The sequence below is a fragment of the Desmodus rotundus genome, chromosome 1 (genome assembly GCF_022682495.2).
Source record: "Desmodus rotundus isolate HL8 chromosome 1, HLdesRot8A.1, whole genome shotgun sequence".
NCBI classification, from domain to species: Eukaryota; Metazoa; Chordata; class Mammalia; order Chiroptera; family Phyllostomidae; genus Desmodus; species Desmodus rotundus.
In genome coordinates this window covers 46,543,896-47,584,617 of record NC_071387.1, presented here as the reverse complement: position 1 = coordinate 47,584,617, position 1,040,722 = coordinate 46,543,896, and the positions used below count along the sequence as shown (strand labels likewise).

The 1,040,722-nt window shown below is 39.3% G+C and overlaps 1 protein-coding gene, 1 long non-coding RNA gene and 4 pseudogenes across 16 annotated transcripts; 1 reads left to right on the top strand and 5 right to left on the bottom strand.

The window, feature by feature from the left end:
• Positions 1–72,757: 72,757 nt before the first annotated feature.
• On the bottom strand, positions 72,758–567,859 carry TRPM3 (transient receptor potential cation channel subfamily M member 3). 15 transcript variants are annotated; one of them, XM_053923805.2, is made up of 28 exons: positions 567,439–567,759; positions 330,112–330,191; positions 328,592–328,796; positions 313,905–314,118; positions 310,585–310,709; positions 297,098–297,269; positions 279,669–279,743; positions 258,466–258,640; positions 241,665–241,788; positions 205,372–205,444; positions 185,750–185,850; positions 183,860–183,994; positions 174,931–174,981; positions 166,471–166,506; positions 166,180–166,320; positions 163,202–163,231; positions 161,981–162,270; positions 160,446–160,674; positions 157,415–157,582; positions 153,015–153,155; positions 145,800–145,928; positions 140,877–141,128; positions 135,079–135,253; positions 94,500–94,650; positions 94,188–94,387; positions 92,091–92,223; positions 80,749–81,032; positions 72,758–79,084 (listed from the first exon to the last, which is right to left on the bottom strand). In XM_053923805.2, exons 1-28 carry the CDS (start codon positions 567,613–567,615, stop codon positions 79,062–79,064), a joined length of 4,089 nt encoding a protein of 1,362 aa, XP_053779780.1. In that variant the 5' UTR covers positions 567,616–567,759; the 3' UTR covers positions 72,758–79,061. The 15 variants fall into 15 exon arrangements, with proteins under 15 accessions (XP_053779780.1, XP_053779739.1, XP_053779732.1 ...); XM_053923764.2 differs by having other exon boundaries at positions 72,758–81,032; positions 183,914–183,994; positions 567,439–567,763; XM_053923757.2 differs by having other exon boundaries at positions 72,758–81,032; positions 567,439–567,762.
• On the top strand, positions 159,421–161,972 carry LOC123479235 (uncharacterized). The gene is made up of 3 exons (XR_006654788.2): positions 159,421–159,507; positions 160,636–160,740; positions 161,662–161,972. It is a non-coding gene; the product is annotated as an uncharacterized lncRNA (long non-coding RNA).
• On the bottom strand, positions 178,913–181,345 carry LOC112300200 (influenza virus NS1A-binding protein pseudogene; annotated as a pseudogene).
• LOC112300217 (small ribosomal subunit protein eS6-like) lies at positions 396,363–397,101 on the bottom strand (annotated as a pseudogene).
• Positions 418,039–419,205, bottom strand: LOC112300209 (phosphorylated adapter RNA export protein pseudogene; annotated as a pseudogene).
• Positions 567,860–1,022,224: 454,365 nt separating the features above from the next.
• LOC112299656 (non-histone chromosomal protein HMG-14 pseudogene) lies at positions 1,022,225–1,022,626 on the bottom strand (annotated as a pseudogene).
• Positions 1,022,627–1,040,722: the final 18,096 nt, after the last annotated feature.

Sequence of the window (1,040,722 nt, the reverse complement as noted above, 5' to 3'; positions counted from 1 at the left end):
CACCACTGTTTCATAACTCTAGAGGAACTGAGTTTTTTTTTTAACTGTTGGGGGTAAAATAGGTACAGAGAAGGTGTGTGTGTCGGGGAGGTGGGAGTGGGTAGCGAGGCATCTTCCGCGTGCCCCACGCCCACGAGGAAGAGGAAAACCTGCCCTGCGGTACCCCCGGGAACACTGCGGAGTAGGGTGTCGGGATGACATCAGCTTCTAAACATAGTCGGTACCGCACCCCAACTCTGAGCGCCGCGAGCAGGGACGGGGGGCGGCGGGGGTGGGGAAAGCGGGGGAGGCGGATGCTGCTGTCCGCGGGCGGGGCGGCCCAGCCGGCCTGGCTGAGCCGGAGATGACTTTGCAGGAATCGTGCTCGCGGAGTTTGCGGGCAAATCTTTCCCGCGATGTTTGGGCCACCGGGTTAGGAAACATTCCTGCCATTCCGTGCTGTCCCCCGCCCCCCAAAGTCAAACACACACGCAGTCCTTAGCACTAGGGTGCTTTTACTTATATAAATCAATCTATCCCACAACCATAGTGCTCAGGTGTGGTCTGTTCGGGGTCCAGCCCCGCGTCGGCCTCCGGGCTAAGCCTGTGAGGGGGTCGGCTCGGCCCTCGGGGTGAGGAAGATGGGCTGTTTCCTGTGGTTGTTGTGGAACAGTTTGTCCTTTTTACCAGCCCCCACCCCTCGCCCGGTCTCCACCCCCTTGGTAAATATAGCGCTCACGTTTCATCATCTCTTTGTCCAACAAGCGCCAGACACCGCGGCCCGCGCGGCCTCCCTCCGCCTCCTCCCCGATCTCGGCTACCTCACTTAACCCCGCGCGGGCAGGCGACGGGTAGCAGCCCGCCCCACGGGCCGCCAGCCCTGCACCCCATTGCTTCCCGCCGCGGTGCATTCCCACAAATCTATCCCCTCTCCTGCTTCCACTTCCCCTGTAAGTTGTGCCCCCTGCCCTGGTCCCACCCCCTCTACCCCGGTGTTTTGGGGACCGGGCCGAGGTGTGTGTAGGTGTTTGGAGGTAGACACCCTTTTTTCCAGCCCCTGGCGTCATCCCACATCCAAGCCAGTACTAGATCTTCCACTTACCGCCCACTCTTCCCAAGACCGCCCCCTGTTCCCCTCTGGAGCTCAGGTGACAAGCTGCTGAGACAGTGATTCACCGACAGCTGAACCAGCTATGTGTACTTGGGGGTGGGCGCTTCGTGAACTGTCTCCCTCCCAACCTCCTCACCCCTGAGGGGAGCAGACTGGAGGGTCGGGAAAGGAGAAGTAGGTGGATAGCAGCCTAGCTGTGCGTGCTTACTCTTCCCTCTCTCCCTTCCCCTCCCAGTTTCATTTCCACACGTACAGCCACCCACTGGGGACCGGAGGCGGCTGGTGTTCTCTGAACGCAGGGAACTGGCTCTCTCTTTGGTCTCCTGTTTACTTCCCTCCTCTTTCGCCCCCACTACCCCACACTGCCTCCCGCCCCGAGCAGCTGGGAAACCTGCAGCAAAACACTGCAGTCATGAGACTTCCCAGGACATGAGCTGTGGCCCGGATTTGCCTTCCTCTGCCCTGCCTTGCCCTGCTGTGTGTCCACTTGGGGCCCTTTGTCCTGGAAAGAGAGGCTCTTGGGGCTCCTCATCCCGGAATGTGGAGGAGGTGACCATCTCCCTCCCTCTTCTCCCACCTTGGCACCAGATACTACCCTGTAGGGGTCTTGCCTGGCTGACTTGGCCAGGGCTCTGGGCCACCCCCTTGAGTTGCCACCTGTCCAGGGAGGGGCAGTGAGAGAACGGACAGTGTGTAAGAACTCGGGATCCAGGATGCTGCAGAGCTGGCTTACTTGCTATCACAGGTTGTCCTGTTCATGACATGGCGCCCAGAGTCCCCTGCTGACCAAGGTGTTTAGGCAGAGCAGGGAAACCTGCTCCCGGGGACAGACACACCCTCTCCTTATGGAGTCTGGCAAAAGCTTTCCCTTTCAAAGCTTGTTTCCCCGCAGGGAAGAATTCAGCCTCTCTCCCTCAGTAAGCTGAATGAACAAAGAACTCTGAGGAGGCCATGAGGCTTGACCTCTGGGTGCCGCCTGCGTGAAGTTCACCCCATTTAAAATCCACCTCTTCACCACCACTCTCGGCTCCACTCCCATGGTTACCAGCAACCTGTCCTTCAGCAGCATAAATGCTGCACAGAGACAGAAACAAACAAGGGCGTTTTAAATATCCCAAACACTGCCTTGGTTTTTGGTGGCAGAGTAGGGGGCATGAAAGTCCCAACTGTTCTCTGGTTTCCCTCTGACGCCAGGACAATGAATGAGTCCCTCGCCCTGGATAGCCTCTCAGCTGCCAAAGGAGGGAACGAAACTTACTGAGGTAGGAGAGAGAGTGGGATTCAGAACAGAGCAGGTCCACCCCGGGCAGATTAATTATTATCCCAGTAAGGCTATTCCCTTCCCTCTCCAGCCTTAAACTCCCAGCTGCTCAGTTGTACCTGCCTACATACTGTACCACTCCTCTGCTGTTGCTGTCTTCTGTGGGCTCTTGGGCACTCCCCCTCTTTCCCAGAAGATGCTACTACCTGGTAAAACCCTGCTTTTGTCCAGCTTAACATGCTGGACAAAAGCAACAGTGCTAACTGTTGTCACTAAATTTATGATCATGAATCTCAAGTGGGCTCCCAACACTGCCTTTCTTCAGCAGTTCCCTAGCTGGTTTACCTTCCACACTCTGAAATAACTACCTTGCACCTCCTATTCTCACACACCCAACACCCCTTTCCTTCCTCCCTCTGGGCTGAAAACCTTGCTTCTTATTTCACTGAGAAAAGAAAAGCAATTTGACAAGAACTGCCTCATCTTTTCACTACCAGAACTTCCACCCTACCTGCCTCTCTGCCAGGACTCTGCCTTCCCTCCTGTCACATGGATGTGGTGTCCCTCCCCCTACACTGGGCACCGTGGTTCCTTCCCTTCCTGACTCTTCAATGACTGCTCCTGAAATTAGCCCCCATCTCCGGCTCATCAATTGTCTCAATTTCCTAAATCACATTAGCACAAAAATATGATGTCCTCCCTGTATTTATATGTATACATATGTGTATACCCATGAGCCTTTGCTCCCCTTCAATATTACTACACCCACTTTTTTTTTTTTTTGGCTGCAAACATCACAAAGTTGCTTGTACTTACTGCATATTTGTTCACAATTCCTATTCTCTCTTGCTCTGACACCAATCACACTTTCACTCAAGTGTTCTACCAAAACCACTCTTGTCAAGGTCACAGATGACCTCCATCCTGCCAAGTCTATTAGATATGTATTTTATTTCATCTACCTTGAAGCAAAGAAGACTGAGAAGGAGTGGGTGGTGAAGGGGAAAATAGGAGAATATGGTGTTCTAGAAGCCAAAAGAAGACAATATTTTAAGAAAGAAAGTTTAATTCCTTCTTTGCTGATTTCGGTTCATCTCCTGGTTCTCCAAAAGTTGAAGTGGCCCAGGGCCCTGTCCTTGACCTTCTTCTGCATTTACACTCACTCTGTTGGTTACTTAATCATGCCTCCAGGCTTTAATACCTTCTATATGCCAATGACTCCCACATTTTTATCATCAATCCAGGCCCCTCTTTTGAACTCCACACTTGACTATCCACCCATCTATTCATCATCGCCACTTAAATATCTAACAGGCATGTCAAACTCGACATACTAAAATGGAACTACTGATTATTTCCTCTCAAAATTGTTCTATTGTAAGCCTTCCCCATCTCAGATAAAGGCATTCTTGTTTATCTCATTGCTCACATCATAAACCAAGGAGTTATCCTTGATTCCTCTCTTTAATTTATACCCTGCAGCTAATTTCAGCAGGAACTCCTATTAGCTGTATTTTCCAAATCTGTTCAGAATCTGGCAATTCTCGTCACCTTTGCTGCTCCCATCGTTATCCCTGGCGTTAAATGCCGTGGTCTTCTAGCTGGTTTCCCTGCTTCCACCCTTGCCCTGACTTTTCTCAACACAACTGTAAGAGTGCTCTTCTTAAAACATGTCAACTCATGACCTAGCTTGTGTGGCTCAGTTGGTTGGAGTATTGTCCCATACACCAAAAGGTTGGGAGTTCAGTTCCCAGTTAGGGCACATACCTAGGTTTCAGGTTCAATCCCTGGTTGGGGTACATAATGGGAAGCAACCAGTCCATGTTTCTCACATCGATATTTTTCTGTCTCTCTCTCTCCCTTCCTTTCTATGCAAAATAAAAGTATTTAAAAAAATTTTTTAAGGAAATAAAACGTGTCAGGTTATGTCATTCCTTTGCTCAAAACTCCACAGCGAGCCTGTCTTAGAGTAACTGCTGAAGTCCTCACAATGGAGACAAGGTTCATACTACTCGAACCCCACTCCTCACTCCACTTTAGCCATTCTGCCCCCTTAAAGCATTTACAATGGCTCTTCCTCCTACATGGAACCCTATTTTCCAAGATCTCTGCATAGCTCACTCATTCACCTTCTCCAAGTCTGATCAAATGCCCCTTCTAGGAGAGAGAGAGATCTGCCCTGGCATCCTGTTTGCAGCTGCAGCTCTGGCAGTTGCTCCTTCTCTACATTTTCTTTCTCCATGGCATTAATCATATTCCAACAAGCTTCATAGTTTGCCTCTTTGTTGGTTATTGTCTGTCTCCTAACAGCAAGCTGTTCTGTTCACTGATGTATTCTTAGTGCCTAGCAGAGTGCCTGGCAAATGATAAACTCTCCGTGAACTTTGCTGAATATTAAGTAAATGAGAAAAACAGCTCTAATTGTTTTGACTCCTTGCTATGTGCTATGCACTCCCAAATACACTCTTTATGGTCTTAGCACCCTTGGTTTCTAGACGAGGAAATTAAGGTACAGAGAGGGTAAATGAGAAATCCACGGTCACATGTTGGCAAAGCTAGGATTTGAACTCAGGACTCTGAGTGCAGCGCTCACGTTCTTAAGCACTCTGGTATCATGCCCCTGTATATGAGTAAGCTGTAAGGGCTAAAGTGAGTTCTTTCTGCTGTGGCTATAGTCACCTGTGGGGAAGCAAGTTGTGACATCTCCTAAAGTCACTTGAGTATATGTGTGGAATAGGATGGGCCACACAGGCTCTTTCCCCTACTGCAGACACTAATGCTAAAGAAAGGGTGAGGGTGATGGACAAGGCCATGGCCATGTATTTGCTTGTATTTGCTTTGCATCAGGGTATTTTGGCTACTTAGGAAGATGAGAGGCAGCTTTGTCCATATTTGTTTCTTGCTCACTATTAAACAAGGATTGTCTGGGGTCTCTATTAATTCAGGACCCAAGTTGATGGAAGAGCCACCATTTGGAGCATTCCAATCACAGTTTCTACTTACATCTCGTATATTACCATCCCATCTATAAGGGGAACAGAAAGTACAATCCTTCCATGTGCCCTGAAGGCAGAGAGCTAAAAATATTTGTTGGGTTCATGTCCAATATGACCAGTAAGTTCTTGTTGGACAAACCCTTTTATGGATAACAACTGTAAACTCCGGATAACATATGTAAAAAGTTATCTGAGAGTCCTGGATGGTGAACAAAAGCAGGCAGATAGTGGAAGGGAGTTGGCATTTGGAAGATGAGAATGATATAAGGAGAATTTGTTTGTTACAGCTTTTAGCCTGAGGTTAGGTCTTAACTTGAACCATTTACAAATATTAAAATACAGATTGAAAGCCAACAGTCTCATTGGCTTGAAGAGCCAGAGGGTAAGTTTTGGGGTACCCACAAGTGCTGGAAAGGGAATAAATTCCAGAAAAGAAAGATCTAGAGAGGAGGAACTCCAAATTCAGGCTATAGACTCTGCCCAAAGTCCTGGCTGATTGCTGAATCATACGTGCATGTGGCAGACTTCAAGCAGCCCAGATACGTCTACACGAGTGAACTGAAATTTGACCAGCTGCTCACTGTACAGGAACTGGTTTTGCAGTTTGAGTTCAGCCAAGTTAACTGTCTACTTAAACTAAAAAAAAAAAATCAATTCTCTTTGAAGGAATATGAGAGAACCCACAGTCTCTACAACCTGTTATTCACAATATCCAGTTTATATTCCAAACTTACTTGACATATGAACAAACAGGAAAATATGACCCAATCACATTAGAAAAGGGAGTTAATGGAGATTAACCCCAAGATGACTTCAGATGTTTGGGAGTGCAGATACGGGTTTTAATGTAGCTATTGTAATTATGCTCATGAATGGAGAGAAAAATATACTTGTGCCCTGATTAGTGTGACTCAGGTGGTTGGGCGTTGTCCCATAAAGAGACAGGTTGCCAGTTCAATTCCTGATCAGACCAAGTGCTTGAGTTGCAGGTTTGGTCCCTGGTTGGGGCATTTGTGAGAGGTATCTGATCAATGTTTCATCAAGAGAGAAACATTGATGTTTCTCTCTTTCTCTGTCTCCCTCCCTTCCCCTCTCTCTCTAAAAAAATAAATAACTAAAAAGTTTTTTAAAAAGAAAAATATGCTTGCAATGAATGGATAGAAAGTCTCAGTAGAGAAATAGAAAAAAATCAAATAGAAATTTAAAGAACTTCAAAACATCTGAAATAAAGTGTTCATTGGATAGGTTTGACAAAAGATGGAAATGAAAAAGGATTCAGTGAGCTTGATGATATCAATAGAAATTACCCGCTCAGAAGAGCAGCAAGAAAACAATAATAGAAAAACAAAAAGAGCCCTGTGGGACAATGGCAGGATATATAATGCATGTGTAGTGGGAGTGTCAGGAGAAGAGTGAGACAATGGGGCAGGCAATATGTATTTGAAAAAATAATAGTAAGACAAATGAACAGATTTTAAAAGTTCAGTGAACACTAGTTAGGCAGGAGTACTCCAAAGAAAAGCACACCTGAACACACCTTAGTCACACTCCTGAAACCTAAAGACAGAGAAAATTGTGCAATCTGACAGAAAAACAAAAAGCTAAATTATATCTGGAAGAATAATGATTTGAATACCCCTGACTTCTCATCAGAAGCAATAGAAACCAGAAGAGGATGGATGAAATCAATGAAGTACTGAAAGAAAAAACTATCAAACCAGATTTCTATATCTGGTGAAAATATCCTTCAAGGATGAAAGCAGAATTAAAGTACTTGCAAATGAAAGGAAACCCAAGAGCATTTGCCACCAGCAGGTCTGCGCTACAAAAACTGTTAAAGACAGTTCTTCAGGATGAAGGAAAATGAAACCTGATGGAGACTTGCATCTTTAGGAAGGAATGAAGAGACTCAGAAATGGCAAGTATGTGATAACTATAAAAGAAAATTTCTTGCCCTGGCTGGTGTGGCTCAGTGGATGGAGCGCCGGCCTTTGAACCAAAGGGTCACTGGTTGTGTCCCAGTGAGGGCACGTGCCTGGGTTGTGGGCCAGGTGCTCGGTAGGGGGTACATGAGAGGCAACCACACATTGATGCTTCTCCCCCTCTCTTTCTCCCTCCCTTCCCCTATGTCTAAAAATAAAATAAATAAAATCTAAAAAAGAAAATTTCTTTACATATTAACTATGTAAGGCAAAAATTATAACATTGTCTCTTGCAGCTCATAATGTACATGTACTACATATGATAATTATAGCATAAAATATAAAGGGAGGATAAATGGACCTATACTATTAGAAGTTCTCTAAATTTTATGTGAAGTGGTATAATATTAACTCTTAGAACATATATTTAATGTACAGGAAATTAATGACTACTATGCTATACTTTCCTGAAGAGTTCACAGTTTGGCAGAAGAAGACACATGTCCAAATAATTACAACGTAGTGTGGGATGTGCAAACAATAAAAATTATACAATGAACTCTGGGATTCCAGGCAATCAGTAATTCGCTGTCCTTGATGGTACGTAAGTAAAGGCTCAACAGAGAAGTCATATTTTGAGCTGGCTGTGAAAGATGATTTGAAGATGAGGAGGAGGAGAAATGGCATCCTGCACAAGGCAAACAGTAGGAGCACAGATGTGAGGGCACTATGGTGCAGAATGTGTTAGGGCACCCATAGTCATCTGATTCTACCTCAGGGAGTAGCAGGAACTATGAACCTGTCAAGAAAGGCCTCAAGTAAAAAGATCATTGTAGGAGAAAATAAGGAACATAAACTGAGACAGAGAGAACAAGGAGGCAAAAAGCAAATTGGCAGGTGAGTACAGAAATTCTCATAAAAGACGACGAGGGCCTAAACAAAGGCTATGGCAGTGGGACGGGGGGTGAGGGAACAGTAAGAGAGGTGGCTGGAAAGCAGCATTAACAGGACTTAGTGAATGGACTGAATGTTGGGAGTAAGCCCCAGGTTTATGAATGTGGAGATTGATGCTGCTTACTACAGCAGAAGGAAAAAAAACCCCTGGAGGAACAAAGTTGGGACCCAGGGCAAGAGCTGAAGTAATTATAAAACTAAAATTGAAAGCTAGGAAGTAATGAGGAGTCTCAACAAAGCCCCAAATTGATTTTTTGAAGAATTTAATAAAATAGTCAAATTTCTGGCAAGATTAATCAAGGCATAGTATAAATAAACAATACTGGGATTATAACCATAGATACTTAGATATTTTAAAAATTCTCAGATGATGAATATGAACAAGTTCATCATACAAAATTTAAAGTGTCAATAAAATGGACAATGTTCTGGGAAAATATAACACATCAAAAAGTGAATCAAAAAGAATGATTGGTAAGTATTTAAGATATTGGCTTGGTAATTTTAAAAATCTTCACTTTACTGACACCAAACTCAGGTAATTTTCCAGACAAGTTTTACCAAATCTTTAAGAAACAGATCATTCCTCCTGTACAAACTGTTTATAGAACAGCACAAAACAGAAAACTGACTAATTCATTTTATAAAACTAGAAAAACCTTTAAAAATCTAATCTCAGAGGTGACACACCATCTTACGGGGTGGGGGTGGGGTCCAGCCCACTAATGGGAGGCGATGACACAAAGGTGTGAACGCCGGGAGGTGGGGATTACAGAGCACCGACTTGAGGCTGGCTACTGCAATCAGAATGAAGGAGATAAAAGACATGATTATCCTAAATGATGAAGGGAAAACATCAATTAAAATTTAAAGTTTATTCAGGGTAAAAAAAAAAACTTAAACTAGGAATAGAAGGAAACGTTTTTACAAAATATATAGTACATTCCAAAATTATACACGAGACATGGTACATATGGCGAAAGTTAGAAGCTTTCCCATTGAAGTCAGAAACAAGACAATAATGCCTCCATCATTGCTCCTACTCAAGACTGTAGAGGAAGTTTTAGATAATTCAGTAAGATAAAGAGAAGAAACGAAAGGCATAGATTTGGGGAGAAAGAGACAAAATGTTCAACATTTGTATTTTATGCGTTTGTCTAAATAGAAAAATCTAACCACACAAATTGTTAGAAGTAATATTGTTCTTCGCAGGTGGGGACTGACCTTGGCCTGCACCACCCAGGAAACCCCACAGCCTGCACACCCGGTGGACAGCTATAGACCACACTGGAGCACCACTACCCTGCCCTTGTACAGCTGGTCCTCCACAGAGGGCAGAGGTTGGTGATCAGTGGTAACAGCCAGTCCTTCCACCTGACCAGCCTGGGTAAATCCCTCCCATTGATCTGCCAGCAGCAATCAAGGCTCAACTACAAGAGGAGGGTGTGCTCAGCCCACATGAAGGGCTCACCTTGAGTACCAAGCTGGGGTGATAAGGGAGGCAAAGAAGAAATTGGAAACCTATTTGAAAAGATAATGAAAGAAAAGTTTCCTAATTTGGTGAAGGAAATAGACATGCAAGTTAAGAAAGCACAGAGTCCCAAACAAGATGGATGCAAAGAGGCCCACTCCAAGACACATCATAATTAAAATGCCAAAGATTAAAGATAAAGAGAATCTTAAAAGCAGCAAGAGAAAAGCAGTTAGTTAGCTAAAGGGGAGTTCCCATAAGACTGTCAGCTGATTTCTCAAAAGAAACTTTGCAGGCTAAAAGGGATTGGCAAGACATATTCAAAGTCATGGAAAGCAGGCACCTACAGCCAAAATTGCTCTACCCAGCAAAGCTATCACGTAGAATCAAAGAGCAGACAAAGAGCTTCCCAGACAAGAAAAATTAAAGGAGTTCATCATCACCAAACCATTATTACATGAAATGTTACAGGGACTCATTTAAGAAAAAGAAGATAAAAACTATGAGCGATAAAATGGCAATAAATACATATCTGTCAACAACTGAATCTAAAAAACAAACTAAGCAAACAAGAGGAGCAGAGACAGAATCATGGATATAAAGAGCATTTTGATGATTACCAGGTGAGAGGCGGTGTGGGAGGATGGGTGAAGAGGTGAGGGGACTAAGAAGTACAGACGGGTAGTAACAGAATAGCCATGGGGATGTAAATACAGTATAGGAAATGGAGAAGCCGAAGAACTTATACTCATGACCCATGGACATGAACAATGGTGGGGGGATTGTCTGAGGGAGTAGGAAGTGCTGGGTGGAGGGGGGGAAGGGGGAAAATTGGGGCAACTGTAATAACAATAATAAAATATAATTAAAAATAAAATTAGCCATTTCAAAAAAAAAAGAATATTGTTCAGAAGAGTAGCAAGTACACTTTCCACAGACTTACAGAAATCAAAACCTTTGCTATAAATCATTTGCAATCAATTAAAGTGTGTAATTTTAAAAGATTCCATTCAAAATAAACAAAAATGTAAGGTAGTTAAGGTCAAAATAGGTGCAAGACCATTCTGGAAAAACTTTAAAAACATTTCAGGAGACATAAAGGAAGATTGAATAAAAAGAGATGAATTAGTTTCATGGGTGGAATGACTCAGTATTTAAAAGATGGCAATTAGTCTAAATTAATGTATAATTTTAAGCTATTCCAAATAAAATCCCCAAGGTAGCTACGAACAGTATCGATTTAGCTAAGTATAAGCTTTGTTACCCAGACTTCCCTTCATTGAATGGTCCAGGGTTAGGAGGAGCCATAAGAAAAATTTGTCGACTGACAGCTGTTGGGGGTAGAGAGTGTTGGAGAGCTAGATGAAATAGGTGAAAGGATTATGCAAAACAAACAAACAAAAACAAAACTCATAGCCACAGACAACAGTGTGGCGATTACCAGAGGGTAAGGGGGTGGGGCAGGTAGAAGAGGGTAAATCGGGGATAACTGGTGATGGGAGGAGACTTGACTTTGGGCAGTGATCGTACAACACAATATGCGGATGATGTATTATAGAATCGTACAGTGAAACCTGTATAATTTTATTAACCAATGTCACCCCTGATAAATTCAATTAAAAAATCTATATACAATATACAAAAATTACATAGGGGGGACCCCCCAAAATGGAATTATCTTCTGGAGGGCAGCCCTTTGTAGTACAGGCTTCCCTCACTAGGGGAGTGTTCTAGGAACCCATCTGTATCAGCTGGTATTGTTGTGAGAGGCTGTGTTTGGTTTTAGTGAATATGTTTTGAGGACTCCTTAAATGTGTTTGCCAATTTCATGAGGGTGATTTATGTGTGACACTAAATAATTTCAGTAATTTTTGACCAAAAATGGTATGACCTCTGTGCCTCTCGCTCCCTCTTCACCTGATCTTGCCCCAGGCGACTTTTGTTTTGGTTTCCCTGGATGAAAAAAGTCCTCTAAGGGAAACGTTTTGCTGATATGGAAGAGGTGAAACAAACAAACAAATAACTGGCAGAAGCACTAAAAGGCATCAAAATCGAAATCGACGAGTTAAAAAGCAGTTTTTAGCAGTGGATAAAACATCTCGATAGGTGTATTGCATCAAATGGAGAGTACTTGAAGGTGACTGAAGTTTAAACATGTAACAATACACAATGTTTTGTAAATAAATTCTATTTCGGGGGGGGCATCCTCCCCTTATACATATATACGAGGTCTGTCCAGAAGGTATCCAGCCACGTAACATGAAAAATAGAGAAGATACAAGATATAAGAAAAATTGAAGAAGATACAAGATACAAGAAATATTGTACCTAGGACAATGACGCCTCAGTCCCCTTCAAAGTAGGCACCTTGGGACCTCACACAGTTCTTCCAACTGCAATTAGCTGCCCCATTGTATTTTCCTGAAACTCATCAATGGCCTGAAATCTCCTGCCTTTCAAAGGTGATTTTAGTTTTGGGAAAAGCCAGAAGTTTCAGGGTGCCAAATCTGGGCTGCAGGGGGGCTTGAGTCACCGAGCAGATTTGACGTTTTGCCAAAAAACTCTGCAGGAGATGTGATGGGTGAGTGGGTGCGTTGTCATGATGAAGCTGCCAATCACCAGTTGCCCATAGCTTCAGCCTGGTGAATCATCTGAATAGTTTCTGTGGAGGAATGTTCAAGCTTAACACAAAATTGGATGCAGATTCGTCGCTCTACTTGCTAAGACATTTTAAATGTAATGGCCACACAGTACACATGCTCACTCAACAGCATCTACCGCCCCCCTGAGTAGTACCATGAAGTTGCCATTGTTCATGCATGCACATTCCAGTCCACTCTCCTTGACTGACAGGTTACAGCTATGTCGCATAAACCGTTCTCGTTATATTAACAATGGCTGGACTTTTTCCGGACAGACCCCGCCCCACCGTGTGTGTGTGTGTGTGTGTGTGTGTGTGTGTGTGTGTGTGTGTGAGAGAATCTGGTTAAGGATTGGAAGGTGGAGGTGAAACAGTAGTCATTTTTTATGCTCAGGTCAGTCTAGGAGCAGGCCCTGTTGCAACACCTGCAGTAGCAGCTGGACTAGCTCTGTCGACAGTTCTATGACGAAGGGTGCTACCTTTCAATGCTTTCTAAAGCATTCTGCTGAACAAATCATAGATTAAGGGGAGTTGGGGTAAAGAAGGAGTAGAAGGGGACATAGATGTTCCCCAGGGATCTGTAATGATTATGGGAACCTTCTTTGGATCACTAAGCAAAGGTCTCTGCCAACTCTCAGCTTCCAGCTCTTTGAGGCCGGTGTTTGTTGTTGAAAAGGCTTGTGACTTTTGCCATGGAGACGCACTTCCATATTGCAAGGTCTGTAATGGGGATTTGGATCTGACTGGAACCTAAGAGAATCATCTGACCTGAGAAAGTTGTTTCTTAGTGTTAGGGTGATCTCCGTACATTAGAAATTGAAGCAGCCACGTGAGTGAGGCCACCATTCAGCCCAAGTTATGTGAACAGTGGTTTAGGATATCAGTGCTCTCATGGTTCAGATTACCAAGCTGCTTCTAAATGGAAATTTTACTTGATGTAGCCACTTAAGGGAGAATATCATGTCTAAGTTATTTAAAAAAGAAAGTCTATCTTTTCTTTAACACTTTTATACCTTATGTTTTATAAGCACCTCTGTAACCTAAAATGGAGACGTGGTAACTCTCACGCCGTGGATCAGAAGTCGGAGCACATATTCACTGCCTTTCACCTTGCAGGGAAGGGGCTGAGTCATTCAGGGTCACAGGTCTCCTCTCTGCTGCTTATTCCACGGGACAGATCATCTCGTGGTCGGTGAGTTAAAACTCCTGGGTTCTGTGACTGATGAAGGAAATCTGTTGGTGACCTCGAGCGACTTTCTTATTCTCTCTGAATGTTTGTTTTCTTGCTGGAAGTCTGGACAACAAACCCATACTTCCAATTGCCTATTTTTATTATTTATTTATTTAAAGGTTGTATGTATTTATTTTTAGAGAAAGGGAGGGAGAGAGAGAGGGAGAGAAACATCAATGTGTGGTTGCCTCTCCCTCACCTCCTACTGGGGACCTGGCCCACAACTCAGGCATGTGTTCTGACTGGGAATCGAACCAGTGACCCTCTGGTTTGCAGGCCAGTGCCCAATCCACTGAGCCACACAAACCAGGGCTGATTATATCTTTTTAAAGAAAAAATTAGGAATGATGGATTGCCATTAAATCAGAGGTGAGGGATTCCATATTACATAGAAGCCCAGAATCTCCAGGGCAACAGACAGGGTGGTCTTGCAATTTTGCCTCACAGGGTAATTAGTGAAGGAGTTAAAAAATACAGAATTTTGAGTCTTATCTTCCTGAAATGCAAAATACCAACGTGAGGACAGGATTCTATATTTTTAAAAAACTACTCCAGGTGGTCTGGTGCAGCTTTAGAAACCGTGATGAAGTGGCACCACTGTGAATGTGTGGGAGTGGGGACATGTTCTGCAACTGCTGAGGGGGCAGGTATGCACTTTAAGTAAACAGGCTGTGAGGTCAGAAATGCAATTCCCTTAACGGCAATTGAGCAGATGGGAGGTGGACTGAGCCGAGGTGTTGGGAAACCCTGGACTCTGTTTTCGCCAATAAGTCCTCCAGCTTAAGTATGGAAGCTGAAAAGAGCCCTGAATTGAGAGAGGTTCAGCATCAGCTTGCTGTGTGATCTTAGGCAAACCACTATGCCTCTGTGGGCCTTAATTTCCTACCTGTAAAATGGGAGGGTAGATTTGTTGGTCTTTAAGTTGCTTCTATAACTCTTTGAGATTTACCTCATGTCCTTCTTTGATGCAAACATGCTATAGATACTAAATGCTGTCCATGACCTTAATTTTTTAATGTAATACTTTAAGGACCCAGTGCTTGTCCCTCTGAACCCGTTTTCAGTCATGGGTGTTCCTGAGCAGCATGAATGTTGTACCCAGCCAATGAGTCCATGCAATTGCCCGCAGTAATCAAAGCGTTCCGAGATGATTCTCTGCCACCTGAGGCTGGAAAAGCAGCTTCCAAGAAGGCGAGTTCCAGGGAAGGGAGGCAGAAGTCTTAATTGCACAGGCATTTCGAAGAAAAGGTGGTTTAGTTTAGAGCAAGGTCAGTATCCTACCAGACATCTCTGCCCCAGGTGAAGGTAATTCTATCTGCTGCCTGTCGCTTTAGAAAGTGACCAGAGAAGGCTCCATCGACTGGCACAGACTGAACGCTTTCCAGTCCATGCTCAGCTCGCCCTTGGGTCACGGCTGTTGTTGGCAGGAGAAACGTGTAATGGCTACAGTTGCTGGCACCCGTGTGGGCCACTCAGGCCCAACAGTGGCCAATGACAGGAGGCTTAGTAAAGAAAGGCTGTATTGGTAGCAGCATCTTTGTTGGCCAGAAATGATCAAGTGTTCACCATGAGTGGAAAGGAACCAGAGGAGAACAGTTTAGGTAAGAGAGCCCAAGGCTGAGGAGCTAAGTGATACCAGCTTTCTGACTTCGATAATGGGCTCCAGAGACATCACTCTCCCTCCTTTCTCCCCTCCTCCAAGTCATTTACCAGTTGGGCTGGGTGGACTCTTGCTCCCTGCTCTTACAACTGTCATCCCAGATAACTTGGAAGCAGCTGGGCGAGGGACACATGTTAAGGATTGTGAAGTTCTTGTAGGCGCCCATAAGAAGAGAGTACCTAATAATAAACTTGTACAAAACTTTTTCAGTGATTGTGAACTATTTAAGGACTATTACGATCTTGAAAAAATACATAGATAGAATGGTGAAACATTTCCCACACGCTGAAAAACTTACAAAATAGAAAAGTACAGCTCTCTGATTGATCACAAAGCAAGCCTCAGTGTGACCGTGGCAGCGGGCTGGAACTGGGGCTGCCATGGCCAGCCCCCCAGCAGCCCCTTTCATGCCCCTTCTCAGACCCTGTTGTCTTGTTTTGCCACCTCCCCTCCTCCAGGAGAATCACCATCCTCATGCGAGTACTTCTGAAAAACCCACACATTGGCAAGTTAATACAAATAAAAGGAAATCTGCCTCATTCTCCTTCTTTCACTTCGGGTTAACTTCTCCTCTTCTGAGCCTGATTGACTTTACGGGGCCCCGAAAGAGTTATCTGGTTCAATACGTACAGTAGTAACAGAGCTGTGATCCGCGCTGCCCTCTGTTCTGCGTCTACATAAACTGACCTGTGGTCTTCATCAATTAATCACCTCCGTAACTTCTTGTAGCTTATACAGCTGCAAGTTTACAGAACGTCCATTTATCTTGAGAGAGGTATTTGCCTTTGTGTAAACAGTGGTGAGTACACTCTGAACCATTTAAAGAGAAGGAGAAAAGAAAAGGATAAATTGTTGAGCCTAGAATCTAACATTTACTTAGTTAGGTTCTGAGTGTTTTCATAGGCTTGAGGAATTACTTATTCATCCATCTTCCTAAAGCTGCTGTTCTTTTTCTTTAAAAAAAACAAAAACAAAAACAGGCTATTAGAATTGTAGGCTCCAGCCACTTCTGATACATAGGACACTTTCATTCATCAAAAAGGAAGTTTTGTATGGGGAGAGGATCTACCTAGAAGAAAGAGTGGATGGCCCGGATGTTTGATACCCTAGAGTGAACCACATCAGGAGAGGGCTGGGCAATGGAGCAAGGCGTTACAAAGATTTGGAAAGGCCCAAGAACGGGCAAGAAGGCCACAGCTCCCCTCTTCTGCCGCTCCAAAGGCAGGCTGAGCCAACCTCTCCAAGTTCATGTCAAGGTTTACAAGGGTCAGTGTGTTTGTGCTGGCCTTGATATTTTCACGAGTTGCTCTGTAGTTGTTTTTATTAGTTTTCTTCCAGCTGTTGCTCCAGAACCCTTCTGGCAGCCGGGCTTTCCAGGCTAGCTTGGAATCCTTTGCAAATTGACTCAAGTCACGAAAAGGTGCATCAGCTTTGAACTCTTGCCTGTTCCAACGCTGGACAAATCGCAGGCATGCACCATAGGAAAAGCAGTAATGAGCCTTATACCTCCAAGTTTGCAATGCAGAACTCTGGTCACACGTTAAGTGCAGAGGTGAAGTGCAAGCCCAGGGAGAGGGTTTGACGAGTAAACAGGCCTCGAGAATGTGCTTCCTCCTGGGCCCTGAGGGATGCCAGACTTGGGAGGAGATTTCACAGCATTCCTGTCAAAACCCTGCAGTTAATAGCAACACATGACCCAAATAAATTCACAGATATCTGTTACTACTCCCTGTGTTTTCGTTTCACACCAACCAGTTCTCCACAGATGAGCCTCAGCTTGGGAAAAACTTGGGAAGAGGCCTCTGAGATTTTTCTGTGAAGCTATTTTACCCCACTTCATAGAGAGAAACTATGGAAAAGCTTAAGGAGGGTTAGGAAGACAGGCCACTGTCACCATGATGTAATTGATGTGTATTGCTGTTTGAAACACTTCCTCGTTTCATATTTATTATTTAAAAGTTATGGCAAGGGCAGCATCAACAGAGCAAAATATTTATTGACTTTCATGAAACATCCCCACAGTAGCATTTTTTAAAAAGAGTTATATCGACTGTAGTGTAAAATCAACTCCTAGGTCCTCCAGTACAATGGGTGATCAGCTTATCTTTCTTTGATAAATTTTGATATTTAAAATGGACCTAAGTCCAAGCATATGTGTTAAAGATGGATCTTCTGTTTTGAATCTTCATCTGAAGATATGCTTATTGATTTTAAAGAGAGAGACAGAGAGACAGAGAGAGAGAGAGACAGAAACATGGATGTGAGAGAGAAACATAGATCAGTTGCCTCCCATATGTGCCCCAACTGGGGATTGAACCCGCTACCGAGGTATGTGCTCTAACTGGGAATTGAACCAACAATGTTTTTGGCGTACCGTATGCCACTCCAACCAACTGAACCACCCACCCAGGCACAGTTATATTTTAAAGAGGGGGTCCAGTAAGTTGCTACTTGTCCATCAGGAGAGATGAATCACTAGTGGACATTAGAAAATGGCTTGTTTACTAAGGCTTGGACAGATTGGCTCAAAATGTACCCCAAGTGTTGGGTGTGGCAGGTGGGGAATAGTGGCAAATGGAGAAAAATGTTATAAATGAAAGCAGATTTAAGAGACATATCAACACAATGCAACATGAAGCCCTAGTTTGAGTCCTGATTTGGAAAAACCAATTATGAAACAAATAAAATGCAAGACATTGTGGACAATTAGAATACTGACTGTATCTGATGCAATGAAGGAGTTAGTTCTTTAAAAACTTTAGAATGGTATTGTGATTATATTTTTTAAAAAGAAGGTTTCATCTCATCTTTTAGAGATATATACTGAAGTATTTACAGGTGAAATGATATGTCTGAGATTTGTTTCAAAATAACCCAAAGGGTCAGGTCGGGCGACAAGTGTATGGCTTTGGGTGGGGGTAAGAGAGAAAATAAAATTGGTCTCGAATTGATAATTGTTGAAGATGAGAGATGCAAGAATTGTGGGTTTTTCAAATTATTTTTTCTACTTCTCCATGTTGAATATTTCCATTATGCAAAATTCAAAACAAAAGATGCCAGTGGGCTCTTGCTTTTGTTAGCTTTCATTGGTGGGGGAGGAAAAAGTTATCAAGGATTTCCTCTTCAATTGGACATACAATTTTTACCTTTAGTCCATTTATAACCAAGGAAATCTCATCAGGCTTGTTCTAACCTTATGATTCATTGATTACATGATTCTGTGCAAGTGTGGTCAGTTGATATACTGACTACAGCAATCATCACTGCTGGTTCCAGTTGGGGCTGGACAGAGGCAGAAAAGGAGGGGACTACTTTGACTGGGAAGATGTTGGTATTTTACTTACACAAAGTCAGGGACTTGGTCTGAATATTCATAATAGCATGGGGAGATGTGGGACAACAGAATGTTACGCTTTGGGCTCTTAAATAAATAAACGTGGGTGGATTAAGTTATGGTTTGTGTGCTAAGGCTCATTTTAAAGAAACTCTACATTCTAGGCTCAAAAATAATTTGTCCCTTAGACTGGATTTCCGGTGTCATCACAGTGCATTAGTTATCCATGCTGCGTAACAAATTCCATCAAAGAGTGTGACTGAACACCACAAACATTCATTCTCTCAGTTTCTGAGGATTGGGAATCTGGGTGTGGCTTACCTGAGTGGTTCTGGCTCGAACTCTCGCGTGAGGCTGCGATCCATGTGCTGCCTGGGATGTGGGCATCTGAAGGTCTGACTCAGGGAGGATCCACTTCCGATTTCATTCATTCATGCAGCTGTTCTCAGGCCTCAAACCTGTTTCTGAGTTCACTCCTGTGGGCCCTTCCACAGGGCTGCCTCATGACACAGCAGCCACCTTCTCCTAGGGCAAGTGAACCAAGAGAGAGCTTGAGAGAGAGCAGCACACAGAAACCACAGTCTTTTTGTAACGTAAGTTTGGAAGTGACAACTCATTCTTTAGAAGTGAGTCACCACTTTGACACCAAAAGTCCTACATCTTGGGAACCCCCGCGGTCCTGGGCAAACCAAGGTGATTGGTCACTCTAAACCTAGCCTACCCTCAAAGCGGGGGAATTGCACTGGGCATGACTTCCAAGAGGTGGGTGTCACAATGGGTCAGCTCGGAGGCTGGCTACCGTGACAGCCACGCCAAGATTAGTTTTCTTCATTACTGAGAAATGAGGCCTGTGAGGCATTTTGTAATTCATATATCAGAATTTGTGCCTCAGTTTTTTAGTGATATGAGGAATTATATTAAAGTGAATTAAATAAATGCATAAATCAACTTTAGAAACAGAAGTTTATTTAGAGGGGGCGCGATAATGAGATTTATTACATATATATTTCTATCTGGTCATTATTTCAAAGCAAATACTGATGTTCATATACCAGCCTTCTCTTTTGCTTTGATTCCCAGAGCTCCTGGCCATATTTATGGCCTACTTTTAAAGACAAGTTAATTTTTTAATTATAAGAGTACATGCTTTATTATAGACTACTTGGAATCTATAAAAAAGTGATATGAAGCAGAAAGGAAAACACCTGAAGATTTTTGCTTATTTCCAGACCTTTTTTTATATATTGGTACTTTGTATTTAACTCTATAGGGACTAGTACTGTACATGTGATGTTGAATCCCACTTTTCCCCATTAATTTGTAAGAATTTTCTATCTTACCACAAATTCTTCACTGATGTGTGTGTTTCATTTTGTGGCTACATATTTTTTCAATTAATAGGATGTGCCATGGTTTCTTTTACATTGCCCCTATATCTGGATAATTTAAGTATTTTGAATATTGGAACATATTTAAAAATTTTAAACCCAAGTTTGGAATTGAACAGTTTGACTGACTCTGAAGGGAAGTCAAATCATTCATTCATTCAAGCAACAGATATTTATGAAGCACATATTATGTGCTGGACACTATGGCCAACATTGAGGATATAGAACTGAGTAAGAAGAACCTGCTTACTTTCTAAATCTCTTGGAACTTGGAGGCTAGGGGGTCAGTAGAACGAAGTATCATCTTTTCCCCACCACCTTGGGCTTAGTTGCCTTCTTTTGCTCTCTATTAGTGCCTTCTTCTCATGCCTATCTGACCTCTAACATTTCATGGAAATTGTCCATTTGTATAGAAGTTTCTTCCACTACACTATAAGGGCAAGCACCGTATTTTTGTTCACTCTTTGTAAAAAAAAAAAAAAAAAAAAGAAAGAAAGAAAGAAAGAAAAGTACTGGTGGCTCCCCAGATGCGAGGCTTTCTGCTGTCCTAGTTCGGAAATCTAAAATATCTCTGCTCTCCTGGAGCTTCTAGTCTGGCGGGATGACCAACATTAGACAAACACACAAAAAGGGTTGTACGCTGAGGTAAGTGCCATGAAGGAAGTGAAGGGTGCTGGGAGGGAATAACAGGAAACACTAGTTTGGGTAGGTTAATTAAGGAAGGCCTGTTTCAGGAAAGACAGTTGAGCTGAGCTGAGACTTGGAGGAAAGGGGCCAAGCATTCATGTAAGAACCTGAATGAGGTGGATTTCAGGCCAAGAGAATAGAAAGTGGAAGGGCCTGACGATGGGAAAGGTCTTAGGATTTTCAAGGAACTAGTAGAAGGCAACATGGCACCCGTGCTGTGGAGAAGAGGGAGCATGCTGAGAGTGAAAGCTGGAGAGGTATGTAGGAGGACTCTGAACTTTATCCTAAAGGCAATGGTATGTCATGGTGAGGATATATGGGCAGGTGGTGTCTACTGCAGTTAAGACCCAGTTTAGAAACTAACAGTTTCTTTTGGTTCTTTCATGGTGAATAAGCCAGAAGCAGACCAGAGTGAACGGGAGACACCAGTTCAGAGGCAATTTCAGTCATCCAGGTGGGAAATGATGGAGGCTGGAAAAGGTGGTGGCAGAGGAAGAGTGGAGGTGAACTTCAGATTCCTGTTGGACAGGCGTCAACACCTTGGTGATGGTTTGGACATACTATGTGTGAGAGAAAGTAATTTCACATGTTATCTCTGGCTTGAATATCTGAGTGGGTGTGGTACCATTTACTGAAATGGGAAAGCTGGGAGGTGATTAGGTTTGGGATACATTTATAATGACATCAGTTAGCACTTCATGTGACCTTCTCCAGCAGTGCTTAGCTGGCACAGAGAAGGCAGTTGTAGGTTTTGTCGACAGGTGAGGGTTTTTCATGAGTGGGCAACAGGAGACAGAGAACAAGGGAGTGGTTATCACACTCTTAGACTAGGAACCCTTAATTTATAGACAGGAAAATGAAGGCAGGAGGGGGCCATTGGTCAGCGATAAGATGGTAAGACCAGTGGTTTGACAGTGGGGCTACTGGGGACAGTAAACTGGAAGAATTGGAACATGTCGTCTGATTTAAAGATATTATTTATTTATTTGTTTTTAGAGAGGAGGGGAAGGAACAGAGAAAGGAAGGGAGAGAAACATCAGTGTGTGGTTTCCTCTCACACACCCCCTACTGGGGACCTGGCCTGCAACCCAGGCATGTGCCCTGACTGGGAATCGAACCAGCAGCCCTTTGGTTTGCAGGCCTGCACTCAGTCCACTGAGCCACACCAGCCAGAGCAAACATGTGGTCTTATTCATCTAGGTACTCAAAGCTCCTGGCATATAGTAAAAGCTCAGTAAATACTTGTGATTAGACTGAGGTCATTGTTGACCTGAGGACAGGTCTTAGAGGGATTGGGTTGCATATTTCTCTAGTTCTCTGTTTCTTGGGTTCAGCAGTCTTTCTGAATGTGTTCATCCTACTTCTATGTTTCCAGTCCCTGGTGGGGCATAAACACAGTAGTTACTGCTGGCCAGTCTTCAAGTCATGCTGTGCCGTGGGAAGCTGGATGGACTGTGGGTTGACCTCTGGTCATTTGTCCATCTGTCCATCCATCCATCCATCCATCCATCCATCCAGTAAGTCCTCACTGAGCACCTACTATGTGCCTATCTTCATGCTAGGTTTTTTGGGAACAAAATGAATGAATGAGTAAATGGCCCCAAAAGTTCTGCTCATTAGGGAGCTACAAATAGCACCTGAGTTTCTAGACATGAACTTTTTGGCTCTTTGCCCTTCACACACAGTTATATTGAGACCAAAGGAGGAAAAAGCCTTTATTCTTTTGCCTGCTGTGTTGTTTTAACATTTTATCGAAATGTACAATGCTCTGAAGAAGCCCAGGCAGAACGAAATCTTTCTATGGTGTCTAAAAATGTACAAATCTGTTTCTATAAGAGCTGTGGTAAGGTCAGCAGTCATGCCTCCATCAAGGGCAGGATGCAGATTCTCACAACTTTAACATTTTAAAAACGACCACATATTATTTTTCAGAATGGTTTTCCCTACTTACTGGCAATACCCACCAACCTTTCTTCAGAAGTTGCCTAATCTTTCATGAGAGACCTTTAATTTGATTTAATTGAATCAGCCATTTATTTTGTTTTTCTAAACCTTCTGCCACTCCCAGGACATCTGAAGAAATCTCTCCTTAAATGAAACATTTTTGGTGTCAGCCCTTTTCACTGTTGCATCTGGAAGGTTTGAGGGTAAAAGTCTAAAGTATTTCCGGAGTGTCTGGCCCAATGGGGTGCGTACTAGATGCTCATGAATCCTTGTTTGACTAATGGATTGATACATATTGTATTAGGACTGGGATTGGGCCTGTGTCCTCAGCACCTAGGACAGACCTACCTACCTTTTAGGTGCTCAGTGAAAATGTTTGTTGAATGAATGCATGAGTGAGTATTACTAGGGACTGTTGAGTTTTAAAAATCCAAAAATATGTTCAAGGGTTGACTCATTTGATCCCCTTTGATCTCTGGAGAGTAACGTGAGATAGGGCCATGACTTTAGAATCCTTTTGCCTGTATTCTGCATCCTTTTGGGGAAGATGGTATGAGGTTAGCAGTCTGAGGCATCCTTAATCATCACACTGATCTTGCCTTTTCCTTCTCATCCATTCTCTTCCTGTGAAAAGTGTCAGCTCAACCAAGTCATTGAAGTTAAAAAAAAAAAACAAAACGCAACCTGGATTTAATTGTTATTCCTTTCCCTTATGCAAGAGCTTCATGACCCAGAATGCGGATGGGCAGCCCAAGAGTCTGCAAACAGAGTAAGCACTAAAAAATTAGTACAGCATAGGAAATAGAGTCAATAATATTGTAGTAACTATGTATGGTTCCACTTGGTACTGGAAATACCAGGGCAAACACCTTTTAAAGTACATGATGGTCTAATCACTACTCTGTACACCTGAACCCAAAACAAATAATATTGAATGTAAACTGTAATTGAAAAAAAATAATAAAGGCAAAAAAAATAGTTAAGAAAGAAGACCAGGGAAGAAGAAGAGCACCACTTTCCTAGCCATTCTTGAGGACCTCCACTGTCTCTTGCAGCATGGTTTACGTCTGGGCTCATGTTGGAGGGGTGCTAACTCCCACTCATGATGTTCCTTCCTTGTGGAAGTGCTTTCTATTACAGTAACATTCCTGGCCTTTCCACACCCATACCCATGTCCTGGGAGACGGTAGGTGACATAATAGAAGGATGAATTTGAGAGAAGGGATTGAGTTTTGTGACTCGGTTTCTCCCTCCCTTGGGACTGACATGCCAGCAGAGAGCCCACATTCTGCCCTGTTCTGGCATCCTTTGTATAGGGCAGATTTTCCTTCTGTTGGGGGCCTTGTAATCACCCAGTGCTGCCTGGGACTGGGTGGACGTCTGTCTAATTCTGAGATTCAGTATAGAAAGCTCATCGTTATTGCCGTACACCTAAGTCTCATCTTGCACTGTGAGTAATTTCACAGTCAGTTTGGGCTGCTGTAATAAAAATACCATAGACTGGGTAGCTTAAATGACAAACAATGCTTCTCACACGTGTAGAGGCTAGGTAGTCTGAGCTCAAGGTTCGGCATGTTTGGATTCTGGTGGGGATCCTCTTTTTGGTTTGCAGCTGGCTGTCTTCTCCCTGTGTCCCCACATGGCAGAGAGCAGAGAGAGGCAGCAAGTTCTTTTGAGTTTCTTCTTACAAGGGCACTAATCCTATCACGAGGGCTCCACCCTTGTAACTGAATTACCTCTCTCCCAAAGGCCTCAGCTCCAAATATCATCACATTGGGGTTCGTGATTCAACATCTGAATTTGGGGGAGGGGCACACACAGACATTCTGTCCATAGCAAACAAGAACAGTATTTTTATCTGCATCTGCCTGACTCCTGTGACTTTCTCTCAATTTTGTTCCAGACTTGAATGAGAAAGGGACTTCCTCAAATACCATCAGCTGAGGCCAGCATTTGGGGAGGAGGGGTGATCTGGCTTGAAGGGCCAGGACAAGCTGATGGTTTCTTTGGTTCAGCCCTTAACCAGTTTGCATGGAACAAACCCCATTTGTTTTCCTTTGTGCACCTGCACCCACGGCTGCCACAGGCCTCTCCTATAGCTGCTGCTCCCTTCCCTGCATGAGTGTAAACTTTCACTTGGCTGTTTTGCTGCAGCTGCTGCAGACCTTTTACTTTCTCAGCATTCTCTATCTGGTAATATCTTCTGGTGGAGGGGGAGCTTTAAGGATGGAGAGAAGGAAGAGAGTGCAGCTCTCTAGGCAACACCCAGTGCCAGCCTTCTTTAATACAAACTGACTCTTCTTCAACCAAGCAGATGCTTTGAGACTCATGTTTCATTAGGTTGAATTCTCTCCCACGAAGCACAACCCTACTAGCTGACCAGGTTGCACACGTGCGTGTGTGTGTTTTTGATAATGCTACATGTTACATAATAGACACTAATGCTAAATAGAGGGTGGGGCAAAAGTCCGTTTATAGTTGTGAGTGTGTGAGCACAGTTTATTCTTGTGTTATTAGTTATTAATTATTGTATTACTTTCCATACAAACCACTGTAAACCTACTTTTGCCACACCCTATATACACACAGATATCTTAGGATGTAATACTACTGATGGATACACACATGCACAGAGAAGCCTGTGTGTACACAAACATTCGCCACATATAATAGAACAACTGTGCCTCAGTAGCTGTTAAAATTCAAAGTCAATAAAGATCACGGACTATTTCCATGTTTCTGCTGTTCTCAAAATCAGCTCTTTGAAGCAAGCATATCTTCCAACTTGGGATTTAATTTCCTTGGAAAGAAATTACATGGAAGGCAAACACTTGAGGACTTGGGTCCTTTTTCTGACCGTATGACCTGGAGCACTGCCCTCCCGCTTTGTGGGCCGGGTTTCATCGCATGGTTAGTGTGGTGGAGGCTGTGCTGTACTGGCTCTCTTAGCTTTTTTCTGTAGGCGTACACTAAGGACCAATAGCCAATGATTTGTAGGCAGCCAGGGGGAGGTGAAACTGGAGGGAGAGAGTGGTAAGGTTCGACAAGGCAGGAAATACTGTAGCTCTCACACGCTGGAGACCTACATATTATGTAACTGGAAAAGGAGGGGGTCCAGACATTCCAAATGAATGCATCATGTACCTCCTCCATTACTGCAAGAATGATGATAGACAACTATGGTCAGTTTTGCACTCTTCAAAAGAAAGGCATTCACAGGTGTGATAGTAGGTAGATACATAGATAGGTAGATAGGTAGACAGAATGTGAATGGGAGAATTTTTGTGAGCTTGGCACTCTATTGGGTGCTTGCTGCTTGCAATCTCTGGCAAGAAAGGTCAGCTGTAGGCTCTGGAGGAACTGCTGCCTAAGAGCGGGACAAGTAAAGTGCTATGGAATTTGATAACCTAGAGCTGATACATAAAACTTTCTATCTGAGTCATCAAGCGTTCACTGGACAAATTCCTTCAGGAGAGTGCCCCGTGGGACTCATGTTTGGTTCTCTCCCCTTGCCTATCCCACAGCAGGCATGATAAATATTTATTGAACTTATTAGCACACATTATTTCCAAAGCCCTGTGCTTGAATCGTGGTCAGGCAGGGACACACTGAGAGCAGCTTTGGGTTCACCACAGCTCGGAGCTGGAAGGATCTGACTCAAGATGCTTAAACTGAGTTTCTTAAATATTTCCCTTGGTCCTTGGTGTTTTCTGTTTTCCATTGAACTCTTTCTCTTCCTCCAAAACAGGAGGTTTAGCCTAATGGAACTGTGACTGTCTTACTAGAAACACAGCACCTTGCAAAGCTGGCTTTGTATAAGATTCCCTTCGATATCTACCTGTGGCAGGTGAGTCTGAGGGCAAAGTCATCCACTTAAGGCCTCAAGGGTGGAAAGAATGTTATTATTTTTTTAAAAAGTTTTTGGTACTTTTTTTAGATTTTATTTATTTGTTTTTAGAGAGGGGAAGTGAGGGAGAGAGGGAAACATCAATGTGTGGTTGCCTCTTGAGTGCCCCTACTAGGCACCTGGCCCACAACCCAGGCATGTACCCTGACTGGGAATCGAACTGGTGACCCTTTGGTTTGCAGGCCAGCACTCAATCCACTGAGCCACACCAGCCAGGGCTGGGAAGAATGTTCTTAGAGTGGGAAGTGCCACATGAACAGTTGGCTGCTCTGCTCCAACTGTTGCCTCATGTGGATTGGCACTCTGAAGGCAAAAGCAAAATGGCTCTAGGTGCCTGGTACACGTATCAGGCTCTGACCCACAGTTATTGTTATTATTTATTATTAAAATTAAAACTACTGGTTTAGTGTTCCTGGCAAATCTCCAAGGTAGGAATTATTGTGACCCGCAGTTTACAAAGGAAGTGTCATGCAATTTGACTAAGGTAGTATCACTAGTAAAAGGCAGAGTGAGAACTCAAGCCACATTCCTTCCCTTTTGTTGAATGAATGATTTAATGAATGAATGGCTGGTGATACCACAATATGCACCAAGCGTTGACCTGCTTGTTGATGGTTTGCAGTTCCTGTGCTTCCCCCACATGTTAGCATGATTCATCATCTAAATTCAAGGTAAGTGAAGTGATGTGTCTAGGCCATGGAACTCTGTTAAATTCACAAGGTCACTTCTCAAACAAGCATTTTAGTGAAAGGAGGCACCAGCAATCAATCAACCAATTTTGCTCCTTGTATATAGGTACCTAGGTTCCCACCAAGGTGAATTTATGGAAAGTTGGAATTCAGATACTCTCACATGCTCATTGTAGCCAGCTGTTTCTTTCCCAATTCTAATGCGAATGGCATGGAGTAACCCTGAGTGAACTTAAGCTCTCTGTGTTCTCTCCTTGCTCCTGTGGAATAAAGGAGCCCAAAGGAAGCACCTAGGAGGCCAAGGGAAAGGAAGAAGGAACTGGGGTGATTCATATCTTGAAAGTCAGTGTTTAATAATAATAATAACAATAAGGGAGTAATTTATGATTATTACTTATAATTTCCCCATTCTTCTTCTTCCTGTTGTCTACCTTTACAGTCCCAGGTGCATTTGGTTGTGTCATTCTTGATAATGTAGCAGCTAATGTGTGTATCACTCTTAACAACTTACAGGTGAGACTTCACAACAATTCCCCAAGGGAGGTGTCATTATTGTTATTTAGAGAGATTCTGAGAATCTAGGCACCAAGCCTGGTCCATTGACTCCAAGTTCACGGCTTCTCCAGAGTCCAGGGCCTTCGTCTGGGAGCTTCTCTTCCCTTCCCTCCACTCCCACTCAGAGATTGTCACCTGCTTTGGAGAATTCATATGAAGAGTTCCCAAAGCACTGGATTTTCCAGACTATTCTACTGCCTTTCAGAGATCAACTCATGAGAGTTTGCCCTGAAACATTCACAGTAATTTCTGTGCTAGATACTGACTTTTTGGTATTTCCTGCTGGAGCTCTGTCTGGGTGGAGTTCCCTTTGGAAGTGCCAGAGTGTTCCTGTTTGTGCGGTTGATTTTCAAAACCTTAAATAAACTCTGATGTGATGTGTTCAGAATCATAACAACTCAGCAACGATTTATTAAGCACCTACTATGAGCCTGGCACTAGTAGGTGAGGATAATGACCTCAGCTGACCTTGCTTTCAGTTGAGTCCAGAACACAGGTTAGTAAACAGGCATTTGTCCTCCATGTGGTATGTGCCATGAAAGACAAAGGCCAGGGTGTTGGAAGTGGGAGTGGGGTGCAAACAGCAGGAGCAGCGAGCCCAGCGTGTGGCAGGACTTGAGAGGGGGGGGGTGTACCAGCAGAGGCTTCCCAGGGCCAGAAACAGCTAACCTGCATCCTAAGTATAAGAAACTAATTTTTGTAGAATCTGTTCTCAATTATCTGCAAGTAGCTGATACCACTTAACTTACAAGAAAATTTTAGGTCTTTTTCAATGGCTTGAGCATCTCAATCCCCTCTATTTTCACTGCATATTAACTCGGAGGCACCCACCAACTGAGATAGCCTGCCTGAAGAAAGGTTTGGGACTGGGTAAAACGTTGCATTTCCTGCTTGGACTGAGGACAAAGGAAAAGTGGGGTCAGGCAGGGAAAGTGAACTGTTCCCCAAGCTCCCAACAATTCAGGCCTTTACAGGAAAGTTCATTATTTCATTTGAAGTGTATTTTCGGGATATCAAGCAGGCACATCTCTATTCAAATAACAGATAGGCAACAAACACATTCCAGAGCCACCAGATGTAAATGGCTCGTAGATTATATTCTCTTTTTAGATTCTCCAGGCTATTGTTCCCCTCCATTAGTGCAAATAATAAAGACTAACTTCTTGCCAAAAGAAAAAATGGGGGTGGGGGTAGAGAACAATACAAAGACTTCTATGTGTCTGGCCAGACAGAGTTCCCTGCGATTAGTCTTGGATCGATCTACTTTTGAACTCTTGGTCAAGCAACAGAAATGCTTATTTAATTTTAAAACAAATTTTACTAAGGTATAATTTACACGCACTGAAACACACCCATTCGAAGTACACCATTGTAAGTTTTGACAAATGTGTGCAACCAGTGTAACTCTCTCCAGAACCGAGACAGGGAGCACTTCAACTCCCAAAAGTTCCCTTAGGCCTTCCCCGGTTACCCCAGCCCCAGCCCCGGCCCCAGGCAAGCGCCGAACCACTTTCTGTCACTGTAGATTAAGTCTGCCTATTTCAGAATTTCCAATAAATGGAATCATACCGTATGTATTCTTTTATGTCTGGCTTTCTCACCCAGGATAGTTTTTAAGATTCATTCTTCTTCGGGTATCATAGTTCCTCCTTTTTTGTTTTTTTTTTTACATAAAATGCTGATCTTCTCAGTAGCAAACAATTGTTCAATGTACCACTCAGTAAGATGAGCAGATCAAGGAATTCCCTCTGGGCTAAAAATTCTGTCAACTGGCCCAGGAAATGAAGGCCTGAGAATTGCATTAGGTTAGTATGGATTGTGTTAAAGAAGTAGCCAGGCACATGAATTTCTGAGCTCCAGGAGCCCAGAAGGACAGGGAGAGATGAAGTCTAGGTGAATGATCGAACCTATTATAAAGGATGACAGGCCTATTTATTCAGTTCTGTTATGAGCTCAGCAAAATGTGACAATCCTGAGAAATAGAAATATATTCTGCTATATTTATGTGTGTTGTCTTAGGAGGCCTGGCAGGGAGAGATGGGTAGTGGAGTGGGTTCTTGCAGGACTGGAGTAGCCAGAGATGATGGCGTAAGGTGGAGCCTGTCCCAGGCCATATGGATGCATAGTCAATAGGTAAGTACAATGAGAGCTAATATTCATTAATCACTATGTGCTAGGCCCTGTGCTATGTTCCTAATACTCATTGTTTCCTTTAACTGGTGCCTGTAGCCTGCGTAGCAAAGGCCTCAGTCCTCTGACTGCATCCCTCACCTCCCTTTACTACATTCCTGCACACGCTCGCCACCCTGTGCAGACATTCCTTGAGCTTTTGGAACCACTTTGCTTACCAGCCCAGAGAACAGAAGTGCCTTGAACTTTACTGGTGACTAACCAGTGCAGGAGGACCAGTACTGCAGCTTCCTGTGTCCCCTATCTTGTCTCCAGTCCTTCCATGGCATTTGCTTGCTTCTCAAACTTGCTCACTCTCCTTTCCTGCCCAGTGCCATCCAGCTTCATCTGACTCTCCAGTCTCAGTGAAGTTCCCTGCGTGTGCTCTCAGAACTATCCTTTAGCACTTTTCTTGGTTTGAAGTTTACTGTGATATATGTGATTATTTCACTAATGACCAACTTCCCGGCTAGACTGCTGGTCCCAGAAGGTCAGGGGCGCTGTCTCTTGTGCTCTCAGCTGTATCTCCCACCCTAGTAGTCTTAGAACGATAGTAGTTGCTCAGGAAATCCTTACTGAATGAATGAGTGATTTGAAGTTCCTTGAATTTCCTCATAGGTATGCACTGGCCCCCCAGGTACTTCTCAGCCTCTGCATGGCCCAGAAATGCACAGTTATAACCCCCAAGTGTGACACAAGATTTCCTGCCCACTTCTGTTCTTCTGGGTATTTAGAAAAGAGCTATATCCAGAGCAAGGTGGCAGGAGTTTGCTCCAGGGGACCAAAATTTAGTGTCAGCTGTAGAGTTGAATCTAAAGGTGGGCCTGGAAGGCTGAGTAGAATATGAATGATTAGGAGAAAATTTGAATAATAATTTTAATGAACTACGCATGCATTCTGAATTATATACACATTCTTGGATCCCTACACTTCTTAAGAAAAGTACATTTAGTCTTAAGTTCTCATTTGGAAGTGATACATACCTCTTTCCTCTTATCCCAGCCGTGATGATTCCCCAGCTCTATACAATTTACAAACTGCTTTGGAAGCATTTGTGAAAAAAGGTGCCATACGAATGTATGAGATTATTGAAATAAGTGCTGATTTAGAGATTTCCCAGGTGGATAGTTAAAATATACCCGGGCCCACACATACACTCATGCTCCACACTCAGGGTGCTTTCTGCTCTGATCAGCAGAGATAAATTTTTCTACCTGACAGTTGACTGTAAATCAAGAAGTGTGTTTTAATAGACACAACCTTTCTGCCTCTGCGTGCTGCTGTTTCAGGCAATCTTCACCTCCCAGGACTCAGGACCTGAAGGATCTTGGCACATTCTCTTCACTGCACATGGAGAGGGTGTGCTTAGCAGCAAGGTAAATATTGGCATGTTGTACGTGGGCAATGAATATAAATAAGTCAGGGCATCCTTAGAAAAGTTCATCTCTGGATCCACTGTTTTTCTTACCAATAGGTAAGAAAAGAGGAAATCATGAGTTTGCCAGTTTTTTGTCAAATCAAAACAAATTATTTTTGTAATAGTGTAAAAGCTGGAAAGTATTTGAGACTCAATAAATGCTGAATAAATAATTTTGCTAATAAATACATGCCCTCATTTCTACAAACCTTGATTATTGGATTGGACTCCTGAACTTGCTCCTCTTGACTTTATCCCTGGTAATCCTGTCCATCGGTGTTTACTTGGAGTAGTTCAAATAAACCAGCTGTCCACACCCCAGGGCCGTATGCCTGGACTGCAATACATTCCATTAATCCTCATGGGCTGGGGACACTTTCTGATCTTTCAACACCTGGTAGACCAGGCTCATCTTTAATCTCTTTATGAAGCTTTTCTCGACAAACACTTCCATTCCCATAATTGCCATTTGATCCTGAACAAATGTGATCGCACGTGCACATTTAACACTGACATGACTGGCCTCTCCTGGAAAGTCCCTGCTCACGCCCTGTGCCCACTCTGAGGCCACAATGAACACTTCATTGCTACCCAATTGTGCCCTTGTGATCTCTCAAGCCACTTCTGAAAGTATTTTGAATAATGCAGATTTTACTGAAATGTGCACAAGGAAGAAGAGTAGAGGGCTTACATTGAACACCATATGGCCACACTTCATAAAAATCCTCATTAAAAATCTCTATCATTCCAAAAGACTTTTCTCCCATCGCCAGCTGCCTTATCTCCTGTCTCCTGAATTCTCCACTTTCCTATGGCTTCCTCCTACTCCTGGATCCTCACCATCACCCCAATCTCAATGAGCAATTTAGCCCTTTCAGCCCTTTCTTCTTAATTAACACGCATCCTTAAAGGTTTAGGTCCTGTTCATCAAACAAAATATCTCTTTGAGATCAGTCCCTGATAAAAGGCAAGAGTGAAGACTGGAGAAACTTGAGGGTGGGAATCAGACCTTACATACCTTTGTATCTCCTGTGCAAGATACAGGGGTGGGCAAAAGTAGGTGTATAGTTATTTGTTCGGAAAAAGACAAGCAGGTTATGGTTATTACAAAAGTTTTATTAACTCAGAATGTCACCATGGCACTGTAAACCTACTGTTGCCCAACCCTGTATTTATAAAGTGAAAGAAGAAATAAATGAAAGAATATAGGCACAGATTAGAATCCCTAAAGTTCCACTCTCATCATGGTTTTCTCCTGTTTAAAGATCTTCCATACCTTTTCAACTAATGCTTCGGCCAGCTGTCATTTCTCTGACTCCAGCACTCTGGCCAGCTATGATGGGCCCTCTTCCCTCACGTCACCTGGACATAGTCTTGCCTGCAGGCATCCATCCGTTCAGGTTGTCACTCCAGGCCTGAAATAACCTATGTTATTCGTGACAGTGATTAGTGGTGTGTTACCATCACCCAGTTGAAGGTCAAGATGGATGCAACTAGTCTGGTCTTGTAGGCCCATCCAAGTCCTTCCCGCTCTTCAAGGCTCAGTGCAGGTCCTCATGTCCTCAGGATACTTCGCTGAGGCCTCCAGTCCAGGCAAATATTTCTTGAGTCCTTAGGACATAAGCCTGAATGCATCCACTCTGGAGCACTTGATCTTTTAGCCTTATATTATTTGGAATTCGGGGAATAGGGCTTTGAGGTCATGCCATCTTCCCAAAATGTGGTCATTCGTAGGTCTATTTACCAGATTTGTAAGGTTTTTCCTCATTATCTGACTTGTGGTAGGTCTGTACTTATCTAATCCCTTGAAGTTACATGTGACTACTTAATTTGCTCTGGCCAGTGAAGTGTGAACAGAACTGACATGAGCCCCTTTAAGGAAGAAGCTTTTAGAGGAAGAAATGGGAAGAGCTGGCGAGTGACTGATCATGCTGTCTGCCCTCCTGACATGGGGACAGGCAGTGTTGAGATATCTAGTGGACTGTCCCTCAGTCTGGGCCCTTGAGTGAGGACCCAGCTGACTCACAATGGCTATGTCATGTGAAGAAGTAAACCTTTGTTGTGTTAATGCCATTTAGGTTCGGAGGTCATCTGAATAATAACAGAATTGAATAAAGAATAACTGTGTGTAATTGCAGCATGATCTATCCTTTCCAGATACACGTAAGCTCCTTGAGGGCCGCACTTGGATATAACTCACCTTCCTACCCCTCAGAGTAGTACAGCGCCTCGTGCATGCTCAGTAACTATGGCCGATTGTTTACATATAAAGATAAGGTAAAGTATATATGAGACTGGAGAGTGGGACTTGGGGTCAAGACTTTACTTTGAAACATCAGTTTCTGAAAAAACAAGATAAATGTACAAGATGATTCCAATTGTAATCTAATTAGATCCTTGTATACAGGAGGCAGAAGAGCATAATGAAAGGAACCTGGACCTTCAAGCTGGACAAACCTAGGTTCAAGTGCCAGCTCTGTCTGCCATGTATTTGGCTGCAGGACTTTGGGCCAGTTATTTAAGCTCTCTGTGTCTGGAATAACATCACTACCTACTACACAGCATTACTGTGGGGATTAAATGAGAAAATGTATGTAAAGCACCAGCACATAATAAATGGTCAGTAATCATCATTTTCTTAGACTTTCCTCCCTGTGGGTTTGTAGGAACCCTTGCTTAATTCTCTGGGAACTACTTTTCTTCATTTACTTCCTCTGAGCCCTTGGTTACTCGCCTAGTTCCTGGATTTATTTATATTTAGCTTGGCCTAGCTCGGGTCCTTAGGGTTCTGCTCTTACTGCTACAGGTACACTCTGGCCTTCTGAGAAAGTCCACCTGCAAATGGCTGGATTAGTAGTAGCCCTTGGCCAGGGAGGTCCAATCAGGGGAGGGGGCATGCTTTTGAGATGGCTGTCTGCTGCCAGAATTTTAAACAATGAGGGAGGTATAGTCAGGGAGGTGATAGCTATAGGGAAGAAAAAAAATTTAAGATGTCATGGTTACCAGTTCTGAGGAAGCCCCACCTTGGCGTGGGCTCTGGCTCCTACAGCAGGGGATTCCTCTGTGAATCCTGGGATAGTATCAGTGAAGGTAGCAGGGAAGTTAAGTAGAAGTTGAGACCAGAGCAGTTTAGATAGCAAGATAAATCTTCAAAGACTGACTCTTCACAGGCTGAGGCTTGGTGTGTTGCCGGAGGGCTTGTGTTTTTTGGACTCCTGGTCCAGGGAGCCTTGTGTTTACAGATTTATGTATTGTCCCTGAGTCCTTGAGGCCACCCCGCCCCCTCCATGGAGCCGCAGCAACCATGTTGTGGCTTGTCCAGCCACCCCAAAGGTACTTGTGTAACTTGTTTTTCAAAGTCTTGGCAGGAGCTCCAGTCCTGAGGTGAGAAAGGGTGTTTACATTCTGCAAGAGCAGCCGCAGAAAAGTCTTGCATCAGGGCTGTTCCTGACCAATCCCTGCTCCCCAGCCCCTTCTTTCTCTGTGGGACGGCTTGTAACAGCCGCAGAGGTGATGCATCCGTCAAGCTCCAGGCCTCTGCCACTGCCTCTGCTCGCTGCCCTCCCTGGAAAGGTGAGGAAGCTTCTTTAAGGCAAAGCTTTTGTTGCCCTAGTGCCTGGTGCTGTGCTTTGCACAGAGCACCGTGCCACGTGCAGATGCTCAGTAGACATTCACTGTCAATAAATTGTAAAAATATGCGGGCAAGCACACATTTGAGAGGACACATCGGTAGACATTCTTAACTGACACCCCGGGTTGGGGTGTCAGTTAACAGCTTTCTCTGAATAGTACTTACATTCATAATAACAATGGTTATTATTTATTAAATATATACCTAGTCTATGATAAGCAAAGGCATACATTATTTCCTTAAATTCCACAAGAGTCAATAGTTCTACAAAACAGGTATTTCTCTCCCCAGTTAATAGCTGAGGCCTGGGAGGCACAAAGTCTGAGGATCTCACCTGAGGCGACACAGACAAGTGGGATTCAAAGCTCTTTGCATAACTGAAGGCCCAGCTTCTCCACTTCCCGTTTTCCACAACCCCTCCCCGCTCCCCCCTCCCTGGTCTCTGCATCCTGGAACAGCCACAGGAAAGGGTGACTTTAAAGGAGACACCGAGCACCAATTCCATTCCCCTGCTGTGGATAGTTATGCATTCTTTTGGTCATTTCTTCCTCTTGCAAATAGGTTTGAATTCAGCCTGGAGAGAACACTGGGGAAGCAACCCTCACTCCCCACGATGTGGGCTTTGTCACACCTAAGAACACCCACCCATGTCCCGGGGCTTCTTGTACCTCAGGCTCAAACCTCCCCTCCTCTCCCACCTTCCAGCGTGGCCACAGGTGGCTTCCCTCTTTCTGTTCCCTTCTGACTGGCTTCAAGGCCAGGTTTTCACTTCACTAGAAAAACCTTGCTACAGGTATTATTCTATGGACAGTCCCTGGCACAAAATATGCACTCAGTAAATATTTATTGAATTGTATGCTAAATTCTAGACAAAAGAAGAATGAGCCAGGGATCCAGAAGAATACCAAAAAGCTTAGGGGGTGGAGGAGGGGAATGCAACAATGAACTTGTCTCTCTTTTCCTTTCCTGCCTCCCTCCCCCCTAAGGGAAGCAGAGGCTTATTCAGTGTTAATGCTGTTATTTGATTACAGTTACATCCAGATAGATTGAACAGCGCCAATCAATGCCAGAGTACAAGTGCATACGCAGGGGGTTGTTTCCTTGGACATGTTTCAATTGTAATTACTCTCCAAAGAAAAATATCCACACAACATCCTTGACCCTCTGGGGAGAAATAACAATCTGGACAAGTCATTTCTGTGGCCTTCTGCAGTGTGTGTGTGTGTGTGTGTGTGTCACATGCACACATGGCTGCACCTTCAGTGCCTGTTCTGTCTATAGGGCGCCTTTGACCGCCCATCTGTTCAAATGCCTGGGCCGTGGGTTGGCGGCGCAGTGCCTGCCACCACCGCCTGCAGCAGCGGCAGCAGCAGCGGCAGCAGCGGCTGAGATCATGCTGTTGATTTTGTTTTACAGACAGCAGCCCAGTCTGTTGTGCAGAGTACAGAATGTTCTCTTCTGTGAACTGAGCTTGAACTTTTCCAACCCACTTTGTTTGAGGAACTATACAGACACAGAGGAGAAAACACAGGGAAGATAACCCTCGAATCGTTGAATTGTGTTGTTCTCTCTGATTTTGGCCCAGATCATTTGCTTTTTACTGCTTGAAATTACAAATCCCAAGCATTGCAGTTCTTGGAAGAACAGAGTGCCTGTGATGCCCTCTTTCTAAGTCCCGGCTTGGAAATGAACAAGTCTGTCACCACCTTTCCCCAGGGTTTTTGTTCCTGTCAGCCGTTCAGAGCACAATGACAACAAAGGCTCTTCTCCTGCAAGGGAAAGGGCAGGCCCCCAGTGCCTGTGACTCCTCTCTCACTTGTTCAGGCTATCGCGATATTACAAATAGTGTTCCCCAATGTGCTGTACAGCCCGAGAGAATTAGCACTGAGCCAATTGGGTCCTTGGCTGCCACGGAAATCAGCAACTTGAAAAGCTGCCAATGTTTAGTAAGGTGGTTTGAAATTTCTCTTCTCAAACAATCTTTACCTACTTTTAGGGTTGAATCTCCAGTTTGGGGGCACACATAAGTGGTTTAGGGGTATGCTCGGAGGATCTAAGGGTGAGACCTCTACAGGTTAGGTAGCAGAAGTTTTCCAACTTAGCATTTTTAATAGCAGTGAATTCTTTTTTTTATACTAAAAATTACCAAAAACCCACTGGGAAAGCAGAAGAGCACAACTTTGCATGAGCCCTGGGTTTTAGACTTTTACTTGGGGGTGCACCTATGGTATTGGGCAAGTCATGTCTTCTAAAACTCCTTCGGTGAAAGGGGCACGAAGCTTGCGTGCTTGCAGAGGCATTTGCAAGTGCAGAGTGCTACACTGCAGTACCAATGAAAGAGACTCTGCTCTTGAATTCGTAGCTCCAGCAGCTACCTCCTAGTTTTAGGGGGGTGATATCTTGTAGGTCTTGCTCACTACTGGCAAATGGGGGATTCCTACAAGAGTGTCTTGTCTTCTGAGATGATTCCAGTTCCTGGAGATGCCCTATGACCTTTTCTTTCCGAGTCAACATGTCATCAGAATATTGGTTAATTAGTTCATTTATTCTATGAACTTCATGGAATACATACTATGTTTAAGTTACTAGATGGAATCTCGGGACTGGGAGGAGAGTAAGATATGCTCACTGCTTTCAAAGAGCTTGCATATTGCCCAGTGGGAGAAGCAGAGATACACATACACACATACCTACACATATACGCATACATAGGCACATATGCATATTCACATATATACACACATAATATGTATCTACATATATAATATTTATAATACAAAGGAGGGTGATGCATGTTTCATGAAGGTACAAGTAATAAACTCTGAAAGCAGAGGGTTACAGGAACAAGATGAGGATTCTACTAGGTAGAAGTTGAGACAAGAGCAGTTTAGAAAGCAAGATAAAGAAATCATGAAAATAGATAATCTTTATGGTTAATAAAATTGTGTAGTGTTTTTGGGTAAGGAGTAGTTTTTGTGACTGAGCAGCTAATGTGAGAGTATGTAAGAAGAAGCAAAAAAAGAGATCAAGCCTAGATCAGGGGTGTCTGCATCCCCCTGGGTGCCCACCATTTACCTTTCTTGTGAATTTGTATGAAGCCTCAAAATCCCTCTCAACACAACTCCCACAGAAGCCACCACTCATCAGCTGGGGTTGCCAATTGAGATGAAACCATTTGTCATTCCTGGCTTGGGCCTTAAATCCCATGCTTACACATTTGTATTTTATTGGGTTGGTCTTGGGGAATTATTGCATGTTTTTAAGATCCACAATGATATGAGTGAATGACATGATTCAACCTGTGTTTTTGTGAGTTAGCCGATGGCCATGGGAAGGATCCATGAGAGAAGTGAGATACTGGCTGACTTCACACAGACTGCAAACATAGAGATCAGTAAGAAGACTGCAGACTACACAAATCCTCTAAACCATGGGAGTGGGAGGGCAAAGTAGGTAGGACAGATGGAGCTCTGGGGAGGTAGAAATGGTAGGACTTGGTGATGACAGGGGGAGAAAGAAAACTTGATGATAACTGAACTTTCTCATCTGGGTTATAGAGAAGAGAGAGGACTGCTAGTCTGAGTGTATCCTCTCAAAATCTGTATATTGAAATCCTAACCCCCAAAGATAATGTTAGTAGGAAACGGGACCTTTGGGAGGTACTTAAGTCACGGGGGTGAAGCCCTCATGGATGAGGTTAGTGCACTGTGAAAGAGGCTCCAGAGAGATCCCTAGTCCCTTCTGCCATGTGAGGCTGGAAGAAGACCTTCCCCAGACCATGCCGGTGCCATGATCTTGCACTTCCACAGTCCAGAATGGTGAAAAATATTTTGCATTGTTTATAAACTACCTGATTGTGATATTTTCTGATAGCAGCTTGAATGAATTAAGATAGGGGCCAAGAGAGGAAACGCAGGGAAGACTTTATGCCTTTCTTTTAATACAGGGAAGATGATGAATTGAGTTTCAGACAGACTGAACTTGATGGGTCGATAGGACATTTATGGAGAGAATTCCAGCCATCATATGCAAATACATATTTGGAGTTAAGAGCTAAAGTAATAATTAAGTATTCAGCCACATGATGGAACCAATAAAAGCTTTGGGAGTACATGTCATCACCTAGAAAGAGAGCTATATGTGTCATTTATAGGCTTTTGGAAACAAAGAGGGCCAGCTTAGATCTTGAGAGGTGCTTACATGAATGAACACCAGAGAAAGAGCCCCCAAGAAATTATATAAATCCCTAATAATATGGGGCTCCATCAGTTAAACCTAGGTGTCCCCTCCTGAGTCCAACTCTTTAGTTCAGAAAAGAGCCTTGCCTGAAGGTAACCTGTGTGGTGTCTGCGAGAAGTAAGGAACATAGGTAGTTTCCCCCTGCACGTCCCTTAAGGCAGTGTTTCTCAGACTTTTCTGATGGTTGACCACGACCCACAGTGAAATACATCTTACATATACGTATATAATTACATAACTAAAACAAAAGATTTTATGAAACAACATCTACCTGTATCTTCTGCAATTAATGCCATTTTCCATTTTGTTTTATTTCATTTAAAAATACTATTTGGGTCCCAGTCAGTTGATCTCACAACCACTAATATGTGGCTTCCTGCAGTGAAAGACACTAAGAGGCTGTGGTTTCGGGAGGTCCATTCTCCTTCTAATGGTTGGCTTCTTTCATGGGAGAACAGAGTTTGTTAGCGTCTGCCCAGACTGCGGACCAATGGAGAAGAGCTGGACTCCATCTCCAAAGGCTTTCCTTCCATGTAGGAATTTTTAGCTTTGGGAGGAAGCAGAGGTGAGTTCCACCAGCAGGGTTGCTTGTGTTGGTCCTAGATGCTAATAATACTTAATACTAACAACAAGAACAACAGCAGCATTATTGAATCAGGCACTTTGCATACATTATCAGCACAGTTAAATTCTCATGATAAGCCTCTGAGGCAAGTGTGATTATTCCCTCCATTTTACAGATGAGAAATGTGGAAGCCAAGAGAGATAACTTGCCCATGATCATCCAGACAGTAAATGGTGAAGCTGAGATTCAATGTCAACGTGCAGCGTAGGGACAATAAGCTATACCTTCTTTGGTCTACCTGGGCCCTTGTGTGGTGGTCCCCATCAGTCCCTCATGTGGCTCTTAGTCAGACTTGGTCTTTTCTTATGCTACTCTTTCTCCTTTTCTCTGGGAGCCTCCGAGCATTTAAAAGTTTCTTAAATATAGTCAAATATCTGACATGCATTCAGGAAGTGGAGGCAGGAAAAGAAGCAGGAGAGAAAAAGAGTAGGAAGGGGGCAGGGCAGGCTGACGAATAGGCTTTTGCAACTGGGTTGAAAAATGCTGTCTGAAGGGCCTCATCGCCTTTACGTGGCAACAGCGTCTGGACTAACTCCCTGCTTCCATCTTCATCCCGACAATCCATCCACCCTCCAAGTCTCCACCAGGCTTATCTTTCCAAAGCAGCACTGTCATCACCACTCTCCGACTTAATGCTTCCTGCTGATTCCTCCAGCTCCTGTTGTCCCAAACTGAACTCCTCCTCTCCGCCTTCAGTGCCAACTCACCCTTTCCGCTCCACCTCCTGTCTGCTCCTCAGATGGCCATACCACGCTCAACACTGGCCCCACCCTACCTTCCCCACGCCTTTCCCAGTTTCCCCACACGGAACCTCAGTGGGCAACTTTTCTCTCTGTCCCTAATCTCAGTGCCTGTGCCCCGGTTGTGAATCTGCCTGCAATGCACCCCTCTTCTCCCTCTCTATGCCTCCCGTCCTTCAAGAGCCTATTCAGCTCTTGCTTCTTTTCTTATGGCTTCCCCTGATCTCTTTTATCTTTGCATCTTTGCTTTTGTACCATACATTTAGGAATATCACTAAATACTGTAGAATATTTAAATGGTTTATGCTAGTACCTTTAATCAGATTCATTCCTTTTCAAACTATTTATCAAATTGCCTATTCAGTTTCAGACACAGAAAATTTAATGACATTGAACATAAGAAGAGGTGTCGTAAGTCCAGGATCCACACACAGGGCCAGCACAGTCAGTGTGGGAGAGCTGTTGTTTTTGACACTCAACTTCCATTCGCCTTTGAGAAAAATATCCCAGTTTTCTCTTGGGCATTCCCCAAAGTCTTAGCCCATGTTGTATGACAGGGCTGACCGCCCCTCCTTGAGTGAGGAGTGGCCATGCGACAGAGGCACAGCCACTGAGAGAACTGCCTTGGTTCACAGATGGGTATGTGAGTCTAGTTAGGCCAATGGAAGTCAGCCCCAAGTTCTTATTAGAACTATCTGAGGATGCTAAGTGGTGAAAAAGTCAGCCAGGAGCTTCTGGTAATTATTACTGCCACCCCTTGGAGAAGGCGTGTCTGCGGATGAAGCCAATGTGGAGGAAATCAGAGTTGAGGGATAGAAAGCAGCTGATTCTGGAGAACATCTTTTGAGCACTTCAATCCAGCCATGACTGTGCCTTGAAGTTAATAAACTCTTTTCGTTTAGGTTGATTTCTGCTGAGATTCTGTAGCTAAAAGAGTTCTGTTGCGATGCTTCCTTCTCAATCCATGATTCTTGCAAGTGAATAACATGATTCTCTGCAAGCGAATAACCACACCTCCAAGGACAGCTCCATGGCATCTGACCTGAAGCTGTTTCCTGACCCTAACTAGCCCAGGCTGATTCCCATCCCAGATCAGGTTGGGTGGAGGGTCAGGTTAGAGTGAGCCAGTTGGTTTAACATGACTCCGGTCATACATGGGCACCGTCTTTTTTTTCTGCATCAAATCTTTCCCACAGTGCCCTGCCTGGTGCTGATATTCTCCAGCTGTTCATTGTAAACCTGGAGCTTCTGGGCTGGATTCTGTTGGCTGCTTTGTGCAAATAGTTGATTTTGCCTCTCTGCCAATGACAGAGATGATCCTCTATCATTGAATATACTAGGCATATCTCAGAATGAGATAGGAACCTCATATTGAGCAAGAGTTATAATAATGTGTTTATAAATCTAATGTGGGCTTATCAGTTGCTGATAGTAATAAGGTGACTACACAGAAAGGAAAACTCAGAGTAGTTTTCATTGAATAACAGGTATATTTCATTAGCACCAACTAGAAATCAGAAACTAAACCTTTTTAGTTGTCTTGCACAGCCCTGAGCCAGTAGCTGCTTAAAATAAATACTTTTGGTGATTGACAATGCTTTTCATCCTTGACATTATTTAGAGATATGACTGAACAAAGAGAGAACAAGTTTTTGGTTCTCAATACAGTACTCATTCCCACCTCTGCATTAAGGAATGATCAAATGTTTCTGAGCTAGTGGTGGGAATGGTTTTCTTGTTTTTTTCCTCCAAAATTTAGCTTCTGATTCTTGGAATGTCAGTCCCCCAAATCAGAGGATGGGGAACATTTGAAAATGATTTTGCCAGAACGGCGTATGCCTTGAACTAAACCACTGCTTTACCTTAAATGTCCCCAGGCTGCCTGAGCTGACTTCCTGTGCCTACATTTAGTCTCTGGAGAAGGTCACACATGTACACACCCTTGGCTCAGCCCCAAGCTGGAGCTTCTCCAGCAGAAGGTGTCCCTCTTTGCTTAAGTGCTTCTGCCTGGTGAATATTGGGAACATTTTGGGTGTCCTCTATGGCCCCTATTAGTTAAATTCCTCTGTAGTAAAATCATAGTAAAATAATTTCAGTGACCTTCTGCTAAAGAGCCCTATAAACATTTCCTGTTAGAGGCACTTTGAGAGGTAAGACTAGCCAGCATGTGAGAAGGGTGGGTAATGAGAGATCTTATAAGAGAGTAGATTTAATTAGAACTCGTTAGTAATACATTCGGCTAGTTCCTGTTATTATTTTCTGAGACAGAACACCACCTCCCCTCAAAGATTTGGTAGCAATTTTACTTTTCTTACAGTCAGGAGTTGGGAAATGTCTAACTCACCTCCTTCCCTTCACTGGGGTTGGGTAGCCAGTGGTTTCAGGGCAGCCTCCACCAAAGTGGTTCTCAGTCTTGGGGGTATATGAGAATCACCTGGGGGGTTTAAAAACTGTTGGTGCCTGGAGTCCACCACCCTAAGAGAGTCTAAATTATGGGGGCTGGGGTGCACCTTTGCATCAGGATTTTAAAATCTTCCCAGGTATTTATAATATGCTATCATTGTATAATCTGACCAGGTCCAGGAAAAAAAATAATAAAGCTAAATCCAGTCTGTTTGAACAGTTTATCATTGCCTAGAATTTACTTTCTACATGTTGCAGAATATGACTTCATAATGAAGAAATTAGGAAAAATCCTTTGTTTGTTTTTTATTGTAATTGGGGATTGCTTGTTGCACAGGATGGCTGTGAAGCCTAAGTGAGATTATGTAGTAGTGGTGGCGGGGATTCCTTAGTGCTTTGTAAACCAGGAACTGCAGCCTCACACACCTGCTTGGGAGTGGGGGGTGGGCCCTGGCAAGATGTAAAGGAGGGGAAGAGAGGGCAGGATAGAGGGTAAAAAGGAGTAGTAGACTTGGGGTGAGCCAAGAGTTCTAGCTCAAGGCGGTAACATTGACCCAGGTCTGGCTGATTGTTGCCAAATGAATCTATCCCTAAGGTTGCCAGAACTTTTTTTAAAAAAGAAGACATACGTTCAGATTTGTATGCGGAATTTCTCAATTTTAAGAACACCAAGTGCCAAAACACATACTTGAGGACTAGAGCCATAGATCATGATTTTGTGAACTCTAAAACTGTACAGAAGCAGGAACCTGTTGAAAATTGGATTTTTAAAAAAGTAAATCCCTCCATTTCCAAACTCATATTCTCATTGTCTTACGGTTTGACTCTCTTCTCTCTAGGCTGCTTTGCTAGAAGAGGAGTTCTTTCTCCCTGGAGACACTAGAGAACACATTAGTTTATTTTTTTTGGAGTTTCCTAAGCTTTAAGGAGTTGCCATGCCTGGGGTGGGGGGTGGGGCAGGGAAGGTGACTTGGGGAGGAGTTCTGAGCTGGAAGGAATCTTACCTGCTGCGTTATGTGGTTTCATTTGCCAGAGTCTGGCAAACCTTTGTTCCAAGCTGGCAGGGTCAGGGTCCATGGGGTGGGTCTGGAGGCAGAAGGGAGAAGGGGAGTGTCACGAAGGGACACCGGCACAGTGCTGACAGAGCTCCTGGCGCACAACTGTCCTGTTTATGCACAGAGGCTGGTATCAGGAGAGGCACAAAGTGGGCAGTATTTCAGGTAGGCGGTAGGAGGGAACTGAGAGGAAACTACATTTTTTTTTAGTATCTTCACATGAGGACATTTTTCTTTAACTGCTTTTCAGAGAGAGACGAAGGGAGAGAGGAAAACATTGATGGGAGAGAGAAACATCAATTTGTTGCCTCTCATACATGCCCAGACTGGGGACCGAACATGCAGCCTTTGGTTATAGGACGATGCTTCAACCAACTGAGCCATACCAGCCAGTGCAGAAGACACTAAAATTTTGTCCTGGGGGAAGGAGGTGCTGAGAGACAGAACGGAGTAAGACTGATGAATCCTCATGCTCTTCGAAACTGCTAGATTTTGACGGAAAGTTTGGCTGTGGAACCAGTGGATGCACTGCTGTGCTGCTCCCTCATTCTTATGACTTTAGAGCACGTCAAGGAAGAACAAATATAAGAGGGAAAAGAGAAGACTGTTGTTTGGACATACATGTCCTTAACAGAGTCCAGGAGTGACAGGGAAACTATTAAAACATACAATGATAAGTTGATTTATGCTGAGCTAAACTGCACCAAGTTAAACTTATTTTCCCACACTTTCTTTGAAGGTCTCTTTAGTTCCATATTTATTGTATAAGACAGTTTGTAATGCCCTCTCAAGTGTGGAGAAACAGCAGAATTCCTCAGCCAAAAAAACCCCCAAAGAAACATCAAAAGGTTGTAAAAGCCATTTCTTCAAGCTTAAGACATCATATCATAGAAAACAGAGGAGGGAACTGTGGTAAATTTCTTTGTAAAGCAAACGTAGTATGTGTAGTCCCACCTAAGTTTATGTGTTTCGTGGATCTGATTTGGGGTTTTCTTAAAGCAGGACACACCTGTGCCCAATCAGGACCTCTCCTCAGCAGTGAAGCAACGTCTAAATGAATGAACATGAGCAATTGCTACTGTCATCAATTCCCCCTTTCATACCTTACTATCTCTACGGGTTTCCTATTTTGTGTTAGGAGTTGATAGAGTTATGGCATGTTAAAGTGGGGAGGGAGTGCTGGTGTCCTTCATTCTGTCCTCTTCAATCTGTAGACAGGAACTCTGAGGCCCAAAGAGTTAGAGGGATGTGTCAGGGTCACACGGTCAAGTAGTGATTCTCATGACATTCTTGATCTTATCTAACATCCACGCCCTACTTCTTCTCAACAGAATTCCAGTTTGGGGATTTTTCCTTCCTCACTGTGACTCAGGGATAATCAAAGTGACACAATTTCCAGCTTCAGGGTAGATCCTGGTTAGCCTAACTAACCAAGTCATTCTCTTGGCAACTGCTGTTGATCCAGTGGTGAGTCCATGACATACGATGGCCCCATCAGACTGGGGAGTGGGCTTATATCTCATGCTTGCAGAAGACTCTGTCTTTTGCATGTAGCCTCCATTACCATCGGGAGCCATTTTTCCCTCCATCACGGGCTTGTCCAATGCAGGTGTCCAAGCACAGAGCACAGATTGACCTCCATTAAGTGAAGTGTGCTTTTCAGTGGAGCACAAAATTGACCCACAATTCCCTGCAGGGTAGGCTATTCCACTGGGCGTCTGGGCAAAGGGAATGTTTCCAATTTTTTCAAGTTGCTGAGTAGAACTGGTGAGTAGCCATAGAATGGCACTGAGGGAAGGAATTTCTCTGGCTCAGTCCTTGGTGATTGAACCTTCTCCTGGCCCCTCAGTGCTGTGAATGGCATTGCCTGCATTTGTATATGGCTAATGAGACTGAAAAGGAAGAAAGTACCTTACCCAGCCAAGATACTTTAGTTGTAAATGACAGATGATACAATTCAAGCTGCTTTAATAAAATGTCCTTGGAGGTGTGTGACTCAATCTACAGGCTCAAACGACGTCACTAGGACCCGGCCTCTATCAGCTGTCCTATCATCTACATTGGCTGCATTATTCCTGCATTCCACACGACGGCAAGATGGGGGCAACAACACCAGACGCTCCTTCTCCCCTGCTCAACAACGATGGAAACGAGGTGAGCCTCTCTCCTACTGAGGTGATGCAAATGTCCTAAACATTGGGGTGCCCAACGTGGGGTATGAACCCTTCGTTTCCCAAGCAGAAGCTCCAGGTTTTGTGGGTCACTGCGCTGGGGGTGGGGTTTATGGCCAGATTGCGTCTCAGCCTTTCTTACTGGCTTAGATGAGGTTTCCCTCATTTACTGATGTGAAGGGGTCAACTTCAATGTGGTTTCTCTGCTCATTCGCTTAATGGCAAGGGTTCCTCACACCAGTTCTTGTAGGCTTCCCCCTCTCCCCCAGAAGAAATTATTCCGTATATAGCTGTAAATTCCTTGCCTCTGTGGAAGAGAAGGAGGAGGAAGTGAGTTCAGGCTCTTTCTACGTCACCATCTGGACCAGGAAACCAATGTGCAAATATCTTCTTGCTTCTCAGTGGCCCTGGTTGGATCACGTGCCCACTCCTGACCCAGTCACTGTGGCAGTGCTCTGAATGGCCAGGCCTGAGCTGCATGCCTCTTCTTGGACTGAAGAATGTGGACTGAGAATGGCAGCAGATCCCCAGGGGAAAATTACTTTTCTGTTACCCAGGAGACAGGGGAATAGGTGCTGGCTGTCCAACGGAATACCTATAAGCTTTTCTAAATGTGTGGATATTTTTGGCTTATATTGTGCAAGAGCATGAATTCGAAATCAGAAAACTGAAATTTCAGTTCCAGCTCTCTGAGATTCAGCTCCACAACTGTTAAATGTCAAAGGATGCCTTTACCCAGTTTGATCCAGGTGTTGTTCTGAGGCTTGAATGTGATCCTGTATAGGAAAGCCCTTTTAAAAATGTTAAGGGCTACAAGGGGTCTCCATCCTGTGGCCCACGGGTAGTGTGTGGCCTAGGATGGCTATGAATGTGGCCCAACACATTCAAGATGGCAAAAGCTTGGACAGCCCTGGAATGAGGGAGTGTTGTTGTTGTTATTACTGTTATCTTTTCCAAATTTCTCCCACTCGTGCTCTGATTAGGATGCGATTCTTTTTCAGGCAAGACATGAAGAGTAAATACATCATAAGCAACTAGAAAGAATTTGGCCAGGGTTGCTGTAAGCATATATAGTATCTTTGTGAGATTCAGAAATAAACTCCTCCCTCCACCTCTGGGTGGTGTGGTTCACAGAGGACATGGTGTGGCCAATGGATAGCATCTTTGTGCAAAGAAAAGGCCACCCTTTCCTCTAGCTAGACACACCTGCATGCTAGGTTGCACGGCTTGGTGAGTGGAATGAGTGCTGGATGTCTACTGTCGCTGACCCCTCGGCAGGAGAATGGGAGGACGGGTGGGGAGATGTTCTGCGCTGTGCACAGCTTGCACAGCTGTACTCTGTACCCTGCCGTTGGTGATGAACCATGAAGCAGATTGAACTCGGGAAGCCTAACTCCTTGTTTTCCTGGCAGAGTTCACCTAACCCTCTCAGACCATTTACCACTTTCCCTTCTTCCTGAGCATTATTACTTCATGCTAAACACAGCAGTCATACTCTCTCTTTTAGTTAACTACCCACTAACATCCAGACTCTGCTGGCTTTCAGCTGCTCACTGCACACCATTCCAATTGCAAGGAAGGGAACCCTTCCTTTTTAACCGTCTTGAGGAGTGATGCTGTGGAGGGCAGCTAACCCTACAATGAATGCAGTGCATTGGTTGGCCACAGTTGGCGGCTGCTGGAAAGTCAGACGCTGATTTCTCTGAAATGCCCAGGAAGAGGGGTGAAAAGCACAGGCAGCTTCACCTAGACTGGCCGCCACTGTTTGCTATTCTAAATCCTCCTGGCAACAACAACTCCAGAAAGAAATTGTTTGAACTAGATCCAGCCAGCCCCCAGGGAGCCAGGGATGCAATACAGTAGCCTTTGTGTTACTATGACTGAAAGTCTTCCTATTCTTAAAAGATTATCCTTCTCTTGTTTGAGAGATGGACATAGTAGTCCTGTCCCCTCCTATCCACAGGGAACATGTTCCAAGACCCCCACTGGGTGCCTGAAATTACATATAGTACCAGACCCTATATACACACACACACACATATATATGTGCGTATATATGTATATATGTTTTGTACTGTACTATCTCTTCCTGTGATGATGTGAGATGATACAATGCCTTATTAAATCAAGAAGTTTTACCTTTTCACTTAAGGGAAGCACTTAATTTATTCTCCTTGGAATATCTGAATTGCCAGCATCACTGCATTTGTACTTTTGGGCCATCGTTGAGTAATAAGGTTACCTGAACACAAGTACTGCAACGCTGTGACAGTCGATTTGATAGCCAAGAGGGTGGCTACCAAGTGACTAAAAGGCCGGGAGCACATACAGTGTGGAGACGCCGGACAAAAGGAATGATTCATATCCCAGGCAGGACAGAGTCGGACATCACGAGAGTTCATCACACTGCGCAAAACACCATGCAATTTAAAACTTAAGAACTTTATTTCTGGAATTTTCCATTTAATATTTTGGGACCATAACTGACTGCAGGTAACTGAAACCATGTAAAGTGATATCATGGATAAAGGGGCTCCTATAGTTAGAGCGAACAGAAGCTTGCAATGCTGAGTTGTGACTGTGTTGCCCCTTTCACTTCGTCCTTGGTGTCTTTGGGGGGCACCCACAGTGACAGACAGTCTCAAAGGGAGGTGAGCCAGAATTAACTGGTCATCAGTGGTGTGGTTCAGGTGAATTAGGTCTCAGCTGAAAGCATGCTCAGTGCTCTTTTGCCTACAAGCACCTTTGCCTGACACCGCTATTCTTGCCTCAGTCTTCTTTACCCAGAAAACAGCCTGCTGCTTTCACTGCCACTTCCTCACTGTCTCCTCGCTCTTTTATTTCCTCCTTCCTCCAAGTAGCTGGTTTTTCCATTTGTCCCCTTCTCCCCACAGGCCCATTCTCTGCCCCTCCTGAACTCCCCTGTTCCCAGGGCTCTGGTTGGTTCACCCACAGGGAGGTACAGCTGGAGACTGGAGTGTCCGAGGGAGGGCGGTGAGATGAGGTGTTGGCCACCTTTGACCCTCCACGACAGCCTCAAGAAAGATCTGGCAGAGGCTGTGTTGCTCTGCAGTCCGAGTCCTGGTGGGAGGGGTTCATCTATGTCTCAAATATCACTTCATCTCTGATTTGATTTCATCTCTTCTCCTCCCCTTAAGGAGAGCATGGTGTGCTCTCACTTCCTGCTCCCTGTACCAGGGGAAGGAAGAGGAAAAAGGAAAGAGACAAATAGCTCTATTCATAACTAGCTGCGGAGATCCCGTAGTCTTTCTTGTCTGCTCACGTCTCTGGCTAGCCCTGAGGGCCCATTGAGACTGTCTTTGGGGCAAGAATCCCAATGCTGATTCTTCCAGGATGGGCTAAGGTTTGCCGTGGTAACAAACCACTCCCACATTTGAATAATTTAGATCTGCAAAGGCTTCCTTCTCTTCCTGCTATGTGACCACTGCAGGTCGGCGGCTCTGCTCACCAGACTCAGGGAATTAAGCTGTGGGACAGCCCTCGTCTCCAACATTGCCATACTCAACTGGGGTACAAGACCTTGCAGAAGAATGTATAACAGGACTGAAATGTTGCCACCAGGAGTGACTTATACTCACATTTCATTGGCCAGAACTAGTCACATGGTCCCACTCAAATGGGAAGGGGATGGAAGTATAATCTTACCACATGCCCAGAGAGGGTGCTCTGAAATATTTGGGAAGAGTACTGATGATGACCACGGGGCACATGTGTGGGTTCTTCAGAAGATGCAGCATGGCCTGGTTCTCCTGCAAGGGGATAGGATTCCAGTCTGAAGACCACTGTCTCAGCCCCTCACGTGATTGGAAGTGCCCCCAGGGCCTCTTTCTTCTGGAATTCCATTCCTGGCAGGCAGCCCCGGGAGGGTGGTTGACAACATGGCTGAAACCCAGCTGCTCTTTTTTGAAGAAAAACTGTTGTGCTCAAATACACTTAACATGAAATTTTCCAATTTAATTGAAGTGTACAATTTGATGGTATGTAGTACATTCACAGTGTTGTGCAACCATCGCCATTGTCTAATTCTAGAACATTTTCATCACCCCAAAAGGAAACCCTGTACCCATTTTAGCACTTACTCCCTGTTTCTCCTCTCCCACCAGCCCTTGGCAACCACTAATCTGCTTTCTCTCTATGAATTTGCCTATTCTGGGCATTTCACATGAGTGGAACCTTCTGTGTCTTTAAGCACAGACACTTTTTTAGGTGTCCTCATGACTCCTGGGAAGCTCACCCAGCATTGTCATCCTAAACGCGGGCAGTGCAGATGCTCCACAGCCACCTTCTCCCTCTACCTGCTGTTACTGCAGGTTCCATTTTCCCGGCTCACAGGGAGAGCAGCACAGCGGCCTAGCAGGAAATGAACTGCCTGCCTCCCCTTCTTTCCAGTTCCTCAGTCTCCTTGGGTGAATTGCTATGGGAAGCCCTCCCACGCAGGAGGTGGTGGGAAGAAGGCACATTCCTGCGGCCCAGAGGAAGAAAAGCTGCAGAACCCCTTCCCAATCTGTCTGATTCCCACCCCCTTCCCAGCAGAAGTGCTGAGGTAGGGGTGATTAACAATTAATATGAACCACAGTTAATAAGTCCTGGAGGAGTGTGGCATCTGGTCCAATTTTCCCCCAGTATTCTTTATAATATGTGTTACTTGCTGCTGTTGTTTTCAGTTGTGGGCCTGAATATGAAGTCTGCTACTAGAAAGGTTTGATGTCTTCTTCCACATCATTTTGATCATATTCCTCCTCTACTCAACAACTTTCTGTGTCTCCCTATTATGAATGCATAAATTCTAAACTCTCGACTTGGCATTCAAGGCTCTCTACAAAGTAGTTCCAATTTAGCTTTCTGGCTTCCTTCTCACCACATCCCAGCACAAACTCTGTGGTCCTTTCAGGCTGTCCTGCTCACTCACAGTCCCCAGGATGGTCAGGCTCGATTTGGGTTTGCGTCCTTTATTCTAACATCCCCACCCGGGATGTGCTTTCTCTCTTCCTACCTGTGAGGCTCTTTCCCACTGTGTCCTCTCCCAGTCTTTTCTCCCCTCTGAACTCCAAAGCCTGGTCAGCGATCAGCGCCCTCTGGGCACGTGTCCTGCTGCCTCATGTGGTTAGTGACTTCCTCACATGTTTATGTCTTCTGTGCTGGGGGCGGGGTGAGTTGCTGAATGACTGATTGCAGCTGACCCGCCTCCCCTGATGTGTCCTCAGAAAGGGACACCAGCAGAGCCAGGCAAAAGTTCTGGTAGCCAAGGCCACAGCACCTAAATCTTTTCCTGATTGGCGAGCAGGGTGTTAGGAATGCCAATGAGGTGACTCTGGAGAGCTCAGCCATCTTCCAGGGACGCCTGCCCAGACCATGCTGGGATTGGGTGTCCAGAAGAGATGGTCATAAATATTCTCCTCGGGGTTTTTTCAGGATGACCCAGAAGTACATTCTGTCGCGACCAGGTTAAGGTGGAGGGATGAGAAAAATGGAGAACAAGGAGGGAGCAAGAAAGGTTAACTGGGGAGGGCAGATGAGACAGAAACAGAGAGAAAAAGGCAAGTCAGTGTCAGGGAGAAGAAAAGAAGGGAGGGGAATAGATTTAGGGACCCCAAGCCTTGGATGAGAAGCTCCTGCACGTTGCAGAAGGGAGAAAACCCTCCTGAGAGGCTCGCACTAATTTCATGCTTTCCCCTGAACTCCCACACCAGGATACACCACCACCCACCCTCCCCCACGCCCCACCGCCTGTCATCCTCAAGTCGCCTGCCTTAATAGGTCAAAAGCAGCCCCAGCCCAGAGTGTATTCCTCCTTGGCAATCTCCTCTCTGTGCTGGGCCTGCTTTTGTTTTTGTGTTTTTGGTTTAGTTTGTTTCAGTGGGAGGGGCTGACTTGTGCCTTGGAGGAATTATTCTGAGCCCTGGAGAAATGCCCAGAGGGACAGAGCTGTGGCCACATCCTCAGTGCAGCCTGACCTTTCTCAGGGTGGCCTCGAGCTGCCCCAAGACCAGAAGGTTCACGTGGCAGTACAGACACGTGGAAGTGGGCACACCCAGGTCCTGCTGCCTCAGAGTCTGCAGGGGCTGGGTGTATTTTTTTCCTTTTAGGGTCCCTAACCAGGCCTTCCTAAATCAGGCCAAGCTGGCAGCATGCTGTTTGGATTTACTCTGACTTTTGCAAGTCCCTTGCTCCCTTAAAAGTAAAGGCAGAGGCTCAGGCACAAGGCACTATCAAGCAAGTTCCTACTACTCGTGCTTCTGTAAGGCCTGTGACTTGGCATTCTCTGTGCTCTCTGCTGTCTCAGTATTATCTATTATCTCTGCATGCGTTCCCATTCATGAAGGCCTCTCACCCGGACTGCTGCAGCAACTGCTCTTGCCTCTAAACTCTCCCCTCCAATCCATTCTATCTGTGGACGCTGGATTCATTTTGTTACGGGCCTTCTCTTATCATTCCTCATTCACAAACCACCTGTGGCTCCCATTGCCCACGAAATAAATAACTCATTTGTGCAAAGTTTCTGTGCATACTCCAGAGGGTACAAACCACAGAGGCTCTGCCACCCTTCCCAGAGGGCAGGCCTGGGAGCTGGGGAGAAGTGAGGGATGATATGCTGGGGACCCTATCACCTGCTCACATCCCATTTCCAGTTGCGGGGGATGCCACTTGGAGTGTTGGTTCTGGGTTGATCCCACCTCAGTCAAACATCCTTTACACTTAGGGTTCCCACTTTTCACAGGCTTTCCTCAAGCCCCCTCACAGTATTTACTTATATGATCTGGAGAAGGGAGGTTCTAGGCGAATCTCCAAGTTTGCAGATAACACTAAGCTGGTGATGGCTAGTTCTTGGCATGCGCGCTATCTCATCTCTCCTTCGTTACCCATAGCAGATGTGACCTTACCCAAGCAGACGTCACAGCTTTTGTTCAGTAAACCCAGCTGAGGCCTCAAAACAGGCTTTTAACGCTACTCCGGGAAGCCACTACCAATCAATTGAATTTGGCAGGTGAGATGAAGTCTGTCTCTTATCCCTACACTCAGCTCTTGCCGGGAGTGAAACTTGAAACCTTGTAAGAGTGGATACAAGAAAACACGAACAGACCACAGGAGTGGACCCACAAATGTCGGGGATGTCTCATTATTGTGGGATAATTATATTTCAGATTTAGACAGTGTTTTATTTCCTCCTTTCCTTGTGTCCCTAGCCCTTCCCCTGTATTCAGGCTAAAGATTCTGCTTTTGTTCTCTTGGTGAATAAATGACTCAGCAAAAATAGAGAGAGAAAGCTAAAGGTCTAAAGAGACTTGAAACTCCTGGCAGAGATGGTAATTCGAGGGAAAAAGAAAAGCTTCTGCGGTTTAAAAGCTTAAGGTTTGGAGTTTCAAAAGCATGGTTTTTAAGGACGCAGGGCATAGAGAATAAGAGATGAGCAGAAGAAAATGGAAATAGGCAAACTGGAAAAGCTATTCTAGAGTGGAAGTCGAGGTGGGAGGAGAAATACTGGGAGAAGTCGGCCTTTGAGAAGGATTCCCGTGTCCTGCATGTCCCTGGGCCAAGGGTGGGTGAGAAACGATGACACCCCATGTGTTTGGGAAACTGAGGCCACTCTTTCCTGGGGTGAGTCCAAGAAAGTGCGGCATGTGAAGGCCCTCCGACAAACCTTCTGAGTTTCTGGGGTAGTGTGAGGACTACTGACGGGATGTTGTGCTTCTGGAGGGGCACGGATGAGACCTGCAGAGACGGACATAAGGAGGAGCCACAACAATATGGCAGAGGACAGTGGGGCCGGGGACCCCTCTGTGAGACCAGCATGGTAGATGATGACACAGATGATCTGGTAACCCTGTCCCCTGACCTCTTAGGAGCCTTGAGAGAATGAGAATCTACAGGGATCCTGAATTTACCGAGATTAAATTTCTGCCACTGAGCAGAATGGGAGCTGAGAAGGGAACTTAAGTTTAATCACAGAAAAGGGAAGAAAATTACTTTGTGGACACATTTTAGCTGATAATTTATATGTATTCCATATAGAAAGACATTCCCCAAACTATAATTGTGACATGACATTTTCTGGCTCTTGATTGTGGCCTGGGAAGTATCATACGTGGTCCCATTTAGGAAGCATCCAGCTTACAGCAAGGGTCCCCTGTCTCCGTAATACCGGATGTGGATCTGGTTGGTGAACTTTAAGAAGGACCGGCTGTTTCAGAGAAGACTCGGGATGGTCATTCCTGAGAGAAGCAGGGGATTGGCGGGGCCAGTGCTGACATGCAGCACAACTATGCAGTTATGGCCGGGGCCCAGGATGCACAGTGCTGATGGAAAATGTAATTGGAGGCAGCAAGGGTGAGAGGGGGGAGCCCATGGATTGTTTGTCAAGTCCTGGAGCATCACAGGTAAATAAACGAGGCCAACTAAATGGGATTGGAGAGGAGAAAAGATCGTGTGGCTCACAGAAGATAATACATCTCTGGGCCTGTTAACCCTGTGAGAATATACAGGCTGAAATATAAATATTTTAAAGGAGGGGTAAGTTTAGGGTTTCTTAACCTCAGTAATTCTTTGTTGTGGGGGAGGGAATTGTCCTGGGCAGCATCCCTGGCCTCCACTCACCAACAGACAGGAGCACCTGCCCCTGCCTGGACCCAGTGATGACCAGTAATGTGTTCAGATATTCCCATATGTCTCCTAGGGGGCAAAATCACTTCAGGTTGAGAACATTGGGTTAATTTAATGTCTCCAAAGGATGGATCATGAAATAGGAGTCATGTAAAAAAAAAAAAAAAAGTGGGGCCCCGGCTGGTGTGGCTCAGTGGATGGAGAACTTGTCTGTAAGCCCAAAGGTCGCTGGTTCGATCCCCAGTCAGGGCACATGCCTGGGCTCCAGACCATTTCCCCATTTGGGGGCATGTGAGAGGCAACTGATCGATGTTTCTCTCTCACATTGATGTTTCTCTCCCTCTCTTTCTCCCTCCCTTCCCCTCTTTCTAAACATAAATAAATAAAATCTTTAAAAAAAAAAGTGGGGTCTGTCATCACATAAATCAGGAAATGCTGAGTTAAAACAAGCTAAACAGAGTTATTTTATTTGTAGGACTTCTCGGGCCTGCAATATGCCGACGGACACATTAAGTCTCCGCAGAAACATGTGGGATGAGCATGCGACTGCACCCTGGGCCTCACTATGTTAGATGTATGTCTGGCCTGTAAAACAGGAGGCTAATAACACCAAACATGTCATTAGTGCCTTACAGATAGAACGTGTCTGCCAGATAGATTCTGTTCTTTCTTTATCACAATTCTCCAAGGTAGGTATAATTATTCCTTCTTATAGGAGGGAGAACCAGGACTCAGAAGACTGAAATATTTGCTCACGGCCACACAGCTGACAGGTCGGGAAACGGGGACTTGAGGGGGCGTTTGATGCTCAGTTCCGTGTTCTTAATGGGTTCCTGCTGTCTCCTGGCCACGACCCTAAGTTTCTAAAATTGATGTCGTGCCAGAGTCAAAGCCATCCTTGCTCTCAGTGACACTAACCCTTATATTTAGAGTTCTCTAGAGAGACTTTGCCTGCTGGGTCCACATTTACATGGGCAAAAGGAGGGCTTGATGGAAAAATACAGGCTGTCTTCATGAGAAAGTTTCTTTTGATTACAATTCTTAAGCACAACTTTTTTCTCCTTTCTGAAAATGAGAAAAACATATATAATTGTGTTGTTTTATTTTTCCTTTGTTGCCAGGAAGCTCAGATATAAAATGTCCATCTTGTCTGACAGCTTTGTGCCCTTTCCCCTTAGTTTTATTATTTGTTGTGTGTAGCTTTATACAGTTTGTATGCTGCCTCAAATGCCTGATGGATAAGAGTGGATATATACATATATAATTAATAAATGGAAATTTTCCAAAATCATCGACCCCTTAAAAAAAACCCACTATGCTTACAAATGGTTCCATCTGGCTTTAGTTCCTAATTGCATTAGAATGGCCATGTGTGAGTTACAGCCACAACTGGTTACACTTAAGTGTCTATAGAATAAGTTATTATTTCTTAAAAATTAAACTGTTATTTGTGTAGTGTTTGGGGTTTACAAAGCCTTTGCAGGAACATTATCTGATCTTGTCACCTGGCTTCTCTGGGAGCTGGAGCAGGTATTATTAATTACTATTCTCATTTGACTGCTGATGAATAAACCAAGGCTCAATTATTTTAGGTGACTTATTTTTGCTTTCCAATGTCACTGGCCCAGACTGGCTAATGGAAGAGTTTAGAAGTGGATCAGTGTCTTTTACCCGCAAGCGGGATGGGGGACCTGAGCAGGCGAGGCTAGCTGTGGCACTTGTGCACGACACACCTCCCTTCCTTCCTTCCCCTCCCCCCTCATTCACACTCCGGGTCCGAGAGGTGGCAGCAGCAGCCCTAACAGAGCAGAGCTCTCTTTTCCCACTGAGCTCAAACACTGCCAGAGTCCTCAACGCAGTGCCGCAGCCTCACACCACGTGACCATGCACAAGCCATCCCAGGACCGGACATTGTTTAGAATTCTGTTACATTCAAGAATTTCAAATTGTATGGTTGAATACTAGATTAGAAAACCTGAGATCATCAAACATGATAGATTTTGTCTGTAGCATCTGCGTGGCAATTTTAAAGGCAGCAATGTATATAGTAAGTCCTCACTGAACCTTGTTGACGGGTTCTTGGAAACTGCGGCTTTAAGCGAAAGGGCGTTGACAACACCAGTGTTCCCACAGGCTAATGGGTATCCCAGTTCCTACGGCAGGGTTCCGGCGGCATAAACATCACCAAACTTCTAAATCCAGACCCCAAACAGCTCTAATATTAAACACTGAAGTTAATGTGAGCTACCTACACATTTAAGAGGGATTAATAAAAAGTAAGAGCATTCTTTTCCAGCCAACCAATTCCAGTTCAGGGTCCTGGGTGGGGGAGCCTCTCCCAGGAGCTCAGGGTGCAAGATGGGACCCACCCTGACAGGACGCCCTTCCATCACAGGGCCACCTGCACCCACACACCCACACTCACTCAGACTGGGACAGTTAGACACATCCGTTCCCCTCACTGCACCTTTGGGGTGTGGAAAAAAACCAGACTCCCCTGAGACAACCGAGGCAAACATGGGGAGAATGTGCCAACTCTGGCTGGGAGTCGATTTTTTTTTCCTTATCAACATTGTGACAAAACGTTATTCCAGGACCAGCTGCTGTAACAAAATGCCATAAACTGGGCAGCTCAAACAACAGAAATGTATTGCTCACAGTTCTAGAGACTGGAAGTGGGAGCTCAAGCTGCTGGCCAATTCGGTTTCTGGTGAGAGCTCTCTTTTTGGCTTACAGAGGGGCCACCTTCTCACTGACTCTGCATGTGGCCTTTCCTCAGTGTGTGCATCTAGAGAAAGGCGAGTGGGGGTGGGGAGAGGGGGGCGGGGGAGAAGGGGAGAGAGAGAAAGAGAAGGGGAGAGAGAGCAGGGAAGAGAGAGCAGGGGCAAGAACGTGTTCTTCCTCTACTTATAACACCACGGTCTTTTGGGATTAGAACCCCACCTTTATGATCTCATTTAACCTTAATTACCTCTTCAAACCCTTATCTCCAAATACACTCATACTGCGGCTTCGGACTTCAATCCCTGAATCTTGTCAAGGGGACACAATTGTGTTTATAGTATGCGGATACGTCATTTAGGGTAGGTTTATTTCCCCCCCAAGGTTCATTCCAGTCTGGATGGGGCTAACTTTTAAATCAACCGTTACTAATAGACTAAAAATACATACATAAAACACCTGGCACAAACTAGTTCCTCTTTAAAAAAATCTGGTTGCTTCTGCTATACTGCATTGCATTCCCTTTCAAACTGCTATTTGGGATCCCGCACTCACTGTAACTGCGAATCTTTTAGTACTGGCCAACATCACAGAATAGTCGACTTAGACAGCTGGGAAGAGGGAAAATGTTTTAACTCCTGAGGATGGCTCAAGCCCAACCCAGTTCTCTGTCCTCATGGGCCCCGGGATCTCATCGTTTTTGTTTTAATATAACATTACTTTCTTCAAAGTCTTGTCTTTTATGTGGCTTTCAGTATAAATTAAGAACAATTAAAATCAATGATTTGCTCATTGCATGGTATTGTTTATCATAAATTCGCTTCCTTTGCTATCTGGTCACAGATGATGTAAAATCTCTCTGTCGTCATTGATAAGATGGTGAAATCACAAAACCTTTGTCTGAAGATTGTTGTATAAAGCTATGCTTGTATTCCTTTTGATCAGGTTTCCTTAATTTTATGTGAATGTGCTAGAGAATGGCCAACTGATAAAGGAATTTTTGGACCATTGATCAACAATCACGGATCATCTCTGTCTCCAATTTCGTTCCCTCCCTCTCAAGCACAGGGATCCTGAGCTTTGCACAATAAAGCCACAAATGGAACTAAATTATGCTGAGCAAAAATAAATTCTTTTACTGAAAATTTCCCAGGAGTTTTGATATTTTTGACTCTTGCTCACTAAATATGGAAAAGATTGAGACACTGTGAGAAGCAGAGGAGCTGTTCTGCTTTTTTTAGTCCTTTCAAGAAATCATTTTGTCCCTTTAATGCTGTGTTCACAATATAGCAGAAATCCCCTCCACGTAGGAGAGTCACAGCCCTCTGCATGGTAACGGTTGCTGGAGATGTTCTCTGTCTATGTATTTTTTAAAAAGGCTTATTTTATTCTCATTTGAAGGAGAGAAGAAGGGAGTGAGAGAGACAGCGATGTGAGAGAGAAGCACTGATCAGCTAGCTGCCTTCTGCACACACCCCAATAGGGGATGAAGTCCACAACCTGGGCATGTGCCCTGACTGGGAATTGAACCAGCGACCTTTTGATTATGGGACAATGCTCCAATCAACCAAGTCCTGCTGGCCAGGGCTAAGCTTCTATTTTTATTTAAAGACTAAAGCTCTGTGAATTATAATTTATATTTTTTAGTGGTCTGAATATTGCCCAACATATGGAAATGATGGAAATGGACATTGCACAGAATCTTTCATCTTTCAGGACTCAAACCCCTTTTAGTAATCTCTTTTGTCTCTCATTTAACACAGGCTCAAAGTATTATCCAAAGTTAATAGGTGTGTCAGTGGAACTTTGGTGGAAAGCACTTGTGTGCAAAGGCTAGCCCAGAAAATTTGTACTTCTTTATAAATGTGTAGGGTGCCTTTCTATGAAGGAACAGGCATGATCAGGAAGGTCAGTGAGTGTGGTTTATATGAAGGCTACGATTGCGGAAATGAAGAAGAGGTGGAACAATCGGAACCGTTCCGTGCCTCAGCTTTACTGAAAATGGATGCCCCGCTGACCGATCTGTAGGACTCATCACAAGTTTTAGTAGTTTGACTGTAGTACCACCTGGCAGTGACCTGTTACCCTGCCATCCTGGCTCCGTCATGTCTCTCCCTGGTGCCATCTCATGTGTTTCTCTATCCCTCGTGGTCCATGCGAATTGGTACTTAGACTCAGAGGTTTGGTTAGATGATTCTTCTTCTTGTCCTTCACCTTCTTCTTTTCCTCCTCCTCCTCCTTATCCTTCTTGCTATGACTTCAGATTTAGTGGTATATTTTTTATCTTGTTATCGTTCCCTTAGGGTTGTGATCGGCCATTGATATTCCTTGTCTGGATACACAACTTCACACACACACACGTACCAGTCTTAAAACAACAATACCAACACCCCCACCAACAATATAATTACTAAAAGTAGTTGAGAAATTTTTTTCAGTTCCATATCATAAAGTGATTTGAAAGAGTTCATTTCTGTGTGGTTATGCCGCCAACTGGACACATAGGTTTATTTGCTTTATTTTGCTCCTGACTTTCAGGGTTGTTTTTATATTAAATTAATCTTATTATCATTATGCAAAGCATTAAATAGTTCCAAAGTTAAATTTACAAAAGGAGGCATATTCAAAGAGATCTAGCTATTTCCATGTTCTCTCTACCTATTTCTTTATATACCTATAGGTAACTTTCAAAGAATTATAGCATATTACCCCATTTCAAGAACAAAAACAAACATGCATGTATCCACTTCTTTTTAGAAGGAGGACAGAAGTGGATACATGCATACCGCGCATACCTTTCCCCCTCGTTGCTTTCTTAGACTTAACGATCTATCTTGAAGATCACTTTTCCGTAGCCTGTACTGTCCACATTCCTGAAAGGGCATATTTTTAACTGTGCTCATGCACTATCCAGATCTTAACAGGCTTCAGGGCCACACAGAAAAAAAAAAACACCAGACCCTTTTAGAAAGACCTTTCATACACTGTGGGTGGAAGTGTTTATTGTTGCAACCACTCTGAAAGACAATTTGGCAAAATCTCAAAAAGATAAAAATATGTTCCTACGACCCAGCAATTCTCTTTCCAGAGAAACTCTTAATGTTGAAGCATACACCATCGCTTATAATAGGGGCAATAAAACCCCCCCTAAATGTCCAGCAAAAAAAGAATGGTTAACTAAATTGTGATTTCTTTAAGTGATAGAATACTATAAAGCAATGAAAAGAAATGAGTTAGATCACATATGACATAGATTTCAAAACCATAATTTTAATACACATATTATAGAATGAATATGTTAACATATTATTTATGTAAAATTAAAATCTACAAAACTGTACTATGTATTATTCATGGCTACATAAATAGAGAGTGACAGTATTAAAACATGAACAAAGGTCTTTTTTCATTGAGCTCCCTGTGGTGGGAACAGAGAACTGTACTTTGTGAGCTGAAGTATTTTTACAGTGTTTTTCTCTCTATTTCTCTGCTTAATGCTTTGTTTTGGCTAGGCTTTCTTCTAGGAGTTAGGACTGAGGGATTGATCAATTGATTCATCTTTCTACTTTGACTCATTTTTGCTAAGAAACACCAAAAGAACTATATTAACCATGTTGGGCAGCAATGCACCCTGGGGGACCAGGGTGGAGGTAGCAAAGGTAGTTGAAGTAAGAGAGAACCCCAAGGTCATAATTATTTGGTGATCTCTGCAACTTTCTAAAAGGAAGATCTTCCTGTGTAACCACGTCAGATCTCTCAAAACTACATGGAACCAGTTCTTGAAATTGCAAAATATCAGTTCCAGTGCTACGTGTTCTGTGACAGTGTAAAGTGCAAAATTTCATCACTGTGGAAGGCAAAAACGAAGAAAAGCCAAGTCCTGGGCAATGGCAGTGCAGGAGCCCCTGTGTGTTGGATTGGGAAAAACAGCCCTGCGCGTCCAGAAATGAGATCTTGGACTATTGGACACACACTGGCAGCCCACAGACATTTTTGTTGAAACTGTTTTGGAAAAAAAAATTTTTTTCCTGAATTTTTATTGAAAATGTTTTATTGAAAACCATGAAAAAATGCTAACTTAAAGGTGTTTAAACATTTAAGTATTGGGGTATTTTACATTAAAAAATCCAGATTTCTGGACTCCCTTGAAACGTCAGAAGACCTTGCACCACTGGGTCCACTGTAGAGCTTGGTAGGCAGCATTCACCTGGAGGTGCTGCCCCCTTTAGGTGAGCGTCCCCAGCTGCCCTTTGATATCACATTGCCTGATTGCTAATGCCTAGTTTAGGGCAACAGATAATGGCATTTGTATTTCTCTCGAAACAGCTTTTCCTCCCTCCAAACATTTCAGTTCTGTGTTCCCAGCTGCATTTAAACTGGAACGCAGAGGACTTGCAAGTCAGAGCTTCTCGGGCACTACCATCCTTCCTTGGGTCTTTGTTTTATTTGGAGGTGGAGCAGTGTGATTCAATTAGAATTACAGTGGCCCTCGAAGCCCTGCTTCCTCAGTGACGCAGAACTATAGCTTTAGTGCTCATTCTTGGTCCTATGTGGCCTTGAAAGATGGCTGAGTAGGAACAGCAGAGTGCACCAGGCAGCCAAAAATAATTTTTACAATTCTGAATGTAGACCACACTCTATTATTTATAATACCCACAGCAACAAATCCCAGAGAACTAAGTCTAATTAAGAATTCCTGCATATTATCTAGCGAGAAAATAGATTGGGATGATGAGCGCCAGACCCCATGCATGCCTACGGCATGGAGTGAGGGTGGAAGAGCGAGGGCTTACCAGTTGGTTTCTGTCAGGATGAGGAGAAAGAGACTCAACAGCAGGTTCAAAAAGCTCATTTAATCAAAAGGACACTTCTTCAGGAAAATCTCTCAATGCCGTGGGTGGAGGTGGGCTCAGATGAGTCCGTGACAATGAAAAGGTTCCAGTACAACAGATACTGCTGATATAAGGAGAACACATGCAGCCATAGCTGGACTCAGTCCATAGTGTGGGCGCATGCACGATGTGAACCCACCCACCTCCACCTCCAAAAGTTTCCACAATTCACTTTCTGTCTCTGCTTCTTCATCTGCCTGATACCCCATCATAGACACAAAGTCATTCCTTTGCATTTAGGCACTCTCCCTAGGCATTTTGTTTTGTATAAATATCTTTGGGACAAACTTTTAAAAAGCTTTTAAAAATACATTTGCTGTCTCTGCCAGGTTCTTTCTAATGCATGAATTCATGCCCAAGGTCACATAGGCAGTAAGTGGTCACCAGGGTGGGAGCTCTTCTAACTCCAAGTTCACTCTGTGCAGTGGTTGTTAGTGTATGTTCTTGTGGGTCCTGGGGGTCCTGGGTACCCTTCAGTGAGTCTCTGAAGTCATAACTATTTTCATAGTCATACTAAGTATGTGCCTTTAAAACTCATTCTCTAATGACAGTGTGGTGAAGTTTTTCAGAGGCTAAAGGACACGTGATCACAACAGATTGAAGGCAGAAGCAGATGTGAGAATCCAGCTGCCTTCTATTAAGCTGGACACTAAAGAGGTTTGCAAACATATACAACAATGCCATTCTACTCACCAAGTTTTTGTTTGTTTATTTTGGAGCTCTTTGGAATTGTCAATAATTTTGAAGAGTGTAAAGCATCCGGAGATGAAGGTTCTTGAGAAACACCGCTCTGTGGCACGTTAGCATGGTGCCTAGCTTTCTTTGTCCGAGCACGGGCTGAGTTACTTTTCCTCTGAGATAGTTTGTTAAGAAAGGCATGGCGTGTGGAAGTGGGTGGGGAGGAAGGTGGCTTGTGCCCCAGGAGGATGCAGACCCAGACATGAGAAGGTAGCAGGAAAGTCTTCAGGAAGAGGAGGGAGCACAGAGAAGGGAGTCCGGAAGCATTAGGAACAAGACTTTCTCCTTGCTCAGGGCAGACGTGGTGTAGTGGTAGGAACTGCACCTGGTTCGGAAGACCTGCTTTAGCAAAACCACTTAGAAAAGGTGTGATCTGGGCAAACCACTATTCTTTAGGGTTCAGTTACTCTCCTTGGACTAAATCAGGACTTTCGATCCAATATTGTGAAAAAATAATAGATAATAATACATGTAGAAGTAATTAAAGATAAAACAATAGACAAAATAGCAAAGTGTGTAAATACTTAATAAAAAATTAAGGCATATTTAGCATCATCTTCTATCACAATGTACTCTGCTCACTTGAATTCTGAGGTGCTTTCCTGAATGGGACTACAGTTAGCCCAGAATGGCTTAGCCTGGTGTAAGTCACCAGAGCAGAGAGGAGAGGCAAAGAGCCATTGAAAGTAAATGACTCAGTAAGGCTCTCTTCCACCTCAACATCTCTGATGTCTAAAAAGTTCCCGGTCCCTCTCCTGTAAACCCATGTCCTCCACAGAAAACAGACTTACTTAGAAGGAAGGTCAAGAGTCATCAAACTTTCGAGCCACATCAACCTGGGATTATTTCTCAACACCGTTACCTGATATTTGTATGTTCCCAAGCAAGAAATATAACCACTCTGTAAAAAGAGGGTAATAACGCTCACTTTATAGTGCGGTTGCAAGCTGTTCAGTGAGAAAACATGAATCAAATTGGCTGGCTCGTAGCCAGCAGTCAATAAACACTGGCCTTCTTTTCTTTTCTCAAAGTGCACCAATAATAACAGAGATATAACAGGAAAGGCTTGTCTTCTTTGGTGCCTCTTGATGAGAGGGAGGGCTGCCTCAGAGGAATGAGGTTTGGGGCACTTAGGTGCTGACTAGGAAAGGAAGCAATTTGGTGATTCTGTATCCTGTAGCTGAGCAGGTCTGGAGCTGCCTCCTTGGTGAGCTCTTCCTTCCCAGCGGCCACATGGAATGTCTCCTCATTCATTTCTGTTCCCCTGGGTCCCACTTCCTGGGAGACATGATGGATGAACCACAGCCCACAAAGACTTTGCTCCCCATTTATCATCTTCTGGCCTGCTCAGTGGAGCCATTTTCTTTCCAACAGATGAGTTGCATGAGGTAGATGACATGTTGTCACAATAGTAAGTAATGGAATGTTGTGGTCATCCCTTTGCAATATAGAAATGGGAAACAGTTAAGCATGTTATTTTAACTTCACAGAAAGCTCAGGGAATGGGTATATATGATTTCCAATCCTTTTTTCTCTCTTTATTGACTTTAAAATTACCACAAAAAGAGCCTTATTTAGGTTAAAAAAAAATCCAAACCTATTTCCTTGGCACAAAAGTGTTTGGAAAAACAAAGTAAACACTGACTGGAATTAAACATTATTTTACACTACTTTGTACAAATACACAAAGTAGGCAGAGATCTGGGAAGGTGGCAGGATTCATTGGTAAATTCTATCAGATGAGCTCTAACTGAAGCGCTATCCTTTGGCAGCCGAGAACACAGGGAGCCATAGAACTCCAAACACGTGGTTGGCACATGCTCTGGGAGGCAAGGCAGTGGCATAAGCATGGGTCTTGGTGTCTAGGAATTCTGGGTTTGAATTGGGGATCCACTACTTACTAGGTGTGTAACTTTGGAAGTACCTTTTGACCATGTTGATCCTCAATTTTCTTAACCATATGTTGCAGATAATAAAACGTACTTTGCAGAACAGTTTTGAAGATTAGACATAATGTATGTGAAATGTCTTATAATGACAGGTGCCTCTTAAATGGTAGCTCTGATGACAATGATGTCTGCAGTCTGTTCTGACAACTGGAGTACCCCTAATTTAACCAGAACCATTTGCCCTGTAGAGTTACCTCAAAGTACTCTTTTATACCATGTGCTTTTCAGTTCTGTTCTCCAGTGTGGCTGAAAATTCCTCGGTTTTGGGAGAGGTTTAAATTATTAATTGACTAGCTTAACATGTATAGTCACAAGCTGCATAAATAACCTTATGGAGAAAGTACATTAACAGCTACAAAAGTATGTAAGCATATGTATATTATATAAGCATAAGACCAATTGCAGGTATTTTATGGGTGGAAAGTACATAAGAGGCTCTACCATTTGTATTTCTCTATCTAGAGGTGACAGCAATACTTTGGAATCACTGAGGGTAGCACCCCTAGAAGGGGGTGTAAGTACCTTAGAATCACTTGTGGGAGACACTCTAAGGAAGACACACTGTCTTTGAATGACTGAGCATGCCTTCCCTTAGGAGGATGTATAGGAAAAGGAGGCATCATCAGACCCACTCTTTATAGTCATCATGGAAAACCCACCTGCTCCCTAATGTGGATCTTTGGGAAAGGAATGGAGTTACTTCCATCATGGAGTCCATGAAGCAGAAGATGACAGAATCAATTGGAATCAGTGCTCGGAGGTGGCCTGATGTGCTGCTATGAGTCTGTGTGCATGAACCACAGGGGACCTATGGAGAAGGAACCCACAGCTCCACTTAGCACTGGTGGATGGCGATTTGCCTCCTCAGCAGGCGCAGGAGCCTGTGTGGGGATCTCGACTGAAGTAATATGATCTTAGAGTTCACCAGAATAATTAGGACTGTGCGGGGCCAGACTTCAACAGTGCCAACGTGTGACAACAAGAGCGACGGTAGACTGATTAGACCTAATTCTCACATCACTGAATGTGAAAGTAGGACTGACCCTTTCGATTAATTCTAGAAGGGAGGGGGGATGCATTTTGCAATCCCCAGTGTAAAAATGATTTAGTCAAGACCATATCAACCGATACTAAAACCCTTAGGTGAAAGGTTGTTGGGGTCCTAGCACACTTGCATGTTACCTAAGTATCATCCCAAGGTCGCTTATGAGTTATAAAGGAGGAAATGTATCGTTACATTGGAGAGATCTAGTGGGCAAACTTAGCACCACTATCACTAGTGAAATACTTGGCACTAGGTGCCTCCAAGTGTGACACAAAAGTATGTAAGGTATTTGTGAAGTATCCTTGTCAAATATGTTTAACCTGGATTTGGTAAAGCCTTTAGACCCAACTTTCAGCTTACAGGAAATATGGGAATGGAGGAGCATAACAATTGGCCTGGAATCTTTAAAATGTCAATGTCGTGAAAAAGAAGTGTATGTGTTGGACTAAAAGCATAAAGAGGTATGTCAGCCAAATGTGATGATTTGGAAAATAAAATAGCCACAGAAGTAAACTTGGAAACAATTGGAAGAAGTTTAAATATGAACCAGAGATCAGGTGACATTAAGGATTATTGTTCATTTACTCCGCCATGATAATGGTGCTGTAATATAAAGGAGAGTATCAGCATTTGAAGTATGTGGACATAAAGTGTTTTAATTATTGAAACTCACTTTTCACATATTCAGAGAGAAAGCAAATAGAGCAAAATACCAATAATCATGGGACATATGTGGAGAGTATAAGAGAGTTCATTGTCCTATTCCTTCCATGTTTCTGTATGCTTGAAAATATTCATAACTAAGAGTTAGTGGGGCCCTAGCCAGGTGGCTCAGGTGGTCAGAGCATCACCCTGTACACCAGAAGGTCAATAGTTCAATTCCTGGTCAGGGCACATACCCATGGTGTGGGTTTGGTCCCCGGTCAGGGCATGTATGGAGGCAGCTGATCGATGTTTCTCACTCACATTGATGTCTCTCTCTCTCTCTTTTACTCTCTTTCTTTATCTATCTATTTCCCTTTCCCTCTCTCTAAAATCAATGGACACATTCTTGGGCAAGGATGAAAAAAAAGAGTTAATGGGAAAAAAGGAGTGAGAGACTCAGAAGTTGATATTAAACTTGTGCTCGCAAGACATGAGGATTCAAAGATTGACTGGAAAAAGTAAGAGATGCAACCTAGTTGTAGCACATGTCTGTGGTACAGCAGCTCATAATGGTTTCAAAAAATAGCAGATAGAGCCTGCTTACTTAGCATGTCTAGGGTGACAGAGGGGAAACCTAGTTATGTGTCAATACCATAAACACCCCATGAGAAAGGCTGGTGCTTAGATACGGGGGGCTTTCTCATCAGCAGACTGTCCTTTGTGGAAGCAGGGGGCCTGATCTGAAGACAACCTGAGATAATTGAAAAGACCTTTAGTTAATATTCATTTTCAGGCAGAACTTACAGTTGGAGGGCTGTCGAATCTTTGGTTCGCAGGAGTCTGGAAGGTGCACAGACTGCTCGGCATTGTCTTTGTCAGGAATAGATTGATTTACTTAATTCAGGATCTTACTGTCTCGACTTCAGTGCATTTGTTCAGCAGCTGTGGAGGAGGACGGCTGAGCGCCTGCTGCTTACATCATGGCTCATCCAGCTGTCAGCCTGATTTCTTCTGCAGATGGATGTTTCAAAATGATTGTGTGTGCTTCCTGCTTTGCCAGCCTGCATGGAGTCTCAGAGCTTTAGAACTGGAAAGACGTCTGATTCTTAACCTGGGGTTCATAGAGTCTTCCCTCTGTGACTGTGGATGAGTTTCTGGATTCCACAAGCCCTTTTAAAGAGTCTCCAAGATCTAAGCGTCCCTCCCCCCGACCCCCGAAAGGTTGCCTAGCTTTCAACAGAGTCTGATAAGTGGTTAGTTATAATTCAAGAAATTTAAGAGCCACTGATTTAGTCCAACCTCTAAACCCCTCATAACAGACAGAGAAATTGAAACAACAAATTAGGATAAAAAGCAGTTTTAGAAATTTTGGGATGTCGGTATGCTTTACAGAACTGACCTGGTTTTCTGCTACTGCAGACTGAGCTAATGGTCCAGTAAAATTGGCTGAATGAAAGAGAGTCACTAGGGAGCTTTTGGTGTCGGGATAGAAACCCATATAGCAGAGACAAGTCTGGCTGAAATCCCTGAGAAGGCAACGTAATTCAGGCACAGACTCTGCAGTCTCTAGAAGCCAGCACGTGGCAGAGCCCGGGCAGGTTCTTTTGTGCGGCTTGTATCTGAGCGCTGGAAAAGAAAATATTCAGAAATATCTATGTCAACAAATTTCATCCCTCTACCCACTTTCCTCCCCTCCTTTTGCCTAAAATCCCATGGACCTCTCTCCTCTGACGTTTTTCTACATGTCACATTTTTACCCAGAACACGTTAGGCACTTTCTTCTTATCACAGAACAAAGTCCAGAGTCTAATCTGGCATTTATACATAAATGATGAAACACTTTTTTCCCCGCCTGGGACAGGAGAATCATAATAATAATGCCAATTTCATAGATGTGTTGAGAAGATTAAGGGAATGTAAGGGGTTATTAAACTTCCCCACAAATTTCCAGCGTGAGTCCTCTGCCCCGGTCAGGTTGGTTGCCTACTGTTCACCAAGCAAGTTTCCGTAATTTTCATGGCTACACCTTTGTTTCTCCTGGGGCTCCAGCCTTGGAAATCTTTTGTCTTCTTTAGTCCCTGCCAGGCTACAGATATTTGTTCCTTCCTCTTAATCCTAAAAGCATTTCTCGTTTGTTCTATGCAGACTCCCAGAGTGGATTACATGGTCCAATCCCTACCCAAGTGTGGGAAGCCATCCACATACTGCCTTCTTGGTGGCTATTTTGCTGCAAGTTGAATACTTTCAGTGTCGATGAGCTAAATTTGGGCCGCTCGTCTTCATTTTTTCAACAGCTCTAATTAAATAACTACAACATGTAATTATATTCTTAGTCATGACAGTCTTGCCTTTTAAATAAAATTTTCAGTTCTTCCAGAGGAACAATATAGCTGCTCAAAAGGCATTGATTGTATTTATGCCTGAAATTACAATTTGACGACATTAGTAGTTAAACCATTGCTACCACTTTTATTATCTTTCCTTGCCTGTTGCCTTCCTCCTCCGTGATTATCACAACGCCTCGCCCAGAACAGCTCTGTGGACAGACGGAAGGCAAAGAACGCCCTCCTGGTTGATGTCTATTGATGCTTAAACGAACTCCTCTTAGGCCACTTCAGATTACTTTTAAACAGTATTTGAATTTTTGGGAAAAAAAAGTTCCATTGTGAAATTTTTACTCCTTTTTTTCCCTTTTGGTGTATTTTTTCTGTATTTTTACTATTCATATATTAATGTATCCATATCTGTATACCTGGTTTAGTTTTTGGAAAAATGGGCATTAGGCCATATATGCTGCCCTTAAAGACTTAGTAATACACCAATGACATCTTCTCATGTTAATATGCAAAGGTTTTAATTATTTCTAATGGCTTCATGGTATGGCGTAGTTGATCTATATTTTTTCTCCTTTTGATCAACACATATGTTGTTTTCAACTGATTCTTGGATTCTGATTTCTCTACCTGACAATGTATTAAAAAGATACATTTGATCACAATTCTACTCACAAATTCATCCAGTCTTAAGGATTGAATTTTGTCCCCCCGACCCCCTGCAATTCCTATGTTGAAATCCTAGCCCCTTGCACTCCATAATGTAGCCTTATTTGGGTAATAGAGGCATCGCAAGTGTAATGAGTTAAGATAAGATCATACAGGACTAGGGTGGGCCCCATACTGGCGTCTTTATGAAAAGGAGAAATCTGGACACAGACAGCACTCAGGGAGAACATCACGTGCAGATGAAGGCAGAGGTCAGGGTGATGCTTCTGTAAGCCGGGGAATGCCGAAGATGGCCGGAAAATCTGTAGGAGCTAAGAGAGAGGCATGCAACACAGTCTCACAGCCCTCAGAAGGAACTGACCTTGGCAACACCTTGAGCTTGGACTTCTGGCCTCCAAAACTGTGAGACAATATATTTCTGTTGTTTAAGTAAACCAGTTTGTGGTATTTTTAAAAGACAGCCCTAGCAAACTAAACTTTGGCAAGAAACCAAATGTAGCAGTGCTCCCTCCTGGTTAGAACTTCCAGGCAGCCCCGGATGCAGGGACTGCACCTCCAGTACGGATGGCAGCTTTGAGAATGAGGCTCGGCCACTAGCGTCTTTGTCTTTCTCTTCCTTTCCCATCGGCTTGGCTACTCAATATCCCAACTATCAACAACAAAACCTAAAAACAAAACAAAAACAATAACAAACTAAGCAAACAACTAGAACAGGAACAGAATCACAGAAATGGAGATCACATGGAAGGTTATCAGCAGGGAAGGGGATAGGGGGATGAGGGAAAAGGTACAGGGAATAAGTATCATGAATGTTAGGTAGAAAATAGACAGGAGGTTAAGAATAGTATAGGAAATGTAGAAGCCGAAGAACTTACATGTATGACCCATGGACATGAACTAAGTAGGGGGGGGGATGTGGGTTGGGGAGGGTGTGCAGGGTGGAGGGTGATGGGGGGGAAATGGGGCAACTATAATTTCATAATCAGTAAAATATATTTAAAAAAGAAAAAAAGAAAATGGAATGACTGGTATAGTTTTCTGCAAGTACCTTGTCTATGTTAATAAATATGTACATTTATGTCACACACAATATTTAATGTGTTGAAATAGGTTTTTAGTGCTTGAGACAAAGAATACTGGGGGGCAACAGTTCATGCTTTTGAGTGAAAGGAGGCCTTTCCAGGACGACATAGTGTCTCTCCTGAGGATAGGTTGTACGACAGTGACTGTGGTACAGACCAAGGCTTCTGGAAAATGACTCGTACTATAAGGAAGTAATGTGCTGAATGTTTGGGCGGAGGCTAAGTTAACAATCAGACTTTGGGAAGGGTAAAAAAGAAAGAATTACTGAGAACATGTTACTGATAAGGGTGTGATAACCTGGGCCTTCATGTGGCAAGGCACGTTCTGGCTTCTAATCAAATAGGGACATATAAACAAACACATTAGTTCAGAGAACTTAGTTGTCATCTACCTCTATTATATATCCTTCAGGGAAGCCCTGCGTTGGTCTAAATCTGAGATTTTGGCAGCAAATGCTGGCTGATCTGATTTTCCAAGAAAGCTGAGGGCACACGGTTGAATATGGAATAGATTACATAAATGTGTGTATTTATTGAAGGAAACAAGTCGCCTGCAGAAAACTATGCCGGCCATTCCATTTTCAAAATATTGACCGGACCCAGCCACTGGGAAAGATACAGACAATGGTGCTAGTGGGAGCAGAGCCCCATTCTCAAAACCGGGGGCCAGGCTGGAGGTGCAGTCCCTGTAGCTGGGGCTGCCTGAACGTTCCAACCAGGAGGAAGCGCTGCTACATTTGGCTGCTCATCAAATTAATGCTCCTCTTACCTGGAGGGTCTCTGTCCTGCCTGGTGAGTTAAACCTCCCCTGCCCTGTCAGGCACAGGCGGTGTAGCCTCCTCCGCAGAGCCTTCCTGGCCCTGAGACACAGTGTTGCCACTCCTCGGAACGTCCCGACTCTCATTTTCCACATTCTACTCCTCAGACAATTGGTGATAATTACAAGACAGTATATAATTACATTTCATCACAGCTAGATTTGAAACTCCACATGGTAGGGACTTTGCCACTTTATTTACCTTGACACACCACCGGCACATAGTAGGTACTCAAAAACTTTGTTTTGAATAAAGAATTGTATGTATATATATTCTGCATTTTCCTTCCCACTGTCATTTGAAATGAAAATATTTGTATGCTCCAGGACTATTGCACATTCTTTTTGGCATGAGCTGCAACCCAAGTTACTTCATGGGGGGTGGGGTAGGGTTGAGCCCCTTTCTCCCATCCCTCAGCTCTCTCAAGGCCAATGCAATGAAAGATCTTAACAATATGCTTGAAAATGGATTGTGAAAGAATGCCTTTAGTGTGCAGACAAGTTCCTCATGTCTCTCGCACCCAGGCAAATTGCTACCTGTACGCTTTTCTTCCTCAGAAATTCGAGAGCTGCCACTGCCTTTTCATATCTTTTAATATAGGGGTCTAATACTCTGATGCATATAAGGCTTTCCAGATAATGCTGATGAGTGAAGGGGACAGCATGGAAGAGACAGGGAGTGGTGGGGACCATGGTGTATCAGAGAGCACACGCTCCTCATAAAAAGGCAGCCAAGATACCATGATTGAGGTGGTTATCGTCATGTGGGAATGTGGTCTTGCGTTACTAGATCTTCAGATTTTTCAAGACAAGACAGAAATATGGAATTAGATGGGAAATGTATCCATTTTTAAATCTTTCACATTAAAAAAAAAATCCCATGCTACCCACCAACATCTCTTCTCTGCTGGTGAGGTGTGACCCATAGGCCACCAGTTTGCAACCTCTGTTTGCTGGGCCCTGAGCAATTACCCCTGTGCACCCCAACAGTTCTTGGCACGAGGATGGTAGAGATGAAATGGCGGCAAATAAATGCACGAGGAAGTCCAAGTCACATTTTGAACTACTGAAGTTTCTCTTTTTTTTATTGCAAAACGTGTGTTACAGAAATTTCAGAAAGTTTTTCCTGTGGTATCTGCCAACTTCTGCTTGGAATTATATATCTAAACAAACAAGCTGAAAGTGCATTGTGAATCCAGTAACAGACCTTAAAAAAAGAGCAATTCCTCTAAGAATTGATATATATTTATAATGTCGATAGATATGCAAACTGCTGCTTATCCATACATAAAGAAGGAAAGATGTATATATATTTAACAAACCCAATTTCAAAATTGTTTTATTTATAGGAATTCATTTAAAAATGATATTTTAATAATTTCCCCATTACAAACTATGGTTAGAACATTTACAAATGGGAGTCTAAGTTCTATGTTATGAAAGAGCAATGAGTACAGTTACTGTGTGTGCTGTTTTGAACAGCAGCAGCAGAGATATAAACTCAGGTCCATGCTGCAGTGACAGGAAGCAGATCAGCCTGACACGATGCTACGGTACTCTTCTTCTTCCTCTGAATCTCCCTCACAAAGATCCTGCGTTTGGGTTCAGAATGACTTGGCATATACCATTCAGGAGAACTGTATGCCCCTGAATAGGGAGGGTTCCTTTTCCCCACCTCAGTTCTCAGTGTGTTTTGTATATACACTCACTGAATTGGAACCAAGACTATGATTCTGGTTGGCTCTAAATCAGAGGTCCCACGCTACTGCCTTGGGGACTGAATGCTGCTGGCAGGTACATTTGTTTGGCTAACATGGTGTTTACAAATGTGAGTGTGAATGTCTTTGTAGTGGGACATGTGTTCTCTCATGCCCTACAAATCCCACTTCTTCCTGTTGTCCCTCACCAGTCTGATCGACACACTTGTGTTCTGCATCCAGCCCCTCCACCTATTGGACTCTGTGCCCACAGCCTAGATGCAGATGGCTGGTTCTGATGACATGTGGGAAGCGGCAGTGGAGGTGTGAAGGACCCTTTTGGGATTCAGACAGGCAAAGAATTGGTTGCTGCTGATGCAAACACCAGCCTAGTGGGTTTTGTGGGGTAGAGCTGGGGGAGGAGGCTAAGTTAGTGGGAAGATTAGGGCTGGAACATAGTCTGAATGTTTGGCTCTTTTTACTAAGTAGCCACTACTTCAGTTTACTGTGCCAGAGTCCATGGGGTATTGAGGTAATGGGACCCAGGGTCTTTTTGGTCTGGCCAAAAACGCATCTTGTACTGGGCTAAGAGAAAAGGAGAAAGTCAAGGGGGTGAAGGAGATTGCACTCCAGGCACGAGGCTGAACTTGCACTATGTCCCACAGCTCTCAGCAGCCTGCCTCTGCCAGAGCAAGGCCTGGGTCAGGTTTGGTGATGACACTTCAGAAGGCCTATGGATATGTCCCTTTCCAAACATGGTGCAAATAGGCGGTGGTCCAAAGGTGAGGTAGGGAAGGGGGAAGTTCACCTCACTCTTATTGCCATATAGATTACTCGGCCAATGAAATCCTTAGACAACATGTATGATAGAAATTGTCGTGTCTTGATTTCATTTGCAGTGATCAGTGCAAGGGATTCATCAGGTAAAAGTTAACACAACTACCTTCTCAAATAATTTTTTTTAAAAAGTAAAAGAAATAAAAAAATCTTGTTTTCCTTATATCAGAACCAATCCCTCTTTTGGTTGACTCTAATCTGAGAGAGAGCGAGAGAGAGACTGAGATGTAAAAAGAAGAGAAAACTTGGGCCAGTGTAGGTGAAGAGAAAAGTTTTCTCTACTCCTTTGAGGAACGGTCCTTTATAAGACTGTGCAGATTGGCGCCTCTCTTTTCCAGTTGTTGAATGGCTTCTAATAATGAAATCGTGATTTCTTTTAAGGGCGAGCTGTTCAGAGACACCCAGTGCTCAAGCAGACTCCGTCACCCATCTCTCACCTGCCCCCAGGGTAGGCTCACCACCAGAAAAAAGCTACCAGGTAGGAGGGAAGTCATATGTTATGTCACTGGACTGCTCATTCATAATGAGCTGTGGACTCTGCACAGTCATCAATGGACTTCTCACTCTCATCTCTGGTCTAGCAATTTGTACCCAGTGGCCCTAAAGAATCAGAAATATGTCTTTTGTATGTCACAGATGCACCAATGCCCAGACCTTGGTAAACCCAAGTGCTGTTGCCTGGCCATCTCCAGGTCCCACAGCTATACACCTTGTTGTTAATACTTTATTTCATATCATTTGTTCAGAGCTTAAAAAAAAGATTAAAAAAACCCTTGGTTATTTTTGTTTGTTTGTTTTTAATTTTTAAAACTTGAACATAATCCCCAAACAGTGTAAGAAGCCCAAGAATTGGAGTGTATCCCTAACTGGTTTGTTTCAATGTCACAGCAGGCAAGAGTAAAATGTTAAGTGCCTTTAAAAAGTCAAAAGAAATGCATAAAGCAGTGCATGCATTATGTTGCCACAAAATTAAGACTGTATTTGGAGCAGGGTTACTTCATTTAGGTCACATTGCTATTGTTCAAGAAGACTGAGTTATAATGCAATATCTAGAACAAGTATATTACCACTTACACATTAGCATCACTTTATCTAGAAACAGAGTAGTGTTACTAAAGGAGCATATTTATAAAATACTGTACACTGCTTCCATACTGGGTCAGCAGGTGTAAACAAACAGCTAATTAAACTGGAGTTTAAAATATTATTTTAAGTTCATTTGTCAGTCGTTTGCATAACATGCCAGTTCGTCTTTCACAAAATCACAATTGCCTGTCACGACTCGCAGGGCTGGTTAGAAGCTGTACATCAGCTTATGCACATATTTGACCATGGTCTACAGGAAAGTGGAAAACATGAAGCAGGTCCGGGACAAAAGGGCCCAATTCACGAGGGTGCTGAATAACATGGAGTTGGGGACATAATTCATCCTTGCAACATGTGCTTCTTTATTGAATGTTACAGATTTGTAAATGATTATAAAGCTGTCCTGTAACGTTCATTAATCCAACCACATGCTACAACTATGCTGGGTTAAACACAGGTTACATATCTGTTTACATGTATTTTATTATACAGCATTGCCCAACACATTGAATGGAATAGCCTACAGATAGAGCATGATGGATGACTGGATAATATTTATTATCATTAAGGAAGTCAAACAGCCCAAACATTCAGGAAGATTAGACTGTACAGCCTCAGAGAGTAGAATAAATGTACTATCCAGTTATCTACCATAATGTTATCTATAGAAACGATCTTTTAGTATACATTTGAAACATTCAGAAGAAAACACATTTTGTGTTTTTGCAAGTACATTCCCCCCATTTGATTATTCTTATATATATATTTTCAGGAGGGAACTTTCAAAGTGCTGAATAATATGTTAGACCTAGAAGCCTAGACTTAAAAAAAAATCCAGTTCCGTAAAGTGCTGCATTCTGACCGCTAATACACTGTCTGGCTTGGAGAAACGCACAAACTAGCCACGACGATTATCCCCAAGCTTTCCAGCTCCTCACTCAAATCCATTAAGGAGGGTATTTCTCACTACAAATATTAGGTATGTTGGTTTATCAGGAAATTTCCACGGTCATTTTCACAAAACATCCTTAATTTTTTTCAAAAGGACCAAGCGATTTAGAACGAATCATTACATATAGTAGTATATAAAAATTGGCACCTTTAGAAGCAGATGATTAAACCAAAGCTATCACTTCCTTGAGTTCTCTATGACTTTATTTATGTTCCCCAATAACTTGCTGCTCATGAGCTGCTTAATTCACAGAGACAGGTAATTAACGTCCCCTCGATCAGGGACGTGGTGGAATAAATGAGCTGCACACAAGCTGACTGTACAAGGCCACAGAATCGATGCCGCATCAGTGGGCAGAGGATCCAGAAACAGAAAGAAATGGATTGAAACATAACACACGTATGCGCACAGGGAAGAAATGGCTCACGAAAGCTACGCAGTTTGTGTTTAACGTCATTTAAATTTAGCTTATACATTTCACATACATCACAAAAGATGTAAGAACTTTATTTTCATGCACAACAACAACAAAAAAACCAGGTAGTCACAAGGTCAGGACTGTTAAGTACTTTGTTTCCCGGGTCCTATTCTGTCCTCCTCTCCAGAAATCGCAATGAATGGAAATGCCCAAACTCCTAATTTCTTTCCCCCACTTTCAATCTGGTCCAGAATAAGGCCCGGGAGGTGCTGTGATGTCCTGCTCTGTGGTCAAAGAGTAATGGTTTCGCCTCCTTCTTGGAGTCCTCTACAGACCCTCTCAGAGAGCCTTCCTGCTTTGTGAGTGTGCTCCACACTTGAAGTCATCAATACGTTAGGATGTAAGCACATCGGACTGGCAAAATCTAATCTAGAACAAAAATTACAAAATCTTGGTTCTGACTCTGGTGTTGAGACTTGGCCTTCCTGAGAATCACAGAGAATTGGTCTCAAAATGTAAAGTGCCTATTATTACAACTGTATTGATTATGAACAAACATGGTCCCTCTTCCTCATAATCAATCGGTATGGAACCAGGGGTACAGGAACGTTGTAAGGTTATATTGCAACTTTCCATGTGTTTACTTTTTTTCCCCTTGGGGAGAAGACCCAGAGCTTTCATCAGATCCTAAAAGAGATTCAGGACTCTAGGAAGTTTAAGGGTAACTGACTTATTCTCACACCAAATGCATGTTTGCTTGTTTCCGAATCACCTAGATACTAAGGAACAAAAAAGAAATCCCTTAATTCTTTACATGTGGCCTCATCACTACTTCTACACCCTTCTACACCCAAAAAGCTTATTCAGAGGTTATTTTTTTTTTAATTTAAAGGCTAGAGGGTTTGTCCATGTATTTACTTGATGCCACATAATAAGAAAATTTGGAGTTCCCAGTGACAACTAAAGAAAAGAACCAGTTTTTGTTTTGGGCCAGGAACATTAAGTCATTTTCCTTTAAGGTTTTATTCTTTTTCTTTTTTTTTTATGTCAGTGATCCAAATAGAAATCAAAAGAATTGAGGATCAAAATTTCTTTATTCCATTTCAAATCCAGATTCTGATCTAGAAGCATGTATACCTGATTCTAGAATCCATACTACTATCTGGTTTAGAATGATGTCTATTCTGATTGTACTTGGTGTAAGCACTTTGTGCAGGAGAAATGAGAGGTCATAATAGTGACTGTTTTTGGACAAAAATAAAGAGTGGGGGCAGTGCGTAGGTGCCAATTTGTTTGGACAACTCTAGTTTGGTACATGAAAAAGTTAAGGGTATGGGGATTTTAAAAATCATAAGTTCAAGATCTGTTGAAATACAATGAATTCTTTCAATGAAATTCTTTGGATATTAAAAATTGTGGTTGTACCTCAAGGTGATAGAAAAGTCCAGGCCTCTTAAGAAAGCTCTGTATGCCTGTTTATATACTATATATAACATGTCTCTTTGTGTAAATGCATATATATGTATATAAGCAGCATACACTATAGAACTCTTCACATGGTTTATTTTCTTTCTACTTTAGTCTACTATATCTTTTTAATAGCTCTGTGTACAGGAAAAATACTCATGGCGTGCCTGCAAGCGAGGGCTTTGGGTTGACACCCAACTCCCAGGCAATGCTAAGGTTATTTATGGTTTTGAAACTTCCTTAAAAAGTACTTTGGAACATTTCCGTAAAAAAGATACCAGCCCTTGAAAAACTCCAATTAAATTTATGCTGAGCTCAGATTAAATGGCAAAACTCTAGGTATGAAAATATCCACCAGATATCCACATATAAAATGGTCCTGCGGTGAGTGGTGTGAAAAATCGGCAGTTACGTCTTGGAGATGTTCAGAAGACATGGTGAGTCATGCACATGAGGAAGGTCACACAGCAGCGTCACACATGACATGACTGGTGAGATATCCCATATGGCCATTTTAGGGGAGTTCTGCCCGCTCGCTTTTTTTTAGTTCACGATTACACACTCAGTGAGCGAATTCATTGATGACAGGTGAGATACAAAATAAATTAAAAATATAAAATTATTTAGTTACATTCATCCTGAGCTTGCTCAACTATACTTGGATGCCCACTGTATATAATAGGCCATGTGACATTTGTTTGTAACATCAATTCATTCATTTCACTTGCAATATACAAAAAGGCATTTCTTTTCCCTTATTTTTTCAAAAAAGATTAACAGTTGTGGCACCAGAAGTGAATATATGAGACAGGTGAACTATGACTGTTACCTTGTTCTTTCTTTATAATGATCAATTACAGAAGTGTTGGCATGAGAAGGATGTGGGACGTTAGGTAGAACTGCTTGCTGCCGGCTTATACTGAATAAAAAGGATGCTCTTCATCAGTCACCAGTGATGGAGCCAATGTGAAAAGAAAACAGAATTGAAGTTTAGAATATCTCATTTGTATGCTGGCTACTTTATTTTATTTAATTTTGCAAGTTAGCCCTGCTTCCTAAAACTCGTGATAATGGTCAGAAATCGAAAGACTCCTCCTGGCGTGGAGAATGCATGAAGCCCCTTCCTTCCCAGAGCTCAATGCTTTCTGAAGTGACTAGTGACACATTCATCTCAACCCTTCTCCCTCTCTTTTCCCTCCCTACCCATCATGTGTGAGCATGACTTATATCCCCTGTGTTTGGCACTGGGCCAGGTCAAATGCTTTCTTGATCTGTGGCCCAGAAGTCAACTTTGAGTGAACCCCTCCCAAGGCATTGCTTTCTTTGCTCAGCTAAAAATAAAGCAGGTATGCTTCAAGGAATGGGAACAGGTGGAGTTTGGGGAGAATTTTAGGGCTGGATTCTGAGCCTCCTGCAATGCTTTTAGGAAGGTTTAGTTGTGCTTGCTTTCAAAGCTGTGGAAAGCCGAGGTTCTGGACAGTCTCCTCATGGACAGGCTGTCCCCTCGGCCCTCTGGCTTGGAGGACTTACTCCTCTGGAAGGGATTTCGCAGGCTTGCTGTGTTCCGCTGCCTGTCGAGTTTGTCACTGATGGAAAAGCTCTTCCTGGTGTGTGCATATGGCGCGCTTGGCTCCTCTGCCGAGTAGCTGTTGGCGCGCTCTATCTTGGGAACCGTGATGTTGTTGGAAAGGGTTCTGTCTGAGTTATCGCCCTCCTGGGAGGGTATCGCGAGGGCAGCTCTCCGGCCTTTGGCCTCATTCTCCTCAGTGTCAGAGCTGGGGTGACTCAGTTCTGCTTCTCGCTCAGGATGGCAGCAAGATGCGTCCTCCACTTTGCCCCCAAGGCCTCCAGGGAAGGTGGCTCTGTCAGCAATTGCTTGAGGGGCACTGACACACCTTGTGTCAATACAGTCTGTAATACTTGTGTATTCTGCTGTTTTCACAGGCACCCCAAAGTTGGCATAGTAGCTCCTCGAAGGAGAAAACATAAAGCTATGAGATTTCACGATGGGGGCCTCTTCTAGGAGAAAGGGTGTGGTGCCTAGGTAGCGGCTACTTTTGGAACGCTCGATGGTGTGGTACATCGGAGGGTCAGTGTCCCATGGGTTTTGGCACTCTGGAAGGTGGGTGTAATCTGAAGAGAAAGATCTAGTGTCCATGGAGGTGATGTCCTCGAAATCAATGCTCCGGCTTGGAGGTCTGTCCGTGGGTGCGAGAGTTGCGTAGGCACTACTCGAAGGAGCTGTGGAAGGTACTTGAGCCAAAAAGCTTGGTTCACCCAGCCCAAGGATGTTCATGGAATTGTCCAGAGGCTCTATATCACAGTGGAGCTCATCCATGGCAGAGACATAGATGTCTATACATGACGATGGTCTTCTGGAATCAGGAACAATGGCCAAGGTGTTGGCAGGGGCTGCAGGAGCTTTGGATTCCTTTGCTATAGAGTGGGAACTAGTAGCCCGGTGTAGGCTCAGGGACCTTTCTTTAAAAAGACTTTCCAACTTTTCTATACCACCTTTGTCTTTCATATTGACTGAATAGAAAGAATGGCTTCGCATACGGGGCACTAGGGTTGGAGAAGTTGGGGACATGGTCTCCTCACCTGCAGGGTCTATACTCTCTTGGAGCTTGAAGGTGTTCCCCTCCTGGCTGTTGAAGCTGCTCTGGCGGACGATGTAGGCTGCATCTGTGCAGTCCGAGGAGGTCCGAGAGCGGATTTTGTTGGACTCAGCCCGCTCCAGACCTGTCAGACGCTCCAGGGCAGTGGCCATGCGCCCAATGAGGTCCTCGAGCTGCGCCAGCCTGATATCCACGGTCTGGAGTGAAGCCTTCATGCAGTGCTCTCTCTCGTTGACTTCCTCCAATCGCATGGACATGTTCTCCACCCTGTGTGAAGAAGAGAGAATGAGTGTCACCGGGGGCCAGGCTGCTCCGCTGGAGGTTTAGAGGGCTTGGACAGCGAGGTTAAAACTGTGCCTGGACCTCAGTCATCAATGTCCTACCAGAGGGAAACTGAGAGGTTGCCGTTTTTGAGGAGGAGGTAGGGAGGAGAGAAGGGCAGTGATGTTTTCGCCAAGAATGACAGCATCCAAATCTTTTTGAGCTGGAAGAGGCTTCAGAAATGATCTAATCCAGTGATTTTTAATGGCTAATCCCCTTTTACTTCAATGAACTTTAACGCACAATCTTGATAAATAAACACCAAAGTTGAATAGTTCTTGTTGAAGTGGAGTCCCACCCTTTCACCACTCCCATGGCTTAGCTGTGGCTTGGGACAGTGTTCAATGACCTAAATAAGTATTAGGGTTGTTGGCTTATCAGAGTCACCAACAAAATGAGAATGCTGCATTTTGATGACTTTACCCAGATTTTTTCAAAAGAATTTTAGAATGTAGCTATTCTTATTGTAATTTATATGGACTGGGATTATTCTATTTTGTATTTATATAATAAAATTTTTGTTGTTATTCAAAATAATCTTTTTAAAGAATTTAGTGCCTCCAAAGGAATTAATATAGTCCTGTTACTGAGGCACCTGGAGTTGATTTAATCTCATTCAATCCTGTCAGTAATAAAAGAAAAACAACCATCAAGAAATTTGACCAAGATATCACAGGACTCCATTCCAGGAAGACAAACAACCCAGTTAAAAAATGGGCAAAGGACTTGAACAGACACTTCTCCAAGGAAGACATACAGAGGGCCCAGAGACATATGAAAAGATGCTCAGCATCACTAGCCATCAGATAGATGCAAATTAAAACCACAATGAGGTACCATCTCACACCAGTCAGAGTGGCCAACATAAACAAATCAACAGACAAATGTTGGAGAGGATGTTGGTGGGAATGCAGACTGGTACGGCCACTGTGGAAAACAGTATGGAATTTCCTCAGAAAACTAAAAATGGAACTGCCTTTTGACCCAGCAATTCTGCTTCTGGGATTATACCCTAAGAGTCCTGAAACACCAATCCAAAAGAACCTATGCACCCCAATGTTCATAGCAGCACAATTTATAATAGCCAAATACTGGAGGCAACCTAAGTGACCATCAACAAATGAGTGGATCAAAAAACTATGGTACATTTACACAATGGAATTCTATGCAGCAGAGAGAAAGAAGGAGCTTATACCCTTTGTGACAGCATGGATGGAACTGGAGAACATTATGCTAAGTGAAATAAGCCAGGTGGTGAGGGACAAATACCATATGATCTCACCTTTAACTGGAACATAGTAGTCAACAGAAGAAAAAAGCAAAAAAATATAACCAGAGAGTTTGAAGTTAAGAACAATCTAACAATAGCCAGAGGGGAGGGGGGAAGGGATAGTGGGGAGAAGGGTTTTCAGGAGCTACTATAAAAGACACATGGACAAAACCAAGGGGGAGGTTGGAAGCAGGGGAGGGAGGGAGGTTTGGCTGGAGTAGGGTAGAGGGGTGGGGAGAAAATGCAGACAACTGGAACTGAACAGCAATAAAATAATTTAAAAATTGAAAAAAAAAGTTCACAATTAAAAAAAAGAAATTTGACCAAGATTACATAAAGTAATTTGTGGTAAACTCACAGGGTGTCCAACCCATGGCCTGGGGGCCACATGCGGCACAGGCTGGCTGTGAATGAGGCCCAACACAACATCGTAAATTCGCTTAAAATATTATAAGACTTTTGTGATTACGTGCCACAATGTATTTAATATGTGGCCCAAGGCAACTCTTCCTCTTCCAGTGTGGCCCAGAGATGTCAAAAAGTTGGACACCCCTGCGTGTCTATCGATAAGTAAATTACCCTACTCCTTGGTCTCTCTGGGTTGCTGACCACAGATGCCTTACATTACAGTTACTTTGAGGTGTCTTGGCTCTCCCTGTTAGAAATTCTTAAGGGCATGATCTGTCTCATATTCCTGTTACCATTTCCATATTGCCAGCCCAGCCCAATACCTACCAGGTGTCAATACAGAGTCAATCACTGTTAGGAACTTGATGTCAATGATCTAATAAATTACCTGGCCATTTATTTACAAAGACAGACACCACATGTTTAAAATAAAATTGTGCCCTATTTTTTGCTTGCTTAAATTAACTTGGAAAAGACAAACCAAAGCCAAGTCATGGTTTGAGCTCAAATGTTCACTTTTAAAAGCCCCAAGGCAAATCTTTGGGAGAACCTGAATGAGACCCACTCTTCACTTTTCTAGAGAGGATGAAGACACTTTCCCAATACTTCCAATACGTACTGTGGATCCCTTGACTGCTGACCTAACTTGAAAGGAACAAGCCTCTGGTGCAGAATAGGCTGTATAAAGAATGGTGGGAATTCGAACTGGGTACCCCAGGTGTGGCACTGTCGGTGGTGGTGTGTTAACAATGGTAACACCTCTGCTAGGGAGGAACACGTGTCAATGCCCGAAGGAGGTATGAGGCGGTGGTTTCCCTCTCTGAGAGACCTGCAGGCTTTCTTTTCTTTTCTTTTTTTAACTGCTCTCCTGCTGGTCAGGATGGGGTTGTGTGATTCCTTTGCCTTGGGGCACATTTCTGTTTCTCTCCCTAAAGCCACCCTCCAACCCTCCCCCCCCCCCAACCAAACTCACTCCATTGACTGCTCTTTCAGCCCTCAGCTTCTCTTCACCAGGCCTAAGGTTTGGGAGACGTTTTTTCTTTGCTCTTTTCTGCTGCCCCCATAACCAGCTCAGCACTGCCCCAGGGTCCAGGCACACTCAGCCACCATAGCCAGGTATATTCTCAAAAGACTTGTACATTGAGCAACTCTGCATCTGGCAAACCCAATGCTATTCACCCAGCTAACACAGCTATTTAGGAAGGAAAATACAACTTTTCCCTCTTTTACTTTGTTTCGTGGAATAAACATAGCCCGAGAAACAAATTACTTAAAATAATAAGTCTGTGTGTCTTATAGACTTATATTTTACTTTTCCATCATCTAGCCTATGGAGTTTGATTTTGCAAGTCCTGCAATTTCATTTTTTGCAATGCAATAAGCTTTGGGTAAGTGGGTAAAATACTTCTTCGTTAAAGTCAGGAGGAGGGCAGAGCATGCATTTCTGTAGAATGAGACTTGTCGTTTCGGATACTCTAGGTACTGGGTCCCCCTAGCTTTTAAGTGTTGGCAGAGTAACAAAAGGCAGGATAGTTTTCTCCCTCCTTCTCCTTTCCTGCAGCTGGTGAATACAAGGTGTATACAAGAGATAAAGATGCTCTTTTAGGATAAATGCCTGTGATTATCGGTCTGAGCACTGTGAGGGGACCCTGCTCCCCACATTTCACCTCCCTTCATCCCCAGGACCCTGCACTGCAGAGAAACTAGCAAGTGAGAGAGAGCTAAGACAGCTACAGGAGGCAACGAAAGAGTCAGAATCTGGTTGCAGGCCATACACGGGACACAGTGACTAAGGAGTCCTAGTTGATGGGAGGAAGACAGGAGGTGTAAGGAAGAAGAGGCTCCTTTGGGAAAACAAGATGTACCCAATGGGAGCTGCAAGAGAGAAGGAGTGTGGCCTTAGGGAACAAGGAACTAGGAGAGAAGCCTGCTAAAACAGGGTCAAGAAACTATTCCTCACCAAATCTTAACTCTCCTATGGACTCTAAGGGGCTTTGGAATTAAAGATGTGAAAAAAAAGGAAAAAAAAAAAAAAGACGGTTTCATCTATTTTCTTCCAGAATTCTGGTTGTGTCTGACAACATAATGGTTTAATCATTTAGGTCATGGATGCAACAGATAGGGGTTTAATGTATGAGTTATAAAAGAAGAAACATTCCCAGAATCAAATTCATATATGTTTGTTTCATAACTAAAGTGTGTCCCTTAATTAAAAAAAAATTCTTGCCCTGGCTGGTGTAGCTCAGTGGATTGAGCAGGGGCCTGTGAACCAAGGGGTCACGGGTTCGCTTCCTGGTCAGGGCACATGCCTGGGTTGCAGGCCGGGTTCCCAGGTGGGGTCGTGTGGGGGGCAGCCACACATGTTTCTCTCCTTCTCTTTCTCCTTCCATTCCCCTCTCTCATAAAATAAATAAATAAAATCTTTAAAAAAATGTTCTTGAAAAGGTAAATGTACATGGGCATACATCATAGATATAAATAGGTGAGGAACAAACCAGGAGTTTTGGGACATGATTGTGAGTTGTTAGGAGCTGACTCTGGTCAAACTACTTGGAGATAAAATGGAGATAGGAATGGTACAAATTTATGGATCAATAAAAAGCCCCAAGGGGACAGATACTAGAAGTGACTAAGTAACCAAAGCAGAGGGACTATGGAACAAAAGATGTCGAATGGGAGGAACTCCTTATTCTTCTTTCCTCTTTCACGTCTCCAGACCTCCTGCAGCTCATTTCAGGGTAACTCAGGAGGCAATCTCAATAGGGACACAGCAGGGGCCCGGGAAGAGGTGAGGGGCTCCTGCTCCTGGGAGCCCAGAAGACTGACGGCCAGGAGGAGCCCTTGAGTAGGTTGGTGAAAAGCCCAACTAAAAAGATGACTAGAGTCTCTAGCCAATGCGATGAGGAAAAGAACGTTCAAAAGAAGATTCTAGTGACAGAAAACTTCAGCTTCAATAGGTAATGTCTTAACTTAAGGATTGGTATCTTCCAGAAATTCATTTTCTTTTCTGATAACCTCAAAATGTGGTTAAGAGAAATATGGTTAAAGGAAAAAGGATTGGCGGGCCATGTCTGTTCTAAATTTCACATATTCCCTGGAGTGCTGGCAGGAGTGGGGGTGTAGGATGAAAGGCAGAAGCAATTCTGTAGCACACGACCCCAATCAGGGGGGTTCTCATGGGGAGGAAAGGGTTTAAAATAAATAAAGCCAGTGATGCAGAACAGCTAGAACTAATTCTTGCTTATTCATAGACTGATACCTAATTTATGAATTTTTTAAGTCTCTTAAGGTCATTTATCCTTCCCTTTGAGCCAATTACCCTTCTCTTTAACTCTGAGAAGAAAAAGGGAGAAAAGCTTAAATTCAACTCAATAAATGGAGATACCAAAAACCAGCACTGGGAAAAAATCTGGCAGGACGTGGGTGAAGCTCATCTTTTTTTGGTTTACACTGTTTTTTATTTTTTTGTTATTTATGAATTCCATACACTCTAAGTTATTCCTGTCTCTATTTGTTTTGAAAAAGTATACATTGAATGTATTATTAATAGTCATGTGTCTATTACTTTTTTGGATCTAGGTGAAGTGAAAAAAGGATATAAAGCTCTTTGGCTCGGGAAAGATAATTTTAGATTAAAAGATGACACTAGGAATAATGTATACCTCAGTTTGCTTAAATTGTTGCTGCCAAGAAGAAAAGTCAAACTGTAACTTCGGACAAGTGGAGCCTGACAGGTGGGGTGATGGTGAGGACGGTCTTGAAGCCTTAAATGAGGGGTCTGAGAATTAAATGCCTATGGGTGGGACAGATCAAGCAAACAGGCGAAGCAGGCGACACATAAGAGAATAGAGGCAGGGATTCTGGGGTAGCAGAGAATGCCCAGCCCAAAGGCATTGGGAATGAATTGTAATAATTCACTGCGAGTCCAATACAACTGCTCTCTGTGGGCAGGCGCTGTCTGAAATTCATCAGTTTGCAAATGCTGCTTTAAATGAGTGGAAGGAACCAGTAAACAACTTCCAGCTGTGGTCAGAAAATGTGGGTAGCTCTTAATAACCAAAGGGAAATTGAAAGAAATGCCAGGAGGCTGTAGATAGGAAAATGTTTTCCTGATATCCAACATTCCTGGGTTCTAGGAATTATAGGAGTTTGATATACATTCTAGGCAGCATTAAAGAATGGCTTAGTCGTAGGTAATTAAGCAGGTGGTATCTTCTGAGTACTTAAAAAAATAGGGTTCATTAATAGGAGACTGCATGGGATCAATATTAATCTTGTCTCTTTTTTGATAATGTGAGCTAATAGAGTGACGTAGATACGCAGTATCTTTGGTAAAGTGCATTGTTGTCTTAGCGGGGAGGTGGGCTCCCTGGGCTGGCTCGAGCAGCATAGACACCAGACTCGCTGATTAGATAACAAGAAATGATAGAACAATGGACCAATGTCAACATGAAAAGCGTTTTTTTTGGAGTCAAGAAATATCTTCGTTCTGTTTTGGTTCACCTAATCTGTTCTGATGAACATTTTGGTATGCTTATTAAGCAAATAAAGATATAGAATGAATAGAATGAAAAAATTAATATACTGGATGATGAAATCAGGATCCTGAGTCCTTGAGGTTCTGGAATAATGAATAAAAATGGAAAAAAATTAAAATTCATACCAATGAATGTTAAGTCTCGATTTTAGGTTAATAGCAATTATCTCACAAGAACATGTTTGAGGATATTTGAATCAGCTATGTGAAAAGGCCCTCATTTTAATTAATTGTAGGCTTACTCTGAACCAAAGACATGACCTGGCTATAATAATCATAATGCAAAATAAAACATGTAGATCAAATAATAATAATAACCACCATTCATTGAAATCATACTATCTCATATGTTACCTCAATAACATTTAATACTCTATGGTTAGGTGTTAGTACTCCATTGTACAGATGGGAACATAGGTTCAAAGGAATTAAGTAACTTGCTCAAGGTCACACAGCTAGTTACTAGAAATTAATATTAAAATCTTTCCATTGTACTTTCTTTCTTTTAGAACATGGAAAGAACTACTTGTCCTATTGTACTCTATGAGTATTAGCCCAGCACATAGTAGTAAGGAAAAAAAAATAGTAAAGGAATGAATAAAGGAATTAAATCTAGGCTGTAACTACAATCCAGAATTAAGTTCCATTTAGGTACCACATTACAGGGTGATGTTGACAATTTAAAGTGGATAGTGAGAGGACTTCCAGTCAAGATGGCGGTGTAGGCAGATATGGCTCAGCTCTTTGCACAACCACGTCAAAATTACAACTAAAATATAGAACAACTATCACTCAGAACTGTCAGAAATAGAGTTGAATGGAAGTCTGACAACTACAGAATTATAGAAACCACATCCATCCAGACTGGTAGGATGGGCACAGATGTGGAACAGGCTGGTCCCTCATCCACATGTGGTACATAAAAATTCAGGAGGGATATCTCAGGAGTGAGGAGTCCAAGTCCCACACCAGACCTCCCAGCCCAGGATTCCAGTGCCAGGAAGACAAGTCCCTCTAACTTCTGGCTGCAAAAACCAGCAGGGATTGAGCTGGTGGAAAAAATTGCTGAACCCCCAAGCAGTTCCTCTTAAAGAATCCACACATGGACTCACCTACTCAGACTCACTCTCTGGGCTCTGGTGCCAGGGTGGTGGCTTGAGGGTCACCAGTGGCATGCAGGGGGAGGATGAGGTGTTTGGCATCAAGATAAGCAGAGGCCATTGTCCCTTTTCTGGGCCAATGAGCTAATGCTGTATCTGAGACTTCATCAACCTGGCTAACACTGTTTGATTCCCTTAGGAGATCACCAGAGACTCCGCCCCACCCAACTTGCAGGCTCACCCAAGCTGCTTTTCCGTGTGAATGACTGGTCTTCGCTCATGCTTCACAACTTCCTAAATTCTCTCAAACAAGCAATAGCTGGACTCAGTAAGCCCCAGGCCCAGCACTAGCAACAGCCAGCCTAGGTTCACAGCTTCGTTTTGCCTGGAGACCTCCAAGCCCAGAACAAGTAGCAACCATCTCACGTTGCTTTATAGCTTAGGCAGGGTGGCCCCAGGGAAAACACAGGTGGGGGCTGACCTTGGCCTATACTACCTGGGAAATTCCAGAGCCAGCACACCCAGTGGACAGCTACAGACTACATTGGAGTACCACCACCCTGCCCCTGCACAGCTGATCCTCTATGGAGGATGGAGGTTGGTGTTAAGTGGTCACAGCCAGTCCTTGCAGCTGACTGGCCTGGGTAAATCCCTCCCATTGACCTGTCAACAGCAACCAAGGCTCAACTCTAAGAGGAGGGCGTACTTAGCCCATGCGAAGGGTGCACCTTGAATACCTAGCGTGGGTGATAGGGGAGGCTGTGCCACTGGACCCCCCAAAAAGTGGAGGGTATTATTAACTCAATTATATTCTGGAATTGTATTTCTTTAGATGCAACAGGGTCATTGCTACATAAAAGTGGGAAAGATAAGGATTTTTCAGAACTGATTCCTTCGAGGTGTTAACAATCTTCCAAATATTGTATTGAGTTATTTACATATAATTTTGGTGAAAAATTATGATATAATAATGATGCATTCAAATGGATAATTATGGAAGTATCTTTGTGTTTCTGAAAAGATTCATGCAAATGCATTCAGTATAAATAAAGTATACATTAAAGTCACTGGTAGGGGGAGGAAGGTAGGGCTCACTACACGAAGAAGCCCTTTTTCCAAGTCTTTTAGTAGAGCAAAGAGCCAGCTCTTAATATTTCTGACTTCAAATTTCTGTATTGGGGCTATCTAACATGAAGGGAGAATTATATAATATTCTGTATACTATATTGGTGTGCACAGTTAACTTACATAAATTAAATCTGTACCTACCTAAATGTGTATGTGTGTATCTACCTACCTATCATCTGTCTATCTAATATAAATGGGACGGGTGATTTCACCTGCCACTCTACTCAGAAAAGACATGATGTCCTAGAAGAGGTGGGAGATGGGTAGTATGAATCCACTCTTCCCTTAGTTAATCTCTGTTCCCTTGTGCACCTCATTGTGTTTCTGATGTGCTATGAGCAGTTATAGTGTTTAGAAACATTATTTTTTGCTCCATTTACAAGTGTAAAACAAACCCAAACCACAACTACCACCAACAAAAACAAAACCCCTAACACAGACTGAAGCACCAGAAGCAGCATAAGGCCTTAGCTTAGGTTCACTTCCCTGGCCCCTGGGCTTGGCTGTGAGGTTGTCCTGGTCCTCCTGCGCCCCATTACTCCAGAAGGTCAGCTAATACTTAGGACACACAGGGAGTGGGACTGCACTCCATCCTGGATTTCTGGGAATTGCTCAACTTAGTCACCTTCCTGGAGGGTGGGGACTCTGAATCCACCCAGAGAGGACCAAATCTTGGGGTAGGAATCTCCTGGAAGTGTTTTCAGCTGTGGGGTGAAAGGCTCAGGTGGAGGTACTGTAGTTCCTTTTGGTTTCCACCCAAAAGGAATTGGTGAGATGCTGGCCACAGACTCACCTGCCCCGGTGTCTGCACCTCTCATCTCATTCCCCAGGGAGGCCAAGGCTTCTTTGTGTCTCCACACTTGCTCTTCCCACCTTTCTTTCCTCCCAAGTCTATGGCTTTCTAAATTCAAAAAGCTTTTCGAAGGCCTCTGGACATAAGCTTTGGAAATACGTCTGAGCAATGGGCAATGTGTCTGCATGGCACAATTTTCGGGGAACCACATGGTTATATTTCCATTAATAAATAGCTTTTACAAGGCCCCAGAATAAGAGGATCTTCATATTTGTAGCTCTTTTCTTAGTTTGCCAGAAAATTGCTTCGCATCGTATCATCTTGAAATGTTCTATTTTGCAATGACAGATGTGTATAAAATCTATTCATGGCTTTAAACTTTATTAATATTGGCTGAGTACCTGTGGATACAGTCACTGAATGGCATGTGCATATACACCTACATATGTAGGCTGTATTCCTTGAAGAAGTAAAGGGCTAGGGACAGAAAAATGCCATCTGTATAATTTTTACAAAGTCACTGGAAAATGTGTGATGTGGGTAAGCAGACAAAATGTCACTTTTTGAAAATTAGAGATGATTGATTCAAATCTTAGAAGCCTGAATTATATCAACTAAAGTCATCAATATATTATGCCTTTCCCACTACCTATAAGCTGCTTCTGACCTCTTTATATTGCAAATGTTTAAAATGTAAAGAAACATCAAAAGCTTTGTAACCCTCTGGGTGTCCTTTAGAACAGTGGCTCCCAAAGGCTGGGTTTTCTAATGTGCCAACCTGGGATGAAGTTTTTATTAGTCTACAGCAAAATGAGGAAAGGAAGAAAATGTACGTTCATTTGCCTAAAGCTAGACTTAATTAAATTAAAACGATTCTCTTCTCTTTACTTTGATATTTTTCTTACAGCCCTACTAGTCCACAAAACCATTTGGTCAATGAGATCTAAAAATATACGATTACTGGGTAGAAAAATCTGATGTTATTTCTTTGCTTTTATTTTGTTGTAGAAGAAGAAAAAAGAAAAATAATTCCAGAAAAAAAATACATGGGAAACCTCAACCATTATTCTTTTTTTAAAAAAAAGATTTTACTTATTTATTTTTTAGAGAAGGGAAGGGAGGGAGAAAGAGAGGGAGAGAAACGTCAATGTGTGGTTGTCTCTAGTGCACCCCCTACTGGGGACCTGGCCCGCAACCCAGGTATGTGCCCTGACTGGGAATCAAACAGGCGACCCTTTGATTCACAGGCTGGCACTCAACCACTGAGCCACACCAGCCAGGGCTCAACCATTATTCTAACTAATTCACAAGTTTCATGCTGTTGTTTATTCAGAAGGTACCCATGTAAGCCAGGCACTAGGACTAGCTATACCTTTGAAGAAGACACTCAATGATTTACATAACACACAAACCTGCTGGAGAGGCTTGAATTGGGTTGGGTTTCCCTTGGTTTGTGTCTGGGTCAGAACTTTCCAATTTCTGGTCTGAGCCAGCAACTCCTGCCCTGTTCTGAGCACAGCAATCCCTAGCGTCCAGGAAGGCGGCTGCTACTGCCTCTGGAGAAGCCTAGGATCTGTACATCTGGGATTTTGATCTGTGAGCCCTTCAGACAATATTCTGTTCTCTCATAAGCTTAACGATTTCTTAGATAGTAAAAATAAACACAAGAGGTCTCTCTCTCTCTCTCTCTTTCGGCTGTGCAAACGAAAGCAACTGATAAAGCACTCCATGGCCTAAAACATCCAGGAGACGCGACCAGGGAACACACCTTTCTGAAGTCACCCGTATCCTCTCATCATTGGATGAGTTGAAGCGATCATCCTTTTCCCTGAAATATTCCTCTATACACTGCTCTTCAAAATCATGTACTTTCTTGAGCTCATCATCAGTTATGAACAGCTCTGTGGAAAAGAAATGAGATGTGAGGCAGAGAAGTAAGTGATGGCCTCTGGTCTGTGGGCCTAGTGACACTCCTAACCTCGACCAAGGTTAGGAGAAGGGGCCTGGATGCTCTGCTAAGTCTCTAAATCCAAATCCAGTCAGGTGACTGTGTCACTGTCCCCTTTCTGTGAGTTAGATGCACTATGGGCCTCTGAAGTTCACCTGGACACATCTGGTTTACGGCAGGAACTGGTTACAATTATTCAGGTTGTAAGGCCAAAAACGTAGCTAAATTCAAGGAAAGGGAAGCGAATGGAGGTTTCTCAAAAGCTAAGTTTCCAGGCTGAGGAGTATGGCAGACAGACATTGTTCACTGGCCTTACTAAAAGCTCTTTTGCAACCTCATTCCCCCCGCTCCCCGTTCCTATTACTGAGGCTGATAAACCAAATACACACATTCCCAGCCTCCCTGAAAGGTAGCAGCAATGATGAGACCTAGTTCAGCTCAAGAAACAAAAGGAGTCTGGGGTGGGAAGAGGTCATGTATTGGGATGAATATTGCTTTTCTGATAAACTATGATGATGTGGTTGCTTCTTTCTACATTTTTTTACCTTTCTTTTCTCTTTTTGCCTTAAATATAAATGTGATGACTGAAAGTGCAGCAGCTGTTTTGCTACCACGAGACAAGACAGCGCATTAAAGGAATAGCTGAGCCTAAAAATAGGACTCTGGGTCTTTGACTTCAGTGAGACACTGTTGGCTCTGGGTTATCAGTCTAGTCACTTTTTTGCTTTGTGAGAAAAATAAAACCTTATTTATTTGTGCTGTTGTTAGTCTGTTTTTCTGTTAATAGCAGGGAAACTAATTCATAACTGATATGGGCATAGAAAATGGCCCAGTAAATCCAAACCTTTTGGCTCCCCGTCCCACCAGCTTTCCATTTGTCTAAATTTATGTTTCAGTTGGATGTAGTGAACTTTGGAATTCCCAGCCCCTTCCAACCCTCCAATTTTAAAGTTTAGAAAGAACTCAGCATTGCTGTGTCAGGGAAGTTGTTAAAAGCTTCAGACTTAGAGAAGCAGTTGATTAAATGGCTTTGGTTTTAAACTTTAGACCCACTAGTCATCACCTGGAGGTAATTCCTGGGCCTTTGCTCTAGGAGCCCCTTCAGTAGATTTAGTGTAGGCGGTCTACTTGAGAAACCATCGTAGCTTGCTTGTAGGGGGCTGGATGCCCCACGGTCCTTAACTGTGAGTGGTACCCAAGGGACATTTAGCAATCTGCAGGAGCTATTGGTTTTTAATGTGTGGAGGTGTGTGGAGGCCGGATGTGCCAAATCCCCTGCAATGTGTGGGACAATCCTATACAATGAAGTATTGTTCTGCCCCAATGCTAATAGAACCTCCTTTTAGAAACACTGGACTAGAAGGTGGATGGTGGAGGGTCTTCTGTTTTGCCCTTTGAATAATGGAAAGCAGGGCTGGTGTCCTCATGAAGTCAGACAAGCACGACCCTTGAGGCTTGGAGAACAGTCAAGACCTAAAAAATGATCGGTCCAGAGATGATAATGGAAAATCAAACTTGGTCACCTGCAATTCAATTCAACTCACATAATGATACTTTAATTATATATAATGCAAACTTGGGAGCATATAAATATAGTTGATATACTTTGTAGTGGGACCTCTGGAAAGTAAGAAACTTAGAACCCATGAAGGTTCTAAAACAGCCATGCTGGAGCCTGGCTTTAGCTCACTAAGAAAAATGCAAGCCTAAGAATGCCTGATTCCAGCCTCTACTGTCTGCTTTCTGGCACTGTTTCTCAGGCAAGTATGCCCCCTGCTCCCCTCCAAGTCATCAGAGTTGTCAGCAGTCTGCAGAAAGCAGGAGGAACCAGGTGGCCGCAGGGCCTCCACGACTGTGTACAGGAAGAAGTAGGGCTCTCTGATCTGTGGCTGCTGGGGGCTGTCACTCCGAGCTTACTCAGGCCGTAGTCCCTTTCATCGGGGTCACTCTCATGTTTCCTCCATCGGCAACACAGGTGCTGGAATATCATGGTCATGTGGCTGAAGATGATCAGAGGTGGGGGCAGAACTGGCCTTTCATGGAAAGTCATGATGAGCTGATACCTCTGAAACTTCCACACTTGGTTGGATATTGATTTTACCTCAAAAAATGTATTGCTGAAACAGAGACCAGAGAGAATCAAGTGAGAAACTCCACTGCTTTCTGAAGCACCACACCCCTCCAGCACCTTCCCTTCATCCCCGGTGCTCTGAGGAAGGACCCGCTTACTTAAAGACAGCGATGAGGAGGTTGACCAGCAGGATGTTCGCTACTAAAAGGTAGCAGGCCATAATGGCTGGCACGATCCAGGCTCCTGTCTTGCAGGGAGGCAGCTGAATTATTTTACCATCCTCTCGGGTCTCATTCTGTCCACAGGGAGCTGCAGAAAGCAACACAGGCAAAAAATGAGAAATTGTGACTATTCGATTAAAGAAAAGTCTGACTGAATGAGGGTTTTTTTTAGATGGAAGAAAAATACAGCCATCTCAAAACAAACAGAAACAAAGAATTAAAAAAAAAAGCCAAAATGGAAAATGAAAGCTTCATGAATGTCCCAACGGGTTGCTGCTACCCCAGGGGGGACCTGGTTCCTCCTGTTCCCAAGTTGTCATCCAATTTGAAAGAGGGGATAGAGCCCTAGCTTGCTCATGCTGTCTCTTGGCCCCCTAACTTTCACCGAGGGGCCCTTGGTGTCCTTAGGAAGCCTGGGGAGGGCATTCCCAGGGAGCAGTTGGGGGAAGCAGTCTGACTGCCCCATCGAGTTCCTTTCAAGTGTGCCGTGGAGGCCGGAAGTCACAGCAGTAGGAGCAGCAGCATGGAGGGGCTATTGATTGGGAATTAATACAGGGCAGCTGTTAATTGCTGCAAGAAACACCAGGGCTCTGAGTTGACATATTTGTTGTCTCAGTGAGGAAGGAACAAAACAGCGCAGCACCTTGGGAAGTATTTAGAGGGCTTGTCTCTCCGTGCTCCTGACAATGGCATTTCACGGGGCTGGGGTGTGGGGGGAGCAGGCAATGAGGGATGATGGGCCAGGACCCCCTAGCCTTTCTTCCAGCAACATTTCCATTCCAAAAACGTGCTTTTCAGGGCACAGGGAACAAAACCCAATTGCACTGAAAAAAAAAGGGCGAATGGAAAATGAAAGGTCTGGAGGTGGGGGGTGAGGAGGAAGGTGATGTGTGGGACTGGGTGAGGGTGAGTAATGTGCTAATGAGGCCTGCTTTGAGTTTCCAGGTAATGTCAAGGGAAAAAGGAATCCTTGACAAAACTCCTCGGGGCTGCACAGACAGCATGGCTGAGGGAGTGACACGGTAGCCTTGGATGCCCAGAGACAGGCGAGGTTGCCCACCTGCCCTGGCTGTCCGTGTCCTTATTTGGCTTTGGAACAGGGTCCTTTTGCAGCTATCTGTGAGAAAGGGCGTGGGGCCTGAAGAGGTCTCAGCAGATGAAGATCTGCTAGGAAAGTTTGCAAAGCTGACCCAGAATCTCCTTGGCCAGAGTACCTGGCAAGGGGAGTCCATTCACTTCTCAAGAGTTAGTGTTGCTAAGCTGAGCACTTTTCTGCAGTTGCTACCCTTGGCTGCATAGGGGATCACCTCGGGAGCTTTAAAAAAAATGCCAATGCCTAGCTCCACCCCAGACAATTCAATCGGAATCTCTGAGGGTGGCCTGGGCGTCAGGGTGTCACCGTTTCTTTCGGAGCTTCCCAGGGAATTTTCAGCTGCCACGAAGGTAAGTTCACTGAGCTAAAATCAGGCTGGAAAAGTTATGTGATTTCTGACATGCCCTCAAGCCCAAAATACATCAATCATCTCAGGCTATGAGAGTTTTCATAATATCAGGACACTAAGACCCTGTTTTTACAACCAGAGAAAGATGGCCACAGCGCTGCCTCTGGATCTGCCTGTAAGAGGATTGAGTCTTGGAATCAGATGTTTTCAAAGAGCTGGCATCTTATTCATACATTGGTAGTTGTGGCACTGACCACCCACGACAGCTGTCCCTTGGAAGGGAAACCTGGTGATGGAGGCCCCCACTGGCTCCAGGATGAAGTCCAAACTCTGAGGGTGGCTGGCCCAGTGCCATTTCTTGCGACTTCTCACATCTCCCTATGAGCTCAAACTGGACCAAGTTCCTTGTAGTTCCTAGAAATGTCATGCTGTGTCTTACTGCCTGACTCTTGAGCTTTGCTTCTTTTGCTTCCAAAAGCCCCCTCTGGCGCCTTGCTACCACGCCCGTGCTTCAGCTGGGTGAATGCTGTCCAGTTTGCAGTGCTCACTTCGCTCTCTAAGGCCCACCACAGCTCATTTTCTGCGCCTAGGTCTGGGACAGGTGTTGACAAAGGTTTTCCGCTGGACCAAACCCTGCTCAGGCTCTCCTGAGCTCTTTTCTAAGTAGGTCTCAGCTTTTGGACTTCTGTGTTTGTCTCTGCATTGTCCAATTTTAGCAAAAATCCTGCTAAGTCAGTTTAGCCAGAATCCTCAATATCTTATCACTGTTGATGTCAAATCAGGTTTCATACTCTCCACCACCCCGCAGATGACATCTGGTCACCCTGGCCGGCCTTCAGCAAGAATCCTGTTAGGTCATTTTAGCGAGAATCTCCCATATTATCCTTGATGTTTCCTCTAAGCGATTTTCTATCCACTGATCCCCACTCTGCCCCTGACTGTAAGTTCCCAGTTTTCCTTGTTGTGTTCAGAGTTCAGACCAGTCTCTCTCCCTCATTATGAAGCCCCATTGCAGTGGTCCCACCCCTTGAATAAAGTCTTCCTCACCATCTTTAACAAGTGTCACAAATACTTTTTTTTGTTTAACCAAATAATGTTTCTTTAGTCATTCTATCTTCCTTGTAATCCCGGAGGCCCCTCTGCTTACCTCTTTGGGAGGCTTCTCACACCGTGTCCCCGTGACCAACGCACTCGTCTGTGCCCCACCTGAGCTTCCCAGTGGGAACACTGCTCGTCCTGGTTTCCTGTTACCTGGCTCAGTGCACACGCACAGCGCGTCCACACGTATCCACACATGATCACAGTTTGGTGAACGAATAAGGGAGAGCATTGGACACATTGGGTTCTTGAGCACTGACAGACATTTCCCAAAGCTCTGCAGGCCTACTCATGATGGACAGACCTAGCTCTGAAACACTGCTGGCTCCTTTTTCAGGTCCTTTCCAGAAATCCCACCCTCAGCTTGGCAAGAAGGCTTCTCATGCTCAACCAGACTTCAGGGTCTCTGTTATGCACTTGGCCATGGGCCCCAAGGAATCACTTGTTTTGCTTTTCTCTCCTCAGGGTAGCTTGCCCCACTCACCCACCCTGTCCTCTCAGCAGACCTCCCGAGGGGCTGTCACTCCTGTGCTGCCCTTGCCTCTGATGGGTGCGGAAACCTATCAAGAGCAGCAGAAAGAAGTACTTGGGGTAAGTTACAAAGTGCGCAGTTTAGGCAGATGCGGTCCCCGATCTGCATTTCTCAATGACATTCTCAGATTTCTCTTTACATCTGCGAGAATGTAAAATAAACTTGTGAGGGGCAAACACATCCATCTTGTTCTTTTGACCCCATATTCAGTGAAGCGTGCAGACACTTCCTCCACTGAGGCCCTCCTTCTAGCCGAGGGAGAAAACCAGCCTTCATGGCCCACACGCATTTCCGTGGGCCTTCAGGCAGTGTCACTGACCTCTCTCTCTAGATCTCATCTTGGTTCCTCTGCTTCATTCCTCAAAGGCCCCTCGTGGTTAAAACATTGGACTAGCTTAATACCTTTATACAAGATTTACTTTGGTGTGGGAGCCCCTTGGTAGTCTTTTGAGAATTAATTTATTTTGGCTTCTCCATACTGTTTATTCATCCTACGTTTAAAGAGATGATATTACTTTAGTGGTTAGAAATATGCATTATAATCAGGCAGACCTGGGTTCAAACTCTGATTCTACCATTTTCAAATGATGTGATGTTAGCTTACTCCATGAACTTCAGCTTCCTCATCTGCAAAATGGGGGTAGCAATAATATGTAACATGGGGGGAGGTTGTCGAGATCATTTAATGAGATAAGGCTTGCAAAACACTTAGCTCGGTATATAGCACAGTAGCACTTGATTAACATTAGCTGGTGCCATCCTTAGTATTGCTGCTTCTGTACTGAATAGACTTTAAGTTCCTCAAGGTTAAGGACTACGTCTGGCTCCTCTGTTTTGCAATCAATATGCATAGCACTTATTCTATAAACATTTAGTGAGTGGTTATGATAGGCTGGGCACAAGGGACAATGGGATCAAAGAGACAATCCCTGTTGTTTAAGCACCATGCGGGTTTAGGAGGGAGCGCAGAAAAGGAACAGAAAAGGCGTTATTGTGGGTTGTGAGCTCTGAGGGGCTCTGAGGAAGCACTGCAGAATGGCTGTAGGCCCTCCGGCCGGGGTCTCGCCGAACAGTCTGGGAGTCACGACCAGCCTCAGGGACCATCATCTAGATTTTACAGCAACAAGTGCAGTACAAATGAATTAGATGGTCCTTGTGACAGTGATAATGATAATAAAAATGACTCCCTGAGGAATAGCCTTCATTGGGTAATACTGGCAAAGAGGCAGTGAACATTATATGCAGCAGTTAGTGCAAAACACTGTTCTGTAATGGCTCCTGATGGTGTCCTCGCTCTGGGTGTTCATCTGCGTTAGAAAGTGCTCTGTCTCAAACTTACAGATGTCTACCATTGACGAGATGAACTGCGTGATTTAAAGCCCTGACAAGCAGCAGCTTTTGTGATAAGTTACTGGATTGTCCTGAGGCACCAACCAGATCTGGGGTGTGTGTTCCCAGGAAAACACTCCATGGCATACCACCCCAAGATGACAGACACATGGGTGGATGTTTAGGGGCATGTGGGCTGGTGGCTACCACTGTGGCTCCTCCTTCCCTGCTTTGGACCCTGACACTTGAGTGGTTATTCTCCCAGTGCTTTTGCAAGAAATAAATGAATAGTCACCATCATCTTCATACCTGTAGCCTCTCTCTACCTTGGTAATGATGCAGAGTGCCTCTCGTGGACGTTTGCTGATTGCACCTGCCCAATATACATTTCCCCTTCTCTGGTAAGAGATCCCGGTTTCCCTGTATGGAACCACCCCTGCCCCACTCTCAGTCCATGAAATGAACTCCAGTTCCATATCAGGAGATTAATCAGTCTGCTTTATCCCCAGTCACAGCAATTGGTTCAGAGATGGACATGTGACCCTAGCCTGAGCAATCAGTGCCAATGCATATCAGCCTGGGGAATTTTGCTGGAACTTGTTAGTATGAAACAGGTGTCTTTTTATAATGCTATGTAATTCTACCAAGTGGAGAGGGCCTGCCTGGGAGTGACTGTATCACAGAGAACAGAAACCGATTCCTGATCTAGCCATGCCTAAAACTAGCCCTCATCAGTGATATGAACCACAAAATTCTTTTTTTCCCCTTAAGTCAATTTTATTTGGGATTCTATTACTTGCAATTAAGAGTCCTGGCTAATACCATTACCCCAGCCTTCAACTGCTATCCACAGGCCAGCAATAAAATACATTGATATTTTGGGCATCCCACTCCTGAGAGGTATTTGGAGTCTTGGAGTAGCACAAAAATGTTGGAAGGGGCAAGAGGGCATGGGAAATCTGACCTTGGTAAAGTTGAGTCGCCTGGTCAGGGTTTCAGGAGCCAGCGGCACTGCTGCTCTCTGGCCCCCGGTGTCGAAGACCTGAATGGGTCTACCCGGATCAGAGCTCAGTTGTCTGACCGGGGCCTCTGACTCAGCAACTAACAGCACAGATTTCACCTATGATCAAATAGCTAGGGGAAATGCAGCTGGGAAATTTGGCCAAGCACCTGGACACAGCCAAGCTGCTCCTAAAGTGAAGAAAACCTGGTTCTAGAAGCTGATCACCGATACGTTAGGTCTCAGGGACAGTCAGGAAGGTGTAACTATGCAGTTGTGGCTAAATTAGAAGGGATCAGACATTTGGAGATTTAGATTCTCTAGGGTTTATCTTTGTGGGTCACACTGACACATTGCGTGGCAGGAAGCTGGAGGTGCTATTTCTTCTAACTAAGCATTAATAGGTAGTAATGAAACAGGTGATGGGACTCTAAAGACAATGATAGGTTGCGCAGTCATAGTTTGTGAGTGATAGTAAGGAAACCCTCCCTTTTCTTTACATGTTCTGGAAGCAGCCCTCCAATAGTTGGACCTCTTTTTTTTAAAATAAATAAACTTTTATCATAACTAATACAAGCGTCAACGGCATCCCTCAGTATAATATAAGCTCCATGGGGTCAGGAGTCTTTGTCTTGTTCAATAAACAAAACAGCAGTTAGAACACTTCCTGGCACATAGTAGGTGCTCAACAAACATTTGTCAAATGGATACATACTGTCTATTGGACCTACTTTGTCAGGCATTTCTGTGAGGGTCACCCCTGATGAGTTTCACTGGGTCAGAGTCTGTTTTCCTATTTACTTTAAGATCACGAGTGTCACTGTGACCTGCCAGTGTGAGATCGCCAAGTTTTACAGTTAAAGGAACATGCTTTGTCTTTGGCAGAGGTTATAGCAAACCTCCGTCCTGAATGCTGCGGTGTAAATTTCCAGACACACCAGCCATAAACACCCCCTCTTGTACTTGTGCAGACATTGGTAATCAATCGTGACACACTTTCCTTCCGAGCCAGGTTGTGGCCTTGGAATCCTTTTCAAGCCAAAACTACCCAAAGCACCAACAATCAACAGAAGTTGACACAGAGATGGAACCTTTCTCTCAGTTCCTTCAAAAATGAGAATATGAGGCCGAGGGTGAAAGATCATTTCTGTGCCTATTTTCAGGACTCCTCCTGCGCACGTGGCCTGGCCAATACCCTGCCTATACCACTTCACAGCTGCCCAGGAACCGGAAAGTTGGGTCAAATTAGACATCCTGCTCTTCTGAGACCCTGCCATTTCTGATGAAGGACCACCCTGTGGGACCTGTCCTTCATGCATCCTGGGCCCCTGGACACCCCCACTGCTCACTTAAAAGACAGTTTTTAAAATGGATACTTCCCCAGGAAATTCTGATCCTAGCTTATCTGGGATCCTCAAACAGTAAGGACAGTAGAGATTTGGGAATAAACACCAAGGGAAAGCATAGCATGTGCCAGCTTCTGTGCTGGGCACTTTACATTGGCCACTGCGTTTAAGCTTTTTAGTAGCTCTATAAGAAATATATTGTCTTTGCCTCACAGCTGAGGAAGCACACACCACTGGTCGTACCCAAGACCACACAGCTAGTAAGGGATAATTGGAGAACCATTCACTCATTATTCAAAAAATACCGAGTTCTTGCCGTGTGCCAGTGGGAACTGGTCCTGGAGATGCAATTATGAGTGATACAGAAATGAATTCCGTCCTTTCTCTGACCCCAAAGCTTGTACGTACTCTGCTCTGTCTCATGTGGCCTTTCCAATGTAATACTACGTAATAATAGTGACCACCTATTGCACGCTTAAATGGAAGGTCCTGTGCTATGATCTTTACTTCTATCACCTTATTTTAATCTTTATAATTACTACCCATTTTACAGATGAAGAACTGAGGCTCAGAAAGCTATAGCATCTCTGTCAGCATCTCAAAGACAATAAGAACAGAGTCAGGAGGTCCACTCAAACCTGCTGCGCCACGAAGTCTCTTTCCTCCGTGCCTCTGAAGAAAGAGCCAATGTGGGGTGGAGAGGAATCTCTCAATTATGAACAAATATAGAGACAGGTTAATAGGCATATGATTTTTCTTGTTTCCATCAAGAATAATGGCCTGAACAGGTCAGACGAGGTAACAAATGTATGGCCCACTAAAATTCAGAGTGTGGAGGAGGAAACTTAATTCCTAAATAGGTATCAGGTGTAGGCACTGCTGTCCCAAAGATTAAGACAATTGCCCTTTTGATGTTATCCTATAATATAAGGGGAAAATAAATGTTTATTTATTTAATGCACACCTCACATTGTTCCCCCAAAGTACAAGAAATTAAAAATAAAATAGCAATGTTTGATATAATCAGCATCATTAAAGAAAATGATGAAGAAAGGTATTTCTTAAAGATTGTCCCTTTTCCAAATCACAGGCAATGGAATAAAGAGCTTAGTTCACTGTATGACATTTATCCTTTTTTTTTTAAAAGAAAGGATTTTCAACTAAAAATCCATCTTGAGAAGATAAGGAGCCAAAGAGGATTTTTCTACCTCCTTTTGAAAATCCATCCAGTTTGCCTAGGAGGACTGAGAATGCCATCAGCACAGCTCCTATGACTGGCTCCCGGGGTGAATTAGATTTAGGTAACTGTGCTTTTTTGGCCTTTTTCCTGACATGGTTTTCTTGGTGAGACAACTGGAGATTCCTCCTTTCGCATGGCTACATCTTTCCAGAAGATTCTTGATCTAACAGATAGTGGTAGATCCAGGCAGAAGTTTTCTATTTATTTTAATAGGCCAGCCCCGATATCCTCTAGTAATGAAGGACAGGAAGAGCTGAGGTAATTGAAAAGGTAAGCTCCAACTTTGGAGAGTCAAAGGCACCACCCACCAATTCTGCCTTTTACTCCTTCTTGTAATTCATTTATTTTCCCTACTGCTAATCCAACTGGTTAAGATGCAAATCAGCAGTGACTGGGCACAAAGGCCAGCATCAGGAAGGAGTAAGAGGAGGCCTCAGTTTCTTCGTCTGTGAATATAAGGACTTGGACTATTGACATGCCCTGCAGTGTGATGCACACACAATTCAGAAGTCCAAGAAGATTTCAGAACACAGGAGCAGGCCATTAAATTACATTGAATTGAACAGTGAAAAAATGGTGACCTTTTCAAGCCTCTTTCCATCTTCCTGACTCCACCAGAGACAATGTGTCAGTTTGAGGATAACACTTCTTGAACGCTTCCTTCACATTTACTAAATTCCCTTTGTAGTCAAGACTGGGCAGGCTGAAGGCTCAAGCATCTGGACAGAATTTTGTAACAATGTGGTATTTTCATTCTGTTTATTTTATGGCTATCTTCTATTTACATCAACTCATATTGATTTTTTCTACTTATGACTATCATATAAATTTTTAAAAATAAATTTAGATTTTTTAAATGAGCCAACTTAATTAAAAATATTAAAGAGTAGAACAGATGTTATGAAACAATGAGTGGTTTATGTGATTGGGAAATGCTGGACTAGAGGATTTCTAAGCCTCATCTAGTCCTGATATTCTACTACTCTATGATTCTATGAAGAGAAGCAAAAGACCAGAGTGACCCCAGAATGGACAATCTATCCCTGGAGCTCAGTGGAGGTCACATATAGAAGAAGCCTTATTCTTGCCATTCTTGGCAGAAGAGCAATCAAATAACTGGCCTCTGCTGTGTGATATAGAACCCAGTCCCCCACAGGGTGAAAAGAGGGTGACGGCAGAGCCAGCAGCTCTTCGGGGCGTCTGGTTTACTTGCCATTTGCACACATGTTCAGCTTTGAGCTATCTAGAAAACACAGTTAAATTGAATAACCCTCCTTTTATAATCTGGTGAATTGGAAAGCAGTATGTCACAGTCCTAGGTATGTTGTATGTGAATTGTGGGGGAAAAGGGGAGAAAATTCAATTCCCCCTGTTTTCTTGGTTCTATGTTATGGCTAGTATATATCTCTAGCTTTGCCTAGAGACAAAATTGTTATTTATTTGCTGTTTTTTGAGAGGTCATCAATATTCCAGACTTGGTAGTTCATTTTTTGGTACCAGGAATTAGTATCAGAAAGATTCTGTGCAAATTTGATAGGGAAGGATGTGTGTCTCTATTCACCTGTTGTACATGCCGGTGAGTTCATTGCCATGATACAGCAGACTGGTTGCATTAATAGCTCCAGTATCTTTTCTCTCCCTGTATCCAAGCTCCTGTGCCCTGTGATTTGATAGTTCTTCTCACTAAACAGGTAGGGTTGATTTCCTTGCCCCCTGATTCTGAGTTTGGCCATGTGAGTTTTTTGACCAATGGGGTATTAGCAAATGGCGACCCATAGAGAACTGTGAAAAAACTCTGGAGTGTTTCTGTTTGCACTCTTCTACTGCAGCCATCAGCATGAGGACACGCTCAAGCTAGCCTGCTGGAGCATAAAATACACAGCCTCTGCTCCCCGCGCTTCTGTTGTCTGAGCAGAGGCTGTCCTGGATCAGCTGACAGCCCGCTGGTTCCCTGGCATGTGATTCCCTGGCATGTGATTGAGTGTGAAGGAGCCCAGCCAAGTACAAAAGAACCATCCAGCCAACCCACAGGCTCCTGAGCTCAAAAAATCTTGGCAGCTTTAAACCACTGCCATCTGGGGTATTTTGTCCTACAGTATTGTATCAATAGGTTATGTCAATAAATACTTATGTTTATTGGCTCCACTTCCCTTGTCCTGTTCACAGCGAGGCAGCCCTAGGTCTTTCAGGTTGACAAAGCCCTCTCCTAATTTCTTTACCATCCCCCCTCAGTTCAGGCCAGGTCCCATCATTCCCCGAGGAGGAGCCAGTTCATGACTGATCAATGACTCATCAGACTCTGTCTTGAGAAACTGAACTGAGGTGTGGGACTTTAGGTAAGGGCAGGTACTTCATTGAAAGATCATATAGAGTCAGACCATGTTGGGCCATGCAAAAGTAAAGCAAGCCATTTGCGGGGGAGAAGGGGAAGGAAAGGAAGAAAGCAGAGAGAATGTGATAGGTGATTGATTGATTGAGACTGGAGAGAAGTAGAGAGAGAAACAGGGAGTGGTCAGGTTTCACATTCTGGCTTCCCAGTTCCAGGAGGCTCACATCATGCTTTGTTTCCCCGTCTCTGAAATGTCTTAGAGGTTTCCTCTCACATGCTTACAGTTAACCTTTCTTTATTTAATCTAGTTTAAGTGGGTTTTGTTTTCTTGTGATGAACATTTCCCTCTAATTAACACTGTCGAGAGAATCAGCTCTCAACTGGTAGTTTCTTCAGGAGAGGCAAACATCCAGAGAGCTGGGAAGAGTGTGGCAGTTAGGGAGGGCCAGTGAGAAGGGGGCCCAGGGAAGGGTTGGAAGGGTGGAAATAAAAAACATTTAATTTACAATTTTACTGAGGGCTCACCTAATTCATTTTGACATTTGCCTAAACAAAATTGAATTAGATAAGCTATTTATTTCTTCAAAGCAGAACAACAGAGAAAAAGTCAAATAAATGATTTACTCTCCCAGGTGTTTCTGCTGCTGTCCACCTCCATTTTAATTCTTCATTGTGATGTTTTCATCACAGCTCATCATGTTGTAACAATACACCTTCCAGAGCTACCTGGGCAGAAGCAGGTGTCCCCTCCATCACAGGTACGGGAAGCTCAATTCCAATCTCATGGCCTTAACTGTGGAAGGTTTCTCCTTGGGGTCCATACCACCTTAGCTGCCACCGCACACATTAAGAAACATGCTGTTGTTTCCATTTAAAATGGGATTGCATGATTTTTCAGAAACCCATATATCTGTCCCTTAAGGTATTTGAAGAGGGAAGAGCCAGGGCCTTCTTCTGGAAGGAGGAAAAACCAGCAACCACATAGTAGGGCTCTGTGTGCCGAGAGTGGTCAGTCCAGTGAGCCAGACCATGCATATGTCTGTGTGGACATCCAGCTCCACAGAAGTGATCCATGACCACTATTGGGTTAGATACTTGGGGTCATGTGACATGGAAAGAAAGAATCACTGTGGTCTCTAATAGTCAGGAACACACCTATAAGCAAACACACGTTCCTGCAGACATAATTTACAAATTCCCTGGTCAACTGCAGAAAATGTAACCAATCCATTTGTACTCACGGCTCACGCTGCTTGCCTGATCTGCTGGCACACTTTCCTCTCGATGCTTCTCATTCCCTCACTGCCCTCTTAATCCCAGACTCTATTCTCTTAGCTTTCTCTCTTTTTAAGACCATGCTGCCCACTCATCTCTGTTTACCATTAAAACTTGGGCTTTCACACTCAACTGATGCTGCTGAAAGAGTAAAGAATTCTGATCATGGTCAGTCCAAGTTCAGCTTAAACCTAAATGGCTACAAGTGGGCTCAGGCTCCCGTGCCCATCACTTGCTGTCATGTTGTGAATAGGAGTCCAGCTATCTGCCTGATTTAAACGACATTTTTATTATTATAATCAAATAGTTGGGTGACAGTACAGCTTTGCAGAGTAGATTAACAACTTTTTTTCTTTCCCAAAGCAACACTGACATACATCAGTTAAAATAATATAAACACTTTCATCTTGAAAGATTTCTATGTTAAAAATAATAAACTCAGATGCCAATTAAGTAGATCTGGTCCATTGTTTCGAGATCTATCCATGATTGACCCATCTTACTAAGCCATTCTTTCAAGTCACTAGACATAATGCATTAACCTTGCATGGGTAGTTTGAGTCCCAGATTTTTGCCATCTGCTTAGTACTGAGTAAGTCGAATAATGTGTCTGAGGGGAGGTTCCTCATCTTTAAGCTTGGTATAATAATAACGATAATAGTAATAATAGCAATAGAAATAATATTAATCATAATAATAATGATGGTACATACACAGCTTCCCTCATCATTCATTCAACAAGTATTTATGGAGCCCCTACCATGTGCCAGACACTGTTCTAAGTGCTTGGGATACACCAGTGAACGAAACGTTGAAGATTCCTGACCTTCCAAAGTCTGAATTGGGAAGGGGGTGGTGGTGGTGAGGGGCAGTGGTGGTAGTGGGTGGACAGAAAATCATCCATAGCATAATAAGTAAGTAAACTAAGTGGTATGTCTGAAGGTGATAAGTGCTGTAGAAGAAAAGGAAAGGTAGGGTGGGGCAAGAAGGATCAGGAGTGTGTGGGTGGTGGGAGTCACATTGAGAAGGTGAGATGGGAACAGACTCCAGCCTTGAATGAGGGAGTTGGCCAAGCAGCTCTCCAGGGAAAGGGGGCTCCCAGCAGCGGGCACTGCTAGGGCAAAGGCCCCGGGGCAGAAACGTGTCTGCTGTGTTCTGTGAGCCGTTAGCAAGTTCCCGCATCTGAAATAATGCAGAGGAGAGTCATTGGACAAGAGGAAGGCGTGCTAAGGGGTAGATGGAGGGAGAGCATCATGTGAGGCCTTTGGAAGGACCTCCCAGGATTCAATCAGATAATTATAATGCATTATTATGTATTGTGATTCTTCATTGGCTTTATTAAAGAAACTGAGTAATTCCCCTTTATCCATTCTAGTTCCTGCCGAATCGTTTCTCATTCTACTTCATTACTTCTGTGTTTCTGAGTAGATCCCCAATGCCCTTAAATGAAATAGGGACTGACTCGCTGGACCCACGTTGGAGAATGGAAGTCAGCTGAGTTCTGGTTTCCTGCAGTTTGCAGTGGTAACTCTGAGACTCCCCTTTGCATCCACCTACCATAAAGAACTGGCCGGCTAATGAAAAGAGTACCCGGGCTCGCTCAGGCTTTCTCTCAATCCTGCCCACATAAATAGCTATCCTGTCTTTACTGGCCAAAGAGCCGCCTGCTGGGGAAATGGTGATTTCTAATTTGATGTGGGCAAAATCAACTTGTATAGGTGGAAGAAATCCTCACAGTAGGAGGCTTGGGAGAGCCTCCCAAGGTTCTAATGGGTGACCTCAGAGCACAATCCCAGCTTTTCTCATTAGAGCAAAACTCCTCCGTGGTTGCTGCGGAGTGCAGAGTGTTTGCTGTACCTGCTGCGTCAAAGAACAAGTGGCTTAGGTGCAGACAACCCTTGTTCCTTAAGTATCTTAACCGTTCCCGAGGCAGCATTCCCAAGCAAAAGCTGTAGCCAGTGCTTAAACTGAACATTTCTAAACACTGTTACTCATGGTTTGCATATCCATCACAGAGTATATGAAGAGAAAGGATATGTTTACATTCTCATTTCATTTCTTCATGAAGATAGGAAGGTTGTCAATTCTTTTTTAAATTAGTGCTTTATATAAAAACTGTATTTTTCTCTTAGATCTGAACAACCACCCCCCTACACATATCACCAAAAATGTGCTGTTTTCACGAATGATCAGCTGAGTTGACCATGTTGGTTAGCGTACCAGGGTGGGCAGAAGTGGGTTTACAGATGTTGGTATGGAAAATAATACCATCATTAATAAATAATAATACAAAATAAACTGTTTTGCATACTCAAAACTGTAAACCTGCTTTTGCATCCCTGTGTTTGAAAATACTTTGTCATTGCACAAATTATAAACTAGTCAAATGTGAAAGCTGACTTATATTTGTTTTTTAAAAACTACGGCCATCCCAGTTTTAATAAGCTCATGCGTCACGCAGCTCTACTCTAAGCAGGAGTATGGTGGCATGTTCTTTGGCCAGATTGGTCTGAATAGACCTGTGGGAAAATCCAAAACTAAACCGTAAGCAGTATAAAACTGGCTAGTTTCTTGGTCCTACGTAGAAAGGAAACGAGTTGGGCTTTTCCCCACTATATCTCTAGCCTAATTGTTAAACAAAGGCTGCTCTCTGGGCTCTAGTGGACTAGCTTGTGGGATGCAAGCTTGGGGAGTTGGTAACTGACTGTTCTGTCTTCCTTTCTCCATATCTTGTATTATTACTTAATCAAAAGAAGATGTTTAATGTGTAGGCTCCATGCTGCGTGCTCATTGATCATGGGCGCCCACACACACACACACCCGGGAGAGAAGGAAGAGAGAAGAAAGAGGGGAGCTAAAAGAAATTTTGGGGTCAAGTCCAGCTTGATTGCTAAGTTAGCAACAAGACATAAAGGAGAAGCTTCCTGCTTGCATTTAAGGTATGACCTGACTACAATCGCATCCTAATGTAAGATGCAATTCTATGTAAGGTGACATAAAACCAATTTCCAACAGATTGAGAGTGATTATTGTTGCGTGAGGCCACAAGTGGCCATGCCAACTTGGAGAGACATAAGGTAGAAGGTCAAGTTTTTCTCTACAACTTTTCAAAGAAAAGCCCTGCTGTGGGTCTGATGCAACAAGTTTTAAACTGGAGAACAGCAAACATTCATAATTACATAGCAAACAATTGTGGTTCCAGCCATTCTAGAGATGGGCGTGTCACCCTATGCCAGATGCTTTCACATATATTAGCTAATTTGGCATAATAATAAACACAATTTTTAAAAAAAGTATTAAAGAAGACACTTATTAAGACAAAATAGCAGAAATCCTTCAAGAAACATTTTAGAATTTCCCACCCATTCATTTACTTTCTAAAATTTCATCTGACACACAATAAGGCACTTGCTATATTCCAGGCATTATTTTGCATGCTTTATAAATTTCAGATCCTGAAAAATGTGAGAAAAAACATAAGGTTGTATCTTAGTCAGCTCAAACTGCCGTAACAAAATACCTGGGTGGCTTACACAGCAGACGTTTATTTCCCACAATTCTGGAGGCTGAAAGTCTAAGACCAAGCTGCCAGCTGATTCCATTACCCAGTGAGAGTCCTATCCCTGGCTCGCAGATGGCTTCCTATGGCAGAGAGACAGGAAGAAAGCTCTCTGTTGTCTCTTCTTGTCGGGGCACTAATCCCATCATGGGGTCCCGCACTCATGATCTCATCTAAATCTATTTACCCTCCAAAGGCCCCATCATAGTCATATCAGGGGTTAAGCAGTCAACACCTGAATTTTGGAGGGACACAACTTTTCTGGAACAGGTAGGTGCTGTTATTATAACAGGTAGGTGCCATTTTATGGATGAGTAAACTGAGGCACAAAGAGACAAGTAACTTTAACCCTGACAAATAGCTAGTAAGAGGCCTCAGAGTGTGGATTCACACCTATGATTTCGCCCTTTGAACTTCACACACTGTGCTATTTCTCGTAGTGGGAAATAGTGAGAGTTGTTAAAGTCCAGATGCTTTCAGTGCCCAGACACCTGCCTTTAGACTTTCCCTGGGTTTCATTCTTCTGTCTGGGTCAGTGACTCTCGGATGGTGATGTCCGTTAGTCATGCTCTTTCCGTGTTATGAAGACTTCTGAGAGTGAGTTTGACCCTAAGTGAGTTTTGGCCAATGCGTTTACTTTAAGAACATCTATGTGGTTAATACATTCAATGTAAATGGAAAATGTATGTTTATCACCACAAACATAATAAAAAAAATTTAAAGCCCAATTTTCATTTTATTTATTGTCTGATGGTACCTTTGGAAATGAGTACACTGGTATTCTTTGAAAGGGGCATGAACAATTTCCAGACCCGGAAGTGTCATTTTTAGTGCCTTGGACAAGGTACATCATGCCGCACGCTTGAACACTTGCTTTAAGTCCGCTATGGTCTGCTTTTAACCCACGGAAACAGAGATCTCTCCTTTTCACTAGAGTGTACAGATAAGCGCAAGCCTAAGCAGTCTGCTAAGGCACAGCTATTTGCTCACCGTGACTGATAGCTTCATTTCACAGAGTACTGCTGGACTTGCAGGAGGCACTCTGTCAAGAAGAGGGTGAGGACTGGCCTAAAATAATGCATACGCAATGAACAAAGCCAAATCTTGTTTTGCTGTGTGTCATGAAGAACAGACTATTATTTCATGTTACTAGGTGAGTGAAAGAACTAGTTATATCAACAGTTGCCATGGAGACACACTGCTCCGACTGGTGCCAGACTACAATAGGAAGCGGTGATACTGAGTTAAAGTACATCAAGCAAAGGGCTTTGGCTTACCAACTGGTAGAGGTCTGTGTGACAGCATTTGAAACATGTTTATATGTTTCAAAATCTAAGAAAATTGCCATTGTTATGGCAGGTTTACAGGGCCAAGTGGGCAGAGTGGTCCCAGTAATACATTCATTGCAGTGTTCTTTTCCTTTGAGTAATTAAATTTTCATGTGAATTAGTTAACTTTTATTGTACTTACGCCTTACGTACATCTGTCTCCAGTCTAAGTTATGTTTCCATATAACTGACACAGAATATTGGTTTATGAAGTCCATGGGACTTAACTTGCTCTATTTTGAGATTTAAAGAGATAAAGTTAAGGATGTTTCCATCTTTGTGGATTTGGCAGTCTGAGATACTCAGTGCTCAAGATTGGGGTTACTTTATGTTCTGGGACTTATTATTTGTATAAAATCTTACTAGACAATCCGTAGCTAGCCTAACTTAAGATATTGTACAAATGTAAAAATAATGGATTTTTATTTTTAAAAATTCTGTAATTCAGGGTTTTTTTTTTTTTTTGGTAATTTGGGTTCACCTAGTATTTAAAATTAGTAAAGCTTTAGGTCATATTATTAGATGGCATTTTAAAGAGTTAATTTGCTGGAGAGCAACATTTGGCTATTTTTCTTCTCTGCCTGAGAGAATGCTGGTGTAAATTAAGTTAATTGAATACAGGGCCATTATAACATGACCACTTGACTGTTGGGTAGAGTAGATCCAAGAACCAAACATCTATTGAATGGAGAAAAAGTCATTTAAGAGTAGGGAGAGGCTGGCCAACTGCAGACAAAATACTTGGTAGTATTTTACAGTCTATTTTCCAGTGTTTCACATTCTTTTTCTTTTCTTTTTCTCCATTGTCTTTTATTCTTTCTTTTATTTCCTTGCTTATTTTTTAAAGAAATTATGAGTCAATTTTCTATTCCACCAGAATAACATCATTCATTTTGAGCTGGCCAGAAAATACAATGTTCCCCTCTTGTGTGTCCTATCAAATGCAAAACCCTTAACATCTATTCTGAGATTTGACAGGAAAAGCCTCTTGTCTCCAGATTATCAAATGCCAGTTAAAGCTTGCTTCAGTCCAGATTCTGCCACACCACACCTACAATTACATGAGAGCCAGGGAGCAACGAACTCTGGCTGTAGAACCAGCTAGGCTGGGTTCAAAGCCCAGCTCTGTCGTTTATTTAGCTGTGTAACTTTTGGCAGGCCATTTAAAGCTCTCTGAGCCTCAGTTTCCTCAAATATAAATTGGATGATTATCATATCTATCTCAAGAGTGTTGTTGTGAAAATAAATGAGTTGTTGTTGATACATACAAGGCTTTAGACAGCGCTGAGTGTATGATAAGCACTTGGTAAATTCTGGCCATTTTCATAAGAAGCCCTCTAGCTTGGAGGCTCCCAACACAGGTTCCTGAACCAGCTGCCAGGGTTCAAAGTCCAGCTTCACCCCTTAAATAGATGTGGACTTAGGCAAGTTACTTTTTAGGTCAAACTCTATGAACGTTCTGAGAGTAAGTAATTCTGTTCTAAAAAAATGGCAAATTTATAAGGTTCAACCTAATATGTAGATAATATTCTCTGTGCCTCAGTTTTCTTACCCATTAAAGATAGGGGCAATAGTCTCACCTTACAGGATTGTTATGGGGAGTTAATGAGTGAGTGTTCATAAAACATGTGGGCACTGCCTGATATATACAGAGTGCTATTTAAGTCTTTGCCATTATTATTTTTATTACCCTGACATCTCATTACTGCTTGAACTAAACTTCCCCCAAGAATAGCCTGCTTATTAATCCCTCTTTCTGTTTTTGTTAATCAGCCTTTCTGCTTTACTTGCAATGCCTCTCTGTTCCTTCAAAGCTTGGTCCAGTTCATCTGATTGACCCACCCACTGCATTCCCTTCATCTCTACCGTATCTTGTGGCATTTGCTTATTCACTAAGGACGTGATGTTTCACGTTAGCTGGCAGTGCTTCCCATGTTGTCTTTTTCTTCTTCCTATATTGACCCTGGAGTGGAAGGATCCAGGGAGGGTATGCCATTTCTTTTGCTTCAATTGTGTTTTCTTATGTCATGATTACTTTATATCTTTAGGAAAATTCCTTAAGTTATGTTTCAATGTGGGTCTCCTAATGTCTTCCTATGTTTAAAAAAATAGACTTTAAAAAAACTTGAATAATTTTAGATGTACAGGAACGTTGCAAAGGCAGTACAGAGGATTCCTGCACACCCTTTACCCAGTGTCCTCTAAGTCCTAAACAACCCTCACACATTTGCCTAAACAGAAAAAGTGACATTGGTACATGGCTATGAATGACATTCGAGAATTGACTCAACATTTTATCAGTTTTCTACTAATGTCCTCTTCCTCGTCCAGGGCCCCATCCAGATGTTCACTGCACTGGCCATCACATCTTCTTAGTCGCCTCCACTTTGTGACAGTTTCTCAGCCTTCCTCATTTTTCAGTAACTTGACAGATTTGAGGAGGACTGGACAATTGTTGCGTAGACTCTCGCTCAGTTTGAGTTGTCTGATTTTTCCCCTCATGATTAGACTGGAGGTATAGATTTTGGGAAGAAAACCGCAAAGGTCAAGTGTCCTTCTCATCATATTATAAAGGGAGTAAATGATACCAGCCTGATTTCTCACTGGTGACATCAACCTTGATACCTCTCTGGGTTATTTAACAAACTATAATTTTAACATAAGATTCTCTACATGTCAACATTATCAAGAGACTATCCAAAGGATAGTAAGTAGCTGATTTCCTAAAATCATAGCATTTTTGAAGCACTGAATAGGCTTGTTCAGTTTTCTCAACTGTTTTAGACCCAGTATCTCCATTTTAAAATAAATTTTTTCAGCTCTGGCTGGTGTAGCTCAGTGGATTGAGCATAGACCTGTGAACCAAATGGTCACCAGTTGATTCCCAGTCAGGGCACATACCTGGGTTGCAGGCCAGGTCCCTGGTGGGGGCGTGCGAGAGGCAACCACACATTGATGTTTCTCTCCCTCTCTTTCTCTTTCCCTTCCCCTCTCTCTAAAAATAAGTAAATAAAATTAAAAAAAATAAAATAAATATTTTCTCCTTCCTCCTTTACTGTTTATTGATGGTATAATTTACTTGTACACACCATCAGAGAAAAGTCAATATAGTGTCCTAATTTTAATATAAAAGGGACATAAAAGGAAAGCGATTTATAATAAAATAATGATTATGTCAATATGTAAATGCCGAGGTCTGGTTGTTTTACAAGCCACAGTGAAGCGGTCAGAAGCTCACAGCTCTGTGAAGAATCCCCGTGAGTGGGACAGGCCCCAGTGCAGACTGAGGGACGACTGAAGCACCATGAGCAGCATTGTCACGGGTGACTCAATTTTCTAAAAGGGTGAATGACTCTTGGGAAAGTTCCGAAGTGAACAAAATACCATGGCCCTTAATATTCATGGTGGTTTCATTCCAGGAAAAATTCACTGCTTATTAAAAACATGCAAAAATATTGTGTCTTTAATGTAAAATAGAGTTAGTCTCAGATAATTGTAACCAGGCTTTTTACCTACACAAATGTCTGCTGGGACCCTGGAAAGCTGTGTGGGACACGAACAGCATGTGACTGTGGGAGTGTCCCGTGCGTGGCAGGGTGTGTTCCCTCTTTGGACCCTGCATACTACATGCCAGTGGTGCCCTCCGATCAGGGAAGACAAGCAAAAACACTCCGAGAGTTTCAACAGAAAATTTCCGAAATATGGCGGCCACGCTGCCCCAGTCCATTCACATGTAGGAGCGGGGCTCAGGAGAGAAAATCTTAGCCTGGAAGTCAGGTTTGTCAGCTCCTACTCTCATGACCTGGTGCTCATTGAGCCCTCAACGGTGTCCATTAGCAGCCCTTGGATTGAAGGTGACTGATCAAATCACGCAAGTCATACCACACACACACACAGGGAAACACAAATACGTACACTCACATAAGCATGTGCGCACGCACCCTACCATCACCACCACCATCATCACTACAACTCAGGTGCTGCGCCAAACCCTTCCTAGGTTTTCCATTAAATGTAGGAGTAAATTAACACCCTTACACTGACTAAAGGCCCAGCACAACTTGATCCTCCTTTGCCTGTTCAATTTTATTTCATATTGTTTTTTTCTCTTGCACATTACTCTTTTACCATGCAGGTCTTCTCTCAGTTACTAGTGAGGATTAACTCTTTTCTGTCTCAGGGCCTTGGCATGGACTGTATCTCACAGTAGGCTCTTCTCTTACTCATTGCCTATCAGACTCCTGCTGATTCTGCATAGCTGAGCTTACTAGTCACTTCCTCAGAAAGCCTTTCCCTGAGTCTCCTTGACAGGTGATCTCATAGCACCCTGTATTTCTTGAACAGACACTCATCAGAGCTTATGATTACGTATTTGTGTGATTCTGTGTTCGATATCTGAAAACTCCATTAGGCTATGAGCTCTCCAGCAGGCAGGAGCTTCGCTGGTTTTACTCATTACTGTACACCCAGCACATAGCATAGTGCCTGGAATGGACTGGGTTCTAAATATTTGCTGAACCCATAAATAGATGGATGCTGTATCAGCTGCCCAGAATGACTTTCAGATTGGCTAGAAGGCAGACACAATAGGACAAACAAAACTGCAGTTTTTCATGGTGAGCAGCAGCAATGACCCTTGGTTCCATTCTGTTGTGAGGAGACAGAGCCATGCTATTTGAGACAGCTTGTTTTGGCTTAATTGTTCCAATGGGACTGGTTTTTAAAAGAAAACCATGGAATAAAGAGGCTAGAAGGTACCTCGCTGTTTAGACTGCTCAAGGCTCTGGCATCTATCTAGAGCTGGCTTCGTTGCTGGAAGGGACTGGAGGATTGAGTAACAGCTTTGTAAGCTTTGACTTTATAGGACTCAACCCTACAAGAGATCTCACTGTGTCCTTCCCCTGTTACTACCCATAACACCTTACGTCTGAGAAGCTCTTGGTATTGTGCCTTTTAAGGTGCAAATTTTGTTTCATTCTTTCCCAAACTTCAGTCCTTTGGGTATCATGTTCATTGATTCGGCATGCCTGCACATCACCAGTGCTACTGTTCATTAGTGTTTTCCTTTGAGTACATCACACCCCGGCACTGATGCAGATTTCAGCTTCATCGTAAACACTAATCTGCACGAACTCCTGTATTTCTTAGGCTTAGTCTATTCATTCAGGAAGGACTGCTTTTTTCTTCACAGTGTTCCTGTGGGGGACACATGCCTAGACAGACTTCCTTACTGTCCTTAACTTGCTAATATTGAAGAACAGATAGGTTCACGAACTTGCTCAAGGTGACACAGAATTACTGGAGGTAACAGAACAGGGAATCAGAGTGTCTGACTCTGGTTCTGTTCTGGGCTGTCCCTGTCACCTTAACTGAAACCATTCTTAATGGAGTTCGCCACCCACCCCAGCCATTCCATAAATGTGAACTGTCATGCATTAATAATCACATCCCCAAACAAACTATTCTGGAAGGTTTTCCCCCCTGAGTACATTGCATCCAGTGTATGCTGCTGGTGTCTTGGGGCTAGCACCTTTTAACTGCCTCTTCCCCATAATTTGTGATGTTCTGACCTACCCGTAAGCTATGTCCCATTTACAAATGCTGCATTCTTGTTTACATTTCTAGGACATCACAGTTTTGATTGTGAATACTATTTTGATAATTCACGGGATAGGTGAATCTCTGCTTTGGAGGTACAATGTGTTTTTTGTGTGGGTGTCTAACTCATCCATGATGGGTGCTTCAGGGAGTCACCATCTCGGGGCCATAGGGACATTTCAGTGAGGTCACAGCATGGCTCCTGAAGCAGAGACAGCTCCCTTCCTGATTCTGGAAGCCACTGACGTCTGAAAGATTCTCTACCATCCCGAAAGTCAGCATATGCTGGCGTGATGTTTCCTGAATGATTGCAGAGTCGCTGATTCTGTTCTTTAATCCAGTCCCTAATTTAGAATTAAGTCACGCACTTGAACCCAGGACCCCCCATGAACTGTTATACCAACTTAAGCTGCTTTAGATCTTCAACTCCAGTCACACTGGCACCCTTTCTCATCCCACTCGAACACATCTAGATCATGCTTCTCCAAGGGCTTTTGGCCGAGCTTTTAGTCCCTCCGTCTGGAACACCCTTTTCCAAGTTCTGGCCACACCTGTTTTCATCATCCACATTTCGACTCATTCTATCTCTTCAAAGACTTTCCCTGACCATCCTACATAAAATTGTACTCCCAACTCTTCACCTCAGTGGCTTCCTAGCCCACTACTGGATTTATTGCCTTCACAGAACTTAATACTACTCCAAAGTAGCTTTTTATGTTTTTACTTTTTATGTATGTATGTATGTATTTATTTATTTATTTATTTATACTGATTGTCTATCTCCCTTCTTGCCCCAGTAGAATGAAACTCCCCTGAAGAAAAAGATGAAGTCTCTCTTGTTTACCACTTTCTCTCCAAGGCTGAGTAGGGCATTCAGTAAGTAGTTGCTAAGTAAGTAATTGCATGGCTGTGGGCCAGTCACCACATGAGATGCCAGCCAAGAGCCAGGCTGTGGAAGCAGGTAGGAGCAGCCTTCTGTTATAATGCAGAAATAAGAGCACTGGCTTAGCAGAGATATGACTGGCTTCCAGTTCCGCTCCTGCCTCTTCCTGGCTGTAAGCAAGTTATCTAGTCTCTGCTCCTTATGTACACCAACAGTGAGTGAGGACTAAATGAGTTGCAGTATATCGTGTGCCTGGTCCAGGGCCAGCCATTGTAATAGGGTTTCAACTGATGTTAATGGACTTTTCTTCACCTAGAAATGCCAGAAGAAACACATGAAACCCACAACACAGCCTTTTCACCACACTTGACAGCTAATAAAGAACTCAGGCATCCTTATACTCAGTACAATCTGCTTAGGTACAAGTGCCACAAAATTTTCAAAGAGCAGTGACATTTTTGACAGTTGGTTATTTTATACAGGTCCTGATTGGGTGCGCAATCTTAAATCCACTGTCAAGGATCTAGTCTTTTGTGAATGACCTAGATGATAGAGGTGTTTCCTGCCTTGGATATTCAATTACTTGATGTATAATAAAACTGCATGCACTGTCTATAGTTCCTTCGGTAGTTGAACATTATGTTCCTCGGGTGGCATAAGTGACTTTGAAGTACTTGTCAGCAACTGGCTTTCCTGGAACAGTACGGTAACCATTCAGTTCACAGTGGCATTTTACTTCTAAAGCCCTTGTTCAGAATATTAAAAAGGGCACACTGCAGACTTCATTCCTTTGCTTCAAGGACTATGATTTTGTAAAGCTGGACCCTGTGGACCACTTAGAGAGTAGTGGGCTCCAGCAAATGTTCAAACACGGTTTTGAATTTGGTCCAGTGGTGTTAAGTTGGTCAGAAACTGTAACTATTGAGTCTGATCACAGGGAGCGTGGTTCTCCTTCCTGAGGCGTCCTTCCTGCTTCGTCCCAGATGATGGGCCTGGATTGATCAAAATGGATCATTCCATAGGACTGCTGAGGTCACTCCAGCCACTTTCTTTGTTAATCCATGATGGTGTTTTCATATTTACAAAACTCACTGGCATCTCTCAGATACAAACTTGGGAAGGAAAATATTAAAGTTTGCTAGACTATACCTGTATGAGCAAAATATTTGGTGAGTTCTAAACAAGTGAAGGCCTCTGGTTTCTTCTGATTTTTCAAAGGTAGCTGAATTTATTCTATCCAAAACTGGTGCCCGAGAGCAAGACACAAGACCTACTTGCGTTCACCAAAAGTGGTTTGCCATGTTGACCGTTCCAACACCATGACTGCATGATGTCCTAACTTGGTCTTTGGTTTGAAGATATAGTGTGCAGAGTGGAGGGAGATGCTGGGAAACTGTAAGGGATGGCAGATGGGGGCCTGGAGCACTCTGTTTCTGGCTTCAGACTGTGACGACCCCATTGGGATTTTCTCAGATTGTCCTCTTTAGGACTTTGCAGATGTTGACAACAACTACTTTGTGCCAGTTTTCTTTGAGAAGCAATAATAAGAAGTTGAGTTTTGGATTCTGACAGACCAGGTTTCCCCAACCTCAACACTACTGGCATTTGGGGTTGGTAATTTTGGTGGGGGAGGCTGTCCTGTGCATTATAGGATTGGTCATAGGATCCCTGGTCTCTACCACTAGATGCCAGCAACATCCTCCCAAGTTACGACAACCAAACATACTTCTAGGTAGTGCCAAACATCCTGGGGAGGGAGGGAGTGGGGCAAAACTTCCCTGGTTGACAACCAGGGATAGACACCTAACTGTGAGAAATTATTTTGTGGTCACAAGAAAACTTTGAGAGTATCCCAGCTTCTGGAGTTTCTTGGGAAATAGATTTCTGGTAGGCAAAGGATGAACTAAGGGAAAAGGTGATAGAGGGTGGTACCTGAATGCATTTAACTCCTCTCCTCCGTCTTCCTTCCTTTCCTTTGCACCTCTGTCAGTCCACTAGCAGGGGAGAGGTGGGGTGTAGGTAAGGAGAAACCTGGCTGAACTGGAGAAGCTGGAGTTGCAAAGCCCACTGCCTGCAGACTGAACTGGGGGAGCCTGAGGCTCTTAGAACTTTAAGCAATCCTGATATTTAAATTCAGGCATCAGCAGTTCACTGTAGACAGCAGAGAAGGTAGTTTTTGGAGGCAAGCGGGCATTTGCCAGGGCCCTTGGCAAAATTGCAATGTAGGCAAAGCTGTTTTTGCCATCACCTCTCTTTCTGAATACCACCCCTCCCCCCACACATACCCTGTCTCACTTTCTTTGCCCTCCAGGCACACTGTTGCCTGGCACTGCCCGCTGGCTGCTCGAAGTCTGCCTCATTCAGCCTGAGCCATCTGTTTCATTACCTGCCCCTATTTTAACTCTCCGAATGCTGATTTCAGCTCTTTTGGGGGTTAAGATTAAAGATCCAAATACTTCATACTAAGGGGAGAAGAGTCAGTAGTTTTAACCTATTCAGGGGATGTTCTGACTCTTCTAAGCTTGCTACTCCTCTTTAAGAAGGAATTTTGGAACAATGGGCTTTTCTATGGTTTATTTAGTTTTCCTGAAATGACCACCAAGGCTGTCTAATTTCCAACCACAATCTCCCTACTCGGCAATCATAACCTCTGAATTCCACAAACCAGAGCCTTAACTTTGAAAGGGGCTCCACACATGGTGAGCTGTGCTTTTCCCATAAGAAAAAATCCAAACTCCTTAGTCTGGCACCCAAAGCCTTTTACAATCTACCTTTCTAACTTCTTCTCCAGTCATTCACTCAAATATGGGAAAAGGTGCACACAGACCTGGCCTCCACCTTCCAAAAATGCATATATGATGAGGTCTGTCTGGAAAAAGTCCAGCCATTGTTAATATAACGAGAATGATTTGCCGACATCAATGTAACCTGACAGCCAAGGAGAGTGGACTGGAATGCACATGTGTGAACAATGACGACTTCACTGTAGTAGTCAGTGGGGGCAGTAGACACCCCTGAGTGAGGATGTGTACTGTGTGGCCATTGCATTCAAAATGACTGAGCAAGTAGAGCAACAAATCTGTTACAAATTTTGCATTAAGCTTGAGCATTCCTCTGCAGAACCTACTGAGATGATTCAGAAGTCTACAGATACAGGGAACTGGTGATTGGCAGCTTCATCATGACAATGCACCCACTCATGCATCATGTCTCATGCAGAGTTTTTTGGCAAAACATCAAATCACCCAGGTGACTCAGCCTCCATACAGCCCAAATTTCGTGGCCTATTACTTCTGCCTTCTCCCAAAACTAAAATCACCTTTGAAAGGCAAGAGATTTTAGACCACTGATGAGATTCAGGAAAAATACAATGGGGCAGTTGATGGCAATTGGGAGAACTGTGTGTGGTCCTAGGTGCCTACTTTGAAGGGGACTGAGGCGTCATTGTCCTAGGTACAATATTTCTTGTATCTTGTATCTTCTTCCATAAGTGTCTCTATTTTTCATATTACATGGCTGGATACCTTCTGGATAGATCTCGAAGTCCTATGAGGAATACTCATAAGAAACCAGACAAAAACAATATGGTGCCACATGTTAACCCAGGGTAGGTATAGGAGGCTTGGGAGCTCCTTATAGAGGGATTAACCCCTCACTGCCTGATCTAGCAGAAAGTCTCATTTCCCTCCTGTCTCCCTTTGCCTACTACACCTGGCACACCTTACCATCCCGCTCTAGCTTTGGACTTGATGGTCTGTCTAGAATGCCCTCTCATGATGTGTCCAGAAAATGTTTCATATCTTTTGTGATCCAGCTTAGCTGTAACCTCCAGTAGCATTTCTCTGACTGTACTTTGTCTTCTCTTGCTTCTATTTGCTTCATTACATTCCCCTCATCATCCCTCATCACCCGCCAGCCACCCACAAACAAAAACATGTTCTTTCCTTTGAGCTGAATCCTTATACATTACCCCTAAGGAAATAGGTATCATGCTGATTTCCAATGATTTGTTTACTTGTTGATCTTCCCCATGATACTTTTCCCAAATCCAGGGCAATAATGCATGTCTCTCTTTAATCCCCAGCTCCCAGCACAGCGCCTGGCACACAGATGTGCTCAGTTGATGTCATTGAGTGAACAAACCCATTCAAACTAGAATCTGGAAAATATGTTAATAGAGTGAGTGCTTTATTCCTTGTTATATGACAACCTGAGATAAATGAAATATACAGAAGAGTTCATAAAACACAGGTCCAGTGTAAAATGAAAACACATATAACTGCAAAACAGGTCAAGAAATAGCCTCTTCTATTCTCAGCTCATCAGTGCACGTCGTGTACTGGAATTGAGTGTGTAGCTAAGATGAAGACTCAAAATTCTGTATCTGACCTGAAGTTATTGGGGTCTTCTGCCTAGCATGTCCTCATCTTGAAGCTCAGGCCTGATATTCTAGATACCAAATAGTTGGCCAAAAGCCAAGTAATTCAGTCAAACCTCACTTGGCAGACAAGGTCTTTCAGATCTTGTGCAGAAAGCTACTCGCTCCACTGGACAGTGTTTTGGAAAAGATCTTGGGCACCTTAGTTTCCTCTCCAAACTGAAGCTGTGGGCTTATTCAGACTCTGTCACATTTGAGAAAAGACAATTATTGTGTGGGTCCTGCTGGGATGGTCTGCTAACAGTTAACCTGTATTGAGATCAGCCTAGTTTTGGGTGGCTGTTAGTACAGATGGGTTAAAATCTCGCCACGTTATCAGAAAGGATGTACTCTGCTCTGCTTTGAGTGAAATCAGCCATCTGCTTCACTGCGTTCGGTCAGAACACTGTGCCTTTGGAAAGGCTGTAGTTACAGCATGCACTGCCACCTCCTCCAGCGTGCACAGCACAGTGTGGGCAGGGCTCTCAGCTTGGGGCTCATCCGGTCCCACTGCTGGGCTCCCACAGCTTTCTCCCTTCCTCAGCTGCCCCAGCAACCAAGGGCTTTCCTTCCGTTTGTCTTTCCTTCTCTCCCTCTTCTTTATAGCTGAACAACAAGTGATTTCTGCACATAGACTAGAAGGATGACTTTTTTAACGAGTAGTTCTTGAATCTAATTTGACTAAATTGCAGGGAGTTATCAATTCTAGGATTTCCTTTGAATTCACTTCTCTCTCTCTCTCCTCTCTCCTCTCTCTCTCTGAAGCATGAATCCATGATCATTATATTTAATTTAGTCCAAATTTTAAATTCCTTTATAATAAGCTTAATTCCTTTTCACCCTCTCTACTGAAAAATTTTAATTCCCTTTTATATATAGTCATTGAAATATTTTTTGATTGTGCAAAGCAGATATCAACCTCACTCTCTTTTTATTCATTACTTGAAGGGGTTTAACTTAAGCACCAACTATTTTCTGAGCACTGACCGCGCGCCAGACACAGTCAGGGATGCTGAGGCTACAGCAGGGAACACAGCAGAGACACTCCTGCCCTCGTGGAGCTGCCATTCCCAAGCGTTTTTATATTCTAGAACCGAGCTGTCCAATAGGGTAACCACTAGCAACATGCAGCTATTTAAATTAGTTAAAATTAAACAAAATTAAAAATTCACTTTTTCATTCACACTGGCCACATTTCTAAGGCTCACTAGCCACATGCGACTAGAAGCTATAAAATCAGACAAAGCAGATCTAGACCAGTTTCATCATCACAGGAGATTCTATTGGACAGGGCTACTCTGGAAGAATCTGCCAGGCCTACTAACATTCTGGGAACTTAAGAAATCCCTTGAGCAATACTGTTAGATGATTTATTATTACACCAGAGTATGATTCCTTCATATGCCAACTCCCTCTTTGAACACTCGAAGATTAATTCTGGTACACCTGGAGCCAATAAGTTTATTTTTTATTTTGGGGACCTTGTTTTTATTTACAAGATGGGTAAATCTATGAAGTAGGGCAGCATTTTGAAATACTCACTTATTCCTGCCTGCCTTTCAAGTGGGTATTGGCTTTGTACCACCTGAGGGGGATGGGTGTTCAAAATAGAAATAAGTGGAATTATAATAAAAAATAAAGTTGATTTTCTGGCAGAATCTGCATTTATGGTCTGGGAGCTGTACCCGCTCCTAAAGCACGGTGGTTTCCTTAGACAGCAATTCAACAACAGACATCTTCTCCTTTGATGATTTTTATATGAAGGGGCAGAATAACACTTTTTCTAAAAATATAATTGCACAAAGCAGGGTCTTCTTATGTATTTGGATAAAATGTCAAACAAAAAACTGCTTCCATCCCGAACCTCTGGTTTCACATAGTCTTCCACTGAAGGAAGGGCAGAGAAGCCGGTGCAGTCGCGTGACTAGACGGTGCAGATGAGGGGTCAGCGAACTACAGCCCATGGGCCAAACCTTGCCTGCCTCCTATTTCAGCAAATAAAGTTTTATTGAAACACAGCCACACTCATTAGTTTAGTTATTGTCATTTTGGGGAGCTACAATAGAGACTGTATGGCTACCAGGGCTACCTGACACTTCACAGAAGTTGGTTGATCCTCACCAAGGTGATAAACTCTAAAAACAAGAACAGTGGCTATACATCTTCCTGTTTCCTCAAAGGACCTGCTTGGTACAGAGGAGGGATTTGAGAAATACGGTGGAATAAAAGATTTGAAGACTGGAATAAACTTTGCAGCTTCATGAATGACATCTCTCGGTGGCTCCTAGGAACATAATGTCTTGAGTTAGAGCCGTTCACTTCAGGTGTTAAAAAACTACAGTGCCAAAAAAACCCCCAAACAAAACAAACTACAGTGCAAATAAGTTTCCATCATTTGTAATGAGAGAGAGAATCTTGTTAATACAGATGATCAGATCAACCATCTGCTTTATATAGGCATACTTCCTTTTATTGAGCTTCACTTTATTGTGCTTCACAGATGCTGATTTTTTTGTAACTTGAAGGCGAGACCTTCCACCGGGAGAAAAGTTATGACTCACTTTATTGTGGTGGTCTGGAACTGAACCTGCGATATCTCCAAGGTGTGCCTGTATACAATCTGGGTGCCCCATGGCCTCCTACCCTGTACTGCAAGGAAGGTTCCTGGGCTTCCAGCACATATGATGTCAGGGTATATCTGAGAAGCCTGAGTGAGTCGTCCTAGGTTGGGTTCTTCTAGGAGTGACCCTTAGCAAAGAATCAAGTGAAAGTGATTTGCTAAGGCTGTGCTCAGAAGAGAAATTGGGTGGAAAATGGGGGAAAGTGGAGGAAAGTGGGTGAAATTTCAGGTCTGATCCTTAGTCTGATCGCACAGGGCTTTCTGGAGTACGAATCACACCTCACATTCAGGAAGCTATTTTGTAGTCCTGGAGGTAGTAGTTTTTCTCACTTAAAACAAGAGGTAAGGAACCAAGGCTTTTACATGCTGCCCATCATTTCCTTCCCAACAGGCATCATCAGAGTACCAGAAATCCAAGAGGTACAAAAACTCTCAGGCATGTTAGGCTCTCTGGGTGGTAAAGAGGCTCCAGCCGCTCAAGGGCAATTGTATGAAGTTCCCAGCTAACAGCTCTTAGCACCAGAGCACACAGAAGCTGGAGGATGGGTGCATGACTTTGGTAAAGGGTGATGACAGGGGATCCAAGAGGCGCACTCAGATTTAATGGTATCAGCAACATGCCAGACTGGATGTTTTCTTCACTAATGTTTCCATGTGATTTGGGTTACATCCAATTTTGAGTTATCCATGTCATTTCTATGATCTGGGTCCTCCACTGTACAGCAGAATCTTCTTCCTCATCTTTTTCCTTCAAAAGAAAATTATTTTGGTGTAGGAAAAAAGCCATTTTTTGTTCAAAGTCTCTCTTTTTATGATTACAAAGATAACATTTAAAAAGTTTCTTTAAGATTGTATTATTTATCCTGTAACATCTCTTGGTGGGAAATAAATCCCATAAGTTTTCTTGCCTTGTAGAATGGTATTTCTTTTATTTGACCTGAGTCTACCACTTTTATACTTTAAAGGATTCTTGGCTCAAGTTTACTGGCATTTGGGGATCCATTTCATGTTTACTTTGTCCACAGAGAATCACTTCGGAAGCCCACAGACTTCAGGCATGGTTGCTTTCCTCTTTCATCACGAACAGCTCTCATCTGCCTGATCTCTCCTCAGATTGCAGCTTTTCATTAGTTCCCCTGATTAGTTTGGCTGCTCTGCTCCAGATCAATGTATTTGTTGTCTTTGAGGGACAGTGATCAGTATTATATTTGGTGTCCCAGGCAGAGATTCACATCACAGCTTCACATTAGCCACTTATGTTTTGTTTTTTTAATGCTAGTCTAGATATTTTCTAACATCTTTTTTTGTTTATGTTTTTTTAAAGGTTTCATTTATTTATTTTTAGAGGGAGGGGAAGGGAGAGAAAGAAACATAATGTGTGGTAGCCTCTCGTTGCCCCTAATGGGGGCCTGGCCTGCAACCCAGGCATACACCCTGACTGGAAATCGAATCAGCAACCCTTTGGTTGGCAGGCAGGCACTCAATCCATTGAACCATACCAGCCAGGGAATGTTTTCTGACATCGTTTTGGGTTGAGTTACACACCATGAAGGTGTTTCCAGTATTCAGTCTACAGTGATTACCTTTCCTTACCTGTAGTTGACTATATCTATAGTATCTTGGTAGAGTATGGAGTATTATTGTTTTTTCAAAAATCCTGAGCAATGTTTATTGATTAGAGAGAGAGAGAGAGAGAGAGAGAGAGAGAGAAACATCAATCAGTCACCTCCCTTATGTACCCCAACCAGGGATCTGGGTATGTGCCCTGACCAGGAATCAAACCCGCAACCTTTTTGGCTCCAATTAACCGAGCCACCCAATAAGTGTTGGAGTATTATTGTTTCTCAATGACTAATTTCATCTTAAACATGCTCATAGTAAACATTATCTCTATTTTTCTGCTGGCACACACATGAAACCTTTCTGAAGTCTCTCACATTGGCTTAGTGCTCAGAATTGCCATAAAGTTTACCTTCTTCTCTAAATCCCTCAGACTCCCATTTTTAGATCTCTTTTGCATATGCTGAAGAGGACAAGTGCCAACATAGTTTTTATGACAACCCTACTGATTTGCCTCTATGGAGGGATACACATTTTTTAGACCTTTTCCCCCCAGTGATAAGTTAGTTCTTCATAGGTGGCAAAATAGTTCCAGCAACTAGATGGGAAGCCAACTTTTCTTTGCCAAGTACATCTTTTTGGGAAGTGGTTTGGTGCTCCTTTGAGAAGGTTTTGAGAATTTTAAATATGTCCCTTTTGCTGATGCCTTATTTTCCATAGGGTTATGTAAGATTCACTAGGGGTATTTGTTCTAGAGTAGAAAAAGCATGGGTTTTGGAGTCATGCAAACCTAGGATGTACCAAAAGCACTCTGCTAATGGCAGAGTTACAAGGAGGCTGAAAATGGTCAAGATGGACCAAGCACTAAATTTAATTATAGCCCATAAGGTGAAGGGATTAGCCAAAGAATGTATATGAATAATCCATGGGCACAGACAACAGTGTGGTGATAGCCAGAGGGAAGGGGAAGTGGGGACTGAGAGGAAGGGAGTAAAGGGGGGGAAATGGGGACATCTGTAATAGCGTCAATAATAAAAATAAAGAAAAAAAGGATATGAGCAAGTCTAGAAAAGGTTACAGAAAAATGGAATATCCCAAGCTGGTCATAAGAGCTCGTTCTTCTGAAAGGTGATGAGTGATGCTTCTCTGGAATCCCAGGCCACTGCTGATTGCAAAAGGAGATAGAGACTTCCCCAGCCATCTGGTTGTTCTGTACCACTACACAAAGTCTAGAGTTCCACCCTTTTAGGGTACAGAACAGTCTGTCCCCAGTACAATCTTGGAAACCTGAGCAAAGGCTACTCTAGACTGCCTATGAGACCTAGCTATCATTAGCCTCATCTAGCCTCTTACGCTGCTAGGGTTCCAGCCTTCATCTCCCTCATCTGCCTCAGAACTCTGGAAAAGTTATTCCCATCACACTTCCTTTATCTATCATCCTTTATTCCTGCAATGCAAGCTGTTCTGGTCAACTGTCCTCCCCTATGCTACTTGTCCTCATATGGCGCTGGGCTTTCTGCCCACTGATTTTTCCCATAATTTCTCCCTTTCCTCCCTTTCTCCAGAGCCTTCTGGCACTCCCTTATAATTGGACACAAACTCCACTGCTTTCTCCTACTTACATAAGCCCACTTGCATAGTTTCTTGCCTTAACCAGAACCCATTTTGCAGGAAGACATCACCTCCCTGTAACCTTCTCAGATAAAAATTGTACATTCTTGTACATCCACCATTGTGGTTCCCATAAATAGTGTTTGCATTGTCACTGCTGCTCTCTGCCTCTTCCAAATCACTGCTTTTCCTTCTTGTGCAAAGAGCCCTTTCTCCTCTGAGTTTCAGGTCATCCTGATCAGAGTGTTCCTGTCAATATCTGTATTGACAAACACAGAAGAACCTATCTTCGAGATGCCTGACCTCAATTCCAACATATCCTAGAATCCATTCTCATAGCCACTTCTGGACCTTATCATTAACCTAAATTTTTCCACCTTTTAATTCTGAATGGCAATCTACCATTCTCTGACCACATTGTCTTATCATCACTACCCATAGGATTCTTAGTTCTCAATGCACTTGGTGCTCAGGCTAGACCTCCAGTCCTTTGATCATTTTCCCTCCTAGGTACTTACCAACATTATACCTTTATTTCCTTCTCTCTTCATCTTAGGTCTCATGAGGCATAACTGTAAGAATACTTGCAAACATCTTCAAAAAGCCTAGTCCCCTTTCTTTCTGCCATACTGACACTGCAATGCTTCCCTCTTAGATTAATCCAAATATTTGTTTTTCCTGATATGGGCTGCTGAATCTTGACAGAAAACAGAAAATCTAACTACGCAAATCAGTGTCCCTAAGCAATTCTTTGACAGTACTGAGTCAGTGACTTCTCTGAGTGGTGATCACAAAACTTTAGAGAAGTTCTCCTTATCCAAGGTTTCACTTTCTGAGGTTTTAGTTATCGGTGGTCAATGGCATTTCAAAAATATTAAATGAAAAATTCCAGAAATAAACAATTCATAAGCTTTGAATTGAGCCCTGTACTGAGTAGCATGATGAAATCTTGCTCCATCCTACTCTGTCCCACCCAGGATGTGAATTATCCATTTGTCCACTGTGTCCATGCTATATACCCTCCCCACCATTGGTCACTTAGTAGTCCCCTCAGTTATCACAGTGCTTGTGTTCAAGTACCCCCTATAGTAGCCTAATGCCACTATGTCACAATCCCTGTGTCATTCATCTCACTTCATCTCATCATGTAGACTCTGTATCACCTCACATCATCACAAGGAGGGTGAGTACAGTTCAATAAGACTTAGGGAGAGAGGGAAAAAAGAGAGAGAGGAGAGAGATACCATTCACAGAAATTTTATTACAGTTATAATTGTTCTATTTTATTATTAGTAATTGTTGTTAGTCTCTTACTGTGTAAATTAAACTTTATCATAGGTATGTATGTCTAGGAAAAAACATAGTATATATAAGGATTCAATACTATTCCCAGTTTCAGGCATTCACTGGGGGGTCTTGGGAAAGTATCCTCCACAGCTGAGTGACTACTGACTCTTCTTCTCAAAGCCCCACTTCATCGACACCCCCCGCATACATGTACAACATTTCTCTCCCTCTTCCCTAGTAATTGCTTTACCTTGATACTCTTCTACTCTTAAATCACTGTAATTGGCTTTTGCAGTCACCACTGAAGTGATTATTCTCTAGCTAAAGTCACCAGTGACACTCCAAAGGTCAAATCGAATGGACTCTTCTAACATTTACCCAGGTGGACTCTTATCTTGCATTTGACACTACTGACTCCTCTCAGTGTTGTACTCTGGACTTCTCTTCTCTCTCTACTTATTTCCCCTGGCAAGCCCACCCCCTTCCATAGCTTTAACTCATAGTTATATTCTTGATCCTCAAATCTATATTTCTAGTCCAGCTCTTTCTACTTAGCTCCAGAGCTTTATATACAAAAGAGCTTTCTTCCCGGTATTCCTGGCATTTCCAAGGGGACCTCAAAATCAATCCAACCACAACCGAATCTCCTACTCAGCCCCCATCCTTCCTTTTTCCTGGTTCTCTGTATCGGTAAGTGATATCACCTTTTAGACTAAGCCAGAAACCCCGCAGTGACCTTCAACTCCTCCATCTTAAACCCTTATCCACTTTGTCCCCACCATCTTCTGCACAATCTGACTTCTGTCCAGGTCCTTCTGATTTTGCCTCCCTAAAGTCTCTTGTAGCTCACCACCTCTACCCATAGTGCTATTGCATTAGCTAATGTCCTCTCACCTCCCATATCAACTCCTTTTATGGACCCTTACAGTTTTGCTAAAACATATACCGCATCATGGAACTACCCAAACACGGAGTATAAGTCCTCCAAGATCTAGGCTCTTGTCTCTCTCTTCAGACCCATCTGTCCTGCTTCCTGCCTCCTGCCTTTCACCCTGAAGTCAGCCATATTCAATTACCTGCTGTGCCTGGAACTTGCCATGCTAACTCTCAGTTCTAAATGCCATTGTTCTCCTTCATACCTCTCTTCTCCTTTCTGCCTAGCAAACGTCTGCTCATATTTCAGGGCTCAGGTCAACCTTCTCATTCTTTGCAAGGTTTCATCTACTGTGTCCCTAGTCTCACCCCAGAAGTACTGACTACTTTCGTTTTGGGGCTCCATCTCTACCTAATACTGTCAACATCGGGTTGACTCTCCTGGACTGTAAACTCCTTGAAGATAGCATCTGTCACATTCATCTCTGTGTCTCTGGGTTCAGCTCATAGTAGGAAGAACATAAATATCTATTGAATGAAGGATAAACAAATTAAAAATGGAGGCCGACCTGTGAGCAAAGGCTAAATGAATATTATGATAGTGAAACAAATGTTGATCACAAAGGCATACAGAATCATCACAAAAGCCTGTTTGCAGATGGCTCTGCCATATGTGAAGCCACCAAGCCTCATTTGCATTAGTAAACAAGTCAGGTAGGTATTCCTTAGAATATAAGCTGACTTTCAGGGACAGAAGACGGGGGTGGTGCCTCATATTGGCTTGCTTCCTTAGCAGTTTGTGAAAACAAAACCCAGCAAAACAATTCACCCCTTTCCCAAAAGTTGGCACTGTCTCAAGTTTTTCTCTTCCAAAATACTTTCTCTGGCCAGGCAACACTCCCCACGCGATAGCTGTTAGGCATTGGTGTGCTCTGAATCCTTTAGAGAAGGTCAGTCCTGAATACCAAACAGATGCAGAGCCCTGGCGTCTGACAACTGAAGTGCATAACAATAGCCGTCTTCTTTGTTTGTGCTGTTCTAAGTTTCCCCACAAACAGGCATATTTTAGACAGTGGCCTTGAGTTATTCTAATTTCCACACCTGAAGTGAGGAACAGATAATTTCAGGCAGAAAAGTAATGCAGGAAAGGGTTTTAGCTGTACATGCTCATACATGCTCCTTGTTTTCCAACAAAAACAGCACTTTAAATTCAGTCAACATCATAGAGACAGCAAGGGTACAACAGAGAGAGGATTTTTTTTAATAGCAAAACTTTTGTACTAATTAATGAAGTAGAGCAGAACCAAACCAAAACAACTAAAAAAACCCTCACTCCAGATTACCTATTTTTTTTCAGATGGAAAGCCCTGGGCAGCAAGCAAGAGAGAAGAAAAAAATTGACCCATGCATTAAGTAGATTGGCTAGTTAATTTAGTGCAAGTGGAAATAGCCAAATAATATGAAGTTGTTATGGTAGAAAGTAATGCTTCCACATTACTACCCAAACTTGTAAAAATACTCAGAGAGGCAGAGAGAAGGACTAAATTTAGACCCTGATTCAATGCATTCAAGAGCATGATTCATCTTCCCCTTGTCCTGGTATGGCCTAGGGAATCATACCATAGGCAACACAGAAGTACCCTGTAAATAAAGAGTAGTCTCATTCATTCAGAGGCTCAAGGAGGCCAGGGACACCCCATTTTTTCTGCCAACAAGGGTATACTTCCAGGTATCCCACACACCAAAACAGAACCTGGTTTCTCAGCTGGCGAAAGGCCATCAAATTTTAGCGTTGTCCCGGCCTTGACATGAATGTGCTGGAAATTTATTTTGCTGCTCTCTTCTCTGAGTGGCTTTTTTACCCTCAGGCTCCAGTCGGATCCTGAGAGGCTCCCACTTTAATGAGATGCCCAAACGAATGTCATCATTTGGTAGCAATGCATTTACCAACCTGCAGCCCAAGTCGCCTCACGGAGTCCCATAGGTTGGGTCTGGAGAGCTAGTATTTTATACAACAAACACCTGAGATAATTATGAGCAATTTGAAAAAACAAAACAAAATGAAAACCAACCAACCAACCAGCAACAGCAAGTTCAATTCCCAGGGGTTCATCAGGTGTTGGACAGTGTCCAGGCAGAGCCGACACTGCTGTCTCTGCCCCAGTTTCACTATCTGCTGCTTCCAACCAGGTGTCTGCACTCCCTTCGGCTCCCACCATCAGAGCAAATATTTCAGCCTGTACACCTACTTGAGATTAAAGCCAGACTATCATTTGTGTTAACTCAACGTGGTTTAGAGGTTAAAAACACCTGTCATTTTGTGAGTATACAGTGACTCCATTCTTTTTTTCTTTTTCTGTTAGTCTGGAAGCACATTTGGAAAGTATCCTTGTAAGTCTTATTCTAGCTTTTTTGGCCTTACTAATTGTCTCTGTGTTTAGGGCAAATTACAAAAAGGAAATTTATATTTAAAAAAATCTGTTGTTCCGTATGTATCATTGCCTCCCAAAGTGAGGGCATTAGAGCTGTCCCCCCTTCTGAGGTGTAAGACAGATGTTAAAAACCCAAACCTAGGACCCCATATATCCACAGACATTCATCCCAATTAGGAAAGATTATTTCTGCAAACATGAAATGGGTTCAGCAATTTTGCAGTTAAGAACAAAAAGATACAGAGTGCGTGCATCACGTTAGAAATGAGTGGCTCTGCGGAGTGTGGGAATGCGCAGCACTTGGAGCAGCCCACAGGGCACATCACAGCATGGGCTTGGCAGACCCTGGGCAGGGCTGTGGGTCCAGGCGGATACGAGATCCCAGCAGCCTGAACACATGCTTCACAAACCAACCTGGCCACGGCACAGAAAAGAGGCAAGACACTGCAGGGCGGCATAAAGATTCGTACCTTTCTCAAACAGCTTGCTACTTGGGTCTCCCAGGCAGCTCTGAATGACCAGGTGGGGCAGTTACCCAATCCCCCTTGGGCCCACCCAGTGCCGTCGAGTGAAAATCAGAAGATTAAGAGAATAGGAACAGTCAATGACCTTGGCCAAATGTGATGACATATTTGGGGGCATCCTCCTATAACCATTTGAGAAAGGACAAATATTCTTTAGCACTCTAGACAGAAAACTGGCTGATTTAGCTTAGAACAGTGGCTACCACTGTAGCCAATTTCAGAACATCCAAAAGGAAGTGGTTGGGGGAAGGTGTCATGGAGGTCGCATCCAAGGCTGGGTCGGTTACGTACTGGGATCCGGGGTAGAACGTTATTCTCACACACACAGCACCGCAGATTTCATTAACAAGGTGGGGAATCTATTTTCATACTTTGCTCACACAAAACACCTCTCTTTCTCTGGTGGGTTTTCAAGTTCTAAACTACAATCAGCCCTTCTTTTAAAATAACAATAATAGATCCTCTTATTCAGCCAGATGGTGGTGTTTGTTGCACTAGGCTGGGTTCATAGTACAACATCAATAAATGGCCACTTGTAGAGGGACAGACAGAATCCCATTCATAAACCACACCTACACCTTCCTCTTTCTCCCAACCCAAATGTTACATCATTAAAACACCCATGGGCACTTAATCTCATTTTGGGGGAAAAAATGAGAAAAGGCAAAATAATGTAAGTGGTAAAGCAATTTCTTGGGGGAAAATAGTACATCTAGTTTCTGAGGAGAATGATTGTTGGTAGGCGTTTTAAGTGTGTTTTAGTCTCGAGGAACCATTAGAAAGGAGGATCCAAAAGAGCTTCCCCCGGTCCCTGCAAAGCTGTCTCAGTGAAGGCTGTGCATTGTCAACCAAAGATATTTCATCTGGGAGAGGGAGTTAAAATTCTTTCTCAGTGAGTTGGCTAAGTCTTGTGAAATGAATATTTGTTCCAATTAGGTGTTCCAAAAAGCCTTCTTGCCTCAGATAACTCATTTTGGGAAGGAATGGGTATTTGTTCAAAATTCATCATGGAACGGAAAATGACGTAGGGGTATGTTCTGTTTCCAGTAGATATGTGCTCTTCCCAGGCCTGCGGGACTCGAGGTCTGGTGCTCTGTCCTTACTTGTCTGGTCTCAGTCCTACCTGGGACGGGGGGGGATGGAAGAGGGGGGCTGACTAGTCTCTGCTCCTGCTCTTAATAAGCTATACTACCTGGTTATGTAACCCTAATCCATGTCCACAGTCCAGGGCTCAGATGGCTGGCCTGTCAGCAAAAAATGTCTGAAAAATGTTAATTCAACAATGTTGGAGGGATGTTATTTCTAGAGCCGAAGTCCTCAGGGAAAATGAGAAATAGTTGCTCTTGGGATTCAACTCCTCCACACTGAAAGATATTTCTTTCCTGATGCTTTCTTCCCAAACAACTTCCCAATGACTGGTATGCCCTGACATTTGGTCCAAATAAAATTCTGGAACTGATTTCTAGGATACAATTATCTTCACACTCTATACAACAAGAGTGTTTATTATAGAAAATCAGTATCTATTAGGGCTTGAAACATTAGGGGTCTGCTGCTGCTGTTGCTCGCTCCCCACACTGAATCACTTCATTATACAGATACTATTTTATTTTTGGCATTTACAGCAAGTAACTCAGTTCATAACCTAAGGCATTTTCCATACTTTCAGGCAATGAATACTAACTTCTTTTGAGTCTCTAAAGCACATAATTTAAGACAGTGGGAAAGGGAGCCGGAGAATAGTTTCCAGTGCAAGGAAAACACCATGCAGATGTTGGCCCTCACTCTTGAATTCTGATGGTGAAATTGAGAATTGTTTATTTGTTCTGAAGTCAAACCCAAGGAATTTATTTTTTACAGATTGGGGTAGGGGTGGGGCATAGTGATGTAATATATTACTAATACTGAAATAGTCAACACATGGCCCTAAGGTTTTGAATCCCTAAAGAATTTCAATCTTGTCAAATGGTTTATTTCTTGATCAAATTTGGCATACCAGATGTTGATTAGTGTCACAGAAAAGACATACCTGAGGAAACACCCAAGGACTTTGCTATTGAAATTGCATATGCACTTTCTGTAATTGTTTTTTGTTCCTTCAAGATAACAAGCTAGGAATTGGTCCTCTATCTTGAGCCATTTATTGAGAACAAACAAATGAACTTGGAAAAGACATGACCCAATTGAAGTTAAATACCTGACTTTGGTGTATGAGAATCATAAACTTGCTTACGGTCTATCTGGTCCGCAAACACTTCCCCATAAATCATCCAATAGGGCATGTAGAAGATGTTCTTGGCCAATTTCCATGATGGCTCCTCATTGGGAAAGAGAATGGCTTGCCTGGCAACCCCAAAACTCATCAGCACCACCAGCATAATGATGACAAAGTACATCATGTCTATCATCTGGAAGGGTGGGGAAACAGGGAGAAACAAAAGAAAACTCATATGACTGAGTGTCCCAATGACAATGACATTGATGGAAACCTTTGAAGGCGGTTCATGTTCCATAATGCTCATAAGGGATGTTTAGATAGGGAGCTGTGTCCCGATAAGAGGATGCTTGGTCTATTGAAACCAATGTCCATGCAATCTTATCAGTAACTCAAAAATCATTTCAAAAAAACCTCAAACATATGCCCAATGGAACCCCGTCACTTTCCATTGTTGTCTGCGGGCCCTGGTCAAGACGAGACCTGAGAGTCAAGTATTGATACTACGGGAGCTTGGGTATCTATACAAATTTAGTACTAACTTTTTCTCTGCTCTTGGGGGAGGCAAATTCCCTTCTTGGATGCCTTTCTTAGCAAAATTGAAATTGGGATAGTTGAACTATTTCAAGACCTATTGCAATGCCATGAATTCTCTAAGTTCTGGAAAGCTAATGAGGAGGTGGAAAGCTCAAGAAAATAATCATTAGTAAACACAGCTCGGACAACAAACATCCAGCACAGGCCGTGCTACCCTCCTGGCCCCGCTCATTTTGCGGTGTTCTACAACAAGCCCGTCTCCGGGAGAGCCATGTTTTCTGCGCTTATGTCTCCTGCAGCATATCCTATCAGTTATGAAGGGCCTTTGTTCTCGTAGGCATTAGAATCAGGTAGCCCACTCCTGTGCCTGCTGTTGAAAGGTTGGATTTTCATCCAGACATGTTTGTAGAATTCTCTTGACTGTAGTCAAGTACAATGTCTTCTCTTGTCCCTCTTTCTTTTTCGCTTGTTTTCATGACCCATGTTATTTGGAATCTGTTTCTTATATGCCAGATTACTTTCCTTTCATCACCAAAAATAGTTGAGGATGTAATAACTATTATTTTACCTGGTCAGAACCCATTGCCTTCTTCTTTTAGAAACTGTTCCCATCCATTGTGGACACAGAGGTAGGTGTCTTTTCCTGGCTAGGGTAATCATGGTACCTCACCCTCTGGCAACAGCAGTGATAGGAGGTAAAAGCATGTTATGCAAGAATCCCACCAGCACCTCTCTTTGGATACTTTTCAACTGAAGCTGGGAAAGAGATACTCCCTTTATCTCTCTGTAGTGATGTTAATTCAGAGTGTCTGAGGCTACGTGCCCCGCTACTGACCAGAGTGAATGAAGCAGATATTTGAGAGAGAGAGAGAGAGAGAGAGAGAGAGAGAGAGAGAGAGAGCGCCTTGACAGTGGTGAGAGCCTGACTGCAGTAGCCACGAAGGCCAGTTGCGTCATGCCCAGCTATAAGTCAGTGCATCCCTCCTGGGCTTAAGCTAGTTGGAGATTAGTTTCTACCCTGTGTATCAAACCATCTAATACAGAAGACTATCTCTTGGATACCAAACTTCCTGAAGGAATGTTCATCCACAAAGAAAAACTGTTGGTAATCGTATCAATGATAATAAAGACTTTCAATGGAATACATCACAAGGTGCCTGTTATTGGAATTTAAATATTTCAGTCTTCCTGTTTGCATTAGGATACTGGGGGATCAGTGTATTTTAGGTCAGTTTATTAACTTTCGTGGTAACTTCAAAATCCATCTTTCAAGGATTGTATGACTTTGAAATAAGAAAGAAATAAGAATCTCTCCAAATGTGACATTAAATTCATATTTATTCACTGTCCTTAAAATGTATATACTAGTTCATTTGTTATTCCTTACGCAACTCAGTGGCCTCAAAACTCTCAGGACGGGCAAGCCGGCTGTGCTGAAACAGTTTTATGAGAAACTCGGGTTGGCTTCTCATCTCTGCTTTCTTTTTTATTTTGTAAAATTCTTTCATTATTTATTTACAGAAAGTTCTACCAATGAAGGGACACTAATGGATTTTTCATGTTATATTTATTTAGATTGACTAAAAGGTGGGTGGGGAGAGGAAGGTGTGTACTCAGGAGATTTAGGGGCTAGTCTGACCCAAGAAAACCCAGCCAGTAAATACAGCAACTGTTCTAATTTCTCAGGACCGTTTTGGTTCACATTGATTGTGACATTTGTCCAAAGGGTCAAAACAACCAAGGGGAAGAAACATTCTTCCCAAACACTCAATTTCATATATTTCAAAGACGTCTGCTTCCATTCGAATACCAAAATCTGACAGAGTGGAGTACAGAAGTAGAATATTATTGGCGAGGACTGGGGCTGGCTACATGTGCTTTTAAAGCTAAATTGTCCAGCTGGTTCATTATTAAGAGACCTGATTCTGTCTCATTCTTACGAAAATTCTTCATTTGTGTTTTAGAGGAGCACAATATTATAGTGGTTAAGCATGTGCTCTCAGGTGTCAGCTACCTGAGATTTTTCATCTTGGCCCTATTAGTAAAAATACCTAGGTGGTCCTAATCTTGGGTTTTTTTTCATCTTTGAAATGGCAATAATAACAATTATAATGCATATTGTTTTGTAAGGATTAAATGAGATAAAATACGAAATGCTTGGTGTGGGTAGTTTTCAGTAAATCCTGTTAATGTGTTATTACCATGGGGGTTGGAAGACAGGCAGGCTGTGGGGTCAACTAGACAGGAGTTTGAATCTTGCCTTTGTCCCCTGCCCAGTTTCAGTTTATTCTATTGTTAAATGAAGACACTAAAACCTATTTCATGGGGTTGTAATGATGATGTGCCTGACTTGGTGTTTGGCACATTATAAATGATAGCTATTATTATTGTTCTTACTCTGTGTTGTATAAGTGAGCTTCACATAGGCTTAGAGAATGTCATTGAGAAGTGGTGCCCTGGATTTAAAGACCTATGAGAATCATACTTGAGTATTGTATTCAGGTATCTTGGCAGCTGTCTGCCCCTAGACTGCAGGGCACAGTTACTTGGCAGTTTAGTACTGACCAGTGACTGTCTAATGTTGAGGGACTTTCAGTGTAATCACATCTAGGCGTATTTTGTTGAGCTTCCAGCCTGGCAATGCATCTGGCTCCCTGATAAATTCTATAGGCATATTTTACCTGCTTTCTGTATCAGTGACTCAGTTATTGAACTAATTACCTTAACAACCCCAATGAGAACAAAGCCTCCAAATACCCTCATTTTCTACTTATTCTTGACTGATAAGTGAAGTCATTCATAAGTTAGAAGGTAGAGTAAATGCAGTACATCTCCCTTCCTCACTCCATAGTAAGGTTTAATTCTAATAAAAACTGGGGATAATTATGCCATTATTAAAATGATAGATGTGGATTTAAAAATAATCTTGCTGCTTTAGTTTGCCTTTAGTTATTTCAACTATTTAAATGCCACCCAATCTTTTAAAAATAATATATTTGGTTTGTATGGGTCTTTTCAGGCTTTATTTATTGAAATAAAAATAAGGCAACAATCAATTAGAATAAAACAGCCAATCAGATTATGTAATCACCTAATGCAGTGGTTCTCAACTGAGGGCATTTTTACCGCCCCCCCCCCCCCCCCCGGCACATGTGGCAACATCAGGGGACAGTTTTACTTGGTGTGTGTTTGCGTGTGTGTACATACTACTGGCATCTAGGGGTCGAAGATGCTGCTGAGCACCCTGCAGTGCACAGGATAGCCACCCAGAATGATGAATTTTCTTGTCCAAAATATCAGTAGTGTCAAGATTGAGAAAACTTGGCATAATGTTGCAGCTGTTACAGTTCTTCACTTTCTTTGGGTCCATATGAGAATTCATTTGAGAATCTCATGGAAGCTTCTCCGCCCTGTTCAGAAAATTCATATGCCCACATATTTTTATATATTACCTGAGTGGAGGGTTTCCAGATCCTGACTTTTAAATGTCTTCTATAGACTCTAAGTTGAGATTCTCTGCTTTTAGACATAGTAATTTTCACCACAATCACAAATTTATTATTAAAGTCCAAAGAAGACTGTATTGTAGGCAGTATAAGAGAGTAAGATGATTTTTTTTCCTAATCCAAAGTCCCCATTTGAACTGGGGTTTGGTTTTGGGATTCAGTCTAACTCAAGCTTGTTTAATTAAGTTTTTCCTCTCTAGAATAGGTTTGGGATATTTTCCCTAAACAATGCTGGCATTATAAATAGCAAGCTTTTGTACAAAAGCATTAGCAATAGAGCAGAATAACTATGCTCACCAATTTCTCCCCTTATCATTGCATTTTAACAAATGTAATATAAACATAATAACAGATATAATTTATCAACTCCCTATTATAAGCCAGTCACTACTGGCTATTTAATGTGTTATTTCTAATCATCACAACATCCTTACAAGATATGCATTTATTGGGACTACTTAAGAAATGAATAAACTGAGTTTCAAAGAGGTTAAATGAATCGGTAAAGGTCCCATAATCCTATGCTTTTGGATTCAAGTTCTCCCTCTCTCTGCACAGATTTGTCAGAGCTTTTGTAGACAGAGTCTTGGTTCTTTAAGATTCATTTTAGTAGAGTCACACTCACACACTAATAATAAATACTGATTTGCTGACTGAAAGGTAAGCGATAATATATATAGTAAAACTTATATATGATAAAGTTTTGGGAGAATGATGAATATCTACAGACAAATTATTGGTTTCAAATGGAAGTGGAACAGAAGTTATTAACAAAGCGGTTTTTCAATAAGAGGTGTTTGTCATGTAGGATGGATTACTTGGTTTTTCCACAAATGTCTGATAAAGGTGAAGTAGAGGATACACTCATGAAAGTGGAAGAACTGATTTAAAAAGAACGGCCCAGACTCTGATTCTTCCTCTGGTGAGTTTGGGGAGGGAGCTGATTCACGTGGGCACTCCCAGGTCACTAGTGCTGTCTTCTAGGGCTCGGTCCTTGTGGTGGAAGGCTGGAAACCAGTGTCATCAAGGAGCATTGGAATAAGTCCACAGCCATGAGGGGAAGCATATTAGTTTGCCACTTGGGATTCCTTTTTAAAGAATAAGATAAGTAGGGCATCATTCTGGAACCTAGTTTTTAACAGACATCTTTTTCTTGTAGTGTAACAAAATGCATCATATATTGATAGAACTTAATTCAAGTACAACCTAACAACTGAATTCAAATAAACTATGTTTTTCTTCCCTTTGTATAGAGAAAGTTATTTTCCTAGCACTTCATTTTTAAAAAGCCATGTTAAAAATCTGTTAAATATTTGGAGTGGAGACTTCTCCAAGATCCAGCAAAAATATAACCTCCATGTGAAACTTTCCCTGACCTACTTTCTCTTTGCTGTGTTCCTGTGGTACTTCATATACATGCCAATTACTGCACCCTCATGCTGTATGACAATTATTTCTCTTTCTCTCCTCTCCAGTCTATGGAATGAGCACCTTTATATACCCAAGTCCTAGTCCAGTGCTTGGCACAAAATATGTGATCTTTACATATATTTTTAGTAAGAAAATGGATGAGTAATAGACAACTAATTGTCCAGTTATATAGAGAGAGGTAGTCAAACTTCCGAATATTCAAAAGTAATTAAAAAATAAAACACCCCCAGGGCCCTCTCAGTTAGACCTTGATGGCTGGCCCAAACCAGTTATCTCCCTCCTCCTATTGTTTCCACTCCTCCTCTAAGAGCTTATCACAAGACATCAGAGAACCCTGCTTACCATTTTTCCAATCATCATTACGTAAGGCCCCAAGTACTTGTTCACACCGAAGATGTCCAATAGACGGATGTACCAATAAATGATGTTCACACAATAGATGACCCTCCCATCACTCCTGAAGGGCTGGTCTTGGAGACGAAGGATCATCCCAACAGAGAACAGAAGGATGGCTATGAGGTCTGTGACATTCCAGTACTCCTGCAGCCACACCTTCACTTTCTGCAGTAACTTCCCTGGCTCTGACATCAGAATCTAAAAGGCAGGAAAGAGATGGGGGTTAGGATTTCTGTCCATATTCTTAGCCAAGTTGGAAAGTGCTTGGTCTGTTAGTGACATGTTTGGCTTGTTTTGTCTGTCTGTGTCTACCTGAATACTTGCATGCTATAAGTGTACAACTAGCAAAACTCGGGCCATCCGGATTCAAATATTCCACAGGCAGATATAAGCAATAAGTTTGATCTTTCAGGTTGCCTTACAGTTCTAAGACACAAATAAGGGCTTTCCTATAAAATTATTGACTCCTAATATCCTGGAAATCTCTGCAGTCCTCCTCCATCTTGGTAAGCAGCATCACAGATTGAGTTACCCAGACCACTAACTTGGGAGGACTCCTTTATTCTTCTCTTTCACACCCAGATCCTCTGCAGTGACATGTCCTATCTCCTCTATTTCTAAATACAACCCAATCCAACCACTTCTCACCACGTCCACTCCTGACACTCTGTTCTAAGCCCCACGTTCACTGCTGCCAGTCTGTTCTAAGCCCCATCACATCTCCCAGGTGATGGCAACCGACTCCTCACTGGTACCCCTGCTGCCATTGTTGCTGCCCTGACCCCATCCATCTCAGGGCAGTGCACAGAGCCCTTAAAACTTAAGCCACGCTCCGGGGGGTGAGTACACAGTTGTGTGTGTAGGTAAAAACTCAAGCTGTGTATACCCGTATGAGTTGTTTATTCCCTTACAAGTAAATTATAACTTAATTTTAAAAAGAGAATGACTTGAGAGATACATGGACAAGAACAATAAAAACCAAAACAAGTTACGGTAATTGAATGCGTCAATCTTCTGATAGCTTTCATGACAAATAGAGAAAGATCCAAACTCCTTATCGTAGCTTCATTTGATGTCTCACCGTACTCTCTCCATTCCCCCGCCCCTGAAGCCACGGTGGTCTGTCTGCTCGTAAGCATGACAAGTCCATCCTGTGCTCAGGACATATGTACTTGTTCCTTCTGTTGGGCATTTTTTTCCTCCCAGGGTTTTACATGTTTGGCTTCTTCTCATACTCAGGGTCTCCACGTACATTTCTCCTTCTTAGGAAGACCTTACTTGGGTACCCCACGTGCAGCAGCCTCTACAGCCCAGGTCACTCTCAAATATGTTTCCCTGTTTCATTTTTGGAAGATTTTTATCTCTATATGAAATTAACTTCTGTACGCTTGCATAGTGTGTGTGTGTGTCTGTCTATCTATATATCTATCTCTGTATCTACCGATCATCTCCCTCCGCTAGACTATAAACTAGGAGGGCAGACCCTGTTCCCCAGAGCCTGTCACATAATACTCAATAAATATTTGTTGACTGACTGATTGTTGTATAGACATCTCACGGCAATTCTGCGGTCCCTTAACTGCTGGGCGGGGCTCTGACTTACCTTACTCTATCGGTGCCCCTTTGCTAACACACGCTGTGTGAAATCCACAGCTGCACAGCGGGAGTTGCCCCCCACCTGGGACCACAGCCTCCCACAGGACATGAGGAGCCAGGGAAGCCGGCCCGCTGAGGCTATGAAGCAGGGCTACTTGCACAAATCATTTTCATTTATCCCTCTCTTCGAGCTATGACCCACACCTTTCCCAACTCAGGACCTCTCAAAGGAAAGAGGAAAGACTGGGGACAGTTCTAATCTGCAGCTATGTATTTGCATTGGCATATCACCCTTTAGGCTTACTTTGGCCTGAAACAATAAGGAAGAGAGGTCTTAGTAAGTCAGGACTAGGGCTTGGCAGGCTAAGCAAGATCTCAGGAGATGCCTGGTAGCCTCTTTCCTAAGCCAGGGCTCTTTAGCCCTTAGCATGCATTAGACTCATCTAGAGGGCCAGTAAACCACAGAGGGCTGGGCCCCACCCCCGGAGTTTCTGCTTCAGCTTGCCCGGCGCAGGCTTGAGGATTTACATTTCTAGCGAATTCCCAGGTCACGCTGGTGACCACAGAGAACCACTGCCCCATCCGTCAGGGATCCTGCAGCAGCTGGGGCCCTGATGGCTTCTCCCCCTGCCAGCTGCACCCCAGCTGGGCAGAAATCCGTGTGTGCACGTGGGTGGTGGGGGGCGTGGCAAGGACTGAGCCCCTTAGAGGTTCTCTAACCTCTTGCTCACGCTTTCCTAAAACTGTTAAACACGGAGGTTTCAAGTATCATTTTTTCGACAGTGAAAATATCCTTGTGAAATCTCAACATACAGAAAGAGTTAAACGCTAATGGGCTGGAGGTGAAGCACCCTCCGCCCCTTTCACTTCACCAGCTCGAGCACCTCTTAGGGCCCTGGGGCTCAGACGAGGGCCCTGGTGTGGAACCCAGTGTGGGAGTGAAAAGAACGACCCAGAGAGGGACCAGTCAGGTTTAAGACCTAGTTCCCCTTTCTGGCTGTGGGATACAGAAAATGGGCTCACCCCCTGAGTCTCACTTCCCGTATCAGCAAGGCCGGGAGGTCCTCATGGCCACAGCATTTACCTCCCAGAGTGGTGGGGAGGAGGGCCCCAGTGAGAGAACGTCTACCGGTACACGCCGTAAACTGCTCCGTGTCATTAAGGGATTACGGCGGCTTGTTTGGGTGACTACGCGCAGAAGTATGTGGTTCTGGGAATGGGAGGGCAGCATATGAAACCACAACATCCCTCCTCAGAAGCCTACAAACTTTTCCATGTTTCCAGGCTCTTGCAACTGGGATCTTGGGGGCCTGTGTGGTGACTATGAGGAGGCACGAAGGTGAGACCCATGGGGTCTCCACTCCCTTGGCAGTCCAGCATTCCTTTAATGGGTTCTGGGCCCTAGGGTGGGGTTCAGGGAGCTGCTTCACCAGGCTGAAGAGGAAAAGGTCAGATGCTAAAGTGGCCAGTGCCTCCCTCCTCACAGCTTCCTCAGAAGCAAGGACTCTTTCCCCTGACTCCCTGCTGACCCCAGCCTCTAAGCCCTCTCTGCTATTACATGCTACCTCAGGAGAAATGGATATCCAGGCCTTGAGGTTCCTGGCAGCCCGCCTGCTTGGCAGCCTCTTCCAGAACAGTCTGTGGAGTACAGACTGCTCCCTGTCTTCTTCCAGTCTAGTCCCTGGAGAGATTCCAATCTCCCTGCTCAAGTCTTTCCTTTTTCTGCTTATCGTGGGGACAAAATATGCATCTGGGCATTAAATCACCAGAGAGCGAGCTGACACTTCACAGCAACAGAGTTCTTAGCAGGAGCAGGCCTCAGTTCTCAGAGAGGTGCACAAAGACCAAAGCAAACTTATGATTAATTTCAGTTTACACATGGGAAACCTACAAACTGGTCGGGAAGTAGAAGGCACTGTCAACTGGTTAGAACAAGGCAAGAAGGCAAGGCCTCTTTTTTGTTTTTGAATAAGTCTAGTCCCTTATAAAATGGGAGCAGGGTACCAATACCCAAATTCTCAGGATGGGGGTATGTTGTTTAGAATTTAAATATCCCCGAAGCAGTTTAAAAGTTCAAGAGAAAAAGCTAGAAATATATAGACAGAGTGTGACAAAAGTAGGTTTACAATTGTTTGCATAGAAAATAATATAATACTAATAAATAATAATACAAGAATAAAGTCTGTGTTTTGCATACATACAAAGGCATCTAAGAGTTACTGCATCTTTCTAAAGGAGAACATTCTAGAGCTAAAACCTAAGATAGTAAGGGCTTTTTAACCTGTCTTAGTGTGAAGACAAGGGTGAATTCATGGATTTGTAGGAATCTTTTTTTCTCACTGTAGTAGAGAGAGTAGGGTTGTTAGGAGCTCTAGAGGATGCAGTAGACTCGATGGGGAGCAATTCTTCCGGAAACGGCCTCAGCTGCAGACTGCAGTTTCAGGGGGAAATGCAGAGGAATCATCATATCGCACAAACCGGCCTTCCCTACAGGCTCTGGAATGGGAGTCTGTGGAGTGCATTCAGCAGGGTGGCAGAGCCCTCTGGCGGACGGTTGCTTGACTACATTCACTTTAATGGCTCTTAACTCTGGTAGCCTCTGAGGCTAGCTATGACTTCAAGTATCATGTGGGGGTGGTGTTATGATGGCTTTTACTCAATGGGGGTGAGGGAGAAGAGAGCGAGCCACACCCTCAACCTGAAGGATAAGTAATATGATCAGTTCATCCCAGTGATGCCCAGGGCTAGTGGAAAGGCTGGTGCCTAGCCAGTGCATAATAAATATGGAGCAGAGGGTGAATGAAAGCATAGCTCTTCTTAGAGCTGCTGAAGTGCATTGGAGAATCATAGGTATTGGTGGACCCTGTCCAAAGAGACCCAGAGTGAGGGGTTTGCAATGGGACTTAAAAGTGGAAAAACTTAAAGATGAAAAAAAAGTGGAAAATGTAAAGTCATGTTTCTAGGGATGAGTTAAAAAGTTGTAAACAGTGTTTTATAAACAACTTGAAGGTTTCTTGGGGCAAGAGCTCTGTTAGCAGAAAATGTACTAAATCCTAAGCACTCATGGAGCGATGACCCTGTAAGCACACTGCGAAGCCACCCCAGGTTTGTCAGTAGCTCTCAAGGCCAAGGCCATATTTCTGTGGTAGCCTTAGGGAAGGTTTTCACTAATGTTTGGATCAAAGTGGATCTCGAGTGCCCCGCTCTCCCCTCCATAAACAAGTTAACTAGCCACTGCCTTTCTCTTCAGTTCTCTTTTATGAAAGTGGTTACCTCTCTCATCTTTTCTATCCCCAGGGTGAAAATGTAGGAAATGACGATCCATTCCTGGGTGGAAGGCCAGCGCTCCATCTTCACTAACACGATATAGTTGAAGAGCATCAGGTATCCGATGTACGCCAGCTGTAAGGAAACACAACACAGTGCTCTGGCTGCAAAGGCCCGGGAGCCCTGCCCTTGGGTGAGGCCTCTGGGCGGCGGGCTCACACAAGGCCAGCAAGCAGAAATAGGAACTCATGACGAAATGAACTCCAAAGCTCTAAACTAGCAAAAGGATACACACAGACTGTAATGTTTGAAATAATTTGATATCCAATCTCCCTTTTGACCAGTATACTTGTGCGAAGGCCCCAGTACTTTGCTTGCACCCAGGTGTCACGATGCATCATTTTGTTTTGCAACTATCCAGTCTCTGTGTCTTCCTGGCTAACGAGGGAACCTCTTCTCACAGGGGCTGCTCTTGCTCACGCAGGAGCCTCAGGTTCTTGAACTAGGGCAGCACAGAGGACTGTTGCCTGAAGGATGCCAGGTGGGTTAAATGTCAGTAAGAAAGAAAAGAAGACACTTGCTATACTTGTAAATTGGTCAAACCAACATAAAAGCAGCCCAGACTTTATCTGGAAGCCCCATTTTAATTCTCTTCTGAGTTAATGTCTGTTTTCTCTCCTGCCTTAATATGGTTGGCCTGACAGTGCCAGGCCGGGCTTCACCCATTTCCCATTGCGCCACCTTGCTGTCTTATTCAACTTGGCCTATTCCTTCTTGGTTTCTGCTTCTTTGAAACAAAACCAGAGAAAACCGAGCAATGTATAGGAAGAAATGGCTGACCGTGTGGCCGTTGTGTGTGGCTGGCTATAGCTTGGAGTGGGGTTTAATCTTCACGAAACTCCAGCCCCAGAGGTTGAACCCCATTGGGACTGGATGAATCTCTCCCTGGGCATCTCTGGAAAATGCAGGATTCAGGTTTGGTGACTGTCACTGGAGGATTCAGTTATGTCTAAGATGAGTGGAGTGTAGGAGGGCTGGTGAGGTTCTTGCATAAGGGGTGGAGGAGCCTCTAGAGGAAAACCTCACCTAGGGAAAATGGCATATAATTTAAACCTTATCGAGGCAATGCTTCAAGTTGAGTAAGGCACTAGCTGGCTTTAGGGGCCTCAGGCACTGTGAGTACGAGCTAAATGAGTTTATTCAAATCTTCTGTGCTCTTTGGAGCCTGCATAGCAAATAGGACACAATGCGGGCAAAGGATTGAGGCCTGGAGGGTTCTGGAGACACACTGTGACTCTGGAGCCCCGGGGGCAGCTTAGAAGGTGGAGCTGGATGCCCTGTGGCTGGGAGATACAAAGGGAAACTCGCAACCTACAGAGCTAGAGAAATGCTGCTTTCTCTACTAATGGGATCGCCCGCTCTTTCTTTCTCTTTCTCCTCCCTCCCTCCCTTTCTTGCTTCCCACCTTCTTCTGTAAATGCATAGATTCTTAATATGAGTCAAAGTTATTTTCTGAGACCTTAATATGTTGACACATTTACAGACACAGCCATATAATTTCTCATCTCTTGAAGGGTGAACATTTAAGTCGGAGTTCCTGAGATCACAGACAGAAGCAGGAGAGCAGTTGTGTAGATGCTGGAGGGCGGAAGGGCTGGTTGTCCACCTGAGAGGTTTGCTCTGGTACACCCACTCCCTCAGGGACTGTCATTTTAATCCCGGCCTCAGTTCCTACCCCTCCCCTTCAGGGTCATTAGCACATCATGAAAACCTCACATGAAGAGTGTACTGTACCTGAAATCATATAAGATGCTGTTTAAAAGGGAATTTGGTTCTTATGGTTCCTGTTTACCATTATATACTGGCATTCACCCTATAGTCCCTGAGCATATGGTAGTTTACAAAACACAAAGAAAGGACTTCAGTGGTTAAACTCTAAAATATACTCTCAGCCTCCTTCTGACCGAAAGTCCTTCTCCCTTTCTGGTTGCTGCCTTGTCTGTGTTGGATCCTAGCCTATCGCTTCTAGGTGAAAGGAATTTTGTCAACTGCCCTGGTTTTTATCATTTCACCCAATTCATTGTAAAACATTCCAAAGCATTATCCTCTCCTGTCACAGGTAGGCCCAGTGACACACACACACACACACACACACACACACACACACACACACACACACACCCTTTCAGAACCTCTGAATTTTAGCCCAGGCCTATGATCAGAGATGTTGCGGGTTCAGTTCCAGACTGCTGTGAGAAAGTGAGAATCACAATAAAGCGAGTCCTAATCTTTTTGCTGGGGGAGGGGTCTTACCTCCAGTTTGTAAAAGACACAGCATCCGTGAAGCACGATAAAGCTAAGTGTAAGAAAAGAGGTGTGCCTGTAACTCCTCCGACCTGCCTCTGTCCTTTGAATACAGGTCTGGTGGATGTGGCAGAAGGAGGAGGGTCTGGTGACAGGAACTTGGATTTAACTCCTATCTCAAGTACTCGCTGGCTGAATCATTTTGTGTGTTTCACTGCACCTGCTTGGACCTCCGTTCTGTGAAAGGGAGGTGGTTGCTGCTGACCTTACAGAGCTTCGGGAAGGATCGCGGTGTTGGTGAGGGGATGTGTATTTATCTCCCGGCACTGGAGAAGTCCAATGCATGGTGGCTAACAATACTATTTGTCTTTTTTTGTCTAGAAACTTTTATTCCTCTGTCTTCTCTTACCTCAGTCTGTGCTTCCTCTTGATCCCCTCTTAACTATTCCTACCTCTCTTTTTTTCTTGTAAAAACTGTCCTCATTATTGTTTTTGCTTCTTCCATGATCATTGATTAACTCCTGCCTGTTCTTTAAATCATACTCACCCTACAATGCTTTTCTGCCCATAATTGAGCCATAATATGATATGATATAATTAATATAACATAATGTAATATAATATAATATAATAAACATTTTGGGACAACTCTCAAAATATGGATGTCCACAGACAGGGCTTTCAACACGTTTAGAAGGCCCAGCAGAGGAGCGGCTGCTGTGCTGGGAACAGCCTGTCTCAGAACTTGCGGCGTTCATGGGGCTGGGCTGTCCATGACCGCAGTGTGATGTGCTTCCGTGGTGTGTGTGTGTGTTCACACACACATACTCTGTGAGCTTTAACAAGCTGGATGTAGAATGTCAAAGCTTTGAAAAGAAATATAACTTTGTGATTCTTATTTAAGCCAGTGGGAACCCTGTAAGAATTTGTACTTTATATGCTTATATATTCCTTTTATACATTTTTCATTAACCAAGATGCATGACTCCTAAACTATGAAATGCGAGCACCAAAGCCTATAGTTGCTTGTGGATCCCTGGTGGGGCTGTGACATTGTTACCTCCTTTTCCTATCGCCCCTAGAGAGAGGAGGGCGGCACAGGGTGGTAGCCTCGGAAGGAGTCTGTCCCTGCTGACCAAGCACACACCCTACCCTCTGACCTGGTGCCACTTTACACCTTGAACTTGCATCCTGTCCAGCTGGGTACTTGAAACCAGCCCTCATCACAAACATGGCCTGGGAGCCAATTGTATCCCTGTCTCCTTTCCTCTTGTGACAGAAGAGGACCCAACCGGCTCCTCTGGAAACTTGCTATGACATAGAAGTGAGGTTACGTGCAAGTGAGGTGTGTCCTACTTTCAGAACCTTGAGAGTGTAGAAGGGGATACTTTTGGAAATAAGAGTGGGAAACACTCTTCCAGAGAAGAATACAGCCAAAGCAAATGACAGCTTTGGTCTACAGCTGAAATTCATGGTGCTTCATCTCTGGAGGGTTGAAAGGTTGGCACTCTCCAGCTCTATTTGCTTCCTTGAGGTTGGGTTTTGTCCATACATAAATATGGATTTCTGAAAACCTTGTTAGTACCGTCAAACAGGACTGGAGCATCCAGTCTGATGGGTTTTCTGAGGCTAATCCAGTCTGCCATGCAGAAGGGAGCAGATACATGCTCCCCACTTCTAGAGAGGCAGCCTCACCACCTGCCGCCTACAACACAAGGAGAGCAGCGTGTCCCACGCTTCCGGGGCCATAACATTCACCTGGGAAACTTGTTAAGCAGACAGCTTCACAGGCTCCTCTCCCTTGATTTAGTGGATCAGTGATGGGGCCAGGAATCTGCTTTTCTCTTATCATTATGGAAGTAAGTGGGAAACTCTGGGCTAGAAACTCAGCCCTCTGGCTGGGGTGCGGGGTGGGGGGGTGAGTTCTGGCTGCCCACTACAACTGCCTGTGAGCTCGGAAATATCCTGATGCCCAGGCTGTGCCCCATACCAATGACATCAGAATTTTGTCAATGTGTAGCCAGGGCTGAGCACCATGGCTAGGGCATTTGTGATTGAAAATTTTCTTGGCTAACAACTTGCCTCAGCTGAAAAAATGGGGACTAGCGTAATCAAGGAAGTAAACTGGACACTGAACATAGATCAAGAAAAACAGAGAAACGTCTTGGGAGGTTGAGAGAAATGAGTACTTCTCATAAAGGAGATCGATAAATTTTCTCCTGGCTTGTTTCATGTTCTCAATCAGGCGTCTGCACATGTCCTTTGTAAAGGGGCGGATGACTCGTTTGTAAGGCTTTGTTGGCCAGTTGGGCTGCAATGCACGTAATGCACTCAACAGTCATGGCACAGAAGCAGTCAGGGTTAGGTAAGTGAGTGAATCTGGCTGTGTTTTACTAAAACTTTTATATAGTGGACACTTCCTATAATTTTTATGCGTCACCAAGTATTCTTCCTTTGGTTTTATTTCAATTCTTTAAAGATGTAAGTCCATTCTTCGCTCCCAGGCCATAGTGACAAGCAGCGGCTGAAGTGGGCCTGTGGGTCCTCGTTTGCCAAGCCCTGTTCTAGGTGAGACACTTGGGGCAGCCCTAGTATAAGAGGAAGTGCAGACTGGAGTGTAAAATGCAGTAAAAATATTGTGTTGATTAAACTGTTAGATCAGGGAAAGTGTATATAAACACCTAGAACAGTGCCTCATAGCAAGTATTCAATAAATGATATTTTATTATTGTTGAGTAGACAGATGAATGAAACACTAACTATTGCTCTTCAATGGAACTAGCTAGGAACGATGAGTTACATTTATGTTGTGCTTTCAGGCGCTATTCTTAGTGCTTTACACATTTTAACACATTGAATCTTTACTAAACCTTATAAAATAGTTACTGTTATTGTCCCCATCTTAAGAAAACCGGGGACAGAGTGCCAAAGTAACTTGCTTGAAGTTACAAGTTACTTTACGAAGAGACATAGATAGGATTTCCACTCAGGCTGTGTGACTCCAGAGTCCATGCTTGTCACTACTAAGTTGTTTACTGCATGGTAAAAATAACATATAGCTGTATATGACAAAGGAATAGAAATAATTTTTGCATGCCTTCATTATTCTTCTTTGAGGCAGAATTTTTTTTTTATTGTTCACACTATTACAGATGCCCCCCATTGTCCCACCTCTGCTCGGCTCCACTCAGCCTCTGCTCCCCAACCTGGTCTTCACTACATTGTGGTCTGTGTGCATGGACTATTCCTATATGCAGACATGTTCTTTGGCTAATCTCTTCCAGTCCTCCTCACCACCCCTCCCATCTGAGATCTGTCAGCACATTCCATGTAGCCATGTCTCTGGTTTTATGTTGTTCATTCATTAGATTCCACATATGAGTGAAATCAGATGGTTATTTGTGGTATTTGTCTTTCTCGGACTGACTTACTTCATTAGCATAATAATCTGCAGGTCCATTCATGCCATTGCAAAGGGGAACAGTCCCTTCTCTTTAACAGCTGCATAGTATTCCATGGTGTAAATGTACCACATCTGTTTTATCCACTCGTCTACTGGTAGACATTTGGGCTATTTCTAGATCTTGGCTATTGTAAATAATGCTGCTATGATCATAGAGGTTCATATATTCTTTCTGCTTGGTGTTTCAGGGTTATTAGGATAGACTCCCAGAAATGAGGGAGAATTTTTTTTAACATTAATAAATTTAAATTTTACTTCACTAAGAAAGTTCTAATCTTTTTGTTTTTATAATATCTCATCCTCTCTCAAGACCATACTTCACAGCAGTGGGTTTCAAGCGGTGGCAACTTTACCCCACAAGGGGGCCTCTGGCAACGTCTGGAGACACGTCGGTTGTCTTAGTTGGGGCACGAAGAGCACTACTGGCATCGGGTGGAGAGGGGTCAGGAATGCCTCTAAATGTGCCGCTACAGTGCACGGGCAGCCCTCCTTAACAAAGACTCACTCTGCCCGGGATGTCCTCAGTGCTGAGAAAGCCTCGTTTAAAGCCAGCGTTCATTCAGTGTTAGATATAGGACCCCACAAAAAGCACCTCCTCTGGGCACTTGGGTCACCGCCTCCTCAGACTCGGGGAATCCTGTTGCTGACTCAGGTGACTGGTGTATAGCTGGTTGTGAGAAAGGCCAGAGGGGTAGATGCACCCTCCTTCATCTGGCGCAGTTCCACTGTGGCTGGAGAGAAGCAGAGACGGCCTGGGCCACAGTTCCCCCGAAACATCAAACATCATTGAAAAGCAGAAGTAGAAACCCAACGGTCGAGCCATTTCTGCCACACCAGGAGGCTATTTCAGGGACCATCTTTCATCTTGTGGACTGGAAATGTTTGCAGGGTGCGCTTACCGAACAGCATTTGCCATGACTGTAGTTTGCTTCGAGTAGTTTCCGCTGTTTTGTTTGCATGCTAACTGTGTCAGGGCAAGAAGGTTGGCGTTGCCAGATTGGGAGCAATAACACACTAACACTACCCCTCTTTAGCAGTGTTCCTGCTAACACTCTGCTCAGCCCGCACCCAGCGCCGTGCCCCCGAACCCAGCACTGGCATCTGAAATAGGCGGCTGCGATCCAGCGCTCATCCATCCAGAGCAGGGAGGTATTTTGTAAAATGACGTCTATTTTCCTGCTTGCTCATCTCACTTCTATTTCTGTTAATTCTCACTTTGACTATTTCCTTTATTTTCTGCGAGGAGGAGAAATGTAGAAGCTATGGAAGCCACCTCACACACCCCACAACTCTTTTTAAGCTACTGGAAAAAGCAAGGTCGCTGTAGAGCTTTTGTTTCTGCCTGTGTGGTCCTTATGTTATGACTGATGGAGGACGCCACCCAGGGGGGTGCATGGGGAATTGACACTGGCTCTTTGAGGCCATCCATTTGGAAGAAAAGGGGAGATACTTACAGTGTAGAACCAGAACTTCACGATGGGTGCATTGTAGAATTCATAGATTTTTCTGCCCAAGGGGATTAACCGGTGCCTGCTCTGAACTTCTTCTTCGTCTTTCTTCCTAGAAGATTCTCCATTGTTTCGTCCCAACATTGCCTACAGTGAAGGAGAATTAATACCATCACAGCAGGGCTCTGGAGATCATGGGGTTCAATGTGTTCATTTACAGAGGAGGAAAACATGTTCACAGAAGCTTAATGCTTTGTCAAAAGCCCCCAGAGATTGTGCCTTCCCTGTTGCATTTTATATAGAATCTGGTTACCTTTTCCTGGGATGTAAGCCCTTAGGGATATTTCTGGACTATCCTCATCTCTTCCACCCTGAGGACCTCTGGAAGACATGCGTGATAGAAGATACACAGAATTCTGAGAGGGAGAAAGAGTGTCGCCTGGGGAGGCCACAGATGTGTCTTTTCTCCCAACCTGACTCTCCCATGAAATAGGAATATCTGGGTTCAAATTACGTCTTCACTCATGCTAGTGACTCTTAAGTCAAAGGTAAATCAGACCACTAATATGTAACTTATTCAAAGGTTACGCGTATTCAAGAGGTTAGTTATTGAAGTGCCTGGAGCTTAGTTCAGTTAGAAACATCTCCCCCACCCTTTGCCCTGAAGATGGCTAAGGTCCTACTCGTGAAGAGTTCCAGGCTCTGGACACCTCAGAAGGAGGATCGAGTCCTGACTTGGACCCTAAGAACCCATGACACCTTGGACAAGTCTTTTAACTTCTCAGAGACTTCGTTTCTTTGTCTGTAGATGAGGGTAATACTAGCACCTGCTAGAAAGTTGGTCTACAATCAACACATCTGGCATTTAATGTGTTCAGTGAGTATTGCAATAGCTAGCCTTTAAAGTGATCCGAGACTCTCAAATACTATTGACCGAAATGATCTAGTTGGTACCTCTCACTAGAAGAAATGTATGCTATTAGGCATTGATTACAGTATAATTTCTTGGCTTTAATTCTTTCAATATCATTCTGAGACAAGGTTAGTTCTACAATGTTGGGGAAATAAAATTTTCATTAAAGGTGAGAATAGGATAAAACCTTTTAACTGCTTAGAGACTGATAAAGATTTGGGACAAGAAAAAGCACTGGGAATACAGGTTTGGAGTTGAGAGATCTAATTATAGAAATAACTTAAGGTTATCTTGAAGTGGAGAACATAGATGACCACCAGTGAGTAGATAATTCTGGTTTCAAACCACCTTACATGAAATAAAAACATTAGTTTCAACTGTTTTTGTCGTTGTCTCAAATATGCACTTCACTCATCTATGTAACCATCATAGGACTTCTGGAGAAGGTAACTTCCATTCCTTTATAGACCCTTTAGCTAGAGAAGTACCTTGAACTGATGAATAGGTAACATTCTGTACTATGGCCTATTTAGGTGTAGATTTTGATCAGTAAGATGAACCAATCTTTGTGATGGATATAGTAAACTAGAGAGCAATAAATTATTGATCACTGACTCCAACAAACTCTGAGGTTATATATTTGTCCCTCTGTAATTTATAATTTAGTAACATAAACATAATAATCCTCCTCCTGTTTGCTTTTTATGTGCTCAACAACACGATGCTATTTGAGGACGCAATGAGATGACAATGAAGGCAGCTTGGAGGGTTTACGCCTCTGGGAAAGTGGCATCTTCAGGTAACCTCTAGGGACAGTGGCTTTCCTGACAGAGTCATAACGATGCCCTGGGTCTGTGGACATTTTGGGACTTTATTAGGCAAATGGAAGACATTTATATGACAATGCAGGTTAAACAACAACAAAAATACAACAACCTGTTTTGCCTCTGCTATTCAGATATATTCCAAAGTGAGTGCATTTTTAAACTGCTTGTCTTTCATGGGTTTAAGTATAGCATTTTCGATATTTTATTAATTCCAGCTTAAGCAGCTTAAGTTGCTGATTTTGTTGATTTCTCTCCCCAGCAGTCAAGCATTTCCTTTGCTTACATTCCTTAAAGCAGAACGTAGCAGGGTCAAATACAGACAAAACTGTGCAATATAAATTTGAAAAATTTTTGCTGCCTGAACACAGATGTTGTTTGAACTAAGCTATTAATTGCTGCTACAATGAAGCAAACCGAGGCTGATATTTTGTGTATAATTTTGGAAGGACCAAGAGAAAATGTCCCATGCCAAGAGAGGAAATATTGGTTTTACACAGAAGCTCAAATATTAATCTTATAAAAAGCTGCGCCCTCCAATCCTGTCCACGGTGAGCCAATATCAGGGCTCGAGCAGTGACAATGTTTGTCATTAGGATCAAGGGAAGCCCCACCTAAGGACAACTGCTGTCCAACCATGACTCTGCCAGCCCACAAGTCCCTTCCTTCCTTCCTTTCTCCCTGCTGTTCCCACCTGTGGGGAAGAAGCCCAGGCAGAAGTGCTATTTTGGTGTCTTCTTCTTGGGTTCTCAGTGAACAACTGCAGAGTCTATTCTCTGGGAAGCAGACTTTGCTCTCAGTCCAGAGATGCATCTCTACCGTGGCCTCTCGAAGGATCAGTCCTTAAAGCTGTGTATACAGAGCGGAGTAGGGAGCTGCCTTCTTTGTTTTCTTTCTTGACACGCAAGCAGAAAGAACACTGCCTTCAGCTTCTGGCTACCTTCCTAAAACCCTTCCTTGAGTCTTCCTAGGAAGTATACCAATGTCAAGGCCACATCATACTTGAAACAGGAGTCCCATGCATCACTTTTGGGTTCTCTCTGCTACGTGGTGGAACAAACCAGCTGGTGGCATACATTTGAGACTAGGAAAAAATTTTAGCATCCCTTAGCTATCAGCTAAAAGCATGGTCATGGGAATCTGTATGCCTGGGTTATAATGCCAGCTTTACAACTAATTAGCTGGTAACCTTGGGCAATTTAACCTCTCTGAGGCTCAGCTTCCTCATCTGTAAAATAGGATAAATAATATTAGCTACCCATGGGACTGTCGGAAGGATTCCACAATTAAGTGAATGTGAAGCATTTAGCACTGTTACAACAATATGAGCAAACGTCATCAAGACTTACCACGTGCTAGACGCCAGTCTACACAGTGCACACGCACACTTTTCATATGGTTTGCATGTGCCCGTGGCTATTATTATTCCCACGTTAGAGGTTTAGAAATGGCGCCTGTGGTTCCACAGTGAGGAGGGGACGGGGCAGGATGCTGCATCCAGACCACACACTCTTTACCCCACTGCTGAAGGAGCCAGTAAAGAGCCCGTAGTACTACTGCAACGTGTCTGCTAATAATCAAAACGTTTTCTCTCCACGAAGGGGTCCGCAGGTCAAAACTGTGGTAAGCTCTTTAGGAAGGCAGTCACCACATCCTAGAGGGAAGTAGAGACTCCACCAATTTTTATAAATTGGAACTGAAAGTAAACGTTGGCTTTACACTCAGTGAGTCAAAAGCTATGAATGATTAATCAATCAAAAGTGTGGCCTGATGCATATGCCCTCTCCTCTATGCAGGCCTGAAATTGTGCCTGAAAACATAGCTTTAGAAAGGGCCTACTGGAAGGAAATATTGTTCATTTGGAGGAAGAACAATTCACAGAGTGGTCCCGCTAGGATCATAACGCAAAGGTATTTTGCCACCTGAGCTAAACCAATTTTTGTTTTCTCCCCTTACAGCTTCCCTGGGCCCTCACAGTCACTGGTCAGAGTGCTGGGGAGGGTGGGGACATCAGTCAGGTCCTATGGAGTTGTTGCTTGATGTCTCCAGAGCTATGAAGCCTTGTTTGTCCCTTTAACAGCATGTGATATTTTTAGATCTTGGATACAATCCAGTGGCAGTCACGCTGCCCAGGCGGGGGTTGCGGGAAGCTGTCCCATGCCCAGCTGCCCCATTCCCCCTGGAGAACAAAGCATCCATGCTCTATAATTATACCAGGAAGAGCTAATAAAAGCCTTCCATACAAACCTCAAAATTCAATTAGCCCTGCATTGTGAGCCTGACCCCGAAGACAGATAGAGGCTTAGCTTCTGATCAGTAGAACAGTTCCAGCTCAGTGAAGCCGGCTGCTCCCCAGTCACGAACTCCCTCTGCTTCTTCATGTGCTGAGGCTGCCACATCCCCTGGTTGTTCAGAAAGCACTGCCTGTTTGGAAAATTTAGGGTGTCTTGCTTTTGAATTTCGTTGGGTTGTCCGGCACCACTGCCCCTGGCCGAAAACTTTCACATAGAATTAGTTCCTGAGGTCATGTTATTTGTGTGCACAGAAGAGGCACCAATCAAAGCACCAGGGGAAGGGCTGACCTCAAGAGTTATTGAATCTTAAATACAGATGGGACAAGGGAGCAATGGATGCTCCCCATGGACAATAACTGAGTGATATTTGCTTACTGTCAGTTCCATATCTTCTTCATCTTTTTCTTTTGTGGGCTTTTCTGGTTCTTCTGGCTCCTTCTCTTGGAGATGGATTTCCTGGGCCTGAGTCATATAGGGCATGTCGTCTTTGTTCTTGAACTCCAAGCTGAGAATTGAAGGAGGAAGTAGAATTCCCAGAATTACCTAAAGTAATAATAATGATAATAATAATAATCACATTTAAAGGGTTAAGATCAGAAGGGTTGCTTAGAATCAGAGGGCCTGGGGGTATGGTGTGTGTGGGGGTGCATGACTGCCGTTTGTGCCCAAGTGGGGATCTGCCTGTTTGAATAACCATACACATTAGTGCCACAGAGTCATTTCTGTTCACCTGGGAGCTGCTCTGCCCCCCCTGCAAGCTTCTTTGCCATAAATATCTTTGCCCAAAGCATTTTCACTGTAAAACTGATTGGCTGTGAGGCAATTTTGCCATAAAAGATAGAATAACTGGTTGACTGTTTCGGTTGACAGTGCTCTCTGACTTTTATGTGACATAAATCTTCGCCCTCATAATATAACGCTCTGTAGTACAGTATGAGTAGATGTGGTGGTCTTAAAACAGTGAATGACGACTATGTCTATTGACTTGATAGAAAATATAGTAATAAAACTTACTGAAAATGTGAAATAAGAGAGTGTAAAGTCAGATTCCATGCTATACTAGGATATGATAACTGATATAGCAGTTTGCAAGTCTTTTGGTGATTTGAAGCCACAGAGTTGAACCCACATTTTGCATAGAACTTTGGAACATCTATCACCAGACATGTGACAATATGCCAAGAGTAAGAACAACAGTTAAGAGAAGCCCAGCTCAAAAGAGGAGACAAGTCAACAAGCAAAGAAACGTGTGAGTACTTAAGTCCAACCCATGAAATAAAATTGGTTATTTGCATAGTATTGACATGAATCTACACACATTTTAATGAATTCAAATATTTTGTATTTTGCAATAGTCTTAATTTTGTTTTGAAAATGAATTTCACTATGTCCTTTTTAATGCCCCCTTTTATTTTTAATTATTTTATATTTTATGAAAAAATCACCTTATGGCCAATTAGTTTTGTGGAGAACATATTTGTGGCAAAGAAGCTCATCACAAAAATACCTGGAATTGTTAGGCAGGGTAGCTCAATCTGACTTTGGAGAAACAAAACATGTTACCCATTACCCATTTAACACTCACTTTGCATGGGGAAATGGAGGAGAAAGAGAAATGCTACCCAAGGCAAAAGTGGGACAGAATTGAGATTCCCATTTAACTGTTAGATAGCACTTGACTTGGTGAAATTAATTCATGTGTATGTCTATTGGCATTTATTTGCTAATATGTCAAGTGGAGTTAATTGTATCATCTGGTTTTCTCTAAAAAATGCTGTTCTAGGTTGACCTTGAGGAAGTCCACAAAAGAAAGCATGTTATTCATTTTAGAGCTTTGTCCTGCCACTTACCACTGTCCAACAAACACACACACACCCACCCCAGCGGGCTCTGCATTCCCCATGACCAGCCCCTGTTCAAATCCCTCAGGTGGGTCCAGCACTGAATTCCTCCCATGTATAAACAACATGCTTAAACATCTATGTGATGACACGAAATGCATGGGTCTTGTTCACAAGGGCAGCCTCATTCTCCGTTTGCCAGGAAACAAATGCATTTCTGAATGATAACACTGACATCTGACTTGTGTTCCTTAAATCTCTCACCCCTTCCCTCAATCCTAAAATGGTTCTGTTGCACAAGGCTCTGGAATAGGAACCAAGGCGAGGGGCAAAGAGGATCCTGAAGGGTAAGTAAAAATGTTCTCAAATAATGAGTCAGGGACAGCCTGTGCTCAAATCCCACAGGGATTTGGAGCAGCTAAAGGAAAAGAAAGAGCAGTGACCCTGAACTCAGGGTGTCTGGCAGCCTGGGAAAGCTCAGGTGGCATGCTGGCAGCCTTCAGGGGACGTGACACCCTGTCCTTGGAGCTGAGAGCCAGGCTTGGCGGTCACTCACAGCACAGCTATGAAACACCCATGAGCAGTTTCATGGAAACCTGTGACTCTGGGCCAAGAGCCCATGAAAGGGTGAGTTGGTGGGGCTGGGGGGTGGGTGCTGGTTTAGTAGGGTGGTCTCAGCTATTGCTCTGGTCTCACGGCCCTTCTGCTTTGGGCTGATCTCAGAGTTACTGGGATCAGGTAGTTCTAGGTAAACAGGAGCCTGGTTTCACTTGTAACAGCCACAAGCTCTAAACAGAGAAACTATTTTAACACATTCTTTTAATCTTCCCTCTCTCATTTTTACTATCTTTCTTTTCCTTTTTTCAGTTTAATGTTTTCTTTGAAAAACATTAAGAAAACACAAAAGAGCAAAGCCACACATCATCCTTCTTATACTTCAACCCTAGAGGTAACACTGTGTATCTTTTTAAAAAATTAATCTAGATAGCTATAACTCAACATGTACATGCTTAAAAAACAAAAATGGACTTAGGTAATAAATTGATATGCAACTTGTTTTTCTTCACTTAAGAATGGAAGATTATTTAGCGCTATCTTTACATGAGTCTATCTCACTGTCATCTGAGTTTTATAAATTTCTCAAGTGTTGCTGAATTAAGAGCCAATGTGTCTTTATGACATGGTGCAAAGCAGGCCAGGGTGTTCGGTCTCCCTTAGCAGTGAAGGTTGCCCAGGTAAGTGACCCTTCGCATAGCATAGCTTGTGTCAGAGCAAATGGTACCCCTCCGATACCTGAGTGTGACTATCACTTTTGGATCTTCTGAAAAATGTTAATGTCTAAGTCCCATCTCTATTGATTTGGCAGAATTTAGGGAAGGTCTTAGCCTCTATATGAAAAATAAAAAACCCAAACTCCACTATACAGAAGATCCTGATGCCCAGTTAGGGTTCAGAGTCACCATCCTAAGATAGAAGAATGCCCAATCCCACTGTACATTTAGCTTGGAAAACTCCAACCAAACGCCTGGCGCTCCCAGTGAGTAGGGCCCTCTGGGTGCACTGACCTTGAGGCCTGAGTTTTTGCGCATGCGCAGCCGGCCCATCCACATGTCCGTGAGCAACATCTGGCTGCATGTGTGTGCAATGAAGTCGCGGTGCTTGGCAGCCACAGCGAGCTGCAGGCACGTGGCATTGCTCCAGTTCTTTAGCTCGTACGTCAGCAGTTTCATGGCCAGCTGCTCGTCCTGCTTGTAGGACTGGTCCAGGAGCTCCACGGCTAGCTGGCCAAAGTCCCTGAAAAAGAAAATGTCAAGAGTCATCTTTTGACCATTTTGGAGACCCACTGGCAAGCCAAAAGAGGTAGGTTCTGAGGGGTCTAGTTGTTTCTTACAGGGTCTAGTCTCTTTATTCATTCATTCATCCAGCCATCATCCTTTAAACATCTCTATGTGCCAGACACCGTGTTTAGAACTAGGGGTGTAAGTCAAATAGGGCATGATCCCTGCACTCAAGGCCCTCAGTTCAAGGTATATGCATGGGGGCCGCAGACCAATAAATTAATGATCACAGTACTGCCTGTCTGTCTTCTTAAATGTGACAGACCTCCATTCAAATCTGAGCCTTGCCAACCACAAGTGTGTGATCTTGCACAAGTTACTTAAATACTAAGTCTCATTTCCTCTAGTTGTCAAATAGCCACAACAAGAGGACCATCCCTTGGGGCAGAGCTCTCGGTACTTCTGCTGTAAGCATTTCTGTTGCACAACAGTTTGGCTATAACGCAACTTCACCATAAAAGATAAAATAACAGGTTGACAGTTTGACAGCTGGGTTTACAAACTTAATTTATTTCAGCTAGTTGTCAGTTTGGCTTCATTTCTCCATGGAGGAAGTTCTCGCACTTACTGCCTTTTGTGTGTTGTGCAAGTCTCAGCCCTCATAACGGTTAACGGTGTGTACAATGGGGAGTACACGTGGTGTTCTTAAAATTGTGAACGGTGACAACTACATATAAAGCCAGGTCGCACGCTATACCAGAAAATGGTAACACATCAGTTGGCAAATCATTTAGTGAGCATTCATCCGGCACCCATCAAAACCGAAAGTTTACCAAGCGATGGCAGATATAAAAGGAAAGTATAATACTATGAATGAAAGACTTCAAAGACAATGTACTTTCATTTTTTGCAATACAGTTAAATTTTGTTTTTAATACTTTATGTTCCATTATGACTTTTTTAGTGTGTCTTTTGTTTATTTTTGTTATTTTATCTTTTACAGCAAAGTTGCTTTACAGCCAGTTAGTTGTGTGGTGAAAATGCCTGCAGCAAAGAGGTTCACACCAAACCTGCTCACAGCGAAAACACCGGACATGGGGGGTGCTTGAAATGCAGAAGTGCGGTCTCCTGTGTCTGTACGTAGCTCCACATCTAGAGCGGTGCGCCATAGACGGGGACTCTTCCCGCCCACCCTCTCTGTGCACCCCTGGGGTGATACTGCCTCACCTTAACGTGTTAGGTAGCTCGGACCCTCCACGCAGTATTTGGGGCCTACCTTCCCTTCTTGTCCCCTGATCACCCCCTTTTCTGGGCTGGCCGACCTGGAGTTGTGGTTCAGCTCCTGGGAGATGTCATCGACCATATCATTCTCAGAAGCCTCATGAGCCATGGCTTTGCAGAGCTTACAGGCCACGAGGGCCTTGGCCATGGCCTCCTCGCCGTGCTGCCAGAAGAACAAGGCCATCTTCTGCCGCTTCATCAGGACGGCCCACACCATCAGCTCATGGAAAGGGAAAGGGAAGTGGTTGATCTCAGGATCATCCAAGTCGATGTCTACCTCTTCTTCACGTTTCTTGGTTGTCTTTCTTCCTCGCCTCAAGGGAACATCATCCTGTAATTTGAGGGAAAAAACCATAGAGGTGGAGTTAGAAATGAATCAATTAAATTCAGCAAACAGTTGTTTTACTATTGGCCTAGCTCTGACGGATACATAAATGAACCACAGGCATAACTCATTTGATTGTGTTTCGCTTTATTGTACTTCATAGATGTTGTACTTTTTACAAATCAAAGGCAAAACCCTTCGCCAGCAAAAGGATTATGACTGCTTTATTGCGGTCATCTGGAACCAAACCCACGAGAGCTCTGAGGTATGCATGCCTGTGTCCTGTCCCAGCTCGAATCCTGAAAGGCCTCACGAGCTCAAGCATGCCTAATTTTAAAACAAGTTAGAAAAGCATAAGCACAGTCTTATGGGACTATATCGTTGTTATACTTTAAAAAGTATTTTTAATGGGCCATATTCTTCTTCTTTTTACTTTTGTCCATTTTTTCCCTCTGCAGGTAGGGTTATTTGTCCCTCATGATGGACAGTACTCTGCTTTTCTCTCAAAGGATAAGGACATCCTACACGTGCATTTGCGTGCGCAGCGATGACCATATTAACAAGAGATGGGGAGAAGGCAATGCATCTTGAGTTTCTGCATACCTCATTCGATGCATTTGGGAAATAGTTCTGGCCTTTGGAGCTGTACCATTTCTAAACACCCATGAATATATTTTGCTTACTGGAATATATATGCTGCCTTGGTTTTCAAGTTCGTATTTCAAATAGGATTTATTTCCTTGTTTGCAATGCTAGTGTAACTTCATGGTAAAATTTTCAAAGTAACTGTGTCCTGTTCTCCCAACACTGGGAAAATTTTTACTTCCTTATTTTAGAATCATGTCCTAAGCCTCACCACTGAAATGAACTTATGTCTATATTTGAAATGTGTAGAAGAATAGAATAATTGAAACTAATAATTTGAGCAAACACTTACCTCCATTCCCAGGAGTTTCAAGGCTTTGGGCTGTTAAAAAAAAATTTCACACACCAAGTTAGATCTTTCTTTACAGATATAAAGAAAGAATTCTACTTTATCTCAAACAGGTAATGAAACAATTCCATTTACCATATAGCATTTATTTATTTCACTAAATAAAATACCACAAAGGGAACTTGTTTATAGAAATTCTTAGAAAATTAGGGATTTAGTGATTTTGGTGAATCACAGAAAATTAGAAAACTTGAAAGGCATAATGTGACTGCTTAGGGGTGGAGCCTGCAGGTTTATCAACCCTATTGTGGACCAAAATTTCTTCCATCTTCCTAAAACCATCTTGCTTGGCATCTCTGTGACATCAAGCACTTGAGTGAGCAATGGAACATTCAATCAAACCATGAGATGTTCCTCTGACCCCTGAAAGACCTCTATTACCTGGAGACTTGGGATGTTATTCAGAAATATATGCTTAGATGCTTCATGCTGGCCATCTCCCTAGGCTGCTGTCCAGGAAAGCAAGGGTGAGTGGGGCCAAAGGCACTGAGTGGCATTGGGAGTGTCATACAGAAGCACCACTGGGCACACTGGGGGTGTGCAAAGTAGGCACAGACCGAGATGGACAGAGAAGCAGCTCAGCCACCTGTAGAAACTTGACTTACATTTAACAAGGGGAGATGCAAAATTACATCTCAAGGGTGAGGGATTCCAATTCTACGTTTTAAGTATTACAAAATGGTTGGGTGCCATCTTGAAAGTTATATGAGTGCAAAATGAGATTACAGCAATTCTAGTTCTTCCAAGTTTTGTTTGACCATTCCAGGAGGAATTGTGTATACCTTGTCTCTCTTGCTTTCTTCTGCTTTTAGCTTTCATAATGACCACCAGTTGGAAATTTGTGGTTTTTAAAAATTTCTACTTTTTCGTGGTTTCATATTTCTTTTCTAGCACCACAAAATGCTTGAGGAAGCAGAAGATAGGCTTTGGTAAAAATAAAAATCATGCCCACCACCAGCTACAGCAGCAGTTCTCAGAATGTGGTCCAGGGACCATGCAAGCCATTCTGGGGGTAGGTTGGTGGTGGTGTCTTTCCTGAGACCCTTCTAGGGGGCTGTGAAGTCAAAGCCATTTTCACAATAACACTAACATGTTAGTTGATATGGATACTATATTAATATTTGCACTGATGGTGCTGAAGCAATGATGGGTGGAATTGCTGAGTGCCTTAGCAACAATGAAGGCCGTGGTACCAGACTTTACTAGTGATCATTAGATTTCACTGTTACACACTCAAAGTTTAAAACAAAACAAAATAGTTTCACTTGAGAATGTGCTTGAAGAGGCCTAAAATATTATGTTTATTAAATCTCTACTCTTGCTCATTAAAAAAATGTCTTTTCACTGTTCTGAGGGGTGAAGTGGGAACTATGCATTAGGCACTTCTGCTACATACTGAACGAGGATGGGTGTCCTGAGGAAAAACACCTTATGGGCTTGTTTGGACTGAATTATGGCCACTCTGTTTCCTGAACGATCATGCAAGGAATGGCTGGTAGACAGCTACGGTTAGTTAGACTTGAATGGCAGACATTTGGAAAATGAACGAAGTAGGACTGTCATTTCAAGGAAAACAACTCACAGTGTTGGTTGCCAAAGACAAAATTCAAATTTTCAAGCAAAGAATAGAATCTTGGAAAACCTGTCCTTCCCCCACCTTATGACCTCGAAAGACTATTCTGATGAGATCAGAGGTGACAATGAATGCAAGCTTTTGAAATTGTATAATAAAAATGTGTCAGCATTTGGAAAATCTGCACATAACTCAACAAACCAATATTTTACAAAGGCCGATCTATGGTGTTAGGAGATTCATACAAATTGAAGTTGGGATTTTAATGTAACAATATGAAAAGTTCACTGACATGGTTTCAGACTTTATGTTGCAACTAATCTTTAAGAAATTGCCTCTTGTTGAATTTTGATGCACCAAAAAAAGAGTATCTACAATTATCTAAAGATTTCTTCTTCCTTTTTTTAAAATTAATGATTTTATTTATTTATTTTTAGAGAGGGGGAAAGGAGGGAGGAAGAGAGGAAGAGAAACATCGATGTGTGAGAGTAACAGCAATCAGTTGCCTCTTGTGCGCCCCCAACTGGGGACCTGGCCTGACGGGGAATCGAACCAGCCACCTTTCTCTTTGTGGGATGATGCCCAACCAACTGAGCCACATTGGTCAGGGCTACTTCTTCATTTTTTGATATATCTATCATATTTAACACATTTTGTGACAGATTTTCTTCCTATATTTCAACCAAAACAACATCTTGCAACAGACTGAGCGCAGAAGTAGATAAGAGAATCTAGCTGTCTTCTATTGAGTCAGACATTACAGAAACTTGCAAAAAGAAAAGTAAAACAATGCTACTCATCACTCATTTTTGTTTTTGAAAACATAGTTGTTTTTCATAAACATGTTATCTATGTTAATATGTAATGAGTGGACTTCCTATGGTCACCTTAAAATGAATTAATAATTATTTTAAAAAGTCTCAACTTTAATTTCCAGCATGATAACTACTGATAGCACTCAACATAGATGGAAGCTTTTGGAGTCCTCAATAATTTTTAAAGGTTTAAATAGATCCTCAGACCCCAAACCTTGAAAACTGTTGAGGTACATAATAAGATTAATTTGAATTTCGTTGCTACTCTGTGATCTTTAAGGCTCACTCTCAGTGCCAGTTTTTGATTTGAATTGGACCTCGGGAGGAAAAGAAAGGGGTGTATTAGCACCAAATACGTTTCTTTTTCTTTCTTTTCTGTCTTTCTTTTTTTTTAAACGGAGGGAAGAAGTGGTGGAGCAGTTGTTTCTCATCTGATCTCCCACTGGGAGAGAAGGAAGCCACCCCCCCCCCCCCAAACTGTCACACTCTAATCCTCCCAGAAGTCAGGAAACAGAATTTGCCTCCAGCCTCACCCTCTTGGGGCCGAAGAGATTGTGATAGAGCGTCCGGAAGCGCTTGCGCGTGTAGTTGCAGCGATAAGCGCCTCCCATCAGGTACTCGATCACCAGGCCGATGTCGATCAGGCTGATTCTGTAGTCTGGGGGCAGGTTCCCCTATCAGGGAAGAACGAAACAAACAGACCCAAAAGACAGCGTGATTTACTAGGGATTCTAGTCCAGGTACTCTGTAACTATTTTAGAGTAAAAAAAAATAATTAAAAAAGAAACATATGAATGTATTATTATACTGGTTAATTAATTCACCTTAAAATAGATCCAACCGAAACCTGGATATTCTCGCTTGGAAAGAAGACATAAGTTAAATAAGAAGATGCAGTAATCGTCGGCAATAACAGAAAATCAAAATATTTATTCAAGTCTTCAGCTGAGGAGAAAAAAACACCAGTGTAGCAGAAAGAAACACAAGTCTAGACAAGGCAAGTGCTATCGCTCCCAGACGCTAGGAATGTAGTTCCCCAGAAGTCCCCAGGCCCCTCGCTGCTCTGCCTTTGACCCAGGCCTGTTACTACCCTCTTGCTGATCATTTGTTTCTTCACACCCACTAAACGAAGACTCCTTCCAGAAGGTGATTGTTACTACCAGGGCTTGTACTAGGTGGAGTATGCATAGAGTTCAGATCTCCTTTAACACCAAACTTCTATTAACAAAAAACATTTGGCACCTTTTTATAAAAGGAGAGCAGGATGGATGTCAGGGTGAAGTCATTTATGAATATCCCTTGTGTTGGAGGAGAAAGCAGGGAGGAATAGCTTTGTATTTTTAATTGTTTTATCTATCTTTGCATTCCCAGTGCCTTTTATAAGTGCCTGGTGTGTATGGTAGGCATGCAAAATGCTCTGTGTGGTCGTTGAAAATGTGAACGAGCAACAGTGCCATTAGCTGATGTGGTGGGATCTAGTCTCAGTTTGGGGTTTTTTTAGTGTTACGTGCTCAGTAAGAGAAGTAACTAGCCACAGTGTGTGAATCACCCCTGCTTGGGAAGAAAGCCTTACTTTACTGCAGAAATTTGACTTGAAATATGTGTCTTGATGTATCTGCATGGGCAGGAATGAATTGATAGCAACTGAAGCAACAGCTTAAGTGGATGAGATCCCAGTGCTGCTCTTTCAACTTCCTTGCTGAGTGTAGACTTAGTTCCCAGTCTGCCTGAAGCAGGGTGCAGCCAAGAGGAGGGCCCCAAGAAGGGATTTGTAATGGGGACCAGAACTCAAGGTGTCCAGGAAATATGAGAAATATATATATAGGATGTCCTCACCCCCACAAGCCTGAGCCAGGGGGGATGGGACACATGGGGCAGGGCCATTCAGAGCTGTTTTGGGTAGCAAGAGCTTTGCAGGTAACCCCTGGCACAGTCATTTAACATATCTATAACCTTTAACTGGTTTCATAGATATGTTAAATAGCTGTGGCCATGCTTTGAGCCAGAAGGATGGGAGCGAATTCCACCCAAGATGGGACTGGGAAGCAACTCCCCCTGGTTACAGGGCCTGCGTGAGAGCTTGGAGATGATTGGCTTCACGCCATGGGGCCACACCTGCCCAGACTTACTATGGCAGCCCAGGAAAGCTGGAAGAATACGGGGATGCTGGCAGGTGTAACTGACTGTAGGAGAAGTCGGAAATGGGGCTGCAGAGGAAGACAGGTGCTGGGATTTAAACCTGGGCGCGGCAGCCATAGGATAGGAGGGCCACGAGGTTCTGAAGTAAAAAGGGAGAACCACAAGGTTCTGAAGCAAGTAGATAGGTAGAGGTCCACGAGGTTCTGAAGCAAGTAAATAGAAAGAGGGCCACGAGGTTTTGGGGGAGAAGGGAGAGGATCAGGCAGCTTTGGTGAAGTGAAGAGAGGACCATGCGGTTCTGAGGGGAAAGGAAGAGGACCACGCAGTTCTGAAGGAGAGTAGAGAGGACCATGTGGTTTTGGAGGAGAGGAAGGAGGACCACATGGTTTTGGAGTGCTTCTTTTTGCCACGCGGCTTAGGCAGCAGGAGAGACTTTGCCAAGAAGAAAAGGGGAGAAAGGACTCTTGCTGGGGGACCATGAGAAGGTGCCACATGGCTTTGGATTAACTGGAGATTGCAGCAGCCACACAGATGATGGTGCCAGGAGCCTGAACCACGGACTTCTACTTCCTTTCCTGAGACATGGTACCCCGGACTGGGCACAAGGAGAGGGAAGGACTGTGCATCTGTGGGTATTCTAAAGGACTTTAGTATCTTATTGAAGACATTAAGTCATTACTCTAAGTCTGTGTAACTTTTAAATAAATAATTTCTTTCCTTTTCACCAGTCTCTGGCATTGAGAGACGTCTTTCCTCTGGCTGTGGGCATTTCAAACCTAGCAGGTGGGCGTGGGGCGGAACCTCCAGAGACAGAAAGGGGGAATCCTTTCTGTAATAACTTAACGTGAACCCCCCCACCCCGCCCCCCGCCCTGGCCTTGCTCTGTAACATGCCGGTAGCAATGTACCTCTCCCTTAACTTGGGCATAAGGTGGGCTTGGGGACCTAATCTGAGCCAGGTGAGCAAAGAGGGACTTCGTGAAGGGCATCCTAGAAAAGATAGAAGCACTTTGAGGCCCAGAACCCCTCCCATCCTTGACCTTGGCCCATTCCATTAGTTGAATTGTCCCTTCACAAAAATTGTCACTTTGTTCCTCCCCATCTCCCCGATTTCGAGATCTCCTTTGTTTGAAGACTATCTCATCAAGCTAACTAAATTGTCAAATTAAGCTATCCTCAGGCTATCAAGAAAGACCAATTGTCTGACTTTTTATGCAAAGCATGGCAAAAATATAAAAAAGGAAACTTAGAGAAGGTTTTATCTGCAGATTGTCACTTTTCAGATATTGCTCTTTCCATAAATATTAAACTGAGGTTAAAAATATTACCCGTGCACTGGTTTTCTCCATTATTTTGGGACAGGTTAACGAGGCTGCAGTTTCTGTATGGTCCGGCTCTGGCTCTACCACACGGCTAAGCAGCCCTGGCATTTCAAAAAGCAGAAGACCCCCAGAGCCGCACACTCCCGAGTCAGCCTGTCTCCCTTGCATTTGGTTCCTACAAGAATGACCCCCAGAGAAGGCCCACCCATCTGTGGCACTTTCCTTGGCTCTGTGTGGAAGGCAGGAACACGTGCTGTGAGTCAACTGCCCTGGGCTTCTGTCTGTCCTGAACAAATCGGCCACTTTCCTTCAATGCCTCAGTTGTTTTTCCTAGTAAACAGGGCTGAACTTCACGGCCTCTATGGTCTGTAATGTACCAGGTTTCCAAAAAGACCCCTTAAGGATTTATTGTGATGTCTATCGAAAGGTAGTCATAGTGAGTCTATGAATTTGTGCCTGTGTTTAATCTTGTGACAATTTTCTAAATTTGAAACATGGGTAATATCAACAGCTATATATTTTCTTTTGAGAAATGTATATTCAGACATTAGTTTGAATTCTAAGAACAAGAACCAATATTGCCTGAAGGCCAATATTGAATGGCAATATTTATATATTTGAGATGTTTGTGAGAGTGGGGGTTGTCAGGAAAGTGGTAATAGTAAAATTCAAAATAAATAAAAATTTAAGAGGGACAAATAAAATATTTTTTGCAAATGACTTTATTCATAAAGGGCTCTTAGGTTTACAGACTACCAGAGAAGGTGAGAACATCTTTTGGGAAACTTCTCATATGAACTTTGATTCTTTCAGAGTGATGTATGACCTGATCTCAATGAGGAGAAAGGATTCAGAGACTATTCTGGGTTCTACCCAACTTTCAGTGAAGGCCTGGGAGGGCGGGGGGGAAAAAAGGGCCTGCATTCTGATTGACCACAAGGCGGCGATGTTCACCTAGCCAAAGCCAAGAGGGTTCCTTCCTCACCAGCATTTGCCTGCCTGCTATTTTGTGTACTAAGGCGATGTAAGCGAATACAGAGCAGGTTAGAGGATTTGGGGATAAGGAGAGAATCAGATGCTTTCGTAGTGATATCGGGAGGAGGGAAAGCTTACTTTACCAGGTAATGTGTTTGAACTCGGTCTGCAAGACTGACTGGAACTGTTTTTGTTTTTTGTTTCTTTTTCCAGAAGCAGAGAAATTAAGGGAAATTAGTTTCACAATTTTTACTGGGAAGAGTGGAAACCTTTTGGGGAAGATGAAATAGATTTCATAAAATGAAAAAAATTGTAATAACTGTGTCCTGAGTGAGCTCTGAAGGGGCTGGCAACATCGGTGCCTGTCTGAACCGACAGCCTTGGCCACCTGCGGCCTGCAGGTGTAACAGACGCGCAGAGAACAGTCAGCAATGTGATCCTGCAGTGCAAATAGCACTGGGCCGGACTGCGGGCCTGGCCAGATCACGCCCTTTCTCGGGACCTCAGTTTACACTTGGATAACAGGCAGTTTGAACAGAGTTTCCTTTAAAGTCTTTATTTCTAAAGGTCCGATTGCCTGACTACTACATGGCAGGCTGCTCTTATGTCCATGCTGCCGGGTTGCCGGGCAAGGACTCTTGTCCAGAGCTTCCAGGGCTGATGTGGTTTCCACAAATCCCCTGAAATTTGGTTAGTGGAGCTGGGGCTTAGAGACAAGGGATGGGAAAGGGATGGACGGAGTGGGTCTGTGCTCCCCACATCCACCTCCTCTGGAAAAAGCAGAGGAAGTGAACGGCATGTCACACGCCACAGGTAATGTCCAAACACCTTCTGGAGGAGTCTTACTTCGCTCGAGTCCTTTTCACATAGAAAGTCATCAGAGATACTGGTGTGCTACTCCTTCTGTGTGCTGTTTCTGTTATTTCCCCGCCCCTTTTCGTAATTCCTTTGGTCACTGGTAATGCCTGAACACTTATTTCCCATTTCATGCCTTTCCAACACAAGGCAAGCCACGTGATTTACATAGTTTGATCCACAGAATGCAACAGAGAAGCGTGGGTCGGGGGAAAGGTACAACTTGGTAACTCGAAAACGTTGTCTCATTTTTTCGTAGGAGCTACTACCCTGAAGCTAAGTTTTAAGTCATGCCATGCCTAAGCATAACTGTTAATTAAAAGAATTGTTTAAATTCACTTAGATCTGCTCTTCTAAATGCACTCTATTTTTCCGATGTCAGCTTATGATATCACTATCAGATTTCAGCTGGTCAGGAGACATTTTTCTTTTCTTGGAAACTTATAACAAGCCTCCAAAACAAGACTGTTTCCTTCTGATGCACGTTAGGTGGAAATGATAGCCAGTGGTCAAGTTTTCCAAGGAGGAGTGGGGACAAGGCTATTCTGGTAAAAGTTTATGGAAAAAGAGGAGGACATTCCTCCAGTGTCTGGCACAGGAATAGCCTGGGCAACTAATCTTACAAAAAATAAGAATGCTTTTGTAAATTTGCATGAATTTAACAGAGGGGATTATAAAATGTCCTTTCTTTACCCAGTGTGTCTGAAATGCTTTTCATTCTGTAAATCTCTGAGTCTTGATTCCCATGTGAATGAATTTTAAACTCTCATAATTTCACACTACGTCTACATAAAGCTTAAATGTCATACTCCTTTGGTGGGGAGGGATAGTATAGGTAGTCTGAAGTATTAGCACATTTAATTTTAACTACTACTGTAAAACATACAGAGGCACAAATTGAGCAGACAGTTAGCTACTGAAATGGCACGTTAGAGTTCATGAAAAAGCAGACAGACTCAGGCCACTCTGGTTTAATAAGAGAGCACTTGGTACGTCCAATGGATTTATGCATGAAAACAATTCAGGGAATTTGGCTGGCTGCTGTCATTTTAAATTTCTTGTCATTGTTCCTAGATTGTTCTCTCGGTATAAATAACTTGAGATTTTGAAACTGGCTTGGGAGAAATTCTCCACAGTCAACTCTGTTGATTCCAAAGGATAGGTGGACTTGCAGATGTCACGCTGGTTGACTCATGGTCTGATATTTCCGAAGTGCATCCCCCGGGTTTGTAAGGGTTACTTACGTTTCATTTACAGACACATTCTCCAACCCTATGTTCAAGGTCCAGAACTGTGCTCATAACTTACAAACAGCTTTTTGTACCAGGGTTTATCACCTACTGATTAATTTTTTGCCACAGATTAAATCAGTTAATATATACATAAAGTCCTATAATCATAAAGCACAAAGTACCTGCTAATTATTATGTTCCTTAGTTTTTGGTAATTGCTTAAACTGTTCAAGATTTTCTTAGCAATATAAACCTAGTTTGTGTAGCCTTTGAGTATCTTATTGGCCTAAATTGCTGGAAGTCTTCTGGAACCACTTGAGGAAAATGTGCACCAATATTAATTTCTCTATCATTCACTTCTTAAGAAAAAACAAAACAACCCCCCTCCTTTTCAGCTCGCTTTGTCCACGTGACAACATGTAGACACTTCCAGCTCCTTCGGCTGCGATTGTTATTCTTTGCTCTCCAATCATCGCATGCTCATCTTTATCACAGAAATAGAGTCTGCACTTCCGGCTCCTATTCCCAGGGGAAGGAACTAAACATAGGTTTCCTGTTTCTCCCCACCTTATTGGCAGTCTCCATTGCCAGGTTAAAAAGATACATTGTTCCTAAGCCAGTTCAGTGCTTTCCTGGGTGTACTGTTATAATTTTTTCCCAGTTACCAAATTAGTAAGTGAACGAATGCTTATGTAACTATACCCTTGCTCTGGTATTTGGATAACACTAAAGAGAAAAATAAAACTGGGCCTCACTAATACTTCTGCCTTCCAAATTCTTACCATTTTGTTCTTTCTTGTTAGTTATGATTTTTGAGGTATATCCTTAGCTAATAAGTTTAAAAGAAAAACCCTACCTTAAAAATACTCTACACGCCTCTTAATACAAGTGATGTGAACAAATGCAAGAGGCAGCGAATGGGATTTCAGAAAAGAGAAAGCGCTGTTGCAAAGCAGAGTCTGGCAAGGAAGAAAACCTATGAGGAGGGGTTCTGATCATTTGTACTCAGTAAAATCTAACTACAAAATCCCTTTGAAACTCATGCAAGACGTTGAGAAGCTGAGTGATGGAGGTGGATGAGCGACTTTATTCAAAGGTTTGGATTGACCAACAGCTAGGACTGAGGAACAAAGGCACAGCTGTCTCCTCAGAGAGCCTCCTCATTCCTTCAGTGACACAGAGTAGCTTAAGGCAAGGGGACAATATCTTAGTATTTTAGAAACATCTCTAATGTTTAGAAACATTTTATTGAACAGGAGCAACAAATATTTCGGCAAAGAATACACATTGGATGTGTACACAGTCTTCTGGGATACTGTCCCCCGTTTAGTTTCTAGGCAATTTTTGGCCAGGATAAATTGAACAAAATGAGAAGACCTGGGGAAAGAGCAGTAGGTTTGTGGAGGGCAGTTGTGCTTACAGCTTGAAATGGGGCAGGCCAGGGAGAGAAGTGATTTTGGTAAAATGGTTGTCGGGTCCAACTGGTTCATAGGTACCAGCTGATAACAGTAAAAATACAGGCAGTGGCATAAATCCACACATTATCAGCAGCCTCCGGGCCTTTGCTTGGCCTTTTGAAGGAAAATGAAAAAGAGGCTAATGGACACCAATGGGTCAGTTCTAGCCAACAAGTTCCCGTGACATGAAGGAATTGGACTCTATTCTTGACCTTACTGTGTAGCTTTCTCTGAGGCTGTCTTATGGACTTTGGTGAAGAATTGCTACAGTTCGGTGGGTGGGTATACCTCTGTGTGTGTGCACACGTGTACGGGGGTGGGGCAAGTGCCACCATCTATTTTGTCCATCGGAGTTAAGGCAGCACTGTCTGGGAAGGCTGCAAAGGCACAGAACCAAAGCAGCCTCTGGAAGAGATTGTGTGGGGCAAAAGAACAAGCACCTGGCTAAGTTTAAAAATAACCTCCCTTGACTCACTCTTCTCATCTATACTTGGGAATAGTACTATACAATAACAAAATAATAATAATAAAATAATAATTCTCATAGAATTGTTGTAAAGATGAGCTAAGGCGCATAGGAAGCCCAGATTGGTGTCACACACTGAGTCGTCACTAAATATCAGGTATTATTGTTGTATTATTAATCAAAGGTTCTGAGTTCTAATCCTACCTCTTCACTAACCATCTAGTACAGTTCTCACCTCCTTGCATTTCAGCCTCCTCATCTGTAAAGTGTGACAAATCTACTGGCTTTCTTTCCCTATCACAATCTTAGATAATGAATGTGAAGAAATATACAGGAAAAAATAAAGTATTAGAAGCATGGTATACACACATGTGCTTTAGCGTCTGTTTCTCTGAGGCTTTTTGAGGTATCCTCACTACACTCTGTATAATGCCAGATGTGACACTGATGCATTGCCTCAGGAGCTACAGAATAAAGATGCCTCTTACGGTTACTTGGACAGCATGGAAATCAGCTCTCCAAACAGTGAGGGGCATACGCAAATGTACAGGCAATGGCATAAATCCACATGACATGGGGAAAACACCCAGAGGTCCACTATCAAAAAGCGCCACGTCCAGTGAAAGCATCTAGAACACGGAGACTGGAGATAAACCGCAGCTGCGCCAGAAGCAGAGATGTCAGAGTTAAAGGCCACACACACATGCTGTGTCCTGAAATGAGGGGGTCCGGCAGGGACAGGAATACTCTGGTGGCTCATGCAATGCAAAACAGAGGCACTTTCTAATCACAGGAAGCAGTCAAGACGGCCTCCGACGTGCAGTCGAGAGGGTTCTTACCTTTTTGACATCCCTGACCAAGTGGTACAATGTGTTTGAGGGCCCATGTCTCTGAAAACAATAAAGAAGAATCAAATGGTTTTGCTAGTTGGGCTCTCACTGGCAAGGCAGGAAGGATCTGGAAGGAAGGGTCTGGCTGGCGAGGGACAGTCGTTAAGATGAACCTTGTTGTAGTTGCTCAGTTGTACCTGCCTTTTCTAAAGAAACACACTGGCAGATTTTTGGGTTATGGTTCTTCAAGAGAAAGCATTTGAGGCTCTAGGTTCAAACTTTATAGAGGAAGCCATCAATGCTGTTGACAGCTAAACCAAGACATCATGTAAGGGGCTAGTTTTGCAGCAGGGAGCATGGGGAGAAAGGGGCCAGTTTATTGCATTGGAAATGCACTTCAGCACATTGCCAGCTGCATCTTGTCTATTACTCATGTTGAATGAGAAATTATCTGAAGTAGGGGTTGGCAAACTTTTTTTTTTTTTTTAAATAGCCAGGTAGTCAATATTGTAGGCTTTATGGGCCATATAGTCTTCATGGCAACTGTTCAACTCAGCTGTTGTGCAGCAGCAGCCAGAGACGATACCTACACAAATGAGGCTGCCTGTGATTCAGTAAAACTTTGTGGACACAAAAAAGAGTAAAATTTCATAAAATTTGAATGTCACAAAATAGCATTCCTCTTTTGATTTTTTTCAACCATTGAAAAATGTAAAAGACCATTGTTGCAGGCCATACAAAAATAGGTGGTGAGCTTGGTTTGGCCCTTGGGTGGTAGCTTGCTAAAATCTGGTCTAAAGAAAAGGCCACAGGAAGTTTGGGAAAAAGAGAGGCTTTGGAAAAATGTATGCCTGCTTAAGGTAAGAATAAAATGAAATGGCTTGCCATCCAATTGTCTTCCAGGAATAGGAATGCTAGCTAAAATGTAGACTGCCTAGTTAAATTTGAATTCCAGATAGATGGTGAGTAATTTCTAATGTAAATATGTCTCATGCATACTTGGGACACATTTATATTAAAAATTATTTGTTGTTCATCTTAAATTTAAATTTAACTGGGCAGCTTGTATTTTTATTTGCTAAATTTGGCCACCCTATTAGAGGATCTCAAAACAGTGACGGCAAAGCCTTGAGCACAGGTGAAACGTGGTCAGGGATTGAGACAATGCCCCTCTATTGCCTCAGCAACCTGACGCTTTATGCAGACATACTCATCAGAACTCTTTCTCCGCTGAGGGACGCAGTATTGTGCAGGGATTAAACATGCAGACTCTGGAGTCAGGATGCCCGGCTCCAAACTCGGCTCTGCTGCTTGCCGGCTGCGACCAGGGGCAAGCTACTTAACTGTGACTCAGTACTGCCATCTCTAAAATGAGGATAACATCTCCATTTGTCTGGGAGAAATGTGAAGATTAAATGATAACATATTTATGAAGCTACTAAAATGCTTAGCATTCAATAAATATTAGCTATGATTATTATTGAGGCCATTCACTGCCTCATAATCCTTATCAACAGAGCTCTCCAGGGAAACACCACCAGTTGATCTGAGTGATAGAATCTATTGGCCATCTAGAACTTCCTTATCTCTTGACAATCATTGGAATAAATCACCCTACTCCCTTGATTCTCTAATGGGTAGGCAAGTCATTCAACTCTACGCTTTATTTTTTATTTTACTAAAAACCCATCATTCTACCCCCCAACAGATTTACTGAGATATAATTGATGTAGCATTGTGTAAGTTTAATGTAAAAAATTATTTGATACTTGTATATATGACAGTGAAGTGTTTCCCACAGTAAGTTCAGTCACCATATCTTTCACCTCACGTAGTTACCATTTTGTTGTTGTTAAGGTGAGATCATTAAAGCTCTACTCTCGTGTCAACTTTCAAGTACACAATGCAGCACTGTTAACTATGGTCGCCATGTTGTACCTTGGATCCCTGGAACTTGTTCATTCCATACTTAAAAAGTTTGTGCCCATTGGCCAATACCTCAGTTTTCTTGAGGAACCTCCACAGTGTTTTTTATATTGGCTCCCTTGTCACGTGTTAGGGGACCGTGTATGCATAAGCTTATCACTGGGCTCTTGATTCTGTCCCATTGTTCTATCTGTCTGTTTTTATGTCAGTACCCACTGTTCTGATTACTGTAGCTTTGTGATGTAGTTTGAAATAAGGAAGTGTGAAGCCTCCACCTTTATTCTTCTTTCTCAAGATTCCTTTGCTAGTCAGGGTCTTTTGTGGTTCCATGCAACTTTTAAGATTGTTTTTTCTATTTCTGTAAAGAAATGCCATTGGGATTTTAAAGGAGTTACACTGAATCTATAGATGGCTTTGGACAGTATGGACATTTTAACAATATTAACACTTCTAATCCAAGAACACATGATATCTTTTTATTTGCTACCTCTTCAATTTCTTTCATTAATGTCTTATCGATTTTGGTGTATGGTCTTTCACTTCTTTGGTTAAATTTATTTACTTAAACTCTCAAGTAATTTATTGTTTTTGATGCTATTGTAAATGGGATTGCTTGATTTTTTCAAATAGTTCATTGTTAATGTGTAGAAATACAAATGATTTTTGTATGTTGATTTTGCATCCTGGAACTTTACTGAATTCATTTACTAGTTCTAATAGTTTTTTGATGGAGTCTATAGAATTTTCTTTTTACTGTTAAAATAAAATTTAATTATGCTGAGGCTATGCCACATTATCTCCTTACCTCAAGAAAAAGTGTCCCTTTTAGATGTGGATAAACAGTAAAATTCATCATGAAGGACTGTTTTTCCCCCTTATGGAAGCCCCTTATATTCAAAACATAATTAAAAAAATATGTTTTAGCTATCAACATACGTGTTTGGCATCGATAGTTAATACAGGAAAACTCTGACCCGAGGTAATCTCACATGTTTGCATGTAAGTCTTACTTAGGAACTAAAAAGTAATTTCAAGGATTTTTACTGCTGAATTCCCAGCTAAAAGTTAATTTCCTGTGCTAAATAAGACATAAACAGAACCATTAAAAAAAGTGATCATATTAGGCTCAAATTTGCCAACCTAGTTTTAGTCCAGAACAACCAACAATAGATATAGTCAGACACTAGGTGAACTGATTTCCTTTCCTGGTGGGTGTTTTTTTTTTTTTTTTTTTTTGGTGGAATGAATGATGCAAATAAGGTGTCAAAGTACCTGTGAAACATTTGGAGAAAATATCTCATTTTCTTCTTAACCAAGTCAGTTAGCCACTGGCCAGTCATCTGCCTCAGTTAGCTCATTAGATTCTTGTGTGCTTCTTTATCTTCTCTGAGAGAAGAAACCCTAAAACCTTACATCAGTCTTTCTTTCAGGAGTAAGATGCCAGATGTTTTTTCCACTCACCGCTACTGGAAACAAGTTTCCCGCAAACATTCAGTAATGGATGAGTACACAAACCACATTTGGATATTAATGCCATGGTTCAAGGACTTCCTGCAAAGTACCTTTAATATGTTTGCATCGGCAGCAGGCATGAGGATGTGCTAGTTTTGGCACCATACGTCTTACGTGCAGCAGTACACATTGGCTGCTCAGTCACTCCAACCAATATTTAGCCACGTGAACAGAAAGACTGAACAAAACATAGTTCTGATAAAGGCTGCATCCAACATAGTTTACGTGAATTGTTTTCACAATCAAGGGCTGCCATTTGGCACTGTTTTGTTAATGCTTATAAACAGGAATTATTTAGAAGAGAAAATACTTCATTGTTGTTTACTGTTGCATAAGTGTCTTCTATATACAATATAGCCTCAAAAAGTCATATTTAAAATCAGTGTTTCAAATAAAAGTGAAGCTATGTTACTGTTCAGCAGCTCCATTCAAATAAACATTGGTACTTCATTCTAAATAAAATATTGTAGCTGAGGTGAAAGCTTCGAAATTTGTATTCTAGCTGTGTAAAAGGAACACCTCGCTCTGCGTACTTTCCGACTGCCACTCTGCTTTCGCAACGTGAATCCACCACATCCTCAACAGGTAAAGCTCTCTGCTGAGAATATAAAAAGTCATAAAAGGAAGCCATAAAAGATTAAATCTTGGTAGGCATGTCAGCTTTCTTTTAATAAAAACAAAAATAGTCACTGCTGTCTAGTTAAATGTCTCTTTTGTAATAAAGTGTTTTCAGTTATTGAAAAAGGGCTCTTAAAAAACCCAACTGCCTGTATCTTAATACCCTGCTCCCTCTTGCCCTAACACACATTGGAGGAAAGAATCACTTAATGTGCAAATTGCCAAAACAAATGTGGTGGAGAGGGCACTTCTTGAAATGGTGTGCCCAGTCAGTGCCTGATTTTTTCTTTTACGACATCAACTTCTGTCCCAATAACACAAAGTATGTACAGCATGTTGAATAATGTGCAATATGCAAAGCTTTGTGTTGCTGTGAGCAACCTCTATACCCAGCCACCCTCCTCATTCACAAATGCTACCTCGACTAAACACAATTACATCACTAAGCCTGTTGTTTGAAAAAATCTTAAATTTGTTAAAACTGGAAGATCTTTGTATAGGGGCTCCACTCATTTGACTCAAGGTTATAGACTTCTATGGTATTCAGAAATTCATTGCCATCAAATCTTCCCACTGCCTAAATGGTGTCCCCTACAGCTGCAATCTGGGCATTGTCCTTGGTGAAGTCATATTTCCCATCATCTTCTGCTCATTTCTAGTTGGATCATACATCTCCACACAGCTGATGACATGGAACCATCAAAGCTACCACCCACATGTAGTTTTCCATCCAGAGCAGCTACTCCAGCTCCTCTCCTAGCCACATTCATGGGTGCAATTAAAGCCCAGGCATTATTTACAGGAACATAACATTCTATGGTGCTCAGGCACCTCCGATTATGTACAAATGATCAAGCTCGCAGACTGCAGACTGGTGTCTAAGAATGTTCAGAGGAGCACAGCTTGTCCACGACTTTGTCATAGGATCAGAAATATCACAATTTTTCTGTCCTTTTTGACCACATGGATCAGAGCCGCCAAGGACGTGTAATTTCCCATGCAGAGCACACACCCCTGTGTCACAGTAGTTAGTTCTTGGTTCTGGAACAGGAATCCAGTCATCCATGTATGGATCATACATTTCTTCACAACTGAGGCCATCTGAGTGGCCATTCAATCGCGCAACCACATGGAGTTGGCCCATTAGTACAGCCACTTGAAATCAGGCTCTTGGTGTTCTCATGGGATCAAGGGAGGACCAGTGATCTGTATGTGGGTCATAGTACTCAACTGTTCGAAGACATTCCTCTCTGTTACAGCCACCTGCAGCTGTGAGTTTGCCGTCTATCTCTGCTGTCCCCAGACCAGCCCGTGCGTAATGCATAGGTGACATGGCTTTTCTATTAGCTCATCCAGTTGCATCTCAAAGCTAAAACTTTTAGTTAGTTTTGGACTTGTTGGTGAGCTCTGTAGGCTGTTTTGGCCATGAAGAGGATGACACAGAATATACCATCCAGCACAGCCAGGCACAAGTAGGTGTTATTTGGTCTTTTCTGAAGCAATGATTTTCCACTCATACTTAGGACTTTGTACCATGGCATGTGGAGAAGAGACATAGCCAGTGGAACTACTACTTACGTGCTGATGGCCATTTTCATGTGGTGGCTTTTTCTGCACAATGAACGTGGTCATTGTCACTGCCAAACACCTCAGCCTGTCCATCTAGTAGGTTGCCGTCAAGCAGCTTGTGATCAGCTGAGTAGTACAAGGTTTGAACCCTTCCATCAGCTCGTCCAGAGTGTCTCCATTCTCCCAGATGCTACACTGCACCCAGCTGATTACCTTTGTATCTAATTTGCCATTGCTGGGCAAGCAAACCTTATCTTTGAGTATTGCCTCCAACTTTAGCTGTGGAAGTTTAAAAAACTCTTCCTCTTCTGAAATTTGTAACAAACACTCCTGAATAAATGCGTCAAGCTTATTCAACAAACACAAGTCCCCCATATAACTAGCAAAGTTTTGGTAAGGGATGGAGCTGGTAACATCCATTCTAGACAGTAAATAATTGGCACAAACCTTTTTTACTTGGTCCATCTTCAGCTTTTTGGCTGCATAATAAACATCTTTTACTAATTCCTTATCAGCTTTCAACTGTGCAACAAGACTTCAACAAGACTTCAACAGCTTCCGGGTTGAGAACATCAAATTTAACATGAGAAACCCTATGAGGATCACTCTCCTTATTAAAGATTTCAGATAAATAGGGACTGCGGCAAGCCAGGGCTGCTCTGTGTGCTACCATCTCAAGGCCACACACCTGAAGTCCAGTATCACAGAACTGGGCACTTTTCCTCAGGGTGTTTCATTTGGCAATAGAAGACTCAATGAAAGTTTCATCTTCAAACCCTAAATATCCATGGGGAATCATTTTTCCTCATATATTTGGTGACACTATACTGGTGAGAAATGTCCTTCTGGGATGTCTTACATAATCCAAGACGAAGGAGTGTTAAAACTCAGCCCTTCATTGACATATGAAGACCATTGGTTGAAGTGAAGGTGGAGGTGTCTTAAGATTCAATGGTGATTCCAAAACTATCAGGCTTGGAAATGATGTAATCAAGTCCTTAAAAGCTATAGACATGAGTTTCTTCTGTGGTAATTATGCATCATAATCTGGTTCCTCTCTGAGGAGAGGGAAAATCTCAACTCTGGAGCTTCGATGGGGAACAGCAGGGAGCAGGTAGGCCCAGGCCCAATGGAAAGCATCTGGAGGCCTTGGAGGGGGTAAACCATCAAGTGGGAGGACACACAGTCAGCCTACAGAGGTTGCAAGGAGAGAGGGTCACCACCAAGTGTTCATTGTTCGTGGGGACTCACTCCTCACTCATGGACACTGCAGCAGGCAGAGCCACTGTGCCCAGCAGTCCCCAGCAACTGACCTTCACGTGCACGTGCCAGAGACACTGCCACCATCGCCACCACCACCACCACTGCCACAGCGGCCTGCTTGCGCCTTCTACAATTTTCTACATACAAGATTATGTTATCAGAAAACAGAGACAGTTTTACTTCTTCCCTTTCCAGTTTGGTTGCGTTTATGTCTTTTTCTTGCTGAATTGCTCTAGCTATGACTTCCAGTTGCTATGCTGAGTGGCAGTGGTGAGAGTGGGCACCATTGTCTTGGCTCTGAACTCAGGGAAAGCTTTCAGCCTTTCACTACTGAACATGATGTGAGCTGTGGGTTTGTCGTATGTAGCCTTGTACTGTGTTGAGTTATGTTCCTTCTAAACACAGTTTGTGGAGAGATTTTACCGTGAAAAGATGCTACATTTTGTCAAATACTTTTTCTGAATCTATTGATATGATCATGTGATTTTTATCTTTCATTCTGTTAATGCGATATAACACTTACTGATTTGCATATGTTGAACCATCCTTGTATCTAGGAAGAATCTTATTTGATCATGGTGTTATTATCTTCTTAATGTGCTGTTGAATTTGGTTTGCTAGTACCATGTCAAGTATTTTTATATTGGTATCTATCAGAGATCTTGGAGTATACTTTGCTTTCCTTGTAGTGTCCTTATCTAGCTTTGATATCAGGGTAATGCTGGCCTCATAAAATAATTTTGGGAGTGTTCCCTACTCTTCAATTTTTTTTAAGAGTTGGAAAAATTTCACAAATTTTTTTGAAGAGTTGGAAAAAATGGGATTAATCCTTTAAATGTTTTGTAAAATTTACCTGGTTTTGGGTTTTTCTTTGTTGGAAGGCTTTTGATTTACTAATTCAATCTCCCTTACTTGTTATTAATCTATTCAAATTATTTATTTCTTTATGATTCAGACTTGGTAGATTGTACATTTCTAGGAATGTATCTATTTCTTCTATGGCTAATTAATCTTTTTTTAGGGATAGAAGGTTGAACCTCCTATTCCACAATTTTGGTCTATTATTCTTACCAAAAGTCTCAGTATACTGAACCCCCCTCCCCCCCGAACAAAAAAAATCTGCAGAGAAAACAGAAACCTAGAACCACTCTGATAAACTATTTTCGATTTCCATCAGTGGGAATAAGATAAAGCCAGGGTGGCACCATCTAACACCTAAAACTGTCGTGGAATAGGTTAATGAACTTCGTCTCATTAGTACCGTGTGTGGTGGGATAGAGAAGCATTCTGACGAGTGAAGGCAACAATAATCTCTAAGACAGAAGCTTTGGTTCAGTAGTAGCTTATTTCTTTACTTAGGAGATTTGTGACCATGAATAAAGCAATTCACCCTTTGGCCTTAGTTTTCTCATCTGTAAAATAGGGGAATACAATATCTACATTTTAAATTTTTCTGGATTTTAGTGAGTATCAGCTCAGAGCAAATGTACTGAATTCATTGAATACTCGCCAAAACTTCATAAATACTTTTTCTTATGATTACTCCTTGGTATCTCTAGTGAATGAATTAAAAAATCATTACAAAACAACAAAAAGTACTTTTGGGTAACCCAAAACAAGAGGTTTTTGTATTTTATTCCATTGTAATGGGAAAGGAATAAACTTCATAGTTCTGAGGATAACAAGATTTGCCTCCTTTGATGCTTGGCGTTAAATCAATCCTCCTCTGCCGATTGCCTCAGACACCCTCTGGGCTTACAAATAAATTGTGTTCTAATTTCTATATACCGGTGGTTTGGTATAAGAATCTGCGAATGTTACCTTTTGGTGATCACATAACTTTCTGCCTTAGACACCGACAACTGAGCAGTTAAAACAAGTGGAACTTGGTGACTTACTCTTTCTTGTCTACACAGGTGTAAGGGAACGTTTGTGAACAATGAGCCATGCATTTGGAGCGCAGGGAGGAGATTCACAGGCATGTAGGGGAACAGGAGAAGATAAAACAAAAAACGTAGAGGAAATAAAAAGTGCCTTAGCTTGGTCCTACCGTATTGTACAACTCCTCTAGTCTGGAGATGGTGAGAAAACGGTGCATGCTTACTCCATTCTCTATGAGTAATTTCACAAAATCCACTCTGTCCAGAACTAGGGCATCCAACATGGCTTGCTCCAGAGACCCCACCTGCAAACCAAGTCATTGAGTTAGTCTGCCCCGGGCTCTGGCGATGCAGCAGTTTGGCGTTCATCTGAACGGTTTAACAATGGATGCCTCTGACATCTGATAAACCTTCAGCACATCCAGGAACATGCTAGCAAGACTGTTCTAACTCTACTTTTGGGGCAGCTACAATCTCTCCTGTGTTTTGGGGCCTGTCTTTGGAGATAGAATTCAAGGATTCCTATTTGCTAAAGTTGTTTCCTCCTTGAATCTCATTCTCTCTCTCTCCCTGCCCCCGCCCCACCTCTGATCCTGAGAAGGTATAAAGATTCACAAGGCTTCTTCTCTCCCAACGCAGTGGCCAAACTTCTGCAACACCAGGGAAGCGCTACAGTGGGTACTTTGCAGTCTTTGTTTTCATCTTCCTTAGGCTCCGAATTAGACCCTGGCTGGCTTGAGAAGAGGGACCCTACTAAACAACAAAAAGGAGGCTGTTCTATTTTTCTTTTAGTTAAGTGACACCACCATGCCTTTGTCTCACCCATTTGCACCTTGAGACACAGCAACTATTTAGGTCCTTTGGCCTGTTTACTAGGGCTTTATTTAATTCCTTTTACAAAAATTTCCCAGGGCCCAGACTCCTTGAAAAATCTTTCCACACTAGCAAGGAACTAGTGACACTAAATGAGCAGAAGCTCTCTGGGGAAAGGAAGGGACGAACACGACCTGGACTGTGATTCCAGGCACAGAAATCCAATTTCAGGCTGCGGGTTACCTCCTGGAGATATCTGCCTACATCACCCAATGGCCAATTTTCCATTTTTATTTTTGGTAGTTAATTGAGGGAAACAAACCAAGAACAGTTATATAAAGCTTTGGTTCCCTCTGTGCTGTTGTTGGGGATAGGGAAGACCTGTGCTCCGCACCGGGGCCAGATGGCACCCGCGCGGGAAGCCTGCTAGTTCTGCATCTGACGTGTGACCCAGCTGCATCCCAGCACCGGCACCGCCGCTTGGGAGCAGCAACCTCAAAGACCACCAGAAACAAATTGCTAATTTCAATCCTTCCTTCATTTTAATTAATACAACTTTATACTACACATATTTTTAGAAGACATTTAAAAGAAATGGCATCATTTGCTGCTGAAATTGCTATCAAAGGCCACTCAGAGAGGGAAACGTTTGGAACGTTTCAAGTTGTGCTTAGTCATGTGTTCCACCAGGTGGCAGTGATTTCCTAAACCATTTCCATCCCGAAGCAATGGCAGCATTTCCGACCTGCTCTCAGAGGCTGCTGCATTTTTTTAAATGCTTTTTAAAAATTATATTTTATTGTTTATGCTCTTACAGTTGTCTCAATTTTCCCCCTTTGCCCCCCTTTACCCAGCTGCCCCCCTCCACTCCCTCCAGCAATCCCCACACCGTTGTCCATGCCCATTGGCCATGCATATAAATTCTTTGGCTACTCCATGTCCTATACTGTACTTTACATCCCCGTGGCTGTTCTGTACCTACTTATTTGTACTTCTTAATTCCTTCACCTTTTTCACCCATTGCCCTGACCCACCTCCCATCTGGCCACCATCAAAATGTTTTCTGTGTCTATGATTCTGTTTCTGTTCTACTTGTTTATTTTGTTTATTAGATTCAATCATAGATAGATATGTATTTACTGAGATTTTACTGCTCTTCTTCTTATTAAAGAAAACCCTGTAACATTTCATATAATCACCCTTGCCCAAGCAGGTGGGCTTTTCAGGGGGGACAACATATACTCTACCGGCCACTGTTGCCCGTAAATAAAGATCTGGCTGCGAGCGATGTCCACTCTGTTCCATGCTAAGGCCAAGCTAAGCTGGTCTGGGGCAGAGGCATTGGCTCCTGTAGACAAGAAGAGGGAAAGCGCAGGATAGAAAAAACAACGAGGAGTTATTATACCAAGAAGACCCGCCCCATCCCCCTGGCATCAATACCCGCCTCTTCTTGCAAAGCAGACTCAGTTATATAGTAGCATTGTATAGTGGAGCATCTCAGACTCAGCACTATGGGCACGTTAGGCAGGGTGACCCTTCATCATGGGGCTGCCCTGTAGCTGGGGAACATGTAACCGCATCTCTGGACTGGACCCAATGGCACTGACAATAGCACCTCCTTCCAAAGTCATGGCGATTAAAAATGTCTACAGACATTGCTAAGTTCCCCCAGAGGTGAAGGGACACAAAGTCAGCCATTGAAAACCAGTGCTTGACAGTCTTTTAAAAAAATTAATATATCGCTATACAATTTTATGTTAGTTTCAGGTGTACAATATAGTGATTTGATGTTTTTATACCTCATAATGTGATCACCCCACCAATTCCAGCAATCATCTGTCACCGTGCAAGCTTATCACAATATTATTGACTGTGTTACCCTTTATCTTTTCCGCCCCTCCCCCCACTCTCACCCCTGGTAATCATCACTTTGGTTTCTGTTTCTATGAGTCTGTTTTTGTTTTGTTTTGTTTTGTTGATTCCACATATAAGTGAAACCATTTCGTATTTGTTTGTCTCTGACTGACTTATTTCACGGAGCATAAGACCCTCTAGGTCCATCCATGGTGTCACAAATGGCAAAATTTCATTCTTTTTATATTGCTGCACGATATTGCATTGTATACATGTACCACATCTTCTTTCTCCATTCACCTATCGGTGAACACCTAGGTTGCATGCGAGTCTTGGCTATTGTAAGTAATGCTGCAACGAGCATAGGGGTGCATATATCTTGTTGAATTAGTGGGGTTTTTTTTTTGTGATAAATACCCAGAAGTGGAATTGCTGGGATGTATGGTAGATCTCTTCTTGGTTTTTTGAGGAATCTTCATACTGCTCCCCATAATGGCTGCACCAATTTACGTTCCCACCCACATTCCCAATGGCACTGACAATAGCACCTCCTTCCAAAGTCATGACGAGTAAAAATGGTTCCCTTTATTCCGCACCCTCACCCACACGTGGCTACTTGTTGACTTTTTGATTAAAGCCATTCTCCAGTGGCATCTCTGATTCTCGTGTACATGTATGTTGGGTCAGTATAAAGCACATACTTGTCAGTTAATTGGTGTTTGGAATGATGAAGATTAATTCAATTTACACAGGGATTTTTCCATAAAAATATATTTCTTATCTCTTCAGATAACAACAGGACTGCACACTTACACTAGGGTTACTGGTATAAGTAAGTGTTAATGTATTAACTTCTTAGAACAAATGAACCAGCTACGAAGTGCCATTATCACCATCTTACAGATGAGAAAACTGGGCACAAAAACTTGTCCAAGGGGAAGTAGCTGGGAAGTGCCAGAGATGAGATTCAAACCCAGGCAGTCTGGTTTCAGAACACATCTTTTTTTTTTGATTCATAGAAACACAGAAAACTTTATTGAACTCATGATCTCCCCTACACAAAGTGAAGTAGGCAAACAGGCTTTTCTATCCTCTATCACAAAACATCCCACAGCTGCATTAATGAAAAAAAGCTAGAATATTCTCTAATGCTGTATGATTAGGGCCAAATTGGTAAAATGTTACCTAAAATTCACATATGAGCTCCTCTGATTCTTTTTATTTTTCATCAGTCAAGCCATTTGGGCTTGGAGATATACTTATTTATCCAGTTTTATTAAGATATAATTGACATATAACATTGTGTGAGTTTTATACAATAATGTATAAATTGTTGTATGCTTATACATTATTGTAAACTATACACATATTATAAACTATTTACAGTAATGTATAGTTTTATACAACATGTAACATAATGATTTCATATATGTGTGTATTGTGAAATTACTACCACAATAAGTTCAATCACTCAGAGTTACAACTTTTTTCATGTGATGAGAACTTTTAAGATCTACTGTCTTAGCCACCTTCAGATATACGATACAAATTATTTACATCTTCAGATTACATCTTCGGGGCTTGCTTATCTTATAGCTGGAAGTTTGTGTCTTCTGGTCGCCTTTCCCCATTTTGCCCCCTCCCAACCCCCACTGCCTTGCTGAAATCTTGATGTCTTCACCACATTGCCCCTGGTGGTGAGAGAGGGCGCTAGCAGAAGCCTTACAGGGAGAGCTGGATCCCCAGATGGTTGCATTTGCTCGCCAGAGTTTTACTAAACTCCAGTTCTCTGCTAGCCTTTCTTGCAGGCAATGGGAAGACAAGGTTGGACCAAAGTTTCTACTCTCAAAGAGGAGAAAAATAATCATGCCTTCTCATATATGTACACACACACACACAAATATATATTTGTTGTTGTTACTGTTTTCTTCTGCTGAGTCCTCCTTTAGGTTCTGTTACTGAATCTCTGCTTGGATGAGGTCCTTCAAAGGCTGTCTAATAGTCTATGTCAGGTTTGAAGTGGCTACAGTTATTTCCTTTGGAAAAGCGAAGATTGGTTCTCAGCTGGGCTCCATCCGCTCCACCCTGCCAGCCTCGTCCACCCCAATCAGTCCATATCTATTGCCACCTCTCTTGTAGTCATAAATAGGAAGTCTCCACTTTAAAGTCATGCTGTAAAAATGAATACTGACAAAACAGTGACTTAGGGATAGAAGAATTTCTTCCACAAAAGTATTTCTCACTTTTTAAAAAATTTTATAATCCTCACCTGATGATATGTTCACTGATTTTAGAGAGAGAGGAAAGGAGGGAGGGAGGAAGACAGAGAGAGAGAGAGAGAGAGAGAGAGAGAGAGACATGGATCGGTTACCTCCCATGCATGCCCTGACCGGGGATGAACCTGCAACTTGGCTATTTGCCCTGCCGGGAATGAACCCATGACCGTCTGGTGTATGCATGGGAGATGTGCCAACCAACAGCCACCCAGCTAGGGCAGTATTTCTTATTCTTAATTAGGAATTTACAAATACATTTAAACTATAATGCAATGCAAAAGGTAAAGTTTATAAATAAGCTTTAAGGAAGTTATTGATCGGATAAAATGTTGGGCACTTGTGTTGACAGAATAAACCCCGTTTGGACATTCTTTAGATCCTGTTTATTTGCAAACCCTGTTTTCCAGCATCAGTAAGATTTTTAAAAGGTATCTTCTTAAGTTTAAATCCCTCTGGAAAAATAATTGGCATATTGCTTATTTTGTATCTTTGTGGGCTGTTTGTGTGACAGAACAGGCTTTGGCACTCTGAAATGCAGAGGTGCATTAACATTTCCCCTGAACACAGGAGTCTCTTTCATTGGTGTCTTTTTTGCATTTTGTTACATATTTTATGTTATGGTATACTAGGTGTACTATGGTATATGCTTCTACCATATACAGGTCTCTGAAGACTTTGTGGCACTGAAGAGGTCATTTATCCCTGATATTAAGAATGATACATGCTGGTCTCCTGGGGAACCGAATGAGATACCAGCCGGATGGCCGCTGCCTGGCTCAGTGCTGGTCCATGTCGGGCTGCCCTTTCCTGGAGGGCAGATGTGTGGTGAGTGTGAAGAGGGACTGTAACAACTTCTTTGGGTAGCAGGGAAGGGCACTGAGCTCACTTATTACCTGTGGGGCTTGGGAGATTTACTTACTCTCTTCAAGATTTAGTTTCTTCATGTATAAAACAAGATCAATAATACCACTCTTAAGGGGTTGCTTTGGAGGTTAAATAGAATAATAGATAGAAAAATTGCTTTGTTAAATTGAAGTACTGTGCAAGTATTTTTAGTGTTTTACATATTTATGACCATAAATTTACCAGATTAATAGTACTCATTTAATACATTTATCAGGTTAATAATGCCACCGCCATGCAAACATTCTGAAGGTGAACAATGACCAGCCAGACTATTATTACAGTTTCTGCTGTGGTCGATGTGAATGATCAGTTGTCATTGAATGTTCATGAAAGGAATACTTCCCGTACAGTGAAACAGTAATTCTCAGAATCAAGGACTGACAGTCCCTAAATCACTCAGGGCTTATACACATGTCAGAACTGCCAAAGGGCATTAGAAGTAGTTTTCTGACGGAGCTTGGGGAGTGGTTCAAATGCTACCTTCTACTGAAGTTTTCTTTTAATTAAAATTTTTAAAAAAGATTTTATTTATTTATTTTTTAGAGAGAGGGGAAAGGAAGGAGAAAGAGAGGAACAGAAACATCAAGGTGTGGTTCTCCCTCACATGCCCCCAACTGGGCACCTGGCCTGCAAACCCAGGCATGTGCTCTGACTGGGAATCGAACCAGCAACCCTTTGGTTCGCAGGCCAGCCCAGCACTCAATCCACTGAGCTATGCCAGCCAAGGCTTTAAAAAAAATTTCTTTAGACACTCCCCTAGGTGAGCTGAAGCTTGTAGGTACTAAGATATAAACAAGAAGAGGTAAATTTGTTGTGATGAAAGCATCTCAATTTGGATATAAATGCTCTGTTTGGATTATAAGTGATTGTTTCCTTGAAACATAAATTGAGAAGATTGATTAAGTGTTTATGCCTGGGCAGCCCGGCGAGGGGCACTGGGTGCTTTCTTAGGAGCCATAACCACACTCGGTTAGGACAGTGCATCAGGCACCTCCTCAGTGGAGTAACAGGACAGCGCTCCTGGGCATGGCACCTGCTGCCCTCTGCTCGGAGAATTGCTGCACCTTCCCTGGCCCGTCAGAGGCGACCGGGGGCAGGAGGTGGGGACTAAGCTTTGTTTTGCTCTTCTCTTATTTATTGGGTCTGAGTGTTCTGTGTAGGGTCTCGCTCACTTTAAAAAACTGTTCTTAGTTTCATTTTCAGAGCTAGGATACTAGAGTATCATGGACTAAAACAATACAAAAACCTTGCAAAGTTAGGTTGTCTATGTAATGATATTTGCCAAGGGTTTCTGTGGTAAATATTACCACTATTTCCTCATGCCCTAATGATATATGCAAGATGAAAGGACAAATAAAATGATTTTGTATATGATTTATGATTAATAACATTGTAAAGCACCATGCTATTTCCTTGTGTTTGCCAACCTACCTAAATGGAAGGGTCCTTTTTATTGTTCCTTTTTTGCAATAAAAAAGCCAACACTTCACAAAAGTTTCCCAGACATGTTCGAAAAACTTTGTCAGAGTGACTCTGTGGTAGGCACAATATGCAAAACTAAGAAACATTATCAGTGTGGGACAGAGGGAATAAAAGAAAAACCTGTTCCATTGGGTTATTCTGCTTGCTTGTGACATGACAAATATGAGTCCCTTTATGTAGCTGGGAAATTAAAGTAATTGCCTTCTCCATATTGTGATTTTTAGCCAGATTCTATAGAAAAAAATAACTGGGAGTTCTGGGACATTTCCTGAAACCACTGCATTGATGATTTCCTAACTTCTGCTCTCTCTTTCTTTTACTCATTGTCTCTTCCTTTGAGAACTTGATAATCCAGGGACCATTTTGTACTTTATTTTTACTAAAGTTGTGTGTGCACAGAGATTTGTTACAAAAATCACAAGTCCCACCATCCCAGTCCTCTTCCCCATAGGCAGCTATGCATCTCCAGTAGCTGGTTATTTTGATTCTCCGTGGTAGCAGGTCTCCAAACAGAGCTTCCAAGGGAGATGCTCCCCATATTCACACTCTTGCGATAGTCCCTCCCACACTAAATCTGGGCTGGTCTTGTGACTCGCTTTACAACAGAAGTGACACTGTGCCAATTACAGACTTAAGCCTTAGGGAGGTCCTGCTTTTGCCTCCACACCTGGTGCAGAACTGTCACCTAGAGCCTCTTCCTCGTCATCCAGGGATTTCCAACACTTCTCTCCGCCTGTGTGGGAACTCCTGTTTCCTATCTCCCGAGTTTCATTGTGTTTCTGGTTTCATTTTGGTGGAGTACATGCTCCAGTAATTTCCAAACAAGTGGTTCATGGGAATTGACAACTGATGTCTGACAATGTCTTTATTTTACCTTCACAGGTGACTGGTAGATTAGATGTAGAACTAGATTGCAAATACATGTTCTTCAAAATTTTAGGGCATTGCATAATAGCTTTCTGCATTGTTGGTTAGAAGTTTAAAACATTTGGGCTCCTCGTCCAGCAAAGCATATGATCTGGTTTTTTTTCATTGGAAGCAATTATAATATATATATATTTTGGACTCACATGTTCTGCAATATCATGATAACATGACTTAATATGGGTTTATTTTCACCTATTGTGCTGGATCTTCTGTGGATCCTTATAATCTGGTAACATGTATTCTGGAGTTTCTGGGATTGTTGCATTGACAATTTCCTACTCTCTTTTGTTTTTAAATTGATTTTTAAGGAGAGGGGAAGGGGGTAGAGCAGTGGGAGGGAGAGATGAGAGAGAGAGAGAGAGAGAGAGAGAGAGAGAGAGAGAAACATCAACGTGAGAAAGAAACATCAACTGGTTGCCTCTTGTACACATCCTTACTAGAGATCGAACTCACAACCTAGGCACATGCCCTGACCAGAAATAGAACCTGTGCCCTTTCGGTTTATGGGGTGATGCTCCAACCAACTGAGCCACACCAGCCAAGGTGTTTGTTATCTTTTGTTCACTCTTTTATTCTTTCTCTTTCTGTACTTTCTGGGAAGTTCTTCAACTTAATTTTGAAATTCTTCCATTTATTTTTTATTTGACACTTTTATTTTTAATTTCTAAGAGCTCTGTTTAGTTTTTTAAGTATATTTTATTGATTATGCTATTACAGTTGTCCCATTTTTTCTCCCCTTTATTCCCCTCTGCCTTGCAGCCCCTTCCCTCCAGCATTGCTCCCCTCCCCCCCTGCAGTTCATGTCCATGGGTCATGCATGTAAGTTGTTTGGCTTCTCCATTTCCTATACTATGCTTAACTTCCCCATGTCTACTTTGAACCTACCATTTATGCTTCTTATTCCCTGTAACTTTTTCCTCATCCCCCCTCTGGCCCCCTACTGATAACTCTTTGGGTGATCTCCATTTCTGTGATTCTGTTCTTGTTCTAGTTGTTTGCTTAGTTTTTGTTTTTGTTTTTTAGATTCAGTTGTTGATAGTTGTAAGTTTGTTGTCATTTTACTCTTCATAGTTTTGATCTTATTTTTCTAAGATAAGTCCCTTTAACATTTCATATAATAAGGGCTTGGTGATGATGAACTCCTTTAACTTTACCTTATCTGGGAAGCACTTTATCTGCCCTTCCATTCTAAATGATAGCTTTGCTGGGTATAGTAATCTTGGATGTAGGTACTTGCCTTTCATGAGTTCGAATACTTCTTTCCAGCCCATTCTTGCCTGCAAGGTGTCTTTTGAGAAATCAGCTGACAGTCTTATGGAAACTCTGTGGTAAGTAACTGTCTCCTTTCCTCTTGCTGCTTTTAAGATTCTCTCCTTATCTTGGGTAATGTAATTATGATGTGTCTCGGTGTGTTCCTCCTTGGGTCCAATTTCTTTGGGACTCTGAGCTTCATGGACTTACTAGAGGTCTATTTCCTTTGCCAGATTGGGGAAGTTTTCCTTCATTATTTTTTCAAATAAGTTTTCAATTTCTTGCTCTTCCTCTTCTCCTTCTGGCCCCTTATGATTCAGATGTTGGAATGTTTAAAGTTGTCCCAGAGGTTCCTGATGCTCTCCTCATTTTTTTGAATTCTTGTTTCTTCATTCTGTTCCCATTGAATATTTATTTCTTCCTTCTGTTTCAAATCATTGATTTGCATGCTGGTTTCCTTCCCTCCACTGTTGGTTCACTGTATATCTTCCTTGATTTCACTTTGCATAGCCTTCACTTCTTCCTTCATTTGCATCCATATTCAACCATTTCTGTGAGCATCCTGTTTACCAGTGTTTTGAACTCTGCATCGGATAGGTTGGCTATCTCCTTGTTGCTTAATTCTCTTTTATTTAAAAAAGAATTTATTTATTTAATTTTAGAGAGAGGGGAATGGAGGGAGAAAGGGAGGGAGAGAAACATCAATGTGTGGTTGCCTCTTGTGCGCCCCCTGCTGGGACCTTGCCTGCACCCCAGGCATGTGCCCTGACTGGGAATCGAACCAGCAACACTTTGGTTAGCAGGCTGGTGCTCAATCCACTGAGTCACACTAGTCAGGGCTGCTTAGTTCTTTTTCTGGAGTTTTGATCTCTTCTTTCATTTTGGTCATATTTCTTTGTCTTGGTGTACCTGTTATGTTGTAAGGAGTGGAGCCTTAGGTATTTGCCAGGACAGAGTAACCCACTTTGTTGCATTGTGATGCTACATGTGGGGGAGGGGTCAGAGAAGGAACAGTGCCACTTGCTTGGCTCTCACCCTGTTTTCAGTCAATTCCCCTGCTGCCCATGAGCATACTGGGCCCTTCTGGTGCTGATTCCTGTGTGGGTAGGTTTGTGTGTTCTAGGATCCTGTGGGTCCCTCCAATGGATTCTCCTGTGAGACTGGGTATTTCTTCCACTGCCACAACCACCACTGCATTTTACAGCCAGAGGTTTTGAGGCTTTACTTCCCTGCACTGGAACCTTGGGTTATGTGGTCTGGCTCACTCCCCAGTTGTTCCTCCTAGTTCATCCACAAATGTGGGACTGTCAGCAGCTGCTTTGCTGTGCATCCTCTCCACCAAGCTGCCTGTCTCTGCCTGTCCTACCAGTCTCGATGAGTGTTTCTTCTTTAACTCTTTGGTTGTCAGACAGGCTTCCATACAATTCAATTTTCTGGCTGTTCTGGTTGTCTCTTTTTTGTTTTTAAATTGGTTGTTATCCTTCTTTTGGTTGTGTGAGGAAGCAAAGCATATCTACCTATACCTCTGTCTTGGTCAGAAGTCTCTGTAGTTTTTGAACTAAATATACAGTGCTGTTATTTTTTAATGATACAAATATTTAAAAAGGTTACTCTAAGGATATTAATGATGATCTTGGTAAATTTCCTTCTTCTTCCAAAGGTTCTGTTTATCTATCTTCTATGTTAGAGAGCTTTCTGAAATGTCTGGTTGCCCTTGGTCATCTGCTCATATTTAAGAGTGGGGAACTATAGTGCTGATTGAAAGCGCTCAGTGCACGAGTAGAGATTTTCAACTGTAAACTTCACTGTAAGATAAACTGGTTGGGATTCTTAGATGTGGAATCTATCATGGTAGTATCTTTAGGTCTTTTCTCACAGAAATGTCACATTTTACAGAAAAGTATCTTCCAGTCTCCTGCCTGGAGGAAAAAGACTCCAGCCACCAGCGTGCTAGAAACCAAGTAGGAGAAAAGGGCTAGAGTCTCAGCATCCCATATGTATTAATTCACGAGGCACCCCCCCCATCATTTTCAATACTATATCCCAGCCCTCAAATCTTTACTTTTTGGTTGGAGAGGGCTTTGGGGATTTGGGGTAAAGATATGACATTCTTGCTACTTAAAAAAGACTCACTAAATTGTTTTATGTTTTCTTCCCTTCGCTCCTTTTTATGAGGTCCTGGGTACCCAAATTTCAGTGTATTTTGAGCATTTTAAAGTGTAAGTCAGCTTGATACCAGGTTAGTGCTCAGTTTTTTTTCTCTCCTAGCCATATGGTTCTAACCTCTCTGTGAGGGAGGCTAGTATATTTAGTCGTCCAGCATGCAAGAACACAAAATATTGTTTCTTCTCTAATGATTTTAAATGATTAACTCTCTATTCTCATTTTAGAGGGACTCACAGGAGAATAAGTAAATTTATTTGTTCAGTGAACTATGTATATCTGGGAGTCTGTCTATGTTTTTTCCTGCACCAAGGAAAGTTTAGTCATCATTGACTGTCCAAAACATGTGAAAATAAGGGCAGTTTTTAATGTCTGGTCCTGGCCATAGATGCCCAGGATGCAGAGCAAGGGTTCTGGACTCAGATAACCTGGGTGCATGTCCAGACACTATCAATTTCTACCTGTGTGACTCTGACCATGAGACTTAGCTTTTCTGTGTGTTATTTTTCCAAATTATAAAGTGAGTGATACTGATAGTACCTGCCCCACTTTGGTATTATGAGGATTAAATTAATTAATACTTGCACTATTGTAAGTTCCATATTAGTTGTTATTGTTACATGTTAGTGTTACTATTGTTTACCACTATTACTTATATTAATGTAAAGTATTCATTTCACAAATCATGCTGCTGTCAATCTGGATGATTTTATAATTTAGAAGGTATAATGATTAATTTAATGACTGAGTTGATTCATTGCTCTCAGGTAGTCAAGGAAGAAAACGTATGATTCCATAGCTCTACTGGACAGTCACCAGCTGAGAGTTGCTCACAAGCTTTGGGTTTGCAATTAGCTCAATGTGCAGATAACTGAGCACACTGGCATTGTGCCAATCCTGAGGCATGAGCGAGCTGCAGAGTGAAAGGGTGTTTAGCTTCTGTGTAACAAGGAGCCCGAAATGACCACATCTGTTATGCAGAACTAGCTGCATGGTGCAGAGAAGCAATAGTGCTCCTGGGCTTCTGCAGACCTGGATTCCAGTTTCCCTTTGTCTAAACACCAGCAGAGGCATTGCAGTGACCTAGATCTTCATAGCTCTACAGGCTTAAAATTCTACAGTGAGACGATCTCAGGGACATGTTCATGACTTTGGAACCATACTAGCAATGGCCTAAGGCCTGTTCATGGTCTTTGCAAACACTTGGATGCACATGTTGCACCTTTCCTGCTGGTGGTTATGCCCTTGGAGCAAAGAGCATTACACTCTCATTCTCTGAAGAGAAACTTGAATCTCAAGCCCCACTCTCATACTTACTACCTATGTGAAAGGAGCTGAAGAAATCACTCTCTTCCATGAGTTCGCACCAGAGTTCTGCTTAGAGAGGGGACTGCAAGGTATTTTGCAGATACATTGCAGATAACCTTGCAGATGAGCCCTTCAGGGCTGGGGCCAAAATATCAGAGACCAGAGATGAACCTCTGTGTTTAAAAGGAGAAGAAAACTTCATTTTACCCTTAAAGGAGAAGCACAAGGAAGAAGCAAATACTGGAAGAAGGTAGGGGAGGGGAAGCCTGTGGGACAGTGTGACACTGAGGGAGTCACGGGTGAAGGACCTGCAGAAAGCATCCTGTATGAAACAAGTATATCAAAAAAAGGTATATCAACATTGGAGATGCCTGCTATTCGGTTAGAAGTGTTCACATTATTCAGAAATGAACTCTCTTCCAGCCCTACCTATGTTTTTAGAAAAATCTACTATGTCCATTAAATTCTTTATGTTACATGAATTTTATTTTTGTTTTCAAACTGGAAGGGTCGAGTTTTACATTTTGACTTCTATAGCGAGGAGCAGAAATAACATATATGAATCAGGAGGCAGGGATGACAGGGAAAATTTGAGAATTTTAGGAATTTGTGGAACTCCTGGGGATAATGTAGGATCTGCATTTCTGTGGATTATCGAGAGTCCACATTAATGAAATTTCAGGGGTCAGGAGGCCGCGGCTTACGTCTGGGCTGTTTGTGTGACTTTGGCTAGTGGTTGATTAGGCCAGGACTCCGTTTCCTTCAATCAATGGATATTTTTGAAAATTCCAAGTCAGAAATTTTTTTGGGGTGTTGGAATACAAAGGCAAAAAGACATAATCCTTTTCCTCTGGAAACTTCCTAATTGGAAGGTAAAGTTTGTAACCAGGGTGTTAATAGTTCCGAGCTTGCCTGAATATTTTTGGTTTATTGCCGTTGTTTGGGCTTAATTATCAACACTTCCCACTTTCATGCCTAAGAAAGTCCTAATTTAGAGGTAAATTAGCTGGTAACCATTGCGTAGAGTTGTAAAGATTAAAAAATGATTAAAATTTATGTGAAAATGCTCTGTGAATTGTAAAACATTATACAGATGAAGAGATTAAGATATTTAAGTTTTTTATTGCATTTTGTTGTTAGAGACAAATACAAATGTCTAAAATTGCTATCTACTTTGGTTTCTCTTATTGCTTTGAGATCTACTTGGATTTGTAAGAATATAAACTTGCCAGAAAATTAATTTCATTTTAAGGCATCTTAGCATGTTCACAACCATTTTCAAGATTAAACTCCCTTTTGTGGTCTGTTTGGATCCTTTCATGTATCCTTGAAATTTATTCTTTGTAGTTGTTGTTTTTAAATCTATGGGTCCTTTCAAATTTAACATTATATGATTCTGATGGGTTTTGGACATGGGGGACATGCCAGATCTTTAAGAATTTTTAAAGCCTATTTTAGAAAGGAATGGGTATAAAAGTACTACGTGTTAAGTATTTGTCATAGAGAAGGCACATTGTTTTCCCTCAAAGATCTTTTTCTTTAACTCTCTCATGTGTACCTTATATCAACCACCCAAGAGAGGTATGATTTCTCTTTGCCCAGGGAGGGGGCCTGAGGCTTACAGAGGTTAACTAACCTGCCTGGTTAATGCCATAGCCAGTAAAGCACTAGGATTTAAAGATATAGCTAATCGCATCCTAAAGCTTTTTGATCATTTATTGATGAATGCCATAAATAGTTATTGAATACCAACTATGTTCCAGGTGCTATGTACAAAAGGTGTGTCTAGGAGGTATCCAGCCATGCAATATAAAAAATAGAGACATTTATGGAAGAAGATACAAGAAACGCTGTACATAGGAAAATGACACCTCTGTCCCCTTCAGAGTAGGCATCTTGGAACTTCTCCCAATTGCCATCAGCTGCCCTGTTGCATTTTCTTGAATCTCATTGATGGTCTGGAATCTCTTCCCTTTCAAAGGTGATTTTAGTTTTGGGAAAAGCCAGAAGTCACAGGGCACCAGACCTGGGCTGTAGGGGGGTCAGTCACCTGGGTGACTTGATGTTTTGCCAAAAATCTCTGCATGAGATGTGATGCGTGAGCGGGCACATTGTTGTGATGAAGCTGCCAATCACCAGTTGCCCGTAGCTGTGGCCTTCTGAATCATCTGAATAATTTCCATGGAGGAATGTTCAAGCTTAATGCAAAATTTGATGCAGGATTAAATGTGGGAGGTGGGGGTGGGTGGGGCGGGGTAGAGTGGTGGGAGGAAAATGGGGACAACTATAGTTGAACAACAATAAAAATAACTTGATGCAGATTTGTTTCTCTGCTTGCTCAGTCATTGTGAATGTGATGTCATCCGGTACACAAGCTCCCTCAACAGCATCTACAGCCCCCACTGACTAGGGCAGTGAAGTTCTCATTGTAATGCATGTGCATTCCAGTCCATTCTCCTTGGCTGCTAGGTTGTGTTGATGTTGTGCAAATCATTCTCGTTACATTAACAATGGTTGGACTTTTTCCAGATAGACCTCGCTTGTGAATGGTAGTGAGTACATCATCATCAGCCAGACCATCACTTATTAATGAGATTTTTCCAGACCTGAATAACTGCTGAAGTTCGGTCAATCTATTCTGCGACATTGAAGTTAAAGACTTGACTAAAAGAATAAACTGAACCATCAGGAACCAAGTATGTTTGGAAGAGCCTGATTTAAAAGTCAGAGGACACACGGAGAACTGAAAGTGGCCTTATGCAGAGAAGGGCTTAATAAATACTTCAGTAAAGAATCTACATTGTAAAAATTACCAGGTGAGTTTCATCTCCAACTGAAATTTTCACTATTCTCCCACAGTTTACCATATCCCCTTTTCAATCTAAAATAAAGTGAATATGCCACATATTTTTGATTTTGTAGATCTCCTTTGGACAAAATTTCATGTACTTCCACTTGTATAATATTTAATTACTATGATAACTTTGTGTCTCATTAGTGATGAAGGTATTAACATGCATGTCTCCTTTTTTGGCCTTAAAAAAGCTATCCAAACAGTTCCAGGTTAAAAAAAGCTATTAAAAAGAAAGCAATCATGCATGTGTTGTATTAAGCTGCCTACACACGGGAAAGAAGGATGTGCAAGACAACACCTAATTAGAAATACTTTCTTATTTTCAAAGCAGTGTCGTGATTGATTTCAATAAAACCTATTCATCAGCCATCGGAGTATAAGCAAGGTGGCTTCTCAGTAAACACTCCAGGACGCTAGCTGCCTGTGAGACTTACCTGGTGCGTAGAATTACTGGACATAAACTACTTTAGAATATGCTCCAAAATGTAGCTTTGCTGGGGATTAATTAAGCCATTTAAAAATAAAATGAGTTATTTAGCAAAGTAGTACTCCAGTACTAGTTTGTGATAATTGCATTTTTTAGTTAATAGAGTCAGAGGGGCATGCATTGAGATGTAGTTTCAAATTATTAAAATATATTGTATTTTTTAAAAAAAGATTTTATCTACTTTTATTTCAAGTTTAGTTTTTTTTTTTATAGCTGCTCATTTTCCCTAACCCTTCCCCTAGTGTTCTTTTTTTTTAATTTTTTATTGTTATTCAATTACAGTTGTGTGCCTTTTCTCCCCAGCCCTCCACCCCACCCCAGCCAAACCCCCCTCCCTCCCCCCCGTCCCCCTCATATGATCTCACCATTAACTGGAACATAATAAATAGAAGAAAAAAGGAAACAAAATATAACCAGAGACATTGAAGTTAAGAACAATCTAACAATGGGCAGGGGGGCGTGGGGAGGGGACAGTGAGGAGAGGGGATTACAAGAACTACTTTAAAGGACACATGGATCAAGTTTAGTTTTTTAAAAAATATAATTTTAAGAGAAATGGCTTAGAGCATGGTGATTTTCATTGTTTTGCACAATATAATCTAATCAATGGCATTCTTGAAATTTTTCTAAAGTTAGAACATATTGGCTATTTTTTTGGCTTTTGACATTTTATTTTTCAATTACAGTTTATATTCAATATTACTTTGTAGTAGTTTCAAGTTGGCATTTGAATTTTATTTCAAACTTTTTTCTTTATGGTTTGAACAGACTTACAAAAGCATATCTTAAAAAGAAGTTGTCTTCCCCTACTAAAGAAGCTAAAAGTAATTAATTAGTTTATTAGTTATTGATTAGCATAATTATGTCTGAAGAACTAAAATGTGTGAAATAAAATAGTAGAAACTAGGTAATTTTCTCTGAGGTGACTTTAACTCCATAGGGAAATTGAATCTTCTACAATTTATTTTCTGTTAACTCTGCATTCATATATCTCTTGCTGAGATTCTCTAATGGTATTTCCAATCATTTTTTAGATCAATAGTAGTCAGCTATTATACATGTTTATGTGATTTATGTAGCTACTTTATGTTAAATACTGCCTGTGCATGTTATAGTAGTTTGACTATACATGTACTTGAGCTTTACAGTTAATTACACAAGATGCTTCCTCCTCTTCTATCTGATTTTCTTATTTTTAACCTAATACTTTTCTTACTCTGTTCAAGGACCCCACCCAAGAAGCCACATTACATTTGGTCACCGTCTCTCCTTAGGCTGTGACTATTTCTCAGACTTTTCCTAGTTTTTGATGACCTGGATAGTTTTGTGTAGAAACATATTATTTGCGCTCTCTTTTAGCTCTTTTAAATTGCTTTCCAGAAAAAAGTAAGCAGTAAAGTTTACCCTCTCCCCATGCTGCTGGTCACTTACTTGCCAATGAAGATTAAACCCAAAGGAAAAAGTTCCTCATTTAGGGAGGACAGTGATCATCTCCTATTGCACTTGAGTGCATGTGTATCGGTATGAGAGTGTGCACCCACACGATTCGACTTCCAAGGTGCATAAGAATAAATGAAGAGAAAATTGGGAACAATCTTATCCATAGAAAGCATCAAGCACCACTTACAATAACTTCTGCTATGAGCAGATGTTATCTGGCGTTATTGAGCCTGGAGGTGAGAGGTTTATGCTGCCGTGTGAGACACACAGATAGTATGAGGTGCCTGGGAGAGCGTGTTGGTAGGCATCCAATAGCTTAAGATAAGTCTGGGGTCTTTTCCAGTGGCAGTTTTCTCTGGTTGCTATGACTTAGGCAGGGCCTGGCTGAGGGATGGAAGCAGGCAGAGGAACAAGGTGACCTCCCTAGATTCTTGAGCACTTTTCCAGTAGAACCTCTTAAGGTGTCAGACCTCTGCTGAGTAGGTTAGTAGCCTGAGTTAGCACAGAAGAATATAGGACTCCCAATTAAGTTTGAATTTCAGATAAAAAATAATGAACAATATTTTTAGTATAAGTATGTCCCATGCAATATTTGGGCCTTGCTTATCCTGAAAATTTGTTGTTTATCTGAACATTCAATGTCCTGTGTTTTCCCTGGCGACTCTACTCTGTGCCAGTCCCTGGGGTCCTCCTGGATGTGCGGTGGTGGTGGGGGGAGAACAGAAGAGGTGGAGAAGGGTGTAGCCTCCAGCCTCAGACCCCCACTCTTGGAGAGTGGTTACCTTAATGTGGACGGCAAATGTGACATCACCTGTTCCCCAAAGCTACTCAGGTCAGCATTTGAAGACACAAATGATTCCTAGATCTTTGTAACAGCATTAATGGACTTCTTCTTCTCTTCAGTTTTGAACAGATACCCAGTAAGTCTGTATCATATAAACAGTATCCTTGAATACTAACAGATCCAGAGGAAAATAAAACCCCACGGGATGAGAAACAGGAGACGGCAAAGGTGTATTTTCCCCACAGCCACCTGGTTTCCTCTCTGTCCGCCTTCCACTCCCCACAGGCTCTGGAAATATGGACCAACTAGGGGTTAGTCTCACAGCTCTCTCCTCCCCCTCTTATCTAACTTTTAATTTTCTCAGATGATGGAGAGAACTAATAATGTACTATACGAAGATTCCTCATGCATAGATAATTGAAAACTAAGTATGATTGTAGAAAAATTAAGTGTAAACAATATTACCTGCTCAGGCATATAAAAATACATAGGAAGAATAATTTAATAACTTAAAGAATTTGAAACAGATGTAAGTATGCTCTTGGCCTCTAAGGTAGAGTCAGCAAAAGTATATGCTTGGAATACTTCACAAACCAACTGGGTCAAAATCGGAGAGCGGTTAAAAGCCTTCATGAAATAGAGTTGACACATCATAATTTTTTAATGGCATAAATTCCAATTAGCATCAACTGTTGCATAAATAAGGTTCATTATAATGATTAAAATGTTAATTTTTTAGAGCAATCATAATTTCCTTTAATCTCCTGTAGCAGTGTTTTTTAAACTTCAGGCTGTGATCCATTAGTAGGTCATGAAATCAATTTAGTGGGCTATAATCAGCGTTAAAGAGAATAGAAAATACCCCTTTCATTACCTACAGTCAATGGAAACATTACTTCATGTACCGTAATTTCAGTTTTCTGAACACATATGTATAACTAATTGCTTATAATATAAAATACATTTCATATGATCTGTTATGAACCGTCAGGAGACAACTATATTACAAAAATATTTTAAGACTGATCAGAGGAGAAGCACAGTTTTAAGTCACAAATTAGTGAAAGAAGAAGAAAATGTTTTCAATAGAAGATAATATGATGCTTAATATGTTTTAACTAATAAAGAGGTCACTTTTCCATTTGCTGTGAGTTTGGTTCAAGTGGTATGGTGCTCCACTTAGCACCAATGGGCATGCCGGGCTGGTACATGTAAGTGAGGCCTATGGGGTCAGGCTGTCTGGCGTGGGCGTGTGACCTAATTGTTGAATTTCCTTGTCTATAAATTGGGCCTCGTCATAAACTGGTCATCACACAGTTGTGTGGATTAAGTGAATTTATACATAGAATGCACCTAATAGAGTGTTGGGCACTTAGCAAGTCCTCAATAAGTGTTAGTTATCAGCTTTATTACATTTTCTTATTTTTATGTAAGGATTCAAACTTTTAATTTTGTGTGATAAATGGAGAAGGAGACCCAGGGTTTGCTTTGTGGTTCAGCCCACGCAGGTCCCTTAATTCTTTTGCATGTATGTGTTTCTTAGTCTGTTGGAACCGAACGCTTTAGCGCAGAGATTCTCAACCTGGGTGGGACACATCACACGCTTCCTAGGGTTGTGAACTTCCTGAAATGTGATCAGAATTGTGAAAAAGTGTGCATATCTAATTTGGGGAGTAGACGGAGAAGATCTGCTTCTATGGTCAAAGGGGTCACGAGGTACACTAAGAGTTCGACATACTTGGAAGTCCAGGCTTACTAATTAGGAATGGTAACCTCGAGCAAGTTACTTAACCTCTTATAGCTCACTGGCCCCATCTGTAAATGGGAATTAAAAACAGCTTCTACATGATATAGTTGTTGCAACAATTAATGTTTACAGTATTTGTAAAAAGCTTAGCCATTAGCATAGTGACTGCCATATGATAGGTAGTCGAGAAAATATTAACAGTGGAAGAAGAGTAGGTAGATGGGAAAATAGAATACAGTGGCTGCCATTCTGAGTTTTAATTTTGGAATCTATCACTGAATCATTAAGTCATCCATTCATCCATTCATTCCTTCATTTGTTCACCAGAATTGGTTGAACACATGCTGTGTGGTGTAGATTACGTGAGATGCTGAGAGAGCCGTCATGGACAAGACGCCTTCTCTGCCCTCACAGAGCTTGTCATCTAAGGAGGCTTACACACAGGGAGTGGCCAGCCGTGTGACAAGTGCTGCAGCAGGTGAAGTGTGGGGCTCGGGGGGAATGTGGGAGACTCTCTAACCCAGAACCACATTCGAAATGTGGGGCTCGGGGGGAATGTGGGAGACTCTCTAACCCAGAACCACATTCGAAACGTCTGTGGTTTTGCTTCATCTTGTAGCTCCGGGTTTCATTTCAGTCCTAAACAGAGGCAACTTCTTTCTGTTCACTTTCATACTGAACATCATTATCCAAATGCAAAATGCCTACTAAGGGGCGTTAGGGCAGGATTTGATCTGTAGAGGTTGGAGAAAAACGATCTTCTCTGGCACCTGGCTGCAAGCATGAGGACGTGCAGTGAGATCTCTTTATAATGTTGGGACTGGAAACAGGACAAACACCAACAGCCCCCTTACACAGGAAAACCATTCACTCCAGGCATTTCTGTTTTCACCTCACTTTGAAGAAACTTAGAGTTAAATTTAATGCTTAATTATAACAAGTACAGTAGCCTACTTTTTTGGTTTCTTTCTCTATTGCTCTAAATGGTTTTGATTTTCCATGTTAATATATTATGATACCTCTATGTCTAGCTATCTATTGTCTATGCTATATTAAGTGAATTTTGAAAGTAGATAGGGCAATAATTATTAAATAACCTCAGGAACTTAGTGTGTTACACATTACATTAGTCTTTGTATATTTTTATGATTCAGTGGACATGACTAAATTGTAAAATATCTAAATTTTATGAAATCGAGTCATTCTGTAACAGCTCCATTATAGAAGAATTGAATAGCCGGAGTATGTCTTACAGGAGAGGTCCCTGTGTTGTCCACAATTGGCCGTGTAATGGTATCATTTCGAATTATATCCACTATTAGAGACACAGGTTGCTGTGTTAATCCACTTAGGTTACGTTTGCACTTTCTGGACCCACAGACTCTCTTACCTTTGAGCAAAGCTGTCAGGATAGCTAAATCTATGTCCTGGTGTCCTTCCGATCCCATCCGAAACACCGTAATCTGCAATTTGAGACACGGCCATTAGCAATGCACTTTGCCCCCAAGAGAAATTAAATCAATGAGACCATATCTGAACAGACCATTTTAATATCTGGAAGGTAGATTCTTAACCACGGGAAAAGCATACATAGCAAGAATTCAATTAGATGGCCCTGCAGTTCATTAAGAGGGAAATGCCCCAGCAGCCCCCCGACAGAAACCATCTTGGATAATTGCACTGATTATGGTTTCAATGAGGAGAAACCGGAAACCAAGGAAAATGTCCTCTTCTAACATTTCAGTTTGTAAATTAAAACTTGCTGGATTTACAGACATGTGTAAACCACAATGTAAACTACGAGATGAGAAACTAGGTGTTTAAAAATCGCTAGTTAGTAGTATGCCCTTCAGTAAATGGCTCCATTAGGTGTGTGCGTGTGTGTGGGGGTGCAATTTAGCCGTCCCTACACTTACTCCTCGGCAATAGTTACTCAAGGTTTTCAACATTCTGATGCTTCTAGATCCTCCAGTCCTCTCAATAACCTTGAAACCTCTTGAGAATAATTTATCAGTACATCTAGGGGAGAAAAGTATTCTCTGGGGAATAATTAATACACGTTGGATTAATACAAAGTCCCAAAACAGTGCTTAAGAACAATAAAGATTTTTTTCTAAGCCAGAGGGAAGCTACTTAAGGAAGCCGAAAGATTAAAAAAAAATTCTACATTGAACTGCTATTGTGTTCAACTGCTTTAGGCTTTGAGTTTCCCTGTCTATAAATGGGAACAGTAGTACTTGCCTATTCCCAACTACATAGAAAGTGGACTGTATACAATTTGCTAATGTATAATTCTAAGCCTTGCTACTATGGTGGAGAGCACGGACACAGACCACAGACTGTTAAACTATCAGTTGCCTTAGGAGTTTCCTGGTCCACTACTCAGAGGCAGAGACCCAGTGCTTACGGGCAACTACTGGTTAGAAGGACAGCTGTGACTGGAATCCAGTAGATCTCACCTTTTGTCTTGTGCCTTAAACATTGGGAAGAAGTGAGGAGAAGAACATATGGGCTCTTGTGGGATGCCGAATTCTTTTGTATCAGTTTATGTCCTCAGATGAGTATAAAGCAGAGATTGCAAGAGGAAATGCCTTCACAGGCATTTGAGCTAAAAAATGTAAAAAATGTAAGAACCAGACAAAATTCATCTGTGTACTGTGTTTGGCTCAAGAGTCACAGTTGTGGCCCCTGGTAAGGACCATCATCGGGTGGAGTTAAATCTGCTTCTGCCCAACCATAAGTTTGGCCCAAGTACCACTGGGACACTGCCCCAAATAGCTCTCGATGCCCCCACAGAATTCACCTGGGAAACAAGAGGCAGCTTTTATCTGCTCTGCACTCACGGGAAGAAAGTTTGGGTTCACTGGATTAAGAGCCAGGGGGTAGAAGTGGGATTTTGGCTAACTCTTTAACTCTCTAAACTGGGCTGGCTGTAGTCTGAAGGACATTATTGTATAGCAGGCTGAAGCATCAGGATAACATCTGAGCTCGCGTTTTAGAAGAATTCAGAAATTAGGCATTAAATGGAATTCCTCAAACATAGGACCTAAGTGTTCTGCAGGTTGGTAAATTTTCATTGTCTAATTAGAGGCTACATTTCAGATGCAAATTCTCCTGAGGCAGCAAATACATAAATCAGATTTACCCTACAATGTGAGATTACCAGGCTTTCCTGGAGACTGACTTGAGGAGAGGTAAAGAGGGTGTATAATGCAGGCTTTCTAAAAGATTTTAGGGTGGGAAAGTGGAGACCTGGGTGCATGTGCTGTTGTCTGTCAAAGAGCCTGAAAAGGGATTGTATGGACTCTAGAAAGAGGGAAAGGAAGCACCAGAAACAGGCTGGAGGATGCAAAGATAAAATTTATTTCATAATTTTGCTTTGAACTGACCTGAGATATTACATGTTCATCACTACTGTAAAGCTTTTTAATTTGAAATTTAAAGATTGAAATTTCAAATTAAAAAAAAAAAACACTAAACAAGAAAACCAGAGTTTTCTCCTACCAATCCCCAGTGTTGGCAGAGATGCAGCAAATCAGGCGGGAATGTGAATCAAAATAGTAGTTTTAAAGTATGAGAGGTTGATACAAAATTCCTTGGTTTTGATTTGTTATTCTTTAATAGCACTGGATTTATTTGCTGATATTTTATTTGGGATCTTTGCAGCTATGTTTGTAAGTGAGGCTGGTACATGTCACAGACTTGACTGGTTTTGGTACCGGAGCCGCACTAATTTTCACTATGAATTGGGAAGCTTCATTTAGTTCAGTTCTGGGATAGTTTATATAACAAAGAATCTCGCTTCTGGCACATTTAGTAGGACAGTTATAAACTAGCACTGATGCATTTTTAGAGATAGATAGTCGATCTTTTTAATAAGTTTTTCAAGTTATTGATCAGTTTAGATTTTCTGCCTCTCCTTGGCTCAATTTCATATGTTTTCCTGGATAAGCAAACATTTTATGTAGATTTTCAAATTTATTGATATATAGTTGTAGTTAGAATTCTCTTACTATTTAAATAATCTCCTCTATATTTAGAGTTATATGGCAATTATCTATTCCTCTTGATTTTTAACAAATTTTTATACTCACCTGAATACACGTTTTCATTGCTTTTAGAGAGAAAGGAAGGGAGAGAGTGAAACATCAATGTGACAGAGAAACACTGGTCAGTTACCTTCTGTCTGAGCCTGGACCAGGGATGGTAAGCGCCCAGACCGGGGATGAAACCCACTCCCTAGGCACGTGCCCTAAGTGGGAATTGAACCTGCAACCTTTCGATTATGGAATGATGCTCCAACCAACTGAGCCACATGGGCCAGGGCCACTCCTCTTTATTTTTCACTTGATCAAAATCATGGTAATTTCAAAGAATCAGGTTTTCATTTTATTGCTCAATATTATATTTACAATTTAAATATTATTCTCTGTTTTTATTATTATCCATTCAGTTCTTCTAATTTGCTGCCTTAGCCATTCTTTTCTTAGAAATTTGAGTTGACTTTTTAGCAAATTTATTTTTATTCTTTGTAAATATATATATTTAATTTTATTTTTTGTTTTTTATTCTTTCTTGTTTTCTAACACATGCACTTAAGATTCTATATCTCACATGATTTTACATGCTTTATACCATTTTCATTCATTTTAGATATATGCAGTTTATTTTCTCTTAAAATATTAGAATGTGTACGTATATTTGTAACGTTCTGCAAATGTGCTATTTTGTTTGAAGAAAATATACAATCTCAATATTCATGGATTATACTTACTAACTTTTTATTTAAATACTCTACACATTTACTTATTTCTTATCTCTAATAGGCATGTTAAAAATCTCCTATTAAGATTATACACTTCACTACTATTCCTTGAAAGTAAACAGTCTTTGCTTTGTATGTTTTGAAGCTTTTAAAGAATGTATAAAGGTTCATGGCAGTCTCTTCTTGGTGGATGATACTTTCTACCAGCATATAATATCCCCCTTTCCTATTTAATGCTGTTGCTTTGTATTATATCTTATTTTACAGTATCATTGTAATTGTCACACATTCTTCTATGGGGGGTTAGGATTTGTTTGGTACATTATTGCATTTGGGTATTTGTCCCTTTTCTGTTGTCATTTTGTTTCAGGTTCCTATCTTGGAAGCAGCACTGCTAGATTAAAAAAAACTAAATCAGAATATCTATCTCTTAAAGGCAGAAAAGAATCTAGTTACATTTAATATGATTATTGATTTTTTGTCTTATTCTTCCATATTATTTTATGTTTTCTATTTTCATATATTTTTTATCATTTCCCTTCTACACCTTCCTTTTCCTTTAAAACATTGTATTTGCATAGATAAAATCCCAATAGTATAAAGAGATACACAGTGAAATTACGTGCCACTTCTGTCTTTAATTTTGTAGCGAGCACCCTTCACAAAGCCAACCAGCAGACACGTGGGACTGAACGAATCATGGACTTACCACTTCTAAAGTCTAGCAAGTCTTATAGTTGGACAAGATGAGGGTATAGAAAAAGAATTGGGAAAATTAAACTGACCCCCTTTCAAGGTCTATGAATTAGCTTAATTTGTGATTTATGTTTATGTCACAGTGAGCAATGAATCTGTGAAAAGAGGCATGGAGATTTAAGTGAACTTTTGAAAATGAAAATAACCATTATATTAAACCAAAAAACATCTATAAGCCATATTTCAGCTCATTCTTTCAGAAACAGAAGGGAATATTCCACAACCAGTTACTGGTGTGTTAGATGTGTAAGAGATGATATTTGAGTTTGACAAATGGCTTGTAACACACCTGAGAACTTTAGACAAATAGCATAGCTACACAATGGATAATCAGTAAAGTCCTATTAATTTTTGTTTTAGAAATTTATAAAAGTCCACTTATAATGTTAACCAAAGGCTTAAAGACATTATACAGGGTGGGGCAAAAGTAGGTTTATACTTGTGAGTATGTAAAACAGAGAGTCTATTCTTGGATTAGTATTTATTAATTATTGTATTAGTTTTCATACAAACAATTGGAACTTTCTTAAGAGAAACATCTCTAAAATGTATTTACTCATTCAGTTTCTTTGAAAAACCTAGAGGCGTTTCCTGAGGATCAGCCTGAGGAGCAGGAGGGGAGGGGGAGAAGTAGACCCATAGGTAATTTAGTCACCACAGTGCGATGACTTTGCAAAATCACTAGCTTAGCAGAATGCTTCTCAGGTGAATTATTAATATTCAGGATAATTTGAAACAATTGAATGATTAATATAAAATGTAAAAATCCATGTTTATAGAGATATAGACTGATACAAGACCCTGGAAGGGATCTAAACAGGAATCCTGGATGGTCATACAAAAGGCCTTTAAATAGACATGGGCCTCGTTTGTTAGTTTGGCACAAGAAAAGTCACTGTACGGGGAAGAGAACGATGCAACCTGGTGAATAGAATACTATGCACTCAGAACACACTGTATTTGATTCCAGGCACTTGAGAAAATGAATTCCCATTGGTTGACAAAATTCATAAAGTTAACATTTTGAGGAAGTACTGGCTTTTAGAAATGGACATGCTGATTTTTATGGAGGAGGGGAGAAAAATCAGAGGAAATTCAAACGCACCTGGAAATGAGCAAACCAAAGATCAGTGGAAAGTGATATTGAAAATTTTTGTCAGAAAATTGTTATCAAATAAGTTTAATTATTTGTTATCAAGTTCCATATAAACTATACATTGACTTTCCATGTAATATTTTGTAAGTAAGGCTCAGTTTCATATTGAAATGGGTGAATAAAAAGTGATGGTATTGAGATAGAAATTGATGGAATTAATATAATTCTATGGTGTCCTACTTTGAAAAGACTGTGATGTATAAATTTACACATTAGATAAATAAGTGATTATTTGACTTTCAAAAGGATATTTTATTATATAATTTTTGCCAGTTTATTTTAAAAGTGTGTTCCTTCTACCCTTAGTACACAACTCAATTTAGATTACTTCCAGTAATAGATTGTCTTCTAGATTAAAGCGCACCTTAATTACCACTGAACCTCATGCGGTCTTAAGGGACCTTCATGCATGAACTTGGCAATTAATGAAGAGTGCCAGAGAATGGAGGAAGTTTTGCTTATCTGATTCTAATCCTTGTCTCCCTTTTCTGTTTTTTACCCCCACTGTGATCTAAGAACACTAGAGTTTGTCTCTCCAGTTAACAAATGCAGAAGCCCACTGGTTCCAATACAAGAAAAAATTTTTTTTCTTATTATAAAAACAATGCATGATTATCATTAGAAATTGTAGAAAGTTTAGAAAAAGTCAAATGGAAAATAATTTCCAAATCCAAACTTAAAGACAACCCCTGATGATATTTTGGTATATTTCCTGTAATTTTCTCTTTTTCTTTTCTTTTCTTTTTTTTTGATAAGCATAGTATGTATGTATGTGTGTGTGGGGGGCCATATTTGTGAATTTCTATTTTGCATTATTTTCTTTTCTGTTAGCATTATAATTAAGCACTTTCTTGTATTATTGGGAACTCTTCAAAAACATTATTTTCAATATCTACAGAATACTTTGTTCAATGCATGTGTATAGCTCACTTACCAGTACCTCTGTTATGTCTAAATCTTTGATAGAAACAACGATCTAATGAGCATCTTTGCATATAGATCCTGTTCTGTATTTGGCATTCTGTCTTTAGCATAGAGTCTCAGAAGTTTGGTGCTCTTGTCACAAGTTGCCTCACAGCTAGAAGCGAGTATGTTAAGCACAAAAAAGCTAGTTAAAGTAAAGGAAGCTTGTGTTGTCCTTGAACCAGATTTGCTGTAATGGCTGAAGAGAGGAAGGCAGCTCTCATGAAGCTGGCTGTAGCAAAGTGGTAATTGAAAACGCAGATGCATGCATGTGCTGACAGTGCGGCCTTCACACCTGGACACAGAGGAGCTACGGGCAGGATCATCTCTTGTTCTCTCTCTACTTGCACCACTACCAACTATCGGGATGAGTTTAGGTGCTTGTTTTTTTTTTTTTTTTTTTTTTTTTTTTAAAAGGAGTCTTAAAAACCAGATTAACCTTATCACTCTCTTCCAATTTCAATTTCTTGATTTTTACTTTGGCCCTTTGAATGCTGTGTAGGTCCCAGGGCAGCACTGGCTGAAACAACTGGATGGTGCAAATAAAACCATTCGATGAGCATGAGGTTTGGATCCTTTTTTTAAAGCATGTATGTCAGGTCACAGTCAGGAAATTGTTAAATATGTGTCAGGAACTCAACCAGGCTCTCTGGATCCATGATTGATATATCCTTTATAGTGAAACCCCCCCCAGCACTTTGGGATTCTAAGGTGACATATAGAGAAGACAGGAAAAAGTGGCCCAGCTGATTTTATGGTGAAGGAAAAAAATAGGAATGGGCTAAATTCCTCATCTATGAATTCTTTAGAGAAATTTCAGTGGTGCTTTCTGGGGGTTGGAACTAGATGACAGCCTGTCATCGGCTATCTCCTGCTTTCAGTTCCTTTCCTGACAGCTGCTGGTACCTCTTTCATTTATTATATAACTATGCACTGTACCTCAGTGGGTGCCTGCAGATGCCAGAAGTCCAGCAACAGAATTTCTAGAAGTTTCTTTATATATGTTATGGCCTTGGCTAGCAGAATCAAGCATATTTGTCACCTACCATCTTGTCAGCCAACCAGATGGACGGAAATTCAGTGTGACCCAAGGTAATATTTTCCAGCTCAGGAAAACACGTAGACATCTCTGTGAGCAGAATATGTGGGGCAGCAGATGGGTCTTACAGGCCAACACCATATGGGCTTATTAGGTTGCAAAAATTGTTAGTGGGTTGTGTTTTGGCTGTTTTATCATATTTTTTATCCTAACAGAATAAAACTATATATATTTTCTGACTTCCTGTTGTAGTTATTAAGATATCACATACTTCTGCAGTCCAACTACTTCTTTGTGATCTCTCCAGGTGAGAGTTGCCAAGAAGGTGCCATAAAGTGCTGTAGACAGAGAAGGTGTCTTGCCTCCCTTCTCAAGCCAGTCTAGTTTCCCTGGCGATAATCTTGTTGACTGTTTGTAAGGTGGGCGTACCAGATGCCCTTGGTTCACCTCTCTGGGAACCTGCCCACTAGAAGTCACACCACTTATTGCTGGGCCAATCTCACCCTTCCCCTTGTACAGAGCAACCCTGAGTCTGAGCTAGTGACGGAGGTCATTGAGGATAAGGAGAATAACATTCTGGATTCTTTTCTCACTTTAGGAAAGGTTACATTTCACTTTTCCTTCCCTTCCTGCCCAGCTGTAAGGAATACAAACATCTTGAAAGCAGGGCATGTAAGCTTTTGTCCATACTTGCTTTCTGTACCTTTCCTGGGGGAGCAGTGGAAGAGAGCCGTTTAACTAACACTCATTTCAGAGCCTGTGAAAGACTCAGCTAGGGAGGGTCACAGGAAACATTTTGGAGGAAAATGCCTATTTCAGACTGTGTGGGTACTTTCAGACTCCTGGGTTTTCTTCGTACGGCTGACAGGATGAAGTCTGTGTCATACGGCAGATATCCCATCTCAAAAGACTCTTTTCACCTCACTTTTCTGACTTTTGGTTTGATCATCTATAAAAATCAATAACAAATAACTGATTAAGTGATTATAGGGACTCCTTTTAGCTCTAGAGGTCACAGAATTTCTTTCTTCAGGCTCAAAGTAGCAAAAATCAGATCAGCATTGGGGTTATCTTGCAGTTTCAGCTTCCTACCCGATACATTGTGTCCCTGTTGCTCCCTCACCCCAAGAAGGGACCTAGATTTTTGTGGATGGTAGCATGTGAAGATATTTCCAGTTACTTTATTCAGTAGTTTAGGGCCGATTGCCATTTTTAACTGCATATAATTGACACGTGACATTGTTTAAGTCTAAGGTACATTTGAATTGATTTGGCACATTTATATATCATGATATGATTACTACTGTAGAGTGAATTAACCACATGATTCAGCAATCCCACTTCTAGGTATACATCTAAAGAATATGAAAATAAGATATTAAAAAGATATCTGCACTCTGTGTTTATCATGGTATTACAATAGCCAGGCTATGAAAACAACCAATGTCCAGGAACAGATAAATGGATAAAGATGTGGCATGTGCGTGTATACAATGGAATATTATTCAGTTATGGGAAAGAAGTAAATCCTGTCCTTTATTGTAACAGGGTGGGTCAGGCCAGATCACTGGGGAGCAGAGGGCAGAGGGGGGACCCCCACAATACTGCATAAGAGGCTACCCCCCGCCCCTGGGAAAAGGGAGGTGATGGAGAGAATCTCCGAGGTGGTGGATTGAAGTGGCAGCTGGAGGCAGCTGGAGAAAAAGCCCACTTCCCCAGGAGGAGATGGGAGGCACTGCTGCAGAGGAGGCTGCCCAATGCAACTGTAAACAAAGGCAAGGTGGTTGCGTGCAACTGGTGAGCTTGAGACGTAACTGGAGGGAGCTTGTACAGAGCCTGCGTGAGCTGGGGTTGGGAACACCTGACCTTGCACCGTGACACTTGTGTCCCTGTGCATAGTCGGGAAACTCTGTCCCCTTCTGCAAAATGGCAGCTGGAAGAGGGTCCAAGACACTGGGGAGCTGACAAACATGGAGCACAACGGTGCACATTGGTTGAAATGCTGGATGCTCCATAGTGCATAGATTTCTGGGCTGAGTCTTTAAAATGGAATGTGCTGGGAAACATGTGGTCTTTCTTCTCCCCTCATTAGCTCAGTCAGCCACAGGGAGCTCCAGTTCCTGAGACTGCAGGCCCCCAAGACCATGTGGTCCAGCAGCATTTCCAGCACCCCTCTTGCACAGTGCTGGCTGGTCCTGCGCTGGCTGGTCCTGTGCTGCCTGCCCTGCCAGATGCACACAGACTCATGAGAGACGCCTGGAGCTGAACCGTGACCAGGAACCTGCCAAGCAGCCTGGATGAACATATTACAGCCACCTGCGTTCCCCAAAGGATGGTACTTTTAAAATGGGAAAAGGGATTCCAGACACTTCCTGGAACTGGTCTGGCCTGGCAGAGGGTGGCAGGGTTATTTATCTTTGGGTTTAAAGGGAGCGGGGCTCTGAGGCAGAAACTTGCTATTATTCCAAAACTGTATGGCCTTTAGATAAACAACGTCTTTTCTTTTTCACCCAACTTCTGACTCCAGAGTTTTGTCTATAGGCGGCGAGCAGTAGAAGCCCACTGACTGTTCTGCAGCAGCACTGTCTGTTCTGTAACATTGTGACAACAAGGATGGACATTAAGGCCATTATGTTAAATGACGTAAGTCAGACAAAGACGAATATTATATAATTTCACTTATACATGGAATCTAAAAAAGTCAAACAAATTACCAGTTTTTAAATGTTCCCCTTTTGTGTTGCTGAACCATGGCACCATCCCCTCTGCTCCATGCCACCCATACCACATTGTTGATACTCAGCTTATTATACACCCAGCTGTTAGGTCTCTAAAATTAGTTAAGTGGCGCCTGGCAACCCTACCTCTATTTAGGGAAATCTGTCACTCTCAGTATCATAATAACTCATCAGTGACCCTGGAGCAGGACAACACCCAAACCCCTTACTGTGAACACTGCTCTAGCCCTTGAGTTCTCATTGTCCATGGCCCCCACAACCCTCCTGAAATCTGGACCCACTTTGTGCTCTGGCTCAGAGAGGGCACAGTGTGTACAGACTATGAGCTTTAGAAGCACACAGACTCGGAAGTGAATCATGACAGTTATTAGACATGAGGTGCTACTGTGCCTCCCTGAGTCTTGGTTTCTTCCTATTAGGGCTAACTCTTTGTCTAAAGGACTATCGCAGGGCTTTATGTGGGATCATCTTTCTAAATCATACAGCACAGTTTCTAGTATTTGGCATGGGCTCAATAATTAATTCCCTTCCCACGTGTTTGCTATCCTTGGCATGTTCCTGGGCCTGCTCCCACTGTCTCCTCTCTGCTGGTATTTCTTGCCCCTGAAGCTCTACTTGGCTATCTGCCCCATGTCCTCTCCGACACAGTTCAAGCATCATCCCCTGCAAGCCCATTTTAATTCTAATTATCCTTTACCTTGGTTAAGTGTCAGTTCTCCACTTGAATTATGTGAATATACCTCTATCGCAGTGCTGACACTATAACAAAACAATGCCAACATCAGTGACAGCAATATGACTATGGTGGCTTATGTGTATTTACAATGTGTCAAACACTGTGCAAGCACTGCACAACATGACTTCAGCCGGTCCCACAAAAATGAATAATTTAGTCACTGTTATTATTCCCATTTTACAGCTGGTGACCATGAGGCCAGAGAGTTTAGATACCACAAGGAAGGCCATGCAGCCAGAAAGTCATTTACCCAGACAACCCAGCTCAAAGACACAATCTCCTATTTGTTTATCTTCCTCCTTCAATAGCCTCTGATTTCTTGGAGGGGAAGGATACTACTTCTTTCTCTACATCCCTGTTACCCAGTTATGTGCTTGGCACATGGTGGGTGCTCAATGAATGTTTGTGGAATGAATCCTTCTTTCTGAGTTCAAATCTGGCCAGTAGTTTTCAGATGAGTACCACGTATGACAAAGACTCTCTCCTTGACCAAAGTTTACTCAGGCTCCTCCAAACCTTCTCCTCTACTAGGCTCTTACTTTTGGGTCTTCCTGTTCATCTTCTCATTCCCCAGTTTTAGTACGAATCCTGTTAAGTCAGTTTATAGAGAATCCCCCACCCTAGTATCCATCACCCTTGATATCTGACCAAATTCCTCATTCTATACCACCTTCTACATACTATCAGATATCTGGGCCTGCCTTCAGCAAGTATCCTGTTAGGCTAGTTTAGACTCACCCTACCACCTTAGTGATTTTCCATCCACTGACACCTACTCCACTGTGCTTCTTGGCCATGAATCCCCACTTTTCCTCATTCTATTCAGAGTTGAGACCAATGTCTCTCCCCTCCTGAAAACCCCATTGTAGTGTCCCTTGAATAAAGGTTTCCTTACCAGCTTTAACAAGTGTCGGAATTCATTTTGGGTTAATATATCTGAGACTGAAGGCCCTCATTGGGTCCAGGAAGGGCAGGACTGGTGTCTGAGATGTTCAATGTCTGGGTTCATGCATCTGTGTATCTCTGCATTATTTCCCATCCAGAGACTGATCAGTTTTCCACATAAGATCCATACCCAGTCTCACCAGTGAAGACAGGACAGGCTTAGTGCTAAATTCTAAGGTATATCCGTTGTTTCTGCTGTATTCTAGACACACGTCTTTGCCATAGACGTCTTTGCCTCAGCCATTTTTGCTGCATTACTAATTGACCATAAGGCAATTTTGGCATTAAAAAAGAGAAAATCATGGCAAATAAAAGATGGGCATTAAAAAAATTAATGAAACATGAAAAAATGAATCACAGAATTTAAAAAGATTATTTAAAATGTGTATAGATTCATGGTAATACTGTGCAAATAACTAACTTTATTTTGGGGATTGTACCAAAGCACTGTCTTCTTTCTATGGGAAACGTGGGTTCAACTCCATGTAGTGAAGGAGGGCCCTTGTCTCTCTTTCTCCTCCCAGTGTGGCGTGTTTCAAAATAAGAAATGAACTCTTGGGGCAAATCATTATCATCGGGAAGAAATGCTAACTAGTTTAACACCACCTTCACCATACCTACTTATCGCTCTATAGACCACTATGAGGGCTAGATAAGATGTATATATAATATAAAAACAGGAGTAACTGTGCGAACTTTGTCAATAGAAAAACAAAACTATACTGACAACTAGCTTTAATACATTAAGTCTACCAAAGACTGTTGATTCATCAGGAAATAAAACCAAACAGAAAACAGTTAAACTGTCAAGCACTTATTTTATTTCTTTCTACAGCAAAATTGCCAATGGCCCATTAGTTACGTGGAGCCAATGTTCACAGCAAAGCTGTCTATGGCAAAGGTGTGATGGTGAAAGAACCTACAACCACTGCAAGGGTACTCAGCTCGTAAAGGGTCAGGACTCACTTCACTGCGGCCTTGCAGGCTAATCATGAGCAAAACAGATGCTGCCGTTCTGTCAAGAATGTGCCCTGTTGTCATTAGAGCCAGCTTAAAATAAATTCCTAGCCTGAGAGAGGGTAAGAAAGAAAAGCTTTGGGCTGCTTTGTAAATGTGTGCATAAACCCACATTTGAAGGACACGCTGGGCCAAGGCCAGCACATCCCAGGATATGTGTCTGACCCAAGATGATGCTGAATTTGGTGTGCTTGTTTGAGTTAACATATTTGAAAACATTTGCACATGAAGATGCACAATTATATTTTTGTCTTAAGCAATGGCACATAAAAGAGAAAATCACAAAGACCTTTAACAGAAGTCAGGCCTGCCTCTGCCTGCAAGTTTGCTTGCCTCCCTGGGGGTTGCCCTTCTGTTCTTGTCCTGGGTGCTTGGCTCCCGGTTCCTCCAGCAGAGAAAAATCCTTGTTTATTTACACAATGCCCAGTGTGGAGATGCTGCCATTATTGCTGTTTTTTTCAGGTTTTGATTGCAATTTGTGCCTCCTTCACAGCTTTTTTTCTAGGGCCACTTGAGAAGAATAAGAAGCAAGAGGCTCCTTTGTCGTATGACGAGAATGGAAACACAAAGGGCGACAAAAGCCATCCCTGGTAGGTTTTCTCTATAACCAGTTTTCCCTTAAACCAGCTGACAAACTGAAAACGAAGCTGTGTTTCCTGACCTGGCAATGGCCGAAATGACATTTGTTAAATGGTAAAAGAGAGAGCCCATCACTGTCATGTTACACCAACTGAAAATGAACCTTATTTGGAAAAGTTTCCTATTCTTTCAAGCTCAGAGAGAATTGATTCAAAGGAAGAACGATTCAGTGTATCAGCTCTATTGTTTCTCCCTAAAGCAAGTAATCCTTCTCCTTGGGCCCATTCAGGCTCGAGCCCTGTATCCTCCCATTGAATAATTGACTATACTCTCATTGTTGCCTATTGTGTAAACAAGAGTTGTTAACTGTTCCAGGGTCAAAATTCTTCAAATAATTGCAGGCTAAGATTTTGGAATTTTTAACATTTAAAAAAAATGACTAGGAGGAATAGCTTTTCTCCCAAACAGCAATTTTTTCCTCTCTCTCATGATAGCTTTATTGTTCCATGTCATACGTTCATGTGTCACAAGTAAAAACATTTGGGGAGAAAGACTGAAACATTATAAAAATGTGGATGCTGTGATGAAAACTGTAACTAGGGAAAGAAGGTAGTAGCTGAAGAGACAAAGGTCATTTCCAGCTGGTGTGACACAGAAGACTTCATTGAGAAGGTGAGAATTTGGTCTGGACTTTTGAGGTAGTTAGAGTTTCAGTGCGGAAGTGTAGCGGTGAGGAGGAGCAAGAAGAAGAAAATGATAAGAGAAAATAAGAGATAAGGAGACATTTAAAACATTACATGCAAATATTCAACTTGGCTGGAGCACTAGGTATGGGGAAGGTAATTATGAAGGAAGGTTGGGGCCAGGCTCCGAGTGATTTTTAGTGTTAGGGAATTTGGACATATTTCACTATATACTAGGCCATGTACCAATCATTTTACATCTATCACCTCGTTAATCCTCACATCAGTCCAATGAGGTTCAGAGGTTCAGTTAGTTACCCAGGAGCAGTTAGCTGCTAAATGACAGAGGTAAAATTGGTTCTCACATCTGTGCAGCTCTAACGGCCGTGTTTGCAGTCTCCCTAGGTTACCCTGCTGAAGTCAAATGCTGTTGGAAGCAAATTAACCTTGGAGTGAGGACTGGAGGAGGAGCCCAGCTTCATGGCCACTGCAGTAGGCTTGAGATAAAATGACAGGAGCTGGAATTAGGAGGTGGCTTAGTGATGGAGAGGAGGCACTGTGAGGGGGACTCAAGAACAATTATAAAGTGGGTTGCCAGAGGGGAAGGGACTGGAGGACTGGGTGGAAAAAGTGAGGGGATCAAGAAGTGCAGAGTGGTAGCTACAAAACAGTCACAGGGGTGTAAAGTACAGCGTAGGGAATATAGTCACTAATATTGTGATAACTATGTGTGGTGCCAGGTGGGCCCTGGAAATATTGGGGGAACATTTTGTAAAGTATATGATTGTCTAACCACTATGCCGTACCCTGGAAACTAATACAAAATAATATTGAATGTTAACTGTAGTGGAAAAAATAAAGATTAAAGGATAATATTGTAAAAAAAAGAGACTTAATAGACTTCTAGTCCACTAAATGCTGCAACAACAACAACAACTAACACAAAGGAAATAACTGTCATGAGGTGGGTTGATTATCAGGGGTCAAGAGACAGGGAGGGATCAAATGTGACTCAGATGAGCTTTCCAGCCTCAGTTCTGAGAACACGGGGCTACTCTTAACAGAAACAGGGAAGCCAGAATATTTTGGGGGAAGGTGGTGAGTTTATCCATAACTTATATCCTTTTTGACTGAGAAGTTGAATGTAGGCCCAGAGCAGCGCCCTGGAGGGTTGAAGGTGATTCAGACAGCGCTCTGCCCTGCAGTGAAACCAAATGCACGGAGTCTCTGCTGCCCACATGCCCTCAAAACCTTTGGGTGAACAAAAAGAACAAGCTCTTTGTTGAAATGCCTTTGAATAGGGCTACCCCATAGCCCTGGGGAGAATCTAAAAAGAGGGGAAAGGGAACTAGTTAGCAAAGCTTAGAGGCTATCAGCAACTTTTTAGGTTATAACTGCTACAGAGCAATGTGTGTGTACCAGAGAACCCTAAGACTAAGAATAGAAGCTCTAACAATAATCAGAGGGGAGGGGGGAGGGGACAGTGGGGAGAAAGGACGCAAGGACAAAACCAAGGGGGAGGGTGGAAGCTGGGGAGGGAGGTGGGTTTGGCTGGGGTGGGATAGAGGGGTGGGGAGAAAATGCAGACAACTGTAATTGAACAACAATAAAATAATAAAATTAAAAAAAAGAATAGAAGCTCTCATCAAATTGCTCTTTTTGAAGAGCAAAAGAGGGGGGAGGTTTAAACATGTCCATTAGACTCTCATGACCGTAAGGAGATATGTGCATGTCCGCACACCCACACACATACGATGCTCTCTTGAGTCACGGGACTGGGCAATGCTAAGTATGTTAACCGTTGTTCCAGAAAGCAACGCTATACAATCTGAGTGTGGTCTCTTGGGTGACAGAATGTGCTTTTCTTTATCCTCTTCCAAGGACATACTTTTTTTTCATGGCTGAGAGACAGAGAGAGAGGGCGAGAGATATCGATTGGTCGCCTTCTCGTACGCGCCCCAGCTGGGGATCGTTCTTGCAGTCTGGGTATGTGGGTATGTTTGCTGGCCAGGAATCAAACCTCTGAGCTTTTGGTCTACTGCACAATGCTCCAACAAACGGAGCCACACTGGCCTGGGTGGCACAATGTGCATTTCAACCAGCATTGCTTTTCCCACAAAGAAGCGTCAGAGAGGTGTTTGAAATTATATAAACCGCTTCAGTCAAATGCTAGCATTCTCCCACATATCTCCTATGACCTCAGTTGTGCAGTTTTATAATATCTATTTTGTCTGGACATATTAAATAATGAAGTTTTCTATAGAAGTGAATTTTCCAGTCAAGTATGGATTTTCCCTTAATGCCAATTAAAAACAAGTGAATTTTCTTGGGTGAAAATTTTTCTAAAACATAGCAGACATTTTTGTCACTGTAGACAGCATTAGATAAAATGAAAATCCATTGCTTTCTTTTGGTGTGACTTAGTGTTGTTGTCATTGACTCAAGGAAAGTAGAGCTAATTGTTTCTCTTTAAATGGCCTTGGACTGCTCATGCTTCAAGTTCATCTATCTCCTACTTATGGCTCCTGACTCTCAGTCTGACTACCTCTTCTCCCAGCCCCCACTTGTTTTACCTCCCTGTGTTCTAACTGCAATAGTCCGGGGTGGGGGACAGCAGTGGTTTCTATGACATTTAATGTCTATGACTGTGTGGAATTTAGTGCACAGGTTGTTTGATATCCATGATGGCATTCAAATCAATCTTTTTTTTTTTTTTAAATTTCTAATTTCCTGGTTCTGAGTAGTTGAAGTTTCTGCATAAGAGATCTTTAGGTAAATTAAGTATCATAATATTTTAGGCAGGAAAATTTTCTAATTAATCTTATTTGAGGTCTTTGTGCTTTGAGGGAGTTAGGATTGAGTATTTCTGGGCTTTTAGGGAGAGCAGTTGCTAGGTGGAATAAACACGTCTGCCTCAGGTGAGAACAGAAGCCCTGATGGGTAATAGCAGCAGCTGTGGTGTGCGAGCCCTCCTCTAGACTCTACCTGTACGCCTCTCACTTAACCTTTCCAGTGACCCTCATGGGAAAGTATATTCTTATTTTTCCAGTAGACATACCTGAAGCTTAAAATGGCAAATTAACTTATTCAAAGACACATAGCTGGAATTCCCACACTGTCCTCTCAAACGCTACCCTGCTGAAGGCCTCTCACTTGGCCTCCCGCTCGGCCTCCCGCTCCTTCTGCTGGGTGACTCATTGGAGTTTCCTGATTCTACAGAGTGGCAGGAGAATGCACGGAAGCCACACTGAGGTTAGAGGGGGCATTGCGTATTTGATGTCCATGGCTACTGCTTTCAAGCAAATACAGAGCCTGCTGAGAGAACAGGTGCGGCAGCAGCAGAGGCCTGTCGGCCACATTGGAGGCCGGACAGCTTCAGGCCATGCTGACCAGCTGCTCTGTCACTGGAGCCTCATTTCCTCATATTTTATGGGGCACATTCCTCCATTCAATGGACTCAAAGGAAAAAAAACTTATTAGAAGAAAAGAATCATGACTGTTAGTCACTCTTCCTTTTGCTCTCTACAGTTCAGAATTCATCTCCTGTTATTTCCTGTAAAACCATCAACTTGCAATAGCACAAAGATTTTGGGTACACCCTTTACACAGATTGATCAGTTATTAACATTTTATCACAATTACTTTTTCAGTTTATTCCCCTGCCTCTACATATTAAAAAAAAAACAAAAACAAAAAACCCCCATCAACTTGCAGAAGAGAATTAAAAAAAACCTGAATACAAAGAAAGACACAGGGTTACTAGCCAGTCTTGAGCATCCTTTCCCTGGCTTCGGCAAGAGGACCTACTAATTGTTCAGGTTCTTCAGATTTTATCATTGAGCAACAGCTCCTTTGGACTCTGCTTTTTAAGTAGAGAATTTCTTAGATGCCCAGAGTAGAACTAGCACAGAATAAAGTAAGCTGCTGAAGAAAGTAAAATTCCAAAAAAAAAAAAAAAAAGGCATGACAGAATGGCATGAAAAGGTGCATGTTTTTAGCTAGCAATTATAAAGTTACTGCATTTACTTGAGGTAACAATGACACAAAGTAGAATGCAATTATTTTCTGTCCAGCATCTGTCTTTGATTCTATTGTTTTGTTACTCATTTCCGGACATCGGTGAGAGATGTTTCTTTCCTTTTTCACCTTTTCCTTATCAGTCCACTGCAGCAAAACATCCTGTAGCTTGAAAGCTACATATGGATAGATGCATGGGTACATTCAAGAAATATTCAAATTCTGTCTCTCTCCTGCAAACCCTGCATTTGTTTTGGTTATATTTTCAACCTCCCCTTGTCTTTCCCTCTTCCTTTTTTCCCTCCCTTCCTTTTTTCCAAAAATATTAGCTAGGAGCTATTAAAGCACCAGGCACTGTGCAATGACCTAGAAATATATATTTGTATAAATATATTTATACACTTATAAATATATGCAAACATACATATGCATATGAATATATATACAAATATATTTACAGAAATATTTATAAGTCTATTTATATATTTATACAAATGTATATTTAAAGGCTCCTAGTTTATGAATATATCATATTATAGCACATATATACATACACACACATATTAACTAGGAGCCTATACATATATTAGGACCCTTCATGTAAAATATTAACTATGAGCCTTTAAAGTGTCAGTGTAGTCACTTGCACAGTGATTTAAACGTTCCTAACTCATATGCATAGTCTATCTAGTTAATACGTGTACTACACATAATATACATAGGGAAAATATACATAGGGATATAGTATATATATTATGTACTCTGCCTACCTTTAGAATGATATACTGACCCTTTACCTTATGTTTTGGATAATTGGGTAGATATGATATAATCAACTCTTTACCAAACTTTAATGACATTATGATTCAAGACACTCATTTATTTCTTTGGAGTAGGAACTGTAGCTAGCTGAATTTCAGCTCAAAGTTTATAACTTTAAAAACTATCAATTTTATTAGTTAAAAGAGAAAATATAGTTTTTAGATGATGAGAAAAATGTGCCTAAGAGACTTTTTCTCTGACCACAGTTGTTTAGAATAAGAAACAAATTAGAATATATTAATAGATAAATGAAGCTAAATTTAGCCATGGGAAAAAATTAAAAAATTATACACTTGTCAGAGGGTCTGTAAAATTCTGAATGAAAAGAAAATTAGTGAGTTTATACCATATACAATAGACAATTCAAATTCCTTTAAAATCAAGGTTATTCACCCTTTAGAAAAAATCCCTAGTTTTTATTAAGTAGTAGAGTGTGTTTGCCCCCACCATTAGTGGCTCTTTATAATTCTACTGTCAATCTGAAAGAGCAGGCAAGGCCAGGTTTAAACATACCGTAACTTCACAGCCCTAAGACTTGATAGAAATGGGGCAGTCACTAAAATAAATTGGACTATGGAAAGAATTTTTTTTCCAAAAGAAGCAATATCATGTGAATACGAAATCCTTTAATTATTCAAGACATTATCTGATCAAGGATCTCATCATCTTTTTACAAAGACCACTAAAGCATGACCCCCGGGAACTAACAAGGAAGACACTGTGCACGTGGCCACTGGTGTTCCTGATCTGTGAGGGAAAGGAAGACTCAAGAACATTTTCCAGGTTGCTTGGTTTTTGAGTCTATCTGCCAGGCTAGTTCAATTTCCCTGAGGATTCCCAGATATGACAGGCAGTCAACAGCTTTGCTGGGCATGACAAGTTTCACTCCAAGGAGTCCAGGTCCTAATTTCAAGCAGACTGGCTGCTGTTACCGGTCCAATCAAGCCGAGGTTTCAATTGCCTTCTGGCACTGAGCACACTAAGCAATCACAGAACCACCCAGGCCCATGTGACGAAGGCCGGGAAAGAACTAGAGTCCCTTAAAACAAAAGCACATTGCAGCAGCTTTTTGAGTCAAGCATCTTAAACATACCTTTTTATAGTGACGGATCCTATATTTGCAATATGGACGAGGAAAGGAGGCATTTCTGGACTTAGGATAAAATCTGGGGAAGGGACTTCCTCTTTCTCACTGGTAACTTACTTTCACTGACCTATGAAAGAATATTGGATACTCTGCTGTCTGATTCAAATTTTATTGGACTTTACCCACAGTTTCTAAAATGGCCAAATTTAAAAATTTTATAAATGTTTGACTTAAGTGTCAAACAAAAGAAGTTTAAAAATGTCAGGCTAGCTCTGGCTGGGTTGCTCAGTTGGTTGGATTGTTGTTCCATGCACCAAGAGGTTGTGGGTTCTATTCCAGCCAGGGCACATACCTATGTTGTGGGTTCAATACCCGATTGGAGCACATACAGGAGACAATGAATTGGTGTTTCTCTCTCACATCAATGTTTCTCTCTTTCTCTCAAATCAATGAACATATCCTCTAGTGAGGATTAAAAAAACCGAAAATGTCAGTCTACAGTTTACACTGGTACACACCAAATATACACATTAAACACATACAGAATCATCCTTGCTTGAAATATTCTGTCCAGTTGTCCACTAACATCCATATAATCTGAATTTTAGTTTTGAAAATATGGTCTGTGGACCCATATAGGCCACTGTTCTGACTCTAAGGGTGAGCTTCACATTTTAATTCAATAGATGTTTTCTGAAACCTTCTCCAGATGTAACGTTGGTGTTTTAATTCAATATCTAGGGAAATCAGAGGACTTTTCGTGTGTGGGATATGGCATATTGTTTTTTCCTGATTTCCCTTTCCAAGACGATGGACTTATTATAGCACTCTTGAATGCAGTACTTGATGTATACAGACTGTCAGAAAAATTGGTTTTTATAATTTTCAATAATATTTATTGCATGAAATAATATATTTAACATGACATATCATCACATAAATAAATGTTATAATAATACATATTATAATACATAACCAGATAATATATGAGACCACTTAACTGGTTCTGTTGGCACGAGCAAGTCACCTTTTTGTTTCATGGACAAGGACAGTATTGACATCTTCCTCATACGTTTTTATGAGGAAAGTGAATTAATACATGCAAAGTTGTCAGAAAAGACCTTGGCACATTCTTGGAGACACTGAACTAACTTGACACATAAGCTCAAAAAACCAAGCCACCTAGAAAATGCACAGGTGTTCAATAAATGCTGTTGCTATTATTGTTATTATTTAAAGTCCTAGTTTCCTCACCTGCAAACTGGACAGGTGGATTTGATATTGACAATCTCTGCAGTTTCTCTCTTTGGGGGTCCTCTGCTGCTCTGCCCTTCAACTTTTTATGAAGTGACCAATATCCTCGATGGGTGTCAGGTTAAATTGAACACAAATAAAAATTCACCCTGAAGTATTAAGAATCCATGGTAGCAAACAGAAGCAGATGAGTAACTATTTTGTTTTGCTCCATGTGAATAACTTCTCAGTGTTTGTTTTTTTTCTAATGCCAGAACGATGAAATGATAATAAGCAGGTAATTTCCCCTAGGGGCTTCAAAACTTGGCCTAGTTTTGAATGCTTCGGAATCCAGAAGGACAGAGACCAAGCTCAGCCCTAACAGGGAGCGGAAGAACTTGTAAATCAGGTATTTTAGCTCCCTGGAGGCTCCTTCTGATACATTAATTTTGTGTTATAAATCTGGGAGAACGTTTGTACCGGCCAAAAGCCAGTTTTTCTAGCAACTGCTATACAAGTCCTTCACTGTCCAAATAGTCGCTCTCTTTCTCTTCCTGTGCAAAATATAGGCTGGTCATTGGGGCTGTAAACTGCTTAAAATTAGGCTCTGAGCTAGTGAATATGTCCTCTCCTGAAAAAGACATTTTGTTCCTAACATTTCCCCGTATTTTGGCTCCACCAAAAATCCAAGTGTTATAATAGGAGTTAGTTAGATATTAATGAAAAAAAAGGAAGCCAGACACCTAATTAAGCTGGAAGGGGCAGCTCCACGGACACTCCAGGAAATAGCCATATCCCCCACCCAATGAATACTAATCCCCAAGTAGGCAGGAAAAACTAGTTTTCCAATCTCCCCAGAGAACAACCATCCATTCCTCCAGATTAATGGGGAAAGGAGAACCAGTGAGGGAAAATTCCTCTGCAGAAGCATGCACAGAATAAGCCAAGACGGTGCCCACAAAGGGGAGGTTCCTAGCCTGGAAAAATGCAGGAAAAGGATTGAATAGGATAAGGCACAAGACCTGGGAAGATCCAGGAAAGGGATTGGATAGTTTGAAAGGAAGCCCACTCTCACCCAGACCCAAGGAAATATAATCAAAGCTTAAAAAGGCCCAAGGTGAATGCTCTCTTCCGAAGACATATGGGCCAAAGTGCAGACAGAGCTGATGGGTTGAATGGGAACAGAGACTGTGCTGGGGCTACTGGAGTCTCGGATACCAGGCTAACAGCATGGCAGCTCTGGGTCCTGGCCCCCCTCCTGGGCATGGTGAGGACAAGTATGGGCCTGCGGCCCTAGAGGCTGGACTTTTTCTACACTGAGACAGAGCTGAGCCACCTGGTCATGGATGAGACATCAGGCATGGTGCGCCTGGGGGCGGTCCTTTGTTTTTGTGCCAGTAAATGTTGCCACTATATTTCAAATTCTCCTATGTGTGTACCCCTGAAATGCATTTCCTGCAATACTGTGGAAGAATCCTATTTTCTCAGGCAACAAAGGGCTCTATTTCTTGTTTCCAAATGCATAAACAAGGTTTTTTTTTTTTTTTTCTTTTAATATACTGGTGAGAGACAAAGCAGCCAGTTTTTCTAGGGCAAAATATTATTCATCAATAGTTTAATTTCAATAATGTTTTACAGAATGAACCACTCCTGACCAGGCATAAGTTTATTGGCCATTCTACTTGCAAAACAATTCCAAAGGAAAAGAAAGACAGAAAGAGAAATAGAGCATGCCTGAGAGAAAGAATAAAGGGGGATTTTGGTTTGCAGCTTAACTGGTTTCTAACATTGTCCCCAACATAACTTTTGTTGCATGTAAAGAATATGCAACAGTGACCCAAGTCCTCTTCAATAATAGGTCACAGTTTGTTAGTCAACAGCTATATGTACGTAACCTTGCTGGTTGTATTGTACCGAGGAAACAGGAGACTTACAGGGCCAGCATTAGGGCCCCATTTATGGAGAAGGCCAATCAAACGAGGCAGGACTGGCTGGAGTACATTGTGAAAGGCTGCATTCATCCTCAGTAGCATGTACAAGGTGGGTCTTCATATTTCTTCTTGTTATGCAATGTCCTCTTTTCTTGTGGCCCCCTCACTTGGAACTGTGTATTTAGGGGACAAAGGTTCTCCAGTACGTTTTGACTACCTCAAATTCCATGATGCCTAAGAATCCGTGATACTCATCAACTCAGCAAATTGCCCAACAAAAGGTTGGGACATTAAATGAATTCAAACTGATTGAACTATATAAACTTCATGAGTGAAAAGGGCCAAATAGTAAGGGTCATCTCTGTATTATAATATTTAACAATTATCTTTTGTTCAAACGTTAGAATATTATGCAACCCTCCACAGATGCCTGTAAACAGCATTTGTATGCAATTTTAATGGTTAGGGAGGGCTTTGTTAGGCAGATGTGGCATTGGCCTGCTTCTAAATTCAAAGTGTTTTCAAGTGTTCTCAGTAGGGTTGGACCACAATAGAATGACCCCAAAGTATATGCTTTCCAAGGCAGCTACCTTACAAACGCAGTTTTGAGAACTATGGTACCAATGGGGGAAGAAGCTGTTAGTAGCACTGACTTGGGTGTTATAATCAGACACCTACTCTGTTCTGAAAGTGTGGCTGGGAGGCCTTCGGCGCACTGCCAGTACCTTTTCTTGAGTTTACAACTCAACCTAAATGCTTTCAGTGGGGAAATTTCACTATGAAGTAATGAATGATTTAACCCTAAAAATGTATAAGTAGTATGGAAAAGTGCAAAGTTTTAATGCTAAATGAGAAATCTCACTGAATAGAGATTCCCTGATTATCACTGTGTTTAAAATAAAATAAATCTAAAAACTTACATAAGGAAAGAAAAACATCTTATAAAGAAATTCAACAAAAGTGTGTGGGGCTTAGGGGACTACGAGTGATATTTTTCCTCCATTTATTTTTTGGTGGTCTCTAAATTTTCTACACTGAATATATTTTTAATCAGCATATATTACATTCACAATGGAAACATGAACTGAATAAAAGCTACATTAAAAACCAAGCACAAGGTGATTGTTCACTCAGAGATGCAAAATTAATTTGTTAAAAAGTAAAAATAATAGTTTGAAATATAAAAGAAAACTGTGGAAACAAATCACCGCATCCATGAAAAGCAGCGCCTGATGGCACCTGGAGGTCATCTGGGTCATGATTCCACCCATCGGGTCATCTGAAGGTGAGAATTTTTAAGGCTGGAGATTTAAAAGCCTGTCCTCACATTAGAAGAGAGAAGTGGAAAGAACACGGTGTTTATTTAAAGAAGTCTCGATTCAAATTTTAATGCTGCTGCATAACTCTGTGTCCTTAGGGCGAATTACTTAACCTCTCCAAGCTTTAGAGAGGAAAGTTCTCAATAAGACATACTTGTTCTGGTAGTTTTCAGATTGAAATGAGAGAGGCCACTAATTGCCTGGTATCTAAAAGTGCCCAACACATGGCAGCTTTTAAACATTATCATTATTATTTGAGCCTCTGATTCCTCAGTGGCCCCAGACCAGAAATATTTTGGTGCTTTTTCTCTTGAGTTTATAAGGGAATGAAGACAACTACTGAAGTCTCTGTCCTGTGTATTCCAGTGTTAAACAGGATACATATTTCAGGTCATGGTATATTTTCTTTTTATGGATAAGAGTGATTGTGGTATCGTCTCTTGATCTCTGGTCTCCTCCAGCTTCTTCCCCATGTTTGGTTTTGCTTTATTGCAAAATTCCTCAAAAGCATTTTCTACGCTGTCTCCACTCCTTGCAGTCTCGTTCCCTCTCAAATGCACCCCATTCAGGATTTTCTCCCAGCACAACACTGAACCTGCATTTGCCATGGTCACCAATGAACGCCCTCTTGCTAAGTCCAGAGGCAAATTTTTAATCCTTGTAGTCCTTGATTTATTAGCGCAAGATCATTCCCTCTTCCTTTCCATGTATTTATTTCATATTTCTTTATTATCTCTTCCCCCTGAATGTAGGCCAAATGAGGGTAGGTAGTACTATATCCCCAGGCCCCAGAACAGAGCGCTTGCCTCCTAGTAGGGACTCAATAAATGCCGGTGAAATGAATGACTGCAAAAGCAGTTTGGTGAATGAAAGATTGCAAGGAACAGGCAGACTTTCCCTTGCTCTGTGTGACTCCTAAGCAGCCCCTAAGTGGAATGTGAATGCGTCCTCTAAGCAGAAGCCCACCCACCACCCCATGGATGCCACTAGCAATTCCTGGACTTCTGTCCAACGCTTATAATTTGCTGGCATGTGTCATACTTTGGCTTTAGAGAGATGCATTTCCTACTTGGATTTTTCTGCCGTGAGCTTTGGTTGCATATGCCCATGTTTACTTGTGTGTGAGGTGTGCTGGGCCTGGCATCTGCTCTGCTTCTCTCCCCTCTATGTGCCTGTGCCCACGCGATGTCTGGGAGTTTGTCAGCATGTTATAAGGAGGTTTAGAAAAATTCTCCTCTCTGAGCCTTCTGGCTTATCTTACTGTGGCTGAGAAATCTACCAAGTTTGCTCAGCTGGCAGAGCAACGGAATCAGCCCATACAAGGAAATAAAACAGCTGCACTGGGGATGGAGAGCTTCCGAGGACCAATGAAAGGGGAAGATGAAGAGATTATGGCTCATGGATGGCAGATGGTTGAGGTCTGGTTAGAAAGCAGGTTGTCAAGAAACATTTTATCTTAGGCAGATTTGGAACATGGGTATGTAAAGCCATAGATGAGCCAGTGACAAGTCCGGCAATCTCAAGCTCTGTGTCCCAGTGTGGTTCTCTCCTCCATCACCCTGCCCCCATTTTTTGTCCATGTGGAACTTGGGAGTTAGTTCTTGCGAACCCTGAGAGTTCGTGATGCTGGGAGGTGTGTTATCTGTGCGTGTAGCCTTTCCCCGGAGCACTCAGCCATTCAGCAGCGTCTCTCTGCAGGTGCAGGGGCTGGGGGTGGCGCATTGACGTCTGCTGCACTGAGGCTCTGAAACAGGCGTTAAGAGAGGAGATTTCCGTGACAGCCACGGAAAAGGAGCTTGCCATCCAGAGTGGCTTTCTGACTTCAGTGTTCTCAGAACGTGCCATCTGTGACAGGGATTAGTTCCCCTGTTTCCTGCCAGTGAGCGTGCATGTTTTCTTCCAACATGAAACAGGGGCCACGGGAGAAGGAGTGAACAAATAAAAGGAGAGGAAGAAAGATAAATGAGAAGCATTGTTTAGCTTTTTTGGAAAGATTATCTATTCTTCCTAATATGCTCTCTCTCTCTCTCTCTCTTTTTTTTTTTTCCTTAGAGATAATGCTACAAAGTGAAAAGAGCGAACACTTTGGAATTAGACACATCTGTGCTTGAATCCTGGCTGTTTCAGTTCTAATGTTGATTTAGGCAAGACCCTACTCTCTCAAAATTTCTTAATGGATAAAACTGGAGAAATAACACTGATTACACAGTATTGTTTTGAGTCTTAAATGAAATAACAGCAAAGTGCTTAGAATAGGGTCTGAAATAAAGCTCATTCTAAATTGCAGTTACAAAAAGAGTGTGGGAAGATCAGACATGGCAACCTGGGCTTTATTTGTTAAGTTACTCAGCAAATATTTAAATTGAGGATCTACTTTATATCTAGAAATGTGTGATATGTTAGACAATATAGGATATGTCTGCTGAAGGTGTGGATAGACAAAAACATGCAAAAATAACAAATAAATAAGAGAATTATAAAGTGTGGCAAGTGCTATTGGGAAATGAATAGTGAAATGAAAGGGGAAACTGCTTTATATAGGGTGGTCAAGGAAGGCTTCCTGGAGGAGGTGATGTTCACGCTGAGAATGAAGAATGAGAAGGAGCCAGTCATGTGAAGACTGGAAGGTAAGGATTTCAGGCAGAAGGAAGGATGCAAGCTAATGGCTGTGAGCAAAGATGACTCAGGGCTGTTTGAGCTACTGAAAGAAGACCAGAGTGCTGAGAAGAGAGACCAGTGCCAAAGCAACAAGAGACCTGGGGTGAAAGCATTAGTAGTCATTTCTATGGAAAATCACTCTTGAGAGACTGCTGTTTCACCCCCTCCCCAACCCCAACCCCAAGAAAATGCTACTTTGTAAAAGATTTCTCCTTTTGGTTACTACTCTGGCCTCTACAATTTTGGAAATGAAATGATGCCATTTTTTTTCTGCAGTCCAGTAGTCTGCCTACATAGAATATTCTAGTCATTAGTATTTAATTGTTTCTTAGTGTTGTTCGATGAGAGGGTGATGGGTTTTTGTGAATGCTCTGTATTTCCTATGAGAACAAAGTCTCTGTCTCCTCAATTGCTCTGTAACAGAAGTCCTCCAACCCATTCCCTGAGAAGCCTGATGAAAGGCCGCACACTCCAGTCTTTGCATTCACGCAGCACCTGTTGGAACCTGCTGGTGGAAATTCTGTTTTTCCCTGATGCAGGTCCCCTTGGAGGCTGATAGGCTGCCAGAAAAGCTCAAACTGCATTTCTTGGGTCCCAAGTGGACCTGCTTCCACTGGGAGGGCTGAGAGTTGTAATCCTCATCTCCCCTGGGACGGACCTGCCTTCCTCCCACCTGGACCAGGTTGGTGGGAAGTAGCTAGGGAACTTTATTTCATTCATAATGGGAGAGTCTGTGTTCTCTGTCCTTCAAAACTAAGGCTGTAGTCCTTTGAGTGGATGATGATAATGGGGGAGTGGTAGGAGGAGTTCTGATTGCACCACTTACTAGCAGAGTCACCTCCAGCAAATTGTTACCTTCTCTGAACACATGTTTTGTCTGTAAAAATAGGGACGGTATTATCTGTCTCTTAGTATTGTGGGGAAGATAAAATTAGAAAAAGCAACTGGCAAGCTAGGTATTAATTTACTCTTTCTCCCCTCCTTCTCTCCTTTCCCTCCACTAGTCAGTGACACATCTCTCTTGTTTGTCTCTTATCATCTAATAGCTTGTGGTTGGTGTGTGCAGAGAGCCTGTGGTGCGGTAGTGAAGCCCCAACAGTCATTCTCATCGACTGTTAAATATCATGCCCACGTGCTCGGAGAAGAATGTGATCACAATATTTAAAATCAAGTCGGTTGTGGCCAATTTCTTTTAATTATGATCTTTCTCTGCTCCAGCCCCGACTAGGCCTGCCTTCAATGTATCATGATCTTTCAGTTGTAGTATCTTTAAAAATGAGGAGTTTTAGAAATGAAATTTTAATATATCTTCCAGAAATATTAAGCCCATTTCTTGTGGCAAATTATGCCAGACCTTTTCAAGGTCCAAAGGCACAGAAGCAAATAGAATGTGTAAGAGGTAGTGGTGTAGAAGCAAGAAGTTCCTGATATCAGGAAGTCCACCTGGAGATCTTTTAACATCTTTCACCCCACAGGGCAATTACATCAGAATCTCTAGAAGTGGAATCCAGCCATCAGTAGTTTTTAAAGTGCCACATAATTCTAATATGTAGCCATGGTTGAGAACCACTGCTGTGAGTTCTCTTAACACCCCAAACCTCTATGCTTCCATGGATTGTGTGTCTATGTTTCTATGTATTAAAAAGAAGGAAGAGGAGGAGGAGGAGATGAAAACTAGTCATGTGGCCAACACAGGCCAATGGGATGGCCCACAAGATAGGGGTGAATGAAGTGTTGCTCATGTCATTATGGGCATGAAGGTGATAGACCAGCCCCACTATGAAGCCTGAGCACCAGCTCCTATAACTGATAACTGTGCTGATAACAAATAGTGGGATTGGGCGGGAGAATAAAGAAAATACAAGAGAAAAAAGGCCAGATAAGAGGGGAGAAAAGGAAAACAATGTTTAAGATAAAGGAGGAGATTAGCAGGTAAAACTTTTAAGCTCCTTTTGAAGGAGAAAATGGCCAAGTAAAGCAGATAAAATCCAAAATCAATGATAGATATAATAGTAGCAGTGATAATCTTCTTTGTAGTACATGTTTATCTTTCCCGATTAGGATAATATTCTCTGGGCAAAGTTTGGGTTGGTGAAGGCAGATAATAAACAGCAAAAATGATATATTGAGCAACACATAGCCAACAACAGGCTAATGGTCCTGGCTGAACCCTTGGGATTTGATGAATGTATTAATTTACTAAGCCTCACATCTAGTAAGAAGGAACGTAAATACCAATATAAAAAAAATGTGGGTCAATGAGTTTAAATGATAGGAGGCATTTTATACAATTGATTAGCATGACAAAGAAAGCAGAAAGTATCTGTTTTTTCAGATACTTGGTTTACAAATAACTCATGCATATAAATAGCCTCGATAGCTCCTTCCCATTATTTCCCTCTAACCCTCCACTCCTTTCTTTCTCCTGCAAACACCGTGGGTCAAAAACACAACACAGCTTAAAAAGTTTGAGTAAATTTTGTGGAATCAGAAGTGGAGGAAGGAATAAGCTGGGAAATACCAATTTTGGAGCAGTGATTTTCAAACTTTAGTCCTACAATCTTTAGTCAAAGAAATATTATTAGGAAAGGGTGAGAGAACTAAGATAAACTTAAACCAGGGAAAGGGTGAACCAGTGGCTGTTATGTTTAGCATTCTCTCTCTCCTTGCCTTTACCCATCATAAAGATGCTGCAGGAGGCAGTTTGGACCTGATTGGAGTGTGAGAGTTGACATGGGAAGGAGATTTCTATACAAGATTCAATTGGTAGTCCACCCCGTCTTCACCTTTCCCACCTCTATTTCACCCTTCAGTTGTTATACTTTCTAAAAGCCCCCTAATCAATTATTCCTTTGGTTCAGTAAGTGTCCTCTATTGGAAGTTCACGTATGTTATGGAGATCAGTCTGACATATATGAATGTGAATTCAATAATTCTTCTGGCCTCCAGAATCCCAGGCCAGTTTCTCTTCAATTAGGACATGGAATTAATTGTGGGAGGTGAGAGATGGGTAACTCTGGAGGAAGAAGGTGGGGGAAGTTCTGTTAGGGTGTATAAGAGGGTTTTCAAGGTGTTTCTGGGCACAATGCTGCAGAGAAGGAGGGAGCAATTACTCAAATGTTAATACATTAACAACTTTGTCTAGGGTCAATCCTCTCCCCCAAAAGGAGATGACTACCTTTTTTTCCTTTCCTACTACATTTCTTGGTTTCTTGTTCTCAGGCTCTTTATAGCAAAACAGAATTTTGCTAAATTATTTATATTGCTTTATGAGAAAATTGATTCTAGGATCGATCCTTGGATCATAGCCTGTTCATAAGCTGGTGACTTCCTGAAATATGTGATTTAGCATGTAAGAGGTTACCTGCATAAAAACTGCTCATGAGAAACATGGAGGTTTGCATATTTAAAAATTGCTCAGAAGTTAAATTTGTATCCGGGTGAGGTATCTCCACAAAACTGGAAGGAATGTAAGACCCTGTACATGGCTTCTGCCAGTTTAACTTAGTTGCTGTCATGGAGAGACCTCTATAATATGGTGGTTCTCATCTCTGAGTTACTCATCCCCTGGGGAATCTGAGAATTGGATGCATTCTTCCCATAATATGCTTATGCTCACGAAACCTTGCATCTATTCTGAGGGATTTGTAGCACTCCGTAAATAAAGACTTGCAGTTATTCTCAGACACTAGGCTAAGAACTCGGTTTCTGTTAAATTCAGGGAAAACTCTGACCCACATATTTCTATTTGGAATGGGAACATTCCTATTTGGGAATAGGCTGTAGGGTAGAGGTGACAACGGCCCCTACTGCTCTTTAGACATAGTACCTTTCACACTTGAGAGAGGATCCAAGAGCTTGCACAATGTACAGAAAAATGTGGGAGGCATAGTTTTTGCGTCAAGGCAAATTAGATTCGGTCAGACGTGAGTTGGAGTGACAAGAGTATTAGCACTAGTAATTGTGGCTGGAAGGGTAGACTCGATCTGAGTCATGGAGGTTCTTTAATGGCAGGCTGAGGAACGGGAACTGAATTCTGGGGGCCTGTATGTCTCAACCTGCAGTCATTCTTGTATGATCTTCATCTTTTTCCTGTATTTATATATAAACACTACAATTAGATCTTTTTCTTCAAATTGATTTCCTTTAAAATTTGTATTTATTTAGGCTTCCTACCGATGGTTTTGTGTTCTTATAATTATTTCTAATATATATGCAAACCAAAAACATACTTCTTAAAATAAAAATATTAATTTGCATTTCACCTGAAATTATCTCCTTTCCAATCAGCATCTCTCACTTGGGGAAACACTAGTGAGCGCAATGGGGGTTTCAGTATGAGAGCTGCTCCTTGAAGGGGGTCACTCAGCAGTTGTTTGTTAGTTGGAATGGAGCGGATAGGGGCTGTGAGACCAAGCAGAGGCCGATTGTCTAGATGGGCATGGTAAGGCCATGGATGCAGGAGGCAGAGTGGGAACACAGAGTGGGATCCCTCCAGTCTGTAGAAGTATCTCCCTAGAGTTGGAACTCAAAACAATTTTCATGTAAATTATATAGCAAGTAAAGTAAATAAAATAACACTATAATGTTTATTTTGTGTATTATATTTCATTTATTATATTATTTTATTTTTCCTAATGAAAGACAGTACAGTATTTTCTATGTTTTTCTGTTACCTCTAAACTACTGATGTTTTTCATGATTATGGTTGAAAAAGGTCAAAAGCATTACAATTTTATGCAGTTGTGTTTTGGTTATGACAGAGAATCTGAGATCTGGGTAGTGAAATAGAAAATCAAATGGGCATTTTCTGTATACTTCTGGAGTCTTCTCCAATTTGTTTAATTTTTCTTGTTAGCCAAAAACCAGATGTAATTCTTGCCCCATTGTTGTGCAGCTTAAATAGCACAAGGAATGCAACAGAACCTTGTCCACACAAGGCATTATAGTACTTTATACATCATCAGATAAAAGTTGTTGTTAGTGTTAGAAGCTGTTGTGGCAAGAAACTGTATAAATGATATTTCCTTCAAATTCCTGTTTTATTTCAATGAATATTTTGTGAAGAGGACATGAGTTGATGTCTAATTTTTGGCTTCTAGTGAACCTGATTAAATATTACACTGGAAAGAATAATTTTAGTTTGCCTTTGATATGGAAATACAAAGTGACCTGGATATTGTGCTTACACTGTCCTCATAGAAATATAATGATGCCACACAGGGGCAGACCCAGGAATAGCGACCAACAGTGTATTTTTTTTTTTTCCCTCCAGGAATCTCAAAGTCTCATGAACACTTGTTTAGATTCCTCTGGGAATAAAAGAGGACATGGGCTCCTACCTGAAGTCATTTTAAACTTGGTCATACCTAATATTTAGAATATGAGATCAGCGGAAATATGGTAAAAAGAGGCCAGGACTTGCAGAAAGATGCTCTGGGTTCAAGCCATGGGCTTGTCACTTAAGTCTTTGAGTTTTGATTTCCCTCTGTAAAACGGTGATACTAATACTGATGTTAGCAAAACTGGTTGTAGTATCAAATACGATGATATGATTATTAACAAATAGCCTTTGTTAAATATAAAATACTACATAGACATTACCATCATTGTTAAAAGTATTTATTGAGTGTTTTCTATGTTCTTTGCATATGTTTACTTATTTAATTGAATAATTAGCCCAAATAATATAAGTACTATTATTATCTCAACTTTCTGGAAGAGAAAACAAAGGCCTCTAGAGATTCGCTAACTTTCCCATTGTTCCGTATTAAACTGACTTCAAAGCCTGCATCATCTTTATCGTTAGAACCGTGATATTCTTAATCAACTAAGAGTTTCAGAACTCGTAGAACTTAATCTGCGACCCACGGTAAATGGAAAAGTAATATGGAAAACAGTTTTAACGGAGCCATACTTTTCTGTGTCCTCTTTTGGCCATCTCATTAAAAAAGTTTGGACTTTGTTAATGTTAAGATGACAGTCAAATAAATTTAAAAGTAGCTAGTAAAATTCTCTATTTCAAAGAACACTCCCATTTCTTCACAAACATTGTGTTGGAGAGAACTGTTTTCTAGATTGGATATGTGACTGTATGATTTTCAGCTACTTGGCTTTGTAAGCCCCTTTCAGCTATAAGAAGGGAGTTATCCTCATGAGCATAGGAGGTCTACTGCATTTGGGTGGAATTCAGAAAAGCAGGACCTTGGAGGAAGACAAGGCTAGGTATTCATGCTTTTGGGAGTTGTCTCAAAATGATGACTGAAGTCAGAATAGTGAATGAAAGGGGAAAGAGCCAAGAATTGATATTTGATAGATATCTGTTTATAGAATAGGGAGGAAGAAGAGGAACTGCCAATGGAAAGAGAAAATGATCTACAAGAAAAATGAGAGGAAATAGAGAATCTAGAGAGTCTAATATCACGGAATCCATGAGAAAGTAACTTTGAGGAGGGAAGAGGAGTGTCTCTCTACCCCCTTCTTCCTGATCCCTTACATTTGCCCCCCAAATTAATATGCTGCTGTGGAAAGGTTCTATCTCTTTGATTTTTATTTTTTCCTAGATTACAATGCTGAAACTTAGCTCACAGTTCGGTTCCTAGGGGGATTTATGCTCTCAGAAGGTGACAGGTTTTGAGATGTTGTTTTGACCCAAAGTGGGAGGTAAACAGAGAAGTGATTTCTTTCAAGAGCAATATGAAGTAAATAGAATGTGCTCACACAAAATGCCCACCAATGCATTTCCATGAGGCCACACGGCCCAGAGGCCCATAGTTCACCATCTAAATATGCATCCGAAGTACAGTTGTTTATTACATTGGTAGGATGTTGGATGAGAAAGATGTCAGATTTACTCCAGAACCAAATCTCTTAACTGAACTTGGCAATGGTTAGATTGACCTCAGAGTGCTATGTCTTACTTAGTTTGTAAAGGGAATCAAAGGAAACTTGAAGAAGATAAGAGCTAAATGAAACTCCACTAGGCAACGCTTCCTTGTGTTGTGTGCTGACTGCACAGCGTGGTGAGTAGAAGCTACCTGGGCTCTGGAGCAAGACAGTCCCAGTGGAGCTGTCCTTGCTGTGCACACATCACTTACCTCGCCAGCCTCAGTCACCGACCCTGCTCCCTGCAAGGGAGACACAATGTGTGCCTCTTCCCACCTCCTATATTAAGTATCTAGTACTGTCCATGCACATAAATTGTCTCTCAAAAATGGAAATTATTATAATTACATTTATGATTAAGAAATCCTAACTGATTTCTGTCCAGATGTGCAGATAAAGATGATTTATTTCTTGTTAAAATCACATCACCTTACCCAACAGCTAGGGATACCCCATAAATTTTGCAATGAAGACCTCACATTAAAAAGCAGTTGACCTTTTCAGCAGGAGCCATAATTAAATGACATGACTAGTATCCGGCAGAATCGCAGGGAACACTCCTATGAAATACCCAGAGAAGCACGTTCAGCCTCATTTGGTTTTATGACTTCCAACTGGTTCTGAGAATTTTAATCCTAATTGCTTTCCTAAGGAATTTACAGGACTGCTGAAATGTATAGTTCTGATAAGTTTTCACAGTCAGCATTGGCCTCAGCATTGGAAAGTCATTAGTACTCAATCAGGAGAAAATCCATACCGTGGCATGTGGAAGCTCAGGGTTTCTTGTACCTCCTGAGGGGCAGAGGGAGGGGTGAGCTGAACAGCTGTGAGCTAACTACCTCCTAGATGGGAGAATGCCAGGGGCACTCTCTGGGTTGATGATAGACGCTCTCCTGGGTCATGACTGGGAATCCCATCTGCACGTTGGCTTCTCTGTGCAGTAGGGACAGGCTGCTGAGGTCTATGATCACTCAAGGATTAGAGGCATTGTCCCATCCTCCTCACTTCCACTCCTTTCACCTGAACCTGGAAGCTGTTGAGAGCTTCTCACAAAGATCATGTGGATGCTTTCCAGAGATGGCTCTTGCTTACTTGAATCAAATCCCCTTTTCTAAATGTTTGGCTTCTCAAACTCAGAAATTGTCTCCCACCCTCTCTCCTGGCAGTCTCAGTGAGCCCCGGTGTGTGCCGGTCACTGTCCTGGGTATAGGGACACTGTGCTGAGCAAGACAGTTCCAGCTCATGCCTTGAGGTACTCACAGTCTAGCGGGGAAGCTGGGTGAAGGCGCCTCCTACTCTCTCTACACCCCCCTGTGGTTGAGACTTTTGGGGTCCTGGTGACCCTCTGGAAGAGAAGGGCCCCCTGATGCTCCAGAGGTAATCATTCCAGGATGATGACCTCCACTGTAGAGTGTCTAAAACCTGAGTGAAACCACTGGCAGGGCTTAAAGTGCTCCTTACCTCCCCTGTCAGCAGGTGGGCAAAAATGCCCTTGAGAATAGTTCCTGCCTGCTGGGACCTCTAGAGAATCTACCCAGAGTGGGCGAGCTCACTACACTGGCTTCAGTGAGAGCATTTCTAAATAAAAATATTTCCAACAGACATTAAACACCACTTGTTTTGAGCCCTAGTTCCTCATTTGCTAATCAAGTGATTTTGAATTTCTCTGTCTTTAAGGTAAAAACAATAATCATACCTCTCTCATTGGGACGGTAGCAAACGTCACAGGAGCCAGCACCTGCAGAGACTTAGCACCCTGCCTAGCACATTGCAAGTGCTCGTTACGTGTTAGCTAACTTTTTATTTCCATTTCACCTAACAGAAGGTCTCTGTGATTATACCAGATTCTGTAAGACACTTCCCAGATGCAGGGAATGCAGGATACTACAGAGATTTCCACCATTCCTTGGCTTCGTGCCTCCATTTTCTACCTGTATAGATCAGCAGATTAGCCTGGACCCTGTGTCACTAAGATATCTGACAATAAGCACATCAGTGATTCACTACTCACAAGCACAGTGAAACCCCAAACCTAACAGAGGATCAACTGAAGCATTTCCTGGGAGGAAACTGGCTTTATCTCTTCAACTCGTTTGGTTGAGGCAATCAGAAGCAATCAGGTGAACTCCAATAGGAAATGACACTAAAACCCTGCCTCACACAGTTCATTAAATTAGGGCAGGAAAAGCAGTGTCTTAGCTACTGAGGAGAGGAAACTAGAGAAGCCAATGGGGCTTGAGGAAGATTGGAAGCTTGGCTGGGAAGAGAAAAGTGTATGACTCAAGAAAATGGTTACATAGACACAGGGCACATAGAGAGAGCTCTGCCACTCACAGGGAGCGGGGCTTACATACCAATTCCTTCTTCTTCATGCATTCCATGAGGATGATGAACAGATGCTGGGCCTGGGTTCGAGTGTACGTGAAAGTCTTCTGAATAGTCACCAACAGCTGGTCCCGCAAAGATTCGTTTATAAGTCTGCAGTTAAAAACAATGTCAAGACAGGTTACCTCAGCTTCTATTTAGTGCATATTACTGAGAATATTAGAGAACATAAGGAAGCGTTATGATCACCGAGATAGGCATTACTACTTCCGTATTTTTCTCACAATAGTTATTTTGACTGGGATAATTAAAAAAAAAACAGTACATTTAAAAATAAATCCATTTTAATGTCTCAGATCCTAAAAGAGTAAAGTGAGATTTGGCTCTTTTTTCTTTTTCTTTGTTTTATATGGGATATGTTTAATTCCCTCATCCCCAAATGTTGTGATCAAAAATGCCTTTAATTAATCATTAGCATTTTGCTAAAAATTTACTATATTACTTATCTAAAGATTTAAAGTCAACTTTATCTATAATTGTAAAACAAAGGTCATATCTCAGTAATGGATTTTTGAGCATTGATAAGGAAAAATAGAAATTATTTTTCCTCTAAATCATTTCCAGTAGGTGGTAGCTTCTCTGGCCTATGATTCGGGTTATCATTATTTATGTCAAGATTTTGTGTGTTAGCGCTAACAAAGGCCTGACCCCAAGGAGGTCTCATACTAACTGCTTTATTGAAAGACAATTTTTACCCTATAGAAGAGTTAATGAAAGCAAGGGAGGTGCATCATATCCAATTAATGCTCTATTATCTCTTAAATATAGATGAATCATTACTAAGTTTAATTCCCCTCTCACTAGCCTGGTGAGAAAAAACTGGGCTATTTCTACCAGCCATTAAATGGCTGGGAATAAAAATTCACTTTATTTATCAGGTAATGTCCAAAATCAGGAAGATAAAACTTTTTTTGAGAACCAGTGACAAAATTATAATAACTTGCCTAGTATTTCAAAGTTTACACTTTTTAAAAATAATTGAAGTATCAGCAACTCCTACATGCAAAACTACAATATAATTATTATGTCATTTGGTGCTTAGAAGAACCCTATAGCCAAAAGATTCATACAGTTGAAGAGGGAAGGGTATTTTATCCAAAAAGAGCCAGATGCTTATGGTCACTCAGCAAATAAGTGGCGGAGGCAGAGCAGAACCCAGTTCTTCTGATTCCTTGCCTACTGCTCTTCCCACTACACCACACTGCCTTGTATTACACCCGTTGCACCGCACCACTGCCTCTCTTCCTGGATGTGGCTATTTGAGCAGGAAATCATAAAATTTCCTTCAATATAAAGGCATGACAAATTTTGTTGCTTAAAAGAAAGCAAGACAGGAGGCTTGAGAATATGTTCACATCAGTAGCCTGCTGTGCTCCAGGATTGTGTGAGGATTCACCCAGGCCCCCTAGGTTGGATATTATGGTAGCCCAACTTTGAGGAGGGTGCATTTCCCGTGACAGCATTATACAAAGGATCCTGGCGTGTCACTCAATTTAGTAGTGGAATGGGTCATTCCTCTGCCCCTCTAGAAGATTGATATCATGAACTTATACATTTAGAAAAAGAGGATGGGCCAGATAAGGTTGAAAAGTGATACCAGATCATCTCAAGTTATTATTCTGGAGGACTGTGTGGTCTAGGGTGTTGACCAGTCTAAAACCATTCATTTGTTCATTCACTCATTCAGTCATTCAACAGTTGTTTAGTGATATCTATTTAATGCCAGACACTGTGGTGCATGCCAGGGCAACAGGGATAGAGGAGATATATATATATATATATATATATATATATATATATATATATATATTCCCAGCCTTCAACGAGCTTACACACCAGTGGGATAGAAAGAGAAGAACCAGCAATTCAGCTGATTGACAGTGGTAAAAAGAAGTAGAGAAGCTTGTGACAGTTGAATAGAATCTAATCTAGAGAGCTCAGGGAAGATTCCACAGAGGAAGTGATGTTTTATTCGAGACTTGAAGAATGAATGAGCATTAGCATTGTCAGGGGGTGATGGAGCTGGGTAAGAGCATTCTCAGCAGACAAAAGAGCACGAACAGGCCTAGTTTAGAGAAAATAAAAGGTCAGTATGCCTGGACCATAGAGAGCAAACGAAAAAGTGGAACAGGATGGGGCCGCAGAAGGGGTGAGCAAGGGCAAGGTACTAGGGGAAATTATGGGTTAGTGTTAGAGATCTCAGATTTTATCTCCCCACCAACCCCAGTGATAAGTCATTGAAGGATTTAAGTTGGAAAGTGACATGATTACTTTTGTGTTGCCAAAAAATGTTCTTGAAGAGTCAGACCCTGAGCACTCATACCTGGGCCTCTGTCTAGTTGACAGATAACCCATACGGATGCATCTAGAGAATTCTGCAATATCAAGTGTACCTAGATGTTGTACATGATCAACAAAAGAAGAGACTCTTCTGATTAGTCACTTGATGGATCCAATCATTCATCTGCAGGTGTTTAATTTTTATAACAAGTCAAAATTTGTTTTCCATCGCTAAACATCTGTACTAAAATCCCAGTTCCCTGAGGTCATTAACTGTCTGAAGGATCTGCTCGTCACTTGTATCCAGCCTGTCATTTTGTAAAAATTGAGGAATGATGCTCAACTGAGCTAATTGGGCTTCAGTGGTTAGGAGAGATGAAAGACACTAAGAATCTTATACTTTTAGCGCAGTTTTGCAGCTGACTAAAGTGGTTTTGGATAACTCATTTAGCAATAAGAACCATGGAATTCTACTTTCAGAAGTAGAAGAATTCTCTAGGTTAGTTGTTTTCCAAAGTGTGGGATGCCTGTCTCTTATGGAGCAGAGATAGTTTGGGGTACAACAAAGGTGATTTGGTTCTCCTAAAGCACTGGTTACACTCAGTAAACATTAATAACTTATTGCTGGCTTAGTTCTTTTTCCATCCTTCTGATTGCATTAAGAGGAAAATCGTATTTCCAATGCCTCTTTGCCTTTAACTACTCCCGAACATTTGCAAATCTCCCCCTTTTGACAAAGAAATAATGGATATTAGATCTCATGTTTTTGGCCTAAGGATTATAATAACATGGTTTTGGAAAAATCCTGCTTAACATGTGGTGTCTGCATAGCACACAATGGTCTATGACACAGTGGGCCTCAGTGACAATCTCATTTTATCTTCACAACAATCTGTGAGTCAAGCACCTTTTCCATTTTGCAGAGGGGGAAACTGTGGCTCCAAGAAGTTAACTGATTTGTGCAAAGTCACATAACTTGAGTTGAGTCTATTGATTTCAACCTTCCCTACCTGGTGCTGCTTTTCCTGATTGTAACCTATAAATACGTCTTTAAGTTTCCTAATCATTGGCATGGGAGGTAAAAATTTAAGTGTATTTGTTGTAGGGAACTGATTTTCCTTTTGTGATATAGAGAACATCTGAAAGACCTCAGGCAAGTTTGGAGGAGATAAGCAAATGACTGGTAAATGAGGACAATGGCAAAGTGCATTTAGTATGTGGGAGATTGTATTTGCTTCTAATTTTTCATAAGATTTGCTGCACTGAATCAGAAACTTGGTGTTTGGCATAAAGGCATCCTCTGTCTGCTCCAAGAACCCTTTCTTATTTTGTGGCCATTATTCTGAAAGATATTGAGAAGCTTGCTTTCTTGAAATCATTGCTTTCCGAGCTTTCCCCCACCTTTTTTTTTCTTTGCAGAACACTGGAATGATTTAAAAATCTTGACTGTGATATTTAATCATCAGCAGAAATAGAAATAAGCCCAATTTAGTTTTCTTTTTATGGCATTATAATAGTAATTGGAAATTTCTTGACATCAAAACATGGTCACGTAAAATTTTAGTTGTAGAATTTGGCCTTTGACAAAGGGGTGCCTATTTGTGCAAGCTGTTGATTCGTGGCTCCATATACCAATGCTATTTTTGTTATGCCTAAAATTGGAAGTATAGCCATTAAAGTGAAGGAATTTTTTTATACTATGGCATTTATGTCTCCTTTTATATGCTCTGCTTGTGACCTGGAGCTTTTTAGATGAGTCACAGAGTTATTCGAAATAGGTCAGTGCTCATCCAGTGCTCAGAGTAACCCACAAAACTTCCCACAGTCTGCTGTTAGCATTCTGTTCGAAGGCTAGCAATACCACCTGCGTACACACTGTCCTCAGAACGAATTTAATTACCTGCAATATCAGAGTTTTGTTCCTAGATTTAAAAATTAGAAAATGCGTTGAGAATTCAATGGGACTTGAAGAGTTAGGCTTGGGTTAACGGCTTTGGTGGAGAGAAGCCCTTCTAATGCGCTCCACAGACACTCTATTAATTTGTTCCGATACAATATGGAAAGATTTACTTATATAAATAAAAAAAGATTGCTAATATCACAATGTGGTATTTAGATGACATCATTTCCTACAGGATCTCTAATGCTCTAAAGAAAAGTGAAATTTTATTATTTTCCTCAAGCCAAAACAAAGTACTAAATGTAACATTAAGGGCACTAAATGTAACATTAAGAAAAATTACATGTCTTGCCTAAGGTCACAGAGAACGGTATTTTTCTTTTATTCTTCTCCTTCGCCAGTAAAAGTGAGCACCAAATGTCATGAGCCTGGGCCGCAAGAACAGCCGGGTCCCTCCCAAAGACGCAGGACAGCATGTGAGTAAAACATCACGGCCACCAGGGCCAGGCTGTCTGGAGTTAGGCTGTCACTTGCCAGCCGTGTGATCTTGTGAAGGTTATTTAGTTTTCCCATGTCCTATTTCTCACATATACAAAACGAGAATTATAATAGTACTTACCTCATAGACTTATAAATACTAAATGAATTAATCTTTGTAAAGGACTTAGAAAAATGCCTGGCACATACCAAATACTATGTAAGTGTTTGTTATTATCAAATCACTGTCCTGACCCTGGCCAGGGGGCTCAGTTGGTTGGAGCATTGCCCCATACACCAAAAGGTTGTGTGCTTGATCCCTGGTCAGGGCACATACCCAGGTTGTGGGTTTGGTCCCTGGTCGGGGCCCATGTGGGAGGCAATCAATTGATGCTTCTCTTTCATGTCAATATTTCTCTCTCTCCTTCCCCCTCCTCTCTCTCTAAAATCAATAAACATATCCTTGGGTGAGGATAAAACAAACAAACACACACACACACAAAGAAAACACTGTCCTGCAATGCTCCTTAAGAAAGAATCACTAAGTATTCCTTCTTGTTAAGTAGCACGGCCAGTGGCTGGAGCCTCTGTGTGCAATGCAGAGCTGTCTTGGGCTCCCCAGTGCTCTGCATACCTGCTGAGCCCAGTGGCATAAGGCCACTCACAATCCAGGCCGGAGAAACAACCTTTCTACTTCAGAGAGGCTAGATCTCACCAGTTCTCTCTTACATTTGGGAAATAGAGATACTAAACAGATTTGGGAGGCTCAATTAGAGACGAACCTTGCAAACACTCCATGTAGACATCTGCACATCTATTTATTTATTCATTCAACAAACAATAAGAGTACCTACTATGTGCCAGGCCCTATGCTAGGAGTAGACAAATGAAGAATATTCAGTCCTAGACTCAAGTAACTCATAGGGATATATTTCATATATCTGATAATCTATTAATTGGTAAGATACCCCAATACTTAGGTAAAACAGCATTTATTTATTGTGTTGATGGTTTTGAGGGTCAGGGATTCAGGTAGTGCACAGTAGGGATGATTCATCTCTGCTCCATGATATTGGGGGCCTCAGCTGGAGAAGCTGGAATGGCTGAAGATGGCCATAAATGCTCAGTTGGGACTATCTGCCTGGGACCTCAGTTCTCCATGTGGCATCTGTTGGTGCTGGAATATCTAATATGGAATATCTTTACTCCTCCTCTGGCACGGGGCCTGGGATGGCTGAGTGACTGTGGAATGGCCCATATTGCTCCCTTTGGTGGTTTCAGGGCAGATGGACTTTTTACATGGCATCTGGCTTCTTTCAAAGTGAGGATTTCGAGAGAGAGTGTTCAAAGAGACCCAGGCACAAACTGCAAGGCTTTTTATGACTTGGCCTCAGAAATCCTAGAGTGTCATTTCCTTATTGTCAATTATTCAAGTCATTAAGAGCAGCCCAGATTCAAAAGGAGGGAAGGAGTATACTTCATCTTGATGGAAGAGAAGCATAAATATATAGAGAAGGAATATGTTAATGCTGATCATCTTGGAGACAAGGAACTTCATCAAGTGATGCTGTTCAGATGGCACATTGTAAAGCATCGATCTTTCCACATCTAAGCAGCATCAGATTTTTCACTTTAAATTCCTTCTTTTTCATGGACATGGACAAGAGGGTGGTGTTTGCCAGGGGGAGGGGGGTTGGGGGAGGTGGAGAAGGGTATAGAGGGGATAAATGCTGATGGGAGGAGACTGGACTTGGGGTGGTGAACATACAGTACAGTGCACAGATGATGTGTTGTGGAATTGTGCACCTGAAACCTGTATAATTTTGTTAACCAGTGTCACCTCAACAAGTTCAATTTAAGATACATAAATAGATTTCCTCTTTTAACAGCTAATTATGAGAACCACAATTATCCTTAAAAGTGATAGTATAACCTCTGACGATATTTTCAAAATGTTATTGCTTATTTGAAGCATAGAACCTACAAATGTTTTCTTTTGATTCAGTGACCTCTTTATATTTATTGAGTACCTACTATGTACTCGATATTTCTTTGAGGCCTTGGGCACCTGGCTGGACCCTTTTTTCCATAGGTGCCATCATTATGCCTTGTCTCTGCTAAATGCTGCATATAAAGGACATCCATAAAATGTGTGCCTGCTTGGATCAACCTGTGATGTGCCCAGGTTGTCACCTGCAAGAACAGTGGAATATTTTCTTGGTGCCTTCCTCTCACTTTGGGGTCTGTTGGGACAGGGGAAAAAAACAACAGCACCTCCCAGAAACTAAATAACAGAGATATCTGACTTCCCAGAACATTGTTCCACTCAACATCTTTCTCGGTCTGCCTTGGTCTGGGCCCTTACCCAGACGGGACCCACAGACCACTAACTGGTTTGTTCTTCATCCTCTAATCCACGTCCCACAGCGGTGACCGCATGGAGCTTCCGCAAAGCAAACGTGTCCCTATCACATCCTCCTTCAAACCCGGGAGTCACATCCCATCACCAACAATATCACATATCAACTCTTGATATTTCTGGAACCTGTATGTTTTAAGGAAAGCACTAATCTGAAAATTCTGCTGAGGGATTTGAACTTCAGGGTAAAGGAATGACACAACTTCAGAGCAACCATTTTACAAATGGAGAATCTGAAGTGGAGATTTTTTTCTGCTTTGTTCCTGAAACAGGATGTTACAGACCTCATGTGTGAAAAGACTAAGTCACGCGATTTCAAAGATCCGCTACTTCCCCAGAGTCACTCCCCTAGCTTATCAGATGCCCAAAGTTCCTTTTAATTAAAAGGCAACTAAATATTTTGCTCAACAATTAGAAACCCTAAGAGCATCAGGATAAGCAATGCTTCATGTTAAACTCACTGAACTGTAGCTGACAGATATTGATGGTTTTCAGAAAGCACTAGTTGAATAGAAAGTTGGGGACGATGTGAACGGAACACACAAAAGTAACCAATGGATGGGATGGGATAAGTAAACTAGTTTGCTCAACCTTTTACTGAGAATCAGCTTCAGATACAAATGGCCTCTCTCAGCTAAGGCCTAAGAGAAATAGCACATATGTAAGTAAGTATGTAAAGTGAAAACGATCTTACTTTAGAGTCTAGCCTAGAGAAATCGTTCACTGGGGCTTCTCCTGAGGGTTCCCCTCCAGAGGTGTGAGGTAGTTGGAACAGTCTTAGAGAAGCTACCTATAATTGGCAGGATGCACTCACCCTGATGGTCCGGTATGTTCAATAAATTTCACCTACCACTACTCATGTAGAGTAAGGGTTTCTTTTGTTCACTTTCTTTTGTTTTACTTTTTTCTTAACCTACTTTCAAATCCCAAGCTAGCTATGGCGAAGTAGAAGGCATATGTACTCATTTGAAAGGAAACAGGAGGTGGTGGTGTGCTGGGGGAGAGGGTGGCGAGAAAGGCACTTAGTACCTATTCTAAGAGAAGCTTTGTGCCATACATTTTATACATGGCATTTTATAAAGACATATTAACCTAAGAAAGTCCTGACTGGACTCTGACTCCTTGGACGCAGGGATTGTACGTTATATTACTATGTATTCTCTTCTCTCAGTGCTTACCCAGGTGCTGAAGATGGAGGCTTTTCCACTATCTCCTAACCTGGAAATCCCCTCTATTCTCTTTGTCACCTTCTAAAATATTATATAACCTTTTATTATGTTTATTACTTACTATCTATATAATCCTGTCAAAACGTAAACTTCACAACAGCAGGGGTTTCTATCTATTCAGTTTACAGGCATGTTTTTGCTTGTGCTGGGAATGTAGTAGGTGTTGAATGACTGGATAATATTGGCTGAATGAAAAAATGTAACTTAAAAATAAAGGGAACAGTGGAAGTTGGTCAGACAAGGGTTCCCAGTTTGGTGGAACCCAACTGCAGAAATGCTAGAGCTGTGCAATCCTATATACAATAGCCATTTGTCACGGGGCAATTTGAAGTTAAATTTGTTGCAATTAAATACAATGTAAAATTCAACTATTAGTCAGTCCAGCCACAATTCCAATTCAAGTGCTCAGTGCTTGTCTGATAGGACGATAGAGATCTAGAACATTCCCATCGTCACAGAAAGTGCCATTGGAGAGCACTGCTCTGGAGGCAGACATGGCTGCCAAGCTCTTCACATACGGCCGGGACTAGCAGGCCATTTAGGTGACAAACCCTGATCAGTATCTCTACATTTTCTCTTTTTTACTTTGCCTTTGGCTACAAATGTGCGCAAGAGGAGAAATGAAAGTGTTGCCAAAGGATAAGGGACCGCCACATGGTCAGGCATCTTTTCTGCTGCCAAATTTGTAAGGAAAACACATCCTCAGAGTTCTTTCCAAAAGAGATTCCATCAACAGCTACTGCACAGAGCCAGGCGAAAGGAAGAGTCAAACTTTTTATTGCTTTACGCCCTGTGAAAAAGACAGAATCAGAGCTGATGGAGATGTGAGGACTCCTTGGAAGGCAAAAGCACTGGCACCTCTTCAACCGACATGCTTTGAAAGTTGGCCCAACATTTATTCAGAGGAGAAGTCTTTTAGGCAGATACATTTCTTAGGCCTATCTATGAGCTTTTGTCTTCATTTAGAGTAAGAGTCGACATCCATTGCATGTTAACTGTAGATTTCTGTCTTTGTGTCTTATTAACCTATCACAGTAATCCTTCCCCTGAGCCTAAGGGTAGTCTCAGAGTCATTCTCAACACATCGTCAGGCCAGGAAGTCAGTGCCGGCTGATTATTGTTGACACTCAAGATGAAAATGATTTGTCATCCCTGCACTAGAAATAATAAAATCTCAAATATACTCTGACATGGTGAAAACAAAGGAGGTCGTGAAGAACTCCAAGTTTTAGGTCTGTCTCTAAAGACACGAAACTGTGGCTTCCATAAATTTAGAGATACCAATTCTTTACTGCCTGCTCAAGACCCTTAGCAGTTATCACTCAAGGACAGACACTTGGTTTGCACTGAGTATCCCCAGAAAGCACAATAAATGTGTCTGTCAACTCCAGGACAGCTGTCCAACAATTAGGACAATAAAGGAAAGACTTTATTAAAACTGAGTGGAGACTTTTCTAGACAGCAGTAGGTCAGACCTGTATTGACCTTGGAATGCTACTTTAATGCATCGTTAGTGTTTCTCTGGTTGAAGAAGCTTTATAGCAGGTGATCACTATTATATTTAGTTTTCATCAATCCTATGGTCCACAATCAATATCTGAGAATTGCATGGAAAATCTGGAAGAAACCCACTAAGTACATTGCAAACATTGTTTATTATCAGTGATACCACTGGGTGAGATGTTAATCCACTCTATTTCTAGCAGCTGCCTATTCTAATGTCAGCCAGGTTGACTCAGAATTCATTTCCTCTAAGGTCAAGGCATTAAATACCAGGGCATTTTATTATCCGTGCCTCACTCAGAGACGTTTTAAATGTATTTGTGGATTTTAAAGCCCTCACTACTTCTTTTCATGAGAGAGAGGCTATGTCACAGAACTTCGGAAAAAAATTTGCTAGCAACTAAGTGGGTAAAGAAATGTATATGCTATGTTGCATATTCAAAGTTGCTTAGACAGTAGATCTTAAAAGTTCTCATTACAAGAAAAAAGTTTTTATAACTACATAAGGTGACTGATGTTGCTAGACTTATTATAGTGATCATTTCTTGATGTATACGGATATTAAATCCTTATGTTGTACATCTAAGACTAATATAATGCTATATGTCAAATAAGCCTCAATTAAAAAACTAACAATACAAAAGAAATGTACATGTACATCTCATGTGAAGGAAAGATGCCTATGGCAGCATTTCATGCTTGGAGAGCAGAGGGGAGGACCGTTCTGGTGGGTCTCTGGGTGAGTGAACGGGTCATGGAGATGGCTCTAGACACAGACTGGGGCCAGACTTCAGAGTCTTGAGTCCAAGCAAAGTGATGTGGACTTGACAGGTAAATTAATGATCTTCACTGGGTTCTACGAAGAAGCCCCTGGAATTTTGAAGAGGAGCTCCGGAGTTGCCTCCGAGCTGCCTTAGTGGGTGAGAGCCAGGCTGAGAGGGAGGCTCTAGGCCAGGGGTTCTCAAAGTACGGGCCCTGGATCTACAGCACCAGCATCTCCTGGGTACTTCTTAAAATGTAAATCACTTGGCCTTAATCAGGTTTACAGAATTAGGAAATTTGAGATGGATCTCAGCAATGTGATTTTTAATAAGCCCTCTGGTTAATTCTGATGCAAGATAAAAAGTGAGAACCAGTGGGCTAGGCCTTCCACTACAGCTTCACAGAACAAACTTTTGTCTTGCATGTTTTATGTATTGCACTTTTATGTAAGATTTCATTTGAGAAGGGGCTCAGGGGCTTTATAAAAGTGAAAATCAATACTACAGACAAGAGTGAAACTGGGACTCTCATATGGTGTTCATTGTAATTGAATATACACACACATATACACACACGTGCACATAAGGTCTGTCTGGAAAAAGTCCAGCCATCGTTAATATACCAAGAATGGTTTGTATGACATTGATGTAACCTGGCAGCTAAGGAGAGTGGACTGGAATGCACATGTGTGAACAATGACGACTTCATTGTACTAGTCAGTAGGAGCAGTAGAAGCCGTTGAATGAGCATGTGAACTGGGTGGTCATCACTTTCAAAATGATTGAGCAAGTAGGGCAAAGAATCTGCATCAAATTTTTTATTAAGCTTAAACATTCCTCTATGGAAACTATTCAGATGATTCAGAAGGCTACAGCTATGGGCAACTGGTGATGGGCAGTTCCATCATGACTACATGCTTGCTCATGCATCACATCTTATGCAGAGTTTTTGGGTGAAACATCACATCATCCAGGTGACTCAGCCTTCATATAGCCCAGATTTGGTGGCCTGTGACTTCTGCCTTTTCCCAAAACTAAAATCACCTTTGAAAGGGAAGAGATTTTAGACTGTTGATGAGATTCAGGAAAATACGATGGGGCAGCTGATGGCAATTGGGAGAACTGTGTGACGTCCCAAGGTGCCAACTTTGAAGGGGACTGAGGTGTCATTGAGGTACAATGTTTCTTGTGTCTTGTATCTTGTTCAAAAAAAGACTCTATTTTTCATATTGGCTGGATACCTTGTGGACAGGCCATATATATATAAACACACACACACTATATATATAAACATGTATATATATATATATAAACACATACAGATATAAACACACACACACACTGTACAAAACAAATTTTTGTCACACTGTCTTATAGAACTTGTTCTCTTTACCAACTTTCCTTCAATCCTACTCATATTGACTCTTTTTTCTGAGTTGGGTTTTATAAAGGAAAGACATATATTAGCTTTTTCTTGGTCATTCATGCTTACTCTTAGTTTAGATCTAGTTTTTGATGAAAAAGGGAGAGAAGGAGCAATGGAGTCATTATCTTGTCATTGTGTGGATGAATAATATATATGGTTCCATTGAACAGATTCTGGTGAGGAATGATACACTCAAGTACTCTGTCCTCTGTATTTTTGTAATACATTCTATGTATTTATCATAGCCCATGCCCTTCCAGTTATCTGTATTCATGTTTATGTTTTAATCTCCATTAAAAATCCATGACAGGGCCACGTCTTGCTTATCCTCTAATACTTCCATGATTATAGTAAGCACTTAATAAGTGTTAACTTGGAAAATAATTTACAAAACAAAACTTTATAAATAAAGCCACCAGAATTCTTTGTCTGTATAAGATGTTTCCAACTTTCCCTACTTCCCTCTTAGAAAGTTAAACAGAATCAAGTTTGGACATGCCTTTTTATAGAAAATTCTAGGAAAGAGACAGGTAAGATGAAGTTGACAGAAGTGAAATGGACACGCAAAGTCAGCATGCTTGATATTTGTTTCCTTCTTTCTCATTTGACATTCCAATTACGTCTAGATCATGCTGGAATACAAACCATAGCTATCAATTAGTGTCTCTCAGCAGATCTTACAGAGACAAATGACAGGGCTGTGACATCCTTCAGCTTTAGATGGAATTCTCTTGAGCAGCAGAAGAAAACAGTAGTGACCACTGCATAGAATGATATATCCTAGGGAATACAGACTACATGTGGGCTTCTAAAATGACGAATTCTTTCTCTTGTCTTTGCTCATTTTGGTATATATTTGGAGAGGAACAAACTTTTGTCACTTCTCTGCTAGGATATGGTTTTATAATTTGAAACCATGCAGCATATTTCTCCTTTTTCATCTCTACTTTGTCTTTCATTTATGCCCTTACCTCAGCTAATCCAGAAGTGTTGGGACCCTTATTAAGGTGCCCTTAAACAGGAAAATTATATTTTTATTGGGAATATATTATCTATTTCCCCTATCCTCAAGAGCAAGCTATTGCTTACTTTTTCTTCACAACATTGAGTACAAATTCCACTGGCACATAATGTGAACAGCTAAAACTTAATTATCTCGTCCACTAAAAAGAAAGAATAATTATGCAATATAATAGAGGTGCTAAGTATCACTAACATAGCAATCATATTACAAAACATATAGGATCCAACAGAAGTAACACCTGCCTGAGTGTGGTTGGTAGGGTAATAATGTGGGTGTAATAATTTATAGTTTTAATCTGAACATTTTGCCTAAAATGTCATATGGTGTGTTTGAGTGTGATATTGTTCTGTTACAGAATTACATGCTTATGATTTTGTAATAAAAGATTTTATAATAAAAGGGGCATAATTTGTGCCATAGCCTATAAATGTATGAAATTAACACATTGTACACATTAAATTTACACAGTGTTATACATCAGATATATTCAAATGAGAAAATTATTAAGTCTTTTGATGTTAACTTCAACCCTATTGATAAGTTCCCAAAAGTTATGAACAGACTACTTAAAAGCTATAAAGTGTTCTGCTTCTGCCAGTTCTACTTCTTGTCCTGGTGTGTTTCAAGTGGTAAATCCAAATGATTATTTTGGGACAAACATGCCAAATAAACATAAGTATCAATAATAACATTTGGCTGAATGGCATCTGTTCGGATGCCTTTTGCACCCTGACACTTTGCATCTGTGCCATGCGTGCTCACCGACCGATAAATTTCCCTGTAATATCAGACTTAGGTTGCCGATTACCGGGAAAAGCCGTAGCTAAGTTCACTTTCAGCCACCTGCAGCCTGAAAGGTCTTCCTTATGGGGACCTTGCTTAGTCACGCATAGCATCAAATGGAATCCTAGTATTTAAAAATTTAAGTAATTGAATGTAATGCTAATTAGGTGGCACTAATCTATTTATGTTGGCAGTGTTGAGTCCTTTATGATTCAGAAATAAAATTTGATAATATTCCTCAAGCAATGTCATTGGTTAAGGAAAGTGGAAGAAATCCCTCTTGGTCATGAGGTCTTGGTGGGCTAATTCCTTTTTGAGCACACTACTGCAAAATAACGTTCTTTGGAAATAATTTTTTAAATTGGCTGCACATGGTGTGGCTAGACAATTTCATTTCAAGCTAAATAAACATGATTAAGTCTGGCAGTTATTCAGATGCCACAGAAACATCCCAAATTCATTTTATCATGATAAATGTATAATTGCTTTCCGGGAGTAGCAAGAACATACTTTTACCCATAACACTTTATAAATGTTTCTTTAAAATTTTGAAGTTTTAATTTTAAACAATTCCCATAAAAAGTTATCTTAATTCTTTATCTCCACACTAGTTATGTGCATGACTTCGTGTTCTTTGATAATCAGTCATGGTTCATACGTCTGTGTAGATCCTATGGAGATTGTGCACTTGCATAGTTTGACTAAAGAATAAGTAGAAGTAAAGCCAAACTTTGGTTGTAAAAGTAAAACTGGCAAAGTTAAAGGGGCGTGGGATTTCTGACTCTCAGTTTTCAGTCTGGGGTATAATGGTTGGGTGGGGTAAGGAAAGGAATCCACACGATGTAGAGCCGATCATCTTGAACACTGGTTTACAAGCAGGAGTGCACTGATTTTATCTTTCTGGAATGCACATAATAAAAAGATTGAGAAATTATGCAAAGAGGCAGCTGAGGGCAAGTTAAGTGCACATGTATGTTTAAAAGAGAGAATTATTGGAGTGCCTCTATATGAGAAACACTAAAGCACATACCAAAAAACCCATTTCAGTGAATTTTTATAATACACCAGAAAAAGGCCTGAGCTGGCATTGTAGGCTGTGTGACCTTGGTAAAGCACTTAATTTCTCTGTGTCTGTCTCCTAGGTTAAAAGGTATAGAGTCCCACCCAGCTTTAACATGTATAACACTTGTGTCATTAAAACAGAATCAGTAAGGGAAACTTACCGAATCTTTCAACATTTCCTAGGTACACAACCCAAACTAATGACAACAGTAGACACTAGGTACAGACTTTCATTGTGTATAGACCTAGAAAACCTGAAATGCTGAGATGCACAGCTTACTTTTTCATTAGTTTTCTGAAAGGAAGCACGCCTTCTGTCCTGGATCACACAGGTAAGGCAGGAAGCATGCATTCTGAATGCAAACCAGTTTTTACTTCATAGAAATACAATAAAATAATTACAAGCACTAGGAAGCATAAAGTAAGCCAAAGATATAAACTGTATACATTCTTTACTTATTTCAGAAAAAGGAACAAATTGCTACACTTAAATTAATGAGAACAATGGCTCAATTTCTGATAAAAGCAAAGCACAGTTAAGGATCTTGAATTCGTGTTGGTAATAGACATGGAGGCACTTGGACAAATGTTCTCTTTTTTTATCTCCTTAACTAAAAGGTGGACCCATATTTACTATCAAAGAAGAAGACAAAAGTAATTTAATTAAATTTGCTAGTAAGCACACTGTGCTTACAAAATTAACTTTAAAAAGAATATCAAAAGCTTTAACAGGGCCTAAAATCACTGCCCTTGTTTGCAGTATTGAGCTAGAGGCCCTATGCTTTTCATCATTCCTCCTTTCGCATGGCTAGGTCCATGCACTTACCAGGTGAGGGTGCTGATTCAATGGCTCGCCTGGACTGCTGGCCAAGGTGAGGAAAGAATGGGAAGAGAAGAGGTGGTGGTATTGAGCTGCTATGCTGAATCTCCTTATTCTAAGGCAGGCTGGGCCAGACAGAGGTAGAATGGGAGGTGTCCTGAAGTAAGCAAGTTCACCTGTCACTTTTATTATAATTGCAAGTTTGTCTATTTACTAGTTTCACTGTGAGATCTTTGAGGGTAGAAGTAGTATGTTATTCTTTTTTCTATCTTAGTGCAGGGCACACAGTAAACACTAACTGTAGATTTATAAAAGGGATGAATAAATGACCCCCATCTCCTTTGAAGTTCCTTTCTTCCTCTAGTTTCATGTGTTGGGAGAAGTGATTAGGTTAGGAAGTTCCTTATGTAAAACTTCAGTGGCTCCCTTGAGTTTCCCTCCTTCAACTCATTCACATGGTGAAGTGAATTCCTTTGATCTAGTAATCTGTGTGTGCCCGGATCTCTGTTTGGAGAAGAGGGCTATGAAGGGACGGCCTCCATGGGGCCGAGGGCTTTGGACTACTAAAGGCAGCAATGGGGGGCTGATGGACCAAGGAAAGGACAAGAGGGAGTCAAGAGGAGTTTATTCAGGGCAGAGTGGTTACCTTTACAGAGATTCCACTTCCCAAGCCAATTCAGAGGGATTTGACAGCACAGGCTGCCAATTGTTTCTGTAAACACTTAGCATTTATAAACGTGCAGCAGCCTGGTGATGCTGCTATTTGGTGGCCAAGTTTGGAAGCTGCACATCCCAGTTTTTCCCAAGTTACTAACCTGTACTCTATGGCCCAGATTAGCTGTGCTAATGAAGAAAAGAGAAAGGCCCCGATAGCTCCCTTTCCCCCCTCTCCTTTTTATCATCAGTATGGCCTAGCATAGCTTTCACAGAATTTACCACTTCATAGGATATTTGGAATATGTTCCCTTGCTCTTCCTCACCACCCTCCCACACCATTCGTCTTAATCAACTAATACCCTCTCTTCCAAGCTTAGAACACAGGCTCTGCACTCACAGCTCTCCTGTGGGGCCTGGTAGATTACCTACCCGCCTTCTTCTGAATATTTATGCCCGAATGCCAGGATGTCGGATGCCCGTCCACTCCCATCACAGACAACCACCGGCACGGGAGGGGTGTCTCGAAGGTACTCCAAGACAATCGAGATCACATTGGGTCCTCCTTCCACAATGAGTGCCACCACAGGAACGCCTTGACCGATTCCTGCATTAAAAAAGGAAAATAAAAGGAAAAAAGAGAAAAGAACACAAAGCCAGCACACCAAAGAGACAAAAAAAGAGAAAAAAAAAAAGCACAAACTAAAATTACTGAGCAGAGGGGGAGGTAACAACATATGAGGGAATGAAATACTGAGCAAAACTTAACAGAAAACCCATTAGCAGAATGCTCCCACCAGAAAGTCCCCTTGACTTTGCCCTTTCCCAACACTTCCCAGGATGCTGGGGGTCAAGGCACTGGTTCTGTACTTTACAGGTGAGGGCGTAGGGGAGGAGGCGAGAACGGAACTGATTAGCAGATGAAGCCCTGGGCCAGCAGCCAAAGATTGGAAGACAAAGGTGACCTTAAACAAGTCTTGTATGCATTCTGTGGTTCAGTTTCTTACATGTAAAATGGGAAGTTAATAATTCCCCCTTCCTGAAGCCAACACAGTGGAAAGATAATGTTTAAATGGTTCTTTTTATTAAAGACTATCAAAATCAGCTGAAGGCATATTTTAACTTGTCGAATCAACTACTGGCTAAATAATGGGTTTATTTCTGACCATAAATGATCAGCTTGATTATTGATTCCTAACAGCATAATAGTCATAATAAGGTGCCAGGAGACATGGCATCTGCCATCTGCCATTGTTGCATCCTTCATATTGAGCAAGGTGCCAGGCCCATGGCAGCTGGTCAGTAAACATTTGTTGAATCCAGTGGTTCCACAGACCTTTCTTAAAATATTTAAGCTATTTATGCTGAACCATAAGACACTGCTGTTTTCAAGTAAAAATTTCCCTAACATCAGCACTTACCTATGGTTCAACCTAACATATTAAAAAGAACTATTAAAAACAAATGTCTATGGGAGACATGCGAAAGAAATCAAATTCATTTTCAAGTGTCTTGTCAGGTATCATCATTCTTCATTGAGTAATTTCCTTTCACTCAATTTGGTATCACACTGCACTTTCTCATTTAACCTTCTCAGGTTTTGTAAGGTACACGAAACAAGCTATCTTAAACAAAGAACTAATCAAGATTCTATACCACTCCAGTCTGTAACAAGGAACTAAAATAGGCCTTTAGTCATCTTAGCTCTCCCTCTTCCCCTTCAGCTATGGTTTTATCTTATATCGAGAAACTGCTTTCCTGTGAGAAATACTAGTTTGGGGTTTGGTTTCTCACTCCATTAATAAGAGATTTTATTTGACTTGTGTATGACCTGTTTTACTTCTCAATCAGTGTTTTTTCAGGGCTTGATTTTCATCTTAAAGGAGTGTTCCAAAATGCCTGTTATAAAAAATGGGTGCTGTTTTAAATCTACATTTTAAAAGTGTTAAAAAAAAATGACAGTGGTTGATCAAGGCCAGATGCAAAGACTTTTTGTTGCTCCCTGGAGGGAACTGGGAGACAGAGAGAAAACTCATGGTCCCACCAGAGTCTTCTGTGCGTGAAGAAGTTCTGACAGTTACTCCTTCAAATCCAAGGAGAAGGAAGTGAAGGCCATGCTGCTCTCTCCTTTGACCCAGAAGCCCTTGGTGACTTGCACAAAAGGTTGCTTTAAAGCCCTGTTTGGGTGTCTCTGAGGAAGACCGTTCCCATTGCTGCTGATTATGAGGATTAAGTAAATTCCTGTTGAAAGGCACTTTGAAGATTAACATCTCATTTGAAATGTTAATACAGCACATTTCTTTTGGAGGAGAATTTGCTGACATAAAAAATACCTACCCCTATAGATTTGTATTTTAATGTGTCTTGGAAGTGTGTCTTTTCCAGCATTTAAAGTTAGTTTATAAAGTGTTTCTCAAAGTACTATGCTGTTTAAGTTTCCTTTTTGTTTAGTTTTAGCACTTGCTCCCATATTGCTTCATATCAAGAAACAATGAGCCATACTTGATCTTGTATACCAAATGATATATTTAGACGCATTCTAGGATCTTCTAAGGGAGGCCTTTTCCAAATTTTGACTCTTGAGCACTGATTCTGTCAGTAGGATCTTTACCCCAAGTCACACAACAACTGTGATCTACTCAGTGTCCTCACAGAGGAAGAATTCCTAGAGTGGAGTTTCTAGAATGTTCCAGTGATCTAGAGTCTACAAGACAATAGACAAGATGGCTGCAGACCTCTCTTAGTTTATGGGTGTGAAGGATCAATTTTCAAAGGATGATCTGAGAGCAATAAACTGTCAGATTGTAATTAAGTTGTTATACCCTCTAGAAATGCAGAGGTTTAGAAATAAAGCTTTATTCCTGTGTTAGGAATAAAGTTGTAATCAATTATGATGATGAAAAACTATATCAATTCTCTATATATTTATGACAAGTAGATTAAATTTGCTAATATATGGTAACATTAAGCCTTTCTATCAAGACACACAAACACACACGTATTATCTTTGTTTCTGAGGAAAGAAAATCTTAAATAATTAGTAATCACCTAAAACAATGGTTCTTAGCCTATTTTTTAAAGACTAGGATCTTTTAATACGTTCACGGATCTGATGACAGCTATTCACACTTTCTCCAAAAAAATAACTGCACATATGCACAGTCACAAAAATACTTCTATGCAGTTTCAAAGGGGCTCATGGATCCTTGAAGTCTGTTCATGAAAAACTTGTTAATGGGCCCCTACATAACCTGACCCTAAATTAAGCACATTGGTATCTGCAAGGAGCATTGACTTGTGTTCTTTTATGAAGCTCACTGAGGCCTATGAGACAAGTTCTAGAATGGATGTTCAAACAAAACTATGCCCAGGGAAGCTATTTCATGTTATTGCTGCCTTGTTACATTGATTGGCTTAACTTTCCAGGATGAAGCACTATCTATAGGCTATTCTCTTCCCTCCCCTTCATTTCTCTTGTTTTTGTTTCTTCTGTGCACACTTTCATTCTAAATTACATTTTAGATGTAGAGTATTAAAAATATTCTACAGAGAAATCAACAAACGTACACAATAATATCTGTAGTACATAACTTCATTACTAAAGAAAAAGCCTTTTACAATATCAAGAGTGGTATGTTTTTTCTTGTTGTCAGAAGGCAAACATTCTGAGAATCAATGCAGATCCAGGTGGATGCCCAGGGCCCACACCACTTTCTTTGCGCTCATAAAAATCCATATAAATCCCTTTAAAATCCTCACAAACGTATGCCGAACTCAGCCAAACCCACCAACCACTCACAAAAATAGTTGTTTAGACTCACAGTTTTAAAAATACAATCTCTATATTTAGGGAAGTTTAATTTTAGTTAGATCCCTCAAGGATCTTTTTGGGAATACTTATTCTTTTAGTTTTGAGGAAAAGTAGGTTAATTTCTGATTTGATTGCAATAATTTTTCATTTTCTACCATAACCAAAGACTTGCAGTAGTTCTTAGAGACACTAAATTTCCATTAGAATTTAATTTTAGAGCAATGTAGATTTGCTGAAGAATCTTTTGTAGATTCTTGCTATGCTCTAGCTTTTGCAGTTTTGGAACTGGATGCATTATAGCCTAAAAAATGTGAGCAGGAGTCAGGGATTTAGTAGCTGTATTCTGCAGGATTCCAGATGACCAAGGGCTCTCGAATTACAAACTGAACCCCAACCTTGTTTCACAGAAGATAATGTCTTAGACTTCTCTCACATTTTGTTGTGACTGTTATGCAATTCAACCTGGGCTCCCAATAAGGCAAAAAGTGTCAAAATTGTCTTAAACAAAGACTGGGTGGGGTATTGTGAGGAAGGGAGGTAGAAGGAGTAGAAGAATGTCTTAAAATTCCAAAGGCATTTTTTCTCTCTTCCTCCCTTTTTCTGTTGACAGGAGACCATAAGTTATGATCGGTTCGGGCACTTGGGAAAGCATGTGGTGTGTTGTAGTGGACTGCTTAGAGAACGGAAAAGTTTGATCAAACTGTATTAACACTTTGGTTTTACATTAACATCAAGCTACATTAACACATTGGTTTTACATCAACATCACCATATATGATCTAAAATGCCTATGAGCCTAAGGAATACTTTATTTGCTGTTGGAAAATGGTTTATATTTATACATGGAGTTAGAATGTAGCAGGTTGATCTTTAGCTGAGTCCTAATGACAAAGGCCACACAGGTCATATGATTATTGCAGCATAGGTCATTTGTAAAGGAGGGTTTGAGTTTTACGTGAGAGGTAACTTACTGAGGATCTTGAGCAATTCAGGACTGTGTCTATCAGTGGTGGGTGGACATTTCTGTTCAACAACTAACACCATGTAGCAATAACATGAACACAGTTCACTGGCCTCACCAGCTCTGGAATGAAGTGATTCCTGATATAGAAGTTTGTGTGAAGAATTCATATACTTTGAAATTGTGCCTATAAAGAGACCTTATCAATATATTTTATTTTTCATAATTTAAAATTTGCATAGTTAAGTTTTGCATAAAATTAAAAAACATGGAACATGCCCTCTTCATCCAATTTCTCCCTTAAATGGCCTGGTCTTTGATTCAGTGGTTGACTCAACCAACAAAGCACTGATCACCGTTTCCTGTATTTGGACCACATAATGGGGCCATAACAACTCAGCAACCACCTAACTCCATGCACTTTTCAAATAGAACCTTACATAGACTTGGGGGACATTAGCAATTACTGTAGTGATGGGAAGAGTAGCAGTTAAGCTATTTGTCTCATTTGAATGGTCTCTTATTCACTGCCTACTTGAAAAGAAATGGCCCATTTTCACAGTACCACCGCTTCTCACAAATAGTTCCAGGTCTAGATTCTTGATGTCCTTAACTTTCATTGACTCTCTTCTGTGGTCTGGAAGTTGTGGGATGGTTTTATGAAAACTCCATAAGGCTGGTAATCAGTTGTGTTTAACTGGCAACATTCAAAACTGTAACTATACTTGTTGATCCAGTTTAAGGTGCTTATAACAATTAGGAATATTCCCAGTGCATGAATATTCAGGTACAATGGAATATTATTATACAGAAAGAGAATATTTGATATGGTATATTATGCAGAAGGAAATGTTATTGAAAATCTTTGAGCTTCTAAGGAACAGAGTGTGCCCAGGAAAATATCTAGGGATGATAGGAGAAAAAATGCATCTCATTTTAACTAGAATATCTCTTCAGTCATCTATGGAAGCAGATGTTTTATTTATTGCATTCATGGTTTGAAGATAGGATACAATATCTATTCAAGACAACCATACCATAAGTGGAATGTGTCTGACTTTTCAGGGAAATGGGTAATAAACCAAAATACCTTTTAGTGAATCCTGATGACGTCCTCCACAAGTGAGTGTCACACCCACTGCAGAGCAATTGTGTGTGTCATTATTACCACACTTTTTCTGCCACTATAATTCTGCACCTAAATTGATGCGTAGGAAAGTACTTGGAATTATAAAGTAATGCACACACTATTAAGCAAAGTAAAAACACAACAAGATGCTTCACTTTCAGATACCCATGGTTCTCTAGTGGGGGAGAAATTCCTTGAAAGATGGCTGGGTCTTTCCTTGTGGTTGGGACTTCACAAGGCATAAATTTTCAACCCACTGTAGGACTAGGCAGGGGTAAAAATAATGTGAATTTATGAAATGTCTTTTTCTATCATCACCAATCCCTATGGCAACTCCCTTATTGGTATTTAACTTAACGGACCCCTTCCATATAGAATCTCCCTATATTTAAAGCTAATAACAATATCTCAGGAAAAATAAACATGTATTTTTTTATCTTGGCATTTAAAATCTCAGTACATTTGGCTGGAGATACTGTATTTTGCCCTGTATAGTTTGTACTTTCTTTGCCCAAATTTTTGAGGGAAAAATAAGGATGCACATTATACATGGGTAAAACGATTCCATGTATAATGTGCACAAAAACGTGGGTGCGCATTATATATGGCAAAATACGGTATGAGGTCATCCAGGCACTGAAGATAACAGAATTTGGATTAATGGGAATGCCTCTCTGAGATAGTGATAACACACTGAAAATACTGGTGCATAGCGTTTCTTATCCTGGGGACTGAGACTATAAAATCTATCGCATTAATATGGCAAACTCTATTTTTTCTGTTTGTTTTCAATATTGTTGAAGTAATATGTTTTGTGAATTATAAATGCTACAGGTATTTCGATAGAAATCCTGTACTAGCCCCCACCAGCTGGCTTTTATTTTTAGCATTTTCTTCCTGCTTTGCTTTTCTGTCCAGCAATCAGAGGCCAAAGGACAGAACCGGGGGAGTGGATGAGTGGATTGAATGGGAAATCTCATAAGCCAGCCAAGGTCACTGTGGCATGTGGCCTGGATGCACTCATCATGTCTCCCCTATCCACACTCCCTTCTTAGAGAACTGAACTGTCCCCAGCACAGAAGGGCTGCCTTACTCGGCGTCTTTAATCCTGGTTTAAATCTAGCAGTGGGCTAGATTTACCTTTTTGGAATTAGAGTTGAGACCCTGGGCCCAAGGTGAGTAACTGGGAGACAGGTGGGCATTTGTATTTGTTGAGTAAACCTTCTATTACTGGTGGCTTTGATGGGACTGAGTGAGGGTGAATAAAGAGGCAAAGACGCCTGTATGCAAGAAGAACAAAAGGGAACAGAGGGCATCCTGGGGGAGAGAGCGTGTGGTCTGAACGAGAGGGAGGCAAAGGGTGTGTGTGTGAGAGAGAGATAGCCTAGACTGTGGTGACTTTTCAGTCCAAGTTGCAGTCACTTGGCTATAGTTCCTACACAAAGTCCCCTATAGACCAGGGGAGATAATTGTTTTTTTCTGAAGAAGGGTAAGATACTAAATATTTTAGGCTTTGTAAGACAATGGGTCAAACTGAGAACATCATACAAATACTTATATAACAGGAGAGAAAACATTTAAATAAAATTTTAAAGAAAATATTTTAAAATACAATGAAATGTCTATTTTTGTACTACAGGTATACTAATGAGAAAAAGGGAATTTATGTGGATGCTGCAATTTAAATTTCAAATACTTTTCAAATGTCATAAAACATTTTTTGATTTATTTTTAAACCTTTAAAAATGAAAAAGAACATTCTTTGCCCATGAGTCATATGAAAACAGGGTGGAGACACATTTCTGTCTCCTTATCAAAAAATACTCTTTTTGTATTTTGAGTGAGCTGCTTTTTATTGCTACCAAACATTCACCTCCTTAGCTTCACCCCTTCTCACTCTACAAAGCCTTCACTTGTCTTTACCTACCCTGAAAGTCCTCACTCGTGTGCACTTTCTCAGCATGCAGACGCTGGCGTGGAGAGAGTCCTTGAGAGGTCTTTGTATAAGAAGAGTTTTGGATAGCAGATGTTTTTTTGAGGCAGGCCTTTAAGAGGCAACATTCAAGTCAAAACTGAGCAAAGACTACTAGCTGTGCAAGTGTCCAGTGAGCCTTCCTGTTGGAGCATAAACTGATGCTCAGGTGGGAAGCCGGTGACCAGTCATGGTGAGCTGCTCTGCTTCTCCCACTTTAAGGGAGAAGATGTCACCTGTGCTATATAAAAAGGAACTTTACCCTAACAACAGCAGGAGAGGTTTTGATCCTGTCTTAGGAGAGCTCTGTACCCAGCAGGGGAGAAAGCAATCACTCTTTGATTACCCTTAGTCCCTAGAGAGCAACACCATCTTCTACATGAAAGTAGGCTGGGGCCTTTGTCTGCTTCCTCCCTGGCAGCATGGGCCCCTGGAATGGGGTTTTGCCATGATTTCAGTGGGCTTTCCTGGAAGCACTTTTTCATACAACACCACTACCATCTTTACCCTACACTTTGAAAGCTTTGACCTAGTTTGCACTCCCTCCGATTGAGATTTTCCTTAGATTGAGTGCTGCGAGCCTGGAACTGGACTGAGCCTGTCCTGTCCTCATTCTCAGACTCGGATTCCCAGTCCCATGGTTACTCCTACATTCATTTGTCTGCTGGCTTCCTACTGACTCCCACATACCCTCTCAGCACGGGTGACCAGTGTGTTTTACCTGCCTGCTGCTGTGAACTTTTACAGTGCGGTTAGCCTTCACACAATTAATAGCGTGTTATTTGGAACCATGCACGTCTTAGTAGGGCAAAAAGACATCTTGATATAAATTGATATACCAAAAATACATTTTGATTTTCTACACAGTATCTAACGTACAGAGTTGGTACATAATTCATAGGGTTGCTCTGAGTAATAAAGAACTTATTATTTATAAAGCACTTAGAGCAGATCCTGGCACTTACTAAGAACAATATGTTTAAACAAATGCAAATAAGGTTTCTTATTTATTAAGTTTATATAATGTTCCTACTTTAAGTGTATAAATTATTTTTGAAGATGAAAGTAAAATTAATGTACTTTATATGTTTAAACCAAAAAGATGCTCTGAAAAATAAACAATCTGAAACATGCTCTAAGTTTACATAGTCTCTCACGCAGCGCAATAACATGCCAGGACCCGATTCCTTTATCTTGTATCCAAATGGCTAAAACTCTCTGTTCTGGGGTAGGTGACATTTTGTGTTATTCCTTAGATGCCTTCTACCAGGGGCCTCTCCTCAGTTCTTCAATTGGCTTGTTAAGTCTTTTGAGTTCTGTGGGTTGGGCAAAATATAAATGCCAAACAATAAGATCTATAAACCATAAAGCCAATTCCAAGTATATTATATGCTAATAAACTAACTTAGCTTTTGACTTAGTGAATAGGAAACAGTTATTCCCTTATGGGCAGAGAGCTCTGATTAAAATATTCTGCTATTAATGTGCATATATAACAAGTACATCCAAACAACATTCCACATGAATTGTTTCAATAGAAAGCAAACAGCCAACCCCATGGGCTCGAAGGCAAGTATTACTTTCATAAAAGGAAAGCCAGCATTATTTTCTTTGGGGCCATTGTTTGCAGGCTGAATGTTTAAATGTAATTGATCTAAGTCTACAAGAAAACTCACCCAAACAAAGCTATAGTCTTCTTAGTCTGTGCTCTGTTCAAAACCCACATCAAAAGGCATTCATTGCCTTCTCAGATGGAAGGTAACTAGAGTGGTTCTAATTCATTTTACTTTATAATACTTTGCCCACACTCTCTTGTAATGGTGCCAGGATCTAGGCTCCCACAGCCTGTACAAGTTCCTTTGGCTTCTTGGCAGAAATTAGTAAGCAACAGAGCAGCCAAGGGAATTATGGATTAAAAAATAAGCCAGGCGGTGAGGGACAAATACCATATGATCTCACCTTTAACTGGAACATAATCAACAAAAGAAAAAAGCAAACAAAATATAACCGGAGACATTGAAGTTAAGAACAATCTAACAATAGCCAGAGGGGAGTGGGGAGCGGACAGTGGGGAGAGGGGATTACAGGAACTACTATAAAGGACACGTGGACAAAATCAAGGGGGAGGGTGGAGGTGGGGAAGGGAGGTGGGTTTGGCTGGTGGGGTGGAGGGATGGGGAGAAAATGCAGACAACTGTAATTGAATAACAATAAAAATTAAAAAAAAATAAAATGACAGGAGAGAGGGAAATGTTGCTGGTGTGTTTATTCAATTACCTTTCCAAAATTATTAAAAGATCTCTTTGCCTCAGTTGAGGGAGACTGCAATTACCTTTCTTTGCCGCAAATGTAAAAAGGTTCTATTCTCTCTCTAAGGAATGTTCTCTTTGATTTACTTTCTGTGAGGAACTGGTACTCATGCTTCAGTTTCCACATTCAAAGACAAGCTGCCTTAGGCCCCTCCCTTTGACCTCCACCAGCAGAATCAGCCATCCTCATTGGTGGATTCTTACAGCATTTGCTTTTATACAAAGTGCATGTCAGTAAGTATGCACCTGACATATCTCTTGAAGTTTTATCTCATTAATTCCATGTTTGGACATCTCTTTTCTCTATTAGGTTTATCTTTGTATTCCCAGCTTATCATACAGAGCTCTACATGTAGTAGTTTATCACTAGAATTTGGGGTACAGAAGACAGTCAGGGTGCTGAATTACCATCAAGTGTATCCTGATTTCTTATAGGTTAGATGACAGTGTAGTTATTCCTACAGAAATTTAAAATTGTTTTTATAACATAAGCAACTTTCCCTCAGTCAACCAATTTCAGATCCAGAATACTCAGATCTGATTTAAATTTTTATGAAATCAGGAATTATGCCAACTGCCCAGCGTCTCTGCTCATTGGTTTTCCCATGGACTACTCCGATCTCTTCCTGACTGGCTTTCCTGCCTCTCCAACAATCATCGCATGACGGCTGATTATTCTCCGTAACCGCCATCTTGCCTGTAACAGTCGTTGTGGATTCCCGTTGCTATGGATAAAAGCCCACATCCTTTCACGTGACAGACAAGGCTCCCATATTCTGGACCCGACCTTGCAGCCTCATCTCTCTCCTGAACTCTGTCTTCACTCTGATTCTGGCCTCTTCAGATTATTTTCATGATCCTCAGCCTAGGATTACTTAACTTCCCATTAGCCAGCCTAATTCTCATGAAGAAGAATTTTTCATAAGCACATCCTTGAGTTTTCTATGCTCTTTTACTCACTTGGCTTTTTGGTAAAATCTGAGAAGAATAACTAGGCTTGCTCCCTGAGCCTCAGGTTTCTTCCCTTTGGCATCTGCCTACAGGAAGCCTGAGATTATGGGGCTCCTCCAGGGGTCCTGCCGCTGAAGGTGTGTGTGGTGGGCTGGGGGTGGGAGGGGAAGGCTCACTGTGAGATGCTGCCTAAGTCAGGGGAGCCGCTAAGCCCACTGGCCAACAGACTTAACACCACGCCTGCTGACTTGTCCCCCAATTAAAAAATGATATTTTGAGTTCTATCAAGTGCTTGTTTTATTTCTAAAATTGTTTAGAACTTGCATGAGGAAGAGAGGTGTTATTTATTGTGGGCCCTTACAGACCCCGATTCAATCTTCCAAGTCCAGTTTAAATGTTACTAAATCTGGAGGCCTTTCCTAACTCCCTCAGGAAGTATTAATTATTCACTCTTTTGGAGTCCCATTGTTGTTATTTTTTGTACATTTCTTTTGGCAGTTATTTTATTCTGCCTTATTTTCATGAAAGTTTCATCCACTGAATTATAAACTCCACGGGACAGACACCCCCCGCCCCTGTTAGGCAGCATTCTGGTTTCCACAGTGCCTCACATTCGGAAGATAGTTCAAATAAATGCTTGAGACACAAATGCCCAGGCCCTATCCCTTGGGACTAACACAGCTGGAGGGACAGGAATAAATTGGTGGTTGTAAAGGGACTGAGTGTCATATCTTAATACAATATCATGGATGCATACTACTGAAAGTGGAGATGATAGCCATTTAAGTGGCCCCATTGTGTCCCTTCCCAGGTCTTATCTGGGCCTCAATGGTCAGGGCCCCAGAGAAGAACATGCTGAGTGACCTGGGTGGGTGATCACATGTCACTTGTCCATCTGGAGTAGGTTTGGAAGAGTCCAGATTCTCAGGGACTTGAACAGGCAATTTCATTTCAGCTGTCTTGTACTTTCAAATTGAAGCCTTGCTATTTCTCAGAATTGGATCCAGCTAGAGTCCTGTGTCCCGGCCACTGGGGAGAAAGATGTAAACAAAGGTTTACATTCTTCCTCTGTGGGAAGGATGTCCCTGAAAATTATTACTTCCTCTAGTTGAAATGAATAGGAAACAATACGACTGAAATTGAAACCTAAATTCTGTTTCCTCTGAGGTGATTGATGTGTTCTAGCAGCTAAGGTGCTATAGGCTAGGAGTGACCTTCATTTGCCACCAAGGTTATTAAAATAGCTGACTGCTATTATCATATATAAGGCAGAGGAAGGGGACTGATTATTTGGAATCTAGTAATGGCATTTAATCCAATTTTGGACCAACTGTTGGGAAAAGTGATACATTTTTATTTGATTATCTGGACATCTTTTCCAAAAGATAATGTAACTCCAATCCGATCAAGTCTTTACTGTGACTAAATCCTTAGTAAGAAATACGGGTGACAATGTTGTGGGGGACCTTCTTTCCTCTGGCTTCAAGTTTCCATGGGGAGGAAGTTCCATTCGTGAGACACATCTAGCCCCTCATCCTTCCCTTTATCCTCTTCACGTGTAGAATTGACTAACCTAATCAGTGGTGTTGAATTGAGTAACTTAATTAGCGGTGACTAATGCCGGTGTTTCTTGATGGGATAGAACTAATCTACTAAATGTCTTCAGTGAGGAGGATTTCCTTCCCCCTCTCTTGTGCACCAGTGCCAGTCAGTGATATTAGTAAAAGTGTCTGTTGTAAACCCAAATTTATCTTCTGGTTGACTGTCTGGGTAGGGGCAGAGGTGAGCAGGTGAACCCATTTGGCCCTCATACTAACTCACTCTCTCCAACAACTTCATCATTAATAAAAATGATATTTTAATCTTTATCTGCCTGGCCCCAGTGTTTAGCTCTCGGTCAATTTGAAACTTGTCCCACCAAGAGTGAAGTACTGTATATTGGGCTTCCTCAAGCTTCAACACCATGAATCACAATACTGTCATTTCCATTTCTGGCCTTATTTCGCAGCGGCATCTAACAAACTTGAGACTCCTATCCAAGTTTGTGAATAGGAGCTTATTTTTTAGGTGTCAATATGGCCTTCTCCGAAAGATATTTTTTTTCTTGATGTCATAGTTCCTTAAAAGAAACTAATAATTATAATATGTTTAAAAAGGTAATTATAAATGGAGTCAAAGCAAGGTTGCTTGTGAATTTCAGGGTTGCTGTGAATGATGTCATGTAGTGAAGTCCCCTGGGCCAATTAAGTGAAGGTGGTTTCTCTCTCCCTGAGGAGTGGTAGCCATCGCTGAGCACTTACCACATATGGGGCACTCGGCCAGGCAGGTTGCACATGCTTACTCAACCTGCTCAACAACCCTGTGATAGAGACATTATGATCCCCATTTCACTGATAAATAAATTGTGTGTCTGCATGTGGTTTCAAGGAGAGACCTGCTGGGAAATGCAGAGTCTGCAGTTCTGTGCGCTCTACTGGGTTGTGTTTCACTGGGGTGAACACATGATTTATCATGCCAATGTCAGGTCGTCACTAATTGTCACTCTGGCATGACAGGTGTAAAGTGGAACTGGGCAAACCGGTATGTATGATCACCCTATCTTTCTCATGTCTTAGGGTCTCAAACTCACATCTGGCATATTAAAAAAATTGACGTTATCCTCAGGTCTTTAGAAATGGGCCTGGGTTTGCTCATTGTTATTTTGTTGCATGTCTTCCTGCTTAAAAATGCCAGGACTCACAGATGCCCCTCCCTGATTCCTGGGATCAGGTTTCCAGCTCTGTCTAAACCACGGCTGTTCATTGGCAGAGATAGTCCTCTAGATACACTGAGGGGTGAACGCTCCAGGCAAGGATTAGATCATTAAGCGAAGGAAAATAGCAAGAACAATACCTGTAGCCAGAAAATACCAATTTAAAGTTTTTCATATGTTCTAGCATATCCATGATGGTGCTAGAAACAAATCCCTTCTACTTCTCTCTCTTATAAATGAATGCCTCTTTTCATTCCGTCACAAGCCCATGGAAGAGCATGACGAGGAAGCAGGAGCCAGCCAGGACCCAGGGGTCCTAAATCACTGGAGGGTGTTTAGCCTTATTATTCTGCTTTGCCATGTTTGTGTGAACAGCCACTTGGCTTATTCCTACCACTGCCACCACGAGTCATTTGGCTGCAATAATAAGCGCTAACACCATCATTCTAGAAAGTGGGCTGCCCTAGTGTGCTGCATCAGAGAGTGGCACTCTAAGTACTGCTCTGAAAGGCCCACTTCAAGTGTGCAAAGAACTACTTTGTGTACCGGGGTGTGAAGAAATGCCCATTTCAAGTTCTCAGCTCTCCTCATCAGTGTCTGTTCCAGTACAGTGGCTCTCAAGTTCAGCAAGTATCACATTGACCTGCAGGGGCAGATAAAGCACACACTGCTGGGCCCCATCCCTAGAGCTTCTGGGGGATTTGAGAATGTGTATTTCTGACAAGTTCCTAGGTGATGCTATTGCTTCTGGTCCATGAACCACACTTTGGGGACCACTGCCTGGGCATAAAGCTGCAGGGAGAGCAGACATCCCCCTGGAAAAAGAAGTGAAACCTAAGATGTGCCCCCTCAAGTAAATTAAGATGAAAGCCCATGGAGTAGGACCAAAACACCCATGTTATGTTTCCGACAGTCCATTTTCAAGTCTATACCATGAGTTAGCAAATTTTTTCTGTAGAAGACCAGATAGTAAATATTTTCAGACTTGCAGGCCAGATGGTCTCTATTGCAAATACTCAAGTCTCACTGCATCACAAAAGCAGCTTAGATGGAACATGAAAGAATGAGCATGGACATGGCTGTGTTCCAATAAAGCTTTATTTGCAAAGACAGATGGCACACTGGATTTGGCCCATGGGCCACAGTTTGACAACCCTTGGGTCTAACTAATGCGATAAAAATGACTCACATAAGGCAACATCTGTTCATTTGCCAAGCCCAAGGATGCCTATGGTTAATGAGAAACTAACCAAGTTGGAAACCTGACTATCTACGTAAGCCAGGCATTGACACCTGTTCTAGTTGTACGTGATTGATACAATATGCCCTTACTGGGACATGTGCGTTCTTCTTGCAGTTGAGCTCCTAGCACCACCTATTTCAAAAGGAATCTCTTAGCCACCTCATCCTATTCCCATAGGGGTTTCACTGCCCTGCTGGAAATTGATTATCTGTATTTAATACATTCTCTATTTGGTACTATGACTAAAAGTAAATAATATCTTTTCTGTGTGGCAGACTTATTTATAGAGTTCTTAATTCATCCACATTTTGGTTTTTATTGGTTTTTCCCTCTCCTCATTTCAGAAAGGTCCACTAGGCTGTCCTTTCTCAGGGGAGGCTCACATTGCTGATCTGAAGATAAGCCTCCTCAATGACTTTCGTTAAAAACCGAACCCACTAGTGTCCTGAAGGTGGAGGAAAGAAAAGCAAGTGTTTTTGATGGGGAAAGGTGGGAGCAGGTGAGATAGGAGGAAAATTCCCAACCCTGGGACAGGAAGAAAGGACTCGCAACATCCCTGATGGTTAGTTCCTTTTCTTACATGACCTGTCAGTGGCATTTGACACATTTTTAGCTTTCCTTTCTCTTGGAAATAAATACAGTCTTCACTGGGTTTCCAGAGCCCTCTCTCCTGGTTTATATCTTACCTCACTAGCTGCTCATTCTTTATCTCCTTTGCTGGCCACTCCTTGTATCCTTGACCTCTGGTAGGACTGTCCCAAGGCTCAGCTCTTGGTCCTCTCCTGTCTTGTCCTCACACACTCCTTTGCGATCTCATCCACTCAAATGATTTCCTATACAGTCTACACACTGACAACTTCCATATTCACATTCCAGGTCAAATATCTCCACTGAGCTCACCTCCCACAACCATGCCCCTCTCAACATCTCCACACATGCTACAAGGCACTCCCAGTAACCCCAAAGCTCAGCTCCTGATATTGTCTCCTAGCTGCCACCCCCACCCTCACAGTCTTCCCATACTGTGTCCATTCCAAAAAACTTGGAGTCATCTTTGACACATCTTTTCTTTCTCATACCCTACATCTAATTCAGTGGTAAACCTTGCCTGCACTACCTTCAAATTGTAGCCAGAATGTGACTACTTCTCCCTTCCCTAACCCTAGTCTAAGCCACCACCAGCTTTTGCCTCAGTTATCGCCTTTCTCTTAACTGGTATCTCTGCTTTCATTCCTGCTTGCAATTTAGGCTGCTCTCAACTCAGGTGGTGAAATGATTCTGCTGAAACATACAAGACCACTCATTCCTTTGCTCAAAGCTCTGCAAGCTCCCATTCCACACAGAGTGAGTATGAATGTGAAAAGTCTTACAAACCTCCTTGGCCCTGATCCCCTCTCTGGTCTCCTTTCCTATGTCTCCCCTCCTTGCTCATTCCACATGGCCACACAGGTGTCCTGAGGTTCTTCAGATATGTCACCCATGTTCCCTCCCCAGCACCTTCTTATTGCTATTCCCTCTTCTAGAAATGGTCTTCCCCAAGATACCACATAGCTTGCACTCACTTCTTCCAAGTCTTCACTCAAATATCCCCTTTTCAGTGAGGCCTTCTGACTACTCTGTTGAAATTGCTGCTCCTTCCCTTCACTCCCTTTACTGTCTTCTCTTCTTTATCTCTCTCTCCCTAGCACTATCACTATCTAATACACTACATATGTTTGTATGTATGTATGTATGTATGTATTTTCTGTCTTTCACCCAAATATAGCTCCCTAAGGGTGGGATTAGCATGGGCCTCTGCTCTGGGGGCACTGTTGTGAAGTGCACCTTGGGATGCTGATTCTGAGGCTGCACCCTGGTCACTGTGGCAAGAATCCTATTGGCTTTCCTCAGTGTGGGAGCACCTCTGGCTGAGAGGGGCTGAGCAGGCTCGGGCAGCTAGTATATCTATGGTAACCTTGGATGAGGGAAGTTAAGAGGTCCTTTTCCAATTGTGCAGAAATACTGTAAGTATGAGACAGGTGGGGTTAGAGAGAGGGAGGAGAAGGAAGGTGGGGGGAGAGAGAAGGAGGGAGAAAGGGAAGGATGGAGGAAGTAAGGAAGGGAGACAGAGAGAGAGAGAAAGAGAGATGGGGGAGGGATGGAGAGAGGAATGAGAGGAAAGAGGAAAGAAAGTGGGAGGTAGGACAGAGAGGAAGGAAAGAGGGAGAGAAGAAGAGAGGAGGAGAAGGGGAGGAGGAGGAGAGAGACAAAGAGACCTAATAAAGATGAAGATTGAATTTACAAAAACTAGATAAAAAGGGGCTTAGAATTGGATTTATTTGAATTTATTTTTTACTTATTGATTTTACTACATGATGTTTCCTAAACACCTAAATTTACAAATAGTAATTCACACTCACTACAATGATTCTTATTCCTTGAGTACTGGAACCAAATAAATCAACAGAACAAAACTAGTCCTGCTCCATGCACGCCAAAACAGCAGAATCTCAGAGTGGATTTGCAAGGAGAAGTGGGCTTTCCACTTCTCCCCAGACTCCCGATGCAGGCACACCACGTTTAATTGCTGCTTCCTTCACAGCCTCCCCCAGCTTTCATAGTAAGTTCTGATGTGCACCCGACTCAGTATGCACTTTCTGTGTTCTCCCTCCGGGTGGGAGAAATGCTGCTAATGAGGAGGGTTCAGTTCAGATTTCTTTGATGGCCAGAAAAGCTGACTGTTCACTCCTCATCCCCGTGTTTTAGCAAAGGAGCACCTGTTTTTTTCTACCCTGCCTCATTCTAGAAGGAATTGCCCACAGAACCCCACGTGGACCCAGAGATGCCAAGGCTCATTAGCTAACAACAATCGTTGATCTCTCCACCAGAGATTTAGGGCGTCAGTGTTTGCCTGCAGGGCTGTGGCATGTGGAACTCCACACAGCTTCTGAAATCTGGCCTCCTCGCAGAACAGGGACAGCCTGTTCAGTGAGGGGAAGAGTGCTTGTTTGTTCCAGCTATGGATGCCAAAAAAGAAAAAAAATCAGCTGTTTGCTTATTTGGTCAATAATAGGGCATAACATCTTTATTATCCTCACTTTTCTCGGGGGCTAACAATCTTTAGCTAAGGGTCCAAGGTTCAAAGATTTTATTCCATTAAAACGTGTGACAACTCTATTAGTGACATCTTGGGAGCACTATCCCTGGTCACTTTGCAAGCCTATGTGAATTATACTTCACTCTTACGTCCATTAGTTTCAGTGGCTTGAAATGTTCCAAATACTTTTTTTGAAGGGATGGTCAAAATATTTTCATTCCTACGAAGGGGCTTTGAAGGGTCCTATGATTAAATTCCCCAGCCTTAACCATCTCAAGCAAATTAAAATCTCAGTTTACTTTTTTTAAGACTCCCCCTAGAGAATGAGATACCTTAACTTCTCTAAATATAGCCCACTATAAAATTGTTGATTATGGCAGAAAAGTACTCAGCACAAGTTTTCTCATTAATTTTATGGTTTTTTTGTCTAACTTTCTAAAGTTAGCTATGCATTTTTATGGAATGGATTGATCCTAATCTAGACTGAAAACAGACATGGACAACTATCACTTTAAATAATTGAGAAAAAATTCATAGGTATTTCTTTTTTTCTGCATAAATGGAAGTAATGAAGCCACGATGGCATTGGCAGCTACAAAAAAATATGTTCTTAGCTTTTCTAAATTCATAAGATGGAAATGATTTAACAACAGGAAGAGGAACACAGTAACATTTCCCAGAGTGATGCTTTCATGCACACAACAGAAGCAAGCATGGTGGCCCTTGCCTGGGCATGTCCCTGTTCATGTACCCTCCCCAGGTCGTTCTAGGTATTATGGTCTTATCATTAGTCCTTCCTTTCTAGCATTTAATATCTAAGCTTGTCTATTACATTTTTATGTCAGACTGGGCACCAGATCTAAAAATAAGGCCAGAAAGCCAAAATCAGTGTTTACAATAAAAATTTATTGAGCACCTATCTGCATGTGCCAGGCACTGTGCTCAGCTTACAGGATGACAAAAACGGGTAAGACTAGCCTCTGCACAAGGAACTCACAATCTGCAGGTGATGGGGCAGCGCAGGCAGGTGGACAGATAAGCACGCCATCAGAAAGAGGCCGTGCTACGACAGAGGTTTACATAGAGTGCTGGGGAAGGGGTGGTGGTATGGAGGATGTGATGGATAACTGAGCCTAAAAGCATCGTGGGTGTGTGTGTGTGTGTGGTTTATGTTAAGATTTCATACAAGAGAAGGTTTTTGAGTTGAGACTTGAAGTATAGGTTTTGCCAATAAGTAGAGTAGGGGAAAGGTTGGAATTTTACCAAATGTTAAGACAGGACAAAAGCATATTTGACAGGCTATGTCATTGAAAGGAGACTGCAAATAGCTTGGAATGGGTGGAACATAAGGTCCACATGCATTATGGAAGGAGGAGAAGCTAGAAAAACAAGAGATAAAAAGATATGAAAGGTCTTTTGGTAGTGAAACAAGGAAGAGATTGGGTCCCAGCAAGAAGGTTTGTTATCATCAAACCTGTGAGATCTGACCAGCAAAGGAAACTTCACTGGCTTTAAAACCAAATGCCAGTCAAACATTTGCAACTCAGATCTTTCTGATCTGCAAGGAGATCCCAGCATTCTTCCCTGCATGTAAAAGCATCTACGATTTATCAGAGTAGTGGGCATTTTCTTCTGTTTGGACTCATTTGTTTGTAGAACTGCCCCAGTGCCTGAACAAGTAACTCTAATGTGGAAAGGGCTCTTTCTGCAAAAAGAGAGGGCTCCTGGCTTGAATCGGAAAATGAGTCAGATAAACAAGACAGGCAAACCTTAAGAAATTGATATCACTAAAATTTGCTCTACTCTTCCAATGTTTTTGTTTGACTTCATTGTTATCTTGATTGACAAAGAGACTTTCCATTAACAAGTATGACAAATACTTCAGTGACAAGGCCAACTGTGTCAAGCCAAGATGAAGAGAGAGTAGATGTTTAAACTGTGCTGTCTTCTTCATACAACCTATTCTTAGAGGGAAAATTCTTTAAAAAGCAGAGAAAACGTTGAATAGCACATTCAGTTGAGAACATCTGAAAAAATGGCAATTCATCCCCTGTAAAGTTCACTGGTCATGAATTTGGTGTTTGTATTTTGGATGGTCTTTTACTTATGTTTCTACCAGCAGTAGAAAGTCTGAATGGTTGGGCTGAACAGGTTAGAGCACCCACAGATGGCAATGATATGTTCTTGATATACATGTTACCTGCCCAGAGAAAGTTTAACTTTTCAAGTCATGTGATTTGAACCCAGGCCTGTCGGTCTATGAGAATATAAATTCACTGCTTCTTACTTTCAGAATTCCCTGGATGAAGTTCTACGTGACCTTTAACTTACAGAGTTTTATTTGTCTCATGGAACAGTTATGGGTTCAATGATGGAAATTTTCATGTCATGGTTACCCCAATGCATTTGATGATGGTGCAATGATCAAAAAGATGCCGGTGATGACAATTGAACGTCCCTTTGCCTTCCCAGCCTCCTTCATATATTCTCAGGCATAGGATGACAAAGGGAAGTCCACGAGTCACATGAAGAAAGACTGTAGCCATGGGAACAGGAACAGGAGCTCCTCTGTTTGTCTCCATCCCACCCTCCAGGCCATCACACCGTCCTACCTCCCTCTCATGCTGTGTCCTTGAATTCTCCACCATCTGTCCACCGATCACTATCCTCTGCCCAAAGCTCTTACAATGACTAATTCCAATGAATGCTCAGAAAAGTGTCTGGCATAGTTTGTGTTCAAATCCAGTGGTATCTCAGTACTCATCGTTAATTTGTTCTGGAACCTGTGATGAGTCCTGAAGCCCGTGAGTACCGGATAATGAAACACTTTCTCTTGCAGGGCAGTGTACTGACTCATACAAGTTCTAGCAAGGGCAACAAGTCCCGAGCAAGCGACAAATGCTGAAACATCTTTTTTCTTGTCAAAATGCAAGGGTTTGATGAGAGTTCTGAAATGATGAATACTGAAGTATGACTGTAGTTATTGAATAAAATAATACCCTCTAAATCCTCCAAAGTAACAGAATATGAGGGGAGTGTCTTATTGAATGAAATAACTCTTTTGTAGGGAGAAAAGAGCAAGTGTTTTAGAATCACATCAGCCTAGGAAGATAATAATGCCCACCTTGAATGTTTTTGTGAGTATTAAAAGAGGTAACATGTATAAAAATGCCAAGCATGGTGCCTGGAACATATGAGGACCTCAATAAATGCTCATTTCCCTCCTCCCTATCTTACATGGTATTTTAGGATAATAAATAATAGGGAGTAACTAATCTCTGATGTGTTTGGATGTCTTAGAAGAGACAGAGACAAACAGCAGTCATTGGGAAGAATATTGTTAGGAATTTCTAAAGGAAATAAATGTTTCTATGGTTATTTTTCTTGGTTGGGATTTAAGAGGAAATTTGTTGTCCATCAGTTATACTTACCAATTTGGTCTAATTGGCAACTACCCCAAAATGAATAAAACAAGCGGGAATCAAGAGAGAAAAACGGCAGGCATCCTGTCAAAAAATAAAATCTTTGAAATTTCTACAACCCAATGGTCGAATACACATTTTATTAAAGCAGACTGATCACCCAATTTATGCAAATTTATACATGTGATGGCAGCCCAAGTTGCACATTCGGACGTATGCAAAGCATCACGTAGCCCTCCTGCACCATCTATAGATGTCTCATCACTTCCTCAATTCTGTAAGTAGGTCCTTAAAATCAAGATGCCCTTTGCTGGAGGAAGTACCCTTCACTATTCTGTTTCAGCCTAGAGGATTGCTGTGGTGGATCAAGGGTTAAGTCAGTTCATGTAAAGTGCCTGAAATACTACTTAGTACTTAGTAAATGTCTCAAGAAATGTGAGTTGTAATATTAATTGTAATAATAATTATGAATTTTTCAATTCTGTCTTTTCAAGACTGAACAGGAACTGGATGCTGCCTTCCTACTTTCAAAAACATCTTTCTAATTTCTGGAGATACGTGTCCTATTCTCAGGTGATTAGCTACTTTTGATCTAAAAGAAGCACTTTTTCAGAGACTAATGTACTTAATTTCTTTTATTTTCAAAGGGAAATTGAAACCAATGCCAACATGTCACTCAATATACATAATATTATTTACTGAAGAGATTCCCACATTTTCTTTTCTTCTCTTTCTCTGATTGGCCAAGAAAATAACTAATTACAGAGATAAATAGATATAGTCATATATACATATTATACCTATTTCATATATATATTTACTTTATCATTTTTCTTTTTATTTTTCTATCTCTTTATCTTCAAAAAAGTCATCAGAGCTATTTCATTATAATAGGTTTCCTACCAATTTGGCTCTTCTACCCCTTACTGAATGATAAGTTTAATGGTAAATCATGTCTCTGGAGTTGTTAACTTACGAAACAAGCTAGCCTTTGGCTAGATGACTCAGGCAGTTCCTCACTTTCAAAGGTAGGCTTCAGAGGAGAACCCCATGAGCTTGAGTAGCTCTGCTCTGCCCTTTTCTTGTTCCTTCCCTAGAAACAATGTCTGTGGAGGCCGCCGACCTTCAAGTTAGCTCTTCTGGCCCTAGCTTCCAAGCCAGACTTGTAGAGCAGCCTCAGACTTGGCAGTTGTTGACAGCTGGTGGTTGGGCAGGGGTAGCTGATTGATGACCAGCATTGTAGGGTCTCACCCCACTTTTCACAGAACTCGGTAAATCCTCACTGCCCATAACCTGGCAGAGTTGCCTTTTCATAAGAATGTACTCACTGGGGAAAGTGTAAAGCAATATCCCTCGAAGCATAAAATATAAGATTTGTTCCTCTGGATTCTCAATACTTTGAAAAATAACAAGCCAAGAGTCACCACTGTATGTTTTCCAGAAAGTTACTAATTAGCATGTCCCTGAGAACAGAAATTCAGCTTGTGAGCACAGGTCTCTGCGGGCTGCTGTGCCGCAGTGTACAATCATCAGACCACGTGCTAAATACTGTGAGCAAAGCCTCAATAGACACCGACACAAACCCTGCTGGAAATGCGGCATGAGCATTTGCTTATGGACCCACACGCAAAATTGGCTTAGCTATGTTTTTCCTGCAGAGGGAACAGCACAGCTGTATTTTCAGTTTATTTCTTTATCTCCCCAGTTACCAAACCCTGGTGAACAAAAGTTAAAATGACATGTTAGGAAGACCAACCAGAGTCTGGGTATCAGGTATTTGTTGATTGTGACCCCAAATGTCTTGAAATTTCCTTAATTACCCTTCAGGACATAGTGGAAGAAATGCTCTCAAGGGGAGAAGTGAGGGAATAAAAGGCTGAGGATTTTGCATCAAACGAGCTTGATGCCCTAAGTATCCTGCTTTTGCTCCTTGCTCAGGTGCCTGAAAACCTTTTTCTGATTTGGGTTTCCCTGGTGCTAAATGAAACGAAATAAGAAAAATACACCCCAGACTAAGGTTGTGACCACGCTGAGCGAAGAGCTGCAGACTGGAAGTGCGGAGTTCTGAGCTCAGGTAAAGGCGGTGCCACTTAATTCACTGTGTAAGTTCAGGCAGGCCGCTGACCTCTTCTGAGTGGACTCTCCTATCTGAAAAGTTAAGGCTGTGAACTGATTAAACCAATCAATCATATCTATTTATATCTATATCTATATGTATGTGTATATGTATATATATACACACATACACACACAGCTATATATCTATATCAATAGTACATGCATATGAATAATAGTACATATTATTCTATAATTTACCTTCCTATCACCTTAAGAAGAGTTAATAAGAGGTAAACAATGAAACATAACTTTTTCTTTTAACTTGAATGATAGTATTTCCTAAAAAATTAATCCTAGTTCACATGTAATGCTAGTTTATGTTTGCAGCTGAAAATTTGCATATTCAGGAAGGATAAATGATTTAATAAAAATAAAATACATTTAATTAGACCACATGCTGTTCACTATATTTCTGGGTGTTGAAAGTTTTCTCCTATATCACTTGTCATTATTGCCTGCGTTGCACCTATCAAAATCCTCCTTCAAATACCTTGGCCTTGTACGCTTATGAAAACCTCCTGATTATCTGTTCGAATTCCTATTGTACTTTGTATCATTGAAGGGCATTTACCACTTGCTGCTTTATAGCGCAGCTCTTTGTGCACTGAGAGGCGATGGAGCACAGTGCTTGAGGCACCGATGCAGGCCCACTTCCTGACCTGCCACTGGCTAGCAGTCTGACCTTGGGGCTATTCCTTGATCTCTCTGAGCCTCAGTTTTCCATTTGAACATCGGGGATAACAACAACGTACCCACCCACTTCATAGGGTTATAAAAATTAAATCACTTTTTTTCTTGTAAAGTGTAGAGTATAGCACTCAGTAAACACTAGTTATTAATGCGTCTGTAAAACTCTAAGTTCTTCACGTGTAAGCTAGGCCTTATTTATCTTGCACCCCCTACAGCGCTTTGTGTATTGCAAGCACACAAGCCAAACACCGGCAGAGTAAAAGAAGTACTGTTAAGGGGAAATACAAAAGAGAGAGTAACCACTATTTATTTTAAATGAAAGGTAATTTGAGTCCTCGTTTTTTGCCACATTTTGAAAAGCTGAGGAACTCCTGATCTTCACTTTGGCTCCATACAAAGCACCTTAACAGTACAGAGGAATGAAGACTAGCGTGGGAGCCACTGTTTCCACAGTGAGCATTACAATCATCAATGTGAAACAGCTATTGAGTGAGCTGTTGAGTGAGCCAGTTTCCATCACAGGGAGCAGGGCCCAGAGAGGAGGGAGCTGGACCTTGGGGTGCCCTGGAGCATGACGAAGGACAAATAGGCTATTCCAGCTCTAGTAGATTGTACTCATGGTAGAGATACAACAGTAGGGAATTTGCAGTAGCCCTATTATATTAGGATATCTGGTTATGGCTAAGGATTGGGAATAAATTTAGGCTGTTTTGTCATTCACCAACTCCTAATAGGGAAGATAATTTTACTTTCAGTTTAGGTATTATCAAATTTAAGCATCAAACCTGTTTCCTTGGTCTCATAATTTTTATACATACCCTTTTTATAGGATTAGATAGGATTATTCTCTATCATGTATCCTTAACCAGTCTCTCCCCTTAGGTTTTCTGACTTGACCATTTCCTTCTGTCTTAGGAGTGGAGGACTGCCAGCAGGCTGAGTGAACACGAGACAACAAGGTATGCCAAACAGAGTCACATTACATGGATGGGCTGACTACTTCCAAAGGCTTTCTTTCTTCCTCCCTCTGCCCTTCTCCATTCCTTTCCTTCCATCCTTCTTCCCTCTGCTCCCTTCCCCTCCCTTCCCCTCCCCTTTCCTCTTCCCTCTTTCTCCCCCTCTCTCTTTCTATTATAAAATACAGTTACTCATTGTAAAAAACAACATTAACTTTTTAAAAGGTATAAGTGAAAAAATGTCAATTCTCAATTTACCCTTCCCACCTCAAATCTCCTTCCCTAGAAGCCATAACTAATAATTATTCACCTGTGTGCTTTCAGATATTTTATTAGTTTGTGTGCGTGTGCATAAAATTAAAAAAACATAAATGTGATAGTAAACACAGTTTTTTAACTTTAGAAAAAAATAAATTTACCCTTGAATACCTTTCCATATGAGCCCAAACAGAGCTATTGCATTATCCATAATGACTTCAGAGTATTTCACTGTTTGTCTACATACCATTTAATTAGTCACTTTAATTAGTCACTTATTAGTGAATCTTTGGGTTTCCATTTCTTTATTAGTTTATACATTGCAATAATATGCATAGTATAAAATCCTAGAAGTAAAACTATGGGGCCAAAGGGTATGTGCATTTAAAATACAGTAGGGATTTCTAAGCAGTCTTCCAAATACGGTTGCTCATATTTTCACATACGCCAGGACAGATTTCCATACACTACACTTACTGACACTAGATATTTTACAACTTTGTGTTTTGCCAATCTGATACATTAAACAACATTTTGTTTTTCTTAATTTTTGTTTCTTTAATTTTGAGTGAGGCTGAGCGTTTGTATTTTCTTCCCTGTGATCTTTCTGTTGATATATTTTGCCCATTTTCTTATAGTTTTCTTTGGACTTGCACATGCTCTTTGATAATTATGGAAATTAGCCCTTTCTCAGGATAGCAAATATTTGCTTTGCTCTGCTATTTGTTTGTAGTGTTTTCTAGTGTGGCTTCTAAACTTTGAATCTGTGTTGTATAGAAATTTAGCTTGTGTGAATTAAATAGTCACAATAGTTCTGAGTTTGCTATTATAAGAAGATGAAGGAAAATATACTAGGTAAGGCAGAAACAAAGTAAAAAACAACTGTTCTACATAGAGAGTATCCAAAGAGGAAGGGTGAGGTTTATTTTCTAAGCGCTTGCCTTTAGTTTCACTAAATCTGTAAGGCGACAGATCCTAGGCTTTATTCCCTTAGCAAGATAGAGGGCAACCCCAACTGCTGAGAAGCTCTACCTTTTAAGTTTTATTGAATAACATGAGCTAAAATCAAAAGAAAAACTAAGGTTGGATCAATAATGACACATGTATCTTGGTCTCTAAAACAGGTGACCCACTCATCATTTATGAGAGAAGCTCTAAAAGTTGATCTTAATAATTGTCAGTGTCAGCAAATACTTTCATTTATGTATTTACTGGCATTCAGAAGGTTTCAAGAGTCCTTCAGCTATATCTTGCCAAATTATTAGTTATCATTTAGGGATTATTAAAACATAGAAATGTCACATTGGATAACTGGTATAAAAAGGCTTTAAATCCCTCACAAGCTCATCTGCTTATCAGGTCTCATCAAATGTTTCCTCCACAGAGCTGGAAGATGAGCTGTTCTTATTCCCTAAGACAGGTCTCCTGTCCTTTCCCCACAACGGGGCCGAAGCCCAGTTATAACCGTTCCTTCTCAGGATGGATTTGAGAAGCTGACCAATCTCCATTCCTCTATGTGTTGCAAAGATTGCAGTCATGTGTAGGTTGTATTTTTCAGAATTTATCTTTGAAACATAAATATTAACAGTATGATGTTACAGAAACATAGAGCTTATTCTATTAATTTTTAAAATCTTGGGATTTTAAATGTTATCAAACAAGTGCAATAAAATGTATGGCAAAGGCTTCATTGTGGAATGCACATGCGTTATGCATAGCTGGCACACGCGGGTACTCTTGGGCTGGAGATCTGCTCGAGTTCGTTAACCAAACCAGGATGTTCTAAAATAATCTATATAATTTTAGATAGCTTGTCTCAGTCTGATTCCACAGGGAAATTACAATTTCCAGAGCCAGTGAATGATTTTTCAACTACATATCACGAAAAAACTCACAGATGAAGCGTGAAAGAACAAGATAGGAAGCACACACTACAGGAGCTATTTGTGGAAAAGGCTCCCCAGTGACATTGGAACAAATAGGTGTATCCTATTTATGAATGGCGGATACATTTTATCTCATGTGCCAACTCCAGCTGCTTCTTAACAGCCATCTGGAACGCTGTGCTGAAAAGGTGTGGCAAAAATCTGCTACTTGCACCCCAATATTTATTTTTCCTTTCCTTTGTAATGATAGAATTTTTAGCTGGCTATATGTTTACCCAGGATAAAGACTACATTTTAGACTCCTTTTTAATTAGATGTGAACCTGTGACCAAATATTGGCACATAGTATATAAGCCAAAATGGTGTGTATGACTTTCTTAATGTGCCTTTAAAGGGAAGGGTTATGGTTGTCCCTTGCTCCTTCCTGATTCCTTGGGGCCAGAATGTAGAGGTGATGGTGCGCTCCCATGGACGATGAAAAGAGAGATGGGCAGAGCAAAACAAAGAAGAAACCTGAGTTCTCTTCACTGTGAGGCTGTCACATCCGATCTGGACTCGCGTTCCCAATAACACACGCATGAGGAGTAAACTCCCATCTCATTTAGGCATCATTGTTTTGATTCTTTTTTTTATTGTTGTCCCCTTTTCCCCTACTGCTCACCCATACCAAGTCTTCACTGTAGCCGCAGAACCTGTGTCCTAGTGAACGAAAATGTTCTGGGTTATACACGGCTCGGAGGGAAGAGCGTCACGCTAGGTCTGCAGGGTTGACAGTGGGCAAGGGACCCTGACAACTCTTACTGTGCGGATATCCAGCTTACTCAAAATGGAAAGCTTCCCAAAGAAACTCTCGCATAACTCACACCTTTTATCTTCCCTTCGTCATCTGCCTCCCTCCCTGTGCTACTGTTGACCACTTCAGGCTTGGCCTCTCTGTATTTGCTATAAATACAAAGAAATGAGACTGACTTAACAATCATAAGAATAAAAGTAATTAATATGTATATACTTATGATATATTATTTCTTTATATATAAATGATCCTGAGCCTTTAAAATAGCCTCCTGGCATGCTATGTTATTTTAATGATACTGCTATTGCTAAAACAGTTTTGAAACTTAAAAAAAAACTGTAAATTCACACATTTCTTATAATAAAATGACTGGGTCAAATCACTTAAATCTTTTTCATGCCAAACCAGCATCTCTTTATTGAGCTCGTACTATGTACATTAACAGTCGTTTTGGTGTCAGAAAGGTTGGTAAATCTCTTAAGGATTTATGGTGCTCTTTAGATAATCTACATCAAATTTCCTGGGTTAGTTGAGTTCATAATTTAACAATTGTAAAACACTCATACATAAAAGGTGTCTACTGTAGTCCAGGGAAATGAGGGACAAATACCGAAATGAGAGATGAATTTTTAAAAAGCACTGTTTTGTGATGTTTTATTTCATGATTTATTCATTCACTCAAGATTTACATTACTGCTTTGCTCCCTTATTTACAAAATAATTCTCAAGAATTTATAGATAAGAAATTAGAGTTTTATTTGGATTCAGTTTTGAACTCTGCAATCTACTGGAACCTTAATTTATTAAACATATTCCTTGGGCAATGAATTCTAGTGAGTAGGCTCTCCAGGGACCTGCTGGTAAAGTACCTACATTTCTGGGCCTCTGCCTACACCCCCAAATCAGCTACTGATTGCGAACCGCCGGATTTCTCTGAGCAGCCAGCACGCCGACAGGGGAGCTCCTGCTCCTGATCACATGTCTAGTCCCTGAGACTGAGACATGCTAAGCAGCGGTGCTAAGAGCAGGGGCTGCTGAACTGGAAACTCACGACTGACTTCATGAGCCAGTGCTGCCTGTTAAGCAGGTCGGTGTATCTCTCCAAGTGGGAAACAGCTTCCTTACAGCCATTATAGTGCAAAGGTCAACTTGAGTCCATTTCCAGTTTTTGACTATGCTGAGAGCTCTAACATAGACAGTGATTTTGGTCCTCGCCCAGGAGAGAAGAGATTCAGAGCATACGGAGCTAGATATAAAGAAGAATATCCAACGGCAAGTGATTTGAGGATCTGAAGGAGAGATAGGGAGGGCTGCCACCCAGCCTGTGCTATGGATTTGGGACACCAAAGTCTTCACAGGTTGTTACATATTTTGAATCTCACACAGGTCTTTTAACTAGGACAGAGTATCTTCGAAATGTGGCTCTGCTGAATCAGGAGAGCTATTGAAAATATTAGGGAAAAATAGCAAAAAGAAAACTCAAGGTAACAAACATAGTCAGGGCAGTGTTTCCTAAGGGATGTGATTGGCATTTGGGCCAGGCTACTCATGCGAAACCACCCTGCACATGGCTGAATAGCAACCTCCCCGCCTCCTCGCCTGTGCCGTTCAGCAGCGCCAGAAACTGTGTCAACCCCGAATCCCCTGATATTTTCAAGTGCCTTCTAAGAGACAGCGTCACTCTAGTGAAGGACTACTGTAGCCACGTTTAAGAATTACCACCCAAAGATGGCGGTAAGGGAGCTAGGATGTAAGTGATGCAGTCATGAGTATGTCTTTCTGATCACAGAAATTTCGCTGAAACGAGATGCTTTAAATTGGTTCTGTCACCTCACAGAGATGCAGCTTTTTAAAATAAAATCTCCTGTAACCAATTGGACTTTACCACTGTCGACTCACTCTGTGCATTAGAGTGTTTATGGGGCTCATCTATCATACACGTCAGTGGGAAGGGGAAGTATTTGCTCCATAATAAAGCATAAGTTCTCAGGGATGATAGGCTGTGCTGCTGAGAGACAATATTGTCATCATACTTTTCTTAGTTTGTGTGAGTATTCACACAAGCATACATGAACAGGTGTGTTGGCTTAGGGACTGAATAATAAAACACATGTGTTTTCCAGAGAACTCTAAATAGTGTTATCCTCAAATATCAAATTTAACTATGTTTTATGAATTTTGCAATTGTTTCTGCTGGTTCTTTACTTAGCAATGCCAAGCCCATTTCAATTTGCTGCTTTAGAGAAAAGTACCCTTGGTGGCTTCATCTGATAAGGCCACACTCAACTGTCAGTTGTTACAGAGGAGAAAGGAAAGAGGAAACAGGAAATTCTCTTTTAGGTACGTCCTGACAGAAGCAGAAGCATTGGTTAAGGAAATTTAAACCTATCCAGATACTCCTATGAATTAATATCGCAAAATAGGCGTATCTATAATGACTGTGTCTATAATACCTTAGACCTACGGATTTAGTCTGATGTAGATTCCACTTTATGGTAGGGAGATGATAAACTAAAAAAATTCTAGTCTTATAAGAAAATACCCTACAACCAAAGTTGATGTTCACAATATAATTGGACATGCAATCCAAATAAAAATTTGCATTCAGCCTAACTAAAATAAAAATCAGATACAAAGAAGTAACACTTTATTCAAACTTCATCAAAAGAACTAGTGTCTATCCTCTTTTTCTAATCACCTTTGTGAATAAAATGGTAAATTACAAGAAGAAAATATGATATTGGACCAAATCTAAACTTTCAAGATATATTCTTGGCCAATTCACATTTAGCCCAAATTCTGACACCTCCAACAATTAGAGTAGCCAACAACCCTAACTGATAGTCATAGTCACTACTCCAGCACACTGAAATAACCTGGCCCTCTAAAGAAGGGTTAAATTTTCTCATTATTCTCTGTTTACTTGGGCAGGAGGACTACCTACAGTTTAGAATACATTTTCAATACTACAGAAAAAAAACAAAGGTGTTTTCTTGTTATTGCTGCAACGACCAAGACTGTCAATCAATTACCCTTCAACAGGTAATGCTAACAGAGGTGGGGTGATGTGCTCCAGACTATAACTTTGAGCCTCATTTTCCCCTTTGGACCCAAGGATTCATGGCTTCTTAACAACCACAGCCAGTTTCCATGTGTGGTAGAGATATTCTGATGAACGCCCTGGACTCTGATGGGCTGTGACTGAAAGGGTACAGGCCTCAGGTTGTAACCTACGGCAGCCAGGCCATATAAACATGGCACGTGGCTTCCCACTGAGGCACCACAGTGCACCAAAGCCAGGAAGGCAAGCTATCTTTCTGAACCCCCACATGCCAGAATCCTCGCATTTACTGACTCATTTAATCACAACACTGTGAGGAGTTACTGTCCCTGGTTCACAGTTGCAGAAACAAAGCCTAAGAGAAATACAGTAATTTGTTCAAAGTCACAGAGCCAAGAGGATCTGAACTTCAGGTCTCCCTGCCGCTCTTACCTTATTATCACTGGCAATAAAAAGATCTCTTTTTCCAAATATTATATCCTCCTCTGTAAACTCTTTCAGGAAAGCCACAATTTCTGGGGATTTTCTAATCTTCCTTTTTAAGAATTGCTGGATAATACAGGATCTAGCAAGAGTAAGGCCTACCTGAGTGTGGTTGGCAGGGTAATAATATGGGTGTAATAATTTATAGTTTTAATTTGACCATTTCACCTAAAATGTCACATGGTGTGCTTTAGTGTGATATTGTTACATTATGGAATTACATGCTTATGATTTTGTAATAAAAAACAGGCATTATTTGTGCTGGACCCTGCATTTATTTGTTTTAATGGTTTTTGGCCTGCTAACAGTAGAACTTCGACTTGAAAAAATGATTTTCAAATATTTTAGATGAATTTTAGAATTAAAAAATGTAGTTCTTAATTTTTACTTGTTGAAAGAATTATTAAAGAATTCTTGGATAATATTTGCCATTATGTTGTCACTGAGTTAGGAAAATATTTTTTAAAATCTACCCAGTATGTTGCCAACACAAGTTAAAAAATGTTTCAATACTGAAATATTTATGGACAAAATATTTATGATAATGAAATATAATAAAAAATTTATGAATGTCTGAATTTTCTTCAAAATTATTCAGAGGAGAATGTAGGTATATATATATAGTGGTATTATACATCTATTCAAACATACATACGAGGTCTGTCCAGAAAAAGTCCAGCCACTGACTTATAATGAGAATGGTTCGTGTGACGTTGATATAACCTGGCAGCCAAGGAGAGTGGGCTGGAATGTGCACATGTGAACAATGAAAACTGCGCTGTACTAGTCAGTGGGGGCAGTAGAAGCCACTGAGTGAGCATGTGTACTGTGTGGCCATTGCATTCAAAATGAGCAAATAGAGCAACGAATCTGCATCAAATTTTGTGTTAAGCTTGAACATTTCTCCATGGGAACTACTCAGATGATTCAGAAGGCCACAGCTATGGGCAACTGGTGATGGGCAGCTTCATCATGACAACGTGCCCACTCATGCATCACGTCTTGTGCAGGGTTTTCTGGAGAAACATCAAATCACCCAGATGACTCAGCCCCCCTACAGCCCAGGTTTGGTGGCCTGTGACTTCTGGCCTTTCCCAAAACTGAAATCACCTTTGAAAGAGAAGAGATTTCAGACATCAATGAGATTCAGAAAACTATGATGCGGCAGCCGATGGTGACTGGGAGAACTGTGTGAGGTTCCAAGGTGCCTACTTTGAAGGGGACTGAGGCATCATTGTCCCAGGTATAATGTTTCTTGTATCTTCTTCAGAAAGTGTCTCTAGTTTTCATATTACATGGCTGGACACCTTCTGGACAGACCTCGTATATGTAGGGGAATGTAGGAAATATATATAGAAGACTGCCCTACAAGACTGCCTGTAGGCTGATAAATGTAGCAGCTGACAGTTGTAGGAGGTTATTACAATATTCTCTAACTTCGTATTTGTTTGAAGTTATTAAAAATAAAAATGTATACCAAAAGTATGAAAGTATGCTTGGGATGTTAAACTCTCACTAGGCTATGTATAAAGGCTGAATTTCTGGAACTCAGTCTTTGTGTTTAACACTATGTTAAGTTGATTCAACTTGTGTGAATATGTGCACATCAATAAAATAAATAGAGATATTGTTTATTATGAACCTTTGTTTATTTTAGTTCAAGCTTAGTATATGTGATGTTCGGCGATACTAACTAAAGGTTTGGGTCACCTTTGATAATTCACTTAATCATCTCTCTACCTCACTCAGTCTGATCTTTGAGATGAATGATCACATATTCTCACGAATATCAGCCACAGCATTGCTTTTATCCATGGACATTTAGGAATTAGGGTATTGCTCTTGGGATATATGTATATAGAGTACGTACGGCCTTACTCTCCCTCTTTCGTACTTGCCTGACGAAATCCCAGAATGTGCTCAGCCCAGCTTTATGCCTATTTTACCGCTGGAGCTGCACATGGGTGGGAAGAAAACATGCAACCCTGGTGATTCACACCACTTTAAATCCTTGACGACACATATCAAGAGGGGTCACTGTGGGGTAGTCTTACAATTCCCTAGTCCAACCACTCTCCCAGTCTCTACACTAACTGTAGTATTTTTCTCTTCTTAATATCCTATACCTCTTTCCTTCTACCTTCTCAGACCGTGACCTGCATTATTTTCTTTAGAAATAGAAACTATCCCAGAGATCTATCTGATTTCCCACCAGGAAATGCTCCATTCTACCCACATCTGCACCCATATATTTGCCTTTCCTCCTGCTGCCCAGGATGAAATTGCCCCTGTTCTATTTAAGGCCGCATTCTTCATTTGTGCATGGAATCTTATCCCTTCCCTCCTTCCCAAGGACCTTATTCCAATTCCCCTGAGACTGGTTTTCAACTTCTTTTTCTTTTCTGTAAAAACATACTCGTTAGAAGCTCTTATCTACAATAGTATCATTATTTTAAGAATACACTGACATCTCTATGGATGACCATGCAGCACCCTTGATGTGTCTATTCCTTACCCCGAATGTTCAATTCATCGGCAATCCTCTTGAGCTCTACCTTCAAAATATTTCCTATGACCAGTATTGTGATGAAAACGTTCTGGGGACAGAGAGCAGTGATAATTGCACAACAATGAAATTTACTTAATGCCCCTGAACTGTACACTTAGAAATGGTTAAAATGGTAAATTTTAGGTTATGTATAATTTGCCACATTAAAAAAGATCAGTGAAGAAAAAAAATATATTTGAGTCCAAACACTTTTTACTGCCACTATTGGTCCCTTCCTAATGCAAACCACTGTCATCTCTCACCTCCATTATTGCAGTTGCATCCTCAAATGTCTCCCTGCTTTTACTGTTGCCCCCACCACAGTCTGATCTCTGTGCACAACAGCTGAGTGATGTGTTGAACCATAGGGGAGGTCCTGTAACTTACGAGATCAAAGCACCATTAGAATAAAATCCGACTCTTTGCAAACGTCTTCTTGCTCTTCCCTGAACACCAGGGGCCTTTGTCCTTGCTTTCACTCTCTACAGAATGTTCTTTCCACAGCTGGCCCCCTGACTTCAGGTCTCTGCTTACATATCAACTCTCACAGAGGCCATTCCTGACCACCTAATCAATACTATCCTCCCAACACATATGTGCTCATATGTATGCACACATATATCTTTCTGCTTTTTTTCCTTAATAGTGTTTTTTACTACTAGACATCATCGATTTACTATCTACATACTTACTTATAACTCTTTGCCCCTCTTGACTTAAGCTCAGTTGGCTACCACTGCTTTTTTAGACCTTAACCATGACTGGTACATAATGAGAGTTCAAGAAATATTTGTTTACTAGAGGCATGAGCAGAATTGTTTGAGGCTTTGCATTTTCAACTTGAAGTTTAGAAAAGTGCAGATGGAAGAGTGTTCCAACGCAGGCAAGGGCTCACATCTGAAAGGGTTCTTCTTTAAAACAACGCCCTTCAACAACCCATGCTGATATTCAGGACAGACTGCTGGCAGCAGGAGTGCGCGGAGGGAGGGGAGAGATGAGATCATAGAGGCCAGAGTGCCATGAAAAATGTCAGACACTGTGCCTCTAATATGCAATTATAAATAATTGGGACATTGATGGAAAGGGGTTTAAAGGCCTCCTGAGCAGGATTCACTTAATATTTAAGAACAATTCTTCAGAAGATTATATCATTATGTAAGAAAATCGACTTGCTGAAAGGTTACTATGGCATGAAGATCACCCCTAAAGTGATGAGGAGGAATGGTGATTAATAAAGAAAATGCTGAGTGTGTATTCAGATCTCCCACGATCATCCCAAGTGTGACAGGTGGTGGACAGAACTTTTGTGGTATAGTGATATAGTATAGTCTGGCAGAGTGTCTAATTTTCAGGGGACTGAATTGGGGCCCCCTGAAACTGAGTTCCACTGGTATATTTTAGATTTCCTAAACCTTTAAAGGATGAAAAGGAAAAAAGCAAGAGGGGTTTTTAAAATAAACTTCTAGAATAAAATGTTATATTAATACGAAGAATCACATTACTGCTAATTTGATATAAAGAAAAAATCGTGTCCAGATTAGAAAGTAGAATTACTACGCTAAAATATGGACTGAAGATTGCATTAAAGGTTTGTAGTCTTTATTTTTCTGTTTCCCGTTATAACCAGGTCAACTCTCCCCTTTCCTTTTTGGACTTGTTCTGGAGGCTTTTCTCGGCGGGCACTTGGCTTGTAGCTGAGCAGAGGCCTCAAGGTCCTGCATTGCTTCTGTGAGCCCCTGGCTGCTCTCGCCCTGCTTTGTGGGGTGAATGTAGTAATAAGAGAAGTACATGTACTTACTCGCGAGTCCCTCACTTGGAGGGTGACCCACAGTCTCAGTTTACCTAGAACCAGAAGGGCCGGGGAACATGGAACTTTCATTTGCTGCATATGAGAAAGTCCTGGGCAAACTGGGATGATTTGGTCACCCTTCCACTGTTAAGTTCAGGGCTTGAAGTGCGGTAGGAGCTAACAGAATGCTTCTAACTTCCTGTGACCTCAGGGATCTTGCTGGGCATCTTTGATCCTTCTCTTCCCATTTAATGATGTTTACTGAATGAGAGACTATAAGTTTCCTATTAAGCTTCAAATGTAGTCCCCAAAGCAAGAAGAAAACTTATGTTTATAAATTATTATGATTATAATGACCATGTGGCTCTCTCTACCCCATCCCATTCCAGCTACTCTCACTTAACCCATTCTGGGGGCTCAGCCCTACCCCAGACTCTAGGCCTAACCCTGAGGGTGGACTTGGAACATTGCAGGAGTCTTTTTTTTTTTTTAAGATTTATTTACTTATTTTTAGAGAGAGGGTAAGGGAGAGAGGGAGAGAAACATCAGTGTGTGGCTGCTTCTTGCATGCCCCCTACTGGGGACCTGGCCTGCAACCCAGGCATGTGCCCTGACTGGGAATCAAACTGGCAACCTTTGGTTTGCAGGCCCGTGCTCAATCCACTGAGCTACACCAGCCAGGGCACATTGCAGGAGTCTTAAATCAGCTTCTCTGGCATCCTCAGCTGGGTAAGCTGAGTTTGTGCTTCCCTTGACTGGGTCTCTACCTGTCAATATGCTTGCATGCTGCTTCCTGCCTTGACAATCTAACTAGGGTCCAGGGTCTCCACACATGGCCCCTAGGGAGTACCTGGGATCCGGCTCCTCCAGCACCCCTGTTGTCCAGACCATCTGCCTTGGCCTGCACTTCAGCTCCACATTGCTTGGCTCTGGTCCTCCCTTAACCTCCCCGGGGGGGCCATCCACACATGCAGCACCTCTGTGAGCTTTGGAGAAAGGCACCTTCCAGGTAGATAGATTACCAAGGGGGTCCTGTTTGGGCTGGCCAATTAGAAGAACAGAACATCCTTTCCTTGGGCAGTGCGTAAGGAACAGGGCTTGGCTAATGGAGCCCTGGCTATTTTTCAATTTCTGCTGGTGCCCCTTAGCTGAATGTACAATTTACACAATTGCACCTACTTGTCCCCCTAATGCTACTAACTGTCTCAGGTGCCACTGGGGCCTGACAGGATGACATGTGTGGCTTGTCTGGACAGATTTTGTCTCATTACTGAGCATTAAACTTGAGTAAATGTGTTCCTTGTCCATCCTGCTCCTATCCTCTTCGGCTTTCAGATCACCCCTGTGTATGGTCCCATTCTTAATCTGATGGTGTGAAAAAGTAATGCTACACCCTATAAAACTTAAACAGATAACACTAATTCTATAACTCTTACTCATTCGATCAAATATTATAACACAATTCAGTTCTAGTATAACAAAACCTATTGCTCCTTGCTCACAGTGCTTTATTACATTTGATCAATGCTGGTCTCTGGATAGATTTTCTAGTCTTTTCTACTCTCTCATTTTTTTTCAGGATAATATTGTGTTTTTTCTTTCCAAAGACAGTTGAGGATTCTTAGATAGAAGAGAGCTAGTTAATGTAATTTTGATTTCAGGCCTACACCAGACTTTATGGGTCTAGACTTCCCTGTGAAAAAGATGAGGGTATGAAACCCAACTGCCTAAACAGCAGTAGTTCCTGAAAAGTAAAATCAGAAAACAGAGAGTAAGGAAAAGAACCTGAGGTCTGATAGGTTGAACACCCCCGACCTGGGGGGAAGGTGGTTATAGCAGGGACACTGCAACTGGGGCAGATGTAAAGAAAAGACTGGAGAAGAGAAGAGCCATTCAGACAAGTTGAATCACATTACACTGAACTTCTGAAAACTTATCTAGCCAGCAAGAATCTTTCTAATTTGGAAATGCAGGCTTTGAAAGTTCAATCAACTGAATTCAAGTGTCCCTGATAGGACATACAATTACCACAAAGGTTGAGCCTGTCATGAAGCCTCGCATGTTACTTTGTGAAAACAGGTTGAATTTTTTTGTGAGGAGGGACAGCAGATTATTTTCATACCTCTATCACATTTGAATGCAAGGCACTTAGTGGTCTGGGGAGCATGGCTGTTTTTCCAATGCTACTTTCACAGTTAACACAAATGTGTACACCATAAAGAAAGCATAGAACACATAGACACGTACGAGAGAATTTTAGTGTAACCATTGGATATGTTTTACGTGGTCTACATATACCTAAATACCTGTGTATCAGGAGAAAATGGATGAGCACGTACAGAAAACTGGAACAGAACTGACCTGTCATCAGGATGGTTACACATGATGCTTTAGTTCAGAGAATGTCAGTTCCCTTGAAATGCCTTTGCCCAGCCATATCTGTGCTAAGATGAAGACGAATATTTTTTTCTTTTTTCCCCCAGTTACTCCAAATAGCTTAATAAATAGAAACAATTTCCCTAGGGTGCTTTTCCTCCTTAAGAGTATTGTGTAAAGGATGAAGGAAAAGTTTAGAGAGAAAAACTTAGTTGCATTTACAAACCCCAGATGGGGTGGAATTTTTCATGCATGATAAATGAGGTGGAGTCCACGAATGAGGTGTGTGACCACTTCTTCCGCCTCCAGTGGTCCTCCTACAGAAAACTTCCTCTAATTCTAACCACTGGCCCATGGACATAATGACCCACATTGCAAACCTGCTCGAGTTTTCAAAGTATTTCTGCATAGTGCACTTAAAGTTATTCATTTTCAACAGACTTCCTAGGAGGCATGACAGATGGAAAAGCAGCTACTTACTTGTGTTTATCTTTTGGAGTGAAATATGCTTTTCCAGTTGTCTCCGAAGTTTCACCTCTGCTCCATATTTCCCGGTGGTCCCATTGTCAGCCAGAATGAAGTGGGAATGCATGCTGTTGAGGACCGTGAGCTTGCTCATGGGGTTGGACATGGTCTGGTAGGGCCGGACAACCTGCAGGATTTCGAAGGAAAGAGAAAGAAGTCAGAGAAAAGAAGGAAAAATGGTAAAAGGAGAACTGAACAGAGCAAAAAGAGGGAATGAAGGAAAATCAATTCTTTGGTACAGTGAGAGTACAGTGTACTTCCTCTCCCTAATACTGCTTTGGGCAGAAGGAAGATTTATGGTAAATGTTCTATTCAAAGCAAGATCATGCTTAAAGGGTTATATGTTTATTTATTTACCAAACACATACAGAAACCAGAGTTTGTACTTTCATTGTACTCAAAAATTGGCATGTGAACGACTGTTTCATTTTGAAGTTAATCTGTTATTTGCTGATGAATTAAAAATAATTGAAAAATTTAGTTATTTTCTCTCTTTCTTTTTCTTCTTTATCATGCCCATACTCTAGTATGCATAGCAGAGCAATTGTGATTCTGGAGAATGGTGGGGACTGAGGACCCAGAGGGTGAATTTTTCTGTTAAGTTCATTCAATAATCTGAAATTCTGTTATTTCAAATTCACATGGTTCTTGTTAGGCACCTTATGTAAGTGGAAATCTTGAATTTAAAATAACTACCTCATGAGAAGAATATGAATCAGGCTCAAAATGATCATCATTGTCTTTTTTGTTGTTGTTATTTTAATTTCATGTTGAATTACACTACCTAGAACAACAATTCTTAGTGTGGTCTTTCAGATTATTGATATAAGAAGAAAGCAAAACCTTTTGGGAGCTAGTTGCTTTATATTCATTATGTACATTCCTTGCAACAATCTTACAAGGAAGATGCTATTATGTTTATTTTGTAGACGAAGAAACAGGTAAAGTACATTTTCCAAGAGTTTACTATGCATGGAACCAGAATTCACACCCAGGACTGCCTGATTCCCAAATCTATGCTTATTCCCCTTTCCACGTAGCTTATACACAATGAAATAATGTTTCATTTTACTCCTGAAATACTTATGTAGAAAATTCTCTCAAGACTATGAAAAAGAACATTCAATAGGCTCATTGTCTAACAGCATCTTTACAGTTATCCCTCTACTGAATCATCAAAATTGACAGGACAGAAATAAATGCTGTTGGGCTTTTATTTCTGTGCTGTTGTGCAGTGTATACATTACCCACAAAGGTGAGATGCTATTTTTCATTTTCAGTATGTAATAACTCACCATGGAAAGGTGTAGCAAATTGAATAGTTTGTTAAAGGCATCACAAAGTATTTAGGAAGGACAGTCTTCAACAGTGAGATCTCATGAAAAGTCATTTTTTTTTTAGACTCTGTTGCTGATTTTGAAACTCTGCATTTCTACTATCTGTGCCTGACAATCACAATCTACTCAATAAATAGTGAATGAATGAATAGGACAACTTGAGACAGACATGCTTTGTTCAAAATTGTAAAAAAACCAAACAAACCCAAAACCTTCTCTTTTCTTAATTGTTTAGAGGTCGATTTAATCTAAGTTTATTAAGTTTAATTCTGAGCTTTTGAAATGTCCTTCATTCCTTTTAATATATGTCCTGTTTGTTAATGTAGCATTAATATAACATTAATTCATAGCTTCATTTTCATTCGCTCTTGTTGATAAAGGGAACACAGAACTTTTTGATGATTGTTTCCATGGAGCAGTATCTTATTACTTCTTTGCGCTACTGAATAGAGTCTCCCAAAATACAGAGACAATGGTTGGCTAACTCCATCCTGATCTCTTTATCACTGGAAGAGTAGGCTGCTTGTGGTTGAAATTCCCATTTTGCTGTCACTCATTTTTTATCATAAAACATTCATTTTACATCAGAATGAAAGTCAATAAATATTAATGCTTTGTTGAAAGTGGCTTAGCAGAGAGACTTTCTCTTATTCTTAAAGTGCCTCTGCATTGTCTTTTTGGAGAAAAGAAAAAATACTTTAGTTACCGTTCTCCCTTTCCTAACAGCAGGCTGCACACCAAGGAGGAAGACCCAGACAAATCTGTGAGCAGCGGTGGTGGTGGGGGGAGTAGAGTTTTTAGAGGCTCAACTCTGTGTGACAGTGAACTCAGACATTTGTTCTAGCTGAGACATAGGACATGTTTCTAGTTTCTGGGAACTTAGTTATTAAGGCCATCAGATAATATGACATTTTCAAATGAAGAAAGGCATGGAAACAATTCTGGGCCAAGCTCATGTTGTCACCACAGTCTAAGAATAAGAGAACATAATTAAATCATCAGACTATGTTCTATAAATCTTCTCCGCCACCAGAGGATTCTAAGGGCATTGGTGCTTCTGTCTTCTGAGTGTTGACCTCCTTTCCTTGTGAAACATCAGTTCTTTGGGAATACTGTACATTTGAATCAGTCATGCAAGAAGGTCAAGTTTACAGTATCACTCATGCATTTTAGTTTCTTCATCTTGATGGCTCCCATTTCCTTTGACTTTATATGAAGGAGAAATGAAAGGTGATTACACTTTGGCAGAAATTTTGTCTGCTGAATTGGGGGTATGAGTCTAAAATAATGAAAATGTCCTTATTTACTTTCTCATCATCGCTGAGGGAAGATGTACTGAATCCTGAAACAAGTCTGGTTGTATAAGCCATAGAAATCTGTTTGAAACCCAGTTCTGCCATTGGCTGCTTGAATCTGAGTCTCATATTTTTAATCTCTGGAAGGAAAAGAATAAAACCACGTACCTTAGATGAGATTGTATGTGTGAAGCACCTAAAACCATGTCTAACTCCTAGCATGCAATCTGTAAACGTGATTTCCTTCTTTTTTTAAAAAACTTTTTTTAAAATTTATTTTTAGACAGAAGGGAAGGGAAGGAGAGAGAGAGGGAAAGAAATATCAATGTGTGATTGTCTCTCACACGCCCCTCACCGGGGACCTGGCCTGCAACCTAGGCACGTGACCTGACTGGGAATCAAACCTATGAACCTTTGGTTCATAGGCTGGTGCTCAACCCAGCCAGGGCATATAATTTCCTTCTTAAGTTCTGTTTTATTTTACCAACTATAAAGTGATTTTATAACTGCAAACTGGTGACCGAAAAGAAATGATAGGAGACAAATCACTGACTTTTGTTTTACACAAGGGATTTAAATCAGTGTAAGTAAAAGCAAAAAAATGAGCAATTTTTGGAAAAATATGCAAAATGTTTTTTCTTTGCTGTGTCTTCCCAGGCCATTGAAAAGGGTGAGGCTCTGGAACTATTTGTTGATGATTTACAACATAGGAGATCACTTCTCAAGTATTTCAGAGAAATTACCTATAAAAACACTTGATATTCTTCATTACAAACATATCAGCAGTCTATTTTTGTCTGAGTTTCAATTTGCATATCTGCAAAAGATTGATCTTCCTGTTATGTTTTTCAAATAGAGAAGAATAATACCTTTGTATCATATAAATATGAATGGATTTTCCCTTTGACAAAATTTTGGAGGTAATGTACATTCATTCTTAAGAGCTCATGAAAAGAGGGATTAGAAAGTGTGCATGTGTGTGCACACACACGTACACACATGTGCAGGCATGGCGAGAACAATTGTGAGGTGTCCATGACTTGTAGTGTGTTAGATCACTGTGTCCCGCACCCATGTTTCCTGAGAGAGTCAAGCCCTAATGACCTGAAGCCCCCGCTGTAGGTAACGGATTACCGACTCTCCTAAGACTGAAGGATGCTCCAGGTTATGTACCACCCTTGAGAGACCTGAGAAGAGTCAATCAGGTAATTTTTTGTGTTTTAAATTTCAGATGAGGAATCGGATTGAGAAAGGCTGAATGGCGTCAGAAAGGCCTACATATCAAATGGTTTTTCATGATTGGCAAATACAGTAGTATCTAGATCCAGAAGGGAAATTTAGTTAGAAATGGAATTTAGACACTTAGTACTCTTTGGGTATCATGGGCCAGAACACCTCTAAGAAATGACATTTTGTTTCTCTTTCTTGTCCTTCAAGAGGAGATGCTCTCATTCATTCAATCTATTGCACACTAGTTCCTACTGGCTATCTGGTAAAATTCTGGTTCCAAGGCCTTTGCATACCTTTTGACTCTGAAACAAAGAGGCAATGAGGGCAGAGCTGTTTAGGGGTTAATAGAGGTACAGGCCCTTGACATAAGGCATTTGTAAGGTCGCTATCAGTGCCAGGAAGGGACCGATCCAGAGACACTGGGAAAACCGAACATCCTTTATGTGCTGGTGCGAGTGCTGCATTCATTTTCCCTGCAGGGGCTACACCAGTCGTCTGGGGGCTGATCGAAGACATCTGCCTGAGTTTCACTAGTTATTTTCATAAATGTCCTGATCTTACCCAGGACAACATAGTGGGAAGTTAGGAGTTCTAATTCTAGGTCCTCCAGTTACTAATTTGTGTTCTTTAACAAGAATTCATTCATTCGTTTACTCATTAAGAATGGTTTGAAAAAATGAATGTGATAAGTACTATTGTCCTGGCTTGAGGAGATATATAATCTCCTCTAGGTAATATCTCACAACAAATATTCAAAATATATCTAGTGAAAGAAACTGTTTGGATGATAGCTTCCTCATCTATAAAGTAGAAGACTATAATTTCTAAAAGCTTTCTACCTGTAAAATTGAGTCTGGACTGCCTGTGTTAAACAGTACATTTATTCTTTTCCAAGTTAATGCAGAACAATGAAACTCTATGTGTGCTGTCTACAAAAAAAAAAAATAGTATTTCTCTCTTGACCTGGGGTCTCTTCCATTTTGTGGCACTTTCTACAATGCAAGGGCCGTTTGGTCATCTGTGACAACCTTCCTGAACAGAACTGAATTGAGCTGAATCAGGTTTTTGATCCATCAGTCACAGGCCTTCTGCAGAATCAGACCTTGCTGCCTGGTGAGGCATGTGTCAGCATGTCCCAGGCAAGTAGCAGGTAGGGGTGTGCATCCACAGAGTCATTCTTTACCGCCCAATAGCACCATGATTTTAATTTGGGCAAGAAGAAAACTAGCAGTCATCGACCACTTTATTCCCGGCACTGAGATAGACTCTTTCACGTGGATTAATCCATCTCATGCTTCTTTTATAGGTGAAACCATAGAGGTTCAGGGAAGTGAAGTGTCTTGGCCAAATTTGCCCCACAAGCAGCTTTTCCTTAAAACCCTATAGAGTCTTGAATTCCCTTACAGACCAGGAGACATTAGAGGGAAGACAGAGGACCCAGCCTATTTTAAATTTATAAAAGATATGATTTTGCTGCTGGACATTTTTGCCAGTGGCTTAGCTGAGCATTAAAATCCTTCTGACAGCTGGTCAGATTATTTCCAGATGAGTCTTCTGGAACTGTATAGTATACAGAGGTCAGGAAAGGCACCAGCAGGTAGTAGATGAGGTTTGTGCCGCGGAGAGAGACAAAGGGGTGGGGAGGTTCTCTTAGGGTCAGGCTTGCCTTTCTGGGAGAGAAGAGGGGATACTGCTGAGAAGTGGGAAGCGACCTCTTTGTTGGAGACAAAGGGACATGGGGACTGAGAGAATAAAATGAAAAAGAAAGAAAGAAAAAGAAAGGCACTGTGTGGTTTTATAATCACAGAGAGGCCTGTGCTAGTGGGGGCACTGGCTTGTTATGTGCTATTCAGACAGCTCAGCTGTAAGTCTGGATATAAAGCCGGGTCATATTGAAACTCAGATGGTGCCTCTCAGCTCAGCAATCCAAACAAGAAAGCAGCAAACCCAGGGATCCATCTCCAAAGAGGGCCCACATACTTTAGCTGCGTGACTCCCACTAAAATACATGGGAAGACAATTACACCTTTCTGCAGCTCTTTGAAAGTGTGTCCCTCCACTTGTAGGCTGCAGAGTTGCACCATCCTCATTTCAGGCTTTCCTCTTGAATAGGCTCACCTCCCATTGTCCTGTCCTGAGGGGAACCATGAACCATTCCCACCCAGGGCCTCCTGGCAGTGGGAGCAGACCCTTGAGTTGGAAAGGGGTTATGTGCTTTAGAAATCACCATTTATCAGTGAGAAAATTTAAAATATGTTCAAATCCTTTGAACCATTTTCCTTCGTTTGGGTTGGATTCAGTGACTCACTTCTCAAAAATAGAATAAAACGGGAATGATAGTATGAGATTTCTAAATCCAGGTCATGAAAGGATTCCTCTTCGTGGTCTCTTGGATGACTCATTCTGGGGGAAGCCGGCTGCCACCTTAATAAAGCAGCCTTTTGGAACTCCTGACCAACAGCAATGTGAGTGGGTCATCTTAAAGGAGGGCCCTGTGTCCCCATTCAATCCTCAGATGATGCAGCCCAACTGACATATTGACTATGACCTTAAGAGGGACCCTAAGCCAGAACCACCGAGATAAGCCACTCATAAATTTCTGGCCCACAGAAACTGTGAGACAATAAATGTTGTTTTTAAGCCATGAAGTTTTGGGGCAATTTGTTACACAGTGATAGATAACTGATACAGTAGTGTATTATTATTATTATTATTATTATTATTATTATTATCATCATCTTCTCTGAGGCTTCACAATTTATCCTTTCTCTTCTCTTCTGGATTGGCTGATGCATCACAGTTTCATGGCTTCTCGTTCCCACTGTGTTCTCTGTGCTGCCCGGCATTCTTCCCTGGGACTCTGAACAGTTCTGGCTCCTGCTTTCCACTGGGGCCATGGCTATCATCCTCCACTCTCTTCACGTGACTGACCCAAACCCCAGCCTTCCTCATTTAGCAGATGATCTGACTCCTGCACCTGCGCACTCGCCAGTCAGGTGACCCTATTTAGGTTACCTGCTGTCTGTGTCGCAGTGTCTCCTATGTAAATGGAGATTTATAATGATTATAACCACTGCATTGGGGTGTTGTAAGGATACAAAACTCACAGAACAAGGAACATATGAACTCGATTAAACAGATAGTTGTTATTATTATGGAGAAATAGTGTTGCACAATAAGTATGAATATGGTCTTAGGAGCTAGATGGCCAAGGTTGAAATCCCAGCTACATGCATTATTCATCATATTAGTAATTAGTGCATTAGTAATATCGGGCAAGTTATTTAACCTCTGTGGTTAGTTTTACCATCACTAAGATGGGGAGGATGATAGATAGTAAAACTAACAACTTTTTACTGCCACGAAGGGAATTAAATGACTATCTATGTAAAAGTGCTTAGATGGGTGCTGATATTTATTGAGCTCTACAAAAGTGTTGATATTGTTGTTATTATGATTATTCCAGTGATAAATGATAAACCTCCAGACTAAAACTTCAATGTCCTGCCACCAACCATTTCTTCTTCTCTTCTCTCTTAGTTACAAGGGTCCAGATGGTTAACCTCCCCTTTAGCCCGTCTCCTTTACCTCAGGGCCTTTCTAGGGCTCATTTTTATCAATTATTTCCTCTATCTCTCTAGCTCCCTTTCTACTGTAAACATAAACAAACTCCAGTCTAACCTATCTTGATGAAAAAAACTGCCTCAATTTATGGCTCCCTTTGGCTAGTCATACATATCTCTTCTCTTCACAGTCATACCTATAGAAGAGTGGTTTCTACTTGCCTTCCCTACTTCCCCTTCCCCAGCCGATTATAATGGGAGCTTGCCCCTTGGCCATTCTTCTGATGCAGTGGTGCCAATGATGTTCACGCTGATAAATTGGATGAACACTCCCAAGTACTTTCCTTCTATAGCCTCTCAGTTCTATTTGGCATTGCCCTTCACTCCATTCTGAATACACACAAGTCCCTTGGACTCCACAACACTCTTTGGTTTTGCTCCTACATTTAAGCCCTTCTTTTGGTGTCCTTTGCAGGCTGCTTTTCCTTAGCTCAGCCACAAAATGTTGGAGGAGCACAGGATCCAGGTGTAGGCCTTCCTTCTCCCCCCTCTACACACTGTCCCTTGGTCATCCCACCTACCAGAATGGCTCAGATAATTGCCATCCATAGGCAGATGCCTTCGGAATTGAAGTGTGTAGCCAGATATTGCTCCTGAGCTTCTGCCACATAGACTCACTGGCCTGCTGGATATTTTCACATGGGCGTCTCAAAAGAACTTTGAAATTAACATGTCCATATCCAAACTCAACACTGTCTTTACTGATTCTGCATTCCCTATGTCAGTAGATGTGGCCTAGAACCTGAGTGTGGGCCAGGTTCAGTTAGCATTGGATCCTGTGTAACTGTAACAGACTTGAGTGGGTCTCCTTGCCTCTGAACTTTTCCTCTCACATCTCATATTTACATCTTATTTAATGTAGTCATGGAAATCTAATAAACTCTATGTAAGGTCCTTACTGAGCTTACTTGGCTTGTCTTAGAAATGATACATGTATTGAGTTGATAACTACACCAGAATTATCAATCAACCATGTTATTAAACTTGATTTTTCTTGGTTTGAAATATAAAAAAGGATAGTTTCCAATTAAACAGAAGAACCCTTAAATATTATAAAATTGTGAGAATAAATCTATAATTTAGAAAACTATAAGATGTCCTTGAATGTCAAGCTAATTTGATAACCACATAAGATAATGTGTTGGAAATCTCCCCAAACACAATTTGCATCCTCAAGTTAAAATGAAAAGTACTTTTTCTTGTGATCATATCTGGATTTTTAATTTGACATGTGTTGTTAATCTATATTTGAGGAGAAAACAAATTATAAAGGCTTCAGAAATTATTCGATTACTTGAAAAAATTCTGGGAAGATTGTTTTCTAATGGGATATAGGTCTAAAATGAGTCACATGAAAATTAAAATGCATTGGAAGTTCTTTCTTGACTTTACATTGGTGACATTTGCATAATCATCTATGCAGCTAAGATTCTCTAGGGACAAAGTAGAGGACTCTGGCCACTCTCACTGAGTCTATTTTTAGTGCACCCTGCAGGCATAAGATATTAGCTAATTATTTCGGCTAACAATAAGAACATAATATCATTAAATACTTACTTATAACTTACTTGGCACACTACTACCTAAGAGTATGGGCTTTCGAGGCAGTGGACCTTGGTTCTAATCCTTATTTGGTTGCCTTACTACAAAAAGGGGTAACACATACCTCATAAGGCTAATAATATGTGCCATCACAGAGACCATCCTGAAATAAGAGCTCAAAAACTATAATTACTATTATTATGATTATTCTCATGGAAATTTTATGAAGGTAGGAAAAGCAGGTGTTTTTAGAGTCCATGTAGACATGGAGCCATCCAACCTTACAGAGTTTAAACCACAAGTCAGAGCTTCATGTTCATGAAAAGCATAACATCACCGGGGAAAATGAGACAACGAAAATAATTCAGTTCCTATTTTGGTGGAGTTGTTAATTAAGCTGGGGGAGAAGACTGGGAGAATTACAATCAGGATATGATGTTATAGGTGAAGACAGTCAGAGAAGATGTCTTAGCATCTTAGCTGAACAATATACATTTTCACACCTAATGTCAGGACGAAGAAGTATTACTATCTCAGTATTCATAGCATTATTCCTAACAAAATTTGTTGTTTTGATCTATTAATTGAGAAAAGAAGGGTTTGAGTAAACAGGCTAGAAGATATGTAAATTTAAAGAGTCAAGGCTAGTTCTGTCACTCAGCTGGGTGGATCATGCATTTCTCAGAGCGTTTAGAGAAAGGCCAGTTCTCATTCTGTACTTGCCCCCATACTCAGCATACTGAACTTTAACCATCCCCCTCCCACCTTGTGTTGCTAAATAAGAAAATAGTTTTATATTCATATGTTAGGTTAAAAAACGCCCTCACTATAGCCACTACAATATGTTCGAGCTTGAGGATATGGTAACAGATGAAGTCGTGGTGAAGTTGTGAACTAGTTAACTAAGATTTACCGTAGTATTTTTTTCTATAATATTTATTTTCCTTGTAGCCTGAATTTCATCATGCTCAATCCAGCTTCATCAATATTTATTGAGCACCTACTACATTTGAGCCTCTAATTTGAGCTCTGAAAATCCAAAAATATATGCCTTGTATTTTTAAAGTCTAATAATGTTTAGTTAAGAGGCAAGACTTGAAGGGAAGTAAATGCTTCAGTATACCTAGAAGCGGACTCAGGGAAAATTAATCTTTCTTCTCTATGTTTAGAACTAGTTTGCCTTTACAGTAACATTCCAAAGGGATATTCATATTCTCAGTTGAAGAGCAACTAGCAATTGCTGTGTTGACTACTTTTGGCAATAAAATAACGCTAGTAGTACTTGAATGTTCAGCGTCTGAAAGTGCTCATTTGAGAGCCATCTCCATAGAAATAAAATAATCTATATTCTCTATCAGTTGGACAATAAATTCACTGATGTAAATATCAGGCACAAGAAATGGAGCCTTTCTTTTATCTTTATATTTTTATTTATTTCAAGTAAATTTCCTAGATTTACCTTGAGAATTTTTTTGTGCCACTTCAATGTTACTCTGGAATACAGACATAGACTAGCCCCCCAAATGCAACTATTCTATTTTTTCAAATGATTGCATTTTGATAGAATTCTGAAGTGCCATCAATATATTAGTTTCACAATATATTAGTTTCTTTCCATGCTACCTGAGGTTTATTATTTTTTATGTCTATTGCATGTGACTTTGATTATATAAAGTAGAAGAAAAAGGACAGAGGCACTAAATTAAACTAGCTATGAAAATTGTTATAACCACTTCGGAAGCTTACCGGAAAACACTTGTGTTTTTAGGGGGATTTTAACCAGTGATCACCAATATTTTACTCAAATACTACTTTTAATGACAATCTAGCATTCTGTTCTTTTTTAATGATTACATCACAATGGCAAAAACATATGAAAAATTTCCTCAGACTATGTCACAAAATATACCTAATAATTTTGCCTCAATAATTTACAACTTGAAGAACAAACTCAATTATTACACAAGAGCCTGAGAAGTTCTATGCATATTTGTTACCACTTTTTGTGAAAAAAAACATACTAGCATGAAATTCAGTAGAGCTCAGTGAAAGATTTACTGAAAAAACTAAAATACAACTGTTTCTCCAGTGTTCTCTACAGCCTGCCAATTTCATTTCCTCTTCTCTGCGGTCTCCCTGCAGGTTCACTTGGACCCTGGTGAGCTACGGCTTGCCTTTGCTGGACTCCTGTGAGTGGGGCAATGAATGTGCACATCTTACTGCGGATGCAAGGGGCTCTTTCTGCCCTCTGGGCTGCAATTGAGACCATTTCTCACTGGAAAGTCAGGCGACATAACTAAATCCTGTCGGCACAGGCATGCCTGAGTTCTTATTGGCACACAAGCAAGAAGAAATATGGGGAGAAAGAAGAGAATAAAACAAGCTTAAGAGGAGGTAAAATTAGAGAAAAAATGCTGGCATTGGGGGAAAATGAAGCAGGGTGATTCTTCCAACTCAGAAAAACAAGTAAATGTAACATAAGTATTGTGTTTCTGCAATCATATAGGATTTATAAGAACAAACAGAATGATATAAAAGGCCAGAATACTCCGCAAATGTTTATTTAGGCAACGGAGATAAGTATTTGGGTACTTTCTCTTAAATAAAGAAACAGTCACTTTCTGCTCATTCAAGGTCATCTGAATGACAGAGTTCCAAACTATCCACCCCCACAAACTGAATAATAATAACTTAGGTTTACAACAGAGATCTTGTGCTATAAATATTTAAAAATGACTTCTGAATCATGACAACATTAAATAAGTAATTAATTTGTTAATAAAATAGAACAATAAATTCCATTTTTGGTATTAGGGCATTTTAGCACATTCTAATTCTTTAAGAAATATATTTATTCTAGGTCACAATGAACATACACTTAAAAACCAACTTGGAATCTAGGGCAAGTATTAACCCAAGTATAGTCCATCAAAGACTAGGCCCAGACACTCTGAAAAAATTAGAAACATTACTTTTTCAATAAGTTCTGACTACATAACACTTTGGGAATTGCTGCTTGAGATACTTAATTCATGTGTGATATAAAACAGCCAGTGAATTTTAGTTATGAGTTTATTATACTGATAAAACCACCTCATTCCTTACCCTACATATTCTGGACAAATTAATATGTCAAATGTAACTTCGTAGCATTGATATGGATACTTCTTATCACTTAAAATAAAAGCCCAGAAGGATTTAAAGAGTATTTGTTTACTGCTCATATTTCAGGGTATTGAATTTTTAATTCAAAGTATTTTATATTAAATCTGAAAAAAATGCATGTATTGTGTTGCATTGAAATAAGATGGGTTTGCTATATTGCAATACAATAGAATAATCAGTTTAAGACCAATTAATTCTCAACTGCTTTACATTTTTTCTCTTGATTTTTCTGACAGACCTCATAGTACTTGTAAAAAGCTACTTAGCACATTTGTTATACTCTATGGAAGGCCTGGATTGGGAAGGAAGGGCTACTCATCTGATGTACTAAGGGACAGCTCAGATAAATGGCAAATAAATAATTGCAAAAGTTACTGAAGGAAAAAGAAGTGAATAAAGTATGGCAATGTGTGTACATAGTGTAACCACAATTTCTATCAATGGAATTTTGAGCAACATTATAAGGGGGAAAGGTCTGGTGATTAGTAGGAAGGAGGCTGAGAATGACCTGTTTGTGTTTTCAGAGAGAGAGGGAGAGAGAGAGAGGGGTGGAGGAGAGAGAGACCCCTGCAAGAACAGAAATAAGATGATGACTCATTAAATATAAGACCACGTTCTCTCTGAAAAATTGTTGATTCATTGGTTGTTGTGTAGCTCTGGGTATCAGAATAGGAGAAAGATCTTGGCACCCTGTTGAATCCGGTCAAGTCTTCTAAATAGTTCCAGAATGGGAAATAACCCAACTATGCCTGCTCCTCGCCTGCACATTCAGTGAGAGGAAGGCCAACCAAAGAAGCCACAAGTGGAAAGAGCCTTCCTTTGTAGCTCCTCGCCTAGGTGAAGGGCACTAAAACGTAAAGAAGCTGGAGACCTGGGGCGAGGAGAGTCCTCTTTAATGTATCAGTCAATGAGTCCACGCTGTTAATTAATCTTAATGTAACCTTGCCGAAAGCACTTACTTGCAACATTTGATGTGTGAGGAAAGACCACAGTTGGTTCAGACCAAGAAGAGAGTTGGTAAGTTTTATTTAGGACCTTTCTTGGTCATAGTAATTGACACTGGAGTTTTCATAGATAGATTTTGGAAAATGAGTAGTCTCCCAATAAATGTTTCCTAATAGAGGCTTCATTTTGGGAGACAGGGACTAAAAGAGTACTGTACTATGCATATTCTTAATTCTAATTTTGTTTAACTCTTTTGACATCACCTCTATGAGAAGTCACGTACAGGGGACGCTCCCAGGACTTACATCTCTTCCGATCAAGTCCTCCTGGTTTTCCACAATCCCCCAGGGCGCGATGCCTATGGTACATATCTTCCCTCGAGACTTTGATGCGTGGTCCTTCAAGGCATCTCCAACATGACGAATTACACCTAAGAGAAAAAAGAGAAGTATTACTCTTGTTTTTTAAAGCAGTTGCTTTTCATTGTTCTCAAAGAAATTGTGGTAACTGTTTCTCCCAAGATTAAATGTATTGGATATGAAATTATGGCACATTTCTACACAAACTGCATTTGTTTATTTGAACATAAACTTGTGCCACTAACAACAGATACATTGGCTGGGCTGGCATTTCTTATCCTATTTTATATGAAAAAAAGGGCCTCTAACATCTATAAAAACATAAATACAATTCTTTAAATTTAGGAAATCTTTTTCTTGTATTATATGCATAATGATGCGTTAAGTATGACTAAAAACCAATTCCATGACTGTGTCCTGTAAAAAAGCACCATATATAACATTATATTAAATCTACACCACAATTTATGTACAAGTTAGGTCATTCAAATAGTGCAGGGACAGCTCAGATTTTGTCAACCTTGATTTCATCTTTTCATTTAGGGCTACATGATGTGCAGACCCTACTTGTAAGGCAAATGCTGACATATTCTGTGCAGACTTTATGTTAGAAATCTACAAATACGCCTTCTTATCTTTACCATTGCAACTGTTTTCCTCTTCTCTCAGGAAGGACTTCCCCATCCCTGTGGCCTTTCTCACCGTAATTAACACTGAGAAATTCAGTGTATAAGATGGAAGGGAACCAATGGCTTATCATTTTACAAATTATTTAAATAGGTGCAATTTCTAACCTTTTAACTTCTCTCTCTAATGATCATTTTTATAGAAGATATGAAATATATTCTCTAAGAAAAGATGTTTCTACTTACAAAAATTCCACCCATTCCTCAAGGAAAAATTCACATCTAGTTCCATTTCCTATATGAAAGCTGAGCCGGATTTCATTTCTTCTAAGTTTGAGTAGGACTGTGATTTGCATATCTTGAAGGGCTTACTAGGTCACCCAACATAATCTGTCATCAATCATAAGCATACATGAGGACGTCTCCTTTAAATGTGAAAATCCTTGAGGGGAAGTTTGGAAGGCCAGAGTCTCACACGTGTTTGTGTGTTTCAGAGGCTAACACAGAGTAGGGGCTCAGAAACCGTGCACTGGACTAACTAGGCACGCAACACAGCAGGCACTGTAACCACGGGACAAGACGTGCACGTGCAAACAACTCAATTAGAAATACTTGAAAGATGAAACAGAAAGATCTTCCTTTAAAAAAAATCAAATAACAAAATCGTGTAAATAGCCACTAATCCACATCGAACAATTCTGGGAGTGTTGAGAAGAATATCAATTTCATTTACTAGCTTATCTATGGATCTCCTATGTGAGAGTACTGGTTTAAAAAATATAAGGAATAAAGCTGTGAATATTAATGTTAAAAATTTTCCCCAATTGTATGCAAAACCCCTTTCAGGGCTAGACCTGGACAAGAAGTTTAAGTTCATGGTATGCCCTCCATCTGCCACAATTCCACCATCATCTCTTACCTAACCTGAGTGTGCACCATTAGAACCTCACATCGGGGATTGCATTGAATAGTAAGCCTGGAACAAAGCAGAGAGGAACTCTTTGATTTACAGTATTTATGCTGTAAATTCTTCTTTGGCTATTAGATGTATTTCGTAAGAGAAGAAAAACAGTAATGTTCCAGGTACGCAGAAGCAGAAGGTTGGTAAGAATTTCTTTTGAACCTTTAGAAATCTTGAGTTGGTCTCTATATGAGGTGCAGGTTGTGTCAGGAAAGCAAAAGACTGATTAATCACAGGCGAATGGTGCCTGCTAAGCTGTGAGTGAAAGTTGGAGCCTACAGCCCAAACAGTCACTGAAAGAACATTGCCCTGTAGATGTTTGATTACTACAAAATAAACAGTGACGAGCTGACTGAGCAGATCATTCTAAATCACGTCAGTCTGCAGACTGAGTCAGGATTTCACGGAACAACGATGAGCTCGGGCGATCTGCAGAGCTCACTGCTGAAATGTGCCCATGGACTTCCGCGCTGAATGTTCCCAAGTTCAGGGTATGGAGGAGAATTCTGAGTGCAGGTCTCGCTCACACATCATCCCAACTACAAACTAAAGAATTAACAACACCGAGATAATCTTCTATTTAATGCCCAGGGTTACATTAGAATGTTCCACTAAATCCATGTGTCTACATGTTCAGACACTGAACTTTGTAACAAGTGGGAATTACCCCATTGCAGCATTACTTGAAATATGTCAAGACCATTTACAGTCATCCATTCCATTCTCTGTTGTTCATTAATTCTGCAGATAAGCACTCGAGTGTAAGTGAGTTTGTAAGAATTGGTGTGACAGCCTGCCTGTGTCACTCTGGCTTTAGATGGTGGGCACACAGGGCAATAATCAGACCTTGCATTATAAAAATGTACACCTGGAACCTGTGTGATCCTAGTAACCTACGTCACCCCGTAAGTTTAATTTTTAAAAAAGATTGCTCAACCAAAACTTATTTGGCAGGTATGAAAAACTGTTTGGAATTCAGAGTGGAGTGTGTCTTCTACTGATGCAGAGGTTATTTAGTAAACGATTTGAAATAATAAACAACTAGTACTCTGGGCTCTGCTATCACAATTTATGTCGCAGATGGGAAGGGTATTACAAAAATTAAAGCTATTTGCATCAAACTTAAAGTCACTTAAAGGCCAGAGGCAGAGCATGTAATTTAGAGCAAATGCTATCCTTAAAGAATTATTGGGTACAGCATAGGGAATAAAGTCAATGATATTGTAATCACTGTGTGTGGTGTTGGGAGGTACTAGACTTATTGGGGGGGTAACTTCATAAGTTATATAAATGTCTGATCACTACCTGATCACCTGAAACTAATATAATGAATGTCAATTGTATTTGAAAAATATAAAAAATTAAAAAAATTATTGGATGCTTATTTGGCAACTTGAGGTATTGAAAATATCCTATGAAATTTCATTCATCACATTTAAACATTCTGTATAGTTAAGTATTAAATATGGCAACCTGTTCCTCATGTGTAACTAATTCTTCTTGGTTGAGAAATAGCAGCACAGTTATTATATAGGTAAAGGAGGGAGAGGAAATCAGTGAGAGGAGAGATGCCCACATGAGTAGACGAAAGTGGGGAAATATTAACCTTCAGAGAAAATTGTCTTAGTCAGAATGTTCTCATGGCCTTATGTTGCCTTCTCTTTCCCACTTCCAATTACCTGTGTTAACCCCTCCAGTGAATATCCACGCTCCGGTCGTCATGGCTGCTTTGATAAGACCTTTCCCAAAGACTTGCTTGAGTTTTGGCTGGAGTTCAAAGTTCTGCAGGCCTCCATGGACAGAGATGAGAAGCTTGGGAAGCTCCAGCTGCCACTCCTTGGTCATCAGGTGTAAGAGGAGATCAGGTTTTGTATCGAAAGATACTCGCACATACTGGAAGAAGAAGAGCCTTTGTTTAGGGAGACAGGACAGGGCTGGCTAGTGCTGCTTGTCTTCAGTGATCGCACTGATGCATGGACTTACTCGAAGAAAATGTCTCATATGAACTCAGATTTTTAAAAAGGGGTAAATCATCTCCTTTACCAAGTGAGTCTACATCAGACAAAGGAAATCAGCATTTTAAAAGGTTTTCTCAAAATTGTGAATTACTACCGAATTTCAAATTGTTTGATTTTCTAAAATGCAGCACAAGCACAATTTTTCCTGGAATATATTATTTGCTAAGAGGAAATCATATTTATCTTTTACCAACATTAACATTTGTGCAACAGTTCAAATGTTTCCAGTTGTTCAATATAAGTAATCCCTTTATACCAGTAACACCTGGATGTAATTTGTCTGTTACCCTATTACTCCGAGAGGTCTTGAAAAGTTCTACAGTTCGATGTAATGTAATGAAAATTTTAAAATAAGGTAGGAGCTGATTACATGTATTTAAATAACTGCATACCAAATATTTTCTTTATCTTTCAAAGAAGACAAGTGACAAAACGTATGCCAATTCCTCTTACAGTAGAGCTGAAAAAAATTAAAGCATATGGAAGATATAGGAAGATACCATCACCACCAGATGAAAGCAGAAATAAAGTTATGATAAGTGTATATAAATGAAAAGCCATAAAATATATAATGATAGATTCATGTTTAGGGTTATCTGTATCATTAAATGGAGTACATAGATACTCCATTTAGGTCTCAGTTTAATTGTTTGAAGCCTTCTGTCTCTATCTGGAAACAACTGAAATACGGGGAAAACATATTTGAAAGCCTTTTGTAATTCAGTGCTGAGCTGGCCTGAAAAGAGGGCACATTCAGATTCCTAAACAAAACGGAAGCTGGAACCTCAGGAGACAAGGAAGCACTACAGCAGGCTTTAGCCCTGACAGTTTCCCCTAAACCCTGGAAAGCTCTGAGCATCTGCTTTAACGCCTTTAGGCAGTATGGGTGAGACTAATGGGGCACCCACAGAAATCTGGGGCACTTCAAACGCCTCCACCCTCAAGAGTAACAAAGAAAATAGAAGTCTGATGTCCAGAAGGGGAGAGCAGGGGAGTTTGCCTGCTTACCTTCGTTCTGAAGGAATAAGAAAAAAATTGCCCTCTGATTATTTATAAACCAAAATGGATTCTCACACAGGAGTTTGTTCACATTCACTCTGCAAGCGTGGTTTCAGAAACACCACACAGAGGAAGGTGTGATGGCTCTGGGGGGGGTGAGGGCTCCAGGGAGCCGGCACAAGCGAATGCAAATCTCTGCGGAGGAATGTGCCATCAGTCCAGGTCTCAGACAATTCCCAGGGGAAAGTAATAATTTCAGGGCAAAAATTAAAATAATAAATTACACAAGGAAGTAAAGCAGCATGAATGAGATCAAAAGGAAACAACAGACACTAGAATAAGATTCTCGAAGATACTGAAGCGATCAGACAGAATACAAAATAGCTATACACTAAAAAACACAAATGAGAAGATTGCATATGTGAGTAAAGAACAAGATATTATAAGGAATGACTACATACATTTGAAAAATAATCAAAAATGGAACTTCTCTAAAATCAAAATGTAATAAGGTAAATGAAAAAATGGATAAATTAAACTACAGATCAGACGTGCTAATGACAGATCCAGAGAAATAAACCAGCTGCCACTTAGAGAAACAACAGAATTGAAAACAGAAGAAAAACTGAGGAACTTGGAGGAAATAATCAGAATTCTAGGTAGACATAAAAGACATAATGGTGAATAGGCAATACTTGCACTGACGCTGGCTGAGAATTTCTCAGAATTGTTGAAAGACACCAATTCTCAGATCCAGGAAGTTCAATGAATCCCAAGCAAAATAAATAAAAAGAAACCCTACCCATAGATACCTATCTGAGAGAGAACACCAAAGGGAGGGGTAAGGAGAACCAGCAAGAAACAAAGACAGATCACCGACAAAGGACATTGATCAGACTGAAGACCTATTCCTCGACAGCATCCGTGGATGCCAGAAGCCAGTGTCTTCCATGTGCCGAGAGAAATTGCCAGTGCAGAATTCCATAGTTGGCAAAAATATCTTTCCAAAATGTGGGCAAATTATAGCTATTTCAGACTACCAAAATTGAGAATTTACTTCTAGCAGACTTCATGGAAGGGAATTTAAAAATATGTACGGCAGGTAGAAGTTACATGGTCCAAAATGGGTGATCTGGGTTACAAGAAAGAATGGTACAGATATTAGCAAATATAGAGTACATGTAAAAAAGCATTGGTTGTCTAATTTATAGTGGAAAGGGTCAGAACTAAAGCACAAGTTAATATAACATATAAGTTGGGTCATGGTAATCAGAGGTAAAGCATTCTAAAGTCTGTATGTTGTATGGGAGAGAAGAGAAAGTTATTAACTTTAGAATTTGTTAAGTATTAATGTTACTGTATCATAGCCACAAAAATAGACCTGCGTGTAATCATCCAAACACATTTTTGGAAGGATCGAAAACATTATCCATGAGATGGTAATTTATTGTCATATATTTGGATCTGGGAGACCCCATTGCTGGAAAAATCTCAAAAATTATGTCAATTCTTTTGTTAAAGTATATTTTAAATATACTTAGTTGACATGTGAAGAAAAATACTCAAAATACGAAAGGTGTTTAGTAAACTGCATTATCAAGAAATACCAAAAAGCTAAAATTTCCTATACGCATATACAAAAACCTAAAGAAGTGTTAGAATCCAATAAGCTGGTTCTATATTGATTTGATCTATGTAGAAAAAAATCAATTCCAGAGTGGAAAGAGTAAAGGTCAGCAATTTTAGCTAAGTACAATACATCAATAAAGTCTCATTGAAGTCTGCAATATGAAAATGGCATATTTGTGCACAAACTCTAATGCAGAGAGGAAGGAACTTTCAGATAACCGTCAGCAGAAAGCTTCAACAGCAATGTGCTCTTCTGCGCCAGGCAAGCAGCCCTGGGGCGGGAGACAGGACATTGCCGTACGGAAGCAAAAGCAAGTGTTTCTAAAAAACCAAGCTTATTAGCTATTTATTGTTATCTGTATATCTCATCGAGTGACAATAAGAAAAATATCTAGAATATTATAATATGAAAGAATAAAATGTCTTCTGTACCTGTACACTGAATCTGTATTACTTGAGCAGTTAGAATTCGGTGGCTCTGCTGGATTGAATTTATGCCATTTTGGCTAATTCCAGAAAGGGATTTTTAGTGAAGTAAAGTAGAATTGGGACTCAACACATCTTCCAAACCATACAAACCAAGAATGCTTACTGTGAGAGGTAGTAAGAGATTGCTTTTCAAGGTACTGTTCTCTTATTCACAGACTTTAACATATCACTCTTTTCCTTCTAAGAAAAACACAAATAAGAACCCATGTTCTTCTAAGGTGAGATATAAACTGTACTTTTTAAAATATAGAAAACCATCTAAAGTATAAAGATACTTCTAAAATTCTGTGTCCCTTGCATAATGCTCCTCACAATTCTGAAGGACCGTAGAGACATAGTTCCAATGATTGGAGAAGGCATACGTGAGAACGGCATGTTTTGAAGAACAAGGTAAGTAGTTAGGGTTTGTGGCTTTTGGAACATCAGGATGCCTCACTATCCCTGTCCCTGGGGATAACTGTCCCTATCTATACATTTCATGTATTCAGGTAAATAGTGAGAGATTCAGAGGCACTGTTAGTACCAGGAAAGAGGTATGTATACATTATTAACTTACATAGTGTGAAAAGATATTAAAATGCATACTAACTCACTACAGAGATTTGTAATAATTTTATTAAACTGAAACTAGTTAAATAGCATATTATGAAATTCAATTATTCATACCAATTAGTAGTACTTGTCCAAATGCATTTTTAGGAATGAGCCTCATTTGGCAAATAATTCACTTTGGGGACTTCTAAAGTTACCTATGCAGCTTACCAGTAAGGAACCAGTTTTTTGATCGTGTGAACAGTTCACTGGAAAATGGCCAGCAAATCTAATGAATATGGTGAGATTCCTGTTGAACTAGCCTAAACCTTTTACTAGTTAGTAAACTAAAAAACGCTTGTTCATGATCACAGAATGCTCGTTACTCAGATATTAAGTTCTCAGTGAGGGAAGGCAGGAGTGACCTTGAGCACCTTAACCCAGCTCTCTGTCTTACAGATGAAGACATGGGGGCTCTCATGTCTGGCCTGTGTAAGGTCATATTGTCCATAGACCCTCTTCACATATTTCTCTCGGTTTTCAATTTCTTCATTCTGCTGAGAAAAAAATTCCCCAACTAAAACCCCCAATCCAGGTATGTTTACTGTGTTGCAGGCACATACATGTGTGCTTCCTATGCAGCATTTCATGGATGCTTTCCAGTCATGAGAAGGTGGTACCATCCACATTTTACTGATGAGGGGCAGAAAGCATCCATCGGTCCTCAAGTTCAACAAGTGGTGATATCAGGAGTCACAACAAAGGTCTGTCTGACTCCAGAGTCCTTGCTCTAGTTTTATCTCTCCGTGTTGCAAGATCTTAGAGGGAAGGGACCGTGTTTGAGTGGACCATGTTTATTTCAGTACTGGCTATGAAATAGTTACAATCTTAGAAACAAAAGGAAGCTTAGAAATATCTTATCAATCATGGGAACTAGAAATCATCTAGTGCAATTCTCCTGCTGTACAGATGAGGACACTGAACACAGGGGAGGTGAGTGCTGGGGACCAGGGCTAGTTATCTAGTAACTAGCCACTCACTAATCCATTATGCAAGTTAATGCTACACTGCAAGCTCTGGGTTGAGCTGTGCTTCTCAAACTAACATGCATGACTCACCAGGAGCACCTCAAAAATGCAGGTTCTGATTCAATAGGCCTGGGATGGGGCTTAAGGTTTGGCATTTTTTTTTTAATTGCTGTTCTATTACAGTTGTCTCAATTTTCCCCCATTGTTCTCCCCTGCCTGTGCACCCCGCCTCCCACAGGGGCCATGAGTGGCAAGGATCACAACTCTTTCCTGGACTAAAGATTCTAAGTGGTGTGTTTTGTGTTTGTCATTGGGCCAAAGGAAAGAAAGAACAGTCAACATTTTACATGAAAATCAAAGGGAAAAATAGAGGAAATCCTGGAAGAATTACTCAGGCCATGATAACTAGGGAAGTGCAGCCACTGACAAGCCACTCAGGGTCTCTCTAACTACCTAATCCCCTTTGACCAGGACTAATTCTTACACAAAGGAACACACGGTTAACTACAGCCCCTCCTCCCCGATTATTAACACAAATACTGGGTGTCTCTGGTCCCTTGATGTTAGCTATTACTTGTGAGTTAACCATTATTTGTCCCTTCCCTTTGAGAATAAGAGGTAAGATAAGGGGGAAAAAAGGAAGTATTTAAATGAACCAGTTTGTTACTTTTTATTATGTTATTGTTTAGCAACTCAGTGAAATGATTTTGGGTGGTAAGGAAAAGAATTCTGAGATGTTCTAAATTAAAGAGCAGGCTGGAGAGTGAGGTAAAGAGACTGAACTGTTAAATTGTTAGTCTGTTAGTGGCTGCTGACCAGCTAACAAAGACTTCTCATGGAATTTGGATTCATTCAGGTGGCTATTTCTTCAGTTGATTTTAGCCCGGCACGATCTAACTCCAGGAGTCTTCACTCGTTTACACGTAATCTTCCCAGTCTGCTGCCCAGAGCCCATAATCCAAGGAGTGGACGTTTCTTTATGGGGACTCTGCTCTCCGGCTTCACCGGCTCCCACACCTTTGCCTGTAGCTCATGTAAATTCTCTCAGACCACCTCCTTCTTTTCCCTTACCCCTACTTGATGCATTAAAATGCTTGCAAAACTCTGGAACAATGCATGTGCTGTCTTTTCTACCTAGCACGTTGCTGGTGATTTAGACTCCATGCCCAAGACCAGTCTTTTGGCTAGCATTTTTGGCTCAATAAAACCTCACTTAAAAAAGAGCTCAGTCAAGGAAGTTAAAAGTTTTTTAATTTAACATGAGAAGAGAAAAATTAAAACTAAAGGATAAAATAATATTTTATAATGTCTGAAGGTTTAAAATTTTAAATTATAGTCTTTTACTCACAAAACCAGGTTATTTAGTAAGCTCTCAAGGTGCTTGCAATGTAACTGCTACTCCTGTGCCGAATCAGCAGTTTCAAAGTCATAAATGACTGTGCCCGGAACAATTAATCAATTCCTGCTAAATGGTCGATGTGATTTGAAATTAGGAGCTATTTTGGATGTCAAGATAATCACTTTTAACTGTCCACTTGTGAACTGTATAATTGCTAAGGGATCACCTTACAAATAAGAAATCCTCCTGATGTGTATATATTAAATTTTGTCACCTGGGCATCACTCGGATATGGTGACATGTGCTTCCATTTCTAGATTTCCCAATTAAGTTCAGCATTGCACTTGGGCATCAGACAGCAGCCCCGTGTACATCACTGGGCCAGTGTGAGCCCCGTTTCACGTGAGTAGGGATGATCCCAGCCATCTCACAGGACACTGTAGAGACTGAATTGTGAGAAGTTCCTGTCATGGCAGAAAAACTGATCCATGTAAATTGGGCGATGGTTCTAAGCATTTACCTTATAAATGACTTCTGCATACACAAGAATTCAAATAACTTGCCTTTAGATTTCTTTTTTATTCAGTTACAATTGTCTGCATTTTCTCCCCATCCCTCCTTTTAACTAGTACGTCCTTCTTGTAGTGCTTTGTGCCTCAACTCTTTAAGTTATCTGGAGTGGCTTGTGTGGGTGTTTATATGGAAGAATCTGTCAAGAGGGAGAATGCTACAGCGTTCTGGGCTACCTAACCCATCCTTCAACACGTGTTCTTATAGTTCCCCAAGTTTTAATTTCTAGAGATAAAGTGAGCTCAAGTAAGTTATCTGCAGTTATCTCCCCTTTTCCCTTTCCATCATTAGCTCCCCTGACTGACACAAAGCCTTGTCATGAGCTAATGGCATTTAGAATTGCATCTCAAGAATGCTCTGCATAAAAGACATTTGCTCTAGTTGAAATTATACTATTTGCTTCTCACGGCTAAAGAAAACAGCAGCTAAATGAAAAGGGAACCAACTGTCTGGGAAAATATATTTGCCAATGATACTTCAGACAAGGGCCTGATCTCCAAAATATATGAAGAACTCACATGACTCCACACCAAGAAGGCAAGCAATCCAATTAAAAAATGGACAAAGGACCTGAACAGACACTTCTCCAAGGAAGACTTACAGAGGGGCCAGAGACATATGAAAAGATGCTCAGCATCACTAGCCATCAGAGATGCAAATTAAAACCACAATGAGATACCACTTCACTCTGGTTGGAATGGCCATGATAAACAAATCAACAAACAATAAGTGCTGTCCAGGTTGTGGAGAAAAGGGAACCCTAGCACAATGTTGGTGGGAATGCAGACTGGTGCAGCCACCATGGAAAATATGGAATTTTCTCAAAAAACTAAAAATGGAACTGCCTTTTGACCCAGCAATTCCACTGCTGAGATTATACCCTAAGAATCCTGAAACTTCAATTCAAAATAACCTATGCACCCCAATGTTCATAGCAGCACAATTTACAATAGCCAAGTGCTGGAAGCAACCTAAGTGCCCATTAGTAAATGAGTGGATCAAAAAACTGTGATACATTTACATAATGGAATACTATGCAGCCAAATGAAAGAAGGAGCTCCTACCCTTTGACACAGTACAGATGGAACTGGAGAGCATTATGCTAGGTGAAATAAGCAAGGTATTGAAAGACAAATACCATATGATCTCATCCATAAGTGGAACCTAATCAACAAAACAAACAAATGAGGAGAATATAACCAGAGATATGGAAATAAAAAACACACTGACAATAACCAGAGGGGAGGGGTGGAGAGAGAGAATGGTTCAAAGAAGGGGAAGGATCATCAAGGACGTGGATAATGTACCCATGGAGAAAGACAACGGAGGGAGGAAAGGATTGAATGTGGGAGGTGGGGGTGGGTAGGACAGGGGGGAGTAATGGGTGGAAAATGAAGACAACTGTAATTGAACAACAATAAAATTAAAATGTAAGTTTCAAAATGCAAAAAAAAAAAAGAAATTATACTATTTGATCAATTCTTAGGTGTTTTGGAGGCCAATGTATATAGCAGAACTTTCACAAGGATACATATTTTGAGTTCCAACTCACAAACTTACAAATAAACAATTTAAAGTTGAGACTTTAATAGGAAACCAGAGATTTTCTTTTGTTCAAATGGCAGGGGGGCATTGCTAACTAAAACTCATGAGACTTTGTTTTGCTTGGTACTAGAGTTCTTTTTGTTTAGCAGGGGACTTCACTGAAGTTTTTTCCCAAAGCCACTTTCACTGCTTCATCACTAGAAATGTTAGCATTTATTTACCAGGGCAGATTTCAACTTCACTATGGCCTTGCTCTGCACCAAACTTACAGATCACAGAGGTGTCTCAAACTAGACAGTGCCCCTTCCCTTTATGACACCTGGGATGGTCAGAGACTGAAGAGTGGGGAAGTGGCCAGTACCATTTAGAACAGGTTGGGGCTGTTTAGTTAAAAATATGATCATAATATTCCTTTGGCGTGCTGAACCTGAGCTTCTGTGGAGCAACTTACGTCTGATAATTAATCAGTCATGTCTTTAGCCGAAAGTTTTTACCCACATCACTTTACCCAGCTTTAAAAAAGGAAAATGTAAAAGAACTGCCGAGCGATAACTCTGGCTACACTCTTGGAAACGGTGAATGACAAGTTCTCCCCCTAACATTGCAAAGTCACCTTTAATTCTTGGAAATAATCAGTTGGTATTTGTTCGTGGTGCTTATTTTGAGTAATGGAAGTGTTAATGCTAAAATCTATTTTAACAGTATTTTTAATGCCTTTCTTAATGGAAAATTTGCTTCATTTGCCTTTCTTTTAAGAAATGTGACAAGCATCATTTCATTTTCTAATTCTCTGCAGCCACGGTTTGGATGAGCACTTTTCATTAAAGCTGTGGCCAAGGAGACCATGTTGCTGCAGACTGCCAAGACAATTTTGCTGACATCAGCTTTTCAAGTCTATGAAGCCTTTTGCTTCGCAGCAAGAGTTGAATGCATCTGGTGGTTTAATACATGTAAAAGCTCCCTAGAGAGAAAATATTTGGAATGTAAATGTGAGGTGTCACTGTTATTGGATTTCTAGTTTGATGACTCAGAACACTTTGGAAGAGAAAATGCCGTTGTAATTTATTCTATATTGTTTTTGTAATTGCTCAATGTTAGATACCCAGTGCTTCCAGGTGATAGGTGCTGATAAGCTAAAGCTAAAGGTTTGAGAAATAATTGTAAAACTTCACTGAGAATATGAACATGTCATAGTGGGTACTCTATGAAATTTGTGCCAGAATTATTTAGTGTAAAATTTTCTAGTAGCAAGGAGATGGGAATTTTCTAGAGGCAAGATGAGTTCCTTGAGGAAGAGTGGTTCTTCCTTCTTTACAGGTCTACGATTGGGATCAGAAGTTTCAGTGACAAGTTTTAGTTTTATCCTCAATTTCAGAAAGGCACTGCCAGTTCAATGGCCTAGAGATTACAAGATGAAAATTGGAGATCAATGGAGCAACCACAAAACTCCTCAAATACCTTTCCATGCTTATCTTAAGCTGCTTAGTTAGCCATACATTGTCTAGTGATGAGTTATTTTGCTTTGTGAAGTGGGATTCATTTAATTTCATATTTGGTGTGTGCCAGTCAATGATGATTCCTAGATCTAATTTGCATAATGCAAAGTATAACAAGTTTTTTAAAGTCAGATTCAATCCCAAAGCATTTAAAGAGTCTAAGGTTGTAGATGACATACCACTGACAGCCTCCCCTACCCCTAACCTGGTATCTCCCCCGCCCCTCACCCATCTTCCCTACTCCCTATCACCCTCTACCCGCAATGCTCAATGAGGCTTTCATCGTGGCACACTCAATAGTTAGAGCACTAAGTATGAAAATAAGGCATAGGAATAGTTATCTAAGTTATATGAAAACTGTAATAAGAAGCTCCACCTGATCTAACAGACAGAGTAAATAGCAAGGGATTACCTGAGAATTATGTGTGGGACTTGAACGATTTAAATACAAGTCTGTAACTAGGTTATAGCTTACCTTGTCCACAAGGCATTAATTAAAAGAGATGATTAGTAAGCAAATAAGATTCTATCTCATCAAGTGCAGCACTGCTTCCTTTTCTAAATAACCTACAGCCTTAGCCCCAGAAAAAGAAGAGTCTTTGAAAAGGACCCAATGTTGGAGGGTGGCCTGTCTTGCTGCTCTTCTCTAAAGCAGTTTTAAAACATTACCTGGAATGCTGAAATCGGAGCTTTAGTAGGTTAGTATTTCTTTTTTGGGCAGGGGGTGGGGGGTTGTTCCTCTGTTCTAACTTTCATGATGCATCTGGATAAACTGTCAGGTGACCCAGAAGCCCAGAAATGCCTTTTTGGGGGGTGAGGGCCAGGCAATTTGGTAAGATGTGGCTTGGAGCTGAGAATAAAAGGGAGTGAAAATCCTTCATTCACTGTCAGCTTTGAATGTCTCCTTCCTGTGCCATCATTTCTCTCTGTAATGTGTGAGAGAAGCTGGTTTCATTTCTATTTTACTAGGGCTTGTCAAGCCTGGGAGTGGAGGATAGAATACCACAAAGTACAGGAAGGGCTCAGAGAATGGTTCTATTAACAACTTGGATGCAATTTTACAAACAACTTGTCCTGCTCACAGCTTCTACATTTAATTGAGCTTGTCAAATAATAGAGATTTTATACCTCTACCACAAAATTTTCAGAATCCTTATAAAAAGCTAGAAACATAATGGTAATTAGCTTCCTTTCAAAACACAACTCTAGTGTGTACACAGCACATGGGACAGAGAAGAAACAGAACTGACAGGGAGTCCTGAGGAGCCTGGCTTTGAGAACTATCTCTGTGAAATAATTGGGTGACTCTTGGAAGATAATTCAACTTGACTGGGCTCCAGTTGCCTCATCTATAAAGCAGGAAGTGAGAATGGGTTTATTTATTATTTTTTTAAGCCTGGATGAACAGTAGAATAACCTGGCTAATGTGGATGCCAGTTTCTGCCCCCGACCAATGAAGGAGACTAACTCTGGGGGGGGGGACTCTGGAGGTGGGACCTGGTAGCAGCTCCGCCGGTTATCCTGAGCCTCCGAGTTGAGAACCGCTACATCTGATCCCTCCAGTGTCTTTGGTGGCCCACACTCTATGACATCATTCTATACTGCCTATGTGGTAACACAGGTATAGAATGTTCCTGAACAGAAATGGTTTTAATAATTTTAATAACAATTAAAATAATTTTAATAATGATTCTTTTTCTCCAACTGTATCTTCTACCAACCTCCAGAAGATTCTGCCTCACATTTTGTCCAGACCACCTTGGCATTTTGGAAGCCCAAGCACTTCATCTTGGTCTGTCTTAAAAGGAAAAGTTAATGTTATACCTTATTTTTTAAAAAAAAAACTTAATGAAGGTCAAAGTTAATCTGCTCTCCAGACTTTTTGACCACTTTGCGGAAAAGCATTTCAACTTTCAAATATTTTTGTCAGGAGCAGGGGACCAAAGACATAGTGAGTTTGTTGACCTGTTGCACTTAAATCTTGGCCAATAATTAACCATGGCTTTTCATCTAAGGCTGGTGCTCTTAACACACAGCAGCTGCTGATGTGCCCTTTGTCCAAGCTGCATCCTTATTTGTTGGAGAGAACAAGAGATAAGACTGGTGCAAAACGACCACCCTGCCTGGTAAAACAAGACCTATGACCTATGGACAACTCAACTCCTTGGCCTAGACAGGAAGGTCAGAATACATGGAGGGCAGATATTCAAAGTGGACAAATGCTCATTGTGTCTGGTGAATAGCAGGGACTCCCACGTATTAAATATTTGATTGTAATGAAAAGGAAAACTGGCCCTCGTTTGGCTGATTAGACTCAAAAAGAAAGGTTTCCCCTCTAATGACCACTCTGAGACTGTAGGGCAGGTGAGACCAAAACTCAGTGCAGCCACACTACTCAGAAGGGCAGTGCATATGGCTTAGTGCTCTGTATTTATTGTCTTGAAATTCTTAACAATTTTATCTTTCAATTTGTGTTCTGTAAGTGCAGTCTGATGGGACAATGAAGCCTGTGCTGAGAAGGCTTGGAACCTGAGCTCACACATGGTTTATAGTCACATAGCCTCCTGCTGCCTCCCTGGGATGGGATCTCAGCTACCTGCTCATGCTGCTGGCATTCCTACCAGACCAGCTTGGCCTCCCAAGCCCACTGCATGCATAGTGACAAGGTTAGTTTCCATTACCACCAACATCTCTGACTGGGACCTGGGTGCAGATTAGAGGGTCAGTGTTGGGTATATGGCCTGCAGCATTCCAGGGCAGGGCAAGGAGGGCTTGGCTGTCCCTGCCTTGGTGGTGCCATGGTATGTTTTATAGGCAACTTGGTGGGAAGTCTCACTCCCACCAGTTACCCAGCATGTTTCAGCGGGGCGATGGCAATCTCTTGGGGGTTGCCTATCCCCTGTGGACTGGGGCTGTCAGCCATGGAAGGGGGGAATGATTTGCCTGCCCCTGTTGAGGACCTACATTTTCATTTTACACTGGGCTCCACAAGTCATGTAGTTGACCTTGCCTAACCTGTTTGCCAACAGACAGCTCTGGGTTCCATACAGCTACACAAGCCTGGGGAGGGCTGTTAAAGTTCCATGTCCACATGCATCCACTATTCTGGAACAGAGTGAAAGCTCTGTCTGTCTTTTCAATTTTTTTGTCTACTGTTAAATATCATAATATATAATATATTAGCTGTGTGACATGAGGCAACTTACTGAACTTTGCTGGGTTTTGGTATGTTATTCTGTCACATAGGAATAATAATACTATATCGTAAAAATGAAATGAGCTATCATACATAAGTACTTGACACAGTGCTGGGCACATAGTAGATGTTTAATAAATTTAAGTTGCTATTATTATTATGATTGCCACTATTATTTTCTATGAGCCCTGGAAGCAGTTACAAAAGTATTTTGATGAATACTTGGAAGGATACACATTCTAACAACCTCATTTGGGGCTCTGGTCTTCAGGTTTCTTTCCAATATGTTACTCAAAATTGATTTTAATTTAATGTGTAGTTCAGAATTAATTTCTTCTTTTAAAGAAAATATTTTATTTTTATTTAATTTTAGAGAGGAGAAGGGAGGGAGAAAGAGGGAGAGAAACATCAGTGTGTGGTTGCCTCTTGTGCACCCCCACTGGGGATCAGGCCTGCAACCCAGGCATGTGCCCTAGACCAGGAACAGAACTGGTGACCCTTTGGGTTGCAGGCTGGTACTCAACCCACTGAGCCACACCAGCCAGGGCCAGAATAAATTTTTTTAGGGGAAAACTGTGAGAATAGCTTAGTCAGCTATCTTGGTGAAGAAAATATTGCAGGGGGGAGGAAGGGCAGATGTGCAAAAGGGGAGGGGAGAAGAAAAAGAGAAGTGGCTTTATTGTATGCTTTTTAGATTTTAACTGGTGTGAAATGACTTCTCTTGAATTTTGCAGGATGCTTCTCTAAGCAAAATTTTCTCTACAAATTTGGAAACCTCTGTGGCATGCCTAAGAACAGCCACCTCCACCCTCAACTCACTCTCTTTTAACAGAACCAAGCTTGTTGGAATATAGCATTTCTAGAATTTCCAGAACACATGGTATACTTTTCTCTTGGCAAAATGTGACAGTCAAGTAGGGAGAGGTCCATGATGAAAGGTGAAATTTAGAAGTGACAATTCTTAGAAGTAAAATGTGTTTATTTCCTAAAGCCTCCTTTCCAAAGAAAAATGCTTTTCATATGGAGCTCTTCCATTGAGAATGTTGCTGAACACAGCTGCTTGGGAAAAAAAGCACTTACTTTGATAGAACAGAGAAGAAAATAGTCTGCGTGATCATTTCTACTTTGAATTGAGGAAAATTGCTAGTTACCAATAGGACAAAAGAGGGATCTTAACGTAAAATATTGTTATGAAAAGAGTTAGAAAAACATGTCTTAACAGATGAGACCCAGAAAGTATCATCATAAATAGTGGATAGAAAGTTACTTATTTTTAATAAAAACAATAGTCATGTGTCTGATCTCATACTAATTCTTTTTAACACCCTTGGAGGAAGGTTCATTGGCCTCATTTTATAGAGAGAGAGCAGAGATACACGGGGGCAAGGTACTTAGAGCAGGTTACTCCGACAGGAAATGACAGAGTTGAGATTAGGTCCAAAGACTAAATCTCCAGCTCTCAAAAACCATTGCTTTCCAGAACTAGAGGTAGAATTCGGGAAGTGACTGAATGTTTTTATAATTACCATGGCTTTGTTGGAATGGCCACCTCCTTGGAATTCAATGGTCCCAAAAGCGTCTGTTGGGCTGAGTTGTGTGTGCTTGCTGATGGACCACTTCTCCGACTGGATGTCATTTCGAGAGAGGCGACTCTCATTTTTCTCATTCTGAAGAACGGAGATACTGGGAGTGAGGCCGACATGCTGGCCTATTAGACGCCCACAGCAACACCTGTAACATCAGAGGTCAAAGTGAACCCACTGTATCAGCCACTATTGGAATGCACACTCAAGGCTGGAAAAATCTACAGACGGCAGCAATCTAGTTTGTCAATTTTCAGGTGGAATTGCATGATGTGGTGTATCAAGCAAACGGTGAACTTGGGATTTAGCTGACACATATCCTTTTCCTTTTCAGCCCCCTCCTCATTTTCCCTTAACTGTATAAGCTGTCGCGTGTCTCCTGTCCGTCTCGACCCACCCCTTCCACACCTGCTACCTTGTTCAGGATTGGAATCTGTGAACAAAAGCTCTGTAGAGTTTTCTACTTCTTACTCCTCCCATTTATCAAATGTTACAGGAAGGACACTGAACAGCTTCAAGGGAAGAATTTTAACATGCACGTTTAAACGAGGAACCTCACTCATATGTGAGTCATAACCTAATTCGTCTTTTCCAAACTGACATTCACTGTCAAATATCCAGTTCGGAAGAAAAAAATCTGCAGGTTAAGTGTTCTTGAAGAAACAATGAAAAAATTATTCACAAGATACTTGAAAACAAAATTCACTTCTTACACCATGAAAATGTCCTTCAGACTTTACTGCCACCATTATTATGATTATTACTAATAATTCTGATTCATAGTTACCATTTGTTCAATGCTAACAATGTGCTATTCATTTTATGTGTAAGATACAGTAGTTTTAAAGGTTAGGTAATTTGCTCAAGGTCTACATGACTTATAGTCTACATGACTCTATAGTCTATATTTTAAACTGCTTAATTACATTGCCTTTTCAAAAAGGCATTTCCAGACATTAATATGTTACTTTATCCCAAATACTTCCTACCTTATAGTCTCTTGATCTTCAAGAAGGTAAATCAGATACTGAAAATGTGCTTGGATAAGGATCTGAAGGCCTGCAGTCTAATTAATAATCTGCTAGGAGTCATTTATTTAAAAATCTCTTTTACTATAGCAAAGCAAGTTGGTACAAACTAAACATTTTGGTGAAATGCTCAAAAGGGAAAACCAGTAACTATACTAAAAATATACATATAACCGATCCTTAAATACAGTGATTAATTCCTCCCTTGATAGGACATCTATTATTCTGAATAGACTCAGAGAATTAACTGCAGAGATGGCATATTATGCGGTGAATATATACAAGATTGCTTCAAAGATGTCCAGCAACAATAAAATTTGATTTTTAATTTCACCTTGGTCTACATGTACTGGGTAGTTCCCTACAATAGTAATCACTATCACTAAGTAGTCGCTACTTCAAGTTCTCGGTACATTAGAAAGGTAGCAAGATTACCTATGGGGGTCTTTGGTGCTGGGTATGATGTGAACACATTCCCTTTTATAAAATGCTCTTTCTATCCAGGATTTCTGAGCCTAAAAAGAAAAAGAAGAGTAAAAGTGAACATAATATTTAAGTATTTTTGACTAGGCAGCAACATTTCAGAATCACATGATAGAGTCGTATCTCACAAACTGCGTTGAGATGGTGGTTACATGCCCAAACGCTGCATACAACAAAATCAGTCACTCCCAGAATATGGTGATTAGTTTACCATCATAACGCTGAGTGTTAAAGGAAATGGTCATAATAGAAAGGCTGCTAGAACCACACACAAATAATATTTTTGAAGGACAGAAACAACAATGCTATTTACAGAGAAGATGAAAAATATGGAACAGTATGTTTGTAATCCTACAGCTAACAAGTGTTCAGTTGTGGAACGATATACAGCTGACCCTTGAATCACAGATTTGAACAGTGTGGATCCACTTATACGTGGTTTTTTTCCCATCATACTGTAAATGTGTTTTCCTTATGATGTTTTTAATAGCATTTTCTTTTTCTTTAGCTTGGTTTATTGTAAGAATACAGTATATAATGCACATAACAAACAAAATATGCATTAATTGGCTATTTATGTTATCAGTTAGGCTTCCAGTCAATAGTAGGCTATTAGTAGGTACGTTTTTAGGGAATCAAAAGTTATACTCCAAGTTTGGACTGCGCAGAAAGTTGGCTCCTCTAAACCTTGCTTTGTTCAAGGGTCAACTATATATCTAAACAAGTGCAAAGTTTTCATGGCTGACACTTAGATTTTGCTTGTAGAAGGAAAGAGAAACAGTGAGGAAATTACAAGAGCCCCCATCCATCACCACGCTTTTTCTAAAATCTAAAGTACCGGTGCTTGAATACGGGGTGGGGGAGACAGTGGGAACATAAGGTAGATAAACGTCTTTGTCACGGTCCACAGTTTCACAGGAAATGCCTTTGGAAGAAAGTAGGATAGCCCATTTTCATTTTGTTTCTTTTTTATTGTATTTTTCCATGATCACTTATCCCCCTTATCCCTTCTTCCACCTTCACCCACACCGTCCCCTGCAATTACCCCCCTGTTGTCTACATCCATCCCTCATGCCTTTAAGCACAGCAAATGCAGCTTCTTAGATGAGCTTTGTTCTCACTATCCACCCAGAAGTTTGGCCACTGAGATTGGGCTCCGGAAAGATAAGGGCAGTTCTGGAAAACTGTACTGTCTTTGTTCCAAACCACAGTGTCCATCCTGCATCCTTTTACCCCTTTCTTTGCCAGCATTTCAAATAGTAGAGGAGTCTCTTATGGAATCTAGTCAGCTACTCAAAAGACTGCTTCTTTAAGTGTTTAAGATGAAAGTTGCTATAGCAACTTACAGTGTTATTTCCATCTGGTATGTCATCTTCTACCTAACCCAGCACCAGGACTAAATGCATACCCTTAAAGTATGCAAGGCCAAAGTACAGCCACGCTGTTTACTTGGCCTGTCTCGGTGAGCAGTGTTAACTGTGACAAGTCCCCGTTTGTTGGCCATGATTGATATTGACTCTGCCAAGGACCCAAATGTCTAAGTTGTGCTAAGGTCTGGTTTGTCCTCCACCCCTGAATCATGCATCTCTGTCCTCTCTCAAAATAGAGTTTCCACAAGCACGTGGCACCGAAGGAAGTGGCTGTCTAATACTCAGGGTGACGCACTATTTAAAAGTAGCACCGTGAGGGATGCCTGAGGGGTCTGAAGGAGCTGCCTCCTGTGTCAGTCATCGTCACATAGTTTCTGAGTGTCTCTGGGTTTCCACACTGTCCTCATGGAAAGGTGCACCCACCTTGCCTCAGGTACGCTTGGGTCCTGGTGGCCCTCTGCACCCTTACACCACACAGGTAACATTTGCAGTTGTTTTCAGAGGGGCATGAAAAAAGCCCCAGTGTCTATTCTCGAAGATTTTTTTCTTTTCAAATATGTAGGAAAAGCTAGTGGCTACATCTTTGCAACAGAAGCGAGCTTAGCTGTGTTGGTAGTAACCAGTCTTTATCTCTCTAAAAAGCCTGTAAGTTAAACTATTCATAGGCTGTGATTTTTCCTAGACACTGAATACTTTCACTGATAACATCTCTTGGCAGGAAGATGGTAAAAATATTCCTCACTGGACATTTGAAACCACCTTTCCCTACACCTTGGGGAGCAGAAAAGAGTACACTTCCCTTTTTTCTTTGTGGCCCGCTTTGGCTGGGATTCAGTAGGATCTCTTGGGGGAGCACCTGGGAATTTCAGGGGGTACTGATCGATATTCTCTGAGAGAAGGCAGGGATGCCAATACCATGGGGAGGGCGTGAGGTGCACAGTTAGAAAGAGTGCTGCTAGTGGCATGGGGCAGTGTGGATGAAGCCATGTCATTCCTTCGTTCCGCAGTGTTCCTCATCTACAGAATGGGCAAAACACTAATGCCTGACACACAGAGTTGTCACCTTTATTATTTGGGAACCGTGTTTTCACTTCAAGGAGGGGCACCCGTCCTGGGTTGGGTCTGGTACTGAAAGTTCGGATGAGACTGTTCTAAAGCTACTGTAGCAGACTGACCTAGATTGATCCAGCTTTACATTGGGGACGATGTGTTCTCAGAAGGCCTGGCTGGCCACTAAAAGGGTGTGTAGAAAAGTTATTTAATTTCCCCTGAGCCTTTTCTATAACACGAGGATAATCATAGCTATTTTGGAGAGTTGTGATAGTCAAAGAAGATGATTCAAGGAAAGCACTTGACACTTAGTAGGAACTCAGTAGGTAATAAAATGCCTAACCTTTATTAACGACGCATTATGTGCCTGAAATTGTGCCATATTATCTCCTTGGAGCCTCATGAGAACACTGTAGGGGAAGTACTACTCTTATAACCATTTCACCAATGAAGAAACTGAGTCAGATGCAGCAAATCAGTTTTAAAGCCTTTTAAAGGCTTTAGAAGAGTTTGAAGTTGAGCAGTCTGACTCCAGAGTTCACATCCTTACCTGCTCTGCTAAACTGCCTCCCCAAATTGGATATTATTGGTATTAAATACTCTTGATCTTGTCAATGCCACCTGAGCATACCTGGAAGTGCCTTTGAATTTGAACAGAGCTGGGCTTCTAGAGGCATGTCTTAGAGCCAGTTCAGACTTGCATCTTTCCTCTTCTCATTTTCCCTTTCCATTTCTCACCGGTAATGAACACTGCTATCTGTTCTTCCTCTCTCCTTGAGGTGAAGGACTTGTATGGGACATCAGGGAGCCAACAGATTATGAGAAAGAAGTAAACAAAAGTGGGGGGATCTTTATCATAACTACAGCAGAGAAATGTAACCACAACAGGACTGCCAGCTTGAGAATCTGGGGGATCATGACTTTTCAAGGGCACCTTCCTTATTTCTCTCACTCAGGGATCCCAGTTTCAACTTGAAAAGCCCTGGCAGTTTTACTCAGATACTGTGTAGTAAGAATTACTACATGCAGATTGCCAACTTGTTTGTTAGTCTTTAATTATAAAGTAATTTGACTTGTGTGAAGTTTAGGAATTTAATTGCCTTCTCAAAGGTGAAAAGCTACCTCATTGTTAGCAAAGGGATTGAGGATCAGTTTCTGTGTCTTATTATTAACAGATTAACCATTTCTTTTGCAATGGCACAGAAAATTGGGAGGAGGAAAAGAAGAAATGTAGTGTAAAAGAATCTTTCCATCATTCATAATTGAATTAGATGTTCTCTTTTTTGAGAAGAAAGGAATACTACATAACAGAAAGAATGCATGTATAACACATGAATTAGAAATTGCACAAAATATCACGCCTGATTTACTATGCTCTATTGTGGGCTTTGCTTTTTTTGTGGTTTTATTCTGGTTTACAGTGTGGACAGCTATTAGACTTTTTAAATTATTTTCTTGAGGACGGCATATTGGAAATACAATCATGGTTTAACTTGTTCTCTAAACCAATTCTCTTTCCATTTGTTCAAAGTCTTTGAGCTATACCGTATCAGGCTTTATACTTGGTTTCAACATCCAACTAAGTTAGTTCAGAAGGGCTAGCCTTGTTGCGAGAAAGCATGGAATAGTTTTAACATGCCGTGCGTCCTAAAATCTCTTTTTAAGTACACTTTGGAAGCCTCATGTACTCTTACCTTAGAAAATCACTTGTATACATTCTTTTCTAAAGGTGGAATGGTCACATCGCCATGACTGAGTCTGCGAGAGGCTGTTTTCTTTCTTGTCTTTCTGCGTTATCAGTCACGTGTGATGTGTGAAAGGAAAGTGTCTTTCAAAAGGTAATGATTACAGGACATCTTATTCAAAACCAGAATGAGGACATTCACATTTCGAACAGATATATAATGATTACGCTCAAAGAATAAAGTAAGTATAAATTTTGAAAGTCTGATGTACAGTCAGTTAGGATCAAACTGATAGAAACCGACAAAGCAGCTGCAAATATTGCCTTCAAAAGAAAAGAATTAAGTTGTTTCATTCAGGCAGGTTTCATTCCCCTTTTTTTCACAAAGGCTCTGCTACAAATATTAGTCCCCCAACCTACTTTGGACTCTTTTTACTATCCACCCCGCATTAGCTACAGAATCAAGAAGTTCCCCAGGCAGGAATGGTTTACAAGTGCGTGCACAGAGAATGTGTTAAATCGGAAATTCCTGGGCAGTGCTACTGCATTCCACCTTTAGCAGGGCAACTTTAACGGAAGGACAACAACCCACACCAGTCATCGTAAGATTAAAGTGCCCACTAACTACAGGAACAAATTACGAGCAAAGTTTCACTATGTTCCTCATTTTGAGACTCATGTTTTAAATATACCCTTTGTCCTAATCAGTACAAAACACCCAAGACCCAAAGGTACTGAATCCTCTGTCCCTTTTTGCCTTTTGCTTTCCCTCAACATCTCCCTGGGCACCCCTTTGGTCTTCCTCTAGGTCCCCAGATCCAATATTGGGAAGTTGAAATCAATTTACCTCAGCACTGACTCTGGGTGGTGGCGAAGGCAGTCCCACGAGCAGCTCCTGTTGCTTTCATTTTGCTGTGTCTGGGGCTGGCCATCCCGTTAATAATGCTCTTATGACCGCCCACTGGAAAAAAAGTCATTTGCCCGGCTCTTCCCCCAAGAGACGTTTCAAGTAAGCAATGAACTCGGGCAGATTAGCCCCTTGGAATGTGCTGCTTTGGGATTAGCCTCAGTAAGAATCCCATGGACATTCCCTCACAGCCTCAAACACTGCTTGATTTGAACATCTAATCTGACACCAGAAGAAAAACAAATCCCCGGAGAGATCAGATTTAACTGGCACAAGTCCGGACAGGCTCCCCCCCTTTTCTTTTTCCATTTTCAGAGAGAAGGCTTGTGAAAGTGTGATAAGGTGTTCTGAGTTCTGAGAAGTTCAACTTTGGAAAGTAAATCCTTCTAAAGAAACAGTGTATTAATGCTCCGAGTGGGTTGAACACACAAGCCGCATTGTTCATTCCTCCCCAAAGAATGGAATGATAGCATTTCTTTAAAGAGGAACTGCTAAGAACGGAACATTTCAAAAGAATAGTTTGATCCCTGAACATGAGCCCAAGTAGAATAAAGTGGGAGTTTGCCAGTGACCTTCCACAACTTCTAAAATGTCAATAAATAATAAAACTTGCCTGATCACTCTTATCCTGCAGCCTCTCTCCCCCAAGTGCAGAGGTGTGATTAGAACCCTACTCGCCTGTTTCTCTGTTAAAAAGAGACGAGCTGTGACCACGACAGCATACGGGTGTGGACTAAAAGCAACAGCGCTCTGATGAGTTTATCTGGGCCGGCCCGATGGAGAGGTTCTGGCTCACGCAAAAAGGGCTCTTTTGAATATCACCCCGAGTGAATTTTTCATGTAAGAGCAGTTCTTAACTAAAGTGAACAAACTTGGGTAGAAAAAAACTCAAAAAGGCAAAAATACTTTTTAGATAAGTGAGTATTTGAGCACCTCATCTTCAAAAGATTGAACCCTTCCCACAGACAGAAGTTAGAGCGGAGAGGTGGAGTTCATGATCAGCTCCGTGGGCTGTAGACCTACCAGGGCAGTGCCACTTTAGTCTTCGGTGCTTCGTAATCTCCTTCAAATTGCCTGGCATGTTTCATGTGGACACTCACCAAAGATCGTAGCGTGAACCGAATGGCTTATTTTGAACTTGGATTGGATCCTTAGCCTTCTCCTCACTTCTCTGCTGTTTCCAAGGTTGAGCTCCTTCAAACTCCCACATCTTTTGATCTCTCACTTACCAAGGTTTATCCAGAGAGCAGGAACAATAAACTACTTAGTGTTTTCCAACTGAGGGAACATTACAGTTAGCAAGACCCAAATGGAACATCAGGCTGAGTTTTAGCAATAAACACACAATTAAGAAAGTCCCTTTAGCTGTGTTCAGGAGTTGGCTACAGAATAATATGTGGTGACAGCCACATATTATATTAATAATATAATTATATCAATAATATATTAATAAGTATATGCATATCAATAATATGCATGTTAATAATATGCATATACTTCCTTCTATGGAACTGTAACATTCCTAAGCATTTATTATAAGGGAATCACGAGAGAGATGATCACACAAGATATTCACTGCAGCATTATGTATAATACAAAAAAAAAGGAAAAAAATTAAAGTCCATCAGTGGAAGGCTAATTAAACTAATTAAATGGATCATGCCACTATTTCAATCTTTCATCAGACTGACTTTACATCTTGAGTTCAATCATATACACACCGAGTCTTTTAAATATTGTCCATGTACTTTGCACACTAGTCTCTCTCTAGTCTACTTATTTTCTGTTTTTCTTGTTGCCTGCTTTTTCTTTCTAGAAATATTTGATAAGGACAGAACACGAGGCACCTTCTATGAACTTTACTTACACCAAAGACGAAAATATTGTCACTAGAGCCATAAACATTTTGTTGAAGTAGAAGAGAAAGCCCCAGGTAAAACCAGCACAGTGATTCTTTCAGATTTGGTAAGAGATGATCTCAAGACCCTTTGACCTGAGAAGGTAATTAGTTCCAAAGGGACTTGTAGCTCTGAGCCACACTGTCCGTATGAATCTTTTTAAAATCTTGTGTATCACCCGACAATGCAACTCCCAACAGCCTCTATTACTGGCCTGTTTCAGATGCTCTTTAGAGAGAATATAATTTGAATACGAACAGGAGGAGACTATAAGACTCAGGGGTGTCAAACTCATTGTCACCAGGGCCACATCAACCTCGCGGTTGCCTTCAAAGGGCCAAATGTAATTTCAGCTCCTTAACAGTTAAAGCGTAGTTACATTTTTACAGCCCTAAAATGATTCCGGCCCTTTGAAGGCAACTGTGAGGCTGAGGTGGCCCCGGTGAAAATGAGTTTGACACTCCTGAATAAGTGTGAGGTAACTACTATGGTTATTCTTCACTCCTATCTTTATATAATCACAGATTACCTTATTCTTCCAATTCATCATTAAAGGAAAAATCACATGCAACTTGAATATACTAAAAAGTTTCCACTGGTACATAACTCAATTTTTAAAATGAAATCAGATTTTCTACAAGTAGAAACTAGATTTTGACATATGAATTGTATATTTCACTGTCTTCGTGTTATAAGGATGTCCAGAGCAGTTTTCCTGTGATGTCTACATTTGACCACAGCAACAACACAGCATGATATAGAGTAGTGGTCGGCAAACGTTTGCTGTAAGTGGCTAGGTGGTCAATAATTTAGGCTCTTTACAAGCCACAGGGACGATATTGCAACATCTAACCCCACTGTTGGAGTGCAGAGGCGACTTTGGGCAAAAGGTAAGCACCTGAGAATGGCTACATTCCAATAAAACAGGTGCTGGGCTGGAGTTGACGTGTACCAGTCAACCTTGGTTTACAAGAAGGGGGTCTGTGTGATGGGGCAGCTGGGGAGGGGTGGTGGGCCTAAGAACGAGGGGTTCATGGCACCATCACTAGTTTGCCTTGGCTTCTCCTCCAGCATGTCAGGTAGGTTCCCATCTACGTGCCTTTGCTCCTGCTGTGCCTTCTATCCAGAGAGCTCCGTCCTCAGATATCCTACCGCTCACTCCCTCAGCACATGGGACCATGGAGAGGCCTTCCTTGACCAGTCATCTAAAGGCATGCTGTGTCATTCTCCATTCCCTAATTCCCTGTCTTTTCCTCACAGCCCTCCACATTACCTGCCATGTCTTCACGTGTCTAAGTTTTGTCTGTGTCCCCCACTAGAATGTAATAAGTTCTTGGTGGCAATGATTTTGTTTTGTTACTGTTATCTCCCCAGCGCCGAGCACTGTGTTTGGAGCATGGTAGGAAAACGTAGGGGACTCGAGCACATCACTTGATTCGCATATCGGTTCTTTACCTGTAACATGGTGGCATCAGATAGACCGTGTTTCCTAAAGCAGAACTTAAGGTGGCACCCAGGTGGGTATTTTTTCATTTAATAGTTGGGTTTATATTAATATATAATATGTAAGCAATGGCTAAACCTGCAATTTAATAAATACTATTGCTTAGGGTCATACATTTTCTTTTTTTTGGAGTTGTGAAGAAATGCGTGTATCAAGAAAATTTAATAAATTAAATTAAAAAGGATTTATAAATAACAGAAATGTTATGGTGGTATCACAAAAGTGACCGAAGTTGGGGAAACACAGGGTCAATCCCGTTTAAATGCCCTTGAGACTCCTTGTCTTTATTCTAACGCATTAAAATAGATGTAATAATCCTAAGAACCCTGAAACACCAATCTAAAAGAACCTGTGCACCCCAATGTTCATAGCAGCACAACTTACAATAGCCAAGTACTGGAAGCAACCTAAGTGGCCATCAGCAAACGAGTGGATCCAAAAACTATGGTATATTTACACAATGGAATTCTACGCAGCAGAGAGAAAGAAGGAGCTTATACCCTTTGCAACAGCATGGATGAAACTGGAGAGCATTATGCTAAGTGAAATAAGCCAGGTGGTGAGGGACAAATACCATATGACCTCACCTTTAACTGGAACATAATCAATAGAAGAAAAAAGCAAACAAAATATAACCAGAGACATTGAAGTTAAGAACAATCTAACAATAGCCGGGGGGGTGGGGCAGTGGGAAGAGGGGATTACAGGAACTACTATAAAGGACACGTGGGCAAAACCAAGGGGGAGGGTGGAGGCGGGGGAGGGAGGTGGGTTCAGCTGGGGTAGGGTGGAGGGATGGGGAGAAAAGGCATACAACTGTAATTGAATAACAATAAAAATTAAAAAAAAAATAGATGTAACGCATTCCCTAACCTTCAGAGTTGCCATGAGCCTATAGAGGAAAACAACGTGACAGAGCCAGCTGCCTCCAGAGCGCACTGACACCCGGTTTGTTCTCCCGAAAACAGACGACTAGGCCGCCCCCTGGCCAATACCCTTCTGTGGCACCGATCCCCGGCACAATCAGATCAGATCGGTATTCCAGCCTCTGGGATCTGGCTCTGGAAGTATCTGCTTAAATCTTTCAATTTTCTTCCAAACCTTAAAACATGTACGCCCCAGTAAACTAAACTGTTGATTGTTCCACACTTCTCAACCTTTGAGTATGCTGTCCCACTGCCTGAAATGCTAGGCTCCTCCTCTGTACTTAGGAAACGCCTCTTTGTTCTTCCAAACTCCGCACAAATCCCTGTATTCTTTGAGAGACATGGCTGGACGCTGCCGGACAGAATGAATCACCACACCTATTGTGTCACTTCCATACCTTGCTCAAGCTTCCACTGGGGAAAGGCCATACAATATTATAATTATTTGTTTTTATTTCAAGTTTATACTCATTCACTATCAATACACAGTACTTAGGTATATTATGGCATAACTAGCATTTTGTAGCCTTGCCTAGGATGCTTCTGTTCTTCCTTCTCCTATTTTTAACATAGCTTCTATAGTAATATAAATTCTCATTCCTGATAAATAATCTTTTGGGCCTCAGTCTTTTTTTTTTTTAAAGATTTTAATTATTTGTTTTTAGAGAGAGGGGAAGGGAGGGAGAAAGAAAGAAAGAGAAACACCGATATGAGAGAGAAACATTGATCAGTTGCCTCTCGTACGTTCCCCGAACCAGGGACTGGGCCTGCAATCCAGGCATGTGCCCTGACCAGGAATCAAACCGGTGACTTTTTGCTGTGTGGGATGATGCCCAGCCAACAGAGCCACACTAGTTAGGGCTGGGGACTCATTTTTTATGGATTGAAATTATTTATATTAAAAATCACTTTATAGCCTCTAAACTTAAATTATAGACACTTTAACATAAAGTTAAATTAGATTGCATTTTTATCACTAGACTAGGAAAAGACTTAATAAATTATGTCTTATAATTAACAGTGAAACTCTTCTTTCACCAATAGGTTGTGCCATAAAAATTATATATACTTAAACACATGCAGAATATTTATGTAACAGCCATATGAATACGTACACAAATGTTAATCTCATAGAATTTTCATTAACAATGAAGTATATATTTCCATGCTTCTTTGGAAAATTGTTTCCTCATTATAAATCAATTATAAATATAATGTATCATTGCCAAGCAATAATTAAAGTATTTTACAAGTCACAGAATGATTTCACACACAGATTTTTATGCCATGGGGAGGCCAATATGCACAATAGCTCCATACGGTGGGTATTACAAGATTCAGTCACGCAGATAAAAAACCAGGGCTTACAGAGGCAAAGCATCATGCCACAGTTACACATCGGCCATTGGCTTAGTGTGATGTGCCCAAAGCCCTTGTGTTTCTACTAGGGTACAGAGCACCCTGCGTCCTTATGTTCTGCTTTTACAGATGCAGAATGATTTGTTTCTTCTTTGTGGTGGAACAGTTCATTTTAATCATTCTTACCCTAATAAAAATGTGCATGCTTCATCAAACCTAAAAGACTGCTAAAAAAGTGAAATGAGGCTGTAGGCCTCTCTGTCAAAAGTACAGTATTATATTTATGGTCAAGGATTAGCCATCTGTTTGAACATAGTAGCTGTTTCCACACACAGTGCCATAAAAATTTAGAAGCCACACACATGCATTTAGGGACTTTACTGCCTCATTGACCAAAAAAACATAGCTACAAGAGTGCCATCCTTATAAAACCGGTAAACATCTTAAAAAATAATAATAGGATGTGCTCTGGCTGGTGTGGCTCAGTGGATTGAGTGTGGGCCTGCAAACCAAAGTGTCACTGGTTTGATTTCCAGTCAGGGCACGTGCCTGGGTTGTGGGCCAGATCCCTGGTAGGGGGCGCATGAGAATCAACCACACATTGATGTTTCTCTCCCTCTCTTTCTCACTCCCTTCCCCTCTCTCTAAAATAAATTAAAAATCTTAAAATAATAATAATAGGATAAACTTTACACAGAAGAGGAGGAAATGAAAAACAAAGTTCTGACCAACAGAAATATGAGATTGAGGTTTGACTCCTCCTCAAGAGCCAGGAGGTTTAAAATGATGGATCATTTGTTAGAAAGCAACATCAGTGTGATGATGTCAGCACATAATTCGTGACCAGGACGGTTTTCTATATTCACAGAGGCTGTGCCTGTGAGAGATGGAACTTGTTCCCTGGCACAGTCAGTGCAGAGCTGGAGCAACATAATGTCGTCCTTCAAGTCCTTAACTGTGTTTAGCTCTCACAGCTCATTCCTGCACCATTCTGATTGTGTCAGGAGCCAAAGAAATGTGCTGAGTCATGACATTGGAATTTATGTTACGCAGAAATGTGGCATTTATGTGACAAGTAATATTATAGATTCAGAGGCTGATTTCTATACCGTTTTACTTCTTTTGAGCTGGGAGGATGAAGATGCGGGAAAGAGGGTAAAGACAGATAAATAGCTCTATTTGTATTTGTAGTAAAGTTCTCATATCAACATTCACTACCAAGGCAATCAGCCTCTCTCTCTTTCTCTCTCCATATATATGTAATTGTTATTATTATTAGTTTTTTAAAAAACCATCAGTCCTAACTACCTTAAAGTACTATTTGGGTAGAAATACTGATTTATTTTAATTAATGGTGATCAGACTCTTTATTCTCACAAGGTACAGACTTAAATCTGACTGTTTGACTGTATGATTTTATTTTCGAAATTCTGATTTTTTGTTTTGTTTTGTTCATAGCAGTAGTGAGACAGAGTCTGGTGGAAGCATGACTGATAGGAGTCCTGAGATATGCGTCCCAGCCATGGCTTGTTGACAACTAGGCTTGTGACTATGGGGGAGTGACTTAATCTCAGTTATCTTCAAGGTCACTTTCAGTTCTCAGAGGATTCTGGGAGCCAGAATCTGACAGTTTTGTCATTGGTTCTTCATGTACAAAGAAGGTGTAGAGGATTTTTGAAAATAAAAGGATTCATTTTATTTTAACTTTTACTCTAATTTTTACAAATTTATGGAAGCATTATTCTTTTGATAAGAAACAAGTGTAGCAGAGCACAAGGTTTTTTACCTCCTGAGCACAAAATACATAAGGAGATTTGAATTAATAAAAATAATCTCTGAAAGAATTCTCAGCAGACTCCAATCATTCTTAAGAATGCCCCTGGCTTAGCAACCTGGCACACACGTAAAATTCCTAAGACTTCAAGTATTGTTAAGGCATTATTACAATTAATGAATAACTCGGCATCTCCGGTCCTGCCACTGGGAGAGTTTTCAAGCCCAGAACGTGGTGTTCTCTTGTCCTAACTCCCCACCAAATGGTAAATCAAATCTTGATCATCATTCAGGTCAGAATATGCAGAATTTGCACACAATCTGTTAAGCATTTTTTTTAACTTTAGCAATCAAGAACTATTTAACTGGAGAGACGGAGACCAAATCAATCCCATTTTTTATCATCAGAGGCAAGTTATAAGCAGACAGGTCCAGTAATATAACTGTAAGGCTCTTCTTATTACTCTCTGGAAATGAAACATTATTGGATGTTAAGTTAATGCAGTAGAAATGTATTTCTGTCTGATAGTCATCTTTCTCTGTCAAATTACAAAATTGTTAGGTAGAAAATAAAGCTATCCACATAAATTCAGCCTCTGGTTATGTGACAGTTTTAAGGTTGTTCAAAGTTATTAAGCCCAGTTCAAAATATTGTTAATGTTCTTTGTCACATGCTTATTACTAAAACCTGTCTTTTATATTTTTACCTTAATGTGTTAATATAAAATCTCTCCAGAATATTTTAGGTCCTAGAAGATACTAATAGCCATATTAGTTTTTTCTAAATATAATAATTTAAATGTTATATACATAGAAATGAACACAAACTCAAAAGTAGGTGTAAAGAATATTAATAGGCAGTGCAGAAATAGAGATTTAGGCTCCAATCTGTGTTCCACAGACTGGCAATGTGATCTTTTTTCTCCTCTGTTCTCTTACCACCTCACCTTTACTCTAATGTAGAGAGTTCCAATCTTTGAATCTGATGCCAGAATGAATTTCTGATAGCAAAGGTCTCCTGAAAGGAGCTAAGCTAATATACAGGGTCTGGCAGAAGTAAGGCCTGCTTGAGCGCGGTTGGTAGGGTAATAATACGGGTGTTATAATTTATAGTTTTAATTTGAACATTTCATCTAAAATGTCACAGGGTATGCTTGAGGGTGATATTGTTATGTTACAGAATTACATGCTTATGATTTTGTAATGAAAAATTTTGTAATAAAAAAGGGATGTTATTTGTGCCAGACCCTGTATTGTAAAAAGTGTACCATGCTGGCCGTCTAATTGGCACCCCAATTCATTCTCCACAAAGCAACAAGATTGATCTTCCCCCCTCCTAATTAATATACTCTATTTCTTAGAGCAGTGTGAGGTTTAAAGAAAAACTGAACAGAAGTACAGAGAGTTCTTATATACTGCCTCCCGCCACCTCTTCCCACAGTTCCCCTGTAATTTAACATCTTGAATGTGTGGGCTATATTTGTTCCAAAGGATAAACTGATATCGATACATTATCATGAACTGAAATCCATTGTTTGTATTAGGATTCACCCTTTGGGTTATACAGTCCTATGGGTTTGTCAAATGTCTAATCTCATGGATCCATCATTGCAGTATCTACAGAATGGATGTACTGATAATCCTTTACAATGATAAATTAGCTCATTGCATTCCATCTCTCTCACCGCAGAATCATTCAGTGACTTTCTGTTACTTCTAGAATAAAATCTAGATTCCTTAAGGGGCCTCCCTGGCCTGGAAGAATCACATCCCAGCTCGTGTCTCCAAAGTTTTTCTATGCAAAACTGATCCAACTTACTATCTTTAACCACATCATCCTCCTTTCAGACTTTCAACTGCTCCAAACAAAAAGATAGAAGAGTGAAAAGGTCATGATAGAAGTTCGTTTTTAATTAAAAAACTACTTTTTTGGGAGTCACAAACAAATAATATTCCTGATCTTGGTGGAGGGGGTTGCGGGTGATTTGATTTTTTCAAATGTGAATTTTTGTAATTAGCAATTCTCCATTGATTTGTTTGATAAAGTGAATTTTTAAAGATGTCTACTTGGCACACGACGGATAAATGTGGACACTACTTTGGAGGTAATCAGCAAAGTCATTATCCCTGGGAAGTCTTAGCGCAGAGATCAGTATATCGATTCATCCGTCAGTGTAAACCCTAAACCCTAACTTTGCAAGAGTTCTTGGGGCCTTTCTCCACTGGTTAGTAGAAAACTTTTCCTGGTGAATGATACTTTCATGTTAGCTGATAATTTAACTGTAAAGGAAAATCAAAGAATACACATATACTCACATGAAATACCTAGCTCTGGTATGCTGTCCCCTGTCTCAGAATACTATTGTGAATATTTGTGCCCATTCATTAAAACTGCCACTGAAGGTAAAGCCATAAAATATGCTATTGTGCTGGTTGACTTTCGTCCACACCCTTCTAAAATAAACACATATGATTCTTTTGTGTGAACAGGAATTTCTTTTTCCTTTTATTTTTTGAGTGCACGTAACACCCTGATGTGTACATTACTGCTAAATACTGACTTCCTGAGGCCGCAGGTGATGAGGAACAATGATGAAATATTGTTTAAATTTGCCCACTTCAGATCACAATGTTGGGTATTTGAAAATACGTTACTACGAAAGTGGGCATGCATTTCTAAAATTGTACAAATCTGGTATTTTGTAGGAGAGGACGAGGTAAAGAAAACACCTCCCTGTGCTCATGGTTCGAATGTGAAAGCCTTTTAACAATCATTAAGAATAAAGTGTAAACCAAAGCTTCGTTGTGGTGGGCTGATTGCATTTCATGAAAGTTGACGCTATCTGAAACTCTGGCTCCAGCAATTACACGGGGGGTTTGAAAATGGGCGTTAAGAATCATAATTACTTATTTTTAAATTATTTCACACCGGCAGTCGAGAATATCTGTTGAAGAGCAATCTTGTACAAAGCTCTTCTTGTTGCTGAGGAGGTAGGAAAATTAATGAAGACCCTGTATCTGCTTTTAAGTTCTACAGCAATGCTTCTCAAATGATGTGTGGTAACGGATCATTTTTAGACAAGACGTAAACCCACTACTAAGTACGAGTTTTGTAAACGTCGTGAAGATGATTATGCACTTGGGTTTTGTGGCGGTGGTAAATTGCTATAGAAGTTGCTGAGTGCTTACTTTCCATTTTTGCACTTCCCATAGTTCACAAACAGTTTGTGGGCCAGCAGCATGGGTAGCATGTGGAAACTCATTATAAATGGAGATTCTTAGGCTCCACACCAGACCTACACAATCTCCACCTGCAATTCAATAAGATCCTCAAGTGATTCCTTTACGCTGAAGTTGGAAAAGCACTGTCTAGAAGGAAATCAATCAGCTGGATGAAAGACTACAGTAACATTTAAGAAGAGCAATCATAACAAACTGGTGCACAGTCCTTACAATGCATATACACTAGTCTCATTGTTTTCTTATACTAACTAATTCGAACCTCATAGAAAATCTGTGAAGAGAATAACCTTGATGATAAGAGAGGCCTGCTTGTACTTTATTTTATTTATTTATTTATTTTTTTAAAATTTTTATTTTTTTTTATTGTTATTTAATTACAATTGTATGCCTTTTCTCCCCATCCCTTCACCCCACCCCAGGTGAACCCACTTCCCTCCCCCTCTCCACCCTCCCCCTTGGATTTGTTCATGTGTCCTTTATAGTAGTTCCTGTAATCCCCTCTACCCACTGTCCCCGCCCCCACCCCCCACCCCCGCCCTTGCTATTGTACTAATACTGTAATTCAAAAGTTGTAGAAATGTTAGAAAAACATATAAAGTGTTAAAGAATGTATAAGGCTGTAACAACTACAATGTAGGCTAAGCATATATAAAATTTATATTGCTGATAAATACATGGGTACAGTTAAAATTAATGTCATCAGTTTGTTACATATGTAATGAATGAAATGCTGAATTTCAGTTTGAAATCAGTGAAAATAAAAATACTGCATCATTTAAAAAAAAAAAAAAAGAAAATCTGTGAAGGAGGTGCTTTCAATATGCTCATTTTGCAGGTAAGGGCAGTGAGGCAGTGGAAGCTAGGCTTCCTGTTCAATGTCACACAGCTAGGAAGCCAAGTGCGGGGATGTAGAATAGCTTAAGTGACATGAGAGAAGTAGAGACTGACTGAGCAGAGTGCTCAGAGCAGGGAAGGGTCAGCTTTGGCCAGGAGATGTGGCTGACCTGGGTCTGGCACCTAGCTGGTGCTCTTAGCATAGAGTAGGCACTTAAATGATTTTTGTTGTATTAACCTGAATTAAATAACTTTTGTCCCTTCCTATTTCCATAATTTCAGAGAGGTGGTTTCAATTTAATTACCTGTTCTCATATTCTCTACCTTTTAAGATTTAGCTTAAAACTTTCCTTTCTCCTCCCATTTCCATCTCTACAATGGAAAGTATTTGCTTTCTCCCTTGAGCTTCCAATTACTTTATTCTTTCTCTGCCTCCTAAAACCTTCAATTCTAATAGTGTGAAGTTATACTGTATCCTCATGTTATACCCTAAGCTCAATCAGGGCATGGACCATATCCATGTTCCTTTTTATCTTCCTCCCTAAGTGTGTGGTGCCTGATAAACTCTCAATAAATACTTGTTAAGATAATGGTTATTATACACTTATCAAAAATAGATCATTCAACTGGATGGAGCATTCTTTAAGATGTACATTAACCGAACGACTTGCCCTTTTGTTCTCCTAACATGCCCTGCACCAATGGAACTTTGAAGCCTTAAAATATTGAGCAAAATGTAACTGGCAGTCTTGAAGTATTGCCACTAAGTTAACTGAGTGATTGCACTGGATTACATGCCCATCCAGACCTCACATGTTTGCACTTTTTTGTTTCTGTTAGAATCTAGCAGACACACTCCAAGCTCTGCTTTCACCAATTCTGTATTCAGGAAACATGCTGGAAGACAATGATAAAAGAGAAGTATATAAAAATATATTAAATTTCCACCATTCTCTTTGTTGGCATTATAGATTATTGGCTCCTTTGAAGAATGATGGGTCCATACTATTATTCTTGAATGCCTGAGCCTCCAAATTTATATTTCACAGTCTAGGGAAAAATCTTAGGAAAGCTAGGTTGTCAGATACTATTTTAAGGACACGCAAAGTCTTTTCTTAATGTCAGTAGGTGTCATTGTTGAAATTCAGCCATTTGTTAAACAGTATAATTGTTCATCCGTTATGTTTTTCCACTGAATTTAGATCACATTAAGCCTCTCTTTTGCTCAGTTTTTTTTTTTGTCTTAAAAATACAGGCTGGTATAGATAATCTGAAGCATAATTGTAATCAGCATAATTCAAAATAATAGAGATGAGCTTATATTTTATTTCGATAGCTTTAAAATGATGGTCCTTGCTAGGTTGTTAGCTTTTGTTTTGCCCAGATAAAAAATTCTGCATTTTCTATGTTAAAAAAATAAGTAGTGCCAGCGGAATCCTAAATGGGTGGATTACTTAGTCTATAAGATTGGGAACAAAAATCCAAAATGTTTTGTACAGCTTAATGTGGTGACTACCTTTGTGTACTTAGATGCACAAATCCTACCCTCATCTGTACTGTACTTCTCATTATTCATTTATTATTATTTTTATTGTTGTTCAAGCACAGTTGTCTCCATTTTATCCCCACCAGTCCCCCCACCCCAGCCACCTCCACCTCCCACCCCTGATCCCATCCCCCCCTTGGTTTTGTCCATGTGTCCTTTATAATGTTCCTGAAAAACATTCCCCCTGTTCCCCCCATTATCCCCTCCCCCCTCCCCTCTGGGTACTGTCAGTCTGTTCATAATTTCAATGTCTCTGGTTATGTTTTGCTTGCTTGCTTGTTATGTTGATTAGGTTCCATTTAAAGGTGAGATCATATGGGACTGCCTTGTGACCCAGCAATTCCGCTGCTGGGATTATACCCTAAGAGCCCTGAAACACCAATGCAAAAGAACCTATGCAGCCCAATGTTCATAGCAGCACAATCTACAAGAGCCAGTGCTGGAAGCAACTTAAGTTCCCATTAGTAAATGAATGGATCAAAAAACTTCCCATTATTTAACATAAGGCCTAATTGATGAGTTCCTCATGACACTGTTACTATATACTTGAGCTTTTGTGCTAGACATCAATACAAGTAAGTAACTTGGAGGATATCTACAATTCAGGGGTGTCAAACTCATTTTTATTGGGGGCCACATCAGCCTCGTGGTTGCCTTCAAAGGGCTGAATGTAATTTTAGGACTGTATGAATGCAACTACTTCTTAACTAGGGTCAAGGAGCTCGGCACTGCTGCCAGGCAGAAACAAGGTGCCAGGCAGGATAAAACGAGGTGGAGGGCCGGATTCGGCCCGAGGGCCTTGTGTTTGCCCCCTGTGCTCTCCATGAATCCTAAACCACTCAGTTAGTGATTCTGTTCTCACTCTCCTCTCTTTCTTGGACTGCTCAGAGTAGAAAAGAGAGATGAAGTGGTAGCCTGTTCACGTTCCTAACTACAAGTGGGGAGAAATCATTCCATTGTCTCAGTTTCTCTTTTTGGAAACCTAAAGAATGCTGCCCAGCTTTCATTACTCCCAGAGAATGGTGGTCTGGACTGATAGCATGATGACAAGCCTGGACTCTGAGTGTCCTGTGAGGACTCGTAGCATAGGGTGCTGGTTTGCCATATGCAGAATAAAGCATTATTTAAGTTTTCTTTTTATGATAATAGGTAGTTGAATTTAAGCAGTTTTAAATTACATTCCCACCTGACTTATACATAAATGTCAATTTTCTTTGGATTAAAAAAGCACTGTGTGAATGCATGTGACCAAACTAACACACACAGACACAACTAGGAATTTTCTGAGGTTTGAGTTACATGGAATTTGATTACACAGTGCATCCTGGGGCTCAGCCACAGCAGGCTGTAGATGCCAGCCAGGCTGATTACAACTTAAGCATTGTTTCAATGTGATTTTGCAAAGGATTTCATTTAATGCAGCTTAGTAAATGTATTAAGCCACTGATAATTGAATCCTCTTAGGTTTAGTCAGTACCATCCAGTGAGGTAGATTAGTAGGGTTTAATTTGTTGCTCTCAAATAGCAAACAAAAACTTAGAATAATTACATCTCCTCTGTGGGCTAATAAAAGGCGCCACCACGATGGTGCTTTGGGCCATTTCTGCAGAAAAAAATTATACCCATTACTTTCCCGTAGAGTGTTCCCTTTAGTGTTTTCTGCATCTCTGAAGTCACACCAAAGCCTATCACCTGTAAATCACATGCTTGGATATTCAAGACGTTGGCTGATGAAAGATTAGGCGAGAATGAAAATACTCACTATTGAGCTAGCTGGGCCCTACGTCAGTTACAACTATTTTACTGTTTCCTGAAATTTTCTGTCCATCTTTTTGTCCATATTATAAGTACCTTAAGGATAGGACCATGTCTCTCTTCTGATTTCTTGGCAATTAGCACAGGATCTGGCATATTGAGGCACTCAAGTCTGTTTGCCTAAGAATAAATGAATTTGTTAAGTATAAATGAATTTCTTAAATAATCATAAAGTATGCTCTGAAAATAACATTATCACCATATGTTCAAGTTCTAGGAAGTTAGTTTTGACCAGAGTATAAAGCTGCTGTGTTACCTAAAAGACTGAGTCACGTTATGAAAAAGATTGCATTGATGCGTAAAATGATGATTTATTGTCTGATAGATTCTTGGCCACACAGAGCATTCAGCCCAAGTCAGCTGACTAAGCAGATTAACTTAAGTGTCTTGACTGACCAATCTTCATTTTAATTGAGCTGGTTACCTGCATATGGTGTCATTGCAAAATGACAAGAAAGAGTCCTTATTCCTCTGGGACTGCCAGGTCTGCCATTTTTCTGAGTCACAAACCACACAGGGAAACATGCAACACGGGGAGGAGCTGACATAAATAACAGCTCTTGATGGGAAATGCTAGAGTTGTTTGGAATGGCTAGAAATGAATATTTAAGGTCAATCTTGGTTTTCTTTGTCCTCCATTTCTGGATGTTCGGGCACCGGTGAAACTGCAGGTGTGGGCACTCAGGCCTCTGGGATAGTTGCTGGTTTCTGTTTTCTCCACTGGCTTCTCAGGTACATTATTATTTTATTTTTTAAAAAAACAACCAAACTTCAAACTTAGCAAGAAATGTTGAAATACATCACCTTCCTAAATTCTGGAATATATTGCCTTCCTAAAAATTAGTTTTACACTGAATGCCACTCCTGCGCCTCCCACTGTATACAGTTGATCGTATGAGATCTACCTTGAATGATTGATAACGTTCTCCCTCACAGATTCTACTAAGGGACATTTTAAGCATGTTAGCAGGTCCCGGCAGCTATTCCAGATGACTTCACAACATAAAAAAGAACAAAGGGGAGTGAGGCCTGAATCCAGTCCTTCATCCGAGCGATTGGAGATTTTGTTGTAGATTGGGCGCCTTTGGAACCATGGATCCATTTCCCCAAACAACATCCCTAGTTACATGCGTTCCCTATGCCACATAATTGGATGGTAACAAGCCTCAAAAGCATATATGTATAAGAGTGCTAAAGCTAGGAATTATAAGCAATACTCAAAGCAGTGTACTTCCCAGAGATCTCCATCAGCGCCTATCTACCTGTGGGCATTGTTTTGGTGATACCACCTCCTCATCCACCCACCATGGCCATAGCTGAAGAGACCAGCACACCAGTGGTGGTACCTGACTCCAGGGCAAAACATTCCTAGGCTGGCTACAACATTTAACTTATGGATGGGTCCCTAAAGAGAATTTGAGAGGTCATCTTCCACTTTCTTAGAAATTCAAACTTAGAAATTTGGAGAAAATAAGCTAGGAACCATGGAGAACTAATGCAGAGAAGTCTCTCCAAATAGGAAACAACAATTATGCATAAGCAGAAATTGAGAGAGGGGAACATATGCATTATAAGAGTGCCCTATAGCACCCACGCAGTTAGAAGCAGAAATGCTGTGTGTGACAGAGAAATCAGTAGCCATGAAAGGCACAGAGATGAAGAGAGCAGTCCTGCGTCCTGATGATTTTCTTATTCCAATGCTAGTCAATTACTAGTCTCACAGTAATTTCCCCTCTCCTGAAGTGACTTAAGTGATTCTCATTAGTACAGCCAGGAAAGGAAATGATAAAATCACATGAGCCAAAAGACATAGGCACGCGCACACACACACAACTCCCTTATTTCTTCATAGTTCAGAGATGCAGCTTTCAAGTGCAGCATCTTATTTGATCTACCCCCGCCTGATGCTGCAAGAAACTGACATTTGGAGAGGGCATATGACTTGCTCAAGGTCACACGGCACTACCAACTAGCAAAGCCAGTTCTTCTAACCCAGAAGCCTGTGCCGTGCAATCACAGCACACTCACTCCTGTGTGTGGAGAGCACGACTGGCTGGCTTCGAGACAGAGCATGTCCATCTCTGGAAAGGGCTTATTTGTAGGACAAGTACAGAGGGGTTGAATCATCCTGTTTCTGTCAGGGGCAGGGTTGTAGGTGTTATTTTGCATCTGGACATGGTTACAGTATTAGCTCTGACGTTCATAGGTCTTGGATATCCCAAAGTTTCTCTTAATGGGATTCATGCAAAGGGCCTTGATTTTCAGCATCTGAGTAGTTGTCTTGGGGTTGTATTAAAAACATACTTTTATAGGGATATATGTTTACGCGAGATTCATCCTCTTCCAGTCTCCATCCTTTACCATTGTTCATAGTGAAGGGCTTGCCAGGGTGTCTTTCTGTATTAGGGTGTGGTTCACCACGATCCCTTGTGTGGACAGTGGCCAGACTCAAACTCTTCAAGTTGCTTGTTTACCATTTATTTTGTTTATTCTTTCCTTATCACAAAACCTATGCTAATTCATTGAGGGCTTTTTGGGAAATAATTGCACAAAAAGAAAATATAAGTTACCTCTAACCCTGACTCCCACCCAGAGTGAATTCTGATGACATGTTGGCAAATGTTCTTCATAGAAAAATGTAGGATACCCCAGACGCCTCCAAGGCAAATGTCTGATTTCTCCCCGGGATGCGGTGACCTGGGGAAAGCATGCAGAACTGAGTTAATCATGCGTCTGAGAATGCGCTGACCAGGCGTGTGAGGAGAGAACTAGTGATGGCCCCAGCACGGGGCAGAGGTGCCCTCCCCACAGGAAAGGCGTGGCATTTGCTATAAACACGCCCCATACTTCCTGTATACAGGGGACACAGCTATTCCTTTGTTTTTGCAACATCCTAAATGTGTTTATGTCCCTGCTTCACAGAGCTGGGGGATATGTATTCTCATAATTTACGTGATTAAAAGAATTAGAACAATCCTAGAGATAATTATAAACATCCGGATGGATTAGAAAACAAGGTAGGAATCAACGACTTGAGGCAGAACTGCTAAAAATTATCCCCAGGAGTTTGGGAAAAATGTATATCATGGCCCCTTGCTTACAGATTCGTCTTCTATAGGTGAGGGTTGATCTCCAGCATCCACATTTTTTAATAAGAATCATTGATAATCCTGTGAACAACTCTCTGAGCCACACTGCTAAAGGTTTCTCTCAATCACCAGTTAGATCTGAGTTTCTCACAGTTGGCTGCTGATGTGACTCGCAACACGCCACACCCACCGCCGCCGCTGCCTCGGAGAAGGTGCCCTTGTCTCATTCCAACACTGTTGCTGTAGTTTTTTAAAAATATTTTTTATTGATTATGCTATTACAGTTTTCCCAGTTTCCCCCGCTATCTCCCCTCTGCCCTGCCACCCCAACCCTCCAGCATTCCCCACCTTAGTCCATGTCCATGGGTTGTACATATAAGTTCTTTGAGTCCTCTGTTTCACATACCATTTTTTATCTCTCCCTGTCTACCTTATGCCTACTAACCATGCTTCTTCTTCCCTGTACCTTTTCCCCACTATTCCTCCCTTTCCCCTTCCCACTGAAATCCCTCCGTGTGATGTCCATTTCTCTGCTTCTGTTCCTGTTCTGGTTGTTTGCTTAGTTTTTGTTTCGGTTGCTGTAGTTTTCTAACAGGACTTCCTGTCCTCAGCTCCCTGTCCCCAGTCCATCCTTAACAGTGCCATAAGAAATATCTTCTTAAACCAGACTTGCTCAACCTTGGTACTACTGACATTTGGGGCTAAATGGTTCTGTGTTGTGTGTGGGCTGTCCTGTCCTTGAAGGATATTTAGCATCATCTGTGGCCTCTATCTACTAAAAACTAGCAGCACCCCCAGCCCTGGCTGTGACAACCAAAAATTGTCTGTGGTCATTGCCAAATGTCTCTTTGGAGGAAATATGACCCTGGTTGACCACCACTGTTCTCAAACTCTAGGGAAGAATGGGTTAGTCTCCTTCTCTATTGCCCAAAGGCTTACCATGGCATTCAAATATCTATGCAATTTGCCTCCAAACCACATTTCCAGCTTTGTCTTCTATTAAAGTATTCAGTGACCCTCACTCTTTACCAAGGAGACTGTTCTTCCAGTTAACCATTGCTATTCATACCTTTGTACACTTGCTTCTGCTTTTTTCAGGCTTTGTGTATGGGGTTTTTTCATTGTTGTTGTTGTTATTGCTTTCCCAGGAAAACCTGACTCCTTCTTCAAAGGTTAGTTCAAAACTCCAAAGTTTTCCTTGATTTTCCTAATTAACTCTACTCCCTCCTTGTAGGCTACACATTTGCTTCTGCCTCTACTTCGAGCTTATTCACCATTTTTTGCCCATCTCTTTTCCCTTCATTTGCAAAGATTAGAACTTATTTCTGCCCAAGTCACTGGCACATACACAGGAAAAGTACAAGTTGCCTCTTAATATCTGTACAGATGAATAAAAATTTGATATTTAAAGTATACTACAGAGAGTAAAAAATTATAAAATCTGTATCTTGTAACCGACTCACCAAAAATAATGCAAATGAAATTAAATGTGTGTTACAGACTTACAGCATCACACTTAAAGTCAGGATATCAGCCACTAACCTTTCAGACTACCTCGTTTGTGTCAAGTCCTTAACTAAAGTTAAAATCAGTAAAAAAAAAAGTTACCAAAATATTCATAAGCATCCCTAATTAAACAAAACCACCCTCAAACAAACCTATAAGCCATGTTCACTTTAGTGTGTTTCCTCTCTTTTAATAAATATAAAGTATACTTCAAGTCATCTTTGAAAAGTAGGTGCTATATAAACATCTTTGGAAAAATTATTATAGAGGGAGACCCATTGACGTCTAGGATTTAGGAATTACTTTAGGAATTATTGGCTTAACGATTGCAGTAATTTACAGCAACTTAGCTTGTCTCCATTTCCCCCTCATTGCCTTGTGCCTTTACTTTATGTTTTATAACAAATGTCTACAACTGATTCTAACCATCCGAACTTAGCCCCAGGTATGAGGTGCCGATTTCTACTACCACAGCTCCTCTGAATTCAGAAGAGGGAAACAAGGATAATGGCTTGAGGGGAAGGTGAGGCCTCCTGAGGCAGGTATGGTGGTGGTGGTGGTGGAGGTCCTTTGAGAACTTGGCTGCGTGTTTATAAGGTGTTAACATTTATAACGGATAGTTGGGAGGAAATAAAAACAAAGGTTGAGTTTAAAGGAGGGGGGACGTTCTTCTATTGAGACATGAAAATCTATAAATCTGTAACAGCATTCTGCCAAGAGTATGCCAGTACTTACGCATAGCCTGCCTGATTCCTACGTCATTTGGATTCCTGTAAACCACATGTAGCTGACTGGGCTCCTGCTTAGAGAGAACGAGGGCTGAAGATATGAATGAAGTTTTAGTTTAGGTTGTCCCAGGTGTTATTAAGTCCAAATTGTGTCACATCTACATGTAGTCTTTCTAACATCTGTGTTTGTTACAAAAGAAAAATGAAAGCTTATTTAAATTTGGAAAGACTTTCAAAGAGCTAATTGTTCACTGACCAAAATCATTCCTATCTAAAGTGCTACTAAAACTTACTGGGAAACCATGTAGAGAATATAAATAGAGAAGTGCTCTCTTTCATTTTTAAGTGCATATTGGAATGGACATGTGAAACCAATCTAATGGGTGTAATTTTACGATATTTATGTCAATATAGAGTTATTTGTATGAAATATTACAGAAGAGAGTTTCCCTGGATGTCTGAAATGATAAGAATACACTCCTGGCAGGCAACTGTAAGTTTCTTATTCTAGTAGTTACCATTCTTCTCATTATTTATGTTTCATGTGAGAGTGTGAGGCAGCCCATACAAATCTTACGTTTTCTTGATACCTGGACATCTGAGTGTTTCAACATCTGTTTTTCAAATATCAGCCCTTTCTCCTTTACCACCAGAGACTGGTTTGTTCCATTTTACCTATGTATAGAAACACGTATTTACACTCTCGTATAGACGAAGGCTTAAAATTGGGCAGAAGTACAGATGTCACAGGAGTCTATACAGCACTGTGTATCTTTCCCACAACCATCACATGATGAAAAATAATGTCAACAGTTGAGCAACTGCAGTATAACAAGTGTGCATGGCCTAATTGGTCAAGCGGACCTGAATGATTTTTTTTTTTAAAACCAATGTCACTTTTAATCTATTACAACAGTAATGAGCAACAAAGGGGCCTATTTCCCACGGATGTCTTCAAAGTGCTACAGACTGCCATTTGAACCATTCTTTAATTGCATCTGGCATGGACTGTAGCAGCCTCCATAGAACCAAGAAGGCGTATTAACTAGATTTGGCTAACCCTAAGTCACTATAATGATGAGACTTTAAATGACTAAGAGAAGTTTAGCTTCATTCTTTACTATGAACTACTAATAACCACTGAGCACATAGTAGGTACCTGAAAACTTGAATTCTTTATCATAATATATTTACTTCAAAAATTTTTCTTAATACACATTAAGAGTATTTTTGTTTTTGTTTTTGTTTTTGGTGTGCTGTATGTGGTTTATCTAATCTTAGATGTAAAATTTTCTGGATAATTAAGATAAAATTGGAAATGATCAGATGGTATATATACTACAAGACTTTTCTCAGAAAAGTTTATCTTTTATTCATTATTTTAAGTTTGAATTTATATTGCCACTAACAGATACATGTTTTGCTTCCAACTTTTGCTTCTTGTCTTGTCTTCACTGTTAATGTGTATTGTATATTATTTAAAAAACCTTCCATGATAATCGGAAGAGATGGCTGTACTATTCCTTGAGTTAGAAGTAATTTAATAACTGCTTCTGTCTGCCTCCTTTGGCTCAGCAGACTTACTGTTTTGACTCCCGGGCCTGGAATGAGAACAGGAAGGAGACCTGCTTCCCCTTGGGTTGACCTCTGCTTAGGACAAGGTGTGATAATGTCCATTCTGGAATGGGAAGGGCACTGAATTACTAGCACATCTGTTCAAAATGGCAGATTGAATACATGTATTTTTTTTCCTGGTTTCTCTCAAATAATCTACTCAAATGACAATAAGCAAACAAATGAACAAAATTAGGCATAGCCCAGAAGGACAAGAGCATGGAGGAGGTTGGGAAACATAAGGGATGTCAACAACATATTTGGAAGCTTCACAGTGGATCAGTGGTAACTGGTATAGCTGACTTGGGACTGCTCCAAGCTAAAGGACTGGAAAGGGTGGTGTAAGCCAACAACAACAACAACAAACAGCTGATTCACTCTGCTGAACTTTAGACAGATTAGGCATAGAGGAGACAGTAGGTATTTTTGAAAGCTGGGGTGTATATACAGTTGTAGGGCCAAACTCATATGGAATGACTGGTTGAAAGTCTTTAGAAGAAGTAACCAAATTTCTTCTTCCAATCCACATAGCCAGGGAACTGTCCCTCTCTCACCCAGGTAGAAGACCAGAGATTTAGTCTTTTGAAAATTTGAACTTCAGAGGACTGAGTCCCAAGGCACAGACGAAAGAAGGTATGAGGCTTCATACTGAAAATGAAAAGATTGAGTGACAGTCTCCAAACAGACCAGTGAGACACCCCAGGCTTCGCTCAGCTGCTAGAACATGTGCAGCTGGGCTACATACCCTCCCCACAAACCCTGTTGACTCCTATCCCACCCCAGACACACTTTCGGGCAAAACATTGGAGGACTGTTCTTTGGAAATACTACAGAGCAGCAAACACAGACCTAATGATCTTGATTTTTGAGGCTATCCCATAAAATATTAAGTACCCACTGAGAAGACCACCAGTCAGTAAATCCAACCTCAGTACAAAGACCTGTCAATTTTCATTCAGTGCCTCATTTAAATATAATAAAGCAAGCATCACCAGAACTTTAGGAAAACCTTTAATATGAAAAATAGAAACCATCCAAATCAACAAATCAACAAAGGAAACACTGCCAACAGAAGGGCAGTATGTCTAATCAGTAGCCTCGGTTGAATAAAGAAGACCCATGTCTGAAAGAAAAGAGACTATAACAAAGGCGGTGGAAGTGGGGGAGGGAGGTGGGGATGGCTGGGGTTGTGGGGGAGTGGTGGGGGGGTAAATGCAGACAACTGTAATTGAACAACAATAAAATAGTTAAAAAAATAAAGTATAGAATTATCTCCACAAAAAAAGTTAAAGGTGACAAAAGATTAAAAAATAAAATAAAAATATTGGAAGATAAAGGTGAGGTTACTTCTTGGAGAATGGAACCAATAAAGGAGAACATATATAAGAGAATCAGTAGTAAGGTTTTATATAAAAAGAGAACAGAGGAAAAATTATTAAAAATTGGTATAAGAAAACTTCCCAGAATGGCAAAACTTAAATTTCCAAATTGAAGGAGCCACTGAGTGCTCAGCCCAATGTGCGAAGATAGACCTAACCAAAGAATAACATTGTATAATTTCCAAAGTCTGAGAAAAATAGGAGATTCTATAAAGTTCCAGACAAGGGAAAATAGGTTTCATAAATAAGGTCAAGAGTCAATGAAATCTAGAAAGCCACGGGCACTACCTTGAAATTGTGAGGGAAAGTAACTCTCAGTCAGGTATGAGAATAGAATAAAAGAATTTTAGGACCAAAAATAACTCAAAATTTAATCTCCTAAGCACCCTTTCACAGGAAGGGTGGAAAGTATGTTCCATAAATATGAAGAAACATGGTTTGCAAAGAACAGGGAAATCAAGCACAGCACAGAGGTGCACGGGATTCACAGAAGGATGGAAAACCCTAGTACAGCACAAGACAGCTATGCAGCACACCCAGGAGCAGCCGTTCCAGACTGGAGCAGAAGGGCTGGTGGGGACGAGTGGATTGAGACACATTTCATATTGCTGCTGAGGAGACGAGAAAACTAGTTGGAGCTAGAAAGAAAGCCAAGCATATGGAAACAACAACAGCAAACAAACAAATGCAAATAACCTAACATTGTTCAAGAAAGAAGATGGTATTGTTATCTGGCTGAGCAGTGAGGAAAGTTTGTTTAGTCATAATAAATGAAAACACTGAATATCGATTGAAAAAAATTTGCTAAATCTCTATTGTGGGTAAAGGGGAAGAGGAAGTATATGTTGGGAAAGGAGAGTAAAATAGCTAAATCCTGTCTTTCATAGTAAAAGTATCTACTATGAAAAAAATTTTTAAAGTAGAATTGTAAGTGAGCTATTTACAAACATAGACATAAAACCCAGAAGATGCTAAAAGAGTAAAGAGTGGATGGGAAGCAGGAATGTTGGGTGAGGAGGAGTGGGTGAAGGACTCCGGCGTTTGCGTTAAAGGCCCTGTTGTACGACTGATTTCTTAAGCTAAGTAAGAAAACTATGTAGTAAGAATTGACAACAACAATAACAAAGTTTGAGTAGGAGTCTACATCATTATTTTTATAGCTCCTCCTGGATAACTAAGGTATCCAGCTGTGCAATAAGAAAAATAGAGACATTTTTTGAAGAAGATACAAGAAACATTGTACATAGGACAATGACATCTTAGTCCCCTTCGAAGTAGGCACCTTAGGACCTCACACAGTTTTTCTAATCGCCATCAGCTGCCCCATTGTATTTTCCTGAATCTCATCAACGTTCTGAAATCTCTTCCCTTTCAAAGGTGATTTTAGTTTTGGGAAAACTAAAGTTGCAGGCTGCCAAATCTAGGCAGTAGGGGGTCTGAGTCACCTGGGCGATTTTCTGTTTCACGAAAAAACTCTGCACTAGACATGATGCATGAGCAGGCACATTGTTGTGATGAAGCTGCCAATCACCAGTTGCCCATAGCTATAGCTTTCTGAATCATCCAGATAGTTTCTGTGGAGGGCTGCTCATGCTTAAAGCAAAATCTGATACAGATCTGTTGTTCTACTCACTCAGTCATTTTGAATGTGATGGCCACACAGTACACATGCTCACTCAATGGCATCTCCTGCCCCCACTGACTAAGTACAATGAAGTCGTCATTGTTCACACACGTGCATTCCAGTCCACTCTCCTTGGCTGCCAGGTTACATTATACCAATGCTGTGCAAACCATTCTTGTTATATTAACAATGGCTGGACTTTTTCTGGACAGACTTCATAAAACAAACACGTATTATCTATTTTGAGCCACTGTGTAAAACAGTGTCATATACACCGTTTTGACTTAATCTTAATGACACTTAATACACTTAATCTTAATGACAACTCCACCAGGCAGGCGTTTTTTTGTCCCTACAGTCCAGACAAAAAACTCCAGCTCAGAGTTCCAAAGACTTGGTTGTCCAAGGTCACTGGACTAGTAAAAGTCAGACCCTCTCTTATCACTTTTCAACCTCAGTTCCATCATCTTACCATATTCCAAAGTTTCATTTAATTATGTAAAAAGTTTGATCGCAAGAAGTTGTTATGAGACACCATGTTTCTCCAGGCCTTCCTTCAGCTCCATAAGAAGGTGGGCACCCAGACAGTAACTTTAATCCTTCTTTGGAGACAATTAATAAAGAAAGAGGGGGAGAAAAGAGGAAAAGCAAGGTCTGAGAAGACTTTTTATTCCCAGAATGTATTACCTCCAAATTTCAACATCTTGTGTCTTAAAGGTTTGAAAGGCCGTATTTGGAAATTAATTATTTATGGAGGTGAAGCATTTACTTTTTTAGGCAACAGAGTGGTAGACACTACCAAAAGTGCAATGAGTTAATGATATTAAATATCTTTCAGAGAAAGAAGTCTCTGTTATAGTCAGAACATTAAACTAGTCATCTATAAATTGGTAGGAATAGCTAGAAATAGGGTCATTTCCTTATATCAGCACTTTCTCCCTTTATATTAATAGGGTCAGACCATGAATTATGAGATTAAAAATAAAGTCATTTCATTATTTTCTGGGAAATAGTTGTAGCTATTACTGAGACTGCCACTTTTTTGTTTTTAAAGTAATTATGAAAGAAATATTGTGGTTGAATTCAATTCAGTTTTGGACACTTCAAAATTTTATGTTTTTGGAATGAAAATAAAAATAAATTCATTGTTCCTTTTTCTTTAGATTCAAGCTTTGTATTTGCTGGTTTGACTTAAAAAAAAGGACAAAAAAATTAGCCAATCTACAAGCATTTGTGAGAAATGACCATATCCATGGGTGGTTAAAGCCATTTCTAAGAGAATCTATTTCTGCATTAGGTTTTAGGGTTTCCAATTAAAGAGGTTATTCTAATTCTTAATGAATACCAAAATATAAGTGGTTAAAATCGTTACTGTTTATTCCAACCATACTGTATGATAGAATAGAAAATAATTTCAACAATAAAAAAAGAATACGATAGGTTCCTTTTCCCAGGTTCTTGTTAATTACCTCGTGTATCTAGGTAAGACTCTTAATTGCATGACCAAGTATGCTCATAAAGAAAATTGAGAAAATATGATCCATTGTAACTATTTACAAGGTTGTGAGTATGCTGCCCTTTAAACAAGCACCAAGCACCATCCACATACAATATATTCTGATAAAGAGGCAACACTGATAAATCTATTTCCCCAAAGGACAGTCTCCTGCAGGGGTTTGCTATTGCAATATCCAGGTGGGGATATTGCCCGGGACAGCAATAACACATTTGCTAATAAAACTACTCCCCACAGGTCCTCTAAATTGGAAGGCCTGCATAACCATTCTGTGGAGATTTGCTCGGTGAAACCACATGGACCATGTCAGGGGTCAAAGAACTGGTTTTGTCACAAGGAATCTTGGGTAAATAATTGAAACAGTCTCAGCTCAGATTTTCTCACCCATAAAAGGGAAGCCCTGTTCACTTCATAAAAATTTTGTTAGGTTCAAATGAATAAGTAGTATGAGTGGCTATTGTATAGGAAGCTTTATTATAAATCATAAAGTACCACAGAAATATAAATTATAATGATATTACTACTACCACAAATAATAATAGAATAACATAAATATTAAAATGCCCCTTGGTGACCAACAAGGGCTCACGGTATGCTACAGATATTTTTAGTAGTATCTTGATGACTTTGGTGTTAAAAGTGCATCTCTCGGATCTGGGACAGTTCGGGCCCTGTGCTCTCATTCTCACTAGAAAGAGAGAACCAACTCATGCAGCCAGGGTCACATCACTATGGTAGCAAAGCACCATCCTCCCCCCATCCCACATGTGGTCAGATTTAAGGGCTAATGGTAATTAAAGATTGACACAGAGTGAATAAGATTAATATTTGAAAAGGATTACATCAGAAAAGATTTACATCAAAGGGTTCTTTCTCTTTTCTCCCAAAGAAGGCCTGGGACACAAAAGAAGTCTTATGCAAAGCATTCTAAGCCTCTCAGTTATTTGAACAGAAGTTAAAAAATATGATGAGGTGGGCACAGATTTTTTTTCTACTGGAAAACGCCAGAAGTTAAAGCATGTTTAAGTCTTCACTCCACATATAGAAAACGGTACTACATTAGAAGGTAAACTGGGTCATGCATGTCCAGGAAATTGGGAATCTTGTTTGGAACAGGTAGAGAAGAGCATGTATGGCAGACAGAAGAAATAGGTCTCCGTAAGTCAGCCCATCGAATTTCAATACCGACATGTGCTTCTGGTTGAGCTGCAAAGATACAAGTTTTCTTGTGTGGTATCAGAGAAAAATGCAGCATTTTTATGTCCATGTGTGCAGGTCATCTGATGTATAGCCATAGACCCCCCCCAACACACACACATACATGTCAATCAAGAATATGATCTGGAACCAAAATAAAAATAAAACTAATAAAACTAATAAGACATATAACTAATATAAAAAGTCTATTTTATTTTACAATAACTTAAAAATAGGGAAGTAATTTCATGACAGATATGCGCATGCCCCTATTTTACAAGCGAGGAGACAGTATGTTCTTCAGAATCACAGCACCCAAAGGGAATGGACTTTAGAGACAGGGAACCCAGTAAGGTGCAGGGACCTGGGAGTTTTCCTTTCAGAGTTGTTTTGAGTCCACTGCAACACCTGCAACACCTGTGAAAACACTTGGGGAACTGTTACAAAAATAAAAGGGAAGTGTTCAGTGGGGTTGTCCAGTGACATTGGCAGCTATTAGCAGAGGGAAGCTGAGGGCCCAGCCAAGGTTGGCCCTGGGCCATGGGGTGAATGAATACCTCAACCAGAGGGAGCACAAGGCATCGCGTGGCCTTCCCGGGAGTGCACAACTCTGGTTTGCTATACTCAGTGTTTTCATCTCACGGAACATCTCTCCATAAATAAAAATTTATGCCTTTGGTGCAAAAGCCAAGGATACTATCATCAATTTTCACTCACTTTTTAATTCAACAAATGTTCCTTGAGCACCTACCATGTACTAGGCACTGTTTTAGGCACTTGGCTGTACAGTATTGACCAAGAGAAGATTGAACATAAGAATAAAAATACAAGGTTATGTGCGATTGAGAATCCTGTAAAGGACAGAAAATGCAACATCGGGCTTCCGCAGGTCCCGGATCTGTACCTGTTCAGGCGGGCTGTCATATAGAATTGCCATAGTACTACCCACATTTATAGGAGAGCACTTGAGAGTTGCTACATGACAGCAGTATCATGCCAATAGTACTTCTTAGAATAGACCTTGGGGGTCTGTGTCTTCAAGAAGCTGACGTCTTCGTGTTGCATTGGTTTAAGGGGACACACTGAAGCACTTGGACCCTCCTGCTAAGTCTGTGCATCGGAAATGAGAAAAAGAGCATGAGCTTTGGAGTCAGATAATATCAGATCACGTGCTGGCTCTACCAGGCACTGGGACCAGGACTTGGGATGATGTTTATCTTTTCAGAGCCTCTCTTTCCCCATGAGCCCAGGGAAGAGGACACTAGTCCCTGTCTCTCAGGTGTAGTAACCACCAGATGAGATATTATCCACAAGTGCACTTGGTAAAGCGGCAAGTGTTAGACAAATATTAGCAGCATTATGACAATTCTGCATGCCAGCTCAAACACTTACGGGTCTGGGCTCTGAAGAGGCCCACTGCATTTTCTGCTTGTGGAATCTCAAGTGCACACAGCTTGTATTTTGTTTTCATGTTTGATGCTTATTAAGTTTTCAGGAAGGTTTTTATAATCCTTAACATTTTCTACCACCCAGCCCACTTCACATAGGCACATCTATCAACAAAATATCTTACACACCATGGAAAATCTAGAGGAACACATTAAGTGCTCAAGCCATTTGAAATGAAACTACATAATTAATATCTGGATGGGATCCTAATTTTTCCTTTCCTTCATATCAGATATTTCAACTAGAATTACCTAATACTATAAACTGATCAATTTAAGATAGACAAATAGATTATGAAAAATTCCCAGGACTTATGAGTGAAGAGAATTTTTAGATAATTTTCTACTTTGTTTCTATATCTTATGTATATTGAAGTATATGTTATATATTCTAATATTCATTATGTATTTATGTATTTTTAAAACTCTAAATATGTCTAAATAGTTTCAGAATAATACCTAAGGAGAGAAAATGTGTGGTAGAGTCAACAAAACAGGATTGGCCATGAGTTGTTAATACTGAAGCTTGGCGATGGGTATATTAGGGATTGTTGAATAAAATGTAATACTCTCCGTACTTCTGTGTGCGTTTAAATTATGCTAACCTTTATACTTTTGAGAAATCCATTTTCAGTGAATTTACTGCACTACAAACCACTCTGAGGGAACTTGCACTGAGGATATTTTTACTGACAGAGTAAGACCTCAGAAAGTTAAATATTTATAACTTACAAAAAGAAATAGACCATAGACTATCCCTCAAAATACCCCAGAAGCTAAAGGGTTAATCTCATAAGCACTGCATCTGGAGAGAGCAAATGTGACCAGTGATCTAAAAAGTAATAGATTACCTTAAATCAGGAATGAAGGGATTAATGGGAGAATGACTCCAGCGACATCTCATCACAGAGGGAACTGTCCCCTCTTGTAAAATCCATCACTGGTCGAGTGGACCAGACAGCAGGTGGTTTAAAGGGTGAAACAGGAACTAAAAAAGTATAATTGGTGGGTCACGAGAAAGATCTTGGAGATTAAGAATACTTTTGGGAAGAAAGATAAGATGAAGTTCAAGCTCTAGAAAAAGACAGAAAGCAGAAGAGTAACAATTCATAAAGAGGTTTAGGGTGATATCTTTTGCTTTGCATAGCTGTGATTAGTGTTTTTGCTACCTAAGGCATCTACACAGTGGCCAGGTTGGGGCATGCTCACTTCCATCTGCCTGTCAGGGCTTTGCGCAGTAGGCGTCACAGCATATAGCTCTACAGCCTAATGGTAAGCAGTGAGTTACTCTCACAAACGTGTTTAGCTAGATTGATCACTGGAAGGCTAAAACCCTTCAAAATATATAGGGGTCTGGGTGAATTTTCTACTTCAGTCATACATATTGATTACATTAAATAGATAACTGCCACATTTTCAATTATTTTTTATGAGATACTGTCACAGAAAATAAAGAACCAGATGCTAGAAGACAAAAGAATCAAAAAATGAATGTGGATGAATTCTTATACAAAAAGTTCTAATCAATTTGTGAATGAGTAAAGACAATGAGTACTTTCAATAACAAAAGAAACAAAAAATATAGACCTGTTTAATTACAACTAATGTTTGTTGTGCGGTAAGATATTTTAACATTAAGAAAAGCCTAACGTGTGTTGTATATTACTCCTAGATTGAATTAGACAGGTTTTAATTAAAAGATTACCATTAACAACTAACAATGATGAGATTTGTAGGGACTAATGCCGAAACCAGGAGATTTATGTCTTATGAAAACCAATTTCTCTAGTTTACAAGTTTTCTAACACACTGCCTAACACCACAGAGAATTGTAGAGTTAAGAAGACTTTCTGACTAATTTTTTTGACAGGTGAGAAAACAGAGGTGCACAATGGATAGTGAATATCCAGGTTGGAACTAGACCCTGATTTTCCAACAATTCCTTATGCAGACCTTTGATTATAGGGGACAGTTGCTACACAAAGCTCCAAAGAGTCTTGTAGTAAAAGCTCCAGAAAGTCTAGGCTGAGTTTTGAAAAGTAAATTGTTTTCCTAGAGGCAATTTCCAAGAACAGTTATAAAATCTGTAGGTTAGTGTCTCACCCTGGGAGAAGAACAGATTATGTTTAGTGAAGGGAAGAAGCAGAGTATAAAAGAAGCATGGGTTATAAAATTAAACAAACCATGGCTCCTAAATTATGCTTATAACCTGGAAGAAAATTCTCTGTATTGCTGCATACCAGCTCACTGGCCCTTGAGAGTGTCTCCTGGGAAGGTCAAAAAGGGTCAGATTGGTAAATTAAATAGCAAGGCTCAAGCTGTCTAAACAGTTACCATTAAACCACAGATAATTAGCAGTTCGACATAAAATAAAGCATTAACTCCAATTTCTGGACCTTTGCTAGTTCTGAGGATACCCCTCCTTGAATAAGATCCCTGACAAGTGTTACATATTGAGTGGCTCATTAGAATAGTCCTTATTTTGTTGCAGGGACCTAAATTCTCACTGAACAGATTAAAATAAATTTAAAAGTAAATGTTTGTGAAAGATGTACTTGTTTTTTCTCTACTTATAACAATTTGAGAGCAGCCTAAGGATATCAGAGGCTTCTGGCAAAATTTGGACTGAACAAGACTCTTGAATTCCAACCCTGACTGGGAAGGAAGGTGGTCCAAATGGCTTTGGGAGATGTGTGCCTAACTGACAAGCTGGTGACCAATATGGAGCATGGACAATAGATATAAATGTACTATCCCTCTGTAGGAAACAACCAGTAAGAGAAACTAAAGCCAAGGTCAGTGCCTGGATAGTGTTCAGACAACATGAAATGTGATTTTGCTAGAGAGAGAAAGGAGCAGGGCGTAGAAGGCAACAGAGGAGGACTGAGACATATTAAGGGAACTGACATGAAAAATTGGGTAAACACAATTGAAAGAGGGAAAGAGATTTCACTTTATTAAATATAAAAACTATCATTGCTCACGGTAAAACCTGTCACCATATTTTGCTGTAGCCTTTGAAGATGACTTGTCATTCCTGGAGGTAATCTTATAGTTATTGTTTATTTATTAAAACAGGTTTTCTCAGGGAAATCTGATGATAACCTTCAACAGATCCTCATTGCCTAAAGGTTTATGTTCAAATTTATCATGGCATTCAAAGCCCTTTTCCATCTTTTTTCTTTCCTCTTACTCTGTTCCACCTTCCCACCTCACACTTGAGCCACAGAGCTACTTCCTAGACCCTAAACTGCTTATATTTGTTGGTTCACATTCCTTGGTTTTTCTTGCACTATTTCCCCTGCCCAAACTGCTCTTTTTATCCCTTTCCCTGGCCCTTATGAATCTGCTGTTTGCAAAACTCAACTGAATCATTTTGTCACTTATGAAACTTTTCCATATCTACACCTCAGAGAGAAATGCCCATTCATTCTTTCGTGCCCCAATGTACCCCACAGATTCTTAGACCACAGTAATGACTTCACTTCATGGCATATACTTAATCGTGTGTTCATCTCTAGTAGACCATGAACTCCTCTGGTTAAGAACCCTTTCTGCTTTATCACTGCAGAAATAGTTCTTAGCATTGTGCTTGTATTAAGATGTATCAATCATATCCCAACAAAGCTGTTAAATTTAAAAAAATTAATTTAATGTTTGAAGAATGAATAAGTGAATGAATGAACCAACTGACAACTAGATAAATGTATACATGAAAAGACTGGTCTTATTTATGCTATCACACCTTTACAATTGCTGTATAATATCTATAAATAATACAAGAATAAGCACTGCATAAATTCTCATTGTCCTTTTTTTGCTTAGGCAGAAGAAATATTTCAGAGAATCCCAGGGTTGAAGGGCCCTTACGAATAAGTTTATCAGAAAAGATAACTCAAGTTCCAAGTATGAGAATCATAACTTTCATAACATAGATATAATCCAACTTATTAAAGGTCAAGAAATGAACCCCTAGAAAATCTAATGAATAAGGTACAAGTGTAGGTCATGGTTTAAAGATTTCTTGCACAGAATAAGAAAGTAAAAACAAATAATATAAGTTGGAACTGTAGGGCACAAAAAAAATAACAGAAGTAAATAAGGAGACACAGAGCATTATGAAAATAAGTTATTGAAATTGAAAGATAGTCAAGTAATTAAATATTTTACCTCAAAAGGCATATTCTGTATATTATAGCACAAAACTGGGAAGTATCCACAAATATCTTTTAACACCCATTTCTGGTCTTTTTCCACTATAAATGGATGTTCACCTAGATCAACCTCTGCACATACACTCATCCTTTTCTCTTAGCCAAAGTTACTGCGCAACCTGCCTGTAGCGCAGGGTTCTGACTCTGCCCTATGTCACGGTCATGACCGAGACTCATAAGACTGGTAATGAGATGAGCAAGGTCAGTCTGGAGGAAGAAGTTGTGTTTAGCCTCACAGGCAGGCACTCACAACACTTTTCATAAGGGCAATACTTTCCTTCTTGGCTTATGTCTTTGAGGTTCCTAAAGAGCTTTCAAAACTATTTTCTATGATATTTCCAATGGGATGTAAAGGGCAATTTTCCTCCAATTTGTTTTCAACAGAAATCACCAATCATTTTGCCTTCACATTGTCCTTTGGTTCATTGTTATTTATATGCTGTCTTGTTCCAATAGGAACAGAATAGCCTAAAATGAGTGTCATGAAGAAAGAAAAATAAGGGTGGGCAAGTATAATGTAATCAAAGAATTATGTGAAAATGCGTAGAGTAATAACCTGCACAATTGTTATGGGTACAGCTGTGATAACACAAATGAAAATCAAAGGAATTGATCATTGGGCATAGGAGATTAATAACCCCATAAGCATTTCCACGTAACATAGAGTCAGTCCTTGGAGGAAAAGTCCCTTTGAAAATCTCCAAATACTGCCAAGCAATATGAAAGGTGGGACATTCTGGAGACATATTTCTAATCCAGTGTTTTTTTTTGTGTGAGTAAAAATTATCAAATGTAATATTCAAATTTTTTTCTTAACAAGATAGGTTAAATGTGATTTTGGTAAGCAACATGATACATGTGTCCATCCATGGTGGAAAAACATTTCATGGCATTTGAAATATACCATGGAAAGCATATATTCAGAAATAAACTTAATACATACATTTCCAAATAAATTGCAAGTAAAATTTAAGCATTCAAAATAAAATTTTAGTTGTTTATAATGGGAGAGGAGTGGCCATATGTGCAACTGTGAATGATCATTAGACTTTGACAATTTAAAGCATTTGCAACATTAAGGTTTTGATGTTACCTAGTGACACAAAAGAACAGCTAAGTGAAATAAGCCAGTCAATGAAAGACAAATGGCATATGATCTCACTTGTATGTGGAATCTAATGGTCAAAATAAACTGATGAACAATACAGAAACAGAGGCATGGACACACAGAACAGACTGACAGCTGCCAAAGAGAGCAAGGAGGAGGGACTGGATAAAATAAGGTGAAGGGATTAGCCGAAGAACATATAAGTAACTCACAGACACAGACAACAATATGGCCAGAGGGAAGGGGTGGTGGGGCTGGGTGGAGGTGGGCAAAGGGGGGAAAATGGGGACATCTATAATAGTGTAGACAATAAAAATAAAGTAAAAAAATACAGAAGGTGAGTTTTGTTTCCAACTTATTAATAATTGTTAGTGACCACAGAGGATGACTTATACCAGTACACAAGAGCACACACATGATAGTGCTTTCTGAACTTTAAACCAGCTGATGATGTTCATTATCATGTGTTTCAACTTAAAGTCACTAGTGCTTGTTCTACAATTAGGATGAGATGGCATGGGCAGACACATGGAGCCCCACAAGGTGAGCTTTATGCACTGACATTCCTGTGTCTTGGTACTGGGGTTAGGGTTACATAGAATGTGAGGGTCAACATTGAATACCTAGTTGGCAACACAGAGCACTCTTTATGTAGTTCTCCTTAACCAAGCCTGCTTTTCCCCAACATGCCTAGCTGGTAAGGAACAAAATTCACCACCCCTGCAAGCACATGACATGTAGCAAAGGTAGAACCAGAGATGTCCAAGGAGCAAATGAGCAGAATCTTGTGAGGTTAGCTGTGGCTTCTGCCCCAGTTCAGGCATGCCCCTTTAACTATTCACACCCCATATTCGTCAAAGCTGTGGTTACACTTGACTTATGGCACTCAAGATGTGGAATGAATCATTTCCTTTGTGCCTGACACTGTACACACTCAATAAATGCTGAAGACTGAATGGGAACTGATTGAGATTTATTTCTGCTACTTTAAAGGCCAGTTATTTTAATGTGAAGGAGGATAAGAGAGAGACACAGATTTTAGATTTTGCATAGAGGACATTAATTTATTGCACCCATATGAAACAAGTTAAGGTTAGTTTAATTTTCCTTCCCATCTTTCACCTGTTATTTGGATAAGAATCATGTCAACTGTAAGCAAGACCCAGGCCATTCACTCATTGATTCAGTTTTGGGAGACACATTCATCCCCAGACTCTGCATTAGGTGCTGGGGCCCTAATGAATAAGTACCTTTGCCTGATGCCTAATGCATCATGAATGAATGAATTAATGAATCAATGAATCAATGAAGCAAAGTATCAGTGAATGAGTGAATGACCTGTGACTTTCACATAGTAATGTTTCAGGGAAAGAGAAAGTTGTTGGCTTGAATCCTATTAGAATACAGGTCACAGAACCTATTCAAAGAACCTGTTTCATGTCGCAAACAGCAGAGCGACATAACCCTGCTCCTGCCTCCAGTTTGCAGTCTGGTGCAGACGTTTCCCCAAGCACGTAAGATTTCACAATACAAGGCATGATGTGTTCTGCTGTAAATGTAAAAGAGGCGGCAAAGCGGATGGGAGATGTGAAGATGTTATCCATGTAGCTGGCCAGGGGAAAATTACAGCCGGAACTCGTTCCCAGGAAGGAATTCAGAAACCAAATCCAGTACAAAAGAAAGATGACTCCGTGTGGTTTGTACTGTACTCTTGTCTCCTGTGTTGAAATGTTAACATTTTCAGATATAATGGGTCTTTTTTCCAGGTCATGAAGCACAGACAATGTGCCAGAGGCCTGAACAAAGTTGGCCCATCAGCAGGGCTTTGCACTTAAAACAAAGATCTGAGCTTTCCTGGCTGGTCAAGTGAGAGCTGAGTCATTAACATGCAGGGAAATGACTGACACGTTTGGTTGTGGGGATTAGCTCTGTTAGTTGGAAATGCCACGTTGGCACTTCCACACTAACATTCTGGACCCCTGAAAGTGTGAATGGAGGCTTCCATCTGCCTCCCAAAAATGATTATTTCCATTAATATACTATGTTAAAAGTGTTCTTGGGACACTATTAAAAATAAAAGGAATTGGGTGAGAAGAAAGGGATCCAAATTAGGAATCAATATACTATTATTTTAAGTAAGGGGAATGAAAGACACAAAATTTGCTTTGTTGTTGAGTTTATCATAAGGAAATTGTAAAAGCAAAATGCTGACTATAAATATATATATCTGTATAGATATCTATATAGATATATATCACTATGTATGTATATATGCATATCCCACTGGACATATCACTAAAGAGAGATTTAACTTAAATTGTACCTATAGAATATTGTTTAACTTTACTAGCTAGAACTACTATACAATAAAGGCAAGGATCTAGTTTGTCATAGGTTCTTTTATGTTTACTTTTGAAATGAATAAAATATTAGTTTTATCACTTTTCTGGCAAACCTGACTATTCAAAACACAACCCTATGCTATAATAATATCTGTTAACTGAGTACTTGACTGATTAGAAAAAATCCAAGCAAGTTTTCTGAGGAGTTTCTTCTTTCTAATCAAAGAAGTGTAACTTAAGATGCTCATTCAGAGAGTCCACTTTCTCTAATTCACTGCTTATACTAGGTAATGTGTATAATAAATAATGTGGTTTTCAAGAGCCAATCAGATTGGTAACAGCCAAGGGAAAGGTGTGAAGGAGGAAGAAGAATAACAAGGAAGGAGCTGACAGGGAGATACGAAATAGAAACTAAACTCGGAAAGTGCAGCCTCTAGGGACGGGGTCAACAACCAACACATATTAACGGGCCTGGAGCAGCACTGACTTCAGCACAAAATGTCAGCAAATGACACACCCCCAAGGAAGGGCTAAATTGGGTTTTGCACACTCAGTTTGAGAAGACATTTAGAATATTTTCTCTTGAAAGGTGTTGAAATAAAGTTTTGCTAACTTAAAGACATTTTAAAAGAGGACATAAAGAAGAGTCTTGTCAGTGGCAATTGGCTCCTTTTGATAGTAACAATCTGAAAGGAACTTTTCTAAACGTTTTGTTTTGATTCCAGAATCTAAATTTTCCTTATGGCTGGGGAAGCTTTCCTTGTAATGATCCCTGGATCTTATGACATTGGCTTCATTCATGGTGTGGTTGAAGGAAGTAGGTAAGCAAAACCCCAACTGTTTTAGCAGGCCTCAGATATCCCAGCGAGCAGCCAGTAATTCTTAAAAAAGCCATCTCCAGAGCACGAATAACAAATACCTATGGCTCCTGCCAATCATTACTTACCCATTTTTTGTTAGAATTTCTAAGCCTACAAATGTAATGTAGGTCATATTCTTGAGTAGTATTTCCAAACTTATGCTTTCATAGCATTATTCCTGCAAGATGTTGTTGGAAAGGGTTCTGAAGTTAAATTCATTTGAGATTGCAGTACACTGTCCTCTCCTTCTGGAGACACACAACAACACTAACATATTAAGGGGCATAAGCACCAGCAAAGGAAGCTGTTTAACTTTGTTTAAATCAACATTTCCAAAACAAATTAAAACTTTCTCTTTCCTTTGTTTAGGGACCAGTAGCTATAGGGAACCTATCCATGTGGAATGGCAAATGTAGCCCAGCCCTATTGGAAAGCTGATAGGAGCGTGTCAGCACACAGGAAGCCAATCCCAGGGATCGGCTTTCCCATGGGAAACCAGGCCTGCATTATACCTAGGCTGCTTTGAGGCTCGCTTTTGCTAAAACTCCCTCACCCTGAGTTGAAGCAGCAAGTGTTTACTGCATATCTTTAAAGTAACTTCCTGAAGTCTGTGCTGATTCTCCCAAGGATGGAGTGTAACCAGACCAATCACTCTTATTATTCCCTTGCATTTGCAACATTTTTTCCTTGTTAATCTGTAAGAAGTAATTAGTAACATCCTTTCCTTCGTTATCTGTAAAAAGTAATCACCTAAAGCAAACCTGAGAATAATGAATGGGAACCTTCTTTGATGTACGCTATTAGAAAGCCAATAAAAGCCTGTCAAGCCAAGGGTTGAGGTGCTCTCCCCTTGAGAGAGTGGCCAAGGTGCTCTCTCTCTCAGAGCGAGCCTGTGTCGTCCCTTTTTCTCCACAGGACTTTGGTGGTCCATATGAATTTGTTCCACAACATACGGACACTGCTGGATGGAGTCCGCATCAAGTAGCAATTGTTAACACCTCGCAAAAGATAACAAAGTGCCTGTGTTAGAATTTTCACTGTGTCATTAAAACCAACTGAGGGGAATGACCTCTTTTTATTTGTAATTATACCATTTTTTCTCAATAAAGTATATTTAATTACTCAGAAGAGTAACACAATACTGTGCAAAAGGCCAACAAGGTTTATAGCTATAAAGAGAAGCAACAATACTTTATAAATACCTGGAAATAAGAAATGCAATGAATATCCATTTGTCATCCCTGTAAGTAATAAATATGCCCAGCGATGAACAATACACAAACACAGCATCCATTCCACAAGTCTATGACCTGGGTTCTGATAAGGCATTAACATTTCTTGTTGGAGAGTCCTCTGATTTGTCTAGTCACAAACAAACTAACAGTAACAACAACAGAATAAAATTGTGACTTTGCTCTTTCTTCTCAACTTAAATAATCACATCCCCCCTTTTTTTGCTGAATATTTATTTCTGTAATAACTTGAGGAGAAGTCTTGTGAATCAGCAGCTACTTCCCATTGTATACAATGAATCCCAGGTGATAGCCAAGGATTTTAGGATTTGCATCTATCACAGAAAAAAAATGAAGAGGTACAAAAAGAAAATCTTAAAATGGGGGTGGCACATGGATTTTATGTTCTTCTGGAAGCCTCCGAGAGAGGCTAGCTGAGTGATCCTTCACTTGTCCTGGGCTTTAAGGGAGAGTGCTGAAATCAAAGGTGAGAAGGGCAGGTGACTTCTTGCAGGTTGTTAGTGCCAATACTTTGTTAAGTTTCAGGGAAGTAAATGCAAAAGGCATTTTGGAAATTCCTGGAAGTTTGGATAAGAATCCTCCAGGCCAGCAGAATAACATTTAGATGGGGGTCTTACATTTTGTCAAGGTGGATAATAATGATGCTTTTTAAGAGCTCAGAATAGGAAAGGTAGGGAAACCCTGGCATAAATGAGTTACCACGGAATAGGACATACCCAAGTGTGTGAGAACTATACATATTTATCTTGAAACTTACAATACTTTCACTTACAGCACAGTTTATTAATGACTGTCTAATTTTACTTAAATAATACTACTGATCCTTGTTAGTCATTGATTCCCCCTATAATTTATGTGTAATTCCAGAATCAATACTCATTCATTGGACACATGTAGAATGGCGAAAAACATTGAGTTATCTGATGTGCACATTCCCAGCTGAGGTCAAACAAGGTGATGCTTTGTCTTCTTATTCAGCTCTCATGCTGCACACTTTTCAAGGACTATTGAGTACCATGTTTGCCATATTTTTATGCTTCTTGCTGATGATTTCTTTGTTCAAAATCTACACCAAATATTGTGCTTAAAAGTGCTCTCTAGTATTCCTGTATACAAGAAGGCTGTGATGTGCCTCATGGAGAAATATGTGTGTTAGATAATCTTCATTCAGACATTAGTTATGATGCCTTTCTGAGTTCAATGTTAATGAATGAGCAATTTATGTTAAATGTCTTTAAACACAAATGCATGCACAAGGTTATGGGTTGGTCAGCTGATGAAAATGTACAAGCAAAGGCTTATAGGAACCCAATTGTACTTTTCTTCCCCTAGAAGCAACAATTCTGTGTTTGCTAATTCGGTGTTCATGGCAACTTTATAGAACATAATTACTGCAAATAACAAGAATCAATTATTTAATTAAATACTATCTAATCATATAATTAAATATTCAATCATATAATATTTAATTATAGAATACACAATTATTAAATATATCCAATTATACAATATTCAAATATTTAATTATATAACATTCAATTATTTAAGTAATATTTAATTATTTATCTATCTCTATTTAAAGAGGTAGAGTTTCACTTCAGGTCATTGTAGACTAGCTGATTTCAGACTAATACTCCCACCAAGAACTATAGGAGTTGAACAAAATATACATAAAACTTTGAAGACATTGGGAAGCTACCAAGGCAACAAAGACTTGTGGGGCCAAAATCCAGGAGAGAAGGGAAGGCCATAGAAGTGAGCATAACAATACTGAAAGAAACTAAAGAAGACCTAAACAAATGGATTCTTGGATTGAAAGATCCAATATTGTGAGAATATCAGGTGTCCCCTAAATTGATCTGTATTCAATGTAATTTCAATGAAAGCCCCAGGATTTCAAATAACCAACACAAACTTGAAGAAGAAAAGATCTGGAGTATTTACACTAGCATATATGAGCAATTTGTAGAAAGTTACAGTAATTAAGACAGTGTGATATTGACCCACAGATAGACAAATGGATAATTGAACAAAATACAGAATCCAGAAACAAACCCACCCATATTTTGACACTTAATATATGACCAAAAGACCCTTCAGAGCAGTAGGTAAATGGTGCTGTGTTAATTAAATGCCATATATGTAAAAAAGCTACCCCTATTATCAAAAAACAATCTCAGATTGTAGATATAAATGTGAAATGTGAAATACACATTCTACAAGGTAGTAAAATATCTATATATTTGGAGTTAGCAAAGATTTCTTAAGATAGGACACAAAAGCATGAATCAGAAGTAAAAAGATTGAGTCACTGTAGTACATTAAAATGTAAACTTCTGTTAACCAAAAAAAACCCCATTATAAGAATTAATGTAGCAATATTTTTGCTGATATATCTCCCAGGGCAAGGGAAATAAAGGAAAAAATAAACAAATGGGACTATATCAAACTAAAAAGCTTCTTCTTTCACTCTAGGTATGTTTGCTGGACATTCTGAAAATACTTGTTGAATGTCTAAACTCACTTAAATTTTCTTAAAAAATGTTTATTTTAATTTTTAATGATTCTTTTCATCTTCAGAGTTGGGAACAGCATACACTGATTTTTATGTGGTTGACTGAGATTTAAATACATGGTGGAAAAGTGAAAAAAACATTGTTAAAACTGTGATCACAGAGAAAGATGGATGTTTGATCTCCCCAAAAATGCGTTTGTTCTTTCATAAACCACTTTCCTTTTCATGAAATACATGTAGTTTTATATGAGTAATGGTGCTATAAAATTATATTTCAATATCTGCTATTACGATATGCTATGTTTAAAAGATTAACAAAGTAAAAAATAAATAAATAAAAAGCTTCTGCACAGCTAAAGAAACCATCATCAAATGAAAATGGTACTGACTGTATGGGAGAACATATTTGCCCATTATACCTCAAACAAGGGTTTGATCTCCAAAATATATAAATGTCTCATAGGACTTAACAGCAGGAAGATAAACAATGCAAATTAAAAATGGGCAAAGGACCTGAATAGACACCTGTCCAAGGAGGACATACAGATGGCCCATAGACATATGAAAAGATGCCCAACATCACTAGCCATCAGAGATGCAAATTAAAACCACAATGAGATATCACCTCATGCCTGTTAGAATGGCCATCACCAATAAATCAACAAACAAGTGCTGGTGAGGATGCAGAGAAAAGGGAACACCAGTGCGCTGTTGGTGGGAATGCAGACTGGTGCAGCCACTGTGGAAACAGTATGGAATTTCCTTAAAAAACTAAAAATGGAACTGCCTTTTTACCCAGCAATTCTGCTACTGGGAATATACCCTAAGAATCCTGAATCACCAATTCAAAAGAACCTATGCACCCCTATGTTCATAGCAGCACAATTTACAATGGCCAAGTTCTGAAAACAGCCTAAGTGCACATCCATAAATAAGTACTATAAGGAGACTATTCTACTAAGTGAAATAAGCTAGTCAGCGAATGCTAAATACCCTATGATCTCACCTATAAGAGGAATCTAGTGAACAAAATGAATGAATGAAAAAAGGGTCACAGTCATGGAAACATGGAACAGACTGGAAATGACCAGAGGAGAGGATGAGGGGGATAATGGTGGAAAGAAGGGGATGGGATTAGTCAAAGAACATGTATGAATGACCCATGGACATGGACAACAGTGTGGGGATTGACCGTGGGAGCTGGGAGTGGGATGGGTGGAAGAGGGCAAAGGGGGAAAAATTGGGACAACTATCATAAAATGATAGTAAAAATGATTTAATTAAAAAAGAAGGGGGGAAAAAGAATTGAGAGTCAAGTCACATAATGGGAGAACATGTGTGCAATACACATAACTAATTAAGAATCTGTACCTGGGTATATATAAACTCCTTTAAATCAATAGCCCAGGTTCCCTAGAAAATAGACCCTGGGGGAAAGCTAATGGGATAATGCTATATTAGAGGGTAAAAATTCCCAGGCAACAAAAGTTAGGGAAGTAGGAAAGAGAGTCAAGAAAGTAAATACCTAGATACCCATAGTTTTCTTAAAAAATATAGCTGATCGCTCGGTTTGCAGATAGGACACAGAAACCTAGCTCAGAAAAGTGTATGGAGAGGAAGGAAGGAGAAGAGTTTGTATGCTGATCTCATTCTAGCTCCTCTCATTGTCATAATAGGGCATTAACTTTTTTTACATTTCCATGTTGTCACCTGGCCTTTCTAGGTAGCCTCTAGGGAATCTTTAGAGAGGTACTGGGAAAAGCTAGACATTTGAAAGTCTGGTAGTATTATGCTATACAACCAGAACTCCTGCAGATCCGGCATAGTTGGTGTGAAAGAGGCCGTGCTTACTCGGAGGGAGCCCTAGGCAGCCTGTGGTGTTGGGAAAAGAGGCAACGGCATTAGCAGTTTGGGCTGTTCATGGAGCAAGTAGCTAAAGGCACAAGAGTTAGGGGTTAAAAGGAGTGACTTAACTGCAGAGGCATATAAGTTGGGCCCGATAAGCAATCAAATGGGAGAGTTGGCAAATGATGAAGTCCTCTGAAGATATCCACATGGCCAATAAACATATTAAAATGTATTCAATCTAATTTTTCATCACAAAAATAAAAATTAAAAAAACCACAAGGAAATGCTGGGAATATATTCCTACCCTAATGGCTAAAAGTAAAAATGTTAAAAAAAATGAACTGTAGATGATATGAGAATTGATTAGTAAGTTGGAACAATTTCAAGTGTAAATTGATATAATTACTTGGAATTTTCTACTCATTTTGAATATATGTATACTCTATAATGCAGCAATCCCACTCACAGGCAAATATCAACAGAAATGCATGCATATGTTCACCAAAAGACATGTAGATGGAGGTGCATAGTATCATTCTACAAAACAGCCTCAAACTACAAACAACCCAAATTTTTATTAATGGTAGAATAAATAAATCAATTGTGGCACAGTCTCATGATGGAATACTATGCAGCAGTGAAAAAGAACAAACTACTGCTACTACTTGCAGCAGTATGGATGATTCTCACCAATGTAAAGTAAACACAATAAGTCATGTGCAAAAGAATACATGATTATATTTATATAGAGTTTATAAACAAATAAAATTAATCATGGTGTTGGAAGTCAGGCTATGGTTACCGTCAGGGAGGAAGGTGTGGATGGTGTCTGGGAAGGGGTTAGGTGGTGGCTGTCAAGGTGTTGTTTGGATCTGGTTGGTAGGTACTTGGGTCTGTTCACTTTGTGCCCATTAATTGAGCGATACATATTTGGTTTGTGTGCTTTTCTACTTGTTATACTTCAACTTAACATTTTATTAAAAATAAAAAACAAAATTTAGTAAAATTATAATATCAATAGAAAGATATTCATAGAAGCTGAATTTTTTATTATTTCTTCATCACATTCTACTCACCCTTTAGCCTCTAGAAATCAAGATTCTGCTACAACATGCAACTGAAATTGCCAAGCAAATGAATAATAAATAAAAGCACTTAATAGGGGTCAGGTTCTGCTCTAAGTAGTTTGCATACAGTTACTCTTTCTATTCTGCAAGAAGTTCTATTGGGTAATTACTAATATTGTCTGAGCTCTTACCCACTGCCAATTACTACCAAATGTAATAGATGGCGTTCACCTCAGATATGTCCTTGACTTGGTGTTAGCAATGGAAACAAATGACATCTCTTTTCTTGAAGTGCTCATATCTTGCCTTCTCTTAATTAGCTCTTTTCTAAAGTGTGTTTCAGGAAAACAGTAGTCTTATGGCATAGTAGACTTATGGACGTAGTCTCGTGGTTTGTCTGAAAAGTGCTCTGTGGCCCAGCAGGTTGAGAAATCCCTAGATTATATAACTTGAACAATTTTCCTGACCAGAGGATTGTGCAAATGGAGACCCTCTCTTCAAGGAAGGACTATATTATGCAACATTTTCCAAACTTATTTGACAAATGACCCCCATATCATATCAAATCATAGGAGTACAGTTGCTCCTGAACTTACGATGGGGCTACATTCCAGTAAACCCATTGTAAGTTGAAAATATCCCAAGTCCAAAATGCATTTAATACACTTAATATACTGGCCATTATAGTGTAGCCTTGCCTACTTTAAACAGGCTCAGAACACTTCCATTAGCCTACAGTTGGGCAAAATCATCTAACACAATAAATACATGCACGAGTATTTGCTGTTTACCCTTGTGACTGTGTGACTGTCTGGAAACAGCAGCTCACTGCCACTGACCAGCATCACAAGACAGTATCATATCACATATCACTAACCCAAGAAAAGACCAAAATTCAAAAAAGCATGGTCTCCACTGAATGAACATTGCTTTTCACCATCATAAAGTTGAAAAATTGTACGTTGAACCATTTTAAGTGTGGACCACCTGGAATGTCCTACAGTGTGTCCTTTGGGAAGCATTTTATGAGATCAGTTAGTTGTGTTTTTTCTTCAGCTTTTCTAGCCTTTTCTAGCCATTCTTTCTTGGTCTCCTTTTCAAGGTCCTTTGAAACACAGGTGTTCTCTAAGTTTCCTTTGAGGGCCTCCCTTCATTTATCTTATGCTAGACTCGGTTCCTGTGTAACTTCGAATAAAACCATACCTCAATTACCACCTAAAATTTGATGACACCAAAATCCTTGACTCAAACCTAGATCTTTTTTCCAAATTCTTCATCTGTATAGTCAGCTATTTAATTTGATTCGTCCTATGAACACATGGGTTGCTACTACAACCAGTCTATATTCTCAATTAGGAAGCATCACCATCAAAAGCCCACCAATGATTAAAACAGAAACCTTGATGCCAACTGTCACACCCTTGTTATTTACTTCCTCACCATATAAAATTCATCTGGTCCTTTTGATTCTAGTTCCTAAATGTATCTTAAATCTGTCTTTTCTCCTTTGTCTCCATTGTCAAAGCAACCGCGTAGTCCATGCCGTCATCTCTTCTTGCTGCCTTACAGCAATATCCTCCTACCAAGCTTCATTATATCTCATCATGCCTTCTCTTTATTTGCCTACCTGGGATTAACAGATATCTCTTGCATTCCCCTCACTGTCCCTTCTCTCCCTTCTGGCTATGGCTGGGCCTAGCTTGAATTATCAGTGGCTGAGTAACCAGGGGTAGGGAGTGAATGAAGCACAGTAATAAAGGAGATGGCTTTGACCTCAGGCAACAGAATAGTGTCTAATCAAAAAGAAAAGTAAGAATGGAATCAGAAAAAGTCAAAGTGGATTTCTCACGTTTGTCTCAATTAGTGGCTGATTTGAGGACAATCTCTGTGGCCAATATAGGCAGGAAGAGTTAATATATTTTCTAGAGTTTAAACATTTTTTCAAAGTTAAAATTCCAAAACAGCCCTTTCATGGGTAAAGTATTATGTTGATAATAATTATTGTGATACTGATAAAAATTAAAAGCAACAATTCTCAGGTATTCTAAATAGCTGCCTTAGAGAATGAAAAAGTGAGGTAACCTTAAAAAGCTAAAATAAATGAGAATTTCTTAGTGTGGTTTCTCGGATAGGTAGTAGGTAAGAAGAATAAGAAGAGAGTGGGGTGGTCCAACAAAATAAATGTGAAAACATGTTTGGGCTGTTTATCTGAAAATCAACAAAAGGAAGCAAAGTGGAAGGAGCAATGGCTAGGAAGCCAAAACAAATGTGGACATTGCCCCCTGATCAGTGTTTGAGAAAGCAGACTTGGAAAGGGAGGCTGGAAAAAATTGGTAAGCACTGGGAAGAAGCACCAAACTAAAACGTATTGGGCACCAACTCCGTGGCAGAGAGCTTTGTACAAGGGTTTTTAGATTTGCCTCTCTCTGTCTCTCTTTGTTTTTTTCTCTTCTCTCTCTCTCTCGCTTTGTCACTTTTTCATTTTTACAATGTTATTGAGATGCAATTGACATTCAACACACTATACATATGTAAAATGTAAGATTCGATAAGCTCTAACAGGCATATACAAGCATGAAACCCTCACTGTTTGTGCCAGGACTGCAATTCTCTTGAGAGCAACAAGCGTGCCCTGTTTATATCTGCACCCCACACAATGACTGTGAGCCCTGCACACAGTAGGTGCTCAGTGGATGAGGTCAGTGCTTTGAAAAGTCTGTTAGTTTTCTGCTGTGGCAGTGAAACAGAAATAGTGAAAATTAAATGTGGTATTAGATTAGAAACAAAAAATAATGCAAAATGACAGATCACATTCAAATGTCAATAATTCTGGCATTTTCAAGTCTCCTCTATCACATTCCCAGCCAGAACTCTAACAAGGAGCTAAAACAGATGATTTTGGCCACTCTATATTTTTCTGAAACTACATACTCATTATTATAAAAACAGTGATGAAATATGCCATTAAAAAGAAAAAAAAATCCCTGACAATTAAGATGAAAAAACCTGAAACCCCCAATCTAAATAATGAGACATCTACTCACATTATCTAATAAATAAGAGAAAATATTAGCATTCCCAAATATAAAAGATATGATGCCAGAAAAGATAGTTTCTATTTTAAAGTAAATAAATATGAAAGGCTTACTATAATATTTGTATTTCTCATTCCATCCTGAACGGATGAAAACTGTGTTGTAGAACAACATTAGGGGTTTGTTTTTATCGGACTCTTCAAACACAGGTTGCACACTCTTAATTCAATATCCCTGCCCACTATGGCAGGGAAGTGTTGCCAGGTGGGTAAAGGCCATTCTCTTTTGATGTCTATGTTTCTCTTTTACTCTAAGTTGCCTTTTCTTAGTCCTTCTAAAGTGTTTTATTGCCTCCCATGCTCATTTTCTATGAACAATTAGACTGATTTCTCTCCTGCCTGTCACCTCTTCATTTCATTCTTTGTCTACTTATTCATTCTTTATCGCCCAAATAATGGTACTCTTCTATACAAATTATCTAGTCTTTCTCTTCTGGATTCACCACAGTTCTTATTTTAAAATCTGCTGTCCCTGTGCACTTAAATAAAATGTAATAATCTGCTTCTTCAATCTTTATTGCCTTTTGATTAAAAGGTACCAGGATTTAAAATGGAGTACTTCTTGCCTCAGATTTGCTGAGGCCTAAATGTTAAATTATAAATAATAGCCAACACCCATCACACAATAGAGAAAAACAGCTCGCTTATGCACGTGGGGTGTGCAAAGACACAAGCTCCAAATCAGGCTGTCAGTCATTAGCCAGGGGTCCCACTCCCACAATCTGTGTGGGAGATCGATATGAAATGGTTGGAGAGACAGAATACTTTGGAAGAGGGTGTCAAGGTGCAATGACAATTCTTCACTGGGGAAAAAGGTTCCTTTTCCTTTATCTAAGGGTTAGTTAGATCCAAATGGGTTAATAGGCACCCCATGAGGAAAATTTGGTAAGTGTCTCTTGGAGGGAAGGCTACACAGAGTGTGACTGTATTTCTCACACGAGCAGGGCAAAGGTCTCCCTGTTCTCTTTCCCTCTTGCTCTGCCTGCTTCTCTCCTGCTGTCTGTGATGAAGCAAGCTGCCGTGCTGCGAGTTGCCATGTGGAGAGGCCCATGTGGCAGGGAACTAAGAGTGGCCTTGTGCAACGGTCAGCATGAACTTGAATTTTGCCAACAAATACATAAAAGAGTTTGGTAGAGGATCCTTTCCCAAAAGAGTCTTAAGATGAGACAGCAGTTCCTGCCGATATCTTTACTGCAGTCTTGTGGGAGATTCTGAAGATGCAGCTAAGTCATATATCTGGGTTCCTGAACCACAGAAACTGTGAAATAATAGGTGTTATTGTTTTAAGCACCTAAGTTTTGGGATAACTTGTTACATAGCCATGGATAACTAATACACCTGGGAACCAACTCTGGACCCCATGAATGGGAGCTGGCCTGAGGATGTCTTAAAAGGAATCTCCTTGCAGAGGAGCCCCTAGAGTGTTGAGGGAAACCTCCCCAGGAGCGGGATGCCCCGTGAAGGACAAAATAACAAAGGGCGATCTCAAGTAGGAAGCCAGAGGAGGAGAGACATTGCCTGAATCAGGAGAAGATCTTGGGGAGTTGAATGGAGAGTGTGCTGGAGAATTGCTAAGGAACAGCAAAAGTGTCTGTGAAGGAAAAAGTTTGTATTGCCCACGCATTATACCAGAGAACACTGTTGCTAGATTGCAACTGTGCTGTTCATGTAACTCCCTGATCACCTGTGCTGGATATTAATGCTCATGCAAATGGCAGCTCAGGGACCAGAGAGCAAGCAAGCTAGGGAGGAAGGATCAGCTAGCCATGCCACTTTCCTGCTGGTTTCCAGCAGGCCTCAGCTATGTGGGACAAATGTTTCCTCTGAATGAGTTTGTACTTTCGATATCTGAGCAGATGATGCTAGAATTATTTGATTCTTTGCTTAGAGTGGACCCTTAAGTGCTTGAAAGTAACCTCAGGACTTTTTATTATCATGAAATGATCGGAGGAGATACTGATTCTGCCTGATACTTTGTCTATGGTGGGGACTAGCCAATGCATGAAGTGAGTTTGCAGGAGGGTGTCTCAAGCTCACGAGTTTTGAAATTGGGAGAAGTAATTCCTTATCATGTATGTGTGTGGGGCAGAACATTCTGTGCATTGTGGGATGTTTAGCAGCATCCCTAACTTCTCCCCACCAGATGTCATTAGCAGCCCCCCATGTGTGACAACTGATAACATCTCCAGACATTGTCACATAACCCCTGAGATGGGGTGGGGGATCGCCCTCCGCCGAGGCATCTGACTCTTAAGAACCTAACCGTCTTTCCTTTTGCAGCACCTCCATTCCTTCCTGGTAAATGCTTGGCAAAACAGACTGAAGTTTGAATGAATACCACATCTCCATGTTCTGTCCTCGAGCACACACCCGTCCCCTTGTATTATGTTATTAAGGTTTGGCTTGGGCAATGACACAGGTTGGGCCTCAAAATGACGTTCAGTTGGTGTGCTGATTGCAAAGTCCTGTAAGTTACCAAAAAAAAAATTGACTAGCACTCTTAAAATGAATTCACCTCACGTTGTATAAATTATACTTCAATAAAGCTGATTTAGAAAAGGAGTTTAAATACAGAGAGTCAGTCTTCACCTTTCCCCCTCTGTGCAGGCCTTCTGCAGGTACGTTTTCTGCTGCTATTGAAGATACTGAAGACTTTCCTTTGGTTACTGTTTTTTTCCTGCTAAATCATTGCACTCAGAATTTACTACAACTCCTTTAACTTAGCTTGTGGCTAAACCCTCACACACTGATACTCCACTGGTGAGAAAGTTTTATTTTGAAAAATTGGAAAGGGAAACAGCTTGCTCATTTTTATTTGATTTCAGTTATTGTTGTGCAGCTAAGTGGTCACAAGCTTGTTTTCTCTTCAAACATTGAGCTTGCATCTCCAAAGAGGCTATTTTTCAAAAGGATAGTTTGCAGATAATCAGCACGTTATATAGAATAGAATATTTGGGGCCTGAGGAAAGAGAAGAGACTCCGTAAACTCGTTCCACAAAAGTGCCTCTGCAACGGTGCCATTGATTGGCTCAGCAAAAATAATGCCCACCAAGAGTAAAAGCAATTGCTCTTCCTGACTTTGGATTTCTAGAAGGAATAACCTATTGTGCCTATTTTAACTGTGGTGCCTATCCAGGGACAATTAACCGGAGCCTATAAATTGTTTGGCTTATCAATTTCTTTGACAATTTGGATAAACTAGTTAATGAGGAAGAAGCCTAAAAAAAACCTGAAGGTAAATGTTCCTTAAGATAACCATGCGTTTTCATTTTTAAGCCATTTTATACTTTTCAACAGAAGCTCATATTTGCTATGGCGGGTTTGCAGGTGGAGTCCTATTTTAAGATGATGACAGGGTCACTAAGAGAAGGTAACTTTCACCAGGAACATCAGGACACCACCAGACACAATTCAAGCATTTGCTTCCTACTCTGCTTCACAGGTTTCTGAAAACCCATTTTCCCCCTGATGACAAATTAATTCATGTTAACTGTAGAAAAATATAAAAAAATGTAGAAAGTACAAAGAAGAAAAAAATAAGTCATTCATCATCACCTGTCAGTGATGAGAATTTAGTCTCTTTGCCAAGAAATGACTATGAAGCAATGCAGTTAGTACAAAGGAAAAGAATACTTAAATTCCTAAGGGTCATAGGTCAAAAATTTTCCCTTTAATCTGTGCATAGATATGTATCTCCTATGAGTTCTTCTTGCCAGATCTCAAATCCATTTCCTAAGAACTCCTTTAGGTAAGACCTTGGAGAGAGAGTAGTCCCTTTTGAATTTCTCTGAGTCTTATAACCAGCTTACTGATTAAGCTGGGTTTAGTGGTGTACAAGCACAGAAATAACTTTATTTATTTTTACTACTTTTCTTTAAATCAGTGGTTTTCACTGAGGGTACACTGGGACTCCAGAGGACATTTGGAAATGTCTGCAGACATATTTGATTGTCACATTGGGGAAAACAGTGCCAGGACATTCAGTGTGCAGAGGCCAGGGATGCTGCTAAACATTCTCCAATGCGCGGGACAACCTCCCCCACACACACAACGAAGAATTACATGGCCCAAAATGTCGACGGTGCTGACAGTGTAAATAGAGATAACCACTGTTAACATTTTGCTGCATGTCTATCAATACATTTTTTTCCATTTTCGATTCCCTCTGTTCATTTTCCGTCCAAAATTATATTCACACTGGCCATCTACTTTCATGTCTATATATTTTTTTACTTCTAATTATACTGTGAATATTTCTGCATATCATGATTCCTCAAAACAGGACACTAAATGCTGCACGGTATTTTATCGCGTGATTTGTTTCTTACTGACGGTCATCAGTTGTGTTTCCAGTACTTCAGCACTGTAAATAATGTTGGCATGAACATACATGACTATAAATTTGTTTCCATTACTGCAATGATTTCCTAGAAGTACAATTACTGACTCAAATGAAATGAATGTTTTTAAAGCTCTTCCTCTTGTTACCAAATCACTTTCTCAATTAACATTCTCTCCGACAGCGTATCAGAGTATTCATCATGCTTGTACTGTTTCTACTATTAACACATCTTGCTGAGTTAAAATTTGACACGCTAACACTAGTACTGACATCTCAGCTGTAACGTGACTTAGAGGGTACAGAGCTGTTTCAATAGAATGACCTCATCACTGTGACAGCCATTCTCTCAGATGACTAATGTGAGGTGGGAAGTTCAGGTGCTATCACCCACCCTACTCCCAAGACCCATATAAGGAACTGTTATTTTGAAGAAGTAATTTCCTCGAGGTTACACAGATTAAAAAAAAAAAAAGATGAAGATTAAATCAAGACAAGAAATATACCTTCATTCTGTGCTCTTACCACTGAACCATAATGCCTCATTATCATTGAAACAATGCAACTTCCATCTCATAATGTGAGTTACTTGAACATGGACAAGCATTTTTCTGTCCAGGATTTAAATGGCCTGCGCATTCTCCAGTAGTTGGTAAGCATTTATTGCCCTACCAGCCCCTCTCCAGCAGATGGTGCTGTTTTTCCAACATTTAAATCTGCACCACAGAAAATTATTAGTTTTGATGGATTTGAGCAGGATTGCCTAACGTTGTTCAATGAAGTCAACTTTGCACACAGTATTATCAAAATTGCTCACAGACCCAAAATTGAACCTGAAAATGAGACAGCATACTTCAAACACGAAACAAGTCTTTGTACAATGTCGATGGGAACAATGTGTTTCCAAAGTACTGAGGACAAATAAATTATGAATCATCACCCTACAGCAAAGATGTACTAAACAGACCTTCTTCCCAGAGAAACAGAGGTAAGTGTTTTGGGGAGGCTGTGAGAGTCAGAGATGGGTCTTAAAAATTGTAATTGTTAAAAGATTATGAATCATTATACAGATTCTATATTTTTCTATGCTAGATATCACAGAACAGAAGTTAGTATAATATGAATCAGATAGAGTATAAGCAGTGACTCATTTTCCAAGATAATTTAATATTAAGATGGGTGAATAATTTAAAAATTTTTTAAAAATATGGATGAAGAAGCACAATATCTCCTTTCTGCCAGAACAATGGAGACAAATCCTCATTGTCAGTACAGGTTAGACGTTCCCTTAAATACAGTTAGAGCTTGGAAGAAAAGAGCCCCTTTCCTCAGTTCAGAAACTACTTACGATGTAAAAACTAGGCCAGTCAAACTTCTCTGGAAATTCTTAGTTTAGGTGAGGGCTTAGTTTCAATAAGAAATCCTATGATCTGGCCCTGCAATTCCATTGCTGGGATTATACCCCAAGAATCCTGAAACACCAAGTCAAAAGAACCTATGCACCCCAATGTCCATAGCAGCACAATTTACAATAGCCAAGTGCTGGAAGCAACCTAAGTGCCCATTGGTAAATGAGTGGATCAAAAACTATGGTACATTTACACAATGGAATACTACGCAGCAGAAAGAAAGAGGGAGCCTCCTACCCTTCACAACAGCATAGGTGGAACTGGAGAGCGTTATGCTAAGTGAAGTAAGCCAGGCAGTAAAAGACAAATACCACAGGATCTCACCTAAAATTGGAACCTAATCAACAAAACAAACAAGCGAGAAGAATACAATCAGAGACATTGAAATAAAAAACACACTGACAGTAACCAGAGGGGAGAGGGGAGGGAGTAATGGCACAAAGAAGGGGAAGGGTGAAGTTAAGGAACGTGTAAAAGGGCCCATGGACAAAGACAAGGTGGGGAGATTGAATGCAGGAGGTGGGGGTGGGGAGGGCAGGGGAGTGTAATGGTGGGGGGGGGGAAATGGGGACAACTGTAATTGAACAATAATAAAAAAATAAAAAATAAAAAAAATGGGAAAACAGAAATCCTATGATGTACTCATAACTAGGAAAGAAAAAAAGATGTGCTTGAAAAACAAAACAAAATGCAACAAAAAGCCATCTTTAAAATCCATTACAATCTGCATATCTCAGCTGTTAGTAATCCACTCAGAAAAGTCAGCCATATTTCAAGAAGTCCAGAAACAATCTATAGGCTGCTGGCAAAGAGATTGATGATCAATGATATTGATAAGCAGAGGACCTATGTATGATGGTTTCCTCCCCAAATTTGTAATTTAATAAGAAATGGAAATAAATTACAAATTTGGGTTTGGGGTCTTGTGTGACCTTCCGAGTGAAGTGCCCTCAAGACCAGAGAGAGATACAACAGTATTTGTGAAATATCTCGGGTCTAGCCCAAACGAATGTATTTATTTATGGAGTTATCTACATTCATTTTTAAAGTGGTTATAGAATACAGAGATACTAATGTATTAGATTGGCCAAAAAGTTTATTTAGTCTTTCTGTAAAATAAAAGACATTTTTTAATTTTCACCAATAACTTTATTGATTTGGATATTTTGAGTATGTCAGCTATCTACCACAAGATATAATGTTGATTGTTCTTAATTAATGTCTCAATTTGATCAGTATCAACTTCACCTGATCTACCCAACTGTAGAGCATCATCCATTGAGAGGTCTCCAGCATGAAACTTCACAAGCTACTTTAGACAGGTTTGATCAGTCACGGCACCTTCTCCATAAACTGCACAAGTCATTTTTTTGGTGTGCTTTAGTTGCGTTTTACCTTCCTTGAAATAATAAAGCATAACATGATGAAAATGTTGTGTATTTTCTTCCATCATCAATATTAAAATGGCTACAGAAAAATTTACCAATTTTGGTAAGTTCTTTTTTAAATGCAAGATACAGCAGCTGTTACAATACATTCTAACAAAACTGTTTCAAATGAAGTTAAAGACAACTAAGTGCTACTAGAGCCACCTTACAGAAAACAATCAAACGTTTTGGTCAACCCAATAGGCATCCTTTTCTTGCAAAATCACACATGTACATATGATCCCACAGAGATACTCGAAAAAAAAAAAAAAAGTAGATTCTCCCAAAAGGAAATGTTAGGTATTTTGAAAACAGGCAGGCAGATAACAAAGATAGGTCTTGAAACATCCTAGAAAAAAGCCACAATTTTTCTTCCCATAGTACTGCTTCAAAGAAACACTATTGCTGCAAAAACGAAAACAAAAAATGAACAAAATGCCCCCTAGCTCACATCACAGTATGGCAGTATGGGGCTTCAATGTACACGTCGGTTTACTTAGTCTTCTGCATATCCATCGGGTGCATTTGGCTGGGCTGCTCCTGCACACGCCATAACTGCTGGGCGATCTCCGTCCCAGTGCTCAAGGAAGGCATTCGAAGGCTAAGTTTGCACAGGGATCAGCACCCTTGTAGATCTGAGATCTCAAATAACCCACACTGAAGAACATGTGCACTAAATCTTCCAATCAGAGGAGGCCTGTGTTGACAGCTCTCTTCAGTACAGTTAATGGATTTAATCAGAAAATGTCCAGCTGAATGGTTGAATGCTAACCTCAACGTGAATCGTATCTAAGGAAATTCCTCTTCAAGTGACATTAAAGTTTATTCTAGAATTCACCATGACTGTCATAGCTGAAGGGTTCAGTCTTACGTTTCAAGGTTTGATGCTATACTTTATTACCGACATATTGAAAGGTTTTCCTGTTTTCACCACGTTATCTGAATTTATTGTACTCTAGTTCTCTTTCCACGGGTGCTGACGGGGCTACAGAAAAAGTTCTATTATAAGGACACTTGAGAGAGAGTGTCTCTGTACATTTTTATGAAAATTCAAGTTCACTTTCATACTATCACGTTCTGCATGCAGGAGGTAAAAGTACATTAAGCTGCAGATAAGACACTAATGATCGCTCGCTGAATGATGTTGTTAAATACATCCACAGAGCAAGTGTCAGACAGCTATAAAAAACCTCAGGAAATTCACAGCAGGAGAAAGGGAAAGGAATGTCAACGCACCTGGCAAAGACTTGAAGGCATCTAAATCTCCCCATTTAATTTTGTAAATTAGAAAAAGTACATCAAGATTTTCTCATGAAGAGAGAATAACATACTTTTCATTACATACTTTCTTGGATTGCCAGTTTCTGGTGGTTGGTTTAATGATCTTTGTTATTAGGAAGAACTTTCTGAATACTTTTCTCCTGGATCCAGCCTTCCAGTGTTTCTTTTATGGTTTGGGCACAGAGTCTCAGGTGCTCCATACTGTGTGCAAAAGGGAGATTTGGCATAGTCACAGCACCTGACTGGCCCCACCAGCAGAAGTGATTGAGGGCAAAATTCTGAGCGAGGTGCAATCACTCCAGGTCTCTTTTCCTTTAGGTATTGTCCTTCCTTCCCCTAATCTAGATTGCCTCCAGTCTGTTTTGAGCTTTGGAACAGATTTCTCACCTCCCACTAATTAATTGTTTCTAATAGCATTTATAAGCACTATTTACTTTTTATTAAGAACTTTCCTTAGACATCTCTTATTTCCAAGATAGTGACTACACTGCTTGGAAGCACAGAAGCTATTTTGGAAACCTTAATTCTTTCTGAGTTCTTATGACTTCAAACTAACTGTCCCATCTTTGCAGGCCATCTGGGTGTTTAGCTGGGAAGGCAAAATGGGAAGAGCGTGGGCTTTGAGGTCTGAGAGATGGATCTAGCATCAAATGTCAGTTAACTCTCTAGGTAAGGGACATCGGGAAGAAGCTTTAATGGTGTGAAGCCTCAGTTTCCTTGTTTGTGACTTGCAGATAATGCCGTCTGCAGGATTGCTGGCTAAAGCTCTATTAGCAATATTAGGACTTGTTTGAACAGACCATGTCCCCTCATTCCACTTAAAAAATTGCCTTCTCTTCAATTTCTGCTACGAGGTTGGTCTTAGGGACAGTCAGATTTAATAGATGTGATTTTCACTCCCTGGCTACAGTTCCCTAATCCCAAGGAAAGCCATTTAGAGATTAAGTGCAGCCAATGATGGTGTCTGTTCTTGAGAATTTAATCTAAGACACATACACAAAATATAGTTAAGACAGTATGGAGCACTGGAGCTCTTGTGACACTGACTTTCAACATTGGATTGCCTCTGTTTACTTCCTGGTGTCTGGCAGCTGAACTTGTTCAACTGGATTCAAAATAACATCATAATGCCCTGGCCTGTGTGGCTCATTTGGTTAGAACATTGTCCCGTAGAATGGAAGGCTGTGGGTTTGATTCCTGGTCAAGGCACACACCTGGGTTGTAGGTTTGATCTTCAGTCTAGGTACATATGAGAAGGCAACCAATCAATGTGTCTCTCTCTCTCCTTCTCTCTAAAAGCAATGAAGAAAATGTCCTAGGGTGAGGGAAAAAACCCATCATGACAAACCTGAGCCACTGATGGCATGGAGGAGTAGACACCGAGAAGCTCTGAGAAACATGATCTGCAGAGAGATGTGGGAAGACAAAGCAGGTGTGTGGAGAGAAGATGGAGTGGGAATCATGCAACCTTGAGACCTGGCTGAACTTTCCTCACAGCTGAACTTTCCTCTCTGCCAGTGCCTACCCTAGAATCTAGCTTAAATGGGTTTCTGTATTTTGCAACCAAGCTGTCCCTAGAAAAAGGCCTCAGTTCCTGTTCTGGCACAGCAGAATGTGTGATGAGAATTATTATGATTCCCAGTCAGCCAGCCAACCGTGGCTTCCTCTACAGTCCAGGAAAGACTCAGCACATACTCGGGAGAGAAAGCATTCCATGTTCTCATGGGTTTTCTAGCCATACTCACAAATGCTGGAATGCAGCTTTTTATTTAGTGGCAGCTGTTAAGTTTCAATGATCTTAATCATTGCCCCCCTGGGTGTTTTTTTTTTTCTTTTTCTTTTGCCTTATCTCTTAAATACAATTCTTCCTTTGACTTTTTCATTCTTTGGAGCCCAAGCCACTGGGAAAGTCAGTTTTACAAAATCAGATGTTCTGGGTGGGCCCCGAGGACAATTCTATCCAAAATCACACATTCTACCGGGTGCTGGCTGAGTTTCTTTTCAGCTGGTGTTGGATGATCCTTACTGTGGTCAGGGAAGCAACTGCTCCTCCCTCACTTTCTGCCACAGGGTCCTTGTCTTAACCAAAAGCTTCTCCAAATGCTTTTATCATACTTAAAACGTTTTTTTTTTTTTTTTTTTTTGCTTTTTAAGGACACTTTGCTGTCTTCCTTTCCAGACCTTCACTTCAGCTCTTTTCAGCTCCTTGTCTGTCTGCTAGAAGAGAAAGAAATTGCGGAATCTTCAGTATCAACTTCTGGGTGTACATAATATAATTTGTTCCTGAGCATGAATTTTATGACATGAATATTTTATTCCCACCTTCCTTGTGCAGCAAATGAGGCTCAGAGAACATGAAGAGAGAAAGTACAAATCCTAAAGGTAGTTAAGCACTGGAGTTAGGATGCAATACCTTGGGCTTCCTACAGTTTTTCTTCCTACACCCATTTGCTTGGGGCTGGAGGGGGAGAAATGAAGAGATCTACAGACACAATGAAGGATTGTGGGAAAAAACAATGTAATAGAAATATTAGTCACATTTGTAAAGTGTCTAGCATATGGCCTTACACAGAGAACATGCAGTAAATGGTGGCAAGTTATTCTCATTATTTTTTTCAAGATTGTAGTTCAAGAAATTGTCCACCTTGTCACTTAATTCTGATTACAGAAGGTCCTATGTGAGGATTCAGCAGCTCCATGGAAATTGTTTCTCGGGGTGAATTTTACACATCATTTTATCATCTTTAATCACTGTTTTCTTCTAATTGTTTTTTTATTGTTAAAAAATGTACCATGTATATTATTGACCTATTTTGTGTATTTAAATATTAACAGGTAAGCCACAGTATTTTAATGTTTGAGCCCACAATAAATAAAATGTTAAGGAGAGAGCAGGACACCACAGATTCTTATCAGTGTTATGTCAGGAGGGGCTACGAAATAAAGCGCGTGAGGACTGAGGAGCGACGGTGTCCTGGAACACAGCCGTGTGGCTTTTTTCGTGCAATGAAATATGACTGAACCTCAACCCACCTCAGTATCAAAAGTGGTTTCCATACACTTTCGCAAAAGAATACTGTCCATTTAAAAAATTCATTGAAAACAAGACAAAAAATCGTGTGTTCAGTTGAGATTAGGAAAAACAGAATAAAGAAAAATATTTGAGGAAAAATACAATATACATATTCATATAGAGCAAATGAAATAATCAGTGCTGAGAAAATGTAGATAACTTTAATCATTGGGACTCCAATAACTTCCAAACTCTGGGTTGATAAGGGAGCCTATTTACTTTTCTCCCCGCAAAAGCGATTTTGGTTTTTGAATGTAATGGAATTGTTTCCTACATTTTATGAATGAGCTAAGCAACCAGTAGACAATGTCCAGATTCTGCAGAAACCTATGCACAGTAGGGTTTCTGGCATAATAATTATCTTTATAGTAAAAGAACTTATATACATGTGTAAGTTATAAGTTTTTAAAGTGATTTAAATGTGTAGTTTGCATTTGGAAAGAATACAAGAACATTCTGAGAGCATTCGAGAAACAAAAATAAAAATGCAAAACATGTATAAACAAGCCATAGACAAAGACACATGGGAGAGGAGGATTGGATGTGGGAGGAGAGGCGGGTAGGGTGGTGGAGAGTAATGGGGGAAAATGGGGACAACTGTAATCAAACAACAATTTTTTAAAAAGCTAAGTAATTTTAAGACAGTGTATTCAAAATGCATAAGAAAAATATGTCCATAATTAAGAAATAAGAATGGCTTCATAAATGTAAGCTCTTGATGGCTAACACTGAGTAGAGACAGAACCCAGAAAATACAACTAAACCCAAAGATGTATACCTACCAGCTTATAAATAAGAACAATAAAATAAAGTTTGAAGAAAGCATTTCATTTAAATAAAAGTGAAAGACAGGATTATTCACCATTTCACTTTTTGTTTTGTGCTATAATTTTTTTTTTGCAGCATAGAAGGATCATTAGAAAGAAATGGAAAAAAATGAACTCTAGGGAAAATGGTGCTGTTTTTTCCCCATGACAAACCTTTTAGTATTTTCATCAATGCTTTTTGTATTCATGTAAAACTTTAAAATGAAAAACTGTGATAAATCTGGAAGTTTGCCTAACACATATGTAAGGGCGTTTCTACACTAAATGAGCATGTAATTGAATATTCCACTTAGTGCATAAACTTGTTCACTAAACTTAGCTCCTGAAGTTAAGGAAGCCACGTAACTGCATTCCCTGGACTCCATTGTTTTTACCAACCTGCTGGATGCTAAAGGGACTTCTCTTGCTGTCCAAAAGATGTATTTGTCAAAATCTTTTCATAAGTGTACCAAAAATCTGTGGAATGCACGGAACAGCATCAATGTGTGCTGAGCTTCAGAAGACTCAGGAATAACAAAAAAGGACATACAATAAGTCTACAATATGGAAGGACAGTGGGAGGATTTGGCAAGAAAAACATATTGGATAATTCTAGGATTAGGCCTAGTTAAAACTGAGAGCATTTCAGATTTGCTTTGCAAGTGTAAGTGGCAGTTACAGAGGAAAAAGTAGGTTTGGGAATCAGCTGGCCTTGGGTTCAAATCCTGTGCCACCATGAGCAAATTATTTAGCCTTTTTTTAGCCTCAGTTTCTTCATTACTAAATGGGAGTAAAATATGATCTCATAGGGTTGTGAAGATTAAAACAAACAACATATGAAGTTACATAATACACGCAGAGTACCTGAAATACATTAACTGTACCTTGTAAAGTTATTATGATGGTGAATTTGGGCTAGTCACCTATTCTTTCTAAGTCTCAGTTTTCTAACTTCCCCATCCTAAAAATGAAGAAGTAGTAATACTACCACCCTGGACTTGCTGAAACAATTAAACAGAATAATGTACATAAAATGGCTGTTACTGTAAAATTTCCTTCTCACTCAGTATAAAAGTTGAATATCTTTCTTTCACCCGTGTGTTTTCAATGAGGAGTGTGCAGTTGGAGCACAGCTACGGGAAACCTAACCTTGGATTTTATGAATTGTGCCATAAATGACAAAAAAGCTGGGTATTCATGTGCTGATATAACTCTAGGTGAGACGTTTGCAGTCTAGCAGGCTCTTCTTTCCATGGTAACAAGTTCTCAGAGAATGAAGTGCAAATTGTTAGAAAGCCCTTCATAGTTGAACCCCAATGTTCTTCACGGCCTCCTCTTCCAACACTTGCCTGTGCCCTTACATTGCAACTTTACCATGATCTCCATTCCACTCCTTTTATTCCGTCCCACACCATGGCCTCTCTTATCTATCTCATTAATTCCCACTCACCCAACTGAAAGAGCCTGTTCTATGAAGACTAACCCAATTCTTCAAGTAGTTGGGGTGGGGTTTTTTTGACATTTGTTTTTATTTGTTATTCTTAGAAAATCTCATTTTTAACTGGACTCAGACTTAAAGGTAGAAGCTCTCAGAGAGGACAACCTACATCTCTTGGCAATCTGTTCCTGGCATTTTTCTTTGGCCTCCTTCATTCTCTTAGTCAAAATTTAGCATATTCTGCACCCTCTTCCTTATTTTCCACAGCACGTTGTTTCAGAGCAATAGACTGACCTTTGTGTTACAGGACATGTGCAGGTTTAACAAGATGCTGAACCTTGGGTGCTTTGGTCCTAGGTTTCTTACCTTCTTTGTTTAGGGCCTTTCTTGCAACACATTGGTGGACATCATCATCCTTGGAGAGGCCGAAAAGTTTGCTGATTCTGCTAGCTCTTTTGGACTCCAGATGACGAGGCATAGTAGCACCAGTGAGACCAAGAATAACTTTCTCTCCCTTTTTTACAATGATCGAGTTGAGACCACTGAGATTGGCATCCACAATGCAACCCTGAACAGAGCTGTGCTTTCTCTAGTCCTCCTTGGTCTGTAATAGGACTGCCCTTTACTCAGCAGCAGGCAGACACAGCTGTGGGTCAAGACACCCTACTTCATGGGGAAACCTTGTTTGTTACTCCCACCACTGATTCAAACCACACAACCCTTCCACTCTTCACCCACACTGTCAGCAGCAAATTCTGTGGTCATGTGCTTCTTATAAAAGCTACAAAGTTTGCATTCATCATCTTCTTAAATGAGTTTCTTGCAGCCAGTTGCTGGGAAAGAGATCTTTGGCTTCATCCTGAAGCAGCCAACCACCTCTGAGGCACCACAAAAAAGAGCAGTGGTTGGTTTGTATCTCTTCTCTAGGCTTATTACACTCTAAAACTCTTTTTGAAATCATGTTTTAGTTTTCAATTACAGTTGACATATAATATTATATTAGTTTTGGGTGTATTCCCCAGTAATTATGCACTGTATAACTTACTAACTGATCGTCCCAATAAATCTCGTACCCATCTGACACCTACACAGCTTTGAGAATATTACTGACTGTATTCCTTATGCTGTAGTTTATACCCCCATGACTAATTTGTTACTACCAATTCGTACTTTTTAATCCCTTCACCTTTTCCACCCAATCTCCCAACCGCCTCCTCCAATCCAGTAACCATCAGAATGTCCTCTGCATCTTTGAGTCTGTTTCTGTTCTGCTTGTTCATTTATTTTGTTTCTTTACATTCATGATAAATACATATTTATTGCCATTTTATTGTTCACATTTTCTTCTTCTCCTCTTCTCTTCCTTCTTCTTCTTCTCCTTCTTCTTCAAGAAGACCCTTTAACATTTCATGTAATACTGGTTTGGTGGTGATGAACTCCTTTAGCTTTTTCTTTTCTGGGAAGCTCTTTATTTGTCCTTCAATTCTAAATGGAAGCTTTGCTGGGTTGAAAAGCAAGACCTACAACCAAGATTATGCACTATGAAAGTTTTGAGCATACCTGCATTGTGATACTTATCAGGTTGTATGTGCTTAGTCTGTTCATGGGTTTGCCTTCCCTGCCAGACTCGGAGCACTGCCAAGACAAAGGACCTGACTCGTTTTTGGAAGCATGTCAGTGCCTGCTATGATGCTAGACTGTAACAGCATTCAATGAACACTGGATGAAGTAAAGAATACATGCTGGGGTATTTCAGATAACAAGGCTGATTTGTGCAGTTATCTAACATGTATATCTATTAGAAAATAATACCATCTAAACAGAAAGTTGCTCACACTTTACAGGTTGCCTGCAAATACACCTAATCATTGGTCTGTACATACTGAAGATACATGAAATTACCTATTACCTTTTTACATCTACTTTGCTCACTTTCCCCATGAAGTGTGCCCTGTGTATTTGTTTGGGTCACTAGGCACCAGAAACTCTGACAAACTACCTACATCTAATAATTAGTCTGATGTCAAGAATAGGTAGACATTTAAATATGTTTTCTGGATAAGACATAAACACAATCAGTTTATATTTGTGAACTGATTAAAAAGAGGAAACACATATTCCCTGCCCCCTGCCAAGCATGATAAATGCTCTGCATCCTAATATCTTTTGATAGGCTTTTCACTCAGATCAGCTACCTGTTTCCAAATTTGCTACAGCATGTTTCAAAGCTGCAAGGCTTAGGAAAAAGAGTATTAGTGGTCCAGTTACTGACAGAACAAAAACGCCTGCAAACACTTGTGCATTTATGCACTTCCTTTCCTTCAAATGCTTTCTGATAATGCCAAAGACACCTGGCACTGCCTTAGCTAAAGAATTAACTTTGGCTCCAAAAGGTAGAAGAAAGAGCTTTCTTGGGGTGATTGTTCCATGAAAGTAAATTTATAATTTGCAATCATCAGCCTCTAAGATTTTTAATGTTGATTGCATGACATAAATGTACTGTAGGTTCAATAAGTGTAGTAAGTAAAAAAGTAAATGATTGACTGTACTAGTCTATAGATGTGAACAATAGTATTTCTTTGCTTTGATTCAATTTCCAGGAATTTCTAAAACAAAACAAAACAAAAACTTCAACTCCATTCACTAAATTCTATACGAAGACCTGCAGCCACAGAACTTTTCATAAAGGAAGTGAATTAAGTCCATCTCCTGCAAAACTTTGGCTAAGGATGGGGATGTATCTCTGCAGCTCTTGACAGAAGGTTCATTATTATCTTTGGAGTCAGATAAAGAAATCCAGGCGGAATTAGTGGAAATGGGAAACCTCAGCTGAAGAACAATTGATTTATTCAATCAAGACCACCGTGAGTTAGTAGAGGAGTACAAATGAAAACCAGTCATGGTTTGATCCCCACCAGGCTCTTGGATGTTTTGAGTAATGATTCAGATGAACTGAAAGCTAAGATCTTTACCCTTAAGGTTCTGGGCACTTTTGTTGGACATAAGCCTCCTCTGCTTTGATTTTTCCTGACTCAGTAAATAGATTTTCATTATGACTCAAGGGGTACACTCCCTTTGCTCAGGAAAGCTGTCTCTATAGACGAAGTGAATTAAAACCAAGCTCATTCGAACTCAGTTCAAGTGACTTCAGGCTTTGGCATCAAACAGGAAATTCCACTATACTCTCACTGCTATAACTCATATCTATCAAGATTTTCAGACTCCCAGATTCTCCGGCTATACAAAAGATGTATGGCTTACCACCAGTTTCCAATCTCTGCTATCTCAAAAACCTATGAACAAATCAGCCTGAGGCATCAACTATCTTATCCTTTTGTTCAATAATAACACAATGAGGAATGTGCCATGAACTGCTGAAAAGAGTTTTGAAGAAATTAATGAATTTGTTTTGTTATACATATTGATGCAATTTTGCCACATGGCAAGACTGATGAGATAAATTCTTTTCCTAATTGAACATTTCAAAATGAGATAAAATTTTAGAATTGGTTAGTTAAAGTAGATAGATAGGCATGGAAACAGGTGCTGAGCTAGGAATTAGATTTAGGTTCTGTTCTCTTCTCTAGTTTTCCTTTTCACATTCGCCTTAAACTGGTATCTTGGGGTAAATCGCTTAGCTACCACTCCCTCAGTATAACCATCCCTAAAAGAGAAGATTTATTTATGATTCTAAAATCACTCCTTTGAGGATCTAAATTGTAAGATGCTAATGAAGACAGAAAACATGGAAATATTTTAGAATATTTAATTTCATTCTTGCTGAAATAACTGCAATATATTAGAGCAAGAAGTGTTCAAAGTTACTGAGACAATACAAATTTTTCTGTGGACAAAAAACAATCACACTTTTTTAATTGACTGCCATTCTTGAGTTCAAATAAATAAAGTAGCGCATTTCACTGACTCGTGTGGAAATCTCATTAGAAAAGCAGTCTCAAAATGTGGCTGACTGAAAATGTGGCTGTCACTGAAGAGAAATCAGAATGTTCACTGGGAAGACTGTGAAATCTTTTTTTAAAAAGTTCTTGGAGCCCTGGCTGGTGTGGATCAGTGGACTGAGCACTGGCCTGTGAACCAAAGGGTCGTTGGTTTGATTCCCAGGCAGGGCACGAGCCTGGGTTGAGGGCCAGTAGGGGACCCTCAAGAGGCCACCACACATTGATGTTTTTCTCCCTTTCTTTCTCCCTCCCTTCCCCTCTCTAAAAATAAATAAATAAAGTCTTTTTTTTTTTTTTAAGATCTTGGATTATGGGAGCTTAAGCAATTGTATTTGTGATCCCTTGTGACTCTAATAGAACCTACAGAAAACAGCTCAGACCCTAACTGGATTCTCAGAGTAAAAAGCCAGCAATATTTGGGGAGGGGGCTGCTTCTAAAGAACTCCTATTATAATCTAATAAAGCTCTGAATATTTTACCTGTTAGTGATTTTCTGAGGATTTGTTCTTTAATGTGCCACTTTCCTATGAGAATCTTCTTTTCCTATTACAGCGTCTCAGTATATTTTGACCAGTAAGTAAGAAGGATTTGAATGACCATTTTTAGGAGATTTACATCTGCTGGGATGGGAAACAGAACATAGAGCTGCATCACTATAATGGTGCTGGGTACTTAGGGCTGGGTCTCCAAGGTACTGAGGGAGTTAGAATGCTCAATGATTTTTATTCCGAGATTTGAGTTGTCGGGTGAGGTTGCTTCAAAAACTACAGAGATGTGAACATATTTCAAAGAACCAATTCAAGTGCGGAGTAGCCATGTGATCTCCACTTTCTCAGGCCATATTCCCTTTTCAGCTTGCTGTGCCCTGAGCCAGCTCTCTCGAAGGCCACCACTGACTCTTTGTTGCTAACGCCACTGCAGACTTTATGGGTGTCATCTTTGATGAGCCCTCTGCACATCTGTCAGGAGGAAGCCAACTGTGCCTTCCTCCTTGATACTCTCTACATTTGGTGAGTATGTCTCTATTTAATCCTGGTTTTCCTCCTATCTCTCTGCTGATTCTTTCTTAGACTTTGCAAGTTTTCCGACCTCTAAACATTCCTTAAATAGTGATGCCCATTTCAGTTCCCTTTGCATCATAAAATGTTGCCAGTTATTGGTAACATTATTCCTTTCTACCTCTACCAAGGTGTCTCAGTAGCTGAAATTCCACCATTAGACATTCATTTCTTTATGATCACTTTGAATAATATAATATGCTATACATAGGCTATACCTTACTAATCTACTTCCCTGTTAAAATACATCTGCTTTCAGAGCCACTCTCCTCTGTGAAAGGTGGGGCCGAGTAAGTCGTGGCTTTCGGTTTCAAAGCAAATAATGAGTAAGGAGGGGAAGAGAAGACTGAAAGGGCGGTAGGGAAAGCCTGAAATGAGGTTTGTTTCCTTTACAGCTTTGCTTACGGTTGTTGCTCTTTACCAAAATGTTCACCAAAGTTACTGTCTTTATTGATGACAGAACTTTTCACAGTGAGCAAGAAGTTTTACCTACTATAGCTGCTAATTACCCAGCAGTCTCTGAAATTTCTTCTTCTCAGATGTCTACGGTACTTCCACACTTTTGCTCATAGATGTCAATTATTTAGTAAGATTAAAACCTTATTCTGATTTCAGCAGTAGAGCAAATATTAGTGCATCCCATTGCTTAGAGCAATACAAGATCTGAATAGCAAGAGAGAGATTTGCCTTAGCACTTTAAGGAAGAGTTTCTTGAGCTAAATCAACAAATCCCTAATTGGGTTATAGTAAGCAGACCTACCCACCAGGGCTGATTTTGTCAGTGAAAGACTGAAAAGAGAATTTCCTAAGATAAATCCAATTAAATTTTATACTGAAACCTAGAGCAGGATATCTAACAGGAGAGACAGCTCAATCTTTTGAACTGAGTGCTGAGTTATGAAATAGGCTTGCTGTAATCTCTTCCCAGCATCTTTATTCACTCTTTCTTTGGCCCTGGAGAGTCCCTTCTCCTGGATGTATTCATCATTAAGGTAAAATTAATTACTCCTGCTAATGACCTAAGATGTTCCTTGAAGCGTAATGATAGCATGAAAATATAGTACATAAAGTCCTCTGGAAGTCAGCTTGATGAGGCAGATTCTCCATTATAATCACTGCAAGTTGCTTTCCAGCTAAAGTGAGGAATCCAGACGATGTCTCAGTATTTAAAACGAAGAACCTTGATTCTCAGTTGATTCCTAGCTTCAACTTTCCCGTGGTTCCTGCAGGTGCTGGAGCCCCTGTATGATGTTTTTGAAACTATTTCCTGAGGAATACTGACCAGAATTTATGTGCCAGCTACTATTAAAAAGAACATATAACCTGTGTTAACTTATTTAAGACTCTTTACAACCATTTAGTTTGATATAATTATTAACTCCAAATTATAGATAAGAACATTTATACACAGAAAGATAAAATATTTTGCCTAAGTTCACCAAACTCTGAGGTGGCAAAGCTGGGTTTGAGCTTAGGTTTTCTTCATCAAGCTGTAGTATCTTGAAGTTTCCTTGAGAACTAGTTTGGATTCCATTTGACTCTAAAGACAGCATCACTGGAGGGCAATGGGTAAAAAATGTAGGCAAGGAAGTAACTCAATCTCAATCTTTCGGTCTTGATGATCCCTTGATTAAAATTTCCTTAAACATTTACTGCGTGCTGAGAGTGATATTAGGTGATGGGTGTTTCTTGCCATTATGAGACTGACAGAATGGTAAGGAAACAAAGGAATATGTAACAAATGAAGTAAACAAAAATATGTAAGCATGTGATGGTATATAATATTAACGATATGAAAGAAATAATCATAGAGCATCAAGGCACAGACCTGTTTCCAGAAGGTGGTCAGGAAAGTTTCTCTGAGGATGGAGCAGTGGAATTAAAATGGAAGGGTAAGGAGCTGGCAGTGAGAAGTGTGGGGACAAGGATGGAGAGAGGGGGGAAGGAGAGGGTTTCATGACGAGGGAGCATATATGCGAGGGCTTGAGGAGAGAAGGAGCTAGTTTGTGTTTGAATAAATGAAGGATGGCCAGCGTTGGTGTGTCTAGTGAAGGACAAAACTGACTCTCTTTTTAGATATCATTGTAACTGAAGTATTTACTTCACATTTCCCTTCAAAATAGTGAACAGTTTATGATTTCTAGTAGTTTGCATTTAAAGAATGCACAAATGGAATTTGAAAATCGTTGTGTAGTGTGGAGGGAAATTTGAGGGAGTCTCGTGGTGGTATTTGCCCTGCGGTGAGGGGTGCTCCCGTGGCCTGTAGATTTTGTGGATGCACAGGCTAATGCAGAAAGACGAGGATCATGGCAAAATGTCGACTTTCTATTCACACTGCAAAAGACCCAGGGGGATTGGATTGTGGCAAATGAGCATCTGGGTCCGATTTTGCCTCTGTGAATCCCCGGGCACATCCTGAGAGCTCAACGGACTCTTGGAAAATAGATATGATTACTGTTTGTCTGGACTCCTCAATTCAGTGAGTAGTTTCCATCCCCAGTTCTATTACTTGAAACAAAACAAAAAAATTAACCCATCTCTATCAGTTTCAAAAAGAATCAGTAGAATCCCTGGGAAATGTTAATATATTGTCCTTTAAACCTGCACTTTTTTTCCCCCTTTAGAATCTTACTACATACTCTTTTCAGCTTCCCTTTAGATGCCATTTGGCTGTCATCTGTGAGACAAACGGGTCATGAAGCTCAGGTCAGGAAGCACCAGCGGGAAGTATCGGCCACCCTTTAACAGGTAATAAAGTTTAACCGACTTACTCTCCAGAAACAGGCCTTTGAGAAAGTACAGACACTCTTCCCCCCTAAAAGTCTACTCTAGGGCCATTTCTTCTGATGCCCTTCTTAGAGCTAACCTTGGAACTCTCCAAAAGGCTGTTATGTATGTATGTGTACACATGTGTACAGACACACACGCACACTGGAATTAACCATTCAGGTGAGGTAGGGAGTCTCAGGCAAAGGAGAGATTGACACACATATTTAGGCTAAAAATGAATGGAAGTCCAAGAGGAGAGGCAAAAGACAAGGATGACAAGATTCAGAACGAAGAGAGGAGAATTTCAATTATCAGCAACTATATTGGCATATGATACACCTAATTTACAAACCAACTCTGGCTCTTGGAGAGCAAAACCTTGTTTGGAAATTTCACTGGGCAGAGCTTCTTTTCTTCTTTATCAATGATCATATTGTAATAAACACTGGCCCTATATAGTATGTGCCTTCCAGCTCCACTGGCATCGCATTCCAATCCAGAAGCAAGGTCTTTGGAATAAGACTGGATTGAGTCCTGGCTCCAGCATTAGGAGCTCCACCAGTGGCTCCACCATTGTTTGGGGGCACACTACTAACCCCCGTAGAATCTCTGTAATATGGATGATTTGACCAGTGGTTCTCAAATTTTGGTAGAGAGCTAATAAAGAACATAAAGATCAAGCTCATTAAAGGAAGGCAGAGTCTGGGCATTTGTACAATATTTTCATCCAGTGCCCCCGGTGATTCTGATACTCATCCAATTTTGAGAACCACCAATTTTGGGGAGTAAAGAAAAGCAAATGTAGTAAGTACCTGGCTATCAATAATGTTTCCAACTAGGATCATGTTGAAAATTGGAAAGGGGTTTTGTCATCTTCATTATCCAAGGCCTGAATTCCTTCATGGGTTCTACTGCCTACTAAGTGTGGGAGTCCAGCAAAGCCACTTACATTGTGAGACCCACAATGTCCTCATCTGTCAAACAGATAATAAGGCACCCCATCGAGGGGTCATGGGTTTAATGGGATGCGGTGGCTTACAGCAGGGAGCTGATAGATGTTGCTTGAAGTAGAATCTCTTCCTACATTTGGATTTGTTTACTTTGTTAGAAACGCCCAGACACAAAACTTACACGGATTTAATTCCATGAAGACTCTCTGAAGACTTTTCAGACAGATTACAGATTTCTTGAGTGTAGGAACTGAATGGATGACTGTCATTACATTTACTCCCAACACTCAGTAAAAGTTTTGACACAAAGTGCTTTGATTACGTAACACATAATTCCTGTATGCTCTAACTTTAAAACCCCTGTTGGTTTCTTATATCCATTCAATAACCTGAGTTGACTTTCTCTAAAGGGACTGAGGAAATATTTTGTTTTACTGGGCTACAAGTTATTTTTATTGACTATGAACAAACCCTCTTAATTTATGACAAAAATCCTAGTTAATCACAAACATGGATTATCACAGTTACTGACCTGTGCTGAGTTAAGCAGGTCTTTTACTTTACTAAACTCAAAAAATAAAATCTTACCATTTAGTTAGACATATTTTTGTATAGAAGTCAGTCTCCAAAATGCCTGATGCTTCATAATAATTTTATTGTGCATAAGTCACTATGATGAGAATGGCTTTAAAGTCACTTTTCATAAAATGATGACTCCATAGGATTACGTGAGTAACAGAGAAGAAAACTCAGTCTGGCCTCCGGTCTAGCTGGCAGTGCAAAGAAGGAAGTGTTGCTGGAGGTTGGTGAATGAAAGCCAGAGGAGGAAAAACGAGCAGTGGCATCATTAATGGCCACCCTGCTTGAACAATCCTGCCACCAATACGAAGAAAGCCACAAGCCTAAGTGAGAACCAGCCTTGGAGCACGGCACGTGTTTCTCTGGTGTTCCTTCATTTTGTTCTTTGACCTCTGAGTGGGCTCAACTTCTTCGGACCACAGAGCCCACATCCCTCTGCTTCATTTCCACACTCCCAAATTCTCTTATTTTTCTTATTCCTTTCTGTCCCCATCTTTTTGTCTGATCTCTTTTTTCTCCAGTGAAAGAGCTCATTAGTGAAGAGTTATTCTAGATCCTTTCTCTAAAGACTTTCCCTTTCCTTCTCCACAAATACTCCTCATTTCTTAATGTGTGAAGAGTGGGTGATAATGTCATTTGACAGCAATTTGAAGTCCTCCATACTGACAGCTTATACCAGTGGGAGAAACTTGATTTAGAGACACTAGAAAAAATGTATAACACAACTTCAGATTTCCCTGCAGTCTTTCCAAAGATTTCTTGATTAAAATGGCCAGCAGGGACATTAACCCCTTGAGTTTTAAAAATGATCTTTTGTGGTTTGCAAAGAAATGTTTACATTCATTTATGTTTGAAGGTTTTTATCTTCTCTCATTGCACAGAGACAGATTACTGCCTCACAGGGAAAACAGAAAAAACAAAACAAAACAAAACAGAAAAGCCTCAATACAACTAGGTTAGTAATCAGAAATCAATGTAGGTGTCTCCATGTTTTCCATTAAACTTAAGGCATCAGCAGGAGCAAGTGCTGTCATTCTTTGGGCCACGTTCTATTGTTTTTTTGCTTTTAAAGGTAACACGCCTCATTGAAAAGTCTCTTTGGGGATGGAGCCAGGGCACAGGTATTTTCTAAAAGCTCCCAGGCATTCTGATGTGCAGCCAGAATTGGAGAAATATTGTTTTCAAGGAAATGAGAAAGCACAGGAGAGTCTTTCAGCTCTCAGGACAAAGAGCCCCTGCCCAGCCTCGCCAGTCTCTTTCTGCCCTATATTCATGTTTTACTGCTTTTGTCACAGCAGTAACTACACGGAAATTATCTTCACGTATTTGTGTGTTGGCTGTCTAAGGTCTCTCTCCTTCCTTAGGAATATAAGCTCCAGTAAATCCTGAACAGTATTGGGTGCACGGTAGTTGCTCTGTAGTTGTCAAATGAGTAAATTTAAATCTACTAAACATCAGCTTTCCCATCTTACACTAAACACAATACTATTATATCTACCCTTCTAGATTGCTGTGATGATTCAAAGAAATCATGTCCCTGTAACCTAATGCATATAATGTGAAATGCCTAGAAATATTCTTGATATTACATAAACCCCCCTACCTAACCCAAAAATGTTTCCCCAAATAGCACCTAGCTTAAAATTTTCAACATTAAGTTCCTTTATTTGGCTTTTGGCTGACTATTGTTAAAATGTACATTGCTTACCTTGGTGGAACAATATCAGTTAGGTGAGTTTTTTTTGCCATTTAGCAACTGCTAGCAACCCTAAAATATAGAACAAGTTGATTCTGAATTATATTTAAAAATTGAAGAGGTTCTGTACCATTCATGTAGGGCAGCCCTAGTTAGCAGGAAGAACTGGCTAGAGGCCTCCACAGGAGGATAGACACGGAGCAGGGAAGTGAGGACACTGAATGAAACCAGAAGAGGGAGAGAGAAGTATGTGAATGGCGAACTTTGTTAAGCCTGAACCGGGAAGACCTTGGGTTAACCCTGGTCAGAAAAGTGAAGGAGTCATGTTTTTTGTCAGCATTTGTTAAGTATCTTGGGGGCTAGACAACTGCCATATATTAGATTGTTTAGTCCTTCAAGCAACCCTGGATGTATTAATATCCTGATTTAATAAAAGGGAAAATGGTAGTTCACACATGTTAAGTTTCTAGGGAAGCAGCACAGTACAGCGATAATGAAACTGAATCCACAGAGAGGCAGGCTGAATTAGAAACCCAGTCCCAACGTGCACCAGCCGTGGGACCGCGGGCAAGTTACTGCACGCACGTGTCCACGCATCAGTTTCCTCCTCTGTGAAACGGGGGTGATAAGAATTGTAACTATCTTTTAGGGTTGTAACTATCTATAAAGCACTCAGAATACTGGCATAGGGTGGATACTAATCATAGCTAAAGATACACGGTGATAGGGGGAACCAGAATTTTTAAAGCTATTATAGTTTATATATATCTTGATGGATTTGCACACACTGAACACCCTCAGGTAAACAGCACTCAATGAAATAGAATTTTACCAGTACCTAAAGTTCCCCTCATACTCTCTTCCAGTCATATCTTCCCCACCCCCCAAGAGCCTGACTTCTAACAATAGAATAGCCTTTCCGGTTTTGTCATTTATATATTGGCTTGGTCAAAATGTTTGTTTAGTTTTTTTTTTCTGTAAAATGTTTTCACCGATAACTTCATTGATTTGGATATTTTGAGTATGTTGGCTGTCTCCCAGATGGTATAATCTCGATTGTTCTCAATGTCTTGATCTGATCGCTATCATCTTCAACTGGTCTACCTGACCATGGAGCATCATCCAGCAAGAAATCTCCAGCACAAAACTTTGCAAACCATTTTTGACACGTTCTATCAGTCACAGCACCTTGTCCATACACTGTACAAATCCTTTTTGGGTTTCAGTTGCATTTTTAACTTTCTTGACATAATAAAGCATAATATACTGAAAATGTTGCCTATTTTCTTCCATCTTGAGTATTAAAATGGCTACACAAAAATTCACCAAATTTGATGAGATTTTTTTCAATGCACGCTGATATGACAACAGTCACAATACAATCTAACAAAATTGGTTTGAATGAAGTTAGACAACTAAGCGCTACTAGAGCCATCTTACAGAAAACAACAAACTTTTGGCCAACCCAATATAAGGAATCATACAATCCAAAACCTTTTGTATTTGGCCTCTTCCACTCAACACTATGAGATCCACTCATGTTGCTATGTGTAGATAAAAATCCTTTATTATCACTGCTATATGGTATTCCATTTGTAAATTTAACACAATTTGTATATCCAATCTGCTGGTGATAGGGACTTGAGTAGTTTTAGATTTAAGCTTTTACCGATAGTGCTGCTATACACATTCTGCCAACACTATTTGGTGAATATGTGTATACATTTTTATTTGGTATGTACCTGCAAGTGGAGTTTCTGGATCTTCAGGTGTAATATAGCTTTAGAATACAGCATAAAACAGAAAATGTTTGTACAATTAATAATGTCATCAGTAGAGTATGGGAATTTCACTTTTTGTCTTTTTCATTTTATCTGTTTTCAAGGTGTAGAGTGACATCTTACTGTGGTTTTACCGTGCATTTCCTTGACAATTAATGAGACAACCTCTGTTTTTGGCATTTGGATATCTTCTTTAGTGAAGCAACACGGAGATCTCTAGGTCAAAAGCCTGTGTGCTCTCTCTCTCCCTAACCCCACTTTAAAAAAAAGCTTCCTCCAAAGGTTTTCACAGACTTGTAAGAATTGTAAGTCCAAATTTAGAAACCAAGGGTATTCACTATTTTTATTTTGTATTCACTTTTTTCTTTTGTAACTTAGAGAATTATCTTATGGTAATGGAGGGAACAAAGGGGGTTCTTCCATAAAGAACATTTGTGTTCTTTCTTTTGTTGCCATTCAAAGTAAGATTAGAAATTATCTTGGCTCTGCAGGCCAGCTCAGAGGCTCGGAGGAGGGGGAAGGGGAAGACAATAAAGAACGCTGACCTACTTCTGGAGGCTCTGTGGCACCGTTTTCAGCGACTGCCAGGTGCGTTCACGGCGTTCATAGCTGAAACTGAGCCAGGTGTGTGGGGGGGCAGGAGGCTGGGCGTACGTGTGAGAATAATGAGAATACGGAAAGTCTGTGAGTATTTCATATGGGAAAACATAACTAGTTTGGGGTTTTAAGTTTTATTTTCACTGTTAACACATACAGATGTACCTGTTTTCTGCATGTCCCCCCAACTTTTTGTGGTGCAACTATGTAAGAAAAGTTACCATTATAATACATATCACTTGTAAAACCCTTCAGTTGTTGCTGCTTTTTTCTTTCCTATTTACAAAACTGCACAGGAATATCACCCAGTCCCTTAACATAACTTGATTTTATAAACAACAGCATGTTTATCATTCAGGATACAAAGTTTTATTTTCACCCTCAAAAGCTAATTTTTTTCTTATCTTTCAGGTAGAACACAAAAATTCTTTTCATTCCCATAAAAATAGTTCCAGCTAATAAGTGTATCTTATTGGCTTATGTTTAACACAGTTTTTCTTTTCCTAGGTTTGAAAGAAAGTTCTTCCTTAAGAACCCTTCTCAAATATAAGTTTTAAAAAATAGTTTACTATTTAGTTTGTGAAAAATGAGTAAGAAGATACATTTGGAATCACCTGTGCCAGTCTGAACATTGCTGAAAATGAATATACTATAATGGTTCTAATTCTAGGCATTCAGCCCTATTCTGACCTTTTATTGTCTTTCTCTCTATTGAGACATTAAGCTTAAAAGCCAAAAAGCCCTTTGATAACTATCATGATTTTGGAGGGTGACGTCCTCTGGTTTGCTATATCTATGAAGAATTGAAACTGTGATCAGCATCTGGGCTGTAGGTTAAAGATTAATGAATCTATTAACAATTGGAGAGACTGTCTTCAGAAACAGCATGGTTAGTAGAGAGGCTATTAAACAGACATCGCCCTCATTAGGAATTTTGAATCAGCAAATAGAATTTCTGCTGCTCACAGCAGTTGACATTCTTGCTACTATTCACTGTAGGTGGCCAGCTTCCAAAGCAGTCCCTGCTCCAGGTGCACTCACAGCATAATGTTGGACCTAGAATCACTTTGACACAGATTTTCCTGAACTACTTAACCAGGGGTGTCAAATTCATTTTCACCGAGGGCCACATCAGCCTCGCAGTTGCCTTCAAAGGGCCAAATGTACTTTTAGGACTGTATAAATGTAGCTACTCCTTAACTAGGGGCAAGGAGCTCTGTGCTGCCGCTGGGTAGAACCAGGGTAGAAACAAGGTGCCTGGCCAGATAGCCCACAGGCCTTGTATTTGCCACCTGTGACCTAAACCATTTGTCCTGTTGGAGGTTGCTCCACAGTTAATGGGCAGACAGGTTATCAGGCAAATGCAGTTAACTGCAATGAAGAGAAGAAGACTAACATCTTGACCTATAAATTTACTGAAACTGAGATTCTGAAAGGCCTGTCAGGTCTTATCCAACCTCTCCACTGCCTCGAAGTCTTCTTATAGCACATCTACCGTGCCATTTAATTTGACTTGTTCTTCAGATAGTCAGCCTTCAAGGTTTCCTTCAATATATAAGAAAATACTCTGATTCAGTCAACTTGGGGGAAACAATTGGTAGATCTTTGCACTTTAGGATTCAGCTTCAGTAGATGTTTAAGTAGTAATTAGTGGATATATAGAATGTCAACAGATAATGATGATAAACTTCTTGAGCAGTTTTCATTTCCATATTTAAGTAACTCTAAATCTGCAAACCATATGAACAAGTAATTAAAAAAATAGTATAGTGACAGAATTCTGTTAACCTGTAAGTAATCAAATTTTGGGTAAGAGGAGTCTGTTATTAATGTCAACATATATATTATGCACATTTAAAAGATCCAGGAAAAATAGGTACAGCATTAAGAGGTAAACTACCATATTTTTAGACTATAAGATGCACCTCCCCCCCAAATTTGGGAGGAAAATGGGGTGTGTCTTATAATCCGAATGTAGCTTACTTACCTGGCTTGCTTGCGGGTGGGGAGGCAGCAGTGGTAGAGTGGGGTGTTTTTTCCTATTTTCCTCCTCTAAAACCTAGGTATGTCTTATGGTCCAGAGCATCTTATAGTCCGAAAAATATGGTAAATCTTTTAAAATATACCCGTATTTTGTCAAGTATAGTGCACACTTTTTTGCCCAAATTCTTGAGGGAAAAATAAGGATGTGCATTTATACATGGGTATGATGATTACACATCGTGGGTGTAATGATCCTGTGTACAATGCGCACAAAAAGATGGTTGTGCATTATATGTGGCAAAATATGGTAATCACATTCAATTTAATTTTATTCTGTTATATAGCTAGCTCTTTCTCATTAAACACACTAAGTCAGGCATATTGTACCATTATTATGTTTTTAGAATTTCAGAAACAGGACAGAATATAAGTATTATTGTTTACATTAACTCAGGGGTAGTTAAGCTCATTGATAATATTTATGTCACAGTCTGTTCTTGTATCTCGAGGTAACTTGCAGGGAAATACAGATTTTGCAGAGCTAAAGCATTTTCTTCTGAAAGGGTTGCTTGTTCTTTCCTGCTTCCTATTACTGTTCTACATGACAAGTGTTTTGGTAATGAGAATGGAATTCTATGTAAATCAACCAACTAATTCATAAACATTCAAATAAGCCATAACTCATTTTATTGCATTTCCGCCTTCTGGAATTTCTGATCGGTTCAACAAAGCTTTACTCTAAACCCCAAGGCTGACTCCTTTAGGACAATGGCTGCTCTGGGGCAGACCAAAAAGCTCAAGGTCAGGAGGGTCCCCGGGATCCAGGACCCAAGAAGGTCTGATTCTACCTGTAGAAAACCAGTGCAATGCTGTGAACAGAAAACGCCATCCTCCTAACCATCGATGAGCCTAAAGTTCTTCCTTAAAAGATTTGCTTACTGTCATGCAACTAAGACTTGTATTCCATGAACTTGTGGCTAATGAAAGCATTTTTGTTTGTTTGTTTGTTTTGTTTTTGTTTTCTTTTAGCAGCAAAATGGTATTGCTCATCTTGCAGCCTGAACCTGTAGACAGGGAATGGTCTTGCTTCCTACAACTGCAATTGTGTTGAGTTCTTAAGTGGTATGTTAGAACATGTTTTTATGTGAAATTCATACTATACCTCTTAATAGGGACGTTGGCAATGGCCAAAAAGACTCACGCTAGCGAGTTGGCACAAAAATTAAATGAGAAATTTTTAATGATTGTTTACATTACACGAGCAGAAGGCTCTTGGCATTAGGACAAAGATAATAGAGAAAATGTACAATTATAAAGCTCATTTCAGGCATAGCAATTGTTAGATTATTTTGAGCTCCTCTCATATATTGGCCTTCTGATAGGCAACAGGAATGTGGAGAGGAATAAGACATGGCCAATTTTTGGAGGCACTTAAACTCTATTCGCTGTAAGGTTAAGTAGAAATTCATCTGGAAGATTAAATACGTGAGGGGGAAAGGGAAAGATCTGGAGCATACAGAGAGGTTAGCTAGTGAGCAGGAGTACTGGGGGAAGTGGCAATCGCTCCCTGAGGCTTCGATGAAGAAAGCCTGTGGCAGGTCATGGGGAGATGCATCTAGAACCAGTTGCTGAAAGGCCTGGTAGAGCCATGTAAAAAATTTTGGACTTTATCCAGAAAATAAGGACAAACCATTGAAGGAATTTTTAAGCAAGGAAGTGCCAAGTGATAAAACATTTAAACCATTTTTTCTGCAACTATGCCAAGTGCTAGAAAAAGCTATTTCTCTACTGACCCAAATAAAATGGAAACAGACTCAAAAATAGGTGTTTCTTTTCTGGTTAAGAGGGTATGTTGGTAAACTTTGAATGGTGGTCCATGGCTGTAGGACCCAGAATATTTCATGCTTCATTTCTACTCAACAGAACTTATATAGTTCAAATAAAAGACAAGGTCTATTGCAGACCCACAAATATTATCTTTTATTTTCCTATGGTGAGGAATCGGCCTGAGAATGTTTCATGTAACGGTCCTTCTGTTTCAAAGTGCTTTCGCTTTTCAGGGCCACCTAACCAGATGAGGCTCCGCTGAGAAGCTGCCACGTTAGCATACATGGCTGGTGCGTGGTGTCTGCAGACGTCTTTCAAAGTGAAACCTACTTCAGAACGAACCAATCGGCCCTGGTGAAGATTACTGTGAGTAATCTTCAAATCTCAAAAAACAAACGAACAACAAACAAAAACGAATCCACCCCCAAAACCAAGCTCAGTTAAAGTAAAGATCCAGTACCATTTCCAGAAAAATCTGTGAAATTGTCAAGCCTTCTAAAATGTTACGAGCACAAACATACTGTCTTCAGAACCCAGGAGGTTTTTTTTTAAGAATCCTGATTATGCATGCCATTTTTAACCCCCTCTCAGCAGCACAAGAATGGGCCTTGGGCCTAGAGTACTTTCTTACAAAATAAATAAATAAATAAATAAACAAATATGCTCATAGCCTGTGCAGGACTTTAATCTTGTGTTGGGAATGTCTGTTTCAGGCTCAGTGTGTACTCCTTGTGCTGCTTAAGAGTGTGTGTTAGGTGACAGCTGGCTGACTCCACTGCTCTATCTGTCCCTTGTAGGGAGGAGATGGGGTCCTTTGTTCTGTGGCTCAGCTGGGTGCCAGTAGGACCACATAGGGCCACCAGCCATGGGGGACTGACACTTACTACTGGGGCTGGTCTTGCTCTGTTTCTTCTTTATGTGAGTAAAGGGCTGTTCCATCCAAGGCTGGGCCGCATTGGCTTTTCCTTGGTGACTGCGACACCAAGATGTGGTGGGCAGTATTCGGATTTCTACTCCTCATAATAGGCAACATGAGCTAATTGCTCAACACTGATTATACGCTGAAGTCTTTGGAAATTATTTTGTAGACAATAAAAATGGCTTTATTCAAAACTAAATAAGATGACTACAGAGTTTGGCTAAGAACCCGAGAACGTGGGTCATAAATTGGAAATTGCTCCCCACCACATCTCAAAGGAACTTTGTGCATATAGCCACTAAACCCCAGTGCAGAATTGTTCAGTGAACTGGAAGAGGCCCTGGGTAGAATCCGAATAAAGGGAGATTTGTCCAAGACCAAATCTCAGATCTGACCATGCCAGTATTACAAGGCTCTCATCCAGAGCCAGCCCGAGACCTCAAAGAGGAAGATTGAGGAAACGACATTTTCTGCAATGCCTGCTACAGATTTAAACCTCTCATAGGTCTTCTGAGGCCAGGGCATTGGGAGCATCTCTGAAGAAATAGCATCCCCAAAAGAAATGCAGAGAGAAGACTACACTTCCCGGAGGACGTGAACGACCTCCGCTCTGGGGACAAAGTTCAGAAGGGGGCAGAAGGAAACAAAAGAAAACAGAGAGTTCACTACTCCTCCCTAGTATATTATAAGGAAGCCCACGTAAGGAGAGAGTCTGTGACAGTCCCTCTTCCCCATCCTTCTCTGCTGTGGACAGTGAAACACTCTCTCCATCACTCCTATAGCTCAGTGACCAGTATAATATCCTTGAGTGTGTCCAGCTGGCCTCTTTGGTGGTGGAGTGAAATGCCTTGATCTTGACCCACTTTTTTTAATGGATCAGATACAAGTGTGTAGAGAAGTGATTTTCAACCTTTTTCATCTCATGGCACATATGAACTAGTTACTAAAATTCTGCAGCACACTAAAAAAATTTTTTTTGGCTGGTCTCACAAAAAATAGATATAACTGATTCATTCACACCAGACAGCTATTGTTGTGTTGGCTATTGTCATTTGTTTAAATTTGACAATCTAACTGAAAAGAGGTCAGTGACCCTGACTAAATAGTCAGGCACTGCAGGTTTTAAAACCTCTTGCGGCTCACCAGTTCAAAATCACTGGTGCAGAGGCACATGAGAAGGAATGAGGATTCCAACTTCCGCTAAAACTAGAAATATGAGTAACATCGTATTTCCTTAAGCCTAATCTTTACATTGTTACCAACAGTGATTCGGGGGCAAATCTTACATTTGACATATACCTTTTATGTTGTTGTTTTAAAGGTCTTATTAAAGCAATGTTGGAACTCCTAATCACTGGAATCTTTGAGTTGTGGAAATGGTGTAACATACAAGAGTACAGGAATAAAGTCTTGTTTCCCACTCTTGAATACTTCCGATTTAACATTTGGAATCCTTGGTTTGTAACATCAGTCTTTTCATCCAAGTGTTATTAAAGAAAAGGTTCTGAAGAGCAGTAGTGTGTGAGCTTGTTTCTTGCCAACTATGTATCATTCTTCATCCTTGGGGTGAAGCCTGGGACCTACTCTTCCTAGGTTCTCTTGCCAACTAAGTTCCAATGGGAATTACACCAATGGGAATTGCTTGCAGGAAATATGAGCATAGAAGAGAAGCAGCCAGGTGAATACTGACAGGTGCCGAGGGAAGGTTTTGCCACGGGCTTTCTAGGTAAGTGCCCGTGAATCACTTGGAAGATGAAGACAAATATTTAAGATCATCAATAGCTTGTCTGTGTTTCCTGTACTTCCAGATTTCCTCAAATCCAGCAGTAATTTTTCCCCCTGACCTTTACTTCTGCAGCCCTTCCAGCCGTTATATGAGCCTCTGATTCCAGGTATTACATTCTTTTCTGCTCGAAGTTCTTAGAGTGACTGAAAACAAGGGGGGATGACATTCCTCCTTTACCTAGACTCTGCCCCTCTGCCTTTAGCTAACAAACTTTTTAATCCTCACTGAAGATATATTGACTTGAGAGAGAGAGAGAGAGAGAGAGAGAGAGAGAGAGAGAGAGAGAGAGAGGAGAGGGAGAGAGAGAGAGAGAGAGAGAGAGAGAGACATTGATCAGTTTTGTCCCAAGCATGCCCTGACCAGGATCGCACCTCAAAGTAGGTATGTGCCCTGATCAGGAGTTGAACTGGGGTGACCTTTTGGTGTACCAGATGATGCTCAAATCAACGGACCAACTGAGTCACCCAGCCAAGGCTAGGTGTGTTGTCGTTTTGGAGGCAGTTTCTGTATTACAGAGGAGATTACAGGAAGACTGAGGACAGTTTTTCAGCCTGATGTAGTTCCCTTGTCTCATCCAATTATTTTAATTTTTATTTACACTTTATGCTCCTGTCTCTAGATGCCTTCCACTCTCCCACATGGCTGTATACCGACATCAGTAGCAGTGAACATCTCTAGTTTTCAATACTTTTTAATTCATGCTTATACATACCATCCCACTTGGTCTTCACAGAAATTTTATAACTTGAATGGCATGGCATTAGATGTTCCTATTTTATAGCTGGGACACTTGAGACCCAGAGAAGTAAAGTGATGTACTTGAGGTCACTTAGAAAATCAGGGGATGTGCTAGGACTAGAATCCAAGATTTTTGACTATTGCTACTCCAGGGTATCTGATAGCATGCTACCAAGTAAGACAGCAACTCTGCATGCAGTTCCTGATCTGGAGGATTTTCTATGGGAAGAGCCCCGCTAACTCACAGCCAGCATGCTTCTTTTCTGTGAATAGAATCCAAGCCTGTGTCAAAGCTTTGAATCCCGTTCTTCAGATTCATATAACAAGCTCAATGGGTAACTGCAAGATCACTGTGGGCACAGCTCTATGATCGTCATTTGGCATCTAATATGTTTGGCATACTGGAAAAGTATAATAATAATGGGAGTGACAGCATATCATTATCTCTGACAACACTTCTGTTAACAATACCAGTGAGTCAGTGGCCTGATGTCTATCTACGGAGTGAGTGTCCCTGCCAGCTGAACTCCTAAGATTCCACTGAGCGATTCGGCAGTGTCACTTGAAGGGCACCCAACTGAGAATCAGAGGGACGAACACGTTTGCTCACTCAAAGATAGGCTTTTTCAGAATAAAGATAAAGAACTGGGCGATGCTGAGAGTGACAGACCACAGGCTACACTTCGTACATGAGTAAATGGAGAATTTGGATTGTACTAAGGATTAATCTTTGTTTTAAAATCATGTAAATAAATACAACCAAGACTATACTAAGAGAAATGTACATTTTTAACCCTAGAAAGCTTTGGTTTTTGTTACTTCAACATATCCACCTAAGGGTGCTAAATTTTAAATAGAAAAAAATAAGAAAAATATATAAACTGCAATAGGTCAGCAAGGCAAAGAGATTAGCTGTAGTAAGTGCTTAAAGCAAAGAGAGATGTTGAAAATCTGTAGAAACTTAGTGTTCACTAGATGTGGGTGCATGTGTTATGTACTGACGATATGCATATCATATGTAAGTAAGTGAGAGTTTTAATGATTTACTTCTCACAGTAACAATTCTTCCAAATTTTGAAGTTTTATTTAATTCTTTTCAGTAGCAGTGGTTTACTACAATGTTATTGGAGAAAGGTTTATTCCTCAAAGTGTACTAAAAAATGTCCAAATCATGAGAATGCTCAACCCTGATGGCTTCCTCCGCCTCTGACTCAGTTTCTCCATGTCCTTCCTGTGATTCACCAAGAGAGGCCAAGGCCTCATTTGTGCCGCTGGGAATAGTTTCATGATTTGCCATCATCCTGAAAATTTAGACTTTTAATATAATAGCTTGTTTCATCTGTTTCCCCAACACTGTGTTCTCTTCTAGTAGCTTTGTTATTTTCATACATTTGCTTTTCAATGTAAAAAATGTCCTTAATTTGTTCCTCGCTGATGTTTTTCAGGGGATTCAGGAAAACTTCACTTGGTCTTCTTTTTTGACTACCATTCATTATAAAAAGGCCACCATTTTGTTCAGCCCTACAGTTTCCATCGGAAGTTCAGTTGGCTTTTTGTTTCTAGTTGTATCACTGCTTGGGCTATCAGATCTTTTCTTTGGTTCCTGAAATCTGAAAGACATCTCATTGGCCACTTCCCCCTGAGCATTGTCCTCTGTGATCTCATCCCAGCCTCAACAGTTCATTTCCGGTCTGTCCCCTAGTCTGTCTCTGACAGGGCATTTCTGTTTGGGATGACGTTGCTCATTTTCCTCTTCCTTTGAGTCTGCTTTCTTGCCACCACACATATATTCACCTAGTTCTTTGCCTACTTCTTTTGTATATTCTTGAAACTCCCTCTTAAGTTTCTTAGCAAGTAAATGATTGTAGGTCTTGGGTTTCCTGATTTTGTCAACAGTCCCTTACATTTCCCAAATACCAAGTTGGTGGCCACCGCACCTTGATTCTGCTCCTGCAGCCCAACACCACCTGGGTTGTTAACCATGTTCCCTCCAGCAAAGTCAGTTTGTGGCTGCTCTGGCCAAACTGAGAAGGCTCTGGTTTGGGAGGTGGGGTTAAAACCTTTTTGTTACTTGTGTTTCCAAAGAGAGATATCAGCATCTCAATCAGAAAAACTCTCTCTTCCCTTAAATTCCCACCTTTTACAGTCAGGTGATGTGATACTGGTGCACAGGCTACTGCTGTCCCCTGGAAGGACCTCACTGCACTGTCCCTATCTAGTGCTTTCGATACCTGCAGTGGCCTGTCATTGGGTGTCATCTCGTGTCTGAATCCAAGTAGGAAAGCTGCTCATCTTCCCTGTTGCCTGCCCCCTTCACCATGGTCCCATGGTGCAGCACATCAAGTTGGGACTGAAGTTTTATTTTTAATGCACATGCCCTTAAACCAGACTTGTGTATAAATGCAATGACAAAGACAAGGGCAGACCCCGTGACCTGCTAATAGGCACTTATGAAACATCTACTGTGTGTTACCTACTACCCCACGTTATTATTGTCAAGGTGGAAAGTGGTGTGGTGTCAATAGGACTAAATTCAAATTCTAGCTTTGCCACTCACTGGTTGTGGAACAATAATGTTTTGGGCTAATGTTTTGTAAATCCTTAGTTTTCACAGATATGAACCTCATATTTGATTTTGAAGAGTATACCAAATGGAAGAGATATTTCATTACTTAGCAGAGTGCCTGACTCAGTTGATCCAAGAATACTCATTCCTCTCAGTTTCTCTAAATCTTGCAATAATTCAAGTACTCTGCCCAAAGTCTTTAAACCCAGCAGCTGGCCTGATTGCCTTTCCTCCAGTTTCCCCAAACTTCATCTCATCTGTAGTGATTAGACAAATATAATCAATAACAAGAGGCAAAACTTTTTATATTTAGGAAACAGACTCTAGCGAAAAGTCCCCCTCCTATTCTTTGGCACTCTTGCCAAGCGTCCACTGCTGTGAAGGAATATGTAAAAAAGATTGTGCTTCACCTTTAGAACTCACCTCCCCAGAGATATGCTCTGGGTATACAGGGGAGAGGGTTTAACAACCTGAAAATTAGGAGTAGCATCCATGAGACACCTAACTAGATACGGAACCTTGAGACTTCCAGATGCAGAACCGGAGAAGCATCAGGTGGCAGGCGATCACTGACTTGAGGTCACCTTCCTCTTAGAATCTCTCCCTCATTGCTGCTGTGACTACTCCCTGACTCCAGGGACTCCAGTGATTCCAGGGCCCAAGCATGGGAAATAGGCTCAGAAAGTGTAGGCTGCAACTGCTTTGTAGTCTGTTTGGTTTTCTGTATGTGTGAAGGACTTCTTAAAGGTGGCAAACACAAGTACAAGTTCATGAGGGGTTATCTCCCTCGATGATTGTAATACTCTCGTAGAAACTTTTAAGTACAAATGCCTTATTACATTGTGTAGTCATTGTTTGTTTAGGCATATGTTTCTCTCAATGTAGTGAATTCTAATACCCCATGCCCTGAGTCTTAAAAGATGCTTATTATAATTGAATGCAATAATATAATAATAATGATAATAATAATAAGTACAGTCCTTGACTTGTCCTCTTTGGAGCCCCCCACATTCTGAAGTCTGAGTACTTTTGATGGCTGAAGGGCAAGATGTTCTTGAATGAATAAAATGGGAAGTGTTACTTTTTAAAGGGAAATAAAAGTGAAAAGAACCAAGTAAAAAAGAGAGGCATGTTCATTTGGCAGCCAAAGATTACATTCTCCTTAAAAAGCAGCCCTCTGCCAAGTTTTTAGCTTCTGTTTGTTGTTATTTAAAAAGTAAACACAATTAAGAAAGAAAATAGCAAGTCTTTAAAAGCACAGCTGAATATTTATGTTTTCCCTCAGAGACTTCTGGGCTTATTTCTGAGGATCTGTCTTTGCTATTGAACATCATATAGTGAAACTCTACCAAAATAGCCGCTGCACCATTCTGCCTTGGAGACAGGGAAACATTTTCATTGCATAACGTCCATCCCTTCAGACTGTGTTGTAATTCCTCCGAGTCTGAACACCAGCATTACAATTTTCTCTCCCATTTCAGAAAATACACATTTTTTTGTTCTGAAAATTCCATGTTATCAAGTCTTAGTAGGCAGCTATCTGATCCATCTTAATTACTTTACCCTGGCTGAGCAACTCGATGGGTGATAGGACCCCCAAATGAGCTGCTGAACCATTTGGGCTTGCTCACTCCTGAACTATCTGAATTTGCTTTGCCAGAGAGGCAACTCCAGCCCTTGCCTGTATGTTAATAAGAATTCCCCTAAAAGTCTCTTGGTCTGTTGCAAGTCTGCTAATTCATTTGATTCTTGGGCTTTTGTCTTTTGTCTTCTTCTTCTTCTTCTTCTTCTTCTTTTTTTTTTTCTAATTTCACACCCAGGTGAAGCCATGGCTACAGCTAACTCCAATAAAGTAGTGTCTGAATCAAAACTCAGTGTGCGTGACAACATATTTCAACTTCTGGACAGTATGGAAAGGGCAAATGACGGAGAGGAGAGGTAATGAACAGCATCTCCGCTCATTCTGAATACCACTCTGGCTTCTTGTTAATCAAACCACTTCTCCCAGCTGCTCCCACATGATATTCCCTACCACCCAAGGAAGCAGTCTCTCTGGGAGACCGGTACAGCTTGTGTAACTGCCCATCAGAGACAACTTTTTAAAAATCTCCTTAAGAATGGAAATGCCCTTGAGACACCTGGGGGATTGTCTGGAGAGGTAGTCCCCAGCTCTCTGAATATCCCATATTTTAAACATGATACTGATTCCTCAGAAATCAAAATACTTCCTGATTACTCCTGCTCTAGCAGGAATATTGGGAGGCAAGAAACTCAGGGGCCTCTTCAGGTGGCTGCTTTCCCTGGGTAAGCAGATAACCACTTAGCACAAGCTGAGGCTGTGTTCACAAGTGCACATGTGGGTGGGCATGTGGGTGGCCTCTCACACTCACATATAATACACACACTGAAAGACAAACATGCCCCCCCCCAACATTGTCAGTGATAGATTCAACACTCTGCATTGGCGCCTTGTCTCTGTGCTTTTCTGGCCACTGCTCTGCCTTTTACTTTGTACTTTGCTTATGTCACTCCTCAGACTGAAGTGTGCCATGGTTTCATGTTGTTTAGGATAAACTTAAAAGTCTGCACTTAAAAACCTTCTCGATATGGTGCTGACTTGAAGTTGACAGAATAAATACCACCACCACCACCCCCCCACCGGCATGCCAGATGTCCAGGTCCTAATTCCCTACAACCTGTGAATATATTATCTTACTTGATGAAAGGGACTTTGCAGATGTGATTTATCTTAGAGATGAGAAGATGACTTTTGATTATTCCAGTGGGACCCAATGTAATCACAGGGCCCTTATGAGAGGAAGACTTATGAGAGGTCAGAGTCAGAGAAGGAGATGTGACAATATAAGCGGAGATTGGAGTAATATGCCCTGGAGATGAAGGAAGGGGCTATAGGCCAAGGAATGCAGATGGCCAGTAGAGGCTGGAAGAGCCCAGGAAAGATGCTTCCCTAGAGTCTCCAAAAGGAATGCAGCTCTGCTGATGCCTTGATTTTAGCCCCTAAAACCCAGTCCAGACTTCTGACTTACAGAACTGTTAGATAATAAATTTGTATTCTCTGAAGCCATTAAGTTTGTTATAGCAGAAATAGGAAACAAACACATTCACCTCTAACCAATCTCTCCTCGTCTTTTTTGAATTCCTGGCTAAAGCCATGCTTTTTCCAGCCAGGGTGTTTTCCAGTCAACTCCGCAGACCCCGCTCATCCTGCAGGAGTACCTTCAATCCCATCTCTTTTCTGACCAAGCGATTACTGCTTCCCCTGGACAGACAGCTCTAGTCATTATTCCAAGCCCGCCTTAGGTGTCCTCTTACTCATAGGCAGTATTATGACATTTCTACTACTTTGAACTAGTATTTCACTTCTGTGGTTACATTTTTGTCCTCCACAACCAAATTTTAAGCACTCTGAGGATGGGGCTTATGTTATATTATTTACTTGTTTTATCCACAGTCCCCAGCATGGTGTAGTGCATAAAGAAAACACTACATATGTATTTGTACTTTTGGTTTTCATAACCTGAGAGATATGAAATAATGCTGTAAGAGGGTTTACTATATGTATTAACCCAGATAGCCCCTCTCCCCTTAAACCTTCACAGGGTTAAACCCGGCGGTGGGATTCCGCAGAGGCTCGTTAGACTTCTGACGCGGTGTGACAGGATGGCTCCACGGGGTTGTGGTCACTGGTCAATAACGGGAAGTAACGACATAGGTAAAAATATTATCAACATGAAAAAGAAGGAGATGGCAGTTGAACTAGAGAGGACACTGAAGTCCTATACGGCGTTTCCCCAGGTAACATGATGCCTTCTAGTGCAGGCGTGACACAACCAAATCAAATTTGGGCTTTAAATTTTAGGGCTTGTAATGAGGCATTATGTGGCCTGTGTCCTTCCAGCTTTCTTGAGTGACAGACATTGAGGACATTTCCTAGTAAGTTTAGAGGGAAGAGTGTTAATAAACTTTTCCATTATGTTTAAAGCCAAGAATCTCTCCAAAAATAAGTTGAAATCTGTAGGTGGTAACCTTTACTAAAGAATTGCAGTAAAAAATGACAGGATCTGCTTGTATCAGGGCCCTGAACCGCAGTGGTTAAAAATCTACATTCTGGTCTTCTGGAGACTGACGGCCTGGCATGACGTGCTAAGGCCATAGTGGGGTAAACTTTCATCTTTCCGGCCTCAGTACTTCATCTCTACAGTGGGGATAATAGGATTCCTTCCTCATTCAGCTGTAGTGACAATTAAGTGAGATAATGCATGTGAAGTGATAAATAGAGTGCCTCATGAAAGATTAGTTGTAATTATTATCTTCGAACCTGCTTGGGTCACCTCTACAGTTTTCTGCGGCACAAATCCATTGAGCCTGCTCGGAAGTGAATGAAGGAGGAGCTGCTTGCTGATCCATAGGAGGAAACAGCATAGAGAAGAAAAGATTGTAATGCCAGGATTACGTGCCATTTTTAAATCATAGACCTCACGGCAAAATCAGGTCTATGAAATGTTCCCAAATTCATCCCATTTGTTGCCAGTAGCATTTCCGCATAGGAACACACTGCTTGTGACCTTTATTAACACCAGTCTAGGTAGAATATAACACTCTCACCTTTCCTGGCAACTGGTTGAGAGCCATGCACCTTACATGTTGTCCAACTCCAGCATCCTTATTACAACCACTGTGTCAGACAGGCATCATTTCCCCCATCCCACAATATAGAAATGTGCCTCTGTGGAAGAAGAGACACTAAACAATACATATGATTTGATTTCATGTGTATAAAGGGTACAACACCAAATTGCAATGTTAGAAGTCAAGAGAGTGGTTACTCTGGAGGGGGTCCAGCAGGGGATTCTGGCAATGGTCCATGTCTTTTTTTGGGTGGTGGCTACAGAGATTTCTACTGGTGATAATTAATTAGGCTACACATTGATATTTTGAGGGTTTTTGTGTGTGTGTGTTTCAACTAAAATGCTTACAAAAATGAGGCTCTGAAGGGTTAAATAAGTTTTCCAAGTTCACATGAAAAATGTGTGGCAGAGTATGAATTCACACCCTTTGTTCCTCAGAGTGGGTTCCAAAATCCACAGTCTTCTCACAGCTCTGCTGCCTTTAAAAAGAGTGAGTGAAAGGTCTTCTGCATCTATTATAGGCCTTGCTTTGGTCTAGAAAAAAATATTTTAAAGCAAGTGTCTTTTGTTGCTGTTTTTTAACTAATGAACGACTATTATGACATTTAAGATTCTATTACCTTTACATTTTTTCTTTGCAAAATGTGTTTTTTCTGGTAGTGTCTTCTTTGTGTTAGAAAGGTTTCTAACCTCAGTTTTTTCCTGTTTTTATTGATTTTATTGGGGTGACATTGGTTAACAAAATTATACAGTTTTAAATGTCATAGTGCTTTATTGACAAATCAGTGAATACCAGTTTAATACAGTGATTTCTCAAAGAAAGGTGAAATTTCTGTTCACCTGGGGCTGCCACTCTGAAGTAGTATATCCTTCTTGAGTATCTGCCATCATTATATTTATTCTTATTATTTACCCTAACTATTATTAAGTATATATTTTCTTTCTTTTTTTTTTTGTCTGTCTTCTACTAGACCATACATCCTAGAATGGCACAGTATATATCTAGTACCTAGATCAGAGAATAGGCTCAAAGAGGTTTGAGTGAATGAATACTTAAATAAATGAGTTAACAGAGAGGAAATAGGATAATAAGAGTTTAAAAACTGTGAGGCATTTTGGAAAATGACAGAGGTACATTACTAAACAATACCACAATTTCAGTATCATTGCTGTTTTTCCTTGTGTTTCCTCATTCTGTTCTGCATCCCGACATGACTAGTCTGGATAGCAACCATTTACTGAGCACTTACTAAGTCCCAGTCTCTGTGCATGGGGTGTAAAGGTTCTGGTTGAAGATCTCATGGACAAGTTTCTAGTTATATTCTGAACTGATGTGAGTTATATTATAAATATATTTGAATCACCACCACAGGTATAATTCCTATCCTTGACTACTTTTTATAAATCACAATTTGGATTTGAGTAATGATATTGTAATTAACCATGGTGTTTCATATCAATCACCTTTTTGCATTCCAAAGATTCTGCTTAGGTGTCTAGTTCTATTTTAGAAAATCATGAGAATTTTTAAAATCAAACTTTTTCTGACCCTTTCCTATTCTATGAAGCAGCCAAAATTAGCATCAACCTATATGTATCTCTGCTTACTTTTAATTTTCTGTCTGTAATACAATAAGCACCACATAAGCTTGTGGTTGTTTTAAGTTTCTGAACTAGTAGCTGACACAACCACTCTGTACTTAAACCTCGTTGTCGCTGATCTTACTGCTCTAGTTTAACTCACCCTCTCCTATCTAACTCCAACTTCTCCAAACATGGCTATAGTGTCACATCCTCAAGCAATCCTTTACTTATTTTTTTTTAAAATTCACAGAAGTGGCTTATGGGATATTTCCTTCAGGATATTTTACATTTCCATTGGTGCTTTAGGTACAAGGCCACAGGCTGTCTCACTGAAGGAGAAGCGCTAAGCATATTTATGACATTTTAAATTGAGTAAACATTGTACTAAATTTTACTTTAATAAGGGTCCTTAGTCATAAATAATGTGCTAAGTTTCAATTAAAAAGTTGTACAGAAACAGATTTTGATATAGCCGTAAAGTGTTAAAAGCTAAAAACTATCAAGATTTATACAGGGAGGAGAGTCATTTGTTTTAGTTGTATTTTTAAAAAGATATATAAGAAATTTAAATGTATGCCCATATCCAAGTTTAGAAGACTCAAACTTAGTATCTGTTTTGTGTAAATAAGATTTTTGTAATTGTGAACTTGGGATTGGATCACAAAGGGAAAAAAAGAGAAAAAGAAGAAAAATAAAGGAAAAAATAAAGCAGTTTCTTTTGAAACTTCAATGAGAAAATGCTGCCTTTTCTTTTAAAACTGTGGTTTTCTCACAAATTTACTCTAATCCTATTCAACTTCGTCAAATGTAGGACATTTTAATTCTGCATAATTCCTGTTTCTTAGAGACGACTCCAAAAGCCCCAGTTCCTTGGGGACAGTCAGTACAAGACAGGTCAGAGAACAGAGGGATCCCTGTGGGCAAGAGGGAACTAAGAATAGGAAAGATTTTGTGAAAGAGAAAAACCTGGACACGGATTTGAATAGGTTGAATTTGGATGGTAAGACATTAACTCAAAATACGTCTTTATTTTTACAACTGTACTAGTAGGAGAAGCTTTTGTGTAGAATAAGAGGTTAAAGTTAGACCCATTTTTGATCCAAAGAAACTGTTTACTTTGAGAACTTACATATGATTGTACAAAATAATGAGTAATCATGTCACTTTATGTAAGTACACATAGGAATTTCATGTGGATAAGCATTTCTCAAAATAAATTCTATGGGAAGCTTCAGATATTAACAGATAAACTCTAAATAAAGTGGTTCCATGGTCAAAATACCTGGAAAACCCCCTAATTAAACAAGATCCAACCATTTCTTTTTTATCCTCAAATACTCCTCAGCATCATTATGATGAAAATGTGCATTGAGAATCTCTAAGAGGGGCATGTATTCAGTGTTTTTCAAATATATTTTAGCATAAATCTTCTTTTGGGGTATGTCAAAGTTTCTACAATGCACTGTGAAAAACACGGATTCACATTATGTCATGTGAACTCCACAGAAACCAAGCTGGGGTCATGTATGGTCTGTCCAGAAGGTATCCAGCTATGTACTATGAAAAATAGAGATATTAGAAGATACAAGAAAAATTAGACTTCCGGCCAAGATGGAGGCATAGGTAGACACACTGTGCCTCCTCCTACAACAAAAGAAGGACAACAACAAATTTAAAAACAAAAGACAACCAGAACTGACAGAAAATTGAACTGTATGGAAGTCAACCAAGGAGTTAAAGATGAAACATCCATCCAGACCAGTAGGAGGGGCGGAGATGGGCAGTCGGGCGGAGAAGACTCTCAGCAAGGCAGCTACTGGCAGAGCGGGCAAGGTGGTGGCTGGCAGACAGGGCGGTCCCACATTCATGTGCAGATAAACTAGGAGGAACAACTGGGGAATGAGACAAACCACACAATACAGCATTCTAGTGAAGGGAAATAAAGCCTCAAACCTCTGACTGAAAACACCTGTGGGGGTTGAGGAGGCAGCGGGAGAAACTCCTGGCCTCACAGGAGAGTTTGTTGGAAAGGCCCACAGGGTCCTAGAACGTACACAAACCCACTCACTGGGAAGCAGCACCAGAAGGGCCCACGTTGCTTGTGGGTAGCAGGGGAAGTGACTGAAATCCGGCAGAGAGAGGAGCAAGTGCCATTGTTCCCTCTTGTACCCCTTCCCCACATACAGAGTCACTATGCAGCCATATGGGTTGCCCTGCCCTGGTGAACACCTAAGGCTCTGTCCCTTACTACATAACAGGTGTGCCGAGACAAAAGAAAAAATGGCCCAAATGAAAGAATAGATCAAAGCTCCAGAAAAAAATACAACTAAGCGACGAAGGGATAGCCAACCTATCAGATGCACAGTTCAAAACACTGGTAATCAGGATGGTCACAGAATTGGTTGAATGTGCCTCAGGGCCAATACACCCAGTGGACTGCTACAGACCACATCGAGCATCACCACCCTGCCCCTGCACAGCTGATCCTCCATGGAGGGTGGAGGTTGGTGTAAGTGGTCACAGCCAATCTTTGCAGCTGACTGGGTAAATGCTTCCCACTGATCTGCCATCATTGATCTGAGCAACCAAGGCTCAACTACAAGAGGAGGGTGTACTCAACCCACACGAAGGGCACACCTCGAGTGCCTAGCTTGGGTGATTGGGGAGGCTGTGACAGTGGACCCTACAGGACACCTACTACATTAGGCCACACTGCCAAGACACAGAGACAAAGCAGTTTTACCTAATACATAGAAACAAACACAGGGAGGCTGCCAAAATGAAGAGACAAAGAAACATGGCCCAATGAAAGAACAGATCAAAACTCCAGAAAATTAGCTAAAAGAAATGGAGATAAGCCATCTGTCAGATGCAGAGTTCAAAACACTAGTTGTAAGGATGTTCAAGGAACTTAGTGAGGACCTCAACAGCATAAAAAAAATCCAGTCAGAAATGAGGGGTACACCATTGAAATAAAGAACAATTTACAGGGAAACAACAGTAGAGTGGATGAAGCTGAGCATCAAATCAATGATTTGGAACATAAGGAAGCAAAAAACAACCAATCAGAACAACAATAAGAGAAGAGGATTAAAAAAAAATGAAGATAGTGTAAGCAGCCTGTGGGACTACTTGAAGCAATCCAACATTCCCTTCATGGGTGCCAGTAGAAGAGAAAGAGCAAGAAGTTGGAAACCTATTTGAAAAAATACTGAAAGAAAACTTTCCTAATTTGGTGAAGGAAATAGACATGAATGTCCAGGAAGTACAGAGATGGATACAAAGAGGCCCACTCCAAGGCACGTCATAATTAAAATGCCAAAGTCAAAGATAAAGAGATGGGTGTGTGTGTGGGAGAATGGATGAGAGTTGAGGGGATTAAGAAGTACAAATAGGTAGTTAAAGAACAGCCATGGGGATGTAAAGTACAGTATAGGAAAGGGAGTAGCCAAACAACTTACATGATAACCTGTGGATGTAAACAAGGGTGAGGGGAATTTCCTGAGGGAGTGAGGGTTGCTGGGTGGAGGGGGGCAAAAGGGAAAAAATCAGGAAAACTGTAATAACATAATCAATAAAATATAATAAAAAACCCCAATTTTACATGAAAAAAAAAGAATTGGTCTCAAATTAGATGAAAAAATGAAGGCTAAGTGAAATAAAGGCAAATGTACAGGGAACCAACAGTGATGGGAAGGAAACTGGGACTCAAATAAATGGTGTGGACCAGAAGGAAGAAAGAAACATTTAACCAGAACAGAATGAAGAAAGAAGAATTCAAAAAAATGAGGAGAGGGTTATGAAACTCTAGGACATCTTTAAATGTTCCAACACCTGAACCATAGGGGTACCAAAAGGAGATGCGGAAGAGCAAGAAATTGAACACTTATTTGAAAAAATAATGAAGGAGAACTTCCCCAACATGGCGAAGGAAATAGACTTCCAGGAAGTCCAGGAAGCACAGAGAGTCCCAAAGAAGTTGGACCCAAGGAGGAATACACCAAGGCACATCATAATTACATTACCCAAGATTAAAGATAAGGAGAGAATCTTAAAAGCAGCAAGAGAAAAGAAGACAGTTACCTACAAAGGAGTTCCCATAAGACTGTCAGCTGATTTCTCAGAAGAAACCTTGCAGGCAAGAAGGGGCTGGAAAGAAGTATTCCAAGTTATGAAAGACAAGGACCTACATCCAAGATGATTCTATCCAGCAAAGCTATCATTTAGAATGGAAGGGCAGATAAAGTGCTTCCCAGATAAGGCCAGGTTAAAGGAGTTCATCACTGCCAAGTCCTTATTATATGAAATGTTAAAAGGACTTATCTAAAGATCAAAAGTATGAACAGTATAGTGACAACAAACTCATAGTTATTAGCAACTGAACCTAAACAAAAACAAAAACAAAGCAAACAACTAGAACAAGAACAGAATCACAGAAATGGAGATCACATGGAGGGTTATCAATGGGGGAGTGGAATAGGGAGAGTGGGGGAAAAGGTACAGGGAATAAGAAGCATAAATAGTAGGTAGAAAATAGACAGGGGGAGGTTAAGAATAGTATAGAAAATGTAGAAACCAAAGAACTTATATGTATGACCCATGGACATGAACTAAAGGGAGGGAATGCGGGTGGGAGGGAGGGCAGAGGGGAATAAGAGGGAAAATGGGACAACTGTAATAGCATAATCAATAAAATATATTATAAAAAGAAAAATTGTACATTGGACAATCATGCCTCAAATCCCCTTCAAAGTTATGACCTCTTTAAGGAAATTTGGCTCATTGGTAGCGGTTTGAATCAAATCATCAGCAACTGCAGCATGATGTTCCTTCTGCTCTGGTGTCAGAAGCTGCAGGATGAATTTTGCCAGGACATCTTTCATGTCAAGATCCTGTGTCAAAATCTCCAACACAGTAGTTTTCGGAGTCCCCAGATCAGCTTCTAGCTGTTTCGCTGTCAGTCACCAATCTTTATTGATGGCAACCCATACATATTCAACATTCTCAGGTATTCTGCTTGTTGCAGGCCTTCCAGAATGTGGACCACTTTCAACAGATTCTTGACCATCTTTGAAGCATTTGTGTCATACTGTTATTCATGCTGCACTCATTGCATCGTCCCCCAAAGCCTTCTGAGTCATCTGAATAGTTTCCACAGAGGAATGTTCAAGCTTAATGCAAAATTTGATGCAGATTCGTTGCTCTACTTGCTCAGTTGTCTTGAATGCAATGGCCACACAGTACATATGCTCACTTGGTGGCACCTCTGCCCCCAGTGAGTAGTACAATCAGTTCATCATTGTTCATGCATGCGCATTTCAGTCCACTCTCCTTGGCTGCCGTGTTACATCGATGTTGCATAAACCATTCTTACTATGTTAACAATGGCTGGATTTTTTTCTGGAGAGCCCTCATATATTTTCTATCTATCTATCTATCTATCATCTATCTATCTACAATTTCTTGGAGTAGTGCTTGATACATAGTTAATGGTAAATATCACCACTACTACTATTACTAGTATTCTAAGGTCACATAGCTAACATATGTTAAAGCTTAGATTTGAAACCAGGTCTTTGGATCTCTATGCTGTACAGTAAAATTAGCATTTACGTGGACAATGGTAGACCCAGGGTATGAAAGATACACCTTGAGCAACAGAAACAACATGAGATTGAGCATCAGACGGGGCTATGTCTAATCCCAATGGAGCCGATTTTTTACTACGCACCTGAGGTAAACTAGTCAACCTCCCCAAACCTCTGTTTCCTCATCAATTGTATGTGGATGTTAGGACCTGTACCATAAGGCTCCTAAGAATCTTAGAGCTAACATATGTAAAATGTTCCTATCACACTACGCTTACAAAATGGTAATTTTCACTAATGAAAATGAATGATGCTTGTTAGGGTCATATTGAGGAGGAGACTGAATAAGACCCAGCATCCTGTCTCTAAGTCTTGCTTATTTTCTTCTACGTCAAAGCTGCATTGGAATCCCTTTAGGTAAAAGGCAATTTAAGATTATTTGCTTTTGTCTCAGATGAGTCTATAAAGGCTGCCAGTTTCTCCTTCTAGATCCCTGTGCTCATTTATTATCATTCAAGCTGTTCCAAACAGAGTTGGTACAGCTGATGGGCCTTTTTGGGGGGTGGGGGTAGCAATTCCCTAATACTGTTTCGGTCTATTCTCCTTTTCCCTGCCATTCTCCTCTCTGAAGTGATTTTGAGCTCTCATTATTGTTTGAAACATCATTTGCCCATCATCTTATGTTTTGACTATATCCACTGCAGTAAACTAGAAGAGCTAAAAGTGAAAGCTGGGATGAAATAAGGCTAAAGTGAATGCTTCTAAGCAGCAAAGCTGATCTGCAAGGCAAATCACCAGCAAATGATGCATCAGCAAGAAATACTGGCATTTGGGAAGCATCCTCACCTTCATCCTCGTCACCTGTAGATTTGCTAAGCTGTCAGCAGAAGGAAATATTTGAAGAATGGCCTATCACCCACAGATCTGGTATTTCAAAGATATATGTCTACAATGTGGCATTCAGAATTACAACGAAAAAATGAAGAGGAAAAGAGAAAGTCGTTTTTCTAACTCATCTGACAACAAAAACAGACCTAAAATGATATAAAGTTATTTAGAGTTTTCATGCCTCTTAGTGTTATATACATCTAATTCTGTGTTTGATTATAGGGTACTGCCTCAGACCCTACTAGAGTATTCTATAATACATATATACAGTATTACATTTCTAAAATCTGAAAAATACTTAATTGGAAAACATATCTATCTCCCCCAAATTATGGGTCTTTATAAGCAAAATACTATAGCTTTGTTTATTTAAAACTAGGTTTCTTTCTCTCTTCCACCAATTAATCTCTTCACAACTCCCACCCCCATGACATTGTGCTGACCTATCCAGCCCTTTCTGCTACCTTAAATATTAGTGACACATTGAAGTTGTTGATGATCCTCAACACAGGTGTTCTGTCTCCCCTTTTTGTGCCTTTCTTTAATTCACTGGGTGATTCTTCTTTTTTACTGTTCAGGTATCTGAGCTCTTTACTCAATCCTAGGACCACTCTTCAGTATCCTATTAAAACTTTCCTAAAATAATGGTGTGAACAGTGATACCAGAATTCCTTTAGAGAGGGCATTATCTTTTGGGGAAAAATACATCCTTTAGGGAAAAAAGTGAGAAACCATGAATATCTCAAGCAAGGAATGAGGAAATTAAGCTGTGCTGCATGAGGAAATAGGAGAAAATTGTGTTTTATTTCTTGAGTGGGCCTGGGGAGAAGAATAGAGAGGGAAAGAATGAGTAGAGGGGAAAAAAAAACATTGAGAAAATGAGTTGTATGTGTGTATGGTGTGTGTGTGTGTGGGGGGGGCGGGGGAGCAATTACCAGGGAAACATTCCTTGGCCAAAAGATGTTTAAAGGTTAAGGTTGTCTAAAGTGTGATTTAGGTTGTTTGACTACTAAAATTTTTGTGAGGTCTCATGGATGTTTTATGAAAGAAGCATTTGAGTGCATGAGTGTGTATCTCTCTGTGTGTCTAGAAATCAAGGAAGAATATGGTTTTCCTGTGTCGGTGTGAGAACAGAAACACTATGTGGAAGGAGCCCAAAGGTAGAGGTACCATAAAAGCATCAATTGCCACAGCACATATAAAAATCAACTTAAAATGGATCAATGACCTAAACATAAGAGCTAACACTATAAAACTTTTAGAAGAAAACATAGAAGTCATTCTTTGTGACTTTGGTTAAGCAACAATTTCTTACATATTATAACAAAAGCATACAAGGTCTGTCTGGAAAAAGTCCAGCCATTGTTAATATAATGAGAACAGTTTGCATGGCATCAACGTAATCCAGCAGCCAAGGAGAGTGGACTGGAATGCACATGTGTGAACAATGACGATTTCACTGTGCTAGTGAGTGGGGGCAGTAGACACCCCTCAGTGAGGATGTGTACCATGTGGCCATTGCATTCAAAATAACTGAGTGAGTAGAGCAAAGAATATTTATCAAATTTTGCTTTAAGCTTGAACATTCCTCTGAGGAAACAATTCAGATGATTCAGAAGGCCACAGCTATGGGCAACTGGTGATTGGCAGCTTTATCATGCCAGTGTGCCCACTCATGCATCACGTCTTGGGCAGAGATTTTTTTGTGAAGCATCAAATCACCCAGGTGACTCAGCCCCACTACAGCCCAGATTTAGTGTCCTGAGACTTCTGGCTTTTTCCAAATAAAATCACCTTTGAAAGGGAAGAGATTTCAGAGCATCGATGAGATTCAGGAAAACACGGCAGGGCTGCTGATGGTGATTGGGAGAACTGTGTGAGGTCCCAAGGTGCCTACTTTGAAGGGGACTGAGGTGTCATTGTCCTAGTTACAATGTTTCTTGTATCTTCTTCAATAAATATCTATTTTTCAAATTAGATGGCTGGATACCTTCTGGAAAGACCTCATAGATAACAAAAGAAAAACTAGATAAACATACCTTATCAAAATTAAAAACTTTTATGCACCAAAGAACACCACCAAGACAGTGAAAAGAGACCCACAGAATGAGAAAAATTATTGGCAAATTGTATATTTGATAAGGAACCTGTGTCCATAATATATGAAGAACACATAGTTCAATAAAAGATAACCAGTTTAAATACATGAAAAGTATTTGAACAGACAGTTCTCCAAAGCAGATATACAAATAGCCAATAAATACATGAAAAGGTATTCAACATCAGTCATCATTAGGGAAATACAAATCAAAACCACAGAAGATACCACTTCACACACACTAGGATGGTTATAATGAAAACGGCAGACAATAACCATTGATGGCAAACGTGAGGATTAACTGGAATCCTCACACATTTGTTGGTGGGGATTTAAAGAGTGCAACTGTTTTGGAGGCAGTTCCACAAACTGTTTAACAGAGTTACTATATAACCCAGCAATTTCTTTCTCAGGTATATGCCCAAGAGAATTGAAAATGGTCATATAAAAACTTGCATGGATGGTCAGACCAGTATTATTCATTATAAAAATGGAAATGATCCAAATGCTTATCATCTGATGTGGTATACCATACAATGGAATATTATTCAGCCATAAAAAGGAATGAAGTTGTGATACGTGATATGACATGGATAAATCTTGAAAACGTTATGGTAAAGAGAAAGAAACTAGACATAAAAGACCTATATAGTGTGTTTCATTTACCGAAATGTTCAGAATAGGCAAGTCTACAGACACAGACAGTACACTAGTATTTGCCAGGGGCTAGGATGAGCATGCACATTCGTGCTCTAGAAATTCTCCAGCTTCTTGAAGAGGACTTTGGACGTAGGTCAGTGCATGGTTTTTTCTACATCTCAAGGGACAAGGAAACCCCAAATGGATCTGGCTTATAATACTTGAAATGTTTCTTCCAGTAAGCATTATTCAGTTTAGAATGAGAAGTTCCTCTAATTAGTGCCCAGTGTGACCCACCAATATTGTTATTTTCTGTGAAAGCTATATCTAAAGAATTAGCAGCATGAATTGAGGTTATACATGATTTCTGCTTTTCATGTCCTGACTTTGGAATCTAACCCCCTGCATAAGGTGTAATCATACTCTTAACACCCCATTATTCATATATGGTATTTGCATGAAGACTTTGGCTTTTAAAGCCCCTTGGCATTTATGCTTTCAACAATTATTATTATTTCCAATATAAAGATGAAGTAACTGGAGTCTAGATAAGACTTAAGTGACAGAGAAAGTGACCCTAGAATTTGGGTCTGCTGGATCACAACCGAATCCTCTTGACATCTTACTAGGTACATCATTTCTCAACTCAAAGGCTGTGAATTTATCACAGCCCTGGTGGGTTGTGGGTGGTTAATATTAGCAGAGACCTATTTTTCTTAGTTTTCTTCCAATATTACCAAAGTCTCTGCTTACCCTGCTTACTTTAGCTGAGTTAGCCTAAATACAAGATGGTGTCATTCACTTGTAAATGCATTTAATTTCCTGGAAAAGTGGCTTATGCAAATATACTCATTCTTTTTTAAAAAAGTTTTTATTTATTATTTTTTAGAGAGGGGAGGGGAGGGAGGAAGAGAGGGAGAGAAACATCAATGTGTGGTTGCCTCTTCAGCACCCCCTACTGGCCACCTGGCCCACAACCCAGGCAGGTGCCCTGACTGGGAATTGAACCAGTGACTCTTTGGTTTGCAGGCCAGTGATCAATCCACTAAACCATACCAGTCTGAGCAAATACATTCATTCTTATGGAGTCCTCCTACTGGTTTGTGTTTATATGAGATATGAAACCTTATTAACTATATCTACATAGGAAATTGGAAGCTGTCGGGCAACTAATATCCTCCACTTCATGAGACATTTATTTTTTCTGAGCTTATCTAGGTATTTAGGCCATTCTCACTAAACTTGAATTTACAGCATCTTTAAGATAAAAAATAAAAGAGACTTCACGTGGGAACTTATTGTTATCATCTCTTCCCAATTTCACATTGTGACATCATGTTGTTAGCATTATCTCAGCCATGGCGAGAGTATTCCATCAGAATTGGCACATGATGCAAATTAGGGTCTTTATCTCCTCTCATGACCTGCTTATTAAACATCACTCATTTGGTTATAAAACATTTACAGCAAACCACTGGCTGAGAACTATCTCCTATTAGAAAGAAATAAAAACTTCAGACTAGAGTCATTGGTAAAGGCTACTAATTGTAACAGATATTTCACTGAATGCAATTTTTAAATAAAGTGCTATAAGTTGCACAGCATAAAATTAGTCACTTTCAAAGACATGATAAAATTCCTTATGGACGAACAGAGAATTTTATAAAGCAGTTTGTTGCCTAAAGGGACAATATTCCCAGGAGGGTAAATGAGTTGCTATATGCACAAACACTATGTAAATAGTGAAGAATGATACTTACAAATGCTATTAACTGCCTACTAACCAAAGAAGCCAATAGGCTAATCCTAGAAAGTAACCAGTTACTATGGTTGGAAAGCAAAGCTTTCTCTTTGAACAGCACGATAAACTCACCAAAGCATTTTCACACACATTATTTTTTTGATTGATATAACAGTTTCCATATATAAATAAGAAAGGCATTTTTTCCAATTTGTTTTTTTAACAGAAAGACGAATTTCAGAAAAAGTTAAGAAATGTACATTTAAGAAATTCAAAATTGATTGCAGTTCCATAAGAATGAATGACCATCAGTTTCTCTGGGAAGCTAAAGATAACTTCAGCAAAGGGGTGGGTCAGTAGAGCCATTTTACAGTATCATGTGATCCTATTTCAAAATGTACCTTTAAAAATAAAAAAAATAACAGATATATTTAGGATTCTTTAAAAAGAAAAAGATTGTATTATTTGCACCACAGCAATTCCTGGAAATACCTAGTGGAAAAGCCTTTTGAACGTCTAGGGTGTTATGCACACCTCTATGTGCCTCTTGGAATACATACATAATTCTACCCAGGGCCATAGGTCAGACTGTGTTTTATTCGTGTCAGTAAAAACTGGGTTTTTATATGCACCCTTGAGTAACATCGAATAGTCACAATTTCTAACGAAGTTTCTCTCATCAGTTGCAGTGGATAAATATCATCTAGGCCCGTAGGCCAGGGAAACCTCTCAGAGAGACCTGTCTTAGCACAGCCCTTGCTAATAGAGAGCTATATCAGAGGCTAAAGATGCTGCATCCTGTAGTGTTAGGATCACCTAGGAGCTTACTCTGGCTCGCCACCTGCCCTGTCTCGGCCAGCCTTCCTCTCAGCAGTCAGCATGGTATCATGGAAGACACACACTCTCTGGAATCAGGCCAGATTCGAATTCCAAGTCTGTCATCTTTTAGCCGAACAACTTTGGTCAACTTACCTAAATTCTCTGAGCCCAAGATTGTCATATTTAAGAATAGATAACAGGTTCCTTGAAGACAACTTATCCAAATAATAGTGTCCAGTGCCTAGGACATATATTTTACTTCCCTTTCTATCCATCCCTCTCCCCCAAGCTCAAGCTTCATTTCCAGCTTGAGACAGAATCCAGGGGATCTCATTTCTCCGTATCCACCACCCACTTTCAGTGCAATTATATAGTGGGAATTAGTCTCCTCCCAGTGGAAAGAAGACTATCCATGGTGAGATTCCCTGGACAATTAGAGAAAGGAGAACACAAATATGCTTGCACTCCCGACGTAGAACAACTCAGCATGAGATGGTGGGCAAGAAGGAGCAAGGTGAATTAAGTATCATCTCATGAGTCAAAACCTCAGGAAGTGAAGGGTTTGTCCATTGAGAAAGAAAACACAGAACAGGGATGCTAACTTCCCCCACCCAGGAGGTCCTGTAGTAGGGATTTCTTAACTAGGTGCACCGACATTCACACAAGTGCAAGTTCTCAGGATGCCAAGCAACTAGGAAGAATGTCCACAGTATGTGGTAAAGGGCAACAGATTCAAAATCATCCTACCCCACCTTAGATACTGCTTTTCTTGACAGCAGAGGAGTTCTCAAAGTGTGGCCCATCCACAGGCACCTAACAGAACACTTCTGGGACCCAGCCCAGACCTACTGAGTGAGAGATTCCTGGAGATTTAGGATATATGCTACACTCAGCTACAGTATGAGAACATCTAAAGAAGCTCATTTCTCTGAAAGGGCTTATGTCTTTAAAAAGGCAGTCTGCAGTGGTTAAGGAAGTGGAATCTGAGAACCCGACTGCCTGAATTTAGTGTTCTGGCTCCTCACCTTAGTATCTCTGTGGCCTTGGGCAAGTCACTCCACCAATCTATGCTTTCATTTCCTCTTGTAAAAATGTGCAAAATAATAGTCTCTACCTCACTGATTTATTGTGAGGATTAAGTGAGATATGTGATCACTATATCTGATCTAGTATTTTGTAAATAACAGTTATTAAAAATAAAATTCCTTGCCTGTGAATGAAGGATCCTAGCTGCTCCCGCTGATGGACAGTGGACAAGGGCCTGATAATCCCTCTGAGTTGTGATCTTCTCATTTGTGAATCACTGTAATGTAATTCTTTTTAAAACCCAGGTTTTTTTGAAGAAGAGGATGAAGGCATGGCATTGCTTTAAGTATGAAGGTCAAAACACAATTAAGAAACATGTGTAAATACAAATCTAAAACATGCTCCACCTGTGTGCTGGGGCAAAAGGGGTGGGTCAGCCACTGTCAGCTGCAGTGCAGCTTTGGCTAAAGTGACATGTGAATAGACAAGTGTCTTGGGTGCTTTTCGGGGCCACTGTCTGCTGAGATATGTATGTCTAGTGACCAAAGCAAACGCAATTCAGCCCATGGAGTGTAAGAAAAGCCGCTATCTTCAGCACAGTATATTTTACTCTTTTCTAGTCAATTGACATTGCTCAGAAAATCACTTTATGGGTTTTTCCCTTTTCAAAACTTGTGTTCTTTCCCTTTCTCCAGTAACAGTCTTATTTATTTAGTGCATCTATAGAGATGCTTTCAGTGCTTCTGAGACATCTGCATTCATGTTATTTCCAGTGTCCTGTCTGCAACATAAATCCTGAAACACTGCCTCCGCAAGGAAATACTGTAGCTCCCGTCGTAGGGTACGGCATTTAGCTTCGTGCTAATTTGCCACCAGCATAATTTAAACAACTTCATAAAACATAAATGGCATGAAATGAAAATGCATTTATTTTGTGGAATTCGGCTCTGTTTTATGGGAGGAAATGTGTCAGGTGCCACAGGCACCCTGGGTGCCCTGCCAGTGTCTTCAATACAACACACTGAGGTTTGGGTGCCACCCACGTCCCAGGGAAATGAACACGATTGCTCCAGAGTGCCACACTCATGCCATTTCCACAAATGCCAGAGAAAACCAAGATAAAATGAGATTTATTTCTCCCAGGGAAGAAAGAAAATCAAGATTCAGTATTGTTTTCCTGGTAAATATCTGGAGATAAATCATCTTTCTTACAGCAGAATAGAATTTCCAACTACTAATACAATAACTCCTAAGGCTAGATTGTGCGCTGCTTTTTGATACCAGTGATAGGTCGATACGCAAGGTCCCCTTTGGGCCAAAGGATTCATCACTTCAAGCCCAAGCCTTCCGATTGGTTCTCCTTATCTCCTGCTATACCTCTCCATTTCCCATCCCATTGCTCATTCATACCAACAGACTTGGGGAACTTGTGTGTTGAGGGGGATGGTAGTTTCATTTACTCATTTATCAAATATCTACTCTTGATGGATACAAAGATGATTATAGTAGTGCTCCTTTATCCAAGGTAGTACCAAACCCTATATATATCATACTCTTTCCTGTACATACATACCTATAATAAAGTTTAATTTATAAATTAGGCACAGTAAGATATTAACAATAATTAAAAACAAAGTAGAACAACTATGAAAATATACTGTAATAAGGTTTTGTGAACGTGATCTCTCAAAATAATGTTCAGTAGCCACCTCTCTTTTTGTGGTGATGTAAGATGATAAAATGTCTACTTAGTGACATGAAGTGAGACGAATGAGACATTCTTGAGAAAAACAAGGGTTACCGGAACACAAGCACTGCAATAGGCACAGCCGATCGGAGAATAGAGCTAGTAAAGGTCTGACAGACGGGGTGAGCTCACAGCGTGGAGACGCGGGACAAAGGGCTGATTCACACGTGTTCCGGGCGGGACAGAGCAGGACCCTGTGAAATTTCATCACACTCCTCAGAATGGTGCACAATTTAAAACTTAAGAATGGTTTTCTTCTGGGGTTTTTCATTTAATATTTTCAGTCCATGGTTGACTGCAGGTAACTGAAATCTCAGAAAGTGAAACTGCGGGGAAGGGGAGACTACTTCCTGATGGTTGTTAGTGCTCTAATTTTAACCTCAGTCATCCTACATTTGAAGGGTCTCTATGAAACATATAATAACGAGTAAAATCATAGCTTGTTGTCTAAAGAATTGCCCCAGGTCCCTTTTACATTTTACTTGATTGTTGAAATTTAGGAAGCTAGCTTGCACTAAAGTGTGGGTTTTATTTCTCTTTTGAGGTTTCAAGATTATCATATTTCAGTTTGGGCTGCCTTCTGCAGGAAGCTTCCTCTCACACCTCACACTGAAATGATTTCCTAGTATTCCCTCCATAAACCTGCCCCCCACCCCCCAGCCTTCCCCATCTCAGTTGATGGTCACTCCATCTTTCCAATTTCTTGGGCCATATACTTTGAAGTTGTGACCTGACTTTTCTCTTTCACACCTAAGACACAGTCTGTTAGGAGATCCTCCTTGTGTCTACCTTCCATACATATCTAGAATTTGATCTCTGCTCTCCACCTGTCCATGGGTTGTGCCATGTAACTAGTTCTTGCCAATGAGTTGTGAGAAGTGAAATGTGCCACCTCCAGGCTAGGGCACTTACATGTTGATGTGAGACACTCAAGGACTCTTGTTCTCTGTATGGAGATCAGCAGTGTTTGTGGATGGCGACACTGGTCTTAGAGTTACTCCAATGAGCACAACCCTCCCACACCTCCCCATGCCACCAAAATATGATATACATAAACCATGAGCAAAAAATAAACCTTGTTGTCTCAAGCCACTGAGATTTCAGGGTTGTGTGATTGCACATCATCTCCTGAGATACTCTGACTGATACATGGAAGATGGAAAAACTGCTTGTCCAATGTCACACAGCCAGGAAGGCTAGACATTCCTCTCCTATCACACACAATGAATTTCTGAAAGTGCATTGGAAGCCCAATGGCCTGCATGTCAAGCAATGTATTTTTATGCTTTAAAATGAGGTCTATTCCCAAGGACTAAAGCATTTTGGAAAACCCTGCATGTGGCTTGTGTAGATGCTGCTACCTTCAGAATCAGGCTCCCAACCAACAGGGGAGGACTATGATAGACAGCTATGATAGACAGCGAGGCTTAGGTGGAAGTGACTGCAGCAGGTTATCAGTTATTCGCCCATGCTGGTTCGGTTCATCCAAGCATTTTCCTTTTCCACTGTCCAGTGAGCCACTGTAAACAAATTCTTGATGAATCCCCCTAAGAAACTGCCTTCAGGAATAAACTGATTAGGTCCTCAGACTTTCCTGAATCTCTTTATCACCTGGTGCCTGCTAAAACACAAGTTGCTGGGTCCCACTCCTGGCATGTATGGGGTAGGCAGGCCTGAGAATCTGTATTTCTTATACATTCCTATATGATTCTGATGCTGCTGGTCCAGGCAGTACACTTGAGAACCACTGAATTTAACAGTAAGCCAACAAAGTATTAACCCCTTCAAAAAATATATATTTACCTTAGAGAGAATATTTTTTAATCTGATATTTCCAAATCAAATTAGGTATCATGGAACAGACCTTTCTTACATCTTTTGTATTGGATTAGGGTAATCACAGATCTCCCATTTGCTCAGCACATTCCCGGTTTATCCTGTTGTCCTGGCATCTGTCACTAGCTCTTCCTTTCACTCTCAAAAGTGTCCAGGTTTGGAAGATAAATTATATGTCTAATCCCTTTAGGCTTGTTTACATTTTTTAGTTACATCTGGTTATACAATGGTTTCATCAGGGTCTAGGACTTCAGTGGTCTTAACCCTGCCCAGGCGGTAGTGGTGTGGATAGGAGAGGGTGATGGAGGTTGGGAGGATCTTGGTCCTGGGGGAGAAAACAGCTCTTGTTCCTGGTTCCTGACCTCAGGTCCCGTTTTGGTTTTCATGGGGGTTGGGGAGGTGAAGGTAGGGATAAAATGGGATGGGTGGATGTTGTGCCTGGGCTTCCCTCCTCTCTCCTAGTTTGGCCAATAACACTGCCAGAATTAGCAATCAGCCTTGTCTGATATAAGCAATACAAAATCCAGAATAAGAAAGGGTTTTAGGGTGTTGATGTATCATGTAGAAAAAACAAATGTGGTAAAAAAAACTGAAGATCTCCACACACTTCCCTACCCACTACTCCACGCTCTTTCCCACATAATGGGAACAGAACCAGAATTACTCTTTCCTCTCAATGGCCACTGCCATTTTATTCTCTATGCTGACTCTGAAGCCTTAGAGAGGGCAAACGCTTGCTCTTTGCCAACCTTGCAAATATTGCTTCCTGAAGTCCAGGTTGCTAGACTGGTAAAGAGGGTAAGTCTGTGGGGGCACAGTTACTCCTCACATGAGGAGAAGCCCCATGGGACCACCATCTTCTGAGTCACAGGGAAGGATGCCTTGATGTAAATTATGCTGTGGGTGTGCTGTTCCAGGGAGGAGAAGGAAGAATTGCCCTTCCACCCTTCTTAATGGCATCTAATGACTTTCAGGCTTCTCCTGGACAGTTTTTCAACACAATGATTTAATGAGAAAAGTGATTTTTGTCTGCACTATCATATAATACTGACTTGATAACTGCAGGTGTCCTTACTTAAAATGGTTTATTTGAGTTATTTGTCCTGTATAATCTAGAACTTGCAGTATTGCTATATCTAGAACTCTGGTTTTGGGCAACTGGAAGTTTGCTGGAGGCAGAGGAGAAAGTAAATGGGGGAACCAACTCGATGCATAAAGCAAAACAGGCAGGAGATACTTATTAATATTAAAAGGAATAACAAAATTTACTAGTATTTTTTAGGTACTTGCTTTATGTAAACATTGTGCTCCTTATTGTAAGTACAGTTAAGGAGACAACCCTTGCCTGTGGGAGTTTTGTTCTACCAGGGATGACCTAAATTTAGCCAACACTCCTTACAACTACCACCACCTCCTCCTCACACACAGTGGTGTGGACTGTTGTGGTTGTCATATCAAAATGCCACACACTGGTAGCTTAAATGCAGAAATTTGTCTCCTCATAGCCTGGAGACTGGAAAGTCCAAGATCAAGGTGCCAGCAGGGTTTAATTTCTAGTGAGGGCTCTCCTCTTGGCTTTGTAAAAAGCCCCGTGTGCTGTGTCCTTGTGTGGTGACAGGAAATGGGAGTTTCTTTGGGAGGGGATGGAGCATCTCTCTTCCTCTTCTTATAAGGCCACAGTTCTACCAGATTGGGGTTCTAATCTACCCATCTCATTTAACCTTAATTGTCTCCCAAAGACCCTCTCTCCAGATACAGTCATACTGGGGGTTAGGACACATATGTGGGTTCTAAGACATCTGCTTCATGTTCTTATTCTGCTTCAGTCTTTACCCAAGCTGACTGGTTTACTTACCTCTCTGAACTCAATCATCTGGTCTCCATCTCCTTTACTTCCCACCACCAATTTATTTGTTCAACAGCATCCCGGGCCCTGTCAACATATCACCCCCATCTTCATTCAACTGCCTTGCCTTGAACTTCTGCCTAAAAAAGTGGACAGAAGTGATTAAAAATCAACTGAGCTATTTTTTAAATGTGAAAATACAATCTTTGGATATTTCATGGTGAGATAGAAGTGCCATGGCTTCTTCTCCCCTTTTTCCATCTTTGCCTACGTATTACAGTCAGAGAGTACATTATATTCACGTATTTTAAGAAATCTATGTCACAAAAAATGTGAGTTGATGGATGTGTTAATTAACTAGATGGGGGGAATCCATTCAAAATGTATACATATATCAAATCATCACAGTGTACACTTTAAATATCTTACAATTTTGTCAATCGTACCTCCATAGAGCTGAAAGTAAAAAGGACACACACACAAGACATCTAAAGCAGCTTTAGTACATACGCACACATGAGTGTACACACACACATGCACAAGAATACCTCATTTCTTGGGTGATTGCAAAGCACAAGAGTCACATCAAAGAAGTTGCTTCCTACTTAGCATGAGCTTTGATGAGCTTATAATCTGTGTCAATTCTCTGCTCTCCCATCCCCACAGATCTGCTCACTTCTACTGAGAAAGATGACAATGTGATTTGGTCTTGTTCAGAGCTTTATACATCTTGATTTTTGGAGCTGAAGTGTAGGGAAATAATTCTGTCATATCTTGTGCAGTTTTATAGCACAGTGGCTTGAAAATGGGAGAGTAAAAGCACCATTAGAGCTATCTCTTTGATTTAGGCCACTATCTCTAGAAATTTTCCTAATAAATTATGAATAAGGTATCTGGGAGTACATGATTAACCCATTAGCAAAGATTGTTTTATTGCCTTGGTTGGAAAGGAGATAGAAAATGTGTCATCTGGCAGAGTAGAAGTGTCAGGCAAGGTCTGAGAGAGTAAAGCTTAAAGGGAGACAGGTGCTAAAAGAACTGAGGAGTTCCTAAAGATCACTTTTGCCTGTGAAATTTTGCCTGGGAAAGTCCAGGATTCTCATCCTGGCTCCCCCTATCCAGCAGGGGGACCTCCAGCAAATCACCCACCCTCTATCAAGCTTAATTTCCTTGACAGTAAGACAGAGAAAATAGTAGTATCTAAATTATATGGTTGTTGGGAAGATGGAATGAGGTAATGTAGGCAAACATCTGGCAAATTGTTTGGTTCATTGTAAGTACTCAATAAATGCTAGTAATTATTGTTACATGAGGATGATAGCATCTTTTTGCTCACTCCATTTTGTGTGCTTCTGACACAAATAACAAATTTCAAAAATGCTATAGAAAAGCATTGAAGCATTTTAATCTTATAAAATATTATCTTTGTATGACCCCCAAACAAACTGGACTCAATCCAATAATGCACTAAAACTATTCTGAGGAGACAAAGTGATCCCGAGAGGACTACGTTAATGCGCCTTGATACACTGGTGTGACTCGAGCAAATCTTGCAAAGCTTTCAGCTCCTTCTGAAACCTTGGAGGACTGGGGCTATCTCACCATCTATAGTTCTGGGTTACACCCACCCTCCAAACTAATTTCACCCATCAGGAGTGTTCTCTTTTCCCTGGCACCTCTCTAGTGACTTTATTTCCCCAAGTCAATTATAATGTACAACCTCACATTCTTGGATCAATTTACTGATATAACAATAAATTCAAGATTATAAACCTCAACTGGGCCTTCAACTATACATGGCATTCTTTTCATCACTTCCATAGTAAACTATCTTTAATTTCCACAGTGACTATTTAAAACATTTCCAATCTCACTTTACTTTACTCAGAAAATCAAAAATTTCCAAAGGAACCTCTGAAAAATGGCAAACCTATTGACCCAGATAACAGTCCTTATCTTCTTGCCTGTTGGGTTAAAAATGTTTTTCCTTCTATTATCTAAGCTTTAGTTAGATCCCTTGCCTCTAGTCTTCTCAGGAACCTGACATATGCTTTCTCATTTTCCTCTTCCATATAATCAACTAACCCCCTTCAAATGTACCCTTCCTGTCAACATTTAAACCTGTGCAGCCTTAGTTATCTTCAAATAACTCTTTCCAATCCTCACATCTTACTCCAGCTCCCAGCACTTTTCACCCCCATCTTTATGCAGTCAAATTTGTTTAAAGCTTGCTAATCTCTCAGTCTTATTTCCTCATGTCTTTTTCTAGTTAACCTCCACAGTCTGGAATCCATGCCATCACAGTAAGCATTTCTACTAGGGGCACCACTGACCACCGTATTGCTAAATCCACTCATCTCTCATCAGCATTAGATGCTGTGAATTATTTCCTTCTTCTAAAACCCCTCATCTCTTGACATCCATGATCTTCCTGCCATTGTTTTTCTCCTATCCTCCTGATTTCTCTTTGTATTCTTTTGTAGGCTGATGCTGCCTTTCCCAGCCATTATATGTAGAAATTCCTCTAGCACCAGTTCCAATATCTCATTTTCCCAAGTAACATTACTCACCCTTCACAGCTTAGACCTTTCAGACCAAGGTAACTAAGTGCCTGCTTGCCACGTGCATGTACTGTAATACTTCAAAGACATCAAACGCATCCTATCAGAGGTTCATTTTCTCTCATTCCAGCATTTTCTCCCTAGTTGAAAGACATCTCTGTGGAAATAACCCCCCCCCAAAAAAACTCCTGCCCAAATGTGAACAAGAAAGGCTATTTATTCAGAGCAAGAACATCAGTCAACATAACTGGTATTTGGCAGAAACACAAAGGTGGGCAAAGGGTGGGGATGCTTTATAGTGGAGAAAAAGAGAGGCTTCAAGTATGTTCTGATTAGAGGCTGTTGACATAGGGTAGTTGTTAAGTGGACTAACTAGAAGTGGCTTCCTTTATGATTAATTAAAAGTATATATTTGGCCCTCTCCAGTTGGTCCTACACTGGAAATGGGGGCAAAAGTTAGGAAATATGTCAGTTACTAATCAAGCACTGGCTGTTTTAAGCTGATTGTTATAGGGATTCTTTTTTGGTTTCCTGGACAGGTTGCCAAGATGGTAATCTGACATCCTAGAATGGCAACTATAAATAGTAGGTTAGCTTCCTGGGCTGTTTGTGCAGATTATGGGCCATATTCCTACTTTATATACGGGCTGGCCATTGTGTATTTATATATTCAGTCTCTAAACTCCATCAATCCAGTCAGGTAAACCAGAAACCAAAGGGAGACACAGTTATTGCCTACCCATGGCTACTACTCACACTTTTGTAAAAGTGTTAAAAGCATTACCCATCAACTATGTGCTTGGTCTGACAATAATCAGGAATGGTGCATTATAAGTAACAGATCCTAAAAATGAGAATTTAATTGAAGAAAGATAGGGGGTACTGAGAACTCCATTATTCCAAGACTGGGAACTGATAAGATTTGTCATTCAATGTCAAAATGTTCAGTTTGGTTTGGTTATTGACTTATTACTTTACAGCAAAGAAAATTTTATTACTATAAGGAAAATTCAGCCCATTCATATGTGTTAGCTGTAGTCTTGCAGAATTCAGTATAGATTTTAAAGAGTCAAACTTGCTAAGGGAAGCTCTTTCTGCCAATAGCCTGAAATTTAAATAAACTGACTTCTATAATTTGAAGCTTTGCTGTTAGCTATAGTCTTGCAGAATTCAGTATAGACTTGAAAGAGTCAAACTTGCTAAGGGAAGCTCTTTCTGCCAATAGCCTGAAATTTAAATAAACTAAGACTTCTATAATTTGAAGCTTTGCAGCATTGGAATAATGGAATTCTCACCATGGTTTAATGTAAACAGAGAGAGAGGCAGAAGATACACCTGAGAAAATAATGAGCCTCTGGCATCTTCTAAGCATTTCCTCTTAATCATTCTCTGCTTTACAAAGAGGAAAAGACTGATCGCAAAGATAAGTTTAAGGGAGGTATCCTCGCATACCATTGGAGATACTATTTCATATTTTAACTAGAGCCACTAAAATCAAAGCTACTGAGATTAGTAGAGGAAGTGGCCTGGTGAGTAGAAGACAATATAGATGTCCTCAAGGATTATGCACAGGAACATTGTTGATTCTGGTGTTACAATATGGAACAGACTGGGAAAAAAAGACCAGAAAGGAAGCCTAGTAATTTTTGTCTCTGAGTACAAGATTGCTAAATTTACCACATGCCTGCTGAATATAATCTGTAACAGACTCCACAATGATTTTGGGGCTCTACAACTCATACCTGGAATGCAAAGAGGACATTGAAGAACAACAGATAAGAAAGATTCTTCCTCAAGGTAGAACCAATGATATCTAGATTGATTGACTAACTGTTACCAAAGCAAGAGTCCCTGCTTTTCCTGTATAAAAACATATGATACATTCCATTTTTAAGTAGATGTGTTGTATCTCATTTTCCCTTTTTTGAATAGTAGTTTAAATTGTTCTCATCCATTTACTTCTTTGGCATAGTAGTTTGGTGAGATAGGATTGAATAATTTTGCTTCTACACTTAGAATACCTAAACTTGAGTAGTCATATTCAGACCTGATGCAGGGGAATACCTTTCCACTAGTTACTCCCGCAGGAAAAAAGAAAACTGGTTAAGATTTAAAATTTTCTTCATAGGAGAGGAAGTCAGGGTATTCTACGTATGCCATTTCTTAAATGTATATGTGGGGTAATGAACATTTATGGGCCTCAGGTAGTCAACTGGACTGTGGCAGACAATTCCACAGTCATTCTCTATCCTCTCCCTTACTGTTTTTTCATTGATAAAACATTATGCTTATGTGTAAGTTCATCATGTGTTTGGTGTAAGCTGAGCCTTATTTCAGCCCCAATGTCAATCTTGTTATTCTGAGCCAATCTTGGCAATTCCATTTCACACCAGTGATTGTTTTAGGAATGAACACATGATGCAGTTCTGGCCAATAAGATAGAACAAGAAATACACTGAGAGGTTTCTAGAAATGGTTTTCTTATCTTTTAAAAAAAGTAATAGAAGAAAACTTTCTCAACTTGATTTAAAAAATCTACAAAATGTATATAGTTAACATTGTGCTTAATGGTGAGAAACTGAAATCTTTCCCACTAAGATCAAATATAAGGCAAGGATGTCTCTTCTTACTACTCCTTTACCTTATATGGGATGTCCTAGCTAATACAATAAGACAAGAAAAGGAAATAAAATTTATTTAAATTGGGAAGGAAGAAATAAAATGGTCTTTGTAGATTACGTATCATCTATGTAGAAAATCTGAAAGAATCAACAACAAAAATGCCCTCTGGAACTACTGACTGCTTACAGCAAGATTATAGAAAGGAGGCAAGATTAATAAACATCAGTCACTGTCCTATATACCGGCAATAAAAGCAGATTTTGACATTTAAAACATAATATCATTTATATTAATAACACCAAAATAAACTACTTGGGTATAAATCAAACAAAATATGTACAAGATCTATATCAATAAAACTTATGAAAGAAATCAAAGATGAATTAAGTAAATGAAGAGATATTTATGGAGAATAAGACTCAAAATTGCCAAGATATTAGTTCTTCACACTTTGATCTATAAATTCAATATAATCCTAATACAAAGCCTAGTGAGTATTTTTGTGAATATTGACAAACTGATTCTAAAGTTTATATGGAAACACAAAAGCACCAGCATGGCTAATATATTTAAAGAGAACAAAGCAGCTCCAGGTTCCAGCCAAGATGGAGGCATAGGTATATACGCTTCGCTTCCTCACACAGCCAAAAGAAGGATGACAACCAATTTAAAAACAAAAATCAACCACAGCTGCCAGAAAATCAAACTGTATGGAAGTCTGACAACAAAGCAGTTAAAGAAGAAACATTCATGCAGACAGGTAGGAGGGGTAGAGGTAGGCAGCCAGGATGGAGAGGTCTCACAGCAAGGCAGCAGCTGGAGGATCAGGTGGTCTCACATTCATGAGCGGATAAGCCCAGAAGAACAGCTGGGGAGCGAGACAAACTGCACAACCCAGAGTTGTAGCACAGGAAAATAAAGCTTCAAAACCTCTGGCTATAAAAATCGGTGGGGTTGCAGCAGCAGGAGAAACTCCCAGTCTCACAGAAGAGTCTGTTGGAGAGGCACACAGGATCTTAGAAAATATATAAACCCACCCACCTGGGAATCAGCACTTGAAAGGGCACAATCCGCTTGTGTGGAGCAAGGGAAGTGATGGAAAGTAGGGTGAGAGCCAAGCAACCTAGCAAGCAGCATTGTTCCCTCTCTGATCCCTCCCCACATACAGTGCCACAGTGCAGTGATGTGGGTTGCACTGCCCTGTGAATACCTAAGGCTCCGCCCCTTATAATATAACAGCTACACAGAGACAAAGAAATATGGACCAAGTGAAAGAACAGATCAAAGCTCCAGGAGAAAGAGCTAAGAGATGAGGAGATAGACAACCTATCAGATGCAGAGTTGAAAACACTGATAATCAGGATGCTCACAGAAATGGTTGAGTATAGTCACAAAATAAAGGAGGAAGTGAAGGCTATGCAAAGTAAAATAAAGGAAAATATACAGGGAACCAATAGTGAAGGGAAGGAAACCAGGACTCAAATCAATGATTTGGAGCAGAAGGAAGAAGTAAACATCCAACTGGAACAGAATGAAGAAACAAGAATTCAAAAAAAATGAGGAGAGGATCAGGAACCTCTGGGACAACTTTACATGTTCCGACATCCAAATCATAGGGGTGTCAGAAGGAGGAGAAGGAAGAGCAAGAAATTGAAAACTTGTTTGAAAAAATAATGAAGGAAAAATTCTGCAATCTGGCAATGGAAATAGACATGCAAGTCTAGGACCCTCAGAGAGTCCCAAAGAAGTTGGATCCAAGAAGACACACACCAAGACACATCATAATTAAATTATCCAAGATTAAAGGTAAGGAGGGAATCTTAAAAGCTGCAAGAACAAAGGAGACGGTTACCTACAAAGGAAATCTCATAAGACTATCAGGTGATTTCTCAAAAGAAACCTTGCAGGCAAGAAGGGGCTGGAAAGAAGTATTCAAAGTCATGAAAGGGAAGGACCTACATCCAAGATTACTCTATCCAGCAAAGCTATCATTTAGAATGGAAGGGCAGATAAAGTGCTTCCCAGAGGTCAAATTCAAGGAGTTCATCATCACCAAGCCCTTAATATATGAAATGTTAAAAAGGACTTATCTAAGAAAAAGAAGATCAAAACTACGAACGGTAAAGTGACAGCAAACTCACAACTATCAACAACTGAACCTAAAACAAAAACAAACTAAGCAAATAACTAGAACAGGAACAGAATCACAGAAATGGAGATCACATGGAGGATCATCAGTGGGGAAGGGGTGGGGAGAGATTGGGGGAAAATATACAGGGAATAAAATCAGTAATTGGTAGGTACAAAAATAGACAAAGGGAGGTTAAGAATAGTATAGGAAATGGAGAAGCCAAAGAACTTGTATGTATGACCCATGCACATGAACTAAGGGGAGAGGAATGCTGGAGGGAGGGTGGTTGCAGGCAGGAGAAGTTCAAGGGCAGAATAAATGGGACAACTGTAATAGCATAATCAATAAAATATACTTAAAAATTAAAGAGAACAAAGCTAGAAGACTAACACTGCTGAACTCCTAGACTTACTATACAGAGACAATAATCAGACTGTGTGGTATTGGTGAAAGAACAAATAGATTGATGGAATAGAATAGTCCCCAAATAAGCCCACAGAATCAACTGATCTCTGACAAAGTACCAAAGGCAATACAAAGGAGCAAAGATAAGCTCTTCAACAAGTGGTGCTGGAACAATTGACCAGCCAAATGCAAGGAAAAAATGAACCTACACACAGACCTTACAGCCTTCATAAAAATTAACTCAAAATGGACCAAAGACCTACTTGTAAAGTGTAAAACTATAAAGTGTCTAAAAGACAGTATAGGAGAAAACTTAGATGGCTTTGGGTATGGTGTTGGCTTTTTAGATACAACACCAAAAGCACAACCCTTAAAAAAAAAGATTGATAATTTGGACTTAATTAAACAAAAAATTTCTGCTCTGAGAAAGAAATCATCAAGAGAATGAGAAGACAAGTCACAGACTGGGAGAAAATATTTTCCAAAGACACATCTGATAAAAGACTGATATCTAAAATACACAAACTTCTTAAGATTCAATAATAAGAAAACAAATAACTTGATTAAAAATAGGTCAAAGACCTTATGAGACACCTCATGAAAAAGTACTATACAGGTGGGAAATAAGTATGAAAAGATGCTCCATATCAGATGCCATCGAAGAAAAGCATGTTAAAGCAACAATGAAATACCACTACAAACCTGTAAGAATGGCCAAAATCTAGAACACAGACAGAGGCAAACACTGGCCAGGGTATGGATCAACAAGAACTCTGCTTCACTGCCAGTGGGAATGCAGAATGATACAGCCGCATTGGAAGACAATTTGGCAGTTTCTTACAAAACTAAATATACTCTCACCATATGACCCAGCCAGCATACTCTTTGGTATTTACTCAAAGGAGTGGAAGACGTATTCCCACACACAAACCTGAATATGATGTTTATAGTAGCTTCTTTGACAATTGTTAAAACTTCAGTAAGTAAATGGATAAACTGTGGTACATACACATAATGGGAATTATTCAGTGATAGAAAGAAATGAGCTATCAAGCCATAAAAAGACATAGAGGAATCTTAAAATATACATTGCTAAGTAAAAGAAGCTAATCTGAAAAGGTTACCTACTCCATAAGTCTAACTATGAGATATTCTGGAAAATGCAAAACTATGGAGACACTAAAAAAATCAGTAGTTGCCAGAGATTGAGTCTGAATGGATGAATAGTCAGGGCATAGAGGAATTTTAGGGCCTTGAAACCCTTCTCTATGCTAGAGAAGGTTTATTTGGAAGAATAAGCAAGCACGTTTTTCAGGAAACTTAAAAACCGTCAATGTTGGGAAGGGGGTGGGGACAGCTTACAGATATTAAGATATTACATAAACTTCTACAATTAAAATAGTATGTACATGTGTATGAAGAAAGAGACAAACCAATGAGACAGGATAGAAGACCCAGAAACAGATCTGAGTACATTAAAAAATTCAGGATATGATAAAAAAAAGTTCTCAAATCAGTTACTTGAGGGAAGATAATTGACTTTTTAGCAAGTCGATAAACTGAGTAGAAATATGGAAAAAGATAAAATAGAATGGATTTCTCACAATGCATACCAAACATATTCCACATATAGCAGAGAACTGAATATAAAGAATAAAATCACACAAATGCTTTCATTAATTATGAGGGAAAATTAGTAAGTTTGAGTATATAGAAATAAAAGCTTTTTGTACACAAAAAGCATCAGCAGTAAAATAAAATGCCAAAATAGGAAGAATATTCTCATATTAATTCACAAAACACTATAATCTTAGATGTTACCCAAAATATATGTAATATATAAAGACTCTCTCAAAATGTAGAAGGAAAAGTCTTAGAACACAATAGAAAAATGAGCAAATGATCTAACCAGAGAGATGACAGGAAAATAATGCAAATGGCCCTGAACATTTGAAAAGATGTTTAGTTATGCTTCTATCAAGACAAATGCAAAGAGAATATAATGCGATTCTACTTTTCCTCTAGCAGATTGGCGAAAATCCAAAGTCTGACAGCAGTCATCACTGGCCGGGCTATCAGGAAACAAGCACTCTGATGCGTCGCTGGTGGGAAGGCAAAGACGCACAGCATCGCTGTGAAGGGAAGTTGTGTTCGGTGCTGAAATTACACACGCGTTTACCCTGTAAAAGAGCAGCCCCTCTTCTGGGAATCTGTTTCAAAGACACGTTGGCAAATATATGGAATGACATATATAACACATTCATTCATTATAACACTATCTGTAATAGCAAAAGGCTGGGATTTATTCAAATGTCTGTCAATAAAGGACTGGTCGAGTAAATTACGGTACAGCCATAAATGGCATTGGAAACAGCTATAAAACAGAGTGAGGAAGACCTTTATATCATCACTACAGAGTGGGCATCAGGGAATATTGTTAAGTGAGAAAACTCTGCGGGCAGGACGATATGTCTAGTATTCTGTCCTTTGTAAGAAAAGAGGGGATGTATACATCTTCATATTTGCTTTTATTTTCAGAAAGAAACAATGAGGGAATAACCATCAAGCTAAAACAAATGTTTACGAAAGAGGAAGGAAGGTAATAGAGAGGGGACAGGGATGACATGCTTTTCCTTCTGGACGTGGCTGTGTGCGTAACGACGACTGGTCGTCACTCTCGCCAGCACGCAACCACGAGGGACACGGCCAAAGGCTCACGGTGCGCACTGAAGATGGCAGAGTGGACCCAGAGTAAATCTGGGTTCCTGAGGACATGAGAGCTGATGAATCAACAAAACCACAGTATTTGAAGACTTTTATTATGCAGTATAACACTTAACCATATTGAGTTGTCTTTTTACTCTGACTTAAAGCCAAAAGAATACTAACTGATACATTATCACTTAGTCATTGTAAAACATGAGAAATGATTCATGAAAAGTATCTATCACACCTCATTACACACTAAACATTTAATAAATGTTAGTAATGCTATTAACTACTTTTCTATTTTCTAACCTGTCATACAATTCTATCATCATCAATTCCTCAATTTAATTGATATGCTTTTCTTTTCTCCATCCTCACTAATAGTTACCGTAATCTTTCTTCTGGAATATATAGAAGCACATTCATTGCTAATCTGATCATATAGTGAACGTGAACATATCTTTCTGTCCCCACCTAACTAAAAACTTTTAATTTCTTTGCTCTTGGAATAATAAAAACCTTTAGCATGACCTACAACAGTCCTCCATGGCCTGTCATGCTAAGCATTTCAGCTGTATCCTCCATTACTCTCTTCTTGCTCCCTGTACTATAACCATGCTTGACTTACTTCAGCTTTCAGAGTAAACTTTGCTCCTTCTCATCCCAGGGCCTTTGAACATGCTGTCCCCAGGTGGAAGGCATTCCCAACCAACCCTCCCTCATTTTCTGAATTCACACCTACCTTAGCCAAAGCATGGTATGTTCAGGGAAGCTTTCCCCCAAACCTCAGTCCAGATCAAGTTCTTTTATTAATGTTTTTTCATAGAAAGTTTCCTTCCTCCTTATATCTAATATATGCTATACGTGGGATCTCAACAAGACGGGGGTTTCTTGTCTACTCTAACATACATATGGGGCAGATCATTCCTTCTACCCCACACCACATTCAGAAGGGTGGGGGTTGTCAATTTAGCACTTTATTTCCTAAGAGATTCCTTGACTACTCAAAGTATACATGTTATTCTTCCTAGTGAGTGCATAGCAGAGTAGTGTAAGGAATATGGACTTTAGAGTTATATAGACCTCAATTTAAACCTCGCTCCTATTCCTGATGAGCTGTAAGACTCTGGGGAGTATCCCAAAGCATCATTGCTTTTTACTGTACAATCAACAATGCAGGTTGTAATAATTTGCCATTATTGGTGTAGAGGGCCTGACAGAGTACCGAGTAGGTGCTATTATAGTGGTTTCTCCTCTCTTCCATATTATACCTCTCTTTACTTAAAGTCAATTTCTGGTCCAACCCTCAGAAATTTTCCCCAAAATAAAAGCTACCCCCATGGTTTAAATCCTTTGGTCTGGGACTCATGAGTTCCCTCACGGTGTCCCCATAACTGTTCTCTCAAGGTCTGGTAACGCTCTGCAGTGCATGATAAATACTGCTCATGTGGGTATTGGCATCTCTCAAAACCACCTCATCTCATGATCAAAATGCCCATGATTTAAGTTTTCTTTTAGAACTAGTCAATAGAAAAGGCCTTCAGAAGTGGCCTTTTGAAAACCTGGGATTAGTGCATTCTATGACAAATTTGTTATCATCCCATGGAGAATTGAGAAAAATAAGAACATAAAAGGTTATCTTTTATTCTACAGTCATTCTAAATTTTTTTTGGTGTTAAAATATCTGTTCTTAAAGTAGGCAGGCTTATGTTAGCCACTGAGATTCTTTGGAATCTCTGGAAAACATCGCTAAAGAGCAAGATTTCTCCAATAGCTCTTCCCAGACCATAACGTCAAATAATTTCCAAACCAGGAATCACAAAGTCTGGCAGGAAGTTCTAGAAATCAACATCTTTAACAAGTTCTCCATTGATTCAAATGCATCCTCATGTTCGAGAGCCACTGCTGTGAAGTAAAGTGTGCAGACCTTCATTCCAGATACTTGAGAGTTTGAAATGCTGCCTCGTGTAGTTTTCTGGCTGGGTGACCTGCAATGTTTTACAACTGTAAGGAAATGAATTTTCCAACAACCTGAGGGAGCAGAGAGGGAGTTTGCCTCCTCGTTGGGTCTCCTTGTGAGGACGCAGCTGGCTGACGTCCTGCTTTCAATTTCGCCACCCCCTGAACAGAGAACTCAGCCACACTGTGCAAGACTTCTGACACAGAGAACTGCGAGACAACAAATGGATGCTGTTTTAAGTCTCCAACTTGGTGATAATTTGTTATATTGTAATAGGAAACGTGTGTGTGTGAGGGAATTGTGTGATTAGGTTTTTAAAAGGTAACATGTGAAGAACAAATTCCTTCTCTTTCTCATTATCCACACACCTATGCTGGTACCTATAACATAAACAAGAAGTGACAATTCTTATCTTAGGAAGGACAAATGTTAGGAAAAACAGCACACCCACCCTTTCTCCATAACGCCAAGGACTACACAAACGCACATCTCTTTCACTCCATCTCTTTTAGTTTGTCCTAAATTCCCCACAGTGCAGGAACCTTCCCATCTTCCCACAGGCTTAGCTCAGAACCTAGAAGTGAAAGCAACTGAACTCACTCGGAGAAAACAGCAATCCCCAAAGGTTTACAACTGCGAAGAGCTTTTTCCCTTATTACTGTTGTTGACTTTTCACTTCCTTAGTTCTTCTGTATGGCTGCGGAGAGGGGGTTGGTGCTTTTTGCTCTTCTGACCTGATGAAGATCAAGATTTTCTTTGAAAATCCTGGGTCTTTAGTAAGATCAGTGTAAGCTTTCTATGTTTTTCAAGCTAAATCCCAATTGGTTTGGATTGTTTAGACTAGGAACTTGGACATTTATCCAGACTCTATCTCCTAATGTGTTTCAAATAAAAATAAATTTGGTCACCAGACTCATAGAAGTCATATCTAATAAGAGCATAATGACCTCTTTTCCCATTTTTATGACTGAAAGCAACTATACGAGTGTATAGAAACCTCCACTTGGGTAGGAAGGCTTCGTGTGATCCCTATGTAGATAAAACACCTAGCAATTATTAAACAATTATATGCCGCACCCTTAAAGCATGCACTTTAAGTGTGTTAATTTAACTCTTTGAGAAAGGTACCATAAGTTCTAACCTCATATGTTTTTGTATAATGAGCAAACTAGAGTATGTAAATGACTTACCCAAGACCACATAGCTGATAACTGGAACAGTCAGGAACCCAGAGATTCTAGTTCTCAAGTTGTGTATTGAATGTCTATTCTATTCCAAAACAAGATGTATTATTTCTCTCAGTTTACAGATCTGCAAGCAAAGTGCAATGTTTAGCAGAGGAAGTTAAAGCATGTTTCTGCTTGCGGAGACGAAATGCACAGGCGCGAATGCAAGGAAACGTATGAAACCCAGGAAGGGAGTCCAAACCTTTCCCTCTCCAAACATTTCCCTCTCCTTCACTACTGTTACTGGCAATAAAAATGAAGAATAAGAAAGCCTACTTTGAAACTTCTGCCTAGAGCCTAGAAAATTCAATATGGCACCATAAAACACACAGTACAGTTTAAGTTATAACAAGGTAGCAGCTTTCAGTTTAAGTTATGAGATAAATAGGTCTCGAAAGGTGACTCCCTGGGTCCTTTATGACATGTTCTTGGAAACAAAACACACTGTACTTGAAACGCTTGTTTCAAAATCAAGGAAGGTAAAGTTCACTTCTCTTTTCCTGGGCTGTTTGTTTCTATAACTGACGTGAGGCTATTAAACAGTGCGTGAATGTGCACATGCGCGCATATTTACAAACTAAATACAGAAAGCCATAAAACGCACAAAAGGTGTTTCCCCTTGCTGGAAGAAAAGGTTTTAAAACTACTCAGTTCTTTTCCTACCTTGTTTTAAATGGGCTTTGAAGACAGAACTAGCACAACTGTATGTCTCTGGAAATACTATGCTTCTGATGCTTGCACATCTTGCAAGTGCTATAAATTAAATTGTATGTCATAAAGGTGTACCAATTTATAGGAGGTTTGCAATGAATCATTTCTAACCCAGATCATTACCTTTTAAATGACCAATTTGGAAGTGAATACATGCCATGTCGGTTTTACAGAAACTGCTCAGTTCTAGCTTCCTCATCTCGCATCTGATCCACGACAGGGCATTTCTAACTGCTTTCCTTATCCCCGTACTCACCCATTGGCACGCGTTCTTTTGAACCCCCAAGTTATTTCTGTGTAACATCTAGAGTAGAGGCTCTTAATATGGATCCATGGATAAATTCAATGGCCCATAAACTTGGATAAAATTGTATATCTTTATTTTCACTACTCTCTAACTGAAATTTAGCATTTTATTCCATTGTGAATGGAGGCAACAAGACTCAATATTATTTTCAGTGTCACGAGATGAATCACATTTTTATATCTCATTACAAATGTAGTATCTTCAAATATTATGTAAGCTCACCATCACTCAAAACTATTGTAGTTATTAGACCTGCTGCTAGATCTTACTATTTAATGCATTTAATTGAGCGCATATGTTGCTCTACTTCAATTTATTTTTTGTATATTTTGATCGCTGTATTTCAAGGTAATTGGTCTAGTTTACAAGTCTATATGTCTTTAAAAAACAATTCTGAGCATCCATTGGCTTTGTCACACTGCTGGAAGGGTCTGTGGCACACATACAAGAATTAAGAACTTCTGTTCTGAAAAAATCTTTCTAAATTAAAGTTCTCATAATGGTAATACCTTGCTTAAGCTTCCTCAGTGGCACCAGGTCACCTGCCAAGTGTCCCAGGCCTTTGTGGTCCATAGGTCTTCCACGATTTCTGTGTCTCCCTCTGCTGCCTTGTCACCTGTGTGTCCACCCTTGTACTCTGCACTCCACCAGTTCCCGGCTGTTCCAGATTCCCAGGCACCCTGAACCATCCAAGATCTCATTTGTCTCTGGGCATACTGTTTGTTCTCTCTGATAAAAATGTCTCTTCCTGAGTGACTGCTGGTAAGTTCCTACTCATCCTATGAGATCCAGCTCAAAGTCACCTCTCTGTGTGACATAACAACTCTTCATCCCTTTCAGACAAAGGACAATCACTTGTCTCTTTACTTTGCTCCTGCACCCCCGACCTGTGTTAGCACTTAACACAGGGCATCATGGTTGTCTATTTACAGGTCCTTCGATTTTAAGGGCTTATAAGTCTGGGAGCTCTTTGTACTGTGTTGTATAATGGTGCCCAGAAAGTTCTGGGCCTAATGACTATTGTCTACAAGTATTAAATAAAGAAGTAAATCTTGAGTTGGCTCACAAGCTGGTTTTCAGGCAGTGTAGGACTCTCAACTGAATAGGAAGTGGGACTGGCTAATTTGCTTTGTGGATAGCTTCTTTGTGAAGTAGAACTGCTGAATTCCAAATGTTAGTGTTGATATCCTGGCCCCTCTGTGTGGATTAATTTACATCCTCAAAATGCTCCTAGGGAGACTTCTTCTGTGATAAAAAGGGCCTTTAAGCTAACAGTGTAACTCTTTGTGATGTCTCCAAGTGGCATCCCCTCCTGAAAATTAGACTCCTCTTTTTTTATATATAAATTACTTTATTGTTGTTCAATTACAGTTGTCTGTATTTTCTCCCCACCACTCCCCCTCACTCCACAGCCAAACCCACCTTCCTCCCTTGCTTCCCCTTTTCCCCTTGGTTTTGTCCATGTGTCCTTTATAGTCGTTCCTGAAAACCCTTCTCCCCACTGTCCCCTTCCCCCTCCCCTCTGGTTATTGTTAGATTGTTCTTAATTTCAATGTCTCTGGTCATATTTTGTTTGCTTTCTTCTTTTGTTGATTATGTTCCCTAAGAGCCCTGAAACACCAATCCAAAAGAACCAATGCACCCCAATGTTCATAGCAGCACAATTTACAATAGCCAAGTGCTGGGAGCAACCTAAGTGCCCATCAGCAAATGAGTGGATCCAAAAACTATGGTACATTTACACAATGGAATACTATGCAGCAGAGAGAAACATGGAACTCCTACCCTTTTCAACAGCATGGATGGAACTGGAGAGCATTATGCCAAGTGAAATAAGCCAGGCGGTGAGGGAGAAATACCATACGATCTCACCTTTAACTAGACTCCTCTTTATATACACCATTTGTTCATCTACTCATTCACTTATTCAGCAAATATTCCTGAGAGAGTTTCCTACCTGCCAGACACTATCTGGGAGATTCAGTAATGGGAGAGACAAACCCTGTTCCTGCCCTCATGAAGCTTACTTACAACATAGGGCAGTGCTGTCCAACAGAACTTTCTCTAGTGAGAGAAATAATAAGTAAAAACCTGATACATATCTGCATCGTCCAGTACAGTCACCACTAGCCAAATGTGAGTGCTGGGCCCTAGAAATGTTGCTTGTATGAGAGAGAAACGAAATTAAAAAAAAATTAATTTAATTTAAACAACCATATGTTGACAGTAGGTACCCTATTGACACTGCATTTCTAGAAGGTGTGTGATAGAAAGGAGTAAGTGAACAAATATGTGAATAAATAGATAAGAAAAAAACAAATAAATGAAAGAAAAACGTTGGATATAGAAAAGTGCCGATGCAAAGAATTAAGTAGATCAATGTACAGCCATTGGGGTGTCAGAGGTGGTTCCTTTGAGGAGCTGAGAACAGAATATCAAGAAAGATCCCGCTATGGGAAGAAGTGGGAAATCTGGGCAGAGGGAGTAGAAACAATTGCAAACCTGTCAGCGTTGTGCGTGTGGCTTGTTTGAGAGAAACAAAGGCATTGTACCTGGAGAGCAGTAGGTACAGTGTTGGTCTGAGGGGGGCTAGTGCCACACTGCAGGATCTGTAAACCAGGAAGTAGTTTGGATTTTTTTCAAGTGCAATGAGAAGCTGTTGGGGGTACTGAACAAGGGGACATCATGATTTTGTCTGCAATTCATAAAGCTCATGTTGATAACTGAATGAAGAACGGATCTCAGAATGGAAGCCAGTAGTCCAGGAGTGAAGTAATGACAGATTTGGGTTGGGGTCATGGTAATGGAGGTAGAGAGAAGTGTATGGAATCAGTATATATTCTAGAGGTGAAGTCTCATTTTTTTGCACCAATCAAGTGTGTACAGTCAGGAAGAGAGAGAACCAATAGTTATAAGTGTCACTCTGTCCACCAACATGCCCCGGCAGATTAGTAAGAGCATCTCTACAAAGAATGTAACTGTGATACAAATACATAGTCATACAGACTTGAATTAAAATCCTGACTGCTTATTGGCAGCATAACTTTGGACAAGATACTTAATGTCTTCCAAACTTTATCGATAAAATGAAGTTATAGAGATTTAAGTAAAATAATGCATAAAATATTGATACCTAACATATAACAAATGCCTAAAATATGTTAGTTGTTAATAAAAAACACCTTGGCCAGTGTTAGCAATCCCAGTTACTGTGTGGATACATCTAAGAAATTTATCCAGGTGTATGTACCCAAAGCCCGTGATCTTCCCACAGTTCCATGGCTCCTGTGCTTGAGAACTACCTGACTTGGGTTCTTTCCCTTCCTTGCTTCTCTAATGCTCCCTAAAAATAATTTTTAAAATTTAATTCATTTTTTAAAATTAGAAAGTATCACTTCCTGAAATTGGCTCTGCCTTCTGCTCTCCGGCAGGGAGGCAGACAATTTTACCTCTCAAATATATACGCTCAGGTAAACTCGTTCCTTCATTGTTTCCAGTTTTCCCCCTCCCAGCCCACCTTACTCTGCAAAGCAACCTCGCCAGCTTACTCAGCATCCAGAGCTCACCAGCAAGGCATCAAGCACTTTCCCAGCCTGCAGTTAAACACAAGATCAGCTACATTCCTGCTGACTCTGCTTCTGCTATGCATTCTATTTAATAAACCTCCAGCCACTTTGGATGTGAGAAACAAAGAGATGGCAGGCAATTTATTTATCCCTGCTGATCAATTAGAAACATGGACCCAGATCCGTATCATCATCTCCAAAACGCCTTTTCTGGTTTTCTGCAGTGTGGTCTGCATTTGACTTTGCATTTGCCCAGGTGATTCATAGGAGCCATGTGGACAGTCCTCATGAACAACCATCACCAGGGCACACACAGGGGACTTTTGCAGAAAACAGAATATGCAGGTTTCCATGTCTGCTCTTCTCTCTCTGCGTGTGTAATCTCATCAGCATTTTCCTGCCTTACACTTGGCTGAAAATCATTCTAGGAATCTTTTTAGTGCAGCACATGTGTGCTGACCAGTTTTTAAACAGCCAGAACATTCTAGAGTTAGGGAGTTTAATTAACTCTCTTTGAATTGTCCTCATTAGGGTTTCCTAAAAAGATTTACTCAAAAATGCATTTAAATCAATGGGTCAACCAAATTTTCTCTAGGTCAGGGCAGATAAAAAGTAGGAGAGAGATGGATCACTAGCTACTTTCAACTCTTATTTTCCCTCAAGTGTGCATGTTAGATGATATTTAAAAAAAAATCTCATCAATTTAATCTCCAAGCGCAACACACTGGGTTCGTTTTTATTCAAACCTTCTCTCATTTTGTCATTTGTCATCCCTGTATACCAATTGTCCTGTCAATTAGGAAACACATCTGGTAGGATTTTTTGACATTTTTCTTTCATTAGTCTATGGCAGAATCTGCTAACGAAGAGTGAGGTATTGCTTGCCTAGCCATTCATAATCCTGCAACAGGAGACATTTATTTTAATTAGCTATATATCAGAAGTTCCTAGCATCTTCCCACATGTGTGGCAAGATAACAAATCAACTCAGCATTCCAGGCTCTTAAAAACAAATCCAAAAAAAAAAAAAAAAGCCCTGCAAAACCCCAGCTGCTGTCTGTCCCTATACACACCGATTGCTACCATTGCAGACAATTTCAGGAAGAGACTTAATCTGATCACTTTCTCCATTAGCTCTATGTGTCTCTTTATTATAATGTAGAATGCATTTTTAAAATTGGCTTGGGTTTGTTTATCCCAGGGGACTGAGAACTGCTTCAGAGCAATTACTGTCTTACTTGCTTTTATAATCACAAAATCTAGTGTCTTATACATTGAAGGCATGGTATAGTTGAATAAATAAAAGGTCTTTCTTCACCTTTTCAGGTGAATGGCCAATGACATCCTTTCCTTAAAAATATTGATCACATATTCATAGAAACATAATTCTGCCTATCATTTTAAGGGCTTAAGAACTTTTACCTACAGATATGAACTCATCCCCTTCAGTCTATACAGAAGGTGAGGTCTTTGGTGGTCAAATGCATGGGCCCAATATTTTTAGATCTCACAGGGAATCTGATAAAGAAATACTCTCCTCTTATTCCCTGCTCTATAATGACACCAAAGGATTTGGGCCCTCCTTGTTTATTTCAAACAAATCTTGAAAGTCAAACCAAGTAAACAAGACACCTGAAAGCACTATTCAATTGGCTCATGAAGGACCGAGCAAACTGGGATGGTAAATATATTGTCCCACGGTACATTCACATCCATGGCCAAGGCACTCAGATTGTGTCCAAGGTTAAGAGTGAATTGTTGGCCGAGTCATGGTATTAAATAATACCAGTTTGGCTCACTGGGGCTTTCTTATATACTGAACACTCTGATTTAATAGTTTATTTGGAATTACTTTTTCTTTTTATTTAGTAACTTGGAGTTTTCTGTTGTAGGGTTTAGTAATTACCTTCTTAAATTTCTGCCAAAGCTTTAACATTTACTACCTAGTATTTCAAGGTAGCTATTTGGTGCTTATGACTAGGCAGATGTAGATAACACTTTTTTGGGTGTCAGGAGTTTTGGGAAGGGTTGCCATTATTTATTCACCAATGAGAGCAAATTTCTAATCAGTCATGAACATCCCTTTAATAAGGGTTTATGACTCCTGTGTTTTTTTTTTTTTTTCCTCTCTTCTCCTAATTTGCTTTAATGCTCCATTGAGTATGGCTGCTTACCTTTAACAAGGGCTAGATAGACAACATAATTCCCAACAATAGATCTTTTTTTTTTCATTTAAAGACTACTTAATTTATTATTTTTTAATTATTTTATTGTTGTTCAATTAAAACTGTTTTATAACTGCACTAATACATTCCTTTTTCTTTTCTGTTTCCCCCCTCTGTATCACATTTTTACACTTGTTAATCTCAATGCTTTCTCTGGTTTTCTTTCACCTTTTCAAAATCTGACTTTTTCACATTCTTTCCAAGACTGATGTTTCCAATTTATTTTGGAAGCAGTAAATTCGAGTAGAAGAATTCCCAAACTCTTTGACCTTCACCTTAAGCAGGGAGTCTGGCTACTTTTGCAGGGCACGCCATTGATGCTCAGTTCCAGAATAATCTTCATAACATACACTCTATAGTTAACCTGACAGTATCTTCCATGTTCAATGTTCCTGGATATCAACATTTATTTTATTTTATTGTGGACTTCTACTAAAATTTTTTTTACCATTTTTTGTATATCTTAGGTGAACTATTGTGCCCTTTCTGATCTGCTTGGGTGTCTACCATCTCTGAACTGAAAGTAATTTATAAACTCTCAACGCTCTTCTAATACCCACTTACACAGTGCCCAAAAAAGATCTCTCAAAGCCTCACAATAGAAATTCCACATCCCACAGCACACAGCCCACACAGTAACAAGAAATACCTAGTCCATATGCCTTCAAGCTTGTTCCTATTGTTCTTGGGTTGTGACTGTAGCTAAAAAATTGTTTTTAATTTTATTTTCTATTTATATACTCCATATATCATGTTTTGATTGTATTTCTTAGTTTTAGATTTTTTTATCATCCTGATGTAACCCCTTTTAATAAATTTTATTTGTATTGCTATTACAATTTTTTAGTTATTTTCGAGTGTTTCTCACTGTCCCTCCCTCCTTCCACCCCAACTCTATTTACATTGTTCCCATGAAAAGGATGCCTTATTTACTGTTAGAATTCATATTACAACACTGTGAAACATGCAATTTCACTAGTGTGAGTTAGAGATCCTAGAACTGCATTTCCATTTATTTTAAAATGATGATCTATGCATGCTCTTTGAATGCTTATTTTCTGCTCTCCTATACCCTGTAATACTATACAGCATACTCATCATTTTCACACTTTCCATAATGTTCTGTAGCGTCTATATAAGGCGCTGTGGTGAAGTGCAGACAAATTTACCAGGCATGGTTCTAACAAAGCCCCCCTCCCTATTTCTGCCCGACAATCACTACCTCCATTAAGTTCCTTGGTCCCTTCCAAGTTGACCTCAAGATGAGTTTTCCACTTCTAATCAATTCCAGTTGCCTTTGAGGGAAGGGAGCGCACTAGAAGGAAAGCACTCAGTGAAGAGGAGTCAGAGTATCTGGCCTATCTGCTGCAGGGTCTCACTAGAAAGAGAGAATTAGAAGGACATTGACCTGGTAATATGCTGCCCATAGCCCCTGAAGTAGAGTGTATGGGTGCTCTCAATGGAATTGGTACGTCAGGCTGTGTGAATGGGGTCATCTTTGGTTGTCCACACTTTCTCACTTGGACTCCTTCAGGTAATGGCTCATGCCAGAAGACAGCATTATACTCAGAATTTATCAGGACAGGGCACAGTAGTTCCTTGATCTGACAGCGATCAAAAATAATAAGCAGAAGTGGTGATATTACCCTGGATGAATCCTGAAGAGGAAAATCAAGGAACTTTCACTTCTTTTCAAATGCGAAAGGGTCAACAGTTCAGTAGGTAACATCAGAGGAGATGAGTGACTGGAAACTCCAGTATAATTATTGTTTTATAGTGATGCTCTTGAGAACACTTGGCTAGCACGCATGGTGTCACAGATTCGGCATACTTTAATTGCTGTTATTTTTGGCAAGGTGGCATTTTAAAGTTTTGTTCCCTAACTGCAGAATGGATAAATACAGCACTTGACTCATATGTTGATCCAGGATTATTTATATTCTCCAGCACCTTCCAATGTCACATTGGAAAATGGTACAACTCTTTCTGGGCACTCCTCCTACAGACCATCAAATAGCCACATGGCTCTTAGGAGCATCTGAAGCAGTCCCCAGTGAGGTTCACCAAGAGTCTCTCAGGGGAAAATGTGCTTTTCCTCTGACTTCAGCATTCAGACCATTTTTAAAGGCAGAGCCTTCTTCAAAAGGAAGGGCCATGCAGACCCTGTAGTTTCATATATTGCGACAGCCTGGTGTTTTTCTGATCTCACTTACCCTGAGAGAGCCTCAGGGAGGGCCCCTGCAGAGACAGTCCACCCAAATTATGACTTCTTTCAGGGAAGGGAAACCCCTCTAGCACAAACAGGAAGTAATCTTTCAGCATAATGTATTCCCATTGGGAGCAAGTAAACAGTTTACTTTCCACTTCAAAGCTGTGAATTCAAGACACATAAATTAGTTTTGGCTCAATGTGACCCTAAAATCAAGTCAAATGGAATGAGTTTACAATTCAAAGCCTTAAGATTCTGTTTGGTTGAATACTGAGGTTGAAGTGTTGAATTCCATCTCGTTCCAGTTATTGTTTTTTCTTTAGCCATTTCCAAAGTACAGCTAAGTTTTGGAAATAAAATAAAGAAAGTGCTAAACTGGTTTTCAGATCCATGACCAGGCTTTCCTGCTGCAAAAATATGATGTGTGGTGTTTGATGTAAAATAAATTATAAAATGTATACATACAACAAAAGAAACTTTTCTCAATTTAGTTGGGATCTGGAGAAATTAAAAATTTACTTTTTAATTTATTTAACTTTCTTCAATTGTAAAACTTATCTAGTTTTATCACCTTTAGAGCTAATTAAACACAGTTTGCTCATTAAATAACAATCATCTATCATCACAAAGGAAAGAGATCTTCCCCTTTGCTTCGTTAGCCAAGATCTCTTATAAGAAGCTGGCAATAAAATGTACATCTGCTATTTAGCCCACAGGGTTGACACACTCTGAAAAGTCAGGTGGATTGTTTCTCCATTTTTTCATTAGTATGCATAGGATTAAAAAAATTCACAGAATCAACATAAATTGCAATCATTCCATCTTCTAATATATTAGTCCTGTTACTCCCATAGAAGAAACTGATATCAGTCTGATAAATTTGGTTGGTGTAAACATAATACTATTTAGAAAACAAACAAAATACCTTTTCTTCTTAGAAGGGCCTCAACAAATTATATGCAGAATACAAAATGAGTTTGTCCTGGTAGATTTCCTTAGTTCTATCTAATTGCCTTTCTTTCTAATAGATGAAAGATTGGGCTGGAACATTTTTGAGTAGTGGTTGGTGGATGGATGATTGAATGAGTTTTAATTATTTGTGTTTTGGGAACCCAAAGCCAGTTTCAGGTCACTTCAGTTCTGGGGACAAGGAGGACAGGCTGTGGGAGAACCCTTGGGTCTCCTCAATAGTAAGCCCAATATGGAAGTTACGTCTCTAAGCAATTCAGTACTCACTGTGCCTGATGACATCATTCATAAACCCTGGGGTAACTAACAAATACAGAGTTAGAGAAAAGATATACACACAACACCTCTGTCCCTTAGGTGTTTACCTATTTGTTCTTTCTATTAAGGTCATTTTGAGTTTTAATGCACTCAGCAAACCTGAGACTTCTGGTACCCCATAGTTCCAGTATCAGAGGTTACAATGTTCCTACTGATCCAAATGCATTCTGAACAGGCTAGCTGAATTACTTCTAAACGCTTTCTAAATGTCCATTAAGGAAAAAAAATACCCATAGATGATAGAGGCATTGTTAAAAAAAAAAAAAACAAGCCCAATAGACTGTCCTTTTATTTTTCTCCTATAAAAGCAGCAAGTCCCTAACCCTGCAGTATTAGCTTTTGGGGCATTGACTCCAAAGCAAAAAAAACAACAACAAAATCACTCTAACAGAAGGAGGACGGCACTGCTGACCCATGTGTGTCCAGACAGCTATTTCGTTTTTTAACCCAAGAAGGAGGAGGAGACATATGGCATCTGTTGGGTGGTGGTAGTAACTTGGAACTTAATCAGTTTTGTTTTGCCTTTCCTGATCAGTTGGCATGGGTATATGCGAAAGAGATGGAAGCTGCCCAGGATGGTTTTGTACAATACAACCCTAAGGAACAAAGGAAGTACCTTTGGGATGGCACACATGCCACAGACCAGGTATCAGGTCTTGAGTGCCCCCTTGTGGCTGACATGCCAATACATATGGAGGAATTTATCAAGGGTGGGGAGGGGGGAGAAATATTTGCATCCTGTTTCTTACTATTCATCTTTCCCTCTTTTCATCAGTTTCTAGAAATATATCTCTACATTGAAATTGGAGTGGTGGTTTTAGCTTTTGAACTTTAAAGAGGAAATTCAGTCTCCAGGAAACCAAGGGACCACATTTCTTTTTAATGAGAGCTCTCAGAGGAAATGAAAGACCAATAACCTTTTAGTCACACAATTACTCTATATTGATATTTTCAATAAAACTGCATCTAGTGTGCTGATCATTTTTCTCTTCTGACTCCTTTCTCCTTCCACTATACATATCTATTTTCTAGTAACTCCTCTAGATTCTTTTGCTCCCTATTATATAACAAATATAACAAGTATCCAATGAATGTTTCCTTGGTTAGGATGACCAATTTATTACTTAAAAAAATTATTTGTTTACTTTTAGAGAGAGGGGAAGGGAAGGAGAAAGAGAGGTGTGTATAGTGTGAATACGTTGTGTATTCTTATCAATGATGGATTTTTGAACCAAATACATACATGTACATACATACATATACATGTAGACATACGTATTTATGCACATGCCTACACAGCACAGATCTACATTTGGCCAAGAGTGAGAACAAGAAAGAGAGAGAGAAAAAAAATCCATTTGAGGATTTGAGGAAAAATCCATTAATTCCCATTTTGTTGATTACTGTTTTGAGTCAGAAATGGGTGGTAAATTGAATAAAATGCTTTTTTTATGGAGATAATGATATGATTTTTCTCCTTAGATCAGTTTCTGGAAATATATCCCTATTTACTATAATAAATTTAATTTGCTATAATTTACTATGGTAAACTATATTGGTGGCTGTCCAGTTATTGAATCATCCTTGAATTTCTGGAATAAAACATTCTTGGTTGTTCCAAAAATTTTAATGTGCTACTAGTTTTTATTTATGATTTTTAGATTAACAACCACATGTGAAATCAAGCTATTGATTTCTTTTTTGTGCTATCTTTATGATATTCAGGGACTAATGCCATACTTATTTCATAAGAATACTTTGGAAGCTTTTGTTTTTTGTATTTCTGTGCCATGAAACAATTTAAATATGTTTGAGATAGTCAAGCTTTTGAAGGTTGTAGAGCTTGCTTTTGAAATTTTGAAAAGGAGATTTTTGTGAGGTAATACTTTGATAACTATTTCTATTCTGTGGAAATAGGACTGTTTAAAATTTTTTCTCTCTTAAAGGACAGTTTTGGTAAATTATATTATCCTAAAAAATTATCCATTTCAGCTAGATTTTCAAATTTATTTGCATAGAGTTGTGTGAAGTAGCTTTAATAATTTTTAAATTTTCTTTGTTTATGGTGTTTACCCATTGCCATTATAAGAGAGAATCCCCTTACATTCCACTTTGAATTTTATCATGTGGGGCCTCTCACATTTATTCTATGTCCTTAGTCTCTAAACCAAAGCTTTCCTTGTAAAAATAGGCTAAGCAAAAAGAAAGCCAATGAATCACACTTGATTTATTGGATCCCCTATAAATTTTGGACATATTGTTGTTTCAAATGTAGTATTCATGTGTCACACCAAGGGGCAGGTTTTGAGCAATTCCCTAGATACAGCTTCCTTTAGCCTAATAATAAATCACAAGAAGAAATTCTGAAAACATTATCATCTGTGAGTATACTGCAGACCTCACTGACACCCCTTTCTAAAATTGTGGTAAAATACACACACATAACATTTAAGTTTGTAACCACATTTAAGTACACAATACAGTGGAATTAAGTACATTCACACAGTTCTAAAATCATCACTGCCCCAATCTGTGTGTCTCAGTTGGTCAGATGTCATGCCAGAAAACCAAGATACAGTGGTTCGATTCCCCGTCAGGGTCCATGCCTGGATTGCAGGTTCAGTCCCCAGTTGGGGTACACATGAGAGGCAACTGATTGATGTTTCTCTCTTGCATCCATGTTTCTCCCCTTCTCTCTCTCCCTCCCTTCCCCTTTTTCTAAAAATAAATAAATAAAAATCTTTAAAAAACTAAAACCATCATCAACATCCATCTCCATAACTTTACCCATCTTTCCAAACTGAAACCCTGTACTCATCAAGTAATAACTCCCCATTTCCTCATCTCTTCCCCCACGGTGATCACCATTCTACTTTTTTATCTTTATGAATTTAATTATTCTAGGTACTTCATATAAGTAGAAGCATACAATATTTTTCCTTTTGAGCTGGCTTATTTCAGTAAACATATGTCTTCAAGATTCATCCATGTTGTAGCAAGTATCAGAAGTTCCTTCCTTTTTAAGGCTGAAAATATTTCATCACATGTATGTTCCACATTTTGTTTATCCACTCATTCACCCATCCCATCAGTAGTGCAAAACTGTTCCAATTTCTCTACATTTTCAACAACATTTTGTTATTTACTGTTTTGTTTGTTTTTTTTAATAGCCATCCTAATGGGTATCTCATTGTGGAACATGCCTTTTATGCTTATATTATATCTATATTACAATACATAGCTATAAACACAAGATGCAGATTCAACCAACCAAGTAGACATTATGCCACCATGTGCTAGATACGTGTTAAGTACTCTTACAAAATTATTGGTACATTTACTGCAGGTAGCAAATCAGTTCATCTATTTCTTATGTAAATGCACCAAAGAAACTTTTCAAAATGTTCCCAAGGAGACTTAGAAAGGTAGTTATAACATATTTCTGCTCTGCTAGGTTTTCTGACCTTTTTAAAAAAATTATTTTATTGTTGTTCAAGTACAGTTGACCTTCTTAAATAAGTTAACTTTTATAACAAAAGAAGACAAGAAAAGAGAAAAAAGGGAACAGAAAGGATATGGGACCAACACAAAACAAATAGTATAATGGTATATTTGAATCAAAATATACATAAATTAGTATATAAAATCTCAATGGACAAAAGTTAATGAACTAATTTAGTTAAAGGGCATGCTGGGTCAGAAAAAGCAGAATAACAAACAAATAAAAAACAAAGGAACATTATATAATGATTATAAGAAACACATTCTAACTATAAAAAAACACAAAGGTTTAAAATAAAAAGATGGAAAATATATACCATGTAAAGATGAAGCAAAGAAAGATAGATTAATACCAAACCAAATAGGCTTCAGGGCAAAAAGCATCATTAGAAATAAAGAAGGGAAAATGGAGACAACTGTACTTGAATAACAATAAAAAAGTAAAAAAAATAAATCGACCACTTTTATATACAAAGTAAAAAAAAAGGAAACAGTGAAGGTTATTTCATAATCATAAAAGGTCAATTCACATAACAAGACTAATGTGTATATACTTAATTATATAGCCTTACAGTTTATAAAGCAAAACTTGGAAGACTCAGTAAAAGAAATTCCATAATAATTGTAGAAAATTATAACATATTTTTTCATAACTGATATAATACATAGGGAAACTATCAAGGTCATAGAAAATAACTAACAGACTTTACCTAAATGACATAAATAAAACTCTATACCAAACTAAAACTGATTCAAAGAAATAAAGTCATGCAGAAATTATCTCTGATCACAGTGGAATTAAGATAAACTTTAATTATAAAAAGATAACTGATAATCCCCAATGTTTGAAAGCTAAGCAATACATTTCTGAAAAACTCATGAGTCAGATAAAAAATAAAAAAGGAAAGCATAGAATATTTTAGAATGAATTATGTATGAATTATAATTTTAAGAAATACTATATTATATTATATTATATTATATATTTAAAACTCTAGATAGAAAGAAAATCTAAAGCCTTGGTTGAATATGTTAAAAAGGAAAAAGAAAGGCTAGAAATCAATGATTCAAGATTCTATCTCAAGAAACTGCAAAAAACTCAACTAATTAAATCAAATAAAGAATAAAGGAAATAATGAAGAAGTGCTGAGATCAATGTAATAAGAGAACAAACATCAAATGGAATCAGAAACCCAAAATGTGGTTTTAAGAAAAAAACCAATGGAATTTATAAATTTCTAGCAAGATTAATTTAAAAAAAAGAGAGAGAGAAGGCCCAAACATCAATAGTATAAATGTAAAAATGGTCCTTAGCCTACAACCAATGCACATTTTTTTAAAGATTTTATTTATTTATGTTAAAGAAGGGGAGGGAAGGAGAAAAAGAGGGAGAGAAACATCAATGTACGGTTGCCTCTTGCTCACCCTCACTGGGGACCTGGCCTGCAACCCAGGCATGTGCCCTGACTGGGAATTGAACCAGCAACCCTTTGGTTCACAGGTCAGCACTCAATCCACTGAGTCACACCAGCCAGGGCCTAATGAACATTTTTTAAAAAGAGAATTCTGTAATAATTTTTATGCCAATCAACTTGAAAATTCAGATGCAAAGGGAAATTTTCTTAAAAAAAAATAAAGCACCAAAGCTGACATAATAAAAAGAGTAAAATATAAAAACCCTACATCTTTTAAATAATCAAAACCATAATTTAGAACACCCTGACAAAAGGACACATGGACAAAACCAAGGGGGAGGGTGGAGAGGGGGGAGGGAGGTGGGTTCACCTGGGGTGGGGTGGAGGGATGGGGAGAAAAGGCATACAACTGTAATTGAATAACAACAAAAAAATTTAAAAATAAATAAATAAATAAATAAAAGAACACCCTGACAAAGGCAACTCCAGGCCTAAATGGAAATTCTTGCAAACACTCAAGGAAATAGAACAACAACTGTAACCAAATACTTCTGGAGGACAAACACAGGGAGTGCATTTTCCAGATTACTATGAGGCCCACAAATCCTTGATATGAATACTGACAAGAACCTTATGATAAAAATAAACTATCAGCCAATTGCTTTCAAAATCTTAGATTGAAACATACTGAACAAAAATGAAGTAAATCAAACTCAGTAATACGCAAAAAGGATGCTCCATTACAACCAGGCCAGGTTCACTTAAAAAATATGTAAGGGTGGTTTAACACTCAAAATTTAATTAATTTATCACATTAACTTAAAAAATGATGAGGGTTATACATTCACATGATAATCTCAAAAATGCATATAAAGAATTAGAAATAAAAGGGAATTTCTTGTTATTACCTGTCTTGTTGATAATGGCCATTCTAACAGGTGTAGGGTGGTATCTCATTGTAGTTTGGATTTGTGTTTCCCTAATAGCCAGTGAAGTTGAGCATCTCTATATTAGCTTTTGGTCATTTGCATGTCTTCTAAGGAGAAGTGTCTATTCAGGTTATCTGCTTATTTTTAATTGGATTGTTTGGTTGTTGTTAAGTTGTATGTTCTTTATATATTCAACCTTGTTGGTCATAAGCGAAACGAAAATTAAAACCACAATGAGAGTTTAAAAACCTACTCACCAAACTGTGTAAAATTAAAATAACTATCAAGACCACTGTCTTTGTGTAGAAATTGATCAAGTAGAATTCTCCTACATGTTGGTGCCACTTAGGAATGGTGAAACTTAAGAATACGGTTAAGCTGTATCCTTGGAAATACTCATGTTCTTTAACACAGTAATTGCACTCCTAACATAAGCCCAACAGAAAGTGTGCATCCATGTACCCAAAGACAGGTAAAAGATGTTTATAACAACATAGTCATAATAGTGAAAGAGGGGAAAAAACATAGCAAATGTCCACCAGAGTTGGAATAAAGAATTATAGCATTTAAATACAAAAACTACTTTACATTAATAAAAATCAAGGAATTAGTGCTAAAATCAGTCACATGAATGTCTCTCAGAAACCTAATGTAAAGTAAAAGAAGCCAGATCAAAACATCAATATTGTATCCTTCAATTTATATACAATTTAAAATCTGGTGAAGCAAATATAATTAGTGTTTAAAGTCAGGATAATGGTTATCTTTTGGGAAGAATAAGGAGTGACTGGGGTGGTGCACATGTTCTTTGGGGGTTCTGGTAATGGTCTATTTATTATAAAAATGTATCCGGCTACGCCATTATATTCTATACTTTTTATAAGTCCATATAATTCAACTAAAATAATTACTCAAAAAGATTGACAATAGCAAATTAAGGAATAAAAAATTTATTGTTCAAGTATGAAATAAGCTAAAATTTGACATAATTTTGAGTAATTGGTGGGGACAGTCTATTTCATTTGGTGTTAGGAGCATATTTATTGGAATGTTCCCTGGCTTGTTATTAGGCACAGTAGAGAAATTTATAATTAAGTATTTTTATTTTTAAAGTGAGTAATGTTGAGTAATTTTCAACTTTTCAAACTTAACTGAAAATTCGAATATTATTATAAAACAGAATGCAAATGTTAAAAAGTTTGAAAATATTTAAGACAAAGAATTTGAGGAGAAAGAGTTGGAGAAACAGTAATGCCATTTTACTAGGTGAGGAGTCAAGAGATGAAGGTTCCAGTACGTGTTTGACAGGTGCACTGGGGACCAGCGGTTTAACCACAGAGGAAGGAAGGTGGGAGAGGGAGTGGGCGGGGGTTCATTTGCGTGAGCTGAGACCCTATGCAATATAGCAGAAAGCAAATACATAAGATCAAAAGCTAATAAAGCAAGAGGTAGCAGTTTGAGCATGTGAGGGTATGATCTAGAGATAAAGAGTCAACAAACATCAGAAACTAAAATGCAGCTAGTAGACAGTTGTTGCCTCCAGGAGGCTGAAATAAGGATGTGCATGAAGCACAGGGTGCTGCTGTTCATTGTAAATTTACATTACAAATTAAAGATAAAACATTTAAAGCAAACTTGAAAAAGAAAAAAAGTGGGACGATTCACTGTACCCCAAATCAAGTCGTACTAATAGCTACATTAATGAAGACAGTGTGATGTTGGTAGAGGCCTATACACATGGACTAACGGAACTGAATGGAGAACCCTGAAACAGATCCAGACAAATATGTCCAACTTACTTTTGACAAAGGAGCAAAAGCAATTCATTAGGAAGTACAGCTTTCCCAAGAAATAATACTAGAGCAATTGGAATCCATAGACAATATAAATAAATAGATGAGCCCTGTTCTAAACCTCGTACCTCATACAAAAATTAACTCAAGATAAATAACAGACTTGTATGGAAATCATAAAGCTATGACAGTTTTAGAATCGAAACTTGAGAAAAATCTTTGAAGTCTAGAGCTAGGAAAAGAATTCTTATTCTTGACACCAAAAGCATGATGTATTAAAGAAAAAAATTTTTAAAAACTGATTGTTTGGACCTTTTTAATGTTAAAAAAGTTTTGTTCTGAAAATAGGAAAAAAGGTAAGTTACAAAGTTGGAGAAAATATTTGCAAACTGCATATCCAGCAAAAGGCTATTACCTAGAATATGTAAAGAACTATCAAGAGCCAACAGTAAAATAAAAAAAAGTCCAATTGGAAAATGGGCAAGAAACATGAACAGATATTTCACAAAATAGGAAATAAAGATGGCAAGTAAGCACGTAAGATGTTCAACATCATTAGACATCAGAAAAATGCAAGTGAAAAGCACAATGAGCTATCACTATTTCCCTATCAGAATAGCTATATTAAAAAATAGTGACAGTAACAAATGTTGGCATGGATGGGGAGAAACCTGTATCACTCATATTGTTGGCAGAACTATGAAATAATACAGTCATTCTGGGAAACAGTTTGGCAGTTTCTTATAGAACTAAACATCAACTACCATATAACCCAATAATTGAACTCTTGGACGTGTATCCTAGAGAAATAAAACCTTACAGTAATACAACAATCCATATGTGAATGTTAATAGCAACCTTATCATAACAGCCCCACAGTGGAAACAGCCCAGACATCCTTCAATGGGTAAATTGTTAAAACACCCATGAACTACTATCCAACAATAAAAAAGGGCTCATTTTTGATATGTGCAACAACTTGGAAGAGTTTCCAGAGGATTACACTGAGAAAAAAAAAAGGTAATCCCCAGACATTACATACTACATAATTTCATGTATATTAAACATTGAGAAGGACAAAATTTTAGCAGTGGGGACAGGCTAGCTGTTTCAGAGGCTAGGGACAGGGAAGGAGAGTTTTGGGAGGGAGACGGTGTGGTTGTAAAAAGGGCAACTCAGAGGCCTCTTGTGGCGATGGAACGCTTCCATGTCTTCACTGTGGTGTGGATACAGGAAGATACACATCTAGTAAAACCGTAGAACTAAATAAACACACTCAAAAACGAGCACAAATAAAACCTGGGAAATCCAAATAAGGTTAATGGACTGTCCAATGTCAGTGTCCTGGTTGTCACCTTATACTAAATATCCTGGCTATGATATTATACTGTGGTTTTGCAGGATATTACTCTTGGAGGAAACTGGGTAAAGGAAACATGATATCTTTCTGTATTTTTTTCACAGCTGTATGTAATAGATTTATCTCAAAAGAAAAAAAATTTAAACACAAAGATACCTTTAATAAACCCACAGAATCTATCTATCTATCTATCTATCTATCTATCTATCTATCTATCATCTATCTATCTATCTATCCATCCATGTAAATGTATAGATATAGGTACACACCCCTTAAGACAGAGGCACAGTGTGAAGAACTGAGCCTTTATCAGGTTCTGGAAAAGAAAGAACAAATTGGATAAAATAGTACAAGTGAGGTAAAAGTGCTGAGTAAAACTTAAACTAAAACTTAAATGAAGAGCTGGCAAGTTTCTACGTACCCAGGGAATGAAAATCCAGGGAAGGTATACCATGGTGCCTTCTTCAACTGAATATATCATCACCCAAAATACACAGTAGAGTGTCATTGTTTTGTGAGCTCTAAAATTGACTTCCTGTCAATTATTAGCAGTATGACCATGAGCAATTTATTAAAACTTCTCTGTGCCTCAGGTTCCTTAGAATACATGCATCCCATAAAGTTATTGGGAGTACTTAATAAGTTAATTTATATAAACATCTTAGAAAAGTGCCTGGCATTCATTCACTCAGTCTTAGCTAACATCATCATTATTTGATCATAGGGCATTTATTATATGTGATAAAACAAAGTATAATTTTCCTGTTTTTTCTTATTATTTATTGTGTTGTGATGATTCCACTATCTGAGTTCATCCCACAATGTCCAGGGTAACTGATATCTCCTCCTGTCTGATTTCTAAAGTCGTTTGAAAACAGACCAAAGAGGCACAGTATCGTGTGGCTGGCTGCTTACCCATCCAGACACCCACAATATTACTCAGGGAGCAAAGAAACCGGCTCATCAGTACATCTCACTTGAACCTATCCCCCTTTTCTTGGCTCTGGTTTCCAACATATCTTTGTTGTGTGAAGCCAGTACAAATTGGGGGTCGTTCTGTAGTTTCTTCATCCCCTCAGCACCACAGAACATATTTATTCTTGGCCAAAGCACAGTGCACCTTTGAGACATTCATTTCCCAAAGAGAGGCTATAATCATCACTTTTTAGCTCTGCCAACAATTTTTTTTCCTTATTTTGCAACCCACTTGACTGACGAAGATTGACAGATGGTAATGATCTAGACTGAAGTTGCCGGCTCTAAATCCCTTACAGGGGGTTTGTCAGAATGTGCAGAGGTAGCTGTTGGAGTAGCCCTGAAGCTTACAGAATGACAGCCACGAGAATTCCGCTCTGTGAGAGCCTGAGCACTGCTGGCAAGAATACGTGATTTGTAGAAAGGAAATATTTCTTAAATTCATGGGCATGAGAAATATGAGACTCATATTTTCTAATGAGCCATAATACGATCACTCCTAAGGAAAATACCATGTTGGTAGAACAGGCACATTTCTTCTGACTTAACAGCCATCACTATTAGTGTCCCACTCACACAAAATGCAGGCATAGAAACACACAAAAACCACCCAACGGGATCATCAGAATCCAGTCCATTGTGTGGCTCCCGTTGTCACTAAAGGATGTTTCACGATAGGAAGCAAAAGTTGCCCTTTCTTGTTAGTAACTTCAGGAGCTTAGACATGTAGGTTTATCATTTCTACTTCCCCTTAACTAAATCCCTTTAGAAAGCCATCATTTACACACTTAACTGTTGTGAGTTCCCTTTCTTTGTTCATATTGACAAAAATCGCCTTTGGAGATGAGTTGTTCCATGTTTATTACTTGCAGGGTCTGGAGAATCTACCATTTATTTTTACTTAATTCCTTAAATCCAACCACTTTAACAGTTCTAGCTGCCAGAATTTGGTTAATAGAGTCATCTCTACCTTATTTATACTCTTAAAAATTGTACAGGCCTTGGGTTTGTTCAGTCCTCACCTTCTCAAATCAGGGCATACATCCACCCCTCCATCATTTTAACTAACACTCACTGAACTTCCTCCACATTCTACATTCTTTTTATGTAAATACAGAAGCCAGAAACACATATCTGGCAAGAGTATATAGTGATTAGACACATCATAGCAACGAGATTTTTTTCTTTCTGGAAGTCTTCCTGAAGATAACCAGCTCTGTAGGGGTGGGAATGGTCGGAAGCAGAAGCACCTCTGGCTACAGAACACTACACTTTAGGAAACAGTCAACAATGGCTTCTAGGTCCACAGATGATTTTTCTAGAGCTGTTTCCTGCTTTCCTTAAGAAAGCACATCTGATAAGACGTATTAGTTCTTTTTGAGATGATCCTTATTAATCTGGCAACTCATTCCCTGGGTGAGATTAGCATCATCTATAGAGAGAAAGATTGGAAATTCCCTCTTCTAGATCATTTGGCGTTACCCTTATACTCTTCTCCATCTATCTTTTAATCATTCCATGTTGTTTATTTTGATTTCCTATCCAATCCTTTTAAGTTCTTTAATCACCTTTCTTTTTTAATATGAAAACTAATAGAAGATATTCTGAAGTCTAAGTATCAAGAAAGACTGGCTCTATATGGTACATTGATACAAAGGAATGTTATGTAGACATCAAGAAAATGAGTAAAAAATATTTAATGATAAGGCAGAATATTTATGTTATATGAACAAAAAATAGGTTATAAAACTCTATGCATGATATCATGCCATTTTTAAAAATGTAAGTATGTGCCTCAGCAAAAGACTGGAAAAACATACATTGAATAACAATAGTTATTTCTGAGTGGGAAATATAGCCAACACCTACCTAAAATCAAAGTAAAATAGGTTGATATCAGTACTATTGAGATAGGCATTTTAAAAATATGTATCTTAAATAAAAATCTAACTACTGAATTGGAATTTAAAGGTCATCTAGTCTTATTCTTAGAAAGTTCTTAATGTTTTAATCTAAACATAATTATTTTTATGTTGTTGGCATATTATCCTAATCTTTGGGGACTAAAATAAATAGAGGAATGATAGTCTTATTCTCAAAATAGTTTTTATGCATAAAATAAACTATATTTACAAAGAAAATCTATTATATTGAAATACTAAAATACTAAATATTATTGTTGAAATATTGAAACCAAAAATTGGTGAATAAAATATGCAAGCCTTTATTAATACATATATAACAAGATTTAGCAGTATGTCTAATAATTGCCATAATTTCAAAGTAGTGATGAATGTAATGAAATTTTAAGATATCTATAATGACTGTAAAGTGCTATATAAAAGTGCTAAAATATAAAAGTACAAATAGAGAGGAGGAGGTTAAGAATAATATGGGAAATGGAGAAGCCAAAGAACTTGTATGTATGACCTGTGGACATGAACTAAGGTGGGGGAATGATGGTGGGGGGGACACATGGCAGAGGGGGAGAAAAGGGAGAAAAAATGGGACAACTGTAATAGCATAATCAATAAAATATATTCAAATTAAAAATATATATCTGTGAATTTCATTGGTGACCGTCATCAATATTGCTAAGACTACTATGGTTTGCGCCTATATTTACAGATGAAGAAACTGCTAAATTTCAGTTAGAGGTTACTGGACATGAAGATGTATATATTTTTCCAATTCAAGCTCGCAGAGCCTATGAACTCAATCCTTGAAGCCTTGGGGAATCTGAGGATTCCAGGTAAAGAACTCTAATGAGAGCTAAGTATCCCATCAAGAGAAAGTAAAAATAAATAGTCAAGATATGGAAGCAACCAAAGTGTCCATCAATACAAGAGTGGATAAAAATGTTGTTTATATATATATATAATGGAATATAACTCAGCCATAAAAAATAATGACACCTGCCAATTGCAACAGCATGGATGGACCCAGAGGTTATTATGCTAAGTGAGATAAACCAGACAAAGACAAATACCATAGGATATCACTTATATGTGGAATCTAATGAACAAAATAAGTGAACAAACAAAATAGAAACAGACTTATAGTTACAGAGAACAAACTAATGGAGGCCAGAGAGGAGGGGTTTTGGGGGATGGGGTAAAAATATGATGAAGGGATTAAGAAGTACTAATTTGTAGTTACAAAATAGGCATGGGGATATAAGCTAAAGCACAGAAAATATAATCAATAATGTAACAGCTATCTATGGTGTCAGGTGGGCACTTGAATTCCCAGGGAACACTTTGTAACCTATCTGAATGTCTATCCACCATGTGCACCCCTGAAACTAATTTAAAAATAGTGTTGAGTGCAAACTGTAATAGAAAAATAAAAGTTAAAAAGCTATTAGTTTAAATGAAAAAAGAGTAAAAAATAAAATCCTATTAGGAATCAGCTTAATATTAACAAAATGGAGGGAGAGAAACAGAAGTGTGTGGTTGCCTCTTGCACATCCCCAACTGGGGACCTGGCCCACAACCCAGGCATGTGCTTTGACCAGGAATCAAACCTGCAACCCGTTGGGTCACAGGCCAGCACTCATTCCACTGAGACCACACCAGCCAGGGCTAATTTCTTATTTTTGATCATATTTTCTAAAGTTTGTTCAATGAACACATGTCATTTTATAGTTAGGTAAAGTTATTAAAATTATTTAAGAATAATTTTCCATCACTTGTTTTTAGAGATAACAAAGAAACCTTACCTGGTAAGAGGAATTATCTTTCCCCCTCATGGCAGAATTCTACATTTTAATGAAGCTTAAAGATTGCTAAAATGACATGTAGGTTTTCCTTGACTAATCAGGCTAAATGACATTTTAAGAACACAAAACATTATTTTAGTATAAGCAAGATTATTCATTTTGGAATCTAGTGCAACAATGTTATCTTGGATGTAAATAATAAATATATTAATTTGTAATAGACAATTTATGAATTAAAAAAACCTATGTATAATTAATACTATTTGGTCATTTTACCTGGGTTACAAAGACTGAATGAACATAAAGCCATTTCTCCTAGAGATTTTAATTCTTGCATTTATTATGCTGATAACTAACATTGGACATTTAAAAAGAAATTGCATAGGCACAATGTATTTATTGGTCACCAATAAAATTATTTGAATCAAATGTTGAATTATTGAAGTAATGGAATTTTTAGATTTATTTAAGCATCTCTGTAGTCTTCCCTGGATTATATCGGGGGCTCCAGCTACTCCCCACTGCTGCATGCTGAGGAATTAAAATGCTGCAACCACCTCAAGTCATATGGTCTCACTAGATGTCTGAAAGTATAAGAAAAAATTAAACATAATCCTCAATTACAGATAAGAAAACAAGACAGCTAACAAGAACTTAGAAGACATACTCTTATGTTCTTTCGATTCACACATGTACATTGAATGCCAAGCAAACTATTAGGTGTTGGAAATAGAAAGATGAGCGTGGTTAACACGGTCTCTGCCCTTTCAGAACTAAACATCAGATGGTTGGCCATAGTGGCACAGGAGCAGAACTATGGTCAGCTTGATTTGAGTTTGAATATTGGTTCTACCTTGTAGTTTCCTCTAAAGTTTTCTAAGCTTCAATTTCTTCATTTAATGATAACTCCTTTGTCAAGTTGCTCTCAAGAATGGATGCAGCACATATGAAATACCTAGTGTAGCAGTCAGCAAGCAGTGGTACTTAAGAAAGTCAGACACCTGGCACAAAGCAGATATTTTGAAAAGCACACTAATTATTATTTTTGCAGCTGTTGGTATTTTTAGTAATATTAAAAAATGTCATGCCAAGTTATATTCCACTAGGGTCTTGAAATTTCCAATTTCTGAGATCATGAAAGATTTACACTCTCCCTTTTCAAATGTAAAAATCTCAACTTGAGGGTCAAGGCTGGAGACACTGGGCCAGCCCCATCCTAATTGTGTTTGGTCACCAGTTCTTTCATCAAATATGTTTTAGAAACCATAATTTAGGAACCACTGAAATTTGAAACTTCCTAGTTTTTGACCGAAGCAGAATATACTGAAACCCATCCTTGATGTATTTACTGACATTAGGACTTAAAAAAATAAACATCAGGTTATAAATCCACCATTAACTTCAATATATTACAGAAATACAGTCTGAATATTTCAAAAGTGTAATAAACTAATTGATCAAGAGTAAAAATGGGGACCACTGTAATTGAACAATACATTTTAAAAAAGAAAACAAGCAAATAAAAACCTGCCACAGAAAAAAGAGTAAAAAAAGGGAAGCTTGCAGAAGTGAAGGTTAGGATAAGAAGCCATTCTAAGTTTCATAAATGGAATAACATTTCATAACTAGGGATGATATAAAAGAGTGCATAATGTAAAGGTCTGGACCAGTAAATTGAAAAAGCAATCTCCTGTTTCTAATTAACCTTAAGCTTGAAAACGTAGGCATTTATTTTTTTCCTCCACACCACTGACGGTATATTTTTTATATCTCTTTGAAAGCAGTTTTACCTTGATGATTCCTACTATTAGCTTTTATATTTTGCCTGTGGATTTGAAGAAATGAAGTATTTCTTTATAAGGAAGGGCATGCTGGATTACTCTGTCATTGACTTTGTATTATAAAATTTCATCTAAGGGTTTTTTTCATCTAAGTTTTTAATTGACTTCAATGACCTAACTGTGTAGATTTGGAAAATATCTGTTGATTAGAGTAGACAATTTCTAGACTGCCAGAATCATGCCCTTCAGTATGTTATACTATATGATACATGTGTATTCATATCGCACATGTATCAGGATATATTTATTAATTGAATTTCCTGAATCTGTAAGGAAGTAACTTTCCTCCCTCTCAGATGCATTTTACACATTTGGATTAAATCTTTCTTTTTGAATTATACTCTAGTACTTCCTGGACTTAATTTCACTATGTATTCATTACAGTCCCATTTACCTTGATTAAAACTTCCCACTTTACTTGGTGCCAATTATTTATTATAAACAGAGTTAAACAAGCAGATCCTCTTTCCATCTGACTCTTTTGGCAGTCATCTGATATTCTACTGATGAGTCATCTCTCCATTTCAAGCAGGTTGGAGCTTACAGTCAGTGACAAAGGAAAAAGAAGGAGGGGGTCCTTCTTCTGTGTTTGACTTCTTCTGTGTTCAAACTGTGGAGAAGCCAAACAGCCAGACTAAGTTCTCAAAAGCAGGTTGTGCTGAGAGCCAAGGGCCAGGGATGCAGCTGACTTTAATATCTCCAAAGCATGTCCTTTGAAGCTGCCTTTTCCGGCTCTCATGGTGGCCATGCCCAGGTCTGCCTGGGATAGTAGACCTCAAGGCAACACTCAGATTGGTCAGTAAGTTTGGGTCATTGGCAAAGTAATAGGAAGGCCTGGTGAAGAATTCATGCTTATAGATATCATTTATCAACTGAATGTGTTTTACTACATTGGGCTTTTTTCCAAGAAGAGGTAAACCTCATTGTTCTGTTTAGTTCACTAAAACATGGGGATAAGAAAGATAAATATTTCTTTATACCAGTTTACATAATTTTATATTGGATTTTGGGTCACCTCTGCGAATGATTCACACATGCAAAACCTGATATATTAGAGGTTAAATGGCATAGGGGGGTGGAGTGTGCAGTGGTTTGCTTCACTGGCTGCCTCAGTGTAAGAGCTAAGTGTGCATCTGTCTTCCCAACTCTGCACTCAGTAACGTGAACTTCACAGCTTGAAATGGGCCATGATGGAAGTCTTCACACCATGAAAATCAATAGTGCTACAAATCTGGGCATTTGTATTATTTTTTCAGAAAGCTGTTGTGTTGTTAAACACATGTTAGCACACCATTCAGTGGGTGTCTGTGTATGGGGGTGCATTGACTCATTCTGGAAATTTAATTGAAATAACTTTAAATCTTGCTTTAGTTCATCCATGCATTTAAAAAAATGGTCAGATATATTGTTTAGTCTGTACAAAATCTCTAAACACTGTTACCTACTACTTACTCATTTTGTACAGTAAGAAGTTGGTAACAGTGGGCTAATCTTAACCTGCTGGTAATTCCAGCTCAATTCTTTCCTTTAGTAGATGAACCCTTTTGTTATAGTTAAAATTATTCCAAAAGCTTTTCCATTTAATCTCATTTCTTTTTCTAGAATAATAAAAACTGGTTAACAACAACTCAACTAACTATACCTGTTAAGTAACCAGCAATTTCTAGAATACAGGTTGATCAGGAAAAGAAAGGTAAAACTACCAAAATCACCAACTGATGCAAACTCTTTCAATCTTCCCAGAAAATCTTCTAACAACAACAAGTCAGAAACTACTATTATTTTTATCTTTTAATTTTTTAACTTCTTATTGTTGTTCAAGTACAGTTTTCTCCATTTCCCCACCATCCCTTCCTACCTCCCACCCTCAATCTTATGCCCTTTGGCTTTCTCCATGTGTCCTTTATATATGCTCCTTGAGGTTACTATCAGTTTGTTCTCTATTTCAATGTCTCTGGTTATATTTTGTTTGCTTGTTTTGTTGATTATGTTCCACTTATAGGAGGGATCATATGTTATTTGTCTTTTATCTCCTGGCTTATTTCACTTAGCATAATGCTCTCCAGATCCTTCCATGCTGTTGTGAAGAGTATGATCTCCTTTCTTTCTGCTGAGTAGTATTGCATTGTGTAAATGTACCATAGTTTTTTGATCCATTCATTTACTCATGGGCACTTAGGTTGCTTCCAGCACTTGGCTATTGTAAATTGTGCTGCTATGAACATTGGGGTGCATATGTAGAGCCCAGAAATAAAGCCAAGTCTCTATGGTAAATTAGTATTTGACAAGGGGAGCAGAAGCAAAAAAATGGAGTAAAAATAGCCTCTTTAACAAATGGTGTTGGGACATCTGCACGGCTACATGCAAAAAAATGAAACTCGATCACCAACTTACACAATACACAAAAATAAACTCAGGCTGAATAAAAGACTTAAATACAAGTCACAACACCATAAAAGTCCTATAGGAGAATATAGGCAGGAAAACTCAGATATTCCACACAGCAATATTTTCACTGATATGTCCCCCAGAGCAAGGGACATAAAGGAAAGAATAAACAAATGGGACTTCATTAAAATAAAAAGCTTCTGCATGGCTAAAGAAAACATCAGCAAAATGAAAAGGGAACCAACTGTATAGGAAAATATATTTGCAAATGATACCTCGGACAAGGGTTTGATCTCCAAAATATATAAAAAACTCACATGACTCCACTCCAGGAAGACAAACAACCCAATTAAAAAATGGACAAAGGATGTGAACATACAGTTCTACAAGGAGGACATACAGAGGGCCCAGAGACATATGAAAGGATGCTCAGCATCACTAGCTATCAGAGAGATGCAAATTAAAACCACAATGAGATACTATTTCACAGAAACTACTTCTAGAGACTTGGTATAGTTCAAGAACAGGGACCAGGAAACAAATTTGCCAATTCATATATTATGTAAAAACATAATATAAAAATTTACTCCATTAAATTTTCTGGGGACCTGTTATAATTAGGACATCTCAAGAAAAAATGCTTAAAGAACTCATCTTATCGGAGTCATATCATAGATAATATTGCAACATTTATTAAGTTGAGATAGAGAATGTTTTATAAAGAAATAGATTCTAACTGAATTTTATCATATACCATGTTAAAACTCAACTTGGTGATACAAATATGGGTTTAAAAAAAAACAATTTCGGAGTATTTTTCCACTTTTAGTAAGAGACAAAACAAAAATGATCACCAAACCTAATTTTATGATCTGGAAAGGGAAGATTTTAGATTGCGTTTGTAAAGTCTCCATCTTCTAAGCAGTTAAGAGATTTCCCTCTTTGTCACCTGATATTTCCACAGCTATGGACATTCATTTATTAACCCTCAGTTGATTGGAGGAGGCGGCTAGCTACAGTACCTTATTCCTTAACCAAACCAGCAACCTGAAGTGTAACTGTAATTGCTTCTTATCCAGATGACAGAAAGCAATTTCAGTGACTGCTTCACTTAATTAGGATGCATGAAGCATGGACCTCCAGGTCACATCTCTTTAAATTATGCCTCTTCAGTTTTCTTGAGAAAGCACTTAATATTTCAGGCACCTTGACATGGTTTTTAGTAAGACCAAATATAAACTCAGTGTGACCCAATTCCACTTATTTGTGGATATATTATCTAGACCACCTTCTGGTTTTTCCATAGACCCCAGTTCATTTAATTACTTATTGTTACTTGCTGGGCATTAACTGGAAACTGAACAGTAAAAAATAACTTCAGTATACATTTGTTGGCCTCGTATTTTTGAGGGAATAGGTGAACGCAGGAGGAAACTCCCACAGTTTACTTTGCCTGAGGAGAACTCTGAAGAAGAGGCTTTTGGCCCCTCATCCAGACGCAGAGAACTTTTGAAAGAAGGCTAAGTTGGTGTCAGTCTGAAGAAGAGTGGCTGTCTACCATTATGAAGCAGCTTCTGAGAATGGCAGCACACGAACCAGGAAAATTGCTCTGTACTTGGGGATGCCACCGGTCACTTCAGTGAGAGTTGAAAAACAGTAGCCACTCAAATATGAGTAAAAGACACATTTCAAAGGCAAACACAAATTGGTCATTTTTAAATTATGCAGAATTCAGGACAACCCACTACAACACAATTACAAAGCATGTATTAAGCATCTAGGGTGACGGGAAGCTATGACTGAGATACCGAAAACTAGACATCGTTGCTGCACGCGCACAGCTCGTGACCAGTAACAGTAACAGTAACAGCAAGAGAAGCATCAGCAATAATGCAAACCTTTTAAAAGCATCCCATATGTAAAGCTATACGATATTATGAATAAACTTTACATTTATATTCTTTTGTCTTAGAGATATTAATTAAGAATTAACTGTAACTATATTAATTGAGCCAGCTTTGATCAATTTTTATTGTGATTATTTCCAACTTTCAATAGTGAGGAGATACTTAGATATGTGAGACTATCATGGTTTAATCAATTGAATACTTAGGTATGTAAGACTATCCTAGTTTAATCCATAAGTAGCTACCCCTTAAAGCTCAGAGTAAGTTCTGGTATTCTGGGAAGTACCACATTTAGAGTTTGATTATACAACACAAATCCAGTGTTTCGATTTAACAACTTTGCTGGGTGGAATTCAAGACTTTCCTAAAACTCAGTGGAGCTTCATGTATTTATGAACATTTGTATGTATATTTCTGTGTGTATATATGCACACAGCTTCAAATGGGACAAATGTGTGTGTGTGTGTGTGTGTAGAAAAGGGTTCTTGCCCATCCAGTCAGCACAACTCTTGCTTAATGGAGTTGCAAGGCTGTGCTTCTCACTTGGTCAAGTCTTCCCATGGCAGCAGACTACGTAGTTCACTTCATTTCTCCGCTAACAGCCGGCGGAACATTGGGATGATAAGGTAGGCATACACAGAGGCCTCTCGGTAAATGTATCACATCAGATCAAATCAGTACCGCACAAGAGCCCACTAGCTGTGTAACACATGCCATGTTGCTGTTCTTCCTTCCTGCCACTCGCAGTTCCATCAAGCATGGATGCCACAGGAGAATCCTAATCAAGAAAAACCTGGATAACTACACCATTCTTTTTAGAAAATAACATCTGTGCATTCGAAGAAATGGTGCAGCCTATTGTTCTTGCTGCTCGGGCTCTTCTGTGCTTTTATTTGTCTTTTTCAGTCAAAATATAGTAGTCTTCCTGATTACAAGGGAATGGAGGTCTAAGAATTGAATTTAATGACCATTTGATTTTTAACAGTTTTAGTTCAGTGAGATAAACGCTGGAATGTCAGAAAAGTGTTTTCAAACAGATTTACATTGTTTCAGGCCAAGGACTGTTTTAGTCTTTGGGATGGAGAAGTGCGTATTGGGCATCTGAGAACACTTATTTCCCGACAATTGTAGTTCTGGAGAGCAGAGTTTTAAGAGATTTGAGATGCCTCAGGTCTTCAAGTTCAAATCCTACTTTTAGTGATAAGAAATTAGAGGTTCAGAGAGGAGAAATGATTTATTCAATACCATAGAACAAATGAATAAAGAGGCAGCTAAACTCCTGTTTACTGGTCTAAGTCAGTAATTTTTTGCATTACAATACAGTGGTTGGAAAAAGTAGGTTTACAGTTTTGAATACGTGACACAGAGTTTCTTCTTCTATTATTATTGATTGTAATACTATTTGTATTGTTTGTCTCATTCATATTATTGTTATCATTTCATATCTTTACTTATGATTTATCTTGTAGGTAATGACGGTTGGTAATTTAACCTACTTTTGCCCACCTTTGTATATTTGTTGTATAACCTGAGAATTTTTCTTTCTTCTCCTCTCTACCTTTCTTTCTCCCTCTCTCCTCCCTCCCTTGTCTCTTTCTAACAATATCCCTCCCTCTTTGCTTTTCTCTCTTCTCTCTCCTTGTCTTATTTCCTTTTCTCTTTCCTTTTCACCCTCTCACCCATCTGTTTAACAATTATTTACTGAATATCTACTATGTGCCAGACATAGTGTTAATGACTAGGGGGATTCAGATGGGTCCCTGGCCTCAGGGAACTTACAGGTCAGGAAACACTTTGTGAGGAAGTCACATTCACATTGAGATCTGAAAATGAGGAGGAGACAACCTGTCATAGACTGGTCACTCTAATATTCTAGGCAGAGGAAACGCTTGGTGTTATTTTCTCATGGCAGAAAGCTGCTAGAAGAGGCCATTAGGGGGATCTCAGCAGAACTGATATACCAGGCAAGGGCTAAAGAGTATTATCATTTGACTAGGTCCTCAATGTTATGGGCTCAATATCCAGCCAAAAATCCCTTCAAAATGTTTTCATTGCTGTATAATCTTTAAAGTTTGCATTAATAAATCAGGAATGAACATTTTGAAGTAAACATAAGAAAGAGGAAAATGTGTCTTGTATTTGTGTTACAACACTGCAGTGTAACCACGGGTGGTAGCCGCGCACACCCGAGCCCTTGGGCAGCCAGGGTGGTCAGTGTGGGGTGCAGATGAGGGACTTTGCAATCAGACCAGATGCGGAATTTAACCCAACTCTGAACTTCCTGATGTTACTGTCTTCAGCAAATCTACCTCTAAGTGTCCGTTTCCCCATGTGCAGAATCGGAATTCAAAGTTACTATCCAGAAGTATGAAACCAGAAGGTTACACATGTAGAGCCCACCCCACTCCAGGCACATTAAGTACTTGACCATCACTCAATAAGTGGGTTAGAAGGTACAGAACATCTTGAAAGTAAAGGTTTGAAATGGCAGGTGCTCTTTAATAACACCAATGGGTATTACATGGAAAGGTAAACCTCTATTCCCCCATAGATACTGCCAGGGATGAAAGAATATACTATTTCAAGTGAACATATTGGGTCTGGAAATGCCACATGTGGCCACAAAAGTAGACAATATTTGTAAGCCTCTTGAACTATGGCATGGTCAACTCAGTCTCAATACTATTCTCGTTAACACACGAATGAAAACAGGTTCCAACTCTCGTGATTTATGAGTAGGGCTCAGAAACACTGGAAATGAAATGAAGAACACTTAAGTGCTCTGTCTCAGCGTGTTTTCTGCAAATCAGGATAATACCCCACGGCATGGTTTGGGACTATCTGGGAATGTATAAAATACTGTATTAGTATTTCCTGCATCTGGGGCATAAGTGATAAGTACATGTTACACTTTTAATTTATGATATACAAAGGTCTTATTTCAAAGTACATTTGAAATGCTAATACTTGATAATTTGATTATAAGGACAATAATAAAAAAGGTGGCTGAACTTCTTTCCTTATCCAATACATCTCATAGTTGTTATGAGAATTAATTTTTGGCCATAATTTTCAGGTAATGGAAAAAGTGAGTTAGCTGGTGTCCCTAGACAGGGAAGAGAAAGCCTGTGGCTATTACAAACAAGGGTTTAAAGGCTTTTAATCTGCTTTCGGTCATATATGAATGAGCTTATTGTTTCAGCAAAAGCAAAAGACAACATTTTTCATGTCTTTAAGCAGAAAAAAGTCTTGGTGGTGAAAGCTGGAATTCTTCATAAAAATAGTTTCTTCCAAAGCACATAATATTCTCAATGTTTTAAAGAAATCATTAGTGCATAAATTTTTTCTATTATAGAAGCTTTGAAATGCATAGCTAGCTGTTCATCAGCCTGATAAAGCTTCCCAGACCTTTTCAGGAGAACCCAGCTCCATGACATTTAGAGTCACAGCGGGGTGTTAGCACTGTTTTCTCAGGTTGTATATAAAAAATTTTATTTCAAGGTGGCAATTTGTAAACTAGTGTCATTCACATAGAATAGCATCTTTCTGAATACACAATTTTCAAAAATTGCATTTAACTTGGAATTTTAAAAGTCATCATTTGGCTATCATCGTGGTATAACTGATTCAGAAAAAGTCATCAGTGATGCTAAAACAAATGAGGTAAACTTTAATTAGTAATATGACATTTACATGATTGGAGAGTGAAGTTGAGGAGAGCAGGAGAAACCTGGTGGTACCCCCTTAACCTAGTGATGAAAATCGTCACCAGCAATGAGAAACAAACATTCGGTGCCTCCAGGTACGACACACTGGAAAGGACACAAATAATTCTGTGGCAAAAATGTATGATCTGAATGTAATCTTGAGGACATATCAGACAAACTCAAGTATTGAGTCTCCAAAAATACCTGTCCTATTCTCTTCAAAAGTGTCAAGGTCCTGAAAGACAAGGGAAGAAGACTGAGGCATTTTCTCAGGTAGAAGAAAAATCTGGAAAGATCCGAGTAAGGTAATATTGTGTTTGTAGTCGTTTCCTCAATTAGATCTCTGTGCTGTTGTTATGGAAGAGAGTGTCCTTGTTTGGGGGAACTATATTGGAGGGAAGATACATTATGAGCAAAGACACATTATTCTGTGACTACACACACATTCACGCGTGCAAGCACACACACAATCTAATTCGTCCCTGCCTCTCCCATGGGATAGCATTATCATTCTCATTTTAGAGCTCAAGAAACTCAGAACCAAAGTTAAGACAATCTGTTAGTTGTTTGGCTGGGCCATGTCCACACTCAATTTCTAAAGTATGTACTGTAGAATGTTGAAGTTTTATTTGAAAAAAAAAAGACAGAGTATATTGGTCAAAAACATTAGAGATATGTTATATTAAATGAACTCAATTAATTAAATTAGCCTCTACTGTGCTAATTTACATTACTGTTCTTCAGCATGCACGCATTAATGCAGCATCTCCCATTTAATATATACCATGCCACTGAATGGGATTTAACAAATTTGCTTGGTGCTATTTCATGTAATTTTGTCTCGTCACCGAAACAGATAGTATTTACTTAACAAATGGGGTCCACCTTGTACTTTAGTTTCCTTTATATGTTAAGCACGAGTAGGTATTTAATAAATACACCATAATTAGTGGCAGGAACACACTAAGTCTCCTATATGGTCCTTTTTCTTTTTATGGTATTCCTTAGTCATCCTCCTTGAATTTTCATCCCTCCAATATTCTGTAAAAAGCTAAAATTTACATGTAAGCTAAGTAACCTTTTGATGTCCTGAGACTGACTTCTAATCATTAGCAGAAGCCTCAGCCTTCTGACAGTCTTGGATTACATTTGTGTAATGTTTCATTCTCTTCCTACTCATGTAAGAGTCAATTTTGCAAAGAGCAGGGCCCTTAAAAGGTTTTGAATAAGAGAGAAAAAAATTAATTTAAATAAACATTATATACCTGGCAGCTGGGAAAAATGTAAGGGCCATAAACAGCTCATCAGAAGCACCGCGGTGTGTAAAATTATAGGCAATAAAATCATAGTGTCATGAAGAAAACCACTACACAGACTTCGACATGTCTTTTCTAAACTGCAAGAGTTGCACTAATTCCTATTTCCTGGGTTACACACGAGCATGACTGCATTTGGTGGAAAGCACACGCTTTCTGCCAAGTTCCTACAGTTCTATGAGAAAATAGGAATTCTGATATCTTTGCAAAAACAGATCTTGAGTTTTGAGGCACACGAATGTAAAAATGCACACATCGCTGCATTTGCAAGGCTAAAGTGATTATTGACACATTCTCCTGATTCTTTTAATCACTAAACTCTGCAGAAAGCTTCAAACTTTCCTATATCCCAACTATGATAGTTAGAGGGCAATTGTTGCACTACTGGTATATTTTGGTTATAAGGTGAAATTTTGGGGCAGTCTGGGAAAAAAGATGGAGGAGTTTAGAAAAGGAGACTATATTTAAGAAGTCTTTGCTCTCAGAGCAAGGAGAAAAGCTGGCTTTTTGTTATCTTCAATGTACAGGTAGCTCCTGAGGACCAAACATATAGAAGCTACCGTGCTGGACTGTATGGGAGGAAAAACCAGTCCCCAGAACTATAGCCTTTTCCCTTCTACTTTTCATAAGCGAATATGTTGAACTTGCCTCCATTTGCTGTATAGACATCATATTATCATTTATTCCTTTGTTCTCCTGCATCTGTTACAATCTTCCATTATTACATCACATGATTCTCAAAGTATTGTTCCTGGACTGGAAACATCAGCATTAGCATCAGCCGGGAATCTTAGAAGTGGGAATTTTCTGGCCTTACTGAAGATCTGCAAAGTCACGATCTTTGGTGGGGATGTTAGGAAAGAGAACTGACCCGCGACTTGGGTGTTTTGGTCAGGCCTCTGAGGAATCCCAGTGCACACTAAAGCAGAACCACTGCCTCTAGGAACTGCTCTCGAAGTTCACAACCACCTCTGATTCGCCAACCCTGCTCCTTCTTTACCTCTGTGCCATTTCAGAGCACGGTGGGGGACTCTCTCCTCCCTGGTTTTCTGTGGTTTTGTGCTTCCCTGATTCTCTTTTTACCTTACCTTATTTCTTTATCTCTTTCATTGACTCCTCCCTCCCATTTTCTGGAATTTTCCTCATTTAAGTGTTGCCTCATTTTCACTTTCTCTCATGAGAATCTAATAAATCTCTATGGTCTCTATTATTCATTTTAGTCCCCGGGCTTTCAGAATTTTAAACTTTATCTGAGTCTATCAGTCTCCCAGTTTGCATTTCCAATTGCTTACATAGAAATGTCATCTCTATATTCCATGGCCTTTTAAGGGGAATACATCAAAACTCAAATATTTGATTGTCACCAACCCCAAAGCAGCTGTGCCTCAGCTCTCATGTTTCTTTCTCTAGACTCTCTGACAAGAAAGTTCAAAGACTGAGGCTCATCCTTGTTTTCTACTCTCTCCACGACTTGTTGAGCCTGTTCATATATTCTTTGCATTTCCATCAGCTTCCCAGTAGACTCAGCTTCTACTCATCTTTCCCTTGAGTTTTTTTCCCTCGTAATTGCTACTAAGTTAATCTTCTCAATGTTTTGATTGTATCAGCGATTCTCTGATCCTCGCCTCTGCCTTTCACATCAAATCTTCATTCATTAGCTTGACACATAAGATTATCTACTATATAACTCCCAACTTCCTTTCCAAGCTTGGCTCATACTGCCCCCTGTTATATTCCAGCCAGGCTGGGAGACTCTCTATTGAAGGGTCTCTGGGCTTGATGATTATCTTTAGTATCTCTGTACTTTTATTTTTTTAATGTTTTCACCCAATGTGGAATTCCACCTCAATTTTCCTCCATGCCTCCTTTTCACTCCTTTATACTTTTCTTATGGCAGACAACACTTCTGAAAGTTATTACACCAACATGTACAGTGCTTTCTCTTCTTGGCTAGATTGCAAATTCCTTGAAGAAAAATATTGAGCTGATCTCTAAGATTTTCTTTGTCACCTGAGTACCTAGTGCACAGTTTGTCACATTATAGATGCCTAATATTTATGGACTGAATAAATACATTGTCTGTAGTTTGCTTATGAGAGGCTTGATGGGTCTTGTACGAGGAGCAGCCAATGAGGAGGAGGGAGAAAGGGCAGATGGAATCTACAGTAAGCAGATAAGAAATGTTATGACTGAGAGAAACAAAGACTGGAGTTTTCTGGGAGCGGAGATTTAAGAAAGCAATGTGGGTTCGTTCTCAACTGTGAAGAGTTCTAAGTGCAGGCTCAGGGACTGTTCGGGAAGAATACTTGAAGAAGTGCTTCCCACAGAGCTCCATGTACTGTGTAACAGGAGTTCTGAGGAAAAGGAACAGCTGATGTTGCTCATAAAATTGGGCGTTTTATGGTCAAATAACTGAGGAAAACCTGACAAACAAAATGAACAGGATTCCTTATAAATTCCTTATTTATACCACTTCCTAGATCTTTCCATTGATCAGTGTGTGACTTTCCAGGGTGGCATGTAGCCTGTGCTATTTCCTACACTTACAGGACCACCCACTGCTTTATCTAGCAGGGGCGTCCAACTGTTTGGCATCTCTGCCCCACATTGCAAGAAGAATTGTCTTGGGCCACACATTAAATACATTGCAACATGTAATCACAAAAAAAAATTCATAATGTTCTAAGTAAATTTATGATTTTGTGTTGGGCTGCATTCACAGCCACCCTGGGCTGCATGTGGCCCACAGGCCGCAGGCTGGACATCCCACACAGAGTCCTGGAAGAACAGCATTTTTGAGAAACCCATAATGGGAAATGCTGCGTGACTGTCTCCCTGTAATGGGGTGTTTTGTGAGCTTTTAAATAAGAAACTGAAGGCAAACTTAATCTCCACCACCTTAGAAATGGGAGAAAAGTAAATTAGCTGGCCCATAAAATGGCAAAAAAAGGGCACTTCTATTTCAAGCATCCAAATATTGTCGTCTGCTTCACAGTCCGCTCTCCCAAGAGGACTTCCCAGACTATCAGTCATTTGTGGCCTTCTTCTAGCTGTGTCCTCTGCCACCAATTCTCACTTCATGAGCCACATTTTTTTCCTGGAGGGATCTTCTTAGCAATCCAGGAAAGGTGGGAAGAAGAAAAGGAACTACACACGTAATTTTCAGGCTCTTGTAATTTTAAATGGATTTACCACAACTTGAAAGTGTTGCTAAAGCAACACATCTATTAAATTGCTATTTACCTGGGGTACAGAATAAGAAACTGACCTGAATGGATGGAGTTAATATTCTATCTGGTCTTTGGCATTTTATAGTTGAGGTATATTTTTAAAGGCCATGAAATTTACTTAAGAAATGTTCAAAATAATACTTTACAGTAATAAACACCAAATACAATGAGTTTCACACATATGCCAAAATAGTCTTACTCTTGTAATTCCTAAGAACTGACCCTCATAATATCTTGAAGGTAAAATACAAGCTGTATCTGTAGTGTTTTATAAAGATGAATTGCTCAGGACTGTTCTTTTAGGGAAAGAAAAGTGTATGTGTGTGCGTGTGTGTGTGTATTCAATTTAATGAAATGTTTTTCCAATGGATGAAAATAGTCCCAAGTTAATCTGAATAATAAGCTCATATGTAGACATCATCCTGGCAATCTGGAATTAGGATCATTAGTGATTAGTAGGAATTATGTACTAATGATCTTCATTTACTATAATTACCATAAAGAATACCTTATTTTTACATCTACTTTTATACATCTATATTTATCTGGATGTATAAATATGATGCTTTTTAATCATTCATGGACCTTCAATTTTTTTATATTACTCCAGTTTTTGTTGGTTTTCTTCTAAACATCCAAATGCTTTAGCCTGAACTGATCATCAGGTAAGAAAACTTTAACAATTTTCTTCCTGAAATTCTTATGAAATACTTTACCTAAATGCCCCAGAAACAGCTTACATCATTAAGAATCTAGACACGGCACAAACAGTGTTAACAAAGAATTCAATTAATAGGTTGATTTTGTGCAGGGATTGAAATCTTCTGGTAGAAAGGAGGCTGTCAAAACTCCTGCAACTTTGGCTATCTACCAGATAACATAAACACAGGGCTTATTTGATGATTTGAATAGTATCTAGAGAAGACATGACCGGGGCTGATGGGTCACCTTACTCAAGGACTCGCTCCTTCATGATCAGTGAAAGCTAGCAATGGCTGATTGCCACACAGCCAGAACCAGGCACCTGAAAGTTTGTGCACAGGCAATCACTGAGATCACTGCTTTTCAAATGGAAGCCCAATGGTCACAATCCCCAGAGAACAAAAGTGTGCTAAAGGCAGAGAATTTGACCTTCATTCACAAACACTTTGTAGAGTACCTGGCACCCAGTAGGTTCTAATAAGAATTTGTTGAATGAATGAATGATTCTATCTGGTCTTCTCCAGTCATATCATTATTCAACTCTAGTATAGACATTTAACCTAGTATGTTATTGATACTTTTTTTAAAGGTAAGAATTATTTTTATCAGCCCATATCCCACAGTCTAGTTCGGTTGCTACTGAAAGTAGGTGCTCAATATATTTTTTAAATGAAAGGATGACTAAAGCTATCTTTTACCTTTGTAGAGCATTTGGTTATTATATTACCTGCCTCATTTTATACAAAAAAACAAAAACAAAAACCTGAGTAACTACTCTGGGTCACTTGCCCAGAAGGTACCTGGCCTTCACCTAGTAGAAGGCTAACTGGGCTCAAACCCTGTCTCTTGGACCACTTCACTCGGTGGCCCTCCATGAAGTGCCCAACCTTCCCCAAGCAGGCATGCTGGGCAGTGTGTGCTTTCAGCAACGGTCCTGCAGTTCTTAGCTACCACGTAAGTCAGGAGAATTCCCAAGGTTCTGCTGCCTCTCTAGGCCCTTGATTTTTGGCTCCAGCCGGACGTGCAGGGCTGTGGAGAGAGCCTTGTCTCACTCACCTCATTTGATTCTGTGATTTGAACCGCCTGTGTTTTATGTGTGAGTGAGCATCTGAGCCTTGCACTGAAAGGGGATGAGCAATTGCAGACCATCACACCCCTGCATGGAGACTGCAGGTGCCTGGAAAACAGTGTCCAATTGTTGAGACTGCCTCAGAGAGGAAAAAATCTCACTTTGATGCTGTTAGGAAAGGAATGTTTCCATGGGGTATTAAATAACTAAAGCAACTGGAAATCACTCATTGCTGATATAATGGGGATGTAGGAGTTTTCATCAGGAGCTTGAGGTATGGCTTCTTTCCGGTCCATGATAGCCATTATAAGATGAAAGCAGATGGAAATTATTCATTCCCTTCAAACTCACGTTCTTAAATTTTGTGCCATGAAATGGCTTCACCATGATCTTTCACTTCCAGGAAAATACGACAAGTGAGCCTTCCCACAGAGCAGGCTGAGGACTCTCACTTTCTCCACCACACCTTTGCTGCACTAACATTTCTGCACCATTCTTGCTCATGGTTCACAGGCATTATGAACGACTCCGTCTCACTAATCTTTTTTATCAGAAGGCACCCCCTGACATCCTCAGCCCAAGGCTGTTCTGACCTGCCTTAGCGACTCGATCCTCCCCCAGAGTGCAGCTCCTGCCTGGCACCGGTGGGTGATAGCCACGCTGGCCAAGGTGCTCACAGCCATAGCCACCGAGTTCCGTAATCGTCCTTCAGGGCATGGGAGAACTCTGTATAACAATGTGGAAATGTGACTTTTCATTCCTAAAATATCATTTTACAATCGTGCAGAAACCAAGTGAACCAACTCTTGTTTTGTTTGTGAGAGGAAGGGGAAAGGGATGGCTCCGAGGGGCCCAGCCTGGAAGAGGGCACACGTGTTGCCAGAGGTCGGGAGAGGAAGGGAAGAAGTGGAAAGAAGAGAAGATCCTTGAAGGGATTGACACTTAGCGAGTTTTAATTTTCCTAGTTGTTATGGGCCTATTGGATTGGCCCTGCTGAACTGCTATTCTGTGGTGAATTAGAAAAGAAAATAGGTTTTAAAGTTCCAATGAGCCTAGATTCAAATCCCTTTTCCTCTACTTTCCAGCTGTGTGAGTCTGGGAAAATTACTTCACTTTCTGAGACTCAGTTCCCTCATCCGTGACCAGGGGGTTAATAATAATCTCCCTCCAGATCTGCTATGCAACATTGTACTTATTTTCAACAATCCTGTACTAGGTCTCATGTTAAGTTGTTATTATCACAATAAAGAAACCCACACCTTCCTCCAGGTTACTTTCGGGTTAAATAATATAACGTAAAGTGAAATAACAACTGGATTTGGAACACAAGAGGTGCTGCAAAGCCTTGTTAATTGTATTCTACAAAGTGACCCCTTCGTGACCCCTGCACATGGTAGAAAACAATGCAAATAGAAAATTATTCCATGATTACTATGACTCTTTCATCAATGTTTTGCTGTTGTGAAACATAGTACTTGGGACCCAAGAAGCTGTCAATTAATATTATGCATATGAATAAGATTTATCAATTATTTTTGTGAGACTCTTTTAGGTCTCAGACACACTTTGGTAACAGAGAATTTTAAAAAATAAGCAGAAAAAAGTGCAATCTGTACCTTTCAGTGAGGCGGGGATGAGGTACAATGGTGCTTACAGAAATGGAAGTGTTTCTCCCATGAGCACCGAGGCCTCTGCCCAGTCAGATAGGAATAACAAGAAAACCACAGTAATGGGGGGAAAAGGACACTTAAGAGAGGACATCTCTTGGCTTATCAAACTATAATTATTATTGTGTAAAATAATAAACACTTCTCTTTACATGCCGTACCTAAGTATATTCACAACTCGGATATACAGTCACTTTTCAGACATTTCTGTATTCATCTGCCCCTGCAAATGGGCCCGTGACAACAGAATGCAGGGCAGCAACATTACTAAGTAGAGGAACTAATATTGACTCAGAGCCCATGCCTTAGTTGGTCTTCTTTTAATGTCTCTGGACATCAGTTCACAACAGAGGGCTCCAGATAAGTTGGCAATGCAGGGAGGGCACCTGAAACGATCAGATGGGAAAAAGCCTAACATGTTGATTGACTAGCAATCACCAATGAAGACATTGACTTCAGCTCATGAGAAATAAGTCCCCCACATCCATAGGTTAATCTTTCTTATCTATAAAATAAAACATTTAGAACTGACCAGTGTTTTTGAAAACTGCCTCTAATGGTCCCCAGGCAGCTTCAGGGAGAGGGGGGATATGCCTGGACTGGGTTTGGGGTTCGCCTCTTCAACCAGGGCAGCTTCTTTTTGAATCTGTTTTAATTATTGGCTTTCCATAGTAAGATTTTTTTTTAACAAAGTAAATTAAAGAATATACTAGGTTGGTGGTCTCAGCCTCTACCACGTAATTGGTATGCATTCATTTCAGCATCTTTGGGCATTTTTAAAATTAAATATATTGGGGTAACATTGGTTAATACCATTATATAAAGTTAGGGTATATAACTTTATAATCTGATATCTGCATACTCTATTGAGAGCTCACCACCCAAAGTGTAGTCTTCTGTCCCCATATATGACCCCTTTACCCTCCTTATCCTTCCCTTCCCCCCCTTCTCCTCGGTAACCAGCATACTTCTGTACACACCTAAGAGTTTGTTGTGTTCATTCGTTTGTTGCTTTGTATTTTATTGATATATCCCACATATGAGTGAAATCATACAGTTCTCATCCTCTAGCATCTGATTTATTTCACTTAGCACAATACATTCAAGATCTACCCGTATTATTGCAAATGACAATGTTTCATCTTTTTAATGACTGAGTAGTATTCCATTGTGTATAATACCACATCTTCTTTCTTCAATCTTTTTTAAGACTCTGAAATATATATAAGTGCTTTGCAGTTTATTTAATGCATTACTAAATCACATTCAGGATCTCATTTTAACATTACTATGAGGCTGATATTATCATTCTCCTTCATTTTAACGATTATGAAGCTGAGGCCATAGCAGTAAGCCAGGTACCCAAAGATACACAGGTTGTCCATTATGGACCTAACACATAAGCACAAGTATTCTGATTCCAAGTTCAATGTCCTTCCCTCCATAGCCACTGCCTCACCCACACCAACATAGGGGACTCTCCCACTTAAACTCTACTGTACAAAAGGGGAGAGACAAAAAATGGAGATTATATACCCTGAGTATTGAGGCCAATACATTATTTGGCTGTTTTTCTTATCTTTTATTTTCTTTTTTGTCACCATGGATGACTACAGAACATAGTTTTGGTGTTCATTTCAGTCATATCATCATCAATGGGATAGGAGGAAAATTAATGAACATTTCACCCCCTTTAGTGTTCAAATATACATGTGTTACCTGCTTCTACACGACATGTATTAATCAGTTGTATTCTTGACAATGGAATAACCAAATCAGAGGGGAAGAAAGCTGGACAGGGTGAAGGAGAAAGTATAAAGAGGACACTATGTTGTCACAGATGGATGGTTCTGTGTCATGGGGGAAAACAAAAGCTTAGGGCACAATTGGCTTCATGTTAATGAGCCGTATTTCACACTAGAGGAATGAGATAGATGAGTTAGGAAACTTGGCTAAGGTCAAGTTTCCTAGTAAATGACAGATCGATTCCTACCTTACAATCTCCAAAGCAGCTATTAAAGGTGCAATTAAAATTAAGCTACAGTAAGAGCTCGTTAACCCAAACCATGCAAAATTAAATGTGCTGTACTTAGAACCCCTGTCTATTCCTTGGATGTCCACAGGGCTGAATCTTGGAGTAGCAGCTGGGGTGGGGGTACTAATTCTTATTAGCTGGCAGTAGCTTCCTGAACTGCTGTGTCGAGAAAGGATTCTGAGGTCTTGACCCAAGTCAGTAGGAGAGACTGCCATGTTCAAATCAGTTATATCTGTAAGGGGTGTGTAAGCAGGAGTAGGGACAAAAGTACTCTGAGCTTTATGACCCTTAACTCCTGACACTAGAAAACAACTAACGCTCATCACAAATACTTTACAGAAATTTTTAACCACGAGCTTGCTTCCACCTCTATTCACTGGCTGACTGAAAACTGCGTACCCATCTATAAAATCCTACAACTCCAGGTACGCAGGAGTTTGCTTCCAACTGTCGAGGAACCATGGTTTGCTTTCTTCAGTGCACGAGCCAAGCATAACTTATTTGCACCACTAAACTGAACTTCTCGTATGTCAATGAGAGATCATTATTTTTATTTTTGACTGGGATTAGCATCAGAAGCAGTATTTTCATGAGAAAAAAATACAATTTTACAAAAAGTAAACTGACAAAACAACATTTTCACCTATCTAAAGTGGATCTCAGTGACTCACTTGGCACCAGTGATGAATGTGAAGTTTCATAATCAATAAACTGATATACCTCTTTTGTAGGGCCATGGTATAAAAAAAAACTGAGCAGAGAGAGAAAAGGGAATTTGTTTTCTAGCCTATCAATCAGTAGATGTTCAGACTTTTGGAATTACCAACCTAGAAGGGACCTCAGGGTCACATATTTCAACTTTCTGCAGAAGAGTGCGGTTGAAGCCTGAGCCCCACTGACCGCTGCCGGTGTTTGAGCAACGCTGGGTCTTTCAAGCTAACTCACCCTGCCTCGTTATTCTCATGTGTACAGTGCTGTCCATCTTATTTCCCACCACGGCTTCTTATGTCACTCCAGTTTCACAGTGAATTTGAAAGAGAAGTGTCTTCACATCGTCACCAACACTTGTTGTGTGTTGATTTATTGATGGCCATTCTGACAGGTGTGAGGTGATATCTCACTGTGGTTTTAATTTGCATTGTTCTGGTGATTAGCAACATTGAGCATCTTTTCATATGTCTATTGGACATCTGTATGGAGTTTCCTCAAAAAATTAAAAAAGGAACTGCCTTAGGGACCCAGAGAGTCCACTTCTGGGAATATACCCAAAGAAACCCAAAACACTAATTCGAAAGAAGATATGCACCCCTATGTTCACTGCAGCATTATTTACAATAGCCAAGATTTGGAAGCAGCCCAAATGCCCACCAATAGATGAGTGGATAAAAAAAGTTGTGGTACATTTATATAATAGAATACTACTCAGCTGTAAAAAAAGAAGTAAATCTTACCCTTTGTGACAGCATGGATGGACCTGGAGATCATTATGCTAAGTGAAATAAGCCAGGCAGAGAAAGACAAATACCATATAATTTCACTTATGTGTGGAATCTAATGAACAAAATAAATGAAATAGAAATAGACTCATAGATACAGAGGACAGACTAACAGCTGTTAGAGGGGAGGGAGGTTGGAAGGCTTGGTGAAAAAGATAAAGGGATTAAACCAAAAACAAAACAAGACAAAACAAAACAAAAATCCTCATAGACACAGAGAACAGTATGGTGATTACCAGAGGGAAAGGGGATGGGGCAGGTAGAAAATGGTAAAGGAGGATAAATGGTGATGGAAGGAGACTTGACTTGGGGTGGTGAGCACAATATAATATACGGATGATGTGTTATAGAATTGTAAACCTGGAACCTATACAATTTTATTAACCAACATCACTACAATAAATTCAATAAAAATTGAAAAAAATAAATTTAAAATGTATCTCAAAAATGAAAAGATTTATTGATAAATGTACACACAAAGGTTGTGGATTTGAGAATTTGTGGACTTCTCCCAAGGTCACAGTCACAGAGGATGCCTATCAACTTGCTCATTGTGTACGAAATTCCACATGATGAAAGAGGTGCAGCTGCCACCTACAATTCTACTGCCCACCCTTGACAAAGGTGTGCTATTTTTCAGCTCTGTTAAGTATCGGATTGCCTCCCAGTGATGGGAACTGGGCAACAGAAGCTTCTTTCCGGTGTCTGCTCTGCCTCCTCCCATCCCTGGCCAGCATGCCTCAGCAGATGTGAGCCAGACTAGGCCACATAACAGCTGAGATCTCTGCAGCAGGTTCCCCTAAGGCTAGAAGTACAAACATCATTAATGCTTATTTTGGCCAAACATCACAAAACAACGTGAAGGATCTTCAGACACTAACTTGTAAGAGCCTCCAGCCAACCCAAGCACTTCAGAATCAAAGACAACCAGTGGGAGAATCATTGGACTTTAGAGCCCGAACGGGTTTTAGTATGGTAGTGTTAAAGCTTTAAATTCAGTTAGCGGCTAAATCCTAGCTCTGCCTCATACTAGCTGTGCTGTCCACAACTGACATATGTCCATCTGTAGCTAATATATGGCATTTAAACGATAATAGTAGTTACTATCTCCATGAGCCCCTCTCTCTTTGCATTAGAGATGAGGAACTTGGTTGAAAGAGGTGGAGTGACCCGCCCAAGGCAATCCAGTAAGTTGTGTGAATACTAAGCAAACATAAGGGTCCCTACGAGTGTGGCAGCCCCATTTTGTTGACTGGCTTGAGATTTCCCCCACATGCTGGGCTCCGCATCTTTGGTTATTGAGGATACCAGCTATGCAACTCTTCCCTCTTGTAGGAGGCTACATATCAGCAATGTTCTTTTATGACTATGAACTCATAAAGTTCACAGAATCTGTTTATTCTGCCCTTGAGGTACACTGAGGCAGTTGTGAAGTACAATGAAATTTAATTTAGTTCAGCTTTTGTTTATGTAAATCCATATAGTAGCAGTAGGTACCGCTTTGCTTTTCAGTTTTATTTTATGCCTTATCTGAAATCATCCGTTCCATCCATTTATTGATCAAACATTTATTGAGTGCCTACAGTGAAGCTAACACTATGCTAACTAAGTTGTGTATAACAGTTGGCATGTCCACCCTCCCCGTGGTGAGGACATAAAGGAGCTTTCAGTTTTACTAGAGAATTTGCTTCAGATGTACCTTAAAAGCCTAACTGGTAGATCTGAATAAGTGGGGATTGGGGCAGAGGATGGCTTTGGGGCCACAGTAAAAACAGCTCCTTGACTCCCAGTTGTGTGGCCTTCGGGAAAGCCCCTAACCTTCTCAGCCATTACTTCCATTCTACAAGCAATTTCTTACAAAGATAGTGTAACAATTTAAAAAGATGATTTAAGTAATGCATTACATACAATGTGTGGCAGCTAGTGAGCGCTCAATAAATTTCAGTTACGTTTATAGTTTAAGCAGAGATTCCAGTTCATCTGAAACACAAGGGAGGTGCTAAGGCTTCATTTAGTTAGGTTGAAGCCCGATTTTACTTGTGCTTAAGCCATTTGGGAGGCAGTCTGCTGACTAAATATTTGCTATTTCAAGTAGTGGGTTGAACAGAGTTACAGTTTAAGAAAGTTTATCAGGGAAGTGGTTGAACTGGAGAGGAGAAAGAATGAAGTCAAGGAGCCTAGTTATAAAAATAATCTTGGCAAGAGTCAGTGGGAACTTAAGGTAAAGTCAGTGTAACTGACACATGCAGATGCGTTGAAGAGGCAGTCTAAAGATAATTAGACACCATTAGAGAAAGAGAATAAAATGGAAGAAATTACATTTATCCCTAAGATTTCAAACATAATGCCTAGCAAAGCAGAGAATTCAGGATGAACAACAGAATCCAGAGGAGACAGAAAAGGTGTCCAGTTTCTTACTTTTCATGTTTATTTTTACAGCCAGGACTATGAGTGGCCAGAAAATATTCTGTGCACATCCTTTCTTATGTCAAAATGAAACTTTTTTTTCCCCCCAAAAGGGCAGCTTCAACTGGATCAGAATTCAAATGCATGCACATCCTGGCAACACCACTTACTGCTTTGTGCTGTTGTCTCTGATACGTATCATAGAATCCCCAGCCGTACTGCTTGCTCTCTTGAAGGAACTGATGATGTAGATAGAAGACATAAGTGTTCATATTTTTAAGTGAATTCTTTGAAGATAGTATTACATGTGCTGGGACTACTACAGCACAATGTGAGTGTATCTTTCTGAGTTCACAAATGGATATTGATTTGAATGAATGATTTGGGAGTAATCTAGAATAGTTTCTGCTTTTGACAGAGAACATGGGCTGAAGAAGACCATCCCTTCCTTCTTACAGCTTCCCAATGCAACATCCAAGAAGCCACCCTCTTTTTTGTACACCTTGTGTACAAATAAACCTCATAGCACTTTTCTTGTCCTGTTATCCCTTAGCCTCCCTATCAGGTAATAATCTTCCCCTTCTTACACAGGAGTGGACTGAGACCCAGGTGGGCAAACTTGCCCAAGGCCACTCAAATAACCAGTGGCAGAGCCATAATCCAAATTGAACTTAAAGGAGAATTAAAATAGCATGTTTAGGGCTGGAATTGAGGCTAGAAAAACTGAGGGAGAATATATTATATGCCAGTGTTTACAAAACACTCATTAGCTGTGAATGGCAATGAACACACCAATCACAGTGTACTGCCTCTTAATCTTTTTATAATATGTTCAAATGATATCTAATTTTATTACTTTCACAACTTCACAGAAGGATGTTTATTTGGCTCTAATCCTTAGGATACACTGCAAAGATATGGACAACTAGACACTGTTCATTGAGAAGAAGATGAAGCTTGTTGTCTAATCAGTGGGTCTCAATGTGAATTCCTTCTTTCCAGGAATGGTTAATGGGAATATATATGGGCTGAGTCATGTCCCCCAAAATTCATATGTTGAAGTCCTAACCCTTGTACCACAGAATGTGACTATGCATATTTTGGAGATAGGTTTTTATAGGGGTAATTAGATTAAATTAAGGTCATGAGGGAGTGTCCTAATCCAATATGACTGCTGTCCTTATATGAAGAAGAAAGTTGGATACAGACGGACACAGAGTGAAGACCCAGGAAGCAGACGGCCATGTCCAGGCCAAGGAGAGAGGCCTCGGAGGAAACCAGCCTTGCTGACACCTTCACTTCAGACTTGTATGCTCCAGAAGAGAGAGAAAACAAATCTGTTTTCTAAACCACCCTGTCCGGGGCACTTTGTTATGGCAGCCCCAGCAGACTAACATAGCGAGCTTGGATTCATCCACACACCAGAGCCTGGCTTCCCTTGTGAGGAAAAGCGTATGAGTGTATTGACTAAGATGGATGAAAGGATGAGAAGATATACTTTGGAGGCTTGAGTGTTTACTGACAAGATCAAAGTCACTAAAATAGAGAAAGGGGAGAAAACATTCAGTCTGTATTGTCGCTTTCACTTACTGAAGGCTCCAGACACCCATGTGATGGGCTCAGGACACCCTTGGCACAGAATGGCCTTCCATGCCCCTCTCAGTACTTCCACTTAGCCAGGGGTCTGGTCACTGTCCGCATTTCCTTTGAAGGGCCAAAGGGCTGTCAGTCCTTCCTCTCTGCACTTTTAACTGAACCTCATGACACTTTGCATACCATTGAATCTACTTCTGTGTAGGGTCTGGCCTGGCCTCAGCCTAACTGTTGTATTCTCATGCTGCTTTTGTGTTTGAAGCTGATGTCAGATAATGAGGTACCCTAAACTGCATCAGCTATACTGCTGCTTAATTACTCTGATGCAGGCTCACAGGTTTAAAGGGTTTTCTGCCTTTTTGTCTTACTGCTAGATCTTTACACATTGTTCTCATCTTTGTGGTAGGTGTGGCATTTCCTTCTGATAGATCTAAAGTACTAAAAGCAATAATTCATATTTATGGAGTGCCTATAACAGGCAGGGTACTTCATATTATTAGCTCTAATCCTCAGGCCTATCCTAAAGGTTAAATATTATTATTTCTACTTTATGGGTGAAAATATAAGACCTTAAAGAAACCATCAGGGAACTGAAGTTTAAAGAAAAGTTCTGGTAGCAAAGTCCAGCCTTTTCTCATTGGATATGTTTCCTAACTGTAGTCACTGTGAGGTCACTGTCATAACTTTAGCATGCCTGCCTACTGTCTGTTATTTATTTAGCATTTTTCTTTAAATAGACTCAAATTTTTATTAACATTATGTTAAGCTATATGAAATAATGATAATTTTATATAGCTTAATGCAATAGTTATACTTTTAAATGTGCATTAAAATACATACAAACTTACACCACATTTTATAAGAATATGTACTAAAATAAATAAGCACATCTATTTAGAATAAAACACCATCATCCATGTAGCACCTAAAATTATCTGTGAGTCACCAATGCTATGAATATCCTACTGTGAGATACTTCACTACAAACTGATAGCACTTATGAACAGAATGAACCCAGGACATAGCCCGGCACAAAGCTTGGTGTTTTCCCAGAAGTTACTAGATACATATTTTAAGCAAGTTTTGCAGCCACCTGGCACCATCTTAAAATCAATAGATTTGGATGATGGGTGTTGCAGTTTTACACTATTTTTGAAGTAAAATGCTCCATTCTTTTGTTTTCTCCTGCTGATCCTTCAGATGCTCAATCTCTCTTGATATTAATAAGGGAATTAGGAAACCAAACCAGGGACAGAGGCAGCACAGCTGCCTCGATGTAGGAGGGCGGGCCCTGCAGGCTAATGGGGCATGAGCAGTTCTGGGAGAGGTCAGCCTCTTGACAGGGAGAGTGAACAGATCTCAGGGATGGAGAGTGGGACACAGCTGGTCCACCTGATGAATCTTGTGCGAGTTTCCAAAAATAGCTCCCTCCCTGTCTCCCTTTAAAGTCTAAAGTTCTCCTGCAATGAATGTATTTCCATGACATGGTTTTCAAATTTCAAGACTCATCTATTAGGCTGTAAATAACTTGTAGAAGAAATAATACTATAGGTAATTATGAACGGAAACCATGCTACTAGCTTCTATCCAGGTGGCAGTTAGGGGCATGCGCACAAAAGGGCTGCACGGGGGATGGGGAGGGGTACGTTCACAGCTCCTGAAAACAAAGCAGGAGCCTGTCAAAGAAAACTGTCTCCTTCCCTCCCTCTAGGCCCCTTGACAGAGTCCTTCCCTCCAATCTGGGGTCTCCCTCTGTCGTCAGGCATTCTCTCATTCTCTCACCCGGATCAGGAGCTTCTCCAGCACGTTCCAGGCCTCCTGCTTGCAAAGGTGCTATATGTTCATGTAAATGAGTGGGTGCCATCTGGATATGTCTTACAGTTAATAAAATGTTAGCCCACATTAACACAAAAGTTGTTTCCAGATCAAAGGGGCTAAGATTATCCACGTCTGACCCTAATCAAAGTAAATATTTTGTGCTTAGTTTTAGCCTCATAGTTGAAGTATACTGTCTGTGATAGTTTAGCCTACTTGGCTAGACTAGAGCACCCAGTATTTCATCAAACACTAACTTGGGTATTGTTGTGAAGGTATTTTTAGGTGTGATTAATATCTACAATCAGTTGACTTTGAGTGATTTATCTTTGATAATATGGGTGAGTGGACATTACTGAATCAAGTGAAAGCCTTAACAGCGAAAACTTTTTCCAGGAGGAAGGATTCTCCCCCAAGACCACAGCATCAACTCCTGCCTGATTTTCCAGCCTGCCAGGGCTGCCCTATAGATTTTGGACTGCCAGTCCTGGCAAACACATAAGCAAATTTCTTAAAGTTCTATCTGTATCCTACTGGTTCTGCTTCTCTGAAGAACCCTCAATGATCCACTGCCCAAATAAGCAATTGTCAAGGGAGGTACTCAAGAGAGAAAGGAGTCTGAAAACCAGGAGGATCTGGAAACTATAGGAGGATTGGTTGAAGTATCAGAGATATTTAGTCTAGAATTAAGGGGGTCTAAGTGTGACTCTGCTAGCTGTCTTTATACATTAAAGGTCTGAAATATAGAAGAGAGATCAGACTTACACTGTATTGTCCCACAAAACAAATGGGACCTAACGTTAGAAGTTACAGCAGGCAAGATTTGAGATCAATACATACAAAAGCTTACTAAGAATTTGAGCTGGTTCAGCTCTCTCAAGAATAAATGAGCTCCCAGGGACTGGCTTTCTAACAAAACCATGATGTGTGCAGGGAAATCATAAAAGGGCCTCCCGAATTAGGTGAGAGGAAAGAGTGTGACTTTGAAGTTCCTATCCACCTTGACAGTTCCACGACCGTTGCTACCATTTACTGAATGCTTCCTATGTACCAGACACTATGCTCAGTAATTCATACATTTGATTTTGCTACGCCATTCTCTCAACTCCTACGATGGACTTAGTGTCCTCACTTTAAAGAGGAAAATAAGGCTCCTGGAAGGTCAGTAACTGGTCCAAAGTCATCCAATAAGTTGATTTCAAAGCTAGGTTTCAATCCCAGGTCCATCTGACTCCCTAGGCTCTCCTGGGGAGCCACTGCACTAGGAGGCAACTGTGTGTGGAAACACTCTTCTTACCCAGTGATAGTAGGATTCGAAATCACAAGCGTGAGCCACAAGTCATTGTCTGTTCAACCGTTCGCACACGCATCCTAATTATATATTTGTGTATCTGCCTTCAGTCCAGCGTAGTAAATTTATCTGTGATGGAGCCATGCTTTATATTTCAAAGCATTGAAAGTGAAAGAAACATTCTTTCATTAAACAAATACTGGTTGACCACAGGTAGCAGTAAGCTAGGAATACAGCTGCAAACAAGATAGATATAATCCCAGCCCTAGCAAGAAACATATCTAACAGGGAAGGCAAATATTAAATTAAAAGGTATTGATAAATATTTAACTACAATTACCATCAGTACTGAGAAGGAGGACAGAGTAGCCTGAGAGCAACAAGTGGGTCCTTATCTTATCTGAAGGGCCAGGAAAGATGCCTGCCAGTCAGTGACTGCCAGCGAGGGAACTGAAGGGTGTGCAGTGCTCATCCCAGTGCGGCGTACAGCAAGGCCCTGAAGTAGGAAACCACTGGGAGCACTGGAAGAAGTGAGAGGCCAGTGTGGCAGACTTCCTATTAACAAAGAGGGCAGTGTTTTAAGATTGGCTAGAGAGGCAGACAGAGGCCACTCAATGCAGGGCCATGTAGAATAGGTAATCTTTTTAAGTGAGTAGCGGTAGAGATAACTTGGTGGTGTAGGTCATCCTGAACATATAATGCTTTAATGCAGTTGCACATGGGGCTTGGGAGGTAGGTAGAAAGACACAGAATAGCAGACCTGGGACTGCTATCCTTAGAAAGGCCTGTTTGCGAGGTTGGTCCTTGGCTGGCATCAGGCTACTTGGACACTGAGAAGGTTCCCACCATTCCCAAAAGTGATGAATGACTCACTGTGCCTAAGCAGCGTGGGCAAATAATACAGTCTATGCTGAACACCTTTCTTTTTTAGAGTTGGGAATTTTGGTTTGTGTTCAGCAGAGGATGCCTGTATGACCAATCCCCAGTAGAAACCATGGGTACTGAGTGCCTAATGAGCTTTTCTGACAGTACTTCACACTCACAGCTACAGCTCAGTGCTGGAGGGGTTAAACACATCCTCGGTGACTCCACTCACAGAACTCATAGAAGTTTGTACTTGGTTTCCTTCAGACTTTGCCCTGTGCATCACGTCCTGTTGCTGATTTTGCTTTGTGTCCATTCTCTGTAATAAATTTTAGCCATGAGTATGACTCTATGAGTCTTAAGAATGTTTCTAGTGAATCACTGAACATGGAGGGTGGGGATTGGTCTTGGGGACCCCAGAGACAGGGAGTGTGACCTTGTGATCCCAAAGCCTAGGGTGACCATAGAATCAAAACTTCCTTTCTGTCCACAGAAGGGCTTAAATTGGTAGTCCAAAATGGTCTCCCGCTTCTGGGGAGCTCTAGCCTCTGCAGTTGCTTCACTCCTTTAAGATCTAGAAGTTTGTGCAGTATTGCACAGCTGGGTAATAAAAATTTAATGACATAACTTGCAATGAAGATTCCTAATAAATATTAAATAGCCACCTGTGATCCCTGGTGCCACTGCCCTGGATTTACCATCTTCCCTTCAGAAGTTCAGAAAGCCAATTTTGTAATGCTCTTTAGCTTTAACCTATCTGCCCTTTATTAAAACACAGGATGTGCCAAGAAGTCTAATAAGATGGCCTTAAGGGTGTTTCAGTTTTATATCTTTTTTTAATTGTTGTTCAAGTACAGTTGTCTCCATTTTCACCCCACCATGCCCCCCTGCCCCACCCATCCCTGCCTCCTGACCTTGAACCTACCCCCTTTGGCTTTGTCCATGTGTCCTTTATACATGTTCCTTGATGGCCCTTTCCCTATTTTCCCCCATTATCCCTCTCCCCTTCCTCTCTGGTTACCATCACTTTGTTCTTTATTTCAATGTCTCTGGTTGTATTTTGCTTGCCTCTTTATTATGTTGATTAGGTTCCAATTACAGTTTTATATCTTTATGTTAAGCCACCCAAAGTTATGGTTAGAATGACCTCTTCTTTTATGTTTTCAATGTATTATTCAAGACCAGGGTAAATTAGTCATTTCTTTGTATTTTATATTCTGCTAATTGCCAAAACTATCAATATAAACATACTAGAACACTATACAAGAGCAAATTTTATAAAATCTGTGCCAGCTTCACCATAGCCAGGTGGAGCAATGCTTCAAACTGTGGGTTTTGCTTACTAAATACCTTTATTTCTTTGAGGAAATGAAGATCCAATATAGTTCTTATTCTGATAGTCCCAGGAGAGCAAAACAGCAATGAAATATTGATGAAATGAGAGCTGGCATGGAAAAGAAATCTTGCCTTCTAAAGCAAACAACCAACTGACTCCCCTGGTCTTCGAGCTCTGGAATCCAGCCATTCGCATCGTATTATCAAAGCAGGTCTTAATTCCTATCACCGCACTGACTCTCCCCTCCAGGACGTGCCAGTTGGGAGAGCCATACACTCTCAAACCTGACATCTGTGGGGAGCCTGGCAAGTTATTCCTGTGGAGATTCTCCTTGATGTGAACCAATGAAATGTCTTCACCTTTGCTGAGTCCAGTTAGAATTCTTTTCTGGAATCAATAAACATTTATTAGGCACCTACGTCACGGAAGGCATGTGCTCCATCATGAAGGTGACATAGTTCTTGATGTCTAGAAACTGTCAGCTCCAGTGTGGAATCACATGTTGCAATACAATGAAGCAATAGGACTGTGTTGCCATGTACAAAAGCAGATGAGTATCTTGAAGTCAGAAGGAAAAGAACCCTCTGTGGCTCTAAACAACTTTACAGAAAGGATCTACATTGAAATATGAGGATCGGTGAGATTCATTGCTCTGAGATAGCAGAGCCTTTCTGATGGAGTTGATAATGTGCATAAGCGAACATCCTGGAGACACCAGATAGAGTAAGGTGGCTGAAGGGAGAGTGTATTTAAGAGAGTGATGCAAGATAAGGCTGAGCAGGTAGGCTTGGAGCCAGGCGGAGGGCAGCCTGAATGCAGTCTAGGAAGGTGGGCCTTCCCCTTGCTGACGATGGAAGACCACCAAGGGACATTTGCTTTCAAGGCGACATGGTGGATGCTTAATTTGGAGGAGTGACACAAGAATGACTAAATGGGAGAGAGGTGTGGAAGAGGCTGTACGTTACTGAAGCAGGGATCTGGAAAAGATCTGAAATGGAAGCCTGCCAATTGAAATAAGGAGAGTTCAAACTAGGTTGAGAACACAAGGAGGGGGAAGAGATATGTCTATGAGAAGCAAAATGAGGAATTAGCCAATAAACATTAGACATTCTTGAGATATGAAGCTATCTCCATATCTCAAGTAAAAAAAGTTTTAAAAAATTGGTTTTAATACACTTGTATAAAGTGTTGAACTTCTAGATCATAACCTTTAGCATAATCAAAAAAAATAATCATTAGTGTAACTTTTCATTTACTGTTATTCTCTTCTATCCCACAGCTCTTTGCAGGCTGGAATTGCATCTCAAGTGCCTGGGGTAGGGTGTGGCAAAGTACCACTGTTCAATAACTAGAGTTAGTGTGTAGGCATACTAGGAAGAGGAGATAGTTTGAGAAAAAAATGATAAATATGGTTTCACAGAAGGTGAATTAGAAGCAAAATGCCTAGTAAGAGTTGCTTATTTATAGCACACCTTACTATAGTTAGGGGACAAGGCTTGCAAACAATCGGTATATATCATATCGTTCACGATACTTTGTGTGTGACATTTGTCTAAACCCCTGGAACAAAGAGCCTTGCCATAAAACTGGGTGTTACTATAAAATATAATTGCCCCCAAGGAATAGAAAAGTTAATAGATGAAGAAATCATGTTTTAAGTAGGATTGTCTTGTCAGGGTGACTTTTTGTGCTAAATTATTTAAAAATGCCTCTAACTGGCTTAATATTTTTTTTCAAGCTTCTATTTGTTTGAAGCCCTGCCCCCCCCCTTTAAGTCTCAATAACCTTGAAATCTTTCTGCTCATAAGTACAAAATTAGTCCCTCTGAAACACCATTCTGACGAGTGAGTGAATGGACACGTGAATGAGTGAGTGAGAGCTCTGCACGCTGGCAGGGTCCGGAGACCACCTGTGCCGACGCTGATGGGCTGATGCTCACTGGTCCAGTGGCAGTCCTGCAGCCAACGTGCAGCCACGGCGTTCCGAGCCCCAGCCACCCATCCTACATTTCTAAACAATGGGGCCATGAACGTGTCCTGAACACTTTGAGGGTATATCCTCAAGGTTAGTGAATTTATTAAAAATACCTATTGATGCTGAGAACAAAGTTTCTCTCATCTCAGATACCACTCATCTAATGACCTTGAGTGCCTGAAGCAATTCTAGAACCCAGGAAATTGGGAAAAGTAACCAAAATTCATATAGCCTGTCTGTGACTGGCATACTGACAAGAGTAAGAAATGATACCTAGAAGAGGGATAGGAAGGGAAGAGATAAGAACAATTAAGTGCAGACATCCAAACTGCCCGGGCACAGCAGTCTGGGACTTAGGCGTGGGGAAAACCTGCAAACGCATCAACACTGCTCACAGGGGCAGTGGTGGCGCCAGGACCCAGAGCACAGTGTCCCTTCAAAAGGGACAGAAATGTATCACACATTTGAGTAAAGTCCCTACCCATATGTTTCAAGTTAAGAAAAAACTAACTTGACATCTTAAACTTATAAAATTCAGTCTCATGGAAAACAAAATTCACTAAAGTACAATATTTTATATCCTGATGACAATAATATCTAAAGAAGGCTTGCTTCGTGACCTTCATTATTAAAAAATCGTCAGCCTTGCCTATGGCATAGCTTGTCACTTGCTATGAGAAATACTAAGTTTCCTGAGAAACCAGGTATGGTCTGACCTTCATACCGGGAGACACAGTCCTAAGAAATGAATTTTTGTACAGACTTTCCAAGAAATTACCCATTAACTTGAGAGTTGAAATTGTAACAAACTCCATGACACAGGCCTTCAAAACAGGCCATAAATAATAGATCCTAAAAGTGTTTTACAAATGGGGTATTGACAGATGGGGTGCAGTCTTTCATTGTTGCTAGTACTGTTTGTGACAACATGGGGCAGAGCGGGCCCCCTACGACCTTCTGCGTGGATCAGGGTCACATTTCATGCTGCTTCGTGATTAGCAACTCCATGTTTGGGCCTATCAGACACACACTGATAAGGATTTCTGGCGAGCACTGAAGGATGTTGCATGTTAAATGACTTTTTTTTATACAGTAGAAAAATTACCACTGAATATAATTCATTCTTCATCTGTTTCTATGTAGCCTATCATAAAGCCACCCCCCACCACTGTCTCTTGGCTCTTGCTTCCCCTTTTGTCTCTAACCACTGTTTCCAGTCTTATTCACCCCTCTGTACCCCAAAGTTAACTCCTACAATCCATCCATTTATAGTGTTCTACAGATAAAGTTTGGAGAAACTCTCTTTCCTTTTGTTGATTTTAGACTTTGGTGCTATGGTGCCATATTTCAATCTATGAAAGCACTAAAGCAGTTCTGTCAGCCCTTGAAATTCCCACTGTACAGAAGCACTCTGAAGATAGACGGGAATATATCTCAGGGGCTTAAAACCTGACAGTCAATGCCTGTAGAGGTCAAGGATTCCCTTCAATGGCCTGAGACAAAAATGAAGGCAATGGAAGTCTCTAGGTTTATTGTACTGTGTATAATATTTTTTCAAATAATGTTTTCTTTTTGACTACCAAAATAGCAGACACATTTTGTAGAAAATTTGGAAAACAGAAAAGCAGTAAGCGAAAATATAATTACACACATTGCATGAGCCAGAGATAACAACCACTGTTGACGTTTATGTTTTACCATTAACATCTCAATGATGTTTCTTCATTTTAGGGCTCGTCCTGTTCAAACGCAGAAGCTAGCAGGAACAGAGCCAAGGTTACCTGCTCTTGTGTTTCATGAAAATGTGCATTTGTAACTGCTTTGGTTGTGATTCTCCCAACTGACATTAATCATCATTTCGCAGAAAGAAACCACATAGAATAATGATGAAAAGCATGGTTGTGGAGCCAAACTGGTAAAGTTGAATTAATACATTCTGGAAACTTAATTAATTTCTGTGTGCTTTATTCTCCTCATAAATAAAATGGGGATGATGTTGATAATAATACCACTTACTTTATGGAGTCATTATAAGAATTAAATGAAGATGTAAAGTACCTAGCACAATGTCTAGCACAAAGTAAGTGCTCAATTAACATTTTCTATTATAAAGATTGCAGATCCTGACAATGGCATGCTGATTTTCAAAGGCTCTTACTAAGGCCATCTTTATATATTATTTCAAAGTCATGAAAATGTCACTTATGAAATAAATATTAAGTTGCCAATATTCTGGCCCCATCCCTGCCATGAACAATTCTGTGACCTTGGTAAGTCATCCTAATCCTTTGGATCACTGTTTCATTATTGGAAAAATAAGGGTGCTAGGCTCTATTACTGGTTCTTAACCATTTTAAGGAGCTCAGAAATTCTTTTGACACAGCATTTTGTTTAGGTTTTCACGGGGTCTACTGACTCCAGGAAGTTGAGAATCTTCATGTTATATGATCTCTGATGGTGCTTCAAGCCTTGGCATTCTGTGGTGTTCAGTTCCATAGGTACGGTTCAATTTTTCTGATTCCTGATCTGACTATGGTGGAAACAAAGAAAAAGATGAAAGATCAGTTCAGGATGCAACTCTTACTCACTAAAGATTTCTTGGTTTTCTGTTATTGGAGATTGTAAGAGTTCTCTGGTTAAGTCCCTCGCACATAAGCACTTTCAACTCTGGTTCACTCAGGTTGTGGGAATCCAATAGCACTTATTTATGTGCTAATTTGCAAGAGAACTGTAGGCTTTCTCAATCCCAAAATGAACAGGCAACTCACTGAATAAGAACATATTCACCAATGATATTATCTTATAAAGGGAGTAATATCCAAATTTTATAAAGAACTTATGGAACTCAACACCCAAAAAACAATCAATCCAATTAAAAAAATGGGCAAAGGACCCAAGTAGACACTTCTTCAAGAAGGACATACAGATGGCCAATAGACATGTGAAAATATGCTCAATGTCATTAATCATGAGAGAGATGCAAACTAAAACCACAGTGAGCTATCACCTCACATCCATCAGAATGACTACCATCAATAAATTAACAAACAAAAAGTGTTGGTGAGGATGTAGAGGAAAGGGAACCCTTGTGCACTCTTGGTGGGCATGCAGACTGGTGTAGCCACTGTGGAAAACAGTATGGAGATACCTCAAAATATTGAACATGGAACTGACTTATGACCCAGTGATTCCACTTCTAGAAGTATATCCAAAGAAACCCAAAACTAATTTGAAAAAATATATGTGCCCCTATATTCACTGCAGCATTTTTTACAATAGCCAAGATTTGGAAGTAGCCCAAATGCTCAACAGTAGATGAGTGGATAAAAAAGCCATGGTACATTTACACAGTGGAATACTACTCAGCTGTAGAAAAGAAGGAAATCTTACCTTAGCAACAGCATGGATGGACCTGGAGAATATTTTGCTAAGTGAAATAAGCCAGTCAGAGAAAGACAAGTATCATATAATTTCACTTATGTGTGGAATCTAATGAACAAAGTAAACTAATGAACAAAACATACAAAATAGAAATAAACTCATAGATACTCAAAGAATAGACTGATAGCTGTCAGAGGGGAGGTGGTTGGGGGTCTGGGTTTAAAAGGGATTAAGCAAAGAAAAAAACTCATAGACGCAGACAATAGCATAGTGAATATCAGAGGGAAAGGGGGTGGGGTATGGGGAAGAGGGTATAGGGGGAATAAATGGTGATAGGAGGCTTGATTGAAGGTGGTGAACATACAATACAATATTCAGATGATGTATTATAGAATTGTACCCCTGAAACCTACATAATTGTATTAACCAAGGTCACCCCAATAAACTCAATAAAAGTTTTTAAAAAGAGATATTCAGCCTCATACTTTGCTACATCCACTGTAGTCTGATATAGCCTATACATAGCCAGATGCCAAGTGCCTTGGAGAACACAGACTGGTCCAAAGCACCACATGGATTCAGGTGGCAGTGGGATCGGGGAATGCTGCTGACTACCCAGCATGATGCCCTACACAGATAATAGGTGCCTCCAAAGACTGTCTATAGCTGTGTGGTAATGGGTGGCCCAAGGATCACTGCTCCCAGATCACCTGGGGTATATGTTGACAAGGGGGACATCTCTGTGAATAGCCGTGATGGGGCTCGGCTATCTGGGACAGCCGTGTTCTAGCAACTAACCCCAGACATGTCAGTAAGAACTTAAGAGAATAAAGCCAAGAAATCTGCATTTTCAAAGGCATTAAATAGTTCTCTTGTATTCTGAAATTGAGAATCTCTCACACAGAAAAACTTATTTGTGAGCATATGGAGAAAGATTTTCTTAATAATACCCAGCATTTAAGAACTGACAGTATTAACTCCAGCATGGTGCCATAACATAAACCAATCTACCAGACCCTGGAAGACAGAGATCACCCTGGCAGCACTGTAGGGGCTCCCAGAGCTTTGGTTTTCTTTGCAAATTCAGTATAATAATGCCTACCTCACAAGTAGTTGAGGACTTCATTGAATAATGCCCCTTAGACTGGTTCTATAAATTCTGACACAATAGAAAAGTATGCAGCTCTGTAACAGAGTAAGTTAGTTGCCTATGTACTCACATCAAACACTCTGTGAGATATTTTATGTGAGGAAAACAAAGTACACAGTAGTGTATATACAGCACATTATATTTTACCTTTTATATAAGAAAACCAGGGAAATAAGAACAGGTACTTGCATTTATATTTAAATGCATAAAGAAAATAATAAAAATGTTTACTATCCAGGGTCACAAGATGGGGAGAGATGGGTAGGCAGGCACAGGAGGACCTTTACATCAAAATTAAACCTTTAAGAAGCATACACTTTAGTCTCTTTCCCTAACTAACTTAAGTATATTCTAAGCAAAGAAGAGTGGACTTAGAGCCACCCGTTCAGTAGTTTAATATGCCAAATTATTACTCGCCTGTTTAATTTATACTTTAATGAGTGTTGACCATGAAATTATATTTCATTCGAACAGTCACCAAAACTGCTCATCACCTAAATCAGCTTACAGATGAAGGGGGGAGTGTATCTAAACGAAGTGTTATTATTAAAATGTATCAGTAATTTGCTCCTGGAGTGGGATTGGGAAACATCCTAGATCAGCAGAAAACAAAATAGGAGAAGACTCTAAGCTCCTGGTGAACTTATTTGTGCAGTGGGATTTCTGCATTGATTGCTGTGCACTTTGTCTGTTCCATCGGGTCATGAATGATGCATGGCGCCACCAGAAGTTCAGCTACACAGTTCTCCCCTGATGACTGAAGCAGAGATGACTGTGAGAGAGCAAAGAAAGATGTTTCGCTTTGCTTTTAGCTTTGCACCAGCTTGTGGAACAAATCCACTGCAATTTCTCTGAGCTTTGTTCCTTAAATTCTCTTGCACCAGATTTCTTATCAGATGTATTTTCCTTTAAAAAAATACCAAAATAAAACAAAGTCATAGCAAGATATTTTAGAAGAACAACATTTGCAAAACTCTGAGTTACTGGATACTCACTGTGAACTAATCTCTACGCAAATAACATATTCACTATTTTTTTTAAAAATGAGGTTTGTAAAGGAAGAGAGGATAATAGGAGGTATCCAATTCTGAAACTATCTTTTCAGTGTAGTTATTGCCTTTTATAATACAAATATAAATCTGTCTCTAGTTAGAATAAACAGAAATCTCATTTTCTCCCACCACACATGCAGAACTCTCTCATGGAGAAGGGCTAGAGAGTTTCCCAACTCAGCTGATGGGTCTGTAATATACAGACTTTTATATATGCCAAGACCACTACTATTGTCTTAAAAGATTTCTTTTCAGCTCTAAAATTGATATAACCCTACAGTGGTGAGGCTCTACAGTGGTGGGTAAGGTGAAAGCTCATCAGAGAAGACACTGAAATCTAGGCCAGCTTCAGCAGCAGAGACGCTGGAGAGCATTAGAATTTCTTCAGTTTGCGAGTGATGAGTCAGACAGCACTGATTGTGCTCCAGTGCATGTTTTCCCTTCTTCCTTTTAGCAGTAGAAGCTCTATCCCCACAGCCACTTGGTTAGAGGGTTCACCAGTTTTATTGTATGAGTTCATTTGGGCCAATGAGGTATGAATGCTAGCAACATGTGCCATTTCTGGGCCAGCTCCTTGACTTGGCCTACCTCCTTCTCACTTTGAACAGAAGTGATATTTGAAGCCATGTTTTGAGGACAGCAGAGATGCTTGCTAGTCCTGACTATTACATGAGAGAGGGATAAACTTCTCTCTTGTTGGAGCCACTGTATTTGGGGGTCTTTGAGTTACAAAAGCATAGCTTGTATCTTAACTAATAAAGATGGCTTGATGTAAGAGAGTGTTTTAGGAAATTAGCTTAGCTTTGGGTAATCAAGAGAGGACAGAGTCACAAAGAGTAAAGGATAAGAGATTGTCAGAGGACTGTAGCCCATCCTTTTCCAGGAAGACAGGAATACAATCATGACAATGGAATTAATTATATTAAACTATCCAGGAAAACTGTTCTTCAAAAATTTAAACAGGAAATTGTAACCCAGATTCTGCATCCATTGTTATAGATTCCTAATTAAGCATGACTGAATTGATGCATTATAGCTATATCTTTATCCATAGACTCTGTGGTAGAGTGATTAGAGACACGGAATAGGCTGTATCTATACGAAGATGGGCTGTAACACCACACAGACCAGAGTTGGAGTCCAACTTTGCCACTCACTAAATGTAAGATGTTGGGAGATTCATTTAACTCCTCTGAACCTACCATGTAAATGAGGATATTAAAACCTGCTTATGGCATGAGGATGTAAGTTAGAGTTTTGAGCAGAAAACAGGGTTTATGCATTGGGAACGAACAAATGTCAGGTGTATTTATCTCGCTTCTACTCATTTCTAGGGGCATCATAGATATCTTAGTGCCAGACAGGCAGAAAAAAGACATGAGAGAAAAGAATAGGAAATGGTATTCTGATTTTTGGGGTGTCAGATTTGTTGATTAGGTAGGTTTAATCTCTTAGCCAGGTAGAACTCCTAGCATCAGTAGTCCCAAAACCATAAGACATAATTTTAGAAAGGAGCTAATTGAAACTAATGTGACAAAGCACATGCCCCTCTGATTTTTTTTTTTTTTGTATAAGAAAACTCAATATTCAGATCTAGTTTCCAGGAGTTAATGGAAGGCCTTCATCGATTACAACTTCTATATTGTTTGTGATTTCTCTATTTACAATTACAGTTGGTAAGTATCAGGACCACATTTTGCTTTCAGGGTGGTCAGCAGTTAAATATTTTGTTTTAGTTAAGGTAGTTAAACCTATCATCATATCTACAAAGTATTTTATCGTATATTTGACTATTTATCTCACCCCTATTCCAGAAACAGCTGTCTGTCCATCCACGTCTTCAATAGCTAATACTTGTTGAGAACTTACCATGTACCAGACTCCTTTCCAAAGCACTTAACACCTGTTTTGTTATTTACTCCTTACAATGATAACCCTAGGAGGCAGGTGCCATTATTACCTCATTTTACAGAAGAAGAAAATGTATGACGGATGAATTCAGTTGTTTGCTTGAAGTCACACAGCTCTCGAAAAGTAGAGTCAAGTAAGACCCAGCCAGTCTTATATCAGAGCCTGGGCGATTATACTGCCTCTTTAAGAACTCAAAAAAGTTTGCAAAAACTAAAAAATACACAGAAACAAGAAAAAATGAAAACTATGAATAGAAGGCTAAAAAGAGAAATTAGGTAATAAGGTTGAGGATGGGGTGTGGAGGGAAGGTAAGACTTAATCGTCAAAACACAGGCTTAACACAAGATCATGGTTTTGAGCCAAAATTGTGCCTCTGAGTACCTGAAAATTGAGGGGGTGCGGGGACAGGATAGGCGGCATGGTTCCCACTACATGGTAAAAGGAAGACTACTAGTTTTCAAGGAGAAGCACACGGCATCATAAAGTATTCCCAGTCCCTCATTTAATTTCCCAGTTCTAAGCTGGAGAAGGCACAGAGATATCATCAGTGATTAGCTCCTGACACTATCTAATTGCTTTAATTTTGCTGGCCAAACATGTAGCTTCAAGTAATGTCCTGTCCCAATATACCTGTTTATATTTTTGAATAAGATTTTAAAGCAAGCTGTAGTGTGTTTCTCCATTCCACTCCACAGATTATCAGTGAATGATAAACAAATTTGTTTGGAAGATCTTATTTCTTACATCATATAACATTAAAGCAGACAGCTTGGCTTTCACACTGGAAGCTTATATATGGCAGGACTCCATAATACATGAATCAAATATTATTTAAGTTTTTAAAACCCAGAAAAAACATTGATGAGATAATGCTGAAAAGGGAAGGCCGAAATTTATAGTGTACAAATTTAGGATTATCTTGACTTCATTTCCCTAAGTGGCTATTAAAAAGCTCGAAATTCACTAATTTAAGGAAACGATAATAATTTAAGGAAATTATTCTAATTTAAACTTTCTTTGCTTGACCAGTTTTCTTCTTTGGAAAAAATATACCTCCTGATTTTGCTAATTTGGGGTTGGTGAATAATACTAATAATGTTAAGAGCTACCATATGTTTCTCCCCTCCCTCTAACAGGCCAGCAGCACCACAATTACTGTTAACAATGCAATTCAACAGCCTGCGGTTACCAGTAATTCTTCTTCAGTAACTACAGAACACGTAAGGTGTATACAGTTGGCTCTCATTTAAATTGTTGTCCAAATAGTGTACAACATTTTTTGGCACATGAGGCAAGCTGTCTGTGCAGCTGTTTCTTGCAGTATGTTTTACTCTGATTAGTATCGGAACAATCCAGTTACTAGGGAGAGGACTTTCTAGTGTAGGTGTTTGTTTATTCCTGTTAATAGATTTATTTTGTATTTTAAAATAGATAAGAATATGACTTTGTCACTTCCCCTTCACATTGTGAGGAGTTCAGAGTTCCCGGTATTTCTTGGCCCTGTTGTGTCACTGGTAAACATTGACATCAGTATCAGATTACCTGTGTCTAAACCCTGCCTCTCCTCCTTGGCAAATATTTATCACCCTCCAACTTCAGTTGCTTCACAACTAAAATGAGGATAATAAAATATTTATTGTGCAGGCTTGTTGTATCAATTTAAAAGAGATAACATTTATGAAGTGCTTAGAGTAGCACATTGTAGAATAGTACATAGTCGATTCTCAGTAATCATCATCGATGTCATTACTACTCAAAGAGTAGGGACATGGTAAGCTCTGGATAGAATTCAGAAGTACATTATTGTGGTTATTTTAAGGATAACCATTACCAAGAAAAGGCTAACTCTCAAATGACCCTCTTTAAAGCAAGGAAAATGTTTCATTATAAATAGGAGCTACAAAAGTTTCGGTGAGACGTTATCAAAAAAGAGTAACGGAATTATGAAAATGAGTTCTACACACCAAAAAACTAAATTATAATTGCATCTATGTACTGATCCTTAGAATTAGCCTATTGTTTCTAAAAATAAATGGGTTCTACTGGTTGTTTGTTTGTCTGCTTCTGGTGGATGGGAATGTAGCTAAGTTTCCTAACAAAGATGCATAATACCTTGTAGTGCGATTATTAAGATGGCCATTTTGGCAAAAATACCTAACAATTTTTGCTAAGTTTTCTCTCAGTTTGAATAACTCACTTCTGAAGAACCTATCCTGTCTTATCCTCAGACTTATTTTCTTTTTTGATTCTTGATTCAGCAAACTCAACAGATCATCCTTTGTTTATGGGTTTGCAAAAGAGTCATGCCGTCCACGAATATTGCCTTCAATGACATTCCACATATTCAAGGATTTCCAGTTTCCCTTAGAAGTCAGTGTGTGTTTTATACTGCATTAAAAAAATTTTTTTATTGTTATTCAATTACAGTTGTATGCCTTTTCTCCCCATCCCTCCACCCCACCCCAGCAGAACCCACCTCCCTCCCCCACCTTGATCGATTTAATTTAAATATACATCTGTTTTAACTTTAAAAATCTATAAAACTTTGTAATCATGAGTCAGTTTCATAAAGTCATGCAATGAGTGGCTTGAGGGTCATGAATAAACCATAAATAATAGATATCTGGACCATTAATTTAAAAGTTGAAAAATCAAATATTAAAACAAATGTTTTTTATCCTTTGAGGAAAACTGTCATTCTCTTGGGGTAAGTTTTATAACAGGAACTCTCGGAACACAAGTATTGTACACTATTTTTAATTGTGATTACATGAACGAAAGTCTTAAGAGTGCCTATTAACTAACAACAAGATACAATGTCCGTATAAATGAAAGTCAAACAGAAGAAAGATGCAAACAACTTGTTATGGCAAAAGGAATGAAACCTAAGCCAGCATCCTTCACGTTGGTTTTTGTTTTATTATTTCAATGAGATATTGCTTACATACAACATAAAAGTGACAACTCTACCTTTTTGTGAAAGAAATTATCAAAAGTAAAAGATTGCTAAAATGTAGGGGAGGGGAAAGATATATCTAGCAGTGTGCTGGAGCTACCTCCTCAGTTTTCAGGAACCTTGCAAACCAGGTGTTAAACTGCCATCAGCTTAAAATCAGCCATAGGAGAGCACTTATGGTGCACCATGAAATTGGCAAATGCTACCAGTCAGAGATTCTGTATTTTTCTAGTGCGGTGGTTAACCATTCACTAGCACATCATTGAATCTTATAATTAAAAACAACAGACTAATTTGCTACCCGATCAAATGGCCATCCTTGGGAAGAGGAGAAAAACTCTTATCTACTCTCAGATTCCTGGACTGAGTGGAAAGTTCTCTGCAGCAGCCATCATGTGAGAAAGGGAAGCTACTATACACACCAGGAAAAAACCTCTTGGAGTCACTGAAGATCACCACTCTGCTGCTCTTAGCATTCTCCAGTTCTTAGTGCAATGAATGACACATGCATTCCCCCTTCTTTGCTCCCCTCTCAAAAAAAAATCTGTTGACAATAGTAGCATCTTTTCCCTATACAAGTAATCAAGGATTGGAGGGGAGCTGAGTTGGAAAGCTAGAAAGAAATAACTGTTCCTTCTTCAACCTCAGACAGATCTAGACAAAGTTCTGAATACTTTAGTTCTTAACACTCTACTAGGCAGCTTTAAAAAGATATCAATACTTTTGTTCATAAACCAACAAACAAGGTAGAGACAGACACATAGATACAGAGAACAGACTGACAGCTGTCAGAGGGGAGGGGTTTGGGGCCTGGGAGGGGTGAAGGGATTAAACAAAAAAAGAAAAAGGAAGAAAGGAAGGAAGGAAGGAAGAATGGAAGAAAGGAAGAAAAAGAAAAGAAGGAAGGAAAGAAGGAAGGAAGGAAGGAGGAAAGGAAGAAAGGAAGGAAGGAAGACTCATGGATGCAGACAACAATATGGTGATTCCCAGATGGAAGGGAGATAGGAAGAGGTAGGAGAGAGTAAAGATGGGATAAATGGTGATGGAAGGAGACTTGACTTGCAGTGGTAAACACACAATACAGTATACAGATGATATATTGTAGAGCTGTACACCTGACACATAAAATTTTATTAACTAATGTCACCTCAATAAATTCAATTAAAATTAAAGTGCTTTGAGATTTTATCCTTAAAAAAAGAAAGACAAGAATGCTTGAGCTCCTGGAACCAGTGAATCATGTCTGGGGTTGAAGCCCAGGCATTAGGTGCAGTGTGATTGAGAATCACTTATCAGGACCATTGACTAGAGCAAAACCAGAATGTAAACCAAAGAAAGCAGGGACCTGCCTTGTTTACCATCCTGTCCTCAGGAACAGAGGATTCACTCCCTATACTTTTCCAAAAAGAGGAGAATTCACTTTCCTGAGGTACAAACAAGCAAGCATTCCATACATTACAAACACTTGACCTTAATGAATGTTGCTTACACCATGAACAGGTTATAGGTAGTCTTCCTTCCCTTTCACCCAAAGCTCTGTAGTCTAACCCAAGTGGTTCTCAATGCTTGCTGTATATAAGAATCACCTGGGAAATTTATGCACTTAGACAGAAAGAAAATACCAATTCCTTAGGCTCCATCTTCAACTTCCTGTATCAAATGGCCAGTATCAGCACCAGGAATCTGCATTTCCAAAATTTCCAAGAGACTCTGAAGTACCTCCAGGCTTGAGAACCACTGGTTTTAAGCAAGCACTACTAAAGCCCAGCCTCCCTCTGAAGATTGGCCAAGGGGTTGGGGACAAACGTCACGACCTGTTGGCCAGTCTGCAGAACTGTCTGACTCTGAGCTTCATCACCCTACAGTCCTCAATTCCATTTCAGGACACCTCTTTCCCACGTTATACACACCCCATTCAAATTCAATTTTCTTTCTACTCTTTCTTCCAACTCTTTCTTTGTCACTTCAGGAAAACCTATCCTGATCTATTTCCATGGTTCAGGAAAGAAAGGCAATGCAATGGTGAAAAGAGTAGAAATTAGGAGAGATTGGTTAACTTCTAAAGCCCCAGAAAGTTCCCAGAGAAAGAGCCAGTGTCCTTCAGAATCTCCACAGACCTTTTCTTTTCTTTTTCCTCTTTTAAATAGAATTTTTGATATATTTTTTCTTTTTTATTATTATACAGATTTCAGGTACACAATTCCATAACACATCATTTGTACACTGTATTGTGTGCTCACCACCCCAAGTCAAGTCTCCACAGACCTATTCATTTTCCTCTTACTTAACCTGGTAGTCTCCACGTGCATGTGTTAATGGTAAGCTACTTATTTCAACTGATTGCTTTTATCTTTTGCTTCGTTCCTTGTTTTTACCACAATATTGTTGCCTTCTTTAACCACAGATGTATAATTTTACACTCTGGGCACGACATGCTTTTATGTGATGGTTTAGGAATAGAACAAGTTCTGGCAATGTTTTAGTGAGGAAAGGCACTCAATGGACTTAACCAACTTTGGAGATTCAACCCATAGCTAAACAAGGAACAGCCTGAATACCAGTCCTTCTTGAATTGTTCATAAATGCTATGGGCTAAAGCAGAAAGACATTTGAGCTTCAAAAGAGAACTATGAACATGAGCCCTTTCTCCAACAACAGACCTATCAAAAGGAATCCTTAAGGGTGAGACAGCATGCAGCCAAGCTCACGTGAGTGCAACTTCTTCCTCATGCCCTCCGTCTCCTCCAACACCACTCAGCACACAATAGGTACTGTTTGCTAAACTGATCTAAACTACTTATTGTTTTTATATTCCATTTAAATGACTATTTCCTTCATGTTTTTAGCCTATCATAACATATTAATTCCACTCATAGTCATCTGTTTTGGTTTTATATTTGTCCTTATTTTTCTAACCCATCACAGTTTTTCAAATACTCACCAATCACACAAGTTCCTTGGAGTGTAGTTTGGAAATATTTATCAAAATGTTTAACTGCATGTATCTTTTCGGGTAGTAACTCCACCTCTAGAAAATCATCTTATCTATGTGCCTGTACATGTGAGCACAAGCATATTCATGAGATATTTTTAGTGCTGTTGGTAACTGCAAAAAAATCTAGAAACCATCCTTTTTAGATGATTTTACATAAATTAAGGAACATCTTTGAAAGGGAAATATATGCAGATGCTAAAAAATGAGACAGGTCTATTTGTGCTTGTATGTAACTGTCTCCTAGATGTAATTTTACATGAAAAAAAGGGCCTGTATTACTTCTTTAATTAATGATTTTTAAGAGCAGAAATCACCATAATCAAAAAAGGAGTTTTAAAATATTTAGACTGCAGCATATATGTAGCTATAAAATTTCGTTAGATAGGATTTGCAGCGTTAAAGGGATTACCAAAAGTAGCTTCCCCTAATCATCTTGCTTCTTTATAGAGCACGAAGAGAGGATTTCTGCTGGTAAGGCCTAATGGAGGAGCCTGGTAGAAAATTTTGTCTATGAGCCTAGAATTTCAACTAAAACATTTTCCAATAGTATTCAAATCTGCAACACAATAAATTCAGGGGTAAGTCCAGAGTAGAGTCCTAAACCAGCACAAAGCAAATAGGTGGCACAGTTGCTATCCTTTCTGGCCTGGCACCTGGGAGGCTACTGGCATGGCTCAAGCCCGCTTTCTCAGCCAGCCTGATGCAACTTCAGAATCTTCAAGGAACTCGTTGCCAGTTGAATAGAACAGAACCCATTTTTTCCACGTCAATCCCAAACTGTGCACCCTCGCCCCTGCCTTGAGTTCCTGGGGAGACAGAGAGGAGAAACCACTGCACTGGCCTGGCTCAAGTAAGTTCTCTTTGCACAATTCAAACATTCAAAAAAAGGGAAAATGTTTGACTGGGTCTGGCAGACTTGGCGGCTGGTAGTTGGATAAAACACCTGAATGATGCATGAGATGAAAAAGAAAGTGTTCTCTGGGGAAGGAAAAGGTATGGTCTATGGATGGTGACAAGCTGGGGTCTGGAGTGAAGGAGGAATTGTCAGGGTAGCCCTCGGCACTGTGATTTTTGGCCTCAGGTTGGTTTCTATCCCAAGGAATTTGTTCCAAGTTCCAAGGGAAAGGTGTGCTATTGATAAAAACCAGGCCAAATAAAAATTGTGGTTCTGGAGGTGTGTGACCTTAGGTAAAGTTAGGTCACCTCCCCAGCCTCATTTTTCTCTTTGGCAAAGTGTATTGGTGAGATGATTTCCAAAGTCCCTTTCAATTCGCACATTCAGAACTGTACCATTGGAAGGTAAGCTGGAAAGTACTGTATTTTGCCATGTATAATGTGCAGGTTTTTGCCCAAATTTTTGAGGAAAAATAAGGATGTGCATTATACATGGGTAGTACTAATTCCGTATCTATATAAATGTTTTTAATTCTTTTACTTATGCTTATACATTAAAAGTATAACTCTAGAAAGCAATAACGATATCTGTATGCTAAACAATGCCCTGAAATGTGATAATCGGTTTTGTTGAACTTTTTAAATCGAATTAAAAAATTGAAAGATTTTTTTCCTGGAAGTTTGGGCAAAAAATGTGGATGTGCATTATACATGGCAAAATATGGTAAACAGTTCTTCATTTAAAATGCATGTGAGTCTTCCCAATGAAACAAAGTGCTTGGTTATGCAAATTGCATCTGGCTGCTGCTTCTTCAGCTTGCTTAGTAGTCAGTGTTTCTTAGTGAGTCCGATGAACATGGACACTCTCTGACATCACAACATGGGGTGAGTTCTCTTTTCTTGCTGGGAAGCCGGTCCATCCTGAAATGGGCTTTCTATAGGGCCCACATTGCTCCCCAGTGGTCCTCTGGTCACCTTGGGAAAGTTTGTAGGGCCACAGAGGTGAGGCTTTGCCCTCTGAGATTTTCAATCTAGTCATGGGACTGAGACAACAACTACCCCAAAGGATGCTATCACGCTAATAGTGGCAGGAGCAAGATGTAGCTTAGAGGGGCAGTAGCCATTCTCTCCACAGCTCCAATCCTTAAGTCAAACCAAATACATATGTATAAGGAGCCAGCTTCATGGTCTCACAACCAGGGTACTTGCAGAGGCCCCATATTTGGAAGGGAGGCCTGCCCTCCTTTTGCAGTTGCCATTAAAAATTCTTTGTAATTTTATTTTAAATTTGCATTCTGTAAGTGAGGTTCAGTGAAACAATTGAGGATGTGCTGGGGCTTTGGAGTCTAGCCTCCACCACAGTCCCATCTCCCACTGCCTCCCTAGGATGGATTCTTAGTCATCCTCAACCCCACCCAGCAACTGCCTTCCCCCTTGCTCCTGCGGAGTCCAAGGTACATTCATTTAGTGAGTAATCTCCATGCCTGAGGGAGCTAACATTGAATTGCAAATAAACAATCACCGTGACAGATGCAACAAGAGACAACAGAAGAAAGAAAGAAATTTTTTTCTGCTTTATGAATAAGGCTCCCCACATACTTATTTTATCCTAGGCCTAGGAAATTATGTAGCTGGCCTTGAACTGGCTTGGCCAAAAAAGTCCGTTACACTTTTTCCATACAATGGCTCTAGTAGTGCTCATTTGTCTTTAACTTCATTCAAAACAATTTTGTTAGATTGTATTGTGAGAGCAGTCATATCAGCGTGCATATAAAAAAAGACCTGGAGGGAATTATGCTAAGTGAAGTAAGCCAGGTGGTGAAAGACAAATACCATTTGATCTTACCTACAAGTGGAACCTAATCAACAAAACAAACAAGCAAGCAAAATATAACCAGAGACATTGAAATTAAGAACAAACTGACAATAACCAGAGAGGAGTGGGAGGGGATAATTGGGGGAGGGGGGAGGGAAGGGTTTTCAAGAACATGTATAAAGGATATATGGACAAAACCAAAAGGAGGTAGGATCAAGGGTGGGAAGCGGGGATGGCTGGGGTGGGAGGGATTGGTGAGGAGAAAAGCGAGACATCAATATTTATTGTTGTACTTGAACAACAATAAAAAATGTGAAAAAAAGACATCAAAATTGGTGAATTTTTGTGCAGCCATTTTAATATTGAAGATGAAAGTATATACACATTTTCAATATATTATGCTTTATTATTTCAAGAAATGTAAAAACACAACTGAAATGCAGAGATTTGTGCAGTGTATGGAGAAGATGCTAAGACTGATCGAACATGTCAAAAGTGATTTGTGAAGTTTCTTGATATTATTGACATTTTGACCAAATAATTCTTTGCTGCAGGGCTGTCTTATGCATTGGAAGATGTTTAGCAGCAGCCCTGGCCTCTACCCACTAGAAGCCAATAGTAGGAGATAGCCGACATACTCAAAATATCCAAATCAATAAAGTCACTGGTGAAAATAAAAAATGTGTCTTTTATATTATGGAAAAAAAGCAATGGACTTTTTGGTCAACCCAATACACACACAGTAGGCATGAAAGTCCCTGATCAGGAATGGCTGATTCTAAACCACTTCTATATACACACATTCTAGAGTCAATTATGTACCTAAAAAGACTGGACAAAAAGCAGGAGAGTGTGTGGGAGAGAACAGAAAGGCCAGGTGCATTGGAGGCGGGACTATCCCTTCCAGCTCTACACCCAGGACACCTACTCAACCTTTGCCTTTCTGAATATGAAGCTAAAGTGATCTTTATCAAAATGAAATGTACTCTGCCTTTAAAGGTATAAAGAGGAACAGTGCCTGTAATGTATTAACAAACTACCTGAAAGGAGAGGATATAGTCACCTAGAATGGTAATTAGCAGTGAACAAGTAAGGCAATCTATAAAAGTAGTTAGGAAGATGGGCTTTCGAGAAAGATTGTACTTAGATTCCACTCCTGGCTAATCTCTCATTAGCTGCATTGCCTCTGGAAAAGGTGACCTCTGTATTTTAGTGCTCTCATCTTTAAAAATAGGGTAGTAAGAGTAGCTTCCCTAGTAACTGTTGAAAGGATTAAATGCTCAGAACAGTGCCCAGCATACAGAAGTGCTTTAATTAATGTTAAACATAAGGTTGCAAAGAAGGAAATTTTTTGAGAGTCTCGAGGTAATCAGGGAAAGATTTGCAAGGTGTCACCATAAGTATTCTATATTCAAAGTTTGTACGGCATTGCTTTCTTCACAACTGTGAGCTTAATATAAAAGCTTTCATAAGAAGGATCTTTGGTAGAAAACCTAGATGAAAATGTTTTATGTCATTATTTGAAAACACACACACACACACACACAAGAGAACACTTAGAAATAAGAAGTCCTGGCTGCTGTGGCTCAGTGGACTGAGTGCCGGCCTATGAACCAAAGAAATAAGAGACTTAGTTTAACTACTTGCTTCTGAAGCTATTTCTGAAATGATTACTGTTGGTTTTTCCAATCTCATCGAGTCTTGATTTGGTATTAAGCAGCCCTAATGAAAGTGTGCAAACATCTGCCTTATACTCTGGTTCTTTCCTTAGCTAGTCTGCCATACTGACTTATTGAAGTTACAATTTGGGATGATTTTGCATAAGATAAAAGCCACATCTGCCTATCCACAAATCTTTGTTTATTTATTTATTTTTTTACTTGCAGGACCTTATGTCCCTTCACAGATGTAACAACACCAAGTGATGTTTTAAAATAAATCCTGTTGGAAATAATGCAGAAAAAAATGCACCTATCTGATGATGAATGCATGTACTAGACAGGGTTCCTAAAGTACCAATAGTGAACTGCCTGTTCTTTGAATAGTTGTGTACTGTTCTCAAATGGCCCCAGCACCAATGTGCTGAGGGTGATTTCACTGATGTATCCTGATGATCATTTGGTTTCTTTGGATTTAATTACAAGTACTTCTTCCCATGAGTGTATGCCCAGAAGGCCAAATAGCTTAAAAATTAAAAAAAATGTACAACAGATAAAAGGTAGGAAACCATTGAAATGATACCAGTTTTTCTGACATTGATGGAATGTTATGTTATTAATGAGGCCGTGTAATTTTACTGTTCTGCAATGTCTTCTCCTGTAATACCTGCCAGCATAAGGAGCAAAGAGAGGATGCCCACAAGTTCAGTTACAGCTGTGTTCTAATGTCATTTTAGGTAAACAAAGGAAATCTACGTTTGGTTTTAAGCCATAAGTCCCAGACAGCATTGAGTTCACAAGACACCTTAACTTCCCAGAGCTCTCCCTTCATCCCGTGTGTGAAGAACAAAATGAACCAGATACTCTATAATATGCCTTCCAGCTCTAATGGTCTACAGAAATCTATCTTGATGGGTTATGTGATCTTACATGGCTTGATCCCCTCTCACATCAAACAAGACAGAACAGGTTGTTTTTGGAATTTAAATCATCAATGTCAGGAAAAGGAAGTCAAGAGGTTAATAATGTAACCACCGGTAGTGGGTATACCAGGAAGAGCATCTCTGTGGTACAGGAGGCAAGAAGAGTGTAATATAAACAGAACAAGGTACTGAATTTCACTTCTATTGTAAGAGACTTTGGGATGGCAGGAAGGAACTGAAAAGGCAGGAAGACAACAGATAACATCTTAGAAGAAAATTTGAAAAAGTTTTTACATGGAGGTTTCTTATGGAGGATTTTAGCTTGTCCTGAGTAGGGAACACTTTCAAATTTCTCTGTGTGTCTGTTCCAAGAAAAAGCTTCATTTAGATGATGCAATATGACAGGTAATGCATTTCATATAATCCATTGAACACTAAAAGGAGGTGTGAGTCTGAATTTCAAGTAAATCCTTTACAACATAGTAGAACTAAAGTGGCTGAGTGATTGTATGAGATGGAAATAATTTCATAAAATCATAATTAATGTCAGTCTGATAATAATAGTTACCATTTATTTAGTACCTACCACGGATCAGAAACTACACTGGATAATTTACATATAATATCTCATCTAATGCTTACAGCATCATAGGGGCACAATTTATACCTGAAACAAATGTTCCGAAGGAAAGCAATCTGCTCAAGGTCACAGGGATGGCAGATGGGAAACCGAAACCCAGACCCTTCTGATTCAAAGCCCATGCGTACTATTTCCCATCTTCCATACTGCCGCTGTTGGCATCTGATTGGGGGAGCCAATCGTAACAGACACGTATTCTGAAACTGTAAACACCATGATGCTCTGACTGTACAGTGTACTATTTTCGATGGGGGGGGAAGTATAAAGAAGATAAATAAATGTAGTCCTTATTTTTCATGACTATTATGTTATTCATTTTTTTAAAATTAGTAAATCTATACATTGAAGGGCATATATAGGGTCTGTCTGCAAAAACCCCAATCGTTGTTGATATAACGAGAACGGTTTGTGTGACATCGATGTAAACTGGCAGCCAAAGAGAGTGGACTGGAGTGAGCTGCATTACTCAGTGGGAGCAGTAGACACAGTGGAGTGAGCATGTGTACTGTGTGGCCATCACATTCAACATGACTGAGCGGTTAGAGCAACAAATCTGCATCCAATTTTGCATTAAGCTTGAAAATTCCTCTGTGAAAATTATTTGGATAATTCAGAAGGCCACAGCTGTGGGCAACTGGTGATTGGCAGCTTCATCATGACAACGCACCCAATCATGCATCGTGTTTCATGCAGAGTTTTTTGGCAAAACATCAAATCACCCAGGTGACTCAACCCTCCTAAAGCCCAGATTTAGCACCCTGCAACTTCTGGCTTTTCTCAAAACTAAAACCACTTTTTAAAGAAAGAGATTTCAGATCTTTGATGAGATTCAGGAAAATGTGATTGGGCAGCTGATGGCAATTGGGAGAACTGTGTGAGGTCACAAGGTGCCTGTTTTGAAGGGGACTGAGGCATCACTGTCCTATGTACAAATGTTTCTTGTATCTTGGATCTTCTTCAGTAGATGTCTCTATTTTTCATATCACATGACTGGATACGTCTGGACAGACCTCATACATACATATATACACACATACACACAATATATCACTAATGTATATATGTACCAACTGGTACATATTTTATATATATACACATGCCTATATGTATTTTATATATACACACACACACATATACACACACACACATAATTTTTAACCAACTTTTCCTTCCAGGTAGTGATAAAATATATTAAAATGAAGCAATTGCCTGGCATAAGATATTTAAAAAATTCTGTAGAAGAACTGTCTTAGCAGTAGAATCTTAAAGTTAAGTGATATGAACCCATCCATGGGGAAGAGAGTGATTCTACAGAGAAAAAGTTTTTCAAAGAAGGGGATAAAATGAACCAGAATTTGACTGAGGATCCACAATGCGCCAATATTGTGATAGGTGCTTCCTGAACATCTCCTTTACTTTCCTTGGGTGAGAAACAGCCTGGCAGACTGTAGTTGAGTAGACATTCTTAAATGGATACTCATACCCAGTGTACACTTTAACAATGGACCGTGCAGTATACTTACAGCTTAAAAACTGCTCTAAGAATCGGTGATTATACATGACTTCCCATAGGCAATCAGTGATGAATTAGTAATAACATGAAGACCGTGAATGAGCAAATGTTCCGAGACACTGACTTCTTGCTTCTAAAAGTGATTCATTCTAATTTTTTTCTCTTCTCAGCAACCTTCAAGATGAGCAGTAAGGTTGAATTATCATAATGAAACACACAAATGCATTGCTCGTAGTTAAATGCTCATCACCAATCGGTTAGAGATGTCCTTTTTCTACCCCAGACCAAAAGCCTAACCGAAAGAGATCAAAGTGACACGTTGTGCATATCCTGTCGGGATAAGTGGGAACTTGAGCCCATGGGGAGTCCGGTAGTTTCCTAATTGGCCTGGTTCACTGTAATACCTCACTGTAGTGCAGCCCTTTTATGCCAATTAGCCTTCCTCTCCCCGTGTAGAAATCGAAAATTGTGGCCCAAGGAAAGAATCTAGTCGACCACTTTCAGAGTCACAGAAAAAAGAGATTGGAAATGTTGGGAATATCGTTTACAGTGATGCTAACTTCATATTCTAATCAGGGCCAGGATTAGGTTAGGGTGAGTGAGGCACCATTTCATGCATTTGCATGGTTCTAAGCTGAGTGTCTCCTTAAATCTGTGTCCCAATGCACCTCGCAGGCTTTGCCCTAGACCCAGTCCTTACTCAAGAAGAGGAGCGTTACAGCTAAGTTTTTCGCACCGTTATCAAACCACCAAATTTCCTCCTGTTTATAAATTCACCCTGATATCTCTGATCTTGGAAAATTTTGAACACCATGACTTTTTATTGCTTCAAAAACTTTAATTATCTTCCTATTGCTGCCTGGAATATCAAAGCAAAATTCTTACCTTTTAACAAAAACTTTTGACACAAACCTGACTTTCCACTCACCTCATATGGAGTCAGGGGGCTGACCACTGGTACATTGTCAGCTCCTGCACCTAATACTCCATCTCCATTCCTACTTACCATCTGTGCCAGAGAATAGCTTTTCACTTGGTTGCTTCCAGCCTTTTCACCAACATATGTTTTCCTCCTGGAGGTTCCCTCTCTATCCTACTTATACCGTACAATGCATATCCCATTTACTAAGAGCTCAATGGAATGCCTTTTCCTATGGAAGGTCTTTTCAGATCCCACCCATAAGAATTAATTTTTTTCTTCTTTGTTTTACCACTCTCTTTTTTTCACAACATTGAGAGAGCATTTATCTGAGTGCTCCTTTTATTAAAAGAAAAAAAACATTATTTGCTGTTATGTCTGTACTGTGACTGCCCTTTGGACTCTTGGCAGGAAGAGTCTATTTTATTCATCTCTGTATTCCCAAAGAACCCTGCAGTGAATTGCACACGGTGGGTCCTTAATATATTTGCACCTCACTGCGTGACTGGGTACATTCTTTAGTAAAGTAAGTACATGGATTAATAAGCTTTTGGGGGGGCAGTGAATGTAAGCTCATTTCCTTCTTTTAATCAGCAAAGTAGATTTTAAACCTAGGCTATTGCATGTTTAGGCCAATTCTACTGAGTATAAAGACTCGGAAAACACTTAGAACTAATAAATGACTTCAGGGTGAGTACATGGTGTAATTGTATTTTGAAAATTACAATCTGCATGAGTACAAAGCAAATACATATTGGAAGCTCAAATATTAGAAAACTCAAAAAATGTGGACATGATGTTCTTTGGATTCCAATGTTGACAGGAAGAAAGTGCATCGAAGGCAGTCCGTCTGCCTTAACCCTCACACTGCTACTCATTCTTTAATCCAATGTTTACTGTTATGTCTCCATTGTGCTTGACGTTGGCCTAGCTGCTAGAAATACAAAGAAGACCAAGAGACTGTTGTTTTCAGTGAGCTATTGTTAACCATAAAATGATTATACCTATCAGTTTCCAGTGACTCCTTAGCCAACAGTGGAAGAAAAGGCACTTGAGACAGGTGTTGGTAGAGAGAAGCATTTATGAACCCAAATTATACAGAGGACAGAACATTGGTTTTACCAGAAAAGATAAAATAGATTTCAAAATGGAAGCTGTTCGAACAGACGGAAGGTTGAGTGAAACTTGTCCGAATGGCAAGAGAAGAACTGCATTTTATGAAGTGGGAACAGAAACATAGAGGATTCTGAATGGGTTTGGTGTATTCCAAGATCTATTATATTTCAAAGATATAAGATATCTTTGAAAGTCAACGTAGTCTATAAATGCAATCTAATGATAGTTTATTATAAAAACTAAACTATTGCTACCAAAATGTTTCTAAATATATCAATATTTATATCTGGTTCCAGACCGAAGCTTAATTTTAAAAAGCCTAAATTGTCTATGCTAACCAAGAGCCAACTGACATTTCTGGGTATAAGCAGCAGAATTTCAAAGGTGTAATGAGGTTTGCTTATTCTTAATTAGTTCAAGATAACATAATTAGCATATGAATTTGGTGAACTCACTTCCAGCTCCAAAATTCTACAATACCACTTCACCCAACTTTCCTCTCTTTGAACAATGCTTCATGCTCTTTTGCTTTTGGAAGTCACTCCACCCAAACTTGTTATTTGCACTTGTATATTGAGACCAAATGATAAGTTTTGTAAGTAGAGAGGTGAAAAATAAAGTGGGGAATGGGGTAACGGAGGCGGAAGGACACAGATTCTGATATGTTGGTCTCTTTTTTTTTCTAGTTCATTCTCTCTGAGAAGTGATAGTGGCACTATCATCATAACTGTGTTCCAGGGTGAAAGGCAACCCCAAATATCAAGCCACACTCATAAATCACTGTGTGTGCATGAATGTGTATAATATATATGTGCATTGTATATACACATTATACATCTATAATGTGTGTATATATGGTTATGTATATTATGCTATATATACAAACATTTGCTTATATGCACAGTTTCTATGTAACTAAACAATGAAATGATTTTGCAGAATTTTATCATAATTCCAAGCATATACAAGGATTTAGCATGTTTGTAAAAATACATATATACAACACATATTTTTCTTTACATAGCATTTTTATATCCACATAAGTTATATAGATTGTCTACTTACTAGATAAGAGACAGTAACAGACTGTATGTCTATATTATCTGTATCTTCCTTTATATAACCTGAAAGTATTTCTGTCTAGCTAGAGACATCTAGATACTTCACAGACAGAAATTCATTTAGAGTTGGTTTTTTTTCTGTCAAATCCATAAAATAACATTTAAATAATGAAGTGAAAAAGTACAAAATGGGCATCAAATTATGCCGTAATATCATAGAATCTTAGAATGGAATGGGGTGTTAGAAGGCATATAATGTACTTTCCACTTAATGCAGGACTTTACCTCCATAACCATGGTCTTCAGTTCTGTGTTGCAGAGGACCAGGGACAGGAGCTCAGTGTTTTACCAGTCAGGTCACTTCAGTAGGTGTCCTAAGCACCTGCTATGTGCGAGGCTGAATGGGGCACTCGGGAGAGATTCACAGATGAAATTAGCAAAGCACTTGTCCTCAAATAGCTTACGGGCTGGAGTCAGAGGTAAGATCTCCACAGTAGTAAGGAATACTTCAAGACAGGGGTGGTACCTTAGGAACAGCAGAGTCTCGGTGCCCTGGAAGTTACTGGAAGGGGATAACTCCTTTGATGGCAGTGGAAAAGGGAAATCAGGCAAGGCCCCATGGAATAAATGGCATTTTAAACTGTCAAGAGTGAGTTGTATTTAGACATGTAAAAAGAATGGAGAAATAGTCTAGATAGAAGGAATGGCATATGTCAAAGAGTAGTGTCTAAAACATCTTTCCTTAGCTTCTGTCTCCCTGACATATCCAATGCAGGGTAAGTATAATTCCGTATCTACAAGCCAGTTTTCACAAGTAGGATGATATACCCCAAGTATTCACACGGGAAAACCCTGATCCCAATGTGACGGTATTTGGAAATGTGGCTTTTGCATGGTCGTTAGGTCATGAGGATAGAGCCCTCATGATGGAATTAGTGCCCTTATAAGAAGAGACACAACGGCTCCTGTCATGTGAGGACATGGGGAGAAGACCGCCATCTGGGGACCAGGAAGAAGATCCTCACCAGATCCTCTGTCACCCAGATCTCGGGTTTCCAGACTCTGGAACTAGGAGAGATAAATGTTCGTCATTGAATCCACCCAGTCTTGTCTTAACCACCTGAACTAAGACATAGGCAAAATCATTACGTCCTTTTTCCTTGATATGACCCTCCTGATCTGCCATTTTCTAGACTCCTCACTACCTTGGCCATCCTGTACACCGTGCTCTCATGTTCACCAAGGTCTCCTGTAAAATATGCTTCCCAGGCTGTCACACCACCCCCTTTGTCCACAATGGCACAAAAGCAGCAGGAAGACTGCTTTCTTGCTGTGTGTTGTTTCTGGTGATGGAGTTTACTGAGAGCACAGGCCACTGTCACTGTCTCTCAAACTGCACCAAAGTTGAAGGCTGACTCTCTTATTCACTCACCCTGTAATCCTGGACGTGTTACTTAACCTCCCCAACCCTCAGGGCCCTCGTTTGTAAAATGAGGATAACAACTTATCTAGTTCATGTGTTTGGTATTTCATAAAATGCTGGGCATACAGCAAGTGCCTAATTAATGTGAGGCACTATGAATACTCCCATCATAGGTATGTATTGATTTTGAAAGCTCCAACAAAACAGTCTGATACTTGGTTCATATCTTCTGTTGAAAATTTTTAACTCTCTCATCATTTTTTTTCTCATAACAAGTCATTTTCTACATTCTAAATTAATTTTTGCTTAGTGGCTGCTTACCGTACCTTTTGACTCTGGCTCTTTAAAGAACATGTGGAAACACAAAAACTTGAAAATAAAATGTTTGCCATTCCCTCGCAGATAGGACATCTCATTTGGGGCACACAGACAGTGCAGGGTTGGAGTGTGTCCACAGGGCTAAGCTCCCCAGAGCTTCACACTCCCCTTACAACAGTGGTTGGAGGGACCTTACCAGCGCCCTTGAAACACGAAGATAGAAGTCCAGAGTTGTTGCAGTCACCTTAAGCCACAAGATGAGATTGTGACTGAGAAAGGAAACAACCCAAAGGAAGGAGAGTAAAAAGATTCAACAAGAGAAACTGAATAAAGTAAACGTTGTCTACTTTAAACCAAGCACCTCCTGGCGTCTCCAGTTACAGGACCCGGCAAACTTTTATGCTTGAAACTGGTTGGGATTGGATTTTCTGTCATGTTCATCTCACAAAGAACCATAGCTGATACAAATGAAATCACTGATGATATATATTGCTAAAGAAAATCAAGGATAGAAACCCTAGAAAACATAATTTTCCAAGCCTTTTCTAGTATTGGAAAGCCCATGCACAAAAAGAGGGAGTATGGGCTATTTTGACGATGAATGTATATGACGGGTAAAACGGTTTGTGTAGATGCCCCAGATTTAAAATACCATAGTAGACTTGGTTTCTAGCTATGCAAGCATAGCATGCATTATTTATATCTCTATACATCTAAACCTCGAAGTATCTGCACCACGAGATCATCAATAACATCTGTCTGTAGATAAGGATCCTGTCATACCAGTTAGTATTCTTCATTCTGACAGATGGTAGATCTCTTTAAGAGATCACGTCCTACTCATCTGCAAGCTTCTAGCCCAGAATTTAAAATAGTCTATTCAATAGATGCTAACATAAAATAAGTTATTATATTAATATGAAAATAGTCCCTAGAGAAATTGATTGGTTTTTGCAAATAGGAATCTATTGCTTTGACCTAAATAGTCCATATGGAGAGAGACAGGGAGGGATGGACGCTGGTGCCTGTGAAACTAGGGCACCCCTTCAGTCCACACAGATTCAACACAATGGGAATGGCGACCCCCAGAGTTGTGCAGTGGAACAACTCAAGCAAGGTTTTTAAACTGAAGAAGGTAAAACAACATTGATTATCTATCTTCATGAAAAACATGAGGAGATGTGAATTTATTGAAATTTAAATATGATTTCTCACCGGTGTCTTTCCCTAATGACATTAAGACTAACTCTTCCACTTACCAAGTATAGATTTTTTTTCTGTTTTCCTTTCTTAATATTTCATAAAAGATGAAATAAACTCAATTTGATATTTCAGAATCTGATTAGGAAGGTAGCCATAGTAATATCAGTTATAGTGCTTAAAACTGTAGTATTGACTTAAATATAACAAAGACAAAACCATGTATTTTATTCCACTGTGCTCTGATTGTAGGTTTCTGAATCTTTGAGACCAATATGGCAGCATCACTGAAATGACAAATCAACATCCTCTGCTCTTTGGCTATCATTATAATGTATCTTTCACATTAAACATAGTAACAAATATATAGATGGTATAATATAAACAGTATTTTAAAATATTTGGTTGCTTCTATTTGCTATGCACTGTGCTGGGGATACAAAAATGAAAAGAATAAACAAGGTCCTTCTTCTTGTAGAAACTGTGCTAGGGATACAAAAATGAAAAGAATAAACAAGGTCCTTCTTCTTGTAGAAACTATCTCTGATAGACATTTAGGATAGAAATTGAACCTTCTTCCAGCCACGTTATAGTCACATTTTATTAGCTTGACTGTGTCTCTGTTTCTCTTCCATTTCCGTGTGCTGTGCTTCACTGTTTTAGAGAATTCCTATTATGCCATGGAAGAGACAGAAGAGCATAGCAAGGTGAACATAGCAGGAGGAAATCAGTTAATGATTAAGGGCACAGACCTGGTGGGTTCCAACCTCAGCTACCCTTTAATACCATGTCCTAGCAGTGTAACATCTAATGCTCTAAGTTGTATGTAGAAAGGGTGATCTCATGTGACAGGGCTGTTGGAAAGACGAAAGAGACAAATGTATGAAGGTAATAAACACAATGCCTGCTACACAATAGCTGTATGGTAAATATTATATAGATACATTCTAAAAAATCAAAATGTGCCTCTGGTTCAATCCCTTAAAACATTAAAGAAATTATCCATTCTCAGTGGTATAACATTGATTTATGGGATACAGTCAGGATTTACAGGGAGGAGAGCTTAACAGCCATTAAGCTCTCCAGGTTTGGAAGTACACACAGCTAGGAAGGTCTTGCGTCCTCTCAGCACACTCCCTTCAAAATGACTATTATACTTTGTGTTTGGAGGAGGACCCATATCATCCCCACAGATGCCTATCTACAAAATGGACTGTAATCCAAGCCCTGGGAAATGCCGTGGCTTTTATCTGAAGTAGGGCTCAAAGGACATATTCCCTTTTGCTTTTTGGACTGAGTTTCTGATTACATTTGGTTGTTAAAATTTATGTGAACAAAAACTCCCCTGTTTTCACTCACAAAAGATTTGCTTATTAAATGAATACAGGAGGGGTCAAACTGACTCCACCATCACGTATAAGAGATAGGAGCTTTTTCCAGATCCCCTTCTCTTTTCTTCTCTCATGAAAGCACATGGAATTGGTGGGGGGACATGGGACATGAAGGGAGAGGCCTTTATTGGTGCTATTGAACAGCTTCTCATGGGCTCTTAAACACAAGTCAGAACAGGTAGAAGACAAAAATGAACTCTTCCAACTGAGGAGGATTTTAAGAATTTTCCATATAAGTTTATTCTTTTCTAATAGTTATGAGGATATTTCCATTGTTTATCTAGATCACTACCAGAAATGAGTAGATCCCTGAGATTTTCATGTTGTTACAACAATTTCTCAAGGAATTACAATTCTCCTTTTCCATATCAGAGAGATTGGTCACAAAAACCAAAGTGGGCCTGCGGTTTTCTTTTCTGGAGTCCACCATGGGTTTATCCAGTTAAGAGTTAAATGAAGGTATTTATTCAAGCAGGATAACTTTACAAGGCAGCTTTCTTGGTTTTGGAGGACCAAATTTGATTTTAAGTGAAGTTAATGTTTCAGAAATAAGTTCATTGACTTCTACCTAAAAACAGGTCACAAAAAGTACAATTCAAAATAACGTCAAAAATGTTATTTTTCTATTCAGAATCAAAACAGCACAGAGCATAGTAGCCCCTTACTGCAGTGGACTTTTGTATCTAGTGGCTTTTCTCTGTCTTTAACTACTAAGAACTGCTGTGACTACCCTGCTGGGACTTGAAGGAGGAAGATCATGTCTAGAGTTAAATTTCTAAATGAAAATCATTAGATAACTTGAGTCAGGAAACTGATGAAAAAGCAAAGTACATATTGCATTGCCTCTAAGTGCCGTGGAAACTTCCAGAGGTTGAGAGAATAAAAACCAGGAGGTGAGAAGCTAGCAGCATATCAGAACCTCTCCCTCTCTGTGCACACATGTAATTAAACAAAATGGTGAAGGAAGTACAAGAACCTAACACGACCCTGGAAGGTTTTATTTACCTGGGGTGCTGCACTCATCACCTGTAAACAACGGTCTTTCATAGTTAAACTAACTTTCAGATCAGCTGGTGGTGGGCTTAATTTACGTTTCTGCAATTTGTTTGAATGGGAAGATGCTGTCTGGAACTATTTGAGAGGAAATACAATTTTATAATTCAAACATAACCAGCCTGTCTCCAGAACTGTTTTGGAGTAATCTGTTTAGTTATAACATAGCAGTCCCTTATTAATCACATATATCATTTGCTTCAAAGTAGCTGGTGTTTCCAAGATGGAGGTGGGGCGAGAAATGAATGACTGAACTGTGACCTATCTGGCTAGAGCCCAGGTAACATTAGCCATTTCTGTGTCTTTCCTGACTCCAGCAGCATTTATGGCTTGTTGTCAGAAATACTCAAACATGGGTTTGCTTTACAATGTTTGTTTGTTATTTTTTATACAAGGGCTCCATGCTCATTGAAAAAAAAAACTGAAAAATTCAGAAAATATACAAGAAAATATAAATTGTCTGCACTTCTGTCCTATAATATTAACACTTTTAGATTTACATTTATATACACACAACCGGCCAACACACACACACATGTATATGTAGTGTAAGTTAGGATATGTTTAATTTACACATATGTAGAGTATTTATTTACACTTAATATTATGCATACAAAATATATTGATATGTAAGTATATACATTTTAGGTTCTGGGTTTTTCCAAACTTTTCCGAGCTTAAAACAGATCTTTCTGATTCTTCAAACTATGTATTCTCTTTATTTTTTTGGCACCACTGATTTCTCCCAGACCAAAATATACAGTCTATAAGAAAAACAAATTTCCCATTACTCAAGTTAATGTGGTTCTGCATTTTAGCATCTCAAAGGAGGCCCCAGTGACAGTTATACAGAAGCCAGCATGATTCCAGAAGAGAGATGATTATCCCAACATCACAGGTAACAAAAAACAAAGTACAGTTTTAAAAGACTTTGCCAACAAGTAAAGTATTTCCAGCTTTATCCCAACTGATAGATGTAGGGGCCAAGGGGTGGTTTGGATATAACGAGCAGCTGACAAATATAGAGGGTGGCAGGAAGTTAGAGATATGGGGAAAGGAAGGGATGTATGATTAGATCAGCCCAGTAAGGAAAAGATGCAGATAATATGCTCCTTAAGCCATTCAAGAATACTCATGAACATCCTGCTATAAAGCAGGAGAGAAGAGGATGTAAAAACTCACCCAATACCAGCATAGCTTCTTTGGTGCACACCCACACCATGAGGGTTTCATTGTGTAGCCATGGCTCTGTGGTCCCTACTGGAATATGTATGATATGTTTATTAATCTCCTATTAATCCCTTTACAAGGGCCGTGGATCGTGTCACGTATCCTCATGTTACTAACACAATCCCAAAGCAAAAGTAATGAAAAGGAAAATAAAGCAACAACTAAAAACAAGGGCTGGAAATCAACAGTGTTTAGTGTGAACCTAGTGACTCGTCAACATTAATTGATCTAGTGTGTAGGAGTTAAGGAAGTCTGTTTCACACTATCAATTAACTAGCAACCCTTAAAGAGAGAGAAAGGAGCAGATAAGTGTGGGAAAATAAACCAAATAGGCTGCCTGGTTGTTCATACTGGGGTTTCCTGGTTTAATGCAACCACTTTCACATACTATTCAGCTCAGTATTCGTAATGCTGATAGGCGATGAGTCCGTGCAGCGGTGAATGCTCCCCCGTCACTCAAACTGTTAAACAGATTTTTATTGCAGGTAATCTTAGGAGCATTACCTAGGCTCTCTGGATCACAGGCTAAGGGATAAAATTGGACCAGAGGATCACTTACCTAATCCCTATTCCCCAGACCACACTGGAGTGGAAGTTGTAAGTGTATGAACATAATTTAGCATAGTTCTCTCTTTCTAACCTCATCCAGAGGATTTCTAGTCCTCCTATTTTTTTTTCCATAGATATCTTGGAGTACCCTGGAGATTTCAGTGGCCAGTGAACCTGCGACAACATCTTACAAGGATCACTACCTCCAGGCCCACCATTCTAGAAATGATACCCAAAGCAATGTTAGCTGGTACTTTCAATATCTCAAGCACTATATGGGAAAAGAGCTCCTCCCTCTCCTTACTATACTTAATTCATAATCCCTGTCTCCTGAAATGCATAGCTTATGTACAATGCTATATATCACATTACTCCTCCCCTCTGATGTAGGTAGGGCCTTTTTAATGATCCAAGCTTATGCGTGTTATACTTTTAGATGAGTTCTTTCCCAAGAAGCTAGGGCAAACCCATTGTATGGGCTCTATTCATGTCAGAACAGAAAATCCAACTCAGGCTTCACATAAGATCTATCCTGCATTGGTATTATTACTTTAAGCTGCCTTTCATTCATTTAATATCAAATAATAAGAGCTAACATTTATTGAGCATTTACTATCTGTAAGGCCTTAAGTGCTTTATGTCAATTATGTTATTTGATCTTAATAACAGCTCTAGGAATCGGGTATCATTATTTCCTTTACAGATGAGGAAACTGAGGTTTAAAGAGCTTAAGCAATTTACCCAAAGTCTCCAATGACAGGGATGATATTTGGGCATATGCAACACCTAAGATAACCAGTATCTTTGTTGATGTTCATGGAACCTATTGTGTACGGGACAGTTCGCTGTAGTCTTTCCCATTGTTTTTACCCCTAGAGTTGAATGTGTCTTTAAGAAGTTTTATGTGACATAGCAAGGCCTCAGATCTTATTGGCCACACTTTAAGGGATTAATATACATATTTCTCTGTTACATCATGTTTCATAAATATTCGTTCCTTTTATATTTTCAAATTCTAATGTTTATACCCCAACTTTTAACTCCTTTCATTAATAAATCAATTAACAAATTAATATTCAATTGACTACAATGAGCCAGGAATTTTGAGTGAGGAAGATTCAAAGACACCAAGTCAATGTCTTCACCTTAATGAGTATATAATTCTGAAGGCAACAGTTTCATACAATGAGAAAACAAGAAACCATTGGAAATTAGAAGTAAAAAATTCTGAAACCTCTGGTCTTGTTCCTTTATCATTAGGCAGTGCTGGCCTCTGGAGGCAGAGTGTCCGAGTTCAAATCCTAGCTCAGTTACAATTGTTCCCTGAGTCTAGTTCACTTGAAGATTAAGCCTCGCTCTGACAACTACAAATGACCAGAACACTACTCCTCTCTTCTCTTCTATATTTATGGCAAGGATTAAATAAAATAACATATGTAAAGCATGTAACATGCTACCTAGCATATAGCAATCATTTCCTAAATATTTGCTACAATTGTCCTAAATGATTAAAGAGTAAGAGACTCTGAATTCTTTTCCTTCTGCATCAAAATCTGTGTACCATTAGCCAATCTTATTTGTTTTAGATGAAGTGTCATTTCTCACCTATTAGCTTATTCAACAAATATTTATTGTGTGCTTACTGTCAGACTTCTCCTTTCCAAGGAAAACTATTTACCTCTTATTTTGACTGATATTTTTTCTTAAATCATGCTTGAATTTTAAATTTCCCTTTCTCTACTTACTCTTCTTATGTGTCTAAAAGCTAAACACAAAGGGTTTCAATATATGATGATTCAACTTTTATTTTTTTGACTTTACAATGGTGTAGAAGCAATACACATGAAATAGAAACTATACTTCAAATTTTGAATTTTGATCATTTTTTGAGTTAGCAATATGCAGTACAATACTCTCCCATGATGCTGTGCAGTGGCTGCAAGCCAGGGTTCCCAATATTCTACATTTTACTGCGCTAACAGCATTTTTGGATATTGTGTTTTCACATCCCTTTATGTCTACAACACACCCATCTGTGTCTCCTGCTTCTAGTGCCAAGAAGAAGAGGAAAGTAATTATAGATGCTCCTCGCTTATCATGGGGTTACAGTCTGATAATGTAAGTGTTCTGAGTACAATTAAGGTAGACTACGCTAAGTTGTGATGTGAGGTAGGTTAGGTGTATTAAATACATTTATTTTCCATGTATGATATTTAATTTACAATGAGGATTGGGACATATAAACCCATTGTAAGCCAAGGAGCATCTGTGGGTCCACATAACTTTCCTCTGGGACCACATAACTACCTGAAGCTCCCCACTGTGTTTCCTCTGCACCAATGTTTATCCTCTTGAAATAGTGTACTCATTGCCTTCACTTCCTGCTTACTCATTTACTCATCCATTCAGGAAACGTATGAATATCTATGACTTTAGTGATGTGTTGAGGAATGAAATGTGAATAATGTATGATCTCTTTTCCTGAGATGGTCGTGGATGTTTTTGTTCTTTGATCACCCTACCATAGTTCTTCTTTAGTCACCCTTTATCTGACAAATCACTCAACTCAAGAGTCTTTTTTTCAGTCCTCATTGTCTTCCTCCTACCAAGGAACCTGATGTAAGAAAACCTGCTGAAGTAGATGCAAACAATTGTGAAGACTATTTCTAATGCCTAAAGGGAGGACTGAATTGTGTGTTTATGTGTAATTGAAGACAGACATAGGGGAGAAGAGTGGTGAACACAGGTAGGGTGGGATGAGCGATTCCAAAAAAATTAGTTCAAACTCAGTTAAGGAAACCTAAAAAGTGGCACAGAACTATATCGTCAAAGATAAATATCACAAAACACATGACCCATCCGAAGCAATTTGCTTAGGAAATACAATAGGTTTCTTCAAGGTAATAAATACTCAAGACCTCACTTCCTGTGAGGAAGAGAAAAGAACACTGTAAATGCTCTCTTTGTAGGCCTTCTGACCCAGTTTAGTCCCTAGTTTAATATTCAAAGAGCATATGTGTCCTTTTCCCTTTAGGAATTTTGATGTTCGAAGACAATTTAGGTCATTGGCTCCTGTGACGGCAATTCCCCTGTGAGAAAGCTATATTGAAGCATCCGTATCTTGTATCATTGATAACACAAGGCCTGGGAAGTCCAACAGCTTTCTCTCCAGGCTGATCAGAAGCAGCAATTAAATTAAGACTATTTTCTTTTATAAGGATACGTGTGTGCTTTGAACACCAAATCTGTGAAAGTAGAGTTCTAGCATAAATTTTCCTCTCAAATATATTGCAAGCATCCCCTCCACACCAAAGAAAAATCAGAAACAGCAATTACAAATACATTAAATTTTGGTTCCCAACATGAATATTTTTATCTTGGTAGTAAATGGAATAAGTTCTTTTAAAGGCAAAGCAAAACTCCCTTATGCTCTCAAATCCTTTCCCATTAAGTAGAGAGAACCACCTACCCTTTGTTTTTTCTATGCTGGTCTAGCTCCACCTGGGATTTTGGAGAGCTGGGAATACATTTTCATTCATCACTGTGATCCTAGTACCTAGTTTAGACTATGCCACCTAGCTGAGTTCTGTAAATATTTGTTGAATATATTTTCCCCTAAGAACATTTTAGAAACAAGATGTAGATTACAAAGTCCTGAGCATTGCAATGAGGTTTTTCCTGTGTTAGCTCCTTCCACTTTGCTCTCTTTTCCCCCAAGCCTGCCTTACTTAGCAAACTGACCCACGTGGTATCACCCAGCATGCCAGGCTCATTCACGTGACAGTGCTTTTGCTTGCGTTCTGTTTTTCATCTGGAATGCCCTTTCTCTCATTGTCTTCTTGTTGAAATCAGCTTTTATTGTACAGTCCAAATATGGATTTTATGGTTCCTTTTTCCTTAAGAAAAATTAATTATTTCACATACTGTTCTCTTATAACATCTGGAACACTTTCTATTACATTTTTATTAGAGAGCATTGTGATTAATTGTTCATGTCAATATCTCCCATCAGTTGGTCAGATCCTAGAATATAGATATTACATAATTTTCATATTTGTATTGCTAATGCTTAGCGTGGAGTTTGAGACATTGGAAATGCTCAAAAGTATTTATTGAATTAAGTTGATTTATGGTTCTCAGTCCAGCACATACGCTTTGCCCCTTTCTGACAAACTGGTATTTATTATGCTCTCCCAAAATTTGTGTTTTAACAGAATTTTGAGGTATAGTAAATTTTTTTTAAAAAACTAGTCAAAGAAGTTGTTTTTTAGTTTTTAGTAAAGATATTATTACCTCATATCCTATTTTACATAATAGGACTGTAAATAAGTAAAGAGTATAACAGCATTGGTCATTTAAAAATACTTATCCCTTACAAATCACATGCTGAATTTTTTAATTGAATTCTGATTGTAACCAAAATAAATACCCCTATTAAATTTTCTTATTATGAAATAAGAACTATTAAAAATGGAAAGTGAAATAGGAACCTTAGAACAAAGCGAGGAGAATATTAACATCTCTCTTATCGTCTGAGTATCCGGTGAAAAGGAGTCTTTCAACTTGATGAGGTCAAAATATGGCTATGTATTTGAGACACCTGCCAAATGAGGTCTGAGATTTCAGAAGCCATAGTTGTAAAAAAAAATTATGAAATACTGGCACATTAATTTGTGTCACTGTAATCTTTGAAATTACCTTGCAACAGACCTCAGAAAAACAAAGCAAACCAAGACCCTGTCCCAAACACAAAGATCGTGCTAACTGTAGTGATTTGGGAGCCAGTAAGGCTTCAAAAGCACCCTAAGTGGTTGAAGTATAATTGATGAAGGAACTAGTTATGTTGGGCTGGGGGGAGAGAGTGCACTCACAAAGATATGCTTTTCTTCTCGGGGATTCCATGAAAGCTAACGATAATCACTACATAACTTTGCATTTCCAGCTCTCACTATGACATCTCACGCACAGCATATATCTGAGAAGTTTGGTGGAAATCGTGAATTCCTCACTCAGTTAATGACAGGCTATGTCCTCTCTCCGAAATGCAGACACTCACTGTCCACATCAAGCTCCATGGAATAACCACAGCTGAGAACAATCAGACTCATTTATCATCTTTTCAAGGGTGGCCATCACCACTAGTCTGCATCTATCCCTCGTGATGGAGCCAGTTTTGTAAAACTTCCCCACGTTAATGTTAGCTGCACAAACCTGTACCCTACCACACCCCAATTTCCCTTAAAAGCCACGGGCACAACTGTTTTTATTTACAATTTGCAGCATTATGTTTCAAAACAGCAAAAACTTGAGTGTTCCTCATGTGCCAGGCCCTATTCTCAGTACTTTATATAAAAAACATAACACGTAAACATGTAAAACCCATTTGTTTCTCCCTAATACACAGTAAAGGAATTAATATTATTTATATCCTTATTTAACATCACTCAATTACAAATTCCTTATCTGAGTACTGGAAATAATAGTACCTTGTTATTAAAGGTTAGAGGATATAAATCATGAATCTTGGTTTCTAGATACAATAATAGCTCCATAAAAGTTCATTTTCTTTCCCTCTTTCCTCAGTTTTACCCATACATGTTTTGCTATTGTTACTATTTTTTATAAATATTTTTACATGTGAAACTTAACATCACATTACTTATCAGGAAAATAAAAACTATAATACAATAAAATATAATACAACTATGCACCCATCAGAATGGCTAAAATTAAAAAAAAGAAAGACAATGCCAATTCTGGTGAGAATATGCAATTAAAACTCTCATATGTTAAGGTGTGTTAAGGGGTGTGTAAAATGTTATGACCATTTTGAAAAACTCTTTGTCAAGTTTCTAGTGAGGTCAAATATATGCCTACTTTATAACCTAGCAATTCCATTTCTGGTATGTAACCAAACAAGTAAGTGCATACATTCATAAGAATGTTCATAGCACCTTTATTCACAGGAGCTCAAAATGGGAAATATCCCAAATGTCAATTAACAGGAAAAAGGATAAAGCAGATGGTATACTCAAAGAACATGGTATTACACAAAATGATAGACAAAACAAAATGGATGAATGTCAGAAATATTGTGTTGAATAGAAGAAGCCAGAGACGAGTACATACGGTGTGATTCCATTGATGCAAAATTCTAAATCAAGCAAAACTATGATAAAGTGACAAGAGCCTGAGGGTGGTTACTTGGGTGGCAGTGGCTGGGAAAGGGCATCAGGGGACTTTTCAAGGTCAGGTAAATGAATATGCCTCGACATGAGTGGGGGTCACATAAGTGACTATATTTGTAAAACTTTATTGAGCTTACACTTAAAACTCATGAACTTTACTGTATGTAAGTTTACTGTATGTCAGGTTAAGAAACTTTTCTTGATAACGTTCAACAGTTCACTTGGGTAGTTCACCTGTCAGAGCCTTTTACAAGACTGGGGAGGGTGCCCATCCCAGAGGAAGTCGGGCTGCATTTGGATGGTCCTGATGCCCACAGTTCAGGTGGTAGTTGCACGGGGACAGGTCCGAATGCACACCCACTCCTTCAGCTCAGTGATAGGCCATATTGACAACTGAAAAGTAAGCTCTCAATTTCATTTGCCTAACATTGTATAAGTTCAAAGCAAAAGAAAGTCTTGCACCATAGCTTTTGTTTACTATAACTCTTATAAGGCCATTATCACTCCAAAGGAGGACATTTTGAAATGTATAAAACAGGAGAAAACATTTCTCCATAATGAGGCAGCTTGCAAAATTGTTTGGATATGAAAAATGAGTTTGCCGGGGGCACAAAAAAGAAAAAACAAAAAGAAAAGGGAAGATCCCTCCTACAGTGTAACACTCTTAATAGAGCATTCTGCAGCTGCTGAGCAATTCTTAAATGACTATTAAATCTGGTTCGCCTCTGCATTTGCACAGTGGGGGGCAATGGTGCCATCTCTAGAGCTTTGAGGCAGAGGGTGAGGAGGTGGCAGTGTCACACTTCACTGGGGCAGCCTGAACTGGGCAGACTGTTGAGTGAGTATGAGCTGTACACCAGAGCAATATATATATACACACATACACACACACACACAAAATATAAATATACACACATATATACTCACACCCACCACCAGCAGCAGTTCCTTGCTTCACATCACTCTCTTCAACCCACTGCTCACTACAGCATTCCCTGTACACTTGAAATTTCAGCTTCCTTCACAGGACTTCCTCCATGAGCTGTGCTCTCCAGGGAGCCTCCTTGCCTTTGTAAATGCCACTCTATTTATCTGGAATGTTCTTTCTACCTCAACGTCCCATAAGTATCGCCTTCAATATTCAGATAAGGAGATACCTTTTCTAGTTACTTCCAGGCTATCTTTGGCCATCCTTATTTATACCCGCCAACATGAAAACATATAGCAAGCCATGGCGTCATCACCAATTTGCTCATCTTGTCTCCTTAACTGCATGATGAGCTCCTTTTGATTGGGGGCCTACTATTTTCCATTTTTCAATTTCTAGTACATTTGCACAATTTCTGACACACAGCTATAGATGATTGTAGAACAAATAAATGTGTGAACAATGAATAAATGTGGGAGAAAAGCTAATTTTATATTCCTGTTTTGATTTGTGAATTATTGTACAACAAAAAACAAAACAATACTCAGTTTGACAGAATTAAATGTGTATGAAATTTTCCCCTTCAAAAGAACATAGACAAAACCAGGATTATTCTGATTAAAACATTAATCTCTCTTACATGGAACTCCTTTAAGCATGGTTAATTATTTTAAAAATCATAAAACTTTTCTCATATTCAGTTTACTGTCCCATCACTACTTCTAAGCAATGCGATTTTGCTTTCTTTTCTCAGGGATATGAAATTGGGATGGTACAATTTCATTCAGCCAGCAGAACGGACAAACCCACTAAAAGCTTCATGGGAACTTTTAGCAGTGGTGAAACCATGAACAGTGGGGGAACTCAAGGAGGCATTTAAGGGGACATTGGAGCTCATCACACCATCTTGCAGTGGGACTCTAAAAGCATTTCTTCGATCTCAGTGTGTTCCTCCAGTAAGGGAGAATCTACTATTTTTCCAGGCTCTCTATGCCTCTTATCAGAAATATTGTCTCTACAGCACCCCTAAAATCAAGTTCTATAGTTGGAGTTCATTTCTTCCTGCTATCTATTAGGGAAGTGTGTACACTAATTGGTTATCTTCACTTGCAGAGTGAAATCTTGGTTTTGGATTACTTGCAGTACCTTTTAGGCTTGGGTGGCTTTCAGAACCATTAAGCTATTGTATGTCGAGGGGATTCCTGCTAACTGAATTAGCAAAGCATTGTGCCTACATCTTTGCTAAGAGTCTGTTCCCACCCACATTACATACTCAAAGAATGGGTCTCGATGGCCAGTTATATGTGATTTAATTTCTCTGACCTTGGCTATGCAAGCAAGGGTGGTTATCTGACCAAACCTGATTCGATGAGGTTCCTTAAGAATATGAGAAAGACAACGTGATAAGATATAAGGAATGCAACTGCAGGATGAGGTAGAACTGGACACTGTGGCAAGTGTCAGTGAAATGTAGAGTAAGAGAGGAAGTTGTTCTACAGAAAAACAACAACAGTATAGAGTTGATGAGCCAAGAGATTCCAGGGCCACACAACAGAGAAACCTGGATCCCTGTGTTGCCTGGCTGTATTTCCATGCCATTTTCTAAGTATCCTAAAGAGAAGCCTTAGGGACAATTTTTATTTAAGTTAGCATGACTATTTCTCTTATTTGCAAACTACATTTAAAAGAGTAATTCTAATGTAACTATAACAGTGATTTATGCAATGGTTAATTTTATATGTCAGCTCATCTATGTCACAGTGGCCAGATATTTGGCTAAGTGTAATTCTGGATATTTCTGAGTGGGTGTTTTTGGATGAGATTTGCATTTAAATTAGTGGTCTTTGAGTAAAGCAGATTGCCCTCAATAATGGGGGTGAGCCTCATCTAATCAGTTGAAAGCATAAACAGGAAAGAAAGGCTGGCCCTCACTGAAGCAGAAAGAAGTTCTCAAGTTGACTGCCTTTGGACTTCATCTGCAACAGCAGTTATTCCTGGCTCTACAACAGACTGCCTTTGAACTCTGACTGCAACTCTTTCCTGAGTCCCTGGCCTGCCAGACTCCACCATCAAATTTAGACTTGCCAAATCCCTACATTCATGTGAGCTGATGGCTTAAAGTAAATCTCTTGATTTACATATGCACACACATTCTATTGGTGCTGTTTTTCTGGAGAACCCTGACTAATGCAACCTATAATAACTACAAAGTATAATTAGTTGTACCTAAATAAAATATATTCCCTAAATCCAAATTACTACAAAAGACATCTTAAATTTTGTTTATTTGCATTGCATTATATGTTTTATTTGCATTGCATCATTTCTGTTTTATTATGTTGAAAGAAAAGAACTCATATTTACTGAATACTGAATACAGTGTATGCCAGTGATTTTCAACCTTTTTCATCTCATGGCACCCATAAACTATTTACTGAAATTCTGGGGCACAGCAAACTATATTTTTTGCTGATCTGACAAAAAATTTTGATAAAAATTTTAGATAAAATTTTGGTTCATTCACACTAGACATCTCTTGCTGTGTTGGCTGTTATCCTTTTTTTAAAATTTGAAAATCTACAGGAAAAGAGGTCAGTGCCCCTGACTGAACAGCATGTTTTAAATATCCTCTCAACTCAAGTGAAAATTGGCTGGTATATGCCAACACCAAACATGTATTAAGTTCTGAACAATACAAAGCAGTATTTTTATTTAATTTATAACTAAGAAAACTCAGCTGCAGATAAGTTTTGTATCTTGTCAGTGATCACTTTGAGAATATGCCTTTTAATTCTTTCTTTGTCAAGTACCCAAATAATCCCTGTCTTTGTATTGTCAGTACATAACTCTGTAACCTAGTTGGGTTTCACATTAAAAGAGAGTTAAAGGAGGGGGACCGATGCGAGGTGCAGAGAATTCTAAGTTTGGAATTAAAGAAATCCACTAATACATGGTTTACCCTATCTGGGCCGTGTGTGTGTGTGTGTGTGTGTGTGTGTGCGTATTAGGTTATTTTGCTATATCAGGTATCATGGATAAAAGTCAAATAGAAGTGTTAGTTTATTAGGTTCCTACTGGGAAGAAAATTGACTGAAGTCAAAATAAATTTTTTATGGGAGATATCAGAATCATTAGAAAATTATCTTACTGTATGTTGGTTAAGATTAATGATGGATATGGCTGGAAAAAGGGAAAGTAATTGTTTTTGGCATAATCTCTATACTAGAAGAGATACCTCTCTTTGCTAGAAGAAAGAAATGAATAAAAATACTTTAAAAAGTGAGCTGTCATGTATATATATATTTAGCTAAAAAGAGGAGTAATTGTGTTTATTACACTTGTTTAACAGGCTGCTATGAAGTTCAGTCCATTTTATATAAAAGAAAGGTACTCTACAAATTAGAAAGGACTTTTCAAATGTTACGTTTTAATATCATTTAACCTTCAGCCTCTGTACATTTTGGTATAGTTTGTAAATGATGACATTTCTGAAGAACTGAGAATTAGAAGTATACCCTAATTTATATACTAAATGTGAGTTACACTGTGAGGCTGTAAGCCCACCACACACGGCTCCCCAGTGAGCACGAGATGATGTTATAATTATATAAATAATTTACTCTAAGCTCTTTCAGTTATCACAGTAATTTTAAAAGAAACGGGGCCCTCATGGATTTCTGTCGTTCCTACCTCATCCAAGAGCGTTACAGCTGTAAGGGCCCTGAACGGTCATGACTGGCACAGTGCAGTCCACAGACCAAGTTCCCCCTGCCCTCGGTTTGTGTACAGACCGTGAGCTAAGAACAGTTTTTACTTTTAAAAATGTTTGAAAACAATGAAAATAAGAATATTTCGTGATGTCACATGAAGTTCAAATATCAGTTTGTCTTTGTTCAAGCTGCTATTAAAAAAAATATCACGGACGGGGTGGCTTATGAAAGCAGAAAGGTATTGCTCACAGTTCCGGAAGTTCGAGATCAGAGTGCCGTAACAGTCGAGTGATGGCCCTCTTCTCCGTGACAGACTTTGCCTTGAATCTTCACACGGTGGAAGGGGCTAGGGAACTCCCTGGAGCCCCTTTCACAAGGCACTGATCCTAGTCTGAAGGGTTCTATCCTCATGACTTAAATCCCTCCCTAACACCCCACCTACTAATGTCCTCACCTGTGGGGAGTCAGAGTGTCAACATACGAATGTTCATATTTTTCAAAATATGAAAAATATCTTGACTATAGCACAGTGTTCATGAATAAGTTCTAATGGGACACAATCACTCTCCTCTGTTCTATGTTGTCTGTGATTGCTTTCTCAAAACACAGTAGCAGAGTTAAATTGTTTTGACAGAGACCGTATAACCCACAAATCCATTTACAGTGTCTTTCATTTTTTAAAAAGTGTGCCAACCCTGATCTAACCCAATTCTGTCATTTATAGATGAGAAAACCGAGGCATTGAAAGGTACAACTATTCTAGGTAACTGAACAAGGATATGAATTAATGCAGTATTAGGGCTAAAATCTAGTTGTTCTATTCATTTTGTCATGTGGAATTTAATAATAAAGATTAGCTTTAATTATACTAATCTTTAGTTAAAATATATAGTCTCTTTGTACTAATTACTGGATTTACCTCAAACTCTTTTGATTGCTCACATCAGCTAACTTCATACAAAAATTCATCTTTATAAAGTAAAATATTTTCATTTATTCATTGAAATGAATTGATATTGTATTATTCTTCAATAGTTCTAAATAGAAGTTATTCTGGAATAAAATATGGGTAAAAATTGAGTATTTTACTTGATATATCAATCAAGTTAAAATATTCTCTGCTTTTAATTCACAAAGTAATAATACATGAAACATTCAAACACTTTCAGAAAAATTGGCCACATTCAATTTTCTTACAAGAGATGATTGACAATAAGATGAGAAGTAATTCCTTAGTCATTTTGTGCAGTGAATAGAACTAGACCAGTTATTTTCCCAAACGTAAGCTAAATTTCAGTCTTTTGTAAAATGAAAAAAAAAAGTGTGTCTAAAGTTAAAGCATACCATTCATATCCCTAGGAAGTCTCTATTGGGTTTCCAGTAAAATCAATTACCTACCCACCCTTTAAAATACATCTTGAAGACAAAATGCTTAAAGCAGTGGTTTTCGGCTGGGGTAATTTCCCCCCCTCCCCCAAAATATATCAATGTCTTGAGACTTTTTCGACTGTCACAATGGGAGATGGGAGGGAGGTCCTCCTGATGTCTTGTAGATAAAGTTAAAAAATATTGCTAATTTGCCTACAGTGCAAAAGACAGCTAGCCCCCACAACAAATATTTATGCAGCCCCAAATATCTGTAGTGCTGAGGTGGGAAAACTCTGTTTAAAGGGAAATCATTAGGCTAGTCCAAAGCATTCGACAACTACGAATTAAACCAGCAGATTCTAAATGTTCAAGTCATCATTTATTCATGAAGTAGCACTATAGAGCAAATATTTTTATGGATGTTAGTATGACAGCTCATTTTTTAAAGTATTTTTATTCATTTCTTTCTTCTAGCAAAGAGATGTATCTCTTCTAGTATAGAGATTATGCCAGAAATAATTACCTTTTTTCCAGCCATCTCCATCAATAACCTTAACCAACATGCAATAAGATAATTTTCTAATGATTCTGATATCCCCCATAAAAAATTTATTTTGACTTTAGTCAATTTGCTTCCCAGTAGGAACCTAATCAACTAACACTTCTATTTGACTTTTATCCAGGATACCTGATATAGCAAAATAACCTAACGTTAAAACATTAAAACACAACCCAGGTCACACTTAAATGGAAATGCCAACATACGGCAATAGGATTGTGTCTACATGGTTATCTCTAGACATTTGCAAACGGCATATTTAAAGGATACAGCAAGAATGGCCCAGCAAGTTTACCAGTGTAGTTTTTCTTTCAATAGTACTTACTCTAATTCATAGTGTAACCCAGCCAACAACATTATTAAAGGTAATATATTTAAGTCTCTTAGAGCACTAAATTAAGGAATGCCCTTTCACCAACATAATTAATACATACAGTAATTTCAATCTCTTTCAGCAAATATTTTCAAAAGAGAGATCTGGTGCCACCCTACTTCCAGCTTCTTCCTTGAGTACGTAGTGGTTATGTATTCAGTTCCTTAACTCAACTTTCCCTTTGGCCAACATACAAAGTGCAGGGTGGGGCAAAAGTAGGTTTACAGTTATAAGTACACAAAACACAGAGTTTATTTGTGAATTATTAGTTATTAACTATTATTTTATTTTCCATATGAACAACTGTAAACCAGCTTTTGCCCAACCCGGTATATCACCTCAAGCTCAAGTGTTCTTTAATTAGACAAAAACCAAGACCCTATAATACCATTCGGTTTTTCTAAGTACTGACTTTGAAGAACTGCATCAAGAGCACAGTTATCCATCTCCTCCAACATTTACGTATTCAAGTGCGATTCATCTAACACTCAAAATGTCTTAGGCTCTCTGCTAAAAGCTGCACACTCTGACTTGTCTAAGACATAATTTTCTGGCTTCAAGAGGATCTTCAGATGCTATAAAAGACCTAATAATGCAGCAACACACTAAAAGCAAAGACAGAAGCACCCACTGACTTTTATGGCCATGCATTTAAAAGAACTTCATCTGGTTTTGGAGACTGAGGGACATTTTACCTGAATTCATCCAGCTCACCTGAGTTAAGTACTAAACTATGGGCAGGAGTTAGGTAGAAGGAGGTGTGGTTCTGATTTTCTGGGCAGTTAAAATAGCTTGTGCAAAAAGCCCAGCTTTAAGGAATTTCATGACTTGAGGAAAGGAAAAACAAAATACGGAAGCAGAGAAGTAAGCAGAGGACAGATCACCAAGGGTCTTAAACAGCAAGGAGCTTAGACTTTATTCTACAGGAGAAGGAGAAATGAAGAGTGTCAACATGGGAGCATCCTGGTCTTACTCTCATTTAAAGTGAACCCTTCTGGTGGCTGTGGGAAGGGTCAATTTAAAGTAGACAGCTGCAGTGTTTTAGGCCCAAGAAAAAGAGACTGATATTGGGAACTAGGAATAGACAGAAGGGGGTGGATCAGACACACGTTTATGAGGCAACCTGAGAGGACTATTTGTTTGATTACATAAGGGTTATGAAAGCAAACAAAGCAAAAGGCATAAGCCCAGGTCTTCCAGTTTTGGCAACTTGGTAAATGGGTGATTCTGGCAATTGGGAAAAGGTATCCAGGAAAAGCAGCATACGTGAGGGAGCTTGTTTACTTGAGCAAGCGCTGAATAATTAGGACAGAGGACAGACTTAGTGCTCTTTGTGGCAAAGTCTTTTTTGCCTTCACCAGGTAAGTATATGATCCCTTAAAGTAAACAAGAGGTTAATATGCCATCTTTTCTTCTAATTCAGGATATTACCTATCTGCTACACATTCTTAGCACCTAAATTGGTTTTCCTGCATGATCCCTTAAGAAACAATTAGGTAAGTCATTCAATGCTCTGTAAATATGGGGACTTTCAAGATGTGGAAAAACCAAACATTATGAGCCTATATGGATTGACAGAAATATTGGGTGCTCAATTTTTAACAATAAAAATTAGATATTGAGGTGTGGTCATGCCAGAGGCATAATTCTAATAAGCCAATATCTCTTTACTAAAATGTCACACTTCAGAAGAGATAGTCTCAACTAATACAACGCATAAGGTTCGTCTGGGTTGCTTGTTAAAATGTAGAACCACACTTTGAAAAACACTCCTTCAAGAGCTCGTTTTGAGGGACAAATCTCCTTCCAAGTAAAGCAATTCGATATATAAAACGTTGCTGTTAATGGATTTATAAACAATAAAGTTCTCCCTTTTCCTGTTTATCATCTACTTGTCTATTAATTAAAAAACCTTGAAAAATCCGTAATTATTTGGAGGAGAAGCAGCAACACTCACCAATGCTATCCCTACACTGCAGTTCGCATGCACATGCCCCTGAAAACAGAGCTAGAGAGGAGCCACTGGCCGGAGAATTCCTACCTGCTTTCAAACATAAGTTTTAAATTAAATGTCACCTTCCTAGGGATTTTTGCTATACCTGCTCCACCCCACCCATCAGTTACGGCATTGTATCTTTCTCACGTGCTCAGGAGCCAAAATTTTTTTTGTTCAGCTCAATTTTCCAATTTTATTATTCACTAGCAGGTATTGTTTTTAAATTTTTTAAAATATACAATTAATTTTAATTTTGAATGTGGTGTTCCAAACAAAAGCCCTGGATGTTCTCTTCCTCTTCCTCCCTGTCCAGAATCCCTTTCTTCTTTAGTTTCTCAAAACTATAGGGTAGAGCAGTTGGGTAGGGGGATCTCTGCCATTGAGGGCATCAGGAATAGCTGCTTTGGTCTTGGCCCCCAAGTGAACTGGCCGCTTCTCACTCGGTGCCATCACATACCTTTGGAATTTATGGGGCCTGCACTTGAGTGACCACTGTAACTCCAAGGGCCATTACAGGGAATGTTAGATAAAGGGGGCAGGATGCGGCAGAATCTTGATCATGGACACTATCTTTGGGAACTCATATCTCCATGTAAATTCAATAGAATAGTAAAATCTAAAATTGTATGTGACATGACTAAAAAAAATCATGAAAATAGGCAGAGAAATATGTAAACAAAAATTTAAAAATACAGACAAACATTCCTTCAGATTATCATGTTAGTTCATCTACAAACCAAAACAGGGCAGCTGAACTCAATTTGCTTCTCTACCTGTAAATAATCTTTCATGACTAAATTTTGAAAACCCACGAACTGTTTACTTAAAAGCTTTTACTCTCGCTATTGACGAACACATGATCTGTTCTGCCCAGATGCCAGCATAAAAGAGAAGGCATTTGATCGGGTTTTTCCTTCTCTCAGCTCAATCCATGGAAGCTTTTCTCAATGTGTGGTCCTTCCGAGAGCTATTCACAACGGAATCACTGGGACAGCTTGTTGAAATGTGGAGTCCTGGGCCTACCACTGACCTACTGAATCAGCACCCCTGGGTTGGGCTTTAATGTTTACTTTGCCTATGAGCTCCCCAAGTGATTCCTAAGCATTCTTAGGATTTTATATATCATTCACATGTTTGTTTAGTCCTTTACTCTTCAATAAACATTTGCTGAATACTTTTGTCAGCCACAGTCTTTAAAATGTTTTGTGTTAGATAATGGAGAAGGAAAAAGGACGTGATCTGGTTGCCTGTAAATGAGCTCGGGGCCAGTTCAGTTCCACCAAGGGATGGAGGGAGGGGGGATGTGAAGCCACTGCGGGCCGAGGCAGTGCTCGCTTTCCCTGCAGGAAGTCATCCACCAGGAAGGCAGACCCTTTCCCTGGAGACCAACATTGACCCATATTACTGTGGCTCCACAGTCATCGCAGACCTAGGTGACCCTGGACTTGGACCTCCCAGCTACATCCTCCCTCATTCCCCGGTGACCACACACTTTCATTCTTTCCTCCACAAAGAGGGCATCAGAAGACAGAGCTCTCCGGAGGGACAGGAGGGTTTCTTGTTGCCTCAGGAATTTCCTTCAGGCTGCCCGAGGAACATTTCACAAAAAGGCAAGTCTCGTGGTCACTGTTCAGCAGTCTGAGTAGAAGCCACCATTTGAAACACACCAGATACATTTTCTCTGTCCGGGGTTTTAGTCTGGACACATTTTCTTCCCTTTCTCTCATTGTGTTCAAGGGAATCTGAGGCTGGCATACTGAGATGAAGAGACAAAAGTTTCTTTATTATTAGGCCCTTAAATTTTCCCCTAATAATACAGTGTGTTTTCCTAAAAACAATTTGTTCTTCAAGTTTTCCATCTTTAAGGCACTTAGTGGAATTGGTTCCTAACAAGTTCCCCAACCTCACTCACCACCATTCACCAGCACATCCAGATATATTAGGTATGTGCTTCTGCTCTTGCTGTACAAACTGGCTCATTGCTATTATTTTACCTGCCATGGAAAGATTCAGTATTTTAGATATGTAAGGGAGACTTTGAAAGTCCTAAATTTAAAACGCAAATTTAAACGAATCTCAATATAATTGTTTTCTAAGAGAACATGAAAGGAAGTCAGTTTCTGGAATGCCTACATAAACTGCAGAAAACACAGCCAATTCATTTCATCATTAGGTTATCGCTATGTTTAAGAGACAATATAATGGATATTGATTACCATTATATGGAATTACAGAAGTAGAAAACACCGGTACTTGGGCAGAATCGGTGATCTAATTGCCTAACTTGATCACTATTCTTTGCATTATTTCCCTTGTGTTACCCAGTTTACTTCCATTAATCCCTTGGATAACCTAAAAGAGAGATCAGAGAAAAAAAAATAAAATTCTGAGTTGTTTTTTTATACTGGATTCCAAAATATTGGGAGTTTAATATGCATTAAGAGTTGTTTTATAAGAAGTCAGGGTATAAATTGCAAAAGAACAATCTAAGAAAATTAGAAGTGATATTACTGAATATATACGATGTACTTCAAAGAGGTCCTCTACCAAACATTCAGTGGGATATGGAATGATACGGAATTATATTTCTTACTTTTATCTCAATCCCATCAGAATCAGTGATGTACTTTTTCTAGCTCACAAAAGAACTACAAAGTGAGAAGTTCTGTCCTTTCTTCTCAGGACCTTTATCCTCAGACAGTGGGACCACCATCCAACCAGGTGACAAAAAGAGAAATTGAGAAGTTATCCTATATTCTTCTTTCCAACACAGGTAATCAATTCACTAAGGCCCTTTTAACTTTACCTCCATTACTATTGCCTTAGCCCAGGTCCTCATCAATTCTCCAGGCTTCTAATCTAATCTCTTGGCTTTCAGGCCCACCACCTCCCATCCATTCTAGACATCAAACCCAGAGCACTGTACCTAATACCCGAATTGGGTGGTTACCTCCTTGCTCAAACCCCTTTAATGACACTCTGGAGCTTCAGGATAATGGTCAAATGCCTTAGCTTGGTAGACAAGGCCCTCTATGATTTAAACCCTGTTGACTATTCTAGTCTCTCTTCTATGTTAATATCTAATCCAGTTTAACTGTTTTTAGCCCCAATTAAGTATTCTCTTCAATGCCCACAGAGCACGGCAAGCTTCATTACAGGAAATCACAACATTGGATCTAAGTCAAGGACACCAAGCTACCAAGACGTTAAGTAACTTATCCAAGGTCACACAGCTGGTTAGGAACACAATGGAATTAGAACCCAGTGTTTAACCTTAACTCTTTCCTTAATGTCTTTCTAACATTGCTCAAAGTGGGCAGAGTCACACTGTTTCCCAGAGTAAAACTTTGAAAATCCTAATATCATATAATCCTTTGATCTTCATTAACAAACTGGCTTTACTATGTATATACAAAATCTGCTACAAGTACAGAGCTTTCCGTTCACCCAATGCAACCTAATTTTCAGAAGCCTTCCCTTTAGTAAGTCCACCAAGACTTCAATCCAGAGAAAGCTCTCTGCCCTAAGATTAATCTTCAACTTCAACATGTTACCCAAATAAAATCTCCCAAATAAGACAATGGCAGAGGCAGATCTGACAATGAATATACGCTAAGTACTGCCTGTCACTGAAATAAACTTGACTTTTTGTGATTAATAGCAAGATGAAATCTTGAAACACATAATAAGAATAAAGCAAACAACCAAAGAGAAATATCTTGGAAGGGGTCCTCTTTGAAATCTATTTGTTATAAAACAGCTTTTGTCTTTTGGCTACCATCATCAGGCGCCTATTCAGATATTCATTTTGAAATCGTATATCCAAATGCTGTCCCAAATTCAAAATCCGAGTTGGTTGGCATGTTCAAACTTTGCTCTGAGATGGACAACACAACAAATGAGGTGTTTTCAGAAGGAATAAGTAGTGCGCCCCAACATTCACTGGGCTAATTCATACTTCAGCTGATGGCCTCCCCCTTCTGATTCTTTAGTATCCTGTTTCTATTAGGAAATGAGAAATACAGGAAACAGGATTATGGAGCCATTTCCAAACATGAGCATGGTACTGAAAAAGTTAGCAAAGAAACACAGATTTTCAAGGAAAGGATGGGGAGGGAAGTTGGCTTGAGCCCAGTCTGTCAGAAACATTAGTGATCTGAGTTTACTGAAGTCTGGCCATGTCATCATGCCCTGCACTGCACTTACGGACGAGTCAGGGCACTAGGAAGGGCAAATTATATCAGGAAAACGCTTGGAAGAGGGACAAAAATTACCTGTTGAATAAGAGAATTTGGTTTGTTATCTTTGATTTCAACAGACTCTTGGATACCCAGAGAATCCATCCATCAAATCAATGGTGGTGGGAGGGTGGGGGAGATAGAACTAGAGACTGTGAGGAGAGGGAGGGAGGGAGCAGAAAGTAAGGAAAGAATAGTAAGAATTACCATTATTAAATATTTAATTTCTGGGCTAAGCCAGGAAGAACATTGACCAAAAGATGCAAAGGATTACTCAGGAATTTTCATTTTAATAGAACTATAAAAACCAGGCAAGTGTACATAGGGACGAGTGAAACAAACAGGGCAGCAACAACCCAGAGGGGGGAAATATTACATAACATTCACATCTGGAATGTCAATACTATAATTACTCATATACAAAAGCAGTTTTAATATCTTTCTAAGTATTGCTGAAATTATTTATCACTTTATTTTTTTTTATTTCTTTTTTTTATCCTCATCCGAGGACATTTTTTCATTGCCTTTATAGAGAGAGGATGGTGGGGGAGAGAGGGAGGGAGGGAGAGAGAGAGAGAGAATATCGATCATTTGCCTTCTCTTCTCACCCCGACCAGGGATCAAACTCTCAACCTGAGTATGTCCCCTGACTGGGAATCAAACCTGCAGCTTTTCAGTCTACAGGAGTACACTCCAAACAACTGAGCCACACTTGCCAGAGCACTTTATTATTATTTTTTGAGAGACTGAAATGTGCTGTATATCAGAAGTCTCCTAGGATAGCTATGATCTTTAAAAAATCCAGATGTGATTTGGAAAAGAAGTTCTCTAGTAAAACACATCCTGTCTTTTGCATATTGAGAAAATTGGAAGGGTACTGCTTCGTTGGATGAATTGCTATAAAGCACCATGTTAATAAAGGGTGTTAATAAAAGATGGTAGGGTTCAGCTGTGTGCCAACAACATATTGGTGTAGTATTGATGATGTCTGCTGATAAATAGCATGGGCAGTACTTTCAATTAAAAATATGACAGGTTTTCAAAAAATAATCTAAGACAGACACTTCCTTTTTGGTTTTGTGGCATGTAAATGGTGAACAGCATTTCCCATTAAACAACTAGAATGTTAATTAATTAATTCCTATTGAGGGTGATATGTACACACCTGTTAAGATCATTGTGTAAGTTAAAAAGCATCATTTTAGGGTAAAGCCAATGACTGGCTTTAACTGAAAAATGCTTCCTATTGTACATCAAATTGCTAGAACCAATTTCCACTATCATAGTTGGATTTGCCAAGACATGCTTTGCCCCAGACCCTTGGTTTGGTACTGATTCTGGAGGAAAATTTACATTCATTTGTTAGTTCCCTGGTCTCATTCTTTTTCATGCCCTATCACACATGTGGTTCCAATACACTTATATCCAAGGAAAAGCACTTATATCCAAGAAAGGTTCTCTCCCATTCCCCATCTTCAAACCTGCTTTTCCTCCTGAATACTCTTTTAGAGAAGAAAACCATCACCATGACAACGATATGATGGGGGTTTGTATAGGACGTGGGGGTAGTTTGTATTGAACAGAATAAGGAAAACTCAGAAGGTGGGTAATAAATACTCTATTGTGAAAAGCCACTTAGTTTTACGGAACTGTCCACATCAAACTTGACTCAACCAGAACACTGCCTGGGGGTGGGGGTGGGGGTGGGCGGGGGCACACGTTGCAAGTGTATTCTGTTCAGGGCTAACTCTTTCATCTTTCATTGTGGCTGGTTGGACTCAATGTCCAGTGGTTATTAAATCAAAATATCATATTAATATGGAAAAGAGAACTTTACCTTGCCTTTTTAACTTCTAATGGCTGTGGGATATCCAGACATTAGCACTTTTCCAAAATAAATGTTACCATATTCTCATTTTCTGGGGGGAAAAATACGTGCTTTCTGTACCTTTTAAATTTCATTTGTATTTGTTTCCCTACAAGGCAGATGATGAAGGCAAATGATTATGGAGTTATGGGGGCTTCTTTAGTACCTTTAATGTATTTGCTTCTACAAAAAGGAGCGCTGCAGACACAAGGTAGCAATCCCAGCCCAGGTGTAGTACCATTCTTTTGTGTATCTCAGAGCTTGAGAGAGAGCTCGACGCATACATTTAGTATATATTTAATAATACTTTCCCACTACTGACTTCTCTTAGGAGACTAAAATTATCATGCTGCTTAAAAAAAAAAAGAACAAGAACACCAAAAAAAGTCACAATCTCCTGAGGTTCATTCTTTGTCTTTACCTGAGCAACCACCTAAGGACACAGGACTTTTAAAATAATGAGGAGAATCCTTTGTTCTCTCAGGTTCCATTTAAAGGGAAAGTGGGTCGAAGGGCTTCCCCTGGGAAGGGGGGAAAAAAACAAACAAACCCTGGAGCCAAACACAGGCGAGTAAAAGATTTCACTCCCATTACTGCTCCCACCCTCCGGAAGAAGTTAATTAATTCTATTTAAGGGATATTTGGGAGGGGTAGGGGGAAGCACTCAGGAAGCCCATTTTCTGGACTATAATCTTGTTCTCTAATGTGGCTCAGCCCATCCTCTCCTCCCTGACACCATGGAGTAGGGCACACTGGAAACCTCTCTCAAGCCACGGGCAACAGAGCCAGTATTGCATGCATTTCTGCTCCCCCAAATGTGTGCCCTGGCCCAAGTGTGAAGTTGGGTATTGACACCTGAAAAGCACAGTTAGAGCCATTGAAAGCAGCAAGTTACAGTACCTTAAGAAGTCTGACAGATGGGAGAAAGGCTGCGTGGCACAGCTTCCGGATGGTCCAGTTTAGGGGTCGAGGAGCATCAGTCTGATTCATGACCCCTTCAAAATTCCACCGGAAAAAACAGAAACTGCACACCTGAGCAATGCCTAGAAAATAAATGGTCCCCCACGCCCCTGGCATCCCATGGTCATGTCCACATCTGCAAATTCCATTAGGGCAGAGGCTTCCTGGAACTTGGGAGACTAGTCAAGTGGCGGTGCCTGAGCCACTGAACCTTCTTGAGAAAGCCACCTCCCCTCTGCCTGCAGCCGTGCTCATGCATACCAAATGTGGCTGAATGGAGGCACACTGCCTGCTGCTTCGGGAAGCGGATGCACGGTTTTGAAGGAGAGGGGCAGCCTGCAGGAAACAGCCTGTGGTCGGAGTCAGAGCAGCCTGCTCAGAATGCGCGCTCCCTCTCCCGCTCTCCTCCCCGTAAACGCAGGGCAGGCATTGGGGGAGAACCCGGGCCATTTGCTCTGCTCGCTCGGTTTGGGGGGGAGCCAGGAAGAGAGGACAAGGGAACATCAATAAAGCCAGAATGGGGAACTTGCACTTTCTTGCACAAAGCATCTTTGAGGGGCTGGAAACTGGCACAGGGGGAGGGGCTCGGACACAGGGAGAAGGGATGACTCCGAATGATAAGATAAACACTTCCCTTTTGATTTTTGTGACAGAATAAATTGAGAGCTATTGTCAAATGGATCTATACTAAAAAGGATCTCTGTCGTGTTCTGGGCTTTTTATTAACCGTGATTGACGGTCCTCACCCTGATATAAACATCAGATAGATGACAAGCGGCAGAAAGAAAAGCAAACTAACACACACCAGGAACTGCGAGTTATCCCTTTCATAGAAAGCCGTGTGAACTAATCCACGTTTGGCTTATCTTTCAAATGTGGCACTTTCTAAATCGGGGGTTATCCCCTTCTGGAAAGCTACTTGATACTCCTTCCCTCTGACAAAATTTTAACCCCTGAGGTACCAATTGGAATGCTTTCTCTAAAAGATGGAGTTTCCTGAAGCATGGATACACACCCCCATCGTTTTCCAGGGAGATCTTTAAGAGAGAATTGCTGTGTTGGCGTATATAGTCTTTAGATATCCCGTGGTGAGAGAATAAAGGGGAACTTTTCAATTTGAAGGTAGAAATTGGATCATTTCACTTACAGTAGTGAAGTTTGCTGGTTGGGCAGTTGAATTCCCCTGTGACTCCAGGCATCAGAACTCAGTGGGCGCAGCTGTCCAATTGCTGCCCTGGAGAATTCCCACATCCTTAAAGCATTGGCATCTTATTTTTCCTTCCTATGTCCCTCCACATGACTATACTGATTTTCTATTTTCAATTAACTTGAAGAGACTGGTAAATCCCAGATTTACAACAACTGTGTATTCTGGAGCAGAATGGGGGAGGTAAGCGCAGATGTGAAACACAGGAACGCTGATGTAACTCAGAACTTGGGAGAGCGTGGATCCTCCCAGGGGCGTAAGGAACACCTGACGTACCGCATGACAACGCTACCTCCCTCCCAGTGGTCCTGTGTTCCACATCTAAGGACGCTACGGCAGAAAATCTAGTCCATTGGTGGAATCCAGACGTTTAAATGGCCTTGTATAGTAGAACCCATGCATCTGAATATCTTCTATTAAACAAGGTTACTTTAATAGACCCCCCCACACAGTAAGTTCATTTGCTGTCACCATTCTACTTTCACAAAGGAGTAAAGGTGGCTGTAAAGTAATAAGAGCTGACACATCAGGCATTGTGCTAGGCATGCTACGTGCGTTACACAAGTTCATGTCAATGGCCACCGTATGAAGCAGATGCTATTGTCATAGCCCCATTTCCCAGAGTAAGCAACTGAGGTCTTCAGAAATTAGCAATGGGCCTCAAACACACTGCAATTGAAACAGGTCTCCAGGCTACAAAGATAAATTCTCTCTTCTCTCCGATTTCGTTCATAATTAAGGGGGCCACAGCAGTAAAGCCACTGTCTCGTTTCCTGTTGTTTTAACCTTATAAAAGCGGTAGTGTGACAGATCTCGAAGAAGAACTGGTCAGCATTTCTTTCCGATTATTTCTTTGGTATGACATTGATGTGGTGGTTAACACTGTGAATTGTGAAATCAGGCTGCATGGTTCAAATTCTAATTTGGACCCTGGCCTTGGGCAGTTTACTCACCTACTCCATGCCTTAGAGTCCTCATCTATTAAATGGAGATAAAAATAAAATCACTCACCTCTGGGTGTTATGACGAGTAATGAGCCAATACCAGTGAAGGACTGAGAACAGTGCCTGGCACATACTAAGTCCCTTATACCATGATTTATCCCCTACGCAGCATGCACTGATATCGAGGACAGAAACCACTGATAATTTCCAGTAAGCGCAAGTGTGCATACTTACAGTACCAGGTAATGAAGTCAAGCAGGACAGATTAAAGCTAAATGCTCCTGATGAGCCACCATGAGTTTAATAAATGGGGTAGAGAGGCAGGTGGGAGACTATGCAGGCAGTGTGTGTTTCCTCATGCTGTATTGCAGAGTGGTGCTCATCAGATCACAAGCTGTTGCCTTTAGTTAGCCTACAAGGCTCCAGCCTTTCTAAGCTATTAAATGCTATTAAGTGGTTCCGCTGCGGTCGTGAGAAGTCTGCTCCACGAAAACGCTAAAACACTGCAGTTGCCACTCCCCTGCTCTTCATGGTGCCAATATGTTAAAACCCCACAAAAATGACGGCACCATTTTGACAACACACAGCCTTTGATCCCCCTAGTCCCTTTAATTTTTACTGAGTGAATTTGGTCAAAGAGACTAGTTAGGAACTCTGTGGAATGGGGAAGTGCGGGGATTCACAGCCCTCTCTAACATCAATTAGAGGAGAGATGCACAAAACCTCCAGAGAACTGATTGGGAGATTACACTGCAAAACAGGTAAAGAGTAAAGAAGGACAATGCGTGAGAGGGTTTTGTTTTGCTTTTTTCTTCCATTGTTGGGGTAGTTTGTGCCAGAATTGTTTGCTATCAAAACATCTAAAGCAGGGTTTTCAGGATTCCCTACCCCCACCTTTTAGGAAAGGGTATTTTCACATAGAATGGTGCCTCCCTGAGTTTTAGAGAACAGTCCAGTGAGGAAAGAATAGAGAAGCAAGCCTAGCCCCAAAAGTTAGCATCTTATACATTCAAAACGCTTCTTTACAAATTTTATGACTGTGGATGTTTATAAATCTACAGAACACATCTAGCAGGCTTAAAAGTCTGGCCTGACCATATTAGCTCTCAGTATCCTAAAACATAGCAAACCCAGCACATCAGATCTCTGCACTTCAAAGCCTGCCGTGAACGAGCTAACTGTCTCCCGTGCTACGGAAGCCTGTTTCCCACTGGTCATCACCACGTTTTATTTCCCACTTAAATGATGCCAAATTTAAGAGCCATGGTAGGATTGAACTTCCTCAATGCTGATAATAAGCCACGGTATAGACATTTCACATTCTTTCCTTTTGAAAACCATGTTCCCTCTCTTTAAACACACCACGGCAGCCTCAGGGTAGCATCGCACCACTTTGCACACTGTCTTCCTTCATAGCCCTTAGATGTAAAAGAAGCTGACCCGGGAAGACCTAAGGAACAGAAAAGAAATGACACAGCGACCAGGTACTCCCAAAGCCTCCTGCTAAAATGTTTTCTGTTCACAACACTCAAAAATATTCCAGTGTAATTGCTCACAGTTTGTTACTATAACACTGGAATTCAGAGGTACCTGGGTGTTAACTGAACAGACATTTCGAGGACCTAGCACATGAGTGTAGTATACACAGTGGAGAGGAACAATATTTAGGCATCTCAGGAAAATATCAGGACCAGCCCAATGATGAGCCTTTGTACGTGCATCACTTCGTTTGCCTCTGTATTTTATAATCCAGCATTAGCATCTTGCTTGCTGTATGACTGACATCCGTTATTAGCTTTGTTGTGTTTGAAATTCACCATTTTATCAGAAATTAATTTGTGTTATGAACTCTATGGCAATTTATTAATTTTTGGTCAAAAAAGCATGGCTTTCCTGTTTCTTCCCTTTAACTGTACTCAAATAAAGCTATAAATGTTTTGGAAATTTTAGAGGCTTCTACAATATTTTCAAAAATATTAAATATCTTTATAGATTCCATTGACCTAAAGAACAGGTCTTAGTTATTTCCAATAAGTTATTCCTGAAATAGATAAAATAACTTCCTTTCTTTACTTATTTTTTCCCTTTTGGCATCTTTTATGAGTAATAGATTCTAAGGTACATTAAAATCTGTCAAAATAAGTGACTCAAATTGTTAGGCAGCTTAAACAGCATTTACCCTGTGTAAAAAGAAAAGACCTCAGAACGGTTGTCTACTGTGTCTTCGCCATAGTACTGGAATCTCACCACCTGCTTCCCTGACTGCTGCCCAACACCCGCCCCCCTCCACGAACACCTGCAGTGACAGAGAGCAGGTGAGATTTTGAGGCAGCCTATTCTGTGGTTGGACAGCTGGAGTTGACAGAAAGTTTTTCCTAAAACGGAAGTAAAATGTGCCTCCCTGTAACCTCCAAGTCGAGTTTCTCCTCTAGAGAACGCTTCTCCAAATGTATAATGACAGGCAACAAGCGCCACTCAAACCTCCTCTTCTCTGCATTGGACATCGTGGACCTTAAATCCTTCTGTACATGTTGAAGTATAGTTATTTAAAACCCTCCTCAGGGCTAGAGTCAATAATATGTTACAGGGCACTTTAAATATAATAGTGTCTAATCCTCTGAAATCCTTTGACGTCTCATAAATTCCTTTAGGGGACTTCAAGAGGAAGCTCACTAGTAATTTAGCTTCTTTTAAAAATTTTCTTCATGAAGGTTATGCAACTTCAGTTTAAGTAATAGCTGATCCCCGCTGCCCCACCCCACACACTCAAAGCAAGTGTGCCAAAGAGAACCTCTTTTCTGCAAAATGACCTCCATTGTATCTGAAGCCAGAACACTTATAATTTTCCTTCCTCCCTCCCTGCCTCCTTTCCTTTCTTCCTTCCTTCCCTTCCTTCCTTCCTTCCTTCCTCTCTGTCTCTCTCTTTCTCCTGACTCACAAAGAAGGTAGTGATATCCCCTGTAAATTGGGGATAATAATTCTACCTATATCAAAGAATATTGTGAAATTAATTAGCTATTATGTGCAGAACCCTTAGAAGAGGACTCAGCACATGGTAAGAGCTCAAAAATATTAGTAATAAGAAGCCATTCCCAAAGCTGCTCTAGGAAAAGCAAAGCAAAACAAAACACCTTAATTTCCTTCTTCGCTTCTCCCAGTAAGAGGATAAGCTGCAGAGAACACACAAGAAGAGAGCCACACCCGGCTTCACTTCACTGCTGTCCTCTCCGCAGTGGAGAGGGGGGTGATGTTTTACTACTAGAGTCTGAAACTGTGATACATAAAATGTTTTGCTTTGGAAAATACTCGGGTATATAAGCAGCTTCTTTCACCAAAATGCTAAGGTATATAAGCAACTTGTTTTTTCACCAAAAATAGAAATCCTAAATGTACACTCATAATAATAAATATAATTAAAATGTATAACAAATTTTCAAAGGCCAAAAGCTAAAATACATCCTCATTCAAGCTTTAAAACTTTAAAACTTCTATTCATAAAGGGAAAGGAATGATTTTTTTTTTTGTATGATTCTGAAATTTCAATGAGTCCATAGAGGCTTATTAAACATATAAGAATTTGAGATGTGCATTCTAAACCAATTAATATTTGCATCTTTCCAGTACGGCCGATGTTCTTTGTTCTGAGCCTAGACATATCACACACACACACACACACACACAGAGCCCCCACACGTACCCACTAACATAGGCACTTAAAATAATTTTACATTATGAAAACCACAAATCTCATGAACACGTTAAAGAACTCATGAATGAACACCTTTTGGGAGGGGAATTTAAGTAGTGAATCTCCAATTGCTGCTTGAATAAATTGTGTGAATTGGAGGGAAGCTCAGCATTTCAATGCAGCATTAGTCAGATCTTCTAGCCAATGGAGGCTCAAATTAGACACAAGTCCAAGCTCAAGTCTCACTATACCTTCTCAAACACCATCTCATTCCAACCCTAAGAGCAGAAAACCTGCCCCAGTCACACACCACACTTGTGCATGTGGGCTTCGGAATCTAATGGCCAGCACTGGGTTGAACCATAGGTCTGCCACCCGGGAAAGAGAGGCATGCTGTGACCTGGAAAATTCTCAGAATGGGAGCTCTGCACGATGGAGGATTTTAATGACGAAAGCTAAGGAAAACCGTGTTTGTTATCTATTTTTGTCAGCCTATTAATTCTTATTCTGGTATCATATTTTAATGACCATGAGCTTTTTATTTTATTAATAATAGTGGAAGAATTATATGATTTCAGTTTTTGAGAGGCACGGTCCAATTTTGTTTTTTCTCATGAGAAGGCATAAAATCCATGCAAACAACTTGGATTTTGAAATCAGGAGGACTGAGTTTTAATCCACATTAAGTCATTGGGTAATTCATATAACTTTTACAAATTCTCATAATTGAAATGAACAATGGCTAATTACAATAATGTGAAGATAATGATTGATAATTTTTTGAACACTTACTATGTGTTCAAGGTCTTCTAGGTGCATAGTTTATTTAGTTATCACAGCAAACCTATTAAGCTTGCCGCATTATTATCCCCATATTACAGATGAGGAAATCATCTCAGGGAACCATAGTTTCAGAGAGGTTAAGAAACTTGCAGAAGGTCACATGGCTGGTAAACAGACTTGAATCCAGGTCCATCTGATTCTATAATCTGTGCATCCGGTTCTATAATCTGTGTTTATTCATTACAATGTTACTACCAATTAATATATATATATATAATATATAAATATTTGATATATAGTAGTCCAATTAATATCTATATTGTATTAAAGAATATATACATAATTATATATATTATATTTATATATATTTTCCTGTGGCTTTCCAAAAGGAAGACAGTATTTGATCACTAACACAATCTGAAGAGTGAGAGTAACTTAGTGGATCTAACCTCAACATCAGAATCCTGCAGAGCACAGGCAAGGCCAGTCAGTGGTTGTCCCCATGGTTCTGGGTTTCTCATGTTTTCACTGCTGACTTTCACATTCCCTCTCTACTCTCCAGTTCCATCAGGCTGGGGCAGCCTGTCCCGGGCAGGAAGCTCAGGCTGCTCTGAAGAGACAAGGATTTACCCTCACTCGTTTGGTATTCCCAATATGTAACACAACGCCTGGGATTCGGTATTTATTAAGTAGAAAAAATAAATGTTTCTGAAGAACTCAAGTAATTCTTGCAAATGTGTGGTAAGTTATATATTATATATGTGTGTATATAATATATAACTTAGTTTAAAACTTAGTTCTATATGTGAGGTTATATATAATACACATATATATGGTAAATTATCTCTCTATATATTTACTCATTTAACTCTCACTACTATCCTAATTTTATCTCCACTGCATTTTTTTAAATGAGGAAACTGATGCACAGAAAGGTTAAATACTTGACAAGTTTACACAGTAAGTTTCAGAGTCATAGTTTTAATTAAAATATAAAGTCATGTGTTGCATAATGTTTTATAATATATAAATAAATAAAACCTATATTAATGCAAGTAAACTAGTGTCAGATACTCAGATATTGTATGAAGCTGTGGTGTATCATTCTTCATGACTGAAAGGATATTCTAGCTGTTGCTCAGGGCAACAGGAGACTTCAGTCACACTGAAGTCACACTCAGCAAGAACACCTGATAACTATCACAGTAAGTACCGTATTTTGCCATGTATAATGTGCACTTTTTTTTGCCCAAATTTTTGAGGGAAAAATAAGGATGCACATTATACATGGGTAGTACTAATTCCATATCTATATAAATATATTTAATTCTTTTACTTATGCTATGTATTAAAAGTGTAACCATAGAAAACAATAATGATATCCATATGTAAAATAATACCCTGGAATATGATAATAGGTTTTGTTTCTAAATATGAATAAATAAAACATTGAATTAAAAAATTAAAATAAAAGATTTTTTTCCTGAAAGTTTGAGCCAAAAATGTGGGTGCACATTATATAAAGCAAAATACGGTAAATACCAAAGCTGTCTGTGCAGTCATATAAACAAAAGGATGATTATTCAAGGTTACTTGACTTTCATATAAAATGCATAAAACATTTGGGGAGAAAACAAAACAAAGTAGTATCAAATGCTGATAGTGACCTGAAGCTATTAAATTAGGAAACAGTACAAAAGAAGAATTTTATAATAGCTTCAAAACTGTCTAATAAATTAGATTCTGACTGCTGTTATTATAAATCTAGCCAAAGCCTTCCACAGGAGCCTAAACGATATATCCGCCAACACCAAGTATCTGGTCACCAGCACGGGGCCCCCAGCTGTCCCCGGGAAGCCTTCCCCAATGAGGAAGGGGTGGGATGATAATAGAGGAAAGAACTGCAATGTTTTGTATACCTGAAATTATCCCAAAGAGAAAATATCGAGAAATTATTGTTTTAGAAAATAATAGGTGGGTAGAACTTTAATGCGTGTATTTTTTTTCCTTTTCTCTTAAACTCTTTTTAGGTAAAGCACTGGCTACAGAACAGATGAGAGACTCATCAGTTCAATTTCACCCCAAATTAAAACAGATGAATGCGCTGCCGTAAGTAAAACTGCTCAGTTCTCTCCATGGAGTTAGGACAAAACCTCAGCTCTTCATCTCGGTCTACCATACTGAGACCGATTTGATCTTGTTTAACTCTCCAGCTTTAACTTCAGGCTTTTCACCACTCATCATGCTTCAGTCACACTGATGTCCTTTAATTTCTGTGTACCCTGTCACAGGTCATTTACCTACAGCGTTGCCTCTTCTAACGTTCCTTCACCCAGCTCTTCGCAAGGTCATCTCCTTCTCACACTTCAGTCTCACTCGGCTAAAGTGTCATCTCCCTAGAGAACCCTCTCTTGATTCCATCAGCCACTGCAGCTCTTCGAATATTTTTACACTTATAGAAGCCTGTAACTATTAAATCATTGGGTTTTTTATGTCAGCTCTTCGTCTCCTACGTGAATGTAATTTCTGTAATGGCAGTTATCAACTGTATCCTACGTCCTTCAGAATGTCTAAAACATGGTAAAAACTCAACCAAAATTTGGTGACTGTAGAATAAATAGATGATACGTGAATGACTTAAGACATGTTTGTTGTACTCTTTCTTTCAAGTTATTTGAAGGTATCTTATGGTGCCTAGGGCTTATTTGCAAACTAGTAAGAACACACTGATATTTTTTGCAGTGCCTTCTTGTTTCCAACTACTTAACTCCATTGCCTTGAAAATCTAAGAATTACTTATTTAGGTATCAAAAAATTAATAAAAGGATGACATTCTAACCTTCTAATAGAGGCCAAGCTCTAAACACAGAGGGATTTGGAACAGAAGAGCGAAAGAAGAAAAGGGGAAAGTATGGGTGTCAGAACTTCAACCTGAAAATAACTCAGGCTGGAGAATTCCGTCATTTACCGAGTGTGACAGTCTGGCCCGTCCTCAAACGTCTGCCACGTGGCGGTTTACTGAGGGATTAACTCAGTACCAGAACCTGCCTCTATGAGGCTACTCTCCATTTTATAGACACTCGAAATCAGTGAATTTTTAATGTACTAAAGCTAGGAAAATATATGAACTATTTTTCCTGATTATAAAAGAACAACTTTTCAATAAAGAAAATATTCAATATGGAAAATTTTGAAAATTCATAAAAGTATAGATAAGTAGATGCTGCCTATAATTCTATTACCCATAAATAACTGTTGATGTGATATTTGGAAATTTCATCATGTATTTTAGAAATCATGCTTTATATGTAATTTAATATGATTATAATATCATGAATTGATCATGTTATTAAATGATCTTAGAAAATACAATGTTACATGTTTATGTAGAATTCTATTGTTATTTTATTCACTGTGAGATCATCAGCCCACTTCCGTTTTTGTCATGAATAATGCTCTTATGGATATACTTGATCAGACCTTTTTATGCACATGTCCGATTACTTCCTTAAGATAAAATTTAAGGTGAAAAAGTCATTGGTTCATGAGCCATGAATCTTTTTTCAGACTCTTGATAGTTATTTCCAAACTGCTATCCAGCAATGCTGTACCATTTTACATGCCCCTCAGCAATATATCAAAATGTCCCCGTTACTGAATCATTGATAAAACCAGACATATCATTAATTTAAATTAAATTTTGGCCAAGTTTTTTTTCCCACAGAAAAAGAAACATTTTTATTTGGTAACTTACAAAGTTTCATTTTTCCTGTGGCCATTTGTAATTTTTCTAGTAAATTGCTTCTTCTTTCCATTAGAATTTTATTTTTCTTATTAATACATAAGAGAACTTTAATGCTTAGGACATTAATCAATTGTCATGAGTTGCTAGTATTTTTATAGTTTTCCATTTGTCTTTCAATTTTGTTTATATTCTTACAATAAAATTTTTACTCATAAGAAACTTTCCTCACTTACAAAATTTTTAAAATATTTATACATTCAAATGGAGCCGTCATTTCCTTTGTGGCTCCAAACTCAGACGGTGTGCCACAGAAAGGCCGTCCTCAACCCACACTCAGATAAACGTTTTGGTTACTGTGCTGTGGGCCGTTTCCAGCTCTCGACACCGTCTCTGCTCCACTCTCCTTCCTTTGTGACCACGTTATTTTGTCCACTGTCGATGAAAGCCTGCACGTATGTCTGTCTCTCTCAATTTCTGTCATCATAATTTAAATATTTAGACTAGAATTCCCTTGCTGATACTTAACCAAACTGCAATCCTATATGACTTTGTTTTATTATAGACCCATCCAAATGGTCTGATAAAATTTCTGAAACTGCAGCTGCGAGCGAAAACAGGAATCTTCTGTTCCATGAAATAGCCCACAGTCTGTTCTAAGTGAGGCACGTTGCTTCATATTTTCAAATATTATTAAGGGTTTTTCTTTTTCACAAATACTATCTCCATAGATGAAAGGATCCTGATGCCTTAACGTCTCTGTCTGCACCAGCCCTGCAGCATTCAACGTGGCGGTTGCCTCTGCCTCCAAATTGACTGGCAAAAGCATGGAGTGAATTGAATGCTAACTTACGGTCAGGATCCTGCGTAAATGTAACATAGATTTCTGGGTTTGCCAGGATCTAAGCCACTAGAGACTTTGAAAATCAGAGCCAATGCCTTGAACTGAGCTCTCTGGACTGGTAGCCAGAAAATAGAGAACTGTTTTTAGACCTGTCAACCCGGCACCAAACCAATTGGGGAAAAATCCAATTTTAAAACTCATGAAATCCTCACAACAGGAAATATGGGCAACAGGCAGACATAGAAAGAAGTCAACAAAAGGAACTTGAAACATAAATACAACCTTATAGGAACATACTTAAATCCAAAAATTCTGGAATTAACAATAATGATAACTTTCAGCATCCTTGAGTTATTTCAGTGACTCCTCAAGCATTCACCTAGAGCAGAAAAATTACTCCTGGACTCATAAAGTCACCTTTCTTGGCATCTTGCCCATTCACAGGACAGCAAATTCTCAGTCATCCTTCAGCTTCCTGTTCGCCTTGTTATGCAAAGCCTGCCATCTGTTACCTTCAGTTCTGATGCAAGAGCAGAGAGAGGAGCAGTAAGAAGCCATTGAGACATGCTTATGTAGAATGGGAGTAGTGCAGAAACCAAAGCATCTGGATTCTTCTCCATGCCGTGCCACTAAGGAGCAGCGTGAACTTCGTCAGGCTCCTCATTCCTCTGGACCCTAGGAAAGTGGTACTGATGCTCTGTTGAGTTCTTCCCAAAACTAATATTTTACATTTTAAGACCAGTTCCTCCCTAGATTATTGCCATCTATTTCCAGTATGCCAGTAATAAAACATTTGCAGCATTACTTATTTTGAGTAGAAAGTGAACATTGCTTAGTATTTACTAAAGGGTTCCGGGTAACGGGGCAGCCTAATAAACTCGCAGAGAGCCACGTGGAATCACAGATGTACGTAGAGAGTTTTTGCAAGCCACAGAAGTTTATGCTGTGAAATGCCAGGGCTAGACCTACCTGAGCACATGCTTATCTTCAAGCAAAAGGGAAAATATCAGCAAATTTTAGATGATATGTTTTATTTTCTCAGTAGAGTAAAATATTCCTGGAGCTATTAGTATAAAATACAAATATCATATATTATTTGCTGAGGAATTACACAAATATATTAATATAGGCCTAGAATTTATTTGATGCCACACTTGCAGCCTGATCATGACATTCAGATTTTAGCAAACTTATAAATACTATTTAAAAGAAATTTAATTGGCTGGACTAACTGCAGATTTGTTAATCTAGTCAATTCATCCTGAATGCCTGCTAGGTATCCAGTACTATGCCAGGTGCAGAGGGTACACAGAGATTAAACTATAATTCACAGGGTGATTGAACACATAAACAAATTACTTGAGAAAACAAGATGTTCACATATTACGGTAAGTGCTAGGCTAAAGATAGAATTGTGCAGGACAGCCTCCTAGACAAACTAAAAACAAAAATTCTTTAGCTAATGGCTCAAGAAAGTTTAATCCTTTCAGTCTTACTTTGAAGGGGTGGCGGAGTGTCATGTTGTGAATGATTTAAGATTGCTAGGCCTAGCCCTCGCTGGTGTGGCTCAGTGGATTGAGCACCGGACTGTGAAGCAAATGGTTGCCGGTTTGACTCCCAGTCAGGGCACATGCCTGGGTTGTGGGCCTGGTTCCCCATAGGAAGTGCACGCCACACATTGATGTTTCTCTCCCTGTCTTTCTCCCTCCCTTTCCCTCTCTCTAAAAATAAATAAATGACATTTTTTAAAAAAGGATTGCTAGGCCTAAAACAAAGATTTCAAAAATTTATATGGAACCACAAAAGACCCTGAACAGCAACAGCAATCTTGAGGAAGAAGAACAAAATTGGAGGAATCACACTACCTACTATCACACTATATTGCAAGGTCATAGTAACCAAAACAGCATGGTACTGGCATAAAAACAGACACATAGATCAACGGAATAGAATAGAGAGCCCAGAAATAAACCTAGGAATTTATAGTTCATTAATATTTGACAGAGGAAGGAAGCACATATAATGGGATAAAGATAGTTTCTTCAATAAATGGTGTTGGGAGAATTGGACAGATACATGCAGAAAAATGAAACCAGACCAGCTTCTTAAGTCACACACAAGCATAAATTTAAAACGGATTAAAGACTTAACTGTTAGATTCAAAACCTTAAAAATCCTAGAAGAAAACATAGGTAGTAAAATCTTGGACATTGTTTATAGCAATACTTTTTCTGATGTCTCTCTTCAGGCGAGGGAAACAAAAGAAAAAATAAACAAATGGGACCACATCAAACTAAAAACTTTTTGCATAGCAAAGGAAACCAGCCAAAAAACAAAATGACAACCCACTAAATGGGAGAACATATTTGCCAATACATCTGATAAGGAGTTAACATCCAAAATTTATAAAGAACTTATAAAACTCAACAAAACCACCCCCAACAAAACTCAAATAATCCAATTTTTAAAATGGGCAAAGGATCTGAATAGACACTTCTCCAAAAAGGATATACAGATGACCAATACACATATGAAAAGATGCTCAAGGTCACTAATCATCAGAGAAATGCAAATTAAAACCACAATATCACCTCACACCTGTCAGAATGGCCATCATCAATAAATCAACAAACAAATGCTGGTGAGGATGTGAAGAAAGGAGAACCCTTTTGCACTATTGTTGGGAATGCAGACTGGTGCAGCCACTGTGGAAAGCATGGAATTACCTCAAAAAATTAAAAGTGGAATTGCCTTATGACCCAGCGATTCCACTTGTGGTAATATATCCAAAGAAACCGAAGCACTAAATAGAAAGAATGTAAGCACCCCTATGTTCATTGCAGCGTTATATACAATAGCCATGATTTGGAAGCAGCCCAAGTGTCCAACAGTAGATGAGTTGATAAAACAACTATGGGACATTTACGCAATGAAATATTACTTAGCTATAAAAAAGAAGAAAATGTTACTATTTGTGGCTGCATGGATGGGCCTGGAGAACATTATGCTAAGTGAGGGAAAGACAAGTACAATAGGATTTCACTTATAGGTGGAATCTAATGAACACACTGAACTAACAAACAAAATAGAGCAAACTCAGAGAGAGAGAGCAGGACAACAGCTCTGGAAGGGGAAATTTTGGGGTGGTGGGATTGAACAAAAAAGTAAAAGGACTCATGATTATGGGGGTAGGAGGAGGAAGAGGGGAGGGTGGAGGTGGAAGAAAGTATAAGGGGGATAAATGGTAATGGAAAAATACAATAAAAAATAATCTATTACAAAAAGCATTGGTAGGCCCAGGCTCTCCTCTATTGCCCCAAGTCATTTGGTACTGACAGCAAACATGGAATCTCCATCTGGCAATGCAAATGAGTCACAGAGACGCAGACTCATCCACCAGAGAAGGGATTTGCACTCTTTGACCTTACTTACTTTTCAACTCTTCCCCAACCACACACTATAGTTTTGTTGAGAGGAGTTCTAATAAATTTAATATCCTCTTCCTTAGGACATCTGCAGAGGTATTAGGGTATGTCTAAAGAAATTCAAATGCCCATTATGGAATAGGGACCAAGTGGTGCTCCCAGGTGTGCTCCTAAATCCAGGCCTGGATGGAGATATGCTCGAAATGCTAAAGGGAGCACAGTCAGAGGAACATCTGGGAGTGGCCTCCATCTGGGGCTTTGGGAGACAATTTCTGAGCTACTTCTGGAGGCACAAGAATTTAGTCAGTTTCACCATAGAAATGGGAGAAAGGCATTCTGCATAGTAAGAACAGCTCTGGTAAAGCAAAGAACTATGAGGCCCATGATCATTTTTAAAGACAGGAAGGAGTTTTGCATGGGGATGGATGATGATTATTTGAACTATGATACTTGTTCTGTATCATTAAATTGGATGGGGTGGGGGAGGTCACTGAGGATTTTAAATGTGGGAGTAAAAGTGATCAGGATTGTGTTTTAGAAAATGACTCTCATATTTGTATTGAAAATGGATTGGAGAGGGGCAAGACTAGAGGAAGAGGAGCAAATCTAGTCAATTACAGGAAACAAATATTCTTTTTTTTAGTGGTTTACATCAAATATTTCTTTAACCCCTAGATGCAAAGGTAAAGAGTTGAAGGCAACATAATGTTTCAATCACATGCTTAAAAATGCAACAGTTATTTTTTAAGTTGTGGTTTTTCCTTAAAACTAAAAAAATATTGAAGTGTACACAAAAGAGACAAAGAAGAAAAAGATATTACTTCAAAGAAATAATGTGCCACCGTTTTCATGCTTCATATTAACTCAAAAACTTATTATGTCTGATATAGCTTCTTCCCTGTAGAAAGAACTGATACCTCCCCTCCAAATAATAATCTAATAAATATCAAGTAAACAGATTACCTTAAATACTTAAGTAAGAACTTAAGACAAGCTTGCTTGATCATAATACATTTAACATAAAGAAGTGATAACTGAGTTCTGAAGATTCATTGGTGGGATTATAGACAATATATTTGGTAACTGTGTCAACGTAAACTTTGCTAAGTTGGCTGAACAATTCCAATTATTTTAATCTTTGTTCTGGAAACAAAATATGGTTCTTATCTTACTTCCCTTTAATTTCCTGATGGAAGAGCATAGGACTTTGAGCTTTAATCCTTTATTTTGATATGTCAATGGAGGACTCACATAGAAAAGATTCAAGATATCCAAATATCCAAAATATCCAAAATATCTGCAAAATATCCAAAAGGAAACTTCATGGTTGAATGATACATTTTAAGTATTCTTTTAAGGAAAGTAACATTTTTACATATTTAAACAATATATGTTTAAAATTTTTGCAACTAGCAATAGACAACAGCAATTTGTGAGGAGGAAGTATTAGAAATAAAAAAAAAAAGGACCCATAGCAACAAAACCTCCTTTCTCAAACTCACACAACTTTTTCCCTATCAAAGGCCTCCTTGCCATCTTTCTCCACCCAGCTTTCCCTCTGTGTGTGTTTGTGTTTGAGGCCAGACAGCTGAGAAGGAGAGCTGGTGCGCTCCTGTTCACAGGTGGGTGATCCTGTGCACACACTGGGGGTGCTGAACGCAGGAAATGGAGAGCGATGCGGTGCTTGAATATTACTTTTAGCTTTTTCTCAGGTTTTAAACAAAAATATGTCCTCAAAATGATTTTTTCAGTGTTTGGCTGAGCTTCTAATTGAAAATTAGCATTTTCTAAGCCTTCTCTCTTTTCTTTTATCTTTATTTTTCAGTTTGCTTGCTTCACTTAAAAACAAAGGACCAAACATTGAATTGTATACTGTAAAGGGGTAAACTTTTTGGTATGTAAACTTTAACTCAGTGAGGCTTGTTTTGTTTAAAAACAAAACAGATTAGAACATACACAAAATAATAGGTTTGGATTCTAGGATTATAGTCTCAATTTCCCAATATGTCAACTATTTATTAGGTGGAAATCACATCTGGTTTCCCTGGGGAGATTCTCCTTTTCTCTGATCCTTTCCAGTATATTGATGGCATACGTTGTGAACACGTATGCCATCAATATACGTATATTCTGTATTTTCACGTATATTCTGCCTGCTCCAATATAAAAAAAAACAGATTTTAAAAATGTGATTATTTTTTCACATATAAACGTGAAAATATTATTGCTCAAGGCTGCTGACTTTGCAGACTACACTATTATTTAACTTGTATAATATAAAGTCTGTGATTAGTGCATTTGCAGGGGGCTCTTAAATTTCTAGCACAACAAATTTGGCTATAGATTTTACTTTCATCCTTCTCCCTCCTCTCTAGAGGTTCCTTTTCATTTTCTTTGTTTTATTTACCTCTTTGGTATTCTTACTGGATTCCCTGAATACATGCTATTTTATCTTCTCAAAATGCTGTCCTCTTTCACCACAATTCACATTGTAACTGAAATAAGCAATGTCCTCAAAGACTAAATTGATGGGAACAGCATATTAGATGAATTTTCCCGTCAGCTACATCGTCCACGTAGAAATGGCTGTGTGGCAGGGTATTATCTCCAGGGGGTTTTCCGCAATGAAAATTTTATAAGTTGTGAAACTCTGAGGTAAAATTTAACCTTAATTCCTAGGGACATTTTTAAAATAATTAAAACAGAAAATTCTACTTGTCTTCATTGATATTTAAAAAAAAACTACTGTTTACACTTCAGCCCTATAAACAAGAACAAACTCCTCTTTGTTGGCAATTTGCACAAAAATGAGTCGGGGTATGATAAAGAAAGGATGAGGGCGGAGATAAAAATACTACAAGGGTAATAATAATATAGTAATGACTGAGTTTATAAATAATATATACAATAATTGCATGTGACAGGAAGCAGCATATTTTACCACAGAAAACCTTAATTTATACTGGAATGACTCTTTTCAGTGGGGTACAGAGTAGTTATAATAATAGTAATAGTTATCAAATAATTACTTGATAATAATAATATCAAACCTATGCCAAGCATGATGCTGAACAGTAATAATTCTTTTAACAGCAGGGACATATACTCCTGGCTGGCTACCCAACTGGACAAGGTAGTTGTTGTCCTTCTGCTAGAAAGGCTAAAAATAAGATGTTTGTTATCTAAGCCCCCTTACCGTTAGCTCTGGTAAATAAGGGAAAGAAATGATGAGAGGTTTGGGCAAAGATTTCCCTTTCTGAAAAATGAGAAAGGCACCAAGCCGCTTACTGTCTCTCCAATTGTCTCTGCCTCTGTGATGCTATCATTTGAGAACGAGATGCCTGGGGCGGTAGTCATCATTCCGAAACCCTGAGGGAGAGGCCAAAAGACGGGCATGGCGGCCCCGTGGTCTCATGTCTTAAGCTGCTGAACCGATCCAGAATCTATTGCCTCTAAGACTTCTACCTATACAAGATAATCAAAAGCTTTTATTATTTAAGCAACTACCAGGTTTTCTGTTATTTACATTCTTATGCTTTAGAATAAAACAGTCAGATGAAGCAAAATATGGGTGAAGGAGCAGAAAAACAGAAAAGAAGACCTGCTCAAAGCCACAGCTAGAAAGAGACAGACACAGTTTTCACCCAGGTGCTTCGTGCCCAGTGTCTTAATGCCTACTCTATGTTGTCTTTTACTTCCAAAGGGAATGGTTTCTTCTTTACTCTAATTTGTTCTAATTTAACCCCTTTATCCTCCTCCCCTTCCTCATACAGTATCCTGACATTCCCCCAAGTTTGGTTCTTTATCCCATCCTGTAATAATGTTTGAAAATATTTAAATGTCACAGTACCTTTAAAACCAATAGACCTATAACTTTCCCCAATAACTGCTCTAAACATATTGGGTTGACCAAAAAGTTCATTTGTTGTTTTTCCATAAGATGGAAAGTAGCACTTAGTAGCACTTACTTGTCTCTAACTTGATTTGAAACAATTTTGTTAGATTGTATTATGACAGCTGTCATATCAGCATGCATTTAAAATAAAACATCAAAATTGGTGAAATTTTATGTAGCCATTTTAATATCAAAGATGGAACAAAAGTGACATTTTTGGCATATTATGCTTTATTATTTCAAGAAAGATAAAAATGCAACTGAAATGCAAAAAAAGATTAGTGCGGTGTATGGACAAGGTGCTGCGACTGATCAAACATGTCAAAAGTGGTTTGTGAAGTTTCATGCTGGAGATTCCCCACTGCACGATGCTCCACGGTCAGGGAGGCCAGTTGAAGTTGATAGCGATCAAACAGACATACTCAAAATATCCAAATCAATAAAGCTATCAGTTAAAATAAAAATGTGTCTTTTATTTTATGGAAAAATCCATACAGACTTTTTGGCCAGCCCAACATTACTTCATTCATTTATCCATTCATCCCAACCACTCACTTACTGAGCTTCTGCTGTGTGCCAGGCCCTGAGATAAGCAGCAAGCACTAGTGCCTAGCAGTTGAGTCACACAAGTACCAATACAGGAAACACTGTATATTAATATATTGTACAAATACATATAGTGAACAAGCTATGATTTTAGCAGAGGAATAAAGCAACTGGCTCCATCTGGAGTATCTTGAACTTCACAGGGGACATGCCTGAGCTGGGTTATATCACATTCAAATTTACTTAGTTTCTGTATGCAAAGGTAGTCAGATAAGGCCCTTGATGTCTAATTCATTTGTCCTGTGTTCATTCACATTGAAATATTAATATCATACAAATCCCATCTTTACCTTTTTATACTTATAAATTCCAAATCAAGTAAATTACAAAAAATGAAATTAAAACATTTGGCCTGGCCAGTGGCTTGGTGGGAACATTGTCCTGTACATCAAAGGACCGCAGGCTTGATTCCCAGTTGGGGCGTGTGCAAGAGGCAACCAACCCATGTTTCTATTTCACATTGATGTCTGGCCGTCTTGCTCTATCTCCTTTCCTCTCTCTCTAAAGTCAATAAACATATCCTCAGGTGAGGAATAAAAAAAAAAGAAACCTAGAAAAAAGATAGACTGTTAGCAGATCCTTAAGCTTCTGATCTTACTCCACCTTCAATAATTTAATTAGTTATATTAAATATTCAGTATTACAACTTATCGATGCTCTTAGCTTCAGAAGTCTTTATAAGTAGCATCTAGTTGAATAGGATTTTGATAAACTTGCACAGCTTACAAATATTTTGAGCATTTAATATAAATACAAAAATACTGAAATTCTTAAGATGAATTTTAATGTTTAAAATGATGCTAACAAGCTGTGAACATTTAATTTTTATTTATTATTATTGTTTTCTTAATCCTCACCCAAGGATATATTTATTGATTTGAGAGAGAGAGGAATGGGAGAGGCAGAGAGAGAGAAACATCAATCAGTTGCCCCTCGTACATGCTCTGACCCAGGATCCAACCCTCAACCTAGGCACATGCCCTGACTGGGAATTGAACCTGCAGTCTTTTGGTGTTGGGGATGATGCTCCAACCTACTGAACCACCTGAGCAGGTCAACATTTAGTTTTTAAATTGGGGTGGTGGTGGATGTAACTTAGAACTTTGTCTTCTGATTCTATTCTTTTACTAATGACTTCAATGAAGATCTTTCTTAATTCACCTTTTAGTTCCTGAATATCCCTTTTACATGTTATTTATTAGGTTAAAGGGGCTTCTCAACAAAACCCTGGAATAATCTGAGTTAATGATATTACATGTATAACATGTGATGGTTTGAATCTGCAGCAAAACATGACAGTGTTTCGAGCATATCATTGAGGCCGTGAACAATGGAATTAATAATACTACTACCACATACATTTTATTACATTTCATAGGTTGACTACATTTTCCCCACATCACATTCACTCATGTTTGTACAATAATTCTGTTAGATTTTGTCGTCTTGAAAAATCCCAATTACTGATACCTTGGCACGGCCTTTTGATTTCACATGGAATGTTCTTCCTCCATAAGAACATTCTCAACACTTCATTACTGTACTGGTTATGTTTTGTTTCTGAAGTTCCATTCACTGGACCTATAACATAGCCAGGCTCCTTGCCTATAAAGAATATCATCAAAAATGCCAGTATATAAGATCTAAATGTCTTCAAAACTAAGCAGAAAGGTTTTTGTCAAAACTGCAGTGTTTCTATCATAATCTTTATCTCTGTTACATAAAGAATTTTGCCATGTCTAATAATATCAAGAACACTAAATTTGGAGCCCAGAGGGTAGAATTCTCTCTCTTTTATGTGTGACACTGGACTGGGCATCAATCTCGCCGGACATCTGTTCACCTATTTCTCAAGAGAGGGGCTTGAGCTGAGTAATTTCTTGACTGGGCATCTCTAAAACCCCTGTGCACAGGGTGGCCACGCATCTGAAATGGTTTAAATGTCTTAAAGGTCTGAGATTGGCTTGAGTTCTCCCCCAAACAAACCTTGAGTGCTAGTGGTCTGTTTGGTAATTATCCCAGGAAACACAGAAGGAAAGTAGAATTGGTACTGGAAGGGAAAAGACAATGAGAAATATGCTATTAAGCTACTACAGTGAATACCTGGAGTGTCTCAGCGCCTGGATGCTGTGGGACATGATGTAGAACATGCTTACCTGCTCCCCAGAGTTATCTTATCTGAACGCATGGGGAGCCAAGGGCTACTGAGAGGAGAGGTGTTAACACCAGCACTTCAGCTTGCACCCAGAGGAAGTTCTTAAGCAATGAGGAGCTGTAAGCTGGGCCAATGTGCACTGAAATAGGCTGAAGGCATAAGTGGGCCTGCTATTCCCCTCTTCTTGTGCCCTTCTCCTGGACTCTCTAGCAGACTCACGGTCATCCTCTGGACTAAGTCAAATGTTACAACACCTGTATGCAGCTTCCCCTGACTCTCCAACTCTGTGAAGCACATCTTTCCATTACAGAGATTATCACATTGCATGTCCATCTCCTCATTAAACTGTAAGTTCTTTAGAGTTTACCTATATATATTTGATCAATGCTGTTGGATCAGCTTATGGTTCTTTTGCATAATTTTTATTTAACATTCACCAAGCTGCCTCTTCATTTCTCTAAAGAAACAGAGCATGCAGAAATTACTAGAGTTGCTTGTGCCAAATAACCATCCCTGTCTGTGACTCCTAAACTATTTAGACATCTAAATAGTGGGATAGTTTGTCTTGACATTTTAATTTTGCTGTCAAATTCATAACACCAAAAACTTGGTGAGCCATGGCATTTGAAAATTCATTCAGCTCCAGTAAACATACACCGGATTCCTAATATGATTAAGGTGCTATGCTACTTATGACTTTTCCATTATTCTACACACATACACACACACACACTATATATATATGTTATACACATATATAATTTAACCTAAGGTAAAAATCTAACATTTGAATTTTAGTTCTGAAATCAGATGATCAAAATCCATCAGCCACACTCATCTGAGCACATTAACTGTAACAAAGATAACATCCTCAGATTTAGTTCTCACTGATAACTTATAAAAAGAAGCTTATCTGGCAATTTATACGAAAGTTGTCTCTTCTGCCTATGCGAAGATGCATTTTTCATGCACTGTCAGATTCTGTTACTTTATATAAATACTACAGTCTTCACAGCAGTTTTATGTTTTCTGGCTGGTAGAACTTTGTCCTATTATCTATTACAGTACTTAATAGAGCTGCCTTTAAATATATATATACACACACATATGCACACACACATATATACACACACACATATATATACATATATACACACACACACACACATATATATATATATATATTTGTATTTGTTTAGTTTCAACAAAATATCCCTTCCTTTATGGTTACCCTATAGGAGAGAAAAAATACAAGAAAATGAATAGGTGAATAGGAAAGTTCTGAATTTTGTCATGGTCATGACTTCTAAGCTTGTTACCCAGGTTTGATTCTGTGTACCCAGCAGAAGCGGTACTTTCTGTTAATTTCCATCTCACCCAGTGCCGGCCCACTCAAAAACAAAACAAAAGCGTTTTCAACTCCTTTCATCCAGCCGTCTGCTCACAGACACCTGATCTGTGGCTGGTTCCGCCCACTCATCCATCTATTCTCATTCACCGTTTTTTAGTTATGAGTCCGTTTTTTTGCTGCTAACCTATACTTAATAATTGTTATGATATCATTTTTAAAAGATTTTATTTATTTATTTTTAGAGAAAGGGTAAGGGAAGGAGAAGAGAGGGAGAGAAACATCAATGTGTGGCTGCCTCTTGCATGCCCCCAACCAGGGGGGACCTGGCCCACAACCCAGGCTGTGCCTGGGAATTGAACCTGTGACCTTTGGTTTGCAGGCTGGTGCTTAATCCACTGGGCCACACCAGCCAGGGCCGTTATGATATCTTTAAAATAGGCAGAGCACAGTGATATTCTGGGACTTTTCTTAGAGGGTGTTAAGGTTTTACTTTTTATTTCTCCCCTCTGGGTCAATTAGATTTCTATGAGCTCCCTAGTGAGTTGGTCTAACACATTACAATAAGCTTTATTCTGGGTGTTATATATAAACCTTACTTGACATATCAGCAGGAGAAAGGAAGAGGAGCAAAAGTCAATCTAGACTGCTGATCATTTTGACACAGTTTAAACTGTTCCCTTTGGCAATAAAAAGTCTTTAGAGGAAAGAGAAAATAGTAAAGGAGCAATATGCTAAATAAAATAACTTAGTGAAAAAGAACCTCAATTACAATGTCAGTATTTTTGGTTAAACTACATTATATACTAAAAATAGCTTTGTAATAATTGATAAAGGAAGTAAGCCTCTGCACGTATATATCCATGACAACCCAGGTTTATATTTATAAGTTTCAAATAGCTATGTCACCAAAAAATGTAAATTATTTAAAAAGCTAGAATAGGATAAAATTGTTTCCATAAATAGCCATTAGTTTATAGTCTAGCAAAGAAACTTCACAGCAAATCACAAATTATGAAATGTTTTTAATATTCTTCTAAGAGAAACTAGAAAAAATTATTTCTTATCATAATTATAAATAAGAACAAAGAGTTAAGGGGGCACTTGCCCTTCAGACTGTTGTGAAGTCAAAAAGCATATAAAAATAAGAGGCCACGTACATGCTACCTTATATTCCAGATGGAGCTCCATTTGGAAGTGTGATAGGGTAATGTCCCTAGAGCTCAGACACAACAAAGGAGAATAACAATAGAAGAAAGAAGAAATGTGAACATTCAGGCAAGAGCTTCCACTACTTTTTCCTTTTTGCAAGAAGGGGTATTTAGATATGGAACTTTGAGAAGAGAGTCTGGAATACTCTGTAAGTGAGAAAGTAGAAAATACCAAGTCATTACATTGAGTTTACTCAGAGCACTCTGAAAGCCCCAGTAAGCTCTGATGGAGCCTGGAGGTGCCCTGTAGAAATAATTTCAACTTCTCAGAAGAGAAAATATAGATAATATGAAGAATGGACCAAATAGGCTTTCCAAAGTCTATTTTCTTAGGTAGAATCCTATAGGAGACCGTTCTGCATGGCGTGGGCCCAGCTCCCACTTGGAAAGGCCAGTGGAAAGTGAGGTACGGCATACAGGACCACGTCTACAGATAGGTTCTCCCCTGGGGAATCAGGCCTGCATTGTACCTAGGCCACTTTGAGACTTGCTTTTTGCTAAAACTCCCTCACCCTGAATTGAGGCAGCAAATGTTTACTGCATATCTTTAAAGTAACTTCCTAAAATCTATGCTAAACCTTCCAAGGACAAGTATAACCAGTTCAACCACTTTTCTCTTTACATTTGTAAATATCCTTCCTTTTTGATGTAATTAGCACCATCCTTTCCTTTGTTTTCTGTAAAAGGTAACCACCTAAAGTGAACCTGTGCACCTGTGCATATTAAATGAGGACCATCCTCAAAGTAATGTGCCCAGAAAAGCAATAAAAGCCTGTCAAGGCAAGGGTGGGGCACTCTCCTCTTGACAGAGTGGCCGTGCTCTCCTTTTTCCTCCACGGGACTTGGTAGTCTGCGTGAATTTGTCTCATCTCAGTCACAGTGCCACAGACACTGGGGGCTGGCGTCCACATCATAATCCTAATTTTTCTTTTGTATAATCAAAAAAGAAAAGTGTACTACTGCTAATATAGCATTATAGTCATATGCACAGAAAAAAAAAAGCATTGCAAGAAGCTTGTCTTAAAATGTGAAATTTAATTTTCAGGTTAATATTTTCCAATGGAAAATATTCTAAATATTTCTAAAATATTCCTAAAATTTTCTTTTAACGAAGGAAATTCTTACAAACTAATTAGAATGTAATATGAGAAAAAAAATCCGAAAGTACAAAACTAAACCTTTTAATTCCCCCTCATTACTAAATTATATTTTCAGCTCATCAAGTTTGGTGGAAAATTCCAAAGAACTAAGAAAACTCTGCCCCTTAACAGGCTGTTTCACGAAGACGTATGAGGTGGAGTCTGATGTTTTCCTTGAGCTAAGTTAAGTGCACGTTCACTCTTTTAGGCACATGTCTGCTATTTAGGTCAATTCTTCACGTTCGCACAAAAGTTAACTAGTAAATTCTTCTTATATTTGTCTCTTTGGCAGAGTAAGAGAAAATGTTACCAAATCATATTTCATTTTCTAAACGTGTCCTCAGGTGTGTTTTCATTTTTCCCCAAGCTTTATTGAGAAATAATTGACGTATGACATTGCATAAGTTTAAGGTGTACAACGTGATGACCTGCTGTATGTATATACTGCAAAATGATTACCACGGTAAGGTTAGTTAGCACATCAATCACCTCCTACGATTGCTGTATTTCTTGTACTGAGAATATTTAAGATCTATTCTCTCACCACCTTTCAAGTGTACAATATAGTTGACTATACATGCTGTACATTAGATCCCCAGCACCTTCTCATAACTGGAGTTTGTACCCTTTGACCATATCGTCCCGTGTCCCCCATGCCCAAGCCAAGTCCCTGGCAATTAGCATTCTACCCTGCCTCTCTGAGTTTATTTTAGATACTTCATAGCAATGGAATTATGCAGTATGTGTTCTTCTGTGACTGGCTTAGTTCACTTAGCATAAAGTCTTCAAGGTTTATCCATGTTTTTGCCTATTGCATGATTTACTGTTGTTAAGGGTGAATAATATTCCACTGTATTTTTAGGTAGGAGTTAGAAAATTAGGAAGGCAGAGGGAGAGTGGAAGGGGATCCATTGTTCTTAACAGAAAAGTAGCCCCAAATAATTTTGACTAACTGCTCTGGTTATGTAACTGTTTCACACCATGACCAGATGCTGCCTGGAGTGGGAGATAAAGACCTGGGGAATAGACCCCTACACACGCCTGTGTTGAGGTGTTCAGGTCCTTCATGGGAAAGCATGCACGGTTAGCGCCACATTATCTGCTAATCACCATGTAACTCCCATTCTCTAATGTCATACTAACCCTCACCTCACCCCACAAATTATGTAAATCCTCAGGACAAGGCCCCTACGCTTCTCTCGCCACCCTCAGCAAGGCCTGTTCTCTTCCTTAAGAATATACTGATGGACTCTGCTTGCACACTGCTCGACTTGCAGATCTGCGATTCCTCACTGTGTTGGCAAGAACAGAGTCTGCAACAGCATTTCACATATACCACGTTTTCTTTATTCATTCATCCTTTGATGCACATTTCCACTTCTTGACTATTGGAAATAGCACTACAATAAATATTCAAGTTCTCTTTCGGATCCCAATTTCCATTCTCTTGGATAAATATCCAGAAGTATAATTGCCAGATCATATGGTAGTTGTATTTTTAATTTTTTGAGGACTTTCCATAGTGATTCCCATAATGCCTGCACCATTTTCATGTCCACCAAGCACACAAGGGTTCCAATTTCTCCACATCCTCACCAACACTTACTATCTTTTTTTAAAAAATTAATCTTCCTAATAGGTATGAGGTGATATCTCATTGGAGTTTTGATTTGCATTTCCCTGATGATTAGTGATGTTGAACACTTTTTTCACATACTTGTTGGCTAGTTGTTTGTCTTCTCTGGAGAAATGTCTGTCGATTCTTTAGCCTATTTTTTGAGTTATGAGTTTTGTTTTGTTTTGTTTTCTATTGAGTTGTAGGAGTTCCCTTATAAGTAATATGTTCCTCTTAGAGCTCAGTTATGCTCCAGGGTAAACCTTAAATAGCAATAGGGGAGATTGGTTGTTTTGCCTTGACCTGTATGTATTCTTCTTCCTCATTCTTCTGGAAACAAAACCATTCTTCCTTAAGGGCAACCAATTCTACGTTTCCTGTCTGACTGTTCTCACACCAACTACATGACTCAGATGTGCGCTCCAGACTCTGCCCACAGTGATTGGTTCTGCAATAAACATGTGACCCAAAATAAGCCAACCAGAGTTCCTTTGAACTTTTCTTCTAAATCTATAGGAAGATGCTATTATCTGCTGAGTTAACTAAATGGTAAGATGTATGTCTGGGGCCCCTGAATGTTATCTTGTTACTCCATGAGAACAATTTTGCATGAGAACAAAGCTCAGTAGGAGCAAGCAAAACTGGAAGACAGAGAGAAACACGACAACATTGCTTGAGCCCCCAAATCTAGCCTATCCAAACTCAGTAACACCAACTTGGATTTCCCAGTCTGGAAGCCAAATATTCCCTGTTTTGCGTAAGCTAGTCTGAGTAGGGTTTTGTCACTTGCAAACTACTAAGGGTACAATATTTTTAACAAGGAGATAGCTCCATGGATTTCTTGTTTAATATTAAATACAGCTTAAAACCAATAAATTCCTTAAAGAATTTTTCTTTCAAAATATTGTGTTACAGATGAAATTTTCCTTTGCCCACTCCAACAGCCACCACATTTATTATCATTTTAGTTTGTATCATCAGAATTACTTTTTCTTCATGTTTACAAAAGAATATAGAAAGAGGGCTAAATATGTGTATGCAAATGAATAGACAGCCTCTTGTACATAGATGTAAAAATAACAAATGACTGAATATCTGGATAAATGAATAGACAGTTATTTTATATGCTTTAAAATAGCTGAATCACCTTGTGTGTGGTTGTATGTTTTGCATCTCGCTCCACTTGCTTATCAATATGTTGTAGTGCTCCTTAAAGTATCAGAATATTGATCTATCTTTTTAAAAATTCTCAATGGCTCCACTGAGGTGAATGTATTATCATCTGTATATTTCCTTATTAGTAGACATTTGTACTTTTTCCTTTATAATTACACACAATGATACAATAAACATCCAACTTCAGGTCTTTCAAAGTCAGCATTGACTTTATACACCTTAGGTAGTAATATTGGATGTAGGAAATAAAGCAACATCCATGTCCTTGGACACTTGAAAAAGCATGTTTTTTCCTAAGATCACAACAGCTGGTAGTAACCTTGCATAGTTAAAATTTACTAATATTCCCTCATTGAACAAACATTTGTTAAATTACTATCTCATGCAAGGCACTGTCCCTAATGCTCAGACTTAAAAGTCGAGAGAACTTGCTTCCTATCTCTAAGGAGTTTACAATTTATTAACAATAATTCTGAGAGGAATATATACCATATACACATTAATATGTGCAAAGCATTTTGCTAAGTCCTTTACCTGTATTCCCTCATTTAGTCCTTTTAAAAATAATCTTTTACTTTTCAGTGACAGTTGACGTCCATTATTACATTTAGTCTTCAGAGGGTTCTTCGCATCATTCTTGTTTTACAGATCAAATCAAGAGGCTCATGTCACACAGTTAACAAGCTCAGAGACACGATATGACTCTAATCTCTCTGTCTACAAACCCCAGATTTATAAGTGGATGATCACCTGCATCTGCAATAAATACAAATATTTAATTTTGTTTGTATCGGGTGACAAACGGGTTAGAAGGAAAGGGATAGAGGGAGGGGCATGCCACAGGCCTGAAAAGGGAATGGGAAGACACAGACTTTGAGAAAAGGCAGTTGGATGCTTAAGAAGCCCTAAGGTTAGGAAATGCCAAACACAATTCCCATTCAGTTCTGGGTACTTCCCAAAATTCCCATGGATTTGGTCTCTGCTTTCATTGATTTTTTGGAATGTATGAGTGGTAACTTATTCACTTGTATTTCCTTAACTCACAATACTCAATGTGTGTATATTACATGAAATGAAGAATTAAAACATGTAACATACATCTAGCTATATCTTAGGAAAAAGAGCCTGGAAATGACTGTATGGTTTCATAAGATATTGAAAGGCATGGGTTAATGTGCTCCTGTTTTAAAATCTCTGTGTGTTAAAAATAGACCTTGGAAACTTTAGAACAAAAATGCCATACAGGAACTATCTAAAATATAACTGTACCATAATTGAGATAACTGTATCTCTTTTTTATTAAACCAAAATACACATACTTATCATTTAAACACTCTCCCACCCCAGCCCCACCAACACACCCAGGGCAATAAAATTTACACTGTCTGGGAAAAGGTTCATGGAAACCAATTCAACTTCCCTTCCTCATAAGGGAACTCTGTCCCAGAGCTTCTCTAAAGTCCTATGCACACACTTGACAGAAACCCTCAAGAGATCTGGGTTGCATACTCAGTGATTGCTTTAAACCCACTTCCAGTGTGAATGGAAATCAGGTTTAAAAAGTTCTTTAGAACTCGGTCTGTTTCAAGGGCTCTAATCACATAACAGACTCAAAAAATAACTTTACTTGTGGCCAACCCCACTGATTCTGGGTCGCTCGGACAGAAAATACTGCCTCTGGACAAAGGTCGGTGCACAACTCATATCTCAGACCTGCTGGAAACAGCAGCAACACTATAAACAGGGGCCTCACAAGTGGCACTAATTATGTGACATTTTCTGACCAACATTCCATTTTCCAGGGGTCTAGAAATATACTCTCTCCCCTCTCTACCTTGACAAAGGTCTGTCCAGCTCATCAAGGAGCCTGCCTTGAAATATCCACCCAAAAAGATTCCCTCATTTTGTACTTAATTACTGATTCTTAAATGGGGATGACAAGGAGTGGTAGAAGAGAATTGTCTTAAATTTTAAATTCTTCTGAAGTGATTATGACATACTTGTTCTTCCATTCAAAAACTATTAGAGGCAGAAGTACCACATTTTTCTTGACTCCTTAGGAAATGAAAAATTTTACAGAATAATTTTTTTAATCAGCTAAAATTACCAGGCAATATTTAAAATATTACAATGTTTCTTTAATTACTAGAATATTTACAGTGCTCACTTTGGCAGCACATATACTAAAATTAGAATATTTCTAAGAAATTATACCTTTGCTCAAATTTTTATAAATAATATTAAGAGTAATTTGCATTTTTCTTAACACCCTGGGTAATAGTAATATATACCTTTACTGTGTGATATGCTACAATAATGCTTTCAGATACAATGAAAGCATTGGTGTACCGGATGTTTTTTAGAAGTGCTTTGCTGTTATGGGATATATATTAAATTCATATGTTTTGAGGGTTTTTTGAGGGGTGATAATTTTATTATTTTTTACTATAAATAGTTTCTTATAATTCAGTTACAGTTGACATACAATATTATATTAGTTTTAGGTGTACAACCCAGTGATTAGACATTATATATCCTACTAAGTTTTCCTCTATTTTTCTTCTATCAACTGGTCACAGAATTCTCCAGAGCAGAATATGTAACTAGCACATGGCAGAGTGATGCCTAGGAAGATACTAGGAAAAGCATGGACCAAGAATATTATACCCAGCTGAGCAACCATTTGAGTAGAAATGCCACAGAAAAGAATATATGAATATATAAGAATTCAGAGAATAGTGTTCCAAGAAAGCTTTCATGAAATAGTTTTTTAAATTTCTTGAAAGGAAATTTTAGAAGATAAATTTCAGCAGAAGACAAGAACAATGGAATAAGAATAGCAGATGGCAGAGACTATTGAACCTGTCTAATGCTAGGGTAAAGAAAAAAAATCAAGCATGTTGATTATGGTAATAGAATTATAAAATGCAGAAATAATATAATCACAAAACTTGAATAAAGAAGGAGGTGGTAGTAGATATATGCTCATTTTTCTCTTTTTAGAGTTGGGAATTTGAAAGGTGTCACATATACCTCAACATAAGTAGTGGTATATGTAAGGACATAAATAAAAATATCAGGACTAATAAAAATGTGATAAACCAAAAGTGTGAAGGAAAAGCTAGGGAGGAAAGCAAGTGAGATGGAGTGACAGAATACTAAATCAGACACCACATTTGGAGGAAAGCTGATAAATTTTATCTAAATAAATAGGAATACACACAAAATATGACAGAATTAGGCCTAACAAATCAGTCTTATAAATAACCATTTTAAAAATACCATTATCTATTGATAGAAAGACATTCTTAAAAGAAACCATAGCTATATGTAGTACATAAGAGATGAACTTAAAGTGATTAAGAGTGGTAAAAATAAAAAATAAAGGTAAATAAAGGTATTCCAGGAAACGAAAATGGAGTTTAAGGGTTATGAACGTAACATGAAGCAAGATTATGTTTGGGGCCATGAACATTCAACCAAAACAAAGACATTCAGTGATGATTAAGAGTTTACCCCACTAATGATTCAACAGTTATGATATGTGTAAATAAAATAATATAGCATTAAATTTATAAAGCAAAAACTACAGGAAACATAAGGAGATGTAAATGAAGTTGCATCAGTCATAGAGATTTTAATTCCTCTTTCCCAGCTCACAAGAGAGCAAGTGGACCAGAAATAATAAAGGCCATCTTAGACCTAAATAATAAAACTAACAAGGTAATTAATATAAATTTCTATGTCCTGTAAACCAAGACAATAACTTCTTTTGAAGGAATGATGAATTAACCATGTATTGGACCATATAGAAAACTTCAGTAAGTCTCCCCAATATATATTCAGTACAGATACATGTGATTTAGAGGAAGTGAATATAAAATTACAGAATATATAGAAAATACAGATAATGAAAACTACCTTAGAAAAAATAATAGCTAAAGCAAGATTTAAGAGAAAATTTGCAGTCTTAGCTATAAAATAGTGAAAATGAAAATTACTGAATAATTATACAACCTTATACAAGAACTTTGAAAAAGAGAAAAATGAAACTAAGCAATGCAAAGTGAAAGAAATAGTAAAGAAAAATGAAAAGCAAATAACTGAATACAGAAATGTTGCAGGATCAATTTTAAAAATACAAGAGATGGATTATGGATTTTTTTAATACAACAGAATAACCAACAAACAACCAAGAAAGCAGGCACATATACAAGGTTGAAAGGAGAAATAATCTCAAGAAACAAGGGAATGAAATAAGAGATGGCTATTTTTCTCCGTAATTTGAAAATAAATTTGAAAATCCATGTGAAATGTATGGTTGGCTAGAAAATACAATGCGTACAAACCGAGCTAGAGTAAGGAAGCAATGAAGAGGCAGAGCCCAGAGGAGTTTAAGGCAGTGGAAACATTCTGCATAGTACCATGATAATGGATATGGGTCATTACGCATTTCTCCAAACCCACGAAAAACCAGTAACAAAAGCCAACCCTAAGGTAAACTGTGGACTTTGGGTGATAACGATGTGTCAATGTAGGATCATCATTGTTTTTAAAAAATAAAATAAGTAAATTAAAAAAAAAGAAAAGAAGCACCATTCTGGTCAATATGTTGATAACGGGGGAGGCAATCTCTATTCCTCCCTTGAAATTTCATTGTAAACCTAAAACGAGCCAGAAGAAAAAATGTCTTTAGTACTAAAAACTGACCTTGATAAGCAGAATATATAAACATCAAACCGGTGAGAATAAAATAGAGGAAACACTAGAAGAGTCATTGTCCTCACCTTTTCATATACTTTGGAAAAAGCACTAGTCTTAAGTAATTATCAGGTTACAGCATTTTGTAAGGAGTAAATAAATCCAATATTGTTTTAAATTTGAAAGTGCAGGTACCTCCAATACTATTAATACTATTCTACAACATAGAAAAAAGAAAATCTTTCATATATTTGTATGAATCAGTGTAACACAGAATTTGATGAAATGGCCTCCCACTGAAATGACATATATTGGGTTGGCCAAAAAGTCTGTTACGTTTTTTCTGCATGATGGCTCTAGTAGTGCTTAGTTTTCAGTGTATTATGCTTTATTATTTCAAGAAAGGTAAAAACACAACTGAAGTGAAAAAAATAGATTTGTGCAGTGTATAGAAAAGATGCTGTGACTGATTGAGTGTGTCAAAAATGGTTTGTGAGGTTCCTTAGTACTACTGACATTTTGGCCAAATCATTCTTTGCTTTGCACTGTCTTATGCTTTGGAAGATGTTTAGCAGCACCCCTGGCCTCAATATAGCAGGAGATAGCTGACATACTCAAAACATCAAATCAGTAAAGTTATTACTGAAAATGAAAAATGTGTCTTTTATTTTATGGAATAAAGGTAACAGACTTTTTGGCCAACCCAGTAAATAGCACTTAAGAAAACTGATGCACAAATCTTAAATACAATTCCAATATATTTTTAGACCTATATCAAGCTGTTTATTTAATTCATATGGAAAAAGAAATGTGCACAAAAAATTTTTTTAGAAAAAAATTCTGAAGAAGAAGAAGGGGTAGAGTGAAAATTAGTTTTATTGTAAGTCTACTGCTATTATTAAAATATTGTGGCTCTGATGCATAGCAGATCAAAGGAAAAGATTAGAGTCTAGACATAAATCCAAATAACATATGAGACTTAGTTTATGATATAAGTGGCATGATGAATCAGCAGGAGAACTAGATTAAATGTTGTTGAGAAAACTGGGAAGCCATCAGGAAAAACAGGTTGGGTATGTATCTCATATTAATTAATTCTAGATAAAACCACTGGAAACAAATAAGAATTAGAGAGAGAGAGAGAGAGAGAGAGAGAGAGAGAAACTGTGATGAGAAGTCATAAAATAAAAGATTCATAAACTGAAAAGGTAAAAAAAAAAACCCTAAATTTCCTTCATGGCAAACATATCACTAAAAACAAATAAGGAAAAATATTTGAAAATCTTACTAAAAATCATAGATTTTCCAATATGGAAAGAGTTTCAACAAATCAGAAATGACCAACTATCCAAGATAAGAATGGACAGAACAGAGAGAATTCATAGAAAATAAAATATAAATAATCTCAAATGCTTGGGAGGGGGATAATGGGGCAAAGAAGGGGACAGGGAAAGCAAAGCAACACAAATAGAGGACTCGTGGGCACGGACAATAGGGGGCATTGACTGGGGGTGGGGTGAGGTGGGGCAGAGAAGGGCAATGGGGGAAAAGGTGGGACAACTGTAACTGAATGACAATAGAAAAAATGAAAAAAGGTATATAGATACCATCTTTCATCTATCAGATTGGTAAAGATCTAAAAGCTTGATGTATGTATGTAAAGAATGATCTATCTTCTCACACTCCTGGCCAAAGTATAAATAAATGCAACCTATCTGAAGGGCAATTTGGCCATATTTATCAAAAATAAAGGACCCCAGTACCCAGCATTTTCCCTGCTAGAAAGTTATCTGCAGAGTAGTCACCCACGAACTCAATGTCACACGCGCCCCGATAGTCCACGCGTCATTGTTCATAGCAGCAAAAGTGTGAAAACACATAATCACTCTCACATGGATGAAAACTTATCTACATGATGTAAATCTAAATAAAAGGATATTTAGCAGCGATTTAAAAAGCGAGGAAATTCTATATGTACTAATATGGAATGAGCTCCATGTGATAAAAGCAAGGAGGACAACAGTGAGTATTTCATGTTTCCATTATTGTAAAAACATTTTTCAGGCTTTCATGAGAATGTTCTGTTTTTTTTACTTCAACTATCTGCCGTCAACAAGTGAAAAATGTACGTTATAAAAACCATACTATGATATATCTACCTCTCTTTCAGAAGAGGTGTAAGAACCATGACTTGTAACCAATTCAAATGTCATAGCTGATTTTATGATAATGAGGGTTTTTAAATCGGAACATATGTTATAAATAACCAGGAGTGTATGTCCTTAATCACATATAAAACTGTGAACTCCTTGTTAATAAGAATTTTATCACCTTCAACTTGCTCTGCTATAAACTGCAAGAGAAATGATTCTGAGATTTACTGCACAGCAACTTGGAGATTTATTTTTCAAGTCAAGGCCACTGCTAAAAGCCAAGTCACTTTAGAAGGCATTATGTTGTGCATTCTCAAGAAAGGTGCTCAATGTTGATTGCTTAGTACCTTGCTTCTCAGGGCTTACTGAGTATTTCTTTACAATTACTGTTGTCCTTATATGAATAAATCATTCTTATTAACAGGTGTCAATGTCAAAGAAATCTTTACATGGGAGAGCAGATACAGCTTTGAGCAAAATAAAAGTTTCTATTTTTCCATTTCATTGGATCATTTATGTCCAATGAAAATAATATAAATACAGGAGAATTTTAATTTATGAATTTCAACCCATTAAAGTCTACCTTGGAGATATTGCAGGTTCCATTACCGATGACCACTATAAAGTGAGCATTGCTGTGAAGATGGTAGTAGCTTTTCTGCTGGTGGAGGGTTTCTCCTTCAGTTTGTAAAAAGTGCAACCCGCGTGAAATGCAGTAAAGCAAAGTGCAATAAAAGGAGGCATGCTGCATATTTCCAATGAACTGAAATACAGAGAGACCCAGGGGAGGATGATACATAGATACACTAAAGTTTGCCCTCACGTTGAGTGACTGACTCAGCCCTGGCTCTTTCTGGCCTTATCGCTTTCCCAGAAGGTTGACACCACCAAGGATTAAAATCAATATTCAGCTGTCCTTTATTAGCTCATTACCATATCAGGGCAGAGATGTGAATGGTCAAAATGATAACAAGATCCCCAACAAAGTAACTTTTGGATGACTATGTACATAAAGAGGGCCTCCTCCATATCAAGCATGGTACCAGGCAGACTCAAAGGCAAAACCAACTGTGGCCTTAGCCTGAAGAAACAAAGCCTAATAGAAGAGACAGCAGGTCGGTGGGGATGGGGGGGGGCAGCATAATATTAAACATAGAGAACTGAGAAAGAGCCCCTCATCGTCACCATAGCCAAAGACTACCATTTTTACCCCCTATCTCACAGAATCTGATAACAGCCCTGTGAGGTTGGCAGGCTCAGAGAGGTCACTGGCCATACTGAGCCCAGGGAAAGTAGGACCATCAGCTGATCTCCGTACTGCAAGTATAACAATGCTTGACACATGGTGGCCTCCTATTTTAATTACTCTTTCTTGCTAATTAGGTGCTAAGCTTAGCATTTATGCTGTCAATATGTAAACGCTACACTATTTTAAACTGTGCCATTAAAATTTTATTTTAAAAAAAATGCTTGTACTCCCTTGGGAACACACCCTTGTTCACTTCTGTACTTTTACCTCAGGGCAATTCTGCAGCTGAGCTAAAGGATGGGCAGGGATGCCCTGCCACGTGCTCTAGGGCCCCGGTCGTAAGTAGTGGAGTAAGACTTGCAGCCAGGCTAACCTGACTCTGAAGTCCATGCTTTCGAACTCCAAATTCTCCCAGAGAAGATAAAACTCTACAGTAACCCCCCTCATCTGTCTCAGGGGATACGTTCCACGGCGTCTAGAAGATGCCTGAAATTGCAGACAGTACCCAACCCAGTACGTACTACAGTGCTTCCTACACTTCCATGCCTACAGTAAAGTTTAATTTATAAATTAGACACGGTAAGAGATTAATAAGAATAAAATAGAACAATCATAACAACACACTATAATAAAAAGTTATGTGAATGTGCTCTCTCTCAAAATATCCTATTATATTGTACTTAACCTTTTTCACAATTTTTGTTTTCTTTACAATTTCACAGATAGAAGAGTTATTCATAGCAACCTTGGCATTTTTAATATGTGGAGAACTTTTACCCTTTCACCTAAAGGAAACACTTTCTAGTTTCCCTGTGGCATATCTGAATCGCCAGCATCATTACTCCTGCACTTTAGGGCCATTATTAAGTAAAATGTGGGCTACTTGAACAAAAGTCCTGCGATACCAAGGCAGCTGGTCTGATAACCGAGATGGCAGCTACGACATGACCGGTGGGTGGGAAGTGGGTATATGGCATGGAGATGCTGGAGGAAGGTAAGCTTCATGTTACCCAGGCAGCGTGAAGCAGGATCTCATGAGATTTCATTGCACTACTCAGAAGAGCGTACCATCTAAAACATGAATTATTTATGTCTGGAACTTTGCACATAATATTCAGCCTGTAATTGACCATGGGTAACCAAAAGCGTGGAAAGTAAGACTGTGGTAAGCGGGGACTGCCGTACTCCTCAAAATGTGGCACAAGTACAGCGAGCACCTTCATTTTTCCTTGTGACTTAGGAACCCAACGTACTTTCACATAGTCTAATTTAGAAAATTCCCTTTGAAACTCCTTCAGTATTGTGCAATTTGAAGTGAATATAGCCATCTTCACATAAAGCCAATGTTAGAGTACAAGGAAAATTTTTATTTTGCTGCTGTGAGGGTGTCTGGAGGAAGCTTCTATAGCAAAGTTCAAATCTTAAATAGCAAAAATATTTTGGAGCTTATAAGCTTGGAGTTCTCCAAAAGTAACATTATTTTAGCTATTTCCACAGAAAAGCTTTAGCTTCAAATTTTCACTTGAAATGACTGTTTATGCTTCAGATCTCTCATCCATTATTTTGTGTGTATTCATGTATATGTATTCTGACCAGAAGGTATCCAGCTACGTAATATGAAAAAGAGACATTTTTTAAAGAAGATACAAGGAACATTGTACATAGGACAATGATGCCTCAGTCCCCTTCCAAGTAGGCACTGCGGGACCTCACATAGTTCTCCCAGTCACCATTAGCTGCCTCATTATATTTTCCTGAATCTCGTTGACAGTCTGAAATCTCTTCCCTTTCAAAGGTGATTTAAGTTTTGGTAAAAGCCAGAAGTTCACAGGGGGCCAAATCTGGGCTGTAGAGGGGCCGAGTCACCTGGGTGATTTGATGTTTTACAAGAAAACTCTGCAGGAGACCTGATGCATGAGTTGGTGCATTGTTGTGATGAAGCTGCCAATCACCAGTTGCCCATAGCTGCAGACTTCTGAATCATCCAAGTAGTTTCCATGGAGTTGATGCAGATTTGTTGCCCTCACTCGCTCAGTCATTTTGAATGAGACAGTTACACAGTACACATCCTCAATCCACGGCATCTACTGCCCCCAATGACTACTGCAGTGAAGTTGTCATTGTTCACGCATGTCCATTCCAATCCACTCTCCTTGGCTCCTAGTTATCATTGATGTTGTGTAAATTGTTCTCGTTATATTAACAACGGCTGGACTTTTTCTGGACAATTTTTAAAATATATATACACACACATACACACACTTATGTTTAGAACATGTATTTCAGGTTTTATAAGCACAAAGAAAAAGATTTCCTTTAGAGTAAACACAAAAACATACCGAGTAAACCACCCAGTATCTTAGCTAACAAAGGCAGAGCATTTAACCACACTGAAATTACCAAGAAAAGTCAGAGTTCTAGATTCATTTCTTTCTGGGTCTTACTTTCCCTGATGTAAAATGAAATGAATGAACCAAACAATATGTAAGGTTTCTTCACACTGAAAGATGCCTTGAGTCCATTGTTACTTTGCAACCTAGCAAACTTCAATTGACAGCAGGTCAAATTATATTTGCATGGGGTGGAACCCACCTGTCCTTTTCTTCCTTCAAAATAATTAACTGAAATAACCTTTCCCATCCCACAGGAAGCACTGAGACAATTTTACTCAAGAAGTGATCTTTCTTTTATATTATTCTATAAATTTGTACCTGAATTGGGTGGTATCTAGAATATGCCACCCTAAATAAGCAAAGACCAAGAACTTCTATGAAATATTTTAAGTGTCCCCTACTGCCCAGCTTCTCATCTCTACAAAAGGAATTTTTCACAACCAATTTTATTTTATCCAAAGAATACTGTGCCATGGCTGAAAGCATTGTCACAAAAAAAGAGAATGATACAGTCTGGAATTCAAAACCCAAGATTCCCTTCAAAATGATATAAACTACAGAATTAAAGCTAATGTTAGTAATAATACACATCCATCCAAAATGTATTACATTGAAATTTTGCTGGATAGTCTAAAATATTAACTTTGCTACATAGTAAAGATGTCACTTTACTAGAAAACATAAGTAATATTTTTCAAATACGGTGTTGTATCCTGAAATAGGAGTTGCTATCTCAGCTATAAATAAAGCCTTTATCAAATAACCGTAATTCTAAACTAAATCCAGAGTACTTCTATCTGTACACCAGCTGTGTTCTCTTTCTAATTATCCAGGAAAAAATGATATGCATAGAATTTTTGTGCTCAAAGTTGGGAGAGTCAGTTTAGTTTATGAGCAGATAAACTAAAAATCTATCCTAAATTTTCTCTGTTTAATCATTCATTCAACACATGTTTATTGAGTGATTACTATGGGCTGAACTCTACACCCTGTTCTAGAGATACACACATGCTAAATCAGCACAGATGGCAATGACACCAACAATAGACAAGGACAAATCAGAAAATTGCAACAACAACAAAAAAAGTGAAGGCAGAGCTTCAGTGGATTTTAGGCCAATTGGAAAGATCCTGAGGCAAAAGTGAGCTAGGTCCATTCTTGGACTAAACTGTTGTACCTAATGCACACTAATGTATTTTTATTATAATTATTCAACAGTTTGAATGTATTGAAATTAAACTGGAAACAAACCTAAAGCACTCCACAGAATGCCGGCCCTACGAGAAACAGACTGCTCTAAGCAAATGCGTTATATATTGGCTGCGCATTAATATCCGTTACAGAGCATTTAGGAAACTCCCATGCAGAGGCCTCACTAAGATGATTTGAATCTCAAAATATTTTAAATTTTTCCAGATAATTCTGATACACAGTGAGAGTTAAAATTCATTGCTCAAAATTAATCTAGAAATGTCATGTTTCAGCAATTAGATTGTGCGTTGGGGTCCCTCACTCTAAGGGTCAAACCCAGATTAATTTTTGTTAGTTCGGGTACCCTGAGACTTTGAGAAAAGCCATTGAGGGTCATGGGGTAGGGAGTCGGATCATTCCTAGTTTGAATACTCTCGTCTGCTGTATAGACTTGGGCAAGTTAAGTTCTTTAGGCCTTTGCTCTTTATATATAATATGAGTATATGACCAGTATTTACCTCATTGTTCATCAGCTCATGAATATACAGCATTTGTCACTGCACCAAGTATACAGCAACTGATCAGTAAATGCCAACTATGATAATAATTAAAGAAACAGCCTAGTCTTTTTACTTACTTTTGTTTTAAAACAAATCTAATTTCCTGCATTCAGGATTAACTTGTAATGCTTTAAATGAGAAGATTTGATTGTGATCAGGTTGCTACCCATATCATCCCTTATAATTAGTTTATTAAATGCTTTTCATTATAAGACAAAACTGTCCTTATATTTCAAAATTATTCATCATCATACATAAGGAAACTTTCTATAAGCATTCCTCAGGATTCTTAAGAGACTTACATACACTTTAAATATAGGATCAGAAAAATTCTACTCTTTTGAAAATTCGCAAAGTCTTATAAAACAATGCTCACCATCACTTGTGAATATATCCCAAATTGCATTGGATAGAAAAATAATAGTTTGATGTGATAGACACTTTCATGACAACCATCGCCCAAGACCAAATCCCTTGGAAGTGCTGTAAGTCATAGCCCTACGGCACTAACAGGGGCTTCCACAAGAATTGTCTTAAGAATATCAAAGCCCAGTATAATGTCCATAAAAGATATTTCATCAAACATTTAAAGGCTCCACTTCTGCCTCCTTCCCACACACTTAAAAGAGAGAGGGCTTCCCTGACTGTAGTAATAATCCCCATTGGACACATACTGACTTTTCTCAGACTCCAGGTTTATTTTCCAGATTTTAATAGAAGATGATGAACAGTTTATCAGCAAAAAGCACAATGCCTACACTATGCTGAGGGGACCTTTTGGTTTGCTGAAGTAACAAGTGTTAGAGTTCTGAAGGCTAAAAATATTTTTGCCTAAGCAAATAGCACGAAGTGCTATTTAGAAATTTAGATGCAAATTACCATGAATATGTATATAATGCTATCTAGACATTTTTAATAGTACTACCTTTATTTCAAAAAGTTTGAAAGTTTGTAGCTATCAATTTCAAAAGGTGTTGGTTTCAATACATGTTCTATCCTACAGTCACCTGAACATACAGATGGTATCTCTTGTCCAACTCTTGCCTCTTTCACAGCAGAGTAGGTTAACATTCAATCAATGTCAGTCTCTAAGGAATCTATTATGCTACAAAGATGATATCAATTAAAATCTACATGTCAAAGCAAATCCATTCTGATTTTGCATTAATGTATTTTTTCAGAGACTCATAACTCTGATTGAAGTTAGTAATTAGCCATATTATGAGCCTACAAATGCTTTGTTGCATCAATATCAAGTATTACAAAGAAAAAAAAAGATTTGTGATAGTCTAACATTTAACTGACACTTAATATTTGAGTGCATATGGTAATAAAAGAAATTGGGTTAGATATATGCTATTTTTAGCTATTCTTTTGTAGATAGGAGGAATCAAGTAGCTTAGTAAGAGAAGATCTAAGCTGAAGAGCACACAGACTATTGGAACTGAAATAGTTAAATTATGCAAAAATTATGAGGACAGATTGTCAAAGATTTTCTGCATTTGGACCTACAGAACACTTGAGCAGGTTAAATGAAGTTAATACAACTGGCTGTGCCAAGCTAGGAATAAACAGTCCTTGTTGAAACATAATTACAGTGTTTTACAATGAGCTACATTACAGGCACTTTTAAAGTTGTGACATCACTTATACTATTAATCCTTACTTTGTAGCATACTTTGCCAAGCATACAAATAAAAGGTCCTACTATATTCAACTAAAATAAACTGTATAAGGAACTCATACAACTAAAATATCAAACAATCCAGTTAAAAAATGGGCAGAGGACCTGAACAGATACATCTCCCAGAAGATGTGCAAATGCCCAACAGATATACGACAAGATGTTCAACTTCACTAGCTATTAGGGAAATGCAAATCAACACTACAATGAGATACCACCTATAGAGGTGACTCCTATAGAGTCATTGTAAGGATAAGTGATAAATTATAGTACAAACACTGGTGAACACACTGGGCTGTAGAAGACCATTAACACACTCGGGCACATGCAAACATGTTTTTGTATATCCTTGCTGTATATATTGTCACAGTAGGGAAAAGAAGACTTGGCTATACCATCTGTGTTAGTTAAAAGAGGAAATTCAATTGTCAATATGTTGAATCAAATATGTCAACCATGCATTTTTCAATGTTTGGTCAAAAAAAAACACCCCACACATATGTTAAAAAGAATAATCCTAACCAACATAAAGCCTGCAAACATATCACTTTATCTTTCCACCCCTTGTTTTTTAAGAATGTCATTGTTAACAGTCTTCTTAATTTCTAACAAATTTCCCTTGAATACCCTTGGGGTAAAAACCCTTTCCAGTGAGAAATACCTCATACCTGGATATGTTTCGATCACAGGGAACATTTAACCGTCCAAAATGTTGCTTCCTTACTATTTGAAGACTCATGAAATCATCTCCATTCCAGAGATCTATGAGGTTGAGTCAAAGTTTGAAATACAGAATCTATGTCGATTCCTTTTGCTAGGAAACAGATAGATAGATCACCACAACCCTTCCTGGGGAAAGCTGTAGCAGAACACCGACTCCACATTTAGTATGAGATACCCATATTGTGAAACTGTTCATGGTTTGGGGCAAGTGTTGGCAGAGGAATCAAGAAAGTCCTTATACCTTCTATTAGAGCCTCTATGACCCGCCATCACCCCACCACACACCTCTCTAACTAACCTTGAATTCCCCTCCTATCACTTAGCATCAGTTATTCAGTCTTCCATGTTATTCTCTGAACACACCAGGCACACGGTGACCTCATTACTCTCTTCTCAAAACATTCTATCCTCCTGACATATATGAATCGTTCTCTTCCTCATTTCTAGTTTCTGCTCAAATGTTACCTTTCTTAATGAATTATACTTGGACTGTCCAACTAAAATGTCAGCTTGCATCCTTCAAGATGCAATCCCTTTTAGCCTTCTTGAAATTTTATTTTTATACCACATAATCACTTTGAAAAGCCTTTATATTTTTTCTATTATGATTATTATCATTTGCCTCTCTCCACTTGCACATAATGTTCAACTTTTGTTGAACGTTGAATGCAAAGCACGTTCTGCCATATAGAGTATTTTCTTAACCTTGCAATGTGTCACCTCTGCCCTAACCCACGAAGACCACTGACCACTCTCCTTGCTCTTTCTAATTTCCATGTTTTTCTCAGAATATAGTTTTAATTAAAATTATCTTTGCACCTCAGTTCTATCTGTCAAAATCCAAATGTCTTTAAAGCCTGCTCATGTCCCATCTCCTCTGTGAAATCTTCCCAGGTTCCACTAACGAGAAACAATCCTCTTTTCTTTTTTACCGTCATAATTGGGCCTCAGTTATAAGATATTTTATGAAACTGTCCAAGTAAGTATGGTCTTTAAAAAATCATCTGTAGATTTCCCTTAGCACCTAGCACAGTGCCTGATAATTTATAGGCACTCAGTTACACTTACAAGTTTAAACCAGTCACCTTTCTGTCTTGTATTATTGATTAAAAAAAGTATTAACACAGATAAATCTTACAGTGCATAGAGGATGGTACTTAATTACGCCCAACTCAATGTAAATCACTTCAGTCTGATTTAGCATGAGGTTTCTTTTATTTTTTAAAAAAGATTTTAGTTATTTCTTTTTAGAGAGAGGAGAAGGGAAGAAGAAAGAGAGGGAGAGAAACATCAATGTGTTCCTCACACACCCCTCACTGGGGAGCTGGCCTGCTACCCAAGCATACCCGACCGAGTGGGAATTGAACCAGCAACCCTTTGGTTCTCCAGCTGGCACTCAATCTACTGAGCCACACCAGCCAGGGCTAACATGAGGTTTCTTACTTAGTAACATTTTACTAAGCAAAGAGGTAACTCCAGAAACCCAAGATTTTCCCTGAAGATTAGGCAAAATTATATAAATCTTCCTACTCAAATAAATGAAAATTTTCAGGCTTACTAATTTTGGTTTTATAAATATCTCTCAATTTATTTATCACAAATTTTAATGTTCCCTTAGGAGAAAATCCCAACTTCTTTTGTATGGAATCTAAGCCCTTCTCCACCTTTTGGTTACCTCTGGTTTGGCCCCATCTTCTGTTATGTCTCAATACAACACCCTTTATTCCAGAAATAGCCAAACCTGATTCTAGAGCCAATCTGAGATCCTTGTGCTCTATCGAGAGTCAATGACATGCTTTTGGTGATCTATGACTTCCTGAATATTTAGTTAACACTTACAAGTATACGAGTATTCTAAGTGCACATGAAACATTCTCTAGGATAGACCATGTTAGGACACAAAACAAGTCGTAATAAAATCAAGAATGTTGAAATTATATCATGCATCTTCTCTGACCATAATGGTATCAAACTAGGAATCAATTACAATAAAAAAAAAACCCCTGGAAAACCCTCAAACACATGGAAGCTAAATAACATTTAGGAAACAATGAATGAATCAACAATGAGATGAAACAGCCAGAGAAAGACACCATCCTTGAAGCTGCCCAGGATCCATGGCTAGATCACAATTTCCATCTGCAACCTAGAGCAAGGTGCCCACATTAAACAAACCATGCTGGAGGGCCTGGAGCCCAAGGAGGCAGAGCCCAAGGGTGAGAAGATGGGAGACATGGGGGTGAGATGGGAGTGAAGATGCATGTAGTATTACGGGGAGGGGTTGGTACCAGACACAGAGGGAGCACCTGGAAGTCTGGCCAGGAACAAAGACAGGCCTCACCACCCATGTGCTGGGCTGCCCATGGAGAGGACATCCGGGGGTGGGTCCTGGGCTCTGGCTGTGTTCTGACTTTGGGGGCACATGGAAATGTAGACACATGGGTGATCTTTTCTCCTCTCACAACTCCAGCACCAGCCCAGGAGGCAGAGCCAGCTCCTGCTTCAACATCTGTCGTACAGCCCGAGGAACCTGATGCAGGGGCAGACCAGGAGGCTGTGCCAGACCTGGAGGGGTGTCCACCTCCAGCAGTCACACTGCCTCTATCAGCCACTCCTTCTGCAGCTCTGGAGCCAGGCTGGTCTGTGCAGCATCTCCTGATCTGACTGAGGCCCCACCACCTCTGCCTGAGGAGCCCGCCCTGAACCTGCCCTGGCTCCTGCCACAGACAAGGAACTGCCTCTGGAAGATACATCAGGGCCAGCTCCAGAGCCTCCTGTTGAACTTGCTCTCTCTCTCCCATCAGAAATTGTTTTGCCTTCATTCCTTGACCTTTTTCTTCTATTTTCTCTTGTTGTTATGTTTTTCTTTTCTCCAAGGAGTGATTCAGTGTTTTATTTTTTAATTTTCCTTATTTGGAGTTCTTTTGGGGTTTGTTCTTATATTCTTTTCTTTTTTATCCTCTTTAGCCTTCATTTTTCCATGGTGTGACTCATTTTAAGTAATAAATAAAAATTACTGTTTGTACGACATACATTCATGACACTGTGCAAGGATCAGCACCGTCTAGCAGCAGGACACTCCATCAGCCCGGGAGGAAACCCTGAACCAGAAGGACTCACTCCCCACTCCTCCTGCCCCTGGCAACACGTGATCTGCTTTCTGTCCCTGTTCCTTTACCTATTCTGGATGTTTCCTATAAATAGAATATTACAATGGGTGCCTTTTTGTGTCCACTTACATATTTTTGTTTGTTTTTATCTGAACTAGCATTTTAATTATTTCAAAGAGAAATTCCAGATGGTTTAGAGATCATGGGTTAAAAAAAAAGTAGCCCTTTTAGTGAGTGTATTGATAGTCTTAACGTAGAGACCACAGTGCTAAGTGTGACCCCAGGGCCAGAAGCCAGTCAGGACTATTCCCAAAAATTCAAGAGCATCGGTGTGTGCACTTTCCTCAAAAGAGGACCTATTTCAGATTTTCAAAGGGTCCACAATTCTAAGGAGATAAACAGTCATTCTACTGTTGTTCTCTGTTGCACTGTATGTTGAAGATACACTTAGCTTTGCAGAGGATATATTAGGGGCTTTCTAAAAGAAAGAACATCTTCAGGAAAGCAGATTCAAGATAGTGTCACTGAGTGCCTGCTGAGTATTTGGCTCATGCTAAGAAAAAGATGAATAGAAGAATCTCTGATTACTCAGAATCCAGAGAAAAATGTAGTTACTTTAGGAAAAAGTTGAGAGTTTAAAAAAAGATGTTATACATTTAACAGTACTATAATAGAGAGATAGGTAGTAAATACTACACAAAAGAAAGATGCTTGATTAGAGACTTCACAAGGACAGGAAACCTGTATCTTGTTCACACAATGCCAAGCACATGACAGGTTCTAAATAAACACTGGTTGAAAGACTGAAAAAAAAATGCATTCCAGGAAAGTTATTTAAAAAACAGATTCTTAGCAATTTAAAATGCTGCACAGAGATGAGTAAAATACCTAAAAGTTTGCTATGCTTATATTATTGAGTATATGCAAATGTCAGAGGATATTTTAAAACAATCTTATTAAAAGGAAATAGCTGCACTGAGGAATAGAGTAAGATTAGCTCATAATAAAATATAATACTTTTGACTCTGGTAGCCTACGGGTCCCTTATTTATCATATAATTTATCCAAGGAGGACATACAGAGGACCCAGAGACATATGAAAGGATGCTCAGCAACACTAGCCATCAGAGAGATGCAAATTAAAACCACAGTGAGATACCACTTCATACCAGTCAGAATGGCCATCATAGACAAATCAACAAACAAATGCTCATGAGGTTGTGGAGAAAAGGGAACCCTAGTTCCTTGTTGGTGGCAATGCAGACTGGTGCAGCCACTGTGGAAAACAGTATGGAATTTCATTAAAAAACTAAAAATGGAACTGCCTTTTGATCCAGCGATTCCAGTGCTGGGATTATACCCGAAGAATCTTGAAACTCCAATTCAAAAGAACCTATGCACCCCAATGTTCATAGTAGCACAATTTACAATAGCCAAATGTTGGAAGTAACCTAAGTGCACTTTACTGTTTGTAAATGAGTGGATCAAAAAGCTACGGTGCGTTTACATAATGGCATACTATGCAGCCAAATGAAAGAAGGAGCTCCTACCCTTTGAGACAGCATGGATGGAACTGGAGAGCAGTATGCTAAGTGAAATAAGCAAGGTATTGAAAGACAAATACCATATGATCCCACCTATAAGTGGAACTTAATCAACAAAACAAAACGGCAGGCAAAATATAACCAGAGACTTTGAAATAAAGACCAAACTGATAGTAACCAGAGGGGAGGTGGGAGGGGATAACAAAGGGAAAAGGGGGAAGGGTAGTCAAGGAACATGTATAAAGGACCCATGGACAAAGCAAACAGTGGGTAGGATGGAGGGTGGGAGGTAGGGATGACTGGGTTTGGGGGGAGTGATGGGGGAAAATGGAGAAAACTGTACTTGAACTACAATAAGAGAGAGAGAGAGAGACAATTGACAGTTATGACAATGGACATATGACAGAAGACCACTGTAGATTCAATCACTTCCACTATAATATTTTGGTATTATGTATTTTATTACATTCTAATTCAATAAAATGGACACATATGGCAAATGTAGTTTTATACAATATTAATTGAACTTGGTAATAAGCAAGAAAGCAGCTGCCCTCAACACATGCTAAAGAATATTTGGAAAGAGAAATGAAATTACATAAATAAATTGTTCAGAGGAACCATTTGAATATTTTAACTGAGAAATATTCTGCTGGTGTCTTTTTTATTTATTATAATATTTCACTTATTCACATATCTATATTAATCATTCATTAAACAAACATTCATTACCCACTCTGAACTGGGCTAGGTTTTGGGGAGACAAAGAGCATAGGCTTTGGACTTCAGTATAAGAGACAGAAAAGTAAGCGGACTATTCCAGAAGGATATGATGAGCACCGAGGCCCTGATGTGCGAGTAAAAGAGGCTGTAAAACCACAGAAGAGGCGCATCCATGGTAGGACAGGGGGTCGGAGAAGGTTTCCTTGGGAAGAGGAACCTTCACATGTGTCTTACAGAACAGGGACAAAGGCTTGGGAGAATTAATCTACATGGAGCATTTAGAAAATGTTATGTTTGCTATTGCTGGAGTGATGGATACATGTCAGACAGGAAAAGAGTCAATGTTAGACAGCTCAACAGGGGCCAGGTTATAGGGCCTTTTATGTTCATGCTAATGAGGTGATTCATTGTTCTAAAGGGAATGGGCAGTTAATGACAGCTTTTACCCAGAGAAGTGACATGATTCAGACAGCACTTCAGAATTTCCCTCCAAGGCCACAGTTTTAAGGAGAGATTGGAGGCAGATTTGAGTGGAAGGAAAATAATTACTCAAAGCAGTTGTGGTGATTTTTGGAAAGAATAGATGAGACCTGCACTAAGGCAGGAGCAATGGTAGTGAAGAAGAAGAGGGCAGGGGAGGGGAGGGGAGGAGAAAGATTGGTTAATAATGACTGGAGAGATACAAATGGTAGGATTTGGTGACTGAATAGATATGACAGGGTGACTGAGATGGCTTGGTGACTGGGAGAACTTACCAGATAGGCAATGTCAGAAAGGGAAATTTAGCGGAGGATGATGAGTTTGAAGTGCTTATGAGACCATCACATTGAGATAACAAGTAGACAGTTGCATATGTGTCTGGAGATCAGTAGAGAAGACAAAACAAGAGACAGAAGTTTGAAAATTCCCAGTTTAGATGCATCATGCGAAGCCATGGCATGGATAAGTACATTTAAGAACATAAAGCATGACACCAGAGGGTGAAAAGCTGAGTCCTGGAGAAAGACACTACTAAAGGGAATGGATGGCTGAAGAGAGATTTGTAAAGGTGCCATAAGTACTAGCTAGAAGGGCCAGAAGTCCTGGAAAGAAGAATCCTGGAAACCAAAGAAAGAGATTTTAAGTAGTAGAGAATGATCTATATGGCAAAAAGAAATAGAATTATCAAGAAATATGACAGAAATGTAGCTACTGGGTTTGCCCTTTGGAGGTCACTGATCACTGTGGCCAGAGAAATTTCACTGGGGAATCAAAATCCTGCAGTGAGCTAAGTGAAAACCCGAACCTGAACCCTGTTAGTGTACTATAATATACATAGTAAAAAGCGCAGTTTTAAACTGTGAGCAAGAGAGACGCACAGACCATTTGTGATCACAGGAACCATGAAACAGGAGTGCTGGGTGTTCCCAGTTTTCTTCTGCCACTCCCAACAGAACTGCTCAGGGACTAGCTGAACTAAGACTGGAGCATTAGTACTTTTTCCATCAAATGATAGGTGCCAACCAGAACCAGCTTAAGCACAGCACATGCTGGGACAGCTCCTGGCATCACAGGATGAGCTGAAGAACCAGGAAGGCAGGAACCAGGGCATCCTCAGGGCCAAAATCCCAAGAGATAATTCACCATGTCACCAGCTGGCTGAATGGCCACTTTATTCAAAGCCAGTTTGCTAAAAGCCAAGTCAGCAAACAACCAGATCACTGAATTTACTTGTTTCTTTTAACAATTCGATGGTTTACAGAAATTTGTATTGGATAAAGTAGAGATAAGCTTGTGAAAAGTTGATGCTGTTTTAGTTGAGCAGGTCTTTATTTCTGCTCCAAAATGGTATTGTCTAGAGAGCTCAGCTTGTACCCCTGTTAGAGCTGGAGGGAGCTAGCCGGAGAAGAGGTAGAGAGCAAGAAACCCACAGCTGGAAGAGAGCAGAGAGGAGAGTCAGAGCACATCACAGCTGCTGCTGTGGATCTGCTGAAGGGGAAATGAGTGGGTGGAGCATGAGGGGCAGAGAGAGAGGAGGAGAGAGAAGGGAAGTGAGATAGTCCGAAAAGCATGCTTACAGCTAGGAGGAAATCATCAGTGATTTTTAAGGAGATGAAAAGTGAGAGCAATGAACTTCATTGTCTGAACTTAGACTGATTTTATTTATCTATAAAACAAAATAGAGATATCAGATAGTATCTGAGATGAGATGACAATTATGTTTTGAACTTTTTAAACTTGCTTTATAAACACATCTAATATATTCAGGGAGTTACTCACTAAATAACTGCTTTGACACTTATCTTTGGAAGGAATTGCTTTAGTGTTCTCAATCTTTCATGACTAATCTTTGTATTTATATAAAATCCATAAAGTTCTTTATTCATTGAATACAACAACAATTTATGAAGTTACATGCATAAATAACAATCACCTGATTTTCTTAAAAGAATCTAATTAAAATTTGATATGTTCTTTCACATACCAAATCAGACTGAACAAATTATTTTGTCCAATTGGCTTTACCAGTAACACCTGTTCACAATGATGTCCTGTATTTACAATAAGGACAATCAGTAGAGATGAACCTCAGGCCAAGGCTGCCTGGGCTCCAATACCAGCTTCCAATATCAGCTATGTGACCTCAGGCAAGATACTCAACCTCTGTTTATTTTCACAAGGCAACATTATAGCAATAATACTACCAACCTCATAGGGTTTGTGAGTATTTAATACATTAATATACATAAAGCTTTTAGGACAGTGTCTTTCCTATAGATAGAACCATTTAAGTGTTTGCCATTATTATTGCTTTCAATTATTTTATTGTTAGCAGGGGTGAAAAATGCTGCAAGACATGTTTCTGCGTCAAGACATGGTTTCTGCCTCAAAGTAGCTTAAAATCCATGGAAAAGAGATAGAATGTCACACATGTGTACACACACACTCTAACAGCATGTTCAGTGGGACCGTTTGTATTGCAGAAAGGGTCCAAAGTTGTACTAACAATAAGCCACAAGGTGTGTTCCTCTTCTAAAGGAATCAGAGGTGGCAGAACCAACTTCCCCATTCCCCAGCCTTTCTCCCTGCCCTCTATTAGCCCAGTCCATAGAAGAGAGAGCCTGGAAGACAGCCTTAGACTTGATGAGTATGCACTCTTGGTGCTGACAGGTTGTTCACTCCTGTCCCAACCACAAAAGAAATGCAAGAATAGTCTGTTTCTAAAGCCAAGAAATTCGGGGAAGGAGGAAACTCACTTATAGTAGTTGGTAGGAGCCTGGCCGGTTGATTTCTGAGTTGAAGTTGAGTACAATGAGAAAGTTCTTAGGTGAGATTAACATCAATCCCCTGGAATGTAGGATATATATGTATCCTGTTGCCCATCTCTGGGCTAAAGTTGTCTGAAGGCAGAAATTCCTTCGGAGTAGCCTAGTCAGCAGGTCTTAAAACGACTAAAGCCCATGACACATGTGTAGAAAAATGATAGGCCAGCCCCTTGTAGGTTCGCAGCGGCTGTCAGTGGGCAAAAAGAAGACTGCCATGGCCCCGTATGAAGGAGCAAGGAGGACAGAGGAAGGGCAGAGACAGGTGAGAAGTACCCACCACAGGAAGGAATTGACAGCATGCTTTCTGGAAGGGCTCAGTTGAAACCAGCTGTCTGAGTCATCAGCAACAGAAGTCACCAAGAGGAGAAAGAAGAAGGCCCTCACTTCCCTCTGACCTCACCAAAGTGTGAAGCATCTTCATGGAGCCATTCTCTCAGCAGGTCCCAGATGGAACAAGAGCAGCCTAGTTACATAACCAGTTCTACTTCCACTATTCGTCTGGCTCCCTATTTCAAGAACTAGACTTTGAAAAGGAAGGGGAAATGAGGATATAAAAGATAGACCCTCCTACTCTCCAAAGTCCAAGTAGCCAAGAGGACAGCCTGTACCTGGGGGAAGGGAAGAAAACTTTGAAAGCAGATAGACACTGGAGTTGCAACAGGATTAGGCTCATTATAATAACCCAGAGTGAGGAGAACGCCATGGTAGCCAGCCAGACTGGGCCAGAAGGGAACAGGAAATCCAACACAGAAGATTAAAAGCTGTGACTAAAGAAATAAAAATATAATGTTTTCATGATAGTATTTTTTCAAAAATGGCCTTTTGAGGAGCACTAGGAGGACTAAAGAATCATCGATGTACAGGCTCAAAAGTGAAAATTAAATATAACTTTGATGATATAAAAATAAATCTAGTTAGATTATCAAGCATAAAATATTGGAAGTTGCTACTGAATAAAGTAACAAAGTAAAATAATGGGTTGTATAGATTGAAATTTTGTACAAATGACCTGGAATCAATCACTGATTAAAGGCATTGTGGCAAACAGGGTGGAAATATCCCAGGTACTATCAATACCATTTCAATTTCTTATCTTGTTTGAGAAAAATGAGGCAAATGGCAGGAAGGATTCAAAAACTTCACTGAGTATTCCATTCTCATACCCAGTAAATATCAATGGAATTGGTCTCTAACATAGAGTCGATCCACAGATAAAAGAAATGGGTTAGCAAATACAAAACAAAAAAAGAAAACATTTTTTAGAGCTAAGATTTAAAAATACTGAATCAAGTGAAATATGTGATATATTACAATGTAAGACGATAGTGTTTAGTTCAAAACCAATATGAGAACATCCAGATAATTCCAGAAAAAAAAGTTCATTTTAGTCTGATCTACCTAGTGAGTTGATTTTCTCATTTATTTATCTTATTTCCCTCATGTGTTTTTTCCTCAAGGCCACTGGGTGTGGTATGAAGATACTGTTATCTTTCAATTAACATTCACTGTTATTTCCTCTGCTACCCCAAACTGTATACTAGAAGACTTTAAAAACTCAAGAGTGAATTTACCAAAATAACAACTGCTTTGTCCATAAAGCCAGTCTCCCATGCTATTAACTTTAGATTCTCTATGAATACAACTTTTCCACATAGTGACAATACATTCCTAACTTCAACGGTCTTCTACTCCATTCAGAGGTTAATTTTGGACCTAATTATCAGTTTCCAGAATTCTGGGAAACATCCACTCATGGCTGAGGTTCCAGATAAAGCTCCCCACTAACCTACTAACTCACCCCTCACGTGAGTTTGAGGGTTTTTTTTTAATGTTTTCCCTACTGGGCTATGAGAGATTATCCAGACTTTCCCAGTAAACCAATTATAGAGGGAATCATGACGGCATATTTTTTAGTCTAACAGCATCCTAGCTGCATTATGAAGAAGAAAAAAATGAGAAATTAGAAGGAGTAAGTGGAGGGCAGGATGAGGGAGAATAGAGGAAATAAAAGAATAGTTTTTATTAGGTACATGGTTATGTTACAAACAGCTGCATAATACCATGGGAAATAGACGGCTAAGCAATTGTTTTTGGTGAAGTTGAACATAAATACACTATGACATACTTCATTTAGAGGAACAACTGCTTTTATCATCTTACAGAGAATACAAAAATGAATTGGAAAAAATATCACTTCAATGGGAATAGAAAACCAAATGAAAAACTGACACCCATCATTGTACCCTATTTAGTAGTCTTGTTTGCATGTCTTTGAAGCCACCAGACACTTCTGGTTCCAAGTGACATCCAGCCTGCAATGATACTGAATTTACTCTTTATCTGCTGTCTTCCCTCGTGGTCTAGTTTACACTCATGTGTACTTCTTAGTATCAGAGAATAAACCAGGACAGACCCTATACCACCTGTCCTCTCCCAATGCAGCCCCCCACTCCTCTCATGCAGGAGGAGAGGAAAAGACAGCAATGGGTATTGCATGGTGATTTAGAGTTGCAGGGAGTTTAAATCAGCACCTCACTTCTCCTTTGTTTGCAGCTCCAGCATCTCTGACACCTTTCTTTAAACCTGGCCTTTCTACATGGATCATCTTGTACCACTGGCAACGAGTTACCTTTGGGCTGTTAGTATCATCTTAACAGTGACATCATTCTTTTTATTTTTTCAATGGTCACAGGCTTAAATGCCTACAAGAACAAGAAACTTAAATGAATGGAGATGTCTGTTCAAGTTCTCGACATACATTATTTTTTTCATTTGATATGTAAGAATATGCTTCATAGACACAAGGAAATAAGTAGTAGCTTCCAGTTTTTGCTTGAAATAAGCTGCTCTCTTCAGCCATCTTCCATTTACCTTTAATTGACAAAGCCATGGATACAAAGAAGTATTTCTCTTCAATAGGAAAATACAGTGAAAGAGCAGAAATGAATAGCAAGCCTCCGTACCGGGGGGCCAGCAGGGAGTGAGTGGTGCAGAAGGAGCTCTGCTGGGGAGTGGATATTTATAAAAGATGACGTCGTTGCTGCTAAGCCCCTACTGATAATTTTCCATGTTGTAAAGTGGATTATTTGTTGGAATTTTTAAAAAGTAAAAGCTAGAAAGATGAATTTTTGTGAAATCTTCTAACTTTCATGTGTTGTCTGAAATTTTTTTTTTTTCTGTAGTGTGCTTACCAAATTTGCAAAACCAAGCCTCCGGTTTGCAAAGTTTGCTGTTCATGTTCACCAATGGCAGGAAACAAAATCCCCCAAATTTATTCTGCATAAGAGGAGATGGGGAAGTGCAGCCTTGGAAGGGTGTGTGGGTGAATGTTACTTATGTGCAACAGACAAATGAGGTGCAGAATGTGACCACACACACAGATTTGGGTGGATTGGGAATGTTAATTAAAAACTATGTCTGGATAAGAAAAAACATCTATTTAGAGACAATTGCTCTACTCAGTTACTTTGCTTCAATTAGACAAACATTTGATTCCTTAGTGACATTATTAAACCATTTCTCCCCTTCATTGGGAAGGAAGGCAGCGATAAAATCCAAATTCAATATTTATTGCTGAATTTCTAATTTTTGGTGGCAAGTGTGGAGGAGGATGGTGAGAGATGCACAATTAAAATAAGGAAAAAGCCCTGGAGGAGAAATTGGAAGTGGTAGAGTTTTAAAAAGATTCTCTAGTATTCTTTCTATAAAGTTAATGAGTCAGAGGAATAAGGTGGTAATGGCCAATGAACAAGGTGATAGCAGACGGAGAATGCATAGACAAAGGGACAGGGAAGAGGCAGTCACATCAGAAGTGTACGGGACTCTTACGAAATGGAAACCCCAGTGTTTTGGATCAGGAGCCAGAATTGAGGAGGAAGTCTGAACTTCTAAACCTATAAGTCAGGGTATGTAAGAATGAAGCCTGCCTTTGAAGTCATCAGTAAAGTATGAATTTTACAAAGAGACTTGATTTGGTTTTCTTTTATTTATTTATTTATTTATTTTTAGAGAAAGGGGAGGAAGAAGGAGAGGGAGAGGAACATTGATGTGTGAGAGAAACATCTCTTGCAGGGGTGTCAAACTCCTTTTCACCAGGGGCCACATCAGCCTCACAGTTGCCTTCAAAGGGCCGAATGCAATGTTAGGACTGTATAGATGTAACTACTCCTTAACAGTTAAGTGAGAGTTTGGCGCTGCCGCTCAGGCCTTGTGTTTGCCACCTGTGGTCTATTCATTGCCTCTCACACTTCCCCCAAGTGGGGACCTGGCCTTGTAACCTAGAAATGTGCCCTGATCAGGAATCAAACCAGCAACTTTTTGGTTCGCAGGCCAGTGTTCAACCCACTGAGCCACACCAGCCAGGGCTATTTTTTTTCCCATTAATCAAATAAACTTTTATTCTGTACTTACCATGGACCAGGAGTTAAGTCACACTGTCTCTAAAATACTTACAGTATGTTAGGAGAAAGAAATATTAATCAAAAGAAACAATACCGCCACAGGGGAAAGTAGTGGGTGCTGCCACTGCATGCTGTCACTCAGGCTGGGAACTGCGTAAGCCCGGGGGTGCCGTTCACATACACTGGAAGTAAATGGTGACCCCTGGAACTGAATCTCATGGCATTTTCAAGCATCTAACTGAGATGAGTTTGGTATCATAGAGGCTTTTTGAAGGAAGTCGCTCTTAGACTGACTCTCAAAATTATCAATAGAGTTCAGCCATACAGAAATTGGTTGTGAGAGAGAGGGAGGCGAACAGGGAAGATTTCCTTCCTGTCAGAGAAACTTTAAAAAAAGCAGGATAAGTGCCTTTAGTAGTTTCATTATTGTCATGTTTAAAGGACATTTGCCACCAAATAACAAGTCATACCTTTGTGGGGTCTCAGAGAGGAATGATCAAAGCTTTCCCATTGTAGCCCAGATTTACTGAACGACATGTGCATGAACGAATTCCCCAAACAGCATATCTAAATAGGCTCTTCTCATTGACCCCAAATGGACTGAATCAAGTGCAGTGTAAGAAACACAGAAATCAAAGATGGTGTAAAGTGTAGCAAGGACATCATGCATGGAAAATGGATGTATTTAAAGGGCAGAGGAGTGAGCGAGGGTTCTTTTTCCTCTCCAACCTCTCCAACACTTGTTATTCTTACTTGTCTTGTTGATGATGACCATTCTAAAAGGTGAAAAGTGGTATCTCATTGTAGTTTGGATTTGCATTTCCTTATTAGCTAGTGAAGTTGAGCATCTTTTCATACATCTGTTGGCCATTTATGTGTCTTCTTGGGAGAAGTGTCTGTTCAGGTCTTCTGCCCATTTTTTAAAAATTGGATTGTTTGGTTTTTTGGTGTTGAGTTGTATGAGTTCTTTATATATTCTGGCTATTAAGCTACATGGAAAACAGTATGGAGGATTCTCAAAAAATTAAGAATAGCCCCAGCTGGTGTGGCTCAGTGGACTGAGTGCTGTGAAGCAAAGGGTCGCCAGTTCAGTTTCCAGTCAGGGCACATGCCTGGGTTGTGGGCTGGGTCCCTGATGTGGGGCTTGCAAGAGGAAACCACATATTGATATTTCTTTCCCTCTCTTTCTCCTTCCCTTCCCCTCTCTCTAACAATAAATAAATAAAATCTTTAAAAAAAGAATAGTGTTACCATATTACCCAGCAACCCCCCTTCTGGATATCTATCCTAAAATTTGAAAACATTTATTCGCAAAAATATATGCACCCCTATGTTCATTGCAGTATGATTTATTAGCAGTGGCCAAGACATGGAAACAACTGAAGTGTTCTTCACCAGATGTCTGGATAAAGAAAATATGGTCCATATAAACAATGGAATACTGCTCAGCTATAAGATGAAATACTGCCATTTGCAGCAACATGGATGGATCGTGAGAGTATCATGCTAAGTGAAACAAATAGGACAGAAAAAGTTAAGAACCATACGATTTCACTCATGTGTGGGATAGAAAACTAAATGCAAAAATGAACAAACAAGGAAAACAAACAAACTCATAGACACAAACAGCAGTATAGTGGTTACCAGAGGGACAGGGAGTGGGGAAGTAGCAAAGGGTAATGGGGCCAAATATATGGCTACAGGAGAATATCTGACTTTGGGTGGGGGGACTCACAATACAATATACAGGTGATGTAGCATAGCATTGTACACTTCAAATCTATATAATCTTAATCAGTGTCACCCCATAAAATTTATTAAAAATAAAATTTTAAAGGGCAGAGGCATTTGGTAACTGGTGAGGCAAATGGGCATGAGCAAAGAAATTACCACAACGAATTGGAAACACTACACAGATATGTGAAGGAATAGCTAGCAGGGCCCTTTTTTCTACAAACCATAATGTCTCCCTCCCTTGAACACCTTTTGACTGAACCACCCACTTGTCAATGGTGCCCAACTTTCCAATTTGTTGTTCTATCTTCATTACTAGACTTTAAGTGCCTTGTCTCATAACTCTGTGTTTTCACAGAGCCTTGAGCATGAACCTGAGGCATTAATGTTGCTGATGAGTCTGAACAGCAAGCAATAGCACCACCAACTGCTTTATGATATGTGGATTACAACACCACCATGTGCAGCTGCCCCCAGGCAGGCTTTATGAGTGCCATCAGGATGTAGGGTTCTTTGCATTTTCCCCCAAAGACTCTGCTTACACTGAAGAGGATTAGTAAGCAAAGTGGACTTTCCTAAACATTATGTAGTATAATTGGAGGAGGGCATTGTATTTCACTCCCCACAGCACAAATTTTAAATCCCCATTTGATATGTTTCTTTTCCTCCAGTCCCTTCACCCAACCTCCCTTTGAGGTCCTGAGAATGTATCTAGGACAGTATATTTACCATTTGTCCTGATCTTCCTTCTATGCCTCTAATACTTCTACCGCTTTCTTATGCGCAGCAATTTAACTTTGCCCTAGACTCTCCACACTTTAATACACACATTTAGTGACTCAGTTTAAAAGGCTCTCTTGCTTCAAGCACCCATTTTCCATAGTAAGGTATTATAATTATCTTTTTCTAATTACAGAATAATAAGGACAACTAGAGAAACAAAGAATGCAGAAGGTAAACTGTGAACTGATGGAGTTCAGGACATGCTGTGCCAAAATATGGTTTCTTGGCATATTGAATATTTTAAGCTAAAGGAGTCCAAGAAAACAAAAGCAGGAAGGTGACTCTGATCTTCCCCTACAATATGTCTCCTGAAACAAGTTATGACTTCACAACCTCACATGTGAGAGGTGGCCCCTCTACCCAGAGGAAAGGAGCATCCTTACCTCTGAAGACAAAGAAAGGTTCCAAAGTGTCCACACAAGGAGACCTTGCAAAGTTTCCCCCAGGTGCTACACTTACTGCATACTCCTTAACCTATATTCCTCCACGACCGTGCACTCTTCATCAAACCTAGCATAAAAATACTTAGGTCTGTTTCTTCACATCTCCATGTCCTTATGAAGGCTCCTGTGTCAAGTAAAACTTACATTAATTAAACTTGCATGCCTTTATTCCTGTTAATCTGTCTTTGCCAGTTAAATATTCAGACCCCACCAGGAACCCTAGGAAAATGAAGGAAAACTTTTTCCTTGCTGACAAGACATACATAAGAAGGTCATATACTGACCTTATAAATCTTATATTTGGGGTTGATGTAAGAAACAAGTTTGAACTTTGCAAGAGTTCTATTCCTTAAAACAAAGCTGGCAAAGGAAGCCCCTGTATTGGAAAGAATAAAAGATCCATAGGTGTGAATTGGTAGGGGTGCCTACCAATTGGCAGGGGTTCTTTATAGAAAATTCCATGGGGATGCAGGGAAAGACAGAGCACCACCTTCCAATAAGGAAGCTTTGCAGACAATCACATCACAAATCAGATCACAAATCAGATCACAAATCATCCAGTTTAAAATTTTCATCTAAGGTAAAAATGATATTGAAATGGCTGCAGGACAGCTTAGGTCAACTTTTCATTTGTTTTTAGATGTATTACCTCAGAAAACCAGCTTATTTCTTGATGTTACTGTTCTTACTTGTGAGTTTAAACTTGTAAAGAAGACAATGAATTTGATTATGAAATAATGGACATGATCTGGGCATTATTTTGCATTAAAATTGCTAAAAATAAAGTCATTCCATATTCACTGCACTCAAACATAAACCAAATCACAATCATCTGCAATATAATGTACTTTCTGAGAAGGAAAATATTTCAAGATCTATGGAAGTGATAACTGGTTCTGCATATGATTATTTTTGCACCAAGCCAAAAGACTGTGTTTCTCTTAGTATTATATTTCTTCTCTCAAATGTTAAAATAAATTTGGAGATAAAAAATCATTTCTAAAAGGAATGGCATGGAAGAAAAGTTTCGAAACACATAACTGATTAAATTTTAGACAGCTAAAATGAAAAAAAAATTGTAGGAAAAGTAAGTTGAAATGTTCAGAAGGAGTTATAATTGGAGTTGTAATTTTAGAGAGAGATTTGTGTTGGGGAATATTTGGGGGTAACATGAAAATATTAGATAGTTGGAACTGGGGAATGCCAAGCAAAGAATAAGGAGGGAAAACCATCCAGGATAAACTTTTTAAAAGATATTCATCTTAGAGTCTGCCTGGTTAAAAAAATAGCCATCAGTTAATAAAAGGAGAATCAGAGCAGGACTTTTGATGAATTTGGATTCAGCAATATTAGAAGCCAGAGTCCAAGGACTTAGGGAGATGCTGCTGATGAAGGTGATGCACCAGTCAGGTGAGGACCACATATCATAGCAGCTCAACAGAAGACAGTGAGTCAAGAATACTGAGAGAGGCCAGCAAAGCCAAGTAAATGCTGTTTGGTGTTTCATTTTCAGATACTGAAAAGCTAATCCTGTTTAAACGTAGAGAGGAGAAGCTGGGGTCATTGGAAGTCAGTGAATGATGGAGGGCCTTGAAGCAGGTAGGACAAATTCCATGGAGGCATGAGGTGTAGGGAGAATAGGACTGGAAGGAAGTGACACATAGAGATAACGTGACCAAAGATACAGAGTAGCTTTTGCGAAACTGTAATGATCCTTGTCATAAATTTGGAAGTGAGGGAAGTCAGGATTGAGATTCAGAGAAGAGGAATAAAATGTCACCAATGGCCTCTGGGATAGTAAGTTTAGGGTTGCACAAAAGAGAAGTAAATGGCTTGTGAAGGTACATGAATGGCCAAACCATATTTGTATGACCCTGAAATAGGCTCAGCCTGTATAATTCTTCTCTTTCTCCCATCAGGACAAGCCATTGAGGAGCAGAAGAGCAGAGAACATGAGCTAAGACAGCTGCCAGTGTTATCAGTGTGTATGGGAAACTGAGACCAATAACAAGAGACAGACTGTGGGTGGGAAAAATAAATTTCTGTCTAATATTTGAAGACTGGAGGTAAATGAGAGGGAAGTGTTTGATGAGCTGGAAGGCAGCCAGTGATGTAGATGTAACAGGCAGGCTGGAGTGCTTAGGCAGGGAGGACAACATAAGAGGACGGAGGAGAAATCTCTGAGACAATACTCATTGATCAGGTTCAGTGTTTGGGATTCTGATGAACGGCTGTGCCATGAACAAAGGCATAAAGCCAGGTGATGAAAGGGTCAGGTTGGTTTTCAAGATAGAGACTAAAATCAGCAAATGTTAAAGGACATACGTAGACTAGGCATTAACAATTCAAACCAGCAACAGAAATGTTGAAAGGTATGAAAAGCAATCAGTGATTTTATAGCATGAAAAAGAAAATATTTCTCTAACCCACTGAATACCCAAGTTTTCACACACATAGACAGGATTCTGTGTCATTCAAGCATTAGGGAGATCCAGCTTTTCCCACACTCAAATATTCAACTTAAAGAAGACCCAGCTAATACTCTAAACATTCGAGGAGTTACTCAACCCATACTCTACTTGATTGGGTTTTTAGATTTTTAGTTCTTCTGACTTCGGAACCAGCACACTAAGGCTAAGGTTTTAGTCATGTGGGAGTACGATATGGGGTTTATCTTACATCAGTATTTTTTAGTTTTTCATTTTCTGTTTGCCTTTCCTTGCTTATGTTTTAGGGAGATTGTGCTTTTGTACTGCAATGGAAAGAAGAGTTTAAAACCAAATGCTTCTGACTTAGGAAGATGGCACCAACTGGGTAGAAGCTGAGTCCACTTGCTCTTGCACCCAACTCAGACACTTGGCTTGTCTTCCAAAAAATAAACTGAATATTCAATGGAATCTTAACTAAGATGAAGTTTGGAAGCCAAGGAATACAGAAGACACTTCACAATGGGTGGTAAGGAGATTTTATAGGTGGAAGGGGTAATAGCCCATAGGTGGCCCCTGCAGCTGTGGAGAGCCTGGTTAGAGATTCCAGCTTTTCATCTTGCTCCCCTCCCAGGGCAGGGAACCCCCAGACCTGGTCTGGGAGTGACTTGGATACACAAAGTCAGGGAGATCCAGGCTACACACACACACACACACACACAAGCAGTACTCCCATAGCTGCAGCAGCAAACACCAACTGGGAGAGTGCAGGAGAGAGAGAGGGATTCTTTCTGCATCTGGGTGGGATGCAGGAGTATGGCCACAGCAAGCTGTGACTATGAGAAACTCTTGACTTTTTGGAGAGGTGGTGGGTGCAGAAAGCTGGACAGTGACTCAGTGCTGCAGTGGGAATGCTCAGAGAAACTTTTTAAAAGTAGACTGAGGTGTGCTGGGCAGGGACACCATGCACAGCTGCCCTGTCAGCAGAGGAAAAGGACTGAGGGCGTGGTTTGCTCCCACTGAGTGCAGCTGGGCAGATCGATCAGAAGGGTGCACAGTGAGGGGATTTCTTGGCCCCAGCCTGTGCAGCTGGTAGGCTAGAGGCTACACAGAGTGGAGAGTTTGGGACTCTGTCTGCTATGAGGGAACTGGAAGGGCAAGAGGTGAGCACCTGAGATTATTTAAAGCCAGACAGCCCCCTTCTCCTGTGGAGATCAAACCTTGAGGAAGGGGAGGTTGCACCCAGCCCTCACCTCCTGTAGGATTGAAAGCACCACCAATGGGGAAGACCCACAAAACAGGCAGGTCAAACTTAAGAACCCCCTGCAGGGCACATATCTGCAAGAGAAAGACAGAAAGAGGAACATCTAAAGGGCCCATATTGAACTCCACTGAGGAAGACAAAATACACTGGTTCCTAGGGCCCTGTTTCACTGAGGCCAGCAAAGCAGGGAGATCAATAATCAGTGCAGCAAGGGAGAATCAAGGTCCCGCCCAGCCTCAGCTTGCACACAGTGCTACCATCAACACCAAACAGGAAAGAGGTGACCCTCTTACACAGATTGGTCCCTCCCTTGAAACAGACAGCTAGTTTATTAGAAACTATACATTATTGGAAATAAGCTGGGACAAATCAAGAGGGGTAGTATAGGGACAGTGGGAACACACCCACAACTTTCCCAGAAGACTAACAGTGCCTCCCAGGGGAGACTCAAGAGTCCCACCCTCTTGAACAAAACTGAAGCTCCTGCTAGAGGCAGGTGAAGGTCATACAGGTGGTGCTGCCAGAAGTTGGACAACCCACCTGAGGACCTTGAGCTGATAAAAACCAGAGGGTGATCCAGAAAGAGAAGTCAGAAGGTGAACACCAAACTGCTGAAATGAATTTCACCTCATTCTTCTTCAGAATTTGCATTTTTCTCTTCCTTTCACATAGTCTTTTAATATTTCTTCTTTTGCTTAAGTTGTAGTCCAACTAATTCACTATTCTTTATCTTTTATTTTTTTATTCTTTTTATTGATTTTATACTATTTTTTATTTTACTGTTATTTCAAATCTCACATTGTACCCTTCCCTTGTCTTATTCCATTTTTCCTTCTTCCTGTCCTTCCTTATTTCTGCTGTAAATTTTATTTTTCCTGATGCTACGCCTTGCTCCTATTCCTTACTGTTACTATTTCTCCTCCTGCTGTCCTCTAAAGCAAACTTCCTTCCTTTAGTCAGCTCACATTCTTTCTTTCCCCCTTATGATATTCTTATTTCTTTTCTACCTTTATAAATTGTAGCTTGTTTGGAATGAATATTAGTTATTGATGTTCTTCTTCAACAGTATTCCTACTTGTTCATTATTTTAAAAAAATTTTTTAAATCTCATAGGTTACTCTCCCCTTGTCTCCCTCCATTTTGCATTCCTCCTGCCCTAGTTTATTTGAATTAGGAATTTTATTTTTCCCCTTTTCTTACCCTGGATTCTATTTCTTACTTTTATTATTTTTCCTCCTCCAACCTCTAAAAGTCATTTTTCTTTATGGTAGACGTCTCATATTCTCTTTTGTATAATATTCTTATTCTCTTTCTACCTTTATTAGTCTTTGCTCAGCTGTCATTGTTATTTATGCTGTTGTGCTTTTCTGCGGTTTTATTCCCTTTTGTTCACTACCTTTTAACTTTTATTTTAAACCTCATAGTATACTCTTCCCTTCTCTTACTCTATTTTGCCATTACCCTTCCCTGTTTTACTTACATTTTAAATTTTATTTTATCCCTTTCTTTGCCTTGTTTATATTCCCTACTCTTATTATTTCTCCTTCCTTTTCCCACTCAAAATCATTTCTCTCTCCTTTAGTCATCTCATATTCCCTTTTTCCTTTCTATAATATTCTTAATCTCTCTTCACTTTTATTTATCTTTGCTCAATTGCTGTTGATACTGCTGATATGGTAGGGGGATACTTTTGCTGGTGTGTGTTTGGTTTTCTGGGTAGTATTCCTTTATTAACCAGCACCTATACAACAGAATAGAAAATGTGGCAGAGATGTGAATCCCAGTCAGCCAGCTGTAGGGGAGACCCCACCAATGAATGAGCCACAAATAACCAAAGCCTAAGTATAACAAGAGAGCCCACATGAACTGAATAAAGGGCAACCCTAGAGCACCCAGATCGGAAGATCAAAGAGAGTGCACCATTGAGTCCCACAAAAATCCTACAACAGAAGTCCAACCCATGAAGACAGGCAAGCAAAACACAGCAACCTGAGATGTAGAAACAAACAAAGAGAGTCACCTAAAATGGGGAGATAAAGAAACAACCCCCAATCAAAAAGAAAAGGGGAATCTTGAGAAAAAGAGCTAAATGAAATTGAGGCAAGCAATTTTTCAGACATTGAATTCAAAATAATGGTTATAAGGATACTCAAGGAACTCATTTAGAACTATAAGGAACTTAGTGGGAACTATAGCAGCATGAAAAAGAACATAGAAACTATGAATAAGAACCAGGAATAAATGAAGAATATAATATCTGAAATGAAAAATACACTAGAAGGAATTAGGAGAAGGCTAGATGAAGCAGACGACTAAATAAGTGAAGCACAAAACTAGGTAGAAAGAAACACCCAATCAGAGCAACAAAACAAAACAAAACAAAAGACTCAAAAACAAGGAGCATAGTTTAAGGGAACTTCAGGACAACACGAAATGTAACAACATTAGCATCATAGGAATATCAGAAGGAGAAGAAAAGGAACAAGGGATAGAAAACCTGTTTGAAAAAGTAACGACAGAAAATTTCCCTAATGTGGTAAGGGAAAAAATCATGCAAGTGCAGGAAGCACAGAAGGTCCCAACCAAGATGAACCCAAAGAGGCCCACTCCAAGACACATCATAATTAAAATGGCAAATTTTAAAGACAAAGAGAGAAGCTTAAAGGCAGCAAGGGAGAAACAGATAGTAACACACAAAGGCGCTCCAATGAGGCTGTCTGATGATTTATCAACAGAAACACTACAAGCCAGAAAGGATGGGCATGGAATATTCCAGAATGAAAATCAAGGATGTACAACCAAGACTACACTGTCCAGCAAGGCTCTTATTTATAATGGAAGGCAAAATAAAGAGCTCCCTACACAAAAGAAGGGTAAAAGAGTACATATGTACCAAGCCAGTACTGCAGTAAATGCTAAAGGTACTGCTATAAAAATGAGAACAGGAGAGAGAGAGAGATGTGTGGAAAAATGGTAGTGAATAAGTACCTATCAATAATAACCTTAAATGTAAATGGATTGAATGCTCCAATCAAAAGATATAGGGTAGCTAAACAGATAAGAAAACATGACCTACATATATGCTGTCTATAAGAGACTGACCTCACAACAGAAGATATATACAGGTTGAAAGTAAAGGGATGGAAAAAAATGTTCCAAGCACGTGGACACAGAAAGAAAGCTGCTGGAATAGCAATACTTATATCAGACAAAATAGACTTCAAAACAAAAGCTATGGAAAGGGACAAAGAAGGTCACTACATAATACTTAAAGGAATAGTCCCACAGGAGGATATAACCCTTGTAAACATATATGCACTCAACATAGGAGCACCTAAAGATATTTTTAAAATCTTGGAAAACTTCAATAAAGATATTGACAACAATACAGTCATCATAAGGAATTTTAACACCCCACTGTAAACAATTGGTAGATCTTCCAAACAAAATATCAACAAGGATATTGTGTCACAGAACAACATTATAGATCAAATGGACTTAATGGATATATATAGAACCTTTCATCCAAAAGAAGCAAAATATACATTCTTTTCAAATGCACATGGAACATTTTTAAAGATACACCACTTGGTAAGACATAAAACAAGCTTCAACAAATTCAAGAAAATTGGAATCATATCAAGTATGTGCTCAGATCACAATTTGTAGTTTGAAACTACAAACCAGCCTTAAGGAAAAAGCTCAACATTCAAATACATGGAGACTGAATAACATGTTATTAAATAATGAATGGGTTAACAATGAGATTAAAGAAGAAATTGAAAAGTTTCTGGAAACAAATGAAAATGAACACACAACCACCGAAAACCTATGGGACACAGCAAAGGCAGTACTGAGAGGAAAGTTCATAGCAATACATGCCTTCCTAAGGAAAATAGAAACATTTCAAATAAACAACCTTACTGTACATCTATAAGAACTGGAGGAACAACAACAAACAATGCCAAGAGTGAGTAGAAGGAAGGAAATAACCAAGATCCAAGCAGAATTAAATGACAAAGAGACTAAAAGAACAATTCTAAAGATAAATAAATCCAAGTGCTGGTTCTTTGAAAAGATAAACAAAATTGGCAAGCCTTTAAGGTGATTCATCAAGAAAAAAAAGAAAGGACCCAAATAAATAAAATCAGAAATGAAAGAGGAGAGATTACAATTGATACCACACAAACACAAAGGATTGTAAGAAATTACTATAAACAACCATATGCCAAGACATTTGAAAACCTGGTTGAAATGGAAAAATTTCTAGAAAAATATAACCTTCCAAATCTGAATGAAGAAGAAGCAGGAAGTCTGAACAGACTGATGACAGCTGAGGAAATTGAAGCAGTAATCAAAAAACTCAAACCCTGGACTGGACACACAAAAGCCCTGTACTGGACAGTTTCACAGGACAATTTTATAAAACATTTAAGGAAGAGCTAACCTCTATCCTTCTCAGAATATTCAAAAAAATCCAAGAAGAGGGGAGACTCCCAAACTCTTTTTATGAAGCCAGTATCATCCTAATCCCAAAACCAGATAAAGACATAACAAAGAAAGAAAACAATAGGTCAATATTGCTGATGAACATAGATGCTAAAACCCTCAAAAAAAAAATGGCAAAAGCATTGAACAATACATTAAAAAGATCATACACTGTGATCAAGTGGGATTCATCCCAGTGATGCACGGATGGTGCAATATTTGCAAATCAATAAATGTAATACATCACATGAACCAAAGGAAAGACAAAAATCCCATGATCATATCAGTAGATGCAGAAAAATCATTTGATAAGGTAAAGCAGCCATTTATGATAAAAACACTCAGCAAAGTGGGAGTAGAGGGAGCATATCTCAACATAATAAAGACCATATATGAGAAACCTACCGCCAACATCATACTCATGGGGAAAAACCTAAAAGCTTTCCCACTAAGATCAGGAACAAGACAAGGATATCTGCTTTCAACTTCTATTCAACATAGTATTGGAAGTCTTAGCCACAGTAATCAGACAAGAAAAAGAAATAAAAGGCACCCAAATTGGAAAGGAGGAAATGAAACTGTCACTGTTTGCAGACGACATGATAGTGTACATGGAAAACCCTATAGACTCCACTCAAAAACTACTCGACCTAATAAATGAATTTGGCAAAATAGCTGGATACAAAGTCAATATTCAGAAATCAATGGCAATTCTGTACACCAATGAAATATGAGAAACATAAATCAGGAAAAAAATCCCATTTGATATAGCAAGAAGAAAAATAAGGTACCTAGGAATTAATTTAACCAAGGAAGTAAAAGACCTTTACTCAGAAAACTAGACAACACTGAAGAAAGAAATTAAGGAAGACATAAATAACTGGAAGCATATACCATCTTCATGGATTGAAAGAATTAACATCATCAAAATACCCATACTACCCAAAGCAATTTGTAGATTCAATTAAATCCCTATTAAAATACCAATGACATATATCACAGATATAGAACATTTGAAAAATTTATATGTAACTATAAACAACCTTGAATAGATGCAGAAATTTTGAGAAAGAAGAACAAAGTTGGAGGGATCACAATACCTGATATCAAACTCTATTACAGGGCCATAGCAGTCAGAACAGTCTGGTACTGGCATAAGAACAGACACATAGATCAGTGGAACAGAATAGAGAACCCAGAAATAAACCCAAGTCTCTCTGGTCAATTAATATTTGACAAAATGAGCATAAGTGTAAAACGGAGTAAAAATAGCCTCTTCCACAAATGGTTTTGGGGGTTCTAGACAGCTACATACAAAAACATGAAATTCAGCCACCACCTTACACCATACACAAAAATAAACTCAAGATGGATAAAAGACTTACACATAAGTCGTGACACTATAAAAGTCCTAGAGGAAAACACAGGAAGGAAAATCTCAGATATTCCATTTAGCAATATTTTCACCAATATGTCCCCTAGAGCAAGGGGTATGAAGGAAAGAATAAACAAATGGGACTTTATCAAAATAAAAAGCTTCTGCACAGCCAAACAAAACATCAGCAAAATGAAAATGGAACCAATTGTATGGGAAAATATATTTACAAATGATACCTCAGACAAGGGTTTGATTTCCAAAATATATAAAGAACTCACACGACTCTACTCCAGGAAGAAAAACAACCCAATTAAAAAGTGGGCAAAGGACCTGAACAGACACTTCTCCAAGGAGGACATACAGAGAGCGCAGAGACATATGAAAGGATGCTCAGCATCACCAGCCATCAGAGAGGTATAAGTGGCCATCAATAAATGAAAGATTAAAAAATATGGTATATTTACACAATGGAATACTATGCAGTAGATAGAAAGAAGGAGCTCCTACCCTTCATGACAGCATGGATGGAACTGGAGAGCATTATGCTAAGTGAAATAAGCTAGGTGGTAAAAGACAAATACCATATGATCTCACCTATAAGTGGAACCTAATCAACAAAACAAACAAGCAAGCAAAATATAACCAGAGACATTGAAATAAAGAACTGACAGAAACCAGAGGGGAGGGGTAAGGGGAATAGTGGGGGAAAATAGGGGAAGTGTTGTCAAGGAACATATATATAAAGGCCACATGGACAAAGCAAAGGAAGTAGGATTGAGGGTGGGAGGCAGGGAAGGAGGAGGCCAGGGGTAGTGGCAGGGGGAAAATGGAAAACTGTACTTGAACAACAATTAAAAAATCCTAATTATTTTCTATTGTGGCAATGTCTAAAACTAGATTTCTTTTAGGATGTTATGTTTACGGCACTGGTGATTATAGGATAGTATTTTTAAAATAATCACCCAAAATAGGAAAATTATAAGAAGATGAATAATACACATTAAAGGAAAATAGCAGTTTTATAAGATTCATTTCTACGAATATTTTTCAACTAAATACAAGACACAAAATGTTTTCCATGCAAAACTGTCTTAGTAATCAGCATCTTATCCCTGCTATTCCAATCTGGTGTTAAAAATATCTGCTTCCTCCCTCTGCAACCCTGACAGATAGAGATTCTCTTCTTACTTCAAAGAAGCTCCTTAATTAATCTGTTTCATTCCCTCAGTGATATTCCAGCCACCATAGAACCTAGATTGTAAAAATTAACTTTTGTTTAAAAACATTTTTAAAGAGTAGTTTAAATTTTCATTAAGTAGAAATTTCATGCATTAGAATAATGAACTAAGTAAAAGGTATTTTCCAGAAGATATTAACACCTTGATTTTTCTTAGTTTTTAAATCCTAACACTTACCCTACTAACAAGAAATTGAAAGTCCAGTTTAGAAGAAAATGTGAATACATCTGCAACAGAAAATGATTTGCTGCTAAATGCATTTAGTGACAATATTGGTGAGAGGTTGGGCTGGTGCATTCAAGATTGGGTCTAAAAAAATGATAGAAAAAGCCAATTGTTAAAAGGGGCAGGGAAAAGCAAGAGGGATCACCATTTACGATTCCCAAAGACAGTTAACAGTCACCAGACAGATATCCTTTTGTCTGGCAAAACAGCAAAGCCTACACCATATCCAAAGTTGTGGGCACAGAATGCCCCCACGTTCTTGTTCTTTGTGCTTGACTTTGCTTTTCTTTATTAGAAACCAAATCTAAAGGTGTATTTAAAAAATGAAATGGAGAATTCACTACTTTTTAGTAAATTTGAAAAGTTTAGTAAATATTGAAGCTTTAAAACAAAATGGTTCTGAATGAAGCAAGGCAATAAGGAAATCAGACACTAAGCTTTTTCTGAAGAGGCAGGATATCAACTTAGCTAAAGACAACTGTCATTAGAAGCATTTGACTTGTCTTACCAAGTAAACACAACAAACCATTGGGGGAATTTTCAATTTGGAAATATTTTTCCAAAAAAATTCTGTGTAAACAAACTTTTAAAATCATGTTGAGACTGCCTAATCAAATCTGCCTCCCAAAATAGAAAGTAGGTTTCAGTGGTTCGCCTGACAATAGCAGCAGGATCCACCATATGGCATTAATGTGTCTGGGACGCTAGTGTTCATCATTGTAGGAAATTGTTTCACTGGAATTGTCTTGTTGGAAATCACCTATATCTCAGTAGAATACAATAAAAAGGGAGATCCTTACCACCGATATTTCTTAGAAAGGAACATCGTTCCCAATGTATTTCAAATTAAGTTCACCTAAAAAAATAATTTAACCTGGATATAACTCCCTAAGGTGTGGGTCATGTTCTGACCCCATTTCTAGAAAGAAGCCTACACTTTAAAAGTGTTAGAGATGAGGTTGGCTCTCAGTTCTTGACCTTGTGCCAGAAAGATTTCACAACATGAATCTAGGTGATTTTGAAAGTACGTTTATTAAAGCTGGGGACAGTGAAACAAAGGAAGGGTTTAAGATAGAAGAGGCAAGATTGTAGCAACAGCAGTGAGCCTAGGCAGCACTGTGGGCCTAGGCAGCACTGTCTTGGCCCTTTCGAAAGTCACAGAGGCAGAAGTGGGCCAGCTGGGCTGCATGGACCCTGGGAACAAGTTAAAGAAGGGCCCTTGGAGACAGGGTCAGGGGCTTAGCCCAGGACAAGTTTCCAATGCTCACTGCTCCCCTGGTTGCGACTGTCCTGGGAGCTTTTAGAGCTTAGCAGAAAGAAAACAAAGATGTATGACTGAGGAAAGAAGTGGGGGAAAGGTGCAGGCATGATGCAGGGAGAGCATGCACTGGGTCCTTAGTCTTAGGAGTTTTTACGTGTTTTCTAAAGGCAGAAATTTTAGGGGAGGTCTTAGGGGAGGATCTCAATAGAATGTTCATTAGCTTTCTAGGTGTGTCCTTTCAGGATCATGGTCTCTACTGATTGGTCAGCACTAGGACATGAGGTCACTAGTCATTGCATGTAGTCCTGGTGGCAGCTATGGCACCACTTTGTTTGGTTTTTCTGCTTTTATGGCCCTGGAGGTGAAACACAAGTGAGGCCTAGATGTCATCTCTAGTTTGACTAAATCTCTGTCCCTGTGGTCAACAAAAGTGAGGCCTTGTTCCTAAGATTATTTGATACTGATCAGAACCTCATTGTCTTAACTCTTAAGGAATTTGTCTGCAAGGAAGGAGAAGGTGGATGAATTAGGGTGCTAGATGAGGCTGGTTTGAATCAGCTATCTGTCTCAGTTTCCCCATTCCACCTGACAAGGAATTTTCCTAATTTCTTACTATCCTGATTCACAAGTACTGTACTTAGTGAGAAATGTGAGTTTCAATACCACACATGGAAATCCATAGCAAGACACTCTAAAGTCAAATTAATTTCTGAAAATGTGTTATATAGAATATAAGGGAAGGAGGCAGAGTAGCTACACAGTTTTCATTGAAACAAGTAGTGGGCTGCTGCGGGGATGTGGAAGATGTCCTAGACCACATGATCTTTCCATTGCCTAGAAAATTATGAAAATTTTTACTATAAAGAAGCAAGCATATATCATAAGGGATCTCTTTTTTATACAAAACAAGATTTGAATAATTTGACCCCAGTTAAAGCTTCTAAATCCCAAGACTAGGCAGAGTAAATAAAAAGCTAACAGTTGTTGGAAAGAGGCCCTTCACCTACCCCCTAAGTTCTGGCATATTAGGTATTCTAATTACAAAATAAAAGACCCTTTAAAGGTTTGGCATTTCAGTCTTGTGAGAATTAAGTGCCAGAATAAAAACAAGTGGTCTTGAATGCCTTACAGTGTTTATTTTCATCACACTAATTTAGTCACAGGGGATTGAAAAGATTGCCCTTACTCGAGGACCCAGAGGCTTCAGAAGTTAGACTCATTTTTACTAAAAATAACTTAGCAATGACTTTTTTACTACTCCTACTGTATAGAGCAAAAACAATCTGCTGTCTTCCTGAGAACAAAGGAGTTTCACCAGTCATTCATTACTCAGACTATTTAAGATTCTCTTTTAAATTGTATTGCAACTGATCATATATTGCATAACCCTCTACAATTTTGGACCCTAAAAGCAAAACTATGTCTTTTTATTTTTACTCCTTCTGTTTTAATTAAAATAATTGGACATTGCTTTGCATACTTCCCAATATTTCTGGCTCTTAGCTTAGATTTTTAAACACCTAGTCCTTTGATTTGTTTTGTTTCTTAAATAATAGAGTGGGGAACTGCTGTTTTCTTTTTCTTTTTTCCAGGGAGGCTAGGATGTTACAATACTTGCAAATCAATAAATGTAATACATCACATAAAGAAAAGACAAAAATCACATGATCATATCAGTAGATGCAGAAAAATCATTTGATAAGGTACAGCACCCATTTATGATAAAAACACTCAGCAAAGTTGGAGTAGAGGGAGCATATTTCAACATAATAAAGACCATATATGAGAAACCTACCGCCAACATCATACTCATGGGGAAAAACCTAAAAGTTTTCCCACTAAGATCAGGAATAAGACAAGGATATCTGCTCTCAACACTCCTATTCAACATAGCACTGGAAGTCTTAGCCACAATAATCAGACAAGAAAAAGAAATAAAAGGCATCCAAATTGGAAAGGAGGAAGTAAAACTGTCATTGTTATCAGATGACGTGATAGTATACATAGAAAACCCTATAAACTCCACCAAAAACTACTCAACCTAATAAGTGAATTTGGCAAAACAGCGGGATACAAAGTCAATATTCAGAAACCAAAGGCATTTTTATACACCAACAATGAAATGTATAATCAGAAATCAGGAAAAATATCCCATTTGCTATAGCAATAAGAAAAATAAAGCACCTAGGAATACACTTTACCAAGGAGGTATTTTCTTTTGATTAGAAGAAAACCTAGTTCTTCAAAACACAGGGTTATAACCAAGATTAAAAAGCAAACCCAAAGGTCAACTTACTCTATTGAAAAATAAAGCAGCAAACAGGAAATGCATAACTTAAATAACAGGATGATAAGAATATATGATGTTTATTAAACATATTATCAGACATTATGTGAAATACTGCATGAAGTATTTTACAATTACTTTCTTAGGCTTCTCTATGAAGCAAATACTATGATTATTGTATTGGGTTGGCCAAAAAGCTAGTTTGTTTTTTTCCATAAGATGGCTCTAGTGGTTCTTAGTTGTCCTTAATTCGAAGCAACATTTTTAGACTGTATTTTGACAGCTGTCATATCAATGTGCATTGTTAAAAATCTTACCAAAATTGGTGAATTTGTGTATAGCCATCTTAATACTGAAGTGGAGGAAATATGCAACATTTTCAGCATATTATGCTTTATTATTTCAAGAAATGTAAAAACACAACTGAAATGCAAAAAAAGATTTGTGTACTATATGGAAGGTGCTATAACTGATCAAATATATCAAAAGTCTTTTGCAAAACTTTGTGCTGGAGATTTCTCACTGGATCATGCTCCATGGTCAGGAAGACCAGTTGAAGTTAATAGAGATCAAATAGAGATGTTAATTGAAAACAATTGATATCATACCATGCAGGAGATAGCCAACATACTCAAAATATCCAAATCAATAATTATTTGTGAAAATGAAAAAAATATGTCTTTTATTTTATGGGAAAATACCATACAGACTTTTTGGGCAGCCCAATATTTCTTTTGAATAGATCCGGTATTCTTTTCTAAACTTAGAAGAGTAATGTCAAATGAACCATTGTTCTTTAGTAACAAAAAGGTCATTTTTCACTTGCCTTTTCTTGTAGCTGCCATACACTCATTCACATGGGACTGCTATAACTGAACTAGCCGATGAGTAAGTCTTAGATACAATTTTTGCTTAAATGTCTGATCCCAGGTAATACTTTTAAGATTATTTCACCATGACTACAATGAAACAGAGGTTTAAGATTATCCCTAAAGTGTTGCCTCTACTACCCACCTACCTGCATCATAATCACCCAAAATACAATTCCTAAACCATTCCTTAAATACAGAACAAGAATCAATGGGGCCTTGAACTCTTTGACAAACTCCACAAGCGATATTTTAAAATTGATTTTTAGAGGGAGGTAGGGAGGAGGAAGGGAGGGAGGGAATAAAAGTTCATTTGGTTTTTATTATGCTCAAATACATTCCTAAATATGCATTTAGTACTAGGATTTCAGAGATGTGGAAGTTGAAGTTACAGCACAGAATAAGAAGTAGAACAATTATTGGTGCTGTGTGTGCATGTGTGACGAATATTTCTACTCCCCCAGGTCACACATCACTAGAGATGCACACACTTCCTGCCCTATTGAATTTCCCTCCTCAAATGTTACCCACAGAAGGAAGAGTGACTCTTGGGGTTCCAAGGTTACATACGTCAAAAATATTTATGACATAATGAGAAGAGTTTGTATTTAGGAATTGTGTCCTGTGCCAGTATGCATTCCCTAATCTCACTTGGTATGAATTAAACCTTTTTCTATTGTTACTCAACTACAGTTGTCCTCATTTTCCTCTCATCACTCTCCCCCACATCACCCACTCCCACCTCCCACACTCAATCTCCCCCCCCTCCATTGTCTTTGTCCTTACTCTATACCACGATTTAACCTATGGCAGCATTTGAAAAAAAAAGTGTTACGGCATTTCCCCTATAGCAGAATACAGCCTAAGGAATGGTAGAAAAAAACACAGCAACAGCTTTCAGGCCTCCCTGATATGCCCATTACTGTATACAGTACAAATAATTTAATAACAATTCAATCAAGGCCCCACTGACAAATAGTGAGCCATGTTATTATAGTTTTGTTGTATCTTTTCTCTCACCCTTGTCAGGAAATGTCAGTTACTACCATCAGCTCAGCTAAAATCAGGACAAGTTTCCAGCTACACTGGTAGCCAGCTTTTCAATATAAATTTGCAGAATCCACTTTTGGGGGTGCTCTTCCACATGTCACTAGTGCACAAACGTCAGATAAGTGAGTAACACTTTCCACAATGACATGTAACTATTACCTACAAATTATCAGTCTCAAATATACCACATGGAGATGGATCAAAACATAACCAACAGTGCCCACCCGTGCCAGGGCCTAGGATGGGGACTCTGAGAGGACCACTGCTCACACTTAGCAAGAGCCTCAAATCTAGACTGCTGGCTTTCTCACTAAGTGAAAGAAGTGTTAATATGTTGCATGTAATAATTTAAACCACTCTACAATTTTTGTGACCTGTGTGTTTGGCACTTTTTAATTTTCTTTTTATTGTTATCAAAGTCCTAAAAGATGACAGTGGTGTGGGCCTTTCTTGATATTGCTAGTCCTGCATTCGTTCCTGGCCGTTCCCCACAGTGACACCATTTGGGCAGATCTGGGTCTTCATCGAACGGGCAGGCGACTTTGTTGGGGAGTGTTAACCTAGAACTAGCCTTGGGCCAAACCAGGACGAAGGCAGAAAGGTCTCACAGACACTCTGCCGTTGCCTTTTTCCCGTCACATTGACCCATTCTTTTTCCCTACACTCCTTTAGCAGCTGGTTCATTGAGAACTCAGCGCTTCACTCTGTGTGCCTGCTCTCAAGCAAGGATCTGACGGCAACTTTTGCGTGAAATGTAAGTTCATGTGTTCCTGACCCCAGAAGAATCTGCATTTGAGTCCCATTTTTAATTGATGAAAAGGGTTTTTTTTTTCTTATAAAAAGGAAGATGGAGAAAAGTAAGACATAGGCTGTCAAAGTACAAACACACACACACAGGACGACCAGCCTAAGATTTGTTGGTTCACTATGATAAGCAGATATGAAAGTACACGCACTGATGAGCAATGTTCAGAGAAACCAAAAGACTTTTCAAGAACTGTGCTCTCGACTGAACTACAGCTGTGGAGAAGCTACAAACTATAGCGATAACAATTCAGTGCATAACTGATCCATGAAAGGAAAGAGGAGACATGAAAGAAATCAATTCAGAGCAATCTCGGCTGTAAAACTTAGTACAACTACGGCTGTTTCATTTCCATCCTTTCTCCCCACTTTCATCACTGAAAAGCATTATAATATCCTTTGATATAAAACAAAGCTATGAACTTGTAGAAATTCCACAAATATTTATGTTTTCATGGGCAACGGTAAAATATATAACTAAATAGAAACAACGATACCAAAAATGCTTGTTTTGGAAGTAGCTAGAACCTCTTCGTTTCCTGTTCCACAGTCCGGGCCAGACACAGAATAGCCCCTGTCTGACACAGAACTGGCTTCTCTTGCTTAGACTCTAATACAACAGACTTTGGACAAAGCTTCTCAGGGAGTGTCTTCTGCCCTCTTACTCACAGAGAGACAATGCATGAGAACTCATGTTTATTTATTCAGCATCGATTATGTGGCAGGCTCTGTGCTCTCTGTTTTATGCGTGGTCTCACTACACAACCGTGCTACGAGGAATTAGTCTAAATATTTTATATGTCAGGAAACTAAGGCTCACAGAAATAAGGTAACTCATCCCTAGGCAAATCTAAGAATGCCACAGGGTTTTAAACATACTTCACAAATATATTTTCCCTTATGAGTTAAAACCTCTTCTTAAAATCATCTATAATGGTACATAATACTTTTTATCATGTATTAGGAACACACAATTCTGGGCCAGTTTTAATTAAAAGATAAGCCTGGTTTATAATTATTAATATATTTGCATACCACTAATTAGCTCACTAAATCTTTAAAAGGAGTTCTACAGCGCAGAACAAACAAGACTTTGGCTATCTTTATAACAGTACTATTGTGCTTGAAAAATTTCTCCATAAGGCAGATAAAGTTAAACTTTAGTTAAATTTAAATTAAATTATTCTCTTATTTCTAATTAGTCTACATTCAAGAGGTTGTATGCTGGCATTCCAGTCTTTGTTACTACATAGTTTGTTCCAACTGAATTATCTTTCTACACATCTTTTGAAGTTTTCTCTTCCCTCCAGGAAATTCCTAGCCTCGATGCCAACAAAATCAGATTTACCTCATGTTCCTCTGCATTCTACTGGGTGCTCAGCACTCTAGGCAAAGGCCTTCCCGCCAGAAGGGGTAAAGAGCATGGAGAACAGATGGTGTTCCCTTGGCCATTCTACCAGGCGTATTCGCACTGCACCACTCTCTCTATCAAGAAATGTCTAGGAAACTAGTCTGAGAAGACTGACTTTAATGGAAGCTGAAAACACAATTACCTCAAGAAGAAAATGAAGTGCTTTCTTTAAACCTAAGGTTTATTTTTATTTAAAAATAATCTATAAAATAAAACTCAAACACAGAAGTATCTTAAGCAAAACGTAAAAGCTCCCCTTCTTACTTCCCCATTACCTGAAGCTGACCACTCCTAATTTTGTTCTTATTTCTCCACTTTCTCAGAATATAGTCACATAGAGGCACAGGGTTTTCACACACAAAAAGGAATACACTGTACTTTCCATGTTTTTCTATAACACTCTTCTCTCTGAACATGACTTCTCTTTTCACATCAAAACACACACATACATTTACACATACATTTTAACTTAACCAGTATTCAATTCTATAGCTATCTCAGAATTCACAACATTTAACATCTCTCTCTTAACATGTAGGTTGTTTTCATTTTTTCTATTATAAACAACTATAATAAATATCCTGGTACACCTTGCTTCAGATAAAAACACAGTAAGTGTCTAGATGGGGAAGTGCTAAATAATGCTGCACACATTTTTAATTTTAGTGGGAAACACCAAAGGCCGTACCAGATACACTGCTGGCAGCACCGTGTGAAAGTGCACACTCCCCCACATTCTTGCCAACACGGGGTATCATCAACATCTTAATCTTTTCCAATCTGATTAGGAAAAGGGCACTATTTAATTAAAAACATATCAACTTGACAGCAGAGCTAACTGACAGAGCTGACATGCAGAGGTTGACCATGGCCCCAGAGAGGTTTATATCACTGTGATCACAGTGCACAAGCAATTTCACAGGCTTCCTTTCTTGTTTTTATCTACAGGGTGAGCCTTTTGATGCTACCACGTACTATTTGCGATGATAACGCTTAGACGCACAATTGCAGATTTTGAACAGCTCCGGGGCTAGGGACAAAGTGCAGGTCTCTCTGACGCCTACAGAACTTCTCTAGGCAGGCCTCAGCATGCTGCCCCAGGACACCCCAATTTTTCCACATGATCCAGGAGCCACCATGCTTCCTCACCTGGATAAAAATCACAATTTTACAAATTCAAGAAATGAAGAGACTGATTATTTTCACCCCCAAGCCCTGAACATGTAATTGCCAGAACTGCCTTTAAATCCCTGTGTGCAAACACCACTCCAACAAAGATGCTTCTGAAAATCAGTCGGTCAGCACTAGCCTCTCTCTGGTGTCCAGGATTTCTGGGGTAAAGGTCATCCAGCCCCTAGACACTATCACCTCTAAAATTCCTCTAAACTCTAATTGTGGCCCTCCTAAAATTCTGTACAAGGTCATTTGTTTACTTTGTCCAATCTGCTTTAGAAGTACAGCTTTCCTTTGCTTAATAAGCAATATATTCTGCCTTTTTTTTCAGATATGGTACATTTGTGTAAAAACAATAAGGCTAACATATGCCCTTTATTTGCTACGGAGTAAAATTTACCTATTCCTTTCCCTATGAAAATTTTAATCTCCAGCATAAGCTACAAATCATCTGAGGAAGCTTTCCTGAGAAAAGAGAAATAAAAGCTGATTTCTTTCTCAAATCTTATCATAACCCTCCCAAAAAACTATTTTTGATAGAGAATAAACTGACAGTAACCAGAGGGGAGGAGTGGGGGATAACGGGGAAAAGAAGGGGAAGGGTCAAGTCAAGGAACATGGCCCATGGACAAAGACAATGGGTAGGGGTGGAGGGTTGACTGTGGGAGGTGGGGGTGGGCAGGGCAGGAGAGGGGAGAGTAGTGGGGCAGCTGTAATGGAACAATAAATTTTTTTAAAATTTTTGGGTGGAAGATTAAGATAGGTCAGTTGATAGGAACACCTGTTGTTCCTGCCACATAAATCAATCACGATAGGAATGTACATTTGATTCAGGTCCATCTGAGTGTATTGCTGTTTTACACAAAATTACCCATGTGGTACATAGTGGTTATTAATGTACATACACAAATCCGCAAGCTGGTGGGCTTGGCTTATATACTGTTGGATATACTAACGCCTTAGCCCCAAAGACAAGATCATTTGCATTTCAGGACTATAATCTCATCTTTTTTCTTTTAATCCCATCCCATGGCTCCCTGACAGCTTCTACTTTTTCACGTTTTTGTATTTGTGACCACACTGCCCCTGCTGACTAGAAATACTTCCTCCTCCCCACATAACCACTTGCTTACCAAATTCCCACTCATCCTTGAGGCCCAATTCAAACATCTCTTCCAGCCCTTACCTTCACTTCCTCTCTCTCTTCTCCCATAACACTCTACATATGTCTCAAGTTACCTCTTTCCACATATATCTTAATTTATTTGTGTATCTCTCCCCTATCCTAGGTATTCTATACCTCTTGAGAACATATATCTATCATTTGTTTTTAAAATATTTTATCTCCAAGACTTTACATATCAATAAATTACATATATAGTATGCCCCCTCACATGCACTATTCATATAAAAACTCATCTGCAGCCCACATAAGGTACAAATTGATCTCCCCCATAGCTATCAGAGATATAAGGATTTGAAAGAGCAAACCAAACAGAGCTTGCCTTGACTTCGTATTAAAGGATTGGGCTTGGTTGTGTCAACAGTTCAGTACAGAAGGCATGAGCAGTACTGGACGGTTTTTGTACAGTTGCTCAATATACTCAAGGCAGCACTGGCACTGCGTTCTCTGCTTGAGTTGGGATCCACAAGTATCAGACATGCTGAGCAAAGCAGCTCAGTGCAGCCTGCCCCTAAAGAGCTTGCATAGATGCCTGCCTGAGCATTTAACATTCAACTCAATTAATACACTCTGCGTAAACGACAGGCCACTTTACATCCTCACCAACTCAAGTACTCCCACTCATATCCAAGTATCGTACTGAAGTTTTTGCCATGGAGACTTAGTGCAAGTAGCTCAAAGACAATAATGTTCTTTTCACATTCAATAATTTTATAATTTATGAAGACATACAAGTCTTCCAGGTATCCAAGGCCACTCTGGAAGGAGAGATGGGTAAGCTAATAAAGGGTAGGGTAAAGAGGATGCTTAATTTTGTACAGACACTTATAAACTCCTGGCATTAATGTCATACATTCCATTTAAGATATACATTTCTTATAAAATAGGGTCTCCACACCTACCTAAGTACAGAGAACCATGATATCACTTATTCCAGGACATCAAGCTTTAATAGCACCCAACTGGCCACCCTGTTCCTCTGAGCTAGAGCACCTGTTACACAACCAGTATGATCATGATATAATGCACCCTGGTAAGACACCTGTGAGGACTTCCTGTGACCTATAGAATGTGCCCACATGTCCAGCCACCACTGAAAACCATTCACAGAGTGTCTCCCAACCAAGCACCCTGATGAACTCTCCTGCTGCTCCACTAAATGTAAGTTGCAGTCACGGAAAAGCAACTTCAATTTTCTAAGCTCTAAATTATGTACACACCATGTTTAATAGCTGAAATGTGGTTTTCTCATTTACTCCTTACAACAGTTCTGCCAGGGACCCATTATGTCTTAGATTAGGAGATGAGGAAACTTAAGCCTCAAATAATAATGTAACTCTTCTAAAGCCACACAGCTAGAAAATAATGTAGCCAGAATCTGAATATGGATTTCAAGCCCTCTTAAACCTAAAGTATATTGAACAGGCCTACAGCTTCTGACTTCAACCCTTGTCTCTATCCTCAGTGGCCAGTGTAATGTTGGGTACATAGTTGTCAGCCAATAAACAGAAGGATCCTATGAGGTTTGCTTGTTTTTTGACTCTACTGAAAAAGCCCTCCTCCCCACTCTCTCTTTCTTTAACTCCCTTTCTAATTTTATATTCTTCCACAATGCTTCCCACGTCCGGCCTTTCCAGCTCATTTCTATAACAGAAAATTGCAGTTAATGTCCTACTTCCTTGAAACATTTATGTATTTGTTATCTTTATTTTTCATTTATTTTTATTTACATAGACTCGTTGATTCTTAAATTGAATACTTTATACCACCTAGCTAAGTGACTGGGCCCCAACGAGAGCTTCTACAGACATTTTCTGTGCTGGACTGTATTATACTTGCCTGCAACAGTGTGAGATAACTATTGGTAAGCATGGTAGTTTTGATAATTTGGAGCAGTTCCTGTTCAAATATAAATTTTTGTGGACAAATGATTACTTTACCTTGAATGTGCTTTTATTCCTGTAAGACACAAATGAACAGCAATTTTCTGAACCCACCACATCATCATGGACAGGAAAACTGGAGTGTGAATTAACATACTATCTGTGAGGTTCATTACCTTCTTTCCTGACCTGCAGAGCTGACAAGAAGCTGTCTTTGGCTGCTTGGCTCGCTTTTGTAGAAATGAATATAACATTGTGATAGACTTGTTTCTTTTTTGCCCTGCCTTTGCAGTAGCGAAATAAAAAAGAGGAAAAATGTATCTCATATATGGTGACCTTTATTTCTAAGCTTACAGAGCCCAAGGACTTCAGTCTTCATGAAACGATGGCTAAAAATACTGAACGAGAAGTCCAAAGGGTGTACTGTGACTCTCTCCTTTCTAAGGCATCTTAACAGTTCTGAAGAGGTGAGGGTAGAATAAGGTGGGTTGTTTTGTTCCCTGAAAGTAATTTGGCAATGTAAGGTCCAATCTTAAGAATGCTAACAAATGAATGGAAAATCCTTTAAAGGAATTTACAAGAGGAGTGTGTGTGTTTGTAAAAATCTTTAGTAAAGATATAATATTAATGATTATGTAGAAACCATGTATGGCACTAGATGCACTTGTCCAAAGATGAGAGAAGATTATTTTGGTTTTTATTATGACTCTGCTACATTCTCAAAAGTCCCCCCCTTCATCTTCCTTTTCACCATAATGATGTAGCCTCATCTCCCTCTCATTTCCCCTGTGGCATTCACTTTTGTTGCTTCTCTGCCCTGCTTCTCAATCCATTTTAACGCCTTCCACCTCCCTCGCTCCATTGCAAATACCTGAGAAAGGTCACCGGTGCCCTTCTCGGACTCCACTTAGTATTTGATGATGCTGTTGTCCATTCTCTTCTCTTAACTCTCCTGATTTTACTCTCTCGTATTAACCCAAACTCTCCCCAAAGTTCAGTTTCTTGAATGAATTCATTCTCAAATCTCCCCTTCATTTCTCATCCTTGCTCATTACCTATCCTCCTCTTTCTCTTCCAGTGCTTCCTAAAATACCTATTTTCCTTCTTTAATTTCAAATGACATTATTATGCTAGTTACTCATTTTCTATCTCTAATCCTCAACTTTCTAGTTGTTTCTGAAACTGAAGTTTAAATGATCTGTTAAATTTGTTCACAAAATATCTCATCTCAAATACAGTAAGTCCAAAACTAAATACAAACACATCTCTTTTATTTTCCAGACTTCTTTTTATTCTCTTGCAGCCCCTAACTTAGTGGATGGTGTTGCCATTCAGTAACTCACTCAGGTAAGAAATCTAAAATGCAGAACTGCAGTGTGGGTTATGGACACTATGCTACTAATAAGTGGTTTGATATTGAAAAGTGACTTACACTAACTGGAGTTCAATTTCTTTATCATTATCAATGGGTAATGCTTCTGCGTTTCTCACATTTTCAGCATTCATTAAAGCATCAGCTAATAAGAATTAATCAGTAAATGAGTGGATCAAAAACCTGGTACATTTACACAGTGGAATACTACTTAGCAAAAAGAAAGAACTCTTACCCTTCACGACAGCATGGATAGAACTGGAGAGCATAATGCTAAGTGAAATAAGCCAGGCAGTGAAAGACAAATACCATATGATATCATCTATAAGTAGAATCTAATCAAGAAAACAAACAAGTGAGTAAAATAGAACCAGAGACTTGGAAATAAAGAACAAACTGACAGTGACCAGAGGGGGAAGGAGAGTAACGGGGGAAAGGAGGGGGGGGGGCAAGCAGAGAAACACCAATAGAGGATTTATGGGCCTGGACAATGTGGGGGACTGACTGTGGGAGTGGGGAAGATGGGGTGGGGTGAGCACCAGGGAAAAGGCAGGACAACTGTAACTGAACAGCAACAAATAAAAAGCAAATAAAAAGAATTCAGGGTACATCAAAACCATAAATTTAGATAGTTAAACTAAATAAACATACATACACATTTTAAAATAAAAAATAAACATTTTACACTGTAGTTGATACTGAAATTGTTTCATATTGTTGAAAGGGATGATACTGTTTGCAATTTCTGTAATTTGTTACGGTAACAGGTAGCTTGATCAGGTTTCCCCCACTTACTCTTTGTTTCTACTAAATAAAAAAATTGAATTTATAATTATGGGCTATGGAAATATTTATAAAGTGTTTGTTGGCTCTGCCTAATAGTTCAGAATTTCCCTTGGGAAGGGGATGAGGACATTCCATGTGTGGGAGAAAGACTAACATAGATACATGGTGGCCAAGAAAGTCGACCGTGGCAGAGGCTACGTGGTCACCACATCCTGTTCATCTCTTTCTCCCCCACACAGCTACCCTATGTTTCTCACCAGCTCTTTAGTTGCACATGGCCCTGTTGCTGCATTATAGCCAATGGAATTGAGCAAAAGAATACATTCTACCTCCAGACCCAGTGAGTCCAGGAAAACATCCCAAAGGTGATCACTGGTCAGAGGGTAAATGGCCCCCAGTGTGAACCTGGTCATCATAAACTGAGGATGGTGACACCACAGGACAGAAAGAGCCTGGGCCCTGAGTTACTGCTTGCAGGACAGCTGCAGCACCAAGAGCAACCTCCCTGATTTGACATGAGTGAGAGGCAAAGTCCTATGGTGCTAAACCACTGGGTTTACCTGCCACAGAAGCAAGCTTTGCCTTAACTATTACACATGAATTAGGAAATGCTTTTACCCACATATAATGGGTTTTACTATAACATTGAAAGTATGCTCCACAGTTGGAAGTGTGAAGTTCTCCAGAAAAAAAAATAACACCTTGATTTTAATTAGTTCTGAGAACTCAGCTAGACTTGAAAATGTGATGAGATATTATCAAAATATATACAACAACAAAAACCACCAAGAATGATCACCCTGAACCAATTTCTAAGTTGGTCACCCATTTAGGATCAGTGGCATATATACTACACATAAACACAGTGACACCCGATCTCTCATTTCATTAACTACAAAAAGAAGCAATGTGGAATAGACATCAACCATCACTTTAAAGAATACTGTGAAACATAGGTGTATATGCATAGACATATAGACACATTTTTAACTACTACATGATAGTGTTTGGTTCTTATTTGCTATACTATCATATTTATTTAGTTTCCAAACTTCTTGACCTATTTGTTTTTGTTTTTTTCTTTTTTAATACATTACTTCAGTGAAATAACAGAAAGCAAAAACACACAAAACAAAAAACCCATCACCCACATTCCCATCTCCAATTGCATAGTTTTAAATCTCTGCCATCCCTTGCTCCTACTTCATATATATATTCAATATTTGCATTTGCACTCTAATATCATGGATAGTTTCATAGTCTATGTTTTCTGTTAATAAAAGTCTCATGTATTTTGCCACACTCACTCTTTCCCCCCTGCTTATGGACCTACCCTGACACTGTCACCTCCTCCCGACTCCACCCAATCATCTTCCAATGTTTGGTTTCCTAATTAACACCTGGCAATTAAACTCCCACTAAACCGAATAAATATCAGAAACATTAAGAGACTTTCTTTTCTTTACATTTTATTTTGCAATACTCACAAGACTTCTATAGATTTCCACAGAAAACTAAGGTAGGACTGTTAAGCCACTGTTTATGCACATAGAGGCAACTGCATAGTACTCTTTGCTGTAAAGCAGGATGAAATATGTTAGGTCTTTATGGACAGCTTACAAGATGATTCAATTATTAATATTTTAACAGGCCTGGGTTACAGAGTTCTCTAGTGTGGACTTCATAGGATGATAGAGATCTCAGGTTGTTACTTTTAACACTTTCTGACTTTTGCTTTGTGCTTGCTCTGAGCATCTTTCCAGGTATAGCAGATACAGGTAAGCCTCCCATAGAAGACTACTAGGCCCAGCACTCAACTGGATGATGAAGGAGTGTGTGTCAGGTTGAACTTCAGTACACTTGGTAGTAATGCTTTGGTGAAAAATCATTTTTAAGAGTTTAAAATATGCAGCCAGACTGCTCAGGTTTCAATGCCAACTATGCCACCGACAAGGTCATTTACTCTTTGCACCCCCATTAGTAAGATGAAGGTGATGATACAGCTTACCTTGTAAATGTCTTATGAAGATTAAACAATAAAATTTATGTAAGTAGCGTTAAATAGTGCCTGATACATAGTAGATATTAGAAAAGGATTCTCCAAGCAAGGACAACATAAATGTTGAATAATATATTTTTTCTTTGGTAAAGGAGATACTCCGAAAGTGGCAAGTAATACCATGGTATGCCCTGACTATATGAAAACAATATCAATTATTCAAAGCAAGGTTGCAAGTTGGTGACCTATCGGTTGGCACCCAGAAGCATTTGGTTTGGCCAGCACACATGTATTACTGGTTCTGCTTCTCTGATTGACACTGACTGATACATGCTCTCTGAGGAAGGGCTGGTTCCAGAGAAGCTTTGGAGCAGGACGAAGCTGTTTACAATGCTGGCTTCACCACTTAACCACATCATGCACATTTATTAACCTTTCTTGGCATCATTCTCCTTTATCTGCAAATCTGGAAAACTTTCTCCTCATAATGCATATTCAAAATTATTTTTACCCCCTCTTCCTTTTAACATGTCGCAGTAACTTGCAGCCAAATACACCATGCTTGCTTTTATACCAAGATATAATAAACTCCAGTGTGTTTTAACTTTTATTTGCTCATTGGTTTCATCAGCCAAAATTGTGTCTTAAAGACTCAAGAGGGGTGGGTAAATCCGAGTATTAATGATATTAGATACTAGGAAGACAGAATACTCTGGAGACAGACTGCCTGGGTTGAAACCTCAGCTTTGCTATGGACTACACTAGCTGTGTGACCTTGAAATTGTTGCTTGACCTCTATGTGTCTCAATTTCCTCATCTGTAAATGCTTATAGTTGTATCTGCTTCTTAGGTTTGTTGTGAGAATTAAATGAGTTAATATAACTATGGTGCTTTAAAGAGTTCCCAGCACAGCGTGAGGAGTTTCCACAAGCATCAGCTATCAGCAGCCATCATTGTATTACATGCCAATTTAGTGCCTCGTGTAGCAACTGAATTGTTAGTACTCCCATTTTAAAGATTTAAGTGTAAACAGAGGGGGAAAAAGATTGTATCTATGAAATATATACTGTTTTTTAGTCTGAAAGCTTTAAAAAAAGCTACTCATGGAGCTCAAATGTAATGTGTTCCACTTTGAATGTGCTTGAGTTTTGTGAGTCCCTGTGCCTAGGTGTGCTTCTTCATCCTAATGGGGCGGAGGATAGTTGGGGAGGAATGCAGCTGGACAGGAGGGTGAAGGGGATGGAGTGGTGCCCACGCCAAGTTTGCTGGGCACTTCAACATAGAATTACATGTAACGCATGTGAAGTGTTAAAACACATTAGGGGTTGTTTGAGGACACAGACAAAATAAGAGCTATGCTACTAATTATGCACTTTCCTATAAAATATGTTTTTACATTTTGAACTATACACTATGTTGTCTGAAAGATATCAGCTCAAAAATGATTCATCCTTCCCAAATTTTCATTTTGTATAGTCGCAAAAGTAATTCATTCACACAAATTAACAAATGTCTCCTGTCACCACAAGGAGCAGATTGAACTGTCTACTGGTATGTTTCACGAACAATGACAGAAACCCCTGTGTTTGCACAGTGATTTCAAAAAGGGAAAGTGTGAAAGAGTCACCTCAGGGGAAGAAATCAGGCAAATGAAGCCTTGGCTTCCATTCTAAGAGCACTCTTCAGGAATTCGAAAGGAAAAGATGAGGGGTACTAGATGGCTGGGGTAAAGAGAAAGCTTACGAAGAAGAGAAAATGCACAGGTTTGCAAAATACTTCGCAGGACAAGCACAATTTGTAGTATAGTAAACGGGGTCTCTAACTTACCCCAAATATACCTCAGACGGTCTTTCCAGAATGGTCTTCTTTTCAACAGTTGGCATGGGCACAGAAGCTAAACAAGGAGACTAAGTAGCTACTAGTGCAAATAAATGAAGTTGATCTTGTAAGTCCATGCTATTTACCTGGACTCTGAACAGAAATGATAGCATTTTTCCTTCAGGATCAAGCAACCAATTTCTACTAAAATTTTTTTTTCTTAAATAAAAGAATTAAGATACTATAAAAATACCTAACATGTCACTAACAACTGCAGACCCAATTCCTGGTGTAAGTAATATTTCTCAACTATTTTACCTTTTTTAAATGAAAAAATGGGATTCTTCAATAGAGTACACAATTAAGTCAAATTGGTCATTATTTACTAAAGTGACTTTTTCATAAGAGATAAAGAGATAAATGTGAGATATACAACTGATGTTGTAATGGATATGGCACATCATTTGGTTAATTCTTCACCACATGGAAATTTGGCACTTTCTAGTGTGCACTATATAATATGTCCCCATAGGAATGGACAGTGTAATCACAGAAGCTCCATGAATCAGCTATTGTTCAAAATGGAATGAACTTTAAAGTGTTTTTAAATACATCATATAAAACCAATTGGTCTCTTTAATGCTTTCTAACAGACCTTCATTGCCCTTTTGAAAAATCAATTTAAAAAAACAAAAAAATATAATAAGTTGATAACATGCCATTTTTATTTTTATCAGTTCCCCAATATACCTTAACTTTTTTCCTTAAATATCCCCAAATTATGCTGATCCAATCTTTGAACCCCTTTTCCCAAAGCTTTCTTTTCTTAGGACCACACCTGACCAGTGGAATAAGGTATCTTATGTTAGAGGGGTGCAGAGGAGGGATGGAAGCTGAAAGGAAAAGGCCAGTATTATTTCAAGTTTGTTCTGTCATCTCCAGTCCTAAAAAGAAGAGAAAAAGAGGTCTTGAAAAGAGAATTAACTTTTGGAGGTGTTTTGGCAAAAAAAAAATCAGTGCAGAGATAACACTATTAGATTTTAAAACAATTATTTTTATCTGGCATACCTATCTACCCTAAATTGGCATTTGCCTTAGAGGGAACTGTCCACTGAATAAAAAGCATTTGCAGCATTGAAATTCTACACTTTGACATTCATCCTTACCCCAAACCTGAAATAACAGTCAGTAGAAGTGGAGGACATGTAAACATCTGATGGCGGTGTGGTGGGGAAGCAGGGGGTGTTAAGAATAAATAGCTCGAATTGCTCTGTGAAGGCCAAATTTGGCTTGCATTACTTAACATTGGCTCTGTGGTAAAATTCCAAGAGTTGAGAATCTCCTTAGGTCTTTGAAGACAAAATAAAATATTCTATTTTTATTAATGGTAATAAAGCTTACCAAAAGAAATTAACATAAGTTTTTGTAAGTTATCTAACTACAATTATATACCACCACAGGAATAAACCTCATGATCAAAATAATATCTCTGAATATTTCTGTGGTAACTGCTAAGCTGCCACCATAATCGTCCCCTTATTGCCCAACTTCCCAAGGTGAAGAGTGAAATGGCCAGGGACACACATACATAAATGGAACCCAGTCACTGAAAAATTATTGTGAAGTTTTATTACATATCTTAAAGCCCTAGTAAACGTAACACATTTCCAGTTGTGCAAAGCTGAAGACCTTAGTAGCAGTCCATGAAACTATTTACTTGTGAGAATTCACGTGAATATAGACCTCTTAGCCCATCCAGACGCAATGTAAACCTTGAAACTTCAATCCTTTTCACTACGCATATGCCATGGTTAGAAAGTGAATTCTGGCCATTGTTAAGTGGGAAAGAGTAATTAGCAAATTGATACCCCATTTCTATTCTGCATCACGATTGCTGATTCTGCTTGCTTTTAAAGAAATAAGCTTGTAATTTATAAATATTAGAAAGTGAATGTTTGCATTTTAATAAGCAAAATTTACTTTTAAGTTTTAACTCAGATAAGGAAGCCGGTTCCAAGAGTCATCTTGAGTTAAAACATCTAACCAAGGAAAGGGGCTTTCAATTAGAGAGACAGAGATGGAAAAGTGGGGGGGAAGAAGGAGAGAACTTACTTCCTTCAACACAGTATCATTCTCTAGCAGGAATACCAAATTGATGGAACAACAACAAAAAAAGTTTCTCAGTAATTTCTAGCTAAATAGTACCAGGTAGCAGAGCCACCTTCTTTGTTCTCCAACATCTGCCAAATCATCGTTGGTGCACAAAGATTGTCAGTGAGCTTGGCAAAATTGGAGGGAGAGGGTAGGAACACCTGCTGATGAGAAAGGGGCACATTCCTGGGTAAGGAGAGCAAACAACTGCCCACAGACCAAATCCGCCTCACTGTCTGTTCCCATGTGACCCGTGAGATATGAACAGTTTTCATATTCTAACACGGTTGAAAATATCAAAAGGATATATTCCATAACATACGAACTTCACATACAATTTAAGTGCCAGTGTCCATGGTAGAGTTGTACTGGAACTCAGCTATGTACATTCACTGGCATTTGTCCATGGCAGAGTTGAATGGTTGTGACAGTTTATGTGGGGCACAGATTCTAAGGTATTTCCTAGCTGTCCCTTTACAGAAAAAGGTTTGCCAGCCATTAAACACGAGATTTGCTTTCTTTCTTTGGTTTATTACTTAGAATAACATAAATCTTTAGAGTGCTGTCGTTAATCACACCACCATTATCTGTCTTTTTTTACTTTACCCTTTTAAGGAAGGGATGCAAAACAAATGAGAAACATCAGATCTTGAGGCTACTAGGAGGTGGGGTGCATTCAAGAGATATTACAAAGATCCCCAACTTTTGCATTGTGACCAAGACAAGGTCCCTATTTTGCATTGTCTGTACCTACTTCTTGTATAAATAAATGATCCCATCCATTGGCTTTTTAAAAGCCAAGAATGTCCAATTTTTTTCTGGTACTGTCAACACATAATAGCACTGGTTTGCCATAGTAGAGTCAGCCCCAAGTTTATGTTTATCTTGAATACTTAAGTCTAAAGAATCTGGTATTGTGATATTTTTTATTTTTTCTTCAAATGCTTCCTTTTCTCTCTCCAAGTTTCAAAAAGAAAGTCATTTTACTTGGGATGTAAGATTATTTCCTTCAAATGCTGTCTCAAAATTCATAATTTCTTAAAAGATATTGAAACTCATAATTATGTGATGGGGTTTGTTGAAGCAGAAAGCCTGCAACTCATTTAACTGGTATAAACAAGGTCTAAGGCAGGCTGCCGGCATCCCCAGAGTGAAGAGGCTGAGAAAACTGAAGAGAAAGTCTGAGAAACGAGCAGCAGTTACAGGCATGAACCCTGACTCATAGGTTAATGTATTAGATAAATCAGAATTTCCACTCATCACAACACAATTTTAGTAGCAGTAAGACGGTTTGGAAATTCTTTCAAAAGTTAAATGTGTCTATATCATGCAAGTCAGTTGCTCCACTATTGAGTATCCGCCCAAGAACACGGAAGGTCTACGGCACACCGACTTGCACACGAATGTGCACAGCAGAGCAATTTGTGGCAGCAAAGAAGGGGCAACAAGCTAACGGCAGCAACTGCTCCAAACCCTCTAACTACCGCTATCAAATAATTCCATCTTTTCTGTGTAGTGGCTCCATTCATCATCCTCAAATGTTTGTCATATGTCATTTTCCTTTCAAACCTTTGGTGGCTGTCTATTACTAGCAGGATGTACACTACCAAACCTTTACAGGTGTTACTAACAGGCACCACGTGCTCCAGCCATCTGGGACTGATGACCTGTCCCTGAATATTCCGTGTACCTCTATATTCCACACCTCTGCTCGGTCAGTGCCTCAGCCTGAAACGCTTTTCCCCATCTCGTTCACCTAGAAGCTCATCTTTCAGGGTCAAATGAAATAGACTCTCACGCCTGATGCCTTTCCCGAGTCCTTCCACTTTCCCAGGTAAATTATCCCACTGTTTCATACCCAGAGGCCTCTTCACAACTGTCATCCTTTTATGATTTTTCACTCTTTAGTAGATGTTATTATTATATATTTGTCCACCCTATTAAAAGAAACCCTCAATACACAAAGTTCTGTGAGGAGAGGAAAAATGTCTTGTGCATGTCTTATTCAGAAATGCCTGACAAAAAGCTGTGGCTCAAAGTTTTTATTAAGTGACTAATATCCTTGAACACTACACACATTTTTAGTAATGTTCACTTTATTTAAAAAAAATAAGCTTTAGGTTTACAGAAAAATCATGAGGATAGTCCCCCATACCCAGTTTCCTCTGTTAGTACCCTATATTAGTAAGGTGTGTTGGTTCCAATGAATGAACTAATATTCACAAATTATTATTAGCTGAAATCTATACTTTATTCAGGCTTTCTTAGCTCTTACTTCATGCCTTTCTCTGTCCCAGGATCCCACCCCGTACACTACGTTACAGTTAGTTGTCATGTCTCCTTAGGCTCCTGTTGGCTGCGATGGTTTCTCAGACATGACTTGTTTCTGATGGGCTAGACAGTTCCGGGAGCACCGGTATAGAATTGTACACTACGCACATTTTCACTAGCAAGCACCTTTCAAAAATCTTACTTCTTAATTTATCTTAATAACATGATGGATTCAGCTTGTATACAGACATGTTGAACAGCATTCATTTAAAGCATAAAATTAAGCCAACGACGAAGACAAAGATCATTGTTTCATGGCATTTGTTTGTATTATATGGCACATTCTCTGTCGTCCCATCTCTACAATCCTGTGAAACTTGAAAAAATTAAATTTACTGGGGTAACATTGGTTAATAACATTATATAAATGTTATATACATCTGTTATTATACACATGTGTAATACATCATCTGTATATTTCGTCGTGTGCTCACCACCCAGTGAAAGCCTGCAGTTAAGCTAGCCTGGGGCCTCTGCTTTGCAAGTCACTTTTGCCCAAGATCACAAATTTAGTGTTTGTATCCATAGGATTACAAGACTTCTTAACTCCTCTGATTTTCAGTTTAAGAGACTCCTTCCGAAGCAATCAGAGTTAAAAAAAATTTTTTTCCTTTGAACTTGGGTCACTACCAATGGATGCACTAAATTTTTTAGACATCCTGGGGAATCTGAAGTCCACTGTTAAGAAACTGGACAATTTACTTAAGTATGAAATAAACTTGAATGAAATCTCTAGAGTGCCAGTTCCACTTTGGGAAAGAACTGAGGAATTTTCTTTGCTGGTGGTTTTAATTGTATAAAGCATTTACTAATTTGCTGTGTTAAAAATGTATCCACTGCTTTTCTTTTTGCCTTTTTTTTTTTAATGCCAGCACGAATAGACATTTCAGTGCAAAACAGAAGAAGTTTGTATCACTGAATAACAGGGAGACCTTTGAAGTTACTTACAACATATATAAATGTCTGCTCCTAATGGGCTCACAGGATGGGAGGATAAAGGCAAATGTTATAGCTAAAGACAGAACAAAAGCTAATAGTCTGGAGCCAGCAGAAATTTCTGAAAAAGGGTCCAGCATATGTCTACCATAAAACCTAATCATTTGATGTTTGAAACAAGAACTTATACCTTGACTGTAACCAAACTATAAAATTATTGACATAATTTTGCTCCCAAATCAGGGGACCTCTAAAATTCTTGGTTGTTTATTAACAAATGTGATTTTATTAAAAGCAAGAGAATTACTGCAAACAATTAAATTGTAATACTAATCACTCTACTAATTTGTGTACATCTTGGAATAAGTTGATTTTATAGATACCTATCAAACAGATTAAAATAAATTTGGAGGTATTTATTCTTATTTGACTTTCATATTGCTTAGTTCTTGGTGAATAGTGAAGGAATCAAAGATTATAAATCACTTTCATATTGCAGTTGCCTAGTAGGGCTAACTGAATAATTACACTTTAATCTACATAAAATAACAAAATACAGCTCTTTCTATGGCAGAAGCTTGGAAATTTGACTGGGTCTTTGTATCTACATTTCTGTACATTGGTCCATATTGACTTTTAGGTACATGTGCATGGAGAGAAAGTAGCTTATCTGTTAATTACTCTGTAGGGCTGAATGGAAAATGAAGAGTTAGGCAAAGGGCATGTTTGCACTAAATTCAGTATGATACTTGGTGTATATATATTTAGTTAAGATCTTCTCCCCTATAAATTCCTTGAAGGAAGAAATTGATCTTTATCTTTTCATCTCTGTAGGTTAACAGCACTAGGCACATACTGGGCACTCAACACATATAGCAATACCATCAAATTGAATATCAACATTCTAGTCTTATCCCTTGGGAAAGAGCAAATTCCTCTCCACACATCCTCAAGAAAACCTGCTTCACGAGAATACCCCGGTGAGGTCAGCCTTGTACAAACACACTCAGTGGCCCTTTCTTAAGAACGTTGTCTCTCCTATGGGTTCTGGACAGTGCAATGGAATCCATGGCCATATGTTTAGCAAAGACATGTCATGCCAAGTTCGGCTTATTACACTTTGCAGACACTACTGTATGTGTATGTCAGGGATAGGGAGAGGGGACGGAGGGATGTTTCATGTTTGTCCTCTATGAGCAGGTAAGATGGTAAGCATAGCATCTTCTATGCTTATAGGTAGCTTCTGCCTTAGCTACCTCATCACTTCCCTGCAAAGTCAGAATTTATGTCCATGGTATTTAGTACAGTATCATGCTTACCCTGTGCACTATAAAACTTTATCGATGGATTAATGCCATTTAATAAAATATCAGGCTAAGGATTAATGGAAAACCTTTGATATATAAAGGTTTAGTACAAGGATTTAAAGTATGAATTAAACTCACATTCTCTTGATTAAATCCAATGTTCTTTCATCAGGTCATTCTACTTTGGAGAAAGCTGAACAGCTGAGTTGGGAAACAACCCAGCAAACTTGGAGTCATGGCATAAGGTTTTAAGCAACAGTGCATCTCGGCCACAGTGACCCCTCCAGGGTCCTTCTGTTTAACTGTACTTAATGGCAGCCTAGGGGTCTGGAAGGATTCAGGAACCTTGTTTACCACACAATTTATGACCCTGGAGTGACCATGACCTAGAAAAAGAGGAATTACTGTTTTCCTCCAAACATTTTCTTGCCACACTGCAAATTAATTCACTTGAATCAGACCACATCCTTCTGTGTTCCCACAGCATTTTGCTTTAACATTTGTCATATTCTGTCTTTTATGCAAATTAGTTACTTTTATGATTTGCTGTTGTGAGGGCCTCACACATAGGCCTTTATTCCAAGACGATTGAAAACTGTGAGAATGGCCAACCAAGAGCACTGCTGGGATTACAGGGACGTGTGGGTGTGTTTGCGAGCTGGTGAAAACGACAGAGAGAGAGGCAGATGTCCAAAAACCAACTAAAGTCAACATCCTTACAGGAAAGATTTACCTATTGGTTAAAGTCTAGGTCAAGTGTCCATAAACTACGGTCTACGGGCCAAATCCGGCCAGTCCCTGTCCTGCACAGCTTGTGAATTCAGCCATACTTGGCCACAAGCCCAAACCATTTACTGTCTAGCCACTTACTGGAAAAGTTGCTGCCCTATAGCAGGGCTGTGGAATCTGTGTAACATGCTTTTTAATATTAAAGATTATATATATTATATAAATTATATAATTTTAAATTTTCTAGTAGCCGTATTATAAAAGTAAAACAGAATTGTTTTACTATTTTATTCCAATATACTTAAAAGCATTAAAAATTGTTAAATGGGATATTTTACTCCCTTTTTCTCATACTACATCTTTGGAATTCAGTGCATGCTTTGCACTAAATCGCACGTCTGTTTGGACTAGCCACGTTTCCAGTGCTCAGCAGCCACGTGTATTACACGATGCTGGTCTGAAGGGCCAAGTGGCATGATGAGGACAGTAGTGGCTGTGTGATCAGGCCGTGGCCAGGTCACTAATCTCAACACAGGCATTTGACCTCCAGGAGCCCTATCAGGCAATGGGTAACTCTGGAAACTGCGTTAAACAAATCAGGGAGTAAAACACAGGTAAGATAGAAAGCAAGAAAGTTAGAATGTGCCAGAGGAAGAAGGATGAAGGAAACACAGCCACAGGAGATGAAGCCATCAGAGTTTCTATGAATGAATGTGTATGCCCAGCTGTTTGAAGTTTAATAAAATTAAATATCAACTTCTCTACCACTTAGGTTGGAAACAATCCTTACATTTGTTATGTGCCCTTAAAGGATCATTAGGTCTTGAAAGGAAGAAATGATGTTACATTCACCTCATATGAGCATGGAAGCTACCATGGTGCTTGGCCCTTAGTGTGTGCTGAAAATGCATCCGTTCAAGTGAAACGAAGCAGTGGACTGTTGAGAAATGGATAAAGAATAATGGGCTGTCCTTGTGAGTGACTGAAAATACGATAGTTAGCCATCTCTCAGTGACTGATAACAGCTTCTATCTCCCCAGAATGCTTGGAGTTTCATAAGGATCAGAGTCGGAAAGTTACATAAATAAAGTTCTACTGACAGACAGCATGTGCTATCCTGGTGATAGAAGAAGTGATCTTTCATTCTTTTGGTGGTTGCTTTGGGAGGGGGTGTGGTAACTCCCAACCACAAGTTGCCTCCATGTATTCTTTCCAATAATTAACACAGGTAATTTTAACAAAGTGACCTGATACAAAGGCGTTTATAGGCAAAAAAAAAAAAATTCTGCCCCAAATTCTGTACTTGCAAAACAGGTGTGTTCCGATTCCTTATGCCTTTACTCTGAGTGATTTAAGGGCCCCGATGTGCACAGCTTTCAAAGCACTGAAATGCAAACTTGGACATAAACTGAAGACAACCTAAGGAAGGGTACAGTCAAGCTTCCAAGACTTGGGATCACAAATGCGGTTCTGCTACTTCCCAAGTCTCCTATCTCTAAAGTGCATATTTCTGTTTTGTTTTATGGGTTGGTTTTCTTTCGCATTTAAAAGGCAAACTTCAAATGACTCAACCACAGTAAAGTATTTGTCACAAAACTTGAGAGAAAATGTCTGTTTACTACTTTTCAGTTTCACTAGGTTTCAGAGCCACAGTTTACCCAGTACCATCTAGCGAAAGTTCCCCAACAGTGACACGGGGAAGAAAGCAGTGTTCTTCTATGGAATATGGCCACCTAACATCTACATCGTGGAGGCATTTAGATTAGGACAATACAAAAATTATATTCACCAAAACATATAAGGAACTCATACAACTTAATATCAGAAAACAAACAATCTGATTTAAAAATCAGGCAGAGATCTGAATAGACATTTCTTCATAGGACATACCAATGGCCTACAGACACACAGAAAGACTCTCAACATCGCTAATCATGAGGAAAACACAAATTTAAAACCACAATGAGATATCCGCTCACACCTGCAAGACTGGTTATCCTCATACATGAACGAAGAACAGGTACTGGTGAGGACGGAGAGAAAAGAGAAGTCGTGGTGCACTGTTGGTGAGATTGCAAACCGATGCAGCCTCTATGAAAACAGTGTAGAGGTCCCCCGCAAATTAAAAATAAAACCACCATGTGACCCAGAAATTCCACTTCTGGATATGTATCAAAAGAAATCCAATGTACCAATTCAAAAAGATATATGCACCACTATGTTCGCTGCAGTGTTGTGTGTACTAGCCGAGATATGGGAGCAAGCTTAGTGTCCATTGATAGACAAACGGATGAAAAATGCCGTGGTATATATTTACAACGGAGTATTGCTCAGCCCTAAAAAAGAATGCAATCTTGTAATTTGCCATAACATGGATGGACCTAGAGGGTATTATGCGAAGTGAAATAAGCCTGATGGAGAAAGACAAATACAATATAATTTCTCTTATATGTGGAGTCTAAAAACCAAAAATAATGAACAAACAAAACAGAAACAAACTCATAGGTACAGAGAACAAATTCATAGTTGCCTGATGGAGGAGGGGTTGGCGAGAGATGTGAAAAGGTTAAAGGGGCTAAGCAGTACAAATTGCCAATTATAAAAATATACAGCATAGGAAATATATTCAATTATATTGTAATATCTACATATGGTATCAGATGGGTGCTAGACTTATTGGGGCGATCACTTTGCAACGTATGTAAATGTCTAATCACTATGCTGTACACCTGAAATTAATATAGTGTTATATGCTGGCTATAATTGAAACATAAATTTAAAATATCAAAATGTGAAAACCCATGGATAGACCTAGGTGGTATTATGCTAAGTGAAATAAGTCAGCCAAAGAAAGCCAAATACCATATGATTTCACTTACATGCGGAATCTAAAAAACAAAATAAATGAACAAAACAGAAACAGACTCATAGATACAGAGAACAGACTGATGGTTGCCAGATGGAAGGGCGCTTGGGGAGCTGGGTGAAAAAGCTGAAGGGACTAAGAGATACAAATTGGAATTTGCAAAACAGTCATGGGGATTGAAAGTATAGCATAGGAAACATAATCAATAACACTGTGATAACTCTACGTGGTGTCAGGTGGGTACTAGACTTATCAAGGGAATCACTTCGAAAGTTATATAAATGTCTAACCACTATGCTGTACACCGGAAACTAATATAATATTGAATCCCAACTGCAATTGAAAAATAAAAATAAAAATAAAACAGCAACATCTATAGCTGTGATATTTAAAACTGACAATCACTATAACAGTAAATGACAAGCCTGCAGCCTATAGGATCTGCTAATAAACTGTCTGCTGTGACTGTTATTAAAGATAAACTTATGAGTTATCACTATTCAACCATTAAACCCAAGTGGAGAATGTCATAGGCTGAATGATGGCCCAGTCATGTCTCTATCCCCCAAACCTACGACTATGTTACCCTCCATGGCAAAAGGAACTTTGCAGATGTGATGAAGTTAAGGATCTTGAGATGTATACATGGGTTGGGTTATCCAGGCAAACCCAATGTAATAACAAGAGTCCTTATGAGAGGAAAGCAGGAGGGTCAGAGTCAGAGAAGGAGGTTTGACGATGGAAGCAGAGAGTGAGAGACATTGGAAGATGCTCCCACCTAAACTGGAAGATAGAAAGAGGGTAAAGCCATGAGCCAAGAAATGCAGGCAGCCACTAGAAGATAGAAAAGACACAGAAGTTTCTCCTCTAGACCCTCCAGAAAGAACATGAGCCTTCCACCTAATATTTTAGGGTTTTTGGACTCCAGAATTACAAGAGAACAAATTTGTGCTTTTCTAAGCCATTAAGTTGGTGGTCATTTGTTACAGCAGCAATAGAAAACTAATACTCGCATTATCTATACACGCATACTTACATTTAAATAATAAACTTAAAAATTAGGTTATTATCTAAATATATTTATTTTAGTCCTTTCGAGGATTTGAACTCAAAGTACTCCAAAGGCATTATGTTCCCCTTGGAACTTAAAAGATGCCTGCTAGCTAATAAAGTATCACCTTTCACAAGTTAAAAATAAAGACTAGCATTAAAGAGCAGGATTTCAAGCAGCTGTTAACAGCAAATGGGGCAGATTCTAAGAAGGAAGAGAGTAAGCAAACATAGGAAAGCGGAGCTTCCAATCTAGAAACAGACTGCAACCAGCACTCTCACACGTTAGTCTGGCCTGTGCTAGCTCTCTTGTTGCACCATCGTAACAACCTGCCAAGATCAGATTATTGATTAGTAAAGAGTGGAACCAGAAGTTACACTGAAATGGATATGACCCCAATGTACATCCTATCAATGTTCTACCACCCTGCTTTCCATGCATTTGCTACAACGGTATTACTTGTTCACAATCCTTACCCTGTCATGACTCATGCATATTCTAATGCATTCTATAAACTGGATTCAGAGTCAAGGGACTGGTTCTTTAACTTGTACCCTCTCCCTTCCTGGTCCACACTGACCTTTGTATCTCTCCTCTCCATTGTCTCGTCTTTGCGACTGTGCTTTGATGAGCTAACCCTCTAGACCCCATCGTCACATAGTTGTCTTGGGGGAGTGTGGGGTCACCTTCCTTCCGCGAGCAGGCTTGTGCCTGCTGTCTGTCCTCAGTCTCCATTCAGGACTGACCCAAGCTCCGGACTCTTCCTGAGATGGCATTTGAAAGTGCCACCTGTAGCTAGGAAAAGGCAAGCCAAGGTGTTCATTCTACTGTCCTGCTTTTCTATCCAATAGTATATATTTTTCTTACCTAGAATAGCATAGGGCAATTCTATTATCAAACCTAGTAATGACATGAGATAATACTCTTTTCAAACACATAAATTTTATTTTCCTCTTTTAAAATTCAAAAGGATAATGAAAAATCCATATTAACTTTATCAAAGACTCTTTGCTTCATTTCCATTTTGTAAAAGCTGTAATCCCTCAAAGCCAAAAGATGTCTTATGCCTCCGAATTACAATTTTGATAATTGGAGTTTCACTACCAAATACTATATTCAATCAAAAATCTGCTGTAAGCAGATATCTTCAATTGCTCATTTCCTGGCATAAGTAGTATATGCACAATTAAATGGCATATTAAGATGGAGTCTCATTTTAATTTGCAAAGGCATCATTTATACCATTAAAAACAAAAAACATTGTCTTATCCGTCATTCCCTGGGGAACAGCCTGGATACTTTTAGAGTAATAACTGTGCAAATTCTGTTTCTGGGAAACAGCAGAAAGAATTGCTACCTTCAAGATTAAATTAAACACACAGGGGCATGTGTTTAAAACTACACTTCAATAAATTGTAGGTGTTTGGTTTTTTTTTTTTTTTAGCATTCCAGAGTTTCCAAGAAGCCAAATTTTCAAAAACCCTAGCCAAAAATTTAGTTAGGAATTTTAAATACCATTCTAGGCTTGGTATTTCTCTTTGCATGAAGCTTGAAAGTCTTCCCTTTAATTCAGACCAAATAAAACCCCACTGACTAACTATCAGATTCACAAGAGGTGATAGAGCTATCTTGCTGAGTTCCTTTCTCTTTATTATATTACCTATCTATTGTTATAATTTCCCCCAGACTTAGTGGCTTAAAACAACAATATACATTTATTATTTCACACTCTCTGTGGGTCAAGGTTGAGAGCAGCATGGCTGGGCAGTGGTGGCTCCTGATCTCTCATGAGGTTGCTGTTAGGATGCCAACCGGGACTGCAGTGTCTGTGTCTAAGGTTCCCCACTCCCACACCTAGCTATTGGCAGGGGTCCTCAGTTCCTTGCCACATGAACTTCTTTACAGGGCTGTTCATGTGCCCTCATAACATGGCAGTTGGCTTTTCCCAGGAATGATCCAAGAGAAAGCTAGCAGAAACTGCAATATCACTTATGACCTAACCTTGGAGTCACCATTACTTTCCATGGGTTACACAAATCAGTTCCATTCTGCACGTGAGGGAGCCACACAAGGCTGGGAGACCCAGGAGGCAGGAACCCCTGGGCCCCAGCTCTGGTGCTGACCACCACAACCAGAAAATTTTGATGACTCCCAGATTCATCAGTTTTCTAGGGCTGTCATAAAGAACCATGGATCAGGTGGCTAATACAGTTGTTCCCTCACCATTCTGGGAACTAAAAGTTTGAGAAAAAGGTGTGGGGGGGAGTGGTTTCTTCTGAGGCCCTTTGCCTTGTTCATAGATGGCTGATTTCATCTGTCTCCACATGGATTTTCCTCTGTACATGTCTATATCCTAATCTTTTCTTCTAAGAACATCAGTAATATTGAATTAGGGCCCACTCTAGTGGTTTCATTTTAAGTCAATTACTTCTTTAAAGGCCATATCTCCAAATACAATCACATTCTGAGGTATGGGAGGTTGGGACTTTAATGTATAAATTTCGGTGATGTACAATTCAAATAGTAACATCCTATAATCCACCTTCTTCACAAAAGATGTTCTTTTCCCTTGGACTTGTAAAAGTAAATATTCACAGTGCTTACCCAGGAAGTCCTTTAACACATAGTGAATAGGTAACTAGTTGATATATATCTACATGTAAGTCACAAGTGTCCAAGGGAAGGCTTCAAGAGGGACTAGCTTCAAATTCCTTAGTGTAAACTGAGTTTTCTCCATCTGATCTGGCCCCTGACTATCTCGCCAACCTAATTCCATACCACTTTGCCTCAGCTTCCTCCTTTCTCCTTTAATAGGGTCCTCTACAAGGCCATTTCCATAGGACCTTTGCCTATAGCAGACCATTCTGCGTGGCACGGGCCCAGCTCCCACTCAGAAAGACCAGTGGGGATTGAGGTCCAGCACACAGGACCCACACCCACTGATAGGTTCTCCCATGGAGAATCAGGCCTGCATTGTACCTAGGCCACTATGAGGCTTGCTTTTGCTAAAACTCCCCCACCATGAATTGAGGCAACAAATGTTTACTGCATATCTTTAAAGTAACTTCCTAAAATCTATGCTAAACCTTCCAAGGATGAGTGTAACCAGTTCAACCACTTTTCCCTTTACATTTGCAAATATCCTTCCTCTTTTATGTAATTAGCAGCACCTTCTCCTTTGTTTTCTGTAACCGCCTAAAGCGAACCTGTGCATAGTAAATGAGGATCATCCTCAATGTAATGGGCCCAGAAAAGCATTAAAAGCCTGTCAAGGCAAAGGTCGGGGAGCTCTTCTCTTGAGAGAGTGGACATGCCATCCCTTTTCCTCCACAGGACTCGGTGGTCCATGTGAATTTGTCCATTGCAGCCACAACACACAGATCCTGCGGGCTGGGATCTGCATCATTTGCCCATGCTATTCTCTCCCTGCGATGTTCTTCTGCTATATCACTCCATGGCTTGTTTACTCACTTATTAGGACTGTGCCCAAATTACTCCTTTTCAGAGACACCTACCCTGACTAACCATTCTCTTTAAACTTCCTCCCTCTTCCCCAGTTACTCTCCTAAAGTTTACCGTGATTTAATTTTTATCATAGAATATATAGCTACCTGAAATTATAGTATATATTCTATCTCTAATTCTTTATTGTACATCTCCCACACTAGACTATGAGACTCATGATAATGGGGGCTTTATGTATCCTGTTCACTAAGTATCCCCAGTGCCTAGAACATAGTGTATACTATGTGAGTTGTATATTTAATTGTTGAATAAATAAACAAATGACTAAATGAATTAGGCTAGTTTGGGCAGCCTGATTTATAGATGTATCAGAGAAAGATAAATTAAAGTGGCATCTATGTTTTGTCATCTACATCCCCCAGGGTTTCTGATCACTAATAGCATACTTGTTTTTTTTTGCTTTGATGATATGATTTCAGTAAATTGCTTTAATCATACTGAAAATTGCCAGTGAATGTTTGTTTTCCCTACATGTGAGACTCTGACATTTACATATTACATATGCAGTGTTGGACAGGTGAACACAAAAATTAATGCCAATCTGGATATGTTTCCCAGAAATTCTCGTTACTAAAAAACTCGACTTCCCATTTTTTCAAAGGTCTCTCTGTTGATGCATACTGCTTTGTACGTTATCCAAATATCAAGCTTACAAAGTGCTTCGCAACTTCCCTTTTTTGCAGTACATTTAATTTCTGACACGGAAATCAAGTTCCAAGCCTAGAAAGTAATTTTTACCTATCGTGGTAGGACAAAAGATCGAATAGCTCAGCAACCATGTGTTTTACAGATGCCATGTAAGAAATTAATGGGCATAACCTACATAAAGCACTTCCAGAGGCACAAATTATCTGTGTCCAGTATCAAGTTTGTTTGGTATTATGTGCCTCATGACTGGGGTTTAGAGGACCTGATTTCTAGTGTTAGATCCACAACTAAGTGTGTATTATCCTAAGGCACTTAAATTATTTGGACATCGGTTTCTTTATTTATAAGTTGAGAAGTGGCTGTTCAATCTGTATCACTTCTTTTGATTCTAAAGTTCTGTCATTTACTTTTTCTCATCCTCTTGCCTCCAGAAAAACAAAGAAGTAGCTGGAAAACCTTAGGAAGAAAAGTGGTAAATGAGGGGCCCCCCCAAAAACAGAATTTATTAAAAATTATGTACTCTTACATCTTTAAACTTTAGTCACTTTCAACGTACTCTCCATTTGATGCAATATACCTATAGAGATATTTTTTCCCACTGCATCAAAACTGATCAATTTTGATGCCTTTTTGTGCTTCTGCCACTTTTTGTTTCACTTCTTCCACATTGGCAAAATATTTTCCTTTAGGACTTTTTTCATTCAAGGAAACAAAGAAAAGTTGCTCAGGGTGAGATCAAATAAATAGGGAGGGTGGGGCATGGGGGTCATGCCATGTTTGGTCAAAAACTGCTGAGCACTCAGCACGGTGTGGGCAGGTGCACTCGTAAAGCATCCATCATGAAATGTGCAAACGGCAAATGCACTGAGTGAAAAAAAATTCACTGAAGCTGAACGCAGCCTCTCACAACAATGGCAGCTGGTGCACCGATACAGATGGGTTCCCAAAACACTCAACTAGCAGGGGAAGCCTGTACTACAAGGAGCCCACCCTCCAGAAGATAATTCCAGTTTGGGGGGATCCTTCCTCATGTAAGTAAATAATCTTATTTCACTTAATAAGAATTTTTAAAATGTACTTTCCTATTCATTCTTCCTCAATTGGTGTTCCCAAACCTCTAGAGGATTTCCTGGCCATAGGAGGTCCTAAATACACACCTATGTTGAACGTTCAAGCTGGAAGAAATTAGTTACCAGTTTGCTAGTATCAGTTAAATAAAGGCAGGTGGCATTAAATTAACTTTCATAATTTAAACTCTCCACATACAAGACAACCTAGTCATAAACATTAATTGAGCATTAATTGAGTCCCCTCAACACAGAGACAGGATAATGTAGCTTGTGTCTGATAGCAATTATGTAATTAGCATGCTCGAAAATTGTTCATGATATGCCAGTGTGTTTCTCGCTACTACAAGTTTGGTAAAACTTTTCCTTTATCTGAGAAAAAAAAACTCTGTACGTAAAAGAAGCTAAATGTTCAAATAGGTTGGTTCTGAGCTGTACAAGAAATGAGTATAATTAGACTGTGCAGCTTTGACACTTCCTCATTTATCATCTTGACCTATTCGAAGTCTTCTTAGTATATACTCTTGAATCAAATGCTATTTGCTTTTGTCTGAGTGAGGTGATTATAATATGAACATGTTCCAAGAGCATATCCAATATGACTTTGACATTTCCCTAGATTGTATCCTTTAGAAATATTTCCCCCTTGAGCTTTTAAGTGGTCTTTCTTTATCCAGGCACATTGTTTCAGAAACCCGCTTCATTTTCTGCCAGGAGCAGGTATGGATAGCAGAAAGAAAAGCCCAAATTTTATACTTTTATTTATTGGGTGGTCTAGAAGATGAATTCCCTTCTAAAGTCCTCTGGCATTTCTAATAGGATTTAATCTTTTTGTAGTCCTGACACCATTTTTAATTGAACCACGAATCCCCTAGCAAAAGAGCAGCAGAATCCCCGAAAGTGATGGGCAGACTTTTCACTTCCATATTTCCCCTTGGAGGGTGTAGGTTCTACCTATCGAATTTCTAATGCTCATTGCAGTGAAGAATTGGCAGCATTTAACATGTTTTCTAAAGCAACATGCATTTCCCTAAGGTAAGTCTATGGAGAAAAAAAAAAAAGCTGTGGTAGCATTAAATTATTAGGACATCCATTTTTCTCCTCAGTTAATCTACCTTTATTCCCTCTCACACAGATCATAAGCAGCTTCTGCCAGAGATGATGCCTAAGTTTCCAGGGAGTAAGTCTGGTTTGCTTCTCCATCTAGCATCCCCTAACTCAGGTTTAATGACCACTACCTCTCCCCATCCAAGTGTTACACAGTGACGTAAACTTACTTATCAACTCAACCACAGGAAAAACTCCTACTTTATTTTGTGGAGCCCTCTGTTAATTTTGGCCATCTTTCTCTCTCATCTCTTGGGTTTCAGTTCCCCTCAAGTTCCTCCTGCTCCAACATCTAATGACTGAGTGCAGAAAGCCTCTTTCTGGAGTTATATGAAATGAAGGTACGATAGTATCAAATCTGATATGATGTATCTTCAGTTTTCAAGAGCCATTTACTTAGAAACTCAGTGTCTCTCTAATCAGTAGAAATTTTCAGCAGTGAGACTATGAAGACTGTCAAAAAAAACAACAACAGGGAAAGGAGATCATCTTGATGCTACTTAAGCAATATTATACAATCAGCTATTCTTCAGTGCGGAAGGGTATTTGGGCTTTCTCTCTCCCCAGTATACGTCAAGAGTATTGATGTTACTTTTGAAGAACACTTGAAAAGATCTGCCAATCCTTGCTCTGAGAGGTATTAATATTCTCTTTGGTGTGATCCTCAACCAATTGTACCTGTGGTTACGAAAACACAGTGTGCTATGAAAGATAGAATACTCCAGAAGTGCGTATCAATGTGTTGGACCAAATGCATCTCTCTTCTTGAGACAGCCTTCCTTTGAAGAAGAAAAAAAAAATGACAAGATTTTTATAACTTCCTGCTACAAGTCCAAGTGGAATTTTAACATTTCAGGCAGTAAAATTTAGCAAACAAAATATTTTTTTGTATAATAGCATTTCCGATACCACAATTATTGGCATATTTTGAAGAATTTCACATAGATAAACATTCCAAAATGCATAACTCCAAAAATTCAAATGTCTTTAGGGCACTTGTGAATAATTAAAATAGTAAGTTACATTTACTATATAGATTAATATTTTTAGGAAAATATATACCACATTAATTCATGATTTTATCATTCAAAAATTATCAAATGAGTATTTTGAAAAAAATAAGCTTTACTAAAAAGCAGCACAAACTTAAAACAAAATCACCAATCAAATGTCATGAATCAAAACATGAATTTCATTAGTTATCGGGAATATTTGCCTGTTTTCTTTGAAAACACTCACTATATAATTTAACCGGAAATATAATGTAGTTTTTCATTCCTTAGAATGGTAATACCCTATGCATTTCTTAGAATGAATAATTTATTGATGATCTCTTTTTTTTAGAGATGAATGATAAAAATGTATTTTTACGCAATTTATTGACTTCAAATCCTTAAGTATACCAAATATAAAAGTTATGCATTGAAATTATGATATCACCATAAAGCCTGATGAATTAGAGTTTACAAAGATTGCTTTGCCTATTTCGGTCTTTGTTAAAGGAAAATTTCATTGTATTTAAAAAATGGAATTAATTAGTGCCACCTGTGGAATTTATTCATAACATTTGCTACATGAGGATTTATTTGCTTGAAAGGTTTCATTCTTTGTCAAGGATTAACTGAAGAGAACTTTATAGCATCTAAGTATAGTTCAGAGGAATAATTTAGCATATCTTGAAATTCATTACATAAATGTAAAGTTTCTTTCCCACTAAAACTGGATGAGCCTCACATGTACCACTTTTTGCACCTAATCCAGATTATCAAAAATTTATTGTGTAGATTTAAAAATAATTTGTACATCAGCACTAAATAAATGTTTCGGTTCATTTAGGAAATGTTTAAGTTATCATGATAACAAAATGACCTCCGGGAGAAGAGTGGTTAGCTGGAGGACAGACTCCGGGAGGGCAGGGATTATGTCACATTCCTACCTTTATCCCCACCTCCCATCTACTGAAGTAAGATAAAGAAGTGTTGTCTTGAATGAGTGAAAATAGACACATTGTAAATGTAGCCAGGACTGTTAGCGCTACTCCCTAATTTAACATCCTTTATCCACGTCTGTATTGCCTCTAATACAGATTGTGAAAGTGCCAATACTACTTTACCTATGTGCATTAAACACAGAATTAAACAACAAATGTATCTTTTCTTATTTAAAACACAGATAAGCATTTGAAAAAAGATGTCTTGTGTTTAAGACTTTTACAGAGACATTTTTAGCATTGAAGGTAGATTCATAAAAGGGGAGGAAAGAAAAGAGGGAGAATGCCAGAGGGAGAGAAAAATACCGACATTTTTAGGGAAATTCAAAATAAAGCAAAACAGAAATCTGTAGCCGACCCGTTGTAGGGTTAGTCTGCTGAAAGGAATTCAAATGGTGGTATCTAGGTCATGCCAGGAATAAAATTTTAATTGAACTTTTTGGCTCCTAGTAGAGAACAAAATCGTCTACGTTAAAAATTTCCTACAATGTAGATTGCGCTTTATATTATTAGTTGACTATTAGAACTTTTATGAACATTGTGTCTTTTTAAAAAACTCTTTTCTTTCCAAGATGAAAAGCTTTATAAATGCTCTGCGTTTCTCGGCTTCTAAGAGGAATGCAAATGGAAGGAAACACTTCAAAACTATCTTTTCTTTTATAGTTAACAGTTAATAGCAGAACATGTTACTTCACCTAAATGCAATCCTTCAAACAGACCTTGAACCTCAGGCAAGCACGCACTCTCCACTTTCCGGTTTCACAACTTTAAATCTGAAATCCTCAGTAGTGAAGATGCAAAGCTGCCGGAGCTTTCCCTGCTTGTGCTTTTTGTAGCTCTTTTCACTATAGTTTCTGTGGCTTTTTGCTTTTTTTAAGCCATTATCTATCCAAAAATGTAATTGGTTCAACACTTTAAATATAATTCTGGGTTGAAGCCTGGATGTAATAATTTTTACACAATATATCATAACTCTATTATGCAATGTATTAATGCCTTATAAGCTCACTAATTTGTTACACCATGAAATCTAAAGTCATCTTACAAAAAGATCAAATCATAGAAAAATAAATGTGATAAGTGCAAACTTACTTTAAATTAAAAGTTGAAGAAATAGACTTTGGACTTGGGGCAATTTAGTGTTGATTTAAAATATTCTCAGGTGGAAGCTGCCTCACGTGACTTTACTCAGGACATTCACTTCATCGCCTGCCAGCACTGCTCATTTCGCCAGTGGGCACACAGAATCAGAGTGACTCAGATATGATGCTGCTTTTGGAAGGTGACTTTAAGACAAAAACATTTCTCACATTTGCGTATGTGTCAGCTTGGGAAATCACTGCCTCTCAACAGCTGTAGATAATTGTTCTGGCCAGCAGATGTGGCAAGCAGTATTCTAGGCACACGTTTCCGATGTCCTTAAGCAGCACAAGGTAGGGGACAGCAGTGCATGGCTGCAAAAGACGAAAAGCCACAAAAACACCAAGACGCCTCCAGCTTAGGTCACTAAGTCCAGACGCATTGACTTCCCTGGCAAATGACAGGCCTGGTCCACGGATGACTTTCAGCTCTAAGAGGCTGATTCTGTAAATGCTCATTTAACTGAGGAAATGTTTCATTTCCTGCAGCCTGACGCCCTCTATAACCGCAAAGTGTCCCTCCAAAGAGTCTAGGTGATTATTGGGTGAAAGGGGGAAAGTGATTTATTTATTTAAGCTTGACTTTTGTTAAGAAAAAGGCATGTCAATGAAAAAATTTAGATTTTGATCTAAGAATTCAATTTAAGTTGGCTGTCTAAAAATTTATTTCTACAAGTATTCAATTCAGAACTTGACAAAGAAAACAATTCTATATTACTATTATTGCTATACTACCGACACAAATATTGATGCCACATTTATGATTTCCATTATTAGTACTGCTCCTGTTACTATGACTTGCAATCGTCAATACCACAACCACTCCTTGCCTGGCCTTCTGTAATAGCCTTCTCACTAATTTCTCTACTTCTACTCTTGCTCTTTTATTACCTGTTATTGCCGTTAGCAATTTCCATTCTCCATTCTCCACACTGTGAGCAGATTGAGCTTTTAAAAGTGTGAGTTAGACTATATCAGCCCCCTGCTTAGCGCCCTCCAATGATTGCCCATTTGCTCAAAGTAAATGTAAGCTGTTTATCCTGTTACCAAAAATTATCTTGTCCTTGTTTACCAATTTCATACCACACTAGGGTGGCTGGGGTGCACTGGCAGGCACTGTACCCGGGCCCTCATGGCCCCCAATCTCACTGAGCTCACTCAGGCCCCAGAGCCTTTGCACCTGCTGTTTGTCCCCACCCTGCCACCTGGAATCCTCGGGCTCCAGCTTCTGTGTGGAGGTTCCTTCCAGCCACTGTCATCTCCACTGCTCCACTGTCACTCCCTGTGAGTGTGTTTTCCTGCCTGCACAGTGCTGCCCTACGACCCTCTAGCATTTCATTCCATCTTTTCCACTGCTTTCGGCATAGCTTGCGGGTTTTTTAAGTCTTTACTGTCTCTCTAAGATGTAAACTTCATGAGGGCAGGAATCCTGTCATTTCACATGAAATTATGTAATTACTAGATAATATTTTTGAACAAATGAATGGGAGACTGAATTATTACTCTTAATGGGAGCTTATATTTACTAATCAGTAGGAACCAGGCAATGCACTGTGATTAGATTATCATAATTACTCCACACTGTCAGCCTGTAAGGGAGGGAGGTGTTAATTATCTCAGTTTTATAGCTTAGAACATTCAAGGCTTAGGGAAGAAGACAAATAGAGACCTGCACACCTTGAGTCTAAACATTCAAAAAGTAATAAAGCAAACTGATAAACTGTTGCATAAAGCACATTCTCTACTCTTACCTTGGCAATACACCATCATTTAAATATAAGTTGGGCTTGAATCCTTAAATTCCTCAGATTCCACAAAGGCACACAGAGCCATGGGAAAGATCATTCTGGACCCCATCCCCTGGCCTGCCCTCCCTTGTCTCCGACCCCCCGGCTGTGTCCCACACAATGATTAACGTCATGTGCACAGCCCGTGGACATCTCAGCTTGCATGTCTGATCTCAATCCACACCTCATCAAACAGCTATCAATGTGTGCCTGTCATCTCCCCGAGGAAGGAAGAAAGGCTGAGCACAGAGGCTTGGGAGGTGCTGGACGTGGGCACAAGTTCATCTGAGTGGGAAGTCCCGGGAATCCCGAGCGTTTTCTAGAGGCGGAAATACGGGCTCTAGGTAAGCATGCCCTTTTCCTAGCATCAGCTGTTCCTCTTGTGAAGACAAGTGTGGCCAGAGGAAGGCCAGGGCAGAGCTTTCCAAAGCAGAGACCCCCTTTACCCGAGTCTAATAATAAAATTAAAGACTCAAAAGTGAGCAGCAGAATCTGATTTCTAATCCAGCCATTCTCCTTCCGGCAGCCGTGGTCTTCACCACCCTGCCAACCGTGCTTGGACCTCAATAAACAGAGAGAGTGGTAACATTTTTAATCCCCACTGGGGTAAATCTTTTAAGCTACCCCACCCCCTCTCCCGTTGCCTTGATTGCTAAAAGGATGAATAACTTGGACACACAGAAAATCCACTTGGGGCAAACTAGTGCATTTCGCACTAGAAAGTTGAGCACTGTGCTTTGCTTTTCATTGTAAATGTCAGAAAATTATAAAGATCACATCAAAATACAAGTCAGACTATTTGAGTGACAGGAGATTTCATTGCAGCAAATATTATTGAGTTTCTGCTGTTGGTAAAGCACTCTGCTAAGTGCTTGGAGTAGGGAAATGGAAATGGTTACAAAGTAAGATACAGCCTCCCTCCTCAAAAGACATATTATCCAATGGAAAAAATGCAAATAAACCACTAGATACAATAAAAAGCGGTAGAGGTGAAGTGATTTGGTAGCACTATAAGGAAATTAGGAGTACAGGAAATGTTGGGTTAATTCTAACTAAAGAAATCAGGAGAAGTTTATGAAAATCAAATCCGGGTGGCATTCAAAGTGGACCTGGAAACATAAGTGGGACTTTAAGAGTTCGGGTTGGTGGGGAGGACATTCTGGGTAGACAGAACAACGTGAGCAGGGGCAGGGCAATCATAATGATTGATACAGTATTGGCAAGTGCAAGAAGTCTAAATCTGGACTATTCTAGGAGAAGAGTTTGGAAAGTACTGAGGAAGAGTATGAATGAAAAATGAAGATATCTAAATTTAGCCTTAGACCACAGGGAGGTACTGAATGTTTTTGAGGCAAGGACTTAACATAATCCTAATTGTTTTAAGAATATAGCTGAAGGAATTCAGAATAAGAATAAATTGGCAAGGAGGCCGTAGTGATGAGGCAGGAACTGGACAGAAGAATTAGGGAGTTAAATGAACAGGAATGAGTAACTATTGATCACGGCCTCTCAGAAGGGGCTAGTAATGATTTGAAACTGTCTAGCCTGGGTAACTGGAAGGAGAGTGGCTAGAAGGCTCAGGAAACAGGAACAGATGTTATCAAATATGCAGGGTTTAGAGTTTACACTGACCTCAAAAGGGAAGGAGTGGAAGGAAGATTTATACAGGAGAAGTGGTAAGGATATCCGGTGAAGTTAATGAAGAATGAATTTTATGTTCTCAGTGAAGCAGATACAAAATCATTACTTAAGAAAGAAAAAAATCTGGAGTTCGGTTGTGGTTTTAAATAGTGTATTAAAACTTCTAAAACTACGGAGTGGGATGTGGACAGGACTTTGGGAAATGGACTGCAGCACGGCTCATTTGGATCCTGATTAGGTTCCCTAACGTACCCCTCACTCGATCCGCTGGTGGGGGGAGAAGTGAGTCAATGAATGATCTAACACTGAAATGGGTTTACCAGAACGCTGTATGTTCTACTCCCAGTTTTTTAACGTTTTGAATGGTTTTTAACATGTTTAAAGTATGCACATTTTAGAAAACAATGAGAAAAGGCATGTTTTCTAATTGTAAATAAGACTGATCATATTTTAGATTTGTGAATAAATGGTATCAATGAAAACGAGAGGGGAACAGTTAGCAGAGCACAGCGCACAAGCCACACGAACTTACTGAAAGTGCTGCCCCTTCACACCTTCAGCACGTGATTAGGGAAAATGAGATATTTCACCAAGCCCTTGAGTCTTGGCCACAATATAAAATGGACTGATATTTTAACTACAAAAAAAAAAAAAAAAAAAAGGAATGGAGCAAACAATGGTTTTAATGAAGAGCACTCAGAATTGAATTGGCCCTGTGTAATAGCCATTTATACAAATAACTAGTTTCACAAAATTAACTGACATTGCCTACAATTTTATCAACCTATTTTCAGGGTGTGACTAATAATGGATTTATTTTGCCATCTCAAGATTGGCCTCTGTAAATTCACGCAGTTCTGTTTATCTGCCCTAATACCAGGAAGATTTAGTTGTAAGACACTTTAATTAGTGCTCTGTCTGTACTGGTAGTTAGTTGCTACCATTTTAGCCTCTTCAGGTTTTAGGTACACCCTGTTATTCTGTGTACTGCAAAGCAAATACAGATTAACAAAAGGTCTCTCGCAACACTTTATAAAACTAACAAAAAGGAACTCTATTTTAAATGCCAGACAATTGCAAAACTGGATTCAAGACACATAGTCTACTGAGCTCCAAGAGCCTAAAATTACTTCAGCAAGAGACGACAGTGGCTGTAGGGAGGGGAAAGAGTGAGAGCTGAGAGGGAGAATCAATGGAAACTGGCAACTCCTTGCATGCGGGGGTCATGGAAGGGTTAGAGTTAAGTCCATAGTGTCCTTGGAGAAGGACTGAGATGAGAAGGCTCAAGGAGTCAGGAGAGAAAGGAATCAGAAACAGTGGTAGAGAGAAAATGGCATTGGAAGGGAGGAGAGGTATTCCATACTCAAAAATGAGAGGAGGAGGAGAGACTCAGAAACGACAAAGGGAAGGTCAGTTGATGGGAATCATATGAGCTGACCTTTATTTTCTCAGTAAGAGGGAACAGCTGCTGTGGGTGATGAGCTAGTAGAATGCCAGGAAACACTGCTTTCTTCTGAGTACTTATTAACAATGGCCTAGAATTACCATTGCTGGCAGAAAATATAGGATTCAACAATTATGAACCCAGGCTTTAAAACAAGGAGGCCCAACTCCGACCAGTGTGGCTCAGTGGGTTGGGTGTCGTCCCACAAAGTGAAAAGTCACCAGTTCGATTCCCGGTCAGGACACATGCCTGGGTTGCGGGTTCGGTCCTATGAGAGGCAACCTATCAGTGTTTCTATCTCTTTCTCCTTCCCTCCCCCTCTCTCTAAAAAGAAATAAATAAAATCTTTAAAAAATTAAAAAATAAAAAAGGAGGTCCAGAAGCCCAAATCTTTATTCCATAACAAATACTCTATTTTACTAGCTAGGGCAAAAGCTTTAAAATAGATGCAATAATAAAATACTTGAGGGGACAAAAAGGAGGCCAGCTTTTCCCCAGCTGACAGCACATCCTCAAAGGCTGAAGGAGTATTATTTCAAAGGGTTCACGATCCAAGAACACTAAAACTACTGAGATTTTTAAGCAAACTCTTATCTGATTAATGAATGTGTTCAGCCCTCCCAAGCGTCTAACAATTGAGAGAAAAGTAAAGCATCAGAAACTGTTGGGTGTCTACCCCAAACCCATTCACTCCTCTTGGGTGTTTTTCATTGGACAATTCTCCCCACCCCTATGTGGCTCACTGAATAGTAAACTGAATAGTTGGAGCAATCATAGACATAAATTGCTTTTCCATAAATTGGTTTAGAGAAGGGAATTCAACCAATGAGACCAGAGGGAGCTGGCCCTAGGCCTCTGTGTATGGTTAGATGGAATCTTCTTTCTCTGGACATTCCAGTGTTTGAATGTAACTCCTAGAAACATACAATCATCCCGTGACTATAGGGAACAAGCTAGAAGACAAAGCTGACAGGCTGGGGACGGTAGGAGAGAAAGGCAGAGAGGGTATCTACCAGTCTCCATGTTAACCAACCCTGGAAACGTTATACCTTGCTTTTCCTTTTCATATGTACGAGGACACATTTCTTGTGTTTTACTCTAGCTAAGTTTTTGTTTGTTTTCTGTTATTTGGAGAAAATTCTACCTTAATTGATTTAAGGGGGCATAGAATAGACTCCCTAATACTAGCTAATCACTAGTTTCATTGGCTGATGGACTTATTCAGCCAAGGTACTTTTACCTGAGCCCTGATACGCACTAAAATACACGTTTAATTACTGTTATACTCCCTATGCTTGTCAAGCTCCCTGAGCACTAACATTTTGGAAGAACCCTCAAGATCATAAATATAATCTGTGTGTATTGTGGAAAGAAGAGAAACTTATACTATAAAGTACAAAGAAAAGCCATTTGAGGATACACAGATAAAAATCTTCATGAAGGAAAAATATAAAAACATTTATTTCAAAAATAGATCATCTCTAATAAGCTGTAAGATGTCTATGGTTTGCTTTTAAAACAGTAGGCAATGAAAACAGTGTTTTGTGTGCAATATACTCTCTGACTTAAAAATAGCATTTGCAAACTATTAATAACAAAACTCACCTGGAGCATCTTTTAAAATGCTCTGAAAGAGGAATCTCTGAAAGTATGATCTCCAAAGCTTTGTTTTATAAAATGCCAAACAAAATTTCTATTACGAGGCCAAACAAAGAATTTAATAAGGAAATATCCAAACTCAAAGGAAAATTTTTCTTAAGGAAAACAATATATTTTAAAAGGTTAATTTGTCTGGAAATACTATAAAATCAATGTCTAAATTACACTGGAGCTTTGGTGTGGATGTATATATTTTACCCTAAATACTTAAACCAATCATAGGAGTTTTTAACAGCAAATGAGGTTTAAATATTCTGCATTTTGCTGCGAAGAGTAGAGCTTGAAGCTCCCCATGTGGAGTCATAATATCACAGTTCAGCAGTCTGATGCTACCACGCAAGCTAATCATAATGCCTTTAAAACAAAAACGTGACACGCACACGTTATATATACATAATTTCCTCACAGATTTTAAAGAGTCCTATACAGCTTTATTTAAAACAGAGGGAAAATTTTCTATTGTTTTAAAGTACAGTTGAAACAATTAGAATGAATTTTTTTCACAATGAATACCCTTCAAAAGAATGTCCTAAAGATCTCTCTAGGAAAACTTACACATGACTGGTATCGCAGGTGGGAATTTATGTGAGAGGGAAGAAATGCAGAATGAAAGCCATGCAGACTCGGGAACACAAAAGGAATCTAGATGAGTGTGTCGAGTTCTTGAAAACAATGGAGAGACGCCATCAAGTGGCTGAAGAAAGAATTCTTCTTGAAGAGGGGACTGGTTTTCCCAGACATCGCCATCTGGTGGCCAATATTGGGAATCATTTTAGATTGATGACAATGTGAATATTGATTGGTCTTTCCCATGGCCCATAGTTTAAGGTTTCACAACTCCCCATTGTATTAACATAGTAAATTCTACTAATAACCTTTATTATGCATTTAGATAAATGAAAGTTTTATAAAGAATATTAATAATGGAATATATATGGGGTGGGAACTATCTAAAATTATTATATGTAGTTTAATAAATACTTTTAGGGAATTTTTCTATAATAATTTCAAATTGAGTAGATATTTGCAACTGTACTTAATCTTGACACTATAATTTTTAAATTAACTCACCAATTGTTTTCTTTTCCTTTCCAGACTTATTGGCATCTCATGATAGGACCAATAGGCTTTTTATATTGCTATTGCTTTTTTGCTTTTTACCTGAAATGACCCATTAATTCATTCATTTCCATCTTCAAAAAATATTTACTGGCAATCTTGTCAATCTGGGCACTGATCTAGGCATTGGTTATACAAGGCCGAACAAAACAGGCATTCACCATGCCCTTAAGAGCTTATAATCTAGTGTAGGTGATAAACACTAGAAGAGATGTATTTGCTTATTCATTCAAAATATATTTATCGATTATACACTATTCCTTATGCCTGGTTCAGGGATACATCAGTGAACAAAATAGACAAGGGTTTCTACTGTTAAGGAGTGCTTTGAAGAATAAAGGAGGAAGTGAACACAGGTTGAAATAGGGTTCTTTTCTAGGGAAGTGACATTTCAGCTGTGATGTAAAACATGAGACATAGCCAGCAGAAGGACAGGCAAGCAGCCAAGAGCAGAGGGAACAGAAAGGTCCTAAGATGGGGTGGGGAGAGACCAGCCGGAGCTCAATGAACAAGGAGACAGTGATATGACCTGAGGGCTGAGAGATAGGAAGGTTAGGCTCCTTGCAGCATGTGGGAGGTGGAGGAAAGGGATTTGATTTTTAGTTTATGAGCAAGGGGAAGGCATTGAAGGGATTTAGTCACAGGATTAATGATTTGATTTGTTTCGGAAAGATCAGTACAACTGTTGTTTGGCGGATGGATGGATGGAAGGACAAGAAAGGGTATTCACATATTTTTAGAGAACAATCTGTTGAAAACACTGTAACAACTTTCTACTAACTTCAACACAAAAGGATGACTTTTTTTGACCTGCAAATAGCCTTGTGCTCAAGAAATAAGAAAGCAAATATTGATACTCATTTTGCCTCGCTTACCAGTCATAATGCACCACTTCCTCACCTGAGCTTCCCTACTACAGCACAAATCTTACTTTCTGATGAATTAACCTAATTATTTTATGCTCTTCTTCCCGATAAGACCATAAATGCTTGAGAGTAAATAGTGTCTTCACTTTTTTAAAGTCACATAATACTGTCACTTATATTTGAGAGTTTTACAATAAGTATTTAAATTAAAAAACTGAAATATAATATTAATTCATTGTGGCATAGAATTTTAATTTTTAAGATTAGAATCTTCACCTCTCCAAAGGAAAATTTAGATCCAAGCTACTTTATTTTGAGTTCATTTATATTTCTAGGTATTCCGACATGGTGATTGAGGTAGAACACGTGAGTCGTCATAAATTCTAACTCTCAGTTCTTCAAAGAAGGACCACAGAGCCTGGGAGGGTAATGAAATCATTTTTCTTGGGTATTTAGGTGACATTTCCAGTGCTGTTCATTTTCTGTAAAGCTATGGCACTGGTGTACCTGGCATTGACTTTGCTTCCTTTGTGTTTCTGACAACGATGACAATTTGGGAGATTAACCACCTCAGTCACCATGACTCCCACGGCAACATAGGAACGCTGTGAAAGTCCCTCACCAGGACCACCTTCTTTCATACAAAACCATGCGATTTTTATTGGAAGCAGGGTCCAGTAACTAATATTAGTAGTTTTCCCACATCTATCTGGCTAGAAGGGGACTTATCTCCTAGGGTATGTATCTAAAACAGGAGAAACAGCTCTGAAAATAATGCAAAAGTGCTTCTCATTACAGAACTTCCCTATCTTCTTTTGGAGCTTGATTCTGCATCTTTTGAGCTTCCGTGGCGCCATGGATTTACCTCTACAGAATTATACTTGTACCCGACAGAGTCCAGCTTCATTTCATCCATCTGTCTTCCTTATTAAAATGTAAGTTTGTGAGAGCAGTTTCTTATTTATTTTTGTATCCTTAGCCTCTGATTCATTGTAACATGTTCAACATATGTATGATGGATAAAGAAAAAGATTTCAGTACTAAACTTTTCCTGACTGAAAGGCAAGTTTTTACTTCACAGTAAACAAAAAAACCACACACTGTGCTTTAGGGCAATTTAGGCCCTCAGGAGGCATTTGTCAGTATCTGGAGACATTTTTGGTTTTGTTACAACCGAGAGGGGTGGTGTGTTACTGTCATCTAGTTGGTAGCGCCCAGAAATGTTGCTATATGTTGCTAAATCATACATTGCACAGGACAGCTGCCTACCACAAAGAATTATATGGTCCAAAATGTCAGTAATGACAAGGGTGAGACACCCGGCTTTAGGGTATGGTTTCAATTACTCTTCACACATATTAAAATAGAACAGCAGCCTGCAAGTTTATGCTACCATGAACTGCTTTGGTTTTATCCAAAGTCTTAGGATCTACAAAAACAGCATTTTTAAGTCATTGAATGCAAAAGCACTTTAGCATTCCAGCCTTGTATATCTTCAGATGGTTTGTAAAAGCTTTATGTGTACATGATGTTAAAGTAAAATAGGAAATGAGGAGCACACTTGAAAATTCCCGGAGCCAACAAAACCATCTAAGCTATGTAAGCAAAACTAAACCTGGCTCATTTCACCAACACGAGCAAAACTTAACTTGGGTTATTTCTTGTAAATGCCTTGATCATCACAAAAGAAACTTAAGTCATCTTCCTAAAATGGTATAAGATAACCACTCGTAACGAATCTCTTTCCTCCTGGAAACCCCCATTGTCACAGCTGTTCGTTGTAAAGGTTAAACAACATTCTCACTGTCACTTTACAAGCCATCCTGTAATGTCATGCCCAAGAGCTTCATATCAGTTTTGGGTTTGAAAGCTCCCAGCTCACAAACTGTTCTTTTCTGCATGATACACTCTTACTAAATACAATTTTACTGACCTGGTTTGATTTTTGCTGTTTCTGGAATTGTGAGAGTGGCGAGGTCAAATCTCAAGAGCAAAGAGAGGAAAGTAGGCAGGACTGAAAATAAAGATGAGAAGAAGGAAGATAAACTGTCCCTCCTTTGGTCTTTTTCAGATAAGGCCGGCCACAAACGTTAATAATTTTTATTTGAAATATCAAATCAAAGCCCTATCTCTGTCATAGATAGCCCTCATTCCAACAAAGCCACACCCAGTGTTGCATTCTGCTGGTATATACGACATGGAGCAGTGGCCTTTCCTAAACCAGCTCAGGGTAGTCCCCAGAAAGGTTGCATTGAAGTCTCTACAGCTACCCCAGTCCACGGCTGGCCACACTGTGAGCACACATGACCAGAACTTCCAATGTGACCATCTCTGCCCGTTTTCACCTTCCCATTGCCTCACATTTAACCTATCTGGCCTCCATAAATGTTAAAGTCTTCTGTTGTTTTTTAACTAATTTTTTAAAATGCTCATTGTAAAGAAAATGCATAATAGATGGCCAGTAATCTGTTTTTTCCTATATTAGAAAACAAATAAATCAAAATTAAAGAAGTGTGCTTTAGATTCAGCTTGCAAAACTTTTCCAAGATGGTGATCCACCGTTACACTCACTGGCTGGCCAAGCATCACCCACCCTGCCCGAGTGTGCAAACCCCATCTGTCACTTCCTAAACCCTTCCTTGATATTCCTCTCCATTTAGCTCTGCTAAAACAACCTACTAACATGAAGAATCAGTTAGGGTGAAATACATTAAAAGACACATATTACACACAAATTGCAAATAAAAAGAAAAGACAAAAGCTTGATAATATTATTTTTGCTAAATGATCTTCAAGTCTACTATGGTTTATTTTTCTAGTCTTACTTAATCTGTGTTTTTAAATATTGGGTATTTTGTTCTTGCAACCTTGGGAAAGTCTTTAATCCCAGTCCAGCACCATTTTCTTATGTATTACAATATGGGTTCTATAGGTCCCCTTTTAATATAAAATCTCTATAATGATATTATTCTGAGTAAATTCATTCTCTGAGTATCGTTTCTCCTGGGATAAAGCCAACCCTGCTGTTTGCTTCTTATAGACAGCTGTTGCCACAATTATCTTTTTTTTCTAAAACGAATGATGTACAGCCAACCAAGAGTGAATGGTTAAATCAAAAAGGGAAAACAACCTATTATTGTTTTTCCTTTGATCTCCCTCCAAGATCTGAGATGGGATATATTCAATAATGATTTCAGCCCCTCTGAAGGCCATTCTGTTCCTTTCCTCTTTTATGCAGAGATACGGTGGCCATGAAAGCAGAAAAAATGAGAAAGTAGGAAGTAACCTTCCAAGTTACAAATGCTCACCATTTGGATTGAGGACATGTATTTGAGGAGACAGTGCAGTTGGAATTCAGATTCTACTTCCGCTAGTGATGTGTTCATATTTGAAATTGCTGTGTATTAATGAGTAAACAGCCTTGTCTCTGTGATTTCATTACAGTCCTAACTTAGTCGCACTTCAGCTCTCTCCTGACAACAGGGTGCCCGTTTCCCTCTACAAAGCACCATTCCTTGTCTAATTGAACACCAACTATGTGCCAGGTGCTAGGACACAGGATTAAAGAGCACCACGGACAATTGGTTTAATCTTACAAGTTGATGTGAATTTTGAGGGTTTGTAGAGGCAAATAAAATAGTATTTCACAAAGCGCATTTTACAGAACACCAGTCCACTCTGCACTCTTCCAAAACAGAACTTTTTGGTCAGTAAAGTTTAGGAAAAAATATGTATTATAGTAACCTCTTGGAAAACCATAATGGATAAATTCCAAAAACTCTGATAAATCTTACAGTGAAGGGTCCTGCTTTACATAATTTAACCCAGAATTTCCCCAATGTAACATTGTTAACCTCCTGCAGAATGAGTGTTTGCAGAGCAATATGGGAAACGTCTGATAATATAGTTAGATTTGCATTTTAGAGGAGCTGCTTTAAGGTCATCTTCTAAAGTAATCTAGCAGATGGATCAGAGGGGGAAACAGGTAGGAAAGTGTATTAATGATACAGACGAAGATGGTGAGGCCTTAAATTTATATCTAAATGGGCTGTTAGATAAAGAATATTTAGGGGAGAGACTTCCAAAAACACAGTAGCTGACTGGTTGGGAGGTGAGTAGCATGTAAAGAAGAAAAAGGAGAGATGAACACTAGCTTGTCAAACATCGTAACTTAGTAGATGGTGGGTCAGCTGACAGGAGAGGAAACAGGAAGAGCAGGTGGGGAGAAGAACAGTGATTTCAGTTCTGGTGCAAATGAGAACCTTCATGTCTAGGTTCAATGGCTGGTCACTAAGAACTATGTGATAGTGATGAAAAAATTATTACATATAAAATGTTTTTCCATATAATAGCAAAGATACTGGTCTGAGCTTTTAAGGTGTATTTCTTTACATATTTACATATACAAATTTATGTACACTGAATTGATTTACATCGAGAGAAAATGTGTACTTTTAGCAATCCTAGGGGAATTTCATAAACCCCGTAACCCCAGTGGAGCGCCCGTTTGTACTAAGTTTGCACTTGCATACGTACTGACTTGCAAAGCCGAGACGTGCTCACAGGTCTTTTACAACGTCATGTGACAGCCGACATTCCCCCATTATTGCCAATATGCGGGTAACTGAGTGAACCGTTTCAGTTTTCATCCAGATGTCTGATTGCTTCACTTCCTGAGAATGAAGTAATGTTTCTTTATAAAGTACATAAAATTGGGGAGGAAGGTACATGGGTCACTAAGTATGAAATTGCTCTGTGGGAATATTGCTTGTACTCATTCAACAAGAATTGCTTGTATTCACACCTCAGGAACACAGCATCTGAAGATTTTCACCATCTAAAAGCATCAGGACTCACATTTCCAAGAATAGTATTTTATTTTATTAACACCATGAGTGGATGAGTGGCTAAAAATATGAAAATAAAAGTACTATGTGGCATCAGGCTTCACAGTCACATTTTCGAGATAAATTACATGGCACTCCTGAGTGTACCAAGCACTGACTTCAGCTCTTTGCATATATTGACACATTTAATTCTTACCACAACAGCATGAAGTGAGTGCTGTTATTAACCCCACTTTACAGATAGGAAAACGGAAGTTAAGGTGTCCAAGTTTAGCAGCCCAGCTGGATTTGAACCCAGGTAGCCTGGCTCCAGTGTCTGGGCTCTTGATCCCCTGGCTGTACCTTATTTGCATTTGCCCATCAGTGACCTTTCAAGTTCAAGCCTCCCCCAATCCCCATGAATTCTATTTATTACGGGGAGCACAATATATTCATCATCTGAATTTTATACATTATTGAGAATATATGCCTATGTCTTTTTTTTCTATTCAAAAATAAATAAATGCCTCTTATGATTACAAGTAATGGATATCTACCTTGTAGAATTTTCATTTTGAATTCTATCTCCCCAAGTAATGTTTTCATATTTGTTATGTCAGTACTTTAAAATATACCAATACATTAAATTAACATCTTCCTGTGTGATTGCTGACTGCCAGATATGGTGGCAATTGCTTTATATGCATTATCATATTTAATCTTCCCATTAGCCACAGAATATTTTACAGATAAGCAATCTGAGCTCCAGAGGGCTAAAAAACCTTTTCCTAGTCTCAGCCCCCTTAAAAATTATAGGCTCCTTACAATTTGGGGATCTCAATAGTTTTGTAAGTTCTTGGTGATAACAATTGTATTCAAGTATCTGACCTCCTCAATTTTTAAAACTACGTTTACAAGAATTTCAATGGCTTTCAGGAAAACTGGAAAAAGCTAAAAATCGCTATAAGTCCACAATGTACACTGACTACCATATTTTAAATCTTTTTTTTCCTAACACTATTATAATCCTGATTTTACTTAACGTTCAATCATGTGTTTTGTAATTATCATTTCTAATGGCTACATCTTATTTCACTTAGTTGACATTATAACCGCTAACTTTCCTGCAATCATTTGTATTTAGTTTACTTACAATTAAAAAACATTCTAAACGTTAGAGTAACTAAATTTGTGCCAACCTCTTTCCTTCTCTTTGGGTTAATTCTGTAAGATTAAATTTCAAAATGAGCAGGAGGCAGTACCATCAGAGACTGTTTGTTTTGCTTGAAATTCTCTTCCAGAATGATGAGGTAGAACAGCCCCAGGAGATGGGTCTCATGAGGCTTCTGAGCCTGCAACGGTATCTTTCTTTCATCTTTCAGTTCTCCGAGCTGTAATTCCCATGATGCTCATCACAGATCCGCTGGTAGTTGTCAGTAAACACTGTCTGTGCTGTGATGACTCGCTCCTTAGACTAAGTGCTCCTGGCTTATCTACCTCCTCTACACAGAGCTCACATTGTTCTGCTGAGAGGACAGAAGCGAAGTTGTGTGTTGATTTTGGCATAATCCCAGTGACTGGAGAAACAAGGTGTTGTGAGTATGTACAAGAGCCACAGACCCTGCTGAGGGAATAAGCACCCCAAATCTCGAACACAAAACGCCTCACCTGTTCTAATTTGAACTCCCTACCCCTTTTTCTAGCCCACAACAATGAACGTCTTTATCTTTGACCCAATTGTTGTGATTCTGAAGCAGCAGGGGAAGGACAAGGAAACAAAAGTGACAAAGAAAAGGATTAAGAATGGAGCTAGAAAACCACGTTGTGGAAGCGCATGCCCCCTCTAGAGGGCAGTAGTGGCTCCACTTGCTTACTGCTGGATGTTCCCAGGAAACGAACGTAATGATCTACTGTCGTCACATTAAGTGACCAAAGGGAAGTTCCCAGTACACCACAGGAGTAGCTTCCTCTCGGAGATTTTGTAACAGGCGAGGCTACACCATGCACAGTCTCTGAGAGCTTTAAACACATTCGCTTACTGGATCCTTACAAAGCCCTTATCACCCATTTTGCTGATGTGGAAACTGAAGCTAGGAACATCTGGGCGGCTTGCTCACGAGTGCCCTTGACCAGAGCCTGAGTAAGAATCCAGACAAGTGCACGTCAGAGCTGCGCATGTGCTCACTGGGCCTCTCTGGGTTTCCCTGAACTTCATTCCACCTTCCTTCCTTCTCACATTATAGAGTTACTTTACCTTCCACCGTCTATAGTTCAAAGCAGAACATTTCTATGATAGGGTGTATTTTGAAACTCTATTTTATGCCATTTTTTTAATTCTTAGAAGCATATTGGTTGTGTGTGGGTGTATAATTTCTCATTAAAACTGAAAAAAAAAGACTAGAATGTTTAAATCTTACACAAGGTGTTCTAACAAAGAAATACATTTAATTGGATGATAACAAAGCACCCACTCAGTTCTCTTAAATCTAGGTGTGGGATCTTTAATATTTTAATTTAAATTAAGGGAAAAGATGAATTAGAACTTTCTTGACACAAAGAAAAAAATATGAAAGTTAATAAAGCCATTCTCATCTATTACTTACAAAATCTCCTACGCATTTTTGAAAATAAAAATGACCACTTTGTGATTTGTAATTTTCTTTGAGTATAAGAACACCGAAGGGTCCTTGCAGTCACACAGACTACACACCTGGGCTACCTTTTTGACATTAATGTCAGTTCCTTGGGCAGCTCATTAAACTTGTACTCACGTCCTTCAGAACAATCACTTAGATAAGATACGGAACTATGAGTTCATAAGACTAATCTTTATAAGAAAGCTTCTTTGAAAAGGGTGGCATTTTTGCATGTGTGTGTGCTATTGCTTTATTGTCCCCGTGACTGCACATGTCAGGTTAACTAAAATCCAAGACATCCTTGATTCCCACGTCACTGACTTTATTCCCAGTGCCTCCTTACCCACCATTTGTTTTCAAACATCTCTTTTCAGAAGATGCTGAGGCCTCTTTCAGTAGCTTTCCCTCCTCTGTGTTATGCAGCCTAGAATGACTTGTAAGTTCATTATGGTAAGTGCTCTAGCATCATGGGTAAATCCCTCTGATATTCACAACAGCAACATCATTTGTGTTTCCTTTCTAACGTCCAGCAGTGGGCTGGGCTAATGTCTTCCCTTGCATGTCACCTCTCCTAACCAGTGACTATTCCTGTCTCTCTCACCTCTTTCCCCATATTCTAAAATCAAGTGGCCCACTCCACTGACATCCAAACCTGTCCTGGCTATTATCAACTCACGTCACACCCTGACTGCCCATTGAGGATAAATAGCCTGTCTTATCATTTCCTACCAACCAACTTGCAGTGCCTGCCCCCTCTGTGGCTAAAGAAAGGTAATTTGTGTCCATCAGCGTTTCTAACACCACACGAGTGGTTGACGTCTGTCAGACCCCTCAGAGCTAAGGAGCCTACCTGCAGCCGAACCCAGAATCCTAAAATATTTGCCATTTCCTGGGTATTTTCATAGTCTAGCTCACCCCCTTCCACTGCACAATTCCAGTGAACTAAAGCTTCTCTGGACTCTTGTGTCTATTTTATCCAGCTCTCAGGATTAAGGGATTCTGGGCACTAAACCTGGAGAATAACTTACCTGAAGATGTCCAAATAAAGAAAAGTTGAGGGCTGTGAACGTGAACTAACCTAGTAATTTTTATATCATGAAGGAATGAAAAAAGATAGCAGTTTCATCCTCGATGTTCCAGCCAGAAAGAACAAAACCATTTATTTAATTGTTCATACAGACAATGCATTAACACTATATTTCCATTTTATTCTGTCTAGTTTCCTTTTCTGTACCCTTGTCCCTCCAGTAATTCCTTCTTGGAATCCTCTCCTTCCTTTTATTTTTCTCTCCCTTCCTACTCTCTAAATGAGTGGCAAAGTGAGCACAGATGCATAAGTAAAAATAGTTTTAATGTGTTCTGTTTTATTAATAAACAAAATATTAATTCTTCGAATGCCATTTCTTCCTTCTCCCCCCAAAAGAATCATGCCAAGTGACAAGTGTTAATTTTAATTTCACATGACTCAAACTGTTTTTTTAAAAAAGCAAGAAACTGAATCCTGTTAGTCATTTACAGCAAATTCTTGGATAAGAGGACCCTAGGAGCTCTTCCGCCCACCCAGAGTGCTGGATCTCCCCTCGCCATCCTGTCCCACCCCTCCTTCTCCTCCCCATGTCCCATCCTATTTGCCAGCCTACCTTGTTCTTTAAGACTCTAATTACATGTCACCTCCTTAGAAGAACCTCCTAAAAGCCCCAATGAAATTAGGACCCCATCCATTATTATACACTTTAACATCCCCCGAACATTGCTTATGACATATAACAATACAGTAAACAGATGATTCGGGTAATCAAGTCCGTCATCCCTTCTGCCCTGGAAGCCGCACGAGGACAATGTCCTGTGAAACACTCAATACTGGACCTCCAACACTCAGCACAGTGGCTGTCCGCAGGGAGAGCTGAGCTTGGTAGATGGCAGTTGAATAGATGAATAAGTGAATGCATAGATAAATGGATGATAATTTCCCTATACACTCAGCACTGAATTACTTCCTGCCATCCTCCCACTCCAGGAGAGAGTTGGAAGTCCCAGGCAGGCTCTTTTTACTGATATTCTATTCATTATCTCCGCCTTTCCTCCCTCAAAGGACCTGAGCTGTTACAGCCCACATCCCATTTTATATGCCAAGGCTCATTCTTTTAGTGTGATCATTATACTTACTTTCAGAAGGTTCAGAGACATGAATGGGCATTATTTGCTCCCACACAATCTAGATGGACATGACAGAAGATGGGCTTGAGTATCATTTTTCTAATATTCCAGTGGCTGATACATGATGAGAACAATCATCACATAAATAAATTTCAGATCTTCCTATTGTTGCTCCCATAGAAATGACTGTGCGAGAAAAGATGGGAAATACTTTCCATCTCAGTGCATTTAAAATCCCTTGAGATCAATAACCCTGAGGTTGTTCCTGTTCTTGAAGCTGTTACAAGATTCTTATAAGCAAATGACACAGGAAAAAATTTGCTCAGAAACATTGAGATACCTTATACTAATTATTTAAAATGGTTTGTACTAAGTCATTAAGATCAACTTTTATTGAGCTTATGATATATCAGAGACTATGAATTGACTTATGTCTTTAAGAAATTATGGTACTTAGACCTAATTTCTCTTACAGGGACCTGAATGTCCTAGCATGAATTTATGGTGGGAAATGGAGTTAGATGCACTTATAGGGACCAGAGAAGGCTTCTCTGGTAAGTGATATTTGCCTTGAACTTTGAAAGAGAAGTATGAATTCACAAGGGAAGTAAGGTTAGAGGCCCTTACAGGCAGAGCAAACCAAACACGCAAAGGAGTGAAGATAGAAAAGCACATGGTATACTTATCAGTGAATAACAGTGTAGCGTACAGAGAATGGGCAGAGGTAGAAAGTGAACCAAGATACGGGTTTTCAATTCTACAATGCAGGTACATTCCAACTATTAGAAATATTTTTAATAATAAAGACAAAGTTTAGTAGATTCATATTTGAAAAGTTGGCACATCATATACATGCTCTAAAAGTGCATGTTCCTTTTCTTTAGTACAAAAGAAATTTAAGCAGTAAAGAGATAACAATGTCACATCAAAGCATTAGACTTGAAGAAAGGTTAATTTTGCACACATGATCAGGATCAGAGACCATGAACATTTTTATGTGCTACATTCTAGTACCGCTGAAATGTCTCAAGGAGCATGGCAGATATTTAAGAGAAAAACTGAATATATTTCTGCTCAAGTCAGTGAACTGTGGCCTGAATCTCGGCACCTGCACAGAGCAACAGAGCAGAATAATCTCATTTGACATAAAAGGCTGCATTTTCTCTGGAGGTTGGAACCACCTTGAAAAAGGCAAGACTCACAACTATAACTGAACAACGATAAAAAAAATAAGAAAGAAATTGACTAACAATTAGAGAATATAAAAATATCTGCTACTGAAAAAAAAAAAAGGCAAGACTCACCATCAGCCAGTGAGCTGGGAAGTTAGCACATAGAGTCAGAACAAAGAGCTATTCTTTTATGTCCAATTAAATTTTCTAAAATTGAATGAAATCCTGCCTTTTAGCAACATGAGAAAGAACTGGAGAAAATGGAGTGAATGATACTCTCTCCGGCAAATAGCAGGGAGAACTCCCAACTGCTCAAGCAGGAATGTAACTTGGCCCTTGAAACATTTATAAACTACCACCTAGATATACTCCTGCCTGAAATTCCCTGTGGATTTTGGTTCTGAGAACTGGTCAGGATGAGAAGGAGAACCTCTTTCTGATGGCGGGACTGACTGGAGGTCAGGGCAGATTCGGAGGGTTCACACAGCAACCCCCGGCCGCTTTGGTTCTGTCACTCAACAGAGCAGAATAAATACTTCTCACCTTTAGGAGTTTCCCCGCTATGATCATCAAGGGCCAAGGTCAAGATTCTTAGTCTAACTCATGCTCTTTAGTATTACAATTTTTCAGGTCCAATTTAGTTCTTAGAATTATACTTTTGTTTAATAGGTAGGCATGCAGTTTTTGTTCACTCCTCTGCTTACCACCTTACAACAGTTTCTCCCCACATTCAGAATATCTTCCAAACCTTTATAAAGTCCTATGTAATCTGGCCCTTGCTCGTGGGACTCATCCTGTACAACTCTTCCACCTACTCACCCTAGCCTTATGTTGATTTTTTCCCCAATTTTATCTTGTATTGGTTTTAGGTGCACAGCTTAGTAGTCAGACAGTCATACGCTTTACACAGTATTCCCCTCTGTATTTCCAGTGCCACCACTGGCACCGCACACAGTGACAGCAATACTATTGACTATATTTCCTAGGCTTTGCTTCTCCATGGCTATTTTGTAGCTACCAAATAGTACTTCTTAATCACTTCACTTTTTTACCCACTCTCCCAACCCTCCCCCCTCTGGCAAGCACCAGTTCGCTCTCTGTGTCTATGAGCCTGTTTCAATTTTGTTCATTTATTTTGCTCTTTAGATTCCACAATTAAGTGAAATCATATGGTATCTCTCTTTCTCTGTTATGTGTATTCCTTGAAAACACCAAGATTTCCCTGTGTCAGTGTCGTAAGACCTGCTGCTCCTTCCAGCTGGAATACCCTCCTCCCAAGTACTCAGGTAACAGATTCCTTCCAATTATTCTGACCTGAGTTCAACCACCACTTCTTGTGGTAGCCAGCATCCAAAATGCATCCCCAAATGGTCCTCTCACCTCCCGGTATCTGTACCCTTGTAGCTGTCGCTTCCCACACCGCATGTGATCAATAGTATAGAAGTGAAGCCATGTGACTTCCAAGGCTAAGAAATAAAATGTATTGCTGCTCTGCTGTGCTCTCTTGGACCATTTGTTTCGAGGAGGAAAACCAGTCAACATTTCATGAGGACACTTTCCTTATGGAAAGATCCACAGGGGAAGGAACAGCGGCGTCCTGTCCATGGCTGTGGGAGTGAGCTATCTTGGAAGCGGATTCTCCACCCTGGTGAAGTTTTCAGATGGCTGCGATCTCCTAAGAGACCCTGAGATAGAACTGCCCATCCAAGTGGTTATGGAATTCCTGCCTAACAAGAGTCACGTGATAGGGTAAGTGTTTGTTTTTAAGATGTTAGATTTGGAATAATTTGTTACACAGCAATAATAACTATTATACCCTCTGACAAAGGTCTTCCCTAACAGTCAATCTAAAAAGCAAACAAATATAACTGGAGACATTCAAATTAAGAACAATGTAACAATAGCCAGAGCGGAGTGGGGAAGGGACAGTGGGGAGAGGGGATTACAGGAACTACTATAAAGGACACATGGACAAAATCAAGGGGGAGGGTGGAAGCAGGGAAGGGAGGTGGGTTTGGCTGGGGTGGAGTGGGGGGATGGGGAGAAAATGCAGACAACTGGAATTGAATAACAATAAAAATTTTAAAAAAAGACCCAACCCCATCACACTTTATGAAATTATTCCATTTTATTTTCTTTCTTATACTTATCCATAGCTTGTTTCTTATTATCTTATTCATTTTAATTTTTTTAGTTTAGTACTTATCACCTCCACACTGGAATATAAGTTTCTTGAAGGCAGAAACTTTGTCTGACTGATTCATTAATATTTATGCCCAGACTTGGGTCATTTAGAGTAGATGCTCAATAAATATCTGTTGAAAGAAAAACTGAGCACTCTGTGCAAATATGATTTCACTTACTCCTTTAAGGTATAGAAGGTTGGTTAGCGGAATTCTCGTCCCAACCTGTGTAGTGGGTTACCTCCCACAGATTCCTTGTAAGAGTAAGGGAGTGCCAGTGCCCAGCAAAGAAGTGGAACCGGGGGTCCCGGTTATCCCTTGGCAAAACCGCATATTCTGAACTGCAGAAAGGGTCAAGTTTTGTTTTGTTTGTGTGATATTTATGCAAATTTTTAGGACACAGACTATATGGAGATCCAGTAAAAATGTACGTGATGTGGAGAAGAGGATTTTTTTAGCAAGAATAAAAAGGGAAATATTAGAGGATCAGAGTTAAGGTAGAAGAGATGATCACCACCCAAAAAAGTGGGGGTGGGGGTGGATATTATAATGAGGTGGGAAACAATTCAAAGAAATGTAATAGAAGTAGTCTGGTTATCTTCGGGCCATCTACAACATTTGCACCTGAGTCATCCAAAGCAATTTTAAGAGCAAGGCAGGGAAAACTACTGTATATCCAGTTACTTTCTCTATTAAGTTAAACATACATTTTTCAAAGTTATACATAAGTACATGGTTTAAAGCCTCAGAAGCATATAGTAGGTGTAGTATATATAATTCCGTGACCGAAATGGGGTAAAAGATCTACACACATCCAGCATGGATATTCACACAAACAGCGTGTTATTTTAATGTGGTTTTTACAGAAGATTCGGTGGAGAAAAACTGGATCTGTTTCTTGGCTTCAATTCAGGAAATCCTTTCACCCTCTCTGGTTTAGGTTCTGCCATCTGTACAAAGTCACAGCTGCAGAGAGCGTCTGTTTAATCACAGCTTTCAATAATAAAAGCAACATTATACCCCAACACCCTAACACAGTTGCCATGTGCTCCTATATGTATGACTTTCCAATCATGCTTCCCTAGAAAGTATGTTGGTATTCGGGTACCAAGAGAAGCACAAACCATTCAATGTGTCAAATTCCAATAAACATTTTAAGAGAAAAATAAAATAGCTTTCCTAAACTTGATGTGGGAAGGATTTTCCATGTAGTTATAAGATAAATTTTGTAGTTAAGCTATCAGAGGCTTGGAAGACCATATTAACCATATAATTTTCAACAAGCGCTAGTAATAAAATGAGTCCCCATTGACAAACATAAAAATGTGAGTTTTCCCCCTGCTTCCTACCCTAAAATCAAAACTGACAAGTAATTTCCCTATATTTAAAATTATTAAGTCTATTTTAGTTACAAAACTTAACTACTGAATACAGATAATCACAGTTGGAAAAAAGCATCCCATCTTTTTTGACCTAACATGTTTTCTGGATTTCTCCACTGTGGATGCAAACTTAGCAGCAGCCCCTCAGGTCCATGGATAAAGGACATGTCCGTGGATAGAGGAAATGTAGACTGTTCTTACAATAAAGAAAAGAGGTGACTCTGATGGGGCAGAAGAAGAGTGTCTGGTTGGGGAAAACAAAAAATAAACAAAAAACCCCTAAAAGAGCCACAAAGGGCTTCCAGAGGATCCTGGTTTGATCTGAATAATGACTGGACTGGCAGACACACCTCCATGGAGGTCTCAGTGGGGGGTGTCACTATGGTCCCCCGCAGTCCCAAACACACGAAGTGCAGTCATTTTGTCACTCGATGAACAATAGCAGAAGCTGTCTCCTTGAATCAAAAGACATGAAAGGAAGGGTCACGTGAACAGGACTGTGAGGAGAGGAGAAAAAGGATAAAGATCTATTCATGCTCTCTCCCTGGAGGTCCAAAGCATGGCTCTCATCCTTCCTCTTGTGGAGAGCAGATCAGTTATCCCAGCCTTGTTTTGCCAGCTGGAGAGACTGAGACATAATTTTGGGTAACAGGGGAAATACCTTTTAATTCAAAACTTAGAAAAGTAGAACTGTGCTTCAAAGGAAGCTTGGCAAATGAACCCTGCGGGTAATAACTTGAAATGAGAGAGCACCGTATTCAAACAGTGCCTGGGTATGAAAGGAAAGTATATTTTTTTCTTATCTTTTTTTCCCACTTTCAATGATTAAGACATCAAAAAAGTGGAAATGGCATGGAGGGAAACTGACATTTTTTTAAAGGTGATTACAATTTTCCATAGCTAGGTTCTAAATAACAAGAATAATTTCAAAAATTAAAAATACAAAAACCTACTTATATGTATGACCCATGGACATGAACTAAAGGGGGGGAATGTGGGTGGGAGGGGGTGTGCAGGGTGGAAGGGAATAAAGGGGGGGAAATAGGACAACTGCAATAGCATAATCAATAAAATATTTTTTAAAAAATACAAAAACCTGAACATTAATGTAAAGGAGATTTAAAAAGTGAGAGTGTGTTCTGTTCTTCTCTTGGCATTGGACTCTGGCAGCCACAGCTTCAAACCCTAGCCTCAGTGACAAAACACTCATGCAGCCACCCGCAGCACGTCACTCAGCCTCTCCGTGCCTGGAATTGCACTCTGAAAATAAAATTGAAAGTAGATATGAACCTCACTGCACTGCTGTGAAAATTAAACAAGGTGATGCCCATAAATCTTGGCATGATGCCCAATTCACTTTAAAAAAACAGTAACTCATAGCCTTTCAAATTATTTTGATATCTGCACTTAAACATTCCCCCCATTCAGAAAAAAAACCTTGATTTTTTAATTTTTCTTAGCAAAGTTCTTTTTTAAAGTTTGTTGTTAATGTTATCACATTACCACAAATCCTAATAAAGCAATCAAATCAGCTTAAATTAGATTGCCACATGGGCAGAAAACAAACAAAATAAATAACAGTGAAAGTCTATTTGGCAATATACTGCATCAAGTCTACGTAATTCAGTATGTACTAACTACTAGGGAAAAATCAGGTGTATACATATTTATGTACGTTATTAGCTCATTTATTACTTTATTCACTTATTTACTTACATATTAGTTCATTTATTAATTTATTCACTTATGTGCTTATATATTAGCTTATTTATTCACTCATCCACGTATTCATTATTTGCTAAGTACTTAAAGAGCTTGGGGGATGCAAAGATGAGCAGATTCAGAGGTGTATAGACTATGACGAGTAGATTAAATGCAGCTGTCTATACGTCTATACATGTCTATGCAGTACCTAGGCTCACATGTCTATACAGTACCTAGTTTACTGCTGGGGTCTGATGCCATGAAATTAGCCCATTTGGAATAGGAACCATGTAAGTTATTTATTTTATATATTATGTAATTTTATACAGTCATGTTTATTTGGTGCTATTTACTCATAATTATGCTCTATGTAATTATGCTCTATGTATCATTCTAGTCAGGTAAATTGGGAGCCAGGTCTAAAACGTACATAAATTTACAATATAGAAATTGTACTGGAGCGTGCTTAATTTTCTAACAATACTGTTGCATGACTAGAATCCTGAAGTTAAAAAAGAAAATCAAAATTAGATTTGTACTCTGTCCCCCTTAACAATCACAGACACATTCAGTTCCATCCGCACAGTTTCTCAACAGCGATTACTAGAGCAAGGCTTAGTCACTGCACTGTGGTGGTGACCAGAACCGAGGATGTTGGAAGAGAGGAAATGATAGCCCTGTCCTCTGACCTCTCACCGCCAATCTGTTTTCCTGCCTGCTATTCTCTTTCATCTCCTGCCATAGGGACAGAAAGATGGCATTGGCAGATCAAGCAGATCCCAGTAAGTGATAATGACAGGGGTCATTACACCCTGTAGTTTTTCCCTGTTAGCATTTTAATTAAGAATATCACTAAGGTTACACATTAAGGTTTTAAGATCAAAAAGAAGGCTTTATGTGATTGAGAACTTTACACTGTTTATTATTAATCTACTCCCCAGAGTGCCAGTTAAGCATGTTGTTCCTGTAACAGGTTTGGAACTCTTGGGGGAGATAATGAACCTCTAAAAATCATTTCGAGGTTGTGCATTCACTTTAATGTTTGTGCCCAGAGCAAAGGCCAGCTTACTGTGGCCTAGACACATGTCTGCTAGGCCTGATGAAATGTGTTTTCCAGGCCAACCCTGATCTCCACATTAGTGGCTTCGCAGCACCTCAATTATATCCCACACACTGTTCCCCAAGACTTTCTCCCTGAGTTACCCTATGTCTTTCAACTCCAGGTCCCAAATATAATGCAGGATATGACACCTCTTGTCTCTGAGCAATTATTTATAGATAACATGTGTCCGTGGATAAAATCCATGCATTTGGTCATGTGATACCGATGGTTTCTGTATGATGTTTATTGCCTTCTGCCCCAGAGCTGTGCGTAAGCATCCCCTTTGTCCATTATTCACCCACAATCCAGGCTGCTCTGGGGGCTCAGCCCACTTACTGTGACAGGTGTGTGCCAGACAATGGTGCTCTTAGATCTGTTATGCATTGGGTTTGGTTTCTAAAATCTCCAGGTTGATTTGAGAAGAAAAGCTTCCTTTATGCCAGGATGAGCTCTGAGAGTTCTGTTTTCATTTGGGATGGAACTGAGTGATTTTTACTGAGAGCTCAGATTTCTTTTACAGTGAGACAGCTATTGTACTATTTTCTCTCCATCACTTACATTCATACTTACCCAGGAAGATGTCAGTGAAAGCACACCAGGGCCCTCATGCACTTACTGGGACTCTTAATGGGCCCTGCAAGCACATTGTCACCTTCTCTTACTCCAGGAAATGCTGCAAAGACTAGTTAACCTGTCAGCCACTGTGTTTTGTTAATAGGGAGAACTTTGACAAAGGAATTCCTGAAGAGGTTGCCCACTGAGAAAGCCAGAAAATGCTTAGGTGAAACTTTGATGAAATTTTACACACTGGAATAAATATCATTTTCTCAAAGCTATTCACCATGCAGTGGCATGTATTTTTGTCTACAAACTTAGATATGCAAGAAATATTTTATTTTTCTCTAATAGAAATTAATTTTTATTTTGAATCCCTAATACGTTTTGTGGTATAAACATAACCTTAAATTGGCATTTCTTCCTCTGTCTCCAGGGATTTGCCTCGATTCTTAAAGGCTCACATGATATGTGAAGACCTCACACAGATGGGGCAGCTCAGCTGATTTTTGGCTTTGGAATGTTGAAAGTGTCTCCTTTGAGCTTGCAAAAACAGGCAAAGATGTCTGTTAGCACACCTATTCATACTTGTTTTGGAATTCCTAGCCAATCTAGTAATACGAGAAAAATAAATAAAGTTTCAAGGATTGGAAAAGACAAAACCAAAATTATCTTTATTCCCCATAACATGATTATGTTTGTATACAATTTAAAAATTTTTTCCAATTATCATAGTTATTTTATGTTGATATTAGGAAATATTTTTTAATTTTTAATTTTTTATTGCTGTTGTTAAGTTACAGTTATCCGACATTTTTCCCCACGATTATTATAGTTATTAACACAATGGGCATGATTATTAGAGACAAACCCAGCACTCCAACATCATTTGAATTTCTATTCATCTGCAGCAATTTAGAAAATGAGAACTTTAAAAAAATGACACTATTTATAGTAGTATATAAATCATATGCAAAATGTCCATGGTGAACTCCTAAACCTTTATTGAAAGAAAATGTAAATATTTTAATAATTATTTAAAGACTAATTTACTAAATGAGAATAGCATATTAAGGATGTAGAATACTGGCTATTGCAAAAATGTTATTTGATCACAAATTTCTCTATAATTTCAATTCCAATCAAAATTCCAACTGTGTGTGTGTGTGCTGTTTTATATGTGGTGCTTGACAAACTGAGTCTAAAATATACGGGACATTTTAAGTTCCAATGATTGCCAATATTCTAAGGAGGGAGAGGAATAACCCCAAGGCGTGTGATTATCAGATACCAATCTTTATTATAAAGAGATAGTAATAAAGGTAGCCTGTATTGGAGCGGTGACTGGCAAATAGAACAGCTAAACAAAGGAGGATGGTGACTGTATAAACAGGGTATATGACTGAGTTTAAATGCAGCTCAGTGGAGAAAGAACAAACTTTTTAAGATAAACTGTACTGGGGCAACTGACTACATGTGTCAGGGGCAATACCTTTCTCAGTCACACGTACAAATCAACTGCTAATGTAACAGCACTTCAGTGTGAAAGACAAAATGTTTGAAGCAAGGCAGGGGTCTTTTTTACCTTGCAGGATAGAAAATTTTTTCTTAAGTCACAATATAAGCAAACTATGAAGAGAAAAATTGGCAAGTGCAATTACATAACAAATAAAAACTTCCATCCTTGTAAGTCATAATGGAGTAAACATATAAGCTACAAATTTAGATGAGAGACTTGCAATACAGTGAAAGGGTTACTATGTAATACATACAAAGAACTCTACAAATCAATAAGATAAAATCAAATGACCCTATTGAAAAACGGAAAGAAACACAAATTTCATGAGAATAAATAACCCCAAAGCATATTGGAAGATACTAACTTTTTTGGTAATCATAGAAAGTATAAATTAAAATCATAACTAGATATAATTCATGCCTACAAGGTTGGCAAAAAGTAAATAAAGAATAATACAAAGTGTTGCCATGAATACATTATATAGCAAAAGGGGTAAGTTTCCCTTTTTGCTATATAATGGGTTTTACTTCCATTGAAAATATATATGGAAATCAGTAAAACTACTTTGGAAAATTGAGTGGGAAAGTTGAACATGTGCCTAGCCCATGATTCAGGGATTCCACTTTTAGGTATTTATCCTGGAGGAAATTCTTCCATATGGGCACCAGGAAATATGTATATGAATATTTATAATTATGCTGCTTATACTAGCAATTAAACTGAAAAACCTCTATGTGTGTGTACCTCAAAAGTAAGATGGAAAGGTATACTGTGATATAATTACACCATGGAATACTACACTGCCATGAAAAAGAATAAACATTTTTAAAGGTCCTCTTTATTTTTTTATATTTTTATTGAATTTATTGGGTGTCATTGGTTAATCAAATTATATGTTTCAAGTGTACAAAACCATAATACATCATCTGTATATTCTATTGTGTGCTCACCACTCAAAGTCAAATCTCCTTCCCTCACCATTGATCCCTGTTTTACCCCTTCTACCTGCCCCTACCTACCTTCCCCCCTGGTAGTCATGATACTGTTGTCTGTGTCTATGATTTTTTTGAAAATGAATAAAGTTAAGTTGTGTTCAGCAAAATAGATAAACCTCCAAAATAGAACATTGAACTGTAGAATCAAATCATCTAAGAATTCATAAAGTGTGATTTTATTATAATTATATAAATTACAAAAACAGACAAAACTAAACAATATACTGTTTAGGAATTCCTACAAATTTCACTTTTTTAAAGCTATTAAGAAAAGCAAGGGGATACTTAATGCAATATTTAGGGTAATGGTCCCCTCTGAAGGCCTGCATAGAAAATTAGAGTAACATAGAAATGGCAAATACATTTTTTGCTTTGGGTGACATCTACACAGATGTACATTTCTTTATTATTCTTAAACTGCATATGTTTTTCTGTACTTTTTTCATATGTTTTCTATACCCCTCCATAAAAATATTTTATTTGTTTATTTTTATTTTTTTAAAGTTTATGATGGACTATTTATAGTTGATGTAAAAATATGTGAGTGGAAACTTTTGGAAAAGTCATTATAACAAACCAAAGGAGCAGGACTGAATTTGCTGATTTTTAACACTTGTTTGAAAAAAGAAAGATGGGAACAATAAAGAGTAGTAAAAGGTGGGAAATTCTGAAGTCTACAAATAAGGTTTAATAGCTTATAGTATGTTCATATGATCAGCTATAAAGCAGAACATTGCTTTGCTTTAGAGAATTTAGAGCATTTAAAGAGAAAATGCCTGTGGTTCAGGTTGAGTATAATGATATGTCTCTTGTAATGATTTTTCCCAACAAACATCTAGCCTGTATCTAAATTAGAAGAATAAAATACTCAAATTAAAAAAAAAAAACAATTCATTGTTGTATAATTCACATATACATGAAATAGCTAGACACTATACTCCACAGATGGTTTCGGGAAAAGAGGATGCAGAAACAGGTCAGAGAGACAAAAAGCAGTGCCTTTTATAAACATACAAAGGAAAACGAAGGAGAAGAAAGAAAAGGAAAAAGAGACCTCAGTAGAAAGAGTGTGGCATAGCAATGCAATGCCATGCAATGCAATTGGTTCTGGGGTAACGTGTCAGTGCTGTTCTGGGGAAGCTGCTCACACATACCATGGAACACTCAGCTGGACAAAATAACTACTCTATTCCACGATCCATAGGAAACAGCCTAATTAGTTCAATTCAGATATAAATAAATAAATAAATAAATAAACAAACACACCAACTGGGAGTCTATTATGAAGCAACCACTGTTCTAGACCCTAGGACATGGATGTAAATAAAATGTGGCTGGAAGCATGAAAATCAACTATTCCAGCAGAAGGGGTACATTCCATGGGAGAAGTATGCATAGGACCCCACTGCAGCGCAGAACATTCGCACGGAGTCAAGCCAAAAGGGTCAGAAGAGGCTTCCCAGAGTGGGCCGTGCTTGGGCTGAATCTAAAAGTTAGAGACGATGTGAACACCACAGTATTAGAATCAGAAGAAAAGCAAAAGGTACTAAATCAGCTCAAACCAGACCATGTTGGAAGAGTCTTTTTAATATTTTAACGAAGAATAAAGTACTTATTTTTAAAGAAACACAACTCTTAAATGGAGGAAGAAGTATAGGTTATTAGGTATGAACAAAAAATATGTATGAAACTTAATATAATCTGGAGCGAGTACAAACTCTAAGCCTGACATCAAAGGAATAAACAATTTCGTCTGAACCACATGTAACTGCTGGATTTTTTCACACCATGTCTGATGAACAGAAACAGCAATGACATATGGCTCAACCAGATATAAAGGACTAAATGAACAGATTTGACCTGAAATAAGAACCCGGGGACATGTGACAAAGGGTTAATGATTCCGCATTAACATAGCCAAAGGAAGCATACATAAAAATCTTACCTATCAATAAGGAAAGTCAACCTTCAAAAGAAAAACAGGAAGGAGGCCTGAAGCAGCAATGCACAGACTATATGCCAGTGGTCAGCAGCATCATAAAAACTGTTCATCTCAACGGTAATCAAAGAAACACAAGTTTAAGCAATAAGATACTCATTTCCGTTCATCAGATTGCCAAAGATTACACTTATTTCTTGAGTTCTCTATTAACCAAAACTTACCCTGCTTAGGCACAGAAAAACACCCTATGACCATTTATGCTCATTATTTTCTTCAAGTCGAGTTGCTGTAGATTACCCCATAGTGGAAATGAAATTTTTTTTAACAGATTGTCCTTTTCCGAAAATATTTCCTTTGGCCCAGCTACTAAGCCCAAAGGGTTCAGAAAGGCAGAGAAGGGTGACTCCTTCCTGTGAAAGTATCAACAGCTGGAGTGATATCCACTGGGTAAAAAATATACTATGAGAAAAAAAAAATACGATCGTTACGCAACAGAGCTCAAAGGTATGTTGGCTTACTGAGAGGTTTGCCAAGGCAATAGAGGGTGAGTTAAATATTTGTTCATCTGGCACTTTTGAAAAAATATTTTTAAAAGAGAAAATAAATGCAGGCTGAAAATAAAAGCTTTTTTATCTAAGTGGGAAAAGTTGAAATTATGTATTTTCACCAAGCCTGTGTGTTGGTGACAAGAGTCTCAGAAGGGAAACAAGCCATTGAGAAGGCCTGGGGTGACACGGGAAACTGGTGGGGATTCTACGGCATCCTAAGAAGAACAATGATGGGAACACTTGGAAGTATCAGTCCCCCTGGACCCTCAGAGAACGATGTCCGAGAAAGGAGTCTAACGGTGGGACTCTGTAGACAGGGAGAGATGATTTGGAGGGCAATGCTGATTCACACTTTGTCAGCACCCAGCATGAACAGAAATAGTCCCCAGGTTCTTAAGAGAGGACGTGGGCAAAACTAAATACAACATTTAAACTTAATAATAAGGTTTTAACATAAGGTTTACTTTAAGAAACAGATTCAGGCCACCCAGCGTTCCAGTTCGAACTCAATGTCACAACAGCCTTTGTGAAGGTCCTTAAAGGTGCTGGATTTTGTTTCTCTTTGCTCAGGGCCTTTGCACATGGTGTTCTCACTGCTTAAAATGCAACCCTCCCCTCACAGAAATACTTACATACACGAATACATATAAAAAGGCTCCTTCCTTCTTCAACCTCAGCTTACATAGTACATTATCAAGCAGGAATTCCCTGACCACCATGTCATCCCTAAAGTAATTTCCCTTATTATTCTCTTATTTCAACATCCTGTTTGCTTCCTTTATAACACCAGGTTATAACACTCAGACTCGAGTGTTTATGTGTTTTTGCATTTTTTTTTAACCCTATCTAGGCAATAAGCTCCGTGCAGGCAAGGACCTCGTCTGTCTTATTCATCACTGTGTGTCTCACACCTGGCTCGGCGCCTGACATACAATACATTCTCCACAAATATTTGTTGAAATGACCACTGAGTGCACTGAAGCAAGGGGCACTGCCACAGACAAAATCGGGACTTCCAAAGTGAAGGTCAGAGGGGTATCAATGTGATACAAACCTATCCTGGCTTGTTGTAATCTCAAAAGCTTAACCTGCAATTGTGGAAGATGCCAAGAAAGCAGCAATTCGGAACACAAGGGACAGAAGAGAGGCAAACTTCATCAGGGACAATGATCCCACTTGAATGCATATGTTAAAAAAGAGCACATAAGCTCCCTGAGATACATCATGGGTCAGGGAAGCTTGGGTCACCTTGCCTCCAAAACACTCATCTTCATCTAACAGGCCACCTGTTTTTATTTGACTCTGATATTTTCTGTGGAATAAAGCTCCACAGAAAAGCATTTTGCCCATTGCAGCTGGTTGGTAGTATGCACTCAATAAATATTTGATGATTAAACAAATTCTGTTAGTAAGGGTTTAGAAAAAAAATCTTTTATAATTGTCACTGTGGTTGTTATCCACATCTTTTTGTACTTTCTTAAACTAGAGACGTGTGATGTCCTTTTATTTTAGAATTTGCTGGATCCCTGAGCCATCTTATTATTTTTTTACTAAAGTTATATAAAGGAGAGAAGAAACCCACATTCAACAGTGAGGACCATCTAAAAAGGAAAATGGTAATTATACAGAGGTTCACTCACCCCATGTAATTGAGACTGTGGTATTATTTCTAAAACAAAAGGTACGCCAAAGCACTGCAAACTCTATGTGTATTTATGTTTGAAACTTGAAGTAGAGTCGTGATTTTTAGAAGTCTGTCATTTGGGAACATCTGTTAGTACCATCTGTATGGAGTTCAAGCTCAAACTGAACAGCATGCTCTTTCTTGTGTGAGGCTCACCAGCCGAAGAAGCTGAAACCATTGGATTGATGTTCTTAAAAAAAAATAAATTATTGTTCCCGCCCACTATCCCCTATGAAGTAATTCACTACCCTGTTTTTGGACATAATCAAACTGAAGCTGATGTGACCAGATACCTCTAGGTCATGATCGGGTGTTCTTAGTTAAGGAGACCAAGCACGCATGTGTGGGTGTGCATGTGCGTGTGTGCGTGTGCACATGTGTGTGCATGCATCACACTACAGCACTGCCAGCTACCCTCAACTTGGGAGAATGTCTGTATCTCCTGCCCCTAGGGGCACTGCCACCGGTACTTCTCCCACCTCACTCACCATTCTTTTTCAGTCTCCCTTTCAGGCCACCTATCCTCTCCTCTAGTGTTCCCCAAGTTTCTACATTCAGACCCTTCATTTCACCTATAACCTTTCGGGGCGGGGGTGGGAATTGCATCTACTTCTATATTTTTGATGACCACCAGTATTCAGAAGTGTTAAGATTCCAAGCTGGGTGTGTTTTCTAGTGCATCACCATCCATGTGAGCATAGTTACCTGTTTTCTGATATTTGTGTTTTATCATTGTATTTTTATTCTTCCTTTTTCATGCCTGGATCTGTCACATGCTCAGTCACCAGTGGGGTTCCTCCAGGCCTTCTGATAGGGTCACAATATATCGGGAAGCCAGACTTCCAGAGTATGAATGCTGGGTTCTGCCACTGGCTAGCTAAATGACCCTGGATGACCCTGGGTCAATTTGCTGAATGTCTGTGGCCTTCAGTTTTCTCATCTGTAGTATCCACCTCAACGGGTTCTTGTAAGGATAGAAGAAAATGAAACATGGGAAGCGTAAGCACTGTGTTGATATATGGACAAGTGCCTGGCCTGATATGTTATAAAACCGAACAAAAAGCTATTGTTAGATTTTAAATCAAAAAATTATCTTTGCAAAAAATAAAATCAACATATTTCTTTAGAAAAGCTTGTGATTCAGGTTGAGTCTAACGCTTTTAATACTTCAGGTAGCTTGCCTCAATGTTCGCGAAGATCAGGAAGTTCAATTTTAGTTGGTCTTTAAAACTCAGCCATATTTTTGTGTGAGGAAAACATGCAGAACAGAGCTCTTCACCTGTCTAATGGTGGAGAAGACGAGACCGGATGGTCTTACAAGTTCTCTTTTGACTTTTTCCCTCTTCAAATCTGATTCTAATACATTCTATGTTGTTATATCAGTTAGTGGTTCTTTTGAGTGGTACCGTCAAGCATTTCTGATGACAAAAAAACACATTATATGATAAAACTTATTCAAAATTAAACTATTTTAAAAAAGAAAATGGCTATAAATTGTTATTTAGGAGATTTGGGAGCTTGTTAGCTTAGAAAACTCTGACTTAGGTAACTTTACTTAGAACTCTAATTGTTTTTTTTTAAAAGAGCTTATAAATGAGCATAAAACTATATTCCCTTTAATTCAAGGAAATAGTGAAGAATTCATTGCTTATTTTGCTTCAAATATTGACTTTTTAATGCCCTAGTTTTGAGGGGAAAGTATCTTGCAGGTCATGTTTTTTGCAGTTCCAGATTAAATCAAACTTATTCTACTTGGCAGGTTCTGTCTCGCACTTCTGTAAGCCGATTTGCAAAATCTAGCACTTCTAATTGTGAGACTCATCTATTTCTATAGTCGCCAATAAATAAGTAAATCCGAACATGCTAGTCACTTAAATACTCTTTTTAGGTCAATGAGGGCAAAGTAATTACTAACGTTTACTAACTTGGTATTTTATCATACCCAAGATTTCATAGGTTAAGGACAAAGTGCTAGGCTTTATACTTTAAACAGTTCTGAACTCGCCTGGGAAACAAAGGACTATTCACTCTGGAAAATACTATAAAAGCTAGATTAACTAGTCCTAAGAAGTGAAGAATAGTGAATTAAGTCTGAACTTTGTATGAAACTTTAAAGTACATTATAATTTTGTGCAAAACAACTTTTTATAGACTAACAAGCTGCAATTCCCAAATTTTTCTTTAAAAATACATTCTCCATAATTTTAATTTCATTTAAAATTAGCAAACAGAGAACCAATAAACCCAGAGGTGGCTCTACCATGAAATTCACGAGTTGTCTTCGGTGGTAAGAAAAGCACCCTGGCTGTTTTTGCACATTTGCAGGTTTTTGTAAAACTTAAGATAGTTTGCATTCTTTTTCTAAAAGGGGCCCCTCAAATTGTATAAATTTTAGGCCCCAGTGAACCTCTACCCAATCCTGCCTGAGTATGCACCATTCGTCTGAGTGTTAGATATAGTCCAATTATTCCAGACTTGCTGTACAGATTACCTGCCTACTTACCATTGCCCACGAGAGGGCCCTAGCTACATTATGTAAAGAGATGCTCTGGGCCTCTTTCTTTCAATTTCTTTTTGTGTGACCAGACAAGCAAGACAACCCTGAGCAAACAGCTCTCAGAGTTGAAAAGCTGCCTGTTAGCTTCGAATTGAAAACGACGGCCATCAACAGACCGATGTGGCAGAAATGTCTTGCTCTGTTCCACTGCTGCCAACCCTTCACCTGGCAAATTTGAGAGGAAAGCAAAGCACAGCATGCCCTTAACGTTTAACAAAGTTAAATGAAAGATCATTTCATCCGAGGGATACTTAGTCAAAATCAAATAATGCCTAAGCTGTTTGGTCCCAGCCACTCAAGTGCTCAGACATCATATAAGGCTTTCTTTGCTGAGAACAAGCGCCAGCACCACCAGTTTCGACACACATTTAGCTTGTTCCTGCTGCTTTCTGTAGCCTAACCTCCCAGCAGGGGTTTGTACCAAATTCCAAAATCGAGCCTCACAGAGACTGCCATCTAGACTCCCTTTGGCAATCCCTCCACAGGTGCAAATTAACCTATTATGTCCACAATTTCAAAACAGTTAGCACACCCATTTTTCAAAAGCAGAAGATTTATATTGCGACAGCAAAAATTACTTATGTTTGCTTGTAACTTTTCTCCAAATCCTTATCTCTTCCAATGCTTATTTTCCTCCAAGGCAAAAAGCCATGTGACTTTCAGAAGAGAGAACCTCTGTGCCAACAAATCTGGAGACGTAGGAGCCATGAGATAAGGGCCCCACATCTATGAGAAGGTTGTAAGGTTTAATAATGTCCCCTGAGATCATAAGAATTCCCTTCTGGAGGCCTCTCTGAGTGGGTAGGCAAGTGTGGTAATCACGGCAATTCTGTAATGAAATTCTGGGTCATCAGATTAGGAATAGTCATTTTATAGCTTCCCAATCAACTTGTTGATAAATCATAATTAACAGTTTGGGGAACTCATATCAGACAATAGTGATTCAAATTAAGCTAAGCCAAGGGAGGGCATGTAATTTATTCAGATTTGCAATCTGTTTATTGCAAGAAGCCAAAATCTTGCTGTGATCTGCCCTTCATGTGCAAAGCTCGCTTTGCAGAATCTGTCTTCCACAGAGAGGGGAAAATCTCTTCCCAGAGAATCCAGCTCCTTAATACCCTTATTCTTTAATACATTTATTCTTTAATACCTCATTAATCAAACAAGCTTTTTTGGTCACTTGATCCCAAAGGAGTTATGATGAGTGGGGAAGGCTGGGATAGAAAGAGACATCAATAGCTTACATAAAAGAAGAGCAAAAAGTTTACAAGGGGAAGAGACAAAATGAAGAGGTCAATAGGTAAATCTTATTCAATTCCACCTGGAATATTGTTGATAAAAATCCATATTAAATGGCCTAGCCCTGGTCTGCTTCTCAGATTTCATCTAGTACCACTCTGTGCCTTGTTTGCTGTCTCAGCTACATTGGCCTCCTTCCTGTTTTTCAGCACACCAACCTCTTTCCCATGCCTGATTGATCTGTCATGTCCTCACATGCTTAGTTTCTCCTCATTGTTTAATTCAAAGCTCAGATGCCACCACTCACAGAGGCCCCCCCTGACCACCCTATTCAAACGTGTCCTTCCCATCCCACATCTCTTATGTCTCCAGAGCACTTATAACTATTTAAAATCCTTCTTAATTTACTTGTTCATTTTCCTGCCAAGGTACATTCCATGAGAACAAGGCCTTGTATCCCTTATTCTCTAATATGCATACATACCTCAGAGCTGAAAACTTTTCTACCAGGTGCCTTTTCGTAAGTGCTCAATGAATACTTGTTGAATGAATGAATGAATGAATGGGAAGCTTACTCTAAAAAATAATAATTTTGAATAATTAATGTTAGAAAACTATACGATGATACCCATCCTCTGGGGATTTGCCATCTAATTTGAGAAATATAGTATGTAAGAAAAACATTACCTGGATGTATTGTACAAATGCCAAGAGGAAGAATTACAGGTGTTCAGGGAAGAAGCAATGACTTGTCCTTCCTTCCTGAGCCTCAGGAACATTGGAATACAAAGCAATGTGCTTTAGTGGCTACATACCAAACAGGATTTTATACTGGCGATCACTACAGGGTTGGCATGCAAATTCTACCTTATGTGAGGTATAGAAGAAACATTAACCTAGGTACAAAAATCTGCATGTGCTTTTGGTAATAGATAAGAGTTTTAAATAAATGCTGAGCAACTTCAAAAAAAGTGGAAACATGGCAATTGTAGGTTCGCACTTTGGCGGGGAAGGGGGAGGGCCTTCAAAATTCAACTGCTGGACTTCAGTACACAAAAAGGCTAAAATTTCAGAATCATAGAGTATGTTGTCATTTACTCAGAAAAATAAGACCTGAGCTATCAGTACTTCACTCTAGACACGCACTGTGTATCCAACTGTATCTACTCTTTTATTTCTCATGGCAGCTACACGAGACAGGTACAACTATTGTTTTCACTAAACACATTAAATAAATGAGTAAAGGGTAATTAGAGAGGTTAAGCAAGGTGCCCAATGCCACATATGTAATAAGAACTAGGATTTGAACTCCAGAACTGCAGACAAGATCACATTTCTGAGAATTCCTCTGCCTGTTTGCTCAGACATTTACAGACACTGCCAAAGACAGGGAGTCATGGCCCTGAACTTAAACTTCCTGAAAGACAGAAAACCTGCATCAACTGTCTCTCTTCTGTGACTGAGTCCAATCCTATGTGTTTGTTAAGGTGGTTTATTCTTTGTTGCTAGATGATAACTTTGTAACATTTGCTGCCTCCTCAAAGTAAAGGGCTTCTCCCCATTATTCCTTGCTCTAAATTCCTGATATTTAATTTCAATGATGACATTAAAGAAAAGATACTATGAAGATAGTACAAGAACAATTTATAAATACATAATGTGGCTTTACTGTATATGCTGTTTTCTGTATATAGAGCTAAAGTTGTTTGATTATTAACAAGATTAAAGTATACTATTTTTCCTTAGCACTAAATTTTTCATGTACATTTGTATATATGTACACATGGGTGTGCATGTGTATACATGTGTGCACATATAAACATGTGTCTATGTGCGTACACATATAAACGTATGTCTATATGTGTGTACACATAAACAGAGACAAACACAAACAATAAAAATAAGACTCCTCTGAATATAATAGAATGCAGTCTAGTGGAAAATATGCACATACTATTGGCTTCCCAATAGTATGGCAGATTAGTTTTAAACACATAGACACACACAGACACAAAAATTCTGTGATAGAGAAGATCTAAAAATGGTGAATTTTAAAGGTAATTTGAATGCAGGGCTGAGCTGATGGAAAAATGAAGAGAATTCCTTGGAGGACAGAAATGACAAAAAAAGCACGTGAATCCAGAGGGAAACAGCACTGAAACCAGTATTTACCGTGGGAGTACCAGCCCGCCCAGTTACCCAGCCCTAGATCCTTCAAGGTCGCATGACCAGAAAACAGGAGGAAAAATCTTACGGCTCAAGTAGATGGAAGATCACACAGAAGACCTGCACACATGGAAGCTGGAATTACTCACACGTTCCAGCTAGAAAAATAAAACCTCTTGCAGAGGTTGGCAGTGGGAATCAGGGCTTTGGGGAAAAAACCTTTCCCCTGACACTTGCTACCCCCAAGTCCAATTGTGTTTTGGGAGTTCACAATAAGTACAACCTACGTGGCTCAAAAATTCCTAACGTACACATTTATTTTAAAGAAGTAATGAACGTGTAGTGTGGCCAGCACCACACACAAAGCAAACTCAAATCCTCTCTGTAGTACTTGTAATAGAAATCAGAACCTTAATGAATGAGTTTAACAGGAGATTAGACACAACTGAAACAAAAGCTGTGAACTTCAAAGACTGGTCTGAGTAAATTAGTAATGAGAGGCAAAGATATAAAAGAGTGTAAAAGGCTAGAGAACAGAATGAGAAAAGGCAACACAGATCAATTCAAAGTTCACCAAAGAGAGGAAAGACAAATGGGGCAGAGGCAACCATTATGAGTTTATGGTTCTGCTGACAGTGAAATTTGATTCCCCCAAACTTTATTATGGAACCAGAAAGGACTTCAGAAGTAATCTGAACAATATTTTTTTCTTCACGTAGGTGAAGAAATCCAGGTTCACAGTCTTAAGTTTGTTCAGCAGCTGTAGGTGCTTAATATGGTACTTTGCTAGTCCCTATGTCTACTCTTTTTGTTTTGTTTCCCTCAATATTAGGAATTCAGAGCCTAAACAGATGCCCCGTCACTGCTTGGCCAGGGCCCAAGACAGAACTGCAGGTAGGAACACAGAAAAGGCCTCGAATGTCACCTCTGTGATATCTTCCTTCCTCTCTCCAGCTCAAAACAGGCCTCCTTCAGAGTACTTGCGTCACTGGGCAAATGTGCTTTCATCTGAAGAATAATCTGAGTATATTTATACAGTCCTACCTTTTAAGGGAAAAGAAGACACAGAATCAAAAAAGCAATGTGGGGATAAGAAGCAATTCAAATTACAGCCTACATTGTCCTACTTTTATAGGTAAGGCAAACAACTTAGTATTTTATTCTTCCCATTTCTACAAAAGTGATACCAGATAAATCTTTGTCCAAAGAAAATTTAAGAAATAAAAGAAATCACTGGATTTGATTTCTTTTTTGGAGGGGGAGGGGAGAGAGAGAGAGAAACATAGATTGGTTGTCTCTTCTATACCCCATCTGGGGACCTGGCCCACATCCCAGGCATGTGTCCTAGCCAGGAATCAAACCAGCAACCTTTCAGTCCACAGTCTGGTGCTCAACCCACTGAGCCACATCGGCCAGGGCTGGATTTGATTTCTTAATGTCCTCCTTGAACCCAGACAACTTTTTCCTATTTAAGACTAGTGCTTTCTCACACACACCTTCTCAATGATGAAAACCACTGATTTTGTGTGCAAAGCAGAGGAAAGGCCAGTGAGACAGAGCCAAGAGGTCTGGTGTTGAGGTCTCACTTTGCTTCTAACTAGCTGAAATAACTTCAGCAAGTCAACAAACACTAGGATGCTTAAGATGATTAGAGTTCTTATATTCTAAGCCTGTATGTGTTTTGACTGAGATGATGTTAATATTAACACCAAAAATCATGTGTTTGACTTAATAGCCAAATTTAATTTAATGGTTAATCTGTGCCCAGCATTATACTAAGTGCTAGCACATGCTAATACCTTTTTGTTTCAACAATTCTCTTGGTATATATTAGGTAATAATACTATCCCAATCTGACAGATAAGAAAATTAAAACCTAGATTCTTATATGAATGGTATAATTCCTTTACTTTAAAGGAATTATATTAGTATAATATTTAATCAGTATATTAAAAGAATACTGATTTTGAAGGACACTGCCATGGCATTAGAATTTTATCCTATAAATCAGATATTTGCAAACTTTCTCAGTTTGCAACCCTCTTAACCTCAGAAAAATGTTTCCCTGGGATTCTCAACCTAAAGAAATACCTAAAATCATTCTCTCTGTTAAATAGTTATATACTTTTAAATATTTTTGTCCTAAAAACTTATTAACCATTTCCAAAAATAATACACATAGACTGGAAAAAAACTAACATTTTTATTTCATCCTTAATTAGCCACATTACTTACCAACAGGAAATGCTCAGGTGGGCACTACCAGTCTTTAGAGTCCAATTAGACACTGTCACCTTCCATTTATGTTTTACCTTTTTTTCTGATACTTTGTTTTTGTTTCTTTGGTTTACAGGAGGGCATTCATTTAATTCATCCCATGGTGTATTCATTTCCTGAGGTGCCTGAACCAAAGTCCCACAAAGTAGGTAGATTAAAACAGAAATTTACCCTCTCACAGTTCAGGAATGCAAAAGTCTGAAATGTGATACTTGTTTTTCATCACAGCAACAACTGGAAAACCAGCTTCACAAAATAGGACATCATCAAAAGGAAGGCAGCCCATCTAATGTTAAAACCAAATACCCCAAGCTGGTACAGAGGGCATTTGACAGATTGATTGCTCTGCTTCCCCCTAAACATTGAAAATTCCTCAGCAGACCTGGGTGAGTTCACCGCAGTGTGTCAGGCACTGTAGCATACAGTTTGGGAACCACAGCTCTAGTCAGTGAGGAATCGTGGAAAGTTTTGAAGCAGGAATATGATGTGATTCGGATGTACGTCTAAAAAATTCACTGATCATCAGAGAGATGCAAATTAGAACCACAATGAGATATCATCTCAACTGGTCAGATTGGCCATCATCAATAAATCCACAAATAACCAAGTGCTGGTGAGGATGTGAAGAAAGAGGAACTGTTTTTGCACTGTTGGTGGGAATGCAGACTGGTGCAGCCACTGTGGAATCCAGTATGGAGATACCTCAAAAAATTAAAAAGGGATCTGCCTTTTGACCCAATGATCCCACTTCTGGGAATATATTTGAAGGAATCCAAAACACTAGTTCAAAAGAACATAAGCACCCCTATGTTCATTGCAGCATTATTTGAAATTGCCAAGACATGGAAGCAGCCTGATCAGTAGAAGAGTAGATAAAATAATTATGGACATTTGCACAATGGAATACTACTCGGCCAAAAAAAGAAGAAAATTTTACCTTTTGCAATAGTGTGGCTGGACCTGGAGAACATTATGCTAAGTGAAATAAGCCAGTCAGAGAAAGACAAATACCATATGACTTCACTCATATGTGGAATCTAATGAACAAACTGAACTAACAAGGAAAACAGAAATAGACTCATGGATGGAGAGCAGATGACAGCTAAGGAGGGGGCAGGGTAAGAGATGGAGGGATTGAACAAAAAGGAAAAAGGACTCATGGACATGGACTACTGTGTGGTGATTGCAGGGGGGAGGGTGTATAAGGGGACTAAATGGTAATAGAAGTACAATTGAAAATTATTAAATAAAAAAATATATCAAAAAATAAATAAAAAATAAAACAATCACCCCGGTAGCTGGCTGGAGAAGAGAGGAAAGTGCCAAGACTGAAGGCAGAAGATGTAATTCATAAATGGCTTCAGTGTTCCGGGAGCAAACTTTAGGTGTTATTAAATCACTATACATCTCTGAAAACAGCCTCTTTAAATAAAATTAAAAGAAAAAGGTCACTCATAAAACTATACTATCAGTTTATAAATAAAGGTAAGTGATGGAGGGATAAAAGGAGGATGTGGACTGAGGTTATTTCATTATATTCTTGTGAAATATGCGTTATTTTCCATGCTATAAACCATTCCTGTTACACAGTGGCACTTACTAGATGTTGGAATAGAGGGTGGGGATAGCTAAAAATATAGAAGAGTTTTGATAAATATACCATTGTCATGTAAAATATTAAAGTTTAATAAGTTCAAAAGCAAAAAATATCAAGAAAATATAAAGATGGGAAAGGAAATAAAAGAATTAGAAATTTAAGGAAAGAAGGGAGAGAAAAGAGAAGGAAAGAAGAAAAGAAAAGAGGAAGAGAAGGAGAGAAATTAAAGTATTTCAAATTGCAAACTTTATCATTGTTCAGCTATTGGTTTTAGTGTAAAATGCATGTCTCAGTTCTCAGAAAAATCAAAGATCTCTTTCCATCTAAAAAGTTTTTCAAGATGGCAAACACATTTGATCTACATGATATTTTCCACTGGGTGACTAACACTGCATACCTTCTCCTAAAATGGTCTTGCATTTATAAACATAGAAACTGAAAAGAAAATTTATGAAAAAATGTAACCTTTGAGGAATAAACACCAGAAAAGGGGCAAAGATTTTCTGGGTTTAAATAGGCATATCAGCTTGCAACATAAGAGAGAGGGAAAATGGAATAAGTATCCATTAGAAGGACACATTTATATGAGAGATTTGGTAGTAAAGGTCTTTCTAGGAAAATCTAATATAATTAGCTGGGCTCATCTGCCTCCATGTGTTATTTCCCATATGCAAAGGGGAAATGAAATTTCTAATTAAAAATTATTTTTCTCTGCACTTGGACCATAAAGAAGCAAGGCATCATTGGCACTGTGCCTCATTTCATGGCTTTTAAAGAGAAAATGAACTCAATAGTGATGAAATATTATTAATTATAAGGCAACCAAGAAATAGTAACTTAAATATTAACTTTATAAATATTTAAATATATTCTCACAGGTGGTCAAAACACACTTTCGAAATGCATAAAGCAGTGAGCTGGTTTTCATGGAAGCTCAGAAATGGTATGCCTACCTATTAATGGGCTAATAAATTATTTAATTGGATTTTTATCTCTATTTAGTTATAAAGTACATGCATTTCTTAGCTTACATAAATTTTCTTAGTGTCTTATTTTTATTCAAATGCTTCTATTTTTTAAATTTTTTAATCATTGCTATTTTTATCCTACTACAGTTGTCCCTATTTCCCCCTTTGCCCTCCTCTGCCCATCCCAACCCCACTCCCAAAGTCAGTTCCACACTGTTGTCCATGTCCGTGGGTCATTCATACATGTTCTTTGACTAGTCCCTTCCCCTTCTTCCCACCATTATCCCCCACCTCCTCCCCTCTGGTCATTTGCAGTCTGTTCCATGTTTCCATGCCTCTGGTTCTATTTTGCTTAGTTTATTTTGTTCATTAGACTCCTCTTATAGGTGAGATCATATGGTATTTGTCTTTTGCTGCCTGGCTTATTTCACTTAGCATAATACTCTCCTGTTCCATCCATGCTGTCACAAAAGGTAGGAGTTCCTTCTCTTTTTCTGCCACATAGTATTCCATTGTGTAAACGTACCACAGTTTTCTGATCCACTCATGTACTTAGGCTGTTTCCAGCACTTGGCTATTGTAAATAGTGCCGCTATAAACATAGGGGTGTATAAGTTCTTTCAAACTGGTTGATTCGGGATTCTTAGGATATATTCCCAGAATCACTGGGTAAAAAGGCAGTTCCATTTTTAGTTTTTCAAGGAAATTCCAAACTGTTTTGCACAGTGGCTGCAGCAGTCTGCATTCCTACCAACAGTGCACTAGGTTCCCTTTTCTCCACATCCTCACTAATATTTGTTGCTTGTTGATTTATTAATGATAGGCATTCTAACAGTCATGAGGTGATACCTCACTGTGGTTTTAATTTGCATCTCTCTGATGGTAGTGACGAGCATTTTTTTGTATGTGTCTGGGCCATTGTGTGTCCTCCTTACAGATTCTACTTTGTCATAATGTAGAGTGAGGATTTAAGTGTAAGGTTTACACACTTAACCACAACTTAAGATATTTAACCATTTTCAACTGTGCATAGTTAAGTCAAAACAACTTCCTGAATAATGAATACAGCAGAGCTTTTGTTTATATGTTTGTTTTTAAAGTTGATATTTATATAAAAGCTCAAATGTAATTCTAAGTCAGGAATTTTCTCACATTTCCCAGTTTAGAATCCTTAACTCAGTGTCAGTCTTCACAGTCTAGTTCATTATTAAGAAAAGCCTCTTCCAGTCAAGCCCGGTCAAATAGGCAAATACTGGGCTCACCTCCTCCCATGACCACATTAAAATTACAATTAAATTATAGAACAACCACCTTTGAGAACCATCTGAACACTAGCTGAAAAGAACTCCTACAAATAAAAATATAAAGAAAAAGCCACAACAGGACTTGTAGGAGAAGTGGAGACCCAAAATGGGTGGTCCCACACCCATGTGTGGTGGTTAACAATTGGAAGGTATATCTTGGCCATGGAGGTCTCCCCTAAGGAGCCAAAGATCCCAACCCTACACCAGACTCCCCAGCCCAGACCACGAGTGCCAGATAGAGGAATCCCCACAACATCTGGCTATGAAAATCAGCAGGGCTTCCATCCAGATGAGACAGAGGGCCACTCTAGTCCCAGGCATTTCTTTTAAAGGGCCCACACATGGACTTACATGCTGATGGATTCACTTACTCTGAGCTCCAGTGCTAGAGCAGCAGCTCAGAAAGCTACAGGGACATATGAAGAGGAACGGAATTGTCATGCTTCAGGGCAAGGGCTGGAGGAGCAGCTCTCTTAGGACTAAAGGGCTGGCAGGTGCCATCCTTCCTTGGTTGAGCCTGCCTCCCACCACCCAGCCTGCAGGAACAGTCTCCAAATCTGAGTCTTCCTCAAACTTACCCAACCCTGGGGATTCCTTGAGAACTTGCCCCACCCAACTTGTACACAAGCTAGAATCTCTTTCAGACCACACTGTGTGTCAACTTACCTAAGTATAAGAAAAAATCCACAAACTCCAAACAAAAAGTGACCGCCGTTGGAGTGCCCTGTACCACTTCCTAAGTGCTCCCCAGCTTGGCTCTAGCAGCAACCAGCTTCGGTTTACAACATAGCCTCTCCCATGCACCTTGAAGCCTAGCACAAGCAGATACCAAATACAGATCACTTTGTAGCTCCTAGCAGGTGGCCCAGGCTAGGTATAGGCAGCAGCTGACCAGGGCCTGCACCGCAGCTCCTTCCAAGAGGCCCTGAAACCAACATACCTGGAAGCCTCAGACCACACCAGAGCACCAACCAATTAACTGCACAAGGAACACATCCAAGGGGTGGACTCAGCAGGCATCAAATCTCTACTATAGCAAATCTCACTCCATGAGATCAGCCCCCACACAACAGCTCATCTGTCATGACCACTCCTCACAGCTAGTCAGCCTGAGGGTTAATTCCACCCACTGATGTGCCAACAGCAATCAAGACAACTAAAAGTCTGGGGCACATACAACCCACTCAAGGGCCACCCCTGGAGCACAGTTCAGTCAACCAAAGAGACCGCAGCACTAGGCCCCATAGGACACCTGCTACATAAAGACCACCCTGCCAAGACTAAGAGTCCTAGCAGATCTACCTCATATGTAGAAACAAACACAGGGAGGCAAGCAAAATGAGAAGTCAAAGAGACATGTACCAAATGAAAGAATAGGACAAAACTCCTGAAGAATAAAAACACTAAATAAAACAGGGGCAAGTAATATAGCAGATACAGAGCCCAAAACACTGGTTATAAGGATAGTCATTGCACATAAGGAAAAAATAGATGAAGTCAATAAGAATTCACACAGAGATAAAAAACCATAACAAACCACCAGTCAGAAATGAAGAATACAATAACTGAAATGAAGAATACACTAGATGAGATCTACAGCAGGTTAGATAAAGCAGAGTATCACATCAGCAATGTGGAAGACAAAGTAGTGGTAAACTCTAAATTGGAACAGCAAAAAGAAAAATGAATTTTAAAAATGAGGATAGTTAAGGGACCTCTAGGACAGCATCAAATGTAACAATACCCACATCGAAAGGAGAAGAGAGTCAGCAAGGTGTTGAAAACCTATCTGAAAAAATAATGACTGAAAACTTCCCCAACCTAATGAAGGAAAAACACATACAAGTTCGAGAAGCACAGAGTTGCAGACAAGATAGACCCAAAGAGACCCACACCAAGACACATCATAATTACAATGCCAAAGGTTAAAGACAAAGAGAATCATAAAAGCAGCAAGAGAAAAGCAGTTAGTTAGCTACAAGAGGGCTCCCTTAAGACTGTAAGCTGATTTCTCAACAGAAATTTTTCCAGGCCAGAGGGATTGGTTTGAAATAGTCAAGGTGATGAAAAGCAAGAAACTACAATCAAACTTTGCTCTACTCAGCAAACCTGTCATTTAGAATCGAAGGAAACAAAAACCTTTCCAGCCAAGGAAAAGCTAAAAGAGGTGCCTCACCACCAAACCAATCTTACAAGAAATGTTAAGGGGACTTCGTTAAGGACAAAAAGTTAAAAATAGGAATAATAAGATGGTAGTAAGTACATGTCTATCAACGCGTACTTTAAAGGTAAATGGATTAAGTGCTCTAGTGAAATAATATACAGTGGCTGATGGATAAGACAGCAAGGCCCATGCATATGCTGCCTACAATACACGCACTTTAGATCAAAAGACACACAAACTAAAAGGAAAGTGATGGAAAAAATATTTCGTGGAAACAGAAATGAAAAAAAAAGCTGGGGTACCAATGCTTATGTCAGACTAAACAGGCTTAAAGCAAAGGCTACAGCAAAGCACAAATAAGGACACTTCATATACAATAGCCAAACTATGGAAGTAACCTAAGTGTTCAGTGAGAGGCAATTAGATAAAGATATGTGCTGCGTATAAAAAATGGAATATTACCTGGCCATAGGAAAGAATGAGCTTACCATCTGCAACAACATGGATGGATCTAGCGGGCATTGTGCTAAGTGAAATAAAGTCAGACAGAGAGAAATAAATACCAAATGATTTCAATTACGTGAGAGTCTAAGGAACAGAATACACGAACAAAAACAAAACAAAGTCACAGATACAGAGAAGAAACTGGTGGCTGTCAGATGAGAAGGGGTGTGTGGCATGGGTGAAAAAGGTGAAGGGATCAAGAAGTGCAAATCGGCAGTTACAAAATAGTCATGGGGATGTCAAATACAGCAGAGGAAATGTAGCCAATAATATTGTAATGACTATGGATGATGCCGGGTAGGTACTAGACCTACTGGGGGTTATCACTTCATAAGGTATGTAAATGTCTAACCACTATGCTAGACTAATATAGTATTGAATGTTAACTGTGATTGAAATTCTTTTTTAATCATAAAAAAGCTCTGCTAGCTTTTTCTAAATTGTACAATTATTTCCTAGGTGATATACTGTAGTTCAAAGATAATTTTTTATGAAATGGAAAAAGCACCTAAAGTCAAAAATGTCCCCCAAAAGATACATGGAATTTCACAGCTTATAAGGGTCCCTGGTACTAACTCAGTTTCTCCAGATAAGATTGAGCCTTCAGTCATGTCTTAAAAAGCACCTTGAAAGTCAGTTTACTGTGATTAACTCATATTCAATAGCCAATTGGTACTAGATTCCACACTACCAAACTGAGGCTCCATTTTACCATACTTTCCTTCCATCAGCATCCAATGAATATCTACAGGCACTTTCTATATACAACATTGTAAAGTACGAAAAGAAATCTAGGAAAACAGCACACCTGCCCTCAGGGGACTGTCTCAGGGCAACATGTGCCAAAAATGTCTTAGATTAGTGGTGACATCGGAGTACATGAAAGAGATTGTATCTTACTCATCCTTGTCCTCTGAATGTGGGATGTACAGCCCTGCTCACAGGATGCTTGGGGTCCTGAGTGGTACTACGAGTAAATTTTTACCTTATGGATAGGACAAAGCGTGAGAAGGGAAATCTTTCTATTTCTAAAATAATGTCCTGGAGGGAAAATTGATGCTTTCTATGTTGATTACTATGACGCCGAACTCCCAAGAGTCACTGAATTTACGCCAAACTATTGTGCTCAGTTGTTCTCAAGATCACGTATTTATCCATAGTTTCAAAGCCACATACTGAGTCAATATATAAGAAGAGTCAAAATAAATTTTTACAGTTTATGGCAAAACATGTTATTAAAATATGTTAATCACTTTCTGGTTACATGATTAACTGTTTTCTATGAAATATCTCTTTTAGAAATATTACTGTTTTCAAATGTCACCTGCTGCACATCTGATGGAGAGAGAGATTGTAAAAAGATGGTTTTTGTGTTTGTCATTAGGTTGAAAGAGACCTAGTTTTTAATTACAGTTTGACCATATGCTGGTTACTTCATGATAAAGTACTTCATTATTATAAGAACTACATATCTAGTAGAGGTTAAATAAATGTCATATACATATGACTATTAGTGTAGTACTTGGCATACAGTAGATCCTTCATAAATAGTAATTCCCTTTATGTTTCTGTGGAAACATGGATTTACCCTCAAGGGGTTTCCTCAATAGTTAGAAAATCTGATCAATTATTCTCCCTACCAGTGGTTCATTGAATGAAGTTTATTGAAATAGCTTTTGTGTTTCTGCCCTTCTTTATCCTGAATCATTAGAGATCATTGCCATCACATTGGGAATAACAGAGCAAACTCCAAATGTCTATATAAAACAACACACACACACACACACACATTTATATAATTATAATTTAGTGTCACAAATCAACTCCTACACTCTAGGTTTTTTAATTGTTTTCTATGAAACTATAGTTTTAAAAATCTACAGTTAAAAAATAAACAGTAGTTATTTAAATCCCACAGAACAGGTCATTGCAGAAATTTTTTAGTATGTCCAGAATCACAGAAACCTGCCAATAAATATTAGTACATCGCAGAAATTTTTTAGTATGTCCAGAATCATAGAAATCTGCCAATAAATATTAGTACATTTTTTGTGCATTCTCATTGCCTACTATTTTTTGATCAAATGGAAAGGCCAACAGACTATTTGAGTAAGTATGGCTACACAAGTAATACAAAAGTAAAAAAAATGAAATATTTTCTGGGACAATACTGGACAAAACCAATATGCAAGATCTGTAGCCATCAGATTATTTAAGGCAGATGGGGACAGACTCATAGATGGAGAGCAGGATGACAGCTAGTGGTGGGGAGGTTAGGGGATGAAGGGACTGAGCAAAAAGGAAAAAGGACCCATGGACGTGGACAACAGTGTGGTGACTGCTGGGGGAGAGGGGTGTAAGGGGACTAAATGGTAATGGGAAAAATACAATAAAGATAAATAAAAATAAACTGGTAATAGCAAATAATTCTGAAATATTATTTCATGCCATTTTTCTTTAATTCTTGCTAACTCTTAGTCTATGCTTCTCAAAGTTACGGTATCCATTAGTTCAAAAGAAAGGGAGAATCTAGCAGAAAAAATAGAATAATATTCTACTTTTGATTTCTAAAATAGGCTCTTAACGTCTATTTTGGAGACAATGCAGTGAGACCCAAAACTTTCATTTGGAAGAGCCTGGTGTTGAGAGGATGGGTTTATGAGGCCCAATGAGTCAAAGTCGGAAGGCTCAGTGCACAAATACTTAGGGTAACTGCAGGATATGTATGGAATAAAGAAATTTTTATTATAAATGATTTTTAAAAGCCCTTGCTAGCTGTACTGCACAATGAAGAGATTGTAAAGAGACAGAAGCCTAGCATTAAGGTACAGCCTGGATCACTGAGAAAGGCCTGGGATGAAGATGAGGGCCCAAGAGAAAATTGTATCAACTCCAGATAGACTGAAGGGTAACCTAAAAGGGAGGGGACTTGTGCCCTGGCTCATATTTGGAGTTCTGAGAGGAGCATACTGGGTGGCCGTCAGGAAGCTGAAGTACACATGTGCAGTCTCTGAACTTTGAGGCCTGAGGCTGTCCCAGACTCCAGGGACACGAGCAGCGAGGGTGACCAATGCTCAGCCAAGAGCAAGTCCAGTTACCTCACTCAGGGTGGCCAGAGGGAACAGAGTGGACATCCTGAACACTCTACCCCATCTCAACTTCCCACCACGGTGTTAGGCAAGCTTCCTCCTCTTTCCCAAAAGAAGGGAAGGAAAGGGGGTGGTAGAAAAGGATTCTGGACTCATTGTCTTATATCGAGATTAAATTGTATCAAGGGAAAAAATGAATTACTTTGAAAAAAGAAAGGCCAAATTTATTTTCCCACCATAATGGGAGCTCAGAATCAAGTTTAATTACAGAAAACAAAGTCAAATTTCTATGTATCTGCATCCTGCACAATGAGTTCTAATGGATTACAGTTTGTTCCCCTTGATGCTATTTGAACACTGGCACAACAGAGAAGCAGAAAAACTCAATAAGAACCTAAAGATAAAGAAGTAAAAAGTTGGCAAGAACTCCGAGTGGACTCAGGCAAACGACGTGGGGGCCATCCTCATTATGGTGGTCATAATCTCATGCGTCCCTTGGCACCTCAATGTTCTGAAGTTTTAAGCCCATTACTGGAAAGAAGAGATGAGCTTTCTGAAGGGGAGAGAGAGGAATGGTTAACCCTATAGGAGAAAACTACCTACAATTAGGCAAAATGAAATCTAAGAGACTAGCTTGTCTCGTTAGCTTATTAAAATATAAAGCTACACACAAAAAAATCCTATTACCAAACCCACAGAAGAAAAGGTAGACTCTAAACATTTTTATATTATTTTAAATGGGTTTTTTAACAGAAGTGCTTAAGGAAAACAAAACTATGATTTACGTCCATTATATTGCAATGATTACTCAAGGTTTGTTACTGTGAATTATAACCTCCCCCAAATAAACTGCTCTCAGGCTTATACAAAAGCACACGGAACATACACATACCTGTGAACACGGAGACACACACCTCTTGGGGACTAATGGGGAAACTTCCTAACTTGAAGAAATTGCACACATAATTGATGTAACCAATTAAGCTTCATGTACTTAAAATAGTCTACATACCTATACATAGTTATATTACATAGTAATAAAGTTATATTGTAGCTTGGATAAATTAACATACTAAGATAAGAGTAACTAGAGCTCTCCAGGTGGAATTTTGATTTTGGTTTTCACATAGACTTTATTTCTTTCAAACTAGTGCTGACCTTGAAAACTTCAGTCTGTCCTCACCTTTACCCTCACCTTTACCCTCCACGGAGGGTAAAGTTCCAACTCTTTTGTTCAGTGAGATGAGAAGTCTGCATCTGCATGACTGGCTTGAGTTATAAACAAGCACAGTCTCACGAGTTATCAGCCACACAATAATTAGAATAAAGATATACAAACTTCAAAAAAAGTCCAATCGAACATTTACTGTGAAAGTAATCCTTTCATTAAATCAAGTTCCGTTTTTAATTAAGCCTAAATGAATTATTCCCAAGGCCCCACATTGAAAATAGTGCCTAATAAACAGATAGATTCTGCAACCATACAAATATGAAATATGGTACTAAAAGTTAGGTCAGCAATTATGTTTATATAAGTCATTCTTCAGAGCAGGGGTCTCTCGAGGCTTACTTAATACTTCAGCATAAAGTGCAAAAGTGAATCATGTGATTCATTTAGTTTGGTTCTGTGGTTTGAAGTGAGTCCCTAGTTTTGATCATGGCGACCTCTCCCATATTTAGGATTCCAAGAGCTTCTTACACACCATCATTACCACAAAAAATTGTTCAACTTATAGAGCACTTTTGTGTAGGAACTGTGCTGGGGACTTGGCCTTTCTTATCTCATTTGATCCTTGCAATAGCCTCGTGAGACAGAGATCAGTGTCTCATTTTACAGATAAGAAGGGGGAAAAAAGGGGAAGAGTCTAATCCATGAACGTGTACGAAATGACAGGACAAAAGGGTGGGGATTGACTGTGGGAGCAGTGGGGTGGGGGGAAGGGCAGGGGAGAGCAACAGGGGGAAATGAGGACAACTGTAGGAGGACTTTAATAAAAAAAAAAGAAAGAAAGAAAAAGAAAACTGAGGTGGAAGAGAACAAGTAATTTGCCCAAACCCACTCAGTGATAAGAATCCAGATATGTCTGTGAAGGCCTTGCTCTTCTCATTAACCCAGCAAGAAACATGTGAACATTTGGTGCAGTGAGAAAACCAGACACATTTTAAAACATTTAATTATAATTAAAGTACACTCAAAATGTTGTGGGATCAGAGGAAGGCCAAGAACCCAAACAAGAACTGAGACTTGAAAACTGCTAGGATGCACTGAGCTGGAAGACGATCTTTACACATTGGTAAAAGTGATCTTTCAGGAATGGCAAGCCTCGTTAAATGACTGCATTTATTATTCCCGGGGAGTATAATGCAGAAGCTGCCCACATAGATCTAATTTATGTTCAGCTTTCTGATACCGCAGTTGCTATTTTTTGCTAATTTAAGGGCCTGGTAAATAAAATTTTAGAAAACTGAAAAATAACAGCAAAGATCGAGCTCTCTAAGGCTGTTAGAAATGGTTAAAGTGACAAATTTTGATACAAATATTATATAGTTTGTTTCCACACAATTAAATTTCCATGTAATTTAATGGGCTCCAATGTAACGAAAAGCACAACTCCCCCAAATACTTTAGTGTGTAAAGAAGGTTCACAGTGAATTTAGGGGTTATTATTTAGTCTGCTAGGAATGCCCAGGTTAATGAAGTAGCTAACAGCTGAGCTCAGAGAAAAGGCAACCTCTTGCCACCACAGCCACGCTGTCTGGAGTTGCACACTCTAATCATCAAGAGCAGCGCTTGCCAAAGTGCGGTCCCAGAACCAGCAGCATCAGCATCACCTGAACTTCTTCGAAATGCATAGTGTTGGGCCTCTCGACCCATATGTATTTTCATCATCAACTCTAGGGGTGGGACCCAGCAATCTTCAACAAGTTTTGCAGGTGATCCTGATGCAGGCAGAACCTTGAGAACCACTGATCTAGGGAGATTTTAAAAATATGACAGTGCCAGGCTCCACCCTGGAGCATCAGATTTAATTAGTCTGGAGTGGAACCCGGGCGTTCCGCCCCCCACCCCAAAATGCCTAGGATTTTCTAATGTCTCAGCCACCGCTCCTGAGAACCACTGGCCTATTTTCTTTTATGGTTTGTTCCAAATGATACTAGTACGCATATTATTCCTCCCAGAAAATACTACAGAAAAAAAATATCTGGCTGAGCTGAACATACTAATGTTTTCCCTCTTTCAGTAATTCTCATCTCTAGAGAGTTTAATTACTGGGTCCATGCCTGACAGATGGCAGCTCCAGCAACTAACATCATAATAACAAGGAAATCATAAACAGCCCCCTGGATGTGCCTCATGATTCAACTGTCTTAGAAAATCGTGTCAGATATATGGAGACCAGAAAAAGACACCAAACTTCCAACCAGACAATCCAAGCACGCATGTTTGGCATAGGAGGTATGGGCTCTGGGATTCGCCAATCATCCTCCATGCCAACAAACTGGGAACTTTGGAAGTACAGAAGCAGCTTTCATTGCTTTCCATGAAAAACTTACAGGAAAAGGAGCTCAGGTGGCTCCTAAAATTGCCAATTAATAGAACTCAAAGATTACTGCTGGCTCTATGGAGGAATGCTATATAATTTATATTCAACATTTGTATTTTATTTTATTCTAACAAGCACACTAACCAATACTTATTTTTTTATTTTAAAGATTTTATTGATTGATTGATTTTAGACCAAGGGGAAGGGAGGAAGAAAGAGGGAAAGAAACATCAAAGTGTGGTTGTCTCTTGTGTGCCCCCTACTGGGGACCTGACTGGGAATCAAACCAGCAACCCTTTGGTTCACAGGCCGGCACTCAATCCACTGAGCCACACCAGGCAGGACACATTGACAAATATTTAAAGAACATCATTTTCCACTAACTCAGAGACAAAGGGTACAAAAACAAGTCAATGGGAAAAGAAGAGTTAAAGACCCAAGACCTAAGGATCCAAAATGTGGTTCTCAATCAGCATCACCTGGAAATTTCTTAGAAATGCAGATTCTTAGGCCCCACTCCACACCTACAGCTCAGAAGCTCCAGAGGTAGGGCAGCAATGTTTTAACAAATCCTCCAGGTGAGTCTCATATTCATTCTCTAGATGTAACGTTCATTCTCTTGTCTAGTCGGCCAAAGGAGAACATACTTTGTTCCCACAAATTCTCCCCAAGAACAAACCTGGAGAAAAAGTCATGTGGTAGATTAAGTGAGCTGTTTAGATCATGGAGCTAACAAGAGGCAGAGATGGTTTCCACAGCAACAAGCCAAGTATGGGTCAACAAAGCAAAGATATGTTCCAAGCCTCAGACTCCAGTGGTGTTGGCCCAGTTGTTCCTATAGTTGTCATTTTACTAACCTCTGTCAGAAACTACAGAACCTACTCTGACCCAGGAAGTGTTGATTTAATGTTACTATATAGGTAACTTATCAAATCCTTTTGGCCAATATTCTCATTGGCCATGTGACTTAACTCTAGTGTCTTGACCTTATTTTTGAGACCAGACACTTGGGGTACTTGAATTCCCATCCTATTTTACAACAAATGACTATTGTTCAAACGATTTAATAAGGTTAATTGATATGGGGCCTTGATAAGTTTACTTTACACCAAAGAATAGGAACCACCACCACCCGGCCAGCCAGATTTAGTCTGCGAGCAAAAACAAGCTCACAGATGTATGTTCTTCAGCTGGAAATGTTGATGCGCACTGAGTTTTTTAAATATTGGGGTGATGATACTCGAATATGGAGTGACTTCACATGCAAATCTGAATGTGTCCTCGTCTGCTGTATCCCCAAATGTGGCAATGACCAGGTCTGCATTCCTGCACGATGAGGAGCAGCTGCCGTTACCGGGGCCGCCAAAAGTTAATTGTCTTCTATTATCACCCCAGTGCAGTGATGTTCAACCTTTTCATCTCATGGCACACACAGACTAATTACTAAAATTCCGTGGCACACAGAAAAATATATTTTTTTGCCGATCTGACAAAAAAAATAGGTACAATTTTTATTTTACTCACACCACATGGCTGTTGCTGTGTTGGCTGTTTTCATTTTCTAATTGGACAGTCGAAGGGAAAAGAAGTCAGTGCCCCTGACTAAATAGCCAGGTATTGCATGTTTTAACAATTCTTGTGGCACATTGGTTGACAATCACTGCCCTAGTGCTGTATTTATGTATGTTAATACAGAAGCTAAAATACGCCTGTGCCGAGTATCTACTAAAGTTGGGCAAACGAGAGAGAGACACCAATGGCCATGCGTTTTTAAAAAGATGCAGGAAAACATTTTTGAAGGAGGACAAACTATTCCTACACATTAAACATGTAAGCAAAGTGTGTGCTTTGATAGATACCACTGAAGACACTATTATGGAAAAAACCTGGACAGCTGCACTTATTTGCACTACCTATCAGGACACTTTTGGTAACCTCTATTTTTATTTGCTACCTTTATTTATGAAATAACTATTTTAACCCATTGATATTTCAATAAGGCACTGATTCTCAACACTGGCTGCATATTGATATCTCTTGGGGAGATTTAAAAATACCCCTAGAGATTATATTTTCATTGCTCCGTCATGGCCTGCAGGTCAGAAATTGGAAGCTCTCTAAGGTGATGGTAACACGCAGTCAGGAATCAGAATCTTTCTACAGAATCACTCTATGTGGGGAGGATATAAAATGTGAGCTCTCGGGTTAGGTTTACAAGTTTTAAAAAGCTTGTGTTGCCCTGCTTTCTTTCTTCCTCTAGGCCACCTGTTCTTCACAGCTACAGCGTTTTTATAATCAGAATTTACTTTATATGTATATCAGAATTGTGTTTTTCGTGTGGAAAGTTCTTTATGCAATTATGGTTCATTCTTGCCCGGGATGTTTCTTTGCAATTTTCTGTAGCTGCAAGAACTTCTGAGGAAGGTGATGCACGTACACTAAATTTTCCCAGTCTGCCTTTCAAGCGATAGTCTAATCCTCCTGTAGGGTTTAACAGTCGCCATTAATAAAAAGGATGTTTGTCACACATAAACATATTGTTTTAAGTGCAGGGTATCTCAAGCAAAAATGCAAGGGAGAAATGCCCTTACATTGCTAACTATCACTGTATGCTTATTTGGTTGGTTATAGTTTGGAAGGTGGGGAAAAAAAAAACCATTTTGACTACTGAGATCAAATCATAATTCCTGGTATAAATTCTGGATGGGAAAGAAAGTCCCTGCAGACCTCTTAACTTTCTATAATATAAGTGGACCATTTCTTCCTTCTTACATGAGTTCTTGCTTGCCGTGCAGCAAATGACTTAAATTGACCTCCAGAGCCTCGATTTATATAACTGGTACCACTCGGCAGAGAACTTCTGCCTGAATCGAATGAGGAACACCTTACGGATGTTTTGTGTTTTCCCACCCTTGTCTCAGTTTGATGTTCTTGTAAGTAATAGACAGACACAGGCAATATACAAAGTTTGTCTTTATTTCTCAGTTTAATATTGTTATTTTTATATTTAAAAAGTCAAATAAGTTTGGAAAACAGGAGGTAACATAAATTTGCTATTCTAATATAATTACCTCTATGTCTTTATATTCCTTTCCAAATACATAGTTAAAAAAACAAACAAACCTTGAAGTACCTGCTCAAGGATATTTCCATATTCTCCTGACTTTATCAGTTACTGTCTATAAAAATATTCCTCTGGCATTACTATAAAACATAATTTAACACCTCACATCTTGGTCACTGTTTAGTCTGCTTTTAATTTTTTAACAGAATAAATACTTCTGTGCTGAACATGTTATTCATTTATACACGTAAAGATTTTAGCTTTTTCTTGTTTGGATTAACCTGGAATGCCGAAGTGGGATTACTGGGTCCAAGGCTATGAACACTTCTGTAAATATTAATAATCTTTGAACTTAGTTTTATGTGCATGGACTGAAGCAATACAGATACTTTATTGCAATGGTCTGGAACTGAACCCTCAATATCTCCGAGGTGCGCCTGTATATAGTGGTTTTATAACAACCTCATAAGAGAAGCTATTTCCTTCTTCCTTTTTATTTTTATTTTCTACCTTTGTTTTATTTTTTCTAATATAACAGGTGCTTTAATCTTCCTCTATTTTCATTTTTATTTACCAACATAGCTCCTCTTTTGTGAATTTTATGTTTGACTTGGCCTTTTATCTGCTTAATCAAATGCTTTTCACACCAGATTAAATAATCACATTTTATTATCATATACACTAATTTAAATATATTGTCTTTTAAAATATTATGCATATTTGTTCTTAATATCTTTGAGTATTGTACTTACTTAATTATTTTGGTTCCTTGGGGTGCATAACTTTTTAAAATTTTTATATAATTACATTTGTTGATCTTTCTTTTAGACTTATAGCAATTTTAAATTTAGACTAGTTTTTCATGTAAGAGATGATAAATATTCTATTTTTTCTTACTTATTTACATATTTATTATAATTATTTGGAAATTATTGTAGTAAAATGTGCATCAAACTAAATTTGCTCCCAAAACTTCCAACAATTTATTTAAAACAATTTATTTCAGATAGTTTCGCCTCTTTTCAGGAGGTTGGGAGCAGTGTAAATATGTATGATAATTAGGTTTATTGAGAGGTCACCTTCCCTTTTCCAAGAACTCATGTCTTCTCTTAAACGAAAGCAGCATTTTGAAGAGCAATCTTGGGTGCACTGACATATGTATGAAATATAGTTTCCCCACCAGAAGTATATCTAGCATTGTATAGTAATGTAGTACATTGTAGTAATGCATATCTTACATTAGCTTTATATCATCTCAGTAAAGTTTCATAAGAAATGCACATTTCCTTTGCACATTATTTTTTAGATATTTCATATGCATCCGCTGTATTAGGAATTGCTTTTTCCATTATCTTTTCTAAACGATATTTCTAGTAAGGAATTTTTTATCACTTAATGATTTATCTTGTATTCATCTACTTTACTAAAGCCTTTTATTAGAAATTGTTTTTAATTAATTACTGTAAATTTTCCTGGTTATTATAATATTGATATTTTGGGGTCAATACTATATCACATTTGTCAAAACATCAAAAATACATTGTTAAAAATAATATGATAAACATTTTTTATATTTTATAAAAACAAAAATGTTTTTAACTAGGTATAATTAACATATTGCTTTGGAATACATATGTTAACTATGTCAAGGAAGTATCCCAATATTTATATTCTGAGTGGCTTTATAAATTTTTGTTAATACATATTAAATTTTGTTCTTCTCTATTAACATAAGCCTATCTGCAATTTAAATCTCTTTCATTAATGAATTTACTAATATTGAACAAATTATAGGGTCTCAGTTGTTTAAGTAGGACTACTTTATCATATTGTTTAATCTAACTTTTCTACTTTTGATTTTTATGTCTCCAAAATGTCACTCATTATCATGTTTTAGGCTATGATTCTCCCTTAAAAAATATTTTTACTTTCCCTGGCCGGGAGGCTCAGTTGGTTGGAGCATTTTCCCACACGCCAAAAAGTTCGTGGGTTCAATCCCCAGTCAGGGCACATGCCTAGGGTGTGGCTTCAATCCCTGCTCAGAGCACGAATGGGAGGTAACTGATTGATGTTTCTCTCCCACATTGATGTTTCTCTCTATATAAAATCAACAAAAACATGTCCTCAGATAAGGATTGAATATATATATATGTATATATATATGTTTTATTTAAGGTATTTACTCATATAGCAATAATTAATGTTTAAGGTTTATATGAGTTTCAATATATAAGGGTGGGCCAACTAGGTTTACAGTTTGAATACATGAAACAGAGAGATTATTCTTGTGTTAATTATTATTTACTGTATTGTCTCTTTTGATATGAACCACTGTAAACTTACTTTTGCCCACCCCTGTATTCTAACAGCCCTAACCCCCCAAATCAGTTAAAACTTTATACTTATAATCTATATGAAAGTAGTTATGACATTTGAGAACTATTTATCTATTAAAAAAAAATTACTCCACTTATTTTGATACAGTGTCACTTCCTAAGTATAGAGGGTTATGTTGGATTTCCTCAGCATGAATTCGGAACAGAGGGGAAGATTAAAAAGGTTGTTTACACAACTAATTTAAACATCAGTTTGTGATTACGACATTTGTCTGGTCTTAGCAACTGAGGCAGAGTGTAGTTGTCATTTCTAATTAATCATCAGTTATCACTTCATTAAAATGCCTATCCTACAGGCAGTATTTAACACCCTTAAATTAAAGAACCTAATCGTTTTCTGTTCTAGGGCCAGCTGGAGACTAGGGGGAACTTGATGCCACTCAGAATGAAAATCATTCTATACTTCAGCAAACAAAGTAATCAGGTGCTTTGACATAAACAGTACCGTGCTCTGTAATTGAAGCTCAAAGACAGACTGTGAAACCACAGAAGCAGAAAACTAAGATAGACTTTTGACAAAAAGAAATATAAGCCAACGGTGCCTCTGGTTAAGACTGATTCTCAGTCTTCAGAAACATAATTCCGAAGCCAACTGGAATGCATTGGGACCTTGCACTGGCACTAAATTGCACTCCTTCCTTGCAGTCGCTCTTCAAGGTTCCCAGAGACTGTATTATTGTTCTTGCATCAAGGGGCATCAGAACATAAGATTGACTGGGACTATCGGAGGTTCCCGTTGGGTAGGGTCTTGCCCTTGGATAGTCATTATTTGAAGGTGCTGCTACCTGTTTCAAACCATCATAGTAGCACCCCACCCAAAGAACACATGGTTTAGTATGAGAAATATAAACATAGTATTACTGAAACACACTTCTAATCTTTAATGTGCAGTAAATAGTGCAACTTCTCAATATTATTCATTCCTTTTCAAATGGATTCACAATAAACTGCCTTATCTGTCATTTCCTTACAGTTATAATTTTCTGAAGTGAGTTTCATAAATATTCCATTTTTGTGTTGTACTCATGGCAAACTTTCTATTTGTTTCATGGATAGTCTATACAAATTGGTTCAAGGTAATATAATAAACAAACATTTCTCATAGTTTTTCAGAAAAATATCAATGTGTTAGTTTCATTTTTAATGCAAGCAAAATGGACATGTCCCAGTATAGATGGTTAGGGGCAAAATCATTTCAATTACTTAGTAAACTTCTAAGCAAAGGATTCTGGCCATCACTATAACCACATATCAAAAAAATAAAATATGCTTGGCAAGATCCACCACTATTGCATTTTTCTAATGCTGAATCCTTTTTTTCTAATCTTATCATTTTAGTGTAATTGTGAAATAGTATGCACATGAATAAAATGCTGTATTTAATAAACACTTCAGGAAAAGACACAACTTGAATATCAGGTTGTTTTTATTTTCTTAGAATGACATTTTTTACAACCTATATTTTGACATTTTAATTTATAACTGAAGTGTACACACTTTCATTTTCATTAAAATGCCATAAAAACATCACAACATGATTAACAAAAACGACAGCAAAAATGATTCCTATACCATGCTATTTTTATTTTAACTTTCTAAGGGTGACTTGTGGGATTCAAAATTGAATAAACTATTTCTATCTTTATAACAGCCCATAAACAGAATTATGTAAAAAACATATTGTGGAGAACAAACCTTTAGAAAAAACATACCTTTCACAAAAGAATGCTCACATATTACGGTGAGTATCAAAAATGCTTAACTACTGATAGTTATAAACTATCAAAATAAAATATAAAATTAGAATTTAGATCTTAGCCTATCATTCAATGGCACAGGGAAAGAAAACAAAGAGAAAAAAATAGGATACACTCCTAAGTCAAAGTATGTCAATCTCTGAAATTAAATGAAATAAGAATCAACTCGCAATAGCTGAAATCCTTTGTAACCTATATTGTGTTCTTACTTTTAGATAGTTTTTGAGGATGAAAATGGCTCTGAGTCAGCAGAATAAACCCACAGTAAAATGAAACTAATCTGAAATACACCATAACCTTGAATATAGAAGCTGGCATTTTATGAAGGATAATTTAATGACAGTATATTACAGCAACTTTAAACAATCTAGAAAAAATAAGTTGTAGAGTAAAAAATTTTAAGGGGAGATCTGGGCAACATCTCTAGTTATTAAACTAGAAAAATCCCTGGAGGGGCAAACAGCAAATTATCAAGCTCCCCTAGCTGGAAATAAATATCTGTTAATATTCAATTCCCATTGCTTTAACTTCATAGCCTCCAAACAAATTTCTTATCTATAATTTGGCCACCAGAGTGCATGTACTCCCACAAAGGGAGTATCTTTTTTTTTCAATTACAGGTGGCATACAATATTATATTATATTAGTTTCAGGCATACAATATAGTGATTAAACATATTTATAACTTACAAAGTGATCACCGAAATGCATCTAGTACTTACAAAGGGAGTATCTTGTACAATTAACTGATGCAATTGCAGTACAAAATGTAGCCCCCACTGTAAATTAATGAGTGGGCGTGAAGACTCACAAATTAGTCCCTTGAGATTTGGGTTAGTATAATCAATCTTTCAGGCTGTATCACTTTCAGCTCACCAGACATGCCCTGCGTTTTCAAGTATAGGACAGTACAGTAAATAATACCCTTAACAAGGACCTCAGAAGCACAAAAAAGACCCAGTCAAAACAAAGGATACATTAGTTGAAATAAAGAACAATTTACAGGAAAACAACAGTAGAGTAGATGAAGCTGAGAATCAAACCAATGATTTGGAACATAAGAAAGGAAAAGACAACCAATCAGAACAGCAAGAAAAAAGAATCTCCCTCCAAAAAAATGAGGATAGTATAAACAGCCTCTGGGACAACTTCAAGAGGTCCAACATTCACATCACAGGGATGCCAGAAGGAGAAGAGAAAGAGCAAGAAATTGCAAATCTATCTGAAAAAATAGTGAAAGAAAATTTCCCTAATTTGGTAAAGGCAATACACATGCAAGTCCAGGAAACACCCAGAGAGTCCCAATTATGATGGATGCAAAGAGAGCCACTCGAAGACATACCATAATTAAAAGGCCAAAGATTAAAGATAAAGACAGACTCTTAAAAGCAGAAAGAGAAAAGAAGTTAGTTACCAGATGGTTGCTAGATGGGAGGGGTGAGGGGGAGAATGGGTGAGAGGTGAGGTGATTAAGAAGTACACATAGGTAGTTACAGAATAATCATGGGGATGTAAAATACAGTATAGGAAATGCAGTAGCCAAAGAACTTATACACATGACCCATGGACATGAACAATGATGTGGGGATTGCCTGAGCGAGTGGGGAGGGCTGGGTGGAGGGGGGCAAAGGGGCAAAATCAGGACAACTGTAATAGCATAACCAATAAAATATAATTTAAAAATAGATGACATTCAGTATGGAAAAAAAGTATATTTAAAAGAAATAAAGCACAAAATTTAAAAGTAACATCTTTATGAAGTAACATCATCTAAATTATTGCTTACTAATATGAATTCCAAAATCTAGTATTTTAAGAGCTTTAAAAAGGATGGGCTGATACTTGATAGCTGGTTCCTAAATCTCTGGTGACTTGTTCTTTAGACAGAGGTAATTTTATGCCAAAGTAAATTACAGAGAAAAACAGCAAATTCATTAAGATACTATTCATATTTTACATCAAAATTATATAATTAACTTAAATGATTGCTTCCAGAAATAAACTTTAAAAAAAATGTTTAACTTCTCTTTAGATAAAGGGGAAGCGAGACAGATGGGAACACCGGTGTGTGAGAGAAACATGGACTGGTTGCCTATTGTACACGTGCTCTGACCGAGGGCTCTGAACCTGCAACCTAGGCATGCGCCCTGACCGGGGATTGAACGGGCAACATTTTGCTTTGCAGAATGAGCCACACTGTTCAGGGCCACCAATAAACATTTTAATGTCTGAAAACATGTGCCTTTTATAATTTTGGACATACCTTTTCTTGACTTATCAGAATTGAGAAATTTTCGTTAAATAACTTTTCTAATTACTTTTTCCTGTTCCTAAGACAACGTGATACTTAGGTCTGCAGTCACTACCTGATTTCTACCAGCTTTAATTGCAGAAAGATCACTGAATCGATTAACTTGCAACAATGGCAAGTCCCATCTGGCCAACAGGATCTTTATTTTCCCTAACTGGTCACTTGAAAATTCTCATAGAATCTTATTTTTCATTATGGAACCTTATTTGTTTCTCTGGTTTTACATATTGGAAGAATATAATGAAGCAGAAAAAAATGTCAACAATAAACCACAATTCCCTAGGCAACCACTGTTAACATTTCAGCAGCTTAGTTTTGAATTTTTATGTATTTTCAAAATTAAGAAAATATACCTCTAACTTCCCATCTTATTTTTAAAATATTATTATAAATTCTTTGTAAACACCACTGTTAAAGACTAATGACATCACACTGAGATACAGTAATGTCTTTAACCATTTTCCTATTGCCAAGCATTGCAATGTTGCAATGAATACCTTTTCACAGCAAAGCCTGCCATATTTTAAGAGCCCCTTACAGGTACTTTTCTAAATGATACCATATTGACCTTAAGGATAATTCAAATACACCTGTGATAAATAAACCATGAACACAGTTATACTTTTATTTATCACATGAAAATATCATGTAGATCTGTATCATTTTATCAAACATTTCCCACATATTCCTACCTTCCTTATTCCTTGATGCATAAGAGGTTTTTTTCTCCTTTCAGTAGTCTGTGTGGTAACTTATTTCATCTAATGTCAGCTACAGTCCATGTTATTGAAGAAGTTCTTTCAAAGTCAGGAAAATGATTTTGGGCCCGCATTCTACCCCACTAACCCCCATGAGTATGAGGAAGGGCGGAAGAGATGAGAAAGCAGGAGTGTTCAGAGAAATCTCACGAGGGCTGATAAGACAGGGAGATCTGAGCTATAACCATGCCCCATCACCATGCAGAAAACACTCCAGACTTCATGGTCGATCTGCTCCCAGAGAAGATTCATAACAAGGAGGGAGGTCTAGGTTAGCGGAGTACATGGATCACACAACTAAGATCAAGAAGGGCTCCATGATTTAAAGGCTTTTCTAATTCAAGGGTTCTGGGATGTGTTGGGGGATCCTGTAAACCTGTCAGTGTCAAAGGTTTTGAGGGATTATTTCTTTTTTAAAAAATTTTTCTTTTAGGTACACAATGTGTTCTGTTTAAGGAGAGGAAGCAGAAAAATGGGTCTCAGTTTCAAGAAGCAACATGGAAGCAATGAGAAGAACAAAGTTTTGGGGTCAAGTCTATGTGAGTTCAAGTCAGGCTATGTTGGGAACCACTCTGCCTGGTTTCAGATGCTGTAACCCCCCACGGTTAAGGCTGAGTCAGAGACCTTGGGACCATAAGCCACTAAGGAGACAAAACTTATCTCCCTGGCAGAGGCACCGCCTCTGCCCACTTTACTTCAGCCTGCTTGGCCCTAAGCCTGACCAGTTAGCCAATGACAGGTAAGATTCCTCAAGGGAGGGATGACCTAAGACAGGTATGGTCACGAAGAGGCCCACAGGGAAGTACTCGGGGGGCTATAGAAAAAGGGGGTGATGGACCCTTGCCCCTCGGCTTTGACATAGCCTGAGTCGTCATTCTGTCTGCAAGAAGTCTCCTAATATCTTGGCTGCCTTACTTCCCCTGCTCAACTTAAGCCTGAAACAATGCCAGAGGTGGGTGCAGCCCTGTGCTGGAAAGGGCAGGTTCCCTGGGGAGATCAGGCATAAGAAAGAATGTATAAAATCCTATGAAACCTGCTTTACTAATACCCTCAATTTAAATGATAAGGGTCCAAGCCTGAAATGAGTTTGTTTCCCAAAGTCTTATAGCCCTTTAGCTAACTGACCCTGACTCAGAATAAGCCCTCAGAGTTCTTTGTTTGTTATCTATTGTTTGATAGATAACAAACTTACTGCCTGACAATGATTGATGAGCTTTACCTGTATTCCTGTGCAAATTGAACGCAGTAAAAGCCCACTGAGGAAAAGGCTCTTGGCCCTTCTCCTTTGAGAGATCAGCCACCTTTCCTCCCCAAGCAGACCATGTCTTGGTAGACTTATTCTAATCCATGGCACCTGGGGGGACCCTGCAGGCGGACCCCCCCCCCCCCCAACAAGGCTATATACTGCTTAGGGTGTGTTTGACAAAGTTCTACTACTACTATTTTCTCTCTTGGATAATAACTAACTCAACCAATTGTGGCAAGTGTACCTGGTACAGAGTAGATGTTTAACAGGCCATTCACTCCCTTCCCTGCCTCCAGGTGACCTCCACTTCCATCAGTCCTTTCTGTTTCTCCTCTAGACTTGAGAAGAGCGAGATCAAGGAGACTTTGGATTCTTTCTAGGTTGTCTGGCCTACTCCAGGATGTGGAGAAAGAGAATTATACAAGTAAATAAGGTGATAATTTACAACCTCATATGGGTTAACTTTTAGAAATAGACCATATAACTCTATTGCATAATTCAGCTATTTATTGTATGTAAAACCAGTTACTGTTTTATAAAGATCAGTGTTGGGAGGGGGGCATTTTTTCAAACATTTTATATTTGAAGCTGAGGAATTTCCCATGACATGCAAAATTACCTTCCCCCTCTGTCTGGATCTCTGCCTTTCACACTTGTCCCTGACTTTACAGCTTGTAGCAAAACTACAGTTAATTTTCAGACCATCAAATCCAGCTATACTTGCAGCTGCCTATTAGATTCACTCGAGTGGTAATTGTATCCAGCTCATTTATTAAAATCAATTTAAGAAAAATGCAGTTTTAAAAGAATTCTCTAAAAAATTAAAGGCATCTAATTAATCAGAACAAAGAGAACATTATCTAGCAATGTTTTAAATATATTTTTAAAGTGTAATCTGCCTTTCCTTATCAACTAAGTTCTGTATCAACTGGAATGTTTTGCTTTGCCAATTTAAAAGCTGGAACTAAAAGCTGCCCTCCTATTGATATTTACGTATCATAGTTGTATCTAAGGACAACATCTTGCTGAGAAGACACTTCATCTCTGGCAGAGCTCGCCTACAGTTACGGTCCTTCTCCTATGGGTCCTAAATACGCCCTAAGCAAAAAACTCTAGGTTGAAAAACTGTTTATTAACCTAGTTTTATTTTACCTTAATAGTTGTCAATTAGTTCGCATAAATGTTTGCACCAGAACTTCAAGTACCTCAGTGATAGAGTTGCATCTGCTACCCAGATTGAGAAACAGATGACGGATAAGCTTGTTAGTGTAGTTTATTGAAATGTTGAGTGAACAAGGAGTATCACTCTTTATGTGCAAAGTGTGGTAACTGGTAACTAAAATGTGTTTTCCTAATGCCTACTTATCTTTTGGTTACTAATTTCCTTTTTCATTTGTTGATTCTTCTGTAGAAAACCACATTATCAGACAGTCTCTAAAACATGCTCATTAATTCAGTCTTCCCTTTGCCCCTGTTTCAATCCCTAACTGTTCTTGTACTTCACCCATATGGTAGGCAGAGTAATGGCCTCCCAAAGATGTCTACGTCCTAACCCTTGGAACCTGCGACTATGTTATCTTACATGGCAAGGGGTGAGGGGGAATCTGAAGATGTGATAAAGACTGTGGACCTTGAAAAGGGGAGGTTATCCTGAATAATATGGGTGGGTCCAACCTAACACATGAGTCCTTAAAAGAACCTTGCTGACAGATAAGAATCAGAGAGAGGTCACAGGGAGATGCAATCTTGCCGTATTTGAAGATGAAGGAAACAGGGCACGAGCAGAGGAATGCAGGGCAGTGCTCTGGAGGCTGGAAAGGGCAGGGAAACGGATTCTCCCCCACAGCCTCCAGAAGTGAATCTAGCCTGCGGACACACTGATCTTAGTGCAGTGGGAGCCTCCGATTTCTAACCCAGAGAACACTAAGACAGTGAATGTTTACTGTGGTAAGCCACTAAGGTTGTGCGAATTTCTTATACCAGCAATAGAAAACTGATATAATCCACACAAATTACTTTCATTGTAAAAGAGAAAATTCTTGTGGACCAACTGACTACTATGCTGTTTTCATATGAGTAATATTCACAACTCTACGACATCACTTCTCAAACACTTTTCTATATGAAGATAATCCAGATGGTGAAACCCCAACGTTTTGAGGCATGGACTACTTTGAGGTTTACATAAGCCATATTCCCTGTGCCACCTTTTGGTTTCTGTCATTCTATTTTGCTCTCTACTCCAGAAGACGTCAGCTATCTGTTCTTACAAGGAGGATGTAATTCTGACCTCTCATACTATGTTTGCATGCACTGTACCTGTGAATGCTGAGATGAAAGGCTGAAAAAAAGAATGCATGAACAAGAGATTAATCCCTTCTTTGTAGAAACAAAACCATAAATATTTTTGGCCAGAATGATCATAATGTCTTGTTAAGTGAAGAATGGTGATTGATTTTAAAAAATTGTGTTTTCTTCAGGGTCAAGAAAATAAATTGTTCAAAATACAGAACAGGAAAAATCCCCTGTCATTATAATTCTATTTACATCTTTGAATCATTACTCTCATTTATTCTTTCACCTAACAAAATACTTTTTATTTTTAAGAAAATACTGAAAAATGATCAAAAATAGCATTAATCATGTTCATTAAATTTTGGCCCATCTATGGCCAGATGCTTTAAGTCACAGGGGCCAAACACAAGGCCCACGGGCTGAATCCGGCCCTCCACCTTGTTTTATCCAGCCCAGCACCTTGTTTCTACCCGCAGCGCAGAGCTCCTTGCCCCTAGTTAAGGGTAGTTACATTTATACAGTCCTAAAATTGCATTCGGCCCTTTGAAGGCAACCCTGAGGCTGATGTGGCCCCCGGTGAAAATGAGTTTGACCCCCAGGCTTTAAATAAAAACAAAAACGTGTATTTTAAATATATTCTAGTAAAACTGCAGGCAGAATGTTGGGTTTCAACATTTAAAATAGAGTAGGAAAAAGTGAAGCTTTGTAAGTGATGTCTAATAATAGAGATTGTGAGAATTCAGAAATGTATTTGGTCGTTATTGAATTCAAGTTATTAAAAAGTAGTCAAAATCTGGTATGTTTCAACACAGGCTTAACTCCAAACATAATCATGGTCCATTAATATATCACTATTTTTGACAACTATTAGTGACAAAATGTCACTAAAATGACATTTTCTTTAAAAACCTACAATTTTGACTTGTTACAATTCGGGCAGGATTTCTACCACTCCACATTGATAATGAGGTTGTATTGCACATAATTAAAGGACATGTGAATGGTTAGTAGGCAGTTTCGTTAGTTTTGACATTTTAAACCATCACCAGAATCAAAATAATGAGAATTTTCATTATCTCCTAAAGTTTATTCTTGTCCCTTGCTAACCCCATCGGAGGCCCATCCCCTACCTCTGTGCCAGCAAATTTAAATGCAAATTTAAATGCAAATTTACCTGTAGTAACCTGCTTTTTAGTACAGGTAAATTTGCATTTTCTAAAATTTTGCATTGTTAAAGCCATACAATTTCTTTCTTTGCCCAACATCTTTCACTCAGCATGATTTTGTTGCTTATGTCAACATTTCTTTCCTTTCTATTTCTGAGTAGTATTCCAAAGTTTGATTTTTTTATTCATATAATGAACTTTCAGTGAGCAAATTAATGAGCTGTGATTCAGAATTATTTCCATCTCCAAATGCTACTTGCACTTTGCAAGATATTACTAAATGAACATACTATTAGTATTTCAAAATGTTAACCTCAGCCTCAGACATTGCACTACTGTGGCAACAAGCAAATGGCCCTTAGCAAATGGTTCTTGCTGCGTGAAAGGGGAGGGGAGTTTCGAGAGGGAAAGAACACAAACTCCCTTGTGCCATCACTGCAGGTTCCTGGGACGCCTGACAAGGAAAAATGACAAAATCCCAGTGTGAGAAGAATTTATATTTTCTGTACTTTGTTATTTTAAAGGATTATACTACAATATTCAAACCAGATGAGCGAAGCACATGTTAAACACAACTTCCAATAAAGCTGCTCTATAGAAGGATAAAGACTTGAGTAAGGGAGGTGGGGGTGTCTCCTGGACCACAGCCATCCCAGAAGATACTATTTGTCTTCCCTAAAGTGCAAGTTTGATTTAAAAACAACAGCAGATACAGTGAAGCTAATTCTAGAATTATGTATCCTGTAATTCTGGTGTTGTAAACATGTTTACAATATTAATTGAAAAGAAACATACATTTTCTATGGTCTAAGCACTGAGCAGTTGTTCACAAAAGAGAATTCTCCACCTATCCAAGAGTCTCTGTAAATGAATCAGCCCAACATAGCTTAGAGTGGAAACTGGAAAACAGCACGATGGTCAGAGACAGAGAGAAAATCCCCCTTCTCTCAATATCCAACATGCTCATCATCACTTGTTTTTTCATTGCTCCTGCCCAGTAAAATCCAACCCTGACAGCTTCTCTATCTCCTTTTCAGGTTTAACTTCCTTCACCCAGTGGGTAAATGCTGAAGTTGCTCTGAGCTTCACAGTCAGCCCCTCTTTTCCTCTCGGACCATCTCATCCACTCCCATGCCTTTAATTGGCACCTGTACATGATGACTCACAATAGTATATCTCCAGCTGAGACCTCTCCTTACAGCTCTAGAAGTACATAACCATTCACCTACTTAAAAATTCCCCTTGAATGTTCTAAAGCCATCTCAAAATCAACATGCCAAAAATAAACTTTTGATCTTCCTCCCAAACAAGATCCTCTTCTACAATCCCCCATATCTGGGAATGACTCATCCAGCCACCCACACATAGGGGCCATCCTTAAACTTCTCTCCTTTATACAGCTCCCACACCTAAGCCATCCTTTATCCTTGTTTTCTTTGCCCTCTAAACATAGTATCTCTCTGGAATCAGCCCATTCCCGTCAATTCCGCTGCTTTCTTCCAAGTCCAAATTGCCATTATGGACAATTGCTGTAACTCACTAACAAGTCAACCCATACCTCCTCCAGCATCTTCTGTTCATTCTCCGCAGTGCGGCCAGAGAGATCTTCAAAACACAAAAAACATTCTCCTCTTGCTCCTGTCTGCACATTTGAAATTCACACAGTATTTTTATTCTACCTACCAAATATCTCTTGAATGTGTTCATCTTTCTCCAACCCCAGTGCCACTCAACTAGACCCTGACATCATCACCGTCTCTCGCCTAGATGATATCAACCATTTTGAAACTGTTGTTTCCACTTCCAGCTTTGCCTTCTTAATTTGTTTTGTAAGTGCAGTCAGAGTCATTGTTCTAAAGAAAAAGATTAACTCTCTCCCCTGATTAAACTACTGAGTTGAAATTATACAAATAGAAAAAAATGATTAGCATGAAATTACGAATACACATAAATACCACTTTCAACTTATATGAGTCCTTCATATCTGAGGCTTCCCACATAAGAAACACAAAAATAAATGGAGTTCAAATTTTTATGCATTTGTCAATAAGATAGAAAGTATATTACATACATGTTGCAACTAAATGAGAATAGATACGAGAAAGAGAACCTCTTGGTAAATATAATCAATTAGACGTATGAGAGTAAAAGTGTGTATGAGCTGCTAAGGGGCCTGAGCTGGGGCTACCACCTACAGGAAGAAAATCATTCAGAAAATGTCTACTGAACAGCTTGCATGTGCGCATTAGTTTGATAAACTACTTTCAGTACATACAGAGGTCTAAGAAATGGTCCTTACTCTCTACATTCTCATAATGTAGTTGAGGAGATATAACTAATATGTAAGATAGAGTTTAAAAGCATGCAATCAGAAGATATCACAGAAGGAAAGCAATGAAGTGAGGGAAAAGAGATAAGCTTCATAGGAAATAAACAGAAGTAGGAGACCTAAATAAATATTTAATAAAAATTGGAGATAAAGTAATCTATAGGTTTGGGGCAGGAGGTTTGCCTTAAGAAATTATTTATCAAAAAGTTTTTTGGTTATATAGACAACTTGGACTTTTTGTGATATGGTGAGGAATTGGGGTGTGCCGTGATATTTTATCTAGTTTGAGTTCATTATAGGTTTATCAGTGCTTTTACATCCCTAATTATTTTATATTATTAAAATCATTTGTCATTCATTTCACCATAAGCCATCTTAGATGTCAAGAGACACACCCCTGGCATGATAAATGAATGTTGGCCTGTGAATTTTGCACAGATAATTCACATCTGGACAAACCATTGAAATGATTCATATAACTAGATGATTATATCATAGTTGTTGGCTTAAAATATTATTATTCAAAACATTTTTGTAAGATGCAGTAAATTCTCTTAAATGAAAATGTTTAAGCATCTTCATATATAAGTAGCTCTCCACCCTGATATATTATGATGTAGAAATGACACCTCTGTCACATTGCCTCCAAGTTAGATTATGCCAGCATGTTCTCAGAGTCAGATTATGCTAGCATGAGTAAGGTGCTTAGGAGGAATGTTGAGTCCTGTCTCACCAACAACATTTTGGGAGCAAGGGAAAAAAAGCAATTAGCATTTTTCAATTTATGTTTTATGAGGTCAATCGAGATCATTAAAAAATAAACTATATCAGATAAACATTTATCCCTGGATTTTATGGAAAAAGTGGCATATCAAACAGCTAATATTTTTTTTAGTTGATTTCTTTTTTTTATTGCTGTTCAGTGACAGTTTTCCTGCCTTTTTTCCCTGTTGCTCTCCCCTGCCCCTTCTCCCTCCTCCCACTCCAGTCAATCAATCCCCCCCTATTGTCTGTGCCCATGAGCCTTCTATTCATGTTCCTCGTCTTGCCCCTTCCCCTTCGTTCCCCATTATACCCCTCCTCCCTCCCCTCTGGTCACTGTCAGTTTGTTCGTTATTTCCACATCTCTGGTTCTGTTTTGCTCATTTGTTTTGTTGATTAGGTTCCAGTCATAGATCATATGGTATTTGTCTTTAACCACCTGGCTTACTTCACTTAGCATAATGCTCTCCAGTCCCATCCATGCTGTCAGGAAGGGTAGGAGCTCCTTCTTTCTTTCTGCTGTGTAGTGTTCCATTGTGTAAATGTGCCACAGTTTTTTGATCCACTCATTTACTGATGTACACTTAGGCTGTTTCCAGCACTTGGCTATTGTAAATTGTGCTGCTATAAACATTGGGGTGCATAGGTTCTTTTGAATTGGTGTTTCAGAATTCTTAGGGTGTAATCCCAACAGAGGAATTGCTGGATCAAAAAGCAGTTCCACTTTTAGTTTGAGGAAATTCCATACTGTTCTCCACAGGGTCGCATCAGTCTACATTCCCACCAATAGTGCACTAGGGTTCCCTTTTCTCCACAACCTCGCTGGCACTGTTGTTTATTTATTTGTTAATGATGGCCATTCTGACCAGTGTGAGGTGGTATCTCATTGTGGTTTTAATTTGCATCTCTTTGATGGTTAGCGATGTTGAGCATTTTTCATGTGTCTCTGGGCCCTCTGTATGTCCTTCCTGGAGAAGTGTCTGTTCAAGTCCTTTGCCCATTTTTTAATTGGATTGTTTCTCTTTCTGGTGTGGAATCCTGTGAGTTCTTTATATAGTTTGGTTTAGTTGATTTCTAAGTTCTAATATAGTTAGAAATTTTTTGTGTAAAAGCACCATAGCAAAGAGCTGATATTTTTTATGTTTAGCTGATCTCTAAGTTCTGATACATGTTCAAAATGATGTTTCACAGTTCAGCAATTCTCCTTCGATCTCATCATTTACAAAGTAAAGAAAAAAAGAGTAGTTTAAGGCAAACCATAAATTAAGTACATGAACTTGATAAAAAATTAATAGTTCAAGTTCAAGGTAATAGTTCAACTAATAAAGTATGCTTGCTAACAAAAAGATCAGGCCCTTTCATTCCCCTTTTGCAATATTTCTAAGTTACTTTTTGTCTCTTGTAATAAAAAGTGATATATTATAAATGTCAAGATTAGATGATATATTAAATATTTCAACATTTGGGAACACAAAAACTCTTTTCCCCCCTATACAGTTTCAAGCTAACTTGTCCTGTTTCTATATCTTAGCAATTTAAACACACTGAGTGTCTGTTCATTCTTCAGAGACACCATTTCATTAGTTTTCATGTCTTATAGTACAATTGGGGCTAGAGTCCTTAAAGTGAGTTGGAGTGAACTTAAAGGGAAATAGCAATAGTCTCAGGAATACTAGTTGCCAAACACTTCACCATACCCAGTAACAACTAACCCCCAGAGGAATTCTTTGTTGTTATAGAACTCTTTACCCAATAATATCACATACATTATTGATTTGATTCTTACATTATACGTAAAAGGAAGTAGTGTTATCTACATTTTTTCAGGTGACAAAGTGTATCTGAATCTAATCCAAGCTGACCAAACTAGTAACGGTTTACCAGATGTGTTTTCTTATTTGTACCCTTCCCGAGCAAAACTGCCAAATGCAGCTGGCATGGATATTTGACCCTAAGCAACCAACAGCCCACAAGACTGTCTGGAGAATTTGAACCAAGATACAAAGAGACTATTGTCAATCACACATGGGCACTGGCAATGAAGGGCCACACTATAGTCTGAGAGACCAAGAAATGACTTTACTAAACCATATGCAGTATGAGCAAGCAAAAGAAACTACTTAATAAAATGAAGTCAACCCACTAAGATCAAAGAGAAGATGACGTGAAGGGAACCATGCAATTTAGAGAGAGAAAGGGATCTCATAGCTGGCTTTCCGGTTCTGATCCCCAAGATGTGGGTGTACTTTACTTCCTGACCTTGGATGATGACGAAATTGAGTACTGGAGACTTACAATAAATCTCTTTGCTTAGGCTTAAGCTAGCCTAAGCAGGCTCTGTTACAACCAAACCTTTCTTTACTAAAAATCAGTGGTAGACACATGACTTGAATCATCACTGTCTGGATTTTATTCTCAGTGCTATTTGGTGTTCACAAAATTGTGAATTTTCTCTTCCTTATGGAATTCATTCATTTGATACCTTAAATCGAATGTGCTTACAGGTATAACCTCCTATTCTCTCTCTGTAGAGAATGGAAAGTTATGGTTGTATAGAATTGTTATTATATATAGTTAGGAAAATAATAATTAAGCAGAAAATAATTAGGAAAAATAAAAAGAATCTTGAAAATCATAGGTCTCTTGAATAAGTGACTGAAAATTATATTTTCTGTAACCCAAACCAAAAAGCCGATTCTCTCTACCACTGGACCCTTAAGCAGGGTTCCACACGCCTGGGAAACGGGACTGTCGTTAACCAAAGCAGTTTCTACATTTAGAGCCGGTGTCATGTGCAAGAAGATGTGCCGTCCCGTCTTCAAGCAACATTTTATCAGATGTCATCTTGGAGGGCCGCCCACACACATCAGTGGCCTTTTTCACGTAGTGCGTGGTAAATCCTCACAACGATCCATAAGGAAAGTGTTCCCCCATTTCATAGGTGAGAAAACCGAGACTCACAGAGAGCAACTGTGAAGTCTAGAATCACAGAGATGGTCAGTTATAAAACTAAGATTCAAGAGACTGTCATGTAACTTTAATCTACTTTTGCCCATAGGTGAGAGAGAGACTAGGATGCATTTTAAAGAACTGGCTTTCACCTAACAGATAAATTTGTTAATAAATGAAATAATTGCTTAGGTACAGGGAATGAACCAAGATAATAATCAAATCAAAGATGCAATTTCACCCTTCTTTGTTCTCATAGATTCTGGCCTCATTTCTCTCTCTCTCTCTCTCTTTCTCTCTCTCTCTCTCAACCTCCCTCCTTCTCCCTCTCTGTCTTGCATACATGTACACACACAGAATGATACAGATTCTGCCACATACTTCATTAAATGGGAATATTAATTTGATGCCAGTTTTCTCTTGGGGACTTTGTTTCTCTCATTCTGCTTTATAACAACATATTTTTAATTGCTAATCATAACTGATCCACCTAGATGTCTTACATGTGGCAAGCTTGGGCAGAATCTAGGACTGTCATTTCAGAAGGTATTTCCACTATAGAAGAAGTCCATCCTAAAAGTCAGATTCTAGCCATGAGATGAACATTACATTGTATCTGAATTATCCAATTCAATAATACTTGCCCATGTCAGGAAATGTCTTTACTTTTTAGGTTTAAAAGTTTTAAAATACAGGCATTGAACAATTTACCATAAGATTGTTGGCTGAATGTTTGATAAATAAGGGTTAGAGCACATGTAATAACTGAACCAATAAAATAATGCTATCGTATAACAAAATATTCTACATTCTAAGAACCATGACATTTATTGATAATAGGTCAGAAAGAATCATGGAACATCAGACACGAATAAGAGCCAAGGAACTATCTCATATAATGTTCCTATTTTACAGATGAGGAAATTAAGGCCTTTCCATGTGACTGGCAGAGTCACAATGCCTATCGGGTATTCTTTGTATTACAATTATTTCCCTCAATGACTATGAGTTCTTGAATGGCAGTGAATATATATTTTATTTATCTGTGTATCCATAGCACCCAACAACTTCCAACAGACTGTGTTGGGAATGTTGGTTGAATGAGTGAAGAATCCATAAGATGCAACTCAGATCCCCAAAGCATGGGTTATAACAAAGGCAAAGAAGTAGATAATTGCTGTTTTAACACAGTCTTTACCATTGTTTATACTGTCATTGAGTGTTTCTACTCGGCTTGCAAAGCATCCCAAGAATGTTTTTGTGATATGGAAGGTGAACAGCAGAGATAGGAGACATCTGGAGCCTCCCCAAGTCCATAAATATCTTTTTAGTCTTAATATCTCTGAGCCCTGTGAATGAGCCAGGGTCCTCTCTCACAACCTCCTCTGAGCCAGCAGATGAGAAAAGGGGCTAGTATCTCTGATATGGCTCCCAAGCCCTGGTCTTCCTAAGAACACACTGTGGGAGAACAAGCTACCTGTAGTCTCTCTCCAGGTGCACTACACACTAGTTATGAACTCAGCCCACATGACAACATTCTGATTGTGTCTCTAGACAAAGATGCATGAACCGACCAATCATGTGTGCTATTCACAGAGACTCTATGCCTATACAAAACTCTGCTCAGTTACAGGTCAAGGAGTTTACACCTACTTCTTAGAACTTGCTGTTTGGAGTTAGGCTGCTTCTCCATCTTCCTTGGACATAGCATCTGCTTTCTTGTGATATTTAGGATTTTATTCAAATGTTGTAAGGGCCAAAAGATCATTGAAAAGGGGTGATCTGTGGAGAGCAATGGACAACCATGGAATGTGAGTATTTCCGGGAATGCCGAAAGAACCCTGTTTGCAGGAATAGGCAGATGGATCAACCACATCACACACTTTTTGCCTCCCCAGCTAATGTGCCCTCCAGCAGAGAGGTACTGGCTTTTCAGGGTACAGAAGAATTTTATCTGCAATAAGAGTCACATTGACAACGTTTGAAACAAACCCACCAGATGAACATGAAATATGAGATGAACACTATGACCAGATGGAATAACACGGAACGAGTCGCCTACTGGCTTTTCAACCAGAAAAACTATACAGTGAATGAACAAGTGTTTTAAAAGATTTAAATAATGTAGTCTTTTAAAAAAAAATTTTGTGTATCTGGAACAAAACACATACTGTTCTTAGGTTCCCTCAACCTTTCTTTTTTCTAACAGCCTCTGAATTCCCTTCAGAAGTTAGCTTTTCTTCTGAAACAATCTGTGGCAACTTCCCGAGAGGTTCTTTTTGTTGTTATTGGCTTAAACACCATAAATTTATTGTCTCAGAGTTCCTTTTTTTTAATGTTTAATGAATTTATTGGGGTGACATTGGTTAATAAAATTATATAGCTTTCAGGTATCTAATATTATAAATATGTCATCTGTATATTGTACTGTGTGTTCCCCACCCCAAATCAAATCTCCTTCTTCTGTCACCATTTATCCCCCTTTACCCTCTTCTACCCCCTGCCATCCCCTTTCCCTCTGGTAATCACCACACTGCTGTCTGTGTCTATGAGTGTGTCTGAGAGGTTCTATCGAGGTTTTTTAAATGTTGTAACGCATTAATATTTATGCCTTGCCTGCTTCCAAAAAGGACGTAAGGAAAATTATTTCATGAGTGTCAGCTGTATGCATTATTTAACTTTAAGAAACACAACAGGAATGCGGCCCTTCAAGTCATCTGTTGTTCCCCAGGCCTGAAGCTCTGCCAGCTGCTCCACAGCACTTCCGGGCTGGATTTATTTGGGGGATGATGATGAGCCTCCAAACATTCAGAAGAGTGGGAATGATTCCATATGGCATTAGCCAGGGAAAAGATAAACTGTCATTTTGAGAAAAAATAAAATGCCCAAATGACCAGTGTGGAAAAGCCAAAGGGTCCCCAAACCCCTCTTTATATTCTCTGACTTCTCTTTCATCTTTGCTCCATCCCTGCGGCTGAACTTGTCCCAAGTTTGTCACTCAGTTGCCCTACTAGGTGCACCTCACATTTCATATGATCCTTTCCCTACCCGCTCCCTTCCCATCAGGCCATGGGGAATAATGACTATGAGTTCAACATGTGACTGAGGTGGGGACTTTCTGAAATTTTGAACTGAGGGGGAAATGTTTTTAATTAATTCACTAATAATGCTCAAGAACTAATTGACTACAAGGGTCTAAAGAATGCCTGTCACTACTGCTGTCTCGGTGACAGTCACGAGGTTTCAGGCAAGCAGGCCTGAATTCCTCCCAATTGCTATCAGAGTAGAATATGATCAAATAATTAAGGGGAACCACTTCCATGGCATTTGAAAGATTACTAAAAAAATGAAAAATAGGCATGAATCAAGTCTCCATGTCCAAGTAATTAATGTTAAATTCCAAATCAAGTCTCCATGTCCAAATAATTAATGTTAAATTCTCATCCAACACTATGACAAGCAGGAATGATTGTTATAGATTGAAAAATTGCTATTAATGAAAACATTCAGCCTTGGCTGGTTAGCTCAGTGGATTGAGCGCAGGCCTGCAAACCAAAAGGTCACTGGTTCGATTCTGTCAGGGCCCGTGCCTGGGTTGCAGGCCACATCCCCAGTGGTGGGGTACGCAAGAGGCAACCACACATTGATGTTTCTCTCCCTCTCTTTCTCCTTCCCTTCCTCTCTCCCTAAAAATAAATAAAATCTTTTAAAAAATGAACTCTTATTTTTACAAAAATAAAAAACATTCAGGCAGCCCACAAAAATGTCCATTTTTTATCCTGTCTCAGCTGTCAAGAAAACCTTGGTTGAAGGAGTCTGCGATACCAAATTCTATCCCCAGATCTTTAACTAGCTCTGCAGCCTAGGACTAGTCATTTGAGGTCTTTCAGGGATTTTCTTATCTTTCCAAAGACATAAAAGTGCTTGTTACAACACAAGACCTTGTTGTCATAAATTCATATCTATGATAATATACAGGAAGCTTCTTTCAAAATATAAAAGGTTATTCAATGGATTTGTTATTTTTATTATGTCTTATCCATTGTATTACAGCACAGATCTCGTTTGTATTTTAACTGCTACCTTCAATGCTGTCAGACAAAAAAATGCATCCCTGTCACCATGCCCCAGAGGCCAAGACTCACATACGGACAACCCCCGAGTGCCAGCAAAGTGTAACAACAATAGTATGGACTTAGCAGGTCTCAAAACTCAGCTCTGGTGCATATGGGCAAGACATATAACCTCTCTGAGGCTCAGTTTCTTTATCTGTAAAAGAGGAGTGACAACAGAGCTATCTTGAGGTTGAAACAGAATAAGGCAAGAAAAGTACCTGACACCACTGAATTAAGCATTAGCTGCTTTTTGTTTTCTTGGGCCTTGTAGCATCTATAAAGGGTATCGAGAGCAAGAACCCCCAGACCACCATGTAGTTATACTTGGTTACCTACCTGATTGTTCACGCTTATTTCATGCGTTACAATCTTGTCTTTTAACTCCTGGAGACATGTGAGTAGGTCTTACAATTTTCTGTATTTTGTACAGTATCTAGTGTTATTGTGAGCACAAGGTAGACAGATTAAAGTAGTTTAAATAATTTGAAAACTTTTAAATTTTTCAATTCATCAGAAAAGTTGGGTATGGAGTATCCCAAAGCTGTATAGCTGAGCTGAGCCTCAGGAATACACCAGAGGGCTCATAATGGCCAAGAAGATGCAGATTCAACTCCAGGAGTTCTCCTGTATGTTTTATAAATTAGAGATCTGAATGAAGTTGAAATTAGGTAAACGTGGGGGACATTTTTAAAAAAGGTTGGAAACTATTGCCGTAGGAAATCAAAATGATATGTGACCACAAACACAAATCAATATGCACCTTCTATATCTTGCCTCAAACCACTTATTATCTCTAAATTCTGTAGTGGTCTTCCTCTATGTTCTTCCTGCATTCTTTATCCTGAGGAAAAGAGACATGTGCACGACCCTACAACTTGGAGGAGGGGGTACCATCTCTCTATATCAAGGTGAAAACATGTTTGAAGGTATTCTGATTCCACTCAAGAAGCATCCCTGAGCACCTGCTGTATGCAGAGCATCTAACAACTCAAACACAAGTACTCATGAACCTTTGCAGAGATACAGAAAATTTCTTGGAAGCATCATATTCGGAGTTTTAATTTGAAGCAGCTGTGGGATGTAAGTTGACATCCCACTAGAAAAAAAATGGTCAAGAGAAATATGACCCCAAATTAGGAAGACAATAGAAGAAAGCCAACATCCCAGATATTACATCCTGGTAGCAGGTGTAGCATCATTCTCAATGTAGCACCAAAAAGCATTCATTTGCTATGCAGGGCCCTGGTGCAGTCCTCAAACAGGCAGCTCCCACGTCTGTCAGACCACACACAGGAATCTCTCACCAATGTTGGCTAATTGGAGCTGTGATTGCCCTCTGAATTGGTGAAATACTAAATTGCAGAATGTTTTTTTTACATAATTTAGTTACTTTTAAGATTACAAGTAACTCTATTAAGCTAACAATAGCTTTACAGTTTAGCGGAGGGCCTACTTTAATGAGTAAAAGATGTTTTTATAATCATTGTATCAATTCATACATAAATTGCATTGCCACAATTCAGAGTTTTATACTAATTAGTTGCATTAAAAGAAGGATAATGAGCATTATTTAATACATGCCAATCACTTGCCATTTCATTATATTACTAATGATCAAAATATTCCTGAAAAGTTGAAATTCATTATTGCCAATATTTTTTGAAATAGTCCCGTGTCCACATACAAATGCCTGTCACTAAGTCTGCCATTCATGAAAGAACTCAAAGTTTCACCAGGACACAGTAATACTCCCAGTTCTAAGGATGGCTTCCTGGGGTGAGGGACTTGTTGCTAGTGTTGAGAGGTGATTAGCATGGAAGAGAGAGGAGACAAAAATTCTCCTGGGACCAGGTTTCTTAACTACATGTAGATCTATAAATAATTACAATAAAATCATTGTCATATTGGGGTTATAAATGGGGTGAAGTAAAAAGAATCATACAACAAAAACCTATCAGAAAGGTTTGTTGTGAACTCTTAAAATATCTGTGTTTAGAAGCAAAAGCAACTTTTCATTAATGTTCAAGTAAAGCCCTGGCTGGTGTGGCTGAGCGGATTGAGTGCCGGCCTGCAAACCCAAGGGTTGCTGGTTCAATTCCCAGTCAGAGAACATGCCTGGGTTGCAGACCAGGTCCCCAGTAGGGACACATGAGAGGCAACCACACACTGATGTTTCTCTTCCTCTCTTTCTCCCTTCCTTCCCCTCTTCCTATAAATAAATAAATAAAATCTAAAATAAAAACAATTTCAGGTAAAATAAACTAGCCATATATTTATTTTGCCTCAGAAGTAAAACACATCCTTGAAGTGATCTAGGTTATGAAGTGGACTTCCAGTAAAGACGACTAACTGATATTGGACTTGCTAACAGTGTTAACTCTCCACCAGTTTCTACATGGTGGGAAAAAAATACCTAGCAAGAAGTATCACAGTATACACTAAGCATACTTTTAAAACCTTTTATTATTTAAGTTATATCCTAAAAATAGTGAAAAAAATCATGGTAAATAAATTAATATTTATTCAAGTTATTGTTCAGATAGTGTTTACAAAATAAATTCTGTAACATAGTAGGGCCAGGTAGTAGAAAATTCTGGCTAATTGAATATAGTGGTCAAATAATAATCAATACATCTGAATAACTGATCATCTCTTCAACATGAAAGCTATAGTATGCATGTCCAAATCTTGGATGATTAAAAAAGATATTTCAGAATCTTGTTATACTTCAGAGTTAGAACTATAAATATTATTTGTAGCTTTTTCAGAAAGTTAAGCTTTTATTCTAATTAACTCTTTTATTATTTTAGTTAGGAATAAAAGAGCATTTACTGAAAATATATCTTGCTAAAGTCTCTTTAACCCAAAGGAAAATTGATCTAGCTCAGTGATTTTGAATGTTGGTTATGTGTTTTGGCAGTGAAATCCTTTGCAATTGAGCTAAAAGTGGATTTTATTAACATAAATAAATTCATGTTTAAAAACTAATAAAGTCAGTTGATTAGAATACATTCTGTTCTGATAAATCAGAAAATGTTAAATCGGGGATATAATTCAGAGTTATATTTTCTTCATTGTCAATTTATTCATATATTTCATTTTAGTTGAGAAATTTCATGGACTTGCGGTTACCTTTCCACATGAATGCTTCACACCACTGAGCATTTATGTAAAATGTTATAGAATTTTTAAAAGACCAGTACAGTGTCACAAACTTTTAATTAATAACACATCTACACAAATTTAAAATGTATGTGCAAAGTAGATCATTTACCCAGAAAAGCACAAATTACCCTTTGCTGGTTTCTAAGTGTGACAACTTTTATGGAACTCCTTCTAGTACATTTTCTTAAACAGTTTTTAAATAATTGAAATATCTATGTTAGTAAAGTTTGGATCAAGATGTAGACTGCTCCTACAGAACTTCTGAAGCACTAAGTGGTACCTGGTAACTGGCCGGTCTACATCACACCCGGTCCTTAGCAAACGCACCGCTCTGACCCCGTGTGGTTATTTTGTCTCCACGGGGCAGAGAATGGAAGAATCTGGAACTGTGGAACAGACGTTGCTACAAAAAGAATAGCGACAATAACATTAAACAGGGCCCCCAGACTCGATCGCACATAGAATCTCAGCAGGTAACATAACCAGGGTAAGGGGACTGGTCAAGGTCAGCTGTGGACAGGAGAGTTCATGACCTCAGCTGTAACACATGGCTGTGCTGTGAAAACTCAGGAAGAGGAACAACAGACAACTTCTAAAATGGCTCCTGATAGCATTCACCCACTCAGGTAATCTCCCCTTGAGTGTGGGCTGGAGCTATGACTGCCTTCCAACAGAGGGGAAAACAAACGAACAAGAACCACAGCAAAGGCGTCTGGACAGCATTGCCACGATTAGGTTACAAAAGCTTGTATCTTTGGTCCTGCCGGCCCTCTCTCTGGCTCTTATTTTTGTTCTAATGAAGCAAATTGCCAGGTAATAAGCTGCCCTATGGAGAGGTCCACGTGTAAAGGAACCAAAGGAGGCCTTCAACTAACATCCCTGAGGAACTGAATCCTTCCAACCACCTCGGCAGTGAGCTTGGGTGATGCTCCCCCAGTGGAATCTCGTAAGGATCCTAGCAGACGCCTAGAGCACAGCTTTGTGAGCGACCCTCGGCGGCTGCTGCACTCCTGGCCCACAGACGCTGAGATAAATGTTGTTGTTTTAAGCAGTAGATAGCTAATGCAGAGTGTCACCAGATTTCCCAAATTTCCAAAGCAGCTAGACAAAAATTCAGATTCCTGTGTATAAAATCTAATTTTTTGAAGTTGAAAACCAATTTATTTAACAGATAAATATGTAGCCACATCTGAAGGCTAAAAGGGGTTACGAATTTCCAGTTTCTCACCGATAACACTAACAAGGGATATGCCTTAGAATGTGCATATATAACTATGTGGCATGAGGAAGAAGCCCTCTAAAATCAAACCAACAAAAAACCATTTCTTCTTCTAGTTATATAAAGTATAACACGACAGAGAGAGTATATTGAAACGTAAGAGGGCCCTGTTGCAAGTAGGTATGACAGTAATAAAATAAGAGGGAAAAAATCATAACTGAGCAATTCACCAGAGAGAGACCTTAAATCAATCAAAGCTCTAATGTTAAATCTGCTTAACATTTTGCTTGTGTTTTCATACTAAATGCTAATAGCAAGCAGCAGAGTGAACCCAAGGGATTATTTCTTTTCCTTTTTAAATTTGAAAACTTATACTATTGTAAATATACATGAGCTGCTAACTGCTAGGAAAAAGAGGCCAATTTCTAATACAGAAATATTGTCAGGAATAAAAGTCATACTAAAATATTTTAAGACTGAACGTTTCTCTAAATTTGTGCCACAGAATTACCATAATATCATCCACTCTACTACCAACAATGGCTAATCCCATCTTACTCTCAACATTTCATTTATCACTTTCACGAGAATGAATCCCAGCTATGCATTTCTATCCCTGGCTACATCCCTAAACTTCAATTCTTAATTTCAAATTGTATTTTCCCTCACTATCCTACTTCTTATTCGGCAATCGTCTTTCTCCTCAGATGGTCTCCCCTCCACCACGCCACACATCTGGTTACCAAATCTTATTGAAGAATATCCAATCAGATTATCTTAATTATCTTAAATATTTTAAATATTACTTCCTTTATATTTCTACAAAAATGACACTGGTTCAAGCCCTCACCAATTAACACACTAATTCGCTATTTTTCTATTTTTTTTCTTTCCAACTATTCATTCATTAGTTTATACACATTCATATATAACACCAATACACAGCCATACCAAGACTGAGCTTCATAAAGTAACACTGAATAAAATATCAATTATTAACAATAATATAACAGAATTTTGCCCTACATTACAAAATGCAATCACCACAAAATTTTTAACTGCCATAACGGGATGAAATGGGCTAGGAGATATTAGAAAGGTGATTAGACAATCAAAAATTATGGATAAAGCAAACTGTAATCAATTTTAATGACCTGGGTGTATATTAATATGTTTGCCAAAATGAGACATATGGTCAGGGCTCACTTGGCAAGATTTACTGCTTGGCATAGACGGGCTATTACAGACTGCGGTGAACCCAAGCCCTACCCTGAAACTCTGGGTAGAAGTTTAGGCAAAGCAAACTTTCAGATCACATTTTATTAGAAGACCACTTATACAAAATCCATATCAATCAAACAATGCTTCGTAAAGTGAGTAGACACTCTTAAACTTAAATAGTAGATTCTCATATACTGAGTTCTCTTAAAACAGAACACACCTTTATAATCTTCCCATTATGTGACTCATACTAAACACCATAACTTGATGAAGCTGGAAAAGGAAGTCTCCACATCACTATATGAAACAATTCTAAAGACAATTGCCAAAATTGAATTCATAATTTTTTCATTTAAAATAAGCAGAAATCATAAATTAGTCAGATATTATGCAGCTGGGACCGATAAACTGGGAAGAATAAGCAATTTTTTTTAAATGAGGTTTTTTCTTATACATTTACCATATATTCTCCAATTCTTCAAATTAATTTTATAAACATGAAAAATACCTGGGTAAGGTGTAATATCAAGTAGTATTTATCAGAATCTAACATTTAAAAACTAGTTTGGGGCTTCCACCCAAAATATCTTTAACCCTTTTAGAAGTGGGAAGATAAAGTGTTCTTTGGCTTCAGATTCTGCATATAAACCACATGAAAGCAGTAAAGAATCAGATTTACCTGATTCTGGTAAAGAATCAGGTAAATCCTCATGGGGTCAGGGACAGTGATCAGTCCAGGAGAAAATACTCAAGGCAGTTGCTCCTCCTAACTACCAATGAATTCATAAAGAACAGTTGAGCTATTAGCTTCCTACCACACACCAAGACCATGAGGTGTCTTCTGGCAATCCATCTTTGAAAACATAACCCCCAAAATAGTAAAACACCTAGAAGTACCAATCACTTGGTAGGGCATTGAGGTAAAACAGAACAAGCACAGACTTTGGGGTTAATTCCACTGGCACAAGTCTTGGTTCTAGACTTCTGAATTCATTTGGCACAGTTGTTTATATCAGACTATATTGTAGCCTGCCAATAAGAATAAAAAAAATCTAGGCAAAATATTTTAAGTGTGTTTGGAAGTATTGGAGAGTGACCAAAATTAGACAGGAACTGGAAAGAATCCATCTCTTGAAAGAAAAAAATGACACTGAATGAGATCCACATGTATATAGTTACTCCTTCGAGAGCACCATCCATTCTTTCCAGAGCAAGGGCTAGACCTCAAGTACAAAATGCTAATCTTAATGAACTGAAGATGTCAGAGTCAGGTTGCCAGAAAAACTAGAAATCCAGGAGGAAATGCTCAGAAAGGAGAAGAGTTCCAAAGTAGGGAATCCCAACTCTACATCAAAAATTTTTTGAAGTGTTTACATGGCTCCTAACCACACATGTTCAAGCAAGACTGCAAGCCAACCCAGGGGCAAAGATAAAGAAGGTGAAACAGCTGAGCAGAGACGTCGGCAGCTGCCCACCGTACAAAGTCAGAGGGGCTTGGTAACCACCTCAGTCATTCCGCTGAAGCTCTCAGGTTACTTGAGGAGTAACAATTACATTTCATAACTAACAGATGTTCCTTAGATTAAGAGCAAACTTGATATAGGAACACTCCAGCAAAATCTGAAATGCAGCCTCCAGAAGGTCAAGGTGATCTGCCAGTAATTTAAGTGGCTGCTAGAAATATACTCAACAATCTTCACATGGACATGATGAATCTGAAGTCTCCTCAGGGTGTCATATACATCATGCCCAGTATACTAGCAGAGAAGCACGGAAATATGACTCATAGTTAAGAGGAAAAAAAAAACCAACCAGACCCACTGCCAAGACAGATTTTGGAATTAGCACACAAGAATGAAAAACAAAAAGAACCTAATGTTAAACTATAAAGATGAATTTCTGATGGAGATTTCAGGGAAAATATGAAAACTGTAAAACAGACTAATAAATCTTAGAATAGAAAATAAGCAATATCTGAAATAAAATATGCAATTGGTTGTGAAAATGTCTTTGACAAAATTCAACAGCTATTTCTAATAAAACCCTTGATAAAGGAGAATGAACAAATACTTCCTTACATACACACACATGCACACACACTCCCCACCTCAGTCTTGGGACAAGCATTTTACTTGATGGGGAGACAAACATTTCTATGAAGGTCAAGAACAAGGCAAGGACTCTAATATCCACTATCTCCAGTGCTATTTAACATTGTACTGGAGGCATTAGCTGATGCAATTAGACATTAAAAAGGAAAAACAAAATTATCTCTTTTTGCAGATAACATGATATTATGCCCAGAAACTACAGAATCAATGATAAAACTAACCAAAACAAAAGAATTAGACAAGATACCAGATATAAAATTAACATGCAAAATCAGTCTGTAATGAATAATAATAAGATAAAATGGAAGAAAACTTTAATTCACTATAACAAGTAAAAATAAATATTCAGAAACAAATGTATCCACTTAAATTAAAAATATTTATGAAGCAAATTATGAAAACACCCATAATAGATATAACTAGAGACTTGGTAAATGGAAACTATCCCTTTTTAATTCATTTTAAGGTCTTAATAATCCTCAAAATGTAATTTCTCCCAAAGTTAATAAATTTAATGTGATCACAATAAAAATCTTTTCTCCTGGAGTTAGACAAGTTGATACTACTATTCAAATTAACAAATAGATATGCAAGAATAACTAGGAAAGCAGTAATTAAAAAAAAAAACTAAGGAAACTATCTCTACTTGATATTTGAACATTCTATAAAGCCTTAAAAATTAAAGCAGTGTGGGCTCTGGTGTATCAATAAACAGATAAACCAATATAATAGACTAGAAAGTCCTAAAATAGACCTAACAATTTACAGAAATTTAGAATATGATAAAAGTAGCATCTCCAACATGTATCTTCACACCACTGGAATTGACAGAAATTTCCTGTATAGAACTCAAAATGCACTAATGTGGTTTTTTTTAATTGTAAACTGGATTTCATCAAAATTAAGAACTACTGTTCGTTCATCTAAAGACACTATTTAAAAAGTAAAAGTGCACATCACTGACTGGAAGATTCATAATGAACATATATGAACATATATGACTTGTAACCAGACTATATAAAGAATGCCTGCAAATCAATAACAAGACAAACTGCAGCTTAAAAATGGCAAGAAGATTCACACAGACACAGCACAAAAGGAGCCATGTGAATATTTAATAACTATATTAAAAATATGCTGAACATTAGTCATCGGGGAAATGCAAGTTAAAACTACAAACAGCACCACACACCCCCTAGAATGACCCACGTGGGAAAGACTGATAGAACAAAACGTTGGCAGGAACATGGAGCAACTGAGACTCTTAACTTAGCCAGAAATATAACCACTTTGGAAAATTGTTTAACACATTTTTTCATAAAAAGTTATACATTTAGAAACTTAGGTATTTTCCCAAAAGAAGTGAAATTATATATCCTCAATATTCATAGCAGTTTTACTCATAATATCCCAAAACTAGAAATGAGGATGTCCCTACAGGTGAATGGGTACACAAATTATGTGATATATTCTTATGATGTAGTACTACTGAGCAATAAAAAGGGGTGAATGATTGATACGGAAAACAAGGAAGGATCTCCAGAGCATGAGGCTAAATGCAGGTAGAAACAATGGAGTGTATACTATATGACTGCATTTATATGACGTTTGGGAAGAGGTAAATCTAAGCTGAAGGGGTGCACATTAGAACAATGTTTACCCCTGAAGGGAGAGGGAACTTTCTGGGTGATGTAAATTCGGCTATCTTAACTGGCGTGGCAGTACAGAGACGCATGCAGTTATCAAAATTTATCAAACCATTTGTTTAAAATCTGTGCACTTACTGCATACAAATCAAACCACAATTTAAAAAATTTAAACTTTGACCTCTTCCTGTTATGACCTTTTTTATTTCCAATCCCCGAATCCTGTTCCTCCTGATCTGTAACTTTTTACCAAGAGCAGGTCTAGGGTTTAAGGGTTTGTGTGCTGCTTCTACAGTTTTATGGACTTATTTTAAGGAAAGGGATGCAATATTGCAAGTACAAAATTAGGTACAGAGCCTAATTAAGCTCCATTAGCTTCAAGGTAATCACATTCCTGGTTGTTACAGACCTTACCTGTGGGGATTTCAAACTCTTTGCAAAAAGAACCAGTGTCACTATTAGCTGTTATAAACCAGAAAATATAAGAAATAATTTTTTTAATTAGAAAGAGGTACCTTCTGGGAAAAAGAGGAGTCACTGGTTCATGAGCCGAAGGAAGTGGAGAGGGAACAGAGAGGAAAAAAGAGGCTGGCCTCAGGTGAATAATAGAAGGCGAGAAAATTAAGATAAGTGGACAAACAGCTCCACCTTAATGCCCAGGTTGAGATAGGACAGCAAAGAGAGACCACCACTACTACACACCAAAAGGGGCAGAGCGAGGTGGGAGGGGTGTGCTGATGGAGTGGGGGAAATCAAGATGTAGATCTGTTTCCTATTTCTGTTTCCTGGTCCTGCACCTTTAGACTATCACATTGTTCCTTCTGTTTGGCAAAGAAACTCGGCACAAGCCATGAGTGAACTCTAATGAGAGAAACCCTGACATTTCTGGTATGTTGGGAAGGCTGGTTAGTAAGCAAAAACGTAAAGGAAGAATTCCCTGTAATAGACAATGTGCAGCGACTCTATGTTCTACTTTCCAATTTATTCTCTTTGTTCCTATATCATGCCTAGTTTAGCCTTCTAGTGGTTGAACGTTATCCTCATTTGGACAATAAATTATATATTCACCCAAGAATGAGGTTGCTGGGAAAATTAACCACGAAAACAAATGCAGAAATGCTAACATATAGGAGGCATTTGGTTATGTCCGTTCCTGTTGCTCTCTCTGCAACTCTCTTTTTCATCATCAATATCCTTGCATTCATTTGCCTCTTTCCCCCCAGTGAGTTGACACTTTTCTTGTTTTGTTTTCTGCCTGGGCATTTTTCTATCTAGGCATAGAGGGTCTTCGTTCCTAAATTTTACCCAGGTATGTTCAGTGGTCTGGGATATGAACTTACTATTACTGAAACGCACTATTATCGTGCTTGGGAGAGAATGGTTGATTTTAAAACAAAAACTTTTATATGGATGCTGTGGTTTTACAGTTTTAAACATCACAAAATATATGTTTTGGATTAAGCAGTTTAATGTTTTGCCCACCAGATAATATATTCCTTATCTGCAGTTTAACAAGAACTTTAAAATAAATTAGTAAGACTAAACTTTTTAAGTTAGTTTGTAGCAGTTTACATGTACAGATCATGCTATTGAATGCTCATTTCCTGAAAAGACGCTATATAATAAAGCTGATTTACTTGCATTTATACTAAGAAAATTTTGCTCCCCTTCATTGAAGAAAAAGTCGAAATGAACAACTTTTATGAACTTTAAGGAATATTTTCCTTTCTACCAAAATGTCAAGTGACCCAGAGAAATACAAACTTTAGAAAATTTGTCATTTTTTCTACTTATGGACAAAGAGTTTAAAGTTTAAAGCACTAAAAAAAAGAAGATTTTTGCCCTAACGGTAGGAATTTAAAAATTACCATATGCATATGCACACACTTCCATGAGTATCAGTGGTAATAATTCAAATAAATGTCCACGATTGTTCAGAGACTACCCAGAAAAGGTTTTGTGGCTTATTTATAAACCATTGCTACATTTTATTAACAGTTGCTGTATCCATTACACCATTATTTTCTGTGACTTGTGATTGAATACTTTAAAGCAGCAAAATTCCCTGACTTCACTCCTTTCCTCTGGGTAATGGGCTGAGCACTGGTACAGACAGAAGAGCTCAATTAGTCCTCAGAATAATCCAGGAAAAAAAGCATCACCATTTTCACTTTTGCACACTGAGAAACTGAAAAATTCTTCAGTTCATGTAGTCATAATTTATAGCCAACCTTTCTGAAAATAATTTTTATTATTTCTGATTGAAGGATGAGCATAAGCTTTTCCTGGAATAGCCACTGAAACTGTTTTTATGCTATTTCCTAAATAAAGCTCTTGAAGAGGAGGTAGGTTAGCCAACATGTGAAATCAAAAACAAGTGAAACTTCCTATCTTTAAATCCAACCTACTTGGGGTTCAAGTGCATAATGTATTCAAGGATATCAACCAGTTTTATTTTAGGGCCAGAAAAGGCCTTCATTCTTTTGAAGACTGCCTGCTCCAACAGGGCTTCAGATTAGAAAGATAGAAAAGGGAATAATATAAATTCAGAAATGCATCTTATGTCAGTGTTATGATAGCTTTGAAATTACTTCTCTGCTATCCTAGCATCCAAATAAAATTCATACCAATAGTTCTAACTAAGGAAAATTATAAAATTATTTGTTTTCAATATTAGGGCGTTGTATTACTTTAAAGGCTCAAAAAGAAGAGTTTATCTGGTAGAGAGGGAGGGAACCCCTATCTTAAAGAACAACAAAAATGTACATTTCTAGAGGGCTCCCCAAAATTGAACAGGCAGACTCATTCAGAGTTGATCCCGTTCCAGAGCACCAGTAAAGCAAAATTCCATTAAGGATATTTTTAACATAATATTCAGTGAATGTGTTCCTTAAATGGAGATTGATCTAGGTTTTTAAAATCCCAAGACATTATACTTCACTATAACATACTGATTTTATAAGTTTGTCCCCAAAATACTACTTTTTTAATGTATATTTTATTATGTTACTACAGTTGTCCCATTTTTTTCTCCCCTTGTTCCCCTCCATCTTGCACCCCCCTCCCACCAGCATTCCCCTCCCCTTAGTTCATGTGCATGGGTCATACAGATAAGTTCTTTGGCTTTTCCATTTCCTACGCTTTTCTTAACCCCCCCTGTCTATTTTGTGCCCACCATTTATGCTTCTGATTCCCTGCACATTTTCCCCATTCTTCCCCTTCCCACTCCCTACCGATAACCCTCCATGTGATCTCTATTTCTAAGACTCTGTTCCTGTTCTACTTGTTTGCTTAGTCTGTTTTTGTTTTTGTTTTGTTTAGGTTCAGTTGTTGATAGTTGTGAGTTTGTTTTTACTGTTCATAGTTTTGATCTTTTTCTTAGATAAGTCGCTTTAACATTTCATATACTAAGGGCTTGGTGATGATGAACTCCTTTAACTTGACTTTCTCTGGGAAGCACTTTATCTGCCCTCCCATTCTAAATAGCTTTGCTGGGTGGAGTAATCTGGGATATAGGTCCTTGCCTTTCATGACTTGGAATACTTCAGTCCCTTCTTGGCCTCAAGGTTTCTTTTGAGAAATCAGCTGATAGTCTTATGGGAATTCCTTTCTCTTGCTGTTTTTAAGATTCTCTCATCTTTAACCTTGGCTAATGTAATTATGATGTGCCTTGGTGTGTGGTTCCTTGGGTTCAATGTCTTTGGGACTCTCTGAGCTTCCTGGACTTCTTGGAAATCTATTTCCTTTGCCAGATTGGGGAAGTTGTCCTTCATTATTTTTTCATATAAGTTTTCAATTTCTTGTTCTTCCTCTTCTCCTTCTGGCATCCCTATGATTCAGATGTTGGGACATTTAAAGTTGTCCCACAGGTTCCTAAGCTTCTCCTCATTTTTTTCAATTCTTGTTTCTTCGTTCTGTTCTGTTTGAATATTTATTTCTTCCTTGTGCTCCAAACCATTGATTTGAGTCCCAGTTTCCTTCCCTTCATTGTTGGCTCCCTGTATATTTTGCTTTGTTTTATTTTGTGTAGCCTTTATTTCTTCCTTCATTTTGCAACCAAGCTCAACCATTTCTGTGAGCATCCCGATTACCGGTGTTTTGAACTGTGCATCAGATAGGTTGGCTGTCTCCTCGTGGTTTAGTTCTTTTTCTTGAGTTTTGATCTGTTCTTTCATTTGGGCCATATTTCTTTGTCTCCAAGCCTGTTACATGGTAAGGGGTGGAGCCTCAGGTATTCACCATGATGAGGCAACCCATGGAAGGGATCAGAGAGGGAACAATGCTGCTTGTGTGGCTCTCACCCTGCTTTTAGTCACTTCCCCTGCAGAAATGCTCTTTTCATATGTACATTTGAAAATACTATTGTAATAAATGATTATTTGAGTGTCTTTTCTTTAGACCTATTTTCTTTCTAAAACATGTTTAAAAGACAGCCCCAAAAGCAATTCACCTGTGTTGTGGAATTTTCCAATTTTCCCTAATAACTTTCTTACACACTGATACAGAATTAAGACAAATTCACCTCCTCCAATCTGTTTACCACAAAAAAGGGAGAAGAAGTGACAATGCAGAAACCTGGGACCCATCACCCTATCCCAATAGTATTCATATTGTAGTCATCTACATGAACCTTGTGGCTACTTGAACTACATGACTATTTCTCTCCAATAAGCTATAAGGAGAAGTACATGCAATTACTCTCAGGCAAAAGCAATTCATTGCTGTTACAAGACCCTCCAAAATCTCTTTCTATCTGGCTTGGGTCTTTAACAACCTTTAATGGACATGGACACATAGCATAAGGTAGAACAACACCTTTGTTGTTGCCGACCACTGACATTTAGGACATTTTTACCAGGGGCTATCACTATTATATCCTTTGAAAGAACAGAATACCCTAAAAGAAGTTTAAGAATTTTAATAGAGAACCAAATCTGTCATTAAAATTGAAATGTTCAAAATCATACCACTGAGAAAAAGCACACTTGAAGAAAAACAAAGTCTGATAGCTAGTGGTTGATTAGGCCTCATTGTGTTCTCATTCCTGAAGGAAATCCCTAACTGTGAAATTTCAAACCCTTAATGTAAAGGCACTAGAAAGGAAAAATACAGAAAATAGTGTATAGCCAGAGAAGATCGCAGAAGAGCAGGAAACAAGGCAAGGTTGAAAGGGAAATTCAGACGGGTTAAAGCTGGGGTGTGACCTCTCTGTTCTGCCAAGTATCTGATCATAGGGAGGTAAAAAAAAATAATAATCCAGAAATTATTTTTCCCCATCGAAGAAAAAAGTTTAATACGGAAATGGTAAAATTTCTTAAAACAGCAAAAAAGGAAGACATTCCCTATCATATGTTGCCATATAACAAATCCATAAAATTTACAAGCAGCACAGTTCTGCAATTATAATAGATAAATAGAATGAGATACAGTAGAAAACATAAAAAAGAAAGTATTTACATAATAATCTAGTATATGTCACTTTAGAAAGAATAAATTATTTAGCAATTAGGGTTGGGAAAATCAGCTCAAAATATAGAACATAAAATCAGACTGATACCACATATCATATTCCAAAGTTAAGTCCAAATAGACCAATGTGGAAGGGGAAAATTCATTAAAAAACAGACCCATAAAGCACAAGTCATTAAGAGAATTTTTAGGTCAGCTTTGTGGAAATTGCAAAATTTTAGGGATCATCCGGGTTTGCAACAAACAGATGCTACTGCCAAAGGAATAAACAGGTACAGCTTATAATTCCCAAACTTTTTACCAGCAGCAAGCACACCTCAAGGACTTTTAAATTTTCCTAAAAATAATATGACCTTTATGAATCAAAATAAACTTAAGTAACACGATTGACAGTTTAAGAATTCAGTCATACTGCTTTTGATGACATGGTTTCTCAATGAAACCAGAGCTAGGTATCATTTATCTAAGCGCTAAGAACTGAAGTCAAGGGAAGATTAATTATACCAATTCTCCTACTCTACCCAAAGAGTGAGAATTAGGACACAGCAATCAGTATGTAATAGGAAGAAGAGGCTTAGAGCTTGAATGTGAGGCAATGAATCTGTTAGCATTTACACAATCCATTTGGTGAACAGTCAACCAATGGTCAGTAAGGTAAGGGAAATGTGCCTGTTTTTTCTGGCTGGGTCTGTGCTCCAGTATGGCTGTACCCATGAAGCAAGGAAATCTTCAGTGGAAGTCATGGAAGCCTGGACAGCAAATTCTGAAATGTGCTTAAGTAAATGCCTATTATTCTATAATATAAATAATTTTAAACACACTGCCATTATTTTTTAGTTTATCTGGTAGTGAAAAATATTGTGGTTAATCTCCCATAGTTCTTAATATTCTAGTATTTTTAATTTTTTCTTGTGTTTTCTTAATAACTTTCTCCTTGGGCACATTTTTCCACCCAAGATTTTAAAGTGTTCCTGCAACTTCACATGAAGCAACAATTTTTATCATTTTCAGGACTTAGGCTGACAGAAGGGACCCACAGGTAATATTTCTTGATTCCCAAACAAGAGTGCCAAGATGGCTTATGAATTCCATTGAAAATTTTAATTTAGCATCACCCTTGGTTTCAGTCACAATGCACATACCTGTAACATCTTACTGATTTTAATCCATTTCAGAACTCTTCACCGCTATTTCTACACATGGATTCGTCCACAGAGACCTACTTTAGAACCTTTAAGACCAAACTTAATATTCTTAACATTCTTAGTTAACAGCTGACATTAAAGAAGGAACTACACTTACTCAGTATGATCCTTTACAAGGAAAACAAGTGTAACTTTATATTCTGAATACCTGTTTTTAAACATTTTAAACTCTAGTTTCATCAATATGGCAATTTCATCAATTGCCATATTTTCTATGTGATAATTTAATAAAATGCTTTTGTAGCTAAAAGCAACATTTTAATTTTTGTTATTAACCTCTAGCTACTTTGATTCACTAGTATCTTATATTCTCATGTAGTTTTTATCAGTCAGAACTAGAAATATGCTAACTTTTCCCCTATTTCCTACTTTTTCTTCCATAATAAACCTCATTTTTTAGAAATAAAAATTAAAATGACTTAAGTGTGGTTGTTATATTTTTTAAAAAGTCCACCTTTCTCTAAATCCAATTTTATATTGGTTGTCTTAGGTCCTATCAGCTGGGTGGCTTAAGAAATGATCCCCAGGAACAACATTGCTCAAATTTTAAAACAAAGTGGCACTCTCTATGTTGCCACCAGAAAAATCACAATCACAATCACAATCACGATTGAGGATCTTAATTAACATGCCAGCGACTAAATGACTAAATGAAGGGGAGATAAAACTGTCCTCTCGCCTCCAACAGAAGTTCCCTGGAAACAGGCTGAATCATGTGGATACAGTATAACCTCTTTTTGCCATCCATGGTTTCACTTTGAATGACATAGCTAAGAACTTCAGTAAGAAATGCAGAACTGGTGGTGGGCATAGCAGAGTGATTACAAATAAAGGCTTTGGATTTCAATATGGAAACAGTGTTAAAAGGATTTTTAAAATATGCTTTCTGAAACCAAACCATCTGCTCAAGTTCTGGGTGTCATAGCCTACCTGAGTGACCATGACTTTGAAATGCTTCAACTCTCTGTGACTCAATTTCCCCAATAATAAAATGGAATAAGAGTAGCTATCCATAGAGTTGTGTGAATTCAAATAATAGGATGATCTATACAGAACACTACAAAATAAGATGCATGAGAGCAGGGATATAGCTTTGCTTATTGCTACACTTCAGCACCTAGAACAGTGTCTGGCACTTCATAGGAGTTTGATAAATATTCATAAGGAAAGGAGAAAGATTGAATAATGCTGGTGGAAAAGTGGCTGGAGCATAGCTAGAATAATTATTGGTTATTATTTTCATCATTATCATTCTTATCATATTTGTCCTAATCTTTAATTCCTGGCTATAGGACCATAGGGCAGTTATTTAATCTGTAAGTTTTTACTGGATTTTAGAAAGTATGATGAAATAGTGGTAACAGGCTTGGCCTAAGAGTCAGGAGTCCTGTTCTAATTCAATCGTACAATTATTTGACTTTGGACAAGTCTCTACTGTTTTGGTAATCAGTGAACTGATAGAATGGTATAATAAATAACATCGTTTAGTTATTAACATTTCTGAGTACAAAGATCATGAGATCTAAACAATAAACTGTTAAGAATTTTAAAAGACAAATACCATATGATCTCACCTATAGGTGGAACCTAATCAACAAAACAAGCAAGTAAAATATAACCAGAGCCATTGAAATTGAGAACAAACTGACAGAAACCAGAGGGGAGGTGGGAGGAGATAATGGAGGAAAACAGGGGAAGGGTTTTCAGGAGCAAGGGTTTTCAAAACCAAAGGGGGGTGGGATTGAGGGTGGGAGGTGGGGATGGCTGGGGTGGGGGGTGTGGTGGGGGGAAAATGGAAACAACTGTACTTGAAGAACAATGAAAAAAAAAGGGTTTTAAAAAGAATTTCAAAAGGACATATCAATTTCACTGAAATTAGCTTTAAAATAAGCCAGATATTTCATCATAAAATGTTGGATTAAGTATTTTAGCTGGGTATAAAAGGGTAACAAGAAACCATTCAATCTCTAAATTTCTAAGTTATTCTAATCTCTAAATTGGAAAACAGTCCAAATATTAATTGAACTGTCTTTAAAAAAAATAATTCTCTCCCAAGCTTACATTCAGTACGTGATTCATACATAGGATGACATCATATATCAAACTCTTAGAGACTATGTCTGATTGCATAGCATCATAACATCATTTCTATATGGAATCAGATAAGATAAGACAGCTTATTTGTAGTTTTCTGTTCATACAACTGAGTTTTTCTAAAGAAAAATTTCTAAATTTAGAAAAATTAATAGCCAGAGCACAGCACGATATCATTATTTCTGTTTAACTTTAATAGTGGAGTTTTCAGAAAAATGCTCCAGAGTAATTGTCAGGAAGATTGCCAAAATGTTGGAAATTGTGGAGGCCTGATACTAGATATGTGAGGGTTTATTGTTATTCACTTATCTTGTGTACATTAGATTTGTGTAATAATATAACTGTCATCTAGTTTTGAAATGGACTTTACCTTTCCAAAAACTAACAAATACATCAGGACACTAAATGTCCCTATGATGTTTTCAGAGACTATAGCGTAATAACAAATTTAACTCTCAGTCAGATTATCAGGAAAATAAAAGGGATGAGGAGGAAACAAATGATGGAAAGGGGCTAGAAAAATCTATCCAAAAATGCTACCTCCTTGAGCCACACGTACTTATGGCAGGGATTGGTTCACGAACAGGCCTTTCAGTTGACCCTAACCAAAATCACTGATTAGACAGTCAGTGGTGGCTATAGGAGTTTTACATATGAGAGGCTCTAAGTGGGGGTGCTGGGTGGAGCGGGGTAGGGGGCAAAGGGGGGAAAATCAGGCCAACTGTAATAGCATAATTAATAAAATATAATTTAAAAAGAAAAAGAAAAACACTGCTTGCATGACTATTTCCCCTGTGGCTGGCCCTGAAAAATTGTACACTGTTCCTATCATCTGGTTAAAGCAAATTTCAGCGAGGGTAGCCCGTACCCACACACACTAAAAATATAAGAGCAGAAATCAATGTTTTTAATCAGAAACATTCAGAACAATCCTTTCTAGTTAATATTACTGCTTGTCTCTATGACTACAGGTAAACCTTCTGAATATAATAGATAACAATACTTATAACTTGTAATTAAATACATTTTCTTCTAACAGAATTAAATTGAAAGTTCCAAATTAAACAGCACCCGAACCTGCTAAAGCTGAGTGACTTGGAAACACAGAGTATGGCTCTAGTTAATGACTGCATGAAATTTAGTCCAGAACATTAAGATAAAAGAAATAACAACCACTTTAGGAATTAAGCTTTGTAGGCATGAGGTTAGGAAAGCATACTGGCACTTTATCGGGATTGCTTAAGAGCATAAGCAATTCTTTCATTTACACAAGCAAACAAACTTAAAAAACAAAATCAGTTTTAGAGCAATACACTGAAAAAAAGCAGCCTTACTAATGGTAAGTTTGAGAAATTAGAAATGTTAATTTTATTCATATTATTACTTATACTACTTGTGAGGGACCACAATGATAAAATTTTCATTTGGCAAAATCTTTGCATGTGGGCTCTACCAGAACCCAACAAATTACTTTTGGAGAGTTAAGAGTATATTAAGAGAAACACCCAGCTAAATGAGAGGATACCTGCTATTACTCCCAGGTTAATAACACCATTTACCATCACTTACTGCACTTGATCTTAGCCAAAAGGCCGAGAAGCCATCACTTACTAATTATGGAGTTACTAATTTTGTCTTCAGTCCTGCCTATACTACACCAATGAGTAGTCCACTCACTACCAGACCTGGAGTTGTACTTTTTTTTTAATGTTCCAAACCAAATTGAGAGATTATAGTTGGCATTAACTGAATTCTTGCTCTATTCTAAGCATGTAGTATATACTTTATATTTATTATCTTAATTAACTCTGAATCACTGTTAGATGGCTATTATTATTGTAATAACTATTATAGGTGTTATTGTAGAGATGGGGAAAGAGAGGCTTGGTGATATGAACTTGTACAAGCTAATATGTAGCAGAGCCAAAACTAAGACACAGACAGAGTAACTCCAAAATCCAAGTTCCTGTCTCTCTACTGACTGCTTCCCTTACAAGTGGCTGTACAAACTACCTACAAGTGATGTGCCATTGAAACTATCTCACAGAATCTGGATTGCCAGGTTGTTAAAGATATACTTTTACTCCCATCAAATTCATCTTTTTTAATTTAAAGGAATAACATATAAAACTCCAAACATGTACTCCAGAAAAACACAGAGTAATGGAATACTCCAAAATGCCTGCGTAGGTTCTTGAGCCCAAAAAGAAGATATAAAATTCACTTTGTTTGTGAAACTACATTTATATTCACTAGCACTTGCAAAAAAGATGCAATTATCACCACCATATTTCCTGGAATAGGGTAATTTGATCCTGAAAGAGGTACCCATGTCATGTCATAAATATAAGGGAGAAAAATTAATCACTCAATTCAAATGCCTTCTCATAGGCTAACTAGCTCACCCTACTGCAAATGTTTAATGTCATAGATGGTTTTCAGATCCTTCCAAGAGTCCTGAATCAGTAATAAAATGATACCATTGAAAAAGGAGCTACTGCCCTGACCAGTGTGGCTCAGTGGGTTAGGCATCGTCCAGTGAAGCAAAGGGTCACTGGTTCTCTCCCTGGTCAGGGCACATGCCTGAGTTATGGGTTTGGACTCCGGTTGGGGCACATTTGAGAAGCAACTATTGGATGTTTCTCTCCCGCTCTTTCTCCCTCCTTTCCCCTCTCTCTAAGAATAAATAAATAAAATCTAAAACATAAAATAAAAAGGAGCTACTGTATGCTGATATTTTATACCTCATTTAATCTTAACAAACTCTGGGGAGAAAAGAGAGAACTGAAGGTTGGCATACTTAAGGATTGTATTCAGAAGCACGTACTGTATTTTTCCATGTATAATGTGCCTTTTTTTCCCAAATTATGTGTTAGAAGTGTAAATCTAGAAAGCAATAACAATATCCATATGCAAAATAAAATCCTGGAATACAATAATCAGTTTTATATACAAATGAAAAATTGAATTACAAATTTAAGATGAAAGAATTTTTTCCCTGAAAGTTTGGGCCAAAAATGTGGGTGTGCATTATACACAGAATATTAATTACAAATATGGTAATTAATAAACAATAGAAGAGGGATTTGAACCCAAGCTTCCATCGTTTCAGCATCGTTCCATTTTCATGTCACTATGTGGCCTGGTATGGTTTAATTATATATTAAGTTTTATTTTTTTCAACTCACTGAATTGCTTTTTGTCTGAAACAACTCTTTTGGTCATAGTGATCTACATAACACACATTTGCCAGAGCTAGAAGCTCATAAGCACAAAAATGAGTAAAATTGTGCTTTGTAAAATCTCTTTCTCTAAGCTAACATTCTCGCCCATCATGTCTCAGCTTACACCACACCTCCTCTGGGAATTCTTTCCTGCCGCCTTACATGAGGCCCCTGACACATGTTCCCACAGCTCCCATGCTCTGCCAAAACACATCACACTAGATTCAAGTGCTTGCTGAAGCCTGTCACGCCACTGGTCTGTAAATTCTTTGAGGGTAGATCCTGAGCTTGGTTTAGACCCCCCTCTTTCCCAAGACCTCGTAAATAATAAGTGCACAAAGATGCTTAAAAAATAAATGGGTGAAATTATATGCTAAACTTGTGATATTTAAGTTCACTTGGATTTTGAAAGCTGTTTGTTTATTAATGCCAACAAATAAAAATAATAAGACTGGAAAAAAAACTTAGGGCAATCTCACACTAGAATAGGCATCTCTATGCAAAGAGAAAAGAGATTGAAAAGCAGCAAAGCATATGGAGTGTGACCAAAATATATTAAATATATAAAAAGTGTTGGACCCCTGTGTACAAAGAGAGCATTGTCATGCAAGGGGCTGTGTCATTCCTGGGAAGAAATATTCCTTAATATTTCTATTCACTGCTTTTAGGCTATATCAATTCCAAAACAATACTGAAAAGTAGTTCTTGTACAATTTAAAGGAGCTTGAGCATTTAAAGGTAATATGAGACACAGGCAGTCTTCGTTTGCCTATGCCTAATTAAATGGAATATTCTGGAAATTTTCAACCAGTAAAGCATGTGTCAACGGGGCAGATTACCTTAACACATCTGCCTTCAGCAGTGTCAAGAAGAAAGGGAGAGTCATTAGAAAAAAGGTTGGCTAGTTTGTTTGCTTATCACAGAACCCAACTGGTTATTCCAAATGACTATAAAGGATTTTAAATCCTCTTAGAGTTTAATGTAAAATTCAGAGCTAAAGTGAGACAAGGAAGTGATTTTAAAGTCTTCACAAATCCTAGAAGAGGGGAGGTGGAAAAGATCTCATGTATGAGACAATAAGAGTATTCATACCTATATCTTGACAGCAGCATATCCCAAACAAAATGTCTTTTATCAGCCTAGGTAACTGAAGTTACTGACCCCGGGGCACTGAAACTGTCAACAGGCCCGTCTACGATTAAGAGAACCGCAAACTGTGAATCACTACAGATTTACTCAGACACAGGAACACATCCCTTTTCTTTCTAACTGAATAATCACATGAATGTTCATAAATATTCCCTCGGGGGGAGCATTTTTCAGGAAGGAAATAACATAAGATTCAATCTTGTTTCTCACTAGAATCTGCTTATTTTAACAATGCAGACCTATAGACAAAAACAAAGACCTTGTGTTGCTAACACTGGTTAGAAAAAAAAAAATCCAAAAAAGATACAGAAGGAAATAAGGTATCAGAGGATTTAAGAGCAGCAGAACTTATTTCTCAAGGTCGTTGTAGACAACATGTCCTTGTAGACAATAGGCCAAAGCCCTTCCTCCACTGTTCCATGACCAGGCGTCCCTGGAATAAATGAGCAAATGGAGTCTACCCACAAATATCCCACTGGTTTGTGATAAATTGCTTTTTTTATGTTAAACCACATAATATCATGGTTTTTTGTTAAGATTTATTTTTCCACTCATCAATCCCAGACACCATGTGAAGGTCATAATAAAAATTTTTTACCTCCATTTTTTTTTACTATTTTTCAATATCCAGGTGACATATTGGACTGATCTTCAAGTATTTCTCTTATTCTATCATAATAATATTTCTCTTATTCTATAATAATAACTTGATTTCACTCAAGATATCACTTTATCTTAGATTCTCAAACTTCCCCAAATATAAACATTAACTGGATCAGCTATCTGCACAGATAGAATAGATGGCAACCTTTCAATTATGATTGTAGGGGTCCTGAAGGGTATGCCATAGCAAAAAAGCAGACAAACAAAAACCCCTCTCTCTTCAAGAGCTCTTATATGATCTGCCACTTAATTAATGAGGATCCCTCCTCATATCAGAGGTAGGGAAAGTTACAGCATGATGTAATGATGGACTAAGGATTTGGAGCCAAACAAACCTGGATTCTGACCCACCACTTTCTATCTATGTGTCTTTATGCTCATTACTTAACTTTTCTGAGCCTCTTCAATTGTGAAAATGGGGATAATGCCCAACTGAATTCAGTGATTACACACATGTAGCCTCTATTGTTCTAAATGTGGAGGATACAGTGGCAAACAAAACAAAGGTCACGTTCTCAGGGGGTTACCATTTTAGTTTATGTGACAGAATATGAACAAACACCTAGGTAGATCTTGGCTGTAATACCAATGTGTGCGTGATATGGAACAAAACAAAGTAGCAAAAGGAGATAAAGGGGGACAGATGGGCACCGTGTCAGAGAGGAAGGTCTTTCAAGGGTTGTACTTGAGCTGAAACATGAATACAATGTTTAGTGCCTAGTAAGCATGGTCGGTATCATTAAAAATTTGAGTTCATTTCTTTTCTATACTTAAGGCCCAAGTTATTACAATACAAAAGTGTTATTACCTCATTATGATTGCAAGCACCCTACCCTGGATAGCTTTATCCTCTTACTGTTTCCTTGGAAAATAAGAGAAATGGAGTTAGAGAGCCTAAAGGAATGACACTTTGTGATGGCAGCAGGGAGGAGCAGGGAGGTGCATCGGGCTGGAGACACACACCAGCTGAGGAAGCCCTGCAGACATCCTGGAACAAGCATGAAGATAGACTGAGGAGGTGGAGGGAGGAGAAAAGGAAATATGAGTCTCCACACTGAAGTCCACCTATGCAACCAGTTCACTTAGGGCTTGACCTTGTAGAGCCACTATAATTGTGTTTGTATTTTAAGGATGCACATTTAGTTGCTGTCCTAAAATATTATCTCCCCAACAGAACATTCTTCTACTAATAATTAATTCCATAGGGCAATGGGTCATGAGAAGAAGAGCTTCTAATTGGATGTTTAAAATATGTTTTTTTACATGAGAGGTCCATCAAAAATGAACTCAGTAATTTCAACACAGGTTACTCCCTAGTGGAAATAGTTTGGCAGGGGTGGATCTGCACATTCATAGGTTTAAAAAGTCATTACAAATTCAGATGGATTTCTCATAGATGAGGTTCTACCGATTGAAAACAGTTGAAGACATTCATAAGCAAATGAGCCTATTTAATTGACTGTTTGAAAGTGCCAGGCAGACAGAGGACATTAATTTGTATATGATGAACAAAATAAAAACTTTCTTACAGACTTTTTTTTTAGAACTGTGTTATTCTAACAAGAAATACACAAAACAAAACGATCCTAAGAAAAATACTCAATGCAATCTCAGAATCAAATTTTCTTCCTTAAACAATAGCTTGAAAAGTCTGGTAATATTAGCAATGCTTTGCCCCAGTCTAAGAGCACAATTGGAAAAGGATGTATATGAACAACAAGAAGACCGTGCACAGGAAAACATTTTGCAAAGTCTCACATAACAACAGCTGACCCTCCTGGAGTGTTGACCTCTGTCCCAGGTGCTCATATAGGCCATTAATCCTCAGGGGAACTTTATAAGGGAGATTTTATTACTATTTCCATTTTGTAGACAGGGAAATGAAGATCTGATAAAGATCATCAAGCTGTCCAGAGTTCACATAGTAAAAGACAAATTCATAAATATAATGTTTTGTGACTTTTTTCCTTTTTCCAGGAAGTCCAGGAAGCTCAGAGTCCCAAAGAAGTTGGACCCAAGGAAGCACACACCAAGGCACATCATAATTAAATTACCGAAGATTAAAGATAAGGAGGGAATCTTCAAAGCAGCAGAGAAAAGGAGACAGTTACCTACAAAGGAGTTCCCATAAGACTGTCAGCTGATTTCTCAAAAGAAATCTTGCAGGCATGAAGGGGCTGGAAAAAGTATTCAAAGTCATGAAAGGCAAGGACCTACATCCAAGATTACTCTTCTTTATTCTCTTTTGATTTAGGGGTAAAGTCATACTGCAGAGAAAGAATAATGATAGGAGAAAGAAGACCTGAGCTCTAGTTACAATCTCAGCCTTCTCTCCCAGCCTGTTTTGTCATCCGAAAAGATCTAGTCCAGGCTCAAGCTCACCAAACCAGTAAATAAAAGGATAAAGGCAAAGTGCTCTATAAACAAAAGAGCACAAGGCATGAGGAAGTGGCGATTTCTTCATGTAGCCTAATTACTGGCAGAACACCCATGAAGAAGTTATATTCCCTCTCTTGGGGAGTGTATGCAGGTGGTGTCTGGCCCAAGTCCTGGGCAAATGTTCAGTTACTATTAGGATGGTGGGAGGTTGCTTTTTGCCATCCTCCTGATAGGTATTTTTCTCCTACTTCAAATGCCTTAAATAGCTGGTCTTTCAACTTGCTGGCTTAGTGAGTAAATGAGAGAGAAAGAGAATTAGGTTCACTTACTGAAGAAGTACCATTAACGAGGGACAGACCTGCAACCATTGATGAGAACCAAGACTTTAGATGCTCCACAGTGACCTTAAAATAAATTTTTTCTTTGGTAAAATATGATGGGACTCCCGACAGCGCTATTCCCTCTGATTGTGAGAACAATCGTGGAAGCTGATTTGGACCTTCTGATTACTGGTTTGACAGCTGCAGAGTTTGTCCATTCACTCAAGGGAATTACTGCTACCCTGAAACTTTTACTGACAAACTGAGTGATTAGAAAATCCGCAGTCAGCTGGCCACACTCCAAGCCTGAACTCCCACGGGAGTTCTATTGTAGGAACAGCAAGGAAACCTTTATTGCAAGGCCCGTAGGGAAAATGTTCCACCATTGGGTTGTTCTGTGCCAAAGGAACAAAGCAGTGTCCTACCCAGTAGATGGAAAGCCCCCTGAGAGCAGGGACCCTGTCTAGGGCGGTCAATCATGTTCGCCCAGCAGGGAGAAGACAGGAGAGCATACTCGGTGGGGTAAGGTGCTCCGAAAAATGTTAAGTGAATGAATGACTAGACCTCCAATAAAATGAAAGGCTCCACTCTACCTTTACGAAGTCACTGAAAGTTTGTAAGTTGTATCTGAGGGGATAAAAAGAGAAAAGAAAGCATAAAAATGTTCTGACTGAGTCCTATACACATTTCCGGGTAATTCAGAGGCAATACATAAATGTGTTTATTATTGTCTCTGCCGTGATTTGTTCTAATAAAGTTTGCAAGCACACATCATAAGATTTCCTTTAACTCGGAGTATGTCTTAGGTTCTAGAGTTTCCTGCTTACTAGCATTAATCAAATCACACACTGTCATAACCTACTCGAATGGGCAGTGTGAGTATTTAGGATACACACCACGGACACGGCCTGCGTCTTTAGCGGGCGTACACTCGTTAGGAGGTGCCACAAGCTGACAACATATACGTGCAGCAATGTACACGTGTGGACCTGGGCATTTTAAACCACATTCTTGATTTACCTTGTACACTTTGTATTTTTTTTTTCTTTTCACTCTTCATTTTCTCTTTGAAAGAAAAAAAAATTATTTTAAACACTAAATGTGCTGGTTAATTTGTTACCTTGCTAGTTAATGGGCACTCTAGCTAATGCCTGCTTGTAGTTATCACTGAATATGACCTAGTGGTAGCCAGCGGGTAATAATCGATACAGCCATTTTTAACCGTAACATCCTCTAAATAATTTTTTAATTTCATGTTTTTAAAGTTAGGTAGCATGGACTATAATCCACTGTCCTTTAAAAAAGTAAAATAAGGTAGTCAGACAATTTTTTTACCCATTAATTCCTATGATCTTAATTCAGAGCTAAAAGAAAATTCAAAGAAAAGAAGCTTGATAATCAGAAGTTCATTATGATGAACTTCAATATGAAGTTCAATATGAACCCATTTCTTCATGAGGAAACCAATCCAGCATCACACAACAACACAGAGTCACAGATGCTGGTCACACCGGAGGCGTGCTCTGGAAAAGCAGCTCAGCACGAGGGTCAGGAGGTCACCTCCTCCCTCCTCCTTCCGGTGCGCTAAGTCCAGGCTAAAGCATCTTATTTCACTGCAGCCTCCCGTGATGTCATGGAAATCTCTGATTTTCAGAAACTGTCCACTTCACTCCCCTCCCCCCACAAAACTCCACTGGACCTCTTGCGCAGCATTTCTAGGCATATCAGTAAGTGCTTCTCACAATTTGTAACAAAAAGCGCACTTGTAATTTCAAGCTGAGGGAACAGAAAAAGGCATCATTAGCAGAACAGTACAAATAAACAATCCCATTTTTTAAATACAAAAATTTTATTTACTCATCTCATAAGCAGAGTATTGCTCCAAGAACATTCACAGCATCCTCACCAGAATTTGGAAAGTGTACTGCCTGCAACTGGTACAGGAATGTGTGGTTGTTTAAGTCTTATTATGATTCTATCCTTTTGCAGGGGTTCTCTGATTTTTCTCCCTAACAATGAAGTTAATCATTGTAGCCATTGTATACTTTATGTCAAAACATATACGAGATTTTGAGTCAAAATTTTAGATTGCCTTTCATTACTCTAATAAGATTTTTCTTACTATCCAAATGCTGAAATGGCATGTGAGTTCTACTGTCTTTAAAAGTTGTTACACCATCCTTGGGTCTGGAGAAATGCAAGATCGTGACTCACCAGTTACTGTTATTGCTCCTAAAGCATTCAAAATAGCATTCGTCACTTCCATCTTTTGGGGCCAAAAGTTTTACTTCATTCGTAAATTTAAATAGCCATTTTAAAACTACACATTTACTAATTTTATTTAGACTTTTCTGAACCTCAAAACATTGCAGAATCCCTTCAGGTCTTCTACATATTATATTTGATTAGTACCCTAAGCAGAGCTCCAAATATTCATCGATATTAATATCAAGCTAAAATGAGCTTAATCTTCCATTAGTGAATGTGTCTGTGTATTAAATTTTTAAAACAATAAATCAAAAGAGACAATGCTTAATATGTAGTATTAGTTATAATTATAAAATTAATATAATTGTGTTTTATGATTTTAGTGGGTTACCGTTCTAAAATGTTTTCTCCCACACACATAAATTTAGGTAATGAACAAAATGTTTTTTCACTCTGGTTCATGAAAAGAGTCAAGTATTTTCTATAGGACTTATGACAAAACAACTAGACAAATACAAATAAACATGTAAGCTACAACTTATAATAAATAACAAACTCTGCTGAGCTACTCAATTTTGTAAAATAAAAAATATATTAAATAAAAAAACTTAAACAAAATCCCCAAAATAAACCCTACATAGGTCAAAAAAGAAATCATAATGGAAACAAAAATTGGTTAACTGAATGATAATAAAAATAGGACGTGCCAAAAAATGTAGGATATAGAAAACAACCATGCCTAGAGACAATAGTCTTAAATACATATATTATGAAAGAATAGCTAAATCAATAAAATATCCATTTTAACAACTTAGAAAAAAACTACAAATTACCCCCCCCCAAAGTAGAGGAAACAATAATGAAAATAAGAGCAGAAACCAGAAATGAATGAAAGAGAAACATAAAAGGAGATTAACAATAAAATTTGTTTTTCTGAAAGGAGTAATAAAATTAATTCCTAGTAATGTTGATTAAAGGACAAAAAGATGGAAAATCTAATTCTATACCTGGACGCTGCCTGACAAGACTACAATCTCCCCAAGCTCACAAATCACAATATTAAATATTGGATCGTGAGTGTATGGAGGTGACATTCAACTCCTGCTAAATTAACCTACTAGAAGAAATGAGAGCTAAACCAACTTTATATCTCATTATTCTCATTTAGGATTAAGGCAGATCAGACAAAATATAACACAGCTTTCAGAATTTTAAAGCCAATTCTTGTAACTTAGAAAAAACAGTTTTCCCCTGAAAATGATTTCCATGAACCCCCTTGATAGAATAAGATTTAAAATCTATAACATTGTTTCATAATTATCAGTAAATGGCTTTATAACTCATCATTTTCCAAGAGTTCTATATTTGTAGTTTGTTTAAAATGATGTCTTAATCTTTCTCTTTCCTTGTTGGCATAATAACAATATAAATGTTCTATTTTATCCAAGTTGTTAGGATTAATAGGGAAATTTATATAAAACTAATACAATAGTGCCTGCCATGTAGGAAGAGCTTAATTACTGCTAGTTATTTTATCACCATGGTCATCATTAGAATAACTCTTTTTCTCCAAATTAAATGTACACCTCCAGGGGTTTGTCATCAAAAATAGGTAATATGAATTATATTTGATTCTATCTGATTTGATAATATACTAAGAAAACCGATAATTTGGGAATTCTGTGTTTCTATTCACAAAGGCACAGTGAACCATGAATAAAAATGTATACTTCTGTTCAATATGCAAGTTAAATTTTGAAGTGTTTTCTATTTTCTATGCTAATCACAATTTAATTTTCATCTCTTTTAAAGCACTTTAAATTTTCTCAAAAATAAAAACTAAACAACTAGAACAGGAACAGAATCCTAAAAATGGAGATCACATGGAAGGTTATCAGTGTGGAGCGGGGGGCGGGGGGAGAATGGGGGGGAAGGTACAGGGAATAAGAAGCATAATTGGTAGGCAGAAAATAGACAGGGGGAGGTTAAGAATAGTATAGGAAACAGAGAAGCCAAAGAACTTGTATGTATGACCCATGGACATGAACTAAAGTAGGGGGTAATGCTGGAAGGGGATGTTCAGGGCAGAGGGGGATAAAGGGGAGAAAAAAATAGGACAACTGTAATAGCATAATCAATAAAATATGCTTAAAATTTTTTCTCAAAAATAAAATATTAAATTCTTGAAAGGCCACAAAATTACACTGACAGTAATAGCTGTCAGTGATCATGTACTTACTGTGTGCCAGAGAGTGTTTCTATGTTACATGAATTAGAAATTGCTCAAAAATGAAGGAATTCACACAAAGTGAACAGCTGACAAATGATAGAAATGAGTTCCACACCATTTTCTTGAAATGCCAAATCACCTTTTCTCTCCACCATACTATATTGCCCCATATGGATAAAAAAGTTAAGCATAATGGCCATTTATTAACATTTCCTATTAACCAAAAATATCTTGGTAACAGGTTATTATAATAAACTGGGATATATGGGCATTAAAAGCCTTCTATGAAATAAATTATCCTTAAACTTAGAAATGAAGTCTTAACTACTATCCAAAGGCAATCATTTGAGCCATTTAGCGAGAAGGACCGATCTCATGGAGGTTGTTATCAAGTTTCTTTAGACCAAATCTCAAATCTACGCTTACTATAAAATATTATTGCTTGCCCCATTAATTGCTTATATTCAACAGCCAGAAATTTGATGTGGACCTTGACAGAGCCAACAGACCATGAGGAAAATCTAAAACAAATCACCCTGTCAATTCATCCTCATTAAAGAGATCCTGTCTCTGACGAAGTACTCTCTTACAACTGTGGTTATTAGTCTATATCTTTTTATGTGAAGTTTTTCTTGAAGTACAGCATTCATATATAGAGAGTTATACATACAGACAGAAAAACAAACAAACCACACATGTGTAACAATATACTTTTACTAAGTACACACACCAGTGTAACCAACATCCACATGAACAATATGTAGATATAAAAATAGGGCGTTCTAGTCTCCCATAAACTACTTCTGGCTGCTTATGAATATTACATAAAATGATTCATTTAATATGAACTATTGTGTATCTGGCTTTCTACATTTAACATTATGTGTGTAAGATACATTTACATTGTCTGTGTAGCTGTATTCATTATTCTCATTGCTGTGTTGTATTCAACTATATGAATAAATATACCATAATTTCTCCATTCTATTATGGATGGACATTCCGATTGTTAAGTGACACTATCCAAAAAGTTAAAAAGCAAGCAAGAGAGTGGGAGAAGATATCTGCAATACATGTACGTCTAAATGACTCAAAAATCAAGATAAAAGACCAGAAGATGTAAGTAATACATAAATTGAGGATAGACAATCCAATAGAAAAATGAACAAAAATATTTGAAATGGTTACTTTGAAAAAAGGACATTTAAATAGTCCATAAACATCTCAAAGGGGACTTAATGTTATTAAACATCAGGGAATGCTAAAGTAGAAAAGATTGAAAATATCTAGTGACGACAAAAAAGTGGGGCAACTAGAACTTATGCACGCCACTGCTGCAACCATTTTAGAAACCGATAAAACCACTTCGGAAAACTACTTAGCAAAAATGTTCACAGTAGCGCTGTATGTAATAGTCTTTATTTGATAATGCTAAACTTAGTCTATAGCCATACCACCCTGAACGCGCCCGATCTCGTCTGATAATGCGATACTTAGGGCCATTACACGGCACTGAAGACCTCTGCCATAATTTTTCTACTCAGACAAAAGGGAAAAGCTGTGCAGTGGACAATCACTTAATGAACACCTAATAAGTCACAGACACTGTAGCGGGTCTGAGGATATAAGTCTCCAACTAATCGTATTCTGCCATGTATGATGCACACCCACACTTTGGGCCCAAACTTTCAGGAAAAAATCTTTTGTTTTAATGTTTAATTTATTTACATTTAGATTCTTGCTTTTTGTGTTACAGAGGAATTTTAGCATTTATTTTTGAATATATCATGGTACAAGACATTTTATGTAACAAGTAATTACATAACACAAACCTAAACACAAGAAGAGACACAAGTTACTTCAGGTGCTACCCATGTATAATGCGCACCCTTAGTTTTCCCTCAAAAATTTAGGCAAAAAGTGCCCATTAAGCACAGTAAAATACAGGTAGTTCTTACATTTTCATTCTGAGATGCTTCTTGCTGCCCTTTGGAACTTTGGGGGGATGTTTCTATGTTGTCACTATTCAAATTATCAAAACATTAGAATATAACTTTAACAATGCCCTTTTGAGTGAATGCCTTTATATATCAAGGTAAAACTTAACAAACTATGCTTGCTAATTTCAAAGATAAATTCCCTTGGATAGAACCTGAGGAAGTCTAGCCTTTAGATACCATCATAACATTTCATATTATTGAATAACATATAATGTAAATGACTATCTCTGAAACACAGTCAATGGTATAATTTAGATTTATATATTCCTTCTTAAATGTCTACCAACAGTAAAATTAGAATTACAACCTTATGTAGGTTTGAAGATATAAATACAAATGAGCACAAATTTAAAAGAGCAAAAATCATTGTTGTCTTATTTTTAGTCCATTTTAGGTAAAATATTACATCACAGAAATTTACACCTATAACTACACCTTCACTAGAATAAGACCATGTTTCTGTTTCCTTATTATACAATACTTAAATAACCTACTCAACGTTTAACTTCAGATAAGTGGCATATTCACAATACAGGGAAAATATAAATGCTTAATTGTGTCTTTGCGATGCGTGACGGAATAGATCTACAGTGTTCAAGTGGGTCTTATGCAGATATAGAAAATTAAGAGCATTATTTGGAAAAATAGTTTAAATCATATCAGTTTTTCTAGAACAACATAATGGTAGCTCAGGTCTGTGAAAGTGTACTTTAATTTTAATGCTTTCATGATTCTCCAGCATGAGCAATTAACTAATTGGCATTTATCTACATTTGATTCTCTCACTAAACACTTGTAACAGGAACATCTACTTTAAATTATGGTTTTAGACTTTGTATTTACCATCTTCTGGGTATCCTACCGTTATTGTTATTGCATTGTATAGAGGGTAATCATTGACTATCGTATAGGTCCACAGCAGCCAACTGTGAAAGATAACCATAGTCTAAGAAAGCCAGGGGGAAAAGCTGCCGAGTTTCCTGATTGGCTGGCTACAGGGTGTTCTCTTCTTTCATTCCTTGTACAACTTGCTATTGTTTGGGGAAGATTAAATTAGTTAAGTTATTTTCCTTATATGTTTAGAACATAAAAGACTATGATAAGTAAGCCCTATTCAATACAGTTATTCTAAATAAATGTATGCAAAAGTATATTATAACTATATTTACTTATAATTATATTACATTTAACTATAACATATATGAAGAACTAGACTGAATAGAGTATAAATTTTCACGGACAAACTCCACAAAGGACTATGAATTCTGTTCTAAGTTTGAAAGAAACCCCCAGACTCTGTCTGTCCACACAGAGGGGCCCGTCTACCGTCTTCACGTCTCCCCACCACGAGAAGCCGTGTTCAGAACTTAGGCAGAAAGATTCGAGTGAGTATTATGAAAATGGCAGATTGAATTGTTATCCAGAGGCATTTTAATATTTAGTACAAATCTTTAAATCTAAAAAAGCAATTAAAATTTGAATTAATGTATTTACCTATGTTAAACCATTTATACTATACTTCTGCATTTGTAAAAATTAATGAACTAGGTTAATTATTAAGTTAATTGGTATACATTTTTAAAAGATTCATATGAAAGATTTCTTTAAATATTTATTTCTTCCCTTCCTTCTTCCCAATCAGCCATTCTCTCAACCATTATGTGATATAGTAATATCACAACTGTTTTCGGGAAATTTAACATATTCAGAATATAATCTAAGTGTCATGTTTTGTTTTGTAATCTTGGTTTATGATTCTTCACATACCACTCTTAGTGTGTGAAAATGAGCACTCCTTTCCAAGTAGTAAGCCAATGTCTAATTCTACTTCAACCATCATTTATCAGAAATCTATTTGGTGCCCAAACCTCGCTTATTTTGCCAATCTGTTGTAATTTGTGGCTAGTTACTTTGATTCTAGGTTAATTCAAATCATGTAGAGAACCCAAGGAGTCAATCATTTACAAGCATTTATGGAGAAATCATTGTGAAGGAAAAGTACAGCATGCACGCGCGTGCACACCCCCTCCCTCTGTCCCCTCTCCCCCACATTTCCCCCGCCCTCCAACATATTCTTCCATTTCTACAATTATGTCCTATAACACTTTGCAAAAACCAGATATCTTCCCCTTCATCTCTCTCTACTTAATTTTTAGGAACCCTAATCTACTAGTTACATAGAGGCCAATCGCAAAATCTTTACCAGCCAACATCATCCCATTTATAGAGAAATAAAAAGGAAAAAAAAGTTTAAATAGTATTGGTTGTACTGGTTCAACATATATTATTAATATTTGTCCCATTAATCCAGATATTCCAAAGGCTGTGTATATAATATAAAATAAAAATAATTTATATAACTTTGGAAATACTAAAAATCCCACCAATTTTTAGTATTTTTGATTAAGATATGTCAGAAGCTCTTCCTGACTGTCTGCTTTTTTATTTTTTGTCATGGTAAGACAGACAAATTTTGGGATCACCTTCAGAATAAAAACCAGTGACTCCTTAGTCTGGCCGTAGATTAGAATCAGTTGTGGAGGTTTTGAAACATACCTAAAATAGCTTCACCCCCTTAACTGTTTTGATGTGGGCCTCGAATGATACAACTTTACAGAGCTTCCCAGGTGCTTCTCATAAACATGGCTGGTAATCACTTGCCTACAAAATTCTTTCCCAGGTTATAAAGTAATTACTATTTTAATTTATATAAATGGTTGATTTGCCTCTATTTATTAAAAAGAACTAGCTTGGGTACACATTAATAAATCAAGCATGGCCTGCCCTCAAAAACTGTATAATCTAGCAAAGAAGGTGCTAAAAAGTCGTATTTCCTTCAGTGGTTTTATAAAATGTGTCAAGAGAAGCCATAGAATCATCATGCTACTCACTCCTACACAGCAGTCAAGTAACTCTTGGTGTATGCAGGGTGCCCTTTCCTAGTCACTAGCCACTGCCATGGATTCATTCCCTCATCTCTGGTTCTATTTTTATTTAATTTTAGATGAGGAGGGGAAAGGCAAGGCAGATTGTACCAATGGGTTTCCGAGAGTGTACATGAGTAGATTTGAGAAGTACAAGTCTTGATTTAAAATGTTAGTGCCCATCGTTCTCAATATTAGAAGAATGCCTAGTTTTTCCTCAATGTACATTTCCTCAATGTGTGATCATTTTGGTTACTTGCCTAGAGGAAAGTCTTCTTTTTAGAAAAAGAGAAGTTGATAACATGTCCCTGATGTTCTTTAAGCTTGATATATAGCAAGTTGTGTTGGAACCGATCACAGCCAGGCAGATCCACTCTTATCTCCGGAAGATGAAAGAAAATGCTCGGAGCCCTGGGGATGCTTGACATGTCTTTATTTACGGGTGGGCGACCACGCATGCCACAAGCTGCGTGCCTCTCTAGTGGGAAGCCCCTACCTGTTTAAGTACTAGAGGGAAACAAAGCTGGGAAACTGCCAAAACCTTATATAACATAACACAGTTCTGCGCATGCGAGCCCACTTCATGTTATGGGAACAGTTTATCGGACCCAGTCTCAAGGCTGTGAGAACACTGGTTATCAGGCCCCTCCAAGGCTATGGGAGCGCCACTCCTCTTAGTTACCCAGACACCTGGGTGAGGGAGCCAGACTGCCTCAACTTACCCTACACAAGTCATGGTGTGTCCCCAAAAGGTAATATGTACAAGGCACAAAATAAAGAGGAAACAATGAAATAGTTTATAAACACCTTAAATCTTTCCCTATATTATGAAAAATTATACATGCTTGTGATTTTGTAATAGTACCATGGGAGGAGGAGGAAGCCCAACCTACAGCACCAAAATTAAGAATGGAAGTTTAAACTTGATTTTACCTTTGCCAATCATTTCAATGACTAAGGAGGGAGGCAGGTCATCTTGACCATGAAGAAGCAGTAACCATCTCAGGTTCATGGGGATGAATCATGGATCAACTTGTCTAATGCACACCCCTCCTAAGGGAGACAGTTCCTCCCAGGGAAAAATCCTTCCATCAGCAGACAGCTGAGAAATCAGGGTAGCCAATATCTGATTATTATTTAATATTATATTACTTAGGAAATAAAAGTGACTTTATTTTTAAAAATCCATTTTTCCTGAGTTTTGTCTCTTGTGTTTCTAAGTCTTTCACTCACTGCATCATAAATAAGACTTATTTGATAACTTAGGGCCTGAGGGGGAGAAGGCAGTCCTCTGATCTCTGGCCAAGAAGATCCCTAAAGCACCCAGCATCTTGCCTCAGAATCTGTTAAAACTTTCTAGAGAAAATGTTATGCAGCTTGCTCTTACAGAGTAGGGCAGGAATGAAGAGCTGTGAAACTTTACTCGCATCCACTGTGAAAACATAATGTACACAAGTTGGATAAGCAGAGTCAGGTCAGAGCCCGCACTGAAGTAAGGACCGATCATGACTACTTAAGATTAGACACAATCACTGCCTTGAAGCCTCACCCATATGGAATCACACCAGACAACTCAGACAGCATAAAACGGTGACGTAATACATGGTGCAGCCTAGAACGCTCAGGCATCAGTAAATGTTAGAGGAGAGGGAAAACTTCTGGGAAGAATCAAAACTGACATTAAATCTTAAAGAACTAGTGACATTCAGAAGTGGAGAACAGAAAAGAGGAGAACAGAGAAGAGGATTCATCCCAGACAGAAGGTGAATATAATCAAAACTACAGAGGTAGAAGGGAACAGCTGAGTACATTCCTGTAATTGACAAAGTAGGGGGAAATAAGGATCCCCTAAGTATGGACACGTCAGAACCTGGGCAATTTCAATGATGAAGTAAGGCCCTGCATGCCATTAAATACTTTCAAACATTGATTAAGTGAGACTCCAACAACTGTCAAGTTCAAAGCTGAAAAAGAATATCTGTGGCCGGATTGAAAAACAGATGACCCAAAAGTATTCTTACTGTAACAACCACATGTCGAAGGCTAATATTTGGCAGAACACAACAACACATGCTCACAACAGCATAATGATGTGACTACTATTAACCCCAATATGCAGTCAAGGAAACAGGCTCAGAGAAGTTAAATTGACTCAATAAACAAGGAAATTAGATGTGAATGCAGTTATGGCTACTTCAGAACCCACACAATTCATTAGGACAAGATTTTCTGATACTGGTCATCACTTTAGTTTTCAGACAAGGGGACTATTAAATGTTCTCTCTGGTTCCTCATCCTTCTTATGGGTCCCCAGCACCTACAGCAGGGCCTAGGTTCAGTAAACACTGAGAGATTCTAGTTTCCGAGCACCTCCTCTCCACTTCTACCTGCCCTCACGGTGCTACAAGACACAGGAAAGAGAACAAGGTGGACAAGCCCAACACACTGTGATGCACAACAAAGTCGAGTGAATTAATGAATGGATGCATGAATAAACCAACACAAGTGTGCATTTTAACACAACTAAGTATTTGAAATTGTGGTTTTGATTAAGAACATGCCTTTAAGTATTCAACTTTTGAATCCCACTTTTGGCATTTCTTCCTTGTACACCTTGTACAAGGGATTTAAATTCTCAAACCACAGGTTATTCATCTATAAAATGAGAATTCTAATACCTGCAAGTTACAGGGTTCCTATGCAAATTAAGTGAAATCATGTATATAAAGCACTCACGGCAACGGCTAGCATTAAGTGCTCAAGTAATCAGTACGTTACTTTCACTGTTCGTGTTAGAAGCGGGGGTGTCCTGTGGTCTAAGGTCTACCAGGGGTGTCAAACTCATTCTCACCAGGGGCCACATCAGCCTCGCGGTTGCCTTCAAAGGGCCGAATGTAATTTTAGGACTGTATAAATGTAACTACTCTTTAACTAGGGCAAGGAGCTCGGCGCTGCCGCCGGGTAGAAACAAGGTGCTGGGCGGATAAAACAAGGTGGAGGCGGCCCATGGGCCTCGTGTTTGCCACCTGTGGAGACTGAGACCTGTGTTTCTGTGCCACTAGACAGACACAAGCACTAACAAGCTTGAACATGAATAAGTGTCTAACTTTTCTACTGTTCATCAATGTCTACAATTGTCACATGGTTGGCAAATTCAAGAAACCAGTTCAGAGTTTCTGTAGACTTGAGTCAGGAAATGTACAAATGTACAAGAAGCTATGAATGTTAACCCATGGAGCCAATCTAAGGATTTGGTTATGCAACTGAATCCTTGGAAGGGACTACTTGTTTCACACGGGGGGGAAATGAGTCATGGACTAGAAAAATCAATGAGAATTTTAGTTAATTAAACTTGTGAAATGGTTACATTTCTAACCCTCCACAAAAACCTAACAGCCTGTGTAACTGGTAAATAGAATGGGATCCACTTCAGAGGATGTACTGTGCTCTGTGCCAACTGCATACGAAAAAAGCCTTCCCATTCATTATTTTATTCTGAGTTTTACACATAAGGAAACTGACGCACTAACATGTTAAGATCAAAATCACACTATTAGAAAATGGTAAAACAGAGATTTGAATTCATATTTTTGACTAAGTATGGGGTACTTAAAATTGAATGTAAACAATCAGACAAAAAAAAATAAGCCAGGTCCATATACATACGGCTATGTGAAAGAGAATTTTAAAAATGCTGCCTGTGTAGGCCTAGAAGAGGTACCAGATGAACTCCCAAACGAATGGTATTTTAATTCTTGTTTGGAAAACCAAAAAAACATATAGTCATAGAATTGTTATATATAAATTCATCTTTGCAGTTCACCACATATTGCTTTACATGTTCTTTAGTCTCTTCGATATAAAGTCTTCTTTCTCAAACAATTAGCTTTTTAAGGCCAGAACAATGTTTTATACTTCCTTTTTACCTTTACTCAGAAACGAGCATATTCATAACATTGAACCACTCATGGAAATAGTTTATATAATAGCTTGTCTGAAGGCAGATAATAAACATTAAAATAATGTCTGATAATCCTTTTCAGGTCTACAACACAGATTTTTTAAAAGGGTTATTTAGCTTACTTTGTATAAGCCTCCAAAAAATTTTATACTATAAATAGATACTGAATAAATAGACATGAGCATGTGATTTAACATAATACTTGAAATTGTATATAAATGATTATTAATAATGATTAAGTATAACCAATAATATAAGATTTTAGTCAACACACATTAATATTTAATTTTGCTTTTTGATTTCTTTTTTTGCAGAGCATAAAAATAATTCTAACATTGTACATCAATATTTACATCATTATTAACCCAAACTAATACAGACACATTTGTACATGTATAAGTGTGTAATATTTTAAAATCAAACTTTTATTTACATTCTTGACATTTTGAAGTATGCGTCATTTCTGGTGATGCTGAGTATCTTGCGTTTGACCCTGCAGATCCATTTTCCACGCTTCTTTTCCCTGTTCTGAGTCCTGGTTAATTGACCATTAGGGACTTTGTCTGTCTGCTTGTCTTCTGACTTCTGCTGGGTCCAGTCAATGGGAGGCACCGGCAGGAGACTGAGAGGGAGGTGAAGAGTGGAGAGAGCAGTGGGATATTTATTCCCAGGGCTCCCGTTTCCCTAAGCTTCAGCAAGTCAATCATTGGTATCCCTCTACAAACAGCAGAGGATCTTGTCAGCTGACACTCTTCCACAGCCACTCTCTCCAGGTGGTGGGATTACTTCCTTCCTTTTGTACCACTAAGCCTAACTACTCCTGGCCAGTACCAGCCCTGAGGATACTACCCCTTTTTGCCTTCCCTAAATCCTGTTTACAGTTTTATAAGTTTTACATTTCCTCACCAACACAATCATATCATTCTCACCAAGCAGGTCTCAAAAAATGATTACACAAGCATCTGCCCATGAAACAGAAACAAAGTGTTTTCACAAAGTCTTTGAAACCCCAGCGCAAGGCCAGAGCGTGTTTCTGTGGTTGAGTCAGCCCTTCCCTAACATTTTATGTGTGCGTCCTTAATTGTGTACACGGCACACTCAGGCATGACGCATTGCCTTAGTGCTCATGTTTAATGGGAGATTTTCAAAACACAGCAATAAGGACAATTCGCCAAAAGCTGTTACAAATTGAAGCATATATAGGAAGAACTTGAGTAGTAACTACTTTTGAGCATTCTTCTATTCTGCAGCGGCTGTAACAATAAATCCTATCTTTCTAATGCAACAAGAGTAAAGCTTTAATACATTATGCATTCTGGTGATTGACTCATTGTTCACAAACATCAGAAAGTTAGAATAACTCTGTAGTTATTTTCACATTTGGAGAGACTGCTCCCTGAAATGTTTAAATTTGAAAGAAAATTCATTTGAAAAATCTGCATTTTGGGGTTATTTCCGGAATGCTGCCAGAGGAGTAGTTTGTAAATCAATAATCCTCTCTGTGTTACAAATATTTAAGAATGTTTAAGAATGTCTCAAAAATGTTAGAACAAGTGGAATTCCTTATTTTGACTAGGTATTTTTTTTAAAGTAAGGAATAGAAAGATATTAATTTGCTGAGAATTTTCTTCTAAAATAACCCAATGGGCTTTTAAAACAAATCTCCTGAGCATAAATTTCCCCATTCACATGCTGTCGTCATGGAGACCAATCTCTGGCACATTGGATGGTATAACCTACACATCCTTTCTAGCCCGAAAATTCCGTTGTTGCCATAGAAACTGCCAGTCACTAGCCTTTTTATTCCTTGATGCCCCCATAGATACCACTGAAATTTCAGCTATGATTTTCTTAGCTTTTAGCAGTCTCCGGCTTTTTGGCAATGCCAGAAAAACAAACAAGCAAACAAAAAAACTCCTGTTATCTTGTGCCTAAAATGTAACAACTTATATCAGTCATCAAAATCTGGGCAGTAAAGTCAATATTAGAAATATTTTAATAGAATTCCAGGTGAGACAACTGTTCAGGAATTCTCAAGATTCTAAAATAAAAGATTATTTCAGATGTCTTAAGAAAAACAACAGTTATAAAAGGCAATAATTCTTCATTTAATAAATATCTTTCAAATGGTCTAGAGAAAAAGTTACTTAATGTAATGGATTTTGAAGTCTATCCCTTTTGGCAAAATGGAACCAAGAACATATAAATTGTAGAGTCTCCTGAGATAACTCATTGGGGACACAGGTACATTCCATCCCATTCTGAGAATAAAACTAAGCTTCTTCCTTGATAAAGAAAAGGACAAACGAAACATCGAAAAGCTTTGAGCAGCATATGAAGAGCAAGAAATATGGATTAAAGACGTTTGTTCTGAAGTCCCAGAGAATGGTTCCAGAATATGAGGAGTACTCTCTCCACATCTGTCCATTATCAGTCTCAGATTATTCATGCATTCGTAGTCTCAATTTATCTCTTCAGTATTCTTAAAATATCAATCTATAGAATCTGCTTTTCTGAAAAAAATAATTATTACTTTAGGAACTATTTAGGGTCTTTAATTTGATAGCAGCAACTTATTTGTGGGATCTCTCAGGAAAGGACCTAGTTTTGCAGATACACAGATGACCAGAGGTCTGTGTATAGGACCCTAAACACCACATCTTCAGTTTTAAAAAGAATCATGGTATTTTGTAACACAATCAAGTTGAGGAAAATGTTTCTTGAACTATAAGAAACTAGAAAAGGAAGATTGAATATTTATGAATAATAATGTTAATTCCATAATTTTTCAAACTAAATATTTGGTATCTATACACCTCACTATAGTACAGTTGGCAAAATAAGGAAAATAACATAGCATTATTTTTATAATTTTTATTATTTGATTAAATATTACCTGTTTCTTTTTTTAAGATTTTATTTATTTATTTTTAGAGAGAGGGGAAGGGAGGGAAAAAGGGAGAAAAATATAAAGGTGTAGTTGCCTCTCAACGCACCTCCTACTGGGGACCTGGCCTGCAACTCAGGCATGTGCCCTGACTGGGAATCAAACTGGTGACCCTTAGGTTCGCAGGATGGTGCTCAACCCACTGAGCTACACCAGCCAGGGCTACTTATTTCTTATTAAAATATGTATTATGTTACATGATGTGAGAGGAGAAATGAAATATAATTTAGATGAGACATTAACAATGCCTAGCACATTAAGCCCTCAAGACCACATACCATCGTTAGGTACTATAATTTTTTTTTTTACAAAAACAACATCAAAAACCAAAATACCATCTCTAACGATAACCACTATTAGCACCAAAATGCATATCCAGCAAGACACGTACAGCTACAGGCACATAGAGATGCATGACACATAACACTTCTCTTTGGATAAAAATAAAATCATACTCTAGAAATCATGTTGTAACATGTTTTTTCCACTCAATCACATATTGTGAATATGTCTCCAACATCAAAATGTGTGTATGTATGTATGTATGTGTATAAATGAATATTTATTTATTTATTTATTTATCTACATTTTCATTAACTTTTCCATTGCCAAATACTATTATTTGGATAGCCCTAGTTCTAAGAAGTCCAAGGGTTCTTTTCCTGTCTTCAAGAAACCACAATAACCAAAGGCTCATTAATCGGAGATTTCTGTGTCACTCTCTGAAAGATTCTGGCAGCACCCATCTTGCATAGCTAAACAAGAGAAAGAAGACCCCCAGTTACATGAAGAAACAAGGGAAAAATCTTGCCTTCATGCTAGTCCTTTCATACTTATTTTTACAGTTCACATACTTTTTTATTTTCACACAGAAACACACATAGGCACATAAAGTTTAGAGAAATAAAAGCAGCCAAAAAGCCTCTTTTTTCAAAAAAAAAATTCCACAAACTCTGGCTTTTTAATTACTTCTGTCTGAGAGAGTCAAATTAAGATTAGACTATGAGTAAGATTTAAAATAAAAATTAAAATTTGGGAAAAAATTGCCACAAATCCCTTCCCACGAAATTTCTAAGTTAAAGCCTTAGATACATACATGGTGTTTGCTGTAGTATCTTGGCCTCATTATATGGGATGCATACAAGAAAGCCAATGATAGTTTTAAAAATCCTTTAAGGATATGAAGTCATTTGACACTGAAGCAGAAATTAATCCATGCTCCTGCCAGGTCTACCTATTTCAGCCTAGAGAATAGTTACCACAGTACGCTGGGGCCTACAGACACATTTTACTAGCCTCTAAGTTCTGTAACAGCTCTTCATATACCAGCCAAGGGAGGCTTTAGCTTCAGAGCAGAGTCATTTAAAACTCAAGAACAACAACAAAAAAATTGTCTTCAATTTTGCTAATGTGGCTTCAGCGCCCCAGGAGAGATTACTCTAACAGTTTGAGGAAATGCACATTTGCAGTCCAGAGCCCAGGGATCAACAGAGTCTACTGCGCTTCAGAGAAATCAAAATGAGAATTGTGGGGACCTGGACTCATGTAAATAGGTCTGGTCATTTGAAAAGTATCAATTCCTGCTGTAAGAATTATAGCAAAGCAACAGTTTCTTAGAACAAAAACAGAAGAACAAAATATTGTGTGATAAGAATGAGATAACTTCATCTCCTTGTAAAATTCAAATGATCCATCTAGAACACTTATTTAATATTTTAGAGAAAATAGCATTGGCAAAATACACACATAAATACAGGTGACATGCATATACACATACATACATACATTCATCAACATTCTCCATATGTTGGATGGATGGATGAATGAATAGATGATGATAGATAGATAGATAGATAGATAGATAGATAGATAGATAATCCATCTACCTCACTGGCACATGGAAGGAGATAGGAGGCAAAAGTACTAGGAGCCCATTTATTTAAAGAAAGGTAAGGACAGGGGAAAGACAGAGGGAGAGGGAAGGAAGGAATGCACTGTGTCAAGTTTGTTATACTTATGAGAAAAATAATAAACAACAAAGATAACTTTCTCCATCTGAGTCAACAATGTCATTTGGCTCTTGTAATCTGATGAGCACTTATATTTTTTAAATTTCTCCAAATTTTAGCTCCAATCACTTGCAGGTTTTTAAATTCTGACCATTCTAAATACAGAGCCCATGTGCTTGGTTGGGCTAAACACAGGATTCTCCTTTCAACCAGCTCCACAAACAAGAATCAGTAGTGCCTCTTTTAGACAGGGCTTATTTATAGCTGGAAAATTACCTTGAAGTGACTATGACTAACTAATAGACTCATCCATCCTGATTGTGCATGTGCCACTCTAGGTCTGGACATTCCCTAATTATGTGTGTTAGGCAGCTAGCCACTGATTCTGCAAATAGTCATTGAATACTACATTACTATAGGCCAGGAAGCTTGGTTGGCCCTGTAGTGATGGGAGCAAATGAAACTGATGTAGTCACCATACTGGAGTTTTAAATATTGGAGAAAATATTAAACACTGAACTACGTGATTGTTTTTTCACTGCACTTATGATAATTGGTATAAAGGAAGAAGAAGCTCAGGGTACTGTGAGATGTACTTTTGTAAGTATGAGGAAGATTATGATTCAAGCAAAGATTAAAAGAAGACTTGAAGCTGGCTGGAGCAAAGGGAGCAATAGTAGAATAAAGAGGTAAAAGTGTTGATCCAGATGAATAGAATGTGAATAAATAAAAAAGTAAACATACCCTCGGTAATTACAAATTAGCCTTATTTGTCACCAACAGGAGTCTGTTACATACTAGGCATCATCCTTGGCCTCCTAATATATACTCTTTTATTTAATCCTCCCATCAAACCTGCGAGAAGGGTATTATCACCATTATACAGCAGAAAACTGAAGCTAAAAGATTAAGTGACTCGACAGAAGCAAACTTTACATTAACATAACTGATTTCCCATTAAGCAACTCAAGCAACTACACCTACCTCTATTTCTTGGGGGAAAAAAATGATAAAATATGTAGTGTGATTCTCCTAAAATAATATCTTTACTTTTAAAAAATCAGGTTTTTTTTCTATTTTAAATGTAGATTAATAATGGTTACTATTCATGTACTCAGATTAAAATGACTTTTTAAAATTCTAACATATATGTAATAGTCAAACTCTATTAAATGCTATTGGAATTTTTCCACACGAGGAATGAGAAATAAATGAACTTTTATTAATATAATTTTAAAACTTTTCCATTTTACACTAGGAAAGAAATCCTAAGAGGGAAATTCATAGCATTGCAGGCCTATCTCAAAAAACAAGGAAAAGCTCAAATAATCTAACTTCATACTTAAAGGAACTTGAAAAGGAACAATTAACAAAGCCCAATGTGAGTACAAGGAAGCAAATAATTAAGATGAGATCAGAAATAAATAGTCTAAAAAAATTATACTAAAGATCAATGAAAAACATTATACTAAAGATCAATGAATTCAAGAGCTGGTTCTTTGAAAAAATAAACAAGATTAAAAAAAACATTAATCAGATTCATCAAGAAAAAAAAGAGAAAGGACCCAAATAAAAAAAATAAGGAATAAAAGAAAAAATGACAACTGACAAACAAAGGACTGTTAAAAAAAAAAGATGAACAATTATATGCCAAAAAATTGGACAACCTGGACAAAATGGATAAATTCCTAGAAACAATCTTCCAAAATGAAATCAAGAAGAATTGGAGAATCTGAATAGAAAGATTATACCTGATGAAATTGAAGTTGTAATAAAAAAAACTCCCAACAAATAAAAGCCCTGGACAAGAAGGCTTCACAGGTGAATTTGACCAAATATTCCAATAAGAACTAACACCTCTCCTCAAACTATTTCATAAAATTCAAGAGGAGGGAAGGCTCCCAACTTCATTTTACAAGGCCAGCATTATCCTAATTCCAAAACCAGAGAAAGACACTACAAAGAAAGAAAATTATAGGCCAATATCACTGGTGAACATAGATGCTGAAATCTTCAACAAAATTTAGCAAACTGAATTCAGCAATGCATCAAAAAGATTATACACCATAATCAAGTGGGATTTATTCCAGGAATGCAAGGATGGTGCAACATTTGCAAATCAATAATGTTATTCACCACATAAACAAAATGAAGGATCAAATCCACATGATTATATTGGTAGATGTAGAAAAAGCTTGATAAAAACCCAGCACCCATTTATGATAAAAACTCTCAGCAGTGTGGGAATAGCAGGAACATTCCTAAACATAATAAAGGTAGTATATGACAAACCCACTGCCAGCATCATACTCAATGGGCAAAAACTACAAGTGTTCCCCTAAGATCGTGAACAAGACAGGGATGTCCACTTTCAACTCTCTTATTCAGCATGGTACTGGAAGTCCTGGCCACAGCAATCAGACAAGAAGAAAAAAATAAAAGGTATCCAAGTTGGAAAGGAAGAAGTCAAACTGTCTTTATTTGCAGATGACACGATACTGTACATAGAGAACCCCAAATATTCCATCAAGAAACTACTAGAACTGATAAATGAATTCAGCAAAGTAGCGTGATACAAAATTAATATTCAGAAATCAGTTGCATTTTTATATGCCAATAACAAACTGACAGATGGGAAATTAAGGAAATAACCCCATTCACAATTGCTTCAAAGAATAAAATACCTAGGAATAAACCTAACCAAGGATGTAAAATGCCTGCACTAGGAAAATTATAAGACACTGAAGAAAGAGATTGAAGAAAATACAAATAAGTGGAAGCACATACCATGTTCATGGATATCATTAAAATGTCCATACTACCCAAAACAATCTATAGATTCAATGCAGTTCCTACCAAGAATCCAATGACATATTTCACATAACTAGAACAAATATTGCAAAAATTTATATGGATCCACAAAAGGCCCTGCATAGCAACAGTGATCCTGAGAAAGATGTACAAAGTTGGAGGAAACGCCCTACCTAATATCAAACTATACTACAAGGCCATAGTATCAAAACAGCCTGGCCCTGACATAAAAAAGACACATACATCAATGGAACAAAATAGAGAGCCCAGAAATTAACCCACACCTTTATAGTCAATTAATATTTGACAGAGGGAATATACATATATAATGGGCTAAAGATAGTTTATTCAATAAATGGTGTTGGGAAACTTGGACAGATACATGCAGAAAATGAAACTAGACCAACTTCTTACACTACACACAGGAATAAATTCAAAATGGATCAAAGACTTAAATGTTAGACCTGAAACCATAAAAATCCTAGAAGAAAACATAGGCAGCAAAATCTTGGACATTGCTTGTATAAATTTTTTTAGAACATTATCTCCCCAGGCAAGGGAAACAAAAGAAAAAAAATAAACAAATGGAACTTCATCAAACTAAAAATTTTTTGTATAGCAAAGGAAATCATTAACAAAATCAAAAGACAACCACAGAAAAAGAGAAGATATTTGTCAATACATCTGATAAGGAGTTGATATCCAAAATTTACAAAGTACTTGTAAAACTCAGCACCCAAACAACAAACAACTCAATTAAAAAATGGGCAAAGTCACTGAATAGTCACTTCTCCAAAAGGATATACAGATGGCCAATAGACACATGAAAAGATGCTTAACATCACTAATCATCAGAGAAATGCAAATAAAAACCATCTCACATCTGTCAGAATGGCTATCATCAGTAAATCAAAAAACGAGTGCTGGTGAGGATGTAGAGAAAGGAGAACCCTTTTGCACTGTCGGTGGGAATGAAGACTAGTGCAGCCACTGTGGAAAGCAGTGAGGAGATACCTCAAAAAATTAAAAATGGATCTGTCTTTTGACCCAGCAATCCCAGTTCTGGGAATATATCCGAAGGAACCCAAAACATTAATTCGAAAGAACATAAGCACCCCTATGTTTATTGCAGCATTATTTATAATCACCAAGATATGGAAGCAGCCCAAGTGTCCATTAGCAGATGATTGGATAAAACAACTATGGACATTTACACAATGGAATTCTACTCAGACATAAAAAAGAAGAAAATTGTACCCTTTGCAACAGTATGGATTGACCTGAAGAACATTATACTAAGTGAAATAAGCCAGTCAGAGAAAGACAAATACCATATGATTTCACTCATATGTGGAATTTAATGAACAAACTGAAGTAACAAGCAAAACAGAGACAGACTCATAGATGGACAGCAGATGGCAGCTAGTGGGGGGCGTTGCTTAGGGAGTGGAGGGATTGAGCAAGAAGGATGAAGGACTCATGGACATGGACGACAATGTGGTGATTGTTGGGGTTAGGGTGGTATAAGGGGACTAAATGGTAATGGAAAAAAATAAAGATTATTTTAAAATATTTAAACAGAAATAATACATTTTAGGAAATTTCATAAGTTTGAAAATTAAAATCAAATTTGATTTTTATTATGTTGAACTGGTTGAAATTGCTAATATTCAACCATTTAGACCGACAAAAAACAGCCACGTCATATGGTGACCAGAGCAATCCCTCATAATGAAGAGTAATACTGCCCAAATGTCAATAGCTCCTGTGATATGAAACCCTGATCCTTTGTCTGTGTCTTCCCTTCCTGTCCCCTTCCCTATGAAATGTCCCAAATATTTCATTGCATCTCTTCTCTGCATTTCTATCTCTCATATTCTATTTGGACTTGTGGTTTCTCATATAGGAGATTGTTCTGCTATGGGCCCAGCTCCCACTCAGAAAGGCCAGTGGGGAGCGGGGTCCAGCACACAGGACCCACGCCCACGGATAGGTTCTACAAGAGGAATCAGGCCTGCAACAGTGAGATATGCTTTTTGCTAAAACTTCCTTCCCTGAATTGAGGCAGCAAATGTTTACTGCATATCTTTAAAGTAACTTCCTAAAATCTATGCTAAACCTTCCAAGAACAAGTGTAACCAGTTCAACCACTTTTCCCTTAACATTTGCAAATATCCTTCCTTTTTGATGTAATTAGCAACATCTTCTCCTTTGTTTTCTGTAACCATCTAAAGGAAACCTGTGCATAGTAAATGAGGACCATCCTCAATGTACTGTGCCCAGAAAAGCAATAAAGCCTGTCAAGGAAAGGGTCCCTGTGCTAACCTCTTGAGAGGGTGGCCCTGCTGTCCCTTTTCCTCCACAGGACTCGGTATCCCTGTGAATTTGTCCATTGCACAAACACACAGATCCCGAGGGCCAGGATCCGCATTCTCATATAAAGTTCTAACAGCTTCCTATATAAATGCTCCATGTTCATTAACAGAACTGTGAGCTTCCAAGTGCATGGTGATCCAGGAAAATTCCGAGTACTATTATCTAGGAATATGCTAAGCACTATCTGAACAAATGAGAATAGATTACATAGAAAAAGTCAGATATTATAAACACTTTAAATTTTCTAGGAAGAGTGATTTTTTTAAAAAAGCAAACACATGTTGAGCTGAATGGTTAACCTTAATGCTCTATAACTGACAGCGGCAGTAGCACTGTGTTCAGGCAATACTGGTACCAAAGCAGAAGATCACACATCATTAACTACTTCCCTTTCTGATTATCCTAGCTTCTAGCAAATTAACAAAGGCTTATTGCAACATTTTGATTTCACATCTTGACTAAGGTCTTAGAACTCTGGTTTAGTTCACTCTTTATCATCAAGATTAAAAGCACTTATTAGGTTCATGTGCTGGGCAAGCTCCATACCAATTAAAACTGACCAAATGTTTATCTTTGAGTAGTTTCCCATCAAAAAAAAAAGTAAAATTTTACCTTGTGGAAATAAAGGACTTGATTTTATGGGGCCTAGGATGATGGGGGTCAGGGAGAGAGACAGCCTAGAATCCAAAGGCAGGAATAAAGAAATGGGATGCTTTGGAAAAGAAATAGCTGGGTGTTGCAGGGGTGGGGGAGGAATGACCCTCTTAGCCTTTATAGCAAAGCTGTTTTCTAGAGAAAGATGGAGCTACAGAGTTGATGTAAATTTTTAGGAGTTGACAATCTGAAAGCATACTATACAATCTGTCTGGTATGAATTTGGAGAACAAAAAGGGTAGGAGTAGGGACCAAAAAAAGGAAAGAAAAAAATGAAGTAAAGAAAATGATCAGGAAAATCACCTTGAAAAGTTAAAATGGGGAAAAATGAGAATAGAAAAAGTTAATATCTCTGTAAGAAAAAAAAATAAGACATATATAGTTGAGTAAAGATGTACACAAGCTTTTGGGGGGTCAATGTTTATATTTCTACCTAACTGTGCTATCATGTAAGGCAAGAAAAATAAAGTCTCATATCACACATAGAAAAGAAAATGTATTTCCAACATAGAGAATTAATTTAGTAACACTAATGAAGTACAATAAGATATTTCTAAATAAAAACAGCACAGCTTTGTAATCAGGACAAAACCATCCCCCTCCAACAATAAAAGGTATCTCCGTTTAGGTAAGGACCCTTTGACACTGCTGTTATACTCCTTTACAGCCAAACGGTAACTTTTTATCTGGAGGATATTAATGGGACTGGGATAATAGATTTTGTTTATAAAGCATACTCATATTTTCTAATACTATGCTGATTTTAAATACCTTTAAGTAGAATCATACTTCTCAGTCTTTGCTCTTCCTTTTCACTCTAAAGAATGGAGTGTCTTTCTGAAATCAGCTTATCTGAATATAACTAATTCTTGACACCCTAAGATCTTTTGAATATTACATACAGCATCGCAGGAAAGTGTTTGTTGGATTAAACCTTTAAAAATTGCAAACTTCACTGGGGAAGAGTTGGGGCTTCCCCCTCCCTCCAAGGTTCTCTTCAACTACCTTCTTTCCAAAGCAGAAGAAATGACAAAAAAAATTAAAACTGCCATTAAACCCATGAGCCCCTAAATCAGAGGAGCTTGAAATGGAATTTTAGATGAGCATTATGCAAACTAAACTCATGAGTCTAATCTTACAGTACATTTATTCAGAACTCTCATTTCTACATCATAAAGAAAAAATCTAGGAAAGGAAAAGATGGAGAGACTCTCTCCATTTGTTTACTCAGCAAGCATGTATTGAGTGCTCAGTCTGTGTCGGACACTGGCGTGGGCACAGATGAATGTGGGTTTGCTTCACGAGCTTCACAGTGCACCAATTTAACTGTAATTGATTCTCTCAGGTAGTTTTAATTTCTCTTGTACCTTAGAAGTCCAAGGATCTCTCCTTTGAAAAGATTTTCTTTAGGCTAGAGAAGGGTTGAAGGAAAAGCTTTAGGATAACGTATAAAGCCATGCTCTGGTCCCAGCTGCATCTTTGTTAGCCCACTACCCTGAGCAAGCAACTTTTGAAACCTCAGCATGTTTGAGTGTATAAAATAAGGCTCATACATGGCGCTATCTCTCCTACAAGATTGTTGCAATGAATACATTAAGATACTGTGTGTACTTTGAATCTATAAATCACCATATAAATTTAGAGTGATAAATATTGGGTTAGCCAAAAAGTCTGTCTAGTATTTTCTATAAAATAAAAGATACATTTTTCATTTTCATTAATAACTTTATTGATTTGGATATTTTGGGTATGTTGGCTATCTCCCACATGGTATAACGTTACCTGTTCTCAATTAATGTCTCAGTTTGATCGCTATCAACTCCAACTGGTCTACCCAACCATGGAGCGTCATCCAGTGAGAAATCTCCAGCACAAAACTTCACCAACCACTTTTGATGCATTCAGTCAGTCACAGCACCTACTCCAAACTGCACACATCTCTCTGTGCTTTTCACTTGGGTTTTTACCCTTCTTGAAATAATAAAGCATAATATGATGAAAATGTTGCTTATTTTCTTCCATCTTCAATATTAAAAATGCATCACCAATTCTGATGCATTTTGATGCATGCTGATATGACAGCTGTCACAATACAATCTAACAAAATTGTTTTGAATGAAGTTAAAAACAACTAAACACTACTAGAGCTGTCTTATGGAAAAAAAAAAACTTTTTGGCCAACCTAATATAAGGAACATCTTTATAAAATAAAGGTACAGAGTGTGAATAGGCAATTCATGCTGATAGTAATAGAAATCCTCAAAGTTAGAAAATACTTCATTTCATTAATAAAAAGTAATACAGATTTTAAAATTAAAATTCTCTTTTGTATCCATGAAACAGAAAGAGAAACCATCTCAAAATTGATAATATTTATCAAGGGCACTAACCATATCCATAATTTGCCATTAAATTGAAGAATTTGGCCATACTCTTTGCCTCAATAATTCTAGCATTTATCATTTTTTAAAAACCAAATATGTACAAAAATATTTGTGTTCAGGAAGCTTCATAGCACTACTTTCCAAGAAAAACTATGTCAAAAGCCTAACTGCATAAAATAGGGGGATGTTTAAAATAACACAGTACATTTTAAGACGAAATATAAAGAAGCCATTAACCATCATAATTAAGACTATTTAATGTGGAAATAAGAACAGTGGATTGTCTTTGTCAATGTCCAGCATGCATCAGAGAATTTTCAAGACAGTAGCAGAGTAAGCAGACAAACTCCCTGCTTCATGGAGCTTAGAGTCAAAGTAAAGGGACTAGATAGAAAATTATAGATTTCAGAAGGACATATTAGTTATGCATTAAATATACATTCAAATAAAAGACTGCAAGGAAATCTATAAAATGAGAATAAGTATGTTCAGATAATTTTAAAAAGTATATTAATTTTATTCCTATATTTTATTCTCCAGAGGTTCTAATGACATCGAAAAAACCCAAATTTTATAAAAATGCATTCAAAGAAAGGGTTTCCAATTTTCATAAATAAAACCAGACTCACATTCATTAAGAATCAATGGTGTAGCCAGCAATCTCAGCTTTCAAGGAACTTAAGAGTTCTGTGTACCTGAAACAAATGGACGTGGAGAGGGAACAGGATGGGGAGATGATCAGATCAGGGTGGGCTGGAGTGGTTGGAGGCGTCCGGGATGTAGAGGACCTCAGGGGTCACCTAGGGTTCACACGACAGGACTACTGAATAAAGGGCAGGCAGATGGGGGACATGGTCTGGGGAGGCCCAAGGGACAGTAAATAAATTCATCCATTGGAAAAAAAGTCTTTTAATAACTTTACTGAGCTATTTTTGACATATAAAATTGTATATCCTTCAGGTATACAACTTGATGTTTTGGAATGTGCATACATTATGAAAAAATCATTACAATCAAGCTAAATAATTTATCATCTCTACATAGTTACCATTGCAATGTGTGTTGACATTTATTTTAAAATCTATCCTCTTAGCAAATTTCAAGTATACAATAGAGTATTGTTACCTAGTATTACTGAGCAATACACTAGATCTCCAGAACTCATTTTGCTTGCGTAACTTTATATCCTAACTTCTCCCTCCCCACCCCAGGCCCTGACAATTACCATTTAACTCTCTAATTCTATGAGTTTGACAAGAGATATCTGCATTCCCATGTTCACTGAAGCATTCTTCACAATAGCCAGGATATAAAAACAGTATTCTAAGTTAGGTAAAAGAGAAAATCCAGGATTAGAGAAACAAGTTGGAGCTACAGTTTAGAAGACTAAAAAGCTGAGTCAAAGAATTTGCTCTTGACAATATATGTAGCAAAGATTCATTGAATATTCTGGAACAAATAATGATAGTTGAAAGCAGAATTAATACACAGGGTTTTCAGAGAAGAGAGTAATTAGAGAACAGGCCATGAGATATGAGGCTGAGATGCTAAACAATTGAACTTGAGTGGTGACAACTGGAATGAAAAAGGCAAAGCACCTGCTTGCCATTTCAAAGGAAAGTCTGTAAGATCCCACGGGCTATGTCAAAGTAAAGCTCAGTCTCAGATCCAACCACCAACGATGGAGTAATTGAGGAATTATTTTAAATAAATGATTTATCCAGCTGAACAGCCTTCAGGCAGAGGCAAAACCCCTAAAATTTCGAAAGTTAATATTATCCCCTCACATCACTTGCGTGGTTTAGCAGGGGAAAGACAGCTGTAAAAAGGCACACCACACATGATCAGGCTGTGCCAGGAGCAAAGTGATGCCGGTTCACATATTAGAATTGTTTCTGCCCACTTTCAGCCAGCAAGGTTGAAATGGAGAGGGAAATGAACATTTGAGCAAATCGTCATCAATTGCTTATCACAAATTAGAATCTGCATGTGAGTCAACATAGCCTGGCACTTTGCTGCTGACATATGCCAAAACAAATTTAAATCCAAAAAGCTATTTTAGATATATGATTCATTTTTATGTGTCGACACAACTTAACAAAAATGTGAAATGATGTTATAAAACCTTGCTGCTTTTGTTGTCAAAATAAGCACACACAATATCCTGACGGTGGAGAAAAGATGACTTCAACGTGATTTCCTATCATGTGGTTCACCATCTCCAATCTTCTTCGATAATTTTGGTAACCCCTATCTCAACCTCCTCCCTGCTCAGCAGTGTTGAAGATGCACTGAAGTCTTATATGAATGTATTGCAGGCCTATGGTATTGCCTGTACATATTTCAATAATTTATTGGCAGGCATTCCAAAGCATACAATTAATCAACATCCCCTTCCAAAGTTATGTTCCCACATTACAAAATTATTAAAATTGCATTTAACGGAATCATTTCATTTTGAAGACATAAGAGAACAGTTTAAATTGAATTGTTTCCCTTCAATGACCTTTTAAAGTTGAACTCTTTTGTAGGGAAAATACATATTTAGAAACAAACAATAAGGAGTTTGTATATGTATATTTCCTGTTATCTGTGAGGGAGCCACACCTCTCCCAACTATAACCCATGCCGGTTTGGCCTCGGTTTGAACCTTCCACTAATCTTATCAGTTCAGGCCAGACTTTTAAAGAGCAATTGAATCACAAAGCCCGTGCACAGCATCCTGTTAATGAAATTCATCCATTCACTCGAGAAATATTAATGAGTCTTCTCTATGCTTGGGAAGGTATAATGAGTCTGAAAAGGCAAGTGGCAGTCCCTGCTGTCAAAGTTCTCAGTCTTGTGATAAGGAGACCCAATTTCCCAAGTGTAAAGAGTGCATGGTTACAGGTAAATGAGTGAGTAGGCAAAGGCCCACCTGGAAGGGCACCCACCTTAGCCTGGGAGCTTCCAGAGACCTTTCTAAAAGAGGGGGCTGGCAAACTATGCCTGCAGGTCAAACCTAGCTGGGTACTTACTTTTGTAAAAAAAAAAAAAGTTTTATTGGAACACAGTCACAGTTATTCCTTTAATACACTGCCTATGGCTGCTTTTGTGGTACAATGTCAACACTGAGTAACTGCTATTTACACCGCAAGGACCTCAAAGCCTAAAATAATCACTCTCTGGCCCTTTCCAAAAAGCTTATCAACTCCCGTGCTAGAGAGAAAGATGATAGAGGCTTTGAAGATAGGCTTTGGCCATTCTAGATAGGAAAGAATGTACAAAGATACCAAAATAACAATAACAAAAATTAGTTGTTTCTGGAGACTATGTGGTTCAGACTGGCTAGAGGACAGTGTACCTGGGGAGTGGGCAGAAATGTCGCTAGAAGGATAAGACCAGATTACAGAGCACTTCATGCTTATGTGATTGAAAAAATACGTATATTAAAAATGATGACCATTTTTTAATGTTTGCTATATGCCTCATACTATATTACTAATCATTTCACATTCATTATCTCATTGAAGCTTCACAACAGTCCTATGAAGTAAAACTATTACCTTCGTTTGAGAAGTGGGCAAACAGATGCAGAGAGAATCAAAATTAGGTCACCTAGCTAATAAGTGACAGACAAGGGGTCTGAACTAGGGGGTGTGGTTCCTATACTCTGTACTTGCAAGGCAAAATCTCCGGCAGAGGCCATTACGAGAGCTAAGACATATGGAATTCCACAGACTGCTGCGAAAACAGAGCACGTGCATTTTCCTAACAAGAATTAGGATCCACAGGAAAAAAAATAAAGTCAAGAAATTCAGGGGGTGTCAACAGTCGGTACTTTTTAATGACAAATTAGAAATGTTTCTTTTTTCAAAATCCTGAAAATACAGGGTATATGGAATTCTGAGATACAGACACTGAGTCAGCTAATGCAAAAAGATGTAGAATCAGGAATGTCCAACTTTTGTTCTATTCATAAACCTCTTACAAGTTCAGCAAGTTACACAGAAAACTAATGATTCAAAGTTTCAGCATTCTTCATCTGTCAAACACATACTGTCACACACACTTTCCAGGGTGACTGAGGATGACAAAAATGTCTGAGAGCATAGCACCGCACCTAACACAAAGTAGCAGCTTAATAATGCTAGTTATTATCGTTGAGCTTTTAAGGAGAAAGGAGTGTTCAACACATAACAGAAATGAACAGGTGGGTTTGATCACTGTTGGCTATATTAACAGATTTTCATTAGGAAATGCATTCAGTTAACATCAACCTTAATCAGATGCATTTCCACTTGAACAACATCGCATAATATGAGAATCTTTTTAGGAACTGAAATTACTTCAGATGCCTTTCTCTTGCCTTGTGTCATTCCCTTTACTACAACTTAATAAATCACCCATTTATTTCAACTCTACCTTAAAAACTCTTAAATCTCTTCTCCCCTTTCTTGTCTTTCTAACTCATCAGGCAGACCCTGGTCCTCTCTCGGCTGCTGCTATCACCTTCTGATTGCTCTTGCTGCCTCCAATCTTCTTCTCCTCCAGCCCATTCTCAAAGCTGACTGCTGGTGTCTTAAAACGGTGTTGCTGGTTGTGGAACAACCTCCAATGGCACCTCACTGCATGAAGAATACAGGCCTGAACTTCTTCACACCCGCACAGACCCATCCCTACCTGGCCTTCATCTTCTGCTGTGTCTTCCCTGCTACTTCCCTGCTTCTGGGTCTGCCATGTCTTTATGAATTAGGCTCATCTGCCCTTGTTTTGTTTGACAACTAGAAAATCTCTACAGATTAAACCAAGTATCTCCTGTGTTTTGTGAGGCCCCTCTCTGATTTATCCAGGCAGCACTGGTCCAGGACCTTTCCGGTTTCCATAGTCCTGTGTACGTATCTATATTTTGGCATTCCCACAATGTACTATAATTAACATGCACGTATCACACTTGAACTGTGGGTACCTCTAAATTAGCAATTCTATTTATTTGACTTAACATTATCAACATCTTATTTATTTCTTGTCTCATACTAATTACCAGTAAATATGTGTCAACTGGTAAATGAGGTGATAATTACTTCTTGTCTGTCTTCATAAATTCTGCCATGATATAAAAACATTGTCCTGCGTCTGTTAGAATTTAGCATTTCCTTACCTACCATATGTACAGCCCTGTCCTGCGCCCAGTGGGATATACCAAGTGAACACACACACAATCTTTTCTCCTGTGCCAGATTCTAGGAATTTAGGAAAGGGCGCAAATGACCACTAGTTGTTGAATTCGATTAGGTAGAGACACACAATCCAGCTGCCCATGTCCTCCCAAATCTCAAAGATATTTTAACACTGATAATTGGTAGGTTTTCTTTTCATGTAAACAGGATCTTACTCTGAAACTTCAAACGTACACATGGATATTTTTTTTTCCTTTCTGTCAACGTTGTACAAATAGATGTGAGTGCATTTCTTTAGGAATATGAAACAAAGACAAAAGCTTAAACCATCCTAACCACCTAAAGTTCAGAGAGTTCATTGGAACATTTTTTAATGTATAAGATGTAATTACAAATTGTTTTTTAACAAAAATATCATTTTATGAATTTTATCTCCTCCTGATGATTCTCTTTTTCACAGTGCCCTGCAAAATTACCAGTTCTATTTGTTCTCTGTAACAGGGCTGTTTCAAAGAATACTAATTAATATTTGGCAGATGACAATACATATTCAAAGCAAAAAGATATTTTAAAGGGAGATAGAAGCTAGGAAAACACCTATGTTCCTATTCTTCATTGCCTGACACCTAAGCACATAAACACTCAAAGGCAATTGAATAAAACAAGAAAAATAAAGTCATCCATTATTGAATATAGTGTTAATTTTTTAAACACTAAGAAGTTGTTAAATAACTCTCTTTCAAATAAAATCCAAGCCCGTCTATTATGTTTACTGTAGTATTCCTAATGCCTAGTACAATGTCTGAGATATTGGGCATGCTTATTACATATTTGTTGAATAAAAGAATGAATAAAGAGAACAATGTAGAGAGATATAGGAAGGAACACAATATGGTCTCTGTGCATAGAGATACAGTCTATAGAAAAAAGAAACATAAGTTAAAACTGACCAAAATTTTCCTCAAGGAGTAAGAGGACAGTGAGATATATTGGAAAGGGAGAACACTGAGGGAAGGAAAAGTTAACCTATAAACTTTGCCAACCTCAGCATTTAGCCAGGGCCAGCCTTCCTAAATAAGGAAACCACTTATGCCAGTTTACCCAGACAGCAATACCACACACACACACACACACACACACACACACACACACACACACACAGAGTAGGTACAAATGAGTCTTTTTTTTTTTTTTTAAAGAGAGAGAAATGGAATGTCTTTCCATGGCGGGGTGGCGGGGAATTAATGTAACCAGAACTTCTCCAGAGACTTAGAATGACCTATAATCAATTCAACTCAAAGATGTTTCTCTGTTTTGTTCTGCCACCCTCGTCACAATCAACCCATCTGTGTGGCTGCCTTTATGACCTTAACAAGCAGTTTCTATTGGATGAGAGGACTTTGTCTGGAGGTACTGGGTCCCTTTACAAAGTCAAAATGATGGTATTGTTTGAGGGATCAAGGAATTAACTCAAAGAAAACAAAACGGTCTGAAATTAGAACTCAGACTTTAGGGGTGCAGGGTGAGAGCAGTGATTAGTCTTGATACAGGGGATTTGAGGGCCAGTGTGGGGGTTGCAAAAAAAAAAAAAAGCTCTTGATTTATATTAAAGAAAAAACTTTTATCAGGCATATGTATTGACCAGGACCCACTTATGTTTAATTCACCAAACTGGCTATTTTCTACTATATGGTTTTATCTCTAGTTGTGACCCCCAAAATCAGTAACTCACATTATTACTAGGTGGTAGGTACTAGTCCTACGTGCTTTGTTCAGTTAACCTGATTTAAACCTCAAAATTATTAGATAATAGAAACTACAATCCTTTTTTATAGAAGAGAAAATGCTATGGTGACAGACATAAATAACTTTCCAAGGCCATGCTATCAGTAAGCAGTTGCAATGTGATTTGCGTGCACGTGGTCAGGTCCCCAAAACTACACCCCAAGCAAGTCTGAATATCGTACGGTCTCTTTATGTTTGTTCAGTGGGTAAGTGGATAGTGCTTACTGAACGTGTTTGTCTCCTCCCTGGCTTGTATAGTGTCTGCTTACTTTTCATTCTCTTCGATACTTCACCACCCATATCCATGGACCCCGCTTTAAAATGCCCCCAAGAATACCCTTTGCTTTGTCATATTCACAAGGCTGAATGAAAAGTCTTTTAATGCTGCAAGGTGGAGATAAAACTTAGTCTGTCCCATTGTATTGCACTTGTCCTAGTCCCACTCTTCGCAATGTACAGGGCAACCTAACCTCTCACACAAGCCGCTTGGCTGTGGTCTACCAAGCTAAAGGATACTGAGATGAAAAAGATTATACCATTTGAGGGCAGACGCCAGCATCTAGTGAGACCATGGAAATAAAATTTTAATGTGATAGATTTTTTTCTACATCAATGCCTTTTTACAAGAGTCAGTTCATCATAACAATAACAGGCTGTCCTAATTTTATGTTGTGAAACAGACTTGATATTGCCACTCCTAACAGCTTATTCATTGATTACCTTTTTACTTCCTTTCACAAAGTGAAAAAGAGAAGTGGGATGCAGTGAACTTGAAAAAATAAAATGCCATTATTCTCTTGAACAGATACTTTTAAAAGGCCTACTCTGTCAGATGGTGTATATGTGGCAATCACAAAGGTGACCTTTAATGGATACACTGGTGTACACGGGACTGAGTGTTTTAAATTGGTACTCTCACAGAAATTCTCAGGTACATGATATATGGCAAAATGTGCACATAGATCATGTGCTCGAAACCTTTACTATTGTACTGGAGAGATAAGACACTAACTCGTGAAGCAGAGAAAGCCCAAGATTCTTCTGACCATTACGAACAGCAACAGACAGCGTCTTACACAACAGCAGTACTCAGTCTTCTTTGAGTAAATAATATATTTAACCTGCAAAATGTGTAGGAAAGACCATATGTGCTTTGAAGCCACAGGACAGGGAGCAATGTAATTAGAATACAAACCATTTCTTAGGTCTTTGTCATAGCCTGAATAATTGTCCCCCCAAATATGAGATCCTAATTGTTCGGTGAAACCTGTAAACGTTACCTTATTTGGGGGGGTGGGGAGTCTTTGGCGCTGTAATTGCATTAAGGATACTGAGGTGGAAAGATTATCCTAGATTACCTGGGTGGGCCCAAAAGGAAAGCACAAGCGTCCTTACAAAAGAGAGGCAGAGTTAAACTTGACCAAGCAGAAGAGAAGAAGGAAACAGGGAACACGAACGTGGAGGCAGAAATTGGAGTGATGTGGCAATATATACCAAGGAGTGCCAATAACCACCCGAAGCTGGAAAGGCAAGAACCAGAGGCTCCCCCAACGTCTCTGCAGGGAGTGTGGCCGGTGACACGCATTTCTTCTAGCCTCCAGAAACACGAGAGAATATATTTCTGTTGTCTTAAACTACCTAGTTCTGGTTATTACATTAGCCACAGGAAACTAATACAACAATGATGAAATTTCAATATAATATAATTGTTATTCAAATACACATAAACATGTAGTTTTCTATTTATCTAGAACTGTTGATAACAACCTAATAAGAAAACCTATTTTTTAATATATTGTAAATAGAAGCAGTATTACGGGTAATACTGAAATCACGTTTAGGAGATAAACCCTCAACTAAGTTTCAGAACTATTTATAAAAATCACAAACAGATTTAAGAAATTATAAACCCCAGCTGTTATTTATGGCCATTAAACTCTTAATGGTAATGTGGACATTGATTGATTCCAGCTTACAAAGTGCTTCACACACCTTCCATGGCTTCCTCAGTGATAGAGTTTTTGTTTTTATTGTTGTTCAATTATGGTTGTCCCAATTCCTCCCCCCCTTGCTTTCCCCTGCCCACACACCCTCCCCTCCTTCAGTCAATCCCCACCCTGTTGTCCAGTGCCATGGGTCCTTTCGGCATGTTCCTGAGCTAGACTCTTCCCCTTCTTCCCCCATCATCCCGCTCCCCGCTCCCATGTGGTCACAGTCCGTTTTTCTATACCCCAACCTGAAATGGGAGTCTGAGAGACGGTGAGGTCCTCATCCCTAACAGCCTCTCTAGAGTCATGGCATGAGGATTTTTGTAAAATATAAACACTAAAAAAAAGTATTAGAAAAGTAAAATTGAAAAGAATTGTGAAAAGGTTGTTTCCAAAAACAAAAAACTAGCTCTGAAATTGCACTAAAAAGGGGAATGGTAGAAAAATGTTGAATTTCTGTTATTGCCAGATGCTTTGGAAATACACATTTTAAAAAAATAATCCTGTTATAATATCCCAATGGTGGTGGTGGTTGTTTTTGTAAGATATTATTTTCCATTACTTGTCAGTAAGACTGAGAATTGCCCCTTCCAATCAATGGGTCTTATTTCACAAGGAAAAAAGAGAAGGACCTGGTCACTTTACCTACAGAATTGTTTAGTATTGTTTGGTATTCATTTACACCTGTTAAAAGTTGCAAACCAATAAAGAAGGTTTAGTAACACAAAGTAGGCAATTAAGAGAGCAGAGGAAAATTTAACACACTGTTTTTTTTCTTACAAGTTTTATAAAATATATAATCAAATATTAAGTTAAATAAATTTAAGTTATGATCATATTAATTTTGATAAATCAGTTTGGATTGATTGACAATTTCTCACCACCTTAGATGAATTTTTCTTTTTTTGCTGCTTTAACATTTTTCCCCAAACTAGTAGCACAAGTTATTTAAAGATAGGACTTTTCTAACTCTTGTTTCATAATTAAAATGAAATATTGCTTATAAGTAGAAAATATATTTGGCTGCTTGGATAATTTCCTCATCCTTTATCATTACAGATAGATAGGAATTATTATTTAAAATTCTCGAAAACACTATTTGACAATATAAGTGCCTTTTGATGTTTCCATTTTCCTTACAATGTATTTCAGATATGGCTTATAAAAATGAGAGGTCTTTGAAGGACAATATCCACCTATATTTTCCCCAATGTCTTTAAGTACAATTTATATACGACACAATGTACCCATTTTCAATGCACACTTCAATGAGTTTTAACAGAAGTGTACATCTGTGAAACTACCACTGTAACTACAGAACATTTCTACCCCCAAAATGGCCCTGTGCCCCGTGTCAGACCACTAACTCCTGCCCCCAGCCTGAGGCAACCACTGATCTGCTGTCACTCGAGACGGGAGGTTTATGTAAGTGGGATCACACAGTGTGTCTTCTTTTGTGCCTGATTTCTTTCACTCGGCATATTTTTAGGATTTAACCCATGTAGTCACGTGTATCAATATTTCCTTCCTTTTTATGGATGAGTATGCCATTGTAAGGATAGATGTTAATTTGTTTATTCATCCACCTATTAGTGGACACTTGGGGCGTTTCCAGGTTGGGGCTCTTACAAATAAAGCTGCTATAAACATTCATATCACAGACTTGTTCATATATGTTTGTGGTGATCACAGGGGTACGTGATAAGCATGTGTTTAGTTTTCTGAGAAACTGCCGAGCTGTTTCCTAAAGTGCACCTATAGACAAACAATATATGGGACTTCCAATGGCTCTACGTCCTGGTAACACTGGGTGTAGTCAATCTTTTAATGTCAGCCATTCTCCTGGGTGTTGAGTAGTACCTCTTGTGGTTTTAATTTGCCTTTCCCTGATAATCTAATGATATTGAACATCTTTTCATGTGCTTATGGGCCACTGACATCTCTTCCTTTGTGAAGTTCCTGTTCAGATCTTTTGGAGGAGAACAATGAGTGTTTGATTTGCTGAAATGTCTACACTCACACTCTACCTCAGTGCCTGCGCCGAGGGCACTCAGTAAATAGTAACTGAGTGAATGACTGCTGGGCATTCCAAAGCATCATCGCATAATTCTCTGAAATGAGTGCTCTAATACAGGTTAGTAGGTAAATGTCCTACAAGAAATAAATACTGGAAACAGACACCTGAGGAGGGTATTACAGAACCGAAGTGCCATGAGACAGGAAATACTAGAGAACACAGCATGATGGCTGTCTCACTATCTCATAGACTTCCAAACTGGGAGTTCCCCATTTCTAAGAAAATGCCATTACATGAAAGGAGGAGACAATAATCACTCCAAAAGCCAAACATCAAACAGTTGCAAACCAGGTCTGTGTAAGCATTACTGACTTACCTCAAGGGCATTTTTTTCTCCTAAAACAAATGATTTGCCTGAACTTGACAAACTCTTTCTCTTGTTCATGCTCTGTCATGAGCATAACACCTGAAGGAAATAAATGTTAAAACTTCTTTTCTAAGTTCTAAAAATACTAAAAACTTTTCTATGGTGACAAGGGCCTATTGAAAAGGGAGAAAGGAATGGGAAAAAAAGATTAAAGGGATTAGAAATTATTTTTAAAAGAATGAGCAATTACTGCTTTTAATTTGGCTTTAATAGTGTGCTTTAAAAACCCAGTATTTCTTAGCAGCATGATGGAACATCATGAGTCCAGGAACACCTGGGTCCAAATACCAACCTCCACAACCCTGACAATGGGAAGGGTCTTGGGTTGGGTTTGGGGCGGCCAGCAGCAGAAACAGATCCTGGCAAACACAGACAAAAGGGAATTTATTGGAAGGATATCAGGGCCTCCCAGAATCTGTAGAGTTTTGAGAACTTGGAAGAGAGAAAACAAGACAAATCTAGATTGAGGAACATAGCAACCCAACAGTCTTTACCACATAGTCTCATCTAGACATGCCTTTGTGTGGACCTTGACCTCCAGCAGTCCCATTGTTCACATTCCAAAAATGGAGCGTCTAATGTGTTTTAGGTCTCGTACTGCTCCCATGACCAAGTGTCGGTGGGTCCCTCCACAGAGCTCCGGCAGACTATTTAGAAGAAAATGGTATTCCTGTGTGGTCAGGAAAGGGGAAGAGGGCCTGAGCAGTCAGGAACTAATCAATCTCCAGTAGTGACCTCAAAGAAGTTAAATATCTCAATCTATAACATGTCATGGAAAATGACCCTTATTCCCCAACTTAAAAGGATTATTAAGAGGCTCCAACAATACAATATACGCAGCACATAAGTGCTCGGAGGACGAGACGGCACCAAGCCAACGTTAACATTTCATTACAATGATACGAACTGGAAGAGAAAGTATGAAAACACACAGTAGTGGATGTGAATCTGAAGAAAATAAACTAAAAAGCAACATAAAATGTAAATCAGAGCCTTTATGAGTTTTGTTCATCCTGATATAATTTCCTAATCTACTTCCTACTGCAATTTTTCTTCTGAAATAGCTTGCAGGCAGGACTCGTAAACAGAAAAGGCCTTATCGATAGAATTTAATGAAGTACAATGATTATATATAGTTATAATAATGTGTGGATAGTTGTTTATTCTAATATAAAAGACTCCTTTTTACATTAAAAAAACATTTCCCCCCAAAGGAAGCAGAAATCTAATAACTATTCAGATATTTCGAGAAAAATAAATTTATTCAAATGTGTAGAAGACACTGTACTGGCAAGTGGTGTTTTTGTTTGTTTGTTTGTTTGCAAATCGGTTGGCTTCTCCTTACTTGAGAAACGGAGTTCTGAGATAGTTTATTCTTGAGCAAATGAAAAATCAGTCAGGTATCAAGTTAGTTTCTTTTGGCCATAAATTGTGAATTCTCTTAGTTTAATTTTTATAATTGGGTAAGTAGTCAAAAAAAATCAAAACATTTGCAATTAAAATTTGTAACCAGAAATACAAGTCACAAAATATGTTCCTTTAAACGTTCTGATATAACAATGTGAATGTAGTTAATGTCATTGAACTGTACAGTTAAAAATGGTCAATTTTATGTTATGCATATTTTACCACAATTAAAAAGTTTAAATGTACTATTGAAAAGTTCTGATGTAATTAGTCTCATTTCGGCTTATTACTTCTGATAATAAAACCAAACCAACAATTTCTATTCCATAATAAATGTGCAAATAGTGGTAACTATGGGTCATATTCTGGTTCAGATACATATTTCAAGTATAATTCTGACATTCTTTGAACATTAAAGATCTTAAGACTCATTTAATGAAACCAAACAAAACTATTTTTAAAAATAAAGTCATGAATTATGTTATTAGTAATTCACAGTCCAAATGGTTATACATCTTACATCGAAAGTATTCTGCTACATCTCATTTTACATAACAGTTTTTATTGTTTCCACATTTAAAAACTTCATAAGTGTCAGCTATTTTCTTTGTCTCACATTGCTGTCCATAAGGAGGAGAGAACAGTAGGGATCTGAGACACCAGGAGTTGGGTGGTGTGGGTGGGAAGTCTGGTAGGGAAGGAGCAGGAACAGGAGAGAGTTAGAGGGGCGAGTGAAGAAAAACGAGGACAGGAATGCTACATGGACCTTCTGTTGACCATGTCCTCCCTCAGAGAGCCACCTAATTAATCATAACACATTTGTCTTGTATAAACCCCTCCTTTCAGGACGACGTTTACAGCAAATGGGTAAAGCACGTACTCTGAAGGGAACAGTGTAGCAAATATCACAGAAATGATAACACCACTACCAGTTTATGAAGGAGCCATGACTATTCTGGCATCATACCGAAAGGAAAACATGAAAAAGGAATCAGCGACTTCGATACTGAAGGAAAATGTGATGTGTTATCTCTACAGCTTTAAATAGACACAGCAAGCAATGCCATCTGTATGCATAAGGCAATGGTTTTCTACCCTTTTACCTATGAGACCGCCTCAGTCTATTCACTACTAGACCTAGAGGCAAATAAATGGTAATGACCCCTTGCCCACATGTCTAGTTTCCCAGAGAATCCCAATACACATTGGCTGAAAACCTGGGATTATACCAAACACAGTTTGAAAATGACTGCCCCCTTGCACTTCACAAATAACATAATCTGGCACCTTTTTCTATAGTAGTAAACCCCCAAAGACTTCCCAATGAGCTAAAAACATTTCTGTGGTTACTGAAATTAAGAGGGATTGCGAATGAGAGACATCTGGCTGAGTCCGTGTTATTCTCTATGTTTAGTTTCCTAGAAACAGATAGCTTTTGAAAATTATTCTGCTAATTAAAACACGTATTATTTGATATTTTCCAGTATCTCTGAAACTTCGAACAACTATACATTATAGTAACTCAGATACCTTTTTGTTCAGGGGTGATTTAAGAAGTTTTTAAACCTCTATCAGGTCACCACACACCCTCAGTAAGACAGGTGACCTTTGAAATGTCCCCGACACTCACATTACCACATCAAGATGCAGTATCTACAAAGCAAAATCTGCTCCGTCTAAATCCCAGCCCAGTAAACCAAACAAATGTATCCTATGACGATCCCCTCCATAGCTGATTGCTGAAAGTTCTGGGAAATGAGCAAAACTCTTATTTCAGTCTGTCATCACTTGCTCACCAGAGCAAAAACCCAAAGTAAAACTCTGTCCCTGCTGTGAGCAAATTGCTTTCATTAACATTAAATGCACCTCTCATGTTTGCAGCAGTTTTTCGCTGTTTGACGGTAACTTTAAATGGAACATATTATAAGAAAGTGATAAACAGAAAAGATCCCATGAAGGTGGCTGGAAAGAAATCTTTAAATTAAAATTATTTTTTTAGGAACTACCCTTCAACAACCAATCAAAATTTGCCATTTTTGTGTTTAAGGTTCATCTTTTTAAAGACTATTTGCAAATGTGACCAGAATACAGAAGCAAACACTCCATCTAAACAATAAAAAAAAAAATGGCGTTTTCTGAGTAACAATTCCTTTGTTTTCTCAGAACAATTCATTGTCACCATTATCTACCAAACAGTCTACCAGAACCAAATAACGCCTGGCACCTTGGAAGCAGTTTAAGTTGGTTTGCTCATGATTGAACCTCCGTGGACAGAAAACAGTATCTCTCTGCTCTTCTAGATACAAAACCAAACTATGTACATTACACATTTTGGCTATTTAAGAAGTATACATAGCTTGAGGAAATCCAAAAGGATGATGACAGGTTTGCCTAATCCATTTAATATTTCTCTACTACTTCTGACAGGTTATTTCTCCCTAAGTCTTAGCTTCAGCCCCCGATTTCATAGCCCAGAGAAGCACTATGCTCTTAGTGAGGTTAAAGTTATTAACACATCAACCAAGTCAACTAACCTACTTCCTTCCTCTGCCTTTCTTCCAAATCCAACAATATTTCTACCTTGTCTGGGACAAGTTGACATAGGGGCTGAATGGAATTAGTCTGGCTGAGCTTCTAGACCATCAGTGCTCCCAGTCATAGCCTGTGCAGCTCAAATTTTTCCAAGTTTCCAGGGCCTGCCTTTTGGTTTCCACCCAGGACTCAAATCATGTGGATTCTTAAGGATGCCTTCCTTGTATATTACCATCGACTTTACAAGGTCATGAGGTTCCTTATAGATAATTCAGTACAGTCTTCAATAAAGAAATCTCATTTCTTCATTGTTTTAGGTCAAATTCAGCAACCTTAAGTTCTGATTGGCATTTGTATTAATATACTGTTTGGGAACTGCCGTTTGTTCCTATGGCAAACCATCTACCAATGACGAAGTCTAGGTTTAAATTCCCATTTTTCCCCCACTACAACATTTCAGGAAACTCATTTGGATGGCATTTATGCCATGGCACTGTGCTAGGTATCAGGTAAACTTGACAGGTGTGCTTCCTCTGGGAGCTGGCAAGCCAAGGAGAGAGAGAGAGAATATGTATACACTCCAAGTTAAATAGTCCAAATATCATAAGGCAGAATAATGACAGGTTTATCCTGGTGTCATTCTCAGAAAGTCACTGCTTTCTTACAGAATTTGATTTTATAGAAGACCCATCCCCTCCAGCCTTCTTTAGGACTTTGTACTTCACAGGTGTCCCTTCTTTTCCATCATCATTCTTTTCCTCTACGGGCATAGCTCATTTTATCACACTTCACTTTATTGTATTTTTCAGACGTTGCATTTTTTCTTTTACAAATTGAAAGCACAACCCTGTACCAGCAAAAAGATTATGACTCACTTTATTGCTGTGGTCTGGAGCCAAGCCCACACTAATTTTCAAGGTATATTTGCACATAGCATCATTCCTATCAACACACAAACGTGTCCTGGTGTTGTTCATCTTTAAAAAAAAAGTGTTGTGATTGGGCATGTACTCCCTGGTGGCCATCCCACTTTTTCTGCACTCTTGTACACTGAACTTCTCAAAATCAGCTCACCTCATGCCTCAGCCTACATTATGTGGCTCCTGTCCCCACTACTATAACCAAAATGCTCTTGGAAAATTCACAAAGAATTTAAATTGCCAAGTACACCGGGCTCTCTAGTATCTTCAGTAGTCTTACCCATCTCACCAGCATTCAACCTTCTTGGTCCCTTCTTCCCCAAAAGATCCTTGTCTCTCAGCCTCTGTGACATCATTGCCTATTTACCTCTCTGGTTGTTCTGAGTTTCCTTAGATGGTCCCTCTACCAAATAGATCCACAGGATTCTTACCTGGTCCCTCTTATCATCTCTCTATGCACTGTCATCCAAGTTAGCATCCTTCATTCCCAGGGCTTTAGTACCATCCAGAAACAGTAACACCCAGATTATCTGCAACTCTGACCTCTCTTCCCAACTCCAGTCACATAAATTTCACTAACCAACTTCATATCACAATCTAAAAATCAGTACTGTCAAAACTGGACTTATGATTTTTGTCCAAACCCCATTTTTCTTGTCTTCATGATTTCTGTGAATATTACCATCCATTCAGTTGCCCAACCCAGAAGCATGGGATCCATTTTTGATTCATTTGTCTCTCCTCATGAATCCCTACTGCAACCCCAACTGCCTCTACCACTAAAATACATTAGAACAATCAATTTCTTCCCATCTCAACTGCCACCAAGCTGCTCCAGGCCACCATCCTTTCTCACCATTTTTCCCACAATAGCCTCTCACTTCCTCTTACCCCTCTCCTGACTACTGTCTACAAAGCATTTGGAGAGAATCTAGAAATACCAATCAGCTCATATTATTTCCCTGCTTAAAACTCAATGGTTTTTCACCATGCTGAGAACAAAATCCAGCCTCTTACTTTGACCCACAGAGGGCTACATACCTGGCACTATGATCCTCCCCAATTTCATCTCCCAGCACTTTCTAGCTCATTCTCTGGCTGCAGCCTACTGGTCCTCTTTTAGTTCCTCAGACATATCAAAGTCCTCCCTGTTGAAGAGGCTGTGCGTACGCTATTCTCTCCACGTGGAAAGCTCTTCCTATAACTGGACTTTCCTCCTCCTTTAGCTTGTAGCAGTTTAAGTGCCCTTTCTTCAGTCTTTCCACACCTCTCGTGGCAGTTTTCTTCCATTGCACTTTGTATTTCACAATTATGTTTTCATCTACTTATTTATTGGCTGTGTCTCCTCTGGGCTCTGACCTGCAGAAGGGTAGTGGTGAGCCCAGCACCTAAGATACTACCTAGCAGCATATAAATAATCAAAAAACACTGGTTTAATGAATCAGCTTTATAAGAATATGAGAGATGCCATACTGGGGAAGTCAATATCTCTCCAGCCCAGCCAACTCTTTTTTTTTTTTTTTTTTTTTAGGATTTAAAAAAATTTTCTTCCTAATACCATGCACTACCATAGGGATTTTCACATATTTCCTGTTTTTCTCAATATATTTTGAAAGTGAGAATTATTTACCAAACTGTTTATATCAAACAACTGAGGAGAAAAAGTATGTTGCTTGTGATAATACAGAGTATCAGGGATGGAATTCAAATCTAGCTGTTAACTCCTAATCTTTTGAAGCCCTTTTGATTATACCCAGGGCTGGCTTCATGGGTGTGAGAACCTCTTAGTCACACAGGGCCGCCCCACCCCCCATGCTTTATTTAAAACTCTCATTTCCATCTCAAAATTCTTAATTTCTGAACACAGGCCACAAACTTTCATTTTGCACTGGGCTCCACAAAGGATGCAGCTGGCCCTGACGATTCCACAGGTTTTGTTGTGAAGAGCTTCCTAAGTTTATTCCTACTACTTCGGCATTTTCTTACTTGGAACAATTTAGGATCTAAGTACCCTGCATGATTTACCATTGTATTCCCAGGCGGAAGGCAGTTGCCAGTGTAAGGAAATTTCCAGACCTAATCTCAGAGGTAATTCACTACAGGCATATCTCCTTTTATTGTGCTTCACAGATGGTTGTTTTTTTGTTATTGTTGTTTTCTACAAATTAAAGGCAAGACCCTCCACGACCAAAAAGAGTACTCCTTGCTGTATGGCAGTGGTCTGGAACAGCACCACAATATCCCCGAGGTGTGCCTGTACTTCTCTGTCTCTGTCCTGAGAAATATCTGCTTATCTTTGGTTTATATCTCTCATTAAATCAGATCTCATCCTTGGATAAAAGATTACTTTCCCACCTCCCCTCTTTCCAATCCATGAAACTAGATTATTTTAGAAATTCTTATTCTAGAATCCAATTAAAGGTTTTGTCTAATAAATTAAATCGCCCTAGTTGGCCATTATTCAGGAACTCGCCAAAACCACAAACAACTGAATTCATTGAAGGCATTCGCCCTTATCCACAGGAGAGATGTTCCAAAACCCCCAGGGGACACCTGAAACTGGAATGGTGCCAAACCCTTTAGGTACTATGTTTTTCCCTAGACATACATACCTATGATAAAGTTTAATTGATAAAATAGGCACAGTAAGAGATTAATAATAACTAATAAAATATACTATACTAGAATATAATATATACTATATAATGTATAAAATATATAGAATATATAGAATAAAACATACTGTAGAATATACTATAATAAAAGTTATGTAAATGTAGTCTCTCTCAAAATATCTTATTTTATGAATGGATTTGTTCTTACCTTAGATCTGAGCAACCTCAGCATTCGTTTTTTCCCTTTCCTTATTAAGCTGAGAATTTCACCTTTTCTCTCAATGGAAGCACTTTACACCCTCTGTTTGGCATATCCGAACTACCAGCACCACTACTCCTGCACTTTGGGGCCATTGCCAAGTAAAATACAGATTACGTACTTGAACACAAGCACTGAGATACCAGGACAGTTAGGCTGATAACTGGCTACCACGGTGACTAATGGGTGGGCAGTGTGTGTGGCGGGCAGACGCTGGACAAAGTGGTGATTCACCCGCGGGGTGAGAGCAAGCAGGATGGCACCATTTCATCCTTCTACTCAGAATGGCAAGCAAGGTGAAACTTAGAATTGTTTATTTTTGGAATTTTTCACTTAATTTTTCCAGATCACAGTTGACCACGGGTAACTGAAACTGCAGAAAGCAAAACTACGGATAGGAGGACTGCTGTACCTCACAGCAGTGACATTGCCTAACTCACTATACTTTTTCTCGTAAGTGGTCGGTGATTCTATCCTGTGCCACGAAGCCTTTCAGATACTGTTACTAACACTGACGTCGCTTACCCGTCCTGTAGCCTCCCATGTCTTCCATGAAGTTCTCGTTAGCCAGGGGCTCTCAAAGTGCAATGCCCAGAGCAGCAGCAGCCAGCCCAGGTCTGCGAACTTATTGGAAATGCAAATTCTCAGACCACTCCTCAGGTCTGTTTAATCAGAAACGCCCACAGGAAGACGGTTTAACAAGCCTGTCAGGTGATGCTGATACACGCTAATGTTGAGAATCACCATCACAGATAATATTTATTAAAATATATCTGTAGTATTCAAATGTGGGTTATCATCGAAATCACCTGGGGAATCTTTACAAATTATAGTTGACCCTTGAAAAATTTAGTTTTGAATTGTGCAGGTCCACTTACATGTGGACTTTTTTCAGTTGACCCTAGCAGTTCTACTGACCTGGGCAGTTCAAAGCCAAGTGCTGCTCAAGGGGCAGCTGTGCAGGGTTCCCAGGCTTGCCACAGGGATACCAAGTCCACAGGGACGGCGTGGCCAGTCCCCCGGAGATTCAGATGGCCAGCAGGTTTTGGAACCCTTCTCTAATGCAGTTGCTGTTTAAAATCAGTTGCACATTCCTATTTGATGAACAGTTTTACCATTTCATCGTTGAGTTCCTTCAGATTATTTTCCATTGATATAACCCTGCAGAGCTTGACAAATTTAATCTAAAACTACTTGTTCTGATGCTCTGGCATGTTTTAGCAGACAAATTTGCAAGTAAAACAAGCTTAAAAGTCATGTTTAGTGAAAACCACAAAACACAAATTTTTAAAAATATGGCAATAACAAAAACAAATTTACATTGTCTCATAACTGCTTTTAACCCTTGAGCACATTTTGAATATATTATAATCATCAAATTGCCCCAGGTTTCAATAATTGGCTCCTTGGTTTAGTTTAATATAAAGACCACTTTGAAGCATATTTGATGGGCTCCTTATTAAGGACCTACTATGTGCACGGTACTGTATGTCATTGGTTAATCAAATTTCACCCTGACCATAAGCCAGAGGAAAGCTGGGGTGAGAAAATACTTTGACTAAATGTACATCTTCACTACCACCCCCAGCTTATTCTTCCCAAACTTCCCTTTATATTCTTCAGAAGGGTGCGTAATTTTTTTCTGATAGCTCATCTGTCAATCTTTGCTCCATCTTTCAGGAAAGTGATGGATGAAAACCAAAAAAAATGAAAGAAAAATTACATCTTTTTCCATTGCATCCATTTCTTGTGAGTGAGTACAGAATATAGAGACAGGCAGCCTGATTTCAAACTCCAACTCCATGGCATTGACCAAGTTCCTTCATATCACTTCGCCTTAGTTTCTTCATCTGCAACATGGATGGGGTTATAAGGAACGAATGATTCAGTAAATGTAAGCCTCACAGAACAGTTTCTAGCACATAGAGTTCAATGTGTGTAACTATTACTAACATTCCCGTGTCACTGCTCTTTGCAGTTTAAATCTGCTCTTTGCCGTTTTAATTTGCAAATCCCCATTTACCTATATCCTAGAGCCTAGGCCCAAGAGCCCATGTCATCCTGCCTCCCACAAAACATCCTGCTGTCCTGTTCTTGCTTTTCTATGATGCTTACAGTCTATCCTGCAAAGCCTGGAGTTGTTTCTAACTTCCTTTGTCATTATCTAATTGGTACACATCTCCCCAATTCATTGTGGTATAAAAGGAACATTGTGGACATGGGCTTGGGTTCAAATCTATATCTCCTTCCCCTCTCCGCCTGGCTCACTCAGCTCCAGCGTCTTAAGTATTCTTGTTCTGTAAACGCTCCTCTTCCACAGGACACTTGTACTTGCCGTTCACTCTGGCTGGAACATTCTTCCCCCGGGTATCCCCATTGCTCACTCCCCTGCTTCATTCTGACATCTGTCCTATAGCACCAATACAATTCCCTCCAGCTAAAATAGCGCCCCTCTCATTTTCTACCTCCCTCCTTGCTTTATTTTTCCCCGGAGCACCTATAATCACTAGACATTGTATTATATATTTATTGGCTAGTCTATGTATCTTCTGTCAGCCCTGACCAGAATATAAAGTCTGGGAGGGCTGGAATTTGGTACAAAGGAAACGACACTTACCTAATTAGGTTGCTGTATGGGTTGAATGAGATAACATATATAAAATATAAAATCATTATAAATATTAAAAAGCCTAATAAAATGCTGAGCATACAACAAATGTTCATTTCCTCCCTTTTCTCATGGTAACAAATGAAGAAGGTAGGCACATGTTGTTTCTCATATATCCCTACTACCACCATCATGCCCCCCAGTAGTGTCCCAGAGACCTGAGAAAATTGAATGGAAACTCTTCAATTGTATGGTCATTATTTAGACTTGCAACATATCCTAATTAGATTTGAAATATTCCTGTCCGTGAAAATATAGGTATATTCTTCTTATGCACACACAGAGTCAGATTAAATAGGAGTGCTTGTAAAAAGAGATGTTTTGATTAAGTGATTTTTCTAGTTCATCATCAACTCAATTTTCACCCCTCGAACATATCTCTTCCTGATCTATTCAGTTTCTTGCCTTAATCAGTAGGATGCATGGAACACGAATCCACTTTCTCTTACATCTGAGTACAACATCTTTGCTGAAGGCCTTGTTATGGACACCGATTCCCACCTGATATAATTGAAGACATTAAAGATACAGCATATTGGCCCGACTCTATTCTGACCTCACCACAAACCACGGTAATTACTTCTTTCATTTTAAACTCCTAGTAAAGGTTCCTATTTAGCTCTTATTTGCCATGTTTTTCTAATAGTAGATCACACTATTAGAAAACACACAGTGAACCTACTTAGCCAGGGCTCTATACTCAAGTTTCGCTCAAATTTGAAGTGTCCTAGATCTGGTTTTGATTGACATCACATAAAATAACCAGAGTTTATTTACGACTTAAAAGAATAAGTAAACAATTCAACAAGCTAAAATAATAAAGGAAAGCCTTATGATCATGTAAATCCCTATTATGTTTCCCTATTTTCACTGAAAAATATTAAGAAAAGTAGCATCAAAAATACCATGTTTTTCTTTCTTCATTCAATGGTTTACTCCTTTAACTAAGCTTGTTCGCAGGACTGTTGACAATATAGGCTCATTACTTTCATTATTTAGTTCTCCCCTGAGTAGAGTCACCATCCATAGCAGCCCTTAAGCCACCTACCTAAACAAATTAGCTTTGTGAGGGAAAAGGCATGTAAAACAGTTTATGCTGCTTTATTCCTCTTATCCTTAATTCACAACTCAACCGTGTACTGAAAAAAATTAAAGAAGGTGCATTTGAATTTTATCTCTGCCATTTCCCAGCTATCCTAGTTAACGCTTACTTGACTACTCTGGAATTTAGTTTCTTTGCCTGTGCTTTGGGCATCCAAATAAAACCTACCTCAGAATGATATTGAGAAGATTATGGAAGAGATCATTGAAAGTGCCTGGTATTTAAAATACCAAAATAGTGCTCATTTTTCTTCCCTTCTTCATTGTTTCTCTGTCCAGGATATGGAACATCTAAGTCTAGAGCATTTTCACTATGTTCTTTCACTTACTGCACAGAAAAGTACCAAGTTTTCACAGCAGGCTAGACCACTGAGCAAGATTTGGGAGACACTGATAAAGAAAATACATTCCCTGGCCCAAATGAGATCCTAAACCAAAGGGCCAGGTTTTATTCCAGGTATCTCGAAGGTGATGTTGGACAATCAGACATGTCCCCCAGGAAGAAGAAATAATTTCTGGACTTCGAAAGCTTTTACAGTGTGTATGATTCACAAACTCTGTGGTAATACAATATCCTGTGAATTACCTCACAACTCAGGTCAATGCAGGACCATGATGTTATCCGACCAGCATGGTCGCCTGTCTCCATCAGTGGACCCAAAGGCACCAGTCATACAAGACATGGTATGGTCTCAACACAAAGTTTACCTCCCCCGACTGTATGCAATGGGCAATGAGACAAAAGTAGGACTTAGCCATTATTTCTCACTTGTTCCTCATGCATTCATTTTCATAGTCTATTTATTTGGAGTATGTGGTCTTCATATCATGAGTTAAGCTCTGGTTTTAGTTACTGTTACCACTGCATTCTATAGTTACATCAAATAATTCCTTTGAAACAACCACCTCTTCTTGGAGCTGCGATCCAAACTGTTACCATTGTCCTGGGCTCTGGTCACTTGGATCAGTAATGTTCATCTCTTAAAGAAAACTAATTTCATTTAGTGCTAAGGTATCTAATAGTTCTCTGTGCTTAAAAACATTTATTTCCCACAAAATGGCTGCTGGTAATCAGAACAAAGGAAAGCAATCTTAAATTTTATCTTTTTGTTTAAAATGTATCTTTTCATAGAGGGACAACTCTCTGATATAAAGTCAAAACAAATGGGAATAGACCTTATTCTGAAACTGGCACTCTCACTGGGCAATGGGTTGGTGCCAATGAACATCTATCAGGTCCAGTCACGCTACTTCCCCTCAGTAATTCCTAAAGGGCTTCTCTTATGACAGACTTTACAAAGACAACAAAAAGGGGATAAAATGAATACAGTTAACTTCCCAATTACCTTGAACTTAATCACGTATACATAGCTATAGCCATAGTAAAACCCTTAGTCAGAAATGATAAAGGGAAATGTCTCCGTGTTGAGTCAGGGTCTGAATCTTTTGTCTTTACCTTGGTCCGTTTGCCCCGCTACGGACGTGCTTTTCAGCTTTCTCTGGTTTCTGTTCCGTGTTTCACTGGTACTTCTTTGCAGCCACTAGTAACCACCTGCAGAATTTCTGGGCTTTCATATCCTACTACTATCCTATTACAGTCTCCATCAGTTGTATATTTTCAAATATATCAGTTAATTTTTCCCTAATTTTGAGCACATGCTGAAATTTCAAGTTCTAAACATTCCTTGCATGTATGAATGATTATTTTTGATACATACCCCAAGAATAGCTGCTATGAATGCTATAGTCAGAATACTTTTATCTCTAGCTGTTCATCCATAGCTCCCTTTCTCCCCTTCCTGCTCCCTCCTTCTCCCTCCTGTTCTCTCCCTCTCCCTCCCCCAACCCTCTCTGTCTCTCTGTCTCTCTGTCTCTCTCTCTCTCTCATCTGGGATAAGAAGATGGGAAGATAGAAGCTCTGGGCCAGGGTACTTCTCACTCCCAAGCTCTCTACTCTCCTAATTTAGAGGTTTCATGCACCATGAAAAAGTTCCCAATTTTACCGTAGAATGTCTTCTATCATGTGACAGCTGTTCCAGGGAGAACAACTGACTTGCTGCTTCCCTGAAGTTTTACAATGTAATTATTCACTGTCCAATTTGCTGTAGCTCAGGCAATCACAGAATGGGACTCTAAAAATTACTATCAAATATTGCTTTAAAGATAAAATACTTCCTTTACCATAACAGCTTCTTCAGTTGTATTTCCAGTAATTTGGTCAGAATTTTTTCTGTTTTATTGTGATATTACAATATATAAATGTATCAGATTAACATGTTGTGCACCTTAAATTTATACAAAGTTGTATGCCAAATATATTTCAATAAAAAATTATATAGGCATGTTTTTTCTTTTTTTATTAAATACTTTTGAATTTTATTGTTGTTCAAGCACAATTTTCTGTCTTTCCCCCCAACTTCTGCCCCCACCCCAGTCATCCCACCTCCCTCCCCTGTTTCCACACCCCTTGTTTTTGTCCATGTGTCCTTTATAGTTGTTCCTGAAAGCTGTTCCCCTTTTCCCCCCATTATCCCCTCCCACCTCCCCTCTGATTACTATCAGTCTGTTCTTTATTCCCATGACTCTGTTTTTTATTTTGCTTGCTTGTTTGTTTTGTTGATTAGGCTCCAGTTAAAGGTGAGATCATATGGTATTTGTCTTTCACTGTAAATAGGCATGTTTTTAAAAATATTCAATTTCTCACCTCATTTGACCTTAGCATTTTGAAGACTCTTATCTATTGTTATGTCCTAACTTGGTGCCAATTATTTATCCTCCTTTCTTTCCTATTAACACTAATCTATATTAATTATCTACTATTATAATGATTATTGAGTAAAAGAGACACACACTTTTATGAAAAATTAGATGTCCTGAAATAACAGGAAAAAACTATAATGGCCATTTTAAAAAAGAGTTCTAATTCAAAATTTCAAGTAAAAGGTTATTTTCATTTATTAAGAGTAAAATTAATAAAGTATTTACAAATTAGTAAAAATTGATATTTGCAAGATCTATATGGAAAATATTTTTTTAAATAACCGAAAAATTATTTTACCTGTACAACTTTAGTTCAGTGAATCAAAACCTGAAAATTCCATTATTTGTGTATTATAGGACCAATCTGTTCACTTTCTCATTCATTTGGCCAGTCTTACAAAACTTAATGGTGGACCAATAATTTAATTAAGACAATTTTAATATACTTATGAATACATTATTTACTTATAATTGCTAACTACATATACCTATCATGCTTATAATATATCGTATCATACTATATCCTCCCACCACAAGTAAGTCTCCCAAAAGTCTTTTCACATTTGTTTCTCCTGTAGTATGAAGTTTTGTCTTGTGCAGAGTGGGTGCTCATTCAAATGTATGTCAAAATAAAATATTTATATCCCCCAATCTAGTGGTGGGAAAGGTAATTTTCACTCCACAGACATCATTATGAGTTCAACACTCAGGAAACAAAAGTGTACGTTTCAGTTATGCAGGATAAATAAGTTCTGGACACCTAATGTGCCGCTGGATGACTACATTAACAATATTGTCTTGTTGATACATCCTTGAAATTACAAAATATTAACTATGTGAGGTGAAGGATATGCCAATTAACTTGACTGTGGTAATCATTTCACAATGCATAATATCTCAAAACATCATGTATATCATGTATATAATTGTATATATTTAAGATAAGTTGTATACCTAAATATATGCAATTTTGTCAATTATAGCTCAATACAGCTGTTGGAGTGAGGCAAAGAATGCAGTGTATCCTCATCTATTCATTGTCAGCAGAAACTCATCCCAAATAGATGAGTATTTTTTTTCTTTCTTTCTTTCCTTCCTTCCTTTTGCATGTGTTTGTTTGATTATGTATTTATTTATTTATTTATTTGTTCAAGTAAAGTTGTCTCCATTTTCTCACCACCATTTTCCCCCACCCCACCCACTCCCACCTCCCACCCTCAATTCTATCCCCCATTGGCTTTGTCCATGGGTCCTTTATACATGTTCCTTGATGACCCTTCCCCTTTTTCCCTGATATCCCCTTCACCTCCCCTCTGGTTTCTGTCAGTTTGTTCTTTATTTCCATGTCTCTGGTTATATTTTGCTTGCTTATTTGTTTTGTTGATTATGTTCCATTTACAAGTGAGTTCATGTGGCATTTGTCTTTCACCGCCTGGCTTACTTCACTTAGCATAATGCTCTCCAGTTCCATTCATGCTGTCAGAAAGGGTAGGAGTTCCTTCTTTCTTTCTGCTGTGTGGTATTCCATTGTATAAATGTAAGATAGTTTTTTCTTAAGATTTATTTATTTGTTTGTTTATTTATTTATTTATTTATTTATTTTTAGACAGAGGGGAAAGGAGGGAGGGAGAGAGGGAGAGAAACATCAATGTGTGATTACTTCTCACACACCCCACTCCCAGGTACCTAGCCTGCAACCCAGGCATATGCCCTGACTGGGAATCGAATCAGCGACCCTTTAGTTCACAGGCTGGCACTCAATCCACTGGGTCACACCAGCCAGGGCTAACATAGTTTTTGGATCCACTCATTTCCTAATGGGCACTTAGGTTGCTTCCAGCATTTGGGTATTATAAATTGTGCTTCTATGAACATTGGGGCACATAGGTTCTTTTGAATTAGTGTTTGAGGATTCTTAGAGTATAATCCCAGCAGTAGAATTTCTGAGTCAAAAGGCAGTTCCCAAATACATGAGTATTTGTCATGGATTTAAAGGCACCTTAGACAGAGCATCTTTCACCACCATCTTCAAAACTTTGTTTAGTAAAGTTTTAACAGATGAAACTGATAACTTAATGCCTGTGAAAAGCAAAAGAATGGCCTCCCTAAGTGGTCCACATCCTAATCTCCAGAACCTAGGAATATGTTACTTTATATGGCCAAGGGAATTAAGGTTCCAGATGGAATTAAGGTTGCTAACTATCTGACCTTAAAGAGGCTGCTGTGGATTCTGCTGGTGGGTCCAGTGTAATCATCAGGGTCTATAATGTGGGAGAGGAAGGGAGAAGGTCAGAGAGAGCGATGTGATGATGCAAGCAGTGGTCAACAACATGCAGTCAGGCTGCCGCTGATGAAAGAGAAAGGAGCCAGGGGCCAAAGAATGTCAGAATTTTCTATAAGGTGGAATAGACAAGTAAATGGCTTCTCCCTACAGACTACAGAAAGGAACACAGCCCTACTGACACCTTACATTTAGTCTAGAGACATCTGTGTCAGACTTCTGAAGCACAGAACTATAAGATAATAAATTCGTGTTGCTTTAAGCCACAAACTTTGGGGTAAGTTCTTAAGGCAATAGCAGAAACCTAACACAATGCCCAGGAATTTTTTTTTAATTCTGAGAGCAAAAACTTTAACACAGAAATAGTTAGGCAATATATTTTTACATATTCTATTTCTTAATGACAGTTTAATTGGTCTCCATGATAAATGAGCCAGATATTTTCTGAGAGTTAACAAATGCAATGACCCAATTAAAATCTAAGGCCTGACAGCAAACAGATCAACGCTGCAACACAGCTCTTATTATTATTATTAGTTCAGCCCTTTAGAAATTGTCCCTGTCAAGCATTTATCTTGACTTTACTAGATGAATTATAATTCAGGGTAAGCAAAGAGTTGATGAGGGGAGTCGTTTATAAAGTTAGTTCATCTAGTAAGTTAAAAAGGAAAGAAAGAATTGTAATATCACCATTCTGCCATTCCGTAATGAAGCAATGAAAATGGCTAGGGATCAGCAAACTCCCACTGAGGGCCATGTCCAGGTCTTGTGAGATGGAAATGATTTTTACATTCTTAAGTGACTTTTCAATCAAAAGTACAATATTTCACAACATGTACAAATTATATGAAATCCAAATTTTAGCATTTATTTATAAAGTTGTATTGGTACACATTCATGCCTATCTATTTACATAATGTCTATAGCTGCTTTTGCACTGTGACAGCAGAGTTGAGTAGATGTGAGGAACTTTATGGTACTCAAAAAAACCTTAAAAAGTTACTATTTGGTCTTTTGAATAAAAAAGGCTGCTAACCCCACTCTAGGATATGATCATCAATGTTAGCTAGTTCCTAAAATGAGAGGCAACCAGAATACCAATGAAGTATTCATGCTGAAAAAAATCAAAACCGATCAAGCAAACTTGTCAAACCATCAGTTCACAGGAAATACAATGGGCAGAGAAGCATATAAGGTCACACCATTGGGATGCATTCAGCAAAGTAGAGAATGTGGGAAACAATGTAGGACATAAATTTCTTTGACAAATAATTTCCAATAGAAAAAATATCTCAAAATAAAAGGCTTCTGCATGGCTAAAGAAAACAGCATTAAAATAAAAAGAGAACCAACAGTATGGGAGAACATATTTACCAATGATACCTCAGACAAGGGCCTGATCTCCAAAATATATAAAGAACTCACATGACTGGACTCCAGGAAGACAAACAACCCAATTAAAAAATGGGCAAAGGACTTCAACAAACACTTCTCCAAGGAAGACATACAGAGGGCCCAGAGACATATGAAAAGATGCTCAGCATCACTAGCCATCAGAGAGATGCAAATTAAAACCACAATGAGGTACCACCTCACACCGGTCAGAGTGGTCAACATAAACAAATCAACAAACAAATGTTGGAGAGGATGCGGAGAAAAGGGAACCCTAGTGCACTGTTGGTGGGAAGGCAGACTGGTGAGGCCACTGTGGAAAACAGTATGGAATTTCCTCAGAAAACTAAAAATGGAACTGCCCTTTGACCCAGCAATTCTGCTGCTGGGATTATACCCTAAGAACCCTGAAACAACAATCCAAAAGAACCTATGCACCCCAATGTTCATAGCAACACAATTTACAATAGCCAAGTACTGGAAGCAACATAAGTGCCCATCAGCAAATGAGTAGATCAAAAAACTATGGTATATTTATACAATGGAATTCTATGCAGCAGAGAGAAAGAAGGAGCTTCTATCCTTTGCAACAGCATGGATGGAACTGGAAAGCATTATGCTAAATGAAATAAGCCAGACGGTGAGGGACAAATACCATATGATCTCACCTTTAAATAGAACATAATCAACAGAAGAAAAAAGCAAACAAAATATAACCAGAGACATTGAAGTTAAGAACAATTTAACAATAGCCAGGGGGGAGTGGGGAGGGGACAGTGAGGAGAGGGGATTACAGGAACTACTATAAAGGACACATGGACCAAATCAAGGGGGAGGGTGGAGTTAGGGGAGGGAGGGGGCTTCGGCTGGGGTGGGGTGGAGGGATGGGGAGAAAAGGCATACAACTGTAATTGAATAACAATAAAATTTTTTTTAAAAAGAAAAAATATCAAGAGGTGGGGGAAACTATAGACTTAAAAAACAATTGGAATGTGTCAATTCAAACAAACTGAGGTTAAAAAAAACAGAATTATGAGATCATCAAGGAAATGCAACCTAACTTAATATTTAAAGGTATTAGGAAAGTATTAATTTGTTTAAATTTCATTGTAATAAGAAGTCCTTATTCTTCAGATATTTTTTAGGTAAAGTGATAGTTATCTAGCATTTGCTTTTAAAAACATAGTGGTGACTGAAGGAATAGAAAATAGAGGCATACACAGAAATAAACCCATGTCTCCATGGTCAATTAATATTCAACAAAGGGTGCAGAAACATAAAATGGAGTAAAAATAGCCTCTTCACCAAATGGTGTTGGGACATCTGGACAGCTTCATGCAAAAAAAAATGAAACTCAAGCACCAAGTAACACCATATACAAAAATAAACTCAAAATGGATAAAAGACATATATATGTTGTGACACCATAAAAGTCCTAGAGGAGAAAATAGGCAGGAAAATTTCAGATATTCCACACAGCAATATTTTCATCTATATGTCCCCTAAAGCAAGGGACATAAAGGGAAGAATAAACAAATGGGATCTCATCAAATTAAAAAGCTTCTGCATGGCTAAAGAAAACAACAAAATGAAAAGGGAACCAACCATATGGGAAAATATATTTGCCAATGATACCTTGGACAAGGGTTTGATCTCCAAAATATATAAAGAACTCATACCACTCCACACTAGGAAAACAATCCAATTAAAAAACAGGCAAAGGACCTGAACAGACACTTCTCCAAGGACATATAGAAGGCCCATAGACACATGAAAAAATGCTCAACATCAGTAGCCATCAGAGAGATGTAAATTAAAATCACAATGAGATACCACTTCACACCAGTCAGAATGACTGTCATAAGCAAATCCACAAACAACAAGTGCTGGTGAGGACGTGGAGAAAAGGGAACCCTAGTTCACTGTTGGTGGGAATGCAGCCTGGTGCAGCCACTGTGGAAAACAGTATGGAATTTCATCAAAAACTGAAGATCGAAGTGCCTTTCAATCCAGTGACCCCACTCCTGGGATTATACCCTAAGAATTCTGAAACACTAATTCAAAAGAACCTATGCACCCCAATGTTCATAGCAGCACAATTTACAATAGCCAAGTGCCAGAAACAGCCTAAGTGCCCATCAGTAAATGAGTGGATCAAAAAACTGTGATACATTTACACAATGGAATACTACGCAGCAGAGAGAAAGCAGGAGCTCCTACCCTTCATGACAGCATGGATGTAACTGGAGAGCATTATGCTAAGTGAAGTAAGCCAGGTGGTGGAAGACAAATACCATGTGATCTCACCTTTAACTGGAACCTAATCAACAAAACAAACAAATGAGCAAAATGGAACCAGAGACATTGAAATAAAGAACAAACTGACAGTGGCCAGAGGCAGGAGGTTTGGGGGAAACAGGGGAAAGAAGGGGAAGGGTCAAGTCAAGGAATAAGTATAAAGGACCCAAGGACAAATACAATGGGGTGGGGTGAGGCTTGAATGTGGGAGGTGGGCATGGGCAGGGCAAGGAAAAGTAATAGGGGAAAATTGGGGAGAACTGTAATTGAACAACAATAGAAAAGTTAATTTAAAAAAGGTGCATCGATGAAGCAAGATTTGTCATGATTTGATAATTGTTGAAGCTGGGTATGGGGACATGGCGTTTATTATACTACTCCCTCTACTGTTATATATGTTTGAATTTTCCTTAATAAAACTATTTTGAAAAGCTATCTTTCCCAAAAGTCATAAGGTTTATGAAGAGAATAATTTTATAACCATAATTTATTTCATAACATAAATAACCCAATGATAAAAATACCAAAAGCAATGAGTATTTTACATATTAATATGATATAGATTTCACATTTTATCTCAAGCTGTCAAAATCATCTCCAGTAAAAACATAAAATGATATACATTTCAAGGACCAGGATCTACTATAAAAAATAATCATCTTAAAGAATACAAGCTGATTTTATTTTGGGTATAGGGAGATAAATGGTAATGGAAAAAATACAATAAAAATTGAACTATTAAGAAAAAAACATTTTTTGTTAAACATTTTTTTAATTGCTGTTCAATTACAGTTGCCTGCATTTTCACCCCTCCCCCCCACCCCACCCCAGACAAACCCACCTCCCTCCCCCACCTCCACCCTCCCCCTTGGTTTTGTCTATGTGTCCTTTATAGTGGTTCCTGAAAACTGTTCTCCCCACTTTCCCCTCCCCACTCCCCTCTGGTTATTGTTAGATTGCTCTTAACTTCAATGTCTCTGGTTATATTTTGTTTGCTTTAGAAAAAAAACATTTTTAAAACCAGAAACCTAAAACAAACAATTAGTAGCTTTATATTACATCTTGGCTGAAAACAACTATATTCTAATTCCAAAAGAATTAAAGACCACAAATAGCACTTCCCCATCAAACAAAGGCAACTTCTGTTTTTGATTTTTGCTGTTAAAACCTGTAGTTAATACCAGTGTTAGGTAAAATTCCATTTAATGAGTAGCCCTTGTCAGACACTGAACTAGCTATACACATCAATATACAATGTTCATTACATGGTCATCCTGGGGGCAGGTATTCCCACCTTCCTATTTTATGGTTAAGGCACTGAGACACAGAAAGACTATGTTGAAAAACCGGTTAATGACCTAAGTCAAACTGGATATCAAGTCTGTCCCATTTCAGTGTCAATACAGTCTTAAAGCAGAAAACCAGCACCACTTCCCTTCAGCCCCTTGCAAAGTTTGGCTCTGTTCAGTGGTAGGACCTAAACAAACTTGAACTTTCTCTGGTGCAACTCTAGAGAAGGATGCCTGGTCCTTATGTCTTCCATAGAGCAAGCTCAGTTACTGATTTCCTGAGTTTATAATCTGTCAAAAATATTTGCAAATTAAGAACCAAAGAGACAAGTACAAAGATGTTCATGAATATTGTTTGCAATAGCAAAAAAAGAAAGGAAATAAGCCAATTTTTGCCCATAGAGCAACGAGTAAATTAGCTGTGGTACTAACAGATGCTGAAATAAGAGGCAACATCTACATGTAACACTTTGATATACCTCAAAATATTTAATGTTGAGTGAAAAAAGCAAATTGCAAAAGAATATATACTATACAATACAATTCATGTAAAAGATTTTAAATTACTTATACCTCTTTATTAATACATATGTAGTAGAGATTTAAAAAAAATAAACCTATATAAGAACAGCAATCCTCAAGTTTAGAATATTTCTTACCTTTGAAAAAAGAATTAAAAGTATGGTAGGGAGATAATTCAGCTGTATCTACACTTTAGTGTTTAAAAATAAATAAAGAAAATATGTCAAATTTTTAACATTAGTTTATTGTGTGTTATGAGTATTTGGATTTTTTCATAATATTTGTTGTTTCTGTATATTTGATACAATTCAAATTTTAAATAAAAAAATAAATACAATGAATACTTTTTCTTTAAAAAGAAAATAGGAAAGGAAAAAGGAATTCTCCTGATAAAATTTGTGAGAAAAGAGGCATAGAAATATAATTTGCCTATGGTCACACAGTTAATAACTGACAGAGTCAGGATTCCAATCTGGACCTGTTTGATTCCAAAGCTACCATACTGTTCTCTAAAATTAATTCTAATTTCCCTAAAACTCCCAAAGTAAAGATGACCTGCATTCAAGATGAGCCTCTCGGGAACACTTGCCCAATACAGCCCTCCCTCCTAATCTCTCCATTATAAAGTTCATTCACAGAGAATTCCTAGAAAACTCAACCTTCGAAAAGGACAAAACCTAGTTGGTTATTAGCATGGGTGTGTGCCCTTCTGTGTGACTATTTCGTGGTTGAAGTTCTGGTATTCTGGAGAGGCACTTGGAAGGAATATGCAATCCCTCGACATTGAATGCATGGACTGGCAGTTTCTCACGTCAACTCTCACCTCAAATAACTGTCTTTAGGACAATGGAAGTATTGATTCCCACCTTTTGAAATCTAAGAAATTTCCCACATCTCTTGAGACTTTTGGAGAGGTCAAAGTACTGAAGTATTTGGATAGGTCAAAGATTCAAAGTAACACTGTAGCAATCTCTGAATTAACAAACAAAAGTTTTCATAAAACCACATATTTTTGCATGATAACAGTGAATTATTCACTAACATTATAGATGAAACATGTACTAAGTAAAACCTGGGAAGGGGGCAATAATGACTATCAGAAAGGTACTATTTCCCTCTTTCCAAATCCAAACAACTCTTTTTTCTTTTTCTTTATCATCTTTTAAGATTCAGTCACCAAGTCTAGGAAACTTTTTATCTAAACTTCTTATCCCCAACCCTTATAAGGGCATCAACTACTTCAACCTTCACTCTGTTGCATTCTCACTGTAAGGCTGGACTCCATAAATCTCTTTCTTGTTGCTTTGCGTGTGTGTCTTGTATTAAACCATCAGTTTTGTTAGGAAAGTTGTCCAGTACCTACCATGGTGCCTACCATTTCTTGGCCATTGAATGAATGTTAGATGAGTAAAAGTTTGGTTTTTCGTTTAAACATTGTTCTCTGCAACCCTCCCATCATTGTGCGACCAGCCATCCTCTGGCTATGCAAAGGAAAGAAACAGAATAAAGCCAATGCACAGATCGTCACATCTGGTCAGAGCAGATGACTATAATGTTTGGCTACTATTTATAAGTGATTTTAATGATTCAATTTTTAAAAATATCTCAATAAAGAATGTCAGGAGGAACTGTTCTAATATATTTTTAAACAATTGAAAACACATTTTAAAACATCATCATACAAAGATAGTTTGCACCTCAAAATATTTTAATTACTCATTTGCCTCCTAATATATCCATGGCCCTCAAATTAAAGATGAAACAAAATTAAATTTTAATTCACTATGGTTGATGAGAAAAAGCCTGTTGGTTGTTATATTAATTACCAGGAAAAAGACGACATTTCAGAAACGCTTGAACAAAATGAACCATATCAGAAAATGGATTTTTTCCCCATCAAAAAAAAAAATCACAATGACAAGAGAATACATCTGTATTCCTGAGCAATAAAACTTTGTCCCCTTTTTAGTTTTTTAACACAGCGAGTAAAAGGCAGACAAAAATCCACCTGTCAAGAAATGCTTTATTCAGTAATGGACTAACACTGCAGGGGTTCATTCTGCTTTCACCAGGAGAGCCCTTTGTGTAACGAGAACAAACTATTAAAGGTTTAATGACCCTGCAATAGCATATTAGACACTGAAAAGGGAAACAGGAATTCTTTTCACCAACTTGCTGTTGTTTCCACTACAGCCACCAAGGGACCTACCATCCACACAATGCTCAAGTGGGCGATTGGTTTGGAGATGAGTTTTTCTGACTTTAGCACTGCCTTTGACTCAGTTTTTCCTCATTTATTTTAAGATCTTGAGGAATCCAACTTCAAAACAAGACCTTGAAGAGCCAGAAGTTATCTACTAGACCCAAAGGAGCAAGTCAGCTTCAGAAATGGAAACAGGTTTGTTCATGGAATCCTGCTGCACACATAACATCTCCAACAGCGGTGGGAGGAGGGAATTTGGTAACCAGCTGAACTGGACGTACCTGCTTTGCAGCACCGAGTCTTCTGTACAGTCACTGTGGTTTCTGTACACTTGCAGTTGCTCACCTGTCTACACAGGTGTGATGCTCTGTGGTTGGCGTCTGCTGATAAGGGTGATTATGGCATTAGTGGAAGCAAGAGTGCCATCTAAGGTTGAAAACTAACTCTAATTTACAACTCCATCATTTCAGTCCCTCAGAACTGTTGCTTTTCATTCTTTTACACAGCTTACTTAGAGATTAAACTAAATATGCAACTATTGGGGGGGAAAGCCTTCAAATAGAAGAGAAAATTACCTCTCAAAATTAGAAATACATACATGCCAAGGTGAGCATTTGATATTTGTAACACCAGATGGCACTTTTTGAATCACCTTTCAACAGATCTCTGTGCATTTCTGTGTAAATGGAATTGAAAAAAATAATAAAAATAACATGAATAATAATACTTGAAGTAGAAATATGAAATTCAGATCATCTAGAATGGAAGCAAAGAAATTTTTAATTACTTTTGTGCCTATTGAGCAATTCAATAGACATTTTGTGACACATTAGTATCCAGAAGCTTAATTTCATATCCCAAATTCAAATATATAACCTTTCATACTAATATACCTATAAAACTGACATTATTTTAAAAACATTGTTTTTATATTTAAAAACCATTATCTGCCTTGGCTGGTGTAGCTCAGTGGATTGAGTGTGGGCCTGTGAACCAAAGGGTTGCCAGTTTGATTCCCAGTCAGGGCACATGCCTGGGTTTCGGGCCAGGTCCCCAGTGGGGGGCATGCAAGTGGTAACCACATATCGATGTTTCTCTCTCTTTCTTCCTTCCCCTCTCTCTACAAATAAATAAATAAATAAAATATTTTAAAAATAAAAAACATAATCTATGACCCACTTCCAGAAAGGAACAAATTCTAAGGAGTAAATATGATTAAATCCTACTTTATCCGAATTTTATTATTTGGAATATAATCGGAATACTGTAGATTACTAGATTAAAGCTTGCATTGTCAACCATAAAGTGTAAGAATAAGGGGCAAGAAGGGTACTTCTTAAATTACAGAAAAGGAAAACAATGTCTTTTGAAATCATCAAAAATTGATTTGTTAACGTACCCATAACTGTGGCCCATAACTTGAAAATGCACCCTTTAAATGCCATGTTGTGACTCAGAACAACTGCCTTTTCCTCCAGCTGCACAGGGTGGTGCTGAACAGAAGCAGACCCAAGAGAGCTGCGTCAGGGACCAGACGCACTCTCCTCCCAGGGCCCTACGTTACTTTATAAAGAACACCGGGAGACCATTTTCTGAGTTCCAAAGAGACTGCCTGAAATGCAAGTTTTTGATTTTTAACAGTGGCATTAAAATCGTGGGGCCAGCCTCTAAGAAATCCCTAAGAAGACCTTAACATACTTAGTGATAAGTAGGTAGAAAATCTAACCACCAGGGTTGATTCAAGCAGACCTCCCCTACACCTCACACCCAAAAACCCCATGACTCAGATCGTAGAAGAAAAGTACTTTCTATGTGACCAGGAATAAGACAGACCTCTCCTTGCTAGAGAAAATCTCTCGCATTATTTATCATGTATTCATGCTTTGTTGTTCATTACAATGAAAAATAATGCAATCATTTCCATTGGGAAGAAAGTCATGAACTGTATTGTTCATTGGGAATAATGTTAACTGGAAGTGATTCCAAGACTCTAATTACAGCAAAGAAAAGAGTAACAAAGGTCATGTTAATAAAACAACTATATAATCCTTTTCCATTCTCAAAAGAAAGAAAGACATAAAAAAGCTCCCAATTTTTATTAACTAAATTTTTACACCTTTATCTATTTCATCTTCAAAGAAAAGAGGAAACTCCTTATGATTTTTATCAGGAGGGATGCCACAATATTTCTGAGTATAACACAAAATAAATAAAATCCAAAGCCACATCACAAGATATCTTATCTATTCATAAGAATAAATTAAAAACAGCATTGGTCATCTAAATACATGATAATATGACTAATATTAATTAGTCACTTTAATCACTTCCTATTCTATAGGAAACTATGTCTTTATATGAAATACAGTATGTTGAAAATAGCACCAGCTCAACTTAAGAGAAAAAAATCTTACCCTAAGGATTAAAACTTGTACAAAGTATATCTGCTGCAAGCATTATCATCCCCTCTTTCCTGTTTGCATATATAAGTGGGGTGTCTCTCTTACAAATGAAGTAAAAAGTCTTCGTTAACAATGGAATCAAACCTTGGTTAGAAACCTCATTAGCATGGCTAGGAGCACTTACTAGATTTTTTAGAACAAAGTCAATTATCAAACTTGCCATACAATGTGAGAAGAAGCTCAGGCTTTTACAATAACTGGTTTTTAAGTGAACTACTAATGTTTCGATTAACAAGTACTGCAGAGAAAAATAGTGCCTTCATCACCCTTAGTAAACAAGAGGACACAGTTACTTTTCCAGATGTCTTCTGGTTGCCATGGTATCCTATTATGCTCTCTTTCTCACACTCATCTTTATTCTAAATGACAAATCTGAGAGTTATTTAACCAAACTTATAGTTACGTGTAGATTTTATATGTCCCTGATAGAGACTCTGAACACACCTGTTGAACAGAATCAAAGAAGCAACATAAGTTACTTAAAATAATACTTAGACTTTCTAGTAAAAGGAGGATCAAATTAATTCTTAGTTCATATAATTGATAGAAACCAGAAGTCATCAATGTTATATTTTTTACATAATTTATTTCAGAAATACCTATCTTCAGAGTAGCAATAGTCTTTTGAAAGTATTTTAAGCCTACGTTTCTAAACAAAGAATATTTCAATGCCTGCAATAGTATACATAGCACTTAGTATGTCCACATTCAAATAAAAACTCACGAAAGACACTAAATATTACAGGAAATATTGCAAATTTAATAACATTTTCTGCTAGTAGTATTTGTGAACAAGCAACAAAATAAACACACCATAAATGTGAATGTGTTTGTATTTATTCTGTTGAAATATTTTAAACATCCTGCTTTTCAGGGATTAATTTCTAGCCTCCGATGACGACCCTGCCCCCAAACAGAGCCAGGTGACGTTAATCATGCTGTGAAACACAGTGCTCGTGTCCCATCCTCTCTTTTAATTAATTCGGTTTGTCTTCACCACGCAATATCGGTTGTCAACTCCTCTGTATGTGAAGCATAAGCACACACACACGCAGGCTGATGTCCTTCGTGTTTTGGGAGTTAAAAGTGGTGTGTCCTTCTTCCCTATGAGCAACAGGAGGGCTCTGCACTCTCTTTTAAAACAGAGTTCTCTCCCTCTGGGCTGAAGGAAGACAGCTAATATTTAAATACTAAAAATGCAAATACTGCTAAAGTTTTTATCAACTGTCTTCTCTACACATACGATGCCTATGTTAATTTTACTTGAGTGCTTCTGTTGCATTAATTAGACATTGAGGAGGAGCTGACACATGGGGAAACTGTTTTCTGAATGCTTGTATGTTAACAGTAGGGTTAGAAGCACCTGGGATATTTTTGCTATTCTCTTCATGCAAATGATATTCCGCAAACAATGAAACGCACCCATTAACATAGTGGGGGTGTGGTATGGAAAGAGCAACTGTTGAGAGAGTAAAAATATGGCATGCCCTTCCTATGCCGCCCTAGTTCAGCGGCCGCCGAGTACCTCCAAGCATGCTGCACAGAAAGATCCCCAGGACGTACACGAGTCACAACCATACACTCTACAACATTGCCCACGCTCTAATCATTGCAAAACTCTAATGATGACCCGAGCCCCTCGCCTCTCAAACAGGTTTTCCATTTTTTCAGACACCAGATGCGTCAGGAGGCTCTCCGTGGCGGAAGAAAGGGAAGTCATTCCTTCTTGCCCCTCCTCACAGACCCCACTTTTTTCATTAGAAGAGACTCCACAAGTTCCCTGACTGGAGGCCCTAAGGAGGCAAGTTCAGCACCATGGAAAGGGCTCTAGCGTGCGGAGAGAGAGGGAAGGAGAGACTTAGGGCTCTCTCCAGGCCACTCACCGGCGTCTGCTGCGACGGGAGTCCCGAGCGCTTGGTGGACCCCTGCTTGGAACTTAACCTTTTCCACGACTCGGCAAACCTGCCCCTGCTGGCGCTCCGGCTGCGCCTGCGGTTCTCCGCGCTGTCCTCTCGGTCCGAGCAGCCCCGCTCCATTTCCCCCGCATCCCTCCACTTCTTCCCCATGCTAAGTTCGCCTCTCTTGGCCAGACAACACCCCGGCGCCGGGCGCTCTCGCTTGTTCCTCTCGCCACCAGGTCTCACCAGCTCTGGCTTGGCGCCGCCTTTGCCTCCGCGGGCTCCTGGAAGAGCCCGGCGCTCGGATACTGCCGCCGCCACCAGGCTGCGCTTGCGCCTGCGATTGGCTAAACTCGGCTGCGACTGCGAGCGCCACCTGCGCTGGAGCCAGCTTCCTTTTGCTCCCCAAATTTCTCCCCCACCCACAGCAGCAGCCGCTTTCCCTGGGGGGAGCACGGCCCACTCCTGGGACTATTGTTGCGCCACTGGCTAGGTATCTCCAGTCACCCGACCCCGCCCAGTTCCCCAGGCCTGGAGACCAATCTCACCCCACTCCAAGCTGCAGGTGCAAGCCTGGGCTACCCACACTGGGTGGGTGGAGACTCCCTTGAGTTGGAGAAAGAAAGCATGCAACTTTGTCACCCTTCTATTCTCTTTCTTCCCTTTCTCCTCTTTGCAGGATCAACTGTCTCCTAAGGATCCTTGGGGAGAGTAGAGCTCCATCTTGTCAGGCACCACGCCAATTCCTTCTCATGCTCTATCAGACTAGCCCACTGCTCTTTAAACTTGCCTACACACCCTAACTACTTAAATCTTTTTTGTTGTTATTAATACTGATATTCCTAGGAGGCTAATTTAATTGGCCGGGCTATGGCCTGGGAATCCGAATAGTCAAAAGTCTCCCCAAGTGATTGATTTCTTTGTGCTCTAACCCCAATTAAGCGTTTTCAGGGACTCATACTATGAGGGCAGGGCAGAAGAGGGCCCTTGAAGGAAGGAAGAGGTTGATACTTCTTAATCAACTCATTTTTCTCTCCAGGGTAGGAATGGGATATTCCGTTTACCCTCTCACTCCTGGAGCAAGGGTGGTACAGCAGTTCAGCAGTGAGAGTGATATGTGAGCTCCTGTGTGTTGTATATTCTTTGACACGTAGCCTCGTCTTAGGTTCACATATCTGCCTCCTGCTCCTTAGAAGGAAAGCTTGCAATCTCTCATAAGTTTTCTGTCAGTTATTTGACCAGACTGAGCTGTCACGCTCAGAAATGCCCTTGATCAGATGAGAGAGAGCCATTGTGGGTATCACAAATTTACAAAAGCTGAGACAATGACTTTACTCATTCTTAACAGGAAGGAGGCCTAAAATCGCTCCTGGTCAAAAGGGCTGTCTGGTTGCTTATCTGTTGCAATGGCAACAGACGTATCTTCATCTTCTTTTCTTTTTTATGAAATAGAGCATTCTGCCTCCTATTTGAAAAATGCTAGATTCCCCCAGGAGGAAAAGGTAAAAAGGGATCAAGAGGAAAGGTGAAAAGACTGTAGGAAAATTGATATTGTGGTGCCAGTTGTGAAAATCATAATCTGAGTTGTCAGTGGTCAGTCTGATTGAGCAGAGGTTTGGGAATCAGCTGACGTACGGAAATGAAATACAGAGCTCTAAACACCCACAGCTGTGCACCTGTGTGTAGTGCTGCATTAATATTAATCTTGTCATTTTAAGCAAAGGGACTAAGAGAGCATACTTCCTATCTTTTTAAACAACCGCCTGTGTCCAGAAATCACACACCCACATTAAACGAAATGAGACTCCGAACACTGTTTGCAACACACAATGCCATTAATGAGAAAACCACAGGCTCATTTTGCAGTTTCTTATTTCCTGTCTAAGTTCATGGATTTGAAATTATTAGTAACATTTCACGGAAATATGATTCAGTCCAGATTTCTCCCTCTCGCCAAAATAAACCAAAATTATTATGCATTGTTTACAAATTAGGTGGATATGAGAATTAAATAGCAGTTGGGGAGTAGAACAAAATTCAGCAAGTTATGACTTACAGTATTTGCTGTTTCCTTGACTTACCATAGGGAGAAACTCCCTAGGAAGTGAAAAGTGTGTGTGATAACTCAGACGCCGTGAAAGTTCCCTTCTAAGGTACAATGATAAGGAATTGACAAGGAGCTAAGAGGGGCCTTCACAGATACATCAAGGAATGTTATCCAAGAATGCTCACCTCACAGAGCCACAAGGCCCTGGCTCACCCACACCAGCCCATTAAGGGGAAAATAACCCTGTCATCAAGGGTATCCGTCACGAACGATGGCACCAGTGTTGTATGAGCACTCAGAGCAACTGATGATTTTTTTAGACATACTTAGAAAAATGTAATGATGATTGGTGATTGCACATGTCCTTTTTTCTGTTTGGTCTAAAAATGAGCTTTCCATTGCCCTTATCTAACAGTAGTGTTTTTAAAGCCCTGTTTGAAGATGATCTCTGCATTTCTTTTTTGCACTCAACATGTACCAAAAATATCTGGGAACCGTACAAGAGGCTAAATTAGCTGTGATTATAGGCAAGCAGAAAATTGACCCTTTCCACTTCTGATGTTCATTTGTCTTGTCCAAATTTCCCAATAGCCAGGAAGTAGAAAGCTAAGATGAAAGTCCATCATATTTCTTACAAAGTAAGCAGAGAATGGCAGCACCAAAGCTAAGAATACATTTAAAATCACCGCACTGACATTCTGGAATCAGAGTTGGAAGCCATTTCCACAGCAACTTAACTTTAATGCAACAGTCACTGCAATTCACAAAGGTGGATGTGAATACCTTAAAATGCAAATGGGAAGCATGACATAAACCTTTTGTCCCCCATTGTTTCTAGGCATTAAAGAATGTGAATATTAGTAGATCAAGATTAAGGCAAAATTACTTATATTGTTAAAGAAGAGATATTCTACATAAAATAATAATGTAAATATATCACCCTGGCCGGGTACTCATGGCTTGGAGCATCATCCCATACACCAAAAGATTGCAGGCTCGATTCCCAGTCAAGGCTCAATCACCATAGAGAAGGCAACCAATCAGTTTCTCTCTCACATCAATGTTTCTCTCTTTTTCTCTCTCTCCCCCTCTCCCTCCTTCTTTCTCTCAAATCAATAAGTATATCCTTGGGTGAAGATTAAATATATATATATAAATAAAAATGTAAATATATAAATATTAGTAGAGATAAGGCAAAAATTAATTATATTGTTAAATAATAGATATTCCATGCAAAATAAAAGTGTAAATATATATCTTTATGTTTGAATCAATCAAAATATAATATTGTTCAAAGCCCTGGTCTGGAAAGTAAATTTTACATAGTATCCAAAAAAAATTCTCAAGAAAATATGAGCAGGGGAGAGTAGTGGTGGGAAAATGGAGACACTGTATTTGAACATTAATAAAAAATGATAAAAAAAGAAAAAAACAAATGCCAATGGTATTCTACTAGCCACGGGAATGCTATGAAGCTCACGTTGCCCTACTGTTGAGTATGTTATGAGTTGATAATCAGCACAAACTCTCTCTGAACCCCATTTGCCCTAGGTCACATGGTCATGCACTTACTGTGAGAGAGTCAATATGAAAATTTTTTTCTTTTGGTTATTTCCAGTACTTGTAACTCTCAGACTAACCCTGGGACTAACCAGATCAAGCAAAGTACAAGTGGTCGGGTAAACAGAGAAAGTGATGAAAACTGCAAGGCCAGGTTTGATCCCAAATCCCTCCTCAAAAAATAAGAGGATATAAACCATATTTTATCATTCTACTGCCATCCATTTTTTACACTTGAAACCTCTCTGAAACAGGATGCCTTTTATAATAGATGGTATCTCAGATTCAGTGTAATATGAATCATAGAGCCTCAGAGACAGATGGACTCCTGGAGTTCTGACCTTAGAAACCCAACATGCAATCATTCACCCTCTGCCCAAACACTCATTCTTCAGTATTAGATTCTTCTTCCTCATCAGCAGGACATTTCATTTTTACACAGTCTTAATCAGTACGAAGCCTGTCTTCATAAACTAAACTAAAACCCATACCTTCTACCCTTATTTTAAATTCTGGAGTCACACTAATTTAACATAAGTTCTTTTTCTTGTGATAATCAGGTACTTGATGATGGCCTTTGCAAGTCCCCTAAAATTTCCTTCCCTTAAGCTATATAATGTCTAATTGCTTTTGTCACCTTCTTTCACCATGAAGGAGCAAAGTTCGAATCAGCACTCTTGCACACTAAGAGAAATGCGAACATTGGAAGTGTGAAGAATTTGGGGCCACCTATTCTGTGGATTCACTAAAAGCTTAATCACTATGAATAGACACATAGCAAAGTGGAATTAGTCAATACCTACGAAGCAGGAGACAGGATGTAGAATCTGTGTTTAGTATTATTAGGGTCCCTTCAGTAAACAGGAGGGCTGAGTCTCACACAAGTCAAACAAAAGTGAGAGTTGAAATAATTATTCCTGTAACTCAAGTGAAAAATCACCCGAAGACCATGACTACTAATAGAGAAAAGGAGCAGTAGGGTTAAACAGGTTGATGTAAATTGACCATCGATTTTGGTCAGTGTGGATGAAATTTTCTGGGTGATAACTTCCTGAAAAATTCTCCTCCTTCTCAGTGAAAAACAATCTCATATCTTCCCTGAAATACCAGCTGACAAGCCTTTCTGGTGACACATCCTGTCAAGACTACCTGCAAAAATCACTGCAGATCAGAGAACTGAGCTACATATCCACACTGTTTCCTTTCTTACTTGTGTCCTGCCTACATCCCTCTCACCGCTTTTACCTCCTCTCGTCCCTTCCTGGTTAATGCTCTCTCTCTCTCTCTCTCTCTCTCTTTCTCTCTCTCTCTCTGTTTCTCTCTTTCCCTCCTTCTCTCTCCCTCCCTCTCCTCCTTTCCTCTGTCTTCCCTACTTTCCCTTCCTTTTTTCCTTCCTCGTTTTAATTATTCTGTAGACCATTCCCTCAGCATAGAACAAACAAAATCCTACAGTTCCCCAGGCCTTCTACTCTTTAAGTTCTATTGTAATTTGTAGAAATCTTCACTATACACCCTCTTTATATTTCATTGATGCATTAGTATGAATTTATATATAAACAGTTTTTCCTCTTTCTAAAGCTAGACATAGATACTTTATAAAACTTTTGGTTCAAAATTAAAAGATAATGACTAAAGTGAATGGTATAAAATTATAATGGGAAATGACAATATTGTATTGGCAAAAAGTCTGTTTAGCTTTTCCCATAAAATTAAAGATACATTTTTCATTTTCACCAATAACTTTATTGATTTGGATATTTTGAGTATGTCAGCTATCTCCTGCTATTGGCCTCTAGTGGGTAGAGGCCAGGGATGCTGCTTAACATCTTCCAATGCTAAAGACAGCCCCACAGCAAAGAATTACTTGCCAAAATTTCGATAGTACCAAAAAACTTTGCAAACCACTTTTGACGCATTCAATCAGTCACAGAACCTTCTCTACACACTGAACAAATCTTTTTTTTGCATTTCAGTTGTGCTTTTACCTTTCTTGAAATAACAAACATAATAAGCCAAAAATATTGCTCATTTTTTTCCATTTTCAGTACTAAAATGGCTATACAAAAATTGACCAATTTTGATAAGTTTTTTTAAATGCATTCTGGTATGACAGTTGTCACAATACAATCTAACAAAATTGTTTCAAATGAAGTCAAAGACAACTAAGTACTCTTAGAGGCATCATACAAAAACAAACAAACAAACAAAAAAACCCTAAATGAACTTTTTGGCTTATCCAATGTAATTGAAAATAATATAACCACTATAATTGGGGAGAAGGGAGAGAGAACAGAAAAGGGAAGAAAGGGAGGTATAAGTGAATTAATTCCCACCCATTATAAAATAATGTCTAAAATAATGAATAAAGAAATATTGATATAATGCTCCTATCAGAATGGCTAAAATTATGCAGATAGAAAATTTAAGTTAATAAAATACATACTGAGTATTTTCAAGGATGTAAAACAACTGGAACTCACACACCACTGGTAGGAGTATATTGGTACAAGCATTTCGGAAAACTTTTTGGCACTATCTACTAAAGCTGATGATATGCACACTATGACCCTGCATTTCTACTCCAAGTCATATACCCAACAGATATGCATGAATAGGGTCATTAAAGTACTACCAGAATATTCATAGCAGCACTACTTGTGAAAGTCCCAAACTAGAAACTACACAAATGCCCATGAACATCAAAACGGGTAAGTAAAATATGGTATATTAAAACAATGGAATTCTGGCCCTGGCCTGGTTAGCTCAATGGATTGAGTGTGGGCCTGCGAACCAAAGGGTTGCTGGTTCAGTTCCCAGTCAGGACACATGCCCGGGATACAGGCCAGGTCCCCAGTACGGGGTGGGTGAGAGGCAACCACACATTGATGTTTCTGTCCCTCTCTTTCTCTCTCCCTTCTCCTCTCTCTAAAAATAAATAAATTAAAAAAATTAAAAACAACAACAACAAAAAAACAATGGAATTCTATAGAGCAGTGGGAATGAATGAACCTCTGTTATATGCAAAACCAGGGATGATGCTACAACAATGTTATAGACAACTGTGAAAAATAATAATAATAAAGTAGAAAAAAGACAGAAGTTAGCTTCTACCAGATTGCTGTGCAGTTATCATTACGGTCTCTATTCTTTACAAACAACAACAACAACAACAACAAAAAAAACACAAGCAAGGAAAATGTAACCAGAGACATTGAAATTAAGAACAATCTGACAGTAACCAGAGGGGAGGTGGGAGGGGATAATGGGGGGAAAGGGAAAAAAAAGATCTCTGTTTTAAAGAAACAAAGCTGGAAATTTGATCCTACCTGATGGATGTGGTTTATGTAAAAAGATAAACATAGGTTCAATTGCTAGTAAAATAGTCAAAGAAAAGACTACCCTTATATCAAAAAGTAGTAAATAAACATAATGTGTTTTAAGTTAAATGAGGTGCTGTAGTGTATTCAACATTTGAGCTGGTAGATTCTGTTGTCCTCAGGTGAAAATGGTCTTGTTAGCGGTCAAAGAAAGAAGTTTCTACCCATTTAAAATGGCTAAATTTGTCCTCAAACTGCTTCTCTGAGATCATAGATACCTGAACATCTACCTTTACAACTTCACTACCTTTACCTCACTAAAAATGTAACTCCTTCTGCAATGAGTAATCCCTTAAATCTTATCATGTATTATCACTTCTGTGGTCAGCATTCTCTAGGTGCGTAACAAGAACTTTAGGAAATTGGTAGAGAAGGACACACAACACAGATGTGGCAAGGGGAGGCCCAGAATCCAGTGCCTGAGGGTTTTAAAGGTAAACTATTATTTCCTTCCTGCTCTGGAGTTAGAACACTAAAGCAGAAGGCAATCATCTGTGGTGAAGTCCAATTATTTCTGTCCGTCCAGTATAAATGGCAGGAAAACATTAAAGGTCATCTTGAAAGCGAACACACGTTCTTAGAGGCAGGATCTAGTCATTAAGGGAAGTCATTACTTTTTCTTCTTTTTTATTATTAAGAAAGAATGGATTTGTTTTGAAGTACCACACAGGTCAAGACAAATATTTAGTAGTAGGTAATAAGTCGTTAGAGCCAGCACTTAGGCATGTTCAGTTTCTTAAATGTGAATGCATTAAATGGCCTCTTAAAACTAAAATTCTAAACTGTCCTTTTGAACAATTTTGTGCAATTTTGTCATTTTGTGCAGAAGGACAAATAGCAATGTCGTCTGGTCCCTTAACAAACAGAGTGAAAGGGACCATGGAAGAGGCCACGCTGAACTCTCCTATTTGTAAGAGTCACAATTTCTAGTCACACTGGAACAGAATTATTTAAGTGTGATTTTGGATCTGAGCACATTAATTAGAACCTACAAAGCATTTTTCACTGCTCAAAAGAGAAAAAACTTGAGTATTTCTCCCTTCTCAAGTACAAAGTGAAGGAAGTGAAAGTAATTAGTCAAACAAGTAGTACTGGTTTAGTTACCTTTTTACTTTTTATTATACTTTCAAAATTCATTTCCTCCAATTCATGCAAAATCCTTATTGGAGCTTGAAAAGAGTCTGAAGGCAGGGGTTCGATGAACTAATTAAAATTCTCGAGTGCTTAGGTGAAGCACTCACCTAAGGTGCCTCCTTTGACTTCCACAAAGGAAACAAAGCCAACAATAAGCTGAACGGGAGACAGGCCACGGTCATGAACACCACGCATTCCGGGGATATTATCTTTGCCTTGTGAATGGGGTCTTGACACATTCGGTAGAGATTTCAATGCCTACTATGATACTTGGGATTAAAAGATGGTTCGTATTAAGTTGGGTGGTTTCAAAGGAAGTCCATTGTACCAGTTTATACAGAGTTATGCCAACTATTTCGTTGGAAAGAAAGCTGATCTGAGTGGCTAAAATGGGCGACAACAAAGGAGTTTGGCGAAGTTGCGTGTCTGGGTTGGTGTCATGGAAACAAAACTCACCAGGGTGTTGGAAGCCTTGGAAGATGTACAGCAATGCCAAGCTGGTTAAAATAAAAACTTACCCAAAATGAGAAAGGCAATGGAAAAGTCACAGTCCTCCTACATGCTTGCTATGGAAAAGGCTTTATAGATAAATGTTTCTTTTACATAAAAGTGAAAAATTAAGTGAGTCTTAGGATTCCTACCAACACAATGCCTCAGTATTGTAGATAGGTTAGTCAGCTTCACGTCTCACTGTCCCCCAGTGTTTTTCAATCAGACCTAACAGGGAGCCACGGCAAACACTTGGAGTGCTCCTCCTCCCTTCCATCCCACCCACGGATGAGGATGCTGCTGGACGCTACACACTGCTCACCTGTGTGAACAACTTTGCACGTTGGCTGAAAGTTTCTATCTAGCCAGCTCTGCAATAGTGATATATGCCCTGGCCAGCTGGGTTTCAAATATTATAAATATCTGTGATTTTTTTTAAAAAATTGTTCTTAGAATCTCAACTTCTTGACTGTGTCTGTGATGAAACTCAACTGGAAGATAATGGGTAACATAAAAATGTTATATGTGTGTCACAACCATGTCCTTTTCAAATCGCTTTATGATGCAAGGCATACACACTGATCGAGAATGTGGTAGTTTTAGCTCTGTCACCAACTTCTTCACATTGTACTAACGAGTGCCCCTGGATAGCCAAGTGATACGCTGGAAAAAATCCAAAAGAGAAAGAAAAGCAGTAAAAATATAAAAAGGAAAAGAGAATATAAGGAACTAAAGGCTAATAATGGTGCAATTAAAATTGGTAGCATTTACTATGTTCCAGGCATCATCTCTCTACATGGCTTAATTTGCTTAATTTTCACTACAACCCCATTTTGTAGATGAGGAAACTGAGACGAAGGAGGCTAAACAAATTGCTAGAAAGCAGGAGACACTTGAACTCAGGGAGTCTGGCTTCTGAGCCCATGTGCTTTACCATTATGTCATTATATACAGAGCAGCAAAAAGAGGGAGGAAATAATTATAATGCCTGCCTGATACGGACTGCTTCCTTTGTGCCGAGCACTCTGCTAAGTGTCCTGGATGAGATCACTAAGGTTAGAAACTCTATGAAGTAGGAAATATTATTCTCATTTTGCAGATGAGAAAATCAGAGATTCACACAGAATAATGACTTGACCTAAATCATTCAACCTTTAACTTGTGGCATTGAGCTTAACCTCCAGCGAGCAGTTACTGTGACTGACCTCTTCACAGGGACAGTACCAACAATGATAATAAACCCCGATATTTATTATTTATTATGTCAGCCTCCCTGGGTCTCACTCGTGCAATTTGGAATAAAATCACTCAAAATGCAAAATATTCTGAATCCATATTTTATGTTTCTGCTTATCTTTTTAAAAAGAAAAGTATACAGAGTGTTACTTAATGCTATTTGTCAAACTGACTATTAAATATTTACTGTCATTTCTCGGTAATGTCTGCTCTCCATCAATCTATTATTAATTTGACAGTCTAAATTATTATTTCTAAGTGTGGAGGCACCTTTGAGACTGTTTACTGTTTACAAAGGACTCTGTACTAACCGTGGCAGTGCATTTTTCAGAGGCTTAATGAGAATATACTCAGGCACAGTCTTTATTACTTTGGAGAGAAAAAGTATTTAAGCCACCCACCCTCCTTTATATTTTAAATTATTGCAACCTGTGCTTTTCTATTAGGGAGAGAGATTTCTTTTTCTCTTTGTAGTATTTGTAAATAGTCCCCAAACTAGAGTTTTGGCTTTCTTAGAAAATTATAGAATCTCCTTTTAGAAAGCCAATTATTTCCTACATTATTTCCCTTACTTTCTTGCTGCATGCATTTAATTCCCTCTACCCTAGAATGTCTCCTGGCTATAGGAGTTACAGCTGAACCTTTATACACCACTCTAAAAACAGGAACCGTGGTCTCCACAAAGGAGAGCGTCTTTGTTGTTACAAAGGATTATATGGAGATGTAGGTGTGTGTGTGTGTTCAACCCCAAAAGTAAGCAATACATACCATTCAAAAGTCTGATTAAGGGTGGTGTCTCCGATATCACACCCCACCCCACATTCAGCCCACCTCTCGTATCTTAAAGGCTTCCTGTGTTTCAAGCCAAACAACACAATTTGAGAACCAATTAGAACAACCCATGGGGGAGCCAGAGCTAAAGAAGGTTCAGGAATCCCCGACTCTTCAGATGCATCCCAGGGTTTTACCAGAATAAATCTATCATCTTGGCTCCTCCTGTAGTCCAGCCTAAGAAGACATGAGAACTTTCCATTCCATTTTCTTTGAGTCCCTTGCTGTCTGGATTCCCACCCTTGGAGATGTTCCAGAATTTGTCCTATCTTTGCGAAGGTGGGAACTTGAGTGTTACACATGCTGATGGATTAGAGGAGGCTGGGACGCTCTTCCCTGACTATTCCTGGCTCCACAGTCCCATAACACCAAACCTACTCTTTTACCCAGTGCTGTTCTCTAGATGATAAAATAGCATACCACTTCTCCCAGCAGACACACCATATGGTACTCACTACTTCTTCTCTCCTCAACAAAATGCCTGGAATTATAGTTTTTTTCTTCTAGCTGCAAAAGATAAGAGAGGGTAGTGTTTGCATTTGTCATACACACATGCATATAAAATATTACGACAATCCCTATTGACAAGGGCATATTGGTCAACTCTGAAACTCAGAAAGTCTCTGGGGAAAAGCCCCCCGTGAGAATAGCCCTGGGTGATCTGACACTCCGGCTCGTCGAGTTTTCCCTCATAAGCTAAACTTTCGGAAATAAAAGTTTCCTAGGTGATCTTTCCCTTAAATACCACATTTTTTGTTCAAGAATAACAGGCTTTTACTTGTAACTAAATCTTGGACTCAAGAGAGGCCAAGAAGAGTTTGACCTTTATCAGTCTTGTCTTTGAAGAGAAAAAAATGCTTTGTCTATGCCAGAAAAAAAAATGATGAAGTCTAAAGAGCAAGATTTGGGGGTCAGAGAGATTTGAGTTCAAACTGCAGCTCTCTCTTGCTATGTACGTGATTTCAGGCAAACATCTTCATTTCCTGACTGCAGGGTCCTCGCTGTACTGCACAGCGTATAGCAGGGGTGTAATAACATCTGTCTGGTGGTAACTGTAAAGCACCAGGTTCCACAACTATTGGGTGAAGGGAAGCTAAACAATACCTACTATTTGTCAATTTTACAATAGCTACTTTTTTACAATAACTATTTCCACCATTTTATATATAATTTAATATTATTTGGAAGTGAATCATTTCATTGGCATTACTCTTTTCCTATTCTGTAATCAAATAAGCCAGCAAACTTTTTTCCCTTTAAAATGATTTCCATTTTTTAACAAGAAATGTATTTGGGTTTTTTTTATTTGTGGTCTAAATGATTCATAAAATTGATATATGAAGAAGGACCCCCCCAAAAAAACTGCAATTATCTCTAGAGAGGAGGCCCCTTAGTATATGCTTCCCCCACTAGGTGAGTGTTCTAGGAACCCATCTGCATCAGTGTACCAGTTAGTATTGTTGTGAGAGGCTGCATTCGGCTTCAGTGAATTTTTTTTTGAAGACACTTTCAATGCATTTACCCATTTCATGATGGGTGATTTACAAGCTCACCTGCCCACCCCCACTGCGTGTTCAGCAGTTTTTGACCAAAAATGGCATGACCTCCATGCCCCACCCTGTTGTTCCCAGAGGAAGAAAGGCCTCGAAGGGAACCGTGTTGCCGATGTGGAAGAGGTGAAACAAAAAACGGCAGAAGCACTAAAAGGCATCAAAACTGACGAGTTCAAACACTGGTTTGGGCAGTGGGAGAAATATCTCAATGGGTATAGTGCATCAGACTGAGAGTGCTTTGAAGGTGGCTGAAATTTAAACATGTAAGAACAAATACACAATTTTTTATAAATAAATTTGGGGGGCGTTTGGTCCCACCTCATAAACTCTAAAGCATCTTTTTCTGAGTTAAGAAGTCACAATACAATAGAAACCACAATAACTTGCTAGTCACAAGCCTGCTCTCTGCACCCTGTTTCCATATAGAGGGTCTGGCAGTGATGCTGGATGTGTCACAAGGCTGTAGCAGCAAACGCCAAGAATGTAGCACAGGTCAGAGCTGCATCAAACACGCATACACACACACATGTGCACACGCACCTGCACCGTGGATAGTAAATAAAACGGCAGGCAGACCAGTTTAGAAGAGTAACCACGGAAACCTAAAGTAGGAAAGAGCTGTAACACACAACTCAGAAGACATAAGAAAATCACTGCAGTGTTTGTCACACAATCAACAGTGTTGCGAGGGAGAAAATCAGTAGCATTCAAGGTTTTATCGTAGGGTGGCGGGTTTAGGTTGCAGTTAAAATAACTTATTCAAGGTGGGGGGAAAGTAGGTGTACAGTTGTTCATAGGGACAATAATATAGTAATTAATAAATGATAATGCCAGAGTGAGCTTTGTTTCGTGCACTCACAACCACAAACCTAACTTTGCCCCACCCTGTGTGTTGAGGGTCCACCAGGGGCCAGGGTGAATGGTGATGGAAGGAGACTAGGCTCAGGGTGGTGAGCACACGGCACAGTGTGCAGAGGATGTGTTGTGGGACTGTGCACCTGAAACCTGTATAATTTTGTTAACCAGTGTCACCTCAATACGTTCAATAAAAAGGGAAAAACGAAGAATGTAAAATTCATTTGTTTCACTCTGCGGGGAATAAAATGTTGAATGAGAATGACATAAACTCAAGAAAGCTACTGCAACATTGTACATTAAGAAACTTCAAGTGGCATCCTAGCAAAATCACTCCCCCTACCATTTTCGTCAGGCTCTTTCTCTGGCTCGCGGGTCATTGAGAACACGCAGGCCCTGGAGGGCGCCCTTCAGCACGTGGGCGGAGTAGGAAAATGAGTGCTCGGAAAGAATGGGATAGATTCACACTGACAGCAGTAGAATACAAATGTTCATACCTCCTAGGATTATTGGCTTATCCGCTTTTTAAATTATAGTTGACATACAATATTATTTAGTTTAGGTGCACAATCCAAGGATTAGATGTTTATAGAACTTATGAAGTGATCACCCCGATAAATCTAGGGCCCATCTGGTAACCATACATAGTTGTCAGAATATTATCGACTATATCCCCTATGCTGTACTTTACATCCCCATGACTGTTCTGTAACCACCAATTTGTACTTCTTAATTCCTCCACCTTTTTCACCCATCCTCTCAAACCCCCTCCCATCTGGCAACCATGAAAACGTTCTCTGTGTCTATGAGTCTGTTTCTGTTCTGCTTGTTTGTTTTCATCTACTTTTTATTTTTAATACTAAAACCTCACTCTGAAGAAATGTTATCTTGGCTAAGCTGCTTTACACAAAATTCTGTTAAATTTTAGTATTCTGAGGCACTTCCTTAATTTGTTCAGTAGCAATTTTTGAACTGTGACTTTATTTTTCTTTTTTTAAAAAAGTTATTGAATTTATTGCACTGACATCAGTTAATAAGATTATGTATATATAGGTTTCAGGTCTACAATTCCATAATACATCACCTGTAGATTATATTGTGTGTTCACCAACCAAAGTCAAGTCCCCTTCCATCACTACTTAGCCCTCTTTACCCTCTCCTAACTGCCCCCACCCCCTTTCCCTCTGGTAATCACCACACTGTTGTGTGTCTATGAGGGTCTTTTTTGTGTGCTTAATTCCTTCACCTTTTCACCCATCCCCCATTACCCCCTCCCCTCTGACAGCTGTCAATCTGTTCTCTGTATCTATGGGTCTGTTTCTATTTTGTGGTTTGTTTATTTTGTTCATTAGATTCCACATATAAGTGAAATCATATGGTATTTGTCTTTCTCTGGCTGACTTACTTCACTTAGCATAACACTCTCCAGGTCCAGGTTACTCTTTTGTAACAGAGTAAGATTTACTTCATTTTTATGGCCAAGTAGTATTCCATTCGGTAAATGTACCATGAATTTTTTTTAAATCAACTTATCTACTGATGGGCATGTGGGCTGTTTCCAAATATTAGCTATTGTAAATAATGCTGCAATGAACATAGGGATGGATATACTCTTTCAAATCAGTGTTTTGGGTTTCTTCAGGTATATTCCCAGAAGTGGAATCATTGGTCATAAGGCAGTTCCATTTTGAATTTTTTGAGGAGTCTCCATACTGTTTTCCACCGTGGAAAATGTTTTAGCTTGATGTAGTCCCATTTGTTTATTTTTTTCTTTGTTTCCCTTGCCTGAGGAGACATATCAGAAAAAATATATATTGCTACAAGAAATGTCCAAGATTTTACTGCCTATGCTTTCTTCTAGGATTTTGTGGTTCTGAGTCTTACGTTCAAGTCTTTAATCCACGTTGAGTTTATTCTTGTGTGTGGTATAAGAAGGTGTAGTTTAATTTTTTTGGATGTATCTGTCCAATTCTCCCAACGCCATTTACTGTGAACTTATTTTGTTTTGCCATGATTTCAGTGTAATATCTTAGCCTACAAAGAATTGGTTTATGCTACAGTGAGCACAGGAGAAGCTTTATGTAAATCAAAGGACAATACAAAACAATAACCTTTTCATAACTTCCACCAGTAAAGTAAACCTTGTTCGAGTGAAAACTATATTTTTAGACATACTTGTAAACAGAGGAGACACCTTCTGTCCACGAGACATGGAACAAATAATAAGTAATACTTATTTTGGACTTACTACTGATTAGAAACTACTCTCAACCCTTCAATGATTATAACATGTAAGTAATATCAAATAAAGCTAATTAAAATACTTATAGAGTAGTTACTGTATGCCAGACTCTGTTCCAGGCGTTACCTCTATTAGCTCATTTGAGCCTCACAACAACCCTATAATACAGCTGCAATTATCCACATATTGCCGAAAAGTAAACTAAGGCATTAAAGGTCAAGTGAGTTGCCCTTGAGCATACATCAAATAAATGTCGGAGCTACGATTCGAACCCCAAGCAGTCTTATTCCAGGGACCGCACTGTAAGCCATTTCCACATTTTGTTTCTGTTTAATGATTACCTATTTGTCGCTGCTTCAAAGTGGTCTCTAGAAAGTACACTTAGGAAGTACATGTCCTGGAGAGTAAGAAATGAGTAGCGGATGGCTCAGGAACCCCAGGTTGTGCCCTCCATGAGAGAAAGGAGCCTTTGGTCGTCACTATTTCCCTACCGGAATTAGCCCCACTTGGAAACAGTATATAGTAGAAACTCTCCTGGAGGGAACAAGCCGATTCACATTTAGAAAGATCTAAGAATTATTTTACTATGAGGCTGAAATTTCAGCTAAGCCTGAGCCTTACTTTGATGAAGTTCCAAGCCTATTCTATATAGAGACTTGGGGGATTCAGAGCATCTTTCTAAAGAAAGAATATGAACACTCTAAGGAAACTGCGAACCTCAAGCCATATATAGTCTTGTGTTGCTCAACAACAGAGAGATGACATGGGAAATGTGCTGTTAAGCAATTTCATCATTGTGCGAGCATCAGAGAGCGCACTCACACAGACCTAGTTGGTATAGCCTACTACACACCTAGGCTACGTGGATAACCTATTGCTTCTGGGCTACAAACCTGTACAACTTGTTACTGTACTGAATACTGTAGGGAATTGCAACACAACGGTGTTTACGTATCTAAACATAGAAATGTATGGTAAAAATATGGTATAAAAAATCTCAAATGGCACACAGGCACAGGGCACTTACCATGAGCGGAGCTGGCAGGGCGGGCGGTCGTCTGGGTGCGTCGGGAGTGAGCGGCGGGGCAGGACGTTGCTGAACGCCTCTGCCGACTTCGGGAACACTTACGCTACACTAAATGTATTTAGAATGCGTTTCTGTCTTCAGTAACAAATCCACCTTAGCTTACTGGAACTTCTCTACTTTATGAACTTTTTATTTATTTAAAGTCTTTGACTCTTTGATAATAACATAGCGTAAGACAAACACATTGTACAGGTATGCGGATGTGTTTTGTCTTTGTACCCTTATTCTTTAAGCATTTTTCTTAACTTTATTTTTACTTTTGAGGCTTTTTTTGTTAAAAACTAAGACAGACACAGACACACATATTATCCTAGGCCTACACAGGGTCAAGGTCGTCGGGATCACTATCTTCCACCTCTGCATCTCAGCCCACAGGAGATGAAGCTTTCAGGGGCAATAACAAGCATGGAGCTGGCATCTCCTGTGATAACAATGCCTTCTGAAGCTGCCCCTGAAGGACCTGCCTGAGGCTCTCCTTGAGGGGGTGTCTCTGTGTGCAGAAATATGTTTATGGTGGTTAGCTTGGTTTGTGTCTTTTTTCACCATAGATTGGTTCTCTATTAATGAAAATCGTATAGTGCCTGAGGTTCGTGTTTTCAAACGTTTGAAGGAGCTTGTCCAATTTTCTTGAGGATCTTTTTCTTCTCCTACTGGTTTATTTTCCCTTGTCTCTTCTTCAGCTGTGCATTCTTGTTCCAGTTCCAAAGGCGCCTGACTTGTCAGTTCCTCAGGAGCCAGCTCCAGAGGCTCCTCAGTGCCTCTTCGCCCACACCCGGGAAGGTGTACACTTGTTCATCGCTGCAAGCTTCTGCCACATTTCCTGGCAGCTTCCTAAGAATCTGCAACTACCTAAAACTAAGTCTTTAAAAGGTTCTTGTCGCCTTCTATCTAAACAATTAAATCTATACTTTGTGAAATGTTTTATTCTTTTAACATAATTATACTTAATATTAGCAAAAGAATTTGTTGATGCCAATTGCACCAGAAATGATGTATTGAACATGTGTAATATATAAGACATGCTGCGACACCTGGAAATAAACATTAGGCTTGGTATTCCCTTTCAGGGGGGAGAGGGGATTCCTATTAAAAGTGGTTTTAAAATCCTCAGTCTTAAATTATCAATATATAGTACTCTTAAATTTTCTTTTAATAAAGATAATCTATGTTAAGTGAAGAATGAGAAAGTCATATTAATTTTTATGTCTCAAAATTTCAGTTACTCATTGTACTTGAAAATGCCATCACTGATGGTGATAATTATTTTTAAAACAAGTTGGGGAAAATATAATTAATATGCACTTTAAAATAACATTGGGCACTTATATGTGGTTTCCCTTTTTACTTATGTAATCAGTTTTAGCCCTGTGAGAATGGGAAGGCAAACAGTATTAACAGATATAAACATACATATTTAAACTGCTCTAAGGCAAATTCTGACGATGTATTCAGTCTTTAATGGAGAAAGTCAGTTCTTCATGTCTCATCTCCAGTACTCTTGTGGCGATGGTGTTAGGGCTTATGGACGATAATAATGATGCTATATTTATTTCTCTAAGGCCCTACTGCTTTCTCTACTGTTTGGTTTTGGCCTAATCCAGAGAGATGTCTTCAAGCATTTTAGCACTTTGGGAAACACCTCCCACCAGCCAGATTTCTAGCCAAACTTTTCGGCTAAGAACTGACACTACATGAGACCTATCAAAAGCCACCCCCGTTCCTGCTCCCCAGGGCTGGTGGAGAATGGCCTGTGAGTCATGGAGGCAGTTGGTGGGCAGGTGGCTGCTCTACCCACCAATGATTTTTTTTTTTTTAGTAACTGAGGGCTCCTATTACACCTTCGACCTACAATTTCTTTTCCTCCACTACAAATGTAGCTGGGTACACATCATTAGGGGATTTTTACTACTCATTTAAAAAAAATTTTAACTGGATTTTTTTTAAAGCATTCTAATATTGAAGTGGAGGGCAAGGGAGAATGTACAGAATAATTGGCCCTAGTGCTTTCCCTCTCTAGCAAATATCAGGGCCCCTGAATTGTGCTCCTTTCTGTGACTGATAATCTCATCACATTTTCCTAGATGCAGGGGAAGTACAACAAATGTTGCTTATAGGCTTGTTAGGTTAAGTTGCAAGATCTAGTTGTAAACTAGACAAATGGGCCCTTGACAAATGGAAACACAAAAACTTGGACTCCTTTCACAAGTCACCTTTTTGAGCTTGGGAACATGTACTAGGTATCTCTTGTATATATTCATGGAGTTCGTGATGGATAAGCCACTCAATCTGCTTATGATGTTCAGGTCCCATCTACATCCAGATTCATCTACTTATTAAAATTAATGCAATGCAAATCCATGACACTTACTATTTTTTAACCTTCACACCTACTTGCTCCCCCTCACATATATCAATCTGCCACTTTGCTCAAGGGTGCAGAACTCTAGGAAGCATTTGACATTCATCACAACAGGTGGATATTTATTGAATAGAATTAAATTTATAAGTTATTGTTTTTCTCATATACCCTGCCTTCCTCTAAGGAAATAAAAATTACCTTAAACTTTTTATTAACTTTTTTGCGAAGGAGGAAATACTTATTTATAAATGGATTTGTTTTTCATTTCAACTCTTCCCACTATCTTAATTATTGCTTTTATTTTTCCTTTTTGTCAGCAAGAGATCCCACCTTCTGTCTGATTTAATTATAGTTAGGCTCTCTGTGGTAAGGTTATTGTGTTTTATATTTATAATTTAATCTCTCTCAGTGGTTTAGAATTGCTACAAACAAAGTTTTAAAATATATGACACAAAAACACAAAATAAAATATTTGACACATGTCTTATTTCTTTATTCTCTAAAATTTCTTATTTAATCTCCTAATCTCTAAATTACTCTACTTTGCACATATATTGTATTTAGTAAACACATGCTTACTTTTTAAAATCTGTCTTCTAATAAAATCGTGAAGGATGCTAGTAAACATCAAAGACACACTCAAGTGGGGAAACAAAGTCACAAGACTGAAGCATGCATCATGACCTTGGGGGAGGAAGGATGAAGGGGAAGTTCTTGAGGTAGAACAGGACCCAAGTAATTGTGTTGATTGACTATAATGATGATGGCTTAAGAAGTTAATGTGTATGAATTCTTAGAAAACATTGAGATAAAAATAAGAAAAAAGTAATTGCAGGAAAATAATATCCTATATGGGAAAGGTAAATAAGGACTACCATAGGCCACCAGGCTGGCCTTTTATATCCGCTCACCTTCCATTTAGCATCTTTCTATGCAATTCTCTCTCTCCCTCCCTCTCTCTCTCTCTCTCTCCCCCCTCCCCCATTCCCACCAACCACCACTTCCCTCCCTGTAACTCTGTATCTTATACACACACACACTCATACCATATGAGTATCTTGCCACTGAGTCATCATTACTTTTTTAAACTTTATTTTCAAATAATTGTAGATTTACAGGGTTTCAAATATAGTACAGACTGCTCCCATGAACGCTTCACCCAGTTTCCCTCAAGAGTTACATCTCGTGTAACTAAAGCACAACATCAAAGTCATGAAATAGACACTGGTAAAGGTACGTGTACCTTTCGATGCCATTTTACCACATGTGTAGACTCCTATAACCACCAGGGGAGAAAAGACAGAAGTATTCCAAACATCCACTACTGTCCGCCCTTTCCCACAGTGAAATCTTGCCTTTCTTTAAGGCCCTTTACCCTCTTCTATTTATAATATACTTGTCTGAAATATTTCCGCTACACATTTTGACACCCACATCAGACAATGTTTTACTTTTTGCAGAGACTGTCCAATTTAATTTGGAAAACTTGGGAGGAAAGGAGAGTCTTGCATTTGCCCATGCTTTGGCTTTCTACACTGTTCTTTCTTCCTTCTTACTGTTCTAAGATATAATTCCTCTTTCAAAACCTCTTTTTTTATGTGCAATTTTGTCAAAACCTCTTTTAGCTATTCCTGTAGGATAGACTGGCTGGGGGAAATTCTTTTTGTTTTCCTTTGCCTCACAAGTCTGCATTTCCTCCTCATTCCTGAGAGAAAATTTTGTGTGATAGAGAATTCAGAGTTGACAATTCTTTTCTTTCAGCCCTTGAAAAATGTTGTGCTACTCCTTTTGGCCTCCATGGTCTCTTTTCTGACAGCAATCTGATGATGTTTGAGTTGTTATTTTGACAATGTAGTTTCTCTCTCACCGCTTTCAAGATTTTTCCTTTGCCTTTAGTTTTTTGGAGTTTAATTATGACATGTCTTGACATGCATTTCTTTGGGTTTATCCCGTTTGAGATTTGCTAAACTTTTTTATTTTGACAGCTTAATTGAGATATAATTCACATACCTTAAAATTCACCCATTTAAAGTGTAAAAGCAATTATTTTTAATATATTCACAGACGTGAAACTATCACAGTAATCTGATGTTAGAATATTTCATCACCTTAAGAAGAAACCCCATTCCCTTTAGCCATCGCTCCCATACTACTTGCCCTCCCCTAGTGCAGGCAGCCATAAGCCTACTTCCTGCTCACGGAGGTGTCTGCTCTGGACGTTTTATATAAGTGGAATCACACAATATGTGGTCTTTTGTGCCTGGCTTCTTTCACGTAACATAGTGCTTTCAAGGTTCATCCACGTTGTAACATGTATCAATAAGGTACACCTCATTTTCTTGCACTTCGTTTTATTTAGCCTCATAGGTGTGGTGTTTGTTAGACACTAAAGGCAAGGCCCTCCACCAGCAAAAAGCTTATGACTCGCTTTATTGCGAAATTCATTCTATTACGGTGGTCTGGAACAGAGCCTGTAATACCTCTGATGCACGCCTGAAATTAATTTCTTTTTATTGCCAAATACTCTTTTATTGTAAGGAATATACCACAGTTATTTATCCATTGGTCAGCTGAGAGACTTTTGGTCTGTTAACATTTTTTATCTAGTATGATGAGTAAGGCTGCTAGGAACCTTTGTGTGCGAGTTTTTGTGTGCATGTATATTTTGGCGGGGATATACACTCAGTGAAATTATTGTGTCATAGAGTAAATGTCTAACATTTTGAGGAACTGACAGATTTCCAAAGCACCTGTACGATTATTTTACATTTCAACCAGCAATATATGAGGTCTCAAGTTTTTCACATCTTTTTGGACGCAGTGTCTGTCTTTTTTCTTACAGCCATCCTAGTAGAGTAAGTGATATTTATTGCCTCTTGGTCTTGAACTAATTATATCGTTCATTTTACATGACACTATTGATCATTTATCTATCTTCTACTAATGTCTATTCTAATCCTTTAATCATTTTAATTGATTTTTATGTCTTTTTATAATTGATTTGTAGGTTATTATGTGTTTCATATACAGGTCTCTTATCAGATATGTGATTTGCAAATATATTCTCCCATTGTGTGGGCTGTCTGTCAAAGCAGGAGAAGGGCCGAGTCAAGGCACAAGCATAAAGGACCCGTGGACCAGGACAACTTCAGGGAGGACTGAATGTGGGAGGAGGGTGGGGAGGGAAGGGGAGAGTAACGGGGGGAAAATGGGGGCAATTGTAATTGAACAACAATAAAATTTTTTCAAAGCATAAATGTTTTAATTACAAGGAAATCCAATTTACCTATTTTTTGTTTGTCTGTGATTTGGTGTCATATCTAAAAAACCATTGTCTAATTTGAGGTCATAAAGATTACCCCTATGTTTTTATCTAAGAGTTTGATACCTTTTACATTAGGTTGATGATAAATTTTGAGTTAACTTTTTTGTGTAGTATAAGAAGGTGTCCAAACTTCATTCTTCTGCATGTGGATATGTAGTTGTCCTAGCATCATTTGTTGAAAAGATGATTCTTTCTTGCATTGAATTTTCTTGATAACTGCATTGAAAAAAATTGATTGACTACATAAGGGTTTACTTCCGGACTCTCAGTTCTATTCCATTATTCTGTCTATTCTCATGCCAGTACTAGACTGTTTGGATTACTGTCACTTTGTAATGAGTTTTTAAAATTGAATAATGTGAGTCCTCCAACTTTATATTTCAAAATTAGTTTGGATATTCAGGGTCCCTTGCATTCTATATGAATTTTAGGATCAGCTTTTCCATTTCTAAAAAACACAGTCATTGAGATTTTGAGGGGGATTGCATCAAGACTATACGTCAATTTAGGGAATATTGCTATTCTAATGATAATATTATTCTAATAAGACTACCAACCTATGAATGTGAGTTCTCCCCATTTATTTAGACCTTATTTAATTTCTTTCAACAATGTTTTGTAGTTTTTAGTATACAAATTTTGAAATCCGTGGCTAAATTTATTCCTAAGTATTTTATTGTTTTTGTTGCTATTTTAAATAGAATTGTTCTCTTAATTTCATTTTTGATTGTTTATTGTTAGTATATAGAAATACAACAGATTTTGTTTGTTAATCTTATAGACTGTATTCATGCTGAATGCATTTACCAGTTTTAATAGCTTTTTAAGTTAGATTATTTAGAACTTTCTACATATAAGATCATGTCATCGGCAAATAGTTTTTCTGCTTCCTTTTTTTACTTTTTTTAACTCTTTTTTAAAAAAGATTTTATTATTTATTTTTAGAGAGAGGGGGAGGGAGGGAGGGAGAAAGAGTGGGAGAGAAACTTCAATGTGTGGTTGCCTCTCACACGCTCCAAACTGGGGACTTGGCCCACAACCCAGGCATGTGCCCTGACTGGGAATGAACCCAGCACCTCTTTGGCTGGCAGACTGGCACTCAATCCACTGATCCACACCAGCCAGGGCTTTTCTCTCTTTTTTAAAATTGTTGTTCAATTCCAATTGTCCTCATTTCCCCCAACCTCTATTACTCTCCCCCACCCTAACCACTCCCACCTCCCACATTCAATCCTCCCCCTCCCCCTGTTGTCTTTGTCCATGGGTCCTTTTCATGTTTCTTGACTACCCTCCCCCTTCTTTCCCCTGTTATCCCCCTCCTTCCTCCCCTCTGGTTACCTTCAGTTTGTTCTTCATTTCCATGTCTCTGGTTATACTTTGCTTGCTTGTTTGTATTGTTGATTAGGTTCCACTTAATCCTTCCTTTCTGATTTGCTTCCTTTCTGCTTCTTTTCTGCTTCCTTAATGCTTCCTTTCTGATTTGTATGATTTTAATGCATTTTCTTGCCTAATTGCCCTGGTTAGAAACCCCTGTACAATGTTGAAGGGGAGTGATGAGAGTGGATATTGTTATATTTTTCCTGATCTTAAAGGGAAAGCATCCAGTCTTTCACCATTAAGTATGGTGTTAGTCGTGAGTGTTCGGTAGACGCCTTTTTATCATATTGAGGAAGTTACCATCTATTCCTAGTTTATTGAGTGTTTTTTTTTTAAATAATAAAAAGGTATTGATTTTGTCAAATGCTTTTTCTGCATCTATGGCTTTCACTGTGTATATGACCATGAAAAATTGATGATAATATTCATTTCACAATTTCTAAACCCTCCCTTCTCCAAAGGACCACTTTCACCTATGCCTGTAATGACAGCTTCTGCCGGGACTTGGGGGTGATAGCTGACTCCCTGACTTTGTATACTACGTCTACAGTGGCTGCCCATGATTCTTGTTTATAAATGCAGGTTGTTGCTGCAGAAGTAAAGACATAAGAATATAATGAATGATAGGAGGAGGATATGGTTGTCAACTTAATTAAAATGAAGACAAGTATTTTATCTGAGAATCTTACTTCCAGTGCAAACAAATAAAGCAAATTTCATTTTTATGCATACTCTGAGGGCATAATCAACTTTATGAAGTGAAATGTAATATTTTCCCAACCTCATAACCATATACAATCCCCCAGCAGACCGCAAGCACAATAAGCCTACACTTTTTCACTGCGAACGAAGATAAGAAATATGAGAAAGGAAAGTGAAAGAACATAAATATATCCACAAGAAAGGTTTAATTATGGATAAAGTCAATTCTTTTAAAAACAGTCTGGTTTAAACCTTCCTCTGTTCTCCTTCATCTATGCATGTTAGTTTTCCAAAAATGAGATAAGCATTTTTAATTCCAAGAGTATATCTTGTGAATTCTGCAAATAATTGTTACCATGGAGCTCTAAGTAGCCCATAGCAAACTAATATGTTCTTGGGGCTAATGCTGGTTTGGTACTTAATGTGCTTGCTACTTCAGTAGAGAAACTTGGGAGGGAAAAAACTGCCTGCATTCCCCATTATTCCCTTTGAAACACAGTGGTGTTTCTATTTCTTCCCCAAACTGTGTTGAAAGCTCATAGATGAGAGAAAAATTAAGAAATGATTTCTTTTCTAAGAAACTTTATTTAGATGTATGCTATGCCAATTTGAGTGTAGTAAAATAAAGCAGACATATAACTAAGAAGATGAGTAGTAAAAGAACTTTGCATTGTGCAATTTGTCATTGAACATCTCAAGACTGAAACAATGTAACAGAATATACTGTTATTAAATTGCCTATAACATCTTTCATCTGAAGCTTTTAAATCATGCTACCAATTTATTTATCCCACAAATAATTCCAGGTGGGAGGATGTAAAAGAAAAACAGATTCAGATCCTGGACATTTGCCCTTCGTCGATATTACTATCATTTCTTGGATGATACAGCAGTAATCTGATCAGCCTCAAGAAAAAAGTCCCCAAAGGTGTCATGTTAAAGTGTAAAAGATTACTACAACTATTTTATAATTGGAACTGTAAGGCAAAGAACTTATGAATTTTTTAAGAAGTTATCAGCAAGTTAACTACTCAGCAAAATTTCTCTGTGCTTTTATTATTCTTTTTATTCTTGAAGATTTTATTTATTTATTTTTAGACAGATGGAAAGGGAGGGAGAAAGAGGGAGAGAAACATCGAAGTGTGAGAGACACATCAACCAGGTGCCTTTCACATGCCCCCAACCAGGGACCTGGCCTACAACCCAGGCAAGTGCCCTGACTGGGAATCACACTGGCGACCCTTTGGTTCACAGGCCAGCACTCAATGCACTAAGCAACAATGGCCAGGGCATATGCTTTTATTATTCTTACTGTTACTAAAAATGTTATTGTTTTAAATTATAATACCTTCCTCTACAGTGCAGAAAGATTTTTCAACTACATTCTTATTTAATCCTGAGAACAATCTAATGCAGTATGTCTTCATCACATGGATGGAAAACTAGAGTTTAAAGAAGTTGTATCACTTGCCTACAAGCACACACCTAATAGTAAGTGAGAAAATAGAATTTAAACCTAGACCATAGAACACAGTAATTATGTGTGTAGGTTTGGGAGCCAGGCTGCCTGAGTTCAAATCTCAACTCTGCCCCTTGCTTTCTACATCAACTTGAGCATTTTACTATCTCTGTGCCTCAGTTTCGCCACATATACAGTGAGTATAATGAGCTACCTGCTTGAAAGGATCGTTATTAAGGTTAGATAAATTTAAACTGTATAAAGCAGTGTGAAACATATGGCAATCTTTTTGAAAGGAAGCAGGCTTTGGGCAGCCATGGAAGGATGATGAATTAGACCAAGATATAAACACTTGACATAAATATAGGAAATCTACTGTGAACAGTGGAGCTGGGCCAATCTGACTCCCAGGGAGTCCCTACACTAGAAATGGGGAACAGATTAAGAAGTTTACAGATAAGCCAGCATTGAAGGATGTCATGAAGAAGAGAGGGAGGCAAAAGAAAGAGAAGTAGAGTTGGAGTGATGAGCGGAAAAGGCACCATAAGAAAGAAGAGTGTGCAGGCTGAATATTTCTTTGGTTCCTAACTTCTCATTTATATTCCATGTAGAGTTTTAAAATATTTCCCAGGATGCTTTTCCAAGAATAAACGTCAGGTATGGCCCCGACCTCAGGTTTTTCAAGACACTGGAGGCCATCTACTCTCCCTGGTAGTGTCTGCATTTTCCTGAGTCTACTCCACTCATCTGCTGACTTCACTGCTGCCATTTTACTTACTATATGCCTTTTACTTCTGAATCATAATTTCTGTTACCTCATAACTTCATTTTGTCTTATAAGTCCCAAACACTTTATTAGTATTCAGTTGTTGAAGGAATGAATAAATTATTTTATTGGAATGTTTATTCAGAGCAATCCACCCATCATTCCTGTCAGGACCACCCCCCCCCAAACCTAAAAGATACAATCCATTTATTAGGTAACAAAGTTTTTTTTCACAATAAGAATTAAGCTTTTAAAGTGTAAGAATAATGTATTTTTTCATTTTCTACAAAGTTATAGATGCTTTCCTATGAACAAATTCTGAAAATCAAATGGCATTAGAGACTCGAAAAAGAAAGCACAGATGGGAAAAGACAGAGGAAGAGCAAACTGAAGGCCCTTCAAGCCACCAAGCACTGGCTGATCCTCCCCCTCCATCTACGGCTCAGTGAGGAAATTGTCTTCCATGCAGCTGTGTATATCCAATATCCAAATTTGGGGTTCAGTTAGGGCAGAGATGTGTTACTTTTAATCTAATAACTTAACAGGAAATATTTTTGTTATTAGAAGTTCTGTGGAATAATAGCAATAGTTACATAATAAATATTTGTTACAGAGAAGAATCTATTTTGGGCAAATGTAAGGGTTTTGCAATAGCAATCTATTTTTAAAATCTTACATGAAATATTCCCTTTTGTATGAAAAATGGACCTCTCAAGTGCAGAGTCTCTACAGGAAAGTAAAGTCAGGCAGTATGGATTATAAATAATTTATTACTTATTATTTCATTTATTCATTTATCGAATACCTCTTAGGAGCAGGCCAACATTCTGCTTGCTCTGTCACTCAAGATGACATCAAAGAGAGTCCCCCAGTGCCAGAGTGAAAGGCCAGAGCCTGCATCTTGTAGCCCCAGCACCTGGCTCAGTGCCTGGATGGAGGGTTAGGAGTCTTCACGCATCTTCTAAAAAGAGGGAGGTATGCACCAAAAGAAGACAACACTCCTGAGAATTATATGAAAAACATATAATATTGCTTACTCAGTAAAGTAGAAGAGAGAAAATTATCTTACCAAGTCCATAAAGTTGATGAAGCTAATTTCCCCAAGGCTGGGTCTTTTCCCGCTGTCCCAGTGCCATGAGAGTGTGCGGAGGCAGCCTCCGAGCTCTGGCCACCTTCACTCAGCGCAGCGGTGCCTGCATGGTCACTGGTTACAGCCCTGAGGGGTATTTTGAAGGCTCATTTTTTATGCTTATGCTTTCAAAATTAATGTTTAAGTTTAATGTTTACAAGTCCAGAATTGAGCTTTTTTTGCAGATGAATGAATGATTTGGATCAACATTGTATGTGAATTCAGCTAAGTGTCTGAAGGAAATCAATCCCTGAAGAATGGAGCTAAGTTGAGGTTCCATCCATCCTCATGTACGAGCCATACGTGGTTTTTCCTTGCCTCTATTGACTTTTTAAGACTTTATAGTTGTACAGTTACTGTGTTTCTAAAAAGAGGATAGGTAGCAACTCCCATCGGACTGGAGCTAATAAATAACACTTTGTCTAAATAGGGCACTCATTCTTTCCATAAGAGATATGAAGTGATAAAATAAAAACAGTGGGTCCTTTAAATGGTGTTTTAAATACCAAAGTTCGATCTCATAGAATGGTTTGCAATACTCTTCCTGCGTAAGCACTGACTAAATAAATGAGGCATCGACTCAACAACTCAGGATGGCGACAGGCTGTCAAAGAATGATTTAGCAAACTACAAATAGATTATAAAAATTGTGTCATCTTCACTTTCTAAGTCTACATGGATTCTTACTGATAACCTTAACATTTTCATAAATTTGGTGAAAGATTAGTTGCCTAATTTCCATTCTGTTGTTACCACTGTTAAGTCTCTTGTCTGGTCTAACATAAAAACTTAAACACATACATGCATGAGTTCCCTTCAGTCATATTTCAGCACCTAACTCTACCGTGAGCCCTTTGCTAAATTTAGAAACCTAGGCAAGTCATTTCGACTCTTCCCTTTTCTCCACCTTATATGTTCTATCAGCACATCGTGACAATCTCATCCATACACTTCAATCCAACCCCACCTGACTGCTTTATTACATACAACAGCCTCTGAACAGGTCTCCTTACTTCTATATTTATTCCCTTCCAATCCATTTGGCCCATGGAAGCAATATTAAAGCTTCTAATGTATAAACCTGACCATATAATTTCATCACTTGATACCCTTAGTAGCACTCTTTTCCCCTTATGATTACATTTAGACTCAAAGCTATAAAGTGCTTCGTGATCTGACTTTTGCCCACTCCTTCAACATTACACCTTTCTACTCTCTCCTTTTTCATTCTACACCCCAGCTTCACTCAACTCCTTCTAGGTTTTGGAGGGCTCAGTGAGAGGTGTTGGTCACCTCTTGTTTTCCATGTACATCACTCCCTTGCCTACAACTCTCTTCACCTTCCTGTTTGCCCTGGTGATGCCTGCACATCCCTCAAGTCTCAGCTGCAGTGTAACTTCTTCTAGTAAATAACTCTTCTCTGATATTTTCTCTAACCCTAGGCTACCTTATTCTCCCTTGTCATGGATTCGATGTCACTTTTCATTGTACATGTTTCACCAGATTGTATTTGCTTATTTAATTACTGTATTTTGCTATGTATAATGAGCACCCAAATTTTGGTGCACACTATACAGGGGGTTATTATACCCATTATTGTACCCATGGTATGTAGTCACTATATCCATGTATAATGTGCATCCTTATTTTTCCCTCAAAATTTTGGGTGAGAAGGTGTGCAGTATACATGGCAAAATATGGTAGCTGCCATATCTGCTAGATTACACTCTTTGAAGAACAGAGGCATCCTCCACCTCTTTTTCCATTTTAACCCCTCATCAAACACAATGCAGTCACTTAGTAAATAATGTTACCTAAATAAACACGTGCCTGACATAAAGGCTATTTCAAAGCCCAGTTTTCCCCATTAAGAAAAACTCAATAGATTCAAAAGAAAGACCCAATAGATTTACCCAGGCTATTTATTGCCTTTATGCCACACTGTGTGTATGATCATCACTGTGTTTCTGGAAAAGACTATGTTGCCCTTACTTAATCTTTACTTTCCTGCTTATTTTCTTTGCTCATGTGGAAATGCTCATCTTTACCATGTCTACCTGTTAAATCCTATCCACTATTCAGTAGCTAACCAAGGTTATTCACATTTTTAATGATTATTATTTTCTTCTCCTATAATCCTCGTAATTCCATGGAAAGACTAACTCTCCTTCCTATGGCATTTTGTGCATTTTTGAAAACATATGCCACATTCTGCTATATAGTGTAGTTGTCTATGTGTTTGCTATAGTAATAGACTGTAAGTTCCTTGTAGGATAGTTTTTTTTTTTTGTCTGTCTTCTTTATCAGATAAGATCATTGGAGAAGGAACCATCCATGCCTCTTTCATTTTGTATCTTCCAAATAGCTAATATAGTGCCTAAGGCATTGTATAGGTCATGGCAGTGTAGAAAGAGAAGGCAAATTTGTATATTTGATCTTGACCGTGTTACTTAATATCTGTCAACCTTGGTTTTATCATTTGCAAAATGGGGATAAAATGGCTGCTATGAGTTAAAGTAGCATTTCTAAATTCTCTTTCATTCAATAAATATTGACAATTTACAGTGTTATCAAGGATTGACTTTTTCCAATAAATATTAATGGAGCACCTACCATGTAAAAGACACTGTTCTAGGTGTCTGAGATGTATCAGTGAGCAAATAGACAGAGATCCCCACACAGGTGACGCTTACCTTCTAGTGGGAGAAAAGAGAACATAAACATATAAATCATTAAGTTTCACAGTATTTTAGATAGTGATAAATGTTGTAAAAATAGTTTGGAGAGGAGAGGAAAGGATTTCAGAAATGCTAGGAATGGGTGGGAGGTAGGGCCATTACAATATTAAACAGGGCAGCCAAAGAGCAACCTTTCTGAGAAGGAAGCAAAGACAAAGTTGAGCAAAGACTCAAAGACATGAAGAAGATGTGAAGTGGATACATGGGGAAATAGTGTTCTGGAGAAAGTCAACAGCTAACATAAAGGCTACATGCAAACATGCCAAATGTTTGGCAGGAAAAGCCAGGAGATCGTGTGGATGTGAGAAAGTGAGCAAGGAAGAGAATAGCAAGAGATGAGGTCAGTGAGGCAATGAGAAGTCACTTCTCACAGGGCTTTGCAGTCCATTGTAAGCGTTTTGGCTTTTCCCCCAAATAAAATGGGGAGACACAGGAAGTGTTGCAATCGGGAGTCGCATCACCTGATTTACATGTTGACAGTCTCTCTCTGGCTGCTAAGTTCAAAACAGACTGTAGGGGGCAGGGGTGAAAGCATGAAGACCACTTAAGAGGCAACTGGCTGTAACTCAAGAGAGATTAGCTATAGTCTTGAATCAGGGTGGTAAAAGCGGAGTTGGCCAGAATTTGGATAGAGTTTAAAGACAAGGGTGACAGGATTTCTAACAGTTTGGGTGAAGGGTCTGAAAGAAAGGAGTCAAAGATGAACCCAAGGTTTTTCATTTGAACAATCAGAGGGATGTGTTTCCCATCAGCTGAGATGGGAATACTGAAAGTAGAGTAGGTTTAGGAAATAAGCAGAAGTTTAGTTTCAACAGGTTAAGTTGCAGATGCTGCCTAGACATCTGTATGGAGGTATTGAGTGGATATATGAGTTGGGAGTTAGAAGCTGTTGTCTGGGGCTTAAGATACCAATCTGGAGTTGTAAGCATATAAGTGCTACTTAAAGTCATGAGATTGAATGCTGTGGTGGTAAACGAAAAATCAGAGTGCCTTGTGGTAGGAAGCTTATGGTCCACTTATAGTAACCGCTCACAAAGTATATTTGTCCTTTTCCCTACTGGCACTACTCAGAATATGCTTTGTAGAGCACTAGTGTTAGTTAGTATCACCCGGGGGACAATTGTTAAAAGTATGGATTTCTGGGTCTCATTCAACCCAATGAATGGGAAATTCTCAGAGTGCAGTCCTGGAACCACTTTACTTTTTTACTGAATTTATAGGTTTCAGGTGTGCAGCTCTGTAATACATCATCTGTACACTGTATTGTGTGTTCACCACTCCTGGAACTGTTTTAAGTAAGCCTTTCAGATGATTTTTCTATTTGATATTTGAGAACTACCCTGATGGAAGCTTAAATATTTGTTGAACTCATTCACATTTTTAGGTTTTAATTTCTATTTAATGACAATGTGACAGTCATTGGCTCAACATGATTTCATTTCTAATCATCATTGTGAGGCTGAATTTCAATCCATATCTCACAGGTGAGGGCTAGTATTTCCAAGCTGTCGAGTGTCGCACTGTGAGAGTTCAAATGATAGAGGGCAGAGAAAACATTCAACTGGCATCCTGGCCCTAATTTCTTCTGCTAACATGGGGAGGGAGCACTGGAATTAGATAGTGTGTCAGCACGAGGGGGGAACATCAAGGTTGTGGGTTGTTTTTTTTCTTTTCCTTGTTTCCTCTGTCCTGTGCTCTCCACAGGAAGCAATGCCAGATATCTCAGAGGTCCTGTCAGTTATATCATTCTATGATTACCGCCCCCCCCCCCAAGGCATCTAGAAAAGTCACTATGAAAGCATTACCTGTAGCTAGGTGTGATCATCCACACAAGTACACGTTTCTGATTTCCAGCCCAGGACAGTCAGACACAGTCCGTAAATAAGGAGGCAATCCCAGGGGCTTCAATTGCCACTAGATACAAATCATGTTTGTGTTACTGGCTGTAAAAAGAAAACATTGCCCTGACTGGTGTTGCTCAGTGGGTCGGGCATCACCCTGCAAACCAGAGGGTTGCAGGTTCAATTCCAGGTCAAGGCACATGCCTGGGTTGCAGGCCAGGTCCCCAGTTGGGAGAGGCAACCAATCAACGTGTCTTTCCCTCTCTTTCTCCTTCCTCTGTCTCTAAAAATAAATAAATAAAATATGTTTTAAAAAGAAAACAAGATACTAAACTAAAGTAAAAATATGTTTCCATAATGCCAGTGAATCTGTCAGCCAGGAGCACAGAGCAGCATGCCTATGGAGTAGACAATCAGAGGTGTGTTGAACTGAAATTGATTACACTTTGCCAATGAGTTTGTGTGAATCCACCCAGCATCTCGGTCCCTACTTTGCCAAGCTCTGATCAGCTGGAAGAATGAAGACTTGTTATCTTCATCATCAGTTCCAAACTATTTCCAGTCCATCCACACCTGGCCAGGGATAAGTTTGGCTCTTCCAGGAAGTGAGCCTTGGATACCTACATATCCGCAGAATCACAGGTTTCCCTTAATTTCTGCTTATCTTGCCCCAATGTATGATGGGATTCGGTTATGATTTGCATTTCCATTCCCTTAAGGGGGAAATGGAAATTCCCTTAAGGGGGAAATGGAAATGCAAATTCCTGTCCCCATTGCCAGGTGGCTTGGCTGGGATGGGGAAAGGAAGGAGCAGAGCCTGCTTATCTCTTGCCCCAGCCTCTTTCCCTAAAGTGTTGCATCTTCAGTACTTTTAGCTGATGACTGGAAGCCTCTTCTTTGTTTGCCAGTTCCCCAGAACTACACTGTGATCACTCACTATTTTATTGTAAATTTTACCTTAGCAGGTTCACACAGGTGATGGGTGATAGATCAGGACAGGTCTCATTTGTCTATAACAACTATGTTTCCCTATGTATTGTACTGTGCTGTTTCTTGTTGGCCAATGCAACAGTCGGGGGCCAAGGCTGCCCCCACCCCAGTCCTGCTCACTCACCAGTGCCTTCTCTCCCCCCACAATCAGTGCTGCCAATGGCTCAGCATGACTCAAAGACTCACCCAAGCTATGGCTATGCTCTGCTCTTCAAGTCTTCCAGATTAATACAATGACCAACAAACATGCCCACAATGCAAATCATTTAATTTGGTGACTGTGTTTTAAACCACTGTATGAACCAATGTAATTTAGTATTAGCCATAGCTGTATGAATATAATAACTACAATCCTTCCATTGACAGGCATACTGCTTATCTTTTGGGCACATGCTGTAGTCAATAGCTGAAAGGATAGACATGCTTCATCCTGAAAACCCAATTCCCTTGAGTGTTGAACACCCAGCTTCATTCACTGTAAGTTGCACATATTTAAACCTACTAAGAGATAGCAGAATATCAAAGCAAAGGACATAGGCTACTAGAGAAGCACCCAGGGTGAGAAGAGGGAATATTCAGGGCAAACCAGACATAATGGAGTGTGGAAGGTAACTGTGTTATTCCTCAAAGAATCCATGATAGTACAAATGCACATTAGTGATCTGGGGTGCAATAATTATAGCTGGAGCACAAGTTTGAAGATAGAATTTATGTTTGAATCATCTTCTCCCCCTATGACCTTGAATATTATTTTCACCTATTAGGGCCAAATAAAAATCTAGTGGGTGATAAGAAGGAAAGGAAAAAGAAGGGAAGGGAGGTGATGAGAGGGACAGAAAGAAGGGAGGAAGAAAAAATGGAAGGGGGAAGGAAATTGTTTTGACCATTGCTGAGATTTTGTATTAAATCACCAAACTAAAAAAACATACTGCTTCTTCTAAACCTTTATGTCTCCTTTGTGCCTATGCTAGTTAATGTTCCTATGTTTCGAGATTCACATTACAAAAAAAGTTTTTCTTTCCTTTGATATACCTAACTGACTCCTATTTTGGTCAATTAGACTAAAGTTGTACATGCAGAACATGTCTTTATCATTTTTAGTAAAAAAGAGATAACATTCATCTCCAGATATATTATAAAGCAACTATTTTAACCTCTCCATCTCTCTGCAGCCCACCTGTGCTCTCTACCTTTCTATCGCTGCAATCTCTTAAAAATGTTCATTACACAGAGTACCAGGTATAGGTCAGTGTAGTTCTCCAGGAAGAGAAGCAAAGAAAAAGAAACTTCACTTCGTATTAAATGCTTGTTAGTGTGAAAATACAATAGATCCACGCCTCTCTCTCTCCCTCCCTCTCTCTCTCTCTCTCTCTCTCTCTCTCTGTCTCTGACTCTGTCTCTGTCAATGAGGCTACAAGTCTGGTCAGCTCACATTGGATATGAACTTGTTTTCTGATCAAATAATGAGTCATTCTAATTAGAATCATTAATTTATTTGTACTTCTCAGAATGAGAGGGTGGAGCTAGAGGTCCCACCTAAAAACAATGATTAAGAGGAATCTATATGAAAACATTAATACCGGCAATCCTGTCCTATAACTTTGTCAAAAGTAAAATCTTGGAAATTTTGAGTCAGACACGAAAGGAGAAAAATATATTATAATGTAGCTCTCTTCTTCTTTTGTTTACATATACCTAACACAATAAATGGCTCCCTTAGTGATAGGGGGCCAGAGCAGCCGCTTCACCTTGGAACCCAAGAAACAAGTTACAAATGAAATCCTAAGACCCCTGCCCCATCTCCCATATCGAAAACCCAGGGGAGGCGCTCTGTTCCTCTCCAAACCCTCCAGGTGATGCTGAAGAACACTGCGGATGAGTTCTACTCCCATAAAGAATTAAGTATCACCCTTAACATGAGTTAATGAGGTCTTACCTGCTGGGTTTGTGTTAGCGGCTCTATTTATTTATTTATTTATTTTATTATTATTTTTTTTTTACAGTACTATTGATTCTTGATAAAAGCTGTACAGACCACCAGGAGGTGACCTAGCTAGAAAGCTCCATGATGGAGCCAAGGCAATAGAGTTCAACAATATGATTGGCCACCAGATGGCTGTTTCAGCCTTCCAACTTCATCTGACAGCATCCATGGCCATGACTGAGGGACTTGAAGAAAGATCTTCACGTGTGGGCTGCCAGCCAGCCACCTGGTTTTGATTTTGTTGTGGACTAAAAATGAAGCAATTAGCTTCCTGTTGCTAAATGGACTTCTCCTGATGCTTCTTACACATGTATTTTTCCCCTGTTGAGATTGGCTGTGATGAATTTGTGGTTTTATTGTCCCACCCCACATTCCACACTTTTAATAAATACAAAGATGGCTCTGTTGGAAGGATCTGAAGCTACAAACATGACACCACCCTATATCTGGCCAACGTGGAGCGGCCCAGATCGAATATCACAGCCTGCAAAACTCACAAAAATAAATCTCTTTCTCAAGGTCTTTTCCACTTAAATATTTACTTAGCTACTTCACCCAGGTATTATTTTGTATTTATTTAATTTATGTTATAATAAACAATTCACTTTCACTAACATATGATTGATATTTACTTTGTTACTTCAATAGGATTGAGGATCTGGGAGAAATTAGACACAAGCTTCTTTATTTCTTTATTTCTCTACTTTTATACATAACATGCAAAGGGAAAAATATTGTCTATATATCATTTTATTTTCTTTTTTATTTTTTGTTCTTTTTAATTTTTTAAATATCATTTTAGAAATAGTGTGTAAATCAATTCCATAAAATATTACCCTTGGTCTTCAAATATGAATTGACTTCATCTACCTCTGAAATTTTTAGACATACCTCTTTTTGCCCAACTTTTTTACTCTGTCTTAGATTCTGACCCTCTCTGCCTCTGCATCTGATTTCTGTGTGAAATCATAACTCCAAAGTGATAAGAATACATTTCACACTTGACTGTAAAATCAGTCTCAATACTTCAGGATCATAACTCTGATGAACACATATTTAAGGTTGCCAACAGGCAACCTTAAAATGTCCCAATTTACACACTTTTCACAAGTGCCAAAAGTAGTAACAACATAGTTCTATGCTTCTACACCTGAAAAATTCATATCATTGGCACATTCATAGTCAAGGTAACTTTTCCAAGAACACTGGGCAACTAATTTCCTGAGAATGTGGTGCTAGGAATTATCCGCAATCCATAATAAATATTTGTTTGATTAAATTAATGTCTAAACGAATGGATTAAGAATATATGAATGGAATAATGAATAAATGGAATACTGGCAGCTGAATTTGTTGCTATGGGTCAAGGCCTCCAAGGAAAACATCTTGAAATAGTTTGAGTATTTTCTTGCACTCTAGCAGTTCTGTCCTGCTTCATACCACCCAGGAGCTCCCAGGGATGGCTTCTCAGAACTCTCACTCTCCTAAATCCCTCACTCTCTCCCCTCCTGCAGTGTTTTGAGTAGCCAACTTTCCTAAGAGTAGATGTAGGCGTTAAATGGTATGAGAAACTCAAAACATTCTATGACAGGAAGATCCAGACTAGACTGACTCCCACCTCTGAACCACAGCGTGCCTAGAATCAACCAGGTATGAATGTCATCTTCCCTAGAACATTCAAGAGAATGATGCTTTGATAGAAGAAATTTTCTTGACCTTTAGTGTGAGCACAAAATGGAAAGAGTTGGGAGGAAGTTAACACAGGTAATAAAGATGCCTTCAGTCTGCCATGGGAGAGATTAAAAGATGACAATGATGGGGGAAAAGCTTGAGAATGAATTGTCAGATCTTGGAGGCCCATGAGAAAATGCCTACAGGTAAGGTACTTAGAATTTGACTACAGAAAACTAAATAAAACAATATTAAATTAAATTATCAAAAAAACTCTGATTTTGTTTTTATTCCTGGCATATAAATAAGTATCTGCTTGTTATTAAAACAAGAACACCTATATTAAAAGGTCCAAAATTAACAGGCTTCAAATTATCAATTTCTTAAAAACAGAAGAAACAATAATCTTGCAAGTTTTAAACAATTCAGTAAACTCAAGAACCAGGAGAGATACCCTATTAACATCAAATGTCACGTTACTGAAATAAGCACTTGGACAGGCTTTTCCTTTTGAAACCTTTCAGAAGGGAAAAGGACAGAAACCAGACTGAGAGAGAAATTGAAAAGTAAACACTTGAGTTCCCAAGTAGCAGAGCTGACACTCTTGACGACGGTGGCCTTTTGACTTCAACAGATCATAATAATGTCCTGTCATCTTTACCCGATCCCCATAACTCTGCTGAAGTCTGTGTGCAAAGAAACCATTTGAAAAGCCCATGAAAAATTAACTGAAAACATCACCTGTGACATTTCTCTGGAGGCCATTGTAGATTTTTGGTCATGGTCTCCTTCATCTAATCTCAACACCAGCCTAATGATCCCAAGAAGAAAGGCTTTAGAAAAGCTGTGACTTTTTAAATTATTCTGCTTTCGGTCAGAGAACTTCCTGTAAAATATTATTACTACTTTTGTTTCTGATTCCCAGTGAAAAATGATGCAAGACTGGTTTTCTCTACACAGTCTTACAGAACACAAGGTCTAAGAATATTCACGTGTTCTAGACTATGGCTTCTTAAAATACATGCATATAAATTCCTATACTCATGTACCTTGTAGACAATATATAAATATAGAGAGAATATTGTTGTCAGAGATAAATCCTGGGTTTGAGTGCCAGCTTCAATACTGTTCGACAGGAGCAAATCTTTTTATATTTATAAGAATGCTTCTTCCAACTTAATTTGGCTGTTTTAAAACTCTAGGATTGAGAAACAGAAATTGCTTTATATCCTATAGAATGTATACAAATAACAGTATTACTATGCTTATTTCTCACTTGTCTTGGTGTTTTGTTCATGTGAGGGTGTCCAGCTTTTTTGTAGTACATGTGTCGTTGACATATGTCTTCTTGTTGTTGAGTAAAATTTATTTAAGATTCCCAGAGAAGAATATATAATATTATCAATTAATAAAACCATGTGCTAAATGCTTTATAAAACATCTGTCTTTTAATCTATATTTTCCTGCACTCTGCTTGGTTAATGCACAATGCTCTAAGATTTATGCCAGCGCTTCTGACATTAAGGGCTAGATCACTATTTGCTGTGGGGACTGTCCTGTGCACGGTGCAGTGTTTAATACCATCTCTGGCTTCTACTCACTGGATGCCAGTTAACAACCTACACACACACACACACACACACACACTCACTTGTGACAACCAAGGTGTCCCCAGACATTGCCAAAGAGTACACTTAGGAAGCAACATTCCCCTTGTTGAGAACCTCTTCTCCAGAGGCAAAAAACATAGACAAAGGAGGGAAATAGATTTGCTTTGAATTCAAGGATTCTGGATTCCAATCCAATCCCAATCCTTCCTCTGGCTATGCAAGCTTGAGCTAACTGTTCGGAGTGTGATTCCACATCTACATGACACAATTGCACAGATAATCTTTAATAAACATCCCAGCTCTAATGTCCTCTACCTTTTGTGTGTGCATGTATTGGCTTACTCCATGAATGGATTTGTCTTTTCTTTTTTATCTTTTTTATTTTTATTAAATTTATCGGGGTGACACTGGCTAATGAAATTATACAGGTTTCAGGTGTACAATTCTACAATACATCATCTGTATATTATTATATTGTGTTTTAACCACCCAAAGTCAAATCTTATTCTCTCACCATTTATTCCCCCTTTTCCCTCTTCTACCTGCCCCCACCCCACTTTTCCTCTGGTGATCACCATGTGGTTGCTTGTGTCTATTTGTTGGGATTTTTAGCTTAATCTCTTCAGCTTTTTCCTGCAGGCCCCCAATTTCCCTCCCCTCTAACAGCTGTCCATCTGTTCTCTGTATCTCTAAGTCTGTTTGTATTTTGTTTCTTAACTTATTTTGTTCATTAGTTTACACATATAAGTGAAATCTGACACTTGTCTTTCTCTGCCTGGCTTATTTCACTTAGCATAATGCTCTCCAGGTCTATCCATGTTGTCGTAATATATAAGATTTCTTTCTTTTTTACAGCCAAGTAGTATTCCATTGTGTAAATGTACCACAGCTTTTTTATCCACTCATCTACTGATGGGCACCTGGGCTGCTTCCAAGGCTTGGCTATTGCAAAAAAAAAATGCTGCAATGAACATAGGGGTGCATATATTCTTTCAAATTCATGTTTTGAGTTTTGGGGGATATATTCCCAGAATTGGAATCACTAGGTCGTAAGGCAATTCTATTATTAATTTTTTGAGGACACTCCATACTGTTTCCACAGTTGGTGCACCAATCTGCAATCCCACCAACAGCACATGAGGGTTCCCTTTTCTTCACATCCTCACTGCTTGTTGTTTGTTGATTTATTGATGAAAGCAGTTCTGACAGGCATGGGATGATATCTCATTGTGGTTTTAATTTGCATCTCTCTGATGATTAGTGACATTGTGCATCTTTACATATGTCTATTGGCCACCTGTATGTCCTCTTTGGAAAAGGGTTTATTCAAGTCCTTCATTTATTTTTTAATTGGATTGTTTTTCTTCTTGGTGTTGAGTTGTACAAATTCATCATTTGTCAAATATGCAACTGTGTTTAAGCACAGTCAAAGACCTAGAAGAAGAAAAAAGTACCACAACAAGTATATTTTGGAAATTAACCCCTTCTCAGTTGTATCATTGGTGAATATGTTCTTTTATTCAGTGAGTTGTCTTTTCATTTTGTTGATGGTTTCCTTTGCTATGCAAAATTTTATTATTTTGATGTAGTATCATGTGTTTTAGCTTTATTTCTTTCTCTTGGCCAAGGAGATATATCAGAAGAAAATATTGCCATGAGAAATATTTGAGATTTTACTGCCTTTGTTTTCTTCTAGGATTTTTAATTCATTTTGAGTTTATTTTTTGTATGCTGTAATTTCAATAGAAGAGACAGAAGGTGGCCTAATTTCATTATTTTGCACATATGTCCATTTTTCCCAACACCACATATGGAATTAACTATCTTTATCCCACTGTACATTTTTGCCTCCTTTTTCAAGTATTAAATGTCCATAAAGGCTTAAGTTTAATTCTGGGATCTCTATTCTGTTCCATTGATCTATATATCTGATATTTTTAATACCATTACCATGCTGTTTTGATTACTATGGCCTTGTAGTGTATTTTGATATCAGGTAGCATGATTCCTCCAACTTTATTGTTCTTTCTCAAGTTTGCTATGGCTATTTGGGGTCTTTTGTGGTTCCATATAAATTTTTTTGAATATTTGTTCTAGTTCCGTGAAATACACCATTGGTATCTTGATAGGAATTGTGTTGAATCTATAGATTGCTTTGCATATTATGGACATTTTAATTATGTTAATTCTTCCTATTCATGAACATGGTACATGCTTCCAATTATTTGATTTTCATTAATTTTTTTCTTTAGTGACATAATTTTACAAATATAGATCTTTTACATCCTTGGTTAAATTTATTCCTAGAAATTTTTATGCAATTCTAAATGGAATTGTTTTCTTCATTTCCCTTCCAGATAGTTCATCATGAGGCTACAAAAATGCAACTGATTTCTGGATATTTATTTTGCATCCTACTACTTTCCTGAATTCATGTATCAGTTCTACTAGTTTTTTGGTAGAATCTTTAGGGTTCTCTATATACACGAACATGTCATCTACAAATAGTGACAATTTTACTTCTTCCTTTCCAGTCTTCTTCTTGTCTGATTACTATGGCTAAGACTTCTAGTACGATGTTGAATAAGAGTGGTGAAAGTGGACATCCTTGTCTTGTTCCTTTTCTTAAGGGAAACACTTGTATTTTTGCTCACTGAGTATGATATTGACTGTGGATTTGTCATATATGGCCTTTATTATGCTGAGGTATGTTCCTTCTATTCCTAGTTTTCTGAGGGTTTTTATCATAAATGGGTGCTAGACTTTATCAAATGCTTTTTCTGCATATATTGATATGATCATGTGGTTATTTTTCTTTTTTTTTCATGCAGTATATCACATTTATTGATCTGTGGACATTGTAACAACCTTGGATCCCTGAAATAAATCCCACTTGATCATGGTGTATGATTTTTTTAATGTATTGCTGGATCCAGTTTGCTAATATTTTTACTGAAGATTTTAGCATCCATATTCATCAGGGATATTGGCCTATAATTTTCTTTCTCTTTTTTGTCTTTTTCTAGTTTTTGATTACAATAATGCTGACCTCATAAAATGAGCTTGGGTGTATTCCCTCCTCTTGAATTTTTTGAAATAGTTTGAGAAGCATAGGTTTTAGTTCTTTGAATGTTTGGTAAAATTCTCCTGTGAAGCCATCAGATCCAGAACTTTTTTTTTTTTGGTGGGGTGGGGGGAGGGATTTTTTTTTCTGCTTCAATTTCATTAGTTGTAATCAGTCTATTCAGATTTTCTAATTGTTCCTGATTCACTTCTGGAAGATTGTATGTTTCTAGATATTATCTGTTTCATCCAGGTTCTCCAATTTGGTGGCACATAATTGTTTGTAATATTTTTCTTACAATTCTTTATATTTCTTTGGCATCTGTTGTTATTTCTCCTCTTTCATTTCTGATTTTATTTATTTGGATCCTTCCTCTTTTTTCCTTGATGAGTCTGATTAAATATGTGTAAATCTTGTTTATCCTTTCAAAGAATCAGCTCTTGGTTTAAGTGATCTTTTACATTGATTTTTTTTAGACTCTATTTTGTTTATTTCTGCTCTGATATTTATTATTTCTTTCCTTCTATTCATTTTGGGCTTTGAAGGGTTTTCTTCTAGATTCTTTATATTAATTTGAGATATTTCTTGTTCCTTGAGGTCCTGTAATGCTATGATTTTTTTCTCTTAGGACTGCTTCCTCTCTGTCCCACAGATTTTTGTGTGTTCATTTTTATTTGTTTGAAGGAATCTTTTAATTTCTTCCTTGATCTCATTGTTGTCCCATTCATTGTTCAGTAACATTTTATTTAGCCTCCATGTCTTTGTGTGTTTTTCAGTTTTTTTCTTGTGATTGGTTTCTAGTTTCATGCTATTATGGTCACAAAAAATACTTGATATGATTTCAATATTCTTAAATTTATTGAGACTTTTTTGTGTCCTAACATGTGGTTGAAAAGAATGTATATTCTGCTGCTTTGTGGTGAAATGCTCTGAAGTTACCAATTAAATCTATCTGATCTGTGTGTCATTTAAGGCCACAATTTTCTTGCTGATTTTCTCTCTGGAAGATGTATCCATTGATGTCAATAGGGTGTTAAAATTCCATAATATTACTGTATTACTATCAATGTTTCCCTTCATGTCCATCAAGATTTGCTTTATATATTTATGTGCTCCTATTTTGGGTGCATATATGTTCACAAGGATTATAACCTTTTGTTGGATTGATCCCTTTAGTGTCATGTAATGTCCTTTGTCTCTTGTTCTGGCCTTTGTTTGGAAGTCTATTTTGTCAGATATAAGTATCGCTACCCCAGCTTTCTTTTCATTTTCATTTACATAAAATATCTTTTTCTAACCCTTTACTTTTAGTCTGTGTGTATCTTTCATTCTGAGATGGATCTATAGTAAACAGTATATATGTTGGTCTTGTTTTCTTATTCATTCTGCTACCTTATGTCATTTTTTGGAGCATTTAAGCCTTTTACATTTAAAGTGATTATTGATAGTTACATATCTGTTCCTATTTATTTTTTATAACTTTCTCCTCCTCCTTCTTCCTCTTTCTCCTCCTCTTTCCCTTCCCTTTCCCCTTCTTCTTCTTCTTCTTCCTCTTTTCTTCTTCATCTTCGTCTTCGTCTTTGTGTTCCTCTTCTTCTTCTTCCTCTTCACTTCACCGTCTTCTTCATCTTCTTTGTCTTCTTCACCCTTTTATATTTCTTGTTTTACTGGTTTGATGGTAATGAAATCCTTCAGCTTTTTCTTGTTTGGAAAGCTGTTAGTTTCTCCTTTAATTTTAAATTTTAGCCTTCCTAAGCACTGTAGTCTTGGTCGTAGGTCCTTGCTTTTCATCACTTTGAATATTTCATGCCAATCCCTTCTGGCCTGAAATGTTTCTGTTGAGAAATCAGCTGAGAGTCTTTTGGGAGCTCCCCTTTAGGTAACTGTCTTTCTCTTACAGCTCTTAAGATTCTCTCTTTGTTTTTAACCCTTGCCATTTTATAATGTGTCCTGGTGTGGGCATCTTTGGGTTCATCTTGTTTGGGACTCTCTGCACTTCTTGAACTTGTGTGTCTTTTCTTTCACCAGACTAGGGAAATCTTCTGCCATTATGTCCTCAATAGGCTCTTGATCTTTGCTCTCTCTCTTCTCTTTCTGGTATCCCTAATAGGTAAATGTTGTTATGCCTCATGTTGTCCCAAAGGTCCCTTAAACTATTTTTATTTTTAATTTTTTTCTTTTTGCTTCTCTGATTGGGTGTTTTTCTGCTACCTTGTTTTCCAAGTCACCGATTCAGTCCTCTGCCTCATTCAACATACTATTTATTTCAGATACTGGATTCTTCATTTCTGAGTGGTTCTTTTTTTATGGTTTTTATGCTTATTTTTCATGTTGTTGAAGTTCTCACTAAGTTCCTTGAGAATCCTTATAATCAGAATTTTTAAATTCTGTATCTGATAAATGCTTCCCTCCATTTCATTTAGCTCTTTTTCTAGAGATTTTTCTTGTTCCTTTATTTGGGGCATGATTTTTGTCTCCCCATTTTTACTGCCTCTTTGTGTTTGTTTCTATGTATTAGGTAGATCTTCTATTACTCCCAGTCTTGGTAGGATAGCCTTATGAAGTAGGTGCCCTATGTGACCCAGAGGCAAAGTATCCTTGATCACCTGAGCTCCAAGAATGACCTCCTTATGTGGGTTATGTGGGCCCTCTTGTTGTAATTGAGTCTTGATTGCTATGTGCATGCAGTCAACTCTCAGGCTGGCTGAATGTGAGGATCTACTCTAGCCACAGTGCACAAGCTGCTATGCAGGTGCTGACCACATAAAGCAGAATTCAACTCAGCAGGGTTTACTGCCTGCTGAAATCTCCCTTTGGATATGCTGCTTGTGAAGCTTATTGGATCCTGCTCTGGTATTGTCTGAAGCTGGCCACTGTGTGTGTAGTTTCTGGGGCCTCTGGTTCAGGCCAATGTCAGATGCTGCCCATAACTACTTTTGGACAACCTGTCTGGAGCTACAAAGTGATGCAAAGTTTGTGGTGTCCTCTTCTGTGCCTGGGTGTGTGTTGGTTAGGACCAAGCTGTGCACCAAGGCTGGCTTTTCCCAGCACTGGGCCTGGGGGGAGATCAGCAAAAGTCCAAAGGCATCCTGAGATCCACCTCCACCTGCCTCTGTCTGCCAACTGTCTGTTAGGCTCAGTCACTGGAAGACCCTCTGGCCATATTCAAGTTGCATGAGGTAGATTCTCAGTGAGTCATTAAGTAGGGGCGAGTGGTGTTCACCAGACTGATCCAGGTTGAAACTCAATGTCAGTGCTGGGTCTGAGGCCACTCAGCAAACATCCCAGGTTATACCAAGTCTAGCTGCCACCCACTGGGTGTTCAATCATCTTTATTGTGGGTAGAGTCTCAGGGAGTCATTAGGGTGAGGCCAGCAGAGTTTATCAGGCCCAAACAGACCAAATTTGGCCATGCGAAGGGAAAGCCCTGCACACTCTTGTGTATAAAGGAAAAAAATTACTCCCATCCTAGAGCCACACAATTCAGTCAGTCCCAGGTTGTGCCAGGGGCCCAATCTCAGCCTGGAAGGGCCTCCAGGGGTCAGGGGATTGGGACTAGTGAATCTCCTGTGAGGGGAAGGTGATGGTGAGGCTTGGGGGAATGTGGGAAAGTAGCTCCTACATCAGAGCCACACACAGCTCAGTCAATTCCAGATTTTGCCTCAATCTCTGAGCACTGGGTGAGTGGGGCTAGTGAATCTCCTGTGAGGGGGAGGTGACAATCAGGTTCACAGGAAATTGGGAGGAATGGCCCCACCCCTAAGCCACGCAACTCAGTCATTGACACTCCCTGAGTCTGCCCAGATCTCTACACCCTGGCCCAGGCAGCTGACTCCCCAGCATGGCATAAACTCTGTAGGGTGGGTTGAGAGGGAGTCCAGAGGGTGGGGCTATTGCATTCCCCTAGGCTTATGATGTATGAAGGGGAGTGCTCCACCCAAAATATGGTATCTCTCATTGTGGGAGAGTGACTCACTACAGGGATTCTGGTGGTTGCCCCTTCAGCTCTCTTGCCTGGGTCACAAACCCCAGGCTATTCTCACATGACTCTGGTCCACTCTCTCTGCTAAAGCCCTCTCTCTGCCAAAGTCCAGTGTGAGTGCTGCAAATGAGATTTTGTGCACTGGCCCTTTAAGAGGGCAACTGTGTCTCTAGCAGACCCTTCTCTCTCTCTGGTGGACAGAATCTCTTATGGTTTTCATAGCCAGATGTTATGTGGGCACCTCTTCCAGGCTTTGGTGCTCTGGTCTAATGAGCCTGGCATGGGGTTGAGACCTCAACCACTCAGGGGAAACCTTTCCAGCTGAGATACCCTTCAGGAATCTCAGCCGCCACTTGTAGGTGTGAGGCCAGCCCTTTTCCATTTCTGCCCTTCCTACCAGTCTTGATGTGGCATCTTCTGTAAATGCTTGGTTATAAGACTTCTGATCAGCTATTCTTCAGTTGGTTATTCAGGCTGATTGTTCTGTATTTTAGTTGAAATTCTAGTTCATTTCTGGGAGGAGGTGAGTATAACATTCACCCACTCTGCCACCATTTTGGATCCACTTTAGATTTCTCTTTCCAATAAACTGAGGTTTTATGTCTATTATATTACAATGAGAGCTTTAATATCATTAATATATACTTTGATAAAGGCTATTTATTTGGTTATCATAATAATGTTTCCACAATTCTATACTGTGTTCCAAAATTTCTACAGCTGGATTTTCATATAATCTATTGCATTTCTAGAGAATAGAAACCCATATAGGTGGACTTGGAAGGAAAATGATCTCCTTGCCTTATATATGTCTTGCCTTGTTATTGTTATGTCTCCCTTTCATCTGTAACATCCATTTGCTGTTGCCTGTGAGTCAAACTTCTAAATCAAATATTATATTCTGCAATCACTTTAAACCAATTATTTTCTCCAAATTGATGAGCCACAAGAAGAAAATATCAAAACCAACTTCGCTGGTTGACTTCGGGGACAACGTGAAAGGTGTAACAATTTTTTCCCCACTCAGAAATTATGCTCTAAAATGAGGGGCAGTTAGTTCCCATCCTAAGTCTTGAGAGCTATGAAATACCCACACTTATCTTACTCCGTGACAGCAGAAACCTCCCTGAGTCTGACCTCAGATTTTGCTGCTTATGGAGTCTCTGCCTTCTTTCACTTCTCCAAGCTTGCCTCTCATTATGATGTCCCCATTCTATGCAGGAACACTACCACACTAAGGATTAGAAGACCACAAAGAAATGAACCTCTAGCCCAAGGAACCCATGGGAAGTCGGAATTGAGAGTTCTAGACTCTGGGTAATACAGAGATTCGAGGACATGTGTCAGGGTCATTAGAATTGATTTGGTTTGGGCTACATTATGTGTTCAGTCATGCCTGATAAGAGGACTTGAGAACCTAACTTCCACTTACATCATTTTGTCTATGGGTGTAGTTGTTCAAAGTTCTAAACCTCATATTGATATTAAAATTAAAAAATCTGTGAAGATTGAAATAATTGAGTTGATCAAATAATAAAATATACATTTTAATTTATTTTTAAAAGTTGGCCATTAGCCTACAAAGATTTTAAAATGTTTCTGTAAACACAAAGATCATCTACATGCTTCAAAATAGCTTTTAAAAATATACCAGTAGTGTATATATTTTTTTAAAAAAACAAGCAAAAGAAAATGAGTTCCTCTCATTTCCCCTCCATGAAAAGCTAATGTACTTTTCCTTTGTGGTGGGTAATTGAAACATTCTTAAGACCAGTTACTTCATTGGACACTTTCCTTTCATAGTTACTACCATTCCCTCCATCAGGTTAATCTTGAGAAAGGTTGGCTTATTTTCATGGGCAATGACAATTACAACCTACTGTGCTTTTGCCCAGGTTTTGCCAGAATATTAGGCATCACTTGTCACAACACAAACCTTCCCATATCAAACAGGGACCAGGAATTTAAAGACCCCCTAACAATGTTTCCTCCCTGACAAAATCCACTCCAGATCTGTTATTTCAACCAGTGGAATCAAGTTTTGCTATGCACAAATAAAGTAAGGGTCAACTGGGGGAAAAAATTCATTCAAGGTTCTCATTTGGCATCAGCTATGCTCTCCTCTTCATGCTTCAGTTGTTAATTACATCTCCTCTGACCCCATTTAAATACATCTGCACTACAGGTGTGAATTTTAACAAAAGCATCCCTGGCATTTAAAGGGTTTCCTTTGTTTCTAGATTACTTCTCCTCTGTTAATATGAGCAGATCACATGGCACCTCACAAAAACAAATAAAGATAGTTTCATTCTATTCCACCTGAGTATGGTGGGCAAAAAAAAGTCCTAAATAAAATTTTGAGCTAGATAAATATCTTTAATCTTACCCTTTGATACCCATGCTCCCTGGGTAAGTGACTCCTGCCCCTAGCATCTCAGGGTTCTCAATTAATCCTGGTCCTTCTGCTACAGAGAGTAAGCTGATGAATGTACCCATGTTCACCTGTATCATTCTGTACACTTTAGGATAGAACCAGAGTCGAACATTTTTAACACAAAATAATGAATTGGTAATGGTGGAATTTCAAACCTAAACTACATACTATTTGGAAAGATTTTTTTTTTTTTTTTATCACAGGAGTTTGTTTCTGCCTCTCAAATCACAGCATCTGGGTGTCAGCTCATTTTACCAACACATAAGACTAGCAGTGGTTTCAAGATGTGGGCAGGTTTTCCAGACAATGACCTAATGCAGCTTTCAAGGTTTTTTTCTCATCCTACTCAGTTCAGTAGCAAGAAACAGTCGGGAACCTATGTCATTCTGGTCTTCCCTATCCAGACCGAAAAGGTGACTGAGATCTGAGATTGATGGGAAAGGTGTTAGGATTCTGGCTCATACCATGTTTTCAACTGCAAGGACGTCACACTGCATTCCCCCTTAGACAAAGTTGAATAATCTTGGAAACAACCACCATCTGGCTGGAGGGCCAACTGGAGAAGGTAGCACATGTGCAGGATTCTGCTTGCTGGAAGAACATGATTCCATGGCAGGAGAGTAGACTATTGTGAATAACTGTGACCAATGCAGGAACAGATGAAGAAAGATGTAAAATTAGAGGCAAATACCGTGGATGCTGATTTTCAGAATTCAAAGGAAATAAACAAGATGTGGGCATTTGGGTCCAAATGGATGCCTCTTGTACCCAGCCTGCGCTAACACTCACATCTCTCATGAGTAGGGAGATCATAGTGAAGTGGGGGATTGAAACGCCCCTGCCAATTAAGAAAGCCATGGAGGAAATGTCCTGCCCCTGCACTCGACTTTCAATGCTGGGTCACTGCCAGGGAAGGTTTTGCTAAGGCAGGGCCATTTCTCTCTCACCTTGGTAACAAAACCTAACTATAGAACTTATTGTATCCTACTATTGTTTAGAGAATTTGAACAAAGTTATTAGTTTAATTATAGCAAATAATTGAGATTTTATAGCCTGAATTTGTCACATTTTCTCTCAATCATGGTATCTTACTCAGTGTTTCTAATACTTGTCTTTATTGTTTATTTGTTTATAATACATTATTTTAAATCTATGTTTTTCTTAGGCCACTTCTACTTCAAGTCTTTTGTGTAATAGAGCTGAAGAAAATGGGAGATACGTGTAGACACAAAGATGTTAAGACATGTCAATGTCACCCTTACCTCTATGAGACAATTCTATTCTTATCACAAAGGTCCAATGATGGACCTCAAAGTATGGGCTCATGACCACCTTCAGAGAATTCCCTGTGTTTTTTTTTAAAATGCTGATTTTCCATTTCATGTGAGATACAGTGAATCAGAAACTTTGTGGTGGGTCCCAGAAATATAAAGCTTTGCTAAGCATCCCTGAATGTACTTGTTATCATCCAAGTGAGAGAACCAATGATCTAGAGCACAGACCTCATTCTCTATTGTGTAGGAAGTCCTAGACAAAAGGTAAAGCCTTAGGGACCTGAATTTGAACTTGGAGGATTGTCATGCCACACTTTACTTTACCATCAAAATATCATGGGATACCTTAATGAATTTAATTGGAACTTCAACCTCTACAGATTCTGTATTCCAACCAGTGTTATATTAATAAGAATGCAAGGGTTACTAACTTATAAAATTGGAATGACTTGTTTTTTAACCCATAGTGAAGAGCACCTGTATGTTTACCAAAAAAAAAAAAAAAAAACAATCCAAGGGACAGCAATGTTCCTACTCAGAATATTGAATTACCCTTTCCAATATCTCCAAAGGCAGTTAGCCCTAGGGAACCATGCCCACGATTCATTTGCATGATGACGCATCAAAGTAGTTCCAATGGTGGTGACGTTCTGTGTCATTATATGCAAACCAAGTGGTTTCATCTTACCTGCTTTATAAAAACAATGAATTTCTGAAACTCGAATTAAAGACAGGGGCACCCTACCAAGACACAAATATTTATACTAATTATGTTTTCATTTTCATTTGTGTCAAATGAAAATGAAACATGAGTGAGAAAAATATTTACTTGCTCCCAAATAGAGAAACAAACACTAATTAAAGAGGGAAAGGTGAAATTTTATTCCAGTCAAAGGTTGACTTAGTCTAATAACATTTAGAGCATTTGTAGCTGTTATCACTTTAAAATCATACAATGCATGTATCTGTCAATCATTAATTCATTTGCACTCTGTCATCATCACCTTGATGATCCCATTCAAAGCCAGTTGTATCTGTGCCTTGCACTTTGTACCAGAAAATTCATTTTAATTCACTATGCTAAACTTATACTGCAAGATCATCAGTCTGTTACACATTAAACCTAAGGTGAACTGGAAGATTAGAATTTACAATTTTATGAGTATCCTTCACAAGCTACCAAGGTTGTTTCCAGGCTTTTCTCGAGCAGAAAAGTGGAACGCAGTATTGTGCGCGTAATTGTAGTGGTAAATGGAATCAGTTCACCCCTAATTTTTTCAAGACTCCTGAAGTGAACATGTTAGCCTCTTCACTGACTGGATGGTGAAAAAGAACTGAGTATTTGTTAAAGGTATCCTACCTATACAAAAACGTATGTGTACTTCTAAACCTCTCTATTCATCCTGGCTGGTATAGCTCAGTGGATTGAGCACAGGCCTGCAAACCAAAGGGTCATAGGTTCGATTCCAAGTCAGGGCACAGGTCTGGGTTGCGAGCTGGGCCCCCAGTTGGGGGCACGTGAGCCACAACCACACATTGATGTTTCTCTCCCTCTTTTTCTCCTTCCCTTCCCCTCCCTCTAAAATTGAATAAATAAAATCTTAAAAAAATAAAAAAAATAAATCTATCTCTACTTGTACAATTTCTATTTTACCACTCTAGTAGAACTACCCATGCACTTAGCAATTTTATTGCAGAAAGTTCAGTATGCCAGTTGGCCTTAAAAAGAATAATAATAGTAACAATAATAATAATAATGACTAATATGTAGACTCCAGAATAAAGACAAATGGAACTGACCTGAGCCCAAACACAGTAAAAATCAAGGTAAGTTAGTTAGACATACAGCTTGAAGCAGTTATCCCAGCCAACTCACAGACTTGTGAGAGTAAATATAAGCTTTTAGGTTTTAGCTTTTAGTGTGTTACACAGCAATGGCTTACTGATACAGGCATCATCTATAAAGTACAAAAATTTATCTAACAGTAGACTTCTCAACAACTATAATGGGAGCATATTTTCAATTGGCTGATATAAATAGCTGACCTAGCATTCCATAACCTGAAAAATTATTTCTAAAAAGTTAGATGAATAGGGGAAAAAAGTCACTGACACTCAAGAAATATTTATCAAAGAAACTTCAGAAAAGAAGTACGTGATCCCCAGAAGAAAAGTCTGAGATGAAACAAATAATGATGAACAAAGTGGGAAATATGTAGGTACGTTAAACTAAACAAGGTTGGTATAAAATAATTATTTCTAACTAATAATGCTTTTTCAAAGATGTTATTTATTTATTTTTAGGTGGGGGAAGGAAAGGAGAAAGGGAGAGAAACATCAATGTGTGATTGTGTCTCGTGCACCCCTAATAGGGAACTGGCCTGCAACCCAGGCATGTGCTCTGACTGAGAATCACTTCCTTTGGGTCGCAGATCAGCACTCAATCCACTGAGCCACACCAGCCAGGACACAAGGTTTTTTAAGAAGAGAATTAAACCACTAAACAATTCATCCTGGTGAGAGTAGTCTCTGACTTCTTATAGTAGGATAATGATTAAGATAGTACCTATAGATTTTGTGACATTAAATACACATGATAAAATTTTTAAAGTAACCACAAAAGAATAGAAGCAAAGAATATAGCTACTAAAGTAGTAGGAGGAAAAATTAAGTAAGGAAGGCTAGGCAAGAAAGTAAAAACCTCAAATAATTTTTAAGGGCAAAAAAGAAACATATGAAAGAGGATAAAAAAGAAGTACAGAAATTATAGAAACAGACATATGCATCTATGGAAATTTGAGGTATGATATGGTGCTCAGATAATTGGTTATCCATAAGGCAAAACACTGAAATTAAGTGCCTACCTCACACCATTCACAAAAATCAATTCCCAATATATTGAAGATAATATAAAATAAAAATATATGAGACTATCATAAAATATGTGAGACTCTCTTTATTACTTTAAGTAGAAAACGATCTCTTAAATTTGAAGCCAAAGACACTGCTCATAAAAGAAAGAGCAGAAAATTCTACTACATTAAAAATAAGAACTCCTATTCCTCCAAAACTACCGAGAAGTGAAAAGCAAACAAACAGCAGCAACAAGAAACAACAGAATTGACAACGTGAAAATGCATTTGTAGTACATACATACAATAAAAAATTAATACCTAATACCACAGTAAAGGACTCCAAGAAATCAATTAGAAAAACACAATCCAAAAGTTTAAATACGTGTGGGACTTGGCCTGAACCTTTTCAAAAGATGGAACATAGAGATTAAAAATATAAAATATTGTTCAGACTTATTTGTAACCCAGAGCAATACAAGGCAAAATCACAGTGAGATCCAATTTTACAGTCACCAGAATGGCATCTGATGTTGCTAAAGATCTGATAAAATCAACCCTTGCACACTGCTAGTGGCAATATAAACAGGTTATACCCCTTTGGAAAACACACTGGCAATAAGCTGACAAAGTTAGACATTCACATATGATTGCCCATCAGTTACACTGAGAGGATCTCTTATGTGCAGCAACAAGAGACCTGTACGAGAGTATTCACAGCAGCATCAGCTGTCATAAAAGAAACAGTCTGGACAAATGAAAAATAAATGAACTAAAGTTATGCATGGCCATGTGGCTGAAACTTAGAAATATGCTCTTGAATGAAAAAAGCAATTTCTAGATTATTATTACATTATGCTATTTTTAAAAGCTCCAAAAGAGTGAAACTTAATAAGATAATGTATAGGGAAGCATATACAATACATTGCATAAAATTATATTTTTAAAGCAAGGCAATAATAAATAGAAAATTCTAAATACTGTTTACTTCTGGTGTTGGCAGGCAGGAGAGGGAGGAACTCAGATGCAATAGGATAAGAGAGGCTTCTTGCTGTTAAGTTGGTGGTGAGTTCATGAATATTTGTTCTGCTTTACAACTAATAAATATTTCATATATTCTGTTTTATGTATCTAAGAGAACATAATAAACTGATTGAATTAATAAGAGTAATGATACAATAAGGCAGAATTCCTTTACAGACTGAAGTTCAGGAGTACAGGAAGTAATTGAAGTGAGAGATGTGTGAGGTTAGGTAAAACTGTTCAGCAGAAAATTATTAGCAATTATGAGTTGAATAGAGTCTTTCTGCTAAGATATGAGTTACAGGACAGATAAAGACAAGAGTTAGGGAATGTCTGTATTCTCTACAAATACATTACAAATAGAGAACATTGTTAGCTCAAGAAGTATAGAGATGTGGGCTTTGACCTGATTCAGAGTCATAGTGGGATTTGACTTCAACCAGCATCATCTGCTACTTCAGAGGGAAAGGGAGCTTGCTGAATATGTACAAGCCCTCCCTGCATCACAGGGTTTCAGTCGTATCTGGTTGAGATGCCAGCTATGGGCCTCAAACTATAATAATGGCTATAATGTGAATATCCTGGAACATGTGAAAAATTGTCGTTACTGAGGTATCAGTATAAAGAGTGTGGAAACATTTCACAATTGGCAAAGTAATCACTTAATCACACCGGACCTCTTTTTCCAACTGCAAAACATGATCACCAATAATACCTACCTTAGAAGATTGTTATGAAAATATTTTCATGAAAAGTTAAATGTACACCTGTGATATAACCTAATCGTTCCAGTCCTAGGAATTTACCAAAAAAAAAGAAAAGAAAGTTTCCATCTATACAAAGATTTGTATCTGAAAGTTCATAGCAGCCTCATTTGTAAAAGCCCCAAACTGGAAACAACCCAAGAATCCATCAACAGGTGAATGAATAAACAAATTGTGTTACTTTACACAATAGAGTACTACTTGGCAATGAAAAGGAATGCAGATACATACATCAACATGGATGAATCCCAATAATTATGCTGGGTGAAAGACATCAAATCAAAGAAGTCACGTGTATGTCAAACTCTAGAAAATGCACTACTCTACAGTGACAGAAGGCAGATCAATGATCGTACGTGAATAGAGTTGGGGAAAGGGCTGAGAGGAGGGAGGTGATTACAAAAAAGCAGAAGAAAACTGTGGGCTGTGATGGGTATGTTCATTGTCTTGCTTATGGTAATGGTTTCAGAGTTGTGTACAAAATTTATGTACACTCTGAATAGGTAAATCTTACAAAGCTGTTTGTTAAGAAGGCAAGTGCTGATGAGAAAGAATGATAGATCAAGGGTGAATGATACCTACTTAGAATGGCCAGAACTAGTGCTTCTCAGTCTTTTGAAGTCCCGTGTGGGATCTTGTTAAAATGCAGATTCTGATTCAGTAGGTCTGGGGCAGGGCTACCCATGCTACATAAGGTGAGTGGACGGATGGCTAGGTGGATGTCCATGCTGCTATCAGTGAGTCTGAGTTTGAGCAGCAAGGCTCTAGAACCCCTGCACAATGCGGCCATCCGTTATAATCACCTGTGGATCTTCAAAAAGTGACTGATGCCTGGAGGTTGTGATTTAACTGATCTTGGGAGTATCTTGGGAATTGGGATGTTTTTAAACACCCTCCCGAGGTGATTTTAATATGCAGCCAAAGTTTCTAAAAAATACCACTGGTTTAGGTTGTGATTGAAGCTGTACCAGATGGCAACTCCGTGAGCTAAATTGTGCACAAAAGAGGCACTGTGTCATTTTCCTAAGGGGTTAACAGCCCTGATAATTATAGTAACAGTACGCTTGAAATGGCAGACTATTGTTTACAAAACTATAGCTGGCATATATGTATTAGGTCCTCCTATAATGCCACCCAACTCCATGGCTGCAAATGAATTCTTCATAGCTAGCCAGGGAACTCCCGGCACAGCATGACTCCATCTGCCTTCCTGAACACAAATTCTTCCCTTTATTCACTCATATGCAAATCCAGAGCCTCCTGCTGTCTCACCCTTCTTAAGGTGTCTCACCCCACCTCCCTGTGGTGGCTTCCGCTCAGTGCCAACCTAACCACTTATCTCAATATTTCCCCTGTAAATAAAGTGAGAATTTCAGGCATCTTGGCAAACGGAGACTGCACTGCCTATCAGTCAGGATTCAGTCATGGAAACTGCAGTCACTGTACATTGTCCAAATTTAGTAGTAGAGACATACATAGCCCCTGAAAGTGTTGACAGAGCAGAGAGAGGAAAGCTGTCACTGATGAGCTCAACCCATGATGGAAAGTAGCTATGAATCTCCAAAACTTCTGAGATGCTCCCAATAGCTAGCTCAGGCTTCAACATGAAGTGGGTGGTTCTCCAGGATTGGCCTAGAAGCTGCTGAGAACTGCTTGTTCAGACTCATATCTGTCCACCACCGTCTAGGGAAAATAATGGTTTCTCCTCACCTCTTCCATCTAATCTTGCACAAGTGGCTTTCAGTAGCAGACCCTAACAACGAGCCTGATGGTGAAGGGAATTCTGGGGACAATGGTTCTTCAAATCTAGAAGGAAGTGATCAGGATGCTGAGTTGACAACATGTAATACAGCACACACTAAATATTTTCCATCTGTGTCTTCAGATCCAATCTCCATACTTTTCTACTGACCATAAGCCCTTGGAGGCTCCCATGCCTCTGGCTGCTGGCTGGATTTGGCTAACTGGAAGAAAAAGTAGGAAGAGAGTAAGCCAAGGAATGTCTTGTCCCAGCTCCCTCCCTGCCGGGCTGTCACAGTCTGGCTGTGTCCATCTCCTGGAGGACACAGCACCTGTCAGGAGGCCCTCTTTATATAACTGCTCTGTCCAGCTAATGGGTCACTATTCTCTCCCTAGCCCCTTCAGTAATCAAATTTACCTTTTTTTTTTTTTACATTAGAGCAAGCCCCTTCAGTACTAGAGACAGTAAAGATACTGGTTTCCCTACACACTGTCCGCACCTTTTGCTGTTATTAAATGTTTGATGACTCACTTTGAGCCTCCTATGTTTCCTGTTAGGTCTCTGACTTACAGATTAAGAGCAAAAAAAAAAAAAAGGAAGGAGGGGAAAAAGTAGTAGGTGGAATGAAAGGGTCTTTCCCAATAGGAGCATACATAATTTGAGAGTAGAGACATCAAAACACCCTTCTATCAAGAGATAAAGGCACCAAGATTGGGCATATTTCTCCAGGAAAGAGTGCTCAATGTTAATCTTTGCTTTGGTTTTCCATCTTGTCAAAAAAAAATTGATTAAAAAGCATAAAGAACTTTGACTTGTGATCCCAAATTTAGGTAGTTATCTTTATGTTTCAGCTCCTATCAGATTTCTGCCAGCTGATTATTCCTTAGTTCCATCAGGACTGTGCATTGTGATAGGGAAGCAATATAAGCTGTGGAACACAGAAACTTATGCAAAGTACAATAAATTATTAATTTTATATCATTCAATGAAATCACACTATATTAACAGCATTTCTGTTCACATATATTGAATAACATGGTATTTTACACAGAGAAAATACTCAACAAATGGGATTAGATAAATTAATATATGAGCCAATATGTAAATGAAAGAATGATTAATTTTAATGGCTCCAAAGAACAGTGAAATACTGAATTATCTTCTGAATTATCAAAGAAAGGTCAGACATTACACATATTTCACCAATCAAGATGTTTGTTGTCAGAACATGTCATTTCCTAACCACTGCTATTAGAAAGAAATTGCTATGCCTAAAATTTCATATTAATAAGTAAAATATAGTTGGGGCGGTCAAATGAGACAAATACTAGTACTGACAAAAAGAAGTAGCTCATTTTTACAAAAAGGCTTTTTTTGGTTGTCCAAAATCATCACCTTGATTTTAAGAAATATGGCAAACTGACTTAGACACAAGCTGATGTTAAAAACCCCTCTAGGTAAGCATGTCCTCTGAAACATTGACCACCTCTGACTCCAGTGCAGAGAGCTCTTCTGCCCTGACTTATGGGCTCATTAGAAACCAGCAGTAATGCCTCCAGAGTTGAATCCCTTTCATTCATTATTCAGTACACCAATACTGATATGCATTCAAAACCTCTCTTTGAAATGAAAAATACCCACAGTTTTACAAGTGCTCAGCTATCTTCTGTTCAACTGTGTGCCTCCTTAAGAGACTTAAAAGTAGCACATGTGAATGAAGAATAATATGCTTTAAGATTTTTTTCTCCTTGGAATATTTTATTTTCCAGATACTTGGACATTGAATCTCTGTTTCTGGGCTTTAGGCACTCTATCCCAACTATTTAGACAGCTCAAAAGAACTTGCTCTAACTTAAAAAAAAATTGGTAAATTTGATTACGGAAGTTCTGTAACCTGGAAATAGTATACTATAATTTTTACCGGATTGAAGTGGTAAGGCAAATAGGGTCTTTTAACATCAAGTACCAATATGTAAACACTATTGTAGACCAAAATAGCAACATGGGCAATGCAGTTTTGCCTTCAACAAATAGACACTTATTTTCATTAAATCAGATAAATTCTTTAAATAATGTACACACTGACTGTGATTTTGACTCATTCACTATCAGTAAGATATACTCTTGGGATGTCCAAAGATAGATAATTTTGTAGGAGATCAAACAATCATTTTGTAAATAAGCACAAGGGGAAAAAAATAAATCAACCCAAGAAACCAAGGCTTGATTAAGGATTATTTTTACTCTAAGCTGAAAATTTTAAATAAAATGAAATTCTATTTTCTTATATGAAAATGAGCAATATTTATGCCCAAGAAATATAAATGATATATTAAAATAATCAACAATAGAAATATATAATTAAGAACTCCTTAGTTATGTTTACATGTGACCAAAAGTAGGCAAATTCGGGGGCATGAAATGGGGGTAGAAATTTTGAAGAAGGGAACAACAGCACTAAATTTCCTGACTTTAAGTCCTTTAATCTAAGAGGAGATCCCTTCTATCATCATCCTGAAGGAAACCTGCAGTTTTACTGGCTTGATAGAGAGGACAGATTTCAGGACAACCACAGCAACTGGAAGGTCAGAAGTCCCAAATAAAAGAGAACTGAAAGAGTGATAGCCCAAAATTTGGTATGAAAACTCTGCCCAAATCTTCACCTGACCTATAAAATATTCATAAGTTGTGCAGACTCCAAGTGGCTCGACTAAGCCTAATAAAACTGACCTGAGATGTTAGCTCCCCACACAGAGAAAATTGAGTTGACAGTATCAGCTCAGTCCAATTAACTGCCCCCACAGAGAGCAACGGAGTGTGACATGGGTTCCCTGGCCCTGGCGATTACTTAAGGCTCCACCCTATACAACTTAACTGGTGCACTTTTCTACAATAGGCCACACTACTAAGACAGGAAGTCAAAGCAGCTCTACCTGATACATAGAAACAAACACAGGGAGGCTGTCAAAATGAGGAAACAAAGAAAGATCTCCCAAATGACAGAAAAGAACTCCAGAAAAAGAAGTAAACAAAATGGAGATAAATCAGATGCAGAGTTCAAAACACTGGTTATCAGGATGCTCCAGGGACTCATTGGGTACTTCAACAGCATAAAAAAGAACCAGGCATAAATGAAGGTTGCATTAAGTGAAATAAAGAAAAATGTACAGGGAACCAACAATGGAGGGGAAGAAGCCAAGAATCAAATCAATAGTTTGGAACACAAGGTAAGAAAAAGCATTCATTCAGAAGAGCAGGAGGAAAAAATAATTCACAAAAATGAGGATAGGCTTAGGAACCTCTGGGACATATTTAAATGTACCAACATCTGAATCATAGGGATACCAGAAGGAGAAAAGGAAGAGCAAGAAAATGAAAACTTATATGAAAAAATAATGAAAGAAAACTTCCCTAATTTGGTGAAGGAAATAGACATACAATTCCAGGAAGCACAGGGTCCCAAACAAGATGGACAGAAAGAGGACCACACAAAGACACAACATAATTAAAACACCAAAGTTTAAAGATAAAGAGTCTTATGAGGAGCAAGAGAAAAGCAGACAGTTACCTACAAAGGAGTTACTGTAAGACTGTCAGATGATTTCTCAAAAGAAACTTTGCAGGCTAGAAGGGACTGGCAAGAAGTGTTCAAAGTGATGAAAAGCAAGGACCTACATCCCAGATTACTATATCCAGCAAAGTTATCATTTAGAATTGAAGGGCAGAGAAAGTGCTTCCCAGACAAGGTAAAACTAAGGATGTTCATCATCACCAAACCATTATTATATGAATGCTAAAGGGAATTTAGCATAAGAAAAAGAAGATCAAAACAATGAACATTAAAATGGCAATAAATTCACAACTATTAATAACTGAATCCAAATAACAAACTAAGCAAACACCAGAAAAGGAACAGAATCATAGATATGGAGATTATTTGGAGGGTTATCAGTTGGGAGGAGGACGGGGAAGAATGGAGGGAAAAGTGCAGGGATTAAGAAGCACAAGTTTGTAGGTACAAAATAGACACGGTTAAGAACAGTATAAGAAATGGAGAAGCCAAAGAACTTACATGCCTGACCCAGGACATTAACTAAGGGGTGGGGGGATTGCTGGAGGGAATGGGAGTACCAGGTTGAGGGTGGCAAAGGGGGAAAATTGGGACAACTGTAAGACCACGATCAATAATATATATATATAAATATATAAATATATAATAATATATATACAATAAAATAATAAACAATAATATATATTATATATAATAATAAACAATAAAATATATACAGTAAAAATATATAATTGCAATGTGCAGGATATAGTCCATAATTACTAGATTTATGAAGCATCAGAAAAATGTGGCCCCTATTCAGGGAGAAAAGTAATCATTGGAGATGATCTCCAAATTACCAGATATTAAAATTACCAGAAAACATTTTTAAAGTAACTCCTATAACTCAAAAACTTAATATTTAAAAGTTATAAATGAAGATACTAAATTGTTAAATGAAATGTGTTATACCTCCTGCCTTGAGGGGGAAGAAAATGCCCTTGCCTTGACCTGAAAGACCAGGTTCAGATTTTGAGTTCTTGAACTCCTTGAAGTCCTAGACCAGATTTCTTACAACAGCTGATGCCAGGAAAGCATGGCAACACCTGGGCTGTATTTGTGCAACCTCCTTCCCTCATCACTCCAATGTCATCCCACACTTCATGGTACCTATGTAGCCTCCTATGGAGACTCCATCTCCCAACTCTACTTGGGGTGTGCGCACCATGAATGAATGGTCCATGCTTAGAAGGACACACCTGCAGCATTTCTAAGCAAGTTTGGGAGGCTGGTTGGGGACTGCCAGTGCAAGGCTTTCAAGGCCCTGAGTGCTCAGACTATACTGGGGTGAGTCACAGGCTCTCAGTGAGCAATCCCATTGGCTCCTAAGGCGCTTGCCTCTTGGGAAAAGACACAGCCAGAAAAGGGTCAGAATAGATCCGCTTAAGTGTTAGATACAGAACATGGGCCCATTTGCTTAGACCTAAAAGTGGTACTGGGCCATAGACAACCCTGAGCTTTGGATTAAGACAGAAAAGTTTCCAGCTCTGAGTCTTCTACTTACTAGTTACATGACCGTGAGCAATTAACTCAGTCTCTGTGCCTTACTATCCACATCCATAAAATGGGAATAATAACTCCCCCAGTGTTTTACAAAGATTAAATGAGGTCATGCTCTCTGTGCACAACATAAGCTTTCAGCCATTTTAGATACTATCATTATTTTTATCTTAATAATTATTGCTATTTTCATTCTATTATTATATTTCCATTGGTCTGTATGATTTACATATCTAAATGGTTTTAAAATATAAGCTGTTAATTTTTAAAACCTACATAACATCTTTTTTATGAAGAACCACTGTGGTATCTGAACTGAAAATGAGCCTTTCGAATTCTTCTTCACTTCCAGATACTGAATAATGCACGCGTTCCTACAATCATCCATAATAAATGAGAGTGCTTATGTTCATTGACTGTCTATTAAGTTCCCGGATTTGGGCCTGACACTCCATAGACAGTATTTTATCTAATGCCTTTAATGAAGTTGTGAAGCAGAAACTTTCCCACATTATTGATGAGCAAATTGAACTTCAAAGAGCTTTAACGTGCCACGGTCACACTGTTGGTAAGTGGGCACAGTGAGATTCAGATCAAGCAGCCTTGTGATTTTTTATTTAGGTCGTTTGAAAATTGCAACCTATTATTAGAGATGCTGTTTATCACAATCACAATTTTAGAAAATTAAAGCTTTCTGCTTTCAGATCCTTTCAGATCATCATCTCAAGCTTATAGAACATGAGTAAATAATTCTGTGTTATATATTGTGTAAAAATACCACCATTAAATGCACAGGTCTGTTTATTCCTATGTCACCTGGATAAGGTCCAGAGACAAAACTTCACAAGTTAGAAAGTGATGAAAAAAGGTGTGATGTTGTCAAGACAGTGACATAGATTGTTCTTGACTTCAGTCAACTCTTCACAGACAAGCCACCACTGTGAAAATCCCAGAACTTGGGGGCAGGCTGAAGCACTCCCCTGGACCGTAGGGTGGAGCAAGACTTCATTTGACCACATCTCCCCTCTTCAGATGAGCACAGCAGTGGCTAAGATGACCTCCCCACACCATAATTTCTCCAGTGGGGAAAGAGAACCCAAGGTGGACAACCACACTCCCAAGCATTTCTGGATGCTTCCATGCAGGCCCACTCAGGACTCGCTTCACAGAATTCACTGGGACAATCTGTGGAATTTGACCATTGATCAGAAAGAGACAGAGAAGGGACAGTGCTTATAGCAATTAGTGCTCAAATGGCAGCAGACCGCATTCGTCCCTGAAGCAGCCACTAAAGCAGAAACCCCAGTCAGTGGCTCTTCATATCTGGCAAACTGAGCTGGTAGCTGGCCTGGGATTTCAAATGGCATTTATGGCTGAATCCCCAGCCAATGAGCTATAAACCCCATCCTTTGACTCCATCCAAGTAGGGGAGAAAATCTGCAGCACTAGTTAAGTGCTGGGCATTGCCCCAAGTCCTGCCCCTCTGGGAAGCCTGGCCACAGACACTTGGCAGCCACTGAACAAATCCTGTGGCCATCAGGTAGGGAGCCAAGCCAACAGCCCTGTCCAACTATTGAACATAGCCTCTGGCCCCACATAATCAGGGACCCTGAATGGTTGTCCTGTGCAGCCTCAGGGTCCAGCCTGCTGTACCTCCAAGCCATGGAACTCAGCCTACAATCCCAAATATTTTGAGAAGAATTAACACCAATCCTTCTTAAACACTCCCAAAATACTGAAGATAAGGTATCACTCCCAAAATCATTTGAAAAGGCCAGAATTACTCCGATACCAAAGCCAGATAAGGACACTCCAAAAAAGAAAACTATAAGCAAATACAGATGCAAAAATTCCAAACAAAATACTAGCAAATTCAATTCAATAGTACATTAGATACTATTGTACTATTGTACTATAATACTAATGTAATCAAGTACTAATATAATGTAATGTGTACTAATGTAATTATTATAGTACAATAGTAATCAAGTGGGAATTCATCCCTGGGATGCAAGGTTGATTCAACATACACAAATTAACAAATGTGATCTATCATATTGGCAGAATAAAGGATAAAATTATATTATCATCTCTTTTTTTAATTTTAAATTTTTTTATTGTTGTTCAATTACAGTTGTCCCCATTTTTCCTCCATTGCTCTCCCTTGTGCTACCCACTCCCCACCTCCCACATTCAATCCTCCCCCCAATATTATCATCTCAATAGATGGGAAAAAGCATTTGACAAAGTTCAGCTTCATTTTATGATAAAAACTCTCAACAAATTGGTTATAGAAAGAACATACCTCAACATAATAAAAGCTATATATCACAAGCCCACAGCTAACATAGTCAATGATGAAAGATTGTAAAGGTTTTCTTTAAGATCAGGAATAAGATAAAGTGTCACTTTACCACTCTTTTCATCATAGTACTGGACATTCTAGCTAAAGCAATCAGTCAAGACAAGAAAAGAAAAGTCATCTGAATCAGAGAGGAAGAACTGAAATTGTCTCTTTGCAAATGAATGATGTTGTATATGGAAAACCCTAAGGACTCCATGAAAAAGACTGTTAAAATTAAGTGAGGATTCAGTAAAGTTGTGTGATACAAAATCAGCAGACAAAAATAGGCTGCATTTCTATATGCTACCAACAAACAATCTGAAAAATAAATACATAACACAATCTTATTCACAGTAACATTAAAAATCATAAAATACTTAAAAATAAATTTAACCAAAGAGATGAAAGATCTGTATACAGTAATCTATGACACTGATAAAAGCATTTAAGAAAATAAATGGAAAAATATCATATGTTTATGGAAACAAATTCAAACAAGTAAACAAGTAAGACTACATCAAACTAAAAATCTTCTGTACAACAAAAGAAATGTTCAACAAAATGAAGAGGCAGCCTACAGCATGGGAGAAAATATTTGCAGGTCGTATATCTGAAAATGGGTTAACATCCCAAACTCTCTGAAAAGGAACCCCTTGTGTGCTGTTGGTAGGATTGCAAATTGGTACAACCATTGTGGAAAATAGTATGGAGGGTCCTCAAATTATTAAAGTTGTTCTACCTCTATGATCCAGGAATTCCACTTCTGGGACTATGTCCAAAGGAAATTAAATCACTACCTTGAAGAGATATCTCTACCCTCATGCTCATTGCCACATTGTTTATAATAGTCAAGACATGAAGCAACTAAGTGTCCACTGAGAGATGAACAGAAAAGAAAATGATATGCACACACACACAATGGAATGTTTTTTATCCATTAAAAATACGGAAATCCTGTCCTTTGCAACATGTATGAAACTTGAGGATATTATGCAAAGCAAAATAAAACAGACAGAGAACAAGAAATGCTGTATTATCTCACTTATATGTGGAATTAAAAAAAACAACTGATAGAGTAAATGAGTGGTTGGCAAAGGTGGGTGGGTGGGGGGATGGAAAAGGCGGTTAAAGGGTACAAAATTCCAATTAAAAGATAAGTAAGTTCTGAGGATCTAACGTACCAAATGGCGACTATAGTTACCATCACCGCATTGCAGCAATCTTCAGCCCTTCTATCTCATGGCACACATAAACTAATTATTACAATTCCGTGGCACACCAGAAAAAAATATATTTATATTGCCAATCTGACAAAAAAATAGGTATAACTTTGGTTCATTCACCCTGTTGGCTGTTGTCATATTTTTTTAATTTGAAAATCTAAGGGAAAAGAGGTCAGTGCCCCTGACTAAATGGCCAGGTATTGCATGTTTTAAAAAATTCCTGCAGCACACTGGTTGAAAATTGCCACGGTATTGTACACTTGAAATTTGCTGAGAGTAAATCTTAAATGTTCTCATCCCCCCAAAATAAAATATGATGGCAACTATGTAAGCAGTGGGTATGTTAACTAATTCATTGCAAGTTTCACAATGTATGTATATATCACGTTATCTTGTCACAAACCTTAAACTTACACAATGTTACATGTCAATTATATTTCAATAATGCTGGAAGAAAAGGAAAATTAAAAACAGAAAATTATGAAGAAACTACTCAACCGAAAAACAAAGAGGTGAAAAGAAGCAGAGAGAGGAAAGATCAGTATCCAGCTCCTAGCAATGCCAGTGCCTGTGCAATTATTCTGCAACACAGTAGCAACTGTGGCCTTAGCAGAGAAAGAAAAGGACAGCTAACACAGTATCGCTGCTAACTATCCCAGCCTCCGCGCCCAGCAGAGCAAGTACTATTCAGTCACCATCCCCCTATCGACAATCTCCTCTTGCGATATTTGAAGACACTACTAGAGGGTGAGAGTGAAGCAGCAGTGAGGAGAAGAGGGACCGGAACACCCCAAAGCTCCACCTGTCCAGAAGTACAGAGTACTGTCAGGCCCTGCAGCGAGGTGCCCTGTATTTACCTGCATCACTCTCTGTCTCTAAAACTCAACAGGCACCATATCGCATCTAATCTTACTTTTTTACTTGTCTGTGACATACAACCTAACAATGTAATATAGCTTATATTCTTTGGGGTGTTTTTGGCTTTTGGTTTGCATACCTTGCTAGGCTAACTAGAGGGCAGGCCTTCAAGTGCAAGTGCTTCAACCAGAACTGCCCTTGTACCATGTGTGGTTTCATGGTATTGAAGAGGTGAGCTGATCCGCAAAACATCGAGTGAGAAAAGCTCTTAGCCAAATAAAAAATCAAAAGCAACTATATCTAGTCTACTCTCCTATTTCTCTTGGCTTCCTGATTTTCTCACAATTCTATGATTACTCACTTCCTTGCTTAGTTATTTCCTTTCTCTCCCACCAGACTTTAAGGGCCAGGAAAAAAGGGATCTAGTCTGTTTTGTTTACCATTGTTTTCTAAGAATATATAGTGACCCAGTTCACAGTGAGCGCTATTCACATACATACATGTGTTCAATTCAGTGGATGAATGGGTAGCTGTATAGAAGGATAAAAAGGCTCTGATGTCATATTCTGTATACAGATTTTTGAATTCCCTTCAACCCGACGATAGGGGCATCTAGAAGGAATGCGATGTCTCATTCAGCCGGCTAGATCATGGGTGGGGCAGATGGAAGTTTTTTGTTGTTTTTTTAAAATAATTTTTATTGTTATTCAATTACAGTTGTCTGCATTTTCTCCCCATCCCTCCACCCCACCCCAGCCAAACCCACCTCCCTCCCCCACCTCCACCCTCCCCCTTGGTTTTGTCCATGTGTTCTTTATAGTAGCTCCTGTAAACCCATCTCCCCACTATCCTGATGGAAGTTTTTTATATGGAAGGGCATTTAAGAACTATTTTAGGGCTGTTGAATTTGAGAAAGAGTGGGCCGGACTAATGGCCTGACAGTGGGGCACTGGCGTGTTCAATTGAGGACTTACTACACATTTGCTAATCCAACCTTGCTGATATTTGGCTTGTGGCATCTTGAGTGAATTTTTTCTTCTTCTTATGTTTTCTTAAAGGTGTTTAATTAGTGCGCTTTTTGAACTGGGGTGGTGAGGGAATGAGTCATAATTGTTCAGAGTGTTTACAGAGCACCTAACATTATACATGCTCAAGTCTGTAACAGCAGAGTTGAGAAAACACAAAGAAAATAAGAGGTATGGTCCCTGCCAAAAAGGAGCTCACAATTTAGTTCTAGCCTTAGAACAGTCCAAGACTGTATTTAATGGTGTACGTTGCTGAGATCTTTGCAGGGCCTTCTCCTCTCCTTCTATCAGCATGAGTCTAAAGTTGATTCAAACTCAGTCTGGTAGTACAGGAGCTGCAGAACCCAGGCAGATAGCCAAGAAGTCTCTCTCCTATTTGCAAAATTGACAGGCAGACTACTCCAATTTGTAAGGAAAATCTGGGGCATATCATTTGCAGATCTCACGGGTGAAGAGAGTTTTGAAAAAGGATTACAATTAATGTTTCCATGAAGTTGCAATGGCTTTTTGCTTTAAAAAAATGTTCTTTGATTGATATTCTCATTTTTGAAGTGAAATTTTATGTTAATTCATGTTGAATTAGCAGTTTTAAAATCCATGGCTCATTTGATACGAAATCTGTTCTGCTGTAATTACTCTGTCTCAGAGTAGCTGGAACCCAGGGGTGTCTGGGGTGTGACGGGATAATCTATTGCTACTTTGGGAGACGGAAACGCAGTTGGAGAAAGAGCAGTGCAGCCACTGACAGTGAGCTTTCTGCTTGCCAGCGGTGAGTCAAGATTAGGTGCCAGTAGTCTTAAACTATTGTTATTCCAGGGAACAGGAAGTTTCTCCTGCAGCTGCTGCTAATGTTGCTTCAAACAGCTACTTTGATTTGTCTGGATAATATTTGCTATAAATAGTAAGATGTGAATAATCATACATGATCACAAAAACGGTTATGGAGAATCTTACAAAGTTGAGAGGTAGCATTGACAGAACAGTTGACATCTTCGGAAACTTGTAAATAAGAACCTTCTTTTGTGGAAAAAAATAATAAAGATATGCCAGTGGGAAATGAAGGCTTTTTTGCCTTAGCAAAGGATGAGGGTTTTTTTATACAATTCTCTCTTGGGGTCTTCAGGGAAGCTGAGCAGAGGTAGGACTGGTGTGGGTAGAGAATAAAGCACACTGAGAAATGGATGTCCCTGCCCCGACAACTTTTATGGGGCATGTTAAGCCAGTTAGTTTCTCCAATCATTGTTGGGACCAACTTTGAAAATAGTGTTCTGTTTGAATCCAAATATTAGACTCCAGTGATGGAAATGAGCAACTTAATTGAGGGACCTTTAAACAGTAGAAAACATGGGTGCATGTGTGCCTAAAAAATGTTTTCAATATATGATAGCAAATAATGACAGAAAAATTATGCCCTCATCACAGAGAAGCAATCATGCCCTCTTGTTTGCAATGACAATGAGATCCAGCTATGGGTCAAAAAGCAGAATCAGGCCATTTAGGTATACTTGTGGAACACCTTTGTGTCTGGCATTCTGAGAATGTAGGCTATTTTGAGTCTCCTAATGCTAAAATGTAGGTATTTGTAAGCGTTAAGTGATAGGGATTAATATTAAGCTCAAACATTGAGGCCAACTCCAGTTAAAATAAAGTTATAAGACCATGCCGGATAAATAAAACCTATAAACAGAATTGTGTTTGTTCTTGCTTTAGTCTCACAAAATGGGAGAACAATAGAATGGTTAACGATAGAATGGTTTCACCTAAAATGTTTTCTTTCCATTTTTAAAATATTAGGCCCAACTGGAGACAAGAAAGGATTTTTTGTTTTGTTTGTTTTGTTGTTATTGTTCAGTTGCTTAGCATTTGAGTTTAATTTGAAAGTTGAAGAGGGGAAAATATAAAAGACTTTTAGATCAGTAAAAACACATGAATGTTGCCTCGTTTGGTGGATGCCGGGTAAACTTCTGATCCTCTTAATCCCAGGAAATAAATTAGCACCTGTCAAAACACAATGGAGACCTTCCTCCTCTCCCCCCCCAAACATTTGACCACACAGCCTCCCGCAGCACTTGTTTCTGGAAATGCTATACCCATGTTTGTGCCTGCAAATCTATACTGAGAGCACCAGTACAAATAATTCCGATATTCAAATGTCAGCTTTTGGGGGACATGAAAAGGAGTAGTTTCATTTTCAGTTTCCATTGCATATTTTTCCTCCACTCAGTCTCTCTGAGATCAATAGGCAGTCTACAGGGTACAGTCAGCAATGAAAACCCATCCAAAATGCAGAGAAATGCATGGTGGATTAAGGAAACAGCACTGGGAATATCTATTAAATTCTCCAGCATTTAGCATGTGTAATTTTTCAGTAAGGAATGTGCATTAGGGACTGTGCAAAGCCAGAATTTCTCCCCACATACTCTTAAAGAAAAAAAGAAACATAAACAGATTTCTCTTTGACTGACTTTAGAGGAGCTTCATGAACAGAGGCCACAGGAGGTCAATGTTGACTCCAATTGTAACCATAAGGATTGTCTAACATTTACATTCACTCAGCCTCACTTAAAACTTTTGGTTCTGGAAGAAAAAAAAAAGAACTTGACAATCTGATTAACATCTGGTTTTCTGGCAACAAGTTAAAACTTTGCTGCGGCTCTCAGTTTCAAGACACCGAGGGACTCCCTGTAGACAGTGCCTGGTCTCGGGAAGTTGAATGCAGCAGATGGCTCTCCCAGAGAGAAAAACCTCCTGTAGAGGCAGGCACCCACCAGGCCCCCTCAGAGGGCAACTGTTCTCTTCCCTCACTCTCACTCTGCCACCACCATAGGAAGTCACTCTATGACTTTTTACCAATTTTTAATGAAATAATATTTAAAAACCAAAGTAGTCAATGACAGCCTTTTATATCTCATTTCCCATTGACAGTCTTTACCAGGATAAAGAGTTTATTTAGTGTTTAAAACAAACAAAAAAACCCCAAGGGGGTAACCCTTTAAATCTCTGTTCTTCAAACCCCTTTATACACTAAGGTTTTATACTTTCCAATCAATTATTTCATTAATACATCAAAAATCCCTCGTGGCTTAGGATGCACACATTGGGAAGGCCTCCTAATTAGGCGTTCTATAGTAAATAAACGTCTCTCTGTTCACAACTCCCTCTAGAGCCTCAAAGGAACAAGTCAGCAACTGTGACTAACACCTAAAATCAACCACAGATACTCTAGGCATTATATTCTTCTTCTAAATAAAGATGAAGAAAACACACATTTCTCCTCACTTGGTACAAGAATGAAATTCTAGTGTCTATGGCATGAGTAAAACTCTAGTCCCGTAGAATGTCCATTTCTGGTCATCCCAGTATTTACTGAGAACCTACGTGGCAGTGGCTGGCTAGTGGCCAGGCTTACAGTAGGGAATGAGGAAACACGGATGCTGCCTCACACAGCTTACAGTCTAAAGTTTTCCCAATCCCTCAACCACATTCAGCAGGACACACATGGTAGATGACGCACACAGGGGTCACATACTCCCAGAGGAACTACAACTGCAGGTAATTCGCACCATGCTATCCCAAACTCCACCCATTCTCTTCCCACTTAGGAAGATGTTATAATGCAGATGAATGACAGTAACATAACTATAGGCATAACTTTGAATACACTCAGTTTTTAAAGGGGTCATATGAACATTGAATCTTTATAATTAGTAATAAATTACTGGCAACAAATCATTTATGTCCTTGCAAATTATGATGACATTCCAAGATATGTACATTGAGGATGATAATCAAAGCTCTAGTTACTATTTCTTTGGAATGACCTTGTAAGTGACATGTCAGTTTTACTCCCAATATCTCATTCAACCCTTATAATCACCTTGTAAGATAAGTGAGACATGCATTGTTAGACCCATTGTATGGATAAGGAAACTGTGGCTCCAGTCACTCAGCTAGAGAGTGGCTAATCTCTTCTATGGCCCTCTGGCTCCAAATCACATGCCCTTATCACTATTGCAGGAGTTAGCCGTAAGTATCTTCTGGGTAACAAAAAAAATACATGGTGAGGGCTTTGCATGCATTAAAAACTGCAACTAAAACATTGTCATCAGAGAAAAGTGGAGAACAGAACTCTGAAGAATTTGATAGTTCTCGCTATTCACTGTACAAAGTACAACTGAGGCATATACAAAGTAGAGCAAAAGTAGGTTTATAATTGTTCATATGGAAAATAATATAATAAATTAATAATAATACAAGGATAATCTCTGTTTTGCATATTCACAAATATAAACCTACTTTTGCCCCACCCTGTATATGGTGTCCAACTTGGTCCAGATTAATACATCTACAAGTCAATCATATCTTTTCGTTTGCCCACTTCATTGTTAGAGAATATACTCACTTTGGCCTCTAAAGTTATCAGCCAACCCATTTCCTATGGAATGGATAGTGAACTTCTCTGAGAACTGGCAGATGAACCAGGGTGGACACCAGACCCAACCTCAGCCAATCATATTTTTATTCTCTTAAAGTTGAGTATTGGGTTGTAAGAACATGTGAAGTCAGAGGTAAGGTGGCCATGTTCAAGACATGAAAATAAGCAATAGAGAAAATCAAACTATAAACACAGAAGAATAAAATAAAAACAGACAAAAAGAGAAGAGAGTTTCCAGAGAGATGAAAAGATATCAAGCAAATAACTGCTTTTATCTCTTGGGCCTTCCTGTTTGAGGCAATAGTTCTCTATGTGGCCAAAGTGTATGTCTTGTCCCTGAATTCTTTGAGACACTCCTGTATCTTTCTAGTAAATTTCCTTTCCTCCTCCTCCTCCTCTTCCTTTATTTCATTTACTTGTAGTAGATTTCTATTTCTTGTAGCCAAGAAATAGTTAAGGCTATGTTTGTATGCATATTTTCCAGACCGGCTACACTAGAACCCTTTCTTTTATTCTCAGATTCCAAACTTTGGGAAGGACCAAAGGCATTTGTAAGTGGAGTCCATACACTTACGATCTAAAATAGATGTGCCCCCTCTAGAAAATTCTCCCCTTAACACAGAAAATTGTATTGCTCTGCATTTCACAATCCCAGACATCTGTCTACTACTCATACTTCCTAGGTTTGCAGCCTAGGTCAGCCTCCTCATCAAACATTTGTGATGAGCCCCAATCTTTTCTTCTGATAGTTCATTACCATCTCTTTGCCTTTTTGGTTTTAATCCTTATCAGTTCTCTTTCATTCTCTTATTCTTCCCTACTGCTAATTTCAGCAGGGAATGTTGGGCCCCATTTGCTCTGTCTCATATCACTTTATTTCTTCTCATTTATTACAATAATTTCCAGAATTAGAGAAATCAGTATTGACTCTTGGCCAATACAAGGTAGAACTTGCCTAGTGCATGAGGTGGGTATAACTATGACACCAAATTCATCAGGACGCTTGCTGCACAAAATGAGGACCCACTCAAAAAGGTTAAGGAAAGTGAGGGACTTACTGGCTCACGTGATGGTGGAAAGGACAGTAAAGCAAGCACTACCAGGGCTCTTTCATTTACGATCTTTATTTCTTCCTGCCTGGTGGCTTAACTGCCCCCTGTCACAGAAGGGTCTTCTCCACATGAAAGAACACCTGACCATTGATAGCATCTAAGGTTCACAGCTTCCTCAACAGGAAGGACTGAATTATTTCCTCCAGTTCCACTCTGAAAACTCCCAGGGAGGAACTCTTATTGGCTTCTCTAGGGTCAGGTGTTCATCTGCCAGTCAGTCAACGGAGGTAAGAGAAATCATAGTGCTGTGATTGATTGGCAGCCTCCACCAGAACCACATGGTTGGAATGGGAGTAGAAGCAGTAGTCCTTAAAGAAGAGTAAGCACTTCAGCAATTCCACTTCTGGGTATATACCCCCCCAAATTGAAAGCAGAGTCTTTAAGAGATATTTGTACACCCATTTTCATAGAAGCGTTATTGACAATAACTAAAATGTGGAAACAACCCAGAATCCACCAACAGCTGAATGGATAAACAGAATGTGGTTTGTACATAAAAGGCAATATTATTCCACCTTAAAAAGGAAGGAAATTCTGGCATAGGCTACGACATAGATGAACCCTGAGGGCAATATGCTAAGTGAAATAAGTTGGTCACACAAAAAATACCGTATGATTCCACTAATATGAAGTCCTTAGAATAGTTAAATTCATAGAGACAGAAAGTAGAATAGCAGTTGCCCATGGCTGGAAGAATGGAGGAATGGAGACGTGTTGTTTAATGGGTAGAGACTTTTAGTTTTGCAAGATGAAAACTCCTGGGGGTTGGTTGCATAGCAGTGAATGCACCTAAACTACTGACCTGCACTCTTAAACATTGCTAAGATGATAAGCTATATATTAAGCATATTTTACAATAAAAACTAAAAGTTTCTAACAATTTAAAAGAAGAGGAAGTACTATTTCCAGAAGAATGGCAGGATGATAGTAAGATAAAACAATGTATGACCACTAGATTTCCAGATGGGAAGGAAGATTATTCATCCTACTCCTAATGGGAAAGACCTTGGGGATGGGTGAGCACAGGAACCATGGTGTTACACTAGTGAATGGAAGGAACTCTGTCTAGACTAATTGCAGAGAATCAGAATGGGCAGAAAATAAAAACAGAGCGAAGATACCAACAACAGCGTCACACAGATCTATTGTTTGTAACTATAAGCCAGGGACCATTGTGTTAGCGTGTGGGGGGAATAAAGCAGAAACTCACATCAAGCTGAAATTTCATTCAAGTTTGATTTCCTTAATATACAACTTTTAAAAAATTGAACAAAAACCAAATACAGGATAGCCATATCGAGTAAAGTTAAAGATGCCCTTATTCTACAACTCAGTGATTCCACTCCTAAATGTATAGCATAGAGAAACTCTTACATATAACCGTAAGGCAACATAGAGTCTCTCTAGCAATGTTCTTTGCAGTAAGAAAAAAATCCAACCCCTGCCATGCTATCTGTTGCTGTGGTACCATTTCGTATGTTGTGTAAAACAAAAAGCATTGAACTAACCAAAAGGTGATGTATGTATATGAGAAAACCAATTGTACAGTTTCATTCCAGTATTTTTTGTTGTACATTTTAGTCCCATTTACTTTCTTTTTGTTGTTGATAAGAAGTTATGAACTGTACAGTTTCCAACTAGTTACCCACATTAGAGAAGAAATAAAAAGTGAGTATTAGAAGAAGTCAGGAGAGAAAGAACACTTGTGAATTGCAGTTCTCAAAAAAAATAGCCTAGCTGGCCTTATTTATGAAGAGGAATAATTGCTTTTAGCATATAAATGTATTTTTTAAATTTTCTTTGTATAAAATTTGTATTAGACTTTAAAAAAGAAAAAGAAAAAATCTAGATCAATTCATAATGTACCCTCACAGGAGAACAGCCAAATAAACAGTGGATTTTTTTCTTTTTTGGGGGGGTGGGGTGGTGGTTTCATACAATAAAATGCTATGCAGTAGTAAAAATCAATGAACTACAACTACCCACATTAACACAGATGAACCCTATAAGAATTATGCTGAGAAAATAAATATGAAGTTTATGTTTCATTTAAATGAAGTTTAAATCCTGCATGTTCAAAAATTACTTACGGGATCATGCAGATAAAGTGAAGCTGTAAAAAAAGTGATAGTAACAACTTTCAGCATAGCAGTTATTTCTGAGTCGATGGATGAGAATTGTACTAGGAAGGGTCAAGCAAAGGGTTTAGAAGCCACTGGTAATTTTCTGTTTCTTGAACTGACTGGTGAATACACGCATGTTCAATTTATTATTAGTCTAAACTGCACATAATACACGTAAACACTGTGCAACCTTTTTAGGATACAATTTATACGAAATTATGTTCTTAGAAAGCCAAGTAAAGGGAAATCTTTTTCGGGCGTCTCACTGTGTTGATGCTGTGGGACCTCGGTAATTATCATTTGGAAGACGTGGATTTCAGTGTGTGTTGGAAGTCAGCTCCCCAGTGTTGAAATGGGCAATGCACATGGGTGCTTTATTTTGCATTTGTCTCTTCAATGCATTTGTGGTTTTATATTATCTTCTGTCACTCGGAAGACAGAAAAAGAAAAAATATAATGGAAAAATTTAACTGAGAATAGCAGTGGACATTTGAATGTATACCCAATAGGCAGGTAGAGAGATGCATTTGCACAGTTCACAATGAAGTTTTACATGAGCAGCTGAGGAAAAGGTAAATAAATATGGGTCTAGGGGTCTGATAAAAAAAATATGTCCTCATTTCAATGCTTTATTGCTTGCAATGGGTGGTTCAAATCACAGCTCCTGGTGGTCACATAAAGCTTTATCCCATGAGCGAAAATATTTCTGATTAGAACACTCCCCAGGTTACCTACTGTGTTTTGTTTATTCAGCTTATTTCAAACATTTGCAGAGGAGGGGGCACAAAATTTACACAGCGAAAAAGAATGAAAGCTGTGACGTGGAGTTTTGGTTTGACTTGGCAAATTGGAACAGACCCATGGACGTAAAATCCACAAATTAAAGTTCACAGACACTGAAATTGTCTTTGACTTTCAAGCAAGTAGGCTGATTAGTCACTGCTGAAATTTTTGACGTATGGTCCTGGACTTGGTGACCTTTGCTGGAACTTAATATGTATTTTTAAAGGTCCCCACATAAGGAGTCTAAAAAATAAGTAAACTAGTGGCTTGTATAACGTATACTATGCAGAGTAATTTGGTATCTTTAGGAAACGTCCTTTACCAACCTCTCTGAGCACCTAGAGCAGTTTCCTTGTCATTCCTTTCAAAAAGGAGCATTCTTTTCCACAATAGAGGCAGGTTAGATTAAATAAGTGGTCTCTGGGCACTTTTTTAAGAAAAGTTCTATACACAGAGAGCTATCTTCTGTCTTTTTTTTCTTTCAAAAGGAGAATGTAAGTGGGAAAACATGTGGGGGATATGGTTTATCCGACATCTGCTCCCTCGGAGTCTCTCTGAGGCCACAGAAAATTGTCCAAGAATGTCGGAGAGCCAAGGGAAAACAAAACGGGTGACCGCACAACAACCAAAATGAAAACAGAACACATACAAAATAGGGTGTATAGGGAAAATTTATTTGAAGCCTATGTTCTTTCTGGCAGGCCCAGGGAACTATCTAATAGCACAGGATAAAATTGTTCAGAACTATATAAATGAAATTTCCCTGTATAGAACTTTTTTAAAAGGTCCAACAGTTGCAAAACAAAACAAAAAGCCAAACGCGATCCAAGCCACACTCCCCAGTCAAGTCGGTCCACAGAGAAGAGGCCAGTATGGAAACATTGTGTGGACTGGATTCCAGAAACATCCCTGAGGATTATCTCCTCAGTATCTATTTGACACTGTCACCATTTATTAATTTCTCTTAAGTATAGTTTCCCCAAGTTAAGCTCTTTAAGAGTTGTCCTATCAAAATACCTAGAAACAGATCTGTATGCAGGTAACAGAGAGAACCTTCTAATTTAGTGAGAAGTATTTTGTTATCTTTGTATGTCACGCCTGATCCAAGAAAGAGGAAACCTAAAACTGATTCTCCCTGACAGAACCTTTCTTTGGATGAAATCAACTGATCCACTTAGAAGCTTTGATTAGGAGGGTGAAACAGGAAGTGATGTCCTTTAAAATACATTAGAAAGTATTATAAAGAACAGCGATCAGGGAAGAGCAGACAAGTTTTCCTAGTCAGTAAGTCATTTCAGAAATTACGATCCTAACAGGGCTCCAGTATGATTTTTTTTGTTTCATGCCAGTGGTCTGCACAGCAGAGAACTTCCCTAGAACCTGAAAGTGCTATGGAATGGTGAAAACTAACGGGGATATTTTTAACTGATGTTTTTGTACAACCTCTCAGCTCTCCTTTCTATAATTCTTAGAGCAGAAAGAAATATGAGGCCCCTGAGCAGAGGTAATTTAAAGACAAATTGTGATGTCTGACACTGTCCCAACACATATTGTTGTATCTGATTTTTCTTTAACACTTTTAAAATTGGGGAGACATCCTCTTTCTCCAACTCCCTCCATTGACCAAAAGGTGAGTATTCTAATGGTCCATGGCTAGATGATTGCTCTCTGCTACATCAGCTGTATAAACTACTCAATCCATGCACTGAGAGTAAATTGATTTCATCCCACATGTCAATCCTAACTGATTGGCAGTGCCTCCTGGAGCGTGCACTGGAAAGGACTCTAAGGCCCTATTTAGATTTGGTGGCACAGAGTGTCAGGCTGTGCAATGCGTGCCACAGGGCAGGGATGGAGGCCGAGTATCACACACACCATGTGCTTAGCATCCTAATGCCAACACGTGGCTCCTTCTAGATGCTACAGCTCTATAAACTTCTTTTAACATTGTTTCATGAGACCAATTATTTATCCAAAAACATAATTCTAAGGAGAAGCTCAGCCCTGTAGCAACTGATGAAGGAGAAAACATGGGTGAACTCAGCTCTGCACAACCGCTCAATTCACCTACATAGAAAGCCACCACAATGAGCTAACAAATAAGGAATTATAAGAGGCGTAGTTCTTATATGTTTGTTTCAAATAATACCTGTGACCTGCTAATGGTGTCCTGAAAGAAAAACAGCCACAGTCCATCAGGCCTGTAATGTGTCCAAAGATAGCTGTGTTGACCGTACATGTGTGAAATTAGAGGAGATAAACGCTTGAAGCACAGGATATGGTCTGGGGCCCATAAAAACACGCATATATAAAACTTCACTTCTCTTTATATAGAAGTATTTTTAAAGATAAGGTGACTTTTTTCTTTTGTAAATGAGGCATCTCTAATAAAACAAGGATAGGCCAAATCATTGTCATGAGTTTGGAAGTAAATGGTCTCAGAACCAAGTGAACCAAGCCGGAGGACCAAAGAATTGTGTAGTGCTTTCAGAAGGAAGGATGACTTCCTGCTCCAGCTAGCCCACCTCCCTCCCCTGCTCTCTTCAATACTTGGGCAGCTTCTATTTCTTGCCCCAGTTAACTACTACATTCAAGAACCAAGGACCCCATTCACAGGGAAGCCTTCTAACCTACTTTTCTTTTCAGGCCTGGCCTTTGCTATATGCACTGTTAGTGGTCTCTAATTATGTGTCAGTCTTTCCTCACTGAACTCAAAATCTTGATGGTGGAAACCATTCCTCATTTTTTCTCCATCTTAAACCCAGAACTGAGAACCTAATAGACCTGAATAATATTTATTGAAGAAAAAATATCACTTTATTTAGTGAATGAAAGAATGAATAAGTGAATAGCTGAATTCCAAGGACAAGGTAGTGGAAGGTGTTCCTCCAGCAAGATGGTTAGCAACAGAGGAAAGTGGGATCAGGACCCAGTATTAGACTGAATTCTGTGGTAAGGAGTTTGCAGAAAGAAAATTCAGTGTCCGGCAGAGCTGCAGTGACAACAAGGCTTCAGCCAAAGAGTGACATGGCAGACAGTGGGGTTCTCAGTAACCGGGGAAGGGGAATAAGAAAAAGTTGGTATAAAGTTATGAGTGGTCAGGTTGACGTCACCCTGGGGAACAGGACAAGGACTCGTCATAGCGAAACCAATAGTACACAGACATAGCAGGAACCCATAAATGGAGGTTTAAGAACGGAGAGAGTCAAGGAAAACAGTAAAGCTTTTTGTTGTTGTTTATTTTATAAATATCTGCCATATCTATCTATTCCTGTTAGCCCAGAATACAGTTAGTGATTTTATTCCTATCTACTGAATATTTCTTAATATTTTTTAATTTTGGACACTGCTCTTTCTCTACCTCACAGAGACTTACTTTCACCAGACTTAGAGTGAACATGTAACCCAGACAAGCCAGATTACCTCATTCCTCTAAGCAAAGTGGTTGTTCAGGGATGGGCACTAGGTCCAGGTAGGGCTAGTCTGAGTTCCTCCGCTAGTGTTTGCTGAAATTCTTATTGGAAAGAAAAATGTAAGCCTTGGCTAGATCAACTCTTCATGGAAAGAGTATTCTTAAACAGGAAGCCAACACAGAGGAGAGCAGAGCTGGGAGAGACCAATTCTGATTGGTATCAATTGCATCCCTGCATCTAATTGTGCCTCAATCTTGGATATCTCAATATATAGTAAAATACATTTTAGTTTTGCTTAACCAAAGCAGTTTTTGGTTCTTGATACCTGCTACCAGAAAAAAAAATCTATGAAATATTCTCTAAAAAAATAATATGTAAAATATCTAGCAGAGCAGCTGGCCCAGAACAGGCCCATGTTACTTCTCTTTCCCCATCAGTTTACTTGGCTAAAACAGTTTACTCAATGGCCACTAACATATAACTAGAAAATAAATACAGAAAAAAAATCCTCCTTAAGATACACATGGAGTTAATTCAAAGTGGAAATGCAGGGGAAAAGTTGTTTGGAAGACTAGTTCTAAACTATTTCACCCTGCACTGGTTCCCGCTGATGGTGCTCATTTGTCTTGCTTCGGCTCAACGATATATCGACATTCAGAACTCGCTTGAGCATGGAAAAACAAAACGATTTTTAGAGAGGGATTCGTAGCTCTCTGCAGGAATTTGTATTTCCTCAGATCGTGAAGGTCTCCGTGGTCAGTTTCCTCAAGGCACCAAGATTTCATGAGGAAAAGATAAGAAACTCATCTGATCTTTCTCCTGGAACAAGATGTTTCTTCAACATTTTTATCTCTGTTGTGCATATGTTTTCTTCTAATCTTTCCAATGTTTCAAGTATTTGTTTTACCCCAAAAGAGATCCTTTTCCCGATCGTTTTTATGACTGCCGTCTGAAGCAGATGTGTTATGATAAGAGCTCAACAATGCGATCACAGCTCCAGGATTCAGAGTTCAGTAACAAGTAGTAGGCTCAGGTACAAGAGATGTATGCAGAGTCTAGTCTTTGTTTTACAGATTAATGTAGTAATCTGACAAAGACAAAGACAAAGTACATGTCTATGTAATCACAAGAAGAAGTTGGATTTATTTACATTGCTGAGTAAAATCCAAGAGGATAAGTAGGATGAGGCTAAGTCACAGTGGTAATCCAGTATTTGGAAGTTTGCTACAACAGTCTTTTTACCCCTTAAAATATGACTCTGTTAGGAGTAGCAATAATGTTCCTGGTAACAGTAAAATCACTTATAAAGAAAAAAATCTGAGCAAAATTAGAGCTGGACAAAGAACTCTGGTAAATGCCATAGAAATAAAAAATGTATATGGGAACAGTCTTAAAATAATTAGAGGCTTGTGATACTAGAAACAAACCTACCAGAAATGTTATATGATTCCTTACAGATAAACTATAGAATAATGATTGTTAAAGAGAAAACCATGGGCCCCACACGGTGTTGTCCATGACATCACACCTAGACAATACCTGACCTAACAGCAGTTTCCACCTTCACCAAAAATGTCATCTTAATCAAACAGTCTGGAATTTTCTGGTCAAGACCCACTAAAGTAATCTGCTACCTGAGCTCTCTATCCCCCAAAGGAAGAAAAGGAGATTTTCATGATAAAACCCCTCCTTGCTTATCCATTCCCCTCCACCAAAAAAAGATACCCTGGCTTAAAAGTAATTCTTCTCTTGTGTTAACAGCTCCCTTTCCTCATCCTTGTCTCTATAGAAACCCTCCACTTTGTGCAACCCCACCAAGCAAGTGCCCCTCTAATTGCTAATTGCATGATTACTTAATAACTCCAAGTAGATCTTCAAATTTACTGGGTCAAATTTTGTTTATTATGTAATATAATAACTTGTTAGGTAGCACATATTATTAGTACATGCCAAGCACTGTTTTGAGCACTTTACATAAATAACTTGATTTAATCATCACAATAACTCTATGGGATACTATTATTCTCCTCATTTCACAGATGAGGAAGCTGAGATGCAGAGGAGTTAAATAACTTTCCCAAGGTCACACAGCTAATTGGTGTTGGAGCTAGTGCTTGAAAACTAGACATTGAGTGTAAACTATAACTTCAGAGAGGGAGAAATCTCATAGGTTTGAATGGCTTAGGAAGACATCATGGAAGGGAAAGACATAAGACAGTCCTCAAGAATAAGCAGAATCTGGCAAGAAGGCATTATAAAATGTCTTAGGGAAGGGACAGTGCCCTGCATGCTTAATGAAAATGATCTGACTAGGTTACCTACCTAAAGCACAGGCATCGTCACTAGGCTATAGCAGTGGGCGGGCAGGGACCAAGTGTTCCTTACCAGTCTATGGCACCTGTAGATGCTTACTAAATAAACATTTTAGAATGAATGAATGACAGATATTAGATGTGGGGAAGTAATTGACATAAAGGCAAAAGAGTACATCAGGGTTAGATTTGGGAGTGTCTTTGGAGGAAGTCTAGCCTAGCAGTTAAAGTCATAATCTTTGGAATCAGGTAGATCAGCTTCAAATCCCAGCTCTGTCACTTATGAGCTCTATGACCTTGATAAAAGCATTCAAACTCTCTAAGCTTTTCTTTCCTTCTTCATAAAAACGGGGGAAATGATATCTACCTCATAGGACTATTGTGAGAGGATTAAATAAAATAATGTACATACATAGTCCTAGTATCTGGTAAATACTGAATAAATGATAGGTAGTTTTGATAAGCAAGCAAAACAGTTACATATCAACTACTGGTAGCATGAGCCATGGAAGGCGTGTAAGCGATGGCGGTGGCAGTGAGAGAAGATTAAAGGGCAGAGAGAAGTGAGTAAGAGGGACAAAGGGAAGAGAGGCTGCCTTACGTGCTGTCACAGCACAGCCAAACTCTGAAGGAAGTGTCTGTGTCCGGTCAGTGGCAGCAGAACTAGGAAGAACAACTGGAACAAGACCCGTGATTAAAATAATTTGATATAATTTTGTCTCTGTCATACATTGGGACTAACATTCCAGGTTATTAAGTAAGGACTTCCATGAGAAATATATGTTAAAACTTAATCTTAATCATTAAGTGTTAGATTGATAGCAAAAGACAAAGATACATACAGGCGAAAATCAACAAACAAGAAAAAAAACCTACATAAATATTAATATCTAATGTGCTAACCCAACCCTTCTTTATCTTTTGCAGGCTCATCTATTTCAACAAAATTACATGATTTACACCCAATCCTCCACCTTGATTGCATGCCAAATTGTGGCAATTTGTGTATTATAATGTGAATTTATTGTACTGCTTGCTTTCTAATAATATATTATTTTAGAGGGTTTTATAGACTTTTGCAAAAAATTGCTAGTTTGGGAGAAGAAAGAAAAGTCTGAAGCCTGAAGCCACGGGTTAAATCTGTGCAAACCGAGTACATTATAAGTATAATGCAGTTGGTTTGGGGTTACCCACAGTAGCAGTGTTGGCACAATTAGCTCTGACAAATGTTAAAAAATAATTTTGGAATTACTCATTTAATTGTTTTCATCTTGTATATAGAGACATTCTTTAATTAGGCATGAGTCAACTAACTGTTTCACAGGCTAATTTGCTGATACGAGCAGAGTTTAGACAAGAAGCAGAGTGCAACCCTGGAAGACATTTAAACCTTCCAGCCTTGCAAAAATGTTCTGAGCGCCGCCTCCTCAGAAAAACACCACTTCCACATGCGGCGAACTACTCTCATCAAAGCAAAACAACAGTATAGGAAAGGTGCCATTTTCTAACTAAGAATCTGCAAACACATGAGCTACTTTTTGTGGATCTTCTTATCAGATACCAAAGGTACCTTAGTATTTTCCACCTGTTCAAAGAGAACTTACTTTCTCAGAACCATCCAGAATTAGTTAAGAATTCCTATTTGCCCACCAGCAGGCTTGCCTTCACGTTTACGTAATTACAGTGTATGTTTGTGACAGCCCCTTTGTCCAGGGGAGCAACACCGCATAAGCAGTCCCTCTCGGCCCTCCTTACCCTCTCCTGTTCCAAAGCAGCAAGCCTTTTTCTTGAGCTCATTCTTTCTCGCTTTCCGACCTTCAAGTTCCCAATACTGGAAAACTCACTAGTTCCCTTTTTAGCAAGTCTGGGCTTAAGCCTTATAAAGGAGAGTAAAGGGATCACTCCCATCATCGTTCTCTTTCCTGTGCACACCTGATCTTCTCTCTCTGTGCAGTGATTCGGTAGGACTGATGTTCAACCCTCATGGAATTTTTCAACCACTTCCATTTTGATTCCATCTCTATGGTTGTATAAGATACATTTTTACAATTATAAGATACAATTTTGTTCACTGAAGAACAAAATAAGACACAAAACAGCAGTCTGCCAGGTACCAGGACAAACGTGCCAATCTAATAAATGACCTGGCTATAAATTCAGGTATTCTGCGAATAGAAATTTACCTTATGGTTGTGAGGGGAAGCAGAGTTTGCCTTTTCAAAATAGGATTTGGGGAATAGAGATTATTTTAAGCTGGTTATTTTCAAGAAACAAAAGACTCAGAACAAAACTTTAACCTTCGCCTTACCTGCCTAAAGGAATTTAGATAGAGGACTTGCTCCAGTAAGGGAGCTATCATCATAGGTAACTACAGTCTAATATAAATTAGGTGTGATATACTGGGAGGAACTTAGCAAGGCCCCTTTGATCCAAGTCCTCTCTGTATCCCATTGTTACACATGGCCCGGAAAACATTTGTTTGCCAAACATTTGCTTTTCTATCTCCGTATGAATTGCCTTCCTCCCTCTAAAGTTCCAAACAACACACCCCACCTTTTCTCCTTAGCTCAAGATGGTATGTCGCATATCCTTTCTTTATTATTACATTTATTGGGATAACATTGTTTTATAAAATTACATAGGTTTCAAGTGTATAATTCTATGACACATCATCCGTATATTGCATTGTGTGTATACCACTCATAGTCAAATCTTTGATCTCCTTTACCCTTTACTATGTCCACCCAACCCCCTTCCTTCTGGTAACCACTGTACTGTTACGTGTATTTAATAGTTTTGTTTTTGTTTTTCTTGGTTGTTCATTTGTTGCTTTCAGTTTTATATCCCACACGAGCGAAATCGTATGGTTCTTGACTATTTCTGTCTGACCTATTTCACTTAGCATAACAGTCTCAAGATCCAACCACGTTGTTGCAAATGGCAGCATTTCACCTTTTCTTCGGGCCGTTGTCTGTATGTACCACATCTTCTTTATCCAATCATCTATTGAGGGACACTTCTGTCACTTCAAAAGTAATAACAAATGTTGGAAAGGTTGTAGGAAAAAAAGGAACTTTTTGTTCATTGCTGGTGCGGATGTAAACTGGGACTATGAAAAACAACATGGAGGCTCCTCAAAAACTTAAGAATACAGTTACCATATGACCCAGCAACCCTTCTTTCTGGTATCTACCCCCAAATTTTGAAAATATTTATTTGCAAAGATACATGCGCCCCTATGTTTATTGCAGCATTATTCATGGGGGCCAAGACTGGGCCCCATATTCTTATGGAAACTTGGTATTTATATGAGTAATAAATTTAGTTATTTTCTCCTGTTACTCTGTCTCATGATAATTTGATTGTTAGTCCAGCCAGAAAAACTTAGAAAGGTAGGAGGAAAATTATTTTTTTCTCCCCCAAGTTCCCAAACAGGGGTAAAAAGATGGGGTGGCAGGGGTGAAAGTGTACATGCTTTGTAATCAATTTACCTCACGTAATAAATTGGCCTTAGCAAGCTTCCCAGTGATATGTTTGCTCGTGCCCTGACAGACCCAATCACAAATGAATTGTCCAGGCCAGGGCATTTGAGTTGCCTGACCAGACAAGATCACAGGGTTTTCCTTTCAGGTACCTTCTCTAACATGGGATTCATTCACCTGAGGTGTTAAATAGGCCCACAGTGGCTCCACGTGGCAGGGGGATGGGGAGGAGGGGCACAGTTGGAAATATGTGGCAGCTGTTGTGCTTAATATGCTAACAGAGAGACAGGAGGCCTAGGCAGTAAGCATCATGAATGTACTTCAAATGGTCTTCAGAGGTTTTTGCTAAAAGAATTGTGAAAAACTATTATGTGCCACTCGTGTATTTTAAAGTTAACATTAAAACATTGTTATATATTTAATAGTTGATACAGGTGTACTTTATGGCATCTGGTAAAATTCATATGGGCTTAAAAAATTTTTTTTCAAAACCTCAGAGCTGAAAATTTAGGTTTTTAATTTAGGGAAAACGTCTGTCATACAACCTGATAGGAATCACTGGTCCTCGGCAAATCTATCAGCCAATTCAGATTTGTGTTCCATCCTAAAAAGCCAGGTTTCATTTTAATTTTAAATAATTGTTACTCTACATGCTTGTGACAACCATCTCACTTCTCAATTCTAATTCTGAGATGGAGAGGGAGAGAGAGAAGCCACAGAGAATCACCATGAGTATATTGCATGGATGACATGGAATGCCACCCCTTCCTTATCTCTTATTGTAAACCTTTGCCTTGCTATAACTAGTTATTCCCTAAGGAGCCATGCATTCTCAACTGTCCCTTTGCTATGCAGAAGTTTCCCCAACCTAGGGTCATTCGCCATAATAAGGATCGGAGGGAGAAGAGGTTTGCCTTCCTCTTATAAAATAGTAGAAGTGTTAGGGTGACCATACAAGGCAGTTTTATCCAAAATGATCTTGGTTCACACTTGTTGCCATGGCATCATTACTAAAATTGCCCCCATTCACTCTCAAAAGTGTTCCAGTCTGAACGATAAATTATGTAGTAACCAGAGAAAGGGCATTCATGGTGGGTGGAATTGGGAGGAACTAGCAAACCTCAGGCCCACCAATATTAGAGAAAAGTACATGTGAACGTTAAGAGTCTGGGAAGTCTTCATGCACCTCCAGTGTGTGTGAACCCCGATGTGAAGACAGCTGCCTTGGAACATTATTTCACCTGACCAGAACTTTAGCTAAAATGTTGCCTAAAATTAAAGACAAGGTATAATTATAACCTAAGCAAACATTGAAGCCAATTATTTACCCAGAATCACTTAAAAGGCACACTGTTGTCATTCCTGAGGTGAAATAACACCAAAAGTCTTTTGTGAGAACCCAAGGATGACAAAGGGTCGTTCAAGACCCAACCACGACCCAGTTGATAATGCTATCTGTAGCAGCTAAGTAGGCATTCCCTACAGGTTAGTTTTTCAACTGCTTCCAGGAGGAGTCCACTGCCCAAATCCACATGGATCCGCCTCCCTAGAAATCAAGGCTCCTCACCTGGGAGGTCCCTGTGTTGGAGGGAATGTTCAGTATCTCCAAATATTGGTGCCCAAATGAAGGCAGGCAGGAAAGCAATGCTGAGTCCAAACCAAAGTTAGCATATCTTGTTTGCTTTTCCTTCATTTTTGCCACAGGGCAAAAAGGCTCTCCCAGATGAGAGGATGATAATAAAAAAGCAACTTTAGATCCAGAATCCAGAGTCTTATTTGCCCCTACAGTTTGGCATAACTTGCACACATATTACCACAGGCCACACACTCACCCTAGAACGTCTATCCTGCCCAAGACTACAGAGTTCAAAACACATACCCGCCCCCCGCCCACACACAGGTACACTGTTATAAAGAGGGGCTGTGGTGTTGCCAAAAAAATAATAATAACATTATTAAGCCAGAATCCCCAAGAACTGAAAGTTCACCCTGGCTATGCTTCTTGCTGGCTGTGTGTCTTTCGGAAATTGAGTTAGCATCACTGACGTGCAGCTCCCCCATCAGGAGCATAGCACAGTCCTGCCCACTTCATGGGGTGTTGTGTGGCTTCCATGAAGTGGTTTTTAGGCGTGTAATTTGCACCCTGAGCAAGGTGGCAGAGTTCCAAAAACTTTTCCTAATTATGCACGAGACTCCACTCTGACTTCATTGGAGTGTGCCTACCTGCCTTTGATGAATGATGGACAGTCAGTAGCGAATTAGGGACCATTTTATTAACTGCAGTATATCCCCCTGTTTTGCAACAGCTCCAACTCAGATAGGATGGACTTAAGAACATTATGCAATGGAGTAATTTGCAAAAACTGATATGAGGATCTTCACTGAATGTGCATGTTTGAGGACCCTGTAAGAAGTTTCTGGGATACACCTGACCTGCCACTTTTGGCTTTAGCTATGGTTTTTAGTGATGAAGATGATCTGTGGGACATACTCTGCTAGAGCAATGTCTTAAGATAAGGAAATTTTATGTTATAAGAAATAAGATACCCCAATCCAGACTCCAGGTCAAGATGGAGGCATAGGTAGACATGCTTCACCTCCTTGCATGACCACAAAGAGTATTACAACTAAATCTCAAAACAAGTAACACCCAGAACCATCAGAAAATTCAACTGTATAGAAGTCTGACAACCAAGGATATAAAGAAGCCACATTCATCCAGACAGGTAGGAGGGTCAGAGAGGCAAGGAGATGTGGTGTCGGTGGTGTGGCACAGAGAGGTGGCATGATGGCAGAATGGGCACAGATGGTCCCACATTCATGTGTGGTGGATAAAAATCAGTAGGGATACCTTGGGAGTGAGTGACCCCAACCTCAGACCAGACCACACAGCCCAGGGTTCCAGTGCCAAGAAGATAAATTGCAGTAACTTCTGGCTGTATAAAACAGTGGGGGTTGGGAAGGTGGAAGAAACTGCTGGATTTTCAGAAACTATGCTTAAAGGGCCCAAACAGTCTTAAAATGTACACAAACCCACCCACTCTGGGATTCAACACCAGAGCAACAGCTTTTGAAGGGCACCAATCTCACATAAGGAGTAAGCGAAGTGACTGGAAATGGGGCAAATGCCAGGCAAACCCCCAGAAGTCAGGCACAGACCCCTCACTGAGCCCTCCCCCAACACAGAGCCACAAAGTGGTAAAGCCAGTTAGCCCACCCTGGTGATTACCTAAGGCTCCACCCCACACAATTTACAGGTGCCTTTTCAACAACAGGGCACACTACTAAGACAGGGAGTCAAAGCAGCTCTACCTAATACACAGAAACAAACACAGGGGGCTGCCAAATTGAGGAGACAAAGAAATATGGCCCAAATGAAAGAACAGAACAAAATTCCAAAAAAGATTTAAACAAAACAGAGACAGAGAACTCAGATGCAGAGTTCAAAACACTGGTGATCAGGATGCTCAAAGAATTCACTGAGTATGGCAACAAAATAAAAAAAACCCAGGAAGAAATGAAAGTTACATTAAGAGACATGAAGAAAAATCTACAGGGAAGGAACAGTGAAGAGAAGGAAGCTGGGATTCAAATCAATGATTTGGAGCATAAAAAAACAAAACAAAACATTCAACCAGAACAGAAAGAAGAAACGAGAATTCAAAAAAACGAGGATAGTATGAGAAGACTCAGGGACATCTCCAAACATGCCAACATCCAATTCATAAGGATGCCAGAACAAGAAGAGGAAGAGCAAGAAATTAAAAACTTATGAAAAAAATGGAAGAAAATTTCCTTAATTTGGCAAAGGAAATAGACATATGAGTCCAGGAAACAGAGAATCCCAATCAAGTTGGACCCAAAGAGGACCATACAAAGACACACCATAATTAAATTACCCAAGATTAAAGATAAGGAGAGAATCTTAAAAGCAGCAAGACAAAAGGAGACAGTTACCCACAAAGGAGTTCCCATAAGACTATCAGCTGATTTCTCAAAAGAAACCTGGCAGGCAAGAAGCAGCTAGAAAGAAGTGTTCCAAGTCATGAAAGGCAAGGACCTACATCCAAGATTATTCTACCCAGCAAAGCTTTCATTTAGAATGGAAGGGTAGATAAAGTGCTTCCCAGATAAGGTCAAATTAAAGAAGTTCATCATCATCAAGCACTAATTACATGAAATGTTAAAGGGACTTATCTAAGAAAAAGAAGATGATCAACAATATGAACAATAAAAAGACAACAAACTCACAACTATCAACAACTGAACCTAAAAAACGAAAACAAAAACTAAGCAAACAACTAGAATAGGCACAGAATCACAGAAATGGAGATCACTTGGAGGGTTATCAGTGGGGTGGGGGAAGGGGGAGGATGGGGGAAAAGGATACAGGGAATAAGAGCATAATTGATAGGCACAAAATAGACAGGGGGAGGTTAAGAATAGTATAGGGAATGGAGAAGGCAAAGAACTTATATGTATGACTCATGGACATGAACTAAGGGGGGCATTGTAGGAGGGAAGGGGGTACTGGGCAGAGGTGGGCATAGGGGGTAAAATTGGGACAACTGTAATAATATAATTAATAAAATATACTTTTAAAAAAGACAAAAGCATCTATAGTGTGAGCTGGGACAATTTTTTTTTAAAGAATATAACCCAGAGAGGATACAAAAATCTCCAGGCCCTACCTTACAGCTTCTGAATCTACAAACGTAAAATGGAGACTAGAGGTCTGTATGACTTACAGACCATTCTTTCTAACAGCAGGCAAATAAGAGATATACTGCCCTAGGGGATGTAAAATTAAAATAGTTACCCTGAAACCTTACTTCAGGTGGGTGACTGAAGCTGCTTAATCTACGATACAAGAACATGATGGAGAAGGTCAGGCTACCACCTGGTTCTTAATAAAAGGTCTTAGGTCATCTAACATAGTTAAGTGGGAGTTAGATAGAGAAGTATTGGGATGGCTGCCCAGTTGCAGCTCCCCTAATAGCAACTGCGCATACCACTCCGGTATGTTATTGAATGTTTTCAATCTTCCTGTAAATGACTGCCATAATTATAGTTTATGAACTCCAAGTATTGTTTGAAAAGAGGAGGTCACATATTCTGGGCTACCGGGTACATTTGTCCGAGTTACACACTGCGCAATTCCAGGGGTTCCTGCTCACTTTCACAATGGTAGTGTCTCCCTGGAGTTACATGGGTCAAAATCTGTATGACTTACATGGTAACCCTGCGTGGGGGCGGGGGGGAGTGCCAGAAAACACATACATTTCTAGAATCTGAAGACAAAAGTGTCACTCTTATTTTGCGCTAATTTTTATGAAGACAATTTAAACTATCATTTTTCAAATTTTCTTTCAAACTGATAGTTCAACTGGAGAAAAGAGAAATTGAAATAAAAATCTCAAACAATGTCCCTGCTTTGAGAACCTGAACTACCTAGTTGAAACTGCACTGGCTGGAGAAGGGTATCTAGATGTCCACCAGGTGGGAGAGGTGTCTGGTACGTGGTCAGGAATCCACTCACTCCTTCAAATGTGTATTGTCTCAGTTAACTGATTTTGTGCTCTTGACTTTCCTCCCCAAACCTCCTAGCTCCTCATCCTTGGCCTGGAGCATGTGCAGATTTCCTTCAGCCTTCACTCAAACCCTTAGGCCGCTCTCCCTCCTACTCTCAGCTTTATGGGCAGCGGTCTTGTCTATCCCAGTTTCATAGGCAGGACCCTAAATAAATCATTATGGAACTAGATTTGAAGCCTAAAAGAAATAAAGATGAACCCCAAAGAAGCAATGTTAGTAACGTTACAAAAGTATTTGCACCAATCACACAGGCGTAGCCATCAGAAACATGAGCCTATTCGCAAGACTACATTGTAGTATTACGGCACCTTTTCCCATCTGCTCTTAGCATCACAGTGTGGAAACTTACAGGACTATAAGGCACTGTCCCGCGATATATTTAAAGCTATATTTGAGCTCAAAGAGGCCACAGTAACTGATTTTACATTAGAAAGAAGTCACAAGTGTAAATTGTCTGAAGATAATTCTGGGCAGACTTCCTGATGTTGTGCATGCATTTAAATAAATACCCAGCCTCTGATTATTAATGAAAATGCATTTTACATGAAAATACAATTATGCCTTCATGTTAGTTTAAAACGGTGAGTCTACCTGGTGTGAACAAATATTGCAAAATAAATTTTTAAATGCCTTTAATTTAACACTATAGAGTTCATTAATTGAACTACTGAAGATTTAATTCTATGTCATTGTTTTCAATATCTACATGAGCAAATCCACAGCATTTTGAAACTAGGAAAGAACAGCCTGTTGTCAACATTTAGGACACAACTACTATACGGAGAACTATTTAAGGCTGGGACGTACACAAGACTGGGGTTGGGGACAATGAAAAGAAGATTGAGAATGACAAAGAGAAGGAAGACAGCAACCCTGACAAAAATATGTGAAATCTAACCCTAGACCCATACTACAAAGTCATGAAGCAAACACATTTGTAGTACAACCAGAACTACCAGTGTTCTTAATGTGCTACAGAAGGTAAGTGTGGATCTGGAGGGAGAACAGCAACAACACGTGGCAGCAGGCAATGTGTACATGCGGAGACTTAATCTTAACCCACAGTGTACAGTTGAGGAGATAAAAGCTCAGAAAGCCAAGTATCAATATGCAGATTGTTGAGTCCGAATTTTAACTAAGTCAGCCCGACTTCCCTGCCTATGCTCTATCCTCTAGGCAATATTACCTACTCAAGACACGTGCATTTGAAGCAGATAGTTAAGGAATAAAGGCACATGAGAAGCCTAAAGGAGACAGAAAAATGGACATAGCTTGCATGCAGGGTTTGGCCTATGTGACATAGAAACTGACTGTATGCACCATTGGCGGGATGGCTGGTCTTGTCACTACTCTTGATCAGAGCACATCACAAGAGTAACACCAACGGCTGACTCATCACAGAGACAAAGCGCAGGTGCCGTCTCGCTCCCTGTCTATCCATCGTCTTCCTTGCCCAGCATATTATTTGCAGCCTTGGTTTTACACTTGGAATCACTTGGAAAACTTTTTAAAACTATAAACACCTAAGCAAATTACCCAACAATTCTCAGGAAATCCATTTGGGGTGGGTTTTATTGTCGTGATTTTTGAAAACTGCTCAGGTGATCCTAATACACATCCAGATTGAGACACACTGACCTTAGTGTAATGTTTTTCAAACTATATCAAAACACCGGTATTCACAAGGGAAAACGGGGTAGTTTTCAACCTTTGGTTGCTGCTATGGCTTCTTTATAATAAAATCTAGCAGGAGGTACTGCACGAGTCCCTAACATATATGTTTAACAATATTGAGTGTGTTTCAGTATTACTACGCTGTATCACAACAAACTCCCCAGTGTCCAGGCTCTCAGCCACCCGAACAAGTTTGGAAGTCATCACGGCAGCCCATCTAGGCAGCGCCCTGTGGGCATCCCTTTTCAGTGCTGGGGCTAGGCTGGTGGGAAATGGTGGGAGGGGTTGTCTGTGTGTGAGTCACAAACAAGAAAGACACAAAACTAGACTAGCATACTTTATCACTTTCAAGGAATCACTAACAATATATCAAAAACTCAGGGTGACTTTCGGTTTCTCATCTCTCAAAAGAGATTTTTATAATGAGGTGAATAAAAAAAGAATAGAATTGTGTGACTTTATGGCTCAATGGCTAAAATACTTGAAGATTTATGCAAAGAACCAGACTTAAAAGGGTATATTTTGCTTTTGCTCTTACTATCCTGAGTCTAATAATAGGAAATTCAGTTTCCTGTAATGTCAAAGCACTAATTAATCTATAGATTCTGATGGTATGTCCCTGATTAGAAATTTCATTCTTAATGCTAAAAATAATATAGATGGGAAAAGGGCACAAAAGTAGTAATAGTCACAAAGGACAAGGAAAGAAATATAAAGCAAGCACAGTGCTACTCATTAGTTTATTGCTAAAGAAGTTTTTCTTTTTTTGTCTTGAGAACATCAGCCTGTGTTTGTGACTCTGTGTGCCGCATATCACTGACTTAATCAGTAGAGAAAGTGTTGTCCCGATGGCTGACTGACAAGGGATTGACAGTCTGCATTTCCTCTGGAACTTAATAAATGTCATATGCAATGCTTCCAACATGTTTACTCCCCTTTCAAAAAAGATATTTAATTTTTTCCTTCATATCCAGCATTTTATATTTAATAAGAGCCCATCAGTGAAGGATATTTGGCCAAATAAAAAAAATTTTTCTAGCTTCTGCTTTCCAGAGATTTCTGCAATCTTTTAAACCATATGATTCATATAGTATCTGTTAAGGATGAATTAGATGATGTTTCCCATCACTTCTCTATTGTTCTGTGTAGTATTTACCCCTTTTTAGAAGTTCCTACTTCACCTTAGACTGAAATTAAAACTGAAATTTTAATATATTACCATGAGATGCCAAGGCTGCCTCCCTTGCATAACTCACATCCCATGGCAAGGGTCCCCCCCAAAATGGGGGTGACTCTAGTCAGATCTTCCTCATAAAAGGAAGGGGTTTTCTATTCGTGAAAATGCTAAATTTGGCAAATTAAAACAAAATTATTCATTAAGTAAGCACCATTTTAAAAGGTGACTTAAAAAAGCAATTTGTAAAGAAGGTAAATTTGTTTCTCATTGGCACAAAAGATTTCTTTTAATTGCAGTCTCCAAACTTCTCTCAGCTGTAGGTAAATGCTGTTCCAAGAGGTCCGCCCTAACTTTCAGTGTGGTTTAACATCAGGGTGGCCTCAAACTGCTTCTCATCTTTAGCCACGTTGCTCTTTAATTAGCCGTTAGAAGTCTAAGCACCTCACTTAAAGTTACTTACTCTTTTCTTCATTTTTTCTCTAGATATTGAAGAAGAAATGGCTATGAGGGAAATGGCTCAAGAGAACCCAACCAATTTGCTCTCTTGATACCACCAGCTTTTCCCAAAAGGAAGACACACAGTACTGCGAGCAGATACACCTGTTGTCTATTCAACTATATTTTTAACCTCAAACTATCCTTTCAGTACAGCCCATGTACTTCCATGACATCCTTTCCCATTCCCAGTAGCTGCACCTCAGCACCATTTAACACCATTTCCAGGGCTATTTGTGTAAAGGCCCTGGATTTTCTAAAACTGAAGTGCATGCCGAATAGCATCATTAGAGGCATTTTATCAAAGCCCCAGATTGGCTTCCCTGATACTTCATTGTATTCACAGGCCGGAAAAAAGTGAGAAAACCAAGATATCCAGAACCATAGGCTAAAGTTAAACTCAATCCAGTGGAAAAGTAATCTAAAATATACCTGAGTACAAGGTCGGCTGTCCCAAGGATTAACTATAATGATGTTATGCAAATATTTCCTGAGCACGTAGGATCTACGAGCAGCTGTGGGGTCACCTGTTCTGACTAACCTTCTCTTTTACCATTTGTATGTCTAAAGTGGTATTTATCACATCATATTGTATTTGCAAGGCCAGTAATAGTTGCAAGCTACTTGAAGTGAGGATCCCCAAAATAATAAAAGTTGCTTTATCTGCCATCCTGGAACACTATTGAATGTGATTTCCCTCACAAATCACTCACTTCTCTAAATGTATATGAGTTAATTCATATATTTTATTTAAATTTTTTATATTGTATGTCTCTTTTCCTAGCTGTTATTTATCTCATTTTATTGTTTTCAGTGGCATATCAAGATGTGTTATGCTAATTTGGGGGTGTCTATATACTTAACCATTCTTTTGGCTTGTAAAGAGCCAAAACTTCAGTTGAAAAATCTCAACATAGATACAAATGACTGAATTTTATACTATTAGATTTTAGCATTGATTTATTTACATATGAATCTTTCTTTGCTATAAATTATCAGCTTGAGGTCAAGATCTTCACAGTCTGGAAACCATTTAGACCTCAGAGCTCAACTTTAAAATCACCATGTTTCAAACCATAATTGCTAAGGATGGCAGTAATGACAGTGACTGACAATAATATTGAAGAACTGACCTCTTATTTTTAAAAATCAGGAAATGTTCTGAAAATTTCCCTTCATCGCTATTTTGCCTGCATTCATCATTTAGGGTGTTAGACCACACATAGGACATCATCTCTGCCTTAGCCTGTGCTGCACTGGGTAAACTAGCGCCCTAGACAATCCAATCTTAGCTGTCCAGGTTAATTTCTTCCACATGAAACCATTTGTTAAAATGCTAAGTAAAAAAAAAAATCTACTCTATGGAGGTGGGAAATGGGAGGGAGGTGTGTGTATTTCCACTTCTGTCAAAGCATCTGAAACACCTAAGGCAATGACTCTCAAAGTTCACCTAGAGGACACCTATGGAATAGACAGATTCCAAGGACCTACCTCCAGCAATTATAATTTTGCTCACACTTTCATAAACATTGATAAAAAACAAGCTGCAAAATGAGATGTGAGCAGGAAGACGCCTACATAAATCACAAACTAAAACAGCAACCTAAAAAAAAAAGGTGAAAGGATGTCTCAACCCCATATTCAATTTGTACCTATGGTGCTATAAATTCTGTGAAAGATAAAGCCACGACTAACAGAAGGTGAGAAATGCAAGAATGGCTTGAAGAAAACAGTAGCCATAGTTTGGCAGATTATGCAACACCTATTCAGTAGTTTTTGCTGTAAATTAATCATCTCAGAGGGTTTTTCTCTTCAAGTAGTACTCAGAAAACAGTTTGCCTGTGATACTTCAACCTGTCTGCAATAATGTTGATTTCCACTTTTGCCAAGTTGTCAATTTAGAACTGGCAAGGTCTCCCAATGTTTACAGAGAAAGGTTTTGCTAGTGAATTTTAGCACGTATCTACTGTGTTCAGAATGAGCTGAAATGAGATCATCCTACAAAGAATACAGGGAATGAAAAAATAATTTGGTGATTTCACCCAAAATTTCCAACTAAAATCTATACATAGTGTAGGGTTCTACACAATTCACATCCTTTTAACTCTGCAAGTCAGGGAGGTTTTTTTTCCAGTGAGTTGGAGACTTATTTAAGGGGGAAAACATCCTTGGCATATGATTTATTTTCCTATATTGAAACCAAACAACTTTGTTATTTTAAGCAACTGGATTCAGATTGAAAGAATAACTTAAAACAGTTCCAGAATATTAACTTCCTGAATCATCATCGTATTCAAATATCTGTTCATTGGATAGCTACATATCTGAAAATTTTGCTTTCACAGATATGCTTAGGAACTTCAAGGTAAAGAAATAGCACACCCAGGCAGACAGCTGTGTCTGTAAGGAGTCAAAACAGTTGTGACTGTGCCCCAGTTACAAAGACCCCAGTTTTCCACACTTAATTCCAGGCCATTGTCAACAACTCCTTCTCATGTGATTCACTTTCAAAAAGGAAGACGACTACTCCCACTAGGCTCAAATAGTTACAGTTTTAGCCGAAGATGCTCATGCTATTTGTTAGGTTTCTGTGATTTTAATTTCATATAGAAATCTTAATTGGAAACAAAGCCTCAATGTTAGTGACCAGAGCCTAAACATTTAAAATGAGTTTGTATCATTTCCTTTGTGTTAGAGATTATGGAATCTCTAGTAAGAAAAATTTCATGGCAAAATGCTTCATTGATTTACCTAAAAGTGGAGCTTAATTAAGGTTGTGATACAGAGCCCTGTTAGAGATTTTCTGAGGTTTATCGGTGTACATATTTTAAACATTTCAGTTAGTAACTTCCTTAAATTTTCATCTTGTTTACATGTGTGAAATTTCTCCAATGCTCTAATCCAGGACAAAGAGCACATCTTGTAGTCCATACTCCACAAAAGTCATTTTCTACATTCTGGGTGACTGATGTAACATGAAATCGATTTCCTAAGCAGTTTTACTCTTCAAACACCTGAAGCTACACAGACTATAATGCATTCTTTTTTTCCCTCTAGATTGTGAGAAAAAGTTCAAGGACATTTTTATTTTTCTAAGGCTACTTAAGTTGAAAATGAAAAGGCAAATTATTACAAAATCAAAAAGAATTAAAACCCTGGGTTTTTAATTGTTTTCATAATTTAAATACCCTGGAGATAAATCTTGTGACTCTCCAACAGCAAACAAAAATGGCATAGCTATGGAGTAGTATATTAATATGTCAAGATGTCTCCTTAATTATCAGTTACAACAACTAGCTGTGCAACTAAAATGACACTTGTCAATTTGTGAGCCTAATTTGTGTGTGAGAGCTTTATTGACCTCAATCCAAATTAACTTACTTTTAAAAATATCCTCTCCCCAAATTTGCTTTTTCTTTGCATACTGTAAGAGCCATTTTAAATATTATCTAGTTACACCTTATAGGATATGTATCATATAAGACATCTAATAACTATCAGAAATTACCACATAATTAAACTCCCTGATTTGATATTTTTGACTCACCCAACGCGTGATATTTATACAAAAAACAGCCAAATGTATTTATTTCAATAGTTTTTATAGATCAGTTTGCTCTATTACATACACCCCACATTTAAAATTTTTTAAACAAAGCTTTTATATTATCTTTGACCCCTTAAAGTATGCACATACACACAAAAATAGATGCAGAAATTTTTATGCACTAAGAGAAAATATTGGGTATGTCATATAAAAATACTCAAGCCATAACTATCCATTTTATGACTTTATATACTGTGTTCCAATTCTTCTTTAACATAATGGGTGAGATCACCAATGACAGGTAGAGAGTTGGGCTACACAGAAAAGCCTTTAATACTAGAAATTATTTCAAATTACTGGGAAAGGCACAATGATGTAGAGAATGCCTTCAGCCCATCTTCTAATGATTTAAAACATGCTGATGCCTCAAAGAAATATTCAGAACAATATTGTGCTTGGAGGGGGTTTTATTTTATTTTTCATTTTGTACTTCATCCATCTGGAACAAATCTCCCTGGGTGTGTTACATCTTGAAAACACAATTAAAAACATTAATCGGATCTGGCCCACCAGATCACATAACCTTGGTGCCCAGCACACTCTGACATTCTCTAACCAAAGCAAGGGGGGTAGTTGTTGAGATTAAAGGAGTTGTTTCAGGTGTGGCCTGTGGTGTCACTACTCCAGGAAGGCAGAATATCTGGGTGACTAAGCAATCCTTGTCCCCTTACCACCATACCTAATCCACCTATGTGTGATAAACTAAAATGCGATCCTCACTGAGACTAAAAAAGGAAAACAGAAGTATTGATTTCTTCTTACTGAAATTCAATGAGTATAAACGTATTTTAGTTGTTCCCTTAGTTAAGAACAGCCTTAATGTTTCTGATTATTAAAATATTACATTCAGGTTATTTTTAAGCAAAATAAAAATCACTCAAAATTTTATCATTTCACCACTTCCGGATGGTCAGCTTATCTTCCTTCTTGTATTTTTTGAATGCATGTGTTATCTAACAGAATTGCATTTGATCTCAGTTTTTAAAAAAATCAGCCAGATATTCACCAACACACAAGGAGGTATAAAGAATTCCCCCTGACCTTCCTCTTGGGCTAGTTGGCACTTGGTCACATCCCTCCTCAGGGCTGCTGCTGAGAGTTAGGTCTACCCAGCTCCCATCCCGATTTCCAGGGGCTAGCAGTGTGTACAACACGGCTCTCCTGGCCTTGAGCATTTCTCTCGCCTACACGGTCTGCAAGTCTGATGCTCTGACGACAAAGCCACCTCTAGGACATGCAGGAACTTTGCGTGCGTGCACAGACCCAAAATATAAAAAAAGTGCTGTTGCTTTTTCAGACAGCCTCCATCTACGGCATTCATTTGGGAATAGCACTCACTGCACAGGCCTGCTCAGGGAGCCTGACTGGAGAGGTGGGGTACATGAAAACCCTCTGCGTCCGGTGCACTCCTGCTAGGCTTCTCCCGGTCTCTCTCCGCCTGCCTGCAGAGCTGTACTGAGTGTCCAAGACATCATGGCCACTGTTATTCCTCTGTCCTCATGCTCTGCAGTCGTTCACGTGGTCTCCCACATCCGACAGTTTTAGAAAGGGAAATACTCATATCTGGGAGAAGCATAGACAGAGTAGTTGGGCTTCCTCAGAAGCAGCACCCGCTGAAAGTTTGGACACACAGTTCCCTGTTTGGTACAGGTGGTGAGGTTGTGAATTAGGAGTCAAACACAAGAAAAGGTATAAAGTGGGGTTCTTCCTATATTCTGGCCACATTGAAACCTTGAGTCACTGATACTTTTCAGTGCAGTAAAATTTCTCCCACAAACTAACCATAGGTCGACTGTCAGTACTGTCTTTAGAAGTAGTATGAATTCATCTTTTAAAATGCCTTCCCAAATCTTTTACTGTAAAGTGGGGAAATCTTGAGTCAGGGACTGCTAGCCAGATGCTATTTTAACCTAGCAGCTGATAATTAGTTTTTAAAAGTCCATCACCACCTACTGATTTTATAACCCACCTGAAACCATAAACCTCAGCTGACACTACTATTGTTATGTTAGAGATAGTAATATAAAAAGTACCTTGACAATTTTAATAACGCCAAATATCCTATTTGCTTGCAAGCATTTACAAGTGTAATGGTACCCTCCAGGAAGAAAAGTGTTCTAAATGATTTGTAATGGAGACTCCCTACGAAGCGCTCCTTTGATGTATTAATGGCCTATTAAGTCTTTTTTAAATGAATCTTTGTAGAACTCACTGAGTCAATATTAGCTATATTGGTGTTTAAAATGTTTATCATTGAAATTAAAATAACACTGTAGAAATCACTTGAACAGCCTCCTTTATCCATTTTCATAATGAAGTATTTCATTTTGGAGAAATGAAAATATCTACATTTTGGGAATAGGGAAGAGCTCACGTTTTCAATATCTAAAATGCACCATTCCAAGCAAATCTTGTTGTATGCACTTAATATAAAATAAAACTTTAAATGTCAACAAAGGGATATTTTAAAGAGTTCTGTTCTTTCCATTTCAAAGATTATGTAGCTACTAAAAAATAGTCAAGAGTGCTTGAAAATAATCAATGTTTAACGGGAAAAGGCAGAATATATTTTGTATACAGTGTAATGTCATTTTGTAAAAGGTATGCATATTTTGTACTAATAAATACATCATGATATTTAATAGCCATCTCTGCCTTTTGAGGCCAAATGGTTTTCATAACTGTTTATGCACTTTTCTATATCTTCTAATTTATTTACAATGAACATGTACTATTTTTAAATTTTTTCCAAAAGTAACATGAACTCAGTGTGAGTTAGAAAGCAACGACCTGGATAAAGTCTTCAACTCTCCTGCACCTGTGAAACACACACTCTGGTCAACTCGCTAATGAAATGAAGTTTCAAGTAATAGAGGCTTTATTTTAAAAAGTGGATGGCTTTATTTTAAAAAATGTAAATAGAAAATGAAAACATAAGATAAACATTGGGTACCAAAATGAGAAAAACGCTGTTGTTTTTCACAGAAGGCGAAAGATAGACAATCACTGCTCTTTTCCAATAGTCAAGCCATATTCCAATCACCAAATTAAGTATTTTATACATAGCCCTCCAGTTTTGGGGGGAACAAATAAAAGTGGCTTTTTGTTGAATGGAAATAAACTGTTTTTAAATTTTCCTTTCCAGAAATTCACACACATCATTTAAAACCTAGTTTGTCTCGCAATTAGATGCATACATGTATTCGCTCGCTTTCCGCTGGAGAACCAACCAATGCTAGAGCTCAGTCCCTTGACAAGACCGCCTCAAGAGCTCGTCCCAACCAGGACCCAGTCTGTAATTCTCGGCTAGGTGTTCGGTGTGAATCCGAAATGAAAACCTACCTTTGCCAGCTCCCGCCCTCAAACTTACCTTTAATGGAGCTACGCCCCAAGGCTAAGAAAATGAAAATCAGGTCAATGGAAGAAAAACACATCAAGGAGGTTAGGGTTTATTGGAGGAGGAGATCAATATGCACGGTCAGCTCAGATTTAGAATTATGATGACGACAGTCACAGTGTTTGATGTTTAACCTTTATACATTATTTAAGTCAAGAGCCTCTTCCACACTCACTCTTTCTTCCCCCCTACTCAGCAACCCCTTAAGCTGTAAAAATAAGGCTCAAGATAAACCAAAATAACCATCTACTAAACAGTTCTCAATTAAATTTGTATATTAAAACAATCCCAGGTGAAAATTAAATTTTGTAGATACAGTTATATTATTTTAGCCAAAAAAATGTTAGCTAAAAGCAAAATATTGAATTTGGAGAACAAATAGAAAAAAAGACTCAGAATAACCAAAAAAGATTTTTATCACACATGTAAACATTATCAACAATGACAACTAAAATGTATTATAAGACACTTTGCCATGCTAGTTCTATCCATATAGCATATTTTTATATTTTCTGCTGCTAAATAGATGAGTGACATGATCAAGAAGTCATTTAAAGCATGCCAATTTAAAGAAAAATAAATTTCAAGTACAAACCATCAAATAACCAACTATAGTCAAAATAGAAACTGAAACTTTAATAATATAAGTTTTTATGTTCAGAAAATTTAAATATTCAAATACTATCCCATACTTCTTCTACTTCAGTCTATAATTAGAAAGTAATTTTATATTCTTTTATAAATAGAAATTTTAAGAAAATTAACAAATGCTAAGGTACTGAGAGAAAATTAAAAATATACATTTTGTTTTCCCCAATCATTGGAGTCTAAACTATTTAAAATATTGCAATGTAAACTGAAAATAATATGCCAGTTATTTTATCTACATAATACCTTCATATTTTAAGACACAACTTCAAACTTGGGGTCTAAAGTATTTAAATTACTGCTTGCTTTTGACTATATCCTTGTCTCTCTATAAGAAATTGACAATATTAAATAGACAATCAATCATATTACCTTATCATTCTATAAATAAATTCTTTTCAACTATGCTCTTGACTCCTAACCACCCGAAATACAACCTCTGAGCTCAGTACATTCTCCAAAGATCAGCAAGCAATGAGGACACTTAATAAGCTTTATAAATAACTTTTCACAATTCACATGAGTTTTATAGACCTAATCCTCTTCTGCAACTTCCTTCTAAAGTTTTCTAACAAATCTCCACCAAGGATCAAGCCAGGAAGAACACTTTGGTGTGCTGAATTTAAAAGGTTCCTTTGATCTCCTACACCACTTAGCAGCTGCATTTCTGTACACTTAAAAGAAACATGAAACTCACCAGATTTGTTTGTTTGTTTTTCATTTGGGCAACCTTCAAACAGAGGAACTATAATGACTCCAGCTGTCTCCTCATTTCACTCTGCCAAAGCCGGACTGAGCGACAGGTGCAGGGAGAGCAGCAGCCAGCCTCACCGTTGTGGAGGACTGAGGGGGAGGGAACCATCTCCCAGGGCAGGCGGAGAGCTCAGAGAGCCGGGGTAGTGCAGCCTGCCACAGGTTGTAGCAGCGATTGGCTATGGCATCTGTGTCTTCTAGCTTTGCTTCCAGTCCTGTGGTGAGTTTGCAAATGAGGCTAAGTCCTGTGCTCCAAAGGCTGGCTCCTGGAGTAAGCTCCAGTACCCCTGTGTCAACTATGGAGCTAAATCAGTGCAAAGAGGGGAAATTAAATTAATAAAGAATCCTGTCATCCTCGTCACACCGATTGCCACCTAGAGCAAAGGAAGTCATTTCTTCATTTCCTTAGGATTTCATTGGTTTTCCTAACTGGATGATAATTACTCTGGCACTCACCTGACACTGTGTAGTGCATTGATTATTAATACTTGCATGAAATGTTTCCTAGCCCAGGTCCTATTTATAGCAGAAGTCTCCTTTGTTTACAGAGCCTTGTGGGATCAGGAGGGAATATACCATCCACCCTGAGCAGCATGGGGCTTTGTCTCTCCAAGGCTTCTTATTTACACTAAACATAAATATGAATGATGATGCTTCCTAATACTGACAGAGTACCATAAAATGGTTGGTGGTTCCATCTTGTTTACTTTTCTCATTTATGTCTAAGTAAGTGCACACCGTTAAGACGAACCTGCTGAATCACCACCATCCTGATAGTGATAAGAAGGTGCTGCCTTCTGATGTAAGAGTCTCACCTGGGGAACGTGCACAGTTCTCTCCAGGGATGTTAAGGGTTTGCTCTGTTTTCCTACGTTGTGCAAAGCTCCAGAAATAGAGACAGGAATCACATCCAACCCATCTTTCACATTCCTGAAAATGTTCCAGAAAGTAAAATTTCCATTTCTTCTTTTTTGATCTTAGCTATGTCTTGGGGCTAAATCTTACAATGAAATTTTGAAGGGTAATAATGATCATCACAATTTTTTTCCATTTTTTATTATTGAGGTAACATTGGTTAATTATATATGTTTCAGGAATGCAACATTATAATTCACTACCAGTATACTGTATTGCGTGCTCACAACCAAAAGACTGGTTGCCTTCCCTTACCATATATTTGAACCTTTTTACCCAATTTGCCCTCCCTCAGCCCCACTTCTCTCTGGAGATCAACATTCTATTGTCTGTATCTATGAGCTTGTTTTTGTTTCATTTTGTTAGTTCTCTTTTTTTTGGTGGAATCATACAATTTTTGTCCTTTTCTGTCTAATTTAACTTAGCATAGTACCCTCAAGATTCCCCCACCTTGTCACATAGGACAGTATTTCATCTTTTTATGCCTGAGTGGTATTCTGGTATGTGTGTGTACACAACACAACTTTATCCATTCATCCATTAATGGACGCTTAAGCTGTTTCCATGTCTTGGATATTATAAATAATTCTGCAATAAACATGGAGGTACATATATCTTTTTTAATTAGTATTTTCATATTCCTCAAATAAATACCCAGAAGAGGAACTGCTATATTAAGTGATAATTCTATTCTTGATTTTTTAAGAACCTCCATACTGTTTTTATAGTGGCTGCATCAATTTATAATGCCACCAACACTGTATGAGGGTTCCATTTTCTCTACCCTCTCCAAAACTTGTTATTTCTTGTCATTTTGATAACAACCATTCTAACAGGTGTGAGGGGGATATCTCGTTGTGGTTTTGATTTGTATTTCCCTAATAATTAGTGATATTGAACATCTTTTCATATGCCTATCGGACATCTCTGTCTTTCACAGACCAATGAAACAGAATTGAGAGTCCAGAAATAAACCCTCACACATATAGGAAGCTAAACTATGAAAGAGCCAAGACTATACAATAGAGAAAGGAACGTCTCTTCAATAAGTGGTTCTGGGAAAATTGGAGAGCCATGTGCAAAAGAATGAAATTAGCCCACTATCTTATACCATACATCAAAATTAACTCAAAATGGATTAAAAAATTAAATGTGAGACCTAAAACATAAAGTACATAGAAGAAAACATGATTCTTCTTCAGCAACTTTTAAATTAGTCCTTATACTTCTTTCTGCCTTCTTAAATCCAAATCTGAGGGTGCTATTTTTATTTTTGTTTTTTAAAGATTTCATTTCTATTTATTTATTTTTTTAAAGAGAAGGGAAGGGAAAGAGAAAGAGAGGGACAGCAACATCAGTGTGTGGTTGCCTCTCATGTGCCCCTTACAGGGGACCTGGCCTGCAACCTAGGCATGTGCTCTGACTGGGAATCGAACCAGAGACCCTTTGGTTCACAGGCCTGCACTCAGTCCACTGAGCTATACCAGCCAGGGCTGAGGATGCTAATTTTAATACTTTGTGGGGGTATGTGTTATGATGACAATAAATAAAATAGGTGGACCAGATTAAAATATGTGATGATAACATGTAGTATATTTGATATGGCTAAAAATCCTGTAACATTTAATGTCAACATTAACCAGGAAGTATTAGTAGCAAGACCTTAAAGGAATCTTAAAGAGGCTTTCATTTCACACATCAAGTCACTGAAGTCCCCAAAGGTTGTGTGACTTGCTTGATGCTCCATAGCAAGTTCATTGGAACATGAGAAATTAACCCTTGTCTCCTATGTTTCAGAGTAGTGTTCTTTCCATGAAATTATAGTTTGTACGTTAGGTATTATATTCATTTGCTATTGCTGCATAACAAACTACCTCAAACTTAGTGGCCCAAAACAAAGCACATTTCTTATCTCACATTTTCCATGAATCAAGAGTCCAGGCATGGTGTAGCTGGATCCTCTGTTCAGAGCCTCACAAGGCTGCAGTCAAGGTATCAACCAGCCTGCTTTCTTTCTGGAGCTAAGGGTCTTTTTCCAAGTTCAAGTGGCTTTGGTTGAAATTAAGCTCTTTGGGGTTGTAGGAAGAGGCCCTCGGGTACTTTTGCTGGTTGTTAGCTGTGAACTGCTCTCAGCACCTAGAGACCGCCAACAGTTCCTTGCCATGTGGCCCTCTAACAACACGGCAGATTACTGGCCATCAGGAGAATCTCCCTTCGGCAGGCAAGACAGCTTATGCAATGCTATGCAATCACAGACTTTACTATCCCATCACCATTGCTATATTCCATTGGCTAGAAACCAGTCCCAAATCTTGTCTCCATTCAAGGAGATGGCATTAGGCAAAGCCATGACTCATTGGGGGCTATCTTAAAAGCCAGCCTACCAGATGTATAATTCAAGAAAAAAAGCACAAACATGTATATACAACAGTCCTGTCACTTTCTACCAGCTAATGTTAAAAGACTAGTTGCATCAATGATTCCTGTTCAATGGTTGCACCTTTGTCTTAGTCCGTTCAGGATACTATTTTAAAAAATATCATAGACCTGGTGACTTAAACAGCAAACATTTCTTTCTCACAGTTTTGGAGGCTGGGAAGTCCAAGATCAGGTGCCAGCAGATTCAGTTTCTAGTAAGGGCACAATTCCTGGCTTGAAAACACCACCTTCTAGCTGTATCCTCTTGTGGTGGAGGGAGAACATTCATGTCTCTTTCTCTTTCTACAAGGGCGTTACTGCCATCACGAGAGCCTCACTCTCGTGACCTAATCTGATTACTTCCCAAAGGTTCCACCTCCAAATATCATCACATCGAGGGGTAGGGCTTTAAGACATAAATTTTAAGAGGACAGAAACATTCAGTTCAGAAAGGGGTTGAGAGTAGGTAGAGAAAGGTAAAAGGGAAAAATGGTGATGGAAGGAGACTTGACTAGGGGTGGTGAACACACAACATAATATACAGATGATGTATTATAGTATTGTACACCTGAAACCTATATAATTTTATTAACCAATGTCACCCCAATAAATTTTTTAAAATTAAATAAACTAAAATAACATTCAGTTCATATCAGCCTTCTATTCTGATTCTTTTTCTGTTTCTTTCATTATAGTAGCCTGAGGCTATGGGGCCTTCTTATTAGTGCTGTTCATCTTATTTCCTTAACTCTCAGGCTGAGAGAATCTTGATCATGCACTATCTTAAGGACCAGGTTGAAAGAGAAGGAAGCTAACAGGGCCAAGTCTTCCTTGGATGTCATGCATCTGTGAAGAACCCAAGTGATTTCACAATGAACAAAAGTTAGCCAAGTAAAGAAAAGAAAAAAGAGCATTAGAGACTGGAAAAAATAAATGGTACCTTGACAACCAAAGGGAAATTTTCACTATGTATCATGAGTAGCTTTACAGCTATACATGGCCAGGACTTGGACAACTGTTGGCATTTTGGAAGGAGCTAGAAAAACACATGCTTAGAGGCACTTCTGACATAATAGGAGGTAAAAAACCCTGGAATTTGAGATCTGGATTTAGGTCTTATTTAGCTCCGTCTTTTGGCAAGTCACTAATGCCCTCTGATTCTTTCTTTTATAAGGATAAATATGGAGGTAATATCTTCTCAGGCTACTGATAAGAAGTAGATAAGAAGATGAATGGGGCAATGGCATTTTAGCAATCACTTAGCATACGGAGGATAAATTTCACTTTGAAATAAGATCCGAGTTTGGTTTAGGTGATGTTGGCCACAGGCCGGGGTTGGTGCATTATTTGATTGAGTCAACAGATTTAGAGAATCTAGAAGTTATACATGTGTAGGTATTATTATTTAAATTTATTTGTTGTGTTTTAAATTTAAAAATTCATTCAAGCTTAGTATAAGAAGTAAAACAATATATAGTGAAAAAATAAAGATATAATCTTGTTCTTGCTCTGTTCCCACCTCTCAGTGTGCAATATTAAGTCTAGCATGTATTTTTCATGCCTTATCCCTTGCACATATGTGTGTGCAGAAATATATACAATGCTAAGTGAAATAAGCCAGCAAAGAAAGACAAATACCATATGATTTCAGTCATATATGGAATCCAATGAACAAACTGAACTAACAAGCAAAACAGAGACAGACTCAACTGGAGAGCAGATGACAGCTAGTGGGTGGGGGAGAGTAGGGAGTGGAGGGAGTGAGTAAAAAGGAAAAAGGACTCATGGACATGGACAACAGTGTGGGGATTACTGGGGAAGGGTGATATAAGGGGACTAAATGGTAATGGAAAAATACAATAAAGATTAAATTAAAATAATAAAGTATAAAAATTGATAAGAAATTTAAAAAGAAATACATACATATATGTGTAGAAACATGCACACATATATAGATGATTATTTACCTGTTTTAGAAAGATAGGACATACTATACAAATTAATCTGTAAACTGAAACTTGAGAGGATATCATAGGCCATTTATACCTGGAACTTCTATGTCCTTTTATTTCCCCTTATTTCTATGCATGTGTGTGTTTGAGTGTGTATGTGTGTGTGAATATTTATATTTGGGGATTGTATATCTGATTTTTAGTATAGGTATCTTTTTCTTGCTTTTCATCCATCATCTTTCATTTGCCCCTACCCCTATCAACTCCCCTCCGGGTAACCCATTTTAAAATCTACTGTGTATCTCTATAATCTCACACACACACACACACACACACACACAGTCATTTATATGGGAGGGGTATTATTGTTTATAAGAATTAGATCATATTATACACATTTCTGCAAATATTTGCTTGTGTAGTCAACAGTATTTTATGGAAATCCTTCCAAGATGACAAATATAGCTCTAGTTCTTTCCTTTTAATAAATGCATAACTTCCCATGCTGTTTCTCATAATTTATTTAACTATTATGAACAATGTGGCAATAAATATCCTTGTATTTAATTTTTTGCAGTTGACTTTTTATTTGAACAGAATACATTTCTCCAAGTGGAATTGCTAGGTCAATGGATATATGTATTTTTTTACTCTTAATTTTAGTAGACATTGCTGTGTCTCTCTCCAAAAGGATGATGCAAGTCCTATAGCCAATGTATGGATGTACTACTTTATGTGTGTGTTTGCCAAGACTGGCCTTTACATCTCCATGTCTGTGTGTTTAATTTTGTTGATCTAATGTCAGTAAATTGATATATCACGTCAACTTTTTATGTTTATTAAGCATATACCTTTTTCATTTTTCTACTGGTTTATTTGTCTTATTCAAGTTTTAAGTGTTCTGAATATTATTATGTATATAAAGCCTTTGTCCTTGCATTACCAATACTTTTTCCAAATGTGTTATTTATTTTTGACTTTAATTATGGTAACAGATATGTAACTGTTTTTAACTTTTAATAAATATATCTATATTTTTCTTTTATAGATTTAAGTTTCCAAACTTGGTTATGAATTTCTTTCTCACTCCTATTTATAGTCTAGGTTTTCTTATAAACTTATATTTGCTTATTTGTATCCCTATATGCATTTCCATCTTTAATCATTATAGAGACTAGTTACAGATTTCTAAATTCATTCAGATTATGGGGACAAATTCCCAAAAACATTAAAATATTCATGTGTTAGGCTGATTCTTTTTTAGCCTTTCTGTAAGGCTGATAGGAATTTTACAATTAAATATGACATTTCATCCTCATTTTCAGCACCATCAAAATATTCATTCCTAAAACTCTTTCATTAGATTTAGATCAAATGAGTAAAGTGTAATTCAAATTTTTTTTATCATTCCATCATATTATGCCACAACTGCAATAACTGCTTCCACTTATTCAATGCACAGCAAGATAAGTTACAGAGATGTTAACATGTGCTCTGTATCTGCCAGCAGATCTTTGCTTGCACACAAGAGCTGCCCCACAGACAGCAGAAACATTCTGACATCAATTCCCCTTCCTGGCTTTTGTCCTTAAAGTATGAAATTCTTAAGATTATGTTAGGTCGGCCCAGAGGAAGAGAGGGGGAGAGGAGCTCCACTGGGTGAGCAGGGGAAAGGCAGAGCGACATCTGCAGGGCTGCCGCTTAGTGAGGGTGGAACCACTCCCCGCCCCCAGCTTCCTGTGGAGGCTCCCCGGTTCCCAGAGTCCATCAGCAAAGTCCGCCAGCCCTGGCCAGCCTAGCAGCAGCATAGGAGCATGTGGAACGACCATATCAACAGCGGCACACATGGACCAGTGAACACTGAAGCAATTAAGGATCACTTTTCTTTACTCAACTCTCCACAAAGAGAAGGAAATCCATGGCTGAGGTTGGAGTTTGAACAACCTGACAAAAGAAGGAAGCTCCAAAGAGATTAATACTGGCTTTAAAAGAAAATGTGGCCCTTATTTACACTCTGCAATTTTTTGAAAAAGTCATGCCAATTATAAATAATGTATACCCAGTGTTATGCTAAGTTCTTTACATAGATGATGCCTTACTCAATGCTGAAGGCCTTATGAGTATGGTACTGTTGTTAGTCTCCCCTTTACCTTTATTTTACTTCTAAAGTTAAACTAGCTCATCCAACACTACACTGCTCACAAGTGGCAGAACCATGGTCAAAACCCACAGCTAACATTTGGGTTTTAACTATTATTCTATACTGCTTCAAGATAACATACATGAAAACATTTGTAAACTACAAAGCTTTGTATAAATATCACACAAATGCAATATATGTTAACACTATCAATATAGTAGAATATCTTCTTTATATTAAATTTCCACCCCTGCCTACCCTCACCCACCTTGCGTTTGGAACTTGTTATCCTTCCCATCAGTAAAACTGAGCCACGAACATGAAGCTAAGTTTGCTGGGTAAAGGGAGGGCACATACCTCCTGTAACAAAGGAGTCATTGCTTGGCTTTGAGTTTCAAATAAAAGGTTTTTATACCCACATGAAAAATAATCCTCCTAAAACCAAAATACTTTTGATTAGTCAGAGCTAAGCACTAAGGTAAAAAAGGTTATATTTTTGAATTGCAAAACAGACTATGTTTAAAGGACTAAGCTTAGAGAGTTTATAAATTAAGTCATAAAGTAGAGAAGAATTTAGAAGATGTGAGACCAGGGTTAACACGCTACATGGGTCACTGAGACAGTTTCAACACCCTATTTCTCTGGCCCTTGGCTGCAGGGGGTGTATAATAATAGGACCCCCAAGGAGGCTTGGCAGAATTACAGAGAAAGTCAGCTGGGCCTGGCTTTCCAGGGAGTATCCTGGAAAGAGTATAAGCTGCCTCAAGGGAGATGGGCATTCAGCCTGGCAATGCAGGGACATGGTGTTAGGTGATAAAAATAGCCCCTGTGGGTGGACCCATGGGAGCTGAGGGACACACACACTCCAAAGTGATACAGAGAAGGCAGCTGAAGTCTCTTGGGCTTTCTAGTGACCAAGATGTCCTGCGAATAAGAAGAGACCGAGTTTGAGCTGAAAGAGGTGCAAAATATAAGGCCCTCAGGATCACAGGCATGGCAGGACCTGGGCATCATCGTGGGTGCTAGCTGATACCCAGTGACTGGGCAGGCACCAAACAAGATGCCCATGGTCAGGAGGGACAAGCTGTGCCACAGTGGGAGCCGGGGTCCAAAGATGGCCACACAGCAGATCACCCCTTTCCGATGGCAAATAGCACTTAAAGCCCCCCAAGCTGGGCCTCCTTCTCCATGAAAAGAAAAGCTTTTCTTTCCCCAAAAAGAATGAGTTAACATGGAAGAGACTGTCATAAACTGCAAGTTGCTAAGTGACCTTGAAAGGACATGTAAGGATACAGTCCACTATAAACAGAGTATCATTTATGCATATTTGAGTTATAATATGAATATTTAGATCTTACTAAACTAGATTTCCTTTTAAAGAACCATTTCCTGTTGTAGTGTCTTTGGGGACAATAACAGAAGATTCTTTGTTACCAAAGGAAGCACCAGCTTAGGCTCACTGGAATGAAAAGCTGTTACCACCCTTTTTGAATCTGGTTCCAAAACAATTGTACTTTATACCTTTATTGAGCACATATGTGGCATCTACATGGCACTTACAAACCAGCAAGAAAGAAAGACAGAGATGCTTTTTGGTCCAGGGTGGTAACTCTTACAGTGGGGAGGACACCAGCAGCTTCGGAAGAACATTGAAGGGCCACCTCACCAGGCTTGGGGATGAAGGAAACCTTCCTGGAGTATGTGAGCGCATGGCTGAGCCCTACGACAAAAATTAGCTTGTTGGTGGGAGGTGGGACAGGTGGGGTGAGCACAGCAGCTGCTCTGGCAGTAAGAACAGCAGGTGCAAACCCTGGAGCTGGGCAGGAACGTGCAATCTGTTCGTAAGGAGTGGAGAGCAATTCAGTTTGGTGAGGGCATATATTTTTTCTCCAGATTTTGCTCCCTTTCAAACAGCATCCTTCACAGATGAATCACTAAAATCTGAAAGTCCCACTCTCCAGAATTCATAAATGATATTTTGAGTTTCTCAGGAAAGACTTTCATTCTCTTGACATGATTCCAAGTACACATTTCTCATTGCCCAAACTTGAGTTCAGTAATTCTTAGGTCAAAATGGGATGATCGGGGGCAGGAAATTAGCTGCCAAAACATTAAAGAATCAGCCTCCCCAGGTATGCTCTATAAATACGACTAATATAAAGAAAGCCAAATGTCCAAGGTTCCCAAACCTTTTTAGTGTCTTAGGAATTTTCTTATGGCTCCTCTAGTCACAGATATACCTAAAAATTCCGCTCACTAAAGTAGGTAAGTCACAGCAACTGCAAGGATATCAAAAAAGAATGGAGCATAATCTAATGTTGACTGTCTGAACTACCTTAACCTAGTATTTCATGTGGTATCCATCAGATATCAGGTATGACTGTGTTAACCTCAAAAATCATTCAAATATCCTGATGTCTCTCTGAGTATACAGCAGCACTGTGAGATGCCCTGCCGCACAGCTGACGCCACACACATCTGCCAGTCCTGGGACTGCTTGCCCTCATGTCCATGGCTTGCCTTTCCCCAACTCTGTTTAGTCTTGTAGGAGGGCTGGCTCTTGAAGGTGTCTTGTCAACTGACTTTCAGCACGGAAGATTCAACTGTCTACTTTGGACTGGGGCAGAATGGGGAAGAAACCAGGTTATTCTCCAGTTCCCTCTCTGCTCATATAACAATTCTAGCAGCAACTGCCCTCTCCATGGCCCCAGCTCTGGCCAGATAGCCTAATATGGTTCTAGCTTCCTGCAGGTAGAAGCTGATCCACTAGGCTCTGCAACATTACCTCCTGTCTTTGTCTTCCAGACTAAGGGGGTGTGTAGGCAGCCTCTGAAATGATCTCCAATGGTGCTCACAGTTAAGGGTTGAATTGTGTCCCCCCCCCCCCCCCCCCCCGCCCCGAGATGTACTAAAGTCCTAACCTGTGGATCCTCTGAATGTGGTCTTATTTGAAAATAGGGTCTTTGCAGATGTAGTCAAGATGAGGTCATTAGGGTGGGCCCTATTACAATATGACTTCCATCCTTATTAAAAGAGAAGATTTTGGCCCTTACTGATGTCGCTCAGTGAATTGAGTGCCAGCCTGTGAACCCCAAGGCCACTGGTTCGATTCCTAGTCAGGGCACATGCCTGGGTTGCTGGCCAGGTCCCCAGTAGGGGGCACACAAGAGGCAACCACACATTGATGTTTCTCTTCCTCTCTTTCTCCCCACCTTCCTCTCACTGAAAATAAATAAATAAACAATTTTTTTAAAAAGAGAAAATTTGGACAAACATAAGGCAGATATTGGGGTGATGTATCTACAAGCCAAGGAAGGTCAAAGATGGATCACAATTTGCCAAAAGCTAGGAGACAGGCATGGAACAGATTCTCCCTCATAGCCCCAGAAGGAAATCACCTGCTGACACCTTGATCTCAGACTTCTAGCCTCCAGAATTGAGACAACAAATTCCTGTTAAACCACCCAGTTTGTGGTAATACTTGTTATAGCAGCCCTAGCAAACTAATATACCTGCCTTCTGGCATTCAGATCCCTGTGTAATCCTCTCCTTTTGAGTGTGGGTTGAACTTAGTGACTCACTTCTAATAAATAAAAAATAGTAGAAGTCCTGTGATATCACTTCAGAGGTGAAAATACTGAGGCTCTATCTTCAGCGCACTCTCTCCCTCTCATGGACCGCTTGCTCCAGGGGAAGCCCGCTGCCATTGATGGATGGCTACCCTGTTGAGAGGCCCACAAGGCAAAGGACCAAGGCCACGGAACCATCACCTGAGGGAGTTTGGAAGTGGATCCCTCACCCTAGTCAAACACCCATAGGTGAGACTACAAACCCAGCCAATAACTTCACTACAGCATCATGAGAGATTCTGAGACAGAGGGAACCATATAAGCCGTACCAATATTCCTGACCCTCAGAAACTGTGGGAGATACTATTTTGCTGCTTTAAGCTTCAAAATTGAGAGATAATTTGTTACACAGCAATAGATTACTAATACAGGATGGTTTGACCTCCTGCTGCTGTTAATCACTACATCATTTGTGTCCCCCAATTGGCTTCTCAGCTTTTCTACCACCTGTGTAGCAAACATGGTATTAAATCCCCTCCGTTTTAAACTCAGCGTAGTTTCTATTTGGAGACTGGCTGACACTTACACAAAATTATCATATACTGGGAAGTGTAGAGATAATATAGCTGCTAAATAGTATCTATACTTGTTTCATGCAAAGGGAAGCTTCACCTGAGAAATGTAATGATTGCGTCATATAAATCAGAACACAGTCAACCTAGGTTTATTTCTTTTAGCCAATGGCATGAATGTAGATTTCATGGGGAAGAATATTGGTTTCTGCCTTGACTGGTCAGAAAAGCGTTTTTCTAATATATTTTATTGGTTATGCTATTACAGTTGTCCCATTTTTTTCTCCCTTTTATTCCTCTTTACCCTGCACCCCCCTCCCTATAGCATCCCCTCCCCCTTTAGTTCATGTCCATGGATCCTACATATAAGTTCTCTGGCTTCTCCATTTCCTATACTATTCTTAACCTCCCCCTGTCTATTTTGTACCTACCATTCATACATCTTATTCCCTGTACCTTTTCCCCCATTCTCCACTCTCCATCTCCCCACTGATAACCCTCCATGTGACCCCCATTTCTGTGATTCTGTTCCTGTTCTAGTTGTTTGCTTAGTTGGTTTTTGGTTTTTTTAGCTTCATTTGTTGATGGTTGAGAGTTTGTTTTCATTTTACTGTTCATAGTTTTGATCACCTTCCTTTTCTTAGATAAGTCCCTTTAACATTTTATGTAATTAGTGAACTCCTTTAATTTGACTTTATCTGGGAAGCACTTTATCTACCCTCCCATTCTAAATTATAGTTTTGCTGGATAGAGTACTATTGGATGTAGGTCCTTGCCTTTCATGACTTTGAATACTTATTTCCAGCCCCTTCTTGCCTGCCAGGTTTCTTTTGCGAAATCAGCTCATAGTCTCATGGGAAATCCTTTGTACGTAACTGTCTCCTTTTCTCTCACTGCCTTTTAAGATTCTTTCCTTATCTTTAATTTTGGGTAATGTAATTATGATGTGCCTTGGTGTGTGCTTCCTTGGGTCCAACTTCTTTGGGACTCTCTGAACTTCCTGGACTTCCTGGAAGTCTACTTCCTTTGCCAGATTGGGGAAGTTCTCTTTCATTATGTTTCCAAATAAGTTTTCGATTCCTTGCTCTTCCTCTTCTCCTTCTGGCACCCCTATGGTTTGGATGTTGGAACGTTTAAAGTTGTCCTGGAGGTTCCTAATCCTCTCCTCATTTTTTTTCAAATTCTTGTTTCTTCATTCTGTTCTGGTTGAATGTTTACTTCTTCCTTCTTCTCCAAACCATTGATTTTAGTCCCAGTTTCTTTCCCTTCACTGTTAGTTCCCTGTACATTTTCCTTTATTTCACTGTGCATAACCTTCACTTCTTCCTCTATTATGTGACCATACTCAACCATTTCTGTGAGCACTCTGATTACCAGTGTTTTGAACTCTGCATCTGATAGATTGGCTATCTTTTCATCGCTTAATTCTATTTTTGGAGCTTTGATCTGTTCTTTCATTTGGGCCATATTTTTTTGTCTTGGCAGCCTGTTATATTGTAAGGCACAGACCTTAGGAGTTCACCAGGGTGGAGCAACTCACACCACTATGTTGTATCGCTGTCTGTGGGGGAGGGGCCTGAGAGGGAACAATGTTACTTGCTCAGCTCTGGGCAGGCTTTCGGTCACTTCCCCTGCTTTCCCCAAACAAATTGGGCCCTTCTGGAACTGATTCCCAAGTATGTGTGTGCTTGTGTATGTTCTAGGACCCTACCGGTCTCTCTAACAAACCCTCCTGTGAGGCTGGGCATTTCTCCCACCACCACGACCCCCACAGATTTTTATAGCCAGAGGTTTTGAGGATTTATTTCCTTGCACTGGAACTCTGGGTTGCATGGTCTGTCTCACTCCCCAGTTGTTCCTCCCAGTTTATCCACATGTGAATGTGGGACTGCCAGGTCCTACAGCCACAGCTTCGCCTGCCCCAGTCCTCCAGCTGACACCTTGCCACCTGTCTTCTCTGCCCTGGCTGCCCATCTCCACCTTTCCTACCAGTCTGAATGAATGCTTCTTCTTTAACTCTTTGGTTGTCAAACTTCCATACAGTTTGATTTTCTGGCAGTTCTGTTTGTTTTTGTTTTTAAATTTGTTGTTGTCCTTCTTTTAGTTGTGCAAGGAGGCAAAGTATATCTACTTACTCTTCCATCTTGACCAGGAATCTTGGTCAGAAAAATCTCCAAATAACTACCAGCGAAAAAGAGGCAACACTTACAAGGTCATCCCAGTATCCCAGGCCCTTGAAAATAAGATGAAACAGACATTTATTATTTATGTACTGTTGCAGCTGTATATGGCCATAAACAATAGCTGACATTCCACTCTCAATTCTGAATTTCAAAGAGCTTCATGAAAAAATTACATCTCAGTGCAAACTCTAATTCCTTTTATTCTCTAGACTAGATGTTTTTATTTAGCAGAATTCACACTGGTTTTAAATTAAAAATTGTTTTGTTTTTATTATGTATCTAAAAAGATATTGAGGGATGTTTATCTCCTGTTTAGAATCCTCATGCCTGGGAGTTCACATGGGCACTCTGAAACTGCACATCAATGTATTTCTTTCTGAAATTTTCTGTAGGCTATTCATCTGCCTCTAATCACTCTTGTTCATTTTTGCAGACCTCCAGCCTATGCTTCAATTCCTGGGGAGTTTAATTACAAATCTGAATATTGCATTATATATACAGGGACACATGTAGAATGTTTTTTCAATTTTTTTTCCTATCAAAGATTACTTAAATTTCTGCTGGTTTTCAAATAATTTTCTTTTCTTAAGAACCTTGTTTTGAAACCTTGTTTATCAGAAAAGGTGGCCTGAAAAATTATAATTTGCCCACAATGTTACAGCAGTATCCAATGCATTAAGACACAATTTTTGCATGAAGCCCTAATTCTTCTATAATTATTTATTTGCATTCTATTATTAGAAGCTACCACACTGCATTCTTGATTCTATAGGACTATAAGTAGTAGTTGGTGGAAACTGTGTGAAGGGAGGGCAGGTGGAAGTGGAGGATCCTGAAGAGAAGGTGGTGGTTATGGTGGTGACTTTTTAGGACCATTGACATATCTATCCCAGGGGGCTGAGAATATTTCAAGTATAGTGTATTTGTGGGCAAACATCAGAAGCAAAGAATCTTTTACTAATTCCTGCTTAACATAAAAATCATGCCATCTCACTGAGCCACAGTGAGTGCAAAGTGATGCTCTGATATGCTCAAATGCTGAGCCACCCGAGAATAAAATGAGCTGTGGTCGAATTAGCCTCTCGTGAAAAGATGAACATGATTCAAATCTCAGAAAAATCAGTGAGAAAACATGAGAGCTCTTTCCACACTTCTATTTTTTCTCATTTTTCACTGAGAGTGGATTCTGGTGCTATTTGTGTGCTGTTAGCCCCCTGGGATTCAATGACCCCCTCAACACTCTGGGAAGCCCACAGGTAGCTGCAGCAGCTCAGCCAAGGGGAAGACTGCTTGTTCATGAGATCTTTTTCACTTCTTTTGAAAGCATCAAAGATATTGAAATGATTTAGGCTACATGCATTCTCAAAAGTTAAATATTGGCATACATAATCCATTTGGTTGTGTGTCCATCCTGGCTGGCACTCAGATACTGGGGACTCTTCAGTCACTCTTCACAGGCACTCTCAAAAAAACAAACAAACAAAAATGAACTTTAGCAAATAAATAGCTCCCACATATCTGAGCTATCACTCAAATATAACATGTTTTCCAAGTATAGAGACCAAGTGTGTTGTCTTTAAAGGGGAATCATGTTTGGAATAAATAAATTAAGCTCAATATATTATCTTTGTTACTCCTAAAGCTTTTCACTAGTGGAAAAAATTATCATTGCTTTCATATTCTTCATACGATATCATATATTCTGTATATAATAAAGGAAACAGAAAACCTGATGAATTTGCAACACCATTCTGTTTAATGCATCAGGGTGAAGAGTTGTGAATTTTAAAGACACTAATTTTTTTAAGAAAACCTAACTTTTTCTAATACTTGAAAGACAAGGAGATTACCTGTATTTAAATGACTGTAGACTTCCAGCCAAGATGGAGGCATAGATAGACATGTTTTGCCTCCTCACACAACCATAAGAAAGATAACAACCAATCCAAAAACAAAAACAACCAGAACTGTCAGAAAGTTGAACTGTATGGAAGTCTGACAATCAACGAATTAAAGAAGAAACATTCATCCAGATGGGTAGAAGGGGCAGAGACAGGCAGTTGGGGTGGAGAGGAGGCACAGCAAGGTGGCTGGCAGAACTGGCAGTCCCACATCCCCATACAGATAAAAACACAGAGGGACAACTGAGGAGTGCGTAATTCCAGTCCCAGGACAGACCTTACAACCCAGGATTCCAGCACCAGGAAATAAAGCCTCATAACCTCTGGCTGTAAAAATCTGTAGGTGTTGTTGTGGTGGAAGAAACTGCTGGTCTCTCAGGAGAATCCATTTGAGGGGTCTACAGGTCCTAGAATGTACACAAGCCCACCTGCTCAGGGAACCAGCACCAAGGCAGCAGCTGGAAGGGCACAAGTCATTTGCGGGAAGTGGGAGAAGTGACTGAAGGCAGGGTGAAAGCAGACCAAGTGGCATTGTTTCCTCTCTAAACACCCCCCACCCCACATACAGCACCACAGCACAGCGACATGGGTTACCTTGCCCTGGCGAATTCCTAAGGCTCTGGCCCTTACAACACAACAGGTGCACCAACAAATTGAGGAGACAAAGAAATATGGCCCAATGAAAGAACGGGTCAAAAGTCCAAGAAAAGAACTAAGTGTCAAGGAAATAGCCAACCTATCAGATGCACAGTTCAAAACACTGGTAATCGGGATACTCAGAGAAATGATTGAGTGCAGCCACAAAATAAAGGAAGAAGTGGAGGCTATAGAAAGTGAAATAAAGAAAAATATACAAGGAATCAACAGTGAAGGGAAGGAAGTCAGGACTCAAATCAATGATTTGGAACAAAGAAAATAAGTAAACATTGACCTGAAACAGAAAGAAGAAATAAGATCTCTAAAAATGAGGAGAGGCTTAGGAACATCTGGGACAACTTTAAATGTACCAATATCCAAATCAGAGGGGTGCCAGAAAGGAAAAAAAAGAAGAGCAAGAAATTGAAAACTTATTTGAGAAACTAGTGAAAGAAAACTCCCCCAATCTGGCAAAGGAAATACACATGCAAGTCCAGAAAGATTAGAGAGTCCCAAAGAAGTTGGACCCAAAGAGGAACACACCAAGACACATCATAATTAAATTACTCAAGATTAAAAATAAGGAGAGAATCTTTCAAGCAGCAAAAGAAAAGCAGAGAGCTACCTACAAAGGAGTTCCCATAAGACTATCAGCTGATTTCTCAAAGAAACTTTGCAGGCAAGAAGGGGCTGGCAAAAAGTATTCAAAATCATAAAAAGCAAGGACCCACATCCAAGTTTACTCCATCCAGCAAAGCTACCATTTAGAATGGAAGGACAGATAAAGTGCTTCCCAGACAAGGTAAAGCTGAAGGAGTTCATTATCACCAATCCTTTATTATATGAAATGCTAAAGGGATGTAACTAAGAAAAAGAAGATGAAAACTATGAACAGTAAAATGACAACAAATCACAACTATCAACAGTTGAACCTAAAAAAAAAAACCTAAGCAAACAACTAGAACAGAAACAGAATCATAGAAATGGGGGGTTATCAGTGGGGAGGAAGAATGGGGGAAATGATACAGGGAATAAGAAGCATAATTGGTAGGCACAAAATAGATAGGAACAGTATGGAATTTCCTCAAAAAACTAAAAATGGAACTGCCTTTTGATGAGCCAATTCCACTGCTGGGATTATACCCTGAGAATCCTGAAACACCAATTCAAAAGAACCTATGCACCCCAATGTTCATAGCAGCATTATTTACAATAGCCAAGTGCTGGAAACAGCCTAAGTGCCCATCAGTAAATGAATGACTCAAAAAAACATGGTACATTTACACAATCAAATACTATGCAGCAGAAAGAAAGAAGGAACTCCTACCCTTCATGACAGTATGGATGGAACTAGAGAGTACTATGCTAAGTGAAATAAACCAGGCAGTGAAAGACAAATACCATATGATCTCACCTATAAGTGGAACCTAATCAACAAAACAAACAAAGCAAAATAGAACCAGAGACATGGAAATAAAGAACAAACTGACAGTGGCCAGAGAGGGGAAGGGAGATAATGGGGGAAAGAAGGGGAAGGGTCAAGTCAATGAGCCCTTGAAGACTAAAGGACCCATGAACAAGGACAATGGGGGAGACTTGAATGTGGGAAGGTGGGATAGACAGAGCAGGGGAGAGGAATAGGGGAAAAATGGGGACAATCATAATTGAAAAACAATTAAAAAATTTAAAGTATAAAAAAAAAGAATAGTATAAGAAGTGAAGAAACCAAACAACTTATATGTATGAACCATAGACATGAACTAAGGGGGGCGATTGCTGGAGGGAATGGGGGTACTGGGTAGAGGGGGACAACTATATAGCATAATCAATAAAATATACTTAATAAATAAATAAATGACTGTAAAACAATTGTGCTCAATGAATTTTGTTGTCTCAAGTAAAGTGAGAGTATGAGATGAGGTATATAAAAGCAATTACCACTTTTTCTCAAGGAAGTTGTTGGCCAACAATGGAGAGGAGGCTACAGAATTGCTATAAGTGGGCTGTTTTCATCAGCATCAGAAGCAATGCTTAAAAGTTCAGCAGAAAGGGAGAAAAAAGAAATGGAAAAGTCTCACTTCTAAAATTCATATTACACCCAGTTAGAAATAATACTGTTAATTTCTGTATCACTTGACCACATACTATACAAACAAAATTTTGAGAGTCAGATCAACTGGGTTTCTCATCTGCATTACATTAATTTTTATACATATCTCCTTGAGCAAGTTACTTAGCATCTTTCAACTGGTTACCACATCTGTAAAATGATAATACTATAATAATCCCCTCAAGGAAATGTCGAGACTCAGTCAAAGAATGCATATACAATGTTTATCCCTGGTAGCTAAAAACTGCTGTTTGTATGATATATAAAACTACTTTCCAATAGGAATACAAAAAATGCAGTAGCATATGAATTTTTGTATTATCACACTTTTGCTCATCTTTATTTACACTGATGATTAAGTGTTAAATTTAAAGTTTAAAAGTTAAGAAGATGAATAAACTTTAAATCCTCTTTGAAATAAAAAAACTTAACAATATGAATGCCATGCATCAATATTTTTACATGTGCAATAACCAAGTCATAACACCTGCACAAATAGTCTCACAGCATAACATCGGTCACACACGTGTGATTTTAAAAGATCAAATTAAATCCATGTTACTGGCATTTTTCAGTTGATTGTGTTTTGCATTATTAACATATCATTTCTGCAAAGGGAGCAATATTGGCCTGAGGAAGCAAATTCTTCCCCCTCTGGCGATAAACTAGATTTGTAGATAAAATAAGACATCTGCATCTCTCATTATTTAAAAACATAAAATTGGCAAAAAAAAAAGGGGGGGGTTCAAAAATCATCCCACGCACTGCATAGAAAGAAGTATAAAAGTGAAAAAAGTCTAAAATAATGTGGGAAATTAACTAAAGGCAGAAAACAAATTGAGGAGTTATTCATGGAAATCAGCTGAACTTTGGGTACAAAGCGTAGGATTCTGCAGCCTGCTTGCCTAGAATTGCTCCCATCCAGCTTCAAACCCCCCCAGTTTGTCAGTGCAGTAGTTTCACCAAGACAGAACTGCCTGTAAAAACCAGCAGCTTTCCACCAGTAAAGGCTAATTTGATTTGGGGCAGAAGATGAAAACCTACACCCAGTGAGGCTGTCAGCAGAAAAAGGCAAACTCAGCAGAAAAGGAATGGGGAAAACCCATAGCTTTGCTAGCTAAAGACTGAAGTACTAGTTTGGGCAAGTAGTGAACAAACCATAATGTTAACAGGGAGAGCCTGATAATGAGAGAGTCATGCAAGAGTTCAGGAAGATCTCCACACAACCCTATGTGTCCAGGAGACTACGCATGTGTGAAAGAGAAATTTGAGATGGTCTGGTAGAAAAATAAAGGCCAAAGCCGATGAGAATTGCTTGAATTTTGAACATGGGATCACATGTATATTGATCCATTAACAGAGCATAGAAGTTTATAGGTTTGAGGTGTTGGAGTACAGCCTTGGCCCGAATCCTTGGCTAACAACTAACGTATGTGAAAACACAAAGAAATAAGAACTTAAAAGTGGAGACAAAACATTAGAAGCCACATAGAGCAAGAGAGATTCTTCAAATAAAGTTCAAAAAATTACAAATATAAATTAAAGCCACAATGGAAAAAATGAAAATCCAGAGGTATTACAATATGTTATACAGAATATCCCAATTTAACAAAAAAAATTATAAGACCCATACTCGGGTGGAAAAAACAGTCAAAAGAAACAAAGTTTGTCTATATGTCAGATTTAGCAGACCAAAACTTCAAAGCAGCTAATATAATTATGTTCAAAGAATGAAAGGTACTATGTCTAAAGAACCAAAGAAAAATACTATGAGAATGACTCAACTAATAGCCACACTCATCAAAGCCACACTCATTGGTTTACATATTGCTTATAGCAAATTTAGTAATATGACATGAGTTCAGTGGACCACAGAGCTGAAAATATTTGCTATTTTACTCATTGCTGAAAGAGTCTGTCAACCCTGACTTGGATGATCTCACCAACTGCTCTCATGTGCTCTGAACACAAGAATGAATACCACTGATCATCAACTCACTCATTCATCTGGCGGTGAGTCTACCTGATTCTGACCACATAGCATCTTCAAGAATATAAAACACAAAGTTTAATGAAGGAGGAGAAACATAAAAAAATAGAGTTGAAATGAGCAGTGACCAAAATGAAACATTCAGTAAGTAGGCTCAACAGTATATTTGAGATGAGAAGGGAACAAAACTGTACACCTGAAGATACGTCAATGGAAATTATTCAATATGAAGAACAGAAAAAGATTGAAGAAAAATTACCAGAATCTCAGAAACCTGTGGAAAACACAAAGTGTACCAACATATACATAAGGTCACATTACACCAGTACACACATATAAAAATATGTACACTTATATGCATATATATTTTTATATGTATATAAAACATATTTGACAATTTTAGCATAACAGAGGGGCAGGAAAGAAGAAGGAGCTTTGTTGGAACAAAATTTCTATATTTTACCAGTATTGATTCAGTATAAACCTGAGTAGACTGTGATGAATTAAGATGCATATTGCAATCCTGAGAGCAGCAATTTTCAACTGGTGCGCTGCAAGAACTTTGAAAACATGCAATGCCTGACTATTTAGTCAGGGGCACTGACCTCTCTTCCCTTAGACTGTCAAATTTAAAAATAGCAACAGCCAATAAAACAATAGCCATCTGGTGTGAATGAATTGAAATTATACCTATTTTTTGTCAGATCAGAAAAATATATAATATATATTTCAGCATGCCACAGGATTTTAGTAATTAGCTTACATGTACTATGAGATGAAAAAGGTTGAAAATCACTGCCTGAGAGCAACAACTAAAACAACTCCAACAACAACCCCAGATTTCTAGTTTCCAGAACTGTAAGAAAATCCTGGATTTTTAAGCCACCAAATTTGTAGTACTTTGTTACAACAGCCCTGGAAAAGTAATATGCCAGATAATGCTTGGGAGATGAAAAGGGCAACTTGTATTCCTTAACACCTTGCAGTTCCCTTGTGAACTGGCTAAGACCACTGGCCCTAAGGTTCCTATGACAGGTTCCTGAATCCTTCTAATATGCTTTCACACAAATGAGTGTAAGTGGGCCTCTGCTTTTTGCAATCAAAAGAAACTAGGGTAAACATAACTGGCCACAAGAAGCAAGCTTGTGTTTCCAAGTCTGGCGGTACTAACGACCGTGTTTTCCATGAGCAAAACCGTATTAAAGATGGAAAGTAGTTAAAAGGATAAAGGTGACTCTAGACGAGATAAAAAGAAAGAAATTTAGAGCCAGAGATCAGGCAAGGCCCCAAATACAGCCCGACTATATGTTTTTATTGCTGAGTGAAAACCTAAAAAAAAATGAGACATTAGAACATCAATAAAAATGCTCTGGTTTTGTTTCTTTTCCTGCTTCTACAAAAAAAATTTGAAAACTGGTTATTGATAACAAATTGAGTTGTGGTTTATGTTCTGGTAATGATGTCTCTATGGTATTTCACTGTCGAGTAAGAATAACATGAATCTGTGAATCTGCCCTTACTGAGCACCAAGATGGTTAATTTTCTGCATCAACTTGGATAGCCTCAGTGCCTAGACACTTGATCAAACATCATTCTGGGTGTTTCTGGGAGGGGCTTGGGGATGAAGTTTACATTTACATTGGTACTTCAAATAGAGCAAATTGCCCTCCAAACTGTGGGTGCTCCTCATCCAGTCAGTCGAAGGCATGACTAGAATTAAAGACTGACCTCCTCTAGGCAAAAGGGAGTTCTACCAGCTGGCAGCCTTCAGATTCAGACTGCAATATTGGTTAATTGGCAAGTTCCTGGGTCTTCAGCCTGCTGGCAAACTCTGCAGATTCTGGACTTGCTGGCCTTCATAATCATGTGAGCAAATTCCTTAAAATCAATCTCATTCTGCCCTCAATCTCTCTCCCCCTCCCTCTCTCTCTCCCTCTCTCTCTCTCCCCTTCCAACCCTGTTCCTCTCTCCCAAATTAATAAACAGATCCTGGGGTGATGATTTTTTTAAAAATAGGCAAAAGACATTTTGCCCATACCTGTAACATGACTTTCAGAGAACAGCTAAAAGCAACAGAAGATCAACAACCAGGTACTCCCAGATGTGGGGCTCTGTGCAGGTGAGGAACTCACGCTAGTAGGTATCCAGTGCTGTGAATTCAGACGTGCTCAACAAGGTTCTAACACAACCTTCATAGTGTTGACAGGGAACTACAAAAGGGAGCATTGTGAGAAATTCTTCAGCAACCTAGTAGGTTAGGAAGGACTTCAGAGGAGCTAGAACTTTCCAATGGTGCAGTACAAGGAGGGGGGAGATGAAGTTGCCCCACAGAATATTTTTGTTTTCCAATGTCATTACCCTCTTGGCCAGGTTGGTGGCATGTTTATGGTTCTTTATTTTTATTTTAATATATTCAGAAGCATTTTTCATTGCAAGTTCCCTGAAGGTATATACTCTACTGTATAGACTTGCAGCATCCCCCACTCTACACAGTACTGTATATGCAAAACACATGCTCACACTCTCATTATTGGTTAAATTGAATTAAGAAATGCTTTTTATTATAATAGGGAGAATGGCTGAGTTCTTTCTGCTTATCTGGCTCAAATATGGTCTTTTACTGGTGCTGCTTTTGCATCTAGAGGATGTGTAAGATTTCTGAAAAAAAAAAAAGCAACTGGCAGAAAATTCATCAAACAAACAAAGCTGAGGGAAATTAGTTGGACACCTTATGCAAAGCCTGTATTTTGGCTATTGTTCAACTCCATTTACTTTTCTTTTCTCTAATTCATCTGGGACTAAATGTGTGTTTTCTCATTTCAAGAGTAAGAAACCAAGAGTGAACAGAGGAATTATTTGAGTCATGACAAATATCTTTTCCAAAGAAGATTACAGATGTCACACACAAATTAGATTTGAAGGGAAGAGTGAAGGGAAAGGGATTAAGAATTATGTTCTTAAATTGGGGAAAGAAAGGATGAATTAAATTTTGTGGAAGAGAGCAGCTAAATACTGACTCTATAAACCCCGACTAGTCTTACTTACATTTCGCATTCTTGACATTGTAAATTGAAGACATGAACACCTGGGTGGGGAACGATGTGTGAAAGTTAAACCACAGTATTTTAGAACAAAGTTGTGATGCAACAGAGAATGCAATGTGCCTCTAATAACAGAGTTGAGTAATGGCGATAGAGACATGGGGCCCACAAAGCAAGAAATATTCACTATGTGGTTCTTTATAAAAAGGTAGCCAACTCTTCCTTTAGATAATTCATTTAGATGACAAGTTTGCTCGATTTTAATCTTGAACCTAATGTGGATTTCATCCATCCATACTTCCAATGAGTAGGAGTGGTGGCAGGAGAGTCGTATTCCAGGAGGCTATATAACATGCGGTTCTAAGTCAGAGTCATGCCTGCTGCTACATGTGTATTTTTCCCTTCAAAGAAAACTCAGTCCCCTCCAAAGGCTAAGAGCTTATTCTATGGTGCTTTGTCTTAATCCACTGAGTATACCGATTACCATTTTCATGTCATCAGGAACCTTTCTAAAAATGATACAAAATGACATGGTTTATTTTGATACATGTCATCACAACCATATTGTCAAATGAAACTGTCCCAACATTCTGTTTATGACATAAGTATGTCATTATTGTTGAAAAACAACTACAACATCTTTCCAGGGTGCAACAGACCTCGGAACGAGAGATCAGGGATGAACATCAATCATAAGATGAACTAGTAAAATCAATGACAATGGAGTAGATCATTGATATTCTTCAAATAACATTTAAACGTCTGCTTTTTTCTTCCAAAGTCCACATATTTTCATCACATTTAATATAACAGCTTCATATTTTTAAAGTCTGAATGTATATAATTGAGAGAAGCATTCTGCTATTCTTGCCCTTTAATATAATGTGATTTTCATATAATAATCTTGCTTGTGGTTTACTTCTTACAGATTACATTTATTACCTGTCTACTTAGGTATTTCCCATGAGCTCTGTTTTTCCACCTGTGAACTCAAAAAACAGTAAACATTAATGATAATTATTGCTCTTGGCACCATTTACCTAATTCAAAGAAAATGCCTAATTGCATTTGTTAAAATTCAGGTCTCCAAACAAAAACTCCAGAGTTTCAGAATTTTTATTAAATAAAAAACATTTTAAAACACTCTTGAGGAGAAACTGCAGTATTAGGCTAAATACCCAGCCTTCCCATACTTAAATCCCAAGTATCCAAATTATTAAATTATAGAAGTAAAAAGCTATATATGGCTTTTATTATGTATAGCTTTTACTAATTATTTATTTGGCTACAGCTGAGATATATTTCTTTTATTTCAATTGACTGTAAACACTGCTCCTTAAAATAAGAAAAAAAATAACTTGAATGAAATTTGGCACAGCACCTATCATATAATAATAGCCCCCCAAACTACAGTTTTTGAATGAGGAAAAATAATTATAATAACTTATTATTTAGTGGTACATTATCTATCCCAAACCCATTTCCATTTGCATATTTGACCTGTTTCTGAGAGATACACAGGTAGGTGTTCTCAAAGATTATTCGCACCTGCCGAATCTTTCTCAGGGCCCCAAAGGGTTTTTTCATTAGACACAGTCAAGGAATATTAGAAAAATGCCTTGCCAGAGCATAGGCTCGAATTTGTTTATTCCCAAGCAGGAAAAGAAATTGGACTGTCTGGTAAGCAAAGGCCTGGGTCCACGAAGCTACCAAATGTCCCCAAAGTAACACTCCTGTTCTAGAGAAGTTAAATACACACACAGCCATATTGATGCCACCAATGGCAAGTTAGCAAGTAGTCTGAGATGGGCGGTGCGGCATGCAAGGCGCCCAGGATTTTCTTCATGAGCCGACCGCGGAAATAAAGGTAGCCGTGGTCACCTCACCGTGGTTTTACACACCACTCAGAGGAGAATCTACTCACCCACAGCCCTGGACAGTACAGCCATATTTAAAAGGCATTTTGCCTCATTGGCCACAGTTGATTGGTCTAAGGATCAATATCTCACTCACATAGAATGGTTCACGTTCATTCAGATGTGAGGAACTGGGTGTATAGTGACCATTTGGTTATTTTGTTTTTTGGGGTTGCCCAGAATATAAATACCTTTCTTACACTTAAGGAATTTCTCACTTTATGAAACATGGTGGGAGGCATAGCCCCCCCCCTTCCCTTACAGAGCCTTAAAGCGCCTCATACTTGCTTTCCCAGCCTCCTTTGCAGCTAAGGAACTAACACATCACATAGGCTTAGCCTATCAGAAATACCTGCTCTAGACTTTGAATTGGAAGCTACAGATGCACAGCTGCAGGGACACTAAAGAATCTTGCTTCATGGAGGCCAGGATGGGCAGCAGTGGAAGCAGCTGAACCCAGTGCCCCCAGCATCGGTGGCCTAAGCCTAGTGCTCATCGGTTAAGTACTAGTCAAGTCTAGTGCTCAGCAGCAGTTGTATCCTCACAAGGCCAGTTCTATGGTATGTTCATTGTCTGTGTTTCTGGCTGTGGAATCTCCTTTCTCTTCTGCTCGTTTCCATCCCTTCCCAACACTACTGTGAGCTCTCCATTATCCTCCATTAAGTTTCTTTTCTGCTTAATTACCCATAGTGGTTTCTGTTGCTCACAAACCAAAACGAGTGACTGATACAAATAGTCCATGTCAGCTGGCTGCTAGCATGAGACCATAAGAGAGGGGAAATATGGGAGCCGAAGCTGCCATTTGGAGATGGCCGTGATGGGCCATGCCAGTAGCAGACGACTGACTGTCTGTAGATGCTTCGAGAAAAGCAGACACCAAGTACAATGAGGCTTTGGAGAGAAAAAAGTAAGAGAGTTTGCATTCTAATTTTTTATTTCCAGTCCCAGGCCCATAAAAACAGGTATACTTTATTTCCTACCTGTGGGATTGTCTTGAAATTCCCTGTTGTATCCTATGAATCCCTCATTGTGGAAACTTGATTCATTTTATAAAGAGTTTTATTTGATGTAACCAAATGTGGTCCTATTTAGTCAGCCAAATAAGTAACAAAGTATAATTATCTAGGAACATGCAAAATAGTGTTACTTGGACACAGAAGGACTTTGGAGACAAACCATGAGATGACCCTCTCCCCCTATCTACTCATAACAGTTAATGATGATTCTACCTTCAGTTCTGGGGCGGCGCAAACATCATATGCATGAATTGTTGTATTGAAACTTATTATCAAGTGGCATACATCTCAGTGCATATGAAAATCACTAGGTCATATCTATATATTATCCGAGGCAACAAAAAGATTTCCCTAAAATGTTAAATATCAGTTGGGAACTGAGAAAGCTCCACCCAAAACAAAAACAATTATAATATCACATAAGAACCATCTGTCAAGACGGGCCCCGATTGCAGAGAAGAAGGTGGCAAGGCCTGCCAACAGACGGAGAATTAGATCCACCCTGTGAGGAACGGCGGACAGCCAGCTCTCACAGCCCGGCTTCTGGCCGTCACTTCACACATCGCGACCACATCATGACTTCTCCCAAACGTGGGTGAAAACTCCGAGCAAGCCTCCTCAAGATGGGCTGACTGCAGCTTGGAATCCTGCGGGGAGCAGCACCAGTCCACCCATCACCAGGGAATACAGCAAGTGCTCACTTCTGTCCTGTCCCAAGGAAGCTGTCAGAAACCAGACAGGTCATCTGCTCTTCCTCTTGGCCTCCTGACCCTTTGCCTTTAACTTTCTTTTTTTTTTTCCCCAGATTAACCAAGTTGGGAAACAATAAAAGTCTTTTATAGAGGAGACAGTTTGCCTCTGCTCTCACTCTTGGAGTGTCCCTGAGTGACTTAAGCAAAACTACCTCTCATCCAGGAAAGCAAAGGAATGATGGTTCCAGTTTTGAAAATCAAGGAAAAATGTTGATGTCATGGGAAGTGCATAAGACCAAAAACATGGGTAAGACACAAATCTCTGTAAGTCAGTTTTACCAGCAAAAATCTAGAACCTACTTGCATTTTGAAAATTCCTGGGGATCTAAGATTAGCTGTTGAAACTTTGGAAAACCCCATGTCTGTGTACAATTAACATAAAAATCGTTTTATTTACTACAATGGTTTATTGAAAGAATCAAATGAGTAAATGTGAGAGTGGTTTGAAAGGTGTGCGGTACTAAATAGTCACAAAGCGTTATCATGGCCGAGGCAGTGCTAACGCTTACAGTCATAGTTACAGCTATCGATGTCATTAGCATATTATCCAAATCTAGGACCTGCTCTTTGTAGCTCACCGTTCAGTGAGTCCATTTATGTAACGCACTGACAACACTGCTTCATGGCGAGTACCCTCCAAACCTGAGCTCCTTTATTAGGGTGATTACCAGGAGTAGTGGTGGTGGTTACCTTGATTCTTACTATTCTCAGTAATGAGATGGGAATCTTTGAGTTTACTGTATTACATAACTTTCTAGTACTGTATGTACTTTCTCATAACAGAAAATCGAGAGGTGGGGAATTATCAAGCCCCTGATGCTGTCAGCTGTGATGATATTTACCAGCAATTGATACCAGAGGAGGCACCGCCTCACTACCACCCAGAGACCCTGATTCCACAGCATAGCTGCTGCCGACAGATTCATTCGTACTGTCCCATTTGGTTTATCTTTCTCGAAGCTTATTTTGCTTCGGCCCCTCCTAGAAGCCCCAAGGCCATATATTTCTTTTTAATTACAATAAAAGGAAATTTTCTTTGCAGAATTTGATGGCAGCCTTCAGGCATCACAAAAACCAGTTGGGGAAATCACTGCCAAAGAGTGAAGTAGCATTGAACACAGTCAAAAGCCTTCACACGACATCCCAGTATGTCTGAAACACATAGTCTAAATACATACACGCTGACAAACTTTACACTCCATTATAGCCACAAAATGTGATACAGCCCATATCACAGCCTGCCACAGCGAAAGGTCACTTCACAGGTGTCCCAGGGCCCAACCATTGAGATGAGCCCCGAGTCGGTTTCACCCACCGGCACGCTCGCGTTCAGTGGTCAACCTCTCCTTACATTAGCATGCTGCGATTATTCCCAGCAGTGGAGCTGGGCCTCCATGGTAACGCTCTTCAGGGAGCTGGGGAAGCTCTTTCATTATTAAAATGAATAATTCTCACCAACACATTTAATTGGGAGATATTACATGTAAAAAGGGCACTAATGGAACAGCTCTGAGAACCAAGCCGAGTGAAAGAGATGCTTTTTGATGTGAATTTTAGCAATATTCTCCTCATCCCATCACACCATGCATTATTTAATTGTTTTTTTTTTAAATCCTATCACTTTGTTTCTAAGTGGAGATGGAATTATTGAACCCGAAGAAGCAAAGCTTTGAATTACTCCCATGCGTTTGAACCATTGCCAACCCACAAAAGCCAAATACAATGAATCATCGTGTTACCTCTGCTTGCTAGGAAATCAAGCAGAAACTACCCTGAACATTAGGTCAGCCAGTTAACACAGAGAGATGGGTTAGCTTTACAGAGGAATAGCTGTATTATTTTCTTTCTTGAGACACAGCAGTTTGTATATTAAAAGCATTAGTTTAATTCCATCCATGGAAATCCTTAAGTACATTTTCCATGCTTACGCACTGTTACATATGTGTATTTCTCTGTATGTGTTATGTACTCTTGGAGAAATAAGACACTCTAGAGGCAGACAAAAAAGAACTAAATCTGATTATTAACTTGTCACATGCAAATATAGATAATTTAAGCCCTCTGACATATTTCCCTGAGTGTTCTCTATAAAGAAAGTTTTCATCATTGAAGAAGGAAAAAACATTGAGGACCAGTGTTGTCATTCAATGTCTTCATTTGGCATAGATCCCAAAGCTGTTTCTGTGAGGGAGAAAATTATAGAAACACAGGGAATAATAGCACCGGAAAACTAAAGAACAAAAGGCAAATATATTTATCCACTGGCAAGAGGCTGTGTAATCATCAGAAATATTACCCTTTGACTTGTAAGCATTTTCTCTGGAAGTAGGATGTTGCTGGTACTAGGTTTAAAGATTCCAAGCATCACTTTTAAAAAAAAAAGCCCTCTATTTTGGTTATGGGACTATAGTTAGAACTTTTTGTACATTCAGTTTAATTAATGTGGATTTCATAAGCCTCAAACATCTCACATGCTGCCTACAAGAAAAATAATACTACACATCTTCCTAAAACTTCTCTGAGATTCATTGGTGTACCAGTCAGTCTTGGGCCCTCAAAGAGCTAGAAAGATCTCAGGGGCAAAGTGCCACAGAGACTTGCCCATTAGTTTTCCCCTGACCTTGGCAGGTTCTCCTGCCCACCCCCACCCCCACCCCCTGTCCACCAGCACGAATCTGCCAGTCCTGGGATTCTTGCTCCTCATCTCCACTTCTCCGTACCCCACACCAATTCGCCCCCATTGAATTTCTGCTTAGTGACTAAAAAGCATAACCCAAAGCACTGCTCAAATAAGGCAAATACCAAATTACACTGCTGCCTCCAAATTCCCTCGCCAGCTCTCTAGATTCTCCAGCTTCCTGAATCACCCCCTTTGTCTCACTGTATGTCAGGCAGCCTGGTCCCCGAATGCTGGAAGAAAATCAAAGAGTCGCTTGACTGGAAAGGGGTAATTACTATCAGTGACATTTCCATTAGGAAGTTTCCTACTGAGCTGCTCTCATCTTAATACCAAATACTCATATTAATGTCCCTCCCCAACTCAGCTCTCTACACTAATTTTTAAAATTAAAATTCTAATGATTTATAATGAATGACTGCTCACTGTCAGGCAGTAAAACTAACGACTCAAGGGCACCTAAATGACATGTACTTCTACCCACCTAGACTTCTGTGCGCCTGATCTTTACTATCGGGTTTATATCATGCTTCACTGTTTGGTTTATATCATATGATAGGCCGTCTGGCTATTCCGATTAGTCAGAACTGGCAGGGGTTTTATTCCTATCATATATCATATGTAGGCCTCTGCAGTTTTTCGTTGTTTAATAGCACATGCAGCATAAAACACATGTAAGCAAACAGGGCAGTGGTTTTCAAACTTGCTTTAGCAACAACCTTACTTTCAAAAGAACTCTTACACTAATTGAGTATAAAGGCGGTGTTCATTAATACAAATGCATTAGTGCCCTGGCCCACGTGGTTCAGGTGGTTGGAGTGTCGGCCCAGAAACCGAAAGGCTGTGGGTTTGATCCCAAGTAAGGGTGTGCATGGGAGGCAACCAATTGATGCTTCTTTCTTTCTCTCTCTCTCCCTTACCCTCTCTAAAATTTAAAAAATAAACCATATTAAAAATATATATATATATTTGTTAGCATAAATAGAATTTATAAGTTCATGTGTATAACAATTTTAAGTCAATAAGTCTGTTTTACTGAAAAAGAAAGCAGAAATCAGGATTTAAATGGAAATTAGAGTATGTATTAACCTCAGTATGTAATTCATTTGCATTTGGGGGGGTTCTCTGCACAAACAAACTGTTTCTGACAGCTTGCCCCATGTTCTCAAGCTATTCTCCAATTAGTCAGAAATGGCAGAGGTTTTATTCCAAGGTCGATAGGAAATCAAGATAAGCTGGCACCCTAAGTTGTCATGTAAGTGGTCCTTAATATATTAAAATGTGCTGTACAACACATGAGTTATTTCATGTGACTCGTTTGCATGTAATTTTATTACAACTTTAATAGTCAAAAAATATTTTAAACACAATCTGAATCACATCTTTAAGGAATTGTTAAAACCTGGCCATGGAACACTAGGGTCCTGTAGAACAAAACACCACTGATGCAGATTCAATTGAAGTTTAGGGGGAAACAAGTAGCTAAGAGATGAAGAAAAGGTTTCCTTGGGAAAGACTGTGGCCATTGCTAACTTACCTCCCTCAGCACTTCTTGTGTCTGTATCCCGCTGCTGGTTTCATTCCCCTTGCCCTGCAAGAACTTGAGCATGCCTGTCCGCCTCCCCAGGAGATTGTATGCAACTGGGAGCAGAAGATCATTGATAGGGACTGAACTGTGCTCCTCCTAACCTGATGTTGAAGTGTTGAAGTCTTGACCTCCAGTGTGGTTGTATTTGGAGACAGGACCAAGAAGAAGGTAATTCAATTTAACCGAGGTCATAAAGGTGGACCACAGACAGCAGGTGGCCTTGGCCTGCACCCGTCGGGAGGCCTCAGAGCCAGTGCTCCCAGTGGGCAGCTTCAGACCACATTGAAGCACCACCACCCAGCCACTTCCACAAGTGACACACTCAAGGGGCTGACGCGGCAGGCACCAGAGCCCCACTGAAGTAAGTCCCTCTCTGTGGGGTAGGCCCCTGCACAGCTGACCCTCTACAGTGATAGGAGGTCAGTGGTCTGAGGTTAGTGGTCAGTGGTCAGAGCCACTCCTTGCAGTTGACCGGTGTGGGGGTAAATCCCTCCCAAGGATGTGCCAACAGTAATCAAGGCTTAACTGCAAGGGGACAGTGTACCCAGCTAACACAGGGGGCACACCTGGAATGCCCAGCTTGAGCGAACAGGGAGGCTGTGCCACTGGACCCTACAGAACACCTACTACATTAGGCCCCTCTACTGTATCTGGGAGACGTAAAAATCTACCTAATACATAGAAACAAGCACAGGGAGTCTGCCAAAATGAGACAAAGACACATGGCCCAAATGAAAGAAAAGAACAAAACCCCAGGAAAAGAACTAAACAAAATGGAGTCAGAGCCGACCTGCGTGCCTTAAGTCTCGAACTTTGGAATGTTAAAGCAGGGGCAAAATAACCTTTTACACTGGGCCTAAAACAACATTGTGTCCCAGAGAACTGTTTTCAAGGATAGCAGAAAAAGACAAATACCATGACTATAAGACTGCTGGCTACTGGACCGGACATTTAAAACATTGATTAAAATTAGTGTCATGATGTTAGCTTATTCACACCTACGCAAATGCCTTCTTTTTATTAACGTTATTGCCCCCCCTTTCACATAACTCCCCCTTGCCTTTGTTTCTAATCAGAACAGTATTTGGGCTTCTGCCTGAATCAGCGCTTCTTAAGTAACTGCTTCTTTGTTTGGACCTCAAATAAATGTTTGTTGCCCCTCAAAAAAAAAAAAAAAAAGATTTACTAAGTGGTAGAATTGATTTTACTCCAATCAGAAATGCTGAATTAATCAGCTCCAGGGGCATCATTCACTCTGGAGTCGTGCAACTTACACAGATGTGGGGTAAGTTTGCTACATATTATCTACATGTTCATGTTATTTATCCCTTTTAAGTGTTTTGAAACAAAAGCCTTTTTAGGATAATTTGACTCTAACAATGCTATAAAATAATTAATCTGGTTTTTAATATTTGAAATTCACTTAATAATTATCAAATTAAAATATCTGTTTGTACTATTATTAAATGTTCTTTAAAATAACATAAAATGGGACATCCCATTTAGGATGGCAGCCCCAATGCAGCCTCTCCAAATTTTTCAACAAAATATCATTGGAAATATAAAAATATGAAATATCCATTTACAAAATCTAAGGCTGATACAACATACCATCAAGTCTGGGATATATTTTTACACTCTGCACAGTTAATAAAAGAAATTAAAAATCAAATTAGTATCTAAAGATAGAGAACACCTTGGAGGTTGGGGGGGGTAACACCAAACACATTAACTTGCCATCCACTTCTGGCACCAAAAGAAATGTAACTGGTGTTCAAGTGGACAGAATGAAGCCAAGGTCAGCTGCATTTCTCTTTCTTCAAGTATAACTAAGTAGGAGACAGAGACTATGAAGTCTTCCTTTTAAATCCTTTACTCTCCATGCACTTTTTTTCTTCTTCTTATTTCCATGCACTCCTTTGAGGATGATAACATTTCCTCTCTGGATGCTACTATAGGTGATTTTGCAAAGCTTTGCCCTTCTTCTGAGTCTGTCAGGTACAACTGCCTCTCCCTTATTCTACAAGGCTTTTTTCTAAACCTTGTGTAGGTTATTTATCTCTACCAATCCTTAATTCAGGGATGATTTGCCTGGGCTGGGTGTTTGTCAGTGGGCAAACTATGGACTTGACCTGTGGTCCTGCTTTCTGTCCACTCCTACCAAGCACCAGTCCAATCCGTGATTTCATTCTAGCAAGCATAAGAAGACAATATGTTGGTATTAACTGTTCGGGGCTTTTTACTCTCCCTTCTTAGGCAGCACTCAGGCCCTTCAGGCTTATGTCTTAGGGAGGGAAAGACACAGGAGAACAACAAAGAAGAATCATGTCTCGTCTCTCTCCATGTGGAACTCTGGAATGCTCAGCAGAGATAATACTTTGAGAGACGTTTCTTCTCAAATACTGGGTTTTAAATACAAGAAGCCAAGTTTATCCTATAAATAATAGACAGTGTAAAAGCCAGTTCTTTAGCCCAAGACTTGGTTAAAAGAGCATTTAATTATCCTGCTAAGTGTCCCCAACAAGTGCCTGACTCTGATGGGACAGATCTTACGAGATGGACAGTAAACTCCCAGCGTGCAGCGGGGCTTAGAAAGCAGAAAGGACCTTACCTTATTTTCCAGGAAAATCCTGAGACTGTACCCCAGGACACTTGAAAGAAGAGCTGAATGTTTCCTGTAGTGTCAAAAGGATGAAGAAATGGTTACGAAAGGTTTGCAGCCTGTGCAGCTCCTTACAAACAGGAGCAAATGTACCCTAATGTCCCGGCACCAAGGCAGCACTAAACATCAGTGGGCACAGGTATGAAAAACCAAAGTCCCAGGGGGATGAGTTAAATTTCCTACCTATCAAAGGGGCAGCTGCCAATGACAGTGGACAGTCCCCTCCTTGCAATACCACATGCTATTGCAGCCCCTGCATCTGAAAAGAGAAGAGAGAAAATAAACTCTCACCTGATGAGGCTGCTGGGGGTAGAGAGGAAGACCTGCATTGTCTGAAGTGAACCCTAAAATAACTGAGATTAGCAAAACAAACAACAACAACAAAGACTGAGGTTGTGTTGTATCATCAAGCGCTGATAATAAAAACAAGTTGCAGCATAGAAAAAATGAAGAAGCTACATTTGCACACCTGGTTAGAGATTCAGACCCTCTCATAAGTTTGGGGGTAGGTCCAGTTATCGGTGGCCCATGGATACCCTGTTACCCCCATATTTTGTTCTCTGATATACTAAGGCAATATGGTATGTGAAAACAATAACTCTCAACATACAGGCCTAACAGGATTCTTTCCATTTCTCCCACACCCATCCCCCCAAACAGACAGGCCAGGCAGAATTATTTGAAAGGGCCTATACCTGCCAACATACATTGTATCTCTCTGGAGTTTAGGCTCCCCCTGAGCTGTGAGAGAGAAGCATGGCACCAACCTGGGGTTAGGAGGGCAGCTTCCAGCCAGCTGAGCACTTTTTTCTTTGCAAATTAGAAAAAGATGCTTATTATACCAGGCACTCTTGTACAGTAAGCAACATGCCCAACTGTACACAGTGGCCCTTGATCAAGAACTGAGAAACTTAATCTACTTTCTTCACAAACAAGAACTGAAGGGAGGGCTGCTCATTCTCTGGTCAGCATTAGCCCGGGCACTACAAATAAGAAGCAAATGTGGAGGAAGCGTGATGTTTGTCCTGACTTTTTGCCAGACGCTCTTTATTTTATGAAGAAACAAGATAGTAAGGCATGTGCTAATGCTTGTTTTTAATTTAATTACTCCATTTAATCTATCTGCAAATACCTTCTAAAAATGTCAGCTCCTGGTCAGATAGTAGAATTAAGTTATCCTTGCTAAATGCTATGTGGTTGGCTTTCGCACTTGTGTTCTTTACCTCTCTCCACAAAGCTCCTAGCTCCCAAGCTAAGTCAGCAGAGGCAAACGGGGAGGATAAGCACCATTGTGCTCTCTCCTCAGTAGATCCTTGAGTTTTGCAGATGCTATATGTACTAATTCTTAAAGCTGCTTTTAGTATTTCTTAGAGATTTCACATGCATGTAGAATAGCCCCAGGTGGCCATCCCTAAGCAAATTATGTAGATTTGCTAAGCTTCAGAATGCTCAGAATCAAAATAGAGCTTAAAATAGCTGCCATGTAAGATTCCTAGCACTTGTGAGAACACCTAGCACAGTGCCTGGTGCAGCGAATGTGTGTGCACCTTACTTTCATGAGCCTGTGGTGACAATGAGGTCATACTGCCAGTAAGAATGCAGATTTCCCTGGCACGTGCCACATCCGCACTATGAAGGAGCTGCAGATCCATTTCAGAGATGGGTGTGGTTCATTCTGGGATGTCCAATCTTTGTGATTACAGCTGATGTTCACACATTTCCCTGAGGGATTTCTCACTTAAGTCTGCTACTTGTCAGGCCACTTGAGAGCCGGTCCTCCCCACAGCCTCTATGGCAGGTTCCATCAAGATCCCATTGGGGTCAGTGCTCCTAAAACACCAGGCCATTGTAGGCCAAAGTAGCACGCTATTCCTGCTGCCTACTGAGCAGGAGCAGGCTGTGCTGTCTTACCACCGTGTTTCATTGTGCCCTCTCTTTGCAAAGCAGCTCCTTCAGTGTGTAGGGGAACCAACTGCCCCACTTTCTCAGAAATGTCCTGGTGGTGGCTCTGAAAATTCCACACACCTGGAAACCACAGGCAAACTGGAGTAATTATATTCATCCTAAATTTCAGATGCCAGGGAGATGAAGCCCTCAAGGAAACAGACATCATTCTTTCTTCTCCAACCTCCTCATGCCCTCAGCCCCACCCATCTGTGTTTGCCCCCAGCAAATATACATAAACCTGTATTAGTTTCCTAACACATTACCATGAGCTTAGTGGTTTAAGGTTGTTACCAAATTCAGTTCTTTGTGGTTGTAGGACTAAGATCTCTGTGGGCTGTCAGTCAGAGGCCACTCTCAGCTTCTAGAAGCCCCCCACCAAATTCCTAGCCAGGGGCCCCCTCTATACGTCTGCAAAAACACCAACAAGGAGTCTCCCTTGCATTGAATCCCTCTCACACATCCAACCCCTTCAGGGAGAGCCCAGTCCATTCAAGGGCTCACCAAGTAGATCGGGTTTACCCTGGCTAATTTTCCTTTCTTAAAGTCAGCTGTGCCATATTACATAACTTAATTGTGGACAAATAGTTCGCCACATGTAAAGGTTTCACCCACTCTCCAGGAGAAGAGCTTATACAGGGGTAAGGGTCATTGTGGGTCATCCTAGAGCTCTGCCTACCCCACCTCCTTTCCCCCAAAGTTGCAAAGAGATGCCTGATGAGGGCAAGGCCCCAACACCAGACACATCCACTCTCACTTGAGGTTCTTCAATATCAACCAATGTCTTTGATATATTGATGTATTCTTTCTCATGGGACAAATACGTATTCAAGGTCTACTGTGAGCCTGGTACTGTGTCAAGTGTTAGAGATCCACAATGAACAAGAGACATGACCCTTGTCCTTGCCTAGTGGGGCAAAATTAATAAAATAATCACAAAGCACAAAATTGTGTCTTTGACCAACACAAAGGATGTGAGGTTTGTGGTGCTATGAGATCCTATAAAGGGAGGATTTAATTTAACCCCATCTGGATCAAAGAACAGGGACAGAGATTGCTGGCTGCCCCCCAAAATCCACCTAAATTTCTGTTATAGAAGAAGGCACAGGCCTGTCCAACTGCACTGCGTTTCCTAGCTTCTTTTGCCTTTAGATGAGGCCAAGTGACAAAGTTGTCTTCAATGAGTAGAAGTCAATGGTGCCGGTCCCAGGCCTGGGCCACTAAACTCATTGTCATGCCCATAAGTGACAATAGGGTGGCCCAGAGCAACCATGACAATGGCAGAGCCACAGTCAGTCTAAGTCCTTGAAGGACTACTTGGACAGAGTCCACCCCCACCCCCTGACCACCACCACTGTCACCACCGGTATCAGCCTGGACTGTTATGTGAGAGGGAAAGAAACTGCTCTTTTGTTTGGGCCACTACTTTTAGGTCAATTGTCTCAGCAGTTCATCCTTCCCCAAGTAACAGCATGACTTGCTGGCAGGCAAAACATACCATAACCCTTTCTTATCTTACATTTTCATAAGGTGTCTCTGAAAGGCTTTCACATCTAGTAGGTTTAGTTCTCTCAATAACCCTGTGAGACAGGTAGTAGGACATCTGTTGCTGTGCCCACCTGCCAGAGGAGGCTTGGGGGAACTCAGTGACTCAGAGAGGCTCCCATTGTCTCTTTAATCATTTCTGGGATCTCTGTCACTGACTCACCATTTAGATTTGGATAAGTCATCCCTTCCTTTATTTATAGGACATGGTTATTCTTGTCCTCCCACCTAAGAGGAAGAAATCCTGTGCGGCTGGTCTATAAAATGCTCTAGCACAAAGAACACAAATGGGATGCTCGGCTATGGATGCAAGAGAGATATTGTCTGGCAATGCCCTCCTAATTATTGACTCTTTGATATCTTGGATCCATTGGAAATGGATATGATATGATATGATATGATGATATGATATGATATGACATGATATGATATTATTGGTCTTAGTTCTCCTACGTTTTAACAGGAGGTAATCTCATTCCAGGTCTCATTCTTGCTGGGGTCATTTTTATTTCATTTACTTATCTGTGTGTTATCAGAAAATGCACCTCTTCAAACTCTTTCATTTATTAGTGTGTACACCAAACTGTATGAGCATTTATCATGTAAAAGGCACTGTGCTAGGCAAGGGCTATCCACCAGCAACCAGTGCAAGCACGGTTCCAGCCCTCGAGATTACAGTGGAACAATACATGTGCAGTTTTATGTAATTATAAATAGTCATTTATGCAAAAAAGGAACCAAGCAATGAAGGTGATGAGAATTGAAATACTCTTTATCTTTTCTTACCTCTAGCTGCATAAACAATGCAGCCTACTGGGCAAGCCATGGTTAGGATTACTCACAAATGTATTATTTTCAAGTTGCTAAAACAGGCTATTTTTTGGCCTCTGGACAGCTTAAGTAGTTTTGCTTTGCTCCTAGGAAGTTTGGAGTTACATTTGGCACTTAGCTATAGTAAATGGCTGAACTAAGTTTCCTAATTCAGGTATCTTTTTACTCTTTCTAAATTGCTTTATTTTCTCTTTTTGGTAGGAAGGGACAGAAGGAAGAGGGAGGGAGGGAGGAAGAGGGAACTCTGTGACAAGTGAGAGCCTTGTTCTTTTGTATCCAACATTCTGTTCATCTCTCCTCAGGCCCTGACTGAGTGACCAAATGGGATGTCACTGAACCAACTTGGGAGGTACTTCTGCACAAAGTCCGGGACACCCCAAGACCATCATAATTTGAAAAAACTATGTCCTTGTCCTGAAAGCCAAAGCAAAAACAGTAGTCTCACTACCACAGTTCTGCTTCCACAAAGCCTGTTCTGCCCCCAGACAAGCTGGCAGAAGAGTTGGTGGCATCTGAGGGCCAGAGTGAGAAGGGAAGTTATTTTAGTAAAGGAAAAGAGAAAAACATGTAACTAAATGCTTATTCTACATAGCAAGTGCTGTCCCGAGCATTCTCTCCTTAAATCCTCACAACTCCACTGTTGCAGACCTCCTCAGAGCACCCCCTGCCCAGTCTAAGTGAGGGCTTCATGTCTCACTCTCCCATAAGCCTCCTGGCATCTCTAAACCTGAAATGCAGAGGTGAGCCCCTCCTATGGCTAGCCTGGTCATTTTATATGCACCAATTCTCACCTTTAATGAAAAGCTTACCAGAAACCAGATTGAAATTTCTGGGAGATCATAGCCTCAGAGCCATATGGCAATGAGAATAAAACCATAGGGCTTCTTGGTCTGTTTCAATCCTCTGCTTATACAATTTTCTTCCATTTTAAGCCTAGGAGATATCGTTCTGAGGTCCTTGCTCCCTGCACATCAGTGAGACACACTGCCACAGAGCTGAAACCCTGGGGGAAAGCAGACCCAAAGCATTCAAGAATAGAACATATGGCTTCTCTGAAGCAGAGTGGCACAGTGACATCTGTCTTTACAAACTTAACAGGCCATAATCTGCTAGAGCTGCTGCAGAACGGCCTGTGTGTCTTGGCATTCACCGCCCTCTGCTCATAAATGAGCTTTTCAGCTGGGTGTAGGTATGGAAACCAGACAGCTTCTAAAGTAAAAGAGGCTTCTCAAGCAGAACTAAAAAGCACATTCAGATTCTGGGCTGAGTACTCATAACATTTAGCTATTTTGTTGATTAATAAAACAGTCATTTCTTTCTTAGTCACAGAAACATCAGCACATCCATGCTGAAGCATCACAGCTTTGCATACAGTTATTGGGGGAGTGTTACTTTCTCGTCTACATCTTCAGGTGTAGAGCTAGGGAACGCTGGTCTCCACCACCACCATCACCACCACCCACACTACTGCCACCTCCTTCAGTGCTCACTGAGGCCTGTCATAAATATGTTCAGGTGCTCCCACAGCAATGGCCCACCCTAGCGCCTTCATTTTGTCGCAACCCCCCTCTGACTTGCCTGTATCCTCAGTAACGTGCAAGGTCAGTGAGGGCAAAAACCACATTAATATTCTTGACCATCATATTTCTGACATTGCACATACACAGAAGGCACTCGGTGAGTGTTTAATGGACAAATAAATTCCTTCCACTCTTAGATCAGATTTCTTCTCTCCCGCCACACACTTTCCCTTGCTTTGGCATGTGCTCCCTGGCCTCAGACTTTACGGTCCCCATGTGGTTCCTCACAACATGAATTTTCTCAAAACCCATACTTGGTTCATACCTCTGAAAATCAGTACATTTATTCCTTGAGACCATAGAGGGACAGCAACATTTTAGAATCAGCTAACATCTTAAAACTTTATTATTCCAAGGGGGTTTTCTTTCTCCATCTGATTTTTGTTCTAAGTTTCTTGAAGCTGTTATAAAAATAGCTACTGCTCATTGTTAAGATGGGGAGGGGGAGATACAAAAAGTGAAAATGAAGAGTAACCTTCCGTGGTGCCAGCGTTCACACAGTCCCTGTCAACATGTTTTCATCTGACTCTTTCCCCTAGTTCCTCTCTCACAGTAGAGTTATATGATGTAACACCTGCCTCTTGAATGTTCTGGTTTTTTTTCCTGGAATTCTGTCATCTTTTTTTTCTCTTTTCTCACTTTATATACTGTCCCTGGTTTATCTACTTAATTCCAAGGCTTCAGGTACCATAGAGGTTATTTAAATGTCATTAGAGTTGAATTAAATTGACATTTTCTCCTCTTCCCTTAAGGCCTAGCCAATGAAGTATGCACACAAAGATCACTAGCCAATTATAACATGCTGTTTATTAATGGCATTAGTAGAGCAGAGCTCTAGTAAAAGCTGGGATGGGAAACACAGCTCAGGCTCAGGGCCACAGAGGGACTTTCTGCTTCCCAGACCTGGGCCCACAGCTAGCCATGCCTGGAGTGAGTGAGCGGTAAAGGCCGGCCTTACGTGGGCAGCCCCAAATCCACTTACACAACTACTCCCACAGACAAGAGTCAGAGGCCAGCCTCTCCAGCCTGAGCACAGAGACAGAAAGAGCGAGACAACACAGAAACAGACACAACACAGAGAAACAGGGAGACAGATGAAAGAGTATGCTTAACAAAACATTACTCTGAGCTGACCTGGGTTCGTAGTCCTTACCAGACCCATGGGGAAGACAGAGCAAAGAAGGGAAACATTCTTCCCCACTTCACACAGGATAAAGTCCTGCACAGTCTAAATCCAGCTGCTTGGATACAGAAAGTGGAAGAAAGTAGAGGGCGTGTCAGTAATACCACTCACCATTAATACACTGGCTCTGCCCACAATAAAATGCAGCCTATTAATTTCAAGTTCTGAGCCATGGATGAACCGTTTCCCTCTGCCTTGGCAGGGAGGAAACGAGGGGATATGAGAAGAGACAAAGTGCCCTTCCTAGGACTCTTCCAATTGGTCCAATTATTTATGCACTAGCTACAGGGAACAGACAATTTTACTCCCCAGTATATGCCTGGCACATAGTAGGTCCTGCATAGATATTTGTTGACTAAATAAATGAATGACTCCCAAATCTGTTTCTCCAGTCCAGATCCCTGTCATGAACTCCAGACCTACAAATATTCTTTTCCCCCCAGACTTCCTTCCTATAGCCCATTTTAGTAAATGGAACCATTATCTCTGTAACTATTCAGGTCATATCTTCCACAACTGCATAACTCCATTAAGTATGGATCACCCTCCCACCAAAAATTTAATTTTTTTCCCTTTTTCTTTTTTTTACTTAGAGGGAGAGGAACATCAATGTGTGGTTGCCTCTCAAGCACCCCCTACTGGGAGACGTGGCCTGCAAACCAGACTGGGAATTGAACCAGCGACCCTTTGGGTTGCAGGCTGGCACTCATCCACACTAGCCAGGGCCAAAAAATTTAATTTATTACCCAGTAGTATCAGTCTCTAACTCCATCTCTTTCCCTTCCTCTCCCTGCCTCTCATGTTTCTAAGGACAGCAGACAAAAGAAATTTGGCTTATTCAAAGGAACTGTTTTCAATTACAGTTTACATTGTATTAGTTTCAGGTATATAGCATATGCTTTTGATGTCTAAAAATCATTTCTTGAAAACAGCAAAGGTTAGACTCACTTTTTGTCGCCTTCACTGAATTCTTTTACTTGATGGATAATTAGCCTGCAAACTTTCTTCTTCATATCTTATGGATTATCTCTCTATTTTTTTCACCACAACCCCAGCCAAAAAACCAAAAACTCCTTGGATATTGTATTGTTTCTTACATATATTACATTTCTTAAGCTAAAATTATTCTGCAACACTTTCTAATATTACACAGGTTAAAACTGTCTCCCACTGAATTATTATTCCCTGTATTTTTTTCTTGGTTTAAATTATTGGAAATCATCCTCAACTACTGAATTATTAGTCAAGAAAAAGCACTATTTTCTCTGTGATATAAAACTTTCAATGGAATCTTAATAACTCTTTTTTGATGTAATTTTGAAACATCTCACTTCCTCTGCAAAGCCCTGAAAGTAGCCAAAATTCATAGTGTCAACATGAAAGACCCCATCAACACCAATATCTTTATCATACATTTTTCTCCAATTTGCCAACCAGTTTTCATCTTAACAAGAGCCTGAATAACTCATTTACAGAACATTTTAGAGTTCACTGGTTTCATTTTGCTAGAAGTGGCCCACAAATATGTAACATGACAAAGAATTCAAAGAAAACAGATATCATATCAAACAGCACTTGAAATGACAGAAAGCAGGTAAAAAACCAAAGTTTGACAATCAAACTAAATTAACACATAAAATATGTAAAAACAGTAGAAATAAAAGATCGCCCCTCCTAAGCGGCTGTTGTAAAAGGGGTCATAACCTCCATTTATTTCTTCCTGATTATTACAGAAAAATATAAATACCGTCCAAAAAGCAGCTCAGAATGTTCATCCACTGGTTCATGGCAATACTGCCCTGCGTTTTACTTTAACCAGAATATGTGAATAACAAAAATACTCCATCCGTCTGCAGTATGAAAATTAATAAATTTTATTCTATAAACTACCTCTTGGTATTCTCAGCCATTATCCCTACTTTTTAAATTACCTAGCCTGCAAAAGGCTATTAAAATAATTATTTTCACAGTAGGGTATTTTTTCTGAGAAAGGTATTTGTAATAGCTACTTTTAACTCGTGGGTTTACTCAGGTTGAATACGTGCAGGCAGAGCCATCTCTGGAGCGCAGAGTACTGAAAGATCCGTAGTACATGGAGTCAGAGGTCTGACCGGCAGTCGCGCACCCGCCACTTCCCAACGGGGCGACCTCGGATCAATCACGTTTTCTGACCTGCACGGCTTTCATTTGTAAAATGGGTATACTAATGAGAATGCCCTACCTCATTATATCTGCGTAAAATTTTAATGAAATTATACAAGTTACGAGACAAACACAATGCCTAGCCTGTCTAATAAATGTTATTTTCAAAGAACACATGGTTTAATAATTTTGTATCTTTAAATGAGGAATGCCTTTCCATATATGGTACAAAGCCAGAAATCATGAATTAAAATGAATATATTTACATAAAACAAAGTTTTTAATAACAAAAAGATTCCAATCAAGGGTAAAAGACAACAACTGGAGAAAAGTAGTTGCAGCATACATACCAGGAAGAGGGTAAGTATGCATAGTGCATCAAGTTCTTATAAATCAGCACAAAACAAGGAAAACTGGGTAAAGGATATGAATAGGCAATTCTAAAAAGTAGGGCCAATAAATACATGAACAGATGTTCAGCCTCACTAGTAATCAAAGAAAAGCAAACAAAACAACAGACTGACTATAGCTAAAAGATGGGTAAAATCCAGCATTTGCAAGTGTGTAGGCTGCTCCCATACAAACATGTCTGCTAAGTGTATTGATTGATTAAATCTTTTTGAAGAGCTCTGTAGTGATATGTAGCCAAACTTTTAAAGACATATGCCCTGTTCTTTGTTATATTTATTTTTGCATATTTACATAAATATTATTTCCACAGACAAAAACTAAAACTCTACCCATTTTTATTTAGTAAAATTAAAATAGTTTCCTTTACCCATGTTTATTTTGTAAAGAGTTTCTTCTCCTCTTGTTAGGGTTGTTATGAGAAAGATATTACATTCTCTTCCAAATAAGGTCTCAAACAGCCTCACAGGGAGCGATCATAGCCTAATGACTACTAACATCTGAGGGCACCTCATGGACTGCAAAGTACTGTCACTTTAATTCTCACACAACTGCTAGACATAAACAGAGCTGGAACTCTGATTGGTCCCTTATGAATGATTAGGAGACTCAAGGCTCTTTTTATCCTCAACTGGCACCAGACATTGCCCCATAGACTGAAAGGGAAAAGGGGGGCAAAATTCAGGAACCTGGACCATCTTCTCCACTGCCATCCCCTAGGGGGCGCGCAACGGTCAGTAAATTAGTACCTACAGAGCAACTACAGCTCTTTTGCCTATGATTCTTTTGCTTTCTGCAATATATTCCATAAAAGGGACTGGTTGCCATCTGTTAAATGTTAAAGAGAATCTCTCCTCATAGCCAGTTTGTGAAATTAGTCTTTTCCTTCAAGGTCCTTATCAGATCAGACCATGGGACATGAGAATTGCCCCTTCCCCGTAAGACCTGAAATTTACACCGGAAATTATCTAAGACGCCATCAGAAATTGTGGAGGACAAAACTACAGTTAGCTAAAAAGCCCTGTAGTGATTTCAGATCCCCATTTCAGGAGACTTACCTCCCTGACTCTCCCAAAACCTGCTCCACCCCATCACACTCATCAGGCCACATTCCTGTATTAGGTACCCAGTATGCTTATTCTTTCCCTCTCACAGTATTTTTTCAAGAAGGGATCTGAGAAAAAAATCCACAAGGCTTCTGAAACTCAGTCATACCATAGTACAAATGATGCGATGACATTTCGTAACCAGTGGTCCAAAAATATAAGATAAAATAATGAAGTTACTATAGGTAGGATTTCAGAGTATTCAAATATTGGCAAGTGGCTGTTTCTGACATCACATTAATAATGATGGTGCTGTCTAATATCTGCCCATAGGACCTAGGCCCAGCTTTAGCCAGATACAGGGATCTAAGCTCTGTTTATCAGTAAGTCCTGAAAGTTAGGGAATTTTCCTGAAATACATTCTAATCTTCTTTAAAACGTTAAACCTCACTAGCAATTGCTTGACTGTTAATACCTGATATGAGCATTATGTTTACTTAGAATGTTCTGAAAATCCTTAAGAGACTTAGAATTTCTTTTCAAAGGCTTAGAAAAGAATATACCAAAGTACAGAGGTAGCAACTTTTTGGCCTGAAATAAATCATAGCAACTGCTATGAGCTCTATTACAAAAGAACTCTATTAATAAAATATCTTACTTTTTATATTAACCGAAGAAGGTCAAGTAAATTATTGTGGTATAGAATGGAGTCAATAAGAATGACAGATTTATATCTGAGAACACAGAAAGCTGTCCATAATATATTATTTTTAAGTAGATTTCAAAAAATATGAATACTATGGTCTCATAGTTTTTAATGAATGTAAACAAGATTTTATTTTTGAGGTGGGGTAATTATATCAATGTATTTTCATTCTCAATAATTCATAGGTCTAAATCATCCTATGGCTTCAATATTAAGATTCCCATTGGACAGTCTCAGAGAGGTTCTGCCATAGCATGGGGAAAACATCCCTTCCAAGAGTAGGAATCCATCCTGGGGCTGCCTCTTCCAGAATATAAGCATTCCCCTCTTATCAGAGGGGCATATATCCCAAGCCCCCCAGTGGGTGCCTGAAACCACTGATGGCACCAAACCCTACATATACTATGTATTTCCCTATACTTATGATAAAGTGTAATTTATAAATTAAGAGAGTAACAATGACTAATAATAGAAGACAATTATAGCAATGGACTTGTAATGAAAGTTATATAAATGTGATCTCTCTCAAAATATCTTATTGTGCTGCTCTCACCCTTCCTATGATGACATAAGACGATAAAACACCTACATGATGAGATGTGTTTCTAGTTTGAGGCGCAAGAGCAAAACTGGCACAAATTTCTTTTTCCTTCACAATTTTGTGGATAGGAAATTTGTTCTTACTATAGATCTTAGCAACCTCACCTGATGTTATTTTTTTTTCTTTTCCTAGTAAGTGGAGAAGTGTTACCTTCTCACTTACAGCCTCTCTCAGGCATATCTGAATTGCCACCATGACCAGCCTTGCATTTTGGTGCCATTATTAAGTAAAATAATGGTTACTCTACGTCAGCACTAGGATCCCAGGACAGCTGATCTGATGATCCAGATCGTGGCTACCACGTGACTGACAGATGTGCAGAAAGCATATATGCCTTGAATATGCCGGACAAAGGGCTCATTCATGACTGGACTCCACATGTGAGATTTTATCACACTACAACACACTTCAAATGCAATTTGAAGCGTATGAATAATTTATTCCTGGAATTGTTCATTTAATATTTTCCAGTCACAGTTGACTGTGGGAAACTGAAACCTCAGAAAGTGAACCATCCATAGATAAGAGGGAGTAATATAGTGATTAAAGGAAGAATAAGGAAAGTAAAGTAGAGAAGGTACATTTGGTCAGTCATTTTCTCTTGGGGCTGATGGCTCATAGATGAGAAGGTGAGGAGTCCATTCGTTGCAGAGGTTAAAGAGAATACCTAAAGCAAAGGGACTTTGCCTTGTTTTCTTTAAGTAACCTTGACTTGCCACTCAGATATTCTCTGTACTTAACAGGCTTCACAAAGGAAGTAAACACACTGTTGGGGGAAAAAAGATATAAGGACCCCATTATATCCCCTTACCATACATGCAAGAATAAACATACAACTGCATATGTGAGGTGGGAGCATAATATCACTTGTCCAGCAGAGATGAGAGAAGTAGGAGCTGGGAAAATAATGTGGCATGTGACATAGAGCGGGCATTATGGCAGCAAATCTTTCTCCCTCATGGTAAGCACAGATTCCATCTTAATTCAATGCCCTGGCCCCTTTTTGCCACCAGAAACTGAATGAGTTCTTCACACTAAACAATAGACCATCTACTGGTTTAATTAGTCATTAGAAGTGCTCTGTTAAGTAGAAAAAATATGTTCAGTGACCAACCCAAAGAAGAACATTCTCTATGGAAATTCTGATTAGGATTCTCTAATAGCACAGAGCCAAAGAGAAGTTCTAGAAAAACAGGCTGTGATTAGCAAATTTTAAAAAAGAAGAAGAAAAAGAAGACAATCTCACATTTTTTGATTTAAAACTATGTGCTATTTAACACAATATTACATTTCCAAAAGCCATGAGGCTTTGGAAATCATGACCTGTACTCATTAAAAATAAAGCTTATGTCTTCTCCATTCCCAAGAAATTTAAATTTAATACAGATGACATGACTAGCCCCATCCCAGCCAAGTGAGAGAAGTTGTGTTTTTTTTAACTTCTCATTATTCATAGAGTATGATTTTTCTAAGAACTAAAACCTTTACAAATGTAATCGACTCTTCCAACCAGTTGGAGTTGCCAATTGGTTCTAAGCTGAAGGCCATGTTCAGGGAGTTCTGTAAACTTTGTCCAGCGCCAAATTTGTAATTCTAATCTCTAGACTTTCACAATATGCTCTGACAATGGAAAGACAGAGGGGATTTGTTATTTTAGTTAAAGCAGTTTTTCAATGGAACTCAAGGCTTGTGGAGGAAGGATGACTGGATGGGAACACTTAGATTCTGACTTGTTGATATAACATGGGCCATGGTACTATGTGGGGAACAATAGCTTCCAAGGCATTCTGCCTGCTGAGCAAATGGAACAAAGTTACTTAACCATGAGGCTGAGAGTCAACTCTGACTAAAGACCTAATGTGATATATGTTTGATTCACTCCTAAGTTTTGCTAAATATTACCATCCAGTACCATTAAATGTTTTGAAATCTTCTAACTAATGTGCTCTGTGACTATATTTTTCCTTTCCTTTCTTTTTTTTTTAATTGCCAAAAGGGCTTAGTCACCTGTTTTGGACAGAAATGAAAGCTGGAACACTAAAATGGAAAATACTTCAAATAGTATTGCATGGTTGTTTAGGCCAAGCTTAGTCCAAGTAAATATTAAAAGCAGTTTCTTTTTTCTGAGCACATATTCTGAAAGAGAGGCAATTTCAAACGAGAAGTATTCATTGAAAACCATGTAGCAATGGAGTATTAACAGGGAAATGAGATTTAGCACCTGACTTTGGGAATCCACAATTCATATACTCAAATAAACATGTTAAATGTATTTAGCATTTACTATACAACAAGGAGCCATGATCCCTGCCTTCACAGAACACACAGAATGGTGAACATGATGGATAATTTAAAAAGCGATTACAATGCATCATGGTATGTGCCGTGCCAGAGGAAACCTGGGATGGCATGGGAGCACAAATGGGCACCCAACATGCTCTTAGAAAGCCAGGAAAGGCTTTTTAGAGGAGGCTGCAGCCTGAATGATGAGTAGACTTTTCAAAATAAAACAGAGGAATATTCCCAGTTTTAGAAAGGTTATGTTGGTGAGGGTAGGTGCTTGTTTGTGGCTTGTTATTATTCACGCATCAATGCCACAAATATTTACTGAATGCACACTGTATTTCAGCTATGTAGCAAAAGGGGTTCCCTTCTTAATTTTATTTGATTAGTAGCAATACCAGTACTTTCAAGATAGTATTATCTAATAAGTTATAGAGCGTGTGTTTATTAACTCTCTTTCATTCCACAAACATGGGACTGAATGCCTAAGAAGACAGCTGACATTCCTCAAGTTGCTGACATGAAAGGAAGTCAGATCAGGTGAACCTTGTGCCCAAAACTCATGTCAATTCACCTGGATAAAACATTATTTACCTGCATGTTAATCCTTTATGCTATGGAAGACATGCTGATTCATAAACGACATAGGAAGTTTTTCAAGGAACTATGATTTTACTCACTCCATTTATAAATGATTACTAACAATGCAAAATAATATTAATAATGTATTGTGGGATCTAAATATACGTAGTATTAAAATATATGGAAACAGTAGCATAAATGAGAATAAAGCCAGTAATATGCTAGAAAATGTTTAACAAGTTCTCAAGAAAAACCACTGAAAACATCCCACTTTAACTAATTCCCATTTCTGCACATATATACCCCAACCATAGCCAATCTCATACTACCAATGTTTTTATACTTGCTCACAAAATTTCTGAAAATTTATTAATCAACCTTCAGGAGCTGGCATGAACCAGCCCCAGCACACCACCGGGTGGAAGTTAAGGAATGTAAGCTACTAAGTTTCTTGCATTGTCGTACATTAGGTTTCAATAAATAATGATGCATATTATCATTCCTAGGTAACTATTAACAGTAGAGCAGTGTATTACTAACAAGCAAGTAGAGGGAAAATAGAATAACACTTAATTGATTAAAGAGAATGCATGAAAAGAGGGAAAAAGAAATGTAGAATAGGTGGGACAAATAAAAGTCTAATAATAAGATTGTAGACTTAAGCCAAAATATAACAGTAATTATATTTAGTATGAAGGTACTATATACCCCAATTTTTGTTTCTTTTTTATTGTATTTTTTTCCATTACCATCTATCCCCCTTTTACTCCCCTCCCCCCAGCAGTCACCACACTGTTGTCCATGTCCATGTGTCCTTTTTTCCTTTTGCTCAGTCCCTTCATCCCCTAGTCCCCCAATAGCTGTCATCCTGTTCTCCATCTATGATTCCATCTGTATTTTGTTTGTTAACTCAGTTTGTTGATTAGATTATATTGAGTGAAATCATATGCTATTTGTCTTTCTCTGACTGGCTTATTTCACTCTCACATAATGTTCTCCAGGTCCAACCATCCTGTCACAAAGGGTAAAATTTTCTTCTTTTTTATGGCTAAGTAGTATCCCATTGTGTTAATGTCCCATAGCTTTATTCACTTATCTACTGATGGACACTTGCACTACTTCCATATCTTGGCGATTATAAATAACACTGCAATGAACATAATGGTGCTTATGTTCTTTTGAATGAATGTCTTGGGTTTCTTTAGATTTATTCCCAGAAGTGGGATTGCTGGGTCAAAAGGCAGATCCATTTTTAATTTTTTGAGGTATCTCTATACTGCTTTCCATTGAGGCTGCACCAATCTGCATTCCCACCAACAGTGCTTGAGGGTTCCCCTTTGTCTGCATCCTCTCCAGCACTTGTTGTTTGTTGATTTATTGATGATAGCCATTCTGACCAGTGTGAGGTGATATCACATTGTGGTTTTAATTTGCATTTCTCTGATGAATAGTGACCTTGAGGATCTTTTCATATGTCTATTGACCACCTGTATGGCCTCTTTGGAGAAGTGTTTATTCAGGTCCTTTACCTATTTTTTAAATTGGATAATTTGTTGTTGTTGAGTTTTACAAGTTCTTCATAAATTTTGGATATTAAACCCTTATTTGATGTATCCCATTCTGTCGGTGGTCTTTTTATTTTGTCAATGGTCTCCTTTGCTGTAAAAAGTCTTTTTAGTTTGATGTAGTCCCATTTGCTTATTTTTTTTTCTTTTGTTCCTGTGCCTGAGGAGATATATCAGATAAAATATTGCTGTGAGCAATGTCCGAGATTTTACTACTTATGTTTTCTTCTAGGATTTTTATGATTTGAGGTCTAAAATTTAGGTCTTTACTCTATTTTGAATTCATTCTTGTCTGTGGTATAAGAAAGTAGTCTAGTTTCTTTTTTCTGCACACATCTGTCCAATTTTCCCAACACCATTTATTGAATAAACTATCTTTAGGCCATTGTATGTGTTGCTTCCTCTGTTGAATATTAATTGACTATAAAGGTGTGGGTTTATTTCTGGGCTCTCTATTCTGTTCCATTGATCTATGTGTATGTTTTTATGTCAGTACCATTTTATTTTGATTAGTATGGCCTTACAGTATAGTTTGATATTAGGTAGTGTGATTCCTTCAATTTTGTTTTTCTTTTCCAGGATCGTTGTTGTTATGTGGGGCCTTTTGCAGATCCATATAAATTTTTGAAATATTTTTTCTAGGTCTGTGAAATATGTCACTGGAATCTTGATAGGAATTGCATTGTAGCTATAGATTGTTTTGGGTGGCATGGACATTTTAATCAGGTGAATTCTTCCTATCCATGAGCACGGTATATGCTTCCACTTATTTGTATCTTCTTCAATCTCTTTCTTCAGGGTCTTATAATTTTCTGAGTACAGCTCTTTTACATCCTTGGTTAGATTTATTCCTATGTATTTTATTCTTTTTGAAGCAATCATGAATGGGATGGTTTTCTTAGTTTTCCTGATAGTTCTATTTGCATAAAAAATGCAACTGATTTCTGGATATTAATTTTGTATGCTACTACTTTTCTGAATTCAGTTATCAGTGCTAGTGGTTTCTTAGTGGAATCTTTAGGGTTCTCTATGTATAGTATGTCATCTGCAGATAGAGGCAGCTTTGCTTCCTCCTTTCCAATTTGGATGCCTATGTACCTCAATTTAAATGCCAAAGTTACCAGACTGGATATAATCCGAAACCTAATTATATATTAGTTACAACCAACACACTTCATATATAAGGATATAGAATTAATAAAAGTAAAATGATGGCATTTTGCAATATAGACATACATAAAATCTTTATGTTGTACATCTTAAATTACACAATGTTATATGTCAATTATATATCAATTAGTCTGGAGGAGGAAAAGAATACATCTTTAAAGAAGTAAAATGATGGAAAAATATAAATCATACTAATATTAACCAATAAGACTTCATAGTTATACTAATGTTACACAAAATAAATTTTAAGACAATAAAGTTTCTAGAGATAAAGCTGGACATTTTGTAATAATGGATCAATTAACCAGAAATGCACAAAATTTTAAAATTTGTATTCAATTAAAGAAATCGATAAAATTAATGGGACAAATCCATATTAAACAAATTAATTAAACAAATCCATATATTTTGTTACAGCTGGAGACTCCAACATTTATTTCTCAGCAATCGATAGAATAAGAGGACAGATGGTTAATAAGATTATGAAAGATTTTAGCAACACTATTTACCTCATTGTCCTAATTAATACACAAAACATTCAGCAAACAACTGCAGAATAATTATATTTTTCAAGTACACATGGAACATATAAAAAAGTTTCAAGTGCACATGGAATATATGCTGACTTCTAGGTCAGCATATAGTCAACTTTCAACAAAATTTTAAATGACTGAAGTCACACAGAGAACAAACTCTGATCACAGTTGAATTAAACATTAAATCAACATCCAAAGATAGCAAGAAAACTCTAAATGTTTAGAAATTAAACAACATATTCACAGTGGAAATTAGATATATTTTAACTAAACAATAACAATATAATATACCAAAACTTGTGATTTGCTGCTAAAACAGATCATATAAAGAATTGTAGCACCTTGAATACATATATTAGAAAAGAAAACTGAAAATCAACAACCTAAAAATACATCTCTAAAAGTTAGAAAAAGAAGATCAAATTACATGCAAAAGAAAAAATTATGGAAATCACAAAGTTACAAAAAATAACTAATGGAGGGGAAAATAAATTATTCAGTAGGAAAAATTTAACATAGCTAAAAGTTGGCTTTTTTAAAAGCTATAAATAATTAATAAACTTCTAGTAATTCTTTAATAAAAATAAAAAGGGGACAGCAAATATTTAAGAGATTTTTAAAAATAAGATGATGTTATAAGTTATACTACTTATAAATTTGAAATTTTAGATGAACTGGACAAATTCCTGGAAAAACACAACTCACCAAAATTAACATAAGAAAAGAAATAGAAAAGCTGAATAATCCTATGTGCATTAAAGAAATTGGCCTTTAATTAAAAACCTTTCTACATTTTTAGTTTTTTAAAGAAATCCCATACTGTTATCCACAGTGGCTGCACCAGTCTGCGTTCCCACCAACACTGTACGAGGGATCCCTTTTACCAGAATCCTCACCAGCACTTGTTTCTTGATTCATTAATAATGGCCATCCTGACAGGTGTGAGGGATATCTCATTGCATCCTTCTGATGGCTAGTGATGTTGAGCATCTCTTCACATCTATGGGCCATCTGTATGTCCTCCTTGGAGAAGTACCTATTCAGATCCTTTGCCTATTTTTAATTGGATTATTTATCTTCCTGGTGTTGAGTCATATGAGTTCTTTATATATTTTGAAGATCAAACCTTTGTCCAACGTATCATTGGCAAATATGTTCTCCCATACAGTCAGTTCCCTTTTCATTTTGATGATGGTTTCTTTAGCCATTAAAATCTAAAAATGGAACTGCATTTTGACCCAGCAATTCCACTGCTGGGAATATACACTAAGAATACCAAGTCACCAATTCAAAAGAAATTATGCACCCTTATGTTTATAGGGGCACTATTTATTATAGTCAAGTGCTGGAAACAGCCTAAGTGCCCATCAGCAGATGAATGAATCAACAAACTGTGGTACATTCACACAATGGAATACTACGCAGCAAAAAGAAAGAAGGAACTCGTACCTTTTGCAACCACATGGATGGAACTGGAGACTATTATGGTAAGTGAAATAAGCCTGTCGATAAAACACAAATACCATATGATCTCACCTATAAGAAGAATCTACTAAACCAAATAAACTAAGGAACAAAATAGAACCACAAGCATGGAAACATGAAACAGAACGAAGGTGACCAGAGGAGAGGGGGAGGTAGGGTAATGGTGGAAAGAAGGGAAGAGACTAGACAAAGAACACGTATGAATAACCCATGGACATGGACAACAGAATGGGAATTGACTGTGGTAGTGGGGGTGTGGGATGGGCAGAGGGGGCCAAAGGGGGAAAAATTGGAACAACTGTAATAGAATAACAATAAAAAAGATTCAATTAAAAAAAGCTTTCTACAAAAACATCTGCAGGTTGAACTGGTTTTCTAAGTGATCCTCCAAATATTTAAGGAAGAAATATTAAATAGTATTATTTAATATTCTTTATTTCCAGAGAACAAAAATGAAAGAATACTTCTAACTCATTTGATAAAGCTAGTATAAAGCTAGTATAATTTGATCCCAAAATCTGACAAGTATATTATAAGAAACAAAATTATAGGCTGAAGTTTCTTATAAAGAAATCCACATCATTTTACAAGTTCAGAAAATCAAATCTACAATACATAAAAATTATGGTACAGCCTCATCAAGTAGTGTTTATTTCAGGAATGTGGAGATGATTTAACATTCTAAAAGTCTAAGAAATCCTTCATATTAACAAGAGGGAAATCATTAAAATCTCAATAGAAAAATATCACTTGATGAAATTAAAAACTCATTTATGATTTAAAACAAAAAGCTGTTAGTAAAATGGGAGCTTTTTAATCTTATAAGAAAGTATCCACATAAAAGCTACAGATCAAATATTTAGAGGATCAGTGTAAGCCAATAACTAAGTATTAGAGTCCTAGGGAAGGAGCACAGGATATAAAAAGGAAGAAATTATCAAAGAAGGTGCTATCACACTGCATTAGACCAGTCAACTAAGAGATACTACTTCAAATATTTCAAACAGAGGTTTTTCTTCTGATTGGAAGAAAAAAATTTACCTTGAAGAAAAGACTATGTGAAATCTTCTAGTTCATATTTGCAGGGAGCAGGGAGTCTAGACCAGAAACTAAAAAAATTTTATTTGCAATAAATAAAATTTCCATTTCACATCAATCTTTGATCTCCAAGGAATGGAAGCAAGCACCTCAGCTTTAAGATATTAAAGTGAGTTTTTGCGGCCATGCCTGCCTACTTATCCCTTTTTATAAAAACTCCCATTAGGAACAGAACAAAGGCTTTAATCACTAACACAATAAAACCATAAACACATTATCCCAGGAGGAACTCCTTAATCATAAATGTCTATGTCAGTAACATGCAAAGAAACATTTTATGAAACTCACAGAAATATAGAGAAATTACAACAGAAACAATAAAATATATTCACATACACCACTGCCCCCCACCCACCTCTTTATTAAAAGATGGGTGTATTTGGCCTGAGCAATATTTTTAGAAATAGAAATTTCACTTAATTTTCTCTTGATAACATTGGGTTTCTCTTGAAACATTTGAAAATCTAGCAATATTTGCTTGCGTTTTCACAAGGCAACAATTGGCTGGTGTTGAGAAGCAGCTGCCTCTTTAAAATGAAACATTAACTTCCTAATTTAACACAGCTGCAACTCCTCCCTACTGTCTTACACAGGGCCCGCTTACAGGGCTTGGCTGGCATCTCTGGGCGTATGTTTGTGACCTATGTCCTATATATATGCTACTGAAAATGTGATACACAGACCAGCATGATCAATATGGAACAAATGCTAATTCTCAGGCCCTAATACAGACCTCCTGAATCAGAACCTCTGAGGGTAGGGTCCAGGAATATGGGCTTTATGCACATTTATCTCCCATATGAAACGCTATGTCAGCAATTCCTTTTAGAATTTACTATTAGGGAAAGCGTTGTTTCCCATGAAGTAGGAGTATATTGTTTCTACCAAAAAGCTCGGACACTGCAGATCTCCCCTAGGGTAACTGTGGGGTCCATACATCTGTGTTCTATTCCCTCTTACAACTGCCCTTTTGGTTTTCGTCTCCTATTGAAATTTATATAAAATGAAGGTATAAATAGATAAACATCGGTTCTGAAGTTTGACTGCCTTTGTTTAAATCTTTGCTCTTCCATGTGACCATAGACAAGTCACTTAAGGATTCTGAGCTTTCTTAATCTTTTAAATGGGAATAAAATTTGTACTTCTTAAGACAGGATTGTTGTGAGGGTTAAATCAAAGAAATCATTAAAAACTGGAGCACGCTGCCAGCAAATAGAAAGGACCACCAGTTAAGGATTAATTTCAGCTATACATAACAAATTCTACTTCAGGGATTACCAAGTAGTAAGTCATTGTTTCTCAAAAAACTTCATGTCCAAGGCAGCAACTGCACAGTGCCACTGGTTGTCCCAAGTTACTTCCTTCTCTCTGTTCTGCCAGCCTCAGGAGGGGCCCTTATTCTCACTGTCGCCCTGTGTCCTCAAGATGGGAACTCTAACTCCATCCCCATCTTCGCTTTCTGATCAAAAAGCACAAAGAGACAAAAAGAAAGAGGAGGTAGTGCTACTAGGAATAGAAAGTTTCCAGAAATCATCTACAGAATTCTGCTTTCTTTTCCTTAGTATTCATACTTCACGGGAAACAGAGAACTGCATCACATGAGCACTCCTAGCTGCAAGGATGCTAGTGATTGCTTTTTTAAAAAATCACAGTACATTAGGGATTTCTTAGGAAAATGAGAAAAAAAGATATTATACAGACCAGCATTATCTGTCATATAAAGTTTCAGTATGTTAACTATTTTTATTTATAAACAAATAAAACTAGGAGATCAGTTCTACATACCTGAAAAGTTTATGTATTTTTAATATTTTATATATTTATATATAAATTTCTTTCTGTCTGATGCTCTCCAGTTCAATGTGTCCAGGCAATCTTGTATTGTTCAGAATGCTTATGAAATCACCCAGGTACTAAAATATTTCTAAGCATTATTACATTTAGTCCTCACAATTTTCACATAGGCAGCTATTAATATTTATACCCTTTATACTGATATGGAAACTTATGCTTCAACAAGATAATAACTTGCCCAAACTTACGTAAGTAGTAAGTGGAATAGTTAGAATTTTGACTGAAGTATGACCACTTCAAATACCTGTTCTAAAATTCCTCCTAAGTATCATTGATTTACCTTCCTAAAAGAATACATTTACTATTTCTTAACAAAATAAGCCTGACTGTCCTTACCCCTTTAGTAGTTTTTTGCCCAAACTTTTCTTTCTCAGGCAGAATACATTTCTCATTAAAGTGTGGTTACAGCTTCTCCTCAATGCCTGAAAAAGTTCCTGAGCGAGTTGGGGTTTTTTTCCTACCCCCCACAAAAAAGAAAGGACTTTCAGGCATCAAAACGTCCCATCTCCCTTTAGCTTTTGACCCTAGCCAAAGGCTACATCACTCCCACTAAAGACACCAAAGCTCTCGGAGAGTCAGTTTAATAGCATTTTTGTAGAAATACTGTAGATCTCTTTTCAACACTCACACCTGAGAATGTGAAAAAATACATGTGGGAGAATAAGAGTCCCTGTAGTTTATTCCTTGAGAAGACAAATTGCTTTTTCACAGAAGATGAAAGATTACCAGAAAACAGCTTTCGTTGCTAAACAGTTTATTGTTAGGATGGTTAAAAAGGAATTGGCATGCCACTGGAAAAATAAAATCCGGGAGGACCCCAGAGGGAGACAGTCGGCTGGAATCTGTCAACTGTCTCCTTGTTGTGAAAACAGCAACAAAGCTCTGAACTATTCGGCTTGTCTTGGAGAACTGAAACATGTACACAGACTGAACTTGAATGGTAAGTAATGCTTGAAAAAGGAAAAAGATGGTAGCATTTCAACCTAGTTTTCCTCCCTCGTGACCAGTTTTACCTAAAGCATTCTTACAAAGAATGGCTTATCCTCAGATCCAGGAAATGAGGCAGCCAGTTCTAATAGCATAGTTCTAACAGGCAGCTCATTAAAATAGAAGGGTAATACTTGTTTGTGTCTCCCGTAGAATGGAGTTAGAATAATGAGTTGTTGCCCAACAGACTCAATTAATAACTGTGGATTACATTCCCAAAATAGAGAGTCTTTTGAATATTAAAGCCAGATAACAAAAGACCAGATTGACAATCTTCTGTATATATGTCTTCACAATTTCTCATTAGATTCCATAGACATTACAGTAGATGCTACAGATTGATCCAATCAACACCCATTTCAGACTCTTGGTAGTATCTGCCATCATATACTAAAAGGTTAATATCTACATTATCCATATTCTCCCATAGAAATACCATTTAGAGACTTGTCAAGCATAATCAAACAATGGGAGGTGGCAGCCATAAAGGTAGATCAGAACATCTGGCGAGGAGAAGAGGCATTTGGATCGCCTGGGGTAACTGTGGTTGAGGTTCTACTCTCATGCCACTAATACCACAGAGGTCTAATAGCATGCAATGGCAACAGAAAAGTTTCCATTAAAACAATGTCAAGGTGGTTTAGAGTTTCTCTACACTATGCTGTTTCTGATTATATAAGGTTCAAACTTGATTCCCTGGCCCTCCTAGAAATGTGGTATGCTATTTAAAGCTCTAAAATTAATCACTTTTTGTTTAAACTACCTAGAGTACATTCTGTGATCTGCAACTAATAATACTGGCCCACATAGAAATTTGTACCAGAAATACTTGCCAAAAATGGGCCGTTTAAGAAATAGGAATTTAATGTTGGTTATTGTATTAGTCCACTTAGGCTGCCATAATAAAATACCAAAGACTGGATGTTTAAACAAGGGAAATTTATTTACTCATAGTTAAAGAAGCTGGAAGGCTGAAGATCTTGCTACCAGTACATTCGGTTTCTTGATGAAGGCCCTCTTCGCGGCTTATGGATGGCCTCTTCTCACTGTGTCCTCACATGGCAGAAAGAGCAAGAGAGACTGAGAGTGAGAGACCAAGAATGAGAGAGACAGAGAGAGAATGAGAGAGAGAGAGAGAGAGAGAGAGAGAGAGAGAGAGAGAGAGAGAAGAGAGAGAAAACTGTTCTCTCTTCTTCTTACAAGGACAACTAATACCATCATAGGGGCTAAACCTGCAAGACCCCATCTAAACCTAATTATGTACCAAAGACCACCACCTCCAAATACCATCCACATTGGGGTTAAGGCTTCAACATATGAATTGGGGGTAGGGGGTGGGCCAAATATTAACCCTATAATAGTTACCGCTCCTGGGTAGGTGTAAAAGTTGTCAGTGCTGGTTAGCATTACAGGTTGGGGCACTAGTTGTCTAATGGATTTCTGTGGAATTCAGTGTCAAATTGCCACTGTGGTCACCTTAAATAAAAGAGCTACTAAAGGACTTTGCTTGCACAAAGTTACTGCTGTGAAAAGCTATTTTGAAAAACATGGGGCATATGTAATTTTGGAGGTGGGCTAGATATTTCTAACTGAGCTGTAGAATTGTAATAAGGAAAATGACATGCTTGGGGTTTTTTTTTAATATTTGGCCAAAGGCACAGTCAGAGAATCATGACTTATAGTGGACTTTATTTTAATCAGGGATGGCCCTAAAGAATAGCAGGAGAAAAATGTCTAGAGAAAAAATGACTGGAGACTCAAATCAACAACAACTCACAGAAGGTAGCAGCCCGTGGTTTGTCTGGATGGTCATTGACTTATATGTATGACAGCTAGCAGGAAAGAAGTGCATGTGTGATCTTTCAGAACGAACCAATTATTAATACATTTGTATACCAATAATCATCCAAAGACCCCTCCTTACATTGTTTAACACTGATCAGGTGGACAAGGCTGGCATCTTATCTACACAGTTCTCAATGGGCTCATCTATCGAGTACAAATAGTGGCAGGAATAGAAGTTATGCGTGGTATAACGGCACCAAAGTCCATCTTGCTAATAGTATTGATGATTGTCCAATTCCAACCACAGAAACCAACTTCTAGCACCACACCTCTCAGAGATCGGCCAGACACCTGATGGAGTGGAGAAATTAATTTGTCTTCTTTGGAATAGACTTTTATCCTGGATATGGATTTGCCTTCCTTGCCAGCCATGTTTATGCCAACATCACAACTCTTATACTCTCCACACATTAAAGTAGATTACAAAATATTGCTTCTGACAAATTAATTCACTTTTCTAGCAAAAGAACTAAAGTAATGGCTACCACTCACAGGAGTCACTGATCTTACAACATTCTCCATCACAGTTGACTTTATTGAAAGTGAAATTGCCAAATGAAGAGTCATAACATTAGCTGGGAATTTGGATTGCTCTTGTAAAGTTTTTCCTATAGAAGTTAATATATCAAGCTGTTTCACTCAAATCCAAAATATGTGGATCAAGGATTATGTGTGTTTGCTAGGGCTGCCATCATGAAGTACCACAGACTGGGTAGCTTAAAAAACAGAAATTTATTTTCTCACAGTTATGGAGGCTAGAAGTCTGAGAGGAGAGTGTCAGCAAGGTTGGTTCCTTCTGAGGGCCATGCGGAGAGGATGTGTTCCAGATCTCTCTCATTGGCTTGTAGTTGGTCATCTCCCTGAGCCTTCACCTTATCTTCTTTCTATATGTGTCCAGATTTCCTCTTCTTATAAGGATACCAGTATTGGATTAGGGCCCACCTAATGACTTCCTTTTAACTTGAATTCCTCTGTGAAGATCCTATCTCCAAATGTGGTCATGTTCTGCTGTACTGGGGGTTAAAACTTTAACATAGAGATTTTTGAGGGGGACACAAATCAGCTTATAACAAGACCAAAGGGGTGGAAATGGAAGTGACATTTCTCAATTTTACCATTAATAAACTTCTGAAAAAAATTTGTTCTCCATTCTTGTATTTTGGGGCTCAGCTTTTTCATAGAGTTTAGTGCATAAGGCAGGAAGAAAACTTTAGCTGACCAAATCATAGATCCATCAATCTAGAATAGCAATTTTCAAGCAGTTTGCTGCAAGAATTTTTACAACGTGCAATATTGGACTATTTAGTCATGGACACTAACCTATTTTCCCTTAGACTGTCAAATAATAAAAAAAATTAAAACAGCCAATGCAACAATAGCCATCTGGTGTGAATGAATGAAAATTATACCTCTATTTGTCAGATTGGCAAAAAAAATTTTTTTTGGTGTGCCACAGAATTTTAGCAATTAGTTTATGTGTGCATGAGATGAAAGATTGAAAATCACCGATCCAGAAGGTGAGACTGATCCCTGATCATTTCAAGCTCCTCAATCCCTGAATGTGCTGGTGAAACGGCTAGGTGAATACTTTGTTGGTTGAGGCTCCATATCCTCATAATCAAAAGGAAAAGAAGGTTGCTGCTTCACGATATAAGCAGAGAAGCACATGTCTAGAAGCCCACAAATCCTCTGGATTTTCTCCTATGTTCAGTGGTAATCGTCAATGATTAACTACGGCAACCACATAAAGATAGGACCACTGAGGCTCAGACTTGTAGAAATACACGTATGGGTTATCCTGCCATGCGTATTACACCCTCAGTGAGGCTGCAAGAACCAGAATGGGGAATGAGGAAAGGAAACTGCTGATGTGTTGTAGACATGATGGTCATGGTACATACTCATACTTTCTCCCTTGCTCAATTGTATTAACTAGTCTTCTCTTTACAAAATTACTTTCCCCTATTATTTCATATAGAGTATATTTGTGGTGATTAACAATTTAGTTATGGGTTCTTAATACAGAATTACAGTTAGCTAGAAGAGGGGTCAGCAAACTTTTTCTATAATAGGTCTAATTGTAAATATTTTAGACTTTGGAAGCTATACTGTATCTGTAGCAATTACTCAACTCTGCAGCAATAACTCAGCCATTGGAGCACAAAATCAGGCATAGACAATGCTCAAATAAATGAGCATGGCTGTGTTCCAATAAAACTTTATTTACAAAAAATGACTGGTGGACCAGATTTAACCTGGAAGCTACCGTTTGACAAATGCTGAACTAAGGATAAATGTGCATCGAGATATTTAGAGTCACTAGTGAGGCTTTGATTCTCCCCTTTGTGGAGAGAGGAAGGAACTCTTGCATTTTGTTTTATGGGAAAATGTTTTTGTTGCCATTGTTATTTTGAAGTTTAATTATAAGACTTTGTGGACCCAGCTAAGGAAGTAAACTGTGGAAGGTATCACAAAGTTGCTTACTCAATTCCCAGTCCTGACTCTTTTGATCATGCTTTTCTGTGCATTAGAGAGTGGAAAGTCAACACTTCATTGCTAAGAATCCCTGTTAGCTGGGGACTTTACATGTGACCTAAGTTCCAACAAGAAAAGACATTCATTCAAGACCTGAGAGTAGAAACGAGTAGAGGGAAGGACAGCAGCACTCAAGTAGATTAGATCTTCAGAGCAGCACAGCTGCGTGAGTGTCTGGTTCTCTTAGGGCTGACCCGATGAAGACTTTACTATGTGTCCCTGAAATCACTGGGGGTTGAACAGAAAGCAGCATCGCAGGGAAAATGCACTGGAACAGTTCTGGGCAGGATTGGAGATTTCTTCCGGCAGCAGGGCTTCCAACAGTTGCCATCCAAAGTTGGTTTACTGCCCTCCAAGAAAGGAGAATACTAAAAACACTACTTTTTGTTATATGAACCTCTCTCTTCTGAATAAGGACTCTCTTTTAATAATTTTTATTACCCAGAAACTAGTACAATGTCTAACACATAGCGTATTATGCCGTGTATAATGCACACCCACATCTTTGGCCCAAACTTTTAGGAAAAAGATCTTTTGTTTTAATTTTTAATTCAATTTTTCATTTATTTATATCTAGATGCTTATTTTTTGTATTGTAAAGGAATTTTATTTATTTTTGAACATACTAGGGGACAAGAAATTTTATGTAACAAATAATTACAAAACACAAGAACAGATGCAAGGTATTTCAGGTACTACCCATGTGTAATAAGCATTCTTATTTTTCCTGAAAAATTTGGGCAGAAAAGTGCATGTTATACATGGTAAAATACGGCGATTGTTATATATTAAAATGTAGTGAATTAAAATGAGTACCACATTAGCATCCTGAAGGGAAGAGCCTATTGGCTGACGTGTGTAAGGCTGAAGAACGCTGCGGTGGTCACGCCAACGTCATTTCCCCAGATCAGCAACTTCAGGGACTTCGGCAAGGAAATAACATAAAGGCTTCTGAAGTAAGGCTCATGAGACAGAAGGTACAGATTTTGTCAGGCTACTCTTTACCTTTCACAGACAAAACCATCCCTCCAGGGGTAGCACTGCTGTATGGTGTGGGTGTGTGAATCATTGATTTACATTTATAACTAACAATGAAATAATGCCTTGAAATAATGTCAATGAAATAATGACATCAAATGCCTCAGTGGCAAAGTCTAGATATTGGAGAGGGAAGCAGTTATTGTCTATCTATTGTGTATTATTCATCTATTATTGCATATCTATAAATATAAGTTCTTATTTAAGCCACACCACACTACAAAGTGTATGTTATTTCATCTCCACTGCCCCATAAAATCGGTATCACGAGAAAAGCAGTAGTGGGGCTGGTGCAGTAACTACTGATGGACATTTACTGAAATGCCATTCCTAGGATGGGTCACACTCCCCATTGGCCCAGGCCTTGCATTTACCTACAGTGTTGTGCAGGCTTGGTTTCAACCAATTGTTGTATATTTATCCTTCATATATCATCCTAAATGTTGCTTACTCAGATAAGCTTTCCCTGACTCACCCACCAACCGAATCGGGTATGTCATTCTTCCCTACATCTTTTCTTCTCAGCATATATCACAGTTTTCCACTATTCATTGTGTGGCCATTGGATTTCTCTCTCTCTCTGCTACCGTGTAGGCTCACTGGGGCTTCCTAGATCTTTGTATCCCCAGTGCCTGGCACAGAGCCTGACACACAGTAGGCCCTCAGTAAATATTTCTTAGAGTGGATAGAGGAAAGATGATTGAATATCATGTGCCAGAAGTATTGCTAAACACTTTATCATAACTATCTCATTCAGTCTTCACAACTTATGTCCTATTTGTATCCCCATTTTGCAAATGAAGAAGCTGAAGAGTAGAAGTATAATAACTTGCTCAGGTTCACCTGCATAGTGAGTGACACAGCTGAGATCCAAGTCTGGTTTCTTTCTATTACACCATATTATTAGCGTACATTTTAATTAGCATCTTCAGATAAAGTTTCATTGCCCTTTGCATGAAAGAGAAGACTAAGTCATTATAAGACAAGCAAACAATAACCAGCATAGTTTTATCACACGTGAAGGCTGCTACAAATGGAAGAAACAATATAAGGGCTGGACTTGAGATTCTTTTCATACTTCTGTGGAAGGAAGAAAACAAAAGAGCTATCTGAAGAGGAAACTGTAGTATAAGAACTTTAGAAATAGCTCAACAAATCCTTCTGTACAAATTGAATTTCGATAGCATCATCATTTCAAAGAGTGGTCATTTTAGACTTCAGCAAAAATAAAAGGTACTGAATAAAGAGCTATAAACTGATAAGTAAATTATCTTCCATACAACCTCATTTTTCTGGAAACATTTTTTTTTCATAAATTTCATCATCTGGACTATGTTACTTGTAAATAAACTTTTATTTATGAATATATCTATTCAGATGTAATTTTATGTAAGTACATAATGTGGAGCTTTTTGTTTGTTTATCATTTTTCATAGTTGTTTGACTACAGTTGTCTCCATTGTCCCACCACCACTTTCCCCCACCTCACTAACCCCCACCTCCCACCCTCCATTCTTCCCCCCTTTGGCTTTGTCCGTGGGTCCTTTATACATGTTCCTTTATGACCCTTCCCCTTCTTTCTCCGTTATCTCTCTTTCCCCTCTCCTTTAGGTGCCCATCAGTAAATGAATGGATCAAAAAACTGTGGTACCTTACACAATGGAATACTACACAGCAGAAAGACTCAGAAAGAAGGAGCTCCTACCCTTTGTGACAGCATGGATGGAACTGGAGAGCATTATGCTAAGTGAAATAAGCCAGGCGGTGAAAGTCAAATACCATATGATCTCACCTATAAGTGGAACCTAATCAACAAAACAAACAAGCAATCAAAATAGAACCAGAGACATGGAAATAAAGAACAAACTGTTTGTTTGTTTGACTTTTACAATCTCTTATTTTCTATCTACATACAACAGCCCTTACTCCCATCCCAAGAGTATCCATTTTTACAGCCTAGTCCATATCATTTTATATATTATTTATGCTCACATACTTCTATTTAATCATATACATTACGTAGGGTGTATATGTATATATTCACACACATCTATACATTATAGGGACAAGGTTTTTCGGTCACTGCTTTACAAGAGAGAGTTAACAGTATGTTTTTCTGCATCCTGCTTTTCTCCTTCAACTTCCCATGGAAACCCTCCCAACTTCACTGGGATTGCTCTAATTCATTGTCCGTTAAGTACGACATGGTATTCCATGGTCTGCATATGTTGCGTAATTTATTCAGTCCTGCTCCTATAGGGAGGAAATATCCTTTTCCTGTGGGCCACTAGAGTGCACCCTTGGAGCAGAGTCAGGTTCAGCAGAGACTAGTTTGGAGTGAAGATTTAGAGACATATTTGTTACTAAATTTGCCTCTTCATCCTCACTGTCCTGATTAAGGTTTTGTGGATTCTCAGCTCAGGGAGAAAACCCAGAATTCTCTATCTTTCCCAAGCAGTATCTTAACCATTCCAGCCCTAGGATGATAACAGATTTGCCACAGTTGTTCACAAGCCCAGAGGGAAAAGACTCTGCAGAAGTGTTATAATCGGCATACCCAACAAGCAGGCACTATCACCGCTGTCACTGTGATGACTGTAATTTATGGACGACAAAACATAGCCAGTAATCAGGCTAAGGCCTGGAAAAACGTTATCTCACTTTATGTTCCCCACAATCCTATGAAGTAAGCACAACCAGTATTCCACTATACAAATAAAGTGTGTGGCACAGAGATAACAAACACACAGAGAGAGACTCAGACCCTCCGGAGACCCCAGGGGTCTTCCCCATGCCTGTGTATTAAGTCTGTCACTGGGTGGCCCCGCCTGGATCTCTATCCCCAACTCCTAGCACCACCTATCTCAGTCCAAATTCAGTCCAAAGCCCCTGCAGTTTCCCCAAACTGCAGAGTTCCTGTGACTTGGCATTTGCTATTACTGCTTTCCTGCATGTTTTCCTCAGCTTCCCAGGAGAGCGCCTCGACCCCCACCAACCCTCTATCTGCGAGACAAACTGCTCCTTCTTCCTAGAGTCATATTACATTTTGCCCCGACTATGGAGCTTCCACAGGTAGACTTAAATACTCCTTATATCTCAAAATAATAAGAAAAGTCACTTATTTATCTAATCCTCTTACTAAAAAGACAGTTCTAAAGCCAAGTCTCACTGCTCTTAGTATCCTTGTGCCTGGCACAGTGCTTGGCATGTAGCAGATGTTCTCTATATGTTCGTAAATGAAAAAATGACTCTGAATGAGCTGTGAAGACTCTCTTAAAAACCCAATTCTTAGCAGCATCAAATAAATAATAGAAGCCAATAGACTTGGGTCACTTCTTTTCAGAGGATTGGGTCACAGAGGATTTCTGTGACCAAGCCCATCAGTAGCAAATAAAGAGCTGCTGGCTTTTGTTCTGCAGCTGAGCCTGCAGTGCTAACTTTGCCTGTGGATCTGCATAGTTAAAACTGAAGAAAGAGAGAGTGTGTTAGGCTATTCACATCTGCCTAGGGTCTGCTATTAGTCGCTGCTGAGAAATAACATGAAAATTTTTATTAGAGCAAAAGGACTTCAGGCTCCAGAAGTACACAGCAGCTGTTGAAGGGGAAAAGAGAAAGAAAATTCACCTTTCATCAGAAAAACGTGTGGTAAAAGTGGATAATTTTTTTCTGTAAAAACACATGAAAAAACTGTTTGTCTTGCTTGGTCTTGCTGATTATTTGCTCTTGCAAAAGGCTTATCAGTCCTCCTGGGAAAAGAAATGAAGCCTCAGCGATGTGAAAGCCACACTTAGAAGTTTTCTTTCTCATATGGTGTTTCTTTACTATAACCTCCCAGTGCTACTAATGAGAATGCCCAATTATTACATGTATTGACCAAGGGCAGTGCCCTTTGCTGTTCAATCACACAGCGTTTTCTGACAGTTCATTCTAATGAGAAACTGGGTTTTTGCAGGATTCTTTGCCCAGGAATACAGTCGGGTAGTTATAGTTTAAGTGGAATTTGCAGCCACAGATGCTTATATATTCAGAGGCATTGCAGGGAGAATTTGGACGATTTTTCCCCCTTCTCTGACAGAAGTTGATTTTCTACTTATTTGCATGTTTCAAGTCTAATCAAATAGAAATACATATATTTTTCCTTTTTATATCCCCAGAGTTTAAATGCATTTTTAATAACACAGAATCAGAGATTTGGATGGGATCTCTACATGTTATCTGCCTCACACAGGCAGATCTCTAACCTAACTAATCCCTGAAAGCACCCACCCTTTTCTCAGAAATATCTCAAAAAGACATCATACACCCGTGCATCCTGCTATCTCTTGGCACGATTTGCTTCCTTGAGGCTGGAATACCATTGTCTTCATTTCCTCTGCTGCCCAAGTAGGAGTTTAGCTTTTCCATTGCTTTCATTTCCTCAGCTGCCCCCAGTAGAAGCTTAGTTCTTTTCCATTGTCTCCAGAGTCACTGTGGGCTTTTAGACTATAGAGAGAGACGTCTATAGACAGCTTTGTGCTGTTCTGTGCCTCCGTATCTTTCCACATCCTGTGCCATCTGCCTGGAAATCTCTTTACCTATGATTCACCCTTTCCCGCATTAAGAAATCCTGTTGAATTTCCAACACCCCGGTGCTTCGTGAAGAGCCTCCTCATCTCCACATTCTGTCACTCCCCAGCCTAGGCCACTAATTACTAGTTCCTGAGTTCTACTAGAAGGTCTTTTAAAATGTAGTCTTGCCCTGGCTGGGTAGCTCAGTTGGTTAGCACATGGTCCCAATATGCCAAGGTTGTGGGTTCAATCCCTGTCAAGGGCACATACAAAAATCAACCAGTGAATGCATAAATAAGTGGAACAACAAATCAATGTTTCTCTCTCTCTCCCACTCTCTCTCTCTAAAATAAATAAATAAATGAATTGAAAGAAAATGTAGTCCTTAGACCAGCAACGACATCATAAATTGGGAGGTTATTAAAAGTGAGCGCTGATATATCTGGGAGTGGGGCCTGGGAACCTGGGGTTTAACAAGCTTGCTTAAATTTAAGAAGCATTATTCTACAATAGTGTCATCTCAAGTAACCTTTGGCAATTCTGTATTTAATACCCTTGATAAAAGAGAAGGTTCGCGACATGGAGGTACCATTTCACAGAAGAAAACCGGAACAGAATCCTGTGGACGTCATTTACTGGAAAGGAGTCTATAATAGCCCAGACTCTGCAGTTCACTGAAAATGCTGCCCTTCATTCTTGATTACAGATGTATTTTGAGGGAGGAATTATGTGGCAAATTTGGAATATCAGGGGTAAACATGTTTGCCCTTTTAACGTTGTGTTAAAATTATTCCTTTGGATGTTTGTCTTCTATTAGCTACAAAGTCTAGATCTGTCTCTCACTCATTTCAGAATGGATGAGTACAGGTCCTCACACGTGGTGGGCATTGAGATATTCACTAACACGATGAATAAGTGTTCACGCAGAACATTTCTTTCTGAAAGCTCACTGCCTATTTTAGATAATACAGCCTCAAAATTTAGTTTCGTTTTGGTCTCTAGTTTTGTCTTTGTCTTATGCTACTGTTTTTCAAGGTCCCTGGACTAGCCAACTGCATCAGCATTACCTGGGATGTATATTCTGTACAGATTCCTAGACTCCACATAATATTGTGTCCAGGTCTCCAATTTGTGATATCCAAAATCCCAGGTGATTCTTATGTAGACAAAGTTAGAGAACCACTGGATTATGTGGTCACCCCAATTCATAGCACCCTAAAATTGGTCATTAACCATAGAATAAGAGGGGAAAGAAACCCTAACCAAAAAACTCGTTATCAAAATTCAGTATAGGAGGAGTCATGATGAGATAGAAAAGAAAGAAAGAACTCCATGGAGACATTGCATTGTGCACAGATCCAGACAGTCCCACGAGTCCCACTGCAGGTCTGCATGGAAATCCATCCCTTCGTCAATTGTTGCTTTGGGAAGTGGGAAAGAGTTTACATTTCTTTTGCTAAGCCATCCCTTATGTAAGAAACCAGTGAAGTATACTCCCAGGAATTTAAATTGACAAAAGGAAAACAAGTAGAGGAAGTTGAGGGATTGTTTAACAAAGAAAAGAGAAGAAAAAGAGCCAAACAGAGTTATATGTTCTTCCCAAGCTCTTTCTCTCCAAAGAGAGCGACAGAGGCCCAGCAGACACCGACTGACCATGGTGTGATTTCAAGGGTTTGAAAACTCCATTTCCATTCCCCGAGAGTCCTGGAGATGTGCTGTTCCACAATTTGAGAAAACAATTATAAATACACTGAGGAAAAAAACACAGGGCTTCAATTCAAAATAAAATATAGAAACATAGTGGTGAGGCTGTGTAGTTTTTTTTATCTTTCTAAATTACCCCATAAAAACAGAGAGATCCAAACCAAAATGCCACAACGTTAGTTAAGTTATTCTCATGAACCCCAGAATAGGAGTAAGTAGGGACGGGTCACCAAGACCCATGTAATATCAGCATCTATACCGGAAGAAGCCAAGGAAAGTGAAGGGGCATCTAACAGATCTAAGAACGAGATAACCCCAAAACTGCCAGCATACAGTGTCTGGGGAAAAATGGGCAGCCTCTTTGAGGAGTGGCTGAACTGGAAGCTCCATTTGCAAGTGAGTGTGATGGGATGGCACTAAGGTTTTAAGAGACTTGATTAATCTGGGATTTAGGAACTGTGAAAACTAATTTGCCAAAGTACTCCCCCAGGGCAGAGCTCCATGCCAAGGAGGAACTGCTGGGAATAGAACCCAAACTGACCAAGAGGGGTGTGGGAGAGAAGGTGCAAAGAAAATGGGGATGAGGAACAAAGCACAAGATCTCCAAAAGCATGAAAACATATTTTTGAACAAAAAAACCCCAAAAGACAAAATTTTACAGCAGTGGAGCTAGGAAAAAAATATTTTTTGAAACAAAAACAAAAAAACCCAGAAAGACAAAGCTCTACAGCAATCCTGACCTATCCCTCTCTTCTAAAAGTTGAGGAAAATTAACCTCATGTGAAAATGAGCAACAGAAAAGAATCATAGTTGAATTCTATATATTTTTATGAGAAAATTAGGCATAGGAAAACATTTTGATAGATAATGAAAACACTCCAAGAAAATGTCCAAAGAACAGATGAAAACCATAACCTAATAGTTTTCAAATAAACTAATGGAAATTTTGTAAATGATCAATTATATGAAAGAACAACATAAATAAGAATTAGAAAAACTCAGAAATGAGGTGAAAGAACTAAAGACAAAATAAGAAAATTTTTTCAGTTATTGGAATGTATAAAACCTGAATTACATCACAAAAGAAGATATCCAAATGGCCAATAATAATGTGAAAAAATGCTCAATGTGCCCTGGCTGGTGTGGCTCGGTGGATTGAGTGGCAGCCTGTGAACCAAAGGATAATAGGTTCGATTCCCAATTAGGGCACATGCTTGGGTTGAGGGCCAGGTCCCCAGTAGGAGGCCCATGAGGGGCAAGCACTCATTGATGTTTCTCTCCCTCTCTTTCTTCTTCCCTTCCCTGTTCTCTAAAAATAAGTAAATAAAATCTTTTAAAAAAATGCTCAATGTTGCTAATCAGAATTTCACATTTAAACCACGAGATATTATACACCCACTGGAATGGTTAAAATGGAAGAGACTGATAATACTCAGTGCTTACAAGGATGTAGCACCATTGAAATACTTATACACTGCTGGCGTGAATGTAAAATTGTACAGCTGCTTTAGAAGCTGTTTGGCAGCTTTAAATACAGGTAAAAAATACATCTGCCCCATTATCCAACATTTCGGTTCCTAGATATTTTCCAAGAGCAATTAATATATATGTTCTCACAAAGATTTATATAAGAATATTCATCACAGCTATAATTCATAATAACCAAATATCTGGAAACAACACAAATGCCCATCAACAGAAGAAAGGATGAACTGTGATTTATACATCAACTGCTGATATACACTACAATGGATATTATATTGGATATTTTGGATACATTGAGTATTGTATCAGATATTTTTTATAAATTTCAAAAAAACCCATTACCTTTAGTGAAAGAAGCCAGACATGAGTGTACATACTGTTATGAATCCATTGATTTGAAATTTAAGATCAGGCAAAAATAATCTATGGTGATAGAAGTCAGAATAATGGTTACCTCTCTTTAGAAGTAAGGGTTTTTACTGGAAAGAAGCATGAGGGAACTTTCTGGAATAATGGAAATGTTCTGTATCTTGCTCTGCTTCATGGTTACACAGGTTTATACATATGGAAGCCAGGGGACCACAAGACCCCTCCCAAGTTCAATGAAGAGGACACACAGGATTCAGCATATGGTCACACTACAATTTTATATGTAAAAAGGATGCAAAGTAAAATTAGCAAGCAGACAAAGCACATGGGACAAAGTTTAGAGTAAACCGGGAACAAGTTTCTAAGAGACCACTTCCAGTGAAGTCACACAAGACATTAATTCCTGCAGCAACAAATTGTGATGTGTGTAAAATGTGGTCTCCCAGAGAAACCCATTAGACACCCAGTGCCAGGGGGTTTACTGGGAGCTACTCACATAGGGAGCTTCTGCCAAGCATTTACCAAAATTTCAGACTCTCAGAAGGAAAGCATAAGTTTATCATAAATCAGGTGGTTTTCATAAACACATAATGAGCCATTCTTATCAGGAAAACAATACAAACCTCCCTTAAATTCAAGTTTCTAGATGCCAGCAAAGGGCCAAACTTACAAGCAGGCCTTTTTAAAGATAGTAGTCAGGCCTGCTATGCTAATTTTTTTCTGCACAATATATAAGAAAAACTTCACCATGCTGTGCATTTAAGATTTTGCTATTTAGCATGGATGGACCTGGAGAGTGTTATGCTAAGTGAAATAAGCTAGTCAGAGAAAGATAAGTACCATATGATCTCACTCATATATAGAATCTAATGAACTAAACTAACAAACAATATAGAAACAGACTCATAGATAGAGAATAGACTGACAGATGTCAGAGGGAGAGGGATTTCAGGGTTGGATGAAAAAGGTGAAAGGATTAAGAAAAAAATTCATAGACAGACAACAGCACAGTGACTGCCAGAGGGAAAGGGAAGTGGGGGAGGTAGAATAGGGTAAACGGGGGACAAGTAGCGATTGTAGGAAACTCGACCTCAGGTGTTGAACACACAACACAACCTAAAGATGATGTATAACATTGTACACCTGAAACCTACATAATTTTATTAACCAATGTCATCCCAATGAATTCAATAAAAAAATAACATAAAGCAAAAAAATTAAAAAATATTTTGCTGTTTTACTGTATGTATATTATATATCCATTAAAAAATTTTTTAAATATAGATAATATGAATAACAGGCTCACAGATTGTCTTCTAAGAGCAGGTTGTCATGAGTCATCATCAAACAAAAAAGCATAATGACTTTGGAGGCCTATAAACAGGGCAAAGTAAAGAGGATCTACCTTCCTCAACTTGCTGAGGCTCAACCCTCTCAGGAGCCTCATGGATCCCGGTCGTAAGCAGCATCATGGGATATAAAGAGCACAGACTGTGGCATTAGTTTTAAAATGGCTCTGTCATTTGCTAACTAGGCAATAACGGTCAAGAGATTTTATTCATCTGAGCTTTAGTATTTGCATCAGCAAGATGAGAATATAATACTTACCAAGGAAAAGTTGTAAGGATTAAATGAAATAACACATGCAGTCAGCATCAAAAAATGTCAAGTTCATTACTAAAGGAGCTACAACTCTAAAAGAAAAGACAATCATAAACATGAAAGATTCTAAGACAAGAGAGAATGTAGTGAGTTCCGTGAGGGTTGTACAAAGGTTTAACTTCTTTTTTTTTTTCCATAAGTGAGATTTTATGGGTTATTCTGAAGATGATGACACAGACATTTCAATTTGTACACAATTCTTAACATAGGTACCAAAAATGTAAAGTCATATAGTCGTGATTCTTTTCTGAAGTTATTCCAGTGACTTTCCAGCTTAAAATTTGGGAACTAATTTCCTTAATAGAGTATCAAGTACCAATATCTGCAAATGTTGATACGCTGTTACGTCAAAGCCCGACTAATTCACAATTTAATATATGTACTACATAATTGAATTTTCAGTCTTTCACATCACATTAACAGAGTTCCTGGGAAAACTGGACTACCCCACCACAGATGTTACACTGCGCACAGAATTCTGGCCGGGAGAGCCCAGATGAAGGAGCGGTTTTCTTCAGGAAGCACGTCTACCAACAACACGAGAATAGAAGTAATTCAACATGTTCGAGACATAGTGAAGGCACAACTGACTCCAGATTGCCATTTAGTATGCTTTGTATTACAGGATAGAAAAACTACCCCCATCTGTGGAATGTTTAGCCGGCACCCAAGGCAATCAAAGCATCCCATATTCAATATCCCACTATTTTCTGGTTGTACCAAAAAATAAACAACCAGCAAGTGATTTCACCTCTTAAAAAAAATCATTTACACTTAAAAAAAAGGGATGAGGTGGAATTCCCTCCGTCTTAAAATTGTTTCTAGAGCTACTAAAAAGTCACATTTACAACACAGTTGATAAAAATATTCCTCTGGATTGTGCAAGAAGGGAGAGAGGGGCCACTGATAAGACATGATATATGATATGAATCAGACTTGGCTTCTTTTTCTCCTGCTTCACTCGAGACTGGACTCTCCTAGGTTTTAGTTTCTCCGTTTTCCACAGGTTCCTGGTTAGCCGCTTCCGCCTGTTTTCCCTTTGCTCCTCTTTTCCCTTTCATTTGCACTTTTTTGTCTGCAGATTTGTCCTTTCCTGCCACCTTTTTTGGCTTGGTTTCCACTTTTGCAGGAGCAGGTGTAGCTGACAACCTCGCCTATCTCCTCTTGGGCTCCTCCTTCGCCGCCCCTCCAGCTGACCTTCTTCTTGGGCATCGTGTCGGTGGGGCGGGCATGTACTGGGTACTGGAGGGCCGAGGTGCACAGATCTTTGCAACTAGGACTGCCTGGCTGATACAGCTTCTCCCGCCACCCAAACTGCTGGACCTGCGAAAAAGGTTTAACTTCTAGGAGGCCAGACAGAGGAATTCCTGTTGGCCTAGGATAGAACTTCATGAAAGAGGTAAGTAACATTTGAGCCAGTAGGATTTTGAGATTCAGAGATGAAGGGGGGTGGAGGGTGAATTTTAGGGCCAGGGATAAATATATGCAAATTCCAAGCTGGATTTGTCTTGGGCTTTGGCCAGCTCCAATGTTGCTGAGAGTACTAGCATTTATTTACCTCCATGACTTGCTCTCTCAGGCCATTATAAAGTCGTGTGAATGAAATGACATAGTGGGCTCTTCCATTCTGGATCTAAGGAAGATGCCATTTTTGCTTCTTGACATAGGAGGTCTGTCCAAAAGGTATTCAGCCATGTAATATGAAAAAGAGACATTTAAAGATATGAAGAAGATATAAGACACATTTTACATAGGACAATGACACCTCAATCCCCTTCAAAGTAGACATCTTGGGACCTCACACAGTTCTCCCAATTGCCAGCAGCTACCCTGTTGTATTTTCGTGAATCTCATCGATAGTCTGAAATCTCCTCCCTTTCACAGGTGAGTTTAGTTTTGGGAAAAGCCAGAAGTCACAGGGTGCCCAATCTGGGCTAGAGGGGGGCTGAGTCACCTGGGTGATTTGATGTTTCACCAAAAAACTCTGCATGAGATGTGATGAATGAGCAGGTGTGGTGTTGTGATGAAGCTGCCAATCACCAGTTGCCCATATCTATGGCCTTCTGAATCATCTGAATAGTTTCTGCAGAGGAATGTTCAAACTTAATGCAAAATCTGATGCAGATTTATTGCCCTACTCGCTCAATCATTTTGAACACAATGGCCACACAGTACACATGCTCGCTCAATGGCATTTACCGCCCCCACTGACTAGTACAGTGAAGCCATCATTGTTTATGAATGTGCATTCCAGTCCACTCTCCTTGGCTCCCAGGTTCCATCATATCACACAAACAGTTCATTATATTAACAATGGCTGGACTTTTTCCTGACAGACCTCATCATATAACAATATGGAAAATGGGCATGACCTCAACCAGGAACAGTACTGAATTCACAGGGCAAAATGGTGGCTTCTGGAGAAACATCAAATATATGCACAATCTTGCCTTTGTTTACTAGTCTGGTCAGACTCTGCCTCTTTTTCTTTTCATTTTTTAAGTAGATATTTATTGAGTGGGTGAGAATAAAGTATATGGGCCCCAGCCCTAAGGAGTTCACAGACTTGTCAGAAAGGCTACATGTAAATGCATGGATTACATAGAGAACAGTAGCGGCTTCAGGGGGAGAGAACAACGGACTTCAGGATCACACTGGATAGGATGCATCTGGTTTCTTCTTTCACGATATGCTCGTGCTAACTGTTAAACTGAAGGGTGGATATGATAAGCTCGCTACTTTCCAAAACTGGTCAGATGAAAAACCACTGGGCTCTAGGTAAGGTCAGAGTGCCCTCTACTGAAATAGGAAGCAAGAATGAGAACTCAAACTATTCTAACTCTGCCTATATAAAAATATTCTCTACACCTTACTATTCATAGAACTGAATAATCTTCCTCTCCTAGCAATAATCGATCTTGACCCTTGTTGAATTCTGATGTTCACTGGGAGGCAATAAAGGAGAACCAAAGAACATCAATCAAATAGATGTGAACATCCCAAAGGCGAAACAGCCTTAGGCTGACTAGCATATACAAATTTTTCTGGCTGACTGATGGGCTATCAAAATCCAAGGAGTATTAGCCCAGGCCTTTGCACAGGATGACAGCAACACTGGAGTCCCTAGCAATCTATTCTGTGTTTTTATTCTTCCCACTGCAACATGGACAAAAAGAAACTTTTACATGGATAAAAAAAAAAGTAGGTAAAAAGAAGTTCAGCCATGAAAGACATAGAGGAAACTTTACTTCTTTACCTACTAAGTCAAAAAAGCTGATCTGAAGAGGCCATGTACTGCATGACCCCAACTATATGACATTTTGCAAAAGGCAAACCCACAGAGACAGTAAAAAGATCAGTGGCTGCCAGACACTTGAATAGGCAGAGCACAGAGAGTCTTCAGGCCCGTGAAACTATCCTGCATGGTACCATAATGGTGGACACCTGTCACTCCACCTTTGTCCAAACGCTTAGAATGTACAACACCAGGACGCAACCCTAATGCACACTATGGACACTGTGTGGTAACAGCGTGTCAGTGCAGGTTCACCGATTGTTGACAAACTCATCAGGGGATGTTGACGGTCAGGAAAGAGGTTGCCTGGTCGGGGGGACAGGAGATATACGTGGGAACTCTGTACTTTCTGCTCAATTTTGCTGTGAATCTAATATTGCTCTAAAAGATAAGGTCTATTTAATAAAGAAAAATCAATTCAGGCTAAATTCTTCATAAGGGCAGGTCTCAGAAGGCCAAAGATCATAAAAAAATATTTGTCCTGCAATCTAAAAAGGCTGTAGATAAGAAGAGAGGACGTCTGTTTCACGGGCTGTGTGATAGTGTGAGCTTCAAAGAAAGCCACCTTATTTCTTTCCTCTTGTCCAGTCTCCCCACCAAGTAGCAACCTCTAGAGACAGTGACCATCATTACACGGGGTCTAAATTCCAATTAGTAGAAATGGAAGCATTCACTCCGAAGTAGCAGTGATTTTAATCTTAACTCTTATTTTTAATATACACCCCAAACTGTAGAACTCAGACTGACCTTCAGACTAAACTGTGACACCAGAAGGAGAGATGACTTGCTTAAGGTCCAACCTCCAACAGCCTGGGGAGTGCCTGGCCCTGAAGATTGACAATGTGCTGATGACGCCATGTTTATCTGCTCCTTGAAACAGAAGACACGGTGGGAATGGGTGGCTTGTAAAAGTAGAAGTTCTACAATAAGTGACTCTTTAGCAAGTGTGTTACCTTATAGAAAGTGGGCTGCTCAATGTCAATAGCTTTCCTTTGGGTTGAATTACTTTATCTGAAGTCTTTTTCCCACTTTGAACTAGCTTCCCAAAGTGAATCCCCTGTTTTGAAACAATGTGATTAATAAGTCTTCAAAACAATGCCCCAGGAGGAATAATAGTCATTTACTTAACTGGCATTTAGAGCAATGTAATTAATAGTTTTAGAAATGTTTCTAGCCTCTTTAATTATGGATGAGGCTAAATATTTCATTACTCCTGCATGATAACATGCTAGTACACATGAAAAGGTAAAGGGGAGGGCTCTTAGGACAGGTGCCGAATGCCTTCCTTGCAATAAACATCCACAGCCACCATGAGCTGGGACATCTGCTAGAGATTTTTTAGCAACGAACATCTGGAACTTGATTTGGTACATGTAGTAGAAACTTCTTTCATTAAAAAAAAAATCTTCTTTATTCAAAGTAATTTGCAGTCTCTCATAACCCACTCTCACCCCCCACCCAGCCCTTGGGAAAAAAAAATCTCCCCAATGCCTATTGTGAAGACCCTTGGAATTTCTTGGCTTTGCAAAATAATAACTGAATGCAATTCGAGCAAGGTTATTTCAGTTTCTCCTTCCTCATTTCAATCCATAGATGAGCTCTGGCTTTATAATTAGAGTCACCTCTCCTGGTACTTCAGGTTAACTAGTCAATGTTGTCATCTCTTCCATGGCCGGTGAATTTAACAGTATGTAGGAAGGTGTGGAGCAAGGTCGGGAGGAGAGGCAGCAGGGAGTTCATTTGTGTTCCTTGTGTATAATGTTCTTTTCCTGTGGAAATGGGTTTTTGTGACTGCCCTTTTCAGAGTTCAGTGGATTGCTCCACCGCCAATAGCTGCTATCAATAAACACTCTCACTCTCATTTGTGAGACCCAACCAACATTTCCTGGAGATAAAGATGGCTTAGATTCCAGTACAATGTAAAACACATTCCAAGATATTTCTTGAATGAAGTCAGGATATTTAAACAAAACCCAACAGAGAGACCTGAGATAAGATGGCTCTTTTATTTATTGCCATCCTCAAATTCTGGGTACACTGACCTCCAGAAAGCAAGAAGGAGCCATTTGATAACATCAGCCCCTTTATCATTCTGAAGGGTGGCAGGTTGCCCCACCAAATGAAAGGCTGGAAGCTGACATCTCAATCATGAGTGTCTTCCCAGCCCTTTCTAAACTTGGCCTGTGGGCAGTTTCATGTGCATCATAAGCCAAGAAGTACTTCTCAGAATGATTTCCTCTCCCACTGAAACAGATCCTGAAAGAAAACATTGACTCTGATCCTTCAGTTACTGATATTCAGCATTTCCTACCATCAATAACACCCATCTCATTAAATTAAAAGCGTCCTCAAACTGTTATGACTGTTACAAAAAAATTCTTTCTTTCTTTCATCTATTTCTCCTTACAACAAAATTTCCCTTTGGACTAATAAATCAGTCTGCTAAAATGCTTATTATTTTTTTAATGACTAAAATGTGAATTGATGGCCTGTGTAAACCATGTTCAGTCCAGAAAAACACATCCCTCTAGTTGGGACCTTTTGAAATAGGAAAGTTACATATGGGAAATATACAATATGGAAGCAGTTTAAAGGGGTTTCTCTGAGTCAGTACCAGATGATCTTCCGATAGTCTTCAGCTTTAAGATGAAATGAAACCTAAAGTTGGTTCAGTAAAGGAGAACTTGTGGTGACTTTGTGTGTGTGCGTGTGTATATATGTATATATTAGATTGGGGACATGTGGTTTTTAAGGAAAGAAAGCTTGATTCAGTTAAAACTTCTGACACAACAAAGGAAGGAAATTGATCTGAGTGTCATTTGCTGTGATCAGTCTCTCATCCAACCCTGTTCTCTGGTGTCCCTTTTGTATCGGAGCCATTTCCTGCATGATAGTACATTCCTGTCTGACACACCATGCCTGGGAAAAGGCAGTATCATTTCCCCCTGCCCGGCAGACACAGCTGTAAGACGTCATCCGAACCCTTTCTGTTTCCGTTGTTGGGTGTTGGCCATTCTGCAGGACTTGCATCTTTCTCTATTAACTTCCTGCTCAGTTAAGGGAAAACTATGGAAGTGTCCAAAAACGTGGTTTCAACATGAATTGGCAAAGCTCAGAAAAGGAAGATGAGAAAGAGGTAGAAATATATTTCAAAGTCCAAGATTTTATAATCAGAATTTTGAAGCCTATAGAATTTATTTGTTCCCTACTACTCCAAGTGTGAGCAGCAACACTGGAATCACATGGTTGCTTATTATAAATGCAAAACTCAGGCTCTACCCAAGTCCTACTAAATGAGAACCTGCATTTTAACAAGATACTCAGTGAATTTGTGTGAACTTTAGAGTTGGAGATACATTGGTCTAGTTCAACCAATTTATTTACAGGTAAAGAAACTGAGTCTTAGGTAAGTAGCTTGTGCCAAACCATAAAGCTATGCACATCAGACAGGTTAGGACTAGACCCTTAAAGTGAATGCTCCAGTTAATCTACTTTTACTGTGTATGAAAGGAAGATATACAACTCAAATTTTCCAGGGACAATATTCCTTCAAACTCATCATCATCTTTCAACCCACAGGCCAAACCAATTTCTTCTTACCCATCAGAGCCTTCTCGCTTCTCTCCTCATCTACCTTGGTCCCATTACAATCCTTCTGCAAATTCCTGAACCACCACCTTCTCCATTCCTACATCTAAATGGTTGACCAAAGCTTGAGAAAAATCACTCACCTGAATAACTGTTACCACTTTCCATTTATAATCAGCCACCTCAACTGAGCTCTCAACAGTGCCCGTTAATCTTACAATTTTTCTCCAGTAGTAGCTTTTCCATTTATACCTTTCCCAATTTCCTCAAACATTTCACTCCCACTCTCAAGTAATGACTGTCTCCAGCTTCACTGAGATGATAAAAGTAATGAGCTATTAAACCCCTTCACTTCCCAACAGTAGCTCTAAATCTACACACTCTCCTGCACCAGCCTGCATGCATCTTCTCTTTTCTCCCCACTTTTACCAACCCTTCTGAACAACGGATCCTTCAGAGTGGTCTCTATAGGCCTCACTCACTCTCCTCTCCTCTGGAAGGGACCTCACACCACAGATCATCTCTTCCCCAAAGATGCCACATGTACACATCTTTGCCTCTGAACCTTTTCATCTACATTCAGATATACTCTAGTGCCTCCTTTCTTAAACAAGAAGCACACTAACAAAGTTTTAGATGAAACCTGTCTAGTTGGGTCCCTATGTCAATACTCCCCTTCACGGTTAGCTTCTTGGTGGAATGTGTTCTCTACACACGCAGTCATTACTTTTTCATTGCCCATTTACTATTTTCAGAATGACTTCACCGATGCAGGATCTTTTTTAAAATTGAAGTAATAGGAAAAAAAAATGAAAGAAGAAAGAAAAAATCACCAGAACTCTCATGACACAAAAATAATCATCTCTTTTCTCTTTGTAACATTTTTTTCCTATTAATAGATACCAATGGGTATCTATTGAGGATGAATAGGTAGGGGGAAAATGTACAATGAAATGACATTCTATATGAAGTAAGATTAAATGGTTCTTGAATTTAACAGAAGAAATGTTTAGAAAGTGAAATTAAAAGACTTATTCCTTACTTTGAACAATTTCCTTCACATTCTTGGTTTTATAAGTTATATTTTTTAACTTTGTCAAGACATTTGTGTTTGTTTTGCCAAGTGAATCGAATAAAGGAAGAGAGGGAGGCCAGGGAGTTAAACTCTCGGTTTCCCAGGGACCGATTGCAATGACAGGTCTGAATCAAAGCCTTCAATATCATAAATCTCTTGCTCTACACCAAGCATGAGCCTTACCAAAAAGGCTATTGTTCCACCAGGAATTTGCCAAAAAACTCCCAACTAACTAAAAAGTATTATTCAGATTTTTAAGCAGTGTTTTGTTAGTTTAAGTAATTTTTTATTTTTCAATTCCAGTTGACATGCAATATTTCATTAGTTTCAGGTGTATACCCTGGTGATTAGACATTATATAACTTCCTAAGCGATCATTCTGATAAATCTTGTAGCCATCTGACACCATGCACAGTTATTAGAATATTATTGACTACATTCCCTGTGCTGTACTTTACATCCCTGTGACTGTTCTGTAACCACCAATTTGTACTTCTTAATCCCTTCACCTTTTCATACAACCCCACCCCCCTCCCATTTGGCAACCATGAGAATGTTCTTTATACCTGTGAGTAAGTTTCTGCTCTGCTTGTTCATTCGTTTTGTTTTTTAGATTCAATTGTTAATAGATATGTATTTATTGTCATTTTATTATTTATATTTTTATCTTATTTTTCTTCTTCTACTTAAAGAATATCCTTTAACATTTCATATACTGGTTTGGGGGTGATGAACTCCTTTAGCTTTTTCTTGTCTGGGAAGCTCTTTATCTCTACTTTGATTCTAAATGATAGCCTTGCTGGGTAGGGTAATCTTGATTCTAAGTCCTTGCTTTTCATCATTTTGAATATTTCTTGCCCCTCCCTCCTGCCCTGCAAAGTTTCTGATGAGAAATCATCTGTCAGTCTTATGGGGTCTCCCCTGTAGGGAACTCTCTGCTTTTCTCTTGCTGCTTTTAAGATTATCTCTTTGTCTTTAACCTTTTGCATTTTAATTACAATGTGTCTATAGGTGGACCTCTTTGGGTTCATCTTGTTTGGGGTGTCTCGGCACTTCCTGGACTTGCCTGTTCATTTCTTTCACCAGGTTAGAGAGTTTTCCATCACTATTTTTTCACGTAGGTTTTCAATTTCTTGATCTCACTTCTCCTTCTGTCATCCCCGTGATGTGCATGTTGGCATGCCTGATGTTATCACTGGGGCTCTTTATACTATCCTCATTTTTTGGATTATTCTTTCTTTTTACTATTTGGATTGGGTGTTCTCTGGTTCCATATCATCCAAATCTGTATTTGATCCTCTATTTCATCTACTCCAACCCTCATCTTGAAGTCAAACGATTCCGTTTCTCCCCATAATGTCCCTGGTGAATTTCAAGCTGCTGACCCAGCAGTGGAGGTCAGAGTAAATAAGTCTGCCTAATTCCATGTGTAGGCTCTTTAAGATGAGCACTTGGAACTCCAGAAGCCTTTCTGCTTACTCAGTTACAATTCCTCCTATTTTTTCATCCAAAAGTTATAGGGACTTCTTTTTGCCCTGTGCTGGAGGACTGGGTCTGGGGCAGGGACCTCTCCCTTCTCAGGGGGGACCTCTGCAGCTGAGATATCCCTTCTGATTTTTACCCACCACATGTGGGTGTGGAACTAGCCCATTCTGCCTCTCCACCCATTCACCCATCCTCCCAGTCTCAGTGTGGCTTCTTCCTTATATCCTTAGTTGTAGGACTTCTGTTCAGCTCAATTTCAGGTGGTTCTGAATGATGGTCGTTCTTTAGTTGAGTTGTAATTTTGATGTGGTTGTGGGAGGATGTACGTACCACATTTATCTATGCTGCCATCTTGACCAGATCCAAGAAGTGTAGTTTTAAGTAAATCTAAGCTGGGTACAAAAGGAGTGAGTACATAAAGCTTGATGAATAATGAAAAGTGGTAGGACTAATGGACTGGGGATCCTAATGAAAGAAGCATTGGCAGGGTGTGAACAAGAGAGCGAGACAAAGCACCAGTGGTGGTGACACTCCATTCTAATTCCTGTCAACTCTTGCATTTTTCCTCTTTGTTCACTATGATTACCTTCGGCTTTTTCTCTATGTAAATAATTTGATTTTCAGCTGTGCATACTGTTTCCTTTGTTGTCTCCAATTTATATGTAAGATTTGTAATGATGTTGTTTTGGTTCTTAATTTGTTCTCTTAGCTCTAAAATCGCCATAGGCATTTTATGCTATTGTTTACCATTCTGTCCCCAGATTCTTACTTTTTTATATTCCTGTTCTTAATAAGAAATTCCTACTCATAATTCTTGCATGACCTGAAGCACCCATGGAAATGTGGATTGAGCTATTCATCTGTGTTTTGCCTAGTGTGTCCTTCTTCCTTCCCTCCTTCATCCTCAACTTTCCTTCCTTCCTTCCTTCCTTCCTTCCTCCATTTCTTCCTTCTTTCCTGCCTTCCTGCCTTTCTCCCTTCCCTATTCTTAATTTATTTAGCACCAGGCCCCTTTTTTCCCCTATACAAGCTTAAGGTGCCCAGCACTGACAAAAATATTTGTTTTACTCTAATAAAATTACAAGTCAGTTCCCTTGACACCTGTTGCAGCTCATCTGGGACTGCAGTTCTATGAACTGGCTCTCAGCAGGTGGTGGGAGGGGAGCCCTGATTTGTAGGCTTTGCAAATTTCTGTGTACACACACTTACACCATGCCATTTCAAACTACTAATAATTTAATAACCACCTTGGAAAGTCCTGAGTATTTGACAATGGGCTATTGTGAGCCAATACCAGACAGCAGAATGCAAGCCTTTCAGCCTGTGAGCATGGGGACTGCTGCTCTGGGGCCCAAGCTCCAATCCTTACTTTTGGAGAGGCCTTGAACAAGTTATTTAACCTCTCTAGTCTCTTAATTTTCATCTTTATAAGATAATTAATGATCTTTAACTGATGAAAATCTATGAAGGTTAAATCAAATAATGATTAGTCCCTGAAATCTTCCTAATTCATCAAGAACACACATGGCAGGGGAGAAAGGGCCTGTTGTGAGCTGAGCTCTGAGCTAGATATTTTGAGGGCCCTCAAAATGACTGAAGACAGGCTTCTGCACTCAGTCTCTGTGTACTCAGTTGTGAGGTCGCACTTCCTTCCCTTGGGGCCTCTTTCTTACATTCATACATGTGCAGTTTAAGCCATCTGAATGTCCCATGGTAACAATTCAGCCTCCTGCTTTAGTCCTGACTTCCTTGGGGACTTCTTACAAGTTATTCTGGCTCTTAGCCCTACCATTTCCGCATTTGGAAGAGGAAGCTCATAATCAACACTCAAACCCACAGACCTCACAGGGAAACTTTCCATGGTAGATGGGATTAAGTAAAAATATTTACCTTCCTCCGTAGTCTCTGGTCCACTGTTATATGTGACTTTGTGAATCTCTCTCCTCAAAGACTCCCAAATAGAGACACCTGCACAAGGCAATAATGGGAATACAACGGAAATGTGCCTTGACTGGTGTGGTCCCTGCCTGTGCATTACCTGGATACTCAAGTTGTGTCTCCCAAGGAAAATTCTCCTTATTTTAAGGCAGAAAGCGCTAGGTTTAGATCCAGCCAACCTGACATACAAAGGCCTCGGCTTACCATCAGTAATCTGTGTATAATAATTATGCATACTTCATAGTGAGCATGCATAGATACTTCTTAATTGTACATACTTCTTAATTGAGACCCTGATTGTAAAATACTGACTATAGCGTCTGGCATGTAGAACATACTCATAAATGTTAGCTGCAATTATTAAGTATATCTGCTTATTATTAAGAACATCTTTTCAGTCCTTGAGAAGTTTCACCTAAGACTTTCTTAAAACAGGTGCCCTAAAGTAAATCTCAAACTCACATTTCAGGGCATATTACACTGTGTTGTTACTTTTAATTTATCCAAAAGATCTTTTGTGATTCTTTATGCCATTGCCTGATAGAAATTATTATGGGTAGTGTTTCTTTACATGTTGGTTTTGACTTTTTAAAACCTTATTCAAGATTCATTTGGTCAACATTTATTTTTATCATTTTTGAGAAATCATAATTATCTTAGAAATAAGATAATAGAAATAATTATCTTATTTCTATTACTACTATTTTTTTTCTTTGTTTTTATAATGTGGACTGAGAAGAAGCCAGCACAGTTTGATGGCCACAGGGAGAGTTCTCAGGGCAGTTGGGTCCACTTTTCATTCTACACCCATCTGTTGCATACAGGTCTTATGCCTATGTGCCAGGCACTATTCTGGGACCTGAGGTCACAGAGAACAAAAACATAGTCTCTGGCCTCAAGGGCCCCAGAGAACAAGAAGATATAGATAGGTCAACTGGGAATAAATGCGGTATGACAGATGCTAAATACAAACATTTCTATGATGCCATGAAGAGTGTGGGCCAGTGTAAGCTAAATTAATAAAGAAGGAGGTGGGAAGGAGGAGATTTTGAGACTCAGTTCAGTACCACCTTCTACCGGAAAAAAAAAAAGCCTTCTCTCTTCTTCTCCCCACCTTACCATATTAAATGCTTTTCCCTTTTGCCCTTAAGCTGAGTTACAGCCCAGCACCTATGACATTAAAGCAGCATTTAGCTGTTGTCTCCCCACCCCCAACCTCCAGCCTCTACAGCTCTCAGGGCAAGGTCCATGTCTTACTATCTCCACATCTCTAGTACCAAGGATGGTTTCTGGCACATTGTATCTGGTCCATTAACAAATGTTTGTTCAACAAAATTGTAATCAAGGAAGAAAAGGCATTCAAATAAGAGGGAATAATCTACTCTATGTACTACTTCCAACAAGACAAGTCAAAATATTGTACTTACAAGCAAGATGGTGAATTGGCAAAGTTCTTGGCAAGAGAACTTAGTGAACTAAGAGAGGCAGAAATCAAACAACCATGCAAGTGGATGGAGACGGTAGAGAAAGAAAAGATTTCCTTTTCAAGAAGTTCGACAGTGAAGGGTTATAAAGGATTTCACCATAATGGCTCTTCATTTAGCAATAAAGTTTTTTAGAAATGAATGCCGTTAAGGGAGGAATAAATAGGTATAGTAGAAATGGGAAGGTAAGAGAGAATCAAAGGAGGTATTTTTTAAGTTGGAAAATATTTAAGCATAATTATGTAGCAAAGGGAAATAAAAGCACATAGACAAGAAGAAAGACAGAAGAGTCAGAGGCATCATTGATAAAGTGATATTCTGAGACAGTAAAACAGAAGGAGATCCAGAACACAGATGGATAAATTAATATAGAATAAAGGCCACTGTTCTCACAAAAGCTGGCAGGAATGGAGACTTGATTTGGAGCAATGGGGGTGGGGAATGATGTTCTGTGTGTCACTGTTTAGAAGAATTATATATATAAGGGCAAGAATATATTTTTCACATATTTTTAATCTATGTTCTATCATCTAAATATAAATACATGATGGTTTATTGTTTTAAGACCTAAGAATCCAAACATCCAAGTACTCAGCAGCTATATTCAACATAAGTTATGTTTGCCAGATTTTCATCATTTGTTTTAAGACATAAACCTGACAACAGGGGTTACCAAGGGCTGGATGTTGGGGGAGTGGGGAGATAATGGTCAAAGGTAAAAACTTTCAGTTATAAGATTAACAAATGGTGACTACAGCTAATAATGCTGTCTTATATGCTTGAGAATTGCTAGGAAAGTAGATCTTTAATGTTCTTACTGTACCAAAAAGATTTTTAAAAGGTAATTATGTCATGGATTTGGGGTGCTAGCTAAGGTTATGGCGGTCATCATTTTGCAATAGGTAAGTGTATCAAATTAACACATGTATTCCTTAAATTTATACAATGTTATATGTCAACTAATATCTCAACAACACTAGAAAAAAATAAACAGGACCAATACCTTTGAAGTTTCTTTGTACCTCTTCCTTCCTTTCTTCCCAGACATCACCAGACTGTTTGATTACCCTGCATGTTTTCATAATGTATCACCAAAGCATATTATCTGTAAGTAATATTGATATTTACTTTACACTTAATATCTGGCAAGATAATATTTTATGGAATACATACAGTATTGTTTTGAATGTTTTAATTGTTTGAGTAAATGTCATTTTACTGTATATATTCCACAAATTGTTTTTTTCACTCTACTTTTTGTTTTTGAGATTTCCCGTGTTAATACATGTAACTTGAAAATTAGGTTTAGTTTTATAGGTTTAAGTTAATGTTAGAAGCACTAATTTATTTTACTGGAAAAAATCTTTTTGCAGGGAAGGTGGTTTGAATTCCACTTGCTAAATTAAATGAGCAGTATTTCTATCCTGTTGGTACCGATTGCAAAAGAACAGGATGACTAGCATAGTTTAAATCTTAAGTAAAAAATGAAATTCTTTATTACAAATATTTAAACAAATGGAGTTGCTTAAAACAAACAGACTTCATCTCAAGTTTACAAGTCAACCGTCTTTGAACAATAACTATTAAACAAACTTCTACATATTATAGGAAAGTTCTTTGTTCTTTTAAGTAAACAGACCTTCACAGAGAAAAATTTATAATAACAAAATACAAACCAAGCACAGATTAATTTAAGGGTTGTGGTTACTGGAATGTAAATATTCTCCAACCTTCTGTATTATCTTTCTAATCTGAACAAAGAATAACGGCTACCCTAGTGTTTGGGATTCTCACAGAGCTTGTGCCAATAACTTCCCTGAAGTGTCGTGTTTAGCACTGAAACCTGCGGTTTATAGCTTCAACTATGATGTTAACTGAAATTGATTTGAAACATTGAGGGTTAATAATGTTGCACAATAGAGAATTATAGGTTAAAGAATCTATAGGTAGAATCTATATCTGCATAGGAGCAATTTATTTTTATTCTTTGCAGTATTCCCTTTATAAAGATCCTGCATTTTTATCCACCCTCTGGTGAAAGAATTAGGTTATTTCCAGTTTTTCATTATCACCAGCAATGCTGCAGAAACTTTCGTGCACACACCTCTGTGTACACATGCGAGAGTTTCTCTGGGACCCTCATAAGCAGAACCGTTGGGTCACAGTAATGTGCATCTTTACTTTTACATGGTATGAGAGTCCTGGCCTTACTAAATATCGTCAAATTGCTCTTGAAGGAGCTTTATCATCGCACCCTCTCACGGCCTGTCTGTGAGACGTCTGTCTTGTCTCTCCACATCTCCACTCACAGTTAGACTTTTAAGTTTTCACCGATCTGTTGGGTATGAATCCATGTCCTAACTGCACTTTCCTAGTTGCTGGTGAGACTATACATTTTTTCATATGTTTATCAGCCATGCTGGTTTCTCTTTTTATAAATTGCCTCATCATATCCTTTGGAAACTTTTTATATATTCTGGATACAAATTCTTTTTTAGTTTTATATGTTGCACAAACTATCTTTCAGTCTATGGATTTAGTTTTACCATCTTAATTTGTGTTTACCATTCTCCTTTTCCTCCTCATTCTCTTATGTTTTCTCCTTTCTTGCCTTCTGTTGTACTTATTGGTATATACATTCTTCTTTTCTCTTCTGGTTTTAAAGCTATACATAGCTTCTATTCTTTTAATGGCTACCCTTAATGTTTGACCTAGAGAGTTAGCTATACCATTGTTAAATAACGTCCAGAGGAGATATTCTCAAACTGTGGGCCCGGACCACCAGCAGCAGCACTTGGTACTTATTTAAAAATGCAAAATGTTCAGGTCTCACCACAGACCTAATAAATCAGAGACTCTGAGGGTGGGGCCCACCACCTGTGTGTTCCACCTGACCCTGAGGAGTCAAAAGTTACAGGTGAAATCTGGCTTGTTATATTTTTAGGGCCCAGGTGGAATACAACATGATGTAGACTTCCAGTTTCCAGCACAGCACGTAGAGTTTGGAAGTTGTCATTCCATCTAGACAACAAAACCAGAACCAACTGCAGATCAAGCCTAACCAGTCTGGGGAAGGGAAATATCCAACTGCAGCTCCTGTTAGCCTGCAGGGGAGGGGGTGTGAGGAGGTGAGAAGTTCACAGTCCTTAGACACAGGCCCACTGACAGACTGAGAGCAGATGGCAGGACTACATTGGACTATAGAACATGTCCCCTTCTCCCGCACCTTACCCTCACATCGCTAAGCCTATTTGCTGGAATTCCTGTTACCTAGTACACCATACCTGGCTTTCAACAACAATGAAAAAAAAGCACAAGGCATTCTAAAAGGCAAAAAGAGTTCGAAGAGACATCGCAATTATTAGAACTAGACTCAGATATGGCAGGGGTAAGGCCTATTATTAGACCTATTATTTTAAGACCAGGAATTTAAGACAACTGTGACTAATAGTATGCTAAGGACTCTAATGGAAAAAAAAATCACAGCATACAAGAATAGATGGGTAAAGTTAGCAGAGAAAAGGAAATTCTAAGACAGAATCAGAAAGAAATGCTAGCATTCAAAAGCGCTGAAACAGCAATGAAGATTGCCTTAGTAGGCCAGATATGGCTGAGCACAGAATCTCGGAGCTTGAGCAATGTCAACAGGAGCTCCAGCATCTGAAAAGCAAAGAAAAAGAAAACAAAGGCTGCAGAAACCCAGAATATCCAAGGACTGTGGAACAACCGCAAAAGGTATAATGTAAGTATGATGGCAAAATCAGGACCCGAATGATGAATAATAATCAAGTTTGTATCTGCATGACCAGTTAAATTTCATCTTCTAAGCAGTTCTCTTGGAAGATAAAACAAATACTCTCACTCTAGTTTTCTGTGAAATTTCTTCGTAACTACTTTATAGGCCACACAAGAAAAGCATCTTTGAAGTCACATCTCACATGAGTCAGGGCTCAGTGTAGAGACCATAGAGGCCATCGCTGTAAAGTCACTTGAGTAAGGTCCAAGCAAGAGTTGACAAATGCTCGGCACACGTACCTTGACTGATCTAGGTAACATTGCCTAAGGTGTTTCTTCCTTCCATTGAACATTAATTGGTGAAAAATAAAAAAGAATAATAGGGTCAAATGAACTTGAAAATACTGAACCAAAATTATACAGGTTTTCTTTAACTGTCAAACTTAACAAAATACATTATAAATTTCTATTTTCTGAACTTTCTAACCGAGGAAGGAATAGCCCATAGAATGGCTATTCCTTGAAACATTCTTTGAGAAATATGATTCCAGAAACATTTGTGGATGCATTGTTTAGGAAAAGGTAGAGAAGGGGTTGGCAAAATTTCTCTGTAAAAGGCCAAATCATAAATATGTGGGGCTTTGCAGGTCAGGTGGTCTCCATTACAACCACACACCTTTGCGGGGGCAATAAAAAATGACACCACGGTCAACACTGGGTGTGGCTGTGTTCCAATAAAACTTCATTTAGGAAAAGAAGCTTGTGGGCTATAGTTTGCCAGCCTCTGCTGGAGAGCATCACGATTATGCTTTGCCACAAAACATTCTCTCTTTCAAAACTACTGAGTGCCTATGTGTGTTCTGACCCCACAAATACTGTTGGACGCGTAGACAGATAAATCTCGGTGGGAGGGTGGGGAAACAACAGTGTTTAGGGAATGGACACTATACAAGATCCTGGAAACTTCACAGTTTACATTTACATGCAGTTTTTCACTTGACTTTTTTTTTTAATCAGTATTTTTAACATCACCACTGCACAGAGGAGAACAATGAGACTAGGCCTTCCTCTGGTAGCCATGCCAGACAGGGCAGCTAAGAATGGAAGGTGCCTGGGCCCACTCTCAGTACGCATTCCCAGGTCACTTACACTTCCCGTGTCAATGTGACATCATCCCCAAATTATAGTGAGTCCTGCAGATATTAAACCACAATTTAAAAATCAAGAAAAATTAACTAATTTGCCTTTGCCTTGGGCAATAGAAATAAATCCAACCCTGCAGTGATTGTTATATAACCATTTCTCTGGATAGAAATAAAACAAAAGGCAAAGCCAGCCATGCGTGTCCCTACTCATCACTCTGTGACCCATGTCACAGGATGCGTGAGTGACAACCTCACGGGAGCCTCTGTGTGCAGCCCTCAGACAAAGCTGCCCAGGCAGGTGCCCAAGTGCGCTGAGAGAGTGGTTGCTACATGTTCCAGGATGGGATCGATTCTTGAATTGTTCAAGGAGACTGCATCTTTTTCTGCATCCAACTTACTAGTCCTCTAGCTGAACTCAAAACCCGGCCAGTAGCAAAGGAAAGTTAGAGCACCCTCTGCTTTGTTCAATGTTTTGTTTTGAAATACCAACGGAAAAGCTTTATTTAGCTCTGGCTAGCCTGCAGAACTTTCCAAACAAAAGCTTCACAACTTGGTTCTTTTCCAGGTTCTGTTGATTCCTGTAAATCAAATTAACTCAGGCATGTTGGGGCTTTGCTCCTATCACCACCAGCTTCCACTTCCATGACTGTTTCCCATGGCAGCTGTTTATACTACTGCATTCAGATATCTGCCGCCCCAGGTTACACTGTGTCCTTCCTTAACTAGGACAGGAGAACCCCAAAAAGATTAAAGCTCTCAGCATCTGACTATGACAGAAGCAGGGAAGAGGAAGCGATTTACAATGAAAGGCCGGATTGATGCCCGCAATTACTTTCTCAAACTCAAGCTCTATTTTACTAAGTTTCTACAGTGTAACATTTTTGAATAAGCACTAGGTGTTAGGCTCTTTCTGACCAAAGGACTCACTGAAATCCCCATAGCACTGTATACCAAGCTGCTGATGTGAAACAATTAGCGTTGGGGCCAGAAATAGGGCTCCAGTTTTAAAAAGTGCTGTGCTCCTTGGAATTCCATAGGCTTGGCTACCCTGCTGGCCACAGACCCAGCCACTGGAATGTTTAATAAAGCAAATGTTGCTCTCCAGCTAAGCCATTTTTTTTTCTCTTTCTAGAATTCCTATGGAAATTTTCCTATGAAACAGATTCAAGAGTCAGGAGGAACAAAGAGCTTCCTTTTGAACAATTGTCTTCCGCACCCGCTACGCTCACCCACACCAGATGAAAGCAGAGTTCTCAGATTGCACAGGCAAATTCCGGGCCTCATAAGGGCTTATAAGAGCTTGAAAAAGCAGGGCCTGTCCTTCAATGGATTCAAGTGTCCGATTTACATGAAAGCAAATTCCTGGGATTCCCCTTCGGCTGGCATCCTTCAGCGTAGCCAGTTCCTGAACAAAAGTACTGCTACTACATCTGCCAGTGGGGATTGTCACCACGCATAAACATCTGCAGATTTAACTCACCCCAGAGCTCTCACAAGTGGGAAATCAAGCATTTGTTATTTCTAGAGAACAAACAAACCTTTGACCCAATGAGGGACCAAAACAAAGAAAGCAAAATGAAATG

Coding starts and splice junctions, on each gene's coding strand:
- TRPM3 (XM_053923757.2), bottom strand. CDS start 567,615: ATGCCAGGGGCGTGGGGGACCATTTATTTTCTAGGCATTGCTCAGGTG. Junction 153,156..157,414: donor AAGAAGATATGGAACTGACA/GTAAGCAAATAT, acceptor CCTTCACTGTAG/GCAATGTTGGGACGAAACAA. Junction 145,929..153,014: donor TGAAGTTCTGGTTCTACACT/GTAAGTATCTCC, acceptor GTTTCCTTACAG/CTGGCGTACATCGGATACCT.